At 39.8% G+C, this 1,115,267-nt stretch overlaps 3 protein-coding genes and 5 pseudogenes across 3 annotated transcripts in view; 5 read left to right on the top strand and 3 right to left on the bottom strand.

Moving 5' to 3' along the window:
• MTR (5-methyltetrahydrofolate-homocysteine methyltransferase) overlaps positions 1-23,718 on the top strand; it is a 121,764-nt gene extending 98,046 nt beyond the window's left edge. Inside the window, exons 26-33 of the mRNA XM_060286435.1 lie at positions 11,759-11,857; positions 13,167-13,242; positions 15,770-15,925; positions 17,440-17,636; positions 20,510-20,710; positions 21,409-21,601; positions 23,042-23,154; positions 23,608-23,718. Coding sequence (XP_060142418.1) covers positions 11,759-11,857; positions 13,167-13,242; positions 15,770-15,925; positions 17,440-17,636; positions 20,510-20,710; positions 21,409-21,601; positions 23,042-23,154; positions 23,608-23,694 — 1,122 coding nt within the window. The 3' untranslated portion in view covers positions 23,695-23,718. The remainder of the gene's footprint in view (positions 1-11,758; positions 11,858-13,166; positions 13,243-15,769; positions 15,926-17,439; positions 17,637-20,509; positions 20,711-21,408; positions 21,602-23,041; positions 23,155-23,607) is intronic.
• Positions 23,719-27,480: 3,762 nt separating this feature from the next.
• Positions 27,481-27,850, top strand: LOC132593632 (large ribosomal subunit protein eL34-like; annotated as a pseudogene).
• Positions 27,851-142,746: 114,896 nt separating this feature from the next.
• LOC115845749 (mitochondrial import inner membrane translocase subunit Tim8 A pseudogene) lies at positions 142,747-143,074 on the top strand (annotated as a pseudogene).
• A 7,418-nt stretch (positions 143,075-150,492) lies between these two features.
• On the top strand, positions 150,493-871,710 carry RYR2 (ryanodine receptor 2). The gene is made up of 104 exons (XM_060286446.1): positions 150,493-150,587; positions 355,728-355,847; positions 407,124-407,232; positions 430,649-430,665; positions 439,084-439,098; positions 446,154-446,228; positions 449,318-449,396; positions 452,234-452,346; positions 460,708-460,807; positions 461,516-461,612; positions 483,799-483,873; positions 488,716-488,872; positions 500,954-501,118; positions 505,910-506,031; positions 514,949-515,132; positions 517,434-517,569; positions 527,584-527,679; positions 545,744-545,862; positions 546,205-546,338; positions 547,839-548,080; positions 552,021-552,213; positions 553,276-553,492; positions 555,337-555,441; positions 559,536-559,639; positions 567,268-567,351; positions 583,080-583,239; positions 586,759-586,906; positions 605,085-605,293; positions 612,475-612,649; positions 626,684-626,892; positions 627,519-627,871; positions 630,038-630,152; positions 631,684-631,844; positions 633,892-634,051; positions 634,425-634,511; positions 638,323-638,549; positions 643,570-644,374; positions 647,079-647,279; positions 652,373-652,478; positions 653,408-653,551; positions 655,285-655,558; positions 659,771-659,885; positions 661,552-661,684; positions 661,894-661,997; positions 664,975-665,110; positions 665,657-665,843; positions 667,592-667,697; positions 670,384-670,504; positions 675,810-675,979; positions 677,513-677,733; positions 679,063-679,153; positions 681,225-681,365; positions 682,988-683,151; positions 685,349-685,427; positions 687,514-687,603; positions 688,399-688,536; positions 696,470-696,547; positions 697,691-697,766; positions 708,084-708,207; positions 708,765-708,880; positions 712,218-712,282; positions 714,656-714,777; positions 721,409-721,458; positions 733,087-733,147; positions 734,393-734,631; positions 736,133-736,214; positions 740,271-740,401; positions 743,234-743,554; positions 745,138-745,378; positions 745,777-745,864; positions 747,019-747,111; positions 753,277-753,447; positions 754,562-754,621; positions 757,422-757,556; positions 761,103-761,215; positions 764,340-764,436; positions 766,245-766,348; positions 767,884-767,935; positions 777,244-777,297; positions 787,167-787,266; positions 788,538-788,617; positions 792,908-792,984; positions 793,793-793,866; positions 803,980-804,060; positions 805,241-805,329; positions 806,744-806,872; positions 817,732-817,836; positions 820,306-820,387; positions 823,144-824,441; positions 825,260-825,324; positions 827,788-827,935; positions 830,899-830,985; positions 831,671-831,886; positions 833,361-833,491; positions 834,798-834,840; positions 837,496-837,629; positions 841,051-841,111; positions 842,934-843,080; positions 845,328-845,462; positions 855,340-855,496; positions 856,927-856,991; positions 859,100-859,200; positions 860,100-860,151; positions 870,243-871,710. Exons 1-104 carry the CDS (start codon positions 150,540-150,542, stop codon positions 870,336-870,338), a joined length of 14,862 nt encoding a protein of 4,953 aa, XP_060142429.1. The 5' UTR covers positions 150,493-150,539; the 3' UTR covers positions 870,339-871,710.
• Positions 320,128-320,420, bottom strand: LOC115845756 (small ribosomal subunit protein eS27-like; annotated as a pseudogene).
• On the top strand, positions 365,093-365,954 carry LOC115845740 (non-selective voltage-gated ion channel VDAC1-like; annotated as a pseudogene).
• ZP4 (zona pellucida glycoprotein 4) lies at positions 833,474-945,296 on the bottom strand. Its single transcript, XM_030843951.2, has 16 exons — positions 945,121-945,296; positions 944,718-944,839; positions 944,536-944,638; positions 942,835-942,987; positions 941,885-942,072; positions 941,247-941,344; positions 939,843-939,973; positions 939,472-939,661; positions 939,248-939,395; positions 938,874-938,949; positions 937,769-937,885; positions 937,379-937,553; positions 918,664-918,737; positions 837,458-837,658; positions 835,564-835,715; positions 833,474-833,814 (listed from the first exon to the last, which is right to left on the bottom strand). Exons 1-12 carry the CDS (start codon positions 945,293-945,295, stop codon positions 937,450-937,452), a joined length of 1,605 nt encoding a protein of 534 aa, XP_030699811.1. The 5' UTR covers position 945,296; the 3' UTR covers positions 833,474-833,814; positions 835,564-835,715; positions 837,458-837,658; positions 918,664-918,737; positions 937,379-937,449.
• Positions 945,297-1,093,777: 148,481 nt separating this feature from the next.
• LOC115845758 (dystrobrevin beta pseudogene) lies at positions 1,093,778-1,094,756 on the bottom strand (annotated as a pseudogene).
• Between the last annotated feature and the right edge of the window lie 20,511 nt (positions 1,094,757-1,115,267).

The raw sequence follows: 1,115,267 nt of genomic DNA, 5'->3' as shown, positions 1-1,115,267 counted from the left end.
AGAGTTAAAGCTGCCTTGGGGAAACAGAGAGCACTGAGATTTAGTCAGAGCTGCTCTGAAGGGCAACAGAGAGCGGTGAGAGTTAGAGCTGCGTTAAAGTGGGAACAGAGAGTGCTGTGAGTTATAGAGCTGCATTGAAGGGGCAACTGAGAGCGCTTAGAGTTAGAGCTGCTGTGAAGGGGAAACAGAGAGAGCTCTGAGAGTTAGAGCTGCGTTGAAGGGGCAACACGGTGTGCTGCGAGATAGAGCTGGTGTGAAGGGGCAACAGAGAGCGCTGAGAGAGCTTCTGTGAAGGGGCAACACAGAGCGCTGAGAGATAGAGCTGGTGTGAAGGGGACACAGAGAGCGCTGAGATTTAGTCAGAGCTGCTATGAAGGGGCAACAGAGCGCTGAGAGTTATAGCTGCTATGAATGGGCAACAGAAAGCGCTGAGATTTAGTCAGAGCTCCTCTGAAGGGGCAACAGAGCGCTCTGAGAGTTAGAGCTGCTGTGAAGGGGCAACACAGATCGCTGAGATTTAGTCAGAGCTGCTCGGAAGGGACAACAGAGGGGGCTGAGAGTTAGAGCTCCTGTGAAGGGGCAACAGAGAGGGCTTGAGAGTTAGAGCTGCGTTGATGGGGCCATACAGAGCGCTTTAGAGTTAGTCAGCGCTCCTGTGAAGTGGCACCAGGGATCGCTGAGAATTAGAGCTGCGTTGAAGGGGCAACACAGAGCGCTGAGAGTTCGAGCTGCTGTGATGGGGAAACAGCGCTGAGAATTAGAGCTGCTGTGAAGGGGCAACACAGAGCGCTGAGATTTAGCATTGCTGAGAAGGGGCAACACATAGCGCTGAGAGTTAGAGCTCCTGCGAAGGGGCAACAGATAGCGGTGAGAGTTAGAGCGGCTGTGATGGGGCAACAGAGAGGGCTGAGAGTTAGTCAGAACTGCTGTGAAGGGGCAACAGACAGGGCTGAGACTTAGAGCTGCTGTGAAGGGGCAACAGAGAGAGCTCTGAGAGGTAGAGCTGCTGTGAAGGGGCCACGGAGAGCGCTGAGATTTAGTCAGAGCTCTTCTGAAGGGGCAACAGAGCGGTCTGAGAGTTAGAGCTGCTGTGAAGGGGCAACTGAGAGCACTTAGAGTTAAAGCCGCTGTGAAGGGGCAACAGAGAGCGTAGAGAGTCAGGGCTGCTGTGAAGCGGAAACAGAGATTGGTGAGAGTTAGCGCTGCTGTGAAGGGGAAACAGAGAGTGGTGAGAGTTACAGCTGTTGTGAAGGGGCAACACACAGCGCTGAGATTTAGAGCTGCTGTGAAGGGGCAACACAGATCGCTGAGATTTAGTCAGAGCTCCTCTGAAGGGGCAACAGAGCGCTCTGAGAGTTAGAGCTGCTGTGAAGGGGCCACAGAAAGCGCTGAGATTTAGTCAGTGCTACTCTGAATGGCAACAGAGCGCACTGAGAGTTAGCTTCTGTGAAGGGGCAACACAGCGCGCTGAGATTTAGTCAGAGCTGCTCGGAAGGGGCAAGAGCGAGCGCTGAGCGTTAGAGCTGCGTTGAAGGGGCAACAGAGCTCGCTGAGGTTTACAGCTGCTGTGAAGGGGCAACTGAGAGCGCTTAGAATTAGAGCTGCTCTCAAGTAGCAAACAGAGCGGTGAGAGTTAGAGCTCCTGTGAAGGGGCAATAGAGAGCGCTGAGAGTTAAAGCTGCCTTGGGGAAACAGAGAGCACTGAGATTTAGTCAGAGCTGCTCTGAAGGGCAACAGAGAGCGGTGAGAGTTAGAGCTGCTGTGAAGGGGCAACACAGAGCACTGGAAGTTAGAGCTGCTGAGAAGGGGCAACTGAGAGCACTTAGAGTTACAGCTGCTGTGAAGGGGCAACACAGAGCGCTTGAGAGTCGGTCAGTGCTCCTGTGAAGGGGCACCAGAGATCGCTGAGAATTAGAGCTGCGTTGAAGGGGCAACACAGAGCGCTGAGAGGTAGAGCTGGTGTGAAAGGGACACAGAGAGCGCTGAGATTTAGTCAGAGCTCCTCTGGAGGGGCAACAGAGCGCTCTGAGAGTTAGAGCTGCTGTGAAGGGGCAACTGAGAGCGCTTAGAATTAGAGCTGCTCTGAAGAAGCAAACAGAGTGCTGAGAGATAGAGCTGCTGTGGAGGGGAAACAGAGAGCGCTGAGATTCAGTCAGGGCTGCTCTGAAGGGCAACAGAGAGCGCTGGTAGTTAGAGCTGCATTAAAGGGGCAACAAATAGTGCTGTGAGTTAGAGCTGCTGTGAAGGGGCAACAGAGCTCGCTGAGGTTCAGAGCTGCTGTGAAGGGGCAACTGAGAGCGCTTAGAATTAGAGCTGCTCTGAAGAAGCAAACAGCGCTGAGAGATAGAGGTGCTGTGGAGGGGAAACAGAGAGCGCTGAGATTCAGTCCGAGCTGCTCTGAAGGGGCAACAGAGCGCTCTGAGAGTTAGAGCTGCTGTGAAGGGGCAACTGAGAGCACTTAGAGTTAAAGCCGCTGTGAAGGGGCAACAGAGAGCGTAGAGAGTCAGGGCTGCTGTGAAGCGGAAACAGAGATTGGTGAGAGTTAGCGCTGCTGTGAAGGGGAAACAGAGAGTGGTGAGAGTTACAGCTGTTGTGAAGGGGCAACACACAGCGCTGAGATTTAGAGCTGCTGTGAAGGGGCAACACAGATCGCTGAGATTTAGTCAGAGCTCCTCTGAAGGGGCAACAGAGCGCTCTGAGAGTTAGAGCTGCTGTGAAGGGGCCACAGAAAGCGCTGAGATTTAGTCAGTGCTACTCTGAATGGCAACAGAGCGCACTGAGAGTTAGCTTCTGTGAAGGGGCAACACAGCGCGCTGAGATTTAGTCAGAGCTGCACTGAAGGGGCAACAGCGAGCGCTGAGAGTTAGAGCTGCGTTGAAGGGGCAACAGAGCTCGCTGAGGTTTACAGCTGCTGTGAAGGGGCAACTGAGAGCGCTTAGAATTAGAGCTGCTCTCAATTAGCAAACAGAGCGGTGAGAGTTAGAGCTCCTGTGAAGGGGCATTAGAGAGCGCTGAGAGTTAAAGCTGCCTTGGGGAAACAGAGAGCACTGAGATTTAGTCAGAGCTGCTCTGAAGGGCAACAGAGAGCGGTGAGAGTTAGAGCTGCGTTAAAGTGGGAACAGAGAGTGCTGTGAGTTATAGAGCTGCATTGAAGGGGCAACTGAGAGAGCTTAGAGTTAGAGCTGCTGTGAAGGGGAAACAGAGAGCTCTGAGAGTTAGAGCTGCGTTGAAGGGGCAACACGGTGTGCTGCGAGATAGAGCTGGTGTGAAGGGGCAACAGAGAGCGCTGAGATTTAGTCAGAGCTACAATGAAGGGTCAACAGAGCGCTGAGAGTTATAGCTGCTATGAATGGGCAACAGTGAGCGCTGAGTTACAGCTGTGTTGATGGGCAACCCAGAGCGTTGAGAGTGAGGGCTGCTGTGAAGCGGAAACAGAGTGGTGAGAGTTAGAGCTGCTGTGAAAGGGAAACAGAGTGGTGAGAGTTCCAGCTGTTGTGAAGGGGCAACACAGAGCACTGGAAGTTAGAGCTGCTGAGAAGGGGCAACTGAGAGCACTTAGAGTTACAGCTGCTGTGTAGGGGCAGCAGACAACGCTTGAGAGTCAGTCAGCGCTCCTGTGAAGGGGCACCAGGGATCGCTGAGAATTAGAGCTGCGTTGAAGAGGCAACACGGAGTGGTGAGATTTAGCGTTGCTGAGAAGGGGCAACACATAGCGCTGAGAGTTAGAGCTCCTGTGAAGGGGCAACAGATAGCGGTGAGAGGTAGTTAGAGCTGCTGTGACTGTGCAAGAGAGAGAGGTGAGAGTTAGAACTGCGTTGAAGGGGCAGCACAGAGCGCCGAGAGATAGAGCTGGTGTGAAGGGGCAACAGAGAGCGCTGAGATTTATTCAGAGCTGCTCTGAAGGGGTAACAGTCAGGGCTGAGAGTTATATCTGCTATGAATGGGCAACAGTGAGCTCTGAGTTACAGCTGCGTTGAAGGGGCAACACAGAGCGTTGAGAGTCAGGGCTGCTGTGAAGCGGAAACAGAGTGGTGAGAGTTAGAGCTGCTGTGAAGAGGAAACAGGGAGTGGAGAGAGTTAGAGCTGTTGTGAAGGGGCAACACATAGCGCTGAGAGTTAGAGCTGCTGGGAAGGGGCAACACAGAGCGCTGAGATTTAGTCAGAGCTGCTCTGAAGAGGCAACAGCGAGCGCTGAGCGTTAGAGCTGCGTTGAAGGGGCAAGAGAGAGCGATGAGGTTTACAGCTGCTGTGAACGGGCAACTGAGAGCGCTTAGAATTAGAGCTGCTCTGAAGGAGCAAACAGAGCGGTGAGAGTTAGTCAGAGCTCCTGTGAAGGGGCAATAGAGAGCGCTGAGAGTTAGAGCTGCTGTGAAGGGGCAACACACAGCACTGGAAGTTAGAGCTGCTGAGAAGGGGCAACTGAGAGCACTTAGAGTTACAGCTGCTGTGAAGGGGCAACACAGAGCGCTTGAGAGTCGGTCAGTGCTCCTGTGAAGGGGCACCAGAGATCGCTGAGAATTAGAGCTGCGTTGAAGGGGCAACACAGAGCGCTGAGAGGTAGAGCTGGTGTGAAAGGGACACAGAGAGCGCTGAGATTTAGTCAGAGCTCCTCTGGAGGGGCAACAGAGCGCTCTGAGAGTTAGAGCTGCTGTGAAGGGGCAACTGAGAGCGCTTAGAATTAGAGCTGCTCTGAAGAAGCAAACAGAGTGCTGAGAGATAGAGCTGCTGTGGAGGGGAAACAGAGAGCGCTGAGATTCAGTCAGGGCTGCTCTGAAGGGCAACAGAGAGCGCTGGTAGTTAGAGCTGCATTAAAGGGGCAACAAAGAGTGCTGTGAGTTAGAGCTGCTGTGAAGGGGCAACAGAGCTCGCTGAGGTTCAGAGCTGCTGTGAAGGGGCAACTGAGAGCGCTTAGAATTAGAGCTGCTCTGAAGAAGCAAAGAGCGCTGAGAGATAGAGGTGGTGTGGAGGGGAAACAGAGAGCGCTGAGATTCAGTCAGAGCTACTCTGAAGGGGCAACAAGGCGCTCTGAGAGTTAGAGCTGCTGTGAAGGGGCAACTGAGAGCACTTAGAGTTAAAGCCGCTGTGAAGGGGCAACAGAGAGCGTAGAGAGTCAGGGCTGCTGTGAAGCGGAAACAGAGATTGGTGAGAGTTAGCGCTGCTGTGAAGGGGAAACAGAGTGGTGAGAGTTACAGCTGTTGTGAAGGGGCAACACACAGCGCTGAGATTTAGAGCTGCTGTGAAGGGGCAACACAGATCGATGAGATTTAGTCAGAGCTCTTCTGAAGGGGCAACAGAGCGCTCTGAGAGTTAGAGCTGCTGTGAAGGGGCCACAGAAAGCGCTGAGATTTAGTGCTACTCTGAAGGGCAACAGAGCGCGCTGAGAGTTCCAGCTGCTGTGAAGGGGCAACAGAGCGTGCTGAGATTTAGTCAGAGCTGCACTGAAGGGGCAACAGCGAGCGCTGAGAGTTAGAGCTGCGTTGAAGGGGCAACAGAGCTCGCTGAGGTTTACAGCTGCTGTGAAGCGGCAGCTGAGAGCGCTTAGAATTAGAGGCGCTCTGAAGGAGCAAACAGAGTGGTGAGAGTTAGAGCTCCTGTGTAGGGGCAACAGAGAGTCTGAGAGTTAGAGCTGCGTTGAAGGGGCAACACAGAGGTCTCTGAGTTGAGGGTATTGCCCAAAACCTTCTATTGGTTTTTGTTTTTAACATTTTTATTGGAGTATAATTGCTTTACAATGGTGTGTTAGTTTCTGATTTACAACAAAATCAATCAGTTAAATATATACATATGTTTCCTTATCTCTTCTCTCTTGCGTCTCCCTCCCTCCCACCCTCCCTATCCCACACCTCCCTGTGGTCACAAAGCACAGAGCTGATCTTCTGTTTAATTGTACTAGGGAAATGTGAAAAAATATCCTTGGGCTCGTGTCGTGGTTACTGCGGGTGTGTGCATTGCCGGAAGGAGGACGGGTGTGTGTGTCCTGTGTTTTCCGGCACCACCCCCGAGCCAGCTGCAGCAGTGCTGGCCTGAGTAATAGGAAGGGTGCCAGGACACTTGGACCTTGACACCAACCCAGAGAGATTTCGGCCATTGACAAATATTTACAAACATGAATGGGCACTTCTTAACTCTGTGCCAGAGATGAAAGGAATGCAGAATTTTTTAATCAATTTTATTTGAAGTATAGTTTTTTACAACGTTGTGTTAGTTTCTGCTGTACAGCAAAGTAATTCAGTTATGCATATATATGCATTCTTTTTAATAATCTTTTGCATTATTTATATATTTTTAACATGTTTATTGGAGTATAATTGCTTTACAATGGTGTGTTACTTTCTGCTTTATAACAAAGTGAATCAGTTATACATATACATATGTTCCCATATCTCTTCCCTCTTGCGTCTCCCTCCCTCCCTCCCTATCCCACCCCTCTAGGTGGTCACAAACCACTGAGCTGATCTCCCTGTGCTATGTGGCTGCTTCTCACTAGCTATGTATTTTACATTTGATAGTGTATATATGTCTGTGCCACTCTCTCACTTTGTCACAGCTTACCCTTCCCTCTCCCCTTATCCTCAAGTCCATTCTCTAGTAGGTCTGTGTCTTTATTCTTGTCTTGCCCCTAGGTTCTTTATGACCTTTTTTTTTTCTTAGATTCCACATATATGTGTTAGCATATGGTATTTGTTTTTCTCCTTCGACTTTTACTTCACTCTGTATGACAGACTCTGGGTACATCCACCTCACTACAAATAACTCAATTTCGTTTCTTTTTATGAGTAATATTCCATTGTATATATGTGCCACATTTTTTTTATCCATTCATCTCTTTTTTGTTTTGTTTTGTTTTTTGCGGTACGCGGGCCTCTCACTGTGTGGCCTGTCCCGTTGCGGAGCACAGGCTCCAGACGCGCAGGCTCAGCGGCCATGGCTCATGGGCCCAGCCGCTCCGCGGCATGTGAGATCTTCCCGGACCGGGGCACGAACCTGTGTCCCCTGCATCGGCAGGCGGACTCTCAACGACTGCGCCACCAGGAAAGCCCCCTCATTGTAGTTTTGATTTGCATTTCTCTAATGATTAATGATGTTGAGCATTCTTTCATGTGTTTGTTGGCAATCTGTATATCTTCTTTGGAGAAATGTCTATTTAGGTCTTCTGCCCATTTTTGGATTGAGTTGTTTGTTTTTTTTTATATTGAGCTGCATGAGCTGCTTATAAATTTTAAAGATTAATCCTTTGTCAGTTGCTTCATTTGCAAATATTTTCTCCCATTCTGAGGGTTGTCTTTTTGTCTTGTTTGTGGTTTCCTTTGCTATGCAAAAGATTTGAAGTTTCATTAGGTCTCATTTGTTTATTTTTGTTTTTATTTCCATTTCTCTAGGAAGTGGGTCAAAAAGGATCTTGTTGTGATTTATGTCAGAGTGTTCTGCCTATGTTTTCCTCTAAGAGTTTGATAGTGTCTGGCCTTACATGAAAGTCTTTAATCCATTTTGAGTTTATTTTTGTGTATGGTGTTAGGGAGTGATCTAATTTCATACTTTTACATGTACCTGTCCAGTTTTCCCAGCACCACTTATTGAAGAGGCTATCTTTCCTCCACTGTACATTCCTGCCTCCTTTATCAAAGATAAGGTGACCATATGTGCGTGAGTTTATCTCTGGGCTTTCTATCCTGTTCCATTGATGTATATTTCTGTTTTTGTGCCAGTACCATACTGTCTTGATTACTGTAGCTTTGTAGTATAGTCTGAAGTCAGGGAGCCTGATTCTCTTTTGCATTATTGAATATAGGACATTGAATACAGTTCTCTGTGCTATACAGTAGGACTCTGTTGTTTATCTATTCTCTATATAAAAGCTTACATCTTCTAACCCCCTCCCCCTTGGCAAACACCAGTCTGTTCTGTATGTCCATGATTCTGTTTTTGTTTCATAGATAAGTTCATTTGTGTCCTGTTTTAGATTCCACATATAGGTGATATCGTATGGAATTTGTCTTTCTCTTTCTGATTTACTTCACTCAGTATGAAAATCTCTTGGTCCATCCATATTTCTGCAAATGGCATTATTTTGTTCTTTTTTATGGCTGAGTAGTAAGGAATGTAGAATTTTTTTTAATGACCCATTTCCAGGTAGAAAAACGTTTAATCTGGAATGGGCCAGTTGACCCTACCCAAGGGCAGAAAAGCATTCACAGATATATGTTGAAAACACAGAATTTGGTAAATATAATAAAGAACTTACCTAAGTGGTTTTTCCTGCTTTTCTCCATCAGTGAAGCCTAACATCGTCTCTTCTTATGTGTTTCATTATTTTCACTGAATAATGGGATATAATAGGTTGTGGGAATCTGAGTGACCATGTGGTGCAGTGGTTTCCAAGTTTGTTTTAGCCACAGAAACCTTGTTTGCAAGTGATGTCTCCCCTGAAAACTCAGTAGTATACAAAGGAGAGCAGCCCCTTCCACCCCTCATCCCATTCCTGGTTCTCATTGGAAGAGCGCAATTTAAGCACCATTAATCTAGTCCAACCTTCACATTTGCAGGCGAGGGGCCTGGTGACTTGTGACACTACCAGGCACTGTCACGCAGCCTGGACCAGGGCGACACATTTCCTGAGCCATTTTCCAAAGGAATTCTTTCAGATCTTTGAATTTACTTATATGAAAATTATACAATAATCAGTAACATTATTAAATATTTATAGTGTACCCAGCACTGTGCTAAGTGCTTCACATGGATTTTTTATTTTATCCTCATGAGGTAGACACTTTCATTATCCCCATTTTAGAGGTGAGGAAACAGGAACGAAGAGATTAGTAACTCTTGAGGCCACACATCCCTGAAGCAACAGGTGTGGATTTGAATGCAGGTGCTCTTACTCTGTGAGGCATTAGTTAAACTTGTTTCCATTAATACCTAATGTCCCCTTTATTAAGAAGGATAAAATTAAATCGGGCTGGAGTCATAAAATTGCAGTTATTTAAATTGCCATTGAGATAGACTAACGTGCAAATAAACTACATTTCTACAACTCAATTTAAAAATAATTTTTTGGATCTTATATTTGGCTAGTGTTTCGTAAAGAGGTTATGTCAGGTCCATGGTTGAGTAACCAGTGAGCCTCTCTTTAAGGCTTATTCCTGTTTTCAAATGCTAATGAATGACTGTGAACATTTCCTGTTTGGAGACCAGGCCGTTGGTCCCGTTTGCATGCACAGTGGTAACACTGACCCCACAGGTCGGGGAAGACTTTAGCTGGGAATGACTTGGTCCCTTGATTCTCTTCCGAGGACACTCCTCCACCGTCTGGAAGAGCTAAAGCCCCGTGGACCCAGCTGGAAGCCAGCAGAGGATGAGGCGTGGGTGTCTGTGCCTTTTACCGTTCGGTCCAGCCAGGCAGTCTACAGTAGTTGGCTCTTCTCATATACAAAGAAACAGCCACCTTTTGAAATTACTCAGACATAAGTCTGATGGCAAATCATTTGGGTAATTGCCAGTGACACATTTCGGGAGTCAGTGGTACAGTGTGTTTAGGTTGATTTGTTTAGATTGATTGATGGTTCAGAGTCTTTTGATCTCACTGCAGTGATCATGACGCAGGTTTACACTCTAGCTACTGTGTCATGTATTTATTTGAAAGGTTCCAAAATGTGGCAATTACGTACATAATAGTTGGAGATTTAGACCGGATGATGGATGTCTCCTTACTTTCTTTCCTTTTTTTAAAAAAAATAAAAAACAAGGTGTGAATATTCAGTCCTCTTTAAATTAGAAAATAAATTTTCAACATATTCCCAACGTAAATTGTGCTGCAATTTGCCGTGAGAAAGGAAAAAGAAAAAAAAGGAAAAGTTCTACTATGTCTGATGGTTGGCAAGAAAACACAGGATGGACTCTGGTTTTGTGATGGAAGGACCACATAGATTAGCCCATATAATTGGCCATGAGCTTGTTTCCATTGAGCAAGTCAGCCTTGGCAGGGAGGGGCCTGTCACCGCAGCTCTGGCAGCAGGAGCTCCACGGGGGGTGTGGAAGGGACCAGCCAACAGCAGCAACTCCTTCCATTTACCCAGTAGTTCCTGTATTGGATGCTGTCAAGTTCTGGAAATCGGGGAGTTACTTTCTCAGAGTTTAAATTCTAGCAGAACGCAACAGTGTTTTAAAACAGTGATTGCATGTACTTTGGGGGAGCTCAGGAGTAGACATCCTTTCTTGTTTTCATGAGCTCTGCTGGATTTCCTAAATGAGGACTCCATTGAGGTGAGGTTCACGTAAGACTGGGAATTACTCTAGTATGCATACCCTTTGGGAGCCTGTTTTTAGGCTTATCACAATGGCCTTTACTGATTATATTCCTTAATAAAGTGATTTGGTTTTATACTAACTTACAGGTGATTGGATTTTTATTAGAGATACTCAGACAATTCACACAGAATTATAGACATTTAAAGCTGATGGGCACTTTAGCCATCACCCAGCCGAACTTCCTCCATTTCAGATAATGGTATTGAACTTCCCTACCTTTTTGTGTGTTAGAAAATCCTGCTGGAGGATGCAGGGTTGGGGCAGTGCTGTGATTTTGGAACTGATGTGAACAGCAGCAGCCATTTCCTCTTCCTTCGTGATTTTATTTTGAGCTTTGGTGGCAGCTGTTCTACCTATTTGATAATCATAGTCATAAATACTATTTAGCTGATTCTAGTTTTACAGTTTACCGAGTAGCCTCACTTTTCTCAGATGATCAGTTTCCTTTCTTATTTTAGCACAAGCTCATGGTTGACTGTGAAGATCAGCCTCATTCCATCAGCAAACATTTTGTGAGGATGCACCTTCTACGTGCTGGGCCCCACGTTAGAAGCCAGGGGCACGAAGGTGGTTAAGGTGCAATCCTACCCTCACAGGGCCTGTCCTCTAGTCAGGGAGGTAGATGCCTAGGCAGATGCTGGAAGCCTGTGGTAAATGCAGTGATGGAGAGATGAACAGAGCATCTTTGAAACCCTGAAGAGGGGGTACCTAACCAGTGTGTTTTGGGGCCCCAAGACCACCCCCAGTTTCAGTGATTTGCTAGGACTCACAGAACTCAGAAACACTGTTATACTCACAATCACGGTTTATAACCATGAAAGGATACAGATTAAAATTGAGTGGAATCTAGAGAAGGCCAGGCACCAGCATCCAGGTGTCTCTCCCCTCGGAGTCATACGGACAGAGCTTAATTCTTCCACTAATGATGTGTGACAGCATGTACAGAGTGTTGCCGACCAGGGACGCTCACCTGAGCCCTAGTGTCTTGGGCTTTTATTGGAAGCCAGTCACATAGGCAGGGCATACTCACCTGTCTGAGTACCTTAGGGGGTTCTCAGGCTTCAACCCCTCCAGAGGTTAGATAGCACGTAAGCCAAGTTCCCCCATAATTCACATCATTAGCATAAACTTTCTGGGATGGCCTGAGGCCCCAGGTAGACAAAGACATTCTTTATCAGGCAGGATATTCTGAGGGCTTAGAGTTTATCTCCCAGGAGCGGTCAAAGTCCAGTCTCTTCTTTGTAACGTGCAACATTGGAGCATCCCAGGCCTGCTGAGTTAACCCTTTACTGTAAAGCCAGGCAGGCATTAGCACAACTGGTGAAGGGAGAGGAAATGATGTTAGTATGGGAAGGCTTCCTGAAGGAGGTGACCCTAGGACTGACCAGTATTACTCATGTTTTATCTTCTTTCGCTGCTCTATGGTTATTGAACTTTGATCTTGCATTTTCAGTGTTCTCAACTGTTAGATGAGAATCTAAAAGATGAGTACTTTGAGGAGATCATGGAAGAATATGAAGATATTAGACAAGACCATTATGAGTCTCTCAAGGTAAGTGACAAAAACAGGTCCCCGCTTGTTTGGGTAATAAAACGATCCTACAGTTTTTTGTTTTTTGTTTTTTTTTGGCCGCGTCAGGTCTTAGTTGCGGCACGCAGGATCTTCATTGCGGCACGCGGGCTTCTCTAGTTGTGGCCCATGGCTCCAGGGTGCACGGGCTTGGTAGTCGCGGTGCGCGGGCTCTCTAGTTGTGGCGCACGGGCTTAGTTGCCCCACAGCATATGGGATCTTAGTTTCCTGACCAGGGATTTAACCTGCATCCCTTGCATTGGAAGGCGGATTCTTAACCACTGGACCACCAGGGAAGTCCGATCCTACAGTTTTTAATGTGAATTTGCTGTTTGGAGGAGGGGAAGGTTTGGGATCATTTTTGGGAAGTCCTACTTTCTAGTTCACATCAGCGTTCTTCAGTGTTCCCAGTAATTTTGGGTTATATTAAGGTTAATTTTATTTATTCCTCCAAACATGTACTGAGTAAGAAGTAGGTGTTGGGTGCTGTGCTGGCTGCCACTTATGAGAATGAATAAAACATGAGCTCATAGGCAGCAGGGAGATGGGGACTGAGTGTACTGGGGTGGCGCCCACAGATCCTTATGCTTGAGGAAATAATGGAAGAGAATGAAGACATTAGACAGGACCAGTGTCAGTCTCTCTGCCTGATCGCCCGAAGCTCTCTGTGCAGAATAATGTTTCAAGAACTGGCCCTCTGTAGACTAGCTTCAGGAGATGCATGGAGACTAGGCATGATGACTCCTTAGAGGTCGTTGGGATATTTCTTCCTGGTTATCTGCTTGCTGGGCCTTGTGTATGGGGAGGCGGGGGGTGTATTTCAGGGGTGGCCAGGTAAGTGAAATGGGATAACAGACAGCGAGACGGGAACAAGTTTCTGAGGCGTCAGCTGGACCAGGGCACTGTGGTTGGCCTTCCCCTTCCTTAGTTTGCCTACGTTTGGCTGTTTCTTGGTTCTGCCTTCTGGGCCTCAGGGCAGTCGGTGGCCACCAGTTAATCCCAGCCTCAGGTGAAGTACAGGCAGGAGGCCTCACGGTGAAGGCTGCAGGTCCGCCTTGCATTTACGTATCCATACGTAAGGGGTGCTCATTGCATCTTTACTCTCTATTGTTCTGGTGCTGATGTGAAGCCATATTGGATGAAAAAGGAAGAGCTTTCTAGGATATGAATTTTCGTGAATAAAAACATATTTTTTCTTGCAAAACTTATTTACTAGCTTCCTTGGGCATGTTTTCATAGTAGCAGCTGAAACGCTGAGTCTCTGACTGAATAACTTTTCCTTTTTTCATAGGAAAGAAGATACTTAACTTTAAGGCAAGCTAGAGAAAGCGGTTTCCATATTGACTGGCTGTCAGAGCCTCCCCCAGGTCTGTATGGCTATTGGTTAGAGAAAAGTGCATGTGATAACTGTGCTTGAAGAGATGTTTGCATTTACTGAGCAGCAGAATCAAACAGGCAGCTAAAAACTCTTAATTATGTTCAGTGATGATCAAAAATAAAAGTCTACAGGTGCCATTTATGGAGAACTAAACACTGTCCTGAGATTGACCTGCAGCGGCTCTGAGTCCTTGACACAGGAAGTGCTATTATCCCCACTTTTACTTGAAGAAACTGAGTCTCGGGTAATAACTTGGGAGGTTACTAGCATTCTATCTCTGATCTGTCTTCTAAACCCATACTCTTGCCTCTGTGCTTTGTTTGAGTGGGCCTCCTTCAGGTTGAAGCCAGTACTAGAGACCTGCCTGGGTGGTGCTGTCACTACCTTGGCCTAGGTCCCAGGCGGGCCCAAGTGCAGATGTGGAATGTCTGAAATTGCAAATGCCTGTGCATTGAACAGACCTTAAAACATAGCAGTGAAGCAGGCTCTCCTATTTTTGTTCACTCTCATTCTCTCTTGGATGCTTCCCTCTTTTGATTTCTTTCATTTGGTTTCTTGCCCTTCTGATTTCTAGCCACTTTTCTTGCCTTGCATAGGTGTTCATGAAGGAATAAAATGTGTAAGACGTTTTGACAGGTTCAAAGAGGCATGTGATACGAATGCAAAATCGAGACAGGGTGAACAGGGGTTATATTAATTGAATCTGTATTTCCAAGGTAACATCTCAAATCCACTTTCATTGCTCACGACCCCCGTGTTCTGCACACACTCAGCAGAGTGGATTAAATTGGAAACGTAGATGAGCTGGGTTCTAGATTCAGTCCTGCTGAGTTCAGTGCGGTTTAGTGAGAAGAAGGCAGATGGGGACCTGGGAGGCTTGGGTTCTGGTCCCAAGTGACCTTGAGCATATTGCTTCCATGTTTGACAGTTTCTAATATGTAAAAAAGAAGTTACTTTACGGAAATGTGAGGATAAAATAAGACATGTAAACCTTAGAAAAAATATAAATCACTATATAGTCCAAACTATTATTTTCTCTTTTCCTTTCAGTATGAAATTGGAAAAATATCACAAGGGGGAGCCCATTTTAGCCAGGCCAAGCGTCCAAAATACATGTCAGTGGCAATAGTCCACTGAAGGCCTGCAGCACCAGGTGGCAGTGGTGACACTTTTCAAGTGGCTGTTTAAGCCCCATGTAGGGCCCCTAAGGACAACCCAGCCTTAGCGTAGTTGCAAGAAGTCAATAAAGAGAGAAGGAAAGGTTCTTCTCTCTAGGTCTTTGGTGGTAAAACCTCAAACACATCTCCAACTCTGGCCGACAAGCTCATTCAAGAATAACACCCTTGCGTGACCCGGAAGCAGAGCGTTTCCCTGACTTTCCAGGCAGGGTGGCACTTCAGTCAGGAGAATAGCTGTAATTTCTTTTTCATTACCAAACAAACCAGCATAATGGAATATTTACAAAGCAAGGATTGTCCTGTATAATAAAAAGAAGACCAGGAACACATGGGGGAAAGCTACCATGAACTATGTCAAAAGGTAGAGATTTCCAGGCAAAATTAAGAAGCTGCACATACTTTTCTTTTCCTGTACTTTCACCTCTCACTGTTACTGTCTAACGAGGGAAAAACACTCTTGAGACTTCCGTGTTATCCCTGAGCACCTGAGCGTGGTGCTTTAGTTTAAGTTCTCTGATCCTTATTTGCAGATCAGGAAACTGAGGGCGTGAGGGCTGGGAAGCGGGCAGCGGAGTGGTCACCTTGGACCCCAGCCTAACCAACCGGGACTTGGTGGCGCGGGGCGGTACTGGTGCCCCAGGAAGCCCAGTGGCACCGTCTGTCTCTGAAGTCTTCACCAGTATTTCACTTAGGATCTTTTTTAGATTCACAAGGAGGCGTAAAGAAGACTGTATTGAACATTCGTGTATCTCCACCAGGCACTTAAGGAATAAGCTACTGCCCACTTAAAAAAGACAAAACCATACATGTGGGAATTACTGTGAGCCCCTCCCTCCCCTGCAGGATCCTGAGTTTGATGCCTCATTTTTGTGCATTTCCGCAGACTTCGATTATGTGCATATGTTCAGTAGGCAATACATTGATCGATTATTGATTCATGTTTTTAAACTTTATGGAAGTGGCCTGTTACATGTGTCTTTCTCCAGTGCTCTTTCTTTTAGTATCATCTTCATTTGTACAAGTGAGATCAACCCCAGTCTGTCTTGTTTCTTGGGCGGGGGTGTTGGTGGGGAGGGTTGAGGGAAGAGTTTCCAAGGGCGGTGCAGTCAGTCAGCTGCAGGGGAAGAAGAGGTTTTTTTAAGATGTGCTGGCGAATTACTCCTTCTCCTCAGTAATTTCAAGTTCCCCTCTTTGTAAAACAACTCCTCCGGGCGACAGGAGGGAGGCGGAGCGTGGGAGCCAACAGAGCGGGAAGGCCTCCCGCAGGCGGCACCAGGCATGAGTGGCACTGAGCCCCAGGCCGGCGCCAGGGTTCACGCCTCTCACTCTGTCCTGTAGTGAAGCCCACATTCCTTGGGACTCGGGTCTTTGAAGACTACGACCTGCAGAAGCTGGTGGACTACATTGACTGGAAGCCTTTCTTCGATGTCTGGCAGCTCCGGGGCAAATACCCAAACCGAGGCTTTCCGAAGATATTTGACGACAAAGCTGTAGGTTAGTTCAGTAAGTCCTTCCATCCTGCTCTGGTATCTGAGACATGATCTTGGGACTTTGAAGACAAGAATAGATGGTGAGCAGCGGGGTGGATTATGCAGGAGAGAGTTTACTGTTACGACATGATGAAAGGTACTGTTCCATCCGCTCGGCTCTTTGACAGTTTGTAATCTGCTCGGTTGGTCCTTATTTACTGACTACATTTCGCATTTCATTTATCCTTTCTTTACTAAATGTTTATTGACATCAGTTACATGCTGGGCACTGGGGATGAACAAAAGAAAAATGTATCAAAAAGAAGATGTATCATTGCTGCCGTCTGGTACCCAGCTGGCTGGTGCAGCATTGGAGGGTGATTCCCGTACAGCAGGACGAGCTCGTGCTGCGGGACCAAGGCCCAGCTTCTGTGGACACAGGGAAATGAGTCAGACCTCAGAGTGGGACATCAGGAGAGGCTTCCTGGAGGAGGTGGTGTTTGAACTGCTTTTTGAAGATTAGTGGGAGCTACTGGGCCTGGGACTGGGAATGTGAGGTGGTGATGAAGAAAAGGACACTCCAGGCCGAGGAGACCGAGTGGGAAGGCACAGACACATGGGCTGATTTGGGGACCGGCAAGGAGGCTATTGTGCCTGCGGGGGAGGGGCTGGGGGTGACAAGCTAGTTGATAGATAAACTGCTAGCCCTGCGTCTCGCTGTCAGCCCTGCCCCCAGAGACATGGGACCAAAACACTAAGCCCTTCAAAGGGTTCTGTAACAGCCAGCTCAGAGCGAGGTGGGGGGTGGACTGGTGGGTGTGTGGGGTTAGGGCTGAGGGGAGCCTGGGAGAGTGGCCCTTGCCCACTTCCTGGGGGGACCCTGGGGTGCGTGTTAGGTGCTGTGACTCAGCGGCTCCCAGGCTAGCCAAGGTGCAGCAGTGGGCAAGGGCCTCTCATTCTGATCTGCTCCTGGGTGATCACAGATGAGCAGTTGAGTGGCTGAAGCAGGGCTGGCCAGGCCCGGACAGAAAGCCTAACCCTAACCCCGCTGGCTCCTGCCGGAACCAAGTGAGGGCCGGATGGGCCCTGGGCTGGGCCATCCAGGAGCAGCACTGAAGTCACACTCCACTCCTCAGGCTGTTCTGCATCCCCAGGGGTCACGGTGAGGTCAGGGGAGCTGTCTGTGCACGAGGAACGTGGTGGTGGAAGGGTCTGGCCTGCCTTGTCTCGCTCTCTGTCTGACACATTGCTGCGCGGAGCCAAGAGCTGGCTCTCTGCCTTTTGTTAAATGGAAAAATAAGTGGCTTGAGCTGGCGAAGCAGACTGTGTACGGGAGCTGCACTTAGCAGAACTGCTGAACCCTTAGCTCATGGACCTGGGGTTGCTGATGGCAAACACTGATTTTTATAGTATTTGAGGGGAAAAGAGAGGGGTGAAGAGAGAAGATGACTGAGGAGAGGTAGTAGTTTTAAAAAGAAGCATGCTTTGCTGGTTATTATTGGCATCTCTAAGTGAATTCTTACGATATTTTCCTAACAGGTGAAGAAGCCAAAAAAGTCTATGATGATGCCCAAAATATGCTGCAGGCACTGATTAGTCAGAAGCAGCTCCACGCCAGGGGCGTGGTTGGGTTCTGGCCAGCGCAGAGCAGCCAGGACGACATCCACCTGTATGCGGAGGGCGCGGCACCCCAGGCCGTGGAGCCCATCGCCACCTTCTACGGACTCAGGCAGCAGGTGCGGAGGCCGTGCGGCCAGCGGGCACATTGCCCTACTCTTTGTTTTAAGCACTCACAAAACATAAATAAGAATGGTGTAAGTTTGAACTTTGTGTAAGCATAGCTCTTCCCCACCTCACCCCAAATGACCAGTCACAGCCCCGAGCTCAAGGCATTTGTGATATAGAGAAAGGGCCAGTGTGGGTTTAGAAGCTGGGCCTCTCGGGCACCAGCAGGAGGGAGGTGTTTCCTGTCGGGGTTGGATGGGTGAGGAGAAACACTGCTGCTGCCTCGGGGGGTCATGCACAGGTGGACATTCACTTGCTCAAGAACATGGGTTTGCATCCGGGCCTGTCATTAAAATAGGCTGGTGGCTCCTTTCTCAAGGCGAAGACGGGGTGGGGGGGAGCAGACATTCGCTGGATGTCTACCAGGGGCCAGCTGCTTAGCAGGGCACTTAATGGACCATCTTGTTTCATTTCCACACAACCTGTTGTCGGGCAGTTTATATGTTTCCATTTTGCAGAGGTGAAAACGAAAGCTGATGGAGGGTGCGCTGAGCTGCACAGCTTGGAGGGGAGAGCCCAGCCTGTCCACACCCCGATGGCTGTTCTCTCATGCCACTCGCTTCTCCCGGGTCATAGAACAGGCTCTCCTCCACACGGCTCCCTCTCCTATGACCCCACCTTTAAACATGCAAATCTGTAAGCATGTCCCTTTAGCTGCTATAAAAAATGAGCTGGGGCTTCCCTGGTGGCGCAGTGGTTGAGAGTCCGCCTGCCGATGTGGGGGACACGGGTTCGTGCCCCGGTCCGGGAAGATCCCACATGCCACGGAGCGGCTGGGCCTGTGAGCCATGGACGCTGAGCCTGCGCGTCCGGAGCCTGTGCTCCGCAACGGGAGAGGCCACAGCAGTGAGAGGCCTGCGTACTGCAAAAAAAAAAAAAAAAAAAAAAAAAACTGCCGTGATCAAGAATCGGAGCCAGAATTCACCAGTCATTAACAAAGGACAGTAGCAAGTGCTTCTCGCATGGTCTTATTACCATTTTCAGTCATTCAGGAGTGATAGTATTGCTTTTAATCATAATCACAATGTAATTCATAATGTCAGATGTTTTAACTATAACAACGTCTGAGGGAATCGTTAAACTTGGGACATTAAACAGTACCATAACAAGTTAAACGGGGACAGCTGCACCATTACTGTGTGCACCCAGGCCCGGTACATCCTCAGTCTCTGCACCCAGGCCTGGTGCATCCTCACTCCGTGCACTCAGGCTCAGACACCTCAGAACACAAGAGGATTCTAATGTTAAGTTCTAGCCCCTCCTCACTAGGGAACTGGTGACTTTTCTTTTAAAGAAGTAATTAAGGTCAGAAACCTCCACCCTGGCCTGAATTTCCATCCTTCAAGCCCTGTGTCCTCTGACCTCTTTTTACATCCAACACCATTCATGTCCAGGCAGTCTGTGAGGGACTGTATTAGGGCATTTAATATAATGACTTTTCAAAGTACGTGTATTACCTACCCAGATAGCTATTTCTAAGGATGTGCTTTTTTCCAGTACGCTGGAAAATTCTGGCTGCAGCGACTTACTGCTCCGGGAGTCTTCTGTTCTGAGTGGCTCTGATCGCTGTCTATTTTAAAGAGCTGTGTGGCTCTGTGACCTGTCTCTCCTTGTGGTGCTGGGAAACTTTGTATCTCCTGGCTTTTGTTAGCAAAGAGCAGTTGTTGGGCAGAGTACAAGTGGAAGGCAGCTCCTCCCTGCATAGCTGGCCCTGGCTCTGTGACATTTCCACTTGCCTTTATCAAATACCTTCTTGTCTGCAGCCACTTAACTGTTTTTTGCCCAGTGTCGATTAGACTGTACTTGTTTCCAGAGCTGGCAAGCAAGTAGCTGTGAAGCTTCTGGGTTGACTGCTCATTAATTGATCTGTCCTAAGCAGTGTTGTATAGTGGTCAAGAGCATTGGTTGTGGATCAGACCCATGGGCCTGCCACTGTCTGACCTTGAACTAGTTCTTCAAGCTCTCGCTGCCTTGGATTTCTTGTATAAAATGGAGCTGGTGGTGTCACTTACTTCACAAGGTTGTTGAGAGGATTGGATTAGTTAATTCATATAAAGCACCAAGACCAGTGCCTGACACAGTCAGCACTCAGTAAATATTAGTCATTTGTTATTTACCTTCTCAGCAAACGTGTTGATTGTGAAGTATGTGTAAGACCTTATTTGTCAGCTCAGTAGCAGGGATAAGTCAGTCATCAGCTGAAGATGGAAAGCAGGCGAGGATGGCCACCTGGCCTGAGGAGAGAACCCCAGAAGCAGATCCTGCTCAATTTTTTGATTGGTTTCAGGCCAGCCCAGCAGTGTCCTTAGCCATCCCCTGACCCACCGCCCGTGGTGGACAGCACGTGGCCCTGTGTTGCTGACCTTAGCCGTTTGTTGAACTGCTTCTGTCGATGTAAAGTAGAGGCTTACACACTTAGTGGACCCCTTTTGAACATAACTTTAGGATTTAATGTGGGTCTTGAATTGAAAACACTTTTGGAGGAAAAGAAAACCTTTTTATATGAATATTTAGGGTTCCAGTTCCTGTAGGCATTCAGTAAATGTTTGGTCAGTGTGTGAATGAGCGAGTTCACTGGTTTCTCGACTGTGTATGTCATTTCATGTCATATCTTTCTAAAAATCTCATTCCATTTATTTATTCAACACATGTTTATTGAACACTCACTACATATCAGGCGCTCTCCTAAGTGCTGGGGATGTAACAGTGAACAAAACAGCCCCATTTGAAGCTGTATTCTTGGGAAGGTGCCCGATTGCTCTTCTCTGTGTGTTGGTGCCAATTCCATGCTAATGGCCACTCTGCCCACTCCTTGTGTTTCAAGGCCGAGAAGGACTCTGGCAGCGCAGACCCCTACCTCTGCCTCTCGGACTTCATCGCCCCTCTGCACTCGGGCGTCCCTGACTACCTGGGTCTGTTTGCCGTCGCCTGCTTTGGGGTGGAGGAGCTGAGCAAGGCCTACGAGGAAGAGTGTGACGACTACAGCAGCATCATGGTCAAGGCGCTGGGGGACCGGCTGGCCGAGGTAGAGCCGCGGTGCCCTGAGGCCAGAGTGCGTGCGCACGTGTGCATGTGCGCGTGTGTGTGTTTGGCTCTGACAGCACACATACTCTTAAATCCTGTATTTTCGAGTCACTCTCACGCCTCGTCTTTGGGCACAGGGTACCCTTCAGCGATGCTGTAGTTGGAGTGGCCCGTGGAGCCTTGACTTCATTGTCTTGGTTCTGGTGTCGCCCTGTGCTTGTGATTTGATGTTTTCCAGAGGACCCTGCAAAAAGCCAAACAGGTTCTGTTTCAGAGCTTCTCGTTCTGATGTTGGGCTCCCCTGTAGATCCCTCATCTTCCTCTGTCGGGTGGGGCAGCCTAAGCTGTGGGAGCCGCTCCCCTTTTCCCGAGGCTCACAGCAGAGTCACTGGCTGCTGTCATGGTCCCCGCTCCTCCTTCTGGCCACCATAAGCTGTAGCCTGAGCGTCAGAGAAAGGTCTGAAGGGCCTCAGATCCTCGGATCATTGAATATGATCCTTGAGAGCCTGGGCTGAGGCCAGAACTGAGCCGCAGAGCAGCTGATGACAGTACAGATGAGTTGAGCCCCCGGCCCATCCCTCTCTCTGGTTCCCCCACCTGCTGTCGGGTCAGGGAGGTGTGTTTGCAGGCGGGACGGAGGGCAGGAGGGAAGGCAGGAGAAGGGCTCCCGCCTCCATCTGACGGTGTGTTCCGCCCCAGGCCTTCGCCGAGGAGCTGCACGTGCGGGTCCGCAGGGAGCTGTGGGGCTACTGTGGCGGCGAGCAGCTGGCCGTGGCCGACCTGCGGAGGCTGCGCTACGAGGGCATCCGGCCGGCGCCCGGCTACCCCAGCCAGCCCGACCACACCGAGAAGCTGACCATGTGGAGGCTGGCGGACGTGGAGCGGCACACAGGTCAGCACCAGGCAGGCGCGCATCCTGCCTCATGTTACACACACGGTAGCGGAGGGAAGGCGTGCGGATGGAGCAGGTGGGGGACACGGAGAGGCTTACAGTGAGATCCCTGATCCCGTCGTTTCTCACTTCCAGCAGTGTGTTCTAGTCCTTCACCTCCATATTATTATTATTTTTTTTTGCGGTACGTGGGCCTCTCACTGCCGTGGCCTCTCCCGCTGCGGAGCGCAGGCTCCGGACGCACAGGCTCAGCAGCCATGGCTCACGGGCCCAGCCGCTCCGTGGCATGTGGGATCCTCCCAGACCAGGGCACGAACCCGTGTCCCCCACATCGGCAGGCGGACTCTCAACCACTGCGCCACCAGGGAAGCCCATATGTTATTATTATTTTAACAGGAGGAAAAGAAACTCATTTCAATTCGTGCACATGGAGGCCCTGTAGAATTATTGTTGAGTAGTGGTCTTTTATCACCATTTTCAGGTTTATCAGTTTTCATTATTTTCCTTTCACCTACAATAGATGGGAGCTTCGCTGACTCACACCAGCCCGTACATCCCCTGCCCCATTTTCCTATTACACGTGTGTTACTGTTTTCAGTCTCTCCACTATTGAGTGACCTTTGTAACCTTTAATAATGTATTTGACGTCGCTCTCTCCTTCCACCACTTCTAGGAGTGTCTCTGGACCCTCGTCTCACAGAATTCCCACCCTTCCCTTCCGCTCCCTCTCTCTTTACTTCTACACCACTGTGAACACAGTGTACTGTTTTCAGTGGCGTTCATCAAAAGCGTGCCATCCACGCCGAAGACGTTAAAGGAATGTAGATGGACATGAAGAGCTATGAGGCTCATTGAATCTGGGCTGGCAGGATGGCAGCGGCTCCAGGAGACAGGAGACGGGGACTTGGGGACCCGTTTCTGCCGTAAGCCAGCTGGGCGACCTTTGGCAAAGCACCGAGCCTTTACGTCGCTCCGTTGCCTTGTCCAGAACGTGAATGGCGTAGACTAGATAGCCTTGGTGTGGGCTCATCCTCAGTGGGGCCTGGCTGTCTGTCATTCCCCTAGTGGCCTTGGCCTCACAGGTGCGCTTGGAGGTCCAGGTGGTGTCCCCATCTGCAGGGTTGGAGTCCTTGTCTAGAAGGCCCAGGCGTAGCCTCCATGGCTGATCTTGGAGGGCAGGCATAAGAATGTAGAGAGTCTTTTCCAGACCTCTCCCCCCAGGTTAGAGGAGATCTGCACATCCTGAATTTGTTCATCCCTTCGGCGGGAATTTGCTAGACGAGTCTGCTCACATCTTTCATGCTGTGTTACGTGTCCACCTGGAAGGCACAAGCTCACTCTCATTCACTTGTAAACAAGAATATGCTGGGAGCCTACCACTCGGCAGGCCTGTCTCAGCACTGAATAAACGAACGTTTCTCCCCATGCTGCTCTCCCCAGGCATCAGGTTAACAGAATCGCTGGCCATGGCACCTGCTTCAGCGGTATCCGGCCTTTACTTCTCCAATTTGAGGTCCAGATATTTTGCCGTGGGGAAAATTTCCAAGGATCAGGTAGGTTAGCTGTTTCATTGCGTGTGGCATCCCTAGAGGCCTGTCTTGTTTTGAATGGAACTGTTAGACCTGTTTTATTTTACATGTGAGTGAGAATAAAATGAGAGGGAAAGGATGAAGAGATGTACTCCGGTTTATGTCTTGATTTGATTTCAGCCCACTGCCCCATTTCTCGCCCTGCCGTTTACACAGAGACCAACCCTCCCACACCCCTGCCACACACACACCCCAGCCAGGCTCTCAGCCTGAGGTAGTTACGACATGTTGTTTTTCTGCCCGGAAAATAAGGCACCTCGATGAATAGATAAATATCTGTCTCTATTTAACTCAGTGGATTACTATTAAGGCAAAAGACACAAAACGTACTTCATGTATCTTGGCGAATGCTGTGGAAACTTGAGCTCACAAAGTCTTATCATTTTGGTTTAATAAACTGCTCTTAATCTTTTGCAGATTGAGGATTATGCTTTGAGGAAGAGCATGTCTGTGGCCGAGGTTGAGAAATGGCTGGGACCCATTCTGGGATATGATACAGAATAACTTCTTTTTTTTTTTAACCTTGTCTATACTTGTTTCCTCAAAGAAACACAGTCAAAAGTGCCTTAATAATAACAGCACAGCGGCCGCGAGCCTGTCTGCATGTGGTTGACCTTTGTGCCGCTCCAGGTTGTGGACGTTTGCTGGGACCTTGTGGAAGAACAGAGTGTTCCTACAGTTCTTGGAAAACAAGCAGCTGTTTCCCAGGGGACTTTGAATGAAGAGCAGTGAGCAAGATCCGGGGGGGTCCCCGGTCCCTCGGGACTAGGACAAGCCGGAGATGGAGGTCTTTTGCATTTCAAAGCAAGTCAACTTGCTTTTTTCATTTTTACCCCAGACCTAGGAGACCATTTCTTCCTTTCTTTCTTTTTTCTTTTTTTCTTTCTTTCTTCTTTCTCAGAGAAAAGCCTGAAAGTCAGTTGAATAGGGGTTTGTGACCCTGTGGCCCAGTGATGCTGTGAGCAACGGGGCGTTTTGTCCTGAGTGGCTAGAGCGGTTACTCTGACGGGGAGAAGCATCACTGTGCTCTCTCTCCCGAGACCTCCTTTTCTGAAGCCTCGATTAGACGCCTGCAGAAGTCCCTGTGGCCAGAGGCATGCTCTCCCCGCCGGCTTATCAGAGGTACTCAGGCTGCTGCTGGCCCTGGCAGGTCAGATACAGTCACGTTCTCCAAGCATTTTGTCCTCTCGTGATCTCATATTCCCTCACCCTGAGGGGGGAAAAAGGAGGTGGACAGAGAGAGTGGCTGCTAAGGGTAGTGAACAGCCTTGGGTTGTTTTCCGGAACTGAGTAGGCTCTCGGCTCAGCTGCGTGTCCATGCAGCGTGGATAGGTGAGCGGCATCACTCCACTCAGTTCTTCCTTTTCGGCGCTGCCCCAGCTCCAGACTCGCACGATATGGGAACAGCATGTGGACTTGTTTGTGGTCATCGCAGGGAGATGGTTAAGAACCAGGGCTTTGAAGTCAGACACACCCAGATTCGCGTTTCAGGTTTGCCGCGTTCTTGCTGTGCAACTGAAGTATCAGCACGATTTTCTCATCTGTGAAATGGAGACGAGAGACTAGCTCCTCTCTCACAGGCATGAGGTGTGGATTAAAGGAGATGATGCACGTAGGCAGGTAACATGGGCTGCGGCGCACAGTGAGAGCTTGATGGACGGCAGCTTCTGTAGAGATCTCTAGGGGGTCCCCGAGCTCAGCACAGGGTAGGTGCTCATGGAAAGGGAATAAGAGATTAATGGAGGTGAAAAGATACTGGGGAAATGCATATGGGAACGACCGTGTTGAATATACTAGGTACCCTTTCTGGGATTAGAGCCCCATTGAACACAGTGACTGGAGAGAGATGCTACTGTCTATGTCATAGGCACCATCAGCCTTCATTGTCTGTGGGACAGTGCCCCCTCCCCTCATGATGTAAGCTGGCCTTGCCCCAAAGCAGTTATATCAAATATACACTCAGGTACATTGGAGGTGAAAGGGGAAAAAAACCTTAGCAAACGATAATCCTGCATAACTGTAGCATATACATGTTTACCTGCAGAGTAACATGCCTTCTTAGGCATCGCTTGCCCTTAAAGTGAAGAGAATTGTATGCTTTCTTTAGGTCCATTTAATCTGTGCTAGATTGAGACGGGGACTCATTTTCCCCGAGACGCTCAGGTGGAGGACTTATTTTCTCTTCCATAGCAGGTATGTTATTCTGGGTGGTGGCACATCCTTCTTTAAGAAAGAATAACCCCCTCCAAATATTTTAATGTATTTTATCCAAATTACAGTTGCTAAGAGTCTCCCAGTTTCATTAAGTATGTACCATATCTTTTCTCAACTAGTTATGTGTTGGAATGGCTTCCTTAAATGTATTGTTGATCTAATCCCATGATGGATGCCTTTTATCTAAAGACAAAAACAGTTTGTGCAAGTTCAAGTGCCTATATGTTCATTAAAGAATACAGAACATAGCTTGAAAACCCCTTAGTTTATGTCAGGTGACCTCAAAGGCAGGAAGGTGACCATTCTGCAGCCGGGGTCTTTTCCGTGTCTCTGCAGGTACGTCCAGAACCTCTCCTTGTCATCAACGTCCGTGGCTCTCACATCCACTCACTCACTCTCATCATTTCCATTAGGGATCCCATTTTTATTTTTTCCCTCTAAAGAAGCACTTGTTCGGAACCTTCCTCACTCTGCTGCTCACCCTGCTGTCTGTAACGTGGAGGCTGGTGTGTGGGATGGTGGTTGAGGTCAGGTCCTACAGCGCCCTGTTTCTCATCTGAGATATTCTGCCGTCAGCCTCCCTCTATTCACAGCTGAGCTCATTTAGAGAAGAGTCTGCCCTCTTTCCATTTCTCTCAGGCTTGTCCTCGACAAATATCCGAGTGTCTACTCTGTGCCAACCACCTTCTCCTCCCATACTCTCTTTAACTCAGTGAAGTTAGGTTTTTTTTGTTGTTGTTGTTTGTTTTTTTTACCCATCTCTTCTGTCATTAGTGCCCTCTTAATTGTTAGATCCCGTGGCCTTTCCAGTGATCTTTCTTCTCTGGGTTTGGGCAATATTAACCACTTCTTCAAAAATCTCCTTTCCCTGGTTCCCCCTTGACTTCACTCTTCTGATTTACCTTCCATGTTTCTTGTAATTTCTTAGCTACTTTCATAGTTTTCTCTTCCTCTGCCCGTTTAAAGCCTGGTCCTCATGAGCCTGTCACTAGTTAACTTCTTAGTCATACAGTTTCAGTGGGCAATCTATCCAGACTCCTCTGTGCTGAATCACACCGAAGACTCGGTGTGTCTCAAACCAGTGTCATCTTACTCTTCTCGAATTCTCAGTGTACTCAGCAACAAACCTCAAACACACCCCATCTTTTTCTTGGACTCTTGCAGCTATCTAAAAAATTTGCACGTGAAAGACACGCTTGTCCTCCTTTTAGCTGAGAAGGTAAAATGCATGTTTGAGGCAGGCAGTGTTTAGGTTAAGGCTTGACTGAGGATTTGCAGGATAAAGATGAAGCAAGTAGAAACAAATGAAGAACCAGAGTGTCTTTGTTCATGAAGGTAGTAAGGGTATCAAACCTCCCAAAAATGATCTACAGATTCAATGCCATTTCCAGCAGAAATTCCAACAGGTTTTGTTGGATGTGACAGGCAGATATCTGAACATCTGTGGAACAGCAAAGGACGAAGATGGCTGGCTGCTTCTGACTATAATGAGGAGGTTGAGGGGACCTTTTACAAGACAGTAAGTTTTATTACAGAGTTTGTGTTGTATGTGGTGCAGAAGTAGGCGCTCTGAGCAGTGCAGCGAGCTAAGGAGCCTGAGAAATAGCCCAGGTGTATATGCTGCCCTTTGAGATGTGATGAGGTGGCACGGCAGGTCAGTGGGGGCAGGAAGCGCGGCTCCATAAGTAGTGCTAGAATAAGGGTTATCCTTATGGAAAACAATGGAATGGATTTCTGCCTCACACCTCACCTAGCAGTCAATTCCACATACATTAAGGTTTTGATTACGAAAAGCAAATACTTAAATGTTTGCATGGAAAAAAACCTTAGGGCCGGAAAGAATCTCTTGAGACATATGCTAATCATAAAAGAAAAGATGATTAAATCAAATATATTAAAACTAGCACTTGTTAAGCTAACAATTTAGTGTAGTAGAAAGACAAACCAAGACTTGACATTTACGATACAGTTAACCGAGAAAGGAGTAGTAAGCAGAATATATAGAGAATTCCTATTTTTTTAAAAAAACAGAAAATAGCCTTCCTCTTCCGGGGACGGTATCCAGAGGCATTCAGGATGGTCCAGCGTTTGACATACAATTGTAGGCTGTCCTACAATACAGTCTCTTAACAAAACCAGCCTGTCCCGAACCCCTGGTAATAGAATTGTTTACCTTTATACCAAGAAGATTAGGAAAACGCCAAAATCCGCCTGTGGCGTGTGCTCAGGCCGACTTCAAGGAGTTCGCACTGTGAGACTTTAAGTTCTTGTGAGATCGTCTAAAACAAAAAAACATGTCAGCCGGGCCTATGGTGGTTCCATGTGTGCTAAATGTGTCCGTGACAGGGTCGAGCACACGTTCCTTACTGAGGAGCAGAAAATGGTTGTGAAAGTGTTGCAAGTACAAGCACAGAGTCAGAAAGCTTTATTTAGCTTTTGTATTTAAAAGTGAACCTTTTTGAGTAATAAAAAAAAATTAGAAAATACAAAAAAAAAGAAAAACAGAAGAAACTTGAAAAGACATTTCACAAGAAGAGGAAATACATAGGGCTTATAAATGAGTAGAAACTAGAAACCTTGGAGATATGAATTAAGACCACCATGAGCTTGCAGTTTATATCCACAAGATTTGTAACATTAAGGAGTCTGACAGCACCAGGTGCTGAATGTGAGCTCATCCTTGTGTGGATGTGTAGACAGGCACCTCGGCTTTAGAGAACAACTACACCTCACAGAGTTGAACATTTGCATACTTCAGGATCTAGCTTATGACTCCACCTCCCAGTTGTGTATCCAGTAAACTCTTACATTTGTGTACCAGCAGGTGTGTACAAAAATGGTTATAGTAACATCTTCATAATAGTTAATAACGGGAAAAACTGAAATGCCATTCTGTCTACAAGAGAATGTTTAAGTAAATTAGGTATATTCACACTACGGGATATTATTCTGTAGTGACAAGAGGTGAACTACAGCTATACCTGACAATAAGAATGAATCTCAGAAAATATTAAGAAAAAAAAAGCAAGTTCCAGGGTATGGTTGAGACTATTTTTATTGAGCTCAAAACCAAGCAAAACCAAAGAGTACATTGTCTAAGCATACATAAATGGCAAAACTATACTGTAAGAAACAAAGCAAAACAATGCTAAACCAAAATTTAACCTACTGCTTACCTCTGAGAGGGAAACAGAGGGAGCGGATAACAGAGGGACACATGGGTAGTTGCTGGTTATTAGTAATGTTCTCGTTCTTAGGTTGTATGGTAGGTTTATGGTTTATTATGCTTTATAACTCGTGTATATCGTAGAATTCTGTATGTGTTAAATATGTTGTATGTAATGTATTAAACATAAAAATAATAAAGGAAAAAGGGAATAATAAGCCAAAATCTGGGATGGTGACTTTGTAGGTAATGTTTTGTGTGTGTCAAATGTATTTTTTAAAGAAAGGAAGGACAGAGTGCACAGCAATGCAAAGGTGGGGACAGAGAGTGGAGCATCTGTGCCCTGTCCAGCCAGAGCTAAGCGTGGCTCCAGATACCGGGCTTTGGAGGATGATCGCTGGTGGCACCATTGACGCAGGCAGAGAATGTAGGCGGGGAGGAGAAAGGAGCTCTGGACAAGTTTCCTGTGGCTGAATACCGGCAGTTGGACACCTGACTTTGGGATTTTGGAAGAATGGCGTTAGAACTGGGAGACTTCCACGTGGAGGTGGAGGTGCAGACGAGACCGCATCTGGAGAATCTGAAAAGAAGATGGAACTTGATTCTAGGACCAGGGACCAGGGAGGTGGGGAAGCCAATGGAGGAGCCGCCGTGTGGGGTAAAGGAGACCGGGAGAGGGGGCCACGTCAGGCAAAGCAAAAGAAGAGAGAGTTGAAGGCCTGGCCACGGAGCCTGGTGCTGCCGAGAGCTCTGGGAACTCGACCCCTCTCATAGGTGACCCTCGCTAGAGCAGTTTCAGGGGCATTGTGGGGACTAGCTGTGCTGGGTTGAAGACGGGGAGGAGAGGCAGGTTACTTGGTTATCTTAAGAGGGTGGGATGGGAAGGTAGAATTGAGTGGTTATTTATTTAGCTTTTATGTTTATCTATTTATTTATTTTTGGCTGCGTTGGGTCTTCGTTGCTTGGAGCGGGCTTTCCCTAGTTGCGGTGAACAGGGGCTACACGTTGCGGTGGCTTCTTTTGTTGTGGCGCACGGGCAATAGGCACACAGGCTTCAGTAGTTGTGGCTCACGGGCTCTAGAGCGCAGGCTCAGTAGTTGTGGCACGCGGGCTTAGTTGCTCTATGTCATGTGGGATCTTCCTGGACCAGGGCTCGAACCCATGTCCCCTGCATTGGCTAGCAGATTCTTAAGCACTGCGCCACCAGGGAAGTCCCTTTTTAAATATTTATTTTTTTATTTATATTTTATTTTTGGCTGTGTTGGGTCTTCGTTGCTGCACACAGGCTTTCGCTAGTTGCAGCAAGTGTGGGCTACTCTTGGTTGTGGTGCGTGGGCTTCGCATTGCGGTGGCTTCTCTTGTGGAGCACGGGCTCTAGGTGCGTGGGCTTCAGTAGTTGTGGTACACGGGCTCAGTAGTTGTGGCTCATGGGCTCTAGAGCACAGGCTCAGTAGTTGTGGCACACGGGCTTTGTTGCTCTGCAGCATGTGGGATCTTCCTGGACCAGGGCTCGAAACTGAGTCCCCTGCATTGGCAGGTGGATTCTTAACCACAGTGCCACCAGGGAAGTCCCAGAAACCTGCCCATTGTTTTCAAACTTCACATCCAGTTTGTTCTCACACCCAGATAGTTTTACCCACTAAATACCCCTGCCTGGCTTAGGGTCTCATCATTTCTCCTCTGGACCCCTCTGCCACAGTCTCTGGGTTAGTTTCCCAGCCTCCTACAGCTGTAAGAGTGAGCTCTGTGATTCTTTAAGCCCACCCCAATCCTTCTGCCTAAACAAGCCCCCCTTCCTCCCATTGCCTTGGATACACCCGAAGTCCTCAGACGTGTGCAAAGCTCTCCACATTCTGACCCCGCTCCACACGCTCCAGCAGCCCTAAAATGCTGCAGTTTCCCCACATGTCCTGACAGAGGTGTCTGCTTGCCTTGTCCCCTCCACCTGAAATTACCTCACCCCAACTCCACCCTGGGGCTTCAGGAAAGCTTCCCAGCCCTCCCCTCCCCTCCCCCCCCCAGGGCTAAGTGAAGTCACACCTCATCCTACCTCCTTAATAGCATCATGCGTATTTCACAGTGCTCTTGTGGTAACAGTAATCTATCTCTCCCTTAGACTGTGATCCTGAAGGGTAGGTTTGGAACCTTGTTCATCTTTGTCGTGTCTAAAATAGCACTTGGTTCATGATAGGTGCTCAGTAAAGGTTGGCTTGAAAGAGTTGATGAGCAGATGCTTTCCTGGGAACAGTGGTTTGTAAGGAGAGCAGACTGAGAGCCCCACGAGGGCAAGGGCCGTGCTTCTCTGACTGGGCTCAGAGTCCCCAGAGCCTAACTCAGCCCCTGCCATGTAGTTCGGTACATGGGTTTTTTAAGTGAGCAGAGGGGAAGCCATGATGATTTTCTCTTGCTCAGAAAGAGGCTCTGGGGCATCAAAGCCCTAGCACCCTCCACACCCATCTTCACAATTTTTTTTTTACTGCCCATGAAGGCAACACACTGGCAGCCCTGCAGAAAAACCACCTCACTACAATAGCTTATCAATGGCTTACTTGCTATTGATCAGCTCTGTGTATTGTCAGATTACAGAACAGAGAGTATATTATGATTCTGTGTGTGTGTGTGTGTGTGTGTGTGTGTGTGTGTGTGTGTGTGAAGGAAATACATGCAGTGAAAATTTCTACAAAGATACACAAAATATCTTTTTTTAAAAATTTATTTATTTATTTTTGGCTGCGTTGGGTCTTCGTTGCTGTGTGCTGGCTTTCTCTAGTTGCAGCAAGTGGGGGCTACTCTTCATTGCGGTGTGCGGGTTTCTCATTGTGGTGGCTTCTCGTTGCGGAGCATGGGCTCTAGGCTTCAGTAGTTGTGGCACGTGGGCTCAGTAGCTGTGGCTCGTGGGCTCTAGAGCACAGGCTCAGTAGTTGTGGCACATGGGCTTAGTTGCTCCTTGGCATGTGGGATCTTTCCAGACCAGGGCTCGAACCCATGTCCCCTGCATTGGCAGGCGGATTCTTAACCACTGCACCGCCAGGGAAGCCCCACAAAATATCTTAAGTGGGAATCCCTCTGGGCAATAGGACTGGGGAACCAGGGGTGAGGGCCTCATGGTTTGGATATTTCTCACTCTTTCTGCACTGTTTTGAATTTTTACAACAAAGATATAAACATTACTGTACTTTTAAAAAGGTTAGCTCGTCAACAAATCCAACTTGAAATAGATATTATTTTGAATAATCTGAGTGAAAAGTTAGCACTTAAGTGAACTAACCCCTAAATTTGGTCACATCTCTCAACACTTGGAGTAGCTAATTCCATTTACATTCTCCCTTCTTCAAATGTAATTTTCAAAGATATCTTTTGCCTCCTCCCTTGCTTTTAAGTATTATTATAGCCTTTTGGAGACTCATAAAACAAGCAATCTCTGGAACTGTTGTCTAGGAAAGGATCTTGGATTAAATGATTTTTGAGAACCTTGAGAGCAGATATGCCATGAAATGGAAGAAACAAAAACCAGACAGACTCATGAATGATGTTTATCACAGTCTCTGCCTTCCGTAACGCAAATACATATGGCAACCTACAGAGTATGAAGCTTGCAGCAGCTGAGAAAAGAACTTTGAACTTTTTACAGTTCTGTTTGTTCTTTCACCCAGAGAGAAACCAGAATAGAGAAAAGTGACATTTCATTCCAGATTATCTGAAAGAAATTCAGTGGTTACCTGTCTTTAATCATGAGACATAATCCTCTTTGAGGAAAGAAGAGGCATTTATTTTGTGCATGTTTTCAGTGCAAATATGTGAAATCCAGTTGTCTTGGCGAATAGTGTTAAATATCATTAAGTAAAAATACTTCAGGTCTCGGGAGATACAGGGACCAAGTGGCAGCGACAAAGACGTGTGAACTGCCCCTGCCGAAAATGAGCGCACGAGACAGATAATAAGCGTTTCCAAGGCTTTTGGCTACGTTTGCATCTTCTTATCTCAATTTATGCAGAATTTATGGATGATGGTGTTTGAGATGAAAGACTGAGGAAAATTCAGAAGAGACTGATGTTAACGAAGGTGAACTCTCCTCGGAGATTAAATATAAAACACCTCAACCTAGAGGATAAATATGTTTTACACAAACATTTGTTGGTGGAAGATTGGCTGGGTGGATCTTAGCAAAAGCAAAGGAAGATGATACAGATGCAGAGATTTCTATATATGACAGCCTCTCCTGGAGTATGATGAAAGGATTTCTTCCTCCCCCTCGTGTAAAGCTAGCCTCCTCAATTGTTATAACCAAGATCAGCTTCTTCTCAAGGAAGATGGCAAACAGAAGAATTGAAAGAAATCTAAGTACCTGGCAACAGAGGACCAGTATTGAAATCTAGACCAAAGCATTGTCTGCTGTATTTGAAAAACTCTTTATTTTCACTGATAAACCTTTAATAGCTCAGTAAGATACTTTTTCTGAAATTTGTATTTCATGTAATTTGGCTTATTAATATAGGTTATATTTGAATAATGAGTATAAAATCCAGATTTTCAGTTTCACTTACTTGAATGCAGAATGCATGAATACACATAAACACCCTGAGGTTCTGAGTGAAAAGCACATTAATTTAAAAATCTTATAATACATACTGTAATATATAAAATTCAGCCACCATAAAATATATAGTACACACTAAAGTCATCATCTTTAGCTGTTTCTTAGAATTACTTGCTATTGAGATACTAAACAATATATTTAGAATGAAATCATAGATATTGCTGTTAAACCAGTGATAAGATTCAAAAGCAGCAAATTTATTTTAAAAGGAAATGCATATGTAGATCAGTGTCTTTCAAGCCTGGACCCCTTTAAAAGAGTACATGTTCTCACAGACAATCCCCCCTCCCCTGCAGCATGACTTAAAATAGTTTTATTATGACATTGCTTGCATGTGTACTGTCATAAAATCAGGGATAAATTCCTCAAGCTTATTTTACCTATACTGATATAAAACCAGAATAGAGTTATACAAATACAATTACAAAACCAATAAAATTTAAACTCAGTGATCAGTGATACTCATAATGATGAGCCAAAAGTATTCCAGTATTCCCACAAGAGCCTTCATCATCCAAGACTCATGAAAATTCAGTATAGCTTCAGTATTAGGTACATTTTACCATGCGAATTACGGTATTTGAAGGCTGGCCACCCAAGGATGATAAGGGTGATTCCTTTCCTTTAACCAGAAAATAGAAAACAAATTCTTCCCCCGTTGTCAGATAACAGAGTGTCTTCTGCTCTCATCTGTGGCAAAAGAGCCAAGCCTGACATGGTTTAAACTAGAGAGAGAGAGAGGGAGAGAGAGGGAGTCATGACGGGGTGTCAGCACAGACCCTGGAAGCTGAAGGGGCTGGTGCCTGGCAGGGCTGAGTCACTTAGCACCCTTGACATGGAGGGGGAAGGAAAACGCTAATTTTAGATGGTTTGTATCAGATTAGTAGGAGGATCTGACTTCAGAAAGCACAGTAATTATTGGGTTTTATTAAGTGAAAAGTGAGGTTTGGCTTTGGATGCCACCGTTAAAATTTGACTCACAAAGTGTGTGGTGGGGAGTTTGAGATTTCTGGATGGTGGAGAGCAAAAATGAATTTTACAAAGGGTTTGGCAGTATAAGTAGCCAACATTTGTGGGCACATTTGAGGGTGGGGAGCCAGGGGAAATATAGGAAAGATTAACGAAGTCATGACTGCCTTAAAAATGGGGAGAGAGTGGAAAGGATTCTAGTGGGACCAAGCCTTCCTTCTGTAGGGAGAAGACGTGGGTGCTTACTCTAGTGGGATGGGTGTGTTGCCAATCGCTTTGATTTTACGAATACAGGCCACTTTGCTGACTCCTGAAAGGTAAAAATCTGAAAAACTTTGATTATTTTGTACTGCTAAAATTTGCTATAATAGGAGAAAAACCATTTACATCTACCTTTTAAACTTTTTTCCCATGAGCTCAAACAATGCTGATGATACTACAGAGAGAAAATGCTGATTGCACAAATTACCTCTCCTTTTGCTTTGGCTGAGATCCCCAAGAGGGGAAGAATTTACTGTCATATGGCATTTGTGCCTTCATTCGTATTCATTCAATCCATTCATTTATATGTTCGTTTATCAAACATTTATTGGGCCAGGTCCTGTTCTAAGGGCTGGGTATACAATGAGTCACATTCCCGGGCCTCATGGAGAGTAGTAGTGAATTGACTCCCTCCAGTACTTTGTATCATTCACGTCTTGAACATCCTTCACTGCAGATTCAAAAGCAGAGGAGGTGGGGCTTCCCTGGTGGCACAGTGGTTGGGAATCTGCCTGCCAATGCAGGGGACACAGGTTGGATCCCTGGTACTGGAAGATCCCACATGCCGCGGAGCAGGTAAGCCCGTGCGCCACAACTACTGAGCCTGCACTCTAGAGCCTTCCAGTGCAGAGGGTGCGGGTTCGATCCCTGGTCCAGGAGCTAAGATCCCACATGCCTCAGGGCCAAAAAACCAAAACATAACAACAACAAAAAAAAAAACAGAAGCAGTATTGTAATATTGTAACAAATTCAATAAAGACTTTTAAAAAGTAAATAAAATAAACTTAAAAAATAAAAGGGCAAGAGCCATCTCTTCTGCTTTCTTTGCATGTTTTGAAACTTTGAAGAGATTGAGGAGAGCAGATGTTAGGTGTTTGTTAATGAACCGTCTGGCTTGAGATGAATGGTTTTGTCTTTCAGTGGACAAGTGTGTGATTAGCTGTAGCGTAAGTTCTGTACTCTTCACCAATGCCTTCCCCCCACACCTCCAACAATTACTAGCTGGGTGACATTGGGCAACCTACATGGCCTCGATAAGCTGCGGCTTCTTCCTCTCTAAGATGACAGTGATGCTGGCACTCACCTGGCAGGATAGAGCAGGAGCTGGGATGAAGTCCTCCACAGAAGGCATCCAGCATGTGCCTGGCTTAACATAAAAAATCTTCATTAACCGAAGAATGATAATGAAGACCCTTGGGAGATGTTTGATTTTCTCCATGCTTTACGGAAAAATGAATGCAACACCATATCAGACATACCTCATTTATAGACAATGTGTGTGACTCTAATTATGAATACCAGAGGCACAAGGGGAGTTCAGGGGCAAGCAATGTAATAGTGGTGATATGGGGAATTTTCCAGAGGGAGCTATAAATATCACGGATGAGCCAACTGGGTGCAAATCAAGGCCATTGCTAATTAAGAGAAGGTGATTTGGGTTTTGTCAAGTATCTTATCAAATGTAACATCACATTTCTGTACATTAACCTTCTCTTTATAGAAATTTTATTTTAATTTTGATGGGATTGAGTCCTGAATAGACATAAGTGGGAAACTTGTTTTGGTTCTACAATTATAGGCAATATTCCTGTTACAGGTCTGACGTTTTACAAATGGATTATTCCAGTCATGAGGAGAATTATCAGACATGATGGGTAGTTTAGTGAAATCCACAGCACACCTGGAAAAGCACCCCAAATACACTACGTTATATTTGCATTATTTTAAAAGTTCATATGAAAATAGGTAGCATTTTTCATTATAAAACTTGTTCATTGCAAAAAGCTTGTAAACTATATAAAAGTATGCAGAGAACAATTCATGATTCTGTAATCCCCGTTGAGCTAGTATTAATGTTTTATTATATTTCTTTCCATAGTCTTTTCTTGTTTCTTTCCTTCTGTCCATCCATGTGTGGGTAAGCTGAGTAGTGGCCCCCAAAGATATCCATGTCCTAGTCCCCAGAACCTGTGAATATTACTTTATATGACAAAAGATGTGGTTAAGAATCTTGAAATGGGGAGATTATTCTGGCTAATCCAGTGAGGCCTAAGTGCAGTCACACCTGTCCTTAGAAGAGGGAAGCAGGGGGAGATTTGACACAGAAGAGGAAGGCGAAGTCACCACTGAAGCAAGACACTGTGCCACTGCCTTTGGAGATGGAGGAGAGGGCCATGAACCAAGGAAAGGAGGCAGATCCCAGAAGCTGCAAAAGCAAGGAAATGGATTCTCTCCAGAGCCTCTGGAAAGAGGGCAGTCCTGCTGACACCTTGATCCTGGCCCAGTGATACTGATTTCTGACCCACAGAACTGTAAGAGAATAAATGTACATTGTGTAAGCCACCAAGTTCATGGTTATTTGTTATAGCAGTGACAGGAAATGAATATACGATGAATGTATCAATTTTTATACCTATCAGTCTACTTACCACATACCTTTTATAATATGACTTATATGTTACTGTATATATAAAACTATACATACATAGTATATATACTACACGTACATATCATATACATAATATACATACACATATTGTATATATCCATGTACCAGTGTTATTTTTTATTTGGTTAAAATATACATAACATAAAATTTACCATCTAAATCATTTTAAGTGATTAAGTGCCACAGCTCTGTGGCATTAAGTACCTTAACATTGTTATGCAACCATCACCACCATCCATCTTCAGAACTTTTTCACCTTCCCCAACTAACACTGTATACACATTAAACAGTCACTCCCCATTTCCTCTCCCCCTACTCCCAACCCTTGGCAACCACCATTCTACTCTCTGTTTCTATGAATCTGCCCCTCTAGGTACCTCAAATATTTGGAATCATACAGTATTTGTCCTTTTGTGACCATCTTGTTTCACTTAAGAATAATGTCTAAAAGGTTCATCCATGTTGTAGCATGTGTCAGAATTTCCTTCCCTTTTAAGGCTGAATTATATTCCATTGTATTAATACACCACGTTTTGTATACCCATTCATTAATTGATAGAGACTTGGGTTGCTTCCACCTTTTGGCTATTTTGGGTAACGCTACTATGAACGTTGTGTACAAATATCTGATTGTGCCCCTGCTCTCATTTCCTTTGGGTATATAGCCAGAGTGGAATTGCTGAATCATTTGGTAATTCTATGTTTAATTTTTTGAGGAATTGCCATACTGTTTTCCACAGCAGCTGTACCATTTTACATTATCACCTATAGTGCTCAAGGGCTCCAGTTTCTCGCCAACATTGGTTATTTTATTTTATTTTTGATAATAGCCATCCTAATGGGTGTAAAGTGATGTCTCATTACGGTTTATACATATCTATTTTTATATTACTTTTTTCCCACCTTTTTTTTTTTTTTTTTTGCGGTACGCGGGCCTCTCACCGCTGTGGCCTCTCCCGTTGCGGAGCACAGGCTCCGGACCATCGGCCATGGCTCACGGGCCCAGCCGCTCCGCGACATGTGGGATCCTCCCAGACCGGGGCATGAACCCGTGTCCCCTGCATTGGCAGGCGGACTCTCAACCACTGCGCCACCAGGGAAGCCCCCACCTTGTTTTAAATCAAATTCTTCAAAGATTTTTTTAAGCCTATGTAACAATCTATTCTAAATACAGGCTATAACTTATATAACCATTCCTCCTTGTGGAACGTTTGGCTCTTTCTAACTTTTTACCATTGTAGGTTACAAAAGTGTGAGCATAAATGAACACTACACCTTTGTCCACATCTCTAAGAACGTCCTAAGAATGAATTACTCAAAGGAGCATTACATTGAAAACTGTTGGTGTGTTTAACGAAATTACTTTCCAAAAGGCTGTTTCAATCTGCAGACTGTGAGAGTGCTGAGTAGCACATTTTTACACGTTTTTTTTTTTTTTCAGGTGCAGGGTATCTTTACAGATGAGAATACCTGTGAACTTGAACATCCATAGAAGCAGAATCCACTTGCTTATTTGGGTACAAAAGGCTAATTTTTTTTGTCAATGTTGGGTTGGATTGTTGGTTTTAAAGACAGTTAGACTTGATTTATCTTTAGATTCTCAAGAGACAAAACTTCCACATGAAAAAAAAGGCAGTTTTTTTTTTAATTTTTGAATTTTATTTTTTTTTTATACAGCAGGTCCTTATTAGTCATCAGTTTTATACACATCAGTGTATACATGTCAATCCCAACTGCCCAATTCATCACACCACCAACACTACCCCCCTGCCGCTTACCCCCTTGGTGTCCATACGTTTGTTTTCTACATCTGTGTCTCAATTTCTGCCCTGCAAACCGGTTCATCTGTACCATTTTTCTAGGTTCCACATATATGCGTTAATATATGATATTTGTTTTTCTCTTTCTGACTTACTTCACTCTGTATGACAGTCTCTATATCCATCCACATCTCTACAAATGACCCAATTTCGTTCCTTTATATGGCTGACTAATATTCCATTGTATATATGTCCCACATCTTCTTTATCCATTCATCTGTCGATGGGCATTTAGGTTGCTTCCATGACCTGACTATTGTAAATAGTGCTGCAATGAACATTGGGGTGCATGTGTCTCTTTGAATTATGGTTTTCTCTGGGTATTATGCCCAGTAGTGGGATTGTGGGATCATATGGTAATTCTATTTTTAGTTTTTTAAGGAACCTCCATACTGTTCTCCACAGTGGCTGTATCAATTTACATTCCCACCAACAGTGCAAGAGGGTTCCCTTTTCTCCACACCCTCTCCAGCACTTGTTGTTTGTAGATTTTCTGATGATGCCCATTCTAACTGGTGTGAGGTGATACCTCATTGTAGTTTTGATTTGCATTTCTCTAATAATGATGTTGAGCAGCTTTTCATGTCCTTCTTGACCATCTGTATGTTTTCTTTGGAGAAATGTCTATTTGGGTTTTCTAACCATTTTTGGATTGCGTTGTTTGTTTTTTTCTATTGAGCTGCATGAGCTGTTTATATATTTTGGAGATTAATCCCTTGTCAGTTGCTTCATTTGCAAATATTTTCTCCCATTCTGAGGGTTGTGTTTTTGTCTTGTTTATGGTTTCCTTTGCTGTGCAAAAGCTTTGAAGTTTCATTAGGTCCCATTTGTTTATTTTTGTTTTTATTTCCATTACTCTAGGAGGTGGATCAAAAAAGATCTTGCTGTGATTTATGTCAAAGAGTGTTCTTCCTATGTTTTCCTCTAAGAGTTTTATAGTGTCCAGTCTTACATTTAGGTCTCTAATCCATTTTAAGTTTATTTTTGTGTATGATGTTAGGGAGTGTTCTAATTTCATTCTTTTACATGTAGCTGTCCACTTTTCCCAGCACCACTTATTGAAGAGGCTGTCTTTTCTCCATTGTATATCCTTGCCTCCTTTGTCATAGATTAGTTGACCATAGGTGTGTGGGTTTATCTCTGGGCTTTCTATCTTGTTCCATTGATCTATGTTTTCTGTTTTTGTGCCAGTACCATATTGTCTTGATTACTGTAGCTTAGTACTATAGTCTGAAGTCAGGGAGTCTGATTGCTCCAGCTCCATTTTTTTCCCTCAAGACTGCTTTGGCTATTTGGGGTCTTTTGTGTTTCCATTCAAATTGTAAGATTTTTTGTTCTAGTTCTGTAAAAAATGCCATTGGTAGTTTGATAGGGATTGCATTGAAACTGTAGATTGCTTTGGGTAGTATAGTCATTTTCACAATATTGGTTCTTCCAATCCAAGAACATGGTATATCTCTCCATCTGTTGGTATCATCTTTTTTTTTTTTTTTTTTTTTGCAGTACACGGGCCTCTCACTGCCATGGCCTCTCCCTCCGCGGAGCACAGGCTCCGGACGCGCAGGCTCAGCGGCCACAGCCCACGGGCGCAGCCGCTCCGCGGCATGTGGGATCCTCCCAGACTGGGGCACAAACCCGCGTCCCCTGCATTGGCAGGCGGACTCCCAACCACTGCGCCACCAGGGAAGCCCTGTTGGTATCATCTTTAATTTCTTTCATCAGTGTCTTATAGTTTTCTGCATACAGGTCTTTTGTCTCCCTAGGTAGGTTTATTCCTAGGTATTTTATCCTTTTTGTTGCAATGGTACATGGGAGTGTTTCCTTAATTTCTCTTTCAGATTTTTCATCATTAGTGTATAGGAATGCAAGAGATTTCTGGGCATTAATTTTGTATCCTGCAACTTTACCAAATTCATTGATTAGCTCTAGTAGTTTTCTGGTGGCATCTTTAGGATTCTCTATGTATAGTATCATGTCATCTGCAAACAGTGACAGTTTTACTTCTTCTTTTCCAATTTGTATTCCTTTTATTTCTTTTTCTTCTCTGATTGCTGTGGCTAGGACTTCCAAAACTATGTTGAATAATAGTGGAGAGAGTGGACATCCTTGTCTTGTTCCTGATCTTAGAGGAAATGCTTCCAGTTTTTCACCATTGAGAATGATGTTTGTTGTGGGTTTGTGGTATATGGCGTTTATTATGTTGAGGTAGGTTCCCTCTATGCCCACTTTCTGGAGAGTTTTTATCATAAATGGGTGTTGAATTTTGTCAAAAACTTTTTCTGCATCTATTGAGATGATCATATGGTTTTTATTCTTCAATTTGTTAACATGGTTTTTCACATTGATTGATTTATGTATATTGAAGAATCCTTGCATCCCTGGGATAAATCCTACTTGATCATGGTGTATGATCCTTTTAATGTGTTGTTGGATTCTCTTTGCTAGTATTTTGTTGAGGATATTTGCATCTATATTCATGAGTGATATTGGTCTGTAATTTTCTTTTTTTGTAGTATCTTTGTCTGATTTTGATATCAGGATGATGATGGCCTCATAGAATGAGTTTGGGAGTGTTCCTTGCTCCCCAAGTTTTTGGAAGAGTTTGAGAAGGATGGGTGTTAGCTCTTCTCTAATTGTTTGATAGAATTCACTTGTGAAGCCTTCTGGTCCTGGACTTTTGTTTGTTGGAAGATTTTTTTTTTTTTCAGTACGTGGGCCTCTCACTGTTGTGGCTCCTCCCGTTGCGGAGCACAGGCCCTGGACGCCGAGGCTCAGTGGCCATGTCTCACGGGCCCAGCCACTCTGCGGCATGTGGGATCTTCCCAGACCGGGGCACGAACCCATGTCCTCTGCATCAGCAGGTGGACTCTCAACCACTGCGCCACCAGGGAAGCCCTGTTGGAAGATTTTTAATCACAGTTTCAATTTCATTACTTGTGATTGTTCTGTTCATATTTTTTGTTTCTTCCTGGTTCAGTCTTGGAAGGTTATACATCTCTAAGAGTTTGTCCATGTCTTCCAAGTTGTCCATTTAATTGGCATAGAGTTGCTTGTAGTAGTCTCTTAGGATGATTTGTATTTCTGCGGTGTTTGTTGTAACGTCTCCTTTTTCATTTCTAATTTTATTGATCTGAGTCCTCTCCCTCTTTTTCTTGATGAGTCTGGCCAGTGGTTTATCAATTTTGTTTATCTGCTCAGACGACCAGCTTTTAGTTTTGTTGATCTTTTCTATTGTTTTCTTTGTTTCTATTTCATTTATTTCTGCTCTGATCTTTATGATTTCTTTCCTTCTCGTAACTTTGGGTTTTGTTTGTTCTTCTTTCTCTAGTTCCTTTAGGTGGAACGTTAGATTGTTTATTTGAGATTTTTCTTGTTTCTTCAGGTGGGCTTGTATAGCTATAAACTTCCCTCTTAGAACTGCTTTTGCTGCATCCCATAAGTTTTGGATCGTCATGTTTTCATTGTCATTTGTCTCTAGATATTTTTTGATTTCCTCTTTGTTTTCTTCAGTGATCTCTTGGTTATTTAGTAACGTATTGTTTAGCCTCCATGTGTTTGTGTTTTTTACGTTTTTTTCTTTAATTCATTTCTAATCTCGTAGGGTTTTGGTCAGAAAAGATGCTTGATATGATTTCAGTTTTCTTAAATTTACTGAGGCTTGATTTGTGACTCAAGATGTAATCTATCCTGGAGAATGTTCCGTGCGCACTTGAGAAGAAAGTGTAATCTGCTGGTTTTGGATGGAATGTCCTATAAATATTAATTAAATCTATCTGGTCTGTTGTGTCATTTAAGGCTTCCGTTTCCTTATTTATTTTCATTTTGGATGATCTGTACATTGGTGTAAGTGAGGTGTTTAAGTCCCCCACTATTATTGTGTTACTGTCGATTTCCTCTTTTATAGCTGTTAGCAGTTGCCTTATGTATTGAGGTGCTCCTATGTTGAGTGCATATATATTTATAATTGTTATATCTTCTTCTTGGATTGATCCCTTGATCATTGTGTAGTGTCCTTCCTTGTCTCTTATAACATTTTTTTTCTCATTCTAGTTTTTTTTTTAACATCTTTATTGGGGTATAATTGCTTTACAATGGTGTGTTAGTTTCTGCTTTATAACAAAGTGAATCAGTTATACATATATATATGTTCCCATATCTCTTCCCTCTTGTAACATTCTTTATTTTAAAGTCTGTTTTATCTGATATGAGTATTGCTACTCCAGCTTTCTTTTGATTTCCATTTGCATGGAATGTCTTTTTCCATCCCCTCACTTTCAGTCTGTTTGTGTCCCTAGGTCTGAAGTGGGTCTCTTGTAGACAGCATCTAGATGGGTCTTGTTTTTGTATCCATTCAGCAAGCCTGTGTCTTTTGGTTGGAGCATTTAATCCATATACATTTAAGGTAATTATTGATATGCATGTTCTTATGGGCATTTTCTTAATTGTTTTGGGGTTTTTTTTTTGTAGGTCCTTTTCTTCTCTTGTGTTTCCTGCCTAGAGAAGTTCCTTTAGCATTTGTTGTAGAGCTGGTTTGGTGGTGCTGAATTCTCTTAGCTTTTGCTATAACAAAATTGGTATAGAGGACACATATCTCAACGTAAGAAAAGCCATTTATGACAGAGCTGCAGCCAACATCATACTCAATGGTAAAAAACTGAAAGCTTTTCCTCTAAAACCAGGAACAAGCCAAGGATGACCACTCTTGCCATTTCTATTTAACATAGTAATGGAAGTCCTAGCCGTAACAATCAAACAAGAAAAAGAAAGAAAATGCATCCAAATAGGAACAGAAGTAAAACTATTACTATTTGCAGATACTATATACAGAAAACCCTGAAGTTTCTACCAAAAAAACTATTAGAACTAATGAATTCAGTAAAGTTGCAGGATACAAGATCAGTGTACAGAAATCTGCTGCTTTTCTATACACTAATAATGAACTTATCAGAAAGAGAAAACAATCCCATTTATAATTGCATCAAAAATAATAAAATACCTAGTAATAAAGTTAACCAAGGAAGTGAAAGACCAATATTCTGATAACTATAAGATGCTGATGAAGGAAATTGAAGACAGTACAAATAAATGGAAAGATATCCCATGTTCATGGATTAGAGGAATTAATATTATTAAAATTTCTATACTTCCCAAAGCAATCTACAGATTTAATGCAATTCGTATCAAGGTGCCCATGACATTTTTCACAGAACTTGAACAAATAATCCTAAAATTTGTACAGACCACAGAAGACTTGAAATAACCAAAGCAATCTTGAGAAAAAGGAAGGAAGCTGGAAGTATCATAATTCCTGATTTCAATCTATACTACAAAGCTACAGTTATCAAAACAGTATGGTACTGGCACAAAAACAAATAAAAAACAAACACATAGATTAATGGAACGAAATTAATTAAAGAGCACCCAGAAATAACTTCATGTACATATGGTCAATTAATCTACAACAAAGGAGACAAAAATATACAATGGGGAAATGACAGTTTTTTCAATAAGTGGTGTTGGGAAAACTGGACAGCCACATGTAAAAGAATGAAATATGTAAATTTTCTCACATTACATACAACAATAAATTCAAAATGGACTAAATACCAAATTGTAAACCAGAAAGCCTAAAACTCCTAGAAGTAGACATGGCCAGTACAGTCTTTTACATAAGTTTTAGCAATATTTTTTTTGGCTCTGTCTCCTCAGGCAGGGGAAATGGAACCTGAAACTTAAAAGCTTTGCACAGTGTAGGAAACCATCAATAAAATGAAAGACAACATACTAAATGGGAAAAGATATTTGCAAATGATATGTCTGATAAGGGGTTAATAATATCCAAAATATATAAACAGCTCAAACAGCTCAATATCAAAAACCAAATAAACCAATTAAAAAATGGGCAGAAGACCTGAATAGACATTTTCCAAAGAAGACATACAGATGGACAATAGGCACATAAAAAGGTGCTTAACGTCATGAATCATCAGGGAAATGCAAATCAAAACCACAATGAGATATCACTTCATACCTGTCAGAATGGCTATCATCAAAAAGACAATAAATGTTGGCAAGGATGTGGTGAAAAGGGAACCCTAGTAAACTATTGGAGGGAATGTAAATTGGTACAGCCACTGTGGAAAACAGTATGGAGGTTCCTCAAAAAGTTAAAAATAGATCTAATATGTGATCCAACAATCTCATTTCTGGGTATTTAGCCAAAGGAAATAAAATCATTATCTTGAAGAAATATTTGTACCTCCAAGTCCTTATATTCAATGTAGCATTATTTGCAATAGCTAAGGTATGGAAACAACGTAAGTGTCTGTTGACAGAAGAATGAATAAAGAAAGTTTGAGATACACACACACACAGGAATTTTATTGAGTCATAAAAAAGGAAATCCTGCCATTTGCAGCAACATAGACAAAACTTGAGGGCTAAGTTAAATAAGCCAGACAGAAATAGACAAATACTGCATGGTATCACTTATTAGTGGAATCTTTAAAAAAAAAGATCAAACTTATAGAAACAGAGAGTAGAATGGTGGTTGCCAAGGGCTCAGAAGTGGGTAAATGGGGATAAAGGGTACAAACTTTCAGTTATAAGATGAATAATGTGTGAGGATCTAATGTATAAAATGGTGACTATTGTTATAATACTATAGTGTACAACTGAAATTTGCTAAGAGAGTAGAACTTAAGTGTTCTCACACACACACAAAAAGGTAACTGTATGAGGTGATGGATGTGTTAATTAACTTGATTATGGGCATCGTTTCACAATGTATTGGCTTGGCCAAAAAGTTCGTTTGGATTTTTCAGCACAAACTTTTTGGCCAACCCAATATATGTACATCAAATTGTCACATGTAGACTTTTTATATATTACAATTTTATATGTCAATTATACTGCAATAAAGCTGAAACAAACACTACTTTCGTTAGTAAAACATATGTTTTTCACTGTTGGAGAAAACAGTTACAGGTATGGAAAGGAGGCATGACTATTGCCAAAGCTGGCACTCTCTGGTAACTCTTTTTAATCTGAATTTTTTTAAATATCCAGGAATTTAGATACACTTTTGATAAATAGGAATTTATTGTAAAATAAATCAGAATTTTGATAGTGACATCTTTTTTCACTCTTTTTTTTTTTTTTTTTTTTTGTGGTACGCGGGCCTCTCACTGCTGTGGCCTCTCCCATTGCGGAGCACAGGCTCCGGATGTGCAGGCTCAGCGGCCATGGCTCACGGGCCCAGCCGCTCTGTGGCATGTGGGATCCTCCTGGACCGGGGCACGAACCTGCGTCCCCTGCATCAGCAGGCGGACTCTCAACCACCGCGCCATCAGGGAAGCCCTGATAGTGACATCTTTTGACATATGTTGATTCTTGCTTAGGATTATTCTAAGACCATATCCCAGGTATTTAATAGATTTTGCTTTGCTTTGGAGTTTTCAAAGAAAATACACCTTAAAAATTCTTTCTTACAGAAAGGAAAAGTGATTTTCAAAATATATGCGTGGAACAAGAGGAATTTTCTGTCAGAAATAAGTAGGCATAGTCCTCGGTGAAGGCTGAATTGTCTGGTGTTTCCACTTTAAGCCTCTTAGCTACATTTCTGTTTCTGTAGAACAAGAGAAGATCCCAGAGAAGTAATTTTTCTTCCTTTGTAGAAACTTCCTTATCTGGCAGAAAATGATAACTCATCAAACCTGCAGCAGAAGGCAACTTTTCAACTCAGTCAATATGATCAACATTAAGCAACCATCAAATGAAGGATTGAGAGTGATAACCTTAAAAATCCTGCTAGGCACCTAGTTATTGATTCTCTGTTCAGCCTGATGCATGAAGGTGCAAAGGCAACGAGTGATTGGAGAAAACACAAACCTGCCTGCCTGCCTGCCTGCCTGCATCGGGCTGAGTCAGGCAGGACTTCCAGCCAGAAAGCATCATCTTTGGTTTTACCCAAAACATAGTTCTTTCATCCCAATCCATCAGAATCTGATTCTAGCAGGAGGTCTGCTCTTCCTTGCCTTTCCTTGGGATTCTCAGAAAAGCCCAAAGAATTTACAATAAAACAATTACAATTACAATTTACAATAAAACTTAATTACTTTTAGCCTGGCTGTTCATATGCTTGGGACTGTTTGGAGGATGAAGCTTGTGACTTATACCAAGAAAAAAAAATTGGTGTGTTTAATAGTATGAAGGAGCTTGTAGAAAGGGCTTAAATTATTTTGGAGATTAAATTCTTTTCAGGGGCTTTAGAAGCACTGATTCATATTAAAATAATAAATGTGCTAATTATATTTTAATCATTTCACCTCATTAAGCCAATACCACAAAACCTCTCATTAGCCACACCACCACCTTCACAGGTGAGAATGATTATAGCTCTTGTGCAGAGACTCCTGGAGTCCATCAGCTGGCAACAGGCTGAGCTACCCTTGACCAGAATCAGAAAGGAAGAGATCTTCCTGGCAGCATCCTTCTCCCACTGCTACAGGTGTTCAGTGCCCTTAGGTTTTCTGCATTAACATTTCTGAAAGCTTTCCTTGCCCAGTTACCTTAAAAAGGATCAAGTAAATAAGTGATGCTTTATTATAGCCCTTGTAACTTCCTGTTACAATGACTTATTCATGTTTCTCTCCCTACTAGACTGTCACTTCTAGTCAATAAATTTTCATTGAATAAATTAATGTGTGATTGATGAAAGTTATAAATGACCGGTACTGTTTTGCCTATTTCAGAGTAATTAAAATGTAATGAACTAGACTCTAAGCCCCTGGTGGACCAAGAATAGGTCTTACTGAAGTTGCGTCCTGGAGGATAACACAATGGCTGGCACAAAATGTTTGCTCAATAAATAATAATGAAAAGATCATGACAATCTCTTAACCTCAAAGGAGCAAGCTCTAATTGGAGAATTCTGACCTTGGACGAGTACAGACTTGGATGGGCGTCTTTCGAGTTGCTCCTTGGAGTCACATGTCCCCACTGGGATCCCCAAAGGGGGAAATACCTGTGTGAATAACTGCCTTTGACTCCGACCCAGCTGAACTACAGCAAACAGCTACCCGACAGTTGTGAATTGGCTCTCACTGGATGTGTCCAGGGAGAGTCAGGATGCGTTGAAGTCATTGGACCAGAGTCCCTCCATCCAGAGGATCACATGAGCACCGAGCCTCCGTGGGTCATGTTCTAATTTACTCCGTTATTCACAGAGTGACAACAGAGGACTGTCGTTATCATCCAACGAGGGCTCTGCATTACCAAAGAAGCAATGAGAATGTCTTCCAACGCAGAGTTTGAAATGCTTGTTGCAGCTGGGTGGGATGCCCAAGCACATAAATCAATTCCCGTCTTAATTAGTCAGGGTCTGCTGAACACCTTGAAATTGGAAAGAGACATGTAACAAAAGTTACATAACAGACCTCCAGCTGCAGCCGGTCCCCTGCCAGCCCCTGAAAATCCTTTTAGTAACTTTGTTCTGATGAGCCACCTTTTCTGTCTCAGATGAAGGTAAACAATTAACAAGAAAACATCTCAAAACCTATCCTCCTGCTAGTGGATGTGATTTGGCTGAGTGTTGTGTATTTACTTGAGTTGATTTAAAGAAGGGAAAAGACACTCATCTGGTAGCAGGCAAATCTGCGAAGTGTTGAGAGGGTGTGATCATTTTACAAAACAGTCCAGCCGGTTTACACTCTTGGTTTAGAAAAAAAATATTCTTTCCTCTTCATTCCAAAGTTAAAGGTTTGTTTTGGAAATGGAAGGAAACTTCATGACTCACTCTTGTTCCTGTCGAATACTGACATGGAGATGAAGGAATAAAGAGAGAAACGAACGGGTAATGAAGGAAAATCAAAAGACTGGTGTCTTGTGGGTGGGGGAGGGAGTTAGTCCTCCCGTCTTCCCACCTGTGTAAACTTCATGCTTTGACAGTGGGCACCAAGTCTTCCTCAAAGCCTTGAGGCTTAGAAACCTGTCTGGAAGGTTTGGGGGAGGGACTTTTGCACAGGGAAGAGCAGCGTTCACATCAAGGATGTTTCAAGCTCGACCTTTTGTATTTCACCAGAGAGAGGAAATTTGCTTTAAGCGCCTGTGAAGACACCACAGAAGGCGCCCTGCGGGGTCAGATGGGGACACAGGTGTGTTCCTAGGGGAACTTGTGCCACAGGGAGACGGAGAAATGCGTGTGGGGGTAAGAGAGCGAGCACAGCAAGAGCTAGTGAAGACCGATGAAGGATGAAGGAAGAGGAACTGGTGCAGAATGGGGAGAAGAGAGGGGAGAGACACGGATATAATCCTCTCTGTCTCTCTCTGCCCTTGGATGCTCAGTGACCTTCGTTGGAGACACCACAGCCCCCCAGCCCATCCCCGCGTCAGCCAGGTACCCCTCCACACTCAGGCCCCCAATCTTGCCCCTCTCTTTCTCTCACACCCACACCCAATCCATCAGTACGTGCAGTTGCCTCTCTCAGCAAATGTACCCCCGTTGAGAAGCCCAGCTCCTTCTCATGCCCCTCTGGCTCCCTGGACCCATCTCCTGAGTCACGGCCATGGTCTCCTAATGGCACTTGTGCTCCCACTCTTGCCCCTGCATCCTGCGCTCTGCTTGGCGTTCACTACAAGCCTTGTGGCTCAAAACCCTTCCATGACTTCTCTCCCCCAGAATCAGGTCTAAACCCTGTGGGACCCAGCCCCTGGGTCTGTCCTCATCTTCCGGCGTGCTCTCAGCCCCAGCCTCCCTGGTCCTGCTCTCTCCTGCTGGAATGTTCTCCACACAGAGGGTCTCGTGGCTCCCTCCCCAGCGAGATTCAGGTCCCTGCTCAAATATCACCACTTGGAGAGATGTTACTGGCCGCCTCATAAAAGGGCAGCTCCTCTCTCCTCCACCCCATCACGGTCTAGCCTGCTGATCGACTTTCTTCTAACACACGTCGCTACTTGGTATTCTAGTCCGTGTCGGCTACTGTCTGTCTCCTATATTAGAGCATCAGCTCCACGAGGGCAAGCATACCGCTTTGTCTGCTGCTGTACCAGCACACGACCAGTGTCCAATCAATGCATGTCGAATGGACATAAGAATGAACCACTGCACCGTGCACAGCTGCTTCTCTTTTCTTCAGGTTTTGGGTCTGAACATCTGCGTGTCACCCTTCCCTCCTGTGCCCCCGCACACTGCCTCCCACTTGGGGAGACCCAAATGCCCGGAAGAAAAGCAACTGTTGTCTTGTGTGCTCCTTCTGCGTGCCAGTCACTGAGAACTGCCTTTTGGCCTGTTAGTATTTACTAGGTAACTACCTGGGCAATGACCATGTCTACTGGCTGCCTTTATTAATATGAAGTGGGACTGGGTGATGGAGCTCTGTTTAGGGCAAGGTCTCTGTTAAGAGCTGGGATTCTCAGGGCTCTTGAAGACAGCCACCCATCTGTCAGTCATGCTGTTCACTTTGGTGTCATATCTAAAAAACTGTTCTGTTTCTTTACAATGAACGTTTCATCTTCATCAAAGACTCACCTCCTCTACCTGAAAACGCCTTGGGCTAGTGGACTTCCCTCTTGGGAGGGATTTCTTCATCCCAAGCAGGAAGTGCACCGGGGCTCCCGGCTATGCCCAGATGAAAAGGGCAGCCTCCACACCTTGCACACCCCCAGCTCATGCTTCACTAGCCCTTCACAGCTCTGCCAACTTCAGTTTCGGCCCTGACAGCTTTTCACTTACAGTTCAGTACCGCTCCTGAGCGTCCAATGTGGCTGACAGACCAGGGCGTGCCTTTGTTTATTGGGGGTGTGGTGGCAGGTTAGCAGAGCTGATATTGACTTTAATTAGCACCCTGCAGGCTGTGAAACTCCACGACTTGAAGCTAGTGACACCAAAACAGTTTGAGAATCTTCGGAATCCATCCAGCCCATTCTCGAAACCACAAGAGAAGCCACTATGACCATCCCCCGGAGGGAGTTTCTAAAATTGTTTTGTTGAAATAGTGACCTTGATGTTAAATGGTCCCACTTTACTTCTCCCACTGCCCCCAAGTCCTCTGATCATGAAGCATTTTGTGTATATGCTGTAGGATTTAAACTCAGAATACAACTTGGTAGGGTGGGACCAAAAATAATTAAATGTCCATCCCAGCTTGAAGTTTAGTCTGATCTGATCATTTGGTTTTGTCCAGCGCCTGACTAAAAATGCTCCATCTCTCAGATATGTTTTCTGCACCCTTCTCTCTCTAGGATGGTATATGGAGCGGGTGAGGCTTAACACACATCTCGTGTGGCGGGGGGGATCGGGGTGCTTAGCGGTGCTCTGGTCTTTGGGGGTGATGTTTCTTGTCCATCGGGGAGCTGCTCACTTTGCTAGCATTTGCAGCTGAAACCTACAGCCACATAACTTGTGAATTGGTCTCTCTCTCCCTGGTGAGGGTCCAGCCAGGACGTAGCCCTTCTGAAGTGTATATTTGTCAATGCCACTCTCTCACTTCGTCCCAGCTTACCCTTCCCCCTCCCCGTGTCCTCAAGTGCATTCTCTACGTCTGCGTCTTTATTCCTCTCCTGCCCCTAGGTTCTTCAGAACCAGTTTTTTTTTTTTTAGATTCCATATATATGTTAGCATATGGTATTTGTTTTTCTCTTTCTGACTTACTTCACTCTGTATGACAGACTCTAGGTCCAACCACCTCACTCCAAATAACTCAATTTCGTTTCTTTTTATGGCTGAGTAATATTCCATTGTATATATGTGCCACATCTTCTTTATCCATTCATCCATTGATGAACATTTAGGTTGGTTCCATGTCCTGGCTATTGTAAATAGTGCTGCAATGAACATTGTGGTACATGTCTCTTTTTGAATTATGGTTTTCTCAGGGTATATGCCCAGTAGTGGGATTGCTGGGTCATATGGTAGTTCTGTTTTTAGTTTTCTTAAGGAACCTCCATACTGTTCTCAATAGTGGCTGTATCAATTTACATCCCCACCAACACTGCAAGAGGGTTCCCTTTTCTCCACACCCTCTCCAGCATTTATTGTTTGTAGATTTTTTGATGATGGCCATTCTGACTGGTGTGAGGTGATACCTCATTGTAGTTTTGATTTGCATTTCTCTAATGATTAGTGATGTTGAGCATCCTTTCATGTGTTTGTTGGCAGTCTGTATATCTTCTTTGGAGAAATGTCTATTTAGGTCTTCTGCCCATTTTTGGATTGGATTGCTTGGTTTTTTTTGATATTGAGTTGTGTGAGCTTGTAAATTTTGGCGATTAATCCTTTGTCAGTTGCTTCGTTTGCAAATATTTTCTCCCATTCTGAGGGTTCTTTTTTGTCTTGTTTATGGTTTCCTTTGTTGTGCAAAAGCTTTTAAGTTTCATTAGGTCCCATTTGTTTATTTCTGTTTTTATTTCCATTTCTCTAGGAGGTGGGTCAAAAAGGATCTTGCTGAGATTTATGTCATAGAGTGTTCTGCCTATGTTTTCCTCTAAGAGTTTGATGGTGTCTGGCCTTACATTTAGGTCTTTAATCCATTTTGAGTTTATTTTTGTGTATGGTGTTCGGGAGTGTTCTAACTTCATTTTTTCCCATATAGCTGTCCAGTTTTCCCAGCACCACTTTTTGAAGAGGCTGTCTCTTCTCCATTGTATACTCTTGCCTCCTTTATCAAAGATAGAGTGACCATATGTGCACGGGTTTATCTTTGGGCTTTCTATCCTGTTCCATTGATCTATATTTCTGTTTTTGTGCCGGTACCATACTGTCTTGATTACTGTAGCTTTGTAGTATAGTATAGTCTGAAGTCAGGGAGCCTGGTTTCTCCAGCTCCATTTTTCTTTCTCAAGACTGCTTTGGCTATTCGGGGTCTTTTGTGGTTCCATACAAATTGTGCAACTTTTTTGTTCTAGTTCTGTGAAAAATGCCATTGGTAATTTGATAGGGATTGCATTGAATCTGTATATTGCTTTGGGTAGTATAGTCATCTTCACAATGTTGATTCTTCCAATCCAAGAACATGGTATATCTCTACATATGTTTGTATCATCTATAATTTCTTTCATCAGTGTCTTATAGTTTTCTGCATACAGGTCTTTTGTCTCCTTAGGTAGGTTTATTCCTAGCTATTTTATTCTTTTTGTTGCAATGGTAAATGGGAGTGTTTCCTTAATTTCTGTTTCAGATTTTTCATCATTAGTGTATAGGAATGCAAGAGATTTCTGTGCATTAATTTTGTATCCTGCTGCTTTACCAAATTCATTGATTAGCTCTAGTAGTTTTCTGGTGGCATCTTTAGGATTCTCTATGTATAGTATCATGTCATCTGAAAACAGTGACAGATTTACTTCTTCTTTTCCAATTTGTATTCCTTTTATTTCTTTTTCTTCTCTGATTGCTGTGGCTAAAACTTCCAAAACTATGTTAAATAATAGTGGTGACAGTGGGCAACCTTGTCTTGTTCCTGATCTTAGTGGAAATGGTTTCAGTTTTTCACCATTGAGGACAATGTTGGCTGTGGGTTTGTCATATATGGCCTGTATTATGTTGAGGTAAATTCCCTCTATGCCCACTTTCTGTAGAGTTTTTATCATAAAACGGTATTGAATTTGTCAAAAGCTTTTTCTGCATGTATTGAGATGATCATATGGTTTTTATCCTTTGATTTGTTAATATGGTGTATCACATTGATTGATTTGCATATATTGAAGAATCCTTGCATTGCTGGGATAAACCCCACTTGGTCGTGGTGTATGATCCTTTTAATGTGCTGTTGGATTCTGTTTGCTACTATTTTGTTGAGGATTTTTGCATCTCTGTTCATCAGTGATATTGGCCTGTAGTTTTCTTTCTTTGTGACATCTTTGTCTGGTTTTGCTATCAGGGTGATGGTGGCCTCATAGAATGAGTTTGGGAGTGCTCCTCCCTCTGCTATATTTTGGAAGAGTTTCAGAAGGATAGGTGGTAGCTCTTCTCTAAATGTTTGATAGAATTCGCCTGTGAAGCCATCTGGTCCTGGGCTTTTGTTTGTTGGAGGAGTTTTAATCACAGTTTCAATTTCAGTGCTTGTGATTGGTCTGTTTATATTTTCTATTTCTTCCTGGTTCAGTCTCGGAAGGTTGTGCATTTCTAAGAATTTGTCCATTTCTTCCAGGTTGTCCATTTTATTGGCATGTAGTTGCTTGTAGTAATGTCTCATGATCCTTTGTATTTCTGCAGTGTCAGTTGTTACTTCTTTTTCATTTCTAATTCTATTGATTTGAGTCTTCTCCCTTTTTTTCTTGATGAGTCTGGCTAATGGTTTATCAATTTTGTTTATCTTCTCAAAGAACCAGCTTTTAGTTTTATTGATCTTTGCTATTGTTTCCTTCATTTCCTTTTCATTTATTTCTGATCTGATCTTTATGATTTCCTTCCTTCTGCTAACTTTGGGGGTTTTTGTCCTTCTTTCTCTAATTGCTTTAAGTGTAAGGTTAGGTTGTTTATTCGAGATGTTTCCTGTTTTTTTTTTTTTCCCCTTTTTTTTTTTCCTGTTTCTTAAGGTAGGATTATATTGCTATAAACTTCCCTCCTAGAGCTGCTTTTGATGCATCCCATAGGTTTTGGGTTGTCGTGTTTTCATTGTCATTTGTTTCTAGGTATTTTTTGATGTCCTCTTTGATTTCTTCAGTGATCTCTTGGTTATTTAATAGCATATTGTTTAGCCTCCATGTGTTTGTATTTTTTACAGTTTTTTTCCTGTAATTGATATCTAGTCTCATAGCATTGTAGTCAGAAAAGATACCTGATATGATTTCAATTTTCTTAAATTTACCAAGGCTTCATTTGTGACCCAAGATATGGTCTATCCTGGAGAATGTTCCATGAGCACTTGAGAAGAAAGTGTATTCTGTTGTTTTGGGGTATAATGTCCTATAAATATCAATTAAGTCCATCTTGTCTAATGTGTCATTTAAAGCTTGTGTTTCCTTATTTTCATTTTGGATGATCTGTCCATTGGTGAAAGTGTGGTGTTAACGTCCCCCACTATTATTGTGCTACTGTTCGATTTCCCCTTTTATGGCTGTTAGCATTTGCCTTATGTATTGAGGTGCTCCTATGCTGGGTGCATAAGTATTTACGATTGTTATATCTTCTTCTTGGATTGATATCTTGATCATCATGTAGTGTCCTTCTTTGTCTCTTGTAATATAGTCTTTATTTTAAAGTCTATTTTGTCCGATATGAGAATTGCTACTCCAGCTTTCTTTTGATTTCCATTTGCATGGAATATGTTTTTCCATCCCCTCACTTTCAGTCTGTATGTGTCCCTAGGTCTGAAGTGGGTCTCTTGTAGACAACATATATACGGGTCTTGTTTTTGTATCCATTCAGCCAGTCTGTGTCTTTTGGTGGGAGCATTTAATCCATTTATATTTAAGGTAATTATCGATATGCATGTTCCTATTTCCATTTTCTTAATTGTTTTCGGTTTGTTATTGTAGGTCTTTTCCTTCTCTTGTGTTTCCTTCCTGGAGAAGTTCCTTTAGAATTTGTTTTAAAGCTGGTTTGGTGGTGCTGAATTTTCTTAGCTTTTGCTTATCTGTAAAGGTTTACATTTCTCCATCGAATCTGAATGAGATCCTCACTGGGTAGAGTAATCTTGGTTGTAGGTTTTTCTTTTTCATCACTTTAAATACATCCTGCCCCTCCCTTGCAGAGTTTCTGCTGAAAGATCAGCTGTTAACCTTATGGGGATTCCCTTGTGTGTTATTTGTTGTTTTTCCCTTGCTGCTTTTAATATGCTTTCTTTGTATTTAATTTTTTTTTTTTTCTCTTTTGCGGTATGCGGGCCTCTCACTATTGTGGCCTCTCCCGTTGCGGAGCACAGGCTCCAGACGCGCAGGCTCAGTGGCCATGGCTCACGGGCCCAGCCGCTCCGCGGCATGTGGGATCTTCCCAGACCGGGGCACGAACCCGTGTCTGCTGCATCGACAGGCAGACTCTCAACCACTGCGCCACCAGGGAAGCCCTGTATTTAATTTTTAATAGTTTGATTAATATGTGTCTTGGCGTGTTTCTCCTTGGATTTATCCTGTATGGGACTCTCTGTGCTTCCTGGACTTGACTGACTATATCCTTTCCCATATTAGGGAGGTTTTCAACTATAATCTCTTCAAATACTTTCTCAGTCCCTTTTTTTTTCTCTTCTTCTTCTGGGACCCCTATAGTTCGAACGTTGGTGTGTTTAATGTTGTCCCAGAGGTCTCTGAGACTGTCCTAAATTCTTTTCATTCCTTTTTCTTTATCTGCTCTGTGGTAGTTATTTCCACTATTTTATCTTCCAAGTTATTTATCCGTTCTTCTGCCTCAGTTAGTCTGCTATTGATCCCTTCTAGAGAATTTTTAATTTCATTTACTGTGTTGTTCATCATTGTTTGTTTGCTCTTTAGTTCTTCTAGGTCCTTGTTAAATGTTTCTTGTATTGTCTCCATTCTATTTCCAGTTTTTTGGATCATCTTTACTATCATTACTCTGAATTCTTTTTCAGGTAGACTGTCTATTTCCTCTTCACTTGTTTGGTCTGGTGGGTTTTTACCTTGCTCCTTCATTTGCTGCGTATTTCTCTGTCTTCTCATTTTGCTTAACTTACTGTGCTTTGGGGTCTCCTCTTCGCAGGCACTGTCTATGGTGTCTGCCCCCAGTGGGTAAGTTTGGTTCAGTGGGTTGTGTAGGCTTCCTGGTGGAGGGTACTGGTGCCTGTGTTCTGGTGGATGAGGCTGGATCTTGTCTTTCTGGTGGGCAGGGCCACTTCTGGTGGTGTGTTTTGGGGTGTCTGTGAACTTATTATGATTTTAGTCAGCCTCTCTGCTAATGGATGGGGTTGTGTTCCTGTCTTGCTAGTTGTTTGGCATAGGGTGTCCAGCACTGTAGCTTGCTGGTCGTTGAGTGGAGCTGGGTCTTAGTGTTGAGATGGAGATCTCTGGGAGAGCCATCGCCAATTGATATTTCATGGGGCCGGGACGTGTCTGGTGGTCCAATGTCCTGAACTCGGCTCTCTCACCTCAGAGGTTCAGGCCTGACACATGGCTGGAGCACCAAGACCCTGTCAGCCACGTGGCCAGGTACATGGGGATTTTTTTGTCTTTTAGGAAGTCTGAGGTCTTCTGCCAGCGTTCAGTAGGTGTTCTGTAGGAATTCTTCCACATGTAGATGTATTTGTGATGTATTTGTGGAAGAAGGTGATCTCCACGTCTCACTCCTCCGCCATCTTGAAGGTCCTCCGGGATGTTTATATTTACAAGGGAAATCTCCATTCGTAAGGTTGTACCAGGAAGAGAATAATGACTCAATCATTGGAAATGCTTATCAATGGAGAAAACAGCAAGTTAAACCTGCATAACAACCGCACGCTTGTTTTCTGTGCTTTGCTTGATAACCTCCCATAACTGGCCCCCCCAACCCCCCTGCCAATATCTCCTTTTGTCTTTAGGTGGAGGTGGTATTTAAGGTGGTGGCTTGGGCCATTTCGGGGAACTATTCAGTTACATGTTACTAAGTTTCTATTTTTCTTCTACTAATCTGTCTTTTATTATAGGGGCATCTCAGCCTAGAACCTAGAAGGTTAGAGGGAAAATTATTTTTCCTCCCCTACAATGTACTTCACTTGAACTGAGGAAAGCCCAGCCAACATGTGCCCAAGGGCTGCTCACCTGACCATCCTGTGCGGCAGGTTTGCTCTGCTGTGGTGGCATCGAGGTTGGTCCAGGGAAGCCTCCTACTGGGCCTTTTTCCAGAGCCCCAAATGAGGAGAGGGGAAGAGCGTCCTTTTGTTCTTCTTCCCATTGCCTCCCAGAGTGGAAAGCAGGGATTTTCTTTTTATCTTCCTTTGGGCACTGTATTAGTTTGCTAGGTCTGCTGTAACAAGTACCACAAACCAAGTAGCCTAAAAACAGAATATTTATTGTCTCCCAGTTCTGGAGGCCAGAAGTCTGAGATCAAGGTGTTGGCAGGAGTGGTTCCTTCTGAGCGCTGTGAGGGAAGGGTCTGTCTCCAGCCTCTCTCTTGGCCTATAGATAACCATCTTCATTTTCATATGTCAGTCTCCCTGTATAGCTGTCTGTGTGCAAATTTCCCCCTATAAAAGGACACCAGTCGTGTTAGATTAGGGTCTACCCTATTACCTCATTTTAATTTGATTACTTCTGCAGTGTGTCAGTTTAAGACATGTTCTGAGTCATAAACTGGGGTTTAAGGACTTCAAAATATACATTTGGAAGGAGGACACAGTTCAACTTCTAACTATTCCGCTTCTACCGTAGAGGAACACAAGTTGTAGGGTTATCCCCACCCTCTAGTTGTTACGGACAAATGGATTTGCCTTTTCTTCATTCAATGGATGACTCCATGACCCGAGTCATCCAGACTTGATGGTTAATATTCCAGTGGAGGAGAGAAAGATATCTTAAAAATCCTCTATTAAAGCTGTAGCCTGGTTGCAACACTATTGCCTTAGTAGTTAATCCTACTTGACCTGTGGAAAGCTGAATATGAAACTAAGTCTTTCTCTCTGCACTTTTTCTGTGACATTTTTAATCTTCCCCCAAACATCCCCTTCTTCCAATTTGTGCCTGGATGCTCTGGACTGGCTGGGAGAAGGTCATGCAATTAGGAAGGTAAGAAATCAAGTATTACCAGGTTTTAAAATATTATCTCTATTGCAATAAACTGTTGGGTGAAGGCAGTAGTCTTTGAAAAGAAGACAATCTTCTTGCTCTTTCATTTGCCAGGCTGATTTTTAACCAAATAGTTATTAAAACCCATAGATCTTGGTTTACGATGATATTAATTAAAGAGAGAATCTGATATTCAGGTTGGAGAGAGAGAGAGATGAAATCAGAAAAAAAAAAAGTAATTCGGGGGAGGAATTGATTGAGGAAGTTAAAGAAATAAGTTCAGCTTAAGACAAAACTTTAAAAGCAAATAGAGACCAAAGATGAGGTGGTTGGACATCTTGACTTACGTTTTCTCCTCTGCCTTCCCTCCTTCCTCAGTTCTGTCTTCTCTCCCCACCCCTTCCCTCTCTTTAATTTTCCTTCTGCAGAGCCTGTCTTTAGGCCCTAGAACTGAGGACGGAAATGATTAGTACTTAGATGAACTACCTGTAAGTTAAAAGGGTTATTATGCATTGATGCACAGAGCTAACTAAAATTTGCATTGCTTTTTCTTTCCATTTGTATTTAAAAACGGCCCATCAAAAGAAAACTTTTTTTTTTCTGTTTTCTGTTTTGTTTTTTTTGGCCTCGAGGCATGTGAGAATCTTAGCTCCCTGACCAGGGATCGAACCTGCACCCCCTGCATTGGAAGGTAAAGTCTTAACCACTGCACCACCAGGGAAGTCCCCAAAGAAAAGTTTTGCTCATATTCTTACTACTTTAAAACAACTAATTTCATTTTTCTGTAACACCCTCTTGGCAAGTCCATATACAGAAAAAAAAAAATATATATATATATATATATTTTTTTTTTTTTTTTTTTTTTTTTTTGCGGTGCGCGGGCCTCTCACTGTTGTGGCCTCTCCCGTTGTGGAGCACAGCCTCTGGACGCACAGACTCAGCGGCCATGGCTAACGGGCCTAGTCGCTCCGTGGCACGTGGGATCTTCCCGGACTGGGGCACGAACCCGTGTCCCCTGCATCGGCAGGCGGACTCCCAACCACTGCGCCACCAGGGAAGCCCCCATGTACAGAAATATTGCTGTGAAATTGTGAGCTTGGGCCACATACCAGCTATATCTTCTGATTATTTCACTGAACATTATATCACAAATATTTCCCATGTGATATCATAATAATCACAATTGACATCCCATAACATCATAACAAATCATAATCATTTAAAATATTTACATGTCACAACACGCCGATTTCTCTTTTTTTCGAATTTTATTTATTTATTTATTTTTATACAGCAGGTTCTTATTAGTTCTCTATTTTATGCATATTAGTGTATACATGTCAATCCCAATTCCTCCTACCACCCCCACCACCCCCTATGCTGATTTACCTTAGTTAACCATTTTTCTCTGTGGCAAATGACAGTATCTAGTTCTGCAGTTTAACAATAGGAACAGTCATTGAGCATCTGGGCTCTTTTTTCCCATTGAGTTGGTGGCCTTAGGGCACATTCCTTGCAGTGGAGTTGCAGGGTTAATGATTATAAACACTTCCTTGGCTTTTGGTATGTATTTATAGCATGTAATTAATTGTAAAATGAATGCTGAATTTTCCAAACAAACTGCCACACAAATAAAATTGTATCACATTGCTGGTTTTAAAATATAAACTGGCTCTTCTGTATTACATTCATAATATGGAAATGTATAGTTCTGTTTACAGATAGGCCAACTTTATCAGTCTTCTTATGAAGAGTGTATTCTCAGCATTGGGGAGCTATAATATTATGCATGAGGGCAACATTTCTGTTCCCCCTCTGTCCCCTTCCAGCCTGCTGAGAACACTAGTAACTGCGTCTAGCTAGGTTCTGGCTGCATGACATGGAGCAGGGGAGGAGAGGTGATGTCTCAAGTGCACTAATGTCTTTTTTCAGAATATTCCTGTAGGCGGAAGGAGTGGGAAGTGTTGTCAAGGCCTGAGAAACAGGACCCAGCTGCTTCTCAGAGTTCTGTAAGGAGCGGGGAGGTTGCCTTGTGGGCTGCTGTCTTTCCTCTTTCAGGTGAAGCCACAGTTTAAATATCTCGCTAATGGAGTTCTCTGGAGGAGCAGAGATTTGATTTCCTCACTGTAGCCCTCTGCCAACTCTCAAATACTTTTAACAGCTGGCAGGGCTGCCACCGAATATGTCCAGAGATGGATTTAAAGGAGAAGGAAAATGGAAATGGCTCTTCCTTGCCTGCCTCCTTTCCTTTCTTTTTTATCTTTCTCTTTCCTTTTTGAAGCATTAAAAAATTCAGAACATTTTCCTTTCAAAGAAGAGTCAACTTTAAACAGCATGCTTCAGAACAAGACGTATAGCTTTACAGGAGCAACGGGAAAGGTCCAGGTTCCAGGCCCCTCCCCAGAGCTGCATGCTGGCAGCTACCCCCCATCCCCGCCCCCCAGCCTTTACCAGCTAAGATTCACTAACCTGGAAGCTAGCACAGGAGCCAGTGAGCCATGGAGAGAGGGGCTTGGACTCACAGGACGACACCTGCTTTCTAACCAGCTGTGGAAGGAAAATACTATTGTTCATCTTGAAGTGGTAGGTGATGAGGTTGGGCTTGGCTCTGTTAAAGAAGTGACCATGTCTTTTTTTTTTTTTTCCATTATGGTTTATCACAGGATATTGAATATAATTCCCTGTGCTCTACAGTAGGACATTGTTGTTTATCCATTCAATATATACTAGTTTGCATCTGCTAATCCCAAACTCCCAATCTATCCTTCCTCTTTCCCCGCTCCATCTTGGCAACCACAAATCTGTTCTCTATGTCTGTGAGTCTGTTTCTGTTTCGTAGGTAAGTTCATTTGTGTCCTAATTTAGATTCCACATGTAAGAGATAGTGTACGGTATTTGTCTTTCTCTTTCTGACTTACTTCACTTAGTATGATAATCTCTAGGTTCATTCATGTTGCTGCAAATGGCATTTTCATTCTTTTTTATGGCTGAGTAATATTCCATTGTGTATAGGTACCACATCTTCTTTATTTGTTCATCTGTCGATGGACATTTAGGTTGTTTCCATGTCTTGGCTATTGTGAATAGTGCTTCTATGAACATAGTGGTGCATGTATCTTTTTGAATTATAGTTTTATCTGGATATATGCCCAGAGGTGGCATTGCTAGATCATATAGCAACTCTATTTTTAGCTTTTTAAGGAACCTTTATACTGTTTTCCATAGTGGCTGCACCAACTTACATTACCACCAACAGTGTAGGAGGGTTCTATTTTCTCCACACGCCCTCCAGCATTTGTTATTTGTAGACTTTTTAATGATCGCCCTCTGACCTGGGTGAGGTGGTACCTCATTGTAGTTTTGATTTGCATCTCTCCAATAATTAGCGATATTGAGCATCTTTTCATGTGCCTGCTGGCCATCTGTATGTCTTCCTTGGAGAAATGGAAATGACCATGTCTTCCTCCAGAAATGGCTCCAGATTAGATGGTCATGGCTGTATCCCCCATGCAGACTATAAACCACGTTGAATGAGGCTTAGAACAGTGCACATAGGAAGCCCTGGATAAAAATGTAGCACAATGGAATCCTATTCAACAATATAAATAAAGAACTACTGATACATGCTTACATGGATAAACCTCCAAAACATTATGCTAAGAGGAAAAAAGCCAGACACAAAAAGCCATGTGTTATATGATACCATTTATATAAAATTTCCAAAAGAGGAAAAAAAAAATACAGAGATAGGAAGTAGATCAGTGATTCCCTCAGGCTGGAGGCAATTGAAGATTGAACATAAACGCTACGGCAGAACTTGTTCAAGTGATGGGAAAGTTCTAGAACTCGACAGCAGTGATGTTGTACAACTCTGCACACTTATTAAAAATAACTGTATTGTGCACTTATAATGAATGTCTTTTTATGGAATGTAAACTATACTTCAGTAAAGCTATTACAAATGACACCTAAAAACAAATAAAATTCTCAAAGAAATAAAGGGAAGGTGTCACATCCCTAAAGCTGGTGATTATGAAATAAGAGCATGTAGCTTTGAAAAAAGACTATTTGGACATCTTGAAAACAGAAAATACAATTTTGCAAAAGCAACAGATTCTTCATTGGCAACGCTGGAAGTCAGGACATGAGGGAGGAATATCTTTAAGGTGCCGTGGGAAAAAGTGTAAACTGTGCTTCTATATCTAGGCAAATAACCATTTACAAGTGGGAGCAAAATAAAGGCATTTTAAGTTATACGAAGTGTTTAAGAAGTTACCACCCATAGATTCCACCGAAAAACTACAAGAGGTTGTGTTCCCGTTAGAAGATGCTAGAATGCAATGGCAAGAAGGGTCATACAAGAGGTAACAATGAGAAAAAGTAAGTAAAATGTATCCTTGCTTCAAAAACAGCCATTTATTAGAAATATGGACCTAAATTTGCAGAGAATATTGAGGCAGAAGACAGATGAGCCCCAGGGCAAACGGTTTGAGTTCTTCCTTGTGGACCAATACCCTGAGAATGAGAATAACAGGACAATTGAGAGAGGAGGCTGGGCTCTGCCCAGATAGAAGATAAGAGACCACATAGTCCTCATTCTTGAAGTCAGGAGACCTCCCTGACCACACATTCGCAGAAAGGCTCCTTGGAGGTCAAAAGGGGAGTGATGCTAAGTGGCTAAGTCTACCATAGCCTCTTCGGTAGAATCCACCTTGGCTAAGAGATGCACTTGCACACATGGGAAAATCCTGAGATACACCAAATATGGACTCTGAATCAGACAAATCAAAATGATTGGTCAAAGGAAACATGGAAGAAACGCCCCATATAAGTGATTTAAATTGCCACGAGGGTGTGACCGTCTCTCTGAGCCCGCCCGTGTGTCTATCCACACGTACTGTACTCTTTTTCTCCTAATAAATACTTTACTTGTTTCACTACTTTCCGTCTTTGTGAGAATTCTTTTTCTGCAAAGCAATAGGGCCAGGGCCTTGTCACTGACCACTGGTCTAGTGGCTAGGATTCGGTGCTCTCACTGCCGCGACCTGACCTCAATCACTGGCCAGGAACCGAAACCCTGCTTCAAGCCACTGCAGGCCGAGGCCACCCGAGATTGGTATCAGTGTAAGATGTTGAGATGAAGGAAGTGGGGCTTGAAAGTCTGTGTACCTGAAGGAGATAAAACGTGTCTTATGAATCCTGCTGTATGCTGGGGGAACCTGTCAGACCACATGAAATTACATTTTTGTAAATAAAAAATGTCCCAATATTGGCAGTTTCACTTGGTTCAACTGAATCGATACTGCTTTACTCTATAGATGAGAAGAATAGAAATAGAATGGATGACTTTCAAATCAATACAGGGCGAAATGGGGTATTTCACAGAGAAGGAAACAAAGATATTTAAGTTGCTTTGGAAGGAGCCCTGGCCCAGCTGACTTCCAGGATTCACACTCTCGCTGGGACTCAGGCCTTTGGTGCCAAGAACCACCACTCCCTGCCCCCCTCACAGTGGTCCACACGGATGCTGCAAACCCCTCCCTTGGCGACCAGACATGTATGAGTGGTACAGACTGAGAAGCTGGTCACACACCCTAACCCCTGGGGGACCTCCAGGTTCCCTCCCCTCTGCTCTCCACGGGGCAGAAGCTCAGGGAATTCCCTGGCAGTCCAGTGGTTAGGACTCTGTGCTTTCACTGCCGAGGGCCCGGGTTCCATCCCTGGTCCGGGAACTAAGATCCCACAGGCCACAGCGGCCAAGAAATAAAATAAAATAAAATATAAAAACGGGGGCAGAAGCTCAAATCCGCGGGAGGGGTAAAATGGAATCTTTGGTTACAAAGCACCCCCACTCCCTTCCCCCCTCATACAAAGGGGTGGAGCTTCTTGTGGCAGGAGCTGAGGGATGGTCAGCCTCGTCCTGTGCTCTCAGGTGCTCTCAACAGGCAGGGACAGGCTCTGGTTTGGGAGGAGGTGGCCCTCCAACCCCCTACCTCTCACAGGGCAAATGGAGGTCAGGGTGTGGGCCCCAAGAGGAGGGGCCTGGGTGGGGGGTGCCGAGAAGGCTTCTGCTGGAGACCTAAAGGTGCCCAAGGGGGCCCGCCCCATGTGCATCAGTCAGGGTTCTGCAGAGGAACAGAACTGGTAGGACGGAGAGAGAGCTGACTTTAAGGAACCGGCCCACAAGATTATGGAGGCTGTCAAGTCTGAAATCTTCAGGGTGGGCTGGGAAGCTGTATCAAAGGAAAAGATAACATATGGAATTGTTAACTCAGGTGGTGCAAACACCGATCTTTGGGAATGAATTAAATTTCTTTGGATATTTTCTTTCTAATAGTCTATCCCTCTTTCCATGGAAAATGTGTAACTCTGGGATGTGTATACTGGACAGCAGAAAGACTTAGAATGGAGATTCCCAGGTATATGGGCAAGCTTTGCCTGTAACCAGCAGTGTGGCCTCAGCTAAGCCCTTTCACCTTTTGGGGACATCTGTAAAGAGAAGGGCTTGGGCCATGGTCTTTAACTTCTTCTCCAGCTGTAATATCCCATGATTCTACATACAGGTGTTTGTGTACTAAGATATACAACAAAGCATGCCATTTGATAGTTGGCATCAAGCTATATTTAGGTGAGAGCTACAGTGCAATGTAACTCGGCAATGGCACTGCACAGTCTGCAGCTGGAACATTAATCATTCCTGAGAGCAGATGCCTGGTTTTTAATGAATTTTGCCTCTTAGTGCTTCTTTGGGTGTATTGGTGCCCCCCTTCTCTCCCCACCTACTTTTAGTCTGTACATAAGCAGAGTCTAAATTCTATTGACATAAAATATGTATTTTGAATTCTCCAGAAATTTCAGCTTATTTGGAAGTTCTGAATTCTACAACTTTAAAAAAATTTTATTTTATTTGTTTATTATTTTTGGTTGAGTTGGGTCTCATTGCTGCATGCAGGCTTTCTCTAGTTGCGGTGAGCGGGGGCTACTCTTCATTGCGGTGCATGGCCTTCTCATTTCAGTGGCTTCTTTTGTTGTGGAGCACGGACTCTAGGCGCATGAACTTCAGTAGTTGTGGTGCGCAGGCTTCAGTAGTTGTGGTGCGCAGGCTTCAGTAGTTGTGGCTCACAGGCTCTAGAGTGCAGGCTCAGTAGTTGTGGCACACGGGCTTAGTTTCTCCGTGGCATGTGGGATCTTCCCGGACCAGGGCTTGAACCTGTGTTCCCTGCATTGGCAGGCAGATTCTTAACCACTTCACCACCAGGGAAGTCCCATCTACAACTTTTTTTGAATATTGCAGAATAATCCCCCTTCCCATCCACCAAGAATTCTTTTCAATGTTTCCATTTCAAATTTGAAATCATAAACTCAACACTATAAAGAAGAGGCTATTCCCCCAGGGAGCATACCATGCACCTCATCTTATTTTGTAAGAGTTTAAAATTCCTGGGAATTTGTTTGAGATGTCTCTGCTTCTAAAGTAGCCCAGGACTCAGCCTTGCCATCCTGTGGTCCGGGCAGGCTCCATCTGGCAATTCCAGGTTGGGACAGATGGTCTGAGAGGAGGTTGTGCCCATGGTTTGAAGGAGCAACTCCTCCCCTAGGTCATTGCTGCTCACATGCTGTGTTTCAGAGACACAGTCCCCAGGCCACAGAATGAGGAGAATGAGCATTTAAATCCATGGGTAAATGGGCCATAGACTTACAACTGGATCTTTTCCAAACTCTAGTCTCTCCGAAAAGGAAAAGAAAAAAGAAAACACTGAACTAGTTTCCAGAACATCTGACCTCCTGCAGTTTATACCCTGCTTATAACTAACTCTCTGGCCTTGAATATGGCACCCAGCTTCTCTGGACATTAGTTTCCTCATGTGCAAATGAGAGCGATGGACTAAATTGGGAAAGGTAAATACACTACATGCACATTACTAACTGTCCAACCTGCGCAAGGAGCAGACATCATTAATCCATTGTAGCACTGCCAGCACTCAAGAAAGCCATTATTAATTGATTAGAGTCAGCACATAAAAGGGCATCTATTTGTTATCCTTGCATGAAATAATCTCTGAGGTCTCCTTCAGTTCATTTAAAGTAAAAGAAAGTGGAATAGGTTGCCAATGGGCCAGATTCTCATCTACCCAGAAGTAGGAAAGTCCTACCTGAAGCAGGGGAATAGGTAAAATGACCTTACAATTTCTCAGTATATCTATAATCATGTAGCAATCAAACTCAACTAAGCCAACATGTACTATGGTCAAAGCTCATTATTAGCTGACCCACTAGAATGCAAAGATAAATGACAGTCCCCACACCATTGTAAAGCAATTATACTCCAATAAAGATGTTAAAAAAATAAAATAAAATACTCTTTTCTCAGCCTCACAAAAAAAAATAATAAAAATGACAGTCCCTGGCCTCAAGAAACTAAAAATCAACTAGAGGAAGCAGATACAAAGGGAAGGCAGAATGATCTGAGGGTAAATAGCAATAAAAGCAACGTTTGGGAGCCAAGATTCTAGAAATAATTTCGTACCCAGTTTTCAATGCTTTAAGAAAAAAATCTCATTTGTACTCACTGTGACATAGTCCTCTCAACATCTATGTGAGGAAGTATTTTTTATTATTGCAATTTTTCAGGATGAGGAAACTGAGACTCAGTGAGATTTTAAAAATTTCCCAGAGTCACACACCTAGTTAGTAGCAAATTAGGACTAAAACCCAGGTACTCAGGCTCCAGGAGGGAATTTCAAGGGGATTAGGGTCAATGTCACAGAGAGTAGACACCTGACTTGGAAGATGAGAATGATTTTAATAGGCAAGAAAGAGAACAGAGGGAACAGAGCCAGCATTGGACAGAGTCGCAGGAGGGCACAGGGGCTGTAGGACCAGGACAGATCACAGGCTCACATCCCATTGCCAGAGTGCCCTACCAGGTGCAGAGTCGCTGGCTTTAGCAGAGGCTCAATAAATGTTGGTTCTCAACACAGTTGGTGGGATGAATTTTAAGGTGATAAGGTTGGGGGGTAAATCTGGAGACAGATTTTGCAGGACTCAGGATGCGATGCTACTGCGTGTTGACCAGGGAACCAGTCCTGTGGGATTCGGAGGCCTGTCACATGGCTGACCTTATTTCTGGGTGATGACTCAGCATTAATATGATGAAGGAAGATAGGGCAGGAGACTGCTAGAGTTGTCTGGGGCCAGAGGAAAGGAGGAGACCCCCAAAAGGACACCTGGGGGACTGAGGGAAGGATGCAGGCTGTGGGTGTGTGTGTCCAGGCAAACTGAAGATGACCCCAGTTTGTAGTTTGGGTGACAGGGAAGATGGGGTGGGCAGGACACACACACATGCACACACACACACACACACACGCACACACACACACACTCACTGGTCTGACACTATTCTCAAAACCGTTTAATAGCCAAATGGAATACGTTTTAAGGCAATGGGATCTGATTCCACAATATATTGCTTCATCAGATTTACAAACTAGAAAGTAGATCTAGCTAAACATAACCCTCCAGAGTTTGAGTTGTTGAAGCAGATACCATGTAACGGTGGGTAGGTCCGTGCAGAGCCAGAGCCAGGGGATAATGACAACTGGGCATTCCCTTCTAGAAGATGCAGACCATTGCCTCTGATTCAATGATCTCAAGCAGCACATTTCCAAAGAGGTCAGGGAAATCTGCCTGAGCACACAGCCAAGGCCAGGAAGCAGTGACACGGTGCAGAGATAACGGTAAGATAAGCTGTCAGAATCCACGTCAGGAGCAGAGAAAACCTATGAGCTCAGCAGCTCCAGGCCCAGTTACCATGACTAGGTCTAAACGCTTGTCCTGGGAGAGCTACAACAGGGGCTTAGGAGCGGGACCTTCCTGGCACTGATTGCCTCTGAACCCACATCCTGTTGAGATGCTCAGACAGGTGTGACTTGGGCATCAAGTCCTGGCTCCCCCACTAACTAGCTGTGTGAGTTTGACAAGTCCTTCAAGCTCTCAGAGCCTCGATTTCTTCATTCATAAAACAGGGATGTTAAGGAACATTCCTACCAGGTTCTTGTGAGGATCATGCGATTGTATAGTTGGCACTGTACCTGATACCCAGTTAGCGCTCAAAACACATGAGCCGTGGTCAAATTACGAGACTCAGTCATTCACAGTTCACATGTGTCTACATTGACTACATGCTTTAGCTCTCAGACAATTTTCAGGGAGATTTTTATCAATCAGATTTTGGTTTATTTATAATAGATTCTGGCAGGAATCTTAGAGATCATGTAGTTCAGCCTCTAGAAAAAATTCAGAATATAAGGCACGTGTTTCCATTTGTATTCCTTACGCAAAGCCAAGCCGCTGCTTGAGGAGTGGATATGTGACACATATGGACGTGAAATGGTTAAATAGCAAGTCCCAACGAGGGTAAGAGGGTAAGACAGTTTTCAAGTCAGCTGCTAGAGCCATGGCCCGGTGGTTGTGGTGAGCACAGGATACTCTGTGAACACAGCCCTCGTGAGTCAGGAGATTTTCCAGTAGCCTTCAGACTACTTTCATTACCAACAAGATCTGGGGCAGGGAGAGAAAGGGAGGCGGAGATAAAGAGGGAGGGGGGGGGAGAGAGAGATTGATTTTACTCCCCTAGGAAGAGAAGTTTGCAATACAAACGTTGAAGATGACCATACTTTCTTAAATTCTAGGATTTTGACCAACGTTTGCAGCAAATAAGAGCAGATACTGCCAAAGCTATGGAGATGCTGTTGATAGAAATTCGAGATTTAGCATACAGACCTTCACCTGTTGGCTGGGCTCTATCACTGGGCTTTCCCTGCATGTTTCCACTGTAACAGGTTTGAGTCCTTCCGCACTGGCCGCCAGAGGGAGCTAGTTAACCCGGGATGTTAGATCCTTGCCCGGCAGATCCTAAGGGGCCCACGAGACCCTCCCCTCTCCCTTCCTGAGTTTCCAGCTACCAGTTTTCTTACATTTCCCAGCTGGGAGGGAGTCGGGCCCCTAAACCCAACCCGGTGGTCCTGAACTCCTCGGGCAGTTTTGGGCAGCTCCTGCCCTGCAGGGTCTGTGCCCTCCTCCCAGGCGTCCTGCAGCAGTTTTGGACCGAACTTCCTGGCTTCTGACCTTGGCACTCCTGTGACGCTGAGAATCCCTGCGGCTGCCGGCCAGGTTTGTTCCCAGACCCTACTCGGGTCACGTCTCGGTGTTGACCGTGGCCTTGAGTGTGATTCCAGATTAGCTACCGCGTTGGATGCAGCGATGGCAACTACGGGCCCTGCTTGACTAGGAGGCATCTGTGTTCAGGTTAGTGCCCCCCCCCACCCCGAGAAATCCCCATCTGCGCTTCTGAATTACAGACCCAGAACCTGAGAATTCTCTGCAATTTACATATTAACTCTGACACAGAAAAGTGATGAGGCCTCTCTCAGAACCAGGGATGTAATTTGTGACTCCCCGTGCAAAAGGAAAGGATGGAGTCCTTGTTCAAAAATTATAAAACGTTTCAAATGGAGAGAATAGAGCATTAAACCAAGCACGGGGCCTTGGGAGCCAGTCCTGGCCTTACTGAAGGGGTGAGACACAGCCACATACAGCGACTGATTCAGAACTGGATCCAAAACCACCCTGTGGTCACCTGTTCTTTAGCGTTGCATGTTGTGTGCGTGACTATACACTTACGATAAATTTATTAAATGGTATACTAAAGGACCCTGCCTTTAGTCGGTAGCTCTGTTGCTGTCACTAGAAGCCCTGTACTGAAGAACCTCTTCAGGTATTGTTACAGTGAAGGGCCTACAAGGGGTGGCTCTGAACGCCGCTGTGGCTGAGTTTCTGTTGCAGACGGGCCGGCTTAGCAGCCACCCTAATTCTTGACTAACACAGAAGGAGACTGGCCAGCGGGGAGGCCAGGTCACTGATGATCTTCAGGCTGTAGTTTGAAGGATATTTGGAATAAGTCCTTGAATGTGCTTTGGATTAATTCAGACCTCACTTTGGCAAGAAATAAAGCGGGGTCATATTGACTCAATCAGCAGATATTCTGCTCATCTGGGGAAGGCTCTATATCAGGTGTTACAAGGACTAAAAAGAGCGTTACTGAACCGAACTTGGGTCTGCAGTAAAGACAATCTACTGACACCTGGTGGTAGTGACGGGAAGTGCAGCGTTTATTGCAGGCCCGAGCAAGGAGTCCAGATAATCTGGTGCTCAAAAGGCCCCAGTTCCCTGATGGGTTTCAGGGAAGGGTTTTTAAACGCAAGGTGAGGGAGAGGGTCTCAGGGTGTGTGATCAAGTCGTGCACAATTCTCTGATTGGCTGATGGTGAGGTAGCAGGGCCGTGTCACAGGGGTTCACATCATCAATCCTCAGGCTCCAGGAGGCCTGGGGGCTACATGCCCATGGTCATCATGTAGTTAACTTCTTCCATCTTCTGGGGGTGTTAGTATCTGTAAAACAACTCAGGAATGTGCATCACACACTTATCTATGTCCTTCAGGGAGGGACGAAAGACCTTGTGACTCTACTATATGGCTGATGTATTGTTTTACTTGTTACCAGTTCTCCTGGCCCAGTGCCATCTTTTGATATTACACATTCACATTCTTCCAATCATTAAGGCTTTTGTGGCTCAGGGGAGGCCTGGGAGACAAAAGACTTTCTACAAACAAGAGGTGGGTGGAGGACATGGCGGGGGTTGGGGGGGTCCTGCTTGGTTACAGGAGGACTAAGACACAGCCCTGGCTCTGAGGGGGGCCCAGTTACGGTCAGTAGGCTGCAATGTAAACCTGATGGGTTGGAGGGTAGTTTGGCCCTTTGTTCCTGGGAAAGTGCAGATCACACAGGCCAGTGCAGGCTGCAGAGTGGGGGAGCCATAGGGTTGGTCGCAGCAAACTTGGGAAGACAAAGAGGTTTGTCTTCAGTGGGACTTGATGGTATTAGGTTTGAGTCCAAGCTCCAGGGGTGACGCTTTCTCTCTTCCTTCCAGTCCAGCACATCAGCCTCCCATGTGCTCAACTCCTTTACAATTCTTTGCGAATCTTCTCCAGACCTTCCCTTCTTGGGAAGAACCTATTTCCCATTTCTACTCCAAACCTTAATGAGTTAGCAAAGAGCAGAGGATTAGGGATTTTATAAACAATGTATTATATTGAAATATAGTTGATTTACAATGTTGTGTTAATTTCTGCTGTACAGCAAAGTGTTTCAGTTATACATATGTATATTCTTTTTCATATTCTTTTCCATTATGGTTTGTCAAAGGATATTGAATATAGTTCCCTGTGCTATACAGTCTACAGTAGGACCTTGTTGTTTATCCATCATGTATATAATAGTTTGCATCTGCTAACCCCAAACTCCCAATCCATCCCTCCCCTACCCCCTCTCCCCCTTGGCAACCACAAGTCTGTTTTCTATGCCTGCGAGTCTGTTTCTGTGGATAAACTAATTTACATTAAGGACTGTATTCATTTGCTAGGGCTGCCATAATAACATACGACAGACAGAGTGACTTAAACAACAGAAATTTATTTTCTCATAGCTCTGGGGGTGGGAAGTCCAAGATCAAGGTGCTGACAGGGTAGGTTTCCTCTGAGGACTCTCTCCTTGGCTTGCAGATGGCCGCCCACTTGCTGCTTCTTCACACGGTTTTTCCTCTGTGCACGCACATCCCTGGCATCTCTCTGTATGTCCAAATGTCCTCTTCTTATGAGGACACCAGTCAGAATGGATTAGGGCCCACCCACATGACCTCATTTGACCTTCATTACCTCTCTGAAAGCCCATTCTCGAAATACCATCACATTCTCAGATTCTGGGAGTTAGAGCTTCAATATAAGAATTTGGGGGGGGGGGGTGGGGGACACAGTTCAGTCCAGTCCGTAACAGAGTTAATGATAAAGGATCATCTCCTTCCAAAATGCCTTGCGTTTGTAAAGGGGATGCGGGAGGAGGGAACACTGTAAAGGAGAGGATTCCTGGGTGAAGGATGGTAGATTTTAGCATCCCAGGACCAGTTGGGTGCAGGAGGGTGGAGAGTGTTGGCTGGGTATCTTCTTGGCATCCTTCACAGACCAACATATAGGCAGCCACCTGTTTCTGCCCACGAACACGGCTGGTGCTGGGTAGACAGACTGCATTTCATTTTCTTCCTGGATTCCAAAGAAATCAGCCAGTCTCACCTCCCTGCCTCTAAGGAACACCAGTATTTTTTAAATAGTTCCTCGAGTTGCAGCTGTTTCATTTCTGCCTGGAGAATTGAGCCATCGGCCTCACCAACTGTTGAGTCCTACAGGGAGAGGCATGACTTGGCCCCGAGAAGATAAGAAGTCCAGGGTGTTCGCCAGAGCAGGGCACAGTCTGAAACAGCTGCCACTCCTCAGGCAGAAGCCCATCCCTGCTCCAGCGGCGGCAAGTGTGGAGATAAATTGCTACGGCGTCTGTGTGGGCAAGAGAGACAGAAAAGGCCTTCTGAACTTTCTGTAAAAAGAGCAGGGTTCCTGCGGTGGGGCATTCAGAGACTCAGCGCTGGGATATGGAATATAGAACTGTTGGCAGGAAACAGAAAGCCGAGCCCCGTGGGGATCAGTTCCCTTCAAGGGAGGGTGTCAGGAGCTCCACCTGTCCCCCGAGGAGACTGGACTTCTTCAAACGCTATCTGTGATTCATCCTTCTGTGCCTGGAAAGGACAGAAACTTTTCATTATCCCCTTGTTGGTGGAAAATAGGTGTGTGTGTGTTGGTACCACGCAGATATTTTAGCAACTGTAAACATGTGAATTCAGAGACCCCAAGCTGGAACTTTTAAAAGCAAAATACTTGCAAATCTCTTGCAAGTCAGAGGGGATTTCCTCGGCCCTTGCTGATCTGAGAGGAATGCCCTTTCAAGTCTAGACACACCTACAGGCAGCTAATTGGGGGCGTCAAGAAAGAGATGAAACCTTTTGCTTCAGCCGCTGTCCTTGGTCACAGAACATGATGCTCGTCACACAACCAGGCCATCGTAAGAAGGATAGCTTTCTTCTTAGTTTTCCTACAGCTCTCAAGCTATCATCCGGAGCCTGTGGTTTGTTTGTTTACATTTGCCACATGCCAGCAGCCTGCTAGGTGATGTCCCAGAATCCATAACTGACTGCAGCCTTTGCCAGTAGGATTCACCGGCTGAATTCCCCAGGGAGATGAAACCCAGAGAAGCTTCTCTCCATCTGCTGGCTGTGGCAGTCAGAACTGTGCTGTGGAATGGTTTAAGTTCCGGGAAGGCTGGGCTTCAGACAGTCAGAGAGATGAGGGAGGTAGATTTTTCCCTGGGACACGATTTTTAGCCATTTGCGTGAGAAACTTCCACTGCTGCGTAGAGCTGCAGCTGTCTGTAACAAAGGAAGTGATACAAGGTGCATTCTTGGGAATGAAAGCGATCCCCACCTTCAGCAAAGAGGAATAGGGAATAAGAATAGACGTAGAAAAGATCCTAAGGGGAAAGCAAGATTCTGTGGTCCGAATTAAGGAAAGCAAAGGTCTCCTGGTGGCTTGGATTGAAAGAGGAGGGAAATGGTGAGAACGGGATGGAAGAGGCAAGTAAAAGGGACCTATGTCTGGATAGGCTATGTTGTACTGTGGTAACAACCCCAATGTTTCAGTGGCTTCAAACAACACAGGTTCGTTTCTTACGTGCACTAATTGTCCCTCTCAGATCGACAGGAAGCTCTGCCTCTGTGATCATCAGGAAACTGGGCTGGTGGAGGCTCCACCTTGACACTGAGGCAGGGAGACAGTAACATACCTTAAACTGTTGTTGAGAACTGGCTCTTAAAGCTTCTACACAAAATGGACACATGCGGCTGTGACATGTCATTGCCAAGGCAAGGCACCTGCTCATACCTGACTTCCAGGGGATGGGGAAGTGCAATCCTACTGTGCTTAGAAGGAGAGCCAGAAATTCTGGTGAAGAGCACTAAGGACTCCCATAGCAAACACCACAGATTGAGAGAAGGATGGGAGGGAGACAAGGGTGGGAGTGATGACCAGGCTGGAGTTGGGATAGGGGGCTAAAATCTTGAGGTCATTCTAGCCTTGCTCCTGTAGGCTGTTGCATGGCCATAAGAATTCTCTCTCTCTCTCCCATGCACACACACAGCCATGGAGTCTCATCAGCTAAGTAATATCTCCTTAATTAATATCTCCTACTTTTGCCCCATTCCCTGTCTCTTTCCCATCTGGGACACCGGCTCAACTATGTTAAAACTTTTCACAATGTCCTGTTTTTTTGTTTGTTTGTTTTTGTTTTGTTTTTTATTTTATGTATTCTCCATCTTTTTTGTCTCTTTCATTCTAGACGTATATTTTCCTGGCCTAGCTTTTACTTTATAAATTCTCTCTTCTGCTACGTCAAATCCAATGTTAAACCCATACAGTCTTAATTTCAGTCATAGTAGTTTTCCATATTAGAATTTCTGTTTGGTTCATCTTTTATAGTTTTGGACCATGATTTACAGTTATTCATCAAAATTCTTAATCCTGTCTTTTATATTCTTAAACATATTTATCATGGTTATTTTAAAATCTGTGTCTGTTTTATTATCTGGACCTGTTGTGGGTCTGTTTCTATTCTCTGTTTGTTCCTTTATTTTTGGTTATGCTTTATCTGCCTACATGCCTAATTATGTATACATATGGATTTAATTGAGGTAGCTTTGGTTTATAACATTGTATAAGTTTCCCATGTACAACATTGTATTTCTACTTCTGTGTGCACTATACGGTATGCTTACCACCAAAAATTTAGTTTCCATCCATCACCATACAGTCTAATTATGTTTTAATAAGTGCCAGATATTATACATGAAAATCTATAGTGTTAATTTGAGGCTTTTAATGCTGTTACAGTCTTCCAGAGAGGATGCACTTCTGCTTCTGGCAGGCATCTAAATTACAAACACTCATAATTCCAGGTTGCCTTAATTCAATCAAGTATTTAAATGATTTGAAGCTGAGCTTCAGACCCTGTGAAGGCTGGTGTCTTGGTTTACACTTATTCCCAAGGTAACTGATAGCTTTCCTGAGCCCCTCCTCCTCAGCAGTCTCTGAAGCCGGTAGTTTTTCTTTCTTTAAAAAATAAAACTATTCGTAAAGTAATAATGTATGTTTTTAAGGAAGAAGCATAAAAAGACTGATTTGTTGGTACATCCTGCTCATCACTGTGGATTGTTAGAAATTATGTTTTATTAAAAATTTTTTTAATAAAAATTTTTTATTTATTATTTTTTAATTGAATGAAAGAAGCCCATAGTTTCTTTTATTTATTTTTTAATTGAAGTACAGTTGATTTACAATGTTGTGTTAGTTTCACATGTACAGCAAAGTGATTCAGTTATACATACATTTTATATATATATATATATATTCTTATATATATATTTATATATCTTATTATATATATTATATATATCTTATATATCTTATATATATAATATATTATATCTTATAATATATAATATATATAAGAGATTTATATATCTTATATATCTTATATATATCTTATATATCTTATATATAATATATTATATCTTATAATATATATATTTATATATCTTACATATATATTATATATATCTTATATATATATTTTTATATATATATATTCACATATATATATATATTCTTTTTCAGATTCTCTTTCCTTATAGGTTATTACAAAATATTGAGTATAGTTCCCTGGGCTATAGAGTAAGTCCTTGTTGGTTATCTATTTTATATATAGTAGTCAGTATATGCTAATCCCAAACTCCCAATTTATCCCTCCTCCCCCTTTCCCCTTTGGTAACCATAAGTTTGTTTTCTGTCTGTGGGTCTACTTCTGTTTTGTAAATAAATTCATTTGTATCATTTTTTTAGATTCCACATATAAGTGATATCATATGATGTTTGTCTTTGTCTGGCTTACTTCACTTAGTATGGTAACCTCTAGGTGCATCCATGTTGCTGCAAATGGCATTATTTCATCCTTTTTTATGGCTGAGTAGTATTCCCTTCTTTATCCATTCATCTGTCGATGGACATTTAGGTTGCCTTCATGTCTTGACTATTCACATGGTGCTGCAGTGAACATTGGGGTGCCTGTAGAAGAATACAGTCTTAAATGATCGTTAGTTTCTCGATGTGTGGAGACCTCTGCTCAGCTCGTCAGGCTCTCAGCTTCCACCTTCAGAAATCGCCTGTGCCTCTGAGGAACAGTGGTCCCAGGGGCTAGGCTCACCTCTAGCCTGCTTTCCCTCTTAGACCTGCAGTTCTCACTGCCTTGGTAGCTGTCTGCTGCCTCCACAGAGATGCAGTTCTATCTTTACCAGTCTTCCCAGCTGCTCTCAGAGGAAGAACCATTTCCAGAAATGGGAATTCAGGAAGGGACATTGGGACTGAGACCCGAGTGGGGAAATTATCAAAGTCTGGGGAAGAATGTCCACGGCAGGGGAAGTAAAGAAAAGTGTCTTGTGGTGAGTGAACATGTGGTGATGTTCAAGGAGCAGCCCGCCATGGTGGGTTGAGATGAGTGGGCAAGGAGGAGCACGGTGGGACCAGAGGGCAGCAAGGGCTCAGGGCCAGATCCGGGAGCTACTGGAGGCCATGGAAAGGAACGTGGATCTTGTCTTAAAGAAGATTCACAGGAAAGTAGACACAGTGCTCCACAAGCATTTGTTGGACCGGTCCTTGCCTTCCTGGAGCTCTCATTGTAGAGTGGCTCATGGATTGTGCTCAGGTCATAGGAACTTAAAATACAGGATCCAAAGGATCATTTCCAGATCCTGCTTGTGGATCTGAAAATGAACCAGGAGTCCTCAGTTTTTGGTGTATCCACAAGCTAGGCAGCTTACTGCATCAGTGCCCATTGATATTGCTGAGCAGCCTCAGCAAATGGGAACCAACTCAGAAATGTCGTTCATCTGCACACGGCCGCTGCCGAGGCGCTAGGAAGGTGGCCGTTGACTGGGTGCTTCTGCGCTCTCCTCTTGTCTCCTACTCCTTCCTCCTTCTTCCTCTCCACTGCCTGTTGCTTTCATGCCATCCAGTGTGCCATCCAAACTCCCCACCATATCCAGGCCTTCCAGGAAGCCCAAGCCAAGCCTCCCAGTCCCTGAGCACTATGACCCGCATTTACTTATGGATCTCTGCCTCGGAAGGTGATAAATACACAGTGAATGAATGAATGACTGAACGTCTAGGCAAAGCAATTCACAAAAAGTCTACTAGACTCTACTCTCTGGAGAGAAGGTTCTTGCCCCGATGAATTTATCAGCCCTAGATGATATGTGGGAGCTAATTTTGAGCAGGATTTTCAATTGTTTGTCTTTTTCTCAAGAAGCCTTTCAGGGAATAGAGGGCTTCCCTGGTGGCGCAGTGGTTGAGAGTCCGCCTGCCGATGCAGGGGACACGGGTTTGTGCCCCGGTCCGGGAAGATCCCACATGCTGCGGAGTGGCTGGGCCCGTGAGCCATGGCCGCTGAGCCTGCGCGTCCGGAGCCTGTGCTCCACAACGGGAGAGGCCACAGCAGTGAGAGGCCCGTGTACCGCAAAAAGAAAAAAAAAAAAAAGAGAAGGAAGAAGGATTTCAGGGAATAGAAGGCCTGTCCTCAGCACAAAACCCCAAGGTTATTTTAACTGCCCCCTCACCTTTTGGAAGTGCCTCAATGGCTCCCAAAGCTTAGTAAACAGAGGTTACTGCTTCTGGGGAGAGGCTTCTATGTGGGAAGGTAGGAACTAAGCATTCACAAGTGGAAATCATGTCTCCATGAACACAAGGGGCTCACACATTGTATTCAGTTCATAGGGACTTGAAATCAGCGATCCAGAAGTCCTACTTGTAGAGTGAAGACCTTATTCATGATTCCTGAGTTTTTGGCCTATCCACAAACAAGGCAGCTTAACTCCATCTGAACATACTGATATACAGAGCAGCAGAAGGCACACCTGTTAGGCCAGACATCCAAGAAAGAACCTGCCTGTAATCTTAAAGTTCCTGCTGATACTTATCAGGTGATGCTTAGCTGGGCTGATCTTCTTTTACATACTTGAGGATCTCCGTTTCCTACAGTCAGAGCGATGGGTCTAAATACAGGAACAAATAGCTGCAGGATTATGCCACCAAGAGATGCCTCTGAAAGAAAAACAAAAAAATAAGGAAAAAATATTTTCATTAACATTTTCCCAAATGAACTTTTCTAACGCTGGCTCCATGAGGCAAATCCCACCCATAGTGGAGATTTTCTGCGCTTGCAAATCCATTTTCTGCAGGAAATGTAACCCATCCATCTAAGGGGTCCAGCATGCCTTGTCATGCCAGCTGGGGGTTTCTTGCCTCTCCTTTCATGACAATGTGCCCTCGATGTGACCATGTGTGCCATCCACTGTCCTTTCTTGAAGTACTAACTCGTTCTCGCCCCAGAGCCCTTCATTGAAGACACGTCCACCTATTTTGTTGTTTCCTGTGACATGTTTGATGAGCCATGCAGCATCCTGACCATGTCGTTCCAAATTTACCAAGAATGTGTCTCAACACTGAGCTCTTTGACAAGGGAATTCAGCGGCAGAAATTTTCAAGGACAAACAGATCTGGGCTCTAGAAATGATGCCGTTTTCCTTCCCCGCAGCTCCAACTCAGGCAGTTGAGCTCCCAGATGGCAGCAGAACACAGGGCCCTCCTGGGAGCATTCTTAAATCTAATTCTAGATTCTAGAATAAATACAGTCATTGCACAAGAAGCACCTGCAAGCAAACATCTTGTGTCCGTGAGGCTGAGGCTCTGTTGACTGCCAGCCCTGCTTCATGGGCATGTAATCCGTCCAACTGAGGACAGGTAGGTAAGAAACATCTCATGGGAAACAAGTGGATGGTGAGAGAGGTAAAGATGAGTGACTTACTCAAGATCACTTGACAAGTCAGTCCCAAATTTTTCTGGAAGAGCCTAACTTCCTATTCCCCACGGTCAGGATACGGAAGCCTACCGTCAGCCAGCATGAGGGGGCTGATTCATCGATTAATTCAACAAGTTTTGTGTGTGCGGTGAGGGAAATTTCTCATGCCAGGCACTGAGCATACAGCTGTGAACAAGCTGATGTGGCGCCTGCTTTCACAGAACTTTCATTCTAGAGGGAGAGACGGACAATAAATAGGAAAATGAACAAGCAGCACAGGGAGCAATGCTATGAAAACACCACAAAAGATCGGGAGCTGGAGCATTTTGCAGAGTGGTCAGAGGGGCGTCTCCGGGGAAGGGCCATCCAGAACGCCAAGGTGGAAGGAAGAATGGAGCCGGCAAAGCACAGGCTGGGCAAGGGTGTGGGAGTGAGAAGGGGAAGAACACTTGGCATATTCTAGGAACGATGACAGTATCAGAGGCCTGGAGTGTGGTGAGCAAGGGGCAGAGTGGCAAAGATGAACCAGAGGCGAGGGGGACAGCCAGACAGGGCAGGACTCTGGAAAACAGGTTAGGGACTTGGCCCTTACTCTGAGCACCGAGGGAAGGTGGTGAAGCTTGAGAAGCAGAGGTGGCCACAATTTGAGTTGCACTTTTATTTATTTATTAAAATTTTTTTTTTTTTTTTTTTTTTTGCGGTACGCAGGCCTCTCACTGCTGTGGCCTCTCCCGTTGTGGAGCACAGGCTCCGGACGCACAGGCTCAGTGGCCATGGCTCACGGGCCCAGCCACTCCGCGGCATGTGGGATCTTCCCGAACCGGGGCGTGAACCCATGTCCCCTGCATTGGCAGGCAGACTCTCAACCACTGTGCCACCAGGGAAGCCCTATTTTTTAAATTTTTAAAATAAATTTTAAATTTGTTTCTTTATTGAAGTATAGTTGATTTATAATGTGTTCATTTCTGCTGTACAGCAAAGTGATTCAGTTATACATATATATATACACACACATTCTTTTTTATATTCTTTTCCATTATGGTTTAACTCAGGATACTGAACATAATTCCCTGTGCTATACAGTAGGACCTTGGTGTTTATCCATTCTATATGTAATTGTATCTACTAACCCCAAACTCCCATTCCATCCCTCCTCCAAGCCCCTTGCCCTTGGCAACCACAGGTCTGTTCTCTATGCCTGTGAGTCTGTTTCTGTTTCATATATAAGTTCATTTGTGTCCTAGTTTAGATTCCACATAGGAGTGATATCCTATGATATTTGTCTTTCTCTTTGTGACTTACTTCACTTATTATGATCATCTCTAGTTGCACCCATGTTGCTGCAAATGGCATTATTCTTTTTTATGGCTGAGTAGTATTCCATTGTATATATGTACCACATCTTCTTTATCCATTCGTTTGTCAATGGACACTTAGGTTGTTTCCATGTCTTGGCTATTGTGAATAGTGCGAGTTGTACTCTTAAAAGATCATTTTGGATCGTATGTGGAAAACGTAGGCTTTGAGGGACAGAGTGGTGACGGGAGCTATTGCATCATTGAGGGATAATGGAGACGTGGGCAAGAGTGGGCAGAACCTCATTATATTTTGGGTGTAGAATTGGCAGGACCTACAAACGGTAGGATACTGGGGTGGGCAGGATGAAAGCAGGGAGGAATCAAGAATGTAACTTGTAAAGTTCTTGGCTTTATCAACTAAGCTGAGAGAGGAATCTTGCTGAGATGGGGAAGGCAAAGGGAGGAACTGGTTTGCAGGGTAGGAAATCCAAGAGTTCTGCTTTGCATTTTCCATCCAAATAGAGAAGTAAAGAAAGCTGTCAGATACAGACATCTGGCACTTAGAGGAGCGGTCTGGGTTGGAGACAAGAATTTGGGAGTCATCAAGATATAAATGCTATTTAAGGAAACAGGAACAAACTTGACCACCAGGGAGGAAAGTGGAACTAAAAGAGTAGTGGGAAAGGAGATGTCAGCTCAGGGCTGAGCCTTGTAGCACTTAGGGATTTAAAGGTCTTACAGGGGAAGAGAAGGCCACAGAGCGACTATGTGAGTATATTGGTTTCCTATTGCACTGTAACCAATTACTATAGACACGGTGTTTACAGTAACACACAGCTATTCTCTTACAGTTCTGCAGGTCAGAAGTCCCAAATCAGTTTCACTGAGCTGAAACCACACTGTCTGCTGGATCGTACTCCTTGGATGGAGAGGCTCTATGGGAGAATCATTTCCTTGTTTTTTCTAGTTCCTAGAGCTGCACTCCTGGGCTCATCGTCCCCTTTTCCGTCTTCGAAGCCAACAGTGTAGCATCCTGCTCAGATGTGACTTTGCCTTTTTCTTCTGGAGTCATATCCTCTTTTCCCTCCCTCCCATAAGGCCTCTTGTGATTGCGTTTAGGGCTTATTCAGATAATCCAGGAAAATCCCCTTTATCACAAGATCTTTAGCATAATCACACCTGTGAAATCACTTTTGCCACATAAGGTAACATACAGACTCTGGGGATTAGGACACAGATATCTTTGGGGGACTATTTTCAGGCTACCACTTACTGTCCCCAACAAAGTATGAACCAAACAAAACAACACCCTAGGAGAACAGAACATCATAGAAGCTGAAAGGATAAGTTTTCAAGAAGGAGAAAGGGTCCTCTGAGTTTGGAGCTGCTGTGAGACTAAACAAGATGGGGGTAGAAAAGTGTTCAGTTGCTCTAGCATGAAAGAGACTGTTGGTGATTTTTGGTAAGCTCCTTGACATGGGTTTTGGCAATGATTTTTTTTGTATGTGACACCAAAGCAAAGGTAAACTAAAGCAAAAATAAACAAGTGGGACTACATCAAACTAAAAAGCTTCTGTACAGCAAAGGAAACCATCAACAAAATGGAAAGGTAACCTACTGAATGGGAGAAAATATTTGCAAACCACATATCCAATAATGGAGTAATATGCAAAATATATAAGGACACATACAACTCAATAGCAAAAAAACAAACTATCTGATTAAAAAATGGGCAGAGGAAATGAATAGACATTTTTCCAAAGAAGACATACAAATGGCCAACAGGTACATGAAAAGATGCTCAACATCACTAATCATCAGGGAAATGCAAATCAAAACCACAATGGGATAGCACCTCTCACCTATTAGAATGGCTGTCATTAAGGAGACAAGAGATGAGTGTTGGCGAGGATGTAGAGAAAAGGGACCCCCTGTGCACTGTTAGTGGGATTGTAAATGGGTGCATCCACTAGGAAAAGCAGTATAGAGGTTCCTCAAAAAATTAAAAACAGAACTGTCATATGATCCAGCAATCCCAGTTCTGGTGTATATCCAAAGGAAATGAAACCACAATGTCAAAGAGTTATCTTCACTGCCATGTTTATTGTAGCATTACTCACAATAACCAAGGTATAGAAACAACCTAAGTGTCCATCAGGGGATGAATGGATAAAGAAAACACACACACACACACACACACACACACACACACAATGGAATATTATTCAACCATTAGAAAGAAGGAAATCCCGCTGTTCACGAGAACATGGATGGGCCCTGAGGGCATTATGCTAAATGAAATAAACCAGACAAAGAAAGGCGAATACTGCATGGTAACATATAAGTGGAATCTAAAAGAAAAAAAAAAGTCGAACTCATGGTGATCTTGATAAACAGCAATTCCAGTGGAGTAGTGGTGACGGAGCCGGATGAGAGTGAGTTGAAGAGTGAATGTAGACCCTTCTGGTCAAGATGGTGGTATTTCACATGTTAAACCCCTCTTCTCTGCTCCAGCTCGCAGGCATGATAGGTGGAAGTGGTAGGCAGATTCCCTCTCTTATTGCTGGGAGGCAGCTGCCCAGCCAGACTGCACTTCCCAGGCCCCTTGCTTCTAGATGGAGCCGTGTGGTTAGTTCTTGCCATTGGACTTCAGTAGCGGAGTCCATGTGCTGTAAATAGAGGAGACACAAGATGGAAGTTGCTTATATCTTCCCCAAATTACCACTAGGAGATAATTATCATTCAGGTGAGAAACGCATTTCCATCGTGTTTAAGCCTTTACATACTTTTGCATTTGTTTGTTAATAAAGTTAACTAAGACACAAAACATAAAAGCAATGTTAAAATGATATAGGTGCAGGGCTTCCCTGGTGGCGCAGTGGTTGAAAGTCCGCCTGCCGATGCTGGGGACACGGGTTTGTGCCCCGGTCCGGGAAGATCCCACATGCCGCGGAGCGGCTGGGCCCGTGAGCCATGGCCGCTGAGCTTGCACGTCCGGAGCCTGTGCTCCTCAACGGGAGAGGCCACAACAGTGAGAGGTCCGCGTACCGCAAAAAAAAAAAAAAAAAAAAGATATAAGTGCAGCCCCAAGTTGGCCAAATAGAAAATATCTTTGTGGTCTTTACACACAGACAAAGTGAGTCTAAGGCTGCAGGCTCAAGGATCCAGGCTCTGAACCCATCACTTGGCCAAGGCAGCCTCAAGTTCAATTCTTTACAGAACCAGGAGCTGCGACTTCTCCAGAGTGACTTTTCCTGTGTCAAGCTGTGTTCTGGGGACAGCAGAGGGACTTGAGACAACCAGGAGTGAGCTCCTGGGCCAATCCTCCTGCTGTTGGATCAGCAGTATCACCAAAAACAAGAGTATAGCTACCCATCTAAGGCTTGCTTTGAACTGGAGAGCCTGGTGGATTGGGTGGATGCAGTTAAAAATAACCAGGCAAGGGCCTCCCTTGTGGCACAGTGGTTAAGAATCCATCTGCCAATGCAGGGGACACCGGTTCAAGCCCTGGTCTGGGAAGATCCCACATGCCACAGAGCAACTAAGCCCATGCGCCACAACTACTGAGCCCCTGTGCCACAACTACTGAAGCCTGCGCTCCTAGAGCCCGTGCTCTGCAACAAGAGAAGCCAGGACAATGAGAAGCCCGCACACCACACGAAGAGTAGCCCCTGCTCGCCACAACTAGAGAAAGCCCGCGTACAGCAATGAAGACCCAACACAGCCAAAAAATAAATAAAAAATTTTAAAAAATCCTCATATTTAAAAAAGAACAAAAACAGGCATGAGCACTCTATCATTCTATCTTTATCATCTCTATCTCTGTCTCTATCATCTCTGTCTTTACCTTTATCTCTATCTCCCTCTCTCTCTGTAGCTCTCTTTTTTTTCTGTAACTCTCTTTTGTTCTGTCTCTGTCTCTCTCACCCCTCCTACTGAAGATGAGTCTGTATATTAAAATTCCAGAGCACAGAAGTGAACAACATCATGAAAAAATAACCAACAAACTGAACAGATAGGAAAATTAATTCCCGAAGCACTTCAAACAGTAAAGTAACTTAAGTATATTTGTTTCCCCCAAAGAGATAAAGGAAAGAATAACACCCATAAAGCCAGCATAAGAAATTATGAATGAAAAGCAAGAGTTAAGAAGCCATCTCAGAATTCGGAGTGCTCTTCCTGACCGGAGAGTTCTCCAGGCCTGGCCCGCTTGTCCCTGATTTCTTGCTGCCCTTGGCCTGTGCTTCTCCACCAGTGGAAGTGAGGAAGGAAACCCAGAGTTGTGTGCTCCTGGCAAGACACCCACCTCTCCCTCCCAGCGTACCCCTCTAACACTCCTGTCTTTTTCAGCATTACTGAGGCTCATTATGCCTTGGGACCCTGTTGACCTCAATCCCATAATAATCCCGGGTCATATAGGTTTCTCTTTCCCTTGATGAATAAGGCAACCCCCTCACTCCCTAGCCCACTCCCCTGATTTATTTTTTCTTCATAGCACTTACCACCAACAGGTACAGTCTGTGTTTTACTTTGTTTTATTTACATATTTTACTCATTTACTCATTTTACTTCAGAGACACGTAAGCCTGTGTACTTTATTACTGCCGAGTCTGCAGAGCTCAGGATGGTGCTGGGCACACTGTAGATGCTTAAATAAATGTTCTTCAGTGAATGAATTGAAAGCAGATGGAGATTTTAAAAACTAATTTAAAAGGAGCAATTATGAATTAAGGGAAGAAAACATTGAGTCACTGAAATAATAATTAAAAATGTAGAGTGGGTAAATGCAAGACTAGATCCAACAGAAGAGAGAATTGATGAGTTGGAAGATAGTGTGAAGAAAGTGACCCAGAACATAGCTTAAAAATACAAAGACGTTGACATTACGAAAATAGATTGATAGGCTCCAAGACATGCCCAGTAGGAGTCAGAGAAGTAGAGAATGGAAGAGGCTCAGTATTCAGAGAGAATTTCCCTGATTTGCAGAAAGACATGAATCCTTAAATCTTCAGATGAAAATGCACAGTAGGTCTCTAGCAAGATAAATACAAATAAACCCATCCCTAGACACATTATAGTAGAATTGCAGAGTATCAAGGATAAAGGGAAAAATCTAAAAGGCTACCAGGGGGAAAAGAATGGCAGGCTGACAGCAGACTTCTGTGAGTAATAAAAGGTGCCAGAAATCAGGGCTGAGGTGAAATAACTCACCAAAGTGCTCAGGAAAAATAACTGCAATCTATTCACAATTAAACTTTCAAGAAAGGGGTCTATAACTAAGACATCTTCAGACATACACAGGCTAAGAGTTTATCACCCGCAAAACCTTGCCGAAAGAATTGCTACTGAATCTACTTTAGCGAGAAAAAAAGTGAACCCAGATTAGGAGTGGAGTATAGCAAGAAGGGTAAGCACCAATGTCAGTAAAATGTGCTGGTAAAACAAACTAACTGTTGACCATTTCTAACAAGAATACCTAGTATTTTGTGCGAAAACAGGAGTGAAGTGAGGAAGTGATGGCAGCATGTCAAGATAGTTCTTTGACAAATTCATGTCGTGAAGAACCCCAGAAATGGGGTCACAGTAGGACTAGATGTGGGTCATTATCACATACTTATGCATTTCACATCCCCCATTCTTTTAGAATAATCTTGATTAGATTAATATTCAGTAGAACAATATTCTGAATGTGTGTACTGTTTAGAGCTGAAACATGCAGGAAATGTGACTGTTTTTCCTTTTCTACAAAACCTTTCCCTGCAGGTAACCCTTGTTTTGAGTACTTTTTGTTCACTTGCTTATTTTTCTAAGTATTTTTAGTAATCCAATCTCACAGTCCATGAACACTTTTCTAAATCTCCTCTTAAAACATTTACCCACATCAAAGAGTCTATCAGTTTCTCCTTCTTGAAAATGTCCCTCCTGTAGACTTCTTTCAGTTTGGGTGGGCCGCCTAGCTGCCATGCTGGGATCTCCATTTACCGTCGTTCTGAGGATCCCCGTTGGCCTTCCTCACCTTGGGTCTCCTGGTTCCTGTATCCCACGTTTGGTTTTCTCCATCCTCTTTCTTGGGCCATGCTCCTGTTTTCCTCTGTATTTCTTTGCTTTGTTTATTGCCTTGTTTTGCTTGAACCTATCCTCTGAGAGTAGCTGACTGAGAAAAGCTGAATGGGAGTTTATGACATTATATATATATATTTTTAGATGTTGGGGGTAGGAGTTTATTAATTTATTTATTTTTGCTATGCTGGGTCTTCATTTCTGTGCGAGGGCTTTCTCTAGTTGTGGCAAGCGGGGGCCACTCTTCATTGCGGTGCGCGGGCCTCTCACTATCGCAGCCTCTCTTGTTGCGGAGCACAGGCTCCAGACGCGCAGGCTCAGTAGTTGTGGCTCACGGGCCTAGTCGCTCGCGGCATGTGGGATCCTCCCAGATCAGGGCTCGAACCCGTGTCCCCTGCATTAGCAGGCAGATTCTCAACCACTGCGCAATGAGGGAAGCCCTATGACATTACATTTTAATCACTGTAGTGGTATAATGTCTGGATATCTTATAGGGCGAGTCTACCAGCCCAGCCCAAACTTCCTCTTCTTCAAAGATACTATGGCCATTCCTGGCACTATATTTTCCCATAAGTTTCCATTCTTTTGCTTATTAGTCAACAAATATTTATGCAACAGCTGTTCTACAGGGACGTTTCTAGGCTCTGGGCACAGCAAAGAAGACAGACACATTTCCTTCTTTAATGGAGCTTAAGTCACATGGAGAAGACAGACAATGAACAACCACAATATATAAAAATATACCATAATGTCATTAAAAAATGAAGCAGAATTGAGGGATTCAGAGTGATAGGGATTGGAGGGGTGTTATTTTACCTAGGGAAGGCCTTTCCGTGGGGGTGATGTTTGAACAGAAACCCAAAGGAAGCAATGAGACCAGCCATGTGAAGATTGTGAGTATACCAGGTGGAAGGAACCTACATGACAAGGACTCTGAGATTTGAGAAACAGTAAGAAGGCCAGTGAATGGAGGGAGTTAGTAAGAAGGAGAGAATTAGGAGATAAGATCAAAAAGAGAGGTAGGTCAGGTCATAGAGAATCATGTAGGTACGATAAGGACTTTGGATTTTATCCAGGGTGCACTGTGCATCCAATTGGGGATCTTAGCAGTTGAAGGACACTTTTGATTTTTTAATGAAAAAAATTTTTGTTTGAAATAATTTTAGATTTACAGAAGAGTTGTATAGGTAGTAGAGAGAATTCCTGTCTACTCTTGGCCCACTCTGCTGCCCAGTTTTCTTCTCACATTTGGGTAATTCACAGGCACACAGGGGTTAATGTGTGGTTAGGACATGGTGACCTATGGAGTTCAGTGTAAGAATCTGGATTAAACACAGGTCGGGGGCTTCCCTGGTGGCGCAGTGGTTAAGAATCCGCCTGCCAATGCAGGGGACACGGGTTCGAGCTCTGATCTGGGAAGATCCCACATGCTGAGGAGCAACTAAGCCCACGCGCCACAACTACTGAGCCTGCGCTCTAGAGCTTGTGAGCCACAACTACTGAGCCCACGTGCCACAACTACTGAAGCCCGCATGCCTAGAGCCTGTGCTCCACAACAAGAGAAGTCACCACAATGAGAAGCCCGTGCACCCCAACGAAGAGTAACCCCTGCTCGCCGCAACTAGAGAAAGCCTGTGCGCAGCAACAGACCCAACACAGCCAAAAAATAAATAAACAAAATAATTAATTTAAAAAAATAGTAGGTCAGGATCTGCAGGTAGATCTCAAAGCCCTACCTACCTCTCCAGCCGATTTTTAATTTGCACACTTTCCCAACAGGAAGGGGCACATCCCTCAGCAGCATCCGCCCCGTCTGCTTTGCTCAGGGGCTCTCTTCCTGCAGCCCCAGGATGTCAAGGTTTCAGAAAAAGAAAAGTTCCTCATCACAAACCATCAGGATTTTCATAATTGTAAAACTATGTTATTCTACCCTGCAGTTTTTCTCTCCGGGCTCAATGCCTCCCTAGGATTCTGGACTCACTTCCTTCCTTCTTTCCTCCCTCCCTTCTCCTCTCCCCTCCCATCCTATCTTTCTCCCTCCCTCCTTCCCTTCCCCTTTCCCTTCCTTCCTTCCTGGGATTCACATGCTCAGTGATGGATTCTCTCTGCCATCTGCTGTTGTGGGTGAGAAGGTGGGAGGGCCCCACAAGTCATTGCCAGACCAGCTGCCTCACCTCGCTGGCAAAATGAGGCCCGTCTGTGGCACCCTGGTGAGGAGTGTTCACGGTGATGATAGGAGAAATTTCATTTTCTAGTGTCACTCCACAGCTCACAGCTCACATCAATGGAGTTCTTTGCTTTCCTGGGTTTTGTCAGTCACAAACTCTGGGGGTTCTCTTCTCCCTCGTTCTGGTAGAAGAGGGGTAGGCATCCAAAGCTGGGAGAAGGGAGCTCTGTATTCTACAAATATAAAGACATAAAAAATGCCTCTCATCAAGATGAAGTGATGAGAAAATATGCAAAACCTGGGGGCAGAATTCCTTTTCAGGGAGGAAACATTATTTAGCAAAACCGCCTGATAAACCATTTGACCTGTGAAATGATAGATCACAGAGTATGGCTTGAATAGTCTAAGAGAGAGATAAAGACAATTTGAAAGTCTCTGAATAACATACACTACTATATATAAAATAGATAAATGACAGGGACCTACTGTACAGCACAGGGAACTCTACTCAATCTTTTGTAATAACCTATAGGGGAAAAGAATCTGAAAAAGAATATTATATATATATGGAACTGAATCACTCTGCTATACACCTGAAACTAACACAACGTAAATTAACTATACCCCAATAGGAAAAAAAGAGAAATTAAAAAAAAAAAGAAAAAAAAAAGAATTTCAGAGAGCTAGTGGGAGGTATTTAAGAAGGAGATAGAGGAGGTCTGAAGAGAAAGAGGTGGTCCAGAAACATGGCAGAATGCTGGAGCCTGGGTAGAAGAGGTCACTAATGGGAAGAGCTGAAGAGCTCTGAAGAAAGGGGTCTAAAAATTCTACTCTAAATCATTAGCTAAACTGGATTACAGTGTAAACCCCTGTCCTAGCCTGCTGAATCCTCAACAAGATCTACTGTGCACCGTTATCATGTATAAATGGTATTTGTTGCCAATCAAGAAAAGGAGCTGCTTTTGCTCTCTGCTTCCTTTGCAAAGGTCTCCACGTGCAACCTTCCTGGTCACGAGGAAGACAGGGAATGGGAAGGGGCACACTGGTTTGTATCAAGCCCCATCTTCCCATCCCCATATTAATTTTTTCCATATTCGTTTTAAGAGCTTTGCATTTAGAAGGAAAATCATATCAGCTCCAGCTGCCGTTGTTTATATCACTGGGTAGGGAAGGAGTGAAAGCTCTATCAATGAGTATAAATTGATAAGATTTCTGATCCCCTAGTAGGAGCTACCAAAAAGCTCCAAAGAGGAAGAAGGGCTTAGACTTTAATGATGATTTTCCCATCAGGAAAAAGCCAGTTAGATATGAGAAATGAGGGGGCAGTCACTGGGTGCAAGGAATGAAAATGAGAAATGGATTTTGAGCTGAGTTTTATGAGGCTGCTAGCTTAGGTCTGAGCTAACTTGGCATTTTAAGAAAAATATCTGGGAAGAGGATCAGCAGCAGAGCAGACGTAGGTGGTACTAAATTCAATGGAGCTCCCATCACCGGAGAGATCAAAGACAGACTACAAAAGATTAGGGTGTATGGTGGTCATTAGGCAGGAAATAACGAGAGGAGGAAACCATAAAAACTAATCTAATTATAAACTTTGTGCAGAATACATTAGTGCTGAAAAGATCACTGGGTCGGGTTGTGGGTGGGATGGTGATAAATTAGTAAACAAGGAAGGTTTTGCGCAGACTTTGCATCATAGCACAAACACCTAAACTCCTGGATCTCTCCCTCGACCCTATTGGGTTGGAGAGGGAAGTGCTAGTGAGATTAATTTCTTGGAGAATTTAGAACCAAGATGAGATGAAGATACCTTCCTGACATGTATGCCTCCAGTGGCTCCATAGAAAAGCCTTGTCCTTCGTGGGGAGGAGCTATTCTTCTTGAGACATGGGGTCCCGTGGGAATGGGGTATGCTCCCTTACGGTTCCAGGGAAGGGGTGATTGCTCCTACTTCCATTCTCCCTGGAACTTCCTGCAGCCATAGAGACAGGGACAATGACGGGAGGGAAGGAGAAGCCTAGTGACAGGAACTTGTTTGTAGCACCCCGAGATGCAGCAGGAAAGGATTTATTCTGCAATAATTAGGTGCAAGAAAAGGCAGTTAGATTTACTTTTTAAACAATTGCATTTAGGTTTAGCTACACCTCCTATTTATCAGGATTTTGAGTAATTCAATCTCAGTCATGTATTTCGGGGGCAGGGGAGGTTGGGGGAGGCTACCACTTCCTAAAATCATTCAGGAGTTCTTGGGGGTTAAGACATATGCTTCCCAGGACGTTGGAAGGAAGGCTGTATCAGTTTCCTGCAGCTACTGTAACAAATTAACACAAACTTGGTGGCTTAAGGCAAAAGAACAGCTTTTCTCACAGCTCTCGTAGCCAGAAGTCCTAAAGCAAAGTTGTTAGCAGGGCCATGTTTCCTCTGAAGGCTGTAAGGGAGGATCCTTTCTGGCCTCTTCCAGCTTCTGGTGGCTGTTGACATTCCTTGACATCTGTTGGCTTGTAGCCACATCACTCCAGTCTCTCCCTCCATCTTTCCATCACCTTCTCCTCTGTGTCTTCTCTTTTCTGTCTTATCCCCTCTTTCTCTTATAAGCATACCTGTGATGGCATTTAGGGCTCACCAAGATAATCTAGGGTCTCAAGATCCTTAACCACATCTACAAAGATCCTTTTTCCAATTAAGGTAACATTCACAGGCTCCAGGGACTTGACATGGATATGTTTTGGGGAGCCATTTTTAAGCCTACCACAAGGACCTTCTCGTTTTCAGTCTGCTTTTGCACTATTGAGATGCAACCCTGTCCCAGAGCACATGGTCCTTTTCAAAGCTAGCACACAGAGATCTCCCAAGCCTTTGTGTTAATATCCTGTCATCCCAGGTCTCTGCTATTCAAGAAAACTCCACTCCCTCTCCCCTCTTCAGTCTCAGAGATCTTTCTCCAGGACCTTGATGTCTCATTGCAAGCCCTGTCTCCATTCTCCACTGTTTACTCCTCCAAAAGAACTAGACTCCAGAGCAGACTGACCCTTGCTGGCGGCAGAGCGCAGCCTAGAGGGCTTGTGTGAGTTACTGGGGTCAGCCAAGAAAGATGCGAGCTGAGAAGTGATAGAAAAAGACTGAGCTCTAGAAAGACTAAAAGACACGGCAGTAAGGTGCTAGCCTATTTATCCTTGAAGGTGCTGGAAAACAAGCCCGCATGGATGACAGTTGCTTAGGATGGAAGAATAGGAGCAAAGACAGGAAGATGATAATAATAATAGTGATAATAAATAATCTAGTAATAATAGCAGCATCTACCAGATATTGACTATTAATTATTACTATACACTATGTTAAATACTTCTATAGACATGTCCTTAGTTCATCATCAGAACTTCCCGTTTTACAGAAGAGAAAACTAAGACTCAGACAGATTGGGTAAGTTAGTCAAGGTCGCCCAGTTAATAAGGCAGAACCAGGACTGATACTAAGATTTGTGTTTTTTCATAGGCTGTACTTCTTGGCTAATTATGAAGAATATTGCTTTCCTATGAAAGCCATTGTTTTGTTTAGCACATATAGCTAACCGATCCAAATATTTTCCTCACCGTCTTGATGGGTTCCAGGAACGTAGGAAGCCCTTTAATAATGTGATATGGATACAACTCATCCAGTATTCCCACTGAATCTCTGAACTTACTGCTTTTGCATCCTGAGAGTTTAAGCTCCTCTAGTCAAACAATGAAATTCCACAAATCACTGAGGAAAGTAGAAGCCCACATCTACAGAGCTTCTAGAAAACACTATTGGCTCTGCAAACATCATTTTTCCTTATCAGTAAGGGAGTATAAAATTCTTCCTATGTAAGAATAAAATGATGCTGCTAAGACTAATACTAATAAAGATATACATTTATTGGGAAATTCCTCACCGGCATCCTATGGTTGAGGTTCTGGAATGTACCTTTGTGGTTTTGTTTCTAGCTCTGCCTCTGACCCGCTCATGCAAAAGGCCATATGACAGAGCTGAGCATTGGGCTCCTATTAGCTTTAGTTGTTAGAAAAGGCTTCTATTATGGAGTAAAGGGAGGAGGTGAAGAACCCAAGTGACCTCAAGTCTAAGTGCTGTGAGACTGGAGAAGTTAGGCTGTTAGGCTTTTTACAGCTTCTCAGAATATTGTTTTTTTAAAAATCCTTCCTTTATTTCTCATTTTAAAGATAAGTGCTTTTTATGTGAGTTTGTGATTTAGAGAGAAAAGGGAGAGGCCAAATTTGGGTCTGTTTTAAAACATGATTCTTGTGTCTGAAAATCACATAGTGGAAGAGTCTGAGCACCAAAGGCACTTTTGAGAGCCCTGGTCCAGTTCCCCCATCTGATGATTGAATGCCCTCCCTCCCTTTCAGGACTAAAGTGGAGAATAATGTTAATCTGTTAGATCAGTTTCATATTTTAGAGAGATCAATGAGAGTGAAATAATCTCCTAATTCATATTTGCTTTAAAAATTGTAAGAATACTTTTGGGTAGGAGACAAGTTGAAGCAAAACTGCAATGGATCGATGACAAAATAAAGATGATGTTGGGAATTTCCTGACGGTCCAGTGTTTAGGACTCCATGCTTCCACTGCAGGGGGCATGGGTTCAGTCCCTGGTCAGGGAACTAGGATCCCGAAAGCTGCATGGCGTGGCCAAAAAAAAAAAAAAAAAGAATCTAAATAAAGATGATGTCCCCTTGCTAAAAAGAAAAAAATTACAAAGGAGTATGATCCTAATGTCATTTTCTTTTAATGTGGTCATATATGTGAGTACATATTTGCAAAGCCTGGAGGAACCTCCATTGAATGTCATTACGGCTTTACACTTGCTCAGTGGTGGGAAGATGGTTTTTTAAATTTTTCTTCTTTCTTCTTTCTCTATCTTCCAAAATTTCTTAAATAAACATAGGCACTTCTAAACGCTTCTGACATGGACATTGACAACAAGAAATACAGAAAATAAGTAAGTTGCTGTCTCCTCTGGGGTGCTTCCTGTTTCCACTCAGATGCTCTGACCCCCTCTGGGGCCTATACAGGTGGAGTTGGTTGGGGAAAACCCACTTCCTGGCTTTAGGTGTTGACTGTTTAAGTGCCAGGGACCCCAGGGGTGACCCTGTCGGTCGTAAATGAATCTCCATCTCTCAAACCTTACATCCAGCCCATTTGCAAATCCTGCATCCTCTACACTGAACAATATCCCCAGTCCTGTCTCTCCTCACCTCTCTCTACCTATAGCAATTCAGCCACCGCTTCCCTGGACTGCACAACAGCCTCCTACCCGGTCTGCCTGCTCCTCCTTTCGCCCCCTCACTTCACTGACCACATGTGTAAAGGCAGGCAAAGTGAGCCTTTAAAGATGGGAATCAGATCACTTCACTCTCTTGCTCAGAACCCTCCAGGGGTCCTCGCCAAGCCCGACAAGACCCCAGCGTTCACTCCGTCTCCTCCTCATGCCTTCCCACAACTTCCACTTCCGGCCTCCTTGTTTTCTTCAGAGCCCCAGGGATGCTCCTATCCTTGTGCTTGTCTTTTTCTACCTCGAAATATTTTCCTCCAGATACCCACCTCTTTTATCCTTTAGGTCTACATGTGCTCCAATGTCACTTCTAAGAGAAGCTGTCCCTGACCACTCCATACAAAACAGGACCTCCATCCCTGTCTCCCTTTTTCTGCTCTATTTTTCTTCAGAACACGTCTTTCTTCTGTGCCTGTAACAGTGCCTGGCACACAGCACTGAATATATCTTGTTGATTAAATAAATGAATGAATGAATAATTAATATATATTCACAATTAATGCTAAAATGGATCGAAGTTGTGCTTTTTGTTTCCTTCAGAGGAAAACCAATATGTACTTATCTTCTATCATAGAAAACAGTGAAATGAAGTAATTACTGAGTCTTTTACTCCCAGGGACAACTTTTACCTAAATGACCTAGAAAATTGAGATCAAACTATACTTTGACCCAAATATAACACGAACTGCTTCAATTTCCTTCCTCATTTTGTCCATGACAGCCACGTCCTAGTTTGCTAAGATAAATTAGATTTCAGTCATGAAATACAGTCATGGATCATCGACCTAACTAATGATAAGTAAATGGAGTTTTCATTTTATCTCTTTTTAAAATGAAACCTTAGATTTATACTCATAGCTGTTCGTGTACTTGAGACAAACATTTATACGCACCAAATTATTTAAACAGAGAGCTTTTAATTCTTAAGTAATCCTATTTATATAGTAAATGCTTTGCCTATCTATCCAAAGAGCTCCTGGTTCTTTGTTTATTCATTGTGTACCTGACCGAGGTCTGCCTCTTCCCTATTATGAGGGTATTTTTCTCAATTGTGCTTAAAAACATGGAATTTGTCTCATGTCCTCACCTGAGTCACATCCTTAGTGGCTATTGCTTTTCACCTCATGCTCTATTCCTTCAGTTCAAGACAAAAATAAAAAATAAAAAATTAAATACTTAACTGGAGAGAGATTTCATGTTCATGAATCAGAAGAATCGATCTTGTGAAGACATCAGTTCTTCCACCTTGATTTTTGGATTCCACTCAATCCTAATCTAGATCCCAGACAGTTATTTTGTGGATATTGACAAATTGATTCTAAAGTTTACATGAAAAGGCGAAAGAACAGAGTAACCAACACAATCCTGAAGAAGAAGGCAAGTTGAAAGGCTGACACTATTCAAGACTTACTATAAAGCTACAGTAATTAAGACAGTGTGGTACTGGTGAAAGAATAGACAACTAGATCAATGGAACAGGATGGAGAGCCCAGAAACAGACCCACACAAATATAGTCAACTGATCTTTGACATAGGAGCAAAGGCAATACAACAGAGAAGATTTTTTTTCAACAAATGGTGTTGGAATAACTGCACGTCCATATGCAAATAACAACAACAACAGAGCAACCTAGACACAGACCATACAACTATCACACAGATTAACTCAAAATACATCTTAAACCTATGTACAAAATGCAAAACTGAGTAAGTTCAAGAAGAAAACAGGAGACAAGTCTAGTGACCTTGAATTTGGCATTGAGGTTTGTTTTGTTTTGTTTTATAACCACTGGACTCTCATCATTTATTGATCATCCAACAAATAACTAGTTGTACCAGGCCTGTATGGGAAGAATTGAGGACTCAGTGGAGATGCACAGAGCCGAAGTCCCTGCACTGGTGGATCTGCAGTGCAGAGGAGCATGTATTCTGGTGGATTTCATCTTTAGAAGGTGCTTGTTAGGAGTTTTAACCCCAAATCTCAAAGCTGGAAGAAACCTGAAGAGCTCAAGCTTAAATGACCCTCTATTTCACCTTCATCCCATTTAATGGGGGAATTCTCTCTGCAGCATCCCCTCCTCTTCCCTGGGGCCTTACAGCCTCTGTGTGGCATTGAGTTTTTAGATCCACAAAAGAAAAAACTTGATAAGTTGGACTTTATTAAAGTGAAAAACTTCTGCTCTGTAAGAGATACTGCCAAGGGAATTAAAAGACAAACCACAGAGTGGGAGAAAATATTTGCAAAACTCATATCTGATAATGACTTGTACCCCAAATATACAAAGAAATCTTAAAACTCAACAATAAGACAAAGGACCCATCTTTAAAAAAAAAAGGCAAAATATCTGAACAGATGCCTCTTCAAAGAAGACATACAGATGGCAAATAAGTATATGAAGTGATACTCAAGGTTGTCATTAGGGAATTGCAAATTAAACGATGGTGAGATACTTATTAAAATGGCCAAAATCCAAAAAAGTGATGGTAACAAATGTTGAAATCTTTCTTAACGTGCATTTAGAATATATTGCATGTATTATGTATCCTTGTGAGAGCTGAGAAAGAGGATATTTACACCACAAAAATAACTAATAAGATTACTCAAGAATGATAAAGAATTTCTACATATCAACAGGAAAAAGAAAAATAACCCAATATAGAAAAATGAGCAAAAAGTATAAAAATGTATTTCACCTAGTACAAACACAAATACATAAAAAGAGGTTAAGTGCTGGGGGATTGCATAGCATGTAAACAGTTGGACACTATTTTATACCAATGTGATTATAAAAATTAAGAAGTCTGACAATGCCAAGTATTAGAGGCAAAAATGGTCATTGGAATCTCCTGTATATTGCCACTGGGAAGTTAAAATAGCACAACGACTTGGAGACTAATTTGGCATTACCCTGTCCATTTGAACGTTTGCATATTTGCAATTCCACATATAGGTAAATACCCAAGAGAATCCAGCACTTGTGCATCAAGACACATACACAAGACTGTTCATAGAATTCCTGTTCTAGATAGTTAAAAAAAGAAAAGAAAAGAAAACAACTCAATGTCTTTTGACAAGACAATAGGTAAATAAATTGTGGTATAGCCACACAATGGAACATCATACCACAGAAAAAATAGCTGAACTCCAACCAAATGCCACAACTTGGGTGAATCTTAGATATGTAACGTTAAATAACCAACAAAATTAAACAATCTATTGGTTAGACATACATATATATGGGATAAAACAAAATGAAAAAAAAAAATGGGTAGGGGTTTCCCTGGCGGTGCAGTGGTTAAGAATCCGCCTGCCAGTGCAGGGGACACGGGTTCGAGCCCTGGTTGGGGAAGATCCCACATGCCGTGGAGCAACTAAGCCCGTGCACCACAACTACTGAGCCTGCACTCCAGCCCGCGAGCCACAACTACTGAAGCCTGTGAGCCACAACTACTGAAGCCCGCGTGCCTAGAGCACGTGCTCTGTAACAAGAGAAGCCACCACAGTGAGAAGCCCACGCACTGCAGCGAAGAGTAGCCCCTGCTCACCGCAACTAGAGAAAGCCCGTGCACAGCAACGAAGACCCAACACAGCCACAGAAAAAAAAGAAAGAAGAAAAAAGAAAAAAGGATATGAATGATAAACACAAATTCAAGGTATTAGCTTCCTGTAGGAGGCAAGCAGGGAAATGGGATAGTGGGTGAGCACACAGATAGGTATGTATCACTGGTAAATTTTTAACTCTTGGGTGAGATTAGCTTTGCAATGTTTGCTGTGTAATAAAAATAAATAATGCAAGTAAAACGGGCTATGTAAGGACCAATGGTGATTACTTGTTGTAAGCCAAGGAGTATATGTGGTTCAGTTCTATGCACTTAAGGTGCAACATTAAACAAAACAAAAGGTTACATTGAATTTTTTATGATAATGGAGACAAAATATCCAGCCTAGTCATGGGAATAAGAGTTGCATTTGGGGAAAGCACTGAGGCATTCGCCCAGCCGGAGGTGTGGGCGACAGCATTCCAGGTGGAAGCCTTCCTCTTCCTCAGAGTTTCTCCTCAAGCCCCAGGCTCCCCTTAACTCACACCCCCGCACCCAGTGCCTGTGGGGGAAGACCTCCCGGCCCATTGCTTGTCCTCAGTGCCCACGGTTCATTCATTTCTCATATCACCATGTTAGTTCCCTGTAGCCACTTACTTCTAAGTTCATATATGATTTTGGTGTTGCCTCAGAGCTTTATTAACTATTGTAATTTTCTGAGTGACCAACAATAAAGCAAAGTGGGCAAAGGCAAGAAGGCCAGGAAGCAAACTTTCTGGCCAAGACTCGCTCACCCTGACCATGTTTCTCATCGTTGTGCCTTTCGGTAAGAGAATATCTGATTTTTTTTTTTCAACAAATGGAACCTAACAGGGAATCTGGAGGCTGGCATTTCCAGGGGTGGTTAAGGCACTGGTTTCACCAAGTCAGGACCCTGGATCAGCCCCTCTGTGCTGCTCTTGGCTTTCCATTTGGGGTTCCAGAAGGTGGCTGCAGTGCCCAGCACCAGGTCCTTTGCTTGGCAACACCGGAGCAAGAAGAAGGAGGAGGGGTTTTTCTCCTAAGGCTCTCTCCTTACATCAGGGAGGAATATCCCATCAGAGAGGACGGCCACCATTCATGGCAGTGCTTCCCTTCAGGTGTCATAAGTGTGAATCAGTTCACATGCTTTTCTCAAGGCAGCAAAGAAGGGACAGGATTTCCATAACTCCTTTAGATCAGTCGTGATCACTCCTGGGTACCAGCCCAAGTCACCTGCTCCCTGACTACAACTGGGATTCAGTGAGCAAGGAAGGGGCAGGGCACGGTTGTGGGGAGAGCAAACAACAGCCTCTGCCTCCCAAGAGCTCTCTTGTGTACTTCAAGGTCGGCATCATAGTGGTAATAACAATGCTGTGTATCTCATAGCACTTCACAGTTTGCAAAGCGTTCACATACACGGTTTCATGCGATTCTGGCCCAACCAGGAGAGATGCAAGATTGTCTCTGAAAGTGATGTGACAGAAAGGGAGGCTGAGGATGGTAGGTGGTAAGTGATTCACCCGTGGTCTTGCAGCCTCTCAGAGCTGGAAATAGAACAAGCGTTCCTCACATGAATGTCCACTCTCTTTCCCACTATTTCTTCCAATGGGCCCATTGCAGAATAACTGGCAACTCATAGATGGAGCCGGACTGTAAGTTCTCTATGAATTTCCTCTACAAGCCGATGCCCTGCGTGCTCCCAGCAAATGTAAGTGATGGGTGATTTGACTGAGCATAGGCACAGCTGCAGGGAAGGAGTGGGTGGTGAAGCAAAATTTTTACACAGACACGTCTTGTGCACAGTAAGTGATGCCCGCACAGAGGACGATATCCCGTAACAGAGGAGCAGATGGAGGTTGCAGATGTGTGAAGGCTGAGTTCAGCCCACGTGGAATCCAAGAGCTCCAAAAGGCGTCTGGGCAGTCCAACTATCTGTCAGGTTCGTCTTCTTGATGGGATCCAGCTTCTAACTTACTCTTACTGATTTAAACCAAATAAGATAGAGGTGATGGCTTTAAGGAAGCACTTGGGAACCCACAGATAACAAGGTAAGCATTTGATGACTTTTTAAAACAGAGGACTGAAGGCCGCGAGAGCTCCCAGGATTTATAACCAGCAAATCTCTTGTCATCACTTCCCATCTGGTCCTCAGGTCTGGTCCTCACCCCTAGGGATCAGCTGGAAAACTATCTGATAACGCACCCAGGCACTGCTAGTGGCAGTCTACACTGGAAAATTCTTTTTCATATCAAGAAGCATAAAAATGTTAAAGCCACTTCAACCATGGACCCCACTCTTAAGACTTCACGTGAAGGAAATAACTAAAGTGAAAGGAAAAAGCTATAGGTCTGGTGATGGCTGGTATTTTATTATTCATGTGGGAGTTAAGAGCTGGAAGCCACCTGAACATTTGACAGCAGGAAGTAACCACGTGATCTACTCAATGAGATCTAAGCAACTGTTAAAAAAGTATAATCGTAAAGATGATGATTCATTCAAAAAATATTTATTGAATGCCTACGATATGCCAAGCACTATTTTAGACACTGAAACAGTGAACAAAAAGACCCTGCTGGGCTTCCCTGGTGGCGCAGTGGTTGGGAGTCCGCCTGCCGATGGAGGGGGCACGGGTTCGTGCCCCGGTCCGGGAAGATCCCACATGCCGCGGAGCAGCTGGGCCCGTGAGCCATGGCCGCTGAGCCTGCGCGTCCGGAGCCTGTGCTCTGCAGCGGGAGAGGCCACAACAGTGAGAGGCCCGTGTACCGCTAAAAAAAAAAAAAAAAAAGAAAAGAAAAAGAGACCCTGCTTTCTCTGTTTATTCTCTAGTGTGTATGCCAAAGGGGAGCTGATGCAACAAGAAAAAAAGTGATGATTCAGAAGGAAGTGAAAAATGCAGAAGAGAAAAATTGTATGTATAATATCATTCTTCCTACTGTATAGCACAGGGAACTCTACTCAATACTCTGTAACGACCTATATGGGAACAGAATCTAAAAAAGAGTGGATATATGTATACATATAACTGATTCACTTTGCTGTACACCTGAAACTAACACAACACTGTAAATCAACTATACTCCAATAAAAAAAACATGATTCTAGCTGTGCCATGCATTCAATTCTATGAACAACGATGGAAGGAAGGAAGGAAAAAAGCTGATGGGATGATGCAATTATGAAGCATTTCTTTCCTTTATTGTTGTTCCAAATGCATTTTTTTTTTTTTTAAATCAAAGCGGGGACAAAAATCATCTGATATTTTTTTTTTTTTTTAGCATTCACTCCTCTTTCAAGAGGTGTGTCTAACTCTGTAGAAGTCAAAGAAAAAATATAACGAAAACATGCTTGAGGAAGGAAGAAAGGAAGGAAAAAAGGGAACTGGAGGGAGGGAGAGGAGAAAGAGAGGGAGAGAAATGAACAGATGCAGGTTTTATGCTTCCTTCTGACTTTCATCAGACCCCCTTTGGTTCACCCTGTCTCTCGAGGCTCCTGGTGAAAGAAGTCAAAGATCTAAAATGTCATTCTGACTTAAATTCTGATTTGTTTGGGTTAATACGAACGCTTATGTTGTCACTACCATAGTGGACTAGTGCAATCCAGTAAAAGCAAGTTTTCCAAACAACTGCAAACTTAGCCAGCACTTGGTTATGACCTGCAACCAAATTCAGTCACAACCTTTATTTATTTTTAAAATTTAATTAATTAATGGCTGTGTTGGGTCTTCGTTGCTGTGCGCCGGCTTTCTCTAGTTGCGTCGAGCGGGGGCTACTCTTCGTTGCGGTGTGCGGCTTCTCATTGCGGTGGCTTCTCTTCTTGCAGAGCACGGGCTCTAGGCACGCAGGCTTCAGTAGTTGTGGCACGCGGGCTCAGTAGTTGTGGCACGTGGGCTCAGTAGTTGTGGTGCATAGGCTTAGCTGCTCCTCGGCACGTGGGATCTTCCCGGACCAGGACTCGAACCCATGTCCCCTGCATTAGCATGTGGATTCTTAACCACCTCACCACCAGGGAAACCCAGTCACAACCTTTAAATTGCAAGTCTAACCGTAACTGTGGAAGCTGTGTTTGTTTTCACGAATGCTCATGGTCCAAGTCTCAGCCACCAGCCACCTTGACACAGATGACCCCATGTAGATTTGACTGTTGGTATTGGATGGCTGGGATGTGTGTTTCTTTAAAATATCTTTTTTTAACTTAAAAAATTTTTATTGAAATATAGTTGATTTACAATGTTGTGTTAGTTTCAGATGTACAGCAAAGTGATTATGTATATTCATATATATACATGCAGATAATATCCTTTTTTATTTTCCATTGTAGGTTATTACAAGATGTGGAGTATAGTTCCCTGTGCTATACAGTAGGTCCTTGTTGGTTATCTAGTTTATATATACTAGTGTATATATTTTAAGAATTTGGGATTAAAATATCTTTCTGCTTGTTTTCTATATCCAGCAGTCATCTGTTCCAGGTTTTAGGCATTTCAGGTCATGAAGGAATCCAAAGCTTTTTGGGTAAAGAGTTAAGACTCTGAAGCCCCTTTCCCACTGCTCATCTTCTATCATCTGCTCCTTCTGTTCCGGCTACTTAGAATTCCTCCTGCTGCTTCACCTGCTAGGTCATTTGTCTTTAGGTCCTGCCCGAGCTCCCCTGTGGCATCGCCCTGCACTGCCGAACAGCTGCTGTTTCCGAGCTGGCTGCCTTTCTGTGAGCTACAAGATGGTCCTTGCAGGTGGCTGGTGCAGGAATTTTCAGCTTGCCAAATGCTTTGAGATAGGAAGCTAAAAATACATGCGTGCGTGTGTGTGTATATGATTCTTCTCTGTGATTATGAGCAGCAAGTAAAAAGTGACAAAGGAAATGTATGCTGTTGAGGGTTGCTGCATCATTATCATCATCAAATCATATTTATTAAGCTGCTTCTCTATGGCTCGTGTTGAGGGCTTGCAGGTTCCCATGAGATGAAGACTGGGCTTCAGTTTTCTTCCTCTCCTTGCATCCAGCCTCCCGCAGTGCTTCCCCCTCCACAAGCTCTTAGCTTAGGCGTTTTGTCTTGGTTTCTGTCCTGGGACTTGAACCACCAATGTTTTGAAGGAGAAAAGGAGTGCTATGGTCAGAGAGGGGTGGCTTCCCATGCAGAAGCACCCATCCTCATGAAACTGCACTCCTCCTCGGATAGGACGCGAACCCAGCTGCACCTCAGTTTGGGACTTGAGCCTACGATCCCTGACTTAGGAGGGGACTCACACCCACTGTCTTTTAATTAAAACCGCTCACCTGGTCGCAGGACTTGCTAAAGCTCTGGTTCTTTGTCTCAATGCAGAAAGAATTCAGCAAGAGGCAAAGTGATAGGCAAAGACTGAGTTTATTAGCATAGGAAGCTTGGGAGAGATACGAGTGGGCAGGCACGGGAGCATCGCCCTGAGAACGAGGGCTACATTTTTATAATCCAAGGAAAAGTGGGGAAAGGAGGAGAGCACCTGCTTCCTCATTCTTTAGTATTCATCAAGGTTTACATCATTAGTTCCTCCTTTAACCCTATATGGTCTAACCGGAATTGTCACGGTGCTATTAAAATCATATGTATATTAGCAAAAGGGTGGTAACACATACTAACATATGGTAATTCATCTCAGGTTTCAGTATACTGTTCCCTTTCACCTAGTTTCTTTCCCTTTTCATCTGTATTCCTGTCTTGGCTACATGCAGAAATGCTGTTCAAGGATTATTAACTCTCTGACTTCATGTAACAAGATTCAAACTCCATATCTGTTGTCTTGTGTTTTAACTATCAGGCCTTGTGGCTTGAGTGTGCCTGGCACTGGCTTTTACCTGGTCTTCCTTCAAAGTAGAGTAGATTGTTGCTAGGTTACTGGATTCTTTTCTTACGGGATCATTAGCTTACAGTAGTCTCCCAAACTCCCTTAAAAATTCCCTTCCTGTCTTTAATCTCCTAGTGGGATTTTAAAAAATAAATTTATTTATATTTTATTTTTGGCTGCATTGGGTCTTCGTTGCTGCATGCGGGCTTTCTCTAGTCGTGGCGAGCGGGGACTACTCTTCATTGCAGTGCATAGGCTTCTCATTGCAGTGGCTTCTTTTGTTGTGGAGCACAGGCTCTAGGCACACGGGCTTCAGTACTTGCAGCATGTGGGCTCAGTAGTTGTGGCACACAGGCTTAGTTGCTCCACAGCATATGGGATCTTCCCGGACCGGGGCTCGAACCCATGTCCCCTGCATTGGCAGGCGGATTCTTTTTTTTTTTTTTTTTAACATCTTTATTGGGGTATAATTGCTTTACAATGGTGTGTTAGTTTCTGCTTTATAACAAAGTGAATCCCAAAGTGAATATGGGAACATATGTTCTCATATCTCTTCCTTCTTGCGTCTCCCTCCCCCCCACCCTCCCTATCTCACCCCTCTAGGTGGTCACCAAGCACTGAACTGATCTCCCTGTGCCATGTGGCTGCTTCCCACTACCTATCTGTTTTACGTTTGGTAGTGTATATATGTCCATGCCACTCTCTCACCTTGTCACAGCTTACCATTCCCCCTCCCCATATCCTCAAGTCCATTCTCTAGTATGTCTGTGTCTTTATTTCCGTCTTACCCCTAAGTTCTTCATGACATTTTTTTTCTTAGATTCCATATATATGTGTGAGCATACGGTATTTGTCTTTCTCTTTCTGACTTACTTCACTCTGTATGACAGACTCTAGGTCCATCCACCTCAGTACAAATAACTCAATTTCGTTTCTTTTTATGGCTGAGTAATATTCCATTGTATATATGTGCCACATCTTCTTTATCCATTCACCTGATGATGGACACTTAGGTTGTCTCCATCTCCAGGCTATTGTAAATAGAGCTGCAATGAACATTTTGGTACATGGCTCTTTTTTCAATTATGGTTATCTCAGGGTCTATGCCCAGTAGTGGGATTGCTGGGTCATATGGTAGTTCTATTTGTAGTTGTTTAAGGAAGCTCCATACTGTTCTCCATAGTAGCTGTACCAATTCACATTCCCACCAGCAGTGCAAGAGTGTTCCCTTTTCTCCACACCCTCTCTAGCATTTATTGTTTCTAGATTTTTTGATGATGGCCATTCTGACTGGTGTGAGATGATATCTCATTGTAGTTTTGATTTGCATTTCTCTAATGATTAATGATGTTGAGCATTCTTTCATGTGTTTGTTGGCAGTCTGTATATCTTCTTTGGAGAAATGTCTATTTAGGTCTTCTGCCCATTTTTGGATTGGGTTGTTTGCTTTTTTGTTATTGAGCTGCATGCGTTGCTTGTAAATTTTGGAGATTAATCCTTTGTCAGTTGCTTCATTTGCAAATATTTTCTCCCGTTCTGAGGGTTGTCTTTTGGTCTTGTTTATGGTTTCCTTTGCTGTGCAAAAGTTTTGAAGTTTCATTAGATCCCATTTGTTTACTTTTGTTTTTATTTCCATTACTCTAGGAGGTGGGTCAAAAAGGATCTTGCTGTGATTTATGTGATAGAGTGTTCTGCCTATGTTTTCCTCTAAGAGTTTTATAGTGTCTGGTCTTACATTTAGGTCTTTAATCCATCTGGAGTTTATTTTTGTGTATGGTATTAGGGAGTGTCCTAATTTCATTCTTTTACATGTAGCTTTCCAGTTTTCCCAGCACCACTTATTGAAGAGGCTGTCTTTTCTCCACTGTATGTTCTTGTTTCCTTTGTCATAAATTAGGTGCCCATATGTGCGTGGGTTTATCTCTGGGCATTCTATCCTGTTCCACTGATCTATATTTGTTTTTGTGCCAGTACCATACTGTCTCCATTACTGTAGCTTTGTGGTATAGTTTGAAGTCTTGGAGCCTGATTCCTCCAACTCCATTTTTCTTTCTCAAGGTTGCTTTGGCTATTCAGGGTCTTTTGTGTTTCCATATGAATTGTAAAATTTTTTGTCTAATTCTGTGAAGAACACCATTGATAGCTTGATAGGGATTCCATTGAATCTGGAGATTGCTTTGGATAGTATAGTCATTTTCACAATATTGATTTTTCCAATCCAAGAACATGGTATATTTCTGCATCTGTTTATGTCATCTTTGATTTCTTTCATCAGTGTTTTATAGTTTTCTGAGTACAAGTCTTTCACCTCCTTAGGCAGGTTTATTCCTTGGTATTTTATTCTTTTTGTTGCGAAGGAAATGGGATTGTTTCCTTAATTTCTCTTTCTGATTTTTCGTTGTTGGTGTATAGGAATGCCAGAGATTTCTGTGCATTAATTTTGTACCCTGAAACCTTACCAGATTCATTGATTAGTTCTAGTAGTTTTCTGCTGGCATCTTTAGAATTTTCTATGTAGTATCATGTCATCCGCAAACAGTGACAGTTTTACTTCTTCTTTTCCAATTTGGATTCCTTTTATTTCTTTTTCTTCTCTGATTGCCATGGCTAGAACTTCCAAAACTATATTGAATAAGAGTGGTGAGAGTGGACATCCTTGTCTTTTTCCTGATCATAGTGGAAAGGCTTTCAGTTTTTCACCATTGAGTATGATGCTTGCTGTGGGTTTGTCATATATGGCCTTTATTATGTTGAGGTAGTTTCCCTCTATGCCCATTTTCCAGAAAGTTTTTATCATAAATGGTATTGAATTTTGTCAAAAGATTTTTCTGCATCTATTGAGATGATCATATGGTTTTTATTCCTTAATTTGTTAATGTGGTGTATCACATTGATTGATTTGCGTGTATTGAAGAATCCTTGCATACCTGGGATAAATCCCACTTGATCATGTTGTATGATCCTTTTAATGTTTTGTTGGATTCTGTTTGTTAGTATTTTGTTAAGGATTTTTCATCTATGTTCATCAGTAATATTGGTCTATAATTTTCTTTTTTTGTGATATCTTTTTCTGGTTTTGGTATCAGGGTGATGGTGGCTTCATAGAATGAATTTGGGAGTATTTCTCCCTCTGCAATTTTTTGGAAGAATTTGAGAAGGATTGGTATTAGCTCTTCTCTAAATGTTTGATAGAATTCACCTGTGAAACCATCTCGTCCTGGACTTTCGTTGGAAGAGTTTTAATTATGGTCTCAATTTCATTACTTGTCATAGGTCTGTTTATATTTTCTAATTCTTCTTGGTTCAGTCTTGGAAAATTGTACCTTTCCAAGAATTTATCCTTCGTGGTTGTCCCTTTTATTGGCACATAGTTGTTTGTAGGATTCTCTTATAATCCTCTGTATTTCTGCAGTGTCAGTTGTCACTTCTCCTTTTTCATTTCTAATTCTATTGATTTGAGTCTTCTTCCTTTTTTTCTTGATGAGTCTGGCTAAGGGTTTATCAATTTTGTTTATCTTCCCAAAGAAACAGCTTTTAGTTTTATTGATCTATGCTATTGTTTTCTTCGTTTGTATTTCATTTATTTCTGCTCTGATTTTTATGATTTCTTTCCTTCTAGTGACTTTTGGTTAGATTGTTTATTTGAGATTTTTCTTGTTTCTTGAGGTGAGATTGAATTGCTATGAACTTCCCTCTTAGAACTGCTTTTGCTGCATCCCATAGGTTTTGGGTCATCGTGTTTTCATTGTCATTTGTTTCTATGTATTCTTTTATTTCTTCTTTGATTTCTTCAGTGATCTCTTGGTTATTTAGTAGTGCACTGCTTAGCTTCCATGTGTTTGTGTTTTTTCCTGTAATTGATTTCCAATCTCATAGCATTGTGGTCAGAAAAGATGCTTGATATGATTTCAGTTTTCTTAAGTTTTCCACGGCTTGATTTGTGACCCAAGATGTGATCTGTCCTCGAGAATGTTCCTTGTGCACTTGAGAAGAAAGTGTATTCTGCCACTTTTGGGTGGAATGTTCTATAAGTATCAATTAACTCTATGTGGTCTGTTGTGTCATTTAAAGCTTGGGTTTCCTTATTTATTTTCATTTTGCATGATCTGTCCATTGGTGTAAGTGGCGTGTTAAAGTCCCCTGCTATTATTGTGTTACTGTCAATTTCTCCTTTCATGGTTGTTAGCATTTGCCTTATGTGTTGAGGTGCTCTTATGTTGGGTGCATAAACATTTATAATTGTTATACCTTCTTCTTGGATTGATCCTTTGACCATTATGTAGTGTCCCTCCTCATCTCTTATAACAGTCTTTATTTTAAAGTCTATTTTATCTGATACAAGTATTGCTACTCCAGCTTTCTTTTGATTTCCATTTGCATGGAATATCTTTTTCCATCCATTCACCTTCAGTCTCTATATGCCCCTAGGTCTGAAGCAGGTCTCTTGTAGACAGCACATATATGGGTCTTGTTTTTGTAGCCATTCAGCCAGTCTGTGTCTTTTGGTGGGAGCATTTAATCCATTTACATTCAAGGTTATTATCAATATGTATGTTTCTATTACCATTTTCTTAATTGTTTTGGGTTTGTTTTTGTGGGTCTTTTTGTTCTCTTGTGTTTCCCGCCTAGAGAAGTTTCTTTAGCATTTGTTGTAAAGCTGGTTTGGTGGTGCTGAACTCTCTCAGCTTTTGCTTGTCTGTAAAGGTTTTAATTCCTCCATCAAATCTGAATCAGATCCTTGCTGGGTAGAGTAATCTTGGTTGTAGGTTTTTCTCCTTCATCACTTTAAATATGTCCTGCCAGTCCCTTCTGGCTTGAAGAGTTTCTGCTGAAAGATCAGCTGTTAACCTTATGGGGATTCCCTTGTGTGTTATTTGTTGTTTTCCCTTGCTGCTTTTAATATTTTTTTCTTTGTATTTAATTTTTGATAGTTTGATTAATATATGTCTTGGCATGCTTATCCTTGGATTTATCCTGTATGGGACTCTCTGTGCTTCCTGGACTTGGTTAACTATTTCCTTTCCCATATTAGGGAAGTTTTCAACTATAATCTCTTTAAATATTTTCTCAGTCCCTTTCTTTTTCTCTTCTTCTTCTGGGACCCCTATAATTCGAATGTTGGTGTGTTTAATATTATCCCAGAGGTCTCTAAGACTGTCCTCAATTCTTTTCATTCTTTTTTCTTTATTCTCCTCTGCAGTAGTTATTTCCAGTATTTTATCTTCCAGGTCACTTATCTGTTCTTCTGCCTCAGTTAGTCTGCTATTGATCCCTTCTAGAGAATTTTTAATTTCATTTATTGTGTTGTTCATAATTGTTTGTTTGCTCTTTAGTTCTTCTAGGTCCTTGTTAAATGTTTCTTGCATTTTCTCATTCTATTTCCAAGATTTTGGATCATCTTTACTATCATTATTCTGAATTCTTTTTCAGGTAGACTGCCTATTTCCTCTTCATTTGTTAGGTCTGGTGGGTTTTTGTCTTGCTCTGCTGTGTGTTTCTCTGTCTTCTCATTTTGCTTAACTTAACTATGTTTGGGGTCTCCTTTTCGCAGGCTGCAGGTTTGTAGTTCCCTTTGTTTTTGGTGTCTGTCCCCAGTGGCTAAGGTTAGTTCAGTGGGTTGTGTAGGCTTCCTGGTGGAGGGGACTAGTGCCTGTGTTCTGGTGGATGAGGCTGGATCTTGTCTTTCTGGTGGGTAGGTCCACGTCTGGTGGTGTGTTTTGGGGTGTTTTTGGCCTTATTATGATTTTAGGCAGCCTCTCTGCTAATGGATGGGGTTGTGTTCGTGTTTGCTAGTTGTTTGGCATAGGGTGGCCAGCACTGTAGCTTGCTGGTCGTTGAGTGGAGCTGTGTCTTGGCGTTGAGATGGAGATCTCTGGGAGATTTTTGCCATTTGATATTACGTGGAGCTGGGAGGTCTCTGGTGGACCAGTGTCCTGAACTTGGCTCTCCCACCTCAGAGGCACAGCCCTGATGCCTGGCTGGAGTACCAAGCACCTGTCATCCACACGGCTCAGAATAAAAGGGAGAAAAGAAAGAAAGAAAGAAGGAAAGAAAGAAAGGAAGGAAGGAAGGAAGGAAGAAGGTAAAATAAAATAATGAAAATAAAAAATAATTTAAAAAATTTTTAAGTAATAAAAAAAGAAAGAGAGCAACCAAACCAAAAAAGAAATCCACCAATGATAACGAGTGCTAAAAACTATACTAAAAAAACAACCAAACAAAAAAAACGGACAGACAGAACCCTAGGACAAATGGTAAAAGCAAAGCTATACAGACAAAATCACACACAGAAGCATACACATACACACTCACAAAAAGAGAAAAAGGGAAAAAAATATATATGTATCATTGCTCCCAAAGTCCACCTCCTCAGTTTGGGACGATTCGTTGTCTATTCAGGTATTCCACAGATGCAGGGCACATCAGGTTGATTGTGGAGATTTAATCTGCTGCTCCTGAGGCTGCTGGGAGAGATTTCCCTTTCTCTTCTTTGTTTTCACAGCTCCCGGGGTTCAGCTTTGCATTTGGCCCCGCCTCTGCGTGTAGGTTGCCTGAGGGCGTTTGTTCTAGGCTCAGATAGGACCGGGTTAAAGGAGCCGCTGATTGGGGGCTCTGGCTCACTCAGGCCGGGGCGGGGGGGGGGGTGGGGGGGTGGGGGGAGGGCGGGGTTAGGAGTGCAGGGCGAGCCTGCGGGGGGGGGGGGGCAGAGGCCGTTGTGACGTTGCAACAGCCTGAGGCGCGCCGTGTGTTCTCTCGGGGAAGTTGTCCCTGGATCCCGGGACCCTGGCAGTGGCGGGCTGCACAAGCTCCCCGGAAGGGCGGTGTGGATAGTGACCTGTGCTCGCACACAGGCTTCTTGGTGGCGGCAGCAGCCGCCTTAGCGTCTCATGCCCGTCTCTGGGGTGTGCGCTGTTAGCCGCAGCTCGCGCCCGTAGTCTCTGGAGCTCCTTTAAGCGGCGCTCTTAATCCCCTCTCCTTACACACCAGGAAACAAAGAGGGAAGAAAAAGTCTCTTGCGGGTCCAGACTTTTCCCGGACTCCCTCCCGGCTAGCTGTGGTGCACTAGCCCCTTCAGGCTGTATTCACGCCACCAACCCCAGTCCTCTCCCTGCGCTCCGACCGAAGGCCGAGCCTCAGCTCCCAGCCCCGCCCGCCCCGGCGGGTAAGCAGACAAGCCTCTCGGGCTGGTGAGTGCTGGTCGGCACCGATGCCCTGTGCGGGAATCTCTCCGCTTTGCCTTCCGCACCCTGGTGGCTGTGCTCTCTTCCGCGGCTCCGAAGCTTCCGCCCTCCGCCACCCGCAGTCTCCACCCGCGAAGGGGCTCCTAGTGTGTGGAAACCTTTCCTCCTTCACAGCTCCCTCCCACTGGTGCAGGTCCCGTCCCTATTCTTTTGTCTCTGTTTATTCTTTTTTCTTTTGCGCTACCCAGGTACGTGGGGGAGATTCTTGCATTTTGGGAGGTCTGAGGTCTTCTGCCAGCGTTCAGTAGGTGTTCTGTAGGGGTTGTTCCACGTGTAGATGTATTTCTGATGTATTTGTGGGGAGGAAGGTGATCTCCACGTCTTACTCTTCCACCATCTTGAAGCTCCTCTCTCTTCTCCTTTCAGATATCTGGAATTGGGTTCAAAAATGCATCCTTTACTGTTTACAGTGGCTCCAGCTGACAGCAGAAAAATCTAGGCTGAGATCAAAGGGACACTGGAATTTTATGACTTTTACAAAGTTATGTTTTTCTTTTCATTATGAAAGAAAAAACAATTTCTGTCACTTTAAGCACTTAAGTATCAACTATGGAATGGAAAAAAAAAGACCCCTCTTTTTTCTGCCTCTGCATCCTAAGCCCTTATACAAACAGAACATTCTATGATGCTAAGGCAATGCCGTCCCATTCTCTCTGTTGAGAATGTCCTGCCCTAGCACTCTCTTTTACCTTTACTTTTGTTGTTATTTCATCAGATTATTTTACAACATAGTTTAAAAGCAAGCATTTTAAAAGGCTTGTTGCTAGAGGAAGAGGTCCCCTGTTCCTTCTTTCTCAGAGGACAACACTTTCAACTCTTTTAGATGATTCTTTGGGTATAATACGCCTTCATATCTCTAAATAACATTTTTAGACAGACTTCTTGATTTTTCAGTTTTAGATAATATCAGTTTATAGCCCACTGTGGAGGATAAGGATGTGTTTCTCCTTCACCCTTTCCTCCACTGCAATAATCCGCCTATTTTGTCCCTCTACCCACACTTCCAAAAATATTTACTTATAACTTTGGTAAGAGTTTACTTTAACGTGACCTTTTAAATGCTATTCCAAGCTGAGCCATGGAGTAAACTGTAATTATTTAAACTTTCTTCCAAAGTATTTTGCTTTCCTTAGAGTAAATAATTGTCTTGTTTGCTTAGTTCCTATCTCTAATCCAACACTAATCACTAATTCAACCAGAAACTCTGTCAAATGTCTCAAGTTTTTCCCAACACATTCATTTTTTAATTTTATTTAATTTTAATTTTTTAAAATTTTGTTTTCTTTTCATGGCTTTATAGCTCATTTTCTTTTTTAAAAAAAATTTTATTGGAGTATAGTTGATTTACAGTGTTGTGTTAGTTTCAGGTGTACCGCAAAGTGAATCAGTTATACATATACATATATCCACTCTTTTTTAGATTCTTTTCCCATATAGGCCATTACAGAGTATTGAGTAGAGTTCCGTGTGCTATACAGTAGGTCCTTATTAGTTATCTATTTTATATGTAGTAGTGAGCATATGTCAATCGCAGTCTCCCAGTTTATCCCTCCCCCCACCCCCTTACCCCCGGTAAACATGAGTTTGTTTTCTCCATCTGTTACTCTGTTTCTGTTTACTCAATAGGTTTAGATGCAACAGGTATTCTATCAATTTCATCTTCTTTCTGAAGGTAACCAGTGACACTAGCTCCTGAGCCTTTGAAGATGCTCTGATGTAAACTGGACTGATTTTTTTTACTTTCTCCAAAACTGGTTTAAGATTCAGCTTTCTCAGGTCTTCTGGGTAGTTATCACCCTTCCAACAGCTTTCCAGTTACCTCTTTTCTCTCACCTTCTTTTTTCATGGGAGTTTTTGTCTTCAACATTTTTTCCCCTTTATTATCATTATAGATGGCAGCAAAGTAAATGTATGGGTTCAAAGTGCCATCCTGATTTTTTACACTGTCGTAGAGTTGATTTACAGCATTGTGTTAGTATCTGCTGTACAGCAAAGTGATTCATATGTTATACATATGTATACATTCTTTTTTATATTGTTTTCCATTATGGTTTATCTCAGGGTATTGAATATAGTTCCCTGTGCTATACATTAGGACCTTGCTGTTTATCCATTCTATATATAGTAGTTTGCATCTGCTAACCCCAAACTCCCAGTCCGTCCGTTCCCCCACTTACCTCCCCCTTGGCAACCACAAGTCTGTCCTCTATGTCTGTGAGTCCATTTCTGTTTCACAGATAAGTTCATTTGTGTCCTGTTTTAGATTCCACATATAAGTGATATCATACAGTATTTGTCTTTCTCTTTCTGACTTACTTGGCTTGGTATGATAATCTCTAGTTGCACCCATGTTGCTGCAAATGGCGTTCTTTCTTTCTTTTTTGTGGCTGAGTAGCATTCCATTGTTTATATGTATCACATCTTCTCTATCCGTTCATCTGTTGATGAACACTTAGATTGTTTCCTTGTCTTGGCTATTGTAAATAGTGCTACTAGGAACATAGGGGTGCATGTATCTTTTTGAATTATAGTTTTCTCCAGATATACCCAGGAGTGGGATTGCTGGATCATATGGCAACTCTATTTGTAGTTTTTTGAGGAACCTCCATACTGTTCTCCATAGTGGCTGCACCAACTTACAGTCCCACCAACAGTGTAGGAGGGTCCCTTTCCTCCACACCCTCTCCAGCCTTTGTTATTTGTAGATTTTTTAATCAAACTGCCATCGTGACAGAGTCTCCAGCCACCTGTCTTTACTGGGGTGACTTCCACCAGCTCGTCCCTCGAGCCTTCTCTGATTCTTCTCCAGAAGCCCTTTCCTGCCGTTCTGGGTTATGTGCTTCCATACATCCTCCTATGACATCACTGTGAACTCTGAGGTGGGCGGGGCTGAGGGGCCTGGTGGGGTAGTACCGACGGCCTTTTTACTGGAAGGTGAGGCACATATCCAGGCTGGAGCCCAGGGTATTTGGCCATCATGGTGTCTCTGGCCTTGGTTCTCTCTTGTAGGATGAGCAAGGTCCCCAGAGCAGACACACAGGTGTTCTGGGCTCGCCAGTCTCCTCTGGAGCTGCCAGCTTCCTCAAGGTGCTCTGAGGAGAGGACACAGGGGGCGTCACCATCGTTCATTATGATTGGCCATGAGGTCTTTGCTAGGCAGAGGTTTGGGGGTAGAATATTATGAGAAGCCCAGCGCTGAGAAAGCATCTGTGACCCACGGATGTCCTTCTGTCCTCGTGATTGTTTTTCTGGCCCATTCAGTCACACCCGTTCAGTGACCCCATGCCCAGCTTCCCTGCATGGAGATGCAGAGCTGTCAGTGTCAGGAGCGCCCAGCCCCTCGCGTGGTTGTCACCTGCTCTACGTCCTTTGTCACCCTCCCCGCTGCTGACAGGAGTGTGCTCACGAGCTTTGGCAAAGCTAACGCGGAGAGAAGAGCTTCCTGTCACTCAGCCACCTCTGTGCGGTGGCCTCTGTCTCCTCCCTGGCTTCGGCCCTTATGATATGCCAGTGTCCTCATTTCTCCCACGAACCTGAGGGTGACTGGCGTTCCGTGTCACTCGGTGACCTCACACGGCGCCAGGAGGGGAACGAGGTCCATTGTGCTGTGTTCTCTCTGACTTCGGGGCTGTCCTTTTTCCACCAGAACACTTTGGGGAAGAAAGCAGTTTTCCCCCAAACTCAGGGAAGAAAACACCTGCCGGTTCAATAAAAAGCCTCAAAAAAAGCACCTTCAATAGAGCACCAGGAGTGAACCCTAACGTAAATAAACTCTGGACTCTGGGTGATGGTGATGTGTCAGTGTAGGTCCATCCACTGAACAAATGTCCCACCTGGGGGTGGTTGTTGACAGTGCAGCGGGGACTGTGCACGGGCGGGGGCAGGGGGCATATGGGAACTCTCTGTATCCTCCTCTCAATTTTGTTGTGAACCTAAAACTGTTCTAAAAAGTAAAATCTGAAGGAATTTTTAAAAGCACTGTCAATTCCCAAAGCAAGATTAAAAAAAAAAAAAAAAACGGTTTAAATTATAGGACTAAGTAAGGCTACTTGACTCCGTGCCTGGAAAACTCAACTGGCTCAGAAGAGCTCTGTCATTATTACCTCATTTGTGAGCGAATTAACCCAGACAGGCCGCAGACGTGCCCTGCTGCCCAGAACACTCACTGGGCTTAAGGCAGGCCCGGGGCGCCCTGGCTGTGCCTCGCAGGCTCTCCCGGCCACCACCCCTGAGCAGGGTTCCAGGTCTGTTGTTTCTGTTTACTCCCAAGGTGCAGAGGACACCAGTGTGCCCAGGAGTCCAGGCAGGGTCAAGGCAGTGGTGAGCCTGGATTAGCTTCTTTTCTCTCTATTCCCGCTTGGGGCTTTTCTTCGAGGGAAAAGGAGCTGAGGTTTCTTGGCCACATGTCACCCCTTGACCTGCCTCCCCATGGCTTTGTGAGGCCGATGGGCTTCCTGGTCCTGACTCCGTGTGGTCAGAGCCCATCCAGAGGGGTGGGTCTGAACCGAGAGTCTGCCACTCACTGCGGTGCTGGAGGCTACGTCACTGAAACGCTGAGCATCCGTTTCCCTCTCTGCACAACTGGGGGACCTTGGGGGGCCTTCCAGCTCCAAATAATCTGTAGTTCTAATGGCTCTCTGACCGTCCAGGGGTAATGCACACTTCTATCCTGCCCTTTATTGGCAGGAGCGGAGACTTTTATTGATTAGGTTTGGTCTGAGGAGAAAGGAAGTCCAGGCACTTAGATTCTCCTCATTAATGTTTCATGTTCCTCAGGCAGCCGTCCCTCCCATGACGGGAGAGGCCGGGCAACTGACTCTCTGATGCTTCTGAGCATCAGATATCAGCAGAGCTCCCCTACCTACTGGTCACTGGGTCCCAGGGGGCATCTGGGGTGGGGACGCCGTGGTCCCTCTGTCTTCCCAGAGGCAGCGTGGCTGAGACGAATTGGGGAGGGAGACGGGGTGTCGGGGGCTGGCGAGGGGGGCAGAGAAAATGGCTGGAATCATTGAATTGCCATTGTGCTCCCTGAGGTGAAGCCCCACCTACCTCCCTAGGCCCAGAGCTTGATGATCCTTTCCCAGCAGAGAATTTCTAAAGCCCAGGGTGGCCCAAGGCTTCCTCCAGGTAACAAATGGCCCCTTTGCCACTTGGATTCCTATTGGTTCCCTTCACTGGGTAGAGCTGCCTTCTGCCACGCGGGTAAGTTTTGACCTTTCCAAATCGTCACTAGAGATATGGATGTGCGTCACCGTTTGCTATAAGCGGACTGTTTTCCCTTATCAAGAAGTCCTGTGGTCCTTGTTCCCCCGGGGCTGGGGTGCGAAGGGGCACACTCGCAATGGTGACCGCGACACCCTCTTCGTGCTTTGTCAAAGCACCTGCCACCCTGTTGCGAAAGTGCTGGTGTTAAATTCCCCGCACTGGACTGTGAGTGCTCTAAAGGGAGAAATCTGCCTCCTTTGATTCCCAGGATCACCCTCCAGAGCCTGGCACACAGGAGGTGCCCATTAAATAGTCGTCCAAAGGGTGGGAGATGAAGGGCAATAAATGTGAGCCTTGCTGGCGTCTTCACTGGGGGTCCTGAGCTCCGGCACGTAGACTGAATTGTTACAGGTCACAGGCATGGATCCTGTAGGACTGTGGCATCTGAGCACAGGGTAAAGGGGGGCGGGGCATTGGCCACATGGTGGTCCTTCCATGGGCTTCATTTGCGGCCTCTTGGATGCAGCGGGGAAAGGCCACAGTGAATTTCAAAATGATCTCCTTAGAGATCAGCTCGTACAATTCCCTCATTGTCTCAAACCAGGAGGCCCAGAAAAATAATTTATCAAGTTCCCCACTTGTAAGAGCGCCCAACAACTGCTTATGAGAAATCGTGCTTTGCAGTCCTATACTCCTTTCGCCGTGTTACCCTGACTCCCTGTTGACTTGCTTCTTTTGAGAATAGAAATGGCATAGAATTTAAAGACTAGACATTGAAAAACAAGTACAGCGAGCGGGTAGTCAGGAGACGTCTAAGGGACCTGCTTCAGAACGCGGGTACTCACCTTTGCCCCATCCACGGGCTATTCAGGTGATACAGCTGAAATTTTTCTGGGTAAAGACAAAGGAGACATAGGTCTATATTCCAGTATCTCCTCATTTCTTTCTCTTACACTTCTGATTTCCTGGTGAGTTTTTGTTTGTTTGCTTTGTTAAGTTTGCTATGTCCATTTTTTTCCAGTTTTTTAAAATTTATTTTTTATTGAAGTCTAGTTGACTTACAGTGTTGTGTTCATCTCCGCTGTACAGCAAAGTGGCTCAGTTATACACATATGTACATTCCTTTTCACATTCGTCTCCATCATGGTTTATCACAGGATATTGAGTCTAGTTCCCTGTGCTGTACAGTAGGACCTTGTTGTTTAGCCCTTCTATAGATACTGGTTTGCAACTGCTAACCCCGAATTCCCAATCCATTCCTCTCCCACCCCCCTCCCCCTTGGCAACCACAAATCTGTTCTCTCATGTTAGGTCCATTTTGAAAGAAAGTAAACTAATCCTCTCTCTCTCTCTCTTCTCCATTCTTCCCCGGGCCGGGTCTCTGCTCCCAGGGGAAGGCTGGCCCTTGAGCTGCATCCTTCCCTTCTTGCTGTGATTGCCAGTGAGGCCACTGAGGAAGGGGGAGGAGAGGGAAGATGAGGAAAAGGAGGAGAAAGAGAAGCAAACCAAGCACCATCCAGTCACCAAATGAGCGGGCCGGGCTGCCATGCTGCACAGCTCCTGGGAGCGCCATTGTCATTGTGGTGAACATGGACGGAGCCCCCGGAGGTGTGCAGTGACAGCCACGTGCTCTGGGCAGCCCTGAGGTTAATAACATTGGAACAAAGGGCATTCTTTTCTGGTAAAGGGCCACCTTCCACAGACACCCACCAAATTGCCTTGCTTTTCCTCCTTCCATGAAGACTAGCGGGGGCCTCATCACGGACCTACATCTGGAGACAGCACCCTCAGAAGCGACTGAGTTCCTTCCTGTTCAGACATTTAGAATCTATGAGAACTTGACAGATGAACTCTCAAGGGAGTTTGGGGATCTTGACTGCCCGATACTCAGGCCCCGGGAAGGGGCCGAGGCTCCTTGTGCTTGGTATAACAATTGCCTTGTGAGGCTCTCAGCCTACAGGCAGAAGTGCTGTCAGCTGGGAATGCCTGAGGGACTCGCCTGGGACTGTGCGACCCACATTGAGCCCACAGACATTTCCAGAGCCAAGGTTGTGGCTGGACTGGCCCTTGGGGTTCTTAGTATAATTGCATGACGTACCTCAGCAACCATCAGGGAGCTTCGAGGATCAAGATCTACAATTCACAGGTCTTGGAAGGTACACGGCACACCCAGGACACACACAGTGAGGTCACGGGTAGAGAGAAAGAGTGTGGACCTGGGACTCTGCCTTTGTGAGGATCCAAGGGTAGTGTGTCCAGGGTTAAAGGGCTTCACTCTTTATTGGCTAACGTGAGGCCTAAGAGTGCAAATTAGGATGCAGGCAGGGAGCAGTGGTCCCTCTAATAGTTATCTGGGTTCCCAGGCTTTCTGAGAGGGGGCTTCCTGGGTGGCAGTGGCCTAACTCCCCCTCTGCTTGTTTAGCTGGTAGCTGTATCACATGGCTGGCAGGGTGTTTGTTCGAGATGGATGTCCTGGGAAAGGGATGCCTCCACAATCAGAAGCTTAATGTCAGGCACTTACACTACTGTTCAATGCTGCCTTGCACATGGGACCTGACACAAGGTAACACGTACGGTGGCTTTTTGTGATGGATAAAGAGGAAGCTTGGGAGGGGCTGCAGAGGGGGAAGCAGGGAAGTGGGGAGGGGGGCAGGGCTCTGTGAAAGCCTCCTGTCTGCCCATCTGGGGCTCTCCTCTTCCAGGGACAGACTGAGGTCCTGCAGGGAAGCCTCGGATTGCCTCTGAGCAGAACCTAAGGGGAGCGTGGAGGCAGCTCTGAGAGTTTCCCACCTACCACCCCCCTTGGCAGGAGGGTGAATTACATTTTTTACCTACACTGGATGATTGGTCTTAGTTTCTACTGTTTAATCTCTTGATAGTTTATGAATATTCCTTTTTCTCTTGCAACTCTGAAACGACATACCATTCTTTTAAAAAATTTTTATATTGGAGTATAGTTGATGTGTAATGTTGTGATAGTTTCAGGTGTATAGCAAAGTGAATCAGTTATACATATACATGTATCCATTCTTTTTCAGATTCTTTTCCCATGTAGGTTTTTACAGACTATTGAGTAGAGTTCCTTGTGCTATACAGTAGGTTCTTATTGGTTATCTATTTTATATATAGTAGTGTATATATGTTAATCCCAATCTCCTAATTTATCCCTTCCCCCATTTCCCCTTTGGTAATTGTAAATTTGTTTTCCGTGTCTGCATCTATTTCTGTTTCGTAAATAAGTTTATTTGTATCATTTTTTAAAATTAGATTCCATGTATAAGTGATATTAGATGATATTTGTCTTTCTCTGACTTACTTCACTTAGTTTGATCATCCATGTTGCTGCAAATGGCATTATTTCATTCTTTTTAATGGCTGAGTAACACTCTATTGTATATATGTACCACATCTTTATTCATTCATGTCTTGATGGACACTTAGGTTGCTTCCATGTCCTGGCTATTGTAAATAGTGCTGCTATGAATATTGGGGTGCATGTCTTTTCAAATTATGGTTTTCTCCGGATATACGCCCAGGAGTGGGATTGCTGGGTCCTATGGTAGTTCTATTTTTAGTTTTTTAAGGAACCTCCATACTGTTCTCCATAGTGGTTATACCAACGTACATTCCCACCAACAGTGTAGGAGGGTCCCCTTTTCTCCTCACCCTCTTCAGCATTTATTGTTCATACCATTCTTCAAGGAATGTCAACTCACATTTTACCCAAAAGAGTATTTCTCACTATTTTGACACACATAAGCTCCCCTGTATCATTCTGTGGCTATGCTTTCTGACCAGATATGAGGAATATTCTGAAGTGAAGAGCATATCAGAGAGTTGTTACCATTGAGAGGCTAAATATGTATAAACACTTTTAGAATCAAGTGATTTTTGTCAGGCTTTCAGGAATTCTTGCCTCTTTCCATTACAGTGTAACTGAAGGATAAATCTGCAATTACACAAGAACGCCCCAAGGAGTGCCCTGAGTTTATTTTATCCTCGTTTTGTTTGTTTTTTTTTTTTTTGCGGTATGCGGGCCTCTCACTGCTGTGGCCTCTCCCGTTGAGGAGCACAGGCTCCGGACGCGCAGGCTCAGCGGCCATGGCTCACGGCCCAGCTGCTCCGCAGCACGCAGGATCCTCCCAGACCGGGGCACGAACCCGCGTCCCCTGAATCGGCAGGCAGACTCCCAACCACTGCACCACCAGGGAAGCCCTATCCTCGTTTTTTAATACTGTTAAGTACTCTTATCATGTGGATTCTAATTTATTTTACAATTAAGTTTCCAGGAACCGAACATACTTAATTGTTAGTCTTTTCTTTAGTTCAAATCTTTATTTCATGTTTTTATTTTAAATACTAGAACTCTAAAATGAAACACAACACACCATATTTCACACATAGAATACTGGTTAGTTCATCTCTGAAAATGGAGTAGAATGGTATCCTGTGTACAGCTCTATCCCAGGGCCTGCTTATAAAATATATTCAGTGACTGTTGAATGATTAAATAAATAAATGAATAAGTGAATGAATACAATGATGGTGATATAAAACATTAGATAAGTCACTTAACTATGATGCTTATTTTTAACTCTCTGTCTCCCTTCACTAGGATAAGGCCAGCATTTTTGTCTGATTTGTTCAGAGGTATATGCAAATTGCCTAGCACAATGCCTGGCACACAGAAGATACAGTAAATATTTCTTGAACAATTAATGAGTCTGAGGCTATAGACATAGATTATGCTCACTCATCTCAGCCAGATGATTCTTCTTTTAAAATTTATTTTATTGAAGTATAGTTGATTTACAATGTTGTGTTAGTTTCTGGTGTACAGCAAAGTGATTCAATTATACAGATATGTAATAGTTTGCATCTGCTAATCCCAAACTCCCAATCCTTCCATTCCCGTCCCACACTCACCTCCCCCTTGGCAACCACAAGTCTGTTCTCTATGTCTGTGAGTCCGTTTCTGTTTCACAGATAAGTTCATTTGTGTCCTATTTTAGATTCCACATATGAGTGATCTCATATGGCATTTGTCTTTCTCTTTCTGACGTTCTTCACTTAGTATGATCATCTCTAGGTCCATCCATGTTGCTACAAATGGCATTATTTTGTTCTTTTTTATGGCTGAGAAGTATTCCATTGTGTATATGTACCGCATCTTCTTTATCCATTCATCTGTTGGTGGACATTTAGGTTGCGTCCACGCACTGGCTATTGTAAATGGTTCAGCCAGATGATTCTTAAATTTGTATCTTTGGTCACAAAGGGAGTTGGGAGAAATATTTTAGATGTGTTAAAGGATGAGAACAGATTGCTAACTGTTCCTGGTCCCTTTACACAACTGCAGTCTGCCTACAAGAGCCCTCACTGGGCATGTGTGAAAAGCAGCAGCAGTCATCAGTATATGTATATACAGTTGTCAGGAACTCTTCCATATCACCTCTAACTTATTTGTTTTACAGTTTCTCACCTTGGATTTTTCACTTTTTGATTCCTCAAAACCGTGACTTCTAGTGAAAGCAGACACTTGAAGAGATATTTGCACACCCAAGTTCATAGCAGCATTATTCACAATAACCAAAAGATAGAAGCAACCCAAGTGTCCATAGATGATGAATGGATAAACAAATGTGGTCTACATATATACAATGGAGTATTATTCAGCCTTAAAAAGGAAGGTAACTTTGACACAGGCTACAACATGGATGAAGCTTGAGAACACGATGCTAAGTGAAATAAGCCAGATACAGAGGACAAATATTGTATGATTCTACTTTTATGAGGTGCCCAGAATAATCAAATTCATCCAGACAGAATGCAGAATGGTGGTTGCCAGGGACTGGGGGAGGAGACAGAATGGGGAGTTAGTGTTTAGTGGGTAGATTCCCTAAGCTGAAAGGGTTGGGGAGATGAAAAAGTTCTGGAGCTGGATGGTGGTGATGGTTGCACAGAAATGTGAATGTGTGAGCTGCGACTGAACCCTACCCTTAAGAATGGTTTAAATGGCAAATTTTGTTATGACTATTTTACCACACTAAAAATCCACTCACTTCTATCCATTTTGGCTCTGTGGTTAAACTCATGACCTTTACCTACCTGGTTTGAGGTCCTATTTTCGATAAATCTCCAGACACGGATCTCACCCTATGATCACTTTATCTCAGGTGTGAGTGGCAGGTTCTCATGGAGTTCTGAGCTACGAAATGTCAATGGCTTAATGCACACAACAATATTATTTCTCACTCCCCAGAATCCGATGCAGTTATTCCCATTTGAGCAGCTCTTCAGGGAAACTCTTCTCCAGGTGGTGACTCAAGGTTTCTGGGTCCTTCCGTCTTTTAGCACTATCAGTCTCTAAGGGCGTAGAGTCCTTCACTTCCAGCGGCACAGAGGGAAGAGAAAGTTTAAGAATGGAAGACCATGAAGGATGCTTTATGGACAAGCCTAGAAATGGTAAATCACTTTCATTGGCCAGAACTCTGTCACATGGGCCCACGTAAATGCAATGGGGGAGGAGTTTGCAGCTAGAAAATGTAGTTTAGCTGTATATTCAGGAAGGAGAATAAAATATTATTCAGCCATGAGAAAGAAGGAAACCCTGCCATTTGCAACAACCTGGATGGACCTTGAGGGCATTATGCTAAGTGAAGTGTCAGAGAAAGGCAAATACTGTATGATCTCACTTGTACGTAGAATCTAAAAACATCAAATTCATAGAAACAGAAAGTAGAATAGTGATTACCAGGGTCTGAGAGGTGGGGGAAATGGGGAGATGCTGGTCAAAGGGTACAAACTTCCAGTTATAATGTAAGATGAATAAGCTCTGAGGATCTAATATTCAGCTTAGGGACTGTAGTTAATGATACTGTATTGTGTACTTGTGAAGCCATCTAATCTCAGACTCTTCTTTGTTGGGAGGTCTTTGGTTACTGATTAAATCCCCTTACTTGTTACTGGTCTGTCAAGACTTTCTATTTCTTCATGATTCAGATTTGGTAGGTTATATGTTTCTAGATATTTATCCATTTCTTCTAGGTTATCCAATTCGTTGGCATATAATGTTTCACGGTAGTCTCATAATCCTTTGTATTTCTGTAGTATCAGTTTTCATTTCTCCTCTTTCATTTATAATGGGGGGCTAGTTACAGGTGAGCCCAGTGGTGCAGGCCAATGACAGGAGATGGGGTTGAATCCTGGCCCACACGTGCTTTCATTCGTCCTTTATGCAAGTTCTGGACTGTAGCTTCCTCTGCTTCATTTTTTTCTGTTCAAATATTCCACACATTTTCCACATTCCAGAATTCATCAACAATACTGCTTTACTGATAGCTAACTTTTTCCATTTGTTGTACTACTTTGGGTTTGTTCCATTTGTGTCTCTTTCTTTTGCTCTCACATGAGTGGGATTCTGGGAGGGAAGGGCAGTAGTCCTTCCATTCCATTTATTCTCCATCTTGAACCTAAAGCCAGGAATTCACTTTTTTTTTTTTTTACGGTACGCGGGCCTCTCACTGTTGTGGCCTCTCCCGTTGCAGAGCACAGGCTCCGGATGCGCAGGCTCAGCGGCCAGGGCTCACGGGCCCAGCCGCTCCGCGGCATGTGGGATCTTCCCGGACTGGGGCACGAACCCGTGTCCCCTGCATCGACAGGCGGACTCTCAACCACTGCGCCACCACGGAAGCCCAGGAATTCACTTTTAAATGTTGTCTTGGTTTAACTCAAGGTCCAGCAATATTAGAGCTTTTTTTTTTTCTGGGTTTTGATTAACCATTCAGCATTATTCAGGTACCCACCAAGGAGAGGTTGAAAAGGTTCGTTGAAGCAGAAAACAACTAGGAACATAGATTATAATTATTGTATTATTAAGCTCTTGCTGCAAATAGGAAGGAAATAAATATTTTAACAGAATCCATATGTCTATGTACACATATACCTTTGAGCCTATGTACAAATAATTAGGTGACTTGTATATTTGCATATGTATTATCCTCTAGCATATAAATATTATGAAGGCAGGGATTTTTGTCTGTTTTGTTCATTATTCTATCCCCAGTGCCTGTTATAAACTAAGTGGTCAATCAACATTAAGTGAACGAATGAGTAAATTTTACACACACACACACACACACACACACACACAGGCACGCACACAGTCTCTCTCTTTCCCTCTCTGCTCTGCTTCTGGCTTATTGCCAAAAAGTGTTCTATGCAGAGACACTCAAACCTGTTAGGACATGTAGCTTTGGACAGGCTTTTCTTCTTCTAGCCAAACCATAATTGTGTCTGTTGTAAAAGGCATTTTCTCTCATTCTTTGGAAGGTTGTCTTCATTCTTAACTGTTTTATAGTCCAAGTTAATTCCCCCTTTCCATACCACGTGTAGGTTTTCAATTTTATAAGCAGGTTGAAAGATGATTTTTCAGGATGTTAATAACTCTGTGTTGAGTATATAAAGGAGGAAAGCACTAGAAATTTTCCTTGTACATTTCTTAATGCTTTAGAATCCTCCTGGCAATTTAACAACTGTTATTTAAGCAGGTAGGAAAAGTTATGTAGATTTTTTGGATGTATTTAAGACATATGTGTCTCAATAATTACTGGTGTTAGTAATACCAGTTTGTACGCAGCACCCGGTATAACATTGTGTTAGTTCACTTTAGGTCATTCCTCTCAGGAATACACGTGACCATGTATTGATGATCCTCATAACATTCTTGGGCACTAAATATTGTAGCTTGAAGGTAATAAACGTCTCATATAGTAAATGATTTGCCATAAAAGAGAAGGACTAAAAATTCAGGAAAATGGAAGATTATAGCGCAAATATTATGAATTGCTATGACAATCTTTGAATTTCCACCCCATGCATTATCTTTTCTATGATTTTAGCTCTTCTTTCAAGATGAGGTTGAGGTGGATTTTTTTTACCCCTCAAGCAGTGACTGTCAGCCTCTTTAAGACCAGGGCACCCAAACTAGGATTTAAACTCCACAGAGGTCTGGGGCTTCCTGAATGCCAAGGGAACAGAGGGAAGTGTGAGAGTGAGTTTAGTTTTTGAATTCCTGCTTGAACTCCACAGCACCAGAGGGGTCAGAGAAGTTGCCTTCTAAGGGCTTAAGCAACTGAGCGAAAGATAAAACTTAATTGGAAATGGTATGGGGAGAGAGCAGAAGTGGGATGAGCAGGAAGGCATTAGGGGGGTGCCACTGATCTCTTTGATTTCCCTGAAACCTCTTAGCACGTTACCTTTCCATCTTCTCATTCCCTCTCTCCGTCACCTTGTTCTTTCCAGGCTCTGTGTCAGTAACAGGAAAGGAAAGTTGGGGCGGGAGAGCTGCTGAGGGTTGAAATATGAAACTAGAGGCAGGAGGGGAAGGCGTGGTTCTTACTCAATCTATTCAGTACTGTCTCTCTTTCTCTGCTCTCTTTACTCGGCTCCCCCCACCCCCCCGCATTGCCAGGCTTTGCAAGTACAACCACAGAGGCTCTTTAATATAACGTTAAAAATCCAATTACTGGGGCTTCCCTGATGGCGCAGTGGTTGAGAGTCCGCCTGCCGATGCAGGGGACACGGGTTCGTGCCCCGGTCCGGGAAGATCCCACATGCCGCGGAGCGGCTGGGCCCGTGAGCCATGGCCACTGAGCCTGCGCGTCCAGAGCCTGTGCTCCGCAACGGGAGAGGCCACAACAGTGAGAGGCCCGCGTACTGAACAAAAAAAAAAATCCAATTACTGGAAGTCAGTTTGTCTACACAAAATAATTACGCGAGGTAAACAGGACATTCAGTCTCTAACCATCTGAGGGCTATAGGCAGGGAAGGCAGAAATGCTACAGGGCTGCACTGACAACCAACGTCCATCATGTGGCTGTCCTTGTCCCACAGGTAAGCAGTAGGATTAGACTAAGCAACTTGACCTAGCTAATCGGGGCTAGAGAAGCCCCTGTTGAGATTAGGAACCCCCAGGGCAAAGCGATGAAGCTACAAATAGAAAGGTCTTCACACACAGTGACTGTGGCCACGGCTCAGAGAAGAGTCTCAGCACATAAGCAGTAGGGCTGTGACTGAAGTGTCGGCATATATTGTTCATGTTCCTAAAAAGGGTGTCATCTGGAGTCACAAAACAACTATGTATGTCTGAAATGAATAATAGAGAAACGAAGTCACAACTAAAAGGACAGCAGCCCACTAATCAGCAAACTAAGTAAAACGCTGTCTGATTCTATGTCAGATGTGTTGGGGTTTTTTTAACATCTTTATTGGAGTATAATTGCTTTACAATGGTGTGTTAGTTTCTGCTGTATAACAAAGTGAATCAGCTATACGTATACATATACCCCCATATCTCCTCGCTCTTGCGTCTCCCTCCCACCCTCCCTATCCCACCCCTCTAGGTGGTCACAAAGCACCGAGCTGATCTCCCTGTGCTATGCGGCTGCTTCCCACTAGCTATCTATTTTACATTTGGTTGTGTATGTATGTCCATGCCACTCTCTTACTTCGTCCCAGCTTCCCCTTCCCCCACTCTGCGTGTCCTCAAGTCCATTCTCTACTTCTGTGTCTTTATTCCTGTCCTGCCTCTAGGTTCATCAGAACCTTTTTTTTTTTTTAAGATTCCATATATATGTGTTAGCATATGGCATTTGTCTTTCTCTTTCTGACTTACTTCACTCTGTATGACAGACTCTAGGTCCATCCACCTCACTACAAATGACTCAATTTCGTTTCTTTTTATGGCTGAGTAATAGTCCATTGTATATATGGGCCACATCTTCTTTATCCATTCATGTCAGATGTGTTTTAAAAAATGTTTTAAACAATTTCTCACATCATCTCACAACACTCCTATAAAGTAGGAGGGAAATTATTCCCATCCTCATTTGTCCAGTGGATCCACTAAGGGCCCTGCCCAGGTCACCTGGCAACCACCTCCATCTTTGGGACTAAGGACCACCTGCTCACCCAGGTTGGGAACCTGCTCATTCCTGAGTCATTTAAATGTTGTGCCTCCCATTTCTCCGAATCGTCTATCAACATGGAACCTCACTGCAAACTGTCTTACTGGGCACCCCTGGACCTTTGGTTTTAATTTTGTGACACCAACTAGATGCTAAGTCACCTGAAGGAAAGGACCAACCTTCTCTTCTCCCAGACCCCTTATTTACTCGTAACTGTGCTCTGGTGAACGCTCAACACATTTTAAGTGACTTGTCCAGAGCAGGAGACTGGAACACAGGTCTCCAGTCCTCTCACCACAAAGCCACTGTTCTAGAAGTGACAGCACTTATGTCCTCATTCAACGATATTTTCTATGTTTAGCCAGACAACATGACAATTCTATTAGTCAAGGAAGGTCAGAATTATGTCTTCTCACTGGAAACTCAAGGAAACTCGTTTGACTTAGTTGTTCTTATAACCAATTTGACCACATTTGGAGAAAGGGATTATTTGTATTCAAAGTCACTTCTTATACTTACAATATATTTGAGGCTTTTTTTTAAAAAAGGAGATTGACAGGGACTTCCCTGGCAACCCAGTGGTTAAGACTTCGCCTTTCAATGCAGGGGGTGCGGGTTCCATCCCTGGTCAGGGAGCTAAGACCCCACACGCCTCCAGGCCCAAAACCCAAAACATAAAACAGAAGCAATATTGTAACAAATTCAATAAAGACTTTAAAAGTGGTCCACATCAAAAAATCTTAAAAAAAGAAAAGGGATTGACAAATGGAAACATTTTTCTCTGGTTCTGACTGTGATTAAAAGCCATCTAAATGTTAATATTGTCTACTGTCTAGATACGATCATCTGAAAATTGAGGTAACCTGGTCTGGCTTCATTTATCATTTATGTTTTCGTTTTAGTCTATGTGGTATAACTTTGAGTACTGGTGGAGTCACACAGTTCCATACTTAGCTGTTTGGTGTATAAATAGAACACTATCTTAAAAATAATTTGAACTGGGTGACTAACCCAACAGAGAGGTGAAACAACTTCTCATTAGCCCAAGTGGATTCTGCTGTGTTACTGAGACGGTGACAAGCTTCCTCGCCTCATCTCTGGTCACCCCACTTTTCTTCTGCCCAGCTTCCTGCAGCGGGGCGCTGGACCATTCTCCTGAAGCCCCAACACACCTTCTGTTTCTCAGCTAAGCCACACCTGAGGCAGGAAGGTGTGAATAGTTCTCCTCCTCTTCTAGCAGTTTTCAGGATGAAGACAGTGAGGTGGGGTCCTGAGTGACAGCAGGGTCCCCAGGGGAAACCAACCAGCTTCCTTGGGTAGTAACTCCTCCTTGGACTCACCACTTTTCCTCGCAATGTTGGAAAATGCTCTGGAGTAGGTTTTGGCTGACCCTGCCCAGGCCCGTTCTCTGCCCTCTGGATCAGGAATTCGGTACAGTAGTTGGAACCTTAGTGAATCCCAGATGAAGTGATTGGAGCCAGGCATCCCATCGAATGGTTTCCAACTGATGACTGAATGTTTAGGCTGTTCCTGCCCTTGATGCTAAGACCACTGTGCCTCCTCTGTCCCTAGGTTCCAGTGTCCCTTGGATGCTATACCTTGCCAGGAGGCCTGGACCTTAGAAGTCACCTTCCATAGCCTCTCCATGATCCTGGCTCCTGGTTATCCCTGCCAGCTCCATATTGCTGGAAGCAGTTCACCATGCCTAGTGCCCATACACCAGTCATGACAAAGGTAAGACTGCATGTGTGAATGATAGCAGTAGTGACAATTACCATTTATTGAGGACCAGTGGTATGCCAGACATTGTACTAGTGCTTGTCATACGTTTTCTCACTTAATTCTCACAACAAACTCATGAGGTAAGAATTTCCCCTCCTTTTGACAATTGCAGAATCCAAGTCAGTAAGTATAGGTACCTGGCAAGGATCTATAACAAGTAAATAAAAGTTGGAATTCAAATCCAGGGCCAACACTCTTAACTATTAAGATGTGTTGACTTCCAACAGGATTTTTGGACTTTCTTTCCTTCCCACGACTACCTTTTTTTTTAAGACTTAGGAGTTAAAATGTGTGGGTCACATAAGTATGAGTTTATTTGCCTCATTTGCTTCATATCTTTGGCAAGGGTAAGGTAGGTCTTTTTATTTATTTATTTATTTTTAATATTTCCAAAGTCCTTGGTTCAGTGCTGTGCACAGTTGGTCCACAGTAGAGGCTGACTACATAATGATGGAGCCATGTTTCATAAACATAGAGGTAGCAGAGATAGTAGGACCCAGCTCAGACTCTGCCCCAGAATCTGGTCCCACTGGCAAAATCAAGTCCTTGACAGCACATCATTCTCTGTGGATGTGGCCATGCCTGCACCTATTGTCTACAAATAGTGGTTCAACCAACAACTGCCCTTCCTAGGCTGACATCTAGCCCTATATAAACATTTCTTTTTTAGAACCAGTTCTTAATTCCTACACCCTCTTGGTTTATTGCTAGTTCCTTGAGAAAATAATCTGTCGACATTCTCCAGTCATGGGATAATGACTCAGGCTAGGGATCCGGGCCATTTTCTGGGCAGTAGCTGGACTTCTGGCCCTGTCCTGTTAGGCCCCAAGCCAGCACGCCACAGAGAGGTGCTCCTTCTACCTCCCCACCACTGATGCCAGCCCTTCTGCTCCTTTCCTCCTGCCCACTCTTGCCTCTGCGGTTACCAGAGAAACCATAAAAATATTGCTCCACAAGCTCTAGGAACAAAATGTCAGTGCACTGTACTATTGTTTTAATTTAAAAACTTAAGTGTTTAATATAACTCCAGCCTGGAAGAAATCCCCTTACTGGCAGACAACTCCCTTGGAAAAGGAGAGCTACAAAATCAGGAAGAACTCAGGAGTAGCAGTGAAACTTAGGCTTATTAAGAGCGCCTAAACTCCCATGTCTAGCTGTGAAATTGTCTCACGTCTTCCTTGATTTTTTTTTCTAGGAGTAAAAAAATCTCAAGTTTATTTTGACCTGCAACTCTTTGAGGAACTACAAGGATGGTCATTTCATGGGTTCTCCTATTGTATGTAAAAGAAAATTCCAATTTTGGCTTAAGGCAAGTCTACATAGTTATAACTTAAAAGAATAAAGTGTTAGAATTTACCAGGTTTTGTTAAATATTTTAATAATTTAAAAAATTCCATAAGTTTAAGTGGTAAGTTCCACTATGCTAAAGTTTTCTCTTATCCTTCTCAAAATTCAAAGATATATTTATAGTTTTAATCAGTGTACCCATTGCTGTGTTCTTGGATCCCTTGATTACTGTATTGGTTTTTCTTTCTCTCTCTCTTTTTTTTTGCTTTTTAGCTCTACCTCCATTTTATTAGTGTTACTTTTTGTGGTTGCTCTAGGATTGAAAAGATATATCTTTAACGTATCACAGTTCAAATCTTCAAATAGAATCCTAGCATTTCATACTTAGAATAAGACCCTTGTAACGGTAACTTCCAACCCGCCTCCCCGCCATTCATAGTCTATTGTTGTCAAACATTTTATATAACATCGTAACGTTATAAACTCCACAATACCGTATTCTTAGTTTTGCTTTAAACAGTCAGCTGACACTTAAATTTAAAAATGAGAAAAATAAGAAAAAATGTTTCTTATTACTCAAAAAAATCAGATCATGACACTTCCTTGCGTGAAACCTTTCAACACATTCCTGTTGCCCTTGGAATTTAATCCAAATTCAACATGCCCCGCAACTGAAATCTAATCGGGGGAGGGAACACGTTTCAGTATCTAGTTCCATGCCCATTTCATGCAAAGTTCTCAGGAAATGGTACCTAGTTTCATCATTAACTTAATTTTTCTCTGTGTAATTTACATACCCTAAGGAGGAGTAATTAACCTAAATTGAGTGCCAAAAAACAAAATCCCTTCCTTCCTTCTTTCTTCTTTTTCCTTCTTTTCTGCTCCCCTGCCCCACCTCTTTGCTGTAGTCTTCCAGAAAACGAAACAAAACACTCTGCCACATACTCTTGTAGGATTCTTGTTAGAGAATATGACCTTTTGGACTTGCGATGTACCTCATTTGTCTTGTTTTTAATAAGGTGTTTGGGAAAAGGTAGAGATTTTCTGCAAGTCGTTTTCTATCTTTTTTTCAAAGCTACTTTCTTCACTTCAGGGCTCTGTTTTCTGGTGGGAGGGATTGGTTTGTTCCCTTCCTCAGAACACTGAATTTAATTGTCCTGTGATAGCTGTTGCACAGAACTACTCAGCACCCGCTTCTCTTACCAGTTCAGTGAACAACCCAGTATCTTTCCTTTCCTTGTGGGCTCTAAAATGACTGCTTCTAATCCCAAACCTCATCTACCTCCGCCAATCCATGTGTGGGCTGTTGAAATTCTCCCTCCCTCCGAACTCACTGACCTAGTTTGACGTTTCCCCAGGGCTGCTAACTTTCCCTGCTCTGTCTGGAGGCTGTGCTCCTGGGAGTGGCATTACCCCTTGGGGTGCTCTGTCTCTGTCCCTGTCCTTGTTTCTCTGTCCAACCTTTCCAACTATCCACTGAATTGTAAGAGCACAAACATCCTCAACCTTCATAACGTGATCCTCCTTCCAAACAGTCCCCCATACTACCCATTCCAGGAGAGTTATTCATTTCCTTAGTCACTCATTCATTCTTTCGTTCAATCAATGTCCATTGACTCCCTCCTACGTGTACCCAAAACTGGGATGCTTTGGGTACAAAGAAGTAGATCCCTCCCAACAACCTGTTGGCCTTTCAGCGGTTATCATTGTCATTCTAACTTGGTTCTGCCTGTTCTACTTATGAGAAGTGGATAAAAAGGTTTCGGCTAGGTCCTCTCCTTTCCCTATATTGATGATACCACATGGTAAGGATGCTACCGCTCAATGGTTTCGCAACTCTCATATCAATCTGTAGATTGGTCCTGCTTGGTCTGCTTGGACCCCTGGTTTTCCCCAATACTCTCTGTCCCCTGGGACCTATGCTACTTAATCAGCACATTTCATTAAACAGCAGACACTTTCTTCTCGCAGAAGCTCAACTAGAGTCCGAACACAGAGTGGAGCAAACATTCCTCATGCCATCTCAGACTTTCTACTTAGAGGCTTCAACTCTATTATTGTTTGATAATTTGCCCCCTTTATCTTCTCTGTTCTCTCTTTTTAATCAATATTTTTTATTGAGGTATACCATGTTGTGTTTATTGAGGTTTACAATGTTGTGTTAATTTCTGCTGTACAGCAAAGTGATTCAGTTATACATATATACATACCTATATATATATTCACTTTAATATTCTTTTCCATTATAGTTTATCATAGGCTATTGAATATAGTTCTCTGTGCTATATAGTAGGACCTTGTTTATCTCTCTTTCTTGCCTAATCTCTTGGATTGAGCCCCCAGGTAATTCATCTTTCTCTCCTATTTTCCATCTCTTTTTGTTGTACTTCTAGGAAACCTCTTCAATTTTTCACTTACAACATTTCTACTGAAATTTTTATTTTGGTTAACATTTTGAATTTCTAAGAACTCTTACTTGTTTTCTTGTTATTCCTTTTGCAGAGGTAACTGTTTTTGTTTTAGCGGTGCAGCATCTTATCATTTCTGGGGTGATATTCATTGTTGCTGTTGTTGTCATTATCTAGCTTAATTCTGCACCCTGTATTTTCTCTCCTTCTTGAAGTCCTTTTTTTTTTCTCTGTTTGTTCTGGTTTCTCTTTTTCATGGTCGTGGCTTTCCTAAAAGTATCTGCTTATCCCTAGCTTTGAATTCTTATTTAGGAATAAGGTTAGGGTGATTTAGGGGCCAAGCTCAGACTTCTGTGACACAGAGGCCCCCAAACTTCAACTGCCTGAATAAAATAGAAGCTGATTTATCTCTCTCATAAGCAGACTGGAGGTGAATGGTTCCAGCTCTTCTCTGCAAGGGCATTAGAGTCCAGCCAGAGTCGATTGTGGCAATCAGTCAGTGCCAAGAGTTGGAGGTGGCTCAGTGGAGAGAGGAGATAGAGAATGGAGAGACCCAGCACATAACAAGAAGTTCCAACAGAGGAGAGAGGAGAAAATGAGTAGGGCTGGTGGCAAATGGAAGCATAGGTAGGGAGACAGCCAGCCACACCCAGCCAGCTGGAGGCTCGGGGCAGACCTCCAGTGTTGGGGTGGAGCCTGACAAAGGAGAGGTACCATATCAGTCTAGAAAGAGACAAAGGGTCAGAACAGGACTCAGGCACAGAGCCCAAGGTGCTGAACCCAGAATGACCTAGAACCTTAGTGACTGGAGGTTTGCTCTGTGAGGCCATAGCTGCTGAGTGCTTCTTGTCTTAGGCTCTGTGATGGACTGAATGTTTTCCTCTCAAAGTTCATATGCTGAAATCCTAACCCCCAGTGTGATGGTATTAGGAGGAGGGTCCTTTGGGAGGTGATTAGGTCATGAGGGTGGAGCCCTCTTGGATGGGATTAGTGCCCTTTACTGAGATCCACCCACAGAGCTCCGTCATTCTGTCCACCATGTGAGGACACAGTGAGAAGGCAGCCATCTGCCAATGAGGAAGAGGGCACTCAGAGATATGGGATCTGTCAGTACCTTGGTCTTGGACTTCCAGCATCCAGAACTGTGAGAAGCAAATGTTTATTGTTTAAGTACTCCAGTCCATGGTATTTCTGTGATAGCAGCCTGAACGGACTAAGACAGGCTCAGATTGATTTAGGGAAGCAGGGAAGGGACCCAGCATCTGTGAGGGGTTTAAATGACTCCTACTATGGGGCTGTGGTTCCCTAAATAATAAGCTGTTGTTGTTGTTGTTGTTGCCCATTGTTGGAAACAAGGAGGACTTTTTTTTTCTATCTAAAGATATTTTATACTGAATAGATTAAGATTGATGAGCAAATAATTAAAATGCATTTTAAGGATACGCAAATTGGATTAGTATAAACTGAAAAAGGAATAAAAGATGGAGCTAGAGCAAGAAGACTGGACATTTTTACATATGCTTTATTAAGAACAAGATGGTAATTTCCATACATGGAAATAGAAGAATGTAAAATGAAAAACTAATTGACTAAGCAAAACACTTTCTAGGACATGGAATGTAAATGAGAATCTTGCAGGAATGAAAGTGGGGCAATTTACCAGGAGAAACATGCAGAATGCTGAAAGTTAGTAGGTAAAATGAGAAAACTAAAGCAAAGTTCCTAAAGGAAAATTGAAAGACTAAATATCTTAGTAGTGACATATATAAAGGAAAGTATTTTTACGTATTTGGTAAATTTTAAATGATGCCTATGGGACGGAGACATTAAGAAACCAATCTAGTTATCTATCCATTCATCTATGTTCTGTATTGGAACAGAGCTATGTGGTTTTACTTTGTAGGTATAAATTGAATCTAAAATAAGGAAAAAATCTGAGTCATATGTATCCAAAATTTTGGTTATTTACAGTTTAAAGTACTGAGCAAGCACTGGTTCCATTTTAGAGAATCTGTGGAGGAGAAGTTTGGACATTACCAAAAATAATGTCACATATTTATGAAAAGAATAATCTAGATGTTTTTGGACTGATAAACACAACCTCCATATCTGGAAAGAGGCTGAAAGAAAATAATTGTGAAACTATTTTATAAATATTTTAGTAAGAGCAGTAGTAAACAGCATGGCTTTGTAAAGAACAAATCCCGTCAGACTAAAATAATCTCCTCCTGTGACAGAATGACAAGTCTTCTGGATTGAGGGGGAGGGAATAGATATTAACTATCATGACTTCATCAAGGATTTTGATTTCCGTTTGGGAAGCAAATACATAAGATAATTTCAGGTAGTGATAACCAGTTATGAAGGAAATACAGCAGAAGAATGAGGAGAGAAGTGATGGGTGAAGGCTAGTGCCTTAGAAATGGTCATCGGGGAGGATTCTTGGAGAAGATGCTTGAGCTGAGATCCGAATAGTGATAAGTAGCCAATCATGTATCAATCCGGGGAGAGTGCCCCATGGATGGAGCAGCTAGTGGGTGACCTTGGCCTGCCTGATGGGTGGAGAGAAGGCCAGTGGGGTTGAAATGCAGTGAAAAAAGAGGGGGGTAAACATGACAAGAGAATGAGTGACCTTGAGGGTATGTGTCAAAGGATATGGATTTTCTTCAAGGGCAATGGGAAGAGGGCTGAGGGTTTTGGGCAGGGGAATGACGTGGTCCAATTTACGTTGTAAAAGGTTCCACGGCTGTGGTGCAGGGTGGAGTAGATTGAGCGAGAGGGGAAGCAGAGAGAGGATGTTGACGTAGAGGAGAGGGTCGAGGCCTGGACGAGGATGCTGCCAGTGGGCATTGTTAGGAGTGCTGGATCTGGAATATCTTTAGAGGTAGGACTTGGCATTGGATTAGATGTGGGGAATAAGGAAAGAGAGTTAACCCAAGGATGATGCCTGGGTCTTTGGTCTGATCAACTGTGCATCGTAAACTGAGATGGGAGAAGACTCAAGAAGGAGGGGTTTGGGGAAGAAATTTGGGAGTCGCCATCTCTGTGTGAGATATGTAGAATTTGACTGCCTGCTATCCATCTGTATGGAGGGATTGAGTAGGTAGTTGGATATAATTCCAGAGTTTAGGCGGAGAGGTTGGCAATTGGCGAGAAACCATTTAGAAATCACAGCATAGAGAAGATATTGAGATGACCTCATTGGGATCCTCACAATTTCTCTGTGAAGTAGTTATAAATGTAACAGTAGATGAGTGGTGGGTATGATGTGGTCCAGGTGTGACAGGCATGTGTATAGAACCCAGCATCCAGGATGGACAAGAGCAACGAGGAGAACAGGGTACATCAATAAGAGGGATCCCTTGGGGCTTCCCTGGTGGCGCAGTGGTTGAGAGTCCATCTGCCATTGCAGGGGACGCGGGTTCGTGCCCCGATCCGGGAAGATCCCACATGCCGCGGAGCGGCTGGGCCCGTGAGCCATGGCCACTGAGCCTGCGCGTCCAGAGCCTGTGCTCCGCAACGGGAGAGGCCACAGCAGTGAGAGGCCCGCATACCACACACACACACACACAATAAATAAATAAAATAAGAGGGATCCCAGGGCCAATCTCTGTCCCATGAGCATAGCCTCACCAGATTTAGCAAATAAAAATATTGCATGGGACATAACTTATACTAAAAAAACTTATTCATTGTTTACCTAAAATTCACGTTTAACCAGAGGGCCTGTATTTTGTCTGACAACCCTACTTCAACATCTACAAAATACTGAAACCTTCCTTATATCTTCCTTTTTTTCTCCATTCCATATGCCCCACGATCGTAGCTCTAACTTTAGCCTGTTGGGTTATAATTGCTTTAAACCTCTTTCTCCTGTTGGACATTGTGTGCTTCCTGAAGGCAAGGCTGTGTGTCATGCATCTTTGTGCAACTGTTATGTTGAAAGGCCAGAGCTGACTAGGGACCCATGGAAAGCAGCTTTATTCTTTTCTCTCACTATCTCTTTAAAACCATGTGAAGGCTTGCTTTGGGCCCAGTTCCCAGAATGAAACCTCAGATCCATAATTTAGAAGACACTTGTGTCCCTTTCAGTTGCAGGATAGTCTAGGGTTAATACTAGAATGTTTCCTAAGGGTGGTGGGCCGTGAGGTTAGCTTCACTTTTTCCTACTTGGTTCCTCTCCTCCTCCGTCCTCCCCACAGGCAGCTTCTCCCCCTCCAGGTTGGAGGGTGTCGCTGAGAGTGAGGAAGAACAGAAGAAAGGATGGGGCTGAGTTACTTGCACTTGGCAAGTAACTTAATGGATGTCTCTCCTCCCCTCCCTGCTCTCCCCCCATCCCCGGCCTCTTTGTGCTGGGCAGGAAGCCCCTGTTGGGCAGCCTCCTTTATTTTATTTTATTTTATTTTACTTTTATTTTTTATTTGAAGTATAGTTAATTTACAATGTCATGTTAGTTTCAGGTGTACAGCACAGTGATTCAGTAACCTATATTATAATCTATTCTTCGTTCAGATACTTTTCCCTTATAGGTTATTACAAAATACTGAGTATAGTTCTCTGTGCTACACATAGTAGGTCCTTGTTGCTTATCTATTTTGTATATACTAGTATGTATATGTTAATCCCAAACTCCTAATTTATCCCTTTCTCTTTGGTAACCGTAAGTTTGTTTTCTATGTCTGTGAGTCTATTTCTGTTTTGTAAATAAGTTCATTTGTATCTTTTTTTTTTTAGATTCCACATATAAGCGATATCATATGATAGCTTTCTCTGCCAGGCTTACTTCATTTTGTGTGATAATCTCTAGGTCCATCCATGTTGTTGCAAATAACATTATTTCATTCTTTTTTATGGCTGAGTAATATTCCACTGTATATATGTGTATGTGTGTGTGTGCATATATATATACACCACATATTCTTTATCCATTCCTCTGTTGATGGACATTTAGGTTGCTTCCATATCTTGTTTGTTGTAAATAGTGCTGCAATGAACATTTGGGTGCATGTATCTTTTCGAATTATAGTTTTCTCCAGATATATGCCCAGGAATGGGATTGCAGGATCATATGGTAGTTCTATTTTTAGTTTTTTAAGGAACCTCCATACTGTTCTCCACAGTGGCTACACCAACTTACATTCCCACCAACAGCGTAGAAGGGTTCCTTTTTCTCCACACCTTCTCCAGCATTTATTATTTGTAGTCTTTTTGATGATGGCCATTCTGACCAGGGTGGGGTGATACTACCTCATTGTAGTGTTGATTTGCATTTCTCCAGGCTCCTTTTATGAAGGATGCTAAGTTGCAGGAAGATAGACCTGTGGTCTGTGGACATGCAGTTAAGTCCTGGTGTGACTGTGTCTTCCCCGGGGAAAGCCTCTCACTATTTGCCTTTCTCAGGCAGGAATCAGACAGGAATCTCCAGGGAACCTACTTCACACTTTCTGAGCAGTGTCCTCCAGCCACTCTCACTGACTTGAGGTGAGGGGGTCACCCTTGTCTTTCCTCCCCGCCTCTCCTCCCCCCAGACTGTGTGGATTTCTGGTGGTTCAGAAATATGACAGTCCTCCAGTTTTCTCCAAAGAAATTGTCTCTCTCAGCCCCTTCAGCCTCTACCCTTTTATATCCTCAAGGACTAAGGGCTTCCAAATCAGTTTCCAGGGGCTTCCCTGGTGGTCCAGTGGTTAAGACTTCGCCTTCCAGTGCAGGGGGTGTGAGTTCCATCCCTGGCTGGGGAGCTAAGATCCCACATGCCTCGCGGCCAGAAAACCAAAACATAAAACAGAAGCAATATTGTAACAAATTCAATAAAGACTTTAACATTGGTCTACATCGAAAACAAAATCTTAAAAAAAAATGTTTCCAGCACCTTCCTCTGCAATTCTTACGTAGGTCTTCTAGAATTTTTTTCAGAATACGGGAGTCTTTGTCATTTCTTTTGTTGATTTTGGCTTTGGTGCCTTAGCAGAAGCTGAGGCAAAAGAGTACCATCTTACCATCTTTTGTTATATTTGTATTTTTAGCACCTAGCTCAGTGCCTGGTGTGTGGCAGACTCTTGATAACTGTTTTTTGAGCAACTTAATTATTAACAAGAACATACAGTAAGGTCTTTCCTATCCTCCTTAATCACGAGGATCACTGTTCTTCCTATGCTCACCCCGCCTACAAATCTGGATGGCACCTCTTTATTATTCAGCTTACAAGTCACTTCCTCCTTATGGCCCTCATTGGCTTAACCCCCCAGTAGCCTCTGTCCTAAGGACCTGACACAGCACTGGATATCCCTGTAAGCTCCAGGAAGGCTGGCACTGCCTTGCTCACTCTGTATTCTGAGAAGAGAGCACAGTGCCAGGCAGTAAGTAATAATGAATGAATAAATGAATGGATGGATTGGCACCAGTTGTAAAGCCTCCTAGATTGGGTTTCAGGAGTGGGTCTGTTCTGGACCACTGGCTTTCAGCCCTCATTAGAGCCCACCTATATCAAGGGGAGGTGCTGGTTTGGGCAACCTCACCCTTCATGGCTGAATTAAGCTCCCATTAATTGGTCAGTACATCTGCTACCTGAAGTGTAACTATAGAATTGTGCCCAAGTACCACAGCACAGAAGTTGACAGATCACTTTGGTCATGAGGTTTCTAGCTCCTTTTCTCAAACTCATATTCTTTAGTCCATCAGCTTTAGAAATTTCACTGTGATCATGATATCCAATGACAAATTTAAAAACACTTCTGTTTGCATCATAGCGCCATATTCAGTTTGTGTCCAGTTAAGTGCTGTAGAAGTCAGTGTTAAATTTCTCCTGAATTTTATACTCTTCCAAAAGTATTACAACGTTGGATGCGTGTGTAACCCACTCTTCTCCCCAAAACCTCTACCCCAGACAAGCGGATCTCTTACAGTCAAATCAAATTGAAGCTAGAGTGTGGTATGAACTTGTGGTACAAAAAACAAATCCAATACATTATATGTAAAAGAAGTTCAGTATATGTGACAGGAAAATCTGAATAAACTGAAGATGAAAATAGGGAAAAGGCTATTTTAGTAAATTACATAACTTTTTAAAAGGCTTTTGAGAAACACTTAAAGTAATGTCTATTTGGGGATTTAAGCAAATGATGTCCTGATTTGATGACATAAAATATATTTCTTTTCTTAAGGGATTGTAGACATTCTTGAGACCACCCTCTTAACCAAAGAATTGTAAAATTATGTACATATATCATATTAAAAAACAATTGTATGGAGGTTGAGGCCAAATCTGCTGGTTGCCTACCCAATGTTCACCTTCATTTTGTTTTTTTCCTTACCAAGGAGCCCTGATTTTCTTGAGGGCTGCAATGTAACCAGCTCAAACCTGTATTTCATAGCCTCTCATATAAAGAGAGGTGACTAAATTCTGGCTAATGAAATAGAAGTGAAAGTTTTTGGTGGGGATTCCAGGAAAGCTTCTTAAATGGTGGATTAACTCATATGGCTTTTGTCCTACTCTACACCCTCATTCCCATCTGGAACTTGGACCTGATGGCTGGTACTGAGCAGCCATTTTGCAACAATGAGACTTGATTTAATGAACTAAGGATAATGGAGCTGAAAGATAGAAGGAGGATGGCACATTAATAACATCATGGAGCCACTGTGCCAGTTTTGGACTGCCTAATTTTAGACAGTGTTACACAAGAGAAATGATCCCCGTGTGTCTAAGCCCTTGCTTTTTAGGTCTTTATTACTTATAACCAAAATAATTCTAAAAGATATTGGGGAAAGTTCAGTGCATTTGTGTTCTAGATGAGAACTTCCCAAAGAAACTCTTTATATTAATAACCATCATGGAAAAATTAGAAAAACCCTTACCTCTGAAGTTGTTGCACTGAACATACCATCTGACTGATTTTATTTTAGAGAATAGAAATAATTTCAGTTTTATTTAATTAATTAATTAATTAAAAAAATTTTTTATTTTTATTTTTTAAATTTATTTATTTTTAATGAACTAATTAATTAATATTTGGCTGCATTGGGTCTTCGTTGCTGCATGTGGGCTTTCTCTAGTTGCAGTGAGTGGGAGCTACTCTTCGTTGCGGTGAGCAGGCCTCTCATTGTGGTGGCTTCTCTTGTTGCAGAGCATGGGCTCTAGGCACGCAGGCTTCAGTAGTCGGGGCACACGGGCTTCAGTAGTTGTGGCTTGTGCGCTCTAGAGTGCAGGCTCAGTAGTTGTGGCTCACGGGCTTCGTTGCTCTGTGGCATGTGGGATCTTCCCAGATCAGGGCTCAAACCCGTGTCCTCTGCATTGGCAGGTGAATTCTTAACCACCAGGGAAGTCCCTAATTTCAGTTTTAAATTTAGCAGTTTTAAATGTAAATTACATACACACATACTCACAGTTTAACAAGTGTGTCCATATTCCAGGCATTGTGCTCCGTAAGTTATATTCATTATCTCATGTAATGTTCATAGCAATCTTGTGAGGTATTGTTATTACCCTCATCTTCTACATGGAGAAACAGAGGTTTAGACAATCAGGTAACTTCACAGTAAATGACAAAGAAGGGATTAGAAAAGAGTCTGTTTAGCTCCAAAGCCCACATTTATGATCACTACCTTGCCCTGTTTCCTGGCAGAGGACCAGATAAGCATGGGTCTGTTCGTTTTAGCCATTTACCAAGGGTGGTGTAACAAGAAATAAATATAATCCATCCAGTTGGACTTCCTAGAAAAACTCAACAGACAAAGAGAATTGATACTCATATGGAAGACTCCCAGTAGCCAGGAATTTGAAATGTACAGAGCAGGGAGATTCAGGTTAGATGTTAAAATGGGTAGCCACCTGGCCTCGTTGAAACCAGACTGAGTACACTAGATCCTTTTCCTGAAAAAAGTGATGGCTGTTCCCACTTGGAATGGGGCAGGATAGGTACTGTGTTTACTGGCCCCTTGACCTCATTGCCCACCATCCTCTCACTCCCTTGCTCTGCTCATTACGCTGCCCCTTCAATCATGCCATTGACCTCACAGATCTCGCACATACCAGTCTCTCTGCGTGAAATGCTCTTCCTCTAGATCCTATGAGGTTCATTACCTCACTTGATTAAAGTCACTGCTGCCATGGGGCTTCATCAGAGATGCCTTCCTTGACCATTTTATCTACAAAACAGTCTCTTCTATTATTCTCAGTTCCCTTATCCTGCTTTATATTTCTTCATAGCACTGAATGCTCCCGATGTATATATTTATCTGTATGTATCTACCTCCTGCCCTAGAATAAGCCCCATGGACATGGGGCCTGTGCTTTATTCACTAGGACAAGGTCTGGTACATAGTATATGCTCAATAAATATTTGCTGAATGAATGAATGAAGAGTGAGTTCTAAGAACCTGCTTCTGTCCTATGTTATTACATGAAAACCTGGAAGACACTAAATGGATTGGTCCTATTCTGGGACAGACTCTATATTCACAAAGGTTTTGGGGGTTACTTCTGCAATGTGAGCAACTAATGAATGATCTCCATGCAGGGGAAGTGATAGACAGAAGAGTGTTTTAACATGGAATCTTCTTAAAAGGAAAATGAAACTGGAGAGTCATGTGCAAAGTGGTAGCAGTGACTAGCAGCCACTTTGCACCTAAGAAGAAATTGATTCTTAATTATTACCTATGAAGAATGAACATGATAAAGGAGATACACTGTCTCTGCCTCTTGGTGGTTGTTAGTGCCTTTGTGGGTATACTATCCTTAGACACATAACTGTAATCCTGGACGATACAGGATGAAGAGTTGTGATTCCCAGGAGAGAGAATCTCTGGCAAGAGTAACCCAAATCCCAGAAGTAGGTTTTGAATTACTCTTTGGAGGGTGGAACAGATTTTGACAGGATTTTCTGGCCCTAGCCGGCAGAAGAAACAGCATAAGAAAAGGCATGGCCGATTAATGCATACATATTATCTGGGAAACAGTGATTTGCTTTGGAGCCAGAACAAGGGAGTCCTTGGAAATAAATATTGAAAAGGTTTGCAGGGGGCTCTGTCTCAGTGGGCCTCTAATGCCAGGCTGAGGGGTTTGAATGCAATATGGTAAGTGTCTGGGAACCATTCTTCAATGGCTCCAGTTCTTACCCAGCGGGGAAGTGACAAGATGGAAACATTATTATATGAGGTTATTCTGGTGGGAGTCTGGAAGATGACTCACGGTGGTAAAGAACAAAAGCCAGGAAGACTGGTTGCAAAGTTAGTGAAATAATTTGGGATGTAAAGACAAGAATCAGGAAGGCATCTTTTTACCCATAAAAAGACACTGTTGTTGGGTGATGAAGGTAAGGGAATACCTTAGTCTGCTCGAGCTGCCTTAATAAAAATCCTAGAGGGCCGCGGAGACACGTGAAGGCCGGTGAGTCGGTGCAGAGTTCGTCTCGGCACGCGTGGCCGCATTGGGATGGAGTCCTCCTTGTCTTCCTCCGCAGTGGGTTTGGGCTCGGTCGACCCTCAGCTGCAGCATTTCACCGAGGTAGAGACTCAGAAGCAGCGCTTCCAGCAGCTGGTGCACCAGATGACGGAACTTTGTTGGGAAAAGTGCATGGACAAGCCTGAGCCAAAGTTGGACAGTCGGGCTGAGGCCTGTTTCGTGAACTGCGTTGAGTGCTTCATTGATACAAGCCAATTCATCTTGAATCGACTGGAACAGACCCAGAAATCCAAGGCAGTCTTCTCAGAAAGCCTTTCTGACTGACTTGAGTATGACCTCTTTGGAAAAGGAAGGTAGTTCAAGAAATGAAGAGCAGTTGATGGGATGGTTGAAGAAAAGGCTGTGAGGGGATCGGCTCCCACCTTTGTCACTCTTGGGACATCCTGTCATCTGAGAATGAACAAAGACCGATTTTTGTGGGGGGGGTGGTTTGAGGGTCAAATGTGTTTGGGGTTGTGTTTTTTAATGCTAATCTTGGGAAAACAATTGACAGATGAATGGAAGACTCTACTAGATGTGTATTACTGTATGTGGGACGATGCTTTCCTCATAGTCTCATTAACTGCTCCCTACAATTTTTTTTTTAACATCTTTATTGGGGTATAATTGCTTTACAATGGTGTGTTAGTTTCTGCTTTATAACAAAGTGAATCAGTCATACATAAACATATGTTCCCATATGTCTTCCCTCTTGCATCTCCCTCCCTCCCACCCTCCCTATCCCACCCCTCCAGGCTGTCACAAAGCACCGAGCCAATATCCCTGTGCCATGCGGCTGCTTCCCACTAGCTATCTACCTTACTACGTTTGTTAGTGTGTATATGTCCGTGACTCTCTCTCACCCTGTCACAGCTTACCCTTCCCTCTCCCCATAACCTCAAGTCCGTTCTCTAGGAGGTCTGCATCTTTATTCCTGCCTTACCCCTAGGTTCTTCATGACATTTTTTTTCCCTTAAATTCCATATATATGTGTTAGCATACGGTATTTGTCTTTTTCTTTGTGACTTACTTCACTCTGTATGACAGACTCTAGGTCTATCCACCTCATTACAAATAGCTCAATTTCATTTCTTTTTATGGCTGAGTAATATTCCATTGTATATATGTGCCACATCTTCTTTATCAGTTTATCTGATCATGGGCACTTAGGTTGCTTCCATGTCCTGGCTATTGTAAATAGAGCTGCAATGAACATTTTGGTACATGACTCTTTTTGAATTTTGGTTTTCTCAGGGTATATGCCCAGTAGTGGGATTGCTGGGTCATATGGTAGTTCTATTTGTAGTTTTTTAAGGAACCTCCATACTGTTCTCCATAGTGGCTGAGGCAATTCACATTCCCACCAGCAGTGCAAGAGTGTTCCCTTTTCTCCACACCCTCTCCAGCATTTATTGTTTGTAGATTTTTTGATGATGGCCATTCTGACTGGTGTGAGATGATATCTCATTGTAGTTTTGATTTGCATTTCTCTAATGATTAATGATGTTGAGCATTCTTTCATGTGTTTATTAGCAGTCTGTATATCTTCTTTGGAGAAATGTCTATTTAGGTCTTCTGCCCATTTTTGGCCTACAATTTTAATAGTGGAACTGCTCTATAGTTTGATAGTGGGACCACATAGGTAATAATCTGTTATTTGTTGGATTCCTTTCAGATTTCTGGAGAGATCGATAGACATCTTTGTGTCTCTCAGAAAGGGCAGCAGTGGGGGAAAGAGTAATTTGGTACTTCACTGTAGGCCTCCTTATCTAGTGTTTGATTATCAGTGCTGGAAAAAAATGTATGGATTATTCATACAGTACATTTCACCTTTCTAGGTTATCTCCCTCCCTTATACTGTGATTCACTTAAATATCTATCTGTAAAGTACAGTCTTGGGCTAGTACAGGTAGCCTGAGAGTCTAGAGGCCTTTAGTTAAAGGAATCTAGCCAGCGAACATAATTCTCATACTAAACTGCCACAAGGAAGAAGTTAACTTACCCTGTATGTCAGGGTCCAAAAAGATTTAAAGATGTGCCTAAATGAAAAAATAAGTTATAAAGATTTAGGCCAGTCAAAAACTAACAGCAGTTTCAGGTAGAGGTGCATGCCTAATGTAAATCAGCATAGTTTCCATTTACTGCGTTCTTTTAATCACTGAAATAAAAGCTTCTACAAGAAAAAAAAAAATCCCATAGACTGGATAGTTTAAACAGTAGAAAATTATTTCTTGCAGTTCTGGAGGCTGGGAAGTCCAGGATCAAGGTGCTTGAAAAGTAGTTTCCATTCTGAGTGTACTCTTCTTTTGGCTTGTAGATGGCTGCCATCTCACTGTGTAATTGCATGACCTTTTCCTTTTTCCCCCTCTTCCTTTTTTCTTTTTGTAAAAAATAAATTTATTTATTTATTTTTGGCTGCGTTGGGTCTCCTTTGCTGCACAAGGGCTTTCTCTAGTTGCAGCGAGGGAGGGCTACTCTTCGTTGTGGTGCACAGGCCTCTCACCAAGGTGGCTTCTCTTGTAGCGGAGCACGGGCTCTAGGTGCGCAGGCTTCAGTAGTTGTGGCACATGGGCTCAGTAGTTGTGGCTCGAGGGCTCTACAGTGCAGGCTCAGTAGTTGTGGCACACGGGCTTAGTTGCTCCACGGCATGTGGGATCTTCCCGGACCAGGGCTTGAACCTGTGTCCCCTGCGTTGGCAGGTGGATTCTTAACCACTGCGCCACCAGGGAAGCCCCTCTTCCTTTTCTTATAAGAGCACTAATCACATCATGGGCACATGATCCATCCATCCGTCATGATCCATCTAAACTTAATTACTTCCCAAAGGCTCTACCTCCAAATATCATCATTCGGGGGTTAGGTGTCAGTGTATGAATTTTGGGGACCCACAGACATTCAACCCATACTAGGAGGGAATCAAAGAGGATGATTAGGTTTTGGATCTGAGCTGTGGTACAATATGAATAGTCAAACCAGGAGGAGGATCTGCCTTAGGGGGTATGTGATAGTCACAGTGACCTACTTGTGAAGACACTGAGGTGATTTGGGTTAGGAATGTCTTTGGGGAGCCCACACCTCCTCAGGCACACTTCTTTCAGTAGAGAAGGTGATTAATTAGCAAACTTTTTGTTATGTAGGGTCAACGCTCTCTGTGAAGTCAAGGGCTCTGTTGACCCCCAAAGATAGATCGCCTTCACTTTTGTCATCTATATTCAGTTCAGTCCTGACCCTGGATATCAGAAGACTAATTATAGTTTGGGGCTTCATAATTTTTAGATTGTAATTTTAAGATCAATCTAGGGAATTGATGAGGTAGTGATGAATAACGTTCAAGTCTGCAAAAATGGATTTCCCCTAAGAATCCAAACTATGGAGGAGGGCATGAGTTGGATTTTAATTTTTTTTTTAATTTTTAAAGCTTTTAAATGTTTTGGCCATGCCAGGCAACCTGTGGGAATCTTAGTTCGCCGACCAGGCATCAAACCCGTGCCCCCTGCATTGGAAGCGCACAGCCTTAACGACTGGACCGCCAGGGAAATCCCATGAGTTAGATTTTATTTCTGAGCTATAGTAATCCTTGTCTCCTTCTCCAGAACTCACTTGGCACTCCAAGAGCTAGCAGGACTCCTAAGGTTGGCTTGAAACCAGCAATCAATCTCCTGCGGCTGCCAGAGCCTTGTTTTTAGTTCCTGCTAGTCTAGACTCTTCTTGTGTTTTTCTTGCTGGGGTCTGGGAGGAGTAATAGCACAAAACGGTGATAAAGAGCTCAGGTTTGGCGTCTTCAGACCCAGGCCTCACCACTCAGCAGCTGAGTAATCTTGTGTAAGTCTTGGTCTCTTTTTTTCTAAAATGGCATTTGCTGTGGAGATGAAAAGAAATAATAAAAATAAAGTGCCTGGAGTGCAATAAATAGTCAATGAGCCTTTATCATCATCATCATCATCGTGACCCTTGACGTTATTTCCAGCCCTGTTGTCCTGGGGGCCAGCTTGCGGTGAGTACCTGGGATCTACCGGTGTTTATTTTTAGTTCAGGTGTGCATTGTAACTACAGTATTTTAGAATACATACAATAAAAGATGTAAACAAGACGGCGATTTTCTGAAATTTTGGTCTGTTAAGTTCTGAAATGCAATAAGAAGAAATGCTATGAAACCTTCCCTGGAAATACTGAAACTGGAAATCTGAGTTAACGCGGAAAGGGCTTAATCTCTAGATGCGAGGGCTTCTCCAATAGTAATTTTATAATGACCCACTGACAATCCCAGAGGCTCTCACTTCCGCATTAAGGTCTTTAACTTATGTGATCTTAATGGAAAGAAGCTGAATTAAAATAACACTGAGTATTTTAGCTGACTTTCATAGAAACCTTGAAGAAGAAGTTAATTTTCTAATGCTTGTGTACATCACCGGTGAACTTAGTTAAATTGGAAGGCAAAATGAAAAATTTTACATTTGTCTCAATTTCTTCTCCTTTAAGGATGTCTAAAGTTCTGCCAAGTGAACAGTGGGCTCTGCTGGCCCATTCTTGATTAGGTGGCTGTAGAAAAAATATCTTAATTAAAAAAATAAAAAGAAATATGATTTTTTCCCCTCTCTTGCATGACATAAAATGGATCATAAAGAAAAACACTTCACAAACTTGGACTAAAAGTATGGAAATATCATCCTCTAAACTGTTTTATATTCTGATTAGTAAAGTCCTGAAATGGAGTGTTATGGGATACACAACACCTATTCCAATAAAGCAATATTAAGATGATAAATTTCAGTAACAAAAAGCAAAGTAGACTATTATACATAATATGCATTTAGAAAAAAGAAATATTTTGTAAAAGTTACAAACCTCATAGATATCAAGTATTGGATGCTTATGAAAGTTCTAAATAAACAAAATATTTTTTCTATTTTGTGAACCAGAGTTCTGTGTCTGTGAAAATGTGTACTTGCTAATCCCTTATAATTTAAGACTATAATAAGAATTAAAGACTTGAAACAGAAACTTTAAGCTGTATCCAAATTATATTTGTTTCTCTCAATTAAAATTATATTTAAAATTGAGATTAGTTCTCATTCTATCATTCTATGATCTTTTCAGTCAAAACCAATTTTTCTTGCTACAGTTGTTCATCAGAAGAAGAGACTAGGAAATCAGACATAAATGACACCAGCCAGAACAAATCTTAAAAAATACTGTGAGTAAAAAATTTCCATAGTTTTTAATAGCTTTAGTAGTTTTCTCATAAAAATTATTTCAATTTTTATAATCATTAAATATATGAAAAAATCAGAGTACCCCCAATAATATTACACCCATATACTCACCACCAGTGTTAAACCACTTGCTATACTTGCTTTAGTTCTCCTTTTAAAAATAAATACGTATCATTCTCAAACATGTTTTTATATATTTAGTACAGATTGGAGGTCCATAAACCTCACAGTATTCTATTTTTGTGTGTTTTTATTTTTCGGTACGCGGGCCTCTCACTGTTGTGGTCTCTCCCATTGCGGAGCACAGGCTCCGGATGCGCAGGCTCAGCGGCCATGGCTCATGGGCCCAGCCGCTCCGCGGCATGTGGGATCCTCCCGGACCGGGGCACGAACCCGTGTCCCCTGCATCGGCAGGCAGACTCTCAACCACTGCGCCACCAGGGAAGACCTATTTTTGTGTTTTAAAGTCCATAAAAAGGGTATGTTTTGTAACCATCCTCTTCTCTGTTTGCTGTCGAAGACTCTATATGGTGAATAATAATCATTGGGTACTTAGGCCATTTAGAATTATATATCACTTCTGTTGAGAGAATTAATAAAATACCAAATATAGCTCTTGTTAGAAAAGTTTACAGCCTAGTTAAAATGCCAAAACGAAAATCTGGTGAGTTAGAGTTTTTATAATAGTTTACCTAACATATGTGTAGGAGGGAGTAGTTCCACATACAGTACAGATGTTTGTTTTAATTAAGAATAAAATACTTGGAAAGGGGACAATTTGATATGTCATAAATTTGGAAGATCAAATTATTTAACATAAAATGAAGAATCAATTTCAGAATAAAGCCCTTCCTCATGGGGGACTTTGAGATCCCTGATTGCTCATTTAGTGGTTCCTAGGAGTAAAAATTCATGTAAACTATGCCTTAAGAGTTGGTTAGTCATTATGGATCAATATACAAGAATATGTCAAGTACTTTGGTAAGATGATTACTATCGTAAGATAGAGCAGACCATTACTAGTCTCACCAGGAGGGACAGTATTTATAGGCATATTCTTTATGTTATTCATTCGGCTGGAAATATGCAAAACTAGCTCGGTAAGTATAAAGTTCATGAAAGTTGAAAATAAGACGTTAAGGTGCATAGAACTTACAGGCAGATTTTAATAACTAATTATATGCTGCAAAATGTGCAGTGTAGGTAAATTGATGAAAAACCTTCACAGTGTCTGCATCTTCGGAGGATTGACATTTGCAACTTTTGTTTTGCATATCCTTATTTTTAAGTATCTTAAATGAACGAGTCGTGCACTAGGAGCAAGAGATAAGTGCTTTCTTATCCAAATTGTCTCAGACCCTGTATTTTCTTAGTCACAGCCGTTTGTTACACGGCAACTTGGAGGGTAACTGCACGGAGGATTGCGGGAACTAGATATTGATACCAGTGGTGAAACGCTCGAGTTTATTCAGAAATAAATGGCTTTATAGTGAGGACAGCAGATACCATAGTCCGAGTTTAGACCGCCTCAGTGATTCATACTGATATCATCCCATCCTTTATCGCAAGTCCTTGTTAAGGTTTGCATTTCTAATCTAGAGTAGAAACTCCGGTCTGTTTATACTGCAGTGTCTGGCATAGGCATTCGCCACGTATTTGTTGAATGAATTTGTTAAAGTTCTGCGTACCATGCATTCTGCTTGGTTGATCTGTGAGAAGCATGGTGCACCGGCACTAGGTACTGAAGAATTCTCATGCTGATTAGGAACAGAGGTAATCCAAGTTTAAAATACCATGTGTTGTGTCACCTTTACTTGGAGGTGACTCACTCCAGGCATCCGGGTGAAAGATGATTCTTGCCTGCGATCCGAAATGCTGTGGAAGTTACCGCGGTAGCCCTTTCCAGGAGAAAGGAATGCCGAGCCCAGGTTTCGAAGGTCAGAAGGGGCAGGTGCAGCAGCCCAGGGGAACAGAAGGGCGCAGGTGGAAGGCTGCCGGCTCGTCGGGTGCGCTTCGGCCGCGATACCCGGCGCGGCCAGTAAGCGGCGCTGGGCCTCGAGTTTGGAGGCCCCGAGGAGCGGGCTGCGGATTACCTGCAGCAGAGGGGAGCCGGCGAGCTCCTCCCCGCCCGCCCGCCCCCAGTCCCCGCCCCCAACGCGGCACTCAGCGCGGCTCCGCGGGCTCCACGCACTCGCTCGGAGGAGCCGGGGCAGAGCAGTCTGCCTGCTGCAGGCCGGACGCGCGAAGCAGGCGCGGCGGGGTTGCGGGGCCGCCTGCCCTCGTCCTCCGGGCCGGGTCGCTCTCCTCCCGCACAGTGCGGCGCAGGGAGGCTCCCGCCTCGGCTGCCCCCACCCGCGCCTCCTCCTCCGCTCTGCAGGCGGGGACCGCCTGGCGCTCGGCGCCCAGCAGCCGCGGCCCCCTCCCGCCCCCGGCTCCGGGCAGCAGCAGCAGCAACAGCCGCCGCCGCCGCCGCAGCAGCAGCAGCAGGAGACAGCGCGAGGGGCTGCCGCCGCCAGCGCCGCCGGGCTCCGCGGGGCTCGGGAGCCTGCCCCGGCCAGAAGGCGCGGAGCCATGGCCGATGGGGGCGAGGGAGAGGATGAGATCCAGTTCCTGCGAACTGTAAGTGCCGCGCGTCTCGGCTTCCCCGGGGATCAGGGGGAGCCAGGGCATCCACCGACTGGGTCCGGGCAGTGGGACACGCGGGCGGGCCGGCGGCTGCCCCCGGGGATACGGGAGGAGCCGGGCACCCCTCGGGGGGCGCAGGTGTGCGTGCTGGGGCGAGGGAAGGGAGGGTGCGTGTCCGTGCGCGCGTGTGTAAAGCCCGGGGACCGAGCGCGGCCGGAGCGTGGCGAGCGGGCGGGCGGCGCACGGGCTGGGTCCCGGGGCGCCTCGGAGCTGCGGGAGTCGGGGGACGCGGGGGCGGCCGGTCGGGCCTGTCCGGTCGGTGGGGCTGGGATCTTCCGGGCAGCCAGGGGCAGGGTGGAGACCCGGTGGCCCGTGGGGCGCGGGGGCCGGCGGGGACGCGGGCAGTCGCCCGGAATTCCGCCGCGGCGCGGTTTCTCGGGCTTGACCCGCGCGCCATCACGCAACCCAGGGATTCGCCTACTTGGCGTGGCCGGGGCCGGGGAGGCGGGGCAGGATGTGCCCCCAAGTCGAGGTGCTGTGCAGGGGAGGGGGAGTCGCCTCCGTGGACACCGCGGTGCCTGGGGTTGGGGCCATTGGTGGTGCTGTGATTGCTCGCAGAACGTGGAAGGGATGGGAAGCGAGTGTGTGTGTGCGTGCACGCGCGCGCGGGGGTGGCGGGGGACAACGCGAACGTGTCGTTCTCTAAATGTTGGCTTATTGAACGCTGAGTGCAGCAAAGTGTGTGCGTGTGTGTGGGTAAGGGCAGGGTGGCTGCCCGGAATTTCCACACTGGGTGGCAGCAGGGGAAGGTTGGCTCCACTCTAATACAGTTTTTTCTCCGTAAGTACCTATTGGCACTGCTCCTTCCTGTCGCTGATTTGTTCGAACGCTGCAGGTACTTCTCAGGCTAAGGCTTTGCTCACCTCGAAGCTGGGACTGGAGAGCCCCTTGGCAAAAGAAAATGCCATAACTTCTTGTCAAGAGCACCTGGTTAGCGTTTGCAGCATCCTTTTGGTCTTTCCTTTCCCTGCACTTGTATCCTTCTCTCTGAAGGATATTCCCTTACAGGATTCCCCGTCATCATCCCCCCCACCCCCAGGACTGCAGCTTCTCCTGGCTCTTCTTTCCCCAGCAGTGAAAAAGCTGCCACTGCCCAGTTACAGTTACCTCCACAATCACAGAAAGTAAGAGAGATATTTACGTTTTGAGATATTAACCAGATAGCAACTTTTAGGTGTGAAAGTAGCCTAGATGACGCATTTGGGGGCTGAACAAGTGAAAACAGTACACTTGTCCAAGAACATTTGTAAGTGGCCAGTTTTTCCATTTTGCTCTTCTAATTTTTTTTTTTTTTTGGCACTCCGTTTTGCTTTGCGGGGGTAGGGCGGGGAGCCTTTCGAAAGGATAAAATCCAGGGTACGCATCAGATGGCGACTGATTTGACCTAACAGCTGGGCATCATGAACCATTACATGTGCTGTTGGTGGTACTACCGGTCCACCACCCAACTCTGAAGAGCCAGTTCACCAAAACCTTGCTCATGGGGAATATTGTAAGCCTACTAGGAATACAGTTTACTTTTTTTTTTTAGTGGAAAACTGTGTATATGGTTTTTAAATAACTAATAAAAAGCCCTATGAAAAGATGTTTCTCAGTACCATGACATTTTTTGTTTGGGTGGATAAAATATTTAGTTGCTGTGTAATTCTTAAATTCATTTTTTTTTTTCAAATGCCATAGGGTTAAAATTAGCTAGAAAATTTTGGAAGGCTCTGTGCACTCAAGGGCTTCCTGCAAGCTTAAATGTTAAGCCGAGCTCATGGAGGTGGTGTTATCAGAATACTTAATGGGGGCCGAGCTAATGTGCTTGCTGATGGGGTTCTGTACATATAAAGTAATGTTAAGTCTGTGCCCCTGGACAGCTGCCTGTCAGCCCCAGTGACACCTTTGATAAGTGGCTGCTGGGTAGAGATCTGGCAGCCCTGGGCTGGGATTTTTCTTTTAATAAAACATCCGTAGGTTGTTGTGCTGATGATAAATGACCTTGAAGGAAGTAGCATGGTGGAGCAGGGGAGTTTTTTTTTGGTGTGGCAAGAACATCTAAGAGGAAAACATGCCTTCCCCTCTGTATTTTACAGTTTCAGTGCAGAAATTCTCAAACCCTTTACTATTCCTCTGTCTGCTGCCTTTGCTCCTTTCCATTTTATTCTCTTAACCGGAGAATGTTGTTGGTTCAGAAATGTTAATGGAGTTAGGAATGGAGAGGATGTAGTTTTTAGCGGTAAATCCATCTGTGTTTTTTTTCCTGGAGCATTTTTTTTTCCTCTGTTGCGTCCAGTCTTGTCAGTATGAGGTTCTTCTTCTAATTCTTTTTTTTTTTTTTTTTTAAGTAGCCCAGGGAGCATTAACAACCTGTACCTCTACGTAAAACGGTTACAGATTATGGATAAAGCTGTTGTGCTTAAAAAAAGTGTTAGTCATTAAGAGGCCATAATGGTGAATTTCACTGGCCATTTCATATATTCTGAGTAGAGCACCTTAAGTAGTCTCTTGGATTTTTATTCAAGCATCGCAGCTCACTGAAGAATCTTTGGAATCTTTCTGTCCACAGGAAGTTTTCTTCTTCATTCTTCTGGAAGAGGTTTGTAATCACTGTCAAGGGAAGCAGAGGTGAAATCTTTAATGGACTGTGTCCGTGAGTTATGTCTGCTGCTGTGACTTAATTCTTCATTTGTGAATGAGGGTCTTTTCACTGTATTTAGCCGCTACTGGTCCCTCTCCCAGCTCTTTTCCATTATGTAATTGTGAGTTTGCTAACATTCCTTTCAAATGGTTACATAGATGAAAGATCATCTTCCATTCAGTGGCTTTCCCACCAGCTAGAAGCAGGCCCACTCTGATGTGTTTATCTTTTTTTTTTTAATCTATCTATTTATTTATTTTGGCTGCGTTGGGCCTTCATTGCTGCGCGCAGACTTTCTCTAGTTGCGGCAAGCGGGGGCTACTCTTCGTTGCGGTGCGCGGGCTCTAGGCGTGCGGGCTTCAGTAGTTGTGGCTCTCGGGCTCTAGAGCACAGGCTCAGTAGTTGCGGTGCACAGGCTTAGTTGCTCCATGGCATGTCGGATCTTTCCGGACCAGGGCTCGAACCCGTGTCCCCTGCATTGGCAGGTGGATTCTTAACCACTGCACCACCAGGGAAGTCCCTGATGTGTTTATCTTTGAGAGAAATTAAGAATACATATGTGTAAACTCTGGACGTGCTGGGACACTTAGAAGAATCCTATCATAAAATATGCCTTCAGCCCATAACGGATTTATTCACTGTCATTTCCAAACATATCCATGATTTGGAATGTGTTGTTTATTTTATTTTAAAAAATGTCCTTAACTTACCAATATAGCAATGAACTGGAATTCCTTGACTTTAAGAAAACCATGATGTAAAATAACCTTTGTCTGGAGTTGATTTTTCTAAGTACTTTGCCTTTCTTTTGTGTAAGCACAGTGAAGTTACTCTGGCGATATACTGTGTCATGTAATTTTGCGTTTATGCATAGGTTGAGACTTCAAACTTAGTCCTGGCTGCAAAAATTATTCTGATAGGAATGCTTTGAGCTTTCCTCTGGCCTTCCTTTGCAGAGTGAGCTGTTTCACCGTACATTTCTTCCCAGTGCTTCCACATCTTGCTTGCTATTGATAGGAAGCATCTTAGAAAGGATTTAGCAGTTAATGGTAATAATCATAAAGTATAAATGCCACTGCACAACACGGTGAAATAGATCAGGCTGGAATGTGTAACCCCAGTTTGTAGAGGTCCAGGAAGGTTAATTGTACCAAGTCAGTTGCTCAGCAGTGCAGAACCAAGACTAAAACTCAGATCTTAGGATGATGTCCTTTCCAGGAGAGAAAGCCTGCTTTATCAGCTGCTGAAGCATGTTTTTGGTTCACAGGAGACAAACGGGACACAATCACAGAGTACAAACGAAAAGATTCTGGGTGAGCCCTTTCTGCTCCCCTGATACTGAAGGCATGAGGATCTTTTGATAGATAGGCACTGTGGTATTTTTTCAAGGAACTGATGGAAAGCCCACCCAGGCTTCTTTTTTCATGTATTTTTCTTAATCTAGAAATTAGTGTGTACACATTGGCAGGAAGGGCAGGATCTGAAACACTTAGGGCGCTAATTTATTTGACATTCTATCTTGTTTGTCCTCTGGCTTTAGATAAGTGTTTTTATCAAGGCTGAATTACCAGAGAAAGGATTACAACTTCTGGGTGACTGTGATTCTGTAAATAGCCCTTGGGGAAGAAGAAGATGTGATGAGGCACACGTTTGTCTCCTGAAACCCTGACATTATGGAGATATTTTGTTAATTTAGAAAAACATTTGTCAAACACTTTCTATGTGCATGGTGTGATAGTAGGTGTTAGGGAAGCATTCGAAATAAGGAAAAAAGTGGTCTGCAATTATAATTGCAAAGAAAAGATTTAGAGCCTGGTGTGGAACAGCTAGAAGGAAAAAGCACATGTAGAAACTCTAGGATATTTGGGTAGGAAGAGACCTTTGGAAAATGTTATCTGAGACCTTCGGAAAATGTTATCTTGTCTACTCCTGCGTCTCCCTCCCCTGTCATCTTGCAGATAAGGAAAAGCTCAGAGAGGTGAAATGATTTGGCCCAGTGTCACACTCCAGGTTAGTGGCTGTCTTGGTTTGGGCCGCTATAACAGAATACCACAGACTGGGTGGCTTAAACAGCAAACGTATATTTCTCATGGTTCTGGAGGTTGGGGAGGCCAAGATCAAGGTGTCAGCAGATCCAGTGTGTGATGAGGGCTCCTTCCTGGTTTGCAGATGGCTGTCTTCTTGTCGTATCCTCATTTGGCCAAAAGAGAAATCATCTCTCTTGTGTTTCTTCTTATAAGGGCACTAATCCCTTTCATGGGGGTCCCACTCTCATGACCTAATTACCTCCCCCACTTCCCGATACCCCACCTTGGGAGTTAGGATTTCAATATAGGAAACATGGGGGGACGCAAACATTCAGCCCATAATAGCAGCAGTAGAGTAATGCAAAGGGTGTGAAAAATCTCTGAAGAATTGCCAAAAAGCTAGTTCATCAGCACACCATTCTTCTTTGTAGAGTAGATCTAAACCCACCTGTCCCATTTTATGCTTATCGTTACCTTCACAGGGTTCACTGTCTAAATCTACCCTCTTGTCCTTCTAGCTGCTGACAAGGATGTTTTGTCCCTCCTTTCTAAAGCTGCAGTCCCTCGTGTGTCCTAGATCTCAGCACAGTACTTGCTCGCTGGTCCAGGACTGGAATCTTGCATGAATTCCATCCTTTCTCTGCCTCCTTCTCCACTTGTTCCTTCTGGTTGATCTTGAAGCATGCTAATTTCTCCCATCTTAACATTTCTTTGTTTGACTCCGAGACCATTATCTAGCTGCTCAACTCCTCCAGATGTGGTCTCCACCCACTGCTTGTCTCCAAGCTGCCTGGTAATTGTTACCTAGCTTCTCTTGTTAAAATCACTTTAGTAGGTGATATTACCAGTGATCGCCTCGCTTCTGTGCCAAATCTAAACATTCCTCTCTACCCCTATTCCTTTAGCCCTCAGAAACTCTACTAATCTTGCTCTCCTTTTTGAAGCTCCTCTGTTTGGCTTTGGAGCTAGGATATATTGAGTTATTTTTATACATTTACGATCATGCTTTTTGGGGGTTCTTTTCACTCCGTCTACTCTTAGTCTTTGGTTGTCCCAAAAAATACTGTCCTATTTCTAGTTCTTGCTCTTCTGCCTTCGTGAGCTTATCTGTGCCACAAAGTCTGGGATCCTTGGAATAACAGAGTTTGAAAAGCCTTAACAATCGCTTCATCCAGCTCTGGGAGCCAGAGGAATGCCAGGAACTTTCCCAAAGCCATTTCTTCCTGTAGAAGAAAGCCACCCAGATCTGACAGCCTTTGGGCTCTCATTTCCAGCTGCCACGGCCTCTGTGTTAACTCCCCTCCTACTTCTGGACACACTGTCCTGAGCACACATGTATTCTGTCCCCCGAGTAGCTCTTCCTCCTGGTGGCTCTGCGCTGGCCATGGCTTGGAAGCACCAGTGTGATCCACATCTCCAGAAGACCTAGGTCTGAGGCCTGAATCCACCAGGACCTAGCTTATGGACTTGAGAAAATGTTAAAAAATTCCTTAAAACCTAAAGATAATATTAGGCATCTCAGAGGGATTGTTTAAGATCATATGATAGAATTTATGTGCAAAAACCTGTTACAGAGCTCGGCTCATGGTACGTGCTCAGTGCATTTGTTTAGTTCTTTCTGATCCCTTCGTATCTAATTTGTCATCATCTCCTATCGTGATTTCCCTGGCAACCTAGCTCAGGTTTAGATTTCTTTCGTACCCCAGTACTTGTTCTAGCCTTCATCCTTCCCCTCTCCTCCAGCCACTGAAGCCTCCCTTGAATTCTCTTGCCATTTGCATCCCCCTAATACCCTTGTGTGCTCGCCACCACTCCTCAGTTCCAGGTTCCTGTCACACCCAGTCTGACTTCTCTCCCAGGTTCAGGACCTTCTATAATCTGATTCTTGACACCTTACTTGGGTTCCCCATCCTGCAAAATGTCAGCCTTGTGAGGAGATACTGAGAGGAAGGTGACTGAGACAAGTGACTAAGGCGAGAAAGAGGATAAAGGAAGGATGAAGTGAGTCTGAGTGATTGGGGCTGCCCGGGAGAGACCCTGGGTTCCTGTCAGAATCCGTACTCTTTTTCTTTTTTTTTTTTCAGTTTATTTATGCTTGTGTTGGGTCTTCGTTTCTGTGCAAGGGCTTTCTCTAGTTGTGGCAAGCGGGGGCCACTCTTCATCGTGGTGCGCGGGCCTCTCACTATCGCGGCCTCTCTTGTTGCGGAGCACAGGCTCCAGACGCGCAGGCTCAGTAGTTGTGGCTCACTAGCCCAGTTGCTCCGCGGCATGTGGGATCTTCCCAGACCAGGGCTCGAACCCGTGTCCCCTGCATTGGCAGGCAGATTTTCAACCACTGTGCCACCAGGGAAGCCTATCAGAATCCGTACTCTTCACGTGATAAGCTTCTAGGTGGTGAGGTGACTTCCAGGGCATCACAGGGGCATCCAGTGCAGTGGTTTTATCCACTTACTTTCATCTTTATTTTTTAATTTAATTTAATTTTATTATTACTTTTTTTTTTACTTTCATCTTTATTAATCATGGGAAGAACATTGGAACGGGGACTCTGCCAGTCAGTGGTTGTGTGACCTCGGGATTGGCGGGGTCCCATAAGAATCCTTTCAGGAACCGTACAGTGGGGACTTAGTTACCTCTGAGGGGCTCTCTGCCATGTTAAGAGTCCTGGGGTCAGCCGGACTCAAACTATTTAGAAGAATGAGTGTAATAAAAACCTTGCCCTGGAACTGGACATGCGTACTTTGTTTTTTTTTGTTTTACAATATCATCCATTGTCATTTATTTGTAATAAGCAATCAAACAAATACATTAGATTCAGAATCTAGAAGCTGAAAGCTTATTTTACATATTATCTTTTTTCCCTTATTCTTTCAACACATACATATTTTGTACCTACGATGTGCTGTGCGTAACAAGAGCCTAAGCTATTACTGTGGATTAAAAAAATTACATGTAAATAATTGGCTGCTTAGAAGTTCACAGACAAATAAATGGCCCGTAGCACAGTGTAGAACATCACGTAATACATTTTGTGAACGCATGTTGGACGTGCACACTGTGAATGATGCTGGCGTCCGTGGATATTCTCATCCTGGTGGGTCACAGCATCGGCAGCTAAACTGTGATCGTCTTCCTCTCCATGGTGTCAGCTTTGAAGTGCTTCTCTGGCTTCCCGTTATTACTTGGGCCGGTGAAGACTTGACCCATATTTCTGGGGCTTCCTAAAATGTGATAGATAGTTGACCCAGATAAAAGGTGTTCTTCCTGCTTCCTGTGGCCCAGTAAAAGTCCTCTAGTGATGTTTCTGTAGTGAAGCGGAAACCTGAAGCTCTCCCTGTTGCTGACCTGGAGTGTTCAGAAGGACCGGCATGTGGTTACCTCCACGCCCGTTATCCAAACAGAGTTCTGTCCAGAGAGTGGGAGCCACTGACACGTGTGCCCAGGTGAGACCTCCACTAGGTGGCTATGCCCAGGCACCTACTGTCACCAAGCGATCATCAGTATTTGCCAGTTTCCTGAAGAAAACCTCAAATCTCGCTGGGGACCTAAGGCAGTTGCAGGGCAAAGTGAGTGGAACAGCAGAAAGTGCTGTAGGAGCTCAGAGGATGATGGAGCCTTGCTGGGTCTGGGAAGGGTGGAGGCAGGAGTTTCCTGATCAGTGCTGTGGGCGACACTTGTCCACGGGGATAAACACTTCTTAGTGTGATTGTTGAGCCAGGGACACAGGCCCACCATCGCCATCACCCTGGGAGGAAGGACGAGTCTATGTGGTCAATTTATTTTTTTCTACTACGGTAAGTACTTTTTTTTTTCCTTAAAGAAGTTTGTTATTTTAAAAGCTTTTTGGCACACTGGTTCCACTTCTAATGAAATTTTTAATTGTCTTATTTCCCTCTGAATTTAGAACCAGACTCATAAAGTTCACATGAATCTGAATTTCACTCGTATTTAATACATAACCAAAGACGTAAAGTAAAAGATACATTTTGAGAGCACAAAGAAAAAGAGATTAGAGAAAAGGAAAAATTCCAGGAAATAAATCAAATCCTTAGTGTTGAGTAAACTGGGCCCCTATTAAAATAGGTACTGAGGGCTTCCCTGGTGGCGCAGTGGTTGAGAGTCCGCCTGCCGATGCAGGAGACACGGGTTCGTGCCCCGGTAAGGGAGGATCCCATATACCGCGGAGTGGCTGGGCCCGTGAGCCATGGCCGCTGAGCCTGCGCGTCCGGAGCCTGTTCTCCGCAATGGGAGAGGCCACAACAGTGAGAGGTCCGCGTACCGCAAAAAAAAAAAAAAAAAATAGGTACTGAGCGTCACACTGAGCTTCTAGCCGTTAAAAGTTGTGCTCACTTATTTTCCACAGTGGGTTTATGGTGATCAGAATATGACTTCTTTTAAATTTCACTAGAGTCTGTATTTATTTCACATTAAAAGAAATTTTGGACAGACACACACACAAAAGAAAGATAGTAAGATAATACTCCATATTTCTTTTTACCAAATTTTGACCGTAAAGTACTTCAGGGACACGTACAATTATGAACCCATCGGGTAGAGCCCAGTTTCTTTCCCTGCCTTTCAGAGAAGAACAGCATATTGAAGGATGATTGGGGTACTTGAAACATTTAGCAGAGACACACGGTCGCCCACACTCACTGGATTGAATCCTCGGTGCTCTTCTACCTCTGGACACATCTGACATGATTTGAAATGTCCATAAAGCAGTGCCCACAGTTGGGAGTTACGATCAGCTTACAAGTTCTGGCTTATAGGTTCAGTGACACATGAGGAGAACATTTGCTCTTGAGTTACAGACAAATGAAAAAGCTGGGATGAATTGTTTCAGATTGATGGCTGTCAAAGAAGTTTAAGGCATCCAGTTCCACCGCTGTCCTCCTTGTGACAGTAAAGGGGGCCATCATTTCCTGAAGATGGGGTATTATTATTGAGTTCAAAGGTCTTGCTGCTGCTACAGAGAACAGCATCACTCAGAAAAGCCTGCAAAATCAGCCTAGCTTGAGTCCTACTCACGCAAAAGAGGACGCATGAACGAGGAAAGAAGAGGGAATTGTGGTCTCACCCCTTCCCTCTTCAGCGCCCTGTTTTCTTTCTTTTCTCCCCGTGGGACTGCTTTAGTACCTCTCTCTCTATCTATCTGATTGAGGTACAGTTCATATACACAGTTATGTTAGTTTCAGGTGTACAACATAATGATATATTTGTATTGCCAAATGATCACCACAATGTCTAGTTAACATCCATTACCACATGTGATGAGACCCTGTAAGATCTTCTCTTGTAGCAACTTTCAAATACACAATACAGTAGTGTTAACTATAGTCACCATGCTGTAAGTTACGTCCCCAGGACTTAATTTATTTTATAACTAGAGGTTCGTACCTTTTGACCCCCTTCACCCATTTCACCACACCCCCCATTGCCCCTAGTAACCACCAGTCTTTTCGCTGTGAGTGTGGTTGTTTTGTTTTTAGATTCTATATATAAATGAGGTCATACTGTATTTGTCTTTGTCTGACTTATTTCACTTAGCATATACCCTCAAGGTCTGTCTGCGTTGTTGCAAATGATGAGATTTGATTCTTTTTATGGCAGAGTAATATTCCATTGTGTGTGTGTGTATACATATATATAATACCACATTTTCTTTATCCATTCATTCATCGATGGACACTTAGGTTGTTTCCATGTCTTGGATATTGTAGATAATGCTGCAGTGAACATGGGGGTGCAGATAACTTTTTGAGTTAGTGCTATTGTTCCATTCAGATAAATACCCAGAAGTGGGGTTTTTAGATCATATGTTAGTTCTATTTTCATTTTTTGAGGAGCCTCCATACGGTTTTCTGTAGTGGCTGCATCAGTTTACATTCACACCAGCAGTGCACAACGTTTTCTTTTCTCTGCATCCTCACCAACACTTGTTATTTCTTGTCTTTCTGATAATAGCCATTCCAACAGGTGTGACATGATATCTCAGTGTAGTTTTTTCTTGTGTGTGTGTAGTAATCTTGCTTTTATTTATTTTTTAAATGAATGGTTAATTTTATCTTTTCCAGTTTTATTGAAATATAGTTGACTTACAGTACTGTGTAAGTTCAAAGTGTACAGCATAATGATTTCACTACATACATCATGAAATGATTATCACAATAAGTTTAGTGAACATCCATCATCTTATACAGATACAAAAATCAAAGACATAGAAAAAAATTTTTTACCGTGGGATGAAAACTCAGGATTTACTCTTAACAACTTTCATATATAACATACATCGCTGTAGTTTTGATCCATCATTTCTTTGGGTTCGTTTTGAAATATTCGTTGACTACCTACTATGTGCCAAGCACCAGGCTGGGTGCTGGGACCCAAGTATCTCTGAGCTTGTTCCTGAGTTTCTTATGTCTCTGGTGGGTGGGATGGGGAATGTGGAGAGAGTGAACATGAGGTGGAGAACTGGTGTGGGAGAGGATGCTGAAGAGGGAGGGATCCGTGCCTGGTAATTAGGATGGTCCAAGGCTTCATGGAAGGGGGCAGCATTTACAGGTGCAGAATTTTCAGACTGTAAAGGGACTTCTGATCTACCTCCATGATTTGTGGTGATGGAAAATGAAAGGGCCTCAGGTCTGCTGACTGTCATTTATTTGGCTCGGGATAGCCACCATGCAAATGATTCTGGGAGCAATTCATTTGGTCCATAAAGCAGTTGACTGCTGTTGTACAGACCAAGAAACTGAGCTGCAGACAGTGAAATTACTTACTCAAGGGTAGTTCGTGAGTAAGCGATGTTGGCGGTGAGCCCAAGGTCTTTCTGATGCCCAAACCCTCTTCTTCCCTTCCCTCCTTCCTTGTTTCCTTCCAGTCGTTAGGGAAAATTATGAGAGACTGAATTTGGCCAGTAGAAAAAAAGAATTGAGGGTGCCCCGTCTACCTCACTCGCTCATTTGAGTTATCTCTGCCTTGCGTTTATCTTTGAGCCGTTTTACAACTCTGTAAGTTGTAGAGAACTGATGGTAATGGTTCCTGGATGTTGGATTCTTGATCAGAGAAAATGCAGATTGTATCTGGTGGAATGCAGGTGGGGATATGGAGCAGTTTGGCACTTAGCGAGCAAATTCGTTTCAGTTTTCCTGATGGGTGCATGTATTTGTATGCTCTTTGGATTTTCCTTTGAACGTGTGGTAACATCATACTGGTTCTTGCATTTAATGATGAATTCAGTAAAATCTTAAACACGTGTTCATTTTACATTCGTTTGAGTGTTGTTTTTACCTGTAAAAAAATACCTTTAATGTCACTCATATGCCCTTTAAAGATGGATAGGATTTTGATGAATTGGGCTGAGGAGGTGGGCAGACAGGGTCCCAGGGGAGAAGGGGTGTGAGTAGAGGCATTGGGTCGGTACTCTCTGTTTTCTCATCCCTGACGCTTGTTTTCACTTGTCTCTGCCCTGCTGTGTGTCCAGCAGGCTCCTGTTTCCGCTGGGCGCTGGGAGATGTCCCCTCCCCTTGTCCCCTCAGATTGAGGGCTGGTACCAGCTTCCCACTGGGGCTGGTCACTAGGTGTCTCTCCGCCTCTGTCGGGCCCTATCACCCTCCACGCCCACTCCTTGGTCCCTGCCTTAAATGCCTTTCAAAGAAGCCCTTTGAGATTTCTGTTTCCTTTCTTGGCAAGACTCTGATGGAAACATCCAGAAACACACGGAGCCATGTTTGGGAAAGAGACTCTGAGAGTGTGTGCTGGGGTAATCCTGGGAGGGTGGGAACCTTGAGGCCACCAGGGACAGGGATTTATGCTTAATTCACAAGGTAAGAAGAGGCCTTGAAGTGATTTTTTTTTCCCCTCCTCTCTAGGGAGGGAAATGGGTCAGAGCTGTCTGTTAGGAAGATTGATGTGGTAGCAATTTATAAGATAAATTGAGATATAGAGAGATTAGAGAGAGACCGGAGCTGAGATGCCTGTTAGGGACAGTCACCGTGGAGTTGGCGCAAGATGATTCAGTCTGAGTTTGCATGGTGTTTGTGGGAATGAAAAGGAGGGGGAGGTTTAGAGATGCCATGGGGGAGGGATGTACAGGACTGACTGGTAACTGATTCGATGTGAGGAGAAGAAAAAGACAAGGATGAGCTTAGGAGACTCGAAGAAATGTGGCCCAAATGCAGGTTTTAAGGGAAGGCAGTGGGATTCGTTTGGGACATCCTGATTTTGAGGTACATTATGGACAGACGTGCATCCCCCTCCAAATGATACAGTAGGAGTCTTAACCCTCAGGACCTCAGAATGTGGTCTCCTGTGGAGACAGGGTCTTTACAGAGATAGTGAAGTTAAAATGAGGGCATAAGGGTGGGCCCTAATCCAATACGACCTGATGTCTTTATAAAAAAGGGGAAATTGGGACTCAGACACGTGAAGAGGAAAGCTGATGTGAAGACACACATGGAGCAGGCCACGTGAGGACAGATGCCTTGGAGCCGTGCATCTCCGAGTCAGGAGATGCCGACGGCCTCCAGAAGCCAAGAGGGAGGCCTGGAACAGATTCTCCCTCACAGCCTCAGAAGGAAGCAGCCCTGCTGACACCCCGATCTCACACTTCTGGCCTCCAGAGTTGGGAGGCCATGCATTTCTGTGAAGCTGTCCAGCTGTGGTGCTTTGTTAGAGCAGTCCTAGGAAACAATACAACGGGCAAAGCTGCAAACGTGGATGTCGTGTTTGTAAGAGAGGATGGGCCTCGAGAGACCTAGGCCCATCCTCTTAGGTCGCCATTGGTGTGATAGCAAAGCCACGAAAATGGGTAGGATCTCAGACAAGGAGCACGTAGAAACAGAGGTGGATGATGCAGGAGAGCTCTTTCCCCACCCACCCATCGGTGAGAAGGAGGAAGAGCAGAGGTGGTAGCTTGAGGGGGGAGCAAGGTTGACAGAAAGTTACTGATTATTTCCCTATAAAAAAATTTTTTTTAAACTTTATTTTTATTGGAATACAGTTGCTTTACAACGTTGTGTTAGTTTCTGCTGTACAGCACAGTGAATCAGTTATAGGTATACATATATCCACTTTTTTGTTTCACGTGGGAGAGACCACAGTCTAGGTTATGGTGGAAAAGGTATAATTGTTGGAGCAAGAGCCTAGGTACAGGCCAGGCTAGAGACTGCTCCGTCCTCCACCTGCCACCATAATTGGGCACACAAATAAACAGATGCATCCCCTCTTTTAGCGGATAATTACGTACTGCTTTACCTAATCTGAGAGCACACGCTATTTTGGTTTGGTTTTCAGTTAGCTTTGCAAAATTTCATTTTCTGCTGGGGACCTTGCAGCAAGCAATCAGAATTAGAGCTTCGCTGGTTCTAAGCTGGGCGCATTCTGTTTGGTGTTGCACAGTGTCGGTGATTAAATAATCCAGCTAGCATATCTCACTAGGACGAATGGGAGAAGTTCATCTTGCTAGTGGTTTTATTTTTTTCCCGTAGCTACTGATTCGGAAAGATTGCGGGGTTTGTATACGTATTTACAAATAACTTTTAGCAAATGGAATATATGAGAACAATTTTCTGACAGCTCAATCAGGGGAACATGTCAAAATATCTTAGGAAACAAAATGATTCTGCTCATAGCAGCTGCCCTTGGCTGTCCTACTGTGATACATAGTTTAGCTGGCTAAGTAAATTTCTGTAATGTTTCAGAAAATTAAGCAATTTGCATTTTTCTGAGATATTTTAATTCCCATAAGACTTACATTTTAATGTAATTGGCAGTATACCGCATATACAATTTATAGCTTGCAAAGCTCTGTTTTTTAAAAAAATTTGAACAGTAAAGGTACATAGCATTTAAATGTGCAAATCCCAGTCGGTTTCTTACTTAACACCAGTGATAGAAAAGTAAAAGCTTTCAACATATCTGTGCTTCACAACAAAGGATTATCTTAATCTCTTCAGTACCTCAGTCATTGCCCACCACGCTTTATTAAAAGGAAACTCCTTTTGAGATGATGGTTATGATAGGGTCTTCTCAGCTAGCCAGACCACATGCTGACCATGCATCCGGCAGAATTAAAAGTACGTCACCTTTTGCCCCTGTCAAATTAGATACATTTTACTTTCCCTAATGTATATAGATATGTAATATATATATGTATACGACAAATGTCAATTAAATTTCTATAATCTGTAACTTTTTAAGACCTTTCTTCAATCAGTAATGTACTAGGTGAAGTGTTCAGTCATGTTCTTGGCTTCTCAGTCTCTTCTTGCCCACCTGTGCCCAGGGCTGCCAGGATTTGCTGGGCGTGAGAGGTCCTCATAGTTTGAAGGTCAAGGAGTCTACCTTTCTACTCTTCCACGTGCCAGAATTAAATTTGAGAATGGGCCCTCACTCAGACTTACCCAATCACACATATTCAGTTCTCACCCCTTTCTTAGGGAATGAAATCACTCTTGTGCAAATGTAAAAGAGGGTTTGGGAAACTAAGGGAGGGAAAAGAGGGGTGGGACCGAATAATCTGGAGGCTTCTTCCTCTCTAACCCCTGGGACTCTACCATCTTTCCGCCTGGTTACACTGCTTATGGGTACTGGTCCAGAGAAGGGGAGATGAGGCAGTAACACTCAAGCACAAGTTAGATGATGGGGAAATAGCTTCCCAACATTTTCATTATAGAATGATAAAGAAACGGCCCTATCTACTGTCGGTGGAACATCTTCTAGTTTTGGTCCTGCCAAGGACATTTTCTACAGAACAAAATTTTGAGAATTTCATACGATTGGCAGAACAAGAAATAGGGCATAAGTTCTAACAAACAAAAATATTGCTCTGGAAAGGCCCGAAGCAAGGCCATGTATGTCAGTAGAAAATGGTGCCAGTGATTCCGTAACGATACCAGTTTCCTGCAGTCACGCAGTGGGGATGGAGCAGAGAGATCACTTCTCCATTTCTCTCTACATGTGGGCAGACTGAAGCCCAGAGTTTTGTAGGAGGGGGTGCTATGTATATAGATAACCCAGATGACTGAGGATAAAGATACAGAAGTGGATTTTAAGATCTCAGCACTAGAGATGGTTTATGGTGTTGCCCTCTAATATGAATCATGGAGCAAACTAAAATCTGACCAAAAGAGCCTGCTAAATAAATCAAGGAGAAGGCCTTGCAAGTCTTTGTGGAAGGGAGAAAATGAGTAATGGCACCTTCTTCCGCTTGTTCAGACCATCAGGAGTCAAGAACTCTGCTTAACATAGCGGGACAGCTTCCAAGCAGGGGGGCCCAATACTGTGGCTAAATGGAGTCTTTTTTTTTTTTTTTGACATGGTAAGTTTGTTTGTTTATTTATTTATTTATGGCTGCGTTGGGTCTTCCTTGCTGCATGCGGGCTTTGTCTAGATGTGGCGAGCAGGGGCTACTCTTCATTGTGGTGCGTGGGCTTCTCAGTGCGGTGGCTTCTCTTGTTGTGGAGCATGGGCTCTAGGCACGCGGGTTTCAGTAGTTGCAGCACGCGGGCTCAGTAGTTGTGGCTCGCGGGCTCTAGAGCACAGGCTCAGTAGTTGTGGTGCGTGGGCTTAGTTGCTCCGTGGCATGTAGGATCCTCCTGGACCAGGGCTCGAACCCGTGTCCCCTGCATTGGCAGGGGGATTCTTAACCACTGCGCCACCAGGGAAACCCAGTGGAGTCTATTTTTAAGGTTAGATAAATTCAGCCAATTTTTATGGGCAGGGGAAAATTATTGCTCAACTGTTTTTGATAAGATTCTGTTATGCCATGAACTGAAATACTGAGAGCAGAACAGGTTTTCATATGAGTGAGGAAGAGAGAAGAAAAACTACTACAAATTATAGGAGACGGAGGCTATATTTTGGGGGGTAGGTGATGAATTAATAAGTTTTCAGGCTTTCATTTTTATTTACTTCCACAGTTGGCTTGTGGTTTCTCCAATTCATCATAAAGGCTATAAATATTGGATTGACCGTATGTTAGGCTGATGTTTTCATTGAATGGTGATATTATGAAGGTACTGGATGGGACCATGATTATCTATGTATGCATATTCCTGCATTCAACAAAGATGTATTCACTACCGCCTGTGCGTCAGGTGTTTGTGGGGTGCTCTGAGCTTGTCTTTTTTTTGCGGTACGCGGGCCTCCCACCGCCGCGGCCTCTCCTGTCGTGGAGCACAGGCTCCGGACGCGCAGGCTCAGCGGCCATGGCTCACGGGCCCAGCCGCTCCGCAGCATGCGGAATCCTCCCAGACTGGGGCACGAACCCGCGTCCCCTGCATTGGCAGGCGGACTGCCAACCACTGTGCCACCAGGGAAGCCCTGAGCTTGTCTTAAAGGTTCCTTCTTTTGTATTTTAAAATAATTTCCATAGAGTCACTAATAAGTCTGCTAGACTGGAAAGAGCTGAGGCTAGAACCCAAGGGCTAACCTAAGATTTCCATCTTAGTCTCTGTCAAATAAGTTCTATGTTGTCTATAATCAGCCAGCCCACAGTTTTCCATTTTATCCAAGGGGAAATTAATGAGGATGATCAAATGCTGGCTGAAAGCTCTTGTATTTGCATCTGTAGAAATAGAATTTATACATAAATTTATGTATTATTTTTACCATGATGATGTTCTTAGCATTTCTAAATAATGTATGTAAGGCATTCTACTTGACTCCATGGAAATAATGAGATATATAAGACATAGTCCTTGCCTGCAAGCAACTCTTCCTAAGATTCATTTATTTGCCTTTTGCAGACTCTTTTCCTATTAATTTTTTAAGTAAATAAAAAAAACTTTTAAAATAAAAAATGTAGTATGTAGCATTCACATACAGTAAGGTACACGAATCTCAGGTATACGGCTTGATGAACTTCTGCAACGTGAACACTCGTGTGTAGCCATCACTCAGATCAGACCTAGAAGCCTCCCTCAGATCCACCCCCAGTAGTCACCTGCCTCTCCAGAGGTAGCTGGTATTCTGACTTCTAGCAAAATAGACTTGTTCTGCCTGTTTCTGCGCTTTACGTAAATGGAATAGTGTGATATGTGCTCTTTTGTGGTTTCTTCTGCTTAATGTTGTATCTGTGAGATGCATCTCACGGTGCTCATTAGTGTCATTGCTCAGTGCCACACCTTGTGGGTAGACATTGAGTCGTTTCCAGTTTTCATGATTATGAATAAAGCTGGTATTGATATTCTCAAACATTAAATATTTAAGCGAATGCCTGAAATTCAGGTATGTGTACATTCTGTTGGATATGTACCCGTGAGTGGAATTGCTGACTGGAGTGTACTTAATGCTCAGTTTTTTTTAAAAACCATTTTCTTAAGTTGAAGTATAGTTAATTTACAATGTTGTGTTAGTTCCAGCTGTACAGCAAGGTGATTCAGTTATATATATATATATTCTTTTTCAGATTCTTTTCCATTATAGGTTATTACAAGATATTGAATATAGTTCCCTGTGCTATACAGTAGGTCCTTGTTGTTTATCGATTTTATGTATAGTAACGTGTATATGTTAATCCCAAATTCCTAATTTATCTCCCCTCCTCACACTATCCCCTTTGGTTACCATAAGTTTGTTTTCTGTGTCTGTGAGTCTATTTCTATTTTGTAAATAAGTTCATTTGTATCATTTTTTAAGATTCTACACATAAGTGATATCATGTGATATTTGTCTTTCTCTGACTTACTTCACTTAGTATGATAACCTCTAGGTCCATCCATATTGCTTCAAATGGCATTATTTCATTCTGCTTTATGGCTGAGTAATATTCCCTTGTATATATGTACCACATCTTCCTTATCCATTCATCTGTCAGTGGACACTTAGGTTGCTTCCATGTCTTGGCTATTGTAAATAGCGCTGTTATGAACATTGGGGCGCATGTACCTTTTCGAATTATAGTTTTCTCTGGATGTATGCCCAGGAATGGGATTGCAGGATCATATGGTAGGTCTATTTTTATTTTTTTAAGGAACCTCCATACTGTTCTCCATAGTGGCTGTATCGATTTACATTCCCACCAACAGTGTAGGAGGGTTCCGTTTTCTCCACACACTCTCCGGCATTTATTATTCGTAGACTTTTTAATGAACACTTAGCTTTCTAAACAGTTTTTTTTCCTACAAAGTGGTTGTACCAATTAATGCTCCCACCAGCAGTACTTAGTAAATGTTAGTTTCCAGAAAAATTAATCATTACGGTGTATTTCATTGTGGTCTTAATTTGCATTTCATGATGACTCATGATATTGAAAATGTTTTCATCTCTGTCATGGACATTTGGATGTACTCCTGCGAAGCACCTGTTCAAGTGAGAGCCTATTTTAAAAATAAAGTTGTCTTTTATTAATTTCTTGAGAGCTTTTATATATTCTACCTATGAGCCTCTGGTCATGTATGTCTCTTGCAGATATCTTGTCTGATACTGTTGCTTTTTCACTCTTTTTAGTGGTGTTGAGCTGCAGCTTTTATTTTAGTGAATTTCAGTTTATCAGTTTTTTTGTTCGTGGTTTGTGCTTTTTGTATCCTGTTTAAGAAATCTTGGCTTACCTGCCCAAAGGCCATGAGGATAGTCTTCCATGTTATCTTCTAGAGCTTTTTATTAAATCAACTTTGACATTTAAGTCTATGACCCAAATAGAATTGACTTTTTTGTTTGTGATTTGAGGTAGAGATCCCGTTGGATGTCCGACTGATCCGGCACCAGTTACTAAAAAAGACCACCGGCTTACCCACTGCACTGCAGTAGTGTGTTTGTAGTAAATTAGGCAGGACTGTCTATTTCTGCATTCCCTATTCTGCTTCACGGGTCTCTCTGGCTTTTCTTGCTCCAATGTTATAAACTTTAAAGTGTTCTGGTTTTATATTGGCTTGTTATATGTTGGTGTTGGTCCTCTAACTTTAATCCTTCAAAATTTTCTTGATTTTCTTGAATCTTTCATTTGTTTAAATTTTGGAATTACGTAGCTTGTACGTTTCCACAAAATAAACTGCTGGAATTTTTAATGAGATAGTATTGAATCTATATATTGTTTTGGGAAGAATTGACATCTTCCCAATGTTACTTTTTTTTATTTTTATTTTTTGCGGTATGCAGGCCTCTCACTGTTGTGGCCTCTCCCGCCGCGGAGCACAGGCTCCGGAAGCACAGGCTCAGCGGCCACGGCTCACGGGCCCAGCCGCTCCGCGGCATGTGGGATCCTCCCAAACCGGGACACAAACCCGCGTCCCCTGCATCGGCAGGCGGACTCTCAACCACTGCGCCACCAGGGAAGCCCCCATTGTTACTTATTATTCACAATCTATGAATATGAGTTAACCTTCTATTTATATTTATGTATTAAATTTCTCTCAGTAATTACACTTAGTTTTCTAGTGTTTTCTGTACAGTTTTGGGATCAGTTTATTCCTAGGTGTATGATGTTTATTGATGGTAATGTAAATGGTATCATTTAATAATTGTTACCTAGAATACAAAAATATACTCGACTTTATGTATTGACCTTGTATCTAGCAACTTTGCTAAGTTCATTTATTAATTCTTATAGTTTATCTGTGGATTCTTTTAGATCTTCTGTGTATCCAGTCATGTCATCTGTGCATCATGACCATTTTATTCTTTGCTTCCCGATTTTTATTTTTTATTCTTGACTCATTGCACCGACCAGGACCTTAATAAATTTGAACTAAAAGATATGACAGATCTTTGATCCTTTCCCTCAGATTAAGGGAAAGCTTAGAGAAGTTCATCAAGTATGATGTTTGCTGTGGTTTTCTAAGAGGTTTTGTTTTGCTGCTTTAAGCATCTGAACTCTGCTTGGTTTGGGAGTCTAACCCTGTGCACATACAGCTTAAAAATATGTGGGTTTAAATCTGTCGTCTTACTGTTGTTCCATTAGTTCTTTGTACTTCTTTATTTTTTCATTTTTGAGTTCTTTTAGATTAATCATTTATTAATAAGCCTCTATTAGCTTGTGAGTTATACATTCTTTTATTATTCTTTTCGTGCTTATACTAGAGATTATAACATGTATCCTTAATTCATTAGCATCCACTTTAAATGAGTACTTTTATAGTTTTCTGGACAATGCACGGACCTCAAAGAAGTTTAATTTCATTTACCCCCCTCCTGCTTTTTGTGCTGTTGTGTTGGTGTATTTTATTTTAATTCTCTCTATATCTTTAAACTCCACAAGACATTATTATTGTTTTTAAAACAGTCATTATTCATTTAGAGTTACCAGTATGTTATACTGGCTTGTACCTTTCATTCCTTCCTGCATTACCATGCTTACATGTGAGATCATTTTTCTCCCGTCTGAAGAACTCCCTTAGGATTTCTTTTATCCTGGGTCTACTAACAATAAATCTGCTCAGTGTTTGTTTGAAAACATCTCTGTTTCTCCTCGTCTGAGTATAGAATTGGCAGTTGCTGGTGGTTTTTCTTTCAGCCCTTCCGGCTTTCATTGTTCCTATTTGAAAGGTCAGCTGTAAGTCTTATTGTTTTTTTAATTTTTTTTTTTTTTTTTTTTGTGGTACGTGGGCCTCTCACTGTTGTGGCCTCTCCCGTTGCGGAGCACAGGCTCCGGATGCGCAGGCTCAGCGGCCACGGCTCACGGGCCCAGCCGCTCCGCGGCATGTGGGATCTTCCTGGACCGGGGCACGAACCCGTGTCCCCTGCATCGGCAGGCGGACTCTCAACCACTGTGCCACCAGGGAAGCCCTTTAATTTTTAAAGGAGATATTTTCATTCTTTTTATTCTGTTTGGTATTTGTATTTGTGGCTTGATATTCTTCATTCATTTTGGAAAATTCTTGGCCAGTATTTCTTCAAACATTCCTTCTGTCTCATTCTCTCTCTCTCTTGTCCCTCTTTTTGGGACTCCAATTATACGTATTTTGCTCCTTTTCCCCATGTCTTTTTTGCATTCTCATCTGTATTTTCACTCCTTTTTCTCTTTGTACTTCAATCTGGATATTTCCTTCTCACCTTTCCACCAGTTCACAAATCTCTCTGCTTTGTCCAGTCAGCTGGTGAACCCATCTACTGAATTCTTAAATTTTTAGTTATTTTATTTTTTAGTCATAAAATTTGCATTTGATTCATTTTCTAGATTTAAATTCTCTTGTGACATTCTTTCTGTTTTCGCCTGTCTTTAAAGATATTTATTATAGTATTTTTGTAATATCTATCTTGTCCCTCTCCTCTTCCCTCTCCACACTGGTATCCACTAGGTTGTTTTCTACATTGGTGAGTCCGTTTTACTACATATATTTATTTGTTTTATTTTTTATATTCCACATATAAGTGATAACGCAGTATTTGTCTTTTTCTGTCTGACTTATTTCACTAGCATAATATGCTCTAGGTCCATACACATCGTTGTAAATGGCAGAGTTTAAAAGACTACCATTCTTATACTGAATTGCTTTTGCAAAAAATTGGTTGGCCATACTTGTGTGGGACTATTTCTGGGTTCTGTAGTCTGCTCCATTCATCTATGTGTCTGTGTGTCCATCAGTACCACACAGTCTTGAATCCTGTAGCCACCTACTAAGTATTGAAATCAGGTAAAATGTTTCCTTCCACTTTATTCCTGTTTTCGAACATTGCTTTACCATTGTAGTTCCTTTGCCAATCCATGTACATTTTAGAATAGTCTTGTCTATATCTACCAAAATATCTCACTGGGATTTTGATAAGAATTGCATTAAACCTGTATATAAATTTGGGGTGAACAGGCATCTTGACTATATTGGGTCTTCCAATCTGTGACCACTATACCAGGTGTGTGTCTTTTTTTAATTAATTAATTAATTTTTGGCTGTGTTAGGTCTTCGCTGCTGCCTGCGGGCTTTCTCTAGTTGCGGCGAGTGGGGGTGGAGCTTCTCTTGTTGCGGAGCACAGACTCTGGGTGCGTGGGCTTCAGTAGTTGTGGCACGTGGGCTCAGCAGTTGTGGCTCGAGGGCTCTAGAGCGCAGCCTCAGTAGTTGTAGAGCATGGGCTTAGTTGCTCCGCAGCATGTGGGACCTTTCCGGACCAGGGCTTGAACCCGTGTCTCCTGCATTGGCAGGAGGATTCTTAACCACTGTGCCACCCGGGAAGTCCAATACCAGGTGGTTTTGATTTGGCTTACTGTGCCATTGTGGAAGGTTCTTCCTGCCTGACTCTCTTCTGTTAACATTCCACGCTTTATTCAGTGCGTTATATTTCTTTATTTCTTTTAGCTGAGTTTTTTTTTAATGGGCAAACGTTAATTTCACATCCTTTCTCCTTGATGATGACGGTGAGCCTCCATTGCCTTGTTCTACATAGAGTTTGTGGTGTCATCAGTCACAGCATACAACTAAGTCACTAACAAATTCAGCATTCTATGCCTTAATATATCCAAAACTTTGAACTTTTTGGTTAAGAATTATATATATATTTTAAAGACCTCTTCACAGCAATCTCAGTCAGTGGCACTAGTACTTGGCTTTCTTTCTGGGGCCATTTTCCTCAGAGGAGACAAAGTTTTTCTTTTTTTAATGCTTCTTGAAAATAAGCATATAAAGTATGGTGATTACAGCAAAGCCACACTGACACACAGAGGCTGGGTGACTCACTGGGTCTGACTTACCAGTCAGCAAAATTTGTGCCTTGGCAAACATACTAGTTTTATAGGTCATGAACTGTTGACATGGCTTAAGAACAGTTGAAGTTGCTATTGTTCCATATGTGTTATTGAAATTTTATTATGACAGATAAGATTTTGTTGGCTGTCTATTGGTCCCCTGCCAATGTGGCTGTCTGTGTAAATAGATTCTCTGTTTCAGTCTGCACTTCCATGTATTGCTGGTGGTTGGATGTCCTCTATTCTTAGGGATTGAAAAAAAGACTTCCCATTTGTTAATTTGGTGTCATCTACCTTGTTTTCCTATCATGATTACATTTGCCCTGACTTTTGCAAAAGCGGTTTTGGGTATGGGAATTTCTGTAGGAAAGTTCTTCCTCCGCCATTATGATTGAAGCCAATAATTAAATGAATTCTTACTCACCAAAATCCATTTTTACTTTGAGCATAAGTGGTTTCCCTGACTGTTCTCTGGCTTTTGATGTATAAAATGAACTTTCTGTTACTGTTATTAGAATCTCCTTGTACTGTGACCTTTAACTGACATTTTTCTTCTGACCTGCTCCTAGGTGAGGCAGTTGAGAAAAAATACATACAATGGAGACAAAATCTCTTGTGCCTCTTAAAGTTTAGCATAATTGTAGCCGCTCCAGGAGAACTATCTTTTTCTGAGAAGAGCTTATTAAAGAAAGAAAAGTTTAATGATGGATGGGGAAAAATGGCTCCTTAGGACGTTATGGTCTTGAGCTGCGATTTTTTTTTTTTAACGGAGTGTTGGTGAATGTATGCTAGGTCCTAGAAAAATCCATGCAATAAATTGCAGCCTATCCCACTTACGCATCTTTTCCTGATAACCTGGCTGTATTTTGTGATGATAAAGAGAAAGCAGGTGAAGAATAAAGAGAACCACTCAAATGTTTAGCCATAGAATTTACAGGGAGTGATTTTATTAACAGGGCAATTTAAAAAATGTGTACATATATATAAATTTACTTCTTTAGGAATTTAATAATTTAAGAAATTATTTACGTCTATATGTGTAATACATTTCAAAATAGGCACAACAACTTGGACATTTATAGCTCGTATGATGGGTACAGAGCGCACTTTTGTACTGGACTTAATTATTAATGTCTGTCATCCAAATGGCTAAAAGTAGTCCAAAAAAATCAGGAATGTTTATATAATACTTAAGAGTGAAATATTTCCCAAGGAAAGTCCTTGATGATGCTTTTTTTCTACAGTAACCTTTAGAAATTTTTATTATGCAGTCTTTCTTTTTTTAAAATTAATTAATTAATTTTTAAAACATCTTTATTGGGGTATAATTGCTTTACAATAGTGTGTTAGTTTCTGCTTTATAACAAAGTGAATCAGTTATACATATACATATGTTCCCGTATCTCTTCCCTCTTGCGTCTCCCTCCCTCCCTCCCACCCTCCCTATCCCACCCCTCCAGGCGGTCACAAAGCACTTAGCTGATCTCCCTGTGCTATGCGGCTGCTTCCCACTAGCTATCTACCTTACGTTGGTTAGTGCATATATGTCCATGCCTCTCTCTCGCTTTGTCACAGCTCACCCTTCCCCCTCCCCATATCCTCAAATCCGTTCTCCAGTAGGTCTGTGTCTTTATTCCTGTCTTACCCCTAGGTTCTTCATGACATTTTTTTATCAGTCAATACTTTTGCCTTTCACATTTTTTAAAAACCTAAGTGAAGTACTGAATTATCAGGACTGAATAATTTCATTTCCTTCAATGTTTTGGCAAAGTCCATTTTTTTCTTCTAACTCTTGTCAGGCAAGATTTTAGACAATGTTTATGTTTTATTTTCAAAATTATTTATTTCAGTTTATTTTATTAGGCCATTGCTCCAGGAATATGTTTTACTTTATGATTTTTCACTGTAATACTGGTTTCCCCTAACTTTTATTAGGGGAAGTTTTGCTTTTATTAGGAAGTTTTTCTTAAAAACTTACATTCAACATTGAAACGAACATAGAGTATGGCGTGATGTTAATAAACATTTTCCTTTGCTCGCCTCACCCTAAATTTTTAACTGTTTTGCATTGCTCATCATATTATTATAAACTTGTCACCCACAAGTAAGAAAAATGTGTTTGCCCAATGAAGTCATTCGGGGAAGACTTTACATACTCAAGTTTGTGTTTAACTTTTCACTTTTCCATGTTTTTGTGTTTCTCTCCTGCTCGCTGGGTGACCTGAAGCAGAATTGGCTGCACTTTCTGTTCATCCACCCGTCAGCAGGAAGTCACTCCGGGGAATTAGAAGCTGTAGGAGATAGAGTCCCTGCTCTTAAGGATTCTCTGTTATAGGAGCAGAGAGAAAGCTGGCCACCTAACCATGTTAAGTGGGTATAATTTATGCCAGGAGAATTATACCACTTTTAAGGTCAGGTGCAGTTTAGGAAATTCTACTTCCCACCAGTCAGGGTGGTCTTCCCGGCATCTGAGATGGGAGAGAGGGTGCGGGAGAGACAGGTGAAGGGAGTCCTGATGGAGTAGAGATAAGCAGGCATGTGGTGTGACCAGATGGCCCCGGGCAGCCAGAGATTTTGGGGAGTATTTTTATCAGTGTGCCGACCGGCAAGAGGGGAGCAAAAGCCCATGGGAGTGGTTGGAGGTTTTCTGCAGCATCAGCTTTAAAGCTGCTTGCTGTGCGCTCAGAATGTATTTGGAGACTTGTGTTTAATCTTAACAGCTGATAGGGGTCCCGCCTTCCCGGTCAGGATGTATCAGAGCATTTTAACACAAAAGTATTTGAAAATCCTCCCCAGGTAGTATAACTGGTGCTCCAGAAGACACAGCCTGTTCACTTTCTACCTTCACTGGAATTTTGGAAATGGGTGGAGGGTTTACAAAGAGGAAGGAGGGAGAGTTAAAGGCTCAACCTGAATGTCATTTTAAGGAACGTGGGTTTCGTCCTGGTGCATTTAATCGATCGACTATTTAACAAACATTTATTGAACATTTAGTTTGTGGTAGGTTTTTAATTTAATTTAATTTTATTTTTGGCTGCGTTGGGCCTTCGTTGCTGCGTGCGGGCTTTCTCTAGTTGCGGCGAGTGGGGGCTATTCTTCTTTGCGGTGCGCGGGCTTCTCATTGCGGTGGCTTCTCTTGTTGCGGAGCACGGGCTCTAGGCGCGCGGGCTTCAGTTGTGGCTCGCAGGCTCAGTAGTTGTGGCTCGCGGGCTCTAGAGCGCAGGCTTAGTAGTTGTGGCGCACGGGCTTAGTTGCTCCGCGGCATGTGGGATCTTCCCGGACCAGTGCTTGAACCTGTGTCCCCTGCATTAGCAGGCGGATTCTTGACCACTGTGCCACCGGGGAAGTCCCTGTGGTAGATGTTGACAATACAGATATGGCCCCTACTTTGGGCAAGCGAATCTGATTGTTTTGGGTAGATTAGTCCAGCTTCACTGTGGAACGTGGGTGGGGAGAGAGAGCAAGGGCCAGAGGAGAACCTCAGAGACAGAAGGGGCATATGTAGCAGGTTAGTGCTGGGGCTGTATTTGAAGTAATCATTATTTAGAGGGATTTGTGTGGTAGCCACTTGCCACACCTGGCTCTTGAACACCTGAAACACGGCTAGTGGGAAATGAGATGTGCTCTGAGTATAAAATACACAGCAGATCTCAAAGACTTTGTGTGGCCAAAAGAATGTAAAATATCTCATTAGTAGTTGTTTGATATTGATTACATGTTGAAATGATACTACTTTGGACATATTAGATGATGTCAAATATATGGTTAAAATTAATTTCCCCATTTTCCTTCTACCTTAAAATTTTTTTTTAATTGAAATATAGTTGATTTACAATGTTGTGTTAGTTTCAGGCATACAGCAAAGTGATTCAGTTAGACATATATATATTCTTTTTTAGATTCTTTTCCGTTATAGGTTATTTCGAGGTAATGAGTAGAGTTCCTTGTGCCATACAGTAGGTCCTTGTTGGTTATCTATTTTATATATAGTAGCGTGTATATGTCAGTCCGAATTTCCCAGCTGATCCTTCCCCCCCTCTCCCCTTTGGTAACGTGGGTACCAGAAGACTTAAAATTACACGTGTGGCTCGTGTTATATTTTATCAGATGGTGCTGCCCTAAACTCTGTGACAGCTGTGGGAATGGGAAGAACAGGGTGGGTCCTTGGGGAGGAAGACGTGGCCTTAGTGGGAGATGGGCAGAGGCTGCCGTAAACTGTAGGGACCTCAAGCAGGATTCACCATGACAGCATTTGCATTCATCCAAAGTCACCTGCTTCAGTCTTTTTACGTAACCTGTTTACGTGGTCTGTCCTGGCCACAATCTCCTCCTGCTCAGACAGATTTACGGTGTTAGTTATCACTGGTTTTATGAAATAGCCATGAGTCCAGTGCACGTTCTGCTGCCATCTCAGCCATGACTGTTGTTAACCCAAGGCAGCTGCCTTCTCTGCCCTTGTAGAGTCTGGCCTGTTCCTGGTTACTTGAGGGTCAGGGGAAACCAGTCCATCGGAGATGACTCAAGAAGTTTTACATTTGTGTGGCTGGAACTATGGTTGTATTAGTAACAGAGGGACGTCAGTGGGAGGAGGTGATTTGCAGGTCAGGATGATGTCGTTGATTTTGAGGCTGGTATATGTGTAAGTAGACATACTGAACATGCAGCTGCAATTGCATGGCAGGCCCTAGACACGGGGTCAGGGCAAATGCTGCGCTGGGGAGCCGTGATTGTAGAGTGGCATGTGGGAGTCTACCCTCCCCCCTCCCCCGGCCCTGTCATCATGAGCCTAGAGACCTAGGAATCAAGCCTGCTCTGATTGAGATTTCATGCTTGGACATCAGTGCTGTGATTTTAAAATCTGAGGCTCTAGGCAAAAGTTTGCAAAGTTTGTTTTATAATTCTGCTTATTCAGGGTTTCCCACCCTTTCTGCCCCTGTATTTTTTTTTCTACCAAGTATGGGAAGCGAGTCTGTGGGAAAGAATGTCAGCAGAGGCTCTGAGCCATAGATGTGATGATCTACCTTTGCTTCAGTCCAGGATGCCCCACGTTTGTTGCCCCTCAGTTCCCTCATGTGGACACCCAAGGCCCACACTTCAGGGAGGGACTGCAGATTATATGTAGACCTGTGAGAGATCCCTCCCTTTATATATATGCACATGCATATACATGTATGCACACCACCCCTACACATACATATATACACACACAAATGCTTCAAGTTGCTTACTAAATAAAATTCCTCATGACAGCTTAAAAATTTCTGAATTAATTTATGTGCAAGATGTCTGTTACACCCGTGTCGTGCACGTATCATATATATGTCCCACACATCTTGCATTATGGGACCCTGCCCCAATGACCCATCCAAACTGAAAGATGTTTTTACTGGCTCTTATCAGGAATCTTGTACTCCCCAGAGGCTTCTCTTATTTATGTTGCAGGAGATAGCTATCTAAGGGCTAAAGACATAAAACCTTTACTCCTGAAAAATGGGCAGCTTCTTCTCACAGAGCAGCTATTCTTCCCCTGGCTGCCGTCACTGAGCTCTTCTTTCTTTTAAAGGTAAACTCCACCAGGCACTACTTAGACATAATCCCTGGAAGGCAGGCGTTATCAGGACCTTTGGCGGAGGGGGGCGGGGGGAGGGAATTAACAGCTCTGAGATCACTGTGAATTTTTGATGAGGAGAGAGAAATGGGGGCAAAGACTTCTCTAGAGGTGAAACTTTCAGTCCTGGTCTGTGAAGTCCCCACCTGGGATCTTGGTTTGCTATGATCAAGGTGCTGATAAGCATTAATTGATTAAAATAGTAGATGGCAATATTGAGCACTTAGTAGGGGTCAGGTGGTATTGTAAAGCAGTGTTTGAGTTCCGAGTCGAAGCTCGGACTGCTTGCCACACGACAGGCCAATAAATCGGGAGGTGTTGGGACAAGGAATAGCAACTCAATTCAGAAAGCCAGCAGACTGAGAAGAAGGGGGACTAGTGTCCCCAAGAACCATCTCCCCTGAGTTAGGATTCAGGCTTCTTTTATACTGAAAGGGGAGGGGGTGTGGTTGGTTGCTGCAAACTCGTTGGTGTCAGAATCCTTTGTTCTTGCAGCTGTCCCCGTAGGTCAGGTCATCATGTTCCCATAAACCTCCAACCACACAAAGGTTATTCTCTGTTCTGCAACTTTTTAAAAAAAATTTTATTTTATATTGGAGCATAGTTGATGAATAATGTTGTGATAGTTTCAGGTGTACAGCAAAGTGATTCAGTTATACATATACATGTATCTATTCTTTTTCAAATTCTTTTCCTTTTAGGTTATTACAGAATATTGAGCAGCGTTCCCTGTGCTCTACAGTAGGTCCTTGTTGGTTATCCGTTTTATGTATAGCAGCGTGTACATGTCAATCCCAAGCTCTCAGTCTATCCCTGCAATTTTTAATCTCTATAAGAATGGAAATATGTTATATCTTTAAAGGTCAGAGCCTTCAGAAATGGGCTTTCGTGTATCTTTCAGGCCATAGGCAACATTCTGAACTTGTAGGAAAAGCAATAGAATGCAAAGATTAAAGTAAAAGAAACAGATCTAATGTGGAGTCAGATCTGTTCTTCCCTGTTGCATTTGTGCATTAACTCATTTTCTCTTCACAGGACGTGTGAAGTCTATACTATTTCTATCTGCAGTTTAACTGAGGCACTGGGAGGTTAAACCGCACAGCTCTTCTCTTGGATCCAGGAATCCAACCTGCGCCAGAGCCTGTCTGTTAACAACTACACTACTCTGCTTTAAAACAAAAGTCTTTGGTAGGAGCCATCAGTGAACTATGATGCTGACTATTTCTTGTGGCCTGGAAATGAGATATTAACATTGTTATTGTCAGTGTGCCTCTGTTTTAATTTGTTGGTAGTGCTTTCATGCACTGCCCCGTTATCTTGTGGAATTAAATCCCTGGTATTGAGTTCCTTCAATTAGGGAAAAAAATTGCACAGGTATTATACCAAAGAGAGGATTGCCATTTACAGCTAACTCTCATGCAGGCTTGTAGTGTTTCCAAGTTCTTAGTACCATAAGGTCACCACCAAGTGCTTGGGTAGGCAGATGTGTGTCAACCGCGTGCTTGCTAGTTTCTCTGTAAATTTCTTCTATATGGAAAGAGTGTCAAATTGGACCCTGCTGTTTGTTTGTTTATTTATATTTATTTATTTATTTCTAAGTTGGGTCTTCGTTGCTGTGCGTGGGCTTTCTCTAGTTGCGGTGAGCCGGGACTACTCTTCGTTGCTGTGCGTGGGCTTCTCATTGCGATGGCTTCTCTTGTTGTGGAGCACAGGCCCTAGGCACACGGGCTTCAGTAGTTGTGGCTTGCGGGCTGTAGAGCGCAGGCTCAGTAGTTGGGGTGCATGGGCTTAGTCGCTCCGTGGCACGTGGGATCCTCCCGGACCAGGGCTCGAACCCGTGTCCCCTACATTGGTAGGCGGCTTCTTAACCACGGCGCCACCAGGAAAGTCACCCCTGCTATTGTTATACTTCAGTATTTGAGGAATTTAATAGGTCAAGTTTGTGACACAATATGCATGTGAAATGTTTCCATCCACACCTGCAGTGTCAGGTAACCTTAATTCTTACATCTGCTTGCAGCAGGAGAGAAGTCACAAAAGCTTGAATAACATCTAGTTGTTTATGAAACGAAGACTGGATGTTTTAACAATTTGCCAGAGGACTTACTTTCTGTAACCACTTGCATCTTTTTTTTTTGGCCGCATGGCACGTGGGATCTTCCCCGTGCCCACCTGCAGTGGAAGCTCAGAGTCTTAACCACTGGACCGCCAGGGAAGTCCCTGCATCTTTTCTTTTTTTGTGAGTGTTTACAGTGACTTGTAGCCCATCCAGAATTATAGCCTGATGCTGGATCAAGCGTGCTGGCAGGGCCTCTTTTTTCCATTAGTCTCCATTCAGAAGTTACAGATAGCTATCAACAGTTACACTTTTCAAAGTTAATTTATTTAGGGGCTGGGGAATAAGAGAAAAAGCAGCCTGAAGGCTCTGTGGCATTTAGGTACATGCTTGAAGTTAGGTAGTAAAAAAATTTCTCACAACCGTGGAGAAATTTCTTGATGAATGTATGTTCAGTTGTCGACTGAAAAAAAATGCACAGCCTAAAAGTTGAGAGTTATGTTTTATTCAGCAGACAAAACTGAGGACTTAAGCCCGGGACACAGCATCTCAGATAACTCTGAGACACTGCCCTGAAGAGGTGAGGGAGGAACCAGGATATAGAGGAGTTTTTGCAACAAAGACCAGGTAGTCAGAACATCAGATGATTATTGTTAATTAAAGAAAACCAGACATCCCAAGTTAAGGTATTTAGAGCTTTTCTATGTATGAGAAGATGCAAGAGTCTGAGCTCACTGAAATCATTCCTTCGATATGCACCTTAGCTGTCTGGGGCCAGCGTCCTGTGCTTTCTCATCCTGAGTCTCTTCTGGGTGCACTGTTCGGGATGGCTGTGGTATCTGATGGTTTTATGGGAGAGCATCCTGTTTCCATCCTGAGTTCCCTCAGGGCTCACCGTCAGGGTGGCTGTAATGTGACGGCTTGGTGGCTGCAACATCTCTTGTTTTCTGATGTGGCAGGCAGGATTTTTTATTCACACAAGCAGTGGCCATTGCCCAGCCAACAGCCAGGTGACATGGCCTTGGAATCCCAGGATTCAGAATGTGCTCGGTGGTGCCGCCCCATGCTGTCCTCAGGCCCGGCAGCTAACCCTCTGTCGGCCCTTTCAGCCTTGTTCGTGATCTCATCCAGGATTTAAAACAAAAACCCAAACAGGGAAGGCCTGAGCTCCTTTCTAGATAAATCACAGCATTCCTACCCATCCCCCTCCCTTCCCCATCTCTGCTGGTATTGGTGTGTGTGCTCTTCCCAGATGGTTCTGTGGGGATGAGAATGTGAATTTGGGAGGCCACGTGTCCCTGTCTTGCTGGAATAAAAAGGGGGCTAGCACGCTGCTTACAAACATTCACAAGTCTTCTCTTTCAGAATCAACAAAACAAAACGTGTCTTCATTCTACTGTTTCTCTGCTCAAAATGTGTCGACACAGCGATGGTTTACTTACTGTCATCGGGCTCACCGCTCTCCAACAGGGCTGTCGAGAGATCACCAGTGGGCCGTCAGATACTTTCCCATGGTGTAAGTTCTCTGAACTTCCCTAGGAGACATGGGACTTTTGTCCATTTAGGCCTCAAAATCCAGTGTGTGTTTTACTTCTTTTTTTAAAAAAAATTAATTTTATTGAAGTATAGTTGATTTACAATGTTGTGTTAGTTTCTACTGTACAGCAAAGTGATTCCGTTATACATACATATATATATATATATATATACACGTTCTTTGTCTTATTCTTTTCCATTATGGTTTATCACAGGACATTGAATCTAGTTCCCTGTGCTATACAGTATACAGTAGGACCTTACTGTTTATCCATCCTATATATACTGGTTTGCATCTGCTAGTCCCAAGCTCCCAATGCATCCTTCCCCCACCCCCTCTCCTCCTTGGTGACCAGAAGTCTGTTCTCCACGTCTGTGAGTCTGCTTCTGTGGCATAGATAAGTTCATCTGTGTCAGGTGTGTGTTTTATACTTGGAGCACATCTCAGTGTGGACCGGCCCCAGGCGCCCAGTAGGCACACAGAACGGGCCAGAGTGGACAGCAGGCTCTAAGTGGTGGTTATTTCACTAGCCTCCCTGGTTTCCCTCTGCTTCCCACGCTTCTCCCACTGCCTGTATGTGGATGCCTGAGAGTCTGGTCCTCCATCCTCCTCATCGGCCCACACATCCTCCCCTTTGAAGATCTCGTTCACAGTCAGTCACCAGCACACTGGGCTGAGGGCTCTACCCAGCGTCCCTTCACTATTTTCACTAGATGCCCCGTTATTACCTCACCCTCAGCTTTTCCCAGGTCAGACTCATCTGCGTGAAGCTGGCTTCTCGGCTTTCGTCTGTGCTCTTTTAGTTTCCCAGCAGCTGATGTTCCTATTAATCTTATCAGTAACGGAAGGATCGTGCTGTGTCAGCCAAAAGCTGTGACTACTAAGAACCCAGGAGCTGAGGGTGTGGTGGAAACTGAACGGCAGTCCCAGAGGGATGGCCAGCAGCTTTAATGATGTGCATAATTGTTCCAGGCAGCAAGGTGGCTGGGCGTATAGAGCTACTCACGAACGTGAAGGTGGTGGTTGCTTTTTATTCACCGCCAAGCCTTTCTGAGAGCCAAAAGGGAAGGGGGAGGGGGTCCTTCAAGGCCCCCATTCCTCTCCCTGAGGCCAGGAGGGGCTGTGCTCTGCTTTCATCACCTCTTAGGCCAGTTTTCTTCCCGGGAGCTGGTCTTGCAGTTTTGGGGGCCTTCACTGTGCTCAGTCTTACTGCTTGGGGACCTCGCTTATAGTCAGGCATTTCCTGAAGGTACTCAGCCCTTTTCAGTTCTCAGGAAAGAAAATTAAATTAAGCTGATTTGGGCTTATTATCAGGGGAAGTTAACTGCTGAGTTCACCTGCTGCAGCTAAGCAGGAAGCGTGAAAAGCGCCTGCCTGGAGGGGCAGGGCTGGCTGCCTCGTGACGTGTGGCCTCTGTGAGCTCGGAGCAGCCTTGTCGCCAGAGCTGTGCCCGCCAGATGCTGGAAAATGGTAGGAAAGCACAGAACTCACATTGCCTTTCTATAGTCATTAAGCTGGATTTTAAAAGTAGGTATTGCATTGGTTTATCTTTCCATAAACACTGTTCAAGGGTGTTAATTGTCATTTATGTTCATCATGATTTGTGAAATTTGAAATTTGAAATTTTAGTTGTTCCACAGGCTTCGATAGCAAGCAGCATCTAATGAATACCAATTTAAGATTAAATCTCTAGGGATATTAGGAGAGTGTTTACAGTGGCTTTTTTCCCTCAATAGAACTATTTTATAAAACATTTGGCCATCTTGGCTGCAGGAAAGAAACTGGCTTCGTGGGAAAGATAAGGGGTTTTTCTTTCTTTTTGCCTCGCCGTGTGGCATGTGGGATCTTAGTTCCCTGACCAGAGATCGAACTGCTGCTCTCTGTGTTAGGAGCACGGAGTCTTAACCACTGGACCACCAGGGAAGTCCCAAGGGCTTATGATTCAGAAATACCTGGGTTCAGTTTCTGGTTCTCCTCTTGGAAAAGTTACTTTAACCTCTCTGAGTCCCTTCCCTTCTGCATAAAATAAAATCTACCCAGTAAGATAAAACTCTTAATGTCAGTAAATGTTCAGTTTCTTCTCTGCTGTTCCTGGAAGCTGGAAGGGGGAGAAGGGAAGCAAAGAGAAAGAACAGTAGACTGAAGCCATAGGATGTACAATAGTTGTATCTTTGGAGTAGTGTAATTGTGTGTGTGCATTTTTAATCAGATTGCTTTCCTAGTATCTGGAGCCGGGAGCATTTGCAGTGAAATGCTCTGTTCCTTAACTTCAGTTGCAGGTCAGTATGAGGATCCTGAGCTCCTGGGGGCTTGAGGAGAGAGATCCCCAGGGGGAAGACCACTGTGTGGAAATGGATAGGAGGCAACTTCTGACATTTTACTCTTCAGGATGCTCTGCTCCTTCCTTTATTAGTTTGCTAGGGCTGCCGTAACAGAATACCTCAGGCTGGGTGTCTTAAACAACAGAGCTTTACTTTCTGGAGGTTGGAAGTCCGAGATCAAGGTGTTGGGAAGTTTGGTTTCCCCAGAGGTCTCTCTCCTTGGCTTGTAGATGGCTGTCTACTCACTGCCTCTTCACATGGTCTTTCCTCTGTGTGTGTCTACGCCCTACTTTTCTCTTCTTGTAAGGACACAAGTCAGATTGGATTAAGGGCCCACCCTCATGACCTCATTTAATCTTAATTACTTCTTTAAAGGTCCTGTTTCCAAATAAGGTCACATTTTGAAGTACTGGGGGGTTAAGGCTTCGCCATGTGAATTTTGGGGAGATAGTTCAGTCCATAACACCCATCTCAGCGACCAAGCATTTTTAACTCTTTTATTCTGGATTCTTCCTCTCCTCCATCCCCATCTGTTACCTTCATCTTACTAAGGTATCTTGGTGGGAAAGAAAGGAGGAATGCTGACCTCAAGAGGGAGCTTAAGCATGTTGGTTAACTAATCCAAGCTAGGGCTTGCTTAGGGGAATTTTATCTCCTGCAAATCATTGGTCCCCTGTGCAGGGCAGTGATGATTGTGGGGTGGCAAGAGGTGCCGGGTAGGACCACATTGCTTCATCTTGTGATGCTGGGAGTGTCGGAGCTTTGGGAGGAGAGGTCACGGGCAGTGTTGCGGTTTGAGGGTGTAAAGATACAGGGCCTTCATTCTGCAGCTGCAGTGGAACCAGGCTGGCTGAAAGCAGTAGAATTTCTGCCGTTTTAATTAAGATAGGGTTGATAACAATGGACAAGTTAATTCTAAAGCGAGGAGAGTATGAATTGCCTGTATTTGTGTGTAAATATACCTAGAACACTCAAATTATAGTGTCTGTGGCTTGTTGTGGCATGTGAGTTCTTTTCTTATCAGGCTGCAGAGTGTATTTTCGTGGCCACCGGCCATGGAAACACTATTCTCACCTTGCACTGGAGAAAGATAGGAGGGCTGCTTTCACATTAACGCTTGGATTCCCTGCAAGAGGAATGGCTTTAGGGAAAACTTTTTGCCGGATTTCTCTTCTTCCCTGACATGTTACTGTGGCTTCCCAAACAGCAGCTGAACCAGCTGGGATAAGAGACTAATGCACTAACCAGTCTTCATTCTTTGGGCTTGATTTTTATTCACTGTATTTATAGTAGCATCTCTGTCACCTGCTATTCTGGTTCCAGGTTCAATCCCAGGTTTAAGATCTGCTGGCTTTCCTTTGCTGAGGCTGCTTCTTTGTGAACCTGGTTACCTACCTGTGATGAATCATCTGATTTTATAGTCTAGCAGTATCAGGATAAAAAATGTAAATGTTTGGCCTTCCCTGGTGGCGCAGTGGTTGAGAGTCCGCCTGCCGATGCAGGGTACATGGGTTCGTGCCCCGGTCCGGGAAGATCCCACATGCCACGGAGCGGCTGGGCCCGTGAGCCATGGCCGCTGAGCCTGCGCGTCCGGAGCCTGTGCTCCGCAACGGGAGAGGCCACAACAGTGGGGGGCCCACGTACCACAAAAAACAAACAAAATGTAAATGTTTTTGTTTAAATGGAGATGCACAATGTGAGAAGTGTAATGAGTGATGATTCACCCTTCAAGTACCAGTTGTGGATGTAGATTTATGCCTAATATCAGATGCGCGAGGATGCATTTGTTCTTTTCAGCCCATGAAGATGTCAGTAAAGCAGAAAACGGCGTTCACGCATTTTGTCAGAAACCCAGCGCACAGAAGGGAAACTTCCTGCGTCTCCCACATTTCTCAGATTTGAGATGTTGACAGGATTGATGCCCCTCTCTGCCTCTGGGTGGCCGTCTTGGGTTTCTCTTCTCACATTCCTCTTAACACAGTGGGCTTGGATGTGCTTTTAAAATGAGCCTCAGTGAAAATCTGAGGTTCCCACGTAGCTTTAGGGGGTTTTCATCGCAGAAATTCTTCTTATTTTTTTTAATACATTTTATTTATTTATTTAGTTTTGGCTGTGTTGGGTCTTTGTTGATGTGCGTGGGCTTTCTTTAGTTGTGGAGAGCGGGGACTACTCTTGATTGTGGTGTGTGGGCTCCTCATTGTGGTGGCTTCTCTTGTGGAGCATGGGCTCTAGGCACATGGGCTTCAGTAGTTGTGGCATGCAGACTCAGTAGTTGTGGCTCACGGGCTCTAGAGCACAGGCTCAGTAGTTGTGGCACACGGGCATAGTTGCTCCACGGCATGTGGGATCTTCCTGGACCAGGGCTAGAACCCGTGTCCCCTGCATTGGCAGACGGATTCTTAACCACTGCGCCACCAGGGAAGCCCCAGAAATTCTTCTTATTATTTAGAATAGAGAAAGCATTCTAGACCACTTTATGTTTTGTTTTTTAAAATTTTTATTGGAGTATAGTTGATTTACAATGCTGTGTTAGTTTCTGCTGTACAGCAAAGTTAATCAGTTATACGTGTACATATATCCACTCTTTTTAAGGTTCTTTTCCCATATAGGTCGTAACAGAGTACTGAGTAGAGTTCCCTGTGCTATGCAGTAGGTCCTTATTAGTTATCTATTTTATATATAGTAGTGTGTATATGTCAATCCCAATCTCCTAATTTATCCCTCCTCCCCTTTCCCCCTTGGTAACCATCAGTTTGTTTTCTACATCTGTGACTCTATTTCTGTTTTGTAAATAAGTTCATTTGTACCATTTTTTTAGATTCCACATATAAACGATATTATACGATATTGGTCCTCCTCTGTCTGACTTACTTCATCAGTATGACAACTTCTAGGTCCATCCATGTTTAGACCACTTTAAAAGACAGTGTTCACCGCCGTTATTTCTCTGTGAATTCTGGCTGGAGTCATCTGTGTACGTCCCACCCATTTGGTATCTGTTGGCACCAGCTGAGAAGTGTGCCCCTTGACATTTAGAAACGGGACGATGGCTGCACTTGTTATTTCAGTCTTCCAGAGAGAGCTGGAAATCGATATAAAGAGATGGGAGACATGCTGCTCACTGAATTTACTCCTCGCAATCCCAAGGTGCTTGGGAGTAGCCACGTCCAACGTCATGCCTGGCATGTGTGCATTCATGAATTGGTGGCCTTTGATATTTGGGCAAAATGCAGATGGCTAGTGAGGTCCTCCTGGCCATCGCCTCACCCTTTGTGACCATCGCTTCTAAGTGTCAGTGCCTGATAAGGAGAGAAGGGAAGCAGGTACTTGTCTTGTCCCTTCCTTTTTGAACTTTCCTTGCAAGAGTGGACCCTATTCATAGGCTCCTTCAACAGATGTGTCGATGAGTATTGGATGGCTGCTGGAATAAATGCTTTTCACAACTTGTCACCCCAAGCTCCTGTGCCATAGGAGACAAAACCAAGCCAAAACCCAAACCAGGGGCATTGGTTGACTTTTCTGAGGTTGCTAATCAATGATTTCACATTCTTTCATGTTTTTGGGTTCCATTACTTGGCAAAAGATGACACTACAGCCTCACGAATTAGCCTGCATTGGTTTTATGTGGCTGTAGAAAATATTGAAGGGGTAAAGTAAGTTTTCTACCCTTCAAGTTAATTGTCTCCAGCCTTGATTCCGTGGTAGGTAGTATTTTTCCCATGGTACTTAGATGTGTTTAGATTAAGCTGTCATGTCATGGTACAAGATATGGCTCATAAAATCTTGCCTTTGCAAGAGGTAACAGGACAGTATTCTGAGAGACAGCTTTTCATTGAATTTCATGAAAGTGTTTGTATTATTTATAAAGCCAAAATAACTCTTTCTTGACTGAATTTAGACTATAACAGGAAAAACCTTTTTTGCTCCCACCTAGCAAAACCAAACCTGTATGGATCCCACGAAGTGAACCACTCATCCTTCAGTTAACAATAGCCCCAAACTCATGGGGAGGCACCCTCTAGTTTTTTTTGCCCTTTTTAGCTGCTGAGTCTTCCTTATAAGTACTTCAGACCTCTCAGGAGATCGCTGCTTATTCTGTTCATTTCATCTGCCTCCAGCTTAACCTGTTCCTAATGGGGGAGCTCTATTCCATAAAGGATCTCAGACTAACTTTTCTTAGATATAAATGAAGAAAACGAGCATCTTGGTAGGCATGTTTGAAAATAAGCACAGCCTTTTCCTCCCATCCCTTTAATTGTCGGATTTTTAGATCTATTTCCAAATAAGATAGCAGTGTGAAAAAGAATAACCATTTCTTTCCATATATGGTTTCATTCCCTTTGAATATATTTAAATTGGAAATAATTTTTTTTTGTACAGTCTAGTATTGGTTCAAATTTGTCACTAAGACAAGGATGTCCAGTCTCACTACTATTATTCAACGTGGTTTTGGAAGTCCTAGCCATGGCAATCAGAGAAGAAAAAGAAATAAGAGGAATACAAATTGGATAAGAAGAAGTAAAACTGTCACTGTTTGCAGATGACATGATACTATACATAGAGAATCCTAAAGATGCCACCAGAAAACTACTAGAGCTAATCAATGAATTTGGTAAAGTAGCAGGATACAAAATTAATGCACAGAAATCTCTTGCATTCCTATACACTAATGATGAAAAATCTGAAAGAGAAATTAAGGAAACACTCCCATTTACCATTTCAACAAAAAGAATAAAATACCTAGGAATAAACCTACCTAGGGAGACAAAAGACCTGTATGCAGGAAACTATAAGATACTGATGAAAGAAATTAAAGATGGTACCATCAGATGGAGAGATATACCATGTTCTTGGATTGGAAGAATCAATATTATGAAAATGACTATACTACCCAGAGCAATCTACAGATCCAATGTAATCCCTGTCTAATTACCAATGGCATTTTTTATGCAACTAGAACAAAAAATCTTAAAATTTGTATGGAGACACAGAAGACCCCAAATAGCCAAAGCAGTCTTGAGGGAAAAAAACGGAGCTGGAGGAATCAGACTCCCTGACTTCAGACTATACTACAAAGCTACAGTAATCAAGACAATATGGTACTGGCACAAAAACAGAAACATAGATCAGTGGAACAAGATAGAAAGCCCAGAGATAAACCCACGCACCTATGGTCAACTAATCTATGACAAAGGAGGCAAGGATATACAATGGAGAAAAGACAGTCTCTTCAATAAGTGGTGCTGGGAAAACTGGACAGCTACATGTAAAAGAATGAAATTAGAACACTCCCTACACCATACACAAAAATAAACTTAAAATGGATTCGAGACCTAAATGTAAGACCAGACACTATAAAACTCTTAGAGGAAAACATAGGAAGAACACTCTTTGACATAAATCACAGCAAGATCTTTTTTGATCCACCTCCTAGAGTAATGGAAATAAAAACAAAAATAAACAAATGGGACCTAATGAAACTTCAAAACTTTTGCACAGCAAAGGAAACCATAAGCAAGACAAAAAGACAACCCTCAGAATGGGAGAAAATATTTGCAAATGAATCAACGGACAAAGGATTAATCTCCAAAATATATAAACAGCTCATGCAGCTCAATATTAAAAAACAGCCCAATCCAAAAATGGGCAGAAGCCCTAAATAGATGTTTCTCCAAAGAAGATATACAGATGGCCAAGAAGCACATGAAAAGCTGCTCAACATCACTAATTATTAGAGAAATGCAAGTCAAAACTACAATGAGGTATCACCTCACACCAGTTAGAATGGGCATCATCAGAAAATCTACAAACAACAAATGCTGGAGAGAGTGCGGAGAAAAGGGAGCCCTCTTGCACTGTTGTTGGGAATGTAAATTGGTACAGCCACTATGGAGAACAGTATGGAGGTTCCTTAAAAAACTAAAAATAGAATTACCATATGATCCAGCAATCCCACTACTGGGCATATACCCTGAGAAAACCGTAATTCAAAAAGACACATGCACCCCAGTGTTCATTCCAGCACTGTTTACAATAGCCAGGTCATGGAAGCAACCTAAATGCCCATCAACAGATGAATGGATAAAGAAGATGTGGTACATATATACAATGGAATATTACTCAGCTATAAAAAGGAACAAAATTGGGTCATTTGTAGAGATGTGGATGGATCTAGAGACTGTCATACAGAATGAAGTAAGTCAGAAAGAGAAAAACAAATATCGTATATTAATGCATATATGTGGAACCTAGAAAAATGGTACAGATGAACCGGTTTGCAGGGCAGAAATTGAGACACAGATGTAGAGAACAAACGTATGGACACCAAGAGGGGAAAGTGGCGGGGGTTGGGGGTGGTGTTGTGATGAATTGGTAGATTGGCACTGACATGTATACACTGATGTGTATAAAATTGATGACTAATAAGGGCCTGCTGTGTAAAAAAAATTAAATAAAATTCAAAAAAAAAAAAAAAGATCCACATTGATCTCTAGCAGATGTGTGGTTATAAGTCCAGTGTGAAAAATAAAGATACCTTGAAAATGATGAATTAAATTAAAAAATTATTTCATAAAAAAATTTGTTACCAAGAGGTAATGAATCAGTAAAAAGTAACAAAAAAACACATGATTTTAAAGGAATAAGCTACTGAGATTGAATTAAAATATCTCATGTCAAGTTTATATATGACCTCACTTTTTTATCACCAAAGTCCCTTAGAGGATACGGTGAAATCCACACTAGTTCTTGCAGATTATAATTGCATACTGTCTTATTAAGAAATATAAAAAGGTGACTAGTCAATAGTTTAGAAAAATAATTCACATTCCTTAACTATTCCCAGTGAATCCTACCTGATATTCAAGTACATAATGCAAATATAGGACTTCCCTGGTGGTCCAGTGGTTACGACCCTGCACTTCCAATGCTGGGTGTGCGGGTTCGATCCCTGGTCAGGGAACTAAGATCCCACATGTTGTGTGGCACGGCCAAAAAAAAAAAAAAAAAACCAAATACAAATATAAAACTTCAGTTGGTGAGACTATATATAATGAATTTTTAATTAACCCATGGTACTTTAGAAGGTCGCTTTTAATTAAGTAGCGTGTAGAAATGAGTTTATAAGGTTGGTATGTTAGACAGAGTAATACTCTCCCCCCACATATCTATGTCCTAGTCTGTGGAACCTGTGAATATTACCTGATCAGCCAAAGAGATTTTGCAGATGTGATTAAGTTAAGGATTTTACAACGGGAAGATTATCCTGGATTATTTGGATGGGTTCAGTGTAATCACAAGATTGCTCGTAAGAGGGAGGCAGGAGGGTCAGAGTTAGAAAAGAAGATGTGATGAGGTGGGCAGAAGTTGGAGAGAGAGATTTGAAGATGACACACTGCTGGCTTTGAAGATGGAGGAACCAAAATCTGTTGGACCATGAGCCAACAGCTGTTCCCCTGGAGTCTCGAGAAGGAACGCAGCCCTGCCAACCCATTTCAGACTTCCCACCTCCAGAGTTGTAAGATAATCCATTTTCATTGTTTTAAGTGACGACGTTTGTGGTGATTTGTTACAGTAGCAATAGGAACCTACAGTTGGGTATAGAAGTAGGATATTGTGACAGGCATAGTCAGTACAACCTGGTTGAATGGCTGAGACCCTGGGTACCTTTGGTTACACTTTCCCCTCTGATCTCCAAGTGAAGTGCAGTCTGTGATTTGCTTTTTAAGTGTGAGACATTTTCAGTTGCAGAAAGCTTACTGAGAGAGCGTGTCACTTGGCTTGGTGTTCCTAGGGGAGAGTTCAGTTTTAAGAAGGGATTGGTGGAATTGCTGGGTCAAATGATGATTCTATTTTTAGTTTTTTGAGAAACCTTCACAACATACTGATTTTAAAAGATACATGCACCCCAGTGTTCATAGTAGGATTATTTACAGTTGCCAAGACATGGAAGCAACCTAAATGTCCATCGACAAATGAATGGATAAAGACGATATTGTGTGTGTGTATATATATACACACCATATATATATATATATTTATATATATATAAAATATATACAGTGGAATATTACTCAGGCACAAAAACAAGAATGAAATTTTGCCATTTGCAGCAACATGGATGGACTTGGAGGGCATTATGTTAAGTGAAATAAGTCAGACAGAGAAAGACAAATACTGCATAATATCACTTATATGTGGAATCTAAAAAATACAGCAATCTGTAAATATAACAAAAAAGAAGGAGCCTCACAGATACAAGGAACAACTAGTGGTGACCTATGGGGAGAGGGAAGAGGGAGGGGCAATATAGGGGTAGGGGATTAAGAGGCACAAATTATTAGGTATAAAATAAGCTATTGATACAAGGATATATTGTATAACACAGGGAATATAGCCAATATTATACAATAACTATAAATGGAGTATAACCTTTAAAAATTGTGAATCACTATATTGTATACCTGTAACTTATATAATATTGTTTATCAGCTATACTTCAATAAAATATAAGTAAAGCAGGGGTTGGTGATAAAACCTAAAGGGTCTAGAGCTGCGTGTCACAATGACAACTGATTTGACTTGAGAGCACATGCTGAGTTACTAGTTGAATGAAGGTTATGAACTCATGTTTGATTTTATACGTTTATTAGAAAAATCTTCACATAATATTTTTTATAGAGAAAGAGTTTTGGTTGGTGAAGGAGTATTGTTCTGGAGGGAGGTATTAATAGATACGTATTGTGTTAAATGGTTACCTTTGAGAATGTGGCATGGCAAACGGAATGGAAAGAAGTCTGGGATAAACCGTCCCTGTTAACTGTTGGGGGCTCAGTGGACATCTAGACGCACCACTGGCAGCTGCTGTAGTGTGAGCTTTGCCATCAGGCAGGTTGTTTCTGGGGGCTGATTGGAGGATAGAAATGTGCTTTTGTACTCTGTAGGGTGAGCTTGGGCTCCTGTAGGAAACAGCTTGGACTTGGGCTCCTGTAGGAAACAGCCCTGTAGGAAACAGCCCTTCCCAAATCCTCAGTGATATGGACTTGAAAATATAGACACACCAGGGAGTGTTCTTCTAAGATCTGTTCTTCAAATCCTAAACCATGGCCAAACCTGAGTTCCTACTTTCCCTACCTCTGAGCCCCACCCTAGCCCTTTAAATTCCAGACTGTGCTGCTGGATATGTTAGCTACGAGCCAGAGTGTTGCTAAATCAGACACCTTGCAAGCAGAAAGCATAGCTTTTGATGCCAGGGTTCTTGGCTGAGAGGATGGGAATATCGAGAGAGGAGCAGAGTCAACAGGGGATGGGTTAACAACGTAGGTGTGTTTTTGATATCCATATGTTCTTTTTTCTTTTTCTTTTTGTCCTGTTCTTTCCCTTGCCCTCTGTGGTCCTGATTTGGCATACGAGTACATCTAGAATGACAGCTGCATGATTAAAATGCACTGAAGCACCTTTATAATACTGATATCAGGGGAAGGGAGTCTTTATAGAAAAGATGGACCATGAGGACTTGTTGCGTAATGGGGTCTGGTCTGTCCATGTCTGGGTTGGTAATGGGTTAGGGTTTCCTGGTAGCACCATAGAGTGTTGTTAAGGTCAAATTAAGAAATGTAAAAGCAGGTTGAAATATCTGTAGACAGAATCTGATTGGCTTTTTTGAAACCTTAAAAGCCCCGCAAATTGAAGAATGTTTGTTTTCTTGAGAGAGAAGGTCTGCTGACTTCTCAGGCTTTGCCTTTTCTCTTGTGTGTCTTTGCATATGAGATTGTGCCATAGACAATGTTACCCCATTTGAAATCATGTTTTTTAAAAATATATGAAAAAAGTCCTTGTATATGCAAGTTATTCTCCAGACACAAGATAGTGTCATCATGATTTCAAAACCTAGTTCAAAACTCCCTTCATGACATTTTTTGGATAAATCCCACTGTAGCCAAATTGGACCCTGCCCTGCACGTGACTATGGCCAGAGCAGTGGTATATGGGTGTATTCCAGTGCTCTGTGATAATGGGCATGTCCTTTATCTGTACCGTCCAGTACTGTAGCCACTAGCCTCCTGTGGTATTAAGTCCTTGACATGTGGCAAATGCCACTGAGGAACTGAATTTTTAAATTTTATTTAATTTGAATCAGTTTGGAGTTAAATAGCCGCATGAGGCTAGTGGCTCCCATGTTGGACTGTCCCAGCTCTCTAAGATCATTGGAATAGAAAGAACAGCCAACAGCGGAGACTGGAGGCTCCTTAAGGAACATGTAGTGACTTTGGATCGCATGTTAGTGTTACCGCAGGCAAGTGCGTGTGCCCGACGCACAGTGAGGCCAAACAGTACGGAAATGTCAAAGTTTGGAGCAGAGAAAGGTTTATTGCAGGGTCATACAAGGAATACGGGTGGCTTGTGCCGCCCCAAACTCCCCAAAGGGTTTCAGCAGAGCAAAAAAGTCAACTTCTGAAGACAAGGTGAGGGAGAGCCATGGTTGGTTGTTCAAACTTCTTGGTGGGGGAATCCTTTGTTCTTGCAGCTGTCCACATAGGTCAGGTCGTGATGTTCCCATAAACCTCCAACAAGACAAATGTTTTTCTCTGTTCTGCACCTTTGAATCTCTATAGAATGGAAAAGTGTTATATCTGTAAAGGTCAGAGCCTTGAGAATGGGCCATCCTGTATATTTCAGGCCATAGGCAACATTCTTAACTGGAAGCAAAAGCATTAGAATACAAAGGTTAGGGACTTCCCTGGTGGCGCAGTGATTAAGAATCCACCTGCCAGTGCAGGGGACACAGGTTCAAGCCCTGGTCTGGGAAGATCCCATATGCCGTGGAGCAACTAAGCCCGTGCGCCACAACTACTGAGCCTGTGCTCTAGAGCCCGTGAGCCACAACTACTGAAGCCTGTGTGCCTAGAGCCCATGCTCCACAACAAGAGAAGCCACTGCAATGAGAAGCCCGTGCACCGCAACGAAGGGTAGCCCCCGCTTGCTGCAACTAGAGAAAGCCTGCACTCAGCAACGAAGACCCAACGCAGCCAAAAATAATAAATTAATAAATAAATAAATAAATAGATAAAATAAAGGTTAAAGTAAAAGAAACAGATCCAGTAGGGAGTCAGATTTGTTTTTCTCTATTACAGTTGGGGCCCATGATGATGGTGCCCTGGGGAGAGAGCTAAGAAGAAACTGAGACTTTTAGAAAGACTTCAGAACATAAAAAGAGGGCATATGATTCATTCATGACATGGAGCTGCCTGGGCAGTCAATCAGGAAAGAGATGAAGGATATGGGAGATCAAAGGCAGCTCAGAGAGACGTGATGGAGTGGTGACCCCAGGGAGCTTTTGTAGGGAGTCTGGGCTGACACCTAGCTGCGCTCCGATGATTGGAGAGAGCAGTGTCAGCCCTGAGGACAGGGGCCATACAGAAACATCAGCTTGCTTCACCAGGACCGTGGGCTCTGGGGGAAGTGCTCAGTCTTGGACTGAGGGCGGAGGTGGAAATTAATGTTGGGATTTGGAGCTTCCAGCGCATCCAGAGTCTTGGCAGGCAGTGGCCAAAGAGATGCTTCAGTTCTTTTGTTGAGCAAAATTGATGATGATGACTTCTCTGTAAGTGAGATCATTTGTGTGTGGCTTGTGTTTCCTGAGATTCTCCTCACACCACAGCAGAATAGTTCACCTTAAGCAGGTGACAAAGTGTGTTGTACCCGAGTGGGGGCAGAACAGGGTGTGGACATAGAAGCAGTGGGGGAAGCAGGAGTCCTGGATATTTGGAGGATGAATCTGTGAACTCCAGGCAGTGACAGTGGTAGCGTTTTGGTCAGGAGCAGGGAGGGCAGCTAGGGAGCCTGTGTCTGGAGGGGTTTGGTGGGGCAGGGGAGCTGGGCGACCTTCTTCTGTGATTCCTCTGCTTCCACCTCTGTGCCTTTGCAGGGATATGGATACATCCGGCTTTATGGAGAGGGTGTTCCTGAAAGGGTGAATTGAATGAAAAAAGAAAATCAACATACAGCTTAAATGCACTAAGGGGGAAGCTTGCGACATACAGGCACCCGGTGGAAAGTTCTTTTGTTATTGCAAGTGATCACCACCTAATATTGGTTCTGTGGGTGCTCAGCTGTACAGTATTTGTGCTTTAACTTCCTCCCTATGTATGATCTCTAAATGCTCTTGTGCACTTTTTAAAGTGTGTTCTGTGTATCACTGACCTACTAGGTAATGAATTCCTTATGAGCAAGGAATGTAGGTAACCTTTCTTTTTTTGAGGGCAGGTCAGGGGGTGCTGTTTCTTGATACAATCCTTGAATGTAAAAATCTGTCCATTCTGGCTGCTATAACGGAATACCACTGACTGGGTGGATTATAAACAACAGAAATTTGTTTCTCACAGTTTTGGAGGCTGGGGAGTCCACAATCAAGGCTCCTGCAGGTTTGGTGTCTGGTGTAGGACCTGCTTTCTAGTTCATAGATAGCACCTAGTTGCTGTGTTGTCACAGGGGCGAGGGAGCTTCTGGGGTCTCTTTTATAAGGGCACTAATCCCATTCATAAGGGCTCCACCCTCATGACCTGATCACCTTCCAAAGGCTCCACCTCCTAATACCATCACTTTTGGGGGTTGGATTTCAGCGTATGAATTGAAGGGAACACAAACATCAGACCATAGCAGTGAAGGTGCCCAATAAATATTGGCTAACAGAGTGATTTAATTTTTATCAAATGTTTTACAAACACGTCATTTGTTTTGTCTTTGTGTATTGAGGGCTTCCTGGGTACCTTGCACTGTGCTAAGCATGTTGCAGGGTTTATGTCGCATAAACCTTGGGCAACATCATCAGGTTAAGTGTTATCCTAGTTTTATAGGTGGGACTTCTGCTTGGGTTAAGTACCTTCTTCAGGCTCTAGTTGCAAACGAAAATGTTGGAGATACTGCCAACATTTCTTCCTTTGCTAAATACCCCCCCACCCCACATTCTAGAGAAAGGATGGGACAGGTGGAGAGTTGTAGGTTGTAAATTTCCCTTCCGGCTTGTCTTACTCCACAGCCCTTGTTTTTCCTCCCCACCTTGTGGATTCAGGGACTGGACAGGTGGTTTTAGTGGGCTGGCAGTGGAGAAAGGAAGCAGAGTGATGGTCCAGCTCTCCTTAGGTTGGAGAGCAGCAGTGCAGAGTGGGTTAGGGGCTCACCTGATGGGGGCCATCTGAGGGCATTAGATAAAGGAGGATGTGGGGGAGTAGGAGGGACCCCGCCATGAGGCTGGGGCTTAGAGAAGAAACAGAGAGGACCAGAAAGAGAACTATGTACACCAAGTCAAGATGGCGAGTTAGCTGGCGTTGCCTCTAGACCATGCCTCTAGGACGTTACAGTGTTAAAAATAACACCATAAAGGTAGTGAGCTTTTTCTAACAGTATTTTTTCCTTAATATTTTAGAGACAGGAAAGGGGAGAGGGGGTATCAAGAGTATCTAAGATCAAGTTTATATATTTAATCATTTTGTCTTGTCAAGGGAAGCCTTGGCTTCAACTACGAAACTTGGGATTATGTAAGCCAGAGTTGGACACTGCCTATTTCTCTAAGTATGTACCACATACTTCCATGGCAGCTTCCGTGGAGCCATGCAGCACTCTTCCAACAGAGATACCCTAGAAGTTATGGGTCGATCTTTCTCCCATACCTGTAGGAAAAGTGTGACATTTTCCTGGGACCATGCTTGAAATCACTCTGTAGCCAAAAAGTGTTATCCAAAATAAAAGGGTTATTTATCATATTATATTTTTAGCTGACAGCAGGACCACTGAAATCTCTTTCTCACTAAAGGGAAATGCCCACTAGGCAAACTGTAGTGCATCCTGCTCGCCTGGTACCTGGAGATGAAGGAGCTAGCCTTTTGTGTTCCATCTGCAGAACGCTTTGGGAAAATTTAACAACTAACCGTTGCCACACAGTGTTCCCAGCTGGGGAGACGTTACACGTCAAGGAGACCAATCAGAAACAAGATGGGCATGTAATAGGCGTGAAATAAGCTACTCATCGCATGGCTCAGCCTGGCTCAGGCAACAACTCAGGCAAAGAGGGACCAGCCACAAGAGATAAAGGTGTCAGCTAGATAGATACAGGGAAGCAGACCTGGGGCTGACCTTGAACCCTGAGCATTGCAGGCAGGAGGGACGGCATGTGCCCTGGGAAAACGAGGTTTCACTTGAATTGTTCTATTAGAATAGTTTTCCTTTTTCATGTAGAGGTCTGAGTCTTCAAATAAGTTATTGTGAAGAATGGGACTTATAAACTGTCACAGGAAAATGGTGAAGGTCATGGCTCCTGGGATCTTGAAAATTATTTTGTGTTTTCATAGACTTTCACAGTCCTGGGTTTATGGGATGGAGGAATAAAAAAAAACCAGATTGACAGTCTTCTTCCTTCAACAGAAGGGACATGCCTTTTGGTTTATGACATTAAGCAATGCCATGTTTAAATACTTTCCATTGAAGAAAAGGTGTTGTCCAATTGCCAGTCTGGGAAATCTCTTCCTGGACTTGTTTTGTTTGGGATTAAATCACATGGAACTCTTTTCTGCAGCTCTTGTCATTATACTTGAGGTACTCCTGCTTCTTCCCTGTCATTTCTAAACTGTGAACCCTTTCTTCTGTTTTTTTTTTTTTAAAAAAAAAACCAGAAACGAACACTTCAAGTTTATGGTTTCTATGGGAATGGATTTCTTTACAACCCCTAAAACTGAAGTATTTGGGACTACATTGTTTTCAATTCTAATTTCCCTGAGCAGCTTTGCCTTTGGCAAGGGAAGATAGATTGGCATCTTATTTTTCTAACCCCAGTGATGGTGTCTGGGAGTAGTTTGACTTTTGTGCTAGTCGTTCTACCATCTGTAACCTGCTTCAGAAAAAAAATCGAAGATACTCAACTATAGAATAAAGGCTCTTCAAGAGTTCACCACTTGGACAGGAGATAGTTCCAGAAGGGCACAAAATGAGCTCTCCAGCCTGTTTGGAGCTTGTCTTCTGTGACCTAGCCACTAGAGGGCAGTGTCTCATGCCCCCTTTAAATCTGTGGGGTGTATTCCAGAAAGCCTTTCTCCTAAACTGTATTGAACCAGAAGTCTTCACCCTGAAGGAGTTGGGATTGAAGGTCTGTCCTGCAGTCTGCTGTGGGGATAGAGTCCCAAGTGAAAGCTCTTCGCTCGCCCTGTGATTTTATTCTATTTTAGTCCAGCCTGTTTGTTCAAAACTTTCCTAAAATTGGGGTTGACTAATGGCCTTCTTAAAACTGGATCAATTTTAGCTTGAATATATATTTTCTTTTTTTCTCAACTTCTGGATGGCTCGTATTCCAACTCGTATGATTCAAGTATTCCAGTGCATAAAGGATCCAAACTGTGTCCCTTAGGTAGATAAATAAATAAAGTGGAATTCTTCAGAGCTGCCAGACTGCCCTTTTCCATCAGCGCTAAACTTTGAAAAATGGTGCAGGCCTTGAGTTAACTGGGGGAAGAGGCCGAGCTTTTTGAGTTACGGGATCTGGCGGAATCCATCCTGTTCGGTTCTTCATTCTGTGTCTTAATTGTTAATAAGGAAATGAACCCCAGATGACAGAACTAATGTTCTCTGATTGGGTGACTGTTGAAATCTATTCCGTTATTTAAATCAGGTTAAGTAAGAAGGAATTATGTTTTGGAAGTCTGGCCTCTGGGTCTCTGGTATATTTACATAGATTTCTACTTAATACTTCTGTTTCTCAGGGATTCTCATGACACTCCACTATACAAGATCGCAAAGGATAAGACAAAAGGAAAATGTCTTTTATAATACAACTGAAGCAACTTTAATTTCTTTTGGCAAGGAGCATATGGGCTTTAAGTAAAAGACTTCAGTTTACTCCTAATGGGAATTTATTTTTTTATACCAAGTATGATAATATTCCATGTACGTATATGACCAGTAATGTTAGTAATCATTAGTGGGGCTGCAGACCTGGAGAGGGAGAAACCAAGCTTTGTATTCTGTGATCTCTTGGCTAGCGGACGCCCCCATCCTGTTGGCCTTTATGTTGCGTTGCTTTTGTTGATGCATATTTGTGTGTTAGAGAAATATCTTGGATTATGATTTGAATTTCCAGTCGACTTTCCTTTACCATTTTCTTTATTCAAATGCATGCATTACAGTTTTTGTACTTGAAGATAAAAATCGAGATTGAGTTAAGGAATCTAGGAGAGTTGATGGTCTCTTTTACTCCCAACTCATTTCACAGGCAATGGGAAACATTCAGCTATTCATGTATGAAAGGAGTATTTAAGACCTTGAAAATGTAGAAAATTTGGAAGGGAAAGTCACTGTGCCGTCAAATTCCTGAACACAGAAGAAGGGCCAGTGACTCGGTCTTGACTGAAAGAGAAGTTCATGAGGGTTAGAGCTGCAGACCCTGATAAATACTCCACGAGGACCCAAGGCAGTCTCTCCCTGAGGCAGCCTCTCCCCAAGACACATCTCAGCCGTCTCAACTCCCGAATATCAAGAACGTGTGCCCCGTTACATCCGATGCAGAAGGAATCCAAAAACCACCTGAGTTCTTCGTGTGCGCGGACTCTGAGTCACATAACCCCCCTGATAAATTAATGGTTCTTAACTATCATCTTTTAACAATGGGAAAATAGTGTGACCATTAAGGAAAAAGGCCCAGAAAATGCGATATGAATGTAAGTATAGTATAAAACCAGAAAATGCAATATCAATAAATGTACTATTTAGATCCATTCAGCTGAGCTGGTCAGCAGAGATGGTGGTTCTCTTCATGTTTCAGGAGCGCAGATGGCCAGCCAGCCTCAGTAATTAGTTATAAGATGAATCCAAGGACAGGGCACAGATACATAAGGATGAGTTATAAACTAAAAATCCTACTCTATACTAGGAAATTGTTTAGTACCACGTGCCCTAGGGTGGATCAATGGAACCTTCTTTTGAAAAACACTTAGGTATTTATTTGGGAGAACAAAACAAGGAAGGAAGCGGTGGGTATTCAGTGCCAGTGTCTGTTCTAAGTACTTATTTAATTTTCCCCCAGGGGCTTCCCTGGTGGCGCAGTGGTTGAGAGTCTGCCTGCCGATGCAGGGGACGCGGGTTCGTACCCCGGTCCGGGAAGATCCCACATGCCGCGGAGCGGCTGGGCCCGTGAGCCAAAAAAAGTAATTTCCCCCCAAATATTATAAAGTAAGCACTCTTATTTTTTTCCATTTTACAAATATGGAAACTGAGGTAGAGAGGAATTTTGAAACTTCCCCAGGCCAAGCAGCCCATTACAAGAGGACCTGGGATGTGGACCCAGGCGCCCTGGCCTCAGAGCCGTGCTCAGCTCTGGGGGGCACCCGCCCCAGTTCTGCCTGCTGTCGGCCCCATGTCTGGGGTGAAGGTCACTGCCACCTCCATACCTTCCTTCCTGGGCCCTTCTGCTCTTGCTCACGATTTAGGTTAAAAATGGGTTTGTTTCCATTCTTATTGGGTCCCCATTGGGACTAGTTGGAGCTTTCCAAAGAATGCTTGCGAAAGAGTAAGGGGTGGGAAGATAGCATGAAAGTAGAAAAAAGAAAGTGGAAAAGCAGAGAAGGTAGCAGATGAGGTAAAAGAGCATGAGTTTCTTTCCTTCATCCTTACATTATTCACTGAGCCTCTCCTGGCGTGTCTGGGCCTTTGAGGAGTTCCTGATCCAGAACTGAAATGGACAGTTGCTGAGTGAGCAGAAGCTGGGGCAAGAACGGCTTATGTACCTGGAATTCTTGGGGTTTTGGAGTCAGCCACTGATTCTTTTTTTTTTTTTTTTTGTATGGGATCCTTGGGGTCCCTCTGAGGTTAACCTGGCCCCTGAATACAGAGATGCACCCTCCTGTGGCCCTATCCCACCTCTTCCTTCCCTGCTGCGTGGCCCACGCTGTCCCCCCTTGCATCCCATCTGTCCAGCCCCAGAGTCCCCCCTCACCACAGTGTGATTCCGTCTGCCCTGCTTGGTCTGTCCAGAGGTGATCGTTCAGATGGCTTGTTGGCCCCCTCACTTCCTAAGCTGACATTGGGGTCTCACAAGGGCTGCATGACAGCCCTGCCTTTCAAGGTCTGGAAGCTCCCCTTTCGGTACCTGCCTATCTCCTAATGGCCCTGTTGCCTGCCTGAGGGACAGCTCCCCCTTTTAGCTGATTGGCAGAGCTGGCATGACTTGTGAGTCCCAGGCTTAATGAATAAGCATGTTTAGACACTTGGCTCTGGGCCATTTTTAAATTATTTAGTTAGTTAGTTAGTTTTAATTGGAGTATAATTGCTTTACAATGGTGTGTTAGTTTCTGATTTATAACAAAGTGAATCAGCTATACATATACATACGTCCTCATATCTCTTCCCTCTTGCGTCTCCCTCCCTCCCACCCTCCCTGTCCCACCCCTCTAGCTGGTCACAAAGCTCCCAGCTGATCTCTTCCTGTGCTATGCGGCTGCTTCCGACTAGCTATCTGTTTTACATTTGGTAGTGTATATATGTCCACACCACTCTCTCACTTTGTCCCAGCTTACCCTTCCCCTCCCCGTGTCCCCAAGTCCCTTCTCTAGTAGGTCTGCGTCTTTATTCCTGTCCTGCCCCTAGGTTCTTCATGACCACTTTTTTTTTTTTTTTAGAGTCCATATATATGTGTTAGCATACGGTATTTGTTTTTGTCTTTCTGACTTACTTCACTCTATGACAGACTCTAGGTCCATCCATCCAGCTCTGGCCATTTTTGTTCTCTTAGACTCATCCCTTTGATACCTCCGAGGAAATTACCTGTCAGATTCCAGCCATTACCTTTTTTTTTTTTTTTTTAAAGAACTAACCATATTATTTATGTATATTTTTTGGCCGTGCTGTGCGGCATGCAGGATCTTCCCTGACCAGGGATAGAACCCGTGCCACCTGCAGTGGAAGTGGAGTTTTAACCACTGGACCGCCAGGGAAATCCCCGGCCACTACTTTTTATAAGTTAAAAAAAAATTCACAACATCTTTTTCTTTTGGTACAGATTCAATAATATGTGGTCTAACCATTAGTAAGGGAAGCTATCTCAGAGCAGTGATAGATTTTTTTTAAATTATACAGGAAGCAAACTTCATATGTATTTTATTTTTTATCCTTTTAGTTAGTCAGATAATTTTTATTTTTATTTTTTAAAATTTATTTATTTTTTGCGGTATGCGGGCCTCTCACCGTTGTGGCCTCTCCCGTTGCGGAGCACAGGCTCCGGACGCGCAGGCTCAGCGGCCATGGCTCACGGGCCCAGCCGCTCTGCGGCATGTGGTATCTTCCCGGACCGGGGCATGAACCCGTGTCCCCTGCATCGGCAGGCGGACTTTCAACCACTGCGCCACCAGGGAAGCCCTAAAAATTTATTTTATTGAAGTATAGTTGATTTACAATGTTGGGTTAATTTCTGCTGTAAAGCAAAGTGATTCAGTAATACTTATATACACATTCTTTTTCATATTTTTTCCATTATTGTTTATCACAGGATATTTTCCCTGTGCTATACAGTAGGACCTTGCTGTTTATCCATCTATATATACTAGTTTGCATCTGCTAACCCCAAACTCCCAGTCCGTCCGTTCCCCCACTCACCTCCCCCTTGGCAACCACAAGTCTGTTCTCTATGTCTGCGAGTCCATTTCTGTTTCACAGATAAGTTCATTTGCATCCTATTTTAGATTCCACATATAAGTGATCTCATATGGTATTTGTCTTTCTCTCTCTGACTTATTTCACTTAGTGTGATCATCTCTAGGTCCATCCATGTTGCTGCGAATGACAGTATTTCTTTCTTTCGTATGGCTGAGTAATATTCCATTGTGTGTGTGGGGTGTGTATAACATATTAAAAAATATTTATTTATTTATCTGGCTGCATTGGGTCTAAGTTGCGGCACACGGGATCTTTGTTGAGGCATGCGGTATCCTTCATTGCGGTGTGCAGGCTTCTCTCTAGTTGTGGCACATGGGCTTCTCTCCAGCTGTGGAGTGCGGGTTTTCTCTTCTCTAGCTGTGGAGTGTGGGTTTTCTCTTCTCTAGTTGTGGCACTCAGGCTCCAGGGCGCGTGGGCTCTGTAGTTGTGGGGTGTGGGCTCCAGGGTGCATGGGTTCTGTAGTTTGCAGCACGCACGTTCTCTAGTTGAGGCACGTGAGCTCAGTAGTTGTGGACTGCTGGCTTAGTTGGTCCGCGGCATGTGGGATCCTAGTTCCCCAACCAGGGATCGAACCTGTGTCGCCTGCACTGGAAGGCAGATTCTTTACCACTGGACCACCAGGGAAGTCCCTGTATATCACATCTTTAACCATTCACCTGCTGATGGACATTTAGGTTGTTTGCATGTATGGCTGTCGTTAATAGTAATGTGTCGTCTTTCTAAATGAAGACGCATCCAGGAAGTTTACACTTAACTGCTCATATAGGAAAGTAGTTAAATAACAGTGAGAGGCTGACTGCCCAGCCTCTCACTGTTTTCAGACTGTGTTTGAGTACAACCAGTTAGACTCTGGCCAGGGGGTGGGTCAGAGCTAACTCAGGTATTGGTGCTGGGGTGTCCTAACTGCTCCTGTGTGGGCCTTGGCCATGGGCCTTGCTCGGGCAGCCAGCTTCTTTTGGTTCCCGTCCACTTTTCAAGACACATCCTCCCCTCTCCCTGTCGTTTCTGTGAGCACTCATCAGCATTCCAACTCAGTGGTTTTCCGTTATTTGCAAGCACGAACTTTGACTGGCTCCCTTTGGTCTGGCTGTCCCTCTGTGGTCACCCAGGTGTTTCTTGCTTCCATCATTCTGGGCTGGAGTTCCTTGAGGGGCCCTTAATCTCCTGTGGTGTAACTGCATCTTCACTGCAAACGCCTTAGGTCAGCCCCTTGGCGTGCCTCCCCTGGACCAGGAAGGGGGTCTCCTCTCTCCAGTCCATCTCCCACCCTTTTTGTTTGTAGTACGACCTGGAGGGAACAACCCATTATCTGTCATCCCTGGAAGGTGCCTGCTTGTGGCTCATACCTGGGGGGATCTGGCCGAGTCCTTGCATCACGCTCGGTTTTCAGACGCAGCCTCTGCAGTCACCAGCTGTCCCGGCTCTCCGGGAGCTTTGTGCCACGCTCTGGGCCGTTTTGTCCTCTTTCAGCAAACTGTACCTTTTCATCAAGGCCTCTGGCAGTGAGGTCTCTTCCCTCCAGCACCTCTGCTACCTGCCCCAAGGGCTGTCTTCCTGGAAATCTGCCCTGTTCTCATTCCCTGCCACCTCTAAGACAGAACATCATCCTAGTGTGCCCCTTTCTCCCTCCGCCTCATCTGCTCCTTGCCTGTGATACTCCCGCCCAGTGAGTTTAGCAACGCTGTTGTTTACGTGTGCTGTGCCTTTTACAGTTTTGTGGCTTTGCAGGCGCTGTTCCCTCTTCCTCTTTTCTTTGCCAGGCCATCTCTCCTCTCTGATTCTTCAGGGTGCCGTGCACACCCTCCCTGCAGCTTTGAGAACACGGCTGTCTGTGTACGCACTTGTCTCCCTGCCGAGACCCCTGCGTCCTTGATGGTGGGGATGGGGCCTCCCTCTAACTTAGCCCTGAGTTTCTAAGCACAGCGCTGGGGCATGGCAGGCCCCCTCTGTATGTTTGCTGTTGGGGGATGGCTATTTGAGTGGACTGATTCGTGCCCAGATGCTAATGGCTGTGAAGGTCTTACCACGTTCTCTCCTCCCTCGAGGCCCTCTCCTGAGGTCTGGGGATTTCAGGCACCCTGGCTGACTGTCTGGGGAGGCATTTCGGTGCAGAAGCTCCTTCCGGAACCTTGTAAATAAGATCTCGAATAAGGGTGGCTGCCGTCCGCTTACAAGTCATCCCTCCTCCCGACAGAAAATTCTCTGTTCCGGCAAACACGTTCAGGGAGGTGGGGCAGGATGCTAAGCTAGCGCAGCTGCCTTGTTCACTGCGTTCCAGGCCCTGTTCCAGTATTTGGGTCGAACAGGTACTCTGACGTCATGGAGCTTAGGTTCCGGGGGGGGAGACATACTCAAACATCAACATAGTAAGTGAAATGCGTGCTAGGTGCCATGGGTAGAAAAGTGAGACGTAGAACAGGATGAGGATTCAAAGGAGGGTCAAAGGACGGACCAGGGATGATTTTAAAGACAGGCATCGGGAAGGGGCTTCTTCAGGTGATGCCATCTGAGCAGATTTGAAGGAGGCGACCAGTCCAGGGGCCTCCAGGTAGAAGGAACAGCCAGTGGGAAGACCTCGGTGGAGTGTATGCCTGGAGAATTCTGGTAGAATAGGAGGAAAGGGGCCGGGGGGCTGGGGCAGAGGCAGCAGTGCCCTGCGGGCTGTTGAAAGGACTTGCCTTCTTGCGAAGTAGCGACCAGGGAATCGTTGCTGGGCATTGAGCAGAGGTGGTAACTTGCTCCTGTTCATTTGAAGAGGCCCACACTGGCCGCTGTGCTGAGACCAGGCGGTGGCCAGGCAAGGAGGGAGCAGGGATACCCTCAGACAGGCTCCCCGGTGGCTTGTGCGCAGCGGCAGGACTCCACATGCATTTTGCGCCTGGAACTGGCGGGATCTCCTGGTGGTTCCCATAGGGTCGCTGAGGGCAAAGGAGTTTTCCAGGGTCGCGAGGAGCTTCTTGCAGGGGGAGGGCGTGGCTCTCAGCTGTGATGGGGGAGCTGCAGGTGGAGCAGGCGGGCAGCAGTGGGTCCAGGGGGTTGGGCTGGACACGTGGAGGTTTTCCACCTTTGCTGGAGAGTCAAGTGCAGCTGTCGGGAGGTGGTCAGGATGGGGTTCAGGAGAGAGGTCAGAACTGGAGATATAAACTCGTCCGTGGGGAAGTGGGTTTCACAGTGCGGGGGATATACAGTATCCCTTCCCCAACGTAGGAGGTTAATTTGGATTAAGAAACCTAAGACTGGGGCTTCCCTGGTGGCGCAGTGGTTAAGAATCCGCCTGCCAATCAGGGAACACGGGTTCGAGCCCTGGTCCGGGAAGATCTCACATGCCATGGAGCAGCTAAGCCTGTGCACCACAACTACTGAGCCCGTGTGCCACAACTGCTGAAGCCCACACACCTAGAGCCCGTGCTCCGCAACAAGAGAAGCCACGGCAATGAGAGGCCTGCGCACCGCAACAAAGACCCAATGTAGCCATAAATAAATAAATAGATAGATAGATAAATTCATTCATTCATTCATTCATGCCCCACCCCCCCGCCGAAAAGAAAAAGACACATAAGACTGCATGGGAAAAATAGGGTTGGAGGACTGAAGTCAGGAGTGAACCTATGAGGTCTCATAAACGCTACCATGTTTATGAGATTGAAACAGACCAGCACCTCACATGATGACATCTAAATGTCAGTGACAGTATACGCTTTCTGCTTCTTAGCTTACAAGCCATGGGTGCTGTACCATGAGTTCCAATTATGGTGCCTTGCTTATTAGGACACGTGACAGGATCTCATGTCTCTGCAATTTGAGTTGTTCTGAGATGCTCATCAACGTACGTTGCCCTGTCGTGGGTGACCGATGCCAAGCACTTCTGGTGGCTGGCTCAGAGCAGGTGGAGAGAAGTCGGGTAGCTGCGAGGGGAGACAGTGTGGGGAGCACCCTTCCCCGTGCACAGTGCCAAGCAGTCTTCGTTCTGCAGAGAAGCCCTTCCCACCAAAGCAGGGCGCGGCCGCCCCTCCCTCACAGTGTCAGCCCCCCCTCCTTCCCCACAGCCCCCCCACCCTGCCCGAACCCCCTACTCTCAAGGCTTTGCTTTCCCTAATCTTCCTTTATTTTTCTGGAGACATCGTTGGGAAGCCTCTACTCCTTGGCCGGGCTGCTTAACCTTCTGATAAAACGTTCCAGTCTCGAGTTCATGGTCTCTAGTTTTCCCCTGTGGGTGTGATGAGAGCGAAACTTCTAGACAGTGCTGCAAACCTCTGCAGAAACTGGCCCCCATACAGCTTAAGTTTGCATAACAGGGAACTCAGTTCTAGAAACTCTTTCAGACAGTAGTATTTCCTTCGTTTTCCAGATAACGAGGGTCTCCTGGGCTCCTCGCAGAAGCACCAGGCTCCGATTTAGCCTTGAGGAGCCAGCACCTCGGGCGGGCGTGGGCGGGGCTGGAATCTGCATAATTAAACACACCTGCGCAGGTGTCCGAGGTGCGGGTCCCAGCGGACCGCAGTCCTCGTTCCTGCCCAGGTTCTGAGCAAACCGAGAAGAAGAGCAATGACTAGGACAAAGAGGAGCTCAGAACGTCACTTATTCCCTAACAGAGGCCGGGCTGGAGGCTGTTAAGTCGGCCAGCCAGGGAGGCCTGCTCTTTGCATTCCAGGGTGGAGGCTTGTCCGCCCCGAGTCCAGAGCAGATCCCTCCCTCGGGGCCGAGCTCCCCAGGCAGCACCAGAGCCTGCAGCCTGCAGAGAAGCTCACTTCCAGAGCGAGAAGGGGGCTCCGCTGAGCCGAGCGGGGACCCCGTGATTCTCCCAGGTATGTCAGTCTGAGAAGCTGCTTCTCCCCCCAGAAGCAGAGGGAAGGGGGACACTGAGGGGGGGCACCTCCTCCTGGCGAGCATGTTCCCTTCAGTGCAGCAGGTGATTTGCATGATCAAGAAGATCTGGGAAGCCAGTCTTCGAGTCCTGCAGTATTCTCTCTCGTCTCCTGTGGTTTTTCACTGGGAGGCCCCACTTCTACACTTTGAGCATCTCTGAGCTAAGTCAGCTTCTGTGTTTTGGGGTGCTGGCTCCGGAGGGCGGCTGGCGTGTGCGCCTTGATGGTGGTGACAAAGATCTGCTCACTAGTTCATCCCTGTGGTGACCACACTGACGATGCCACTGTTCTCCACAGGCCTGAGCAAGTGGGTTTAATGCTGAAATGACCCAAAATTTTAGCTTGTGGTCTCTTGCCTTTGAGGCCGATCTGCCCCAGGGTCCTGAGCCGAGCCCTCCCTCAGGGCCTGTGGCGTGTATGTGTGTGTAACAAAATAACCAGGGGAAAAACCTAACTAGCTATATTATTTTGGAATAATTATAGATTCTCAGATGTTGCAAAGAAATGTACAGGGGAGTGTCATGTGCACCTCTATGTTTTTTAAAATTAAAAGCTATCTTTTTTTTTTTTTTTTTTTAAGCTGGCAAATGACGTGCAGTTAAATTCAGGCAAAGATTTGCTCGGAGAGAAAATTGCCTTGAAACGGGAGATATTTTTGCATTGATTGTTGCCTGTGGTGGTAGCTGTATGTTTTGGAAAATGGAAAAGCAGTATCTGATTATCTATGCTTTGAGACCCTAAAACCAGCAACACGCCGAGACCATGGATCGCACAGAAGGGCCTCTGTGTGGGCCCGTTGGTGGGAGGACTTGCGGCCCGCGGTGACGCGGCGTCTCTGCTCTGCAGCAGGCCTGCCGTTCGATTGATGTTGGAAATTTAAAAAATATGTGCTAAGGCAGGTGGGGGGATAGAGTTAGAAGATTGCTGGCATTTTCCAGGGAAGATTACCTCTGTGGAGGCTTTTTGCTTTAAAAAGCAAAAATCGTATCCTCTGTGCTGTGCAGTGATGTTTATTGAGCATGTGACCCAGCTCTGAGCTCCCAGAGCATTGCCCCCTATAACAGGTTCCAGAGTTCGGCCACAAGACACACACAAGGCCGACTGCACCCTCTTGTGCTAAGCCTAATCCCCCGGCTCTGCTTTCCAAGGGTAGAAATGTTGGAATGTGCCAGGTCTTCTATCAATTTTCCTTCTAGAACTACAGAACCATAGAACTCAATGTTGTGTGCGCTTGGCTTTCTTTGCTGGCGGTTCTCAAATGTAAGCCTGCCTCAGAATCCCCTGGAAGGCTTGGGAAAACCCAGATTGCTGACCCCCTCCCCCACCAGCGTTTCTAATCAGGTGGGTCTGGGGCGGGGCCTGAGGGTTCCCTACAAGTTCCCAGCTGACGCTGATGCTACAGCTCCGGACCGCAGGTTGAAAACCGCTGCTCTCGGCAAAGCTGGCAGATTCAGTTCGTCTCAGGTTCACACCTCTGCCTTCCCAGGTAAGCTCTGCTCCTTCGTCACTCCGTGTCATCACAACTTCGTTCCTCCTTCTGGGGGCCAGTGCTCTGGAACCTCCTGTCGGGGACTCCAACTTTCGGCTTCATTAGTTGGAGCAAAGATGCCGAGTCAGCGTCCACTAACGCTTGCCTACTTTCTGCTGAGTCATTGGCTCTGCTGCAGGGTCCTTCTGTTTGTTACCTGCTTTTCACCATCCCCTGAGCTAACTTGTGTAGCCTCCCTTCATGGAGACTAGGGAGTTAAATGACTTTATCGAGGCCCAACGTGATGACGGGGTCTCAAACTCTCAGCCTCGGGTGCTGGGCCCAGTCTTTTTCCCTTTGGCTGTGAAGTCCTTTGCAGGAACGTTTGCATCCTGGATGAGGAAGCTTGGAGGGTGGAGTGTGAGATGAAATAAATGAATGTCTACGTGGTGAGATTTCTGACACTGGTCAGGCTGCTAAAGGAGGGGAAAAGTCTAGTTAGAAGGATGTTTGCAGCCCTATCCTTGTTGAATTCGTTGTAGGATGGCCCATTCCAACGGTTGTATTTTGCTTTCCTTGTTTTCTCTCGAAAGTCGCAGAGGACGGAGGAGAGGTCATTCTCTTTGTTTCTGCGAGGAAATGATAGTTCTCTCTTTTCCTCTCCCGACTTCCCATGGAGCCTTCCATGTGTGACAGAGAATTTGGCGTCCGAGGCAGTAGCCCTTGCTTTGAGGGTGTGGCCTGCGGTGTAGGTCTTGAGGGAACTGAAGGTTTGCAGCCCTGGGTGTGAAGTGTGCTTTAGGGTAGGAAATGGGGACACGTGGGAACTGTCACGTGGAGGATGCTGCTATCCTTGGGGTGCTCTTTCAGATTTTGCTCATTTTTGCCCATCTTGTTGGGGACCGTTTGGGGTAGTAGAAAGCTTATGATTTTGAGGCCAGATAACCCTGCCTGTCTGCATCCTGATTCTGCTCTACACGAGCTCTAGCACTGGCTCTTGGGGGAGTTGGAGTGTTGGGTGTCTCAGAGCCTGTACAACTGGGATGACAAAATGTAATTCACCCCACAGTGAGCTCCATGAAAGCAGGCGCTGTGTCAGGAACGCTTGTGGCATCCCCGTGTCCCACCCAGCCACTGTCAGACAGACACACAGTTGGGGATTCAGTTGGGGGTGGGGCTGACTCCCAGTGGATTCTCAGGAAGCGATACACAGATGGGAGGCAGGAAGGGCCTCCTGTGAATCAGTTCTTTCCAACCTTACCACCCCCCTTATTTTTTTTTTTTTACACTTTAATGATTCTTTTTAAAATTTACCCTTTTCCATTATTTTATTTATTTATTTATTTTTGCCCAGCCAGGGAGAACTCCAACCCACCTCTTTTTAAACTACAGCATTAAAACAAAAAAACAAATTAGCTCATGGCTCACCCCTTTCGGGCCAGTTTAGAGGATTAAGTGAGGTCAGGTTTTCTTCCTTTGATGGCAGGGCTCACCTTTCCAACCTACATTGAGTAACAATTAGTTTCACGTTTCTGGGGATCCACGTTCATTTGATTTATCTCTCTAGGAGAATGTAAGCCTCTTAGGGATGGGGGCCGTGATTCCTTCATGACCTGCAGCTGACCTTTAAAATAACAGCCGAGTTTCTGGCTCCGACTTCGTTTATGCTTCGTTGTGTAATTTGCTGTCATTCTTGTGTTTAGCTGGTTTTTCCTTAATTCCATGTCTTGGTGGTTTGCTTTTTTATCCCTAAGTGCCCAACCTCAGAGAGCCTTGGTGTTATATAAATATTTATTAAATAAGCTTTGCAAAATCTTACTAAGGGCTGTAGTCGCATATCCCAGCAGTATGTGCTACCCCTTTCCTGGGTCCAAGACACAGTACTCTGTAGGAGTCCAGAATAAACTCCCCGCTCTTTAGGTACTAACCACTTCTGAGGTTTGGTGTTTATAAGCTTGGAAAGGGACCGTTCCCCTTCCTCCTGACCGTAGGGCATTGCTGCCCGCCGCCCTCCCCCGCCCCCGGGGTATAGGACTCTGTCCCATGGTCATTTAAGGCTGTGCCCATCCCTGCAGGTCAGGAGTCATGCTGAACGAATGCATCACCCAGCACCTCACACGGTTCCTGGTTCAGAGGCCATGTCTTAAATGTTTGTGGAATGAATTGAAACTGCCATGAACTAGGGTAGAGGAGCCGTGTAGCTCGCTTGTGAGAAAACAGAAGAACCAGAATTTTTCAGGCAAAGGAGTAGAGAGAGCTAGAAGGTGGAATTCAGTAGGCCAACGAGCATCTGTTGGGTGGTAGAGATGAATTTCCATCACTCGGTTTCAACATTTCTGAGGGCATTATTTTTAAAGATCATGTGAGAGTTAATACTTCTTAAAGCTATAACGTTGATATGCTAGTTAACTCTCCCTTATTGCAGTGAAATCAAAACTCAGTGTGGGCCCTCAGCTCAGCCAGAACAGGTGGCCTGGGCGTGATGCCCACTCGGGGTCTTCATTGATCCACGTATGCACACAGCTTGCATCTTCCTCTCTCACCTATTTGCCCAACTTACGGTTGACCAGACATTTCCTTAAAAGGGATTATTTTATTGTTATAAATGGAAGTATAGTTGATTTACAATGTTATGTTAGTTTCTGATATACAGCAAAGTGATTCATTTATATATATATAAAATATTCTTTTTTATATCCTTTCCCATTATGGATTTTTTCAACATCTTTATTGGAGTATAATTGCTTTACAGTGGTGTATTAGTTTCGGCTTTATAACAAAGTGAATCAGCTATACACATATCCCCATATCTCCTGTTTATTACAAGATATTGGATATAGTTCCCTGTGTTATACAGTAGGTCCTTGTTGATTATATGTATAGTAGTGTGTACCTGCTAATCCCATACTTCTAATTTCCACCCCACCCCGCCCCCTTTGGTAATCATAAGATTGTTTTCTATGTCTGTAAGTCTCTTCCTGTTTTGTAAATAAGTTCATTTGTATCATTTTTTAGATTCCACATATGCGTGATATCATATATTTGCCTTTCTCTGTCTGACTCACTTAGTATGATAATCTCTGGGTCCATCCATGTTGCTGCAAATGGCATTATTTCATTTTTTTTGTGGCTAGGTAGTATTCCATTGTGTATATATACACCACATTTATTCATCGTTTGATGGACATTTAGGTTGTTTCCATGTCTTGGCTATTGTAAATAGTGCTGCAGTGAACATAGGGGTGCATGTATCTTTTCGAATGATAGTTTTCTCTGAATATATGCCCAGGAGTGGCTTTGCTGGATCATATGGTAAACAAACAGTATTTTACAAATACAGATGTCCCTGGGAAAAGTAATAATCCAACTGATATCAATTCATATCAAATTGTACGGAAGTAATTCTTTTTGGTTAAACATTTTCATGGGGTGTGGAGAGAGGGGAAAGGTCAAAGGGTCAGGGACCCCCAAGTCAGACCTGATCTGGTCAATATGACCTGGAATGTCCTGGATGCTAACAATTCTTTTTTCTTCATTTTGTTTAAATTTTCTTATTGATCAAAAATTCTGTTAAATTTTTATGTAAGATATCTTTTCTCCTTAGAACTTTAGCCACTACAGCTAACATTTTACATAAAAAGTCTTTGATTAACAAGATGTTCTACCACATGGAAGCTTTCAAAAATGATGAAATTGAAATGCCATCTTCAGGGACCTCCCTGGTGGTGCAGTGGTTAAGAATCCGCCTACCAATGCAGGGGACACGAGTTCGAGCCCTGGTCTGGGAAGATCCCACATTCCGCGGAGCAACTAAGCCCGTGCGCCACAACTACTGAGCTTGCGCTCTAGGGCCCACGAGCCAGAACTGCGGAAGCCCGCACGCCTAGAGCCGGTGCTCTGCAACAAGAAAACCCACTGCAATAAGAAGCCCACGCACCACAATGAAGAGTGGCCCCTGCTCACCACAACTTGAGAAAGCCCGCATGCAGCAATGAAGACCCAATGCAGCCAAAAAGGAAGGGAGGGAGGGAGGGAAGGAGGAAGGACAGAAAGGGAGGGAGGAAGGACAGAAAGGAAGAAAGAAAGGAAGAAAGAAATGGCATCTTCACCTTTAGCAAGTGATGCTGAATTATAGAAGTTCCTATTATAGAATGTAAGAGTGTAAGACACTTCAGCTGTCAGAATTTTGTAAATATTTAGATTTAAAAGCTGCTACTCTTCCATCTACATCACTCTGGAAAATCCTCTCAGAAATCATATTCTTGAGGGAAGAAGACCTAGGATGGATAGAACGTTACTCCACTAAGAAATGTTAATTTACGAAAATATAACAATAGGGGCGAGGGTCAGTCTAGCCTAGAGGGTGAAAACGCATGCACTGAAGCCAGACTGCCTGGCTTCCCACCCAGCCCACCACCTTCTAACCAGCACCGTGACCTTCGGTGAGTTGCGCAACCTCTCTGAGCCTTGGTAGCTTCTTACTCTGTAAAATGGGAATAGTAATAGTATTTGCTTTCAAGCGTTGTTGGGAGGATTGCTTGCATTAATATAGGCAAAGGTACTTGGTAAGGAGAGTGTATCTGCATCTTACTGAGGGCTCTGTTGTCATAAAGAGGATCCAGGAAACTAAAAGAGTAAGGTCATCACCAGCAAGTGATGGGACGTGGGGAGGGTTCCCAGACATGGAGATCCAAGTTCATGGGGGAGAGAGACAAGGGAGGGCCAGGCAGCGGTCAGGAGGGAAGTGAAATGAAGACTTTGTTCCCCTCTCCTCCTCAGGGTGGGCACCAAGGCTGCCTGCTGAGGGGCTGCAGCTGGCCCCGGGTGGGGTGGTGGCCCTCTGCTTCATTGCTCGCACCGTCCATTTTTTTTTTTTTTTTAGTCTGTTTTATTGACGTATAGTTGATTTACAATGTTAATTTCTACTATACAGCAAAGTGACTCAGTTATACGTATATATACGTTCTGTTTCATATTATTTTCTGTTATGGTTTTTCACAGGATATTGAATACAGTTCCCTGTGCTGTACAGTAGGACCTTGTTGTTTATCCATTCTCTGTATAATGGTTTGCATCTGCTAATCCCAGACTCCCAATCCATCCCTCCCCCACTCCCCTCCCCCTTGGCAACCACAGGTCTGTTCTCTGTGAGTCTGTTTCGTAGATAAGTTCATTTGTGTCCTATTTTAGATTCCACATATAAGTGATATCATATAGTATCTGTCTTTCTCTGTCTGACTTACTTCACTTAGTTTGATAATCTCTAGGTCCCTCCATGTTGCTGCAAATGGCATTATTTCATTCTTTTTTATGCCTGTTAGTAGTCTATTGTATGTGTGTATGCACACACACACGACATCTTCTTTATCCATTCATCTGGACATGTGGTTGTTTCCATGTCTTGGCTGTTGTGAATGGGCTGGCACTTGTCTGTTCTGCGGGAGGCATGGTTCTTTGACAGACTTGGAGGAGAACCTCTTCCCTCCCCAGATGCCCAGGGAACAGCAGAGAGCAGCCCTTGCACCACAAGACTATTTCTGGAAACCCTTAAGAGCCCCCAGCTCAGCTTGACTGCAACACAAAGAAGTACCCCATGTGGTTAAAAAGAAAAAAGTGTTGTGTTAATAAGCCCTTTTTATTTTTTTAAATTTTTTTTAAAGAAAGTGTGACAGAACTTTCTTGTGAGGAAGAAAGTGTTCTCCTTCTTGGAAATGAAATCAATTTTGTGGTAAATACCACCAAAAACAAATGTGCATTTAAAAAAAATTTGAAGTATAGTTGATTTACCATGTTGTGTTAGTCTGTGCGGCACAGCGATTCAGTTTTATATGTATATATGCATATAAATAAATCTGAAGAGTGTATATATATATTCTTTTCAGATTTTTTCCATTATGATTTTTTTTTTACAGGATATTGACTATAGTTCCCTGTACTGTACAGTGGGACTTTGTTAGTTATCTATTTTATATACAGCAGTTTGTATCTGCTAATCCCGAACTCCTAATTTACCCCTCTCCTCCCCCTTTCCCCTTTGGTAGCCATACGTTTGTCATCTGTGTCTGTGTTCTCCCTTTGATTGCTCAGCTGGTAGAGTGGAGGACTGTAGTACGTCCCTGTTTCAGTCCATTTTCAACCTTAGTGGTTTTGCAGCAAACACACAAATACCTTCTCAGTTTTCAAAAGAACTTAGAGGAATATGCATGTATGTAGGTACATTTTAAATGGGAATTGATTTAAATTTATTTACTTTTTTTTTTGAGAATTAGATTTTCCCAGGTGCATCTGAAACTAGGGCTGGGAATGACTGCCATGGGGGATTGTAGTCCTTCCTTTCCACTTAACACAAAGTGTTTTCCTCCCTCCCTCCCTCCCACCCTCTTCCTTCCTTCCTTCCTTCCTTCCTTCCTTCCTTCCTTCCTTCCTTCCTTCCTTCCTTCCTTCCTTCCTTCCTTCCTTCCTCCCTCCCTCCCTCCCTCCCTCCCTCCCTCCCTCCCTCCCTCCCTCCCTCCCTCCCTTTCTTTCCTTTCCAGCTGCGAGGCATGCGGGATCTTAGTTCCCCGACCAGGGATCAAACCTGAACCCCCTGCAGTGGAAGTGCGGAGCTCCTAGTCAAAAATCCTTACTCCATAGTCAAATTTGTGTGAATGTCCTTCACATGCTGAACTGTACACTTGGAAATGGTTAAGATGGCAGATTTTATATTATGTGGATTTTATCATGGTTAGAAAAAAATACTTTGTGTGTGTGTCTTTGTGTGCATGTAACTTAATTATTTTCAGAGTATGTTTTGAATACACTGTAAATACTTCAGAAGCCCTCACTATCTTTACCTTATAGATGAGGAAACTGAGGCTCAGAGACTTGGATGCCAAGCGAAGAACACACAGCCTTTTTTCTCAAAGGAGAAAAGATTAAGATTTTTTTTTCTCTTTATCAAAAAACTTTTTTAATGCTAATGCAAGCAATAAATATTTCCTAACCCTCTTTGAGATAAATTTGGCATGTATCCCTCTGCCTATGTATGAATATTCTTTTTTTTTTTTTTTTTTTTTTTTTTTTTGCGGTACGCAGGCCTCTCACTGCTGTGGCCTCTCCCGTCGTGGAGCACAGGCTCCGGACGCACAGGCTCAGCGGCCATGGCTCACGGGCCCAGCCGCTCCGCGGCATGTGGGATCATCCCGGACCAGGGCGCAAACCCGTGTCCCCTGCATCGGCAGGCGGACTCTCAACCACTGCGCCACCAGGGAAGCCCTACTGCATGATTTTTAATGGCTGTATAAGATGCCATAACATAATTTATTTAATCAGTTCTTTAAATGTGGGGCATTTAGGATGTTTCTACATTTGCTAATATAAAGCATGATATGATGAACTTCCTTTTATATAAACGTTCAGAGTAAGGGATTACATGTTTTTAAGGATTTTTCCTTTCTTCTTGTATTTTAAAAGTGTTAATTCTCTGTTGGAGTCACTTCCACCAGATCTAAAGAGTTGCTCTATCTCTGTCACACATCTCCATTAAGAGCTCTGTGGTGAAAAGGATATGAAGCTCTTACTGGACTTTCTTATCCTAGCACGTGCTTCAGTCGTTCAAGGAACTTGAAAGAATACTTTTCTTCCTTTCCCTTACTCCACCCCATCTTTACTCCCCACACTTACTGTAAAGTGGTAGTAAAATGAGAATTAAAAGTCACATAAATCCCGCCAACAAAAAAACCCGAAACAAACAAAAAAGTATTTTATCGAATTATATTTGATATACAATGTTGTGTTAATTACTGCTATACAGCAAAGTGATGCAGATATACATATTTTTCATATTCTTTTTCATTATAGGCTATTAAAATATATTTAAAATAGTTCCTTGTGCTATTCAGTAGGACCTTGTTGTTTATCCATCCTATACATAATAGTTTGTATCTGCTGATCTCAAACTCCCAATCCATCCCTTCCCCCCTCCCCCTTGGCAACCACAAGTCTGTTCTCTATGTCTTTGCGTCTGTTTCTGTTTTGTAGATAACTTCATTAGTGTCATATTTTAGATTCCACATATAAGTGGTATGACATTTGTCTTTGTCTGGCTTTCTTCACTTAGTATGATAATCTCTAGGTCCACCCATGTTGCTGCAAGTGGCATTATTAAATTTTCTACTTATTAACAATATTATTCAATTGGTTATGGTTAAGTATTTAAAGGAGCCTAAGTTTACTGCATTTTTTGGACCTAATTCATGTGAAAAAGAAAAAAATTGTAAAAATGGATTTAGAATGAAATTGTTCTGACAAGTTGAAAAGAAGTCTGTTTACAGTGTGAGTGTTACAGGCTGAATTGTGTCCCCCCAAATTCATATGTTGAAGTGCTAACCCCCAACACCTCAGAAAGGGACTGTGTTTGGAGACTGGGTCTCTAAAAGAGGCAGTTAATTTAAAATGAGATCATTAGCGTTGGCTCTGCTCCAGTCTGGCTGGTGTCCATGTAAGAAGAGGCGACTAACATACAGACAGAGAGAAGACCCTGTGAGGATGCAGGGCGAAGGGGGCTGTTGACAAGCCAGGGAGAGAGGCCTCTCACAGCCTGTGACTGCTTCTAGCCTCCAGAACTTAAATAATTGCTGTTGTGTAAGCCAGCCAGTCTGTAGTCCTCTGTTCTGGCCACCCTGGCAAACCAAGATGGGGGGTACTTGTTAAAACCATGTGTGGGCCTGCACCCTCATCTTGAGTCTCATCCCGATGCCCCCCGTGGGCATCTGGACGCTGGCGCTGGTCGGGACAGACTGGATCCAGGTGTCCAGAGGCAGACCTCCAGGTGCAGCGTCCGATGGGCCATCCCGGCTCCCTTGGGCCCCTCTCTCTCAGGGTGGTCGGTTTGGGTGACTCGCACACTTAAGACGAATGGAACGGAAGGCTGGGTCGTCCTCCGTGGGCCTGGCGCTGTTCTGCTGTTTGTGTTTTATGGGTTGAAGTCAGGGCTGGAAAGAGAATGTTCCTGCAGTGAAGCACTGCTTTCCTCCGTCTGATCACTGGGTCCCTAAGGTCTGTTTCTAGGAGCCACGTCTCCTCGCTGGATCTCATCTGTGATCACTTTAATTCATATTTTGGGCTCAGTCGACACCACATATGCTAGCAGGTGATAAGTTATTTATCATAACATGTTTTATTAAAGGACAGAGCGTCACCTTCTCTCCAAGAGCACAAGTGGATGTGTTAGGCCATACGTGTTCTTAAAAGCAGAGGCCGTGCGGTGTAATGTTTATTTTTATGGTCCCTGAGTCCTGTCTCCCCAGTTTGCTTTATATCCTTCAGCAAATTTATCAGCTTCTCTGACCCTCAAGTTTCTCACCTATAAAATGGTTTAATAGTAGTTTTCTTATCACAGGGGTATTGGGAGGATTCATGAAGTAATTTCTTTATGGCCCTTGTCACACTGCCTGACACGTAGTAAGTCCTTTTATTATGTTACTTAAACATCACATCCAAAAGTACCTGAGGAAATACGGTGGTTGGGAAATGCACTTTAAATTCCAACAACCCCGGACTGTTTAGCTCCACTTAAATTTGTGTCAGAAATGGTAGCTGACTCATCTTTGAAATGCAGAGTTGTTATGAGTCTGACAAGAGGCAGTGCCTGTGAAGAGTTTAACCCGTGCGTGGAATCTTGTAAGTGCTCATGAATGGTGGCTCTAAATGTACAACGTCAAGGTGGGTCTGAGCTTGGTTTGGGTCCGGCTCCTCCACTGAGAGGCTCTGTGACCTTAGGTGAGTCTCTGAAGCTCTTTAAGCCGCCGTTTCTTCACTGGTAAAAGGTAAGCAATAGTGGAACTTACTTAGGTTTGTTGTGAAGCTAAGTGCGCTCTGTGGGGCTTTGTATCATCACTGTTGCCGTTGCTGTAGTTGTTGCTTTTCCCCTGATTGGCTCTCTAGAATATATAGTGGCTAATGAGGGATGAGGGCTTTTCAGAATGGAGTTCGGAGTGGCTGTGAGAACAATCCGTGTGGTACCTATGTGGCCCCACTGATTGCCAGGCGACCTGGAGCTCTGTGTGGCTTTCTCTCCCCTCGCGCTGTGCACATCCCTCCTCATGCTGTGGGCTACAGCCAAGCAGGTGACCGTCCTAGATAGAAGGCCAGTTCGGCAGGCCAAAAGAGGAAAAAGGAGCTTCCTTTTTCCGTTAGAACCTACAACTACAGATTTAAATTGGGGTGTGTGTGTGTGCGCGCACGCGCGTGCGCTCATGTTTGGTTAGTGAGACCACTGTAACGTGTACAGGTGGTGTGTAGAAGACGTGGTACTGACTTGTAAGGGTGGCAACAGAAAGGATGAATAACCCAGAGAGGTGAGGCTCATGCAGTTTGCCAAATGCGGACAGAGCAACAAACAGCATCTTTTGGGGGGTGTATTTAGGTCAAGGAGAAAAATGAAAAGGGATTTTTTAGCTTCTGGTGAAATAGGAAAAGGAAGAAAGCAGATGTTTTTGAGTACCAGCTTAGAGCCAAACACTGTGGCTGGCATTTTACAAAAATTCTCTCATTCAGAAATAATGCCATTTGCAGCCCCATGGATGGACCTGGAGGTTATCATGCTACGTGAAGTAAGTCAGACGGAGAAAGACAAATACCATATGATATCACTTATATGTGGATTCTAAAAAAAAAAAATGATACAGTTGAACTTATTTACAAAACAGAAACAGACTCACAGACTTAGAGAACAACTTACGGTTACGCGGGGAAAGGCTGAGGGGGGAAGGATAGGTTGGGAGTTTGGGATTGGCGTGTACACACTGCTGTATTTAAAATGGATAACCAACAAGGACCTACTGTAGAGCACAGGGAACTCTGATCAATAATCTGTAATAACCTAGATGGGAAAAGAATCTGAAAAAGAATAGATACATGTATATGATGACCGAATCACTTTGCTATACACCTCAAACTAACCCGACATTGTAAATCAGTTATACTCCAATATAAAATAAAAATTAAAATTCTCTCATTCAGTTTAAGAGTCACTGAAGGTGGAAAGAGAAAACACCCAACTCCTCTTTTGCTCGTGTTTTTTCTTGCTCGGAGAAGGCTGTAAAAAAACTTACTTGTAAGGGATTTGAAGCCCAGGAAAAGTATGGAGAAAGTAAACTTTCCTGATGTGGACAAATTAATTCCTAAGATGTTTTCAGAATTTGTAGTGGAGATTGCCAAACTATTGTCCTGAGTCATTGAGGAGCTACAGCAAAAGGAGAGGTAGCAGAGGACAGAGAACTGAATCCCACAGACTTTTGATTGGGGTTTTTGATTTTAGTCTCAGATGAAATTCTGGACTGTTAATCAAATGTTTGTTCTGTGGGAAGGGGCAGGAGTAATCACCAGAGTCCAGCATGGGGCCACTGAGAAGCGTGGCAGGAGACCTTGTTGGTTTTGTAAGCAGCATCATTACACTGGGAACATGAGCGGAATGTTGGAGCCGTGGGATAGATGGATTCAAACAGGGTGTACTTGATAAAGTCTCTTGGTTTCCTCGTGGGCAAAAAAGGAGCGAGCTATCGGGGAAAGTATAATGGATGATGGTTCATTAATATGGAGACAAAACGAGTTCAGTGGCTGTTTCCTCAAAGCACTGGTTGGTGGGTCACCCTCCAGGGGGAAGCCTGCCTTAGCCCATTTTGGGGGGGGTCAGCATTTTCATCAGAGCCCTGAATGAGGCACTGAAAAGCTGATCAGATTTGTGGAGCATTTAGGGTTCATTCATGTTAGATGCCAGAAACGGAGGGTTGCATTTGACCATCAGGGATGCTGATGGCGATGATCCGGTCAGGAGGGAAGAAAGTGAGAGGTGAGGGTCACTTTAGCAGTGAAGTCCCTTCATGTAAACTGCTGATTTGCAGTGAACATTGGGTTTCTAAATAAGGAAAGAACAGGATTATGATCTTTCCGTTTCAAAAGATGAAAGCTAAAACGGAACATGCACAAAAATGATGGCATATGTAGGATGAATAAAGACTTATTCAGCAAATTCTATGATCCTAATTAAACGATAGGAGAAGCAGTTAGCTAAGTTTCTTTTAGGGCTGCTGCCTGATTTTTGTTAGGGATTACAGAAGTACTGATTTCTGTGATTGCAAACAGGTTTAAGCTATCTGTAAATGTGTCATCACCTTCTCGAATAATTTTTATTGAAAGTTAACAGGTTTTCTCTTCAAATATTTTTTACAGTGAAAACCTTATGTATATAAGGGCTAAACTAAAATTTCTAGACTCTGAGATGAAAAGACATTTGTATCTTCCTTGAAGTTTCTTCATGAACAAGTGTCAGTGTTATAGTAGTTGTATATAACACAGTTTGTGTGTGTACCTTTTGTATTAAACAGTGTGCTTCTATCCGCTGTAGTTCAGTGACTTTCAAACTTTTGGGGCTGTGACCCAAAGTGAGAACGACATTTTGCATAGTGATTCAGTCTGCGTGTGCATGTGCGCGCGCGCGCACACACACACACACACACACCCCACACAGAACTGAAACAAAAACTTGTGAAAGAATTCTCATACTTTCTGCTGTATTTGATTCTATTCTGTTATTATTTATAAATACTGATGGAAGAAGACCCCCTCTATTGATTTGTTGTTGTTGTTGTTGTTGTATGCGGGCCTCTCACTGTTGCGGCCCCTCCTGCTGCGGAGCACAGGCTCTGGACGCACAGGCTCAGTGGCCATGGCTCATGGACCCAGCCACTCTGCGGCATGTGGGATCTTCCTGGACCGGGGCACGAACCCATGTCCCCTGCATCGGCAGGCGGACTCTCAACCACTGCGCCACCAGGGAAGCCCCCCTCTATTGATTTTTATCACTATTTTTAAAGCGCTGCTCTAGCAGAGCTTCAAAACATGTTTTAATGCTGTTGTTCCTTTCTTCCAAGGAGAAACTGTTTTATGTTACCGTCTCATACTGCATCATTATAAATGATGTCAAGTGAAATACTTCTAGAGAGCAGGGATTTTACAGATGGAGAGCAGTTACAGCAAGTGGTGGTGCATGGCCAGGAAACAAGCTGGAGTCTGGCCACTGGCTTGTGGTTCATTTGTGATGACTTGCCCCAAAGCTGTCAGGCACCTTATGTCTGGAAATTAGGAGAAAATATTTACTTACACTGTGTTCGAGTTGGAAGGAGTTGTAGACGTCACCTGTTACAACTTCTCTTTCAGTGCAGGGTTCACTTTTGTGGTATCCTCACAATTGACTAGTCAGCTTCTGCTTGATTACCTTCAAAAATGGGGAGCTCACTGCCTTAGGTTTCTATTGCTGCTACAATGAATGACCACAAATTGAGTGGCTTAAAACAACACAAAGTTGTTACCTTACAGGTCTGTAATTCTGTAGTTTGAAATGGGTCTTACTGGGCTAAAATCAAGGTGATGGCAGGGCTGCATTCCTGAAGGCTCTAGGAGAGAATCTGTTTTCAAGCCTTGTCCAGCTTGTATAGGCTGCCTGCATTCCTTGGCCCTGGTCCATCTTCAAAGCCAGCAATGGCCAGTTGAGTCTTTTTCACATCCCGTTACTGACTCTTAAACCTTCAGCTTGCGTCTTCCTCTTCAGAAGGACCTTTGTGATTATATTTGGGTCCACTTAGATAATCCAGGATAATTTCTTTATTTTCAGGTCAGCTGATAAGCAACCTTAATTCCACCTGGAACCTTAATTCCCCCTTGCCAGGGAAAGTCACTCATTCACAGCTTCTGAGGATCAGAACGTGGGCATTTTGGGGGCCATTGCTATGCCTACCACACTCACTGTCTCCTGAGTCTAGTCCCTTCTGTTGTCTGACGGCTTTAAGTTTGGGTAACACATGTCACTCAATGACTTCTATTCATGCAGCAGGTGAGTTTTTAAAAGTCGCATAAGGAAACCTGGAGATTTTTAACTTGGCGAAAACCAGCAGTGTTGAATGCTGAGACTGAGAGAAAACTGTGGTAGAAACTAACTCATAGGAAGTAAGGTCTCTCTCTGCTGGCTGTGACTTTAACATTTGTAGACAGAAGTATTTACCAGGAAGAGGAGAAACGATGAATCTTGAATAAAGAGTCCAGAGAATCTGTAAGACATTGGGCTGGTTCACATCCTAGTTGCACTGTTTGACTTGGTTGATGTGGGGAAGGTATTTTAAAGGTGGCTGCCACCAGGCCCAGAGGTTTGGTTGGTTTTGAGTACTTAGAGATTCTTGGACCATTCTGGTTATATTAGAGATTCTACTGCTGAGCCCTGTGAGCTCAGTCTGCTGTCTGTAACTCTCAGCCACAGAGGAGAAAAGTGATGACTTAATAAAAGCTGTTTAAAAAACAGAAGACGTTGCAGGTTTTGGGATTTAAGAGATTTTCACTCTGTTAACATTGAAACTACAACAGCTGAGTAACCCTTTGAGATCATCTACTAGTATGGGAATGCCTTCATTTTTGAAAGATGAAAATTTAATTATAGACTGGAAACAGTGATATAAAAGTATTAGCAATACTGTCCCTATGCTAAATTCCTTAAGCGAATTTAGAAAAATTATCAAACTGAGTGAAAAGTCAGTTTAGACACAGGCTTTCAAATTAAGGTTTTTCACATTTGTGAGAAGGAAAATACACATATGAAAGGAATTTGACTTTTTGCTCTGCTGTCTATTTTGGTTTTAATTTAATGGGCAAGAAGAAACCTTTGTTGCTTACAAATGAAAATAGCCCTTTTAAAAATGTCACTTTCTCTAATGTACAAAATAAAGTACATATTGCCCCAAAAAACCCCCAAACAAACGAGAAAAACATGTGGCCACCATGGAGGTGCCCCTCAGCTCTCCCTTCTGGAGAACCTGCTATGAGAGAGTAGTTGGTGAAAACTTCAGCTGTTGGACCTTCAGGTACGCTGTAGGGTTCATGCCATCCCACCTTGCCCTGGGCTGCTCCCATCCAGTGACTGTCTGGTGGAGGGATTAGAGCTGGGCTGTTCGAGCCTGTGCAGGACTCCTCTGATCCACAGCCTTTGCTTTCCCTTCCCCTCCCCCATCAGCCTTGCCAAGACTTGCTCTGAGGCTCCTCCTCCCTGGATCCTCCTTCCTTCCCTCCGTCTTTCACAGGTGTCAGACTTGCATTTGGGTGTGCATGTTCTCCCTGCCTACTCCTGCTTCGTTTCCCTTTCATCCTTCATGGGTGTCTCCCCAGAAAACTGCGTTCATGTCTATTTCTGTCTTGGTGTCAGCTCCTTGGAGGACCTGAACTGGTATAGGTGTGAAGAATGATGGAATGAATTTTCAGATCCCTCAGGAAGTTGTTCCATTTTCCCTTGTGCTATGGTTGACCAACTTACCCAGGTCTGCCTGAGACCTTCCAGGTTTTAGCACTGAATGTTCCATGTCCCAGCACACTCAATCCTGGGCAAACCAGGACAGTTGTTCACCCTGGTTGTGGTACGTCTATATGTATCTAGTAATTGACATTTCCAGTCTTTCTCCCATAGAATTTGGAGTAGCTCTCAACTGGGGACTCACATAAGTTAATGCCAATAAAATTGAATCAGAATCAAGCAAAGGAGGAAGCAAGTGTGCTAACCATAAGCACTGATCTATTTGGGGGAAACATTGTTTCTCTTGGCTTTAAATTCGTGAAGGAATTTCTCATGGGACTTCGTTTAAGGACGGTGAGTAATATAAACAGTGTCCTTGGCAGGAGTTCTTCAGTTAATGCAAAAATGTTTTTCCTGTGGCCCTTTCTTTTAGAGATCTTTGATAAAAACCAAGGGTATGATATCTAGGTATGCCTTGGCGTTGTTGATTTTATGAGGTTCTCAGTTAATGAAATACAAATATATAGTGTTCTGCTCATCAAGAGTTACCCAAGGAAAATGCTTTGAGCATCCGGAGGAGTGGATGCATATACATTCTTATCCCTTAGAAAAGCAGATCTCAGAGAAGAAGAAATAGGCTCAAAATTTGCTCCTGTTAAAGCTGTCTAATTACTTCATGCCCTTGAAATTTTCCATAAGTGACTTCATGCCCTTGAAATTTTCCATAAGTGACAAATGTAATAGCAGAATGGTGGAAAACATACAAATATCTGTTTTTAGGTGTAAATTTTGTTGTTTTGTGTCTGTCAAACCCCAAACTTTGAGAGGATGATGTGTGGAATGCACGAGAAAAGATATGGAAGTTTAAAGACCACAGCATTCATTTATTCAACAAATATCGATTTGTTGGATTCTGGTCAGGGTGCTGGAGACAGACCAATGAATAAATTTTCTTCTCCTATGGACCCTGTATCCTGGTGGGAGGAGATAGGCATGAATAAATAAGTTAACTAGTAAAACAGATGTAAGATGGCAAAACGTGCTGTGGAGAAAAATAAGGCAAGGAGGGAAATGTTCGATAGGATCCTTGGGGAAAGGCCTCCTGAGAACGTACCTTGAACAGATGAGGGAGTAGGCCAGGTGACCATATGGGCGAAAGGCTTTCCAGGTGGAGGAATTAACTAGAGTGAGGTTCTTGAGGCAGGTGCTGGCCTGGCATGTTGGAGTGATAACAGAGAGGACAGTGAAGCTGGAACAGAGTGAATATAAGGGGGTGGGGGGGGGAGTAGGAGTTGAGATCAAAGAGGGGCAGCAGGGCAGACCATGTGAATTTGAACTATTATTCTGAGTGAGATGGGAACCATCAGAAGTCTTGAGCAGAGGAGTGATGGATCTGACTTACATTTTAGCAAGATCACTGTGGCTGCCGGAAGGGACTAGATGAGAGGGGTTGAGGGTCAGAATGGGAAGGGCCCAGGTAGAACCACAGAGGACAATTGAGAGGCTATTGCAGTAATCCAGGTGAGAATTGGTAGTGGCTTGCATCTGGGTGGTAGCAGGGGCAGTGGGAGAAGAGGTTGGATTTGGCATATATCTTGAGTATAGCGATAACAGGACTGGATGTTAGATACAAGTAAAAAGGTATTAAATACGACTTCAAGGTTCTTGGCCTAAGCAATTTGAAGGATGGAGTTACCATTTTCTGGAGTGAAGAAGAGTAAAGGAATAGTAGCTTTCAGTGGGAAAAGAAAGATTGCATTTGGACTTGTTAAGTTTGAAATATTGTTTAGACATCCAAGTGCAGATGTAGAACAGGTCATTGGATGTCTGACTACTTCTCACCTCCATTGCAACCCTTTTGGTCCAAGGCTCTGTATTCTCTCATCTGAATTACTTTGGTAGCATCCTAGCTGGTCTTCTTGCTTTTGTCCTTTCCCTGCTTTTATCTTCCACACAGAAGCCAGAGTTATTCCATTAAAACTTAAGTTAGAAAACTTTTGCTTCAGGTATTGGTAGACAAGGTAATTTGGGCCCTCTCTTCTGCTGAGAACAACCAAGGAAATCGGATGAAGTATTTAGAAAACATACTTGAAGGCATGAAATAGCTAATAAGGTGGCAAAGAAGTACTGGCCATGATTTGGGAAATCTAGAGAGATGAGCCTGACATTTGGAGCTGTATCTTCTGGGGTTGTTCACTTAGTCTAGAAAATAGTGCTGAGATACTAAGAAGCAGTTTTGAGTGATTTAACAGAGTATGAGAGAAAAGTTGGAATCCATAGCTTGCTAAGGGGATATCAGTTGTGCTTGAGGTTGGTTCCCTAGAGGACTAAGCAGGGAAAAGAATGAACTGGAAATAGACCAAATAGACTGGCTACCATAGGGTCTTAAGGGCTCACTAAAAGTCACCTCTGTACCTGATATTAGATTAAGATGGTCCTGGATTATGATCAAGTATCTGCAGAAGCAGATGTTAGTCTTCTCTGGAAAAACGTAACATCATAAGCCTCAAATTTTTTATGCAAATAAATTTTTGGGTACAATTTTCCTGTCAGACAGAAATCTAAAATAGCCCAGCTTATCACTGGTAGATGGGGAAGGAAGTATTGAGAAAGCCCCACCCCTGAGACACATACACAGGGAAAAGACTGAGGCTGGAGTAGAGAAATGAATAAATCTCTTGTTTCCACTTTGAGCTTCTATGAAGTGAAAAGCCACAGTATCATATCACTTGGGGAGAAGCAGAAGAATGGAGAAACATGGCCTCTGGCACAGCCACAAGTGAAGGTGGAGAGGTAAAACTGCGAAAAGACACTCCAGGCCTCACACTAAGCACAGGTACTAACAGCTCTCCACTGGAGGAATTTGAAGTCTGTGGAGCATTGAAGGTAACTACAGGAACAACAGAAGCCAAACCCAGTTTAACTATAGACTAGATTGACTCCCTACACTAATGGCCCTGATAGAAGAAAAGGTGTGTGCATTTCTGATGTTAATAGTATTCAGTTTGGTTCTTTTTTTTTTTTTTTTTTTTGCGGTACGTGGGCCTCTCACTGTTGTGGCCTCTCCCCGTTGCGGAGCACAGGCTCCGGAAGCGCAGGCTCAGTGGCCATGGCTCATGGGCCCAGCCGCTCCGCGGCACGTGGGATCCTCCCAGACCGGGGCACGAATCTGTGTCCCCCGCATCGGCAGGTGGACTCTCAACCACTGTGCAACCAGGGAAGCCCCAGTTTGGTTCTTTTAAGCAGAGTGGCACTCAATAAAAAAAAAATTACAAGAGAAACAGAAGAGGCTGGGGGAGGGGAGAGGAAAAGACCCATTGTCAAGAAGTAAAACAGTCAATAGAAGCAGATAAAGAGATGGCCCAACTATAGGAACTATTGGACAGGGACTTTAAAAATAACTATTATATAGTTATAACTATATAACTATATTTTTTGCAACTATGATTGCAAAAAATATGTTTAAAAATAATGGGTAAGACCTTTCCAAAATCAATGAAAGACAGCAACCTACAGATCCAAGAAGTTTGGAGAACCCCAAGCAAGATAAATACATAAGAAAATACACCTAGGCCATAATAGTGAAACTGTTGGGAATCAAAGATGAAGAGAAAATCTTGAGAGCATACAGAAAAAAAAAACTATTACAAACAGAGGAATAAAGGTAATAACATCTGCCTTCTCATAAACTGTCCAAACCAGAAGACAGTGGAGTGATAACTTTAAAGTAATGAAAGAAAAAAACCCTGTCAAGCCAGATGCTTTACCTAGATAAAATGTCTTTCAAAAATGAAGATGAAATGAAGACATTTTCAGGCAAACAAAAGCTGAGGAAACTCATTACTAACAGACCAGGAGTATAAGAAATTTTAAATGAAGTTCAACAGGCAGATGGAAAATGATTAACAGATGGAAGTTTGGATTTACACGGCAGAATGAAGAGTGCTGGAAATGGTAACAATGTGGGCAAATAAAAACAGACATTTCCCTCTAATTTTTGATCTTGAAAAATAATTGGTTGTCTAAAGAAAAATAACAGTCTATTGTGGGGTTTTTAGCATATGTAGAAGTGAAGTATGTGATAGCAATAGCACAAAGGGCAGGAGGTTGCAGAGGGGAGTGTACTGTACCTTATGTGAAGCAGAATAATATAAGCATCCTCCTTTTCTAATCCATAATGTTTTCTCCATTTTGCTCACTGTCTCCCTAATTTATCCAATAGCTGCATGAAGGCAGGGTTTTTTTTTTTTTATTTTTATTTTTTTAACCTCTGCTGTACCTTCAGTGCCTGTGCCTGGCCTAAAATACCTGCTTAAAAATACTATTGAATGAAAATGTAGATGAGACGAATGAATCTGGAGATCAGAGGAGCAGTCTGGGCCAGGGATGTATGGTAGGGCATTAGACTTGATGGTGAGCACCGAAGTAAAAATGATGACAGGAGGAAGGGTGGAATCCCGGAGATGAAGAGGACTCAGCAGAGGACTGGAGGAAAAGCAGGAGATTGTGGTGGTCTGAAAACCTACCGAAGAAAATCCTTCGAGGAAGATGCGACTGAAATTAGTCACATAGTTCCAGCCAGTTTTCCTAAGCCCTTTACATATAATAACGAATATCATCCTGACGACAATTTCTATGAGATACTATTATTATCACCCTCATTTTACAGATGAGACATTAACAGCTTCACCCAGGGTCACCCAAGATGTAAGTGGAAGAGCCAAGATTTGAACTCAGGTAGTGTGGCTCGAGTCTATACTCCTAGCCACTTTGTCGTGCTACCTCCCATCTAGGTTAAGTGCTGCTGCTGAAGTAACATGGCGATTGAGAATTGGGTTTATCACTGTGGAGCTTATGGGTGAGCTTGACCTAGGGTGATGGGGTGAACTTCTGATTACAGTGGTACAAAAGCAAATGGAAGGAGAAGAATTGGGTATGGACAGCTCTTAACAATTTTGGCTTTAAAGGAAAGGAGAAACATGGGATGGTAACTGGCTTGGGAAGCAGGGTCAAGAGAATTTTAAGATGGGAGGAATCCAAGCATACAGGTATGCTAACGCGAAGGTTCTAATTGATAGAGGACATTTGATGATGCAGGAGAGAGAGGGGAGTAATGTCCTTGAATAGGACAAAGAAGGCATAGGTGTTTCTAGCTGAGGGTTGGCCATAGCCAGGAGCGAGGACAGTCATGCATATAAAAGGAAGGCAGAGAATATGGGCACAGATGCAGTTAGGTGAGTGAGTGTGGTGAGAGCTTGTGCACTTTTTCTGATCGCTTCTATTTTCTTAATGAAATAGTAGGCCTTGTCTTCCATTGAGAGTAAGGCTTGGGAAGATGTTGGAGTTCTAAGGAGAGAGGAAAAATGAAATAGCTTAGGATGGTGTGAGATTGAACAGGGAAAAATCCAAGGTTCCCTCTGGTCCCACTTAGTGTTCGGGTCCATTTGGGCTGTTAGCAGGGATGGTTTTGTCAGGCAGGTAGAGGGAAGGTAGGGAGGACAGGGAACTGAGGGTATATACCAGGTCGGGATGTGATCACGGCTTATGGGCTGAAGCCGGGGGATGAGGGGAGTGAGGATTTTGGAGGAGTGGGGATGGGCTTGGGACACAGTGGGCTGGTGGCAGGATCAGGGATTGTAGATTTCGGGGGTGGGACAAGTCCTGCAGACAAAGTACTAGCAGAGATGCCAGTGGGATGCTTGAAAGTGAGGTTCTGGAGGAGTTACACTTAGTAGGGTCTGAGGAGTGACCCTAGGTATGAGGGATGGAGATCTGGTGGAGAACAAGATCACTGGAAGAGAAGAAATCAAGAAAGTGATGGGCCATTTTCTCAGACGTGATAGTCTGTGATTTAGACCATTGGTTTAAAATGTGTTTGCAGACCACTTTTCTTACTTGAGATTTGATAGGAGGTAGTAAATGATTCGTCTAATCTGATAAAGACTGGAGTATTTTGCTCACGACCAGTTGAAACAGGAGGTTGGTTGAACTCTCTTAGGGAATGTGAGAAGTCTTCTATTCCCACTCGGAATGCCTTTATTATAATTTAGGCGCAAGAAGAAAATGTAGATCAGTGTGTATTTGAGCCTTTTAATACTGCCTGTTCAGGGTTGGATTACCCCTCGCAGGGCAAGTAGGCATTCCCCCAGTTGTTTGTGGAATGAGTGGGGGGTGCACCTGTGTGGGTGGTGGCCATCCTTTAGTTAGGAAAGGTAAGAAAGCACACGCCCCATTGGTTGCCCACGTTTCTGTTTGCAGCTATTAAACGTGTTTTCTTGGATTTGAAGTACCGAGCTCACTAGGATGACTTCTGTGTGATTTTTTAACTGGTTTTTCTGAGATTCTCTTTAATTATCGTATGTGTAAAGATGAGCAGGATAAAATAGAATTTAATACTTCCTTTCAAAGCAAGTGGTCAAAGGAACTCTCAAAAAATTTTTAAAATAAATTTATTTTAGTTATTATTTTTGGCTGTGTCGGGTCTTCGTTGCTGCACGGGGGCTACTCTTCGTTGTGGTGCGCGGGCTTCTCATTGTGGTGGCTTGTTGCGGAGCACGGGCTCTAGGTGCATGAGCTCAGTAGTTGTGGCACGTGGGCTCAGTAGCTGTGGCATGTGGGCTCAGTAGTTGTGGCGCACGGGCTTAGTTGCTCCATGGCATGTGAGATCTTCCCGGGCCAGGGCTCAAACCCGTGTCCCCTGCATTGGCAGGTGCATTCTTAACCACTGCGCCACCAGGGAAGCCCAGAACTATCAAAGTTTTTGATTCTATAAAAATGATATGCTGATAAATAGCTGTAGAAAGTGCCAGGGACTGTCGTAAGTACTCCACATTCATTAACGTCGTCAGTCCTCAGGACACTTTGTGATGGTTTTATCATCCCTGTTCTGCAGATGGGGAAACTGAGTCATAAGGCTGGAAAGAGGCAGTCTGGGATTCAAACCCAGAGTTTGGCTCCGAACACTTTGCCCTGCTCACTGTGCTACACTGTCTCACTGTGGCAGGGAAAATGGAAATAGTGGAGCAGAGCCTGAAAAAGTGGAGGCGGAGTCCGGAAAAGAGAAACCTTAGATCACTTTTCGTTGACAAGTAAGCTGTGTGCAGCATAGTTAGCATGCAAGCTCCCCGCGGTGGATGACTCATGCGCTCAATGCCTTATGTAAGGTTACTGAGTTACATTTAGTTTATTTTCAGGTATCTTCAAGAAATCTTAGCAACAGCAACCAAGGATGGCGTAGCATCACTTCTCAATTATCTTTGTGATATAATACCACGAGGCAACTAAGAAAAAAGTTCCTGTAATAGAATTTCATGGGGAACTGGGGTATCCTGTTGTTCTTCCGGCTGACACATTCCAAAGTCACACTCTTGGCCTCTCCCAGGTTCATTCTGCTGCTTGTGTTTTACATCGAGTTTGGATTTATGGCTTATGGAGGGTCCTTAATTTTGATGGATCTGTCTTTTGTACAGCCTTTGCTTTCATACCGTAGACCTGTGTGGCTCCGTCTAGAGGATCTTGCCTAAGCTGAATGCACTCTTGCGTTCAGCGTTGGCAACGTGAAGCAGACAGAGAGCAGAGCCTCTGCCCTGGAGGTGGGACCTGCAGGCGTACTGGCTTGTTACCGCCCCTCTACTTGGTCATCGGGTCCTGTGGGGGCCAGGGGAGCTGCCCTGGCCGGAGGTGGGCAGAAGCCCCACTCAGTTCATGCCGCTGTGGTCCTCCTGGTTCTTGGGAAGGAGGGATGCAAACAAGTAACTTACTAACATAACCGGAGTGGCCACGACAGACCACCGTTCTACCCCGACCCAAACCACCAGCTTTGCTGAATGAATTTAATTAATGCTCTTTGATGCAGTAATAATTAAGCAGAAGCAATACTCTGCTACGTGCCTAGAATGCAGTTGCCGTGTAAAAAAGTGATGTGGATTGTAGTATCGCTATAACACCGAGAGGTTCTTGGAAAAATACCTAGTGCTGGGCAGAGTTGTGTAAGGTGCTCAATAACCTTGGACTATCCCTGCTGTCACCTGTTTCCTGCAGGTAGCTGGGCTGTGTGACAAGGGGCATGCTGGTCAGGTGGGCCTCTGTGAGCTCCAGGTGATAAAGGGCCAGATGAAACCTTTCCCTCTTTCCCTCCTCTTGCCTTTCCCTACCATATGGGTTGTCAGACTCCCAAGTAGCTTATAACGAGCACACCCTGCTTCCTCCGGCAGGTCCCGGGCAGGCTTGGCATCTTGCAGAGTGATGGTTATTTAGGATGTGTGCTCAATGCATTGGATCTTTCTAGAGCAGACTGTATGTGGGAGGGAGAAGTCCTTGGGGGGAGACAGAGGGTTTGCCTCTTCAAATATACTGCAATGTGAAAGCAAAGTTATGGTTCTCAGTGCATCAAAGGTTATAGATTGGTGGTTAAAAAAGGATGCTGCGTAGAATGTTCTAGACCTCTCTAGAATATTTTAGATCCTGGTAGCCAGTGGTCATAATCTTAATGCTTATGGTCTATACTAGGGACCTTGCAAATTTTTACTTTGCTTTGTGAATCACCAGGTAACATAATTTTGTGTGTGTTTGTGTGTGTGTGTGTGGTCTCTGTTGTAACCACTAATTTCACTTTCCTTAAAGCACGCTTCTTTGCCCATAGGAGGTAGTAGGCATCTGAGTCAGCGAGGCTGGGGAGCATTCTTTCTGCCTGCCCGTTTTCTTTAGCACTTTGTTGCCTAAGTTTGTTTTGCTAGGCTGACCTTTAGTTAGGTTCGGACTCTAAAATAATTGACTAGAGAGCAGGCTCTGGGCTGCTAAGCAGTGTAAATAGTAAGGCTTTTAGTGGCTAATGTGAGATGTCGTTTATGCTGCTAATGATTTTTCCGTGAGGAGAAAGAACAGGTGTGACCCTGGGGTTGTGCTCAGTTTAGAGTTGACAAGGATGTCAAGGAATTTATGATCTTGCAATTCATGATATTTTCAGTAAATTGGCAACAAATGATGTCTACCAAAGGGGGGTTACTTGGAAAAATGGGTTATGTTCGAAAGCAATGATCTGTTTGTACAGAATAAATTAAGATGTACAGTGTGGTCTCCATTCAGATAAGTATGGAGGATCAAAGGAAGATAATTCTTTGTCAGCTTTGAATGGATTTTAAGCGATTTCTTTTCTAAAGCAAAATCTCTTACTTAATTACCAGTAAGTTTGCATGGCTAAAAATGTAATTTTTAACTTTTTTTATTGTGAAGTATAAAGTCTATAAAACAGCTATAAACAGTTAAATAAATAAGAAGTGGTAATAAATAATAAATAGTTAAGAACTGAATGCTTGTTTAATCACTACCCAAAATAGGACATGGCAGCACCACAGAAACTCGTGTGTGATGCCCTTCCTGGAAAAGCACTGTCCTGGCTTTTGTGATAATCATTTATTTGCTTTGCTTTCTAGTTTTACCACTTTTGTGCTATGTACGATGTACATATCCCTGAGGTGTTTTTAAATTAATTTTGTTGTTCTTATTCATCTAATTCTGCTAGAAAGGGTAGGTAGTCTGGGAGACAAGATACTATGATTATTATTATTTCTCCACCCCAATCTAGTTTTGTCATTTAGAGTCTCTGGGCTTCTTTTCTTATATGTGGAAATAAGTGATGAGAGTTTTGATTAGGTTAGTGTTTTCAATTTTTTTTTAGTTAAAATGAAGTTGTTTATGAAACACATACAAAAAATTAGTATTTATTTTGTAAGTTCAAATTTATAAAATTTACTCATTATGAAATCAAGAAATGAGAACACATTAGCACATTGGCAGTATTCGGTATGTTAAAATTCATAATCTGGAGGTTCCCTATTTTGAATGTAATTTTATTTTAAAGGTGTATAAAAATGGAATGTGAAGTAGCCAGTGAGCACATGAAAAGATACTCAACATCCTTAATTATTAAGGAAATGCACATCAAAACCACAGTGAGATACTACTTCATACCCACTAGGATGACTGGAATAAAAAAGACACATGTTGGCAAGGATGGGAAGAAACTGGAACCCTTGTACACACTGGTGACAATGTAAGGTGATGAAGCTGCTTTGGAAACAGGCTGGCAGTTCCTAAAAGGTTAAGCATAGACTTAACATATGACCCAGCAATTCCACTCCCAGTTATATACCCAAGGGAAATGAAAACCTGTATCCATACACAAACTTGTACATAAATGTTCAGAGCAGCATTATTCATAATAGCCAAAAAGTAGAAGAAGCCCAAGTATTCATCCATTAATGGACGGATAAACAAAATGTGGTATATCCACACAATGGAGTATTATTTGGTTGTAAAAAGGAATGAAGTACTGATCCATGCTACAATGTGGATGAACCTTGAAAACACAATATTCAGTGAAAGAAGCCAGACACGCAAGAACCCCGTATTGTATGATTTCATTTATATGAAATGTCTAGGCACATCTGTTGAGAGAGAAAAAGTAGATTGTGGCTGCCGGGGGCTGAGGGTGATGGGAAGATTGAAGGGTGGCAGCTAAGAGGTACAGTATTTATTTTGGGGGTGGGAAAAATCTTCTGAAATGGGAGAAAGGTGATGGTTGCACAACTCTGTGAATGTGCTACAAACCAGTCACTTGTACACTTTAAATGTGAGCTGTATGGCATATGCCTGTTGCCTGATGACCTTCTCTGTCGCACTTTTCAGTAGCTGTTGTGTTTTCAAAGTATTTCTATTTCTATTCATTTTTTATAAATGAGAGCAAAAGTTTCAAATAATTTCACAAATACTATCATACTTCGTTTGTAAGTAAGGAGGCCTTGACAGATGGACTTGCCGGCTGGCAGGTGGCGGTTGGTGATGTGATAGCTCAAAAATGTGTGTACAGAGATGCACACGAGTTCAGACTCGGGGAGAAGAAGGTGATGTTTGTGTTTTGTTAGGTTTGTTTGAAAGCTGGACATGAAAACGTTGATGACTGCTTGGGTACAACATATATTTGAATGGGTATGTTTCTTTAATGAGTTTAATAAGTTTGAAATTTACTAGAATAAGAAATCAGAACCAAATGTTCATGGAAGCCTGAAGCACTGTTGTAGAATGTAATTTGTAAACACTGGATTAGATCATGGTTTTCATCTTTCATCTTTTATTATTTAGTGTAAAGCTACACACGAGTATGTATTTCTTTACCTCCATCCAGAAGACTTGATGGATTAATTTTTTTTTTTTTTTTTTTTGCGTTACGCGGGCCTCTCACTGCTGTGGCCTCTCCCGTTGCGGAGCACAGGCTCCAGATGCGCAGGCTCAGCGGCCATGGCTCACGGGCCCAGCCGCTCTGCGGCATGTGGGATCCCCCCGGACCGGGGAGTGAACCCGTGTCCCCTGCATCGGCAGGCGGACCCCCAACCACTGTGCCACCAGGGAAGCCCAATGGATTGATTTTTGTGCCAACTAAGTAGAGTAGCCATTTGTGCTTGATTATTTGCATGGGACAGTTTAAATTTATCTTTAGAGGTGATGCATAGCACAGACTTTTAAAATAAGCATATGCAAATTTATTATTAAACCAATTATCACAGATTAGGTTGTGATTAATTTTTCTCCACAGTGCTCTGTGAACCTGAATTTCCTCTCAAAAAATGTGCAACACTGATGTTCCATCTGAGGGTGTCTGAAACCCCACCGCAGAATCCAGTCACCCACAGGTTTATTTGTATTCTTCTTGAGGAGACAGAGGACGCTGTTGGAGATGGTCTTGTTCGAATTTCTTATTTCCAAATAAACAGTTTGAAATTAGGGCCTCGTAGTTGGAATTTCTTGGTGAAGTCTGTAGGATGATTTTATGGATTTGGATTTAAGGTATATATATATGTTATACTTTATATATTTAGTTTAAATAGAAAGGCTGTGGAAACCCATAGAATTTGAGTCTAGGCCGTATTTGTTCCTATGGAAGTGGATTAATTATTATAAGGTGGCTCTGAACTGTTAGAGCTGGGCTGGCTCACTTTGGCCCATAGAACATCATCTCTGGATTATCTGCAAAACATCCTTTTTAATACCAGGACTTCACCTTTCCCAGCCTCTCAGTGTCCCCTGGATATGCGGAGCTAGGCTGAGTCTGTCTCTTCTTTCTTAGCAGCTGCACGTGGAGTGCCTGTGCTACCTTCCATTCCCTTGTGGAGATAGATTGCAAGTTTTAAATATCCTCCTGTTGATGGACATTTAGATTGTTGCCTTTTAAAAAACCTTCCTCTTAGCAAACAGTTCTGCCGTGCACAGTCTTGTTCACGTCTCCTTGTGCACAGCGTGGGAACATCTCCCAGACAGCGCTTCGGAATGGCTGAGCAATAAAGCTTGCTCATATTCTCTTTCTTTTTATTGTCTGACTGTGCCTTCTAGAATCTCTAGCACCATGGTGAATGAAACAGTGTTGCTGAGTACCGTTATCTTATTTTTGACTTTAAAGGGTGGCAGGTTCTGATGTTTCACCGTTAATTAAGATGTTTGTTGTTGGTTTTGGTAGAATGTTTTGGTCAGGTAAAGGAAATTCTCTTATTCCTTGTTTGGTAAGAAGTTTCTAAAACTAAGAATGGTGCTTGAATCTTGTCAAATGCCTTTTTAGCCGATTTTGTTTTAATCCAGTCCTCCGAGATGTTTAAAATGGAGGCATCCCCGAGTCCCTACCGCCTCATAGTTATGGGATGGCCTGGTGGCCTCTAGTGACTTAAGTCTAACCTTTATATCCTGGGGAGGAGTCATGTAACTTTAGCTTAACCACAGTCTCCCTGAGCACTTGTGGGATCAGATCCCTCCTTAAAGGAGGCCAATCAGATATATTCTTAACTAAGAAGCTCCTCACTGGAGACACCTTCTGACCGCCCCGCCCCCAGCATCACACTGACTGATCCTCTGAGCCCTGTCCTCCGTCTCTGGGCATGCAGGATGACTCCAGCACCCTACAGGGGGGGTGTGCACACCTGAGGGCTCCAAGCTCCCTTCTGTCTTCTGTTTCTTACACTCCTGTGTAGTCAGGCAGTTATTCCGGCACTTGTATGAAACCCTAGTGTTGGATGCTTACTCATGGACACAAAGTGGAATGCTGTATTTTTTGTACTATTTCATGTCTCAGTGTCCTGTACTCCAAAAGAAAGCACACAAAGGCTAAACAATGAATGAAGGAAATGGCCTCATGCTCCAGGTATCTCAGGTGAGTTTAAATAGTATTTCTGGGAGTGAACCCCAGGGAAGGAACCAACGTGGTAAGATAAGAGATACACTCAGTAATCTGGGGTATACCACAGAGGCATGGAGGAAAGGGGACCTTATCAGCCACACTGGTAGAGTCCCTGCTGCCCTGTGATGGCGGGTCAGCTCGGGGAGCATGCTGATCTTTGGGGTAAAGAGGTTTCCCACGCTGCGGTCTTTGATCTCATCTGCTCTGTTGTTACAGAGTCCAGGCTTGTACTGCTTGCCACACGACAGTCCAGTAAATTGAGAGATGAGGTGTTGGGGTAAGGAATAGCGACCTGATTCAGAAAGCTGGTGGACAGAGAAGATGGGGGACTCGTGTGCCAAAGAACCATCTTGCCTGAGTTAGAATCCAAGCTTCTTTTATACTAAAAGGGGAGGGAGTAAAGTCAAACCAATTTCCTCGTTCTGATCAGCCTCTGGAGGGGATGTGTTAATTTCTTCAGTCCCTCAGTCATTCACAGGTGGGCCTGGTCAGGATGTTTCCTGTGAGCTACACAAAGGTATTTTAGCTTTACGCCCATTACCTGGGAGGCACGGTTCCCAGAGATGGGCCATTATGTATAATTTAAGCTTACGGGCAATATCCCTTTAGTGATTAACTTGTAATAGAATACAAAGGCTCTTCCCTAATATACAACTGAGCTCAAGGTCAGACACACAGAAGAGGCTCTGATCCCCAGAGCTCCCTACTGACAGTTTATTTTATTTTATGCTCTCCCTGTTTCACTGGAAGCTGTGAATGGGGAGAGGATGTTGTAGGCATTCCACCTCTCAGTTATCTGCCACACAGATGAGGACCAGTGGTACCTTTGATTTCTGTCTGCCTCTCCCTCTCACCGGCTCCCTGCGGGTGAAGACACCCGCCAGCTCCAAGTAGATTGAGACTGTCTTCTGGATTCTTTCTTCCTTGAAGAGGGAAGGTTCTGTAGCTCCTTGGTGTGCTTAAATTGAACATTCATGGTCTGTCTCAGGTGAGTAACTCCTAGTTCTGTGACAAGACATTTGTAAATTTGCTGAGGCACGAAAGTACCCACATTTCCCTATCATTTTGTTGTTTTGATTTGATGGTTCAGAAATGGAAATCGTTATGTAAAACATAAATCAACTCATTCCTTTCAGGGTTTCCAGTGGCTTCTCACTGCATTTAGGATAAAACCCAAGCTCCCTCACATGAGCTACCATAACCTGCCCGTGTCTGTGATCTCATTCGGTTGTGCCTTGGCGCACTACGTTTCTCTAAAGCTTACCCGTCCTCAGCTCTGGGGGGCTTTTCTTCCCAGTGTGGACTCCTGCAGCTCTTCTTTGGAAGAGATTCCTTTAGCAACCATAGCTGCTTTGCCTACGCAGCCAGTGCCTGCAAGTTGAGGTCCCTGTCTGCTGCCCACAACCCCGGTAACCTGTCCAGTATGTGGGCGTGAAAGACAGTGCCCTTCTGAGGCAGAACTTACTCTCCAGAGTTCCGCTGTGGAATCAGGGACGTTGGCTGCCACGCCCCTTCGTTTGGCTTCCTCCACGCCACCCCCCATCCCTGTTTTGTTATCCACCACCTTACCTGCTTCCTGGGAGCATTTCCTAACTAATCCTCTTGCACGACGACTTCTCCTCCTAGGATCTGCTCCAGATTGGGTCTGCTCCAATCCGACCTAAGACCCAATTTCAATAGCCCCTTTCCAGCCACTGTCGGGGAAATAGAATGAACTCAAATCTTTCAGTGCAGAAGCCCTCTGCACAAAGGGAATAGCGAAAACAGTTCTATTATTGAATAAGCATGAAACCAGAATGTGATGAGCTTCACAGGCAATCTGCTAAGAGATTGCAAAGACAAAGAAATCTCCCCCTTTTCTGTAGCCAAGTAGACACAACCCATCGCAGACATGTGCTCAGGGCAGACAGTGACTTGTCCTCAGGTAAGAAGCTTGGAGGACACCATGTGTTACACGTAGTTCATCCTGAGCTCACCTGGTTGTTGGGGGTGACCATCACTGTTAGTTAATTGGTTTATACACAGGAAAAATGGACTTTTTTCTGTCTTTATGATAGGAGATAGTTTTGCAACTAGGAGCCCGGTGCACCCCAGCAAAGTGTGGCTCTTACCCTCCACAGAAACTGGGAGATGTTTCCATTACAAAGAGATGGTTCTTAGGTCCTTGAGAAAGACACTCCTGGGTCATGAAGCTGGCAGAAGCCTTAGTTAGCTTTAAAATAATTTACGTATGTTTCGAAAGAGGCAAGAGAGATCCTACAATTACAAATTTTCCAAAGTAAATACTCGAAGAAAAGGGAAAGAGGACATCACTTCCCTTACTTTTAACAGTGAGAATTAAACTTATTCTTAATTTTTATTTGCCCTTAAACCACAGTTCAGTCCTAGCTGCCCTAGAGATGCCATCTTATCCCTTGTGTTATTTCCTTCATAGCTTTTTTTTTTTTTTTTTTTTTGCTATACACGGGCCTCTCACTGTTGTGGCCTCTCCCGTTGCAGAGCACAGGCTCCGGATGCGCAGGCTCAGCGGCCATGGCTCACGGCCCAGCCGCTCCGCGGCATGTGGGATCCTCCCGGACCGGGGCACGAACCCGTGTCTCCTGCATCGGCAGGCGGACTCTCAACCGCTGCGCCACCAGGGAAGCCCTCCTTCATAGCTTTTTGAATGTAATATTTGATACATACACAGGAATGTATGTAACACATGCCTAAGTTATAAAGTTATTAAAGTCTAGTAATAAAGTAAATACTTGTGAACCTAGAGTCCAGCTTGAGAACTAAACCTTGCGTTTCCTCTATTAAACCCCCTGACTCTATCACAGAGGAATTTTCCCTCTCACCTGAATTTTCTATTTATTACTTCCTTGCATGTACCACATACGCATGTTTTCTTAAGGAATATTTCTAAACTAAACCAGTAGTTTAGCTCTGCTTAGTTTTGGACTTAAAAAAAAAGGTGCACTCTAGTCCTTTGGGACTAGCCTTTTCCAATTAGCATTAATTTTCTTTTTTTTTTAAATTTACATCATCATTTATTTTTTTTGAATTTTTATTGAAGTGTAGTTCATTTACAATGTTGTGTTAGTTTCAAGTATACAGCAAAGTGAATCAGTTGTTTATATATATATATGTTTGCGTGTGTATATATATTCATTATTTTTCATATTCTTTTTCCATATAGGTTATTACAGAATATTGCATTCCCTGTGCTATATAGTAGGTCCTTGTTAGTTACCTATTTTATATATAGTAGTGTGTATATGTCAATCCCAATCTCCTATTTTATCACTTGCCCTCACGTTTCCCCTTTGGTAACCGTAAGTTTGATTTCAAGATCTGTGAGTCTGTTTCTGTTTTGTAAATAAGTTCATTTGTATCCTTTTTTTTTAATTAGAGTGTTACATTTCTAAGACTAGCCTATTGTTGCCTGCAGCTGTACACATTGATTTTTGCCAGTAGCTAATAATCTGTTAGGTGTACCGAGAAGCATGTATTTTTTTTATGTGAGGTTCATTTTTATTGATATTTCTCTTAAAGAAAAAAAAAGTAATACACTTATCAGAAAGTAGCCAAATAATTAAGCCTAAAAAAACAGAAGGCAAATTTCTTTTTGCCATTAACAACACACACATATATATATATATATTTACATCTTTATTGGAGTATAATTGCTCTACAATGGTGTGCTAGTTTCTGCTGTATAACAAAGTGAATCAGTTATACATATACATATGTCCCCATATCTCTTCCCTCTTGTGTCTCCCTCCCTCCCACCCTCCCTATCCCACCCCTCTAGGTGGTCACAAAGCACCGAGCTGATCTCCCTGTGCTATGCGGCTGCTTCCCACTAGCTATCTGTTTTACGTTTGGTAGTGTATATATGTCCATGCCACTCTCTCGCTTTGTCCCAGCTTACCCTTCCCCCTCCACATATCCTCAAGTCCATTCTCTAGTAGGTCTGTGTCTTTATTCCTGTCTTACCCCTAGGTTCTTCATGACATTTTTTTTTTCTTAAATTCCATATATATGTGTTAGCATGCGGTATTTGTCTTTCTCTTTCCCCTGCACCCCTGTTGCTGTGCTCTCCTCCGCGGCTCTGAAGCTTCCCCTCTCCGCCACCCACAGTCTGCGCCCACGAAGGGGCTCCTAGTGTGTGGAAACCTTTCCTCCTTCACGGCTCCCTCCCACTGGTGCGGGTCCCGTCCCTATTCTTTTGCCTCTGTTTATTCTTTTTTCTTTTGCCCTACCTAGGTATGTGTGGAGATTCTTGCCTTTTGGGAGGTCTGAGGTCTTCTCCCAGCGTTCAGTAGGTGTTCTGTAGGAGTTGTTCCACGTGTAGAGGTATTTCTGGTGTATCTGTGGGGAGGAGGGTGGTCTCTGCGTCTTACTCTTCCGCCATCTTCCTGATTCCCCTCCTAGAAGCACGTATTTATTATCTACCCTCCTGCCTGTCGATATCCCGCCTTGTGATAACCTGTGAATATTCTGGTTCTGTCTCCTGGCGCCAAACGCAGGCATCTCTCTGGTGTGTACCAGGAGTGGAATTGCTGGGCACCATGTTTTGAGATTTTCCTTAGAGCACTTCAGTGTCTGCCAATACCTTGTTCCTCTGTGTGTTGCCTTGCTGATGGTCGGCCTCCTCCCCTCCTGCACCAGTGTGAGCTCTGCAAGCCCCGGCCCTTGGTTCCACCTGCTCTGTGTACACACTGGGTCTAGACCTGCTCCACATGTGAACAGCAGTGACCCAAATCTTGATGAGTGGTTTTTCTAAGTAGACCAGAGAACACCAGCATGCCATTCTGGTGAAGGGGAGGAAGGGAAGAACAGTACGCACTGATGGTTGCTAGGCTGAAAATAGAAGTTTTAAAGGGAGAAATTCTATGCCACGGCTGTAATTTTAAATGTAGGGGGTTTGATTGTCATGATCTGTTATTAAAGTGGAAGGGGTTTTCTCTTCCAGCTGCCACTGTGTTTGAGTAAAAAAGATCCTGTTTGAGGCTTTGAAGTCTCAGTGAACAGGGCATGTCAGCATGGATAAGAACGGGAGAGTGAAGTTTGCCCAGATCGGTTTGCTGGTAATAGATCACAACTGAAGAGGGATCAAAGATTAGCATCCATTTGGATCACAAATTTGATACTTGGTGTTGTCTCTGGTCCAGTGAAAATGCAATCAATTGTTGAATTTTTCCGAAAAAGCCATCTCTTTTAGAAGGAGTGGAAAAATATGTCAGATGACAGGGTTTGGAAATTTTAGGGAGATGTCCAAGTATGATTTAAACTCCAAGACTTCATGGATTCCACTGTTTTGAATCTCATGTGTTTATTTGGTGTGTGGTATGTAGGCTATCAGTAATCTGTCTAAAGAACACACCAATATTGATTGGAAAGGGGTACTGCTGAATTTAGTGTGTGGTTTGTGTCCTCAAGAAGGTTGTTCAGTTGACCTGGAGAGGAATGCGTGGGAAAGTTCCAAGAATCACTGACATTGTTCTCCTGGGAACCCACTTCAAATATGTAGATAACGTAGCATCTGGCATTCCTGGAGCGAACAATTCCCACTGTTTATAAGATACATTTCTTCTTACAGCAGTTTGCCGTATCGCCAGCTGTTTTCCTTGACTAGCTCGATTGAGACAGTTTAAATCCTTTTAAAATGCATTTTTTACCAGTTTGTGTCCACCAGTAAAAACACTGCTGAGCCCCACTGGAGTTGGGCTTGTCTGAATTATCACACTGCCAATTTTTTCTTTCACTTGGAGAATATGTTATTCTATTTCCAGAATACATCTTAAGTAGTACCTTCATCTATTCCAGTAGTTTAATTTCTGAGCTTTAAATGACAGATACATGATCTTGTTAAATCTTTGAAAACAGAGACGATAGCTTGGAGACGTACCTTCTTTTGGAGTTTTTTTCCCTCTTCAAATGTAGAATAATCACCCATATACAATTTGTTTAGCATCAAACCTAATACCTTTTAAAATCTAAATTTGCCCTTCATTTTATACCAGCTTTAAATGGGGGGCTGTAAATGCCCCTTGTTCTAGGGTGGGGATGATTAATGCCTAAACAAAACTCTTAGTAAGAAGTCTTTGGGGTCAACCAGATAACTTGAAAATATACATTTGCAGTTCCAGGAAACGCTATGTACGTAAAAATATTATGTGCCAGAAAAGATCAAGGATGCCATGCTGAATTATATATTTACATAAGGGGCCTGAGAAATCTTTCTTTTTGAGTGAGAGAGAAAAAGACTTCTAGAGCATTTTAAATGTAGTGTAATAATTGAACAAACAAGTGAGCACCTTGTTGATCTTGCTAATTTTGATAAATTTCTCTGTTCCTGTTACTTTAAGAGGAAAGGGGTCTGCAGCTAGTCTGGTAACATTAACAGTAACCAACCAAATACAACATTAATTACCAGGGCATGGGGGCAGGGGTGGGACAGACACACAAATCATCTGTTGTTTACGGTGTTCTTTCATCCATCTTTTCATTTGAATTTTAGCTCCTCATGAATCCATCTTCCTTTTGCTCAAACGATGACCATCTTACACCTTCAACAACTTGGATTTGTCTGGGGGCAGTCGTGCAACTTTGAGATTTCATTGGGGAATCACATTCTTACACTTCAGTGTGAGTGACTTCACTAAGAGGTTGTTGCCTCGCACATAATACATCGTGTAAAATAAGCTCCTCGATTAGAGGAGCCACTTTAAATCACTTGGACCTTGTTCTCAAGGCATATCTGGCATATAGTCCTTGTGTCCTGAATATTCGAACGTTTGGAATCCTGGAACCCTGTGGCTATCAGAGAATCAGTTTTAACTGAGTAGAGCAAAGACACGTAGGTAGCTATTGCAAAGCCTTCTTCTGTTAGGATAATCACCAAGCAAGTGATGCTGGCCAATTTTAACGATGTTTTCTTGAAAACACTTCTACTTCTCACCTTGGCTTGACCTTGGCCTTCTTATGGCACCTCTATCTGGCTTTATTCAGGACAGACTTAATTATAGTTAGCAAGCCCTGTGGTTGGGTCATCTGACAATTTGATGTAACAGGACGGTTCTCTTCTGAACTGTGCTCTACCATGTGTTGGGTCATGCGTAGATTATAGTGGAAATGACGTGGGTGTGTACGTGTGATTTGGCTGAAGTGTCTAGAGTCTAATAATAATCGGGCAGTGGGATAAGTAGATAGTTAATAAAAAGAAATTGCTTCTCCCTTCTGATTTCCCTTTTTTTGGGAGATTGGTTTTCATCGAAATATGTATACGTGGATGACTGGTATGCTTATTGCAAATGGGAGTTTATTGGAAAATGGATGGTCCATTTCTATCATGGAAGAGTGGAAAGAATATGGGTTTTGAAGCCAGCTGGGCCTGTGTTTGAAACCTGGTTCTGGCTGTGTGATCTTGGACAAGTCATTCCGGATCTCCATGTGCTCATGCAAACATGATCATTATACCTACTTTGTAGGATTGTTACAAAGATGGAAATGATGAATATAAAGAACCCAGTACACAGTAAGTATTAAATGATAGAAGTTATTTTTATTGTCATTGGAATTGCCTTACTTTTTAAGATCTAGATAAGGTTGTCTTGGACTGCCGTTTTTCAGAATTTGGAGGAATCCAGTACCCTACCCGAAATGTTATAAATTCTTCAAGTTCTTCCATTTCTGTCTACAGTTCTGGCTCCAAGCTTTAGCTTCTTCCAGATTGGCTTTTCCTTTAGAGGGAGCAAATCAAGTAGGAAGCATTGTTCAAAGCGTTGATGGGGTGTTCAGAGGGTCAAACCTACTAGGAGATAGAACCTTCTAAGACAATAATTGCTACCAGATGTGATAGAGGATCCATTTTTAGATCTGGAGAGTTTGTTGGAAACATGCCAATTACACCATTTTCTGTGCCTGTCTGTGTTCTTGAAGTATTTGAAAATTAAAAGCAAATTTTAAAGGAGCTAGAATAGGGGATGTGAGAAGTACTTGATATAGATAGTTTATGAGGATATGTTGGTGAGATTTAGCAGTTAGGGCCCCCAAACATACTTGCCAATGAAGTACCATAAAGAAAATAATAACGATTCACTTAAGATTAACCCTAGGCAGCTTTCTGACTGTGAGGGGAAGAGTACGAGACAGTAGCAGAATAATATTGTTAGATCTCATTACAAGGGAGATGAGGGACTTTTTATTCGCCTGTGAAATGGAATGAAGGTTTTCCCCACCTCAGTTGTAGGCCACCATCATATATTGAATTGGTTTAACTTTCGTTTTGGCTTCTGCAGGACCTTAATTGGAAATTCAAGCTACTTCATGGCTGGCCTTTGGTTATCATATTACCTTGTTTTCATGTGAAAGGAAGCCTGGGCTACCTCAATGGTATCTTGAAATGGTGCCCTTCAGGGAATTTTGAGGTGAGGAAGCCAGACACCAATATTTCCAGTACAAGAGATATTTGCCATTTTGATTCACACGTTGGCCTGTTTTCCACCCAAGAAAGCTCATTCGTGGGACTTTGTGTTATGTAAATATTTTGAAGGCTTGGTTTACAACAAGAACTACTACTGTTATGCTACTACCATGTCCAGAAATAACATCTACTGAGAACTTGTGAACGCTGGGTGTGGCTTGCCCCTCAAATTAGCAATGCTTTTGATGGAGCGAGGTCATAGGCTGGAAGGTTCTTGGAAAGCCAGCTTCTGCAAGGGGCTGGGACCAATCCTTTTATTTTTGTATCCTCGGTACTTACCACAATACCAGCATGTGGAAAGCCCCTGAGTATAGGTAAGGCAGGTACTTTTCTTGGATTAACAGTTGGAAGGTTTTTTTGTTCTTTCTTTTAAACAGCATAGTTTACACAACCATCTCCTTTATTCTATGAAAGAAAAACATTACCGGTAGAAAGTGGAAATATTGAACCTATGATACATTTTACAGATTTTCAATAATAGATTTGGGCAATTTAAGAATGCAGGGATGAGACTCCTGAGTCTTTCAACTGGAGGATTCTGGAAATCCTCCTGGATTTCATGTCTGAAGGAATTAATACAGAATCCCATAGATCTTGGCTTCAAAGTCTTTAATTTTGCTTTTGATTGTCAGGGGTTTACTTAACTCCATATGCTGCTGGAAGAAGAGAATTCTAATTTGCTAACATGAGGGGCAAGGGTTTAGCTCAGTGGTTTTAGTATTACTTGATCACCTCTCTTCTTTTAGAGCCGAGGGTCATGGTTTTGCAGGTGAGATTTAAAGAAATAAACAGGAATCACAGGAGAGAATAGACTGGGTTGGTTAATTTTCATCTTGATTTTTATTTCTGATTAATTTTAGATCTAGGAATAATGTGCCGTCAGGAAAATAGTTTTCACGGCTCTTGAATTTTGCATTGGGATTGTACCCCGCCTGATTTTTAATTTTAAGCTTAGTATCAAGACATTAGTATGCAGATGCAATGCTGCAGTTGCCAGAACTGTCCAGAGACCAAAGCGTGCTTCTTCTGAAAGACATTATTACTTACTTAAGAACTGGGCATATGACTGCTCCAATGATGGATATGACAGAGTGGAATAATTATCCTAAAAGAGGCAGCCACCCAGACTTTGGTGTTTTGACTCTAATGAAAATGACTTTCAGTAATGCATAAGACACCTCTCAAAATCAGCTCTTTGATTATTTCTACATGTTATTTAGAAATAGTAAATTAAATGGTTTTACAGTTATAACCAAGCTTTCAGCAGGATAACGATAGGACTGTAGAGTTCAGTTAGAAAGACCTAAATTCTAATTTTATTACTTATAGTCTCTCTGTGTCTCCTCATAAACTGCTGCTTTTCTCATCTGCTAAGTAAAGGTATATCAATAAATACTTAAAAAAATTTTCAAGATGTGTGATATTTTGTGCAACGTGTGTGATCACTATTATTATGGCTGTTGTTATTTTTGCGTGTAATAATGAGAATGACAAGGTGACTGGTGATGGAGCAGGGCAGTGCCCTTATAATCGATGCCCTTTAGGAAATGGAGGTGGGCAGGGGAGGAGGCAAAGGTTCTTAAGAAATAGCACATGACATGGCCATTGGTCCAGCAGATATTTACTAAGGACCTTTATAATGGTCATTGTGGTAGGTGCTGGATCACGTTTGCATTTCCAAAAGGTAATTTAGGGTGAATGTAGAGAGACTGGAAACAGGATGAACAATTAGGATGCTCTTATAGGAGATGAAGGTCTGGACAAAGAGTAGACATGTGAGAGACTATTGGATTGAAGAAATGTTGGGGGAGGGAAAAATGAATTGTGAATGAGATATAGGTTTCTAGCATTGGCAGTTGGGTAAATGATGACTTCGTAAGTGGGACAGGACATATAGGAGGAAAGGAACAAGTTGGTACGGGATATGAAAAGGGGCAGTGTTTTTCCTAGGAATTCTTGAATTGGAAACTACATTGTTCTGTGTTTTTTTGTTTTTTATTTTTAAATAGCTATGGGCCTTTATTGCCTATCCTTATTCTAGTAGTTCAAATTAGTTGATAATATGTACGTGAAGTAATTCTAGTGTGCCGATGCAATACATTTGAATAATGACTTAATGTTGAGTCAGCTGGCGTGGAACAGTTACAGATGGTATGAGGGGGATGTGTATGCAGAACCTTTTTTTTTTTGTTTTTGGTGGTGGTGGTGGTTCTGGAAGGTTATAAACCACAACTCAATAAATATCTTTTAGTTTTTCCAATAAGTTTGCAAACAACCTGCAAAACCATTTTTTAGGCTATGGGTAGAAAATGAACATCATAAATTTAGATTATGCTTCTATGAGTTGTTACTTATTTTTCATTTAAATCAGCCCAAGGCTATGTTTGTACTGGAAATATAGAAGTAGTCTTCTACTATAGAAATATTGTTTCACCACTGGGCAAAGAGTGTTTTTCTGAAAAAAACAGATTAAAATAATGATGTCTTTAAAATTTTCTTGTTTGGTACTTATTGCTTTCAAAAATTTCCATTCTGCAGGACAGTAGATTTAATGCGTGGATAACCTTGGGGAGATAAACACCATTTATTTTTATTTTTTCTAAATTTATTTTTATTTTTTATTTATTTATTTTTTTGCGGTACGCGGGCCTCTCACCGTTGTGGCCTCTCCCGTTGCGGAGCACAGGCTCCGAACGCGCAGGCTCAGCGGCCATGGCTCACGGGCCCAGCCGCTCCGTGGCATGTAGTATCTTCCCGGAGCGGGGCACGAATCCGTGTCCCCTGCATCGGCAGGCGGACTCTCAACCACTGCGCCACCAGGGAACACCATGTAAAAAGAGGAGGAGTAGGAATAAAAACTGCAGCCTGAGAGAGGGTCTTTAGGCTGCCTCGGCTGCTCCAAGAGAACATTGCTAGCCCCCAATTATAGCCCTGAAGGGAAACAATCACAGGAATTGTAGATTGTGAATTCTGCAGTTCTGTGTGCAAATACAAAACTTCTCCTCAATTTAGCTTTGTATTTCTGAACACTCCTAGCTGGTTTGTTGCTTCGTTGTTACTTTACAGTGATACAAATAAGAGACCTCACCCTGTGGTAAGTGAGTGATTCGTTGCTTTTCCGAAGATCCATGAGTAAAGTGTTGCTGGTGGGGCAGCCTGAGATCTACTGAGACCTGCAGTGATTCGGTGATGAAGTTATCCAGCTATTCCAGGATGGATGACGTTATCCCCTGTGTGAGGTTGAAGATCTATGGGCTAAGGAAAGTTAGTTGCAGCTTATTTTCACTTTTTTTCCCTAGAGAAAAATAGGTAAGTTTCATTTTTGCACAAGTTTTTAGAGTGTTTAATATGCACAGCATGAATCTACAACTGGGAAATATAGTGCATGACTTTCTGTGAAGTTATTTGACTTTTTATTCTTTTTTTGGATTTAGGATTTTATTTATTTATTTGTTGAGGTATAATTGACATACATTATATTAGTTTCAGGTGTACAATATACATTATATAGTTTCAGGTGTCCAACATATGTAATTCAATATTTATATATATTGCAAAATAATCACTACTGTAAGTCTAGGTAGCATCCGTCACCACACATAGCTACAGGATTTTTTTCGTATGCTGAGAACTTTTAAGATCTACTCTCATCAGCTTTCAGTTAGCAATATAGTGTTATTAACTATACTCAACATGCTGTTGCATTATAGCCTCCTGCCTCTGTTCTCTGTGTCTATGAGCTTATTTTTATTTAAAGTATTTTTATTAAACTTTTTTATGATTCTACATTTATTTTCAGTTTTTGATTGGCCAATGAAACGCTCCAAAACTGCTTACCCAGTTTTCTGAAAACAATGTAGAATTCACATGAAAGAATTTGGTAATGACCTGTGTGGATGTGGACCTTCTTTCTCTGTCAAGAGGTTTTATAGGCTTCAGTGCACATAACGCACATGGTGTAAAGTATATTATGCTTGTCTACGTTTTCCCATACTTTTTCTTCCTATTGGTTTTAAGAGTGAACTTGGAGTTTTTCAACATTTTTGTAAGTCCCTTAATAGCAGGCTAGCATTCTTGGCAGTAATAAAGATGAAGAATGCTCTGTTACCAAGAAGGAAAGAATATTTCATCACTGTTCAGACTTTTCTACTGCTTTTACGAAGTCTCAGGTGTCGTGGCGGGTTGGGGAGGCAGTTGCATTTCAAGTCTCAGGGTCTTTACATCTTTTGGGATTTACTCTGGCAACTCTTGCCTCATTCTCTCAAATTAAACTCCCCAAATAAAACAGGGGAAGTGAAGGAAATGAACACATTAAAGAAACTAACACCCATAATTAGACGGTGGTATATTAAACTACAAAAAGGGACATTCGGTTTGATTTCAGAATTTTAAGGGAAAGAGTAAATGGCTTGATCTGAAACTGAAGGTAGATATTTCTAGTTTTGTATTGGAAGAAAGTTTATTAAATTTTTACTTATAATGTAAATGTTCACCTAAATGTTCCTGTGGTTCATTTCTAAATGCTTTGGTGATATATGCATGGCCAACTATTTAATGGTCTTTTATGAAGTCATAGATCTGATTGGGATGAATGCAAATGGTTGGTACTGGGGCTATTCCTTCCCCCTGAGAACAGACGTTGAATTCTCAGCCTCCAGAAGTTATAAAAGTTTACCATCACTGCAGCATTGAGGAGAGTAACACAGGCATAAAGTTGTCTTCTCCTTGGCCGATCTCCTTGTCTCTTTGACATTTAACCAGCCATTTGCTTATATGATGCTCCTCTGTCTCTGGGGGCCCGTGAGTAATTTTCATAGGCCTGAGGATGCAGTGTCTCTTTCAAACTGGGCCTTTACCCTGCTGCTCACGTCTGTCATTTCTGGCTAACTCTTGCCCTGCAGGTGTCTGGTTAGACATTTAGGCCTTTCTGTGTTGGAAAGACCTGCCCTTGGGTCCTGTGTTCTCACAGCATCCTGTGTATCCCCTGCCATAGTCCTGATACCATGTCACACAGTTCTTAAAAGGTATTCTTTGGGACCCCACACTGGTAGTAGTATTCTCCACAAAACATATGGTCAGAAAGTTCTGGAATGGATCGCAGTGATGGTTGTACATTGTGAGTGTACTTAAGGCCACTGAATTGTCCACTGAAAAATGGTTAACATGGTAAATTTTATGCTAAGTATATTTTAACTACAATAAAAAAACAAAAAAGTCTGGGAAATACTCATATTCACCTCCTGGAGATCTTACATTAAAGAATCTGAGAAGTCTTCAAGACCTGTTTGACTTTCTTGACTCAGAGTTCCCCATGCTGAGGCTTTAAAAAAGGCAAAATTTCCTGTTAATGTTCAGCTAATTAATATTCTCTGGGATGTTAAATGGCAAATGCCTACTTACTTCCGCACTAAATGGTGATCTTGAAGGCATGGAAAGGACCCCTCTGTAGTCCTAGAATAGAGGTCAGAGTAAGTCTTTAGTAAATATGTGTTGAGTGAAATACTTAGATCAATATAATATATTATACTGATATAAGTATATAATATAATATTTAAATAAGTATAATAACATGGATAGCACAATGGAGTATTGTGAAAGGGACGTGGAGCTGTAGAGACCATGGGCTGACCTTTGATTTCTTCAGGTATGTAATGGAAATAGAAAACACCCTGTGAGAATAAAAGGGTTAATGCTTTTAAAGTATCTGTCATAGAAGGTCACAAATATATAAATGATAGTTCCTTTCTCTTCCCCTAAAAAATTCAATAATCATAAAATATATGATAGAAACATAAATTTATGATAAAAAATTTATCATAAATTATGGGTGTTTAGGATGAGATTACTTCCAGCCGTGGGGATCAGGGAAGGATTTGAAGTCACATGACTTAAAAGATTGACAGGATTTGGACATGTGGGGATAAAAGAAGGGACATTAACGAGAGAGAAGGAGATGCATAAACATCTGGAGTCGAGAGAGTATTGTATACATACTCTTAAGAAAAATATCATGTTCACTTGTACAGTTTATCCTTTCCACACACTCTTTTTCCCTGACTTTGGAGGAGGAAATTGGCTATGTTTTTTCTGTAGACCTCTATCTATTAGGATCAGACAATTTTGCCTTATTTTCCCCTCCTGTTTTCTTATCTTCCTATAAATACCTCGAATTTAGCTTTCTCACTTTCAGCTTGTAGCATTTTGATATGCTGTATCTTTTCTACAAAACATGCTTATCTTTTTTTTTCCTTAACATTTTTATTGGACTATAATTGCTTTACAATGATGTGTTAGTTTCTGCTTTATAACAAAGTGAATCAGCTATACATATACATATTCCCCATATCTCTTCCCTCTTGCATCTCCCTCTCTCCCACCCTCCCTATCCCACCCCTTTAGCTGGTCACAAAGCACCGAGCTGATCTCCCTGTGCTATGTGACTGCTTCCCACTAGCTATCTGTTTTACATTTGGTAGTGTATATATATCCATATATATACTACCACTCTCTCACTTTGTCCCAGCTTACACTTCCCCCTCCCTATGTCCTCAGGTCCATTCTCTAGTAGGTCTGCGTCTTTATTCCCGTCTTGCCCCTAGGTTCTTCATGATCTTTTTTGTTTCTTTTAAGATTACATATATACGTGTTAGCATACGGCATTTGTTTTTCTCTTTCTGACTTACTTCACTCTGTATGACAGACTCTAGATCCATCCACCTCACTACAAATAACTCAATTTCATTTCTTTTTATGGCTGAGTAATATTCCATTGTATATATGTGCCACATCTTCTTTATCCATTCATCTCTTGATGGACACTTAGGTTGCTTCCATGTCCTGGCTATTGTAAATAGAGCTGCAATGAACACTTTGGTACATGACTCATTTTGAATTATGGTTTTCTCAGGGTATATGCCCAGTAGTGGGATTGCTGGGTCATATGGTAGTTCTGTTTTTAGTTTTTTTAACGAACCTCCATACTGTTCTCCATAGTGGCTGTATCAATTTACATTCCCACCAACAGTGTATGAGGGTTCCCTTTTCTCCACACCCTCTCCAGCATTTATTGTTTATAAATTTTTTGATGATGGCCTTTCTGACCAGTGTGAGATGATATCTCATTGTAATTTTGATTTGCATTTCTCTAATGATAAATGATGTTGAGCATTCTTTCATGTGTTTGTTGGCAATCTGTATATCTTCTTTGGAGAAATGTCTATTTAGGTCTTCTGCCCATTTTTTGATTGGGTTGTTTGTTTTTTTGATATTGAGCTGCGTGAGTTGCTTGTATGTTTTGGAGATTAATCCTTTGTCAGTTGCTTCATTTGCAAATATTTTCTCCCGTTCTGAGGGTTGTCTTTTGGTCTTGTTTATGGTTTCCTTTGCTGTGCAAAAGCTTTGAAGTTTCATTAGGTCCCATCTGTTTATTTTTGTTTTTATTTCCATTTCTCTAAGAGGTGGGTCAAAAAGGATCTTGCTGTGATTTATGTGATAGAGTGTTCTGCCTATGTTTTCCTCTAAGAGTTTTATAGTGTCTGCCTTACATTTAAGTCTTTAATCCATTCTGAGTTTATTTTTGTGTATGGTGTTAGGGAATGTTCTAATTTCATTCTTTTACATGTAGCTGTCCAGTTTTCCCAGCACGACTTATTGAAGAGGCTGTCTTTTCTCCACTGTATATTCTTGCCTCCTTTATCAAAGATAAGGTGACCATATGTGCGTGGATTTATCTCTGGGCTTTCTATGCTGTTCCATTGGTCTGTATTTCTGTTTTTGTGCCAGTACCATACTGTCTTGATTACTGTAGCTTTGTAGTATAGTTTGAAGTCAGGGTGCCTGATGCCTCCAGCTCCACTGTTCTTTCTCAAGATTGCTTTGGCTATTCAGGGTCTTTGGTGTTTCCATACAAATTGTGAAATTTTTTCTCCTAGTTCTGTGAAAAATGCCAGTGGTAGTTTGATAGGGATTACGTTAAATCTGTAGATTGCTTTGGGTAGTATAGTCATTTTCACAGTGTTGATTCTTCCAATCCAAGAACATGGTATATCTCGCCATCTAATTGTATCATCTTTAATTTCTTTCATCAGTGTCTTATAATTTTCTGCATACAGGTCTTTTGTTACCTTAGGTAGGTTTATTCCTAGGTAGTTTATCCTTTTTGTTGCAGTGGTAAATGGGAGTGTTTCCTTCACTTCACTTTCAGATTTTTCATCATTAGTGTATAGGAATGCAAAAGATTTCTGTGCATTAATTCTGTATCCTGATCCTTTACCAAATTCATTGATTAACTCTAGTAGTTTTCTCATGGCATCTTTAGGATTCTCTATGTATAGTATCATGTCATCTGCAAAAAGAGACAGCTTTACTTCTTGTTTTCTGATTTGGATTCCTTCTTTTTCTTTTTCTTCTCTGATTGCTGTGGCTAAAACTTCCAAAAATATGTTGAATAATAGTGGTGAGAGTGGGCAACCTTGTCTTGCTCCTGATCTTAGTGGAAATGGCTTCAGTTTTGCACCGTAGAGGATGATGTTGCCTGTGGGATTGTCATATATGGCCTTCATTATGTCGAGGAAAGTTCCCTCTATGCCTACTTTCTGGAGGGTTTTTTATCATAAATGGGTGTTGAATTTTGTCGAAAGCTTTCTCTGCATCTATGGAGATGATCATATGGTTCTACTCCTTCAATTTGTTAATATGGTGTATCACGTTCATTGATTTGCATATATTGAAGAATCCTTGCATTCCTGGAATAAACCCCACTTGATCATGGTGTATGATCCTTTTCATGTGCTGTTGGATTCTGTTTGCTAGTATTTTGTTGAGGATTTTTGCATGTTTGTTCACCAGTGATATTGGTCTGTAGTTTCCTTTTTTTGTGACATCTTTGTCTGATTTTGGTAACAGGGTGATGGTGGCCTCGTAGAATGAGTTTGGGAGTGTTCCTCCCTCTGCTATATTTTGGAAGAGTTTCAGAAGGATAGGTGTTAGCTCTTCTCTAAGTGTTTGATAGCATTCGCCTGTGAAGCCATCTGGTCCTGGGCTTTTGTTTTTTGGAACATTTTCAATCACAGTTTCAATTTCATTACTTGTGATTGGTCTGTTCATATTTTCTATTTCTTCCTGGTTCAGTCTCGGAAGGTTGTGCATTTCTAAGAATTCGTCCATTTCTTGCAGGTTGTCTATTTTATTGGCATAGAGTTGCTTGTTGTAATCTCTCATGATCCTTTGTATTTCTGCAGTGTTAGTTGTTACTTCTCCTTTTTCATTTTTAATTCTATTGATTTGAGCCTTCTCCCTTTTTGTCTTGATGAGTCTGGCTAATGGTTTATCAATTTTGTTTATCTTCTCAAAGAACCAGCTTTTAGTTTTATTGGTCATTGCTATCATTTCCTTTATTTCTTTTTCATTTATTTCTGATCTGATCTTTATGATTTCTTTCCTTCTAACTTCGGAGTTTTTTTGGTTTTCTTTCTCTGATTGCTTTAGGTGTAAGGTTAGGTTGTTTATTTGAGGTGTTTCTTGTTTCTTGAGGTTGGATTGTATTGCTATAAACTTCCCTCTTAGAACTGCTTTTGCTGCATCCCATAGGTTTTGGGTCATCGTGTTTTCCTTGTCATTTGTTTCTAGGTATTTTTTAATTTCCTCTTTGATTTCTTCAGTGATCTCTTGGTTATTAATAGTGTATTGCTTTGCCTCCATGTGTTTGTATTTTTTTTTTACAGATTTTTTCCTGTGATTGATATCTAGTTTCATAGCGTTGTGGCCGGAAAAAATGCTTGATATGATTTCAGTTTTCTTAAATTTACCAAGGCTTCATTTGTGACCCAAGGTATGATCTATCCTGGAGAATGTTCCATGAGCACTTGAGAAGAAAGTGTGTTCTGTTGTTTTTGGATGGAATGTCCTATAAATATCAATTAAGTCCATCTTGTTTAATGTATCATTTAAAGCTTGTGTTTCCGTATTTATTTTCATTTTGGATGATCTGTATATTGGTGAAAGTGGGGTGGTAACATCCCCTACTATGATTGTGTTACTGTTGATTTCCCCTTTTGTGGCTGGTAGTATTTGCCTTATGTATTGAGGTACTTCTATATTGGGTGCATAAATGTTTACAATTGTTATATCTTCTTCTTGGATTGATCCCTTGATTATTATGTAGTGTCCTTCTTTGTCTCTTGTTTTAAAGTCTATTTTGTCTTCTTTTTCTCTTTGTTTTAAAGTCTATTTTGTCTGATATGAGAATTGCTACTCCAGCTTTCTTTTGATTTCCATTTGCATAGAATATCTTTTTCCATCCTCTCACTTTCAGTCTGTATGTGTCCCTAGGTCTGAAGTGGGTCTCTTGTAGACAGCATATATATGGGTCTTGTTTTGGTATCCATTCAGCCAGTCTGTGTCTTTTGGTTGGAGCATTTAATCCATTTACATTTAAGGTAATTATCGATATGTATGTTCCTATTCCCATTTTCTTAGTTGTTTTGGGTGTGTTATTGTAGGTTTTGTCCTTATCCTTATCTTGTGTTTCCTGCCTAGATCCTTATCTTGTGTTTCCTGCCTAGATAAGTTCCTTTAGCATTTGTTGTAAAGTTGGTTTGGTTGTGCTGAATTCTCTTAACTTTTGCTTGTCTGTAAAGGTTTAAATTTCTCCATCAAATCGGAATGAGATCCTTGCTGGGTAGAGTAATCTTGGTTGTAGGTTTTTCTCCTTCATCACTTTAAATCTGTCCTGCCACTCCCTTCTGGCTTGCAGAGTTTCTGCTGAAAGATCAGCTGTTAACCTTATAGCGATTCCCTTGTGTGTTATTTGTTGTTTTTCCCTTGCTGCTTTTAATATTTTTTCCTTGTATTTAATTTTTGATAGTTTGATTCATATGTGTCTTGGTGTGTTTCTCCTTGGATTTGTCCAAGGAGATACTTATTGTTATTTGTTTATTTATTATATGGGACTCTCTGTGCTTCCTGGACTTGATTAACTATTTCCTTTCCCACATTATGGAACTTTTCAACCACAGTCTCTTCAAATATTTTCTCAGTCCCTTTCTTTTTCTCTTATTCTCCTGGGAATCCTATAATTCTAATGTTGGTGCATTTAATATTGTCCCAGACGTCTCTGAGACTGTCCTAAGTTCTTTTCATTCTTTTTTCTTTATTCTGCTCTGCAGTATTTATTTCCACTATTTTATCTTCCAGGTCACTTATCCATTCTTCTGCATCAGTTATTCTGCTGTTGATCCCTCTGGAGAATTTTTAATTTCGTTTATTGTGTTGTTCATGATTGTTTGTTTGCTATTTCTTTCTCCTAGGTCCTTGTTAAATGTTTCTTGTGTTTTCTCCATTCTGTTTCCAAGATCTTGGATCATCTTTACTATCATTACTCTGAATTGTTTTCTAGGTAGACTGCCTATTTCCTCTTCGTTTGTTAGGTCTGGTGGGTTTTTACCTTGCTCCTTCATCTGCTGTGTGTTTCTTTTTTTTCCCATTTTGCTTAACTTACTGTGTTTGGCGTCTCCCTTTCAGAGGCTGCAGGTTCGTAGTTCCCGTTGTTTTTGGTGTCTGTCCCCAGTGGCTGAGGTTGGTTCAGTGGGTTGTGTAGGCTTCCTGGTGGAGGGGACTAGTGCCTGTGTTCTGGTGGATGAGGCTGGATCTTGTCTTTCTGGTGGGTAGGTCCACGTCTGGTGGTATGTTTTGGGGTGTCTGTGACCTTATTATGATTTTAGGCAGCCTCTGTGCTAATGGGTGGGGTTGTGTTCCTGTCTTGGTAGTTGTTTGGCATAGGGTGTCCAGCACTGTAGCTTGCTGGTCGTTGAGTGGAGCTGGGTCTTGGCGTTGAGATGGAGATCTCTGGGAGATTTTCACCGTTTGATGTTACGTGGAACTGGAAGGTCTCTGGTGGACCAATGTCTTGTACTTGGCTCTCCCACATGAGAGGCACAGCCTTGATGCCTGGCTGGAGCCACAAGAGCCTGTCATCCACGTGGCTCAGAGTAAAAGGGAGAAAGAAAGAAAGAAAGAAAGAAACAGATGAACTAAACTAAGCTAAAATTAAAAAGGTATTAAAAAACAAAAAATAATTATTAAAAAAATGTTTTAAGTAATTTAAAAAGAACAATGAAACCAAAAAACAAATCGACCAATGATAAGAAGTGCTGAAAAGTATATTAAAACAAAAAAACAAAAAATAAACGGACAGACAGAACCCTAGGACAAATGGTAAAAGCAAATCTATACTGTGACAAAATCACACAGAAGCGCATACACATACACACTCACAAAAAGAGGAAAAGGGGAAAAAATAATAAATCTTGCTACCAAAGTCCACCTCCTTAATTTGGGACGATTCGTTGTCTATTCATGCATTCCACAGATGCAGGGCACATCAGGTTGATTGTGGAGATTTAATCCGCTGCTCCTGAGGCTGCTGGGAGAAATTTCCCTTTCTTTTCTTTGTTTTCACAGCTCCTGGGGTTCAGCTTTGGATTTGGCCCTGCCTCTTCGTGTAGGTCGCCTGAGGTCGTCTGTTCTTTGCTCAGACAGGACGGGGTTAAACGAGCAGCTGATTCGGGGGCTCTGGCTCACTCAGGCCGGGGGGAGGGAGGGGTGTGGATGTGGGGCGAGCCTGCGGCGGCAGAGGCCAGCGTGACGTTGCCCCAGCCTGAGGCGTGCCGTGTGTTCTCCCGGGGAGGTTGTCCCTGGATCACGGGACCCTGGCAGTGGCGGGATGCACAGGCTCCCCGGAAGGGGGGTATGGAGAGTGAGCTGTGCTCGCACACAGGCTTCCTGGTGGCGGCAGCAGCAGCCTTAGTGTCTCATGTCCACCTCTGGAGCTCCTTTAAGCAGCAGTCTTAATTCCCTCTCCTCGCGCACCAGGAAACAAAGAGGGAAGAAAAAGTCTCTTGCCTCATCGGCAGGTCCAGACTTTTTTCCCGACTCCCTCCCGGCTAGCTGTGGCGCACTAGTTCCTTCATGCTGTGTTCACGCCGCCAACCCCAGTCCTGTCCCTGCGCTCCGACCGAAGCCTGAGCCTCAGCTCCCAGCCCCGCCCGCCCCGGCGGGTGAGCAGACAAGCCTCTCGGGCTGGTGAGTGCCGGTCGGCACCGATGCCCTGTGCGGGAATCTCTCCGCTTTGCCTTCCGCACCCCTGTTGCTGCGCTCTTCTCCATGGCTCTGAAGCTTCCCCCCTCCACCCCCCGCAGTCTCTGCCCGCGAAGGGGCTTCTAGTGTGTGGAAACCTTTCCTCCTTCACAGTTCCCCGCCAGTGGTGCAGGTTCTGTCCCTATCTTTTGTCTGTTTTTTCATTTTTCTTTTGCCCTATCCAGGTACGTGGGGCGTTTCTTGCGTTTTGGGAGGTCTGAGGTCTTCTGCCAGCATTCAGTAGGTGTTCTGTAGGAGTTGTTCCCCATGTAGATGTGTTTCTGATGTATTTGTGGGAAGGAAGGTGATGTGCACGTCTTACTCTTTCGCCAGCTTGAAGCTCCTCTCCTTATCCTTTTGATGAACCCTTGCACTAAGAGGCCATGAGCCCTTGTGGGGCAAGAATCATACTCAGTTTTGTCCACTCAGTACTTAACATTGTGCTCAGCACACGGGAGTGATGTACTGAATGATTGCCAGCTGAATGAGGGAATGGATGGATGGATGAATGAATGAATAAAAACATAGATCTAGTGCTGTGTGTCTACGATTGAGGCCAGGGAGCTCTAATGAGTTTATGTGAAGTGCCAGGTGGTAGCCAATGTTAATACACAAGTGCTTTCCCTGAGATGTGGTGTGATCTGGTGGAGAGCAGCATCCTCGCTGTATATACAGTAATCCAGGTTATCCACGGGTCGTAGAAGGGGCTGAGAAAAAGCCAGGCAGCGAAGTGGGAACTAATTTGTAGATGATCATGTTTGCTCCAGGGCAAAGTGTGGTCTGAGGGCAGTGTACCTAGGGAGAAAAGTGGGAGCCAGTGGACAGGAGAGTTCTGTTAAATGTGTGAAGATAGAGGTTCCATATCATTGCTTTGTTGGGAAGAACAGTTATATTTTCATAGCAGTTGTGATTCAGTTCATTAAATACTTAATTTGATTGTGTACTAGCAAGGGCAGGGAATTAGAGGGATGCGAAGAGCTGATAGTGTCAACAGATTGATCCTTTGGGAAATTTTCAATCTTATAGAGAAATAAAACATAGAAATCCGAGCTTTTTTTTTTTTAAATCCCACATTTGTTTATTTATTTATTTATTTTTGGCTGTGGTGGGTCTTCGTTTCTGCGCGAGGGCTTTCTCTAGTTGTGGCAAGCGTGGGCCACTCTTCATCGCGGTGCGCGGGCCTCTCACTATCGCGGCCTCTCTTGTTGTGGAACACAGGCTCCAGACGCGCAGGCTCAGTAGTTGTGGCTCACGGGCCTAGTTGCTCCATGGCATATGGGATCTTCCCAGACCAGGGCTCGAACCCGTGTCCCCTGCATTAGCAGGCAGATTCTCAACCACTGCACCACCAGGGAAGCCCTGAGCTATGTTTTAAGACCCATATCAGTCACTATCTCCTCCATGAAATCCTCCCCAGTGAAGACAGAATCCTATGAAATTATTTTTGTGCAGTTGGAAACTTAATTTTGTTTCATCTTATAGTATTTACTGATTGCTTGCTACGTGGGTATGAGTTTTATTTTCCCCTCCAGATTAAATATTTGAGGTCAGGGCCCATGCCTTGCTAATGGAATGATGAATATGACAGGTTAATAGTATAATCTTACATGATTCCTGAAGTCGCTAACAATCAGTATGTGACAAAGAAATATAAACAGTGGAATCTTTGGATTACTTGTCCTAACGCTGAAGAAGTATACCTTAATACTGCTTTAAAGCAGTCCAATTTATAAGACAAGTTTATATGTATTATTCATATTAATTTCATGAGGATCTGGAGTGTACACATTAACAATATATTTTAGAAATAAAAAATTGTCCATTTTTAGAGAAATGTTTTTCAGAGGTGTCAGTCTATCTCAACAAGTTTTTTATGGTCTTCAGTTACATTTCTTCCTTATGTCTTTAATATTGTTTCTACATTCTTAAGTTCTATTTGTCAGTAATACCAAGTGATTCTCTTTTCTACTAGGTTATCCAGATTTTGCCATCCTGGAAGACATTGAAATTTAATTTTTCTTCTGTTGTCTGAGTGCTTGTTTTGGACTTGGAAGAAATGTCTGTGGATTTTTTTTTTTTTTAAGCGGAAGGGATGTTTGAGAGTATAGTCCTGAGTATCTGGATGTACATTCATTCTGCTGTTAATTGAGTTGCTGTTCTGCTAATATCTACTGACAGCCTCTCATTCATGTTTATAGTTCTCGTATAGGAAGGTGAGATGTTACAAGCTTAAGGTGATGGGCTTAAACTTGGCTTTCCTTCCCTCCTTCCCTCCTTCCCCCATAGATGGTAAAGAAAGCAAAACAAGAAACTAAGAGTTGATTCTGAAAATTGATAAAAGAATTATTCTTTGTAATTTAATTCTAAACCATTATATTAAAGCATATTGTTTATACTTTATTATTAATTGTTTGTAGATGTAGAAACATGAGGTTCTGTAAGGGCTTATCACCTTCCTGGATGTTAGACCCATGATAGGATTTTGTTTAGTTAGCGTTTTATTGTCCACAGCAGTTGTTTTCTTTAAAGCAATTTAAGAAATCATATATTTTAAACTTGCTTACTAGATAACTAAGTTATACATTGAAGGGAGTGCTATATTAGGAGATTCTAATACTTATGGATTAGGAATCATTTGTTTGAACTGTAGGCTATGCATGCAAATATTGTGGATAAAAAGAATCATTTAAGCATTTGAAAAATTAGATGTGACCAGATGAAGTTGTGGTTATAAAGTGTATTTGACTAGGACTTGACTTTTTGTTAAAAACAGGATGAATTTGAAGCACATTTTTCTCATGATAATCCCAAATGATTTCACTGCCTTTTTAGATTTTTGTACCTTTCACAATGTGTAAGACATATCTGTCTTCCCTGTTAGTCAGCAAAATTTTTGAGGAAAAAAAAGAAAAAGAAACATTGTATACAGAGTAGATAATTAGTTTAAATATAACTACAGGAAGTACTTTATATCAGCTGGGAGTTTATTGATCAATGCAGTATTTTTAATTAAAAAAATCATGACCCCAATAATGTTGTCTACTTGAATTGAATTGGAAGCAAAATGTATAATTTGTTAGATATCTTTTCCATGTAAATATCCACCGGAATATTTTAAATTGAGAAACTGCAAATCTCTCTCTTTGCATACTAGAGGCATAGTTGTTTTGGATGACAAGAATACTCTTTTCATATGTTTAGCCCTTCACTCATTCACAGATACATGTAAATACCCTTGTTAAAGAGATGCTTTTTTTTGGTGGGGGGTGGTGGGGTGGGGGTGGGGGTGTGCCAGGCAGGTTGTGGGATCTTAGTTCCCCGACCAGGGATCGAACCCAGGCAGTGAGAGCACAGAGTCCTAACCACTGGACGCCAGGGAATTCCAGAGAGAGATTCTTTTTCTAGTGTAAACATTGACACTAGGTGCTGGTGATACAGTGATACCAAGTTTCAAATGAGAATCTGTTGGTTCCAAAAGCCACATCCTTTCACTCTCACAAGGATGGCAGATAGGTTTGTTCACTTGTGGAGCATCTATCATGTACCGAGATCTGTTTTTCTGTAGTGTCCATAGGGTAATCCCCAGTATCATGCTGAGTTTGGCTTGTATTCTGAACTGGTACAGAGCTTCCTCTGGGGAGAGGAGGTTTGGAAGCAGGTTACCAGCTTACTCTTCTTGTGGATCATGTGAGTCAGGCATTTGTAAGTTTATATAGTACGTTAATATAGAATAATCATGCCATCATGTAATCACATAATTCACCCATCAAATCTTTACTGGACTTTTGTGTGTCAGGTTAACCCCCTTCCCCACCGCCCCTGCTCAATCATCTTATCCTCTATCATCAGGGAGCTTAAAAAGGCTAAATAGAGATAATTAGGGATGTGATGACCAAAAGCCACTTTAAAGTTAACAAACGTAAATTATTTATTTATTTTTAATTTTTTTTTTTTTTTGTGATACGCGGGCCTCTCACTGTTGCGGCCTCTCCCATTGCAGAGCACAGGCTCCGGAGGCGCAGGCTCAGCGGCCATGGCTCACGGGCCCAGCCGCTCCGCGGCATGTGGGATCTTCCCAGACCAGGGCACGAACCTGTGTCCCCCTGCATCGGCAGGCGGACTCTCAACCATTGCACCACCAGGGAAGCCCTATTTATTTATTTTTATACATCTTTATTGGAGTGTAATTGCTTCACAATGTTGTTAGTTTCTGCTGTACAAAAAAGTGAATCAGCTGTACACACACACATATCCCCATATCCCCTCCCTCTTTTTTTTTCTTTAAATTTATTTTGTTTTTTTGGGTGCGTTGGGTCTTCGTTGCTGCGCAGGGACTTTCTCTAGTTGCAGCAAGTAGGGGCCACTCTTCATTGCGGTGCGCAGTCTTCTCATTATGGTGGCTTCTCTTGTCACGGAGCACATGCTCTAGGCGCACAGGCTTCAGTAATTGTGGCACACACGGGCTCAGTAATTGTGGCTCGTGGGCTTTAGAGAGCAGGCTCAGTAGTTGTGGTGCACGGGCTTAGTTGCTCCACGGCATGTGGGATCTTCCCAGACCAGGGCTTGAACCTGTGTCCCCTGCATTGGCAGGCAGATTCTTAACCACTGCGTCACCAGGGAAGTCCCTCCCCTCCCTCTTGAGCCTCCTTCCCACCCTCCCTATCCCACCCCTCTAGGTGGTCACAAAGCACAGAGCTGATCTCACCATGCTGTGCAACAGCTTCCCACCAGCCATCTGTTTTACATTTTGTAGTGTATGTATGTTAATGCTACTCTCTCACTACGTCCCAGCCTCCCCTTTCCCCCTGTGTCCTCCAGTCTGTTCTCAGCATCTGCGTCTTTATTCCTGCCCTACCACTAGGTTCTTCAGTACCGTTTTTCTAGATTCCATGTGTATGCGTTAGCATATGGTATTTGTTTTTCTCTTTCTGACTTACTTCACTCTGTATGACAGATTCTAGGTCCATCCACCTCACTAGAAATAACTCAATTTCGTTCCTTTTTATGGCTGAGTAATATTCCATTGTATATGTGCCACATCTTCTTTATCGTCTGTTGATGGACACTTAGGTTGTTTTCACGTCCTGGTTATTGTAAATAGAGCTGCAATGAACATTGTGGTACATGACTCTTTTTGAATTATGGTTTTCTCAGGGTATATGCCCAGTAGTGGGATTGCTGGGTCATATGGTAGATCTATTTGTAGTTTTTTAAGGAACCTCCATACTGTTCTCCATAGTGGCTGTATCAATTTACATTCCCACCAACAGTGCAGGAGGGTTCCCTTTTCTCCACACCCTGTCCCAACATTTATTGTTTCTGGAGTTTTTGATGATGGCCATTCTGAAGCCAGCAGTTTCTGATTATAAGTGGCTATTGTTTTAATGTTTGGGTTGTATGAAAAAAACAATTTTGTGGAGTGGTAGAATTTTGATAGGAAATGAAATCACAAGTTGTAGGAACATGGCAAAATAACCATTCCCATAGCCCACAGCTCTCCTCACAAATTTTGCCTGTAAAAACTCTTCCCTGAAAACCATCGGGGAGTTTGGGCGTTTAGAGCGTGAGCTGCCCATTCTCCTTGCTTGGCCCTTGCAATAAACATTTCTGTGCTCCAAACTCCTATGTTATGGTTTGTTTGGCCTCAGTGTGTGTTGGACACATGAACTTGAGTGTGACCACAGGGGTTGGCACATTGGTCTTTCCTTTTGAAAAGTAGAGACAAAAGGCGGAAGCTGGAAGACACAGCCGCTTTTTATGAGCTCCAGGGAGTGTTAGTGTGCCACAAAGATTTGACTCGCCTTTGAGAGGTCTAGAATTTGGCATATGCTTCAGCCACTGGATGTAAAACACAGACAAAACAGAGGAGGGGAGCTAAGGGGCAGAGGGACGGTCTCAGCCAATCTCCTGCCCCCCTAGGTTGTTGATGGAGGGAGCCAGAGGTGAAGCTGGCCTCTGTTTCTGCACCACCTGAAAAGTAATTTCATTCATGTCCTGGATTGAATCAGATTCCCTGCCTTGAGTTCAGAAAACTCACAAAACCAAGGAGTAACACCAGAGTGCTGATTTGTTAACTGATGCTGAAACACGCTGGCTCAGCTGGGCTGGAGTTTGCAGTTGCCCGGCTGTAGTCTTGGTGAGCCACGTTACTTACTCATTCATCAAACAGTATTTTTAGGCTCTTGGGGTACAGTGTGAACAGGACAAGTGTTCTAGGGTGTTCTGAGAGGGAGGCAGGGTGAGGGAGCAGAGGCAGGCAGAAATGAAGAATGGGAAGACTATCAGATAACGATGAGCGATGATGTACGGAAGGTGCCAGTGGGAAGCTGTGAGAGCGAGTGGCCGGCTTGCTGGCTTACACGGGCTGGCATCCCGAAACCTTGCCGACTGTTCAACCAAGGGGGGCTTGATGAGCTTGGAATCAAGGACCCACCCCATGACTCCCTGCCTTTTTGACAGACATAAGCTTTTTGTAGTTATGCGTGTGAATGCGATCTGGTTCAGGCCAGAGCTCTCCAAGTTGATTTTGCTTATCTTTGTTTACAGTTTTGTTTCTGCTCCTTTCTTATTTATTTACTTTTATTATTTTATTTTTTAATTGAAGTGTTGTTGATTTACAATATCATGTTTCAGGTGTATAACACAGCAATTCAGTTATACATATATATATTTTATATCTCTGTATATCTATTCTTCTTCAGATTCTTTTCCCTTATAGGTTATTATGAAACATTGAGTAGAGTTCCCTGTGCTATACAGTAGGTTCTTGTTGGTTATCTATTTTATATATAATAGTGTGTATATGTTATGCTAACTCTCAAAAGGCAGTCCCCTTCCTTTTTCCCAGAATCGTTGGGGCTCTCTCTAGCTCCTGTCCATACCCCATGTGCCTGCTATGATGTATTTAAAATCTTGAAATAAGCCGGCCCCACGTGGGAATATATTTCAGAGAAATATTTGCAATGTTCGTGCTTTTAGGCCTCATGTTATTTATTATTCATTTTGTTTTTTACGCCTGGAAAGAGAGCGCTGATGGAGGAGGCAGGTGAAGTGGTGGATGGTTGAAAAATCAGTAACAGGAAAGAAATGAAACTGATTTTCAGGAGAAAAGCTTAAGTATTTTTGACAAATTCATGTGCAAATTTCTGCTGAACTCATAAGGGATGAAATTTCTTAAAAAGGATCATAATCTTGCATTTGACTTGCTTCATCTGAAAGCACTGGAGAAACAGATGGGTGAATTACAAATTTTTGAGACTGTCAAAAATTGGGCCCTAGCTTTCGTAAGGTTGGGGTTAATTATGAACTGCCTATCCCCAGATTACATAATGTTCTTGAATTTATTTTAAATAATATTTTTTCATCTATTATTAAAACTTCAAAATAAACAGTGTGAGGGTGATCTTAGTGCTGCACCCACCACGGTGCCATGGGCATTTGGCCAAATTGAACCTGGGAATGTTGCTTTTTTTGAAAAAATAAATCTATTTTATTTATTTATTTTATTTTTGGCTGTGTTGGGTCTTCGTTGCTGCGTGCAGCCTTTCTCTAGTTCCTGTGAGCGGGGGCTACTCTTCTTGCGGTGCGTGGGCTTCTCATTGCGGTGGCTTTTCTTGCTGCAGAGCGTGGGCTCTAGGGCACGTGGGCTTCAGTAGTTGTGACGCACAGGCTTAGTTGCTCTGGAGCATGTGAGATCTTCGCGGATCAGGGCTCGAACCCGTGCCCCTTGCATTGGCAGGTGTGTTCTTAGCCACTGCGCCACCAGCGAAGTCCTGGAATTTTGCTCCTTAAGGAGAGTTTCCCATCATCTGACATAGAGCACCTGGGGTTTGCCAGCTTTCCCCGCTTCTCCGATAGTATTTGTGAGCAGTATCCCGGACGTAATATTAGGCAACACCAGCAATAAAACAGATGCTTTCTGCATGAATGTTTTTGGAGGCAGAAAGATGAGCCAATTAAACATTTTGTTTCCTGATGCATATGTAACATTTGTACACATGGATGATCTTTTTGAAATTTGTGATTTGCTACTGTTGACAGTGATATTTAGACTGAAGTCTCTTGGGGCTGGAGCCCAGATTTTTAAATTATTTGCAAAAAGTGTTTTAGTAAGTGAAATTAGCCCTGTATTTTAAAATGAATGAACGTAACAGATCACTGTTGGAAAGCAGGTAAAATCTACCTCATATTTTATTTATTCTTTAGACATGTTACATGATTGAGTCATGTCATGAGTATTTAAGGAAACAAAATAATTCTCTGGCACGCCTAAATTTCATGTTGGCGATTGGACACCATAGAGCATTTGCAATTCTAGTTACAAATTGTACTGCTGTCCAGAAGGTCTCGTTGAGCTCAGGGCATTTGCTGCCTCCTGTACCAGTTTTGAGGAAATAAAAACATCTGGGTGTACTTGTTAGGTTCTAGGGTTTCAGGTTCAATCTCTGTACAGCACGACCTAACAAGAAAATCAGTAGTCACCGGAGAGTATGCTTGGCATTAAATTACGCGAGATAAATGTTTTTGTTTGGGTTTGAACAAAAACTAAAGCAACAAATACGCTAACCAACAGAACCCACGTCTTCACTGCAGATTGGCTGTTAACACTTTGCATTCTAAGATCGTCTCCCACATGCTATCACCAAAGCTGCTTTATTTGATTTCCAAAGCTGTGCTGTGTTGAATATTTGATGAAACAGACTGCAGATGTCTGCAGTGGCGTTTTTGGTGAATCCCTGCTCACAGCTGAGAAGTCTCTCCTCTTGGAGATTTCCAGGGCTTGGTTCTCAGTCTGGAGAACAGAGGAGAGAAGCATGATTATTCCTTTCAGTGGGTAGGCACGAGAATGATACGTGAACACTCAGAACGTCCTACCTTCCAATAAAAATTCCACATACAGTTAGTGATCCTCACGTCAAATGGTAGTGGTCCAGCTTTTCTTAGAGGAACAAAGACTGTTCAGCAGTTTGTCTCCAGGGAGGGCAATTTTGCTGAGTAATATCTGTGGCCATGATGGTGAAGACATTCTTTTGTTTGCTGTAAATTTTCGACTGGATGAGTATGATAGTGTGAGCATTCCTGTTCATAAGGCAGAGAGTAAGCAATGCAGTCTGTCATTAGTAGTTTTCTCTAAATGAGGGAATCAGTGTGGTTCTCTGATGTCTGGTTGCATGTCAGGAGCCCATAGGTGAAAGCTGTGATTCTAAGTCTAGGCTGACTTTCTTTTTCTTAAAACAAAAAACGAAACAACAGTAACAACCCCTTCTTTTCCTGGATACCCACCGAGCCAAAGGGAAACGGATTTATTGGGGTACTGATGTCAGGAGACCAGTAGTCCTGGGGGTTAGGGCAGGCTGGAACCTACAGCTGTCACAGTGTGTCTTAGAAATGGCCTGGATCTCACTCCATTCGCCTATAAATGTTCTTTGTAGATCCCACGTGGGGTTGGTAGGCTTGGCCAGCTTCCAGTAAAGAGACTGTTAGCCCCATTGCCAGTAATGGCCTTCTCTTCCTGGGCATCACTTGTTAGAAGTTTTATTAGGGACGAAGCTTTAAGAATAATGCGTTTGGGCTTCCCCGGTGGCACAGTGGTTAAGAATCTGCCTGCCAATGCAGGGGACTCGGGTTTGAGCCCTGGTCTGGGAAGATCCCACATGCTGCGGAGCAACTAAGCCCGTGCGCCACAATTACTGAGCCCACGCGCCTAGAGCCTGTGCTCCGCAGCAAAGAGAAGCCACTGCAACGAGAAGCCCGTGCACCGCAAGGAAGAAGAATAGCCCCCTCTTGCCACAACCAGAGAAAGGCTGCGCGCAGCAACGAAGACCCAACGCAGCCAAAAATAAACAAATTTATAAAAAAGAAGAAAAGAATAATGGGTTTGATCTGTGTGCAGAGGAGAGCCTGGCTTAGGAAATTCATTGCTGCATTTTGACATCCTGTTTTTCCTGGAGGTCAGTTATTTGAGGGTTAGGAACTTTGGTGTCATCTGTCTTCTGAACGCCCTGCCTGTTAAAGGTAGAGTCTGTTATTTCTTGAGAGACGGATGATCAAGTTGATAGATTGCCAAGGCTTCTGCTCCTCTTTGCCATGTCTTCTCCAGCCCTCTCTGAGAGGATCGTCCATGCCTTTGGAGAATGGAGGTGAAAAAACATGTAGCCCATAATACTTGAATTATAGTTTGGGGGGAAATTTAAGGATGGGGGTAATTAACATGTTTGAGTTTTCAGTGATCTCTTTTTGCGAGTGTTTTTTGCCACCGCGAAGAACAGCGGTACTGTCTGCCATCAGATGTGCCCTACTTTCAGATGTTAAATGCTCTATACCAGCTATAGCTTTAATTTAGTGGTCAGGAGCAGTGTTGGCTTTTGACCTTTTAGGATGTTGATCTAAATGTGCTAGGAATATTTAAGTCTATACTCTTAATTTCATCCGCATGGGGTGTATGGCATTGGAAACAATTTGGTTATTGATTTTTTGGGTCTTGTTTTTTTCTTTGTAGCCAGCCAAAAAGAACAGAATTAAATGTTTCATTTGAGATACCTCATCCTATGACTTTTTTCCTTCATCTTTGGGTTTTCCATAATAATAGGAAACTTTGATATGCCATGGTGATTTCTTTTTTCTTTTCTTTTTTTTTTTTTTTTCCGCGGTATGCAGGCCTCTCCCGTTGCGGAGCACAGGCTCCGGACGCGCAGGCTCAGCGGCCATGGCTCACGGGCCCAGCCGCTCCGCCGCATGTGGGATCCTCCCGGGCCGCGGCACGAACCCATGTCCCCCGCATCGGCAGGCGGACTCCCAACCACTGCACCACCAGGGAAGCCCTGGTGATTTCTTTTTTTCTTTTGATAGTGACCGAATGAGATGTGTGTGATTGCATCAAATATTAAATTGTTACTAAATTGTAGTTAGTGTGAACATGCATTCATCATTTCTAAATGTCATCTAATTATTTAGAAATTACTTGCCCCCCCCAAACACCAAAATCTCATTTGTTGTTGTCTTCGCTTATGGTATGAATGGGCTACTCTGTGTAATTACCTTTTTGCTAGGTGAAATATGCTTCTCATATCTTGCCCTGTTTTAAAAATAAATATGACTGGAATTTTACCTTCACATTTGTAAATGTATAACATAATTGGAATATTTTAAGCAAAACATGATAAAGCAAGCAGATCTGCTTAGAGCCCTAGAAGTAATTGTACCATTTGTACCTAAGTAGGTTTTTGTTGTATGGATAATTCATATACTGTAGGCATGATATGTTGTTTAGTGAAAATTCTAAGAATGAGAAACACTTAAACTCCTACCTTTTATGAACTGTTAGAAAGCACATAAAAGTTCATATCTAAAAATTCCCCTCAAATTAACAGTTTAATATTGATTTAGCTATAGTTGGGACATCTTCCCCCCTCTCCCCTTCATTTCATTTGTTGAGTGCTTGTTGTGTAAAGTCATTATTCTAGGTGCTGGGGATTCAGTGGTGACAAAATAAACATCCTCCTCTCGTGAAATGTACTTTGGAAGATGGAGAGATTCTGACAATAAGCAAAGTAAGCGAGGTGATGGCAGACAGGGATATTGTTCTGAAGAAGAAAACAACCACACAGCAATGGGAAAGAGAGCAACATGTGGGTTGAGAGTAAGAGGGCATTTTAGGCAGGTTCGGTCTGATTATCCTTCTGTGGATGTGCTGCTTGGGTCGAGTCATGAATGACGAAGAGGAGCCAGCTCTGGAAAGAGCTAGAGGAAGAGCCTTCCATGCAGAGAAGGAGCCAGTGCCAGGCTCTTAGGCAGGGGAAGCTGGGCAGGTTGGAGGGCATCGTGGCAGGAGTACAGCCAGCACGTAGAGCCGAGGGAGGCGGGAGACGCAGGGTTCAAATGAGGACTCGAACTCTCATAACGCCTGGAGCAGTGACTCTCTTCCGTCTCAGCTCGGTGGCCCAAGGGTGCCAGTGACTCACAGAAGCTGGCGGACTAATTATAAAGGGAGACTAAAAAGAAGCAAGATGGTAGTTAATTGAAGTGAAGGTTTCATTTCATTTCACGCGCATCACAAGCCTGTGTTTTAAATGTTTACAATAAATGTTTGTTAAGGTGCTTTGTAAGGATACAAGGAGTCATTAGCAAATAAAAGAGGTTGTTATCCTACAAATATAGAAAATCTTTCAAGAAAGCATTGAGAAAGTTATCTGTGACTTACGGTCAGATGTTGAACTACTGTGTTATAGAGGTGGGTGAAGATACAGCTGATGCAAAACACAGAACCTGCCTTAACAGTCATTCTAGGAACCAGAATAGGTGTAGGTATTACGTGTATGTGTAGGTGTAGCAGTTGGTGCAGGGGCACATGTAGAAGTAGGTACAGGTATATTTGTAGATACAGGAGCAGGTGTAGGTGTAGGCATACGTGTAGGTGTAGGAGGATGGGTATAGGAGCAGGAGTGGGGTCTGGTGGGGGAGGCAGAGGTGTATGTGTATGCAGGACCCCTGTGGTTGTAATCTGTGTTCTAAGTAGTTCTAGGATTTCTTAGAGGTTTCTGAAGGGTATTGGTTATGGTAAAGAGAGAGAGGCCAAATGGGTGGACTTTTCTTGAAAATAGGTCCTCCCGTTAAAAATGTTTTAAAATATAGTGCTTTAAAATGTCAATTACAATATGTAATTGTATATATGGAATGAATATGTGGAATGAAGCACTTTCCAAACGAGTGAAACCCATCATCAAGTCTATGGGGGTAGAGGACTTTCCGGTTTTACCCCTTCTGGCCACACAGTTACAACCCCCCGAGCCTGTCCCGTTGGTGACTACCTGCAGAGAAAATACAGCAGTGATATTAATATCTGGATCAGGGTGCCTGTGATTTATATTATCTCACTTCCATATACTCATTTTCTTACTAGGTTTTAGAAACCTTTGCAGCTCAGTGCATTAGGTAATCTGCCTGTTGATATATTGGCTATTAACTATTGCACTATCAAGATATTATCAGTGATTCTCTAGGGACAAGCAGAAATCTCCGAGACTCCTCTGGAAGTTGTTATTCAAAAACCTGCTTTCATCAGAGTTTCTCTAATTATGCAGTGCAGTGATGTAGAAAAAGGCTGCAATAGATTCATCTGCACTTGCCTCGTTGCTTCAGATTTCTGTGTTCACAATGAGTAATGTACTTATGCTTCCCAAACAGGTGGACGATCAGAGAGCTCTGTGCAAACACAAGTAGGTTGCTAGCTGGAATATCAACGCTTTGACTCAGGAGTTTCTCTGCTTTGCACCCAAAAGGTTAAAAGCACTTTTCATTCTTGTCCCCATCCTGTTTCCTGAACCAGGCTCTCTTTGCCTTGACATCAGTGTCTGCTAAGCAGCAACCTGGCTTGGCTGTGCCCTTGAACGTGTGCAGACCTTTGAGAAGAGAGTAGCAAGTTCATCAGTCTGGCTTAAATGGTCTCCATTCTCACCACTGCTATTTGGGCATAATTAAATCGCTAATTCATTCTTCCCATCACAGAGCTGTTATTCCTCTTTAACCGAGTACTTAATGTATGGTCACAGAAGATAAATTTCATCAGTAGGTCCTCTCCCTAGACTTTGAATTTTGTTTGCTCTTGGGTGGGTGAAGCTCCTTAAGCTTCCCAGGTATGGATTCAGAAAGACTAACTTTTTATGCATGATTTTTCATTTCCTGTGTAGGCATTAGAAAATTGGCCAGACGCATTAAGAGTTTGACCTTCCATGGTAAAAGATTAGTGTACTGAATTTTATTTAATTTAAAAGAGGTAATTCCAAGGGTGTACTTGATTGTGGTATATTCATCATTAGGAGAATTAAAAATGTTTCATTTTTCTTCATTCACTCTAGTTTAATATTTAAACAAGGTATTAAATGAGTTTAGGGAGCAGTGCATTTATAATAAATTCTGAGTGTGGCTCAGAGTTTTCCTCAAGGATTTTGAGTTTTAATCTGTTCTCAGATTAGTGGCAATGTTAAAAAAAAAACTTGTAAACAACCAGTGTGTTCTTGTTACTGTCCAATTGGCCTCCCTTTTGTGAGCTGGTTTCTTGCCCAGCTCCAAGGAGCCATCTTTACTTACTGTCTCCTAGTTTCCAGCAAGGGAACAACGTGCCAATTAGGTACCACCTGTGAGGAGCATTATTAAGAGGTTAGAGGTGAGATCCGGAAAATTAATGTCACCTAGTTCATCGACCAGTGTGCAGAGGAAAAAACAGAGATGATAATTTAAAAGATATTCTTCCATCCTCGATACCTATTTTGTTTAAAGAGGAAAGCCGGTGCTCTAATGAGTACCACATCCTCATAAAGCCAGTAACAAAATAGAATACCTTCATTAGGAGGTGTAAAAATAGATGTGAAAGGCAGGAAAATATTTTGAGAAATTTACCAAATTTTCTTTTTCCCTGGGATGCTTCTGGCAAAACCAGGTTTATTGCCTGATTTTCTTTAAGTTCACTGTGCATACAGCGTTGGGATAGGAGGAACTGCCGGCATCATCTGGGTATGGTTGTGACTGGGGAGTCCCAAGGAGGTTCCCGAGGACCCCAGACTTGCCCCTTTCAGGGACAGTGGTTTACCTATGCCATGCCCTATCCACAGAATGATGGGTGTTAGATCCTCGGTAAGGTTGCTTGCTGTGTTTAAGTACCTGGGGATATCAAATGCCAGAAGGCTGCTAGTGTGAGCTCCTGGCTGGTGTGCAGCTGGGTAATCCTATCGCCCGTTTCAGCTTCATAGTAACATGTTAAGGTTATTATTATTACTATTAAGGTATTGTTTACCTGACTTTTCGGATGAGGAAAAAAGAGATGCAGAAAGATTGGAAACTAGGTGCCTTGCTGCAGCTGCTGCAGATGCAACGAATGACCCTTTCACTTAGCTTCTCAGTGCATCCAGATAGCGTTAGAGGCAGCTCTGAGAATAAAAAAAAGGAAGCACCCACATAATTTGTGTGGGCATCTTGCTCTGTAGCTAACTGCTTCTACTGGGCTTTGGGACTGCAGACAATTCGTTTGAGGCCTGGCACTGTTGCTTATTAGCTGTGTGCCTTGGGCACATTACTTAATCTTTCCAAACCTGAATCTCCTCATTTGTAAAACAGAGACAGTCATAAAATAGGACGCATCTCACTGGGTTGTGGGAGAGTTACAAGAGATACGTGTTAGTGTCGTGCCTGTCAGTTCTCCGTGACTGTTAGCTAGTGATACTCTGATGGTTCCTTCTTTGTAAAAAAAATTTATTTTATTGAAGTACAGCTGATTTACAATGTTGTGTTAATTTCTGCTGTACAGCACAGTGATTCAGTCATTTATATATATATATACACACACACACACATATATATATACACATTCTTTTTCATATTCTTTTCCATTATGGTTTATCACAGGATACTGAATATACCTTCCTGTGCTCTACAGTAGGACCTTGTTGTTTATCCATTCTATATATAATAGTTTGCATCTGCTAATTGTGATGGTTACTTCTTTGAGAAGACACACTGACCACCAGCTCAGAAGAGCTGCAGGAGAGAGTAGTGAGGTCCCGTGACAGTCTTTCACCTCAGGAGTGATTGGCCTCTTTTTCTGCACCTTAAATTTTCCACATAGACGGGCTGGGAAATCCACACACTGTAAATATCTGTCTGTATCATGTGCAAAGGCAGTTTTTATGCATGATTTTTCATTTCCTGTGTAGGCATTAGAAAATTGGCCAGATGCATTAAAAGAGTTTGACCTTCCATGGTAAAAGATTAGTGTACTTAATTTTATTTAATTTAAAAGAGATAATTCCAAGGGTACTTGATTATGGTTTTCAACATTAGGAGAATTAAAAATGTTTCATTTTTCTTCATTCACTCTAGTTTAATATTTAAGCAAGGTATTAAAATGAGTTTAGAGAGTGGCACATTTATAATAAATTCTGAGCGTGGCTCAGAGTTTTCCTCAAGGATTTTGAGTTTTAATCTGTCCCCAGATTAGTGGCGATGTTTAAAAAAAAAATTGTAAACAACCAGTGTGTTCTTGTTACTATACACTTGGCCTCCCCCCACCCTTTTTTTTTTTTTTTTTTTGCCGTACACGGGCCTCTCACTGTTGTGGCCTCTCCCGTTGCGGAGCACAGGCTCCGGACGCGCAGGCTCAGCGGCCATGGCTCACGGGCCCAGCCGCTCCGCGGCATGTGGGATCCTCCCGGACCGGGGCACAAACCCGTATCCCCTGCATCGGCAGGCGGACTCTCAACCACTGCGCCACCAGGGAAGCCCGGCCTCCCTTTTGTGATCTGGTTTCTTGCCCAGCTCCAAGGCACCATCTTTAGTTACTGTCTCCTAAACTGTGCTCCCTTAGAACTGAACTTTGACTTCAGATAATCCAACTCTCTCTAGATGATCTTTCCCATCTATGAACCTTCCCTCCTCCACTGCCCACCTGCTGCCCCCTACCCTTAACCTCAGCCTTCACTGACCCCATTGTCCCATTGGAGGTCCACCATCCTCCCCTGCGCTATAGCACCTTCCTGTGGTAGTGCTCAAGACAGTGACTTGCAGTTGTGTATTTAGTTCTTTATTTTCCCCTTCGACCTTATCTGAAAATTTCCCGTCTTGTGTTCTTTCTAGTATACCTGTTGCCTTTTCAAATAACAGCGAAGTTGGGGGGGATACGTTTAAATCGTGCTAAGTATTCAGGAATAATTTCATAATGGGACTCTTTTGGACTCTGCTGTTATAAATACTCGAACAATGACCCAGGATCAGTCATATTTGTAAAGCATTTCAATTACTAGTGAGGGCAAGGTGATCGATGTCACAGACTCCACATTTAAAAAAAACCAAGTCCCTGAGTTATGTAAGTTGATCAACGAAGGTTAAAAAACACTCTGTGAATAAGGTTTTCTATTTGCAGCATTTCTTAACATTTTTCTCCAGATTTTAAGTGTGTTATCGTGAGTCAGCCTTTATGATTGCAAAGCCTTGGTCTTGTTAATAATGTATAACTTCCAAATGAGTCATGAGCTTATGCATAGCTTTTGAGTATGCAAATTTTATAATACTCATACTCTGAAGGCTTATATTTTTCTGTTTATTTAAAAGTGTTAGGTCTCATTTGCATTGCATTGTACAGCTATATCATGTCCTATTTATTTATTTATGGCTGTGTTGGGTCTTCGTTGCTGCGCGTGGGCTTTCTCTAGTTGCGGCGAGCGGGGGCTACTCTTCGTTGCGGAGCGCGGGCTTCTCATTGCAGTGGCTTCTCTTGTTGTGGAGCACGGGCGGTAGGTGCGTGGGCTTCAGTAGTTGCGGCATGCGGGCTCAGTAGTTGTGGCTCACAGGCTCTAGAGCGCAGGCTCAGTAGTTGTGGCGCACGGGCTTTGTTGCTCCACAGCATGTGGGATCTTCCCAGACTAGGGCTCGAGCCCGTGTCCCCTGCATTGGCAGGTGGATTCTTAACCACTGCGCCACCAGGGAAGTCCCTTATGTCCTATATAATCTCTACATGTCACATTCAATCTAGATAGTGTCCCCTGAGGGCTTTAATTATATGCTGTAGTTCTTGAATTCTTTTATGTACTTTTCAGAAATAATCTCTTCTCTTTATTTTTATTATGGTGGATCTTAAAAATGGTTGCTCTGTAACCTGGTGTCATAGACACCAGTCAGTCTTCTGGAAGAGTTTTCAGATTTATTTTCTTTTATGGCCTTTAGGACATGTTGTATTACTTTAGAGTCATGCCCATAACCCCACGTGTGATTTTTTTTCTTTCAGTGTGTGTCTCTCTATACATACCTACATACTTATATACCCATGCTTTCATGTGCGTGTGTGCGTTTGTAATATATTTGAAAATTGGTTGTGTTGTGCTTGTTTTAGTAGAGATCATTGAACCATTGATGTGGTTTATATATACCATTGTTTTGATATATAAAGCACCATTTCTTAATGCCTGTGGCCTATCTTGTATATAATTTTGAATGACTTTGAAACTACAAACATCTCTGACTGCAGTCAGCGTGCCCCAAGATAGTCCCAGCTAGCACAGCCTCTGTTGGGTCCCAGGTTCACCCTGCATTCCTCATTTACAGAAGAAGGACCTGGAAGAAGGTCCTTCCCTATATTGACAGCCGTAATTTGGGAAACCCATAGCAGGCCTTCTCCTTTCCTACCCAGTAGCATTGGCACTGTCAGTGTTGGGCACATTGTAGATGTGATGGGTTGGAAAGTTAATTTTAAAATTATAATAATTTCCTATTAGCTCAGACAGATGGCCAGGGTTCTATTACTCACATTGCCATTGTAAAATTTTCTCATTACAATTGACAATGATGCCTTCTTTACTGTAAAATACACTATCAAATATAAACGTCCATGGTTATGAAATCACAAAAAATGGTCGAAAGGTGATTCTATTGGGCTCTGTCACTTAGTTGTATTGAGTATTGTTTGAAATAAGTACACCCTGGTCTTGACTTGGAAATCTTGCTGATTAAAAGAAACCCCAAACGTTAGTATCACTGGTTTTGTTAGTACTACATGAGCTTTATTATTTTTATTGGCTTTCCTGAATTTGATCAAATTGTCAGTACTTTCTGTACCTTGGGAACTATGTGTTCTTAAAAAAAGTAAAAAATCTTTAACACTGCAGGTGTTAACATTTTGCTTGGGATCACAATGAAAATATTGACACTTTATTTGATAGAGTTGATAGAAAATCCTTCATTTGCATTTTACTACTGTGTGTCTGGTGAAGATGTTCTTTTTTTTTGCGGTATGCGGGCCTCCCACTGCTGTGGCCTCTCCCGCCACGGAGCACAGGCTCCAGACGCGCAGGCCTAGCGGCCATGGCTCATGGGCCCAGCTGCTCCACGGCATGTGGGATCCTCCTGGACCGGGGCACGAACCCGTGCCCCCTGCATCAGCAGGCACACTCCCAACCACTGCGCCACCAGGGAAGCCCGTGGTGAAGATGTTCTTTAACTTTGTATGAAAGCTTATTAGAAAGTTCAGGAATACACAGTACTTCCATAAAACTGTGTACCTGAAACAAGTTAATATGGGGAACAGGTACATGTGTCAGATGTTTCATTATGGGGGAGGAAATGATATCTTGATATTTACTGAGATTACCAGTGCTTTTGCGTATAGAATAACTGATCTTTTTGTAAATAAAAAGATAGTCTTTAGTGTATGTTAGGTTGTCCTTCAAAATAGTACCTCCTTATCAGTCTCACAAAGCATGGAGATTGCCTTTGGCTTTGACTGTATTTCTCTGCTCTCTTGCTGGCAGTATCTTTGCCCAGCTCCTTCTGAATTGGTTAATACATGATAAAGTCAGCTGTCTGCTTCGGAATTGCTCTGTGATTTTAGGACATGATGCAACATACATAACAAATTTGATCTTAAAATTCTTTTCAAAGTTATTAAACTTTAGATATTTAAAATCATGTTACAGTTATGTAAATTATAAAAGCTAGGAATAAACTGAAAGTATGTGAGTACACCCCCCAGTGTAAGGAGCATTTTCAACTTCACTAGATCCCTGTGAGCATTTTCCTGATTGGAATTCCTAGTGTTAGTGAGTCCAAGGTTGTAGTGCTTGCTACACGACAGGGCAATAAATTGAGAGACAGGTTGTTGGGACAAGGAACAGTGACTTTATTTGGAAAGCTAGAAGACTGAGAAGATGGTGGACTAGTGTCCCAAAGAACCATCTTCCCTGAGTTAGAATTCAGGCTTCTTTTATATGAAAAGGGGGAGGAGATATGGTTGGTTGTTGCTCACTTCTTGGTGTCAGAATCCTTTGTTCTTGCAGCTGTCCATGTAGGTCACATCATGATGTTCCTGTAAACCTCCAACAAGACAAATGTTATTCTCTGTTTTGCAACTTTTAATCTCTGTATGAATGGAAAAGTGTTATATCTGTAAAGGTCAGAGCCTTGAGAATAGGCTATTCTGTTTATTTCAGGCTATAGGCAACATTATTAACTTGTAGCAAAAGTAATAGAATAGAAAGGTTAAAGTAAAAGAAAGATCTAATATGGAGTCAGATTTGTTCTTCTCTGTTACAGTAGTTTGCAGTCAATAATCTCTGTCTTGACTTTTGTTCTTGTTCTCTTGCTTTCTTGTTTTTAAAAGCTCCATATGACTTACTTGCTTGTTTTTGAAATTTAAAAATGATTTCACATGCTATAAGTGTAATCTATTGCAACTTGCTGTTTTCACTTAACATTATGTTTCTGATTGATCCACATTGATGCTCGTAGCTACAGATCAGTTATTTTCACAAGTGTATAGTATTCCATTTCATAAATATATATATGTATATATATGTATCACGATTTATTTATACACACTACTTGCTGATGGTGATTGGATTGCTTCTTTTTTTTTTTTTTTTAACTATAGCTGCTACAAACCATCCTGTATATGTCTTCTGATGTACAGGTGCAAGAAATTTTTAGGATTTACACCTAGAAGGGGAATTACTGGGTTGTAGGGTATGGGCATGTTTAAGTTCACAATATAAAGCCAAATTGTTTTCCAGAGTTTTCAAAGAAATATATATAATGTTTATACGTGGGAAAAAATACTTTTTCCAGGGTAACAAATGAACATTATATTATATGACAGAGCCAGATTGTTTTCCAGAGTTTTACGACATGTAGTCGCACCAGAGAAATGTAAGAATTCTGCATGTTCAACGTCCTTGCCCTACTTGATACTGTCAGACATTAATTTTTGCCAGTTAGGGTTGTAAAATAAAATCTCACTGTGGTTTTAATTAGTATTTCTCTGATTCCTGATGTGCTCATATATCTTTTCATATGGTTATTGGCTATTTTTCTTCTTCTGGAAATACTTTGTCTATTCAGTTGTCATTTTTCTTATTTTCTTTGTATTTTCAAGATGCTGCTTCTTTGTCCATGATGTGCTGCGAACATCTTTCTTCCTTCAATTATTGGCTTGCCTTTTGCACACTCTTTATAAAGCTCTATGGTAAACAGGCTTTCTTAGTTCTTATAGTAGGAGAATTTGTGTATTATTTTTCTTTATAGTTAGGACTTTTTTTTTTTTTTTTTTTGCGTTACGCGGGCGTCTCACTGTTGTGGCCTCTCCCGTTGCAGAGCACAGGCTCCGGACGCGCAGGCTCAGCGGCCATGGCTCACGGGCCCCGCCGCTCCGCGGCATGTGGGATCTTCCCGGACCGGGGCATGAACCCATGTCCCCTGCATCGGCAGGCGGACTCTCAACCACTGCACCATCATGGGAGCCCTAGTTAGGACTTTTTTGTGTTTGGTTTCAGAAATCCTCTCCTCCAAGGTTATAGAGATTCCGAAAAAAATTTTCTTCTCAGAATTTCAGAGTTTTACTTTCAACCTTTAGGTCCTTAATAACCATCAGTTCTATTAGTGTGTACTCTATGGTGTGAGGTAGATATCTAATATTATTTTTCCATATTATTATGCTGTTGCCCTAGTGCTATTTATTGAATTAGACCATTTTTGCTCATTGCCACCTTTGTCCCCTGTGTGTTTCTGACCTCTCTATTCTGTTAAGGTTCTCTTTTCCTGTGCTAACACTATCCTGCCTGAATTACAATAGCTACTGTGGTGTGAGATATCTTTTAGGGCGACCCTTGCTTTCCTTAAAGAGTGTCCTGATGAGCAAGTGTTATCTCTGCCATATGGCAGGTCACAGAGGAACAGAAATTGCTTTCACCCATCCTCTCGAGTATTTCAGGTAGATTCACTAAAACAACTAACCGCTGATGAGGTTAACCACATTGTATTTAACCCAGTCTTTCTCGTTGTATTTTTTATAGGCAAGTTTGAAGATTTAGCAGTAAATTTAGATACTGGTGTTAGAGTCTATTTGTAATCTTCCAGGAAATTCTCTAAATTTAGGAGGCTAGGAATGCCTTCAGAAGCCCTTGCAATGGTCCTGCAGAAGAGGGGAGGAAGAAGCAGCAGAGAGGAAGAGCCACTATTTATCAGAACTTATGGATTCTAACTATTAAACTCTTTGTCATGTCATTTCAGTTAACTTCTAACATCTCGGCGATAGGATTATTCCTCTTGTCCTGTAGCTGAGGAAACTGACTCGAGGGGGAGGTAACTCAGTGGAGGTCACACGGCTCCCAGGTGTCTGATCAGGGCTCCACGCCCATCTATGTCCAGAGCCCCCATGCTTCGCACTCAAACCAGCTGCCCCAGCCACTGTGTCCTGTCAGATGGGCTCTGGGCTGGGCATAGAGGGAGGCACGCAGAGGTAGGGCAGCCCTTCCCATCAGTCTGGGCCTCGTGCTTCCCGTTATCCTCGCAGAGCTCCATCCTGGGCCTGAATTCTGCTTGACTGACCAAGAGGATGAACATGCCCTTTGTGAACAGGAGGACAGGGCAAGGTGCCAGAGTGGCCCTGGCTTTCTGACCACATTTCAGGTCTGTGACAGTGTTAAGCGATAAGACTTTGATTCTAGGTGGTCTGTTGATGGGGGATCTAGCTAACTGAACGGCATCTTTGTCATCCACGATGGGCCACCGTGAGATGCTAAGGGCAGTTCAAGATCCCCAGTGGTGGAGGCTGGTTGGGAGATAGAGCCTTGGATGATGGCCTGGTAAGTGAATGCTGCATTTCAGTCCCCTGGTCTAGAAAGCAAGACTCTTAGGGGGCTGAGAGGAGGGGGAAAGGGCGTGAGAACAGGGCAGGTGATGACTGACAGTGGAGGATTCCAGGCTGCCCACCCCAAGCTCTTATAGCCCTCGTCTGTTCTCCCTCCCCGAGCTGCTCTGTGTGGCCTGCGTTTCGCATTTCTCTCTCTTTTGGACCTTGGTTTCTCTTTTGATTGCTGTCTGGTAACTGACCTTGTGGCCCCTTTGTTTCTAATACATAGTTCGACTTTATGTCTTCTGAGACTTACTTGCCCAACTTTTGATCTTTTAGTGTAAGTCCTCTTTTTCTGCTCTGTCTTTCTGGTCAGCTCAGATCATCATCATCATCTGTCATCTCAGATGATGATTACAATAAATACAACAACAACAGCAATAACAATAATAGTAATTATTATTGCTGACCCTCACCGAGTAGATTGAGCTCCTGCTCTAGGTGCTTTTTCATGAATTATCTCATCTAATGCTCACCGTAGTGGAAGAGAGAGGGTCCAATGATTATTCCCACATTAAGTCCTTTACTCCAGGTCAGGCTTGTTGGTGGGCGGTGGAGGCAAGATTTGAACTCAGGCGGGGAGCTCCAGAGGACTTTCACATCCAGGCATCCCTCACCAGGGATGTCCGAGCTGCGTAGGATATGTCAATGATTTGGTTTAGATGCTGTGGCAGAGATGGGCCTTCTGGGACTTCTGTTTGCATAGTTGGCTCTGGTTTACCTCAACTGGAAACAATGTGGTACAGAGGGTATCAAAGCAGCTAGCCCTCCAGCCTCAGTGTCCTAGAAAAACCACCACTGCACGATGGCTGCTTAAGATAATTCAGGTCTTGTATACATGCTGAACGGTTGCAAACTAGGTTCTGTATGCAAAGGCTTAAGAAAGTAGATGATACAGTTTTCAAAAAGACAAGGATTAGTGGTGACATAATTTTATTCAAATCTGTAATTCCTGTAACAGCTGACTTGTCATATAGCGGTTGATTCAGAAGGACTAGAGTCAGGATCTTGCCAGCAAAGAGCAGTGGCTTCTTGTCACCAGACCTGGTACATGGTAAGTTGTAGTTTGGTTGCAGGCAGCTGTGGCCTGGAACTGCAAACCTGGTCTTCAGTTTCTTTTTGAATTACGAAACATCTGGCACAGACAGAAGAACGCATGCTGTATACATGCAGGTCATGTGGCTTAAACATAAAAGGAAGCTCCCTGTTCTTCCTGATCCCATTCCAGGGCTCACCTCCCTTCCCTGGAAACTGCCACTCTCTTGGTCTTATTTTTTCATTCTCTTGCTTTCCTTTATTTTTACTGGAAGAATCACAGATATACTTCTAAACAATATATTTTTAGAGTTTTTCACTTTTGAACTTTATAAAAATAATATTACCTACTATAATATGTATATATATATTATTTGGTGATTTGATTATATTATTACGTGGTGTGAACATACAGAATTATAAAAAAATCTATTTTTTTTTTGTTTTCAGAGTTTGGATTCAGGGCACTATATTTGAGGGACCCACAAAGAAGGCCAGGAAGATTTTAAAAGTAGGAAGGAGCAGAACATTTAGGCATTCCAGAGCAGCATAAGGAGGGTAGATTTTATTCCAAATCCAGTAATACTTCATCAGGGGATTCTAAATAGGGACCTGATATGGTGGAATTTATAAGCAATTACCTCATCTTTATCTTTTACAATACCCTGCTTATCTGAGGAAGCAACCATGAAAGCTGATAACTCTGGTATAGCATGATAAGTGAAAAACATTAGTGGGTCAACCAGACTGCAGGTCAATTTACTGTGCGTTGATTCAGGCAATGGCAAGTAGCTGTTCTTTGACGGAAAAATCCTGACTTTGGTCCTGAATCAATCACCACATAACAAGTTGGCTATTACAGGAATTACAGATTTGAACAAGTTATAAATCACAAAAGGCTTTTTTTTTTTTTGGCGGTACGCGGGCCTCTCACTGTTGTGGCCTCTCCCGCTGTGGAGCACAGGCTCCGGACGCACGGGTTCAGCGGCCATAACTCACGGGCCCAGCCGCTCCGCGGCATGTGGGATCCTCCTGGACCGGGGCACGAACCCGTGTCCCCTGCATCGGCAGGCGGACTCTCAACCACTGCGCCACCAGGGAAGCCCACAAAAACCTTCTCTTTTTCAAAAATGTATCATCCCATTTTCTTAACCCTTTGCATGCAGAATCTACTTTGCATACATCTGCTCTATTTGTTAGTGAAATCCTAGACAAGCCGTAGTTAAAAGTTCGGTGGAGGAAGAGAACCTGTGAAAAAGGTCTGGAAAAGGTGAGTTAGAAGAAAAGCACTGGAACCAGGAAAGAAGAATTTAGAGGAAGGCATATTTACACTCGGTTTATTAAAAAGGTGGCGACCGGCAGGCCCAATTGAAGCCTGCTGGGTTGAGAACCACAAATAGCCCTTTGGATTTGCCAGTGGGGAGGCCATTGATGACCTTTCGAATGGCAGTTCTAGGGAAGACCGGGGGCGGGGGCGGGGAGCGGTGTGTGGAAATCACCGGGTACCTAATGAAGGAACATGTATTTAAATGTTAATATGACATATTCAGATGAGGAGAAAGAATTTCCAGAGGGTGCAGGTAAGGACTGTACATAGAAACGAGCTGAGGAGACACTGTTCAGGTAACCTTAGAAAGAAAGTAAAATGTTACAGTTGAGATTAGGGCTGATGGACAGACGGGGGATGGGCTGGGTGACCTTTCAGTGCCCTTCTCGAACTCAGATCCAGTATTATGTCTCATGCTTTGTTCCCTTTGCTAAAAGACCAGTGACATGGGACAGGGGTGGGAGAGAAGGGACGGCTTTTCTCTGTAAAAGAGGGCAGCTGGTACTGTGATTCCTTTGAGTTTATCTGACAACTGAAGGCAAAGCTTCATGCGGCATGTCAGTTTTCTGGGTGAGTCAGCGACTAGAACTGAGCAACTCCAGGTACTTAAGGAGGTTCTAAAACACTGTAGGACTGTGCCGTTAAATGGATCAGGGCTTACGATGCAATCCTTTGCACATAATTTGTTGCTTTAGGAAGCTGCCTGGGTCACTTTCCCTTTCTGGGAGTGCCTGTCCTAGTGACAATGTGGAACCTTGAAGGGGGTGTGCTGGGTGGGGTGTGGTGGGCCTTCAGGGAGGCAGCAGCAACCTGGCCTGGAACAGTGCGTGGGGCCTCTGGGAGCATCCTGCCTCCCCCGGAAAGCCTGTGTTCCAAGACTCCATGGCTGTGAAGAAGGGTATTGGGTGCAAAGGGGCAGGCGGGGCTGGAGTGAGGACTGAAGGCTGATTCCTCTTGCTGCAGTCTTGGGAGGCCACGAGGCTCCTGTTCTTTCTTTCAGTTATGAGATGGAAAGATGCCGACTCAGCTTTGTCTACTTGAGATGATGCAAGTTTTCTCAAATTATGGAATACAATTTACAAGAAAAGAACAACTTTCCAGAAACCATTAATTTCATCAAGGATGTATTTTTTTTTTTCCCCGGAGGCTTACGTAATTTATTTTCTGTTAAGTTATAGGTGTAATTGCAGAATAGTCTTTGATGAAAATAATACTTACGTTGTCCGCTTTTATTTAAAAATTAGGTAATGATTGACTTCAGCTATTACTGAAGTGCCATTGGGGTACGATGGTTGTCTATAAGTGATCTCTGATGTTCACAGTCTTGTTTTTGTGCATTATTATTGTTTATCGTATGGTACTGCTGTTTTTCCAGAATCATACATTTCTTTGTAGCTTTTTATTTTAAAAATGTTTTGCTTAAAAGTATATAGAACCTACTGTATTCCCATCTGAAAAAGTCTTTATACAAAAAAGTTCTGACCATCACTATTTTACAGGTATAGTTGGCATAACATATTTCAATTTCAGCGTGTTTCTCCAAATTTACTTTAGTTAGGTTTTGTGCCCTGTTATGGACTGAATGTGTCCTCCTCAAAATTCATGTGTTGAAACCTTATCCCTAAGGTGATGATGTTAGGAGGTGATTAGGTCATGAGGGTGGAGACCTCATGAATGGGATTAGTGCCCTTATAAAAGAGGCTCCAGAGAGCTCCCTCTACTGTCTGCCATGTGAGGGTACAGTGAGAAGTCAGCAGTCTGTGACCTGAAGAGGGTTCTCATCAGAACCCAACTATGCTGTCACCTGACCTTGGACTTGCAGCCTTTAGAACCATGAGAAATAAATGTCTGTTGTTACAAGCCACTCAGTCTGTGGTACTTTGTTATAGTGGCCTGAATGGACTAAGACATGCTCCTTCTATCTAAAGCAGAGCTTGTTATCTTTCCTGGGAGCACTCCTTTACTCCACAGATCCCCTATCACCAGCTCCTTCACCTGTGGTTCGTCTTTAGATTGGCACCCCTTGGATTCAAAAGAAGTGTCTCAGACTCTCTCTCAGTCCAGTAACAAACAAAGAGCACACCCCTGAGTACTTACTGTGTGCCCTGGGGATGCAGCCACGCAGAAGACACAGTTACCTGCCTCCATAACTCACGGTCCATTTGGGAAGGTGAATGAAGGTTAAAGTGAGTGGACATTCTCAGGCAGTGGTCACAAGATTTGCCTTTCGGGAACAGTTAGACTTCTGTACATAACACGTGACACCAAGGATTCTAAGGAAGCATCAGCATCTGGCTCTTCTTTTGCTGCTCTGTGCATCACAGTCAGTTGCTGCAGAGCTTCTGGCAGCTGTGTCATGCAGGCTTCAGTTCACCTGAAGTTTGAACAGCTTGGAAAACAACAGTGCTTGCTCCTTAGGTGCCTGGCCAAAAGGTTTCATTGCCAGGATTGTCCTGACACGAAAGGTTTCGTTGCCAGGATTGTCCTGACATGAATCTATTTCTGGGTCTCCGGTCCTTGATTTCTTAGGTTTCAGGGGGTCTGAGGGCTATTCTCCAGAACCTCACAGGTCTGTAACCTGGGAGCTGCTTCCCCCCTGGTAATCCAAAGCCCTCTTGTGGGTAAATGATGCATCCCGTGTCATGAGAGATAAGCTCTTGTCTTATAGGACTTTATCGTTGTGAATTAGAAAAATATTTTTCTGTCTATTACATTTCTCTGTATGTAGTTTCCAGACATAATTACGACCTGTGGCAAAGTCTCCCTATTATAATGCTCGGGTAGTACGTTTAGAACTATTTTAATGCAAGCATTATGGTTATGTTTGCCTCTTTTGTAACATACGGTTACATATGTAAAAACAAATGCATGGTTCTACGAGATCCCTCGTACATATATGAGGGGAAATCTGGATCCCACTGTCAGACTGTTGCAGTGGTGTTGATTGCAGTTTAACTGGACCACATGAAGCACATGGCTCTGAATATTGACATTGTTTTGATTTTTTGACTTGTAAGGTGACAGTGATCCCCAGTGTTTGGTTAGATAGTTTGATTTACAGTTGTCTGATTTCAACTTTGATTACCGAATTCAAGGCTAAATTCTGGATGATTATTCTGGGCGTTTCCTCCGGTGGAACAACAGAAACAGAATAAGGTCCACTTGCATAATAGGCCTGCGTCACTGCGTCCTTTCCCATATGTCCCCAGAAATCGCATCATCTTGATTTGCTGTTGAAAACAGAGAGAAAACCCTTAAAAAAAAAAAAGTAACTATTCACTTTTCCCTGTGGTTATGAGTGTCACTGAAACCCGCAGTAAGTTTTCAGACTCTGGACATACTTGTGTCAAATGACTGCAGAGCTGATAGGCTGCAGAGGACGCAGCCAGCATCTCGAGGCCCCCGCCAGCATCTCGAGGCCCCCAGAGAGGCTGGCTCTGATAGCTGCGTCTGTGCTACTGCAGCATTTTGGGTAGCTCTGGGGCCTGCACCGACCAGTGAGGGTAACCCGGGGAAAGGAGATCAGCTTTCCACCACCTCCAAAAGCCAGAGCTAGAGCTCACTGCAGCCTTGCCAAAGCCTGGCTCTGTGCTAAGTTCACAAAGTCAGTCGATGGGACCCTTCAGAGCCCCATCCCCCAGTTCAGATTAGAGTTGTAATAGAAATGCAATGATGAGAATGTTACAGACTTTCATTATGAAATTGCTCCCTTGGTGCAAGGCAGACGACAAAATTGCAGAATCTCGTATGGACTGACAGATTTGGGGGATTATTTTAAGAACCCAAGGTCCTCCCCAAACTGTATCTGTGAAGGCTTGGATTTCTTAAATTTGAGTTTTCAGTTGCAATTTGCTTTTTAGTGGTTCTGTCCATGAAAAATCTTAAAGCTCTTTTCTGTCTGTCACGTTATGCATACTTTTAAAGGATCTTTTCTTTTCATACTTGGATTTAACTTCTTCTCTTTGCCCAGATCACTAAAGCCATGTGGCTGAGCCAGCAGCACCAGCCAGGTCTCAGGGTCCCCAGTCCTTAAGCAGCTAGTTTGAGATGAGAGAGCTGAAATTGATCAGGGCCCACTGACTGCTGTTCTGGTGAAGGAATGTCATGGTATATACCTGCTGTGATGTGTCTGTGAAAGGTCGCTGAATGTGTATGCTTCTGCTTTAAATATATTTCCACAAAGGTGGTTTTCTGTCATTTACTTAGAAGTTTAGGTCAACAGTGATACAAATGAACTTATTTACAAAACAGAAACAGACTCACAGACTTAGAGAAGGAACCGCGGTGGGAGTGGGAGGAAGGGTGGGAGAGAGGAATAGGTTGGGAGTTTGGGAGTGACATGTACACACTACTGTATTTAAAATAGATAACCAATAAGGACCTACTGTATAGCACAGGGAACTCTGCTCAATATTCTGTAATAACTTAAATGGGAAAAGAATTTGAAAAAGAATAGATACATGTATATAACTGAATCACTTTGCTGTACACCTGAAACTAACACAACATTGTTAATGAGCTATACTCCAGAATAAAATAAACATTTTAAAAAAAGGAAGGATAAGAGTGAGAGACTCCTCATCTGGGGTAGGTATTGTAAGCTCTCTCTATAATAAAAATGGGGAATCCACAGGGGGCACCATGCTTCAGTTTTCTAAAGCTCAGCATTGCTTTTTTGTCTGTTCATTTCTGTTTAATTAGGAAAAGATGGCATCCTTCATGGGTTTTATTCTCTGGTCTAGGTGAGTGTTCAGGGACGGTATTAGGTCATGTGACATATAACACAGCACTCAGCAGGACAGGCTGGGAGTCATGCGATTCTTATCAGAGTGTGACCTCTCTAAGCCTCAGTATTTTGTATGAAATGGAGACAGTAATTCTCATCTAACACTGTTGGGATTATTATATCAGAAAATACATGTAAAGCTCCTAGCCCGGCACCTGGTATATATGCTCACTAAGTGTTAGCACTTACCATTATGCCATTTAAAATTTATTCTTAGGTGACTTCATCTGTGAAGTCTAGTGTTGCAATGTTATTTTGTAGTCTCAATATCAACTGCCTCAGATTTTTTAACAGAGTTTTTGTTTTGCATCTTGTTTTTTTTTATTTTTTAATTATGGCAATAAACATATAACGTTAAAATTCCATCTTCATCATTTTTAAGTATACAGTTCACTAGCATTCAGTATTATTACATTGTCGTAACACATCTCCAGGACTTTTTCATCTTGCGGAACTGAAACGCTATACCCATTAAAAATGAGTTCCTTCACCTCCTCCCTGCCTTGGCAACCACCTTTCCGTTTTCAGTTTTTATGATTTTGATGACATTAGGTATATGATGGAATCACATAGTATTTACCGTCTTGGGACTGGCTTATTTTGCTTAGCATAATGTCTTCCAGGCTTACCTATGTTGTATCATGTGACAGGATTTACTTTTTTAAGGCTGCGTAATATTCCACTGTATGTATACATCACATTTTCTTTATCTGTTCATCTTTTGGTGGACCTTTGGGTTGCTTCCACCTCTTGTAGTGTGAATAGTGCTGCAATGAACATAGGTGTGCAAGTATCTCTTCAAGATCCTGCTTTGAATTGTTTTGGATAAATGCCTAGAAGGGGGATTGCTTGATCATATAGTAATTCTATTTTTAAATTTCTGAGGAACTCACATATGGTTTTTTCCATAATGGCTGCACCATTTCACATTCCTGCCAACAGCGCACAAAGGTTCTAGCTTCTCCGCGTCCTTGCCAACATCTGTTATTTTATGTTCTTTTGTTAACGGCCATCCTAAGCAGTGTGATGTGGTATCTCAATTGTGGTTTTGATTTGTATTTCTTTTGCAATTAGTGACGCTGAGCATCTTCTTATATGCCTGCTGACCATTTGTATATCTTCTTTGGAGAATTGTTTATTTAAGTCCTTTGCCTATTATAAATTTTTTTTTATGTTGTTGAGTTGTAGAAATTCTTTACATATTCTGGATATTACCCCCTTAACCAATATATTATTTACACATATTTTATCCCATTGTATAGGTTGCCTTTCCACTCTGTTGATTGTTTCCTTTGATGTACAGAAGTTTTTAAGTTTGATATAGTCCAATTTATTATTTTTTCTTTCGTTGCCTGTGCTTTTGATGACATATCCAGGAACTCATTGCCAGATCCAGTGTGCTGAAACTTTCATCCTGTGTTTTCCTCTAGGACTTTTTTAGTTTTAGGTCTTAGGTCTTTAATCCATTTTAGTTTACGTATTTATTAAAAATTTTTTTAATTGAAGTATATTTGATTTACAGTATTGCATTAGTTTCAGGTGTATAGCATAGTGATTCAGTTTTTATTTTTGGCAAATTATATTCCATTATATATTATTAAAAGATGTTGGATATAATTCCCTGTGGTATACAGTAAATCCTTGTTGCTTATCTTTTTTATGTAGAGTAGTTGTATCTCTTACTCCCATACTCCTGATTTGTCCCTCCCCCCTTCCTTTTCCCCTTTGGTAACCAGAAGATCGTTTTCTATGTCTGTGAGTCTGTTTCTGTCTTGTATGTAAATTCATATATATTATTTTTTAGCTATTTGTAGTTAATTTTGTATATGGTGTAAGGTAGAGGTCCAGCTTTATTCTTTTGCATGTGGATATCCAGTTTTTCCAACACGATTTGTTGAAGAGACTGTCTTTTTCCCATTGTGTACTCTTTTAACACTCTTGTTGCAAATCATTTGACCGTATACCCAAAGGTTTTTTTCTGAACTCTGTTCTGTTTAATCACTCTGTATATCTGTCTTTATGGCAGTATCACACAGTCTTTATGACTTCTGCATTGTAGTATGTTTTGAAATCAGGAAATGTAAGGCCTCCAACTTTGTTCTTCTTTTTCAGAATTGTTTTGGCTATTCAAGGTCCCTTGAGATTCTGTATGAATTTTAGGATTTTTTTTTTCTCTTTCTGCAAAGAATACCATTGGGATTTTGACAGGGCTTGCATTGAATCTTGACTGCCTTAGATTTTATCAGACAAAACTGTTCGTCATTTTTAACAAGAAAAGTGAGCTGTTGGCTATAAAACATTTCTTTTGCTGCAGTGTGGCTTGTGTTGCCAAGTTTGTGTTCTGATCGAGGCCAGATAAAGGGCAACACAATCAAACCACGCAATGCAGTCGGTAGGCAAGTAATCTCTAGCTCTATATGATGAAAAGACGATTTTAGCCACTTTTGATCTGATTTAATGATAGAACCAGGGAGCATTTATTATTCTTGCTGACAGATATCAGTGTTGTGTGAAAAACTCTCAGATGACTATTGAAAATATCAAATGACTGATAGAAATTTTTTCCAAAGGAAGAAGTGGGTGATAGGAGTTTTCTGTTGTTGCTGCCCTTGTGATTATTACTTACTAATATCTGCTCCAGTTTTAGGTCAGGTGCCTTCAGTAAGACTAAGTGGATTTGGCGTATGCAAGTCCCTGATTACCCATGACCAGACCTTTTCGAATTTCTTCCAGGCCCTCATCCCCAAACCACAGTGACATAGTTGGGGTAGGAGTTTCTGTAGAATGCTCAGTTCCAGGAGACTAAACTCACAGGGATGGGGTGACTTGTCCAAGGCCTGGTGGCTCTGGGGGACAGAGCCAAGACTCGACGGAACAAAGTCATTTCAGATGGCATTTAATGCATTGATTAGTCGTTCCAAATTCTGTGAACTCAACTTACGTAACAGAAGCTGCACATTCAACTGCTCAGCCAGTGAATTAGCCTTTGGACGGTGCTTTGCACAGGAGTCAAAAGATCATGGGAGACAGTAAGCATCTGAAAATTCAAGAGAGGGAGGAAGGCGGAGGGCAGTTATTTTCAGCTAGAACAGAGCAATGTAAAGTACGTTAAGTATAACTTACTAAAAGCCGATTGTTTTGATTTTCTTGATTTTTTATTTTGCTCTACTTAAGTGTACTTTTTCAAGTTAAGAATAACTGTACAAAACAGAAACAGATGCACAGATTTCGAAAACAAACTTACGGTTATCAAAGGGGAGGAGGGATAAATTACGACGTTGGGATTAATATATACACACTACTGTATATAAAATAGATAATCAACAAGGACCTACTATATAGCACACGGACCTCTATGCAGTACTCTGCAATAACCTTTATGGGAAAAGAATCTGAAAAAGAACAGACATATGTATATATATATAACTAAATCACTTTGCTCTGCACCTGAAACTAACACAACTTTGAAAATCAACTATACTCCAATATAAAATGAAGAATAAAAAAAAAAGAATAACAGAACAAATTGTCATCAAATATACATTAGCTGTGATAGTAGTATGGATATTATATGTACAATACTTAAGTTATTTGGTGTTATTTAGAACCCAAACCTAATGACATAGATGAAGCAGACATTGTTCAGTATTCTCCCAAATCCAAACATCTGTGGGTAAGATGATACCTGTTTGGAGTTTCTCTGACAATTTACCTTCCTCTGCCTTTGAAAAAGATCTTGCACATTTTTGAATGACTTCTTGTAACTTGGCACAGTGATGATGTTAATCGATTAAAATGATTAATCCTGGGGGAATCCATTGCCCTCCACAGATCAACAGCCTCACTTCCTTCAGCACTAGATGCTGAATATTGCTCTTCAGGGGAGAAGCTGTTGTAAAATTGCTGATGTATTCGGTACTTATTTTTACGTAATTCAGATTTCTTACTTTCCAGAAACTCTGAAAACCTTGAGGAAATGAAATGCTTGTTTTCTACTAATGTCAAAAGTGACAAGTACTTTTAAAAAGGCACAAATACAAAACACTGTAAAACAAAATCATAGACATTAAGACATTGACCACATTCAAGAAGAATGTATTTATTACCTGTCACTTTTTTTCCCTCACTGCATCTCTAGTAGTTTAATAAAAAAACTCTGATGAAGAGAAGACCGTCTTTCTCTTGAGCCAAACATTGTTTCATAACTGTCGTTCCATCTTTAACTTCTCTTTTTTTCTCCAAAACTTTGAGCAAGCAGAATCCTTTTAATGTCTCTGAGCACTTGCCATGGTTTGGAGCACTTGAAAAGAAATTTTGCCTGCAAAGTGTCTTTCTTCCGCATTCTTAGATGTGTCCTTTGCATAAGTGCATTTAGTTTCTTCTTCTCTTGCCCTTGATGGAGTTGCTGGCAGCATACAGATATGACTTCATGGTTCCTTGCATCTGCTGATTTCCCTTTCTTATCCTGGGCACTGACAGGGCGGGCTGAGAGGGACCTGGAATAGAAACCCAGAGAAGAAAAAAGGTTTGGTGGCAATGATGGTTGTCAGGCACAAAGTCAAGATGTTAATGAATTAATGATTCATAAGCCCTTTGAACCTCACTATGTACTCTACGTGAATGAGACATAGCCCTCAAGGTGCCCGTGGGCCAGTCCCTGAGATTACTGTGCAGGGCAGAGAAGTCTGGAAGCATCTGGAGTTGATGGCAAGTCCTGGAGAAGAAGGGATGGTTGGTTGAAACAGCAGGATACCGGCGGGGCCCATGACATTGGGCAGACAGGTGCTGAGGTTGGAGAGTTAAGGAAATGAATACTGACCATTCATGTAGACTCCGACCCTGACCCAGAGGCTGCCCACACTCATCTTGTATGCAGAATTAGAGAGAGTGAGCAGGGCCTACAGAACTAAGTTGTTGGAGAGAATGATGAGAGCATCTCTGCTACTCCTTGAGCCTGACTAGGAGAGCCAGGAGTTTGAAGCTGCTGGTTTCTAATCATCACGTTGTCCCCATTTGAAGCTTTCCTTGTTATAATTGGAGGCAGCCGAGGAGCACAGGGCTGGAATCCTACTTCCTCTGAGAATCCTCTGAACCCCAGTTTCTTCATAGGTACAGGTGTTTGCAAAGGTAGGTGCCTCACGCAGAGCCTGGCACCTATCACGTTATCCCGCACGTGTGAATTGAATCTGATCCGTGAATAGATATTTTAAAATTTCTCCAAACTCTTTGCACTCTTTTAAGTTATTACTCAAGCTGTTAAGTTCATGCATATAAACTATTTTCTTGTTATTTTTCCGATACATTTACTTTTACTATAAAAGTTGAACGTGCTCCATTGTATAAATTTTGGAAAATACAGAAAACTAAATTTAAAACTTCAGTGATTAAAATTAACTTAAAATAAAAATTAGATCACTCGACATTCTGACACTTAGAAAGAACCAGTATTAGAATTCGATGTCTCCTTCAATCTTGACATTAATTGGGGAGTGCACTCTATTCTGCCTTTTATACATTTGTATTTATGTACCGAGGCACTGTGAAATAGTGGTTAAAAATACCAGATTTCGTTCCGGACGGACCTGTGTTCTGGTTCCAAATTTACTATTAGTAATTATATAATCTTCAGTTAGCTATCTGACCTCTTTATGCCTGTTTCCTCACCTGTGAAAGGACATAATATTTCCCACTTCCTTGTGTGGATGTGAGGAATAAATGAGCTAATACATGTGAAGGGCTTCGCATAATATCCCAAAAGTGGTGAACAGTCATCACGTGTTAACTCTGCTTCTTCTTATTGAATGGTGAATATTAATGAAGAAACAAAAACAATTCTTTGGGGAAAGTTCTTTATAATTTCAGTCTTCAAATAGCTAATTATCTACTAGTGCCTCTTGTCTGGCAGGTTGTTTAAAGCATTGGGTACCTAAAGGAATGTGTTCATTTCTTTTCCAATCCCAAGGCTAACTTTTCAAGGACATCAGAGCAGTGCTTTCCTTTCTCATAAGCAAAGGTCAGGATAAGGTAAGAAATCATCAATTTCAAGTGTTAAATAAATGGCAGCTTAAGAAACAACTGAATATGTTATGATCTAAGAATACTTAGTGAAACCTACTTTTGGTAGGCTTTTAATGTTCTAATAACAAATTATTTTTGCTTGCATTTTAACTGTATTAAATATATTGATTGAGACAAGGAAAAATGAAAACAAAATTTTTTTTTAGTTGGATAACCTGGGTAGAATAATAACGCATGGAAACATACTTAGCATGTTTCCCTTCCATCCATCCATCCATCCATACATAAGCAATATATATAGCATTCTTTTGTGTGTTTTAAAACATGATAAAGCGATACATTTTTGTATTCTTTAGTTCTTCAGCATTGTTTTGAGATGTCTCTAGATTGATCACTGATTCACTGATATGTGTCACTGTATAACAGTCCATTGTAAGCATATTGCATATACCACAGTTTATTAATTTGTTCCTGTCTTTAGGTATTTATACTGTTTTCAGGTGGTGTTGTTTGTTTGTTTCCTATTTGAGACACTGCTCTGGTGAGACACTGTCTCGTTGAGCACATGTACAGGATTCTCTAGGGCATAAACCTAGTGCAGGAATTGCTAAATCTGAGGGCTTGTTCTTTTTCAGCTTTTCCAACTATTGACAAAGTGCAATTCTGAATGATTGTGCCATTTATTCTTCCATCTATAGTGAATGAGTTCCTGACTCTCCACAGTTGGGATTTATCAGACTTTTAATTAAAAAAAATTTGAGACTTCCCTGGTGGTCCAGTGGTTAAGACTCTGTGCTTGCTTCTGCTGCAGGGGGCGCAGGTTCCATCCCTGGTCGGGGAAGTAAGATCCTACATGCTGTGAGGACAAAAAAAAAAATTTTTTTTTTGCCAATCTGAAGGATGTAACAAAGTTTTAAAACTGCATTTTCCTGATGATTAGCAAGGTTGAACATCTTTTTGTGTATTTATTGGGCATTTGGGTTTCCACTTCTGTGAATTACCTATTTAAATTCTCTGTCCATTTTATCACTGAGCTGTTTTCCTTGGTTCATTTTATACTATAGATATAAGTATTATTTTTCTGTATGGTAAATATTTTCTCCCAGTCTTGGTTTGCCTTTTACCATTATGATGCCTTTTGATACACAGAATTTTAAGATTTTAATAAAGTCAGAATTTTCAGCCTTTTCTTTTTATGGGTGGTGTTCTTTTTCTCTTAATTAAGAATTTATTTTTTTATCTTAAAGTCATAAAATTTTTCTCCTGCACCATCTTTTAAGAATTTCTAGGTTTTGCTTTTCACAGTTACTTACTGAATTCACCTGGAATTTCGCTTGGAATTTTATATTTTCCGAATGAATACTGATTTATCATTGTTCATCTTTACCCCAATTATTTATATGTCAGCTCTGACATATTTCAAATTCCTAATATACTTGTGGTTCTCATTTGGTCCTTCCAAGTCTGCTCAAATTCTGTGTCATTATCATATTGTCTTAACTATGGCTTTATAGTAAGTTTTGATAATAAGTCCTCTACCTGGTCTTTATTTTAACATGTTCTTAGCTATTTTAGGCACTTTGGATTTTGATGTAGATTTAAGAGTTAGCTCATCAAGGTATATGAAGTACACTGTTGGTATTTTAATTAGAATGACATTGAATTTATGAATCGTTTTGGGGACAGTTGATATCTTTAAATATTGAGCCTTCCCATCTATGAATATGGTATCTCTTTCCATTTATTTTGCTCCGCATTAATGTATATATTTGAAGTTTTATAATTCTCTTCAGAAAGATGTAGGTATCTTTTGTTACTTAGTGCTAGGTACTTCTTATTTTTTTCTTGTTGTAGTAAATGGAATCTTTTCAAAAATTACATGCTCTGTTTGTTCTTGGTGTATATGAAGTAAATTACTTTTTTTGTAGACTGTTCTTATATCAGCCACTTTGCTGAACTCATTCACATAATTTGCCTGAAGATTCTATAGCCAATCATATTGTCTGTGAGTAATGTCTTTTGTAATCTTCATGTCTTTTATTTCTTTTTCTTGTCCCATTGCAGAAACTCAGATTTTTAGCATAAGGTTAAATAGAAGTGATATAACTGGGCATTAACTATGATATTTGATATACTTTCTCAAATTAAGGAAGTAATTCATCTTGATTTTGCTAAGAGTTGTTTTTTTTTTAATTGGTCTTGAATTTTATTATTCTTCTGCTTTTATTGCTCAACCATAGTTTTCTGTCTCTAAATCTCTTTGTATATTCCTTAATTATATAACCACCTAACAGTATTGAGGCAAAGACTATTTCAGATGAAAAGGGCTTGAATATTTTTATCCCAGTGAGGAAGATGAGCAAACATAATAAATCAAGCAAATTTCTGAAAGGTATATTTGTGAGAATGTGGAAATGTGGGCGTATTGTGGAGTTGATGAGGAGATGGGAGGTAATGTCATCTTGTGGAAATGGCAATAGTTAAGGTACTACATAGCTGAGTCTTGTGACTTTTATGCAGTAAAGCTCCATCACTTGAGTTCGGGGGTAGAGTACAAGAATTCAAGTAGCTAGATTGATCTAAGGATGTGAGTATGCAAGGTGGTTGAAGCATAAGGGTTAGGGAAGTGTGGAGTTACTGGGGGAGTTGGTTTTAAGATGTAGTTGACTTGATCAGTCGTGTATGAGTGCGATTGCTGCTTACAGGAGGAAAAGAAGTCAGGAACAGGTCTGATACACCTGGACAAATTTTTGGTGACGAGGCAATGGGAAAGAGAAGGAAGAAGGTTGTGATCCAACGCAGAAAGTAGAGTATACGATTTCAAAAGAGAATTGTCTTGGGGTAATGACAAAATCTAGGTTATGGCCACATATTTCAGAGTTTTTGATAGAGTGGTTTCCAGAAAGTACTGTAGATGAGTCATTTCTCATCAGATTGCCTGGAAATGAAATGACCCAATTGTTCCCATCTGTAATGAATACGATTTTATTCTAACAGGACTATCTAGTTGATGTGTTGAGTCTACAAAAATGTTAATCTTTTTTCTGTCATTATACAGATGTATTACCATCTGAAGTGCTGCATTTTCATGAAAAGTGGTGTGTTTAATCCTTGCATTTTAAGGGAATTAGATTTTTTTTAATACCTTTTTTTTTCTTTGGCTGCGCAACGAGGCTTGCGGGATCTTAGTTCCCTGACCAGGAATTGAACCCATGCCCCCTGCAGTGGAAGTGTGGAATTCTATCCACTGGACCGCCAGGGAATTCCCGGGAATTAGATTTTTAATGATATTTATTAAATATGTTTGAATATAGCATTGACATTTTTTTGAGGGTGGGATCTTTTTCTTAGAATTCTTTGTTCTGTGCTAGTTTCTGTCTCTTTAGCATTTATAAATAAGGAGCAGATCTGTTTTCTTAAATAGGCTTCCCTCTGAGAAGTATTGAAAAATGTGGAAAGAGTAGGTTTTCAACTTGGAGGATTGTTTTGTTTGTTCCTGGTGTTTTGGAACGGACCAGTGTTCACAGTATATTTTGTAATCCACAATTTTTAGGACCTTGGAAAACTGGAAGAAGATTCAGAAAATCACTAGAAGAAATGAGTTTTGGAAATATATTTGCTTTTTTCTTTCTTTCTGGAGAAATGGTAGTCCATGTATGACCTAAGAAAGTTTTCAACAACTTGAAGGATTATAGTATAACTAAATTGGCCAAGTTTTCTGTATTTACACTAAGAATTTAATAAACTTAATTAAATTCCAGGTCCTTGCCATAAAAATTGTCAGATTAATCCAGTTAACTTCACGAGTGCAAACTTCATGTGTACTAGTTTGCAGGGTCCTGCCGAGTATATAAGATGAAAATCTGATGTGGTCTTTGTCTTCAAGGAAATTTTACTTGCGTGATAGAGGCAAGACATTCTTGGACTGAGAAATAACAATACAGAACAGCATAGGGTCGCAACAATTCTGTGGATTCTCTCAACTCTGTAGATCATGAAAAATAATTTCATGTCTGCAGATATCTCCGATGCATGGGGAAAATGCAATATAAAATAGTTTTCTAACAAAAATTCAATGATATATCAATATCTACATTTCTAATTGAATTTAAAATTATGCTAATTTGAATTTACTCCAGAAACTTTTGTTAATGAGCTGATTTTTGTTGACTGTAATAAATATTTCTATACCACTTGCTCTATATCTGTATTAAGTATTTTGCCACTGATAACTCCTTTAACTGGTCTTAGGAACCCTATGAAATAGGCCTGTTATTATCACCTCTCTTTTAAAGATAAGGAAAACAGAGAGGTTAATTAATATGCCCAAAGTCAAACAGCTCATGAGTGGTAGAGCTAGGATTTGAATCCTGGCAGTCCAGCTCCACTCTGCCTCTTTATCTTTGGTTTATTCTGTTTTATTCATTATCACCTATTCTCAGTGTTCCTTTATGAATGAAGTAGAAATAGATTTTCATCAGAAAGTAAGTGGAAAATTTGCACATTTTTAGGGTATTACTTTTGCCTTTCCGGGGCATATTTTAAATATTTGTCAGTATGTTGATACTTTGGGTTTATAACTGCTCCCCTCCCCTGCTCCTCTCCAAAAGAAACCAGAAATAAACTATAGAAAACAGCAAGTCCATTTTGTTATATGTTAATATAGTTTTGAGTCCTAATTTCTCTGAATTTGGTTCAAAGGAACCTCAGTTTTCCCATCAACTGCTAAAGTTCTATGCCTGCCTCTTTTAATTTTTACTTCCTGAACTAATTGCAGTTTGGAATGTGGTGATTGGGCTGGGATATCAACCATTCAGGAATCTGGCTCTATCAGTGTGTCAATCATAAAAGTAATCAATGTAGGGTTTCCAACTCTGATTCTTCTTGTGCCTTTTGCCACGCCTTCCCAGGTGGATTTTAATGATACAGGATACCATTTATGGAAAGATGGTAATTTTAATGATAAGAAATATCAGAGTAGCATTTTCTTGAGTTGTTTTTAAAATAAGCCTCTTTTAGCCAAGAATTGCAAACGACTGGACCAAGACATGTTTGACCTCTGTCTGTCATTGCGTTTGTTGCCAGGAACCAAATGAAAGAAATCAGCCTGACTGGACGCCTGTTTACTTTTGTAGTCTATTAGTGTCTCTCTGAGGTCCTGACACTGCCCTTGCTATTATTCAAGGTCTGTTTTACTGGCAGAACTTGGTCTGGACAGCCGGTTTTTTCCCTAATAGTTCTGGACAGATACGTTGATTTGTAGCTTCAGATGAGAGGCACACTTGTCAGTTTGGACAAAAATAGCTTTGTGATTCTTGCTGTGAAATCTCATTTGTGTTTTTCTGACTACTAGAGGGAAATTGCAAACAGACATCAGTAGGATGTCGTTTTCCTAAAAGCTGATGCACTAGAAATGAAATAAGGATTAGTCCATAGGTTCAGTTTTTACAATAACTTAGGCAAGTCCCTTTCCACACACAGGTATTATCAGTATCCTCCTGGTCCCTCCCTCCCCATTATCCTCACTGAGGTTTACAGGAAGGTCCAACTTTCTTTCCATGTGAAATTCTCATTGGATGACAGGCTCTGGAGGCTCTGATGTCTAAATCCTCCCTTGGCTGCATGATGACTCTGGCATTGAACTGTGGGAAAGGTTTATGACAGGCCTGTTATGTGCTAACGTTATCTGTCAGGTGATGGACAGGAAGAGAGATTATATTCAGAATTAGTGTGATAAACACCATTGGATCTATGTGAGTTATTTCATCATTATCTATTGATTTGTTGCATGAACTACCAGATGACCAAAAGATAGCTTATCACAGTTTGGCTGGATTTTCTCAAAGAAGGACGCTCTGGATGAGCTTGGGTGCAAGATATATTGATAATCGAGAGGTCGGAGAGATAAGGTTGGGGCAGACCAAAAACCTTAGTGTAAGGCCTAGAAGTTACTGTTGGCAATTGTGAATTTCATCTACGTAAGAAAAGGTTTTTGTCCTAACATCATCATAATCTTATATTTACTTATAAATTTTGAGTTAAATTTTCTGTCAAGGTAGACGTGTGTGATCTGATGGATCTATTTTTTTGTGTCTGATGATAGTGTGCTCTCATATCTTTGTCACTCATTTCTATTTGCAAAACTTTCTGCCACCTGGTTTTGCTTATAAAGTCTTCAGTATTGGGAACAGATTTGAGGATCTCTTTGTATAATCTAAATTTTCCTCTAGTCCATTTCCTTTACAAAATATACACAGAGTTTCCTTTAAAAATCTGTGTTCTTTAAAAAATAACTTGTTGACTGAAAACTTGTTCTGAACAGTACTCATTCAGAAATATTGAGGACGGCTTTCTACATCTTTTGAACGTCATTCCTACTCCAAGGTTTTCTCTCTGCTCTGATGTCTTAGCTCCTGTGATGGGGAAATGTAGAGAAGGGAGAAGGCAGGTAGGATGGCGGGTAGGCAAGGAGGGCAATATTGTGAGTGCGAAACTCTTCTAAATGAAATAGTCACTATGGGAACAACTTTATAAAACAACATAATGAATATTTTCTTAAAAGATGAAGTTTTTCGCAATCCTATCACCCTAATAGATCAACTACATTTTGCATGTGTGTTTAATTATAGCCCATGTCGATATAAATAATAATACAGACACTTGCATATGTTGACTTTATAGTTAACATTGTGTCATGTTTCATTTGTCCCATAATTTAAATCCTAGATAACACTGTGTCAAGTAAGGTACCTTATTTTATGAAATTATGCCCCTGTTGTGAGTTATTTAGGTGATGTCCATTCTTCTTCTGTTACAAATAAGGCACATTAGTTTATTTAGAAAACCTTTGAGCACCCATCAAACCACTGTTGGATGCTTTCCTGGGTATTGTATTTTCATGCATGAAGTCAAACATTTGAAAGACCAGTGGTGACGAATTCTGTGGGAATAGCTTTTATGGGAAAAGCAGTTTTTATAAAGCGTTTTATGTTATTTTACCCAACTGCATGACTGTCTTTTCAAAATTTTTCTACGATGAGCTATAGAAAAAAAAAATCCATTTATCCACTGGTAGGATCCCAGCACTCTCAATATTCCCATCCTTTTTGGCTTTGTACATAATTACAAACCTATTGTAGCATATTAATTTTTTTCTTATTTTTCACCTTAGGATCCTTGAAAATAGTTGAGGAGCATTAGGTTTTAGAAAGATACAAGGATTCAGGTTTGCTCTAAGTGAGACCCATGTGGCCTTCGCCAACTGTACCGCCCAGGATGAACTGATGTTAGGTTGACCAGTGAATGTCATGGGCAGAAGCTCACACGTTAGGGCACATAGGCACCAGTGCATGCAGCGCTAGTGCACAAAAATCATTGCGTCTTGGCAATGATTTTTGTCTTGCTGTATTGCAGTATGTATGAAGTAGCTAATGGTGTCAAAGCTTTCGCTAGTAACCATTGAGCCGGTGACAGAAACAGGTGCCATCGTTATGGAGTTTGCTGACTCCACTGTTTGCTTTTACAATAGTGACAATTTTGAAGGTCCAAGACTATGGTAACGTGAGGAGCTGTGTGATTTCCTTCTGTAGGGGTGTCTGTGTGTTTCGTTCAATTGAAGCACACTCTCTATTCTATTACATAAAATAAGATGTGTTGAGATGCATGCGTAATGTGATTTCTTTTGAAAAATGTTTGAATAATACAGTGGTTGGACTAGAAGTGCTGAGTAGTACTTGCTTTTTGAGATGCTGCACACACACACAGACACACACACACACACAACATTTTGTTGGACGTGATTTTGGAAATATGTATATATGTTTACATATATTAAAGCTTGTTCTAATCCTCTAATTTTGCTACTTATATATTTTTTCCTTTGGGAAATATGAGTCCAAGTGAATTAAAAATGCCAGAGGGGGGAGTGTGGTACACCTGAAATGTCCTTGGATTTTAGAAAGATTCTACTTCTCTTTTTCTTAATTTATAATAATTTTTATTAGAAATATAATAGTAATATATAGGAAAACTTGTAGGAAAATATAAAGAAATAAAGAAATGTAACAAAATAAAAATTACTTGTAATCCTGCTACCCAGAGCTAAGCTGCTGTTAATATCTAATATATTTTATTTTTTTCTATATATTTATGTGTATATTCTTCTTTCCTTTCATGTTTAACAATAAGTTTGGAATCATTCATATCATGCATGTCCTGTTTTTCTTTGCTTTTTATATCATTAGCATTTCTGTGCCAATAAACTCTTCGTAAAAATGATTTTATAATACGATGACTGCCCCATATTCCAGCTATATAGTATGTTTTCCTTCTGAAATGTTGGGGATTCTCTATTGCATGTCACAGAGTCTTAGGTACGATTTTTCCCTGTGTGCCCATCCTTGAAATAAAAGAGCTCATCTTTTACCAATATTCTCTTTGTTCTCAAGTGCTCCTAAAACCACCCCTCAGATCTGAAGGTGCAATTGACATGTGTAGGCCTGGCTGGTGTCTGGTGTCCAGCATGAGTGGCTGTAGCGGAGGGTGTGGGAGTTGGTGGGTGTTGACCTTGTTTGAGTCAGCATTTTCCCCTGCTCCTCTGGTGAAGGTCTTCTCCCTGTTTTTTTTCCTGTCTCCACCATACTGTGTCCTAAGGCACATCAACTCTCTCAGTCTCAGTTCCCCCTGACAGTTGGCATTCCTGGGAGCGATGGTCTTGTGAGACTCTGTGCGGAGAGGTTCTGATGCCTGCCTGGGGCTGTCGGATGGAGGAAGCTTCTCCCACCATCTCCAAAAGCAGGCTCTGGGGTCAGCAGTCCAGCCTGAGTGAGGCAGGACTAGGACCACCTGGGCCAAAGTTTGGGATAATTCCTCAGAGACTGAAAACTACGTAATTGATTTTCTGGTGCTGTTATTGTTGCAGCCTTCATGTGTTGTCATGGATATTTCTGTTGGAAAATGGTGGGAGAGCAAATGGAGTTGATTGAGTTGGTTTTCATCACACAGAGAAATCTACATGCTACTGAGGGAATGGGTCTCATGCAGTGCCATGTTCGAGTTCAGCCTTGGCCTTGGATACTACTGAGGTTATCGAATGGCATTCCTGGATGCATTTGTGCAGTTCTTCCCTGTGGAAATAGGGCATAGAAACTTTTAAACTTTATCTGGTCCAGAGATCACTGAGTTCTAGGCTCACCGTGGCCCATTTCAAGTGCAGTGTGATCCCATGGCACGGACTCAGAGAGCTGGGGCCATGCTGGCCCTCCCTCGTATTTGACTGTATGTGTACAGCTAATTAGTTTACTCTGCAGTGATGCTAGAGAGGCTAGGAATTGGTTGTGCTCTTTGAGTCAGCCCGTGTAGCCTGATAATTTTGCATTTGTACCGTGAGTAACCCTCTGACATTTTTTCAGAGTTAATTTTCAGATGAGGAAACCTTTAGCTTAGACTTGCTAGAGTTTTCATAGCTAGTAAGTGGTACAGCTGGGATGAAAATTTGGTTTCCCCTATACCAAGTCTAGGACTTTTTCTACCATTGTGTCAGTTCTCAATGCAAACTCACGAATCATTTATTTTCCAGGAGGCAATTTTATTGCAGTAGATTTATTTTTTGGTTTATTTATCCATTTGACAGGTCTCGGAACCATGATTTCCCCACTTTTAAGAAATATCAACAATGCCATGCTTGATTTGCCTGAATGCCCAAGTGCTTTCCGTGTGTACTGAATAATTGCGGTGTGTGTTTAAGGATTATTCTTAGTGACTCACCCCACTTAATTTCACTCCAACTAGCATGACTTATTACTCCTGAGGATGGTTGATAAGTAGGGTATCCATCTGAGGAAAGTGTCACCTTTTATGTGGGACATACTTAAGAGAAAATTGATGATGGAAACAAATGAAGTTAATTAGTTGAGGGAAATTAAATAGATAAATAAGATACTTGAAGTCAGATTTGCACAGAGCAACAAAGATACTTGGCAGTTTTATGACAGTGCCATCTTAAATCTGTTTGGTAGATGACTAAGCATTACAAAAATTGCAGACATCTGTCCTGTTTTTGACTGTTTCTTGCAGTGTTTTTTTTGTCTGGTTGTTTACAAAGGATGTTCTTTGGGGAAAAGTTCAGGAAATACTAAACACAATGGAGAAAAAAATTAGGTTCACTCTTAATCCTATAATCTGGAGACGGGTACCCCCATACTTCTTTTCTTATACTATATATTTATAAAATTCTTTTTTAATACTATAGATTTATAAAAAAGCAAGCTTTCAACCTGGATGTAACAGGTTCGTCACCTTCCTAAGGGGAGCGGGTGGGAGGTGTTGGGAGATGGCCAGGCTACCAAGACTTGGGGCTGGAAAGAGGAAACGAAAAGTGAGTCCTAAAATCTTTTAGTACTTTTGCTCTGGGCCAAACAGAGCTGCCTTTGGTGTTTTTAATGTCCCCTTAAGTTCCATTCTGCCGATAAATATGATCTGTCAATGAACTTAAAAAATTATTAATGAACATCTAAGAGGTCCCGATTTTTCAACATAATGAATAATACTACAGGGAAAATCCTTTTACATGAACCTTCGTGAACATAATAAATTCTTTTCTTAAGAAACATCCCTAGGAACAGCATTGCTGGATCAAAGACATGCATCTTTTTTTTTTTTTTTTTTTGCGGTACGTGGGCCTCTCACTGCTGTGGCCTCTCTTGTTGCGGAGCACAGGCTCCGGACACACAGGCCCAGTGGCCATGGCTCACAGGCCCAGCCGCTCTGTGGCATGTGGGATCTTCCCGGACCGGGGCATGAACCCGTGTCTCCTGCATCGGCAGGCAGACTCTCAACCACTGCGCCACCAGGGAAGCCCCAGACATGCATCTTTTAAAGTCTTTTGAAACAAGTGTACCAAGGAGTTTGACATTAGAAATTTTACAAGGAATTGCAGTTCTTGAGCAGTAGGAAAAAAATGGTCCAAGAAGCATGTGCCACACATCAGATGCAGTCAACTCAGAGAAGGTAAGGGTATATATGGTTTAAGTTCATTCTGTTCTATAAACAAGACTGGCATCTTAGTTCTGGCACTCGTTATACTTTCACTGGGCCTGGGAATTGAGCCAGCAATACCAGGGTAAAGCAACCTTGAAGAGAATTTTTTTTTTTCTTCCCAGAATCATTTGAAAAACTTTCCAGGAGGAAAATCTGTAGCACTGGCAAGATTTGAGAGAAATACTTTCTCCTTGTAAAGCACAGTGCCTCTGGTTCATCAACCTTCAGTGTCTGAGATCTGATTGGTTTCCTAGGCACCTATAACTCAGTGCTTAAAAAAGAACATCACTCTTAAAGTATGACATACTGACTAACTAAAAGTAAACTAACGTCTCTAGTATGTTACCATCTTGCCAGCTCTTCCCACCGGCACTTTCTTTAACCTGTTAGGTCCTAGTGTTTGTAAGTCATTATTTAATACTATACTTATAAACACTTTACTATTTTTCAGTTGCCCTCTCTGAGCATTTAACATTTTCAGTTTTAAAATATCCTCCAGGGCTTTTTTCATTTATTTTGTAACAATTTAACTAGAAGTCAAGATTAGATGAATAGATAGCGTTTCCCACTGACATTCTTTTTCCTTTAGGATTTCCATACTGTTGCCTTTTAAAATCCTTTTCATGTGAAAATCAAAGGCTGATAGAGAAAATATACTAGATTTGAAATCTAGAAAATGAAATAGCCAGGGCTCATCTCACCTCCAAACCCACAATCATTTTTGAGAATTCATAAGCCTACAAGTCAGAAGCATATTTTGTATGGAAAACCAGTATATGTTTTAGAATATTGCAGAAGGCTGTATTTGTGAGTTCTAAGCCCCTTAAATATTGATAAATATTGATTAGCACTGGTATGACTCTCTAGGTAGTTGTCTCTGGTTTTCAGGGGCATATATTTATTATTTATCGGTCTTCTTTTCTAAAACAAATTAAGATGCTGTAAATGAAGATTCCTGTTCACTGGCACTCCTGAAATCGTATGGAGTAGTTTTTATGTATTTATGTTGCCGTGTTTCCCTTCTGTATTGGCGAGTTCTGCATCTGCAGATTCAACCAACTCAGGGTGGATCCGTGGTTGTTTGGATCTGCGGATGCAGCACCTGCGGATGCAGAACCTGCGGATACGGCGTGTGGGCTGTAAGGGACTTGACCATCTGCAGAGTTTGGTACCTGGGAGGGGGGGAGGGTTCTGGAACCAATCTCTCTGTGATACCAAGGGCCGACTGTATTTTAAGTGGGCGTTTTTGATCTATAGTAATCACTGTAAACATACTCAAATACTTTTTATTATATTCATACACAAATGAAGAGGGTGTTTTCCCTCTAGGTTTTGAAGACTAGAAGATACGGGTTTCCTAGTTTTGGAACCCTGGGAAATTACTATATCCTCATCTTTAAAATGGGGGTTATACAGGATATAGATGAAAACTATTCAGCTCAGTTCTTGGGATACTGCAGGTGCATTCCATGATAATTAAAGAGCTTCTCTATTAATTCATAACAAATAGTTTGAGGGGTTAATACTGTTTACTTGCAGTCTCATGTTGCCAGAGTTTCATATTTTAATGGAGTAACATTTTATTTTATTTTTTAAAATTGAGGTATACTTTACGTCATGTTAGTTTCAAGTGTACAGCAAAGTACACATTCAGTTACACATGTATATTCTTTTTCACATTCTTTTCCATTATAGGTTATTATAAGATATTGAGTATAGTTCCCTGTGCTATGCAGTAGGTCCTTGTTGTTTACCGATTTTATATACAGTAGCATGTATATGTTAATCCCAACCTCCTAATTTATCCCCTCCCCCCTGTGCCCCCCCCCACTGTCTTCTTTGGTAACCATAAGTTTGTTTTCTATGTCTGTGGGTCTATTTCTGTTTTGTAAGTAAGTTCATTTGAATCATTTTTAAATATTCCACATATAAGTGATATCATATGATATTTGTCTTTGACTTACTTCACTTAGTATGATAATCTCTAACTGAGCTAAATAGTTTACATATACATCCCGTATAAGTCCCATTTTAAAGATGTGGATATAGCAATTTCCCAGGGTTACAAAACTAGGAAACCCATATCTGCTGGTCTTCAAAACCTAGTCTGTTTTCCATGTTGCTGCAAATGGCATTACTTCATTCTTTTTTTATGGCTGAGTAATATTCTACTGTATATATATACCACACCTTCTTTATCCATTCATCTGTCAGTGGACATTTAGGTTACTTTCATGTCTTGGCTATTGTAAATAGTGCTGCTATGAATATTGGGGTGCATGTATCTTTTTGAGTTAAAGTTTTGTCTGGGTATATGCCCAGGAGTTGGATTGCAGGATCATACGGGAATTCTATTTTTAGTTTTTTAAGGAATCTCCAAATATGTTCCATTATATTCTAGTAATTATATTATTCAGATTGTGTTAGGTCACAACATTTAAGGAATTAAAAATATGGAACTGTCAAAGTGTTATCTCATGCCATAATAAGCCAGTATTTTAGTTTAGAAAGTATAAATTAAAAATATTTAAGGAAAGAACATGTTATATCATTCTCAGTGTAAGTCCTATAACAACATATGGGATGAAAAATATTAGTCCAGTAAGATCATGTATATATGAGGACCTCTTGCTTTCAACTTAAATTCACTTGTGATTTTTGAAGACTTTTCTGGTTCATAGATGAAATTCAGGTTCTGTATAACATCTGAATCACTATGAATTTAGTCTTTTCCACCTATATTCCTGTTTTAATAGGTATTGGTACATAATAATGCAACACTTAGCCTTGAATATTGGGCTTTAAAGCAAAAATTTCTTTGCTTTTTTCAAAAAGTCAATAAAATGATAAAATATGTTGGGGACCTACGATACAACCTAGAAAAATGACGATTCTAAGCCTTATGTTGGGGTTAAATTGATTGTAGGTTTTAAAAGCTGTAATATATTCAATGCATTATTTAAATATTGCAATTTGAAGCATTTACTATAGGGCCTGGTATAGCCCATGCTCATTGAATGGTAGCACAATGCCTTGTGCACAGTGGGTATTTAATTAATGTTTGTCCAAGTGGAAGACTGCGCCCCACACCTCTCCTGCCCCTCCAGGGGACCTGAAATTCTAACTACTAAACAGTGTAGTATTTAGTCTCTAATAGGAAGTACGGTTCTTACACAATGGGTGCAGGGCTGGTGGGATAAAGCCTTTTGGACCTCTGCCCAAGGAGGCTGCCCACTCTGGAGGAGGCTTCCCCAGTGGGCACCGTGACTGGCGGGTCACTGAGCATCCTGGGTGGAGAAGTGACCTTCAAAAGGGAAGTGATGTTGCCTCATCTTCAGTCACAGCTCTGACATGTCTTATTTACTTGATTTTCCTTTCAAAGAAATCTTTTGTGATCTTTTGCTCTCATTCTCTGCTCTGTGTGTTGCTAGTTCCCGGTGACATAATCTTGATAATAAAACCTTTTTGATGCAAACTATAATATATAGGATGGATAAACAACAAGGTCCTACTGTATAGCACAGGAAACTATGTTCAATATCCTGTGACAAACTATAATGGGAAAGAATATAAAAAAGAATGTGGACTTCCCTAGTGGTGCAGTGGTTGAGAGTCCGCCTGCCGATGCAGGGGACACGGGTTCGTGCCCCGGTCCGGGAAGATCCCACATGCCGCGGAGCGGCTGGGCCCGTGACCCGTGGCGGCTGAGCCTGCGCGTCTGGAGCCTCTGCTCCGCGGCGGGAGAGGCCACAGCAGTGAGAGGCCCGTGTACCGCAAAAAAAAAAAAAAAAAAAAAGAATGTATATGTATGTATAACTGGATCACTTTGCTCTGAAGCAGAAATTAACATAACATTGTAAATCACCTATACTTCAGTAAAAACAAAAACCCAAAAAAGACCTTTTCCTTCTTGGCGACTCAGGCTTCAGGTGACTTGTTGAGCTACTTATCTTCTTGACGTTAGAGTCTAAAAGATATATTTTTTAAGACAGTGGATGGAAAGTGAGATGTACCTAAAGTGACCATGGGAGTATTTGGGAAGGTTTAGTTTGGGATACCAACTAGTTGTTACCAAGGGCTTCAGGCAGTGATTAAAAGAAGAGGCTTTGGTGACAGTTGGCCTGGCTTTGAATGCTGGCTGCACACTACATACTAACCCTGGGCTTCTTACTTCTCTGTGCCTCTGTCTTCTCCTCTGTCAAATGGGGATAATAATAGCACCTAGCTGACAGGATTGCAAAGTACTTAAGCAATGTCTAGTGCATAGTAAAAACTAGCTCAGGAAATGTTAGTTGTGGTGATGCAAATTCCAAGGTCCAGGCACGGGAGGATGGAATTGGGAACTGTGATTATATGGGAACAGTGACTGCTGACTCCTGTTCCCCTGTGCCCACCAGAGGGGACCTCTCTTTTCTCCGAGGCACCTTGAGTACCCGCTGAGAGAGAGCAGGGATCTGTACCTCGAGTTTGTGGTCTGCCTACAGAGGCTTTGCTCTGTTGGTTGGGCTCAGAGAGCTTATTACTGTGGCATTCAGAATGTGAAATAATAGTTAATGGGGACAAGGGAATTTATGGCAAAATTTAAAATCACTTAGTGACTAATAACTTAGTGCTCTATGAAATCTGTATCTTGGTATGCAGGGTGGCTGTGCTATTAACATTTCTGAGCTATTTAGAAGCTGGTTGGATGCCTTCTGTTACACATTCATTTTTCATTTTGCTCTTCCATTGAGGAAACATCAGTAGGATTTAATAATTGCCTGTCATCTCTGGAAAGATAAGTAAGATAATAGATTATTAAGGGTTATTTTTCATTTTGATGGTGGATAAACATTAAGAGGAATCCTTGCTGAATGAAAACTGTGATTTATTGATTATGATTACAGGATTAATATGAAACCACTCAAATGTTTCTCTGCTCATAGATTCTTTTCCAGTGCTACTGTAGGTACGATTCAGGAGGACTATTAGCTATGAGTATTTATTAAGTATTGAATACCTGCTGTCTCACAGGAGCTTCTCCCAGTAGGTGATTTGTAATTGAGCAAATGCAGGCTAGGGGAGGTTGAACAACTACCCAAGATGTTACAGGTTTCACCTCCTAAGCACATTGTCTTTCTCCCGTACTTCGCAAATCAAGGCTTTTGATACAACTGATTGCTTCTTAAGAAAAACTTATTTTTCAGCTTTAGTAAAATCCAGCCATCTTCAGGAGGCAGTTCACTATGGTGAATTTGGCATTTGGGTCCTAGGGTCAAAGGCTGGGTTATGGGGAAGAAATTACATAATGTATATGAAGGTATCTAGAAGGGACCTGTCACACAGTCAGGGCTTTCTCTTCACGTGGCCTCTGGCTTTGGGTGGGGTGCCCACCGTCCAGTGAAATACAGCAATCAAGAGAACAAGCCAGGGGACTTCCCCGGCAGTCCAGTGGTTAAGATTTTGCCTTCCAGTGCAGGGGGCATGGGATCGATCCCTGGTTGGGGAACTCGGGTCACGTGTGCCATGGAGTGTGGCCAAAAAAAAAAAAAAGAACAAGCCAGGGCATCAGATATATCTGAGTCTCACTCTCTCACTTTGGGCAGGAGACCACTTGGGGTGCTTTTGGCTGCAAATAAGAGACTCTTATTTTCAAATGCCTTATACCAAAGGGAATTGCTCAGTGAAGTCTAGAGGTCGAGCCCATTGAGAGGTGGTTGATGGAGGCGATCCATCTCTCTTCTCTGTTACACTTGATGTTTGTCTGTTAACTCACAGCAAGTTGGCCACGGGACTACCGGGCATCACATCTGGACGTGACAATGACTAGAGGAAGAAAAAAGACCATTTCTTATTATGGTCCTTGACTACTAGAGAGGAACATTTTCCCAGAATCCTTTTCCCCAAGAGACTTCTCTCAGGTCTCATTAACCAGAGAATGGTCAAATGCCCACTCCTGAAATAATTACTAACAAAGTGAGAATAACCTCTGCAGCTCAGAGGGGGGTGGCCCCTTGAGGCACATGAATACCTGCACAAAACTGAGATCCTGTAGAGAGTCAGAAGGAGGGAAGGGATGTTAACTCTTCTCTCTCAGCCTTTATTTCCTCACGTATAAATGGGGGAGCACAACACTTACCTCACATGACTGTCAAATGAGACAGGCACCAAAGGCCAGCATCAGAACAAGGGCTCACCGTGAATTTGAAGGAGCATGAGACCAGGGCCACGAGTTCCGGCTTCTACTCGTGCTTAGTTACTTAAAGCTGTGCAATTTTTTTTTTTTTTTTTTTTTTTGCGTTATGCGGGCCTCTCACTGTTGTGGCCTCTCCCGTTGCGGAGCACAGGCTCCGGATGCGCAGGCTTAGCAGCCATGGCTCACGGGCCCAGCCGCTCCGCGGCATGTGGGATCTTCCCGGACCGGGGCACGAACCCGTGTCCCCTGCATCGGCAGGCGGACTCTCAATCACTGCGCCACCAGGGAAGCCCAAAGCTGTGCAATTTTAAACAATCTCAGAATCTCCTTTTTCCACTTGCTCAACAGCTATCTTTTGAGACCTGCCATGTGGCAGGCGTTGTTCTGAGCAGCAGATACAGGACATACCTTCCCCATATGTATGTCTGTGCTAATAACTATGATTATAATGTTGCATAGCATGTATGATTGATTAGGTACTCACCGTTGAACACCTGTTGTGTCCCACACTGTAGTGTTCACTCTATGCCATTATCTTGGATGCTCACAATAGCTTCTTTGAGCAGGTATTTTGTAGTTGAGGAAATACATATAGGAATGTCAGGAGAATAATATCAAGAAGTAGTGGTTGGGGAAACCACCTCCGAGAACAAAACTATCCTCAGCGTTTGGAAGGAGTCCAGCAAGGCAAAGTCTGCTTGTCTCTTTCATTCACTAACATTGGAGATATGCCTCCTGGCCTTGGAAGTTGCTAGCTAAAGTATCTTACACATTTATATTCTTTAAATCCATTACTTTTCTGGAAGAATGTTCATTTATTATTATTTTGATTAGTAAAAGACTTGAATGAAAGTATTGATTTGATGAAACACCAAAACAGGAGCTCACGTCTGCTTATTTAGGACATTAAATTTAGTTGATGAAATGTGCAAGAGGAAGTGTGACTTTCCTGAATAAAACTGTCAGTAGTAGAAATAATTTGATTAACTTTGTTTTGGTCACAACCATGACCTTTTTGTGGGTTCTTTTTGGTATATAGCTGTTTTTATTTAGAACTTATTTAATTTCTCTCATTATTATAATTTTTAGCATATAGATCTTATATTTATTTTATTAAAATTTCCATAATGATTTCATATGATTGGTATTTTTTAAGGCATTTTATTTTAAATATAGGAGTGTGTACATGTCAATACTTTATAGGTCTTCCAATGATAGGGAAAGATGTGATTTATTTTATCTTTTTTTAAATTTGTAATTTAATTTTTATTTTTGAGGTAATTTTAGATTCATATGTAATGTTAAGAAATAATAGAGCTCTTCTGTACTGGAAAGATGTGATTCAAAAAGAGAAGGGCATGGAAATCCTGGGAAATTTCAGGCCATCTCAGACATTTTGCTGATAACACCTATAGTGACTTAGACACGTATGCTATCAATTGTTTTAAAAGAAAAATCTTTTAGTGTTTTAGTACTTACGTATTCTCAAGTAGAATTAGTAGCTGGTCTCTTACCTATTTCTTGATTTAAATGCGTATAGAGCAACTGTGTGATTTAACAAGGAAGGAGATGCTTTTATGTCTTTTTCAGGTGGCTCATTGAAGTGACCTTTTCCGGGTGGTGGTCAGCGTCAGCACAGACGTGGGTAATCTTTTCCATGTCAGCAGAGCAGTGCCACAGCCCTTTCAGCCTGGACCCCGGGGGAATGATGTGTTCCATTTTGTAAATGACATCACAATCTTTCAACTGAACAATGAGTCACCCTGCTCGTATTTTGTCTTATTATGTTTTGTTTTTTGTTAAGACAAATATTTGAAATGTAAGCAACAGCATGTTCCAGGGCAGACGGTGTGAGAGGTTTGGGAGTGACCGTTGGCAGGGACTATGGAAAGGAGAGGCTAGTGGCTACAGGAGGACCTGTGTGCCTGTTTTATCCTGGGACTGTTGCATTAGTGTAACATTTTGTATCACCTTTCGGAATGTATCAAAATGGACGTTTAGGGCCAGTGGATATGTTGGTTCAAAAATAAGCCAGAGAGAATCTCTGAATGTTACAGCTCTTCAGAGATACTCAAACCTCTTAATTTTGTTCACCCGGAGTCCTGTCTTTTGCTGCGTCTGTCGTCTTTTTCCTCACATTTTTGGTAGTACTCTGGAAAGAAATGTCTTTCTTCTTCCTTGAGGTTTTCAGTCTGCATTGAAGGTCTTGATGGTACCTGTGAGGTAGATAGAGATGCACTCTGCTTTTAGCCTTGGGGAGATTTTTCCTAATAGTCCAGTAGTAATAGCATTTTCCAACCTCAACCTTATGTTTCTTCCTCAAATTATTGTTTTCAGGATAAATATGAGGCAGGCTTGCCCTGCGTTACTTGGGGTCAGCATTTTACTTAAGATCTTCTTCCTTTTTAACAATAAAAGTCGGTTTAAAATGATGCAAGTTTGGTGAGCACTAAGAAATCTATAGCCTGTAGTTGAATAATAGAAAAAAAGTTAAGACAATGAAAAGATCTATAGCATCCAGCGTTTTGCTTAATTCCCTGTTTATAGCACCTGTTTCTCTAGGTTAGAAGATGAGAATTCTAGAACCTGTGGCACCTGCCTTGTCCCACCAAGACAGAGTGGACTTACTTTTCCAGCAGTAACTTAAGGTACTCTGTGCTTTTCTAAAAACGAGGCATCTCTGTGCTGCCGGTCTGCAAGCTTCCATCTGAGCTGTGGTCCTGCATGCTTGCTGTCAGAGCAAGTTGACCCCTTAAGAAAAGACGCGTCCTCAAGAGTAGTGCTGGTGATTCATCTGAGCCTGTTAACAGGACTCTGTATGTCTCTGTGATAGGCAAAGAGGCATGTGTGTTCCTGAACAATGCTAAGTTAAGGCATAAAGTCGATTTTGGTTCCTTTAATAAGAGGAAAGGTCTCTGATAACCTAACTTCATTCCCAGAGTTGGTATTTTAGCTGTAGGCATATTTGGTCAGTTAATATGTACTCTGGTGAGTCAAATAACAGAACTTTCTTTTCTCCTCCTATTTTTTTAAGGTATGTAATACAGGGAGAGAAGTAACTTCTCTCCCTGTATTACATACCTTAAAAAAATTACATACCTGGGTCATAGAAACCCTGAGCAAAGGACGCATAACTTTTCTTCTGTCATCCAGAAAAATATTTGTCCACACCACAGGTTTGCCCTGATCAGTCTATCATCAGGCAGATTCACGCACATCACATGTTTGGGGAGCAGCCGAAGAGCAAGTATTGACATGAAAAACAAGAGCCGAAACAAAAGAAAACAGAAACAGAAACAAAGAAATTTTGTGTGTGTGCCAAATGGTGTACCCTTGTATTTCCTCTTGTGTTGTAAGACAAAACTGTCTTTTCAGGTGACATCACCCATAGTGGACCAATTTGATTCATTTTCCTACAACTTTTCCATTATAGGTCATTTTTCTTGGAGTCCTACTATAGACATGAACTTATAAAATGTAATCTAACCTATCATGGACGAGTATTTCTTTTCAAGTCTTGTGATGCAAAATAGTAATAGTAATAACGGTAATAAAAAGAAATAAGAAAAATGGTAATATTAGTAATAGCTAACATTTACTTAGCTTATTATATCTAGGCGTTGTTCTATATGTTTACATATATTAATAATCGTAAGTTACTATTATTATCCCCATTTGACAGGTGAGGAAACAGAGGCCCAGAGAAATTAAGAAATTTGCCCCCAGTTTTATAGTTGGCAGAGAGGGGTTCAGATATTGCATTCCAGCTGTAGATATTTTGCCATTAACCACTATGCTGTGTTTCCAGAGGTCCTGGTTATTTTAGAACATTTGTTTGTTCCCTGTTGCATCATCAGTGAGAGTTTTGCTTTTGTTTGCATCTTCTCAGGTGGTCTTGGTGTTTTGTTCTTTGAGTAGACCCAGTCAACAGCATCTCGTTTCTTGCCTAGGTTCTGAAGAATGTGGGAAATATCAATACAAGAGTAAAGCAGATGAAAGATTAGAACATCACGTTTATTACTGATGGGGGAACCTATCCTTGTGTGCAGCATGTTCCCAAGAGGAAGAAAGGGCAGAGCTGAGCCAGGCGTGCCTACTTTTCCCCAAGTTTCCCAGTCAGCTGGTTCAGGTTGGCTCCTGGGGGTGGCGAGAGTGATGGGGCAGAGGGAGGCCTGGAGTGGGTGGTCAGGGAGAATCCTTCCCAACAGAAGCCAGGAATGGTGAGCAAGGGCTGTTCTTTAATGTTAGAGATGTGAGTTGATCAAGTCTGAAATCTAGCGAAAAGTTAACATTACTGTTAGAATTAGGAAATGGGACAGGTGGCTCTGATGTTTGGGAATAGTTTTGTGGTTTGGTGGGAAAATTGCGTGTTGGTATAAATATAGTTGGAATCCTGAGTTTGTATTAAATTGCTGCATGTCTCACCTCTCACCGCTTTCTAGGATTTAAAAGCGTATCCCTCTGGACCTAGGTCCTGTTGTTTCCTTTCTGTGTCTTTGAAGCGTTTTGTCTTTTCCCTCATGTTTTCAATGGTGTTGCTTACGTATTTTGTTTATTACTGCCAGTGTGACCTATTCTTATGCTTTAGAAGGCATTGTTGTCTTAGGGAATGTTATATGATACGAGTAGTTATTCTGTTTATTTAGAAAAACACCTCAGATCTCAAAGCAATTTAGAGACCTCAGAATACAGCCTCTGTATAGGCGTTTTTGACAGAGAACTTAGTAGATTTAGAGAGAGCTTGTTCCCTATTGTAATCACCATTTAAGAGTGTTTGAAACAGCGTTGCTACTTTTGGGGCATAGACCAGAAGTGATTATTGGTGAAATGCATTGTGCTTAAAAGTGACGAGACAGTGTAGGAGGCCAGGTTTTAATTTCTAGAGGTGTCATCTAGAATAGAGTGGGGAGGGCATTTGTGTCGCGTAGTGGTTTAATAACAATTACGTGCAAACGGTAAGGACTTGTACTGTCTAAAGCTTCCATAAAATGTTATCTAAAAGATGTTGCCAAATTCTCTTCCTTTTTCATGGCTTTGGAATGCTATTTGGTGTATAGCTTGAATGAGAAGCCTTTGGTGACAAGAAGGCAACAGAAGAAAAATAGTGATAGCTAACGTCTATTTGCACTCAACAGTGTGCCCAGAACTGTGCCAGCCACTCTAATTCTTGCTTCTTTCAGTTCTGTGAAGTATTCTGCAGGTATGGAATCACAGGCTTTCAAGGGTGAAGTTACTCCCCCAGGGTCACGCAGCTCATTGGTGATAAAAAGCTGTAAACCCAGCTCTGCTGACATGTTATAACATGTGTCCCTGAAAGGGAGAGTGATGGGTGGTGCTTTATCTACCTGATTTTAATTTGGTTGAGAAGAGAAAGCTGGAAAATCCTTAAATATCCATATGTTAACTGAAAAATAATCTAATACTAGAAATGTAGTACTTTATGGACTTTTATGCATGTTGGAGGTGGATGGTTTTTGTTTGTTTGTTTTAACCCAAAGTGTGTTTATTGGGACGGTTTCCCATCCATCTTGATTCAGGCTGCTTCCATCTGAAGGAGCATCCTCTGCAAGCCTTGCTTTTCCTCCTGTAGGCTGGCAGAGGACAGTAGAGCAGCCAACACCCAAAACTACTGTTTGTGCATGGCTGAAGACGGTGGTGATCTCAGAGCATCCTGGGCATTTCACATCCATGCGATGGGAATTGGGGCTCTGCACCAGGCGCTTCTCGTGTTTCCTCTTCTCTTCTGGAGAGGGATGAAGGAGATCCTTTGCGAGAGGCATGTTCTCCTGGGGAGGTCATCACTGCCGGAAACGGACGTGGATGGTTTGACGTTAGTGCTTTTGTTCCTTTTGAATTTCACTGTGTTTGCTGTAGTAGTCTGTTAATACTTCCTGAATGACGGACTTTGGTTGAAGGCCTGTGTTCAAGGGCTCAATGGGCAGAGGCATCCTAGATCTCTGTCAGGGAGTTGAAGTAGCTCCTATCCTGGTGGTCCAGCCGACTGGGTGGAAAGAGGCTGGGTCGGGGCACGGAGGCGGCATTTAATGTTAGTGCAGCATTCTTAGGATTCATATGCTGAGCGGTTCTTATTCTGTCTTGAGCCACAAAACACAGTGAAATAAAAACCAGACGGCTTTGGATTGAAGCTTTTTTTCCCCCCCCCTCTCTATATTGGTTTGGCCAAAAAGTTCGTTTGGGTTTTTCCATAAGATGTTACAAAAAACCCGAACGGACTTTATGGCCAAACCACTCTTTTTCCTGAAGTATTGTTGATTTACAGTGTTGTGTTCATCTTAGATCTACAGCACAGTGATTCAGTTATATATTCTTTTTCAGATTCTTTTCCTTTTTTAGGTTCTTATAAAATATTGAGTAGAGTTCCCTGTGCTATATGTAGGTCCTTGTTGGTGATCTATTTTATATATAGTAGTGTGTATCTGTTAATCCCAAACCCCTAATTTATTCCTTCCCCTCCCCGCTTTCCCCTTTGGTAACCATAAATTCATTTTCTATGTCTGTGGGTCTATTTCTGTCTTGCAAATAAGTTCATTTGTATCTTTTTTTAAAAAAGATTCCACATGTGAGTGATACCATATGATATTTGTCTTTCTCCGTCTGGCTTTGTTCACTTAGTATGATAATCTCTAGGTCCACCCATGTTGCTGCAAATTGTATTATTTCATTCTTTTTTATGGCTGAAGCTTATCACATAAACTGAAGTGCCTCAGTGAACCTCCATGGGCTTCAAATCTAATCACCATCCCTGTATCGCACACACTGGGCCAGCGATGAACTTGCTGGGTGTCACAGAGCATTTTCCCCAGCACCATCCTGTTTGCTCATGTATAAGAATTGTAGCCTGGCAAAATCCCCTTCCTTTTTTTTAGAGCTCTGCCCTCTGCCTGTACAATGCAATCTAGATGCTTTCTTTAGTGTCATAATATATGTTGTTAATTTTAAAGGTGAATAAAATGTTGAAATATTACATTGCTCTAAGAAAAAGAACTGAAACTAATCATGAAAAGAGACCATCTTTTATTTATGCTGGTTGACAAACTGAACTGGAAAACGTCAGACTTAAATTGTGGCTAGCATAAACAGAGAGAGGGAAAATGTAACCTTAGTGATGGGTTCAAAACCTTTTAAAATAAATATTTCCAATAGTATCCCTAATACAACCTGATTTATTTAAGAGGGAGTGTTGAATTTAATCTCTCCTCTACATATCACAATTATAGTAGTTTTAGACTTGTTATCCGATCATGTAATGGCAAATAGCTTTAGAAAAAATACAGTAAACACCAAGGGGGGAAAGCGGGGGTTGGGAGGGGTGGTGGTGGGATGAATTGGGAGATTGGGATTAACATATATACATTAATATGTATAAAATAGCTAACTAATAAGAACCTGCTGTATAAAAAATAAACTAAAAATCAAATTCAAAAAAGAAAAATACAGTAAAAGCAACACCCAGCAATCACTTGAATAAGTAAGCCTCTTAAAATTATACCTTTTTTTTCCAAATGGAGGTACTTTCAAGGACTCGTCTTTGAAAGTAGAGACATACTCAGTTTTTTAAAAAAACAAGCTTATCTCTTTACCAAATGTAGGTTTAGTCCTACCCATGATAGTTGGCTTAATAGAAGTCAGTTGCACACTGGGATGTTTTTATTTTTTAAATGATACCCTAAAACTTTGACTGCTTATAATTTGGAGCATACTTGCTTTTCATTGTATACCAGTTAAATCTGTGGTAATTTTAAGATGAACGTGATTTTAGTGTGATGATTGGGGATTATGAGATTTGTTTATGTAGCTGATTGAATTGTTTTCCCTCTAAGCCGCTTTATACAAAAAAAAATCAAAGAGCTGTATATTTCGCTCATTTAAAAAATCTGCTTTTCCCTGTTTATTTTTTAAGCCAGTTAAATGCCTTTCTGAACAAGAGTGGGTAAAGCAAGTGAATAAGTGCTTTTCAAAACTTCCTGAATACATTTAATTCGTATTGATGAGATGTATGTGAATCCACGATGGAGAGCCCGTCATTAGGTTTAGGGGGCGGACGTGGTTAATTAATTAATATCATACCTTTTTGTTTTACCCACATAAATTCCCCCTGAGGCCGGAAGTTTGTTAATCTCTACAGAATGCAGTATATGGCGATAAATACAGAAAGTGCATTTTCGTGTTTCCCAATGAAGGGGGATTTATGTGGCATTAGAGTGGCCCTGAATGTCCTGTATGAGGCTTGTGTCCATAGCATCGTAGTCATTGCCTAAGTAAGTAGTTATGTGTTGTCAAGCCTTTCTCGCTCCCCACGCCCTCCTACCAGTCTTGTTTCACTTGGCTTTTTCAAAGGAGACACCATGAATACCTATTTCCTTTGCCATGAGTCAGGGTGGTGGTGGACCAATCTCTTAGCATCTCTGGGACTCCTGTGGGCTAATGCTATGAGGCGATAGGAAGCCTGTTAACTCCAGGAGGTGCGAAACAAGGGGAGGTCTTTTCACTGCTGACCCAGTGTTCTGTAGCTTGTTTCTAACTAATTAATTTTAGGTAGCAACTTCTGTATTCCATATGATGTCTTAGTCCGTTTGGGCTGCCATAATGAAATAGCACACATTGGGTAGCTTATAAGCACAGAAATTTATTTCTCACAGTTTTGGAGGCTGGAAGTCTGAGATCAGGGTGCCAGCATAGTTGGGTGAGGGCCCTCTTCTGGGTCACAGCTTCTCATTGTGTCCTCATATGGCAGGAGGGGCTGGCTCTGAGTTCCATGGGATCTTTTTGGATAAGGGTGCTAATTCCATTCATGAGGGCTCCACCCTCATGACCTACTCACCTCCCAAAGCCCCCACCTCCTAACACCATCACATTGGGCTTTAGGGTTCTAACATGTGAATTTGAGGGGGGACACAGGCATTCAGACCATAGCATATGAAAAATTGTGAACAGAGGAGAGAAAATTTTGAATGCTAGAAATTACGCTTGAATGTGTTTCAACACTGAAGGCGTTTTTGTTTACTGCATCATCCGTAGGGTGTTTGGTATAAGCCGTGCATCACTGCTATTTTTATTAGCTTTCACAGTAGGATAGGATATTGAAGGAGAAAGTAGGAAATCTACAGGAGAAGAGTGTGAAGAGTGAAGAAACACCATCTTGCAGTAGGGCAGGTGTATGTGTTAAGAAATAGCCTGAGATAATTCCTATATTTCCATGAATACTGTAAATTACTGTTTGATGAGTGTCTGTGTTCCAATTCATTTTAATACCCAAAATGTATTTAACTATATTGTAAGAACACATTGGTAGATTGGAACTTAGACTTTTTTAGAGGTTCATAGATGGCTTTAATCCTTCTTGAAATTCCCCCTTGTGCGAGCATAACTCCATTGGTTGAACATAACTTATTGTTATTTTGGGGAGAGAAGTTTATGACATAAATGATCATTTTAGGTATGTAAGTAGCTTTTACTTTTTCTCATGATCTTATTCAGTAATTTTGTATTAGTTATTGATGGCTTCTTATTAGGTGACTTTCTATACCCTCCTTCCATTGGGTGAATTTCTGATGAATGTTTACTGGATTTTTATTCATATTACATGGCTAGAACTTAGCATGTGTGTCGTGCATGAGTCAAGTGTGATGGCTTTTAGTCTCACCATTCTTAGCTTGGTAGTCTTATACTTCTTTTTAAAAAAATTTCTATAGTAAAGATATATGTATATATTTTTATTGAGGTATATAGTTAAATTACATTGTGTTAGTTTCAAGTGCACAGCAAAGTGATTCAGTTATACATATATTCTTTTACAGATTCTTTTCCATTATAGGTTATGACAAGATACTGAGTATAGTTCTCTGTGTTATACAGTACGCCCTTGTTGTTTGCCTGTTTTATATACAATAGTGTGTATCTGTTAATCCCAAACTCCTCATTTATCCCCCACCCCACCCCATCCGCTTTAGTAACCATAAGTTTTCTGTGTCTGTGAATCTGTTTCTGTTTTGTAAATAAGTTCATTTGTATCATTTTAAAGATTCCACAAATAACTGATATTATATGGTATTTGTCTTTTTTGTCTGACTTCCCTTAGTATGATAATCTCTAGGTCTCTCCATGTTGCTGCAAATGGCATTACTTCATTCTTTTTTGTGGCAGAGTAGTATTCCACTCTCTCTCTTTATACCACATCTTCTTATTTATATATATATTTTTGGAGTGTTCCTTGGAATGATCAGTCCAAACGAATGTTATGCCCTTTTAGATATAACTTGTATAGAAATTCTGCAAATCCAAACTTTAATTTAAATGTGACTCAACCATTAACAGTGCCAACTGTAGATACGTAGGTCGATAAGCACATGAACTGCCAATCAAACAAAGCTGGAGGTTTCCCTGGTGGCGCAGTGGTTGAGAATCTGCCTGCTAATGCAGGGGACACGGGTTCAAGCCCTGGTGTAGGAAGATCCTACATGCCGCAGAGCAACTAGGCCCGTGAGCCACAACTACTGAGCCTGCGCGTCTGGAGCCTGTGCTCTGCATCAAGAGAGGCCACGACAGTGAGAGGCTCGCGCACCACGATGAAGAGTGGCCCCCGCTTGCCACAACTAGAGAAAGCCCTCGCACAGAAACGAAGACCCAACACAGCCAAAAACATAAATAAATAAATTAATTAAAAGAAGGCTCAACATTAAAAAAAAAAAAAAAAAAAAAGTTGGATTTTCAGCTCTGTCAGAGGTAACAATATTACCCTAAAGGTTCAGTAGTCCTTTGCTTTAACCTCCTACCTGGAAACCTGGATCGTACATCCTGCTTGACAGTTCTGTGTGATGTTTTGCCACTTAGATAATTACCAGCAAAGTACCAAAAACTGAGAAGCATTTTGAAGTTCTAGGTAAGCTGTCTGAAATTTGCAGGAATAATAACTTTCTGCTCCTACCCTCAAGATCCCCAGAGCCTTCCAGCTTCTAGGAGGAAGGCGCTCTCATATTGATCCCACTGAATTTTGCAGTTCCTTCTTTTAAAAAGAAAATCCACCTCCCACCATTGATGGAAGCTGATTTTATAATCTCCTACATCTTTGCTTTCTTCAAGACAGTAAATAACCGAAGCCCTACCAGCTAGAGAAAAGAGAACACATAATTTAAATGGAAGAAAAAATGGTACCCAGTTTTTCTTGATTGATTGCAATGCATTCCACTTCAAGTCTGTGTCTTTGCCTCATTTTGTTGGGTTTTTTTTTTGTATGCAAAAGATTTGGTGTGAATTCTGCATTTAAATTATTTTATAAATCATTTCATTTGCTGAGAATGACAGTGTCTTGAATTTAGTCAGTAAACGTTTATTGAGGACGCACAAAAGATGGGCCTACTGGTCAGTGCTGGGCATAGGTACATGAAGTCCTAAGTAGCTGACCTTCAGGGACTCATGGGGAACGCACTGAGTATGCATTTTCCTTGATTATTAGAGCTGCCAACATTTAGTTTTTAGAATATTCTGAAGTAACCTTATCCTTAGAGAAAAACCTTTATTTTTCAGCAAAAGCAAGTCTCCTTTCTGCGTCTGTGACTTTCCTGACAGACACAGATTCTTAGGTAGTAAAGTCATGGAATCATAAGTGCCAGATGGAACTTTCAAAATGGATCTTTGAATTTTCTTCTGTCACTCACCACATCTCCTTCATCTACCCTTTGACTCTATCTGGACAGAATCCACAATACTTGGCAGAAAGCGGCAAGTATTTTATATCTGAAATATCTGTTCAGTGGGAATTGGCTTGTCATTGAATCTCAGGTGTCAAAATAATTTTTTATGTATTCTCTATTGGCATGATCTCAAAGTTCTTAACTGAGAAAATGAATTGAAATATGTAAATTGAAATGTTAATGTAAACATACTCATAATTGTAAATTACTTTTCTTTTTTCTGTGAATATTAAACAGGTTGTGGATTCAAGGGTAATATTCTAGAGACTGGAAAACATTTCCAGGTAGTCTGTAAATGCAGAAATTAAGAACACATTTTATTCAGTCGCTTTTTCATTCAGTAACAGTTAGTGATGGCTTCTCATCTCTAGACATTGCAGTGAATGTAGGGGAATCAAAGTTGGCGTACGTGGCCACTGTCATGAGGAAGCTTAGAGTTTTGTGTTTTTTTTTTTTTGCTGTGCCATGTGGCTTGCGGGATCTTAGTTCCCCAACCAGGGATCGAACACATGTTCTTGGCAGTGAAGGCACGGAGTCATAACCACTGGACCGCCAGAAAATTCCCTTGTGTTGTGTTTTTTAATGCCCAAGAGTCTATTTAATTTTTAAAGTAGCTTATGGGTGCTGTAAAAATGTATCCTCTCTACTCTAAATGATACAGGTGGTTGAAAGCTCTAACTTACCCCTCCTTGAGATTTGGGGTCCACTTGGTATCTTCTTTGAGGGATCTTGATTCAGAAGCCCATGCATCCTCTCCACAATTCTGACTGGTTGGTAAAGGATTAGGTTTTACTGTTAGATCTCTTTCTCTCCACCCCAGTCCATATGCATTGACTTTTCCTCTTTGTATAGTGTTTGCAAAAAAAGCAGAATAAACAATTCCAGAGAGTTGTCATTTAAATAAGAGGCGCTTTCCTGCTTTTAGTCAAAGGCCCTGCCCAGTGTACGGAGGTCACTGTCTAGGCCTTCCTGATTCACCTTCTCCTGGTCATTGATAAGCAGTTGTTTCTGATCTGACATCCAATCTCCTGAGAGCAGCCCCCAAAGAGAAATTGCGGGGTAGTCTGATAAGATCAGATGTTGGGGGGGGGGTCCATGCAATTTCTGATCTTGGCGTTAGCAGTCAGATTCTTTGTCTTGCTTGGTTTTATGGTTTCTATCCACTGTAGGGTGGCTTCTCAAAGTGGTTCCTGGATATTCACCCTGAATAATCTGAATTGGGGCACAGTTCCTTCCAAGTAGAGATTGTGGAGTGAACTACTTATTGTCTGGTTTTTCAAACAGTTGGAAAAGTTTGGGTTTGGCTACCGCAGTTGGAACATTGATGCTCTCTAAGCAGATGTGAAGATAACAGAGTTACGATTATTGATATCATCGACGTAACAAGGGGTCTAAGAGAATGATAGAGCATTGAGCTACTTCCCCATCATCCTTTAAGGCTGAGCACCAGGTTCATTAAAATAGTCTTTAGGGCAAAAGGTAGGGTATAGATGTGCCACCACTTGAACAGGCAGGTGCTAACTTTTCGTGTGTCATGTGTATGTGTATTTGAGGTGGGAATGTGAAATAAGCCTTGACATACTTACCTTTACCCCAGTGTTCTTTTGTATTCTATGTCTAGGAATTTTCTCAACCCTCCATTCATTCCAGCATCTTCTGAGGGACTCAGATGAGCCCATGTGCAAAAAGTTCTTCCTTCTTCTCCACAGCATCCTATCCTACAACCGTTTTCAAACACAACAACAATAAAACACCTAAAACTTCATTTACGAAATGGAGAGATTTTATTTCTAAAGACAAAGGGATGGCTATTATTACCCCTGATACAAGCAGGAAAAGAAAGGATATACCTGCTGTGTTTCAGACACTTGCTAGTTGCTGTATTAGCTCACCTCACGTTTGCCAGCGGTGGTTACTGTGACAGAGTGGATCAGTGAATAGCATTGAAGTTTCCTTGTTTTGGTCTCTTTTTGCTTTATTATTATTTTTTTTCTTGGGACGTGGCAAAAAAGGTCTAGGAGTTTAGGAAAAATGCAGATGGAGCATGTATTTAAGAGGTAGAACAGAGTCTAAGGAACAATAACCAATCTAGAGTTACAAAATGAACTTTAACTTAGGAAAAGCCTTAGGAATCCACAAATTTGTCCTTATATTTTATTTTGTAGAGGAAGAAATTTAGATGTAGGAAAATTCAGTGGTTCATCCAAGGTTGCACGCGGAGTTACTGGTAGAGAAAGGAAGTCTGAGGTTCTCTTCAGTATAAAAGTAACAAAAAGTAATGAAGATGGCAGGCAGCAGATTCTTTATCTTTTGAGCAGTCAACAAGAGAGAAAGAACTTAGCTTGAGTTTAAGTAATTTAAGATAGTTTTGATGGTAGAAACTCTTAATAGTGGAATGGGGTGCTTTGAGATATTATTTTGAGGAGATCTGCAATCTAAGATGTTTTTGGTTTGGTCCTTTCCTGAAAAGTGTCTGGGGAATGGTTGGAGGCCCTGTGAGTATCCTTTATTTACTATGGTATTCTGTGATGGTCCCGTAGTTCAGAGAATGGTAATGTTGGTAATGAAATATTGATGATGTTAATCTCTCTCTTGACCCCCTGGTCTTGACCTTCTCCAGTATGAGGAGCCACGATGAGGACTGTGGAACCACCAGCTAGATGGGCTGTACTGGAATTGTGTTCTTTTGATCTGTACGTGCCCAGGATGTGCAGGTTGATAACAGACCTGCGATTCACGTATTACTATAATTGTTAAAGACCTGATAAAGTCAGCAGTTTTGTATTTATTGATGAAAACTTCTAATGTAGAAATATTATAGGATCTGTAGTAGATTTGCAGTCGACCTTTGTAGTTAATGTTCGACTTTGTTTTGAGTTGGATAATGTGACATATTCTCTAGCATATTTCCTAGCATCTGTAAGTCAATTGGGAAAAACAACAGTGAAGGAATCTAAGCCAATCAGGAAGAGGGGGATCCAGGAGAACGATCATTCTACATGGGTCAACGTCAGCCTAATACACTTTTCCCAGTCAGACTTCTCGCCTCCTCTTTCAAGTAGACATATATAAATGCAAAAAAATTATGATGCAAAAGATGGGGAAACTGTTGCCGATATATGGAAATATGTATATGTTTGTTGTTATTCCTTAGAAAAATGTTTCTGAACATACCCAGTTGGGGGTGCCCAGCCTTCAGTGATCAGGCAGCAGTGCACTTGAACAAGGCTCTTAATTTTTCTTTCTGAGCCGTTACTCCACGATGTAGGATATATACCAAGAGAACATCTCACTTTGTCATCAGCAGTATACTCTGCATGAGTGCAAGGACTCTGAGGAATAGTTAAGATTTAAATAGTCCCAGCGGGGAAGCAGGGAGTTTGGATAAAAGAATATCTTTCTCTTTCTCTCAAGATTTTATCATTAGAGAAGATCATTTGGCTTGCTCGTGAAAGCTGTCGTTAGTGCTTCAGCACAGAAGGTCGCAAGTTTTTTGCCTCATCGAGTCTGTTAATTAAGTTAACAGACTTAAATTAAAGTAACAGACTTAAAGTCTGATACTTAATTCCCTGGTATCATAAAATGAATTTGAATCCTAGATTTTTTCAGAAGTTTAGGAGTTCTCCTGCTAGTGTGAGGTCACCATTTGTCCTGTTACTCTGAAGTAAGGGATTGAGAAGATAAATACCATGAATTCTTGCAGATGAGCAGTAACCTCATGGAAATCACTTTAGCACAAGGTCCCCATGGCAATTTCCTACAGAAAATGACTTCCTTTCATTGAAAAGGCATTAGGTTTGAGGTTCTGTGAATTTCAAGTTCTAATGTTGCCAATGCTCTGTTGATTTACTTAGGGTACCGGTAGAAATCTTCCGGATGTATGTGCAGAAATCCAACTCCAACTGGTTCAAGCCACAATAAAGGAGAGATGTGTTGTCTCATGTAATTGAAAGGTCCAGGGTAGGTTTAAATACAATCATGGCTCTTTCCAGGGATCCAAATGATGCCATTTAGACTGATCCCATTGTTTCTTGGCTCTGTTTTCGTCTTGGTTGGCTACATATGCAGATAGGATTTTTGCTGTGAGGTGACAAGATGGTCACCTGCAGCTCCAGGCTCACATTCTACTAGCTTTGAGACTGGCAGAAAGAGATTTCTCCTTCCTAAGAGTTCCACTGCTGGGATCGAGTCTCATTGTGCCAGCGGGGGTCATGTTGCTAGGAAGATGGAAGGTCCTGGTCATATGTGTGACCCCTGCCCCTGAGAGGGGAGGAAGGGCGGAATCACCCCTACCCAAATCACCTGGACTGAGAGTCTGGGAGGAGAAAGTCCCTCCAAAGAGGAATATCAAGATGTCTCACCAGAAGGGGCAGTGATGACTGGGCTGTCCAAACAACAGATTGCCACTCCCTTCAGCTTAAATGTTACTATCCATTTACATTCATGCACAAGGTGGTATTTAGAAATTTAGAAAAAATCGTCTTTCCGCATTTAGTGCTTCCAGTCTGATCCCACAAGTTCCAATGGAGACTCCCTTTTTCAAAGACATTTATAGCAAAGGCTTTAAAGTATGTTTCTCTCATAAAAACCAGTGGATTCATGGTTTTATTTAAAAGTTTTAAAATTTTATTTATTTTATTTAAAAATAAATGATTTTTAATCATTTATTTTTTAAAAATTTATTGAAGTATAGTTGATTTACAGTGTGCCTATTTCTGTTGTACAGCTCAGTGAATCAGCTATACATATATATATTCTTTTCCTATTATGGTTTATCACAGGATATTGAATATAGTTCCCTGTGCTGTACAGTAGGGCCTTGTTGTTTATCCATTCCATATATATAGTAGTTTGTGTCTGCTAATCCCAAACTCCCAATCCTTCCCTTGCCCGTGCCCCTCCTCCCAACCATAAGTCTGTTCTCTGTATCTGTGGATCTGTTTCTGTTGCGTAGATATGTTCATTTTTGTCGTATTTTAGATAACACAGGTAAGTGATGTCGTATGGTGTTTGTCTTTCTCTTTCTGACTTTGCTTCGTATGATAATCTCTAGGTCCTTCTGTGTTGCTGCAAATGGCATTATTTCATTCTTTTTAATGGCTAAGTAATATTCCACTGTATATGTGTACCACATCTACTTTATCCATTTATCTGTCAGTGGTCATTTAGGTTGTTTCCGTGTCTTGGCTATTGTAAATAGTGCTGCTGTGAACATTGGGGTGCGTGTATCTTTGGAGTATATGTATTGGGGTGCGAATTATAGTTTTGTCTGGGTATATGCCCAGGAGTGGGATTGCTGGATCATATAATCATTCATTGTTTCATGTTTTATCAGTTCTTGTGAAAGGTAACTTGTTTGTATTACAATTGGCCTCTTTAGAGGTTCTGTTGGTTCTGTTGGAATGCCTCTCTTTGGACTTTGGAGATTGTCAGTGCAGAGCTCACCATGCACTGAGCAGCTGCATGAGACAATTTCTACATGAGCTTCCACAGGCAAGCATGTACCTGTTAATGTGGAAATAAAATTCAGCTCTATTTCCCTATTTGTCAGGGTCCTGGAACAGTAAGGATGTAGGGTTAGCATGTGTACGGAAAAGTTCATTTCCATTCAAACCTAAAAATAGATGGAGATCACAGAGCTGTCAAAAACAAGGCTTCTATAAATTTAGACTCAAGTTTGATGTCAGTTGAGGAGTTTTAAATAATGTATCAAAGTGGGAAGAGAAACTCAACAGAGATAATGTTGTGAAAGGGCAGCGGTGATGAGAAAATCTAGATGAATTTTAGTTTGGGAAATCTCTGTCTCTTCATAGACTCTAAACAGGTTTATCAGTCCACAGTTGTTGAACATTTCCTTTGACTGCAGAAGTGGCTTTAGTCTGAAGTCACCCTGTGCCATGAGTGCTTTAATCTGTTTTCTTTCTTTGTCCTACTGCTTTGTCACTCTAGTTGACCCCCTCTGTGCCAGCAGCATTGTAGCATTGCCAGTCCTATTCATTTTTAGGCAGGCATATTTGCTTTTTGGACAACAGCATCGTTTCTGAAATATTTGAATCCTCAAGTAACAATGATAACTTCTTACTCATTTTGAAGGTAACTGAAACTTCAATTACTTTCATATTTTTTTGACTTGGTGGTTTGCACCCTTTGTCTTCTTACTCTGTTTGATTTGGTTTTTACTCAGAAATAGGAGTACACGTGGTGATTTTTTACTTTTTAAATACTGTTTGTTTTTAACAGTTTGATGGTGATTCAGTGACCATTAGCTTAATTTATAAATTCAGCCAAGCAATGGGTAATCTAAAACATTTGGTTGTCAATTTTAATGGGAGGTGAATAAAAAGTTTTGTCCTTGTTATTACCCTATTTCTTGCGGGCCTATATATTATTGTGCAAGTGATTATTGGTACTAATTGAAAGATATCTTTTCAAATTTTGTCGAGTACTGGCACTCGTTTAATTGTTGCTCTTATCTCTTTTTAATTTCAATTTGGAAGAAAAGATCTTTCAATGATTCATAATTTATTATAAACAGTTCTACAACCATTGTCTTTCCTGATTTTTTCTGAGATTGTTTCAGAAGAAGGGAGGAGAGAAAGCCCTCAAAATGATTAAATAGCCCAGGAAGAGTAAGTATTTGAGCTCCTGAAAAAAATAATTGTTTCTGTAAAATCAGCTTTTGAGGTACATCTCCACTTTTCTTGTCATTTCCTTTGGCTGTGGCGTTTGAAATTACACAGACTTCCATGTTCAGAGCGCCACCCTCCCTCTCTGGCCCATTCATTGAGGAAGGGCTCCTGTCAGGGGTAATTTTTAATAAAAGACATACTTATGGTAACTACAGCGTGAAGGAAACGTTAGGAAAGGACCCCACTCAGATGCCATGGAACCTTGGAGGTGCTTCTGGTAGCTTGGAAGTTTCTTTATGTTCAACAGCACAAGAGACTTTCTGGGGTTGATTCGAAAAGGAGCTCCGATCACAGTTTAATAAGCTGGCTCTTGCTGGCCATTGTAGATGAGTCTGAAGTGCTCTGCACCCTGGGTGGAACACACAAAAGAGAGACATTCTACGGAACAATGACCCCTCCACAGGGTATTGCCATAACTGGACAAAGGTGGGTGGAACCTATGGCAGTTGTGGGGTGGGGGAATGATTGTTTTGAAAGGGAAGCTACTGCTGGTTATGCTAAAAGCAAAGATAGAAAATAGAAAGCGTCCAAGGTATCTTAGCTGAGTTTGAAAGTTGCAAGTTACACTGTAAACTAACCTATGGAAAGGCTGAGCAAAGAATTCGCAGGTTTACATAATGTTCCCCAAATCTTGACTATAATCCATGATGCTTATGGGTCTTTGCAGAATCTGATTAGAATCACACAAAGGTGATACATAGTTTGGGAAAGTCCATTTATTTCAAAAGAGAAATAACTGTTTGGGGTTGTGTTTCAGTCAGTATTTCACTAAATCATCTTTTGCCAAGATATCTTCAATATGAACTGGGGTGATATTTTCATGGTTTTTACTTCCCCTCATCAGTAATCACCCAGAGAATCCCAGGCAGGAAATTCCTTCTTTCTTTATTCATAAGAAATCTAGTTTTTGCTCGTAATACAGTCTTTTTATTCTTTTTTAAAAACACCTTTATTGGAATATAATTGCTTTACAATGGTGTGTCAGTTTCTGCTTTATAACAAAGTGAATCAGTTACACATATACATATGTCCCCATATCTCTTCCCTCTTGTGTCTCCCTCCCTCCCACCCTCCCTATCCCACCCCTCTAGGTGGTCACAAAGCACCGAGCTGATCTCCCTGTGCTATGCAGCTGCTTCCCACTAGCTATCTGTTTTACGTTTGGTAGTGTATATATGTCCATGCCACTCTCTCGCTTTGTCCCAGCTCACCCTTCCCCCTCCACATATCCTCAAGTCCATTCTCTAGTAGGTCTGCATCTTTATTCCTGTCTTGCCCCTAGGTTCTTCTGACCATTTTTTTCTTTGCTTTTTTTTTTTTTTTTAGATTCCATATATGCGTTAGCATATGGTATTTTTCTTTCTGACTTACTTCACTCTGTATGACACACTCTAAGTCCATCCACCTCACTACAAATAACTCAGTTTCGTTCGTTTTTATGGCTGAGTAGTATTCCATTGTGTGTGTGTATATATATATATAAAATATATATATATAAAATATATATATATAAAATATATATATATATATATATATACGCCACATCTTCTTTATCCATTCATCTGTTGAAGGACACTTAGGTTGCTTCCATGTCCTGGCGGTTGTAAATAGAGCTGCAATGAATATTTTGGTACATGACTCTTTCTGAATTATGGTTTTCTCAGGATATATGCCCAGTAGTGGGATTGCTGGGTCGTGTTGTAGTTCTATTTTCAGTTTTTTAAGGAACCTCCATACTGTTCTCCATAGTGACTGTACCAATTCACATTCCCACCAACAGTGCAGAGGGTTCCCTTTTCTCTACACCTTCTCCAGCATTTATTGTTTGTAGATTTTTTGATGATCACCATTCTGACAGGTGTGAGGTGATACCTCATTGGACTTCTGATTTGCATTTCTCTAACGATTAGAGATGTTGAGCATCCTTTCATGTGTTTGTTGGCAATCTGTATATCTTCTTTGGAGAAATGTCTATTGAGGTCTTCTGCCCAGTTTTGGATTGGGTTGTTTGTCTTTTTGATACTGAGCTGCATGAGTTGCTTGTATGTTTTGGAGATTAATCCTTTGTCAGTTGCTTCACTTGCAAATATTTTCTCCCATTCTCAGGGTTGTCTTTTGGTCTTGTTTATGGTTTCCTTTGCTGTGCAAAAGCTTTGAAGTTTCATTAGGTCCCATCTGTTTATTTTTGTTTTTATTTCCATTTCTCTAGGAGGTGGGTCAAAAAGTATCTTGCTGTGAGTTATGTCATAGAGTGTTCTGCCTATGTTTTCCTCTAAGAGTTTGATGGTGTCTGGCATTATATTTAGGTCTTTAATCCATTTTGAGCTTATTTTTGTGTATGGTGTTAGGGAGTGTTCTAATTTCATACTTTTACATGTAGCTGTCCAGTTTTCCCAGCACCACTTATTGAAGAGGCTGTCTTTTCTCCACTGTATATTCTTGCTTCCTTTATCAAAGATAAGGTGACCATATGTGCGTGGGTTTATCTCTGGGCTTTCTATCCTGTTACGTTGATCTATATTTCTGTTTTTGTGCCAGTACCATACTGTCTTGATGACTGTAGCTTTGTAGTAATATCTGAAGTCAGGGAGCCTCATTCCTCCAGCTCCGTTTTTCGTTTTCAAGATTGCTTTGGCTATTCGGGGTCTTTTGTGTTTCCATACAAATTGTGAAATTTTTTGTTCTAGTTCTGTGAAAAATGCCAGTGGTTGTTTCATAGGGATTGCATTGAATCTGTAGATTGCTTTGGGTAGTAGAGTCATTTTGACAATGTGATTCTTCCAATCCAAGAACATGGTATATCTCTCCATCTCTTTGTATCATCTTTAATTTCTTTCATCAGTGTCTTATCATTTTCTGCATAGAGGTCTTTTGTCTCCTTAGGTAGGTTTATTCCTAGGTATGTTATTTTTTTTGTTGCAGTGGTAAATGGGAGTGTTTTCTTAATTTCACTTTCAGATTTTTCATCATTAGTATATAGGAATGCAAGAGATTTCTGCACCTTAATTTTGTATCCTGCTACTTTACCAAATTCATTGATGAGCTCTAGTAGTTTTCTGGTAGCATCTTTAGGATTCTCTATGTATAGTATCATGTCATCTGCAAACAGTGACAGCTTTACTTCTTTTCCAATTTGGTTTCATTTTATTTCTTTTTCTTCTTTGATTGCTGTGGATAAAACTTCCAAAGTATGTTGAATAAGAGTGGTGAGAATGGGCAACCTTGTCTTGTTCCTGATCTTAGTGGAAATGCTTTCAGTTTTTCACCATTGAGGACGATGTTGGCTGTGGGTTTGTCATATATGGCCTTTATTATGTTGAGGAAAGTTCCCTCTATGTTACTTTCTGGAGGTTTTTTTTTATCATAAATGGGTGTTGAATTTTGTCAAAAGCTGTCTCTGCATCTATTGAGATGATCATATGGTTTTCTTCCTTCAATTTGTGAATATGGTGTATCACATATATTAATTTGCATATATTGAAGAATCCTTGCATTCCTGGGGTAAATCCCACTTGATCATGGTGTATGATCCTTTTAATGTGCTATTGGATTCTGTTTGCTAGTATTTGGTTGAGGATTTTTGCATCTGTGTTCATCAGTGATATTGGCTTGTAGTTTTCATTCTTTGTGACATCTTTGTCTGGTTTTGGTATCAGAGTGATGATGGTGGCCTCGTAGAATGAATTTGGGAGTGTTCCTCCCTCTGCTATTTTTGGAAGAGTTTGAGAAGGATAGGTGTTAGCTCTTCTCTAAATGTTTGATAGCATTCACCTGTGAAGCCATCTGGTCCTGGACTTTTGTTTGTTGGAAGATTATTAATCAGAGTTTCAATTTCAGTGCTTGTGATTGGTCTGTTCATATTTTCTATTTCTTCCTGATTCAGTCTCAGAAGGTTGTGCATTTCTAAGAATTCGTCCATTTCTTCCAGGTTGTCCATTGTATTGGCATGTAGTTGCTTGTAGTAATCTCTCATGATCCTTTGTATTTCTCCAGTGTCAGTTGTTACTTCTTCTTTTTCATTTCTAATTCTATTGATTTGAGCCTTCTCCCTTTTTTTCTTGATGAGTCTGGCTAATGGTTTATCAATTTTGTTTGTCAAAGAACCAGCTTTTAGTTTTATTGATCTTTGCTATCGTTTCCTTCATTTCTTTTTCGTTTATTTGTGATCTGATCTTTATGATTTCCTTCCTTCTGCTAACTTCGGAGTTTTTTTGTTTTTCTTTCTCTGATTGCTTTAGGTGTAAGGTTAGGTTGTTTATTTGAGATGTTTCTTGTTTCTTGAGGTAGGATTGTATTGCTCTAAACTTCGCTCTTAGAACTGCTTTTGCTGCATCCCATAGGTTTTGGGTCACTGTGTTTTCGTTGTCATTTGTTTCTAGGTATTTTTTGATTTCCTCTTTGATTTCTTCAGTGATCTCTTGGTTATTAAGTAGTGTGCTGTTTAGCCTCCATGTGTTTGTTATTTCTTATAGATTTTTTCCTGTGATTGATATCTAGTTTCATAGCATTGTGGTCGGAAAAAATATTTGATACGATTTCAGTTTTCTTAAATTTACCAAGGCTTGATTTGTGACCCAAGATATGATCTACCCTGGAAAATGTTCCATGAGCACTTGAGAAGAAAGTGTATTCTGTTGTTTTTGGATGGAATGTCCTATAAATATCAATTAAGTCCATTTTGTTTAATGTATCATTTAAAGCTTGTGTTTCCTTTTTAATTTTCATTTTGGATGATCTGTCCATTGGTGAAAGTGGGGTGTTAAAGTCCCCTATTATGAATGTGTTACTGTCGATTTCCCCTTTTCTGGCTGTTACTATTTGCCTTACGTATTGAGGTGCTCCTATGTTGGGTGCATAAATATTTACAGTTGTTATATCTTCTTCTTGGATTGATCCCTTGATCATTATGTAGTGTCCTTCTTTGTCTCTTGTAATAGTCTTTGTTTTAAAGTCTATTTTGTCTGATATGAGAATTGTTACTCCAGCTTTGTTTTGATTTCCATTGGCATGGAATATCTTTTTCCATCCCCTCACTTTCAATCTGTATGTGTTCCTAGGTCTGAAGTGGGTCTCTTGTAGATAGCATATATACAGGTCTTGTTTTTGAATCCACTCAGCCAGTCTGTGTGTTTTGGTTGGAGCATTTAATCCATTTACATTTAAGGTAATTATCGATATGTATGTTCCTATTACCATTTTGTTAATTGTTTTGGGTTTGTTATTGTAGGTCTTTTCCTTGTCTTGTGTTTCCTGGCTAGAGAAGTTCCTTTAGCATTTGTTGTAAAGCTGGTTTGGTGGTGCTGAATTCTGTTAGCTTTTGCTTCTCTGTAAAGCTTTTAATTTCTCCGTGAAATCGGAATGGGATCCTTGCTGGATAGAGTAATCTTGGTTATAGGTTGTTCTCCTTCTTCACTTTAAATATGTACTGCCACTCCCTTCTGGCTTGCAGAGTTTCTGCCGCAAGATCAGCTGTTAACCTTATAGGGATTCCCTTATGTGTCATTTGTTCTTTTTCCCTTGCTGCTTTTAATATTTGTTCTTTGTATTTAATTTTTGATAGTTTGATTAATATGTGTCCTGGCGTGTTTCTCCTTGCATTTATCTTATATAGGATCCTTGGATTTATCCTGTATGGGACTCTCTGTGCTTCCTGGACTTAACTATTTCCTTTCCCATATTAGGGAAGTTTTCAACTATAGTCTCTTCAAATATTTTCTCGGTCCCTTTCTTTTTCTCTTCTTCTTGTGGGACCCCTGTAATTTGAATGTTGGTGCTTTGAATGTTGTCCCAGAGGTCTCTGAGACTGTCCTCAGTTCTTTTCATTCTTCTTTCTTTATTCTGCTCTGCAGTAGTTATTTCCACTATTTTATCTTCCAGGTCACTTATCCGTTCTTCTGCCTCAGTTATTCTGCTATTGATCCCTTCTAGAGAATTTTTAATTTCATTTATTGTTGTTCATCACTGTTTGTGTGCTCTTTGGTTCTTCTAGGTCTCTGTTAAACATTTCTTGTATTTTCTCCATTCTATTTCCAGGATTTTGGATCATCTTTAGTATCATTATTCTGAATTCTTTTTCAGGTAGACTGCCTATTTCCTCTTCATTTGTTTGGTCTAGTGGGTTTTTACCTGCTCCTTCATCTGCATATTTCTGTCTTCTCATTTTGCTCAACTTACTGTGTTTGGGGTCTCCTTTTTGCAGGCTGCAGGCTCGTAGTTCCTGTTGTTTTTGGTGTCTGCCCCCAGTGGCTGAGGTTGGTTCAGTGGGTTGTGTAGGCTTCCTGGTGGAGGGGACTACTGCCTGTATTCTGATGGATGAGCCCTGATCGTGTCTTTCTGGTGGGCAGGTCCACGTCTGGTGGTGTTTTTTGGTGTGTCTGTGACCTTATTATGATTTTAGGCAGCCTCCCTGCTAATGGGTGGGGTTGTGTTCCTGTCTTGCTAGTTGTTTGGCATGGGGTGTTCAGCACTGTAGCTTGCTGGTCGTTGAGTGGAGCTGGGTCTTGGCGTTGAGATGGAGATCTCTGGGGGACTTTCACCGTTTGACATTACGTAGTTCTGGGAGGTCTCTTCTGGACCAGTGTCCTGAACTTGGCTCTCCCACCTCAGTGGCACAGCCCTGATGCCTGGTTGGAGCACCAAGAGCCTGTCCTCCACATGTCTCAGAATAAAATGGAGGAAAAAAAGGAAGAGAAAGTAAAATAAAATAAAGTTATTAAAATAAAAAATAATTGTTAAGAAAAAAACTTTAAAAAACCCTAAAAGAACGGATAGAGAGAACCCTAGGACAAATGGTAAAAGCAAAGCTATACAGACAAAATCACACACAGAAGCATACACATACACACTCACAAAAAGAGAAAAAGGGAAAAAGAAATATATATATATATATATATATTATTGCTCCGAAAGTCCACCTCTTCAATTTGGGATGATTCATTGTCTGTTCAGGTATTCCACAGATGCAGGGCACATCAAGTTGACTGTGGAGATTTAATCCGCTGCTCCTTGAGGCTGCTGGGAGGGATTTCCCTTTGTCTTCTTTGTTCGCACAGCTCCTGGGGCTCAGCTTTGGATTTGGCCCCGCCTCTGCGGGTAGGTCGCCTGAAGGCGTCTGTTCTTTGCTCAGACACGACGGGGTTAAAGGAGCAGCTGATTCGGGGGCTCTGGCTCACTCAGGCCGGGGGGAGGGAGGGGTATGGATGCGAGGAGAGCCTGCGGCGGCAGAGGCCAGCGTGACGTTGCACCAGCCTGAGGCGCACCGTGTGTTCTCCCGGGGAGGTTGTCCTTCGGTCACGGGACCCTGGCAGTGGCGGGCAGCACAGGCTCCCGGAAGGGCGGTGTGGATAGTGACCTGTGCTCGCACACAGGCTTCTTGGTGGCGGCAGCAGCAGCCTTAGCGTCTCATGCCCGTGTCTGGGGTCCGCGCTTTTAGCCGCGGCTGGTGCCCATCTCTGGAGCTCCTTTAAGAAGTTCTCTTAATCCCTTCTCGCGCACCAGGAAACAGAGGCAAGAAAAAGTCTCTTGCGTCTTCGGCAGCTCCCGACCTTTTCCCGGACTTCCTCCCGGCTATAGCTGTGGCGCACTCGTTCCTTCAGGCTGTGTTCATGCCGCCAGTCGTCTCCTTGGGATCTGACGGAAGCCGGAGCCTCAGCTTCCAGCCCCGCCCGCCCCAACGGGTGAGCAGACAAGCCCCTCGGGCTGGTGAGTGCCGGTTGGCACCGATCCTCTGTGCGGGAATCTCTCCACTTTGCCCTCCGCACCCCTGTGGCTGCTGTCTCTTCCGTGTCTCCAAAGCTTCCCCCCCTCCGCCACCCGCAGTCTCCGCCCGCGAAGGGGCTTCCTAGTGTGTGGAAACCTTTCCTCCTTCACAGCTCCCTCCCACTGGTGCAGGTCCCGTCCCTATTCTTTTGTCTCTGTTTATTCTTTTTTCTTTTGCGCTACCCAGGTACGTGGGGGAGATTCTTGCGTTTTGGGAGGTCTGAGGTCTTCTGCCAGCTCCAGTAGGTGTTCTGTAGGAGTTGTTCCACGTGTAGATGTATTTCTGATGTATTTGTGGGGAGGAGGGTGATCTCTGTGTCTTACTCTTCCGCCGTCTTGAAGCTCCTTCTGTAATATAGTCTTTTCACCTTTTGATTGCTAGGAAAGGATAGAAAAGGATGTTTTTATGTAACTGCATATTTGCCCTGAGAGGCATGTAAAGCAATAAAGGAATGAACCGAATTTTCATGATAATAAGACTTAGTAAGATTGAGTTGTGATACTATTTTAACATTGAGAGATTTCTAAAATATCCCTTTTGGATTTTTAAAAGACATACAAAGATGGCTTGACATTGAATGTCCTCTTAGGTAATTTTTCTTTAATATGAAGATTTAAAAAGTTGTTGAATTAAACATCCTTCAAAGGGTATCAGAAACCAGTGGAATTTAAAGTGTCAGTCTGTGGACAAAATTTTTGATGGGTACTTTTGGAAGGTTAATACTTTCTTTGTCCAAATCAAATGTGTTTTATGTATTTCTCATAGTGAATACCTTTTTACAATTTGTTTTATCCTTTGTGTCGCTTAATACCAGTGTCTGTTTTTTCTGGATAATATTGACCAGTGCAAAGTTCTTACAGGTGATGAGGTCTTTCATTGGTTCTCCATGCTGCTGAAACCGGGTATGACCTTGTTCATGACCTCTGTTCCCAGTCCAAGTTACCAGTTACGTGGATGTTAGTAATAGCCAACTATTATATGGTACTTCACAGTTTGCAAAGGCCTAGATTATTTCATCTAATTAGTCTTTATAATAATAGTATGACATAGGTAAGGGTAATTTTTTAATGAATAAGATAATTGAATCTCGTTGAAGTGGATTATTCCAAGGTTAACCAGCTAAAAAGTGGGAAAGCTGCTCTTTTAACTCATGTTGGCTAGAGCTTTGTTGTTGTTTTTAAATTTGTACCTTCTAATTCATCCATTCATCTATCACACATTTATGGAGCATCTATTATATTCTGGGTATGATGGCTGTCACAAGTGCAGCAAGAATGAGACATGGTCCTTGTCTTTGAAGAATGTAGTCTAGGAAAAGAAAGGTGTAAGCAGGAAGTGTGATGAATTTGTGAATCGTGGTCCCGATGAGGGATTCCATCCATCTACTTCAAGATTTGCAGAGTAATTTATACTTTGACCCTGTGGAAGTACATTTTTTTTTAGGCAACTGTAACAGCCTTTCCTAATATGCCTCAAGTTGTACTGGGATAAATTGAACTGGATAGCAGACAGGGAACAGCTCTAGAGAAGTCTGTTACATTAAAAGGTAGATTTGACAGATATACACTATAATATATAAAATAGATAAACAACAAGAACCTTCTGTATAGCACAGGGAAGTATGTTCAGTATCTTGTGATAACCTATAATGGAAAAGAAATCTGAAAAAGAACATATCTCTCTCTCTCTCTGTATATATATAACTGAATCACTTTGCTGTACACCTGAAACATTGTAAATAACTATACTTCAATTAAACAGTTTTTTAAAAAAAGGTAGAGAGACAAAGGCACAGCAGGAGGCCATGACAGTGCTCCCAGTGTGACTCATCCAGCCTTGTCTCTGCTCCTTTGGCATCCTGAGCTTTTTTCGGTCATGGTGCTGTAGTACACGTTTACTCTAGGACAGTCAGTTATCTACTTGTTCTTTCTTCCTGGTAGACTCTTAAGTGCTTTGAGGGTACTTGTCCAAGCATTTTCATAATACTTGACTTGCCATGTCCAGCCTGTGTCCATACTTGTAGTGCACGTTATCCTCTCTACTCAGCCATTATCTTTCTTTTCCCATTTAAAAAAAAAATAGTATCACATGATTCCATAGTGTTTTAGAGTTTGTAGACATTCTCTCATTTAAATGTGTATCATCTAATGTTTAGGGCTCTAACCTCAAGTGGATCCTGGCAGCCCTCCTCTGTTTCCCTAGGCAGCGTACTGTCCTGCATTCCTCAAATCCTGTCTTCCTTTCTCACTCCCAGCTGCTACTTTACTTCTTATTCCACTGAGAAAACAGAAGCTCTTGGAAGAGAACTTATGCATCCTCCCACCACTGAATCAGTCACCTTCCAGGAACCCCACCCTTGCTCCTACCTGAGGCCACTACCTCCACCTGTGCTCTCAACCCCGGGCGGAGATGCACTGACCCCATCTCTCCCTGCATTACAAGCCTTTTTTCTTTATTGGGTATTTTCAGGATTATTCCTATCAGTATATAAACATATGATAATATATTTCCCAAGCACATCAAGAACATCTTCTCTTAGATATCTTCATGGCTTGCCCTCTCACTTCATTCAGACAAATAGCATTTTATCAGAGAGGTCTTCCCTGTATAGCCATTTACAATATCGACTCGCATCATTTCTTCGCCCTAGACTGCTTTCCTGAAATATTACAGAAGCCCCCAGATATTTCCTTCCTTAACTCTATGTCCCCATCCAGCTACTGTACCATTTCTCTGCTCCTCTTTTTAGCACAATTCAAGGGTTGTCTATTCCTGCTGGTCCACATCCTCTCCTCTCATTCTCTCCTAAATCCCCTCTGTTCTGGGTCTGATCCCCACTACTCCACTGAAATGAACTTTGGCAAGACCCCCAGTGAACACCACGTTGCCAACCGTGATGGTAATTCTAAGCCTTCATCTCACTCAGCTTCTGCATAGCGCTCAGCTCAGAAAACAGGAGTCTTTTTTCCTTTGTAGCTCGTTTATCTGACTTGGCTCCTGGTTTTCCTTCTCCCTTACAGCCCGTTCACTATAATTCACTATAATTCTTCTTTATTGAATTCTCTCATCTGAACCTTCTGATGTCGGTGTGCACTAGGTTTAGGGTTCACTTTTAGATTCCCTAGTTGTTGTTTACCCATTCATTCCCCTCGACTAGTATCATGGTCTTTAAATACATTTTCATACTGTGGACTCCTAAGTATTTATCTTCAGCCATGGCATTTTTCCTCAATTCCAGAGTTATATATCCAGCTGCCTACTTGAAACCTCATTTGGATGAAAGTCATCACAGACCTAATATGTCCAAACTTGCCTTCACAAGCCCCTCCCCTGCTGCAAACTGTTTTCCCCCAGTGCCCCCCATTTCAGGACATGGTACCAGCATTTAACCAGGTGTTCAAGCCTGAAACCTTAACATATTCTTTTTCTTCTCTATCTCCATCCCATATACTGTAAGCTCCACTTTTAAATTATATTCAAATTCTGACCACTTCCCAACACTTCCACAGGCAACACTCTAATACAAACCACCATCTTCTTTTGCTTTGGCTACAGTGAGAACCTTTCAAATAGTGTTTGTGTTCTCAACATGGCAGACAGTGTGATTCTTTTAACATGGAAATAAGTTACCTCTCTCCTCTGCTCACAACCGTCTCTGGTTTTCATCTTTCTTACTTACTTATTATTGAACTATAGTTGATTTATAATATTGTATTAGTTTCATGTGTACAGCACAGTGATTCAGTTTTTGCTTATTATATTCCATATTGGTTATTACAAGATATTGGGTATAATTTCCTGTTCTATACAGTAAATCCTTGTTGCTTATCTATTTTGTGTATAGTAGTTGGTATCTGTTAATTCCATACTCCTAATTTGTGCCTCCCCCACTCTCTCTCCCCTTTGGTAACCATAAGTTTGCTTTCTATGTCTGTGAGTCTGTTTTTGTATATAGATTTATTTGTATTATTTTTTAGATTCCACATATAAGTGATATCATATAGTATTTGTCTTTCTCTGACTTATTTCACTAAGCATAATATTTTCTTGGTCCATCCATGTTGCTGTAAATGACAATATTTCATTCTTTTTTAAAAAATTTATTTATTTATTTTTGGCTGCATTGGGTCTTCGTTGCTGTGCATGGGCTTTATTTGCGGCGAGCGGGGGCTACTCTTTGTTGTGGTGTGCAGGCTTCTCATTGCAGTGGCTTCTCTCGTTGTGGAGCACGGGCTCTAGGCACGTGGGCTTCAGTAGTTGTGGCACACGGGCTTAGTAGTTGGGGCTCGCAGACTCTAGAGCGCAGGCTTAGTAGTTGTGGCGCACAGGCTTAGTTGCTCTGTGGCATGTGGGATCTTCCCGGACCAGGGCTTGAACCCATGTCCCTTGCATTGTCAGGCGGATGCTTAACCATTGCGCCATCAGGGAAATCCTTCATTCTTTTTTATGGCTAATATTCCAGTGTGTGTGTGTGTGTGTGTGTGCGCGCGCACGTGTGTGTGTGTGTGTGTATGTGTGTATACATATTGTATGTAAATATGTGTATATATGTGTATATATATACATACACACACACACAACACCTTCTTAAGCCAGTTGTCTGTTGATGAGCGCTTGGGTTGTTTCCATGTCTTGGCTACTGTAAATACTACTGCTGTGAACATTGGGGTGCAGATATCTTTTTGAATTAGAGTTTTCATTTATTTCTTTATAGATACCCAGGAGTGGAATTGCTGGATCATATAGTAGTTCTATTTTTAGTTTTTTAAGGAACCTCCATACTGTTCTCCATAGTGCCTGTATCAAGTTACATTCTCACGAACAGTGCAAGAAGGTTCCCTTTCCTCCACACCCTCTCCAGCATTTATTTTTTGTAGACTTTTTGATGGTAGCCATTCTGACTGGTGTGTGATGATACCTCATTGTAGTTTTTATTTGCATTATTTTCTCTAATAATTAGTGATGTTGAGCACTTTTTCATATGCGTGTTAGCTATCTGTATGTCTTCTTTGGAAAAGTGTTTTTTTAGGTCTTCTGCCCATTTATGATGGGGTTGTTTGTTTCTTTGATATTGAGTTGTGTAAGCTGCTTGTATATTTTGGGTAGTAACCCCTTGTAGGTCTCATCATTTGCAAATATTTTCTCCCATTCCGTAGATTGTCTTTTCATTTTGTTGATGGTTTCCTTTACTGTGGAACACCATTTAAGTTTGATTAGGTCCCATTTTTTATTTTTGCTTTTATTTCTTGAGATAGTGATCTAAGAAAATACTGCTACGATTTATATCAAAGAATTTTTTGCTTATGTTTTCTTCTAGGAGTTTTATGATGTCTTGTCTTACATTTAGATCACTAATCCATTTTGAGTTTATTTTTGTATATGGTATTAGAGAATCTTGTAATTTCATTCTTTTACATGTAGTTGTTCAGCTTTTCCAGCACCACTTGTTGAAGGCTGTCTTTTCTCCGTTGTATATTCTTGCCTCCTTTGTCTTTGAGGTTAATTGACTATAGGTGTGTGGATTTATTTCTGGGCTCTCTGTTCTGTTCCATTGACCTATTTGTCTGTTTTTGTGCCAGTACACGCTGTTTTGATTACTATAGCTTTGTAGTGTAGTCTGAAGTCTGCAAGGGTTATACTTCCAGCTTTGTTCTTTTTTTCCCAGGATTGCTGTGGTAATTCTGAGTGTTTTGTGGTTCCACATAAATTCTAGGATTATTTGTTCTAGTTCTGTGAAAAATGTCATGGGTATTTTGATACGGATTGCATTAAAGCTGTAGATTGCTAGTATCATACTTGGACCAAACTCCAGAGTCCTTCCCATGACCTGCAAGCCCCTCTGGATCCAGCCCTGCTAAGTTTCTGTCATTGTTTCTTCTACTCATCCCCCCAGCCCCTCACTCACCAGACCCCTTCCTAGTGCAGGGTTGCTGTGTTTGCTGCCCTTCTCTGCCTGGAATATTCCATGTGCTCACTCCCAAATTTATTCTGATCTTCGTTCATTGTCTTCTCGTCAGAGAGACTGATTCTGACCAGCCTCTAATATAATCCCCTTCATTACTCTTGATATCTTTGACCTTGTCCTTTCGTATTCTTGGCTCTTATCACTATCTGATGTTAAATTTTATAAACTATTCATTTACTTATTATTTATCTCTTCCTTGAGTATAAGCTCCATGGGTGCAAGAACTTGTTCTGCTATGTTGGTGGTCATGACTTGAATAAGTGAATTTACTTCTTACAAAAATAGGAATGATGAAATAACAATTATTAATCATCTTTTATATTCTGGGCACCCTTTCCTGTGCACTTTGTAAATATTAGATTCTTGATTAATTTAATCCCTTGCATGCAACAACCGTGTAAAGTAGGTGTTTTCTCATTTCATAGATGAAAATACTGACAGTCATAGTGACTAGTAAAAGGAGAGCTGGAGAGCTGGGATTTAAACTCTGAGTGAGTCTGGTCCAAAAGTAATGTTTTCTACTTAATTCATATTATTTAGTATTACAAATGATTAAATAATAGTTATGTATAGTGGGCAAGTTATTATTAATTATTATATAACTTACTATATTCTTACTCTGTAACTTATTATACTAACTCTTATAAAACTTGTTATTACATAACATTATTATATAACTTCCACCTAATAGATAAAGACACTGAGTTTCTAATTGGGCTCTAGGGGACTCTTTTTGCACAAACACAAGATTTCTGTAACAGATACCTTGTGTGTCTCACTTTATCTGGGTAACTTTTGTATTTTCCATCCATTATATTTGACCCCTTGAACTGGCACTTGTGAGTTCACCAAGCTTTTCAAAAGCCGGTCCTAATATTTGTATCATGATTTTGCTTCGAGTACAAAGTAACCTTTTGCTGATCTTTATAATACTTGGCTTAAGCTGAGTGAAAACAACAGAAAGGCTGAAAATTGCTGTTTTGCTTGTGCTCACTTTCTGGAGTGCATATGTACAACCTGACTCTTATCAGAAATAGCTTAATGCTCAGGTATAGTTTGGTGGTTCGTTGATTCTTTCCCAGGTCAGAGAAAAGCCTTCAGCTGAAATATTCACAGATTGCAAGAAAAGTGAGGAAATTTATTGAAAGCCTATAAAAATATGGAGGTTCTGGTGCACTGCATGGTAACCTCCGTTTTCATTAAAGAATTACATTTATAATTAGCAAGAACAGAATTAAATATTTATAATTAGCAAGAACAGAATTTAATAAGTTTGCCAATTACAGCAGTAAATCGGAGGCTGAAATTGCAAGCTCATGTTTCCCTGTGTTTTTCAAAAGCAAGCCTCTGAATCCATAGCTAAATGTTATGTCCATACAGTTTGAGCCATGAAACCCTTGCATAAAAATGCAGGTGGGGAGGTACGTATCAAAACATATCCCAGAAACAAGAGTAAAATAGTTCCTATGAATAATATTATTTCGTGCTCTGTGTTTTTGCTAAAAACTCTTTGGTGTTTATTCTCCAGTGGGTGGTATAATATGTATATGTCCAGTTGGCTGTTATTTATTTATTTTTGTGATCAGTCTTGAAAATTTGTCCTTGTGTTGTGCGGTAACAAGAGAATTACAGTTACTGGAGGTCACAGACTTGTATATATGAGAGAGAGAGAGAGAGAGAGAGGGAGAGAGTCTGTGTATATGTAATACAAGAAAGCATAGTGTCCTCAAGAGTCAGAAATTGCCTGTCTTGAAATAAAGAGTTATTGATATATAGATTCAGATCTTGAAAATTGCCTCTAAACTTCTCCATCTTTTTTTGTCTTTTCAGCATTCTTCCTTTACATAAAATCTTTTCATTATTCTTCCTTAAAATGTTGCAATAATTCGTACACAGTTGTCTGCTCTTCAGGACTTTAATGTGGTTTATGCATTCACGTCTGGTGTGGATCTTTGAGAAGCTCTACAGCTTTCTCCCTGGGTCTCTGCCATTCTGCAGACAGGAGGAGCAGAACTTTGAATATTCTAAAATATGCATATGCAAAATCTCAAGCAATATATTATGTATAACATACACATATTTTTATAGTTAAATATGGGTCTCATCTGTTCTGCATAGCTACTAAGTATTTCAGAGTAATATGAATAAATACACTTAATTTTTCATAGAAGCATCATATGTAAGTGATACTTTGTACAATAGGTACACTCTCTGGTGTAATTGCAGAAGGACTCCTAAGGGGCCAGCCCATCCGGCACTCTCTTTTGTCTCTTAATACTTGCTTGAGCATCAACCAGGTGACAGGGAGACATTATTGAGTGATCAGTTAGTTACTCTGCTTGTCTCAGTGTGTGATGTCAATGCTTTATGTGCAAGTAAGAGCACTGATTTTCTTTACTAGCTCTTTCTGTGGGTGTATTCCATGTATAGGTGTGAGAAAGTCAGGGTAACAATCTCATACTCAGCACATATATTAAGGTGAATTTCATCTTTACATGTGAGGCAATCTTCAGTGCCAAGTAGGAAATTCAGATCATTTTCAGAGCTAGGAACACAGATTTTATGCATGCTATTTTCCAAGTGGAAAAGGGGAAAAGGTACATTTCTGTTGATGTTATTGTTGGTGACTCTGTCAACTTTAATCTATCTCACGTGAAACAAATACTGAGTTAGAATGTCTGCAATATGTTCAGTCTTTCTAGATCTGATTTTTCACTTGCATGTCAATTCTCTTATGACAAAGGTCAACTTAAATGCTTAATTTTTGTAACTGCTTCTATTTTTATGATTATGACCTCATATGTTGTCCAAGCTATTTTAGGCTTTTTATTTTCCTGTATCTTTTAAAATTCTAATTTAAAAGTTATTTAAAATATTTCAGAAATGTACTTATTCTCAAGGATTTAAAACCTAAGAGCAGGGACTTCCCTGGTGGTCCAATGGTTAAGACTTCGCCTTCCAGTGCAGGGGCGTGTGGGTTCGATCCCTGATCAGGGAGCTAAGATCCCACATGTCTTGAAGCCAGAAAACCAAAACATAAAACTGAAGCAATATTGTAACAAGTTCAATAAAGACTTTAAAAATAGTCCACATCAAAAAAATCTTTAAAAGAGAAATTAAAAAATAAAACCTAAGAACAAAGAAATTTCCTTTACCTAGTGGTCTCTGGGAAACTTTTTTACTTCTTCCTTACTTTCTACTAAGAAATATAGTTTGCCATCACTGTCTTGGGTGATATTCATGAGGGCAGTTTCAAAGTTTTTTCACGCATTTTGAAATAAAATTTCACAAGAGAGTAGATGGGATACAACATGCCGTAATGCTGAAATGGCTTCCTCATGTGGTCTTATGGGTGCATCAGTCCTGATCTACGTCCGTTCTTCTGTAGTTGGGATCAGATTACAGGATTGTATCTTCATCTGTAAATTATTTGTGCTGTTTAATATACCAGTTGCTGTGTGTGTGTGTTTGTGTGTGTGTGTGTGTGTGTGTGTGTGTGTGTGTGCGCGCATGCATGTGCATAGCTTTCTGCTGGTGCTTTAGCAGCTCGGATATGTGGTCTATGTGAAGAGGCGGCAGGCAGCCAGGTGGGTAGAACTGTATTTTCTGACAGAGTTTAGAATCGCCTGTACATGGTGATACTGAAAATCAGGCCAGCTTTTTGTGGGCTTCATTTCAGTTTGGAAGCTCCCTGTAGAGAGTGCCACCTCCTTTGCCTGCCCTGGGGGCATCCTCTGCCATCCTGGTTCACCACCACTCCTATTTCCTAGGTTTTAGGGTAATAAGAAAAGTGGAAAAGCAGTTAATTGCAGAGGAAGATGCTCTGCTGAGTTCAGAGCCAACAACTTAATTTTATCAAGTATTTTCATGAGTTCCGAAGGATATGGCAGATGTTAATACATTCATTCTTTCTACAATAGCCCAGAAAAATAGGTATTTTTCCATCTCTGAAATGGAAGTTAAAAAGGTCCCTTCCTCCTCTTCTGTCTGTATTGATCTCTGTCTTCTGCTTTGCCTTTCTGTCTCCTTTCCTGAAAATCCAGTAAGTAGCACTACCTTGGACAGCCGTTTCTCAGTCGAAAATTTAATCATTGACTAAATTTTAATTACCTACTAATGATAGACAACCTTTTTTGTCACCTCACCATTGCCTGCTGCTCCTTGATTCAAAGAAGTTTCCTTGTTATTTTATGTAAGTTTGTTTTTCATGTGATTTTGTTTTTCATTTGGTTTTGTTTTCAACACAGTTAAATCTGGATATAGTAACTTTATTCACTTTACCTATAGCCACATCGCTAAAACATATTTGATCAATGGAAACCAGGGGATTATACTAGGGTTAGTTTCTGGGTAGATTTCTAGCCAGACTGTTAGTGCAGTGATTTTATATCATTGTAGGAGGTAGTACAGCACAGAGGTTAGGGGTCTAGGTTATAGCGTCAGGTGGACCCAGATTTGAATCCTGTTCAGCCACTTTGCTGGGTAATAGGAATTTACTCTCACAATGCCTCTTCTCATCTGTTACTACTCAAAAGCATAATAATAATACTTAACTCTTCATTTATTTATGGCATAGACTCCCTGTCCCTCAGTAAAAGCCAAAGGCTTTTGGCTTTTAGGCTGGGCTCCGGGCCTGTCTTGATCAGGCTCTGTTGTCTCTGACTTCGTCTCCCACCATCCTCTTCCCCCTGGGTTAATCCACTCCAGCTGCGCTGACATCCTCCCTGTTTCTTGAACGTGCCAGATACTCTTCTGCCTGAGAGGCTTTCACTGGCCTTGCTTCTGCCTGGACTGCCCATTCTGCAGATACTCACATAGCTAATGCCCCTTCCCTGCTTCAAGTCTTTGTCTCAATGAAACCCGTTAATTTTATTCATAATTTCAATCTTCCCCACCACAGCAGCACTATGAGCCCCTTAACCTGTTCCAATTTTTTTTTAACATAGACTTTTCACCTTTAACATAATTTACGAACTTATTGTCTTTTTGTTTATTGTCTCTATTCCCTGCTAGAATGTAAGCCTAATAAGTTCAGGGATCTTTGATTTATTTCGTGAATCATCTCAAGGGCTTAGAACATTTCCTAGAACATATTATGTCCTCAGAAAATATTTCAGTGATGAATGAATGTTTGAAAGGAGCTGTTGGTGGTGTTATTTGATAATTATTTTCCATTTTGTACTGTTACAGCAGACGTGGCAGCATTTGTTAGAGAAATCATGTCTTATTTACGCCTCACAAAATTGCCTGGAATGCAGTATTGTAGTGCTGGCTTTCCCCCCATAAATAATTGATCTCTGTGCTGAAGAGCTGTAAGGTCATAGGAAAAATACAGGAGCATTTAACAAAAGGAATTCAATCCAAGGTATATTTATGGAGCAGTGGTCTAAATTGAACTGTGGTATGATTCCCTTGGGTTTTAAGTAAAACGTTTATTTTCATTGGGCACCTGGTTTCCATGGAGTTTAATCTGACCTGCTTGACAGATAGCATTGGATACAATACAGATGGTGGACTTTATTTATTTATTTTTTTTTGTGGTACGCGGGCCTCTCACTGTTGTGGTCTCTCCCGTTGCGGACAGACAGCATTGGATACAATACAGATGGTGAACATTTTTTTTTGCGGTACGCGGGCCTCTCACTGTTCTGGCCTCTCCCATTGCGGAGCACAGGCTCCGGACGCGCAGGCTCAGCGGCCATGGCTCACGGGCCCAGCCGCTCCGCGGCATGTGGGATCCTCGCGGACCGGGGCACGAACCCGCGTCCCCCGCATCGGCATGCGGACTCTCAACCACGGCGCCACCAGGGAAGCCCAAGAATTTTTAAAATGCATAGTCAGTAGGCTCTCCAACCACAGTGGTTCTGGAGAAAACATTGTGCTTTGAGATGAATGATGAGTTAATTAATAGGCGGGTGTTTGCGAATTGGTGTTTGGTCCATCAGTGCTCAGTATATTTCACTTTCAGTCAAAAAGGAACTCTTCATTTACTGGAATGTAAAATAGAAACAGCTCCCAGATAAACTGGAAAAAGCCTTATAAGTGTGTCAGGCTAGAATCCATCAAAGCTGGATCATAGTTGAAAGCTGTAGCCATGGCTCTCTTGTTAGTGGCGTGGCAGAGCTCCCTGAACTCGGTGCTGCTTCGTGGCCAGGCGCTTCATCACACGATGCCTAGGCACTGAATTGTAAGGAAACTGCACAAGTGAGTTGGTTTTATTAATTTAATAGAGTAGGTCAGTACATTGTTGGTTCCTTTCCCTTATATAGTTGGTTTGTGTCACATATTAATGAGCATCTCCAGAAATGTGCTCTCATTTCTGGTTCTGTCCAAAGTCCACAGACTTATTTTAATATTCATCTGTTACTGACTGCCTCCAAACTCTTATAAAAGACTTCTCACATCTTTTCTGGGATCCATATCCTTTCTGGGACCCATTCTGAATCCCCCTCCTACTTGAGCACTTGTTAGAAATGCAAAATCTACCCAAGACCTTGTATTTTAGCAAGACCTACAGGTGAAAGGATGCATGTTAAAGACTGAGAAGTACTTCTCTAGATAACAAGTGTCTTAAAAAATCAACTGAGCCTCTGGAAGCAGTGTGGGGTTGAGGACTTTTACATTCAAATAAGTTAGGTCTAATGACCAGTTCTTAGAAATAAGAATGTTCAGCCCTCTGTGAGTAACAAGTTACTTTGAGCCTTATTTTCCTCATGTGTATATCTGTGGATAATCTGTATATTACTGGGATATTGTGAGGATTAAATAAATTAATGCCAGGACTGGCATGCACTGTATTTTTGGTAAATATGGTACACCTTCTCTTCTTTTGGGCTTACTGGGCAGCACTGTTATTCTCACCTGCCTTATACCTTGCTGTATTTTCTTATTCTCATTCCTAAAACGTCTTTCATTAGTACATTACAGTAATTATTTACTAACTGTGTTTAGATAGCCTCCAGTATCCAAAGGAACCTATCTTACCCAAGAGTGTAGTTTACTCGCTAGAGTTAGTTCCATAGGGTGAGACAAGATAGCAAAAGGCTGTGGCGGTTTGGGAAGGCATTGAGCACATCAGGACAATTCAGTTCTTTGTTACTATACCACCTAGTTGGAAAACATAATGTATCTTTGATCTTGCAGATTATATAAGCAACAGAGGTATTTCATTATTTTTATTATAGCCATGCTGAACATGAATTAATATTCAGATGTACTCATTATATGAAAATAGTGCTTTTTTTTTAGCAGTTGACTTTTAAAATGTAACAATTGAATGCTCACTGGAAATCACTGAGCACTGTGGGGAGAGTTGGGAGCTAATTATTAAGAGATTGGGCTTGGCTGTGACCGGTACTATGAGCCAGCTATTAGGTATTGCTGCTACCGCGTAGGAAATAAAGCAAATTTATAGCATGATAAGGGTTTTTATTAAATTACAGCTGCACTTTTCCCGTTGATATAGCATATTCTTTAGGTTAACCAAAAAGGCTTGTTTTCTGCTGTTGAATATTTGCTGTATCTTATCACCTCCACTCTACTATTCTACCCTGATGAGCATCTTCTAGCATGTACTCATATTCCTTTTTCGCTTTGATTTTAATTAAAAGGGTTGATGAGTATATTTGTTTTTTTTTTCTCTGTTAAGTATCCTGTTTCTTTGAGGTTGAAATGTCAAAATATAAATGGCTAGACTTTTTAGGCATTTGCCACTTAGAATCTGTTAAATAATGATATCTTGCCTTTCTTGTTGATTTAGGGCCTTTTGTATGTCAGTCACTGTGTAAGTTAGTTGATCTCACTTCTCTCCTCATTTTGTAGACGGCAGAACTGGGGTAAGAACCCAGCTATTGCTAATTCTAAAGCCCGTGCGTCTTGTCGTGTTCATGCTGCCTGTACTGAGTCATCGCATGGATCATCTTTCCCTTGTACAGTTTTTCCTGTAACCCTGCAATTGATTGGAAACCAAGTGTTGGATTGCAGAGGACTGAACTAGCAGATCACCTCTCTGTACATTTTTAAGCAATCCAGGATCATTTCAAAGATGAGCAAGTTGCCAATGTGTGGTTGAACTAAGATGACTTTTCACGTTGATTTGAACCCAGAAGCTCTGTTATTGACCTGTTTTCCTGTGTCAGTTTTGGAACTATGTGTGTGTGCTTGCTAGTAGAATCGATTCCATTCTTGATAATACTTGATGTCCTAGGAATATGTCAGACCATTTTTTGATAGTTTTGATGATTTAAAGCAGTGTGTAAGAGCGCTAACATGGAAATCCTGTATTTTACTTTTCTCCATGCAGGTTGCCTTTGGGGATCAGTAATGACAGTTAAAAAAAAAAGCTGTTGATTGCCTTGAATAGCAATAACTTCTCCCGCCTCCCCCTACCCATTTATCTTTTTTTGCAAATAAAAGTACACTAGGAATTGATTCTTTGGCTTTTTTGGGGACAGTTGTTCATATATTTATTTTTCTCTGATTTTATTTTTAAAATTTGTTAAATAATTTTTTAAGATTTTATTTATTTATTTATTTTTGGCTGCATTGGGTCTTCGTTGCTGCGCGTGGGCTTTCTCTAGTTGCGGCGAGCGGGGGCTACCCTTCCTTGTGGTGTGCGGGCTTCTCATTGTGGTGGCTTCTCTTGTTGTGGAGCACGGGCTCTAGGCGTGCTGGCTTCGGTAGTTGTGGCACGTGAGCTCGGTAGTTGTGGCTCGCGGGCTCTAGAGTGAAGGCTCAGTAGTTGTGGCTCATCGGCTTAGTTGTTTCGTGGCATGAGGGATCTTCCTGGACCAGGGATTGAACCCGTGTCCTCTGCATTGGCAGGTGGATCCTTAACCACTGAGCCACCAGGGAAGTCCCTATTTTCTCTGATTTTAAAAAAGCATTAAATAATAACCTTGTGGATCTGATTTAGACTAAGTGATGCCAGATCTCACTTTTTTCTCTTCTCCTCCCCTCTGCAGGATGATGAAGTGGTTCTGCAGTGTACTGCAACCATCCACAAAGAACAGCAGAAACTGTGTTTGGCCGCAGAAGGGTTTGGCAACAGACTTTGCTTCTTGGAGTCCACTTCGAATTCCAAGGTGGGATAAAGCCTTTTCAGGCTACTCAAATGTTGGGGTTTTAATAGGGGCATTGAAGTTATTTATGGGCACTCTGCTCTTTTCTATGGAACAGAAACTAAAGGAAATTGAACAGTCTTTTCCCTATTCATTAAGCAAAGTTTCAGTTGAGCCCCTACTCTTTGCAAATAACTCAGATGCGATTGTTAACAGGAATAGCCAAAGTCCTTGCCCCGTGCTGTTTATATATAGTAGGGGAAAAGTTAACAATGTAAATAAGTGATATAATTTCAGAACCGATAAGGGCTGTGAGGAAAAGCAGAGTAGTGACAGGGTGGAGAGCGATAAGGCAAGGACTCACCCTTTCACAAAGGGTGTTTAGTGAAGGCCTTTCTGAGGCAGTGATATTTGAGCAGAATGAAGTGAGGGAGGGAGAAGTACTAAGTTCTTGACCATTCTGGAAAGAACCAGGCAGTGCAAGGGCCCCTCGTTAGGAATGTACTTGCAGAGTGTTTAAGGAAAAACAGGTAAGCCACTGCAGCTCTAGTACCACGAATGGGGCCACTGGTGAGGAGAGGTGAAGGGCCTGTCAGCCCTTGGTTAGCAATTGAGGTTCCTTCCTAATATAAAGGGAGGCCATTGGATCAGGTGAGCAATGCAATTTGATTTAATATTTAAGTAAATATTTGATTTAGCTCTTCTGTGGATTAGAGGCTTTTGTGGGGTTTTTTTTTTTTTTTTTTTTTGGCTTAAACAACAGAAATTTATTGCTCACAGTTTTGGAAGATAGAAGTCCAAGATCAAGTTGCCAGCATGGTTGGGTTCTGGTGAGAGATTAGAAGCTTTTGGAAGAGTAAGATTAGAAGCAGTGAGAGCAGGTGGAAGGTGCCTGCGGAAGTCTGCAGGGCAGCTGCTGGGTCTTCAGATGAGAAGCAATGGTGGTGGGAGACTTGGGGGGGTTGAGAATAGACTTGCAGGATTTAGAGGATGTGCTGATAGATGACTGTGTAGAATAAAGGAAAGAGAGGAAATGAAGATGTTTCTGGGGGTAGAAAATCAACCAGAAAACAGTCAATTTAATAATGTTTTGTGTAGCACTTTTTAGTTTACAGAGTCCTTTGACCTGCATGATTTCATGTAATTGTCACAATAGGAGAATGTGTGCATGGTTATTGCTGTCATAGTCACTGTACACATGAGGACATGGGGGCTAGTAGAGGGCAGGTACTAGGCCAAAGGCTTCCTGTGACTCAAAGCAAGTGTCGTCAATAGCTTTTCACACTTAACACCTCGGTCTTTTGGCTTCGAGTCCCTGATTCTTCCCTTTATATCACAGTACCCCTTTCATTACTCTGTGGAATAACATTGAGCAATGTATACATATGATTTATTTATTATAGTAATTTAATGCCAAGTCACATTATTAATACTGTAATGGTGAGTGACAAAACATTATGCATTTTATAGCCCTGCCTAGATTTAGTTTTAATTTGACAAGTGTTATTGAGCATTCTCTTTGTGAAAATTACCACAATAGGTATCAGTTGTGAAAAATATTCTTCTTAAAAAGAACTTATTAAGAATTTTAATATTTAGTATTTTCCCTGTGGTTTCTGGAATTTTGTCGTGCCTAGAACGAGGCAGCCCAATTAGTTAGCTGGGTTTTTATTTTTCACTGTACTGGCTATGGTTCTCTTGGTCCTTTAATGTAAGAGCTGGTTTCCAGTACTAAAAATGAACTCTCCTCATGCTCTAGTTAGGTATGTCATGTAGCAGTCAAGGCACTGAAATAGGCTAGGCATTCATTTAAACTGGTTAATCTTGAAATAGATCAAGATGGAGGAGTAGGAGGAGGTGGAGCTCACCTCTCCCCACAAACACATCAAAAATACATCTACATGTCTAACAGTTCTCACTGAAAACTAATTGGAGACTGGCAGAAAGACTCCTGTACAGCCAAGGCTATAGGAAAGATCCTCATGGAATCGGGTAGGAAGGGAAGAGAAGTGATCAGGTTGGGACCTTGTGCCTTTGGGAGGGGACTCAGAGGAAAAGAGAGATACACGGGTGGAGATTGGCCCTGGGGAGTCAGCTGTTCCTGTCACATATTAGATGCCCCAGCCCTGGGGTCTGACACAGGGAAAATGAGCCCCTTTGGCTGGTGGGAGGGCTGGTGGGACTCAAAAGAGGGCTATGGGAAGCCTGAATTTTGCCTGTGAGCAGTGTGCTTGTGCTGGCTTGCTCCCGAAGCAGGGTGGAGAGGGCAGATTGAAAACTGCTGAGATGGCTGCCTGTGACTGCCCCAGTGCACGCCACAGCCTGAGCCCAGCAAACACTCCAACCCCACTTACTATATATTAACAATGGACTCTCAGAAAGAGGAAACAAAAAACAATCCTGTTTAAAATTGCATCAAAAAGAATAAAATACCCAGGAATAAACTTAACTAAGGCAGTGAAAGACCTATACTATGAAAACTATAAAACACTGTTGAAGGAAATTGAAGATGGTACAAAGAAATGGAAAGATATTCCATTCATGGATTGGAAGAAATAATATTCGTAAAATGTCTGCTACCCAAAGCAATCTACAGATTTAATTCAATCCCTATCAAAATACCCATAAAATTTTCACAGAGCTAGAGCAAATAATCCTAAAATGTATATGGAACTCAAAAAGACCTGAATTGCCAAAGCAATTTTGAAGAAAAAGAACAAAGCTGGAGGTGTCATGCTATTTGACCTCAGACTATACTACAAAGCTACAGTAATCAAAACAGCATGGTACTGACATAAAAAGAGACACATAGATCAATGGAGCAGCGTAGAGAGCCCAGAAATAAATAAACCCAGGCACCTACAGTCAATTAATCTATGACAAATGAGGCAAGAATATACAGTGGAGAAAAAACAGTCTCTTTAGTGAGTGGTGCTGGGAATACTGGACAGCTACCTATAAAAGAATGAGAGTAGAACATTTCCTCACACTGTATACAAAATAAGCTCAAAATGGATTAAAGACCTAAATGTCAGACCTTAAACCATAGAATCCTAGAAGTGAACATACGTGGAACACTCTAGTATACTCCATGTTAGTATACCTGAAACTAATATAATATTGTAAATCAACTATACTTCAGTAAAAGCTTACACAGTGATGCATGTCAATTATATCTCAAAAAAAACTGAAAAAAATTTTTGGAAAAAAAATAAACCGGTTAATTCTTCGCAGGGATACTTGGCTATCTAGCTGTGACTGTTGACATAGTGAACTGACCATTTCAACCATTTTTGTTGTTGTCATGCTCTGTTATTCTTTTTCGGCTTATCTGAAAATTTGTATTTAAGATGAGATACTGAAATTGTTTATCAAGCATAGAATAAAATAGTAACTGAAGTCCAGTAAACCAATCTGAACTTTTTTTAAAAGTTCTTACAACATAAATACTCTTTTCTTTCCCCTACTCAGATTACTTGATGATTCCCTACTGTGTCAGTTTTTTTCATATCTCCGTTTTACTTTGTTCTCCCTGACTTGTATATCCTTCCTTTACGTTTCCTGCTGGTGAAATACTGCTTGTCCTTCAAAGCCTATCTCAAATAGTCCCTCCTCTGGGCTGTTTTTCTCTCTGTTTTTCTTAAGTGATTTATTTATATTTCTATTATATTGTTAGTTGGGCTTAATTCTGTGTAACATCCACAACATCTTCTCTCCCTGAATATGTAAGTATGTATACTCCCAGGTACCATACACCAGCTTCTAAATTCCCTGAGGACCTGGGTATAGCTCATTTATTTTCTTATTTTTTAGCATGAAGCACTAGTGAGTGATTCATAAGATTTAATGGATTATTAAATTTGAAAGGCAACCACTAGTCTTAGGGCAATTTATTTTATAAAATAGACTTTTAATTTTCTGTAATAGCAAAGAGTCAAAACTGTGGATTTCAGTTGATGTTTAAACTAGCTAAGCCTGGGTGCAGATGTGTTTCATGCAGATATATCTGGATTTGACATTCATTGGTAGAAAGTGAGAGATGGCCTTTTTTTTTTTAACCTCTCAAATTGGTGTCTCCTGCATTTATTATAAAGGTTGGGAGAACAGAATTATTGTTGGCATTGAGTAGTCAGTCACTGTAAATTATATACATATTCCTGGAAATGATCCCAGAAAAACCTTAAGCACAGAACCTTCTAATCAAATGCAAGAGTTACTTTTTCAGAAGACTGTTTCATTTTCCTAGGATATTTATTCAGGCTGATCTGTGCCTGAAAGAGAATGTTTCATAATTCCAGCATAGATTTTCTTGCAGAAAATGTAAGCATTAAATCTGATGATATGTTTAAATAGTTATTCATAATTCATAATTATGGATATTTACTGCACACTCCTTATATGAATGACATTCTTGTTTCTATATTTTAGAATTGAAAAGTTGGGCTTTTGTTCTTTGGAGCTAGTCATTTTCAGAGATACCCACCTTGTTATTATTAAAAAGTTTATGGAGAAATGAGAAGTTATTAGGGAGGCATAGTTTTTAATCTCCTTGAATCTCCACATAAAAACAGACCTATGACGATGGCAAAACCTGAAACCCACAGACAATATAATATCTAAAGCAAACTAGGTGACAAGTTATCCCCACCTCTGGTATCAGTAAGTGTAGGGGAGGAAGTGTAGGGGAGGTGACGTGGTTTCTGCTGTCTCTGAAAACTGGTAACAGGTACTCGCTAGAAAACATGGTGGGCCAGTGTGAAACTAGAAGCTAAAACTAGGAAGGAACAAAGGAACTATGGTAAGGATGGATGTTTCTAGAGCAATCTTGGCTTATGGACTTGTGAAACTAACCAAATAAGGCTCTTTTCTTGACAAAGCCCTGCTCTGAGGGAAATTGTTGGGAATCCAGTTCAGATTGAGCAGGGTGGATAGGGGCAAAGGATAGAGAAGGACCAGGTGAAAGTGGGGCAGGGAAACAGCCAATAGATCTCATAATCAAAAAGCCTGGTTTTGAACACTAGATGAAAACAGCAGAACAAGTTGCTGCAGGACCCTGAAGCTACAAAAGGTATGCTGACCCACCCTCCTTTCCCAAGCGTACAAGGAAGCTCATCTCAATTTTTATCTGTTTATTTGGTGTGCTTTTGTTGCCTGTAGACATAATTCTGCTCCTTATTTGTCTCTTTTATATAACTGTATATATAATTATATATATAGTTATATGTAATTATATATAATCATATATAATTTATATATAATTGTGTATAATTTATAAATAATCACGTATAATTTATGTATACTGTATAAGTGGAGTAATTAATTTACATTTATTTATATAATTATTTACATTTTTCCATTATGTATGTAGATGTAATTTTATATGTCACAGAGAAGAAGGAGCAGAATAGTATCTATAGGTAATCCAGGCCCACCAGACTTTCAGCTGCAAACCAGGAATCTAAAACAACCGTGATTAATATGCTAAAGGTTCCAATGGATAAGGTAGACTGCCTGTAAGAACAGATGGGCAATGTAAGCAGAGAGGTGGAAATTCTAGGAAGGAAGGAAATAGAAATGCTGGAGATCAAAGACACTGTAACAGAAATTAAGAATGCCTTTGATGGGCTTATTAGTAAATGGGACGTCGCTGAGCAAACAGTTTCTGAGCTTGAGAGTATCTCAAAAGCAGCCTGCAAAAGAGAAAAGCAAAGAGAAAAATGACTGAAAGAAAAACCATAACAGAATTGAGTAAGAGCTGTAGGACACCTACAGAAGTTCTCTAGAATCATGATGAAAGGAATAGAAGAAATATTCGAAACAGTAAAGACTGATAATTTCTGCAAAGTAATGTCAGACACTTAACCACCGATCCAGGAAGTTCAGAGAACACCAAGCAGAATAAATGCAAAAAACCCCTACACATAGGCGTATCATTTTCAAGGTACAGAAAATTAAAAAGTCCAGAGGGAAGCCAGAGGGAAAAAACTTACCAATGGAGGAGCAAAGATAAGAAGTACATCCAACGTCTCAAAACACCACTGGAAACAAGAAGAAACTGGAGTGAAATATTTAGTGTTGAGAGAAAAAAAAAGCTCGATACCAACCCAGAATTCAATATCCTGCAAAATTACCCTTCAGAAGTGAAGAAGAAAGACTTTCTCAGACAAACAAACATTCAGGATATTTTTTGCCAGTAGACCTGCTTTGCAAGAAATGTTAAAAGAGTTTTGCAGTAATAAGGAATATATATAGGTCAAGAACTCTAATCTTTAGCAAGGAAGGAAGAGCATCAGAGAATGAGTGGTTAAAATAAAAATTTTTTTTCTTATTCTTAATTGACCTAACAGATTGTTGAAAGTAGTCATAGCAATACTGTATTTAAATATATATATGTATTCATTTAATAATTTTCCCAACAGAAAGCACCAGGCCCAATGGATTATTCACTTATTATTATTTTTTTCTCCCTTCCTTCTTTCCTTCCTTCCTTCCTTCCTTTTTCTTTCATTTATGGCTGTGTTGGGTCTTCGTTGCTGTGTGTGGGCTTTCTCTAGTTGCCGCGAGCGGGGGGCTACTCTTTGTTGCGGCACGCGGGCTTCTCATTGCAGTGGCTTCTCGTTGCAGAGCATGGGCTCTAGGTGCGTGGGCTTCAGTAGTTGTGGCATGAGGGCTCAGTAGTTGTGGCTCATGGGTTTTAGAGTGCAGGCTCAGTAGTTGTGGCACGTGGGCTTGGCACTTGGTCCATGGCATGTGAGATCTTCCTGGACCAGGGCTCGAACCCGTATCCCCTGCATTGGCAGGTGGATTCTTAACCACTGCACCACCGGGGAATTCCCTCACTTATTATTCTTAAGGAAGACACTATACCAATTCTTTATAATCTTTTTCAGATGATTGATGCAGAAAGAATACTTCCTAACTCATTTATGAAACCGTTACCCTTATATCAAAATATGATAATGACATTACAAGAAAAAAAAACTACAGACAATATCTCTTTGTACGTAGATATAAAAATCCTCAAGAAAATATTAGTAAATAGAATGCAATAATGTATAAGAAGAATTATACACCTTGACCACATAGGATTTATTCGAGGTATACAAGTCTAGTTCAACATTCAAAAATCAATTAATGTATCCATCACATCAATAGAAAAAGAAAAATCACATGATCATATTAATAGATACAGAAATTGTGTTGGAAAAAATAACATGCATTCATGATAAAAAAACCCCACAAAACTCTTAGTTCCCATGTAGTCTTAGTTTACTTTCTCAACTTGATAAAGATTATCTACAGAAAACCTACAGCTAATATACTGAATGGTGAGAATCTTAAAGCTTTCTCGCAAAGGTCAGGAACAAGCCAAGAACATACCCTCTCATCACTTCCTTTCAACATTGTACTGGAAGTCCTAGCTAATGCATTGAGACAAGAAAAGGAAATAAAAGGCCTACAGATGGGAAAGAGAGAAATAAAACTGTCTTTGTTCATAGATGACGTTATAAATCTATGTAGAAAATCTGAAAGAATCAACCAAAAACTCCTAAAATTAATAAGCAGTTATTGCAAGATACAAATTTAGTATACAGAAGTCAATTGCTTCCCACTATACTGACAATAAACAGGTGGAATTTGAAATTAAACACACAATACCATTTATATTAACATGCCAAAATGGAATACTTAGGTATAAATCTAATAAAATATTATAATATCTCTATGAGAAAAACTACAGAACTTTGAAAGATATCTAAGAAAAATTAAATAGGTATTTTGTGTTCATGGATAGGAAGACTCAATACTGTCAAAATGTCAGTTCTTCCTGACTTGATCTGCAGATTCAGTGCAATCCCTGTAAAAATCCCAGCAAGTTATTCTGTGAATATTGACAAGCTCATTCTAAAGTTTAGTTGGAGAGGGAAAAATAACCAGAATAGCCAACAGTGTTGACGGAGAAGAACAAAGTTGGGGAACTGACACTATCCAACTTAAAGTCTTGCTGTAAATCTACCGTAATCAAGACAATGTGATAATGGTAAGAGATTGGACCAGTAGATCAATGGAACAGAATCGAGAGCCCAGAAATAGACCCACAGATGAAGTCAGGTGTTCTTTGACAAAGGAGCAAAGGCAGTCCAATGGAGCCAAGATAGTCTTTTTAACAAATGGTGCTGGAACCACTGGCCCCCCCCGCCCCATGCAAACAAATGAATCTAGACACAGACCTTACACCCTTGACAAAAATTAATTCAAAATGCATCACAGACTTAAACGTAAAATGCAAAACTATAAAATCCCAGAAGATAACGTAGTTAGAAAAACCTAGATGATCTAGGGTGTGTTGATGAGTTTTTAATTACAACAGCAAAGGCATGATCTGTGAAAGAATGGATAAGCTGGACTTCATTAAAATTAAAAACTTCTGCTCTGAGAAAGACAGTGTGAAAAGAATGAGAAGATAAGTCTCAGACTGAGAGAAAATACTTGGAAAAGGCCCGTCCCAAAATATAGAAAGAACTCTTAAAACTCAGAAATAAGGAAACAACCTGATTTTAAAAAATGGGCCAGAGGCCTTAAGACACCTCATTTAAGGAGATAACAGGTTTCCCCTGCCATCTGAAAGTAGAGCATTCCTATGAAACTTTTCATATGGCAAAATGGCTTAAAGCAAACAAGCAGTTACCTTAGGACACATCTTGCTAACAGACGCACAAATTAAACTGAGATAAAGCACAGAGGCTCACAGACACAGTCAGAGCTGTGGCTGCCTGATGCCGAGATGCCGAGTGTAGCTTCTGAGGAAGGACTGCGTGAAGACAGTTTGGAGGCTTCTTACAAAACTAAGCGTACTCTGACCGTATGACCCAGCCATCATGCTCCTTGGTGCCACTCTTGTTGCTGATAGTATGGGCTGGATCTGTAATGCCTTGCTGCAAGACGAAAGCTGAACGCTGTTTCTGCTTCTTGCCTTTGTTCGTAAAAGCAAAAATCCTCTTCTGATTTCTTTTGATTAGCAAACAGGTACTAATGTAGATCTTCCCTAAAAGCAAACTGGCATAAAAATAGACTTTTGAAAAGCAGGGGATACCTGTATATAGATCACAAATAAGCACATGAAAAGTTGTTCCACGTCTTACATCATTAGAGAAGTGCAAATTAAAACAGTGAGATAGGCCCTCTGCCCCGCCGCTCGCTCTGTTCCTCATGCCGCAGCCCCCGCCGTAGCCGCTGCGGAGCCCACAGCCACTGCTTCTGAGCAGAAGATGCCTGTGCCTCCCACGTATGCTGATCTTGGCAAATCTGCCAGGGATGTCATCACCAAGGCTATGCATTTGGCTTAATAAAACTTGATTTGCAAACAAAATCTGAGAATGGACTGGAATTTACAAGCTCAAGTTCAGCCAACACTGAGACCGCCAGAGTGACGGGCAGTCTGGAAACCAAGTTACAGGTGGACCGAATATGGTCTGACGTTTACGGAGAAATGGAACACTGACAGCACACTAGGCACGGAGATTACTGTGGACGATCAGCTTGCACGTGGCCTGACGCTGACCTTCGATTCATCCTTCTCACCAAACACTGGGGGAAAAAATGCTAAAATGAAGACAGGGTACAAGCGGGAACATTATCAACCTGGGCTGTGACGTGGATTTCGACATTGCCGGGCCTTCCACCCGGGTGCTCTCGTGCTGGATTATGAGGGCTGGCTGGCTGGCTGACTACCAGATGAATTTTGAGACCACAAAGTCTCGAGTGATCCAGAGCAACTTTGCGGTTGGCTACAAGACCGATGAATGTGAATTCTAGCTTCACACTAATGTAAATGATGGGACGGAGTTTGACGGCTCCATTTATCAGAAGGTGAACAAGAAGTTGGAGACTGCTGTTAATCTGGCCTGGACAGCGGGAAACAGTAACACTCGCTTCGGAATAGCAGCCAAGTACCAGATCGACCCTGACGCCTGCTTCTCGGCTAAAGTGAACAACTCCAGCCCGATAGGGTTAGAATATACTCAGACCCTAAAGCCAGGTATCAAACTGACACTGTCAGTTCTGCTGGATGGCAGGAATGTCAGTGCTGGTGGCCACAGGCTTGGTCTAGGGCTGGAGTTCCAAGCATAAATGAATACTGTACAGTCGTTTAATTTTAAACTACTTTGCAGCATAGCTACCTTCAGAATTGAGTGTACCTTTTAATGTTGTATGTCTGGGATGCAGGTATCGCTAAATATCATGTTAGACTTCCAGGTTAAAGGTGATTCAGCTTCAGGGTGTTACCCTTTCAGAGGTACAGAAGAAACCCAATTTCATAGCAGGTCCTTTCAGCTGTAGACTTGAGGGGGAGCTTGCTGGCCCCTCTAGAGATGTCAGGTTTCTTTTTTACCTAGAAACGGCTGCAAGTGGATGTTGGTAGTTTGCAGGCACTTTGTAATTCGTAAATTCGTATTAAGTAAATGAATGAAATTGTGATTTCCTGAGAACGGAACCTTGGGCTCCTACCCTGATTGAGGAGAGGCTCTTTGCTGGTGTATACAAACTCATCTGAAAGGGACTTTTTAAGGCAGGGACTTTTCCCACCCCAATCCATCACCTTTTTTACACCAAAAGTAGTCTGCAGGGAGTGGTAGCTGTTTCTTCTGTGCCATTATGGGGTGGAGAAGGTGGATGTGATGAAGCCAATAATTCAGGACTTAATTGTGTTTTTTCTCATGTTGTGTTTTTTGGCCCTTGCACCAGAGTATGAAATAGCTTCTAAGAGCTCCAGCTGCAAGCTGGGAAGAGTCTCTGTGACTGTAATCGCATGGCGACAACACTCAGCATCTAAATTGAACTTCTCTTGTATTTTCGCCACTCAGTTTATTTTTTAGGAGTTTAATGGGTACATTTTAGAGTCTTTCATTTTGTGTGGAATTAGTTCCTCCCCTTCAAATGCTGTCATTAACATCACTTAAAATCAAACTTGAATAAAATATTGAAACCTTAAAAAACAACAACAACAACAAAACAATGAGATTCCACTGTGCCTGTTAGTGACCAAAATCCAGAACATTGACAATACCAGATGATGAAAAGGTTGTGAAGCAACAGAAATTCTTACTCGTCATTGGTGGGAATGCGTAATAGTTCAGCCACTTTGGAAGACAGTTTGGAGGCTTCTTACAAAACTAAACATACTCTGACCATATGATCCAGCCGTCATGCTCCTGGGTATTTACCCAAAGGAGTTGAAAGGTTAAATGTTCACACAAAAAGTTGCACGTGGATGTTTATAGCAGCTTTATTCATAATTGTCAAAACTTGGAAGCAACCAGCATGTCCTTCAGTAGGTGAATGGATAAATAAACTGTTACATATAGATAGTGGAATATGACTCAGTACTCAAAAGAAATAAGCTATCAACCCATGAAAAGACACGGAAGAAACTTAAATGCATATTATTGAGTAAAAGAAGCCAGTTCAAAAAGGCTGCATACTGTAGGATTCCACCTATATAACATTCTGGAAAAGTCAAAACTATGAAGACAGTAAAAAGATCAGTGGTTGCCAGGCGTTAGGGAGGAGGGATGAATAAGAGGATTTTTAGGGCAGTGAAACTCTTCCGTATGATATTCTCATGATGGATACATGCCATTATACACTGGTTAAAATCCATAGAATGTACAGAACCAAGAGTGAAAACTGTGGACTTTGGGTGATTAGATATGTCAATGAAGGTTCATTTCTTATAACAAATGTACCAGCTGGTGAGGGATGTTAATAATGGCAGAGGCTTATTTAGCACGTCTGTGGGCAGAGAGTGATGGGAAAATCTTTGTGTTTTCCATTCAAATTTGCTGTGAACCTAAATATGGTATAAAATAATGCACTGAAATAAAAAGGACAACAGAAAATGTTAGGTATAAGAGAATGCACTTATAATAAATGACCCTGGGAAGAAAACCAAAGCTCGAGAACACTTGCCTGAAACCACACATTGAAAATGCATAGTGCCTACGTAGAAAATCATCTTCTTAGTTGGCCCAGACAGATAATCACAGTAAAGCTATTGGAGTTTAAAGGTAAAGAAAAAAAACCTTTTGAATCCAGGCGAAAAGACCAAGTCACTTGTAAAGGAAGGAAAGTCAGATTGTCATGATAACTTATTTTTAAGACCAACGCTTTATGCCAAATGAAAATGGAGTAACATATTAAGAAACTTAGGGAAAGAAAATATGTGTCAAAGATTCTAGCCAACCTGACTTTGCATACAAAGACCATAAACTATTAAGAAACTATTTCTATCTGAAATTTACAAAGCACACTATTAAGTAAATGTTAGGTCAAAGGAGAAGTGTCAAGTAAAATGGAAGAATTTCTTAAACGTAATGAAAATGAATACATGATGTTTTAGAATATGTGGGCATATCTAAGGAAGTTATCAGGAGAAAATTTTTAGCATTAAATGCATGTATTAATAAAAATTAAAAAGAAAATAAATGGATTAAACAAGCAGATAAAAAACTAGAAGAATAACAAAGTAAACAAAAGAAAGCAACAGGATAGAATTAATAAAGATAAAAAGGAAATTGATGAGTTAATTTAAAAATTGGTTCTTTGAAAAAATTCAACAAACTAAGAAAAAGGGATAAAGTACAAATATTCTTGTGTATTAGAAGTTACATAAAGGTACAAAAGGGAAAACAGTCACAGCACAGTAAATTAAATCCTAAGGGACCATTTGCTCAATTATATGCAGGTAGATTTGGAAATCTTCATGAAATGAATCATTCTGTAGAAAAACTAAGTATACTCCAGAAAGTCTAAACAGACTAATTGTCATAAAATAAAGTAATAAAAGAATTTTCTGACAAGAATTGTACCAGGGTCAAATAAACCCCTACTTAACTATGAAGCTTAAGTTATTCCAAAGATAGGAAAAGAAGGAAAACCTCCAAATTTGTTTCATTGAGTAAGTATAACATGGATTCCAAAATCTTAAAAAATTATTTTGGAAAATTATAGAACAGTTTTACTTAGGATTATTGATACACAATTCCAAAATAAAATATGTTTTAACAGAAAACAATGTTGCATTAAAATATACCTCATGACCAAGTGGGGTTTATTCCAGGAATCCAAGAGGGGCTCAGTACCAAAAAATCCGTTAGTATAATTCTTCATATCAGTAGAGCTAAAGAGAAAAATTCTTTAGACATCCCTGAAGGTAGGGAAAAGTCTCTTGACAAAATTTAAAATCTATCTATGTTTCAAAAAATAATAAAATAAGAATTGATGGATAGCTCCTTAACATTTATTTTACAAACGCACATACGCATACACACACACACTTGCACTCTTCAGTTCAAAAGTCAGCACCTTATTTACCGGGGGTGGAACACTAGTGGTTTGTTTGTTTATTTTCACATATTGTATGGTTTTTATTTATATGAAATATCCAGCTTAGGCAAATCCATAGAGACATAAAGCGGATTAGCGGTTGCCAGGGGTTTAACGGAGGGTGATTGCTTAATGGGTCCATGATTTCCTTTCGGGATGATGAAAATTTTTTGTAGCTAGTTAGTGGTGATGGTCGCACAACATTGTGAATGTGCTGAATGTCACTGAATTACACACTTTAAAATAGTTAACATGGTGAAATTTATCTGGAGTAAACATTAATTCCTTTTACGTTTTAACTGAAGTATAGTTGATTTACAATGTTTCAGGTGTACAGCAAAATGATTCTGTTATACCTCCTATATATATGTACGTATATATGTGTGTGAATATGTATATACATATTCTTTTTCAGATTCTTTTCCATTACAGGTTATTATAAGATAGTGAATGTAGTTCTCTATGCTATATAGTAGGCCCTTGTTTTTTACCAATTTAAAATATAGTAGTATGTATCTGTATCTGTTTTTTTTTTTAAATAAATTCATTTTATTTATTTATTTTTGGCTGCGTTGGGTCTTCGTTGCTGCACTGGGCTTTCTCTAGTTGCTGCGAGTGGGGGCTACTCTTTGTCGCGGTGCGTGGGCTTCTCATTGCGGTGGCTTCTCGTTGTGGAGCATGGGCTCTAGGCGTGTGGGCTTCAGTAGTTGTGGCTCGCGGGCTCTAGAGCACAGGCTCAGTAGTTGTGGCACATGGGCTGAGTCACTTAAGGCGGATTCTTAACCACTGCGCCACCAGGGAAGCCCCAGCATGTATCTGTTAATTCCAAATTCCTAATTTATCCATCCCCCACCCTTTCGCCTTTGGTAACCATAAGTTTGTTTTCTGTGTCTTTGAGTCTGTTTCTGTTTTGAAGATACGTTTATTTGTATAATTTTTTTATTCCACATATAAGTGACATCATATGATATTTGTCTTTCTCTGTCTGACATACTTCATTTAGTATGATCATCTCTAGGTCCATCTGTGTGTTTTATTGGAGTATAATTGCTTTACAATGTTGTATTAGTTTCTGCTGTACAACAACGTGAATCAGCTATATGTATACCTATATCCCTATACGCTAGTTGCTTGAATTGGACATAAGTTAAAGATGGACGTTCAGTATCTCTGCTGTGCATGTGTGTTGGAGGGACAAGCCAGTGTTATTAGACATAGAGACTTAAGTTTGGATGTGAAGAGGTAAAGCATCTCTAGTTGCATATGATCTGATTATATGTCTAAGGCTACTAAATGAGTCAGTGGAAAAACTACCAAAAATGGACTTATGAGAGACATCTATAGAACAGTGAGTTATAAAATCAGTGTACCAACAGCCTTCATATATGCAGACCAGTTAGAATGTACACTGAAAGATACACATATATGGAATGATGCTTCTGCACACATACATACCTACACAGATACAAACTCAAGTTTACATTAAGTTCAAAAGGGGACCAATGATTGTCTTAGGCCAATCATTTATCAATAGTAATGGAGTGGTCCCTCAAAAAAGAAAATTCGTTAAAAAAAATAGGATTCTTGTTTAATGATCTTATTGCTACACATATAATTTTCTGGTACTACTCTTTCTGTGGACTCAGGACGGATATAGTAAGAGGATCTTTAAGATTTGTTTCAGCCCAACACTCCAATGATTCTATATTTCTAAGACTGGTCCATACTACCCGTACCTATAAAACAATACTATTGATTTTTATTAGGCCTCCAAAAAGGAAGTTGAGCCTTTTAGGTAGAACAATATCAAGAACTCTTTCTTCCAATTCCTATGGCATCACTTTAATTAAAAGTATATCTTCCCATAATGGAACATGATAGAGCAATCTTTTATCTTCAGTGACTTCTCATTTCAGGATATTATTCACCATCATAAATAATGCATTAGTATATTAATGATGCATAATAGTTGTGATATTCCAGATGAACTGCTGCTCTTATTCAAGTGAGAATTTTTGAATAATAAAAATGTCAGTATAAGATAAATGCTGGCTGATGTAAGAAAGATTCACTTTAAAAATCAAGTTTATAAAACATTTTAAATATCAGATGCTTTCTCAGTGTTTTTCATAAAAATTAATTGAGGTAATAAAACATAATTATAGGAAAATAAATATTAACATTATTGCCATTTTGTTCTATTTATTCATTGTGACTTTCACAGAATTTTGGGCAAAAGGGAGGTAAAAGACCAATGTGTTTGGGAAAGAACATAAATTATTAATAGCATTGTTTGTTTCTCAGAATCCTTGTGTTTTAGTTATATAATTATTTTTTCCCCAATACATTAAGAGGAAAACAAAGTACGTGGTAGGTGTGGCAGAAAGGAAGTACCCTAATAATGTATGACTATCTAGTCTATAAGGAATAAATGATTGCTTACTTAAAGTTCTGATAAAACAGAAAAGTTATAAGAAAATGTCTAACAATTTTTGGCAGATCATTCTATTGGCCAGAATGGAACTGTTTGTTAAATTATAATTTATAAGTTGTGTGGAAATAATTCTTCAGTGTTTGAAACACATATTCATACTGCTTACTAGGAAAGGGTGGTGACTTGAAAGGATAAAGATGATGACATAATTGAAATCCCCAAAGGAGGAAGCATTTTATGGAATACTTGAATAATAACAGCATCAATAAATTGTCTTAGGAGCTAAAGACTCATTCCTGGAATATTTTAAAGATTTTAAAGAAATTCTCATTGTAGTCAAAGATGAGCTTCTGGTCAGTGTGTCTCAAAATGAAATGAAAACTTAAGAAAACGCTGAAATCTTAGACTGAAAAACAATTGAATCTAAAATCTGGGAGACATACCCACTAATTATAAGGTACATGGAACCAGTTGGAGAAAAACCTACCTGGAATTCACCTCTGATACACACAGGTTTACCTCAAACACTAAGGAAAGATTGGCAGGCACTCAGTCCATCGAACCTCTCTGCCTCTGACCCACAGGCTGTGCTAACAAGCATAGTGTGAACAAGCAGTTCTCTGTACCCTCCACCCCTCTGTCCCTCAACTCAGATTCCCACCAAATGGCATGGGCATTGGTAGGCAGGAAGCTGGCGATGACCCAGTGCATTTTGGAAGCGTTAGTCCTCTCAAAAGTAGTAAAGGCATATGCGGAGACAGGAACAGGATTGTGGAAGTATAGGCTCGGGAAGGAGAAGCTGCTAAGTCAGAAGATCAGAGCTGTATTGAGCGAGAATGCCTGTTTACAAAAAAAAAAAGGTCTTGCACACCATCTTTTTTTCTGGATCTGAGTGTATGATTTAACCATCACTGGAGTGAATACACTGCAGCAAATTGTTACCTAATACAGGGGTTGGCACACTTTTTTCTATAAATACTTTCTGCTTTGTGAATCTAATGTTTTTTTTTCTTTTTGTTAGAAGTACTCAGTTCTTGGAACATCGTGGCATGAAAACAGCCATAGGCAGTATGTAAACAAATGAGCATGGCTGTGTCACAAAAAACACCTGTATTTATAGACACTGAAATTTGAATTTCTTATGATTTTTATGTTTATAAAATATTACTTCTTGTGATTTTTTTAACCATTAAAAAGGTTAAAGGCAGTCTTAGTTCATGGGCTGTACAGAAACAGTGGACCAGATTTGGCCCATGGACTATAGAGTGTCTCTCCCTCATATAACATGTGGAAAATATTATATTCCTAAAGGAGAAGCTAGAACAAATACTATAGGAGCAATAATCAAAGATATTATAGAAGAAAAATGTTCTGCCTGCAGGTTACATGTACTCACCCTGTTCTCTAGTTGGGAAAGAATACTCTGGGTGGAGCTAATAGTGAAGTTGTAGGAATGTAGAGGCGTGGCATTTGAGTGGGACTCCTTGACAGATGGTAATTAATAAGTTAATGAATGTGTTTGACATATGAATGAATGAAAGAATAAATGAGTATAATATAAATGTAGATAAATAGAGTGTGATGTGGAAGGATGCATATCAGAAGGAGGACAAGGACAGAGGACGGAGAAGAAGAGGCATTTGTCAGTGACTGGGAATTCCCAAGTGTTCTTCTGGGTTTGGGGCAGGGCTTCAAATGCCATGCAACCAGCACAACTATATTTGAAAGATAAGGAGAGCTACTGAATGCTTTAGAATGGTGGATTGTGTTATTTCATCCTCTGTTACTACTAAAGATGAGCAAAGCCAGACACTAGTTAAAATGGTCAGGACAGATTGTAATCAGTAATATACTATTGCAGTAGAGAAGAGAGCCCAGCACGAACTGAACTCAACGTCAATTCGTACAGACTTTACTGGGTATTTTAAGAGGAGAATGAGAGAATAGGGAGGGGGGCACATGGGCACTCAGTAGGGTCAGGGAAGGGAGAAATTGCAAAGGGTTGGTCGACATAAATATTGATTAGGCCAACTGTGTCTGCTAGCTGGCAAGTATTGAAGTTCGGATTCTGTTCTCCCGGGGAGACTGGGAGACAGGGGTGCCATCCTTCCTGATGATGACATTTCAAAGGAGTAGCTTTCAGGTACTTGAGGAAGACACCCTTGAGTTGTAGGAGATATTAGTATATAGGAAAGGGAGAGAGGAAGGCCTTTTAGTAAATGCTCTAAGAGAGGTTGGTGGGGCCTGTTGTCAGGTGTTTTTTGGTGGCCTTGAGCTTTCTCATGGAGGCCCTTTCATCGGGCTAGAGTCACACTAGGGTTGTGGCCTTGAGCCATTAGAAACTATGTTAGTGCTTATCTCTTAATGTGAGTTTGGCAGGGGGTGGGGATGGACAAAATCATCTTTGTTGAGTCTTTGGTTTTTATAGGCCAAGGTTGAGGCCTAGTTGAAAAGAGGATTTAGAGGCGCCTGGGGAGAGTTTGGTCAAAGAGCGAATCTTTGTCACTTTGTACTGATCTGTACGTTTAGACACACATAAACTTCCCCGGAGGTGTAATCCGTCCAGCCTGATTCAGTTTGCTGGAGGACAGCTTGCCTTTGAATATGCCCTGTTCTCTTTCTCCCTGGAACATCCTTGAGTAATTCTTCACCTAAAGGAAGCCTGTTCATCCTTTAGGCAGCTGTCAAATTTGCCTTCCTTTGTGAAGCCCTCCTGCATTTATTTCCATCCCCTCCTCCCTGAAAAGATACTTCGTTCTTTTATCCTCCCTTCCTTTCTCTTTCCTTCCCTCCCTCCTCCTTTCTCTTCCTATCCAGCTCTCCTCTCCCCTCTCCTCCCTCCCTCTCTCTCTCATTCAGCCATAGTGAATTCCTTCTACTGTACCTCTTGCTGCAAAATCACATGACCCTTTACATTTTGAAACTATTATGAAATAATTACCAGGAAAACACCTACAGGCAGAGGCAACATCTCATTCATCTTATATCTCAAGTGCATAGTACATTTTTTTTTTTTTTTTTTTGCGGTACGCGGGTGTCTCACTGTTGTGGCCTCTCCCGTTGCAGAGCACAGGCTCCGGATGCACAGGCTCAGCGGCCATGGCTCACGGGCCCAGCTGCTCCGCGGCACGTGGGATCTTCCCGGACCGGGGCACGAACCCGTGTCCCTTGCATCGTCAGGCGGTCTCTCAACCACTGCGCCACCAGGGAAGCCCCATTTGGCTTTTTTTTTTTATATTACTGTATCTTCCAAAGAATGCACAGACACAGTCTTCCTGCTTCAAGGAAGTTAATTTAATGTTTTTCATGTTACCAGAGTAAATATTCGTATTTGTGACCGTAATGATGCTTAATCTTAACACCGATTGACAATGGAATTGGTACCATGCACTTTCATTAGTAATTTACTATTTTCTGTAAAGGATAAAGCTAATCTGAAAGGGCTGCCTACTGTTGGATTCCAACTATATGACACTCTGGAAAAGGCAAAACTATGGAGACAGTAAAAAGATCAGTGTTTGCCAGGCGTTATGGGAAGGGTGGGATGCATAGGTGGAGCACAGAGGATTTTTAGGGCAGGGAAACTGTTACAGGAAGGGGGACCCCTTCCAGGGCCTGAGAGTGGGCTCTTGTCTAACACTCAGAAATGTGTCTGAGGAGACACACATGCTGACAAAGCAAAAGACATTGTTGGAAAGGGGCACCTGGGCAGAGAGCAGGAGGGTAAAGGAACCCAGGAGAACTGCTCTGCCACGTGGCTCACAGTCTCAGGTTTTCTGGGAATAGGGTGAGTTTCCGGGTGGTTTCTGGCCAGTCCTCTTGCTTGGCCCATATTTGGTCTGACTCAGGGTCTTTCCTGGTGATGCACGCATCTCTCAGCCAACGTGGACTCCAGAGCAAAGGATTCTAGGAGGTTGGCAGGACATATTATGGGCTGGCGTCTCCTCCCTCCTTTTGGCCCCTCCTGAATTCTTCCAATTAGTTTTCGGTGGCAGCACCATGTTTCTCATTGGGACCTGCAGTTGTGAGACAACTCATGTAAGTGGGTATCATTGTGCTGGCCGAGGCGGGCAGTTTTGGTCAACAGTTCCCTAACAAAACTGTTCTGTGTGACACCATAATGGTGGATACAAATCATTGTACATTTGTCAAAACCCATAGAATGTACAGCATCAAGAGTCAACTCTAATGTGCAGACTGTGGGCTTTGGGTGATAATCTAATGTTTCAGTGTAGGTTCCCTGATTGTAACAAGTGTACTACTCTGGTCAGGGACGGCTGTGTGTGTTGGGGGTTAATATGGAAACTGTGCCTTCTCCGTTTTGCTCTCTGAACCTAAAACTGTTCTAAAAAATAAAAAACTCTCAATTTTGTCAGTAGGGAAGTTGATACTTAAACTGGGTCAATTTCAAACAAGGTAGTTATACTGCATACAGTGAAACTATAACCATACTTATCAACAAAAATAAATCCCAGGAATATAATGTTGGGCAAAAATAAAAAATTACGGATGACATATACAGTATGATACCATTTATATCATGTTACAGTATGAAAAACAGTTCTGGAATTAGTATTACAATGTAGACATCGGTAGTAAAATTCTGAAAAAATGCCCTTGAATGATAAATATTAAATTCAGCAGAATGGTTATAACTCCTTCAGGGGAACAAACAATAAAATCAGGTCTGGGTACCTGGTTCACTTCACCTGTGTGTGTAATAATTTACTTTTTAGCTGGCTGTTGAAACATGGGTGTTTATTATAATCCTTTCATACCATTTTGTATTTCTGAAGTTCTTCATTAGAAAATAGCTTATGGAAAACGATGCTTGATTCGTAGCCAGAACATTTTGAAAATGATCAGTAAACACTCAAGTAATGAATCTGGGACTTGATGTCGTGAATGATAATATTTTGTCTTGTTAGATTTACGTTCTCAAGGTTATGCCTTAAAAGCCTGCAGCAGAAATTGCTTGGCTGGAAATGATCGTAGTTCAGGGTTTAGTGTAGGGGTAAGATAGTCAACTTGGTGAACAGGAATATAGGAATGGAGAAGAGCTGAGGGTGTTTGTACTAGAGAAATATACTGCAGCTATGAGAAGTAACCAGCTGCGGTTTGGACTTACTTTTTCAAGCCACTAGTAACTGAAGTTTACCACCAGTCTTTTCGTTCATAAGCCTCAATTTGCATAAAACATATGACCTAAGTCGGGGTTCACGATTCACCCAGTCTCCCACACTTATGGAGCTATTGACTGTGCATGGCATTCCTTTCTAATTTTCCCAAAGTTTCTCAATATTTTTTTCAATTCCAGGAAGCTACTACCAATCAATCTGCACCTGAAATGAAACTGATTTGCCATCCTGGGTTAGTCAGGAGAAGCTAAGTTATGCTTTTGTAAGAAAAAACTATGAACCCCGAAGTCTCAGTGATTTAATTTGTGTACATGTCACATGTCTACCACTGGTTAGGGGGTCCTACTCCAGGTGGTGACTCAGGAGCCCCAGGTAACTAACATTCCGTGTCTAGAATGACTTTAAGTACCATGGCAGGGGAAGAAAAGAGTATGGAGAACTAACTTCCTTTTCTGGGTGCTTTGTTCCCAAGGAGACACATCATCTCTGCTTACAGCTAATTGCTCAGAGCTAATGGTCTGATCTGACTGTAAGGGAGCTGGGAAATTTGAGGGATCGCATGTCTGTTGAGTAAGTAGTGTGTGCTTTTGCCACTTGGGCTGAAACTCTAGATTAGACTTACTGCTGTTCAGAGGATTACAGTCAAAAGGAACTGGGTTGGGTACAGGGTGGGACAGAATATAACATGGTATTCTAAGTGTATATAGTGTAATATAATTTAGGAAATTTAGAATATTGAAGGTTTTTGTTTAAAGATCTCCTGACTCAATCATTTAATTTTATAAATGAACAAAGTGAATCCTAGTGACTTGCTCTGAGTTATAGAGATAGTTCATGGCAGTATTGGGGCTCGACTGAAAAAGAAACCGACCTGTCAATATATAGAGAGAATAATATGACTGTCTACAGGGAAAATCTAAGAGAATCTGCAGATTAATTATTAGGAGTAATAAGATCATTCAGCAAAGTTTCTGGATATAGGATTGATACACACTAATATCACTATATTCTTGCAAAACCAAGTAGAAAATTTAATAGAAGAAAGTTATTCACAATAGTATCAGAAGTGATAAGACGTGTGGACCAAATGTAAAATGGACGCATGAAACCTCTGGTGAAAACGTCAGTCTTATTGACAAGACATGAGGGAAGAACAGAGTAAAAAGCTTGTATTCTTTGGCCAAACACATACGTAATAATAGAAACTGTAGCAAAACTGGTTAATACATAAACATGTACAAAGATGTAGATTTGTAGAGAATGATAGCCTCCTCACTGAATATGTATTGTCAGTGTTTGGCTAATATTTTGAAAAGGGAAACAACACTTTAGGATGTGTTAACCTGAATATAATATTTTAGAACTGTGTAATTTTTATACGTACTCTCCATTTGCTAGCATTATATCTGTCAAAAAAATACCAGAGGATATTAAAGTGATAAAAAGAGTAGAAAATAGATTTTATAAATAGTTACCGTAAAAAACAGATTAAAGGTTTGTGTTTGCCTTGTTTGGCAAAGAGAATCAATTTGATAGCGTCAAAAAATGCCATAATGGTATTTATACCCACGTGACATTTATACGGGATGTGCCCATGGACCATTATTAGCATAATGCCTGTTTCTCAGTATCTTTAGCTGTCGAATGTGTGAGATAATTGTACTTACCTTATGCTGTCATTACAATGAGAGTATGAGATAAATAAAAAGTTCTTTGAACAGCGTCCATTGTAAATGCATAGTAAATGCAACCAGTGGTTTTTACTGTTTCCTATTATTATTTCTGTTATTACTAATTAGGATGCCATTCAGTTACTTTCCATCACTACAGAAAATTCAATGTGAATAGATTCTAAAACTGAGTTTGGATAGGTGTACAGAAGAGTTTCTTTCTCCTAAAATTAATTGAGTCAGCATAACCTATAAACGGTGTTGTAGATTTTATATTTTCAGAAGTAACAGAGTTTGACTCATTTTGGATATTTACTAGTTTTCAGTTAGAAAGAAGGACCACCCCCCCTCTTTCAAATTTCATGTGTTCTGTGAGTTTTTGAACAGTTTGTTAATTAATCAATTCAACAAATATTAATTGAGCATTTGGTAAGTTTTAGGCTCTTGGGAACAAGTGATGAATAATGCATGATCCCTGCTGCTGTTGAGCTTTCAACAGGTGGGTTATTTGCATTTTAATTAATTATTGAAAATGCAAGCTGGTGTGGAGATAGGAAGGCAGTCTTTATTTACATGTCATAAGCACTATTTAAGGTCCAGTACAAGATGCTGATGGAACCTACGGGAAGGTTACCTTGCTCAATCTTAGGGTTTTGGGTAAAGTGATGCCTAAGTCAGACCCTGAAGGATAAGTGTAGTTATTTTGGGGAAGAACTTAGAGATTAGTAGCCCATGGCTATACAGAAAGCATATTTATTAGAGCTACCTAGAGGGTAGTTCACCCCTTAGAAGGAAATATTACTTACATGTGTTTGAGTTATCTTTGGCTTTGTTCTTCGGACAAACACAGAACTGTTCTAATAGACTCATTTCTCATAAATACCCAGCTTACCTACAGCGTGAGATACGTTTTTAAGGTTTAAGTCAGTTTTCTAAGGATAATTGAACACATTTGGAATGGTTTTTGAATGGAACCAACTTCTGAGATACGGCTTTTAAAATATTGACATCTTCTATCCATTGACTATATTACCTTTCATTATTATTTACTCAAGGAGTTCACTGCATTGACTCTCCCATTTTTATTTCTGTTGAATAAACTGAAATAGGTAATATTGGTAAGCGATAAGTTAAATAGTTTAAAATCAAGAAGTTAAGGTAGTAAACTTACTAGTACGGTATGGTGATGGGTCTCCTTATATATCTAATCATACGAAATGATCCCTGTGTGCTAAAATTTCGTTTCAATTCATGTTTAAAAATTGTTTTGTTCAGTTTTGGTTAAGAGGTACTCTCCAGTAATTTTCCATCCGTGCTAAAGAGTGTAGTGTTAGCAACTTTCAGACCCATGAGAGTAAAGTAATAGAGGCTTTTAGGAAGAACTTTAATACTTCTTTCTTACTATTTGATGAGTAAACAGTGACTTGAATTAAAATATACATGTTATTTACCTTAGTTGGTTGCAATTGATGGCATATTAATGTTTCAGGTGTGTAGGGGCTGATCATGAGAAAAGCTTACTTTATTAAGGAGACTTATAAGGCAGTGTGTGTTGGTCTTGCTTTGGTGTAGCAGGCACACGGCTTGTCAGCAGAGTGTTTGTACTGAGTTTAATTAATGAAACAGACTAGAGGAGAACTTAAAATATGGAGCCCCCTTTAAAGTTCAAAAACCTTTCAGGACTTTAACATCATAGTAGTTGTATGTTTGGTGTCTGTTGCGAAAATGGAACATGACTAAAAATACTACTGTGAGTTCAGAAACACTATTGAATATTTAAATAAAACGTTGTCTTTGATTAATCAGATTTTAAAATAGTTTATGCAATTCATATACACACACACATAAGCATTAACTTTCAAGATGTGTAATTATTCAGTATCAGACATGCTTTAGGAATGTGTGGTGGTTTCATTTTTTTTAATCATCCCTAATTGCCTGCCCACAGATTGGCAATCACTGAATTATGTGTTGGAGATTTCAAGAAGCGTTGATTAACCTAGGGCATAACGTCTTTGTGAGAAGAGTTAGTGAAATAGAGTTAAAGTGTAGGGGTTTGGTTGTTTTTTTTTTTTTGAGGGGGACATGGAAATGACTTAAATAAAATGTTCTTTTAAAAATTGTACTTATAGTGTTTGGGATAAAGATGGAGGCAGAAAAGCCAGAAGAGGGGCAGGAGTATTGCTTCGTACAGTCATCTTAAGTGTCATGTAATGAAAAATCTAATCTGTATTGGTGCAAGAGGGATGGGGTCCAGAAAATTTGGGAAAAACCCATAGCAGATCTTGGTGGTATATTTCACACTGCCAGCAAAATTCACATAAAGTTGAGATTCAACTCCTTAAACAGAAAATGTGATGTTTTAGATAACGTGAAGAGACATTGAAGTATGGGTTATTTGCATTTTAATTAATTATTGAAAATGCAATAATTTCTCATGTATAATTACCACCATGTAGGTTTTGGAGGTACTATAATTTCTGGAGTATTCTAAACATTGTAATGTAATATTTTAACATTCTTTATTGCCTAACATTTCCATGAAAATTGTCTAAAATGAATGTTTACTTGATCTTTTAGGAAATGTGGTAACTTTCTGTAAAAAGGGAAGAAAATCAGTGCCATGAAATTCATAGAGTTTTTTTGTGTTTAAAATAAATTCTTTAACTTAATTCATTTAATAAACACTTTATTGAGTGCCTACTATGTGCTAAGCAATGTCCAAAATCATGGTGATAGACAGTGATTGAGATGGAGTTCATCATCTTGTGATCTTTCATTCTAGTGAATGAAGATAGAAGATAAATAATTTGGTTAACAATTAGTGATGCATACTGTGGAGGATAAGATGGTGGTAAATGATAGGGTGACCCCATTCGATTGCTTTGGTCATAGAAGGCTCTCTGCCAAATAACCAGAAGGAACCAGATGTTGGACGTGTAGAGGAAGGAGAATTGTAGGCAGATAAAAGAGATGGTGTGAGGACTTTAAGGTGGGAATGAGCATGGATTGTTCTGAGGACAGAAAGAGGCTAGCATGGTTGGAATCTAACAGGTGAAGTGGGTAAGTGACATGAGATGAGGTCAAAGAGATAGGCAAGGGCCAAATCATCAAGGGCTTTGCAAGCTAGGGAATGAGATTTGGGTTTTAAGTTCAGTAGAAAGCTACTGGATGGTTGTAAGCAAGTGTGTTCCATGATTTATGCTTTTAATTTTTGTACTGATTGCACGTGGAGAAAGGATTAGAGAAAACAAATGACAGAAGCTTAAGCTGGGGTGGTAAAGGCAATAGGAGTAATTGGATTCAGAATCTTTATTGCATTGGGTTTGAGAGGTAAGGGAAAAAGAGGAATCACAAGATTCTGGGATTTGAGTATATTGTTGAGATAAGAAAGATGGGTGGAAGGCATAGAGAAAGGAAGACATTAATATTGAGTCCTATCTTGACTGTGCTGGGTTTATGACATCAAGTAGAGACATCAAATAAGCAGCTTAATATCAGCCTGGAGTCCTAAGGAGAGGTCAGGTCTAACGACATAGATTTGAGAGTCATTGGGTTATATTATGGTACAGTAAGTCCCTTACGTATGAACGAGCTCTGTTCCGAGAGCACGTTTGTAAGGCCAATTTGTTTGTTAAGTCCAACAAAGTTAGCCTGTATAGTACTGTACTGTAATAGGTCTATAATACTTTTCACACAGAGAATACATAATAGACAAACACGAAAAATAAGGAAAACATTTTTAATCTTACAGTATAGTACCTTGAAAAGTACGGTAGTACAGTACAACAGCTGGCACACAGGGGTTGGCATCGAGTGAACAGGCAAGAAATAAAGATACTGTTCTACTGTACTCTATTCAGTACTGTACAGTAAAGTGCACAAAAGCACAGCCACTTATAGAGTATGCGTGCGCCTGACAATGTACACCAGACATGTGAACTAACTTACCTGATTGGACCTGCAAACACAGGTTTGCATCTTTGAAAGTTCACAACTTGAAGGTTCGTACGCAGGGGATATACTGTATTCAAAACCATGGGTTCGGGTGAGAATCCTCTGGGGGAAATTTGTGAATACAGAAGAGCAGGGGGCTCAGGGCAAGTACTTCCAACATTAAGAATAGATCTGAAAAGAATGGCTCAGCAAAGGAGACAGTTTTTTTGTCTTCTAAGAATACAAAAATCTTTCTTGGAATCTTTATTGTCTAAATAAACTAGGAGAATGGTCTGTGAGTTTAATAATGCACAAAGTCACAGGGGACTAAAATGTAAATGCCGTATACAGTTGACTTTTAGTGGTAGGTCTGTTTTGTTGCTGCAAAAGTTGAAAAGTGCATGATGAACACAAAACTAAAATCACGCCTTTGGAAATTAAAAAAAAAGTCATATTTGGAAAAAGTAAGGAATATAAAAGGAACAAAGCAGTTGTCAAAAAATGATAAAAGATATAATTATAGTCCTATTTCCTATGTGGGAGAAGAGAGAGAAAAGAAACTAATAGAAAACTCCATCCCAGAAGTAGAAATACTTGAGAGGGGGAAGAAGATTGATGTGTAAAGAAAAGGAGGGAAACGAATAAAAGAAGACAAAGCCATGAGGCTGGTCTGTAGATTTAAATAACTGAAGGGGGGCTGGAGGTAATCTTTGTGCTCTGCCCTAACAAACTGCAGGAACAGGTAAGGCATAAAGTCTTCGGTGTGTTTTAATGCTGAGTAATGACTTCCATAGAAGTTAAAATCACTGTCCACCATTTTTGTAATAGCCTCCCCACAGAAAAGTATGATAAACATGGGTGTTAGGCTTAAAGACTTGGGTGCACTTCTAAAACCCAGGAAGAGTACGTATTTCAAACAATTCTAAAGCATTTTTAGAAGAATCACATCAACTGGGCGTATGTAGTAATGGCTTGATTCAGAATAAGTTTGAAGCACTGTAGCCACCCTGAATACCTTCAGTTTTGAAGTTTCTTAGTTTTAATAAAGGTATTCTGGAACTCATGTTGAGAATTTCACTGTGAAAGAGTATTCATCATGTATTGGAAGCACTCAAATAGAAGTTTAGTATTTGGATTCCTTTAAAAGGCCAGGCTTTTTGTTTATGTGTGTGTGTGTGCATGTGTGTATAGATGTATACACACACATATATACATATATATGTACAAATACATATACGCACACATACTTATATATATATAAACAGTGATGCTTCTGATGCATTTGAATCATTTATTCCTTCAGAAGCAAGTGCTTCATTCCCATAACCAGTCAAATTATTCCTTGTGGTCACTTGACTACGGACACACATTCTCATTCGTCAGCTCTGCTGCCTGATGGACGAAGGCGCAGTGCTGCGTGCCGGTATAGAAAGATGAAAGTGAGGTCCCTGGCCTCAGGAATACATGGTTTCCAACATCCAGGGCTGACCTGTGAGGACTCACAATCCTTGGAAGTTGTAGCCACAGTTATGAATATATCCATTTTTCAACAGGTTAACAATGAGGTCTATGACCAGGAAAAAAAAAAAAAAGACTAAGAACCATTGGCCTAGGCTTTGCAGATGTAATATGTGACTGGATGACACAGTGTTATTTTTAGTTTTGTTTTCAGATTCTCCTAATCTTCTTAGGGAATCAGAATTCTTAATCATGGCTTGATTGGCTTCATTCTGTTTTCGTTGGGGCTTCCATCAGCCCCAAGAGACCAGTGCCACTGCAGCAATATAACAGGGTGAATGAGGATAATTTCACATGTATGTGAAAGGAAAAAGTATTTTTGTAAGAGTCACTTTTATCTTGTTTTTGTGTCTTATATGTGTGTCTCTGATACACTATTTAGCATTTGTATGAATGTGCTGAGATACTTCTGTTGCTCAAAACCGTGAACACTTAAAGTACAATTCTTAGAGTTTTGTTTTTTATTGCATGGATCTACATAGATTTTGCTCCAAACTCAGAGTTAGTCTTAGCTTAAATTCTTAAAATGCTATCGACTTTTCTATTTCCTCCTCTCTATTCTTCTGGTGGAATTGTTATCATTGATCAGAATGTTTTTATTCCAGTGTGGCTTTCAGAAGGTGACCTTTGACTGGAGGAAAGGAGCTGGGGATGAAACTTACCCGATTTGAGTATAGAAGAAGAAAAGTGTAAGATTTGAGTCAGGAAAGGTTAATAATAAAGAGAAAGAATGATACGAAATAACATGATGAGGTTAGGGTGGGTCTTTGAACATGCAGCTTCTTTCGGGACTCTGCAATAGAAAATTCTCAGCGCTGTAATGACACTTCTGAGCCAGGAAAGGTTTTCTGAGGCCCCCCAGATACTTTTCCCATCACTAATAGCTCAAAGTCATAAGATAGTACTGGCTGAACCTAAGTATAGTATTCCTGAGTGGTGAGTTACAACATCTGCTAATAAAAAGTTTTATACTTTGACATGTTCTGCTAAGTTTTTATTGACGGTTGTGAATATTTAATGTCCTCCTAGGAGCTTTTAGGTAAATATGTTTTCACAGCACACGTGGTGAACCAAACTAATGATTATACTGTGAACCAAACTAATGGGTTTTAATTATGCTAAGGGCTTAGAGCTGCGGACAAATTCATAATGTGTTTTAAATTGCTAGAATGGAAAGCACAAACCAAAGGTCTAACCTGGAATAATGTTTGGAAAATAATTTCCTTTGCTGAGATGCCAGCTCTCGCTTTTATTTCTCAAGTTGAAGAATACAGTTGACTTGCAGCATTCACATCTGCAAGGTGGAGGAGAGGAAGTGTTGCGCTTGACTTTGGGAGACCCAGATTTGAGGTGAGGGTTTTCACTTCCTCTCTCTTTGGATTTGAACAAGTCACCTGACAAGAAGCACTTCCTCTGCCTTGGCTGTAACACAGGGAAGTGCTATCACATAGGGGAGGCTTACTGAAGATTGCTGAGAGATTGTAACAAAATGATATATAGACAGTGAATATTTAAGAGGTTTCTTCCCTGTTGTTTCGGTTAAGGGAGGTTTGAGTCATCACTAACAGAGCCATTAGAATTTCTCTGCCTGACTGGCAATCTGGTTACCTTAGTTAGTGTTTTTCCCCTTTGATTATTGTATTCCTTTAATTTTCTGCAATCTCTTAGTCTATTAAACACGGCTGTTTGGGAAAGGGGGTCAGCTGTACTTCCTTTTATATCCCAGTTGACATGTAGGTATATTTTGCTTTTTTTTTTAAGATGTTGGGGGTAGGAGTTTATTAATTAATTACTTAATTTTGCTGTGTTGGGTCTTCGTTTCTGTGCGAGGGCTTTCTCTAGTTGAGGCAAGCGGGGGCCACTCTTCATCGCGGTGCGCGGGCCTCTCACTGTTGCGGCCTCTCTTGTTGCGGAGCACAGGCTCCAGACACGCAGGCTCGGTAGTTGTGGCTCACGGGCCTAGTAGCTCCACGGCTTGTGGGATCTTCCCAGAACAGGGCTCGAACCCGTGTCCCCTGCATCAGCAGGCAGACTCTCAACCACTGCGCCACCAGGGAAGCCCAAGGTATATGTTAATTTTAGTATTTGATCTCTTATTTCTAAACATGGGTGAGGCTTAAATGATACCCTTGTTGGTAACATATTGAGTGTAGCCCTGCTGCACTGTAAACTTCTCAGTGATCCTGACTGTTCACTGACTGTTATGAGCTATTGGCAATTCACAAAAGAAAATGAGATCTTCAGTGCTGTGTTAGACAAAGTGCTTCTCTCCTAATTTTTCAGATAATGCCCTTAACAGTTAGTCATCAGCTGGTAGTTATAGGGATGGTAGAGAATTAATTGATGACAGCAGGAATACATGTGACTTTTCCACATTTTTGATAAAATAAACACTTAACGAGCTTATTGGAGAGTTTCAGCTTTATTCTCTCAACGCTGAGGACATCATGGCACCAGTGAAATCTGTTGAGTTTTCTGCCAATCAGTCCAAGTTGTAACCAAGTCTTTATAACTGTCTTATAATAATAGAAGTAAATTTAATGGAAAACTAGAGTTCCTGGTACATAGTAATTACTCACTAAATGTTTGTGGAATTGAATTGGTAAGAACCTCTGTTCCCCCAATGGAACATGTAATGAACCTATAAATGTTACAGGGAATGAGAATGTAGCTTGTGACACATGGCTTTGATTTAAATATAAACTAACTTTGTAGTGACCACTGAATTGTCATATAGTCTTTAAACACTGATAAATTGAATTGAATAATTAATAGCGTTTTAAAATTATAATGTCATAATTAAAATTCTACTTGGAGACTGAAAAAAAAATACCTATGCTGTTCTCTACCTTATATTCCCCTGAGATCTTCCTTAACTAAATACACACCTCTTATCCTTGTAAAACTCAAGGTTGCAAATATTAGAATATTTAGTTTCTTCTGTTTTCATGAGAGTTAGAAATATTGTTTGTAGCATACAAACAATATTGTACATGTTTTGTACAATTGTACAATATTTGTAGCATGTTTTTTTGCGGTACGTGGGCCTCTCACTGTTGTGACCTCTCCTGTTGCGGAGCACAGGCTCCGGATGCACAGGCTTAGTGGCCATGGCTTACGGGCCTAGCCGCTCCGCAGCATGTGGGATCTTCCCGGACTGGGGCGCGAACCTGTGTCCCCTACATCGGCAGGCGGACTCTCAACCACTGCGCCACCAGGGAAGCCCTATGAAAATGTATTTTAACAACAAAGTAAAAAGTATAGACCCTCAAAGGAAAACCTAAGTTTTATTATTCGGTTTGTTGCATACCAAAACACAAAATTTGAGACCTAGAACAGAATCCAGGATACATAGATTATTCCTATCTATGTGAATGATGCCCAGAGGAAAAAAGAGATACAAGTGAACAGGCATTTCACAGAAAAGGAAATACAAATGGACCATTATAATATGAAAACATTATCAGCCCTCATTATTAATTGGGGAAATACAAATTAAAAGCACAATGAAGGATCATTTCACAGATTGGGAGTATTATTGTTGGTGAAAATCTGGAGCAATAGGAATTTCCACCCAACTCTGGTAGGAATGTATACTGGAAAACTGTGGCTATTTAATAAAATTGAAGGTGTGCGCACACTAATTTAAGATATTCACTCCTAGGTACATATCCTAGTGAGATTTTTACACATGTGCACAAGGAAACTAAATATTTAGATCATGAGGTTTGAGTTTCATGACTTGCAGTGTCCCTGAAAAATATCTAGCAGCTTCTTATTGTGTCTTCTTTAAAAGTGGAAGACAAAAAGTCACATTCTGGGGGGGGAACACTATCTTAAAACTGGCCGAAATATCAGTAATACTAGGAAACCATGTCACACACAAAGATGCATATTTGTGCTAGGAAATATTGCTGGAAGACATATAGAAAGCATTGCTGAATAAAAAGTGAAAGAAGGGCTTCCCTGGTGGCGCAGTGGTTGGGAGTCCGCCTGCCCATGCAGGGGACATGGGTTCGTGCCCTGGTCCAGGAAGATCCCACGTGCCGCGGAGCGGCTGGGCCCGTGAGCCATGGCCGCTGAGCCTGCGCGTCCGGGGCCTGTTGCTCCGCAGCGGGAGAGGCCACAACGGTGAGAGGCCCGCGTACCGCAAAAAAAAAAAAAAAAAAAGTGAAAGAAGTAGGACAGTTGTTATGCAGCATGGGAGATGGGCCATAGAATTGCATTGATTTTGTTTCAATAATGAAAATCCTTAAGAGCTACTTTTAAAAAACATTTTGAAATATTACGGAGAAGATTGTGTTCTCAATAGTGAAAAAGTCTCTTGCAAAAGCAAGGATTGGGGGAGGATGAGGATGGTGTTGATGAAGGAAAATGGGCAGATATAACCACTAATGGAGTGGCTGCTTGACCAGAAATAAAATGAGAATCTTGGGTAAGTTCACAGAATTAGCTCCTTACATGGAATTCACACTTTCTTTCTTAGGCAAGCTATTGAAACAAAGAAGTTGGAGCCAGAATATAAAATCTTAATAGTACTTTATTTATTTATTTTTGAATTTTATTTAATTTATTTTTTATATAGCACGTTCTTTAATAGTACTTTAAAATGAGATGTGCAGTGGCTACACCATGGACAGTCTTCTTGTAATTTTGTGGCCAAGTACTTAATTTGAAGGTTTAATTTTACAAAAATTTAACTGTTCCAGACTTGTAGTGATTGATGATTGGGAGCTTTTCATAGCATATTCCCTTGAAGATATTTCCAGGGTGAAGATGACATTTTTTACAATGAAAAAGCACCTGTTCTCCAAGTAATTTTACCATGGAGAGAACATTTTGAAAATGGATGTTTGAGTATGTTTTTTTAATTACATCGGTATATCGCTCAAAATGGTCTAAATGTGTCATGTATGTAATCTCTGACATAAGCAGACTTTAAAAAACGTGAATGTCAAATTTTCTAATTGTTTAAATAATGAGGTAAAGTGAAATTTGAATCCATTTGTTAAAAATAAAACATTGTGTGATTAGTTTAAGAACTGACTGACAACAGGCAAAATGGAGAGTTAGTAGTTGAATTTCAACAAAATCCTTTTATAATTGGTGGATTAGAATGAATCTTTTTCCATTTGGATCTGTGCGTTGTTTGTGACATTTCTTTTGCAGTTTCAAAAGCCATTAAAACAAATTTTTGAGAGACTGAACTTGAAACCAGCCTTCCTATTATTGTATCACAAAGTTTAAATCTTAAGGTTTTAAAAATAATGAAGCATATTTAGTCACATTATATTCATAACCCAAGCAAAAAATGATTTATTATATTACAATTATAATAAAATTTATAGAAAATATTGTTTATCATTAATTTTCATTTTAAATCTTTTGTAATATATGTTAAGTACTGGCATACAGATATGTGATGAAAATAACATTTTAATATGCTCCTTTTTGCAAATAAATGTTCAAAATATTTGCTTATAGAGTATATGGTAGGCTGAATTGCTGCCACCAATATCCAGTTCCTAGTCCCTGCAAGCTGTGAATGCGTTATATGGGAAAAGAGACTTTTCAGATGTAAGTTAAGGATCTTGACAATAGGAGATTGTCCTGGATTATGTTGGTAAATTGTAACTGTATTCACAAGTGTCCTCATAAGAGGGAGGCTCAGAGAGATTTGACTACAAAAGAGGAGAAGGGGGTGTGAAAACTGAAGCGGATATTAGAGTCACGTGCTTTGGAAATGGAGGAAGGGGCCACAAGTCGAGGAATGTAGGTGGCCGCTAGAAGCTGGAAAAGGCAGGGTACCAGATTCTCCCTTCAGAGCCTCCAGAAAGAATCATCCTTGCTCTCATCTTGAGTTTAGCCCAGTGGTTTCAGATTTCTGACCTCTAGGGCTGTAAGAGAATAAATTTGTATTGCCTTAAATGTGTGGTAATTTGTTACAGCGGCATTAAGAAAGTAATATACAGTGTACAGGGAAAGAGGTTTGGAGACTACTGATATCTACTCCAGTTTCTAACTTAATGAAATGCTTCTGCTCGAGGTCCCTGAAATTAACCTTAGATGTTTCACAGCATCGTGTTTTATTTCATTTTTTTTCTTTCAGTGGCTCTCTACCATCATATTGCTGATTTCCTGATGAGTTTCTGAACCAGATCCCAACATTCCACTTTGAATAAAATTTTCAAAAATTCTTTTGAAAGATTGTATAAATAAGTTAGTGGTAAAATCAAATTTAGAAGTCAAATTCAGAAAAGCAAAAAGTATTTCGTATTTCAACATGAATTTTTAAAGGCCAGAATACATTTACATATCCCAATTAGGCATCTTTGAAGATAAAGCTTTACTTAAGAAGTTGAGTTTTTATATTGTCCTTTAAAAATGTGTTTCTAGCTAAAGGTTTAAAGTTACATAGGTAAAACGTGGTAGTAGCCTTACAGGTACTCAGACTGCTAATCTGAATTTGAGCATACTATGACAACTAAATTGCTAGTTTTATTGAGCATATATCAATTCACTGTGAACTGTTTAAGCTGGTTAGTGTTACAGGTGTAACCTGTAAAAGTGTGAGCAAGTTAATGCTTAATGATGGGAATGTTTCACTGAACAGATATGGAGGTTTTCCTGAAGTCCCTGGTACTTTATGTTGCTTGCTTTTCACTTGCCCTTCTGGCCTGGTGCTCTGTCATAAAGGAAATGAAATTGGTTTCCGCAGGAAATGAGATCAGTCTAACAAAGATGCATTTCAGCAGACACCAAAACTTAAATAACTAGGTCATTCATTCTTCAACCACTTATGGGTATAAACATAAACTGGTTAATGTGGATGAAATTAATATAAACTTGATTAGCTTGTAGAAAATAGATGGTTACTTTAATGGGTGATTTTATCATTAAATCTCTTTACTAGGATTAAACCTGGCATGAGACATTCAAGTCTATTGTGGTACTTGCCAAATAAAAGATTTAGAAGTGTGTAATTTTTTTTTTTTTTGCGGTACGCGGGCCTCTCACTGCTGTGGCCTCTCCCGTTGCGGAGCACAGGCTCCGGATGCGCAGGCTCAGCGGCCATGGCTCACGGGCCCAGCCGCTCCGCGGCATGTGGGATCTTCCCGGACCGGGGCACGAACCCATGTCCCCTGCATCGGCAGGCGGACTCTCAACCACTGCGCCACCAGGGAAGCCCTAGAAGTGTGTAATTTTTATCACCAAAGAATTTATTCCTGTAAAGATCCAATGAATCTTTCAGGTTGGTAACCTACATGTGAGTGGATTGGGTGTGTATGAATCTTACTTCATTTCCTACAGTAGAGGGTCCTGAAATAATGCATTTAAATTCTGTGTATGATGATTTTGATTGCTTAATGTTCGGCCCTATGAAGATATTTTTTCCAATCAGCGTAAATTAGAAATTTTAGACCATCATCAGAATATTACAGTTAGTATTTGCATTATTTTAACATATGTTTATCTTTGACAAATCATAGCTACACTATTGAAAACTCATCAGTTAATATTTTTTAAATAACTTAAAAATATTTCTAGGGCTTATTTACAAATATTTTTTCAGTGGTCTATTTGCAATGAGACGGTACAGGTGTCATGTCACAAAAATGGTTTCTCTTTAATGGACTCTTCTATGAGGCACAGGTAGCACTATTCAACGAAGTACATAAGAAGTAAGGCATTATGGAGATAACACTGTCTCATTAGCTTACAAAGGAGTATGAAAGATACGTTGCATACAAATTGGTGTAATATGTGGCAGTTTGGGTCATCACGAGATGCTTCATGGATGTGGTTGTATTTGAGCTTGGAGTTGAAGGATGAGTAGAAATTGGACAAAGGCCAAAGATGGGAAAATGTATTTGTGAAAAGTAGAGAATTATCTAATTTAGTCTATTGTAGGAAGCATTTAACGTAGGCTGGAAAATTAGGTTGGATCCAGAATATGAATACCAGATAGTGGAGCTTGGTCTTAATTTATTAGGCAATGGGATTTCCCCCCCAGCTTTATTGAGGTTGTAATTGACAGACCAACATTGTATATGTTTAAGGTGTAAATTGTGGTGTTTTGATATATGTATACATTGTGAAATGATTATCACAATCAAGCCAATTAACATATCCATCACTTCACATGTTACGATAGTTTTTTATGTGGTGAGGGCACTTAAGATCAACTCTTTTAGCAAATTTCAAGTATGCAGTACAGTATTATGAACTGTCGTTACCATGCTGTACATTAGATCTGCAGAATTACTCATTTTGCGTAATTGAAACTTACTACTCCTTGATTAACATCTATTTCCCCCAACCCTCAACCCCTAGCAACAACCATTTTCTCTGCTTCGATGAGTTTGACCATTTTTGATTCCACATATAAGTGAGATCATGAAGTATTTGTCTTTCTGGGTCCAACTTATTTCCTTCCATGTTCATCAACGTTGTCGCAAATGTCAGAATTTCCTTCTTCTTTAAAGGCTAAATAGTATTCCGTTCTATATATTTATCACATTTTCTTTTTAAAATAAGAAGGAAATGGTTGGATTTACATTTGCCATTTTGTTTAGTTTTTATATTCCTCCTTTGTTGTTATTGTTCCTCTGTTTCTCTGTTATTTCCTTATTTTGTGTAAAGGGTTAGTGTGCCATGTTGAAACCTTTTTTTTCTATATATCTTTTCAGTTGCGTTCTTAATAGTTACTCTAAGGATTATAATATGCATTATTTTATTTTGTTTTAACTCATCAATGTAACTTCACAGTCTACTTCGGATTAATACTAATTTAATTCCAGCAAAATATAGAAACTTTATTCCACATAGCTTCATTCTCTTTGTATTATTCTTATCATATATATGTATATTTATTATATATGTTTATATGATATACATATCATATATATGGTGTGTGTATATGTATATGGGTGGTGTATATACATTATATATACATATATACATATATAGTGCATTACATCATGTAATTACCATTCTTTTTTAATAGCAAAAACATTTAAGATCTACTCTCTTAGCAACTTTGAACTATATAATATAGTGTTATTAACTGTAACTGCTGTGCTGTAGACTGATCCTCAAAATTTACTCATCCTAAACTGGAAGTTTGTACTCTTTGACCAATATCTCCCCTTTTCCCCACCTCTCAGCCCCTGGTAACCACCGTTGTAGTCTCTGTTTCTGAGTTTGGCTTTTCAAAATTCCATATCATATAGCATTTGTCTTTCTCTGTCTGATGTCTCATTTAGCATAAGACCCTCAAGTGCCATGTTTGTTGTTGCAAATGGCAGTATTTCTTTCTTTCTCAGGGCTGAATAATTCTCCATGGTTTGTGTGTGTATAAATATATACATATATATTTATATATATATATGTTTCACATCTTCTTTTTCCACTTACCATTTATTCATTGATGGACAATTAGATTGTTCCCTTATCTTGGCTGTTTTGAAAAATGCTGCAGTGAACCTGGGAGTGCAGATATCTCCTTGAGATCCTTTGGATCTATATCCAGATAGATATAGATATAGATATAGATACAGATATGGATCATATGTTAGATTTATTTTTAATTTTTCTTTATACTGTTTTCCGTAGTGTCTGCACCAATTTAAGTTCCTACCAACAGTGTTAAAGGGTTCCCTTTTCTCCATATCTTTGCGAGTATTTGTTATTTCTTGTCTTTTTGATAATAGCCATTCTAACACGTGTGAGGTGATATCTCATCGTGATTTTGATTTGCATTTTCCTGATGATTAGTGATGTAGAACATTTTTTCTTGTACCTGTTGCCCATTTTTATGTTTTCTTTGGGAAAATGTCTATTCACTTCCTTTGCCCATTTTTAAATCATATTGTTTGCAGTTGAGTTATATACATTCTTTATACACTTTGGATGTTAATCCCTTGTCAGAGATATGATTTGCCTTTTCATTTTGTTGATGGTCTTATTTACTGTGTAGAAGCTTTTTACTTTGATGTAATCCCACTTGTTTATTTTAACTTTTGTTGCCTTTGCTTTGGTGTCAAATTCAAAAAATTATTGCCGAGACTAATGTCAAGAAGCTTACCCCCTATGTTTTCTTCTAAGAGTATTAATGATTACAGGTCTTACCTTCAAGTCTTGAAACCATCTCAAGTTGATTATTTTTGTGTGTGGTGTGTAAGATAGTGGTTCAGTTTCATTTTTTTTACATGTGACCATCCTGTTTTCCCAGCACCATTTATTGAAGAGATTATCCTTTCCCTATTAAATATTCTTGGCTTCATTGCTGTAGATGAATTGACTATGTATGCATGGATTTATTTCTGGGTTTCTATAATGTTCAATTAGTCTATGTGTCTTTTTATGCCAATACCATACTGTTTTGATTACTATAGCTTTGTAATGTACTTTGAAAGCAGGAATCGTGCTGCCTCCAGCTTTCTTCTTTCTCAAGATAGCTTTGGCTATTTGGGGTCTTTTGTAGTTCCATATGAGTTTTAGGATTGTTTGCTCTATTTGTATGAAAAATGAATTGGAATTTTGATAGTGATTGCATTGAATCTGTAGATCACTTTAGGTAGTGTAGATATTTCTACAATATCCTTCTTCCAATCTTTGAGCACAGAATGTCTTTGCATTTATTTGTGTCTTCTTCAGTTTCCTTCAATAATGTTCTATAGTTTTCACTGTACACATCTTTCACCTTCTTGGTTAAATTTATTCCTTAGTATTTTATTTTATTTTTGCTGCAGTTGTAAACTGGGATTTTTAAAAAAAATTTCTAATAGTTTGTTGTTAATATGTAGAAACACAACTGATTTTTATGTATTGAAATTGTATCCTGAAACTTTATTTATTTATTAGTTCTAATGAAATTTTGGTGGAGTCTTTAGGATTTTTGACATATAATATTAGTCATCTGCAAATAGAGAGAATTTTACTTTTCCTTTCCAATTTGGATGCCTTTTATTTCTTTTTCTGGACTAATTGCTGTGGTTAGGACTTCCAGTCCTATGATGAATAAAAGTTGTTGAGAGTGGGCATTCTTGTAAGGCAACTGTGGTAGCAATAAATTCTCCATCCTTGTTTATCTTGGAATGTATTTATTTTACATGTTTGAAAAAAAGTTTAGCTCGATATTGAATTTTTGGTTGACAGTTTTTTTCTTTCAGCTCTTTGATAAGTTGTCAACTGCCTTCTGTTCTCTCTTGATTCAGATGAGAAGTCAGCAATTAATCATGTTGTGATGAGTAAATTTTTGTCTTGCTGCTTTAAATATTTCCTCTTTTTTTTGTCTTTGACTCTCAATAGTTTGAGTATGATGTGTCTAGGTGTGAATCCCTTTGTGTTTATCCTACTTCGGTATTTTTATGCTTCTTGGATGTTTAAACTAATGTTTTTCTTTAAATTTTGGAAGTTTTTGGCCATTATTTCTTCAAATATATTTTCTGTCCTTTGTCTCCTGTTGTTCTGGGACTCCCATTACCTGTATATTATTCCATAGGTTTTTGAGGCTCATTTAATTTTTTTTTCCTGTTTTTTTTCCTCTGTGTATTTCTGATTGAATAATTTCTATTAAATGATCTTTGAGTTCACTGATTCTTTGTCCTTTCATTTTAAATCTGCCGTTGGACCCCTCTAGCATATTTATTATTTTAGTTATTATACTCAAATCCATTTGGTTCTCTTTGTGTAATTCCTGTATCTTTATTGAGCATTTCTACTCATTGACTAATTGTTATCATACTTTTCTTTATTTCTCTAAACATTTTTCCTGTAGTTCTTTAAATATATTTGTATGGTTTTTTTTACTTTATTTTAGGCTGCGTTGGGTCTCCGTTGCTGTGCACGGGCTTTCTTTAGTTGCGGCAAGTGGGGTCTACTCTTCGTTGCGGTGCACGGGCTTCTCATTGTGGGGGCTTCTCTTGTTGCAGAACATGGGCTCTAGGTGCGCAGGCTCAGTAGTTGTGGCACTCGGGCTTAGTTGCTCCATGGCATGTGGGATCTTCTTGGACCAGGGATCAAACCCATGTCCCCTGCATTGGCAGGTGGATTCTTAACCACTGCACCACGAAGGAAGTCCCTATTTGTATGTCTAAAGTTTTCTTTGAAGCCTTTATCTGCTAATTTCAACATCTGGGGATACTCACTGACAGTTTCTCTTGACTGTTTTTCTCTCAGTATAGGTTACACTTTCCTGTTTTTTTGTTTCTTTGCCTGTGCCACTTTTCTTTTTGTTAAAACTGGACTCTTTAGATAATATATTGTAGGAACTATAAATTCTGGTATTTCTCCACTGAAGGTTGTTGTTCTGGTTTTTGTTTGTTTTTTTGTTGTTTAGTAACTTCCCTGGGCTAAGAAGGTGGTTGTTCCTGTTTTTGTTGGTTTGTTTATTGTTTAGTAACTTGCCTGTGAGATGTCTCCCCTATGATGTGTTGTCATTGATGTCACTGCTCCATTTTATTTTTTCATTCTTTTATTTTAGCCTGGTTCTTAAAAGTTACCCTGTTTCTGCATAGCTTAGAGTTAAGGCAGTGATTGTACAGAGGTTGCACTCAGGTACTTCAAACAGTAAGAGTTCTGTTCTCTGCATATGGACCTGTGTATGGGTAGAGAAGCACATGAGAAGTTCAGGTTATGTAAAATCTGTTCCAGATTTGCTTTCTGCGAGTTCTTTGTGTCTTTCTTATGTACATGCTACTTCAGAGTTAGCCAGGAGTGTGTGAATAGTTTGGAACTACTCTGCATGCTTCAACTTCAGTCAGGAATATACTGAGTGAGGCTAGAAGAGCTGTTGAGTTTCTCTGGAAAGTGTCACTTTCACATACAATGCATTGTGCATGGCATCTGCTCCCAGTCAAGCGAGCCCCCTTTCATAAGGTGGCACAGCTTCTGGTCCTCCCAGCCTACCCCACACCACATTCCTGCAGGAGCTGCCCATCAGCTGAGCTGTGGGGAGATGGGAGCAGGCTTCAGAAATAGCACCACAGACTCTTCCTGTTCTTACCCGAAGTTCAGCAGTTTTCAAGCATAAAAGTTTGTCATATTTTTTTATGCCTCTGGTTATGTCCCACGGCTCTAAAAGGTTATTCTTGTCAGTTTTATCCAGCTTGCTTTTTAGGGGGAGGATTTGCCAACCTCCTCACTCAGCCATAAGGGGAAGTCCCCATAATTTCTTTTAAAAATGTAGCTCATTAAAGTCTTTTTATCTTTCCTGAATTGATCCTTGAACATAAATAGTGTCACACTGTGGCTTCATACATCATGTACACAGCTGCTAGAGTTATCTTCCTTAAAATATCCTTTGTGTTACTTCTTTGTGTTACAGATAGCTCCCTTCTGAACTAAATTATGTGTTAGGTGAGATGGAATTTTCGGTCACCCAAACTGTATTTGTATTCTGTTGCCTTAAGCTATATGTTTATAGATTATATGGATTAATAGGACTCTGGAGTATGTCCAGATCACCTAACATTATTTCAGGGTTAAGTCTCACAGATACAGTTCTATATAACATACCTGAAGTACCTCTCCTGACTTAGTTTTCTAATTCTACTATATACCTCTCTCGTCAAGATTCTTCAACCAGAAAATATCATATTTTCCTTTGACATGATGACTCATATCTTCAGATAACAAGGGAAAGATCCCTGTATCCAGATATACCCACAAGGCATCATCTAGGAAGGATCACTATGTTAATGCCTTATTACACTTTTGCTTTTGCTAATACATTGCCAGAGGGGCTCATACCAGGTTATGAACTTATGAGATGTCTCTCAAGCGAAAGTCATGGAGTTTGTGGTATTCATGGCTCTGATTCTATGTGTGAGTTCTTTTAGAGCATGTACACTGTCGCATTGAAGTTTAATTTATCAATAATAAAACTATTACCACAAATGTACAGGAAAACGAAAAGAAAAAAAGAACAGCTGATAATCAGGCTAATATTACCTTGAGGGGGACACGGTGATATATGGGTTTTAGGCTCAGCAGATATGCCTCTTAATAGTTTCTGGTTTAGATCGAGTCATTTAATTTTGTCACTCACCATTTACTCATTTCTAAAGTGAAGATAATAATAATACTTCTTTTATAGAGTTGTGGTGAGAATTAAGACCTAGCACACAGAGGATGCTTTAAAAGTCATGTAGCCATTATTAGTTACATAATTGTGTCTACACAGTTACTTCTTAATTCTTGAAAGTGTGTGGGAATCGCGTGTGAGCAAAATCCTAGTAAGAATTCCAAGGTGTTGACTGTCTCCATCTGAGTCTGCTTGGAGTTTCAGTTTTGAGGTTCCAAGTAATATTACTGAGTTGATTCTAGCTTAATTTGTTCAGACTGATACTGAGTAATTAATTTAGCTCTTGCCATTTTAAATTAATTTCGATGGAATTATCCAGCACACTTCCATGGAATGAGATACCCACGAAGAGCGAGATGGTTGTATGTTATGCCTGAATAAATCGGCACTGTATTACACTGTTAATTAAATTTGAAGATATCATTTTTGCCTGCATAACTGGACGTGGACGCCATAATTCTCGTTTTCTTCTGCTCCTTTTGACTTTCCGTAGTTCTCTAGGTGAGGCAGAAGCTGTTGATTGCCCGTGTCCACACGTTTGTGTGAATTGTTCCCTTTCTTTAAGCAGATTATGAGACAAGGCGGTATAGATGTTGTGACAGAGGTCCTATGTCAGATGATTAGGTTGACCTGGTTACGGTAAAAAGTATTTTTTTCCCGAATACTTCTAGGTAACGAACTTATGAATTGATTCTACCTGAATCTCCTTTACACAGAACTCCCCGAAGACACCTCTATGGTTCACTGGAAATTTTCACTGGGGGATCCACCAAGTTTGATCACTGTCTGTGGTTCACTGGGATCTTGCAGGGAGGCAAGGCTGAGATGTCACAGACTCTGATATCTGACAAATACTTGGACCATACATTATTTTTGCCAAAACTATTTTTGTGTACTCAATATCATGACACTGCCAATTGCTTACAACATATGTAATGAATATGTATATATTTTGCTAATTCTTTTTTTTTAAACTATTTATTTATTTGGCTGTGCCGGGTCTTAGCTGCGGCACGCAGGATCTTTTAGTTGAGGCATGCAGGCTCTTAGTTGTAGCATGCGGGATCTAGTTCCCAGACCAGGGATCAAACCTGGGCCCTCTGCATAGGGAGCGCAGAGTCTTAACCACTGGACCACCAGGGAAGTCCCTATTTTGCTAATACTTAGAAAAAGACCCGAGCAGAGTGAAACTTTGCTCCAAAGTAATTGGTGGGTAGTTGAACTATAGCGGTGGTTCCACTATTTCCACCGATTTATTTCTTCTTGTGGTTTGCTTATTCATGCGTTTATTCAGATGTTTACTGAGCTCTGAGCTCTGAATTTAGTGGTGAAGCGCCATAGCTTTTTCCACAGCAGGTTTCTTAATTTGAGCCCAACTTCCTGGAACATCATGGTGACATATGAATAGAAATTATGAGCTTCACATGCAAATTAGGTAAGTGGGCCATCACCTAGAGTGTGGAGGGTTGGTTTGTTAAGCTTTTATGGAGATTGTGACAGATAGATGGGTTTGACTTAGCAATGTTCAGAGGCAGGAGGCTACATCCGATGAATCATTAGTAGCACATGTGATTTTTAACATACCTGCATATCATCTTCAGGCTCAGTTCATAGCAGAAGCCTTTCCTTTGGTTGCCTTTTGAGTGTCTTGCTTTCAAAATACTAAATATGTGTGTTCTCACCAACAGTGGCTCCCAGTTAAGATGCGTGTGAACAGAGTTGACCTAATACACTATTCCTGTTAGGATATTAGCAGGAGAGAGGTCATGCAGGGTGAATGTCAAACTGGTATACCTCCAGATTTGCACTGGCACATTTGAGTCAGCTGAATAGTAAAATAATTAGAAAAATAAGGCAGACTGGCATATCTACTTAATATGGTGTTTAAAGGAGATTGTATTAGAGAAGATGTATGCCAAGGAGAAACATGAACACTGAGCAAATCGTATGAAACCCTATTAATTCACTAAGGATTTTCATAATTAATTTTCATAATTAACTGCTAATTGGCAGAGCTGTGGCTCTTTGTAGCGGAGATGTACTGCTAATTACCACTGGTTTAGTGGGCTAACAGGTCCTTCCTGACTTGGACCTGTGTTGTTAAGAAAGGCACATGGGGGGCTTCCCTGGTGGCGCAGTGGTTGGGAGTCCGCCTGCCGATGCGGGGGATGTGGGTTCATGCCCCGGTCTGGGAGGATCCCGCGTGCCGCGGAGCGGCTGGGCCCGTGAGCCGTGGCCGCTGAGCCTGCGCGTCCGGAGCCTGTGCTCCGCGGCAGGAGGGGCCACAACGGTGAGAGGCCCGCGTACCGCAAAAAAAAAAAAATAAAAAGAAAGGCACATGGAATGACTTGAGCTTTTCTGAAGAGATTCAAAGGCTTGAGACGTGGGGAAACCCAGGCATGTCCGTTGCATCTGCTGTGATCACATTTAACTTGTCTTTCAAAAAGCTGATCTCTGAAAGAAGAAAGAATTTATCCTGTGATTGATGCAGGATACATATTTCCTTCTCTAAGACAATGTTCTGTTAATCTTTGGTGCAAAGTGGGATGAGGAGAACAAGAATATGACAAGCAACACTACGTGGAACTATGAACTCTCACAGAAAAGTGTGAAAGTCTGGCAACAACCCCATTTCCAGGCTGGGGAAATGTTATGATTGGAATTTTGAAGACGTATAAAGAGAAAAAAGTGAACTAAGATTTTCCTTTTATCCAGCTTGGTATTTCTTCTCTAAAGTAGTTCATGTAAGTCCGTGGGATACAGCCTCATAATGACATTGGAACTGTAGGACATACAAACATTTTAAAGGATGCCGCGCCCTGTATGGTAGGTGTGATTTTGCCTGTTTCATGTCTTCACTTGGCAACTTCAACAACAACAACATCTTTATTTTTTGGAGAAGTTTGATGTCTCCATAGCTCGTGGGCACGTTGACCCTCAGTGGATATGGTGTCTTGCCCAAGGCCACTCAGCAGATGGGTGGCTGAGAGAAAACAAACCTGCATCAACTTCAGACCATCTGTTCCACTCCAAAGGATCCTGTCTTCACATTTCTTGGTAGAAGACAAGCTTTTCTCTTAATTTATATCTCTGTGATTCTGGCTTTCAATGTAAGCTAGACTATTTTTTTAATTAGGCAGAGAAAATGATAGTTTGTTGGGATTTTCTAGTTTGTAATGCTTTGCTTTTCTTATTTGGACTTCAGAAATCTTCTGTGAAGTGTGACAGGTATGTTGCCACTTAATGGATGGGGAAGCTCAGACCGATTTACCTGGGATCCCTTGGCTGGTTATGCACTGACTCGGAATCCCGTGTCCTTTGGTACAGTGACCTGCCCATTTGCTTATGCTGTCAAGCTATCAAGATTTAATACCTCATGAATTTTCAAAATACATTTTGAGATATCTCTGTGTTACTCTGAAGGTTATTTGGTGCACAACTGAAAGGCAGTATAAAAAGGTAAATTACTTGTCTTCATATTAGAAACTTAGGATTGTGAAAACAAAAACCAAAGTAAAGATCCGCCGTTAGGGCTGTTACTACTGTGTCCCTATAGGCGCATTTGTTTAATTTTCCAGAAATAGGTGAAATCGTAGTTTGAGGTCAACTCTTCAAACACTGAGCACTTTCTTCTGCAAATCATCGTTTCAGACTGGTCGTGGTGGAGTGGGAGAGTGAGGGTCCACGTTGAGTAACAATGTTTCATAGTATTAAACTTGAACCAGTCTTCAGGAGGCGTATGGCTTGTCTAGATCCTTTAGCTGTCGTGAAGAATGAAGTAGATAGAGATCTATTAACAGAAAATGATCTTCAATACATATTAATAAATTAAAATATGGAATTTATACAAAGTGAGCCCGTTAATGGGAAAAGCCAATCTATATACTTCGATGTGAGCTTACATATGTATGCAAATGCATAAAAAAAGGCCTGGAGAGATGTACATCCGAAAGCTTATCCAGCTCCCATGTGGTTATGCCTGGGAGGGAGCGTATGTGTAATTAAATTTGGAAAGAGAGAATTCAATTTTTCAGTATTGTTTGAATTTTCACCGAGGAAAATGTTTTTCTATGTGATTTTATTTATGTGTGATTTAAAAATATGAAATAGTTTTCCACTGGTGGAGACCTGGAGATGGATACGTCACGCTGAGGGAGAAAAAAGTATGAGCAAAGGCATCGAGACCTTAAAATGGAGTGGTATGTTAGTGTGCAGTTTGTACACAGTGGTAACAAGAGAGGTGGTCTGCTGTAGCGTAAATAGCCCCAATTATTGTTTGCAGTTCAGTTAAGTCAACGACATGTTTCAATAGGTTTGTAAGTGAGTTAGGCATATGCGTCTGTGTATGCCAAATGGTTCGATGGATCCCTCGGTTGGAAACCTAATCGATTTCACACAGACTCTCCAGTGCCAACAAAGCCAGAGGCTATGTTGTGGTTATTCTTGAGAATTTCTTTACCTGTAAGATGAGGTAATGTTTGTCAGGCAGGGAATAACGGGGACCAGTTTGTATTTTAAAAGAAGAGAAGACACGCAGCCATGCTGCTTGCTTAAGGTTTGTTACCTTTGCCAAAGCACACCTGTCCTTATCAAATTGGTCTTGTCTCCATATGAAAAGCATTATGAACCTCCTACCTGCCTGCTTCGGGTTCCGGGCAGCCTAGATACACATTTAGCCAGACCGAAGTGTATACTTTCTCTGGTTTAATTTTGTGTGAAAACTAAGTGTAATGTTTAAGAGGCAGGTAGGTGTACAGGCTGAGCAGTAGTTCTTTGTTTCATGTTCTGATGTGGTCTATTTTGAAGCACCTGTAAGGTAAAACGTATATTACATAAGGGTTTATTTCATGGTTTGGGAGCACACTCATTGTAAGGGCACGTAAAGTTCTTTCAAGTTGAAGTTCTAAAAATTAAAATTCTCAGTAATAGTACTTGAGTAAAGAAAAAGACTAAGGAAAAGATGGTAACATGCAAATGCTTGTGAATTGAAGTTCCCACTACAGCTGTATAGACTCTACCTCTTGTGCCTGATGTTAGGGGCCATTTAGTTGATCTTTAATTAATGAATGAGACCCTTTTTTTTCCACTGACAACTTTATTTTGGGGAAGTGGGAACTAAGCCTTAACATAAATGCTGCAGTGTGGTTTAACTCTAAAAATGTGAGGGTTATTTGAAGAAATATACATCTAAATTAAGAAATACTTTTAGTAGTTTACTTTAAAAAGTGACAAGTAGTTACTTTTAAAAAGTAACAAGTTTTGGTAATGATTCTGTTGCCTAGAACAACCAGACGTTTCTCTTTCCAGTAAAAGAAACTAACAGGGCAAGGCTCTGATTTGTATTGTTTCAAGTTTTACTGGAAGGGGTAAAACATTTTTCTTTTTTTAACTGCTCAGCTTTTCTATTACATTTATGTGTGTTTTGAGGGGGGGAGGGGGCAAAGAGAGAGCGATAAAGGTCCAAAAAAAGATGGGTAGGGCTTCTCTGGTGGCGCAGTGGTTGAGAGTCCGCCTGCCAATGCAGGGGACGCAGGTTCGTGCCCCGGTCCGGGAGGATCCCACGTGCCGCGGAGCGGCTGGGCCGTGAGCCATGGCCGCTGAGCTTGCGCGTCCGGAGCCTGTGCTCCGCAACGGGAGAGGACACAACAGTGAGAGGCCTGCATACTGCAAAAAAAAAAAAAAAAAAAAAAAAAGATGGGTAGAGTCTCTGAGAGAGAATTGCCTTTGCTGATTGTTCATTTATTCCTGTTAAACCCCACTATCTGTAACAAGTATGTCGCTCTGTGAAAAAATGGAATTTGTTTGGCAGGATTAATTCATTTCAGATCCATGTGGTTTTCAAGGATCTTTAAAATAAATGTAAGATATTCCAGTGATTCATACTTTAACATTTTGATGAAAGTGAAGTAGGAAACAATTTAAATATACCCAGTATGTAAACTTTTCAGTATTACCAGAAAGTGCCTTTTTCTTGAAAATAACTAGAACATTTTAGATGTTATGAACAGCTGCATAGTTAATGCTTTGACTTTTCAAACGTGATTTCTGTAAAACAATCCATTTAAGAACCAATTTTAAGACATGAGTGGTGCTTCATAAATGCCATAGATGGAGAGAAATGACAATATGCAAAACTAACTAATGACATCCCTTATTTTGAATTCTTGTTATGGTCTTGACACTGTGATAAGCTCTTTACTTAGATAATCTCATTTATTTTTTCACAGCAACCCTATGAGGATGGTATAATTATTATCCCATTTTTCAGGGAAGGAAACTGAAGACTAGAAAAGTTAATAGCTTGTACGTAGTGAGGCCAGGATTCTTGCTTGCTTAGGTGATCTGTTTATAGAATCCAATCTCTTAACTATTATAATGCACTGATTCTAAAGCAATTCATGAAATCAGTTCAGTGGTGTGTTGGCAATGGCTCTTAGTTTCCTGAGAGCTAATTGTTGCATATTTAGCAGTTTTGTGAGCTGATTTGTCAACTTTTACACTTTGAAACCAGCCGTCATTGGAGTATTTACACTACAGAAATGGGCAAGTCATGGCTTTTTATTTTTAGAAATTGGTTCACTAGCACACCCTTTCTTAACATAGTTCTCTACTAGTGCTATTTGTCAAAGTGTAGCTTCCAAACTCTCACAGTTTAAATGGATATGAATGGAATAAACACTTACCTTAATCAATTTTTTTCCCAGTAGCATTTGTCTTAGTGTGATAAATTGTTATTAATATAGTTAGAACTGAGAATATTAAATTTAAAAGAGCTCATCCTGAATTTCACAGTAGAAGAGAGTCCCTGTCCAAGCTTCCAGTCTTTTATCTGAGGATTTTGGAAAGAAAGCCCTTGTCTGGCTGACTGCTGTCAGTGGAAACAATCAATAAACATTCTATAATCGGAATAGAAAAGAGTTTTATTTGAGCCAGGCTGAGGACTGTAGCCCAGGAGACAGATTCAAGAAACACTTGAAATGTGTTCTTCTAGACTACAGAATGGGGGGACGCTTTATATAGGCAAAATCCACAAAGTTACATAAGTGGTTTGCCAATTATAATTGGAGCTGGCAAGAAGTAAGGGCGCTTGTTAAGCCAGGATTGGTTGAGGTCCGAAATGGTTGAATAGTTACAAGGGGAGACCTTGAGACTATAAGGGTGCAGCTGGCAGCTGCTAACAGATCTTGTTTTGAGAATGGCTGGTGAAGTCTCTGAGTCTGATACAGTTCAGAAAATTCAAGTTCTCAGTAGTACAGGAATGTGTCTGAAACCACGTGCACAATGGCTATCTGGCTCCGTTTTGAATGCCTGAACCACAGTTTTATATCTTGTGAGAACAGAAGACAAATATTAAACAGGGGTGCATCCCTTCAAGGTTTCAAAAGAGAAAGATTAGCACACACACAGCAACTCAGCATGACCTTGCTGTCTGGGAAGGGAAACTCATCTTTGAAGGAGTACTAGCATTGGCATTGTAGGGATAAAATGCCCCCATTTCCTATCTTCGAAGTGGACATTCTGAACAACCTGGTAAATGCATTTTAAAAAAATGGTCAAAGCAGATTGCATGTTTGACAGACCAATGCATGCATTGCTAACTGTTCCATTTAGCATGAAGTTCAAGCCAAATCATGTATAAGCCAGAATGACCTCCCCATACCTCAATGTGTGAAAATTCCTTGCATTACCGCAGAGTATAAAAGTAGTAGCTGCACCCAGATTTGAGAGATTCCTTTGACTACTAGCTGAGATAGTTTGAGGAGGAATGGAAAGAAATTGGGCTGGGGACCACAGAAGCCCATGATAAGAGGATAGAGGAATTCAGAAAATGAAAGTTCATTAAAAAAATAAAACAAAGCAAAGCAAAACATGGGTGCCAGGAAGGTTTGTGGGGTATGAGTAACTAGTGATTATATGCTTCTTTTATCCATAAAATAATCTTAACTTTAATTTTAGAACCCTGGTACCTAATCTTTCCTAGAAACCATAAAGCATCATTCTCTGCTGATAAGGATCTTTTTATTGGTAGTGGCTCCATTTAGTAAGTACTTTAACACTGTAAATTGTAATTCTGAGGCACTGCATCAAGTTATCAATTTATCCTTCTAATGTTCTTTTTAAGAAGACATATTCTCGCTTGTGTTTTGTGTTTAATGTATTTATAATGTTCTTCTGTTGTGAAAATGCTCCTTTGAACATCTTCCCATACCCAGCTGGATTGCCTCCTGGATCCTGCTTTATCTAAAGTAAAAGCATGCATGCACGATAATGCATTTGTTCCTAATTGGGGTAGTTCTCTGTAACTTGACAGTCGGTTCTTATCCTGTTTCCTTCACCTCCTTGGTAGTTACTTGTTGGGATTTTCAGAATTTATGGGGTTATTACTTGATTGGAATGGAAGTTGATGGGAGGAAATAGAAAGGAAAAGGAATGAGTGAGAAAATAAAGCAGTACGCGGACACCGAATAGAAGTCAAATTATCGCATCTGAAGTTCGAGGCCGGATATGATACCCAACTTGAGGAAGACAAGCTAATCGTTGTCTTTGTGGATAAGGACAAGCCTGTGTAAATCAATATTTTATACCAATCAATTTTATGTTTGCTTAACTTCACTGTTAATTTGAGTAAAGTATTCTTCTGTCCTTTTCATTTTTTATCAGCGAAGTACTTGATAGACTAGAAATGAATGCTCTAGAGTCAGAGAAGTCTGGCTTTTTAGTCCTGGCTTGAAAAATTTAGTAATTGTGACTTTGGAAAAGTAACCTAACTTCTCTATATTCTTGTCCACACAATAATAGTAATAATCCTCACCGTAGATGACCACAGGAGTTATTGATAAAGCTCCGAGTGCAGTGCCTCATCAGAGTAGGCGCTCAGTAAATGGTAGCTTATAGTTATCCGTAAATTAAAATGCGGGTTAAGTGTGAGAGGTGTAGACAATGTATTTGGATGATTTGGGAGCTCATATTAGAGAATTGACAAGTACTCTTTATTCTTTCTGTGAAAGAAACTGAAGTATAAAAAGGTAAATTGGGTCTAGATGCTTGATGATGGTGGTGGTGGTGGTGGTGATGATGATGACGACGACGACGATGATGATGATGGCGGCTGTCCTTCTTTCTGCACAGAATGTCCCCCCAGACCTCTCCATCTGCACCTTTGTGCTGGAACAGTCCCTCTCTGTCCGGGCCCTGCAGGAGATGCTGGCTAACACTGTGGAGAAGTCACAAGGGGCAAGTACTTAATTTATGTTGTCTTGCAGTATTTTAATGAACTCAGCTACGCTATGAATGATTTCTTTCACAGGTTTTGGAGATTTTCTTTTGACCAAAATATGTAAATGCCTTTCAGTTGTGATTTTCTTAAGTCTGCCTTTCTGCTTCATCCAGCAGATCTGTTGACATCTTAAAGAACTTAAAAAAATCCATCCTCAGGGTGATCTGTGTCCTTGAACCTCATGCTTATGTCAATGGTTACAATAGAATCTTCTCCTTGAGCATTTGTGTTTCTAACGTTTTTGGAGCTGTTATTTTGACTCTTTCAATTAATTGCTTTATGCATGGCTGTCATTAATCTTTATTTCATTCTCAAATGCCTCTAACCATGTGACTGTGTCCTAAGCTTCTTTATGGCAAGTAAAATTTCATGGCACTCATATATTTGAAGTAACAAAATTATGGTGTTACAGCTTTAGTCAGTTGTAATTTTGCAAATAGCTAATCGTTTTCTTCTGAAAATTGAAATTTTTATTCTGTCCCCTAATGCAAACATTTTTCTTTGAAAGCTTATTTGGTAATTTAAATTATGTTCCATTCTATGCTGTGAGTGATTTCTGGGCTACTGCCCATTCTTAGCCAATTCATTAAATTTTAGAATTAAGCAGGAGGATGAATGGTCAAATTTTTGTTTCCTGTTTATTTGTTTGCTTGTTGCTATAATTACTGCAGTGTATGGTTTAATAAGCTATACTATTTCCAGGAATAAAACTGAAAATTTTTATTTGCCATTATTGGTCCATGTGTTGCTGTTTTTGTTGTTAATCATTGCTCCGGTTTGGATAAGTAAAGAGATTAAAAAATGATGATATATGGTTTAACAGAAAATGAGTGATCAATTCTGATGTAATGTATTTTCATTAGCCTTGTAGTTTTTTAAATTTTAGTGTCACACAGCTTAGGACTTTAATTGGTTTATACATTAATTTTAAATTAATTTGAAATTTTAATTCTATACGACATATGTATGTATGTATGGAGGAGAAAAGTACGTTTGTAAGTATGGAGGAGAAACTTTAGTGATCTTTATTTGATATTAGACTAACGGCTTATTTTTAAAAAGATCCAAATATGTTATGCGTACTTTAATTTTTCAAGTTCATTTTTGGTTACAACAGTTTGAAATTAAGGTATTAAACTACATAAAGTTAAAAAAATGTTTTTTCTGGGTTTTAATGCAGTGCTTTTGGATTAGGCTTGAATCAAAGAGGAATAAAACATTTCTCAGTTTAACTAGTTTTCTTTCTACCTGGAATAACCCCTCCTGATTTTTAAACATCACATATCAACTTGGAAATTCAAATCTGTTTTTACAAAGGAAAATCCTTTTTTCTTTTGCATGAGCATCTAGAAAAGTGTGTATTGCCATTTCACTTATCTTTGTAGATACCAACTTACGATTAAGTTCCCATAAATTTAATTTTTATATTGCTAAGCTGCTTTTTCTAAATTTAAACTTCTGAGATGTTTTACCTCCCTAGAATCATGGCGTTGGATTAGGCAAACTCTCAGTTTTCTGTGTATATATGAAGTGTTGAAAATACTATTTTTGGACTTATGTTTTGAAGATACTTATTAGAATTTCTGCCTCCCCCCATATATTTATTTAGCTGAATTTTATTTTGAGTTGTACTCTATCTAGAAAGTTTCTATGAGAGGTAAAGTGGTAATTTATGTGATATGTGGAATACCATTTAAAAAGACGAGCGTAGATACCGTAAGACATTAATTAGAAAAGAAAACTTGAGAAAAACCTGCTACAGGAAAGGAACATATTTCATTGAGCCAAATCTCACTTTCAAGCTAGTAACTTTTAGGAAGACACCACTGTCAAATAGCTCCAGAGGAAACTGTTTCTGGGGGAAAGAAGGATTCTTAGACTGCAGAGGAGTTTTGATTATACCCGGTAGTGATGTTCAAAATACTTCGTAACTAGTTTGACACAGGCATCGATTACTCAGAGTGGACCTCAGTCAAAATGCTAGAGTCAAGGTCCTGGGGAGATTTGGGGGGTGGTCTGACCAGTTCGGGGGTATCGTGGAGGAGTTGTGGGCTGATCAGAGTTAGGGCTGAGGTAATTTACCAGGAGGGCTAGTTTTCCACTGTAACAACCATCTTCATCATAATAGTGCAACCCGGCTGAAGAGCACGTTTGATTACATGGGATCAGTGGATGCTGTTGGCACTTGCAGGAGTCAGTCTTTGGACTCCATAGGTATCCACATCCTCTTTACGAGCACCTCATATGTCTCCTTTGAATTCATTATGGGAATCTGTGGCAAATGTCAATACTTTTGTCAAGCAAATTGTCATCTCTAACAATAAATTATATGCAGTAGATTTGCTTAAAGAAAGATCCACTTTGGGATGAAGTGTGTCAGGAAAGGGATGCTAATTTTCTTGAAATCATTTCTTTCCCTACCAGTTAACAGCGTATCAGAAAGAACCTGTGTATTACCTGATTCTCCCACTCTCTCGTGATCAACTTTCTCTAAGAAGCCTTGTTCTTTTTTTAAAAAAATAATTCTTCTTAAACTCTTTGTGTAATTCAATACACTTAATACTGATACTATTTAATGTCCAAAATGCTGTCATAGGCATGGTAGCAATACAACAAACACACTTGATGATGATAAGGAAAAACATTTCTCATCTAGAACCATGACTTTTCTTCTTGTGGTTATGTACCATTTTGCTTGTATTCTTGGGTCCCACAGGATAAATGCATGGTTTTATTAAAGCTGCAGGAAATCCAGCAGGAAATTCCCGACATCACTTGTGCCAAAACAAATCATGAAGATTATCGATAACAAAAGGAGATGCGTAAAATGCAACAGAAATATTACCTAATTTATGAAGTTTTGATTCCACAGCGTTGCTTATTGTGGCTGTTAGTAAAATAACTAACATATAAGTGGCACAAGAAGCCTTCTGAAAGGTTTTATTGGGAGGGATTTTTAAAAAATATCACTTTTTTATTAAGCAGATAAGACAGATCTAGATCTGATGTATATAATTCCACTAAACATCATTTAGCTTTTATTCTTAAAGCATATCAGTCATAAATAGGCCAAGACCTGTTTAGCTTTATCTGAATGGCTGTTCACAGAGCCTTTAAAATCCTGAGGGTGGAGACAGTGCACATAAAACAAGGAAAAAATGACTGCGGGAGCATTGCCCGTCCGTTTGGCCGGATTTTGCCTGGGCTTCTGTACATGCACATCCTTGCTTGTGTTAATTTTTCTCTTCTCCCTCTGGGTTTTATGTGGTTCTGGATAACTTGTCTGCTTCTGAATGCACTTCTATCTCCTCTCTCTCTTCAGATTTTTTTTTTTGGCATACCCGGTGATACAGCATAGGCCTAAGCAGGGTTTTGTAGAATTCGTGAACAGTTTTAAGAATACGAGCTGTGCCACATATTCACTCTGTGGCTTTGGAGAAGGTCAGTCTTTATCATCAGGTTGAGTAATTATTAAATGATGAGGTATGTGGAATATTCGGCATACATTTAACAGTGGCTATTTTTATTGTTTTACTTATTCTTCTTCTCATACCTGTAAGAAATGGCTGGACTGCTACAATCCCTTGCAGTTTCCTTCTCTGTGACCTTGGCTGGTCCAGAGTCCCCCTTCTCCCTCCTCCAGTATCCCAGCCAGTTGGTTCTGAGACGTAGTCGTGCCAGTTCAATGATGGCATAATTAGGTGAAAATATAGTCAGTGATAGTATTTGCTTATTTCTGTGTGTGTTCTAGTTAATAAAGTTTAATAATTTAGGTGATCCTATGCTTTTGTGTATTTGTTTCATTATACCTTAATTCAGAAACATTTTTGATGAACACTTTCTCCATTAATTTTTATTTTTGTGTTGCCTAGTTTAATTTAAGGATTGCATTTCATAGAAGCACAGATACGAAGTGAAAAGTGAGACGGTATAGTGGAAGGAGCTTTGGTTTTACAGTCTGAAATTTATTGATAATTCTTACTTTTTCAAATACTATTTTTAATAGTTATCATTTGTTGACAGGCATTGCTTTTGTTTAACACCACGAGTATATTAAGTGGCTTATTATTTGTATTACTATTTAGGAGACTATATACAAAGATAACCTTGACTGTCCTGTCTGTCTTTTGGTTTAGCTGTTTCTGGGAGAATTGTAGAACCCTGTCCCTTTTGACTTTGGCTTGTAACCACTTGACTATCGGTGCCTTGTTGTTAGACAATTAGTAGCTTGAACCAAGAAACAAAAAGTAAAATTAAACCAATATTTGTCCCTTATATCCTGCTTTTTGGAGGAAATTCGTAATTTTGGTAATTCTGATTGGTATCATTCATTCAGTTTACGTCATATATTTTCCTCATTATTATAGGTAATTGGTAGTTTTCTATAATTTCGATTACAACTGATGCTTTAAATATCTATAAAATTTACAATGTAATATTATAAATATTACTTATTATGAACGTCAGTCAGTTGTAATCATTCATTTATTTAATGCAGACTTTGAACATTTATAAGATATACTTTATAAGTCTCTGTGGATAGAAAGATGAATAATAGGTGATTTTTGTCATCAATGCATTCACAGTCTAATGCAGGAATAGAAGGAAAATTATAGTGCAGTGTGATGTGTTTTATCATGGAAGTGTAGATATAGTGTTAGCACAAGGAAGGGACTGGGTTTGTGGAACTTGGCATTCCTTTGACTGTTCTTTGGACTTGCTACGTCATTTCTAAGACAAGAAGAAATAATATTAAAACTATTAATATAAAAATCACTTAAAATTTTTCTCCAAGGAACAACTTGGTCTCATTAGACTGTTCTTTAGAATTCTATTAGAAACTAGTACTTGCCAGGAGGACTATGCATAATATGTCCAGAGATATTCCTAATATGATTTTTATGTTTTAATTTACTGAAATGGTTTATTATTTTATAGGAAATCCTAAGAGTGTTTCATATTTCTAAATTATATACTGTCTTGTAATTACAGAATACCATTGTGACTTAATTATTAATAGAGAGGTACATCAGACTCAGACATGTTCAGTTTTTATGAAAAATGAAGTTATAGAATATAGAGTATTATTATACAGTGTACCATTCTTCTAATAAAACCTCTGCTTTTTTAAAGCATGTACTCTGAGAGTATTCAAAAATGCATCAGGAAGTAACCAGCTAAATTTACTGGTAAATGAGGTGTTTTTTTTTAAAAAAAAATACATTTTTTAAACATTGAAGCACCACAGATGAGTTTTTAAAAAATACATTTATCAAACATTGAAGTACCAATTTCAGGCAAGTAATTGCATTTAAGATCATTTTGTATAAATGCAAGAGTAGAAGTCGTAGTTCAAGAAGTTGTGTGCTGTTTTCCATGGTGGTTAAGCATACAGATTCTAGAGCAAACTCCTTGAGTTAAATTCTTGGTAATCTTAGGAAAGCTGCTTAATGTTTCTGTACCTCAGTTTTCTCGTCTATAAAGTGGGGGAAAAAATAGTGTCCCCTTCATAGTGTTGTTGTGAGAATCTAATAAGTCCATATAATTAATGTGTATAGAACATTCATGGCACACAGGAAGCACTATAGCTACGCTGTTATCTTATTATCGTGTTTGCTTTGGGAATGCACATGTTTGCTCCAGACCAAATATTTGGTCCAAATATTAAAATCATATTTGGCCCAAGTATTAAAAAACATATTTGGTCCAAATATTAAAAGCAACACAAACAAACAGCAATAAAATCCCCAGTTACCTCAAGGCTCCAGAGAGTTGACCAAAAGCAGACGTATTCTGGAGAGGAGCCAGACTTGGAAAATGGAATTGGTTCCAATGACTTTTATATTTTTTAAGGCTTTTAGCCTGGAGGCTGACAGAAGTCAGTGCTGTGTGGTAGCGAAAACTCTAAAAGAACATGCACGGTCTCTCTGAAGACAGAAAGTCAAGGAGTGATCCTGGAAAAGAGAAATCCAGAGAGAGGGAGCCCCACATTCTGTGCATACACTCAAGTGTCTGGCTGACGCTTAGCCACGTGTATGGGGGGCAGGTGTGAATTCAGTTACCACTGCTAAGGGCAGCACTGCACTGAGGTTTGCACTGCCACCAAGCATGTTGCAGTTGGTGGTTTGAGTCCCACCAAGTTGATTGCTTGTTAAAGCAAATACAATCCACGTTCTTCAGTGGTATATAGCAGAATCCAGAATCTCAACAATATAAAAGGACAGGATACAATTCACAATTGCTTAAAATATATAGAAACATGCAAATGTGACCCAATCTCAAGAGAGACGACTACCAAGAACAACCTGGATATGATCTCACCAGACAAGGATTTAAAGCAGCCATTATGGCTGTGTTCAATGAAATCAAGGAAAATATGTCTACTGTGAACAAAAAGATTAAAAAAACTCAATGTATAAAAATTATTCAAAGAAACAAAATGGAATTTCTAAGACCTGAAAACTACAGTATCTGAAAAGTTCACATAGCTAGTAAGTGGTAGAACTAGGGTACGAATTTATCTCCATTGGGCTCTGAAGTCTATGCTTTTAAGCTCTTTACTGTGGAGTATCCATGTAATAAGAGGAGAGCAGTGGGAGGGCCTAAGGGGATGTCACTAATAAAGCAGTGGGAAGAAGAGGAGGACTCCATGGGAGGCTGTGGGAAGATGCAATCTGGGAGATAAGAGGAAAACTAGCAGAAAATAGTTACAGAAGCCATGTGTATTAGTTTCTATTCTATGGCTGCTCTAATAAATTACTCCAAGCCTGATGGCTTAAAACACCATGAACTTATTATCTTAAAGTTCTTGAGGTAAGAATTCTAAAACTTGGGCTTCCCTGGTGGCGCAGTGGTTGAGAGTCCGCCTGCCGATGCGGGGGACACGGGTTCGTGCCTCCGTCCGGGAGGATCCCGCATGCTGCAGAGCGGCTGGACCCGTGAGCCATGGCCGCTGAGCCTGCGCATCTGGAGCCTGTGCTCCGCAACGGGAGAGGTCACAGCAGTGAGAGACCCGCGTACTGCAAAAAAAAAAAAAAAAAAAGAATTCTAAAACTTAGTCTCAATGGGCTAAAATCAGGGTTTTGGCAGGACTGCATTAATTATGGTGGCTCTAGGGAGGAATCTATTTCCTTGCCTTTTCTGGCTTATATTTTTGGCTGGTGGCCCATGTTCCATCTTCAAAGCCAGCAACATTCTATCATGTTACATATTCACAGGCTCTGTGGAATAGGATGTGGATGGTTTTGGGGTGCCACTATTTGGCCTACTACATCATGGAAGTATAGAGTTTCAATCAGATGTTGTTGACAACATCAGATGAAAATCAGAGAAATCTAGTTGAATAAGGACTGAAAAGTGTACTTTGGTTTGACAGGAGCCTGGTTTTTCTGCAAACCAATCAATATTATTTTCAATCTATCTTATATATACATACTAATCCAGAGATTCACACATATTTTACCTTGAAAAGACTTTATTCTCTAAGGAGTTTTCGGTATTTATTCGTTACTCCAAAAGTGGTGCTCAGTATTTCTTTTATACTTATATTTAAATATATTTAATATTCTTATTCTTCTGGTATTTTGGTTCATGTTCACTACATCTAAAAGACTTATTTGTTCATGCTTTTGGGCGGATAGGCCAAGGATCGAAAATTAAGAGTGAATGTTGCATCCTCCCTGGTTGAGTTTTATTTTCATACTGATATTTTTCCATTTGCTTTCCCTTCATTAAAGTGAATTGGGGTAGTGTGGAGGAAAAAGGAAGGGTTGGCAAACCTTGCTGTGAAGCATATAATATAGGTTGTATTCTGTACATTATTAAAAATAGGTTTCTCAGATGGCTGGGCGAATGATTCACTGGGGAAAACATTGAAGTTTACTTAAACACTTGATACTGTTCATCCGTTTTCAAATATGTTACTGCTCTACGCAGTCTAAGTCTCCATTGAAATACAGAATCAAACAATTAGGATATAAAATTGTGATTACACTTTTAAATACTCTTGGGGCAGTAGATATCTGCCTCTGAAGAGACCAGGGCCAAAGACTGAATGGGGCTACTTTTTAATAAAGAAAAATAATACCACACTCACAATTTTTGTTTTTGTGTCAGCAGGATTCCTGCCTAGACTATAGTAAGGAATCAATAAATTTTACGTATTGATAATGTTAAAAGTCATTAGTGACACGTAAAGCACAAGCAACAAAATAAAAACAGGTGGGACTACAACAAACTAAACAGCTTCTGCACAGCAATAGAAACAACAAAGTGAAAAGACAACCTGTGGGATGGGAAAAATATTTGCAAACCATATTATGTGATAAGGGGTTAATATCCCAAATATATAAAGAGCTCATGCAACTCAATAGCAAAAACCAAATCATCAGATTAAAAAGGGACTAAAGACCTGAATAGACATTTCTCCAAAGAAGATGTATGAAAGGCCAACAGGTACGTGAAAAGATGCTCATCATCACTAGTCATTAGGGAAATGCAAGTCAAAACCACAGTGAAATATCACCTCATACCTGTAATGGCCATCACCAAAAAGACAAAATATAACAAATACTGGCGAGGTTGTGGAGAAAAGGGAATCCTTGTGCACTGTTGGTGGGATTGTAAACTGTATGGGAAACAGTATGGGGAACAGTATGGGAAACAGTATGCGGATCTTCAAAAATTAAATACAGGACTACCGCATGATCCAGCAATTTCACTTCTGGGAGTATATCCAAAGGGAATGAAAACACTAACTTGAAAAGATATCTGCACCTCCATGTTCATAGCAGAATTGTGATAGCCAAGACACAGAAACTGCCTAAGTGTCCATTGATGGATGAATGGATAAAGAAATTGTGGAATATCTGTATAGTGGAATATTATACAGCCATAAAAAATGAGTAAATCCTGACATTTGTGACAACGTGGATGGACCTTGAGCATATAATGTTAGGTGAAGTAAGACAGAGAAAGACAAAAACCATATGATCTTACTTATTTGTGGAATCTAAAACAACAACAACAACAAAAACAAACTCATAGAAAAAGAGGTCAGATTTGTGGTTACCAGAGGTGGAGAGAGGAGGAATTGGAGGAAAGCAGTCAGAAGGTACAGACTTCCAGTTGTAAGATAAATAAGTACTACGGATATAGTATACAGTATGATGACTATAGTTAGCACTGCTGTATGATATACAGGAAAGTTGTAAAGAGAGTAGATCCTAAGAGTTCTCATCACAAAGAAAAAATGTTTTCTTTCCCCTTTTTAAAAATTAATTAATTTATTTGTTTTTATTTTTGACTGTGTTGGGTCTTCGTTGCTGTGCGTGAGCTTTCTCTAGTTGTGGCGAGCAGGGGCTACTCTTCGTTGCAGTGCGCGGGCTTCTCATTGTCATGGCTTCTCTTGTTGTGGAGCACGGGCTCTAGGTGCGCAGGCTCAGTAGTTGTGGCTCATGGGCTTAGTTGCTCCGCAGCATGTGGAATCCTCCCGGTCCAGGGCTCGAACCTGTGTCCCCTGCGTTGGCAAGCAGATTCTTAACCATTGCGCCACCAGGGAAGCCCTTTTTCCCTTTTTTTGCTTTCTCTTTTTATTTTATCTACATGAGAGGATGGATGCTAACTAAAATTATTGTGGTAATCATTTCACAATATACATACGTAAGTCAAATCATTATGCCGTACACCCTAAACTTACACCATGATATATGTCAATTATATCTCAGTAAAACTGGGAAGAAGTAATTAGGGCCTATCATGCAAGCAATATAAAAATACACTTAAATTCCCCTTGAAGTTTAAATTCCAGAACCATGTCAATCTTCTATTTTCATAACAGTAATAGAGTATAAAATGAAAGTACCTTCTTCATAATCCTTTTTTTCCCCTGAAGATAACGACAGCTAAGATTGGCTTATATCCATCTAGAACATCATGTATAAAAAAATATTTTTCCATAAACAGGATCATATTACAGACTATTGTATCATCTTCTACAATTTAATCATATATGGTTAAAAAATATAAGGACACAGAAAGTCCAAAGGAAGAGAATCCAGGTTTAATTGAGCAGGGCTCCGGCTCAGCTTTTCTATAATTCTCTTGACTCTGTTCTCTCTGTTTGGTTCTTAGGCTAGTTTCCCTCATGATTACAGCAGGGCTGTATCATCATATCATTTGATGATATCCAAATTCAGCGGCATCTCTAGGCCCACAAAGCAGCTGACTTTCTTTGCTTTTGTTCATGAGCGTAAGGAGATTTTCCTAGAAACCTCCTGGTAGACTTCCCCTATGCCCACTGTCACATACTCATTGGCCAGATTATTTACCAGCAAGGGAAAATGTGGCTAACACAACTGGCTCAGAGCATGGGGAGGGAGGGAAGAAAGGCTACCTCTACAAAACTGGATTTTTGGGGGGAGAAAGAGGAGGGTTATATTTGTAAATGAACGTTGGACGATTCCTAACGTTCTTTGCTACGATATATAGCAGACATGGAGTTGGTACCCTTAAGCCTTATTTGGAAGTATTTATTTAGATTTGAGATCCTCCAGGTTCTTAAGCCAAACTAGATCTAGCAAGTTAAATCCTTACCTAGGAATAGAAATCAAAGTCTATGCTCAGTGGTCTTTGAAGCTGGGAAATGGAAAACCCATGTCTCTTCTCCACCCAACTGATTCATGCAGTATTCATTCCACAAAAGTGTATTGAGTTGCTATTGTGAATTCTGGGCTGGTGATACAGGGATAAATAAGAAGACATCCTTCCTCTTGAGGAATTTAGTGATCTAATAGTGGAAAGAAAAGGTAGACATATCAATGAATGTGGGTGAAGTGTGCTTTTGATAGTAAACAGTCCAGTGAGAGTACAGAGTACTTTCCTACCACTACCTCCCCTATATGAAGGCACACATCCTATCATAAATGGCTGAGGTCCTCTACAGATAAAAACAGTGGAAAGTTTAATGGATTAATCTGTTTATATTGTAGGCGAGATTATGTTACTAGCTATTTATGTCGAAACTGAAATCCCCAATTATCTACTAATAACTTAACATTTTAGTTCAAGAGGCTGGGTGCTATTTGCCTTGCTGTTCACGAACATCCCTAGTAAAGCACAAATACTGCTTTTTGGGAATGGGGCTCTGAAGCTAATAAATTAACACATTTACTGACTGGGTGTGTTCGTTAGCCAGCATCTTGTCTAAAGCCTGTGTACGTAATCACGTACCTGTCTTTAGTCTGTGAAACTGGTGCAGTGATTTAGAAGGTGAATGGGATTATTATCTCCTAAAGGGCATATAGCTAAAAATATTCACTGAGCAACAACTGTTTATCTACCACTTAGGTGAATGTGGACGTTTGTCTGTGGTTGAGATATGCATCCTCTATTTGTAGACCTTTTTCTGTTTTATTGTCTTTCTCTCTAGAAAGACTACTTCCTACTCTGAAGCTAAGTATACTACATATTGCTATGTATTTGAAAGATGTGGTTTCCAGAGACACCAGCACCGAACTCAATAAGGAGGTCAATTTAATCAACATGTAATTTAATCACCATGCCACCAGCATTATGCACTGTTTTAGATTATGACTCTTGAATGTGTAGATTATTTTATTCTATTAGTATCATTCAATTTGAACATCTTCTTCAGATTTTTTGCTATTTAAAATAAAAAATATTTTTCACTTGTAGATGTTTGATAGCAAATGAGTCAGATAATAAATTTATGTGCTAGATTGTTCCTGAATTTACCAGTGATTTAAAGATATTCGTAACCTATTGAGCCAAACAGCCTCTAATTTTTATTCTCTTAAAGTAAACTGTATTTTTTTAAAAGTCTAATTTGACAGAATACATCCCCTTTCACTACTTTTTATCAAATACCAGTTCCCCTTATTTCCTCGACCCCATCACTAGCACTGTTTCTTACCTTGCTTGAGTTCTCTCCAAAGCATTTCTTTCCTTCTGACATACTATATATTTCTGTTTTTATTTTTATTTTTAAATAAGCTGTCTATCCGCATTAGAGTGTAAATCCCATGAGTGCAAAGTTTTTGATCTGTTGTGTTCACTGGCTTTACCAGTAACACCTAGGACAAAGCATGAGATGAACTAGATACTGAGGAAATACTTGCTGACTTGAGGGATTGCAAAATAGAATATATAAACCAAAAATTAAGGGGCTGAAGAGTGCCCCAAATTCTGTGTCTACTACTATGGTGACAGTTTTGAACCTAAGTAGAACATTGACTGTTCAGTGCAGCTGTTTTTCACCTTTCCCTTCTCTATTGCGAGAGAAAAGAAACATATTCAGAAGGGAAAATGAGAAAATAACCTTTTGGGGTTAGATAACCATGCATCCTTGTTTGTCTGGCATAGTTCAGGTTAACACCTGTCACAGCTTAATTCCTATTATCCCCCTTTCACTGTCCGTAGTGCCCCAGTCTGGGTGAGAAGCTAAATGGCCATCTCCAGTCATGGTACCTTGGCGAATCATATAAAAGTTTCAGACGTGTTCCCCAGAAAAAATACAGGTAATTTCTACACGTACAAAATCTTTCATATACTTTGAGATTTGAGGACTTAAAAGGAATCCAAGCCACTCTTTTGACTTGTAGCCATCACTCTCAGAATCTATACTTTTTGCAACTAATCTCAGAGCTGTGAGAGAAAGACGAAGTCCACTGGGATCTGTATAACTTCGAGACCAGATGGAACATTCTGACAGTGTGAGGTCAGTACTGGAGGTATGACCGGATGTGACTTCTCTGACTTCTGAGATAGTGGTGATGCCATTAGCTCTAAGACCCCAACAGAGCTGTGGTCGAGTTCTTACTGGAACAAGAAACCTTAGAACTGTCCTTAGACCATTGACAGAGTAGTACAGAGAGCAGCACACCCAGGGCACACAGAATGGGCTCCATATTGTAGTGCACTGATTTCCATAGTTCTGGAGACAGTGAGCCTGGTGTGAGATAAAAAGAACCTATTGAAATGGTTACGTGATCTGACATGAGAGAAAAGTGTCCCAATGAGATTAGACAGTGTAGACAGATTGAGAGAGAGAGAGAGAGAGAGAGAGAGAGAAGTGATAAATCACAGCAGAGACAACAAAAGAAGCAACGTTAAGCCAGCAAAATTTAATACTTCATAAGCTGGAGTTACTTGCATTTGTTCACTCTACAGATGTACCATGAGTAACTTATGTTCCAACCTCTGTGTGGGAGAAATGGTGAGGGAGAGCCTGAGGGGCTAGGGATGTTTCTTCCAGGACAGGACATAAGTGGAATCTGTGCATTATAATATAAACTATAAATTTTGGGGGGAAGTGAAGGATTAAAAATAAGATTCTAGGGGCAAAGGTAAAAACTGAGATTCTCTTTATACACCCATGGCCTGGAGATTTTGTTTTGTTTTCTTTCTAATGGTATTAGTGTGTATAACAGTTATGAGTAGGAAAATGGTTTGTATCATGTATTTGATCATGAGATATAGTCTCTATACTTCCAAAATGGATCTGAGGTGAATGCTACATAGTTATTTCAATTCAGTAAATTTGTAGTCAGTTTCACCATAAGGAGTTTTTGGTTCTTTGGAAAACTATTCAAGAATTGCTTAGGAAGAAATTGTGCACCAGGGGATTCAGCCAATAATTAGATCGCCCTTATGGTGTTTTCTCAAGGACTGTTTTGATAATGGCTTCTTTCTAGGTTGAACTGTTGAACAACTGTTCCCTGAGCAGACTGTTCCTAATTTAATTGTTGCTAAGTGAACAATCAGTTGTCATGAAGGAACTTAAGCTTTAGTTTTTCTTCATGTCTAGCTTTAGTTAGTTTTTCATTCTGTCCATTCTCTATCCAAATTGGACTCACTCCCTGAATATGCTCTATTTTCCCCAGATACATTACTCATATTCTTAACCACACTAATTCCTCAACTTAGAATTCTGAGCCATTCAAAAGTTTACCCTTTCCTTCTATGCTTATGTCCAAGAAGGTATGCTCCTTGAATTTTTTCATAATCCTCTCTGCCAGAAATAATATTTCTACTCGTGGATCCGTATCACTGGGTTTTTAAGTTTTTCTACATTTCTCTCATTTTATAATAATTATTTGGTATGTATTATATATAATTTATTTACATTAGAATATGTTTTTTTAGAGCAGTTTGAGATTTACAGAAAACTGTCTGAAAAAGTCCCATAACCTTTCCCCTCCCCGACATCCTTTATTATTATAATACCTTGCATTAGTGTGATGTATTTGTTATAATTGGCAAACATTATCACTCAGAGCTCATAGTTTACATTAGGACAGATATTGACAAATCATTATCATTCAGATTTCATAGTTTACGTTAGGGTTCACTCTTTGTGCTCTACATTCTAAAAGTTTTGACAAATACATGATGTCATGTATCCACCATTACTGGTATTGTACAGAATAGTTTCACTGCCCTAAAAGTCCCGTGTGCTTCACCTCTTCATGCCTCCCTCCCTTCTAACCACTGATCTTTTTACTGTCTCTCCATAGTTTTGCATTTTCCATAATGGCATATACTTAGAATCATACAGTATGCAGCCTTCTTATTCTGGCTTTTTTCACATAGTGATATGCATTTAAGCTTTCTCTATGCCTTTTCCTAGCTTGATAGCTTGTTTCTTTTTATTACTGAGTAATATTCCATTGCCCAGTTGTACAGCAGTTTGTTTATCCATTTACCTATTGAAGAATATCTTGGTTACTTCTAAGCTTTGGCAATTATGAATAAAGCGCTATAAACGCACGTGCAGGTTTTCATGTAGACATAAGCTCCCAGCTCCTTTGGGTAAATACCAAGGAAAGAGATTGCTTGGTCGTATGTTAAGAGTATGTTTACTTTTGTAAGAGACTGCCAAACCGACTTTGAAAGTGTCTGTAGCATGTGGCATTCCAAGAATGAATGAGAGTTCCAGTTGCTCCACATCCTCATCAGCATTTGGTGGTGTCAATTTTTGGATTTTAGCCATTCTCACAGTTGTGTAAATGGTAACTTACTGTTATTTTAATTTGCAATCTCCTGATGACATATGATGTAGACCATCTTTACATGTGCTTATTTGCCATAGTGTCTTTTTTTGTGAGGTGTCTATTGAGATCTTTTGCCAAATTTTAAATTGAGTTGTTTATTTTCATATTGTTAAGTTTTTAAAATTGAAGTGTAGCTGATTTACAATGTATTATTTTCTGCTGTACAGCAAAGTGATTCAGTTACATACATATATATATGTGTATTCTTTTTCATATTCTTTTCCATTATGGTCTATCACAGAATATTGAATATAGTTTCCTGTGCTATACAGTGGCACATTGTTATTTATCCATTCTGTATATAATAGTTTGGATCTGCTCATCCCAAACTCCCAGTTTATCCCTCCTCCATCCTCCCTCCCCCTTGGCAACCACAAGGCTGTTCTCTATGTCCGTGAGTCTGTTTAGTAGATAAGTTCATTAGTGTCATGTTTTAGGTTCCACACATAAGTGATATCATATGGTATCTGTCTTTCTCTTTCTGACTTGACTTTACTTAGTATGATATTCTCTAGGTCCATCTATGTTGTTGCAAATGGCATTAGGTCATTCTTTTTTGTGGGTGAGTAGTAGTCCGTTGTATATCATATTGTTGAGAGTTAAGAGTTCTTTGTATATTCTGACTACCAGTATTTTATCATATACGTGTTTTACAAAGATTTTCTCCCAGTTGTAGGTTGACTTTTAATTCAGCTAACAGTGTTTTTCACAGAGCAGAAGACTTAATTTTCATGAAGTTGAACTTAACAATTTTCCTTTTATGGATCATGCTTTTGGTGTTGTACCTAAAGAGTCATTGCCAAATCCAAGGTCACCCAGATTTTCTCCTATGTTATCTTCTAGGAGTTTTATAGATTTGTGTGTTATATTTAGGTCTGTGATCCATTTTGAACTCATTTTTGTGGCAGGTTTAAGATCTGTCTAGATTCTTTTTTTTTTTTTTTAACATCTTTACTGGAGTATAATCGCTTTACAATGTTCTGTTAGTTTCTGCTCTGTAACAAAGTGAATCAGCTACATGTATACATATATCCCCATATCTCCTCCCTCTTGCGTCTCCCTCCCACCCTCCCTATCCCACCACTCTAGGTGGTCACAAAGCACCGAGCTGATCTCCCTGTGCTATGTAGCTGCTTCCCACTAGCTATCTATCTTACATTTGGTAGTGTATATATGTCAGTGCTACTGTCTCACTTCGTTCCAGCTTACCCATCCCCCTCCCCATGTCCTTAAGTCCATTCTGTACATCTGCATCTTTATTCCTGTCCCATCCCTAAGTTCATTAGAACCATTTTTAAAAAATATTTTAGACTCCATATATATGTGTTGGCGTACGATATTTGTTTTTATCTTTCTGACTTACTTCACTCTGTACGACAGACTCTAGGTCCATCCAGCTCACTACAAATAATTCAATTTCGTTACTTTTTATGGCCGAGTAATATTCCGTTGTATATATGTGCCGCACCTTCTTTATCCATTCTTCTGTCAACGGACACCTAGGTTGCTTCCATGTCCTGGCTATTGTAAGTAGTGCTGCAGTGAACATTGTGGTACATGACTCTTTGAATTATGGTTTTCTCAGGGTATATGCCCAGTAGTGGGATTGCTGGGTTGTATGATAGTTCTTTTTTAGTTTTTTAAGGAACCTCCATACTGTTCTCCATAGTGGCTGTATCAATTTACATTCCCACTAACAGTGCAAGAGGGTTCCCTTTTCTCCACACCCTCTCCAGCATTTATTGTTTCTAAATTTTTTTGATGATGGCCATTCTGACCGGTAAGTGGTGATACCTCATTGTACTTCTGATTTGCATTTCTCTAATGATTCATGATGTTGAGCGTTCTTTCATGTGTTTGTTGGCAATCTGTATATCTTCTTTGGAGAAATGTCTGTTTAGGTCTTCTGGCCATTTTTGGATTGGGTTGTTTGTCTTTTTATTATTGAGCTGCATGAGCTGCTTATAAATTTCGGAGATTAATCCTTGTAAATTTCGGAGATTAAACTAAAATTGAAGTATCATATGATCCAGCAATTCCAGTTCCAGCTATTTATCCAAAGGACATGAAAGCACTAACTTGGAAAGATATATGCCCCCCCCATATTTATCACAGCATTATTTTCAGTAGTCAAGATGTGGAAGCAACCTAAGTGTATATCAGTGGATGCATGGGTAAAAAAATGTGGTATATACATACAATGGAATATTGTACAGCCGTTAAAGGAATAAATCGGGCTTCCCTGGTGGCGCAGTGGTTGAGAGTCCGCCTGCCGATGCAGAGGACATGGGTTTGTGCCCCGGTCCAGGAGGATCCCACATGCCGCGGAGTGGCTAGGCCCGTGATCTGTGGCCACTGAGCCTGTGCATCCGGAACCTGTGCTCCGCAACGGGAGAGGCCACAACAGTAAGAGGCCCGCGTACCTCAAAAATAAATAAATAAAAATAAATAAATAAATCTTACCATTTATGACAACATGGATGGACCTTGAAGGGATTATGCTAGGTGAGACAAGTGAAAGACAAATACTATATAATTTCACTTTTGTGTGGAATCTGAAAAACAAACAAACAAACTGAACCTATAGTTACAGAGAACAGATTGGTGGTTGCAGAGGCAGGGTGTAGGAGAGGCAAAACGGGTGAAGGTGGTCAAAAGATACAGTCTTCCAGTTATGAAATTAAGAAGGCCTGGGGATATAATATACAGCATGATTACTGTAGTTAATAACACTGTATTGTATATTTGAAAGTTGCTAAGATAGTAGATCTTAAAAGTTCTCATCACAAAAAAAATTGAAAGTATGTCTGTTATGGATGTTAACTTGACTTAATGTAATGATCATTTCACAATATATGGAAATATCAAATCATTCATCTAATATAAAGTTATATGTCAATTATATCTGTTTAAAAATATTTTAAAAAATTAAGTGCTGACTATTAAAAAAAGAAGCATTACCACAAAGAAGTACAGGCCCAGATGGCTTCTCTGGTCAATTCCAGCAAACATTTGAGAAAGCAGTAATACCAATCTTAACCTCTTACAGAATCCTTCTAAACTTATTTTATGATGTCAACATAACCATGGTCCTAAACCATTAGAAAGGCCTTGCTAGAAAAAATGTTATACACTAATATTCGTCAAGGTCATAGATGCAGAAATCCTCTACAAAATACTAGCAAACCAAATTTATGGATATATAAAATCAAGCATATTATAACTAAGCATACTATAACTATAGCATATTATAACTAAGGTAGGATTCAACAGTAGTTAATGTATTCATGAAAGTGATTAATGTCTTTCTCCATATTAAAAGACATAAAGGGAAAGATTACATATTTTAATTGATACATTTAAAACATTTAAAAAATAAATCATTTATTGTAAATTTGTAATGTAGGGAACTCTTTAATTGGATAGATGCTCTCTGTAAAATGGAAAACCAGTGAAATATTGAATTATTTTAGTGTGATGTTAAATAAAGGGGTGAAGGTGGGCACTGTTAGAATTAGAAAGTGAATTTAGGGGCTTCCCTGGTGGCGCAGTGGTTGAGAGTCCGCCTGACGATGCAGGGGACACGGGTTCGTGCCCCGGTCCGGGAAGATCCCACATGCCGCGGAGCGGTTGGGCCCATGAGCCATGGCCGCTGAGCCTGCGTGTCTGGAGCCTGTGCTCCGCAACGGGAGAGGCCACAACAGTGAGAGTCCCGTGTACTGCAAAAACAAACAAACAAACAAAAAAACTAAAAAGTGAATTTAGTAAAGTTAGAACTCAGTATAAATTGTCAGTTACATTTCTATATATTAGCAAAAAGCAAACATAAAATTAAAATTTCTAAGTGAGTCTACTTATATTGGTACAATACAACATCATGTACCTAGGAATAATTGTCATGAAAGATATATAAACCTTTCCATAGAAAATCGAAAAGCATTTTGAAGGAAATTAAAGGTGACCTAAAAAAAAGAGGGATATACAGTGTTGGAAGCCTGAATATTATGAAGATGGCAGCTATCTCCAAATTGATCTGTCGATCAATGCAATCTCAATCAAGATGCCAGCAGGTTTTCTTTTTGTGTGCATGAAAATTTATGTCTATTCTGAACATTATGGGAAATAGAGAGGGTCAATATTAACAAATATAATATTGAAGAAAAGAACAAAGTTGGGGCCTTTGGCTACCAGATATCAAAACTTATTTTGATGGAACAGTGGTTAGGATAGTATGTTATTAGCACAGGCGTAGAAAAATAGGCCAAAATAGAAGAGAGTTCATAAATACCTCCACATGTTAGTAACTTGATTTATGACGGAGGTGGCAACGCAGTACAGTGGAGGCAAGAATTATCTTTTTGTAAATGGTGCAAGGTCAGCTGAACAGCTGAATGAGGGGGAAAATGAATCTGAATTCCCTCCCTAGCACCATATACCCAGAAAACCAATACCAAACAGATTGAGGTCTCAGGTAAGAGTTAAGATAATACATTTTCTCAGAAATAATGTAGGAGGATCTTTTCAGGGCAAAAAGCACCAGCAATGAAGGAAAAGATGGAGAAATTGTACCAAAACTAAGAATGTCTGACATCAGAGTTACCATTAAGAGATGGAAAAGACAGGACACAGACTGGGAGAGAATACTTGAAAAATATAAACAATTCTGGGAAATCAGTACGAACAAAAATAGACAACCTAATAGTAAAAAATGGGTAAAAGACTTGAACAAATACTTCTTAACAGCAGATATATTCAAAATATCCAAAGCATACGGAAAAATGCTTCATCACAGTAGGCTTCAGAGAAATGCAGATGAAAACTGTGATGAGGTATTACTACACACCCACCAGAAGATCTAAAATTTAAAAGACTAGAAGTATTGTCAAGATGTGAAGCAAGTGAAACTCATACCCTCCTGATGAGAGTTAAGTGTGTACCACTGCTTTAGATATATTTTTCTGAATTTGTATTTATTAAAAATGTGGGCCCTCCAAATCATAGTTTTACTTTTAGGAAATTGAAACGACTTCATTATGTTTTGAATCCTGGAACACAGTGTGCAGATTTTTCAAGTTTTCCCCCCTAATCTTAATAATAAACAACATGTGTGGTGGAGAATTACTTTTAGGGTAGAGTAGATTTTGTTTTTCACTGTTCTCTAATTTATTATTTTAAAAACTTAGCAGGGTAATGGATTGTAGGTATGTATTAAATATTTCAGTTACTTTTCTTATGTTATGCCTTGATATTAAAAACGTTATATTTATGTTGGATGTTTTATTGTTGTGTTGTAGTTATCTAGAAATTTATCTATGTGAAAAACCAGACATGCTATTTGAATAACTGAGACTAAATAACATGTTTGATATCATAAGAATCTCTAGGTTCATTTTACATTCTCTTATCTTGATGTTAACACATTGTATTAGGTGGCACTTACCATGAGAAATAGGCTGGTGAATAATTCCAAATTAAATAGAGACTAAAAATCTGAAACAAAAGAGAAAAAAGATGACGTATCTTGTTTTTGGCATACATGGGAGAGCTTAGGAGAGTGGAGATTTCAAGTTAAAGACCCAATTTCAAGATGAAGCTCCATCCTTTATTTCCAAGAACTTTGTTGTTGTTGTTGAGGAAAGTGTGTAACACATTTCTATGTCGTTTGTTTCCTCATGTATAAAATGCAGTCAGTAAGATTACATGTAAAGTGTTCAGCTCAAAGCCTGGCACATAGTAACTTCTTACTATATGGCCTATAGGTTTAATAATAATAACATTCTTTACCTTAAACAGTAAAATAAGCAACTTGGAAGAAGCAACCAAACTCATTTTTATAGGTATGGAATAGTTCATGTTTTGTGCCCTAATTTATAACTTCTATATTAATTAAATATATTTACAATTATTAAAATATACTAATTAAATGTACATATTAAAACATGAATACAAAAATGGAGATGTCATGTCATATGATATAATTTATAATTAATTACTTTTGTATTATGTTCTTAACTTCTGTCCTCTCTGCTTAGTCAAGTTGCTATTTAAATGACTGTTTTATTTTCCTTAATGGAAATTGTGTTTTTATTTGAAAATAAATTTGCTCATTTGTTGGTCTTAAAATATTTAATGCTGTTTCCTACAGATGGTAAAATATTTATCTTCTCTAAATTAATGGAATCAGTATGTTTTTTAAAAATCCCACATACTTGGATAAAAAATTATTGGAATAAGTACTCATTTGTCTTATGCTTTATGGATTTGGTAACTGTTTAAACTGTAAAATTGGTCAAGTTCATTGTGAGCTTTATATTTCCTTTCCTTGATTAGCTTCATATAAATCATTCTCTTCTTCACTGTTTGTAGGCATTTAATTAAATAATTCTTGATAACATTCATAAGAGATGTGTCATGAAATTGCTCTGCATCGCTTATGCATAATTACAGCTTTATTGTACTTTATCAGTCTTTTAACTCTGTGGACCATTTGTCTTGTCTTCTGTGTTTAGCTGAAAATTCACTCCCAGCACATGCTGTTGCTAAGCCTTTCTTTGGGTATTTGGATACTGAATCTGTTATATTATTGCTAATTCTTGCTGCTTAAAAAAGTTTCACTTTTGTAATATAGATCATTGAAGAGCTTCTGTTACTAATACTAGGAACTATGACTCTTGATTACAATTTCTCTTTCTTCCAGGAAAATCCCACAACACTTTATCTTTGCACTGATGCAAGTATGTGTGTGTGTGTACGTGTGTGTGTGGGTATATTTAACATTTTGATGTGAAAATAATGATGGGATAATAGAATGTCTTTGTTAATCATTGAAAAAGCATGGCATATCCTGATTTCCTGATAAACATGAAAGGGAAATCATTTCACATTTCCTTAAGTTATTTTTCATGGAAGAGAATAAATATAAGAATTTGTCCTTTTAAAGGTAGAAAAGTGAATGATAGTTATATTATACTGGACATGACTAAATTGTTTCCCTGTGCCCCAGGATCTAAAGAAATAGATTCATCACTTTAATAGGTTCATGCTTAAAATGAGGACTTGAGCTTTGGGTAACAGCTAAATATCTTGAAAACTTACAGTGAAAACCAGGGCTTTCCATTCATTAAAGTATTCTTTCTTAAATAACAATGTGTTTGTAAATTCAGAGGTTGGGGGTAGGCTTAGGAGAGATTTTTCTGAAGACTAAATAAATTGTTGACGAAGACAAAATGCTCTGTTGTAAGTAATCTGTTGAATCTATTGAATCTCACTGGGCCTTCAGAACAATCCCACCTGTGTATTTAGGTTGATATTTTTATATCACTTCATAGCATTTAAAAAGTAATCACAATGTATATGCATCTTACGCACATTTCCTTCTTGAAGCTTGTTAATAAGGAGTGGAGATTCTTAGTTATGGCGAAGTAGCATGAGCTTTGGACCTGATTAATGAATTTTCTAAAGAAAAAAGAATTGCAAGTAAACGTAAATGCATGAAGAGTCTGAAGCAGACCTCAAGTTTCACTGATCCCCAATCATATGTGCTAAAGAAGGGAGGTTGATTATGGAAACTTACCTTTGAGAGAGAGTATATCCCTCAGTGTTGAGATTTTTAAATTCTGATTGATTTGCTAGGAATCTTAGGGCCTTGTAGAGGCAGTCGTTGACATATGGCTTTTTATTCGGTTTTACGCTTTGGATATAATTATATTCACTTAATTTTTAAAGAGTCGTATGAGACTAACATGCATTCATTAATAACTACATTTTAAACAATACTTGGATTCTGATGCAGTTTCAGAATTATTTGACAAAGCATGCCTTTTGTTATACTGTGAACATTTATATAATGCTAGAAAGATTGGGCTAAGAGAAATTTTACTTCTATTTCATCAGAGATTTATTCTTAGATGCTGTATTTCTAAACTGATCTTTTTTGTTAAATACATTTTTATAGTTAGAGGAGAATAGTGGTTCCTAAATCAAAGGCCTGTAGGTTTGAGAATTAGGTAAACGTTCACGTTTGCTTTTGAATATACTAGATTATTGTTATTTCATGTACCTGGTACATATTCAGCCTAATGCCTTTTGAAGTTCTGATTACTAAATTAATTGAAAACGTTTGTTTGTTTGAGGAGATTAAATGTTATTAATTAAAAGTTTGGATACCGTTTCGGATCCTTCAGAATTGGAAGTAGGTTTTGGTGCAGGGACCACATTTCAGTTTATTTAAATGACAGTAATTAAAACCTTGCTAGCTACTTATTTGTGTGCCTGTTACTGTTTTGACTTTTTCTTTCCACAGAAAGTTGATGTGAAAAGATGGGTATGTGTTTCCACATATTTACAAAGAGATCGTGATATAAATGGGTGCATGTTTGCTGTTGCCTCTAATCTTTTTGTTTTGCTTCCTAGTGTGGCTGGTACTATGAGTATTCAAAATAACTGCTCTGTTGTAGTCAACACGTATTTTACCAGTCTCCAGTTAGAACCTTTAGAAGTTTCTAGTTTTCTTCTTCTGAAATGGAATCTATTAAAATATTCTCTATCCCTGGAACATTATAGTCTCTGTGTAATCGGCTTTATCGTTATGATAGGCTTCTGGTCCATGAGAAGGCTTTTATTATTAATATTGTGTATCTTTTACCGAAAAATCTCGACTGTTTAATCTTAGAATCCTACTGCTTAGCTCTCGTATTTTCCCATGTGCTATAGAAAAAGGCTTTATACATATTCATACAATCTTAAAAAGTGAAGGTGAATGAGAAAATATCACGAAGAAAGTTAACCGCTGCAGGATTCTGGAGGCTAATTTGGAGACCAACAGTGTGACAAAGTGATATGGCCAAAGTATGTTACTATTCTTGGTCTCAGTTTCTTCAACTATTGGGGGGGGGGGAGGGAGGGAGGGAGGGAGGGGGACAGAGGGAAAGGCAAAGATCCTTCCAATTCTGAACTCCTTTTAATGCTGAATGGAAATTAGAGTTTCACCAACATTGGTATTCCTGATCCACTTTGTGTGCAAAACAGTGAGGCCCTTCATGTTGTGTTGTTTTGTTCGTATTTGCCCTGTGACTTACTACGGTGAATCAGCTAATACTGGCTTACATGATGACTTCATTTTACTTTCATTATATTCTCTCATTCTGGGATGCAGTTACCCTGAGGCAACATCTTGAGACTTTTGCTGTCTTTTCAGTAGCCTTTCACTTGTGTTTCCCAAACAACTGCCCTGTTTCCTAAACTTCTTTCAGCCCTTTATACTTAAAGAAAGTTTTATTAAATTTACCATTTCCATTATGATGACACCCATGTATGGATTTTTTTTTTTTTTTAAAGAAGATGTTGGGGGTAGGAGTTTATTAATTAATTTATTTTTGCTGTGTTGGGTCTTCGTTTCTGTGCAAGGGCTTTCTCTAGTTGTGGCAAGCAGGGACCGCTCTTCATCGTGGCGCGCGGGCCTGTCACTGTCACGGCCTCTCTTGTTGCGGAGCACAGGCTCCGGACGCGCAGGCTTAGTAGTTGTGGCTCACGGGCCTAGTTGCTCCATGGCATGTGGGATCCTCCCGGACCGGGGCCCAAACCCGTGTCCCCTGCATTGGCAGGGGGACTCTCAACCACTGCGGCACCAGGGAAGCCCCCCATGTATGGATTTTTGAGAACTACTACTTCTATGTTATAACTCTGGAAATAATTTTAATTCATCATCTGTTTCTTCATAACTAAGCTATTAATTTTGTTCAGCTCTTTCTTTTTGAAATTTCCTCTCTTCTCTGCCTCTAGTTAAAATTCTGATCCGAATTCTTGTCTTGGGGATGGAAACCTGTTTATAAGAACATGTGTTTCACCTTTTTGTGCTCCTTCCCCAAGATTAGCCATCCTCAAAGAAGTCCCTGCCTCATCTTTTTATCCCTTCACTTCCGTTCCAGTATCCCTGTGCTGTATCCAAATCAGTAGTTCTTGAGCCAGTCACTCAAGCCGCTTAAATTCCTTTGGAAATAGAATATTTAAATGAATGAACCCCCTTTCTCCCGCTGTCTAGAAGTATCCCCATTCTTTCCTCTGCATTTGGTTGCTTTTTTGAAGTGCCTTGCTATGTGGATTTTCTCCCTCTCATTTTCATAGGGATTTCTCATCTCAAAATTTATTCTTAGTAGGTTTATTTGCAAACCTTTACCTTAGAGATTGCTTTCTAGTTCTGAGAAAGTATTGGCAGTAACATTGAGCTGACAGTCATGCCGTTTAGCTCTGTGACTCACTTCATAACCTATGTCAGCTATTTGTGGGCATTCGTCTCGTCTCCTTGTTTATAGGATTAGAATCTGGGCTAGCCCTTTCTGGTTCTAAAATATTACTGTTATGTTAATGATAAGACGTATCAATGCTGAAATATACCTTCATTGAGATATCATATAATGAAAATATCCAGCTGGATTTGCTCTGGGTAACTGATAATCACTATATGTATAGGTCTCAGTAAATTTTAGATTTGAGCTGTTTCTTTCTTTGAAGACCCATATACGTCAAATCTTACGCGCTTGCCATAGGGAGCTTGAACGTCTACTGTCACAGGTAGAATTTGTTACCTTTTTCTGTTACTTGAAGGGTAACAGAAAACAGTTGAATCCCCTGCCTACCTACCTGCTCTGGGGGCTCATTCTCCTGTGTGCCCTGGGTTAAGTTAGGACGGGTTCTATGTTTTCTCATAGACAATGAGACACCCCCCCAGCCATTTCAAGTCACATAAGTCTCATTTCAGTAATTAAAATGCCCAGTCCTGTGTAGTGGAACACTCTTGATGTTAATTCTAGTTACAGCTCAGGCCTCTCCCAGCAGGAGCCTGGAGGGGGTGGGGGGGAGTAGGGAGGAATCTGCATCTCACTTCCCTCTGCCAGTTCCCACACACGCCTGCGCATTGCCTGCGGCTTCTGACCCTCTCAGGGTGTCCTGGCAAGGAGAAGAGGAAAGTTGGCAGGCAGGTCTTCTTTGATGAGCCTGTCATTCATGGGGCTGGTCAGGTGTTTTCAGCTGACTTTCTCTCTGGGTAGTTGGGCGGTGACCAGTGGAGATGCTGTCACCGGAAACCTCTGAGCTGGGGTTCTCTTGCTGCCTCCATGTGCCCCATCCTCTAGCTGATCAGTGGTGATGACCTCCTCATCCCTGGTCTCTTGGTGGCATTGAAGACAGTTCCAGGCTGGCTCCGTCTAGTGTGGCCCCCATTTGCTCTTGGCAGTGCGGTCACTGGCCAGTTGTAACGTGACTCTGCTGGGACACAGGTATCCCTGAAGCCACCCTCTCTAGGCTTGAGTTGAGGGCAAGCTCTGGGGAAACAGGACTCCAAGCCAACCAACACCTCTCTCTAAGAAACCATCTCTTTGCTCTCCAGCCTCTCCAGATAGACTGGAGCTGGGGGCCAGCTTAGGGCAGCAGTTGGATTTTCAGCCACCTGCTTTGGTGTCCCTGTTTGGGTGGTATCCCAGTGTGGTTTGGAATATGAGAGTATTTGCCACTACTTTGTTCTGAAACAGGTGTCCTATTTTAAGACCCCGTTATATTTGCTTGTCTACAGAACATAGGTGACAACCCCAGATTGAGACTTTTAGAAGCCTTATAAAACTTAAATATATTGAAAATTAGACTTGCTTCTTTATAAATTTTCTCATAGCATCATTCTGGAAACTTCATCACACGTCAGTCAACCTCTCTCTCTCTCCCCCCTCCTCCTCCCTTCCTTCCACCCTCTAGCTGTTTTCCCGCGTCTCTTTGAGCACCTTTGGGCATTTGTGTTTAATCAAGAGCTCATTGAGTAATCAGATGCTGCTCTTCATACTTCAAGAGGGAATAACATTTGTGAGTTCTGCATTAAAACGTGATGAATTGTTATTTCCATCTACTCCACCCTCAGCCCTCTAGCCCCCTAACCTCTAGCATTGGTTTCTAACATGGAGGCCTGGGATCGCAGTCATGGATGGAGCTGGGGACAATAAAGGGATGGAAAACATTGTCATATTGTTGTATGTGAAGCATTGTCTGTAGACCAAATGATGTCTCATACATATTAAAAAATATGTTGATGCTGTTGGAATTATTAAAATACAAAATCCTTTCAAATGTTTCTGAGAGTAGTTTTAATAATGCATTTTTTCGTGCAGCTACTATGATGTGAGGGTCTATGAAGTGCTCTCATGTTATCAAGATTCAATCATGTTTGAAATGGTTTTGAAAAAAATATACGGAATCTTCTATATCCTGATAAAGACAATTTTTTCTAGGTAGGTGGTGCTCTGAGTGTAGGGCAGGCTTTATAGGTCCTCAGGTCATTATGATCCACATACTCTCCGTAGAGATCAGTTTGTTGGGTTTTGATTGAGAGAAAGGTGGGAAAGGAAGAAGCCCTCGGGCTTCCCTGGTGGCGCAGTGGTTGAGAGTCCGCCTGTCGATGCAGGGGACACGGGTTCGTGCCCCGGTCCGGGAAGATCCCACGTGCCGCGGAGTGGCTGGGCCCGTGAGCCATGGCCGCTGAGCCTGCGCGTCCGGAGCCTGTGCTCCGCAATGGCAGAGGCCACAGCAGTGAGAGGCCCACATACTGCCAAAAAAAAAAAAAAAAAAAAGCCCTCAATAGCTTTTCTACTTCATATTTTAGACATTCATGCAGCTCAGTGATTTATAAATGTGTCACAGAGATAAAAGATGAGAATTTATAGTAGCTTATCAGAATTATTTTCCTTTATTCTTCTAAAGAAGAACTGGATAATTATATATACATATATATGTCAGACCCTTACACATGAGAGAAAAGACAGTCCATTTAGACACTGTCTATAAAGAGTTGTTGATAGGTTGAAACAGACAGCAGTTGCTCCCAATCTGCCCCCAAATTATACTGAATTCTGATTAAAAAATACCAGCATACACATATCACTAGCTGCCAGTGATGGTCATTAATATCAGTATTGCAAGAGCTTTGCCACGGGCTGTATCATAATATGTATAATTGCTTTTTCATGGGCTAAAAGCAGAACCCTCTTTTAGACGCTTTCTGGGCCCACCATCAACATGTCTGTCGATCGGTGCAGTCTTGAGGATTTTCAGTGGGGAAGTCTTAGAAAGTTAAGCATTTACATAGGATATCTTCATCATAAGAGAAATTGTTGAGATTTTTCACAAAGATACACCCACATATGCTATTAGATAGTATATATTGATATATGTTTGGAACTTGGAATTGTTAATCTTAAATTTCTTTTGCCCTTTAAAATTCTGGGGGAGCATGGTTAATTATAAAAAAGCCACCAACAAACCCAAGTCTTTAGTGGTGAAATATTTTTTCCTTTTCTCAACATAATGAAATTTACCACATGTATCCTCATTCACAGAGGAGAGAAGACCAGCTGGAGGATTATGGAGAATCCTAGCATCTTGATACAAGGAGAAAAAAGATGACAGAAGAGGCTTAAGTCTGATGGATATTTGGTGTGCAGAGTAGGACATTTCGCTGCCTCAGTGGAAACTTCATGTTAGGACTCCAGAGGCAAAATTTTGCCCTAGTCTCTCAGATTGTCCTATTTGATAAATTTTTTTTTTTTTTTTTTGCGGTACGCGGACCTCTCACTGTTGTGGCCTCTCCCATTGCGGAGCACAGGCTCCGGACGCGCAGGCTCAGCGGCCATGGCCCACGGGTGCAACCGCTCCGCGGCATGTGGGATCTTCCCGGACCGGGGCACGAACCCGTGTCCCCTGCATCGGCAGGCGGACTCCCAACCACTGCGCCACCACGGAAGCCCGATAATTCTTTTTTAGTAGCCCCAAAATGTTTATTTTGTTGCTTTGTTACTATTTCCTCATCTATATAATTTTTAAGAAGACATTTTAGCAAAGGTTCTTTTAAAACTTCTAAGAAAGGCCCGTTTATAGAGGAATTAATTTTTGTAATCAGTTGTCATTTCACAAACCTGAAATAACAGTGAAAAAAAATCCAAGTTTGAACTGAAAGGCAAAATTATGGTAGAGGAAGTTTGTACATCACCTCAATTTCTGTTTCTTTCTTTGTACCAGTAACAGATGGAATATAATTATGCAGTCTCTTGATGTCTGATGTTTGATTACAATTTTCAGACTAAAGTATTGCTATTTGATTTGTTTTTCTACTCATAATTATTTGCATATGCTAAGAAAATCCCTTAGGGTTTTCAGATCTACTAGATCAAGTGACATATAGAGCAAAGACTTCTGCTTCTTTTTATCATCCATCAGACTCCCAGGGCCATCTTTGTTTGAGTTAGAACATAAGGATTGCTGTTTCTCTTCCTGGTTTTCATGTTAGTCTAGCATAATGGGGGGGGGGTGCTTATGTCCCCAGCTCTTGGTCACATTTGAAGCTTCATCTGAGTTGTCCATTCTGAAGTAATTAAACTAAACTTGGGACACTGAATTACTGCCACTCGTAGTTTTGCCCTAAAGAACTAAAATTTCCCACTTTGTGTTTCTGTGTCAATTGATTTTCATCCCCAAATTTCTTCTAGGACAGAAAGCACCATGCCTGGACTCTGTCTTTATAATTATCCATCTCTGTATCTTGTCTAATGAAATTTTAGCTCTTAAATAATTGATTTCCGGGCTTCCCTCGTGGCGCAGTGGTTGAGAGTCCGCCTGCCGATGTAGACGACGCGGGTTCGTGCCCCGGTCCGGGAAGATCCCACATGCCGCGGAGCGGCTGGGCCCGTGAGCCATGGCCGCTGAGCCTGCGCGTCCGGAGCCTGTGCTCCGCAACGGGAGAGGCCACAACAGTGAGAGGCCCGCGTACCGCAAAATAAATAAATAAAATAAATAATTGATTTCCTTATTAAACTTACTGTAAGCATAAAAATGATAATGCTTTACACCTAAATTGAGGCTGTTTCAATATTTATCTTCATGCATGAGTTTCTTTTCTCTTTCTATCACATCATCAACTTGTAAAGGATTTTAATTTTCATTCTTTTTCTGTTGCTCTTTACCATACTTAAGCAGTGTTTACATTGAGATTAAAATAATATATTTTTCCTTTATATATTAATGTATTTTGACTTCTTCTTTGCCCTTGAATGATCCCTTTTGAATATCTTCTAATGTAATAAGTCAAATAGATGGACCAATAGATGATTTGCACAAAAAGTTCATGTCAGTACTGCCACAGATAATCTTTCATGTTCCTGATTGTCTTGAAAATAATGCGTGTCTGATCCATCTGCTCTTCTTTCTCGTTCTGTAGATGGCCGTCTTAGTCTTTGCTAATTTACAGCATTCATTTTATTTTATCCTGTGTCCAGATCACTCTTCTCTGTGACTTGCGCATCCTGTGTTCACACACAACTAAAAATTACGAAGAGCAGACCTCAGTACCTAGATGACTCTCTTTTCTATTTTCTACAATTCTAAAGTAGGTCCACCTGGGTAGCTGACAAAGTCAGACTGAAGACATTTCTGAACGAAAAATCTCTAAAAGAGTTAAAAACCCAAAAATCTCATGAAGAAAGTGTCTATTATAAACCATTTTCTGTAGCAAAATTTTGGATTTTTGTTTTTCTTTGAATTAAGGCTTAAATGATTTTCCCTAATTCCTCAGTGATATCTGCATCACTGGTGATCACAGGTAGGCATGCGATTAGTCAGTATCAACATGGAGTAAATAAAGTTCCTTGATATCATTTACCACGGATATTAGCTACAAAACTGTAACTACACAGCCTATATTTTCTAAGCTGAGAACGAAATGGTTCTTGACAATTTTTCCTTAACATTATAATATTGAAAATGAAAAAAATCAGTCATAATAGAATTGCCATTTAGTAATATACATATATGACTATGTATGTATGTTTCAGGGAAACAAGTGTGGTATTTAACATCTATGTTAGAAAACTTTCCCTTGCTGTTTTCTTTAAGACTAATGTGGATGTGTGTATTTTTTCCTCTGTAGGACTTACATGCATCTGACAGCTAAACGTAGCCCTAAGTTTGGAAACATACTATCATTTTTCCTTCTTTGCTCTTTTTCATCTGTTTACCTCTCCCAGGAGTAAGAAGTCAAAGAAACTTTGTGGGTCTAAAGAAAAAGGAAGGAATATATCGATATGTACATATTATGTTTTGTAGAAGAAAAAAAGAGCTGTTATAATGTAAATCATGAGAAGTGGCCGAGTCAAGAGAAAAAGAGAAAAGTTCTGTGGTTTTTCTTTGAAATTCACATATCACAATATGTAGTATCTAAAGAATTGCTTTTTGTCATTTTTGCATGAAATATGGGCAGCTCATCACAGCATATTAATTGATGGTCTACCGTACCTGTTTCTAATCCACTATTTTTACTTAAGTTAGTTGGGTTGCTGTTTATATTACTGCATTTTTATGCAACAGATGAGATGAAAAATGTTTTAAAGCATTGTCAGAATATAATTTTAGGATTATACTGTTTTTTGGGTGCTTAAATATGCTGTAAATTAAATCACGCATTAAAGTCAAGTAGCATGTTTTCACAGAAAAGAAAGAATTAATGTAGAAGCATTCTAAAAAGAGTTTGGCTTGCCACACCTTTTCTCTAGCATGTAGTTGATATTAAGTTTTGTTGTGACAACACAGTGAATGTTTTTTTGTTTATTGTTCATGTAACTCCATTTAGAACAGTGGAGTCTAAAAATAAGATATTTTAAAATGTCTTTGAAATAATGTATATTTAATATTTTCTCTTTTCCTTATGCCCCTACAGAAATTCATGATGAAGGTAAGGCATTGGATCATCTGCGGTATATGTAATACTTTGTATGTTTTGTGTTTGGTTACTCATATTTAATTTTTGAATTCATGGCACTTTTCTTCACATTTTAAAGTTTTCAAAAATTAAATCAAAACTTTTAAACTTCAGTAAATACATCCCATGTTTACATTTATTGACATTTGACATCTTTGGGTCATATTGTGACATACTAAGTCTTACTTAGCCAACGTTAGGAATTTCTCCCATTGACACAGATTTTTTTTCTGTCGTTCTCCATCTAGAATTTTCACTGTGGGAATTATATTGGCTGTTTTGTGTTTATGCACTGTTGCATGAATACAATAGCAAATTCATACACTGGAAAATTAGAAGAGGCTAAATTAGAAGGGGCACCAAGAAGCTCCTAGTGAACTACTTACTCCAGGAGATGTGAAAATAATTTGACTTCTTTTTATTCCTCAATCAAATTAGAAAAAAAGGTTTTAAGAGAGACAGACTAAAAGAGAAGAGTAAAATCCATGGTCATGTCATTGAAGGACACGTGTAGGGAAAAGAGAGGAACAGCAGAATGTCATTATTTGAGAGAAAAAGTAGAAATATGTTGTTTCATTTTTATATACCTGCTACATTTCTCATGTAACATTCATGAAATTTAATTTTTATCCTACAAGCTGAGGAAAATTGTGTAGAGAAATTGATTGTGTTCAGGTAATGAAGGCTTAATATATTCAAAAATTTCAGAAGATATAAACTCTGAAAAGTGTGAAATCAAAATTCTGGATGTAGATTTAAAAGGTTGCTTAGAAGAAAAGGAAGCAAAGGATTCATTTTCTGTGGAGTTACATTCATATTTGACAGAACTCTGAACCAGGAGCGTTGTGTTGACACATGGACCTATTCGTTAACATTAAGAATTTGACAGTTTGGATAGGGTGACAGAGCAGAACACTTACTTGAAGTCCCTATCAACAAGGACCCACAACATTTGCCGAAATTTCAAATAATTCCAGCCATTATTTTCCAGTGGAAACTATTGTTATTACCTTGGGAAGCGAGGACATGAACTGCTCAATGAGGCAGATCACGAAACAAGGGATCTGGTTGGGAAAATGTTATCAACCGCAGAAAACAAGAATATGTTCCCTCTTTGCAAATATTAATAAATAATGAAGGGGACTTCCCTGGCGGTCCAGTGGTTAAGACTCTGCCGGGGGCACAGGGGGCACACGTTCGATCCCTGGTAGGGGAACTAAGATACTGCATGCCGCGCGACAAGGCTAAATAAATGAATAATGAAATTGGGTTTGATTTTTTAAAAATTAGCAGTTTTGCTTGCTAAATCTGCATTTACTGTACTCATTTCATCATCTCACTCCTATTCAAATCCTTTGTCTATGCCATTTCTGTGATTCCTTGGAGAACAGTAAATGGCTTAGTTCCTGAAGCATGTACCTCAAGCTCTTTCATGAGAGCTGATTCATATAAAAATCAATGCAAATAGAAAAATGATGTCCATTTGGCTGAAACCAGGTGGTGTACCTGATGTAATTTAATTAAGCTCTGACTTCTTTTAACTGCAAGGCCAGAAACCCAATGACTTATTTTCATACCTGCATTGGATCATCTGGAAAGGTTAGAATTTGACTAAGCGAGGGCCTATGCATTAAACTATAGTAATTTAAACCAATTACAAGGAAAAGCATGCTAAATTTTATGCAGCTTTTTCACTTTTCAGTCGTGACTTGCTTTGGTTTTCCGACCTGGACACACATCGTTAGAACCTCCTAGAACCAGCCAGATGCTTCCTTGTCGCAGGTGCTCATTTCTGCTGGTGGCACTGAGCAGTGATCAGTTAGTCCTGTCCTAGTCCTGGTCTGTTCCCTCTGGAGACCTTTGGTTAAGACACCCTCCCTCAAAAGTTAGCCATCTAATGCCAAGTGGCTGTCTCGACAGTGGTCAGCTGGTTTGTCAAACATATTTATTTTGCACTGAAGCCAGATTTCTCATTAATTATTATAATCATCCTTTGAACCTGTTATATGATTCACTACTGAAGATGGCAGGGCTGTTTGCATGGCTCCTGCTGCCGGGGACCCCAGGTGGACCAGATGCCAGGCCAGCAGTTCTGTGCTCCTCCTCTGTCTAGTGCTGTTCACATTTGCGTTGGAAAGTCACGTTCAGATGATGTGAAGGCTTACGCACAGAGATTTTTTTTTTTGTTTTTCTCCCTGAAACAACTCATTACCCGAGTATCACTCTTTGTATTTGAAGGTAAACTTAAAAGCTTCCCTGCTTAAATATCTGAGCACTATGAAAGAAGTTCTCCAAGGCAAATTCCTTTTCGTTGTTGTCTATCGTTTTAAACGTTGGTTGTGTAGCTTAGTATTACCTAAGCAGTAAACTCTTTTTAAGATTTCATCGTTTTTCTTCTGAAATGGCGTGTTATAATGATCAAGGGCTATAGAAAAGTTCTCCTGTAGAGTCTGATTTATTATTTATTTATTTTTTTTTTTTTGCGGTACGCGGGCCTCTCACTGTTGTGGCCTCTCCCGTTGCGGAGCAGAGGCTCCGGACGCGCAGGCTCAGCGGCCATGGCTCACGGGCCCAGCCGCTCCGCGGCATGTGGGATCTTCCCGGACCGGGGCATAAACCCGTGTCCCTTGCATCGGCAGGCGGACTCTCAACCACTGAGCCACCAGGGAAGCTCTGATTTATTTAAAAAAAAAAAAAAAAAAAACTCTCGAATAATAAGGGCCTGGAATTATGAGAAATGTCCTACATTGATTAGCATAGCATTTTTGTACAGAAAAAATGATTAGTAAAACAGAAAACCTTATAATATTTAGGTGTTATATAGTTAATAAATTAAATGGTTTTAAATAGCAATGACACTAAAGACGCATTAAGCAAATATGTGGTACGAACATACTTTATTAAACACAGAGGAGGAAAAACACCCCAAACAACAGAAACACATAGCTAGTAATGTTTATGCATGTTTAAACCTCTTGAGTTGATCTCAGTCATTACTATTCTGGTTTTATGTACTATGCTTTTCTGCTGTTGTATTTTAAGCTTGTAACAGTGGTACCTCAAAGGTAGCTACAATGATCCAATTTTCCCCTCCCCACAGAGGAGGAGAACAGATTAATAAATGATACCTTATGACTGCATCTTATTCTGAATAAATGTAAATGTAGAAGTATTTCCATCAGAGCTTCTGCTTACAATATGGGTACCCTGATTGCACATTTTGGGCCAAGATGCTGCAAAGCTCAAGGCATAGGAATACCTAATAATACCAAATTGGTATTAAAATAATCTGTGGAAAAATTGAAGTGTGGTTTGTTTAGAATACATACAGCTTTGTTGCTTAGATTTTGTTTGAACGTACTCTGAACTTTTTTTATCCACTTACAGTTCACCAGTTCAACTTTTTTACACTATCGTTTAATATTAGCCCTGTCAGTCATCTCAGGGGTCCTGGGACCAAACCTACGCACAGAACTGAAAAAACTTTTTTAACTGATATTTTCAGAAAGTTCAATTTTACCCTTTATTAAATGATTCTTGGCTCTCTGACACCAGAAATATTTAGAGGGAGGAGTTTGGAAATGGTAGTTGTTACCTTGGGTTGGTGGTGTTTTTCCCTGAAAGAACAACAGCCCCTTAGCGTAAACCCCCTTCACCTATGGGAGGCTACAGCAGTCTAGCAGAAGCCAACTTCAGGATCTGCAGAGGGGCCATAGCGGGCTGTTCACAGCTCACCAACCATACCACAGGCCCAGCCAATCACAGGGGAGAGCTGGGGTGTGAGGGACAGACCGTTGCATTTTCAGAAACGGGTAGGGCCCAAGTCACACTCGGAAATGTATGTCAAGGACGTGTAAGTTCCAGGTAATACTTTTACTAAAAAGACCTGATAGTCCGACATGTAGTTGGAGGTGGTAAGAAATGCAGAGAGAATTAGTTCTTAAACTTCTGTTTTCTTTGCTGTTCGTGTGCAAGTCTTTGGTAGGGAAACGCATGGGTTCAGTTTATAGTTGTTGAATGAATGAATAATTAGAGAAAACTCTCATTTTGAAGGCAGAGGAAAACAAGCTGTGAGCCTATTATGCCTAATACCCTTGACATCAGATAGTGTACCTCTCAGATACAGTATTTGAAGATACCCGATAAATATCTTTTGAATGAATAGAAAAAAGTGTTTCTTTTGTATAATGTTTACTGGAGAATCAGTAGGACTAAAGTATAGGTGACATGAATGTGAACACAAGGTTTGTTACATAAAATTTAACTTTCTACTTTTTCTCTTAACTGGTGCAATGGAAAGCACCGCTTACTTTGCCTGTGTTTTAGAGTCCAAGGAACAGTGAACATGTTAACTTCAGAAAGCACCAAAATATTTTTCCAAAGTGCGATTTTGAGGGGTGGGCTGGCCTCGAACTTGTTGGTCCATTAGCTTGATTGGTTCTATCTAGTTGGTCCTGGCTGGATTACCAAAGGTTATGATGGTTATAGCACTGTGAGCTTGTAAGGTTCTGGTTTGGGTGGCCGGAGGAGAAATGGACCCCTTGTTCCAGACTACTGAATTACTACTGCTTGTGATGTTATTAGCCAGCAGTGATGAACTTTTTCTCATGGAAATTGCCCTGGGGGATTACCCAGTCCACTTTGAGGCAGCATGCTGTAGAGTCTTGAAGGAATAACCCTGGAGGTGGCTAAGCCAGTGTAACCGGTACTTTAACAGGTGTAACCATCCTCTTAAAGTACCGGTAGTTCCCTACATCAGAGGAAGTCCATAAATATTTGTTCCCTTAAATTAAAGCAAGGACCAGGCCAAAGTTACCAAGAAAATCGATATGATTGATTGACCAAATCAGAAAGCACAAATAAAGAACCAAGGTACGTCTTTGGATGCATCCCACAAACACAATTCTTTTGATAAATGTTTGTTGAATAAGTTATCCAGCCTGCCCAAGAGTGGAAATTATACATTTTATTTGTCCTGAATCAGAGCCAATCACAGTAGTATTATTTAAAATGACAAGTTAGAGGAAAAGGACTGCAGACCATGTGACAGAAATTATATTCACTTGTGTTAACAGTGCTCTCTTAATTAACAAATTTAATTTAGTGTGGATTATTTGCATACTTTTACAGGAATTGTATTAAAACTAAATTTGTGACATAAATTAGCATTTGAGTAGTGAGGAAATCTGTCCTGTTAAATCCATAATAGACAACTGTGTAAAATCTTTATATATAAGATCTTTGAAAGAAAATCCAGATACTAAAATATCTCCTCTTAACCAATTTGACCATTTATGTATATATGTACATATGAACACATGAAATGCACAGGCAAAGCTTTACAGAAAAAACAGCACTCTGGTTAAATCTAAAGCTTGTTCTTCATCTAAAAACACCTTGTTTTGGTTGGTATGACTGTCTAGTGTCATTAAAGTTCAGCTGGATCTTGTAGCGTTGGAACTTATATCTGGTAGGGAAAGGTAAGCTCCTACCAAACTAGTCCCAATCAGACAAGGTAAATAAGTTGTTCTTGGCCACAGTAAATCAAATATATTATAGAAAATAAAAGTACTCTCTAAACAGGGCCTCATTCTTAGGAGGAATATAGTTTTGCAGAGTAGATTTTTCCCTTTTTCACTCTGGAGGTGAAAAAGTAACTTTCCTTTTTTGTAAAGCAGTTTTTTTCTCATAATTTTAGTACCTTTTAATACCTATTTTTAAATGGTTTGGAAGTCTTTTAAGCATAACATGTAAAGTTATTTTAAGAAATTATGTGGAACAGTAGGAAGGGGATATATTTTTAGTAAAAAAGCTATACTAATAATGAATATTAAAGTACTTTCTCCTGTACTTCTTAGAGTATGTATAAGTCAGTAACATCACAGTCATCCTTAAAGACCTCTTTTTCCTACAGAAAAAAAGGGCAGCCTCCTTGGCATAATGTTCTGTACCTCCCGTGATGTTACCCTGATCTACTTTTATGACTCCTGTTTAGTTTCTCTGCGACCCAGCACTGCAATCCCATGGTCCCTTCCTCTTTCTTAATACCCTGGAGTTGTTTCCTATGACACCTTTACTCACCTGGATCGGGGAACCCATCTGGCTTCTCAAATTTAGCTCAGGTTGTAGCTTCATAGAAGAGGGAGCCCTTAACCTGAGTTTAAAGCAGTCGACGAGGTGGAAAAGACTACAGAGGGAAGGAGTATTGTGTTCTAAGACAGAGCAGTAAGAAAGGTCGGGGCAGGGAAAGTGTGTCTGTCTGGAGCACAAGGGATTTGGGGGCGAGGCTAGAAAGGGCTGAGACTAAAGTCCTCTATGTGTGTACTACTCACTGTTGTCCGCAAAACAGCAGCACCTCGGTCATCTGGAAAATTTTTGAAATGAAACATCTCTGTGTTTACTCCAGACCTACTGGATCGGAATCTTGGGGGTAGGCTCAGGGTTCTGTGTTTTAACAAGCTCTCCAGGTGATTTGTAAGCCTGCTAGAATTTGAGAAGCGTTCCGCTCTCTCGTATAAAGGAATTTGGACGCTTTTTCTGTAAACAGTTGGAAGATATGAAAGGTTTTTAAGCCTGAAGATGATTTGATGAATTTTGTGTTTTAAGAAGACTCATTCACTGAAGAAGTATTTATCTAGTCCTTACTATGTGCCAGGCATTTTGGAAGGAATCTGGTATACCACGATGCCCAAAGTACCATAGCCCCTGCTCGACGCGGACCACAGTGTAATGGGAAATACAGACAACAAATAACTGGGAATCAAAAATTACAAATTATGGTATTTACTGAACTCGAGTTCATTCTTTAAGAACTAGATCAACTGCTAGCCCCCTCCCCCCACAGGAGAAGGTTTTCTTGGTAGCTTTGTCCCAATTTAAGCATTCTTTCCACAGCACTTTGCTCATCTGCAATAGCTCTTCTTTTATTTTTTCCCATTAAACTTTTCCATGAGAACAAGAGAGCATTTTTATGGACTTAGTTAAATTTACTCTTTTTTTCCTGTCGACCCTTTCTCTGCTCTCTGCAGACCGCTCAAGGTGGTGGCCACCGAACGCTCCTCTATGGACATGCCATATTGCTGCGCCATTCCTACAGCGGCATGGTGAGTACACGTGTAGACTGCATCTCCCCTGTGGTCATGCTGATCCATTTGTGCATATGTGGTCAGGAAATATTTGGTAATCCCATTTCACTGATGGCTTTAACAAGCTTGGTTGTATGTATTTTTTTAATATCTTTATATCCTGCTTAGTTTTCTCATTTATAAGATGACAGCTTAGAGGACCTTTAAGGTCCTTCAGTTCTATCATTATGTGACTTCTATTTTTTGTATCTTACTTTTGAAAGACTAGGTTTAGGAGGAGAGAGGTGTTAAGAGTCAAGTAAGAAATAGTTCTCATTTCTGATTTTATTTCAAACCGTTTATTTATTAGAGAATTAAAGCATCCTTACTGAAAAATAGTATAAAAAACGGACTGCGAGTCCCACCTTCAACTCTCCACTAACTTCTTTTCCTTCTTAACTAGTTGTTCTCTTTGTTTTTCCATATCAGCTCCTCTTGCACCCAGTTATCCATTTATCCACTGGGTTCCTCTCAGGCACAATTTACTCATTCTCATTTATATATGCGTGTGTGTGTGTGTGTGTGTGTGTGTGTATAAAATATGTATAAAATAAAATATATAAATATTCCATTCTTTTAAAAGCTTTATTAAGTTATAAAAACACTACATATTCATTCTGTAAGATTTGGAAATTACAGAAGAAAAAAATCTTCATGATCACACCAATGAGAGAAAACTGTTGGGGACTTTTTAAAAATTTTCAATCTTTGCTGTCGTTAAAATTTTTTTTAATATAATTGAGATCTTGTTATATAACCAAATTTATATCCAGATTTTTTTTTACATATTATCACAATATAAGTATTATCCATATTATTTAAATTTTTCATCAAGTTTATTTTAGTAACTACACAATAGTTCAATACCTGGAAGTATAAAATAATCATTTCTTTTAAGAAGGAGATAATTCCCAAAATGTGTAAACTGTTCCTGAGCAAAAGCTTAAACATAGCCTCAATATCAATACCAAAAAAAACAAAAAAAATCATCAATCTTCATCATCATGAATATTGACATGAAAAATCTGGTTAATGGAATTGAAAATTATAGGAAGAGAAGTAGAGGAGAAGTATAGATGTGATTTTAATAATGACTTAATATCATTTATGTTAATATGCTACATCACATTAGTAGGTCAAATGAGAAAAACTGTGATCATCTTAACAGGTGCTGAAACAGGTTTTTAATAAAAATACCAATTCCTAATAAAAACTAAGCATTGATGATTATTTTCTCAATGATAAAGAAAATATTTATGTCAAATCAATGACCTCATACTTAATTGTCAAACACTGAATCCATTCTTGACAAAACTAAAAGAAAAAAACCTCCCAAGAATACGCTAGCATCTAACATTGTTCTGGAAATCTTGGCTGACCTAGTAAGGTATGAAATAAAATAAAGGAGAACGCTTTAAGTGGCTGGATAGAAGACAAATATATAAAAACAACCTTTTTGCATATAGCACTCACACATTAGAACTTCATGGAAGGAATTCCACTTTCAATAGCAATGAAAACACATAAAATAATACATATGAGAGTCAGTTTTCAGAAAAATACCCTTGATACATATAGATGGGTAAGCGCCTGAACTTGCTTGGTAGATCTGTGTTCAGGCTCACTTTCCTGTATGCTGTACAGCCTTGGATACCTTGGCAAACTTCTTGAAGCCTGTAATTGCTTAAATTTTATCCATTCAGTCAATACATATTATTTAGCACCTCCTGTGTGCTAGATATAGTAGTAAATAAGACCAAGTCTTTACCCTTAACAGAATTTAATTAACATTTAGTGAAATAATTAGAGTGTGTGCCTCACAGTTGCTGTGAACGTTAGAAGAGGAGAGAATGTACGCTAACAGTTGCAGTGCCTGGTACTGTAATATTGTTGAGAAATACTGCAGAAGACTTTAATAGAGATCACTAAGTTTTTACCTGGGAAATCAGTATTATAACACTGTTACTTTTTCTCAAATAAAGGCAGATATTTCATATGCTTAGATCTAAGGTCTGTAACCCTCAGGGGCCACCATGGGCTGCCTGTCTTGAGGTCAGACTCATACTCCTGACTAGCTAGGAAAATGTCTGGGGACCCTTGAAGCCTTGTTTCTATAACTTGGGAGGTCAGTGGTTTGCAGTCAAGAGACAGAGGCTCCAGGTCAGTTGATTTTTACCTCCTCACGGCACCGAATTCCATGTAACGTGCCAGCACATCTGTCCCCAATCCGTGTTTCACCTGCCTCCTTATGCTCACAGACATTCCCTGAGCTGGGTGAACCCTATTCCGTCATAGGTGTTTTCTAGGCTTCTCATTACTTGTTCCATGATTCTGGGACGTCTGTGCTTGCTCAGTCCCCAGCATTGTCCCAGAGTCCTGTTTGCAGGACTCCTGTTCTTTCCGGCACGGCACTTGGTTGGTGTAGATGGCAGTGTATCTTGAGCTCATACCACATTCATCTTTGTGTTCTCATTCTTGCAACACTTAATGAGGATTTTGAGGTTGGGGTGGGGATAGAGGAGTTGCCCTGAAAAATTATCCTAAATTTTATGTCCAAGAATATGTAGTTAGGAAAACTTAAGAGGGAGAGAAAGAAATCAGGAGATGGTGGTGTTGGGAGAGTACCATTCCTCCTAGGGAAACACACATTGGTATACACGTGACAAACCCTCACTGCAGTGAAGCGACAGGCTACACACACACACCATTTGAAATTCAATTCTGGATAAATTTCAGAGAGTTAAAATTTTAAAAATGAAAACAAAACTAGAAGCTAGAAGTGAATAGTGTTCAAATTTCTGCTTGGGAGAACGATTTCCAACTGACAGATCAGGTTGTCCTTTTGCTTATGATTGTGAATATCAGATGAAGTGAGCGATGTACAGACATATCCCCAATTACTTGTCTTCTTTTACCGACGGCATATTTCTGCAGTCTTTCTGTGAGGGGGAAGAAAACCACATTTCCTCTACAGCATTGTTCCTCATTTAGGCTGTGTAAGTGCTCAGAATTAGACTTGGAATGGACAATAAATGTTTAGTGACAGCTACTGATTCTGTGTCTTTTAGTATCTGTGCTGCCTGTCCACCTCTCGGTCTTCAACTGATAAACTGGCCTTTGATGTTGGCTTGCAAGAGGACACAACAGGTGAGCACCTTGGTCCGTGATGAAGCTGCGCTCAGATCATGGCAGGGATTGGATTGGGAGACGTATTGAGACACGATGGAAGATAAACTGGTTGAATATTCTGGAAGATAAACTGGTTGAATATTCTTAGGGACGAATTCAGGAAAAAAATAAATGACTAACTAGGAAAGGTTTTAATAGAAGGAGGAAATGTACATTGTTTCTACTGGTGGGTCATCCCCACATAATTAGCTTGATGTGCAAACTAGACTTCAAACCTTATTCTTTTGTTGGAGTTGGGTAGGAAAACAGTACTTATGCTCTGCTGATAGTTAACCATATTACTGTGTTCTGATTAGTTTGTAAAGTATTATTAATGCATATCTTTTCTACCTTTCAGCTTGCATCTTAAAATATTTTTAAGTGTACACATGTAACATTGTCAATGTCAACATTCAAACAAAAAAGTAGCAAATGAAAGCCTCCTTCATTCCCCTGTCCACAGGTCATCATATGCGCCATATCTATGTATTTACATATTTTTGAAACAAAAAACATATTAACACATTTATACTTTTGGAGACTCCAGATAGGAAAGTATAGGCTTTATTTGTGTTTTTATTCTCAATGCTTTGAGAACTTTACACTTTATACACCTCTGTACAATTTGATGGCTTTATCTTTTACAATGAGCATGTCCCGATTTTGGAATTAAAAATAAATAAGAGACCAACTAGAAAAAAGAATGGAAGGAAATAGAAATTAAAAATAAATAAAAGACCAACTAGAAAAAAGAATGGAAGGAAATAGACTGACTCATTAAGTTGTTGCTTTTATGGGTGGGATCAAGTTCACACATGCCCTCCTTTTTAAAATACTTTCCCATACTCTAAAATTTTCACTCATAACAAATGGATAAAAATAAATTTCTGTTTACCAACCTAATTAACTTTTTAATGGACCAACACATCACCTCGTACAAGAAATTCCAAGAATCCCAGACACCAAAAAGATAAATGTGTTCTTCTCATGTTTATTTCATTTTCTATAGGCTCCATCATTCCTCTGTATTTTGGCTAGTAGTTTTAGTTTTCTCATTGTAATTAATTTACTGCAGCACATAGTTGCATGAAAAAAAATCTTCAGTCCTCTCTCTCAAGAGGAGTAAAAGACATGCACGATCTATAACTTGTTTTCATACATTGAGATGATTATATAATAGTGAAACCCACCAAACTAGGCAGTCTTTCACCCTACACCCATATGCTGCTCTCTTTTCCCCATTGGTCTCTACTTCTTCTGAATTACTGAACTATTTACTATATTTATCATTTGTTGTGTGCCTGCCTTGATCAGAATGAAACTCACAAGGCAGATAACTTTTTCTTCCTTATTTGTTGAGGTATCCCCAGCTACTAAAGCAATGATTGACAAATAGTGTGTGCTTTATCAATATTAGAGTGAATGAATGAAAAACTCCCTACAACTCTAAAAATGTGAGTTGAGTGGATGAAGATAAGGAATTCTGCAACATGACGTTCAAGTAAGAATATGGTTTGTGTAAGAAAAGCAGCTCAGGACATAGATTACATATTGCCTGTTAAATATGCTTAAGAAGTGTTATCTGCTGACTCATTTACTCATTTATGCAAAATGAATTGTTATTGAATGCCTACAGAATGCTAGTAGGAGCTGGGGAAACCCCAGTAAACAAAACATACAAATGCCCTGCTATCATGGAGTTTACATTTTGGCATTGGGCAATTAGTAAAGAAGCAAAAAAAAAAAAAGCTTTATGGAGAAATAATAAAGCTGGGCACAGAGAATGATAATTGTTAGATGACAGATATCACTAAAACGATTCCCATTTTGCAATAGAACTTAAAGGTTTCAAAAGGAACTGTGAAGAGATTGAAAAGTTGTGTGCTTATGTTTATATCCTAGGTGATGAGACTGAAGTATGGTTATATGGTTCATGAGGCGTATGCTTGACTTGTTCTACAAGAAATTATTTGATTTTATGTATACCCAGATATTTTCATAATGTATCCCAGAAAATTCTGTAGGATTCTCTACTATTTTACTCCTAGATTAATAGAAACTACCACATTTTAAAATAACACAATATTGTAAAATAAGGCACAGGATAGTAAAGCTTAGGGGACAATATTGTGTACCTATTTTGCATCAGCATCCCCTCAAAAGCAGAGGTTTTTTAAATTGTTATAATGCAACTGTCATGTCACAAAAACCCAAATCCTTTTGAAAATCAAGTGGCAAACTAGATGTTAATAGGAGAGAGCAGTGTGAGCAGTGTAACAACATGTGACTGTGTAAGGAGCGAAGTTGGATCAGCGTGGCTGGTGAAATTGGCCTTGTCTTAGCATAAATAAACATCCTTTTAAAGCAATTCTTAGTGGGGGAAAGAGACACCAAACTTCCCCTAATGTCACAGCCCGTTTCTATGAGAATAGTCTTTTCATGTCAGTATGTCTTCCTCCCTCCCTCTCTCCCTCTTTCTTTCTTCCCCTTTTTTTCTAATTTTTATTGGGGTATAGTTGATTCACAATGTTCTGTTAGTTTCTGCTGTACAGCAAAGTGAATCAGTTATACATATACCCACTATTTTTTTAGATTCTAAGCTAATTTGGCCTAATTCTTTTTGATTTTCATGGTCTAAGAGATGAATTTGCGTTCTATTTCAAATTTCTGACGTTTGTGTGAATAGGACAGTTTCATTTTAAGAAGACTGATTTTGAGGACTTCATTTCCCTCTTGTATGTTGGAGTCTCTGGCAAAGAATATCGAGTTTGAAACTGAGGCATTTCTCTGTGTTTCACATTTCAATCATTGTGCAGGTGAAGCTTGTTGGTGGACCATCCATCCTGCCTCCAAGCAGCGCTCAGAAGGAGAAAAAGTACGGGTTGGAGATGACCTCATCTTAGTTAGTGTGTCCTCCGAAAGGTACTTGGTAAGTGTGCAAAGGCGGATCATGTAGTTGGTGATATGATAAGTGACAGGTCAATAGAATGATCTTTTTAAAGCTGAAATTGCAAATTATCTAGGAAAATTGCTTAGAAACAAGCCTGTATCTCTATTTGATGAATTATACATAACTCCCTAAGTAGAAGAATAATGTGACAGGTGTGGAAGTGTGGCTTACCAGGATTATTTAGACAGGCTTCCCTCGTGCCCTTGATATGTAAGTTCGTGACATCGATAGTGCCTGTTCTTGGATTATTTTATTAACAGCATGTAAATGCAGTCCAATCAGGAATTTGAAATTCCATGGACTTTATTTTGCGCCCAATAGAAGGCTATATTAATGAGGCTGTGATTACCTATTTTGATATTTATGAAAGCAGATTATTATGTGAGGAACACTTGTCATGCTAAGAAAGGAGAAATAAAATAAAAAAATGGTTTAATTCCCTCACTGACATTGCATTGTTTCAAAGAGAAAGGGCTAGAAATGGGAGATTGAAGAAAGAAGTTTATGCTTAATCATTGAAGGTATTTTTTACTTTTGTGGTGAGGCCAATATCTAACTTCTGTAGTAAATTATATTTTTGCTAAAGAATAATCATATGCAGAATTTCGCAGAATATTGAAATCAGTGGAAGTGTGAAGGGTGTCAGTGAAAGTATTCTTTCTATTTTAAGGTTGAGAAAGCAAAGAAATATAAAATATGGTATTATAAACTTTACATGAATATCCACATTAAAAAATCCCAGACATCATAGTGGATGATGATTGAAACAAAAGTCAGAACTAGAGCATCATTGCAGTTAAGCTCATGCTAGTTTATAGAAAGTGTATTCCTACTGCCTTAAATCAACATATTGTGTGTAGTTGTTTTAGAATTAAGTAAGTAGTTGGTACCCTTGGGCTCTGTGAACGTGGAAATAAGGTGGGTCTGGGGGTGCTTCGAGTCAGGTTTTGCTTACCAACACAGTTCCAATTTTGAAACATTTCTAGGAAGAAGGGTGTGGTTTTACTTGCTTTGAGGGAAGAGGTAATGATGAAGACAGGAAAGTGGTGAAACAGGGCCTTGTGTAACTGACAGGAACTATTAAATTAAATGGAACATCTAATGGTGCAGAGCTAAAGGGAGGCTTGGAGCATCTCTCCCCTCTTGTCTCTTAAGCATTGTAGGTGGAATCAGGCACCACGCACATTTCTAGGACAATCCAAGGTGTCAGCTCATCAAATAAGCATTTATTGAGCCCTTGCTGTGTGCCTGTGCTGTATATGTGAAGGTGATGTATTTTGATCGGGAGATAAACATTTCGAGTTGTAGTTTTACTTGGAAACCAATAGCAGTAATAAAAATAATTCATGCATGCTTCTTAGTATATAAATTCTACACATATCTTATTTTGATTTGGACAGAAGTATGCATGTTTTTGCTGTATCACTTGTTCTTTCCACTACACAGCAGAGTTTATTTGACAGGATGGTATCATTATGCACAGAAGAAGGAGAAAATTCAGAATCTCACTGAGGCCAGAGCTTATAGCATCAATTCTACCAGCAAATTCCTGAGTCACTTAATTCCCTGAATTCTGGCTTCCGCACTTGCAAAATGGTGCTGATTCTCCCTAGCACCACAGTTACCGTGATGAAGCAATGAGATGATGGATTTTAAAGATGCTTTGAATTAAAGAACACTGTACAAACATTGGCAGTAATTGTAATGCCTGAGGTGCCCCTTCTGTTACTTAGGGAAATAAGTAAACCTCATGATTAATTACATTCACAGATAATTTTCAAGCTACATTTTTTTTTTTTTTTTTGGCGATACATGGGCCTCTCACTGTTGTGGCCTCTCCCGTTGCAGAGCACAGGCTCCGGATGTGCAGGCTCAGCGGCCATGGCTCACGGGCCCAGCCGCTCTGCGGCATGTGGGATCTTCCCAGACCGGAGCACGAACCCGCGTCCCCTGCATCGGCAGGCGGACTCTCAACCACTGCGCCACCAGGGAAGCCCTCAAGCTACATTTTAGCCAACTTATTTAAGTTCCTTTTCTGATACCCTTTTATATAGAGCTCCAGATAGTAAGCCAACCAGATTGTTAAAATTTCACTTTTATTTGATGATGAAGTCAGTGAGTTTAGTGATCATCTGTATAGACCTAGCATATAGTAGAAACCACAGGAATGACCAAGGACAGATTACACATGGCTTCCAGCCTCAAAAAAAATAGTGGAAAAACCAAACCAAACCCATGGAACTGCAGGAGAGTATCGTGAGACAGTAACTAAGTGTTAGGGTTTAGGTTAGAGATGCTGAAGGATGTTTCTGTGGGTGTAGGGATAGTTAATTATTACCTCACATTTCCACTGTGAGTCATTAGTAGTGAGAATACAGAGTATTATGTTCACGGATTCAAGGACCTACATGGTACTTAGTGAGAAGGATCTGGAGGAAGTGAGAGGGCAAAAAGCGAGGCAGTAAAAGACATTGGACTAAACAGCGGCAGCTGGAAAAATCCTCGTACTGAAGCTGAATAACTGAAAATTGGGCATATATATATATATATATATATATATTGTTTATTGGTACGGAGCCTGCTAAGCATGAGCCTGGGCCAATCATATAACCTCTTCAAACCCTCAGTTTCTTCATCTGCAGTATGGGGGTAATAGCCTAGTTCACAGGGATATTAAGAGGATTGAATGCTTAATCCAGACAACACTCTTAGCTCTATGAATGGCACATATAAAAATTGCTTAGTGAATTGTTATCACAATTTACCCAGGAGATTTGTGCCTCTTAAGAACTGTAGATATTTAACCAGAAGAGGAGAAAGTTGGGAAGTGAGAAGTGAAGAGACCGTTACAGTTGATTTTAAATAAAGGGCTATCATGTGAAAGTCAGATTCATATTCTGAGAAGATGCTGACATGGTTAAAAATGAGTAAGAAATATGGCTGAAAACACATCCGTTAAAACTAACTACTAAAAGTAAACACGTCCTGTCATTGACTTTGTAACTTTTCATTTGTTAGTGTCTGTTGGCCTTTGATCTAATATCTCTTCAGGAACAGTGATGGTTAAGCTACGTTTGAACTATCTAATTGTGCATTTGCTGCTCTAATCAAGCTTACAACTATTGGGATGCTAAATTGATTAAAACGGATTGAAGGATTGATTTTCACTCTGTCCTCTGCGGAGGTGTCCTGTGGACTGTGCTGGGCTCCCGGAGCCCAGGCCCCACCTAGGATGCTCTGCCCTTTTCTGCTTTATGTGATGAACCGTGTACATGATTTCTCAGGAATAAAGGGTTTTATCTCCAGAAAAGGTTGTAAGCCACTCATCCAAATAATGTCTTTTCTAATCTTGCTGTTTCATATTCTAATATGAAATGATATTCTAATCCTCTTTTCAGGAATATCTAAGAGGAAGAAAAAATCCTTTGACCCATTGGAACGACTTACTTTTTTCTTTTAAAGGAGGCTTTATCAAAGCAGCTTAAATATAAGAGAAAGATACAATTTAAAAGAGAGGAAATTTGGTCAAATAGATATTACTGTGAATCTCTTTCAGACTAAACGAAATAAGGTAAAGCACGCAAAATAATTTTTACTTGTGTTAGAAAGATATAAAAATCACCATGGTATGCACAAGAGTTTTCAACACGTGGATTGGATTTCTCTCATTTGAAACATTGATTTTTGAATAATTTTCTCTGTCACCTATAGAAACGGACAGATTTTTAAAAAAAATTTTATTGGAGTATAGTTAGTTTACAATGTTGTGTTAGTTTCAGGTGTATACCATAGTGAATCAGTTATACATATACATATATCCACTCTTTTTTAGATTCTTTTCCCATATAGGTTATTACAGAGTATTGAGTAGAGGTCCCTGTGCTATACAGTAGCAGACAGATTTTTAAAATCCATGAAAATATTACCAAACAACTGTCTAAAAGTAAATTAGGAAAAGCAAAACCCCACAATCTAAAAAGTGATGAAAAATGCTTAAAAGAAAGCTATTCTAGGGCTCAGAAAAATTTACTTCTCTCATACCCACCTCTGAATTTCCAATAAATGCTAGGTGTTCTGATTGCATAGTAAGTTACCGAACTCCCTCAAGTTGCTTAAAAATACTGATAGCTAAAAAGACAGTGATCATAAATATTTTCAAGCTCTTCATCGTATCAACCAATTTATTTATTTATTTAAACATCTTTATTGGAGTATAATTGCTTTACAATGGTGTGTTAGTTTCTGCTTTATAACAAAGTGAATCAGCTATACATATACATATGTTCCCATATCTCTTCCCTCTTAAGTCTCCCTCCCTCCCAGCCTCCCTATCCCACCCCTCTAGGTGGTCACAAACCACCTAGCTGATCTCCCTGTGCTATGCGGCTGCTTCCCACTAGCTATCTGTTTTACGTTTGGTAGTGTACATATGTCCATGCCACTCTCTCACTTTGTCACAGCTTACCCTTCCCCCTCCCCATATCCTCAAGTCCATGCTCTATAGTAGGTCTGTGTCTTTATTCCCGTCTTACCCCTAGGTTCTTCATGACCTTTTTCTTTTCTTTTTTTTTTTCTCTTAGATTCCATCCAATTTATTTTTTATTTATTTACCTTGAGCCTTTTTTTTTTCTCTCTGTGGCTCAGGTGATGGAATCATAGACTGTTCCATTTGGAAAGAACATCTTGTCCCTCGTTTCTTTCTCAGAATAAAAAAGTGAAGTCTGAGGGGTGATGTATCTTGTTTACTTGTGTTCCCTGTCACTGGAGGATCATTTTTCTCGTGTGTTGCATCACCAGGGCCAAGTGCCTGACACTTAATATAAGAGAAATAAATGAGTGAATAGATGCATCAGATAAGGGTTGAATTCGGATATTCTTAGAAATTCTTGTGCCTTGGACCTTTCGGACAGTCGGAGAAAGCTTACTGACTCTGTTTCATTATCTTTTAAAATGTATAAAATATATACACTGGATTACAAAGGAAACTAAAAGTATCAAAGTGGAGTCCAGGTTGAGAACTCCTGGGAGGTGATTTATAATAATATCTTTTCTATTCCTGAGATTTCGTACTTCTATCATATAAAGCCTTGTTACTCAAAATATGCTTCTTGGACCAGTGGCCTTGGTTGGCCCCCCTTCACACCTCCTGAATTCAAATTTGCCTTTTTTTGACAAGATCCTCAGATGATTTGTGTGTCCATGAGAACTTGAGAGTCACTAACATGAGAATCAAGGTGATAGGAGAGAGCAGATCACTCCCCAAAGTGCCTGCAGTGCTCCTGGTGGGTGTGTAAATTTTAGAGCAGTTACATATTTCAGCCTAAGGCCAGCTTTGCTTTCAACCTCTGACAACATCTGTTTGGGCTTTAAGGATAACCCATCTTAGTTAGTGTCAGTAACTGAAATTGTTACTGCATTCTGAATAGTTACCATCACAAGCCTGTGTGGTTCTTACTCAGATTTCCCTTTGTTGCTTAAGTGGCAAAATTAAATAGAAGCGTCCAGAATAGTTATGCCTAGAGAATATTTTCTTGAGAAGAGTGGACATGATTTAGATAACTTTAAATGATGTAATATGATCTTAAGGACTTTTTTTTTTACTTTCTCCAACAGACTGAAATTTTCCTTTTTTTATGGTTATATTTATTGTGTACCTTTAGGCTTAGATATGATTTGAAGATTGCATTTTCGTCCTCCCCCCCTTCCCATTGTTTTTTCACTGCAGTAGCTCCTTATTGCTTATAAGGTCCTTGATCTGACACCTGCTTTGTCTGCAGGCCTATCTTTCACTCTCTTTCTAAGTATATGCTGTAAGCCCCAAAGATGAAACTCTCTGCTGTGCTGTATGTTCCCGTATCTCTGCCCCTTTGGGTACCATTTCCCTTATTAGAGCCTACAGCACCAAAAAAGCCCAGGTCACTTACAATTACAAGGTTTCTGGTGTATTAAGAATGAAAATTTCCAAAGTACTTTATAAAAGTTTTGGTATTTTTTAAAAAAATCTACACTTAGCGCATTAACATTATTAATACACATATGCAAATTCAGTGTATGTACAAACTTTTGGAGACAGCATCTCTAAGTATATAAATGTGACGCTCAGGCCAAATGATCCTACTGGCTCTTCAAATGCCTCGTCCCCCATGGAACCCTGTCTCTCCTGTGGAAATAGCACCTGTCCTGAAGCCCAGGACAATGAACTGTGTTCCAGTTAGGCTGGTCCAAGTGTTCTTTTCTCTCAATTCCTGTAGCAGTTTGATTACAATTCAGCTAATATTTTCAAAACACTGACTCACAGCATTTTGTGGATATATTTTACTTACCTTTCTAGCTTACGAGCACCCTCATGGTGGGGAATGTGTTCTATTAATGTTTAGCACAATGCTTTATACGTAGTATATTCAATGAACAAGGATGAATGAACAAATCTATTTATCGTAATATGGCATGAGCTTTCACTTGAATTCAAAAGTAAAAATATAAGCATTGGTATTTTGAATCGTCTTCTGATGGTTTGATAAAATCCATATGGTTTTACAGGTTTCTTTTTTTTTTTTTTTGGTGTGTTTGTGCTGTTATTTTGGCTCAGGTCATTGAAATAGGAACATTTAAGGAATAACTTAAAATATTTTTTTAAAGTTTATCCTACTTTGATTTTAAAGGTTTGGTTCACTTCTGCACATACTTCTTTATTGAGTAACCTTGCTAGATGCTAGGGATACAGTTGTGAGCCTGTGTCAGCTTACAAGAGGGAGAATAAAAAATACACTAAATGATCCCATTGTGATAAGGGCTATGAAGAAAAATATATTTTTCTTGTTTGTGGAAGCAGATGGCATATGATTTATTTGTAAATAGTTAAAGAGTTTTAATATATTAGGGAAGAAATTAATTCAATAAAGACATCTTAGCCAGATTTTTGCATAAGAATGACAAGTCCAGGTAGAAAGGAGGTCATAAAAAAGACAGACAGCTGCTTGAGATGGGAGAGGGGTAAGCAGGTTATTGCTAAACCTGAAGCATCCACTTTCAATCTTATCGATTGGAAAGTTGCTGATAAGATAATTACATATATGTCAAATGTCACAAATGTCTTGGGTTTTGTTTGTAAGAGAAAGAAAACGAAATGCCTCCCTATGCTGGTGACATGAGATTGGTATATTTAGGCAGAAGAGACCTTTGGATGTTGAAAGGCTTGTGGCATATACCAGTGTGCTTCTGCATGCCGTGACTGCTGTTTGTCTAACTAGGAAGGTCAGATATCTGGGAAAGTTCTAGTGCAATTGAAGTCTTTAAAAGCTTAGGCTGGGGCTTCCCTGGTGGCGCAGTGGTTGAGAGTCCGCCTGCCAATGCAGGGGACGCGGATTCATGCCCCGGTCCGGGAGGATCCCGCATGGCGTGGAGCAGCTGGGCCCGTGAGCCATGGCCGCTGAGCCTGCGCGTCCAGAGCCCGTGCTCCGCAATGGGAGAGGCCACAGCAGTGAGAGGCCCGCGTACCGCAAAAAAAAAAAAAAAAAAAGCTTAGGCCGTCATCAGCGTTGGAAAGTGTTGCAGGAACATTCTAGGAGTATTGGTGATGTTTACTCAGATGACTGCAAGAAAAAAGGTGGTTGTTCTTTGCATGTTTGAAATTCTAGCAGCAGCCAGGTAATGGTTAGTGAAATAAGCAAGTCATTCGTCTGTACTCATAATTTTGTTTTTCTTTACTTATCATTTCAGAACTCATCAATGATGGCTCTCAAAGGTGTGAAATATGATGTTCTTTTAATACATTTGACTTAAGAAGGAACATCTGAGATTTGTAATGTCTGAATTTTGAAGGACATGTATTGTCTTGGTTTTTGATACCTATTAGGGAATATTGCCATCTAATAGCTATTACATCAGATTGTAGATAAAAGTTCCTAAAGGACCCCATGAAACTAACACATTAGTCCAGTAGGTTTAACCTACTTCATTGTCAACACACTGTCACAGTGTGATAGGTAAAAACTTAATTATAATTTTAATGATAAGGGCCTACTATCTGTACAAATTTGCCCATCAATAAGCCTTTAAAACGAAATAGTCTGTTTTCACAAATAAATCTATTTTATTTGTGTTTTCGGATTAGTGGCTTAAGTTGTAACTCTTAGAAGGAAGCTGAAAAATACCTAAAGTCAAATATAAACTCCAATTTTTTTCCTACTAGTCTCTTCATTTTTGAGTGACGGGATTGCAATGGAGGCTCTCTGTGGACAGTCCCACGTTGGCAGCATTCAGTTTGAGTTGCCAGAAGCACTTCTGTGTTGAGACTTACCCAGAGCCTGTAGTGATGGCCTTCTTTTGCTTCTAATGCAGCACTTGTCTTATGGCAACGGCAGCCTGCACGTGGACGCCGCTTTCCAGCAGACCCTCTGGAGCGTGGCCCCAATCAGCTCAGGAAGTGAAGCAGCCCAAGGTGAGAACTCCACTTCCATTAGGGGGCTGGTCCCCCATGCAGAGTTGGCAGTCATCTTTGGGATTGTGATAATGAGTAAATTCATTAGAGCTGTTGGTGTCAAAATATTCTGTAATGCAGATACATAACATTTAAGAAACTCATTTGAATTGCTATTTAAAAGTGAAGTTTGTGTGAAGGTTTATCTCCTCTTATTTTTATACTGCCGTCAGCTTTAGTTTATTTTTGTGTGTGTTTTACATGCTAGCTTTCTAGGGGTGATTTTCTCCAGTGTTTTGGCCTCAGGGTATTGCTTAGGCAGGCTACTGTCAAGATTTCTCATCTTCCAGGGTGTGTGACTTAGAACTGGATCACAGCAGTGCTTGTACATCAGGGCTTTCCCAGGAAATATCTGTGTGTTCTGGTTGTTCTCACTTATGTAAGTTCAAATCTGAGCCTATCCAGGCTTGCATGTTTAGTGGAGGGTTTTATGAGGCTGAGGTCATGTATAATCGTGGGAACATCACTAACTGTGGGACTTGGGAACCCAGGGCTCAGAGGTGGCAGGCAGGTGGCACCATCCGTCTCTGTGATTTTGGCCAGGTACTTAAGCCTTGCTGGACTCCTGTGTCTCTGTCTAGGAACATAGGAGATTGGAGCCAATGATCTGTTCAGCTGTCAACATCTGATGATGACAGTTCAAATGTGACTGCGTTTCAATCCTTCTAGGGTATCTGATTGGTGGTGACGTCCTCAGGTTGCTTCATGGACACATGGATGAATGCCTCACGGTCCCTTCAGGAGAACACGGTGAAGAGCAGCGAAGGTTGGTACCCGAGCCCAGCGCCTTGAGCCTTGCATTTTCTTGTTTTGATATAAGTTTTGTAAATTAAGGATTTGTCTGTTCAGGCCATTAGCATAAGAGAAAGTGGGCCACTGTCATTCATCTGTCCACTGAAGTGATCCATTGCTGGCCTCCTCTGTAGTTTTTTTCTCATGTATGGTTTTGACTACCTATGAATAGAGTTGCAGAAAATTCTTGTATAATTAAAACATGGTGAGAAGCAGTGAATACAATAAACTGAGTGGGAGGAATGAACACATTCACTTACTTAAACCTTTGTGAAATGTTCGTTCGTTTTGATGAATCCTCTTCCTGGAATGTTTAGTCTCCAGTTCAGTTTCAGACTTCTCAGATTGCCCAGAGGTTTAGGACCTTTTCCTGTTGCCTCCCATTTACTGAGATAGATAATAAAATGGAGCACTTTCCCTAATATTTTATGTGATTTTAATCTCTCTTATGTTAATATTATTTGGCATTGGGCCAAGATGGCAGTAGCCTGGATCATGGGGAAAAGTGCACAAATAATCCAAAACCATAAAAATATTGAGGGTGATTTGAATGTTCCATTTTGCCTCACCAATTAATGGATGAATATGGTAAGTGCAATGCATAAATAAGCGATTATTGGGACAGAACGCATGACCCGGGTGATTTATTACGTGGCTTTAAGTCTTTTAGTGGAGGTTTCTCGTCATATTAGCGTATCACTTAGATAACTATTCTTGATAAATATTTATTTTTGTAGTTTAAAGAAAGATACAGAGAACATTTAGAAAGTTAGTACTTCTTTAATTAGCTGTTTAACCTTGGGAAGAGTCACTCTGAGACCTGGGTACTAGTCTTACCTCTCCCCAGGTAGACCTAGCTTATGGTGAAGCATGAAATGCAGAGCCTCAGAAAATGCCCTAAACGAAAAGTGCTGCTTTTAGTAGGTTAGGAAGAAGATGTTAATGGTGTGTTGATAGGGTTTATAGAAAAGATGAGACGGAATTCAAAAGACGGTTTATCTGAGGAATTAATTCCAAACAGAAGACTCAGAGGGATGCAGTGCATACTGGGAATTGCAGTTATTCCCGACTGATGAGGGGCAGGGTGGAGGAAGCATGGAAACTAGACATGGAAACTTGGTCAGCTTTTTTTTTTTTTTCATCTTTATTGGAGTATAATTGCTTTACAATGGTATGTTAGTTTCTGCTTTATAACAAAGTGAATGAGTTATACATATACATATATCTCCATATCTCCTCCCTCTTGCGTCTCCCTCCCTACCTATCCCACCCCTCTAGGTGGTCACAAAGCACCGAGCTGGTCTCCCTCTGCTATGCGGCTGCTTCCCACTAGCTATCTGTTTTACGTTTGGTAGTGTATATATGTCCATGCCACTCTCTCACTTTGTCACAGCTTACCCTTCCCCCTCCCCGTATCCTCAAGTCCATTCTCTAGTAGGTCTGAGTCTTTATTCCTGTCTTACCCCTAGGTTCTTCATGACATTTTTTTCCCTTAAATTCCATATATATGTGTTAGCATATGGTATTTGTCTTTCTTTCTCTGACTTACTTCACTCTGTATGACAGACTCTAGGTCCATCCACCTCACTACAAATAGCTCAATTTTGTTTCTTTTTATGGCTGAGTAATATTCCATTGTATATATGTGCCACATCTTCTTTATCCATTCATCTGATGATGGATACTTAGGTTGCTTCCATGTCCTGGCTATTGTAAATAGAGCTGCAGTGAACATTTTGGTACATGACTCTTTTTGAATCATGGTTTTCTCAGGGTGTGTGCCCAGTAGCGGGATTGCTGGGTCATATGGTAGTTCTGTTTGTAGTTTCTGAAGGCTCATTAGTGCCATTCCCACGGGTTGGCTGTTACCCTGAGATGGTTGGGAAGGAGTGTGTGGGGAGGGGGTGACGTGGTCAGGTCTCTTTGAAAAGAGTGTCTCTGACGAACAAGAAGAACTTAGATCGGAGGTGGAGAGATTCTGGAGCAGGGAAGCCAACTCGGAGAAGGCCGATGAAGTCATTTATGTGAGAGCAAAGGAGAAGCTTATCCTGGAGAGTGGCCGTTAGAATAGGACAGCCTGGCCCAGAAACATTTCAGGTCAGATTGACTCGTTAAAGGATGAACTCTATGTGGTCGGTGAGAGAATGTATCAGATTTAAGGGCAAGAAACTCCCTAGAGTTTCTGACTCTAGGGAAGAGAGATGGTGTTAAAGATTGTAGGAGATGGACAGATTTGATACAAAGGACTGAGTGAGATTTTGGACACTGGTGAGTACAGAGGGTCTATGGGAAGTAAAATAAAGGGTCGATGGGAAATTGGAATTTTTGAGTCTTTAACTTACACAAAGCTTGGGTTGGATATAAATCACAAGTGCACAGGGGGTAGTTGAAAGAAGGGGAGCCCTAGGTAGAGAGGGAGGAACAGGGACTAGAGTGTTATGTTTAGCAAGTTGGGCATTGCTTTACAGGGCTGCAAAGCCTTGGAATAGACTAACTAGAGAGGAAGCTGAGGATGGAATCCTAGATAAGGCTGATATTTAGGAAGCTGACAGGTGAAGAAAAGGCACAAGAGAGGCAGAATGGTAGTTAAGTGGAGAGCCAGGGAAGTTCGTTATGGAACCCAAAGGCTTGGGGTGTAGGTGCGTTCAGTGATATAATATCATCATCGAGACTTAGGAGCAGAACGAGGTTGTGCCATAGTCTTTTGAATCTTTAGTCTCTGACTTGTTAAACGAAACACTTGCAACGAAGTGATTCTTTGAGCCCACGTGCTCTTTCTACAGACACTGTAGAGATTTGTAATTAAGAGAATGGGCTGTAGACCTGGGTTTGGGCCTCGCCTCTGCCACTAACAGTTGTGTGACTTAATTTCTTTAAACATGATTTTTCTCCTCTGTGAAATGCAGCTTAAATGTTAGCTGTTACTTCATGGGATTGTTGTGAAGGTTCAGTAGGAAAATGCATGTAAAACCTTGATGCATATGAAGAGATCAACAAATGTATTATTGTTGTTGTTATCTTATCACTATTGTTTAGACAGAAGAGCAGCGTTTAGTCAGATATGGGAACGTTTGAGGGACCCTGGGCATGCGGGTGAAAGTATGGTAGAGCGTAGGTTTTAGGGGAAGAGACGCTAAACTGTATCAAAGAAAACCCTCTTCTGTTTTGAAATGAATGTGGTAGGTGAGAGGTGGGGAAGGGCTCCTCCTTCTTGCTAAGCTCTAGAAGCCAGGAATGGATGAGCATAGTTTTTAACAGTTGGGTTTTTTCATTTCCAAATGAGAATATTCAGCGTCGGATAGATCCCAGATTTCTTAGACTAAGCTCGCGGGCAATGACTGCAGTTTTCCACCTCTCCTGCACATTAGAGAGCCTGTATGTTAAAGACAGGTTTTATTAAAAATGATACTTACAGAGCAGATTTCCTGCTAATTGGTTGTTTTGGGGGGATGGCTTTTATTTGTTTTTTTAATTTTAATTTTATATTGGAGTATAGTTGATTTACAATGTTGTGTTAGTTTCAGGTGTACAGCAAAGTGAATCAGTTATACATATACATATATCTATTCTTTTTCAGATTCTTTTCCCATATAGGTTATTACAGGATGTTGAGTAGAGTTCCCTGTGCTATACAGTAGGCCCTTGTTGGTTATCTATGTTATATACAGTAGTGTATATATATTAAGCTTAACCTCCTAATTTATCCTTCCCTGCCGTCTTTCCCCTTCGGTAACCATAAGTTTGTTTCCTAAGTCTGTGAGTCTCTTTCTGTTTTGTAATAAGTTCATTTGTGTCATTTTTGTAGATTCCACATGTAAGTGATAGCGTACAGTATTTGCCTTTCTCTGTCTGACTTACTTCGCTTAATATGATCATCTCTCCTGCTGGTTGTTATTACATTGCTGTAATTCTTTACATTGCTGGTTATTACAGAGAAAACTAGGGGAAATGTCAAAGACAGTTTGGTATTGGTCTGGGTCCGCTTTCCCATTGCATGCATACTGAAGGCTGCCCTGTCCCGTGTCCTGTATTATTCTTGATTTAATGTTACTCATTTCTGTGTCAAATTAATCTCAATATGTATTCAGATCAACACACTGCAGCTCTTTCTAGGTAGTGATGTCAGTAAGAACACATCCTTAGTGCCCCTTGTACGGCGTGTTTACACGGGTGAAATTAGATTAAAATGGATGTCAGACTTGACATGCCTCATGACATCCCTTTCTCCCTCATGACTTGAGGGAGAAAATGAGTCAGAAATAGGCAACAGGAGCCTGAGGGATGTTGCTTAAGACTGAAAGTTATCTATGTCTTGATTACACAGTGAGATTGAACAATTTTTTGCATGTAATGATAAAAGTAATTCCTTAAATTTTACATTTATAGAGCCCTTTATTCCTTCAAGTCTTCTTAATATCAGTGTGTAGAAATTTCTTTATCTTCCCCTGTCCTCACGCTAAGTCCCTTCAGTGTCTTACAGAATGAGGGGAAGGCAAAGGACGGTACAGCCAGGAGGCAGCCTTTCTTTAATTGATGTGCATCTGTATTGGGGGAAAAACGCATAGTGATAACCTTAAAAATGTATTTTGATTCATTTTTTAAAAAGAAGTAAAAATAATTTGACTTTCTGAGAGCTGGAGAAGTTCCAGGGAAATATATAAAGATTTCTTTTAACTCATCATTCTTCACACTAATTATGATCTGGCTACACTCAATTATATTCTGTTATTAAAGCTAAATAACTAAAGTCAAATCAGGTTTGTTACAAGAAGTAGTGGAATTGATTAAGGAGATGGCCAGAAGTGACAGTTGCTTCTGAGTAATTTAGGACCATTTTGGTCGTAAATGCTGGGTTAGTAAGTGGATTTGTCGATCTGCTCATGCCTCCTTCCCATGACAGGTTTTGAATATACATAATAGAACTATAATTGTAGCAGTTGAAAATGCAGTTCAGTGATGGGTACTGTAGTTCTAGATACCGATGCAGTGATCTTTTATTAGTATTATTTTATAATCTATTTTACGGAAGTATAGTTGATTTACAATGTTGTGTTCGTTTCTGCTGTACAGCACAGTGATTCCGTTATACATATATACACATTCCTTTTCATATTCTTTTCCATTATGGTTTATCGCAGGATATTGAATATAGTTCCCTGTGCTCTACAGTAGGACCTTGTTGTTTATCCATTGTATATGTAATAGTTTGCATCTGCTAACCCCAAACTCCCACTCCATCCCTCCCCACCATCCCCACCCACCCTTGGCAACCACAAGTGATGAAGTGATCTTTAACTACCTCTTCACACTTAGATCTGTATATGTATGTGGTCTCCTGTGCATTGTCATGGGAGTGTTAACCAGACCCCCAGAATGAAGAGCATATATTGTCCCATTCAGTTAAGTGGAACTGAATTGGAGAATGAAGCCTACCAAAGTTAAATTAAACATATATTTTCCCCACACTTCCTGCTCATGTTGCTTTTACGGATTGAACTCTGACATGTTCGTGACGGAAAGCATCACTGTGGTTTTATTTTAAATTTCTTGAGATTTTTCCAGAAAGATGTGTGACTCTAAAATTGCCAGTATACAACTGGTCTAAACAACAATAAAAGTCGTAAAATTATCATCTATAGACGTTGTGAGCAGGCGGGGGAAAGGGAGAAATGCACGGAACGTTAACTGTAGAATTGTAATTTCTTTGTTCTTTTTCAAACTTTTCAAATAGTGAGATGGGATAAATTAAGGAGAAACAAGTTCTGCTACTTGGCAAGAGATCTGTCGGATGCCACACAGCTTTTAAATTATTGCTTTAAAAAAAGATTTCATTCTGGAGCCTTGAAATTTGATTATCAGTTTTCATTTCAAGCATGAAGTCTTTTCTGTGGGGAATGTTTTCTGTTCTAGATTCCTTAAGATTGCACCTTATTACTTCCATCCGTTTTTACGAAATACAATAAAATGTCAACAAAGGCATTTACTTTATGTGCACACACGCTTACTAATGGATTAACTATGCACTACCTGAATTAAGTATGTCATACTTTTAAATTAATAAGTTTTAAGAAAGATGAGTTAGGGGAGTGTTATTCAGAATTATTATGTGAGATCTCTGATGTGGAAACCGGTATTAGGGGAACGTTTTTTGAAAAGCATCATTTGTATGTTAAAACAGTTTTTACCACATAGCTCATAGGTAATTTTATTCATTTAATAAAAATCTGTGGAATGACCACCATGTTCTGAGTGCTGGGGTTGTTAGTATCTAAAAAGATACAAAGTCTCTTTTCTCAAGGAGTTTACATTCTAGTGGGGATATGTAACAATAAAAACTTAAATATGCTTGTTTATAAGTGCACACACATACCCATGCATGCATAGATAAAATACACCTGATGGTGTGTGTGTGTGTTTGTGTGTGCGCGTGTGTGTATGAGAGAGAGAGAGAGAGAGAGAGCGCACAGGCAGGCTTGAGTGTGGATAGAGAAGTTGTCCTGTTTCCATCTTACCAGGCATTACTCTTGGCATATACTTGCTCTGTCTTGTTCCTTTCAAACTCAGGACCATTAAGTCATTGTTTCTGACAGTGTCTGGAAATAAATGCTACATTTGCTTTCCAGAATGTGACTCAGCAGGCGAAAGCCATGCCGTATGTATGCATGACGATAGTTTTGCCTTCATGCCCCTTTTAATATTATGATTCAATGAGCTTTACTTGTGAATAATTGATAAGGCATGAGATGGGTTTGATCTAATGAATTAAGTGTCTCTGTCTGGCTTAGAAGGAGAGGCGTGGTTTATGTCTACGTACACAATCGGATGACTAATACCCCGCAGGGTTTGTATGCCCTCAGTCACCTACCTCGGCGCAAGCTTCTGAGCCTGCGCTGTTTTACTCCAAAACGGTCAAGTTACCATATAAGAACTTTTCTTCCTTCTCTTCGTGTCCTGTGTATACCTCTTTAGCCTGCATCTGGGGCTAGGACAGGTTTCCCAAATAGTTTTGCTACAAGAGTAGGCACATGAAGGAGAGCTATTTTTTTCTTCTTTGCCTCTTCTCCCTGGAGAGAGATGCAGTCTTTCCCCTAAACTTAACCTCCCTGCTGATTGCAGAGAGCACCCTGGCCTTGCTTCAGCCTGTCATCATTTAGCAGCCTGACTTGGTCTAGAGCCGCTCTCTCAAGGAACGACTGGGCTAGAAGGCACTGTTTTCCAAAATACAAGCTTTGAAGGCAAAGGATTAAACATATTCACAGAAATTGGAGCCACCGGATAAGAGTAAAAATGAAAAAAAAGCCAATTGAGGTGTTGGATGCACTGAAAATGAGTGACTGGCAAGAGACAATAGATTAAAAATCAACACTGAGAAAGAGAAATCTCCCAGTTATTTTCTCAGTGAAAATTTAAGACCGTTTTTACTGGTCCACGTTTAGTTTCTTAACTTAATCTAGGTGTAAGCAATATCTTTCAGGAAGAAAAGAAAAGCTTCCTCTTTTTTAAATTTCCAGATTCCTTTGTGGCTGTGTTATATTCCCTACGGAGTGAAAAGTAAAAGTAGCAAATGTTTGTTGTTGTTTCTCTGCTCTAGTCCTAGTTATATGACTCTTTAATATGGATTCGGAGTGTAAGGATGTTACTGTTTTTAATCCACGATTATTCGTTTATATTTTATGCAGACATGACATCTCAAAACATACTGATCTTGGGTGGCCTCGGCCTGCGAGGCTTGAAGCGGGATTTCAGTTCCCGGCCAGAGATTGAGGTTGGGCAGCGGCAGTGAGAGCGCCGAATCCTAATCTCTAGACCCCCAGGGACCAGTGGCCAGTGACAAGGCCCTGGCCCATCAGCTGCGTAGAAATGAATTTCCACATAGAGGTGGAAAGCAGGAAAGCAAGTACAGTGTTTATTAGGAGGAAAAAGAGTACAGTACGTGTGGATAGCCACACGGGTGGCTCAGAGAGAGAGAGTCGCACCCTTGTGGTAGTTTGAGTCACTGTTATGGGGCATTTCTTCCGGATTTCCTTTGACCAGTCATCTTGCTTCGCCTGGTTCTGAGTCCGTATTTGGTCTACCTCAGGGTCCTCCTCTGTGTGCGTGCACATCTCTTAGCCAAGATGGATTCTAGCAAAGAGGCTTGTGGGTAGTTGGCATCACTTACTGTGGGGTGGCGCCGCCTCCCTTTTTGACCTCCAAGGAGCCTTTTTGTGCGTGTGTAGTCAGGAAGGTCTCCTTGGCTTCGAGGATGAGGAATATGTGGTCTTTTATCTGGGCAGGGCCCAGCCTCCTCTGTCATCCTGCTTTTATGGAGTTTCTGCTGTTACGGAGTTTCTGTCCACAGGGGAGAAACTGCTCAGCCTGAGGCCCATCCGTGTCCTGTCTCAATACCTGTTTCCCCTTGTGCAGCAACTTGAATAGAAATATCACAGACTCAGTCCTGAGTAAATATGTGATGCTCCTCTAAGTGTTGCACAGGCATATACTTTTGATTTCTCTGATACTATGAAGAGGTTCCTGGGAGCTTGCCTGGGGCTTAGCTGCTCAGCCACTCTCTTAGGCCCTTACGTAGTAGACTGGTGTGCAAGCAGAAATCCTACTGAGAAAATGTGTAAACTGAAACACTTATAATTTCTCTCGGCAATAATCTTTTAATCCTGGGTCTATTTTTCAATTCCTTTAATGCTTGTTGAGGGCTTGTATGTTCTAGGCATTTCGATGTGTGCTGGCTATAAAAAAATGAGATCGTAGAAAATGTATCTTACTATTCTACTCGTTGAGGAGGATTAGACAAGGAGGAATCTGTGCTGACCTTTGATTTTGAGGTGATACTTCCGCCAGCCTGTAAGTTAGTAGAACAAGCTTCTCTTCCCCAGAATTGTTTGGAACCTGCCATTCAGTATCAACTCTCAATGGAAATGGTGTGTGAGTAATTTTTCTGTTTTTCAAAGGATTCATAGGTGAATCCTCAACATCCAGGGTCTGGTAACACATTACCACACGGAACTTAATTTGGTTGAGGACGTGTTGGTAGTAGAATTGTCTGTGTCTTTAACTGCCCCAGGGAAATGGCATATATCACATACTGCCATTTATTATCTTTACTGGTGTGTGTGTTCATCTCTTCTGTTTAGTTTTCAGCCAGGATTGTATCATTCATTTCTGTACCCCTTTCATAGAGTGACAAATATATGGGAATCTGCACACAAATGCTGATTGTTTTGTGTTTGTGAAAGAAATTAATGGAGGAAAAAAGTCATGCACTTCCTTGTAGGTTGTTTAAGGAGAGCAGTGGGATGCATGCATTGAGAACCGCTCTGGTTAATTCAGAGGGGTTTGAGGTCCCCGTTTGTAGGATTTCAGTGACTCCTAAAAGATTATTGTCTGCTTGCGATTCCAGGAGGGGCAGAAACCAGCCGACCAACCTGAATGAACAGAACACTATTTTGAGGCCTATGAGTCCCACATCCCTGGCTAAGAGCCTTCTCTATTGGAAGCATCTTGACTTCACGTCACTCCACAGGGAAGAATCCCTATTCCTACAGCAGGAGTCTGAGCCTTGAAGACAGTGATTTAAACAAACTGGTGGGGTGGTTTGTGGGTATTTTGACAGTATGATGTATGTTATGGATTTTTTCAGAGAAAACTCACATACTTGCCAACATGCCAAACTTTTGCCTGCGAGGGAATTTTTGTGATGTTAACGTATGTTTTCTCCCAGTATTTTTCCTATTATTTTTCTCCACTTAAGCAGCTAGCAGTCCCAGTGCACTTTTCTCCTCAGGGGAGGTTTGAGAGTTGGCAGAAAGCTGAACTTTTCTAGAAGGCACTTCCCTTCCTGACTTTTATTCCCTAAAGACTAAATCCAAGGAGGTTGTTATGCTTAGTGTCTTGCACACAGGGAGAGAGAGGCTCCCTCTGACAGAAAAAGAAGAGAAGAAAGGATTTTGCCACAGACTCAGAACACACTCACATGGAGCAAATGGACGCCCATACGCCAAAAATATACGAACCACAGCCCAGACCTCACACTTTACATGAAATCTAATTCAGATGGATCATGGGCTTAAATGTAAAACATAAAACTATAAAGCATTTAGGAAAAAATCTTTGAGATCATAGAGTTTATAACTTGACATCAGAAACATGTCCATGAAGGGAAAACATTAATAAATTGATCTCATCAAAATGAGAAAATTTTATTCTGTGAAAGTCCCTGTGAAGAGGATGAAAAGATAAGTTATAGACTGGCTGAAAGTCCCTGTGAAGAGGATGAAAAGATAAGTTATAGACTGGCCAAAGATATTTGCAAATCATATGTCCAACTAGGGACAAATAATCTGAAAATACAGAAAGAACTCTCAAAGCTCAACAGTAGCAAACAACCTAATTAGAAAATGGGTGCAAAACATGGACGGTGGTTTCACTGAAAGGGCAAACAGATTGCAAGTAAGCACAGGGAAAGATGTTCAGCGTCTTTAGCGATGGTGGAAATACAAGGCCACCAGGTGCTATCACTACACACTTATCAGAATGGCTAAAACAAAACAAAATACTGATAACCAAGTGTTGGTGAGGATGCAGGGAAACTGGATCGCTCATAAATTGCTTGTAAATGGTATAGCCGCTCTGGGGAACATTTTGACAGTTGCTTAAAAAACTAAACATGCACTGCCATACGACGTAGCAATTGCATTTCTGGGTGTTTATCTCAAAGAAACAAAAACTGTGTTCACAAAAATACGTCTTCACAAATACTTAGTGTAAAGCAGCTTTATTTGTAATAGCCGAAAACTGGAATCAGCCCAGATGTCCTTCATCCAGGGAATGGTTATCCAATCTGCAGCACAACCATAGCATGGGATGCTGCTTGGCAATAGAAAGGAACGGCCTGTTGATACATAACAGTTGCGATGGATCTCCCGGCGGTTATGCTGAGTGAAAATTGTCAATCCCAGAAGATCACATACTGTGTGAGTCCATGTTTATAACATTTTTGAAATGAATCTTAGAACTGGAGGACGGATTAGTGGTTATCCAGGGTGAGGGAAGCAAGAGAGGGGAGCGAGAGGGAGGTAGGTTTAGTTAGAAAAGGACAATGTGAGGCATCCTTGTGGTGTAGGACCTTTACAATGATGGGGTTCCAGGAAGTTACCCAGTTAATAAAATGGTATAGAATTTAATACGCACACACAGACACATACTCAAATGAATATAAGCAAAACTGGAGAAATTTAATAAGATCAGGGGATTGTATCAAAGTCAATATCTTCCTTGAAAAACCGTTATATATATATATTCAATTACATATGTATGTAACTTGAATATATGTGTAGTTACATATATGTGTAACTATTATACTATAGTTTTAAAATATAGTTACATATATAATAGTACATATATAGGTAACAGTTACATATATATGTAATACATAGTTACATGTATATGTAATAGTTACATTACATATATAACTATTAGTTACATATATATTACATATATAATAGTTACACGTGTAACTATTAAGGTTATGTATATATGTAACTATTATATTAGGGTTGAAAAATATTACTATTAAGGGAAACCAGACAGATGTTCAAGGGATTTTTCTATATTCTCACAACAGCATGTGAATCTATGGTTATCTTAAAAAAATTGTTTTTAAAGCATTCATAGAGACTGGGGAGGGAGCAGAGTTTTCTGAGTTCCACTTTCAGGCTGACGAGTACTCTGCTCCCTGAGAACTTGCTACTCCCCATTTCATCCTGGCTTATCAGGAGGTGGCAAGACTCAGAGGGCAGTGGCTGTGGGGTTTTTCACTTGAGCAAAATGTTCTGAGCCTCTCAAGTAAATGGAAAGCATCAGCCCTCAGACTGGACAGGAGCATGTGAGTAGAGCCCTGCGCTTAGAAGATCTAACAAATGAACTGGGCTGACTCCCCAAGGTCCGAGATTACTGTACTACTCCAGCAACAATAATAAGTGCTTGAGGGCTTCCCTGGTGGCGCAGTGGTTGAGAGTCTGCCTGCCGATGCAGGGGACATGGGTTCGTGCCCCGGTCCGGGAAGATCCCACATGCCACGGAGTGGCTAGGCCCATGAGCCATGGCCGCTGAGCCTGCGCGTCTGGAGCCTGTGCTCCGCAACGGGAGAGGCCACAACAGTGAGCGGCCTGCGTACAACAAAAACCAAACCAAAACAAAAACAAAACAAAACAAAATAAGTGCTTGAATTCCACACTAGCTTGATGGACTGAAAGTTGAAAATAATTGTATTTTAAAGAGAATTTTTTTAAGTGATGGTGATAACAATAGTAGATGAGTTATTCCAAGCCATGTTTCCCTCTGAGAAAAACCAAAAATCTGTTCAAAGATAATTGAGAGCTAAAAAAGTAGTGAAAATGTGTGGAGCCAGGTTCCCAAAATAGGAGACGGAGGAGTGAGTTCGGCATCTGAGGAAGCTGCTTCTCTCCAGGGGATTGCAGTGGCTGAGTGGCTCAGAAGTGGGGCAGAGCTGTTGGAAGCATCAGAGTGCAAGTGGATCAAAAGTGGTAGTACAAGACCCAGCAAAGAAGAGGCACTTTAGGAGGGAACTCAAAGAACTATACCCTTGAAGCAGTGAGGAACTGGAAATAGAGCAGCCCTTGCAAGTATTGAAACTCAGCCTCAAATAATATTAATTACCATTTGGATTAAGATGATGTGGGATTGCTGGTGCCCCTAGATTGCTTTACCTGCGAGAAGCAAAAGTACATCTTTGGGGGCTGGGGGACTAACACAAAGAACTCAAGTGATTTCTGTGTTTTACACATACTGTATCTAATAATCAAAATTAAACACGCTATTTTGTTTCAATCCTGACTGATGTACTGCAGTACAGTTCTGGCACCAACTCCCCAGAATTAATAGATCATACAGATTACGGGCTTTGTTCCCTACAAAACTGCCCTTATCTCAGACAACAGCCACAAGGAGAGGGGTGGTCCTCAGACCATCTGTACTGCTGTACAACTGGCTACAAATTTGGGGGTTCCCATAACCCCTTTAGATTTAAGAACTCAGGAAAGTGCTGTACTTACGATTACAATTTTATTATAAAGGATTACAAATCGGGCCAGATGTAGCTATGTATAGGGCGAGGTCTGGGAGGGTTTCAAATGTAGAGTTTCTTTTCCCTGTACCTGTGGATCAAGACCTCTTACCCTCCTGGCACATCATCGTGTCCATCATCCAGGAAGTTCAGTCAAGCTTTTGTCCTAGAGTGTTTTTCTTGGGGTTTTGTTATGTAGGAGTGTTTGAGCTCAATCATGTATTCAATTATTTAATTAATCTCTACCACACTTTCACTCCTCAGAGGTCAGGCTGGATCAAACTTCCAACCCTCTGGTCATCTGATTTGTCTTTCCAGCATGGCCAACCCTCTTACTGAAGCTATCTGGGGGCCCACGACGAGTGCCCCCATTACCATAAATGAAGGTGTGATCTAAGAGGCTCATGAAAAACATAGTCTCTTACATCACTTGGGAAATTCAAGGGTTTAGAATCTCCCTTCTAGGAACCAGGGGCATGGGTCAGCCAGATTCTTTGTTATACAGCACAGGCATATAAGATAGGACCCACCTGAAAAGCAAAGGCAAACACACTATAGAGAAAGGCATACAGGTCATGGATACACAGATAATAGTGTTATCACAAGTAGAATTTAAAATATTTATGATTATTATCTAAGAATTAAAAGACCAGGTGAATAAATTTGGTGGAGAACTGGTAACTATAAGAAGGGGTCATATAGACATTCTAAAACTGAAAATTAAAATAACTGATATTAGAACAGATAGATTTAATATCAGCTTCGACATAGCTGAAAAGAGAATTATTGAACTGGAAATAATGTCAGAAGAAATATTCTGCCCTAATACTGAAACACTGATAGTCAGAAGATTGGGAAATATGAAAAAGAGCATACGAAATACATGGTAAATAATGAATGGTCTATCATACATGTATTGGAGGTCCAAAATAAAAGGATAGAGAAGAGAAGGAGGCAGCAGGAGAAGGAAAGCAGGAGGGAGACAGAGAACAAGAAAAAGAGTGCTTGCAAGTACACAAGGCACAGGCAATGTTTAATACAGTTGCTTAAGAATTCTCCACAACTGACTAAGTATATCAAGCCACAGATTCAAGAACTATGAACCTTAAGTAAGACAAATGAAAAGAAACCACACTTACATCAGACTAAACGTACTGAAAAGTAAACACAAAATTAAACACTTAAAAACGGATAGAAAAAAGACGTGATATCTTTAAGGGGACAACAGTAAGATTTACAGCTCACTTCAAGTAAGAGACAATTGGAGACATTGGATGTAAGCTTAAAAGTGCTTAAAGAAAGTAACTGCCAACCTGCCGATCTAGTAAAATGTGATATTTTTCAAAACAAAAGAAAAGCATAAAAGTGGCTAAATTTTATAATCATCCTCTTCATTTTCTTCCTAGTATAGTCCTAGTATATTTTCTCCTAATATATAAATATTTTAAAAAAACATTAAATAAGTGATTTTTAAAAATTAAGACTTTTGAAATTGAAGCATAGTTGATTTATAATATTGTGTTAGTTTCAGGTGTACAACATAGTGGTTCAGTTATTTTTTTATTATGTTCCATTATAGGTTATTACAAGATATTGAATATAATTCCTTGTACTATACAGTAAATCCTTGTTGCTTATCTATTTTATGTATAATAGTTTGTATCTGTTAAATGCCATATCCCTAATTTGTCCCTCCCCACTTTTCCCTTTTGGTAACCATAAGTTTGTTTTCTGTGTCTGTGAGTCTGTTTCTGTTTTGTATATAGGTTCATTTGCATTATATTTTAGATTCCCCATAAAAGTGATAACATGTAGTATTTGTCTTTCTCTGTCTGACCTGTTTCACTAAGCATAATATTCTTTGGCCCATCCATGTTGCTGCAAATGGCAATACTTCATTCTTTTTATGGCTGAGTGGTATTCCATTGTATACATATACCACACCTTCTTAAGCCAGTCGTCTGTTGATGGGCACTTGGTTGTTTCCATGTTTTGGCTCTTGTAAATAGTGTTGCTGTGAACATTGAGGTGCATGTATCTTTTCGAATTAGAGTTTTTATTTTCTCAGGATATATACGCAGGAGTTGGATTGCTGCATCACATGTTAGCTTTATTTTTAGTTTTTTAAGGAACCTTTATACTGTTTTCCATGGTGGCTGCATCAATTTAGATTCCCACCAACAGTGTAGGAGGGTTCCCTTTTCTCCACACCCTCTCCAGCATTTATTATTTGTAGACTTTTTGATGATACCCATTCTGACACGTGTGAGTTGATATCTCATTGTGGTTTTGATTTGCATTTTTCTAATAATTACTGATGTTGAACATGTTTTTATGTGCCTTTTGACCATCTATAACTCTTCTTTGGAAAAATGTCTCTTTAGGTCTTCTGCCCATTTTTTGATTGGGTTTGTTTTTTCCATGTTGAGTTGTATGGAGCCCTTTGCGTATTTTGGATATTAACCCCTTGTTGGTCACATTGTTTACAAGTATTTTCTCCCATTCCGTATGTTGTCTTTTTGTTTTGTTGATGGTTTCCTTTGCTGTGCAAAAGCTTTTAAGTTTGATTAGGTCCCATTTGTTTATTTTTGTTTTTATTTCTTTTGCCTTGGGAAACTGCTGTAAGAAGACATTGGTACGATTTATGTCAGAGAATGTTGTTCCTATGTTCTCTTCTTGGAGTTTTTTGGTGTCATGTCATATATTTAGATCTTTAAACCATTTGGGGCTTATTTTTGTATATGGTGTGAGGGAGTGTTCTAATTTCTTTGATTTACATGTAGCTGTCCAGCTTTCCCAGTACCACTTGTTGAAGAGATTGTCTTTTCTCCATTGTATATTCCTGCCTCCTTTGTCATAGATTAATTGACCATAGATGCATTGGTTTATTTCTGGGCTCCCTATTCTCTTCCATTGATCTATATATCTGTTTTTGTGCTAATAACATGCTATTTTGATTACTGTGGCTTTAATAAGCATTATTTTTTAGAGGAGTTTCAGATTTACAAAGAAATTGAGCAGAAAGTACAGATACGTCCCACATAATCCCTTCCAGACCTTCCTCTGCAGTTTTCCTATTATTAAAATGTTGCTTTAGTGTGGTACTTCCTTTACAACTGATGAGTCAATATGGACACATTAGTATTAATTAAAGTCCGTTATTTACATTAGGATTCACTTTTAGTTTTGTATATTTTCTGGGTTTTGAGAAATGTATAATGACATATATCCACCCTTGTAATGCACACAGAATAGTTGCAGTGCCTTAAAAATCTCCTGTACTCTACCTATTTAAGACTATCCTTTTTTCATTGGAAGGAGTGGAGCACCTTTGTGCCTTTGTCAAAGGTCAATTGACGATATTCGTATGAGCCTATTTTAGGGATCTCTATTTTGTTCCGTTTATGTATTTGTCTGCTCTTTCACCAGGACCACACCATCTTGATTAGTGTAGCTTTATAGTAAGTCTTGAAGTTTGGTAGTGTCATTCTTCCAACTTTGTTCTCCTTTAATATTGTGTTGGGTATTCTGGGTCTTTGGCCTTTCTGTATAAACTTTAGAATTGCTTTGAAGATAACTGATTAGTTTCCTAGGGTTATCGATTGGGTTTGAGTTGAATCTATGGATCAGGTTGAGAAGAACTGATATCTTGACCGTATTGAGTCTTCCTGTTTGTATATGTGGAATGTTTCTCCAGTTATTTACTCTTTGATTTCTTTCATCAGACTTTTGTAGTTTTTCTCATATAGATCTTGTACATATTTTGTAAGAAATATACCTTTCTTTTCCTTTTGGTGGTAATATAAATAGTATTGTGTTTTAATTTCAAAGTTTTGTTGTTCATCACTGGTATATAAGAAAGTTGAGCTTGTCCATTAATCTTTCCATTCATCTTCTATCCTGTAACCTTCCTGTAATTGCTTCTTAGTTTCAGGAGTTTTATTTTTGTTGTTGATTCTTTGGGATTTTCTACATAGACCGTCATGTCATCTGCAAAAGAAAACAGTTGTTTTTTTTTTTCTCTCCTCAATTCACATACCTTTTTTTCCTTGTTTTATTGCATTAGCTAATACTTCTAGTACAATGTTGAAAAGGATTGGTGAGAGGGGAAATTCTTGCCTTTTTCTGTATCTTGGGGGAAATTATTTAGTTTCTCACTATTAAGAACGATGTTGATTGTAGATGATCTTCATGAAGTTGAGGACGTTCCCTCCTATTCCTAGTTTTCTAAGAGTTTTCACTGTGAATGGATGTGGGATTCTGAAAAATGCTTTTTGCATTTATTGATATGATAACATGGTTTTTATGCTTTAGCCTGTGCATGTGATGGATTTTATGAATGTTCAGTGATACTTTAAATTAATAAACTTATGTGTACAAAAGGAGAAAAGTAATCATTTTTGCTACATGGATTAAAGCAGCACATTTCTTTTGAGGTAAAAAGTAGTGATAGTTCCTATGGATACCAATTATGACTTTTAAAGTCTATCTCGTTAGGATTTAAAAAAACATTTTTCAAAAGAGAATTTAGTTCTCTGGTCAGTCATTCATTTATTGAACATCAAGTTTGGAAAAATGAAGAATTCTGATATTATTTTACTGCTCTTCATTGCAGTAACTAAAATACAGTGATATGACTTTTTTGTCCCTACTGAATTCTACATAAGCATGTCAATCTTTAGAAGCCAGTAAACTACTCTTCTTTATTTTTAACTTGTGTAATTGATTCATCATCAAAATTGGATGCGACTGATTACATTTCCTTGTATTATTTTTGTTCCCTCTTTTGTTGTTCAGCGTTTGTTACACGCTCTAGCCTCTCTCTGGACAAGAAAGAAACCAGTATGTGTTCAAAAAGTAGAACACTAATGACAACATCCCTTATCCCCATTGCTTTAAGGTCATATGGTAAATGTTAAAAGAAATAGTTCACTTGAAGGAAAAAAAAAGGTGGTGTCTGTGGTACTGCAGTAATAATTGACTATGAGCTGTCCAGTGTTAAAATAATATACTAAATTTAAGGCTTCCTTATGTTGAAGAAACAAAAGTAAATTGAAAATGACCTAATTGTTATTTTTGTAATTCATGTATAAGACAATTCTTTTGCTCATACTTCACTGATCAAACTAACGTTTTTGGGATGATCCAAGTGTTCGGAAACACTCTGAATTTATCTGTAGTTATCGTGGGGAGAAAAGAAAAGGAATCACTCACAATGTAGATATTAATTCCAGATTTAGAAATATAAATAGATAAATTGGACTTTCTCTCAGTTATTATGGTGTTTAATTTTATGTGTCAACTTGACTGGGCCACACAGTGTCCAGATATTTTATCAGATTATTTGATCAAATTATTCTAGGTGTTTCTGTGAGGGTGTTTTTAGATGGGTTTACCATTTAAATCTATAGACTGAGTAAAGCAGATTGCTCTCCCTCCTGTGGGTGGGCCTCATATAATCAGTTAAAGGCCTGAATAGAACAGAAAGGCTGACTCTTCGTGAATCAGAGGGACCTCTTTCTGCCTAACTGCCTTTGAGCTGAGACATCAATTATTTCTTACCTTTGAACTGAAACCGAAACATCAGTTCTTCTTGGATATGGAACCTGTCAGTCTTTGGAATGGGACTATACCATTGGCTCTCCTGGTTTTCAGGTATTTGGGCTTGGACCGGAACTTGTATCATCAGCTCTCCTGGGTCTCCAGCAGATTTTGGGACTTGTCAGCCTCCATGATTGCATGAGCAGACTCCTTATAGTAAATTCTTTCTATAAAATTTTATATATATATATATATATATATATATATATATATATACACACACACACACACACACACACACATTCACACATATATATGAATGTATTTTTATATAACATATATTCTATATATTAAGATTTATACATATATATATCTCTCCACAACTTGGATCACAGCTTAGATGGCTACTGTTGGTATGTAGTGGGTAGAGGCCAGGGATGTGAAAAATATCCTACAGTGCACAGGACAGCCCCCCACAGCAAAGAACTACCTGGACCAAAGTGTCAGTAGTGCTACTGTTTAGAGACAGGTAGGCCATAGTTTCCTAACTTTGGCTCCCCCTTACGACCAGCTGGGGAGCTTTTAAAACACCTGACTCCAAATTTGGCTTAATTGGCCAGTGGTGAGGGCAAGGTTTCAGGATTCTAAAAGCTATCCACATGATTATATTCACAACCACCATTAAAAACCCCTACTGAGGACCCTGGTCATTGATGTACCTAAAATTCTTAGGTTATAATGGATGGATCAGGGTGATCCTGAATCAAGTTTAATGTCAAAAGATAAACAAGTAGTCATTATTACCTCCTGATGTGATGTCATAGGAAGGCAAACACCAATTTCTGAAATGTCCTTGCCGAAGAATCACAAACTTGAACCTGAGTAAGTTTCTAGATTTCTAGATCTATCACGTAGAGGCAGATGTTAAAAAACACTGTGAGGATGTTATCAGCAAAATTCAGAATGTAGAAAATACTCCAGGACAAATGATACAGTTTTTTTGTGAACAAATGGCAAGAAGGAAAAAAGAAGAGGAAGGGAGAACTGTTCTCGAATAAAATAAAGACACCAAACCAATTTATGCATCTCATTTGGATCTTGATTTGAAAAAGCAACAGAAAGAAAAAGACATTTTTTTCTTGAAGAACAATTTATTCAGATTTTTCCCATCCTGTGACATGATGGATAAAAGTAGATTCATTATTAAAAAAGAATAAAATTTGAAAGCAAGTTAACCTGAGAATGATTACCTCATGTTTCTCGGTAGGATGCCTGATCATTCTGTTTTCTATGATTTTTGCTACATTAAAAAATTTTTTATTTTATATTGGAGTATAGTTGATTAACAATGTTGTGTTAGTTTCAGGTGTACAGCAAAGTGATTCAGTTATACATATACATGTATCTATTCTTTTTCAAATTCTTTTCCCATTTAGGTTATTACAAAGTATTGAGCAGAGTTTCCTGTGCTATACAGTAGGTCCTTGTTGGTTATTTTATTTTATTTTATTTTATTTATTTATTTTTTGCGGTACGTGGGCCTCTCACTGTCGTGGCCCCTCCCGTTGCGGAGCACAGGCTCCGGACGCGCAGGCTTAGCGGCCATGGCTCACGGGCCCAGCTGCTCCGCGGCATGTGGGATCTTCCCGGACCGGGGCACGAACCCGTGTCCCCTGCATCGGCAGGCAGACTCTCAACCACTGCGCCACCAGGGAAGCCTCTGGTTATCTATTTTAAATATAGTAGTGTGTATATGTCAATCCCATACTCCCTAACTATCCCTACCCCCAACCCTTCCCTCGTGGTAACCATAAGTTCCTTCTCCAAGTCTCTGAGTCTGTTTGTGTTGCGTAAATAAGTTCATTTGTATCTTTTTTTTAGATTCTGCATATAAGCGATATAATGATTTTTGTCTTTCTCTGTCTGACTTACTTCACATAGTATGATAATCTCCTGGTCCATCCTTGTTGCTGCAAATGACATTAGTTCAATCTGAAAAAGACATTTTTGAGACAATTGGGAAAATTTGAACAGTGAATGGGTATTTCATAAAAACAAATTTTTTTTTTTCTTTTTTTTTTGCGGTACGCGGGCCTCTCACTGTTGTGGCCTCTCCTGTTGCGGAGCACAGGCTCCGGACGCGCAGGCTCAGCGGCCATGGCTCACGGGCCCAGCCGCTCCGCGGCACGTGGGATCCTCCCGGACCGGGGCACGAACCCGTGTCCCCTGCATCGGCAGGCAGACTCTCAACCACTGCGCCACCGGGGAAGCCCAGTAAAAACAAATTTTATATATATGTATATCAAGTATAGAAAAATACTTTTGTATTATTTTATGTGGAGGTTGTATGTCGAAGGATAACTTGTGGTTATAGGTAAAACAAGGTTGGCCCTATATTGATCACTGTTGAAACTATGTGCTGGGTGTATTGGGGTTTATTATAATATTCTCTCTCTTTTGTGTGTCTTTGAAAAGTTCCACAATAAAAATAGAATGAGAAGGAATATCTGAGTAGGTAAGAGGAATGCAGGCGAGAATGGTGTTAGGAAAACTGTCAAAGCAGTAGGGTTTTCCAAAGTGTTTAAAATAAATAAGTCCACTGGATTTGGTAACATGAAGGTCATTTGATGGCCTCAGCTAAATCTGTCTCAGTGGAGAAGTGGGTCTGCAGACAAGATTGAGTGCACTGAGGATTAAGAGGAGGTGGTAATGAGGCAGAAAAGCAAGGGAAGCAGGGGAGGAAAATATGGTCACATGTTATTATGTTTGTGACTGGACAGGGTTGTGTGTGTTTGGATGATTAAGAGACCCAGTGGAGAGGGAGATGGTGAGCACTTGGGAAAGAAACAGGAAACAAGTTTTGTTTTCCTTAAACCAATCTCAAGGGGATGGTATAGAGACCAATTTGGGTAATGTATACACATTACTTTGCATCACGTCTGACATATTAACAAATTGTTATTACGAGAGCTTTGGAATTTTGGTATGTGTGATGTACATCCAAAGAAATTTCTGTGTGTGTGTGTGACTTTTTTGTTGATATTTACATTTTATTGATGTTTACATTTTCCTATCTCTTATCATTTAACAGATTGTCATGGAAACATTAAAATTAATGTGTTTTCACATTTCTTTAAAATGTTTTAAATGTCTAGAAAGAATTTAGAATCGCAAATAATTATATGCATGTGTTGAAATATATTAAACTACACCTAAACTCAAACTCGTAGTGGAGTACGTTTATGGACTTAAGTTTAATGGTGAGAGTATTCACTGGGATAAAGAGAGAAAAATGGCCAGGGTGAGGGAGAGGGGATGAATGGGATGAGAGGGAGTAAAAGACGAAGGAATGTGTTTAAATCAAATGTTTGTTCAGGTCACTGTTGTTATTTTTATTTCCAGTTATATTGTCTCCTACCAAAAAGTAGCTTTTACTGTTTCTCCAAAGCCTTCCCATTTACTTTTCTCTTTGAATTGGCTCGGAAAATTGAGTCCAAGAATGCAACGTTAAAATTGGGCTTTTTATTTCTTTTAACAGAACTGTTCATTACGAAGGTGGTGCTGTATCTGTTCACGCACGTTCCCTGTGGAGACTAGAGACGCTAAGAGTTGCGTAAGTAGAACTTCTAAATACAGCCTGACGCTCCGGGTACAAAGTACCTCGAGTGCTCTTGTGCTAACAACCAGCAAGCAAATGAAACCCTGAGAAAGTGGAGAGTCTCTCCTCTTTTACCTTCCGCCTTTATTTATCTTTCACTAGCCTACATTCACCAGGTAGTAAGCACCAATTTTATACCATCTGCTTTTGCGTTTAGCCTCATTTGATTTTATAATATTGTCTTGTCCCAGTCTGTGCATCTCCTGGCAGGAAGAGTTCCCAGAGCAGAGTGATGTAAGGTTTGGAGACAGGACAAGTTGTTTGCAACCCTGTCGCACATTTCAGGTCTGGGTTTAACCTTGTAAAGTCACATGTAAAACAGTGGAAACTTGAACCTGAGTGAGATGTGACAGCCGTAACTGGCAGTCACTATCTTTACTTACAAATAGCTTGATAGCTGAGTGAGAAATGTGGATTGCAAACAAGTCACTGTGTATTCATTATAGAAACAATGACCTTTTTTTTTCTGGTGACTTCAAAAAGCTGTCCAGAGATTGACTTTTAGTTCCTTTATGTAAATGCAATACTGATGGTAAAGGTGTCATTTTGAACTATTTTAAATAGAATTTAAGTATCAGTTAAATTAAAAATAAAAGGTTGGAAGTTTTAGTCCTTTACCTAAAAATCAGTAAGTTTTCAATGTATGTTCCCTGTTATATGACACTTTAAAAAATTATTGATTTAGGGTAACAGACTTCATGGATGGCTGTAGGGAACTATCTTATTATGGAATAGCTGTCTTTGTCAACCTGATATTTTGAGATTAATGCTTATCTAATGATGATTAAAATGGTTCAGTGGTCTTCAGTTTTTTGTCTTTTTGTTTGTTTTGCTTACATATCCCATACAATGATTTCGAAAAACTTTGTATTTCTTTGATCATTGTTAGGCTTGACATAGAAATTTTTTCATCATCAGTTTAAATAGATGCATAGAATATAACTTACAGTGTATTATAAGTAGTGACATTTTAAGATAAAATGGTTACACCACTCTTATAAAAGTATCCCATTGTCTCTAAGTTCTGCTGTGATTTAATACCCATCTTTGTTTATTTAAAAATACTTGAACATGGTCTCTTTAACAGTGAAAAAATTATATGTTACTCATCTTTCTCATTGAAATCATATTTCCTTTATTCTCCCATGAGAGAATAGTACCCCAATTGGAATTTTTTTTATGATTGAAAGACTTTTCTGCTCACTGTGTTATACTCCTGTTCAACAAAAAAAAATGCATGTAAATTAAATTTATCTTTTATATTTTCTGTGATTATAAGTCTGTGACTTTAAAAAAGTGCTTCTATATTAACCCCATTAATTCTTAATTAATTGATGATATTAAATTTCTTCTGTATAAAGTCATAGTTGATCAAATGCACTGAAATATTAAAACTTTTGATAAACATTGAACTTAAAAGTAAAATTTTATGGGAAGTGCACCTCTTAATGTGATGGACAAAGAAGAGATGACATAAAGGAAAGGGAAGAAAAGTCATAGCTTTTGTGTGCTTCATAAGTTATTCAGAGAATTTAGGGAAAAGAATTTCAAATATATACATGTATTTTTATAATTTGCCTTGTGTATTATAAAAATGACAGCTTAATTAGAGAAATAGTCCAAAAAAGTGAAATTTAGAGAAGTTTTGTTGCCTTTAAAAAACAGACTCCAGATGTGTTTTCACATTTATAGATCTACCTACCCTTCACAATTGTATGCTTAAAGAAATGATTTTTTGTTTTTTTTTTTTTGAGGAAACCAGGACCTAAATCTGTCTCAATTTATAGGTTTAAAAAAAAAAAAAAAGGATGAGAGCTCCTGAAAGCCCAACAAGAGTTCCTTTTTATTGTCAACAATGTTGTTGATGAACTGCAATTACATAAATCCCATTATTCAGCACGTGTTTCTATCCCGTGGTCTTAATTCTGTTCCCCTGCTGTTGACTAATGTTTGAAGTTTGAAAGGGGGACGTTTGGAGTTTGTTTTAACTTTGAATTTGGTTGACTGATATATAGAAAGGACCTGGGCCTTCTTCAAATAATGGAGATGAAAGGGGGTACTTTATCACCGTGTGTTTGTAGCTGTGCCTCTCAGAATCCAGATGACAGCAAGGGGGCTTGACAGCCAAGGCAGATCAGGGACTTTTTCAGCCATTTAAAAAATTAAGGAGAGGTGTTTTGATTCTACTCTATGACCCTTGATGTATATCTATAGTAGGAAAGCAGGAGGTTCATATGTAAGAGATGTAACTATTTAAAAAAAAATTTTTTTTTAGATTTTGTTGCATCTTTGACCTACTTTGGCTTCACTGTAAATTTACAAATTAGACTGCATTTAATTTGCATGTGTTATTATATGCAATGGCTACATAATTTTTCTTTTTACTTAGGAAGTAATAGTCAAAGATCCTGCTTATGTTTATGACAGAACTTTATTTCCAAAGGTCAATGTTTGTATTATAATCTTTGGGATACCATATGTTTTCTTTCCCTCCAATGAGGCCCCAAACTATGTATTTGTTATAATTTATGTAGTCCAGTAATTATATATTTTATATTGCTTACTTATATAACATTAGTGTTGTCAAAAGTTTTTCAGTATTATGAACAATTTAACAAGGTAAGTTTTAATTTTGGGAGTCAAATGTAATAGAAAACACATTCCTGTATTGTACCCCAGTACAAAGTTGTCAGAACACTGTAAGTAGGATATATGTTCGTTTCTGTAATGGGCATGATCACTGCAATTATAAATATGCATTTTGTATTTTAAATAAAATTCCACTTTCTTATGTGTTACGAATTTTAAAAAAATTAACATATCATGACAGGTGACCAAATGCTCCTCATTTCTTTGAGATAATTACAAGTAAATATAGATAATACATATGGAACAGTTTTCTAATAACATAGGAAGCTGCTTTATATAACTTCTTTACTATAACTATTTTCAGTTTTTACTGAAATATTATTTTCTTGCCCTTGATTCTCCTGGGCTTTTCCTCTTTTCTTCTGGACCTGTGAGCTAAAGAAAATGTGTTTAGACTTCAGAAAGTTTGGCTGACGATTGGCCAGATTCATTCCATTTCTAACAGTGGCTTGAGAGGAGTGCTTATGTATATGAGCCCTATTAAATAGATTTGAACATGGTATCCAGAATACCGTATAGAAATTCTGGTAAAAAGTATACACTATTACCAGACTAGAAATGCTTTAACATGCTGTTGTCGGTAAATGAACTTTAATTTCATTTTTAAGACAATACCGTGTTATTATCAGGGTTTATTGGTACATGATTGTTAATTTAGTAGGAGGACTTTTCCAAAGTAATTGTCTTTATAAACATATCCATGTAAAAATGAACTTATTACAATATCATTCTACTGTTAATTTTCCAGGCTAATAGTTCAGGTCAAAAATCCAGGTTGGGAAAACAGCATAAAATTGACTTATAGTTCACTAAGATTGGTGAATTCTTTTTAAAGTGTTCTTAATTTGTAGAATATAAAAGTTTAGAATGCTTCTTTATTAAAACTGGTTTATTAATTAATAAAGTCATATTGAAATCCTCCATACCTTTACTTTTTATTTATTTGATTCCTTACATAGTGGTAAAGCGTCCACTATAATTGTCTTTTAAAAAATTATCCTTGTGTTTCTTTTGTTTCATTTTCTGTTTGCCATTGACATGTGAAGCTTCGTAACATAGTACATTCTTTTTAGAGTATATCTTTCTCATTATAAAAGACCCGACAGTGTCCCCTTTATACTTTTTTGCCTTGAATTCTAATTTCTCTACTATCAGCTTTACCATCACTGTTTTCTTTTGATTTTGTATGCATGGTCAATCCTTTTTATTTGTATTTTTTAAATTTGATTTTACATCATTGATAAGAGGCTGTCCTCGTTTTGCACACTAGCATAACTGAAAGTCACCATTATCAGAACCTTCTTTCCACTCTGTACTGTAGTAAGGGCAAGGCTCTGATAATGACGGCTTTCAGTTAACACAGTACTGTGCAAAGCAAGGGTGGTCTGTATCTTAATTTTTCTTTTCTACCCTATCTGAAAGTCATTATTTTTAAAAGCAGACTTTAATGATCACAACTTTGCTTTTTATCTTTCTTCTGCAATCTTAGTTTATATTTTCTCTGTGTTGCATTCAATTTTGCTTTCCCGTTTTTCCTCTTGACTCTATTAGAATTTATATTCTTGGTTTGTCTTTCTTGTTCATTGGTTTTTAATGACATAATTGTTCCACATTATTAAAATTTAAAGCATAGGAAGAGGTTTCTTTTTTCAGATAAATACATACTTCAGTTTATATATATGAGTTCCAGTTTATCATAATTAGGCATTGACTCTGATATCACTAGTTTTCAAGTCTGTGCAAATCCGAAAATAACTAGTAAATGCTAAGGTATCATTTAAACTCATAGTGTCTGTATCTGTGACTAGCGATTAGAGGTTAACCTGGAACACAAGTTCTTGGTCATCTTTGCATGGGGTAGTGTTTGGTGTGGATGGTATTACATTTAATGTCGGAAGATCTTGAGTTAAACTTTGCTTCTACTTACTGTTAGCTCTGTGACATGGAATATTACCTAATCATTCTGAATAACCATTTTGTTATTTGTGATACGAAATTAATAACACCAACATCATAAGGTTTGGGGGATCATTAAAGAAGACAGTGTATGCAGAGCACCTTTGTTCATTGCCTGACACATACATTTTAATTGCTGTTTCTCCTGTCATTGTGTTTGCTATTGGATCAAGTCTTAACTGTTTTTGCTAGGTGGAGTGGAAGCCACATAAGATGGGGCCAGCCTTTCCGACTACGCCATGTCACAACAGGAAAATACTTGAGCCTCATGGAAGACAAAAGCCTTCTACTCATGGACAAAGAAAAAGCTGATGTCAAATCAACAGCATTTACCTTCCGATCTTCCAAGGTAAGACAGAAATGTATAATTTTCGATTTCCTTTAAGTACATCCCTACTGCATTTCCTTTGATGTTAGAAATGCAAAAAGAAATGATGTATGTTTTACATGTATTTCCAAATTCCCATTTTCTCTTCGAAGCCTTCCTCTTCAGTAAAGCCTATTTCCTAAACCACTAACACCTTCCCAGGTGTTGCACCTGGCTTATAGTTCTTTGGTTATTTACGTGTAGCACATCCATCCAGCCCCTTTTAGTTTTCTTAGGTGTTGACAGTGCAGTAAGCACAGACCTTGTGCTGTTGTCGTATAGCAATGTGATGGGCACACCAGAGCGTTCACACAGATGCTCTTATATGCAGACCTTTCTTCTTACGTTCTTGAATCATTTGTAAGAACAGAACCTCTAAGAGAATACTTAATATCTTTCATGAGAATCCCTCTGAACTAGATGATGAGTAGAATAGAAAAAGAAAAAATGCACATCAAAGTCAAGGTGGAATGCTGGTGCTGTAGCACAGCTAGGCCCACGCAGTACCTCATGAAAGATTCGTAACTCACCAACCCCGCAGTGCAGTGGATTGCTAACCATGCCTCAGGAAAAGAGTAGATGTCCTGAATAGTGAAGTATCTCAGGGACAGTTGAAAATCACTTGTTCATTTGACACATTCCAAGCATCGATTATGTGCATTTTTGTGATAATTGTGTATTTCTGTCCTTAATTAAATGAAGAATGTGAAACTTGGGCATCATGATAGGAATGGTATTAACTTACTGGTTAGCTTTTTTTGTCTCAGAGATGCAAAACTTTACACCCCTGTTACAGATAAAGGTAAGTTTGAGCAAGACCAGAAGTAACTCTAAAAAGACAGCAGCCTCAGTTTACATCCCTAGTGCCACGCTCTCAGTTTTCTTGCTTTGGAGGACACAGAATGGTAGAAGATGCTTCTGATTTGATGTATTCTCCCGAGATCTCCTGGAAAGACAGCCAGTGTAGGTCCCCATCCTTTATGGTGAAAACAGACGAAGCTGGTCAACTCCAGTGGATAATCTGAGACAGGATTGGCATCTATAATTTGTTGTAGGGACCTATAGCGGGGCTCTGGAGAGGGTACCTGGGTGGACCTCAGGTGGGCAGTTAGTTGCTCCTTGTGTCTGTAGTTGGAAAGCACAGTTGATCACACTGTGAACAAACTTGACGCTGATGGGCTTCTTCCTCAAGACTTTAACCAGGGTGGTGGGAATTTGCTAGTTTGTCCACTGATAACACCTCAGTCCAGAAAGAAAAAAAAATTCAACCCACCAAAGACGCATCAGTTATCTGATGGTGGAAGCCCTTTTCAAGTAAAAAAGATAGCGTAAAATGACATACAGCTTAATGGTAGGAAATCGGAAAAGTGAAAAGAAATGCACGACATCCCAGCAAAATATAATCTACCAAAATAAAATCCCAAAGAAGTAGAAAAAGCTGAACAGCCATATCACAATGAAAGATGTTAGAAAAAATTTCAATATATGGCATTTAAAAAGGAAAAATACGTCTAACAAAAACTGGAAGAGAAAGAGGAAAAATGAAAGGTGCTCTGATTGCTTCCAGTGAAGCAGTGAAAAGTCAAATAATATTTTCTTAAAACTCCAAAATCAAGTAACAAATAAGATATTTATCAGTAAAAAGCCAAACACTAAACAATATTTTTATTGTAGTAAAATTTACTAAAGTACGGTGGTGGAAGAGAAGGGAGGTTTGTGAAAGAAGGGAAGTGGACATTTATTCACCCAGGAATATTTAAGGGCTGACTTGACCTTGACTCGGAGCTGGGAACATGCTGACAGTGCGTGCCCTCCTAAAGCTTGTTGACAGCACTGGGAAGCAGGGCCCTTTCTTCCCTAATTTCTTGGCCTTTTAAAGATGATAATTGCTACCATGCTGTGTTTCTTGTAAGTCTGCCAATGAGCTGAATATTCTCCGTAACTGATCTCTCTGAGAATCAGGATCCCCATTTTACAGATGGAAAAACTAAAGGCAGGAGAGATGAGCCACTTGCCCATGTCACTTGGCTGAGCACAGAAGAAGATCCAGTGAACATGAGGTTACCTCTGCTCCAAACCACTAGCCAGGGTGGGTTTCAGTAACCAGGCCTGACTTCCAGGCCTGGAACCCTGGACTGGCTAGTCATTTATTCACCCCCAGGCTGTCAGGGCTGCCCCAGGGGCCTGGAGGTACACCAGGGCCTCATGTAGGGCCTCCCGGGCAGGTGCCTGACAACATTGTCTAACTGTAGTCTCCCTAGTTCCTGCTGTTGCTGGAGAAATCTGAATACTGAGTTCATCTTTCTCTTTTCATTATTTCTGTAACAATCATATTCCCATGGTCTCCAAAAATCCTATTTTGCTATAGAAAGATGAATACATGATCTTTCTCTTTTCATTCACTCTTTGACAATCCTTATTCTCCAGGAGGTAAATGGATGCCTCTAGCAAAATGGGCTAGATCATTCCAATGGAAATGTAAGTGCAAAAGAGACAAGTATGAACATATTTCAAAAATGTCTTTCTTGCATACATGCAGCCACTGATCTAGCAGTCTTCTATATAAATGTATTTTTAATAAGAGGAGTTTTCTTACAGAAATAAAATTAAACTGTGCACATTATCATTCTTTGTCATGGCAAAAAATTGGTAGACTCAAATGTTTAACGAATAGACTTGATAGCTAAGTGGTATTAGCTATCAGAATATATTGATCTGGAAAGATACCCATCATAATATTGTTGAGTGAAGAAAAAAAATTGTAATGCAATTTAAAAATCTTATTTTTTTACTTAAGAAAAAGATCCATGTGTGTGTGTTTATATATGATTATATATTAGATGTGGAAGAATCTACACTAATCTTTTAACTTTGGCTGCTTTAGAAAGATGAAAATGGGGGTGGGGGGTGGGAGAGGGAAGGATTGGGAGTTTGGGATTAGCAGATGCAAACTATTATATAGAGAATGGATAAACAACAAGGTCCTACTGTATAGCACAGGGAACTATATTCAATATCCTGTGATTAAACCATAATGGAAAAGAACATGAAAAAGAATGTGTGTGTGTGTGTGTGTATGTATAACTGAATCATTTTGCTATACAGCAGAAATTAACAACATTGTAAATCAACTATACTTCAATAAAATATAAAAAAAAAATAAAACTAATAAAAAGAAAGATCAAAATGGAAGGTGTATGAGTGCAAGGGGAAAGCATTTTCTTTAACTTTAAAAAAAAAATCTCTGGATTATTTTGCCTATTATTATAGCCATTTTTCCTTTGTAACAAAAAAATCAGTTAAAAAATTCATCCATTGTACTGATATACTTGGACATAAGTTTTGTGCACAGTTTATATTTATTTCTTAGGGCTAGACCTAGAAACAGAAATACTGACTCAAAAGCTATGACTATTTTCAAAATCTCTTGATAACGGTTCTTGCCCAAAGCATTAGTTTTTGAAACATTTCCCCCCAAATATCTCTGCTTATGTTCTGTCAGTATTAGAGTATAGTTTGCATTTGAAGAATTTTTACTGACCAGCTCCTTCTGTGGTCTCTGCTCAGAGGTTCTGTTTCTGGCTTTTGGTGATTGTGTAATGTCATAGGTTACACTGAAAGTACAGAGACCTAGGATTCCAACATTGCCTTTTTTTAAAAAATAAATGTATTTACTTTTGGCTTCGTTGGGTCTTCGTTGCTGCGTTAAGTATTTCTCTAGTTGCATCGAGCAGGGCTACTCTTCGTTGTGGTGCGCGGCCTTCTCATTGCAGTGGCTTCTCGTTGCGGAGCATGGGCTCTAGGCACGAGGGCTTCAGTAGCTGTGGAGCACAGGCTCAGTAGTTGTGGTGCACGGGCTTAGTTGCTCCGTGGCATGTGGGATCTTCCGGACCAGGGCTCGAGCCTGTGTCCCCTGCGTTGGCAGGAGGGTTCTTAACCACTGCGCCACCAGGGAAGCTCTCCAACATTGCCTTTTAATGAACTGTTTGGTTTCTCTAAAACTAGTCTACATGGACCTCATGTTTATGGAACCACTGTAATACACAGCTTGTTAATAACCCACTGTCAGTTACCACTGTGATAATTGTATATAACATGGTTGAGAGTCGTGAAGGTGGAAGTGAAATCCAGGAAAACATTTTATTTTTAGTTTTTATTTTCTTTAATTTATTTTATTGAAGTATAGTTGATCCCTTCCCCATCCCCTCCCCCTTGGCAACCACAAGTCTGTTCTCTATGTCTGTAAGTCTGTTTCTGTTTCGTAAATAAGTTCATTTGTGTCAGATTTTAGATTCCATATATAAGTGATATCATATGGTATTTGTCTTTCTCTTTCTGACTTACTTCACTTAGTATGATAATCTCTATGTCCATCCATGTTGCTGCAAATAGCATGTATTCTTTTTTATGGCTGAGTAGTATTCCATTGTATATATGTACCACATCCTCTTTATCCATTCATCTGTTGATGGACATTTAGGTTGTTTCCATGTCTTGACTATTTTGAATATTACTACTGTGAACATAGGGGTGCATGTATTTTTCTGAATTAGAGTTTTTTCTGGATATATGCCCAGGAGTGGGAGTGCTGGATCATGACAACTATATTTTTAGATTTTGGAGGGCATCTTAATTTTAAAATCAAAGAATTTTCATTTTAAAATCACTGACAGAGTAGGTAATAAAGTGTTTCCTATGAAGTCAAGATAGTAACTCTATACTTTCTTTCTAAAATTACTTTTTCATTATATGTAATGTATAGTCATTTTAGAGGATTTTAAAAGGGAATACTGCAAAAATGAGTTAAGAGGAAAATTAAAATCATGTACTATCCATCACTCAGAAACAACTGTATTGTGTGTGTATTTCAGTTTTTAACAAATATAATACATATTTTGATACTAATAGGGCTAATTATTAAAATTAAAAATTATGAAAAGTACAATTATGTAATAAAAAAGCATTGAACTTAGAACTAACTAAACTAGAATAAAAGTGCAGTCCTTAATTATAGATGAAATTGTATGTTTTAAAAATAAAATAGTTTTTATACTGTCAACATTTTGGAGAAGATAGTATAGCTCAACAGTTTCTTTCATCCTTTTGTTAATCATCACATTTGGTCATGGCCCCTGGTCTTTGAAATAAATAATCAGATTTACATAAAGGTATATTTGATTCTTTTTTTTTTCCCCTTAGTGCCACTGACAAGTTGAAAATGCTTGCCATATCTTTATGTATCTTTGCTATACTGTTTCCAGTGAAAATAATGAGTACTTATATTTCTGGAAGGCAAAGACTTGTGTGTGTAAGATATTTCTTCAATTTTGGTATATTTTGAGTATACAATTAATAAATGACTATTGATTGACATAATTACTGTGTTGCAAATCAAGTTCTCATTACTGATGAAAAGTTTAACTTTTAAAATTGGGATTGACATATTAGTGTATAAAATGGATAAGAACCTGCTGTATACAAAAATAAATACAAAAATAAATAAAATAAAATTCAAAAATTCAACCTAAAAAAAAGTCAAACTCAAAAAAAAAAGAACTCTTACATTTACAGTAGCATTCCCTTACCTATGATTGTGTGAGACTGTTTTGAAAATATATTCTTGAAGCATACCTTTTTTTTTTTTTTACAAATCATTAAGATCATTCTTACTTAAAATTATGAGAATGGCTTTAAAAACCTGTTCTACTAGTTAATATAAGGAGCAATTGTTTTGATTGTCATTGGGATATCTTTGCACTAACGTGAACACTCACTAGCCAATCTCATCTCAAATTCAGGATTTGCAGAATAATCAACAGTTGTTGATGACTGTATATATTCAGAATAAACAGAATAAAGTGGAAGACAGTTTATAAGATCACTGATGTTGGTCCTCTTTTTTCCCCTAGCTTTATTGTGATATAATTGACATTTAATAATGTATGAAATTAAGGTGTACTATGTGATGATTTGATGCACATATATATTGCAAAATGCTTATGCTGGTCTTTTCTTGAAAAAACATTTTATATCATGAAGAATTCGATTCATGCAGATTTTCTTAGACCTATTCTTCACTTTCTCTACTCCTAGAATTTTTAACCATTACGTTAGTGTGTTGAAATGTCAGTTTTCATCATAAGGTAGGTCTTGCCAATCACCCACGTATTATACTACCCCCAAGATGTCATTTTTTTAAACTTAAAATGCCCTAAAAATATTCCTCTGTGGGTGACTTCCTCCAGTTTTTTCCCTCTCACGCCCCATGAATAGAAACCTTTTGCTGCTGAAATGATGGAATACCAACCTCAAATAAGACTGCCAATGAGATTACAAGGATTATGGAGCACATGGCAAAAATAGAAAGAACAAAATATTTTTAGGACATAGTTTTAGTATGTTGTTTTACTTGAGATTTTTATTCTTGGCTCAAAAAATGTTTAAGATACAAGTTAGGGAGACTAAGAGGTAAAAACTTACAGTTACAAATAAATAAGTCACGGGGATGATATGTGCAGCATGGGGAATATAGCTAATAATATTGTAGTATCTTTGGTGACAGATGGTAGCTAGACATCATGGTGACGGTTTTGTAATGTATAGCAATATTGAATCACTGTGTGGTATACCTGGACTAACATAGTGTTGTAAGCCAATTATACTTCAATTTTTTAGAAAATGGAGATACTGGGAGGAAATGCATCAAGATGCTAATGATGGGTATCTCTGGGAGGGATGGGCTATGGGTGATCATTAATTTTTACTTTATACTTTTAGGTATCTTTCGTTGTCTGCAGTGAACATGTATTGCTTGTAAAATTAGAAAGCCATGAGTGTCCTTAAAAATGAAAAAAAAAACCAACAAAAAACAAAAATGAAAAAAAGATGAGGTGTATGGGTCAGAGTTTAACGAGAGGTAGAGCCAGCATGGGATACATATACACGAAGGGATGTGTTACCTGGACCCGCTTTCTGAGATTATGAAGCTGGCTGAGTAAGCCTGGAGTCCATAGTGCAAGTGGCCTGGAAAGGAAGATTGTAAGCAGAATGGAACCCATGGGATGGACTGTTTGTAGTCGCTGAGCTCAGGGAGAGCCTAAACCCTCCTTAAAGACCTCACCTGATGAAGTATGACTCACCCAGGAGAAACTCCCATTTTATTTGCTCAAAGTCAATTGCATAGGGACCTTAATTACATCTCCAAGATCTTCTCACCTTTGCCATATAACATAACCTCATTGCAGGAGTGATGTCCCAACATATTCGTTGGCTCTGCCCACACTCCAGAGGAGGGAAGGTTAGTACAAGATATGAGAGGGCTTCACCTAAGGCTCTGTGACCTTGTTTCACTGCCCCATGGAAGCCCCTCAAAGACCCTCCATTACTGAATCAGGTCCAGCTGCTCGCTGCTTACAAAATCGATACTCACAAATGCTGATAGAAAGGAAACTTGCCTTTAATCAGAATGCTGACAGTCTGGGGAGATGGTGGACTCAGTGTCCCCCAAAAACTACCTCTGAAGATTCTGCTCAACCATGGAAGCGTTTAAAGGGAAACAGGGAAGTCATCTCAGTGAATCATTGAGATAGGGGGTCAGAGTCGTCGCCATGCCCCACTGCGTGCAGGCGTGTGTGCAGGCTTGTTGATTCCTCGTGGTCTTTCTTGGGATACTGTCTTGTTCACACAGTTTGTTGGCGAGGTTACTGACGCGGAAGCTAGGGAAGAGATCTGGTCATCTGTTAATTACTTATTCTTCATTTCTACTTCTTTGATCTATGGAAAGAACCAACGGATTAGGCAAGGTATTGTGTGGTCAAACGATGTGAAAGGGGTGCTAGGGCCGGAGATGAGTAGAGCGTGGGGGGTACCTGGTGTAAGGTTAGTGACAAGACAGAGGGGCCCCCTGTAGAGAGCTCTTTCCTGCAAAGAGCTTTTCCCTGGCAAAAGCTGCTGGCACCTTCCAATACAAGAAAAGTTTTAAAGCCCTTCTGGCCACAAACTCACCCACCAGAGTGTCTCCTCATGAGGTTTCTGAACACCAGGGCTAAAGCAAGCTGTCTGTTTTTTTTTGCAGCTCTGCCCTGGATGGGCTAAGCTTGGCCTGGTCTGTCAGTCCCAGCAATTTCTCTGACCCTGTAGCATTTTTAGACTCATATTTCACAGTGACCAACTATTCTGTGCCAAAGTGTGGCCCCATAAAGAAGCAAATAAATAAAAATGTTTTGACCTTTTAACTCTCCTGACTTCAGCCATTATTTGTCTTAAGGAGAACTGGCTATTACCCAAAGAAACACTCCATCATCTAAGGATAAAGGCCTTTGTTTTCTTCCTATCAGCCACTTGACAGAACAATTTGGAGACATTGAAGGAAGATTTCAATGAATGCTAGAAGACTCTTTGAACCACCGTGTCCATATAATAAACACATAATCCTATGGGACTAGTTTAAATTTCTTCATGAGTCTACTTTATCCAACGCGTATGCATCATTTAACGAAGACAGTTGTTCAGAAGTAGTTTTGACTTAGTCACGAGCCAGTTTGGTGTACCCAATGCCAAAATATCACTTATTATTTTTCAGACTGATCTTTTTTACTTCTGGAAGCATTTTGATGCTCGGTTGAAAATTAGATTTGCCAAGCATTCGTGAGTAGGATTGTTTGAAGGCTAGGATTGGGAGTAGTTTTGTGTTTTGTTTTGTTTTTTTCTCTGAAGAGTGACTGTGGTTTTGGCAGGCAGTAAACCTTGCTCGAGTGAGACTCTGGTTTCTTTCTCTCTTTGGCAGTAGGCTGTTGCTTGTACTACTTATTTGTACTCAGTTATTTCGGTTCCTAGCTGCTGCCATTAACTGGGCCTCCCCTGAGCATGCATAGTATAGTGGTCAGCAATTTTTTTTTTAATTTTATTTATTTTTGGCTGCATTGGATCTTCGTTGCTGCACGCAGGCTTTCTCTAGTTACGGCGATCGGGGGCTACTCTTCTTTGTAGTGCATGGGCTTCTTGTTGCGGTGGCTTCTCATTGCGGTGGCTTCTTGTTGCGGAGCACGAGCTCTAGGCGCTCAGGCTTCAGTAGTTGCAGCACGCGGGCTCTAGAGTGCATGCTCGGTAGCTGCGGCGCACGGGCTTAGTTACTCCTCAGCATGTGGAATCTTCCCGGACCAGGGCTCGAACCCGTGTCCTGTGCATTGGCAGGCGGATTCTTAACCACTGCGCCACCAGGGAAGTCCCTGGGGCAAATTTTATGAACAGATTTTGTGGCTACTTTTCTTATCCAGGATTTAGCTTATCTAATTTTCTGTCTGCCTGTGAGCCCCAAACTGTGTCCTCTGATGCCTCAAGTATCAAAAGGGCAGCAGCTTTTTTCTGCCTGAGCTCCAGGCAGATTGGGCGGGCCATGCCCCAAGGCAAAGACTGCTTTTTACAAATCACTTGGGTGCTCTGTCTTTGGAGAGAAGTCTGCTGTTCACTTTCTCTCTGCTTTTGGTCCCTCTTAAGTGCCTTCCAGTAGATTCTGAAAAATATTTTTTCCAAATTTTCTGTTATCTGTGGGAGGATTAGCCCAACTAAACCACGCCGTCATTTCCCAAAGCCAGAATAACTCAAAAGAAAAACAAATCTAGATGATTTATAAAATAAATCAAAGCGATGCTGAAATTAAAGGCCACTAATTTAGATATAGGGTAGCTAAGATGGGTTTTAGAAAGATCACTATTCGCCTAAGCTGGACACTTTATTTCTAGTAATACAGACTAATTATCTGTTAGAAGCTTCTACCTGCTGTCACGTTTTCTTGACTTGGTGGTTGGTCACAGCATCTAGATGATTTTCACCTGAATTTCTCCTAAGCCTGAGCTACAGAAAATGATAGGAAATAAAAGAGGGAAAGAGCATGACTGGCCTTTATTCGTGTTTCTTCAGCAAATAATCACACTTCTTTTGTTCTTCTCTAATGTCATTTTAGCAGCTCTTCCCTGAGTTGAGGATCAGAGTAGTTATGAAAACCTGGTCATCATGAAGTTTCACAATTAAAATTTCTAATCCAGAGAGAGATGTGAACTACTTCAGTAAAAAGCAAACACAGCATACCTTTGCACTTAGTAACTGAGGCTTCTCAGAGCACAGTCCACAAGCCTATAAATAGACTACGTACTCATTTCCTGGGATAAAAGACAAACAGAAAGAATGTTTCAGGCCCCTTGTTTTATTTTGAGGAGATAATTGCATTGTTCTATATTTTCCCTAGAATTTAATTTTCCTATTTATAGGCTTGGTATAAGTAGATTAGTAGTTTGTCTGGTTTGATAGAATGAAATTGGCGTGGTTTGGTATCTGTTTTATTGCAGATTCTTAGAATAGTGTTTCAAGTTATTTGCTTAATGGTCAAATCAGCTTAACTCATAATTGCATTTACTTTCTTATATGACCTTGACCCTTTTTGCATTAAGAATTGCAACTCATTTCAATTTTAATTTTCAATTGTTGGCAGAGTGTCCGTAATTATTTTGGAGTTGCGAACTATTAGTATGGTGCAATAATACCATGAGAAATAAAAAAAGCTGTTTTACTTGAATTGTTCCTTTTTGTGTAACAGACATAAAATTTATTCCAACCTAATCTTCAAAAACATTTGTGTAACTGGTACTAACTTCACACGACAGTCAAATAGCCAAAGAAATAGACAAAACTTAGTAAATTTAACAAGGAGAAGAATAAGAAACCACAAAAGGAGGTATTGTAACCAAAAGAACATTAGGGTTTTTTTTTTTTTTTTTGCTGTTATTTTAAGAACTCTACAGAAATTCAAGACATAATGAGTTCTTAAAGATCAGAATGAAGCATGGAGGGAAAATTGAAGGAAGAAGCATTAAAATAAATGGGGATTTAGGGGCTTCCCTGGCGGCGCAATGGTTAAGAATCCGCCTGCCAATGCAGGGGACACGGGTTCGAGCCCTGGTCTGCGAAGACCCCACAAGCCGCAGAGCAGCTAAGCCCGTGCACCACAACTACTGAGCCTGCACTCTAGAGCCTGTGAGCCACAACTACTGAGCCCACGTGCCACAACTGCTGAGGCTCGTGCGCCTAGAGCCCGTGCTCTGCAACAAGAGAAGCCACCGCAATGAGAAGCCTGTGCACCGCAACGAAGAGTAGCCCCCGCTCGCCGCAACTAGAGAAAGCCCGCATGCAGCAACAAAGACCCAACACAGCCAAAAATAAATAAATAATTTTATAAAAAATAAATAGGGATTTAAAAGAAACATTTAGTTGGTATCAGAGGACTGATTGCTTCTTCATAGCATAGGGAGCTTAGCATGGCAGCCCTTTAGGAGTGAATACCTCTGTGGTCCGAGTTAGAAACTGCAAGTAGTTGAAACTGAATTATAGCCTTGATTAGTTTGCAAGAAATCATCATTATGTCTGACATCCTTATTAAGAAGGAAATCATCATCACCATTATCAATACCATTTTCATGGTCAAAATCATTAGAATTTATTGAAGTGTTTATTTTATCTCAGGCACTGTGCTGAGAACTTTGCATTCATTATCTCATGTTTTCCGATACTCTGGGGGAGAGTCTCTTGTTAGCTGTATTTACAGATGAGAAAACGGAGGCTTAAAACGTTTAATTAACTTATCCTAAGGTCACAGACGGAATAAGTGGCAGAGATTGGACTCAAAATTGACTTTTCTGTCCCTCAATCCTATGCTCTTAGTCATCAATCACAAAAATAATAATCTGGAAAGAATATGAAGCCTAAATTACTGATTTTAAGATCTCTGGTTTGGAGTTTGCCATGAAGCAATATAAAATTTTGTGTTATGGCCAAAATAATTTTCTGCCAGTATGAATAATTCAGGAATATGTTATTTATCTCTGCAATCTCCTACTTCAGTTTCCAGTAGAGGTTGAACTGCTAGCATGGAACATTTGACCATTATTATTTCAGAGGATGGCAGAGAGTTGCATTTTTCAAAGAACATTATTTACAACAAGGCAACGTTTTTTCGATATAAGCTGTATTTTTAAAATCTTTTCTTATCTTTTTTTTTTCTCTCTCTCTTAGGAAAAATTGGATGTAGGGGTGAGGAAAGAAGTTGATGGCATGGGAACCTCTGAAATAAAATATGGAGACTCAGTGTGCTATATACAGCATATCAACACGGGCTTGTGGCTAACTTACCAGTCTGTGGATGTGAAATCTGTGAGAATGGGTTCCATACAACGTAAGGTAAGAGTATTGCAAAACAGTATTTATGGCAGTCGTTATTAATGAACGAAAAACACAAATGCACGACAAAAAGAAGCAGCTAACCCTGTCTGCCACCTGCTAATGTTTGTAATTTACATGCTAGAGGTCCAGTCCCACCCTAATAAACTCTCTGGTTTTTGTAAGTGAACAGCGCTGGCTGTTATATCACTGATTTAAATACTAGGTGAAGGAATACGCTACTCTTTTCTGGATCCTAGCTTGGTCTGCCTAATTCACCGTGTCCTCTGTGATGCTGCTGGGATTGTGTGTACAGTATCTTTTTTACAATGCTCAATAATGCTCATGCGTATAAATGTTTAGTGTTTGTGAGTTTCGTTTCTTTTATTCCCCAAACTCATTTGCAGACGTGCTCATACACTCACCTCTGAGTCCTTCACTGATATCCCATCGCTTACAAGACAGTTAACGCCTTTTGATAGTATGTGACGCCCTCTCTGACCTGCCTCCCATCTGTCTCTGCCCCATTCTCCTATTCTTTGTCCAGTCTCTGGGTGTCTTCAGGTTCCCCAGCACACCAGCCACTTACAGCACATTCCTTCCAATGCCTCAAAGAAACGTGGCTTTTCCACATCTGCGCCTTTGCACATACCATCTCCTCTGTTTGGAATGCCCTTTTAAATTTCTTTTTTTCCTCCACCCAATTCCTATCTATCCCCCAGGGGTTAAGTTTAAAGATGATCTTAGATGTTCTTCCTATCTAAGTTCATCTAGTACACCCTCCTTTGCGTTCTCATAATATTTGTATATTATTAAATTTTATATACACTCTCTGTGCTATTTTATTTACTAGGCTACATCTCTCTCTCCCTCTCTAATTTGTGAGCTTCTTTATGGCAAGTACATAGCATTGATACTAGATTGTTCACATTTCATGTTTTTACACCGCCATGTAACAGTACACAGAATCAGATAATGGGATAACTGTTATTTCTATAATAGACCTTGGAAGGGAAGTAGTGGGGAAGAAATGTTTATTTTCAGTAGATTTCCTCATCGTAACATATACACATTCCAGTATGGATTGTTCAAGGTTATTGCTATCTTTTTAGAGTGACCAGTGCTGATATTAGTGGAGTGGGAAGCTAATCCTGCTTTGATGGAGTTGGGCTTAAGTGCATCCCTGTACCACCTTCCTCAGAGCTTCGGATGGAGAGCCTGGGACAACTCTGCCACAGACCCTTATAATCGTTATAATATGATTGCTTGTCTTTGGGGTCTTTGATCTAGGCTCATAAATTTAAATGTGTTTGTATTCAGTATTTGTATAGCGTTCATTCTGTCCCACGACTGAGCCTCGCTGTTTTTAACTTTTTATCATGGAAATTCAAATATATGCAAAAAGGGTACAATGGACCCTGTGTATCCATCCATCGGTCACCTTCAACATTTTCAGTGCTCTCCACTCATTTCATTTATCCCTCACCCTGTTGTCATTATTATTACTCCACTCTCTTATTCCTTAACCATGGATTAAAGTCAGAGTGGGACTTACATTCTGCATCATAGGCTAACAAAGAGCTTGCTTTATAGAAGAATTTGACAGGGGTGTTGAGAAGCTAACCAGTCTTATTTCCATTAGTAAAGTAACATGTGAAACAGACTTTATAGGCCATAGAAGAGATAATCTAACACAATCTCTACTGTAAATGTATTACTACTTCTAGAACCATCTGTTATATTAAATCTTTATCGAGAGACCTCAGTGTGGTCATGACAGGTGAGGACTTCTCAGTCTAGATCTCCTAATGTTTATACACTTCCCAGTTAGCTAGTATCTTCAAATCATTTTATTTTTCGAGAAAAGCATGTGTGGTATATTCGCCAAATCGTTACATATTTGAAACTGACTTTCTGTTGTTGTTTCATATGAGTAAAACCTTGGTTAGCTAAAAAAATGTCTGAATCACTTTTCATAGGTTTTATGTATCCTGCTTAGTGTGGGTATTCATGTTTTGCTGCAGAAATATAAATTCATTGATTATGCAGTGATGCACGTACCATACTGGGTGTTCCACATGTACAGTTTATACATTGTATTACATTAAAAAAAAAACCCTGAAAACTCTGAATTATGAAATGCATCTGTCACCTAGGATTTTCTAAAATTTATTTTATTGAAGTATAGTTGATTTACAATTTTGTGTTTGTTTCTGGTGTACAGCAAAGTGATTCAGTTACACATATACATACATTTTTCTTTAAGGTTATTGAATATAGTTCCCTGTGCTCAACAGTAGGACCTTGTTGTTTATCCATTCTCTGTATAGTAGTTTGCATCTGCTAACCCCAAACTCCCAATCAATCCCTTCCCCACCCCCTCTCCCCCTTGGCAACCACAAGTCTGTTCTCTATGTCTGTGTCACCAAGGATTTTTAATCAGCACACGTAGGTCTTTTAAAACTGACAGGAGAATTGTGCAGCGTATCTTTGGCCTCCTTTTCTTACAGTTGTAATTTCTTTCTCAGGAGCACAGCTAGTCTGTCTCCTCCAGGTCAGCTGTCTTCCCCTTTGGCATTCCTGTTGTTCTTACCCAGTCTCTGCATTTTGCTTCTCAAATGTGTCCCCCAAATCACTCACTTTGTTTTCTTTGATGCGGTTCTGTTCCTTAATGTCTTTCCATGTCTTTGAAATTTTAGTTTTCTTGTCTTTTTCGTGATCTCACCCAGGTCACTTTTTATCTCAGCTTGCTGTCTTTTCATCTATTCTGGTTGTTCATCCCAGTATGACTTCTTATTGCGAATTTTCACAGAAGTTATGCCTTCTTGCATCCTGTGGACAATTGAAATAGTTTATATATTTAAATAATATCCTGCTATTTCTATTTTATCTGACTTTTTAAAAAATTAGCAATGATTGCTAAATTTTATCCGTTGAAGAGAGAAAAAAATCATGTTTTAGTGTCTTTTACTTTGTTGATAAATAGGTTAATAGACATCATGATATTGAAGAATCCTTACATTCCTAGACTAAACCCAGTTTGACCTAGTTTATTATTCTTTTGAAATCTTATTAGATTCTATTTATGTTTCATTTAGAATTTATCTAGAATTATCATATATATTCACTTTATATATGAAATTTATATATTAATTTTTCTTTGTTTATGGGTACTGAAATTTGAATTTCATACAGTTTTCAGGTTTCATGAAATATTCTTTTCTTGGTCTTTTTTCAGCCATTAAAATTGTAGACCATTCATAGCTCACAGGCTATATAAAAATAGGCAGTGGTCGTAGTTCACTGACTAGTCTACCATGAAGAGTATCATTTCTTTGAAGGTTCATTAGAGCTCACTTGTAAAACTGTCTAGTCCTATAATCTTTTAAAAATTGGATCTTAAATTTCCTTTCCAATCTCTGTTTAATAAATTGGTATCCTCAAATTTTCTACTTCGTTGGGCGGATTGCTTTCGATGATTTTTAACTTGCTGGGAAGCCATCCTTGTCCTCTGGAGTAGTCAGTTTTGTTCTTAAATTAAAAAAATTTTTGGCCATTAAGTTCCATATAGCATTGTCTTATTATCATTTTATAATTTTAATGTCTTCTTTTGTATCTTACATTCTTTTCTCCCTGTTTTTTTCTTTCCATTTTATCCTTAGCCTGGTTTGTGAGAGGTTTAACTATTTTATTTATCTTCTCAAAAAATAAACATTTCGTGTTTATTCATCCTTTTCTCGTATTTTATTTGATTTCTAGTTCATTAAATTCTCTTTTTATCTTCATTAATTCCCCTTTTCTATTCAATTTGTTTTTCTTTTTTAGAGTCTTAAAGTGAGTAATACGTTCCTTCACTTTAGTCATTTTTTTCTTTGTCAATGAAGGCATTTAAGGCTACAAAATTGACTTTGAATACAGACGTATCTGTCTCATTGATTTTGGTATTAGGAGTTCCTCTTTACATTGCTTTCTAGGTAGTTTATGATTTTAGTTCTAGTTGCTAATTTTAGTTCAGTATACCTGATTAAATGTCCTAGAAACATCTTGCTGTTCGTGTTGAGTGAAGGAAGTTAGGCACAAATGGTTCCATTTACATATAGTACACAAGTGACCTTTGCTGTTGAAAGTCATGAAGATGGGGAACATTGTGGTGGATGGGGCAGGAAGGGAGCTCCAGGGCAGGTTTTAAGGTGCCATATTATTCTTTCTTGATCTGGGTGTTAGTTACGTGGTTTGTTCACTTTGTGAAATTGATTCCGCTGTTCACTTAATATTTTGCACTTATCTCTTCATGTTGTTCTTTCTTAGAATGTTCAAAAAGATAAAGCTAACAAAAGAACTCATAAAATAAAAACACATTTTTTTTTAAAGAACTGAGGTGCCTTAGAAGCATTGCTCAGTACTTATTAATGAACCCAGCTATGTTCAGAACTACCGAATAACTGGTATCCCATGTAATGTTTTCCTTTGCTTCTTTGTTCAGAGTTTGCTTAGACTGTGGATGAATCATTGAACACAGATAGGTGAAAACATTCTAGTGATTGTTTTTCAAATCAATATATTTATTGATTGGTTCTTTAAAACAACAACTGATTCATCTTTCAAACAATAGCTGAATAAATATATTGAATGACTAATTTGTACAGGGACCTGTGCATATTATTTCACCTGAATCTGACAGCTTACAGTTCCCTTCCCCTGTCTTTTGACTCTGTTTACTGTCATGGCTCACCTTTTTGAGTTGCCTACTTCTTAACACCCATCTGAAAAGGAGGTATTGGCGGTAATGGTGTTATTTCTGCTTTCGTGCAGGCTATTATGCATCATGAAGGTCACATGGATGACGGCCTGAATTTGTCCAGATCTCAGCATGAAGAATCACGGACAGCACGTGTCATCCGGAGCACAGTCTTCCTTTTCAATAGATTTATTAGGTACATTGTCCTTTGTTGTGGTGGTGGTTTAATATTTTATTTTAATTTTCTTATCAGATTTACAAGTAAACAATTCTAAAATATACTGTGGTGGTAAATCTCATACAATTTGGCAGTTCTGCAGAGCCCGTTAGAAAATGCTAGTTAGATGATTTTATGTCTTTCTTTGAAATGAATTTTTTAAAAAAGACTGGTTTTAAAAATTATATGTGTAACTTATAATTGATAGCTGTATGTCAGAATTATTCTATAACATATCCCTATGCTAGCCCTTTCACACTGGAGGTAGTAGAGCCTACCTACTTCGTGAGTTTTGAACTCAAAAAAATGATTCTTGCAATAAGTAACCTTTCCCACCTTAATAATGGAAACAATTGCATATCTACAAAACTAAATCAAACTTGTGTCCATTGTGTTCTCTGGGAACATATACCAATATATACTCTGGTTGGTGATAGGTATTTTGTATCTCTTTAAGCTTACCAATTTGATGGGAAAAAGTGATGTATATGTGTATATGTATTTATTTATAGTAGGTACATATTTACTTATAATTATTTTAAAAATTTGTATTTATGTGAGAGTTGTGAAAAATGGGTGTTGACCAATTTTCTTCATTTATTTTTTTCTTTGTGATTTACCGTATTATTTGATAATATTTCTATTAGGCTGTTATGAGCTTTTGTTATGTTAGCGATACTAATTTCCTATAATCATATATAAATTGCAAATATTTTCTCAACTTACTGGTTTGGAAAGATTTTAAAGTGTTTTTTCATCATAGTTTGCTCTATAAATCAGCATATGAAAGACCTTTGCCACCCAAGATTATATAAATATTCACTTAATTATTCTCTGCTTCTTTTATAAACCATCCCACTGTGTGTGTGTGCATTTGTGTGCATGCTTTCATGAAATCAAAGAATGTGCACAGCATTCGGCTTCATCATATCCTTAGTATTCATCTCACCTCTCTGCCTCATCTAAACCCTAACCCTTTTTAGAGGGAGTAAGGCTTAGAGATGGGGTAAGCATCAGATTCTTATCATTTTTTATGGTACTTCTTGTAATAAATAAATTTTTGACTTTGAAATTATAACTTATTTTAGGATCAGTTCAACTTAGATTTTTTTCCACCTTGTTCTTTCCATGGTTCTTTCTGACTACAGCCTAATCAGTTCTATAAGGATTGAGGAAAATAATCATAAATCCTTAAAATAGTCTGTTTTCTATGTAATTATATACATCAGTACTGACTTCTTCAACTACAAAAAGACAAATTTTTATTACATTGTGACTTGTGTGGTATTTTCAGAGGCACTATGGAGATTCCATTTGGCAAGCAAGAGCTAAATTAATACTAGAGAAAAAACGGATTATTTGTTTTAAAATATATTTTGTCAGAAAGATACTATATCCGTGTTTAGACTTAATGTAGTGGCGGTATGTCTTAAATGGCATTTTGTATGTTGGTCGAGATACGATAATTCATCATGGATGTGATTTGCTTTTGCACATTTGTTCTTTGCTCGAGAGCAATCATATTTTTTTTTAAAAAAAGTAATGTCTGTGATTTGGAAGCTTAATTTTAGAATCTAACACTTGCTTAATTGATTAGATAGAGAACCAAACATGGGAAATTTGGATTCTGTGGTAAAAGTACTTCCTGAATTATATATTTGCTGCTTCATATTGAAATTCAGTTTTTGTTTGGGTTATTTGAATGCAATTCATTTATTATACTTATCTTGATAAAACAGGTTAGTTATATAACCTATATTTAGCTATAGTTAGCTCTCTGTATCCAAGGAGTTTGCATCTGTGGCTTCAACCAACCATGGATCAAAAATATTAGGAAAGAAATTCCAGAATGTTTCAAAAAGCAAAACTTGAATTTGAACCATGATGACAACTATTTACATAGCATTTACATTGTATTATGTAGGTTAGCGAGAGATGATATAAAGTATACAGGAGAGTATGTGTAGGTTATATGTAAATACTACATCATTTTATATAAGGGACTTGAGCATCCACAGATTTTGATATCTGAGAGAGGTCCTGGAGCCAACCCCCAGTAGATACTGAGGGAGGGATGATCATTTAAAAAGATTATCTGATTCCCATTCTGATCTTTAATCTTTTTTTCTGTTTGCCTTGGGTCTAAATTTACTCTTCTTTTTTTTGGTTTCAGAGGATGAAGGCTGACATCATTGATTTGAGACCTTTCTTATGTCACTTAGTGCTAAAATATCTGTCCTTAGTGGCATCTCTCACTCTTCGTTGTGCTGTGTTTCAGTTTCCCTTTTAATTGCTTCTTTGACCAATAGGTTGTTCAGTTTCCAAATATTTGGGGTTCTCCAAGGATCTTTCTGTTACTGATTTCTAATTTAATATCACTGTGGTCAGAGAATATACTTTGTAAAACTGAATGCTTTTAAATTTATTGAGACATGTTTTATGGCCCAGGAAGATCCAAAAAGCAAAACCTGAATTTGCTGCATTCTGGGAACTGTTTATATACATAACATTTCCATTGTATTTACCACTATTTACATAGTATTTACATTGTATTGTGTCCTATAAGTAATCTAGAGATGGTTTAAGGTGCACAGGAGGAGGTATGTAGGTTGCATGGAGAGACAGGCATGGCTACTCAGAGGCAGCCTGAACAAATTATAGCCCTTACTCTGTCGCTGAACCAGGAACAGTGTTACAACTCAGTCTAAGCACCGGTCCCTTTTCTGTTACCTTCATAGCCAAGGTCATACTAATCAACTCAATTACAAGTCCTCTCAGACATTTTCATAATGTTTTCTGTTAGTTGCTCTACCAGAATATGTTCTATCTTGGTAAATGTTCTGTGTGCACTGGAAAATAAATGTTCCATGTGCCCATTCTCCTTTCATTGGGTGGAGTGCTAAAGAATGTCAATTTGATCTAGACGGGTGATAATGTTGTTTAGATCTTCTGCTTCCTTACTGATTTTCAGTCCGTATGTTTTATTCATTATTGAGAGAAGGGTATTGAAATCTGACTATAATTGGATTTTTCTGTTTCTCCTTGGCAGTTCTGTCATTTTTTTCTTCATGTATTTTGAAGCTCTGTTATTAGATTCATCAAAAAATTTAGGATATAATAAACTGACCCCTTTATTATGAAATCGCCTGTTTAAAATCCCTAGTGATATTCGCTATGACATCAACTTTGTACAATGTTAATACAGCATTTCTGCTCTCTTGTTTTCCTTGGTGTTAGCATTGTATATTAAAAAAAAAACTTTTACTTTTGACTTACTATTGTCTTTAGAGTCAAAGAGCATTTCTTTTAGGCAGTATGTACTTGGGTTTTGATTTTTTATCCAATTTGGCAATCACCACCTTTTAATTGTGAAGTTTAGTCCATTTATATTCATATGATTATTGATATATAAGTTTGCCTGCCATCTTATTATTTGTTCAGTATTTGTCCCTTCTCATCTTTGTCCCTTTTCCTACTTTTTCTACCTTCTTTTGGGTTGAGAATTTTCTGCAATTCCATCTTCTTTTTTTGTTGGCTTGTTAGTTATAATTCCTTTTTTGGTTATTTTAGTTGTTGCTTAAGATGTTTAGCATACAACTTTAACTTACCACAGCCTACTTTCAGGTCAGTCTTTGTGATTTTTTGTCATACGTTTTGCTTTTATAGATGTTATAAACCCCACAGTACATTTTTATCATTTTTATTTAAGGTCAATTAGATTTCAAAGAGATTTAAATAATAACAAATGCACCTAATATTTTGTGCATATATTTACCATTTCAGGTGTTTTAATCTTTATTATTTTTTTGAGGATTTGCATTTCCTGTGGGTAGTTTATCTTTATTCCCAAAGTGCTTCTTTTAACATTTCTTATGGTGTAGGTCTCCTGGAGATGGAAACTTTGGCGACTGTATATCTGAAAGTGTCCTATTTTACCTTCATTTTAAGTGATTTTTTTTCTGGGTTTAACATTCTAAGCTGACTTTTTTTTTTCTTTTGGTTCATTGATTTTTCTTCTTATTGATGATTATATTTTATTCTTCTTTACCTATCTGGTCATTTTTGTTTAGTTGTCAGACATTGTAAATTTGTTGGGTACTGGATATTTTTGTCTTCCTGTCAATATTTTTGAGTTTTTCTGGGAGGCGGTTAAGTTACTTGGTTAAGTTTGATTCTTCTGGAATTTGCTTTTAGGATTTTTGGGGTGGGTGCAGATCCGTGTTAAATCTAGGGGTAATTATTCCCCACTCTTGAGGCAAGACCATCTGGTTACTCAACGTGATGCCCCATGAATTACAAGGGTTCCCAATCTGACTGATGGGAAGAGGCACCATTTCACATCCCGTGTGAGTATTGGTTACTATTTTCTCTAATTATTTCAGAAGGCTTTGTTCCCTGCCCTGGGTAGTTTTCTCACGTGTATGTGTTGATCAACCTTCTGCTGAATATTTGAGGGGGACCCTCTGTATTTCTCTAGAGTCCACTCCTGTGTAGCGGTCTCCTCTCTGGTACTGTGTCCTGCAAACTCTAGCAACCTTGGTCTCCCAGACTCTCAGCAATGTCTCCTCAACTCAGGGAGTCTTCTTTGCCTCGCCTGGGTTCCCATACCTGTGTCATAGCCTAGAACTTCTCCTAAAGCAAAGTGGAGCCATTGTAGGACTCACCTTGGTTGTTACCATATCTGTCCTTTATCTCTTGATGTCCAGTGTCTTGAAATGTGTTCTTCTCCAAATATTTTGTCTTGTGTTTTTTTTGGAGGGGGAGGGGGGTTGTTTCACTTTATCTTGGCTGAAAGCAACTCAGATGTAGTTGACACATGAAATTCGTATTTTGAGATGCGATTCCATGTTTCCCCTGGCAAATGTAGTCTAATCTTTGCTAGTTCTATATTGGTATTTTTTTTCTCCTTCAGATTTCTAATCACAAGCCCATCATCAAACTACCATCTTTTCCTGGTTATCCAGCATCTCCTTTTAAAAGTGTGTCTCTTTCCTGTGATCATGTAACAGATGCTATGGATGAAGATAATGAGTCTGTTTCTCTTTTTTACATTTAACTGACCTTAATTATGTATTAGTTTTTCAAAAATTAAATTTTAATTTAGCTTTATTTTTTTCTCTTTTCTTTCTAGAATACTCACCCGCTGGTTATATTATTTAATTCATCATTTTTATATATATATTTCTATATATATGGATTTTACTTATGTGCTTGTTAATATTACTGAATTATTTGAATTCCTGAATTTATATAGCTTTAATATAGCTTAATGTAATTTAATCTAGCTTCTTTAATATAGCTTAGAAACTTTGAAAAGTTTTACATAATTACAGAACATTGTAAAGGGTATGTTATTTTAAGTAACATAGTTTGATCCTTCTATCACATTCATAAAAGCACTAAAAGTATTTAAAACCTCAATATCTTTATACTATTTTAAAATATCCATATATTCTTCAAAGTAAAATTTTTTAGGTATTCATTTTATTAATGTAGATTTATATACTATTAAGAGACTCATTTAAAAAATGTAAACTCAGACCTTTCTTTTCTACTTCTTAGAGTGGAAGTTGAGATCGGTTTTGTTTTTGTTCGTTTGTATTTTTCTTATGCAGTTTATTTTCTGTGACCCTTCTGGTCTCTCTCCCCAAGGTTAGGGTAGTGGTGGTGGGGGTGTGTGTGTGAGGGTGTGTGTGTGTTTGCATTTGTTTTCATGTATAGGGGAAAGGGTTCTATTTTTCTGCACTGTTAAAAAAAAAAAAAGGTCTAGCTTTTTTTCCTCCAGGTATATTAATAAATGTATTCTTTAAAAAAATTTTTTTTAGTTTTTGAATTTATTTTTTATACAGCAGGTTCTTATTAGTTATCCATTTTACACACATTAGTGAATAAATGTATTCTTGAAGTAAATGGGATAAGGGAGGAATGTATGTTTGTAATGTGATTTAATCTTCAGATTATAAAATGTAGAGCTGGAATTCATGGCTTTAAGTTTTGTTGTGACATAGCACGCTTCTACCACCTTTGACTTCCCCTACTTATTTTTTTTCATTTTTTTGTCCTTGATAAATTAAGATGAAAAATGTCTCTTTATTGGAGAGTCCTAAAACTTAGAATCATTAACATTTTTTTAAACTTTTTATTTTATATTGGAATATAGCCAATTAACAATGTTGTGATAGTTTCAGGTGCACAGCAAAGTGACCCAACCACACATATACATGTATCCATTCTCCCTCAATCTCCCCTCCCATCCAGGCTGCCACATAACATTGAGCAGAGTTCCCTGTGCTGTACAGTAGGTCCTTGCTGGTTTTCCGTTTTAAATATAGCAGTGTGTACATGTCAATCCCAAACTCCCTAACTATCCCTTCCCCTCTGGTAACCATAAGTTCGTTCTCTAAGTCTGTGAATCTGTTTCTGTTTTGTAAATAAGTTCATCTGTATCATTTCTTTTTTAGATTCCACATATAAGGGATATCATATATTTCTCTTTCTCTGTCTTATTTCACTCAGTATGACAATCTCTAGGTCTATCCATGTTGCTGGAAATGACATTATTTCATTCTTTTTAATGGCTGAGTAATATTCCATTGCATATATGTACCACATCTTCTTTATCCATTCCTCTGTCGATGGACATTTAGGTTGCCTCCATGTCTTGGCTATTGTAAACTGTGCTGCAATGAACACTGGGGTGCATGTATCCTTTTGGACCATGTTTTTCTCTAGATATATGCCCAGGAGTGGGATTGCAGGGTCATATGGTAGTTCTACTTTTAGATTTTTAAGGAACCTCCATACTGTTCTCCATAGTGGCTGTACCAATTTACATTCCCACCAACAGTGTAGGAGGGTGCCCTTCTCTCCACACCCTTTCCAGCATTCATTGTGTGTGGATTTTTTCATGATAGCCATTTTGGCCGGTGTGAGGTGATATCTCATTGTAGTTTTGACTTGCATTTCTCTAATAATTAGCAATATTGAACATCTTTTCAGTATGCCTCTTGGCCATCTGTATGTCTTCTTTGGAGAAATATCTATTTCGGTCTTCTGCCCATTTTTTGATTGGGTTGTTTGCTTTGACGATATTAAGTCTCATGAGCTGTTGGTAAATTTTGGAGACTAATCCCTTGTCGGTCATATCATTTACAAATATTTTCTCCCAATCTGTGGGTTGTCTTTTCATTTTGTTTATGATTTCCTTAGCTGTGCAAAAGGTTTTGAGTTTAATTAGGTCCCATTTGTTTATTTTTTAAAATTTCCATTATGCTGGGAGACGGATTGAAAAAGATATGGCTGCAATATCATTAACATTTTTAAGAGTCTTGGATAGCATTTTTCTGACAAGAGGCTTCTCCTGGAAAGCAATTGAATGGTTACATTTCTGATAGCAGATATATTCAACCTAATAACCTAAAAACTGACATTTGCTATTATTTCTCTTTAGGTTTGAAAATGTAGATACTATATTTGAATTACTTTTGAATTTTATTTACTTTTGCATGATGGGATTTGAATTTGACTTTGTTATATTTATTATTCAACTAGAATTAATGGGTTAAAATGTTTAGAACAGCAATGTTACATTGCATATGAGTATTCATTTTAGAAAGGGAGAAATAATTTTCTTCTGACAAGTCCTTTCTGTTGCTTTTTGGGCATAGAAGGCCTTGTAGAGATGGCAAGAAAAGGTAATCGATGAATTTCATTGATGTACTTGATTTGGAATTACAGGTAGAAACTTTAAGATAGTCATGCAGTTTTACTATTTGAACAGTTTATAAAGCTGAAGTATAATATTCCAAAATTATTAGTAATATTTATGTAAATGATATATTTTAATAGCATCATAAAGTTCAAAGATAAGCTAATTTTTCATTTATAAGGTTTTTATTGTTTTTTAAAATAAAAATTGTAATGCAGTCAGATAACTAGAAAGAAATATTTCCTTGGAATAAAATATTGCCATATAATTTTGCCAATGCAGAGGGCAGAAAAGGAAGTATAATATTTATGCATCAAATTTTGTCATGACTAATAGGAATGTTACTATATCAACTATAGTATAGGCATTTTCCCATTCTTTTATGGTATCTGTTGGGTAGTTTTTTACTGAGCTTTTTATTTTGGAATAATTTTGATTTACAAACATTATGCTTTAAAGTGTTTTTTTCCAGATACATACAAAGCTATGAGTTTTAAAATTCAGAGTCTCAGAAGACCAACAAATTAACACATTTACATGCCAGTCATATGCTTTTCTTTAAAGGTTAGAAAATGCAACTCGATGCTGTTTCTTAATCTACTTCTTAAATACATCTCTTTCAGACAATGGAAAAACACGTTAATATATTGTTTTCTGATTAATAAGTGAATTTTCTAAATTATTATCATTGGGATATATCTTTAAATTGGCAGGAATTAGGCAGGATGGCAGTGAGTGTCAGTGATAGCATAGCAGTTAACGGTGTTTATGCCAAAAACAAAACAAAACAGAACAAGTAAATGTCAGAATTATGAGCCTAGGAAATTGCATCTCAAATGGTGAAGTATATACTGTTTTATAGTAAAATGAAAATCAGTTGGTTTCTAAGTATTTAGACCATTGGTTTTGTAGGCATTGGTTCTCCAGATCCTTTAGATTTTCTTCTAGATGAGTTTCTCTTGATACTGATGTTTTAAATGTAGCATTATATATACTTGACGGAATAGAGCATTTCTCATTTGAATATATTCATTATTTTTGTTTGAGGAAAATTAGGGCCTTTCTTATATGTTCCTTTTACAGGCATATAGGGAGAGAGAGTAAAGCTTTCAATCATCTATAGACTAAAAAAGAATAAAACAAAATTGTGAATCACTGATGTGGAGAAACATTTGTTATTTATTTTAGGGGCCTTGATGCTCTCAGCAAAAAAGCGAAGGCTTCCACTGTAGACTTACCTATAGAGTCTGTAAGTCTAAGTCTGCAGGACCTGATTGGCTACTTCCACCCACCAGATGAGCACTTAGAGCATGAAGATAAGCAGAACAGATTACGAGCTCTAAAAAATCGGCAGAATCTCTTCCAGGAAGAGGTGAGTTTCTACCAATGATCATTTCTTTTCTGTCGTTGTCTTGGGGAAACAACTTCTTGGTGGGGAAGATTCTCTATCTATTTGACATCTGCATTTTGAGATATACATGAGCAGGTGTACTACTGTACAAGGGAACGAGGGAACCAGGCCTTGGGGGAATCCTGCAACAGTTTTTATTTCTCTCTCAGTAAGTATTAATTTTAAAAGATGACACTCTTTGCTTCTCTGACAAAAGACGTTTTATTTTACTCTCTGCTCAGCTTCCACTCTGATCATTGTTGCACAGTAGTTTGCTTCATGCTCGTTATATAAAAACAGACTCTCAAAAGCGTCTAAATGGATACAGGCTTTGGAAAGTACAAGGGTTTTCGAAGTGTTCAGCAGGTTCCTTGGGGCTCCTTGGAAATGCTTCAGGATTCACTGGAGCTTTGGGTTGGGAATGGAAGTTGCCTGGGAGAGGGCCACCTGGGAGGCAGGCTGCAGACTCCCTGCTTGGACAGAACACCCCCATTTTTTCTTTTTGCATATGTTAAGATTCTGTGTATGATTTTATTTTCCGGAAGTTCCCCTGCTAAAAAGAGCTCAAGTGCATATTTTATAGGCAGAATAACAGAAGGACCAAGTGACACATCTAATGGTCCTGATGCTAGTGTCCAAACTAGTACCATGTATTCAAGAATTTCCGTGGGAGGATGTCAGAGTTGAGCTGGCACATCAGGCCAGATCAGCAAGTCTTCCCATTCTTCTCAGTGCCCCCTGTATGTGGATTAATGCATTTTTCTGAGTGAAAGTATCTTTGTAAAAAGTACTTAAGAAAAAAGGTTAGTGGACATGGTTGAGTTCCCATAGTTCCTAAATCTATGTTCTTCTAGTTTTAAAACTGTTTCCTAATTTTCCATCAAAAGCTGTTGAAACGTACGTTAATTTTTGAGGATTTTTTTTCACTGTGTAGAAAAGAAATGACCTATCTAGAGCTCACAATGGCATGAAAGCACAGGAAATGTCAACATAAACCTATAATAGCAACATGGAATCGTTTATTGGGATCATTTCTTTTTGTACATGCCAAACTGTTAGGTACACTACACTTATTTAATATCTAGAAAAATAAAATGAAATATTGGGCTGTGAAATTTTGAAATATTGACTTGGATTAGTGTTTTTCTCAATTTCTCATATAAGACAATCTGAATGGGAACCTAGAAATGTTCTTAGGGTCATAATGCCTCTTACATTCTTTGTGTGAAGTAAGTTAATTTAATTTGTCATTTTGACAACCTTGATCTAGAAAGCATAATTTGAAAAGTAAAAGCATAATTTGAAAAGTAGACAGCTTCTTACAAAGTTCTGTAATGAATTTTTGATTTGCTTTAAAGATACGTTTTCATGAGCTTTTCTTTATTAATTTAGTATATCTTCAGTTTACTGTTAAAAAGGAATGATTGATGATGATGATGATGGTGTCCTCCCTAAAAGAAAGGATCTGCTCTTACGCTTTTGCAGGGTAGGGGAAAAAATCATTTTCCTCTACTCAGGTTCATTGGTTGGGGCCCTGCAGTTCAGACCGACCAAAGACAGATGTACAAGAGAACAACAAATAGATTATTAATGTGTGCACCGTGTGTATACATGGGAGTACTCAGTGATGGGTAACTCCAAGAAGTGGTTAGAACTCAGGTTTACATAGCATCTTAACACAAAGAATAATCAATTTGTAGGGAAGTGATAAGATGAAAGGAATTTTGAGCTTGGAGGGGCAACACATTGTGGGAAGGAAATATATGGGAGAAACTAGTGGACAGTAAGGGCTAGTTTGATGTGTAGATCAAACATCATCTCAAGCATCCTCCTGCCCTTCCTGGTGGAACAGAGAAGGGTAGGGAATTTTTCGTGTCCGCTTTTTCTCTACTGCCTTCAGCCCAAAATAATCCTTATGCCAAAGTGGCATATTTTGGGGTGGCACACTCTGAACCCTTTCACTTACGGTAGAATACTGTTACGATGGATTCATCATTCTACTATTAAGCCTGGCAAATGTAAGTATGAAGTACATATTTTTATATTGTTCTGCTTCTATTTGAGAATAGCACTCAGGATGTAAAAACCACTCGAATCATTTCAAGAACATTTTATTTCACATGCAAGTGTGTTTCTTCCTGTCCTTTGAGTAAATGAGCTCAATGTTCTTTATGATTAACAGACTGACTTTGTGCCAGGCTTTTTAAAAAAAAAAAACTTAGCATTTTTTTTTCCCTGTGAGCAGAATCGCAGTTTCTGATGGGGACTTTTCTACCCTTCCAGGGAATGATCAACCTTGTGCTCGAGTGTATAGACAGGCTGCACGTGTACAGCAGCGCTGCACACTTTGCGGATGTCGCTGGGAGAGAAGCAGGGGAATCTTGGAAATCGATTCTGAATTCTCTGTATGAGTTGCTGGGTAAGAAGTATGATTGGGCTTTCAAGGCACCCGACATGTCTATTTAACATGATCGTGTAACAGTTACAGCAGCTTTATAACATGCTTCTTAATTGAGGCTTTCAAGTTTTACTTTAGTTGCACTGAAGTCAATGATGTTTAGTATTTAAACCCATCTCTGAGCGTGACAGGTGACCAGAGGAGTAGTTTTGCCTTTGGTTAAAGGGGGCGAGTCATCTAGGGTGGAGATCTGTATCTGCAACTTCTAGGTAACTTGGCATATGCTCAGCAAAAATTGCAGTGGTATGATGCATTCCTGTTCACGCTTTGCAGACATTCATAAGGTTGTTGGATGGCTTCAGTGTGATGATGTACGTCAGAGGCTTAACATTAGCATATTATTGTTCTTCTTATCATATATGCCCACTTCTTTTGGATACTTACGTTGTCATCTTCTCCCTCGTTAATACAGTCATGCTTTCTTCTTCCACTTCTGTTTTTGTTCTTGTTGTTTCTGCCTTTTAAATATGTCTTAGAAAAGGAACTTTAGTTGGAACTGTTGGATATAGGAAGGAAAGTTCTGGATGAGCTGATAGAAGGCCGTAGCATCATGATTATTGCAGATACACCCTCCTCTTGGTTTCCTCATCAGGAAATGGAGGAACAAAGTTTCTTTCGTAGTTGCCTCCGGGCTGAAATGCTACATTCTGTTACTTCACCCATTCTTTGAACCCAGCATCACACACCTCATACATTGGTAGCCTCCATCTCTGGTGCATAGACGGTGCTCAGCAGATGTTTGAGATGTAAACACCTGAGACCGTGTTGCTAGCTGGCTATTGTGAGGTTTCTGGTTAATCTCTGTGCTTCCACTTCTTTTCTCCACCAATCTTTATTTTAGACTCTGGGAAGCCCTCACACACTTCCTCATGCACTTTCATTGACTCTCTGATACTTGGTGTATAACTTGTTCTAGTCTTCGGAGTAGTCAAGCCCCACGGCTGGTCTGTCCCTTCTTTTTCACCTGTGACTTCAGCCAATTTATCTCTAGTCATTCGGCATTATGTCCTGCCTGTCCTTACCTCCAATCCAGTACTTTCCCTCCAGACTGTCTAGAATTACTTTATATCAGAGACTTGATATACAGAAAATACATATTTCTATTGAAAATATATATTCTATATTAAGTATGTATGTATGTATACAGCATATATTTCTTAAGTATATGCATTTATTTCCTTAATTCTTTACATCCCATTTGATTAAGGAAGGATTTAAGGGAGCTATTACTTAAAATTGACATAATTAGGACCCCCTAGAACTCACATCATAATGGAAGATAGCATAATAACCATATATGTCACTAAGAGAGCACACAGTGATTTCAGGCAATGAATGCTTTGTGGCTTTTAAACTAATTTTTTCATGCAACGAAAGACATAAATTCTGAATGTACTTTCCACATGTATACACACACACACACACACGCTTAACCTTAACTTCTATAGTTTCACACTGCTATTCCTCAGAGGGTTTTTGTTAATCCTCTATCCCCGTGTATGTGTGTGTGCATGCGAGTATGTATGTGTGTGTTTATATATGTATTATATATATATATATATATATGAGGCAAAACACTTGAGATATATATATACATACATATATATATATCTCTCTTCAGAAAAGCTTCCTTTTCTCTTTTATCTGTTTTCTCAAATATCTTTCCTCTTAATTGCTTGTATAGTCTCCTGAAGGGGCATCCTTGGTAACAGAGACTGCTTGGAGTCCAATGGACCTGGGTTTTGATAGAAACTTTATCCATTCATCAAAGATTAATTGAGTGTCTGCTAGGGGATATGCCGTAATCTGGGCAATGAGGTGCAGTTGTTAGCAGGATGTAGTCCCTGCTCTCATGAAGCTTATGGTTGAGTAAGAAAGACAGGTGGTGAAAATAGCAAAGCTAGCCACAGTGCTGTACAGTTATTGCCTCAACCATCTCAGTACATGTTACTGTTAAATCATGTTAGTAAGTGATTAGTAAAAGACTGATAAATTTGACTACATGAAAATTAAAACTTTTAGGATAAATAATATCATTATAAAATAAAAAGCAGATGGGAATTTTGTAAAATATTCAATCTATATGAAAGACAAAGGCCTAGTTTGTGTAATATACAGAGTTTTCATAAATGTATAAGAAAAGGGAATATCGCCTAATAGAAAAACAGACAACAGATGGCAATGGGTAGTTCACAGAACAATTAATAAAATAATAAAAGATTCTCAACATGGCAAATAAAGAAATGGAAATTAAACTAATAAGTAGAGATCATATTTCACTTATTAGATTGGCACAGACAAAAAAATGGTAATACCCATCATTGGTGAAAACGTTGCGAAGCATCTTCTTGGTGGGAGTATAAACTGATGAAATTCAAGAAAACCAAACAAACCTTGGTCAACAATACACGTAAAACTTTAAATGTATATATCCTTTTACTCTCAGAATTTCTACTTTAAGAAGTGTATTCTAGGGATATATTTGTGCAACTGTGGAAAGGATGTCCACTGAAAAATTGTTTATAAGTAGCATAAAATTGAAAACAATTTTTCTGTCAACAGGGGATTGGTTACATAAGTAATAGTATACCTATAGAGTGTAAAACTGTGTTTTTGAAAATTGAGATAAGTATACCATTGGAAAACTGTATGAAACAGGCTCGGTTTCTGGTCTTTTTAGTATGACAATCTAGGATATGGGGTTAAGGGGAAAAAAAAAAGCAAGATGCTTACTGTATGCATAGATAGATTCCAGCTGCATAAAGTTAAAAGTATTCAGAGACATATACATTCTTGTATATATACTGGACATTTCTGAAAGGATGCACAGAAAGCTGTTAGGTGGCTGCTTCTTGGGGGAGAGATCTTTTATTTTTCTGTGTGTTCTAATGAACATTTACTCTTAACCTATTTACATGTATTACTTTTAGAATTAAAAAAATAGGTAACAGAAATGTGTAATGCTAGATAATTGATAATGAAAGGAAAAGTTAATATAGTCATTCCAGTTGAGTTAAAAAATAGAAAGTGTCAGCACATATAAAGAGAATCTTTTTCAATATATACATGGTAGTTTTAATAATGGTTGTTTCAGGTGAATAGAATTATGAGAGATTTTGTGGCTGAAATGTTCCTTTGACCACTCTTGATAATCTGTTTTTATTGTAGTGAGCACTGATTTCATGCTCAGGAAAAAAATAGTGAATAAAATCTTATGTTGACTGAAGAACCATCTGACACCAGTAGTTTTTATTGAAGTGGGTGTAATCATAAGATAGGTAGACATGTATACGTAAGTGTATATTTCACCTTGGCTGGAGAAGTCTCAGATCGGCAGTACTTGGAGTTCAATGTGATATTTATATCTCATTGTCCCTCTTTACTCACCTATCAGAAAGTTTGCTCCAAGTATCATTAACTTCAAATTTATTAAGCCTCCTCCCGATTCTTGCAAAAAGGTAGACAGTAGGTTCTTTCATGAGGTTATGTGTGAAATAAACCTTCTTCTTTTACTTCAGCAGGTTTATTTAGCATGGAGAGAAAAGGGAGAAGGTGGGAATGATAATCTGTAACAATTTAAAAATTTGACATGGATATAGTTAATATGTGTTTAAGTGGAGAATGACAAAGGCAGACTTATGAGCCTGCCATCTGGAAGACCTAAGGATCTCATAGACACCGATGTTCATAGTTTGAAACGCATCGCTGAGGCATGCTTTCATACATCTTTTCTGACAGCCACACAATTAATCTACAGGAGGCTTGCGAGCCAGGATGATTTTCTAAAGATGTCCCGAGAAATGCTCTTTGGCAAATTCTCCCTATGATTACTCATGTTGTGAAAATTCGAAGTATGAAACAAACAGGATAGACCGCTACTCTTTTAGGATGGGAGAAGTTACCAGTTTCTGAGTCCTTAATAGAATTGGCACGAGACAGATTAACAGGAGAAAAAGAAATAGATTTTAATTCATGCCCATGGAGGTCATAGAAATGAGACCTAAGAAGTGGCCAGAGCAGGCAGCTTCTATACCTTTTAGACAAAGAAACAATAAATTTGTGAGGAATTGACAGGACAAAGAAACTTGGGTTTTGAGTGCCCAACTAATGAAGAATCTAAGCAGAGTTTGGGCTTTGGGTTGTCAATTAGAGAAGTAACAGGGTTTGTTTACAAAGGTTTCTTGACCCAGACTCCCTGTTTCTGGTGGTAAACTTGTCCTTATACCTCCAGATGCAGGAAGTGTAAATGAATCTTTCATGTGAGAGATTTATTTCCTGCTTTCAGGGAGACAGAAAGGAGGGTCAGAGTGTCCCTCTTGCTTTGGCCATTTCTTAAGTAGCTTTAATTCAAAATACTCAATATGCTATAGAGGCACATTTTGGGGCAGCCTACTCTGGGAACCCACAGACTACACTCTTAAATTCTTCAACAACATTCTGAGGGTTTTTTTTGTTTTGTTTGTTTTTGTTTTTTATGGTTTTCAAGATTTAGAAGTGTTCACTTGTCCATCTGAATATTATAAATACCTTTCTGGATTATAGTTCTGTTGCCTCCTCATTTGTCTGTGCTGTTTAAGGCCTATTCACTTAGTATCTCTAGGCTTTGAAAGTAAACTCCAACAAGAAACATAGTTTTATTTCCTGTGTGTCTCCAGCACCTAGAACAGTGCCTGATACAAAGCAGGTAATCAGTATTTGTTGAATAAATTTTAAAAGTGAGCGTTATCTTGGAAGTCCTTCTATCTCAGTCCATCTGTAATTTTCTGATTCTGGTAGTATTTTGAGAAATTTTGAGTCAGAGTTTAAAAGACAAAAGCATGAAGACATGGGGATGTTATACTAGTAAGAAATACAGAATAGACAATTTTTAACAGTAATGATTTTTCAATTAAGTGCCTATATTACTTGCATTTCGTATTCTGATAGATAAAAGTTTAAGGATTTAATGAGTTACTCAACACCAAAAGAAGTTTGGTTCACTGAACTAGCACTTCCATCATATATGCGCTTAGTTCAAAATTTGTTTATAGTATTTAAATTGGGACTTGCCTGGTGGTGCAGTGGTTAAGAATCCGCCTGCCAACGCAGGAGACACGGGTTCGAGTCCTGGTCCGGGAAGATCCCACATGCTGTAGAGCAACTAAGCCTGTGCGCGACAACCACGGAGCCTGTGCTCTAGAGCCTGCGAGCCACAACTACTGAGCCCACGCACCACAACTACTGAAGCCCATGCGCCTAGAACCTGTGCTCCACAACAAGAGAAGCCACCGCAACGAGAAGACCGCGCACCACATTGAAGAGTAGCCCCTGCTCACCACAACTAAAGAAAGCCCTGCATGCAGCAGTGAAGACCCAATGCGGCCATAAATAAATAAGTTTATTTAAAAAGTATATAAATAAATTTTGCACTTAAGACCGATGTTATTCCGTAAGAGACTGGATACTATTTATTAAGAAATAACATACCTTCTAAGTTTCAGGCAATGTGCAAAAGTGTAATAAGACAGAGCGTCAGTTCTAAAGGAGCTTAGAATATGCTAGAAAAAGACCTGCAAACCATTGTGTTATATTCACACTTTATTCAAGCTTATATTTGCAGGGCCAACCATAGTGCCTGATGCATTAACGTTAATATTTCTTAAATAAATGAGGAAAAATAGTATGGCGGGTGAAAGGTCTTAACTTCCTTCCAGGCCAATTAGACAGCAATAACAGAGTATTTTAAGGTATAGCATGCATGAAACAACATTGGTCTTGAGTTTGTTTCTGTACATTGAGGTACAATGTAAAGTTGCCATTGTTCTTTGGCCATGAGAGTGGCGCTCCGAGCCATCTGATAGCTACTACCACTGTCAGTATTAATGGCATTGTTTTCCTTTCTCTTTTTAAAAAGAAAGTAACTTTATTGTGTCCTTTAACTTAAAAATGAATACATCTTCATGATGAAAAAACTTAGATAATTGACCCAAAAAAGAAGGTAGAAACGACTTTTAAATGTAACCACCCATTTTGGTGTATAACCTTTAAAAAATATTTCTTTGACTCTAAATATAACATTAAGTACACGTAAAACATTTCACACACCCATGTACATACATAAACAATAGCAAATCCCTGCTAGTGGACATTAGCTGTGGCCTGATCCCCTGAAGGTTTGGTTGGCTTTGGTCCACGTTCCAGTTTCATGGACTGGGGCGGACTTAAGATTTCCCTTTGATGTCTGTACACTTAGGGGCATTATTTGGTTACACTGTCTCCCACTTGCATGCTTCTTCCTTATTATCTGATGTTTCTCTGAGGTTACATAATATCTTGCTGCAGACCGTCACCTCCTCACTGGTTCGTGCAAACTTCCATTCTTATCCAGACTTTGTGAGTTATTTGTTTGCTTGTTTATTTATTTTACAGAATTTATTGTGGCTTCAGAGGGTCCCTGTGCAGAATCGTATCACAGAGGGTTACCCTTTTTCCTCCCAGCTCCATTCATTCCTTCCCCCCACCCCCCATTTTAGAATAAGAAAATTTCCCCTTTTGACCTGGGGAGAGCTCTCCCACCCTTATCAATGTTCCTCAAGGTCTGTTTCTATCCCAGCAACTTATCATGATCTATTTCTCAAAAAGTCAGCTCTCATTCTCTAAGAAATATTCTAAAAAACTCAACTTCTCCATTCTGTGCACATGCATGTCGAGTATATCCATTTACTTCACCAAAATGGGATCGCAGTCTGAGTATTCTTTTATAGCATTTGTTTCCGCTGACTTCTGTACTGTGGACATCTTTCCTCGGCAGTGACTGTAAACCTTCATCAGGCTTTAGTGGATGTACTCCACCCTACTGAAGGGATGTGGCATCATTTATTTAGCCCACACTCAAGCTGTTTCCAGTGCTTTGCTATTATAAATAGTGTTAGAATGAGCTTTCTTGTGTTTCTCTGTATATTTTTCCATTACTTTAGAAACTCAGCTGATTTTTTCATGGGTAACTTGCTGAATTATAATAAGTCACACACTCTGTTTATTTGGGAAACATACTCTGCACGTGCACACACATGCGCACACATATTCATAATGCTCAGGAGGCATTCTGTTTGACTGAGTTCAATTTTCTTTTGATTAGAAGTACATACAGAGTCTATTGAGATCATCTGTTTCATGTGACTTATGAACAGATTTCCTAATACATTTCTGTCTCACTGGAGTATTGAAGCCCCACTTGAGTTAATGCCAATGCACTGCTGAATATGGTTTGTAAATACCATCCTTGTTTAAGACTTTGGGATCTGCTTTCATAGGTAAGAAAGAGTTCCCTCGAGTTTTCCTTTTGTTAAAAATTTTTTATTGGAGTCTCGTTGATTTCAAATGTTGTGTTAGTTTCTGCTGTACAGCAAAGTGAATCAGTTATACATATACATATATCCCCTCTTTTTAAGAGTCTTTTCCCATTCCCTCTAGTTTTCTTATATGCATACTGTCTTTGGTAGGCACTGATATCAAAGTTATACTGTCTTTGTAAAAAAAGTAGGGAGGTTTTCTTTCTTTACTTTGGAACAGTTTATTATAGAAATGACTTAATTCTTGAATGTCAAAAAAAAGTTTTTGGTCTTTGACATACTTCTCAATATTACTGGTGGTTTGTTACTCTGTTTAGATTTTCTTCTTTGGTCAATTCTGGAGAAAAAAGATATATTTGGAGGCCATCCTCTTTCCTAAATGTTCAAAAATTCCAGTACAGAGATATATAAAGTGGCTGTGTTTATAATTCCTTTTTCTTCTTAACTTTGTTCTTTTTCTCTTTTCTTCTTGATTAATGTCATTGGTATTTAGCTTATATTTAAAAAAAGAATCCTTGACCATATTGATCAATCATATTTCAATTTATTACATAGATCACTTCTACTATTTCTAACATATTAATTTCTGCTTTTATTTCTCTCTGTTTTTCCTATTCTAATATTTTTGATATTCTTTTTGTATATTTTGAAAGGAGTGTTCAGTTAACATTTTTCACCCTGTTACTTAGTGATTAAAGTGTTTAGTTTATTTTTCCTTAAGTACAGTTTTGACCATCGACCATTGATTGTATAAGGTAGCATTGCTATTTTTGATGTTTACTAGATATTCTAAAATTGTGGTATTGATATCCTCATTGACTAAAAAATTATTTAGGAGAGAGTTTAAATTCTTATGTAGGTTTTATTTTTGTTTCTGCTTTTCTTACTAATTTCATATTTCGTTACATTGTTGTCAGAGAACATAGTCTGTACACCATTTCTGTTTGTAGTAAGTTTAATGAAGTTTTCTTTGTGGCTTACTGTATGATTTTCTTAAACGTTCCATGGTTTATTAAAAGGGTTTATTTGTGTGTTATTAGTTTCTTCAAGAATTACCTTATCTCTAACATTTGACCTCTAGAAAATAGTTAATATCTTTAATTTTAAAAACCAGAAGTCAAAATTAAAGGAGTGGGTTAAATTTTAAGCAAATGAAACTCTACAAAGGTTCAAAAACTTCACCGTATACTTTCCCCCAGTTGCTGCTTGTTCTACAGATGTTCCTACAGGTTAAAATTAGAAGTCCCACTGAGCATATAGGACTCCTCATTCCTTTACTACACCTCATCCTTGACACACTTGTCCCTCTGTGTGTGTGTGTGTGTGTGTGTGTGTGTGTGTGTGTGTGTGTGTGTAGCTGGTTCTTCTTGGTCCCAGAGCTGGAAGAGAGCCTAAGTAATTGAATACATCACGTTGTAATATTTGTACAAATGTTATGGGGGCTCCATTCACAAAAGAGCTTTTCTTATGCAGTTGCAAGAACTGAAGCCTTCCTGTCTTTTCTGTCATTATTTCTTTTCTTACTTTCAGGCCAGGTAACAACTTTTTGGGGGAGGAAAGAGGAAATGTGAAGGAAGTCTTTAAGTTTAATTGAACTCTGTTGCTACAGGGTCTCCTTTGTTTTGCTCTTAACAAGGAGATGAACAGGTGGTATTCTCAAACTTCAGTTCTTCAGAGTGTTTCCTAGCACTACCAGATTTTAAATAGTGATTTTTCTTATAGCAACATCTTTTTCACATTAAACATATATTTTATATAAAAATCTCATCAGCCCTTTATAAACAGTTATACAGTTTCTGAACAATCTTATGGGAATAAGAGTAGAATTTACATAAAATATTTACCACATTTGCTTTGAAAGAAGTGAATGATTTAGAAACAATAAAAGTTTTAAATTGAGTATATCAGTTGGGTTGAAAGAGATCCTAAGGGTCACATAGGAATTTCATGTAAGATGGGTTATTTGGTCAAAGAAGTGTAGAAAAACACTAGGTCGAGCAAAGTTAGAATAGATGACTTTATTGCAGGGGTTAGTTCTTAGAGTCTTTAATGTGCATTGTGAATCTCTAAATGGAAAGAAGAGATACAGGGGGAAAAATGGTTTTCAAACTTACTAGCCCTCTGCCCTCCCACCCTCTTTTTCCTGTAACATTTAATGATATCTCTTTGCATGTCTGTTATAGTTACCAGTTCTATCTCCTAGTATTTTGTGCCACATTTTCTGGTAAACTGATGTTATCTTAACTTCTTCATTATATAGGTGAGAAAATTGAGCTCTAGGGAAATTAAATAATTTAGTCTTACAGCTAATTAAAAGAAAGGAGTATTAGAATCCAAGTGAGGAAACTCCCAGGACACTGGTTTTTCCATTACCCTTCATTATGACTTTCCAATATGAAATGTTACTTTCTCAAAATATAGTCCTTCTAATAAGCAGTGTTTTTTTCAGTCTCCATGAATAAATATCAATTCTTTTTTTAATGTCTCAATTTTTGTGTATGTATATATGTGTGTATTTGTATGCGTTTTAGGTATAAAATAAAGGTATTTTGTTTTCGAGCCAACATTTTATGGCTACTATTAGCTTACTTTGGTTTTGAACTAGAAAATCACGTTACTGTGAAATCTGCTTTCTGTTTTGCAGCGGCTCTAATTAGAGGAAATCGTAAAAACTGTGCTCAATTTTCTGGCTCCCTCGACTGGTTAATCAGCCGATTGGAAAGACTGGAAGCTTCTTCTGGTATGTTTTCCACTATCTCCTTTTTATGATATATTTTTCCTGTTTTTTTTTTTTTCTATTTTATGTCCCTTAAGACAATAAAAACTGAGATTCAGTGCAATGTAAACGTTTTCCTTTTACTAGGTTAGAAAGTTTTCTGATTGCTAAAATCATTGGTATTTTCATTAGTTATTTCTGAAAAGCAGTCTAACCGTATCTTCATTTACATTTAAAAAAGAATGAAGTTCGGAAAGCCACTGAAGAGCCAGAATTCCCATTACTTTTCAAATCAGTCATTCCTGATGTACTAATACATTAGTACATTACAGTACCACACAGGTAAAAGGATTGGTTTGGGTGAATTGTTTTTGTTCTTTAAGTGAATTGAATTTGAAAAAAAAGGATTGGTTTGGAATTCACATTTTTAACTTGTCTTCAAATGATTATGTGGACAGGTTTGGAAAACAAATTAGTTTTCCAAATCATGGAGCACAATAGTTTATTTTAAAGGGATTTAATAAATACCAATAAACAGTCTGCATCATTGTAAAATAGCTAAAGGCAACAAATCTGATACGTCTGTCTCTAACAAGTATGTTACTTCTACGTCGTTGTGGAGATGTACCTGTGCTTACCAGGCCTGCCTGAACTCCAGCGCTGCAGATTGCCTCAGGGACACCCCAAACTGAATCTATTGCTCCTCCATCTGTTTGCCTAGTGTTCCGTTAGCTGCCCTTCTATAGCACTACTGCCCATTTCTGTTATTTCTTTTTCCTCTCCGTCTCCTACCTTAGTAGTGAACTCCTTGAAGGTAGGGCCTCGGTTTTATTGATCTGTGTATTCTCTGGACCTGCCATACCATCTGGCAGTTAGTAGGGGCTTAATAGTATTTGTTGATGGAATGAATGACAGTTTGAATTCACTTAATTATATACCTGTCAAGACAGAAATAATGCCATGACTTTTCATGGTGAAGACCCATTCAGGGACAGGTTTGTTGGAATTAAATGGATAGAGAGGTAGAAGAACAGATAGCTATGGTCAAAGGAGGTTACTTTTAAGTCACAGAGTGAAATTTCAAAGTTTAAGATTCAGGAACTTAAATCTAGGTTAAGAGAAATTTGAGTAACAATGAGTTCTGAGGCATTCCTGGATTGTTGGGTGGCAAAAATAGAAAAGGAGATGGTTGAGGTAAAAAAGGTGCAAGAATTATGAGACAAGGGTTTTCAGGGTATCACAGCACGAATGAGGTGACTGTGAATCAATATGGAATATAGTCAGTAAGGAAAAACTGAATGGCTACTAGGAGGAAGTGATCAAATAGTAGTAAGATGATGGCGGGGATTGCAAAATGGATAAATTCTTGGTTCAAAGCATCTAGAATTGTTGGAAAGCTCCAGTAGATACAAAAAGTATGCTGGTCTCTTTCCCTGGCCCAGGGAGTATCTGGAAAGAGAAAGGAACAGAGCAACCTTCAGGATGCAATATGAATTCTGGACAAATCAGCTGCTTCACTTTTTAAAAAATGCACAGCAAAAAAAGCTCAAAGGAAAAGAGGAGAGAGAGAGAAGGAAAGAACAGAGCAGAGCATCCTTTAAGCTTGTTACAGGACCAAACTTGGGTTCGTTCACTGGGGTGCAGTAAAGCCAGTCTACCGACACTGGGCTGTGGTGAAGGAAAGTGCGGCGTTTATTGCAGGACACCAAGCCAGGAGAACGGGCAGCTCACTCTCAAAAGACCCAAGCTTCCCAGTGGCTTTCAGGGAAGGCATTGTGAGGGAGAGGGCTGCAGGTGTGTGATCAGCTCATGCACGGGTCTCGGATTGGTTGCCATCAAGGTGAAGTTTCAAGCATCATCAGCCTTCTGGTTTCAAACACTGTTGAGTGTATGCACTTGTGGTCAGCAATGTTCATCTGGTTGGGGTCCGCTTCCTATAAAAACAATCTAGGAATGTGTGTTGGGCCTTTATCTGTATCTTTCAGGGTACTGGGAGTTCTGTGATTCTGTGTGGCAGATTTATAGTCTACATTGTTACTAGTTTCTGGGCCCAAGGCTGTTCTTTGTTTCTGCATCTTCACATTTCCTAATCTTGAACTCTTGAGCCAGCCTTTTGAGACTTAAGGGAGGCCTGGGAGACTAAAGCAAAAGGCTTTCACTTCAGAGGACAGGGACACAGAGGCTTGCATATGGTTTCAGGCTCAGCCACACAGAGTCCAGTGTTCACAGTCTTCAGTTCAGTCAGTTATACGCACAGTTCCAGTGGCTACACATCGCTACTTGCTATGATCGTTTCCCAATCCAGGTGTTGGTCGCAGGCATTTCTACTTAAAATAGAGGACTTGTGCTCTGAGAGAGCAGGGTGAAAGTCAAGAGTAGGAAGGACCCTTAGAGAATGCTTCACCTAACATTCTCACTTTGGAGGAAGAAAATCGAGGCATAGAACCTTGAAACGACTGCTTTGAGATGCTAGAATTAATTTTTACAGCCAAGATGAAAACCAGCTCTCTCACAGTCAGGCTTGAAATATGTTCACTATACCTTGTAGCCTCCTAGCTTTTAAGTATCTAAAATTTTTTTCACTGAACAGGTTTCTCTGCTGTAGCTACATTCTTTTAGTGACCTGCGTTTTTTCCCTAGAGGAAATAGAATGTTGCTTAGTTTTTAAAAGAGACAGTAACAATAAGGACATGCATATATATGTATATGCACACACAGAAATAATATATATGTATTTCAATCATGCTGTATTGTTTACTGAGTGCTTCCGTATGCAGCATCTTCGTTTCTCTCTATTTGGGATTGCTGAATACACACTCTCCTCTGCTTGTCAATCTCCCAGCTGTACGAGTAGCTTCTGTGTCTGTATATGAGCAGCAGAGCAGAGCTGGGGGTCTACGAGCTCTCAGTTGCCTTCAGAAAAGGGCAATGGACAAAACTCAAAATAAACTGGTGCAAACTTAAGTAGAAATCTGATGAAGACATGAAAAGAGTCAGCAAAAGGATGTGTTAGGGAAAAAGCTTACCTTAGTTTGGGTTCCACCAGAAGTAGAGCTTGAGACAAGGGTCGAAGGGCAAGTTTATCTGCGGTGTGAGTGGACATGAGCCAAGGTAGAGAAGGGGCCAGAGAGGGTGCGTTGATAAGCAGGTTACCGCCGTGGGAATCTGGCGCTACTTGGGGGCGGGGTGATTCTGCGGACCCGTGCCTTAGAGCTATCCCACCTGAGCGGCGAGGGGGGTGGAGTGTTAATAACCAGCTTCTCATTGGTTGGTGCTGCCCTCTGGAGGCGTTAGTTCTGGGGCTCCTCCGGCTACCACTGTGGTCACAACAAATCTCGAAGCAAGGAAATGCAGATGCTGGCAGCTGGAAATCAGGCAGTGTTCACTGAATGGAGAGGATGAGAGTCTGACCAGGGCCCCGGCAGCATCTGCTACCCAGCCAACTGCTCTTTCACTATATGATATAAAGAGGCAGCTGAGTTTTTGGTTCACATTTTGCATTATCTAAAGTTGACCAGTATCGCTGCTGCATAAAGCCTTCTTAGAATATCTGATCAGTTTTTAAGAACAGCCACTATGAATTTCTTGCGGGGCAGGGGAGATAAATCGGACATTGGCCCAGACTTCATGTGTGACTGTGTCTCTGGGCCAAATTTAATTGAAAAGACAAAAGACTTGTATGAGCAAGTACACTGATTGAGTTGATGTATTTCTGAAGGCTGGGTGTTTCTTTAGGATGTTCTTAACCCTTGAAATACTTTTCGAGCATTTCAAGACATGGCTAAGAACAGTCCGCTGGTCAGGAGGCTGCGTATTTTTTCTAAGTCTTATTTTTTACACAGTCTATTCCCCTGGATAGTTTTGCAGGGATCAAAATGGCCTTCTTAGGGATTCCTGCCAATTCCTCCCACTCTTAGCCAGTGCCATGAATGAAGTCCCTCTGGGGCTAAGCAGGATGAGGGGCTTTGAGTGGTCGTGAGTTGCCAGAGCTTTGCGCTCATGTCCAATCCAGCTTTTGCTACCTGGAAACATGATAGTTTAAAGCTTCCAAAGATGGCACAGCTATTTCTTGCAAAGCATCAGGTCATCATTTTTCAAAGGGAAAAATTTGTAACCAGTGGAATAATTGGTCCCAGAATCTTGTGTGTAGGAAACTCTTCCACCTTAGTATCTACTTAGGTGTGAGCAGTTGAGTTAGAAAGAATATGAGTTCACAGGATATTATATGCGATCCACTGTTAGGGATGCAGAAATCACAGCTAACCTTTTTAAGTGATACCAGCAATTCGTACAACACTAATGCTAACGGAGAAAGGGACAGTGTTCTAGGAGATAGCCATGGAGAAGGCAACTTTAGCTCTTGATTGAAAGCTTTTGATTTTGCAGAATGTCAGCTATGTTAAGCCCAGGAGTTTATGTACCTGAACCTTATAAGAAGCACTCAATCAGAATCGTGATGATACTGGAGACCTTTTAAAGAATATCTTTTATGATAGCTGTTGGGATCAATGTGTGTTTGACTCTGTAACCCCACACCATAACCATCCATTTGCATCCAGAGATTCACCTAGAGCACATTACAGTGATGGGTGTTTTTAATAATGATCTTGGGTCGTCAGGATATATAAATTATGTTTAATGCTGCTGGGTCACTTAAGACAGGGAAGCAGAGAATACATTTTTCAAAGATATCCCCTCTAAATGTTTGAAATCATGTATTAGAAATTAAAGGTTACTAATTTAATAGTTAGCTAAGGGGCTTCCCTGGTGGCACAGTGGTTAAGAATCCACCTGCCAATATAGGGATCATGGGTCCAGCGCTGGTCCGGGGAGATCCCACATGCCGCAGAGCAACTAAGCCCGTGCACCACAGCTACTGAGCCTGCTCTCTAGAGCCCGCGAGCCACAACTACTGAGCCCGCGTGCCACAACTACTGAAGCCCACGCGCCTAGAGCCCGTGCTCCGCAACAAGAGAAGCCACTGCAACGAGGAGCCCGCACACAGCAACAGAGAGTAGCCCCCGCTCGCGGCAACTGGAGAAAGCCCGCGCACTGCGATGAAGACCCAGTGCAACCAAAAAAAAAAAAAGAATAAAATAAATTAAAAAAAATAATAGTTAGCTACGACCCTTGTCAAAATTACTCACTTTTGAATGATGCTAGAAAACTTAGTATACAGCCATACTTCTTCCTTTCTCAGTAAAGTTTTAAGTTGTAGTTGGAAAGAAAAAAGAGGGGACAGAGGTCCGGATTTGGAGGGCTTCCTGTATTTTGAAATATCTCACCAGCAATGTGAAAAATGAAGAAAGAATTCCCCCAAGGTAAAGTCCAAATAAATGAGAACATTCTTTTCTGAATGCAAACATGATCCAAGTCACTAGGTTATCCAAAATCTGTGTCCTTTTCAGAATGCTTTTCTAAAAATCCGTGTGTGGGATTGATGGCAAATTACATTTCTAGAAAATGGTTCTTGAAAAAAATCTTCGACTGTCTCATATTTGAGAAAAAAAATTTAGTGCTTTGCAGCATAGAATTGATTTTATAATCATTTTCCACAGTTACCATTTAACCACGTTACTAATTTCTAGCAGTAGACATTAAAGTGTGAAGGCTACCGGAAGTGACCAGGCTGAGAGCATCCCTGGCTTTTATAGAGAGATGGCTTTGTAGGCCAGGGCTTTAAACCCCAGAAAGGAGCATGATATACAGAGGTGGTCTCCCTAGGCTTTAACTAACCAGCCACCTGAATATTTAGATGAGAAACATGCGAAAGGTTGATTGCCCAAGGGCAGGGGTCAGTTGGCACCTGTTTTGGTCACTTCCCTGACCTTGGAGGGCTGTAGTGCTCTCCTGACATTACTCCACACTGGCCCCAGCGGCCTGGGCTGCTGCTGCCGGTTTTGCAGCCAAGGGCAAGCCCTTGTTTTATGGCAGCCTTACGCTTGTCTCGCCTGTCCTGGGTGCCTGGTCTCCATCCATGCTGCAGTTGCCACCTCCCACCAATTAAAGAGAGCCTTTGTCTCCCAGGGGTTTTCTTGGGTGGTTCCTGGAATTCACGTTTCCATCCTGCTTCCTTAGACTCTCCACGGTTGGTTTGGAGATGAGAGTGTTCCCCACTTTTACTTATTGTATTTTTCTCAGCGCACGGCCCTTTAGGGTGGCATTCTACAAAATCCTGGTTAGCGAGAGGAATAAGAGAGGAAGTCTTGTCTCAGAGAAACTATATTATCCAGGGAGGGCTCACTTGAGAAAAACTGCTTATTAAAAACAAAACCACAACCACAGTGATCTCTGCATTTCACCTGGTCGGTTTCTAGTCCTCTTCAGATACTGAACTTGTGTCTCATTGTCATGGACAGAACTGACGTTCCAGTGCTTTTTCGTTTTTTCAAAAATTTTATCGGAGTATAATTGATTTTCATCAGCTCTTCTGCTTTGCTGCTGATAGATGACTGTTTAATGCCAGTGTCTCGTCTGTTTGAGTTTTGCTCATGCCATTCTGGTTATTAAATATTCTTTAGCGTCATCTTTGGTGAAATAATTACACTGTGTCACTTGCAGTATGGCTCTATTTCATGCTCTTTCGCTTCATGATAGATGCCCCTCTGGTGGGGGGAAGCAAATGATTATGTGCAATTGTATTCTTCTAATACCATGAGAGGGAATAATAACCCTTTCATATAAATAGACCAGCTCAGTTGACAGAGATTCGTAGAATTTCTGAGGTGGAAGTGATTTTGGGGGGTATCTTAAGCCGGCTAGCCTTCTTGGGCATCACTGCACTGTGTCCCCTCTTTCTTTGGCTCTCTTGAATCACATTACACAATGAAGTTTAGAAGTGAATGATCTAAAATACTACTCTCCATCATGTGACTATTTTGAAGGTCTCTGCCAGTACTTTCTGCTATTCTCTGGTCGGAAGCACTTGCTCACCCTCCTAAAACTATATCCACTTTTAAATGCATTTTTAAGCTGTTCTTTGCTCCGTGCATATTGATATATCTCAGGACTGCATACCATTCTGCACTTAACACCGTATCTGAAATTGTGGTTTTTCATTAAATAATGTATCGTGTAGCTTTTCTCCTTCCCCTTTTTTCACACTTGCCAAGTAGCAGAATTAGTTTATTCTATCCCTTTGTATTTGTTTCTTTTGTGCTTATCGGAAAGAATGCCCCTGACTTGTCCTCATGCTGCAAGAGAACTTTCAAAATTGACATGAAGCTCAGGCAGATGCTATGATCATTTTACATTTCTGCCCAAAATAATTTTCTCAATAAATATTTGCTGCTTTGAGGCAAGCATCTTTTTGAAGAGTTGATTAATCTGTATTTCTCTTGTCCTGGAGAAATCCATCTTGAAGATGCCGAAATGTGTGTAGATGTTCTAAATATTTATTTAAAAGGCATTAGAGCACTTAACTGCATCTGCCAGAATTTCTATAGATACTCATGTTTCACAGAGAGACACAGTTGTTGGATTTGTATACATTTTAATGACTGTATCGTGTGGCCAAGGAAATCTTAATTTAGGGCACTGTGCTGAGAACGTCGTATGTATTATTTCACTGGATTCCCCCAGTAACCCTATAAGGTATGTTCCATTATAATTTCCATTTTATAAATGAAGAATCTGAGGATAAGAAGCTCAGAGGTAATTTTTTTAAGATCAAAGAAAGTAATGGAGTTAGAATTGAACTTGCATGGTCTGTAAACTTGACAAGAGCAGGGCTTGTATCAATTTTTGCTCTGCACTTTACTCATACCCAGGACCTAACACTGAGAATGGCCCATTTTATGTACTCAGTGATAAATGAACAAATAAATGAAAAAAAATAAATAGCAAGGTAAGATTGCCTTAAGGTATTGATGGTGTCTTGTCTGGTACTCAGCACTTCATAGGCCTTGAGACATGACAATTCATACAAACATATTTATATAGCATAAAATTTCTAACATTATTATTTAACTCTGTTGTATCATGAACTGCCTTTAATTGACATTTTCTTTTCTTCTTTTGGCTGTCCTTTAACTTCTCTAGTTTGTCTATCTTTTATAAATCATTGCTCCCTAAACGGAAGGCAGCAAACCATCAGAGGCCTAACTAAGGCAGGATGGTACATTATAATTACATTACTCATTTTATGTGTTTTATTTCAGCTTTTTTACCATGGGAAACTTTGGATTCATGTTCATCTTATCTTCCAAGAGAATGCCCTAGGTCCAACTTTTTTGTTTTTCTTGCTAAGGCATTGCTAATATTCTACCTTTCTGTATATGAATAACAGTGCAACAATACCTTTACCTTGACTAACTTCCAGTTTTATTAATTTTCCTTTCATTTTCCTATTTTTGTCAAGTTCTGTTATATTTTAATCTCATTCCTGTCACTTTTCTCTCCCTCTCAGCTTTATGTTGGCTCAGGATTTAATGAGACCATTTTCTTCTCTAGCTTCAAAACCATTATTATAAATTATAAGTATATGCCATTACGTGTTTTCCCAATTTGGCTTGTGACCATAACTCTTAAGATCATTATTTTTAAGCCTTTATATATTTTAATACTGATGTCAATTTAAATCATTTTTCTTTCTCTATTTGAGTGAGATACAGAAACTCTATTTAGGGTGACTTCTTTTTATTTCACAAGTTAGCCCTCTGTTACGGAAAGAAAGCAAAATTTGTATTACTTTTTTTTTTTCTTTTCTCCCTCTCTATTTGTTTTAAAAAGTGAAAAAAATAAATTTAGCAGTTCATCTCACACTGAAACTGAAATGGTTCCTTGAATTCAAATTTATACCCATAAAACGGTAAAATAACAAGTTATTCCTTTCTCAGCGCTTCAATCTGTAACCTGCAAAATTCACTGTAAGTGTTAAAAAAGATGTGTTGTAATTATGCTAAATACTGGTTCATTATTCAACTCCTGCTGTTTGTTCTGGGTGAGGGCCAGCTGAGCTCCCAACCAGTTCAAACTAGAATCTTCTGCCATTTCTAGTTCCATGTTCGTGCCCACCCATGAAAGAAGGATGGCTTGGATGGGATATGTGAGTTGTGACTCATTGGCAGTTTAGTTTAAATTAGTGGAACAAAACAACAGATGTGTGTCTCTACAGAGCCCTCTCACATGCACAGGCCCAGGTACAAATGCATCCCTTTACACCTGTCATATTCTTTCTTTCATGGCTTCACATTTGGTGTGTACCCCCAAAACCTCCCAGACTCCTCGGACGTTTAGTCAACATGGCGCTAGCTGGACTTGTCTTCTGCTCTCTCTAACCAGTGATTATTTGCATATTTTTCTTTTCTCATAATGGTAATAATATCATGAGAAGGGATTCCTGTCCACCAGGAGTGCTTTATGTCTTATTTTAGCATTCGTAAGGTTGTAAGGCTACTTGGTTAACCTTCCACGGTGTTTTTGGCCCAACAGCCCTGCTGTCTCAAGAAAGAAAAATTTTCTGCCGTTGAGTCTGCTTGCCCTTCTTGCTCTCTTACCGCAGTCCCAGATATACTACCTTAACTAATTTTATTTTAATAACTAACCTTTATTTCATTTCTTCCTGCTGATCAATAAATATTTTCCCTGAATTTTCTTCTAATCAGTGTTGTCCATTCGGCATTTCCCTACCTTTTCCTATTTTTTAATTTTTAGCCTCTGTTTGAAAAGAAGCATATTTATAATGTTTCCCTGTTGATCCTTTTTATTTCACTTTATTTGTCTTTTGTGTTATTTTGTTACAACCATAAAATAATAGCAGGTGATCATATAGCACTGCTCGGATCCGGGCCCTGTTCTAAATGCTTTCCACATATTCTCACAACAGACCCCCAGGGTGGGCACCATTATTGTGCCCGTGTTAGAGACGAGGACACCGGAGCATACAGAGGTTAAGTAATGAGCCTAAAACCTGCCAGGACTAAAATCTGGGCACGTTGGCTTTAGACTGTGCTTGTAACCAGTACATAAAACAGCAGAATACTAACGGTATCTCATTATTATATTTCCTCACGAAGCCTTGTAGATATTGAGTAGACCAGTCCCTCTGTTAAAAGCATGACAGTCTTACTGCATCCGGAAACAATCTCCCATAACCTCTATAGATAGTTTTGGTCTGCTTGCTTCACATTTGTGCGTTTTCATGTGTTTTTTTTCCTGTCATTTCCCAGTGTCTTTCCCCCAGTCTTTTTACTTGTTGTGTCACTTCGTTTAAATTTCATTACCCAGGGCGAAAATAGAAATTTCCTTATTTCCTTTTGCCTTCAGTGAGCCCTGGGGACACTAATAATAAGGTCTGACCAAAACGTTGCAAAAAATCTTAACTCCTAGAAAGGGAGAAAAGAAAAAAGCAGGCTGTGGTTGGAATAATTTGGAATTCATGGTTTCTCTCATTATAACTGTCACCGATCCTGCAGTGGATACCACCCTTCTGTGTGCTTTGCATGTGCCCTGTCCCCAGTGTTTCCTTAACTAGGGAGCAGTGTGATTCACACCAGTTAGCGCCCAGGTTGAAGCCTCCCTGTTTGCTCACCACTAGCTTAGCCCAAGGGGTTTCCATGCTGAAATCTTCAGCTGAAGCCGTGGACTCCTTCTGGAGTTGCTTGCAGTAGAGATGTGAGTGATAATTCCTTTCTCTCAAATCTGAATCACACCCATGTTACCCCTAATGCGTTGAGAACTAGGTTCCATGTAAACCTACATCTACCTCGGTGTTCTGGGATTATTTTAATTTTGTTTTATTTTGCAAAACTCTTGTGACCATAGGTGAGAAAATAATGTCCTGGGGGGATTGACGTTGTGCTTTCCAGGTCAATTGGTTCTCCTTGTTGTCCTGTGACGACACTGGGAGCACAAGTACCATGGCTTTGCTCTAGCTTCTCATTGGCCTTCTATGCTGGAGTGGGTCCAAGTCTGATTCTATTCACTCCTTCTCTCAAGTGGACAAGGTTCACCAGGGAGCTTGTGCCTACTTGGTCTGAGGTGAAATCCCCAGACTAGATTCCTCCTGGTAGGTAAAGTCAGACCAAATACAGCACTTCTGCTCTGTGGCTTGTTTCCAGTTTTTCCATACAGACCCTCGACAAATTTTGTCCAACCATGGACAGCCCTGGGCATGATCCGTGAATAGAAAATAGCACAGTCAACTTTGACCCCAGATGGAGAGCTTCTCCAGTTTGGGAAGCCAGGTAACAAACGTGTAAGTCTATCGATAAAAAGCAAACTGGGCCATTGTACTTCGATTACAGAAAACAAGGTGAGGAACATTCTCTACCATCCCAGCACTTGGGTGCTCCCATTACCTACCATTAAGTTCTTTCCAGCCATTTTGTTATATCCTCAGAGATTTTTCTTGCTCATGAGAATATAAATGATTCAGAAAGTTACAGCCATAAAAGTTTTAAGACAAATAGCTGAATGTTGCTTGTATTATACGTATAATGCCTTGCCCCTCAGTTCTGCATTAGGCACAGTTAAACCAGTCCCTGCCCTTAAGGGCTCATTGTCTCATGGGAGATTGAAATGAAAGTAAATAATTTTAATAAAACGTGATCAATACTGCAAAGAAGGAATAATTCATCCCCGGACGTTAGTAACGACTCACCAAGTGAGGTGACTTTTTGCCTTTGCAAGGTGGTTCAGATTTTGCAGTCTCAGAAAAGGAAAGTGTGTTGAAATCTGAGATTAATATGCACGAAGGGGGGCTTCCCTGGTGGCGCGGTGGTTGAGAGTCCGCCTGACGATGCAGGGGACACGGGTTCGTGCCCCGGTCCGGGAAGATCCCACATGCCGCAGAGCGGCTGAGCCCGTGAGCCATGGCCGCTGAGCCTGCGCGTCCGGAGCCTGTGCTCCACAATGGGAGAGGCCACGACAGTGAGAGGCCTGCGTACCACAAAAAAATATATATATATATGCGCGAAGGGTTGAAGGTGAGAAAGATCCTACAAGCTCCACCAGAGTTTTGCAGGCCTTGTTTACTGCTCATCCCCGTTGCTTGAAACAGTGCCTGGTAGGTACTTAATAAATATTTATGATTAATATTTAAGTAAAAGTATGTATTAATCATTCTTTGTAGGAGGAAGTGGTGGGAATTGAGGCAATAAAGGAAGGTTAAACCATCTAGAAGAGGGACTGACATGCTTTTAATGTATGGTTGAATTTGTTTCGGTTATATTTTGTTGAGGATTTTTACATCTGTGTTCATCAGGGATATTGACCTGCAATTTTCTTTTCATGTGGTGTCCTTGTCTGTTTTTGGTATCATAGTAATGCTGTCCTTCTAAAATGAGTTTGGAAGTGTTCCCTTCTCTTCTGTTTTTTGGAAGAGATTGAGAAGGATTATATTAATTCTTCTTTAAATGTTAAGTAGAATTCATCAATGAAACCAACTGGTCCTGGACTTGTGTTTGTTGGGAGGTGTTTGGTTACTAATTCAATCTTCTTACTATTAATCAGTCTACTCACAATTTCTGTTTCTTCATAATTCAGTTTTGGTGTACTTTATGTTTCTAAGAATTCATTTTTTTAACATATTTCCCAATTTGTTTCTGTGGTATCAGTTGTACATCTCCTCTTTCATTTATTTATTTGAGTCCCTTCTCTTTTGTCTTGGTGAGTCTAGCTAAAGGTTTGTCTGTTTTGTTCATCTTTTCCAAAAGCCAGCTTTTAGTTAAATTGACCTTCTCTGTTGTCTTTTAGTCTCTATTTCATTGATTTCCACTTTGATCTTTGTTATTTTCTTCCTTGTACTGACTTGGGCTTTGTTTCTTCTTTTTCTAGTTTGTTGAAGTGTAAAGTTAAGTGGTTTATTTGAGAATTTTCTCATTATAGGCATTTACCACTGTGAAATTCTCTCTTAGAACTGCCTTTGCTGCGTCCCATAAGTTTTGGTATGTTGTATTTCCATTTTCATTTGCTGCTCTGTTTTTTGCTTTTTCTTTTGATTTCCTCTTTGACCCACTGGTTGTTGAGTAACCTGTTGTTTGATCTCCACATATTTGTGACTATCCCAGTTTTCTTCTTGTAACTAATTTCTAGTTTCATACCATTGTGGTCAGAAATGATGCTTGATGTGATTTTAATCTTCTTAAATTTATTAAGACTTGTTTTGTGGCCCAGCATATTATCTATCCTGGAGAATGCTCCACGTGTGCTTGAGAAGAATGTGTTTTCTGTTTCTTTTTGTTGGAATGTTCTGTATATGTTAGTTCAGTTCATCTGGTCTAGTGCGTCATTTAAGGGCAATTTTCCTTACTGCTTTTCTGTCTGGATGATCTATCCATTGATGAAATTGGGCCATTGAAGTCTCCTACTATTATTATACTACTATCTGTTTCTCCCTTTAGGTCTTTTTATATTTGCTTTATATATTCAGTTGCTTCTATGTTGGGTGCATAAATATGTACAAACATTATATCCTCTTGTTGGATTGACCCCTTTATCATTATATAATAACCTTCTTTGTCTCTTATTACAGTCTTTGTCTTAAAGTGTATTTTGTCTGATACAGGTATAGCTATCCCAGCTTTCTTTGGTTTCCATTTGTCTGAAATTTCTTTTTCCATCTGTTCTCTTTCAGTCTGTGTGTGTCCTTACATCTGAAGTGAGTCTCTTGTAGGCAGCATATAGATGGGTTGGTTTCTTTATTTTTAGAGAGTATGCCAAGACCTGTCAGCATCTAAAAGAGGAGGATCTCAGAACCTAGATTCAGGCTGATTGAAAGCCAGACCGTCAGGCTTTAAAATACGCAAATATACCTCATTCAGGGGAAGACTGGGAGATGGGCATTTCTGTCTGCTCTCTGTGCCAAATCCTGGGGTGATAGCTAGGTAAGAACTGTTTTTTTCTTTGCTACTGTCCCATTGAAGCCTTGAACATAAGCCCCACTGGCACCAGAGCCAAGCTGTCAAGGGATGTGTCCTTTGGTTCACAGCCATAAGAGCCGGTGTGTCAGACATGTACACAAGCTCCTTTCTCAGAGACACCGATGATCTGGGGTCTCGAGATGTGTGGGCCAGACGAGAAACCTTCCCTTCCAGCCAAAGCTCCAAGACAGCAAATAAGCCTTTTTACAGAAAATTAGGGGTGGGTTTCAGTTGGCTCTGTTTGTTCTGTGCCCTGGGCAGGGTGTTATGCTTCCGTGGAACACACGAGCACAGGCCCTGCTGGCCATCACAGCCAGGTGATGAAGGGGCGTCCCTGTGCATCAGGGCACTAGGTGTAAAAAACTGGGGCACCAGTCATGCACAGAAGCTCCCTCCAGGACATACCCAAGAGCTGAAGCAAGTCAGTTGGGGAGCACAAAGGTGGTGCCCGCCAACCTCCATCTCTGGAGAGAATTTCAGTTGGTCCCCAGATTTGTGTTAAATTAGATGCCTGCCCCTCAGGCCAAAGCTTTAAGGTAAGCAAATAAGCCTTTTACAGAAAGACTGGGTACTTTTGGCTGCCTCTGTGCTGGGCCCTGGGGTAGGTGAGTTCCTGCTGCCCCTTTAGGGACTTTTTCTCAATTTGCTATAGCTTCATGGGTCTTGTGGACACAAGCCCCATTGGCTTTCAAAGCTAGATGTTTTGGGCGCTTGCTCTCAGGTGCAGGTCTTAAAGTAGGGGTGCCAGATATGGGGTTCCAAGCCCTTTGCTACTCAGGGAGAAGCTCGGGGTTGTGAGTTACTTGCCGATTGTGGGTTGCTGCTTGGGAGTGGGGTTTATAGCAAGATTGTGTCTCAGCCTCTCCTACCTGATTCAATGTGGGGTTTTTTGTTGTGTTTGCCTGATGTATAGGATTCACTCAGTAAAGTTTTGAGTTTCTTTCAGAGGAAATTGTTCCATATATAAATGTAGATGTGATGTATTCTTGAGAGGAGTTGAGTTTAGAATCCTCCGATGTCACTACCTTGAACCAGGACCTAGAAATGTTTCTTACTTTAAGAGTTAGGTGTGCTCTTATCATAGAGTGTGTGTAGTAGTGTAATAGAAGTACAGTTGACCCTTGAACAACACGGGGTTTGGGGGTGCCGACTCTCTGGGCTGTTGAAAATCCATGTATATCTTTACAGTTGGCTCTGTATCCACAGTTGCACATCCACGGATTGAACAACTGTGGATCACGTAGCACTCTGGTGTGTATTTAGTGAAAAGAAAAATCCGTGCGTACGTGGACTTGTGCAGTTCAAACCCATGTTGTTCAAGGGTCTCCCTCATAGTCGAGCAATAACTAGCACTGACATTCTGAGATAATAACTTCTGGTGTTTTTATTAGTACTGCAACTATGTAAATAATATACTTTACATAGTTGCAGTCCTAATATATATCCAATTTTGTATTTACTCTTAAAAGTTTACATTATACGTTATGCATTTCTGTGTTATTAAAATTTCATGAATCATTTCTATAAGTTTATTAAACTTATCAAAATGTTTTGTCTTACTAGTTTGGGTGGGTTTTTATTTTACACTTTGTAGCATGTTCATAATTCTTTCATTCCGGTAATTCTGTTATGATCTACCAAGTTATACAATTTTTCTTTGAGACTCTGACCGTAAGTGTTCTGTACTGTTGCCATTCCTGGGTCTCACTCAGTGAATTTAAATTTTAAATGTCAAATCATCTTTAGTCAACTATTGCCACTTAATATCAAGCACTGTTTCTCTGTCTCATTTTTTTTACCTAAGTGTTTGAGGCATATATCAGTATGATTTAAATATATACATAAAGCAGTCTAGCTAGTTTTTATTTTTGAAAATGCCTCTTTTGGTGTTTCCAATTGTTTTCCTTTAGGAATTTCTTGCTATAAAAAGTAAAAGCAGTTTATTTGCAGTTTATTCCAACAGTTAAAATTAAAAATAGTTTTCTCTGACTTTTTATTGTCGGCATTAGAGGCAGTAGTCTTTTCATCCAGGTGTTTACTTGTTGGCTCTGACCTGGTCCCACTGAAAAAAAAATTTAATGTCAAACCCAAAACTCTGAAACCCTTCCATTAGAATAGGCTGAATATGAGAAAAATCAGAGATTTATTTTCACATTGCCATTCTTGCATTTTGTGATACGTGCTGTTATTTCCAAAAATCTAGTCTTTAATCTTTTCTGATATATTTAGGTTTATGAATGCTGTGGGCTTTCGTGAATGTTTATTTACATGAAAGATTTATTTTTCTTGATCTTCTACTTGTTTTTTTCTTAATGATTATGTTTTATAGCAGAGATTGGCGCACTCTTTCTGTAAAAGGCCAGATAGTAAATATTTTAGGTTGTGGGACTATAGGACTTTGTTGTTGCAGCCACTCAGCTCTGCCTTTTTAATGCGAGATCACCATTTGTATTATTTTGTATATTTCTCTTGTTTTGGAGACTAAGAAACATTTTCTACTATAAACCTCCAGGAAAGTGAAATGAGCTCTATTAGTTAGAATGCACTGCTGCAGGGTCATACTTTTAGTTCCAAGAAGATATGTGAACAAACGTGCGTGTAAACACGGTACAACTTTATTTATAAACATAGGCAGCCACGTGCTCTATAGTAATAAGTAATAGGGAGAAAACAAAAAACCAAAAACATCAGGATGACATATGACTAATCTATTAAAATGCTTTTCCCAGGACTTCCCTGGCGGTCCAATGGTTAAGACTGCTCTTCCACTACAGGGAGCGTGGGTTCCACCCCTGGTCAGGGAACTAAGATCCCACATGCTGCACGGTACAGCCAAAAAAAAAAAAAAAAAAATGCTGTTCCCTTTCTGTTATTTTAATTTTTTATAGCTTGGAATGATGGGGTTTATTTTATTGCTTACCTTTTTAATAATAGCAGAAATAGTTTCCATACCCTTATATAAAAATCTTCTTTAACTTATCCATCAGCCTGTTGTATTATTATTTTCTGCTCTCGTTGATTTTTAACAGGCACGGATTGTTGGAATACAGCAACAGATTTTGAACCACACCAAAAATTAACTTACCTTTTGGGGTATTTTTTCATTGAATGTGCATTTATATTTCAAAACATTAAGTCATTGGTGAAGAAATTAGTATTAACAGCCCTTGTCTTGGTTTGAATCAAGTGTCAACTGTGACAGTAATAGTGAATTACTTCTGTACCTTACCATGTGTAAACCTGAGCACTTTACATTTCTTTTCCAAGAAAGTGATCTCCATTTGAAATGAATAAACCTTTCTACAAGGTTCCTCTGGGACCCTTCTCAATACGCTAAGAGATGTCAGACAGTAGCTCTCAGACAGAGATCACACTTTCTAAGTGTTATGTCTAATTGCTACTAATGAACTACATTCTCATTGTTGACAAGGCAGGCTTGCTCTGAAAAAATAAATATACGTGTACCCATTCAGCTTTCCAGGTTCACACTAAAAATTCTGATAATGAGACTTATTTTCTAATTTCTGTTTTAGACTTTAAGAAAAGATGTATTCCATTTTATCTTCTCTGATAGCTAATACCTAAAAATATTACCCTTCTTTTTCAGGTTTTGTATATTGTATATTTCTGTTTATTTTTGTGTTAACTTGTATATTTCTCTTGTTGTGCAAACCAAGAAACATTTTCTGCTATAAACCTCTAGGAGAATGTAATGATCTCCATGGGTTAGGATGCATTATTGCAGGGTTATGCTTCCAGTGTCTAGAAGCTTCGTAAGCTGGCCCTAACCTACCTGTCCCATCCCCTATTGGCTTTGTACCCCAGGTGCATGAGGTATGCCCCCCATTCAAGACTTCATTCAGCACTTTACCGCCATCTTTTCCTGTCTGGAAAATGGCCATGAATGAGTTCTCTGTGGCCCCACTTAAATGTTGCTTTCTTTCATTTCTCTGCAGGCAGAATTACCTGCTTACTCAGCTGAACACTGTATCTTTGCCTTGTCCTCACTGGACATCATCTTTGGTTATCAGCCCTGTGTTCCAGACACCACCTGTCCCCTATCACAGGTGCCCTGTGATATTATGCATGATGCCCAAATGCATTGAGCACATAATAATTATATTGTATTCAGTCAACACCTGAATAAACACATAGAGAAGAGGAAAGCCACTGATCATTGTAGATTGGTTAATCATATTTCCCCCCTTTCTTTGTTTTCTCTTTAGGTATTCTTGAAGTTTTACACTGTGTGTTAGTAGAAAGTCCAGAAGCTCTAAATATTATTAAAGAAGGCCATATTAAATCCATTATCTCACTTTTAGACAAGCATGGAAGAAATCACAAGGTAAGTGAACCATTTTATTGCCAGAAATAAATTCTGGAATAACTTTAAAACTATTTTTTTAAAAGATAGTTTTTAAAAGGTGTGTCAAATTTTTCGTGAGTGTTTTTCACCTTTTCATTCCAATCAGGTAATATTGCTTAGTGCTTATGCATAGCCTCAATGGGAGGTTGGAGCAGTTCTCAATTTGTGTATGAAAGAAAGTTGGAAAATAAGTGGACACATGGCTGTAATGTTTAAAGTGACTGGGTCAGAGGTAACTGGAGGAAGTGTGTTTGTGGAAATTGCTGCTGACACTTGAACCTGAGAAGGGAATGAGAGTCTGAAGGTGGCTTCTCTTTTCAGGTTCTGGACGTCTTATGCTCCCTGTGTGTTTGCCATGGGGTAGCAGTCCGTTCTAACCAGCATCTCATCTGTGACAATCTTCTGCCAGGAAGAGACCTGTTACTGCAGACACGCCTTGTGAACCACGTCAGCAGGTAGGTTCAGCGAGCCCGCGTCACCAGATTGGTAGCATAACAAAAAATGCACGTTCTAGCTTTGTCGCTAAAACATCGTATAGTCTGTTTGTTTGATTGGAATCTTTTACATATTTCCCCAGGGAAGAGTGTAGGAATTTTTTCTACCCATCAGATGAGATAACAACAATAGATGACCCAAGCAAAATACACATTTATTACAAAAAAAAGTATAAGAGCTCTCATTCACGTTCATATGTAGCCGAATTGTCATTGTCATCCTCAGGAGCAGGCTGACAGTGATACAGGGATATAATTATATACAATTATGTTTTACATCTTCTTAGAACATAACTAAAAACACTGTATCCTTCACTACCAATGGTGAAGTGCCTGCTGTGTATAATAAAGACATTGAATTCAAATGTCCAAAATATAATAAATTCTACAAATAAGCAATAAAACTACATTTTCAGTTAGGTGTACCTTCCAAGGTATCAGACATTCATTGGGTACTTTGTTCCAGCCACAGTGCCAGGTGCTTTACAAGTATTGTACGCTGCTTGTGTTTGCACAAAGTGTTATTGTTATCTACATTTTATAGATTAAATCGTTGGAACTGGAAATGGAACTCAGGTCTAACTCCAGAGACTGAGCTCTTCACCACCATGTCATAGTGCCTTCCATATACAAAATAATAATAATAATTACAACAACAATAATAAATACAGCTTATAATTAAGGAAATGTTGTATGTGATAGTGATAACTTCAATACACTGTGTTTAGCAGCTGTCCAGGAAATACTTGCTACTTCACTCTGGTTCAAACAAAAATGTAGGGTTTAGTGTATATTTCTACGTTGTGATGTTTTAAAAAAGATTGATTTAAGACTTCCTTTGTGGTTCTTTATGTAATAGACCTGTCGTTAATGAGCAGTGTTTTCTGAGACTTTCACTAATCCCTAGTATTAACTTAGGGTAAAAGTTCTTCCGTAAAATGCAATTAAATACAACTAACTAGAAATTATTCTTTTCACAGCAAAGCATAGAGAACAACAAAGATGATTCATCACCTTGGTTCCTTCACTAACACTATGACTTGCTTCAGCCTCAAACTCTGTATGACACAAAGCTTAGCTTAGGAAAGTGTCTCTATGTCCTGGATTAATAGTAGCTCCATTAGGTCCGAGGGCCTGCTGTGCTATCCTGAGTGCCTCCCCTTCAATATGATTAATGATATAAAATATGCTGAAGCGCAATTAAGAAAAAACAATAGACCCTTAAGTGACCTTGCCAAGTTATCCCAGAAGCAAACATCAGTGTCTGAATGTTAACTGTAAGGTTGGCGGTCACTGCAGACTTCAGTGATTGCTTCAATAATTTGTTGTACTTAAGGAAACATATTTAATATGTAATATATGTCTTTGAGAAGCAGGACTAATTCAAAATAGCACGATGTAAGTTAAGACAACGAAAGGTTTATTCAGATTTTCTCACATGCTATTCCTCTCTCTTTAAAGCATGAGACCCAATATTTTTCTGGGTGTCAGCGAAGGGTCTGCGCAATATCGGAAATGGTACTATGAGTTGATGGTGGACCACACCGAGCCATTTGTGACCGCCGAAGCCACTCACCTGCGAGTGGGCTGGGCTTCAACGGAGGGGTACTCTCCCTACCCTGGAGGGGGCGAGGAGTGGGGTGGAAATGGTGTCGGAGATGACCTCTTCTCCTATGGATTTGATGGCCTTCACCTCTGGTCAGGTACGTAGTATCCATTTTCTTTCACAGTGTTTTTGAAGGAAATCTTTTGCCCTCACTGGACATTTCTAAAAGCTATTGGTATTGGTGCTGTTCATATCAGGTACATTTATTTCAGAAATGTAACACTGAAATGATAAGAGTGTTAAGTAAAAAGCAGAATTTCACTAGTGGAAAAAGAAAACTCTTACAGTTATAGTACCTCTCCAAAAAACTTCTTTGCCTTTGAACGGTATACTTCAGAAGTGGTTTTCTGATTCATGAATCAAGTGCAAAAACTTAAACGTTTCCTACTTGTTTTAATTGGTATGTGTGAAGCTTTAGCTTCCAATATAAAAAAGAACCAAAACCAAATCCTGGAAAATAATTGGAATAAGTAGACTAAGTTCCATCTTCTGGTGGGTAATGTAATGTCAGGAATTGGTAATTTGTCAAGTGTATTGTGAGGAGTCAGCTCATAATAAAATGATGCTTTGTTTCAGAAGTGTGGAATGGTTTAAAAATGAATGAATAGTTCATTTCACTAGCTACCACCGCTAAGCTTTGATGGTTGAAAGTATATTAAACATGAGTAATATATAAAAATAGTACTCTTTTTTCAGATTTATTAAAACATGTATTTTGATTGGCTCTATTTAAAAGTTTACTTTTTGATTATGTAGATATTGGAATTCATTTGGATTCTGCAGACATATGCTTGTATTCATAAAGCGGCATTTAGAATGAACCTGATACATTTTATAGCACATTTAACATACAGAAAATAGAGAGAGGCTCCTTACATTACAGAAAGCCGCACTTTGCCTCTCATGGGCAAATCAAGCGGTATTCATTTATTAATGTTTTATAGGCCTCATAAATTATGAAAAGAACATTTTAAATTCAATTTAATTAAACCTAAGAGTTTATGGTAAGGAATTTATAAAGAAAAGCACTCCATGTGGTTGTATCGAACAATAATACTTACTAAATTTTTCCTTTATTCGGTGCCAATAGCTCAGTAGCCTGGAGGAGATGAAGCTGTATGTTGGATATTTCATCTAACCTGTGGGGCACTGGTTGGGACCCAGGCTGTAGTGTGGTGTGTCTTATACACAGGTGTACGGTGCTGGTCAGAAGAGAGTCACAATGTTTGTTCCAGAATTTTTCTACCCACCAAACAAAGGCAAAGAGCCCTGCCTTCAGAAGACCTGACAAAGATGAAATAGGGTTAATGTCTGTTTGATAAAACATAATATATAATATAACTATTATCTTCAGATATTATCCCCTCTCTCTACCTTTGAGTATCACTCCACACAACATGGGTCCTCAGGTGAATGAATGAAGCGTGTTCACTTGTTTTCCCATTACACAGAGATTAGGGGAAAAACGAAACAAAACATTACACTGGTAAAAAAAAAAAAATGCTGAATTGCATCTCATTATTTTAGCCATATAACGCCACTTCACCATTTTCATGTTTGCATTTAGTTTGAAGCTTTTTCTGTCAACACAGAGGAAGAACCCAGAGCTCCTGGAGTTGAAAGTGTATGCAATATGCCTTTCATGGCAAAGTATCTTTAAAACAGAGTGATAAGAGCAACAAAAATATTGAGTGAATCTATGCAGGTATTACAGAAAAGAGGTTACTTGTGGAATTTCAAGAGAAATTCATCTTGAAACTTTGTATCAGGAGAAAATATTTGACTGTTTTTTCAAATGGCAAGAAAATACGCACTCTACCATGCCTGTAGTTGAAAGCTATGTTCTCTCAAGCCCTGGGATCTATTGCTAATTTTAGATTCAGAATCAACAAAGATAAATCTAAACTAATTGGCTTCTGACTGAGTTATGTGGTTAAATCCACTGTAATCCACATAATCTTCTTGGGTTCACTCTCCTATTCCTTTTCTTTTTAAGAGTTGAAGTAGGATTTAAAGTATCAACTATCTGTGATTTCTGAGAGAGAACACTTAACTTTTTGTGATTGGAGGGTGGAGATATTCCTTGTAACCAGAATTTGCCTTATCAGCAAAAGTTTTGAGCTCTGTCTTCATTTCTTCTTCCCAACTTAAACTTTGCATAGCATTGCTATGTTCCCCTTGTGCGAATGAGAATTGGATTGGGGCAGCAGTCTCCAGCCTTTTTGGCACCAGGGACCAGTTTCGTGGAATAGTTTTTCCGCAGACGGGGCTGGGGGGTGGGAGATGGTTCAGGCGGTAATGGGAGCGATGGGAAGCTATGGGGAGCGGCAGATGAAGCTTCGCTGGCTCGCGCACTGCTTACCTCCTGCTGTGCGGCCCGATGCCAGCCCGGGGGTTGGGGACCCCTCGATTGGGGCATCCACATCCTGTGTTTGTAAGGACCCAAAGTGTGAAAAAACTTGGTGCTTTTGGAGAATTTAAGTATAAAAGTATGGAGGAATGTCATAGAACAGTATGTGAAAGATGGGTAAGGATTCTTCTACAGGACCTATGAATCAGACCACTGCTATCTTCTTTTCTGGCTAATGCAGTGAACAGGAATATAGTTCTCATATGGATTTGATCTGAGTTTATGTAAATGCAATCTTAAAATGCTTCCTAGTGGATTCAGCAGTGTGAGTGCCATTGAAACTGTGGACTTAGGCTGGTCACTAGTGACCTTATCTCTCTTACCTGTTTCTTTCAGGCATTGCAAAACAGTTAACCATGGTCATTAGTATTAGCGTTATAGTATCCCTCAGATTGAGCAATATATTTGGATTATAGTAAATATGTTTAATAACATTATCAGCTACAGATCTTGAATACAAACAGGGATATAGACCTTTATCTGTGAGTTCTGTTGCTTTTGTATGACTTTTATTTAACAAGCTGCCTTTATTATATCCAGGGAATTCTAGAGGGACCACCTGATAACGAATGTATTGCTTGCAGATTTGAATATTGGTAAAATTTTTAAAAAGTACACAGTTTAAAATGTAGATATGCTCTACTACTGGCATTTCAGATATGCTGTTGGTAGAAATCTTGGCATGCTAGAAATTTTAAAAAGGTGTTCTAAAAAATGCAAATGTTGCATCATCAAATCTATTTTTGTCTTTGCTCAAATGGAGAAATTTTGTATGTTTGCATTTGTGAGCATGTGTGTCTGGGAGGACCTTACCTTCCTGTGTTCCATTGTGCCCATGGGACTAATCGGCCAAGGAGTTATGACACAGTCAAGAATGGACATAGGTTATACGCTGGCTACGGCAAGAAATGACATTTATCAAATATCATTTTCATGCCTCAACTTGTATCCTGTGTCCTACTTAAGAAGCTAACCAAGACCTTATATGAAATAAGTTATAGAACAACAAACCAGTTGACACGTATTGTCTCTCAATAAACAATGCACAAATGAGCACATTTTCTGCTTTCATTATCCCTTTATATTTTTATGTTATAAAACAAAATGGATTTAATCTTTGAGAAGGGGACTGCAATAAATACCTGCTGTGTCTGAGACTGTTCTTATAAACCATTAATTTAATCATCATAACAACTCTACAAGGTGATGGAATTTGGTTTACAAGAAATCAAGGTTTATAGAGCTTAAGTAATGTGCTGATGGTCATACAAGTAGTAGGTGATAAAGTAGCAATTTGACTTCAAGCCTTTTCCTAGAGATTTTTCCTGACATCATTATATTATCAGCTGTAAGATGATATCAGCATCAAATACCATCCATCTGCATGCAAAAATTTCTGCATGTCAGAAGGACCATTTTACAATAAAGATAGCAGCATGGCTCCTGAGAAAAGCAACAAATTTTTTTGGTAAAGGATTTGACATATAACATTAATATGCATTCAAGATTTAGTCTCGTCCAGTACCTTTTGGTGATTGTCACTGCCTATTCAGATCTTTGACTCAGGTTCTGAAGATGATTCTCTGAGATAAAGATGCATTACCCTCCTTAATGTGTTTCCCCATAGGCTGTATTGCCCGTACTGTCAGCTCACCAAACCAGCATCTGTTGAGAACTGATGATGTCATCAGTTGCTGTTTAGATCTAAGTGCCCCAAGCATCTCCTTCCGAATTAACGGACAACCTGTTCAAGGCATGTTTGAGAATTTCAACATTGATGGCCTCTTCTTTCCAGTTGTCAGTTTCTCTGCAGGAATCAAGTTAGTATTTCTATGTTTTTTGCTCTCTTTGCCTTCTCACTTCTCATTCTTTCATGGAAGACTCTGCACTGCCATCACGCTTGCCTTGCTAACCTTCTCTCTCTCACTCCTGGGCGTCTAGACGTCCACAGGGCATTCTGCCCCTTCCTTGAAGGGTGAAGATAAGATTCACCTAAGAGGAGAATCTCAGGAGGCTGAATCCTTTGTTCATATATCCAACCATTTAGATATGCAGTCTGCCGACTATCCTTCTATCCAGTGTTCCTGAAATATTTCAAGTCCATTTAAGTTCACTCTTTTATTTAATAAGGGTAAATAAACGATGTTGCATTAAAAATACCATTTATTTTCTCATATTTATTTTCATTAATTTTTCTTTTCATTACATTCTTCCACCCTACTCCAAACCCCCTCATTTCTACAGAAACCATATGTTTTTTGGTTGATCAGGTCAAGATGACTCCTTTCCATGTCACCCTCTACCTGCTATACTTGTAAATTATCTGCGTATGGTCAGCTGGGTCAAGGTAGTTTCCTCTAACCCTTTGCTTTTTTGCTACTACCAGATGGAAGAGAAATTAAAGTGATAATTTAGTATGTAGAAGTATCATTTGAGTCTCCTTTAAGGAATTTCACAGGGAAATCGGACTGTGACTATTTTTTCTTTTTATCAGATCTCATCCAGCCCTGCAATTTTAAGTATACAGATATTTAGAAAGTCTGTTCTTTCTCTGTTGATTATTTGGGCACCTTGAGACATTAAGTGACCAAATACTATGAACAGGTATTTCATTCACATAGGAATAGAGTGCATATGCTTTTATTATTTCTCCAGAGAGTGATAAGTTTTTGCTGAGCCATTAACATAATTTAATCAGGTTTTACTTTTATGATTAGAGGCTCTTAATCTCTAATGTACTGACATTATGGTGGTACTTAGAAAAGAAATGTGGCTTCTGACAAAGCTAAGTTTGTACTCATAATTTATTCCTCTATTCTGTTGATTAGGAAACTTTTCTGTATGTCAGAGATATAACCGACCCCGACATGCATCCTTTTCAGGGTACGCTTTCTGCTTGGGGGGAGACATGGAGAATTTAAGTTCCTTCCTCCGCCCGGGTATGCTCCTTGTTATGAAGCTGTTCTGCCAAAAGAAAAGTTGAAAGTGGAACACAGCCGAGAGTACAAGCAAGAAAGGACATATACACGGGACCTCCTGGGTCCCACAGTTTCCCTGACACAAGCCGCCTTCACACCGATCCCCGTGGATACCAGCCAGGTACCCAGATCTTCAGCTGTGATGGCAACGTTTGAATTGCAGTCATTCCCATATGTAGTGGCTTTCAAACTTTTGCCTGCAACCCATACAAATGCATTTTACAGTAATACAATTTATATGTATAATTGGTTTCATGAACTAATGCTTAGCCTTACTATGTCCCCTTAGCCATTTGCCTAGTCTATTCTATTTTGTTTTTTAAGGGCGGTTTCAAGCCAGTAAATTGACTATAATGTACTATTATAGTATTATAGTATATAATAGTATAATATAGTATTATACTATATACTATATAGAGTATAGTATAGTATTATAGTATTATAGTATAATGTACTAATGGGCCACAACCTGAGGTAATGCATACTAATTTTAGAGTGGTGTTTACTTACCCAGGGTAGTGGTGGAGTTTTCAATTTCTTCCCCCATCTAGATACACTTGGTATTTTGAAGTGATTTAACTGACTTTTATCTTGGGTAGAGATTGAGATCATGAGCTCTAGGATTATGATCAAAATGCCTGGGATCGAATGTATGCTCTGGGACTTGAGAAAATTACTCATCACATTCATTGGGATGTTCAGAGTATGTTTGATATAGTTAATAAATAACACATTGGCACAGTACTTTGCGAATAGCACCCAAGCAATGTTAGCACCCAAGCAATGTTAGCAGTTACTCTTGCTTTTCTCTTTCATAGACTTGAAAGTATCCTGACATTGACAATGAATTAAGTATTGCTCTATTTTAATGGTGAAGTAACTTCATTCCGGTTGGTTAGATATTCATAGTTTGTTCATGAGCTTTTGAAGATGAGAGAAATGTCTGAAGTCTGAAATAGAATTAATAGCAGGCCTCAGAAGCTTCCATTGTTTGGTTCCTCGAACCATATTTCTTGTCTCTCCCTGCTGGCTTTGTATATGATGCAGTAACATAAACAAACAAGCTTTGTTCATGGCTAAAATTCAGTTTGTGTTGCCGTCGCTGGAACGTGCCAGGGTGTGTATGGCGCTACCAGAGTTGAGCGGTAAGCACGATTGGAGGATGGAAATGGACTGGAATGGACAGTGGGATTCTGTGCTGTCACTAGCACATTTAGGATTTCCTGAGCCCTGGATAACCTCTCCTGTTTGGAGGGAAGGAGACAGGGATGGCCTGCCCCCTGTGGACACTCTGCCGCATCCACGGGCATGGTGGGCAGTTGCCTGCTCTCTGTGTTGAGGGACTGCTTGTGGGGCACATACCAGTGCATCGCCAGGTGTGCACAGCCAACCCGTCACCTGGAAAACCATTTTGTGTTATGAAGAGGCCGTTAAACTTCCCCTTTATAATGGGAACAGGTTCACATTTTTTCACCTGAGGCTTACATTTGGAAACCACTAAAAGTAACAGAGTTAGGGAAAACATAAATCACTGCCAACAGATATTTCTAGACGCAGAGAGTGAGCGGATTATCTTTTGGACACTGAATTGCCTTCATTCTAGCCGGTGGGTGCTGGCCAGGTTGGTTTAAGAACTCTGGGATGATTTCTCTTTTTAAATAATGCATATTCTGGTGGTTATACCAAATCCATTAGGACTTTTTTCTTAATGATGGCTGTCCTCAGCAATACTCTGTTTTCTTTCTTTCTAACTTTCATTCATAATTTCCCCAAATTTACCTATTAATTGCTTAGATACCTAGTTATACAAATTTAGATTAGATGGTTTGGAACCTTGTTATATGATTATATTTTAATGGTTGATGAGACTGTTTTATTTGGTTCAACTCACAGTGAGGACGATTAACACTGCATTTTCTTGCATTTCTTTCTGATGTGTTTTCTTTTTCTTTTTTTCAATTTTAGATTGTGTTGCCTCCCCACCTGGAGAGGATAAGAGAAAAGCTGGCAGAGAATATCCATGAACTCTGGGTTATGAATAAAATTGAACTCGGCTGGCAGTATGGTCCGGTACATAATTTTGTAAATTATTTTTAGATTCTGTTAATACATCTTTCTGAAAACATAACTTCTTTTCACTCATCCTGCTACGTGGTGACATGAGTCGATCCGATTGATTTTTTTTCCCCTACACTTTAGTTTTTGGGCATTTTTTCTTTATGAGAATGAATGACATTAGTGGTGCGTTCATTGAAGGATGGCTTACTTGCCTAGACAGTTGAAAAGTTATCAGTCTTCAGGCTGAAAGTTACATTTTTAAATCAAGGTTAACATATACAGACAATAAGCATTGATTTCTAAGGAACTCAGGAAAAAAACTGAAATTGAAAGTGAAAACTGAAAATGGAAAGAAGTCAGTTTACTCTCCTCCTCCGATGTTTCACTTCTTTTAGTCCCCATTGTACGTAGCAGTGTAAGTGCTCTTGGCAAAGATTCAAGTTGGTTTCATAAGTGGAAGAGAGGCTGAGAAATAATGACTGCATGCGTTTCCAAATGATTATTTTTCAGAGAACTTAGTTTACAGTTTATCAATAAAATTTAGATGAAATAAAACCAAAACAACTTCCCGTGTAATCCCAGTGTAGCATATATCGTTTTTTAACAGGACTGTGGCAACACTTTCATTTTTATGATATTAATAGCCTAAGTATCCCAAAGGTTGTAACACTTTCTTATATTTGACTGAATATAGAAATGAGTGTATTCAGCCAGTCATACTTATTACATTGAGCTTTGAATAATGACATTTAGTATTAGTATTAGTGATAATACCATATGATACTTTATACTAATTAGTATGTTTGTTTATTTAGAGCTTTGCCTTTTTACATATACTCCCGATTACAAGTAATAGGTTAATTTTTCTAACAGCACACTGGGCTGTGTGTTATTATTTCAGTTTGACCAGTGATGTCACAGCTGGGGATTCTCATAGAGCTGTCAAATGCCCTGACAGCTAGTTAGTAGCTGTGCTAAGACTAGGATGTATGTTCTCTAGCTTCTAGTCCAGAATTGTTTTTCACTATTAAGACTTACTGATGCATGATCAGAAAATGGGATCCTTTCATTAACTGAGTAATGGTTAGACAGTTGTCAAATCAGCAAGCACTTACAAAGTTACCTTGTTAAGTTTATAGTTTTGTGCTATAGTCATGGACTTTTAAAAATAGAGGAAATGAGTAAATGCTAGATAAGATATTTACCGTCAGTTAAAGTCAGTAAAAGGAGAGATATCATGAAGGTGTACCTAGCCAATTGCCAGAAGAGTTACTGACAGAATTTACCACAAGGTTCAAGATGAGGCAGAGATTTGAGTTATGGACAAAATTTGGAGAAAGATAATTACAGGCTAGGATTTAAAAACATCTCATAACAACTCCCCTCCAAAACAAACAAACAAACAAACAAAAAAACCCATACAGTAACAGGAACTGTTTAACAGGCTTATGCTCAAGAAAGATGATTTCTATCGCAGGCTTCTAAAGGTTGCCTAAATGATTACGTTCTACAGTGAACTTACTTACGTTTCTTCTATTAAAAAAAAGAGGAAATATAAGGTCTCATTATTATCTATTTTTGCAGTTAAATCCAGTTCATTTCAATACCATACCTTCTAATGCTGCTAGTCTGTAGATGCTGAAAGAGAATACGGTGCCTCTGAGCCATCCTTGTTGCGGCCAGTTATCCTTCACCTGGTCCTGGCTGGTTAAAGCAACCTTGGGCTTTATGTTTTTTGGGCCTCCAGGGTGGAGATTAAGCACTTAGTCTGTTGCTGTAGTGCTGGCACCTGGCACCTTTCCTGGGACAAGGAACACACTCAAATACTTGCTGGTAGCACGAAACGGTTGTTTTCTTAGGGCTCCTTCTGGGCAGGCACAGCTCCAGGTATCATGTCAGAGGGTCAGCAATTTGGGAGAGTCTCAAACTGACACGTGAGGAGATTTCACGTTGTTCTACCGTGTAATAATTGACCTTGTGTCCTGCTTCTTTGACAAGGTCTTTCCTAAAACTCCTTTCAGATAAGTGGCCACCATCCCTGACTTTATGATGTCTGTTAGTCTAGACTTAGGTACATCCCTGTTATTGAGACTAATTCCATAAATTCTTTGACATTTTAAATGAAGTGTTCAACTGTGTTTTACTTTAGAGCAGTTTGAACTGTTGAATAAGTTGGGGTTTTTTGTTTGTTTTTACTTTTTGGAAAGAACTTAGTTTCTTTAAATGTCTTTGCGATGTGTTTCACAGGAGCATCATGTAAGAGCTCTATTTTACGGAATAACATCAGGCCTGTCCATTCAGGCATTTGTGTGTCCCTTTTGCCTAGTATTCACCTCATGTGCTTGGTACTGGGGTCACCAAATTGAAAAGACCTTGTTTTAGTCAGTTTGCCTTTTTTAAGAGCTTCTGGTTTAGCTGAGTGATAGGTACACAAACAATTACAAACTAAGTACTGTAATGGAGATACTAACTGTGAGGGAGGAATATTTACAGCTTTTCTGGTGAAATCAGGGAGGGCTTCCAGGAGGTGGTAAATATTTGCTCTGCTGTTTTTGTGGAAGAGCAGTGAGCCTGGAGGCAGGAAAAGGGGTCAGGGAGAGGACTCAGGTGGCCCAGGTGAGAGGTTGTGAGTTTCCCAACTGTGTGCCGGCAGTGGGGCCGGAGAGACATGACTGCAGATGTTTTGAAGTTCCACTATGGGATGAGAATAAGAGAGGGAAGGAAATCTGGGTAGATTTCTGGTTTTAGCTTGGACACCCGAGAGGATGATGGCGTCAGTTACTCTCTGGCGTAGAGAATAGAGGGGAGGTGGAAATTACACGAACACAGATTAAATTATCTCCGGAATTGGGCATGTTCATTTTTACCTTTATGTTTAGAATTTAGTGTTACATTTTGTAACTCTAGATTTCATTTCCAAAGTTACACACTTGAATAAGTAAATAAACTATATGCTTTTGTGTAAGTCCTGTTCATTTGCAATGATCACTGGAAAGAAAGGAATAACTATCTTGTTTTTAACTTGGCGACTCCTGAAAACTTAAAAAAAAATTCTTACTCGTGTTTACCTACATTTTATGTGGCATTTATAAAGCCTGGTAATTATTACCATGGAGTAATTTGTTCCCTGGCAGCATATGGCTGTGATCGTGGTGTCACCATGGCAGTAATGCCTGTGTAATTTAGGTCTCTAAGAAGATAAAAACCTAATTACTAATGCAAGGGTACAGAACATCTTTCTCATTAATTTATCCCTAAAATCTTGAATTTAGTTTATTCTGATTGCTAATCCACGTTTTCAAGGATTAATATGAAAAATGGCTGTGGGATGTTAACTGACTTCGGTAAAGCACTGGAGTGACTTGTGAGAGCAGAAGTAGCTTACATGGGGTGAAATGAACAGCTGGAACCACCTCCAAGAGTTTGTATCAATCAGTCATGATGTTCATTGATGTCTCTAATCTGTTTGGCTCTAAACACGTAAAACTTCCTGCACATCAAAACTAAGTGATTACTACACCTTCTTACCTAGAATTCATTTCAGTTTACAAAATATTTGTTCCGTGCCTGCCATGTACCTGGCATGTTCTAGGTGTTGGGAACACATTGTCAAAAAGCAAAAGAGATCAAATTCCTGTTCCTTGGTCATACATTCTAGTTGCAGGGAGATAGACAGTAATGCAATAAAGAAAGACCTAGTCTGTTCGCAGGTGGTAACTGTTACGGGAAAAAAAAAGTAGGGTGGGTGGGCAGATTGGCATATTAGGAAGGCGGACAGAATGAGCCTCGTTGAGGAAGTAAGATTGAAGCAAATGCTGGAAGTTGCTGGGAGAGTGGGCATGGGGGATTCAGGGTAGAGCAGGCATGGACACTGGGGCCAGGAACGGTGCCAAATGGAAGACATCAGGAAGCCCAGACAATGCCAGGCTTGACCACTGACCTCGAATATTAGCCGTGCCTGGGAGATGACAGAGGCAACTTAGCTGGGGTGATGGTCTGGGTTTCCCTTCTTGCTTCGCCCTTTGCTTTCCTCCATGCAATTAGATTGCCATTGCTAGTATCTGACCTTAGAAACTATTATATGTCGATATCCTGTTCTGTTTCAGGTTAGAGATGACAATAAGAGACAGCACCCGTGTCTGGTGGAGTTCTGCAAGCTGCCTGAACAGGAACGCAATTACAACTTACAGATGTCGCTTGAGACCCTGAAGTGAGTGTCTTAAATTTCCTATCTTCCTATCTGTATTACACGAAAGAAACCGAGTGTTGATATTATGCTTTCATTCATTTTAATTCCGGTTAGAAATTTCCATAATGGATTGGTAGATTGGATCAATATTTGTTTGGAATAGACTTTGAGCATATTAACTTTATGTCTTTGTGCTCTATGTAAGTATCTCCCAAAGAGTATTCTACAGATGTTTATGGGTATTTCGGAATACAAGGATTTTGGCATTGGATGCAGTGCTCCTCAGAATGTCAGTCATAAGTTGTTACCGGTGTGTGACTAAGTAAATGAAGGTTTGAACAAGTGTTTAGAAATTTTTATACCAATTTAAGGTATTGCATTGAGCTTTGAATAATGGCATTTATTATTAGTGTTAGTGGTAATACCATATGATACTTTATACTAATTAGTATGTTTATTTATTTAGAGCTTTGCCTTTTCACATACACTCTCACTTACAGGTATTGGGTTAATCTTCCTAGCAGCACACTGGGCTGTGAGTGTTATTATTTCAGATTTACCAGTGATGTCACAGCTGGGGATTCTTATAGAGCTGTCAAGTGCCCTGACAGCTAGTTAGTAGCTGTGCTGGGACTGGATCCAGCTTCTCTAGCTTCTAGTCTAGAACAGTTTTTCGCTGTAAGACTTGGTGATGCATGATCAGAAAATAGGGTCCTTTCATTAACTCAGTAATGGTTAGACAACTGTCAAATCAGCAAGTACTTAGGAAGTACCTTATTAAGTATATGGTTTTGCACTTTTCCATCCTTGATGGCCTCGAAGAACTGGATTTGTTCCAATAGGTCACTTATCTCAAAACCTGCTTATATTAGGAATAAACCAATACTTTTGTCCTTTTTCTGTTTTGTTTCAGTTTTGTTAAGTGCAAAGAGCGAGTTCTATTGAAGTTATTTTACCAAAGACCCAGAGCATAAAACTTAGACACTGTTTCAAATTCTAGGATTTGGGTCCAGGTATATATCTTCAAAGATCTGGTAGTGACTTTCCTTATGAAAATTAACAAATTGGGCCTAGAATGAGTTTAGGTTCTACTAGTAACTTAAAAGGAAAAGGAGTATATACAAATCGAGTGAATTGAGAAACCACTACAGGTAAAAAATGACCAAGCTTGCCTGTAATGAGGAACGCAGAGCACATCACTGTGACCGCCTCTTCAGGGTCTCCTGTCTTCCTTTGTGGTCTTGATGTGAAGCTTGTATATTTAGCTTGCTAACTCACGGCAGCCCATTATTTGCCCATCTTTTACAACAAAATGTTTTTATTGAAAGTTCATGGCCTAAGATATTTTAGTTAAATTTGTAGTACATTCCCTGTCATTTTAGCAATTGACAGCTAAGCTAGCTAGGCAAATCCTGGGAAGCCTGGAATGTAGAGATCTCCATACCAGTCTCCTTGGTATGTTGAGCCTTTGACTGCTACGCATAACCTAATCTCATTCCTAACAGCTACTGGTGGCTGGTTTGATTAATCATCAGACTGCACGTATCATGGTGCTGTTGCCTGTGGCGAATGCTAATAACCCTTTTCATATTTGTTAATATTTATATGGTTTTATGATGAACTAATTTCACTTGTTCCTTTAAAATTTAAATTAGGGAGAAAAGAGCTCCTGTTTCTCCAAAATTCACACTATGCCCAATTCCAGTAGTTAAAGAAAGTACAGTACTTTATGTATTTCCCTTATTCACTTGGTTAGTTGATAGGCACTAGAGCAGAGTGGGTAAGAACACAGAGCCTAGGTGGTTGGATGGTCTAGATTTAAGGACTTGCTCCTACAAAGGGAATCTTAGATTCTCTGAACCTTAGGTTCTTTAGCATCAGTTTAAAATGGGGATCATAGTGTATCTACTTTATGGAATTGTAGTGGGGACTAAATGATACAATACTGATAAAGCCTCTAGCACCGTAATGCCTAACAGAAGAAGCACTCTATAAAGTTCAGTTTTTTAAAAAAATATATATATACTGTGGGTGGGATTAGCAACTTTACTCATTTAAATTCTCAGGAGTGCCAAGTGACGAATAAGCAAACGATTATTTCAGAATATTCCTTATTTGGATGTTGGGTGATTTCGTGTGAATATGAATTTTTGTTGCTCTTTCTGTGATTTTTTTTACCACCTAAATTGTTGAAAAAGACAGCTTACTTCCGATTTGAATGATCATCTGTGTGCTGTACAGCACTGCAGAAATTCTGACACCCTCTTCCAGAACAGCACTGTACCACCCTAGCCTAAGCTACCATTTTTTTAAGTTGAAGTATAGTTGATTTACAATGTTGTGTTAGTTTCAGGTGTACAGCACAGTGATTCAGTTATGCATATATATATATATGTATGTGTATGTATATTCTTTTTCAGATTCTTTCCCATTATAGTTTATTACAGGATACTGAATATAGTTCCCTGGGCTGTACAGTAGGTCCTTGTTGGTTATCTGTTTTATATATAGTAACATGTATAAATCCCAACCTCCTAATTTATCCCTCCCCTCCCTTTCCCCTTTGGTAACCGTAAGTTTGTTTTGTATGACTGTGGGTCTGTTTCTGTTCTGTAAATAACAGAACTGTTCTGTGTCTGTTCTGTATCTTTCTTTCTTTTTTTTTAGACTTCACATATAAGTCAAATGCTATGATATGTGTCTTCCTCTGTCTGGCTTACTTCACTTAGTATGACCATCTCTAGGTCCATCCATGTTGCTGCAAATGGCATTATTTCATTCTTTTTTATGGCTGAGTAATATTACATTGTGAATATGTACCACATCTTCTTTATCCATTCACCTATTGAGGGACATTTAGGTTGCTTCCATGTCTTTAGCCTAAGCTACCATTATTCCCCACCTGAAACTATAAAACTGTCCCGACAGATCCAGTTGAAATATTAAGCTAGCTCTTCTCTTACCCATTCTGTACTCTGATCTTTTTCAAGTATTTAGTGTCATTTCTCCCTATTTGAATTCTTTTAATGGCTTCCCATTGCTCTTAAGATAAAGGCAGTACCTTAATTTGCCCAGTGGTCCTGCAAGGTCTTGCTTCCCTTCTCACCACCATCATCACGTAGGAGGCTGCTCTTCTTTTTCCTTGCTTGCCATCACACTAGACTTTGTTTTGCACACCTGTTTGCACGTTCCTTTCCCCTTCTTTACGTCCACTTCCTGGAATGCTCCCCTCCATGCCCTGTTCTCATCCTTTACATCTCGAGTCACTTCTTCGGGAAACATTTGCTGAGCTCCTTGATTCAATAAAGCCCCCTTTCATAGGCACTCAGCCTATTTGTATCTCTCAGCATAGAAACTGTCCAGCTATGTATAACCACAGGATGGCCTCTCTACTCCACCAGACCTAAGTTTCTTGAGGGCAGGCATCTGATTTTGATTTTATTCACCATCTTCTGAACTTTACACAGAGCTCAGTAAATATTTCTCGAATGAATGAACCCACGAACAAGCAATAAAGCTCAGTCTCTAGCCAGGCTTTTGTATACCAGATGGTTATCACGGACAGGGTGCCGCCTGTTCTCTCTGTGGCTTTGTGCCAGTCTGTTTCCTCTTCTTGTCGGTGGGCATATACTTGAAGTGCTAAATTGCAGCACGAACCCATTATTGCCACTTAATCTTGTAGCAAATATGTGCTGAATGCATATGCAGGTTACTGTCGGAAGCACAGGAATCAGATGGAGAACCCACCTCCAGCTCGTCCTTTTCCACTTCCCATACTCTGTTCCTCTCTGCTAACCTCTGCACAAGCTCCACAGCTCACGCTGCTCTCTCCCCACCCTCTGCAGACTTTAAAACCATTTTAAATGGGTGAGTTGAACGGTGTTAAGTCAAATAAAATGGTTTTAATAAAGATAATATAAAGACCAAAGAGTTCTTACTCAGAGAACTTGGTGTGGTTGATAGCATTGAATAGATTTTTTAAATGGTCTGTTGTTCTCATTTAAAAGTCTCTTTGGGTTAGACATAGAGTTCTTAGATATGATGCCCAAAATGCGATCCATAAAAGAAAACAAAATCAATACACTGGATCTCATTGAAAGTAAAACCTTTTGTCATACAAAAGAAACCACATAGCAGATGGAGACTCAGGCCACAGATTGGGAGAAAATATTTATAAATCATGTAAGTTTACATTTATAGGGTTTGTAGTAAATCATACAAGTCCTGATAAAGAACTTGTATACAGAATATATAGGTAACTCTTACAACTCTGTAATAAGAATACATACAGCCCAATTAAAAACCAGGGAAAACGCTTGAGTATATATTTTAATAAAGAAGATATGTGAATGGCTAATAAGCACATGAAAAGATGCTCAACATCATTAGTCATTAGGAAAATGCAAACTAAATCACAGTGAGATACTACCGCACACATGCTGGAATAGCCATAAGCAAAATGACAGATACACTCAGTGTTGGTGCAGATATAGAAAACAACTGAAATCTACATGTATTACTGATGGGAATGTAAAATGGCCCTGCCACTTGGTGGTTTCTTAAAACGTTAAACATAAATTTATGATACAACCTAGCGATTCTACTCCTACGTACCTACCCAAGAGAAATGAAAGACTATGTTGACACAAAGACATGCTCATAGAAGCATTATACATAACATCCCCAAACTGGAAAAACTGCAGACATCCATCAGCTGATGAATGGATACACAAACTGTAATAGAGCCAATGCAATACTATTCAGCAATAAAAGGAAATAACCTACTAATGTGCATTACAGCACGGATCAACCTAAAGAACGTGGTAAGTCAAAGAAGCCTGACATGAAAGATTCAATACTGTATGATTCTATTTAGGTGAAATGTCCAGAAAAGGCAATTCTTTTTTTTTTTTTTTTTTTTGTGGTATGCGGGCCTCTCACTGTTGTGGCCTCTCCCGTCGTGGAGCACAGGCTCCGGACGCGCAGGCTCAGCGGCCATGGCTCACGGGCCCAGCCGCTCCGCGGCATGTGGGATATTACCGGGCCAGGGCACGAACCCGTGTCCCCTGCATCGGCAGGCAGACTCTCAACCACTGCGCCACCGGGGAAGCCCAGAAAAGGCAATTCTTTAGAGACAGAAAGCACATTTATGATTGCTTGAGGGTGGGGATGATCAGTGACTGCAGACAGGCATGGAGAATCTGATGGGGTGATGGAAATATTCTAAAACTGGATTGTAGCGATGGTCATACAGTGCTAGCCATTATCGTCACTTAATGTATTAGGCAGGGTTCTCCATATGTTATAATCAGATTGCTTGGTAGGCACGCACTCAGAAGTTTAACTACCTGGATTTAAGATAAATCAGATAAATCCCAATGTTATTGTCACCCTTGAGTTCCCTTAGAGCTGGGTTTGGGATCCTACTTGACCCTTTCATAGCCCTGTACGTATGTCACTGCATGCAAGACTCTATGTTATAGTTAATTTTTGTCTTAGTCCTCACCGGCCTGTAAGCTTATCCCCAGAACTTAGCACAGGACCTGGCTTTCAAAAGATACTTACTGAATAGATAAATGAATGGAGGATGATGGCAGGAAACTTCCTGTTCCTTGGACAGTGTTTGAGTAAGCATAGCCTGTGTTTGTTCTGTGAGTCAATTTTTGATTCTTCTGTTGCCAGTCAATCTCATCTGAAGTGGCACATTCTTTAGATAATTTCATAGCTTCAGTTAGCTCTTGCTCTATCCATATTTTTGCAGTTTCACACTCCAAAGGTAATTTCACGGGCTCATCTCAATTTTGCCCTATATAACCTAAAATTTAACTTGATAGCAGTGTGTGTGTGTGTGTGTGTGTGTGTATCTATATCTGTCTCCATACTGTCATTTTTTAAATGTGATGGAGGGTAAGTATAGATGGATTTTAGATACTTGCTACCTTCCTTTTGCAACTGACCACACCTTAGAAATTCTGTCATCCACAAAGTTTATGCTGTTGCACCTTATTCTATTGAGATAGGTGGGACCACTCATTGTCATGAATAGTAAAGGGTGTTGTTCTACCTAAGTCTGGGGACTTATAAGGTTGAGTTCTAAATGTGAACGGTGAGGATCTTTCTTGGGAAAATCAGCAAAAGCTTATTCATTAAAGGGAGTAAAAAAAATACAATGTATCTAAACACTGGATAAACTGTTTCTGGCCAATTGGAACCCCCATGTGTCATGTGAAAGGGAGATTTTTCTAGAGTAGGAAGTCCAGAAAAGGATTTAAAAACATATGGGGACTTCAGTGTATCATAAAAGTAGCATTTCAAGTAAGTGGTAAAAATGGATTATTCAGTAAATATTTTGTGGAGAACTGGGTATCCATCTGGGAAATAAAGTTAAACCTCTACCTTAAGACATACAGCTTCCCCTGCCCCACCCCTTCCCCGTCAAAAAAGCAAGGACGGTTCCTTCAAGTGATTTAACAGTTGGGAAATCTCTTTCTAAGTATCACATAAAACTCAGAAGCCATTTTTGAAAGATAGAAAAATTCAGTTATATAAAAACAAGTTTAAAGCTCTACATAGAAAGAACAGCATAAAGAAAGTAAAAAGACAACCAACTGGAGAAAATATTTGTAACTCGTATCTCATATATTTGAAGGGCTTCTGAACTGCCACAACAAAACCCAAATCTAACAGAAAAGTGAACAAGGAATGTTTTCACAGAAAAAAGTACAGATATCGCCAAAGAATACGAAAAAGTGTCAAGTGCACTTATATGAAGAAAAATGCCAATTAAAACTGTAAATGAGACATCTCATTAGCATATTAATTGATGACTCTGTGTTGGGCCACGTATGGGAAATAGGCAGGCAGTGTCATACCTTGCTGGTGGAAATATAAATGATGACCAGCTCTATAGACATTTGGCAATATTTGTCAAACTCTGAAACATACCACCCCTGTGACCCAGTCATTGCATGTCTAGGAATTTATCCTACAGATGAAGGATATAGTACATGTATTAAATGTATAAGGTTATTCATTGCAGCATTGTTTGTAATAACAGAAGATAGTGAACAGAGAATTGGGTAAGACATGATGACACACTCAGTGAATGGAACACTTCAGACCTATTGAAAAATAAACCAGCTTTATATGAAGGACAGTAAGTCAAAGTCATATTCAAAGTTATATTGTAAAGTCAAGATAGCAAATTGTGGAGAACTCTTACACATAACCAATGCGTAAAAGGAAAGCAGAAACAATGACACACACACACACACACACACACACACACACACACACACACAGAGCTGCTTTAGAATATGCATAGATTGTAGCAGGACATTCAGGAATTAGTAGCAATCAGTGCCTTTAGGGAAAGAAACAGGAATAGAAGGAAGGGATTGTAGAGAGACTTACTTTTCAATATGTTCCTTTTTGTGTTTGAATTGAAACATTTAATTTTCAAATGTCCTACTCATGACTCAACAGTAAATAATTTACAACTAAGTAAGCTTTCCTTTTGCTTTAAAACAAAATACTTCTCTCTGCATTCGAGGTGGACTGTTATACCTCATGCCCAGCTGCTGTTATGTTGGGTCGTTCTGGACATAGGGAAGGAATTGTTGCAGCTTATGTCTGGTTTTCTTTTCCAGGACTTTGTTGGCATTAGGATGTCATGTGGGTATATCAGATGAACACACCGAAGAAAAGGTGAAAAAAATGAAGCTGCCGAAGAAGTAAGTTGAATGTCTAAGCAATATTAAATAGTCTGTGCCTTACTTTATTTAGTGTTACTGCACCCAGAAAACTCTTGATGGAATCCTAGATGCCTTGCTTACACGTAAGCTATAAAAGTCAGATTCAAAACTTAAGCTTGCTGTATTACACTAGAGGCTGCAGCAAGGCCATGGTGGGGTGAGAGCCCGTCCCAGTGCCCAGAGGGGAAACAAGCTCACAAAATATTTGGTAGTGTGTTACGAGTGTGTTATTTTCGTTTTGTGTATGTGTGTGTGAACACGCATGCCCACGTCCTAACTGATTGGATATGGTTTCCCACTTTCCACCAGAAGATGTATAATTTTATATATTTTTACAAAGAAAATGTATTTTAGGAGTAGTTATGCAGTCAGTGTTATCATTTCCACTTTAAGATGAGAAAACTGAGGCACTAGATGCTCTCGGAGTTATTTTGCCTGCTATGCTACAATCTCTGTGACCTTGTTTAACTTCTTAAAACTTCAGCTTTCTCATCTGCTAACAGGTATGAATACGGGAAGTTTTAGGGATTAAACGAGTATAAGTGTTTAATAAATGATAACTGTTACATATTATTACTTTTTCTTTATTTAGTTTAGTTTAAGTGTTCAAGCCACTCTTCCGAGGCCTGCATGTTGTAAATAGCAGTCCTGGACATGTGCTAAGTAATATCATGGAGATAAAAACAAAGTAGCCACTCCGTAATTTCTATCCGCCACCCCAGATAAACATAAAATTAAAGTAGAAACCATGTGCTTGCTATGCGAGCGCAAATTCTAGCAGGTCCTTTAGGCCACCGAACCTTTTTACTCAGGCCTTCCATTAAAAAATATGTATAACAGCATATCCTACAAGGTTATATATATAAAGTATAGGGCTAAAACCCTATATGCATATATGCTAAAAACCATATATGCATAAAACATATGTACATATTTTTAGGGATATATGCTTATTTGATAAGACTATTTTTCTAAAGCAGTGGCGTCATAATTCTGGATAGGAACTACCTTTGTTGGAGTATAGGCAGGGGTGTTGAAAGGGGAGGAGCACACAGATAAATACAAGGTGTCGGTAATGTTCTAATTTTACCGTGGTGGTGGGTTAATGGAGTTCATTTCATTAGAATGCTTTAAAGTATATTCTCTTGTGTGTATCCAAATATAGTTACTTTTAAAAATAAAAATATGACAGGTATACATCCAAATATCTCATTAATCTCAATAAATGGAAATCAGTGAAATTCTCCAGGTAAGATATAGTGATTGTCAGATTAGATTCAGAAAGATAACTCACGTTGTATACACCTCACAAAAATAACACCCAGCTAAAGGAGACACATCAAGAAATTCAGAATGTGAAAAGTTGAAAAAACATGAGAACATGATGTTCCAAGTAATATTGTTCAAAAGGGAACTGCAGTTTCCTTTTTGTCAGTTGCCTCATATAAGACAAAATAGCTCTGAAAGCAAAATTAAGAAAAGAAGGATATGTATAAGGATCCAAAAAATAAGCATTATGCTAATACTCCTCATGTATGCACCAAGTCAAATGGCTTCGAAAAATCAAGAAAGCAAAATATTAATAGATTTTCCAAAATAAATAGACAAATGAAAAATCATAGTGATAATTCCTAACACAACTCCCAGAAACTAGTATGTGTAACAGATAAATATTAATGAAGAATAATAACAATTTAACCCCCTATAAATTAAAAGCTTGACATATATAGAACACTGAACACATGGAACATTTATAAAAACTCAACATCCTTTACAACATGAGGACATTGATATTGTAAATATCATATTTATTGAATCACAGGAGGTGACAATCAAAAAATCATGTAAAGTCATGACATATTTAAAACTTTTAAAACATAGTTCTAAGTAGCTTATAGATCAAACACATCATTGTGAAAATTTAAAATACAAGAATGGCAAAGGCAAAGACGTCATATCAAAACATAAGAGTTGCATATTTAAAGCAATACTTGGAGAAAGCATGTTTTAGAAACCTAATAAGCAGGAAGAAAAGTCTCTGAAAAGATTGATAAAAGAAAAAAGAAATATTTCTTTGAGCAATTACAGGGATATTTTCAAGAGGGACTGCAAACTGTAACAAATTTATATAATTAACAAATTAGTTTCTAAGTTAAATGATATTGACAGTTGTATATAATATTATCAAAACTGACCCATGAAGAAAGAAAATGTTAATAGAGCTACAGCTATTAAAGGAATTGAATTAATAGTTTAAAATACACACACACATCCCAAACCACTTTTCTATTGATTTCCAGCAAATATTTAAGAATGGGTAATCTCAAATGAAAAAGAAGCAGCACTTTACAACTTATTATCTGAGAATAAAATAAATAATAAAATAAAGCCCAGATGAGGGTAGTGTGAGGAAGGGAAATTGTAATCCAGCTTCACTTATGGGCATAGATACAAAAAAATGCTAAGTAAAATATTAGCAAACTTAGCAGTATATTATGGCCCAGCTAAATTTATTCCAGTAATAAAAAGATGGATTAATGTTAGAAAATATATTTATTCACACTAGAGTGAGGAAGAAAATTCATATGATCCTACCAATATATTTAGTAATAAATATTTCATAAAATGTTTTACTTATAAGCATATGAACTCTTAGCAAGCAATGATCTGAGAGAACCTTCTTAACCTGACAAAAGGCCAATAGCAACCAATGATCTATAAGGTAAAACCCCAAAGTTTTTCCCTTAGGATTCAGGAATAAGACATATAAACTACTATTACCTGATGTATTCAATATAGCCAATGCAATGAGACAAGAAAAAAATTATGAGTTTTGGAAAGGAAGAAAACATACTGTTGTCAATAGCAGGTAATGTTATTTCATTGAAAACTCAGGAGGATCTACAGTATTATTTGTTGACAATAAGTACAGCAGTATTGCTAGATCAATACCTTTAAAATCTCATTTAGAAGTGCAAGAAAAAAAAAACAAAAGAAAGAAAAATAAAGAAATCCCTAAGGTAGATGAGAAATCTAACCAAAGAGGTGCGAGACCTCTGTAGACTAAATGTTAAAATCGGATTTAAAGTCTTTAAAGACTATCTAAATAAATAGAGATAGATCATGATCATGGATGGTACAACAAATATATCAGTTCTCCCCCAATTAATCTTAGAATCAATACTATTCCAGTCATTCCGCCAACAGAGGTTTTTAAGCAGCTTGCTAAGCTATTCTAAAATATATGTGGAATTTCAAAGGTTCAAGAATATCTAGAAGTCTTCTACAAAAGAAGATAAACTTGCTCTGCTAGATATCAAGACTTATGATAAAACTATGGTAATGAAGGAAGTGTTACAATGGTATTGGGATAGACAAATTGAGACAGAGTTCCCAAATATATACATGCATATATACAAATTTGACCTATGCCAAAGGTCTTGTTATAGATAAGTGGGGAAATGAAAACTGTTCCATCAGTGGTATTCATATAATTGACTAGCAAAATAGAAAAAAGTTAGGTCTCTACCTTATGCTATACACAAACATTTGCAGGTTAATTCAAGACCCAATTGCACAAAACAAAAATACTTTTTGAAGACAAGTGGAATATCTTCACGACCATGAGGTGAAGAAGGACTTTTTAAATCAGAAAAAAAACACAAAACACAAAAGAACACTCACTTCATTTAAGTCTTTGCTTAAATATAAACTCCTCTGAGAGGTCTTCCTTAAGCATTCTATCTATAATGCTCTGATCGTTAACCTGCTTTATTTTTTCACTTGCACTTCTACAGCTGATGTTATTTATTCGTTTAGCTTTTGGGGCGCCTAAACTGAAATATGCACTCAATAAGAGGCCGGGGCTTTGTTTACTGCAAGGCCTCCAGTTTCTAGAATACCTAGTATAGGAGTGATGTCTGTAACACGACAGCATAAGATGTTCCTCCTTTTCATCCGCCTTTTATAAATGAGTGAATTAGATATCCGTACATGAATAAGAGTCCCTTTGTGGGGTTTCTGCAGTTTGCAGCTGTAGCTCTCAGGGACCCAGGAGGAATCTTGCGCACCAGTGCATCTGGTAGGAGATAGAGAAACCTCCCTATAAGCTGCAGAACTAATGAAGCCAGTAAGGCTGCCTGGGCCTCTTTCCTGGCTGTGGGACCAGAATCCGGTGAGTGTGAATCAGGCAGGTACGCGCCCATGACAGACAACTTGCAGAAGTCCAGCCCTCCCAAAGAGAGATGCCAACACACCATTAGAGAAAAAAAGAACAAAGAAAACAAACAAACGAAAAAAGAAACAGGAGTTTGGTCACAGCGGAAGCAGTAGGAGAAACTTTTCCCAGCACCACCCCACCTCCAAGAAGGTGGTTATCAGGCTGATTTATGTGGCAGAGATATCTCTTCCTTGGAGAAAGAGGAGCATGAGAGCGCCCTACTGCCTTCGCTGGGTGGGACTTGGCTGGAGAAACCCATTTCTCTCCACTGGCACCTGGAGTACTAAGGTGGGAGCTTGCAGCTAGGGGCTGGGAGGACTTTGAAATAGAAGTAGATAAGAATTTCAAATGGCCTTAAAGGGACTGCACTCAGCAGAAAGTCTGCCCACATGCCTTTGGGAGTGCCACTCCCGGGATCTCCCTACTAGGACTGTGGGCACCCCTAACTCACCAAGTGCCAAACCCACACCTCCCTCCCACTCTGCTGCCAGCTCCCTGTGCACACTTCTGGTCAAGGAGAGTGAGCTCCAGTAGACAGACCATGTGGATGGGCAAGGGAGAAACCACAAGCTTGAGCTATAGCGTCGCCTTCTGGAAAACAAAAGAGAGGCTTCTGATAGCCAGCCTGGTGAGTTATAAGAACCAGAAAAGACATGAAAGCTCAGTTAAGGTGCTTTCTGCTACTTCAAATGCAAAAAGCAGAAACACATGACTACAACCAATATGGAAAAGTCAAGGGAATATGGCATCACAAAAAGACGATGGTAATTCTCCAGCTGCTGAGCTCAATGGCGTGGAATATTGCGATCTAACTGATAAAGAATTCAAAATAGTATTAAGAAATTCAGCGAGCCACAGGAAAACTCAGAAATTTAGTGAAATCATAAATAAAATTAATGAATGGAAGGAATACTCTAACAAAGAGAATGAAATTATAAAAAGAGACAAACAGAAATACTGGAACTAAAGTATTCAACGAATGAGATGAGGAGTGTAACACAGAACATGTGTAGCAGAGCAGACCATGTAGAAGAAAGAGTAAATGACTTGGAGGATAGGAATCTAGAAATAATACAATTAGAAGAGGACGTGAAACTAAGATTTAAAAGAGTGATGAAAGCCTATAAGAGCTAGCAGATTCTATCACAAAAACAAATATCTGAATAATTGGGCTCCAGAAGGAGAGGAGAGGGAGAAGGGGTCAGGGACTTTGTTTAAAGAAATAATAGTTGAGAACTTCCCAGGCCTGGGGACAGACTTAGACGTACGACTCCATAAAGCTAAAAGAACACCTATTATCTCAATGTAAAAGGACTTCCTCCAAGACACATTGTAATGAAACTGTCAAAAATCAGTGATAGGGCTTCTCTGGTGGCACAGTGGTTGGGAACCCGCCTGCCAATGCAGGGGACACGGGTTCGAGCCCTGGTCTGGGAAGATCCCACATGCCGCGGAGCAACTAAGCCTGGGCGCCACAACTACTGAGCCTTCGAGCCACAACTACTGGGCCTGCGTGCCTAGAGCCCGTGCTCTGCAACAGGAGAGGCCACCGCAGTGAGAAGCCCACACACTGCAACGAAGAGCAGCCCCCGCTCGACGCAACTAAAGAAAGCCCGTGTGCAGCAACGAGGACCCAGTGCAGCCCTAAATAAATAAATACATAAATAAATTAATTTTAAAAAATCAGTGATAAAGAAATTATCTTAAAGCACATCAGGGGAAAAAAGAAAGTAAGGCACAGAGGAACCCCATTAGGCTGTCAGCTGATTTCTCAGCAGAAACTCTACAGGCCAGGAGAGGGTAGAATGACATATTCAAAGTGTTGAAAGATTAAAATTGCCAGCCAAGAATAGTGTATGCAACAAAGTTACCTTTCAGATAAGAAGGAGAAATAAAGGCTTTCCCAGACAAAAGCTGAGGGAGTTCACCGCAGGTAGACCTGCCTTGCAAGAAATGCTGAAAGGAGTTCTTCCAGCTGGAATGAAAAGATACTGCTCAGCAACAGGACAACATACGAAAGTATACAATACACTGGAGATGGAGAAACACAGGCAGTTTGATCCAGAGAGTTGTAACTCCATGTTAGGGGGGATGTGTTACCCACTCAACTATAGTGTAAAAGTTAAAGGCAAAGAGTAGTAAAAAGAACTATAGCTACTATAAATCATTAATGAATATACAACATAAAAAGAGGTAAGTTGTAACATCAGTAACATCAGTTGTAATATCAGTAATATGAGTAATATAAGATGGAGGAGTAAAAGATGGAGCCTTCACAGGCTTTCACAGATGAGTTGCGACAGCTGGTAAGCCTAAAATGGATTGTTTCATCTATACGATTTTTAATGTAATTTACAAAGTTACCACGAAACAAAAGTCTGTATAGAATGGATTCACAAAGACAGAGAAAGGGAAAACAACACACCAACATGGAAAATAATCAATTTACGGAAGTAGACGTAGAAGGAGAAAGAAACAATGGAAATACAAAGCAACCAGAGAGCCATTAATAAGATGGCATTAGTGTGCCCTTACATATCAATAATTACTCTAAATGTAAATGGATTGAATTCGCCATTCGAAAGGTATGGAGTGGTTAGGTGGATTAAAACACAAGACCCAACTGTATGCTGCCTACAAGAGACCCATTTCAGATTTAAGGATACGTGTAGACTCCAACTGTAATTAGAATGATGTGCTACATTCCCTATTTGAAAATAGGCAATCTGAGTTAGGTGTTTTTTTTTTTTTTTTTCCTGATAATACAGATCATTTCACTTAAAATCCTTAAAGACTTTTAAAAAATATGTGATTGATTGTAGCTCAGTTCTCCCTTTCTCCCTCTTCCTCCTCTAAACAAACCAGCAGGCAGCTGAATGGTACAGCACATAACTGTCTGTTCTTAAATTCATAAACCTTCCCACACTTGTAAAATTAAGCTCTTGACCCACTGCAGAGTTTGATGAGCAGAGGCCAGTTGCTACGGGAATAAAGAAAAATGTAACTGAAAAAGAATCCAGTCCCAGAGCTTGTGGTTCCTAGTATCTCATATCCCTGAGTAGCTGAGATTTTTTTTTAAATGTAAAGGTTTAAATGAAAGTAAAATTCTTGTCTGAATACCAATGCCTTTTATCCAGACTTTCTGTTAGCACTTCTCTGCTGTTAAACCAAAACATAGGTCAGGAACTGGTTGCTTGTGTGTATCGCTGGGAAGTAAGAGGTAGTGTTGAATTGTGGAAGAGCATGTTCGAATCCTTTGAGAGGTATGTAAGCCTAGTGCTAAATTCCCTCGCTCCTGCACCACTCCTTCCCCCTCAAGCTGTGTAGCCACTGCAGTGATGGGAAGTGGTATCTCTCAAGCATATTGGGGCAGATAGAAGGTTAAGAATGATATTCTCAATGCTTATATGTATATGTGAATTTAAAATGGCTTTCGGAAATGAATGCTTAGAGGGATACCAAATACGCAGACCCATATTTATACTGTGCACATGGACACAAACACACGCACAAAATTCAGTGTATGTAACTATTTACCTAAATGAAAAATAGTGTTACAAATGCAGCTGGATTTTTTCCTGTGAGGGTGAACACTGTGATAGTGAAGAAAAAAATATTTATATACGCTTTTTATGTGTAGCGAGTAAATTCCACAGACCACAAATTTTAAAATGTGCTCATATGTAATGTTCTTCATTTGCTCTCGTCGGACTTAATTTCATATTTAAACCCAATGGGCCTTGCAGCCAGAATACGGCTTGATAGTGGAAACCTAATCCCTGTCTGTTCAGTACAAACTCCATTAAAATCGCTGTTTTCTGTGTTTATTCTCACCTTTAAGTTTTGATTCAAAGGTCATCTTCTCCAAGCTGTCTTTCTCTACCTCTTTAAAATTGCACCCTATTTTAAATTGTACTTCCTCTCATGCTTCCTTTTCTACTTAATTTTTCCTCACGACACTTATATCCTCTGACATACTATTATTTTATGTTTATTTTCTTTATTGCCTGATTCCTCATCTAAACGTAATTTCTATAAAGATACAGATTGTTTGTCCATGTTATTCAGTGCTATTAGTTCCTAGAACAGGGCCTGAAATATTCGACTACAGAATGAATATTTGTTAAGTTTGAATTCAAGGTGTACCCCCCCATCTTACTCCCAGGGCTATACGTCTGTTTTGGACACTCACCTGATGGGGAGGGGACATTGGATCGTTGGGCATTCTGTTTTGAGTTTGCTGTCAGGGGCTGAATTATATCAAAGAAAACTAGAGCCAGACAGAAGTTAAAGCCATAAACGCAAATTTTATTCCAGAACTGTTGCAATAGGGGAAGAGAGACCTCAGTATTCGCATACAGCAAGAACAAGCGGGGATTTGTAGCTCAGGACCAGAGTGGGGGACAGTGGATGGAAAATTACTACGAGGAAGCATTAAGGAAAAGGGGGATTCTGGTAAAACCAACTTGATAGGGTTCTTGCTGAAGGCAGACCAGAGTGATAGGATATCAAAGGCGGGGGATGAAGAGTGGGGTCAGAGGTCACAGGTGGGGGATTTCCATTAACTTGACCTAGCAGGATTCTTGCTGAAACTGGACGAAGCGGAACAAGGACAGAGCCCAAGGTCAGAGGCCAGAAAGAGGGCTCAGAGGAGCCTGACTCAAGTTTGGCCAAAGGGAAGTCTTTGTTAGTTGTCTTCATTCGTCTCTGCTGGCATCTTGCGGATCTCGGGTGGCCTCAGCCTGCAGCAGCTCGAAGCAGGATTTCGATTCCTGGCCAGAGACTGAAGTCGGGCTGTGGCAGTGAGCGCTGAATCCTAACCACTAGACCAGCGGTCAGTGACAAGGCCCCTGGCCCATCAGCTTTGTAGAAATGAATTCCCTCAAAGAGATGGAAAGTAGTGAAACAGGTAAAATGTTTATTAGGAGGAAAAAGGGTACGTGTGAATAGACTCCCACGGGCAGACGCAGAGAAAGAGTCGTGCCCCCGTGGTAGTTTGAATCACTTATGTGGGACATTTCTTCCGGGTTTGCTGTGGCCAATCATCTTGCTTTGCCTGGTTCTGAGTCTGTATTTGGTTCAACTCAGGGTCCTCCCCTGTGTGTGCGCGTGCGTCTCTTAGCCAACATGGATTCTAGCGAAGAGGCCTATGGGTATGTTGACATCACCTACCATGGGGTGGCGCGCCCTCCCTTTTTGATCTCTGAGGAGCCTTGCCGTGCATGTGTAGTTGAGAAGCCCTCCTTGGCTTCGAGAATGAGGAAAATGTGGTCTCTCTACGTTTTTATCTGGGCAGGGCTCAGGTCCCCTGACTATCCTCCTTCTCTTGTCTTCGTCTTGGAGTACCTGTCCACAGGGGACAGATTCCAGCTGCTCGGCCTGGGGCCCATCTATCTCCTGCCTCATTATGGGATGCGTGTTTTCCTGCCTGATCTTTGGACCACACGCTGGGACCCTCCGCATCTCTTTTTGAGTCCTCCAGGTCCTTGCTCTGCTTTTAGCTTCACTCATGCCTCTTTAAGAGGAGGCTGGAAACCTGGGAATGCTCCCTCTGGCAACTTGGGGACTGCAGTGTCTTGGTGGAGGGAGGAGGGAAGGTTGCCTGACAGCCTACACTTGGTTTGTTGCCAAATCTGTTTTCCTGAAACTGTGCTGCACAAGGGTTGAGGTGTGGGAGATTCTGGAACCTGGCCATTCTCCTGGGTCCAATCTGGTAAGCAAGACAGAAGTTCCCCTCAGCTCTGGATCTGTCTGGTCTCCATCTGGGCAGGGGGGGAGAGCCCTGGCTTCCCTCCAGCTCTCCTCTCCTCCAGGCTCTGGAACATTCAGCCTGTCTGGGGCTGGACAGACTGGACTCTTTATCTGGTCTTCTTTTATGTTCCGACACATCAGGGCCTTGCGCTTTTGGTATCCATAAGTAGAGCTTTTAATATCAGAAGGCCTTTCTCTAAAGACTGTTGTCTCTGCAGTGAATTTTCAAAGCCTATTTTAAAAATCCAAAAGCCAAGAATGGCTTTTTTTTTTGTCTCTCTTGAAATGATCCTCTCTTGGTTTTGTTTCAAACAGGCTGTGAGGTACAGGAAGGCCTTGGGTTAAACAAGGAATTAGTGGTGGGGGACACACAGGGCATATCATCATATTACACATTTATTTAAAAACAAAACCAAGAAATGTAGTAGAAGAAATAGATCCCTGCCCTTTTCCCTTCTAATTTCCACACTGAAATTATTCTCCTGTATTTGTTTTCTGGAGAAGGGTTTTTGAATATTCCCTATCTCCTTTCTGTGAGAATGTCAGCGCAGTATTCGTTTTTGATAGATGTGCTTCCAGCAAAACTTGTTCTTAATGTCTCTGGTGTGCAGTCATCTGAGATTTTCCCCATTTGTTCCAAGGTACTTGAAGCGCTGATTTGGTTTTGAAATTTACAGCTAACATCCACTGAACTTGGACATAATCTTTTCATGTTTACCGTGCATCTTTCACAACGTAATGACTTCCAAGCTTCATTTAACCTGATTCATACTCAACAAGTAAGCTCGAGAGGTGAGAGAGGCTGGAAAAAAAGAAAAGGCTCGTTCCTTAGTGTTTTGGGTATTCTGCCACATTTTTGTTGCACCACTTAAATTGGCCCTTAAGTGATATTCTACCGAACACCTTTTTCAAAGGCTCATTTAGAATTCCTGCTTAGAAAAAAATGTGGGTCAGGTGGGAATGAAGCACAAAACTGAATTGCTGCTTCACATGGCAGTTCCTCAGTAGGGCCAAGGATTATCAACTTTTTGTTTACAGCTTTGGTAATTGGATGCAAACGAAACTGGCAGTTTGCCAGGAGGGCTTTCTTTTTTTTTCAGGCAAAGACGTATTTAAAAAGAAATTTTACTGTAAGAAAACTGACGCCCAGAGAGTTTATGTCATTTGTTAATCTCACTTTTAAAATATTATTGCATTATTGGGCTTCCCTGGTGGCGCAGTGGTTGAGAGTCTGCCTGCCGACGCAGGGGACACGGGTTCGTGCCCCGGTCCGGGAGGATCTCACATGCCGCGGAGCGGCTGGGCCCGTGAGCCATGGCCGCTGAGCCTGCGCGTCCGGAGCCTGTGCTCCGCAACGGGAGAGGCCACAACAGTGAGAGGCCTGCGTACCGCAAAAAAAAAAAAAAAAATTATTGCATTATATACCACATCAAAATAAAACTAAGAGCTAATAACTACAAAAGAACGTTGATGTTTTGGAAATGAACGTATTGAATGTGTTTGTTTAATACCATATATATTCCTCATAACCTAAATTTACAAAATGATTGTTAGCACTGCAACTTTGCATATTAAAGTAAAGGAAGTAAAAAACTACACCTACTAGGGGAATAGATGGCAGAAGAAAGAGATCTATTAGCTGATTGTGGCAGAATTTTCCCAGAAAGCTTGAGAAGGTAGACTGTAATACATAGATGTCTTTAATATGAGCTATATATATTTTGTATTAATGTAATTACTAATGACATACCTTTTCTCTATTATTTGGCCTACAGAATTCTACTTCCCAAGAATTGTTGTAGCAGTCTTTCCTTTATTACTTTTAAATCTCTGGAAATCAATCTGAAGCTTTACTTGGAACCATTTAGCTTCCAAGATTCACATCAGTCACATTTTATTCAAAAGCTTTGTTCTTTGTTCATTTTCAATCACAAAAAGAAAATAATTTATATTAGTAGTTAGTTGATCTTTATGTACCTAATTAACTTGTATTAATAAGATGAAATGGACATTATTTGCTGAAGTACATTTATGCGCTTTTTAAAAATCTCATTTTGGTATAATGATTTGATACTTTGTCATGTCTCACATAAAGAAAAATGGTCTTGTAAATCCTCATTGATGCCACTGGTTAAAGCATTCATGATGTCATCATTTTTATCAACCTACTGAGGTTGAAGTCTATTAATTTCAAAGATATTTGTGTTTTTACTATAGAATATGAAGTGAAACAGTGTGGAAATAAGGTTCAGGTGAAATGGGAATTAGTAACTTTAATTTGGATGGGACTATTGACCATTTAAAAGAACCACTTTAAATTCTTTCTTGCACAGGACTATGAAGAAAAGCAAGTAAACTGAATCGTAGTCTACATCTGAAAATGAGTGTGAACTAATTATTGTGTTATTTCAAATCAACAGATGCAAATGTGTCTCCGTAGGTTTTCCTTGTGATCACAAATTGAAGCAACATTAGTAGATATTCTGTATAGGAAGAGGAAAATTTAGAAAATAAAGAGAAATGCTTATGCCAATATTATCATATATACATATATATATACTATAGACATATAGTAGAATGTGTAGTTCTACTATAGATTAGTAAAACTTATCTATAATTTTTTATAGAAAATAACCCTCAAAAATTCCTCCCCATGCCATGTAAGACATGGCTGGCAAGTCTACCATTAGAATGGGTTGCAGGGGAAGGATCTTTCCTCTTTTAGAGGGCATATATCCCTCACTGAGGTAGCGTAGGCTCTAGTCAACTATTCATAGATTAGCTTCCAAACTTGACCGTATGTGTATCCTCTGCGACAGGTAGGAGGAATTAGGACCACTGGAAAATGAGAGAAAAAAGAGAATTGTGTACTGTTATGCTACCGTGTGCTGGGTTATTGTGGGGAAAGTCAAGAGGAAGGTGAGAAATAGAGGTGGGAAGATGGGAGAGTACAAAAGACCAAGTTGTTTTTTTTTTCCCCCAATTGAAGTGTAGTTGATTTACAGTGTCCTGCCAGTCTCTGCTGTACAGCAAAGTGACTCAGTTATACACATATATACATTCTTTTTTTGTATTTTTTTCCATTATGGTTTATCACAGGATATTGCGTGTAGTTCTCTGTGCTGTACAGTAGGACCTTGTTTATCTATTCTGTATATAATTGTTTACATCTATTAACCAAAAACTCCCAACCCTCCCTCTCCCTCCCCCCCTCCCCCTTGGCAACCGCAGTCTGTTCTCTGTGTCCACGATTCTGTTTCTGTTTTCGTAGATAGGTTCATTTGTGCCATATTTTAGATTCCACATATAAGTGATATCATATGGTATTGGTCTTTCTCTTTCTGACTTACTTCACTTAGTATGATAATCTCTAGTTGCATCCATGTTGCTGCAGATGGCATTATTTCATTTTTTTATGGCTGAGTAGTATTCCATTGTATATATGTACCACATCTTCTTTATCCATTCATCTGTCGATGGACACTTAGGTTGTCTCCATGTTTTGGCTATTGTGAACAGTGCTGCTATGAACAAAGGGTTGCATGTATCTTTTTGAATTACAGTTTTGTCCAGGTATATGCCTGGAGTGGGATTGCTGGATCATATGGTAATTCTGTTTTTAGTTTTCTGAGGAACCTCCAGACTGTTTTCCATAGTGAGTGTACCAATTTATATTCCCACCAACAATATATAGGAGGGTTCCCTTTTCTCCACATTCTCTCCAACATTTGTTATTTGTAGACTTTTTAATGATGGCCATTCTGACCGGTATGAGGTGTAGTTTTGATTTGCATTTCTCTAATACTTAATGATGTTGAGCATCTTTTCATTTGCTTACTGGCCAGCTGTATGCAAAAGACCAAATTCTTTATCATTACCCCCAACCCTGCTTCTAGCAAATAATGTTAAACTTGGAAATTAGACGATGATGGCTTGATCACCTCTTGGTGCATTTGAAATGCATTGAGAGCTCTTTCTTGAAGAAATTATTTTCTGAGTGAGAACTTGTATAGAGGCTGTGCTTACAGTTGACAGATTTGTCCACTTAAACATCAGAATCCTATAAAATACAGTGATTTGTGTGAGTGATTACAGAAATCCCATGTGGCTTCTTTATAGAAAAACAAAGAAAAAATATTGTTAATTACCCAAACATACAGAGTTCTGATTTAAAACAGAACAAAATTTCGTCAATAAATTTAGCTCGTGGATGTAAATGAAGTGACATAAGGTGGTAATTAGCCATAATTTTTGCACTTGCCGGGCCAATCTGATCTATTTAAACCAAACAAAATGTTCTCTAAAACTTTTGCCTGTAGATAAATCATTTATAAAATAGAAGATGCCTTATAATGAAGAAGGAGTATTTAAGGTAAAGTCAACTTTACTCAACCTTAAATTATTTATTGCTGTCATACATGGATTCCTTTAACAAATTTTTATTGAATATCTACCACGTATCAGGCACTATTCTAGGAGCAAAGCAGTTCAGCTCCCTGCTGTTAAGGAGCTTACCTTGTAATCAGGCTAGCCATAGCCCAGAATAATTAGAAGAAGAAAGATTATATATAGTTTCCTAAAGACCATTTTCTCATGCTCTGATAATTTCTTAAACTTAGCTTAATTATCTGGTGAATTTTCTTTACTTTGTTTGCACCAAAGGAGAATCTTTGAGATGAAGATGGATATCTCTTTATATTAATGCTGTAAATAAAGTTAATTCTTTCAAAAACTGTAGACTGAAAGGCTGCTCTCTGCCAGGTACTCTTTTAAGTATAATGACAATTAGAAAAATGGATCAGAAGCAGATCCTGACCTCAAAACATAGTTGATTGTAGGGGACACAACAATGACAGAGAATGAAAGAGAAGCAACTGTACAACAGACTTTGTGCCAGTCTCTCTAGTTAAATAGATGAGACAGCTCTGTGTGTGTGTGTGTGTGTGTGTGTGTGTGTGTGTGTGTGTGTGTGTGTTTGTAGCAGAGCAGTCCTATTGCCCTAATATATGTCTGTTGAAAACCTTTTATTTTCAATTTGATATTTCTCCCAAAAGGTTAAAACTTACACTTATTTTAATACTTTTCCTCTCCGGCTCAGAGTGTGGAGATAGTCTCTGGTATGAGTTCCCTAAAATCCAGGCCTTAATCACATTTTAGATGATTACATGCCTGGTATTTCCTAGTGTCTGTCTTATCATGAGGCTTCCTAAATTATGTAACTAGGAATAGCAGTAGGGAAATAATGTATAAATGCATTAAACTTCCCCTGTAGAATAATGAATAGCTAGTATCTGAAAGCATATGCAGATTGATGAAATAAATATTACTTTAATATGACATGTAAATGTTGAAGAAAAATGAGGACGTAACAGGAAGAGAAATTTATCAGATGTTTTAATTACCGATACTTTGATTTATCCTGTAAAAAAAGCATCAGCTGTTTGGAACACAAACAAAGATAAGTCCTTCTCAACTTTGAGAGACAGGTGTTGCCTCGTTTCTGTTTTATTGGTGTGAAAATGAAAACATAAAGTTCGTGTGGCCTTTGCACCAGATGAGTTTTTAGCTTAAGTGCAAGGGGCTCAGGCTTGCTGGACACATTACCACTGGTCACCCCTGTGGTTTATGGAACAATAAGAATTAGGAACAATTGGACTTAACAGGCTGTTATAGGGATTTTTCAACCTTGACTTTTCTGGACAGGCCCATTATATATTTCTTTGGCTCTGCTTTGTAGTTACCAGCTGACAAGTGGATACAAGCCTGCCCCGATGGACCTGAGCTTTATCAAGCTCACCCCATCTCAGGAAGCGATGGTGGACAAGTTGGCGGAAAATGCTCATAACGTGTGGGCCCGGGATCGAATCCGGCAGGGCTGGACCTATGGCATCCAACAGGTACGTGGGAATTTAGCTCTACAGCACGTACTCTGAGATTGATTTAAGTGGGAATTAGTATAATTTGTAACAGGAGAGATTAAGTAATGACCATTGTAAAACTCACATCATATAGATATCTTTAATGTACATATGCACAGAAACGCCTGATTCAAGAAGTCAGGCCACCCCAAGTCTTGTTGTTATCATGAGGGGCACAGTGAATATTACCAGACCAGTGATTTATAACGTGGTTTTGTGGCATTTCTCTCTCTGAGATTGTATTTTAGGAGAAGCTTTTGAAATACGAGAAGTTCGAGATAAACTAATAATAGAAGAGGTCCACAATTCCTTATTTGTTTGTGTATTTATTTATTTATTTATTTATTTATTTTTGGCTGCGTTGGGTCTTTGTTGCTGCGCGCGGGCTTTCTCTAGTTGCGGCGAGCGGGGTCTACTCTTTGTTGCGGTGCACGGGCTTCTCATTGCAGTGGCTTCTCTTGTTGCGGAGCATGGGCTCTAGGCCCATGGGCTTCAGTAGTTGTTACACGCAGGCTCAGTAGTTGTGGCTCACAGGCTCTAGAGCGCAGGCTCGGTAGTTGCGGCACACGGGCTTAGTTGCTCCGCAGCATGTGGGATCTTCCCGGACCAGGGCTCGAACCCGTGTCCCCTGCATTGGCAGGCGGATTCTTAACCACTGCGCCACTAGGGAAGTCCCACAATTCCTTATTTAACACCCTTGGGACCAGATGAATTTCAGAATCCAGCTATTTCTTGGTTTTCAGAATGGTGATACATTGATCATGTTACACAGTGCCCTCAGCAGGGCAGCAGACTATATATAAATTATCCTTTGTTCAGCAATGTAGGCTGATGATACCAAGAGGGGTAAGTAAAGATTATCCACCGCCTTGCATCAATTCAGATCATTTTTGTCACCAACAGAGTTTTTGTTAAACTTAGTATAAAACCGACTTTTCTGAGTTTTCTGGATTTCAGAATCATGGATTTCTATTAATGGTTGCACTCACAGGAAGAACTAGCAGTCATTGGGTCTGTATTGAGATGGCAAAGCAGAGCAAATTTAGCCTTGCCTCTTAGTGACTGTGTGACCTTGGGAACGCTACTTCACTTAATTTTCTCCGTGCCACTGTTTTCCTCCTCGCTGAATTTTTAAACTTCATTATGTAACTTATGTATAAGAAAGGCTACAGCAGTGCTTTTCACCTAAAAAATCATATAGAATAGTTTGCTGTTATTGTAAGATGCCAGAGTCACTATGCCTCGAGTTTTACATCTATTTTCTTCTTTAACTCTTGCGACAGTTCCATGAAGGATGAACAGTTTTTATTGCCAATTCACATATGATGTACAGGGAGCTTGAGAACAATTTGTCCAGCACTCCCAGATGGCAGAACCAGGTTGGAATCAAGCCTTTTGACTCCAGAGCCCAAATTCTTCTCTTGCTTATCACAGTGATCCTTGCCAGCTCATGGTGGGCAGTGCCTTTACTTAAACATTTTTAGGAATAAACTGGATTATTACTTATAAGCTTAGGCCATGGTTCAGGATAAAGGCTACCTGTTGGTTTGAAAAATATGTTTCCAAAATTCTTCTTAACCGGTGACTTTTGTCATTTGCAAGGCTAAAGAAAACTCAGATAGCCTTGATTTACTTCATAAAATAAGCTATTTTTATATTGAATTAAACTGGTTGTAACTGATGAGATTGTCAGTACTCAGTCCACTTGAGCATAGTGTGTGTGTGTGTGCGTGTGTGTGTGCGTGTGCGTGTGCGTGTGTGCGTGTGTGTGTGTATGAACCTGAACCATATACCACAGGGGGATAAGGGGTCACATTTGCTCTCTGCCAAAGGAGCGCTCACTTGCCTTGCGGCCCGCATGACTCTGTGGGACAAACCAGAACCCCCGCTGTCTGCCTCTGCCTTGTGCATGAGGGTCCTCCTCATAAAAACACAGGGCTCTGTCTGATCTGGCCAGAGCTGTCCTTGGAACTGTTTCCCGTCCCCTCCCCCAGTTCCCACTCCATCCCTCCACCCCCTTCCCCACTGACAGAGCACACATTTGCTGGGTTGTCTGAAGGAGCGGTGTCTTTAATTTTTCATCACCCTCTCCTTAACATAGTCTGGTTCACAACTAGGTCGTAAACTCCTTGCCAGCAGGCATTTGCTTGAGGTCCCTCTTCTCTGCCTCTCCAGCACACCTGATTTCAAGCACTCGTGTACGTGGAAACCCCAGGGCAGCTCCTTTTCACAATCACATTCCCAGGACACCGTTTCCAGAGAGTGTGGTTCATCGGAGGCCTCTTAATTTCTCTACACGAAAAGTTGCGGGGCAGCAGCCAGTGTTGAAAGGGAGGGGTGCTGGGTAATGTGTCTTGAAGCTGCACTGGCAGTGCAGGCACTCTGTTTACGCTGCTTGTGTGTTTGGGGGTGGCTTCGGTGTGGGGTTCCCCATCAAGCAACCCAGATGATTTGGACACCAGGTGTCAGTAGATGGTCGTGTAGTCAGGATGAGGTATTTACTACAGATTTGCTAGAGAGGGGGAAGAAGAAATTAGGAAACAGTTTTCTTTGCTCTTCCCCGGCGAGAACAAACCCTGTCCACCACATACCATTTTTTTTTTTTTTTTTGGAGAAGGTTTGGGAATATCCACAGCCTCTTAGTTCTTCATGCTAAGGTAAATTGAGAATCGAGTATGCCTCCTAAAATACAGAAAGTTGGAGAAAACCTGCAGCAGTGAGTGAGTGGAAAGAAGTAACTTCTTAAATGTTAGAGCCCTAAAGACTCGCAGCCCATGGGAGGCATCTCCACCTCCCATGAGATTAAGTTTTGTACTTACTCGCACATTAGGTATCCTTTTCCAAGGTCGTAAGGTAGCCTGTCTTCTTGCTTGGTCAACACCATTTTAATCACGTTTTAAACTTGGGGCCTCTTTTGTAAAATACGAATTGTGAGGTTTGTAGCTATTTCAGTGTTCCTGGCATTACCTGCTTTCCCCAGTTGATGGAATCAACTTATATTTTTCCAGGCTATTTGAGGTCATGGGATGGCCGCCCATGCACTGAGTTTTCTCTGAAGAAGGCACAGCAGCCTGGTGTTGTCCTTTGGCTCAAAAATCAGGTGTCCGGTAATAATTAGGCTCTTCTTGTAACAAAGACCTGTCAGTCAACTTGGCAAGGAAGTGGTAGGTTCTCTTAAGTTAGCCCATTGCCTTGTGACCAGGGCAGATGGAAGATGATTACTGAGATCCTTCAAGTTGGCTTTTGTTACTGCTGTTATTTTTACGTTTTCTTCTCATGGAGAGGGCCCATTTAAATTGATGCAGTTACTCACTTGATTAAATCTTTCATACTGATAGTATTGCAGTAACTCCTGCAGCCTGGGAAGACAAAGGGAAGGTAGAAGGCACAGTATCTACCTTCGTATGCTTTATATTTCAATGTATTTGGTGGCTGTCTCATTGCCAAATGCTGTTGGTCACTCTTTGATGATCATGCACCTTTTTTGCCTTCCTGTAGGATGTAAAGAACAGAAGAAACCCTCGCCTGGTTCCCTATGCCCTTCTAGATGACCGGACTAAGAAATCCAACAAGGACAGCCTCCGTGAGGCCGTGCGCACACTGCTGGGGTATGGCTACACCCTGGAGGCGCCCGATCAAGATCATGGTATTTTCATTTCGCTTTCTTCTCCTCTTGTTGCAAAATCACATAGTAAGTCCTTTAGAGCCAAATGCATGAATAAAAAGGGGGCGTGCAAGATAGACTCCTTCAGTCGAAGTATGTAATTTAGGCCAGGAGTTGAGAGCATTTTTTGTCCTGAAGGACACTTGGAGGATTAGCTCATCTTTCAGCAGAGTGGCTCCGGGCCGCACTGATTCCGCAGGGGGAAGAAGTGGGTTTACCTTCCCGAAGAGTCTGAGGGAGCAGTTAACTCCGTGATTCTGATACTGCCCCTCACTCCCACCTACCCCACCAGCTCTGCTTCAGAAGAGCTAGTTTTAGTTGTTTATGGGAGTAAACGTATAGTGGGAGCTAGTGTTTTCTAAACCTTCATTGTTTAGACGCTTACATATAGGCCATAGTAATTAATTAGTGCAATATTTTGCTTTAAGGAAAACACTCTAGAATAGGCACTCAATAAATATGTGTTGAATAAATGGATTTTTAAAGGGTCTATGAAGAACGTATTTCCTTTGAATAATACCTTTTAAGAATATGGTTTAAAATGGTTAACTCCTTAATCCTTTGCCTCCTGTACTTTGAGTTGGTGTTAATATCCATATTTTAAAGTTGCCAAAAATGACATGAGCGCTGCATGTTTCATTGTAGTGCCTGTATTTTTTGATAGAAAGTTTTAAAAATCTATGTCAGATATTCTCTAATGACTAATATTTTCAGTGTAGTATCTGTGTATAGGAAGTCAATCTTAAATAGTAAAGATAGGTAATATTTATATAGTGCTTATCATGTGTAACAAGTGTTTAGAAGACCTTTGCAATTATTGTTTAATCCTCACAGTAACTCTGTGAGGATGGTCTGTGTACTATGCTCATTTTACAGTTAAGGAAACAAATTCAGATACTTCCGTGTCTTCCCATTTACTAAATGGTAGAGGCAGGATCCCAGCCCCAGATGTCAGTCCTTTGAGTTGAGTCAGTATGTAGTTAGCATCTGGACAGTTCACTGTAGTTACTGAATCCTTACATTTGCTACAAATAAAATTAGATACCCATTTAATAACAATAATGTTCATAATCATAATGTAACTTCTTACAATGTAACGTATCTTGAAGTCCGCTTTACAGCAACAAGTACTTGGTAGATCTTATTAGGAAGCAGATACTGCTAGATATGCAAGATACAGAAAATACCCCTGCCTTAAAGGGTGTGCAGTCCACACGGCCCCTGGGATGGGTAAACAATAAAACCCTGCCAAGTCAAGACACAACAACTGGGAAGAGTTCTACAGCTGTCTGGTACAGAATAAGCCCTCAACGCGAATGGTTCTTTTTAAAATATTTTTAAAATGAGGTATAATATTTATATAATAGAATGCACAGATCTTCAGTTCAATTTGGTAAATTTTGACAGTTGTATACACGAGAGAAACCACCACCCAAACGAACATGGGGACCATTTTCTTCATCACAGAAAGTTCCCTCTGCCCCCGAAAAGTAACCACTTTCTAAATTCTATCATCACAGATTAATTTTGCCTCTTCTTATACTCTGCATAAATGTAATCACTATATATATATTTTTTATTTTTATTTTTTTTTGCGGTACGCGGGCCTCTTACTGCTGTGGCCTCTCCCGTTGCGGAGCACAGGCTCCGGACGCGCAGGCTCAGCGGCCATGGCTCACGGGCCCAGACGCTCCGCGGCATGTGGGATTCTCCCGGACCGGGGCACGAACCCGCGTCCCCTGCATCGGCAGGCGGACTCCCAACCACTGCGCCACCAGGGAAGCCCCACTATATATTTAAAAAAAATCTTTATTGGAGTATAATTGCTTTACAATGTTGTGTTAGTTTCTCCTGTACAACAAAGTGAATCAGCTATATGTATACACATGTCCACTCCTTCTAGAGCCTCCCTCCCACCCTCCCTATCCCACTCCTCTAGGTGGTCACAAAGCACCAAGCTGATCTCCCTGTGCTATGCAGCTGCTTCCCACTAGCTATCTATTTTACACTTGGTAGTGTATATATGTCAATGCTACTCTCTCACTTCGTCTCAGCTTCCGCTTCCCCTCCCCCACCCACCGTGTCCACAAGTATGTTCTCTTCGTCTGAGTCTTTTATTCCTGCCCTGTCACTTGGTTCATCAGTACCATTTTTCTAGATTCCGTATATATGCATTAATATACGGTATTTGTTTTTCTCTTTCTGACTGACTTCACTCTGTATGACAGACTCTAGGTTCACCCACATCACTACAAATGACTCAATTTCATTCCTTTTTATGGCTGAGTAATATTCCATTGTATGTATATGTACCACATCTTCTTTAGCCATTCATCTGTCGATGGACATTTAGGTTGCTTCTGTGTCCTGGCTATTGTAAATAGTGCTGCAGTGAACATTGGGGTACATGTATCTTTTTGAATTATGGTTTTCTCAGGGTATATGCCCAGTAGTGGGATTGCTGGGTCATATGGTAGTTCTGTTGTTAGTTTTCTAAGGAACCTCCATAGTGTTCTTCATAGTGGCTGTATCAGTTTACATTCCCACCAACAGTAATGACTATATTTTTTATCTAACTTCTTTTGCTCAACATACTGTTTTTGTTTGTTATTTTATTTTATGTATTTATTTAGTTATTTTGGTTGTGTCGGGTCTTAGTTGCGGAACGTGCGATCTTTCATTGCAGCGTGGGCTCTTCATTGCGGCGTGCAGGCTTCTCCCTGGTTGCGGTGCGCAGGCATCTCTCTCATTGTGGCATGTGGGTTTTTCTCTCTCTAGTTGTGGTGGGCGGGCTCCAGAGCACATGGGCTCTGTAGTTTGCAGCATGCAGGCTCTCTAGTTGAGGCGCATGGGCTCAGTAGTTGTGGCACGTGGGCTTAGTTGCCCCAAGGCATGTGGGATCTTAGTTCCCCAACCAGGGATCAAACCTGCGTCCCCTGCATTGGAAGGTGGAACACCAGGAAAGTCCCCCAGTGTACTGTTTTTGTGATCACCCGTGTTTTTACAAGTATCACAAAATTAATTGCTGAGTAGCATTCCATTTGAATAATAAACCACAATTTTTTTAATCCATTCTCCTGTTGATATAGATTTGGGTTGTTTCCAGTTTTTGACTGTTATGAATAAGACTGCGATGAACATTTGTAGACAAGTCTTTGTGCAGATTCATACTTTCACTTCTTTTAGGGTAAATAGAAGTGAAATTGCTGTGTCATAGGACAAACGTACATTTCACTTTACAAGAAACTTCCAAGCAGTTCTGCAAATATGCTCCCATAACCAATATGTGAAGGTATAGTTTTGCTCCCACATCGTGGCCAAGAATTGGTAATCTTTCCGATTTTAGCCCTTACAGTAGGTGTGAAATGGTATCTTATTGTAGTTTTAATTTGCATTTTCCTTAAGAATAATAATGTTGGCATCTTTTCTTATACTCATTAGCCATCGGTATATCTTTTTTTATGAAGTGTTTGTTCACATCTTTTATCCATTAAAAAACCTGGGTTGTTTTGTCTTCTTTTTATTAAACTGTGAAAATGTATATATTTACATATATAAACATATATGTATGTTTTTCTGGGTATAAGAACTATGTCAGATATTGGAAATATTTCCTCCCAGTTTGTGGATTGCTTTTTCATTATTTAAATGAGATCTTCCATGGAGTAGACGTTGTTAATTTTGAAGACTTGTAAATCTTTTAAAGAGTTAATTGATCTTTTTTTTTTTTGGTTAAACTTTCAGACATTTGTTTCTCTCCCCACATCATCAATTGTGGATTATTATTAGTAAACTATCATAATTATGAGTGGCTGTGTCTAATATCTCCTTAGTGATTGTGGCATTCTATGGAGAACTTCAATCATTAGTCATAGTGACTCCTAGTTTCACAAAGCCACAATCTCTTTTTGTAATTACCTATTAAATGTACTCCTTAATGAACAATTGGATATATCAGGCATACAAATGTTTATTAATAATACCTTAGGATAGTATAGCATTTTCCAGTGTTTTTGCGTACTTTTATTTTTTTAAATTATTTTTTATTAATTTATTTATTTGTTTTTATTTTTGGCTGTGTTGGGTCTTCGTTGCTGCGTGAGGGCTTTCTCTGGTTGCGGCGAGTGGGGTCTACTCTTCGTTGTAGTGCGTGGGCTTCTCATTGTCGTGGCTTCTCGTTGCAGAGCACAGGCTCTAGGTGTGCAGGCTTCAGTAGTTGCGGCACGTGGGCTCAGTAGTTGTGGCTCACGAGCTCTAGAGTGCAGCCTCAGTAGTTGTGGCACACTGGCTTAGTGGCTCCGCGGCATGTGGGATCTTCCCCGGCCAGGGATTGAACCAGTGTCCCCTGCATTGGCAGGCAGATTCTTAACCACTGTGCCACCAGGGAAGCCCTGCATACTTTTAAAATATTTGATTCAACTACTCTATTAGGTATATACCTAATATAAGTACAGTAAATACCTAACAAGGGTACAGTCCTCATAGAAGTTTTTGAGCTTCTTTCTAACTTTGTGTCTCCCTAGAGAGTATTAGATAAGAGAGATGACAGTCTATATCTTTTCTGTTGGAAGATGTTATAATGATAATAATAAAAGGTTTGGGGAAAAATGAACCATGCTTTTAAAGTCTGACATATCAACCATTTGATATCCCCAATTTTATTTTCATTCCTTCCCACATGAATATTTATATTTTGGGTGTCTAGAGTCTTACCTACATTTATAGGTCTTTCCTCCACCATTGCTTTTCTGATACTCGTTGAAAATTACATAGAAAGAGTGCTGCCCAAGTCAGGCTGACTCAGTTCTAAAGCTATAGATGACAGCCAGTGAATTAAGGAGAAAACAGGAAAGAAACAAGCCCACTGTATAGCTCAGAGAAATGATTAATCATGGCTCTAACAATAACCTTAAGTCTTCAAGGAAATAGTTAATTGTGGTCAGTATTCAAGGAGGAGAATACATTTAGCCCTGTACAAAGAAATAAGCAGTGTATGCCAGAGAAAAATAGTGATGATTATATTTAAAAACATTATCAATTATGGGCATAAACTGTGTCAGATCTGATATATTCACTTATAGTGAGAACTGCATTCAGGAGGGTACTGGGTAAGGTGTTATTCTGATGACATACAGTGTTTTATATTATGTACAACCATAATAAAATTTCATCTTCTTAACACCTCTGTGAGGCAATGTATTACTACCTTATGGTTACCTACTTTCTTGTGACTTATATGAATTTCAAGAAGGAAGAAAAGGAGCTTATATTTACTAAATCCATCTTTGGGTTTCATTTTACTTCCATATTTCAAATCATCCTCATTTTCATTTGATTTTAATACATAGTTATTGAACATCTCCCATGCTTAGTTCTGGGGATTCAACAATGAGTAAGACAGTTTTGCCCACAGGTAGCTTTCAGGATAGGCAGGGAAAGTAGACTAAATTGTCAATGCTTTCATACAGTGTAAACATTAATGCCCAAGTGTCACAGCAGAGAGGATTTAACTGATCTTGGTGGTGTCAGAGAAACCTTCATAAAGGAGGTGTATTAGTTATCTACTGCTGTGTAACAAATACCTCCCTCCCTAAATTTTAATGGCTTAAACCAACAAATGTTTGTTATCTGAAAATTTCTGTGGTTAGGGATTTGAGTGGATTAGTTAGGTCGCTCTGAATCATGGCCTCTCTTGAGGTTGGTATCCAGTCGGCTAGGGCTGAAGTCATCTGAAGACTTCAGTGGGGCTGGAGGATTTGCTTCTAAGACAGTTCACTTGCATAGTTGTTGGTTAAAGGGCTCAGTTTGTCTCTGGATATTGGCAAGAGACCTAAGTTCCTTGTCATGTAGACCTCCTCAGAGAGATGCTTCAGTGCCTTCATATGGCAGCTGGCTTCTCCCAGAGTTAGTAACCTAAGAGATAGTGCGAGGAGGAAGCCTCAATGCCTGTTACAATTACTTCTGCCGTATTCTGTTTGTTGGAAGTGAGTCACTAAATGCTTTGCACCCTTAAGCCCACACTTTGTGAAGGGAAGTGTGACAAAATATTTGGAGACATGTTTTAAAACCATCAAAGCTAGGGTGAAATTTAGAGGAATGAGTAGGAATCAGTGAGGTGCATGTGTCCCAGACAGAGAGGACAGTTTGTGTCAGGGCTTGGAGTGACAAGGGAGGGTTGCACGTGGGAATCAGATAGCTTTACGTGGCCGAATATGGAGTGAAGTTTGAGAAGCAGGGGAAGATGAAGGAGAGAAGACAGAGACTGAAACGAGGGTTTTCTGTTTAAAAGAATTACTCCAGTGGCTCTTTGGAGAATGGGCTGAAGGTGAACAAAATTAGAGGCGAGGACAGCAGTTTGGTGGCTCTAAAAGAAGTACAGATGAGGAGTGTTGAAGGCCTGATCTTAGCCAATACTGTGAATAGAGAGAATTCACAGAATTCACAGGACAGAATTGTTTGGCATTTAGAAATAGAATCAGTGGAAGGACGAAGGAGTGTCTGGGATGGCTTCTGGATTAGTAGCTGGTGAGTACCTTCACATTCACTGGGAGCACAGGAATTGGAGCAGATAGAGATGGGAAATGGGAGATTCTGAGTTTGATTTTAAACATGTTGAGTTTGAGATGCATGTGAGACAACTAGACAGAGCCACCAAGGCTCAATACATATGTATATATGTGTACACACACACACTCACACACACATATATGAAGCTGAGACTATTGCTAGAGAGAAAAAGAGGGTTAAAATTTTCATTTTTTTAAATAGGAGAATTTTGGACATTTTTAAATGCTAAGGAAAAGAATCAGAGGAAAGGAGAGTTGAAAGGAAAGGAGAGGAACTTGATGAAGTATGATCTGAGGATGGTTGGGGGTGGGGGGATGAAATTCACAACATGGGTAAAGGGTTTGGCCTTGTACAAAAGGGAGAACTAACATTTTTGTCTAATAAGTCCAGTATCTGGGCTTCCTCAGTGACAATTTCTATTGACTTTTTTCCCCTGTATATAAGATGTACTTTCTTGTCTCTTTGCTTGTCTCACTATTTTTGTTGAAAACTGGACATTTGAAGTAGTATAATATGTCAACTCTGGAATCTCCCTTCAGGGTTTGTTATTGTGCTTGTTGTAATTGCCGTTACTTATTTGTTTAATGAATTTTCTTAGCTAGTTCTGTAGGGTATGTTCTGTCTGTCACGTGTGGCTGCTGAAATCTCTATTTCATCAGCTTAGTGGTCAGCTTGTGACTAGACAGAGACTTCCGTAAATGGGACCTGTAAATCTCCCAGCTTTTGTCAAGGAAGGGACTCTGTGTGCATGTTGGGAGATGCCTTGGACACACAGCCAGCCAGTCCCCGCCTTAGCCTTCACTTACGGCTTTTGCAGAACCTCAGGGTCTTCCAGACGTGAGAACTTAGGGCCTTCTCAGGTCTTTTCCTGAACCCAGAACCCTGGGCATGAGCATGGCTTACTAGATCACCAGGATTATGTTGAAACTTTTCACAGCCTATTGTAGATATCTCATTCCCCAGCTTTTCTTTTCAAATATTTCGGACAGCTTGTTGTTTGCCTCAGCTGTTATTGCCACCTCAAGCAGCTGCAGTGTTAAACAATGGCCTCTGGGGGCTTCCCTGGTGGCGCAGTGGTTGAGAGTCCGCCTGCCGATGCAGGGGACACGGGTTCGTGCCCCGGTCCGGGAGGATCCCACATGCCATGGAGAGGCTGGGCCCGTGAGCCATGGCCGCTGAGCCTGCGCGTCCGGAGCCTGTGCTCCGCAACGGGAGAGGCCACAGCAGTGAGAGGCCCGCGTACCGCAAAAAAAGAAGGCCTCTGATTTTCAACAAATGACCCTGGGGAAAAGATTGTTTGCATTGAGCAAACTCTAAATCAGGTCAAAGAAAGGTAAGTATTGCCAGTGGAACTTTCCAAGGAACTACCAGAAAGGTGAAATAATGACAGTTATCCGTGAATGGGGCTTTGAGGAGCTCCACTCTGCTCTGTCCCCTCCAGAGGCTTCTAGCTTGCCGATTTTCACTTTAATTGAAGGCCTATTGGTTTTCATTGTACTGTGCATCTAGGAAGAAAGGAATAGCCCTAAGTCAAGTTAGAGCACCACTAAGCTTGCTGTCCTTATAACTATTGAGCCATTTTTTAATTGAATAAACACTCCCCAGATTGCTGCCAGCCTTTAATTAATTTTTAGAGCTCTGAAACATTTGATTTTGACCATTTTTTCCATTCTCATTGCTTTTACAGGGAAGAGTAGTTTTGGAGGTCCATACTCTGCTATTCCTTCTAATGTCACTCAGCAGTAAAGTTTAGAGAGTGTTTGTGGGATGGGACAGAGAGCAGGTTTCAGAGAGATAAAAAGCAGAGAAACATTAATGGTCCAATTGAGGTTAGAGACTGTGAGTTAGTAACGGTGCCAGTCTGTTGTGTGCATGTGTTTCCCAGCAAGCTCAGCAGAGCGAGTATAGATGGTGAGAATGAGACAGTAAAATTAGACAAAGATGGGGGTTAACAGAGCAAGTGAGGAGAAGAGTAATAGGGCAGGAAGGTACTGAAAGCTGTATAGATAAGGAAGGGAAGCCACAGGGGAAATTAATGAGTTTGAAGAGTGAATGTGTTTGAATAAGGAAATGAGAAAACTGGGAGGAAAAATGGTGATCAGAGGATGGCATGGTTTCTGCATTTTAAGAATTTAAAGATAGAACCATTGATAGCTGATTTACAAGGTTCAGTCTTACTGAAGTTATGTGATTAACGAACAGAGAGGCTCATGTAAAGTATTTCACAATGGAGGCTGAGATCCTGTATTTTTTCTTTCTTTTTTTGGGCTGTGCTGCGTGGCTTGTGGGACCTTAGTTCCCAGACCAGGGATTGAACCTGGGGCCATGGCAATGAAAGCACCAAGTGCTAACCACTGGACTGCCAGGGAATTCCCTGAGATCCTGTTTTTCATTCACCAGTGTGTTCTGGAATCCAAGAGCCTGCCTACCTCTTAGTAGGGATTAAATTGATGTATCTGGAAAATACGTAAGAAAGATTCATTTTCCAGTTGGAGGAATCAGTAAGGGGAAAAAATGGCATCTGAGTTAGCTGTTGAAGAGATGAAAATAGCAACAAGAAGAGGTTGGTGGGAGAAAGGACATTCCTGACAGAGGGAAAGTATATCTGATGTCATTAAATTTAGAAAGAGTTGAGGGGAAATTGATTGTCTAGTTAGGCTAAATTATAGGGTATAAGTGAGGAAAGAACAGTACTAAATGGAGGTAGAATGATTAGGCTAAGACATGGAATATTTTGAAAACCCAGTTGAGAAATACGGTAAAGTAGTAAAGGAGTTCTAGCGCCAGGAAGTTTTAAAGCAAAAGCTTGATTTGTGATCAGAGTTTAGAACAACAAAATAACTGTGACGACAGTGGGAAGGAACAGATTGGAGGGGAGAGCGCTTGGACAGAGAGACCAGTTGGGAGGCTTTCGGAATATTGTGACCTTCAGGACAAGGATGGTGAAAAATGGAAATTAATAGATAGATGTGAGATTTTATGGAATAAAGCAAAATGGTGATCACTAAGATAAGATTTAAAACATTAATTTGCAATTGACTCTACTGCTTTTGCTGACATTACAAAAGTTAAGGGGGCTTCCCTGGTGGCGCAGTGGTTGAGAGTCCGCCTGCCGATGCGGGGGACACGGGTTCGTGCCCTGGTCCAGGAAGATCCCACATGCCGTGGAGCGGCTGGGCCCGTGAGCTATGGCCGCTGAGCCTGCACGTCTGGAGCCTGTGCTCCGCAACGGGAGAGGCCACAACAGTGAGAGGCCCACGTACCGCCAAAAAAAAAAAGAAAAAAGTAAAGGACGTAAAATTTTTGATAAAACTGAATCTAACCTTATGTAATTGGTCAGGGCTATCATTTATTTTCTGTTAGTCAGCAGAATGATGATTTGTGTATTCCAGAATGAATATGAACTCAATGTTTGAATTATACTATTTTTGGAGAATTGTTCTAAATAATATTTTAAAACATTTGAAAAAGTCATTTATTTTTATTCGTTACAAAGTTTGATTGAGATTTGAATTGCTTACTTAGAAATTATACCAGGTTAAAAAGATAACTGGTTAATATCAATGATTTTTTAAGGTTATTATACAGATACACCTAAAGGAATCAAGATACGTATACAATTTTCAAGAGACTAGCCTGCCTTCCTTCATAGCTTATTATAAAAAACTTGTTATTTTAATACATGCTTAGATCTTGACTGCCCTCTAGTGGTAATTGTCTTTTAAATGTATGGTTTGGAATGCAGCGTGTATAGATATTTTACATCCTATTTGAATGGTCATTGGTGTTTGCCCTCTCTGTGCTAGGATCTGTGAGGTACTAGGAACACAGTATATTATCAGATCTTGCCCTTAAAGTGGTTTGTTAAAGGCATAAATCCCGAATTTCTTCTTTGAGTAGCTTTGATAAGTGTGAAAGAAATATATCTGCTAACTGTTCATTTTTTAAAAATGTCAATTAGTGTTATATTCATTATAATAATTTAAAAACCGTTTATGTAACATACTTACATGAGCTAGAATTGTATGAGTGTAGAGTGTTTAAAATCAAGCAAAGGGGGACTTCCCTGGTGGTGCAGTGGTTAAGAATACACCTGCCAATGCAGCGGACACAGGTTTGATCCCTGGTCCGGGAAGATCCCCCATGCCACAGAACAACTAAGCCTGTGAGCCACAACTACTGAGCCCAGTTGCCACAACTACTGAAGCCCATGTGCCTAGAGCCCGTGCTTTGCAACAAGAGAAGCCACTGCAATGAGAAGCCCGCAACGAACAGTAGGCCCCTCTCGATGCAGCTAGAGAAAGCCTGCGCGCAGAGACCCAACACAACCAGAAATAAGTAAATAAATAAAAAGTAAAATAAAATTTTTAAAAAAGTCAAGCTAAAGGATGAGAATTGCATGTTTGCGGGCGAGAGTTCTGTACCTTTGACGGTGGTACTGCTGATTAGCTATTTACTTGGGCTTCTGTGTCCAGGGATCAGGAGACTCTTTGTTCCTAGACTCAGTCCAGCAGGTGTTTATAGGGCACCTACTTTGTGTTCAACCACTTGATGCTACAGGGTATGCAACAAAAATTTGTTTCAGGTTGCCTGCGTAATCTGTGTTTAAACGTCTGTGGATCCAGATTTCCATTTAGTTATTTGTATTTTATCCAAAAACAGAAATGCTGAACTGTTGCTTCTTTAAACTATGGTTGCAAGCTACCCTAAACTAATGCAAGAAATATCGAATATAAACTATGAGCCACATGGACATTTGGAGGAAGATCCATGGAGCTTACAAGTCCTTGGCATGATGATATCTATGAATAGCATGTTAATTTCAAGTTCAGTTGAATGCCATCAATGAGGGTAAGAATAGTGTAGCAGTTATGACCCAGCACTTCCACCCCTGGGTGTATATCTGAAAGAAACAAAAACACTAATTTGAAAAGATACAAGTACCCCAGTGTTCATAACGGCATTATTTACAATAGCCAAGATATGGAAGCCACCTAAGTGTCCATCAACAAATGAATGGATATAGAAGATGTGTATATATACACAATGGAGAACTACTCAACCGTAGTAAAGAAGGAAATTTTGTTATTTGCACAAACATGGATGGACTTGGAGGGTATTATGCTAAGTGAAATAAGTCAGACAGAGAAAGACAAATAGTGTATGATATCACTAATATGTGGAATCTGAAAGTACAGCAAACTAGTGAATATAACAAATACAAAAGAAACAGACTCATAGATACAGAGGACAAATCAGAGGTTAACAGTGTGGGGAGAGGGAAGGGGGAGAGGTAATATACGGAGAGGGAATTAAGAGGTACAAACGATTATGTGTAAAATAAGCTACAAGGATATATTGTATAACACAAGGAATATAGCCAGTATTCTATAATGACTGAAAACGAAGTATAACCTTTAAAAATTGTGAATCACTATATTGTACACATATAACATATAATATTTTACATCAACTACAGTTCAATTAAAACAATAGAATAGGGCAACAGCTTAAGGTCAGGGAAAAAAATGCCAGGACTAAGAAATTCTTCATCATTACCTCTTATTGACCCAAATTTTCTATATACTACCCCTGTTTTTATTACCTCTATTAGCAGAAAAGATTAGTGGTAAATATTAATACCAAGAAAAATTTGTAGTGAGCTTTTTTTTAAACATCTTTATTGGAGTATAATTGCTTTACACTGTTGCATTAGTTGCTGCTGTATAACAAAGTGAATCAGCTATACGTATACATATATCCCCATATCTCCTCCCTCTTGCGTCTCCCTCCCACCCTCCCTACCCCACCCCTCTAGGTGGTCACAAAGCACCGAGCTGATCTCCCTGTGCTATGCGGCTGCTTCCCTTTAGCTATCTATTTTACATTTGGTGGTGTATATATGTCAGTGCCACTCTCTCACTTTGTCCCAGCTTACCCTTCCCCCTCCCCATGTCCTCACGTCCATTCTCAACATATGTGTCTTTATTCCTGTCCTGCCTCTAGGTTTTCAGAACCATATATATATTTCTAGAGTCCATATATATGTGTTAGCATATGGTATTTGTTTTTCTCTTTCTGACTGACTTCACTCTGTATGACAGTCTCTCGGTCCATCCACCTCACTACAAACGACTCAATTTTGTTTCTTTTTATGGATGAGTAATATTCCATTGTATATATGTGCCACATCTTCTATATCGATTCATCTGTTGATGGACACTTAGGTTGCTTGCATGTCCTGGCTATTGTAAATAGTGCTGCAATGAACATTTTGGTACATGACTCTTTTTGAATTATGGTATTCTCAGGATATATGCCCAGTAGTGGGATTGCTGGGTCATATGGTAGTTCTAGTTTCAGTTTTTTAAGGAACCTCCATACTGTTCTCCATAGTGGCTGTATCAATTTACATTCCCACCAACTCTGCAAAGGGGTTCCGTTTTCTCCACACCCTCTCCAGCATTTATTGTTTGTAGATTTGTTGATGATGGCCATTCTGACTGGTGTGAGATGATATCTCATTGTAGTTTTGATTTGCCTTTCTCTAATGATTCATGATGTTGAGCGTTCTTTCATGTGTTTGTTGGCAATCTGTATATCTTCTTTGGAGAAATGTCTATTTAGGTCTTCTGCCCATTTTTGAATAGGGTTGTTTGTTTTCTTGATATTGAGCTGCATGAGCTGCTTGTGTTTTTGGAGATTAATCCTTTGCTGATACGTTTGCAAATATTTTCTCCCATTCTGAGGATTGTCTTTTCATCTTGTTTATGGTTTCCTTTGCTGTGAAAAAGTTTTAAAGTTTCATTAGGTCCCATTTGTTTATTTTTATTTACATTTCTCTAGGAGGTGGGTCAAAAAGGATCTTGCTGTGATTTATGTCATAGCGTTCTGCCTATGTTTTCCTCTAAGAGTTTTCATAGTTTCTGGCCTTACGTTTAGGTCTTTAATCCATTTTGAGTTCGTGTATGGTGTTAGGGAGTGTTCTAATTTCATTCTTTTTTTTTGCCATACACGGGCCTCTCACTGTTGTGGCCTCTCCCGTTGTGGAGCACAGGCTCCGGACGCGCAGGCTCAGCGGCCATGGCTCACGGGCCCAGCTGCTCCGCAGCATGTGGGATATTCCCAGACCAGGGCACGAACCTGTGTCCCCTGCATCGGCAGGCGGACTCTCAACCACTGTGCCACCAGGGAAGCCCTGTATTTAATTTTTGATAGTTTGATTAATTTGTGTCTTGGTGTGGTTCTCCTTGGATTTATCCCACATGGGACTCTCTGTGCTTCCTGGACTTGATTGACTATTTCCTTTCCCATATTAGGGAATTTTTCAGCTATAATCTCTTCAAATATTTTCCCAGTCCCTTTCTTTTTCTCTTCTTCTTCTGGGATCCGTATAATTTGAATGTTGGTGCGTTTAATGTTGTTCCAGAGGTCTCTAGACTGTCCTCAATTCTTTTCATTCTTTGTTCTTTATTGTGCTTTGCAGTAGTTATTTCCAGTATTTTGTCTTCCAGGTCACTTATATGTTCTTCTGGCTCAGTTATTCTGCTATTGATTTCTTCTAGAGAATTTTTTTTAACATCTTTATTGGAGTATAATTGCTTTACAATGGTGTGTTAGTTTCTGCTTTGTAACAAAGTGAATCAGCTATACGTATACATATATCCCCATATCCCCTCCCTCTTGCGTCTCCCTCCCACCCTCCCTATCCCACCCCTCTAGGTGGTCACAAAGCACCGAGCTGATCTCCCTGTGCTATGCGGCTGCTTCCCACTAGCTATCTATTTTACGTTTGGTAGTGTATATATGTCCATGCCACTCTCTTGCTTTGTCACAGCTTACCCTTCCCCCTCCCCATATCCTCAAGTCCATTCTCTAGTAGGTCTGTGTCTTTATTCCCGTCTTACCCTGGAGAATTTTTAATTTCATTTTTATGTTGTTCATCATTGTTTTTGTGCTCCTTAGTTCTTCTTGGTCCTTGTTAAATGTTTCTTGTATTTTCTCTATTCTATTTCCAAGATTTTGGGTCATCTTTACTGTCATTACTCTGAATTCTTTTTCAGGTAGACTGCCTATTTCCTCTTCATTTGTTAGGTCTGGTGGCTTTTTACCTTACTCCTTCATCTGCTGTGTGTTTCTCTGCCTTCTCATTTTGCTTAACTTACTGTGTTTGGGGTCTCCTTTTCTCAGGCTGCAGGTTCGTAGTTCCCATTGTTTTTGGTGTCTGCCCCCAGTGAGTAAAGTTGGTTCAGTGTTTTATGTAGGCTTTCTGGTTGAGGGGACTGGTGCCTGAGTTCTGATGGGTCGGGCTGGATCTTGTCTTTCTATTGGGCAGGGTGGTATCCGGTGGTGTGTTTTGGGGTGTCTCTGAACTTAGTATGATTTTAGGCAGCCTCTCTGCTAATGGGTGGGGTTGTGTTCCTGTCTTGCTGTTGTTTGGCATGGGGCGTCCCACAGTGGTGCTTGCTGACCGTTGGGTGGATCTGGATCATCGCGTTGAGACAGAGATCTCGGGGGGATCTCTTGCTGATTGATATTACGTGAAGCCAGGAGGTCTCTGGTGGTGCAGTGTCCTGAACTCGGCTCTCCCACCTCAGAGGCTCAGGCCTGACACCCAGTCATAGCACCAAGACCCTGTCAGCCACATGGCTCAGAAGTAAAGGGAGAAAAATAAGAAAGAAAGAAAAAATAAAATAAAGTTATTAAAATAAAATTTAAAAAATATTATTAAAATAAAACAAGTAATAAAAAATAAGAAGAGAACAACTAAACCAATACCAATTTATGTTTGAAACACTCAGTATCTGAGTCACCTTTATGCAAACAATTGCTTGTAGGAATGCTCAAAGAAAATGTAATTTTGGAGATAACTTATACTTCACTCCAACTCACAAGAGTTTCATGTTATCTCTCCAGCGGCAACATTTTCTCTTGGGAAAATGACTCTCTTGGTAACTTTGTGTCTTTTCTAGTTTATGGCATTTTTCCACTGTGGAAAATCAGAACTCTTACTATTTTTATACCTTTAGATTGTTCTTTTCTAAAAACGTGCTGCTTAGAAGTTGACCCTTTGGCTTTAGGTAGAACTTCCAAATCTGGACAGGTGGCTGGGGGAGTTGCTCTCTCCTCTGTCATCACTTTATCTTCCTGCTCCAATTTGGAGATCAGACTGATCAGATTATCAATTTGATTTCCTGGTCACATAGAAAACCACAGATCACCGAGGACAGGTAGAACTTGAGGCTGTTTTCAAAACAAACTTGAGCTCCAGTGATGCTTTTCTTGTCGAGTTCTGCCTGCCATGCGGGGTTTCGCCAGGACACCCCGATGAGAGTGGACCAGCTGCCCTGGGCGAGACTCCAGGCTCTGTAGTGAGCTTTTAAAGAAATTAAATAAATAGTGGTTATATTTTTATACCACATTTTCCAATGTATTTGATTTAAGCTAATATTAACATTTATTTATAAGCATTTCTTGAGCACACTGTGCATTTCGTGGAGTCCAAAGTCCTGGAAACATAAAACAGGAAAAAGGACATGTGAGTTTTTCAGCAGTTTAGTTTTCTAAAAAACTGAGTGTTTCATACTCAGGAAATTGGGATTGAATTTGTTAGTACATACTAGAATGTAAGTATGACTGTATTTGCACATGTCGACATCACTAAAAATAAGGATAATATGTGAGAGCGTTTTATTTTCCTGAAAAGGAATCTCCCAATGTTTGTGTAGTTCAAAGCTCGTTTTCTGTACCTCTTAGATTAGTTTAGGGAAGATTGCAACCATGATTTAAAGAAGCGGTGGATCAGTGTGCTGTTTCTTGAGAAAATACTGACTCTGGAAATGTGGCTTTTCCTATTTTTTTTAATATTATGGCATTTAGAACTATCTCCTTAATAGTTAATTTTCTTGTCCTCAAAAAAGTAGTTTACTATTCTACCTTTCAAAAATCATTCGGTTATTAAGTAACAGATGTGAGAATATTGTACCCTTCATCACGGAGATGTTTCTCTCATTTAAGCCCCTTTCCACTCCCACCTTGGATGTATCGAAAGCAAACTTTCTCTCTTCAGAGAATTTTGTACGTGCTGTCTGCTGCATAGAGTAGTATAAATGTCTCATTTTTAAACTGTATTACTGCATTCATGTTTTCAGTAAGGTGTTTGAATGTATTGTATGATATGAGTGTGTGACATTTGAGGCTGTCACTGCTGGACACAGGAGATTTGCTTGGATCAGACTAAGTCGTTAGGTGTGAGCATGTGTGTATATGTGGGGAAAGGTGAAAAAACAAAATGTTGCTTATTCAGAAATTTAACCCAGGTTTTGAAAGGTTTATCAGCAGATGCAGTTCATCTACATGCCCTAAAATCACCATAAAGTCATCAAAAAGTAATAATTGATCATTTCATTAAATCAGCTCCTATTATGTGCTGGGACCTCTTAGTCCATTTTTCTTTTCTTCAATCTAACCTTAAATTGTTAAAGATGATCTGTGTGTTTATCGTCAACCTTTAGAGCATATCATGACTATTTTTATTTATTTGGTCACATCAGTAGTTTAGCTTTTAATAAACTTTTATTATTTATCAGGTCTTCCCTAACTCCTGAGAACAGATGAGCACTAATATTTAACTGGTACCTGCTAATTCTGTGTGAGCTCCTGAAGGTAGAGTGGAGAGAACACAGGTTGTAGCGTTTGGCAGCTCCCGAATTCTGCCATTAGTCGTGTGACTTCATTAAGTCACTTAAATTTGCTTCTCTGTATCTAACTCCAAACTTCATGGAGCTGACCATATCCTTTGATATCAGTTCAGTGGACCCTTGTCCCCATGCGCTGTGATTTCCCAGGAGGTGACGTTCTCCAAGTCATTCTAGCTCCAGGTCCCCTGGTCTGAGGTTTTGTACCACTGGCACACTCCATCTCTGGTGCACCTCACGTCCTACAGATATTTTTTCCCCGTCTCACCACACGGATCCTGAGGTTGGACCTGACCCTTTTATTTTTTCCTCAAGTCACTTAAACACAGCATTTGTGTGTATAGTGCATTACAGTGAAGAGGTGGGGTAGCAGAAGACTTATGCCCCTAGCCATTCTGTCTGGGAAACTTACCAATGGTTCCCATTCTCTGCTAATGTATAGCTCTCTCTTGTTTTCTTTCTCTCCTCCTCACTTCCTGGGTGCTTCTTCTCTCTTCTCTCCTGCCCATAAATGTCTATTTATTTCCTATGCAGAACAGTTTAAACCTGTTTTATTGTCTTCTTCCCATTCTTGCCCTCAAGTTCATCTCATCTTCCACTACCAAACCGCCAAGTGGCTGTTAGGCTTTTCTCTACAGGAAAGAAAATTTTTTTTTTTTTACATCATCTGCCCAACAGCATTAGTGAAAGTTAACAACCAGCATCTCCCAAGGAAGGCCATGTACTTTCCTCTTCACCCAGCTGCTTCCATCTGATATGAAAACACTTTGTAACAGCATATGAACCAAGATAAGAATAGAAGGTATCTTTAGCATCATCTCTGTAGGTTAAGTGGTATCTGCCCTCCTCTTTCAATTCCCCATGCAACGATCACCAGAATCCCTTTCCATTCACAGCTGCCAGAGCTGAAGTGTGCAGCGGCACAGGAGAAAGGTTCCGAATCTTCCGCGCTGAGAAAACTTACGCTGTGAAGGCAGGAAGGTGGTATTTTGAATTTGAGGCTGTCACTGCTGGAGACATGAGAGTTGGCTGGAGCAGACCAGGCTGTCAACCCGATCAGGAGCTTGGCTCGGATGAACGTGCCTTTGCTTTCGATGGCTTCAAGGTGAGTGTGCTTTGCTGGGCACCGGGCCCTGGAGTTTGTAGGCTCCTGGTTTTGTAGGCTGCTGTGCACCAGGCATCCACACGCTGTGGGCTCCCACGCTGCCTGGCTTGATTTCCTCTGGTATTCCTTTTGGTGGTACAGTAATATTAGTACTTTCCTGAGCTCAACCTTGAGAAAATAGTTCCTAGGAAAACTTTTGTTCTTGTAGCCTCAAAACGTTTTCCCTCACCCTGTGAATAGTCAAGATTATTCAAAATTCACGAAGTAAAATATTGATTCTCTATCATATCAAAAAGATGAATCATCCTTGTCTATCAAAAATGTTTAAAATCCATATGCTAATTTAAAATATATTCATTTTGACAGAGGAATTCCATAGAAGGAATTTATCCTCAAGCAATAATTAATGATAGGTATAAACATTTAATAGACATAAGAATGCTATTTGTTGTTTGCAATCACCAAGAGTTTTCATTTTCAACATTATTGGTAATTTTTATGTTTTAAGTTTGGTGGAAGCTGGTCAGTTGCTTTTTTTTTTTTTTTTTAAATTTGGCCAGGCCTTGTGGCTTGTGGGATCCTAGTTCCCCAACCAGGGATTGAACTGGGCCCATGGCAGTGAAAGTGCAGAGTCCAAACCACTGGACCGCCAGGGACTTCCCCTCAATTGCTTCTTTTATTGTTTATTTATACATTATATAAGTGTTTAATGATAATTTTAGCTGCATAACAACACCCAGCTCTACCCACCACCAGTCCCTCCCATCAGAAAACTTGTGCAAACATCTTAGATAGCCTCATCCACCAGAGGGCAGACAGCAGAAGCAAGAAGAACTACAGTCCTGCAGCCTGTGGAACAAAAACCACATTCACAGAAAGATAGACAAGATGGAAACGCAGTGGACTATGTAGTAGATGAAGGAACAAGATAAAACCCCAGAAAAACAACTAAATGAAGTGGAGATAGGCAACCTTCCAGGAAAATAATTCAGAATAATGATAGTGAAGATGATCCAGGACCTAGGAAAAAGAATAGAGGCAAAGATCGAGAAGATGCAAGAAATGTTTAACAAAGACCTAGAAGAATTAAAGAACAAACACCCAGAAGAATTAAAGAACAAACAGAGATGAACAATACAATAACTGAAATGAAAAATACCCTAGAAGGAAGCAGTAGCAGAGAAACTGAGACCGAAGAACGGATAAGCAACCTGGAAGACAGAATGGTGGAATTCACTGCCATGGAACAGAATAAAGAAAAAAGAATGAAAAGAAATGAAGACAGCCTAAGAGACCTTTGGGACAACATTAAACGCAACAACATTTGCATTATAGGGGTCCCAGAAGGAGAAGAGACAGAGAAAAAGACAAATATTTGAAGAGATTATAGTCAAAAACTTCCCTAACATGGAAGAGGAAATAGCCACCCAAGTCCAGGAAGCACAGAGAGTCCCATACAGGATAAACCCAAGGAGAAACATGCCAAGACACATAGTAATCAAATTGACAAAAATTAAAGACAAAGAAAAATTATTGAAGGAAACAAGGGAAAAACGACAAATAACATACAAGGGAACTCCCATAAGGTTAACAGCTGATTCCTCAGCAGAAACTCTACAAGCCAGAAGGGAGTGGCATGATATATTTAAAGTGATGGAATGGAAAAGCCTACAACCAAGATTACTCTACCCAGAAAGGATCTCATTCATATTCGATGGAGAAATCAAAAGCTTTACAGACAAGCAAAAGCTAAGAGAATTCAGCACCACTAAACCAGCTCTACAACAAATGCTAAAGGAACTTCTCTAAGTGGGAAACACAAGAGAAGAAAAGGACCTACAAAAACAAACCCATAACAATTAAGAAGATGGTAATAGGAACATACATATTGATAATTACCTTAAACATGAATGGATTAAGTTCTCTAACCAAAAGACACAGGCTCAGTGAATTGATACAAAAACAGGACCCATATATATGCTGTCTACAAGATACCAACTTCAGACCTAGGGACACATACAAACTGAAAGGGAGGGTATGGAAAAAGATATTCCATGCAAATGGAAATCAAAAGAAAGCTGGAGTAGCAGTACTCATATCGGATAAAATAGACTTTAAGATAAAGAATGTTACAAGAGACAAGGAAGGACACTACATAATATATTATCAAGGGATCAATCCAAGACTATATAACAATTTTAAATATATATGCACACAACATAGGAGCACCTCAATACATAAGGCAACTGCTAACAGCTATAAAAGAGGAAATCAACAGTCACACAATAATAGTGGGGGACTTTAACACCTCACTTACACCAATGGACAGATCTTACAAACAGAAAATTAATAAGGAAACACAAGCTTTATTGACACAATAGACCAGATAGACTTAATTGATATTTATAGGACATTCCATTCAAAAACAGCAGATTACACTTTCCTCTCTAGTGCACACGGAACATTCTCTAGGTTAGATCACATCTTGGGTCACAAATCAAGCCACAGTAAATTTAAGAAAATTGAAATCCTATTAAGCATCTTTTCTGACCACAATGATATGAGATTAGAAATGAATTACAGGAGAAAAAAACGTAAAAAACACAAAGTACATGGAGGCTAAATAATATGTTACTAAATATCCAAGAGATCACTGAAGAAATTAAAGAGGAAATCAGAAAATACCTAGAGACAAATTACAGTGAAAAAACAATGATCCAAAACCTATGGGATGCAGCAAAAGCAGTTCTAAGAAGGAAGTTTATAGCAATATAAGCCTACCTCAAGAAACAAGAAAAATTTCAAATAAACAATCTAACCTTAACCTAAAGGAACTAGAGAAAGAAGGACAAACAAAATGCCAAGTTAGTAGAAGGAAAGAAATCATAAAGATCAGAGCAGAAATAAATGAAATAGAAACAAAGAAAACAATAGCAAAGATCAATAAAACTACAAGCTGGTTCTTTGAGAAGATAAACAATATTGATAAACCATTATCCAGACTCATCAAGAAAAAGAGAGAGAGGACTCAAATCAATAAAATTAGAAATGAGAAAGAAGTTACAACATACACCGCAGAAATTCAAAGCATCCTAAGAGACTACTACAAGCAAACTCTATGCCAATAAAATAGACAACCTGGAAGAAATGGACAGATTCTTAGAAATGTATAACCTTCCAAGACTGAACCAGGAAGAAATAGAAAGTATGAAGAGACCAATCACAAGTACTGAAGTTGAAACTGTGATTTAAAATCTTCCAAGAAACAAACAAGCTCAGAACCAGATGGCTTCACAGGCGAATTCTATCAGACATTTAGGAAAGAGCTAACACCTGTCCTTCTCAGACTCTTCCAAAAAATTGCAGAGGAAGGAATACTCCCAAACTCATTTTGTGAGGTAACCACCCTGATACCAAAATCAGACAAAGATACTACAGAAAAAGAAATTACAGACCAATATCACTGATGAATATAGATGCAAAATTCCTCAACAAAATTCTAGCGAACAGAATCCAACAGCACACTAAAAGGATCATACACCTTGACCAAGTGAGATTTATCCCAGGGATGCAAGGATTCTTCAATATATGCAAATCAATTAATGTGATACACCATATTAACAAACTGAAGAATAAAACCCATATGATCATCTCAAGAGATGCAGAAAAAGCTTTTGACAAAATTCAACACCAATTCATGATAAAAACTCTCCAGAAAGTGGGCATAGAGGGAACCTACCTCAACATAGTAAAGGCCATATATGACAAACCCACAGCAAACATCATTCTCAATGGTGAAAAACTGAAAGCAATTCCACTAAGATCAGGAACAAGATGAGGATGTCCAGTCTGGCCACTATTAGTCAACATAGTTTTGCAAGTCCTAGCCACGGCAATCAGAGAAGAAAAAGAAATAAAAGGAATACAAATTGGAAAAGAAGAAGGAAAACTGTCACTGTTTGCAGATGACATGATATTATACATAGAGAATCCTAAAGATTCCACCAGAAATCTACTAAAGCTAATCAATGAATTTGGGAAAGTTGCAGGATACAAAATTAATGCACAGAAATCTCTTGCATTCCTATACACTAATGATGAAAAATCTGAAAGAGAAATTAAGGAAACATTACCATTTACCACTGCAACAAAAAGAATAAAATACCTAGGAATAAACCTACCTAGGGAAACAAAAACCTGTATGCAGAAAACTATAAGACACTGATGAAAGAAATTAAAGATGATACCAACAGATGGAGAGATATACCATGTTCTTGGATTGGAAGAATCAATATTGTGAAAATGACTCTACTACCCAAAGCAATCTACAGATTCAATGCAATCCCTATCAAATTACCAATGGCATTTTTTACAGAACTAGAACAAAAAATTTAAAAATTTGTTTGGAGACACAAAAGACCCCAAATAGCCAAAGCAGTCTTGAGGGGAAAAAATGGAGCTGGAGGAATCAGACTCTCTGACTTCAGACTATACTATAAAGCTACAGTAATCAAGACAGTATGGTACTGGCACAAAAACAGAAATATAGATCAATGGAACAGGTAGAAAGCCCAGAGGTAAACCCTTGCACCTATGGTCCACTAATCTATGACAAAGGAGGCAAGGATATACAATGGAGAAAAGACAGTCTCTTCAGTAGGTGGTGCTGGGAAAACCAGATGGCTACATATAAAAGAATGAAATTAGAACCCTTCCTAACACCATACACAAAAATAAACTCAGAATGGATTAGAGACCTAAATGTAAGACCGGACACTATAAAACTCTTAGAGGAAAGCGTAGAAGAAAAGTCTTTGATGTAAATCACAGCAAGATCTTTTTTGATCCACCTCCTACAGTAATGGAAATAAAAACAAAAATAAACAAATGGGACCTAATGAAACGTCAAAGCTTTTGCACAGCAAAGGAAACCGTAAACAAGACGAAAAGACAACCCTCAGAATGGGAGAAAATATTTGCAAACGAATCAGTGAACAAAGGATTAATTTCCAAAATATATAAACAGCTCATGCAGCTCAATATTAAAAAAAACAACCCAATCAAAAACTAGACAGAAGACCTAAATAGACATTTCTCCAAAGAAGACATACAGATGGCCAAGAAGCACATGAAAAGCTGCTCAACATCACTCATTATTAGAGAAATGCAAATCAAAACTACAATGAGGTATCACCTCACACCAGTTAGAATGGGCATCATCAGAAAATGTACAAACAACAAATGCTGGAGAGGGTGTGGAGAAAAGGGAACCCTCTTGCAGTGTTGGTGGGAATGTGAATTGATACAGCCACTATGAAGAACAGTATGGAGGTTCCTTAAAAAACTAATTATTACCATATGATCCAGCAATCCCACTACTGGGCATATACCCAGAGAAAACCATCATTCCAAATGACACATGCACCCCAATGTTCATTGCAGCACTGTTTACAATAGCCAGGTCATGGAAGCAACCTAAATGCCCATCGACAGATGAATGGATAAAGAAGATGTGGCACATATATACAATGGAATATTACTCAGCCATAGAAAGGAAAGAAATTGGGTCATTTGTAGAGACGTGGGTGGATCTAGAGACTGTCATACAGAGTGAAGTAAGTCAGAAAGAGAAAAACAAATATCGTATATTAACGCATATATGTGGACCTAGAAAAATGGTACAGATGAACCCGTTTTCAGGGCAGAAATAGAGACACAGATGTAGGGAACAAACGTATGGACACCAAGGCGGGTACATAGCGGGAGGTGGTGGTGGTGTGTTGAATTGGGAGATTGGGATTGACATATATACACTAATATGTATAAAATGGATGACTAATAAGAACCTGTATATAAAAATAAATAAAATCAAATTCAAAAATTACAAAAAAGAAACACATTAGTAGGAATATCAAGACAAAAACTTTAAAAATAATAAAAAAATAAAGTATATGTATATATGACACAGCCATAATAGAATAATAATAGTCTTTTTGGGGGGATGAAATTATTGACATTTTATTTTTTTATCCTATTTTTATTTCCTAATTTTCTTCAGTGAATTTGTATTCCTTTTGAAGGAGAAAAGTATTTTCTAGTTAAAAAAAAGAAACTTAGAATAAATAAGCAATCATGAAGAGATTTGATGCCTGGGTACCCAGGTGTGTGTGTGGGAAAGCATTTCTAGGCTATAAATCAGTGTTGAGGCTTCTAGGCCAACTGACCCACTGTGTTCTGAAATATTACAATTCTTGAATCCTGTTTTTTATTTCAGATGGAAAAATTTAACACCTTTTGATACCTAATTTAGTTAAAATTTTAAAAAAGTACAATGTGTTATGCTTTAGAAGAATCAAATCATTGCTTTGCATTGGTGACTACATCCCGTTATATGTCAGTTCACAGTGAAGGTGATACTTTAGGGAAAAATTTAAAGATTTATCTGACACAATATTTAATATAACTAATTTTGTATCTGTAAATCAGTGGAACATACTTATAGATTAAAAAGTGACATTTATCCTATGTTTCACAGGTATTTATGAGATTTCATGTGTATTATATAAGGCAGTGTTGACATATATATTCAATTTTTGGCTTACTATTTCAGTAAATATCTTGAGAATATATTTGTTTGATTTGAACCTTTTTGGATTTTAGTATGTACTGAAATGCTTCTAGATTTCTATTTTGCTGAAGTGCGAGTGCCTTTGCTTCCCAGGAATGGGATTTTATTTTGAAATAGATGAAAACTAGAATGTCATTTTCTCTGATCAGTTCCCAGTTGAGTCTGTGCTCATACTTCTCTGTATTTGGGGGAGTAGACAAAAGCAACCCATATCCTGGGAAGCATTCATTGTAGTGAGAAAAATAAATTTCTAAAGAGACAGTTTTTCTTTTAATAGAAAAGATGTGGGGTTCGATTTTTTAAATATTAGACTCTGGAAATCATGAAATAGCATTTGGGTTTTTCTCAACATTCAATAACATACAATGTTAGTATCAGGGGTTCAGCATCCCCGGGCACCTCCACATTGCTTTGTGCATTTCTGTAGACAGATGTGCTGACTATACTCCTTCCTCCCGCTGCGTTAATACAAAGGCTACTGTGTGAGCCGATTAGGGGTGGGTGGGTGCTGTTCTGCTGGCTTTCTCTGTGACAATGACTCTTCTGTCCCTAGGCCCAGCGGTGGCACCAGGGCAGTGAGCACTATGGGCGCTCTTGGCAAGCAGGCGATGTTGTGGGGTGTATGGTTGACATGACAGAACATACCATGATGTTCACACTGAACGGCGAAATCCTTCTGGATGATTCGGGTTCAGAATTGGCTTTCAAGGACTTTGATGTTGGTGATGGTAAGTGTACTGCATCTCGTGTCGTTTTCAGGTTTCGGGCACAGTAAAGCTCTTTGTTCTGATGCCTCTTGACCAGCCATCTTGGTTTGAGGGTAAGCCAGCAGATGAGTTGCAGCTGTAGATCACAGGGTTGCCATGTGGCTTATTTGGTTCAATACCCTTGAAATTACTTTAGCAGAAACTCTCTCTCTGCTACTTAGCTAGGATTCCCATAAGGCAGAAATGGCTTTTATGAGTGTGAATAAGAAAAGAAATGGCAGGCAAAAGGACGGTTTTCCACAAATATTAAACATTCGTTTAGAACTTCCCTGTTTAATCAACTGCTTATGGCTTCTATGTGTTCATTCATTTCAAAAAAAAAAAATGTAATGAGAACCTACCAAGTATCAGGCCTTCTGCTGGATGCTGAGATGACAAAGCTGTCCTATCTTTATGCAGATGATAGACTACCAGGGGAAGTTCTCACTTGTATAATTTCTATTCAGTGAATAAGTTCTAAAATAAAGAAATGCAGAAAGTTCTATGGAAGCACAATGCAGGGAAAAAATACCTCTGCCTGTGGGGCTCTGAGATGACCTTGAACAGGGTTTTAAGAAAAGGACAAAAGCCCTTTATGAAGCAAATGAGAAGGTAGGTGTTCTTTAGAGCTGTACTCCCAGTAGACTGGCCACGTGGGGTTACTTGAATTTACATTAATTTAAGTGAAATAGATTAAAAAATTGAGTTTCTTAGTGGCACTTGCTACATTTCAAGTGCTCAGTAGGGTCCTATGGCTAATGGTGCCCTATTTGACAGCAGAGATAGAGAACATTTACATCATCACTGAAAGTGGTAATCTAGAGCATATAAACAAGATAATATCTAACAAAATATTTTATAAATATCTCATTTCAAAATGAGCAAACAGTTCTTTTCAAAATGGCTTTGAATATATCCTATTACTTGAATATATATAGTCTTGGATTTTAAGATATACCCCAATAAATACTTTTAATACTCTGTAAACTTGTTGCCAATCTTCAAAAAGTTAGCCAGCTCATTATTTGCATTAAGTTCTATAGTTATTCATTCAACAAGCTTTTGAGCAGGTATGACCATCATTTCTCAAACACAGGTTTGTGAAAATAATAGGAATTTTGCATTTTTATAACTTAATTTCTGTTTTGCGTACCTGTATCGCTGGGTGGCGGGTGAAACTGATGCTGAGAACGCAGCCTCTGTGTACCGGTGCCAAATCAAATCTCAGAGCAGAGTTTTGGGGTGAAGTAGAAAAGAATAGCTTTAGTGCTTTGCCAGGCAAAGGGGGACACAGTGGGCTCCTGCCCTCGAAAACTGTGTGCCCCAACCCGGGAGGATTTGGTGAGGAGTTTTATAGCATTGGTTCAAGGACGGGGTTGCTGATAAGATTAGGGTGTGTGCAGGGCCTGCAGTCCTTTAATCTGGTCTGAGGTAATCTGATGATTTTCTGTGGTTCCTTTAATCTGACCTGAGGTGGTCTTCTTGAAGAGCTTCTCTGGTTCCTTTAATCTGGAATGAAGAATGCTGACATCTTCCATTTGTTGAGGGTTTAGTTCTATAAAGAGTTTAAAGATATTGTTATATGTATCCCTTGAGGCAGAGCCAGGACCCTGCCTCAGGGCTGCACTATTGTTACTGGGCTGTTCCTCCCTTGTTTCTGCATCCCCTCCCTTCCCTGATTAGCAACTGTTCAAATCTGCCCTTTGGAACTCAAGGAAGGTTGTGGAGGCTGGAGTCTGTTCCCTACAAACAAGAAACGGAAGACACAGAAAGGCTTTTGGCCCCAGGAGCCCCAAGGGTCCTGCTCGGTTTCAAAACTGGCCCTCTAACCTTCCATCACCTATCTCCCCTCCTGTAGTATTGCTTTTAGCAGTGTCAGCATATCACAGGGAAGGTGGGAGAAGGACTTTTTTCTATGTTATCTGTCTATACTGTCCACTACTATGGATATGACCTGAGATTTTTTTTTAATTGGTTGTTATTTTAAAATGCTTGCATGTGATACGTTTCTTCTCATGAAGTTAAATTCTTGAAATGCCTATGTGAGTTTTACTTGTTTGATTTATATGACGTAGATTCACAGAATGATGTTAGAATTATAAACAATGCAGAATGCCCGTTCATACTATTTAAGCACATAATGTTCGTGCTACAGCCCTGTCACAGAGACCAGTTACCATTGTAGTGATGAGCTAACTAGGCTCTGAGGTGAGTCTGAGTGGCGCAGTCATACAAACAACTTTGTTTTTTGACTTTACACGTCACGTAATTTTGAAAATTTTAAAAATGACTTGAAACTTATCCTGATAACTCAGTTATCGAGTTAATACAGCATTCTGATGAACTGTCTGAAAATTTTATGGTCCATCAGTTGGATTATTGTTGGATGTGTTGGGATGTATCCTTTTGGTCTCTGAGGCAGATGATAAATTTTATTTAGCCATGACCATTAACTATTAATTTTTTAGGGGTTAATCATAATTCCACATTTTCTGCCATAAGAAGGACTACAGAGTTTATCCATGCCTGTGACTTCCAAACGCTTTTTGGGAGTGGAATTTTTCCTGTTCCTCCCTATTAACTTTACATAGCTTCTTAAAAAATACAGTGGAACTGCTCTGGGTAAAACTACAGTGTGAGGCCCTGAGTTGAGCTCCCTAACTCACCCACCACCACTGAAAGTGAGCCCTGGGGATATCTATGACTCAAAGGAGCATGTTCGAGAGACCATTCATTTAGGAATATACTGTTGTTGCTGAAGTACTAAAGAGGTTTCATAAGTGCTCTATTTTCAAATTGTTCTTATACCTAGCTTGTCTTTATGTCTGTGCCATGCTTGATTTGGTATTTTTTTAACATCTTCATAATTTCCTTTTGTTGCTGCAGAGGTAGCTCAGTCATAAGTAAAGCAATCGAAAGAACTGTGTGGTAAGACGGATAGAAAATTTTCTCTATATAAAATATATACATATGCATGCACGCACACTCTGCAGATCCTATCTGATCAGCTTGGTAGACAACATGGCTAAACATATTTTGATGTCTCTGCCTTTTGTACAGCTCACACAACTGAAATGATGTCTTGACCAGTATAAGTTGTTTCTAGATAACATCAAAAGGAAAAGCACAAAAATCTTTGAAAGACTGATGGGGTCATCCAGTTAAATCCAGGTCGAGATACAGCCGTACAGTTAGTTCCGGCGAGGATCTGGTTATTCCATAAAGATGCAGGCAGGGCTCTTCTAAAAAGCTACAGATCTCTTTCCCGTATAGGGACTGCACTTTCCCTCAGTGACCACAGACTTGACCTTAAAGCTCATATGTGAACTGGACAAAGAGAAAATTGCTGAGATACACTGGTCTCTGGTAGGAGAACAAGCTCTGCTAGCCTCTCATCTCCCCTCAAAGGACCAGAACTTACATGGTCGAGGTCAAGAGCATTGTGTAGTGCTGGAGTGGAGTTCTCAGACTTTAAAAGCTATTTCGTCTATGTGGCAGGTTCTCTTTTAGGATTCTCCCTTCTGTTTGATTTTTTTAAAAAAATCTCTTCAGAATATCTCTAAGTAAAACAAACAAATTAATTGAATCTTCATTTTTCAAAGAGTCCTCTGGCTGTAATGTCAACAAAGGAATAGTGCTGACAAGTGCAGATGCCGTCCCTGGTAAGGTTTTCTGTGAATTTTTCCTCATCTCTTCCTACCATTGTACTGACAAACATTCAGGATCGAGAACGGGGAGAGCCCAAGGAAAGAGCTGGCAGTACCCTCTGTTGTAGGCAGAATTTTAAGACTGCAACCTCTAGGGGTCCTGATCCCTGGTGGACATGACATGTATAACCCTCTCTTCTTGAGTGTGGGCAGAAACTGAGTATGATGGGGTATAGCTCTCATGATTAGGTTACTAACCAGTTGACTTTGAGTTAATCAAGTGGAGATTAACCATATGGGCCTGACCGAATCAGGTGAAGCTCTTAAAAGAGATTGGTTCCTTCTTGAAGTCCCAGAGATCCAAAGTGTGAGATAAAATCTTCTCCTGGACTGGAAGGAACAAACTGTTGTGGTGTGAGAGGGCCACATGGTGGAAATCTGAGAACAGCCCCTGGTTGATAGCTGGCGAGAAAAAGGAGACCTCGGTCCTACAACCACAAAGAACTGAATTCATTTAACAACCAAGGAGCTGCAAAGAGGATTCCGAGCCTCAGGTGAGAACACAGTCCAGCCAGTACCTTGATTTCATTCTCCGCTAAGCAGAGAACCCCAGTCATGCCATACCTGGACTTCTGACCTATAGAACTAGGAGATAATAAATGGGCATTATTTTAAACTGATAAGTTTGTGGTAGTTTGTTCAACAGCAATGGAAAACAAATAAATTGACCAATACATTTTTAGTTTCAACTGAATCTGCAGACTAGCAAAACTATCAAAGGGTATCCTTAGTGCCTGTCTACTCAGAAAGGTAGAGAAGAGGAATTAATGCTTGCGAACTGGTCTACCTCAAGCATTTCTCTTCATCAGGAATCTTGAGATGTATTCCCCCAGTCCATACACAGTTAACTAATCAGGAGTTAATTTTATCACAAATCAAGTTGCCCGTAACATAGAAGATACTCTAACTTTTACCCACAGAGACCTGTTAGCCAATTGAGATATGATGCCCTATAGCAAGAACCTGAAAGGGGTTCTTCTCATTCATCCAGAGTCTAGTTCATCTTATCAAAGCCAGAGATTATTCCATATCAAATTTGAGACTAAAGCTTTTTTTTAAATGATAATTTTTATATGGAGCATGCCTTGATATACTTCCTTGGGAGCCCAGTGGAGATGATTCTTACCATGTTAGGTGGGGGACAAGAACAGGGCTAGTAGAGAATAAATATATTTTTGTATATTTTACCACATTGTTCTTTTGATTGCTTTACTAGCCAATATATTTATGTCTAAGCTGACGTTCTCTGTAGCAATAAGAAGAAATGATGAAGGTGGTAAAAATCCTAAATCAAGCATGGCACAGATATAAAGACAGGTAGATGTGAGAGGAATTTAAATATAGAGCATTTATAAACTCTTTTAGTACTTTAGTTTATTCTTGTGCTACAAAGGCTCTAGTCCTAAATTGATTTTCAAACTTGTAATAGACAAGAAAAAGAAATTGGAAATGTTAAGAATTGGAATAAGAGGAAAAGCAATCTATAATTATTTGCAGATAATTTAATCACTTGCAGAGAAAACCCTATAGAACCTACAGACATTACTAGGAATAACTGGAGCATTTAGCAAGGTAGCATTTCTATACTAACAGAAAACCTAGAAAACTAAATTAAATAGAAGATACCATTTACAGTCACGTCAGGTGTTTTCAGTAATCACTAGTTATCACTTTAACAGAAGGTGTACAATACTTTTACAGAGACAATCACTGAACTTTATTGAGAGGTAAGCTTCACTATGAAATTTATCATATATACTGATCTTTGACAAGCATAACAAAAATGCATAGTGAGGATAGTGTCATCTCTTTCATAACTGGCATTGGGATAATAGGATATTCATATGCAAAGAATGAAATTGGACCCTTATCTAATTTTGAACCACACAGAAAATGTTTTTGTGACTGTGCACAACATGATTTTGGACTATACACAAAAATCAACTCAAAATGGATTAAAAACTTAAACATTAGACTTGAAACTGTAAAACCCGAAGGAGAAAATATAGGGGAGAAGCTATTTGACGATGACCTTGGCAGTGATTTTTTCAACCACAAGAAAAGTCAACGGAAGGAAAAATGGACACGTGGAATTAAACTAAAACCTTTCTGCACAACAAAGGAAACCATGAACACAACGAAAAGGCAACCTATGGCATGGGAGAAAATATTTGCAAATCATATATCTCATAAAGGGTAATCCAAAATATATAAGGAACCCCTGCAACTCTGTAGCACAAACCAAAACCAAAACCAAACAAACAAAAAACAACCCATTTTAAAAATGGTCAAAGAAACTGAACAGATATGTAAAGTGCTCTCCATCCCTAATCACCGGGGAAGGGCAAGTCAGAAACACGAGATATCATCTCACACCTGTAAGAACATTTCTAGTCAAAAAAACCTGAAGGTAACAAATGTTGGTGAGGGTGTGGAGAAAAGGGAACCCTGGTGCACTGTTGGTGGGAATGTAACTTGGTGCAGCCACTGTGGAAACCAGTAGGGAGGTTCCTCAAAAAATTAAAACTATAACTACCATATGCTCCAGCAAAACCACTTCTGACTATAGATCTGAAGGAATAGAAATTAGGATCTCAAGGAGAGCTCTGCACTCCCATGTTCATTGCAGGATTACTCACAATAGCCAAGATATGGAAACAACCTAAGTGTCTGTGGATAGATGAATGAATAAAGAAAATGTCTGTGGTATTTTGCTATGGCAACCCGAGGAAACTAATACACGACCCCTCTGCGCTTATACCCCATACTCACCTAGAACCATTTTCAATTTACTCTTATGTAAGAGCTTAGTGTTACCAGTAAGTTGAAGAACTAATCATATCCTTTATTTAAAGCAAGGCAGAGAGTCATTTAACATCTTGCCAGATGGTGAAAGAATAGTTATTTTGTCTGGAGGTTACCTGTGTTTTACAGAGTAGGCTCTGGGATGTATCTTGCGTTGTGTAAATGTCTCATTACACTGGAGGTTTTTCAAGCTTGTCAGCTCTTCTGCAAGTAAAGATGATCTCAGGGCCCTCGGGTTCTACACCCGTAATGATTATGATCAAATCCAGAAAGGATGCTTTTGATTCTGTATCTGCCACTTGAAAGGACAGTGAGCAAAACTGAATTCCTGGTGCTGAGACTGCATGGACTTCCTTTCCTTGGCAGAAAACCAGAAGAATATTTTTGTAATTGAAATAGCTGCATAGCTTTAGGCAGAAAAGACCTCTAAGGAAAAAGAGAGGGATAACTTTCCATTATTGATTTTATTTTGCTGCCTTTAAAAAAAGAAAGAAAAAACCAGAATATAGAACCGTCAGTCTCTACTTACAATACAATATTCTTTTTACCCTCAGTTGAAATATGCACTATTTGGCAGACGTGTATGGCTCATCCAGAAGAGTAGCTGTCAGCACGGTGTGAAATCAGGTGGGGTCTGTACTGTCCCAAATACCTACCTTCCTGGCTCCATCATATAACAGCTGTCCATTCTGTCACTAGTGACATTCTGTACAACTTGCTGTTGGTACAGACCTGGGACCCAGGTTTGTATCAGACCCGGGACCCAGGTTTGTATCAGACCCGGGAAAGTAACGTTATTGGGAATCGCCCTAATTAAAAATAAACTATTGTTGAAGGAAGGAAGAAGTTAGGATTATGACTCACTGCAGTGGAGCAATTCAAACAGTCAGGGAATTGGGTTGGGACACTACATATTTTGAGTGAAGATAAAGACAGTTACAAAGCGGTAGACAAATTCTAAAGAGTAGGAAGATGATGGAAACCAGCATAATCAGTCTCATAGTTTTCTCTGGAATCAGAAAGGGAAGCTGTCCTAGAAACACTCTGGGTATTTGCAGGAATGAAACTTAAATATGTACTACATTCATGGAATACTTCAAGCAGTGAGGAGATTTTTCATATTTAGTGTTAAATTTCAGATTATTATTATTTAATATATAGCTTTTGAGCTTATGTGTGTGTAATCTAAACAACATGTTGTTTGGGGAAATTCATTGTGAAATGATTGGGGAATTCAGTGAAATTCAAACTGCTTAGCCTAAACTGATCCGTTAATTGCCAGTTAAATTTTATACATTGATGAACAGAGGAAATTTGTACCTTACAGACCATTTTGAGAATGAATAAAGTTTGTAGGCGGTTAATGAGGTAATTTGTGTATATACTAGCCTATCCGCAAATTGGCAGTTTTGCGTATAGTGAATGAATGTTTCAGGTACTAGGGGTAATACAGATGTACAACACCAATGGCTTATTTACAACACCAATGGCTTATTACTTACGAATGCTATAGAGCCAAACAGCAAGATTTAATGTTTAAATTATACTGAAAAGATTAAGGAATCAGAATAAAGGATGTCAGAACCCTGTGTATATTAAGCGTTCTTTTTTCTGGATTTGGACTGATGGAGAGAATGTGATGGCTTTAAAAATGATATTCAAGGTCAAACATAAAAGTTCTACTGCTTTGCTTTTCTGAAATAAACCAAGAGCCAGGAAGAAAGTTTGGGAATGTCCCTATTGTGCCAGCATTGATGTTACAGAGTCCATGCACTAAACATGCATTTCCATCATGGAAAGTTCTCTAAGACCTCACTTAGCATAATTCCTTAATTCATTTTCGAAGCCAACATGAAACAGAAGCAACAAATATCATGTCTGAAGTCCTGGGTTCTAGACCGTATTCTGAAAATCATTCTTCCCATATGATCTTGGGCAGATGGCCAGCCCCTCTGTTTTCATATCCTTAAAATAAAAAACACTAATTGGAAATGGTCTTTTCATGCCCCTTGCAAGTCTAAAGAGCCCAGAAATCTAAGGCAAGTGTGTTTTGTTTTTGTTTTTCCCTCCTTCTCTGCATTCTTGATTCAACTTTTAGCATCCCATTTAACTAGCTGTAGGACCTTCGACAAGATGATTTAACATCTTAGTTGTTTCCTCATCTTGAAAAGTGGGGTTAATATTTAATAATAAGTGGGAGGTCTTCTCTGGCAGTCCAGTGGTCAAGACTCCGTGCTTCCGCCACAAGGGGCATGGGTTCAATCCCTGATGGGGGAACTAAGATCCTGCATGCCGCACAATGTGGCCAAATTAAAAAAAAAAGCATAATAATAATAATGAATGGGAAAGTGCTTATATATTATCTGGCACCTAGTACGCCACCAGTAAATGTTACCCTTCCTTTGATCAAATTACTCAAATTTACATGTTAGTATAATATCGGCCATTTTTGTCTGCTCTGGGCCATTTGGTTTGGCTTATAAATGTTGATTCCTAGCTGTATTTTAGAAAATTTGAAATCTGAAATCGTATATTCTTAGGAAAAGCTGGTATGCTTGTGATCTGCCTTATCTTCTTTTCACGCCGGCCTCTCAGCGCCACATCCTGTGACTGCCAGTTCTTTTTGCTGGACTTGCATGCTCCCAGCACACCCCTCTCTGCCCAGGAGCGAAGAGTCTTCTCAACAGAGAAAGTTAAAATTTGCTGTAGCCATCTGTCTTTTGTTGGAGGAAGCAGTTTAACCATAAGCTGTAGCTGCTGTTTTAACAGATTTACAAATAGCTAGGGCGGGTCTGGCACAGGCCCAAGTAACCAATTGGACTCCTGTGTCCTAATTTAAGACCCACTGCCAGGAAGAAAACTTCCCTTAGATACATCAGACTTTGTTATTTGCAGGGTGTCAGTTAAGGCATTTGGAATAGAAGATCGAGAACACAAAGGACAGGAAGGTAGGACCAACATTTCACCTGTGCCGGGGTGTGTGTGTGAATTTGTGGAAGTCTGTTTCATTGGGTTGGAATACTTTTGCGTTCAGCATACCTCAAGCTAATAAAGAATTGAACCTCAGTTATCATGTTTTGCTGTAGGAAATGATTAAGAGTGAGGTCATTTATCAACTTGTCTTGTGTATTCATGGCAAAACATTCCGTCAGTCCTGATAGCATTTATGATTTCCTGACATTGTGTTATGTATATTGGTAACTATTTATTTATTCTTTATCTGCCTTCTGTACATAAAGATAAGCTCCGGAAAGGTAGGGACTCCTTTTTGTTCTGTTCACAGCTGTATTTCCAGTGCCTAGAGTAGCGGTTGGTACCTGGTCGGTGTTCTTTAGATATTTGCCAAATGGAGGGACCTGATACACAATGTTTGAATATTGAAAACTTAGAGCAGGGGTTGGCAAACTAAGGTCTGAGGGCCACATCCAGCCTGCCACCAGTTTTTGTGAGTAAAGTTTTATTGGAACACAGCCATGCTCCTTTGTTTACATACTATCTGTGGCTGCTTTTGCGCTGTAACACAGGCTTGAGTAGTTTTCACCGAGACCATATGGTCCAGGAAACCTAAAATCTCTACTCTTTGGTGATTGCAGGCCTGAATTAAAGCACGGAGCTTGAGATCTGGCAGACCTGGGTTTATTTTCTGGCCACTTAGCTGTGATTTAAGCCGAGATTGGACTTAAATCACTGGAAAAAGACAATAATGATTCCTGTCTCAATGAATGGTCGTTAAGGGTCACTGAGATGAACACTCAGGGAATTAGCTGCTGTTAGGGAGCCTTGTGTGTTAAGCATTTCATCTGTTGTCAGCACATTTATTTGCAGGGCATTGGCCAAATGGAAGTGACTGAGGCCTGGCCCTTTCCCATGTGGCCACTGAAAAGTACCTGGAGTTTTTCCTCCACTCTCTATCTGCTTTGATACCACTGCCATGTAGTTGTTCCTGCTGTGATATGCTAATTTTAAAAATGTAGTTTTTAGAAATATCTGTTGTTTTATTATCATAACAGCTATTAAAACTGCATCTTCTGAAGTCAGAATACAATTTAATTTTTATTAAATTCTACTTCATTTAAATTACAAAGAGAAAAAAGCATAATTTCTACTTATGGATGTACTTTCACAGATAAATTCCTTTAAAGGAGACCAAAACGCTTAAAGCAGTGAAAAAACCATCTACTGCTATAAGCTAATGAAAAAGTGTATCTATTTGTCTTTCATAAAATTAATATATTCTTTTTGAGCATTTGGAAAATACAAAGGAGTATAAGAAAATGGTTAAAAATTATGTTCCCACTACCCAGAGAGAAATTTGACTTTTAATGTGTTTTTCTCCCATTTAAAGGTTTGAGATGTAAAAATAATTTTTTGCCACCTTTTTTAAACTTAATATTATATATAATATGTTGTCCTAAGGCATAAAAGTATTTTAAGCATAACTTGTGGTAGTTTTACCAATATCATATTTTGAGAAATGTCAGCCTTTTAGAAAAGTGCAAGAATAGTGCAGTGTACACCTGTGTACGCTTCACCTGGAATCGCCAGTTTTTAAATGTTGCCATGTTTTACCTCCCTGTATAGTTTTATTTTGGTGAGCCCTGAACATGATTTTTAATGACTACACCTATTTAATCTTGTGTATGTATCATAATTAACCATTCTCTTATTACACCTATTAGTTTCCTTTACCTTTTTTTTTCCCATTTAAAATTGAGTTTAGTGAGCGTATATATTAAGCACTATACATACAGGATCTTGTTTTTAAAACCATAACCCTCGTGGGTAGATATTACAGAAGAAAGGATTAAAGCTTAGGGAATTTAAGTAACTTGCCAAGAAGTGGTGGAGCTGAAACTTGAATCCAGGTCTCTTGGATTCCAAAGTCCCTGTTCTTAGTCATTTCCCAGGACTGCCTGTCTGCCCTCTACTTAGATGGTGACTCTTCTGCAAAATCTTCCCGACTTCATCTCTCTACTCTTCCTCAGCTCTTAGCACTCCCTCTTTTTAGATGGGTCAGTAGGTTATTTTATTACTTCTTCACTTGTCTCCCCACCGTATTAGACTATGAGAACATTTAGCTGGGTCTGTGTTAGTGACCTAGTATTCCTTGTTTCTGGCACACAGTAGCTGCTCAATAAACATCTGTTGGCTAAAGAAATGAATAGGTAAAAGTGTCTTAATGCATACTGCTAAATCACTTTTCAGCACTCCTGTACTAGTGTAATTTTATTAGCAAGATTTCTGGTACCAAGCTCACTGCACACTCGAGACTAGCAATGAGAACTTGAACTTCAGCAACTTGAAGAACATGTTGTTTGGACCATTTTATATCCACATCATTCTTCCACCTTTCTATACGAGAAAGATGTAGGTATATCCCATTTCCTTAAATGAATATTTTATTTTTACGAAGGCTGTCGTTTGTTGTCATCATAAAATACATATTCATTGAAAAAAATTATTAAATTGAGAGACATAAAAAGAGGGAAAAAGCATTAAAAATCCCACCATTCTGAAACTTTTTTGATTTAAAAAAACCCCTTCTGGTGTTTTTGCATCTTTAAAAATAAGCCATATGTTCCATCTTTCTTTCTCGAAATAATACCTACTGTGAATATTTTCCTATATATTAACGATCTTTTGAAAACCAGATTTTCAAAAGCTAAGTAGTATACCATCTCCAGGAAAAGAAAAACACATAATTATTGTCCAAACAGTATTCTATGATTGTGTACATAGCCATAGTGAACAGTTTAGACACAAATCTTTGCGTACAACACTAAATACTTGATTTTTTAGATGAAAATATATCAGACATACAGAAAAGTTCAGATATTAATATAACGAACACCCAAAGATCTACTCTACAGATATTTTAAGGTATCCAGTAACTTCACTTTTAGTGTAGGAACTCCAACTACATATAAAGTGGTTAGAAAGAAAAACGTGTAGCATCAGCAGAGATGTTTCTGCCTCGGTATCCCCTAGTTTATGTCAAATGAATGTTAGGTTTTCCCGTTTGTGCAAATGTAGTTCAAGCTGTCTCAGATCTATTGCATTTATCCAATCCTTTTCTTTGATTCCTTTGGGAGCACGTATTTAAGACAACTTTCCTTGACTACTGCATCAAGAGCTGGCACAGCTGCAGACACAGCTGTGGCTTTTTTAGTTTTAGCTAGAAACTCATCATTCACACTTCCTTGAACCCAGCTGGATGTGTTCTTGCTTCCCGGTTGGTAATGCTATGATTCAACCGTTTATTTAAATATATATTGATGATACAAACTGGATGAAATCATTATGAATTATCAGATGTAATTTCTATTGTCTTGTGCTGTCTTGAGAGTTATACATTGCTTTCACTGCCACTAATTTCAACAAGGAAAGAAATGGACATCATAATGGTAGAAATCTGTCAGCTCATTCTGAGGATCCCCTGCTTTTTTGATCTGCAAGTTAGATCCTCTAATTTGTAGTCTGCATCCCAATACTGACCTTGTTTATTGTGCTGACTACTTGAACTTTCATGTAAAATATTACAAAAAGATATGAAGAGTACGTAAATGCCCCCTCCACTGAAAAGTATCATCTCATCCCCTTGCCAGACAGTTGATTCCAAAGAACTCAGAAAATTAACATAATTAATGTAGTTTCCCCTTTTTATTTAGTAGTGGAAAGATTAACCATCCCTGCCACACATTGAAATATTTTGTTTTTTTCTTCATTGCTCATTGCTGTTGCTTTAGTTTCTTGTTAACTTTTAACTTTTTGATTTCTTATTTAGCTATTTATGTTAATTTTGCATTACCCTGCTTAATCTATACCAACAGTGACATTGAAGGGAAAGGGACAGATGGAGGAGTTTCAGTAGGATTTTAGCAGCTACTTCCAAATTCTTATGTATATGTATATTTTCTACGCTTAGATCTAGGGTACCCTAGGGGGAAAAAAAGAGGCAAAATTCTCTTCAAAGATCAAAAGCAGCTATAAGTGAATGAACACCTTTAAAAATGTGGCCTCCAATCCTTTTTTTGTTTCTTCTTTGAGTTACATGTAAAGCTCAGCTGTGTTTGATGTTTGCACATTTCAGGCTCTTTGGCGATGCGCTTTGGCACTTAACTTTCTTTCTCATTTTCCCTCTGCAAGAGAGTCACCTGCACTTCGGGGCTGGGAGGCTGTGGGGAGGGGGTTGTGGTCCCCAGGATTTCCAGAGGACTCGGGGCCGCTTAGTAGTCACCTCATTTTACAGAAGTCCAGGGTGGAAGAAGGGACTTAGCTCGGGCCCACATTTAAGGAATTACGATGCCAAGAGCAAATACTGGTCTTCTGATACTCACATTTAATAGTTAGTGTCCGTGGTCTCTTTACTCCACTATTGTTTTCACCTCAGGGCAACGGTTCTCACAAAGCTAAGAGTTTTAGAGCAATACTTTTGGTGATTCCATGCTAAAAGGATCTTATACGAATGATACTGAAGATTTTGATGTATTTTTTTTCTTCCCAGGATTCATACCTGTATGTAGCCTTGGAGTGGCTCAAGTGGGCAGGATGAACTTTGGAAAGGATGTCAGCACCTTGAAATATTTCACCATCTGTGGCTTACAAGAGGGCTATGAACCATTTGCCGTTAACACGAACAGGGATATTACCATGTGGCTAAGCAAGAGGCTTCCTCAGTTTCTCCAAGTTCCATCAAACCATGAACATATTGAGGTTTGCTTTTCCTTTGAAAATCAGACCATTGCCAAAAACCAGGAGCGGGTGTTCCTACTTGGACAGTTACTGTCATTTACTTAAAATGATGGCTCTGATGTGTTCCACTGTAGGGGAATCTAAGGACAGGATTACCCTCTGATTTTAGGTACTTATGAGAGGCTGATTAGACTGATTACCTACAGTTAATCCTCGAACAACTTCGGGGTTAATCTGCATATAATTTATAGTCGGCCCTCTGTATCCACGGATGCAGCCAGCCGCAGATTATGTGGTGCTATAGTATTTACTATTGAAACATACCCACATATAAGTGGATCCAAGCAGTTCACACCTGCGGTGTCCAAGGGTCAACTGTATATAATTCTTTTTTTATGGAGGCAGTGTCAGGCTCCATCTGAATATATACAGTTTTAACATGAATTTCCCAAATCATCTTCTGAGTTAGAAACCGAACTGTGAGTATGTCTGTAACACAGCAGTCCCTCTATTTAATGATCTCATTTATAAAATTATGCCATGGGTGGGCCATGTTTTGGGTTGTAAAGGTGTGATGCACGTTAGGGTTTTAGAATCAGGAAACGGACGGTGATGAGCATTTGAACAATCACGTCTTCATTTGTTAGGTGACCAGAATTGACGGCACCATCGACAGTTCCCCGTGTTTAAAGGTCACTCAGAAGTCCTTTGGCTCTCAGAACAGCAGCACGGATCTCATGTTTTATCGTCTGAGCATGCCCATCGAGTGCGCGGAGGTCTTCTCCAAGACTGCGACTGGAGGGATCCCTGGTGCCGGTCTCTTTGGGCCCAAGAATGATTTGGAGGATTATGATGTGGATTCGGACTTTGAGGTTCTCATGAAGACAGCTCATGGCCATCTGGTGCCAGATCGAGTGGACAAAGACAAAGAAGTTACAAAACCAGAGTTTAACAACCACAAAGATTATGCTCAGGAAAAGCCCTCTCGTCTGAAACAAAGGTCATTGATACATGCAAAATGATTTTAAAATTTTTTTTTAATTTAAATTTTTAAATGATTTTAAATATGTAGTTATTATGTTAGGGGATCACTGGAGAGGGTAATAGTGGGTAAGGGATTTCCAAAGTCAATTTTTTCTTCCTCTTCCTCCTTCTTTATGTACCAAGGATTCTACAGAAGAAAAAGCAGCCTGTTGGCCAGCTAATTTGTTACCACTAACAATCTATCTCAAGAGTTACTTTTTCTATGATTTTTTTTTTTTTTTGCGGTACGCGGGCCTCTCACTGCTCTGGCCTCTCCCGTTGCGGAGCACAGGCTCCAGACGCGCAGGCTCAGAGGCCGTGGCTCACGGGCCCAGCCGCTCCGCGGCATGTGGGATCTTCCCGGACCAGGGCACGAACCCGTGTCCCCTGCATCGGCAGGCGGACTCTCAACCACTGCGCCACCAGGGAAGCCCTATGAATTTTTTTTTTGTGGTAAAAATAAAAGTTAGCATCTTAAACATTTTTAAGTATACAGTTCAGTAGTGCTAAGTATATTCACATTGTTGTGAAACAGATCTCGGAACTTTTTTAGTTTGCAAAACTCTGAAACTCCACACCCATGAAATAACGTGCCTTTTCCAACCTCCCCCAGCCCCTGGTCATCGCCATTTTACTCTTTGTTTCTATGAATTTGACTGCTTTAGATACCTCATATAAACGAAATCGTACAGTATTTGTCTTTTTGTGACTGACTTATCTCATGTAGCTTAATGTCCTCAGAGTTCATATGTGTTGTGACATATGTCAGAATTCCCTTCCTTTTTAAGGCTGAATGATATTCCAGTGTGTGTGTATATACACACCACATTTTGTTTATCCATTCATCCAATGATGGACATTTAGGGTGATTCCACCTCTTGGCTATTGTGAATCATGCTGTTAAGAACTTGGGTGTGCAAATATCTTTTCACAACCCTACTTTCAGTTCTTTTGGATATATACCCAGAACTGGGATGCCTGGTACTTCAGTATTTAAATTTTTTTTAAAAATAAATTTATTTATTTTATTTATTTGTTTTTTTGGCTGCATCGGGTCTTCGTTGCTGCGTGTGAGCTTTTCTCTAGTTGTGGTGAGCAGGGGCCACTCTTCGGTTCGGTGCGCAGACTTCTCATTGCGGTGGCTTCTCTTGTTGCGGAGCACAGGCTCTAGGCACACAGGCTTCAGTAGTTGTGACTCGGGGGCTCTAGGGCGCAGACTCGGTAGTTGTGGTGCACGGACTTAGTTGCTCCACGGCATGTGGGATCTTCCCGGACCAGGGCTCAAACCCACGTCCCCTGCATTGGCAGGTGGGTTCTTAACCACTGCGCCACCAGGGAAGCCCTATATTTAAATTTTTGAGGAAAAAAATTTATATTGTATTCCGTAGCAGTTGTACCATTTTACAATCCCATCAGCACTGCACGAGGGTTCCAATTTCTCCAAGTCCTTGTCAACCCTTGTTACTTTCTGGTTATTTGATAGTAGCCATCCTAATGGATGTGAAATGATATCACATTGTAGTTTTGATTTCCATTTCCCTGATGATTAGTGATGTTGAGCATCTTTTCATATGTTTATTGGTCATTTGTATAACATGTTTGGAGAAATGTCTATTCAAGTTCTTGGCCCATTTGTTGATTGGGTCATTTGCATTTTTGTTGCTGAGTTGTAGGAATTCTTTGTATATTCTAGATATTAACCTTATCAGATATATGATTTGTATTTTCTCCCAAGAGTTAGTTTTTAAGATGTTTATATTTACATTACTGGTTGAACCTTAGAGTATTCTCTCTAAATAGTACTTTTTAATGGATAAGGAGGTAGATTGTTTTAGCACCCTTTCTTACACTGAATATGAAACTCTCAACCTCAACACTATTGCCACTCTGGGTTAGATAATTATTTATTGTAAGAGTCTGCCTTGTGCATTGTAAGATGGTTAGCAGGATCCCTCCACCAGTAGTGGCCCCCCTCCCCCACCAAGTTGTGACAACCAAAAATATCTCCAGATATTGCCAGATGTCCTCTTGGGAGCTAATCATCCTGGCTGACAACCACTCCACTAAGTTAATTATATGTTTGTGTTTGAGATAGGCAGAACATTTTAATGTTGCTTATTCCTAGTCCTCTACTACATTCCAGATTTTTGCTCAGAAGGACAAAGCCAGATTACAGCACCAGCCACTCTGCAAGACTCACAGAAGACGTCCTGGCAGATGAGAGGGACGACTATGATTACTTGATGCAAACGTCCACGGTATGAGGTTGCAGCTTTTGTCATTTATCTCGATTTGTCAGTGAGCATGCTTTGCATTTCAAATAGTTAACATTGATTCGTACTGTTTAGCAAGCTTACTTTTAAAATAATTATTCACTTATATCTTGGGGACTGAGAAGTTGAAAGATGTATGTGTATTCTAATGGATATTATGCAATAAGAGAGCTATTTTAGGAAGAATAATCCTTAATGGCACCCTCAGTCCTGGTTTTGTTATCCTCTTTCTTGACAGCATTTTATTTGCCACTTAAGTTTTCCAAGTACATTTTGCAGTTTCTTTTGTCTCAGTGATATGTCTGCAAGATCATTTATCATACTTTGTTAGAGGTCAAGGTGTGCTGTCTGCCATTTTGAATTTTTAAAGCACTTCTCATAAAACGCCAAATGGAAAAAATATATAGCTGTGTCCCTTTTAGAATGTCCCCGTATTTGAACTTGACTTTCACATATCAGATCTGAACTATTTCAGAGTGATTTTAAGGGTTCCAAATATTATGTTAGTGATAGCATATTCAAGGTATAAAACAGGCAGAAAAGCTATAGCGTAATTATTGTTCTTGTGTCCGCTTGAAGAATTCAAAGCTTACCTGTGTAATGGATTGATGATTTTATCACATAAACATACTATATATGTACTCCCCCATCCATTCATGCTTGGAAGTATAAAAGGCTTCAGATCATCTTTTGCTCAGATAGTCTTTTCTCTTTTTCCCATTGTTTCTGAAATAATTCAGGATCTCTGTTTTAAGACTTTTCCTTCGCCACATCAGTCCTTTGTGCCTATAACATTTTGCTTAGGCCAAAGGATTTTTTTTTTTTTTTTGCTGCTTTAAGCTTTGGGTTTTGTTGTTGTTATAGCCTAATTGAATATACTATTATTAGTATTGAATATACTATTATTTTCTTTTTTATTGAAGTATAGTTGATTAACAATGTTGTGTTAGTTTCAGGTATACAGCAAAGTGATTCAGTTATACATTTGTGTATATTGGGTTGGCAAAAAGTTTGTTCGGGTTTTTCCATAAGATGTTACGGAAAGACCCAAATGAACTTTTTGGCCAAGCCAATATTGTTTTCAGATTCTTTTCCATTATATCCATTACAAGATATTGAATATAGTTCCCTATACTGTGCTATACAGTAGGACCTTCTTGTTTATCCTTTCTACATATACCAGTTTGTATCTGCTAATTCCAAACTCTCAGTCCTTCCCTCTCCCACCCCCCTCCCCTTGGCAATCCCCAGTCTGTTCTCTATGTCCATGATTCTGTTTCCGTTCCATAGATAGGTTCATTTGTGTCATATTTCAGATTCCACACATAAGTGATATCATATGGTGTTTGTCTTTCTCTTTCTGACTTACTGCATTTAGTATGATAATCTCTAGTTGCATCCATGTTGCTGCAGATATGCCAAATGATTTTCAACCAAGACATATCTTCTTAGACATCGCAAGTCAAAGTTTTGTTTCTTTTTACTTCACCAATACTTGGTGTTGCTGTCTCGACAGTACTATTACTCAGTGAGAATCTTTCCTGGACAAGAACCTGCCAACGTCTGGGTGGGCTGGATCACATCCGATTTCCAACAGTATGATACAGGCTTTGACCTGGACAGAGTTCGTACAGTGACCGTGACTCTAGGAGATGAAAAAGGAAAGGTGCACGAAAGGTTGGTTTTCCTCGATTTCTTACATGAATGACATTTGATAAACATGTTGATAAACCTAGGCATTTTTTTTCTCTTGGATTTTCTGTCCAAGATAATATTCTGTTTCTAGGAACAGTGTAATCAGACCATTAATGTCCATGTCCTTTTTGTTACTCATACAAGCCGGTAAGGAATCTGAATATATTAAAAGTGCAAAATCTTATAAAGTAAGAGCAGTGCATCTTTTGGGGGTAATAATCATATATTCCTTCAGGTGACATCGCACACGACTGATGACTTGGGTTACCGTGACTTAGCCATTGTTTGAGGATGAGAGACAGGTGACTGTGAGGCATTTAGCCTGTGGTCTGATCTGTACCTTGGGAGCTGGTTAGGAGGTGGGGAGAAAAAGGTGAAGACAGTGTGGGCTAGTGGTTTAGACCAGGTGGACGCATTTGAACTCAGACTGAGGAGCCGTGGGTTCTTTCCTCAGCTTTGCCATTGACTCGCTGTGTGGCTTTGGGTAAGTCGGTTACAGTTTCTGTGCCATCCTTTTTCATTTATAAAACAAACCAAACTCAAACCAAACCTTCAAAAAAGTGAAGAAGGCTATCTTCCTTGCAGATAAGACAAGAGAAGATCTGGTCATTTGCATCTACCTTGTGTGCCCGTGCATCCTCTCTGATCTGCTGTGATGGGTCTCATAGAAAGAGCCCCCCCATAACGTTGCTTTTCTTTTATACCTGCACCATCATTTTTGGTGACCGGAAGCTCCCTCCCCTGCCTTCAGGTTGTAACACTTGAACCGCAGTGAACTTAGTACTTGAGACAGTGAGCCTAGCAAAAATTCTCCAATGAACAGTGCTTTACGTCAGTATGGGGGGGCCCCAAACCACCTGTTTCCAGGAATATTCTTAGGGATATATTTGATTTTCAGAGATGGGGACAGTGAAAGGAGATAATATAGGGATATGATACCTGATTGATGGTTTCAGTGAAGGAAATACAGGCTAGGGAAGGTTGTTGAATCTTACATAAATAGAGCATAGAAACACAGCCAACTTTTGACTCTTCAGAAACTGACTTTATCTCCGCCTTCTTGCTGTTTTCCTCCTACTTGCCTGTGTTTGCCCTTTTTGCCAGCCTCATTCATACATGCACTGCACAGTAGTAGAGAAAGGGAAGGAGGTGAAACTCAAATCACTTAAGTTTGCTACCATCTCTGGTAAAGGTTTTGTTGAGGGTGAAACTCAGATGGGGTTTGTTGTTAATATCACAGATCTTGTGCACTTCCCAGCTAAGTCTGTCTCTCATAGCAGATCACCAGGAATTGTCCAGAAAGGGGCTTCATTTTAGCCAAATTTTATATCTATCGAATCACTGACAGCTCATGTAGAATTGGCCTAAAGACTTCGATAGTGTTCAGAAACAGGTGCTTCTCATCTCAGAACAAGTGGTTTTTTCAAAAAAAACAAAACCCATGAGATTTGTGACCACCTACAGGGGTGGGATAGGGAGGGTGGGAGGGAGACGTAAGAGGGAGGAGATATAGAGTTGTATGTATATGTATAGCTGATTCACTTTGTTATAAAGCAGAAACTAACACACCATTGTAAAGCAATTATACTCCAATAAAGATGTTTAAAAAAAACCCATGAGAATGAAAATTACCAATTTGGATGATTATTACATAGTTAAACTTTTTGTGTGTGTATGTGTGTTAGTTTCTGCTTTATCATAGTTAAACTTTTTTGAACCTCAGAAAAAGGTCCAGTTTGGTTTGAGTTTTTGGAGGGAAGGTGCAGGTCAGTTCTCATCCTTGGTTCCAACTGGTTGACCTGTCTTCATTAGGTGTGAAATTGAGAGATTGGAAGACCTGACTCAGAATGTCCACTGAAGTCAATGGAGTTTTGCTCAGAATCACAGAATCGGGCCCACTGTACACCTGTCCCATTTCGGCATGAGCTTGTTGCTTGCACAGCATAACTTAGGTTTAGTTTGCCAGACGTCCATGCTTTCCATGCTACCTGTCCTTGTTCAAAGATAAACATGTTTTTTTGCAATTCAGCATCAAACGCAGCAACTGCTATATGGTGTGTGCGGGTGAGAGCCTGAGCCCCGGGCAAGGACGCAACAACAACGGCCTGGAGATTGGCTGCGTGGTGGACACTGCCAGTGGGCTGCTCACCTTCACGGCCAACGGCAAGGAGCTGAGCACATACTATCAGGTATGTGGTCAGGGATGGCCTTGCGCTTCCAGGGAGGAAGCCTTTATCCCCGTTAGAGTGGAGAACACATTTTGTAAATTATAGTAAATTATAAGCTAGAAGGAAATGAAACACAAATGAGTCAATTCTGTATTTTTACTTCTGTTTGAGTAATAACAGTGCCATAAGCCCTTCAGAGTAAACAGTACATTCCTCCAAAAATGTTCATAGTCCTGAAATGAAATATTCCAAATAATTATTGAAAGAGACTATCTGCATGAGAGGAAGAAAAAGTCTTTTTCTGTAAAGTGTTTCTTAGGTGTTAGGAAGAAAATGTATTTTTTTGTGTGTTCCTTCCTTTACTAATATTATTCAATTCATTTGATCATTTAAGGTGGAACCAAGTACAAAATTATTTCCTGCAGTTTTTGCTCAAGCTACAAGTCCCAACGTTTTTCAGTTTGAGTTGGGAAGAATAAAGGTAAGAAAGACTCATTCCTGGTATTATATTTGGGTTGTTTTTTGTTAGGAAATAGCATTTACTTCTTCTTCAATTAATTCCATACTTTATTAGTACTGATATTAATCACATAAATCATTCTTTAAAAGTTTCTGTATTTGAAAATTCTGTAATCTCGTTAAGGTCACTAGGGTAACATAAGTAATTGGAAAGGGTTTTCTTTGGCTATCATGAGTATATTATTCAATAAAACTAGGCTTGTACAGAGCACAAATGCCAAATTACATACAGCTCAGTAATCACTGAACTCACAGGTAAGCTAGTGAACGGGCTTGAAGAGCTGAAAGTATGCTACATTGTGGTAAATGCAAGAGTGACAGGTATTGAGTACTCTGGGAACATAAATGAAAGGACAACTAAGTAGGATGGGGTGGATCAGGTAAAGCTGAAAGAGGAGATGACATTTAGGTTGATTCTTAACTGTTGAATGACAGATCTCAGGGTATATTTGCTAGGAGAGGGCATTCTAGACAGAGGGTGAGAGAAAGTGAAAATACATAGGCATGAAAGTGCTGAAGGTTAAGGAATTCAGTGTGACTGTAACAAAGGATGCTTCTGGGATGTGGCTAGAGATGAATCTGGATGGAAGGTAGTCCAAGTTGAAAAGGCCTTAAATGCCATAGTAAGAAGTGTACACCTATTCCCTAGGCAGTGGTGCCTTACTGGAAATTTGAAGCAGGGGACTGAGTATAATCAAACCTGTTTTGGGAAAATATGTTGGTAGTAATGTGGAGAAATATCTGCCCTCAAAAGAATGAGAGCAGGCAGTAATAATTATCTATCAACAATCCCTTACTGTCCACACGGGAGAAGACGATGAGATTCATGGAAGTCATCGTAAAGAGAGAGTGAAACGTAAGATGTTTTAGGGGAGAGATTAACAGAATTTGTCAATGAATTGGATTAATAGGATTTGTTGAAATTGGATTTGGTGCTCAAGGAGAATGAAGAATCAAAGATTAATTTCTTTTTTCTTACTTTTTTTGGGGGTGGACAGTATAGTTGATTTACAATGTCGTGTTAGTTTCAGGTGGACAGCATGGTGATTCAGTTATGTGTGTGTGTGTGTGTGTGTGTGTGTACTCCTTCAGATTCTCTTCCCTTATAGGATATTACAAAATATTGGGTATAGTTCCCTGTGCTATACAGTAGGTCATTGTTGGTTATCTATTTTGTGTATAGTAGTGTGTATATGTTAATCCGAAAAGGATTAATTTGAATAATTTTCGTTTGGCCAGCCAAGGGTTATTAATACAACAAGAAGCAGAAGAGCCTGTTGAAATTCAGGAAGAGGAATTGAAATTCGCAATTGTAAACAGTGAGGTGCTGGGCGCCCCTCAGGGTGCATTTGGTAGACGGTTTTACCATGCTGGCTCAGCCACCTTGCACATATTCCTTAAACCATGTGAGCTCAGTTTCTGCCTTTGTAAAACGAGATTCCAGCCGCCACAGAAGAGCCAATACAATATGGACTAAAGGAATCTGTGATTTTTGCTAAGTAGGAGGGCTTTAGTGACCTTTCCAGAAAAATTTCAGTAAAATGATGGAAGAAGCCGTAGTATTTTGTTCAAGATCATTCAATTCATATTATTATTTGAGATTGAACGTGAGGGAAAGGAGGCAGCAGGTTTGGATGACTGAACAGAGACATCAGCTCGGTGGTTTCTGACCACCTAGAGGGGGGGGATAGGGAGGGTGGGAGGGAGGGAGACGCAAGAGGGAAGAGATATGGGGACATATGTGTATGTATAACTGATTCACTTTGTTATAAAGCAGAAACTAACACACCATTGTAAGGCAATTATACCCCAATAAAGATGTTAAAACAAAAAAGTTAAAATTTGACAAAAAAGTGGTAGTTTCTCAGAACCCAGACTCTGCTGTTGGTCTATTTGACATTTATGTTTCGTGTTTCATAGATATTGCAAATTGGATTATGTCCGAAACTGGACTGCTGACCATCACTCCCCCCCTCCTCCTGACTTGCCTGATCGAGTCTTCTTGATCTGTCAGTTAATAACTCAGACCCCAAACCTTGGAGTAGTTTCTCAGAACCCAGACTCTGCTGTTGGTCTATTTGACATTTATGTTTCGTGTTTCATAGATATTGCAAATTGGATTATGTCCGAAACTGGACTGCTGACCATCACTCCCCCCTCCTCCTGACTTGCCTGATCGAGTCTTCTTGATCTGTCAGTTAATAACTCAGACCCCAAACCTTGGAGTCATCCTTGGCTTCCCTCCTTTACATTCCGCATCCCAGTTCCACCCCCTGGCAAATCCTCCACCTTCTGTCCTCTCCCACCACCCCTCCTGCTGATCTGCCCTCCATCACCATCATTTCCCATCTGTATTTTTCGCCACTAGCCTCTAATTCATCCTCACCCTTCTGTTTATCATAGAACAATCCGAGTGACTGTCGTTATTTTAAAATAAAAATCAGACCATGTCACTCACTTCACTGCTCGAAACCCTAGAAACCCTGTTTCCCTGAGAGTAAAAATCAGAGGTCTGATGATGGTTCTCAAGTTCTAAACCAGCTGACCTCCTCTAACCCCTCTGACTTCACCTCCTCCTGATGTCCCCTCCTTCACTCCACTGCAGCCACCCTGGCCGCCAGCTCTTCCTCAGACTTGCCAGGCAAACTCCCTCCTTGGGGTCTTTGTATTCACAGTACCCTCTGCATGGAAATTTCTTCCCCTGCATATCCACATGGTTCTTCTCTTTGGATCGTTCTGTAAATGTCATCTTCTCAGTGACACCATTCTGACCACCCTGTTTATTATTACTGTCCTGCATTCTGATTCCCCCATCCTGTTTTTTTTCCTCTCCATGACCCCTTTTCTAATAACTATTTAATTACTGATTTTGTTTATGTCTAATGAAAAAGAAATGGAAGCTGTATGAGGGTAGGGATTTTGTCTGTTTAGTTTCACTGATACATTCTCAGTGCCTGATACAAGTGCCTGGGTTTTTTGTCCCCATTAGCAAAAGAGAATAGGAAAGTCGCTTGAGGATGAGCAAGTCTAAATAATGCAGTAGAGAAGGTTCTAGAGGAGAGGAAGAAACCGAAGGTAATGCGGAAAGATGAGATAATTGTTTTATAGGCCCAGAAGAGGCAGGCAGGGGTGGTATCACGATCATAAATGAATGAATAAGCTTTGGTAAAGTAGAGACTTTTCTTTTCCTGAGGCCAGACTGCAGGAATTGGAATGGTTGAAGATACATATTAGAGGTGGAGGAAGGTGGAGGAGAAAGAAATTGTGTTTCTTGTTTAACAGTCAGGTTTATCTGTTGAGCTGTCTCTGGTCTATTGCTGGCTTCTCAAACCTGAGAAACCTGATAATGAGTGAGGGTATGAGTAGTTTAAGGATGGATGAAGTGGGTGACAAAGGACAGACAATAAGAAAGAGAGAAAGCCAAGTGGATGTGACCAGTCTTTCGGGATGTTTGGATGAAGGCAGCTAAAGACATGCCCAGCGTCCCTGAGGACCCAGCTTGGTAAAGGAATAGGAAAGATACATGGTTATACTCTCTTGCTCTCGCATTCTCAGTGTGCCATTGAGTATATGGGAAGGAAACATCCCCAAATTTTCTCCACTTGTCCTTTCAGAAACAGCTCAACCCAATTTCTATTAGTTTTTGTATTGACTCTGCTCAACACGTATCGTATCTGTCATTATCTCTTTCCTGTACAGAACTCTAGTCGTCACTTTATTGATCCCCCAGGAGTGTCATCCATTCATTCTTTTTCTGCTTCCCCATCTCCTAGAATGTGATGCCTCTCTCAGCGGGATTATTCAAGAGCGAGCACAAAAACCCCGTGCCGCAGTGTCCCCCTCGTCTCCATGTGCAGTTCCTCTCACATGTCCTCTGGAGCAGAATGCCCAACCAGTTCTTGAAGGTAGACGTGTCTCGAATAAGTGAACGCCAAGGCTGGCTGGTGCAGTGTGTGGAACCTCTGCAGTTCATGTCTCTCCATATCCCAGAGGAGAACAGGTCAGGCCTGGGCATCCTTTACTGTCTGATGGGGACCCATCAAATTAGATGCCTACCCCAGGGTTCAGGGGTGGTGCTGGGGAAACAAAATGGGGTTTAAAAACTACTGATTTCTTGGGGCCATGCAGACGTTATTTTGTACATCCCAAGTTTAAGTCTATGTCTCAACTCCTTGGTTACGGAAACAGAATTATTATAAGTGAAGAGGTGATTTGATAGTGTATGATTTCTTTCCTCATTCTTGTTTTGCTTATGAGAATAACAGTAAGTACAAGTTCAGGCAAGTACAGCTGCCATCTGACTTAAGGCAGCCGAGTAAGAGAGTATCACAGAACTGTAAGACGGTAAAGAGGGAGTCAGAAAAATCACTTAGTTCAGTCCTTTGTTGGACAGATGGGAAAAACTGAGACCAAGAGATGTCAGTGAAAGAGCATTGTGAAAATACCTTGAGGGCTTTGGAAACAAGTTCATATGCATTCTAGACAGTTATAGTAATAATATGAAGTACACTTAATGTTCAGAGGTGGCTTTGTTTATGATTCTCAGGTTTTCCATGTGACAGCCAATTAAATTGCAGAGATTTCATTTTAGCAGCCTCATTATCAGTAAGTTTGGGACCAAGATTTCCCCCCCAAAATATCATTAAAAAGTTAAGTCACAAACTGAGTGAAAACATTTCATGAAAACAATGCAAAGACACACATATTTGTTTTTTTTCTTATATTTTAAAACTCTACTCTTAAAAAGCTGTAGGAGCTATGTTCATTTTTATATATTTAGACATGCTTGGCACTTTTATTTCTTTTTAATACTTTTAAAATTTAACCTGTGTTTCGGAAAACAATTGGTCAGTTCCTCAACAAGTTAAATACAGAGTTACCGTAAGAGCCTTCAATTCCACTCCTAGGTATATACCCAAGGGAAATGAAAACATGTCCACACAAAAACCTGTACACGAATTTCAGAGCAGCATTATTCACAGTAGCCAAAAAGTGGGAACAACCCAAATGCCCACCAACTAATTCGTGGATAAATAAAGTGTGGTGAATCCGTACTGTAAATCTATTTGGCAATACAAAGGAATGAAGTACTTATATGTGCTACAAAATGGATGAAGCTTTAAAACATTATACTGAGTTTTTAACTAGTTATACTACTACCACATGTTATAGGATTCCATTTACAGGAAAAGTCCGTAATAGGCAAATCTTTAGGGAGAGAAAGTAGAATAATGTGTACTTAGGGGAGGCAAGGGCAGTGGACCTGAGGAATGGCTGCCGCTGGGTACTACTGGGTTTCTTTTGGGGTGAGGAAAATGTTCTAAGCTTAGGTCAAGGTCATGGTTGCCCAGTTCCATTAATATACTGAAGCCATTGAATTATTTATTTTAAGTAGGTAAATTGTATAGTATGTAAATGATATCTCAATAAAGCTGTTTTCAAACAGAAGAAAGCCAAAGAAAAATTAATCTGGCCAGGTGAATTGTTTTTAATCCATTAAGTATTTGTATATTTTTAGGTGGAATAATTAGAGAGATACAGCATTCATAATGTACTCTTTAGAGGATTCAATTTAATTTCATACTTTTTATTTTATGTGAGAAACGTTTTATTGGAATTTTGCAGCTAATGTTTTACAAAAATTACTCTGCAACCAAAAGAAACATCACATTTGGGAACGAATTTTTCTTTATAAGGGAAAATATTCTCTCTCTATTAAGCAGAGAGTTTTAAGGTTGTGATTTAATATGTTGGCACGTTATGGAAACCCAACATACACTCCTGCCATCGTAATGTATCATTTATGTTAATTACCTGTGATAAATTATATGCAAATGAATGGATAATTTAAATTCTTACTATAGGCTGTAAAGAATTTGAGTCAATTTCCCAAAATATATGAAATGCAAATTTGTAAAAAAAAGTGTCATTGGAATCAGGTTGCAGAGAAGGTAAGGATAGGAAAATAGCAAAGCCAGGACTGGTCCACAGTCATTCACATCACACCATGATATGCCTGCACATTGGTTTCACACTTCGTAGAAGCCAAAGAAAAATCTGATGAGTTTCAACATTCAGATTCCAAAATGGAAATGCCGACTAGTATTCAAGTAGAATCTGTTCCTCATGCCCCAATAATATGACAATTAACTAATATTTTAAAAATTGAGGGCTTCCCTGGTGGCGCAGTGGTTGAGAGTCCGCCTGCCGATGCAGGGGACGCGGGTTCGTGCTCCGGTCCGGGAAGATCCCACATGCCGCGGAGCGGCTGGGCCCGTGAGCCATGGCCAATGAGCCTGCGCGTCCGGAGCCTGTGCTCCGCAACGGGAGAGACCACAGCAGTGAGAGGCTCGCGTACCGCAAAAAAAAAAAAAAAAAAAATTGAATGGTACTAGATGTATGTCAGTCCTCTGTTTCTTTCATGAGATATCTCACTCATGGTTCGTAATTTAATTTACTTATTTTTGGGGTTGTTTCCCTCTTTAACTAGGCAGTAAGCTGCCTTAGGGCAGGAATCTTGTCTGTATTGTTCACCATCATTTCACCAGTGCACAGTGATCAGTACATAATAGGTACTCTGTAATATTTGATGAATTAAAGAATGATATTGAGTCATGAAGGAAATTTCTCCCCTGGAGACTTTTAAAGGCTATAATGAGTTGTATTAGTCAGATTTTACTGTAATGGCAGCCCCCAAGTTTCGGTGGCTTGCAAAGAAACCTGTATTTCTTGCTCATGTTACAGGAGGTCGTGGGTCCCCTGCAGCCCTGCTCCAGGCTGGGGGGATGGTCTGCAGATGTGGTTCATGTACCTTCTTGCCCAGCTGATGGGGCAGCCCTGATCTGGGACGTATAGCTTCCATGGTCAAGGGTAGATACGAAGGAGGGCTAACAGACCTCTAAGAGTTTTCTTTTCCCTTGTGGCAGATGTTCTATCCAGTTACATTTTATTGACCAAGGCGAGTCAGGTATAGTCAAGCCCAAAGTAAGTAGGGTCGATAAGATGGCTCCATCTACAGGGAAGAAGGGGGAAGGAGAATATTTACTGACAACAGTGCAATTTACAGCACGTGCTAAAGATGTGCTAGATGATATATTTGGCGTTGTGCTTATAACAGATGAAACAGTGAGTTATTTCTTTTGCTCTCCTCCAGTTAAAGCCATTGTTCATTAATGTATGAATATTGCTACAATGGGTTGGTGTGGAAAGACAGACTAAATTAGTTGTGGTATATCTTTTGGTTTGTCTTGACCTAAGTCAGGTTATGAGAAGTAGACTACAACTCCTTCCGATTTCTCCCATTCATTCATTCCACAAACCTGTATTAGTGCCCACTGTATTCCTGGCACTGGATAGAAAAATAGTGAGCAAAACAGACATGACCCTTACCTTAAAAGACTGGTCTGGTAGGGAGGAGGGGTGCTTTATAGGAAAGAACATGGCATCATAAAATGAATCATGGGGGTAAATTGGGAGTGGCAGCAGCAACGTAGATTGTAGAGTCCTTATATATTGTTTCTAGAAACTGACATTTTGAGATTGATCAGACAGTAGACTGAATTGCGTTCTTCAGTAAGGACCTAGAGTACAGATATTCTGTGTTGCTACGATAAATGGGTTTATATATTTTGGCCATTAGCCAGGCTGAGGGACGGGTAACAGTCTTCTTGGGAGATTGAAGAGCCCAGTTAAGATATGGGAATCCTCCACTGCACCTTGAGGTGGCGGGGGCTTACTCAGTTATACCTTTCCAAGAACTGGGCCCAGCAGATGTGTGGTTTCCTGGAAGTCTAGGTGATACACAGGTGGGTAATTATTTGCTAGGCATTTTATAATGCATGAATCTTTTGACTCTGAGAGTCAGAAAGTGGAGTCTGGAATCAGTCTGCACCATCAAGCCACAGTGGGTTTTAGCAGAATGCCTGTGACCTGAGAAGCACAGGTACAATGGATAGGTGGTGTGGACAGGATGACAGGATATCTAAGGATAGTGACAAAGCTTAACAATAAATGATCACAGATAATTATTCAGTACCCATTGTGTGCTAGGCTAGGTGCTGGATGAATGCTAATAACCACAGTATATAATAGCCCCTGTCCTCATGAGCTTATATTACCGTCTCACCAAGGATACATTGCAAGATGAATGAGTGGTTCCCTTGATTATCAATATATCAAGTTTCTACCTTTAATACTATAGTGTTGCCCATGAACAATCTATGTAATTTAAAGAGTTTAGAAAAATTAGCGCATCGAAAGGAATTATGTGCTCTTAAAATAGATTTTCTTTTAAAAGGAATGACTTGACTTTAGGTACATTCTGGACATACGCTTAAGGTTTAATTGCGTTGAAAGGTCATGATGTGTGGTAGAAGCAAAATGATCTGATATAAACTCAGATTCCCAACAGAAACTTTGCTGAGTGAAAATGTCCCTAATAGTGTTTGTTTCATGAGTGGCACATACCTGGTGGAAACAGGGTGGCATTGGCATATGTTTGGGTCCGTGAGGGACGTGTAAGTAGGTAAATTATGTCAAAGGAATTATCCCTCTGTTTACCTACTGACTGGTTATACTCAGAGCTCATCCTAAAGTCGGAGACAAAGCAACATAGCCTAAGGCTAAGTTTTCTGGCTTCTTGAAGCAGGTTAGCCAAATTGGAAAAGGAGATTCAGGATTTTTCGAAGAGTGCTCAAATTCTGAAAGGAGGGGAGTCCCCGGGGTCAGCTTGAGACCCAAATATCTAAAAGAGATGTTCAGAATCCTGAGGTGATGAAGAATGAAGACAGCTCCAAGCACTAGTGACTGGAAGTTTTCAACATCAAAGTCTATCTGGAAGAAAACTTAAAAACATCTAGAACTGATGTTTTTAAATCTATGCTATCATCAAACATGTCGCAGAAAACTAATTTAAAAAATAGTGTCTGTTTCCATAACTTGTGACATCAACGACGTATGTAGATTTCTCCTCTGATGGAGAATCCTTTTCAATGTCCATGTTTAACTTCTCTTGTCCCCAGATCTGTGGACATCCTGGAACTGACCGAGCAGGAAGAACTGCTGAAGTTCCACTACCATACTCTCCGGCTCTACTCGGCTGTCTGCGCGCTTGGGAATCACCGGGTGGCCCACGCCTTGTGCAGCCACGTGGACGAACCGCAACTGCTCTACGCCATCGAGAACAAGTACATGCCCGGCTTGCTGCGCGCCGGCTACTACGACCTGCTGATTGACATCCACCTCAGCTCCTACGCCACCGCCAGGCTCATGATGAACAATGAGTTCATCGTCCCCATGACGGAGGAGACAAAGAGCATCACCCTCTTCCCCGATGAGAACAAAAAGCACGGCCTCCCGGGCATTGGCCTCAGCACCTCCCTCAGGCCGCGGATGCAGTTTTCCTCCCCGAGTTTTGTCAGCATTAACAACGAGGGTTACCAGTACAGCCCTGAGTTCCCACTGGACATCCTGAAGGCCAAGACCATACAGATGCTGACGGAGGCCGTGAAAGAGGGCAGCCTTCACGCCCGGGACCCCGTCGGGGGGACCACGGAGTTCCTCTTCGTCCCTCTCATCAAGTTGTTCTATACCCTGCTCATCATGGGCATCTTCCACAACGAGGACTTGAAACACATCTTGCAGTTGATTGAGCCCAGCGTGTTCAAGGAAGCTGCCGGTCCCGAGGAAGAGGGAGAGTCGCCAGAGAAGGAGCCCTGCGCGGAAGACTCCAAGCTGGAAGGAGCCGCTGAGGAAGAAAACAAAGGCGGTAAGAGGTCCAAGGAAGGCCTGCTCCAAATGAAACTGCCCGAGCCAGTTAAATTGCAGGTAATCAGAGAAAAAGATTGCAGTGAATTTCGCAACCTATTAACACTGACCTTTGTCTCTTTTTCTGTGTGTGTGTGTGTGTGTGTGTGTGTGTGTGTATTTGTATTCCTGGGTAAAGATAGTTCTTCATAAAATTAACCAACTTCCTGTTACGCCTGGGGACATGCCCATCTAGTTTTCTTGCATTTGGAATGAAGTTCATGTATTTTCCAATTGAGTCAGTTGGCATATTTTTTTTGTATTTTTGTCAAGGTGGTTTCCTTGGTCAAGTACGTGTCCGCCCGTCATACACGTCTGTGTGTGGCATGTCGCTATTTCTCTGTGTGTATGGGTGGCTGTGCATAATTGTGCATGTGCGTGTGTGTATGTCTGTCTGAAAGGAGCATAGGAGATGGGTTTTTGTCCTGCCAGTGTTACCGAGTCCAAGCTCATATCGCTCGCCGCACTGTCCAGTAAATCGAGAGACGAGGTATTGGGGCAAGGAATAGTGACTTTATTCAGAAAGCCAGCAGACCGAGAAGATGGGGGACTGGTGTCCCAAAGAACCATCTTGCCTGGGCTGGGATGCTGGTTTCTTTGATAGAGCAAAGAGGGAGAGGTGTGGAAGTAAAGTTAAAACAAACAAACAAACAAAAAAAAAGGGCAAGAAGTTATTGCAGATATTTCTTGGTTCTGGCCAGATTCAGGAGGGGATATCTTAATTTCTTCTTCCTGCAGCCATTCACAGGGGGCCTGGTCGATGTTTCCTGTGAGCTTAAACAAAGGTATTTTAGCTTAATATTCAGGCATGGGAGGCAGGGTCCCTGGAGACGGACCATTATGTATACTTTAAGCAACATCCCTTTAGTGATCAACTTGTAGCAAAAGCAATAGAATATAAAGGTTAAAGTCAAGGAAACGAATCCAATATGGAGTCAAATTTGTTCTTCCCTGTTACGCTTCTTCTCCCTCTTATTCATTCGCAGCTTCCTTGCGTCTCCTTGTTCCCGTGGGTGCGTTTCACTGACATTTTGTTGGAATGCCTGAAACGCAAGGCTTTCACTGCCTGTTCCCAACCCCACCTCTACCCTTCCAACCTTAGGGCGCTTGCTCACCAGCAGGTGCGTCCATTCTCACACGCGAGAGTTTACTTCCTGCCTGTGTTTCTAGAGAATCAAAGACCCTGCCTGTCTTTGTGCTCGTCCAGGTGTCCCAAGGACCCTTTCCTAACAACTCTTTCGTTCATTAGCATCAGTTTGTTGCTTGCATCCTTGACACCCTTTTTTTGCTCTTCCTTCCTTCATCAGCCCTGATCGAGGTCTTCCTCTGAGCCAGGCACTGGGTGCTGGCTGAAGGAAGCTCACTGTCTCTGGGGGAAATATACACTTCTTTATATGTATTTCTGTTAGAATATCTTATTGTTCATCGCATTAAATGCTCAGAAGGAAAAGAATGGATTTCTAGAAGAAAGAAAATTTCAACTGGAATACTGTGAGTAGGGTGAGGGAAGGCCTTTCTGAAAGGGTAACTTTTTAGCTGGGGTCAGGTATTGAGTAGCGGGAGCTCAGTACTTGTGAAGAGGGAGGGGAAGAGTGTTCTAGAAGCTTTTCACATGGAGCACGGAACATGACAAAGGCTCTGACTCGGGACGAGACCAGACCAGCGTCTGCGGGGAAGGAGGGTGAGATAGTAGGCAGAAGGCAGTTCATACGGAGTCTTGCTGTTTGCTAAAACCAGCCATACGATGGATTTGAATTTTATTCTAATTTCAATTAAAACCTCTGAAGAATTTTAGCAGGATAATTTTATTCTGAACATCTCAGTAGAGCTCTCTGTGAGGGGAGTAAGAGAGGGTGGTCATCCAGAGGCCACTTAGTAGCACGCTGTCATGCTGGTTCAGACCCGAGGGGGACAGTGCTTACACTGGGGTGGGACAAAGCCAAAGTGGATGGAGAGAGGGACATAGACACTAGGGCTGTCTCAGACAGAAATGGCCATGTTGTGGATGGTGATGACAGGGTTTTAAAGTCCTCTTTAACACTGCTGTGTATTTATATCACAATTGGTATAAAGTGCATTTAAATGTTTCCCTAAACTTGGGCAGAACATTCTCTGGAAGGCATGTTTCAACTGATGCACCGTATCAGTTAAAAATCCTTTGGGCTTCTGGTAAAAGAATACCCAGCTGACCATTTAATGAGTAAGCAATAAAACCACTTAGTTAACTTAAAGTCTGGAGGTAGACAGTTCTAGAATGAATGTAGGAGCTCAGTGGTGCCATCAGGAACCCAGACCTTACTATCTTCCTGCAGTCCTCAGTTTATGGTTTTTATCCTAAAGTGTGTCACCTCCTTCTTCCTCCAGTGATCATGTCATTAGCCAGTTTTTGAAAAGAGGATATTCTAGCCTGTTATGAATGGTGAAAAATCTTTCCCAGACGACCCCTTGCAAACTTCTCTTCATGACCTCATTTGCCTCTAGCTGCAGACGAGGCTGGGACAGTAAGTGTTCATCAGAGGGACATCAGAGGGTATTTGCCATTTGGGCTTAGACGAATTACGTTTCATCCCCTGGGACCGAGCACATTGCTGTCTACATAAAATCAGGATTCTGTTAATAAAGGAGAAGAGTTGACAACGAAGCGTGTCTGCCACAAATTTTGATTTGATATACATTAACTAAGTTGCAGAAATTAAATTTGGTGTCTTTTTAATCGTCTCTTTAGATGTGCCTGCTACTTCAGTACCTCTGTGACTGCCAGGTCAGGCACCGGATAGAAGCCATTGTGGCCTTTTCAGATGACTTTGTGGCCAAGCTCCAAGACAATCAACGATTCCGCTATAACGAAGTTATGCAAGCCTTAAACATGTCGGCTGCACTCACAGCCAGGAAAACCAAGGAATTCAGGTCACCGCCTCAAGAGCAGGTATGAGAATGAACTGAAAGGTCTTCCTTTTACTTTGGGTTTTAGTTCATTCAGGTTCCACACATTGCAGAATGATACCGGAAGTTGCGAGCGTATTTTTCTCCTGTTCTCTTTAAACCGGCTACGTTCGTTTAGTCAGTATTCATAGGTCTCACCGAAATTGCCTACTTATTTGGTCTCACCAAAATTATCTAATTATCTGTTAGTTTAAACAGATGAGAGACTTATTAAAAGGTATCAGGTGTATTACGGACTCTGTGGAAACCACTGTGCAGATTCTGAGGTTCTTCAAATGGGAATAATATCCAAGCACAGGTGGGTCTTCATTGGCTGGCACAGCACCGCCCCAGCTAATAGGCACCCTTGACTCCTAGGACTTAATACTTTGCATTTTGTGTCTCCTAGAAGAACCCAGTGTCACTGCCGCCAGTCTTGCAGGAATAGTGATCACCTCTTTTGTGGTTCTTCCTCCGGTTGCTCACCTCCAAACCCAGGTCTCCCTTGGGTGCAGCAAAACCAAAAGCCTATGCCTAAACCCAAGAGTGAGCTAGTGTAGGATTGTGCATTTTCTGGCCTCCACCTCAGGATGGGTCTCATAGTGTGAGATATTACCAAAACGTAGCTATGGTGGTCACAGGGTATAACTGACAGATCGCGTCTTCAGTATCTTACCTTGCCATTTCCCTCTATGTCCAAGATACCTCTGAATGAAAGTGTTTAGGGACTAATTGCAGAATTTATCTTTTTCTCACCAGAATGTAATTTCTTTGAGGGAAGGGACAATGGAATCTTGTTTATTGCTGTAAACAACACTTACTGAGGCAGAGAACAAGTCCAACCTCTCCCAGAGTAATTCCATTTGTTAAACTACTATTGGGAGAATTGTGCTTCTGGAAAGATGGAGTACATGTGCCTTTCCCTATTCTTCCTTCTAAGTACAACTGTAACCCTGGACATTACATAAAAGACAACATAAGAAGACTCTGAAAGATAGCAGAAAGAGTGCCTACGGAAGTTGGGAGCTGAGGAATGACGTGGTGGTGAGTTCCCTGGGTTTTCTTTTTGCCTCACCTATCCCAGACTTGGAGCTAAAGAAGCCGCCAACGCAGAAACGCCAGCGGGCATAGACAAGAAAAGCCCCAACAAGTGCCTTCTCTGTCTAGCCAAAGGACCAGAAAAACTTTTTTCTAGCAAGACAGAAAACTTTTAGGTAATGACCATGCTACTCCAGCCAAACACCACAGTAAACCCTGTGCCCCACCCCCTACCCAAACCAGCAGACACTGAGTGGAGAGCTTAGACTTCCACTCTCACCAGGCTGTACACAGGTGCTCCAACTGGGACGGTGGGGAGCTGGGACTTATTCCCCGCTGAGTGGTGATGAGACCTACCCCTTCCTGAGTGTCAGTAGAGGCCAGGGAGGGAGATATACCAAGGCACTCTTACCCTTTCCAGCCAGGGTTGTGTGAGTTCAGGTCCATTGGGGACCTGGATCTCCCAGCCTCACACAGCAGAAACAAGGTCTCCTCTCTCCTTCATGGAGGTCAAGTGGAGAAATGAACTTTCCACTCCACCTGACAGTTATGAGGTGCCCCAGCCTCTCCTGCTGGATAGTGTCAGAAGAAGCCAGAAGTTTAAATAAGAACCAAAGTCTCATAACATAATACCAGGAGTATCCAGGTTTCAATTACAAATCACTCATCACACCAAGAACCAGCAAAAACTTGAATGAAAAATGACAATCAATAGATACAAACTCCGAGATGACAAAACTAAAAAAAGAAAGTTGCAGCAAAAAAAAAAAAAATAGAAGATACAAAGAAGAGCCAACTGGAAATTTTAGAGCTCAAAAATACAGTATCTGAATTTTTAAAAACCTTCAGTGGATGAACTTAACATCAGAATGGAGGAAAAAGAGAAAAGAATCATTGAACTGAAGGGAGAACAATAGAAATTACCTAGCCTGAAAAACCAGAAAATAGAGTAAAAAAAAAAAAATAGAGCTTCAGGGACGAGTGCAAATATAGCAAAAGGTATCATATTTGTGGCATTAGATTTCCAGAGGGATAAGAGAAAGAGAGTGAACTGAAAAAATACTTGAAAAAATAATGGTTGAAAACTTTTCAAATTTGGCAAAAGGTACAAAGATAAGAGATTCAAGAAACTGAGTAAATCCCAAATGAGATACCCCCCAAATCTAAACCAAGACATATCATTGTCTTTAGTTTTCAGAAGTTTGACTAAGAAAAATCTTGAAAGCCCTGAGAAACAAATGACACTCATAGGGGAAAGACAATTCAAATGACAACGGATTTCTCATCAGAAAATATGGAGGACAGAAGGAAGTGGCACAGCATTTTTCAAGTGCTGAAAGCAAAGATCTGTCAACCAGAATTCTATCTGCAATGAAAATATCCTTCAGGAATGAAGGGGAAATCAAGACTTTCTCAAATGAAGGAAAACGACCAGAATTTGATTACTCTGAAGGAAAGCCTTCTTTAAACAGAAGGGAAATGATGAAAGAAGAAAATGTGAAAAATCAGGAAGGAAGACAAAACAACACAAGGTGTTAAGGGTAAATACAATTTCCTTCTCCTCCTGAGTCTTCTAAATTATGTTTGATGGACAAAGCAAAAATGGTAACTGTCTGATGTGTTCTAAATGTATGCATAAGAAATATCTAAGGCAATTTTATTTTCAGTGGAGAGAATAAGGGACATAAAGGAAGATAAGGTTTCTATACTTCAATTAAACTGGTAAAATATTGATACCAGTAGACTGAGATAAATTATGTATATATTAATATAATATCCAGTGCAACCACTAAAAATTCTGTGCAAAGAGATGCACTAAAAACTACCATGGATAATTCAAAATGGGATCCTAAAAAGAGTTCAAGGAACTCAAAGCATGTTGGGAAAAATAAATCAGAGAGAACAAACAGAAACATATCAGTAAATTCATGAATATAAGTAATCTAAATACACCAAGTAAAAGACAGAGATTGACAAAGTGAATTTGAAAAACTTGGCCTAACTACATGCTGTCTATAAGAAACTCACTTAAAATATAATAATATAGATATGTTTAAGGTAAAAGGATAAAAAAGGTATGTCATGAAAAATTAAATTAAAAAATGAATCAAAAGAAGGTAAGAGCAAAGAAAATTATCGTAGACTGACAGGAACATTACAAAAGGATAAAAGATCAATCCACCAGGAAGACAAATGTGTATGCACTAAACAAAAGAACTGCAAAATATGTGAAGTGAACACATATAGAACTGAAAGGAGAAATACACAATTGTGGTTGGAGACTTCAACACCCCTCACTCAATATTTGAAGGAAAAGCTCGATGGAAAATCAGCAAGAATGTAGGAGAATACAACACTGTCATCAACTAGCAGGATTTTTGGAGATTTGTGGAGCACTCCACCCAATAACAGAACACACATTTTTTTTTCAAGTGCCCATGAGACATTTGCAAAGATGGACTGTATCCTGAGCCATGAAACAACCTCAACAAATGTAAAAGAATTGAATTTTTTTATACAGAATGTTTTTTTGACCACAGTGGAGTCAAATTAGAAATCAGTAACAGAAAGGTAACAGGTAAATCTCTAAACACTTGGAAACTAAACAACACACTTCTCAATAATCCATAGTTTGAGAATCAAGTCTCAAGAGAAGTTAAAAACTACGTTGAACTGAAAGAAAATGAAAATATCACATATCAAAATTTGTGGAAACAGCCAAAACTGTGTGAGAGGGAAATGTATTGCATTAAATACTTAACATTTAAAAAGAGAAAAGCACTCAAAGCAATAATCTAAACTGCCATCACAAGAATTGAGAAAAAGAGCAACATAAACCCAAAACAAGTAATACAGAACAGATGAGAAATGAATGCAAACTGAAAACAGGACAGTTACAAAAATCCGTGAATCCAAAAGGTGGTTATTTAAAAATATTTGTAAAGTCAAGAAAACTCTAGAGAGACTGACAGAGGAAGAAAGAGAAGATACAAATTATCAAATCAGGAATGAAACAAGATATTACTACAGACCCTACAGTTGTCAAAAGGATCATATGGGAATACATATATCATACTGTATGATTCTACTTATATAACGTTCTTAAAATGCCAATAGTATAGAAATGGAGAACAGATTAGTGGTTGACAGGAATTAGGGATGAAGAGCAAGCAAGATGGAAGTGGGTGTGGTTATAAAAGGGTAACAGGAGGGATCCTGAAATGATGGAATTGTTCTCTCTTTTGACTCTATCAGTGTCGGTATCCTGGTTGTGATTCTGTACTACTGTTTTGAAAGATGTCACCATAGGGGGTAACAGGGTAAAGGGTACACAGGATCTCTTTGTATTACTTCTTACAATAGCATGTGAACCTACAATTTTCTCAAAATAATAGTTTAACAAAAAATTCAAATACAAAGCTCTAAAAAGAAAACTTACAATTGTTTCCTAAAGGAAAATTATGGAACAGACTTTTCTTCATTTATGAATTTAATACTATTCTTCATTTATGAATTTGATACTATTGTATCTAAAACTAAAACAAATGGAAGAAAGTTTCTTGCAGTCTGTTTAATTGAACGATTAATGTTAGAAAAAAGCATCGTTATCCATTATGTTACTCTTCAATTATGTTTGGTTTTTCTTCTTCTTTACTGTATCCTTCTAAAAATAGTTCTTGAAAATATTCAATAAAGCATGGAAATTAACTAGGAAGAAAAGAAAATTTAGGAGAAGCATAATAAAAAAATTTAAAAACCAACACTTAGATCTTAATTGATTGAAGAACGTCAAGTATACAAAGGTCTAATATTGTGGAATTGAGAAAGAGAAAGCAAAAGACATGACCGTTTTTCAGCATGCTAAGATATGAATGATTTATTTGTGGTGTTTGTTGGGTTGAGTGATAGATAATGATTTTTCATCTGTTGGGCAACCAGCTATGAATACTGAAAAACAGATTTTGAACATCTTTGGTTTTTATGATCTTTGCTGTGTCATTCCTGAATTCACTTTTCTTTTACTGTAGTTCTTCCTCTTTTGTTTTTCCAAACTTTCAGATCAATATGCTTCTCAATTTTAAGGATGACAAAAGCGAATGTCCATGTCCCGAAGAAATCCAAGACCAACTCTTGGATTTTCATGAAGATTTGATGACACATTGTGGTAAGGTCTTCTTGACCTGTAGGCATTAAATTATATGTTAGTAGCCCAAATCTATTAAGGGGATTCTCCCTTATTTTTATTCTAAGAACTTTAAAAATGGAATTGATTCGATGTTCTGAATGTGTGGTTCTTTCTCCCTTTATGCGGTGGTGTGTATAAGTCTGCGTCTGCGTCTCAGTGAAAGAAAAGGAATTAGCCATTTCTTAAGTGGTATATATATAGCGCCAGTAATATTATTTTTATCTTATTTTAATGAAGAGAGTAAAATTATATTAATTCAGCTTATGAATGAAGAACGACTGAATGACTGCCGGAAAGTTATACTACACACACACACACACACACACACACACACACACACACACACTTATATATATACTATAAATAAAGGAGTGCTCTAAAATGGTAGAATTATTGCTTCAGACATAAAGTATTCCTTAGTTTAGGATATCTAATATCTGCTCTCTCTGTCCCTCGACTTATTAAAATATCACTGATATTTTTGGAAGCAAGTAAGGAGGATAAAAGACTAGGGAGGTTTTTAGGCAGGGCAGAACCGTAGGTCTAAACAGTGCCCAAGGTCAAGAGATGCCTGAGGGTTAGCCCAAGTAGCACAATTGATTTTGACTCCTAAGAGGGTCTTTTCCCTCTCTGCTTGGTTTTATATTTTGTACTGGCTGCCGATAGCTCTGATATCACAAGAGCAGGGGAAAAAGAGAAAGAAGGAAGAGAGAGCAATGAGTGACTCTTACCTATGAGTGCTAGTGGGCAAGATTGCTTAACTCAGTGTCATCAGCTGTTTCAGACATGGCAGCATTGCTTTAAGCTATGAATGGAAAAACCTGCAAAACCTGAGAATTATTTATCCTAAATGTTTTTTTTAATATTATTTTTTCTCTTCTTCTTTCTCTTTGTTTTCTTCCTACTAGGAATTGAGCTGGATGAAGATGGGTCTCTGGATGGAAACAGTGATTTAACAATTAGAGGACGCCTGCTGTCCTTGGTAGAAAAGGTGACATACCTAAAGAAGAAGCAAGCTGAAAAGCCCGTTGAGAGTGACTCCAAGAAGTCGTGTAAGTTATGAAAGGGCACTGCCACAATGACTCAACTACGGCATTTACTCATCACTTAAATATTATACTAGATGAACCAGTGAGAAAATTGAGTTTGCGGCTTCCAAGAATCAGATTCTTAAGTAGATGCCTGTAGCTGCCAGAAGTAGACAGCAGCCTCAGGCCATATTTGTAGGAACAGATTGAGAGATGGCAGCTTTGAAAGGGTGGATGGGCTCCCTAGAGAACTAAACATTTAGGGATTGGATCAGTCTTATCAAGAGAAGGTATAAAGCATGTAATTTAGCCTTCATATCTAAATATTATGCTATTGACTTTCAAATATTCTTGCATCAAGTTAAACCTTTTCTTAAAGTTTAAATAGATATTGTCTGTAACTATATTTTGGTTCTGAAATATTTTCTAAAGTCTTATGCATTTCTGATTCATCCATATAATATTTAACTGAAAAGTCACAACTGATACTCTGAAACCAAATAAGCACACTGAGGCAATTGGTCCTTGAGACACTGCACGCTCATCCAAAAGGGTTTCATGAAGTAGGTCTGTGAGATCCTCTGACTTCCTGTCTCACTGCTGAGACTACATTCATTTAAGATGCAGTGTTGGTTTATTAATGGCTTTTATGGAAAGAAAAAAAAAAACTCATGAAAATTTTGTGTTTTTTTCACACTAACTTACAAGGGAAATCTTTTATCCATACAATTACTTCTAAATTTATTCTTCAGTATCACAACCAACTTTGAGCCAGGTCTTCTTCAAAATCAGAGTTCAGAGTTTCTTATGAATCACTTTTTATTATTATCAATTTTGACCTATTAAAACAACATGGTTGTTTGACCTAAAAAGACAACATGGTTTTGAGATACGTGGAAGTGTACTGGCATTTTATCTAACTTTTGTATTTGGTTAAAATTGGTAGTTTGTTTTTTCTTTGTTGTTGTTGTTTTAGTATGGTATAGATTAAAACAGGTTAAACAGCTTCTTTTGGAAATCAAACAGTGTACTGATGATAGGAACTAAGTACCTATGTATGAATTAGTCACATCAACCCTACTTAGCTTTGATAATTTTACTATATGTTTTAAGAGGTTTGGAAGTTCTGTTGCTTTTAAGTGTGCTATATTGCTTGTCACATTGCAAGTAATCTATGTATGGGGTAACTTTTCAACTTAATACAGTTTCACAATCAAATCTTTTTGAAGACATTTTAAGTGACAATTAGGGATACAAGTTGAAGTAGAAATATAATTTCATGAGGTTGCTACTACAAAGGACTCAAATGAGGAGACAGTTGGATAAAAAGAAAGCTCCTTGAATGCCCATGGTTGACCTTTATAAGGATATATGATGTCAGATCTTCTGGGAGGAAAATAATGGAACAAAGAAAATAAAAGTAATAGGACCACTCATTGATTGCCCTATGGATTGCCAATAGTAGTTTTGAAAAAGTGGCTACAATTTTGAAACAGCTTAAATACCTTAGTTTTACAAATAGTTTTTAAAGAAAATACTGTGTATTTTTATCCTTGCATGTCTGTAACTCATCGGTATTGACATGTTGACATTGAAGAATATTTAAATGAAGTTTATTTTTTTCAAAAAAGGTATTTTTGAAATTCTGGCACAAATATTGATACCAGTTTGGCTTGTCTGAGATGTGCATTTGAAATGCCCATCTAATGTGTCTTCTTATTCTCCTTTCTAAAGAAGTATCCATAATTACTTTGCAGCCACTCTTCAGCAGTTGATTTCTGAGACCATGGTCCGATGGGCCCAAGAGTCTGTTATTGAAGACCCTGAGTTGGTGAGGGCCATGTTCGTGTTGCTCCATCGACAGTACGATGGCATTGGGGGTCTGGTCCGGGCTCTGCCAAAGACCTACACTATCAATGGTATTTCCGTGGAGGATACCATCAACCTGCTGGCATCTCTTGGTCAGATTCGTTCTCTGCTGAGTGTGAGAATGGGCAAAGAAGAAGAGAAACTTATGATTCGTGGATTAGGGTAGGTTATTTACTATTACAACCTTTGTCTTATAAATGTCTTCTTTCTAGTTGTTTATCCCAATAGTAGTACAGTAGGTGCATTAGTATAAATACACTGTCTAGATTTTATGATCATTAAATTAGATTGTCATTTTTCTAGAGATTATGTTTTAAAGCTAAATAGGAAAATTGCTCAATTACAAAACATGACTAATTTTACAACTAGATGCTAAGGTGGCTATGATATACAACAAATATCTTAGATTTTATTTATTTCTCAGTAATGTACAATCACATATAAAAAATACAGATTAATAAAAACACAGTAAAATCCACAGGGGGACAAACAGTCACGAGCAGGAAATAACAAGGAAGTTTGCCTATGCCTATTGGGCCTTGAGCAAAGAATGGGGGATAAAACAACTGTTCTTAGAATCCAACATCATAGGTTGTACTTTATGTGGGTTTCGGGGTTAACATTTTTTTATTGAGTTATAGTTGATTTGCAATGTTGTGTTAGCTTTTGGTGTATAGCAAAGTGATTCAATTTTATATATATATATATATATATATATATATATATACATTCTTTTTCATATTCTTTTCCATTGTGGTTTATTACAGGATATTGAATATAGTTCCCTGTGGCATACAATAGAACCTTGTTGTTTATCCATTCTATATATAATAGTTTGTATACACTAGTCTTAAATAGGGTTAACATTTATACCTCATATGTAGTCTAAGGATCCCCAAGCTGAGAACTTAACATATAATTTGGCCCAGAGGTGTGCTTTCTCAACTCAATTCACTGTGAATTCTTGCAGGAAAATCCTACATACTACTAAAGATTAGCCCACAATCAAAACTTGCAAAACACCTAAGGAAACAATCCACCATAGGCAAGGGTCTGCAGATACAATAAAGAGTGGAGTTAGAACGCCTCCCACAAGAATTTCAGATCGTAGAATGCCAGAAAGAGAACGTAAAGTTACTGTATTTAAAATGTTTAAAAATAAGAAAGAATAGGGGCTTCCCTGGTGGCGCAGTGGTTGAGAGTCCGCCTGCCGATGCAGGGGACACGGGTTCGTGCCCCGGTCCGGGAAGATCCCACATGCCGCGGAGCGGCTGGGCCCGTGAGCCATGGCCGCTGAGCCTGCGCGTCCGGAGCCTGTGCTCCGCAATGGGAGAGGCCACAACGGTGAGAGGCCCGCGTACTGCAAAAAAAAAGACACACACAAAAAAAGGGTCCATGAAAATTTGAAAAATATCCAAATAGACGTTCTAGAAATGAAAAATATAATAATTGAAATTAAGAGTAGTGATTAATAAAAGTATAGATAAATAAAGCTGAAGAGAATTAATAAATTGAATCATAGATCTGAGGAAATTAGTAATGCAACACTGAAAGAGAAGTTAAGAGACATAGGGGATAGTATAAGGAGGTCCAGCGTATGCTGAATAGGAATTATAGAAAAGACAGAATAGGTGAGCTATATGTAGAATGGGAACTTTGATGAGCTATTGGCTTGATGAAAAATATGAATTCACAGATTCCTAGAGTACAAATCATTCCACATCTACAGCTGGACAGACTATAGTGAAACAGCATAAAACCAGTGATAAATAGAATATTTTGAAAGCAAATAGAAAAAGCCAGGACACTTGAAAAGAAACAATATTTAGAATTCTCAGTTGTAAAACTAGAGATCATAACTCAACGAAATATCACAAAGTTCCAACAGAAGATAGCCATCAATTTACAATGTGTTACTCAACTAAGATTTCACCATCATGAGTTTGTGCTTCATGTGGATTTGGATACTGGAGTTTATATTCCATATTTAAGAGTGAGGGCAAAACAAAGATATTTCAGAATGTTTACTTAAAGTCCCTCATTGAAAGACCTTCTGAAGGCTGTGTATTCTGGAAAAGAAAATGGAATTCAGAAGAATGGGAGGTAATCAATTTCAGAGAGTATATTACTGGTGCATATATGCATATATCTAAGCAATCATTAACAAGCTTGCATGATTTGGGGATAAGAAAATATGAGAGAATTAAAATACCAGAGAAAAATAAAAGCTTAAATTAAGCTGTATGATATTCATAAGAGAAAATACCTAAATGTTAGGCTGTAAAAATCTGGAATGTAGAATGTTGAAAAGTGATGTAAAAGACAAATATTTAGCACCCCCAACCAAAAAAAGCTAATCTGGTTCTCTAAATAACAGATAACAGAGGAGATAATGGTGACTAGTGACATAGGTAAAATAAAACACAAATAATAAAAAGGATTAAAAAAACTCAGCGTTGGTTCTTTGAAAAACAACTAAGGAAATAGAATAACCGATGTTTTCTTTGGCTAGAAAAATAATTCTGAGGGGAAACGAAAGTATGGAAAGACTCAGATTATGTGATATTTATGTACATTTTAAATTCAGAACACGATACTATATATTTCCTGTGGGACTATTAAGTATTTGAAATCATAAAACTGGGAGATTATATTCCGAAAATCATAATGATTGCACACTAAAAAAGTCAGTATACTAATGAGACAAAGAGGGAAAACAGAAAAACCTGAACAACACAAGCTAATGTTCTTTATTTATAATTGTCTGTGCATAAGCCTTTTTTTTTTTTTGGAATATTAGTACTTAAATCTAACCTGAGGGGGCCTCTCCTGAGAAGTGATCTTAATTAAATGAGAAAGAAAGCCTTCCAGGAAATGTAGAGCACTTTCTTTCTTAAATGACCATGTAACAAGTAAGATGTACTATTAACGTATAAATCACTCAATAGGGATAAAACTCAAAATGATTATGAAACAAGATAAAATGTTACTTTTTTGTGGTATTAGGAAGATCCTAAAATGACACATTTAATAAGTGACAACCTGCCTACTGGTGGTAGAATTAAAAATCCGTTTAATTTACCTAGAACTAAAGGCAAATGAGATTTTTCAATTAGATACCTTCCAAAGTTAGGTCATGCAAAAGGATTTGAATTAACAGGAGAACAGATCTCATGATTACATCTGTGGTTTGAGAGTTGAAGGTTCTCTTGATAATTATGCTGCTATCTGATGTGAAGGAAAGGATGTCTTTGTTTACCTTATTCATCCTTGCATTAAATAGATCAGACCTGTATTAGCCCTGGACCCCCAAGTCATTTTTCTGAGTTGTGCTACCTAAAAACTGTCTTCATTAGCACAGACCTAAACAAAGCTAAATTAAAAGTGAAAAAGTAAAAAAAAATAAAGAAAAGAAAAGACTCACACTATTCCACTTTCTTGATGTAGCCAGAATAACTAAAAGTTAGCATATGACTAAATGAATAGATGACTGACTCAATTAAGGTAACGTGATTCAAAGGGAAAGTTTCAGGTTTCTCGTTGATTGTACATTATTTTCTTGCTCTGGCTCCGACAAGAAAGTGTTTTATAGAAAAGACTCTTGCATGATTTGCTATATGTTAAAATAAAAATCAACAGAGCTGTTTATTTGCAAGGACTGCTAAACATTAAGATCTTTAAAAGTACCTTTGCATAAGTATTGTAATCATGTGTAATGCAATAATAATAGTACAAAACATTCTAGGTATCATCTGCTGCTGTTTCTTTAAATTAAGTGTCCCTTTTAATGAGTTGGATTACTCGTACCTGGACTTCATGTGTATTCAGTGTCTCTGGGAGAATATGTATCCTTTAAAAGCATTTCGCCAGAATGGTAACATAAATGTGGCAGGAAATAACACTACTGTTATTAAACATACAAATAATGAATATAGTACTAAAAAAGCATATATGAAAAGCAGAGATGCTTACACAACAATTATTTATATAGAAATTTTCATAAGAACATGGTATAACACTGCTTCATATTTCTATACAAAATAAGGTTAAACAAAATAAGATTGAATTTAGATATTCATAAAACTAGGAATAAGTGTCACAAAGTCTGTTTCATGTAAATGAATGTTTACCTATTTAGTACATTTCTTATAATCGAGAGGAGTAGAAGACTTGCATGCTGTCTTTGGTAGGCTGTCAGTATTTTTGAGGAAGACCCAATTGCACTTATGAACTTCTATGGCTTGATGATTGCTCTTACTTTTCCATACATGCCAGTAATTATTTCCAGAAGATTTATCATGATCTCAGATACGTTTTTATTTAAATTTTGCTCTGACTTCTGTGTTTCCCTTGTGCCTGTGTTGTCCTTTCTAGGGATATCATGAATAACAAAGTGTTTTACCAGCACCCTAATCTCATGAGGGCACTTGGGATGCACGAGACAGTGATGGAGGTCATGGTGAATGTCCTTGGAGGTGGGGAGTCCAAGGTAAAGGAAACCCTTTGATTCTTGGGATGCCATTTATTGTAACCTCCTAGAATATGTACATGGCATATTCTTAATGAGAACTTCTATAAATTCTATTAGGACTGTTTTTTAAAGAACACTTTTTGAAAAAAATTGGACAAAACTGTACAGACTGAGAGTTGGATATGCTTCTACAGTCATCCCCCAGTATCCACAAGGGATTGGTTGCAGGACCTTCCTGCAGATACCAAAATCCACAGATGCTCGAGTCTCTTAGGTAAAATGGTGTAGTATTCGTGTATAACTGAATGCACATCCTCTCATATACTTTAACTCACGTCTAGATCATTTATAATACCTCATACAATGTAAATGCTATGAAAATAGATGCTGTCATGTAGCAAATCCAAGTTTTGCTTTTTAGAACTTTCGGCATTTTTTGCATTTTGGTTGAATCTGCAGATGTAGAACCTACAAATATAGAGGTCTGACTGTAGTTTTTTCTTTGATATTGATAACAATTTTTTTATGCCATGTAATTTGCTATCTCCTAGATTATCCTCACTTCGGGGATATTTAGAAACCTTAAAAGTTAATACTATGCTAATTTTGTAAGATTTTGAATTATAAATCCATTCCCATCACATTAGAAGTCCATAACACAAGCATGCTCTTCAGACCCACCCGTTCCCTTGATTCAGACAACAGTTGGTCCCACTAAATTCCTGATCCAGACCAAGATTTGAAGATGATGCTCTATAGCATTTGTTGTAAGACACTAAGGTGCATTTTTAAATGATTAAAATTTAAAACCAAACAAATAGAATAATATAATATATAACTCCATATAAAGCAGTACAATTTCATGACCTCTGATTTGCAAAATGTTTCAGGTCTTTTTTGAAATTTTAAAATGTATTTTTCAAAATATAGACGTGAGTCCATATTTCTCATGTTCCGACTACCAATTAGACAGACCTGTAAAGATATTTATAAAATACTCTGTTTAAGAAGGACTTGGAGTCTTTAGGGATTATCTGTGGCATACTAGAATAAGAGCTAGGTCTCAGGGGAGATGTGTTTGCTGGGGCCCAGCAGGCAGACCTTCCAGGAAGGGTGTTCATCATAGGAGATGAGTCATGTGCCAGTCAGGGAAGATGTGAGTTCCCGGAATTTTAATAATAATACAACAGCGACACTGATGATAAGAACATCCTATTATGTGGTTCCAAATATTAAACTGGGTATTTTTCACAATATGTCTCATTGAACTCTCCCTCCTTTGCCTCAAGTAAATATTATCACCCATCTTATTACAATTTTACAGAAGAGAACCAGTGAGATTGCATAATTCCCCAAGGAAGCACAGCTAATAATGCGAATCAGGAATCACAGCTGAGCCTGCCTGGTTCCTGAACCAGGCCCATGCCACCTTTAGGGTTAGGGCTGTAGATTAATTCCAGATCAACCCATTGATGGCAGTGAGGCTTCAAATTAGTGCCAGGCTTGATCTTTGGTGGCTCTAGGACTAGATGAGTCCAAGTCTGGACATAAGAAGGTCTTCTGTACCTGAGGCTTGGCAGACATGGGCACACACGGATGGGCAATCTGATTGAGACCTCAGCTTCAGAACTCAGTTTTATAAAGATCCTTTGCTTTCCCAGCTAACTAAATGCTCTCTATGTAGGAAATCACTTTTCCCAAGATGGTGGCCAACTGTTGCCGTTTTCTCTGTTACTTCTGTCGTATAAGTAGGCAGAATCAGAAAGCAATGTTCGATCATCTCAGTTATTTACTGGAAAACAGCAGTGTTGGTCTTGGTAAGTAAATTATGACTTTCATTTAATCTCTAAGGTGAAAGGGATTTACATATTGGATTTTAAAATTAAGCTTTAATGTAAATTAAGTTGGATTAGTGCGATACGTATTGCATTTAGAAATTCAATTCTAAGTGAAAGTTGTTTTTTTACATGGAATTCATAGTTGCAGCGCAGTTCAGGTTTTGTTTCATCTTTGTTTCAATTAACAGCCTCACCAGCTATGAGAGGTTCAACGCCACTGGACGTGGCAGCAGCCTCGGTGATGGATAATAATGAACTAGCCTTAGCTTTGCGGGAGCCAGATCTGGAAAAGGTAAACAGCATCCCTGCCCCGTGTGTCTGTGTGAATTACACTTGTTCATAGTGTTTCTCAAGATATTTAAATGTAATTATACTATAGTTATAATTATTATAATTATAATATACTATGTATTATAAATATGTTACACTTACATGTAATATTATAAATTATAAAGAACAAGAAATTTGAGATAAGGTATTTTCTCTGATCACGTGCATTTTTCTTTGGAAAGAGAATCAACTTACTCTATATTCTTTTGTGTTTTTGTCCTTTCCCGGTAATCTGCTGTCACTTTTGCTTGAATCATACAGTTTAGATTTCTTAAAAGAAATTGCTTTAACATCTTATATATACAATTTATATCACAGAAGTTTGCATATTACAGTGCAAGGTATCATTGATATACTGAAGGCCATGCACTCTAAGCATATTAGGCCACATATATGTTTACCAAAATATGGATAAATTTCCCACATGTTTTAATTGCAGTTGCATTCTAAGTGGTCTTCCTGATCCCTCCCTTGCAGCCAGAGTGAGTCTCTTGAAAGGATCATATTAATCCTCTGCCCAGAACTCTCGAAAGACCTCCTATCTCACTTTGAGCATACACTTAGAGGCATTGCAATAGCTCCATCCAATCAGTCTTAGTTCATTTCCTGCAATTCTCCGGGTCTCTCTTTTTGCTCCAGCCACGCTGGACCCCTTGCTGTCACTGGAACTTGCTAGGTGTGCTCCTGCCCTAGGGCCTTTGCCCTTGCTGTTCCCTCCGTCTGCAATATTCTTCTGCCAGCCGTCCTCATGGCTCTTTTCCAGACATCCTTTCAGTCATTGCTCCAAAGTCACCTTCTTTTCAGTTCTTCCATGTCCGTGCTATAGTTTAAATATTTATGGTTTAAAATTACATTTTAATATAAATATATTTTACTAAAATCTGTATATTTATGTATTTATCAAAATCTACTCCTTACCATCATGTAAGGCCAGTGAGTACAGGGCATTTATTTCTCGCTGCTCATTGCTTTTTCCCAGTCTTAGCATTGGCACTGGGTAGATGCTCAACGCATAGTTGTTGAAAGCGTGAAAAAGTGAACTCTTCCCCAAACCCTCTGACATGACAGTCAACTGTCATGAAGCTTTGCATCTCTAAATAACCTCTGAAGAATTTTCTTCCATATATAATTTGAAATGTTTTTATCTACACACTGATAAAATAGCTAGTATTTTTAAAAAGTAGACAATGCTGAACACTGAGTAGGCTTTGGAGCAACTGGAACGCTCATCTACTGCTGTTGGGATGAAAAATGGTTAAGTCAGTTGGAAAGCAGTTTGGCATTATTTTTAATAAGTTAAATATACCTAACATAAATATGCCCCTAGCCTTTCCACTCCTAGGTAGTTACTCAATAGTAATACAAATATATGTCCACATAGAGATGTGTACATGGATGTTGATAATGGCTTTATTCATCTGAGCCCAAATTGGAGACAGCTCACCAGACAACTGGTGAATGGATAAACAACACTGGGATATTTCCATAAGTAGTGAGATGCCATGATTAAGCTATAAAAAGGAATGAGGGACTGACATGTACTCCAGCACGAATGAATCTCAAAATCGTTATTCTGAGTGAAATAAGCCAGGTTCAGAAAAGCCATAGTGGATGACTGCATGTATCAGTGTCCTAGAACATGTAAGCTAGTTTGTAGTGGCAGAAAGCAGGTTGTCAGGACCAAGGTTTGTAGGGACGGATGGTCTGCAAAAGACACGGGGACCTGAGGAGCAATGGAAAATGCTCTACATCTTGGTTGTGGGTTCTTATAGATGGATAAATCTCTCAAAGATCATTGAATTTATACTTTAAATAGATGAATTTATTATACATAAATTATACCTCAATAAGGATGATGTAAAATATTTTTAGCTTTATTATTTATTTATTTTTAAACCTGGCTTAGCTTGTGACTGAGCTGGGTGTAGCTTATTTTTTTTTTTTTTTTAACATCTTTATTGGGGTATAATTACTTTACAATGGTGTGTTAGTTTCTGCTTTATAAAAAAGTGAGTCAGTTATACATATACATATGTTCCCATATCTCTTCCCTCTTGCGTCTCCCTCCCTCCCACCCTCCCTATCCCACCCCTCCAGGCTGTCACAAGTGTAGCTTATTTTGTTTGATAAGTTGCTCCTCCAACCATCTGCTACCATTGATAGTGACTTCTTTTGGGATTCCTTTTTTTTTTTTTTTTTTTTTTTTAGGGATTTCTTTTAAAACTGGTTCTGTTATGAAATCTTATATAGAGAACCAACATTCACAATAAGACAGAATATTTTAAAAGGCCAAGCTAAGCAGAAATTTTAATGTGTTAAGTTTAACAAAGCAGAAAGGTTGGTAGTATTCTCCCAAACTTAATAGACAGTGAAACCGTGGTTCAAGATGATACACTAAGTTCTAATGCAGGTCAGATTTGAACCCAACGATATTTGACTCTGAGCTTAGTTTTCTCCACTTCTCTAGGTGTCCTCTCACACACACCCCTTGCCCCATTACACTGATATTTTATTTTGGAAATAAATTCACTTCTTTAAAATATCATCGTATCTCAGATGGATCTTTCACTATCTCAGATGGATTCAGGTTTTACCCTGGGCCAGAGGCCATTAGGCATTTTTGAAGTTTATCAAATATTATGACTCTTGTAGGTAAAAGTCTCAAATGATACGAAATTTAGCAATATTTTTCTTTCATAGAGTTCATTCATAAACATTTTTACTATGATAGCACTTTGTTACAGTTTGTCAGTATTTCTTAATTCTAAGGTTTTACTAAAGGGGGTTCATATAGACGGTCATGAGATTAAAAAGAACTTGCAAAAATGCATTCATTTTAAACAATCCCTTGATAATAACATTTACCATGTCTAGTGCAAGTTTCTAATGAGTATCTCACCCAAGGGATAACGTTTTTGTTTATCACCTTGTTTTTGCAGGTAGTGCGATATTTGGCTGGTTGTGGACTGCAAAGTTGTCAGATGCTGGTGTCGAAGGGTTATCCAGACATTGGGTGGAATCCAGTTGAAGGAGAGAGATATCTTGACTTTCTCAGATTCGCTGTCTTCTGTAATGGTAGGATGAATCGCTTAGGGTCTTTTATGGTCATTATTAAAACTGCCAAAAAAATAGATGTATAAAATAATGAGGCATCGCAGCATTTTCATGAAGGAAGTAGATAGTAGTAAAGAAATTGAATATTTTATAATCAGTAGGCTTTTTCACAGTAATAATTTATTTTGTAATATTTATTTTGATCGTGATGCTGGGCTTTCATTATTAAATAAAAATTTGTAGGCACTTACATTCTTGCTGTTTTAATAATTAGACTCTAATAATAGCTAGGATCAAGACTTCACTTCCTATAACAAATTAACAAAAATGAATAGTTTATACCTCCATCATGCTTTTCTTTACTTGGAAAATTTTAAGGGCAAGAAAAGATGTTTACTGAGTCTTCTGGACAGAACACTAGTAATTTGGATTCAACTTTGGCTTTACTACTACCTTATTAGGTTTTAGTTATTTTTCTTTAAATATAAGCAGATTAGTATAACATTGTTTGCTCAGAACTTCCATGTAGTCAACGTTTGCTTACTCCTGTTCCCTGTTTGATCTTAGGGGAAAGCGTGGAGGAGAATGCAAATGTCGTGGTGAGATTGCTCATCCGGAGGCCTGAGTGTTTCGGTCCTGCCTTGAGGGGGGAAGGTGGGAATGGTCTGCTCGCAGCCATGGAAGAAGCCATAAAAATAGCTGAGGATCCTTCTCGAGATGGTCCCTCACCAACTAGTGGATCCAGCAAAACCCCGTAGGTCGAATATACACACTCTTAAGATTAAATGATAACCACTTGACTTTTAATTTTACAAAATATAATTTGCGTTCTCTTAATTGCAGTATAATTCTCTGGTACTCCGGATTTCTTCCCTTGAAAATGAAATGTGTTTTGAGAGAAGGGATGGAATTTGCTGCTGGAGTAGGGTGAATGAGCAAAGAGGGACCTCAGGAAGATGGTATGGATTTAGTCGAAAAAAACTTAGGTTGTAGGAGGAGATGTATTTTGTGAATTTTCTCAGGGCTCTAGGGAGCAGTGAGTTCTTACAAATGATGGGAGGTGAGCCTTTGAAATTAGAATAGAGTTTACTGGGAGGCTAGCTGGAACGAGTTTTCACGATAATAGTAAGAGAAAGAGACCTTTAGCAAGAGGATGGGGACTTAACTAAACTGGTGTGTTGGCAGAGAAAAGGGGATGTTGTCACCTTGGGGAGTAAAATGCTTTATTAAGGTCTTGGTGACCAGGGAGGCAGCGACTACCTTACATTTCTCCATAGTCTTTGTTGTGAATACTTGATTCCAGCAATAAATTCATCCAGGCGCGTTGCTTCCTTTTTTTTCTTTTTTGGCCACATCACGTGGCATGCAGGATCTAGTTCCATGACCAGGGATCGAACCCATGTTCTCTGCAGTGGAAGCATGGAGTCTTAACCACTGGACCTCCAGGGAAGTCCCAGCTTCCTATTTTTTTAATCTATGGAGCTGAGTGTCCTGCTAGGGGCCCATGCAACCACACTGCTAGCACCACTGGAGATATAACATAGGGCTTATTGGAGGCAATTTTCCAAGCAAAGAGGTAGTCCTGCAAACCCTGGTTCTCCCACTTAGAGACCTGGCGTAAATGTTCCATCGACAGCAAGGCCAGGGTTCCAGGCTGGGAGCGCTCCAAGAGCAAGTTACATATTTATCAGTTAGCTGTTGAGGAACTAGGAATCCCTTAGTTTTTCTAACAAATAGAAAATATACCAAGAGATTGCTGGTCGAGTACCACCTGAGTGGGTGTGCAGCTGAGGACCTTGGGAACAGCATTGCTTGCAAGGAACGATATTGTCAACAGGCCTTGCTGTTACTCTGCAGACTGCTGAGTCCAGCTGAGGCAGCTGTCGGCCAGGCCACTAAACAAGGAATGACACGATCTTCCAGGGCCATCCACACTTGTCTCTCATCAACGAGATAATGAAATATTTATATTTTTCATGTTGTATTACTTGGGAGTGAGTGGGTGGGGCAGAGTAAAGAGAGGTGAGTAAATGAAATCACGTTTATGAAGTACTCTGGGCAAATCACCTTACTGGGTGCCTTGTATATGTCATCTTATAGGACAGATCTTTGTCACCCTTTCTCTAAATGTATGCTGTTGACAAAAGTAAACTTACCAAGTTCTTCAGTCAGTTATTTTCTGTTAATATCTTGTCTGCCAGTAGAAATAAGCAGAACCCATCAAATTCATAATTCCTCTTTTTTTTCCGTTTTGAAGGAATCTTAATATTCCCACAGATGCCTTCTTGGTGATAGAATCTCAAATCTTGTCTTTAACCCATTTTTATTTTCCTTTTTGAAATGTCAAGCTGTATATTAAACACATATGTGAAAAGTGTCAGAAGAAGCAGAATTAATTACCGTACTGGTCCCTTTCCTCTGAGAAGTATTTAATAAATCTGAAACGTCATTTTATTATCTCGTTTGCTTTTCTTTCTGTTTCTTTTGAAAAATCCACGAAAGTGATACAGAAGAGGAGGAAGATGATACCATCCACATGGGGAATGCCATCATGACTTTTTATGCAGCTTTGATTGACCTGTTAGGACGCTGTGCTCCCGAAATGCATGTAAGTGCCGTGGGGTCCAAGAACAAAAATCCTGGCTTATTCCTCTTTGTTAAGACATCCGTCACTTGCAAAAACCACAAAAGTATCCAAAACCATCAATCTTCATGCTCCATTAAAAATAATTGCTGCAGCCTCATTGCTGAACAAGTGTCTGTTTAGTTGGAAATATCTTCTTGGTTACAAAAATTAGTGATGAGATTTCGTTATGAGTCATTAATAGACTAGTCAGTTACTAATATATCTCTAAAACTCATATAAGCCTCCCCACACTTTAAGAAGGAAAGAACTTATTTTTCCTATACAGTGTCCTTTCCTGTTTTAGTGCATGCAGAAAGCACCACTCCTACCAAGGGTTGTTTCCTTGCTATATAATATTTAGTCCTTTTGAAGGAGCTGCTACATGCTGGCCACTGGTTTAAGGGAAAGTGGGGCTGGGAGCAGGTCATGGGAAAGGAAAGAGCTATGTAGACCCTATTGATTAGAGTTTTCATAAACTTTTTGACCAAAAGGTAATTGAAGTTCATGGAACGATATTTACTTTTACTCTGTAATACATTCTGCTGTTTTCTACTTTATTCTAATCTATTCTGCTTTCTTCCATTATATTAATTTAAAAAATGCTAGCCAGGGTCCATAAAATTAGCTTCATGATCTGTTGATGGGAAACAGCCAGAGTCTGAAGCACATTGACCAGTCCTGGGGAAGAAAGCAAATACACTTCTAACTGCTCTGAGCATGAAGCCAAAGTGACTGTTAGTTACAACACATCACCTTTCTCCCTACCCTTCGAATCTATGTCTTTTTTTGTGGGGGGGGGGTAGGAGGAGCGGGGTTTGCTTGTTTGTTTTTGTCTCTTTCTCTCACACCCATAGGTTAAAACTTCCTTGCTTTCTGGATGTAATCTTTTGTTGTGAACAGAGAGGAATCGCAGGATGGAGAAATATTAGAATGTTAGAAAACCTGGAGTTTGAGTTTTGTTAACGACTTAACTTGCTATCAGTGAGATTTTCATTATAGTAAATGGGAATAGACTATCAAAAATTTGTGTGCTGGAAGGTCATTGCAGAGAAAAAACTTTATGCCCACAATATTCATTCTTTTCCTGTTAAAGTGGAAAATCAAAGGAACCGTGAGAGAAATTATGCTAATAAATAGAAGATTTCTGTTCTATTATATTAAAGGGAAAAACAACCAAGTGACTTAATAAGGGACTAACCTTGGCACTTCAGAAATGTATTCACCTTCAACAACTATTAATTGAGGACTTCCTAGGTGTCAGAAATTGTGCTTCTGTTTCACACTCTGTGGTGAAGGAACAGATGCGTTCCCTGGCATTGGAAGCTTCCAGTCTGTTGCAGAGATGGGCTGAGATCCTTGACTATGTCAGGTCCACGATCTTCATAGATACTTCATTAGCCAGTGAAGGTCTAAAACACCTGTTAGGATCCATGTTCACCATTTTCCCCAACATTATAAACCCATCCCTGGGAGAAATCAGGGTAGAATATAGGTGGATATACAATGACATTTTTATCACAAAACAAAAAAGGCTAAACCAGCCTAAATATTAGTGTATGTTCAGAACCTAAAGATAATAATTTTTCCATTAGTATTATTGCTCATGTTATGGATAGATATTTATATGTAATTTGGGGGGTTAAGCATTCACAGACTTATCAGTCTTAAAATACTTTAATACCCCAGAGAGGATAAAAACTATTATTCTGATGAATATACCTGTTGGCCTAGACTGCAGCATGTGACTCAGTGTGTGCTGAAGTCAATGAAAATTGTGTGGCAAGTAAATGTCTGTAAGCCTGAAACAGCACTTTCTGAGAGAGTTTCAACTTTATTATTTATTTTTAATTAAAAAAATTTTTAATTAAAGTATAATTGATTTACAATATTATATTAGTTTCAGGTGTACAACATAGTAATTCAGTATTGTCATAGGTTATACTCTATTTAAAGTTATTATAAAATATTGGCTGTGTTCCCTGTGCTGTACAATATAACCTTGTATCTTATTTATTTATACATAATAGCTTATATCTCTTCATTCCCTACCCCTGTCTTGCCCCTCCCCCCTTCCCTCTCCCCACTGGCATCCACTAGTTTGTTTTCTGTAACTGTGGGTCTGTTTCTGTTTTGTTATATTTGTTCATTTGTTTTATCTTTTAGATTCCACATACAGTGATCATGTACAGTATTTGTATTTCTCTGTCGGACTTATTTCACTAAGGATAATGCCCTCCAGTTCTACCCATTCTGTTGCAAATGGCAACATTTCATTCTTTTTTATGGCTGAGTAGTATTCTGTTGTGTGTGTGTCTGTCTATCTATATATCTATATAGATATAGATAGATATAGAAAGATAGACGCATACACCACATCTTTATCCATTCTTCTGTTGATGGACACTTAGGGTGCTATATCTAGGCAATTCTGCTATGAACATTTGGGTACCTATATGTTTTTGAATTTGTGTTTCTGTTTTCTTTGGATATATACCCAGGATTGGAATTGCTGCATCATAGAGTGGTTCTATTATTAAAGAGGTCTAACTTTATATAATGAACAGAAAATTATTTTAGACTTGGATTCCCATTCTTCCAATTTTCTAGATAGAATTAGAACATTGATTTCACACAGTTATTCTTTGTTCCTTTATTTTTCTGCCTGTAGTTGATTCATGCTGCTAAGGGAGAAGCCATCAGAATCAGGTCTATTTTGAGATCCCTGATTCCACTGGGAGATTTGGTGGGAGTAATCAGCATTGCTTTTCAGATGCCAACGATAGCCAAAGGTAAGGTGAATTTCCATTCTTTGTAATTCAGTAGGTCGTGGATGGTGTGATGTTTTCAATAAGATCATCAGTACCCACGGTTTCTTTCCCTGCAGCATAGTTACACTACATAAGTTTCTTTTAAAAAATGAACTACATCTGTATCATTCTTCTAGATTCCACACATATGTGTTAATATACAATATTTGTTTTTCTCTTTCCGACCTCACTCTGTACGACAGACTCTAGATCCATCCACATCTCTACAAATGACCCAATTTCATTCCTTTTTATGGCTGAGTAATATTCCACTGTATGTATGTTAACACATATATGTGAAATCTAGAAAAATGATACAGATGAACCAATTGGCAGGGCAGGAATAGAGAGGCAGATGTAGAAAACGGATGTGTGAACATAGAGGGATGAATTGGGAGATTAGGATTGACATATATGCCCTACCATGTGTAAAAAAGATAGCTAGTGGCAACCTGCTGTATAGCACCGGGAGCTCAGCTTGGTGCTCTGTGGTGACCTAGAGCGGTGGGGTGGAGGGTGGTGTGAGGGAGGTCCAAGAGGGAGGGAATATATGTATACATATAGGTGATTCACTTCATCATACAGCAGAAACTAACACAACATTGTAAAGCAACTATACCCCAATTTAAAAAATATATTTTTTATAAAATATTTTCTACATGCATTGTTTTTAACCAAGCTCTGTTTCCAAAGAGATTGTAAGTCTTCTTCAGGTGACATTTCAGTTTCCAGAAAAGGGAAATAAGCATCTCAGCTGTTTTATCTAATGTCTCTCCTAGAGTTCTTTGGTCCCCTGTTCTTCTCTTTCTTGACAGCAACACCTTAATTCACTCTTTTTGATAGTTTTCTTGGTCACTTTCTTATAATGCTTTTTTTCTAAAACAATGGTCATAGGTTTTGACTTAGTGACTTAAAAATTGCCAGTGTGTTGAAAGAAGTGCCCTTTTCAAGACTGAGGAGAACATTTTGGAAAGATTTGTTTCTCCCCATTTTAACTCAGCGTTTATCGTTCTTTTACAACGTGCCATCTTTGGTTTAGAACTGCTTGTGATTAATTTTCCAATGTTAACTCAAAAGCATGTAAAATAAAGTCAACAGACTCTCCATATAAACGCCCAGAAGCTGTGATTCCTTACAGCCCTGCTTGTGTTAGGTTGGGAGGAGATGGGAGGGCCCAGCTCAGGAAGGATGGAGTGAGGAGCTGATGCTTTACTGTGGAGGTGGTGATAGGGCCCCGATTCTCCCCCATGCTGAGCCCCTGCACTAGCCCAGACTACAACAGAAATGGCACATGGCCTGGGCCCAAGGCCTAATTCCCTGTTGGTAATTCACTCTCTGCCTCCCATAAAAAAATTTAAGCAGTTACTGAAGGCACCTAAAAGATATGTTAGGTCCCAAATTATACTTTATTCTCCCTTTTTTCCAATGGCAGTTTTGCTCTGTTTTCCAGACTTCATTGGATATTGTTACATATATCATTTTTATACAAACTTCTGATTTTAGAACGAAAACACATTTAGATAGGAAGTGCACGTGATGACCCTTTTCTTTCATGAATTATGCCCAGAGAAGATTAGCTGTCAGTACCTCAAGTCAAGAATGAGGGGACCACTGTGTAATGGCAAGCAGTCTACCCTACTTGCCGGCCGTATTGTTAGGAAGTAAAGTTTCGTGTTGGCTAACCTTACACACCCACATCTTCAGGTGACACAAACAGCCATGATAACTGAATACCCATTCTAAATTTAGGGAAAGCTGGACCTTAAAAATTGTCCCCTAGCTTTTTGTCTTGCTCATTTTAGGCAGTTTCTTTTTCTTGTGTATAAACAGACTCTCCTCATTTACCTTCTTTCACCTTACTTCTAACTCGCATTCATTTGCTTAACTAAAATATCTTGTCTTTCCCCTACATTCTGAGCCACAAAGTTGACACTCTCAGGAAAAAAGATAAGAATAATACCAGTGACACATGGATTAGGGAATAAAAAAATGCTAGCCTTTATGGTTAAAATCAGTAATAACAAAGAACCAAAAACAAGGACTGTAAGAGTGTCCAGATGTCCCTTTCAGAATTGCCCCAAAAGTCTCAATATACCTCCTTTTCCTCCAGTTATCTGTCTTTACTAGCCTTTAAGATTTTCCAAGTTAGTTTCTTTCCTGTCCTATTTAGTTGAGTTATAGTAACGTTATGACTTTTTTGTCATAAATATGCAGCATATTGTCTACCTGAGGATTTAAAGGATTTTTTGTGAACTATCACAGTCACACTGAAAGCTAATTTTTAAAACACCATCTACTGGTCATTGTTAAATTGATGCTTTTTTTTTTTAAATCTTCTTTCTTTTTATGGAGAATGTAGACAGAAACTGGTATGTTTTTATTTTGCTGTGGTATGCATTAAGTCAACTTTTAAAACTTAAACCGTCAATATTTCTTCTTAGGTTTCAATGACAAGTCAGTTGTTTCTTTAAGCATCACCAGCTATTGCTGATAATTCCTATTATATCTTCTGTATTTAGTATGTGAAGTTTGCCTCTAAACATTAGTACCCTGCCCCTCAGTATTAGCTAAGGACTTTCCCATACATTTTTTTCCTAGGCCGTGAGTTTAATTTTTATTTTATATTGGAGTATAGTTGATTTATAATGTTGTGTTAGTTTCAGGTGTACAGCAAAGTGAATCAGTTATACATACACATATATCTATTCTTTTTGAGATTCTTTTCCCATATAGGCCATTACAGAGTATTGAGTAGAGTTCTCTGTGCTATACAGTAGGTCCTTGTTGATTATCTATTTTATATATAGTAGTGTGTATATGTCAATCCCAACCTCCTAATTTATCCCTCCCCCCCACCTACCTTTCCCCTTTGGTAACCATAAGTTTGTTTTCTAAGTCTGTGAGTCTGTTTTCTGTTTTGTAGATAAGTTCATTTGTATCATTTTTTAGAATCCTCATATAAGTGATATCATATGATATTTGTCTGGCTTACTTCACTTAGTATGATCATCTCTGGGTGCATCCATGTTGCTGCAAATGGCATTATTTCATTCTTTTTTATGGCTGAGTAATATTCCATTGTATATATGTACCACATCTTTTTTATCCATTCCTCTGTTGATGGACATTTAGTTTGCTTCCATGTCTTGGCTATTGTAAATAGTGCTGCAGTGAACACAGGGGTGCATGTATCTTTTCGAATTATGGTTTTCTCTGGATATATGCCCAGGAGGGGGATTGCTGGATCATATGATAGCTCTATTTTTAGTTTTTTAAGGAACCTCTATACTGTTCTCCATAGTGGCTACACCAATTTACATTCCCACCAACAGTGTAGCAGGGTTCCCTTTTCTCCACACCTCTCCAGCATTTGTTGTTTCTAGACTTTTTGCTGAGGGCCATTCTGATGGGTCTCATACATTTTTATTATAATTATCCTAGCACTAGAGGGTAGCCCAAAATGATAATGAAAGAAGGAGGAGTTTAGAAAAAATAAGAGGCAAGTGTCTAATCTCAAAAGTAGATACTCTTTTCCTGCAGCTCTTGGTCCAGACAGGTTTGGGCAGATTGTGTGAGGTAGTCATTTTAGGTGGATGAATAATGCAGGCAGCACAGGGTAAAGCCAGTGCAGCTGGCCCTCCTTGGGCCAGTTCATTTTCCAGGAGTCTGAGAGGAGGCAGTTCATCAGCTGTACTGTCCCCAGTGTGTCTGAGGAGGTGGAGAGCATAAAGCAGCAGCCCATCCATGAGTCTTCATTCCCAGGCAGCTGGAGTTGCAGCATTCCTTAAAATGAATGTCCACCTGAATGAGTGTTTAAAAAACAAATCTTATTTCAGGATAAATGAGTTGCTTATCATTTCCTTAGGCACAGCATTCTGTTAGAAGAATAGAATCCTATAAATTACCTATAATGTGATTTTTTAGGAGAATGGAACTGGAGTTTCATGTAGATTTTTAATCAAAAATTAGAGCATGCTGATTTAACATAAGGATTAAATTACCTCGGGTTGGATTTTAAATCCAATTTTACTTAGTTTAAATCTAACTTTGCCAATGACTAGATGTGCCATTTTGGACAAGTTATTTAACTTCCCTAAAAGTCGCTTTTTATCTTGTGTTAAAGGAAGATAATAAGACCACCTTCATAGTGCACGTGTGAAAATTGTATGGAAGTGTGTCTGGAACATTCCTAACATAATACCTGACAACAGCACAAATGACAAGCATTGTTATTCTTATTATTGTAATTACAGGAAGGAAGGTATTAGGTGTATTAGTTATTATTAATTATAAGGAATGGAAGTGATTTCGTATTAGTCTTCAGTCTAATTTCCTTTAAAACATTGTTATTTGTTCATTTTCATGATTCAAATATCAAATTCATTCATCGACTGTGAATGAAAACAAAAGCGTTGTGACTGTATTCTTTCAGGATGGGTATGGTCATGTATCATCTTTCTTTCCCTGGGTCCTTCTTTCTCCAACATTGCATCAGTAATAAAGATTCTGTGATAGTATTTGCAGAGTCTTAGAGTGTGTGGTCAGCAGCAATGTGGCATAATTATCACGTGGTCAAACAGAAAACAAGTTTGTTCTCCAGTATTTTCAATGGGCACATAATTCCCTAATTCTTCATATCAGTGATGCCTTCTACGAATCTACAGAGCTATACTAAGGAATTCACTCCTCTGTATAGGCATCAAGCCTTGACTGTTGATAGAGAAGATAACATGTCTCTCAAATATGTTTTAAATGTTATTAAATGCTATTATGATGAATGAAACATCTTTCATTTGAAAGTCAGACTGGTTCCTGGAGTTTTGTTCATTATCCTGTAATTGTCTGAGCCATAAATATGTAAATGATGTTAATGTACCATGTTTATCACATAGGGTACATGAACTTTATAATGTTTTATTAAGTTTTCAAGAGGTTCTTGTATTGAAAAGAATGCAAACCTTGCTTTACATTTTAGCTTTATGATATTTACTCTTAGTTTTACAGTTTGGATTTTGGGTGCCGTTTTGTTTCCTTCTCGGTATCTGGCATAATGCTGTGTCCTAATCTTATACACAGTTAACAAATGGATGCCCAAATAACATTTAAATGACCATGGATTTACACTGCACTGCCCTGTTGCCTCAGCTAAGTCCCAGCCTTTGCTTGAGGGTAGTAGAGGGACAGAAAACCATTCACCGGATAACTTTATTTAAAACACGAGAAGGCTGGAAAGTAGCCATTTGTAATCTATTTCATTAACAACGATGTGTCACCTTCTCTTTTTTAGATGGGAATGTGGTGGAGCCTGACATGTCTGCGGGGTTCTGCCCAGATCACAAGGCAGCCATGGTTTTGTTCCTTGACAGGGTCTATGGAATTGAGGTTCAAGATTTCCTCCTCCATCTTCTCGAGGTTGGCTTTCTGCCAGATCTGCGGGCTGCTGCTTCTTTAGATACGGTAATGATCTGAACAAATGACTTCTGCAACTTTTAGCTCTTCAACCTCTGCCATATGATATTTTTTCATAGATATGTTCATTCATTCATTGTCACCAAATGGTTATTGAGTGCCTATTATATTTTTAGGCAAACATAGGGTAAACAGAAAGCAAAATAGACTATATCCTCAAGGAACTCACTGAATAGTGGAGAAAATGGACACCCTGAAGAGTAAGATAAGAATTCTGATCAGGTGCAATGGAAGACAATAGAAAGTTGATATAACCCTAATTTGGGAGGTCACAGTGGCTCCTGTTCACTTCGAAGTCAACATAAATAATTATGCATCTCAACAAAAGCAGTTAAAGTATTGAGCAGGTTTAGTGGACATTGTTGAGTCATGCCAATCACAGTATCCTCCCGGTGCCTTCATTTATTAACGTACATATAGCCACAAATCTGTCCTGTGAATCCAGTGGCCAGTATTGAGAATCTGCCATTATCAGTGTAAGTGTTCTACTATTTGAAACATTGTAAAATAAGCTGAAACTCTAAATGTTATTCTAGTAGCTATAATAATACCTCTTTTTATTCTCAATTAAATGAGTCTTTTTGATATCAGAGGAAATCAGATCTTGAGTTGTCAGTAGTGAAAGCTGTGAGAGGAGAATCACAAAAATGAAACTGAATTTTTTTGTTTTTTTGGTTGTGTTCATGTGAAATTCTGAACCTGAGTAGTATAGTTGATAACATGGTAGGACAATCAGCCTTTGGTTATTGATGCTGGTGGACATGAACAGAAATATAATTAATACTCATACATAGAATTCAGAAAGAATTTATGTATTTGAGATCTACTGTGAGAATAAACTCCTTTCTCTTACCTCTCCTAGTAAAGGGAAGCACTCACATTCTTTGATATCATTAGTGTCTTTATCTTTCATCTATCCTACCCTTGATATTTTATTTTATTAAAAATTTTTTTTAATTTATTTAATTAATTTATTTTTGGCTGCATTGGGTCTTCGTTGCTGTGCGCAGGCTTTCTCTAGTTGTGGCTAGCAGGGGCGACTCTTCGTTGTGGTGCGCGGGCTTCTCATTGTGGTGTCTTCTCTTGTTGCAGAGCACAGGCTACAGGCTCAGGGGCTTCACTAGTTGTGGTGCACAGGCTTAGTTGCTCTGCAGAATGTGGGATCTTCCCGGACCAGGGCTCGAACCCGTTTTCCCCTGCATTGGCAGGCGTATTCTTAACCACTGCGCCACCAGGGAAACCCCCAATATTTTATTTTAGAACATGAACCTCTGGGGCTCTTTGAAGAGATAGATATTACTTCATTAATTTTTATCTATTTATGAGCAATTGAAAATTGATTGTCTTTAGTGATAAAAAAGCATATGAACCACAGGTAAATCTGTAACAGAGGAATCCGTTTCCGTATTACGTACTTTTGTCGTTTTCTAGGTAATGAAAGTACACGTCAACTTGTGGATCCCTTTGAAAATTGTCTCCTGCCCAACACAAATGACTGTCTCCTCTCCAATTCCTTTCTAGGCTGCTTTGAGCGCTACAGACATGGCCCTGGCCCTCAATCGGTACCTTTGCACGGCCGTGTTGCCTTTGTTAACAAGATGTGCTCCTCTTTTTGCCGGCACTGAGCACCATGCTTCCCTCATTGACTCATTACTTCACACTGTGTACAGACTTTCTAAGGGCTGCTCACTTACCAAAGCTCAACGAGATTCCATAGAAGTGTGTTTACTCTCCATTTGTGGGTAAGTGGGCAATGAAGTCTATACCAAGTTTCTTCTTCTTTAAGAAAGAGAATTTAGTCTCTGGCCCTTGACAAATTGTTTTGAATGTTGTCAACAATTTCTGGACCATAAAATTAATTCATTTTATGTGCTGGGGTATGAGTCTTACCAGAGTGCCCTTGCTCCTGATCAAGTTCAGGAGTGTTCCTCCAAGACTCTCTCGGTATCTAGCCATTGGATACAGTGTTGGACCAATGATGCTATTCTGGATGTTGGCATGTGAGCTGTCGCCGGCCACGTTAGTGTAATATTAATAGATTCTCCCCTTTGCACTGTGTGATGGTTTTAACTCCTCTTCCAGAAGAGAAGAGAAAACAGAGACTTATTAAAGATAAAAAATATATGTAGTATAATATTAAAGTATGACCTATTGTGACAGTGATGAAGACAGACTATTTCCTCCACCCTGGAAAGCCGCTTCCTATAGATAGAAGTGTTTGAAGGTCTTACTCTGAAAACCAGAAGCATATCTTCTCCTTTTGAGGTTCTGACAGTCAAAGTGACAATTTCTCAGGCCTCTAGCTAGGATTATGGTTTCTTTCTGATGGACAGGAGCTCTTGGAGGTGAAAGCTTGCAGCCTGCCCAGCACATTGGTAAAGGAAAGGTTTTCACTCATAGTGGAATGAGTGTATGGGTGTAGGAGCCAGATGGGACTGAGGGAGGTTAAAAAAAAGAAGAAGAAAAAAAAAAGGTTAGTTCATAATCTAATTTTAGTTCCCTGACCCCAAAATTCTGTGAAATGGAATCAAAATATCTGTCTCACTGACTTTTTCTAAATATTAAATGAGATGAAGCAGTCAGGATTGCCGACACAGTAAATGGTCACTGTGTGTTAGTTTTCTTTCCCTTTCTCCTCTGGCAAAATTTCGGTCTCAGTCTTTTTCTCTTCCTCTTGTTCCTACACTGCCTCCTCTTTCTGCTTCTTATCTGGGCATTGAAGACCCTTCCCACTCACTGGAGTGAGGGAAGAAGCATTTACTAAATTAGTAGCGACAGTGGGGTCTGCAGTTGTGAGTGGTAGCAAGGGAAAGAGCAGAAGAGGAACATCTCCTGTAGCAAATAAGGGTTGGTCCTCAGATCAGGGAGCTAGAGATGAGTTGGAAATGTAGCTTTTTACAAAAGTATGTAACTATTGGTTAATCTCTGGATTAGGAACACCTAAAATTAACATCATCTGAAGAGAGGTGTAGGTACAGTTTCTTGGCATGTATAATCTAGTCTAGTGAATTATTCTACTTAGTTTAGACATTATTAAATGTTCATTATTAAAATTAGCTTTGTTCCACCAGCCAATTGAGACCTTCTATGATGCAGCACTTACTCAGAAGATTAGTATTTGATGTCCCATTATTAAATGAACATGCAAAGATGCCTCTTAAGGTAAGTACAGGAAGTGTTTGTAGTCATTTGATTACTGGGTCCTCTGGCTTTGTTTCCTGTTACAATATGTATATCTCTCAGATACATCATGTTTGATCTTTGATGCTGGAAAATTTCTTCCAGTTATTGAAATGGGCATGTAAGTTATAGCTATGTGTACCTCAACCTAAAATAAACAAGTAATAAAAGACCAGAGAAATCCTAAGATTGGTTTACTGTAAATCAGTGGAAATAGAAATCAATGGAAAGAAAATGGTCCACAAGAAAAAGATGAACCAAGATACTTTTAGGCTGGAAAACACAGTAATAGGCCTGGCCTAAAGTATTAGCAACCTCAAGGCATAAAAAATAGGTTTGAAAAACAACATTTTCTAAGTTGGTAATCAAATGACAGTTTCCAAATATCATTTCATAAGGATCAAATATGATCTTTATGTATACGCAGTTACATTTTGTCACAGAGTAAAGTCCCTGACATTTTTGCTTCCCAGCTTTACTATTCTGTTCGTGAATGATCAAGTCTCATTCTGTCTTATTGACTTGGGAATATTTTCCTGTCATGTAATTTTTTCCTGTCATGTAATATACCAATCCTGGCTCACGATTTTAAGGTATTAGGTGTGTACCAATGTGTCATCTAGTGACATGGTCTGTGCATGGAGGTCATTGTCCTGTAGTGGACTTTTTATAGGTGACCACTCTGCTCTGCCACCTGGTAAGCATCATTTCTTCCTCATGGCCACCCAGTAATTGTGCCTTGAAAAGAGGTTTAAGATAAAAATAAGCTGCTATTTTTTTTCAGCTGCTCTTACACTAAGCACACCTAGATACTTAACATAAACAATCTTTCTCTACAAAAAGTGATTTTGGTTTAATTAATCTAGAGAAATTGATGAATTATGTAAAGTAAGTTATATCCTTGCTGAAAATCCTGGTTTTTTTACAGTTATTATCATTTGCTTGTCATGCAAAATTTTCTTAATACAAATGAGCTGGAAAATACCTGAAAAAAGATACAGTATCACTTTATGTGGTAAAACTCTTTTGCATTATAGATATTTGCCTGTTACTCTAAGCAAATTAGATCTCAATATTTCATCATTTGAGATTCCTAAATTGTGTGTGTGTGTGTGTGTGAGAGTGTGTGATTCGTAAGTGTGAGGGAGACCAAACGAGAAGAAATATTTATACAGTAAGAGACCTAGTTAGCTTTAATAAGAGTAACACTCAATTTATTTTCCTCCTTAGCTATAGGAAAGAGGGTCCAAAAATTTACAGTTTATTCAAAAAATAATTTTATTTTAATTATTATTAATAATAATTTTATTAATTTGGCAAATAGTTGTGAATATTTTTCAGTTTATATACCCAGAATAAATGATCCAAAGAGCTACCGAATAATTGAAAAATTCCATCCATGTCTTTGAACTTCTAGTTTAGTCCCACAAAATATTTGTAGGTTAAAAACTTAAGAAGCAACATAGACCCTCAGTAAGAAAATAAATTACATCCAAAACCACCAAAGAACTACAGATAAAGAAATTATGGAAGTAGGGCAGTTTAGGGAGTTTGTTTAGAGATGTCTGTTCTGAAGCAAATCGTAAAGTGTAATGATTCAGGGTAGGTAGAGAAGAAGCACAAATACTCAGAGGTATTGTCCCTTGAGAATGCACATTTTAGGTGCTGTATCCTCTGGGTCAGTGTGACATCAATCCCTCTGTTACATGCATGGATTCCACAGGATAACAAGTCATAAAATTGTAAGTAAATGATAGCAACTAAAGTAGAACTCAGGGGTACACAGATAACCAAACAACCTCCTAAAGAATTCTGTTCAAGATAATTTGTGAAATTGGTCATTTGGTCTTCATCTTGTGCTCAGCATTCAATTTAAGGAGACATCCTATATAAGATCTTAGTATTCTCCAAAAGAATTCATATGGGGTTGAGCAGTTCCATATCAGTTGGCCTTATCACGTGGCATTGGCATTAGAATGCCATGTGGGAGGAAATGGAAAATCTATACCATGTGTCTTTAGCTCAGTGCTCTTAGAATTGTTTTCCCACCTAGCTGCTGACAAATCATTATGAAAGATGCTGGAAATACTACTGCCTGCCTGGAGGGTGGGGAAACTTCGGAGCTGCCTCAGAAGAAGAACTTCATTTATCAAGAAAGTTGTTCTGGGGCATTTTTGATGCCCTGTCTCAAAAGGTAATTGTGGTTTTATTCGTATGATAAAACAACTGAAAAGCCATGGGGTCTTGGTAAGATAGTATTCCTAGTGGAATAGTGGAATGCTGTCTTTGCTCATCGAGACTTGACATAGTTTTATTTTTTCTCTTCATTTATAACAAATGTTGAGAATGCAATTTATATTAACTTTTCGTAGTCATGATGGTAACATGTTCCTTGTGATCATAACATTTTCTGACTTTAAAATGGCTAAGCATTTTAGGAAATTATGCACATGGGTTGATCAGTTTCTGGTGCATTTGGACTTCTTTGGACTCAAACCCTCCCTAGTCAGTCACCTCCCCAATCTTAGAAAGCCTGAAGAAATCCTGTCAAATATAAAAATATAAAATATTAAAACTCATAAAATTATAATATTCCAGTGGCCTTACTGACTTTTCCCACTTTGCTGCTACGGAGATTTAAGTACTCAGTGCTTTATGTATGTGACATTCCCTTATAGTTGCCATATTTATAATGAATAGTTCATATACTTTCAGAAGACTGGAGTGTATTATGTTAGAGAAAATCAGAACAACATGCTTCGTATGCTTATGCTTAAATTATTCATCAAAATCAGTTTGAATTCCCAAAGGCGTTATCAGATGACTGGAATAGTATAACCAAGAGTTTACTGCATAATAAGGGAAGTTTATCTGTGATTACATTTGGTAGCTACAACTCAATGCTTTTTCTTGCTGAATTGCCTTGGGTAAACCCGGAGCCTTTTTGAAATAATATGTAGAAGGTATTTTGAGAAGAATTTACAGCTTTAATTTAAAATTGAACATTTAAAGTGAGATAACTTTTAAAATGGATAAACAACAATGTCCTACTGTATAGCCCAGGGAACTGTATTCAATCTCCTGGGATAAAGCAAAATGGAAAAGAATATTTTTTAAAAAAAGAACATCTAGATGTATATAACGGAGTCACTTTGCTGTACAGCAGAGATTAATACAACATTATAAATCAACTACACTTGAATTAAAAACTTTTTAATAATAAAGGAATTATTATTTTTGATTTTTAAAAAATCTACAAATACAAATTTAACTAATTATGTAATTAATATACAAATACCTCTCCCCAGAAATTTTGATTATGCATAGTATCTCCTGTAGAATTTCTTTCTCAGTACAGAATTTTATTTTTCATACCTTTGTAATGCAATACAGACCAGTTAAAATTCCTTACTCTCTGGAATGTTATACTTTGGGTATTTTTCATGTCTAGTCTTATAATGTGGTGCAGCAGTAGTCCTCATTGACTGAAATTATATTTATGTTGTACAGACAAGTTATACATGTAGAATATTTAGGTTCACTTCATTTCCCATTATTGGAGAATAAACGTTTAGAGAAGCAAAGATTTTATTCCTTTTATGCTGCAACTGCAGTACAAAGCTTCACTCATCTCATCTTATGGGATGTCAGGCTATAGTTTCCATTTTCTAGAGAAAGAATCCTTCGGGGAGTTGAGCCAGCCCAAGGTAATTCAGATTTTCTCTTACAGCATCGTGTCAGCTGCAGTGATCATGTTGACGGCCTTTGCTCAGTAGTAATGGAGTATTTATTTTTTGGTCCTCCATCTCTTCCCAGAAATATGAACAAGAACTTTTCAAACTGGCACTGCCTTGCCTGAGTGCAGTTGCGGGAGCTTTGCCTCCAGACTACATGGAGTCAAATTATGTCAGTATGATGGAAAAACAGTCATCAATGGATTCTGAAGGGAACTTTAACCCACAACCTGTTGATACCTCAAAGTATGGACTCTTTCTATTGCAGCAGATTTTTATTGTAAATGATGTGTGAAGTCTGAAATTGAATAAGGTACTAAAGTGAACTTTCTCTCATCCATGCCCCCCTTGAATTGGTATCCTTTTACTAGGGGTCCCTCTACTTGATGAAATGATAGTAGTAATAATAATGGTTCTACAAATATCAGAAGTAGATAAGATGTACCTTCTAAGAGATATACTCTTAATATCGTCAGGATTCTCTGTAAATAACCACATGGCAATACCTATAATAATGAGAATCAAGAAAGTATATCAGTTCTATTTTTTAGTTGAAATTCTACCCTAAATGTTTATTAATAATTGAAGCCAACTTCTGTGCAGAGTCTTTGATTCAGGGTGCTCCCAGCATGCAGTGCAAAGCTCTTTCTGTGAGCTACGGGGCATCACTTCATCATCACTACATCTCAGCCAGGCCTAGGGTTAGCAGCTTATGTTCAGCCTCAGAAAGCACAGCGTGAGAGTGAAGGGAATGTCAAATGAGAATATTTCTGGAAAATTTAGCATGGATTGAGAATGCGGTGTGACAACCTTAACCACAGATAATATATTACTTATCATTATGAAAGCTCTTCCATGTCCCTACTTGCGTAAATTGCTCTACAGATAGGATGTTTGGGTACGTCAGGTGTCTCAGCATTTTTGTTGTTGTTACTGTCTTTAAGTAGGACCATGGTTTTCCATTTGCAAGAAGGCTGCTCTCCATGCCACATTATCTTACCCATTCCGTGGTGACTCAGCAAGATCAGTATTAGCAAGGTAGTCACTTGGTAGTTACCATCCACAGCATCTGAATTTGCTTGGGAGTTCAACTTTCAGGTCTCTGGGTGGCCCCTCAGCTGTTTTAGCTTCCATAACCAGATCCCAATTTCAAGCCAGGTGGTATGCCATTAGTTTGATAATGCCTTAAATTTGCATGTTTGGTATTTGATAACAGTCCTGTGAGAAAAGACTCTACCCCCCCAGTATTTGGCTTATGTGATTGGTCCTTTGTATCTCTTCTAAAGTAAGTAAACCAAAATACCACATGTTCACATTCCTACTTGGGTAAGTTTGTGGTTTGTTAACATACAATGTAATCTAGGATTTTAAAATAACATTAGAACAATGTTATGGCTTTGATTAATTAAATCCAATTAATGAATAAGTGTTGGGCATGTATATTAATTTACCTCGGCTAGCCCCTTTGGGGACCTCTTAACAGACTAGGTTTGCATAGTGATATCAATAATTTCTACATCTTTGTGATTTTTTACCATACTGTTTTTTAAGTATGTGAATATCATAAAGTTCAATTACTAACTGATAACATTGCTAGAAAAGAACAGTAAACCATCTCATTATACTAGGTTTTACTTATAATTCTATTCTCAAAGTTAATTGCATTAGTAAGTTATTTTTTCCATTCATAGGTATATTTGATAGTCCCAAGTCTTACATTTACCATCAGACTTGGTTTTCAATTGCACGGACTCCATGTCTGTTCGAGGGATTAAATATTTATTTAAGCATGAAAGACATCAAGAAGAAATGTTATCAAAACCATAAAGCATGAATTGGTTAATTACTTTTCCCTATAGTTCATATTAGTAACACCTAGAATTTATATATAGACCATTAACATTTAAAATTATTAACATATCACTAGTTGTATGCAATTAACTTAAAATTAATTTTAGTACATTTGAAATGGAACAGGTCAGATTTCAGCAGTCTTTTACCCATTTATAGTTGTTGCCTAAGAGACTTAAGTCAAAAGGAGGAATAACTTCAAAGAACGTATGTGGGAGAAAAGTATGTCTTTAAGCTTGTTGAATTTAACTATATCTTCATTCAGGTTTAAAGAAAAAATCGGTGTTATCTGTTGTCCTCTTTTTTGAATACATTTTAATTATTTTTATTTATACTATGTATAATTTTTATTGTATATAACTTACATTAAGACATAAAGTGTGAGTCATTATAAGATGAGTGGGTAGAACCTTATCTGCTTGACTTTTCTTATATTGTTCCTACCATATGGAAAAGTAGTACCTTGTTAAACCAATTTTTTAACAGTTATGCATCGAATGGGGTATAAGCAGTCATAAGCTGTGAGTAAATTATTAATATGATTCCCTGTAAGTGCTGAAAATCAAACCTTTTTTCTTTATTTTTCTCATAGTATTACAATTCCTGAGAAGTTGGAATACTTCATTAACAAATATGCAGAACATTCCCATGACAAGTGGTCAATGGACAAGGTAAAAGTCAGAATATCACATTCTAATTCAGTACTGAACGTACCTAATGAATGATCATGGCTCAGATATTTCTGACCATGACAATTTTCTACTTTCAAGTGAGAGCTTTAGATTAGGAAAGAACATTTAATTATGATTTGCTGACATAATAGTTAGTCTAATAAAATACTTAGTTCTGCCACTGATGTACATATAATGCACATAAGAATATTTGTGTTCATAAAAAGCACAGTGTTAAAAATTCAAAAAATCTATTAAATCAAATATAGTTTCTAAACATACATTTTTGTGAGAGTAAAAAGTAGTAATAAGATGCAAAATATTATATGTAGGATGGATAAACAACAAAGTCCTATTGTATAGCACAGGGAACTATATTCAATATCCTGTGATAAACCATAATGGAAAAGAATGTGAAAAAGAATATATATATATGTATAACTGAATCACTCTGCTGTGCAGCAGAAATTAACACAACTGTACTTCAAAAAAAATCTTTTTTAAACTATCATTAGGGTCTTCAGTAAGAAATACTGGCTCTAGGTCCAGACATCTTTTAAGGGAACGTTAGCTTTATGTATAATTTTATATTAGATAAAATCTTGAAAATGATTCATCAGAATTTAGTGATTATTTACACCTTCTACTCTTCTGTTGTATTTCTTATCTCTAAGTAGATCTGCAGTTCACTTGCGAGGCAAGATGGCATGTTTTATTTGCATTGTCGAGAAAAGATAACTTGAATGGGATAACTAAAGCAGTTGCAATCCGTGATATAAGTCCTACATATATATTATGAGATTCTTCTGGAGGAAAAATGTGGTCACATTTAAGTTAAGCCTACTTAAACTTAGAGAAGATGGTTGAAATAGGGTTGTCAGAGAAATGAAGTTGAGATGAAGCAGGAATCTAAAATAAGCGTGTACTGATTTGGCGCAGTGAAAATCAAAGAGCGAAGGTTCCAAGGGTTGCTTGTGTTATGTGGCAAGTCAGTATCACCCTATTAAACTTTTTTTTCTTTTCTTAAAATTTATTTATTTTTATTTATTTATTTTTGGCTGTGTTGGGTCTTTGTTGCTGCACGCAGGCTTCTCATTGCGGTGGCTTCTCTTGTTGCGGAGCACAGGTTCTAGGCACACAGGCTTCAGTAGTTGTGGCTCGCGGGCTCTAGAGCGCAGGTTCAGTAGTTGTGGCGCACGGGCTTTGTTGCTCTGTAGCATGTGGGATCTTCCCGGACCAGGGCTCGAACCCGTGTCTCCTGCATTGGCAGGCGGGTTCTTCACCACTGCGCCACCAGGGAAGCCCCACCCTATTAAACTTGATGTTAAGTTTCAGTCTTTGCCTCAGCCAACCAGTCCCTCTTTCCAAGAAACCCCCTTTTTGTTTTGTTAAGCGTATGGCTCTTTCTTTGTTCAGTAACTTAATCGATTTACTAGGTAAGTCAGTAAGAGTGAAGTATCTGTCCTCTATAAAGACTGAGCTGGTGGGGTGGTGATGGAGAGGAGATTTACAGGAAGGCAGTCCTGAGCTATTTCAGCCTAGTTACCCGGATCCCATAGACATACATGAAATGATATAGGGAAACGGTGAATGCACCAAATTATATGGGCAAAATCACGTGGAACAAGTGTGTTGAGAGGTCATTGGACAAAGGGGTGGGCAAAACAAGTAGCATTATTCCGGGAGGCTTCCAAATAAGCCAGCTGCTCCAGTTTTCCTGTTTAAAATGAGTGTTTCCCACTTACTCGTCACACAGGTTGGGGTCCCAAGATGGGCCAAAATGAATATCATAGGGGTCGTGCAGCCTTTAGCCTTCTCCTAGGGGAGGGCTATTGACATAATCACAGACCTGTCTAAGGAAGACTGGATGCATTGAATCTCTGGATAAAAAGATTTGTTCCAAGTGGTTACTCAAAATAACATTGACTATGATGAAATTCTTTCTATTGACTTACGCGGGATAAAGTTCAAACCTTAATCCTTATCTTGGTTCATTTTAGATTTACTTTATCAAGTACACACTTAAACACATGTACACCTACACTCTAAAATTAAAGCATGTAAAACAATTTTGATTTTTTTTTAGTTGGCAAACGGATGGATTTATGGAGAAATATATTCAGACTCGTCTAAAGTTCAACCATTAATGAAGCCATATAAACTATTATCTGAAAAGGTGACGTGTTTATTTTTTAAGTTTATATGGTTTTAATTGGGGGGGAAGTTTTTTCTTTGTTATGTAAATTTCTTATTAACACGTCTATTTTACATATACTATTTTTACCTTTTCTCAAAGGTCCCATTTTTTATGTATTGTTTTTTTCTCTGTAGTACCATTTTCTGTCAGTATTTAATTGGTTATTCTCTTCTCTACTTAATACTTTTCTGTTTCTTTTTTATTTTTATTCCTCTCCTGTATTTTTAAGAACTTTACAAAATATTCTTTTCATTCTTAAGAGTTTTTTGATAAGGGATAATGAAGTAATATATTGTAATATGCTTATTATTTATGTTTTCATATATTTTACTTCTTTGAGTCCCCACTTTTCAAGCAGTATCTTGAAAAGTGAAGTGAAAAGGATTTTCTAGGTTGGTGCTTACAGAGGAAGTTACTTCTCTGCTTCAAGAGAAGCAGATAAACGGCTTCAAGCACGTGGCATATAATCTGGGACTTCTTCCTAACTGTGTTTCTCCTTCCTAGTTTCTGTCTGAAGTATCAGAATCTGGGAAACTAAAGGAAATTAGCCTCATGCTGTATAATAAGATAGGATCCCTCTTAGCAGCATTAGTCAAACGAGGTCTCAGCTCACACTCTGCTCTTCAGAATTTTTACTCTCCTTTTTTATTTTTAAATAAACAATGCTAATCAAAAAATTTTAGGTGAAGACAGAGTATTTCAGAACAAAGCATTAAATATTTAAAATTTTTGTTTAGGTTCATAATACCCCACCCTTTTCTGATTTTTTTCTAGGAGAAAGAAATTTATCGCTGGCCAATCAAAGAATCTTTAAAAACTATGCTGGCCTGGGGGTGGAGAATTGAAAGGACACGGGAGGGAGACAGCATGGCCCTTTATAACCGGACTCGTCGTATCTCCCAGACAAGCCAGGTAAGAATCACAGTGATGAATCCACTGTTTATGTTATTTTAAAATAATTTGAATATTTCATTTAATTATTGTGTTTTCCAAAACAACTAACTTGAAAATTCTGAAGACTAACATGAAGTTCAGAAGGGGGAAAACTCTGTTCCTTTTAATTTAAGTGAGTTTAGGTCTTGGTTAAAGTACTGGAGTTTATGTCCATGTTGTGCTTCTGACAGTATATAAAGGAGTACTCGATGATAAAGTCTTAAAGTTATGCTGATGAAGGATGTAAAATATGTTCCTTTATCCACGAAAAGGTTGTCTACAGAGCTTTTGTCTCCTTACCAGTAAGAACTGAAGGTTGGTTCTTAGGAGCTAGAGAGGCGGTCAGATAGTAGTGATCCAGATCTAAAACCCCCACGTATGCTCCATACAAGTGGGCTTGAGCACCTGTCCACGTGCGAAGGGAAGATATGAACCAGACAGGCAGCGCAGGAATCGAAGAGCACGCCGCTAGTGGATCAGGTCAAGGGTCAACTTAACAAGGCTTGGCTGTGGGGCTTCTGTGTTCAAGATGGCAGAATAAGGACAGCCTTGACCTTGAGAACCTAGGGTTCAAGGAGGGGACCAGATACCACCTGGCCCTTTCATTTCTCCTGGGAGCTAAACCTGTCGTCGTCCCTTTCCAGACTGCTTGGGCCACTGCCTTTGGTTTAACCAAACTATTGTGTTTATTATTGCCATTTATGCAGATGACATTTTGGAAAAAAAGAAAATGAAGGTACTCAAAGCGTGTGCTTCCCACGCTTCCTACTTGAAATATAGTACTGTTAAATACATTAAGTTCTGATCTGGGCGTGTTTTACATCATATTCTCTTAAGTACCCTGGAGATAGAAGCTGTAAAAGCATATTGTACAGTGTTACCATGTATGTGCACAGTTCTAACTAAATCACATTTTGTTTTAATCTGTTTGAACAAATATTGAGCACAAACTGAGGACTAGGTGATAGGAATACAAAGATAATAAGATCCAATTCTACTCCTGAAGACTCACAATTTGGTGTTAGAGACAGTCTTGTTAAACCTACCACAACAGTAAGATTTAGGCTAGTGGTACGTACGAGATGCTCAGAGTGCAGAGAATGGAATGATGTCTTTTTTTTTTCCTGTAAGTTGTATAGGAGATAAGGAAATTATTACATAATGGAAGTGGCTTTAAGCTCTGCCAGGAAAAATAAAATAGATTCTCCCACTGCCCTTCATAGCAAAAATTATGTCTAATCTAAAATTGTATATGTTGAATGAGAACATGCCCTTTGAAACAATAACGGTGCCGATTCTGTGGGCCAGCAATAAAGGGTAGAAATGGTAGGAGGCAGACAAGAAAAAAAGACCTGTCTATTAGCCAGAAAACCTGGGCCTATATAACATGCTGGAGCACAGCCCAGAGAGGGCAAGGGAAGGGCTGCAACAGAAAGGGGTACTCCGTTCTCTTGTTGCTGTCTTTGCCATACCTTTTCCTGCCACTGCTGTCAGAGCAAGTAGGGCAGACTGCTGAGTATGCCTCTGCCTGTCTTATCTATAGAATTTTTCAAAAATACCAGAAAAGGGAGAGAAGCAAAGGTTCATCCCACAGTTTTAGCCACGCTCACCAGAAGACTAAAATAACTTATAGATTTAATACTTTTGCGAGCATCTCTGAAAAAAAAAAAACCAGTAACCGATGATGAAACATAACAAACTCCAAAATGGTACTGGATCATGTCAGATATAAAATGTTAACGTGAAATTTAAGAAACTGATTCTAAAACATCGGAAGTGATTACAGACTCTGTAAATTAAAATGCACAAGCTATAACCAATCCATCTTCAGAAAAGGATTACCTTGTTTTAACCCCAGGAAAATCATAATTATGTTTTTCTGAATTTCAATAAACTTTTCTCAAGATGGCTAAAAAGTAATTGTGGAGGATGTGTATATCTCTGCTCTTCCTTACACCCTGCTTAGCTCCTCGTGCAGTTTTCAGTTCCCATTAAGCCCTCAATAGATACTATTAATTGATACCCATATAATCATCTCTTAAGTCTTAATGATTTTCAGAGTGACATGTGTGACATATGACATATATTGTTAAATCTCCTACGTCATTTCAAAATATTAGGAGGTGCTTATGCCAGATGTACAGATTAAGAGGGACAGCTCTGGAGGTAGACCACTGGGGCTTCAATCCTGGGACCACCACTTTCTAGATATAAACTGCTGGGCACGTTACTCAATCTGTTTACCTCAGTAAATGGTAACTCTTATTATTACCATTATTGTTTATATATTTTTAATGCCAGGGAACATTTCTTCAAAGGTAAATAAAAGAGGGTGTTTGAGTTTGTAGTACTTTGACCTTTCAGTAGTTTAAAAAAAAAGAAAGCATATTTCTGTATTTCTATCAGTATCAGAAACAGAGAGCAACAAATGCCACAAATATATTTTTAATCCTTACCATTATTTTCACACAAACATTCTTTAAGCATGATCCAAGATTATTTGAAATGTTAAAATAGCTTGCCATTTCTTAATTACTAACCTAACAGTATTATCATCTTTTTCAGTTATCATCTTGCCAAACTTCTTAATGTCTTTTCTTCTCTCCATTACTGATTCCCCATGTGACTATAAAGATGTTTCCTATTATATAATAGATACACTCTTGAATAAATTAAGGAACACTTTTGGTGGCATCACTTTATAGTAAGGACTGCAGTTGGGTGAATTGAGATCACTTGTTGACATGATTCTGGAGCTATTCTTAGCTTCCTTCCACTGGGGCTCAGCACTCCATCTGCGAGGCAGAAGTGGCCTGTGTTTAACTCAGCCGGATCTGGCCCAGCCTGTCTGGGTTGAAATCCTGGCCTCACCATGGAGTAGATAGCTTTTTTGTGAGCTCAGGCAAACTGCTTAACCTCTCTGTGCTGCAGTTTTCTCCTTTTTAAAATGAAACAGAAGAGAGCATCTAATTTAAAAGATTATTGTGAGAATTACATGTTGTGATGCTTATAAATCACTTAAAGGAGTGACAGGCGTATATTTCAATGTTAGACCTAATTATGATCATTATTATTTTTACGTGGATCAATAACATTGTTAATGTCTTTTGTTTACCATGAACACCACATGAATCATGATTTCAGGAAATTTGCCACTCAATTAGGGTTTTGTAATGTGCATATTAAGGTAATATATGGACAATGACAAAGCCAATAACTTGATAGGATATAGAATAGAGTGTATACTTATATGTAGAATCTGATATATGACACAAATAAACTTATCTACGAAACAGAAACAGATGCACAGACATAGAGAACAGACTTGTTGCCGTCGGGGAGGGATTGATTGGGAGTTTGGGATTAGCAGATGCAAACTGTTACATATAGGAGGGATCGGTGACAAGGTCCTACTGTAGAGCTCAGGGAACCATATTCAATATCCTGTGATAAACCATAATGGAGAAGAGTATGAAAAATAATATATATATATGTATATAACTGAATCACTTTGCTGTATAGCAGAAATTAACACAACATTGTAAATCAACTGTACTTCAATAAAATAAAAAAAAGAATAGGGTGTATAGATGCTGATATAATTATCAGTGAGGAGATGCTGAGTAGAGCAGTAAATTGGTGGATTTTGACTTCTTGGTCATCACTCAATTCAGCAGAAAAGGAGGACATTTCTGACAATTTCAGTCCTATTCCACAGGTTCTCAGTAATTCCTTATTTACCTCCCAATTTTAATTTCTTATATCTGGTTTTTATTACACATGTAAGGTATAAATTATTTAAACAAATTTAAAAAATAAGCTTATAACCTGAGAAGGAGAGGAAGATGGGAATGAAATTTGGCAAGTGTTACCTATCTTGAACTAAAACACAGGCTAGGGTAGAGGGATGATTCGTTCATTCTTTTAACAGTTATTTACTGAGCACCTGCTGTGTTCCATGTACTAGCCTAAGCTTTTCAAATAGGTCTATGAACAAAATAGACAAAAACCTCTGCTCTCATGGAGCTTACACGTTAACGGGGAAAGTAAATAATAGATGTAAGTAAACTACATACTACATCAAAATGTGATAAATATTATGGAAAGAGAAGACGTAGCATGGAAAGGCAGATTCCGAGTGCAGAGCATGGGAGTTGGTTAGCCTTTGGGGATGAGTTGCAGTATGATACAGGGTTATCAGAGCAGATTGCATGGAGAAGATAAATTGAAATGAAGGGAGGGAGTTGGACCTATTTGGGGGAAGGATGTTGCAAGTCGTGCACATGCTCTGAGATGAGAGTGTGGCCTGGCGTGTGTGAGGGAAAGCGAGGAATCCAGTGAGATTGGAGCTCATGAGTAGCAAGGAGATGGGAAGAAAGGTCTCAGGGGCCAAATCAGGCCAGAACATTGGGGGCCGTCTTAAGAAAGTTGACAAGTGCTTTGGAGTCAGACAGAATTACTTTAAAAACTTGATTCTGCTGTTTACGATTTACATGATATAATGACTTAAAAGTCACAAAATTCTGTCTCTTCTACTACAAAACATCTCTGGGATACATCCGCTTCCCTCCATGTCCACTGTCTTTGCTCTAATTCAGATATTTAATGTTTTGTTTTGTTTCATGCATCGCATTCAATATCCTCCTGTGGAGTTTGTCTTTCTGCCTTCAATCTCCCCCTAATCAGAGGGGGTTGCCATGGGTCTGTACTGGCCTACCAGGTGGGTAGCGTATGTGAGGTGAGGTTAGTGCTGGGGGCTGGGTGGCAAGGAGGGAATATGCTTTTGATTTTAGATGTCGTGTTAGGCAGAATTCTGGCTCCAAAGATGATCCCCAATCACTGTTGTCTGTAGAAAGGTTGATTTCCTGGGGCTTTGCCAATGCGATTACGTTTGCTCATGTGATCAAGGTTAATGACCTTGAGATGGGGGAGAGTCTACTGAATTACTGGTGGGTCCAGCGTAATCACAAGGATCCTTAAAAGTGGATACGCTTTCCTGGCTTTGGACAAAGGAGACGTGACTACAGAAGGAAGGTCAGAGAGATGTAGTATAGATGACTTGAAGATGGAGGAACGGGCCATGAGTCAAAAATGCGGGTGGCCTTTAGAAGCTGGGAAAGACAGGGAAAAGGTGCTTTGATAAAACCTGTAGAAAGGAACACAGCCCTGTGGACACCTTGAATTTAGCTAATTGAGACCTGTTTCAGATTTCTCATAACTTTGTGATGTTTTAAGGCACTACATTTCTGGCAGTCGCTTATCATGGCAGCAGTAGAAAATGAATACACATATAGAATCCCAAATGGAGATGGTAATGGATAGTTGAAAATGTAAGTCTAGAGCAGAGGAGCAATGCTAGGCTGGATCAACTCATTTTTGGTTTAATAAAACATGGTTGATAAATGAAATATTTAAAGTAGATGTGAATAGGGACACCTAAAGAAAGCATTTAGAATAAAGAAAGAAACAATTGAAGAGGGAACCCAGAAAGCCACAAATATTTCGAGGTCATTTATGGAAAAGGAGCCAGAGAAGGAGGCAAAGGGATCGGAGAGGGAAGTGGAGAGCCAGGTGGGTGGTTTCGTGAAACGAGGGGGCTGGTTGAGTGGTGGTTAGTCATGTCCAGCGTAGAAGGACCAGTTTGATGGTAGCTGCAAAGAGGACTTTGAATTTGGCAACTTGGAAACTGATTACATTAGAGAGGGCAGGGGTAGTATTGTGCTGGGGAAAGAAATATACTGCGATATGTTGAAGGAAAGAGGTGACAGTGAGAGAGAAGTGGGCCTGGAGTCAGAGAGCCTGAGTTGGAATCCTGCCTGCTCAGAATTTTAGCTCTGTGACCTTGGGCGAGTCACTTAAGTTCTCTAAGTCTCAATTTCCTTTCATGGGTATTTAAGGGAGAAAAAACTGTGATTTTTATTCCACATTATCTTATGGATGGTACCCAGCAGAGGCTCAGTACTGACACAGAAGCCAAGATTCAGTTAAAACTGACCAGTGAGTTGAGTGTAGCCCATGAGAACATGATTAATGGTAGCATATGATAGCCTCCCTTTGGTTCACGGGCACAGATCTGAGGTGTACTGTACCTTTTATTTAGCTTTTTGTTTATCCATGTCTGACAAGAGAATATACACAGTTATGAAATATATCAAACATAATTTCAGATTTATAAGCATGAACCAGAGTTCGTTTCTGTGGCATACTTTCCCGTAATATGCCATTGGGTGGAATGAGGTAAGAGCTCCTGACAGTAAGTGAAACCCTCTTGCAGTTGAGGGGAAGATAGGTTTCATTCTTGTCTTTTTAAATGAAGTATAGTTGATTTATGTTGTGTTAATTTCTGCTGTACAGCAAAGTGATTCAGTTATACGTATATATACATTCTTTTTATATGCTTTTCCATTATGGTTTATCACAGGATACAGTTCCCTGTGCTATACAGTAGGACCTTGTTGTTTATCCATTCTGTATATGATAGTTTGCAACTGCTAATCCCAAACTCCCACTCCATCCAACCCCCTCCCGCTTGGCAACCACAAGTCTGTTCTCTATGTCTGTGAGTGTGTTTGTTTCCTAGATAGGTTCATTTGTGTCATATTTTAGACTCCACATATGAGTGATATCATATGGTATTTGTTTTTCTCTTTCTGAATTACTTTACTTAGTATGATCATCTCTAAGTCCATCCATGTTGCTGCAAATGGTATTCATTCTTTTTCATGGCTGAGTAGTGTTCCATTGTATATATGTACCACATCTTCTTTATCCATTCATCTGTCGATGGACACTTAGGTTGTTTGCATGTCTTGGCTAATGTGAATAGTGCTGCAGTGAACATAAGAGTGCATGTGTCTTTTTGAATCATAGTTTTGTTTGGGTATATGCCCAGGAGTGGGATTGCTGGATCATATGGCAACTCTATTTTTAGTTTTTTGAGGAATCTCCATCCTGTTTTCCATAGGGGCTGTACCAACTTACATTCCCACCAACAGTGTCAGAGGGTTGGTTCCCTTTTCTCCAGACTCTCTCCAGTATTTGTTATTTGTAGACTTTTTAATGATGGCCATTCTGACCAGTGAGAGGTGGTACCTCATTGTAGTTTTGATTTGCATTCCTCTAATAATTAGCGATGTTGAGCATCTTTTCATGTGCCAGTTGGCCATCTGTATGTGTCTTCTTTGGAGAAATGTCTATTTACGTCTTCTGCCCATTATTTGATTGGGGTGTTTGTTGGTTTTTTTTGATACTGAGCTGTATGAGCTGTTTTTATATTTTGGAAATTAATCCCTTGTCAGTCACATCATTTGCAAATATTTTCTCCCATTCTGTAGACTGTCTTTTTGTTTTGTAGATTTCATCCTTAAAATGTCAAAATTTAGATATTAAGGAAACCCTCTGGTGATTGAGGATGTCGTTACAAATCACTGAGTACTATATGATGCGCTTTTAAAATTAAAAAGTTGCCTTTATTTTACCTATTTGGCCCATAAAGACATTTATAAATACTGACCTCTTTGATTAACTACCGTTGGTGTGAGGAAAAGAAAATTTCATTGCAGCCAATTAGAATTTGTAAGAAACTCAAGAATTCAGTTATCCTTTGATTCCGGTAATATTTCAGAATCTTGCACTCACTACATAATTTGTTGAATCCTGATCGTTAGCTTTACAGGTTGGCAATCCCTAAGATATTGGGATGTATTATTCAATCATAAATACTTGTCAGACACCCAAATATAATTTAATCTGCTAGATATGTTTGCAAAATCAATTTGTGTAGCTACTTGCCAGTTTTATCTGAGGAAACGTTACATTTGGAATTTTGTTTGCCTTATATTTCCAAAGTGTCTCTTAAATCTCTCTCTACTGGGTTTTTTAATGAGAGGCTATTTTTTTGCAAATTATCTAGGTTTCTGTAGATGCCGCCCATGGTTATAGCCCCCGAGCCATTGACATGAGCAATGTTACACTATCCAGAGATCTGCATGTAAGTACTTTTAAAAATTTTCTGCAAATTTCATTTTTAAAAAGCATACTGTAACACTTCCTGCATATATTTTACAACATGAATTATTTGAATGTAGTGATCATATAGAAGGTCCATGGAATTTATAGATTATGTACCCTAAGCTTTTAATGCTGTAGAAGTTGATAGAACTTTTTCTAGGATAATATATTTTCTTTAAAGATCACATCTATGTAAAAGCCCTAATATAATTAAATAGCTGCATGTGAGAAGAGACTAAATCAGTAGTTTATAATGCTCTGCTCAAGGATCACTTTAATTACTCATGAAAGAATATATATTATAAGTTGTTTATCCAGGGAAACCGATGGCATTTCGCTTTCTCCACCATAGTTCTATCTGTCTCCTTTGTCACTAAGGAACCTACTTTGAATTGCCTGATTTGTTTCCATGGAACATAAGTTAACAGGTCAATATAATGATCAGACAATGATATTGGCATTGTTAGTATTATTCCAAGAGATATAAGTATATAAAGATAAAAAAAATCTATGGATTGTTAAATTGTTTGGCTTGCCCTTTGTCATTGCTCTGGTACGAATGTGTTAACATGACATAGTAAACTTGAAAATCAAAAATGAAAGGAATCTTGGAGGTAGTCTTGTCAAAACCCAAAGGCCACAGAGGCCAAGGCTCGTCCAAGACCTCAGACTGACCTAGATTGGGACAGACATGGATCTAGACTGCTTGTCTGATGCTCTTGGCATTCAATGTTCATTCAGTAAGGTTTACATCATCTTTTAAAACTTTAGAAATTAAAATAAGAACTTGTAAATAAACATATTTTTAAATTCCATAGCTAGTTTGAAGTTTCATTATTAAATTAACAAAACATGTATCTTTAAACATTATAAAGAACAATGACCATTCCCATCACATCACCTCTGCTGGTTTGTAAATTCACAGATCATTAGAATCCTCTGAAATTCAGATTCTAAATAACAAAGCTGTGCTCAATTATCTTTTACATGTGTTTTAGCACTAACACACTATGATTTATTAATTTAAAGTATGTTTTGATACTACATATTGGAAGGCAAAGCTATCTTTTTCTACTATCCTTTTAGAGTATAACTTAGTTGCTAAATATTTTGTTCATTTAAGGCTATGGCAGAAATGATGGCTGAAAACTACCATAATATATGGGCAAAGAAAAAGAAACTGGAACTGGAGTCCAAAGGTAATATTTTCTAAAAATCCTTATAAAAAAACGATCAGAGTTTGAGTACATGAACGTATGATAAGGATAAAATAGTCTTTTCAGCATAAGAGCTCATTACAGCTTTATTTTATTAGAATGGTTCAAATATGGCTGTAATAGTTTCAAGGTGGAAATGTTATTTCCTAATTTTCTGATTGCTAGTGTATATTTCCTCATGTCTCAGAATTTTGATGGCTCTCTCTTGCCCATTTTAGGATGTAGATAACTGTATTTCTTATCCTAATACCCAAGGTGTTCTATTAGTTACATAGACCTCCCTCACTGACTTCTATCCCCAACGTAAATATTTCTCTTATTTCATTCTATCTCCCATCCTCAGCCTCTTTGGTTTGTTCAGTCCAGTTATGTTATTGTCTCTTACATTCTTTTTTTCTAACATCTTTATTGGAGTATAATTGCTTTACATTTTTGTGTTAGTTTCTGCTGTATAACAAAGTGAATCAGCTGTATGTATACATACATCCCCATATCCTCTCCGTCTTGCATCTCCCTCCCACCCTCGTTACCCAACCCCTCTAGGTGGTCGCAAAGCACCAAGCTGATCTCCCTGTGCCATGCAGCTGCTTCCCACTAGCTGTCTATTTTACATTTGGTAGTGTGTATATGTCAGTGCTACTCTCTCAACTCGTCCCAGCTTACCCTTCCCCCTCCCCATGTCCTCAAGTCCATTCTCTACAGATTGCATATATATGTGTTAGCATATGGCATTTGTTTTTCTCTTTCTGTCTTTTCATCTTGTTTATCGTTTCCTTTGCTGTGCAAAAGCTTTTAAGTTTCATTAGGTCCCATTTGTTTATTTTTGTTTTTATTTCCATTTCTGTAGGAGGCGAGTCAAAAAGGATCTTGCTGTGATTTATGTCATAGAGTGTTCTGCTCTGTTTTCCTCTAAGAGTTTTATACTGCCTGGCCTTACATTTAGGTCTTTAATCCATTCTGAGTTTATTTTTGTGTATGGTATTAGGGAGTGTTCTAATTTCATTCTTTTACATGTAGCTGTCCAGTTTTCCCAGCACCATTTATTGAAGAGGCTGTCTTTTCTCCATTGTATGCTCTTGCCTCTGTTATCAAAGATAAGGTGACCATATGTGTGTGGGTTTATCTCTGGGTTTTCTATCCTGTTCCATTGATCTATATTTCTATTTTTGTGCCAGTACCATACTGTCCTGATGACTGTAGCTTTGTAATATAGTCTGAAATCAGGGAGCCTGATTCCTCCAGCTCCATTTTTTTTTTCTCAAGATTGCTTTGGCTGTTCAGGGTCTTTTGTGTTTCCATACAAATTGTGAAAATTTTTGTTCTAGTTGTGTGGAAGATGCCAGTGGTAGTTTGATAGGGATTGCATTGAATCTGTAGATTGCTTTGGGTAGTATAGTCATTTTCACATTGTTTATTCTTCGAATCCAGGAACAGGGTATATCTCTCCATCTATTTGTATCATCTTTAATTTCTTTCATCATTGTCTTACAGTTTTCTGCGTACAGGTCTTTTGTCTCTTAAGGTAGGATTATTCCTAGGTATTTTATTCTTTTTGTTGCAGTGGTAAATGGGAGTGTTTCCTTAATTTCTCTTTCAAATTTTTCATCATTAGCATATAGGAATGCAAGAGATTTCTGTGCATTAATTTTGTATCCTGCTGCTCTGCATATTCATTGATTAGCTCCAGTAGTTTTCTGGTAGCATCTTTAGAATTCTCTATGTATAGTATCATGTCATCTGCAAACAGTGACAGTTTTACTACTTATTTTCCAATTTGGACTCCTTTTTATTTCTTTTTCTACCCTGATTGCTGTGGCTAAAACTTCCAAAACTATGTTGAATGAGAGTGGTGAGAGTGGGCAACCTTGTCTTGTTCTGATCTTAGAGGAAATGGTTTCAGTTTTTCACCATTGAGAATGATATTGGCTGTGGGTTTGTCATATATGGCCTTTATTATATTGAGGTAGGTTCCCTCTATGCCTACTTCCTGGAGAGTTTTTATCATAAATGGGTGTTGAATTTTGTCAAAAGCTTTTTGTGCATCTATTGAGATTATTATATGGTTTTTATCCTTCAGTTTGTTAATACGGTGTATCACATTGATTGATTTGCGTATAGTGAAGAATCCTTGCATTCCTGGAATAAACCCCACTTGATCATGGTGTATGATCCTTTTAATGTGATGTTGAATTCTCTTTGCTAGTATTTTGTTGAGGATTTTTACATCTGTGTTCATCAGAGCTATTGGCCTGTCGTTCTCTTATTTTGTGACATCTTTGTCTGGTTTTGGTGTCAGGGTGATGGTGGCCTTGTAGAATGAATTTGGGAGTGTTTCTCCCTCTGCTATATTTTGGAAGAGTTTGAGAAGGATAGATGTTAGCTCTTCTCTAAATGTTTGATAGAATTCGCCTGTGAAGCCATCTTGCCCTGGGCTTTTGTTTTTTGGAAGATTTTTAATCACAGTTTCAAATTTCAGTGCTTGTGATTGGTCTGTTTATATTTTCTATTTCTTCCCGGTTCAGTCTCAGAAGGTTGTGCTTTCCTAAGAATTTGTCCATTTCTTCCAGGTTGTCCATTTTACTGGCATAGAGTTGCTTGTAGTAGTCTCTTAGGATGCTTTGTATTTCTGTGGTGTCTGTTGTAACTTCTCCTTTTTCATTTCTAATTCTCTTGATTTGAGTCTTCTCCCTTTTTTTCTTGGTGGGTCTGACTAATGGTTTATCAATTTTGTTTATCTTCTCATAGAACCAGCTTTCAGTTTTATTGATCTTTGCTATTGTTTCCTTCATTTCTTTTTCATTTATTTCTGATCTGATCTTTATGACTTCTTTCCTTCTGCTAACTTTGGGGTTTTTTTGTTTTTCTTTCTCTAACTGCTTTAGGGGTAAGGTTAGGTTGTTTATTAGAGACTTTTCTTGTATCTTGAGGTAGGATTGTATTGCTGTAAACTTCCCTCTTAGAACTGCTCTTGCTGCATCCCAAAGGTTTTGGGTCATCTTGTTTTCATTGTCATTTGTTTATAGGTATTTTTTGATTTCCTCTTTGATTTCTTCAGTGATCTCTTGATTTTTTAGTAGTGTATTGTTTAGCTCCCATGTGTTTGTTTTTTTACAGTTTTTTTCCTATAATTGATATTTAGTCTCATAGCGTTGTGGTTGGAAAAGATACTTGATACGATTTCAATTTTCTTAAATTTACCAAGGCTTGATTTGTGACCCAAGATGTGCTATATCCCGTAGAAAGTTCCATGAGCCCTTGAAAAGAAAGTGTATTCTATTGTTTTTGGATGGAATGTCCTATAAATATCAGTTAAGTCCATCTTGTTTCATGTATCATTTAAAGCTTGTGTTTCCATATTTATTTTCATTTTGGATGATCTGTCCATTGGTGAAGGTGGGGTGTTAAAGTCCCCGTCTATGATTGTGTTACTGTCGATTTCCCCTTTTATGGCTGTTAGCATTTGCCTTATGTATTGAAGTGCTCCTATGTTGGGTGCATAAATATTTACAATTGTTATATCTTCTTCTTGGATCGATCCCTTGATCATTACGTAGTGTCCTTCTTTGTCTCTTGTAATAGTCTTTATTTTAAAGTCTATTTTGTCTGATATGAGAACTACTACTCCAGCTTTCTTTTGATTTCCATTTGCATGGAATATCTTTTTCCATTCCCTCCCTTTCAGCCTGTATGTGTCCCTAGGTCTGAAATGGGTCTCTTTTAAACAGCATATGTACAGGTCTTTTTTTTTTTTTATCCATTCAGCCAGTCTTTGTCTTTTGGCTGGAGCATTTAATCCATTTACATTTAAGGTAATTATTGATATGTATGTTTGTATTACCATATTCTTAATTGTTTGGGGTTTGTTATTGTAGGTCTTTTCCTTCTCTTCTGTTTCCTATCTAGAGAAGTTCCTTTAGCATTTGTTGTAAAGCTGGTTTGGTGGTGCTGAATTCTCTTAACTTTTGCTTATCTGTAAAGGTTTTAATTTCTCTGTGGAGTCTGAATGAGATCCTTGCTGGGTAGAATAATCTTGGTTGTAGGTTTTTCCCTTTCCTCACTTTAAAAGTGTCCTCCCACTCCCTTCTGACTTGCAGGGTGTCTGTTGAAAGATCAGCCATTAACCTTATGGGGATTCCCTTGTATGTTATTTGTTGCTTTTCCCTTGCTGCCTTTAGTATGTTTTCTTTGTATTTAATTTTTGATAGTTCGATTAATATGTGTCTCAGCATGTTTCTCTTTGGGTTTATCCTGTATGGGACTCTCTGTGCTTCCTGGACTTGATTGACTATTTCCTTTCCCATGTTAGGGAAGTTTTTGACTATAATCTCTTCAAATATTTTCTCAGACTCTTTCTTTTTCTCTTCTTCTCCTGGGACCCCTATAATTTGAATGTTGGTGCATTTAATGTTGTTCCAGAGGTCTCTGAGACTGTCCTCAATTCTTTTCATTCTTTTTCTTTATTCTGCTACCCGGCAGTTATTTCCACCATTTTATCTTCCAGCTCACTTATCCGTTCTTCTGCCTCGGCTATTCTGTTATTGATTCCTTCTAGAGTATTTTTAATTTCAGTAATTTGTTGTTCATCACCGTTTGTTTGCTCTTTAGTTCTTCTAGATCCTGTTAAATGTTTCTTGTATTTTCTCCATTCTATTTCCGAGTTTTGGGATCATCTTTCCTATCATTACTCTGAATTCTTTTCTAGGTAGGTTGCCTATTTTGTCTTCATTTATTTGGTCTTGTAGGTTTTTACTTTGCTCCTTTGTCTGTAACATATTTTTCTTTTCATTTCCTTTTTTTTTTTTTGATGGGTGGTGCTGTATTCCTATCTTACTGGTTGTTTGGCCTGAGACATCCAGCACTGGAATTTGCAGGCATTTAGATAGAGCCAGGTCTTGGTGCTGAGATGAGGACCTCCAGGAGGCCCCACTCTGATTGATATTCCCTGGAGTCTGAGGTTCTCTGTTAGTCCAGTGGTTTGGACTCGGAGTTCCCACCACAGGAGTTTGGACCCGACCTCCGGCCTGGGAACCAAAATCCCACAAGCTTCGTGGTGCAGTAAAAAAAAAAAAAAAAAAAAAAAACAGAAAAGGAAGAAAGGAAGAAGAAAAGGAACAGTAAAATATCAAAGAATAAAAAACAAAATAAAATTAGGAAGATAAAAAGCATATTAGGAAAAATAAAACTATAATCGAAACAACTGCAGCCAGGTAAAATAAAACCAGAACAGAAAAAAAAACAGGTGGGGGGGTGGCAACACACCAAAAGGAGAGATCACTAACAAAGTATAAAGAATAAAATAAAATTAGAAAAATAAAAGATTTATTGGGAAAAAAAATATAAAAGAATCAACAACAGTGGATCAACCAGGTAAAGCAGAACCCCAATCTGAAAGAGGAAAAAAACAAAAAAGCCTTGGCTATAGGGATGGGGTTTAGGCAGTGGGTGGAACTTAGGCAGGGGCGGGGTTTTGGGTGGGCCGGGGCCTCTGCTTAGGACCTGCGCAGAAGTGGAGAGGCAGCATGTGGAAAGGAGGGTCTCTGGAGTGTGCAGTTCTGGAGTTTGGAGGTAGGGCCCTGAGTTGAGGGTGTGTGGGTGGAGTTTAGGGCCAGCACGTTGGAGGGGGTCTCTGAGTGCAGAGGTGGGGCCCTGGGTGGCAGTGTAGGGGCGGGGCTTGGGCTCTGAGCAGCAGGAGGGAGGCTCCGAGGGCAGAGGATTAGGTCCCAGCAGCCTCTCGGGTGCCTAAGTGGACAGGGAAAGCACTGGCCCCGTTCCCCTCCGTTCCTTCGTGCCCCTCCCCCACTGTCTCCCCCAGGGTCTTCCCCGTAGCCACTGGGGTGCCAGCCACCCTTCAGGGGTGCCAGCCCTGGAGGTCTGGGCTTTACTTTTGCTCCCCCTTCCCCACCTCCCACTCCCTCAGGACCCACGCGGCTGCAGGGGGCCTCGGTGGGCAGAGGATCAGGCCCGGGGATCTCAGCAGGTTCCTGAGGGGTCCAAGTGGGCAGGGGAAACCTGGCCACGCTCCCTTTTGATCCTCTGCCCTCCCAGTGGTTCCCCAATTTCCCCCTTCGGGCCTGGGATCCCTTCCCCTCAGGGACGCTAGTCCCGTCCCGCCGCCACTTCTCCTCCCCCTTCACTCCCCCGCACCCCGCGTCCTACCCGGTCGCTGGGGGTTCCTCCCGTCCCCTCAGGTGACCGTGGTCCCCCACTGGGGCCTGGTGGATGCCCTAGTTGTGCGGAGACGCGAATTCTGCGTCCTCCTAGGATGCCGTCTTGACTCCGCCCCTCTTATATTCTTTTGCTTGCTCTTTTATGCTGTTTTTATTAAATACTAAAACAACCTAGTATTCTCTTAGTCATTTCTCAAATCTTTTCTTAGTTTATTGAGAAAATTATATTTCTTAATATAAATATATGATATTTACATAAATATTTTCTTCAGTTTAATGCATCTGATGATCTCTTTCATTGTTATTTATTCAGTATTAGCTGAATAAATCAGCAGCATTAGCTTTAGATTATACACATATTGTTTATAATGTGTGTGTGTGTGTTTTCTTTAGTTACTTCCTATGTGGGTCTCTTTCCCCCAATGAGAATATAGTTCAGGTTCAGGGCCACAATTTTGATGACTTTTGTCATCCTTATTGTACAGCTCTGGACACCAGGAAACTATTTCTTATTTATTGATACAGGTAAGAATAGAGAAGGAGATCATTTTGGGAGGTGGAGATATTTCATAATGAAAGGAATAGCTGTGATATTGGAGGGCAGTACCAGGCACCAAGCACTAGGAAACCGAGTAAAACAAATTAGAATTGGGCATAGAAACGAACAAAAAGGATTCCATATACCAAAATTGCCTATTCAAGAATTTGGCTCAGGGCTAGACCTGTTTTTCTAGAAACATTCCATCAGTGTTTGTAAAATGAATGATCAGTTGTTTGATTGGCTGATGGATGGATGGAAGGATGGATGGGTAACTGAGTTACAGAGTTATAGAATTTTCACTTAGGTTATTGAAGGAGCATTGTCCACATAACTAGTTAACAAAATTACTATTTGTTCCATGAGCAGATTACATGAAAAAAATTCAGTTTTGTTTTCTAAGTGTGTTTCAATCACTATGGTTTGGTTACAACTAAAAGTAATAAGCGGCTATCTTAGTACTCACTTCTAATAAGTATGCTAGAAAATCATCATCCTTTAATTTCTGGGCCAGCCATTGGGTGTCCTACAGTCAGTGTTTTCTTTGAAGCACATCACTCATAAATGAGGCATCTGTACCTCTGCATCCAGCTTGTACTGGTCCAAATTCATACTGTGTAGGGGGGAGACAAGCATAGTTGGAGCAAAGGCTGAAAGGTGAGGTGGTGAAATTAGTATTCTTACCCCATGAAGGCTACCCTTTCAAAGGAGAAAGGGAATTGTTTGGCACTAAAACAGCAGGCCAATAGGAAAGGTTTTGAAATATATAGCACTGGATCTTTAAGTTATTGGGGCTAAAGGAAGGAGAAATGATTCTTGGAACCAGAAAGGCTTGAGACTGTGGACAGTTTTAGGACAGAAGCTGCAGGTGTCTTTTCTCCAACTTGCTCCCTCTCCTGGAGACTTTGACAGCCAACTTGTGTCCTGACAACTCTGCGGGTGGGAGTGTGGGAGAGGCCTGTCACCTACTGCATGTCTTAGTACCTATGGTGTGTGTGTGTGTGTGTGTGTGTGTGTGTGTGTGTGTGTGTGTGTGTGTGTGTGTGTGTGTGTGTGTGTGTGTGTGTGTGTGTGTGTGTGTGTGTGTGTGTGTGTGTTTGAGAGAGAGAGACATTGAAAAACAATAGGAAAGAGACAGAAACAGCAGGAGAGAAGAGAGAAGCCAGGAAGTCAGGAATAAGGAAATGACTTGAAATAGCCATTTAGTCATTTAGACACTTGGACAACTAAGAGAGTCAGTGCCAAACCTGCCCACTTTTGTTTCAGCCCCATCCAGGGCTCAGGGCTCTTTTATCATCCCTACATCTATGTGCAGAAGATGAATCTGCTTTAGAAAAACCGGGAGAAAATTTCCTCTCTTGCTCACCCAGGTTGTCTGTTCCTCAGTGCCTTCCCAATCTACTTTAAGAAGCTAGCAGAGTTTGGGGGAAATCAGGCAGTTTAAGGAGTATGTCATGAATAGAAAAAAGGAGTGAGAGTCCAAGAAATATTATCCATGTTCCCCAATTAGTGAAAAATGTAAAGAACTAGCATTTCTTTTTCTTCTTCTTTCCCCACTACCACATATTTTGGGCTGCAATGATCTGTCACTAAGGACAGTGCTGGTGTCAACACAATTTTGACCCTTTAGCATGCATGAGTACACAAGCCAGGCGGTATGTCTGAGGCAGAGTCCTAGGAATTCCTGCGTATTTATTCACCTCTCAGGTTTAGCTCGTTTCTTTATCTCCCTTCCACATAGTATCTATACTCATGTTGTAAATAGGCAAGATCAAGGTAGTCACACTGCCATTAGCTGAGTGGCACAGCAAAGGACATCATTTCCAGTCTGTTGGCTGACTTCAAAGAACCCACCCTATCTAGTGCTGAAGGGTTTTAGAGTCAGAGCGTACTTTGCGTTCTTAGGATTTTTAAAGTTTAGGCTTTATTCATTCTCTCTCTCTCTTTCTCTCTTTCCCTCTTCCCCACCCCCCCTTGCCCCTCACCCTTCCCAAAGTAACCTATTAGTGTCTGACCTCCCCCCGCAGATCATTGTGGATTACAAATTAAGTTGCCAGTTTCTCTAGGAATAAAGAACTACATGCAATAGTGGAATTTCTAAATAGGTTATGACCGCAGCATGATTAAATGTTTGCTTCATAAATTTTTTCATAAAATATGCTTTTAAATTCTATCTGTGATTATGATAGAAGTCAAATTTGTTCTCAGTGGGCTTAGGAGTTGATTCTATATCCTTCTTGCTGTCCACAAAATGTTTCTTAGTATCACATGAGAATTGTATTCTACTGACAAGTGTATTATATTACATTAATAATTGTATCATACTGTAAAATTACTGATGACTTCTTAATATGCTTCGTGTTAACCTGGTAGTTCCCGACTCTCCCTCTGCATTTGTGGTGTATAGTGTCACCTAATGGTCAGAAGGTTCAGTGCGTGATTGCATTTCTGTAGATGGCGCTCTCAGTCAAAGCAAGCTCTAGGAGAGCATGGCATTTTCTCCTTTGTCTTTTTGTCTGCGTATTTCTTGTGTGGGACCGATTCAATATTTATGATTGTTTGGGGAGCTCCTGGCTTAACCCCATCGGACAGGGATTTAATAGTCTCTATGTTGTCATCATAATTCAAACAAAATAGTTGTTTTTTTCTGGTGTTCCCTTAGCAGTTGTATTTCAAGGAATTTCAGCATCCCGCATAAAATATATTCCTGTATGTGTTTTGTAAACTTTAAATTTGGGACATACTACGCTATGCATGTAGCTGCTGCTTTAATAGCCTTCGCTGTATCAAATCTTAACATCTGGAATTACCAGTGCATTTTTTGAAATTTTTATAATTTTTACAAAAACTTTTATAAAATTTATAATTTTATAAATTGTTTTCTTTTTATCCGTTTTTTTAAGTTTAAATGCTTCCCAGAATTTTCAAATCTCAAAGAATGCTTTTAGTATTTCTTACCAGAAGAGGTATAGTAGAAACCTAGGTTCTTGCCAAAAGTCTGAATCAAGTACATATGTTACTTTTATTAGATATTTAAGAGCAATCAACTTGTACCTGCAGTCTAAGTTTGGGTTTTGTATATTTAGAAAGGTGTGACCATAAAGTACTCTCTGATCTGGGAGGCATAGTAAAAATTCCATATTTAAGACATTTTTTTCTCTTCTCTCTGTGTGGTGGCAAATGAAGCATATTGCTTGAAACATGCCTTGTAATTTCACTGGATCCAGCTGTGCATGTTCTGGTGCATAAATACACTCTGCATTTGGAGTTCCAGTGGAGAGGAGAACACAGCTTCTTTTCCTTTCTTGTGTGACTGCAGATGTCATTGGCATTTGAAATTACAGATGCCTGTATGTTCATGTTTTAATTGCCTCTTAGAAGGCATAAGCACAGTCTTTTTTGAACAGGTTTCCTAAATTAATTGGAGCATTAAAGGCACGAGAGAGGGAAGTCTTATATGAGTCCTATATATCCTGTGTATAAGTGGAGGACACCAGAAGTTCTGTAGTGCAGTCCTATTATACATGCAGCCGTATCTCATTTCACATTATTTTCTAATTACTATGCTGTGTTCCTGTCTTGACATCCTCTTAGGAGGTGGAAACCATCCCCTGCTGGTACCCTATGATACACTGACGGCCAAAGAGAAAGCCAAGGATAGGGAAAAAGCACAGGACATCCTCAAGTTCCTGCAGATCAATGGCTATGCTGTATCCAGGTAAAAGTACACCTACTCCAGTTACACATTCTCGTTATAAGACTGAATATTTAAATATCCCTGTCAGATTTAAGGCTGAAAATGAACTCAGTGATCTCTTTAAATCTTAGAGCTACTGTTTAGTATGTTCAAAATATACGTGTCAGAAACATTAATGCCCTTAGCTGTTGTGCCACATAACTGAGTTCCTTACACTTCTTATGTTAAGTCCCCATCCATCATTTAGGCAAAATCCCTAGGCAAAAATGACACTCTGTTTTTCTAAATGCAACATTTTATTACATAGTAATAGTTATTTAGTACAGTTTTATATCAGGTGCAAAGTATTTTTTATAAATTAAATCTTTTTTGTTTTTACCTACAAGAATATTAGCTAACCTTGCAAATTTATCCGTATCTCTGTGTGTGTATCTATACCCATCTATATATTGCTATATGTAAAATGTTAAATATACTTCTCTCTATATAGGTATTTAACAAAATATATTTCGTTTTTACCTTACCTTCTAACAGTCTTTGTAGATGTTGGTTTCCATTTTTCCTTTTTGCTTTTCTAGAGGATTCAAGGACCTGGAATTGGACACTCCTTCTATTGAGAAACGATTTGCCTATAGTTTCCTTCAGCAACTCATTCGCTATGTGGACGAAGCCCACCAGTATATCCTGGAGTTTGGTAGGTACCATAGTCCTATTACTAACCGCCCAGTTTTTGTTATTCTTAACATTTACAACATCAGGAGATAGAACAGCATAGGCTACTGGGATGCTTGTGGTCTGCTCCCGGATGGTATAAACACTTTCTATCCATCATAATACTAATTTGAGTCTAAAAGTCAATAGGCAAACTCATTTTTAAGGATGGGTAAATTTTGAGAACTTAAAAAAAATCTAACATAATACTTTTCTCCTTAAAATGTTTATTGGCATTGATTTTTCATTTTGAAAGATACACTGGATGGACATCAGATTTTAAGGTACACTTAAATCTTTCCTTATGAAATTAATTTCTCTGCTCTTAAAAAAAAACTAAACTAAAACTCTATGGATTCTCCAAATTTCTGGACAATGTAAAGGCCTTGAGTTTAGCCTGTGCAGCGTTACACATTTATATTAGAGTATCTGCAATACAGAATACTTGATTATTCTCTTAGAGTAAAAGGAAAGACCTCTTCCCCATCTGGCTCAGTGCCATTTAAGTACAAAAAGAACTCCTTATTTTAAATCTAAGATTCAGAACAGATCATCAAGACAGCCTCCTCTCACTTCTCTTATTTTGTGTTTATCCTCAGCATTGTTGAATTAAAATTCAAGTTGTCAGTTACTCACCTTTGTGTCAGATCCCCTTCCAGCCACTGGTTGGTATTAGGATATAAATGAGTAGAGTTTGGTCCTTTTTGAAAGGCAGTGTGCTCTGCTGGTGGTGCATCTTCTTGTTTTCTTTTCCAGTTTTAAGGTTCTCTTTCTGTTTTTGTTTTGGTTTTTTAACCCTCATTCTTTCTGTTTTCAGCCCCTTTCCTTGAGGCCCATAGTCCTAGATCCCTTAGCGATACATCAGCAACAAACCCCTCCTAACCAAGGGCTTTTTTTGCTGCTGTTTTCTTAGGATTTATATTAGTTTTCAGCACAGAATCAGATTAAAGTTTATAGAAATTCGAGCTCTGGTATTTTCTTGTTCCTGGCCCCTGGATCCCCAATATGATTAGATCCCCAGTATGATTTTCTACTTGAGCATCGTCCTCTTAAAGAACCTCCCTCTTTTTCCACCTGCCTCTTTAGCTACAGTACAAATGCTATATTTTTCCTCTCTTAACCATCTTTATCATAAAGGCCAGTTATACAAACTAATCTATAATATGCAGTCTCTTTGTAACTCATCCAACAATATATTTTTTTAAATATGATATTTTAAATATGATATTTTTAAATATGATAGTCACCTTGACTAGTAGCCAAATTAGTCTGAATGAAATTTGACCAAAGAACAAGCATGAGGCCATGGTGAACTTTTGAAGCTTTTATGCACAAAGTTAAGTGTTGACATTTCTAATCCACATTTAAAAGTATCTGTATGAGTAGCAGCTCTGGGATCCAGCGGGTTTTTTTTTGATGAGAGAGGAGAAAAGGGAATAAAGAGTGATCGTTTGGAAAGGGAATAAGCAAAGTTTTTGCTTATGTATGGGTAGCAGAAACAGAACTTTGAAGGGTAAAATGTGTTTAGGCTTTGCTTTATTCACATTATATTCAAGTTTCTGAATAAACCTCCTAGGACAGCGTTTGTGTGTAAGGAGTGGTGAGAAGCTAACTACAGGGCAGATTCACCCACTTCACACATTTCTTTCTTTCTATAGGATAGAGAAGGTATTATGAACAGAATTCTGTGGAGAAATAAGGTTAGATTAATATAGAGCAACAAAATTAGTTTTTTTTTTTTTTTACAATTGCTGATGTTACCGGTTCCATTTTCAGGTGGCTTTGGCAGGGCAAATTATGTACAAGAATTCTGTCAAGAGGTGAAGCAGAGTTGAGATTGTCTACACGATCATTTGTTTTCATTTTCATTTTTCATTATTACTAAAAACCAAAATTTCTGTAATACCGTCTTCTTTTATCTTACACTTTATTGCCTTTGCAACACATCTTTAATATATTCATTCTTAAACATAGACTCATGGTGATGGTAAGAATATGCCTGTGCCTTTTTTGAAGTTTTGTATTACATCACAGATCATACTCTCTCCAAATCTTTTCACATTTTCTACAGAGGCATTTTTGTTAAAATATATAATGAAAGGAAAGATATTTCCTATTTAGTTCTTTGAAATATTAGCAGATTTAGATAGGTACAAATTTCTGTCTCAATGACGTTTATATGAGAAGGTCCCTTAGGTGGATCCAGCCATTCTGCATAATATGCTTGAGAGAGTTTTAGCGCAAAAGTGATTTAGAAGAAATTGAAATTTGCAAGCATTGAAAAGCCATTATTTTCTTTTACTTATTCATGGGAAGAGCACTGTCTGATTTTACAAAGTATTACCTAAGTTCTCTAAAAGTTATCCTGAATTTATGCTTAAGATTTAATAAAGTGTATTTCAAATTGTTTATATTTCTATGTGCCAAAGAACTTTTTCAAGCAAAAGTCAGTTTGATTCTTATAAAATATGGAAGCTCTGCTTACAGATTTTACTGAAACCTTATATCCAGTTCTGAAATTCTTAGCTCTCCAATCTATTCTGCATAGCATCGTGGTTATTATAGTTTATTGCTACCTCTTTTATATGTATGAAACCTCCTTTATATGCATGAGGGAGGTAGGAAAGGCCACCTTCTAAGCTAAACGCATTCAGTCAATCAGTTCTTAACCTTGAACTCATTTTCTACACCATGGGGAAAATCCAGGGCTTTTTGCTTTGCTTATGGAAATTATCTTTTGACACCGGTGAACTTTTTTATTCTTTAGCAGAATGTTCATTTTCCAACCTAGTATTACAGCTGTGGTCCTCCCCGTCATCACAGGCACTGGCTTCCTGAAATTTTTCCATTGGTATATTAATATTAAAGGCTGTAACTTGCAGTCACACCAAGAAGTCACTATCTTTATTTAGAGGTCCGTGTTAAAATCTAACAAATTACGTTTACTTATTTTCCACTCACTTTTCTCACCCCCGGGAGCTTCTTTCTTACTGAAAGAGAATGTGGGATTTTCCTGCTAAAAATGTGGGATTTTTACTTTATTCCAGTTTCCTCCCTACTTGTCAATCAGATCTCAAAGCTACACCAGTATGTTTGTGCTTGTAACCACATGTATGGGCTGTCTCAAGAGCTCTTTAATTTTGATTTGGGTATGTTTTTAATCTTTTTTTAAATTACACAACTGAAGTTAGCCTTTATATTTTTGTGTTCAGTTTAGTGGGGTAACGCATTTAGCTATGTGTTCTAAACTTAGCATTTGGGGTGAATATCTTGCAGTGTTTGAAGTGCAACATGTACCTAAAAACTCTTCATGTCTACAGATGGTGGCAGCAGAAGCAAAGGAGAACACTTCCCTTATGAACAAGAAATCAAGTTCTTTGCTAAAGTACAGTATACAGTCCATCCTGTATTTCCTTCAATATGTTTGTTTACCAGATATACTCTTTAGATCGTTGCCTCTTTATGGAATGCACTTGTCTCCAAATGTGAATTCTACTCTAACTAAATATTCTGTGGCATGAAAATAACTGCATGGATCACGTGGGATAAATGTGCTCCCAGCACCTTTGGTCGTGCTTTAACTCGCTCTGCTCTCCGTACCGTATTTCTCAAATGACTTTATCCTCTGTGAAGTCTGACTCAGAGTTCTCTTTTTTGCCTTTATCCTATGACATAAAGGAGAAACATCTATTTCCTAACATTTGAATATTGTTCTGATTTAAAATTTTTAGATGAATATTTCTTTGTTATAGAGGAAAAGCATGAGTTAATTTATCAGTGGGTATAAGAACCTATACTATAGAATCCTTGTGGGACCTGAATCCTACTCAGAAGAGGAAAACTGAGGCTCAGAGAGGATCAATTGTTCATATTTAGAGTATATCCCATGATTTTTATTTATTCCGTTTAATACGAATTTATCAAGAATTTGCTTTGTGCACACTCCAGCCAGTACGGGAAGGAGATGAAGAGTTGCAGAGTGTCCACATTGGGTCCATTCACGTACTCAGTGTTTACTCTGAGCCTAGTCTGTGCCATGCATGGAATTATGTCCTGGAGATTCACTATCACAAAGACAGAATGCCCTTGGGAAGCTTTCCTATTTACAATATGTTTTAGTTAACCTGAAGACCTAATGATTTCCGTCCATTTCCTCTCAAAGTACTTGCATTTGGTGGTTATAGGTCATTGACAAAATGACATATTATTTTGACTGATTAATATTTGGTTTCTATTATATGTTTTCAGAGTTGTACCCTTTACTGTAAGGGAGATTTCTCTTGTCTTTTCTTTCCACCCAGTCTTGCACCCCAAATCTGTATCCGTCCTCTGAAGTCTGTCTTGGGCTGCACATGGCTGGTTATCTGTTCTGCTAGGATGTAATCGCCCTTGAGAACCCGTGATCAGAAGTGCTGTATTCATGGCCTCTAATCACACGTTTAAAATACATTCTTGTATTTCATTGCCTGTGCACTCAGCGCCCCTAGTGATTTTGTTTGCAGATGCATGCCTAATGTGGCTTGATTTCTACTAAGTCTGTGATTCATTCATTCACATATTTATTGAGTACCTATTATATGTCAATCACTAAGTTCAGGCAGTGTCACCACTTCCTAGGAAGATCACTAAAAGCTTTTGTATTCCTATTATTAAAAAATATACCTACCTTGTAGGGGAAAAATGTATTTAGACAGGCTTGAGTCTGAATACTGGTAATGCCAGTTATTATTACTTTTTTCATTTATTTATTCAACAAATATTTATCTAGCGCGTGCTACAGGCTTGCAACAAGGTCCTGAGCGCTGGTGCATCAGTGGTAAATGAAACAGAACAAGCAGTAGTCATAGAGGCCAGGAGAGGGCTTTAATGGGAAACAAACCCAGAAATGTTTCTTTCTCTTGTGTGCCTTAGAGACCCTTAGGGAGAGAGACTAACCCCAAAAATCATACATAAAAAATACAAAATTGCAAATGATGTTCAAAGACCAGAGGATACAGGGAGTTTATCTAGTTGACAGGCCAGCAAAGGCTTATCTGATGAAGTACCACTGCACTGAGGCCTGCAGGAGGAGTGAAGTGAGTAGGTTATGGGGTGTGGGGAGAGCGTCTCAGACAGAGTGAATGGCAGGCACAAAGCCTGTGGACGGAGGAGGGGGAGGAATTGGCCAACAGCCATCAGGATTAGAGGGCAGAATCGGGAGGTGGGCTTTGACAGAGGCCAGGTAAGAGCTTTGTGCAGGTAGGTAAGCGGCAATGTGACTGAGTAAATCATTCACTTTCTACATCTCAATTTAATACCTAGAAATCAGGGATGATGGCCGCTACCGTACAGAGTGGTTACTGGGATACATGAAATGATAGCATGTCAGTTACAATCCTCAGACATGCTAGAGACTCAGTAGAAGGTCATCACTGATTATTTCTGAACCTTTCAGGCACGGAACTGCATGATGTGAAAATATTAAGACTGTTTCATTTTGAGAAAATATTGAGGCTAATTTCAAACCATTGAAAATCTGATGTGTTTTTTTTTATAATTACACACATGCGCACACACACACACACATACATATAGGGACTGGAGACAGCAGAGTGAGACTTAGGAGAGGCGTACTTTGAAATGGTGCTGACTGGCATGGCTGTGGATATGGGGGACTTATTGCATGTGGACAGAACTCTGGCTGCTCTAAAAACTCAGCACTCATTCATCCCCCGGAAGAGTCCACTGTGTAGATCTGTTTTCTTTTCCTTTCTTTCAGGTTGTTCTTCCTTTAATTGATCAGTATTTCAAAAACCATCGTTTATACTTCTTATCTGCAGCCAGCAGACCTCTGTGTTCTGGAGGACATGCATCAAACAAAGAGAAAGAAATGGTGACTAGGTAAATAGCTATGAAAAATAAAGACCGTTGTTTAAGTGCATTTCCTTTTGAGAACGAGCATCTCAGGTTCTTGAAGCAGGATCACGCGAAGAGTTCCCACCCATGTTCCCTGGCCCCTGGCCCCTTGGAATCAAACACTATGAGAAGGATGGTTTTGGCAAGTTAATACATGTGTTCTAGATGTTGAGTTTTCTTATATTTTACTGCTAAATGTAACGCTGAGTAGAAGGAACAAAATACCCAATACAGAATCCACAAGTAGAGGCTGGAGAGGCATCAGTGCATTCGTAGTTTTTGTTAAATGATACTTTTTAACATTGGATTCCTGAAAATGTATTCAAATCGAATGTTTTTGCCAGCCTGTATTTTTCAGCAGAATCTCATTTTCAGAAATTATAACTTTAAATTTTAAAAAATTATGAGCCACCTTGGGATAAAATGAAGTAAACATATACGCTTTTTAAAGTTTTCTGCTCACACCAGTCAAGCCAGCATCCTAGCAGTGCTTTCTTATTTCTCTTTAAACCCAAGTATTCTTTGGAGATCTATTTGTGATTCTGCTGAGGATTTCAAGTTTGAGTCCTCAAAATTCTGCCAGCACTTAGTATACATGAGAATCAATTCCTGAGAAAGCCTTCTGTATTACATTGCACAGGAGTCCAAACCAACTTTTAGATTGTATTTGAAAAACATTTCTATAAAAATGAGTACCCTGTATAAAGTAGAATACAGGCTTTCCTTGGTCTTGACATTTTTTAGTTATCTATTGCTGTTTAGCCGTATTATCACAAGTTTAACATCTTAAAAGAATATGCATTTATCCTTTCACAGTATCTGTGGATCTGTCATCAGAGGCTTGCCTGGGAAAGAAACCTCTTTTTTATTTTCTAAAGACTTTTTTTAGAGTAATTTTAGATTCATAGCATAGACTTGACTTTAATGATATGTTGAATGGCAGTGCAGTATCAGCCTATTGGACAGGGTGAGATGACATTGAATGTAGACTGTTCCCAGAGGGTTAAGAGGAAGTAAGATTCCTGCGGGGCATAGCACTGGGGGTGGGATCTTAAGCTCATCTCTTTGCTCAAATTTATTGTCTAATTGGTTGTCTACCAACAGGTAGATAGCCAATCATGTGATGTAAGATTGCAGCAGCATTAAAAATGTTTCCAAACTTCTTCAAATAATAAAGCTTCCTGTGAATTTGATAAAATGGATGACAGTTAAAATAACAGAGAATCCATTCCAGTAACTCACTTTGTTTCCACCAACTGTGTTACCAGAAGGAAAGGGAAGGAAGAGCTACTTTCCAAGATGCAGATAACCCCCTCCCCTTCCCCACTATGGCGTGGCCTTCCTTCCGCCTTCCCTAGGGGAGAGAGAGACCCATCTCTCCTCATTTCACACGCGCACTCATCCACACCACTGGCCCCATTGTTCCCCTGTGGATGGTGAGTGCTCACAGTAGCTGGAAAATGCCGCAACACCAAGTTATCATTAAACACTATGGAACCAAGGCTACTGCAAAGTCTCCTAGTCTTTCCTGGCCAGTTAACCTTTTGTAACAGAAACTTTGTTCCTAGAGGGTGTTGATAATTTAATCACATTCATTAACATAAATCAAAATACAGTTGGAGAATATAGGGAAAAAAATGAAAAAAAATTATGCAAGCTCTGCTCTTTCCCTTCCCCTTTTATTGTGTCTTGTTTTCGCCATTCATTTTTCAGTTTTACTCTAAGAACTGTTCACTAACTACAGAAGTAACTAATTCTCCTTTACCAACTATATCCCTCATAGAAGAAATCAGAAGAACATCACGATTCTGTGCTAGCCTCCGTTGATGTAGTTTTGGGGCCTTTAATAACACTGCCCCAGTTTTTAATGATTTCATCTTCAATTTTTTTCTTCACTTCTTGGAAAGAGGGTTGGTAAGTTTTACTTCTCCCACTAGCACTTCCGCAAAAGGGAATGTATGCCATTAAACTTTAATGTATGCCATTAACATTCCAACACACAGGAATGAGAGACATAACAACAGAAGTAACTGATTTCTTCACAGTACTTTAATGCCAAACATAGCTAGAATTTATCCTCAGAAAAAAATCAGAGTTGAAAAATGAATAAAGTGATGGTAAATAAGTTATGGTACATGTTGTCCAGTCATTAAAATGGTGATGGGTACAAATACATGATAACTTAGGAAAATTATCACTTAAAAAATAAAACATTTGTTCAAATAGTATTGATTTGGATTTTTTAAAAGAACGTAAATTTTTATGTATAGAAAAGTACTGGTAAGGAATAAATTTAATGTTAATGGTGGTTTTCTTTAGGTAGTGCATTGTAGATTTTATATTACTATTTTTATGTGTTTTCCAAGTTTTTAAAATGAAAAAATCTTACTTTAATAATCATAAAGATATGTTTTAAAACAACCACCATCACTATCACATTAACAAAGACAAATAATTTGTTTGGCATGTTGAAACGGAATCACTGAAATTTGTAAATCTCTGATTTCTTACTACTTCAGTTAAATATTACTTCAATGAGTAAAATACGTAACAAATACGATAAAACAGGTTTAAAAAAAGAACTGGCCCTGCTACTGTGAATAAACAAACATACCTGTATACACGTGATGAGCATTGCCATGATCGTTTTAATTTGTATTTAACAGTTGGGTGTAGCAGTAGTTACGTGGATCTAAATTAATTTCTCCACAGTTAAAACCAGGTTGTTCCCATTAGTTGTTTAGAGACCTCCTGGTACTAGAAATTAGGTATCGAGCATTTCCTGTCTACAGTCAATATTCTCCTGTCCACAGAGGTGAGTGAGATGGGGCATCTGCACTCCAGGAGTATACGTGACAGTGGCTAAGTATATGGGAATAAATATTGTTCCAGCAGCAGAAAGCTGAGCGGTGCTCTAGGAGTCAAAGTAAAGTAAGAACCCCTTAGATGGGTATGGGTGGGCTGGAGATATATGGAAGTCATGACATTCAAAGCTGATCTTAAAAAATACGTAGGTCAGAGATTAAGAAAAAGGTATATTTTTTAGGTAGCAACGTACAGCGTAGAAGCTGGTCATTTAGGAGAAATATAGGTTATGTAGATTCATGATGGAACACTGTAATTGAGAGTAACTGTCAAAATATCTTTATTCTTTTTACTTAATTCATTAGCACTAAGAAGCCATTGACGCTTTTTAAATAGAAGAATGAGGACAGTCTGGGAGCATAAGTAGGATTGATAAGAGTAGCATGGCTGGGAAGCCATGGCAGGCGTTAGGAGCTATGGCAGGGATGCAAGCTGTTGTAACAGAAGTGCTGCTTCCAGTAGGTGGTGCTACCCGTGGGTTTGTTCAGCAAGTATTCTGAATGCCCCGTGGGTACAAGGTGCTGTCCTAGGTCTGAGGATAAACACACAGATACAACAGCACAGTTCCCAACTTTAATGGACTTAAAAGGATAGCTGAGGAGACACATACATATAGAGCTAACCATGAACTACGTTGTGATGAGTGTAAATGGGCCATATATAAAGTGCTGGGAGTGCACAGGAGATGTAAATGCAGAGAGGGGCTGCGTCTGAGAAACACGGAAGAGGGAAGGTAAGCACGCCTCGGGAATGAGTCCTATCTCAAGTAGAAAGGAGGAGGCCAACCTGGGGCTGAAGTTTCAGTGTTGAGTGGTTGGAACAATATTGATCTCACTAGCAAAAACAAGAAACTTCAGAAGAACTAGTTTTGAGAAGAGTTTAAATTTGGTTAAAGTGGTACCATATGGAAGGATAAAGTACCAACAGGTCATTCAGCTGGAGATATCCAGCAGAAAGTGGGAAGTAGGTGTTTGATGTTGGAGAGATCAGGGCAAGAAATGACATATTTGGGGATAATCTATACCCATCTCCTGCTCGAAGCTCTGAAAGCAGATGAAACTAAGGGAGAATCGGGGAGAAGCTGAAAGGTCTGAACCAAAACTTGGAGAATTATTACATTTCCAGGGTTTTCAGAAGTGGATCTTTGAAGAATAGAGAGAACAATTAATTAGAGAGGAGGTGGGAAGTAATACTGTAAAACAGAAACCAGAGTTTCACAGATTTAAGTAGTTAATGATGCCAAGTACTGTGGAGAGCTAGCTCTCCAGGATGGAGACGGAAAAGGAGGTTATTAGATTTGCTACTTAGAGGGTACTGAGAACTTCAAAAGAGTGTTTTTCAGGAGAGCGATGAGGTGGAAAGCAAACTCACAAGGCAATGAGTCAGGGAGGAAACTGCAGAATGAATTCTTAAGAATGTTAATAATGAAGGGATATAGAGAAAGGGGATAACGGGATTATGGAAATTGTCTTTAGAAAAACTACAGGCCAAAGTTTATAATAATCAAACCTTAGAGTCTGCACAGAAGCTACACCCTGAAAGGGGGTGGCACTGGAAGGGAGAGAGATACGATTTGTCTTTTCTTAGGACCTAGCTTTCTATATATCTGTATGTCTCTCTGGTGGCACATCTGTTACTAATTAGGAACACCTAGAGTTGGGAAGCAGCTGATATCATAAGAAGTCATTTTTTTCGGAGAGATTCTCCAAGATAAATGTGCTCAGGATACAGAGCAATTCTGTTTCCTATCACCGCAAAGCACCCCGGGTCTAGATTAAAACATAATTCTAGTATTATAAATTCATAATTCAAATTCATAGGTTAAAAACGTAATCCTAGTATTATAAATTCAACGTCGCAGAATGTTTCACTCTGGATACTAGAGAGTGTCAGCGAGTAAGAGGTAAAAGATGTTGCTTAAAATAGACTAGATTCCAAGAATCCAAAGTGTGTACAATTCTAAGATGTAATCACTCTTTACAGGGAGACAGATCCCTGTTAACACACAGAAAGCTCAGTGAATGAGGGCACCTGGAGAAAGTTGCTTTTGTTTTATTGTCTTTGTTCATTTCAATTATAGCCTAAAGATAAATAATGCTGCTCTGGGGTGGGGGGGGGGCTAAAGTCTAATCTTACGTCTAACATCTACTTGAATAGATCATTGTTTGAAAAATATTTAGCACTGATAAGAGATTTCCCAAGACCTCGAAGTCACTTAAGCACTTGCAGATTAATGTCTTCTTGGAAAAGCTACCCCATGCCCTGTATAATTAATTTTCACCAATACGTTATTTCACATTGTTACCGAAGTGAGAGATGATGGCCAAAGCCTACTGTAATAAAAGTGGTCCACAAAAGTGGTCCACTGTAATGAAAGTGATCCTGACTCCTTTCTCCCATTCTGCCATGAGCAGTTGCCACCATTGATTCTATGGCATAGAGCCTGTCTCCCCAGTCCTGACGAGTGTACATCTGCACACTGCTGGTGATGGGAAAGCTTTGCAAGAGAGGATGGGGCAGTGAGGACATAGCTGTCATCATGATTGGGAAAATCAAGCTGAGTGTGGGGGGGTGCTGTACAAATGGATTTTCAAGGTTAGGGCTTTGGTAAGTTCTGGCTGTGGACCACCGGTGCTCTCTGAGGGTTCAGAAGACTGTTGGATAGAAGTGAAAAGAGTGTCAGTTGTAATACGGGAGGTTAAGTGTCCTGGTAGATATTTGCAGATGGCCCCTGACTGGGAGGGGACTTCTTTGAGCTTGGGTTGGGAGTGGTGAAGGAACACGTGGTGTTAGAAAAGGCTTCTTGGAGTAAACATGTCTGAGCTGAATCCTGAGGGATGTTTAGAAGAGATTATAGCATGAAACTGAGTGTTCCTAAAAATAGGGCCCAGCAAGAAAGCCACCAGACTGCCTGGTGACAGACGTGACAGGACAAGAACGGGTATTGTCCAGGCTCTGGGCTGTGATCCAAGCATTAGTGCGTACCAATGCCATCATGTTGAGTGCTGGGCCCCCTTATGTGGAATCTCCCGTTGGTGACCACCAGGAAGGACATGAAGACCCAGGAACTTAGTCTAGAGGAAATAAATGTTCAAGTCATGAATTAGCATTAGAAGCCCTTTAAGTTATCACATCTGTAACGTTTTTCTCTGAGGGATTATCAGTTGTTTAAATTCTCTCTCTAGTTCATTGTGTTCAGATTCACTGGATGCTTTGGTATATGTGTAAGGGGTGTGGTCAAGGTCAGGGAGAAGGAAAGGCCAAATGATAAAACATACTAAAAGTAAACATTTTATGCCCAAAGCACCATACTTCCATTGTTAAATGATATCCATAACAACAAATTTCTAGAACCTCAGTAGTACTTTGGGGCAGATAAAATTAAAGTTTTCTCCTTGTGGTTTTCTAGTAGTTATATTCTTACGGGGTTCATATAGATTGCTTTTATATTAATTAGCTTTGCTTTCAATTTTTTTTTGGTTCCTTATAATATGTGCTTTTTTAACCATGTTTGTTAAAGATATGCACTCAAAGACTCTTTCTTTAATATCTTTACTCCACATTCTGCTCAGATAATTGATTCTTTCTGCGCGACATCATGTTGCTTTTTTCCGGCTCATATATCAGCTGTTTATTTTTCTTTTTTTCTTCTTCTTCTTTTTTTTGTTTTATTTTAATTTAATTTCTCCCTGTCTTTTCTACCTTCCCTTCCCCTTTTCCCTTTTCTCTTTTGTTTTTCTTTTGTCTTCAGCCTATTCTGCAAACTTGGAGTTCTTGTCAGGCATAGGATTTCACTATTTGGTAAGGAGACCCTTGAACAAATACTAGCATGGCCATCACTTGGTTTTCTTTGCCATTTTTGCACTGTGTTGTGTGCTGCTATGTTGCATGAATGCATGTTTGCATGGCTGGATGCATGGTCGTCATAGGCCAAGGTAAGGTCCTCAAGGTTGTTTATAAGTAGCGTTACCTATGGTGAAATTGAAGACTGTAACTTTATATACTAGTCCAAAGCACACTTGAAAATCAAAAGGTTATATTATTAAAGGCCAAATGAATGAAAATGGCAGCTTCTGCCGTATTTTATTTCAGAGGGGTGAAGCCAAACTGGGCCTCTGAATTTGTGTTTGGTTATCTCTTATAGATAAAGTAATGAGCTGTTATACACCAACAATTTTTAACTGCACTCTTTTAATGCTCTTGACTGCAGATTTGCATGTCGACTGTATTCCAGACACTGGAGCTTCATAGTAGAGACAGTGAGGCCTGGATTTGGCAAAAGCGACTTTTCTAGCACCCCTCACCCCATGGTAGTCAGTTTTTGTTCATTTCTGAGAATTCACGTAGCTGAAAGTCATGTTCCCAAACACTTGCTTTCAAAGAGCCTTGCAGGGCGGTCACTCACTTTCCACAGACTCTCCTTGCCGTGGGGCTTTAAGACTTCATAGCAGTCGGCAGAGTTTATGTCTTACGCTTTCCTGCATCCGGCTTCGTAACTGCCAAGGCAAATTTTAGCTCAATGCTCTATAGGTTTTGAGACAGCGTCGGGGTGACTTCAGTAAGAAAACATTGAGTGTACTGATAGAGATGTTATAAGTCCCATTCCATTCACAGGAAAACCTAAGGATTAAGTCATTTCTATAAAAGCCACAGTGGATAAGCTGAGAACTAGGTACATGTACGTGTGTGTATGTGTATATATATGCAAATAACTTTTACATTCTTTACAATTTTTGAGAAATGATAGTTTCTGGATATGACTACTTAATGCTGTATTTGCTTTCTAATATTGTTCTATCCAGTATTTGGGTGTTTTTAAGATATATTTCTCATAAATTGCCTGAGTTCTTGCATTATTGTTTCAGTTATCCAAAATTAACGGGGAAATTGTCTTCAGAAAGCTCTCCTAAGTTGGCTGGCTTTTGTTTGACTTCTCTTCCTCGTAGAAAAACTTATATGAAATTGTTCAGACAGAGCTTTTGTATACTCCTTAACCTTCTCATGATAGAGGAAGGCTCTGATGGGGACCCCATAAAAATACTTGCTGTTGTGCTCTCTCTAGCTTCTTACCTATTTTAACTTCTTGGTTTCCCATGTTATGTTTTGCTATAATTTTATTTTTAAAATTTTTGAGGCATTCCATATATACGACAGAGTACACAGATCTTGAGAACAGCTTGATGACATAGCTTGATGAGATTTTACATGTATCTGCCCATTTTCTCAGGTCGAGACACAGAACATTTTCAGCATCCCAGAAGCCTGCCTTGTGCCATTTTGCGATTTATAACCCTCTGCAGAGGAACTATATGTAAACTAATCTACTGGTCTACTGATGTAGACTTCCATTACCATGTATTAATTGTACCTGTTGTTTAATCTCTCTTTTCCCTTTGAGTATATTAAGGGTTCAGTAGTTGAAGATAAATGCATAATATAACTTGTCATACCAGTCAGAGGAGAAGAACTGGATTTTAACATTCATTCCGTCTCTCTGTGATTCTTGTATTTCATTTAGGAATCATTGCATGTTAAATCCCTTTGCCTTTAAATACTATTATTTTTAACAGGAATTTATTGGAGAGCTACTGTGTATCTTTATCTCAAAAGCATATTTTAATGCAGTCTTTATATTATTCTAGTGTCTTATTATTGTTTCAAATTTGCTTAGGCATTTGCCTGTAAAACAATACAGACTTCAAGAAGCTTTTATTAATCAAACATACTCTAATACAGACTTGTCAAAGTGTTAGCATGTTAAGTCTTAGACACGTAAACTTTACATGTTACAGTTACAGCGTGGTTTTAGATGTTAACATGATGTCCTGGAGAGAATAATGGGCTTTGAATCAGAAAACCTGTATGTAAGTCCTCTATTTGCAACTAAACCAGCTGAATGATTTGGACAAGGGACTTAACTTCTCTGAACCTTTGTTTTTTGGTTTGTTTGTTTTTTTTTTCATTTTTAAACTAGATTAAAATAACTACTAACTTTAGAGATCTATTGCATGTATAAAATCTCATATGACATGATGAATGTTGAAGTGCTATGTAAACTGTAACAGTACAGCTTTCAAATCTAAGGTATTCTTAGTCTTATTTCTACAGCTTTTATTTAGATAAATCAAATTACATACGCACTAAACTAGGGAACTTGGTTATTTAAAATACATGCGCCATGAAGCCTTTATAATCTAGCCATTTCCAGATCGAAGCAGAAGTTGTATAATCCAAGTATTTACTTTTTGATATATCAATTATACCGTTGTGGATTTTCCTGAAGAGAGAGAGACCTAACAGCATATGTACAGTGGTCTTTTGTAAATACATAGACATATTAATCTCTTTTATTTTTTCTTTCGCCCTGCCTTTACATTATTTTTTTTTTCTGTATTCTGGCAGACATTAACTGATGATCAAAATGTTTTTCCTGTGCTTAGTTCAAAAAATTGTTTCATGACCTAGCCTAAGAATAAAGTAAGACAGAAGTGAAAGTTGAGGTTAACAAAGAAATACTTGGGCTTCGTGTCAAGGAGCAAAAATACAGAAAGAGATACATTAACCAGAAACATGTCAGCAAGGTGGGATTGGAGACAAGAGGGAAGCATTAAAATAAACTAGATGAGCTTCTCTGGTGGCGCAGTGGTTGAGAGTCCGCCTGCCGATGCAGGGGACACGGGTTCGTGCCCTGGTCCGGGAAGATCCCACATGCCGTGGAGCGGCTGGGCCCGTGAGCCATGGCTGCTGAGCCTGCCCGTCCGGAGCCTGTGCTCCACAACGGGAGAGGCCACAACAGTGAGAGGCCCGCGTACCGCAAAAAACACACAAAAAACAAAAGTCAAAATTCTTGTCCTGGTGGTGGTCGTTGTGGGGAGCTGAGTATGATCAGTAATGGAATATTTATTCCAAGGTGTCTGCCAGATTGTAGCTGTTCAGAAATTTTTCTGATATGTAAAGTGAGGATTCCCCAAACTTGAACTTCTATATTTATGTATATCTTTTATCTACTTTAAAATATTTTCTCTATGTTGAAGCACACGAAGAATTAAAGAGAGATGAGTCATGTTTTTATTCCTCATATATTCTTTTGAAGGTGTGTAAACCATTTCCTTTTATCTTAGAAAAAGGTAGGGTTTTAAAAAAGGGGAACAAGCCATATTCCCTACAGAACAGTAGTTCTGGGCTATCTATTAAAATACTTTAGAGAAAAAATTAGTAAGGAAGATAGCATCTATTTTATATTAGGCTTCCCTTTTGACTTCTGAAATGCTTGTGATTGCAAGTTGGTGCACGCTTGTATTTTGGAGAATCAGGGTGGGGTAAGACGCAGGCAGGTTGACAAGGAATAAGGATCCCATTTGCCGTTTTCAAGGACACATTATTGACTAACGAAATATTGCTTTTAATCCTACCATTTTCGCCCACTTATGCTAAGTGAAAATTCTGTCTTTCTAACTGCCTAATTTTAAAGCATTTAGAGGATACTTAAGTCCTACTATTATAGCCTATTTTTAGACTTTCAGTCATTTGCAGGGGAAAGAGAATCTGCTAACCAGAGCTGCAGCAGGGATAGTGATGGTGGCACAGGTGTGTGTGTATCAGGACTTCTTAACGGCTTTCTTTTTACATGTGAAAATGAATCGAATGCCTTAATGACATTCATTTTGTGCATTCTTTCAGCAACCAGTTTTGTGTCTGCTGTGTGTGAACATTCTCTTAGCCTGTGAGGATAGAAAAGTGCAGATTTCTTTCCCTCTCTGCTGCTACCACCCCATGCCAATCTACAGGTGTCTCTTACCTGTATGCCTCCATGAACGTACTCACCCTTCTCTTAGAATTCCCTCTTGCCCTTCTAAACTGTGCCCCAAAGCAATCATATCTCTCCCCCTCCCCAACCAAAAACCAAAACAGAACAACAAAATGGTCTCATCACTGAATACACTCCTGTGGAGCCAGTGGCTTCCCATTTCTCTGTAGTAGAGATCAGAATTCTTCATCTGGCCACAGAGTGTTCGACAGTCTGTCCCCTGTGTACCCTGCATCCTCATTTCCCAGCATGCTCTGACTTCCTCATGATGCCTCAGCTTAAGCAGCCTTCTCTCTGCTTCATGAAAATGTATTCCTTTCTGCCCAGGGCCTTTGCACATGCTGTAATAACTGACGGAGATGGGATCCCATACACCACATGCCCCTCTCCAGTCCCTCACACCCACAATGGGGTTAACTACTAATCCTTCACATTTCAACCCAAATAGTATTCTCTCAGGAAAACCATTCCCAACCTCCCTGATTATACTCTCTCCTCCTACTATTATAACTTTCTCATAACTCTGCATACTTTTCCTTCATCTCACTGATGATGTTACAAGGTTAACTTCTTTCTCTGGCCCAAAACTCAGCCCTTCGAGGGCTTATATTTGTATCCTCAGAGCCCAGCAGGAAGTCTGGTGCGTAGTGGCTCTTTTATAAATATCTGATGACTGAATTAATCAACCAACCAGGTCCTACCTTTAAGAAGTCTACAGTCTAACAGAGAAGATAGATAAGTCAGCAGATGCTTACTACAATGAGACGAGTGCTATCAATTTGGAATTTTCTTACATTCATGAATAACCCAGACTTTACATTTTTTTCCTTGAGAATATTAGGAAAAATATAATATCCACTTATGTCATAGTTTATGAGAATCACATTTTTAAAAAATTCCTTAAGTGGTCCATGAAAACACTTAGGGCACTTACATTGAAAAGGAAATAACACATGATTAATGACTTTTCAAACAATCATTAAACTCTACCAGCAATGATACTTTCAGTTCGAGGAACTATTTGAGAAGGCTGGCACAAAATAGTTATCATTTAGAGGCCTTTTCTACTTATCTGTTTTCTGGTGAGTTTTTTTTTTTTTTCAATTTTTAAATTTTTTAAAAATTTTTATTTTTTTAGCATCTTTATTGGAGTATAATTGCTTTACAATGGTGTGTTAGTTTCTGCTTTATAAGTGAATCAGTTATACATATACGTATGTCCCCATATCTCTTCCCTCTTGCATCTCCCTGCCTCCCACCCTCCCGATCCTACCCCTCTAGGTAGTCACAAAGCACCGAGCTGATCTCCCTATGCTATGCAGCTACTTCCCACTAGCTATCTATTTTACGTTTGGTAGTGTATATATGTCCTTGCCACTCTCTCACTTTGTCCCAGCTTACCCTTCCCCCTCCCCGTATCCTCAAGTCCATTCTCTAGTAGGTCTGCATCTTTATTCCCATCTTGCCCCTAGGTTCTTCATGACCTTTTTTTTTTTTTACATTCCATATATGTGTGTGAGCATACAGTATTTGTTTTTCTCTTTTTGACTTACTTCACTCTGTATGACAGTCTCTAGGTCCATCCACCTCACTACAAATAACTCAGTTTCATTCCTTTTTATGGCTGCGTAATATTCCATTGTATGTATGTGCCACATCTTCATCTATTCATCTGTTGATAGACACTTAGGTTGCTTCCATGTCCTGGTTATTGTAAACAGAGCTGCAATGAACATTTTGGTAGAGGCCTTTTCTACTTTCCTGTTTTCTGGTGAGTTTTTAACATAGCAAGACAGTTAATTGTCTAGAGACACCCAGATTTACTGGAGAATTTCCAAATTTGATGACAGACAGATTCCTAGGAATGCCTGGAATAAAGCAAGCATTTTGCAACATTATGAGTATCAAACTCCAACATTCCTTCTGGTTGACCTCAGTGACCTTAGAACATCATTAATACAGCTCCCACATTAGCTTCAGGAATACTGGACAAGTGTTATCATGTGCTTAAATGAAACAATAGCTCTTGTTAAAGTATTTGTTTTTTCCTCTAGACGAGTATGAATGATTAAACTGGTACCTAAATCTTAATGTTAATTTTAAGAGTTTTAATAGTAAATAAAGTAATATACTGAATTCTATCAATTGGTATCTCTCCCTGATTAAAAAATTAGTGGAATAAGTTTATGTTGACTCTTCTGTTATCCCCGACCCCAAACCCTCTTCATGTGTTTAAATGAGGGGCTATCTTGTATCAGGAGACATTAGAAAATTAATACAGTCATCCCTCCTTATCCACAGGCCCTGCATCCATGGATTCAACCAATCGGGGATCAAAAATATTTTTTTAAAAATTCCAGAAAGTTCCAAAAAACAACACTTGAAATCGCCATCCTTCAAAAATACGTGCATAGCATTTACTTTGTATTATGTATTTTAAGTAATCTAGAGATAATTTAAAGTATAAAGGAGGATGTGTGTAGGTTATATGCAAATACTATGCCATTTTATACAAGGGACCTGAGCATCCTTGGATTCTTGGTGTTGGGGGAGAGTCTTGGAATCAATCCCCTGCGGATACTGAGGAATGACTGTATGTGTTTGTATTATCCCTAAAAAGGTTCACGTTGTGCTCGTGTTGTTTAATAGGACACATATAATGAAAGGAAAGTCATTTAAAGCACTAAGAATCTCTGAGGATAGTGCATATGTGAGAACTGAACGTGTCACTATTTTGAGAATGTCATGGTTTAAATTTAAAAAGCACAATCTGTTAGAAAATTATATATAACTTTATGTCAGTAAGCCTGAAGGTTAAATAAAATGGATGATAGTCAAGGAAAACAGGAGAAATAAGTAGCACAATCTGCTACTTTAAAAAAATTTTTATTTTATATTGGAGTATAGTTGATTAACAATGTTGTGTTAGTTTCAGGTGCACAGCAAAGTGATTCAGTTATATATATACATGTATCTATTCTTTTTCAAATTCTTTTCTCATTTAGGTTATTACAGAATGTTGAACAGAGTTCCCTGTGCTATACAGTACGTCCTTGTTGGTTGTCTATTTTGAGTATGGTATTCATCACTAGAGGATCCTTAAGGTCTTACCTAACTTAAAGATTCTGTAGTTTTATGACAGTGTGTATGATAAAGGCAAGAGTTTCCTGGATTAGAGTTGCTATAAATAACCTAATTCTTATCAGACTCAGAATGAAAATAATATATAATATTATTTGAAAATAATAATGAAAATAATATCAGAAGATTGTATTAGAGAGATAGATACTTCTTTCATTTCAACGTATTACTCTGAGAGAATTTCCTGACTTTGAGACAAATGAATAGATTATGTAATATATATTCTAAGTTTAACTGAAACTTCTCACCAAGTTAGGGACTCAGTAATTTTATTCTTTTCAATATCACTGACTTCAGAAGTAATAAAATCTTTGACAGGCTTCAATTTCTGTCTCTTCATAATTTTGAGAGAAATTTGCATCTTCTAGCATAATTTTATTTCACGTTATTAATAAGGATTTTTCCAAGATTAATCATTTCTTCAAAGAAGAAAATATAATGAGATATTGTGTCAAGAGCCATGCTAGAAAAAGTAAAGAAGAAGAATAAAAATTAGAATGACTGTTACTGTTTTCCCAGAAGAGAGAAAGTCAACATTCTGAGAATTCTCAATAAATCAGATTATAAAACAAGTGGTACGTGATATATCAAATTTTGGATGACATTGAAAACTCCTGAATTATAGAAATCTTATATTAACCACAAAACGGTTTGGGATTAAGATACAAGAAGGGTATTTTGGCTCTTAACAGCGTTAGCTTTGTTATTTTTATTATTTAGAGAGTTGTATTATTTTGTGAGAATTGGTAACAATGTTTTTAAAAACCCAGTGCTTGCTGTATGTTGTTATTAGATTCAGGTATGAGCTGTGATTTTAATTTTGTACCTTTTATGCTTACACACACACATACACACACACACACACACACTGATGCAAACATACAATCTTAAAGATAAATAGGCAATCCGTAAGTGGTTCCCTAAGTGTTTAGAGGTGATGAGAGTTATATTTGAAGACAAAGAAAGTAGCGTGAACCTTGGAAAAAAACGTGAGTTGAAGGTATCAAACTTTTGGTTTTTATACTGCTCAGAGCAGTTAAGAAATTATATATAGTTAAGAACGTGAAAAAATACAGTCATCACCTTAAAATGTTACCATCTTACTAGGCTTTGTCTAGCCCTTCCTGTGCGTGACTGACATTCCTGATTATGGCGATCTGGAGAGCCTTTAGAAGGACCATATCCAGGTTGCTATTTTATTTAAAAGCCTTACTACCTACTTTCTCTCTTCAAGACTAACCATTAGTTTAGGCATTTATACATGCCCATAAAATTGATACTTTTGCTGGTCCATACATTCAAATGCTGAAGGTTCAGTTAATACTGTTACTGCATTCCTTAGGGTCCTTTCTCCACCATTTTTTACAATGAGATGTTTCCACTTAAAGTCGTACTATATCTGCTCTGGAGTGTACCAAAGTGTGTCAACTGATACAGCTTACAGTGTTGTGACTGACAATCACAGGAATCTCATATTCACCACACACATTTTCATTTGACCCACAGAACTTGTCTGGCCACTGGTGCCCTTTCCTACTCCTTTTACTCATACTCCAGTCACTCCACAAGTATTTAATTGAGCTCCTGCTCTAAATCAGGCACTATTCTAGGTGCGGAGCTGCATCAGGGAACAAAGGAAACAAAAATCACACCTCACTGATTCACTTTGTTATACAGCAGAAACTAACACACCATTGGAAAGCAATTATACTCCAATAAAGATGTAAAAAAAAAAAAAATCACACCTCATGAGCTTATACAAAAGGAAGTTTAAAGAACCCCAGACCTCCTTTTGGAAAAAGGCATGGATAAGCTCAGTACAAAGTACAAACACTGATAATCTGTATGAAGAGACAGTATGACTGTGAGTTTTAGGAAGAGAGTGAGGGACCAGCCTGTCTGATTTGGTGCTGAATTTGGTGGCATGAGACTCATAGGCATCGCTTTGTATCCCCTCTCCCTCCTGGGCCTTCCCTCTGTCATTTTCTGTGCTGCACCCTTCTTATCTTTTTTTTACCTCCAAACATTGGAGGCTCTGCGACCTTTATGCTTCTGTATTTATGTTCATGCTGGCTAATTTCATTCAGGCGCATGATTTAAAAAATTCTCCATATGCTTATGAGGCCCAAGTTTACAGCTCTAACTCAGATCTCATCTCCGCACTCCAGGTTTTTGTATCAGTTGCCTACATCTCTACCGGAGATGAATTGGCCCATCACACTTGACCTGTCGGAAGCAGAACGCCCAACCCTCCCCTCTCCCCTCCCCACACATTTTGCTCCTGCCTTGGGCTCTCCCCACGTGCTGGAATCCTACCACTATTCACCCAACTGCTCACACAGTTGCTCACCCAAATGATCATGGAGTCATCCTTGTCTCCTTTCCCCGTCACCAACATGCAACCCATAAAGCAAAACCTTAACATACATTATTATTTTTTTAATAAATTATTTATTTATTTTATTTATTTTGGGCCACGTTGGGTCTTCGTTGCTGCACGTGGGCTTTCTCTAGTTGCGGCGAGCGGGGGCCACTCTTCGTTGGGGTACACGGGCTTCTCATTGCAGTGGCTTCTCGTTGGGGAGCACGGTCTCTAGCCGCCCGGACTTCAGTAGTTGTGGCACGTGGGCTCGGTAGTTGTGGCATGTGGGCTCTAGAGCGCCGGCTCAGTAGTTGTGGCTCACAGGCTTAGTTGCTCCATGGCAAGTGAGATCCTCCCGGACCAGGGCTCGAACCCACGTCCCCTGCCTTGGCAGGTGGATTCTTAACCACTGAAGCACAATCCAAAGTGCTTGCTCTTGTTGCAAGGCTCTAGAACCTGTTTCGCTCCTCTCCACCTTACATTCTCCTTCTTTCCCCTGAATTTACCCACATCAGTCATCTTGACTTCCTTGCCTGGACCACCAGGTTCATTTTCTGCCCCGGAAACATGCTGTTTCCACCGCCTGGGCCCTTCTCCCAGTTATATGCATGGTTTGTTCCTTCGCTTCATTCAAATCTCTGCTCAGGTGCCACCTTCTTGGGGAGGCTCTGGTGACCACTCACCCTATTAATTCTATCCTGTTGCTCTAATCCCTATTTCCTGCTTTATATATTTTTACTGCGGCCTGACATTATGTTACATACTGATTTATTTTTTGCTTAATAGTTCATTGTCTGTGTCCCCCATTAAAATGCAAGTACTATGAGAACTCTATTTTGCTTATTATTGGAAGTTTAAGAGTACTTGGTATTTAACATGTATTTATTGAGTGAATGAATAATTAAATGAGTAATACTTCTAAGGGCTGTAGTATTGTAGAAGCCCTAGCACTGCCACCAGTCAGTAGACAGGAGCATGACAAATTCTGCCCTTCTGCTGATTTTGTCTTCATTATCACCTGGAAGTTCTGAGATTCAAAGCACGAGATGATTGGAACATTTTCTGAAGCGTCTCAGCAATGAATACCTTATTATTTTTTTTCTTATTTGCATCATATCACTAACCTGGTATGCCCACATTCTGAGACAGTTATTTCCATGTATACTTCATTTGTTCCTTTTAGGGTCCTTTTGTGTATAAAGAATATAACATGCTCAAATGTTTTAAAAACTCACATTCAATTAGGAGTTTTTAACCTAAGGACCAGGGAATGACTGTATATATTATAAATAGGAAAGTATGGAATGAGGAAGTGATGAGTGTCAGACTGTATTGTGAGCGGTCAAATCAATTTGTTACTTTGGATTCATATTTTCTTTTTTGTATCCTTATCACGAAGTAAAATACGTGTACTCATTATGTGATTCATATTTCTGTACTTTGTGATGAAATATGCCAATCAGAATGGCTGAGTTTCATCTTATTTTCAAGAAGGGTCACCCCCGTTTCAAATATCTCATGAGTAATGTTTAACTTATTCAGCCTCTGATGCTTTTTTGCATGATAGTTTGGTACCACTTTTTCACCGAAGACGAACAACATTCAGGCAGATTAGTTCATGTCAATGCAGTTGAATTCAGGCAAATTAATTCATCTCAATGCAGTTGAATGCAATAAGAAAGCAGATATACTTGGGGTAATTAAAAGGGAATTAAATTTATTAGACTTTTAGCCCAACTCATTTCACAAAGGATATCAGCTGACTTAAAAAGTTGGCATACAATATGATTTAAAAATAAGGTGAGCTAGTATGGGGAGGAGGATATATTTGAAGAATCTAGTTAAAATTCTTTAGCCTGAGGCAGTGCTTTGAATGCTTCTTGAGTATGTCAGCTGTTTGATGAGACGTGCTTTATTGCTTTTCTACTTACATTCACATAACCACTTTTAAGCAGAAAAACTGCATGATTTTAAACTTGATTATCAAAAACTCTTTTGAATTGAGTTATCCTTACTGAACTGTGCCCTTGACTAATTTTTGGAACACGAACATTAACAGAAAAGAAGAGCATTGAGAAATTCTCTGGGCAATTTATGCAGCTTTTTGTTTCCTCTTTAGGGAATGATGCAACATCAATTGTCAACTGTCTTCATATTTTGGGTCAGACTTTGGATGCAAGGTAAATGGATACATTTTGATTTAAATCAATGAGTGTAATAATGATATACAGGAATAAGAAGAAGAACCTAGTGTCTTTATTCTTTGGAATTGCAATAAAGACTTTAATGTAGGTGAAAAGAATATCTTTTGTAAATTAGTAAAACAACGGCCTTTTATTATTTTTACGATCATATATATATTGTTATTTAAATTTTAAGTAATTTCTGTAGCAGCTAGGTATGTAATTGAGGGTTGAATTGGGACTGTATTATGTGAGGTAAAAATGATGAGCTACAACCCCAGAGATTTTATTAGCCTTAAGGCAGGATAGTTGTTCTCCATATTTCTAATAACATTTACCTTTATAGGAAATATGAAGGTTTTATTCTCATTTTATAGATGAGTAAAGTGAAGCTTAAGATTGCATAGTAAGTGTGGAAATATACCAGTTTCCAAGTCTATGCACTTTCTACTCTGCACTACTATTAAAATGACCAGAAATCCAAATACAAAACCAGTTTGGTTAGCATGATTGATTCAGCCTTTAAGCCGTACAATTAATTTACTTATTATCCAGGATACATCTAAATAAAAGTTCCTAAAAGTCTTCTACAGAGAATATGCGGTGATACTCTTGAATTACCCATTTTTGTGTTTAAAAGTTTATTTGAGGTGTTTTGTATAATAAATGAAGAAAGGAGATGCTACCATTCACCTTCATTTTCTACAAGAAATGGCGGCTTTAGAATGTCAGTTCTCTACAAAGTTCAGCCTTCAGAGCTTATTTAGAAAAGATTGATTATTACCCTTAAGGTAAAAAAAAAAAAAATCCGTATCATTCTGTAACGTGGTTTAGCTGGCATTAACTGTTTCTTTCACACCCATAGCCTCAGAAGACCTTCTAGTTTTGTTGGATTTGGGATGAACTGAACTGACTCAGGAGCTGGGTTTCTTAGTTATCAAGTAAATATTCTCAATATTTGAGACCACAGGTGGAAAACATAAAGCATTAGAACTGCCGTTTGCTCCGAGGTCCTAATTAAGTTGACTACAAAGGCATTTAGGAAACGTTATGCATTTATGGAGTGCTCTTGCTGTAACTTCAAGTATATAGGAAAGAATTATTTCAAAGTGGTTTTAAAAAATTGAGTTGACTGAGTGAATGTCGTCATGGACAAAAATAAACACGATGTAGAAGCATGTTTTATTTGCATTTCACGTGTTCCTCTCACAAGATACAAGGTGTCTCTTCTTTACTCCCTAGGACTGTGATGAAGACTGGCCTGGAAAGTGTTAAAAGTGCACTCAGAGCTTTCCTGGACAATGCCGCAGAGGATCTGGAGAAGACGATGGAAAATCTTAAGCAGGGCCAGTTCACCCACACCCGAAACCAACCCAAAGGTGTTACTCAGATTATCAATTATACCACGGTGGCACTGTTGCCAATGCTGTCATCATTATTTGAGCATATTGGCCAGCATCAGTTCGGAGAAGATCTAATATGTATGTAAATCTATTACTTAGAGTTTCATTATCTACATAGTACAATCCGAAATTAACAGCCACATCATCGAGGTTATTCAAACACTGCTTATACGTTAAAATGTTTTTGTTTTGTTTTGTTTTTTTAAGAACACTTTAGGTTGACATTTGAATTACAAAACCAAAACCACTCTTAATAGAGATAGATCTCTGAATCACATGGATTTGCAGAAGGGACCAGTAAGGTACTGGTTATGGACAGTCACGCCCACATTGTTGACATCCAAGTTCCAAATTTTACACTTTCTGTGGTGTCTCTTTCCATGGAAATTTTCTAATGCAGTTTCACCGAAGGACATGCAGCATTAAATGTTTTCAGATTATTTCTGAGTCGATGCAGACGGTTTCTGCAAGCTATCCTACCAGTAAATTTGAAGGCTGCTGAGACAAATTCTGTGTCTAAATAACTGACCTACTAGGGTGGCTCAAATATCTTTTGTTTATAGGTTTCATTCTCTTTTCATAGGGGATTTCATCAGCCGTTCCTGGCTGGAATTCTGTGGTTCTTAAAAATATCCACAGAATGCCCAAGGTTGCATGAAAAAGGAACTACGTGACCTAAGTTCCTGCTCTCCTGCCTGTATGAACATGACAGATGATATGAGCCCTTGTCTACCAGTCGAGTGTGTCTTGCTTGCAGACCCACCCACTCAGACTCTCAGTGTTGTAGGTCTCCCCGGTGAAGTACAGCTCTGTGTAAAAACCACCTTTGCTCATCAGTGAATGACATAACCACTAGTTTCAAAACATTGACATTGACACTGCTTGAACCAATGGGAGCATTACTTACAGCCCCATGTGGACACAGAAACAAATATGGGGGATGAGGAGGGTTTCTCCATTCATGTCATGGTGTGTCCTCCAGGAAATGGTAGCAGAGTCGGCATTAGAAATCCAAGATTCTTAGTTTTCTTTGCCTGTTGAACATGTTTATTGGATCAGAGATCATCTAAGAGGTTTTATTTGATTTTCTAGCTTTAAAAGCTCCAAGAGTGACTTACTTATGCCTTGAATTTCAGGTCATTTCAGAAATAAATGATACACCCCGTTCTCTAGCATTCTTACTCTTGTTCATTTGAGAGTTAAAATAAAAGGTACAGTCTTTATATACCTCTGGAACAGGAGTCAAAATGGACCTGTCCTCCCAGATATCCTTGTGCTTAGTTTTATTCTTGAAGAAATCCTTTATTATACCTAAAGCGATTGTTCCTGATAATATTCTGTCTGTATAATCAGAGCATAATTCTTCAGAAAGCTTTCAGCTCCTTCCAGAAAAGAATTTTGTTTGAGAAAAAGGTCTTAAATTTCCTTTTATGTGTGTGTGTTCTTGTATTGCTTTTTTTCAAATATTAAAGTGTTAGTATGCCTTTAATATGGAATTTTGTTGTTAGCCTAAACTTTCTCAGGACAATGTATTGATAACAAGTGTTTTTTTTTAAAGTGAGATTCTCTTTTTCCTTAGTGGAAGATGTACAGGTATCATGTTATAGAATTCTGACTAGCTTGTATGCATTGGGGACCAGCAAGAGTATTTATGTGGAAAGGTAAGATTTTAAAAGTTTAACTTTGTATTAATAGTTTTTTCAAGTGTTATGATTATTTATTTCAAGGGTCTTCACTTTATAACTTTTTTCCTTAGTTATAAACTAAACAATCAGATTGACATATTGAATTCCTTGGGAGTAATTAGACAATCTTTAAGCTAAATTTGAATTGATATAATAAAAGACAGTTGCAAATTATGAACAAAAAATGTAAAGCCATAGTGGTAAAGCCTATATTTAATATAAAGTTTAAACTTAGAGCGTTAATGAGTCTTACAAAGGAATCTGCTAGTACAGTTTCTAATTCTATATTGGAAATACAAAATAAGAACAAATATAGGCAGTTAATTTTTTCATGTTCTCAAGTTCAAGAGGAGAAGATTAGCAGAGTCAGATGTTCTGGACAGGTCAAGTAAGATAAGGTGTCCCCACTGAACTGAACAAGAGAGATCACATGGGCAACTTCTGTAAGATTTCTGTGGAAGAGAGAAGAGAAAGAGGGCTTTTTTAAACGTTAGAAGAAATAAAAAGACATTCTAATAGAAGACCAATAAATGAAATAAATAAGTCAAAGGATATTCTGAGAGAAGAATATTGAATAGATGTAAATTCTCCCCAAATTAATCTTAATTATAAAGAATTTCAAGTAGAAATTTGTGTTTTGTTGAACTTGAAAAATTTAAAAGTTTATTTGAAAGAATCAATGCACGAGACTAGCCAATAAAATTTTGAGAGAGAAACTTAGAGTAATAAGGGCATTCACACGGCCTACCAAACATTAAAACTTAAAAGCAACAATAATTAAAATAAGGTGACAATTACAAAGAGAAAGGAAAGTAGATCAATAGAAAAAGATAATTGAGTTTACTCTGAATATTTTTAAAGTTTCACCTGCATTTTAAGTTAAACTATCAATAGTTTCATATGATTTTTATGGCTATAAAATATTTTATCCTAAGGAAGTGTTATACTTCATTGAAATGTTCCTTTATTTTTGACATGTAGGCTCTTTTCTCTTTTTCACGTACGTAAATAATGCTAGATCTATATTCATAGTTTTCTGTGTATATTTATTTTATTTCCTTTATCAGAATTTGGAGATCTAGGTTAAAGAGTATGCATGTAGTAAGGGTTTGTGATGCACATTTTACTATCTTTAAAAACAATTGATTCAATTCATACTTTAAAGTTTTACAAGAGAATTCTCATTTCCTCACATTTCTCATTTCCGATTATTACCCTTTTTTACTATTTATAAATTTATTAGTTGAAAATGGGATCCTATTTTTATTTTCAAATGCATTTTCCTCATTACCAGTTACTAGCTATTTGTGTGTGTGTGTTTACCTTACCATTTGTACTTTTTTAATAAATTGCCTTTTCTTATTTTTTGTCCGTTTTTCTATTAATGTATTCTCTTACTGATCAGTAATAACCATTGTATTTGTTAACTATTACCTTCTTGCCTGTTATTTCTCCTGCTTTTATGACTTTTAGCATTTTTTTACCTTTATAGTGCTTATATACAAATCATTATGTGCAGATAGTTTTTTATGACATGAGAATTTTGGATTTTTATATAATCAGATCTAGCAATTATACCGTACACGTTTCATCTCCTTAGTTTCATGATTTTAAGAAGTTTATACTATACCCTTAATAGCTAGAAATTCAAATATTTATTCTCCTAGGTTTTTCATGCTTTCAGTTGTTTAGATTTACTTTTTAATCCTTTTGTTCATTCTGTAAATACTGATCAAACGTCAGGTTCTGGGAAACAACAGTGAACAAATAGATCCCTGCTCTCAGAGAGCTTATATCAAGGGAGAGAAACAAAACAAGGAAACTGTTGAACGTAACAGGGGCAAGTTATTGTGTGTGAGTTGGCACACAGTACAGAGGATGACACGGGGTGATCAGGAATGCATCTTGGAGAACAGGGCTTTTTAGACTCAGAACTTTCTCTACGCAACAGGAAACAGTAGAAGATAAGTCAGGTGTAAATGGTCTGTGTGTAATAGCCTTCATTGTCTCAGTGAAGTCTGAGTTGAGTCTTCAGCCAGATGACAGTTGAAGAAACAAGTGTGAGAAGCTTGAGGGGGGCATAGAATGTCTGAAATGATTGTCTCTGGAGTATGAAGGGATTTACTGGAAATGAGCCTGTTTCCTGTTTCTCTTTGGTGTTATGTAGAATTCAATTTTTTAAATTGTCCACCACGTCTCTAATATAATGATTTATTAAATATTTCTCTTATTTACTGATTTAAAACAAACTCTTCATCATATACTAAGTATATTTGCTAGGTTATATTTCTAGAATTTCTATTCTGTTCTAAATTATTTGATTTTTAAATGATTAGAGCAATACCATCTAGGCTGAATTGTTACTATTTTCTAATACATTTTAATATCTGGTAGTCCAAATTCTCTCATACCTCAGCAGTTACTGTTATTGTTGTTACTACTCTTGCCTGGGTATTTTTCTTGATAGAATTTGGGATCTTTCTGCTAGATTCTTTAAAAAGATATATATTTTTTCAGTTAACTTTGCAATTACAAAGTGAATTTGGGAGAATATAAAAATAAAAATTTGAAGGTGAGTAAAAGGTATTTTGAAAAAAATGACACTATACTAAAAAGAAAAGTAGTTATTTTAATATAACTCACCTAAAAGAAAAATTGCTATTTCCAGAATAGCAACAGAAATGATCAGAGTTGATCTGAGAGTTACTAATTGAATTTATATCTTAAAGTGAATTATTAAATAATTCAGATGAATTATTAATGAAATAAAAGGACTAGCCCAGTCAGATGTCTGGAAATAGATGATCTACTTTGGGGTCATATATGAAACATTTTAGGCTATTAAATTCTTAAATAAAGTATTTCTCATTCTTTTAAAACATCTATTGAACCCATATTGTGTGCCAGAAATTTTGCAATTCTGTATCCCTGTTTTTAGGTAAGGAAAGAAAAACTTGAAAAGGGTAAGTAATTTTCCTATGGTGAGTGACACAGTGTTAGGAGTAAGATCAGGACTTGGGTCTGTCTGAATCAAAGCCCATGCTCTTTGTAATTTCTTGATGTCCTAAATTATCTTTAGTAATGAAATGTTATGAAATGTTTGAATTGAACTTTATCTTATTCAGTGTCATTCTATGAAGGGATATTTTCTCCTAGCTGAATATATATCTAGTCATTTTTAATTAAAATATTAGATAATCAGACTTAATTTTAAGTATTTTTTTAGTGAGAAATTTAAAACTGTCTAAGAGAATTATGTAACCTTTTCTTAATTTGATCCATTTTATTGACTTTTAAATAAAATACATATTCAAAGTCATTTAAGGAGTTCATAATTTGCTGAAATAACTCTCACATTATTCTATATTTAATAAACACTTAACATGCCAGTAGAGCCTTGGATTCAGTAGGTAACTGAGGGAGAGAGAATTTATATCAGTGGCAAGGGAAGCCTTGACTAAATTGATCACAGTCTGATTCCCTTCCTTCCCTTGAAAATGATAAATTAATTTTAAGTGTTATCAATAGTTTTTAGCATCTAATATGTCCTTATATTTCATAGCTACCCTTAAATTACTTATACATGGTAAATTTTCAGAAAGTTTTATTTGTGTCTTGTATTAGTACTTGATTTTTAAAATTTTTATCAAAATCCATTTAGTCACATGGCAAGAATTGTTCCTTAGGTCATCATGTTAAAAGAAAGAAAGAAAAAAAGTAAAATGTCCAAACTTATGAGGGAATTTACAGGGCTTGGGTTTTTTTTTCTTGTTGTTGTTATTTTTGTCTGTACTGTTTTTAACTTCTTTTTAGCTGACAGATGATTTAGGTGTGTTTTTTTTTTAATGGCAGGGAGTTTGCTATTGAAAGCACATGATGTTTTGCAGTATAGAAATTGGGTTTGAGGGTTAGTTTTTATCAGTAGCAGTAGCACTATGATTGTCCTTTTAGGTTTACCTTTCCAATTTTAATATAACTCCTTCAGTTTTTCACTTAGAAGACTTAAAAAATATAAGCGTTTTCCACTTACAGGCAACGTTCTGCATTAGGAGAGTGTCTGGCTGCCTTTGCTGGTGCCTTTCCTGTAGCATTTTTGGAAACTCATCTCGACAAACACAACATTTACTCCATCTACAATACTAAGTCTTCTCGAGAGAGAGCAGGTAACACAGAAGCATGTGCACTACTTGATATTTGAAGCTAAAGCTTAATGACATTTGTTGTGTTTTCTGACCATGATTTTTTAATGGGCTATTTTAATTTATTATCTCCATGCCATTTGTTCTTAGGTGTTATTATTTGGAATTTTTTGGAATGCTGTATACTATTTCCTTAGTGTTTCTGAAAGAAAATTAGTTTAATTTCTTCTAAGTCAATGAGCCACAGACAAATTAACCCTCTTAATAATAAAACAGAATAATCAGCAGATATGGAAAAATAGGTCATTCAATCACCTCTTATAGGTAGTCAGTAAGTGTATGGTGTTCTTATTTGTTACAGTTATACCTTTCATTTCTCTTGCTTCACCGGGTATGTCTATCTTATTGGAACAGTTTTATTTCATGTGATGTTTTTCTGATAGTTTGATCCTCTAAGTCTGATAAAGTATATTTTATTTTAATCATTTTCCAAAAGCCCTCAAGAGTTCCCCCAACTTGAACAAGAATTATTAGCTGTTCACAAATGCATACCTCTCTGTTGATGAGATCATTTCTCTGTGTAATTCATGTCTATATGGGAGCTACTGGTTACACTGATTTTATAGTGAATTTTTCAAGTAAAGAACCTTTTAAAAACTTGAATAATCGTTATTTAATTTGCCTAATTTATGATTCGAATTTCATATCACAGAGGAAGTTAAAGAAAAATATGTTGAATATAACTTAGCAGTATTTTCTACATAAATGGCACAATATATTTGTAAACAATAAAACACAGTTGAGTTTGGATTGTTAATTATGTGTATAAGCATGTCTTATAAAGTTGTCTTATTAAAGGTTTTTGATTCATTAATATTTTTGTAATGAATCAAGAATGAAGCAGATTGTTATTTTGTTACAGATAAGGAAATACACAGAGCAGATAATTTCCCCACTTATTTTCTATAATACGCCGTTTGCATAACAAAGGAAAGGAATTGCATTTAATGATTCTCCTTCATTCATTTTCTTAGTCAAGTCATTCAACAAATGATTATTGGTAGATGGAGAAGATGGTGTATACAAAGATAAATAAGATTTGATTTTTTTCTTCAGGGAGTTTTTAGTTGCAGTAGAGGTAGAGAGACTGGTGAATATACGTGATAGAATTCAGAATAAAGAACACTGGGGACACAAAAAAGCAGTTTGAGCTGAGAGCACCTGGGAAGACTTAGCAGAGTTTGTACAGATGAGCCTTGAAATTAGGAACACTGAAAGTCTGGTACGTTAGGGGAAACTTCAAGTACTTTGAGGTGGCAGTAGATTTCAGGGAAGAAAGAGAAAAGATGAGGCAAGAATGGAAAGCCAAAAAGAGGCGAGGTAGGCTTCCTGTGTCAGGTAAGGAGTGGGGACTGTACCAGGGCAAAAAGGATCCTTTTATTGGCTTTAAAAAGGGAAGTAACATGAGTAGCTTTGCATTTTAGAACTCCATCATGGCAGAAATAAGGAAGACGAATGAGTGTGCATCACCAGTTAGAAAATGATTGTGGTAATGCAGAAGAAATCTAATTGGGCAAGACCCCTTGGATGGAGTCTATAGTGAAGAGGTTATGAGAAATCCTAGAGGTAGAATCATCTCCTGTAGGAGATGAAGGAGCATCACAGCCTAGAATTTCTCCCAGGTTTCTAGCCTGGGTGACTCATTGGATAATGTTGTTCTCACCAGATAGTAGTGCAGGCTCAAGGCGTAGATTGGAGAGGAAAGGTCAAGTTTAAATTTAGACCCGTTATATTTTAGTTGCTTTTGACACATTCCTTATGAGACACACAAAAAAACTTTAGGAAATATGGCTATGAGAGTTATTCTCTTACAGCAGAAGCCCGTAGGAATGGCAAGAATTGCCTAGGCAAACATATAATCTGAAAAAGAGAAGTGAGTTCAAGATAAATCCCTAAAGAAAACCCATATTTAAAAGTTCAGCAAGGAGAAAAGAGTTAGCAAAAGGAGACTGACAAAATTCAGAAGAGAGTCAAGAAACACTGAATGCATTGAAGTTAAGGAAAAGGGGGATTTTAGGAAAAGGAACTTTGGTCAGTGATGTGAAATGCCCTTGAAACACTTAGTAAGATAAGGATTGTAAGAGAATAAATTCGTTCAGTGGTGAAAAGCAGAAGCCTTCAATTCTGTGGCTAGGAGAGCACCTGGAAAGGTGTAAACAGTCTAGGAGAGAGCTGAGCACGTGTATAGATAGGTTTGCTGCGGAAGAGGCCGTAGAGAAGAAGGAGCTGAAAATACAGTCCTGAGCAAGGTGCCTGCTGGAGGATAGACAGCATCAGAACACAGGTGAACCATGAATGGGGACCTCAGAACTCCTGCTGAAAAGGGGAACAGACGTGAATGTGAGACCAGACGCAGAAATGATGAGAGCAGGCAGCTGGAAGAAGAGACATCTGATATTCCTACTTGTTCTGAAGTAGAAGGATCGGTCATTTGGTGATCTTCAGGTGGTTGGGTAGGGACTCGGGGAAAAAGAAAGTTTGAAATACCTGCCACGGGAAAAGGGAGAGGCACAGGGAACTTTATTCAATATCCTGTGATAAACCGTAATGGAAAAGAATATAAAAAATGAATGTCTATATGTGTACAACTGAGTCACTTTGCTGTACAGCAGAGAGTGGCACAACATTGTAAATCAACTACATTTCAGTTTAAAAAAAAAAAAAAAGGAGAGGAATCCAGCTGAAGGCATGCCAGGTCTGGCCGAGTTTTGAAGCCCAGTGTGAAATGGTTGCTTGTGTCTGTTTCGGGTCACTTCCTTCACTGAATCCATGTCATTTGTACGTGTGCTTCTCTAGCTCTTAATTTGCCAACTAATGTCGAAGATGTTTGTCCAAATATACCATCTTTGGAGAAACTCATGGAAGAAATTGTGGACTTAGCTGAGTCCGGTATTCGCTACACACAAATGCCACATGTGATGGAAGTTATCCTGCCCATGCTGTGTAGCTACATGTCTCATTGGTGGGAGCACGGACCTGAGAATAATCCAGGAAGGGCTGAGATGTGCTGCACGGCTCTGAACTCAGAGCACATGAACACGCTGCTGGGAAATATCCTGAAAATCATATATAATAACTTGGGAATTGATGAGGGAGCCTGGATGAAAAGGTTAGCAGGTAAGACTGGGAAGGAATGTGCCACTTCCATTTGTTTATTTCCAAAAAGATTTGAAATACAGAAGACTAAAATTTTTCTATCTCAATCTTTGTGAATATTTGCTCTGTGCTCAAAAACTATTCTGGATTACTTCTGTCATGCTGTTCTAAAAAAAAAAAAGTAGATTTAATCAGACATTGGGTAACTTTCCATATAGTTACTACTTTTAAGTGAGTAAACATTTTCTAGATTTGACTAATCTCGCTAAGATTAATCAGTGAACACAGCAGTAAAAATTAATGATTCTGCAGGCAGAGACAAAAATAAAACTGGATATTGAAACCACCCAGGTTTAGTCATCTCTCTTAGCGGGAATGGGGGAGGATCATCAAAAGATACAAATATTTACATTTAAGCTTCTCTGTCATTGCAGTATTTATATTGAGTAATTGGAAGCAATTTGAATGCCCAGCCACAAGAGTATGGTTAAATAGGTTGTGCACATCCATATTACCAGAATATTATGCTTTTTTTCAAACATTAAGATTTCAACAATATTTTATGATGTGGAAAATATTCAGAATATCATGGAGGGTTAAAAGAAGAACTTTAAAAATTTGAATTCAGAAGTTTACGTATGATATTACTTATTGGGAAAATTTCCAAAAAAAAATACACCAATGTCTTACTAATTTGGATAGGGTAATTATGGTTGATTTTTAACATTTCTCTTTTATACACTTCCCCAGTATGTGTATGTTACTCTTAGGGAGAAAAAAATTCCTTTTAAAATGGCCTAAAAAACAAACTTATGGTTACCAAAGGGGACAGTGAGGGGGAGGGACTAATATATACACACTACTATATATAAAATAGGTAATGAACAAGGATGTACTCTATAGCACAGGAAACTCTGCTCAATATTTTGTAATAACCTCTATGGGAAAAGAACCTGAGAAAGAATGGATATATGTTTATGTATAACTGAATCACTTTGCCGTCTACCTGAAACGAACACAGCATTGTAAATCCGATATAAAGTAAAAATTAAATTGAAAAAAATGGCCTAATCAAATTTAGACCTGTTGCTAACAACTACAACTATTATTAAATAAAAGAGCAGTATTATATGTAATCTAACTCTTCCACTGGGTCAAGGATGGGGACAGTTATAATGAGATGGCGTAGTAGTTAAGTAGGTAGTGGTCTCATAGAAGTATTCAGTGGTGTGTATCTCTTCTAAAAAATGGGCCGGGGGAACTTTTCCATTTGGGGACTTTTCTTCTTTGTGTGAAAATAATTGATTTCCAAAGTGAATGAATGTCTTTTTTAAACTTCTAAATTAGCTGCCAATTTCTTTCTTTCCTTCTTTTTTGAAAACAAGGAAGCACATCAGTTTCAATTCAGTAATCATTTTTGAACAGCAGCTATGTAATTAGGTTTGGGACTAGAAAAAGGACTGAGGCATGGGCTGAATTCTAAAGGAAGGCATGTGCTAGAGGAGAGGGAGGCTTAATCGTGCTGTACAGTTGTGATGACCATCTAATCCTCATTTTAATGAATGTTTATGCAGAGCGGAATATTAATGTCTGTCTTCAAACAGTATTTTCCCAGCCTATTATAAATAAAGTGAAACCTCAGCTCTTGAAAACTCATTTCTTGCCATTAATGGAGAAACTCAAGAAAAAGGCAGCTATGGTGGTATCAGAGGAAGACCATCTGAAATCCGAGGTCAGGGGGGATATGTCCGAGGCTGAACTTCTCATTCTAGACGAGTTCACCACGCTGGCCAGAGATCTCTATGCCTTCTACCCGCTCTTGATTAGATTTGTGGACTATAACAGGTAGAATGTTCAAAAGTGATTTAATTTCTCTAATTCAGTCGTAACCTTACTGTGTTCATACGTCCCAGTGGAATTGCTTCATTCACTACTTAGCAATGAGTTTGTTCACAGTGATGACAGTATCAGATGTGACTTTCACCAAACGTCTTAAAATTACAATTGGAAATCCCATTGTGGAACAGTCTGCCTTGTGGGTGTAAAAACTAGCACTTTGACAGTTACATGTTTAAATTATTTAAAATGTTACAGCTGTACACTGAAGTCATTTATGAGCTCTGTGGACAAGCATGCTCACCCTCAGTTTACTTGGTTTCACATTTAACTTTAGGAGTGTGATTTTTTTTTTAATTAACTTTAGGGAGTAACTGAGACACTACTTTATTTATTATGTGATCTAGGGCAAAGTGGCTAAAAGAGCCTAACCCAGAAGCAGAAGACCTTTTCCGCATGGTTGCAGAGGTGTTTATCTACTGGTCAAAATCCCACGTAAGTAGGAAAATACTGACAGTGCTTACTCTCTGGAATATGTCCAGGACTTGCAAAATTTAATGAATTTTCCGATTCCCTTAGTAAATACCTATCAGAGTGTTTCTCAAGGTCATCTCCTTAGTATCACTTAACTGGCCAGGAGAGAGACTAGGCTTCCCTGGGGAGTTTGATGCACTATAAGCCTTCTTTTGAGTTTTGTAATTTATCTTCAAACAATCACAGAGATTTTTAATTGTGCTGAGTATTTATCATAATCAGTAGGTTTTTAGATGAATGCCTAGTGTTAGTTTCAAGAATAAGAAAAAGAATCTGAATACGTGCTTTTGAATCTCATGGACATATTTTAAACACAAATCTGTTAATATATGTTATGTACGTTCTAACCCAAATTTTTAAAGGTGAAACTATGTGAATAGTTATAATATTATTAACAGTAAAATTAGAATGTTAATATGAGCTGAATGAAAATTGAGGCTTAGTCTATTCACTGTCCTTCATACAAAATCTTTTATTACTCATCAATTATTAACATAGTTAGATGCTTACTACGGAATTATTTTGCTTGGGTTATGCTCCTTTAAAAAAGAAACACGTGTAATTAGATTGTTAACCTCTCTTTTAAAGCTCTGTGATTATTTCTGCTTTTATTCTGTATTTGCTTTCACTACTACCACTGCTTCAACACTTGACTTTGCCAGTGTTTTTATGTTCCTAAATTAAAAATGAATAAAATAATTTTAGGGTATATGAAAAAGTAGATAAAATATCTGACAGAATGGAAAGTTGCGTTATAGTTGTGCATGCCCTTAGGAAATCTGTGTTTATCCCAAAAGGCAGTATATGCTTTCCACCAGGTAGCTGGTGTTTGAGTATTCATTCTATCCCTTGGTAGGTGTGTGACTTGGTTACCTAAATTTTCTGAACCTTAGTATTCCCATCTTTGAAACAGACATATTTCTATCTAGTTACCAGAATTGTTGCCCCCAGCCAAGCACCCTCATTTGATATTCAACTATTTGTTTCCTTTCTTTATAAGTCTTATATATCAAATTACTACTTACCTTTGTAGAAAGTTTGGGTTCCTTTGTAACCTCTATTACATGAACTACTTATCTGTGGTTTTAATTGAAACTTCCTTTGGGACTTCTCAGAATTTCAAAAGAGAAGAGCAGAACTTCGTGGTACAAAATGAAATCAACAATATGTCTTTCCTTATTACGGACACCAAGTCAAAGATGTCCAAGGTATAACTCTAATCTGTTTTACTTTCTAGAAAATGTGTGAATATAACTTATGTTCATTAGTTGAATTGGTTGATATTTTTTAGATCTTTTGAAGGTTTGTAACTGGAATTTGATGGATTTGATAATATGTTTACTGATTAAACACACATACACACATAGTTTTAAGGGTACCTGGGACTTATTGTAATCAGGTGTGGCAAGACATGTAGACATGGAAATGACTGTCGTGGAGGAAGAAGATTTTACTCACAGTTCCCTGGAAACAGAAGGCACAGCGTAGAGTGAGGACACATGGGGAAGCACCAGGGTCAGCCACGAGGCGGAGGGAGCAAGGGGAAGATGTGGGCAAGAGCCTTTATTATGGTTTCTGTGGAGAGGAGCAGACGAGGTAGGGTAAGCAGGTTTAGCACTGGCTAGCTTGAGTCATTTCAGTGGGCTCTGGGGTGTAGGGACTGTCCCTAGTTGTCTGGTACCTGACCCTGGGTGGTGAGGGCAGGTGGAATGAGATTCAGGTAAAGGAGGTGATTGGAGGACAAGGACTCTGAATTGATTGGTTTGTATATGAAAGGCGTGCTTGCAGGCAAGTAATTTTCTACCTCTAGGAATTGACTAACTCTGGGAGGGGCACTCAGAGATCAGCAGGGCCCACGATGTCAAGGCATCACAATAAAAAGACATGCTTAGGGCTTCCCTGGTGGCGCAGTGGTTGAGAGTCTGCCTGCCGATGCAGGGGACACAGGTTCGTGTCCCGGTCTGGGAGGATCCCACATGCCGGGGAGCGGCTGGGCCCGTGAGCCATGGCCGCTGGGCCTGCGCGTCTGCACATCCGGAGCCTGTGCTCCGCAATGGGAGAGGCCACAACAGTGAGAGGCCCACATAACGCAAAAAAAAAAAAAAAAAAAAAGATATGCTTAATATACACACACACTCACAAAATTGCCAATCAGTATAATATAGATATAATTAGTCAATAATATGTATTCATCAGAGGAAATGTATGTACATTTATGTGTGTCAAATAAATACACCGCCAAATAATTAGCTGCATTGTTTAAGAACCACATGGATGAATTCTAAGTTCTCACATATGAAATAGAAATTTTTGTTTTCTCCATCACTCATGTTGGGGACTGGAGGACCTTTCAAAACACTGAAAAATATGTGCCTTTATCTTTTGAATTACCACTAAATAGGAAAATGAATATATTAGATGGGGTAACACACAAAATATGCTCCCAAATGGCCAAAGATGCAAAATAGTGTGGCACTGTGGCCACGGAAATCAGTCTCGACCAACTCAATAAATTACGGGAAGAGAGATGAACCCCAAGAGCCCATCTGACTTGTTTCATTGGCAACCACCAGGACAAAAAAAGTAGCATCACTCAGTACTCTAGTCTTATTCAGAGATGTGGATGCCATGCATTTGATACTATTACACATGAACTCAAAGCTAATGTGCTGGCTGAAGCTTTGCATACTAGAACACTTGTCCGACTGCTACAGGCTATTACTCTGTGCATCTGTGCTCTTGAAACACTCATAAAAGATGATAAATTTTCTTTCCTCTGGGCAGACAGTAAGCCTAAAGAGTGAGGAACTGCTCCTTCAGAAGATGCTATATACTAAGAGTATGTATGTCACAGGGATGTTCTGAACTGAAAACTGTTAGTGAATTACCCTGCTTTGTCAGTATATTGTCAACGTAGGCCAGTGTTAACAAAGGCATAGAGAGAAGACATAAGAGGTCAGTGTTTTCTTTTGGAGGATGACAATGACTCCAGTGTATTATCAAACTCAAGATAAATTAAAGGTCTTCAGAGCAGAGGTCTGCATACCTCTCTACAGACATCCTCTTCCCTCTTTTCCATCATTCTAGTCCAGTGATTCTCCAAGCATACACTCAAAGCATTGTACATCCTGTAACCTAAACTGAGGCATCTACAACCATTGACATTTACTCCTATTTTCAGGAAAAAAATCAAAAGTAATGGATAGGAGCATCTCAAACTTAATGTCGTCCCCCCCCCAAATTTTGTTAACCTTTTTAGTCTTTTTACCTATGACTGCTAACACTCTGAGACGAGATAGCTCGCAAATAACAGTAACATTGATGAAAAATTTAGAAATCAGCGACTATGCTTTGCTTAAAAAAATTTTTTTTGCCTGCATATGTGCTTGACATTTTATATTGTGTAAGTACAATAAACTTTTTTCCTAGAAAAAATGTTTCTAGTTCAAACAATGGAGTCAAATATACTCACATGTTACCTATATTGTTTTACTAAAGTAATCATGATACGCATGTGTCAACATTTGGACAGATTTGAGAGTCACTGGTTGGTCATAGCAGTGTCATAACTGCAGTTGTTATCAGTATCATTGAGGTTCTCAGCTGACCACGGATGGCAAGAAGGATTCAGAAGTGGAAGGTAGTCAGGGGCTGAGTAAGTTCTCTCCCAAAAAGCTGTATCATTTGGGTCTGGTGTCAAGAATGGATACCAGTAGTGTGGCCAGAGGTCTTACATCTGAAACTGAAATGAACAGAGAGGTGTTCCCTCCTGAAATGCTGAGAGCAGAGAGATGCAGAAAGCTTCAGGGATTTCTGCGACAAGACCTTAAACCGTCTGTCTAAGGTGTCACAGCAGCCGATAGAGCCACCCTCCCAGAGTCCTGCAGGAAAAACGAACTCCTTTTGGCCAGAGATTGAGACCAAATGCAAACACCAGCCAAAGGACATATTGTCACACATCAGTCTTCAGCCAGTCGCTTGAGCAGGGATAATAATCACTATTTGTATGGAGTGCCATTTCTCAAATTAGAAGAGTATATAAGTTGGCCAGCAGACCAATTTGGAATAGGAAATCTGGGATAGGGAAGCTCATTTTGACTTAAAGCAAAATATATGTAGCTCAGAGAGAGGCCAGTGCATGTATAATTGGCCATAATACTCTGGGAGTTCTATTTTTCTTATTTTTTGAGGAACCTCCATGCAGTTCCACAGTGGCCGAACCAGTTTGCACTCCCACCAGCAGTGCACAAGGGTTCCCTTTCCTCCACATTCTCACCAAAACTTGTGATCTCTTGTCTTTTTGATGAATAGGCTCTTTTATCCTTCATATGTCTAAATTTTCATAAATCATTTATGATTTTATGTCTATTTGGGGGGTTGTAGGGCATTTTCTTGTAGGAATATTAGAAAATTCTTCCCTTTTTCTTGGTCCTCTTAAATTTTAGGTTATTTTAGGTGAAATTGTTGGAGCTATATTTGTGGTGCGTGCATGTGTCTGTGTGTATGTGAGAGAGAGACAGACAGACACACACACACACATACAGATGGATTTAAGAGAGGTCATTTATCCGACTCTCCTCCTTAAATATGCTGTTGACAGAAATAATAAACAATCTGTAATAGGAATAGAAAAGAGTTTTATTTGAGCCAAACTGAGGGCTATAACCCGGGAGACACAGATTCAAGAAGCAGTTGAATTATGTTCCACCGTACTAAAAAATGGGGGAGACTTACAGAGGCAAACACCGCAAAATTACATAAGTTATTTGTCAAAAATTATGACTGGACCTGGCAAGAAGTAAGTGTGCTTGTTAAGTAAGGATTGGTCGGGGTCCGAAAGAGTTGCAATGCTGCAGCTGGCAGCTGCTAGCAGATGTTTTGAGAATGGCTGGTGGTGTCCTTGAGACTGATACAGTTCAGAAAATTCAAGTTCTCTGTGATGCAGGATCGTGTCTCAGACCACATTCACAGTGGCCACTGAGCTCCATTTTGGATGTCTGAGCCACACTCTATTTTCATTTTTTAAATGCATTTGTTTCTTCAGTGGTTAAAGCAGATGCACAATGCATGTTTGATGGGTCACAAAACAGGCTGTTCTAATTAGCGTAAAGTTTAAGTTAAATCATGTGTAAGCCAGAATGACTTTCCCAGATCTCCATATGTGAACATTTCTTCCCTCAGTGCCTACATATTGACCATGTTATTGTGTCTTCATATCTGATTCAAATGTTAGGATTGAAAATGAACTGTGCAAATTCAGTAGTTTCAGCAGTTCTGTTCAAGTTATTGAACAGCTCCTATGAGTAAGGCACAGTGCTTGGTTCTGCATATAAGAAAGGAACAAAATAGGTTTGGCCACTTCCCTAATGGAGCTCCATAGTCTGGGGAGGAAATTGACACTGAACAAGGAAAAAACAGCCCTTATAGACGTACATGAGGATATTTGACTGCTCGTATATTTAATTTCTTCCTACCAACAGTGAACTTTATCACTCATAAAAGTTCAAAGATTTATTGACTGTTCTTTTCAGTTTACAGATTTCCTATGGTATAGAAAGCAAGATGATATTTTGAGCATAAGTAGGAATTAATTTATCTAGTACTTCTCAAAACTGAGCAGTGTAGAGTTGCCTTCAGTGTTGATTTAAATTATTTTTATTATAAGGTTGCTTAAATATTTATAAATATCAAGCCAGGTATAAGCTCCTTCTACTTTTACAACAGTAAAACCAAAAGACCTTTACAAGTTAAATCAAAGAAAACTTCAGCACCAGTAAAATTTAGACTTTCATGTATTGAGTAATATTGTTTTGCAAACACTAAATTACCAGTATTGGGTAGAAATATATTTGCATAACTTATATCAATTTCCTTAATTTTTAGGATGGTGGTTCCTCATTTGGGTAATTATTTTTATCAGTGTGGTTAGGTTTCCTTTTAGAAGAGAGCTCATGTAAAACCACTGATTCATTATTTTTATGGGTTAATCAATTTAATAGTACAAATAATTATTCACTGTGCTTTTTCTACTAAACTTACCGACAGTACTCTCTTACAAATTGGTACAGATAAAAGCGGGATCCACACGATAAGTACATCTCTTTGGAAAGTGAATATGATTCTTATTACTGTGGTTCAGATATTGTAGGTTTGATATATCAATATATACTATATATGTAATAATATAATACATTATATAATATATAGTATTAACATATCAGCTACCATTACCATCTGATTTCAGATGTTTCAGTACTTTCACTTTGCAAAAAACTTCTTTCATTATCACGTTGTGATGTATTTTGCCTTCTTTTGGGGAAAGCAAATCATTTGTATATTAAATGATCTTCTGAATTTCTCAGCCCCAAACTATTACAGTATATCATTATCATAAAACTATCTTCAATGTTTGATTTATTATTACAAAGAAATTTAACATGCACGAAGAAGTGGATATGGGACAGCTATTTTCATTTTAACATTAGAACATGTCCTCTTAATAGAAAGAAGAATACTCACTACCCAGTGAAAATTAGACTCCGTCATTGGAGGTGACCCTGGCACAAGCATAGTTTTCAACAAAATCACTAGAGAACCCTGAAGTATCATGGCTGTTCTCAGTTGTAAACAGGTTATCCAGAGATAATCCTGAATATTTATGTAACACTGATTAGTATATTACGTCTAGATTAAGGCCCTGGGGAGACGAGTGTTCAGCCTGTATAAAAGGCAAATATATGAGAGTTTTACATATGCTGTGTGTGTGTGTGTGTGTGTGTGTGTGTGTGTGTGTGTGTGTGTGTGTATGTTGCAAAGCAAGCATTTGTCAAAGCAAAAACCATTTATTCTTAATCTTTTCTTTCCTGTTAGCCACCAAAAATCATAAATCATGCAGTATATGGAATTACCATGGATTTTTCATGCATCCACATGCCCCTCTACAATTACAATGTGCATTTTCCTTCTAAAATTATATAGAGGGAATTCCCTGGCAGTCCAGTGGTTAGGATTCAGCGCTTCCCCTGCCGGGGACCTGGGTTCAATCCATGGTTAGGAAACATGATGTGGCCAGATAAACAACAACAAAAAAAAGAAACAAAAAAATAAATAAACCTTTTTTCTTAAAAAAAAAAAAAAAGATTATCTAGAAATGCCTACCAGTAAATTCTAGTGATTTGGGAATCTGAGAGCAGGACTTAAAATCAGCAAGAGATGCTGAAAAGGAAAGAGAAAGGGTGTCCTCAGTGGGATTCCTAAGCCATAGGGACCAGCAGAAAACGAGGAAAAGGAAACTACAGGCAAGTTAGAAAAGGCTCATAGTCCTATGAGGCAAGAAGTCATTGCAGATTCCAACACTTACCTTTGTTCTGTAGGCAGCTGTTTCTGATCAGGAAAGGAAGAAAATGAAGCGCAAAGGAGACCGGTATTCCATGCAGACCTCTCTTATCGTGGCAGCCCTGAAGCGATTACTGCCCATTGGCTTGAACATCTGTGCCCCTGGGGACCAGGAGCTCATTGCTCTGGCCAAAAATCGATTTAGTCTGGTAAGGCTCCTGTTCCTACCAGTGGGAATGATCATTCAACCTCCAGATGCTCATGTGTTTGGATTCCTTCGTCTCACTGCTCTATGTCAGTATTTCATTTGCATTGAATGCTTTATTAAGCAATTTTTCTGCACAGGCCCTGGGACTCAGACACAAAGACTGCCTAATATTTTTTTTGGAGGCTGTTTTTATTTCTAAATTACGTTAATCACCCCCAGGGCATATTCAGAAACCAAAGAGAAAAGATGGCAACAAGTCACTGGTAGTGGAAAAAAATGGATTTCATATGAACTATATCAAATTTGTGATGAGAGGTATCTGCAGACTTACGAAGAGTGATTTTGAATGTTAGATGCATAATGTATTGTGCTGATTGTTGTTAGATACGAATTTGACTTTTGAATCAGCAGCTTTTCTCCTTTGTGAACATCAAGATTGAAGTTCTCAAGATTTCTTGATGGTCTCTGGTTTTCCTCTTCGTGGTTACACAGAGAGGATGCAAGTTTTCAAAAATATACATTGGGGTTGCTGTCTTTTATTCATGTAAGTTGGAGGACATGTTCTCCCTCCCGTGTTCCCACACTGAAGCAACTCTCTTCATATCCAGAGTTTGAGACCCTACCATGAGCAAATTGAAGGGAGATTGTAGGAAAGGGAGCTGCAGAGATTCAGGCCCATTGGCTTTTGTCTCATATTTGCTTCTCAGGATATGCTCCTCAGTATTACTGGATCCTTGGGGATGTTATTGGGTGCTAACATGACTTCGTGGAGATTTCAGAGAATGCTGGAGACATGCTTCTGTTTGAACCCAAGGGAACATGCTTCTGCCCTACTTCTTGTGAACTGGAAATCCAGTTGTCTTGAATCTAGGGCACTTTCACTGGAGTTAAATTAGGTGGTTGTCTTGTTTCAAGTCACAGCAATATCAAAAAATTATCTGAGCGATAAGCCCCAGATATTAATTATCTGAGCGATTTAATACATTTGTTGCATGTATTAAATCCTATAAAGATGTTTATTCAAATATATACTATTTCAAGAGGTTTATTTCTAATGACTTGTGACAGTCGCTGCATTATAAGACTTCATTTAGGTAACATTTATTTCTTGACAGAAAGACACTGAGGATGAAGTTCGAGATATAATCCGCAGTAATATTCACTTACAAGGCAAGGTAAGCCCAATATTATTAGAAAGCACACTTAGCACCTATAAACTAGTTAATCTCTCTTTAGAAGAGTACTACAAATAATGTTACTTTAACAAGTAAGGTAGTGAAAATATATCATCTTAATCAGTCATTATCCTGCTTGCAGATCCTTTTGTATTAGTGATTCTCAAGATAACAAATGATGTATTTTTAAAGTAGATCATCGGAGATTGTCAAACTTTGAAAAAAGATGTCGCCAGTTGAAATGGAGGTTGGGAATTTCCTTCATATAGCTGAGTTTGAGGACCTTTGGGACATGGAGACAGGTGTCTATGAAAATTTGATATTTTACACCTAGTGCTCAGAAACTAAATAAGTGTATTTGAGTCAGTACACACGAGATAGCAAGAATTAATGTAATAGCAAAGCCAGTGTACATTTAGAAGAGAAACATGAATGGAAACCAAGATAACACATACTTTCTAATGGTGGGTAAAAAATTTGCTCAAAGTAGTTTTTGTAGTCCAAGCATTTACCATTATTTGGAAATGCTTTCATAGTAGTGGATAAACTCTTCATTTGTTTACAGGACCTGTTATGTAATATGAGAGGTCTAGCAATTTATTATTTTGACTCAACTCTTTGCTTCTATTCAGATGTCCCTTCTGAGGATTTTTTTTTTAATTGTGAAAATGTCCAAATGTCAAAAACTAGTGGCTATAGTATAATGTATCCCTTACTGGGTATTAAAATGTTTCTTTCCAAAGATCCAAACCATATTCATTTTCTTTTAACACTTTGGAATACAATATGATAAAAGTGTGACATGCTTTTACAGTACTCACAATGCACAAGTATTATTTAGAGCAAATTTCATGTGTACTTTGTTGTGTACTCAATTATCCATTTAATTTTAACTTGAACAGAGTAGGAGATTAATTCCTATAAGAGCACGATCTCTTTGCAGATAGCAAAAAGATTTTTAACATTATTCAAAATGTTCATAAAGGCTTCAGCTGAACCTCAATTTTATACTACATGCATGGGCACTTGAGCCAATCACGTGCCCCTGAAAAGATCTCGGAAGCCCCAGGGAATTCGAGACCACACTTTGAGAACCATGGTCCCACATAGAGACAGAAAGTATTCACTACCTCTTAAGAAGGGGTTTATACCACTCCCAGGAAACAGTCAAATAAAAGTTATATCTTGGGGCTTCCCTGGTGGTGCAGTGGTTGAGAGTCCGCCTGCTGATGCAGGGGACCTAGGTTCGTGCCCCGGTCCGGGAAGATCCCACATGCCGCGGAGTGGCTGGGCCCGTGAGCCATGGCCGCTGAGCCTGCGCGTCCGGAGCCTGAACGGGAGAGGCCGCAACGGTGACAGGCCCGCGTATTGCAAAAAAAAAAAAAAAAAAAAAAAAGTTATGTGTTGGATAAGCAGGAGGAAATTCTTCCATTATATTCTAGAGGTTACTTGTAGGGATGCTTTGGACAATGTATGCTGTGTATTGAGGAGTCAGGAGGAACAAAAAAGCTGAAAAGGATGCATATTTATAACCAATATTTCACCTCCAAACGAATGAAACCTGAAAATAAAGACATAATGAATACTTATTCTTTGTGACATTTCATTCTATATTTTTTAAGCTAGGCGTAAAACTAGGCCCCAAGGCCCCCATGTATATAAAAATAGGCCCCACGGCCCTCATGTATATACAGACTTGCAAGCAATGAGTTCTTTTGTTCCCAGCTCTTTCTTGACTACATTGTCTTGAAATTGTAAGACTGGTAATCCTGAGGACAAGAGGGAGTGATTGTGTATTGGAAGGAATAATATCTAGAGGTACCAGAGTCCTCAGATGAAAAAAGTATATGGAGGAAAACATTTTGTTTTATCAAAAGACAAATGGTGTTGACAAGTCGTTCAGTGCACAGAGCTCTATCTCTGTTTGCCTGTAAGATGAAAGTTAGTTTTAACATTTCAAACTACACTTTCTCAGGCTAGGAGTTGTGAAGTTTTAGATGTTGTTCGTTTACTTCTGCTTCATTGCCCTCCGTCTCCCATTTTTAAAGGAAATATTTAATGGGTGGAGAAACATACGAGTATTGCTGTGCCCGTTTTTAATGACATAGTTAATCTAAATTATTTCTTTGAAGTGCTGTATCCCTGGAAAGATGCTTGTCTTTGTCAGTTTCTATGGTTTAAAATAATATTTCTTAAAAACATTCAGAATTCCGTTGTATCTTTCACTCGGGAAGTTTAACAGTATTAATAAATAGAGTCTGTGGATTGGTTTATTGCAAGAATGTGGTTTTGTAGGCCTTCGTTGCTTTATATTAATTGATATCTTTGTTTCAGTGAGCCTGAGCTCTGTTGTAGCATCCTTGTATTTATAGATAAATGTGATCCTATATCATGGTCTCTAAAGTAAATATGTGAATCTCTCAGTGTTTGACTGTGAAAGGAAAAGAGAAAGATAAAAGATTGCTTTCCCTGACCATCTCCAGCTCATCCTTAAATCCTAGTTGAAACTTCACTTGTTTAGGGAAATCTTCCCAACCACCGACAGGTTAGGTTAAATCTCCAGGTACCTTATATTTCTTTCTAGTAGCCCTTGTCGCAACTGTAAATGTTTGTTTGATGTCTTCCTTCCTCACCAGACGATAAATTTCATGAGTACAAGGTACTTACTTCTCTGTCTTGATCTCTGCGTCATGTTTTCACCCCGTGCTATGCTCAGTAAATAGCTATAGATTGACTCTTCAGAAGTGTGTCTTCCCCTCTTTACACTGTATTTTTTGAACGTTTTTCTTTTTTTCTGCAGGTGGAGGATCCTGCTATTAGATGGCAGATGGCTCTTTACAAAGATCTACCCAACAGGACAGAAGACACTTCAGATCCTGAGAAGACAGTGGAAAGGGTCTTGGATATAGCAAATGTGCTTTTTCATCTTGAACAGGTTAGATTTTGTGTTGATTCAATCACATTTGCCTTAACCATAAAAAATATTTTTTTAAAGGATGTGTGTTAACTTGTTAACTGTGGGCCAGAAAACATGTATATCCAGCATGTTCATTACAAAGAATCTATGACTTGGGAGTCCTTAGTATCTAATCAGCAGCATTTCCAAAGTTGTAATTTTTGTAACCATGGATAAATAATGTATTTGGGGAGATCAAGGCCTCTGTTTTATAGTCTTTTTCAAAATATTTCTAAAATTAAACAGATAACTAAAATTATATAATTAATTTTAAGCCATTCTAACAAAAATTTGAGGAGTTATGCCTGATTTCAAATGTTTTATAACTGTATTATTTTTCTATTGATGCTCATCAAAACATGTTTGAGATACTATCTTTCCCTGGTCTAATATTTGAATTTTGGATTTAAGGTCACTTATTTCACCTTTCCTTTGAATATTTTTGAGCTAATTTTTCTCAAGTTCAGCAATATGTTACATTTAGAGAAGAGCAGTGCATTGGTATTAGAGCCATGTGAAAATAATGTGTTTATATCATTTTTCAGTTGTATTCTATTTTAAGCTACAAAGCTTACTGTGTATTTGATTTTCTTATTTATTACCTTTGCTCAAGAATTCCCAAACCAGTAATATCTGAAACGTCATCCATCAGTGGATCGTAGTTTTGTATAAGGGATCTTCTGGCTTAGGTAAAAATATCTGCAACACAGAGACAGTCTCTGTTTCTCACGAGGTCCACTCAGCAAAATAACACCAGACTGAGGGTGCTCAGTGTAAACCCGAGAGTGTGCTCTGTCACCGGGTCTCCATGACAATACCTACCTGACACGGAGGGGCGGTTATTTTACACTGAACATAAAATAATGAAATGCCCCATGTCACCTCAGGATGTTGTCAGGATGTTACTAGCATAGCAATAGCAATAATAAATGTGTTTCTTTGATTCCTATTTTATATTATCTGATGACCTCCTATCACCGCCCTGGCCAGTTAAATAACCGAAGGGTATATCTAGTGTAGCATCCTCTTACTCAGATGCCCCCCAAGTGCTAGTAACTTCTCCAGCGCCATGCAATTTATCACTACACCTGATGAGATTAAGCTAGGATACTCTTACACCATATGGCCATCGATATGTGTTTACATTATGTAACACCATAATATTAATAATATAATATGATAATAAAATATTATTTAGGCAACTTAATGGTTCCCTAAATATTTTCATGAAATATTAAATAAATATAAATGATCATCCATCAGCAGATGACAAGATTTGAGGTAATGAAATGTTAAGTGATATATAAAGTCATGGAGTTGTGTTTCCAGAAGTATATACGTATTTAGGAAGATTACTCAGTGATAATTAAATGGCTCCTAGAGGACCATTTCTGACAGCATTACTCTACCATGAGTTTTTAATTCTTCCTGGGTTTCATGCACATATCTGGATTTGCTTGAATGACTTTTAGATACATTAAATGAAGTTTATTGAACCCTGTTTTTTTATAGTCCTATGTTATGTACTCATAAATACATGTGATCATAATGAATGATGTTATTTGTAAAGTGGTGAGATTCATTTTACTGAGCAGCTGTTTATCCCGTGAACATTTATTGCATGCACTACTGAATGGCAGCATTGTACTCTGCTGGGGACTGAATTCTGTCCCTCTACTCAAGTGGCTTGTGCTCTAGAGGCGTATATGGCCACATAGATAAATATGTAGTGATTCAGATGTGCCAGGATACAAAATGTACTGAAGAGAGATTAAGAGGAACCCAAACTTACTCTAGCCATGATGAGGGTGATCCCTGTGTAAACCTTAAAGAAGTAGGAATTATCTAGGAAAAGGTAAGAGGGTCAGATTTTCATGGCCAACTATTCTTCAAAATGTTAAGAATATGAGTAAAAAGAACTCATCAGTTATCAAAAGATAGAAAAGAGTGCAAGATATCTGTGTGCAGAATTCATGCCTTTAATACCTCTATTCTAATGTTAATTTGTGAGTCATAGAATAGTTTGCAAAGAATATTTTCATTTGCCACACTCGGTGCAAAAACAGTGGGTGCAGAGGAAAGACTTCATCTGGCTCAAGGGTCAGCGACCTTTGCAATGGAACATTTTGTACTGTACATCTGGTCATTTTTCTTAGGACAGTAAGCTGTCTCCTTGGAATTTTCTAATACTCAAACTCCAGACAGGCTAACACAGCAGCAAACCCAGGTGTTCAGTTACAAGACACATCTTGATGTTCACCCTTGGATCACAGATCTTAACAACATCTATTTACTTGATTTATAGGAAAATTCACTATTTAAGGTCTTTCCTTGTTAATTATGTTTGTTGACTATCACCCATGTCGATCAGAATGCCATATTCTAGGTGAATAATACTACCCTTGATTGTTTTCACCTGCAGTGTCTCAACAATGTTTTGTTTTGCTTAATAGAACCAAGAAGAAAATTGAACTGGATAATTATCAAAAAGTGTTTATTGATCCTATAGAAGGAAGAAGATCACAGAAATAAGTGCTTTCAAATTATACAAATTGTTTTGTTAAAATTTCCAAACCACTGTAATCCAAACATTCTCAATGTTTTCTTCAGGCATTATTACATTCATATGTTGACCCTTTACTGCAAAGGATAATAAATTTAGTTTTGCTTTTTTAGCTAATGTAACGTTTTTATTTCTTCCAGAAATCTACATGTATGCGCCGGAGATATTACAGTCCGGGAAGTACAGTGTTCAATTGCCTAGAAATTACTAATTAATTTAGAATTCTATGCTGGGATTTTTTTCTCTCTAATACTTACAATTAATCTCTTTTTCTTCTTGAAATTCCAAACACCATTAGCTAAACACATAGCTTGCTTGCCTCATTTACTGCAACTTTTGAATTCTCATTTGTCCCTCTCTAACAAAGTAATTATATATTTTAACATTTTTGCAAAATTAAATTCTTTTACTCACTCCTACTAATGTGTTCAAAAAGACTTGTCATCTCTCCATCCTGTTATATTAAGGAACAGTGGACTTTTCGTTAGAATTTTCTTTAAGGAACAGTGGACTTTTCCTTAGAATTTTCTTTAACTGCCTCTGTTTATGTTTACTTTTGTAGCTCTTATGATAAAATTAGTGGAAACGGATAAATAAATAAGAATAGGTTCATTGTTTTGCATAGGCAAAAACTATGTTTTGGCACCATAACCGAATTCTGAAAAGGATACAAAATTGTTTTATATAGAATAGTTTTATATTTCTTTGATTTTTAAAGATGACATAGTTTCTAAAGTACACAGTGTTGGGAAAATATTATATTTTTACTAAGGAAAATATGTAACATTTGAAACTATTTCAAATTTAGCATTGGGTAACTTTGAGGACATGGGTTTTCCCATAATAATTGGGAGGTACTTTTGGGATTGAAATTCTAAAAGTTTTTAGCTAAAAGATGCAGCTGTATTTTTGAGGGCCTTTGGGGGGTTAAATACATATGTCTTTGTGTCATTCTACCTCAGGTCGAGCATCCTCAGAGATCGAAAAAGGCCGTGTGGCACAAACTGCTGTCTAAGCAGAGGAAACGGGCAGTGGTTGCCTGCTTTCGGATGGCTCCTTTGTATAATCTGCCAAGGTCAGAATTTCTTTAACGTTTATAATGGATTCAAGTTATTCTTCCCCTAACAAGTGATAGGAGGCATCCACCTTAACACGAGAACAATAGTCCAAAGAGAAGGATGGACGAGATTTATTGGCTCTTCTGTGTAATTCTTGACTTTGTTTTCCTTTTTCGGGTATTCTCATTGGTCTGTAATGTCGTTATTAAATGACTTTTATTTTTTATTGAAGTATAGTTGTGTTAGTTTCAGGTGTTTCAAGTGATTCAGTTATACATTTATAAAAATCTATTCTTTTTCAGATTCTTTTATAGGTTATTACCAAATATTGAATATAGTTAGTTCCCTGTGCTATACAGTAAGTCTTTGTTGTTTATTTTATGTATAGTAGTGTGTGTATGTTAATCCCACACTCCTAATTTATCCCTCCCCGCCCTTTACCCTTTGGTAACCATAAGTTTGTTTTCTATTACTTTTAAATACTCAGGAGGATCTGCTCACATATGTGAGGCAGGAGAGAGTAATTAGGAACTCAGTCTTGGGGGTCAGACTGCCTTGATTTGAATCCTGACCTCTCAGCTTATGGATGCATGACCTTGGTCAAGGTTCTTACCTGACTTTGTACCGTAAAATTTGCCTCATAGACTTGTTCAGGTTATTTAATGGGTCGAAGTATACACAGTGCTTAGAACTGAACATAACACAAGCAGTGTTAATTGTTGTTTATTATTTTTGTGATGATTTAGCCTTTGGGGAAAAGAACTGATATGGAACTAACTTATGGGAATAACGTAAACACGTTTGACAGACCCATCAACCTTCTCCTAGAGATACAGGAGATATACTTGTTAAAAGAAAAGTAACCCGTGGCATTGAAGTCTAGCGCAGGGTACCATTTCAGCCTTCTTGTGATTCTCCTAAGAAACTGTGCTGTTTCCCGCTCTGAGCTTTATACAAGTGGCATCTTCCCCATGTCTGTTAAACAAGGCTCAGCTCAGCTGCATCCCTGTTTTGGACCATCTCTGACCAAGCCACGCCCTTCTACTTCTTCCAAGTTGAAAATGCTTCCTCCTATTTGTTTCTAGGAAACTTTTAAATACCTCTAGTTGTGGGCACTTTCCTATAGTATTGGGGCTGTTTGTCTCTCTGATTCAGACTTTGAGATCCTTTAGAGCTATGTTCAATTTCATATCTTCAGCACCTAGAGCACTGACTTTCAGTAAGTGTTTGAATGAATGAATAACGTAAGTTGGGGAGTAAAAAAAAAAAAAAAAACAAGACAAAAATCATAACTCCTCCCTGCCCCCTGCCACTAACAAAGCAAAACAAACAAAACTTTTCGATTTCACTAAGGCCGGTAAATTCCTTGCCATCTCGTCACTCAATAAGTATAAAATGTATTTGAGTTCCTTCTCAAAGCACGTGCTGCTTCTAAATTCTCTGGCTCAATTACGGTGTCACAGTTCAGTCAAATAGAACATTGACCTTGAATTCATCTTCTTATTTCTTTTCTGGTTCCTCCTATACAGACATTTTCCAAGTTTCATCAAGTTTTTCTTTTCTTTTCTTTTTTTTTTACAACTCTTTTGGATTATAATTGCTTTACAATGTTGTATTAGTTTCTGCTGTGCAACAAAGTGAATCAGCTATGTGTATACATATATCCCCATATCCTCTCCCTCTTGCATCTCCCTCCCACCCTCCCTATCCCACCCCTCTAGGTGGACACAAAGCACCGAGCTGATCTCCATGTGTTACGTGGCTGCTTCCCACTAGCTATCTGTTTTACATTTGGTAGTGTGTATATGTCAGTGCCACTCTCTCACTTCTTCCCAGCTTACCCTTCCCCCTCCCCATGTCCTCAAGTCCATTCTCTACGTCTGCGTCTTTATTCCTGCCCTGACACTAGGTTGATCAGTACCGTTTTTTTAGATTCTATGTATATGTGTTAGCATACGGTGTTCAACTTTTCCTTTGAACCGTTTCACATCACCATCCTTCCCTTCAAGGTCACCTCTTCAACTCCCTTTATTGACTCACATCATGTTGATGACAGCAGATTCCGAGCTAGTTTCTACGATGTCACGGAGTCTGCCGTTCCACTGTCTCGGATATAACGTATTCAAAATTGTACCCCTTATTCCAGTGGGAATATTCTCAGACCTGGTGCTTTTAGGAAATACACTCAAATTTGCTTGAGAAATAGCCAAGGCTCAACCTGTTGAATCAGAATACCCGAGGGCTTAGCATGTGTACTGTTTAAAGGCTCCACAGGGGATTCTGATGTACCAGTAAGGTTGAGCCGCTCTCGTGCAAGAATTTATGGCGAGTTCTGGCCGTTCCATCTGTGTTGACGGTTCTTCTCCCTGGATTTCAAGGCCCTTCATAAACCTGTCTACCTTTATGTCTCATGATTCCTTAGCCCGCCTTTGATACTGTTAAGCTCAGCGTTCCATCCTTCAGTGGCGCCGGCTCATTTTAACACGTCTGGTATTCTCTTACGATGTTCCCTCATTGACATGATTTTCTTAGAGTGGAACCTTAGCCATAAATCTCATCAATTTCACCATGAGTTTTACTTATGGTTTTAGTCTTCACTGGTCTTCTTTAATTCGTAGGCAACCACTTATCATCAGTATTCTGGGATTTAATCTTTGGATATACACTCCCATAAGGTTCCCTTAATACATTTAGTTTTGTGATCCTCAGGGTCTGTATCTAATGCTAACAGGAGCATTGGATAATTCCATAACATCGTTTATCCAGAGCCACTTTATGTCATAAGAGCTACCATGTAATGAGCATCTATCCAATGTGCTTTACATTCTTTATCTCAGTTCGAGTCTCACAAAACTGACACGTAGATGGGGTTATCCTAGTTTTATAAATGAGAGAAGTGAAAGTCGACAAAGTCGGATAACTTGACCAATGTTACAAAACCTAGAAATAACTAAATCCATGTCAGTGTGTGATCTGAGAAACCTTTCTCTGTCCTCCGTGATATCTTGCTCTCCAGTTGAGAGTGGGAAGTTTATTTTTATTTTATTCTTTGAGTGCACAGATAATCCAGCGATAAAGTGCTACTGAATACCTTTTCACTTTAATTAAAAATAACTGTTTGAAATTGTGCTTACCTTTTAGGCATCGGGCTGTCAATCTCTTTCTTCAGGGATATGAAAAATCTTGGATTGAGACAGAAGAACATTACTTTGAAGATAAACTGATAGAAGATTTAGCGGTACATTTTTAATGGGGTTAGAAGATGAAAGAAAGTCTGGGCTTGGTGGGATAACATTGGTGTGAGCCATTTATCTTATAACATTGAAGAGAAAACATCATTGCAGTGTGTGGGCCTTAGGAAACTTTATTCTCGATTGTTATTGCATGCAGTGTTTAGGGAAAAATTCACTCTTCTTATTTCAAAGAGATCTCATCAGCATCCAGCAATTCAGAATTTAACTAAACTTTGACTCTATTATTCTTTTAAATTCTTCCTCAAAGCACCTTCAGACACCTCCGAACCAGGATATTACTATAAAAGCTGAACCATAAAGAATTATTCACCAAAACTAGATCGAAGGTTGACAAAAGCCAATGAAAAGTAGCTGGTTGTTAAACATAGACAGGGCAGAGAATGATAGATTGGGTACAGGATGAGCAGGAAGTCATGGTAAATATAGTATAAACGGCAAGTAGAATGTTTCAGTCCAACCATGCTGATAAGGAGGCTTGTGTTACTGAGAGTGCTTCACTCGGGAGCCATTGTCTTAATTTTTTATGAGCTGTGGACCTATTTAAAAATCTGACCAAGGGCCATCTTAGGAACATTTATAAGCATATAGTCCTGCAGAATTCTGCAGACTAGTCAGAGGCATTATGATTCCCCAGTTAAAGACCTCTTGTCTAAAAGTTTTGTTTTGTTTTGTTTAACTCACAACTTATCAGGGAACATAAAGGATAAACTAATCCAGTTCATAAAACCTTAAGCCTGATTACCCCCTTATATTTTAAATGAATTTCATTTCTTTTTAAAATCAAAACCTGTAGAATATTAGAATATTCAACCTTGTAGAAATTTACACAGTACCTGCAGCATTAAGCCTTAAATCCAAGAAAGAACATTTAGGTAGAGAGAATCTCAGTGTGAATGGGTAATTCTTACAGAGATATAAAATGCATTAAATCGTTCAACAAATGGGATTAATTAATTCTACAGTCAGTAAAAATGCTTCATAATTTTCCTCATGGTACATGTTCTATCCAATAGAATGAAATCACTTTTTTAAGTTTTAAAAGTAACTGAAGGGCTTCCCTGGTGGCGCAGTGGTTGGGAGTCCGCCTGCCGATGTGGGGGACACGGGTTCGTGCCCCGGTCCGGGAAGATCCCACGTGCCATGGAGCGGCTGGGCCCATGAGCCATGGCCACTGAGCCTGTGCGTCCGGAGCCTGTGCTCCGCAATGGGAGAGGCCACAACAGTGAGAGGCCCACGTACCGCAAAAAAAAAAAAAAAAAAAAAGTAACTGAAAATGAGAAAAAATAATGTGTAAGTGATTCAGACATTAACTCATTCAGCATTCTTTGCCTTTCTCTGTCTATGTAGGCAACAAAAATGTTTCATTTGATAATCAGTTTGCCTTGCTACATGAACATTTTTATACTTGGAGTGATGTAGCATTTTATTGTAATTCTTTGTAAATTGAGCCCTCCCTAAAGCTGAAATCCATGTAGCAGATACACTTTTCAGTTAGTTATGAATCTGCTTGTAAGAATGGCATTCAGAATTTTTAAATGATGTAAGTCATCTTTGCCCATAGTGTTTTTTGGTCCCATTATTAAATAGCTTTTTTTTTTTTTTAAAGCTGCATACTTTTGCGTCGGTAATATAACACACACACGTGCATACACGTGCAGGTACAATGCATATAACACAGACACACTCACGCACCACAATAGGATGAAAAAGGCTTTCTTTTTATTTGTTTTTCCTGGGTCTGGGTGAACATTTCACCTAAATGTGAAATTTTATAAATTTGACTTTTGTATAGAAACCTGGAGCAGAACCTCCGGAAGAAGATGAAGGAACTAAGCGGGTTGATCCTCTCCATCAGCTGATACTTCTGTTCAGTCGAACGGCTTTAACGGAGAAATGGTATGGTTGGGAGGATTCACACGAGACGTAGGAAGAACAGATAGAAACCCGTGTCTGAGTGTTCTGTCCATCACATGTTCCTGTTTCAGTTTCATCTTGTTCTTGGGAGGAGAGAGAAGTGTTCAAAGATAGGACCAGTCTGGCATACACTACGAACCAACGCTCACACAACTTCAGGCTTTAATAGTTACCTACCAAATATTTACCTAGCTCTCATTTTTCTTAACAACATTGTAATTAGCTGGTTGACTTGATTCTGAATCTTCCTGTTGATCACAAACAAGCTTTAGAAAATAAAAGAGCCCAAAGCAAATTTCAGTACCAAAAATGTTTGGAGACCACTGGTGACCCCAAATTTCCTGGGTGGATTCTGTCTCCATTCAGCAGTAAGTCTTAGGAAACTTGAGGAGGTGGGTGCGCTATCCTTTCAGTGGAAGGTTTCTTTGAGATCTATTTTATGGGCATTCTCCATTTTACTTGGTTCCTACAGTCTTGGTCATATGAATTCACTGAAACCACAAAGGGCAAACCTCTATGGAATTAAATAAGAAATGCACTCATAAGCCCAGTAATCAAAATGTGCTCAGTATCTGCTCATTACAGGGGCACCGCACAGGCTGATTCTGTAGATGAGCCATGGTGGAGGTTTTAAAACCTTTACCTGCTTCCCTGCCATGGGGGAGAAAGCCTACTTTGCCCCAGGCCTCCCTCATCCTCTGCAGAGAATTTAATTATCAATCCATACCCACCTGAGTCTTAAAGAGTTCATCTGACCTCTATGCATGTCATAATAATGTACATTTCTCCCTCTTAGCTAATGTGATCCATCCTTCTCTCACGATTTCTCTCTCTTTCTCTTATTATTTCCTAACTAACAAAATCATCTCATCCCTAAGCATAGAGCAGCTCCCTGTCTGGCATTGTCAGGTAATGAGGTATTTCTCATAAGTGGATTTTTCTGATGGCTATAAGTTTAAAACTGCTAAAATAACTTTGCAAAACGTCAGGTATTTTTTGATGGAAGCCTTTCTTCAGTGAATTAGTGGTTTCCATAATTTTTCAAAAGAGGATAGTAAACAGATTTTAACCTATCTTAATTTTTAAGAATCATTATGACCATCATATTTTTAAACTACGTAGTAGCATAATAATTGGGGAAGTCTTTCCAACAAATGTCAGATATCACATCGGCTGTCAAAAGCCCTGACATCATGTAAATTTGCTTGGTTCAACTTTTGTAGTTTTAAGAGAATACTAATGTTATTACATTTGTGTGTAAATCAATAGATCATTTATTTTGTGAGACTTGAAGGTCTCTTCCGTAAGGTAGGATGGGGCCACTGTTTAGGAAGTCTAAGATCTTTGCTCTCTGATTCTACAATATTTCTGAATAATCGCTTTGCCTGAGTTTTGTGTTTGTTTCTTTTTAAAAAGACATACTTGTTGAAAGATAAAAGTTATTTTATACAGTGATGGTGATTTTGCATGTAACTAACCTTCTACTTAAAAACTGATTTTTTCCTTGTTTTTCATAGCAAACTGGAGGAAGATTTTTTATATATGGCTTATGCAGATATTATGGCAAAGGTAAATAAATGTCTTGATTTTAATGGCAAAATATAAGAATCTGTGTGTTTCTAGATTAAAATAAAATATTGTTAAATTTTAGAACCCTACAGGGCATTAATCTCAACTTTCCACTTGTTGCCTGAATATCTCGTCTAACGTTTTTGACAGGTAATCATTGTTTCTTCCTTTAACATTTTATTTATGGAGAGCTCACTAATTTTCCAAAAATTCATTCATTCAACAAATATTCACTCAACATGAAGGTATTGGAGATAATGTGGTGAACCAGAAAGTAACACACACACCCTGCCTTCTTGGAGTTTATCATCTGATGGAGGAGACAAAATTTGAACAAATGATTACAAAAAAACTCTGACAAGTTTAATGGTAGAGAAACAATTAAGAGTAGTGGGAGGGCTACCCTGGTGGCGCAGTGGTTGAGAGTCCGCCTGCTGATGCAGGGGACAGGGGTTCGTGCCCCGGTCCGGGTAGATCCCACGTGCCACGGAGCGGCTGGGCCCGTGAGCCATGGCCGCTGAGTCTGTGCGTCCGGAGCCTGTGCTCCGCAATGGGAGAGACCACAACAGTGAGAGGCCCGCGTACTGCAAAAAATAAAAAATAAAAAAATAAGAGTAGTGGGAGTAGTTTATGTAGCGTTAGTCTGAACTTCAAGGAAGTCCCTAACTGTTGAATGATGAATTGACCATGAAAAGATAGTAATAGCTAGTATTTACTGGGTGCTTATTTTGTTTAATCTCATAACCTGAGAATGAATGAGGGGAAGAGGAGTCAGGTTTCGCTGAGGCTTCTGACTTGGGCAGCTGAGTAGATGGCAGAACCATATTCTAAGGTGGGGATCACCAGAATCATTGCAGGCCTAGAGTGAAGAGGAAAGATGGCAAATTAAATTTTGGACATGTTAGTTAAAAATACCTGTGAGACAGCTAAGTGCAGATGTCTAACATGCAATAAGATAGTCATGTCTGACATTCCACATCTCACAGACGGCTTAAAATTACAGATTTGGGGGGATTTCCCTGGTGGCACAGTGGCTAAGAATCCACCTGCCAGTGCAGGGGACATGAGTTTGATCCCTGGTCCAGGAAGATCCCACATGCCACGGAGCATCTAAGCCCATGTGCCACAACTACTGAGCCTGTGCTCTAGCCCTGCGAGCCACAACTGCTGAGCCCACGTGCCGCAACTACTGAAGCCCGCTTGCCTAGAGCCCGAGCTCCACAGAAAGAGAAGCCACCACAATGAGAAGTCCGCGCACCACAACGAAGAGTAGCCCCTGCTCGCCGCAACTAGAGAAAGCCTGCACGCAGCAGCAAAGACCCAACGCAGCCAAAAATAAAATAAATAAATTTATTTTAAAAATAAAATAAAATTACAGTTTTGGGAATTGTCAGCATTAGAAGGTAATTGAAGCCACAGTAGTAGATGATCTTTCCCAGGCAGAGAAGGAAGCATGAGAAGAACAGGTGGCTAGGACCAAGCCTCTAAAGACATGGATGCTTAAGAGATGGTTAGAAAAAAAGGAGCTTCCCTGCCCCCCCCCCAAAAAATAGGAGAGAATCTTACGTGTGAGATATATAGTAACTGTTGGAGTGTGTGGTCAACAAAATCTTACTCTGCTGAGGGATTGAACCTTATTCAAGGTAAGGATTGAAAATTCTCCAGGATTTATTACATGGACATCATGTGACCATGGTGAGAACAGTTGCAGAGGGTTGTGAGATGGCGCACTGTGGTCCAAGTGTGTATTGTGGGGAAGTAAGTAAGAATCTCATGTGTGAGTAGATGTGGCATAGACATCTCTTTACTGAGAAGACTGAGAAGGAGGAGAAAGGTAGAGGGTGATAAATATCTATATAGAATTGTGAGGTTGAAGGGGGATTATTTTTGCCTGTTTGCCTTTTTTTTAACTTTTTAAAAATAGATTTGAACATGCTTCTGTTCTGGTGGGAAGGACCCAAAAGAGTAGACAAGGGAATAATTTGTGGAGTGAGGCTTTGAGTAGGTGGGAGCAGGGCAGCAGGACACCTTACAGAGCATAAGAGAAAAGTCGTGGCTTTCCAGCTTTCTTTTAAACCGTAACCCATGATCAGAAATACATTTACCAAGTCTATTTATAGAAACATAAAAACAGATACCTTGAAAGAAAATCATCATGAAATTATACTTGGACTGTGAGCAGTGCAGTCTGATATTTTCTATTCTATTTAAATAAAAGTTGTTTGAGATCATGATTCACTAAATAGATTTCACGTCCAGTTAATGGGTTGAAATCCACAGTTTAAAAAACATGAAAACAACCTAAATATCTGTCGACAGATAAATGGTTAAAGAATATGAATTCTATATATATGCAATGGAAAACTACTCGGCCATGAAAAAGAATGAAATCAGGCCATTTGTAGCAACATGGACGGACCTAGAAATTATCGTACTGAGTGAAGTAAGTCAGAAAGAGAGAAATACCATATGGTATTGCTTACATGTGGAATCTAAAATATGACACAAAGAACTTATCTACAAAACAAACATGGACAACAGACTCGTGGTTGCCAAGGGGGTGGGAGGGGATGGATTTGGAGGTTGGGATTAGAAGATGCAAACTATTATATGTATGTATACCTGAATCACTTTGCTGTACACCATAAACTAACACAACATTGTAAATCAGCTATACTTCATTAAAATAGATATTAAAAAAACACTAGGTTAAAAGATTAAAGAGGAAGGATATTTCCTTCTGTGGAAATTAGGACTGAGTATTGACAGGAAACTAAAATAGAATTGCCAGGCAGTGTGGAAAGCCTGATCGATGTCGTTTTTTATGAATTTGGACAGTACCAGTCTTCTGGTTGTGTGGCTTTTCTCTAGCAGTTCCCAGAACCAAGTGCAGATTCAGAGAAGGCAGGAAGTTAGATTTGTCAAGGATAAGGATTTTTGCCAGACTGTTGTCGAAGGACAGGGGATCACAGGGGTTTTGTGTATCGCTCTGAGAGTGGCTGAGGCATTGGATCTTGGATTCTAACTAGGATAAATAAGGAAATGAGGAAAGAAGGAGCTGATAAGTAAGGAGATTGTAAAGGAGTCCGTGGACTGTTGTCCTCGCAGTTGAAGAAGCAGTGAGCGAGTGGGCTAAAAAGGGAGAAGCTCCTGTTTTGAGAGTAGGAGATTCCCGATGGTTCAGGTTCTTCCTTGTGACTGGAGCAGAAGCAGCCTCTGCATTTGTCCTGGTTGAATCCTGAAGTTTAATCTCTTTTGATAAGTGATCAAATATTTGATGATGCTTTTTCTCAAGATTCTCCCTTCATAATTAAATAATCTTGTTCCTTTTATTGTTTAATGTGTCCCAGGAATGCTAAGCTTCCATTACTCAGTTCATTCTTCTCTCAATCATCTAGCAGTATGTGCCCCCCAGAAATTACTTGAACACAGTGTGCTGGCTGTGAGTTCACCTGTGTAGTGCACACTGGGACTTGATCCTCGCTTATTCTGCCTTGGAATTCTATATATTTACAATAAATTGTAAGAATTCACTGGTTTTTTGGCAGCCAGATTGCGTTTTTGTCAAGAACTTGCATGTTCACCTAAATTCCATGTCATTTATGAATTTCTTCTGAGGTTTACCTCACATACCTGTATTTTGGCAGTTGATATACTCTTTAGTTAAGTATAAGTCATCGTTCCTCTAATTAGAGTTACACCATTATCCAAGGCCAAAAAAATTTTCTTTAATAAATTTATTTATTTTTGGCTTTGTTGGGTCTTCGTTGCCGCGCACAGGCTTCCTCTCTAGTGGTGAGCGGGGGCTACTCTTCGTTGCGGTGCATGGGCTTCTCACTGCGGTGGCTTCTCTTGTGGAGCTCGGGCTCTAGGCATGTGGGCTTCGGTAGTTGTGGCACGCGGGCTCGGTTGTTGTGGCTCGCGGGCTCTAGTGCGCAGGCTCAGTAGTTGTGGCACACGGGCTTAGCTGCTCCACAGAATGTGCGATCTTCCTGGACCAGGGATCAAACCCATGTCCCCTAAACTAGCAGGCAGATTCTTTTTTTTTTTTTTTTTTTTTTTTGCCTACCTTAATCGGGCCTCTCACTGTTGTGACCTCTCCCATTGCGGAACACAGGCTCCGGGCGCGCAGGCTCAGCGGCCATGGCTCACGGGCCCAGCCGCTCCGTGGCATGTGGGATCTTCCCAGACCGGGCACGAACCCATGTACCCTGCATCTGCAGGCGGACTCTTAACCACTGCGCCACCAGGGAAGTCCCAAGGCCAAAATAGTTCTAAAGTTCATTTCTCTCATCCAGTGTTAAATATTTCTTTCCATTTATGTTAACCACAAACCTGTAAGTGTGCTTTCCCTATGTTTATCTAAGTTGCTAGTTTTGATGATTGATACCAAACGTTTTAGTAAGTAGTTTTTGGAGGCTGCCTTTCTTCACTTTGACAGTCTGCATCCCAGGAGTCTGAAACTTTCTCTTGGTCTTCATGGTTTCTCAAGAGTTTACCAGTGGTCATTTTACATTCACATATGATTATTTTTGCCTTGAATCTTGACACTTGAACTCTGTTCAAGAGACTTATGTCTTCCTTTTCCATTTGCAGGACTTTATGAAGGCAACATTTACATATTAGTTGGTTTTTGTTTTCAGTTTTCATTTTCCATAGGAGCCCATAATTGGGTTAATCAGAGCTCTGGATTCATGATACACTCTCATCATTGGTCCATTACATTATGGGCTACTTTTATTCAAAGTAGTTACTTAGTAGTTTCTAATAATATAGTAACTGCTCATAAACTCACCACTCACAAGAAAAGCTAAGACCTTGATAATAACCCTACCTGTAATCATACGGTCCTCTCCATTAACCCATACGCTGCCTCCCCACACAAGGAAATCATCCTCCTGTAGCCCATGTTCAGGATAACCTTGCTTTCCTTTTATATAGTATACATTAGTTATATGAATTTATTAATACATATATTACATATATACATGTGTGTTACATATATAATTACATATTTTTGAGATTTTAGTTGTTTTAACTTTTAAAAGGGCAGTATGCTATATGTAATCTTTTGGTACTTACTTGTTTTACTTACTGTTGTTTTCTAAGATTCATTTCTACTCTTGTGTGTGCTGGAGATCATTTGATTTGACTATTACATTCCATTGTGCAACTACACCATAGCTTATCCATTTACTTTTTTGTTGGTAGCCTTTTGCGTTGAATCTATGTTTTTGCTGACGTGAAAAAAGGGTTTGAAATGCCTATTCTTATTCATGTCCAAAAGTCAAGGGTCATAGGGTATATGAATATTCAACTTAAGGAGAAGATGCCAGACTGTTTTCCAAAGTCATTGCATTAAATCACATTCCTCCCTGCAATGTTTAAGAGAGATTCTGATGATCTGCATCTTCTCCAATATTTGATATTTTATGTTTTATTAATTTTTGTCAACCAGGTGGGTGTAATATAGCATTTCATTGGGGTCTTAATGTTCATTTCTCTTGGCAAGGTAACTTTCATATTTAAAAATCACTTCTCTTTGGTGGTTAAGTCTGAAGCAAACGGCTGATGTAGTTTGTAGCTGTAGTTTTGATGTAGCTGTAGTTCTGCCTTTTCTCTCTATCATTATTATTACAGTTTCTGCTGTAAATCATGTACTTTCTGTTCCTTGTTCTCCTTGCTTTGTGTTTGGCTGTATGTTAAAAAATCATTTTACATCTTTGTTTTTTTTTTTTTTTTTTTTTTGTGCGTTACGCAGGCCTCTCGCTGTTGTGGCCTCTCCCGTTGCGGAGCACAGGCTCCGGACATGCAGGCCCAGCGGCCATGGCTCACGGGCCCAGCCGCTCCGCAGCATGTGGGATCTTCCCGGACCGGGGCACGAACCCGTGTCCCCTGCATCGGCAGGCGGACTCTCAACCACTGTGCCTCCAGGGAAGCCCACATCTTTGTATTTTTTGAGCCCCACTTTATTTTAACCCTTAGGTTAATTGTTTTCCTGCTTATCTTTCCAACCCCTTCCTTGCATCATATATATCTCCTCTTTTGAGCATCTTAGAGAATTTGCAGTGCATCCACATTGGTTTGCTGTTGCCCCTTCCTTTTGTCCTCATTGTGGTCACTCATGCTTGATTCTCAGAATATCTCTGTACTCATCATCCCTTCTGGGCTGTCTGAAGCTGTTCTGTTCTAAGGGAATGGTTTTACCAATTTAAATAAGATAACCATGTGGAAGTATCTAGAATGATACTGTCATAAATTAAACACTCAATAATGTTTTCAGTCTTCTGAGTTTCTGGCTAAGGAAGGAAAATGTTTCCTCTTCTTTCTCTTACAACTTACTGAAAGGTACACATTAAGTTATACCTAGTGTTTCGTTCTTTGCTGGTTAAAATGATAAAATGCCAAGATCACTTTCTTATGAGATTTCTCTTTTCTATCTCACCCAAAACTTAGTTTTAAATCCATGCTGAAAGTTTCTTTTTGCTTCCTCTGTCTTCTGAGGAGTGACTGCAATCAGAAAGGCAACTGAAGAACGTATGACATACACTTGTTTTGCAGAATGAAATTTCCAGTGGATGGTGGCGAGGTGAAGTGCCCCAGTTACTGCTTTATGAATTCTCATTGCCAGTTTTGAGTTTTGATCCAGATATCTGAATGTCTGAAGTATCCTCTGTTTCGATCCTCTCTAATTTTTTCCTTCTAAATTCTCTATTTCATGCTTCTGCCCCTTTACGTATGGGTTTTATTCACTTTTTTCCTTCCTGGAGTACGATATCACTCTTCCTTGCTTAGAATTGATCCTTTTGATCCAGAAAGTTAAGTCCTGTGTTGCAGGACCATCTAATAGAACCTACTGTTTACTTAGCATTATCATACAAATTGCGTGGATGCAGTTTGCTATTGAAAAACATTGTGTCCTATGCCTGTAAATCCCTCTGTTTCTGGTCAGTACATTAAAAAGTGCTAGACATCCTCTATAGTTTTCTTGTGGTCCCAGCATGCCCCATGGCAATCAGGACAAGTTTAAAGTGGTTTATGGGTTTATTGAATTTTGTCAGATAGGTCTCCAAATAGATTCAGGTTTAATAGGTTTTTTTAAAAATCAAAATTTTAACTTCATTAGAAGAGAATCTCATTAAATTTTCTTAGGAAAGTTTTAGAAAACAGTTTAAGGTATTTTGTTTCGAAATAATTCTTTGTAAAAAATATCTTGTCAGAGGCTTCCTAGGTGGTCCAGTGGTTAAGACTGTACTTCCACTGCAGGGGGCACGGGTTTGATCTGTGGTCACGGTACTAAGATTCCACGTGCCACGCGGCCAAAAAAAATGTGTGTGTGTGTGTGTGTATATGTGTGTGTGTCAGCTAGCGCTCTTAATTCCTTTACATAAAAGCAAACATATCATATGAATTTTATAGCTTGAAAGCATATCATTATAACTCAAAATGCCAACTTTTCTAAATGTATTCTTCAACTCAAACCTTGTTCCCAGTATTTCTGAAGGTAATGAAATTTGTATAGGAGATGATGTGTTTCAGAAAATGTGTAACTTTATATTCTTAAGAGACATTTTGTATTGGTATTCTAATTTGATTAGATAGTTATCATGCTTGTTACTTGATAAAATCCCTATGTTTCACTCCTAATTTATAATGCATGTGAAGGAAGCATTATGTAGGTAATCTAAAAGGAGCAGCTCAGCCAGAATTCCTCTGCATTCAACATTATACATACAATATTTATGGAGGGTTACAGATTTGCCTTCCAGATATGTTTTGCTAAACTTCTCATGTGTATTTATTTTCAAAATCCTGGTTAACTGTTGACACGGGAGTCAAGGTGACATTAACATATAGTCAAAAAGTTCCTGCACTCTGAATGAATAATTAACATCTTGGATTTTGTGGTGAAACATACTATTTAGCAACTTTTCCATGTAGTGAAATTGTCACAGGTCTGTGTCCCCTTATTTTCTCCTTTGCAAACCATGTCCACATTCTCATGAAATGGAGAGGGCAATGCTCAGTACATGTTTGTTGAATGAATGAAAGAATGTAACAAACCTTTTAGCATTTATCACTGAGTCTGATAGAAGGATCACATTTTGTACCCTGGCTCCCATTTCTACTTCACGTATGTACTCAAAGTACTGTGAATCATTGAGTTAAAAGTATTTTTCTGATTTGTAAGTTATACTTAACCACTTCTTCCATGAGCTTCATGGATACACTGAGTGTTTACCAACCATAAAAAAAATCCTTAGAAGGGTTGCAGTAATCTAACTTAGAAGAGCGTTAGGTTCTTCCTAGCACAGGTATTGGCTGATGACCTGCTTCCTTTGGTCAACACGATACTCCTAGTACCAAACCATGATAATAATAGCAGTTGAGATTTATTAAAAGCTTATTGTTTTTCAGGTATTTGTTCCTAAGTGGCAAACAATTTCCATATATTAATTCATGTGATTCTCTCAGGAACATGGTTACTTTTTTTATTATTTCCACTTTAAATATGAGGAAGCGGAGACCAGAGAGGGAAAGGAACTTGCCCTAGACTAAACAGCTCATAAATGGCAGCATCAGGATTTGAACCAGGCACTCTGTATCCTCAGGCCATGTTCCTAACCACCAAACAGCTCTGCTTCCTTAGCAAGCAAAATTTTCAGCTGTGGGAATTAGATAAGAATACATGCACGGCTCCTTTACCATTTCTGGGAAAATAACTCAAAATAATGAAATTGCCTGTTTTATTATTTTTCTGTGAAAGAATAATCTTGGTAGCAGTTGGAATTTTACTTTCCTCCTTTGGACCAAATACAATAAAAAATGAACTTAACAACAACAAGAAAAAGATGACAAGATTCACTTTAAGTAATGGACACTGCTTTCTTTTAATTTTAGTTCATAGTTATTAAATGTATCTGTATTAACACATTGTAATGGAAGGACAAAAAAGGAGAAAACAGTGATCCTTGTTTTTAGGGCTTGTAACTTGATTTGCACAAGGAAAATGCATGAATAAGTAGTATGTGTAGTGTGATACAGACCTCATAAATATCTCCATGGTATATATAAAATTGGTAATTTAGCATTTTAATTTTGTATATGCACAGTATAATTTTCTTTTAGGCCACAGATTCATTGATCATGTCATCTAAGCTTATTATATATAATGTACATATTTAAACAATATTGATGATAAACTAACACAAATGATTCAGTATTCTGTGCTAAATTCTTTTATATTTTCTGCCTCAACATATTCTTATCCTGTTGACCTTTTCAAAACATTTTTTTACATGTATCAGAGTTGTCATGACGAGGAAGACGATGATGGGGAAGAGGAAGTGAAGAGTTTTGAAGTAAGATGAATCTTTCTATATTTGTTTTTTGTCTACGTTGAAACATTGTTTCATAGCTTATAACTGACATTTATGTTTCTTGCTTCATGGCTTATTGCAGCTTATTGTGTCAAGGAACTGCATGTCAGAAGCTGGATGGACAAATTTGAGTCCTAACATTTGCTGAAGTTAAGACCAAGGAACATAGACTAGTTAAAGAATCAAATAAAACCCATATGTTCAGAATGAGTGTTCCTGAGAGCCCTCAGAGATGAGGTTGCTTTAAATTGTTCTCATCTCAGTGAATGATGTGATCTGAAATTTCCGACAGACGTGGCAGAAAAATGTTTATGGAAGAGCAACATGACATCAAGTTTCTCATTAAACCCTTGGTTTGATTTTTTTTTTTTTCTAAATCGAAGAAGTCTTAAAGATTTAGCCTCTTTTGACTTCTGCCCAATTAGGTCACTCATTCCCTGTACATATGTAGGTGGTGGCACACAGTGCAGTTTGCTTGCATGAGGCAGGATTGCATATATTCCTAGGGCTATGTTCTATTTTATGATTATTTCCTCAAACCTTCTCAGATCTTACATTTCCGTATAATTCGAAATACTGCTCAATATTCATTAGCCAAAGGGAAAGTCAATATTATTTTCCCCCTTTGCTTAGGCTGCACTTTTGCTTTTTATAAGAAAGACCAGCTGTTGCTAACTACCCTCTCCTTATTTATTGGTTCTTTTTTTTTTGGAATTTTCAAAAAGAAATTAAATGGAAGGAAATGGATTAGACTTTTTTTTTTTTTTTTTGCTGCTATTAATTTACATGTCTGCTTTGAGCTAGAAGTCTGGAAATATATTAGTAGCCAGCTGTTAAGTCTTTAATTAAAGTGGACCCACAAAAAAGTGGTAGGTGAGGAGTAGATATTGAGTAGTGCCCCTTTCAGGAATAATTGGATGTGAGCATCTCTGCAGCATTGCATTGAAGTCATTGTGTAAAAAAATAACAAATCAAACTAATTTGGGAATGACCCATGACTATTGCTGGCTGAGAAAAATGCCTTAAGGTTAATTTCCTGGATGACACTATAATCTTTTCTAATGTATGTGTATTTCTAGTCTCAACTCCATCTTCATTGATGAGAAACTGAGCTAAATTAGAATGAGCTGTGCGCAGCAGATAATACTATTTTTCTGACGTGCACACCATTTATGGTCTGTCGGTTGTCTTCCGAGCAATTGTTTATTGCTATTTTGCTTCTTGTCTTCATCCTTCCTTAAGGTCACAGGATCCCAACGCAGCAAGGTAAAACTATATATATATGTGTATTTGTCTGGGTCTGAGTTTCAGTTTCTTGTGACATTTACCTTTGTTAGACCCAACATCTTGGATTCTTTTTTGTAAAAAAGAAAAAAAAAAGTCTTGCAATCTTTCTACCAAGTTTGTAGCTCCAATGCAGTTTGTCTCTTCAGTATCCCTTCCTTGACCTAGGTTTATTCTTCTTGCAATTTAAATGACTCCTAATTTGAAATTTTATCCTCTGTGTTGACTTTGAGCTGTGTACTATGCTGAGATGAAAGAGTCCACCCTTTCGGTGATTAAATTTTAGCTGGTGACTTTTCAGTGCAACGTTTCATGCCTCATCTCTCTTGAGGGTTTTTATACCAGTCTTATTACTAGAAAAGCGATACGATATATGGCATTGCTGGTGGGATTGGAAATAATCTTCTTTTCCGTTGTGCTAGTAATTGGAGAGGATATTCCATGATTTCAGTGTTAATTTAGCATTTCCTTATAGTGAAGAACTAGATGACTCTTTCTGTCTCTGAGTATTCTGAAGAGCTAAGCACCTGGAAAATTTGCTAAGAGAAAACATTTTGGTCTAGAATCACAAAAATTTTCCTTTCATATGAACCCTGTTAAGCTTACATTTTATTTTCATGAGACTATTTAGTTGGAAAATCGATCATAAACATCCCAGGAAAAAAAATACCTATAATGACTTTATTTAAAGAAAAGAGAAAGCTTTTCTGTTTTTAAGTGTAAAGTGTTCTTTTTTGCCTTCTACTTTAAAAAGTGAAATATTTTCTCTTAAGATGAATTTAGAATGTCATAAAAAATCTACTTAGAAGGAACAAATTATAATGTTTTTAACTCACTATTATATTTGGAGGACTATATTGTTCTCATATCATTTTAAAATTTGAGTTCATGCAGATGTGATCAGGTTTAGCTCTAACCAGATGGATATAATTTAATGGCATATAATAGGCATAACAGTTAATTATAGATTATGGGTTTAAATCAGTAGTTATAATGGGCGTGATCCTAATTTGCTGGATTTTTATAGTTTTATCACTAATGATCTCAGATAGAATTCCTGTGACTTGTTGAGGGTTGAAAGCATAAAGGGACTTCCTAACATCCACCAAGATTTGATTTCACGGATAGCACTGAAATTCATTCCCAAGAATATTGATTTAGACGGAGACATTAGAAAGGTTCCCTATTCAGAAAAGAAGTCTGGGAGTAACTACTAGTGGAATCTTAGCCTATACAGTGTAGGATTCAGGTCATACTGAGAACAAGAAATCGGGAGACGTACGGCGCCCCGCCTGGGAGAATGGGCTACATGCCTTGGATTTAGGATGGTGGGAGAGAAGTTCACCTAATGGTGAAACCTGGTAATTAATCCCCCCAAAAAGGAGGTAGAGACCGGCTGGTGTGACTGTCCCAGAAAGAGACAGGATTTTAGAGTTGCCAGTGGTGCCACACACCCGTACGCATAACACAATAGAAGAGATTTGGGACTTTTCACTTCTTAGCCAGTGTTTGACTGACTCGCCGTGTGATTTCTATACTATAACTCATCACTTATGCCTAATCTGTGGAATAGTCCATTTGCAAAATACACACTCTGTGAGTAAACAATATGAACTCTGCCCAAGCCGAAGAATGAGGCTGTGTTTTTAGAGCTGACAGAGAACCAATCACCTGCAGAGAGGGTTTTGTCTGAGGTTGGCCCTGTGATGACAGCAACACCACTGAAAAATTGGACTAGACAACTGGATTATTGCTTTCTCTTTATAAATTTAGTAATGGACCAGACTTTTTACATTGAGATGTCTGGTTGTTTAACGTTATTTAGTATAGTCTAAATAGTGGAATTTTTCATCTAAGTTATAATGAATTTGAAAGGTCGCTTGGCAGTTTCAATAATTCTTAAAACAAATTATGTTAAATAAAGTTTGGAATAACATAGTGTGCTGATTGAATTTTATCCCTATAACTGGCTGATTATTAATATTTGCTGTACTTTCCACTTAAATTATCTATAAGAATATTGAGAAGAAGAAAGAAGTAGATATAAAAAGGTAGCATTATAAAGAAAATTTCCATGAGGAGTAACATAAATAAAGCTCAAAAAACATGGAAAACAGGGAGTGGAGGCTAAAATGCCTAGTAGTTACCAGCTCTTCTTCCATCACGTGTATGTTTTACTGACATGATCGTGTTAAAACTTGCCTGATTTAAGTTGATAATTTAATTCCCAGCTTCATCTATTTATATGTATATTTACCTACAACTACTTATTTGTAAATTTAATTGCATATTTAGTTAGTAATTATATATAACTCTTTTTAGACTTGAGACTACTTCAATATTAAAACTATGAAAACGGACAGTTAAATATTATAAAGAGGCCAATATTAATTGAAAGGGAAGAAACATTTTAGCAATTACCCAAAATGTTAATTACTACAGTGGATTACTTTATTCGGCTTTGAGCTTTTCATAAGCCAAAACAAATAATAACAAAGTAATATTTCAAGTTGAATGACTTTTCTGAGCACGATCTCACGTAGAACAAGAAAGAGCTTTGGTACCACAGTAGACCACATTTTAAAATGATGATTTTGCAAGACATATAGCAACATTCTTCTGATGGTTGCTTCTCCTACTGCCATTCTTTCCAAATCTGAGGGTGCAACGTTCAATGATAATATTCCACACAAAAGCTTTCATTGAATTAAGTACTTTAATACAGACTTACTACTTATGGAAAAACCTAAATTAATGACGGTGAAGCGTAAGTAAATCTAGAGGAATGGACCGTTAACTCGCCTTCTAGACCATCTTTCTCAACTATTAAGCAAGTTGCATCATCCTTTGGCAAATGCCCAGTTTCTAATTCACAGATGAATTCTCTGGTGAGGCCCTGAGGTGCTATCATTCTGTCCTATTGATTAAAGAGAACTTCTTGTGTCTTAAATGCCAAATATGCCTGTGAAAGAGTTGATATTTTGTCATAAAAACTTAGCAGACTAACCTATGACATCATACCCACTAAGTACTCAGGCCAATACCCAGCTCATATTCCAAAGTATGTACCATGAGGTGTGAAACAATTCATTTAGGTCTAAAATGTCTTAAAGACTGATGTTACATAGCTCTACACAGTGATAAAAGCACTTTTGTCTGGCCCCTCCAATGATCTAAATTTTTTTTTTTTTTTTTTGCGGTACGCGGGCCTCTCACCGTTGTGGCCTCTCCCGTTGCGGAGCACAGGCTCCGGACGCGCAGGCTCAGCGGCCGTGGCTCACGGGCCCAGCCGCTCCACGGCATGTGGGATCCTCCCGGACCGGGGCACGAACCCGTGTCCCCTGCATCGGCAGGCGGACTCTCAACCACTGCACCACCAGGGAAGCCCCCAATGATCTAAATTTGAATATAATTCAATTTTTTGTAATTCTACAAGAATGAATTGGGTATATGATGTTCCCTCTCCGATAGCTACATAATTTGATCTTTGAATGGGCTTATTTACTTGTGTTCATAGGAACACAGCAATTTAGATTAGCAGGGCTTCCTGAATCTTACCAAAGAGAACCATTAAATATTAAAAAATTGAAGATAAAGCTACGGATATAAAACATTGAAACAATTATCTCTTTTATCAAGAAAATTTACACTTCTTTAGTTTCTGCTGTGGAAGCTCTATGGTGTCAAAATATGGACCCTAGAGTGTTGAGTCGCTTGTCATACTGTTGAATCATAGAGGGGAGAGGGGGAAGGAATTTTCATGGACAGTGTTCTCCAATACTCATGCTCATTGCTGCAATCTGCCAACTGCATTTTTATATACTGAAATTGTTGATCTGCAGTAATACCCTCCTGTCTTAGCCCACGTTCCCTAGAAAACAGAGCAAAGAGGTTATTTGCTAACACTCTACTGGGGTTGGAGGTGTTACAATCTCAGGGGAGTAAGAGTGAGGGAGAACGAGAACTGATACAGGGAAGCAGAGAGAATGCAGTAATGCATTCTTGAGCTGACCAGCTAACCACAACTAACCAGCCATACAGCTAGTTGCAAGATTGTGTCGGATGCCCCTGGAGAGGCTATATGCATCCTGGAACAGCACCTCCTGGGGAGCAACGAGGAACACTTTATCTGCTGGTTTCCTCCCACCTCCTATCTCTTATTGGTTACAGGGTGTTAATTTCTTCATACTTCCTGCTGATATTAACCAGCTCTTCCAGGTGACCCCTGGGGAAGCCAGAGCCAGCTTGGGTCCAGCCTGCCGAGTGTCCAGGCACTGCAGTCTCTCCATTTGCATCAGCATGTGGTTTCCTTAGACAGTGGTAGTGGTGATAAGAGCCAGCTTTCGTAAGCACAGTAATGGTGCAAAAGCCATTTCTGGGGCCACTGTACTTAAGAAGCAAGGCAAGTCGCTAAGACTTGGAGAGAAGGGGGTTCAGTGTGGGCTGGAGTACTGGTCCTGATACAAGGAAAATTCCCCAAAGCACAGACCTCTGTATTGTGTATGGTAATTTATGCATATGAATGTGTAGACCTAAATAGCATGTGAGTATGTAGACAACACATATTTAAACATATAATGGTGCATTTTTGACATGCACAGTAATTTGACTGCATGTGCTATTGTTTGTAAAAATAATCCCAGTGGAGATTGACATATACACACTGCTATATTTAAAATAGATAACCAACAAGGACATACTGTATACACAGGGAGCTCTGCTCAATAATCTGTAATAACCTAAATGGGAAAAGAATTTGTAAAAGAATAGATACATGTATGTGTATAACTGAATCTCTTAGCTGTACACCTAAAACCAACACAACATTGTTAATCAACTATACTCCAACATAAAATAAAAATTAAAAAAAATAATACCAGTTGAAGCTTATGCTTGGCCACATTATTTACAGAAAATGGGATCCAGCAGAGTCAGTAAGAGCACAGACACTCAATTAGACCAGCTGTGTTTGCATCCCAGCTCCACCATATGGCTGTATGATCTTAAGCCTCAATTCTCCTATCTATAAAATGGGACTAATTAAGGTCTCTATTGCATAGGATTGTGATGAGGATTAAATTAGTTAATGTATATAATCCACTCAGAACATTGCCTATCACATAACAAACTCTGTAAGTATTTGCTATTATCATTACATTTAATCAATTTCACTTCCTTACTGAAATCAAGTCAGAGAAGCCCAATGAGAGGAAATCTTTTATCATAATGAGCACAGAACCTCCCAAGGCAGGACACCTGAGTTCTCATCTGGGTGCTAACCAGGTGACCTTCAGCAGGTCACATTTAATTACCCTGTACCTCAGCCTTTTCATCTTTGAACTAAAAGCTTTGAACTGGATGTTCTCAGGGGTAATATCCACCTTTCAACCTGTCTGATTTGCTGTTTTTGAGTAAGTTCATTTTTCAGGGCAATTTCATAACTCTTCTAAGTGCATAAGTACTGATCAGAAGCTTGCAAATGTTCGTTACTTCTGATCTTTTGTGAAGGGGTGAAAAAGAAAATAAACTCCATGCTTTTTTAGTATAGGAATGTCACAATGAAAATGATTTGTAGAAAATAATGTCTAGCTTCTGTCCATGTATCTCTACCTTTTCCTCATTTGGTATTTAAAATATCACACAATCATACATAATACAGTTAGATGAAAAAAAAGTGTTGAGGGATGAAAAGCATTTAGGGACACAAAGTAGAGCCTTCCAAGAATGTGCTTAATCCAGAAACCCATGCCACAGAGTCTTGCTAATTTGCTGCAGGTTGTCAGTACTAGTGATTCCGAGGTTTCTAGGAGTCTACATAAAATCGTATAAATGTAAAAGTGTCCTATATCAATAGAATACTGAGACAGTCTTCCTGTTTGGGAGAAACAACAATTCCTGAAGGATTTTTCCCTTTGTAACCTTGGAATAATTTAAAGACTAAACTACAGGTTGAAGGTATAGTGTTATATTTAAGAACCTTCAGCAATTCAAGCGGAATTTGGAGTGTGGCAGGGCGAGGAACGCTACTTTTAAAAAGGTCCTTTAAAAAGTACTTTCAAGGTGCTGTTTCCCTGAATAAGATACTTTTAAAAAGATCTGTCTCCAATTTGCTTAGAAAAGCTAATCTGCAGTATATTTGAAATGAAAGAATTTTTTTCTTTCCACATAATCCATCATTTTATTGCCTGAAAACTTTCTAGTTTCACTTTTAAAGTTTTACTTTTTTATGTCGTGATAAAATTTCCAAGGAAAGATTAAATTATATACCCAGAAGCAGTTTTCAAAGGGGACAACAAAGTACAAAAAGAAATAACATTAAAGATGTTCTGAAGAGAGGGCTTCCAACAAAGAAATTCAAAAGAGTGGTCAACCTGATCCCTCTTTATGAAATACGATTTTCCTGCCTCTAGATCAGAGTGTGTTTTTTTGCTCACTATTTTTTCTTCAAATGTTTCATATCATCTCCCCCAAAACATTATTATTGAAATTTAGATGTTACATAAGGAAAATTAGCGTGATCTTTGCTCAGGGAGTTTACTTTGTAAAGAAGGCAATTTGATATCCTGTGTTTCTTGGTCCTCCTGAGGTCTGTCCATCATGAGTGATTTCAGTTACTGAAGAGGATACTGGGACCTTGGAATCTATTGTGCAGGTTGTTCTGCCAGATCTTTGCGCTGGTCTCCCTACTTTTGGAGCACAAATGGCGAAGGGTTTCTGTATTTGTTTTTCCTCAAGAATATATGGCATGCTGCCATCTTCCATCTTCTTTGGACTTCCTGATGACTATCTTTCTATGTTGTATTGCGTCAATAGAAGAATCATTCTTTCTAACTCCTTTGCCTCTTTAGTTGATGAAAATAATAGCACAGTTCCTTAAGACAGTAATTTCTTATCAGTTTTACTGGACAGCTCTTTCACGAAGGGAGTTGGTTAAGCTAGGAAGTAAAAGTTCCAGAAATAGCTCCGGCAACGGGAGGAAAGTCAAAGATTGTTGGGTCTAAAAGGAAGAATCAAATGTTGCTCCCTAATTTTAAACAGCACCTGAAGAGCAGACGAAAGGGTCTTCTTTCAGTTTTCCTGAAACTCTGTTGTAATGACAATATAGTTTTGTGTGTCTGTGTGGTTTTGTTTTCGTTCTGTTTTTGACTTCACAGGAAGAGGTTTAAACATGAAGGCAAACCTTTTAGATGTTAGCATGGCTATGTATAAAGCAAAGCTGCCTTTTTTTTTTTTTTCTTTTTTCTGCTTCCATTTAGGCCTATCACATAATTTAAGAAAAAATAAAAATTTAACCACAGGAGCTCTAACTATAGTGTGAAAAAAAACCCTGATCAATTTTGTTTTCGCAGCACGATATTATCAAAGATTTAAGAGACAAATTTGCCAGCCTCGGCGAGAACTCTCTGGTAACAGCATAAATGTCTGTGTTGGTTGCTTTTGATTTAAAGGTTTCTTTTTTCATTTGTTTGAGCCCATTTCTTTTACCCCCTCCTTTTAGTTTATGTTCTTTTTCATATTCTGTAACTAGCAAGCCTTCATTTTTTAAACCTCTTCCATCTTCCAGTGTCTATTTTCCGTACTTTGGATGGAAAGTTTATGGCAGCAAAGCTGTCACTCTGGCTACCTCTGCTGCAGCTCTTCCTGCTCTTAGGTCATATATGTTTTGGCCGTTGTGTTTATGGACATGATACTAATTGACTGTTTCATGTCCCATTGACTAAGCTTCTCTACCACGCCATTTGATGGACGCGCTGTCATAGTGCTCTATGCAACTTTCATTCTGCAACTTATACTGCTTGGTTCCGTCTCAATTCTCCAGCGAACTGGATAGCTCAAGTGAATGATCCTACCAGTCTTGAACTTACTGTGCCTTTATATTTTATTTTGATTTCCTTCTGTATGTGTTCAGTGGTAGTTTAAGTGGAAAAGAACAAACTCTAGCCATTGCTCTAGCAGTACCATGCAGTATCGTTTATTACCACCAGAGAATACAAAATATAAAGGCACATTGCTTCTTTTATTCTTTGGGAGGGGACTCGGGAGATCTGTTATCATATGTCCACTACTTAGTTGAAGCCTACCTTTTTATCCATATCAGCTTTCAATTTTGCTTAAACTCCAACACGTCCTCAGTTAATGTTTTTCTGTCATTCAGTGATGACTTACAACTCGAGCCATTTGCTGAGCAGTATCAAGTTATGACCATGACTTGGGAGATGATTAAACACGTGACAAACTGATGCACGAATGTATCATTCAGAAAGTGCAAGTTTCAGTGATGAAGTACAGTACTTCAAAAGTATGATACAGGCTTTGGACTAATCCAGTCATGACAATTGAGAAAATTCATCCTGATAAATCAGTACCAAAAGTCTATCACAAGAAATATAAAGGGAAAAACCAAGAGTTGACTATGTTAACATCTGTTGGATAACATTGTTGGTGTTGAAATGGTCCATAATGTTGTCATAGAGCCCATACATGAAGAGATGACTGAAAATGTGGTTTATAGAAAGCTGCTCTGCTTAGTGATAGCTGCAACATAAATGGTTGGGATTTGTGTTCAGGAAAAAGAAATGGAAAAGCAAAAGCTTCTGTACCAACAAGCCAGGCTCCACGACCGCGGTGCAGCTGAGATGGTGCTGCAGACCATCAGTGCCAGCAAAGGTGAGGCTCCTGGCTCTACCTCGGAAGGGCCGATCCTGTAGATTTCCCCTTTACTCCTAGGAGCGCTCTTACGTAAAGTCTACCGATTTATTTAGTCCCTGAATTTCTTGTTCATGACTAGGTCAGGTGACTTGACAAATGCCACCTCTCTTACAAAGTTCAATGTTGATTTTTCTTTTTAAATCAGAATCTTACTAAAAGATTTTTTATTTCTGTTCGTTAAGTTTTGGAAATTATATTGGGACACAACTCTACCAAACTGATTATGTGAATCAGAGGTGGGCAAATGTTTTCTGATAGAGGCCAGATAGTAAATATGTTCGGCTTTGTGAGCCACTGGGGCCTCTGTGGCATCTCTTCAACTCCGCCAGAGTGGCATGAAAGTAGCTAGAGACAATACGTGAATAAATGGTGTGGCCATGTTCCAATAAAACTTTATTTACGAAAACAGGTGCCAAGCTGGACTCGGCCCTCGGGGCCCTTGATATAAATGTTTAGATTTTTTAAGTGAGTCATTTTTAGTAATTCAAGTACTGTTGCATTTTTCAGTAGCCAGCCAGTGCAAGCTGATTTTTCTTACATTGGTAATACCTTCTTTGTGAAAACTAGTTACTGTAATTTTAATGGAATGAAAAAGTAATGGTGGTTATTAAGCACCCCTCTCCAAATATAGGGATTATTTCATTTCTAAGATAAGTGGAGGCGACTAATGTAAAAATAAAACATAATATGCTAAATTATAGACAACTGGTTGGATTTGAAATTTTGTTATTATTATTCAAATAACTTAAAATTGTGACTAGTCACCCTAATAAAGCAAGGCTATAAACGTATTAAGATAAAAGTGATGAAATGGAGATTTTAAAAGTTGTTCAAACATACTGTTCTTGAGGGAGGAGGGAGAATATTTTAAGTAGCTCATGTTCATTTCAGTATTATTTTAATACACATGATTTGTTTTGAATTTTAATAATTTTAGGTGTCAGTATTTCAAAATCAATTGTTTCTTCCTGTTCGTTTTCTCTGTGTTCTCATATAGTTTCAATCATAGACATATTACACAGAACTTAGTAAAAACATTGATGGCAAAATATGCATTATGACTCTTAATTTTTTTGTTGTTGTTGTTATTTGAGTCAGTCTGTCCCTCTCCACCATGACATAGGTTTGTAGGAGGTGAATAATGACTTTAAAAATGCACATTTTGAGATAGAATTGGTTAATGTAGCAGGTGAAGTGATAGAAGGATCACAATAGTTTGTATTTTTAAGGTGAAACTGGACCCATGGTGGCTGCTACTTTGAAACTCGGAATTGCTATCTTAAATGGCGGGAACTCTACAGTACAGCAGGTATGTCATAGAGCCTTTCACATAATGTGCTTTTCGAAGAGATGGACCGTATAGTCATCCTGTTGAACTATTTTAGTCATCCTAAAAGAACTATTAGTTGTACATTAGTTGTACTTTTTTGTTTTCATTTTCTATGTAAAGTATGCCTTTATTTTATGGTCATCTTGTCCCAGTATCCAAATATCTCCCAGGCAGCACAATAAGCACCCCTTCTAGGTAGCACAACAAATAACAACGCTGGTTAGAAGTCTGAAGTCATGTCATACGGTGTCATCATTTGCAATGCTGCATTTCATGTGAATAAGTTGGCGTAAAGCAGCTCGTTTGTTTTAATAGTGAAAAATAAATACCCTTACCTAGGGAGCCTAGTTTGGTAACATGTTTTATAGTGTTATATCTCCTAAAAATTGACTCTTAAGATTTTGTTGTATATTTGGTACAAAGCTGGCTTCTAGGTTAATGTGTAAACAGAATGCATTGTTAAGAATTTTTCTAGTTGTAATTCTTTCTATTCTCCTAAGATATGAGAAAATCACTTCCCAACCAAGTTCTGTAATGATGTTCTGTTTAAAAGTTAGACATTATCTGGACGGGGATTTTGCTAACTTCAACCAGTTATGACAAAGGATGCAATCTCCATATCCAACTGAAGGCCAAGGTCTGTTGAGCTTGTTAGAATAAGAGTATTTGAGTGACTTTCTGCAGATCACAAATGCTGGAGAGGGTGTGGAGAAAAGGGAACCCTCCTATACTGGTGGTGGGAATGTAAGTTGGCATAACCACTATGGAGAACAGAATGGAGGTTCCTCAGAAAACTAAAAATAGAACTACCATATGACCCAGCAATCCCACTCCAGGGGCATATACCCAGACAAAACTATAATTCAAAAAGATACATGCATCCCTATGTTCATAGCAGCACTATTCACAATAGCCAAGACATGGAAGCAACCTAAATGTCCGTCAACAGATGAATGGATAACGAAGGTGTGGCACATATATAAAATGGAATATTACTCAGCCATAAAAAAGAATGAAATAATGCCATTTGCAGCAACATGGATGGACTTAGAGATTATCATACTGAGTGAAGTAAGTCAGAAAGAGAAAGACAAATACCATATGGTATCACTTATATTTGGAATCTAAAATAGGACACAAATAAACCTATCTATCAAACAGAAACAGACTCATAGACATGGAGAATAGACTTGTGGTTGCCAAGGGGGAAGAGGTGGGTGGGGAAGGGAAGGACTGGGAGCTGGGGGTTAGCAGATGCAAACTATTATCTATAGACGGATAAGCAACAAGGTCCTACTGTACAGCACAGGGAACTATATTCAGTATCCTGTGATAATGGAAAAGAATATGAAAAAAGAATATATATATATATACACACACACACACACACACACACACATATACTGAGTCCCTTTGCTGTATAGCAGAAATTAACACAACATTGTAAAGCAACTATACTTCACTAAAGAAAAAAAGAGTATTTGAGTGACTTAACAAAGGACTGTCACAGGTGTGTACTGCATACCTCTGGGGATAACATTCACATGGCCAACAGTGTGGCTCTGAGCTCAGAAAAAATCCTTATGCTCATTGGAGAACAACAAACCACAACATAATATAAGCATCAGGTTGTGTTATTCTAAAACTATAATGTCTCTTATTTTTGTATCTTGGCTTCTGTATGAGAAAGCACGGTTGAACAGGGAACTAGTAACTGTTTATTTCTTGGGTAAGTTTTAGTCAAGCAGGTAAAGGGCTACCCTCATTGAAGGAAAGGAAGGCAAATGAGAACTTTAGAATGTTTGACTTCAAGTTGCTGTGAACCTCAGAATCACTACAGTGGCACAAAGCTAGGAATAGGCTCCTAGAAACCTTTGAGTCTAAGAAAAGAAAAGCAGAGAAAATTTGAAGGTTTCTTTTGGGTTAGTAAATGTTGTTGCGGAGCACAGGCTCTGGACGCGCAGCCTCAGCAGCCATGGCTCACGGGCCCAGCCACTCCGCGGCACGTGGGATCTTCCCGGACCGGGGCACGAACCTGTGTCCCCTGCATCGGCAGGCGGACTTTCAACCACTGCGCCACCAGGGAAGCCCCATCAAATTGTATATTTTTTTCTGTAAATATAATCACTACATGTTAGTACTGGAAGAGAACGTAGACATAACCTAAGCAAGGGTTGTTAGCTTTTTATTGCCTCTGACAGTTCGTTGAAATCTCTGGCCTCCTCTCGGTGTAATGTTTATAAGTGCACAAATTAAAATTACATAGATTGAAAAGGAACCAAGTATATTGAAATGTGTTTATCAAAATATTATAAAATAGGTTTTCGATAAAGTAATATGTTTCTTTATGAACTCATTAAATAAAAGATCTAGTAGTTGGTCTAATAATTTTTGAGAAGAAAAGACGCGTCTAAATATTTTTAAATATCTACAACAGCTGTAATGTGATATGAAAATATCTGAAATCTTTATTGGTGACAAAATCGTAGCTACTACTAATCCTCCTAGTGTTTGTTGCTTAGATTACTGGTTGAAAGGAATGCTAAATTTCAGTTAGAAGTTAGTAAAAATAAAGGTGAATTTTCTCCCATCCAATTTACAGATTTTCTTTTTTGATTTCCATAGTAAATGACTACATGACTTTTTTTAAAAAAGGAAAAATAAAGAAAACCAACCTAATCTCGCCACAATACTTATAAATAAATAATTTCCCTTGACTTATGTATTGCTTCAAAAGACCTTAATCGTATAGTATATATATTCAGAAATCCATGGAGACAAAAGGAACCTTGAGAGACCATGTAATAAATGTACTCATCGTCTGTACAGATCTTTTCTTTTTTCTTTAAACCTTCGGATATATACTCCACCACTCCCCTTTGACCCTGTAACCCACATTCATTTTGTTTTAAAAGGCCAATGATTAATAAGCGCTTCATGTTTTATTAGACCAATAAGTTATCACACACCCACCCCAAAATGGCTGTGCGTGTTTGTGTGTCTGTGTGTGTCTGTGCATGTGTAGGTGTATGCATATATGTGTGTATATATATATACACACACAAATATATATACACTGTGTATGTGTATACAGCCTTCACATATTTAGTTTTACATTACCTTTAACTCTCTGATTTCTGGAAAAAGAGTACTACCAATATTTTGACTGCTTAGCTGAGCCCTGTCTAGATAGCTCTGATAGTAGGAATTAATCCCTTCTATTTAAGATTCAGAGAAGAACAGTATCTTTATTTTCTTAAAACCTTTGGTGTGCCTGTCATCTTATCATCTTGTATGTACTTTTTTTTTTTAATTGGGGTATCGTTGCTTTACAATGTTGTGTTAGTTTCTGCTGTACCATGAAATGAATCAACTATATGTATACATAGATCCCCTCCCTCTTGGACCTCCCCACCCCCCATCCCACCCCCTAGGTCACACCGAGCTGAGCTCCCGGTGCTATACAGCAGGTTTCCACCAGCTGTCCATTTTACACATGGCAGTGCTCGTACGTCAATCCCAATCTCCCGGTTCTCCCTCCCGCCCCGCCTCGTGTCCACATGTCCATTCTCTACATCTTCCTCTCTATTCCTGCCCTGCACATAGTACTTCTTATTTGAAACCTCCAGCACACTGTATCTGCATTCAAAGTAGCAAGTGGGAGCCATGCATTGCTTTAGCATTTTTTACATTTGTGTTTAACCAAAACGTTGACCACGGAATCTGGACATCATTCTGAGAAAAGAGGAGAAAAATTAATAGTCACATGATTCCCACCAGTCCTTGGGTTTAGAGACCATGGTAATGGAAACTGAATTTCTGTCTGTAACATTAGCATATGGTAATCAGAGCTCTCGGATTGGAATGCTGTTTAAGGAAGTCACTTTTGTAATGAAACCTGTGAATAGCAGACAGGTGGGCCTTCTTCCCGGTAAACTTGAACTAAGTTTCTGAATCTCCAGATACTTACAGAGTGACATGAAGAGAATTAAGAGTATGATTTCCCCCTGATATTCCTGCTGCCTATGGTGTTTTATAAAGCAGCTCCCTTGTTCCAAGCCATGTGTATGTCCTGCTGCACTTAGAAATGTGCAAGTCTCTTGCTGTGACATGCTTATCACTATTTCATGGTCAAGGTGACGTTCGTCATGTTTGTATGCACTGGATATTTTTTATCTTTATTTCAGAATCAAAGGATGTTTTTATTTCTTATTTAACAAAACACGAGATTTGTGTTCAGTGACCCTGTGGTTTCTCTATCTACCGTAGAAAATGCTTGACTATCTCAAGGAGAAAAAGGATGTGGGGTTCTTTCAGAGCCTTGCTGGCCTGATGCAGTCATGCAGGTAAGCACGTGCTTTTCTTGCTTTGGTTCCACTCAGTGGTTGTACCTTTTAAAGTACGTGTTACTTTGTAAGTACATTACTGACAGCACATACACAGAAGAATTTTTAATGATCAAACACACTTTTAAGTGGGACAAAAGTGTGGAAGTGTCTTATGTTCTATCTTGCTGTTAGGTGTTAGTAATGTTTTAATTACTAATTGTTCCACATTAATAATGTCTTAATATAGTCTACCCTGCGCTTAAATGGGAACCTTGGAGAATTAATGTGTATTCTGCTTACTTGGAAATGAGTAGTGTATGATTTTTAAAAGACAAAAAACAAAATTCTTTTTCATTTTATCTGGGAGCCGGTAGACCAGTTCTCATCTGCCCTAAATGAATGAGCCTTAACCATGATCATCATGACCATGTTCATCATTTTCTGTTTTTTACAGTCTTTGAAATCATTCAGACAGCATTTGACTGAGGAACCTGCCACATACTTAATGTTATTATTCCAACTGGAAAAACATGATCATTCTAATTATATTTCAGTATGTCTGCTAACTTTGTAATGTTCTCCCAAAGTTGAAACCCATCAATGCCATATGCTTGACTTTCACATGGATCATTTCAGTGTGGACCCTGGAGAGAAACTAGTCTGGTACTAGGAAAATATGGTTGGTAGGCATTGAGTCAGTGTATGTTTTCAGTATCTGATAACATTTGGTTCACGTTTCACGATACACAGTTTTTAGACATTTGCTCTCCTGAAGAAAGAAAACGTTCTGTTAGGCCTCTAAATGTTTTCTTCCCTGTTATTGCAGTGTCCTTGACCTAAACGCATTTGAGCGACAAAACAAAGCTGAAGGACTTGGGATGGTGACCGAGGAAGGATCAGGTATTGATCGCTTAAATTAAAAGCATCATGTGTCCCCCACTTCTTCCCTGAAATTACAGAGAGATACAAGGTTATCTTTAAATAGACACAATGCTTATGTGACTCATTTAAAAGTTCATAGTTAGACACCCATGCAGGTCACACCCAAAACCCAATCTTCCATGTTGGTCATTGATTCCTTTTTATTCCAGATCTACTGTCAGTCGTCTTTCCCCTCGTTGGGTAGTAAATAAATATCCCTTATTAGAGAATTATCTATAAAATTCTAAACCACATGGATGAGCCACATTAGAAAATGTTTGACTTTCTTTGGCCACTTTAGCAAACTGTCAGGCTTTCAAGTTCTTCTATCTCCTTAGGACAGTGATGCTTTCAGATCCTTCAGTCCACCACTAGTCTTACTATCTCCTCCCTTTTAGCCCAGTTATCCTTCTATCTCATATACCCATGTCTTTGCAAGTCCAAATTGTTTAATGAAATAAAGAGTAATTTTTGTGTTTAAATAACTCTGATCACTTAATTTACATGTGCATGAAAATAATGACTCACCGATTCTTAGAGCTTTTCTCTCTATAAATAGATGTATGAACTAGAAAATTTAGCACACAGTGCATTTAAAGCAGAAATAACTATTGTTGCACATCCGTTTTGGTATTTATTAAGAAGAAAGTATCTTCACTATTTTTGGTTTTGACTTGTTTTTATTCTTTTGTGTTTGATTTTTAAATTAATTTAGTTTGAGTAAGGCCCTGTGTGTTTATCTGTTTTTGTTTGTTTGGTCTGGTTTGGAGTTGTCATCTTATCAATGTATTAGTTTTGGAACATTGGGTCTTCTATAAAACTAATCTTATTGCAAAAAATAAATTTTCTCCCCTCTGCCATTTGTAGTCTGCTTGCCTTTCTGAAATACTTTAGAATTAACTAATCTCTCTAATTATCTCTGTATATTTTTGTTCTCACAATAGGAAAAAAATTAGCTGCATTTTTCTTCCGGTATTTTAAAGATTATCATTTATACATATGCTAACACTGCTGCTTCTGTATATATCACCTGTGTAATTTTATTTTCTGCTTGGCATTTGAACGTATAGGTTCAGTAATCAAGTATTCGTCACACGGTTATTTAATTGGGTTAGCTACCTTCAAGAAAAATCACCAGCAGAATTCTGAACTTACTTAGGTTTTTTGAAAATGGACATCAAGCCAAATGTCTTCATTACTAACCTTTGTGTCGACAGTTAACAACACCTGGCCTTGAGGGGCCCATCTGGAGAACTCAGAGCCATGACAAATCCCAGCTCCCATTAACTGCATGCCTCTAATGTCTCACAGAAGTCCTGGGCATTTTCCGGCTGGAAAGTGCCTAAAAATGAGTCAGTTCTCTATCCAAAGTCTGACTTCCCTGTCATGGAATTAGAAATCAATTTCATTTTCCCCTGCAGTTTTTAGCTAATGTACCAGAGGCTTTGAACACAATTCCATTCATCATTCTGAATCACTCTTTACCTCAGCTCCCCACAAAGAAATAGTGACCACCCAGGTTTATTTTACTGGGCCTCCTAGCCACTGTCAACCAGATATAGATGAGAATAACATTTGTGGGTCCCAAATCAGAAATCACTGATGAGAGTGACCATCCTAATGTGAGAATTAGTTCTGTCTCTCAATATGAGGTTGGTTTGATTAGTTTACTCTTTTTAAAGACACACACAAAAATAATTGCCCAACTTGATTAACACGTTTTCTATTTTATTTCCTTACAAACAGCAAAGCAAAAACAAACTCTCAACTTCTTTCTTTTTCCCCATTTCCTTTTCTTTCGACTACCGTCAATGTACTATTCTCCCTTCCTCAGTCATCACTCATGAGCGTGGTAATTATTAAAAATGAACTGCCTTTTCTTCATTTGCTCCTTTATTTGTTGTTAGCTGTGTGTACAGTCTTGATAGTGACAGTTTTTGTGCATTTTTTCCTTTTATAGACCCTTTTAACAAGTAGATTGTTTACTTCCCATCATTATGCATCCTTTTCCTTTTAAAACTTATATATCAGCTTTCCTTTTTTTTTTTCCTCATCCTATGAGGATGTGCAGCTATTAACATATTAGACCTGAAGGGGCAACAAGCATTTAAATGATGGTTTTAGATTTGTTTGGTTCTGTTCTTTCATTTAAAAAAAGTTCTGGTGGACCCAGTGTTTGCAGCTGTTGTGTAAATGAATGAATGTGTGCAAGAGTCTCCCTGTGGCATTTCTGTCTTGGACATACTGTGGCTTTATGGCTGTACCAAGTGGTGCACGGGAAAATCAGTGCCGATCCAGTGTGTGCTATGAACGGCTGAGTCTCATCTTAGCCATTGGGCTCTGCTACTTCCCTTCCAAGTATTGAGAGATCTGTAGAGTTTTTCTCTATTCTTTGAAAATATCACACATTAAAAACCTTCTACCATAAAAACAAATTTTCATTCTTGAGACCGAATTTAAAGAACTGTAGAAACAGTAGCCAATGTTCACCCTTCAAGCTAGGATAATAACAAAGATGGCACTGGTGCTGCAAAGTAGTCTCTAAAAGACGTGACATACGATGGTGATAAAGAAGGGGTGAGGTTTTTGAATGGTACCTAGTATGTCAACAGGGCTTCAGAGATTAAGTTGTGCTCTCTGAATACACACCGTTGCCTTCACCAAAATATCTTTCAGGAGAATATGCAGTGACCACTCATTCGCTGTAATGAATGGTACAACATTTCCCAGATTGAGAACACCTATACTGACTCTTTCTTTTGGCATTCTTTTAAAATGTCTGTTACACGACCGTTCTTTTAAGCTTCTGCAACTATTAAGAGTTTGTACTCTCAAAGGAGAAAGGACATGGGGCATCCCTGTTGAAAAACAGAAAAGGCTGAAAAATCTAAATCTGTTAGTGATATCCTTGCTTCAGAGCTTAAGGCTTGTGCAGTATAGGCTCAGGACTGAGAAAATAATCTGATAGATATAAATCTGCATCCTAACCAATTATCTTTATTAAGCTCAGTCTCTTCCCGATGATGATAACAGGACCATAAATTATATTGCCATGGAAAATGTATAACTTGAATACATGAACTTTTTCATACCCACAACTTTCCCATGAGGTATTTTTCCTATTTTATAAAGAAGGAGAGTGAGGGAGAGAAAGATAACATGGCTTGTCCAGGGTCACACAGCGAAGTGGCAGGGTCAAGGCTGAAATGCAGGCATTCTTCCTGCCTTTAATTTGCCCATTCCACATGCCTACTCCCTTCCCCCCATCCTTCAGCAGTCTTTGGGGGGCTTATTTTGTGTCCAGCATGTTGGCTTAGGTAGAATTGTTGGTCCCTTAATGTAATGTCTCCTTTCAAAGACACCCATCTATTGCCGATTTTTGCATCCACCATTGAAGTTTTAATATCACTTTTAAGCTTTTTATGGTTACACATGACATTCTTCATCTGGTGTTGAGATACCATTAGGGAATATGTGCTTCTTTAAGCTTTGTATACAGCTGTCCCTCTGTATCCATGAGGGGTTGGTTCCAGGACCCTCCCCTTCCTCCCCCCTCCCCCAGCAGATATCATAGTCCACAGATGCTCAAGGCCCTGATACAAAGTGGCATAGCACGGCCATACCTCTGTATCTGCAGATACAGAAGGACCACTGTATCTGGATCTCAGACTAATTGTTTATATTCTTTTCTCTACACTGGTACTGTCCTGTAGCCCTATCCCACCTTACTAAATTTCCCGCATTTCTACAAAAGCCTGGACCCTCCCCCTTGTTTGTTTGGTTTTTTTAGAAAAAAGGTTCTTAAGCAAATGTGTTTAGATTTGTCACGTGCTCAGTGTTGTCCTCTCTGTATATTTTTTAGTCCTATGTGTTTTCTTTTAACATAGAGTGAAGTTCAAAACCAAAAACCTATATAAATCTTTGAAATTTCATTCCATCCTTGGATTTCTAATTTGTTTTTCCTCAGTACCGTTTAACCTCATTAGTAATTCATGATGAGCTTGAAAGTGCAATTTTCCTTCTTTCAAACGTCTTCTTGGAATATAGTCGAAGATACTGCATTTGATTTTTGATCATTTTGCAGGGATCCTTGACTTCGTAAGCAAGATGAAATTGCGAAGCTGATCTGATTCCTCAGAAATTGTTTGATTTTCTAAACTGTTATATACAACATTAATACAAGTTAAGCTTCTCAAATTTCCACCTGTAACTGATAACGTGTTGCACTGAGGTTCTTGCCGATATATTTATAGTGACCTCATGAAGTTTATGTGAAGTTGAAGATAAAAGGATTCCTTTTAATTAATTAATGAAAGGGATAATTAAAGCAATCTTTAAATATTGGCTACCCTAATTTTTTGTTAGTGTTTTTAGTGCTTAATTATTTTTTGGCTTTCTCCTGCCCCAGATTTTCAAAGTACTTTCCCAGGTATAATCCAGTGCTAACATCTGGGTTCTGACTATATTTCTCTGCAGTTCCTATGGGTAAACTTTCTCTTCAAGAAAAAGCCTGTAGTTCATGGCACTAAATAGATTGTTTTTTAACATCCTTGCAGTTTTTAAACTTTGAAGCAGTCATTTAAATTTGAGTGGCTATTACGTGCTAGACACTGTCCTAGGCACTGGCGTTCTATAGGAGTCCAGTATCGTGTAGACAGACTTGTAAACAAGCAACTTCAGAACAATGCCCTCTGTGTAAGAGAGAACTGAGTTGATACTTTGCCAGGGATGGGGAAGTGTCACCATAGACATAACACGTAGCCTGAAGTAGAAGTTTATCTGGTAGATAAGGAAGGCAAAGAAAGGCATTCCAGTGGAAGGAATTAGCATCAGCGTATGCAAAGTTTAAGGTACAAAACATATCAGAGGACAGTAACCACAACCTGGTGCAGTTGAAGAGAAATGAACCCCCTAGAAGATGGAAAGATCGCTTGTGAGAGGTGCTGAAGGACCTTCCTTGCTCTTTCCAGGCATTTGTACTTTCTTTCTGAGACCCTGGAGAGCCATTAAAGAAATAACACTTAAGTGATAATTATGTATCACTTAGTGATATCATTATGTAACACTTAAGTGATACATTATGTTTTGTGTGATGATCCACCTGGAATTAAATTCCTACATTCACTGTTCAAAATGCTTCCAGTAGAACCTAATCACCCTAAAAGGCACAGATCTCTCCTTTCTCAGTAATGCTAGCGTATTAAATAGGCATGGAGTTCTCCGAAGGTAGTGGTCACCACCATTTCCTTCACGGCAGCTGGGGAACTCTGCTTAACGGTAGATTGCAGGGAATTCTTCAGAGTATGCTTTCCATAATTACTGTTACAGGAGTCAGTCTGTTTGTCAGGAAGAGTGTTATAATTGGATTGCCTATAGCTGTTGTTGTCAGCACCAGGGTGTAAGATGGGTGTCCCATGTGAAGACACGGAGATCAGTTAGGATGCTGGTGGATGGAATGGGTGAAGGACATAAAGGATTTCAGTTAGAGTAATGACAACTGAAAGGCACTAAGAGAAGGCTACAAGAAGATGCACACTATTGAATATTAGATATAGGATGGATAAACAACAAGGTTCTACTGTATAGCACAGGGAACTATATTCAATACCCTGTGATAAACCATAATAGAAAAGAATGTATATATCTATCTATCTATCTATCTATCTATCTATCTATCTATCTATCTCTGAGTCTCTTTGCTGTACAACAGAAATTAATACAACATTGTAAATCAACTATACTTCAGTAAAAAAAAGAAAGAAAAAAAAGAGACGGCTATAAGAGAAACAATCTGCAAATCATGTTTGAAAGCAAAAGATTTCTTCCCCTACAGCTAACCTATAACTTTAATTCTGTTTTCCATCGGTCACACCTAACTTTTTTCACACACAGTGGTCATTGGTATTATCTAGGAATGCATTTTATACACTGGTGTCAGGTTGTTACCTTAAATACATGCACTTAATGGAATTATGAATGATTTATCATATTCACAACCCACCAGTATTCTATATTTTAGAAATCTAAAGGTGGTTTTTTAATGACTGCATGCCATTAAAACTTCACATTTATTCCTACTGTGTTTTGCATATTTCAAAGCAACTGTACTTGTTTGGACCAATTTGATTCTCCCAGCAGCCCTGTGAATTCAGGAAGTCAGGAGACTGTTAATTTCCATATCAAAATGATGAAACAGAGACTCAGAAAGGTGAATTGACTTTTCTAAAGCCATGTGTCTAGAATATGGTTTTCCTTGGGTTCTAAAATTCATAAAAACAAGTTAGGAGTTCACAATTTAAATAATGTACAATAAGTGTAATGATTGTTAGTCAGAGATTGATTGCTGATGTGAGCTCTGTGAAGTGTAGAAACTATTGCACACTGGATTCAGAAGGACCATACAATATCGAAATTACCTGTTTATTGCCTGACTGTGACCTTCTTAAGGTTAGGGATTGTGTCCAGTGGTCTTTTTTGTCCCTAGCACCTCACAAGGTGCCTAGCATATAGGAGACTGTGAATGTTTGCTGAAGTTTACTGAATTCAAGTCCTTTACTTGTTAACAGCTGTAGGACAGTAGTCAAGTTACTTAATTTCTTGGTTGTTTACCAAACCACAAAATGGGATCGTATCACCTCATTTGTAGGATTTTTGTAAACCTGAAATGAAATGTGAGAAAATATATCTAGCACAATGCCTAGCACACCGTAGTCACTAACTAAATGTGAATCGTAAATCCATTTCAGATTTTTTATTCTTCGTTAGTTGAGCTGTAATGTTATTCAAGCAGCCATATTTAGACCATTTAAACAATGGTATTAAAACTACCCACATGGAATCAAATACCTGACTTTTCACTATTTAAAAATATTTTTAACCTTTATCCTTCAGTGTTTTCATATACAAAATAAATATTTAAGTCCTCTAAAGATTAGTAAGTAATCAGAATTATTTCCTCCATGGCAATGGGGGGCCCTTGAGAGCTGTTTAACAATAGATTACAGGGAATTATTTGATGCAGACAGTGTCATGTTTCATGCTACTCACCCTTTTATCTCTGCATCATTAGAGATGCTGACCCTACAACGATGGCGATCTTAGTCTTCGGGAGTCAATTGTTTATATATATATTAGTCTTTTTATTTATTTCATTAATTTTAGAACAGTTATTGATAATTAATTATTAACAGTTAAATCAAGCTTTGCCTGGAGATAAGTCTGCAGACTTTGAGCTATATCCATGGATATTCTAAGTAAAAATTCTAAGTAAGAACAACTGTTTTTATTGAACTTAAACACTTGTGTACTTTTCTATTAGTTGGATAAACCGATTGTGAGTAGAAAAGCCTTTAAAAGTGTGTTGACTTTATTAGATCTCTAAATGAGGAATTACTTTTTACTGGTAGCTTGAACAAATAAGGTCTACCTAATATTATTTCCAGGTGAAAACTTACATTTTTGAAAATATTTGGTCCATTAAAATTAAGGTGGTTTTTTGAAAATATAAACACATTTAATACCTATGTTCACATAACTATATTTATCGTGTAGGCATGTTGTTCCCATCTTTAGTGTCATTACCACTGCTACTAATAATATTAACCTCTCCACAATTGATAAAAAATGGTCATATAGATTGTGCAGAGCCAGTGAGGTAGACGGTGTACGCTTTACATTCATTTTATAGGTGAGAAAACTGAGGCACAAAGAACAAACTCATCATCACAACAGTATTGAAATAACTCTCCCTTTATTACAGTGTTAGAAACTATAAGCCCCTTATAATTAAAAATAAAACCAAAGGAATGCCCTTCATACTATCTACATTTGGCCATCATGCAGCTATTGCAAATAATATTTTTAAAATGTAAGAGCACTTTCAACTACATTTTACTCCATTTTGTTATTTATTATCAACCTTAGTTTCCATCTTACAATGGAATTTCTTTTGCATACATCACAAAATACACTGTTGCTCGTGTACCTTCTGCAGACATAAAGCCATCATCCATCTCTGTTCCTGCACTGCCTACATGCAGCATGGGCGATGGCAGCATTTTAATCAGATAGTAATGTGTTCATTAAGCAATAGCACCTTAGTGGATACAATAACCTGGTGTCAGCTGATGGTAAATGAAGTCTTGACCTGCCCCTCCCCCCCTCCCCGACTTTCCCTCTTGTTCTGCTGTGTGCAGCGTGTCCTATGTAAGACGTTACTCGTATGTGTTTCGGTGTACAGTCCGGAAAATACTGTGCATGCCAACAGAAAACAAACCTTATGTTATAAATCAATGTGCATCGTACAGAGCATTTTCAGGCACACTGGTAGACTACATGTTAATTTATTTGTGTTAACTTTTCTGAATACTTTCTACCAAGGGTTACTTACTCCATATTGAATATGTGAACATTGGGAGTATGTCTGTGGTTTTATTGATTCAATTTTCTGAAAAACGGCAAAACCAAAACAAAACATTTTAGATGGGTTCACAAGGAGTCAATAAGTCTGTGTAACTAACTCATAACAGTTTGGTTGAAATAGCATTTTAAAGTATCTTCATGAAATGATACTAAGTGTAATCAATGAAGAGTTTAGCTTATTAGCCGAGGCTGTTTCCTTTTTTCCTATCCTGTCATGAACGTGAACATGGAGGAATGGGCTTATCAGCCATGTATTGAGATTCAAACCAATGTGCATTTAACACATTAAACTTGCCACATCGCATTTGTAGACGTGGTGATCTTAATTTGGTCACCAAATATAATATCTTGCAGGCCAACAGGGAAACCAGTACAGTGATTTTATGTACTTTTTTTAATGTTTATATTAGTTTTCAAAATGGTTTTGCTTCCTAACCCTCCCATTATATGAAGCCTCTCACTTTGAAAGTCACAGACTGCAGACTGGTAAGTCCATCAACTCTCTGTCATTATGATCATTCATAATTTTAGTTCCAGCAAACACATCATTGCATAGTTTTCTTTCTTAGCCCAAAGTATTTCCAGTCTGAAAAGTTATTATTTTTTTTTTAAATACATGAGTATATTCATTCACTTGCCAAACAACATTTTTTTTTTTTTTTGGTCATTTTGCTTTCTAAACAAATTGAGATTCCAGAGCATACACTCATAATGTTGACAGTGTTTTTTTCACGGACACTCTATGCTTTTAAAATCAGCTTTCATTTGTGTGGTGCCTGTTTTTTGTTTGTTTCCTTCTTTGTGTTTTTGCTTTCAAAGTAACTTGTGATCAAGATACATTTAAATGGAAATGTAGATGAAAGATCGGAACCCTTTTCTGAGGCTTCGTCCTTGCCCCACATATATAGTTAGTGTTGAAATGATGCAGAGCTCCTCCTATGGCACTGAGATGCCCTCCGTTTCACATTTCTTTGTTAGATTTAGCTCTCCTAGCAGGAGCCAGCGAAGTTTATCCTTTCGTTTGGTATTTAGAATTAGGTCCGCTTGTCAGTTCTTCCTCCTCTGGAAGGAATGCTCCAACCAATGAGCTCTCTACTTAGACAAGCTCATGAGAGAGTTAAGTGAAATGAGTTAAAAAACATTTTCCAGTCATCCAGAGTTTTCACAAAAGTCCTTTAATTAATATTTGAATAAAAGAAACTCTTGGTCCTGTTTCATGTATGTACTGAATACTTCTGCATTGAATTATTTGGTCAGACTCTGGGAACAAAGCAGACTTAACTTCCACATTTGTAAGAGACGCAGAGATCATTCCTACACAAATCTTACCAAAAAGGAAAAAAAGAAAGATAGAAAGAAAGAAAAAAAAAGTTTAAGTCTCTAATCTCTTCAGGTTGTTTCTAAAATGTTGCCAAACCCATGCTGCTACTTTTAACAGAGAGATATCTGAGTTTTTAAGATCCAAGTGTTCTTTTCTTAGCAAGAAAAAGTGCATCTATCTGTCAAGCGCATGATCTTATGAGCTTCAGATAGAAAAGTGGCTATGATTTGTGACTGTTTTGGGTTCAGAACGATGCTACATCAACATGCAAGTTTGATGGAGGTGGGGATAGAAAGGGAGGGCGAGGCTAAGGTAGTTGATAACATTGGGTTCCTCTGGACTTCCTGCAGGAGAAAAGGTTCTGCAGGATGACGAATTCACCTGTGACCTCTTCCGCTTCTTGCAACTGCTTTGTGAGGGACACAACTCAGGTTTGTGAGACCCCAGACCATCAGTGGTACCCAGAAATAAGCATTTTGAAGCAATAATACGAGTCTGTTAGTTCCAATTATGCTTCTTCCCTTGGGTCAAGAAACAGTTCTTGAACATTACCTGCTGCGTAGGCGCTGGAAAATTTTCTGTATCGCATTGCCTCTTTCAAAGTCCTTTGCTAGCCCTTTCATTTAATTTTTTTTCTTTAATTTATTTATTTATTTATTTATTTACTTTTGGCTGCACTGGGTCTTCGTTGCCGCGCACGGGCTTTCTCTGGTTGCGGCAAGCGGGGGCTACTCTTTGTCACGGTGCACAGGCGTCTCATTGTGGTGGCTTCTCTTGTTGCAGGACACAGGCTCTGGGGTGCGTGGGCTTCAGTAGTTGTGGCTCATGGGCTCTAGTGCACAGGCTCAGTAGTTGTGGCACGCGAGCTCAGTAGTTCTGGCGCACAGGCTAAGTTGCTCTGCAGCATGTGGGATCTTCCCAGACTGGGGCTCGAACCCGTGTCCCCTGCATTGGCAGGCGGATCCCTAGCCACTGCGCCACCAGGGAAGTCCCTCACTTAATTCTTATTAGTTGTTCTCATGCTAGAGAAGACAGCTGATAGGTGAAGAAAGTTGTAGATCAGATAGATAGCTATAGAGACGTACGTAGCTCTGTTTCTTTTTTTACCACGTATCTTACTGGGGGAATCTACTTCATTGTGTAACTTTGCATGATGTATTTACATTCATTGTTTATATATCTGGTTCTCCATCAAGCTTGTGTATCCGTGAAGGCAGGAACTTGATCTTGATTTTTGCTTCCCCAGCACTTAACACAGTACTAAGGAATAAGGGATTATGGAATAAATCATTTAATTACTCTGTCCTACAGGATGGAAGTTGTTTTCAGTCATTCACATGCCCAGAACCCTAGAGCTAGGAATCAAGAAACAGGTGTTAGCAACCTCTTAGATGAAATTTGAATATTGATATTCTGTGAAGCACCTAGATTTGTTTTTGAGGTACTCACTTTGTATGGAAAATATAAATTATTCAATATTAAAACTATCAGATTAACAGTGTACGTAGCCATGGTGATTTTCCTGGAGACATCATTTGCTTTTGGAGTTATTCAAAGGACTCATTTTACATTTTTGAATGCGCTTTAATAACATCTTTTGATCTTATGTAGATTTTCAAAATTATCTGAGAACTCAGACTGGCAATAATACGACTGTCAACATAATCATCTCTACCGTAGACTACCTACTGAGAGTTCAGGTACGTTGCTTTACGTTAGTAACAAATTAAGGGGTTGGTTGGTTGGCAAGATATGGTGGGGTTGTGAAACTGCCATGTTGAAATGTGTTTTGATTTATGAGGTCAGAATTTGTAGAGATATTTTGGCTTTGATCACAGGCTTTCCCCCAAGTCTTAGGTTGAAACTGCCACTATTGTCTTGGCCTCTGATCCTGGCTCTCACTTGGCTTATTTTCTTTCTATAAGTGGGAATATTTTTTTCCTACAGTTTTTAGCTTGATGGCATTTTAAATTCCTTTTCAATTTGTAAAGCATGAACATGCTCTGTTCCTTCCTCTACGGTTGATAGATAAATAGGAGAAGGATATTTGAAACGTTACTAAAAATGGGAAAGAAAGGCTTTCAAACTACTTACCATACACTTAAATTTAATAACATAAGGTTAGTTCTTTTCAGCTCTTGAAATATTTGCATTAATTTAAAAATTCAGCTTAACACGTCATCACTTAAAAGTATCTTTGATAGTGTAGTAATGGTTTACACATTACTAGAACCGAATCTGAAGGTGTAGGCCTCTTAAGTAATAAGATTTTATATAACTTTTATTTCCCTCCCTTTATTTATAAGGAAATCAGGTATAGTACTTTTAAAAACTGCAAATTCAAACTCTCTTTCTCCCTTAATCTTTGCATATGTAAAAGCACAACACTCTTACTTAAAGCTTAATGAGAAAAAAGTCCATTTTTGAAGCAAATATATCAAGAAGCATTGCTGAAAATATATTTGTGATTTTCAAAATCATGTCTCAGAACCTAAATGGTAGCCCAAATTGTATTACTCATTTAGGCAACTAAAGTTCCTTCACAATATAAATTATTGTTGAGTATATCCTGTTTGGAAAGATTGATCTTATTTAGATGTTTGTTTACAGTTGTTGTCAGTATTTATAAGGAGTCCAACTAGTTTCTTCAGGGGCAGTTACACAGGCCAGGAACATCCTGGAATTCTCATCAAAGAAATGTTATTGGCTTTGTTGGAGAAAAAGGAGACCAAATGTCTGGAACCCAGAAATATTGTTCTATGATTTGTCTAATTTCTGTGCTCACATAGTAAACACCTAACTGCTCTATGGATAAATATGCATTAATGTTATGAATCCTTATGTTTGTGAAGTTCAAGGTCATCGGAGACAGAAAGTCATTTTAAAAGCTAAGTTTTCTACTTCTAATCTTCTCTCCAGTTGTTATTTATATCTAGGGAGGATGTCCCCATATTTTATGTTTAGGAAAATCATTGACAATAGTACTTACCTTGCAGATATTTTTGTTTGCTTCCAATGTGTTATTTAAAATGATTTCCTATTACTGAGTCCAGAACTGGACAGGTCTTTGGTAGCTTCAGATGGTGCCTTAATCCTCTCATGTCTCTTTTCCAGGAATCAATCAGTGACTTCTATTGGTATTACTCTGGGAAAGATGTCATTGATGAACAAGGACAAAGGAATTTCTCCAAAGCGATTCAAGTAGCAAAACAAGTCTTTAACACGCTTACAGAGTATATTCAGGTAAACCTTTAAACGTTTCTGTTATTTGAAGAAGGAAAGAAAGAGAGAAAAGAGAGTCAACTGGTTAGCATTGAATTCCTTGGAAAAATGCAATATGCCTAAAGTATTTTCCTGCTCTCATCCACATTCTTACTGACCCCTTCCATAGATTCTTAGCCAATTGGCCATTTAAAATACTCACTTGAGATGTGAATTTATATGGAATGAACCTGCTTTACCACTTGGTAGGTTGGGATGTCATGAACTCCTTCAAGACATGAACCATGATGTTGACTGTGTCATACTCCCAGGGTCTGGTATATATATATTAAGCACTCAATAAATATTAAGGAAGGAGGGGAGAGAAGAAGTGAAGGAGAGAGGGCAGAGTTGTAAACCACTCTTTATAGTATTCCAGTGAAAATAAGGAAGAAGTTTCATAGAAACTTTATGAAAAAGAAAAGAGCATTTAAAAACTTCATTTTAATACATGTATGTGTGTATTGTTGACTGAAAAAAATGGGCAACCTAGGAGTTGAGAATTATGTTTTATCTAGAGGACTTACTGAGGACTTAAGCCTGGGATGCAGCCTCTCAGATAGCTTTGAGGGACTGCTCTGAAAAGGTAAGGGAGGCTATATAGGATATATAGGGTTTTTTGGTGAAAACAAACAAACAACAACAAAAAAAAAACAGGGAATCCGAACGTCAAAAGATTACTGTTAATTAAAGAAAATCAAACATCTTAAGTTAATGAATTTAGTGCTTTTCTGTGTATGGGAAGACGCAAGAATCTTGGCTCATTGAAAACATTCCTTTGATGGGAATCTTAAATACCTAGGGCCAGTGTCCTGCATTTCTCCATCCTGAATGCCCTCAGGGTGCACAGTCAGGGGGCAGCTGCAATAGCTGATGTCTTGGTGGCGGCAACATCCTTTGTTTACTGAAAGGGCAGGCAACATTCTTTGTCCAGAGGATATTTACACACATATCTGTGTATGTGTATATATAAAATTATAAAACATGATAATGTATATAATATAGGTAACATTCCAAATTCCATGAATAATATACCTTTTTTTTTTTTTCACCTTGATTTGCTTTCTATTCTTCTTGGGGTAGACTTCTAGTCTTTTTTTTTTCTTTTTTTTTTTTTATACATCTTTATTGGAATATAATTGCTTTACAATGATGTGCTAGTTTCTGGTTTATAACTAAGTGAATCAGTTATACATATGTTCCCATATCTCTTCCCTCTTGCATCCCCCTCCCTCCCACCCTCCCTATCCCACCCCTCTAGGTGGTCACAAAGCACCGAGCTGATCTCCCTGTGCTATGTGGCTGATTCCCACTAGCTATCTATTTTACGTTTGGTAGTGTGTATATGTCCATGCCACTCTCTCACTTTGTCACAGCTTACCCTTCCCTCTCCCCATATCCTCAAGTCCATTCTCTAGTAGGTCTGTGTCTTTATTCCTGTCTTACCCCTAGGCTCTTCATGACATTTTTTTTCCCTTAAATTCCATGTATATGCGTTAGCATACGGTATTTGTCTTTCTCTATCTGACTTACTTCACTCTCTATGACAGACTCTAGGTCCATCCACCTCATTACAAATAGCTCAATTTCGTTTCTTTTTATGGCTGAGTAATATTCCGTTGTATGTATGTGCCACATCTTCTTTATCCATTCATCCGATGATGGACACTTAGGTTGTTTCCATCTCCTGGCTATTGTAAATAGAGCTGCAATGAACATTTTGGTAATGACTCTTTTTGAATTATGGTTTTCTCAGGGTATATGCCCAGTAGTGGGATTGCTGGGTCATATGGTAAGTTTTTTAAGGAACCTCCATACTGTTCTCCATAGTGGCTGAACCAATTCACATTCCCACCAGCAGTGCAAGAGGGTTCCCTTTTCTCCACACCCTCTCCAGCATTTATTGTTTCTAGATTTTTTGATGATGGCCATTCTGACTGGTGGGAGATGATATCTCACTGTAGTTTTGATTTGCATTTCTCTAATGATTAGTGATGTTGAGCATCTTTCATGTGTTTGTTGGCAATCTGTATATCTTCTTTGGAGAAATGTCTAGGTCTTCTGCCCATTTTTGGATGGGGTTGTTTGTTTTTTTGTTATTGAGCTGCATGAGCTGCTTGTAAATTTTGGAGATTAATCCTTTGTCAGTTGCTTCATTTGCAAATATTTTCTCCCATTCTGAGGGTTGTCTTTTGGTCTTGTTTATGGTTTCCTTTGCTGTGCAAAAGCTTTGAAGTTTCATTAGGTCCCATTTGTTTATTTTTGTTTTTATTTCCATTTCTCTGGGAGGTAGGTCAAAAAGGATCTTGTTTTGATTTATGTCATAGAGTGTTCTGCCTGTGTTTTCCTCTAAGAGTTTGATAGTGTCTGGCCTTACATTTAGGTCTTTAATCCATTTTGAGCTTATTTTTGTGTATGGTGTTAGGGAGTGATCTAATCTCATATTTTACATGTACCTGTCCAGTTTTCCCAGCACCACTTATTAAAGAGGCTGTCCTTTCTCCACTGTACATTCCTGCCTCCTTTATCAAAAATAAGGTGACCATATGTGCGTGGGTTTATCTCTGGGCTTTCTATCCTGTTCCATTGATCTATATTTCTGTTTTTGTGCCAGTACCATACTGTCTTGATTACTGTAGCTTTGTAGTACAGTCTGAAGTCAGGGAGCCTGATTCCTCCAGCTCCGTTTTTCATTCTCAAGATTGCTTTGGCTATTCAGGGTCTTTTGAGTTTCCATACAAATTGTGAAATTTTTTGTTCTAGTTGTGTGGAAAATGCCAGTGGTAGTTTGATAGGGGTTGCATTGAATCTGTAGATTGCTTTGGGTAGTAGAGTCATTTTCACAATGTTGATTCTTCCAATCCAAGAACATGTTATATCTCTCCATCTATTTCTAACATCTTTAATTTCTTTCATCAGTGTCTTATAATTTTCTGCATACAGGTTTTTGTTTCCCTAGGTAGGTTTATTCCTAGATATGTTATTCTTTTTGTTGCAGTGGTAAATGGGAGTGTTTTCTTGATTTCACTTTCAGATTTTTCACCATTAGTGTATAGGATGCCAGAGATTTCTGTGCATTAATTTTGTATCCTGCTACTTTACCAAATTCATTCACTAGCTCTAGTAGTTTTCTGGTAGCATCTTTAGGATTCTCTGTGTATAGTATCATGTCATCTGCAAACAGTGACAGCTTTACTTCTTCTTTTCCAATTTGGATTCCTTTTATTTCCTTTTCTTCTCTGATTGCTGTGGCTAAAACTTCCAAAACTATGTTGAATAAGAGTGGTGAGAGTGGGCAACCTTGTCTTGTTCCTGATCTTAGAGGAAATGCTTTCAGTTTTTCACCATTGAGGACGATGTTGGTTGTGGGTTTGTCATATATGGCCTTTATTATGTTGAGGCAAGTTCCCTCTATGCCTACTTTCTGGAGAGTTTTTATCATAAATGGGTGTTGAATTTTGTCGAAAGCTTTCTCTGCATCTATTGAGATGATCATATGGTTTTTCTCCTTCAATTTGTTAATATGGTGTATCACATTGATTGATTTGCGTATATTGAAGAATCCTTGCATTCCTAGAATAAACCCCACTTGATCATGGTGTGTGATCCTTTTAATGTGCTGTTGGATTCTGTTTGCTAGTATTTTGTTGAGGATTTTTGCATCTATATTCTTCAGTGATATCAGCCTGTAGTTTTCTTTCTTTGTGACATCCTTGTCTGGTTTTGGTATCAGGGTGACGGTGGCCTTGTAGAAGGAGTTTGGGAGTGTTCCTCCCTCTGCTATATTTTGGAAAAGTTTGAGAAGGATAGGTGTTAGCTCTTCTCTAAATGTCTGATAGAATTCGCCTGTGAAGCCCTCTGGTCCTGGACTTTTGTTTGTTGGAAGATTTTTAATAATAGTTTCAATTTCAGTGCTTGTGATTGGTCTGTTTATATTTTCTGTTTCTTCCTGGTTCAGTCTCGGAAGGTTGTGCTTTTCTAAGAATTTGTCCATTTCTTCCAGGTTGTCCATTTTATTGGCATAGAGTTGCTTGTAGTAATCTCTCATGATCTTTTGTATTTCTCCAGTGTCAGTTGTTACTTCTCCTTTTTCATTTCTAATTCTCTTGATTTGAGTCTTCTCCCTTTTTTTCTTGATGAGTCTGGCTAATGGTTTATCAATGTTGTTTATCTTCTCAAAGAACCAGCTTTTAGTTTTATTGATCTTTGCTATCGTTTCCTTCATTTATTTTTCATTTATTTCTGATCTGATCTTTATGATTTCTTTCCTTCTGCTAACTTTGGGCTTTTTTTGTTCTTCTTTCTCTAATTGCTTTAGGTGTAAGGCTAGGTTGTTTATTCGAGATGTTTCCTGTTTCTTAAGGTAGGATTATATTGCTATAAACTTCCCTCTTAGAACTGCTTTTGCTTGCATCCCATAGGTTTTGGGTCATCGTGTCTCCATTGTCATTTGTTTCTAGGTATTTTTTTGATTTCCTCTTTGATTTCTGCAGTGATCACTTCGTTTTTAAGTAGTGTGTTGTTTAGCCTACATGTGTTTGTATTTTATACAGATCTTTTCTTGTAATTGATATCTAGTCTCATAGCGTTGTGGTCGGAAAAGATACTTGATACAATTTCAGTTTTCTTAAATTTACCAAGGCTTGATTTGTGACCCAAGATATGATCTATCCTGGAGCATGTTCCATGAGCACTTGAGAAAAATGTGTATTCTGTTGTTTTTGGATGGAATGTCCTATAAATATCAATTAAGTCCATCTTGTTTAATGTATCATTTAAAGCTTGTGTTTCCTTATTTATTTTCATTTTGGATTATCTGTCCATGGATGAAAGTGGGGTGTTAAAGTCCCCTACTATGGTTGTGTTACTGTCAATTTCCCCTTTTATGGCTGTTAGCATTTGCCTTATGTGTTGAGGTGCTCCTATGTTGGGTGCATAAATATTTACAATTGTTATACTTCTTCTTGGATTGATCCCTTGATCATTATGTAGTGTCCTTCTTTGTCTCTTCTAATAGTCTTTATTAGAACACTCCCTAACACCATACACAAAAATAAGCTCAAAATGGATTAAAGACCTAAATGTAAGGCCAGAAACTATCAAACTCTTAGAGGAAAACACAGGCAGAACACTCTATGACATAAATCACAGCAAGATCCTTTTTGACCCACCTCCTAGAGAAATGGAAATAAAAATTAACAAATGGGACTTAATGAAACTTCAGATCTTTTGCACAGCAAAGGAAACCATAAACAAGACCAAAAGACAACCCTCAGAATGGGAGAAAATATTTGCAAATGAAGCAACTGACAAAGGTTTAATCTCCGAAATTTACAAGCATCTCATGCAGCTAATTGGAAAAAACAAACAACCCCATCCAAAAATGGGCAGAAGACCTAAATAGACATTTCTCCAAAGAAGATATACAGACTGGCAACAAACACATGAAAGAATGCTCAACATCATTAATCATTAGAGAAATGCAAATCAAAACTACAATGAGGTATCATCTCACACCAGTCAGAATGACCATCATCAAAAAATCTAGAAACAACAAATGCTGGAGAGGGAGTGGAGAAAAGGGAACCCTCTTGCACTGCTGGTGGGAATGTGAATTGGTTCAGCCACTATGGAGAACAGTATGGAGGTTCCTTAAAAAACTTACCATACGACCCAGCAATCCCACTACTGGGCATATACCCTGAGAAAACCATAATTCAAAAAGAGTCATGTACCAAAATGTTCATTGCAGCTCTATTTACAATAGCCAGGAGATGGAAACAACCTAAGTGTCCATCATCGGATGAATGGATAAAGAAGATGTGGCACATACATACAATGGAATATTACTCAGCCATAAAAAGAAACGAAATTGAGCTATTTGTAATGAGGTGGATGGGCCTAGAGTCTGTCATACAGAGTGAAGTAAGTCAGAAAGGGAAAGACAAATACCATATGCTAACACATATATATGGAATCTAAAAAAAATGGTCAGAAGAACCTAGGGGCAAGAGGGCTTCCATTATTACCTTAATATACTCATCGGTGTCTAGAAAGAGAGCAATACAAAGTTTGGTGTGAACTGTCCTGATTAAGTAATAAGATTGATTGATGACATTAGCAAGCCAGTGAATTTTATAGAAACAGGAAAATGGCTTCTATATAACAAATAAAAGGTAAATTCCTTTCAGCCAAGAGTAGACATTTCTTGGTTCCTAAAGTAAGTGAGAGTCCTAAATTTATGTAAAACTAGAAGCATCCATTGACCTTTCACTATGTGCAAAATCATTTATTCTAACTTGTTTATATAACACAGAACATTCTAAATGAACATTCAAGGAATAATAGGTAAAGAAGGAAGGCTTATTATGGCCTGTTCATGTTTTAACTTCTCAATACTCCTTGTTTATTTGACATTTTTATATAATTTAATCAACTCTCAAATTATATATATATATATATATATATATATATTTTTTTTTTTTTTTTTTGGCCACACTGCACGGCTTGTGGGATCTTGGTCGAACCCCGGCCCTCAGCAGTGAAGGTGCCGAGTCCTAACCACTGGACCACCAGGGAATTCCCTAAAAATATATTTTAATAAAAATTTATTTTGGAATAATTTTAGATATACAGAAAAATTGCAAAGACAGTACAGAGAGTTTCCATATATGATTCACCCAGCTTTCCCAGCTTCTGGCATTTTAAGTAACCGTGATACATTTGTCAAAACTAAGAAATTAACATCAGCCCCATTCTATAACCTAAATTACAGACTTTATTCCGACTTTACCAGTTTTTTCTTTAATGTCCTTGTTCTGTTCCAGGAGCCAACCCAGGGCACCCCATTGCCTTTAGTGAAACGTATTTTGAAGATATTTGCCTTAGCATTGTGTTTATTGATTATTGTTGATACCGTGAATAAAAGCTCATCGTTCGCTTCCTACTTACTTTGGGCCGGCTTTTAGTAGACAGCACTGCATGTTGCTTTTGGACTCCAATTTTTGCTAACTGTAGAAAATTATACAAGGAGGGGAAATCCAAAGCCATCAAAATAAACGTAATCTTCTGTAAGGCTTCAACTCCAGTTTTCATAAGGGGGGAAGGAGAACTGCCTGAGAAGAAGGACATTATATTGTCCAAATGCCTGGAGTTAAGACCACAGGATGAGTCGTGAGAAGAGAGAACGCTGTACTTGTCGTTCCACGAGAAGGTCAACCTGAAAGTAACTGCCTTCTGGCAGTTAGCCAGGGTGTCTGTTTGTTTTTTAATTTATTTTATGGAAGTATAATTGACGTACAATGTCGTGTTAATTTCTGCTGTACAACACAGTGATTCAGTTATACGTATATACATGTTCTTTTTCAGATTCTGTTCCATTATGGTTTATCACAGGTTATTGAATATAGGTCCCTGTGATAGACAGTAGGACCTTGGTGTCCATCCATTCTCTGTGTAATAGTAGCAAGGGTTTTATATGTTATAGACACTGAATAGATCAGGAGAAATAGGCCTGTGAGGTGGCAGGCAAGACAGATGTTCCATTCAGGTAGTGAACAGTTCTCAGAAGTTGATGGTCTGAGGCTGAGCGAGTCCTGGAAAATACCTTCTGTGTGTTTCAGGTTTACAAGGAAAAGTAGGAACTTGGGCCTCTGGTTTGCACCTCTGTCGCATAAGGTTTGCAAAACAACTCTTGGTCACCTGGGGTTTCAGAAGATCTTAGTCGTTTCTAATATAATATTTTAACATTTGGTTAAAACCTTAAACACCACGTGAAGAAAATGTTCATTTCTTCAGGAAAAATCAAGTTTATTTCCTTCGAAATGGCCTTCTAGTGTCCACCTAATGCCCTCCAGCACTTTCCACCCTCCCTAGTGTCAGCACACGAGGCACATTGCCGAGGCTGGACCACAGTGGAATCCTGAAGATCCGTTGCTTTGACCCAGAGTTATTTTAACAGCCAGACAGGACTAACGTACACTGTAAAATCAGTTTGGCCTGGTGCGTTGAATGGGCTCAATGTATTAACCTCTAAGTTAAAATAACTGACTCCTCCCCACTGTCTCTTCAGACTTGCTCTGTGACCTGCTTTTTTTTTTTTTTTGTGGTACGCGGGCCTCTCGCTGTTGTGGCCTCTCCCGTTGCGGAGCACAGGCTCCGGACGCGCAGGCTCAGCGGCCATGGCTCACGGGCCCAGCCGCTCCGCGCCATGTGGGATCTTCCCGGACCGGGGCACGAACCCGTGTCCCCTGCATTGGCAGGCGGACTCTCAACCACTGCGCCACCAGGGAAGCCCTGTGGCCTGCTTCTTTATCCCTCTTTGAATGGATCTTGTGCGCTGGCCACTCACAGATAAATAAAATTCCTTCAGTCACTTTGTCACCAGGATTGTCTCACTGCAGTCATCGTATGGTAGCACCATCACTTAACTCTTATCCAATTTAAAAATCCCCCTCACCCTTGGGCCTGATTTTGTGCCGGAAAGGCCTTGGGGTAGAGGGCAAGAAGTAGGATCTGGGTTTCTCCACCGTCTCTCCACAGGGTCGTCTGCTTTTCCTCCTTCCCCTCCTGCCAGTCTCAGGCTTCCTCAGCGTTGGAATTGTGCGCATGAGGAAGGATTAGGGAGAGGAGGTCTCCCTCAGGCACGTGGAATTCAGGGCTGCACTGTGGAGCCTGCCCTCTGGGGTGGCATGTTGTATCCTTTCTCTAATGAGGGGGCTTGGCCCTCTTACTGCTTCCAATGCCTGGAAATACCTCTTTTCCCACCCAGCCTCCACAGACCCTGTGCATCTTGGGGTCCCTGTCCACCTTGGAATCACATTACCCTTTCAGACAGTTTTGTCGGCAAGATTTCAAAGTGCTGCTGGACAAGATAGCTCCCTCCCCAGTACCCAGCTTAAGAAATCTTCTGTTGTCACTTTTCATCTTCACAGTCCCTACTGCAGGACTGTATGCTGTGCAAGCTCGGGATGCAGGAGCCGAGTGCTTCTGATGGCTCTCTTGACCCCTCTTCTCTCCATGGTGTAAAGGGAAGCGGGCCATCTCCTCTCCTGCGGCAGCAGGGGTGGAGGCTGGGAGGCCCGGCACCTGCAGAGCTCTTTCCAAAGTCTTTCCCTTTTCGGCTTCAGCGCCTTTATATCTTTGAGGTAGAAAGACCTACTTAGTTTCCTTTCGCAGGTACTGAATCTTGCACCTTGCTTTTGGAATACTGAGATACTTGGCACTTACTGTCTTTGTTACTGAGCTAAACTTAGGTCTGCCCACCCTCGCGCAGTAAAGTCAATCTGCTGACACCCGGTGGTGGTGAAGAGAAGTGCAGTGTTTACTGCAGGCGCCAAGCAAGGAGTCCAGGGAGCCTAGTGCTTAAAAGGCCCGAACTCCCTGAAGGCTTTCAGGGGAAGGTTTATAAAGACGGGGAGGGACAGGGCTTGTGGGGTGTGTGATCAGCTCGTGGACATTTTTCTGACTGGTCGGTGGTGAGGTAATTGGAAAGTCAGCATCATCGACCTTCTGATTCCAGCCAGTCTGGGGTCTCCGTGCTTGTGGGCAGACTGCAGTTCACTTCTTCCACCTGGTGGGCGTTTCCGTATCTGCCATACAGCTCAAAGGACATGGCTCAGAATATTATCTATAGACCTTGAGAAGAAACTAAAGGTCCTTGACTTGGTTTAATGGCTAAAGTATTATTTTGTCTTGCTTGACTGTTTTCCTTTCTTTCTGCATTTGTTCACTTCTTTCATTAAATGTAGTCTTTGACTAAAGGTTTTCTACAGTCAAAAGGAAGGCAGAAGACATGGGTGGGCGTCTATTCTGGGAAGGAAGGCCTCATAGGGTCCCACTCGGTTACATCTTTTATCCTCACCTGTAGGGCCTCAAGTGTAGCTTGATAAAGGACAGAGTTTCATGTCAACATCTTTTCAGGATCTTCAATGCAGTCCTCTCTTCCAGTCACTTGTCTCCAGTCTAAAACCTGAAACATTTTAATGTGCTCTCCAACTTAAACTTATACTGAGCCATTTGTCTAATGAGTGAATGAGTTTTTTTTCTTTTGAAATATAATCCCTAGTATTTCTTTTCCTGGTTGATGTGGGTGTGTTTTCAAAACTTAGCGATTGTAGAATTTCTCCTTGGGAAGTAAGACTAGAAGTTGACTCCACCCAAACAGTCTCTGTTACAACTCTCACTCTAGTGTCACATAAAGATCACTGCTGGAGTGAAAGCTAAGAGAGCAAAGCTAGGTTCTAATTGTCTTGGATTCTGGGTTCCTAAAGTTAATGACTAAGTATTAATCTTTAAAAATCTCAATGGTTGTATGATTGGTAACCAGGATACGGCTGTACAATGAAGCGCTGAAGAGAATATTTTGTCCTCTCTATGAATGCTTTATCCAGGTTACTATTTAACAATAAGAAGTAAGTACCTCTCATATAAAGCATAATCTCAAATTCTTTTCACACAGGTAGTCACTTCTGATGATCTGACTTAGCTAAAATAACTTAGCTAAGATTTCCTCTAAAGAGAAGAAACCAAAGTCAGACAAAAATGAAATAATTCACCATTTTTTCCCCAGTGTTTTAGTATTCATACAGAAACAGAACATGAAAATCCTTGAGAAACTGTTTTGGGGATTTAAACATTTCAAGGAAGAATATGTTTGTCTCCTAAGAGTGCTATACCATTACAATCACTGTATATCTTTTGTTTGGGGTTCCTGTCTTTTCAGATAACATGCTGGTGATAAGATATGTCAGCACTAAGTCAACTTTGTCCCTATTATTGTAAAGTTTATTTTGGCAATTAAATTATCAAGAATGATTGTTGTTTGTCTGTTTCTGCCCCAGGGTCCTTGCACTGGCAACCAGCAGAGTTTGGCTCATAGCAGGCTCTGGGATGCGGTGGTGGGTTTTCTTCATGTGTTTGCCCACATGCAGATGAAGCTGTCTCAGGTAAAGTCACTGTCCTCCAACCATCCTAAATGACACACTGGACACTGTGATCACTGGCAAATTAAGCATGCTTTCCTTTGTCTGAATATTCTCTTTCTTAGATGACTTCTTTATACAACTTTTACTCTACATTAAAAAAAACCTTTTTTTTTTAAATAAAAGAATTTTATGCAAAGCTGAGAATAGGTGGAAGCCATTATTCAATTTTGAAAACAAAAGGGATTGAGGAACTGACTCTAATGGAGAAATAAAACATAGTCTCCAAACACTGTACATTTTACAGTCCTTTGTAGACCTACTTCTCCATGATTACTCACCGGAATTTTCCTCCTCCCTACAGATAATTGGAAGAGGATTTGTCATCTGTTCCAAATCCCTCGTTAAGGGGAGACAGTTTTCTTATAGGGTCATAAACAAGCAGCTGTTCTCTAAAGATGACACTCGCCCATTAACAGGACATTTTACTTTGTGAAAGTCAAAGAGAAAAAAAAAATAGCCATGCAGACAGGCAAACAAAGAAGAAACAGATTTTCCACCATGCTTTAATGTTAATTCGGGAGCATATCTTGAAAACATCAGAATGCCGTTTTCTCACTCGTGTATTGCATTTGGAGCTCAGAGTTACACAAACAGAAAAACTCTTAATATAAATCTTGAGTAAATATGTCCCTGTGATGCAGTGAATTTTGATGGGCTCTCCTGAGGCTGACATGTCTGTCAGGGTGTGGGTTTGTATCTTCCAGGTGTCAGGTAGAGGAGAGAATGCTAGATTCAAAGTCAAACGACTCCAGTCCAACTCCCACGATTTCATTCACGTGTCCCATCTCTCTTCCTTGAGTCTCCTTTCCTCCAGCAAAGGGAGGATACTCAATCTGCCCTCTGGCCTACAAGCAGGAAGATATCTTGGTCAAAGATAAAGCCAGGCACTGGTTAAAGTGGCAAGGACCGATTTAGTCAGTGATAACTGTTACTGTAGGGAAAACAACCTAGTGTGAGCTGAAGTCAACTTGTACAGAGGTGATAAGTGTTTTAAAGAGAGAAGGAGGGGGATTAGCAGGGTTCAGTAGAGTCAGGGAAGAGGAAAATTACAAAGCGTCGTTCAGTGTAAATGTGAATGGGCCAGCTGAATATTAAAGTCAGGATTCTACCCTCCCACAGAGCCTGGGAGACAGGTTCTACTATCGTCAGGTGTTGGCTGGAACACACAGAAAATGTTTCTGGCAGTCTTGAGTTTTCTCAGGCAGACACTCTAAGGGGGGCTGGGGTCATCCTAGGGATGCAGCCTTGAGCTGTTAGAAACTATGGTGGTGTTTTGTTCAAGTCTTTATAGACCAAGATTAAAGCCTAGTTGGGAAGAGGGCCCAGAGGAGCTGGCTAGTTTGGTCAAGGAGAGAATCTTTGTCTGTATCTAGTTATTGGTAATCAACCAAGTAAAGAAATATCATGATGCTTTCAACTAATCGCTAATGACATTTTAGTAAGTAAAGGAAATCAACATGAACCAAATTTATACATTCACAGGAGAGTTCCGATTCAGATGTACTGCCATCATTTTATGAACATCTGGTGGTGCTACCTAGCAGTTGTTCAGTTTGTAGACCTAGTCAAGGTAACAACTATTTAGGAAGAAAAAGCCTCATCCTTCCAGCAGTGTTGAAATTTGGCTTCCTATGTAGGAAAATTCATATGAATAATATGATACCTTGTATTTTTTTTAAAAAAAGAAAGAGGGGTATAGTTTAAAATAAGAAAATCTGATGATTCATGAGGTCATAATGTAAATATAATTACATTCCATATTTCCAGGCCCTGAATCTAAGAATAGTGATGTTTGGACACAACATATCTTTGTAAAATAATTTTTTTTCACGGTGAAAAATGAAAAACAAAACAAAATTTTAACGAGAGAAATATCTGAGAGCTTGATAAAATTGGTAAATAAGATATTTTGTGCATTATTAATACAGGTAACACTTTTGTACATTTTTGCCTAGATTTATGTCAGATAAGTTTATCTCTTATCACTGTTATGCCTGTGTCTTCCAGAATATGTTAATTTTTACAAAATATATAGCATCTTGGTGTAGTAAGTTAGAAAGAAGAAAAGACAAGTCCAGTCTTTACTCAAGTAGAAGAAAGATACCCAATGTGCAGAAGCACCTGAGTCTTGCCTCCCTGGCCCCAGGGGTTCCACCACTGCTTTAGTTCTTCTGTCCTCTTGTTAGATTTATTCATTGTCCTTACAAATACTTCAGTAAACATGAGTTGGAATCAACAGTCAATACTCTTTAATTCTTACGTGTGTATTTTTAATAAGCTGCAGACTTACATTTGGCCTCCCTTTAGCTCTATGTTGCTGTAAAGTGTCTGCTCTCGGTAGATCCATACTCTTTTTGTGAGAATAAGGATGACGTTCTTGCTGCATAGGTTTCCCATATTATCTCAGATGCAGTGTGTTAATTCTTTCAGGATTCCAGTCAAATTGAGCTGCTGAAAGAATTGATGGATCTGCAGAAGGACATGGTGGTCATGTTGCTGTCCATGTTGGAAGGTAGTTTTGATTTATATCTTCAAGTCCCCTTTAATCTTTTATTTTAAGGATTCCATACACGCTTGCTTTGGGTGTCAGCATGCTGCAAAGGATAAAATATCAATGCTGAGATGGGACAGATACCTCAGATTTATTGCTGGCTTGATTACTCTTTTTCCAAGTTTGCTTTTTAAAAAAGAGAAATCCTGCCTATCTCAGTTTACAAAACTATGGAATGAAATCACTAGTACTTCATTCGTAGTGATATTTTTCATTTCATAGTGATACCCCAGAGAGTATGCTCTTCAGACAGAATACCTAAAGAAGGTTTTATTTGTTTATCATTTTGTTCGTTTGTAACCAGTGGGGATTAACAGACGTTTGGATACAGTCCAACTGTGTAAATTGCTGCTTTGAGCTGACTGCCTTGTGACTCCTATGGGTTCTTAAAATTCTGCAGGAGGGGGCTTCCCTGGTGGCGCAGTGGTTGAGAGTCCGCCTGCTGATGCAGGGGACACGGGTTCGTGCCCCTGTCCGGGAAGATCCCGCATGCCGTGGAGCAGCTGGGCCCGTGAGCCATGGCCACTGAGCCTGCGCGTCTGGAGCCTGTGCTCCGCAGCGGGAGAGGCCACAACAGTGAGAGGCCCGCGTACCGCAAAAAAAAAAAAAAGAAAGAAAAAATTCTGCAGGAGGAGAAGGCTCGGGAGAGCACCCTAGCCCACCAAGTCTAGTGGCGGCCTAGTCTTCCCACCACATGCCTCTCTGTCGGGTTTTCATTCTCTCGCTTTTCTCTTTTCAACCTACTTTCCTTTGCTACTGCACTTCTTTTCTGTCTCAGACAGTAAACGTAGTAGGTAAGAGCTTGGGTTCTGAGATCTGCCACCAATGCCCCATCCCACTTTGCCACGCAGGCAGTGTGACCCTGACACAAGTTACGTCTCTCCATTTTTCACTTTCCTCCTCTGTGAAAGGGGGCTTATGATAGGCTGATGCAAGCATTTAGTGAAATCATGTGAATACGACCAAAGCAAATAAAAAATGTTTGCTGTTATTAGTTCCCTGTCCTTTTTTTTCTTAAATCCGTCCTAATCCCTCTCTCTGTTTCTCAGTCCGCCCTGCACTGCACAGCTGTACTCTGACTAATTAAGGCAGTAGGCACACCTTGCACGAGGACTTCAGCGATGCAGCATTTGCTTGAAGCCCTTAGTTGGCAGCCGCTTTATACCCTTTGAGCACAGGATCCTTTTCCCATGACCTCAATGCAAGTTTTAGTCTAAATAATAATAACACCACAACCGTAATAACTGCGACAGGAACTGCAGGAATGACAACTTAAAATTAACCTCGTTTACTATGCCAGCTGCTGGTTTAAGTACTTTTTCATCCTAATATCAGGTTTATGAATTGCATAGTAATATTACCACTGTTTTGCAAATGAGGAAACTGAGTGCAGAGAGGCTAAGAAGTCTGCCCAGGGAGCTCAGCTAACAGATGGTGGGACCTGGATTCAAATCCCAGTAGCATGGCTCCTGAGCCTATGGTCTTTTTTTTTTTTTGCGGTACGCGGGCCTCTCACTGCTGTGGCCTCTCCCATTGTGGAGCACAGGCTCCGGACGCGCAGGCTCAGCGACCATGGCTCACGGGCCCAGCCGCTCCGCGGCATGTGGGATCTTCCCAGACCAGGGCACGAACCCGTGTCCCCTGCATCGGCAGGCGAACTCTCAACCACTGCGCCACCAGGGAAGCCCCTGAGCCTATGCTCTTAACGCTGGTGTTTAATGCTTCACAAATGCACTCAGCAGACCCCTCACCATGCATCTTTTTCCTGATGCGTGTCTTCGTATTACATATCAAGCTCTGTTCATGGAATAAAAGCATTCGATGACTACACCTTAGGATAACATCTCATTTCCTCAAGCTTATCCATAATCTGCCATTTTCTAATTATAAACGTTCTGGACCATGAAGAAATGCAGGGAGATCTTTTACATTTTAAATCAGAAAGAGCATCTAATTTGCTCTCAGAAGATCTGTTTCAAATCCAGGCCTTAGCCCTCAATAATCATGTCACGGTCAGCACATTAATTTAACCTTGCCAAACCTCAGTTTTCTCAATAGTAAAATCAGAATTAATAAAAAGTACCTGCCTCACAGACATATGAATGTGAAATCAGGTAACGTTTATGAGCAGTGACATGTCAACCCAAAAGGTCTGTGCAAACACTCATTTTTATTATTAATATGAGACTGTATTTCAGTTTCTGGCTTTAGGATAATATAAATGTTTGCCCCATTTTTTTTTTAATCCTAAAACACGTTGCTTTTTTTTTAATCCTAAAACACAATTAGAGGGAAAAAATGTCAGCTTTTCTTCACATATTGTTTTATGTGCGTTAATTACTTTGTAAATATGCTTTTGCTTGTGTTCATGTAATCACTCTTTGAAACTAGAGTTTACAAGTAATTACTCATCTTTTCCTTCGTACGTTGGAAGATAAACAAGGAGCTATCTTTGATTCAGATGTCCTATAAGATTTATATTATATATTATATATATATTATATATTATAATTATATATTATTATATATCTGTAGACACTGGGGTTTTTTTAGACATTTTAAGATATTTAATATTTACCTGTACCAATTAGCGACAACTTACACAACTGGACCAGTTTCCAATTAATTCACAGTAACGTACACTAGCTTCTACCCGGCTTAGACACTGGTTTTATCAGGAGTGTTCATTTTGAGCCAATGCAGTTCTTTACCCCTAGGCAATGTCGTTAATGGCACGATCGGCAAACAGATGGTTGATATGCTCGTGGAATCTTCCAACAACGTGGAGATGATTCTCAAATTTTTTGACATGTTCTTAAAACTCAAGGACTTGACATCTTCTGATACCTTTAAAGAGTATGACCCAGACGGTAAGGGAGTCATTTCCAAGAGGGACTTCCACAAAGCGATGGAGAGCCATAAGCACTACACCCAGTCCGAGACTGAATTTCTGCTGTCCTGCACAGAGACGGATGAAAACGAAACTCTGGACTACGAGGGATTTGTCAAGCGGTTCCACGAGCCTGCCAAGGACATCGGCTTCAACGTGGCAGTGCTTCTGACAAACCTTTCTGAACACATGCCCAACGACACCCGGCTGCAGACCTTCCTGGAATTGGCCGAGAGCGTCCTGAATTACTTCCAGCCCTTTCTGGGCCGCATCGAGATCATGGGCAGTGCCAAGCGCATCGAGAGGGTTTACTTTGAAATCAGTGAGTCCAGCCGAACCCAGTGGGAGAAGCCCCAGGTCAAGGAGTCCAAAAGGCAATTTATATTTGATGTGGTCAACGAAGGGGGAGAAAAAGAGAAGATGGAGCTCTTCGTGAACTTCTGTGAGGACACCATATTTGAGATGCAGCTCGCAGCTCAGATCTCAGAGTCGGACTTGAACGAGAGGTCAGCGAATAAAGAGGAGAGCGGGAAGGAGAAGCCAGAGGAGCAGGGGCCGAGGACGGGTTTCTTTTCCATCGTGACGGTCACGTCGGCCCTGTTTGCCCTCAGGTATAATATCTTGACCCTTATGCGGATGCTCACCTTAAAGAGCCTGAAGAAGCAGATGAAGAAGGTGAAGAAGATGACGGTGAAGGACATGGTCACGGCCTTCTTTACGTCCTACTGGGGGTTTTTTATGAGCCTCCTGCACTTCGTAGCGAGCGTTTTCAGAGGCTTCTCCCGCATCGTCGGCAGCCTCCTGCTGGGAGGAAGCCTGGTGGAAGGTGCAAAGAAGATCAAGGTGGCAGAGCTCTTGGCCAACATGCCGGACCCCACGCAGGATGAGGTTCGAGGAGACGGGGAGGACGCAGAGAGGAAAGCCATGGAAGGCGCCCTGCCCAGCGAAGATCTGACGGACTTAAAGGAACTGACGGAGGAGAGTGACCTGCTTTCCGACATCTTCGGCCTGGACCTGAAGCGAGAAGGCGGGCAGTACAAACTGATTCCTCATAATCCCAATGCTGGCCTGAGCGACCTCATGAGCAACCCCGTCCCTATCCCCGAGGTGCCAGAAAAGTTCCAGGTAACTTACCTCCAGTCACAGCGGCTCTCTGGACTTCAGGTGGGCACACTAAGTGAACTTGACATCAGCCGCCTTGCTAGTGCCAGGGTGGTTTTCGGTGCGTGACTTGCCTTGCCAAAGAGGAATGGCTTTTTAGTCAGGTGGAGCTAGCCTTCTGTGAAGGTTCCTTATAAAATTGTTAAGTTAAACTATGAAAGTACGAGCTGAAGTATTCACCCTCCTGACATTAGGCAATTGAACGATAATCATTCCATCCACAAATATGTTATGAGGATTGGCCGGGTGTCTGACACCACTGGGTATCATAGCGAATTAAAAGAGATGTAAGATGTGCTCACTGCTTTCAAGTTGCCTTAAAGAGTTTATTAGAAAGATAAAAGACTCACGAAAAAGTTAGAAAATTATTAAGTGGTACGTAGCATAGGCAGCAGACAGTAGAGGTTACCTGTGTTGAGAAAATGGAAACCTCAGTATAGCTTGGAGTAGTTAGATGAGACTTAAGCAGTGGGACTTAAGTTGGTGTTGGAAGATGAGGAGGATTTGAGTAGGTGACTGAGGGAAAGAAGGTAGTTGTGAAATAAGAAAAGTGGGAAGGAGCTCAGAAAGTTGGTACCTACTGCCGGCCTGGTAGGTAAGTGCGGGGAGGGGGGAGATGCGTCGACCAGTAGGAGAAAGGGCACACATGAAAGTTTTATCTCAGTGGAGACAGGAGGGTATCATTTATAGGTTACAGTTTGACACAGGGTCACGGGGCTCCCTAAACTCGTTCAAAAGTGACGTGTAATCCTGCTTCTCTTTTCCCCATTGACTCATCCAAGGAACAGAAGGCAAAAGAAGAAAAGGAAGAAAAAGAAGAAAGCAAATCCGAACCTGAGAAAGCCGAGTAGGTGTAGTTGCTGTATCCCTTCCTTTGTTTTAGTGTCTTTCCCTCATCCTCTCTCTTCAGGGGATGCAGTGGAGACTCTCAGGCTGCAGGATGACATCTGTCATCGTAGTGGAGAGCCTCAGCCCATGGGCAGGGACAAGCGTAGACCACACACCTGCCCTGGGGGCCACTCCCACCTCTTTCTTGTGCCATGAGGATTCTGTTTGTGTGTTTCTCTCTCAGCAGAAAAGACTTCAGTGATTCCATGTGATGCTGTCTGCAAGATGACTGAGTGCTGTAGTTCTCTGTTTAAAATCGAGCATCTATTCTGTTCTTGTAAAGAAGGGAGAGGACAAACGTTCTGAATGCCGTGGCACAGAATTCTCGGGGCATGGTGGTCCTCAACGCACAGTCCTGGGGCCACCTGCGTAAAAACCACCTGGAGAGTCTGTTAAAGACACAGATTCCTAGGTCCCAGCACAGATTTTGAATCAGCAGGTCTGGGACCCAGGAAACTTCATTTTCAGTAATATTCCTGGTGCTGTGGAGCACAGTTATAAATGCAACGATGAGAAATAAAGAGCTGCCTATGAAGCAATGAAAATGTATAATTTCCTCGTAACACTGGCTTTCTGTTAATAATTGACACCTACATCTTTCCCCAAGTTTACATAGTTTTATATGCACATTTTTAACAACTGGGGAAATCAAATTAAGTGCCTGTAGCATTCTCATGTAGCATTTTATTTTTCTCCTCTATTCTGTTACTTCCTTTGGCCTGTTTTCATTGTCTGTTCTGTTTCTTCTTCTTTTTTTTTTTAGAATAGCAAATGTTTATTTAGAATTGTGTTAATTTAGTTATAGCTGTAAAATTAAAACATTAAATGATAGAACTCAAAAATAGTTCTTATTTCTAATGTTATATTTCATGGAAAACAGTTTTATTCAACTTTTTCACATGCCTACTTGACATCACTTGAGTCACCTTTTGAATAACTTAATACTTTTTTCAGGGAAAATCATTTTTATTTCCAAATTATTTGAGATAGAAAATTTTAAAGAGTTTTGTTATTAGAAATTTTCAAACACACACAAAAGAGAGAATGTTATAATGCACCCCATATACCCATCACCAAGTTTTACTAATTTTTAACATTTTGCTAATTTTGTCTCATCTAGGTTTTCTCCTGCCTACCCTCCCTACCATAGACACACACACATATTTTGGGGCCTCCTGTACGACAAGTTGTTTTAAAGAAAATACTAGACACCATGTCATTTCACCCATAAATATCTTGTATACATTTCTTATTGCTAAGGACTTTAAAAAAAACATAATTATCATGCCATTATTTATACCGAACAAAATTTGCAATTATTCTTTAGTACCGTCTAATACCCACTAAATATTTAAGCTTCTTTAGTTGTCTGAAAAGTGTATTTTTACAGTTGGTTTGTTTGAATTAGGCTTCAAACAAGGGCCACTGTTGTCTCTTTTGTGCAGTCAGCACTATTCATTGTCATAGACCTTGAACTGTTGAATTAGTTGTAAAAATGGCCACATAAGTGACTATCATAGTGAAATGCAGACAAATGTACCAGGGCATGACAGTCATTTCAATGGCAACTCTTTAACGTTAAAATAATGTTTGACCTCATATGAGTTAAGTATGGGTTATGTTATATGGGTTACATATATGTGACTACACATATACATAAATATACTTCCATGAAGCCTTGGTATTTTGCACCTAGAGGGGTTTAAGTGTCAAATTTCAGTGCTTCTAATTTCATTATTGTCTGCAAAATTAATGTATTGACATCGTTTATACACGTGAACAACCAAATGTGTACGCCTCTGATTTTAAATCCTAGTAGCCTGAACATTGAAATAAGAATTTAAAAATAAGGTATGTTAGGGTTTCCCTGGTGGCGCAGTGGTTGAGAGTCCACCTGCCGATGTGGGTTCGTGCCCCGGTCCGGGAAGATCCCACATGCCGCGGAGCGGCTGGGCCCATGAGCCGTGGCCGCTGGGCCTGCGCGTCCGGAGCCTGTGCTCCGCAACGGGAGAGGCCACAACAGTGAGAGGCCCGCGTACTGCAAAAATAATAATAATAATAATAATAAGGTATGTTAAAAAGTAGCAGCCAAAAAAACTCTCCATTGTTATTCTTTCATTTAAATATTTTACTCTACACTTGGAAAGGAATATGCTAGGTATAATACAAAGATACTTGAAGCCCGTAAAACGTCCTATAGATTTGAACTTCACAGAAATTATCCATCTATAGGGGGCTATGATAAGCAAGAAGTCCTACCCCTAATTCTAAAGTTCTGAATATCATAATTCATTGGAAGAGATATCCGTTATTAAAACAGATACTATGATTTAAATATTTGTTCGTTTGTATACTTCGGCACAAAACCTGTTTAGTTCTTTAGTTTATGGATGGCTTATTTTTCATCCATTTGTGTTCGTAGGGGAGAAGATGGAGAAAAAGAAGAAAAAGCCAAAGAAGATAAGGGTAAACAAAAATTGAGGCAGCTCCACACACACAGATATGGAGAGCCAGAAGTTCCCGAGTCAGCATTCTGGAAGAAAATCATAGCCTATCAACAGAAGCTTCTAGTAAGATGTTTTAAAATGAACGTTGTTCCTGATATACTGTGAGATCATAATCGTTCGGGTGCAGTAAATACACATTGACCTTCACTTGGGTCAGCCCTGCACGTATGTTGTATTTGCCCATCTTAGTGTTTATGTGTTCAAATGAATGCCTTGGTCCACGGCTCCCTGTCGTCAAACACATAACCTCTGCACACATTCCCATGAGGGTCCACTTGATTTAGTGACTGCCAGTGTCTTCCTACAAGGACTTTAGGGCAAGTCAATAAACATAACCCCGGGGCTCCCTCTTTGCAGAACACTGTGGAAGGCTCTGCCATGCATTATAACAAAGAATACCTTCTAGGGGACAAGTAATTCATATTGATGTTCCAGAGTGGGGTTAGTCAGTCGTTCTAGAACATCGCCCTTTTATTAAAATTCCAGTTATAAAAATATTAATGCAGTGAGCCAACTCTCCATTGATAATAAGAAGGTCTATTCCAAATTATTCTTTAAGTGGAAATAAGTAAATCAATGAAAGAACAAAGAGGGAGAAGACAGTTCTTTATGTAGGGTCTTAAACATTTTGTGGAAATGCTCTCCCAATTAATAAAATATATACTTGTATGTAGAAAACAAAGAAAGGAGATGTAGTTCTCTCTTCCTATTCATACAGAATTCAATTGTTAAAAATTTTGTTTGAAAGGCCTCTTATATGTACATAAATATTATATATAATTTTTTCAAGCAGGAAAAGACTGGGAGCTGAATGTCTAGAATAAACCTGTAAGAGGTACTGACCAATAATGTCAGACCTAGAAACTATGAGCAATACTCCATAACACGGCCAGTTTGAAAGGCAAAATCATACTTAGCCTTTGAGAAAAGAATAGACAAGAAACTCATGTAGTATAGAACTTCACCTGTAAGGGAAATGAACTGTTCTCAGTGGTGATATGTTCTAACTGCTTATGCATAAATGTATATATGACACATTTTTAAAAATGTATACCAATAGATATTTTAATTAATAGTTTGACCTATATTTTCTTAAACTACCTTGTATGTTACTATATTATTTAATGCAGAGCACACAGAACACAGATGTTTCTGCGGCAACTCTGGATAACCACTGGTTTGATGTGTTGTCACAGTGGACGTGGCTGCAGGTGTGGTCTGGGCGTGGTGTAGGGTGTGAGGCTGCACAGGCCCTGTAATAAGCTGCAGCAGTCCCCATGGGTTCCTGAAGAGTGTGTGTAACTGCAGTTGAGTAAAGCACATAATTGAGATTTCCTTCCATCCTTCTGTCTCAGAGGTCACAGTTCCTACTTTCCTGCTTCTCTTGCAATATGACTTTCTCTGTTCACCTGTTTGCATGCACCAGCCTAATCATGACCACACCAGGTGCCACAGGCCCCTCGTGACCCAAATCGTTGTGACCTCCCAGCTCAGATAACCAGAGTACCTAACTGTGACCTATGACCCAGTCCCACCTTCCACGGAAAACCAATGTGACTGACCCGGTTTGGATATGGTGGCCAACTTTGGTCCTATAAACGGCGGCAGAAAAGTCAGGGTCGTGTGTGGGGAGATGACACCATCAAAATGGGCTGTGTCCACAGGGAAGGATAACTAAGGAGATGCCATTTTGCTATGGCCTTATGATGCTAAAGCCCCTGGCATATCCGGGTAGATAACTTTATAGTCATCTCCCACTTAATATTAAAACAAATTCTTGGTATGTCCCATAACCTTTTTCCTTAAACCCACTTCTCCTCTAAGTGTTTTGTATGTTTTTCCCTCATAGCTCAAAAAATAGAACCAACCATTTACTTGGTTGCTCAGACCCCCAAATCCAGAATTATCATCTCTGAGTCCTCTCTTTCTTTCCTACCTCAGATACAACCCAACAATAATTCTTCTCGGCTCTCTCCTCCAGATGTACCCAGAGTCTGCCCAGTACTTACCACCTCCACAGCCACCACCTGGTCCAAGCCACCACCAGCAACATCATCTCTTCCTGCATCCTGCAGTCACTTTCTAACTCGTCTCCTGCCTTCCATGCTTGCCTCCAATCTATTTTATACTCAGTAGCTGGAATCGTCTTTCAAATCATCTGATTGCATCAGCCCTCTTCAGCTCCTCCAAGAGCTTGCCATCCCATTTAGAATAAAATACTAATTCCAATGATATTAACAAGATTAATGACTAACTTCCCCTATAGTAACTTACCTAATCCTCATAGCAAACTTATGAGACAGGTTTTGTTGTTATCCCCACTTTACAGGTGAGAAAAGTGATGCTACAAGAGTGATTAAGTCTCTTGTCCACATCGCACAGTGAGTCAGTGGTGAGGTCAGGCTTTATGCCCAGGCAGTGTGGTCCCAGCGATCAGACACTGAACCACTGCACTATAAGGGGCAACAGACTTTTTATCAGAGGGCTACAGAACCCTGTCCCCCGCTCACCTCTCTGACCTCATTCCCTCCCACTCTCCCCTCCTCTCACTGCGCTACCTCCTCACTATCCGTCAAACACACCAGCATCACCTGGAGCTCAGGACCTTTGCCCTCCAAGCTCTTTCTCTGACATTCCCGTCCCCAACTGTTCACTTGATTGCCGTCCAGTGGCACCCAGGCCTCAGCTCAAATGTCACCTCCTTAGACAGATCTTCTCTGACCACCTGTCTGAATAGCGCCCCTGTTCCCTAAGTCCTTAACCTGATGGATTTTTCTTCATAACATTTAACATTACCTGAAATTACGCCTTTTATCTGTGAATGTGCTTCTTTATTATGTCTCCTCCGTGGTGGTTTACGTCATAAAGCTTGGTGCTTTACGTCGATAGCACCAAGCATGGGACTTGAAACCCAGTGGGCCCTCAACAAATAGTTTTGGGTAAATGCATGAATGCTTTATTTCAATTGTCTGCAAATTTCAAGTCTCTCGATTCAATGACCTTTTAATAATTTTTTTCACCTTCAGAACTATTTTGCTCGCAACTTTTACAACATGAGAATGTTAGCCTTATTTGTCGCGTTTGCAATCAATTTCATCTTGCTCTTTTATAAGGTATGTACATCTTAGTCTTTTAATAACCAATACGAAAGACTGAATTGAATGTAAAGATTTCAGAGATCCACTAGTGAGCACATCAAAACCGATGCTGAAATGTATTTGATGAAAATGAAAACCTGAATCTCAGGCACATTGCTGACTGTCTAGTACAGCAGGGATAGATTTGCTCCTTCACACTAGGTGAGAAATGCCCCCACTGAAGAATGTTGGATTTGCAGAGGATTTACCCACAGTGCTCAGAGTCTAATTTGGCTGAATATCTCACTTGTTACTGTATCTGGGTGTGGCATATCTGTACTGTATTAAATTCTTTTGATCACTGAGAAGGCAGCTTAGCCATCTAATTATTTCCTGCATGTACTGGAATCCTCATATCTGGGTTTAGTTTCAGTCATATAACAAAATGACTCAGTTATATATATATTTCAGTTATATTTATATATATTTTATCTCTATGTATATATATATATATGTATCATATGTTCTTTTTCAGATTCTTTTCCATTATAGGTTATTACAAGATACTGAAAAAGCTATCTTTTTTAGCCTTTGCTTTTAGTCTTTTCATCGTGCATTGGTTTCACATCCAGCTATTGGCTAAGACTGGGTTTCCACTGTTTCTTGTTTACCCTGATGTCAGAGGAAATGAACTGACTGTCCTTTAAATGATTTGAATCAGGTCTCCACTTCTTCTGTGGTTGAAGGAAAGGAGCTCCCCACTCGCAGTTCAAATGAAAATGCCAAAGTTAGCAGCCTGGACAGCTCGCCTAGAATCATTGCAGTTCACTATGTGCTGGAGGAGAGCAGCGGCTACATGGAGCCCACGCTGCGTATCTTAGCCATTTTGCACACGGTTATCTCTTTCTTCTGCATCATTGGATACTACTGCTTGAAAGTAAGATAGTGAGGCACCAAGGAACCTGTGTGTGTCCGCGTGTGTGTGTGTGTCTGTTGCACGCTGGACTTCTGGGGAAGCAGATTCTGAGATGGAAATGACATACACATAGTTTATTAGGGAATGTTCCATAAACACCTGCGGGGCAAGGGGAGGAAGCAGCATGGAGAAGAGGGAAAAGCGGGGCTGCAGTACAGACCCAACAGGGCACATCACAGGTCTCTGTTCTGAAGTTGAGACGCCCCCTTCGGGGTAGCCCTGGGCTGGGGCATTGGAGCTGGGCCTTTAGAGCTCCCTGGTGACGAGTCACTGCATGCAGGCTGCCCTGGGAAGGGGATGTGGCTGTCACATTGTAGTTTTCTCGCACGGCAGTAATTATTCACATATAGCCAATTTCACCTATAATTTGACCCCACAGAAGTCCACCCACTATGTCTCCTAGCAGTGCTCAGTGTAGTAGAAATTCTAGAAATACATCACATTGGACCTCTGAGAGTCATTTTGATTGTTTTGTTATTAGGTATGTATCTCTCGTTATCCCTGGCAGAAATGCTTCACTGTTTGTCACGTCACCCATCCCTAGAGCCTTACCAAGGGAACACTGTAGTTTGGTGAATAGAACTCAAGATAGTCTCTCTGAGTGCTCAGGGCTGCCCATCACCTTTGCAAACCTCTTTATCTTTTCCTAGCATGACACCTTTTTACTGCAGGGCTTTTATTTCACTGTGCCCTGCTTCTGATTGGGAAACTTCTAGAAGACTTTTGAAAAACCAGGGTCCAGGGTAAAAGACTAGAATGTAAAGTTTTTTTCAGAAACTCCTCTCCCTCCCTCTGCTTCCCTTGTTTTATTGGGGGGGAGAAGGGATATTCTTGGATAATTCCAGAATGTCTGCATCTTCTTTGCATCTGTGCCTTGTGTAAACTCTGTCCATATGAAGAGGGAATCAGTAAATTCTGGAGACATTCTGGCAAACTGACAAAGATTTTTGCTGATGTTGAAATTAAAATTTATTTCAAAATAGCATATGGGCATGCTGAGCATGGAATTATTAAAGAGATTTCTAAAATAAAACTCTAAAAATTTTTTAGAAGTATGCATTTTGGAACATTAGTGCTATGTTTTATTGCATCCATATATATTATATATATGTATATATGTAATATGCAAAAGAAAAGCAATTTTGTATAATATTTTTAATATTTAAAATTGATTTCATTAGTGCAATTATCAAGGAACCTCTATGTGTTTAAAAACATATGCATATATATAATATCTATACTGTCTTTTGTTTTTCGAAAACCTCTAGATGCCTCCTTCTGCCTAAATATAGCTGATTGATTTTCACTCAATTTTTACCCTCCTGGAAGTAATATGGGAAATATTTCTTTCCAAAAGCTGTTTTGTAAAGATAGTGACCACAAGAGATGCAAGTAAATCTAAACTAATTTTAACATGTTTATTTTTCAAATGTAGGTCCCACTGGTTATTTTTAAGCGAGAAAAAGAAGTAGCTCGAAAATTGGAATTTGATGGGCTTTATATTACAGAACAGCCTTCAGAAGATGATATTAAAGGCCAGTGGGATAGACTCGTAATCAACACACAGTGAGTAAAGAATGAGATGAGACATTTCTGTGCTCAAAAATTTCAAGGCATAAAATACTTTGCCGGAGTTCTTGCAGATTTATCAAAAGTTTAGCAGAGGTGAATAACAGTTATATGTTCAGCCAAGAAAATCAAAAGACTAATAAGCTCCATCAGTCTCTTAATGGATGCCATCAATTTTTGCCCTCTGTGTTCTGAATTCCTCCATCAAAAATGGCTTTGAGTCCATTTCCACAGCACTGATGGCACATAACATCCATTACTCAGTGTTCAGGGAAGTGTGTAGCTGGAGGTACAGAACCTGCAGTGTGGGGTTATCTCATCTGAAAGCATAGAGGAAGCCAAAATTATTCATTAAGGAAGGAGTTGTAGCATTAAAGGCAAAAATATTGAATGTCACACTTTTAATCTAAGTTGGAAATTTTCAGTTGGTATCATCCAGAGGCGAAGCATATAACTAGCTAAACATTATGGCATGTAAAATATAAGACAGAAAAGCAAATACTTTTCTTTATACTAATTATTTCGCCTGTGAGGTCTAGATCCAAACTACTAGCTGCTGCTGCAGATAAAAATCCATCACAAAAGTCTAATTTTACACTATTCGAGGTATTGGTGATACAATATTTTTCTGTAGTTTGTAATACTCAAGCGTGAAATAGCTTCCTTTTATTGTGATTAGTTTTGCTAATTCTTAAAGAGTTACGATTTCTAACAAGTTCTGGGTTTCCAAATGGGGATGATTTGTTTGTGTGTTATAAATGTTTACTCTAAATGCTCAATATTTTGTTTAGCAACTCTAACTCGAATCAAGTCTGTCCCCTTAGGTGAACTCTATATTAGTTAAGATGCTGGAGTCATGTGATGGTGTTATGCTCAGTTTCCTTAAGGATAACTAGTGGGAATGAGATTTTTTTTTACTTCCTAGGAAAAACAATGACAGTTTTAGATACTTTAATTTTTATAGACAATTGACAAAGAAATGTATACATTAACACATTATACATAAAGAAAAAATATAACCAGACTGCTTATTAAATATGCTCATATTCATCTCCATTAAAATATTAGCCCATAGTCTCTTCTGTGATTTACATGTATATATTAACACTTAAAATAATATTTAATATACTTATGATAGAAAAACTATGGGATAAGATGGGGAAAATTCATTGTAATTTTTGTGAATGGAAGAATATATGTTCACATATATTTTAAGTATTTCATTTATTCCAAAAAATATATTGTTATTTATCATTTTTTTAAAAATGATACTATTTTACTTCTATGCTTTTATATCTTTTAGGTCATTTCCCAACAACTACTGGGACAAATTTGTTAAAAGAAAGGTGGGCTTAAATTTTCTATTTTTTTCCTAAAGTGCAATTCAGATTTGAATCTGCTGTGGCTCATACGTAGGCTGAGATACTGAGGCGTGCTTTGTCTGTTAATGTCATTTCAAAATGGAAATGGGATTCAATATGAATTTCAAAAATTTCATAAGAGGTCCATGCTCTGCAGCTAAAAAATAAATAAGCATTGCTCACCCACCTGTCATCTGACTCAGGTGACTAAACAGTGCTCAGTCTGTACGTTAACAAGAATTGGTAAGAATTTTCTCTGAGATTGTTCGGGTAACTGAAGTTGACGGAAGGCTCTTTTTCTGATAAGACAGCTTAAGTCACCAGGGCTGGGATCCTCCCTTACAATAAAAAAGTAAAGTTGTTGTATACCAACAAAGAACTGAATTTTATTTACTTTTATATAAACTTCAAAGACCTTTGTATTTTGATAAAGTTTTATTCTTCTGATGCGCACTGCATCAGAGCATGATAGAACACAAGTAGGAGTTCAGCTACGGACTCTGGCACCTATGTCGGCTCTGGTTACGAGAGACAAGGATTATCTCTGCTCTTCCTACCACACGGGATTTAACGTAGGTCACTTTTTTAAAAAAAATAATGCATGTACCAGTACTTGTACACTGTAAAATACAGTAATCATTACTTTGTAGCTCCTTCTTATTCCTTGAACCCTCCAACTGCCAGACTGAATCACTTCATGCCACGTACCATAATGAGCCATGGCTCCAGTGTATGCGGTCTGGGGCGAATGGCCACAGATGTCTGCCGAACGAAGTGGTCTTTTTCCCTTTGATTCCACCAGTTGAGAACTACTCATAGGGGGGCCGGTGATTGGCAACTGCAGATTTTTTGTTACCAGTCTGAGGGGAGATAGAGAGTTTGCCAAGAATTTAAATCAAGTACATTATTTAAAATGAAGCACATTTTAAAAAACAGAAACAAAACAAAACAAACCCCCCCCCCCCAAGACTTCCTAGTTGGAAGAAGCAGTGTGTTTGTTGATTTTCATTTTGGTGCAAGTTTTTGTCCCCTTGTGACCACACAGTAGTAGCACTGCACGAATGCAGATGAGTGCATCCTAATTAGACCAGAGCTCTGAAAGAATAATTTTTAAGTAACGTAAAATAGATAATTTGAATATTTTATTCTTAGTAATTATTTAACAGTATAAAGAAGCAGTTTCTAAGTTATTAAAGCAAGAGTTTCTCTGAAGGACACGATATATCTAGAGTCAAATAAATAGACAGATTGTAATTGCAGCTGAGACAGTCCATAGCGTTCCTGCTCTGAGGTCCAGTTTGTTCTCCTGGGTGAGAATACAACCCCTAAAGAACTCCCACTCAGATCAGCCCAGCCCATTTTCAGTGCTGTGAGAATAATGGAAAACAAATTGTTTTAATGAACCTAAATAGTGTACGTTCATAGGCTTTTTCACTACCGTTGCTCTTTTATGTTTTCTTTTAATTTACCTGATTGTATACATTCAGAAAAAGCTCATTTTTATTTCTGCTAATCCTTTCTTTCTTTCTATTTATCCACTTTCTTTCTATTCATCCACTCTAATATTTTACTTTAACGTTCCCCCTCCTCTTTTGCTGGTTCTCAGTTCCTTTGTTTCTCCTATATTCCTGTTCCTTGCTTTCCTTTTCCTCTCTTGCTGCCCGTTCTCTCTCCTCCTGCGTTTCTTTCATTACTTTTCCTGTTGCCTCCATTTTCAATGATGTACGGGATCCTCATGGTATATAAACTGTAGGCCAAGAGTCGCTATATCAGAGACAGAGGTACTGAGCTCACAGGTGATCTGTTAGCCCACATCTAAGCCCTGATCTAAAAACCCAACATCTGGGCAAAGCCCAGACAAACGTGACAGAAGAGAGAGGGTCAAGGAAGCCAAGGGGGGTTGCAAAGAAGTGATTCTAACGATGGACAAGGAATCCATTCTAGGTAAGAATTAAACTGAGGACCTGTGGATGGTGACAAGGCTGCAGGTTCAGGTGTTGTTGAAGAATGGCTGGAGTCAGGATACTATGGGGGGAGTTGAATGTTTGCTCTGGAGACCACAGAGGGGATACCAGCATGTCATGGGCAAACCCAGTGGCATGCCATGCTCTACGCAGAAGATCTTTGCTGGGAGTCAGCCTTGCCTGGATGTGTCCTCACCCCATCTCTTGCCAAGCTGAGACTGGGCATGTTACATTCTCCAAGATCAATTTCTTTATCTGCAGAGTAGGATGCTAACAACAGGAAACTTAACATATTATGACAGTCCCATGAGGGAAAAGCAAGTTGGACCTCTTAGCATAATTCCTGACACGGAATGAATTTGGTAGCAGTTACTTTATTCCATTTTCTCCCACCTCTTTACCCATTTGCTTGAGCCTGTCCTCTTTTGTGCCTGCCTTTCTCTCTTGCATAAGAAATCTTGTTCTTCAGCTAGGCATTATTTAAAACGCTATAAGTTCACTAAGACCTTAAGCAGTGTGATCACAGAACATGAGCCGTTAAGTTAGATGTTTAAGTGAACCTGAAAGTAAGACCGATATATACTATGTATAAAAATAATTAGATGTTTGTATGTGCACATACAGATGAGATTACTTACTGGTGGAGGCCAGTAAAATGCTTCTTTTCTTGCCCCAGGTTATGGATAAATATGGAGAGTTCTATGGCCGAGACAGAATCAGCGAGTTACTTGGCATGGACAAAGCTGCCCTGGACTTCAGCGATGCCCGGGAAAAGAAGAAGCCAAAGAAAGACAGCTCCCTGTCGGCCGTGTGAGTGTTCATTCTGCTCTATCCGAGGTCTAGGTGGAAAGGAGGAAAAAGTAATACACTTCTGAACTTGCTAGTGCACTGATTTCCTTTCCTTCAGCGTCAGAGGAATAGAGACGAGAGAAACAGAGAATATATAAAGTCTGCTTTTGTACTTCCGGGTATTTTTGCACTATGGAATCAGCAGATGTAATCTATTAATTTTTGAAGGTGACTTTTTCATTATTTACATAAAGCAAGAAGAAAAGATTTGTTTTATCGATGTGCCTTTTTATCCCTAAATGCCACTTAAGTTGAAGTCAAAGATGCAAAAGCATAATATTTGACTCGTTAATGCTTCCTGTTTGCCAAGAAGTTAGTTTTCTTAATTTTGGAAAAGGGAGCTATGTAGACCTTTTATTAGAAATAAGTTCATATTCTTTTAATTGTTGTGTTTTATTTAAATAGCAAAGACTTGGTATACTTAGTATACTATTACTTGGAAAGTTCATTTTAAAATGAGGCACTCTTATACAGTGCTTGCATGGAATAATATGATATAATTAGAAGGATGTAAACCAGTTGAACTGAATTCACCTGAGATTGAATTTCACATGCACGTGTAGTGTTAGTATACATATATATATATATATATAAATATATACACATCTGTATCTGTCTTGCAAATTTAATCAACTATAATTCTAGAATTACAGTTGTAAAGCCTACATGCTTTTTAAAATGTAATTTCTTATTGTAGCCACTTAACGATTTTAGAAAAAAACGTAATCGTTACCTTCCCTTATCTATGTATTTAAGGTATCAGTCAATTAGGTATGTGACGATTTCTCTGAAAACATAAATATTTAAGGTTCTGTAGAGCAATGTTAGTTTGTCTTAGATAACTATTTTAGCTAGCATTAAAAAACAACATTTTGGCTGATCTCTTTTATACTTTTTATCTCTCTGAAACCTTGTTAGAGCTAGTTGGGTCTTTAAAGATAATGTGAACCCAGTTCAAAAGTAGTTAGATAAGCAAATATATAGCAAGTTATGAATTTAAATTTAAAATATTACCTGAGTACTTTAAGAAAACAAATGTGGTTCTTAAAGGAATGTGGTCACTCTACGTAAGATGAAACACAGTTGGCAGCCCTTAGGCATTCAGGCCCTTATGTTAGAATATCACGTAAGGACTATGGTGAGAGGGGGGCTGCTGAGTTTCTTACTAGCATTTTCAGATCCCTGATAACCAATGTAGAATTAAATAGTTTTACTGAATTATGCATTTTCCATGGTCATATTTGTGACTCTAGAAAATGTCTGATAAAATAGAAGGAAAGTTTAGACTGTTTTTTTACTATGAACAGTTTTAAATTAGTGGAATTTTCCACTGTTTTACATAGTAAATGTTTGCAGGTTTGACCCCTGGCAAAGTACCAAGAAATTAATGTGGCTTTTATTAATACCTTTAAATATGGATAATAAAATTAGAAGAATAAAGATCTAGTAAATAACACACATTCCTAGGAAAAGATTTACATGTAGTGTTCCTTTATTAAAGTGTTTAGAAGGATTGAGTTTTCAAAGAGTATCTGTTTTCTATATGAATAGTATCTTAATGTGAACATTTGCATATAAGGATGATTCATGTATCTATGTGTGCATGTATTTATCTATCAATCAGATATATAGGGCTTGGTATGTGCATATTTAAACAAGTGGCCAGTTCACCTCCTGGGGATAGAATGGCTGCCAGCAGCCAGAAAGCCTGCATGCTTCTTCATGTGTGTCTTTATGGAGTGAGAGGAGAGCTTATAATCTCAAAACCATCTAGCAAAACTCCTCAGCTTCTGGCTTCTAGTTTACCCCTGAACCAAGCCCTGTGGCCAGGTTAATGCCATGCCCTGATTGGCCTAGATCAGCTGTGCTCCATCCCTGGGGGTGGAGCCAGCTCCACCCAAACAGCATCACTGCCACTACTGGTGAGAAAAGAGTATTGTATACTACAAAATACTCTTAATGCTGTTGGTAGGAAACTTGCTACCCTAATGCATGACAGGGATGGAAAACAACTAATCATAAGAACAAACTTCTAAATAAGTTAGAAACGACCATGGGAAGTTCAGACATCCTGATAAAAACCCTTATTTTGTTTTGGATTGCTTTCATGGGAAATAATCATGCTCTCATGCAAATTATCCAATGGGTTTATTTTTTTTTTCATCTCTCTCTTTTTTTAAGAAAAAGTATTCTTATATTGAAACCCACTGTAAATATTCATGAAATTTTAAAAAATATTATTTAATAATAAAATTAATTATAACTCAAAGATTGCTTTAGTTCCTTAAAAAAATTAAACCTTAACTCTAAGGGGAAAAGTCTCCTAAGAAGTCAGCTTAGATTATCAACTGTTTATCATTGCACTTGTGATTTAAGATTGACCTAATTAAAAGAAATGATTAAAGAAGTAAAGACTAAAACAGTAAGTCTAGAGAAGCCTTTTTGAAAATAACACTAAAATTATATTATTATCATATCAATTCACTGGAATGTTGCAAAGGCTAACAAAATTATAATTTCTAGCCCCATAAACCGGTGACAAGTTCTGGAAAAAAGCAAAAATTAAAAATTAGTATATTTTAATACATGTATATTTTAATCTGCAAAGATCATGACTATTTATGTTGATTCACTCATTCAACATTATTGAGAGACGTTCAATGTATGATATAACATGCTTGGTGCTGGGGATTTCACAGACTGGTGAGGAAGGCATCAATACACATACATACACACACACCTATGCCTGCAAAACAACATGGGAAACGATTATAAAGGGAGGTGTCTACAAAGCACTATGGGAACCAAGGGGAAGGGTTAAATTCCTTCTTGGATAGAGAAGGAAGTAGAGAAGGGGCATTTCTGAAAACGATGGGAAAAAACAAAATGAATAAGCCCTTTTATTGGCAAAATCAGTACAGTTGTAAAACAAGTGTGGACATTTATGCAAGTTTTTATTAGTTGAACTAAAAATTATTCTGTTGGGATGCAATTATGAATATATAATGAAAGTTAGGGAGGAAACTTTCGATATACCTGTGTTAATTTAGTAGTTTCTAGGAATAATTGTCACATAGAAAGTGTTTATTTTATATTTAATATAGGAAAAGAAAAGGTCAAAAAGAAAAGACTATTTTTAAGTAATAGAGACATACTGATGCTTTGTTTTGTTTTCCAAGATTCCTCTTTAAAAAAAAAAAAAAATCACAAAACTCTGGTGTACATTTTCCAACAGAGCTCTCAGCTGGGCTCCTGAACTAGAACTCATCTCCTGAGATGGTTGCCAGCTCTGCCCCATGGAGAGTGAATGACAGCAGGCTTTTGCAAGCCTGTGAGTCTCTGCTTCATGTACATATCTACAAATTCTTTTTTGTCTTTCCAGGCTGAACTCTATTGATGTGAAGTATCAGATGTGGAAACTAGGAGTCGTTTTCACTGACAATGTAAGCCAACTTCATTACCACAAAGTAAAACGCACTCTGATTAGATGAGTTTGTTGGGCTTCAGTGGCTGGAAAGATGGCTATTTAAGAAAGCTACTTAAGGGCTTCCCTGGTGGCGCAGTGGTTGAGAGTCCGCCTGCCGATGCAGGGGACGCGGGTTCGTGCCCCGGTCTGGGAAGATCCCACATGCCGTGGAGCGGCTGGGCCTGTGAGCCATGGCCGCTGAGCCTGCGCGTCCGGAGCCTGTGCTCCGCAACGGGAGAGGCCACAGCAGTGAGAGGCCCGCGTACTGCAAAAAAAAAAAAAAAAAAAAAAAGAAAGCTACTTAAATATCAGTTCGTTTAATACTGACCACATCTGAGAAAGACCCAGAGAAATATATGATTAATCAGCCCATATCTCATTCCATTTCTTTCAGTAGCTGAAAAATTAAAATATATTTACACGAGAAAATGAAATGGAGATGCAAATTCGTGTGTATTTTCATTCAGATTTTAGTTGAGCAGTCGCATTCTTCAAAATTTTTAAAGATGTTAGAAAGTTCTAAATAAATTTTTTCAAGTTCTTTTTTAAGATTAATTGCAATCCATTTGTTTCTGCCAAGTAAAGTACATTAAATTACTGTGCTCTTTTTCTTGATGGATCCCTCTTTTATCAAAGAGCATAAGAGCTTCTGAGTTAGGCATAGGACCCACGTATATATCCAAATATTATGGAAAAAATCGCCCATGACTAAAAGCCACCAGCTGTCAAGGCAGAGAATCACATACTACCTCATTGGCTCAATAGCATGACATTTTTGATTCTTAGAAATTCCAGTTTAAATAACTGTTACTGTCAGTTGTTTTTGTGCTACCATTTGCTGGCTATGGGAAGTTGCTAGAGAGAATCATGAAACATGGCTGAATCGATGGACTACAATTTTTGCTGTTAGACCTCAGCCCATCCCCTCATTACTGCTTCTTAATTCTTCTACCGTCTTCTCACTCCTCCTACAGAAAGGCTCGTAAAAACCTCCCCTAAGGCCTTCTGCTGTTCTTGCTGCCAGTGCTTTCTTCCTTGGATATCTCATTGAGTCTCAAAATCTCGCTCTTATCTTAGCACTTTTATAGTGAACCTTAGTTCCATTCTCCTAAAGACCTGTGACCCCCATCCCCCCAGTACTCCTGCCTCTGTCCCCACCCTGCCTCACCCAGCCGTGGGCCCAGAACTCTGGGTACCTTAGAGAACCCTCTGATATTCAAAATCAAGTCTTGAGTTATCTTTTAGGACTGTCAACTGTTAGTAAGGTGTCTTGCAGCTCACTTCTCATCTAACAATAGAAGCAACTCCCCTGAATAAAAAGGAGGCCACCCCAACTCAGCCACATGTGGCAACATCTGGAGACATTCTTGGTTGTCATGACTGGAGAGGGGGAGTTCTACTACCGGCAGCTAGTGAGTAGAGACCAGGGATGCTGCTAGCTAACCATCCTACTATGCACAGGATGGCATCCACAACCAAGGATTATCCGGCCCAAACTATCAATAGTGGACATTAGTAAGTTGCTGTTGAGTAGTAAGTCAATACATTTTTTTCTGTGGGAGGATAAATAAAAAGAGACACTCTGATATAAAGGAGAGAATGGCATTGAACCTTGCAGAACAGCTACATCAAAATAAAATACACAAACAAACTGATATAACTGATTGGAATTATATAAATCTTTAGTCTAAGAAGATAAAGTTAGTGGAGTGGTTATCATAGAATGAGAGCAGAGTAGTTTTTGACAATAGTATGTATTCTATTTTCTGAGATGATTTTCTCTCATTTTGTCTTAATAGTCCTTCCTCTACCTTGCCTGGTATATGGCCATGTCCGTTCTCGGACACTATAACAACTTTTTTTTTGCCGCTCATCTTCTTGACATTGCTATGGGATTCAAGACGTTAAGAACCATCTTATCATCAGTAACACACAATGGCAAACAGGTAAAAGTTTTATGTTTTCCTCCCCCTGCAAAAACTGAAAAAGCAACAGATATTCTAACAGAAGTAACACCAAACCTCAAATGACAGTGTACAGTTTTAAAGACTTTTGCGAATAGAGGATCCATACTTTTTCTCCTATAAACCGTGCAGATTCGTAATTTGAGAGCCCCCGAGACCTACATTCACGTCTTGGCTTGATGGGTGAGCTGTGTGACCTTGGATAGATTACTTAGCATTCTTTTAAATCTCAACTCCCTCATTTTGTAAAATGAGTACAATAAAAGTACCTACCTTATAGGGGTTTTGTGAAAATTAAATAAAAACAGAAATGTGGAGGTCTTAGCACAGGCTCAAGCACATTAAACACTCAGGAAGGTAGTTATTATTTTGTTCCTAACATGATATTTGCTGTATCTGATACTGTGGCTAAACCAAAATATGTTGCAACATCCTAACACACTAGTTATATCAGTAATAAAACCTGAGATGCTACATTCTTAATTTAATATAGTATTTTAAAACTGGATATTCATGGGCTCTTTTCTCCACTTTTAAATTGGGCAAAAGGAATAATATGTTTCACACGTGACAAGGTCATGCTTACTTGGAGAAAAGCTGGCTTAATTCCAGATAGTCAGCTTATGTTCTAATACAACCCATTTGTAATGTTAAAACTTTCATTAATAAACTTCTCAATTCATTCTCTATTTATCAAGTGTCCAGTGGGAGGTAACACATTCTGTTAGTTATTTAGAATGAGAGTCCTTATTTTCCAGAATTTTATAATCCAGCGTATTTTAAAATCAGTGCCCTTCCCAAAACCTTGAACTGTGTCCACGGTTAAGTTCGCATTATCATGACCTTCACTTTTCTAAACTTCAGCACAATGTTCTTATATATGTCACTCTAGTTTCTGAATATGAGTATGATATGCATGGCACGTCATGAGTCCGGTGACAAAAAGTGTACTATGCATATTCATCGGTCAATTAGTAAATTGGTTTTGAGCTCCCAGTATGTTCGAAGAACTGGAGATGCTAAATCTGTGGAGTATTTGCACACAAAACATCTGGCACTACTCTCAATTTCTAAACTTTTATTTCTAAACTTTATTCCTTCTCTTTTTGAGGTATCAAATTTTCATTTGCAAAGATATATAGAGCTTAAATAGCCCTTATAGGTAAAACACACAGAAATTTACAGTGGCCTTATACTTAATTTATAGAAGTGAGTTAAGCCCTCTATTAAGACAACATGTTTTTTCCAGATAATTATGAAGTGATTTTTAAAAGACTTAGTATATGCTGCCACGGTTAAGAACACCAGGGGTATGTTGTAATCAGAGGAAGTAGACATAAAAAATAATGCATTTTAGTGTGTTTAGAACTTCTGGGATAGAACCAGAAATATATTTTTACCACCTTGGTGAACGTCATATTTTAAAAATATACATATTCATATACAAATTCTATGTATATTCACATATATATTCTATAAAATATATGTTTATATATACATACATATATATGCATATATATACATTATGTAAAGTATAGTTTGGAATTTAAAAAAGATTACATAGAGCTGAAAAAAGACCTTTCAAACTGTGACTTTTATTTATACGTTGAGAAAATTTGCCTTCAAAATAGTGTTATTTATTAGTTATTAAAGTGTCTTTCCCTTTGATCATTGGTTTATGTTAACAAAGCCAGACTTCTTAGTTTTAGTTTTTTAAATATTTATGATACATATTATTAACAGTCGTGCATTTCCAGATGTTAGAAACAATTCCTATTTCGTTTTAGGATATGATTGAAAGAAAACGTGATTTACAACCCCTCTTACTATCATAACAAAAATGAGAGAGTTTTTGTTAGGAATGTAAATTATTTAAAGGGAATAGAACTTATAAAAAGAGAGAATGTGTTTAATGTAGTATCTACTACCAAATACTTAGATGATAGAAACATGAACATATTAAGCTGCTTATTAATATTATTAATATCAATTTGGATATGAAACTAAATCAGAGTTTTATTCATGTTATTGTATGCATTTATTAGCCAATTAAGTAGTCAAGTTTTACATAAAATAAACTGGCAACTTTATAAAATATAGCGACTATGAAAATAGATTTCCCCACTGGGGGTATAAGAAAGGTATGAGGTGTGGATTCCATTAGCTTTTAGTCAGTAAATCCACTGACTTATATTTCTAATACATGTTCAATGTCACATTGCTTTCCAGCTTGTATTAACCGTTGGCTTATTAGCTGTTGTCGTATACCTATATACTGTCGTGGCATTCAATTTTTTCCGAAAATTCTACAATAAAAGTGAAGATGGCGATACACCAGACATGAAATGTGATGACATGCTAACGGTAAGTTCATACACTTTGATCTCCTATGAATGAAAAAACTTCTCCTGCTTCTTCAACCCAAGGAATTGTGTAGTCATTCTTTAACAGTGAAAAATAGAAAATAGTGTACACGGCAGAAAGTTGTGTGGCTTTTTAAAGAATTGACGATTTTCATTTTTTGTGGAACATGAAGGACTGTTTCTGCCAATTTTGCACATCTACTGCATCAGCCTGATAATTAGTAGAATCCTGAGTAAAGTCCTTAGAACTGGAAGGATTAATGTAAACACTTTAGCCTGTTGTTCATATATTCTAGGAGAGCAGGTAAAATTATTTCCTTGTAGAAGGTTTAGGTATTTGTTCACCTTAGTGACTTGAACTGAAATTACTGAAATCCAAAAATATCTCTTTTATATTGAGTATCCTGGGTTAAATTACCCTTTTAGTCTTGGTTTTAAAATCAACAGATGTTAAAGATTTCATATTGCTTCATCACTCTTCTATAACCTGCATCTCTAATATGACAAATCAGAAATTACCATATATGAGATGCTAGACTGTGAAGGGGAAAATTAGACAAAATATTTAACCTCTAGCTGGAAAGAGATGAATCCTTCAGTGAGCTCCAAATTGAGATACCTATACAGTTGGGGCTGGTGTAAAAAGAGATGGACATAATGATGCTAAAATTGCTCTAGAAAAAATAAACATCTCAAAGGAGTAGTGACAAAGACCTACTAATATTACAAAGACTAGTAATTAAGACAGTTTTTGTACTAGAGAATGACAGATCAATGGAATACAGTCTAGAAAGAGATTCAGATACACATGGAAATTACAAGTATGATAAAAGTGGCCTTAGAAATTATGAAATGAAAAATAATTCAATAAGTGGTATTGGTACCATGAACATGCTGTTAGGAGGAAACTGCTAAAAGTGGATGCCAACCAAGTTCTTTACATCAAAATAAATTCCAAATGAAATAAATCTTTCAGTGAAAAAAGAAAGAGAAAAATGAAAGTTAGGATTTGACTTGTGAAATAATAACATTATTTATTTATTTATTTATTGCTTGCTTGCTGTGTCGGGTCTTCGATGCTGCCCGCGGGCTTTCTTTAGTTGCAGCAAGCGGGGGCTGCTCTTCGTTGCGGTGCGTGGGCATCTCATTGCCGTGGCCTCTCGTTGCGGAGCACGCGCTCTAGGAGCACGGGCTTCAGTAGTTGTGGCGCGTGGGCTCTAGAGCACAGGCTAAGTAGTTGTGGCACATGGGCTTAGTTGCTCCGCGGCATGTGGGATCTTCCCGGACCAGGGCTCGAACCCGTGTCCCCTCCATTGGCAGGCAGATTCTTAACCACTGCACCACCAGGGAAGCCCCATAACAACAATTTTTTAATGGGGAGAGGTCTTTCTGAATATGACATAAAACCTAGGATCCATGTAAGCATAAAAAATTATTTTAAAAAGGAATAACTATAAGGAAAATCTTAAATGCAGATGACAAGCTAGCAAAAATATACTGAACACTATAACAAAGGGCCAGTTTCTTTAATTTACAAAGTCTTTGTCACAACTGAGAGAAGAAATAACAAGCCAATAGAAAAATAAGCAAATTATATGACTAGACAGTTCACTATAAAATAAGTTGAATCAGCTTATAAATATGGAAAGATGCTCAGCCTCTATCATATTGATACTTTAAAAAGGGCAAACCAAAGCCATCAGTTGCCACCTTTACCTATCAGGTTTGCAAAATCTTAGTTTGTTAATACCCAGAGTTACTGAATTGATTGAAAAGCTGGCACCTTCATGAACACTGTTGGGAATTTAAAGTAACACAACAATTTGAGAGAAATTTTATAATAGCTATTGAATTTTTAAGTGTACTTACCCTTTGACTTGTCAGTTCCATTGCTAGTAACTGACCTGTTTATTCACAAATATGCCTCGCTATATTCAAGGACATTAGCTGCTATAACAAATTGAAAATAATATAAATTATCATCTATAGAGTCTTGATTAAATAAATTATGGTAAATCCATATAATGGAAAATATGTAGCTTTTTAAAATAGTAGAGAAATCTGTATGTGCTGATATGGAAAGACATACAAATTATACTTAAGTGGGAAAAATAAAGATCAAAAGGATCCTAACTGTACAAGAAGATACACACACATATGCTAGAATGTATATAATAGATATGCTAGAATACACATACTATTTTTCTGGAAGAATACATAAGAAACTTTTAACAAGAGTTCATACAGGAAGTAGGACCACAAGTCAAGGAGAGAGAAAACTTGTGCGCCGGGAGACTGACCGGTCACTAGTAGTAACCTCCACCAGAGTCACTAACAGGGGACACTTTGCCACCCCCTCGCTGCTTCCCCACATCCATACCCTACCATTCTAGGCCCAGTGAGGAAGGTACTTTAGAGATCCTTCATCTCCTCTTCTGTGTGCTGCCTTTAATACCACCTTGTCTCTCTGTCCCATGACCCTGAAGACTTGGGGGAGTGGCTGGCCGGATGCAGAGAGGGGAGCAGAGGGCTGGAGGAGGCAACAAGGCGCAAAGGAGGGTCAGTAAGGGCTAACGGTAGGCACTTGTGCCTACACTGACTCCGGGGAGATTCATTTATATTCCAGGAGAATCACCCCAATGGGTCTAAATCTCAAAATTCACCAGCCTCAGGTCAGAAAGTTGTCCTGTTCATTCCCAGAGGGTGTGATGCTCAGTGAACCGCTCAAGATTGCTGGAAAGTAGGGAGGGTTTCAGATGGTGACATGCAGTGGCCTGGGTTACACGCTGGGAACAATGTGTGACTTGGATTCACCTCTCCTACCACAGTATGACCCCCCAAAATATCCTGGTCTCTCACTCTCACATCATGAGTCGTATCTGACCCTGTTCAATTTGCCCTAGTAGTGTTTTTATATGACTACATGTTGCATCTTGCTCTCAGGATGTTTCCACTGCTCTTGTTAATTTTGTCAGTGGATTTATTAGGAGAAGAATCCATGCATTATTTGAACACGAGGTGGGTTAGGAAGACCACTGCCTTTACCTGGTTGATTTTACCCAATGACAGGGAAATGTATAAAGAAGGTAGAGAAGCTTGCCTCACTTTAGGATGAGGAAATTGGCTTCTTGATGTTTTCATCTGTGGGCTTGGGACTGAGCGACAGCCAGGATTTTGTTCAGTTTCAGGAATTTCTGTCTATATGGGTGAGACTACCTCTGACCAGCTCTGTTGTAGGTATTTCTGTCTCTACAAATAACAATGAACAGATCTTGCCTTTGGCTGAGGTGAGGTTGGAGGCATCATAAGTTTGCATCTTAGGTATTTCTTTCTTGAAAAAGAAAAGTCAGTTCCAGGATGCAGACTACACCTCGGCTCCTACCTCTTTCATAATTATGTACTGCTGTCAATCAGTCGAACCAGACAGGAGTCTGTGTACTTTGCACAGTCCATTTCCAGCTGATTGTTGTTAACAACTGTTGTGTCAGAGGCCACATTACCTAGGTTAACCTTTCAATTTTAGATGTAAAAACCCCTTTTAATTGCCTCTTACTAATGCTTGTGTAGGGAGATTTTGAAGAAGCCACAGCCACTTAAAATGTAAGTAATCACTGACAGTAATGCTCATTAAAAGCGGAGGCTTAGTAAAACCAAACAGCTAGCAAGACAGAATTATGGAGTAGCAGGTGGTCAGATTTCATTGTTTTAATTCCCCAAAGACAATCCTTTTTTTTTTTTTTGCGGTACGCAGGCCTCTCACTGCTGTGGCCTCTCCTGTTGCGGCGCACAGGCTCCGGACGCACAGGCTCAGCGGCCATGGCTTACGGGCCCAGCCGCTCCGTGGCATGTGGGATCTTCCCGGACCGGGGCATGAACCCGTGTCCCCTGCATCGGCAGGCGGACTCTCAACCACTGCGCCACCAGGGAAGCCTGAGAATCCTTTCTTTATGCCAGTCTCCTTAGCATTTCTTTTTCAAAGAGTGAAGTCTAGTATTCTCATCTGAGATAGGTTTTCCTCACTCACGTCGTATTTTATTGCTGTCATCCTGAGTTCCCATCGCATTTACTGTTTCAGGTTGTTTCTTCAGGTCTCAGAGAACATTGTAGGTTTTCTGGGGGACGCAATTCACTGCCAGTGTTTCATAACTTACAGCAGGTGGCACTGTAGCTGCAGTTTTGCAGAGTCAGTGATGATTCATACTTAAATTTCTTTTCTTCTTTCTTTACTTACTTATTTATTTGGAATCACGGTGTTTTGAGCCAGAGAATCTAATTAATCCAGCCATAACCTGATAGAATTTGAACCTCTTCACCAAGAATGTAGGAGAAGAAATTGAAAAGTAATCTAAAGTTTTCAAGTCCCGGGCAAAAAGCTGATTGCAGCTAGAGAGCCAGGGAGACTGACGTGGCATATATAAGAGCATCCATCTCAAAAGGAGTGGTTTTCAGCCTCAAATGCCCAGAGGAATCACCAGGAAAACTCTCTGTAAACCCACAGCTCTTCAAGACCAACCCCAGATCCCTTGAGTCAGAAACTGTAGGAAAGGTATCAAGACCTGTGTATTTTGGAAAAAGCTTTCCAGGTGGTTGAGCTAAAAAGTGTGCTCCTAGGGAAGTAACCTGCTTAAGTAGTTGTTCTAAAGTACTTACTTTACCCCATCTTCTCAATGAATAATCTGTTTCTCTCTAGTTCAACCTCTATCTCTTTTTCTCTCCCTGTGTCTGTTTCTCTCCCCACACCCGCCTTTTTTTTTTTTTTTTTTTTTGCCAAGGTAAAGATCTTATAAGGATCTTCACCAGTCCCTAGAAACTGTTACTCTTCAGTGTCCCCTAAAGGCAGCATAAACAATGATTAACCCCGGAATGTATGTTTAGGAGGTGGATGGGGGGAATGTCACAGAACGTTAAATCTTGAGAATTAGCAAGTGCCCTGTCCCCGTTTCTGTAGCACCAGGCACCTTCCTCCCTCATTACTCAGGTTCTCGGAAGAAAGCGGTGTCACTTTTTGCTGCCCAGCATCGCTCCTCCAGCTCTTATGATCAGGTTGAGTCTGATTCTCTGAAAAGGAAGGTAGATGAAAGGACTTCCCTTTTCAGGCGCAGAATGGTAATCTGACAGGCTGCCGCCTCCTGTGAGTGGCTGGTCACCCCATTTCCTCCTACTCCACCACAGCAGCCATGGCCCTGCTACCTCTGGTGAGAACTTCTGATAATGAAGGAGAAGGTTGGGAAAATCAACATCAGAATCCCACTGGTGAACTGTGCATTGTATTCTTTTTCACTTTGGTATCTTATTAAGCCTAACTAAGCACATCCACAAAACTCTACCTCTCTTTTCACAGCATGACCATGTTTCATTTTAATGAAATATGGTGGAATCCCCTCCTCAAAATTCTTAGTGCTATCATAGAATGAAGGCGAGCAGTGAGATGCACATATTGCCAGGAGAGGCCAAGTGGCTGATGAGAGATCTAAAAAGGAGACATTTACTTTGGTAATTTAGCCTCATTCCATGGTCTTGTTTTCAACTTTACAGTCTAGAAAGTAAAAGTGAATCATTTGCCTGAGGACAGACTCACATTAACCAGACTCCTAAGAGTCAGATGTATCAGTCAGAGTACCAACTTTCTACTCATTAAAAGTTCAAGCAACAAGTTGATAGTCTCTTCTCTATAGAAAAACTCTATGTGGGGAGCCAAATTATAATCCAAAAGTCTTGGTCAGCAGGAATTAGCAAGAGGAATTAGCTAGACCATCTTAGTCACATACATGTCAAATAAGCGGGCTTGGAGAGCTAGGGCATTCCAGGACCTGAACAGGGAACTGCAGTGATCCACTGTTGGCCCACTATGGCTATTAGTGTGGGGAGTCAAAGGGCCAGAATTTGACATGGAGAAATGCCAGACCACAGCCAGGTAGATTGTCCAAATTAAGTCGCCAGCCAAAGGGGGCAGGGGGAGTTTTACAAACAAAGCTAAGAATGGGAAAGCTAGGAAAGGATGGCCTATGTTAGTTCACTAAGTAAAGAGCAGGCAGCTGCAATAATAATTCTATTTCCTGTAGCCACAGTTAATCACATGTGTGGACAGATTTAGAGAAAAACATATAACCCCCAATTTTTCTTAATAAAAATAAGAAATGCATGTGGTAAAAACTAATTCCAACAGTATGCAAGAATATACAGGGAAAATAAAACTTTCTCTACCCACAGATCCACCATTTACAGTTTCAAGCACTGTTTTAGACAAACAGTTCTAAGAAAGTAATGCCATGTCCTGAGGGCTTTTTTAAAATGTCTTCAAATTTTTATTTCTAAAGATTGATTCAGTACGTGGTACCAGGAATCCAGAATGTTTAAGCCTCCAGGAGATGTGGATGCAGGATTAAGTTTAGGCACCATTGGTCTCATCAGGCTGTCTGTAAAATAGGACTATCCTGGCCTCTCTGTAAGAGAGACCCCTCCCCTGGGCTGCAGAACAGTTCTGGGGTGATGCTCTTTGCTTATTGCATCCCAGACTGACCAACCTCTTTTCTGAGTGACCCAATCTTTTTTTTTTTAATTTTATTGAAGTATAGTTGATTCACAATGTTGCATTAATTTTTGCTGTACAGCACAGTGATTCCGTTATACATATGTATATATTCTTTTTGTATTTTTTTCCATTACGGTTTATCACAGGATATTGAATATAGTTCCCTGTGCTATACAGTAGGACCTTGTTGTTTATCCATCCTATATATATAATAGTTTGCATCTGCTAATCCCAAACTCCCAATCCATCCCTCCTCCAACTCCCCCAGCCTTGGCAACCACAAGTCTGTTCTCTATGTCTGTGAGTCTGTTTCTGTTTTGTAGATATGTTCATTTGTGTCATATTTTAGATTCCACATATAAGTGATATCATGTGGTATTTGTCTTTCTTTTTCTGACTTATTTAGCTTAGTATGACAATCTCTAGTTGCATCCATATTGCTGCAGATGGCATTATTTCATTCTTTTTATGGCTGAGTAATATTCCAGTGTGTGTGTGTGTGTGTGTGTGTGTGTGTGTGTATACCACATCTTCTTTATCCATCCGTCAATGGACTTTTAGGTTATTTCCATGTCTTGGCTATTGTAAATAGTGCTGCAGTGAACATGGGGATGCATGTATCTGTATGAATTACAGTTTTGTCTGGGTATATGCTCAGGAGTGGAATTGCTGGATCATATGGCAACTCTATTTTTATTTTTTAAGGAACCTTCATACTGTTCTCCATAATGGTTGTACAAATTTACATTCCCACCAACAGTGTAGGAGGGTTCCCTTTTCTCCACACCCTCTCCAGCATTTGTTATTTGTATTGATAAGATTTTTTTAATGATGGCTATTCTGACCAGTGTGAGGCAGTACCCCACTGTAGTCTTGATATGCATTTCTCTAATAATTAGTGATAATGAGCATCTTTTCGTGTGCCTTTTGGCCAGCTGTATGTTGTCTTTGGAGAAATGTCTATTTAGGTCTTCTGCCCATTATTCGATTGGGTGGTTTGTTTTTTTCTTATTGAATTGTATGAGCTGTTTGTATATTTTGGAACTTAAGCCCTTATCAGTCACATGATTTGCACATATTTTCTGCCAGTCCATGTTTTGCTTATGGTTTCCTTTTTGTTTTGCTTCTGGTTTCCTTTGTTGAGCAAAAGCTTATAAGTTTGATTAGATGCCATTCGTTTATTTTTGCTTTCACTGCTATTGCCTAAGTGACCCAACCTTTATTTAATTCTGTTCATTAAATTCCAGGCATCTGACTTAGATGCAGAATACAAGAAGTTTCCTATCAGCAATTGGCTGTTGAACTATGAGCATTTTGGTATCATCTTGCTGCCTATTCTTTGCCTGAACTTTATGTTCTTTAAAATGACCTGAGAATCTGAGGTCTATTTGAGCCATTCTCCATGAGAACAGCTGACCAGTCATAACTTTTCACTCCTCAGTCATCCCATCCCACAAGTGATTTTTGAGTACCTATCATGTGCTGGACATTATTTAGGCACTGATGATAGAGTAGTAACCCAAGTAATTCTTCTTATAATGGGACTAATTCTAGTGGAGTGAGATAGATCATAAAACATCAAATGAAAAAATAAGTTGGAGATACAAGTCTGGAATTCAGGAAAGAGACCCAAGATGTAAATAGAAATTTTTTGAAGTAATTAGCACAGATGATATTTAAGCATGAAACTGGAAAAGTTCCCCAAGGGAGTGTCCTAAAAGAAACAAAAAGTCAGAGAACCCAATCCTGGGCATTAGCTCATGAAGAGATAGGGAGATGAGGAAGAACCAGCCAAGGGGGCTGAGAAGGAATGACCAGAAATGTAGGAGAGAACCAGAGGAGTGCGGTGTCTCACTGAGTGAAGATGCTGTTTCGAGGTCTTTGCCCTGTTCGTTAGGGTTAAGGCAGACAGTGAGTTTTTTGTTTTGCATTGATGGGTGACATCAGTTGGGTAAATGAGAGTTTCTCGAACAGTCTGAGGAGGGCTCATGGAAGAAAGATTATTCATTGAGGTTCTGAAGGATGAGTAGGTTCTAATGGGATACAAATGGGAAAGAATATTGCAAGATGAGGAGAATATGCGGGCAAAGATCTAGAATCAGGAATACTGTATTTGGAGGAGGCATGGGTAGAGGAGAGGGCGGTGCTTAGGAGAGGGGAATTTAGAGAGGGGAAGTAGGGCTAAATCAGAGGGCCTGGAATGGAGAGTGTGGACTTATCCTAAATAAAGATAAAACCCTAGATGCTTAATCCAGTGGTCCTGATGTTGCTCCCCCCAGAGGACACTTGGCAATGTCTGCAGACATTTTTGATTGTCTGTGGAGTGGGGCGCTACTGGCATCTAGTGAGTAGAGGCCAGAGATCCTTCTAACATATACTACAGTGCATAAGACAGACCTCATAAGACAGACAACAAAGAATTATCTGGCCTAAAATGTTAATGATTTTGAGGCTGAGAAACCCTGCCCCAAAGCGCTTTACTGCACCCCTCTTTTTTGGCAATGGACACTTGCAGCTGTACATGTTGTCGGTTGCTTTAAAGTTTAAACAATGAGCTGCTAGTTCTTCCCTGCCTCTCTCATTTTTCTTTATTCTAGACATTAAAGTTAAAAATTTTTCGCATTATATTCCAATGTGATAGATGAGAGGATGGTAAGTGTTACGTCTGGTTTTTTCCTCACTTAATTTCTAACATTCCATCCAGTTATACAATGGACTTTTACTTCCCCATTCCTTTGTCTGTTATGCTCACAAAAAAACTGAACAGTGCAATTAAATATAGTTTTGTGGCCCTTACTGTGATCCTAATGGGATAACCTTATGCCTGATGCTAGTGAGGTATTTTTCATTTCCCGCAAAGTATGACAGCTGGCGCTAAGCAGAGTATGCAGCACAGAGTTTTGTTTAAAAGACAGCAGAGGGCTTCCCTGGTGGCGCAGTGGTTGAGAGTCCGCCTGCCGATGCAGGGGACATGGGTTCGTGCCCCGGTCCGGGAAGATCCCACATGCCACGGAGTGGCTGGGCCCGTGAGCCATGGCCGCTGAGCTTGCGCGTCCGGAGCCTGTGCTCCACAGCAGGAGAGGCCACAACAGTGAGAGGCCCGTGCACCGCAAAAAAACCCAAAAAACAAAAAACAAAAAAATAACTATAAAAGACAGCAGAATGTAAGAGCCAAGTGTTTGCATCACAATTACAAATACTGAAACAAAAAGAGGTGATGTAGAAGGCAAAGATGCTCATCATTTCCACAGTGAAGATTAGGAACAAGAGAGACAATCTTAGGTGTGTTGAGTATAAAAATGGGCAGTGGTCCTCCAGGAAGTGAAGCCATTCCTCTCTTTTCCAGTGCTATATGTTCCACATGTATGTCGGGGTACGTGCCGGAGGGGGTATCGGTGATGAAATCGAAGACCCAGCCGGCGATGAGTATGAGATCTATCGAATCATCTTTGATATCACCTTCTTCTTCTTTGTAATTGTCATTCTCTTGGCCATAATACAAGGTAAGCATCATCCTCAAGAAGATCTGGAATTTGACCTACATATTGTTGAAGCTAACATTAAAGACGGGGTAAGAATGTCAGGTGTTCCTTAGAAAAGCCAAATGGAACTCTTCCGTTCAGTGTTTCTTCATTGGAAATCTGTAGAGGGAAAAACAAAGAAGCAAGGGACCCTGCTCTGGCCGGGAGATGGCTACAGGTTTCTCTGGCCTCCTTTCAAAGAACAGAATGGAAAGAGCACTTTCCTGGGTCTGATTTCCTGCCCTGCCGCTGATGACCTTTACAACTGGTGGTGGGTGAGCCATTTAGCCTCTTTGGGTCTATCACATGGAAATTATATAAAGCTCTAAGCCATGGGTTATTGAAAAGATTTCTTTAAAAATGATGTCTGTTCCGTGTGCCCTGGGAGCAGAATGCTGTTCTTCACATCTGACGAAACTGAGCCATAGTAAGTCTAAGAAACTTGGCTGAAGTGTACAGCTGAAAAGTGTCAGGGCTGGAATCCAAAGGCACAGGGTCTGGACCCAGAGCCGTCACGTGCAGCCACCGTGCCACGTTGACCCATTCGATCTTCCTTTTACTCCAAGGGAACTTGGAGCGGGTAGTTTTTTCCTCTCCTTTTATTCCAAGGTAACTTTTTTTCCCTCAGAAAAATCACTCATGTTGTCTTTTTCTGCTTACACATTTATCCTAGCTTGAATTAAATGTCTATAAATGGGACATTATCCTCTAAATTCCACAGGCAAGAAAATGATACCCTTTTATCAGTAAAGTACAGGAACACGTTTAAAGGATTCATAACCCTTCCTTTATGTCTTTATTGAGTGTAACAATAATGTGTTTACAAGAGGGCAAAGTCATATAAAGCACTTGGAAAAAAACATACAGCCCGGCAAGTCACAGGAGAAATGGGAACAAGGCAGCAGGAAGCCGTTAGTTGCTGACTGCTGCAGTTAATAATGCTAGGGAAAGTTTATTGATGATGAACTTGCGAAAAAAATGATTTGAGAAAAATTCCTCACAGTTAATATGGGCACGTTTGATTTGCAAATTAGCACTTGACAATCTTATTAGTGGCATTTTCTGTACTTTATGACCATCAGTCGCCATTGCTCCTTCTTGGCGTGAAGCAGGTAGTAACATACCATTTCTTGATGCCAAGGTAACCCAAGGTTATTCCTGCTGTCACATCATGTTTAAACCCCTTTTCAGGCAGTATGTATGTGCCCTGGGAACTGCATGTATGTCTGCCCCCCAAAGAGAGAACGCTGCTGCCCTCGTAGGAGTATCTGGTGTGCGCTCACATCTTCTGCCAAGCTCTGAGCATCTCTCAGTGTCATGGTCCCTTTCCTTGGGAGGCTTAGCCAAGGGGCTGTGAATTTCATTATCCTTCTCTGGTTGATAGATTAAATCCCGTCTTTACTGAACACTAGGTTTAATTATCGATGCTTTTGGGGAACTAAGAGACCAACAGGAACAGGTCAAAGAAGACATGGAGGTGAGTCTCTCCGTTTCTGACTCTGCATTTTTGTTGTTGTGGACACTGCCTGTCCCCAGTGTCTTTTATCACAGAATGACGACTGTGGGAGAAGGGGGAGGGACATGAACAATGCATGGCTTCATTGGCCTGTTTTTGATTCAGGCAATACACGTAGTTGGGCACGGCTGCTAGGCTGTGTGGTGGGCTCCAGGGACATACAAACAGTAGTGTGGCGTCATCTGCCCCTCCAGGAGGGGGAGACCATTCATTCAAAATGGTGGATCCGCCGACAAATAAGTAAACAGGACATTGTGAGCAGTGTGACGAGCCCTTTATAGGAGGAAACCCTGCGTACCGGGGTCTCTGGGGCTGGTGTCTAGTTGCCTCTTGTATGATCAGGGGCGTACTTAAAAGAAGGGATGCCCAAGCTGAGGCCTGAGGATCGCAGAGGTGTGGATTTGAGAGAGGGAGCGAGAGAGCGTGCTCAGGCCAGTTTTAGGCCACCTCCCCACTCCGACGTGCCCCACCATGCCCATCACCAGGGGTACCATTCACATTGGATTCTGTGAAAACGTCACCGCCTGACATTCTATATACCAAGACTCTGATCTCAGGGAATTTGATACGCAGATTTTTTTCTTGGAAGCATAACTGGTTCGGGATGAAGCATTACTTTCTAGTAAAGGGGCTGGAGAAGAAGGCCAGCTAATTAAGAGCCTAATCATGCATTTGAGAGATTTACAGTGTGACTGACAGGCTGGGAAGCAAGAAAAGCGTCTTAAGTGGGGCAGTGAGGTGATCAGATTTCACATTTTAAAAAGATAACTATGGATTAAAATAGGGGGAGTGAGCTCGACACTGGCACACCCAGGGACAGGGAAGCAGCTGTCAGCATTTTCTAGGCAGGAGATGATGAGGCTTTTGCTAGAGACGTGCCACTGAGGATGCAGGAGGCAGTACTTTGGCATGAAAAGAACTTGGTGATTGGCCAGATGCAGAGGATGAAGCGTTTGGAGCAAGCGGGGATGTTGCTGAGGTTCCGTCCAGCATGAGCCTCTAGAGAGAAGCCGGGTGGCTCAGTTACACACAGAGTGACCGAGAGCGGTAACAAAGAGGAAGGGCAGTTTCCTGGGGAAAGCTGTTACGTGGGAACCTGTTTAGTTAAGAGACACTGAATGGTGTACAAGACTGGACTGCTGAATGGAGCCTTTCTGCTGTCAGCAGCTGTTGATCAGTAAGGCAGGGAGAATTATAAATTACCTTAATCATCTTGATTCTAGGCTCTCGCATCTAGGGCATCATAAACATGCCTCTAACGGTATGAAACAGCTTCTAATTTGCAGGGAAGATGGGCATCTGGAGCCACATGAGGACAATAACTATTGAATTCATTTGAGTTGATACACAGGAGATGCTAATGATAAAACGGAAGGCCTGCTTCTCCCTGGGTTTTGGGTAGCAGGCCTGCAGATGGCAGACCTAGCGGGTGAAGAGAGATGGATGGGATGGGAGGGAAGCGGAGAGAGCAGCGGTCCTGTTTCTAGAGTGGACTGCCATCCCAGTACATGTATATCGGCTGTGTGCCTAGCACGATGCCTGGCATGTGGCGGACCTTCTCTGAATCGTTGATTCAACACCTCACGGCTTGGTATTTGGTTTGGTCCTCCCCAGATGGAAGGAATTTGTGCCTCCCCCGCTCCACCAGCTTGGTCATCAGACTTGGCTAGGATAGATACCAAGTTTGTGGTTTCAGCTGAGGACACATTCAGTCCTACCTAGATAACTTGAGCCAGTGTAATGAACAAGAGTGACCACCGAGCCTGGGCGTGTTCACTTAGGCTGGAGGAAAGAAGAAGACATTGCTTTGCTTTTCGGCCATCATCATCTTGTTCTCTTCCTTCTGCCTCTGTTACTTCTTGCTGTTGGTTCCTATGTCATTTAAACCCCACGGCACGATGTAGTGGTGGCAACAGTTAAACTGATACTCAGGTGCTTGGCACGGTCTTCTGGGATGATCTTTTACGTAGACCGAATCAACCCAGTAGCTGCCCCTGAGTGGTGAGCTGTGTTTCCCTTTTGATTTGCTTTCTGAACTCTGACCTTTGCATACCGCCTTTGTCTTCTAGACCAAGTGCTTCATCTGTGGGATAGGCAATGATTACTTCGACACCGTGCCCCATGGCTTTGAAACCCACACTTTACAGGAACACAACTTGGCCAATTACCTGTGAGTGTGCCTCACTCGGACTCCCCTACCTCTCCTGATACCCCGGCATCCCCCACCTCAGGAAGCTGGAGAAACAGGACAGAGAGCACCTCTCGGAGGGAAAGACCCACAGCTAGTGGTTCTTTGGACTTAGGAAATGAAGTTGCAGCCCTCCACGTGAACAGTATCTTCTAGAACATGAAATGAAAAGGTGGCCAGGATGAGAACATGTACCAAGCCTCTCAGAGAGCTTGGGCCGTGTTTTCCATTTCGAACAGGAATGCTCCAGCTGCTCCCTAGAGATATGTGAATCTTCACGTTTCTTTACTGAAGAATCACTTTAGGCACCGCTGCAAACAGTTAAATGTTGTATTTTGTTTTTAATACATAGAAATCTATTACTTGAGACTAGCCAAAACAGTACTTCAGTCCAATATTATTTCTTAATCCGTTTCTAACCTGATTTTAATATCTAACAGAAAAGATCTAGAAAAAAAAAGATATAGCATTGTAGCAATTAAAAAAAAAGTGGGTTTTGGAATTCACAAGTGTGCAATATTAGACAAGTTATTGAACCTTTTTAATTATTGGTTTATCCAAATGAGGATTTCAATTCCTGCTCCATGAGTGAATGTGGAAACAGTTGCAGGCAGGGTCTGGCACTGAGCCTGATATAAAGCAGCTCCCAAGAGGTATAACGTAATCTGTGAACACATTATAGCTCCTTTGAAAAAAATATTTTAAAAGCTGATTAAGCTTTTGGTCCCCATGGCATTTTTTTTTTTTTTTGGCCCTGCAGGTTTTGACCCAGTTATTTTCTCTGCCGTGAAGAGCTATTAGTCCATGGCAGGATCAGAAGTATCTGTTTATGCTGATACTTCCATACAATCCATTTCTGATTACTCTCTCTGTATCTGTAGGTTTTTTCTGATGTATCTCATAAACAAAGATGAAACAGAGCACACAGGACAGGTAGGTAAAGAGTGGCCATACATCATCTAAAAGAAATGACGATAAAAGAATCTCTGCATTTTGGAATGTATACATTAAACATTAACTTTGGAATTACTTTCAGATATTAGTCATGGTATCTATCTTAGTATAACATTCCTGTTATCCTGGATGTGTATGCAAAGATTGCTGTAGTAGAAAAAGTAAAATTAGAATTGCACATTTATTAGCTGAAAATGCTGAGTTTGGGTTTTGATAATTATAATATACTTGATTGCTTAATCAGATAGCAGATGATTTCAAATGAACTTCATTCAATAGTATTACAGTCATTTAAAAATAATTGCATATCCTGGGACAAGATGGCAGAGTAGAAGGACCCTGAGCTCACCTCCTCTCAGGAGCACACCAAAATCACAACTGAATGCTAAACAACCATTGGTAAAAAAAAAGACTAGAACCTACCAAAAAAGATATTCTACATCCAAAGACAAAGAAGAAACCACAACGAGACAGTATAAGGGGTGCACTTGCAATATAATTAAATCCTATACCCACCCCAGATGGGTGACCCACACACTGGAGAATAATTATATTGCAGAACTTCTCCCACAGGAGTGAGAATTCTGAGCCCTATGTCACGCTCCCCAGCCTTGGGGTCTGGCATCAGGAGGAGGACCCCCACCCCCACCCCAGAGCACTTGACTTTGAAGCCAGCAGGACTTGAGTGCAGCAGCTCCAAAGAACTGTGCAAAACAGAGATACCACTCTTGGAGGGCACACACAAGGTCTTTGTGCCCCAGGACCCAGGGCAAGAGCAGTGACTTCATAGGAGCCTGGGCCAGACTTACCTGCTGGTCTTGGAGAGTCTCCTGGGGAAGCAGGTGTAGCTCACTATGGGGACAAGGACACCAGTGGATTCACTGGCCTGAGCTCTCCCAGAGGCCGCCATTTTGGCACCAAGACCTGGCTCCACCCAACACCCAAACCACCAACAGGGTGAGAACGCAGACCCACCCATCAGCAGACAGGCTGTCTAAAGGCTTCCTGAGTCCACAGCCACCTCCAGACACGCCCCTTACATGGCCAGCCCACCAGAGGGCCAAGACCCAGCTCCATCCACCAGTGGGGAGGCACCAGTTCCTCCCACCAGGAAGCCTGCACAAGCCTCACCCACTAGGGGGCAGACACCAGAAGGAAGAAAACTACAATCGCCTCCACACTGTGGAACTGAGTCTGCAAACACAGGTCAGAAACTACCCTGATGAGAGGGTGATGAGAGGGGAGTGTACTGCTGGGACACATAGGACATCCCCTACAGAGGGCCACTTCTCCAAGGTCAAGAGACATAACTGACCTTCCACATACATAAAAATACAAATAGAAATTCAGACAAATGAGATGGCGGAGGAATATGTTCCAGACGAAGGAACAAAACCCCAGAAGAACAACTAAGGGACGTGGAGATAGGCAACCTACCTGAGAAAGAGTTGAGAGCAATGATCATAAAGATGCAAGAACTCAGGAAAAGAATGGATGCACAGAGTGAGAAGGAACAGGAGGTTTTTAACAAAGAGTTAGAAAATATAAGTAACAACCAAACAACTGAACAATACAATAAGTGAAATGAAAAATACAGTAGAAGGAATTGATAGCAGAATAAATGAGGCAGAAGAACGGATAAGTGAGCTGGAAGATAGAGTGGTGGAAATCACTGTTTCAGAACTGGATAAAGAATCAAAAAAAATGAGGACAGTTTAAGCAGCCTCTGGGACAATGTCAAAGGCACCAACATTCACATTATAGGGGTCCCAGAAGGGAGAGAGAGAGAAAGGGCCTGAGAAGATATTTGAAGAGATAATAGCTGAAAAATTCCCTACCATGGGAAAGGAAACAGTCACCTAAGTCCAAGAAATATAGAGTCTCAGGCAGGATTAACCCAAGGGGGAACACACCAAGACACACAATAATAAAACTGACAAAAATTAAAGAAAAATATTAAAAGCCACAATGGGAAAGCAACAAATAACATACAAAGGATTCCCCATAATACTATCAGTTAATTTCTCAGCAGAAACTCTGCAGGCCAGAAGGGAGTGGCATAATATATTTAAAGTGATGAAAGGGAAAAACCTACAACCATGAATGCTCTACACAGCAAGGCTCTCATGCAGAGTTGATGGAGAAATCAAAAGCTTTACAGACAAGCAAAAGTTAAGAGAATTCAGCACCACCAAATCAGCTTTATAGCAAGTGCTAAAGGAACTTCTCTAGGCAGAAAGGAAAAGGCAACAACTAGAAAAAAAATTACAAAATGGGAAAGCTCACCTGTAAGGCAAATATACAGTAAAGGTAGGAAATCCTTTATACACAAATAGGATAACTAAACCAGTAATCGTGAGAGGAGAGTACAAATGTAGGATATTTGAAATGCATTTGAAATTAGGAGATCAGCAACTTAAAACAATCAAGTATATATATAGACTGCTATATCAAAACCTCATGGTAATCACAAATCAAAAATCTATAATTGATATACACACATTAAAAAAAGGAATTCAAACACAACACTACAGATGGTCATCAAATCACAAGACAGGAGAACAAAATAGGAAAGGAAGAAAAGACCAACAAAAGCAAATCCAAAACAATTAACAAAATGGCAATAAAAATATACCTATTGATAATTTCCATAAATGTAAATGGATTAAATGCTCCAACCAAAGGACACAGACTGGGTGAATGGATACAAAAACAGGACCCATATAAATTCTGTGTACAAGAGACCCACTTCAGATCTAGGGACACATACAGACTGAAAGTGAGGGGATGGAAAAAGGTATTCCATGTAAATGGAAATCAAGAGTAGCAATACTCAGATTAGACAAAATAGAGTTTAAAATAAAGACTGCTATGAAAGACAAAGAGTGACACAAAATAGTAATCAAGGGAATAAATCCAAGAAGAAGATACAACCATTGTAAATATATATGCACCCAACATAGGAGCACCTCAATGTAGAAGGAAATGTTAACAGACATAAAAGGAGTAATTGACACTAGCGCAATATTAATGGGTGATTTTAACACCCCACTTACATCAATGGACAGATCATCCAGACAGAAAATCAATAAGGAAACACAGGCCTTAAATGACACATAAGACCAGATGGACTTCATTGATATTTATAGAGCATTCCATCTGAAAGCAGCAGAATACACATTCTTTACAAGTGCACATGTAACATTCTCTAGGATAGATCTCATGCTGGGCTAAAAAGCAAGCCTCAGTAAATGTAAGAAAACTGAAATCATATCAAGCATCCTTTGTGACCACAATGCTATGAGATTAGAAATCAATTATAGGAATAAAACTGTAAAACACACACAAACACATGGAGGGCTAAGCAATATGTTACTAAACAACCAATGGATCACTGAAGAAATCAAAGAGGCAAATTTAAAAAAATACCTAGAAACAAATGGCAACGAAAACTTGACAACCCAAAAACTATGGGATGCAGCAAAAGCAGTTCTAAGAAGGAAGTTTATAGCAATACAGTCTAACCTCAGGAAACAAGAAAACTCTCAAACATCCTAACCTTACACCTAAAGCAACCAGAGAAAGAAGAACAAACAAAACCCAAATTTAGTAGGACAGAAATCAAGATCAGAGCAGAAATAAATGAAATAGACACAAAGGAAACAATAGCAAAAATCAATGAAACTAAAAGCTGGTTCTCTGAGAAGATAAAATTGATAAACCTTTACCCAGATTCATCAAGAAAAAAAGGGAGAGACCTCAAATCAGAGGTCAGAATGGACACCACAGAAATACAAAGGATCATAAGAGACTAGTATAAGCAACTATATGCCAATAAAAGGGAGAACCGGGAAGAAATGGACAAATTCTTAGAAAGGTACAACATTGCACCAGCAAGAAATAGAACATACGAACAGATCAGTCACAAGTAGTGATATTGAAACTATGCTACCACCAACCGATGGATCACTGAAGAAATCAAAGGGGAAATTAAAAAATACCTAGAGACAAATGACAATGAAAACACGAGGTTCCAAAACCTATGGGATGCAGCAAAAACAGTTCTAAGAGAGAAGTGTATAGCCATGTAAACTTTATAGTTACAGCCATATAGGCTCAAGAACCAAAAAAAAAACTCAAACAACCCAACCTTACACCTAAATCAACTCGAGAAAGAACAAACAAACCTCAAAGTTAGTAGAAGGAAAACAATCATAAAGATCAGAGCAGAAATAAATGAAATAGAGATGAAGGAAACAATAGAAAAGATCAATGAAACTAAAAGCTGGTTCCTTGAAAAGATAAACAAAACTGAATAAATCTTTAGCCAGATTCATCAAGAAAAAAAGGGAGGGCACCCAAATCAATAAAACTAGAAATGAAAAGGGAGATGTTACGTAGGAAACCACAGGAACACAAGGGACCATAAGAGACTAATACAAGAACTATATGCTAATAAATGGACAACCTAGAAGAAATGGACAACTTCTTAGAAAGGTACAAGGAATAAACAGAAATAGGAACAGACCAATTACAAGTACTAGAATTGAACCTGTGATTTAAAAACTCCCAAAAAACAAAAGTCCAGGACCAGATGGCTTCACAGCAGAATTCTACCAAACATTTAGAGAAGAGTTAACACCTATACTGAAACTAATCCAAAAAACTGCAGAGGAAGAAACAGTTTCAAACTCATTCTATGAGGCCACCATCACCCTGATACCAAAACCAGACAAAGATACCACAAAAAAAATTACAGGCCAATGTTACTGATGAACATAGACACGAAAATCCTCAACAAAACACTAGCAAACCAAATCCAACAATACATTAAAAGGATCATACACCATGATTGAGTGGGATTTATCCCAGGGATGTAAGGGTTTTTCAATATTCCCAAATCAATCAGTGTAATACACCATATTAACCAATTAAAGGATAGAGACCATATGATCATCTCAGTAGATGCAGAAAAAGCTTTTGATAAAAGTCAACATCCACTTATGACAAAAACTCTGCAGAAAGTAGGCATAGAGGGAACCTACCTCAACATAATAAAGCCCACATATGACACATCCACAGCTAACATCACACTCAATGGTGAAAACCTAAAAGCATTTACTCTAAGATCAGGAACAAGACAAGGATGTCCACTGTCACCCCTTTTACTCCATGTTGTTTTGGAAGTCCTAACCCCAGCAATCAGAGAAGAAAAAGCAATAAAAGGAATTCAAATTGGAAAAAAAGTAAAACTGTCACTGTTTGTAAATGATGTGATATACTACACGTAAAAAATCCTAACGATGCTACCAGAAAACTACTAGAGTTCATCAAGGAATTCAGTAAAGTTGCAGGATACAAAATTAACACACAGAAATCTGTTGCATTTCTACACACTAACAACAAATAATCAGAAAGAGAAATTAGGAAACAATCCCATTACCTAAATGTCCATTGACAAAGGAATGGGTAAAGAAGATGTGGTACACACATACAGTGGAATATTACTCAGCCATAAAAAAGAATGGAATAATGCTGTTTGCAGCAACATGCACGGACCTAGAGATCGTCATACTGAGTGAAGTAAGACAGCGAAAGACAAATATCATATGATATCGCATATATATGTGGAATCTAAGAAAATGGGTCAAATGAACTTATTTACAAAACAGAAATAGAGCCACAGATGTAAAAAACAAATTTATGGTTACCAGGGGGGAAGGGGAGAGGGATAAATTGGGAGATTGGGATTGACATGTACACACTACTATATGTAAAATAGATAATCAACAAGGACTTGCTGTATAGCACAGGGAACTCTACTCAATACTCTGTAGTGACCTATATGGGAAAAGAATCTAAAAAAGAGTGGATGTATGTATATGTATAACTGATTCACTTGAGGAAACACAATATTGTAAATCAACTACACTCTAATAAAAAGTTAAAAATAAAAGAATTTCATAAGGACAAAAACAAACAAAGGAAACAATCCCATTTACCATCGCATCAAAAAGAATAAAATACCTAGGAATAAACCTACCTAAGGAGACAAAGACCTGTACTTCGAAAACTATAAGATGCTGATGAAGGAAACCAAGATGACACAAAATGATGGAAAAATATACCATGTTCTTGGGTTGGAAGAATCAATATTGTCAGAATGAATAAACCAAGCGTCCCTAGTGGTGCAGTGGTTAGGAGTCCACCTGCCAGCACAGGGGACATGGGTTTGAGCCCTGGTCCAGGAAGATCCCACATACCGCAATGCAACTAGGCCCGTGCACCACAACTACTGAGCCTGTGCTCTGGAGCCTGCGAGCCACAACTACTTAAGCCAGTGCGCCTAGAGCCTGTGCTCTGCAACAGGAGAGACCACCGCAATAAGAGGCCCATGCGCCACAATGAAGAGCAGCCCCTGCTCACTGCAACTAGAGAAAGCCTGCGTGAATCAATGAAGACCCAGCACAGCCAAAAATAAATAAATTTTTTGAAAAATGAATAAACTACCCAAGGCAATCTAGAGATTCAGTGTAATCCCTATCAAATTACCAATGGCATTTTCAAAGAACTAGAACAAAATTATTTTTAATTTGTATGCAGACACAAAAGACCCCAAATAGTCAAAGCACTCTTGAGAAAGAAAGATGGAACTGGAGGAATCAGGCTCCCTGACTTCAGTCTACACTGCAAAGCTACAGTAATCAAGACAGTACTGGCACAAAAACAGAAATATAGATCAATGGAACAGGACAGAAAGCCCAGAGATAAACCCACACACCTATGGTCAACTAATCGATGATTAAGGAGGCAAGAATATGCAATGGAGAAAAGACAGTCTCTTCAACAAGTGGTGCTGGGAAAACTGGACAGCTACATGTAAAAGAATGAAATTAGAACACTCCCTAACACCATACACAAAAATAAACTGAAAATAGATTAAAGACCTAATTGTAAGGCCGGATACTATGCAATTCCTAGAGGAAAACAGAGGCAGAACACTCTTTGACATAAATCACAGCAAGATCTTTTTAGATAACACCTCCTAGAGTAATGAAAATAAAAACAAAAATAAACAAATGGGACCTAATTAAATTTAAAAGCTTTTTCACAGCAAAGGAAACCATAAACAAAATGAAAAGGCAACCCTCAGAATGGAAGAAAATATTTGTAACCGACAAGGGATTAATCTCCAAAATATACAAACAGCTCATGCAGCTCAATATCAATAAAACAAACAAGCCAATCAAAAAATGGGTGGAAGACCTAAATAGACATTTCTCCAAAGACATACAGATGGCCTAGAGGCACATGAAAAGATGCTCAACATCACTAATTATTAGAGAAATGCAAATCAAAGCTACAGTGATGTATCATCTCACAACGGTCAGAATGGCCATAATCAAAAAACTCTATAAACAATAAATGCTGGAGAGGATGTAGAGAAAAGGGGACCCTCCTACACTGTTGGTGCGAATGTTAATTGGTACAGCCACTATGGAGAATGGTATGGAGGTCCACCAAAAAACTAAAAATTGAACTACCATATGACCCAGCAATCCCACTACTGGGCATATACCCTGAGAAAACCATAATTCAAAAAGATACATGCACCCCAATATTCATTGCAGCACTATTTACAATAGCCAGGACATGGAAGCAACCTAAATGTCCATCAGCAGAGGAATGGATAAAGATGTGGAACATATATACAATGGAATATTACTCAGCCATAAAAAGGAACGAAATAGTGCCATTTGCAGAGACGTGGACAAACCTAGAGACTGTGGTACAGAGTGAAGTAAATCAGAGAAAGAAAAAATATCATGGAATATCACTTATACATGGAATCTAGAAAAATGGTACAGATGAACTTATTTGCAAAGCAGAAATAGAGACACAGATGTAGGGAACAAACTTATGGATATCAAGGGGGAAGGGGGGTGGGATGAACTGAGATTAGGATTGACACATATACACTACTACGTATATAATAGATAACTAATGAGAACCTACTATGTAACACAGGGAACTCTACTCTATGCTCCATGGTGACCTAAATGGGAAGGAAATCTAAAAAAGAGGGGAATTATTTCATTTATATATATATATATATAAATTCACTTTTCTGTACAGCAGAAACTAACACAACATTGTAAACCAATTATATACTCCAATAACAATTAAAAAAAAAAGAAATCCCAGAAATAAACCAACGCACCTTTGGTCAATTAGTTTACAACAAAGGAGGTACAATATACAATGGAGAAAAGATGGTCTCTTCAATAAGTGGTGCTGGGAAAACTGGACAGCTACATGTAAAAGAATGAAATTAGAACACTCCCTAACACCACACACGAAAATAAACTCAAAATGGATTAAAGACCTAAATGTAAGCCTGGATACTGTGTAACTCCTAGAAGAAAACATAGGCAGAACACTCTTTGCCATAAATCACAGCAGTATCTTTTTGGATCTGTCTCCTAGTGTAATGGAAATAAAAACCAAAATAAACAAGTGGGACCTAACAGCTTAACATCTTTTGAATAGCAAAGGAAGCCATAAACAAAATGGAAAGAAAACCTACGGACTGGGAGTAAATATTTGCAAATGATGCAACTGACAAAGGATATACAAAATATATCCAAAATATACAAACAGCTCCTACACCTTAATATCAAAAAAACCACCAACCCAATCAAAAATGGGCAGAAGACCTAAATAGGCGTTTCTCTAAAGAAGACATACAGATAGCCAAAAAGCACATGAAAAGATGCTCAGCATTGCTAATTATTAGAGAACTGTAAATCAAAACTACAATGAGGTATCACTTCACACCGGTCAGAATGGCTGTCATCAAGAAGTCTACAAATAATAAATACTGAGAGGGTGTGGAGAAAAAGAAACCCTCCTACACTGTTGGTGGGATTGTAAATGGGTACAGCCACTATGGAGAACAGTATGGAGGTTCCTTAAAATACTAACAATAGAGCTACCATATGATCCTGCAATTCCACTCCTGGGTATATATCTGGAGAAAACGATTAATTTGAAAAGATATGTACCCCAATGTTTACTACAGCACTATTTACAATAGCCAAGACATTGAAACAACCTAAATGTCCACTGACAAATGAGTGGATACAGAAGATGTGATACACACACACACACACACACACACACACAATGGAATATTACTTGGGCATAAAAAATTATGAAATAATGCTTTTTGCAGCAACATGAATGGACCTAGAGATTATGATACTAAGTTAAGTAAGTCAGACAAAGACAAAAGTCATATGATATTTCTTGTATGTGGAACCAAAAATAAAATGATACAAATAAATTTATATACAAAACAGAAATAGAGCCACAGACATAGAAAACATCTATGGTTACCAAAGAGGAAAGGAGTGGAAGGGATAAATTAGGAGTTTGTGATTAACATATACACACTACTATATATAAAATAGATAGCAACAAATACCTACTGTATAGCACAGGGAACTATTCTCAATATTCTGTAATAACCTATAAGTGAAAATAATCTGAGAAAAAAATATATGTATGTGTATAACTGAATCACTTAGCTGTACACCTGAAACTAACAACACTGTAAATCAACTATACTTCAATTTTAAAAATTAAAATAAATAAATAATTGCATATTAAATGTTTAAGGTTCTGCCCGAGCTATTTGAAATTCTCCCTCCACAAATTCACCTGCCATTGTTAATAGTTTGAATTTGAATGGTACAATTAAACAAAAACAATAGTTTTAAGGAACCCTCAAAATCATATATCACAAATAGGTTTTTATCATTATTATATTACAGTCAGGATGAAGATTGATTATTTATTAGTAGAAATAAATAAGACCTGGTATAATTAGGAACTACCTAAATGAATTTGGGATTATAACTATGTGTAATACACCATTATATGTATGTGACATATATATATATGTATGTAAAATAACAAATTTGAGTCTCTTTCTATCTTATATTTTGTGGTAACACAGAGATCCTAGGGAAAGACATGTTCTTAACACATTGCCTTTACTTTTACAGGAATCTTATGTTTGGAAGATGTATCAAGAAAGGTGCTGGGAATTCTTCCCCGCTGGGGATTGTTTCCGGAAACAGTACGAAGACCAGCTAAATTAATCTCAGTCCCAGGTCACCTCCGAAAACAAACACACACACACACACACACACACAGACACGCTCTCTCTGTCTTTGTCTCTGTTCTTCTGTTTCTAGACTCTCTCTCTCTCTCTCTCTCTCTCTCTGTTCCCTTGGAAACATCTGCTGATTTTCTGAATTGCCAGCATTATATGCTTTCTCGGAGCAGTGAAGCTGTGTTTCTCAAGACTTGACTGTGCTTTTTCCCCCACCTAGTGTATTTTCTTTGAGAATAATGACTGAAGAATAATCTAAATTCATACAAGGACAAAATAGGAACTTTGGAAAGAAAACCATTCTGGAGACTCTCAATTGTTACACACACAGATTTCCTTCTGAGACTCCTGGAAATCAGCTTGCACTATGGGGCTTTCACAGAGAAGCGTGGCAGCCACACTCATCCGGCCTCTTTATTTCACCATCCAGAAAGGAACTCTCTAATGGTCACAGAGCACTGTAGCACTTACCAGATTGCCGTGGACACCAGTTACGAAGGGAAATAGTGCCTTACTATATGTGGGTTGAGCTATGCAGAAGATATGTGCATGAAAAAACATCTTTATTTTCCTTATGTCGACTTTTTTTCTTAGTTAGATTGATTTTTGTGAGGTTTTTTTTTTTTTCTTTCATGCTTTTCTTTGGTGGGGGAGGGTAAGAAAAGCAGTTTGCGTGCACCTTTTAAAAAAGACGGGTGGCCTGTCTCAGGATGAGAGGAGGTTCTTCTCATTCATCCAGATTCCCATTTCCCCTCCCCCTGTGCTCTTATTCTGGTAATGCTCTGATGCAATATTGCAACTTTATGAAATCTTTGTATGAAAACAAAAAGACTGCAAAAAATATACTTTCAAAAGAAATAATTCATTGCATGTTTATTATGCAAGTTTAAATGAACCAAGAAAACCTTCAGAAGCAAGTTGATCCACGTGAAAGAACTTTCATGATAATTATATCCATAGTAATAAAGTGTCGTGGGCTTAATTGTATATTTGGAGCCAGTGTCATCCACCAACAATGTGATACATTATGAACTTGACAGTAGTTTTGGGTTTTTCTCTTTCTTTCGGCCACCTGTGATCAGTTGTGGATTAAGGACTTCTTGTCGGGCCATTTTTTTAATATCAAAGCTGAAGCAATATCCATTCAGGGATTTCATCAGTTGCATCAAAAAACACGGATAATAATATATCAGTCACTCCATTTTGAGTCCTTTAAATGTAATGCGAATCTTTACAAATAAAAAAGAGATTCAGAATGGAAGCAAGGTCATTTTGCAAATATTGGAGCTCTTTTATTACAAGGTCTGCTTGTTAATTTTAGAATTGTAAAACTGCTCTGATTAAACTATTTAACTTTCTCACCCTCTTTCTCCATTTCACTTATAACTGGGATGCATCAGAAAGCCTTGAGCTTTTAAGTTGTGTGTGTCTAGCGCAATCCAAAACACTACCTTAAGGCCTGTCATACGTCCCTGCAGCTAGCAAGTTTTCTGCTTTTATGATTACAGAACCTCAGAGCTGTGGAGCATTTTGAATCACCTAGCTCCACCCCTGTCATTTCCTTGTCTTGGGGTCATCCAGATTTCTTGGAAACCACCAATAACAGAAAAATCAGTCTCCCGAATCATTTTAATTTTTAATCAGCTTTCATTTTAAGAACTCTTCCTTATTCAGGGCAAATTCATTTCCATGCAACAATAGGGATTCATTTTCTGTCTTAATCTGGAAGAGGACTGGCACACCAGTAAGTGATATATGAAACGTTCCAATGCTAATTGAACAGGTACTGTGTACCAAGGGCAGTGCTGGGTATCTACTGTCATTTTTCAGCCCATTGGCACATCACAGCTGTGGTACTTAGATTTTGCATTTGTCTTGAAAAACTTTGCCCTTCTTCCTTTCTAGGTTCTTTGGCAGGTTAAATGGACATAAGACAGGTTCACAGGAGAAAAACAATTTTTTTATGTACGTGAGCCCCACAAAGACATGAGAGGCTCCCAACAGTGAGGCAACTGAGGCTTATGTGCCATCCTGAGCTCCGGAGAAGAGAGTGGGGTCTGGGCCTTCAAAGGGAAGGAAGACAATTCACAGGACGGTGGCAAGAGCAAATATTTGGTAAACAAGTTTTTGCCGTGCCAGGTAGAACAAACAGGCCCTGCTGGGCTCCCCCCAGCCTCCCACACCAGCCCACACTCTCTATAGTTATCCCTGGTGATGGTTCTCTTCCTGGACCAGGTCTTCTATCTGAATTCTTTTAGACACTTAAGGAGGAGGTAAAAAGCTCTTCCTGAGTCTTCTGAGGCTTGATTGACTTCAGCTCAAAGTAATCCACATGCCAGAGTGGCACATTCTGGAGAGGCTCATACTTAAACCTCTCAGTAACATTTTTATTTGGATGAAGGAGTCAATTTGTCCGTGCTGTGGGAATCCTCAGTCCTGCTCAAGGAGGTGACCTCATGTTCTGAGGAGTCTGGATAAAAGAAATGAGGTCAGCTCCACAAAATATCCAAGACTACGTTCCCCTTTGCCACAAAACACTTCAGAGGAAGCACGCAACGGAGAGGAATAAATGTTATTCTGGGACATAAAGTCTGACAAATTCAGGTCTTCTGTTCATAATGCCAAAGTCAGAGTTGACATGAAACAACAGTACAAGTGAGAGGTGAGCGAACAAATTCCTAGTTGTCCCCTGGATTCTGCAGATTCTTGTAGACTCTCCTGATTGATGGCTCCCGGCTTTAGAGCCCTGGTCGGTGACAGACAAGTGCTCAGGGAGAAGCAGAGAAAGGCTGAATTCAGGAAAGGAAGCTTCCTTCCACTCGTGGCCTTTGGCCATCAGTGTTGGAGGAAGACTAAAGGCGCAGAGCTGGTCACTTTAGAAACTGTCACTGGTGCTGTCAGTGGCCGACAGAGGAGTAGGGTTCCTCTTTGTTTCCGTCTCAAGGCCTCAAAGGGGAAGGGGCAGATTTTCTGCATTGGCGTTATTATTAAATCTCCCAGGAAATGTTGCACGAATTACAAACACACTGGGACTCTCTACTTCTGTGATTAAGCTCAGGGCTGCCTAACTCACACTGAAGAAATGTAATCCCCTCAGAAATTTTCAAGTATTCAGACAATCACAAAGAGTATCATAATATCCTATCTTCATGTCTCTGCTTCCACTCTCTCAGCCATTTTTCTCCCTTTCTTATTTCATCTATTCCTACCCCACTTCTTTTCTATGGAAACATCTCTTCATCCTACTCCATAAGATAAACAGCTAAAGCAGGCAGTTAGCTAGATAGGAGCAGAGCAAGGTGGGCAATGGCCTAATGGCAGGAACAACACACCTAACAGCCGGGGTCCTTGGGTAGACAAAAGTAGGAACTTCCAGACCGACAGGAAACCACACATTTTGGGGTGACAAGTGTCCTGAAGGCAGACAAAGAAAGGTGGGAAAAGGCGGGAATCTCTGGTGTCCATTGTAACCTTTTGGTCACTATGCCCTCATTACAATAAAATTAGCCTTGCATATAAGAAGTTCTTATCGTGCACCGATGCCACGATACTTCCAATCAAGGCTAAATAAGGACAAAAATCCTTCCTCCCCTCAGGAAGGTGGGGCTGATGAAAATCAGGGAAAAGAACCCCCAAACCTCTCCCTCCCAAATGAATATTCCACCTCTTCTTTTCTACATCCACATAAGAAGTTTCCCAAAGAAACTCAGGGCAGCTACTCACCGGAGCCTGGCTGCTCTCCCCTAGGGAGCATACAATCGCTTAAATAAACCCTTGCTTTACTTTCCTGACCTCCCGCCTTGTCCCTGAATTCCTTCTGCGACGAGACAAGAAATTAGCTGCCAGTATCATCTTTGGCGAGGCAGCCAGGGGAGTTCGGTAAGCCTCAGCCTCTCGCCTCCCTTACGCTTGAGAGGCGCTGCCTTGCTTCCTGCCATTCATTTCTCCCCCCTCCATTCCCTCCCTCTCTCTCTCTCTCCCTGATTGTCTGTCCCATTTTCGGACCTGCTGTTGCAAAGATGTGAGCAGGAGTCGAGCATCTAAAAGCCGCTAGGGCACTCGCCACTGGAAGACTCTCCTCCGGATGACAATAGGTCTGTCCGCCCACCTCAAGGCAATTTCCGGGCAACGTTTTTAGGCACACAGTTAAAAGCATACCACCACCCACTCCCTGCAGCTACCCTTATAGGCTTACTATTGGTCCACCTATGCCTGACTATCCTTGTCTCTCTCTGTATCCCCATCTTTTACTTTCCATTCTTTTTTCATGCCTTACTCTGCTGGAAATGGGAAAAGTGAATCTGCCAGGCATTTTCCAACCTTGCCGTTAGGTCTTATACCTCTCATTACTCGCAAGGCACGTCAGGAGAAGCTTCCAAGCATTCTCACAGGCGGCTAGGGACCCAAACCATAGGAGCTTTGCCCTCTGGGTTTGCCTTATCCACCATTTAATTAGCTGTCCTCGGGTTCAATTGTGTGGAAGTATAAAATGCAGCCTTACTCAGACTGTAAGAGAGTTCACACCGTGCCCATGGCTGTTACGGTCCCTTCGGGAGCTCCCTTGTGCCGTGGGTGGTCTGTGTACATAACCCCTGGTGTTGGGAAGGGGGACAGTCCTGCCCCGTGCGGTTGGAACCAGCGGCGGTGGCGCTGCATCTGGGCTGCCATTCTTCTCCACTCGCCTCTGCACGGCACCCTGCATTCGGCCAGGTCTCTCCACGGTCCATCACACAAGCGGGATCCATCCCCGCCCCCAACTCACACTGTGGGCACGGGGCAGTTCATGCTGGGGGCTAGACGCACACATGGCCACGCCCCAGGAACACATGACCCCAGTTTGCCATGCTTGCCTCCCCTGGGTTGCATGATTGGGAGTGTTCTCACAGGGCTGTCGGGCCCTCCATCCCACCAAGTGCAGACAGAGTGCCTCCACCTTGGGCCACCATATCCCCCCCCACCCCCGGCTGGTGGCGCTGCCCGCTGCATGGAGCATTCTGGGGGCGGGGGCAGGGTAGCACCCAGGCCAGGGGGTGCTGCCCACAAAAGGGAAGGGAAAAGAGAAGATTTTTCACAAACCACCTCCCTTCATGGCCAGTGCCTGTTTCCAGAAATATACCATCCTCTTAGGGAAAAAAAGCTGTAACCTAAATAGGTCCTGGAACTATGAGGATGTCTGTTCTAGAAGTACATACCCCAGAACACAGAGATTAATCGTTGGCCACAGAATCTATAGAGAAACCTTCAGGACGGCCACTCATCCTGGGTACTGCAGACACCACGATAGGACACAGGCCCCAGGATGCTGGGGCCAGCAGCATCGCCGTATGGGGGAGTAGCTAACCCCCATTGTGACTAGTATGGAAGGGACTAGGTGGACAGGGACACCTGGAACAAGTCCTGTCCTAGGGAACTGCCACGGGACCTCCTAACGCCAGTGCACCTCTCTGTTACGGGAGCACCATCTCCCTGAAGGAATGATAGGAAACACCTCTTCCATCCCCAAGGACTGACCCCTCAGGTGCATTCTGATTCCCTAGGACAAGTTTCCTCTAGATTGTTTAAAGTGAAAAAAACGTGCTTTCTTTTGTAACACAGCCTGGCCCCAGTATAAACTTGAGGACGATGAGGCCTGACCAGAAAATAGAAGCCTCAACTATAATGCCTAACATCCTACAGTTAGACATCTAAATGAACGGAAGTTCCTTATGTTCAGGCTTCTGAGGCCCTAAGAGAGAACCTAGAGCTACGCAAGTCCTATGTTAGGGAACCCTGCTGGCTGGGACCCATTCAGGCTACACCAAAGCCCGCTCTAGTGGCATCTGTGGAGGAACACAAGCTCCAGACAGAAGCCCCAAGCCCCACACTCTTTCACCATCTTCAGCTCCTCCCCTGCCCTATAAGCCTCTTTACCCTTCCATACCAGCAGTGCAGCCAGAGTTTCCCAACCCCCTTCAGGAAGTAGTCAGTGGGCCTCAGGGAGTTACTGGAGTCCACACCCCTTTTTCTTTTTTTTTTTTTTGGTACGCGGGCCTCTCACTGTTGTCTCTCCCATTGCGGAGCACAGGCTCCGGATGCGCAGGCTCAGCGGCCATGGCTCATGGGCCCAGCCGCTCCACGGACCGGGGTACGAACCCGTGTCCCCTGCATCGGCAGGCGGACTCTCAACCACTGCACCACCAGGGAAGCCCCACACCCCTTTGTCTTTGTCCAACCCACTGCTGCACTCCCTTAGGCTGATTCTCCGAGGACCCCCGCTGGCTCACTGAAGAATTCCCGGGACTAACTCTATCCTTTGACCTTACCTGGAAGGACCTAAATATTGTTCTTTCCCACTGCTGCACCACTGAGGAAAGACCCATATTTGGGCACAGGCTCAAACATATGCCGATGGATTACATGTCACCCAACCTCACCAATGCCCTGTGGACATGACAGCAGCGCCTCTAATGGATCCCAGTCGGGACTACTGGCCAGGCCAGCCTGGTATCACTAGAAGGGATCACATGATCCTCTGCCTTACTGAAGGGATGAAACAATGCATAATGAACCCTGTTAACTATGATATGGTTAAAGAGATCACCCAAGGCCAAGATGAAATCCAATCCTACTTCAAGACCGATTGGCATCAATAGGTACTCTCAGAAAGTATATGAATGTAGATGCAGACACTTTTGAGGGACACATAGTATTTGCAACCCACTTCATTAGCCAATCAGCCCCTGACACTCATAGAAAGCTTCAAAAGTTTGCCATGGAGCCCCAAACACCTCTCAACCTTTTTATTGATAACGGCCTTCAGAGTCTTTAGCAATAGAGACCAGGCTGAGGAGGAAAGGAAGGAACAGTGTGACTTAAGAAAGGAACGACTGCAGGCTAGGCTTTTGGCAGCCATCACGACAAGACCTAACCCACCACCTGGTCACCCCAAAAGTACTCCCAGAAGACCCCTGCCAGGAAAGGGAAATTTTTTTAGCTGTGGGAGCCCCAAACACTAGAGGAAGGAATGCCCAGGAAACAGGTCCCAGCTACACCCAGGATGCCATGCCCACACTGTAAGAAGGTACACCACTGGAGGAGGGCATGCCCCCAGCTCCGAAGCAAGTGAGGTAATTCCCCCATGCCAGTCACGGCAGTGTTTGACTGACAGGACCCAGGACCTCCCAGGGCTCCTGAGACCGTCATCATCACACAGGAAGAACTGCAGAAGACGTGACAGGTAAACTTCTCCAGTTTCTAGTGGACACGGGAGCCACTTACTTTGTCCTGACTTCTCACACTGGGCCCCTTGCCCCCGAAACCTGCTCTATTATTGGAGTAGAAGGAAGACCAAAGCTAAAACATTTCACCACCCCTCTACCTTGCACCTGGGGAAAGATACTTATAACTCAGAAGTTTCTTGTCATGCCTGAATGCCCTAGACCATTACTTGGAAGGGACTTTCTCTCAGCCTTGGGGGTGACTCTTACTCTCCCTGAAAACCAAAAGCAAGGAATATTTTTGGCTGGACTATGTATTATACGAGACATGGACAGTCCAGCCCAAAATATTCCCCCAGAAAAACTTATAGATCTACTGGGATCAGGTAATCCCAGGGAAGGCAAAGTTTGTCACGCCTATAAAAATCACCCTAAAAGAAACTAACAACTTCCTTTCCAGGCAGCAACACCCCATAAAACCAGAGACTCCAACCCCTAATCTCAAAATTTATCAAATATAGGCTTTTGGGCTTCCCTGGTGGCGCAGTGGTTGAGAGTCCTCCTGCCAATGCAGGGGACACGGGTTCATGCCCCGGTCCGGGAAGATCCCACGTGCCGTGGAGTGGCTGGGCCCGTGAGCCATGGCCGCTGAGCCTGCACGTCTGGAGCCTATGCTCCGCAACGGGAGAGGCCACAACAGTGAGAGGCCCGCGTACCGTAAAAAAAAAAAAATATATATATATATATATATATATATATATATATATATATATAGGCTTTTGGTGCCATGTCAATCTCCCTGTAATACTCTAATCCTCCCTGTCCTCACACCTAGTAGGGAATATAGAATGGTCCAAGATCTCTGAATCTTAAGTGAAGCTGTGATTCCTCTTCATCCAATTGTTCCCAGCCCATACACAATCCTTACTTGGTCCCAAAGGATACACCTGGTTTACAGTCCTTGATCTTAAAACGTCTTCTTCTGTATACCTGTTCGCCCTGATTCTCGATACATTTTTGCTCTTGAATGGACTGACCCAGACACTAATGAGACCCAGTAATATACCTGGACTGTCCTTCCTCAGGGATTCCAGGACAGCCCAAACCTGTTTGGCAAGGCGTTGGAACTAAGGAAACTAAAGTTAGATATGAGGGCATTATTACAATATGCAGATGACTCCTTATCTGCAGCCCTTCAAAGGAAGCTTCAGACCAAAACACTGTACAGATCTTCAGGTTCCTGGCCTCCAGGGGTATAAAGTATCCCCCCAGAAAGCCCAAATTTCCTCCCAGAGGGTCACCTACCTGGTACATGTTCTGAGCCAAGAGAAGCGCACCCTTACGACCCAGCATAAGGAAGCAATCCTGCATTTACGATGACCACACACAAAGAAACAGCTCAGAACCTTCTCAGGAAGGGCTGGGCTTTACAGGATTTGGATCCCCAGGGTTGGTCTCATGGCAAAACCATTGTATAAGGCCTTGAAGGGAATGGACACACAACCTCTATATTGGACAGGGAATTTACAAAAAGCATTTGATTAGATAAAGACAGCCCTGACTAGTGCCCGAGCCCTACAGGGATCCCAGATCGTAACAAGCCCTTTACTCTATTCACCTCAGAGAAACGGAATAGCCCTGGGAGTTCTCACCCAAAAAGTAGGGCCAGTTCCATGGCTAGTGGTATATCTCTCCGAGCAATTGGACCCAGTGGCCTCAGGATGGCCACGCTGTCTGACAGCCATAGCAGCCAGCCCTGCTAGTCGAAGAGGCCACAAAACTCACCACGGATCAACCCCTGGAAGTATTGACCCCACACCAGGTACAGGGAGTATCAGAAATTAAAGGACAACAATGGCTGACTGGAGGCTGCCTCACAAAATATCAGGCCATCCTTCTTGACACTCCTGAAGTGACCCTTAAAGTATGTCAGGCCTTAAATCCAGCTACCTGTATGCCAAGAGAAAGCCCAGGGGAGTTGTCTCATTCTTGTACTGAGACCATCAAACAGGTGTATTCCAGCAGACCTGACCTTAGGGACCAGCCCCTCGAGGACCCTGCTGCTGCCTGGTTTACTGATGGAAGTAGCTACATGTGATGGCGTCCAGAAAGCAGCATATGCCATCGTAGATTCACATGAGCCCGCAGAGGCTGATGCCCTGCCACCCCAAACCTTGGCACCAGAAGCCAAGCTTCTAGCCTTAGCTCGAGCTCTAAGGCTAGGAAAAGACAAGAGGATCTATCTCTATATGGATTCTAAGTATGCACTTTTGGTGTTACATGCACCTGCTGCCTTCTTGAAACACAGGGGACTCCTGACTGCATGGGGCTCCCCAATCCAGCACTGCCAGGAGATCTTGGAACTCCTACAGGCAGTACAAGACCCTAAGGAAATGGCAGTTATCCACTCTAAGAGATACCAGAAGGGAAATTCACACTAGTAAAAGCAAATAACCTGGCTGACAAGACAGCAAAGAGTGCAGCTCTTAAAACCCCTTCAACTCAGGTTACCTTACTCCCTCCATGTACCAACCCCCAGCCTGCTTTTGCCACCCAGTATATAAATAAGGAAATAAAGTAGGCTAGAACTAGGGGATATCAAAAGGGCCCCGAGGGATGGTGGATTAAGGAACATACAATAATGCTGCCCAGAACATTACAATGGAAAATTTTAAAGGCACTCCATGATTCCTCTCATCTGGGGAGGGAGGCTTTGACTAGCCTGGCGGAAAAAGCTTTTTCTGGCATAGGCCTTTCTCAGACTATCTTAGAAATCACAAAGGCCTGTAACATATGCTACCGTAACAGCCCAGAGGGAAAACAGGCCCCCACCCCTCCTCCAGCCCATCCAAAGAAGAGGAACTTATCTGGAAGAAGACTTTACCCAGATGCCATCCTCCCAGGGAGATAAATACCTCCTAATTTTTATTGGCACTTTCACTTGGTGGAAGGATGCCTTTCCAACAAGGACCAGAGAGCTTAGGAAGGTAACGAAGGCATTATGAAAGAAAATAATTCCTTGGTTCACACTTCAACGGTCTTTACAAAGTGATAATGGCCCCTCTTTTGTGGCTAAGATTACACAACAAATCTCTACTGCCCTAGGCATTTGCTACCACCTCCATGCTGGCTGGAGGCCTCAATCATCAGGGAAAATAGAAAGGGCAATCAACTTTAAAAAAGAAGCCTGCCTGTGTTTTCCTCTAGGAGTTTTATAATATCTGGTCTTAAATTAGGTCTTTAATCCATTTTGAGTTTATTTTTGTGTGTGGTATTAGAGAATGTTCTAATTTCATTCTTTTCATGTAGCTTTCAAGTTTTCCCAGCACGATTTATTGAAGATACTTCTTTTCTCCATCGTATATTCTTGCCTCCTTTGTCATAGATTAATTGACCATAGGTGTGTGGGTTTATTTCTGGACTTTCTATCCTGTTCCATTGATCTATATGTCTGTTTTTTGTGCCAGTACCATACTGTTTTGATTACTGTAGTTCTGTAGTATAGTCTGAAATCAGGGAGCCTGATTCCTCCAGGTCTCCTTCTCTTTCTCAAGATTGCTTTGGCTATACAGGGTCTTTTGTGTTTCCATACAAATTTAAAAATATTTTGTTCTAGTTCTGTGAAAAAAGCCATTGGTAATTTGATAGGAATTGTACTGAACCTGTAGATTGCCTTGGGTAGTTTAGTCATTTTGACAATATTGATTCTTCCAATCCAAGAACAGGGTATATCTTTCCATCTTTTTCTGTCATCTTCAATTTCTTTCGAAAAATAAACAAGTGGGACCTAATTAAACTTAAAAGCTTTTGCACAGTAAAAGAAACCATAAACAAAACTAAAAGACAACCTACACAATGGAAGAAAATATTTGAAAATGATGTGACCTACAAGGGCTTAATTTCCAAAATACACAAACAGCTCATTCAGCTCAATATCAAAATAAAGCAAACAATTTAAAGACCCAAATAGACATTTCTCCAAAGAAGATATACAAATGGCCAAAGGACACATGAAAAGATGCTCAGCATCACTAATTATTAGAGAAATTAAAATCAAAACTACAATGAGGTATCACCTCACACTGGTCAGAATGGCCATCATTAAAAAGGCTACAAATAAATTCTGGAGAGGATGTAGAGAAAAAGGAAACCTCCTATACTCTTGGTGGGAATGCAAGTTGGTACAGTCACTATGGAGAAAAGTATGGAGGTTCTGTAAAAAACCAAAATATAGCTACCAGATGATCCTGCAATCCCACTCCTGGTCATATATCTGGAGAAAACCCTAATTCCAAAAGATACCTGCATCCCAATGTTCACTGAACCATGACTGACAATAGCCAAGACATGGAAGTAACCTAAATGTCTATCAACAGATGAATGGATAAGGAAGACGTAGTACAGATATACAATGGAAAACTATTCAGCCATCAAAAGAATGAAATAATACAATTTGCAGCAACATGGATGGACCTAGATTACCATAATAACTGAAGTAAGCCAGATAGAGAAAGACAAATATGATATGACATCGCTTATATGTGGAATCTTAGAAAAAGTATACAAATGAACTTTTATACAAAACAGAAATAGACCCACAGACATAGAAAACACACTTATGGTTACCAAAGGGGAAAGCTGGCGTGGCAGGGGAGGAGGGATAAATAGTAGTTTGGGACTAATGAAAAAACACTACTATATATAAAATAGATAACAACAAATACCTACTATATACTCAATATTTTGTAATAAACTATAAGGGAAAATAATCTGAAAAAATACATATATATGTATATATAACTGAATCACTTTGCTGTACACCTGAAACTAACACAACATTGTAAATCAACTACATTTCAATGAAAAAAAAGAAATAGAAAAAAGAATGCTGGCTAAGCTTTGTCAAGAGACATGAGAACCTTGGACAAAGCTTTTACCCATAGCCCTCCTGAGAACCAGGGTCACACCTAAAACAGGGCTAAGGCTCAGCCCCTTTGAAATGACTTAAGCCCCTTTTATCCTCTGATATCTTGGTAGACACCAAAACCAGTGACTTCATTAGGTAACTAATTAATCTCCAGCAAGTCCAAATGACGATTTCAGAATATGGAAATCAGGTTTTGCCAGCCCCCAGCCAGGAAACAGGCTCCATGCAGGTTCAGCCAGGAGATTCTGTCTTCCTAAAAACATGGAGAGAAGGGTCCCCCTCTCACCAATTACTGCCCGACTGGAAAGGGCCTTACTATGTCCTCAGCACTCCTACTGTAGTAAAACTACAGGGGTCACTAGTTGGGCACACCCTCCTAGAATTAAACCTACCCTTCCCCCTGAGTCTTCACAGGACATGGAGGACCTTGGATGGCCAAAAGAGTCCAGGTGGATGCGAGAGCCTCTTCAGGACCTGAAGCTCTTACTCAGGAAGGACAAAGAAACGTCACAGATCCAAGGCTGATTACCCAGAGCCACTATTTTCTTTTTTGCCCTCTGATACCCCAGTCCACCCACAAAATAACCAAAATACTGTGGAGGATTTGCATACTTGTTGTCCTCCTCGATCTCCTCCTCGCTCTTGGAATCTTTTATGAGTATTGCTTTAGCTCTGCACCTATACCCAAGAGGGAAGTCCCCTGTCCAGGCTGGGTTTGATAAGACCTGCCAAAGACCCAAAGGTGGCCCGCAGCCTTTTTTTCTCCTTCTGAAAGATGCTAGGGACCCTACCCCCGCTCTTACTTGTTCTCTTCTTACCTATCCAATCTCTTTGGTCCCAAGACTTAACATGGAAAGATAACAGAATAGTCAATAACTCCTGGGTTATTGCGAAAGGGTCAAATCTCAATCTCTCTTGGGTTTGCCATCCCCAACCCACCCCAGGAGACGTTAGTTCCAGCCTCAAGGCCTATGCAGTCAACAGCCATACTGTATTCTCAGCTTTTAACCAATCTTCTTTTAATTACACCAGGCAAGATTTTTCCTTAATCGTTACATGGGAAAGGCCACCTCCGCTCTGTTACCGCATGACACCTCCCTATTCAAGGGCTATAAATATCACCAAAACCTCCCTAATCTGCGATCAAACCTTAGGATGCACACCTTGTCACAGCAATACTCAGAGGAGACACACAGACCCCTCTTCAGCCCTTAAGCCTCTAACACATGCCTAAGCCTGTCGTTGCATAACTTTAAGCCTATAAATTGGAGCGATATAGTGCGCCAGCCTCTTTACATTTCATCTGCACCCCTAACAAAACCCATGTATGCATGACAGCTCACTAACTAATGCCAACGGAACTGCTTGTGCTAGCTATTATATCAGACACTCCCTTACCATGACTATCCCTGAATACAGACCTCACCCTGGACACTCCAAACCAGGGACCAAATCCAAAAGATGCAGATGGGACCTCTCCACAACTGTCTCCCGCCTCCCAGAACTTTTCTCCAGCTGTATAAGCAAACCAATGATGCTGCTTTACCAGCACCGCCTGGATTATTACGCCTATGTGGGACCTCACCATAACCAAGGCCACTGCTCTCTCACATCTAGACGCCACACTTCACTATGGGGACTACACCTTGGGAATGATGGCTCCAGCCCAAATAACCATCCTCAGTGTGACCCATGTGAGACAAAAAAGGGCCTTTGGTTTGGTGCTAGCAGGAAATATGGGGACCCGAGGTGAAGCTGCCCTTTGGGGAAAATTTACCTACAATGAGGCAACCCTGACGTATCTAACCTCCTCCCTGGACAGCACACTAAAGAGAACTGGAGACTCTCTCACACTCTTAGAAAAATCCCTAGATTCCCTGGCAGAGGTGGCCTTCAACAACCATCGAGCCCTAGACTATCTCCTAGCAAGCCAAGGAGGGGGTTGTGCTATCATAAATAAAACATGCTACAAATATATTAATGTCACAGGAGAAGTAAAAGTAAATGTTCAAGAAATCTATGACCAAGGAAAGCAGGTATAATCAAGGGAAGCAGGAATGGACTGAGACCCTAAAGGGATGGTTTCCAGGACATACTTGGCTTCTTCCATTTCTAGGCCCATCTATGTTTCTCATCTTTGTCCTTGGTCCTTATATTTTTAACCACCTAGCTAAACATCTATCCTCTAGGATACAACAACTCCAACTTCAAATGATGCTATGCCAGGAATTTCAACCCATCCCACCTGAAGATAGGGACCATCAACACCCACTGGGTAAGGCTGCTGCCTCCTTCTACTCCCCACTCTCCATCTCTACCACTCTAAACAACCCAAGACCCCTATCTCTGATAGATAAGCAAGGAGATCTAGACCCACAGGTAGGGAAAACACCCATGCTCAGCTTGAAGCAGTTACAAAAGACAGACCATCGACCCGTGCCCCTTAAAAGATTTTAAGGGTCCAGACTCCTTGAGGGGGGAATGTTAGAGCAGGCAGTTAGCTAGATATGAGCAGAGAAAGGGGGACACAGGCCAGATGGCAGGAAACCACACATCTTGTAAACAACAGGGGTCCTTGAGCAGACAAAGAAAAGCAGTGACTTCCAGACTGACAGGAAAGCACACATTTTGGGGTGATAAGTGTGAGGTGAGGATCTCTGACACCCAAATGTAACCTTTTGCTCATATGGCCTCATTACAATAAAATTAGTCTTGCAGATAGGAAGTTCCTTAAGTGCCTGGCGGAAAAGCACACGTGGCCATAGCTCCTTGCTCGGGATGAGAAAATTATGGCTCAGAAAGGCACAACTTGTCTGAATTAACACAGCTAGGGGGACAGATCGGCTTGGACTTGGTTTTTGTCATCGAAGTCAGTTTTCTTTACGTGTATATAGAATTTTAAGTCATATGATAATAATTGATTATAAAAGCTGACATGATATCCTCAAGATGGCAGAGGAGGAGGACGTGAAATTCATCTCTCCCCACAAATGCATCAAGAATACAGCTACGAGTGGAACTATTCTCACAGAGCACCGATGAACACTAGCAGAGGACCTTGGACACCTCAAAGGACAAGAAAGATCCTCACGCAACTGGGTAGGACAGAAGAAAGAAGGGGAAAGGAAGAGGAGAGGAAGCAGGATGCAACCTGTGCCCCTGGAAGACAGCTGAAGGTGAGGAGAGGGCCCCACATCTGGGGAAGCCCCCTCACCTGTGGGGAGATCAACGGGGACAGAAAGGGAGATCCAGGGGCTTGGAGGAGAGAGCAGCAACTGGTCTGTGGCAGGCAGGACAGAGTGAGGCCCATAAAGGTGGTCCGTGCCACAGCCCTGTGTGGCCCAGCCTGAGAAAGGCGTCTGCTAGTGCACATGGGGGCTGGGGGCTGAAACACAGGGTTTAGAGAGCAGACCCGGGGAGGGGACTGCTGTTGGCTGTGAGGAGACAGACTGAGAGGATGCGAGTGAGAAGCTCTGCAACCAGAAATGCTCGTGGAGGAAGCCTGGACTGACAAAGAAGCGAAGCGCCACTGTTGAGTGATGTGCAAAGGGTGGGGCCGCCACTGCAGCCTCTCTCTTCGGGCACCAGCCCCTGTCTCCATGGGCACTAGGGAGGGCTCCTGCTGGAGCCGGCTCACACGCCCCCATCACTGCCTCCTCGGCCCCTCGCTCCCACCTGGGTGACCTGCTCCCCCAATCGCTGCCTCAGCTCCCTCCCAGCTGGGAGGCCCGCTTGCCCTGATCACTGCTTTAGCCCCCTCCCACCTGACAGCAACATACAGAGCAGACTCTGGTGGGAGGAACACACACAGAGGTGGGGCTGAAACCACAGCTGAGCCCCAGGGGCCATGTGACTAAGGAAGAAGAGCTGAAATCTCTCCTCGTGGCTGCACGAACCACAGAGTTACACCTCTGCTGACAGCCTCCTAAATTCAGCACCTATGGAACATCTGAACGGACAACAAGTGCTCCTGCAGCTGAGGTGAGTCTGGCTTTAGCAGATGTGGGCTTTTTGGGCACCTACACAGGGAGGTTGGGCCAGGCCATAGTCTGAGCTGCCCCCATAGCTCCCACGATGGATCCAGGTGCACGACTACTGCAGTCCTGGGAACTGACCTTGGTGAATCTATGCTGGTGGCCTGGGAAAAAAAAATGCCTGAGAGTTACCAGGGCCAACTGCCAGCATACCCAGAGTTAAGGTGGGACTGAGAGCAGTGCCAACAACAGTGTACTTTGTGAGCCTGCACAATGGACGAAAGGGGACACAACAAAGCACATTCACAGGTGAACAGCTCCAGAGGAGGAACACTCAGTGGCTTCTCTCCTTCAGTGGGAGTGATCCAATCCTGCCTATCTAGCACCAGAAATCAGAAATACAGCTAAGAAACAGAACTGGGGGCCTTTACTCCAACAACTAGGAAGCAGACCCTGCCCCTGACACGTCAGTAACAACGACAGCACAAAGGGGAGGCCCCACTCTATATCCAGGGCAAGCTCTGGTCATCACAACACCAGTCAACTGTCCCCACCCCCAACAAGGGGATAATGGCACAAGCCCCTGGACCAACCTCACCCACCAGGGAGCAGACCAGAAGCAAGAGGAACTACGATCCTGCAGCCTGTGGAAAAAGAGGCCACAAACACAGTAAGTTAGACAAAATGAGAAGAAAGAGAAATATGTTGTGATGAAGGCGCAAGACAAAAACCTACAAGAACAACAAAATGAGACAACAGAGAAATATACTGCAGAAGAAGGAGCAAGATAAAACCTACAAGAACAAGTAAATGAAGAGGAGATAGGCAATCTACCTGCAAAAGAATCCAGAGTAATGATAGTAAGATGATCCAAGATCTCGAAAAAAGAATGGAGGCCCTGATCGAGAAGATAAAAGAAATGTTTAACAAAGACCTAGAAGAACTAAAGAACAAACAAACAGAGATCAACAATAAAATGACTGAAATGAAAAATACACCAGAAGGAATCAATAGCAGAATAACTGAGGAGGAAGAACGGATAAGTGAGCTGGAAGACAAAACGGTGGAAATCACTGCTGCAGAACAGAATAAAGAAAAAAGAATGTAAAGAAATGAGGACAGTCTCAGAGACCTCTGGGGCAACATTAAACATACCAACATTCGAATTATAGGGGGCCCAGAAGAAGAAGAGAAAGAGAAAGGGCCTGAGAAAATATTTAAAGAGATTATAGTTGAAAACTTCCCTAACATGGTAAATAGTCACCCAAGTACAGGAACCACAGAGAGTCCCATACAGGATAAATCCAATAAGGAACACACTGAGACACACATTAATCAAACTAACAAAAATTAAATACAAAGAAAAATATTGAAAGCAACAAGGGAAAAGCAACATATAACATACAAGGGAATTTCCCCTCAGGTTATCAGCTGATTTTTCAGCAGAAACTCTGCAGGCAGAAGGGAGTGGCATGATACATTTAAAGTGATGAAAGGGAAAAGTCTACAACCAAGAATACTCTACCCAGCAAAGATCTCATTCAGATTCAATGGAGAAATCAGACGCTTTACAGAAAAGGAAAAGCTAAGAGAATTCAGCACCACCAAACCAGCTTTACAAGAAATGCTAAAGGAAGTTCTCTAGGCAGGGGGAAAAAAAAAAAAAAAAGAGGCCACAACTAGAAATAAGACAATAACAAATGGGAAAGCTCATTGGCAAAGGCAAACATACAGTAAAATCAGGAAATCATCTATACACAAATATGATATCGAAATTAGCAACTGTAAGAAGAGGCGAGTACAAATGCAGGAAATAGGAATTGCATTTGAAATTAAGAGACCAGCAACTTAAAACAAGACCAGCAACTTAAAACCAGCAACTTAAAGACTTTAAGACCAGCAACTTAAAACTTTAAGACCAGCAAATTAAAAAAACCATGTATATATATATAGGTTTCCCAAAACCTCCTGGGAAACGCAAACCAAAAAACTACAAGAGATACACATACAAAAGAAAAAGCAACCCAAACACAACACTAAAGATGATCATCAAACTACAAGAAAAGAAAGGGAAGAAAAAAGAACTACAAAAACAAACCAAAAACAATGAAGAAAATGGCAATAGGAACATATATATCGATAATTACCTTAAATGTAAATGGATTAAATGCTCCAACCAAAAGAAACAGACTGGCTGGATGGATACAAAAACAAGACAGGCATACATGTTGTCTACAAGAGACATACTTCAGACCTAGGGACACATACAGACTGAAAGTGAGGGAGTGGAAAAACAGATTCCACGCAAATGGAAATCAAAAGAAAGCTGGAGTAGCAATTCTCCTATAAGACAAAATAGACTTTAAAATATAGACTGTTACAAGTGAAAAGGAAGGACACAACATAACGATCATGCGATCAATCCAAGAAGAAGATATAACAAAATTGTAAATATATACGCACCCAACATAGGAGCACCTCAATATATAATGCAAAGGCTAATAACAGCCATAGAAAGGGAGACAGACAGTAACACAATAATAGTGGGTGATTTTAACACCCCACTTACACCAATGGACAGATCATCAAGACAGAAAATCAATAAGGAAACAAAAGCCATAAATGACACATTAGATCAGTTAGACTTAAGTGATACTTATAGGATACTCCATCCGAAAGAAGCAGAATAAACATTCTTTTCAAGTGCACACGAAATATCCTCAAGGACAGATCACACCTTGGGTCACAAATAAAGCCTCAGTAAATTTAAGAAAACTGAAATCATATCAAGCATCTTTTCCAACCACAACTCTATGATATTAGAAATCAATTACAGGAAAAAAGGCAAAAAACACAAACCCATGATGCCTAAACAATATGTCACTAAACAACCAATGGATCACTGAAGAAATAAAAGAGGAAATCAAAAAATACCTAGATAAATATGACAACGAAAACATGACAATCCAAAACCTATGCGATGCAGCAAACACAGTTCTAAGCGGGAAGTTTATAGCAATAAAATCTTACCTCAAGAAACAAGAAGACTCTCAAATAAACAACCTAACGGTTCACCTAAAGCAACTAGAGAAAGAACAAATAAATCCCAAAGTTAGTAGAAGGAAAGAAATCATAAAGATGGGAGCAGAAATAAATGAAACAGAGACCAAGAAAACAATAGCGAAGATCAATGAAACTAAAAGCCGGTTCTTTGAGAAGATAAACAACATTGATAAACCTTTAGCCAGGCTCAACAAGAAAAAAAGGGAGAGAACTCAAATCAATAAAATTAGAAATGAAAAAGGAGAAGTTACAAAGAACACCACAGAAATACAGAGGATCATGAGAGACTACTACAAGCAATTATATGCCAATAAAATGGATGACCTAGAACAAATTCTTAGAAAGGTACAACCTTCCAAGACTAAACCAGGAAGAAACAGAAAATATGAACAGACCAATCACAAGGACTGAATTTGATTAAAAAATCACTGAACTGTGATTAAAAATCTTGTAACAAACAAAAGTCCAGGACTAGACTAGTCACAGGTGACTTCTATCAAACCCTTAGAGAGGAGTTAATGCCTACCCTTCTCAAACTATTCCAAAATATGTCAGAGGAAGGAACACTCCCAAGCTCGTTCTATGAGGCCACCAACAACCTGATACCAAAACCAGACAAAGGTATCACATAAAAAGAAAATTACAGGGCAATATCACTGATGAACACAGATGCAAAAATACGAAACAAAATACCAGCAAACTGAATCCAACAATATATTAAAAGGATCATACACCCTGATCAAGTGGGATTTATCCCAGGGAGGCAAGGATTCTTCAATATATGCAAATCAGTCAATGTGATACACCATAATAACAAATTGAAGAATAAAAACCATATGATCATCTCCATAGATGCAGAAAAAGCTTTCGACAGAATTCAACACCCATTTATGATAAAAATTCTCCATAAAGTGAGCATAGAGGGAACCTACCATAACATAATAAAGGTCATATATGACAAACTCACAGCAAACATCATTCTCAGTGGTGGAAAACTGAAAGCATCTACTCAAAGATTGGGAACACTTCAAGGATGTCAACTTTCGCCACTTTTATTCAACATACTTTTCAAAGTCTTAACCACAGAAATCAGAGAAGAAAAGGAAATAAAAGGAATCCAAATTGGAAAAGAAGTAGTAAAACTGTCAGTGTTTGCAGATGACATGATACTATACTTACAAAATTCTAAAGCTGCTACCAGAAAACTACTAGAGCTCATCAATGAATTTGGTAAAGGTGCAGGATACAAAATTAATACAAAGAAATCTCTTGCATTCCTATACACTAACAACAAAAGATTAGAAAAAGAAAGTGAGGAAATAATTGCTTTTACCATCACATCGAAAAGAATAAAAAACCTAGGAATAAACCTACTTAAGGCAGAAAAAGACCAGTACTCAGAAAACAGTAAGATACTGATGAAAGAAATCAAAGATGACCCAAACAGATGGAAAGATATACCATCTTCATGGATTGGAAGAATCAATATTGTAAAAATGACATTACTACCCAAAGCAATCTACAGATTCAGTGTAATCCCTATCAAATTACTAATGACATTTCTCACAGAATTAGAACAAAACATTTTTACAATTTGTATAGAAACACAAAATACCCTGAATAGCCAAAGCAATCTTGAGAAAGAAAAACAGAGCTGGAGAAATCAGGCTCTATGACTTCAGACTATACTACAAAGCTACACTTATCACAACACTATGTTACTGGCACAAAAAGAGAAATATAGATGAATGGAACAGGATAGAAAGCCCAGAGATAAAACCATGCACTTATGATCACCTAACCTATGACAAAAGAGGCAAGCATATACAATGGAGAAAAGACAGTCTCTTCAATAAGTGGTGCTGGGAAAATTGGACAGCTATATGTAAATGAATGAAGTTATTAGAACATTCCCAAACACCATACACACACCAAAAAAAAGAACTCAAAATGGATTAAAGACAAACATAAGACTGGATATTATACAACTCTTAGAGGAAAACATAGAACACTCCGACATAAATTGCAGCAATAGCTTTTTTGGATCCATCTCCTAGAGTAATGAAAATAAAAACCAAAATAAAGAAATGGGACCTAATTAAACTTAAAAGCTTTTGCACAGCAAAGTAAACCATAAAATGCAAATCAAGCCTACAATGAGTACAAGCAACGGAGGCTGAGCAGCAGGTGAGGCAAGGCCCCCACTGGCCTTCAGAGCAGGTGCAATCTGTGCTCTCCAGTTGGGAACCAGAAGGAAGTTAATGCAAGTGGAAGTTAGAGGAGACACAAGGGGAGGAGGCAGGCCAGGGTGGACAAGTCTTGGTGATCCAGCCAGGTGTGAGGACTGAGCCTCTGACGTGCCAGAGACAAGTTCAGGACACTGGACCACCAGAGACCTCCCGGCGCCACGTAATATCAATTGGCGAGAGCTCTCCAAGAGATCTCAATCTCAACGCTAATACCCAGCTCCACCCAAAGACCAGCAAGCTACAGTGCAGGACACCCCATGCCAAACAATTAGCAAGACAGGAAAATGACCCCACCCATTAGCAGAGAGGCTGCCTAAAATCATAATAAGTTCACAGACACCCAAAAACACACCACTGGACGCGGTCCTGCCACAAGAAAGACAAGATCCAGCTTCATCCACCAGAACACAGGCACCAGTCCCCTCCACCAGGAAGCCTACACAACCCACTGAACCAAGCTTACCCACTGGGGGCAGACACCAAAAACAATGAGAACTACGAACCTGCAGCCTGCGAAAAGGAGATCCCAAACACAGTAAGTTAAGCAAAATGAGAAGACAGAGAAATACACAGCAGATGGAGGAGGAAAGTAAAAACCTACCATACCAAACAAATGAAGAGGAAACAGGCAGTCTGCCTGAAAAAGAATTCAGAGTAATGATAGTAAAGGTGATCCAACATCTTGGAAATAGAATGGAGAAAATACAAGAAAAGTTTAACACGGACCTAAAGAACTAAAGAGCAAACAAACACTGATGAACAACACAATAAATGAAATTAAAAATTCTCTAGAAGGAATCAATAGCAGAATAACTGAGGCAAAAGAACAGATAAGTGACCTGGAAGATAAAATAGTGGAAATAACTACCACAGAGAAGAATAAAGAATGAAAAGAATTGAGGACAGTCTCAGAGACCTCTGGGACAACATTAAACACAACAACATTCGAATTATAGGGGTCCTAGAGGAAGAGAAAAAGAAAGGGACTGGGAAAATATGTGAAGAGATTATAGATGAAAACTTCCCTAATATGGAAAAATAAATAGTCAATCAAGTCCAGGAAGCACAGAAAGTCCCATACAGGATAAATCCAAGGAGAAACATGCCAATACACATATTAACCAAACAATAAAAAATTAAATACAATGAAAAATATTAAAAGCAGCAAGGAAAAGCAACAAATAACACACAAGGGAATCATCATAAGGTTAATAGCTGATCTTTCAGCAGAAATTCTACAAGTCAGAAGGGAGTGGCAGGACACATTTAAAGTGATGAAAGGGAAAAACCTACAACCAAGATTACTCTACCCAGCAAGGATCTCATTAAGATTTGACAGAGAAATTAAAACCTTTACAGACAAGCAAAAGCTAAGAGAATTCAGCACCACCAAACCAGCTCTACAACAAATGGTAAAGGAAGTTTTCTAAGTGGGAAACACAAGAGAAGAAAAGGACCTACAAAAACAAACCCAAAACAATTAAGGAAATGGTAATAGGAACATACATATCGATAATTACCTTAAACGTGAATGGATTAAATGCTCCAACCAAAAGACAAAGGCTCCGTGAAAGGATACAAAAACAAGACCCATATATATGCTGTCTACAAGAGACCTACTTCAGACCTAGGGACACATACATACTTAAAGTGAGGGGAGGGAAAAAGATATTCTATGCAAATGGAAATCAAAAGAAAGCTGTAGTGGCAATACTCCGATAAATACTCAAATAAATACTCAGATAAATACTCAGATAAAATAGACTTTAAAATTAAAAATGTTATGAGAGACAAGGAAGGACACTACATAATGATCAAGGGATCAATCCAAGAAGAAGATATAACAATTATGAATACATATATGCACCCAACATAGGAGCACCTCAATACATAAGGCAACTGCTAACAGCTATAAAAGAGGAAATCAACAGTAACGCAACAACAGTGGGGGGCTTTAACACCTCACTTAAACCAATGGACAGATCATCCAAACAGAAAACTAATAAGGAAACACAAGCTTTAAATGACACAATAGACCAGACAGATTTAATTGATACTTATAGGAAATCCTATTTAAAAGCAGGAGATTACACTTTCTTCACAAGTGCTCACAGAACAGTCTCCAGAATAGATCACATCTTGGGTCACAAAACATAACTTGGTAAATTTTAGAAAACTTAAATCGTATCAAGTATCTTTTCCGACCACAACACTATGAGACTACATATTAATTACAGGAAAAAAAACAGTAAAAAAAAAACAAACAAACACATGGAGGCTAAACAATACACTATTAAATAACCAAGAGATCACTGAAAAAATCAAAGAGAAATCAAAAAATACCTAGAAACAAATGAGAATGAAAACATGACAACCCAAAACCTATGGGATGAACCAAAAGCAGTTCTAAGATGGAAGTTTACAGCAATACAATCCTACCTCAAGAAACAGGAAACATCTCAAATAAACAACCTAACTTTACACCTAAAGCAATTAGAGAAAGAAGAACAAAAAAACCCCAACGTTAGCAGAAGGAAAGAAATCATAAAGATCAGATCAGAAATAAATGAAAAAGAAATAAAGGAAATGATAGCAAAGGTCAATAAAATTAAAAGCTGGTTCTTTGAGAAGATAAACAAAATTGATAAACCATTAGCCAGACTCATTAAGAAAAAAAGGGAGAAGACTCAAATCAACAGAATTACAAGTGAAAAACGAGAAGAAACAACTGACACTGCAGAAATACAAAGGATTATGAGAGATTACTATAAGCAACCCTATGCCAATAAAAAGAAAAGCACAATCTTCCGAGACTGAACCAGGAAGAAACAGAAAATATAAACAGACGAATCACAAGCACTGAAATTGAAACTATGATTAAAAATCTTCCAACAAACAAAAGTCCAGGACAGATGGCTTCACAGGCGAATTCTATCAAACATTTAGAGAAGAGCTAACATCTATCCTCTCAAACTCCTCCAAAATATAGCAAAGGGAGGAACACTCCCAAACTCATTCTATAAGGCTACCATCACTCTGATACCAAAACCAGACAAAGATGTCACAAAGAAAGAAAACTACAGGACAATATCACTGATGAACATAGATGCAAAAATCCTCAACAAAATACTAGCAAACAGACTCCAACAGCACCTTAAAAGGATCATACACCATGATCAACTGGGGCTTATCCCAGGAATGCAAAGATTCTTCAATATAAGCAAATCAATCAATGTGATACACCATATTAACAAATTGAAGGATAAAAACCATATGATTCTCTCAATAGATGCAGAAAGGGCTTTCGACAAAATTCAACACCAATTTATGATAAAAAACCCTCTAGAAAGTAGGCATAGAGGGAACTTGCCTCAACACAATAAAGGCCATATATGACAAACCCACAGCCAACATCGTCCTCAATGGTGAAAAACTGAAACCATTTCCACTAAGATCAGGAACAAGACAAGGTTGCCCACTCTCACCACTCTTATTCAACATAGTTTTGGAAGTTTTAGCCACAGCAATCAGAGAAGAAAAAGAAATAAAAGGAATTCATACATAGAGAATCCTAAAGATGCTACCAGAAAACTACTAGAGCTAATCAATGAATTTGGTAAAGTAGCAGGATACAAAATTAATGCACAGAAATCTCTTGCATTCCTATATACTAATGATGAAAAATCTCAAAAAGCAATTAAGGAAACACTCCCATTTACCATTGTAACAAAAAGAATAAAATACCTAGGATTAAACCTACCTAAGGAGATGAAAGACCTGTACGCAGAAAACTATAAGACACTGATGAAAGAAATTAAAGATTATACAAACAGAAGGAGAGATATACCATGTTCTTGGATTGGAAGAATCAACATTGTGAAAATGACTATACTACCCAAAGCAATCTACAGATTCAGTGCAATCCCTATCAAACTAACAATGGCATTCTTCACAGAACTAGAACAAAAAGTTTCACAATTTGTATGGAAACACAAAAGACCCCAAATAGTCAAATCAATCTTAAGAACGAAAAACGGAGCTGGAGTAATCAGGCTCCCTGACTTCAGACTATACTACAAAGCTAGAGTAATCAAGACAATATGGTACTGGCACAAAAACAGAAACATAGATGAATGGAACAGGATAGAAAGCCCAGAGATAAACCCACGCATATATGGTCACCTTATCTTTGATAAAGGAGGCAAGAATATAGAGTGGAGAAAAGACAGCCTCTTCAATAAATGGTGCTGGGAAAACTGGACAGCTACAGGTAAAAGAATGAAATTAGAACACTCCCTAACACCATACACAAAAATAAACTCAAAATGGATTAAAGACCTAAATGTAAGGCCAGACACTATAAAACTCTTAGAGGAAAACATAGGCAGAACACTCTATGACATAAATCACAGCAAGATCCTTTTTGACACACCTCCTAGAGAAAGGGAAATAAAAACAAAAATAAACAAATGGGACCTAATGAAACTTCAAAGCTTTTGCACAGCAAAGGTAACCATAAACAAAATGAAAAGACAACCATCAGAATGTGAGAAAATATGTGCAAACAAAGCAATTGACAGACGATTTATCTCCAAAATATACAAGCAGTTCATGCAGCTCAATATCAAAAAAACAAACAATCTGGGCTTCCCTGGTGGTGCAGTGGTTGGGAGTCCACCTGCCGATGCAGGGGACGCGGGTTCGTGCCCGGGTCCGGGAAGATTCCACATGCTGAGGAGCGGCTGGGCCCGTGAGCCATGGCCGCTGAGCCTGCGCATCCAGAACCTGTGCTCCGCAACAGGAGAGACCACAACAGCGAGAGGCCCGCGTACCGCAGAAAAAGGAAAACAAAAAAACATACAAACAATCCAATCCAAAAATGGGCAGTAGAACTAAATAGACATTTCTCCAAAGAAGATGTACAGATTGCCAACAAACACATGAAAGGATGCTCAACATCACTAATCATTAGAGAAATACAAATCAAAACTACAATGAGGTATCACCTCACACCAGTCAGAACGGCCATCATCCAAAAATCTACAAAGAAGAAATGCTGCAGAGGGTGTGGAGAAAAGGGAACCCTCTTGCACTGTTGGTGGGAATATAAATTGATATAGCCACTATGGAGAACAGTATGGAGGTTCCTTAAAAAACTACAAATAGAAGTACCATACGACCCAGCAATCCCACTACTGGGCATATACCCTGAGAAAACCATAATTCAAAAAGAGACATGTAGCACAATGCTCACTGCAGCACTATTTACAATAGCCAGGACATGGAAGCAACCTAGGTGTCCATCAACAGATGAATGAATAAAGAAGATGCAGCACATATATACAATGGAATACTACTCAGCCATAAAAAGAAACGAAATTGAGTTATTTGTAGTGAGGTGGATGGACCTAGAGACTGTCATACAGAGTGAAGTAAGTCAGAAAGAGAAAAACAAATACCGTACACTAACACATATATATGGAATCTAAAAAAAAAAAACTGGTTCTGAAGAACCTAGGGGCAGGAGAGGAATAAAGACGCAGACGTAGAGAATGGCCTTGAGGACACAGGGAGGGGGAAGGGTAAGCTGGGATGAAGTGAGAGAGTGGCATTGACATATATATACACTACCAAATGTAAAATAGATAGCTAGTGGGAACCAGCTGCATCGCACGGGGAGATCAGCTCAGTGCTTTGTGACCACCTAGAGGGGTGGCATAGGGAGGGTGGGAGGGAGGGAGACGCAAGAGGGAGGGGATATGGGGATATCTATATACGTATAGCTGATTCACTTTGTTATAAAGCAGAAACTAACACACCATTGTAAAGCAATTATACTCCAATAAAGATGTTAAAAAAGAAATTAATTAAAATTAAAATAAAAAAAAAACTACAATGAGGTATCACCTCACGTCAGTCTAAATGGCCATGATCAAAGTCTACAAATGATGAACACTGAAGAGGGTGTAAAGAAAAGGGAACCCTCCTGCACTGTTGGTGGGAATGTAAATTGATACAGCCATTATGGAGAACAGTATGGAGGTTCCTTAAAAACCTAAAAATAGAGCTACCATATTATCCTGCAATCCCACTCCTATGCATATATCTGGAGAAAACCATACTTCAAAAAAATACATGCACCCCAATGTTCATTGCTACAGTATTTACAATAGGCAGGACATGGAAGCTACCTAAATGTCCATCAAGAGAGGAATTGATAAAGAAGATGTAGTACATATATACAATGGAATATTAGCCATAAAAGAGAACAAAATAATGCCATTTGCAGTAACATGGATGGACCTAGAGATTGTCATACTGAGTGAGGTAAGTCAGACAGAGAAAGACAAATATAATATGGTATTGCTTATATGTGGAATCTAAAGAAAGGGTACAAATGAACTCATCTATGAAACAGAAATAGAGTTACAGATGTAGAAAACAAACTTAGGGTTACCAGGGGTCGGGGGGAGGGATAAATTGGGAGATGGGATTGACATATACACACTAGTGCATATAAAACAGATAACTAATAATGACCTACTGTATAGCACAGGGATCTCTACTCAATACTCTGAAATGGCCTATATGGGAAAAGACTCTAAAAAAAAGAGTGGGTATATGTATATGTATAACTGATTCACTTTCCTGTAGAGCAGAAACTAATAAAACACTGTAAATCAACTATACTCTAATAAAAATCTTTTTAGAAAACTGACATGAGAAGTTATAAAAAAGAAAAGAAAAACCAAAAAAAAAAAAGGAAAGAAAAATCAAAGAATTTCCCATCATGCACCAATGCCATGACACTTCCAATCAAGATTAAATAAGGACAAAAACCCCTGCTCCCCTCAGGAAGGTGTAGCTGGGAGGGAATACAATCCCCAAACCCCTCCCTTATCAATGAATATCCATCCCTTCATTTCTATGCCTCCACATAACCAGCTTGCCAAAGGAACTCAGGGCAGCTACTCATCTGAGTCTGACTGCTGTCACCTTGAGAGCATACTATCACTTAATTAAATCCTTGCTTTACTTTCTTGACCTGCCTGTCTCGCCTCTGAATTTTTTCTGTGACAAGAAAACAACCTAGCCACCGGCATCAGTAGCTGAATTTGAATTTTTCCAAATGCACTAAAGGGTACTTAGACTGATGGTCATTATTTTTTATACACAGGAGACATTTCTTAGCCACACAGAAACTCAGTTAAAAGTCATATTGTAATGAAAATACTTGTTTTCTGATGGGAAAAGCATACCTATGAAAATTGTACATTTTTTTCACTATCTTGCTTTTCTAGGGAAGTGTTCCTATTTCTTAAGCTCCAGTTTTCTGGGTGACTATATCAATATGCACCTCCTTTCCCTCATTGCTGGAAAGGTCTTTGGGTGGCCAGCCATTAGTGTGGTCACTGCCTCATTTTCTCTGGACACAGTAAAAGAGAACTTTTCAGTATGTGTTATATTTATTAGATTTACTGAAGCATGGAATTCATGTAAAACTGACATGGAAATGGCGTGGGCAGTTAGACATTTCCCAAATTATTTCATAAATATCTATTGTGTTGTGAAGAGGATGACCTCCCTGTCATCTTACTGATAACACCTCGGCCCATCACTCTGAAATTCCTGACAGAAGCTGGGGAAGGAGCATCTTGATCTTGATACAAGTTCATGGATGGCCTAGGTTTTTTAATAGCCATAAATATTAATAACACACATTTATTAATAGGACAAGGTCAGAACCTACCACATCATCTAGAATTATGTCATAATATATAATTGTGTGGCTAATGTATTAAACAAGCAGCTTAATAAATCCTTACTGTTTCATGTTCCCCAAATCAGAGTATATATAATATCTCAATTCAGTACAGAAACAATCAGCAGTGGTAACAGTTTCCTCTTAGAGATAACATTTCAGGCCTTCTAGAACATTAGAGCTGGAAGGGATTTAAACAACTGTGTTTCAGATGATGCAATCTAGGCAAGTTAAATGGCTTGGCAGGAATCAAAATGCTTTATTGTTTAATGGGGGAGCTGGAGCTTATTCTAAGAAGTCACGTTTCTTTTTAATCTTTTTCCTACTATGGCCAGACTGGGTTGAAAAATAATAATTCCTTATGACATAGCAAAAATGAAACAGGAAAGCAAATAGCTACAAACATTTTGATGAAATATCTGTGATGACCAATATTCTACTTCTGTAGTAAGGGGAGCTCTGGAAATGATTATCAAATGAATAACTGGCTTCAAAACTGCACCACTGAACACTGCTATTTCAGAGTAAAGGAACCAACTGGCAACTTTAGTCCAAGACAGTAGGAAAAGTTTCATCTTGCTATTTTGTTTCAGTGTCTACCTTATTTCTTTATGGAGTTCTATAGACTGTTTCATTGGTTTTAATAACTGTCCATAAGTTACTTTATTGTGGCTAAGAGATCCAGTTCCAGTTGTAACATTCATCATGATTAAAATAATCTGAGTTCACAAAATGACTTAAAGACTTAAATATACAACATGACACCATAAAACTCCTAGAAGAGAGCACAGGCAAAACATTCTCTACCATAAATCATACCAATGTTTTTTCTTAGGTCAGTCTACCAAGGCAACAGAAATAAAAACAAAAATAAACAAATGGGACCTAATCCAACTTAAAAGCTTTTGCACAGCAAAGGAAACTATAAAAAAAACGAAAAGACAAGCTACAGACTGGGAGAAAATATTTGCAAATGATTCAATCGACAGGGGCTTAATTTCCAAAATATACAAACAGCGCATTAAACTCAATAACATAAAAACAACTCAATCAAAACATGGGCAGAAGACCTAAACAGACATTTCTCCAGAGAAACATACACATGGCCAGTAGGCACATGAAAAGATGCTCAACACCACTAATTATTAGAGAAATGCAAATCAATACTACAATGAGGTATCACCTCACACCAGTCAGAATGGCTATCATTAAAAAAATCTATAAGTAACAAATGCTGGAGAGGGTATGGAGAAAAGGGAGCCCTCCTTCACTGTTGGTGGGAATGTAAATTGGTGCAGCCATTATGGACAACAGAATGGAGGTTCCTCAAAAGACTAAAAATAGAGTTGCATATGATCCTACAATCCCACTCCTGGGTATATATCCAGATAAACTATAATTTGAAAAAATACACGCACCCCTATGTTCATAGAAGAATTATTTAAAATAGCCAAGACATGGAAACAATCTAAATGTGCACTGACATGTAAATGGGTAAAGAAGGTTTGGTATATATATATGATGGAATATTAGCCATAAAAAAGAATGAAATGATGCCATTTGCAGCAACATGGATGAACCTAGAGATCATCATAATAAGCAAAGTAAGTTAGAAAGATAAATACCATATCTCCTATATGTGGAATCTAAAATATGACACAGATGAACTTATCTACAAAACAGAAACAGACTCACAGACATCAAGAACAGACTTGTGGTTGCTGGGGGGTGGGGTGGAGGGGAGGGAGGGATAGATTGGGAGTTTGGGGTTAGAAGATACAAATTATTATATATAGAACAGATAAACAACAAGGTCCAATTGTACAGCACAGGGAACTCTATTCAATATCCTGTAATAAGCCATAATGGAAAAGAATATGAAAAAGAAAAATATAATAATTTGAGTTTATATTTTCTTCTTACAGATTTCACGTACCATCAGTTGAGGAAAAGTTCTAGGGGATCAAAGAATACTACACATCATTGTGCCAGAGGTGTTTCAATGGCAAAGAAGTATCGAATTTGCCTTTTTTGCTCACCAACCCTCACACACCCAGGACGGGTTCTAACTCCTTCCATACGGCACATAATTTATGTTTCTTCTAAGAAATCTATGACCTTGATATACACATACTCCATTTGCATTAAGCATTGCTCTATGGGCCTTAGGATTTTTGTTTTTTAAAAAAGAATTTACTTTTTATAGACCTGGTAATACAACTAAGTATTACAAAGTGTAATGCTTCTAACAGGAACAATAGTATATTAACATAAGCAGGAACTGTAGAGTGAATTTTTTTTTGAAAGACCACCAATTCTGAAAGTTACTGCACACTGTAATTTGAATTACCTGCAGTTTTGTACCTAATATTCAAAAATGTATTAGAATTAGGAAGACCTAGTGTTTCATATGTAAATTCAGAAATACATAGACAGATGTAATGTTAAGAATAAAAGTAACAGGTGGGCATAAGATGATTACACTCTTTATTGGCAGAAAGTGAAACTGGAGATGTGTATTGATATTTAAGCTTTTAACAATAGGACAAAGCTAAGGGTCTTCCTCCTACATAAAATAAAGATGAATGGAGAGGCTCGAATCAAGATGGCAGAATAGAAGGACGTGGAGCTCACCTCCTCCCACAGATAAATCAAAACACATTTACACGTGGAACAGTCCTCACAGAATACCTACTGAATGCTGGCAGCAGATCTCAGACACTAAAAATGCAAGAAATATCTCCATGTAACTGGGTAGGATGAAACCAAAAAAAGGAAGTGGGACAGGACCTGTGACACTGGGAGGAAGCTGTGAAAAAGGAAAGGTTCTCTCACTCTGGGAAGCCCCTTCTCCGGTGGGGTGATCAGCTGGGAAAGGAGCTTCAGAAGCTTGGAGGAAAGCACAGCAGATGGTCTGTGACAGGCAGAACAGAGAGAAACCTGCACAGATGGTCCATGTCACTGCCCTGGACTCCCAGCCTAAGATGAGCATCTGCTGGTATGGGCAGAGGTCTGGTGCTGAAACTCGGGCATTAGAGGACAGACCTGGGGAGAGGACTGGGGTTGGCTGTGCAGACAGCCTGAAAGGGCTGGAGTGTGGGAGAGCAGCAGCTGGGGGGTGTATGCAGAAGAAGCCCAAGCCCACACAGAAGGGAAGCACTGTTGTTAAGAGGAATGGAAAGGGAGCCTCTTTCTCTGTGCTCTCTGCTGCCTCACACCACGTCTACGAGCTCTGGGAGTGCGCCAGTGCCAGTGGGTTACCCACAAGAGGAGGTGGGGCTAAAATCAAAGCTGATCCCCAGGGGCCATGTGACTTAGGAAGCAGGGCAGAAACCTGAGCTCTCTTCCCACAGCTGTGTGATTTGTGGATTTACGCCACTGCAGGCTTTGTAAACTCAGCGCCTGGAGGACATGACAGTGGACAATGGGTGTTCCCGTGGCTGGGATGGTCCGCCCTTAGCAGCTCTGGGTCTGTGGGTGCATGTACACAGAGGCTGGGCCATGTCTGGGCTGCTTCCATAGCTCCCACAGTGGGTCCTGGTACCTGACTTCAGCGGATCTGTGCTGGTGGCTTGGTTAACAGCACCTGAGGGACACCAGCGCCTATCGCCTCCACTCCCACAGCTGAGGCAAGGCCAAGGGCAGTGCCAACAACATTGGACTTCGTGAGCACGCACAAGAGGTTTCAGGTGACACCACAGAGCACACTCCCCGGTGGATAGCTCCAGCAAAGGGATATTCAATGGCTCCTCTCCCAGAAGGAGCACTTCTATCCCTCCTACCTCACACCACAGCTCAGAAACAGAACTGGGAGCTTCTGCACCAACAACAGGGAGCAGACTCTGCCCCTGACAGCACTGTGACAACCACAGAGCCAAGTGGAAGCCCTGCTCAACATCCGGGGCTCTGTTCACCACATGAATCACACCTCCTATCAAGGGGATAACAGCCAGCACACACTGAGGAAAGAGGCGGCAGGCAACCGTACAAAACACAGCCCTAATAGCAAAAATATTAAACCCACACAGGCTACACAGGAAAGCTCCCACATAAAAAGATCCTTCTAAGACCACAGTAGATCGTTGTTTCTCCTAAACACATACAGTAAGAGAAATATAAGTAAAATGAAGAAGCTGAGGAACCACCCCCAATTAAAAGATCAAGAAAATTCCCTGAAAGAACAAACAACGAAACAGACCTCTTCAGTCTAATAGATACAGATTTCAAAAAGGAGATAATAAAAATACTGAAGGAATTAAGAAAGGCTATCAATAGAAATGCAGATTACTGTAAAAATGAACTAGAAACTATAAAGAGGAGCCAAGAAAAATTAGAAAACTCATTTGTCAAGATGAAAGTTGAGCTTAAGGCGATAAATACCAGATTGAGTAATGCAGAAGAATGAATAAGTGATCTGGAAGATAGAATAATGGAAATCACCAAATCAGAAAAGTAGATGGAAAGCCAAATGGAAAAAAAATGAAATCAACATAACAGACCTATGGGATAATATAAGGCATGCCAATCTATGCATTAATAGGGATCCCAGAAGGAGAAAAAAGACAAAGGGGTCGAAAATGTATTTGAAGGAATTATGGCTGAAAACTTCCCTAACCTAAAGAAGGAAACAGATATCCAGGTACAGGAAGCACAATGGGTCCCAAACAAGATGAACCCAAGAAAACCTACACCAAGACATATTAAAATTAAGATGGCAAAGATTAAGAGAGTATTCAAAAGGCAGCAAGAAAAAAACAAAGAGTTAATTACAAGGGAACCACCACAAGGCTATCAGCTGATTTCTCTACAGAAATGTTGCAGGCCAGAAGGGAGTGGCAAGGTATATTCAAAATCCTGAAAGGGAAAAATTTGCAACCTAGAATACTCCACCCAACAAGTTTATTTGTTAAAATAGAAGGAGAGATACAGAATTTCTCTGACATGCAAAAACTAAAAGAATACAGCAATACTAAACCTACCCTTAAAGAAATATTGAAAGGTCTTCTTCAAATAGAAAATAAGCAAGAACGTATAGGAAATAGAAAATCATAATGGGAAAGTAAATCACTTAAATAAGCTCTATACAAAGTAAAAAATTAAAATTAAAAAAAATTGTGAAAGTGATGATAACCAGAATGAACAGCAAAAGGATAAGCATGAAGATGTAAAGGAAGACATGAAAAGCATAAAATGTGGGGGAGGAGAGTAAGAAAATGTAGATATTTTTTTAGAATTTGTTTGAGCCTATATGACTATCAGCCTAAAGCAAGTAGATATAGTAATGGGTTAACATACTTGAAAAACAGGGTAACCACAAATCAACAACATACAACAGATTCACAAAAACCAAAAAGAAGAGAACAGAAGCATAATATAAAAGAAAATCATCAAACCACAAAAGGAAAAACAAAAAGAAAGGAACAAAGAAGAAATACAAAATTAACAGGAAAACAAGTTTTCAAGATGGCAATAAATACATATCTATCAATAATTACCTTAAATGTCAATGGACTAAATGCTCCAATTAAAAGACACAAAGTGGCAGACTGGATTAAAAAAAAACAAGAGCCTACAATATGCTACCCACAAGAGACCCACTTAGGGCAAAGGACACATATAAACTGAAGGTGAGCAGATGAAAAAAGATATTTCATATAAACGGAAATGACAGGAAAGTGGGGGTCACAATACTCATATCAGACAAAATAAACTTTAAAACACAGGCCATAAGAAAAACATAATAGAGGACACTATATAATGTTAAAAGGCTCAATACAAGAAGAGGATATTACACTTGTCAACATATATGCACCCAAATACATAAAACAAATACTAACAGATATAAAGGGAGAAACTGATGGAATACAATAACAGTAGGAGATTTTAACACCCCACTCACATCAATGAACCGATCTTCTAGAGAGCAAATCAATAAGGCAACGGAGATCCTAAATGATACAACAGAACAGTTAGACTTAATTGGTATTTTCAGGGCATTACATCCAAAACAAAACAAAACAAAAGAAACAAAACCTAGAATACACATTCTTTTCAATTGCACCATGGAACGTTCTCTAGGACTGACCGCATATTAGGGCACAAAACAAGCCTTAACAAATTTAAGACTATAGAAATTACTTCAAGCATCTTTTCTGACCACAATGGCATGAAACTAGATATCAACCACAGAAAAAGAAATGAGGAAAAAATGACTACATGGAGACTAAACAACATGCTGCAAAAAAAAACCAATGGGTCAACAATAAAATCAAAGAGGAAATTTAAAAATACCTTGAGAGAAGTGACAATGAAAACACAACCATACAAAATCTATGGGATGCAGCAAAAGCAGTTGTTAGAGGGAAGTACATAGCAATACAGGCCTTCTTCAAGAAACAAAAAAAAATCTCAAACAACCTAACATACCACCTAAAAGAATTAGAAAAAGAAGAACAAAAGTCAGAAGGAAGGAAATAATAAAGATCAGAGAGGAAATAAATAAAATACAGATTAAAAAACAATAGAAAAAAATTGATAAAACTAAGAGCTAGTTCTATGAAAGGGTAAACAAAATTGACAAACCTCTGGCCAGACTCACCGAGAAGAGAGAGGACCCAAATAAACAAAATAAGAAATGAAGATGGAAACAATGACCAATATTGCAGAAATACAAAAAACCATAAAAGAATACTATAAACAATTATATACCAACAAATTGGACAAGCTAGAAGAAGTGGACAAGTTTCTAGAAACATACAGCCCACCAAAACTGAATCAAGAAGAAAGAGATGATTTGAACAGACCAATCACTAGCAGTGAAATAAAATCTGTAATTTAAAAAAAACACAAAAAAACTCCCTACAAACAAAAGTCCAGGACCAGATGGCTTCACAGGCTACATACATACCGTAAGAAATTATACCCATCCTTCTCAAACTCTACCAAGACTGAAGAGGAAGGAACACCCAAAGACATTCTATAAAGCTACCATCACCCTGATACAAAAACCAGACAAAGACACTACCAAAAAAGAAAATTACAGGCAAATATCTTTGGTGAATATAGACGCAAAAATTCTCAACAAAATATTAGCAAATTGAATCCAACGACACATAAAAACGGTCATACACCACAACCAAGTTGGATCCATTCCAGAGTCACAAAGATGGTTCAACATACGCAAATCAATCAACGTGATACACCACATCAATGAAAGGACAAAAACCACATCATCATCTCCATAGATGCAGAAAAAGCATTTGATAAAATTCAACATCCATTCATGACAAAAACCCTTACAAAAATGGGTATAGAGGGAAAATACCTCAACATAATAAAAGATTTATGACAAACTCACAGCCAATAATATACTCAATGGTGAAAAACTGAAAGCCTTCCCACTAAAATCTGGAACAAGACAGGAATGCCCACTCTCACCACTTCTCTTCAACATAATATTGGAAATCCTAGCCACAACAATCAGACAAGAAAAAGAAAATGTATTCAAATGGGTAGGGAAGAGGTAAAATTGTCATTATATGCAGATGACATAATAATATATATAGAAAACCCTAAAGACTCCACAAAAAAATTACTAGAACTGATAAACTAATTCAGCAAGGCAGCAGGATACAAGACTAACATACAGAAATCGGATGCATTTCTTTACACTGAAAATAAAATATCAGACAGGGAATATAAACAATACCTTTTAAAATCGCATCAAAAAAATACTTAGGATAAAACCTCACCAAGGCAGTGAAAGATTTATATGCTGAGAACTATAAAACATTAATAAAGGAAATTAAAGATGATTCAAAGAAATTGAAAGATATCTCATGCTCTTAGATTGGAAGAATTAATATTGTTAAAATGGCAATACTATCCAAAGCAATCTACAGATTTATGCAATCCCTATCAAATTACCCATGACATTTTTCAAAGAACTAGAACAAATAATCCTAAAATTTATACAGAACCATTAAAGACCCAGAATTGACAAAGCAATCCTGAGGGGGAAAAAAAAAAAAAACAAAGCAGGAGGCATAACCCTCCCAGACTTCAGATAATACTACAAAGCTACAGTAATCAAAACAGTGGTACTGGCACAAAAACAGAAATATAGATCTATGTAACAGAATAGAGAGCCAAGAAAAAAACCCATACACCTATGGTCAATTAATCTTTGACAAAGGTGGCAAGAATATAAAATGAGAAAAAGTCTCTTCAGCAAGTGGTGCTGGGAAAGTTGGACAGCTGCATGTAAATCAATGAAGTTAGAACACACCCTCACACCATGCACAAAAATAAACTCAAAATGGCTTGAAGATTTAAACATAAGATATGATACCATAAAACTCCTAGAAGAGATCATAGGCAAAACATTCTCTGACATAAATCATACTAATGTTTTCTGAGGTCAGTCTACAAAGGCAACAGAAATAAAAGCAAAAATAAACAAATGGGACCCAATCAAACTTACAAGCTTTTGCACAGCAAAGGAAACCATAAACAAAACAAAAAGGCAACCTACAAAATGGGAGAAAATATTGGCAAACGATGCAACCAAAAAGGACTTAATTTCCAAAGCAAACAAACAGCTCATACAACTCAACAACAGAAAAACAAACAACCCAACTGAAAAATGGGCAGAAGACCGAAATAGACATTTCTCCAAAGAAGACATATAGATGGCCAACAGGCAAATGACAACATGCTTAACATTGCTAATTATTAGAGAAATGAAAATCAAAACTAAAATGAGGTACTTCCTCACACTGGTCCAAATGGCCGTCATAGAAAAGTCTACAAATAACAAATGCTGGAGCTGGTGTGGAGAAAAGAGAACCCTCACACACTGTTGGTGGGAATGTAAATTGGAGAACAGTATGGAGGTTCCTTAAAAAACTAAATATAGCATTGCCATATGATCTAGCAATCCCACTCCTAGGCATATATCCAGAGAACACCATAATTCACGAAGATACATGCACCTCAATGTTCACTGCAGGACGATTTACAATAGCCAAGACATGGAAGCGACCTAAATGTCCACTGACAGATGAATGGATAAAAAAGATGTGGTACATATACAATGGAATACTACTCAGCCATAAAAAAGAATAAAATAGTGCCATTTGCAGCAACATGGATTGACCTAGAGATTATTATGTTAACTGAAGTAAGTCAGAAAGAGAAAGACAAATGTCATATATCACTTACATGTGGAATCTAAAATATGGCACAACTGAACTTATCTATGAAACAGAAACAGACTCACAGACATCGAGAACACACTTGTGGTTGGGGGAGGATGGGTGGGAGAGGGATGGATTGGGAGTTGGGGATTAGCAGGTGAAAACTATTATATATTGAATTGATAAACAAAGTCCTACTGTATAGCACTGGGGACTATATTCCATATCCTGTGATAAACCATAATGGATAAGAATATGAAAAAGAACATATATATAACTGAATCACTTGCTGTACAGTAGAAATTAATACATTGTAAATCAACTATATTTCAATAAAATTTAAAAAATGAATGGAGCAGAAGGCTTGGCAAGATATTATATTATAAAGTAACAAAAATTTATAGCCAGCTGACTGTCAGTTTATTCATCTTTTATTACATACAGAAGAAATACAATTATCAAGCAGTTTTCTCACCAGTGAGATAAATGATAGAAGCTCTTATCATTTTGTTTAAAAAGTATAAATAATGAAATGACTGCCTACATGCGAAAATATCATGAAAGCTCAGTTTAGAATGAGCAGAGGCAAAATGCTATAAACACAAAAATAAATAATTTATCATTAACATAAAGCATAATAGCAAGAAAGGAACTATTCCCTGTTTATCTTGGCTAGTGCCTCCATGGTATTATCTTAGCCTTGGTGCTCCAGAATGTAGCCTGAGACAAGGATAGAAGCGATCATGCTTTATTGGGGCAGCCGAGCAGTAAGGGTGAGTCAAGGAAGGCTGTGCAGCAATGCAAACTAATCCACACATGCACTGACTCCACTCCGCCAGGAATCAGGAAGAGCAAGAGAGCTGCTGGGCAGGTGTGTGCAGTTGGCCCACCAGGACTTCACAAGACATTCTGTAAAGGACACTGTGCCTTGGAATAGCCCACGAGAGAAGATAGGACAGGCAGTGAATCTGTCACTTCTCTTCCATCTCTGGTCCCCCTTGAGCAGAGTTCACCCTGAGGCATAACAAGTCCCCCCTCCATCTCCTCCATTGAATCACTTGGGTTCCTCTAGGATCCCACTCTGGATACCAGATCCATATCCTGAGTGGGTGGGTGGATCCAAGTCTGGAAGTAGGAAAAGGAGCCAACATTCCCTGGCGGTTGCCAGTCAGATTGGCTGCACAAGGCGGGGCGCCACAGGAAGGGCCCAACATGCCAATGGTAAGAGACTGGTCAGCCCTAGGCAGCAGAAGCACGAGGGTATAAACAAAGTTGTCTGGTGCGGGAGGCTGAGGAAGAGCCAGGAAGTAGGTGGCATGGAGGAAATCTAAGGAAGCAAATGAGGTTTGGGTCTGATACAAGCATCCATCCTATAATTTCTTTGAATTTTATACATTTGAAATATATAATCATCAAAAATGAATTATGAGGAAAAAAATAGATTCAAATCTTAGGGAAATGTGGCATAATGCTAAGAGGTCACAGAAAGAGAACAAAATTTTTCTTAACATTTAATTTACTTCCATTTTCTTCAAAAGGAGAAGGGTATGATCGATTACTTGAATGAAAACATAGAGGGTCTGCTTACTGAATTTGAAAAATACAAGTTCTGGGGAAAAAAAAGAAAAAATATATCCTGTTTTGTTTCAAGTTAGAACCAATTGTTAAAAGTAATAAAAAGAAGGACTTTGTTCAACTTTCCAATGGCCTTTTAATGCTTCTGCCCAACAGTGGGCTAGTCTAGTTTGAGAAATAGTGTTTCCTGTGAGAAGTATTTAAGTAGAGACTAATTTTTCAGTATTTCTAGAAAAGATATGCTCAATATAGCTGCATAACAATCACTTGAGAATTTATAAGTTATTCAGATTCCTCAGCCATACCCCCAAATATTCTGATTTGGAAGGTCTGATAAGGCCAGGGAATCTGCATTTTAAACCAGCACCCATTCTCTGCCAATGCACAGTGTTTTGATACAAGTGGTTCACAGACTACAGTTTAAGGAAAAATTACGTGAATGATCTTGAAACCCCTAAGAGCCTATGACTACGTGATGATGGCGGGATGCATTGGTCTTCAAGTAGGATTTGAAGAACACTAGCTTTAAGTGCCAGGTGACTTGGATTCCAGCCCCAGCTCTAGTACTTGCCAGCGATACACATTCCGTAAATTTATTTAACCTGCATTGATGAACTCATTTAAACTGGCTAAGACTCGATTACTTTATCTGATACTTAATGACAGAATTCTGAGACTCAAAGTTAATGCAAATGTTAAGAACTGAAAAACACAATTCAAAACAAGGGACTTTATAGTATAAACTTTCCCGAAGTAACAAAATGAGATTTTGCAGGAGATAATCAGCACTCCTAAAACTAGAGATTTTCTGCGAGCAAGAAGAAATTTTTAATCAGTTCAGTGCATTCATAAAAGTAAACTTCAGTGCCTTAACTTCTGAATAATTAAGTAAATCTAAAATGGTGTATTTTTTCTGTAATTCTGATAGGTTAGTTTGTTTCTATTTTATTCTCTGTGGTTGTAAAAGAGAACATTTAGATTTTATGTTTACTATTTCATGTAAATTTCATGCTTGGTTTTTTTTGTAGAGCTCTTATTGCTCCTCTGAGAGAGAACCAGAAAGAGTAAGGGGTATTAGCTTCCAAGGTCAACTGAGGCCATCTAGGTTCAAGGTTCAGAGGAAATCAATCAGTGACCATTTGCTTTGAATGTCAGCTTTGGCTGTAATACTGAATAGAGGGAACATTGTGGAAAAAGGAATCAGCAAGATCTTGGTCTAAGCTCGGAGGAAGGTAAGGAGACGGGATTGATGACCTCCTTTCTTTCCAACCCTAAAATAAAAATCAAAGGCCAAAAGCTAGTTAGGAACTAGCGACCCGGGACCACAATTATAAGGACTTTGCCATTTTCTCTTATTTGTTTTTAGCCCTGCCCCCATTTTTAGTCCTGCCCCCTTTGTTTTTTTTTTTTGCGGTACGCGGGCCTCTCACTGTTGTGGCCTCTCCCATGGTGGAGCAAGGCTCCGGATGCGCAGGCGGCCATGGCTCACGTACCCAGCCGCTCCGCGGCATGTGGGATCTTCCCGGACCGGGGCATGAACCTGTGTCCCCTGCATCGGCAGGCGGACTCTCAACCACTGAGCCACCAGGGAAGCCCACTGCCCCCTTTTTTAACAGCTGAAATTAAAACTCTTAAAAGAAGGGCTTCCCTGGTGGTGCAGTGGTTAAGAATCTGCCTGCCAATGAAGGGGACATGGGTTCGAGCGCTGGTTCGGGAAGATCCCACATGCCACGGAGCAACTAAGCCCGTGCGCTGCAACTACTGAGCCTGTTCTCTAGAGCCTGCAAGCCACAACTTTTGAGCCCGTGAGCTACAACTACTGAAGCCCGCGTGCCTAGAGCTCGTGCTCTGCAACTAGCAAAACCACTGCGATGAGAAGCCCGCGCAACGCAATGAAGAGTAACCCCCACTCGCCGCAACTAGAGAAAGCCCGTGTGCAGCAACAAAGACCCAATGCAGCCAAAAATAAATAAATAAAATTATTTTAAGTCTTAAAAGGAAAAAAAATTTTAAAATATTTCAAAAAGGATGATAATTAAAGTTGAACATAACAAAATTTATAGGATGTAGCAAAATGTATAGCTTAAAATGCTTTTATTAGTAAAAAGGTTTAAAATCAATTGTGTAGGTTTCTATATTTGGAAGAGAGAATTTAAAAAGAGAATTAAGCCCAAAGTAAGTAAAATGAAATAAGATGTGAGCTAAAATCAATAAAATGAAAACAAACAAAAAACGTAAAAGACTAATGAAGCCAAAATTGGTTCTTGGAAGGAATAAAAAAGTTGATAAATCCATAGCAGTACTATTTGAGCATGAAAAGAAGAAAGCACAACTTACTAATTTCAGGAATAAAAGAGAAGATATCATTACAGATACTACAGATATTAAAAGTATAATAAATATTATGAACTATATGGCAATAAATTTGAAAATTTAGACTTTTTCTAAAATGAAATGGACAAATTCCTGAAAAACACCGTACCACATTGACAAGATGAATTAAAAATGTAAGTCCTTAATCTACTGAAGTAATTGAATTTATCAAAAACATTCCTTCAAAGGTGATTTCACTAGTGAGTTCTAACAAACTTTGTTTCTTCCCTACTACTTCAAGTGTCCTTTTGTTCTGATTCCAATTATCCTTGCAGAGAAAGAGCTTTTTAATATAGTTCAAAGAGAGTCATCAATGAAGTAATCATATCATTGGCCTTGTGACTGTTACAGGGGTAGGTAGTTGACTTAAGATGGTTCATCAGAAGTAAGCTTGGGACTTTTTGTTTTGATGCTTATGGTACATGATGTGATATATCCCCTTGGATATGAATCTATCTATCCTATTGGATCTGCCTGACAAGCATTAAGTTTTAGCAAGTCAGACATTCATTTTGCTATTGCAGAGAGATAGTCTGAGGATAATGCTGACAGACAGAGAAAGGCAGAAGGGAGGACCATAGGGAAACAGAGCTGTAATCCTGATGTCATCATGAGCTACTAAATTAACCCATCACAGGAAGCCTGCCATACGTCTTTTCATTTATATAAAACAATGGCATTTTCATTCCTGTTGAAGCTAATTTGAACTAGTTTTCTGTTATTGGCAATAAGAAGCATTTGAACAAATCCTACATTAGGACCATATTTTAATTACTAAAACTTTAAAATGTGTTTTAATATATAAGAAAGTAAGCCCTCCATCATCATTTATTATGCCTCCCCAAACTCTCTACATTTCTAATGCTTTAGTTCTTTTCAGATAATGCTTTAAATCATTTTCTCAAGTTCCAAAAAATTCCCATTGGGGTTTTGGTTATAATTTTGTTAAATTATTACTTTATAGAAAATGGACATCTGTATAGTTTGTTGATTTAGAAACATGCTGAATGCCTAGTTTATTCATATTATTTTCTCTTACAAAGTACCACAAACTGAGGGCTTAAACAGAAATTTATTGTCTCAGTTCCAGAGGACAGAAGTATGAAATCTCACCTCTCCTTGAAGCTGTAAAGGATGATCTGTCCCATGCCTTTCCCCTAGCATCTGGTGGTTTGCCAGCAACCTTTGGAGATCCTTCACTGTGGCAGTGTAACTCTAACCTTTATGTGGCATTCTCCCTGGGTGTGTGTCCTTGGCCATATTTTCCCTTTTTATAAGGGAATCAGTCATATTGGCTTAGGGCCCACCCTGATGGCCTTGGTTTAACTTGATTATCACTGTAAAGACCCTCTCCAGCTAAGACCACATTCTGAGGTACTGAGGGCTAGGGCACCAACATATCTTTTGTGGGAAAGTTACAACTCAATCCATAACAGTCCTGAAGTAATGATTTTGAATTTCTCCCTAGAGATCAGCATTTCTCAAACTGGTGTTCAAGGATATAATCTTTGGTGTCAGTGAATTATCTATAAGAATTTAAGTTTTTAGACAAGAGACAAGATGGCAGAGGAGAAGGACTTGAGCACACCTCCTCTCATGAAAACACCAAAATCACAACTAACTGATGAACAACCATTGACAAAAAGAATTGAACCTACCAAAAAAGATATTCTACACCCAAAGACAAAGAAGAAGCCATACAAGACAGTAGGAGGGGTGCTTCTGTGATATAATCAAATCCCATACTTAACGGGTGGGTAACCCACAAACTGGAAAATACTTATATCGCATAGGTTCTCCCACAGGAGTGAGAGCTCTGAGCCCCACGTCAGCCTCCCCAACCTGGAGGTCTGGCATCGGAGGAGGAGCCCCCAGAGCATTTGACTTTGAAGGCCAGGGGGCTTGAGTGCAGGAGCTCCACAAAACTGAGGGAAACAGAGACTCCACACTTGGAGGGCGCACACAAGGTTTCACATGCACTGGGACCCAGGGCAAAGCAGTGACTCCATAAGAACCTGGATCAGACCTACCTGCTGGTCTTGGAGGGTCTTCTGGGGAGGCGGGGGTAGGCTGTGGCTTGATATCAAAAAGAACAAATGACCCAATCAAAAAATGGGCATAAGGGACTTACCTGGTGGTCCAGTGGTAAAGAATCCGCCTTCCAATGCAGGGGATGTGGGTTCGATCCCTGGCCGGGGAACTAAGATCCCACATGCCGCAGGGCAACTAAGCCCACGTGCTGCAACTACTAAGCCCGCGCATCTCAACTAGAGAGCCCCTGTGCTGCAAACTACAGAACCTGTGCGCTCTGGAGCCTGCATGCCATAACTAGAGAGCCCACACACTGCAACTAGAGAGAAGCCCATGCGCTGCAATGAAAGATCCCGCATGCCACAACAAAGATCCCGTGAGCCACACCTAAGGCCCAACACAGCCAAAAAATAAACAAGTAAATAAATTAATTAAATTAAATTATTTTAAAAAATGGGCATAAGACCTAAATAGACATTTCTCCAAAGGAGACATACAGATGGCCAAAAGGTACATGAACAGACGCTCAACATCACTTATTAATAGAGAAATGCAAATCAAAACTACAATGAGGTATCACCTCACACCAGTCTGAATGCCCATTATCAAAAAGTCTATAAATAATGAATGCTGGAGAGGGTGTAGAGATAAAGGAACCCTCCTACACTACTGGTGAGAACGTAAATAGGTACAGCCACTATGGAGAACAGTATGGATGTTCTTTAAAAAACTAAAATTATAGCTACCATATGATCCTGCAATCCCACTCCTGGGCATATATCCAGAGAACATCATAAGTCAGAGAACATCATAAGTCAAAAAGATACGTGCACTCCAATGTTCATTGCACCATGATTTACAATAGCCAAGACATGGAAGCAACCTAAATGTCCATCGACAGATGAATGGATAAAGATGATGTGGTACATATATACAGTGGAATATTATTCAGCCATAAAAAGAATGAAATAATGCCATTTGCAGCAACATGGATGGACCTAGAGATTACCGTAATAACTGAAGTAAGCCAGATAGAGAAAGACAAATATCATATGATATTGCTTATATGTGGAATCTTAAAAAAATTATACAAATGAACTTTCATACAAAACAGAAATAGACCCACAGACATAGAAGACAAATTTATGGTTACCAAAGGGGAAAGTGGCAGGGGGAAGGGATAAATAGTAGTTTGGGATTAACATAAATAAATACACTACTATATATAAAATAGATAACAACAAATATCTACTGAATAGTACAGGGAATTATACTCAATATTTTGTAATAACCTATAAGGGAAAAGAATCTGAAAAAGAATAGATATATATGTATGTATAACTGAGTCACTTTGCTGTACACCTGAAACTAACATAGCATTGTAAATCAAATATACTTCAAGTAAAAAATAAAGTGAAACAAGACACCCACCGCCCCTGAAAAAAAATCACATCCACAGGGCTTCCCTGGGGGAAGAGTCCACCTGCCAATGCAGGGGACACAGGTTCATGCCCCAGTCCGGGAGGATCCCACATGCCACGGAGCGGCTGGGCCCGTGAGCCATGGCCGCTAAGCCTGCGCATCCGGAGCCTGTGCTCCACAACGGGAGAGGCCACAGCAATGAGAGGCCCGCGTACCCCCCCCCCAAAAAAAATCACATCTACAATGTCTACCTAGTTTTACCTTGGATGTCTGAACCACAGCTACTCCATTTTGACTTTCAAATGCATTCCCTCCCTCAGTGGACAAAGCACATGTACAGTGCATGTCTAAGAGTACACCAAACACGTTGCTCTGGTCAGTGAAATTTAAGGTAAAGAATGTATAAGACTTCTGACTTCCCCATACCTCAACATGTGCAGATTTTCCCATCATTTTCCCCTTTTGATTCCAAACATTTAATAGAAAGCACTGATGATCAAAATATTTGTCCCTAGAAGCTGGGGTAGTTCAGTTGCCTGCCCTGGGTGTAGATCATGGCTCTTGGTACTAGGCCTCCTTTATATTGACCTAGTTATCCACAATGGGGGAAAACTAATCAGATACGGTGAGCAGGCTCAGAGGTATGTAAATGGGGAAACACTTTACAGGCCATACATTTTATCACTTATAGCCAACTGTCACACAAGCATTGCACATGTGCTTTTAGCAGCAGACTAAAAGCTAGCTGTGTCACAGATCATGAGTAGTTACACTCTGTGACAACTATACTAGATAATTTTTTCCCTCCTGATCATCAGGGCCAAAGTATGGCCAATGCAGTAACTTCCATAAATACAGACCTCAATCAGCAGAACTAGAATTTAATATCCACTGAAACATAATATTTTTCTAAAACTACGCTCTTCTCCACCAAACACAGCCAAATTAAGGCTAATGTGTACAAACAAGCCTGATCAATTGACCACATAGGCTCCTCCAAACTGGCTGTGGAGGAATTCCTCAGAGGTCTCAGACTGAATTCCCAAAAGGCCTCTCAAGGCCAGGAAAGCCATGCCAAAGGCCTGGCTCCACCTTGGTGGATTTTTCTCTTCTAGAGGTCCCCAGAATATTGAGATTCCTGCACATGTCAGGAGACAGTCTTTCCCATTCACCTGCTAAGGCACTCAGAACTCAAGAGTCTCCAATTTCTGGAGCGACCAGGCAGAGAGAAAAGAAAAATCTTTCAATTCTACCCACAGGTGTAGTTTACCAAATTGCCGTTAAGTCATAACTAACTTGAGGGGAAGGACTTTCTTATACAGGAAAACACAGACCAAAACCAGTAACATTCCAGACTAAAACCATAAAAATTATAACCATATTCACCAGTTCACTCAGTAACCAATCTTTCTGTTAACATTTTATGAAGCCATCAGATTTTCCATTAGGATTTTTTAATGTTTTACCCAGTTCAGAGGTATAATCTGAAATTTATCAGAGGCCTGTACTTGTGAAAGGTCCTTCCTACGAATCTTCTTGAAGATGAAGCACTTTTGCAAAAGCATCAGAGTTAAATACCTGATTACAATGTAATGGATGAAGAAACTTGGTTACAATAACTAGAATTATGACTGATAATAATCGTAACCCTTAAAAACCTTAATCTCTGGCAAAAACCAAGAGGCAAATAATTGTGGACCGTTTGTCATACCAGCATTTCCTGATTGGAAAACTTACGCTTTAGTCTTCCTCTCCTAAAAAGGTAAGGTAGGTAAACTAAGACCCCCACAGCAATTAATGTTCCAATATTTTATCCTATTTGAAATGACCCAGAGAGTCAATGAATTCTCTTCACTTCACTTAGTTTCATTTCAAGATACCAAAATCTGGAGAGATTATTTTTGATAGACATTCCCCCAAATATAATCATCCCTATAGAGTTTACATAAAAGCTCTTTTTTCCCTTCACTCTTAGAGATCACACTTGATTAAAGTTTCTGAGAGCCCAGGTTGATCATTTATGTCTCAAAGGCACAAGAATAGAAATACCAATTCCTTCTCGAAAGCTAAGCTCACCAACGACAAAAGGCTCACTTTGACACAACAGCAGAGCCATCAGGGGACCACTGTTCTTTAATCTCTTGGTAGCCCCCCCCTTATTGAGGACAGCCACCACAGGGCCCCCCATACTAGTGGACAGCTACCCCAGGATTACCCCTGCACCTTTGGGGATCACCCCTGGAACTTTCAGGCCCCACATTAGTGGACGGCCACCCTGGGATTACGCCTGCAATTTTGGCGCCCCAGACGTTAGTGGACAGACACCCCGGGATCACCCCTCCAACTTTTCATTCCTCGTCCTCATTTCCCGACATCTTGGCGGCGTTCACGGGAGCTTCCTCAATCTCCTGGCTGCTCTACCAATTGTTGGGCTGCACCCCGCAGGCCCACAAGGCCGGTGCCTGCCCAACTTCAAGACCAAAGAGCGAGCCCCGAGTCAGCGACAGAGACATCAGTGGTTTAATGGTTGGGGGAAACTTACCCGTCTGAAGCAAGGTCCTGGAGAAACACCTCACTGCGCGGCAGACGGTAGGCAGGATGCGGCAGCAGTCTTCACTCTCGGAGGGAAAGGGAGAGTCCCACTTATTTGGGGAATTGATGTCAGGTTGGCTCTTCAGTTACCAGGGAAACTAACAGAGTAGCACGCCCTTCAAGGCCCCTCCGCCCCTTTGATAAGAACAATCACCAGCTGGGGCAAGTACGTAGGCATTTACTAATTAGGAAGGCCAGTCACATGAGTAGGTGTAGGTGAAGTGGGCCCTGGTCAGGCAGGGGATGTACAGAGGGCAAGAGGACAGCCACCCTGAGTGGCTTGACCATACAGTAGGAAAGTGTCCTTCAACAATTCAGTAAACAAGTAAATTCTACATTGATGTGCCATATTTATGTGATGAAATACTATACCCCAACGAAAACGAATAAGCTATTACACGTGCAACAATATGGATGAATCTCACAGTTGAGTGAAAGAAGTCAGATCCCAAACCAACAAACATGGCGTGATAACAAACTGGCAAAAGCAAACCATGGCTTTAAAGTCAACTTGAGGGAAGAGGAGGGGGTTTGTGGCTGAGAAAGGGCATAAGCTGGCTTTTGAAATGCACCTAGGGTTACATTGGAGATCTGGGCGGTTGCTATGTTTCTTTGTGCTAATTCAGCTATGCAGTCACTGGCACATTTTTCTCTATGCATGTTGTACTTTAATAAAAATGTTTATTTAAACCAAAGATGGTTTTTCTATCTCATTTAGTATTTTTATTTGTTTTCCAGTGGGGAAGATGATCAGGACAGCCAGACTCCAAGAATCAAAGTCCGTCCTCACTGTACTTTGTATGGATTTTTAAATATCGTTTGACTGAAACATTTTTTAAAAAGCAAATCTCTTTTGTTTTATTAGATGGTGAACTCTTGAAGGGCAGCGTTGCTGCCTTATTCTGCTCTCATTCAGCAGTGCCTAGAATAATTTTCCGAAGTTAGAGTTGTTCGGTAAATGTTACATGAATGAACACATGCCTTTTGGCACTTGATTTGGTGCTGTGAGTGGAATTTTAGGCTCCACCTTTATAAAAATACTTTTTGATTGACTTTGGTCTTCTGACTTTCTTGCATTAGCACTCAAATGAATCGGCCTAGGTTTAATCTCACGGAGGCTTTGCATTTGGGACAATCCAAATCCAAAAGACAACTTTTCATACTGAGTCAGGGTTCTGGTGGAACTCTTCATCACACGGAAATAGTTTCAGCCGTGGCAGTGCAACTTTGCAAACTAATTAACGCCACCGGAGAAGGAAAGGCTTAATCAGAGCCAGGAAAAGGCAATTGAACCAAGCTAAAGATGCAGTTTCTATATTATCACCGAGTTTTGGGCTGGAGGTCTCCAGGGGATTATTACAGAGGAAATAAGGGAGGAGCAGTGGTAAAGCACTCTCGCAAGGCGTGTTTGATGCCGCCGCTAGTTTGCATCAGCACAGTGTGTTCTGCTCCTAATATAATTATTGTACAACCATGTTGCATCAAGTTGAGACAACTTGACTACTTAATTGAAGGAGATTCATAAACGAATGTGGGACAGGGTTTCTCCTTGCTGTGGTGAATATGGCACAGATCACCTATGTTGCACAATTTTGATTTTATTCTTTCTCTGTTCATATTTTGAAACTTCTCTGAAGGGGCGCCACTTTTGTCTCCTGTAAGCATGATTTCTTTCTTCCTTTCCTTCTTTCTTCCTGTCCTTTCTCTCTCTCTTTCTTGGCTCTTAAAAGAACACTGTGGGGGCTTCCCTGGTGGCGCAGTGGTTGGGAGTCTGCCTGCCGATGCAGGGGACACGAGTTCGTGCCCCGGTCCGGGAAGATCCCACATGCTGCGGAGCGGCTGGGCCCGTGAGCCATGGCCGCTGAGCCTGCACGTCCGGAGCCTGTGCCCCGCAACGGGAGAGGCCACAACAGTGAGAGGCCCGCGTACCGCAAAGAAAAAAAAAACACAAAAAAATAACCCTCTCATTTCAAACTGCATTTCACTGTCCTATCAGTAATAAGCGACAGAGCAGAGCCCTTAAAGATTTGGTATTGGGCAGTCCAGGATGTGAGTCTAGGTATCACCACTTCGTTTTTTCATTCATTTACTCATCATTCATTCAGTAGATAATTACTAAAGGACTTTCTTTGCCAGCCACTAGGCTAGGAGGAACTATGAATACAGGGGTGAAAAAAACCAGTATGGCACATTTTCTAACCCTTTTAAATCTGTTTTTTCCTTTGTAGAATGAAGATAACAGTATCATACCTCATAGCATTGTCAGGAGAATCAAATGAGATAAAGCACCCAACATCCCTGTGTGTCTGAACAATGCCCGGTAAGTATTAGTCTTCGCCACATCTGTTAATATTCTGTACCCATGCTTCAAGCATGTGGTAAAACAAAGGCCCTGAATTCCCCTTAGGGTTTTTAGTTATTTCAGTAGTTAAAACACTGCAGAATTTAACTGTGGCAAGGATTTCTGATTGCATTATAGCAATCTTCACAATGGGATTGTAATAAATTGGGTAAGCCTCAAGATGACACTTTCCTTTGGCATTTAAGAGAGAGTTTATGGTCTTTCCTGTTCATTTATCATTTTATTTGCTTACTGGAAGCTTATCACCTCTAAAAGTTTCTCTTGTGTTCTTTAACTGGAATTTGTCTTTTAACGGATTTGCATTTGCCTTCTGCCTAATTTTCCCAAGTCAATTATAAAGCATTTTATGTACAGAAAAAAAAATTTAAGCCCCTTGATGAGAATTTAGAGAAGGAAGTTGATCACATTTATAATCATGTTGGCAGGCTCCTTTCATGTGGATGCCTTCCAAAGCATTGCTCTCTCTCTCTCCCCCTCTCTCTTTCCCCAATCTCTTTGTGTTATTGTCAAGCTCAGCCTGAACTTTTGCTGTGTCTTCAATTCCAGAACTGCAAAGGTTAAACTTTTCAGACATTATTGGAGCAGAAGAGTCAAATCATGGCTTTCTTTTCTTATGCTTAATCATTTTTATTGAGTTGCAGCCAAATATACCCATAGCTTGCAGTTAAATCCCTCACTCCTACCAACGTGCCTTTAGCATAACCTTCTCAATATATTGCTTGCAGACTCTAAAATCAACTTCATGAACTGCCTTTGTTTCTTAATGCCTCGACCTTGTCTGTCCCTCTCGCAATACGCTGTCTTCTGCCTTTGCTTCCCACACAGTCTAAAAATGACTGGTCTCACAAACGGTCCTTTCTAGCTTCTGTCCTGGCTCCAACATTGTCTTTAACCTACACCCACCTTCTTCACTGGAACATCCTCTCGGTGATACCCCTTCTGCCCTTCTTTCTCATGCCTCTACTGATACTCCAGAGTCATATCTGGGGTATCGACTTTGCCCAAATTCCCATTGTTTTGGATAAGAAATAGCATAGACAAATACCATAAGGCCTAGTCTCCAGAAATTATAACACACTTGAAATTTTTTTTTTTAAGGCTTTAGACCCACTCTTCAGGCAAATATCCTGCCATGTTGTCCTAATGACATGCTTTCTTCCTGAAAACATCCTCAGAAGGAGAAATCACAGTTGAAAACTACAGCCATGTGTATATGGTTTATACAGCAAATAGCTCACCTTTCTACAGGCTAGGGGACTGGTGTTTGTTTCTCCTCAGGTCACTGCACAGTGTTCTTTCCTTAACTTAGATGCTGAAGGTCATGGTTTCTGTACAGATCTGAATAGAAACCTCCTCCTGTCAGTTACCATGGGTGTGATTTTGAACCAGAGTCAAGTAATTGATTTCTGAAGACTCCCTGGCCTTTACATCCTTGTCTGTCTTAACATAATGCCTCCTGCCCTTCAAATACACAATTAGTCACAATGTGATATGTATGTAAATCAACTCCCTGCCCTCCAGGACTTTGCACATTTAAATTTAGACTCTAACACTGAAAAGATATAAAAATGCTCCATTTGAATCACATTCGAGCCACTTCCAGGTCAGACAATGGTTTCCTCTATTATCGGAGGAAGTTATTTCCCCAAATACACCCTGTACTGTAAGGTGGCATTTATTCCCTCTGCCGCCTCCACTGTTGAGGACTTGAAGTCACTCAGCTCCATGGTTCAGTGTCAAGATGGGTGTTGTGCTTTCAGCTCTCTTAACACTTTATGAGCAGGGACATCTCATCACTGCTCGACTTAACGATATGCATCCCTCACCACCTCAGTACTCCTCTGAAATATGTTCTACGGTATTTTAATACACAGATTCAAATTATTTTGGAGAATTTTACAGTGTGCTTTGGAATAAGTGACAGCACCCAGAGTGTCATTAAACAGTGCTGGGAATCACTTTTAATTTGCCTTCTAACCTTCGGTTGGAAATCAGCAGCATCGCATAGAAGGCTTGAGAATGGGTTGTGCCATTTATGAAATGAGATTGGAAGTAGAAAATTAAAAGCAACTGATGGTATGAAGACCAATTTTACCTCTAGTGCACTATTCTGATCCTTGTCCTTCCACACAGCTGTTTGGCTGGCTCTGGACCGCTGCCCCCGAAAGTGCTGTGCACCCCTTGCCTCCTGCCTGGGCTTCTCTGGTGCTGCAGCGCGACATGCCCCAGGTTTCCCATAACCTATGAGGTCACTCATGCACCTGCTGCCCAAAAGTGCAACTCGAGGGGTTTCGCCCTATGAGGCACCCCCCCTTGACTGATAGGGGATCAGAGCCAATGTATAAATGCTGTCCCCTACTTCCCCCTGGGAGGACAACTCGGAGTCACATGTCAGAAAGCTCCCCAGAAAATGCCAGGGGATGGAGCCCCTGTCTGTCGGAAAAGTCACTACCATGGCAACAGCCTCTTGCATCGCCTCTTGCTCCTTCCCTGTTTCTCTACTCTTGGTCCCTTGCTCCTCTTCCTGATCTACATGCCCTGCCAACAAGCAAACTACCAGCCCAGAAGATGTTGTCTCAGTCTTTGCTTTCAGGAGAACCCAGGCCACGACACCAATTGCTTATCCAGTTCAAAAACTGCTCATTTAGACCAACTATAGTTGCACCCCCTCTCACTACTTGCTTGCTCAAGGGCGCTCTCTCCAAACATCCACTCTCATGGGGGCTGCTGATCCCTGAGAACCAGCATGACGGTGGAGAGTAGTTGAGGGGGCAAGCCTCGAGCGCGCCCAGGTGCTTCCTAAGAAGGAACAGGCATGCTCTGAGCCACAGATGGGCAAACCCTGGTGCTTCCCTTCACCTCCCAGGAACTCATGGGTTTTTCAGGTATAGACAACATTACTGCATCGTGCAGACCTCAAATTTCTGATGAGACTGGTTGACACTGGGTCCAACCCATGAAGGCCGGGAAGAGGCGGCAGGCATTTGCAATTCTCTCCTTTGGAGGGAAAGAGGAAGAGGCACACAACCAGTGTGCAGGCACGGAATTCCCAGGGTCCCCCAGCTACACAGACACATTAGCAGAACAAAAGATTTGCAAAGGAATCATACTCTAATGAAGGAAAGCAAATCAGTAATTAGGATAAAATCTCTAGGGAGGGTCAGGGGAGAAGGGAAATGACTTTAGCAAATGCATATTTAATGACTTAACAAGATCAGATAATTAGGCATCCTCTACGGAACTGTGGGTGGGAGGGAGGGTGGAGAGACTGTCACAACTGAGGGATCAAAGCTCATTTATAAAGTAATTAAATTTCAAGTGATATTATGGCTCAAAGGAATTTTTTAAATTTTCATCTTTGACTCAACTTTCGAGAATTGGTTATGTCTAAGCCTTAAGGCAAGTCTGCTGTGAATGAGGCAGAGGTGTACTTGGAAATACAGTTGGACTGGGGAGTGGGTTCTTAGCAGCAAGAGCTGTGTTTGCATCCTCAGGACGTTCCTGCCCTGGCAAATCAGGTGGACAAGAAAAATAAAGGGAACTTGCGGTGGGCTCTCTGCTCGATGCTTCTCCTTTAACTCCACAACAACCCTTAGAAGTAGGTATCCCTTAAAAAACTAAAAATAGAGCTACCATATGATCCTGCAGTCCCACTCCTGGGCATATATCCAGAGAAAACTCTAATTCGAAAAGATACATGCACCCCAGTGTTCATAGCAGCACTATTTACAATAGCCAAGATATGGAAACAACCTAAATGTTCATTGACAGAGGAGTGGATAAAGAATATATGGTACATATATACAACGGAATATTACTCAGCCATAAAAAAGAATGAACTAATGCCATTTGCAGCAACATGGATGGATCTAGAGATTGTCATACTGAGTGAAGTAAGACAGAGAAACAAATATGATATTGCTTATATGGGGACTTAAAAAAAAAAGATACAAATGAACTTATTGACAAAACAGAATAGACACACAGACATAGAAAACAAATTTAAAGTTACCAAAGGGAAAAGCAGGGGGAGGGATAAACTAGGAGGTTGGGATTAACATATACACACAACTATATATAAAATATAACTGACAAGGACCTATAGCATAGGGAACTGTACTCAATATAATAACTTACAAGGGAAAAGAATCTGAAAATATATATATATATATAACTGAATCACTGTGCTGAACACCTAAAACTAACATGACATTGTAAATTAACTATACTTCAATTTAAAAAATCAAAATTAAAAAATTTAAAAAGAAGAAGTAGGTATCCTGAACCCCATTTCACAAACAAAAGATGAGGGGCAGTTGGATTTTTTGAACTCAGATATGTTGCACTTTGAGACTTGGTCTCCCAGGTTGCCCAGAACACACTGACTACAGCTCAACTTTAGTTGCTCTTTGCTGAAAGAGGAGGACATAAAGGGAATGCTGACATTGTCTACATCCCTTATACAAATGGCACAGGTTATATATAAATTTGGAGAAATGTCTTTAAACTCACAGACCAAGGTATGATAATGATATCGAGTTTTCCTACAGGGAGAAAATAAATGCACTTGTTGGGGTTCTCCAACCATCCTCTTTTCATTGGCAACTGCAGATTTCATGAAAAATGAAAGTTACCATTCTAGTTTACTCACCAGAGCCTTTTAAGTTTGTTGCGTTTGAGTTTGTCAATTCCTGAAAGATGAATCGAGTCAGTAGAACTAGAAATGAAGTTTCTGGATCTACAAAGTTTGTGGACCTGAAAGAGGCAAATGCCTCCCATTCTCTCAACTCTTCCAGGCCTCATCAGCTGGCCCTCCCCTATCATGCCCTCATCACAGAACCAGCTTAACAGAGGCTCAAGTCTCACTAAAATAGCTGGGCAATAGTATGAAAAAGAAAACAAAACAAATAATAGATGTTGAGTCTGACACAGTTATTATTATTTTAAATTATAAGCCATATTCAGTCATATATCAACCAATGGGATGAGGAAATTATTTACTAAGTGGCATTTACTAAGTGGCTCATTGCTGTGGATATAGTTATGAGTGTTAATAATAAAAAAGAATAATAGCTAAAATTTATATAGTGTATACTGTGTGCCAGGTACTATTCTAAACATATATTCTAAAAAATATATATGATATATATTATATATATATAATGTATTTAATTCTCACAATTTTTATTTTACAGACAAGGAAACTGAGGTAAAGAAAGATTAAGTAATTCAGTAGAGAGTAAGACATCCTGAAAGAGTTCACTTGGTAAGGAACAGAGAGACAAAGAAACTACTCAATAATGTGATAATAGAAGGTATTATAGAAGCACTTAAGAAATGTGGTAGGTAGAGAGAATGCTGTGATTTGTACTGTCCTGGGGAGTTGGGAAATCTTCAGCAGGCAGGTGACATCTGAGTGGCTCCTGAAATGAAAAGCAGCTTTCCAAATAGGACAGGCAGCCATAACAGAAAATGGTCTTTATCATCTATAGCAACTTTATTCATAACTGGAAGCAACTAAGATGTCCTTCAGTAGGTGAATGAATAGACAAACTGTGGTTCATCCAGACAATAGAATATTATTCAGTGATTTAAAAAAGAGCTGTCAAGCCATGAGAAGACACAGGGGAAACTTTAAGGCATCTTACTAAGTGAAAGAAGCCAATGTGAAAACTCTGTATATTGCATGATTTCAACTATATGACACTCTGGAAAAGGCAAAACTATGGAGACAGTAAAAAGATCGGTGGTTACTAGGGGCTGGGGGAAGAGAGGAATGACTAACTGGAGCACAGGGGATTTTTAGGGCAGGAAACTATTTTGTGTGATACTATAATGGTGTATACACAGCATTATGCATTTGTCAAAATCCAGAACATTAAGAGTGAACCACAGTGTCAACTATGGACTTTGGTTAATAATAATGTATCAGTATTAGCTCACCAATTGTAATAAATGTCCCACACTAATGCAAGGTGTTAATAACAGGGGGGAATAGTCGGGGAGGGAGGAAGGGGGTATAAGGGTACTCTCTAGACTTGCTGCTCAATTTTTCTATAAACCTAAAACTGCTCTAAAAAATTAACTCTGTTAATAAAAAAGAGTATGAGGAAAAGAAAAAAAAGCAGATAATACAGAGTTCTACGGAAAGAGGGAATCAACTCTTCAGTGTCCTTTCAAATTGACCTTTTTAGTGAGTAGATGAGACACTGAGCCATGAGTAACTTACAATTTAGGATAAATTACATTACCAGCTAATTTTCTTCCCTGTCCTTACAGTGTTTGGCTTCAGGATGTGGAGAAAATGAAGATTCTTTTGGCTGCAAGTGAACTAACCTAACTTAGACTCCTTCCAGCAAACGGAAGTTTATTCACTGTTTCCAAGGTTGGCACTCCCTGCGCAAGTGAATCCAGAAGTACAAACAAAGTCACTTGAAAGCTTCGCTCTTCTCACTTCCTCCTTCTCTCCTGCCCCGCCTCTTCTGCCTCCTTCCTCCTGTGGCCCTTCCTCTCTCCCCCTCTCCCCCTTTCTCTCCTAGCCTGGGATTTGATGCAGTTCTCTGTCAGGTTCTCTCCACTTGGCTGTAGTGATGGCCTCTAGCGGGTCTAGGCTAGTAAGATTCTCTGTGCTTCAGCTCTCTGAAGGCAAAATCTCTCTTCTCTCTGTGTGTACCTACGTCAGTCACGGAAGAATGACCCTTCTGGATGGAGTCAGATGACGACCCCAAACCGATCCATGTTCAGGAGGCTGAGATCATTTCTCTTAGCTTAGGCTGCACGCCCAGCCTAATGGTGGGGGGGAGGCGGGCTTTGTGCATCAGAAATGTGGCTATTGTAAATGAGGAACTGGATTTTACATTTTATTTCAATTAATTTGAATTTAAATTCTCCATGTATCTGGTGGCTTACACAACAGCCCAGGCTTACACGATCTCATGCTAACCCATGCTAAAGGAATCTGCCTACCTACAGTTAAGTGGCCTTGGTTTGTATCACATGACCTTACTTATGCAACAGCTGATTGGACCAGGCATGGTTACGTGCCCCAAGGACGACCAGTCATAGGCTGCTAGTGACCCATGATTTGTGAAGCCTGACTTCAAAGAAGAGCTGCTTCAATTATACTTTCTCCCTGGAGTCTGGAACTGGGATATAGAAAGGGGATGGGATATGGGAACACAGCGTAAAATTCGGGAAGGCGACTCAGGGTCCAGGTGGCCATTATAAGCCATGAGGAAACTGGAATCCTGGTGTGGGTTAGCAAGGAGAGCAGGCTGTGGGAAAGACGGGAAAATGGGTCAGACAGGCTCAGAAGAGCATAGCCATGAGGAGTAGTCATGGCCCATGAAAGAGAGAGAGACAGAGATGGGGAACAGCGTTACCTCCTGCCTTCCAGGGGAAACTGCAGACAGCTGTGGAACAGAAATAAGCCATCTCTGCCATTCTGCCATGCTCTTGTCTGAACTCCTGACCTACAGTGGTATACAGAGTGGGAAGTGAAATTCCTCATCATGTCTGCAATGATTAGAAATGCTGCCTTTTTTGTATATTAAATTCATTGATATAAATGATTTTGTTTCAACTCTCTGCCTTGTTCTGTTGATGTGTTTATCCATTCCAGACAATTTTTGCAGTGTTTACAGACTGACAGCTTTACCATATTCTTTGGCATCTGCTGGACACATCAGGCTGTTTGTCATCTCTCTGGCTTTGTTCACGCTTTTTCTTCTGCTTGGAATGTTCTCCTTTCTCTCTCTCCAAGCCCTGAAACTCTCTCTGCCGTTCCCATCCCAACCATTCATCAGTCTAATCCCCAACTTCCTAAACCCTCACTTCACACTCAGGTCCCTGTATGTGGCCATAGACAATACCCTTTCTTGTCTCTATCTTTGTATCACAATTACCTTAATAAGTTTTTATTCTCTAGACTGAGTTCTGATCCTAGTACCTCCCTCACACAGTGCCCCGCATAGAAGGGATGTTTAAGAAAACATTGTTGAGCAAAGAATTTTACTTTTGGTTTCACAAGTGAGTGTGTCCCTCATTCTTGCCAAGGGAAGCACCAGATGGATGGGAAACCAAAACAATCTTTGTCAACCTCCCATGATAAATTCAAAAGAGACCTTTGGGTAGATAAGAGTTTTTCTCTTCTGTAGAATGTAGCATACTATAAACAGTAATTTTTGCTATTTTTGTCCCTGTGTCTATATATTTAACAACTGTGATATCACAAATGACATCAATATGTAGAAGAGAGTTATGAGAATTAAATACGGTATATATAATGAGCTTAGCACAGTGCACATAAAATGCACACAAAAATGGTAGAGATTCTCAACATTAACATTATCGCTATTATTACCACAGTCATCACCATTTATTAAACATATGCTTATTTGGCATCGTGACCATTAAGTAAAATAATCCATGGAAATTGCTTACATAGCGTCTGGCATGTTATATATGCTAAAAAATGGTAATTATTATTTTATGCTCCCTAAACACCTATTTCAGAGGTTAAAATGCACAAATTAATCTTTTCCTCTCAACACCATGTTTCATAGAATAACCTTTCACTTAGATAAGTTCAACAGGGTAGACTCATGATTAATTCTGCGTCTCATTTTGTTTTTAATTTTACCCAGTGCATCATTAACATGAAATATTTATTACAATCCTAATATTTAAATACCACTGCTTTTGTGCTCTGTATACTTTTCCATTAATACATTCTGCTAAACTTTTTCATCAGACCTCAGCTGGGGAAGTACTTTCATCGTGCTACCCTATTTCAATGGTTAAAGTTTCCATATTTTATCCAAAAGAAGATGGTTCTTGAGATACCAGAGAGTTAAAAAAGGCTAAAATAACTGTGTAGGGAATCTTATAACGTAGACAGTGGGGTAAAATGAGGGAAAGTTCATTCCCAGGAAATACAGAATATTAAGTTAACTGACCCCAAACCAAGGGCATCGAGTCATCCCGGAGGTGTCTAAGGGTTTCTGTGTCATCTTACGGAGGCCACTCCAATAGACTATTAAGCTTTTCTGCGTGCTAACTGCAGAAAGGGTTGACTCATTGAATTTAAATGTGACTTTGACAGAAGGTTTCCTCCCCGGCCGTCATTATGAATGGACTTATTTATGAATGCTCTCCCATCACCTGTCCCTGTAGCTTCCTGGGCAACAGCAAATGCCAGAAACAGCATGCTTGCAGGTAGAATCCCTTTGAAGGAGACAAGGAAGACAGCAAATAATGCAAATATGCATTTGCAGATAATGCAAAGCATTATCAAGAGCGTGGAGCTTGATCTAATGGCCTATTGCAGAGTATGATGCAAGCACATAAAAGCGCTGTTGACCCCGGGCTCAGCCTTCCCCACCGCCCGGGCTTTACTTTGGGAAGCTCAGCAAAAAAAGCCAACACACACACTAGGGTCTTCTTCCTGTCCCGGTCAAATAAAAAGCCATCTTGTAAAACTGGTTTTTCCTGTATACAGAATACTTTGCTAAGCCCACGGGAAGACACAAAGGCAAAAGGTGCCCTCCAGGACTCCTGATGGGTATCTGGTCATCCTTATTCTTTGGAGGCTACTGGCCTTCTGGACAAGAGACAGATGACATACACATAGAGAAAAATAAGTGACACCATATACAGGTATATACCTGTATGCCAAATTGATACCACACAACAGGTATACCATATACACATGAGGCTTGCTTCTGGCCTGACATACTCTTGAGGAGAGTTATTTTCAGGAAGAGTGACAGGGAGTGGGGAATGGTAGTTCTTTATATGTGTGCTTTTCTATATGACTTGCATTTTTTTCTAATTTGGTCACACACGAGTATTTTTATTGGTAGGATTATGGGTCTTCTTATTGTCTTTATGCTTTTTCTTGTTTAAAAATCATTTACAGGTTCATCCACATCACTACAAATGACCCAATTTCGTTCCTTTTTATGGCTGAGTAATATTCCATTGTATATATGTATCACATCTTCTTTAACCATTCATCTGTCAATATACATTTAGGTTGCTCAACAGACGAATGGATAAAGAAGATGTGGCACATATATACAATGGAATATTACTCAGCCATAAAAAGGAACAAAATTGGGTCATTTGTAGTGATATGGATGAAACTAGAGTCTGTCACAGGGTGAAGTAAGTCAGAAAGAGAAAAACAAATATTGTATATCACATATATGGAATCTAGAAAAATGGTACTGATGAACCTATTTTCAGGGCAGGAAGAGAGACGCAGACGTAGAGAACGGACTTGCGGACACAGGTGGCGAAGGGGCGGGTGGGACGAACTGAGAGAATAACATTGACATAGAGACAGCAACACTGACATATATACACTACCATGTGTAAAATAGCTAGCTAGTGGGAAGCTGCTGTATAGCACAGAGAGCTCAGCTCAGTGTTCTGTGGTGACCTAGGGGGTGGGATCTGGGTGGGGGGGGTGGGGAGGGAGGCTTAAGAGGGAGGGGATATACGTATAAACTAACACAACGCTGTAAATCAATTATACTCCAATAAAAAAAGAATCATTTATAAATGTTACTTTGCAGTATGAGATAATAAATGTTGGTGAGGATGTGGAGAAATTGGGACCCTCATACATTGTTGGCGGGAATGTAAAATGGTGGAACCACTTTGGAAAACAGTTAAGTTTCTCAAAACGTTAAACATGGAGTTACCAGATGACCCAGAAATTCTATTCCTAGGTATATAACTTAGAGAAAAATATATGTCCATACAAGAACTTGTACACAAATTCATGGCAGCATTATTCTTAATAGCCAAAGGTGGAAACAACCCAAATGCCCATCAACTGATAAATGGATACACAAAATGTAACAATGGAATGTTATCCAGTCCTAAAAAGGACTGAAGTACAGACACATGATATGGCATAAATGAACCTTGAAAACATTATGCAATGAAAGAAGCCAGTCACAAAAGGCCCCATGTTATATGATTTCATTTATGTGAGCTGCTGCAGATCAGACAATTCTATAGAGACAGACAGTAGATTAGTGAATGTCAGGGGTGGGGGAGTGGTGGGAATCAGGAGTGGCTGCTAATGGGGTTTCTTTGAGGATGATGAAAACGTTCTAAAATTTAGTGATGGTTGCACACCTCTGAATATACTAAACCACTGCTGAATTGTACAAATTAAATGGATAACTGTATGGAATGTGAGTTAGATGTCAATAAGGATGTTAAACTATGAGAACCAAAGGCTAGGCTTCTGAAGAGAAAAGCACACTACAGTTGCTACTGGATTTGTGATTTTTCTTTGTGGCAGTTTTATTCCTTGCTTAAGTACTTTTCCTCAGGGGAGAAACAAGTTGTAGGTGTTTTAATGGGAAATTTGAAATCTGTGGCTTTCCTCATTGTCAAAAGATAAAGATGTAAGTTTGCACAAAGGGACAGTCCGTATTTATCATGAAGTTTTTGTCATTCCTGTGAACCACGAGGGGCTGCCAACAGAGGCAGACAGTCTGCATGCCCTAAAAGCTCTGCCTGGTCAGGAGTTCCTATACTAGGGGATGAGTGTGTTCTGGTTAAAATCCGGCCATCCATTCTCTGGGAATTTTCTAGGCTCCTTTAAATCTGGTTAAATTATGTCATAGTTTGGTGTGATTCACTCAGCAAATGTTCCCTGAGCTCCTGGTCTGTGCCAGGCTCTTTGTCCTGGACAAGGACGAGGGAATTTTTAGGATGAAAGTCTGACTTCGATGAGATCTGGGTAGCACGAGCAGCCATGAAGGCCACTGGGAACAGGAACCTGACCTCCAAACAAGCACCTCCTCAGCCTCAGGGCTGCCTCTCTGGTATGCCTCTGCCATGGTGAGGAATCACTCTGTCTGGTGGACATGTGGGTCTCTCTCCCGAGGCTGGCCCTTTTCCCCTCTCCCTGATCTCCACCTGCTCCCCAGCCCCCAGTCCCTAACATTTACCCCACAGAGGACAAGACTAACTCTCGGGGTAAGAAAGCAGATGCCTTATCTAAAAACTGACCTCATAGGTATTTTTGACACATGTAAACCAAATTCAACCTTTTGAGACAGCAGTGCTTCTACGCCGATGAGGGGACAATTAACTGACCAGGCACATAATAAGAACACCTGGTAAACTTGAAGTAGCTATTACGATCCAACCCTTTATTCCCATATTGAGATAAGACAAAATTCTGTTGGTATAACAAATTTTATCCAATATCACTGAAACCTATTCTTTATTTTACAACCATAAATCTTTGTGTAGTCAGCCCTTTCTTCTCTGCTCCCTCCATTCCCAGCCACTCTGCTTGAAATGAGAGCCTTCATTTGATTTGGCCATTTCTCATCACCTGACTGGGCTACTTAGGAGTGTTGGGAAGGTGATTTATTTCTCTGTGGCAGTGTCCTCAGTCTCATATCAAAGCAATACTTCTTGGAAAAAGTGAGAAGTTGGTAAGTGGCAGAACTACCTAAATTTCTGCTACCTCTGGCCTATGGCTACTGCAGTAAGGCTTGCTCAGACTTTTATTAAATGAAAGCTAGGCTTTAGCTTTCAGACGGCAGAGTATGCTGTGGTGTAAGACACAAAAGCACATCACCAGCTCACAGCGTGAAAATTCTGAGCAAGGAATCAGGGAAGTACAATTTCCAAGGGAGAGCTAGGAAGCAGGACAAATGGAAAATAACTGAAGGAGATTACATTTTTCGTTCTTAGATTATTCTTAAAGACAGAAAGAAATAATTTAGTCCTTACTTCAGGAGTGAGAAGGTTGAGTCTGTAGAGATTAAATGTCTGGCCAACAGTCATGCCATATCCTGGTCTGAATATTCTGGGTAGCAGGAGGTTGATATTCTCTATTAAAAATCACAGGATTCCACCTGAATGGCTACTGTGATATCAGGTTCAACTTCTGGTTTCCTATTGTTTCTCCTGTTCCCAGACCACTAAAGTTAAGTTTCTTGTTGGTTGCTGAAATAGAGTCCTCTACTGTCCATCCCTAGTATGAGAGAGAGTTATTTCATTGAACATGAAGATCCAATACAATAATGTTTCAGTATATGGGGCTGATGTCAAGATGCTGTTTGCAGTCTTCTCCCAGCTGCTTTGGGTTTTCTTAGATTTGCCCTAAGATAAAATTGTTTCCCTGGAAAAATGAAGGAAACTTAATACTTCTTAGGTCCCTACATGGTTGGTGACCAGCACATCTTTATTCTCATTGACTCTGAAGATGTTAATTTTGTCTCAGCCTTACAATTTTTGTGAATTCTAGTATATTTCATTGGCTTAAAGTTCCCTTGCTTGTCGGCAGATTAGACACAGACAGCAACCACGCCCCAGCTTGCTAACACTGAGGAGGAAACAGTCCTAACAAAATTTGCAGTTACGAACTTGCAGTGTCAGAAACTAGAGCAATGATACAGATGGTTACAAAGCACATGAAAGGATGCTCAACATCACTAATCATTAGAGAAATGCAAATCAAAACTACAACGAGATATCACCTCACACTCGTCAGAATGGCCCTCATCAAAAAATCTACAAACAATAAATGGTGGAGAGAGTGTGGAGAAAAGGGAACCCTGCTACGCTGATGGTGGGAATGTAAACTGGTAGAGCCACTATGGAGAACAGTATAGAGGTTCCTTAAAAAACTAAAAATATAGCTACCACATAATCCTGCAATTCCACTCCTGGGCATACATCTGGAGAAAATTATAAATCTAAAAGATACATGCACCCCAATGTTCATTGTAGCACTATTTACAATAGCCAGGACCTGGAAGCAACCTAAATGTCCATCAACAGATGAATGGATAAAGATGTGCTACATACATACAAGGGAACATTACTCAGCCACGAAAAAGGACAAAATAATGCCATTTGCAGCAACACAGATGAAACTAAAGATTATCATACTAAATGAAGTCAGACAAAGACAAATATATGATATCACTTATGGGGAATCTACAAAAGGCTACAAATGAACTTATCTACAAAATAGAAGTAGACTTACAGATATAGAAAATAAGGGACTTCCCTGGCAGTTCAGTGGTTATTAGGACTTCACCTTCAATATAGGGGTTGCGGGTTCAATCCCTGGTTGGGGAGCTAAGATCCCACATGCCTCGCGGCCAAAACACCAAAATATAAAACAGAAGCAATATTGTAACAAATTCAATAAAGACTTTAAAAATGGTCCATCAAAAAAATCTTAAACAAAAAGGGAACTTATGATTATGGGGTGGTTAACAGTGGGAGAGAGATAAATTGGAAGATCAGGATTGACACACATATACACTACTATATATAAAATAGGTACCTAATAAGGGCCTACTGTATAGCACAGGGAACTCTACTCAATACTCTAACGGCTCATATGGGAAAAGAATCTAAAAAAGTGGATACATGTATAACAGATTCATTTTGCTGTACAATACAACACTGTAAATCAACTATACCAATAAAAATTATATAAAAAAGAGTGATGACAGAGGGGACAGGAGACAGCTGTGGGCCCCCATAGGCTGGACTAGGCATAAGCTAAGGAGGAGGAGTCAACACTAGACTATAACACAAACTATCGACTGTTTACCTCCCCAAAACAGACGCCTATCCTTACGGGATTTAGAGCAACTTAAACTCTTTACAAAGCTAGTATGAGTGTTATTAGAAATACTTTGGAAAATGTTTTAACTTCATAAGCAACGGCCAAACCATACACTTTGTGCAGTTCTACTCCTCGATATCCAAGATAAGGCATCTTCACAAAGAAGTTTAAGGACTGTTTGGCTTAGTTATCTATTGTGCCTTAAAAAAAAATAGTCACCCCAAACTGTGGTAGCTTCTATTCATCATTTCTCATAGCTGTGGTGGAGCAGGTATTTGCAAGTGGCTCAGCTGGGTGGCTCTGGTGCAGGCTTTCAGGAGGTTTTGGTTAGATGTGGACTAGGGCTAGAGGATCAGCTTCCAAGGAGGCGCATTCACACAGCTCTTGGCTGGGGGGCCTCAGTCCTTCTCCACAGGGCTGCTTCAGCATCCTCATTGCGGCATAACAGCCAGCTTCTCCAGAGCCAGTGATCCAAGGCAGAAGCCGTGCTGTCTCTTATAACCTAGTGCCAGTAACACCAGCATGTTCGCCATGTTCTATTGTCACACAGCCATTTTGACTCCAAGTAGGAGACTGCACAAGGTTGCTGTATACAGGAAGGAGCTTTTTTACTAATCACTCCAAGCTAGAAACAACTTTACACCTCAAAGTGACCTGGAAGTTGCTCCGTGAAGATGAATGGTCTTAATCTTATTTAACCAGGCATACTTTCATAGCTCCCCCACTGGGGACAGACGACATCCACAGAGGTTGGCTAACAGTGTTAGTTACCAGAGTTCTTTGAGTAGGACATTCACCTTGAGAAGTCAGGATAATTCATTCTTCTCCTGTTTTTTCTACTAATCTTAAGAGCTACTAAACTGTGAAATTACTTGCTGGTTCTGGGGCAAAACAAAGCCTCTTCTGATCAAGCTACTCCCAGTTGATCAATTCGTGATCAGATACTTTTTTAGGCATTAGTTTTCCAAGTGTAATGCTTGGAATAGGAAGATCAGGATCACCTGAGGAATGGTGATAACTACAAGTTCATGAGCCTCAGCCCAGACCTACTGAATCAAAGTCTGGGGTGGGGGCAGGGGTGGGGGCAGCAACTGTTTCCATCAGCCCTCCTTTGATCCTGAGGCACACGGAAGTTGGAGAACCAAGGATCTAGAACAGCGGTCCCCAACCTTTTTTGGCACCAGGGACCGGTTTCACGGAAGACAATTTTTCCACAGACGGGGGTGGTGGAGGGGTGGTTCAGATGGTAACGCCAGCAGTGGGGAGCGATGGGGGAGCGACAGGGGAGCGGCAGATGAAGCTTCCCTCGCTTGCCCACTGCTCATCTCCTGCTGTGAGGCCCAGTTCCTAACAGGCCGAGGACCGGTACGGGTCCATGGCCCAGGGGTTGGGGGCCCCTGAGCTAGAAGATTCTTGACTAGCTCTAGACTAGTTCTACCTAAGTTTGATCAACTTTGTGGAAGAGTTTTGTTCCACACCCTCATAAACCTGTAAAAGATCTGCTAAGCCTGAGATACTAAGTTCTTGTAGATTCTGCTTGAGTTGTCAACCAACTATGAGATTCTACTGAAATGTTCTCTTCAGAAGATAGGAGGGCTGCAGAAGAAAAAAGTACCCCAAGCTGGAAAGAGGTGATGCTAACAGTAGATGAGCTAGTGTAAAGAAATTACTTTTTACCTTTCAAATGAGAAGCTGCGCACAGGCTAGCAGTGCAATCTGGTTTTATTAACACATTTGGTCTGAGTAGCTCATATCCGTTTCCTGATGGCCAGGTAGGACACTAACAAGGCTCCAATGATTAAGGTTCCAGAAAGGCCAGCCACCCACAGAGCTTGGGAGTCTACAGGAGACCCTGGAGGATGGAAAGGTAGATTAATGCATGAGGAAAATCAAGCGATTCTACATCCCAATAAAGACTGCCAGTCTTGAGCTACAGGAAAAAAATCTAGACAATTCCTTCTGAGGTTCACATTGACCAAAGCAGTAAGGGAAGCAGGGGTAAGCAAGCAGCTTTGGTTTGACCAATGGTTCAGATACGGGACCTCCTGGGGGTCTCCTTCCACTCACTTGAGTATTTACGGAGCTTTTCTGAAGAGTCCTGAGTGGCTTGGAGTAAAATCATGGGACCCTGGCTAGAAATGCTAGCAGTGCTGTTCTGAAAATGCATGTCAGAGCTTCTTCTTCCTGTTGGAGAGATGAGTTAGGGATTTGTTAGTACATGTGGTGCGAGTGGTTAAGGAGTCTAAAATAGTGCCAGGTCGCTTGGTATGGAAAGCTCTGCTCCGTGGGCCTCAAGAGAAACCTCAATGTGTTCAATACAAAGTCTCAGACTTGCTCATTTGTATTAACACTTCCAGAGAAATGATGACTTTGGACTATCCCCAAACTGTCATTCTTCTTACGTAGAGATGCTTAAACAGTTGTACCTTAGTACTGAGACCCTATGATATAAAGGTACCTGGTAAGACACTAATAGCAGAGCTCTGTTTGAATCCTATTTCTACTGCCAGCTGTAGATCTTTGAACTTTCAAAGTTTTAGTTTTTATAGACATATATGTATACAAGTGTATGTATCATTGCAGTTGGATGTTGAATATTTCATCTATTAGATGATAGTTATGAAAAATACTATGAGGTGGGTTTTTTTGCCATAAGGGACTTAAAGCTTCAGGGGTCATGAATCCCAATTGATTCAGGAGCCAGGTAAGATCTGTGGGATCAGGTGGAGTATACAACTGTATGAGCATTGGGCCTGATCATTAGAGCACATAACTCTAAGTCTGCAATCCTATTCCACCTGTAAGCCTTCAGGCCTTGTTGCCAGACCTGCCTTCAAGCAAGTATAGAGGTCTACATTTATATCTGGATAGACCAGAAATGTTTTATTAGATTATAGGCTGTGAACCCATTTGACTCCTGGCTAAGTCAAGATTTATATGGAGAAAAGCTAAAGCTGAGAGTTTTCAGGATTTATAGCTTCTATTTAGAAGGCCTGGAACTCTAGGAAACTAGCTGTATTTCTGTTCTACTGCATCGTGCAAGTACTTAAGGAAGCTTCGTTAATAAGATGAATCTTTGGTTTGACTCATTTGCCACAGGCTAAAGAAGGTTTGATCTGAAATACAAATACACTGAAATCTGTCCTCTGGTGTAGACAGCTTGGAAACTTACGTCTGGCAGGACAGGTTGTCACACAGGATGGTGTCCCAGCAGGCTGGCAGACCGATGCACTGCAGTGCAGATACACCTGGGAGCCAAAAGAATTGGGATTGTGGTATAACACGTCATGATAAGTCTTCAAACCTGCTTTGTCTCCCCCAGGAAGAAATCAAGAAGTTTCAGAAAATCCTGAAAAACCAAGCTGACATCACATAATCACTAAAATACTCGATTCTAGTTGACATGTCACACATGCCATTGGCATCCCTTGATTGCCCCAAAGCAGTACCAACAACCAATGTTTAAGGGCCACTTCGGCTGAAGAGTGAGACAGTGAGCTGGGGGGTTTAGAGCCCTGCTGAAGAACACAGAAGGTGGCATCATACCGGTCCCTTGAGTGCCTGCTTTGCCACTGAGTCCACGAAACTGAAGGTGGAAATGCTGAAGCGCTGGTAGTGAGAAGGAAATGGCAGGTCCAAGGCTCTCTGGACAGGGATCAGTTTGGTCTGATAGTTGTCTCCAGTGTAGGGGCATCTAAGCAAGGATATCTGGCAGTCAAGATGGGCTCCGTGGAGGGTGTTTAACGCAGGTGCAGGAAAAAGCCACTTACCCATTTACCAGCATGGGCCACTGGGGCTGGAGCAGGGCGTTTGTGCTGGGCGTGGCCCAACACTGGTGTAGGCGCAGCTCTAGACTGGGGTCTGTTCTGTGTTGGATGGAGACTTCCACGTAGATGGGATCCCGAAGCAACTTCACCACTGGGTAGTCACTAGCAGTGTAGTAGGAGCTATAGTGTTTGTCTGCAAGAGGCCAAACCAAATTGAAGTGGTAAAAAGCTTGGAACCTCTGGTGGCTTGAGATAGACCATCACCCACATAAACACCTCTGGCACGTATCTTGTTACCAAGGTAGGGTCTTGACGCCCAGAGAAGTGACAAGACTTGGACTAGAGGCCAGATTCTCCACAAAAGAGGGTCTTACCTTTGGCAATCTGGAGTTCCAGAGTGAGGTGTCCAGGCTGGGTCTCAGGAAGGGGTGGCGGGACAGTAAACACCTGGACATTCACTGGAAGAGCATTGCTGCTTACAGAGTAGCTACAGCTGATTCGAAGCCTGCAGAAAAATAAGATTTTAGCTACTATCTTGGGTGGGTGGGCCATGTCACCTCTTTAAGGTTTGAGGAACCGTTAAGTGATAGGTGTTAGAACAAGTTTATAAACGTGTTGTGTGATTCTGGCCTTGTGAGAGCTATCATTGGGGAGACTGATATGTCAACAAGATCAGTGTTTGAGAGTTTGATATAAAAACCATACAAGAAACAGATATGGTCAACAGATGAATGGATAAAGATGTGGTAGATACAATGGAACCCTACTCAGCCATAAAAAAGAATGAAATGATGCCAGTTGCAGCAACATGGATGGACCCACAGATGGTCATACTAAGTGAAATCAGACACAAAGACAAATATCATATGATATCACTTACATGTGGAATCTAAAATAGGACACAAATGAACTTATCTATGAAACACAGACAGACTCACAGACAGAACAGACTTGTGGTTGCCAAGGCAGAGAGGGCATGGGGGAGGGATGGATTGGGAGTTTGGGATTAGCAGATGCTAACTATTACATAGAGACTGGATAAATAAGGTCCTACTGTACAGCACAGGGAACTATATTCCATATCCTGTAGCAAACCATAATGGAAAATATGAAAAAAATATATAACCGAATCACTTTGCTGTACAGCAGAAATTAAAACATTGTAAATCAACTATACTTCAATTAAGAAATAGATATGGTACTATGAGAAAAACGTACCTTCTGAGGAGGGGGTAGTCAGGGAAGATGTTGCAGGGGATTTGATAAAAGTAACAGATAGATGAGAGTAAAGTATGGAGGCAAGAAGTCTGAGGGCCACTGAATACTCTAGAAGCACAGTCTGGGGTTAGGGAATAGTGAGGGAAGGACTGAGAAAGTAGGAGAAGTAGGGCCCTGCAAGCTATGCTCATGACGTTAAGCTTCAGCTCTAGGAAGACCAAGAGAAAGCTTTAAGTATGCTAAGGTTTTAAAGGGATTCATTTTGCTACAGCTTAAACAGTGGGGGGTAGAAGGAAGAGACCAGAGTGAGAAACAAAAGACCCGGTGAAATGAATTAGAAGTCAGGTAAGTTTGAGGCTTAGATCAAGTTGGTGGCAGTAATGCAGGGCTACTGGATCAACTAACGGTCAGTGAGATTGGACAAGCAAGGCAGCTGAGATTCTCCTGTCATGAGGAGATGGTCATTTCTGGATTCATGTTTACTCCAGAACTCCTGCTTTATGCGAGAAGGGAAGTCAGGCAATCTGGTCAAGCAAGGTCAGGTTAACTAAGACCCTTACCTGAAGATACTGTCTCGGGTGATAGAACCATGGCTCCAAGTTCTCACATCCCGAGTTGCAACCAGCTCGTTTTCATATACTGCCTGGGTTCCAGTGATCTACAAGGGCAGGTAAAGAAGTCTTGTCACTCCTGCAAGCCAGATGCTGCTTCACTCATAACTTGCTTTGGTTCAGTGCTCAGCAAGGCTGCCCTATCATAGGTTGCATTTTTCACAACATGAGTGGAGGCAAGAGCAGGTGGCATTGACTAGCTGGCAACTTATCATTTCACCTTACTTTCAGGACAAAGGGACAGGAAGAGGCTTATGAGTACTCAGATGAGGCAGCCAGAAATACTACCGATCTCAGCTGACCTCCCTGCTCGTTTCCCAGGGCAGTGCAGTGGGAAGAACCTGTTATTGGTTCTTCTACAGTGTGGTAAGGGGTGCTAGCCCCTCGCTGGAGTGCAGGTGGGATGACTTAGCCGAGTGCCCTGGGGAGGTTTCGGCTTTCTCAGTGATGAAGCCCTCTCTGTCCTAGAGACCATCCTACACACCAAGCAGTAGTCACGGCTAAGCTATTCCAGTTCTCCCCCCATCACTAGGGCATTCCTACCCAACTTCAAGTCAGGAACAGAGCCCACGGTCAGCTCTTCTCACCCATTTTGTAGTACCACAGGCAGTAAACGGAAACTGGAACAGGACAAAGGTGTGTGTTGCCATCACAGGTTTACATTCACTGTCATTCCTGAAGGCCAAGTGCACAGAATTCAGCAGCAGTGGGGGTGAGGTCACATTCCGAGACACAGCGATGGAGAAGTGGCCGTCCTGGGTACAGCGTGCGGTCACTGAAACACCAGAGCAACTGTGCTGAAGGCAGGTCATCTCGCTTGTTACTGAGCCAGCCAGACAAGAGTCTAATTTAGTTTAGTCCTTTTAAATTCCCCGCCCTCCTCTCCCCCGCCTCCTAGAAAAGCTGCATTCCCAGCTAGTGACCGTGATGCAGGTTCAGCCATCCAGAGCTTCATCAAGGCTCTGGATGGCCACTTGGGTTTGAATCTTGCCTCCACCACTTACGGTGTGGCCTCAAGCAGAGTGTTAACCTCCTTGCATCAACTTGATCTGTAGAATGGGGATAGCCGTACCTGCTTTGTTTTACTGATCAGCTAGAATTCAGAGCATAGAATTGAGTGTGGCATCTAGGTGTTTAATGAGGGTCTCTTTTTTTTAATGGGAAAAACTTGGAGCATGGTTTGGGACAAATAATCATCTTTTGAAATAAAGCTCTCTAGACAATCAGCCACCAGCGGCTATTTCTTGGGAATTGGTTAAGTTTCTGTCAATTAGCATCTTGCACACAGACTTAGCTTCTCGAGTTCACTGGGAGTTACTTGCTTTACATTGGATTCTAGGAGAACAGACAATGGAAGGCTGTAGAAAGCTCTGTCACTTACAGTCAAGTGTTCTAGGTGTTGCTTATACATCAACCTCTGGTCATCTTTAGTATTTGCCTTCTGGATGGGGGTGGGGGAGAAAACCCTCCTCTGGGTTTAGTTAGTGGTAATTGCAGGCACTTTTCTTCAGCTGATTTCAAAGACATAGTGACTCACCTGTGTTTCCGTAGTAACAGGAATTGGCCTCTTCAGAATCGTAGCAGCAGCCTAGCTGCTTGCAGTCTCCTTGAGTGATGGGTGAAGGAGCACATGGCAGTCTGTCCCACACTGGGACAGGGTCGCAAAGGCCAGCATTTGGGATGTCTAGGGCTAGATTTTGCAGAGAAGAGCAACACTAAGTAACAAAGTTTGGTCTTTAAGAAGAGGCCATATTCATTACAAAACATTAACTTTCAATTCCCATAGACATCTACGTGATTGAAAGATATGTACATAATAGAGATTATATCTGAGTTAGAAAATTAACTATTAGATCACCTTATAGGAGTCCCCTAAAAGGAGTCCTCTTTGGAAGAAGAAATACCAATAAGATTGGAAGAAGCAGTGAGACTCAACTTTTTTATTCAAGTAAAGAATTCTTATGGCTCTGATGAACCTAGGGGCAGGACAGGAATAAAGATGCAGACGTAGGGAATGGACTATGAGGACACGGGGGGGGAAGGGTAAGCTGGGATGAGGTGAGAGGGTAACACTGACATATATACACTACCAAATGTAAAACAGACAGCTAGTGGGAAGCAGCCGCATCGCACAGGGAGATCAGCTCCGTGCTTTGTGACCACCTAGAGGGGTGGGGTAGGGAAGGTGGGAGGGAGATGCAAGAGGGATGAGATATGGGGATATGTATAGCTGATTCACTTTGTTATAAAGCAGAAGCTAACACACCATTGTAAAGCAATTATACTCCAATAAAGATGTTAAAAATAAAGAATTCTTAATTTTTTTTGGCGGTACATGGGCCTCTTACTGTTGTGGACTCTCCCATTGCGGAGCACAGGCTCCAGACGCGCAGGCCCAGCGGCCATGGCTCATAGGCCCAGCCACTCTGCGGCATGTGGGATCCTCCCGGACCAGGGCACGAACCCATGTCCCCTGCATCGGCAGGCGGACTCTCAACCTCTGCGCCACCAGGGAAGCCCCTTAATTCTGTTCTTTAAAAGGCACTTCTCAATCAGTGTACTTTAAATTACCATCATTTTGAAATGCAGTTCTGATTTAGTAGGTAGGGAGTGGGGCCTATAATCCTGTACTTTATCGGTATTACCCCAGTGGCTATAGCCTAATAAGGCAGGTGTGAAGAATTACAAGTTCGCCTCTTATGACTGAGGTAGGGCTCTCAGGTGGCAAGGCAAGATTTGCTGGAGTTGAGTTGGTGTCATACTCCCTATTAATTACCCAGTTAAGTAATCGAGTAGCGCCCCTAGCTGAAGAGGCTGAGCCCCATTCTCAGCGCAGTCTGCTTCTAGAAGGCATTTGCCGAGTCTCCTTGATAACTTCAGCTTCCTTCCCTACCCTTCAAGGCGCGGGGAGCTCTGGTCCTGGGATAACTCTTGGTTGAATCCCAGCTCTGCCACCTGCCAGTGACGGGCACTTGGTAAGCTCCCTGCTGGGGGCCATCAATAGGGCTCACAGCGCTGGGCTGGGATTACAGGTGACACGTGCAGCACCACCCACAGTGCCTGGGTCCCAAGTCATCGCTCAGGTGGTGGTTAGCCTAAGGTCTCCTGTGGAGAGGAGAGTTAGAAGACAGTTCTCCATGGGTGCCTGGGGGCACTGCACACAGCAGGTAGAAGACGCCTGAGGGCATCTTCCAGGCAGCTCCATACCACCCAGAACCTGGAAGTTTCCAACCCTTACCTGGGAGATCCACAGGACACCTGAACAGCTTTGTCTCTGTAACCGTCCTGCGTCCACCTGCATCTGCTCCTTCAACTCCAACGGGCATGATGTAGTGGGAGTCCTGGAGAGACAGGCCCCGGGAGTCAGCCTGGATGCTGGCACAGGCGTCTCAGCGTTCCTGAGGGCCGGGTCGTACTCACCCACTCAGTGACATAGCAGCCGCTGTAGGACACGTCTACCACCAGGGAGCTGCCAGGGCCCTCGCTGACCCGGGTGCCACACTCAGAGTCATTCTGCAGCCTGTGCGGCAGCCCGCGATTATCTGGGGGCGGGGAAGGGGGGAAAGCACAGATGGTCAGTCACCACCGTCACCAGTGCCGAGAAAGGACTGCCAGCTTTGCCTTAGACCCCAGGGATAGCTGCCAAGAAAAGAGGAACAAAAGGGGAATCGGATTCAGAAGCAAAGCTACATTTTAAAAGATTCGTTCTAGAGAGAGAAGCGGCAGAGTTTAACAAAGGGGGGAAGCATGAGGACAGGAAGCAGAGGGCAGTTCTAGGCAGTAGAGGAGACACGCCATTGCCTGGCTCAGCCTTCAAACCTACCCCAAGCTATTAGTGCAGGAGGGGTTGCTGTCTCCTGGCTGAGGTTTATGGTGAACTGAAAGCTCCTTAGCCCACAGCGGAGTCCACCGGGATAACCTGGTGCCTTAGGCTCATGCTGGCCACTCAGAGCAACAGACAGCGGAAACCAGAGCCAGAGGGATTGCAGCAGCCACATAGCAGCGTCACCGGGAGCCCGACTGACCACGCTTCCTGTCCTGCACTTCCTCTCCCAAGAGCCCGCGCGCCCCATGCCCTTTATATACAGAGGGAAAGCTCGTTTCAGGTGCACATCTATGTAGCATGCAGGTGGGACTCCTTTGGAAAGGGTGATTCCTCCAGCTTCATTCACTTTAGGCCACAGTCTGCAGCTGCAGTGCTTTAAACATCGAAATCAGGCGGTCTTCAGAGCCCAGGAACAATGTGGTGCCTTTTAGCTGAGAGAGGCTTTCTCCCAGTTGCTCAGTGTAGCACTTAATTTACTAGCTTATTGACCTTCCTTTAGAAGCTTGCATATTTGGGTGTAAATCCTAGCTCTGCCACTTAGGAGCTGTATGAACTGGGTAAGTTACTACCTCTCAGAATCTCAGTATTCTCATCTGTAAACTGGGAATATCTCCCGGCAGCTGTGTTCTTTTGATTGTATTTAGCCTAATATTTATGATAGGAACAATTTTCCCAAGTTGACTAAGAATCTTTGTCAGAGCACTGAGAACATGTAACCAGGTATCTATAATTCTCTTCAACTAATAAAAGCGAATAAGCATGTGTCTTCCCCGGGGAAATTGCACAACTCATTTAACCATGTGGTGACAAACAACACTGAGGAAATGCTGGACTCTGCCCTCGGGGATGGGATGTGGCTTTCCAACACCTCTGTCTGGTTTGGGTTCGGCCACTAGCCCATCACATCCCATTTACTTACTCACAGCACTTACCACATTGGATTTTAATGGCCTCTTATTTACTCAGTGTCCCTACTAGAAGCACTTGAGGGCAGGGACCGATGTTTTTTCATTGCATCCTGAAAGCCTTAGAAAGTGTGTCCTCAGTGTTTACTGGGGAAAGAATGAATCAATGAATGTACTTTCATTAGTGGCCATGTCCTAAGGCTAACCCCCTTGAAAATGTGGTTTCCCAACCTCACTGGTACAGATTCATTTCCTTTGTGATGAGCTCAAACTCATAATATGTAGGTGTTTTTTCTTCAAGTCATTATACATGTGAATAAGTATAAGAATGAAGAGGAATATAACAAACTAGTGAATAAAACAAAAAAGAAACAGACTCACAGATATAGAGAACAAACGAGTGGTTACCAGTGGGGAGGGGGAAGGAGGGAGGGGCAAGATAGGGGTAGGGGGAAAAAGTTATTATGAGATTATATGAAATCATCTGTGTGAAACTTTTGAAAACTGTAAAGCACTATAGAATTTCAAGAATCTTTCATTCAATAAAAAAAAAAGGATGAGGGTTGGACTTGTGTGTGATGTCTCAGGAGCTGAACGGCCAGTCTCCCCACTGGACTTATGAATGTTGCTCCCTAAAGTACTGAAAAATCAAGGAAAGTTTACCTATTTTGCTAAAACTTGGAGGCAGTATAGAATATGGTTATATGGATTTTGGCAACGGGTGAATCTGGGTATAAATTCTGAGTCATTACTTACTAGCTCAGTGACCTCTGTCAATGAGTTACAATTTTTACATCTGGAAAATGGGGATAATAACACCTACCTCACAGGGGAGGTATTATTATAACGAACAGGTTTTTGTTCGATTAAATTATGTATGGGTAGTGCTTATTATACAAACCTTGCTGCATAATCGTGACTTGTTAAATTGTCGCTAACATTAACAAGACAAGTCTATGTGCTTGGGAAACAAAGGTGAGATGGGAGGTGAAAAGAAAGCAAGTGCCAAGCAATGGCCTCCTTTGCTCAGTGCCGAGTCTGAAGAGCAGCCTGTACTTCTGGGGTTGCATTCCCTTGTGAGGGTATGTGTTTATACAGCTGAGAAGCAAACATGAAAGTCTGCAACTATGTTGTGATATCTGGAAGTCCACCCAGGCTCACACCAGTCACGCTGATGTAGAGGGTCAAGGGCGAATCCCAAGATACACCAGCAGGGCTGAGATGAGGTGAGTTCACACTTCTGCACTAAATCCTCTGAGGACATCTTTATTCAACGACACGACTTGGTTTCGGGAGAGAAAATGCACTGATAATATGTGGTCCACCTCAAGGAGCCCCGATTATCTCAAAAGTAACCCTCTGCCCTTTGAATCTGGAAGGGCAAATGCTGCTCTTAGTATTCTCTTATATTAAAACCATCTGCTCGTTTAAAAAACAATTCTAATGGGGGACTTCCCTAGTGGTCCAGTGGTTAAGAATCGGTCTTGCAATGCAGGGGAAGCCAGTTCAATTCCTTGTCAGGGGAATAAGATGCCACATGCCGCAGGGCAACTAAGCCCGTGTGCCACAACTACTGAGCCCTCACGCCACAACTACAGAGCTCACGTGCTCTGGAGCATGCATGCCACAACTAGAGAGAAGCCCATGCACCACAACGAAGAGCCTGTGTGCCACAATGAAAGATCCCAGGTGCCGCAACTAAGATCCGATGCAGCCAAAAATAAATAAATAAATATTAAGGAAAAAATAAAAAAAGTAAAAAATAATAATTTTAGTGGGATTACAGGTAGAATACAAATCACATAAATTGTAGACTTATCAAAAGCCCTGTCATCACTGCAGTGTTCATTTGACTCACGTTTTATAGGCATATTTAAGGATACACTTTGTGTCACCTACCAAAGGACTATATTATAACCCTGGCTTTCCAGGGTCCCCAGCTTGTAGACAGCAGATGGTGGGACTTCTCAGCCTCCATAAACATGTGAGCAAATTCCTCATAATAAATATATATCTATACACTGTAAGGCCAACTGGCCCGAGGCAGGGGAACACAATCAGATTCACAGGTTGCATCAGACCAAAATTCTCCAGACCACCCAGTTCCAGAAACTGCCCTGGAGATATTCCGGACCACCCAGTTCCAGGAACTGACCTGGGGACTTTGAACCCAGCCCAGCCTTCCCGCCTTTCGAGGGGCGGGACTAACGGTCCCCCAGGATACCCGAAAAGACCACCAAATAAGGAATACCCTGCGCCCTCCCAGATTCACCACACCCCTTTCCCTTCTTCCCGTATAAAGTCTTGCCCAACCCTCGCCCGGGCGCGACTTCTCTGGCCCCCTTTCTCTCGGACCAGTGAACCTCGCCCGGGAGCGCTCCCTAATAAAGCTCACTTGAAGCTTTCCTCTGTTTCGCGGTGCCGTTTGTTAAGATCCGACCTTACATACACCTCTATCCCCTACTTGTTCTGTTTCTCTGGAGAACCCTGACTCACACACTGCTTATTCCTTATTCACTGGACTGGCCCCCGAGGGTCCCCGAGACATGGGAGGGCAAGGAGAGCCTGTGCTACTGGGGAAAGGCAAAGTCTGATTTCTGAAAACCTTGCTCACTCTGGGCATACCTTCTTTGAGTTACATTTGAATGTTTCGATTTAAACTAAAGAACAAGGGTATAGCTATGCCAGGTTTACTAACGCTCCCTTTATTGGAAATGGGCTCACGTGGCGATTTCTTTAGAGACTGGCTGCGTTTTGGTAGATACCAGGGTTGTTACTGCTTTCTGGCCATTGGACACATGTTCCTTGAGACCTGGTGTGGACAGCGGTTCCCTTGCTGTGACTGGAGTGTGCCCTCCTGACTGGAAGGTGGGGTATCACATAAACAAAGCCCCAGGAAACTCTCATCAAGTGTGAAAAAGCAATAATCAAAATTACCCCTCAAATATGGAGGACCGATTAGACCATTGTGTGTGCTAATCAGTAATTAGGGGGCACCCAGCTGTTCTCGGCAAGTGGTGGAAATAGGACACTTCTCTTCTGAAGGAAGACATCCAACACTGCACTGCAATACTTACATGGCTTTCCTTCTCAGCAAGCAAGAACCAAGTGCCAGCCTGAGTCAGCTGTGAGGTGATGAGCCCTAGCCCCAGGTCTTCTCTCGACGTCCTCCTTCCCGCCTGGGCCAGGCAACCCTCTGCCCTGGCTGCCCAGCCCCGACTTGCTCTCATTTTGTCTTGCCTCTCCTGCTGTCACCACGACCACTGCCAGTAGGGGAAACGAGCCTTCCTTCTTCCTCAGGCAGGAGGGGCCCCAGCTGAATGGGCTTTTGGACTTTGAGAGGAATGGCAAGGTACTGGCTACCTCTCTCTTGAAGTGGAAGAGTAGTTAGGTGATTAAGAAAGAGGTAGTAAACTGCTAAAGAAAGAAAAAGAACTAAAATTAAGGACTTTGGGGTGGGGATTGTACAGCTGGTGTGAGATTTCTGGCCTGTACAGTGTCTACTGAAATGCATGCCCCCCTCCTGAATTAGGCTCAAAGGGACGCCAGTCATGTTGGATGAGAGTCCACACTAATTACCCCATTTTAACTTGATTACCTCCATAAACACCCCATTTCCAAACAAGGTCACATCTGGTTAGGGGGTTCCCAGAGAAAGAGAACCAGGAACGGCTTTCTTGAAATGCGAAGCCCTTTTGGCCTAAGCCCTTTTGTGTTCTAAGCCTGGCCGCAATGCCTGCCCTTGAACAGGTCTCAGTAATCAAAGATCTTAAGGAACAAAGGAATGCAGGAACAGAGAAAAGGCAGTCAAACCAGAGTGCAATGATGGAAGCAGAGGCCTAGCTCCTCCTCAAGGGATATACATAACAATCTGACACTTGTCTCTGAGTTCTGCAGAAACTAAGGCCCCCAACCAGGTGGAGGACGGAATGGTGATGTCCACCCTCCTGACTTCAATCAACTGAAGTTTGGACTCTGTCAACCTCTGCCTCAATTTTATGCTGAGTTCTCCTCTGCTCAATCCCCTTCATGAATATGCATGCGCCCTTAGCTTAACTTCCCCAGTTTGGCTGTTCAGGGAGACACTGCTTTGGGAAGGATGCCTGGTGTTCTCTATTGCTGCAAGTAATAATAAATCCTTCCTTCTCTCCATCTCTGGCTTGGCTGTGTCTTTTGGTTCAACACCCACCAAGAGGCGAACCCAGTCACACTCACTGGGCTAGGACTTCAATGTATCTTTAGGCACAATTCAACTCAAAACACCTTGCAAACCATGTAAAACTGCATCAGCCAAATTAATCTTTGTTTGGGGCTTTTTTCCTTTTTTTTAAAAAATGACATGAGAACTCAATGTACGCGAATGCCTCTGTTTCTTTACTTTTATAATTTTTCTTTCCTTGTTAAAAGTCCTTTTAAACATTCCAATCTTGCTTTGGCTAAACTAAAGGGATTTTTAAATTCCTTTTTGTTTAGATGAAAAGGATTGGTAATGCATACAATGGCTGAGTTGACTGGTACTAATGGCTGTTTCAGTTCAGAGCAGGGCAAACCAGGTGAGCCAGGACAGTTGAAGGATAGACTTGGCCATTGCCTTATGCTTGGTAACTGTTCTAGCACAATTGCTCTCAGCTGACTGGAGTTGATTGGGTAATTAACTTACCAAGTTGATGTGCATGATGGTATCTTGTATACTCATAGGTCTTATATTCTACCCCAACTTGACTGTAATCAGGACATAGACTTGCTTTTCTAGCCACATGCCTTTACATACACGGTTTCCTCTTCATGGGATGCCCACAGCCTCATCTCTATTTGAGCAGTCCGTAACTGTCACGTAGGGCGAAGAGTCTCCAAAGCCTTGTCCCTGGACCAGCCGCATCAGCATCACCTGGGGACTTATGAGAGCTGTCTGTCAATTTGGTGGCCTCACTCCTGATCTAGTGAATCAGAAACTCTGGGTGGGGGACCCATCATGGTTAAGCCTTCCGGGTGATTCTGACACACACTCAGGCTTGAGAACCACCACCTTAAGGTAGAACCTCCAAGTCCTCTTCTCCATGAAGTATTTCCTGATCGCCCAGCCGGAGGGAATTCCTTCTTAGTTCGGAAAACCAACACTCTTTATTTGTATTCCTCTTGTGACAACAGCAATTCAGGACTCTACTTTCCCTTCCTGGATTGAATGTCCTTGAAGCATGTGTCTTACTCATCCATAGTACTTTCCCAAGTGCTCAGACCATATTTTTGAGATGAATGAACTCTGATCTTGTAAGTGGTCTGCATCCATGCTTTAGAAGGAGCCAGTTTTGCAGGACCTGCTTCCTATTTGCCACCAGCCTGTGTTTTTGTGCTAACTCAGCATGTGAGGGAAACTTCCTGTTATCTCCAGGAGAAGACCCAGTCTCCTTAGCACGGCCCCCCAAGCCCTCCCTAATCTTGTCTCTGCCCATGTGTCCCAGTGGCCCCCTTCTTCCCAGTGGCTGGTCATATAACTCTGAAGTTTCCCAAACCTGCTCTGACTCCACCAGCCCCCCTCCCTGGGCTGTGGTCTGTGCTCTTTTCTATTCTGGGATGCCCTGTGGATCCTGCCATATCAGTCAACAAAGGATGTTGTGGCCATCAAGCCGCCAGCCACTGCAGTTGCCCCTGACTGTGCACCCTGAGGGGATTCAGGGTGGAGAAAGCAGGACACTGGCCCCAGATAGTTAAGGTGCACATGGAAGGAATGATTTCAGTGAGCCCAGACTTGCATCTTCCCCATACATAGGAAAGCACGTAATTCATTAACTTGAGGTGTCTGGTTTTCTTTAATTAACAGTAATCTTTTGATATTCTACCTGCTTTCTGGTTTGTCTGCAAAAGCTCCCATACATCCTGGTTCCTCCCTTACCTCTTCCGAGCAGTCCTTCGGAACTATGACAGACTGCCTCCCAGGCTTAAATCCTAAGCAAGGCTGCTGAATAAAACATAATGCTTAACTTTTCGGCTGTGCTTTTTTTTCCCCCCAGTCGACAACCATCTCCTGCTTTGTCTGCTTGTTTCCGGCTTGGCTTACTTTTACTTATTTCATTGCATCTTACTCTTTAAAAAATCTGGCTGAGGGATCACCTCCTCTGGAAATCCTCCTCTGGCCACCGGCCACCTGGCCGGGTTGGGGGCTGTGCCCGGAGCACTTTAGTGCCTTCTGCTCTCACAGCCCTTCCCAGTGCATCTCATCCTCTGTCTGGGTCCTTTTCAGCCACAGGACCTTTGAGCGCAGGGTCCGTCCCTTAGCTTAATGCCTTCAACGCAGCAAAGCCTCAATGAATATTTATGCAATGGACAGATTGTGGTCTGGGAATTCAGCTTAGACAAAATTTTAAAATCCCATTGAAGGTCCCACCTTCCCCCTTGCATCTTTCTACCCTGCACTTCACACAGGACTAGCAGTTCTCCTTTGTATTCGGTTAGAGTTTTATCTTCTTTACAACCTTCCTTAGAAGAGGTCTAGTTAAATGACTTTGCCAAAGCATATTCGTGCATATACAAAAACATATCATGAAGCAGAGTAGTTGCCTACTGCCTCTAAGCAAATATCAACAGAAGCATAGACTGTTTGTGTTAAGATCTTTTTATCCAGCCTGAACATGAATAACTCGAGTCATACAGTGTAGTCAATGCTTCGGGAGTAAATCATGTTAATCCCACTATATTTATAAATAATATCCAACTTCACTGAGCCTCTACTCTGGACCAGATATTTTCCTAGATCCTGAGGATGAAACTCACCTTTCTCCCGCTCTCATTTTCTGGTTCTCCTTCACTTTGCAACACAATCTCTCTCTCAGGGGACATACTTTCTGTCACATACTATGCCAGCCTCAGAGATCTATCAGTAAAAAAAAAAAAAAAAAAAGAGACTTGGTCTCATGGAACTTACAGATGAGATACTTATTGTTTACTGAACAATATTAGTCACACTTGTATCCCCTAGGCCTAGCCCAATGTCCGGCCGTGAATGCTCGTTAATGAGTGAATGAATGGACGAAAGTATAAAACCATGAGTCAACTAATTTCAAACATTTCTATACATTTCACTTCAGAGCAACCAGCAGCTCTGAAGTGTTTTATCGGTGCATGTGATTTAGGGGCTGTCCTTTCTGACTGGGTGCTGAGTGTTCCAGAGAATCCCTCTAATATTCTCATTTATTTTCCACTATCCTCCTTTTCCTTTTTTCCTTAGTGTGGCAGATAAGTGATAGGTTAGACTCAGAACTAAAGAACCTAATCAAGGTTGCTTTTGTTTTGTTTCTTCTCAAACTTCAGAGCCATCTGATATACTTGGTGCTGATAAAATTTGGTGTAAGTTTCCCCAAAATTCAGCAGGACCCCGCCAACAGCTAGCTTTGAGGCTTCGTGCCTATGACCGGGGTAGTCACGGATTCAAAAGGCCAAGCGGGGCTGCCCCAGGAGTGACCACTGCAAGCTGACTGCAGACTCATCTGATTTCCTCTGACGGAGAACACAAAACCCTCCTCATTCCCTTACCTCCACTCCCAGTGATACCTGCAAAGTTTTACTACATAAAATTCTCCAGAACTGACGGAAATGGTTGCAAGGACAAATTGAGGTAACAGCTGGAGAAAGACTGCTTATGAACTGGAGATGCAAACTGGCCACGGCACTGGGTAATGAACGACTCCAATCTGGGTAAGAGACTGGGGTCATGCTTATTACAGCCCCACACGCAGACACTGGGGAGAGTGAGACTTTGGCAGGGATTCATCACACAGTATATTAAAACTGTCATTAGTGAAAAATTAATATTACAAAACATTTTAGAGGGGCAGAAACAATCATCTCAGTTTAATAACAGAGGACAGTTCTCACAAATACCCTTTATTTTTTCCTCAAGCAGAAAATGAGGAACAGGCCAGGATTATCAGATCTCACCCTCCTCCTTCCAAACTGCAAACTGCAACTGTTGATCGTTTCATTTCTTTCTTCTTAAATTGGGTCGCGTTGTCAGCTTGTGTGACAGGTCGTGCCTTTCCCTTTATTTAAAAAGACAGAAGAATCCTGGCCTTTGGAGGTAAAGGAATTGCTTCTCATTCGTTGAAAATTATAAGCTTTGAAGATAGATTTTTAGGAAGGCTTTTGCTTCCAATAAACACTGAGTTGTGTTTCCACATCCTTTCCCATGCTTTGAAGGAGAAAAAAGACTTCTGATGCTCACAGCATAATAGGAAAGGCCTTAGGAGTTGAGGAACACTTCCAAAGACACCTCAATTTAGCCCTTGGAATTCTTGCACTTCCACAGAGTAGCCAGGGAAATGATCTCACTGACTCTGTTTAAACTTCCTCCTTGATTAAGCATCTAGGATTGTGCTAGGAAGTGAAAGGAGTAATAATGATGATAACATGAAAGAACAAATCTGAAATATTAAATGGTAAATAAAGTCTTAGACTTGCAGACTATTAGAGCTGAAATCAATTTTAAGGATCTCTTACTTTTTATATAAGAAAATGGAAGATCACTCGTTTTGCTCAGAGGCATTGGGAGTAGAGACTTGGGACAAGAAACTAGGACTTGATTATTTAGAGAAGGGGTTGGAGACTCAGATGGGAGTCAAGGCAAACAGAGGGAAGCCATTAATAAATAACACAAAGAAATCTAAAACAATAATATGAGACATTATATAACCAAGTGGAAGAATATGTGATACAAGTAAAAGAGCTGGAACTTCAGAGCAGGGTGAGAACTGGCGACATTGAAACTGAAGCTCCGCAGAAGTGGAATTTGAGTTTCGGTTGAGGATGGTTAGGGTGGGATAAGACAGACGGTAAGGAAGGAGGCTAGTCTAGATTTGATGAATGAAGGATTAGTCAAAATCAAATGACCATAGACACAGAAAAACACTTAGAATAGGAATCAACAGAATATAGGTGGGAAATAGTAAAGGGTCATGCCCAGTGGAGAAGGGGATCTCTGTTGGGAGACAAATTTGATAGATGATGTAGCTTTCACTCCTCTCTTGTGCCAGGCCCTGGGAGCGAAAGTACAGGGATGAGTATTTGAGTTCCTGAAGCATTAACATTCAAATGTCAGACGTGCAACCAGAACCCAGCTCTCCTAAATCCTCGCTTAAGAACTTTCCAAAGAAGCAAATAGCTTCTTGCAACTGTCCCCTCTGGTGGTGAGTGTATGTGGATTTTCCACTGCATAGTTTAAACATAGATTCATGCTCACTAACATAGATAAAGCATGTCTCAGTATGGGAAACCATCAATCAATTGTAAAAATATATTAAAAAAAGGAAACACCAAGATGACAGTGATGGTGGTGGTGGTCTGGATAGCCCAAGGGGAGAGATGAGAAGTAAATGCAATTGAAATAAAAACTGAGAACATTTGGGAGGTGGAGGCGGTTCCTCAGGCCTCATGTTTTATCTGCATGCTAATACCGTTCCCTAAAATCACAAGGAATTCACTTTGGTCAGAAATTCCAAGTTTTTTTCCCAAGTGAGCAGGCTCATTGCCCCTGCTTCCCCTCTCCCATCTATAGCTTTCTTCTCTGCTGCTAAATGATGTGGCAAATGGACATCTCTGCAATAGCACAGGAAAGGAAAAAACTTACTCGTTTGTGATTTACGCATTGCATCTTCATGCTCCGAGGCACAGATAATTTGGGAGTGGCTTGAAATGAAAAAGAAAGAATTTAAAGTCATGCAGGGATTGGATAAACCATTGGATTCAAAGTTGTATGTGTGACCTTGGAAATAATTAATTTCCCAAATCCTTATTTTCAAACAGAGGTCATTAGTCTAGTGGTGTGTAAGTGACCCCTTGATGGTCAGTGAAGCTCTCAGGGTGTGGGACATTGGGTGGGCAACGAGGCATTACATGACCTTTCGCTTCAATGTCCAAAGGGAGCAGAGGCCATTCTAAGAGCCTTCCTTCCAGGGAAGGAAAGAACTTTGTCCTGGGAGTGAGAAGCCCTGGGTCCTAATTCCAGTGCAGTCTTCCATGTACAACGATTCATCCTTGGACTTCCCACCCTAGGGCTGGCGTGTAAGATGTGTCAACTAATGTGTGACTGACGGGATAACAAGTGGAACTTTGTGCATGTGCCTCTCTGGGTCTCAGTTTTCTCTGCTGGAAAATGAAATCATCCTTGTTGGTTATCTTTACTGCACTAAAATCCTATGACTTAAGCTTTGTGAAATTTGAGCTTATTTTATTGAATTATCATTTTGACTCACTCTGATAAAAATGTTACTTGTGGCCTGTGATGTATAAATTGAAAAAGCTGTCTACTGGTTTGTTCATGATGAAAATTCTGATTAGAGCAACCTCTATTTTTAAAAGATCATATATATGAGATTATCGTATTAACTGAAGTAAGTCAGAGAGAGAAAGACAAGTATCGTATGGTGTCACTTACTTGTGGAATCTAAAAAAATTGTACAAATGAACCTTTTACAAAAACAGAAATAGACTCACAGACATAGAAAAAAAACTTATGGTTACCAAAGGGGACAGTTTGGAGGCGCAGGCGTGGAGAGATAAATTAGGAGTTTTGGATTAACATATATACACTACTATATGCAAAATAGGTAAACAACAAGGACCTACTATATAGCACAGGGAACTATACTCAATATCTTGTAATAACCTATAATGGAAAAGAATCTGAAAAAGAATATATATATATGTATGTGTATACATGTATATTCAGGTCCCCATGAATGGACTCTCCCAGGATTCTTTCTTTGACCTACTTCCCTTCCCATTCTAGCAGAGCTCATCCACTCCCATGGTTTTAACTGATTAATCACAAATCTGACATCTCCAATTCAGACATTCATCCAATAAATGTGTGAGGAACACCTAAGATGTGTAAGCAAACTGCTTGGGGATAAATTATTGAGCAAAATATACATGATTTGGGCCCTGATTTTGAAAAGAGTCTTTTGGAGAAGACAGGTAATCAAGTACTCAAGAAACAGTTAGATAAAAATTACAGTAAGAGCAATGAAGAAAAAATAGAGAAGAAACGTTAGTTTTTCTGAATTAAATAAAGCAGGAATTATATCAGAATGGTTTTTTCCTCCTCATTTAACAATTTGCCATTCATGCAGAATATATATATATACATATATATGTGTGTGTATATATATATATATATATATATATATATGTAAAGTTTAAAGGTACTATTTCCTATTTGTCTTAATGCAAATGCTCTGAAGTTAAACTGGTGACTTAAAAAGTCTTTTGTTAACCTTGTCCAAACTCATTTCAATACAGAATTACTGTTTGGCCAATGAAACAATTCTATAAAGACTTTTTCAGCTAGTTTGCTGAGATCTGAGAGCCAATTTTTTCCTTCAGCCTTCTGATGTCTCTCTCTCTCTCCCTCTTTTTTTTTTTGAGGCTTCTATTAGGGGTTGTTGGTCATATGTGTAAGTGAACTTGTGTTAATCATGCCACTGGAGGCTCTTTTTACTGAGGAGGAACAAGTATGCCTCTTTGCAATTTGGACCACATCAAACAAGATGATGGTGTTAGAAAGATGCTGAAAATGAGTAACACTGTCATATATACTGAACCATGCAGGACCCCACTAGAATGCAGGAGTTTTAGCTGCATGTGGTCACTAAGATTCATCAAGTATTTATTGAGGACGTACTAAATTCTGGTACTATACTGGGGGCTAGGGAGAAAAAGATGAACACATATTTTGTCCTTACAAAGCTAGAATAAACAATAGATGGCTTGTAAGAACAGACAGATCATCAAATCCTGATCATTTGTGAAGACACAGGGGAAAGTGATGTTAGCCCAACGGTCAGTTAACATCCAGTGTGAGAAACTTGAGAAATTCAGTCCTCTGTCCCTTCACAGGGAGACATGGAAACTTTCTTCTGTTTATTGTCAAAAGTTGCCCAATCCTCTTCCTCATCTTTGGGGTCTCCCTTCATTCTTTTCTCTTCATGAGGTCTTCCCTGACTGGCTGGATGAAGTACCAGCTCCATATAGATCTTTCACACCAGCCCACACGCAACTTTCACCCTTCCTTCCTCCCTTCCTTCCTTCCTCAGTCACATTTCTTCTTCAGATTGATTAGCTTGTCCAATCCTTTGTTCAATTCCTATCTTTCATCAGTGGTTAGTTAGCTTCACTTTGTTTTTTTTTTGAACTTTAGAGCTGCACTGAAAGTTTCCGACTCCAAGAAACCTGAGTGTGAAAGGTATGCCTGTCTGTGTTTGGTTTGTATTGCATCCAGCATGTTATTATACGAGACAAACAAATCATAGTTGATACTTAATATTGATACTATTATGCTCACATTCAGAATAAGGCTCAGAATAGTAATCATGATCTATCACTTGCAACCATGTACTATTTTTTAGACCATGTGCTAAGTGATTTTTATATTTGATCTCATTTAAATATTCTGACAACCCTATGAGGGAATTATCTCCATTTTACAGATGATAACAAAGTATCTACTACAAAATACCTCACAGGGTTATTTCATTTTGCAGAGCAAAATGATTACATACATATATATATATATATATATATATATATGGACACACGCACACACATATACGGTTTTGAAAAAACAGATGTTAATTATTAATTCGTAGGGGAAAATTTGATGTCTCACGTTGTTAACTTTTTTGGGTTTAAGAGTTAAAAGCTAACTTCCAAATGTAAATGTTAACTTGTGAAAACCTTAGGCCCTATACACTTACTCAGTTAGCCTCTGCAGCGTTCTGTCAGAAGGCACCAGGCCCACTGAGCGTCAGTGGAGGTAGGTGTGGGGGAAAGAGGTTTTGGACCTTGAATGTAGGGATTGAGAGGGCACTGAGCAACCATTTGTGGACTTCAGAGAAGTGGACCCAAGCACCCGCTTCACCACCCTGTCTTAGCTTAGCGCTGGAGGCAGACAGCCCTTACCCAAGTTCATAGTTTAAAAATCAATGGAGTAGCAGCTTTTTCTGCTTACCATGCTTCTGTTTCATTCCACACTTTCCTGTTTATTTAATTTCATTGGCTTTTGGTCAGAAATTGACTGTGTAAAATATTTGGAATAGAAAGTAAAGCGGAACACTGAAAATGCAAGGGGACGGGATATAAACAGTGAACATAATATCCTTGGCCAGTGACTTCTTGTCTCCTCTGTTTCCTTCGCAGTGATGCAGATTCTCAGCACACTCTCAGAGGCCTGAGCAAGCCCTGCTTACAAAAGTCATATAGTCCTCCATTTGCAGGATCCTCGTTTCCAGGGAAATGGAAATTGGGCCAAAAATAGAAATGATGCCCATTTGCAGAATCCTAAAGGAAACAGAGAAACTGGCAACAATGGACAAGCCACTCTCATGGGCTCTTTTTTTCCAGATAAACATGCCTTAATTTAAGAATCATCCTTGTTACAATATTAATTGCTTCAATACAATTTTCAAACTTACATATTACTTTAAAGTGATTGGGCAAGGCTTAGAAGAAACAATTTTTTTCCATTTAATTAAATAACAAAAATGCCAGACCAATTATTAAACAAATTAATGGAAAGGTCAGAGGATTTATACTGCAAATTTAACACATTTGAATATCTCCCCTCTAAAAGCTCGTTGTTGGGATGATTTTGTACAAACATCCATAAAATGTTTTCCTTTACAGAAATGCTTTCCCTTCCTATCCGTGGAATGTGTTGTTCCAAGTCTGGTGGGAAGGTCCCAGGAAGCAAGAGTTACCGAGAGACTGCCCAGTTCCTTACTTTCCAGCTTGTTGGGGAATGTTGGCAAGTGGTCTTCTTAACATAGGATAAGTCTAAGCCTTTGGTAGGCAAACAAGGAAGAAAAGTGGGATTAGAAAGAGAAAAAATGAAAAAAGAAATGAGGCACTTCAGGTGCCCAGGTGAAGTGTTGTGTTTTTACTGTCAACACCTTACAACTCTCCCTCAGTGTTGGAAAGGAAATTTCCAATGACTACTTTGAAATGACCCAAAAAACGTTTTTCACCACCAGGAAGTCTAAATTTTGTTATGTCAATATGACAAGATGACTTAGCACAACACAACAACACACAACAACACAGAATTAACTACTTCTTCGATTGTAGAGCACATACTTCAGCCTAAAATGCACACTGAATCCATGAAGTCACTTGAGAACAGCAGGGAGACTGCATGCCCGGCTAAACCATACCCCCAAAACAATGGTGAGTCAGTTCTTCAAAATGGAATTGATCTGATCATTATGCTGCTAGCAATTCTGTGGTGATGTCAAGGCTAGCAACAGAAAAGGAAACACACACACACACACACACACACACACACACTAAGAAAACAAAACAGTATTTTGTGTTAAATAAGTAATGGCTGTTTACATAAAAAGTAGTTGGCTGGAGCAGTGGAGTGTCGTGGGACTTCTTTTCAGACCTGGAGGACGTTTCAGGGAGCAGAGAAAGGGCATTTACTGGGAACTGTTCACTATCCATCCTGATACAGGCACCAAATCCTGTTCCAATGGCAGAACTGGTGGGCGATATGGTGAGATGCGCATGTGCCCGAGTCCTGTGGTGAGACAACTGGGATTGGGTCCTCTGGCCAACTCTGTGGCCTTGGACTGATTACTTAACCTGTCTGAATCTCAGTTTTCTCATCTTTAAAATGGAGATAACAGTACACACTTAATAGGTTGTATGTATGAAACAATGTGTGCTTAAAACATTCAGAACACTGATATGTATAGTGATAACGATACTAGTTGTTACAATAATTATTTTATCTTTTCATCTGATGATTGGCTAGAGACTCTTTCCATGTGAGTGCCAAGGAATAAGAGTGGATAATATTAATATGGCAGCTCATTCCAGATAATAAGTGTGTGAGTATCAAATCATTGCAGTCTAGTATTTTTTGCCACAAGTTTCTGGACAAATATCATGAAGCATTATCCTAAAGCTGGTTGTAATTTCCCATAGGAATATTATTATAATTTAATTCCACAAATGTGAATTGAATACCATTATGTCACAGGCATTGCACCAGGGGATGGCAAGGTACAAGGAGGAATAAGATGATGCTTTTCTACCCCAATTCCCACCCACAGCCACTAGATTCACAATCAAATGAGAAGAGCAGGGCCAGAAACTAGTAACCTTAATACAAGTAGGATTCTTGCCAGTGGGATCAAGAGCCCATGGCTGGTTCTAGAGTCAGTCTGCCTGGGTTTGAATCCCAGCTTTATTTCTTAAGACATGCATCTTCTGCATTTCTGCATCTTGTTTTCCTCTGTAAAACTGGGATTAATAAAACCTTCGTTATGAGGAATATTGGGAGGATTAAATGAGGGGATCAATCGTAGTGTTTAGCATTAGGGCTCGTCACATAGTAAACCCCCAACACATTAGATTTACCATTTCAATTCAGTTGGAGCACAGAGAAAATACCAATACATTATGATGGAGGGAATAGGGAAGGTTCTTTAGATGTTGTTACTGTTGTTGTTTTTTAAGTTAGATATGGTAGGATTTTGATTAATGGAGGAAGAGAGACCAAAGGAGTGAGAGAAAGTGAGAGACAGACAGAGACAGAGAGAGAGACAGAAAAGAGAAGATAATGAAAGGGACTCCCAGGCAGAGGGACTGTCCCAGAATGGAGAGCGTACTGCCTAGTGAGGGAATAGAAAATATTTGGGAAGCTGGACCGGCCAGGAGGGGCAGCAGGTAGTTTGGGTCAGAACACAGAAACCTCCTTCAGTGTACACACTAAGGTTGCTTTCCTGTCCAAAGATTCAGCTTTAATAAACGAGAGCTTTGTGCTAGACAAAGGAAAGATAATACAACTATAAACCTATAATTATTTAAAATACCAAAACATACTGCCAAGTATATATTTACACCCATGTTATCTAAAACTATACCAATGATTAAATAAGAAGACACAGGGGACTTTCCTGGTGGCGCAGTGGTTAAGAATCCGCCTGCCAACGCAAGGGACACAGGTTCGAGCCCTGGTCCGGGAAGATCCCACATGCCACGGAGCAACAAAGCCCGTGTGCCACAACTACTGAGCCTGTGCTCTAGAGCCCACGAGCCACAACCACTGAGTCAGCGTGCCTAGAGTCCGTGCTTCACAACAAGAGAAGCCACTGCAATGAGAAACCCGTGCACCACAACAAAGAGGAGCCCCCGCTCGCTGCAACTAGGGAAACCCACGCGCAGCAATGAAGACCCAACGCAGCCAAAAATAAATAAATAAATTAAAAAAAAAAAAAAAAAAGAACGGCTTCCCTGGTGGTGCAGTGGTTGAGAGTCCGCCTGCTAATGCAGGGGACACGGGTTCGTGCCCCGGTCTGGGAAGATCCCACATGCTGCGGAGCGGCCGGGCCCGTGAGTCATGGCCGCTGAGCCTGCGCGTCCGGAGCCTGTGCTCCGCAACGGGAGAGGCCACAACAGTGAGAGGCCCGCGTACCACAAAAAAAAAAAAAAAAAGAAAAAAGAAGACAGAGAATATTATGATATACTGAATAGGTAAAACAATACCAACAATGAATAGAACTAATCCTAGTGCTAATATTAAGAAGGATTTAATGAGAGTTTGCCTCTGTAGAATTTAAAAGGACTTTGCCAGGTATGATTTGCACATTGTGTAAAAGTGGCCTGTGACATTTTAATGGCAGAATTCGTAATCATTCATTTGATTTGAGACATATCCTCAAAGATGGGATCTCAAATCACTTGCTTCAAAGTAGCCAGTAAAGAGTGAAATTGCTGGGTCATAGGAGCATTCTATGTTTCAAGGAATTGTCTATTTCCTAAAGCGGCTGCACCATTTGACAACCCCACTAGCAATGTATGAGGGTTCCACTTTCCCTACATCCTCACCCACATTAGTAGTTGTCCATCTTTTTTTATTATAGCTATCCTTTAAAATAGTATCTCATTATGGTTCTAATTTGTATATTCCTAATAGCCAATGATGTTGAACATCTTTTCACGTGCTTATTGGTCATTTCTATATCTTCTTTAGAGGAATGTCTATACAAATTTGCCCATTTAAAAACTGGGCTATCTGTCTTTTTACGGTTGAGTTGTAAGGCTTTTAAAAGAATGCATTGTGGATATAAATCCCTTATCTGGTATACGATTTGAAAACATTTTCTCCAATTCTGTGCATTCTTTTCACTTTCTTAATAATTTAAAACAAAATTTTGATGATTTCAATTTATCTGTTTTGTTTGGTCACTTGTGCTTCTGATGTCATATCTAGAAAAATCACTGCCTAATACACAGTCATGGAGATTTATGCTTATGCTTCTTTTCTAAGGGTTTTATAGTTCTAGATCTTACAGTTAGGTCTACACATTTTGAGTTAATTTTTGTACAGGATACAAAGCAGGAGTCCAACTTCTTTTGCAGGTGAATATTCAGCTGTCCCAGCATCACTTGTTGAAAAATCTTTTCTTGGTACCCTTGTCAAAAGTCAATTGACGATATATGAATGGGAGGTTTTATTTCCGGTTTCTTTATTCTTTTTCATACACACACACACACACACACACACACACACACAACACACACACACATACACACACCCTACTATGCCAGTACCATGTGGTCTTTTTTTTTGGCTGCTTCGGGTCTTTGTTGCTGTGCACAGGCTTTTTCTAGTTGTGGCAAGGGGGGCTACTCTTCGTTGCGGTGTGCGGGCCTCTCACTGCAGTGGCTTCTCTTGTTGTGGAGCACAGGCTCCAGGCACGCGGGCCTCAGCAGTTGTAGCATGTGGACTCAGTAGTTGTAGCTCACAGAATCTAGAGCACAGGCTCAGATGTTGTGGCACACGGTCTTAGTTGCTCCGCGGCATGTGTGATCCTCCCGGACTAGGGCTTGAATCCGTGTCCCCTGCATTGGCAGATAGATTCTTAACCACGGTGCCACCAGGGAAGCCCAAAGCAGCTAGCTTAATGCTAAATCGTTGTTCTTTAAAGGAGCAAAAAGGATTTTCTTAGAGAAACAGAGTAACCACACTTGGTATTCTTTAAATGTAAAAATTCAGTGTTAATTCTACTTTGGAAATTAAGTTTAGTCTTCATATTAATATCACCTAAATTTGTACTTTGTCATTATACATTTGTAATTCCATGTGCTTTCACATTGACTTGGGTATCTTCACAAACATCCAAAGAAGCATCATTTTTAAAAAATTATGAACATTTTATTTTTTAAAATTTCCCTTTAGGTCTGCAGAGAAATAATACTGCCTCAGAAGATCACTTTTTAAAAAATTTATTTATTTCTTTTTTTATACAGCAGGTTCTTATTAGTCATCCATTTTATACATATTAGTGTATACATGTCAATCCCAATCTCCCAAATTCATCACACCACCACCGCTCCCCACTACTGCTTTCCCCTCTTGGTGTCCATAAGTTTGTTCTCTACATCTGTGTCTCAATTTCTGTCCTGCAAACCGGTTCATCTGTACCATTTTTCTAGATTCCACATGTGTGCATTAATCTATGATATTTGTTTCTCTCTTTCTCACTTACTTCACTCTGTATGACAGTCTCTAGATTCATCCACATCTCTACAAATGACCCAATTTCATTCCTTTTTATGGCTGAGTAATATTCGACTGTATATATGTACCACATCTTCTTCATCCATTCGTCTGCCGACGGGCATTTTGCTTGCTTCCATGACCTGGCTAATGTAAATAGTGCTGCAATGCACATCAGGGTGCATGTGTCTTTCTGAATTATGGTTTTCGCTGGGTATATGCCCAGTAGTGGGATTGCTGGGTCATATGGTAATTCTATTTTTAGTTTTTTAAGGAACCTCCATACTGTTCTCCATAGTGGCTGTATCAATTTACATTCCCACCAACAGTGCAAGAGGGTTCCCTTTTCTCCACACCCTCTCCAGCATTTGTTGTTTCTAGATTTTCTGATGATGCCCATTCTAACTGGTGTGAGGTGATACCTCATTGTAGTTTTGATTTGCATTTCTCTAATAATTAGTGATGTTGAGCAGCTTTTCATGTGCTTCTTGGCCATCTGTATGTCTTCTTTAGAGAAATGTCTATTTAGGTCTTCTGTCCATTTTTGGATTGGGTTGTTTGGTTTTTTAATATTGAGCTGCATGAGCTGCTTATAAATTTTGGAGATTAATCCTTTGTCTGTTGCTTTGTTTGCAAATATTTTCTCCCATTCTGAGGGTTGTCTTTTGGTCTTGTTTATGGTTTCCTTTGCTTTGCAAAAGCTTTTAAGTTTCATTAGGTCCCATTTATTTTTGTTTTTTTTTCCCTTACTCTAGGAGGTGGGTCAAAAAGGATCTTGCTGTGATTTATGTCAAAGAGTGTTCTTCCTATGTTTTCCTCTAAGAGTTTTACAGTGTCTGGCCTTACATTTAGGTCTTTAATCCATTTTCTCTTTATTTTTGTGTATGGTGTTAGGAAGTGTTCTGATTTCATTCTTTTACATGTAGCTGTCCAGTTTTCCCAGCACCACTTACTGAAGGGCTGTCTTTTCTCCATTGTATATTTTTGCCATCTTTATCAAAGACAAGGTGACCATATGTGCGTGGGTTTATCTCTGGGCTTTCTGTCCCATTCCATTGATCTATTTTTCTGTTTTTGTGCCAGTACCATACTGTCTTGATTAACGTAGCTCTGTAATATAATCTGAAGTCAGGGAGCCTGATTCCTCCAGCTCCATTTTCCTTTCTCAAGATTGCTTTGGTTATTTGGGGTCTTTTATGTTTCCATACAAATTGTGAAACTTTTTGTTCTAGCTCTCTGAAAAATACCATTGGTAGTTTGATAGGGATTGCATTGAATCTGTAGATTGCTTTGGGTAGTATAGTCATTTTCACAATATTGATTCTTCCAATCCAAGAACATGGTATATCTCTCCATCTGTTGGTATCATCTTTAATTTCTTTCATCAGTATCTTATAGTTTTCTGCATACAGGTCTTTTGTTTCCCTAGGTAGGTTTATTCCTAGGTATTTTATTCTTTTTGTTGCAATGGTAAATGGGAGTGTTTCCTTAATTTCTCTTTCAGATTTTTCATCATTAGTGTATAGGAATGCAAGAGATTTCTGGGCATTAATTTTGTAACGTGCAACTTTACCAAATTCATTGATTAGCTCTAGTAGTTTTCTGGTGGCATCTTTAGGATTCTCTATGTATAGTATCATGTCATCTGCAAACAGTGACAGTTTCACTTCTTCTTTTTCAATTTGAATTCCTTTTATTTCTTTTTCTTCTCTGATTGCCATGGCTAGGACTTCCAAAACTATGTTGAATAATAGTGGTGAGAGTGGACATCCTTGTCTTGACCCAGATCTTAGAGGAAATGTTTTCAGTTTTTCACCATTAAGAATGATGTTTGCTGTGGGTTTGTTGTATATGGCCTTTATTATGTTGAGGTAGTTTCCCTCTATGCCCACTTTCTGGAGAGTTTTTTTGTTTGTTTGTTTGTTTGTTTTTTGTGGTATGCGGGCCTCTCACTGTCGTGGCCTCTTCCGTTGCAGAGCACAGGCTCCGGACACGCAGGCTCAGGGGCCATGGCTCACGGGCCCAGCCGCTCCGCGGCATGTGGGATCCTCCTGGACCGGGGCACGAACCCGTGTCCCCTGCATCGGCAGGCGGACTCTCAAACACTGCGCCACCAGGGAAGCCCTCTGGAGAGTTTTTATCATAAATGCATGTTGAATTTTGTCAAAAGGTATTTCTGCATCTATTGAGATGATCATATGGTTTTCTTTCTTCAATTTGTTAATATGGTGTATCACATTGATTGATTTGTGTATATTGAAGAATCCTTGCATCCCTCAGATAAATCCCACTTGATCATGGTGTATGATCCTTTTAATGTGTTGTTGGATTGTGTTTGCTAGTATTTTGTTGAGGATTTTTGCATCTATATTCATCAGTGATATTGGTCTATAATTTTCTTTTTTTGTAGTATCTGTGTCTGGTTTTGGTGTCAGGGTGATGGTGGCCTCATAGAATGAGTGTTGGGAGTGTTCCTTCCTGCAATTTTTTGGAAGAGTCTGAGAAGGATGGGTGTTGCCTCTTCTCTAAATGTTTGATAGAATTCACCTGTGAAGCCATTTGGTCCTGGACTTTTGTTTGTTGGAAGGTTTTTAATCACAGTTTCAATTTCATTACTTGTGATTGGTCTGTTCATATTTTCTATTTCTTCCCGGTTCAGTCTTGGAAGGTTATACCTCTCTACGAATTTGTCCATTTCTTCCAGGTTGCCCATTTTATTGGCATAGAGTTGCTTGTAGTAGTCTGTTAGGACGCTTTGTATTTCTGCGGTGTCTGTTGGACATTCTCCTTTTTCGTTTCTAATTTTATTGATTTGAGTCCTCTCCCTCTTTTTCTTGATGAGTTTGGCTAATGGTTTATCACTTTTGTTTATCTTCTCAAACAAACAGCTTTTAGTTTTATTGATCTTTGCTATTGTTTTCTTTGTTTCTATTTCATTTATTTCTGCTCTGATCTTTATGATTTCTTTCCTTCCGCTAATTTTAGGTTTTGTTTGTTCTTCTTTCTCTAGTTCCTTTAGGTGTAAGGTTAGATTGTTTATTTGAGATTTTTCTTGTTTCTTGAGGTAGGCTTGTATTGCTATAAATTTCCCTCTTAGAACTGCTTTTGCTGCATCCCATAGGTTTTGGCTTGTCATGTTTTCACTGTCATTTGTCTCTAGGTATTTTTTGATTTCCTCTTTGATTTCTTCAGTGATTTCTTGGTTATTTAATAACCACTTGTTTATGGCATCTGTTGTTGTACTTTATGAGATGAATAAATAAATAAATGGTACTTTATTCACAAATTATCAGCCTTGTTAAAGAATACCCAGTGAAACATAGGTAACAAGTTTCTGAAAACCCTCACTAACCCCAACAGACCACAGGTTGACTAACTTATATGTATGTTGGTGCCAATTCCTAGACCTCATGTTATACTGGTGGGACCAGAAGTATTGGTTTCTAGAGATTTACACTTTATAAAGTGTTATATGGCAAGTTCTTATACTGTTTACATGTGGTTGTGAATACTGGGAAAGTGTAATTACTTGTTTTCCAAATTCCTACTACGTTTTCCCTACAGTTTCCTTTCTTTATTTACTTTCCTGTAGGTGAAACCAGATACCAAGACAGGTGTGTTTCTGAGAGTTCCATTGAAGGTTGATACCTGACACCTGATGGTGAACTATGTTGTTGACATCTGGACAATCACTTCCTTACCTCATTACAGAACAGCAGCATGGCTCTGAGCACAGAGTCTGATGACAGACAGCCAGGTCCAGTCCCAGCTGTGCTCCCTACTGGTCGTGTAATTGCAAGCAAGTCATTTAACCTTTCTGCTCCTTGGTTTCCTCACCTGTAAATGGAGATGACAGTATTACCTACATCTGACACCTAGGAAATATTCAATAAAGAGTAATATTCAAGTAACATCAGTACTTATTCTCAACATGTCAGTAGAACTTACTTTATGTTCCTGCTCCAGCTGATAGAAAATTTTGTTTCTCTAGGAGCACACAGTAAGGTGGGATCATGGCTGTGACTTACTCTATAAATATTTGTAAAGCTAATTCACTGAAATGCTTTTGTATTTACGTATTTAAAGGAAGTCATGAAAAGTCTGGTATTTAGAAAATTAGTTTCATGTTGTACTTGATTCAGGAAAATAAAATATTTTCAGAACCAATGGTAAATTTAAAAAGACACTCAATATTGGGCTTTTTGAAAACCAAAACCATACCTTTGAAACACTTGGCAATTTTTTCTCCATTCACTCAGGAAGAAATGTGCCAAGCTCAATTATTGCCAGGCAGGTAATTTAAGCTAAGGGAGTGTGATTCCTCCAAAGGAATTGTGGTCAGAACAAATAATCTGTACTTGTACAAAAAGTGCCAGAGGATCCATTTTGGATATTAATTCTCAGAAGCTGAGTGAAGTGAGTTTAGGAGAGTATGAAGTGTGGTTCTGAACTTCATGGTCCAATACCAAATCTGCTAAGTGGCTGCATAAGCACAAACTAGGAAAGCATCATTATCCATTCAAGTGAATGTTTAACCATAGATGCATCTAAAGTAAACTTCTCTCTAGTTCCCCTTGCTCTGATTTATCTAGTTGGTGTTTCCAAAAGCATCAGCTTAAAATCTCTCTTCCACAAAAGTAGCTTATAGAGCTGCTGGCTTCAAGTGTAATGTCTGCTCTTCTTGCTTCAAGAGTCATTTCTGGATAAAGCATTACAGTCGAGATTTACATGCATCAGAAGATTTAGGAAAGCACTTTGATGATTTTCCTAGCTATAAAAAATTCTGTGCTTCATGTGAGACTTCATTTTCTGCTTTGGCATGAGAAACAGTGAAATAGTATGGGAATAAACATTAAAAATATGGGGATAGACTAAAAATTTGGCTACCCCATATCACCCAGAAAAGGGTAACAACAGCTTTTTGTGCCTTGTAACATTTTGGGGAGAATAGAATAACATCTTAAATAAAGGTTAAGGTCATACAAAGTAAGACTCAGTAAACAGGCAAAGAACACTTCTGGCCTGCGTTTATGTGAGTCTACAGTTCTTTAGAGCTGCTGGAGGGATTTCTGGAAAGTCCTCAGTTTCAGGAAGTGTTTCTCAGCCCTTCACATCTGCTATGACGTTACAGACTATTCAACATGGGTAGGTTTTGATGTAATGAACTGATATTTTTGTTGTGACAAATTACCAAATTGGAAATGGGAGAGCACATTCCATGAGCGGGGTAACCAGGCAACAGCTAAGTGATGGAGGATTCCCTAAGGGGAACACAGTGGCACCTTCCAATGCTCGCTAATTGAGCGGCAATCGAATCCCTGGCATTTCGTGTTTTCCTGTTACAACCAAACATGTACAGCTGGCTTCTCACACACTCTGAAAATGCTGCTTCTGGATATGGAAGTCTTTCCTTTGGCAAATTTGGGAATATCAGCATACGAACAGGGAAGCAAACTATTTCTGTTTCCAGAATGACTTCAACTTGGTTCTCCGCTTTCTATAAACCAATCAATGAAAACAATTTTTTTAACTTTGAAACAGATAAAATTTTAAATGTTTTATGATTCGTGCTGTGCTTAAAAAGTAAGCTGGCTGCCAAAAAGCTACAGGTTTTAAATCCTCGCCCCACTCACCTCACCTCCTTAGGGATAAGAGATGGGGAGGAGATTGTGCAAACGTTTCAAGCCTCTGCAGCCAGGAGTCTGGCAGTGAAATATATTGAAATGAGAATTGGAATTAAGATGTTTCCTTGGTCACACATTGTAAAAAATTCATGATTATTCTGTCAGAAGCAGACATTTAAAATTCTTTTATGTATAATAAATGCCTGTCATGAAGTGTGAAGAACTACAGGGAGTGTAAACAAGTCAGTATTTCACAGAGATGATTATTAATGCTGGATACAATCCTTGTTTACGTGTGTCATCCAAATATGAGATTCTTGACTTGCTATTAGCTTAGCTTATGTGGAAAGTGATTAGTGGTTCTTTCTCTCTATTTAAATAAATGGTCTTTGGCTTCATTTGGCTGTTGATGGAGGCATCCAAGGGCCACAGTGATAAAAGAGCATTATTTGGGGCTGATTTAGACTTTGTTGCATGCTGCTCCCTTTCTGTGTGGTAGCACATTCTTCTGCCTTAGAAAGATTTTGCAAATTCCCTATACGTCAGGAGTCAAAGCAAATTTCTGATTTTCTTCTTTTCTTGGCATGTTTGGCTGGAGCCAGGAAAAAGGGTATGGGGAGGGGCAGCCACCTCACAGACCTTGGACATATAGGACGGAGTGGGCTTTAGATATCTAGACACTTCACAGAACTAGTGCAAGTCTAGGTTACAAAGTGGGCTGGCAGATTTATTTTCAAACTTGTTTTTCTCCTCTCTTAGTTTTTGGTATATTTGAGAAGAATGTTCCATTTGGTACCTGATTAAACATAAAATTGCTATCTTCTTAGATTGCCTATTATCAAGGGTAGGTATTAAGCTAGTTGTTAAGTGCTATTCAAGTTGTATAAGCACTGTAGTTTCGTGAATATTCATGGTTCTTAGAATTAGAAGACATGAAGGGGCTCATTCTTGTGAAGACTGGAACAGAACTGAGATAAGGGAACTATTGGTTATTCACAGACAAAATTTTTTAATGACTGTGTGTGTGTATATATATATATATATATATATGAAAAAATAACCTTTTAAATTAAAAATTAAATTTTTATAGTTAAATTATACATTCAAAATCATATTGAATATACAGGCATATCTCCTTTTACTGCACTTTGTTTTATTGCGCTTTGCAGGTATTGCCTTTTACAAGTTGAAAGTTTGTTGACCTTGAAACCTGAAACTTGGTCAACCCTGCGCTGAGCAAGTCTATTGGTGCCATTTTTCCAACAGCATTTGCTCACTACATGTCTCTGTGTCACATTTTGGTAATTCTCACAATACTTCAAACTTTTTCATTATTATTATATTTGTTATGGTGATCTGTGGTCAGTGATCTTTGATGTTAGTACTACAACTCACTGAAGGTTCAGGTGATTAGCATTTTTCAGCAATAAAATATTTTTAAATTAAGGTATGTAATTTTTTTGACATAATGCTATTGCACATTTAACAGACTACGGTACAGTGTAAACATAACTTTTATACGTACTGAGAAACAAAAAATTCATGAGACTCACTTTATCGCGATATGTGCTTTGCTGCTGGGGTCTGGAACTGAACCCTCAGTATCTGAGGGATGTGCGTATTAATTTTACTCTCAGCAGTTAGCTCCTGTTTCCTCATTTGGAGACTTTTGGTCATAACATACACATTATATGATTTTCTGCCGAACAGTATAAAACACATTTGTGAAAATTGTTCCAAAGTACATGAGACGCACTGCGAAGGAAGGGTTTCTACAGCTTGTGAAGTTTGGGAAAGGCTGTGTTTTGTGCTCTCCCTTTGAAATTTACAAAGTAACTTCTCAGAGAGGTCTTTTAGTAAACAAAGATATTTAACTGGGATTTCCCAAGCATGAACCCTTTTCTAAATAGCATTCATTAACATCTCACAGAACTCTTTGGGAAGTGATGGTGGAAAATGTGGTAATCTGATCCATTGTGTTGGGGCATCATGTAAAGGTTAAACTGCCAGCCAAGCCATCTTGGTGGTGAGTCCATTCTGATGTTGGAATTCTAATGTTCCAGTAGCTAAACTGTTTTCTGTTGTTGTTTTCCAGTTTTTTACATTCTACAGACTAGGTCACTATTTGCTGCTCTGTAATAAAAGCCCTGACCAATACTGTAAGTCCTCTTAGGAATGTGATTATTTCTCTGGAACTATTGTGCTCTTGGGACCAGGTCTCCAAGGGGGGCCACTTGGCATGCTAACAGATTGCTTGCCCATACACGCCTACTCATAAGTTGCTACTTAGACCAGTAGTAACAGCCTGGATTCTTTCTCTTTGCATCAAATCCTGGATATTGATGTTATTCATTTAACACATGTTTGCTGGCTCCCTATTCTATGCCAGACATTCTTCCAGATGCTGGCTACAACAGTGAACATATCAGATAGCTTCTTTGCTCTAATGGAGCTGATATGGGGGTCAATAGGCAACAAACAAGCACATAAACAAACAATCATGTCTGCTGTGAACAGAAATAAAGCAGGGCAAGAGGGTTGAAAGTCTAAAGTGACAGAACCCATGGTTATTTTAGATGGTGTGGGTTAACCAAATCTCCTGCTTCATGAGAACCTGGGCTTTAGTCCAACTGTCTAGTGCTGCTTCTCTGGTGATCTGATTTGGGTAAAAATGCCAACTATGTTATTAAGCAACCTTGCTTATGATAAAAATGATGCCATATTGGTAAACTGCATCTGAAATAGGAGGTACTGCAAACAACCTCTAAGTATCTGACGGAGGTCCAAGCTTTCTGGGCTTCTCTGAGTCCATGAGTCTTATAACTGGCATGTTGGTTTGGGGGATGCTGTAAGATATGCCCATAAATGGACTGCAAGAGTTACTGGCTCTTGTGGAGCAGGAGCCTTTTGAGCCTGGCATTTCCTGATAAGGGTCTTTCCTCCTTGCCCTAGTGTGGATGTTGGCACCTGAGTTACTGCAAGTTCACCCACTGCTGAAAAGGAACACCTGAGGCTATGGTTTAGGAGGCTCAATTTTGTCCTCGAGAGCCACCTCAGGACACTGGTGTCACGTGGGGCCTGAGGTAGTCTTCTGAGACTACATGTTTCGTTCAACCTCAGAAGGTCTCTTGGTGGGCATAGCAGAAGGGATGGTGCTGATGAGCAGAAGAGAAATGAGGCAGTGAACCAGGGGAAGAGTGTTTCAGGCAAGGGGAAAAACAAGTGCAGAGGCTCTGAAGCAGGAACCAGTGTAACATGACTGAAGAAAAACAAGAAGGCTAGTGTCACCTTGGCAAAGGTTCTAGAGATTTTTTATATCCACACTTGCATTTGTGTGACTACATTTCTGGAGAAGCTGGTTGTGGTCATGAGTGTGCCTTCTAAAGGCAGTGTTCTCAGAGTCACTTTCTCTTTCCATTTCAAAAATATTCATTCATGATAAAAAAATTGCATTTTTATATTATTTTGAAGTAGATTGTGATTTATATTTTACAGTATACACAGGTGCTTTCATGTGCTTTTCTGGTCAAGATCACATTCCCTATAGCTACACATTTTCCCCCAGTCTGAGATTTGGGGGAGAGACTGTTGCCCCTCTGTTACCCTCTCCTCCTGCGACGTTCCCGCTCCCCCATATGTTTTATATAATTGACACAATGCCCAGGTAAGAGAAGTGTTATTGTCTATAGTTTTCAGATGCAAAAGTTAAATGATACAACTGGAAGTGTAATTAGATGGTAGGGCTGAGACATCAACTCAGATCTTTTAACAATTTTTTCTACTGCCCCCTGGTGGTTGGATCTTTGCTTCATGAGATTTGCTCTTTTTCTACACAGGTGAATTTCTTGGCTTTGAACCTTCCCGTCATTCCCCTCTGCCTTACATAGAAACAGTTCCTGCTCCAAATCTCATGTTTGGACCCCTAATAGACATCTGACTTGCTCTGGATGTTTCCAGTTGTGAGCTCACTACCACTACTGGAAACAGTACTACCACTGCCCATTCTGTGAAGACCACTGATAAGCTATTATCAGCGTGGATCACCTACTCCTCATGCTTTATCAATCAGCCACTGGTGGACTACTTTGAGCTGGTTGAATGCCCTGCAAAAGAAGGTGTACTCCAAGTGAAAGGGGGAAGAGCTTGACTGTCTTCTCACTTCCCTGTTTCAAATCTGATCTCTTCCTATGTATCTCTGAAAGATTTTACAAGAAACTAGGGGTGCTGGAGTTTGATGGGGTTTGGCTAGAAGAACTGAAATGCAGCTCAAAGAGTTCACAGGTTTCCTGGCAACAACAGTGGACAGCAGAGAGCTGTTGCAGAGGGAGGCTACCATGGACTGAGGGAAGATGGAATAGCTGTCCCATCATATGGAAGTCAGACACAAGGCTGCAGCCAAGAGCCAACAACTTAGGAAGATGGAGGACCATGCAGCCTTGAAAATGGAACAGGAGGCCACACACAAGCAAGGAAAACGGAAGAATCAAAGATGGAAGATGAAAGCCTTTAGGACAGTGCTATCCAACAGAAATATAAATGCAAGCCACAAATATGAGCCACGTTTGTTTGCATTTTCTAGTAGCCACAATAAAGAAAATAAAAGGAAACAGATGAAACTAATTTTAACTATATTTTTCCCTAACTCGATTATATTCAAATATTATTATAATGTCAACATGTGATCAACATAAAAATTACTGAGATAGTTTACCTTCTCTTTTTCATACCAGCCTTCAAAATCTAGAGTATTTCATTCTGATGGCACACTTCAGTTGGAACTATCTACAATTTCGTGTGCTCAAAACCCACATGTAGATAGAACTACCGTGTTAGACAGGGACGATCTAAGATAATGCCAGAACAGAGACAGGGAAGCAGAGATGGTTGGGGAAAGGTAAGTCAGAGAGGGAGGCATAGGGAGTCCAGAGCGGCAGTTGGTCTCTTGATAAGGTGACAGCTTTAAGCTTCATTTTTCAACTAAGATTTCACCTTTTCTAATTTACTACAATACAATTTATAATAAAAACTCTATTTTATTTATTTAAAATTTTTATTCTAAAAATTTATCATTATAATAAAACTCTTTAAAGGATGTAGGTAGGAAGTATAGGATATCAGAGTTGGAAAGTTTCTTGGAGACTATATACTGAATTTCAAATTTGCAATTTATTTTCAAGTCCTGAATGAACTGCAATCAATTGACTGAAGCTGCCCAGAACACTGTGTTGAGCAGGATTCTGAGGTTACATATTGGTTCAGTAGGAAAGAACACTATTATTCCTTGCCAGGGATGTGGCACATATTTGCCATCCCTGATGTAGTAGATCTCCAGGTTCTGGAGACCTAGGGGGATGCTTTGTGAATTGTTAAACATTACTGAGCTCAGTTTCTTCAAATGTAAAATAGAAATAACTGTCCATGCTATTCAGGATACCTTGGGACTCAAATGACATAATGCACATCAAGGGCCTGGCACACAGTTATTCAATAAATGGTGGTTTCCTTCTTGTTTTCTGTTTTACTGTATAATCAATATTTGTTGAGGGACCAATTTGTGCTCAGTATTTTCCTATATAATCTGAGGATTATGATATGCAAAATACTCCTTACCCATAAGAAGCCAGGTTTAAAAAGCCACATATTAAATAGTGAATAGTCCAGTGTAATATACATTTATTTGCATGCTGCCTGATGGCTCAGAATATGTGTTATTACTGCTAAAGGAAAGACAAGGGAGTCAGGGAAGGATTTGTAGTCAGGGAAGGATTTGCAAACGTTGTAGATCTCGAGTTAAACAGATACATAAAATTATTCATGCTATTCACAAGAAATAGACCATTTTAAAGGATACAGACTTAGAACTCTCAAATTTGCCCTCAAAGTGAACTCTTCAGCCTATCAATTCAATCCCAATCGATGTCCACATCTTTTGAGCTGTGGTTTATGTTAATGAGCTAGCGGGATTAATATATCTTACCATCAGCTATGGATATCACTGCGTCTGGTTTCAAAAAGTCTTTAACTGTCAAAAGTCAAAACTGAAACTTCTTACCATGTCCTAAATTTACACATGCAGTGCAAGGGATGAGTAATGGTTTCAATAAAAATTGTCTCCTCTGATAATCGCCTCCTGTTGAGATTCCTTCGAAGGTGGGAGATGAGCACGAGAGCAGTAGTTTAAGCCGTTTCAACATTTCACCCACTTCAGTTCCTTCATCTTTAATTTTGAATCATTTTATTTCTTTCCGGAAGCCAAAACGAGTCTTTGAACCTGGCAGTCTTTAATCAGAAGATTCATTAATCTAGAAACATGCCTAGTTTTATGATTAAAATAAGTCAGGCTGCACACATTTTATTTTTTCCTGTAAGGCTTAGAAGCAGGAGTAAGAAACTGTTAAAAGTTTGCTTCTTTTAACAAATATGGAGGCCAGCTACTGTGAGCCCTGAAGCTGTCAGAAGAATTCCAGAATAAATGGATTTATTCATTAAACTTTCTTTTCTTTTTCTTTTTTTTTTTTTCCCTTTGGTGCAGAAGGATTCTAGGGGAATTTTGGAATTCTACTGTTCTAAAGGCTTCTCTCTCTAGATTCACTGTTATTTCCAAGTTTTAAAATTTGTGCCCATATAGCAGAGGGAGGAACACTCCCAAATTCATTCTATGAGGCCACCATCACCCTGATACCAAAACCAGACAAAGATGTCACAAAGAAAGAAAACTACAGGCCAATATAACTGATGAACATAGATGCAAAAATCCTCAACAAAATACTAGCAAACAGAATTCAACAGCACATTAAAAGGATCACACACCATGATCAAGTGGGGTTTATCCCAGGAATGCAAGGATTCTTCAATATAGGCAAATCAATCAATGTGATACACCATATTAACAAACTGAAGGATAAAAACCATATGATGATCTCAATAGATGCAGAAATACCTTTTGACAAAATTCAACACCCATTTATGATAAAAACCCTCCAGAAAGGAGGCACAGAGGGAACTTTCCTGAACATAATAAAGGCCATATATGACAAATCCACAGCCAACATCGTCCTCAATGGTGAAAAACTGAAACTGTTTCCACTAAGATCAGGAACAAGACAAGGTTGCCCACTCTCACCACTATTATTCAACATAGTTTTGATAGTTTTAGCCACAGCAATCAGAGAAGAAAAAGAAATAAAAGGAATCCAAATCGGAAAAGAAGAAGTAAAGCTGTCACTGTTTGCAGATGACATGATACTATAGAGAATCCTAAAGATGCTACCAGAAAACTACTAGAGGTAATCAATGAATTTGGTAAAGTAGCAGGATACAAAATTAACACACAGAAATCTCTTGCATTCCTATACACTAATGATGAACAATCTCAAAAAGAAATTAAGGAAACACTCCCATTTACCACTGTAACAAAAAGAATAAAATACCTAGGAATAAACCTACCTAAGGAGACAAAAGACCTGTATGCAGAAAATTGTAAGACACTGAGGAAAGAAATTAAAGATGATACAAATAGATGGAGAGATATACCATGTTCTTGGATTGGAAGAATCAACATTGTGAAAATGACTATAATACCCAAAGCAATCTACAGATTCAATACAATCCCTATCAAACTACCAATAGCATTTTTCACAAAACTAGAGCAAAAAGTTTCACAATTTGTATGGAAACACAACAGACCCCAAATAACCAAAGCAACCTTGAGAAAGGAAAACGAAACTGGAGGAATCAGGCTCCCTGACTTCAGACTATACTACAAAGCTACAGTAATCAAGACAGTACGGTACTGGCACAAAAACAGAAATATAGATGAATGGAACAGGAAAGAAAGCTCAGAGATAAACCCACGCACATATGGTCACCTTATCTTTGATAAAGGAGGCAAGAATATACAATGGAGAAAAGACATCCTCTTCAATAAGTGGTGCTGGGAAAACTGGACAGGTACATGTAAGAGTATGAAATTAGAACACTCCCTAACACCACACACAAAAATAAACTGAAAATGGATTAAAGACCTAAATGTAAGGCCAGAAATTATGAAACTCTTAGAGGAAAAATACACAGAACACTCTATGACATAAATCACAGCAAGATCCTTTTTGACCCACCTCCTAGAGTAAGGGAAATAAAAACAAAAATAAACAAATGGGACCTAATGAAACTTCAAAGCTTTTGCACAGCAAAGGAAACCATAAACAAGACAAAAAGACAACCCTTAGAATGGGAGAAAATATTTGCAAATGAAGGAACTGACACAGGATTAATCTCCAAAATTTACAAGCAGCTCATGCAGCTCAATATCAAAAAAACAAACAACCCAATCCAAAAATGAGCAGAAGACCTAAATAGATATTTCCGCAAAGAAGATATACAGATTGCCAACAAACACATGAAAGAATGCCCAACATCATTAATCATTAGAGAAATGCAAATCAAAACTACAATGAGGTATCATCTCACACCGGTCAGAATGGCCATCATCAAAAAATCTAGAAACAATAAATGCTGGTGAGGGTGTGGAGAAAAGGGAACCCTCTTGCACTGTTGGTGGGAATGTAAAATGATACAGCTACTATGGAGAACAGTATGGAGGTTTCTTAAAAAACTAAAAATCAAACTACAATACGACCCAGCAATCCCACTACTGGGCATATACCCTGAGAAAACCATAATTCAAAAAGAGTCATGTACCAAAATGTTCATTGCAGCTCTATTTACAACAGCCAGGACATGGAAGCAACCTATGTGTCCATCAACAGATGAATAGATAAAGAAAATGTGGCACATATATACAATGGAATATTACTCAGCCATAAAAAGAAATGAAAATGAGTTATTTGTAGTGAGGTGGGTGGACCTAGAGTCTGTCATACAGAGTGAAGTAAGTCAGAAAGACAAAAACAAATACCGTATGCTAACATGTATATATGGAATCTGAAAAAAAAAAAAAGTCATGAAGAATCTAGGGGCAAGATGGGAATAAAGATACAGACCTACTAGAGAATGGACTTGAGGATATGGGAAGGGGAAAGGGTAAGCTGGGACAAAGTGAGAGAGTGGCATGGACACATATACACTACCAAACATAAAACAGATAGCTAGTGGGAAGCAGCCGCATAGCACAGGGAGATCAGCTCGGTGCTTTCTGTCCACCTAGAGGGGTGGGATAGGGAGCGTGGGAGGGAGAGAGATGCAAGCGGGAAGAGATATGCGGACATATGTATATGTATAACTGATTCACTTTGTTATAAAGCAGAAACTAATACACCATTGTAAAGCAATTATACTCCAATAAAGATGTTAAAAAAAAATTCGTGTCCATTTTACCTTGTGACCTAAGCAAACACACAACCATATAACTAGAGTCTCATTATCGAACATCTGCATTTCCTTCATGTAATATACGTACTCATTATTTTTCTGTTCCTTTCTCTTCTAATAGGCTCATTTAAAGAACGAAATTGAGTTCACAGTACACTAAATGGTGGTGGCCTAGAATCTGAAGATGCTGCCTTAGACAAGTCCTCAGGTTCCCATCTCAATGTAATGTTTTTTGAAGTATATGTAGTCACTGTACTTAGAGAGCAGAAACCTAGGCCAAGAGTTGAAACTGACACTATTTGGCAGTGAAGGAGCATCATGGCTTCCCACCATTAGAGGAAGGGGTTTGGACATGCTATAGGAGGGAGAGTGAAAATAGGGATGTTGCCTGATCCAAATCCTCAAACCTTTGGCAGTGCTACAGATTTTACGTTTCCAAAGGTGAAGAGGAATTTCCAGTGAAGATATGTTTCAGATCATTTTGTGCAACATATTACTAAGCATATTTAGAAAATTCTATTTCTTAAATTAGCTGATTTTTCTGACATATCACTAAGGGAAAAAAAGTCACATAACAAAATAGTATATGTAGTGTGATCCTGTTTTGTAGGATCCTGTTTTGTAGGGAAGCCCTAATCTTCATTCTTGCTTATTCAGTGTTAGAATCTGGGAAGGTTGTACAGGGGGATAATTTCAATTAAAAATACCAAGGGGTGGGCTTCCCTGGTGGCGCGGTGGTTGAGGGTCCGCCTGCAGATGCAGCGGACGCGGATTCGTGTCCCGGTCCGGGAGGATCCCGCGTGCCGCGGAGCGGCTGGGCCCATGAGCCGTGGCCGCTGGGCCTGCGCGTCCGGAGCCTGTGCTCCACAGTGGGAGAGGCTGCAGCAGTGAAAGGCCCGCGTACCGCAAAAAAAAAAAAAAAAAAAAAAAAAAAAAAAGAAAAAGTACCAAGGGTTTTGACAAGGTTATTATAATCCACAAACTAGGCGTAGTTGAATTTTAACAAACCTAATCTATTTTCCCTCTAGTTTTTCTATGCAACATCTTATAACATTAGCTTTGGATGATTGACAGGGCAAGCAGCTGTTAATATATTCTCATCATGTCCCTATCTATTTAGGGAGTCTTTAACATACAGCTGTTTGACACAATACTAGTTAATGTCTCTGCTAAAACTATTAGACTGTGACTTAACAGAATGTCTCCAGGGAATCTTCTACGCTGTGCTCTTGATGTAATGCGCCATATTGGCTCCCTGGGTGTACTTAGAGTTTGCTATGTCAATTTGTATATAGGAATCACAAAACATACTGGTTCATGTGAGCACAGTAGTAAGAGGTACTAATGATTCCCAGGGACTCTGCTGGGTGTGAGTGCTTGAATAGGATGCACTTTAGGAAAGTGGCAGTGTGTGAAACTGAAATGACCTTTATCTCTTCCCCAGCTGCCTTATGACAACAGGGTGTCTGCATCTCTCAGCTCTGTGTTACTGAGGTGCTATATACCTCCATATAGTGCTATTGCATGTCATTGCTCTCCTCAAGTTTATACTAAGATGGTAAGTGCTTCCTCAACAGCAATGACACTGGTGCCTTTAAGGCAGTGCCTGGTAGCATGCCTTGCACAAACCTGAACTTCCATTAAGAAGCTGTTGGCATTTCTCCTTGTCCTCTGTGTGAGGCCCTTCTCTGGAGAGAAAGTATGAGCTCTGAGTTGACTCCTCTTGCCAGCACCCACTGGCAGGCTCCCCTTCAGCCACTGGCAGTGCCATTACTGCTTTGACTTAAACACATATTGATTTATTTGTTTAAGTTCTCATGTTTGGGGTTTATAGCAAAAATCATAAAATACAAATTAGAATACAAATTATCATCAGAGAAATGAGATAAGATAAAGTAGAAATTTAAAACCATGAAGAGTATTTTCATGGTTTTATCCAATCATAAAATATAAATGAGAATACCAATTAGGAGCAGAGAAATAAGAAAAAGTAGAAATTTAAAACTATAAGGAGTATTTTCTCTCCCCAAAATCTTTAACCTTTTTGGTTTTGAACCACTTTTAGAATCTAATAATAGCTAGAAAACTTCTTGCCAAAAAAAAAAATGCACACACACAGCAACTGTTCTCTCCAATTTTAGGTCATCTTGGATTCTCTGAAATCCAAGCTCAAAACAATAAGTGTACTAGACTCACATTAATACCCTTGCTTAATCAAAACTACAACGAGGTATTTACCTGATACCAGTCAGAATGGTCGTGATTTTTTTAAAATAAATATTTTATTTTATTTTTTGGCTGCATTGGGTCATCGTTGCTGCATGCAAGCTTTTCTCTGGTTGCGGAGAGCGGGGCTACTCTTCGTTGTGGTGCATGGGCTTCTCATTGCATTGGCTTCTCTTGTTGTGGACCATGGGCTTTAGGCATGTGGGCTTCAGTAGTTGTGGCACACAGGCTCAGTAGTTGTGGCTCACGGGCTCTAGAGGACAGGCTCCATAGCTGTGGTACACGGGCTTAGTTGCTCCACGACATGTGGGATCTTCCCAGACCAGGGCTCGAACCCGTGTCCCCTGCATTGGCAGGCAGATTCTTACCACTGCACTACCAGGGGAGCCCCAGAGTGGCCGTGATTAAAAAGTCACAAATAATAAATGCTGGAGAGGGTGTGGAGAAAAGGGAACCCTCCTACACTGTTGGTGGAAATGTAAGTTGGTGTATCCACTATGGAAAACAGTACGGAGGTTCCTCAAAAAACTAAAAATAAAGTTGCCATATGATCCAGCAATCCCACTCCTGGGCATATATTTGGACAAAATTCAAGGAGATACATGCACCCCTATGTTCCTAGCAGCACGATTCACAATAGCCAATGCATGGAAACAACCTAAATGTCAATCAACAGAGGAATGGATAAAGAAGATGTGGTACATATATACAATGGAATACTAATCAGCCATAAAAAAGAATGTAATAATGCCACTTGCAGCAACATGGATGAACCTAGAGATTATCACAGTAAGTGAAATAAGTCGGAAAGAGAAAGACAAATACCATATGATAACACACGTGAAATCTAAAATATGACACAAAAGAACTAATCTACCAAACAGAAACAGACTCAGACATTGAGAACAGACTTGTGGTTGCCAAGGGGGAGGAGAGGCTGGGGGAGGGAAGGATGGGGAGTTTGGGGTTAGCAGATGCAAACTATTATATATAAGATGCATAGACAACAAGGTCCTACTGTATAGCACAGGGAACTACATTCAGTATCCTGTGATAAACTATAATGGAAAAGAATATGAAAAAGAATGTGTGTGTGTGTGTATGTATGTGTGTATATATATATATATATATATACACACACACATATATATATATGCATAACTGAATCACTGTGCTGTACAGCAGAAATTAACACAACATTGTAAATCAACTATACTTCAATAAAAAAAAAAGACCCTTACTTAAGACTTGCTTTTGTTTGCAGGATATTAGCTGAGATAAGCAGGAGATGTCATACAAAGTACATGTCCTGCAGGAACATTCCTCAGGATGTGGGCTTACCGATGCTAAAGAGGACTGAACTTTCATACTAAGAAATACTTGCAGTGACCCGGACCCTGATTCAAGGTGAATATATGTTATTTCCTGATTTGGGGCAAACAGCTATTGGCCTTGGTGATTTATTTGCTGAATTGCAGCAGTGGTGCTTCACAATACGGGTGATGAACGGCTGTAAAGACTGAAAACTTACAGAATATTGTAACTTTTCTCCCCTTGGTCCCTTAACACACAGCAGATCCAGTCTTTTCTTCCTCCATGATTGCTGGTTTCCCTAAATTAGACTTAAAGATGTTTTCATGTCCTCCAAGATGCAACCTCCCAAATTTAGGATGAGAGAAAAGCCTTCGTTAGGTGGAGAAAAGAGAAACTTTCACTTCCTATTCTCTCCTAACCCCCACATATTATAGAGCAGGAAGGAGAATAAGAGATATTGGGATGGTAAGAAGATCATAGGCTATTAACGCCAGACAGAGTTAGTTTTAAATCCCAACCTCACCATGTACTGGCTGTGTGAGTACATGGAACATCTCTGAACCTTATGAAATAATACATGTGAATGAGCATATAGAGTCCAATATATGATACTTCCCAGCTTTCCTATTCTTTCTTATCCCATCCCCTTTCACTGATGTCAAGGGAAAAGAATTGATTGACTGATTCATTCATTCATTCATTCATCTGTTTATTCATCTGTTTATTCAATTCTGTAAACAGGCTTTGCATGCTTACATGCATTAGGTGCTAAACAGAAGTGAATAAGTCATGGTCCCTGTTCTCAAAGGAATTACTTATAGCTTGGGGACAGGTAACTAACTCTAGTTACGATGTGATACTTCCCTCAGTTCCCAGAGTTGGATCTGCTAACTAAGCTTTTTCCCTTCTGTGAGGTCCTTCCCACATTTTTATAGCTAGGGTTTAAGGAAGAAAGGAACAAGGGAACTTTCAAATTGTATCTCAGTCCTATCATGTGGAACAGGAAAAGGCGTTGACAAATCCATAGCGACCAGATTGGAAGGCTTGAGGTGAGACGATGGCTGCATCATGCCAAATCATCTGTTCAATAATAAAACAACCAGCTAATAAATAAAAAGTCAAATGACTGGTTTAGCTTAATCACTTATGGATCTAAATAATGCCTAAGTTGACTGTGTTATTTAGTGTTAAAGACAACTTAATATCATAAAAATGCAAACCTGTGGTGAGAAATATGAAATACGAATATAGTAACTGTTAGCGACTTTGGTTCTCAAGAATTCTTTCAGTTTAAAAAGACACGCCAGGGGTCTTCCCTGGTGGTGCAGTGGTTGAGAATCTGCCTGCTAATGCAGGGGACACGGGTTCGAGCCCTGGTCTGGGAAGATCCCACATGCCGCGAAGCAAGTAGGCCCGTGAACCACAACTACTAAGCCTGCACGTCTAGGGCCTGTGCTCCACAACAAGAGAGGCCACGATAGTGAGAGGCCCGCGCACTGCGATGAAGAGTGGCCCCCGCTCACTGCAACTAGAGAAAGCCCTCGCACAGAAACGAAGACCCAACACAGCCAAAAATAAATAAATAAACTAAAAAAAAAAAAAAAAAAAAAGACATGCCAGAACTTCCCTGGTGGTCCAGTGGTTAAGACTTCATGCTCCCAATGCAGGGGGCCTGAGTTCGATCCCTGGTCGGGAAACTAGATCCTGCATGCCGCAACTAAGAGCCCACATGATGAAACTAAGACTTGGTGCAGCCAAATAAATAAATACTTTAAAAAATAAAATAAAAAGACATGACTGTTATTCAAACGGCTCCCTGGTAAGCATTTATATACAAATGGAAGAACATTAATTTAGACCTTAGGGTTTCCCTTTAGTATATGTTAATTTCTTTAGGCACCTAACTTCAAAGAAATTATATATGTTCCAGGGAGAATACATTATTTCCAAGACTTTAGTTGCCACTATGTATACATTTTTTTCTTAAAAAGGACTCATGAGTAACATTTTTCTATTTTTAAATGTTAATAAACTTCATTCATAGAGCTTGCATTTGAAATGAGAAAATTATTAAAACCCTCAAGGGTTGCTCCAGAGAACACAGGGTTTAAAATGTCAATGAAATCAATCGAGATGGTTTGATTTTTAATTGTGGTAAAGCAAAAACAGCTGGTATCTCCACACACACACAAAAAAACCCTTAAAGAGAAAAAGCCCTCTAGATTTTGGAGTTCAGAAATTGTGAATGTTAAAAATAGTTTTGCTGGGCTTCCCTGGTGGCTCAGTGGTTGAGAATCTGCCTGCCAATGAAGGGGACACGGGTTCGAGACCTGGTCTGGGAAGAGCCCACATGCCACGGGGCAACTGGGCCCGTGAGCCACAACTACTGAGCCTGCGCATCTGGAGCCTGTGCTCCGCAACAAGAGAGGCCGCGACAGTGAGAGGCCCACGCACCGCAACTAGAGAAAGCCTTCGCACAGAAACGAAGACCCAACACAGCCAAAAATAAATAAATAAAAATAAAATAAATTAAAAGTTTTGCTAATTCTATTGAAACTTTCTGAAATAGAGTACAAGAATCAATTTATTTTTCTAAAACGTTCTACCCATGAAGAGGAAGCTTCTAACGTCAACACAATCTGTTCCTGTTGAGCATAACATGGCTGTAACCCATCATCAGATTTTTGTCATTAAATGCAGTAGGAAGGCAATAAGAGAGAAAATTACATGTCTAAGCATTTGTGACCATTTTTGAGCTCTAGAAAAAAAATGTTTACCAGTTCCTAGCTTCTAGTTTAGTACTTTTTGCCACCAGAATATACTGTTTCTTCAATAGCTTTTTTTAGGGCAAAGTCTCAAATCTCATTTATGGGAACTCTTTTCTCACTAATGCCTGATGGAGTTATTGCTCTGCTCCTCTCCAGGACATCCTTTCCCCTTCAGATAATAGAATGCTTTGCAATCTAGGAAAACACATCAATTTTGTTGAGAAAAGGACAGAACTCCTATACTTGGCAAGAGAAGGCAACTTAAAATTCCAAGATGATTTTTCCTGATGAGGCCCATTTGAAGGGAGGGCATTTATACTAAAAGCAAACAGTTATCATTGCTAGTAAACATGACATCTCTTTGATTGTCATGCTCTGATTGCTGCTGCTGCTGTTTGAATAAGAGCTATTCTGGTCACTATCCATCTTCCTGTTTAGCAAGAAAGATCCAATACCAACATAGTAAAATTTGAAGTGTCCCACTAGAGAAAGTAATTTTGTGCTAAGGAACTTTGGCCCCATGGGGAGGCTGATTCATAGTAACTCCAACCAAAAGTGCTCCTACGAGGTTAAAAGATTTTCATAAATATATTTAATATTGAAACACAAATACCTAATGCAGCAAAGTATATGGCTCCTTCCAGTCAACTTCCTACAGCCAATTAAAATTGTCCTCTATTTACCCCCAGAAGCTGTCACAACTACTTTCTACCTTTCCAGTTTTAGCGCATTCCATTACTCGTTCACCATTCCCTGTTTTCCATCCAAACGGGAGAACTACAAAAAAAATGATGCAAGGTTTTCCTGTTTTTCTATTTCTCTTCATATCGTCTCATGCCAACATTTTGTCAGTTCTTTAAGATCTAGGATTCATATGGTACATTGTAATAGAAACAATTAGGGTGACCCGAGATTTAACACACTTTCTCTTTTCTAGAAAGAGAAGGAGGTCACTGGCTATGCTGGTGCTATGGGACTCTTCCGTTTGGACATGGCCAAGTGCTCTAAGGTGGACACTGGTCCCCAAAGGGGCCAATCAGATCCTTTGAATGAGGTACTGAAACTGGAACAGAAAGACCCAGGATTCTCTGATCTAGAGCTGTTGGCATGTTCTTTACTATGTATACACATGTTCCTTCCTGAGTTTAGTACCTGAATCAATGAAATGATGGTCCCTGGATGATCTCTACTGAATGTTTTTAGACACCATGAGAAATTCCTCACTTTTGATTTCTCCCACCAGCTCACCTTCTGTATCATCCATGGTTCCTTTCCTAGGCTCTCTTCCCTCGGCTGACATTTTCTCTTTGCAAATTAAAGCCCACTGTCCCTGTTTCCTCTGGAAGAGTCAGATCTTAAAACTCACATCTGTTAAGAAAGTCATCAAGCCATTTACAGAACGTTCTTACTGATGCAGCATGATTTCATCAAGAGGAAAGATTCTGAGCTTAAGAACCAAAAGTTCTCCATTCCATCCTGTCCAGGTTGAACACGAACCAACCCCGGGACCTTGGGCAAGTCACACAGCCTGACTGAACCTCAGTACTCCTCTATAACTTGAAGCCAATAATTACACCTCCCTGACTCCTCCCTCACAGAATCTTGTGAAGAGCAAATAAGACAAAGGTTGTAAAAGGTGTTTGGAACCTATAAAGTACTTTGTAAACCAAAAAGTTCATAAAAATGTTAATTGATTTACTTCTCTTTTAAGGCTGAATCATATTTTATTGAATATATATATATATATATCACATTTTCTTCACCTATGGATGAACATATAGGTTGTTTCAATATCTTGGCTATTACGAATAATGCTGCAATAAACATGGGAGTACGTATAACTCTTCGTAGATCCTAATTTCAATTCTGTTGGGTATATGCCCAGAAATGGGATTGCTGGATCATATGATAGTTCTATTTCTAATTTTTTTAGGAAACTTTATACTGTTCTCCATAGTGGCTGCATCAATTTACATTCTCCCCAACAGTGTACAATGGTTTTAGTTTCTCCACATCCTTTCCAATACTTATCTTTTAAAAAAAATCAGAGTCATGCTAACAGGTCTGAGGTGATATCTCATTGTAGTTCTGATTTGCATTTCCCTGATAACTCTGCCATTTGTAACAACAAGGATGATCCTGAAGGACCTTACGCTAAGTGAAATCAGCCAGCCACAGAAGGATAAACACTGTGTGATTCCACTTATGTGAGTATGTGAAATGGTCAAACCATCAGGAATAGAGAATACAATAGTGTTGCCAGGGGTTGGGGAAAATGGGGAGTCATTATTCAATAGGTCTAAAATTTCAGTTATGCTAGATGAATAGTTCTAGAGATTTCCTCTACAACACAGTGCCTGTAGTTAACAACATAGTAGTGTGCACTTAAAATTTTGTTAAGAGGGTGGATCTCATGTTAAGTGTTCTTATCACAAAACAAACAAACAGAAACAAAGGAACACAAGGAAACTTTGGGAGGTGATGGATACATCTATTACCTTGATTGTGGTAATGATCACATTTTTTTTTGCATATGTCCAAACTCATCAACTTGTACACATTAAATATGTACAGTTATTTATATATCAATTATACCTCAATAAAGCTGTTAACAATGTTCATTGAGGAGAAATACTAGTATTACTACTAATAGCAGCAGCAGCAGTAGCAAAAAGGAGAAAATCTAGAATATAAATGGAATTTCAACACTCTCCAAAGATGAAAGAAATATAGATATATATATAGATATATATACATATATATAAAAGTCAATAGGATAAAGAAAAAATTTCACCAGTATACATTTTAGGGAAGGAAGTACATGTGTATAAAATCTCCCTGCTGAGTACTTGGGGTAAAAGAGGAGACACCCAGGTGTGTGTACAGTTGACCAGCACATAGTAATGGGAGTCTGCTCTTCAGCTGTTTCAGGAAGGAAGGATGGGTAATGAGAGAGAAAGAGAAAGTTGGTGGATATGGAGCCAGAACAATGGCTGATTTCAAGCCGTCCTTGAAACCCACATCATCAGTATTTTTTATGGAGCTGGTGAAGGCAAGCACAAACGCCCAACTCTGTGGCACAGAAGGGGCAGGGAAGACAGAAGCATGTGTAACTGAGCCAGAGAAACTGGTGGAAATGGTGGGGGGCTGTGGACAGTCACTCGCCATGGACTTGAATTCAGGTCAGCTCTTAGCAATTTTCTTAAGGGCAACTAACTTCTGGCTTATACTACAAACCAAACTCGCCATCTTCCCACCAATACTGGCTCCCACTTCCACTAGTAGCACTACAGTATTTAATTTTTTTTTTTTTTTTCCTTCTCTTGCCTCATATCCAGCTAGTGCCCAAGCCCTGGCAAATTTTTTATTCAACTGTCAGCTGAAGTTATGCGTGATATGCACAAATTAGTCATTTCTAACCCTGACATTATTTTCCTTGCCAATTTAAGTTGGTTTCAGGGGAGCCTGGATTACATCTAACATTTAGAGTTATTAAATACAGCCCCATAATGATCATACTCGCACCCCAGCTGTTTCTGAAATATCACTGTTATTTCCTGCAGAATTATAGATACCCTGGGTCCACTGTTTGTTTATGACAAACAGTCTCACGTTAATGGGGAGCCATTAGTTTTGCCTTCAGGGAAGGTTTTGTTTTATTTACACAGGCTACTAGGAGAAAAATGAGGTTGTGCACAGTGAGGGTGATTGATGGTGGAGTTTCCAGGGCACAGGGATCCGCAGCAGAACAGTCCAAGTTCTGCACAGGGGTTCAATGTCCCTTCAAGGTTGCTGGTAGGCTAAGCAACAATGCCAGTTTTCATCAGTTGTTGGATCTTTTTATTGTTGTTGTTCGCTTGCCCCAGTAGGAGATACTCAGCTTGTTGCCTGGGCTTTGTTTCCTGCCTTTGTTTTAATCAGGCTGCCCAGAGGAAGGGAAGAATTAGACCTGAGATTCTGAGGCAGTGAGTTAACAACTCCTCATTCCAAAGTTTCACCACTAAGGCAAAAGGTAGCAGGAACATGGAACCAGATTCCAGGCTCTTCCCACCTACTAGTTATCCTTTAAAATATTTCCAAAGGAATGACCCATTGAGATGACTCTCCCACATCAACCTTCTTGCTATTAAGAATCTTTTAAAATGTTCTCTTATTAATTAAAATTATTTGTCCTCTTATAAACAACAGTCTAAGGAGTGATTTTGATCAATATAGGCTGAATAAGTTATTCTGTCCTGATTCACACTGGGTTTACATTTTCTAGTTTGGGCATTTACAATAATCAAATTAGTTATGAGATAGGTAGGGGTGTTTAAAGCAGGGGAAAGCAGTGGAATGGAGTGGAGAACATAGTAAGAAGAGGATAAACTGTCGAGAGCACTGAATAGGTTGGTGATGGAAAGTCCAAAACCCATGTTGACACGTACCACTAAGAGGAGATCTGGTGGAACAGGACCGAGTTACCAGTGAACAATGTCATCAGATACCCAGATAGACATATGGGACTGGGGTCATACCACAGAGCAGGGGCAGGGATGGGATCAGGGGGTGGTTGATGGGGATGTGAATCCAGAGGTAGGTCTGAGATAAACAGATACACCTTGAGGAGGGGAGTGGATGTGCTAATTACCTTAGCCAAAGGACTACAACAAACTCAGACCTCAGGCCTCTATATAAGCAGGGACAAAGGGGAGGTTTGTGACTCTAAAGATTCAAAGAGCGAGCAGCTGGTGGAGGTTCAAGCAGGCAGATCAGCAGCTTGAATAAGTCAAACTGCAGTCCCACCGAAAGTATAGCCTGGTTTGCTGAGATGCCGGGCAGTCTCAGCAACCAGGCAAACGCGTGTTAGTGAAGAACTGAGGTTCCAATTAAATACTGCCTTCTACTAGGCGATACTTTCTCGGTTTACTTGTCTCCACTGCACAATGTACCTTCTCAAGAGCAAGGCTATGTCCTAATCCCCTCTGTCTCTACCCCTTGGGCACAGCTCTTGGCACAGGTAGGTATTTAGGAAATTAAATTAAATAGATTCAATTGTGGAGCAATTCCAGGGCACAAACCAGGAGCTTGAAGAAGCAGAGGCCCTGAATGAGGGAAGACCAGTGTTAAGTCTGACTCAATGCTGGCCATGTGTATAATTGTTCTAGGGCTTATGCTATCCTTTAGGGTCGGAATTGGGCCTAGAGTCTTGGGTAGGCTCTACTTAACAAATGTGTGGGGAAGAAACTCTTAATATGGAGTTTGAAGAGGGAGTAAAACAGTGGGAATCTCATGATTCATTATACTGATTTTTTTTGAGTGACTATATCAGAGGGGATAAAAAGCAGGAAAGATGTTTGTATCAGTTAACTTTCGTTGCATTACAACCCATCCCAAAACTTAGTGGCTTAAAAGAACACTTATCATTTCCCATGATCTGTGGATTTGCCTACTCTAGGCTGGTGCAGCTGAGGCTGGATGGTCCACAATGGCCTCACCCACATGTGTGGTGTGTGGCAGACTGGTTCATCTGGGAGAGGGGAGTCTCAGCTGCAACAGTTTGTCTTTGCCCTGCCTGGTGTCTTATCTCTCAGCGGGCTAGTTGGGACTTTTCACATGGCAACCTCAAAGTTCCAAGGCTCTGCTTGCATTTGCTACTGTCCCATTGGCCAAGGCAGATCATGGCCAAGTCTAGACTCAAGGGAAAGAGAAACGGGGTCTAACCCTTGATGGGGGAAACTGCAAAAGCCACACTGCAAAGAAATGAGCATACAGGAGTGGGAAGCATATGGGGCCACCTTCTGCAGTGGAGCATAATAATGTTCTGGAGTCTGTTTATGTTTCAGTTCTACACGTTTTGGGGAGCAGAAGAAAAAGGAGAGCAAATAAATGGAGACATTAAAGCACAGAAAATAATTGTTTTGTAGGAGGCAAATTAATAATCTAAAAAAAAATGTTTCCTTTAGAGACAGGTGTGGTTTTTGAATCTCTGCTTTGCTAAGTATCAGATCTGTGTTAATCTGTTAGTTATTTTTGTAACTTTGGACTAATTACCTATTGGCTGCCAGGCTTCTAAACTACATGGTAGAATTACTTTTTCCCTTTCCATACTCTATTCTTTGGAATTGAGTCACTAAGTCCTGCTCACACTTAAGAGGATGGGAATTAAGCTCTGCCTTTTTTTCCTGATACTGGGGTCAGTATCTGCATATGTCATATGGAATTCCTCTGTAAGAAGAGCTGTCTCCTTTTCTTATTTTTAAAATGTCTCTGGGGTGTTAGTAATGTCCCCCTTTTTATTCCAGGTGTTGGTTATTTGTGCTTTTTCTTGCTCTTAATTAGTTCTGTTTGGGTTTATAAATTTTATAAATATTTTCTAAGAAACTACTTTTAGTTTTAAGGAAACTACATTTAGATTTTACTCTGTTGTCTGTTTCTTTTCTATTTCTATTTATTTTCCTTTCGTTTTCTAAATCCTACATTCTTTGATTTTAACTTGTTATTTTGTAGCTTTTTGAGTTGGATTATTAATGTATTGCTTTTTTCAGTCTTTCTTTTTTGCTAATATATTTATGCAAGGTTACAGCTTTTCCATAAGCATGGATTTAGGGGCAACTCACAGTTTTGGTGTGTCATATTTATGTTAGCATTTAGTTCAAAATATTTTCTAATTTTCACTGTGATTTTTCCTTGAACCATGAGTTAATATTGTTAGTTTTTTTCCCTATTTCTTTATTTATATTACTATGCCTAAGTTACATGGAAAATACAACGAAGCAGTTGTATCTTCATAAATTAATCCCTTCATAAAGAAATTTTACACTGATTCCAGCCAAGTTCTAAGAGGAGTTAAAAGAGGAGGAAAACACAAGTAATTAATTTCAACATTAACAATGCAAAAATAGCACACTGTTTTAAACACCAAGAAAATAAAAAACAATCCTCATTGAACTTGGCTCACCACTGAAATCTTCATCACATTGGAAAAATAAACATAAAATCTCTTAATGACAGTACAGAGTAAGAAAAAAAACAGTAAGTTGTTCTTTCTAATTTGCACTGAATACAGAAGAATGGTGTGACAAGAAACAATAACACTGGCAAAAATAACCTATTAGCCAACCTTTTTTTCAATTTTCAAACTTAAGATGCTGTTAAATTTAATTCATAAATAATTGTAACTATTAAATGTGTCTAAAGGCAAGGAAGTTACCTTAAACTTGGCCAAAACTACTAAGGAGAAAGGAAAGAAACTAATGTTCATTTTGTTTCTTTTGTATGCCAGGCTTTTTAACCTTAGCTGTTCCACTTAGTTTTTGCAATAATTCTGTGAAGGACACATTCTGATCACTATCACACATACGAGGAAACTAAACCTCAATTAGAGAAATGTACCAAATTCACATAGATGGTAAGCAGAGGGGGTTGGTATTAGAACTACGGTTTCTCAGGCTTTGTAGCCCTGTGTGGTGTTTGGGTGTTTCCCATCCTGAAGGGAATATTAATGGGTAATTCAAATAAATTTACAAGGTGACCTTGCTGGTTTGCAAACTGGCATCTGTACATAGAGGGCAAAGAGAGATGGAAGAGAGATGCAGACCACTCCAGATTGGCAGGTGTAGGTGGCAGATGTAATAAGCAAGGGAACTTACACATATGATGCTTATCTTGGCCAGCCGCAAGATGAGGAGATCTCTGCACTTGCCTGCCAGAATCTTAAAAGTTTACAGTGGCCTTAACTGGGTTCAGTCACAGTCCAGATGGTTCAACATACCTTACTCTATCAAGGCTACATCCTTGAAACAGCTCCAGCTAGGAGTATCAGAACGTACTGATACTCCTATCAGTAGAACGTACATTCCAAGCACAGGGGAGGGGGTGAGGAGCCTCTGGTGGCTGGGGTCCAGGTTGTGGGTCAACTGGTAGTGATGTCCTCTCAAGGACCTCCTCCAATAGACGTGAATTCTGTTAGGCTAATGCAAATGCATAATCCAAGAAATCAGAGGCAAACCAGAGCATTTTGGAGGTTTTCCTTCCCTAAGGTAATTAAGCAGTTGATTCTAGGTGCAGTCCCAGATTCCAGAACATGAATAAGGCACAGTGATCACTCTCTCATTGGCTAGAGACAGCAAGCTAGCAATTCCTCACAAGTTACACAAGTAGGGAAGGTCACAGACAATGGGTTACAACCTCCAAAAAGGCAGCTCTATCTGTCAAACTGGTGAAAACTTCCAAACTGAGTTCCCATCTGTATTAGGGTTCTCCAGGGAAAAAGAACCCATAGGATATGTATATGATTTATCATAAGGAATTGGCTCATGTGATTATGAAGGCTGAAAAGTCCCAAGAGCTACAGGGCGAGATGGCAAGCTGGAGACCCAGGAGAGCCAATGGTATACGATCTAGTCGAAGGCTAGAAGCTTGAGAACTAGGAGTCAATAGTGTAGTTCAAAGCCAAAGGCCAGCAAAGAGACACAGGAAGAGGTGAAGTTTCAGTTGAGTTAAAAGAAAGGAAAAAACCCAATGACCCAGCTCAAAAACAGTCAGGTAGGAGGAATTTCCCCTTATTTGGGGGAAAGTCAGCCTTTATGGTCTATTCAGGTCTTCGCTTATCTGAATGGGGTCCACCCACATTAGGGTGAGCAATTTGCTTTACTCTAGTCCATTTAAATGTTAAATTCATCCAAAAACACCCACACAGACACACCCAGGAAAATGTCTGACCAACATAATAAAAGTCATATATATCAAACCCATAGCAAACATCTTTCTCAATGGTGAAAAACTGAAAGCATTTCCTCTAAGATTGGGAATAAGACAAGGATGTCCACTCTCACCACTTTTATTCAACATAGTTTTGGAAGTCATAGCCACAGCAATCAGAGAATAAAAAGAAATAAAAGGAATCCAAATTGGAAAAGAAGAAGTAAAACTGTCACTGTTTGCAGAAGATATACTATACATAGAAAATCCTAAAGATGCTACCAGAAACCTACTAGAGCTCATCAATGAAGTTCGTAAAGTTGCAGGATACAAAATTAATACACAGAAATCTCTTGCATTCCTATATACTAACAACAAAAGATCAGAAAGAGAAATTAAAGAAACAATCCCATTTACCATCACATCAAAGAGAATAAAATACCTAGGAATAAACCTACCTAAGGAGGCAAAAGACCTGCACTCAGAAAACTATAAGAAAATGATGAAAGAAATCGAATATGACAAACAGATGGAGAGATATACCATGTTGTTGGACCAGAAGAATCAATATTGTCCAAATTGACTGTACTACCCAAAACAATCTGCAGATTCAATACAATCCCTACCAAATTACCAATGGCACTTTTCAAAGAATTAGAACAAAAAATTTTAAAATTTGTATGGAAACATAAAAGACCCAGAATAGCCAAAGCAATCTTGAGAAAGAAAAACAGAGCTGGAGGAATCAGGCTCCCTGACTTCAGATTCTACTATAAAGCTACAGTAATCAAAAGAGTATGGTACTGGCACGAAAACAGAAATATAGATCAATGGAACAGGATAGAAAAGTTCAGAGATACACCCATGTACCTATGGTCACCTAATCTATGACAAAGGAGGCAAGAATACAGAATAAAGACAGACTTCTCAATAAGTGGTGCTGGGAAAACTGGACAGCTACATGTAAAAGAATTAAATTAGAACACTCCCTAACACCATACACAAAAGTAAACTCAAAATGGATTAAAGTCCTAAATGTAAAGCTGTATATTATAAAACTTTTAGAGGAAAACATAGGCAGAACACTCTATGACACAAATCGCAGCAATATCTTTTTGGATCCACCTCCTGGAGTAATGAAAATAAAAACAAAAATAAACAAATGGGACCTAATTAAACTCGAAAGCTTTTGCACAGCAAAGGAAACCATAAACAAAACGAAAAGACAACACTCAGAATGGGAGAAAATATTTGCAAATGAAGCGACTGACAAGGTATTAATCTCCAAAATATACAAACAGCTATTGCAGCTCAATTAAAAAAAAAAAAACCCGATCAAAAAATGAGTGGAGGGGCTTCCCTGGTGGCGCAGTGGTTGAGAGTCCACCTGCCGATGCAGGGGACATGGGTTCGTGCCCTGGTCCGGGAAGATACCACATGCCGCAGAGCGGCTAGGCCCGTGAGCCATGGCCGCTGAGCCTGTGCGTCCGGAGCCTGTGCTCTGCAATGGGAGAGGTCACAACAGTGAGAGGCCCGCGTACCGGAAAAAAAAAAAAAAACAGTGGAAGATCTAAATAGACATTTTTCCAAAGAGACATACAGATGGCCAAAAAGCACATGAAAAGATGATCAACATCACTAATTATTAGAGAAATGTAAATCAAAACTACAATGAGGCATCACCTCACACCAGTCGGAATGGCTATCATCAAAAAATCTACAAACAGTAAATGCTGGAGAGGGTGTGGAGAAAAGGGAACCCTCCTACACTGTTGGTGGGAATGTAAACTGGTTCAGCCACGCTGGAGAACAGTATGGAGGTTTCTTAAAAAACTAAAAATAGAGCTACCATATGATCCAGCAATCCCACTCCTGGACATATATCCAGAGAAAACCATAATATGAAAAGACACATGCACCCCAATGTTCATTGTGGCACTATTTACAATAGCCAGGACATGTAAGCAACCTAAATGTCCATCAACAGAGAAAGAAGATGTGGTAAATAATACAATGGAATACTACCCAGCCATAAAAAAGAATGAAATTGGGTCATTTGTAGAGACATGGATGGACATGAGACTGTCATACAGAGTGAAGTAAGTCAGAAAGAGAAAAATGAGTATCATATATTAACACATAGAATCTGAAAAAATCGGTATAGACGATCTTATTTACAAAGCAGAAATAGAGACACAGACATAGAGAACAAATGTATGGATACCAAGGCGGGTGGATAGGATGAGTTTGGGAGTTTGGGATTGACGTATATACACTATTGATACTATGTACTATGTATAAAATAGATAACTAATAAGAACCTACTGTATAGCACAGGGAACTCTACTCAGTACTCTGTGGTGACCTAAATGAGAAGGAAATCCAAAAAAGAGGGGATATATGTATATGAACGTATAGCTGATTCACTGCTGTACAGTGTAAACTAACACAATATTGTAAAGCAACTTCCCTAGTGGTGCAGTGATTAGGAATCCACCTGCCAAAGCAGAGGACATGGGTTCCAGCCCTGGTCCGGGAAGATCCCACATGCAGCGGAACAAGTAAGCCCGTGCACCACAACTATTGAGCCTGCGCGCTAGAGCCCGTGAGCCTCAACTACTGAAGCCCGTGCACCTACAGCCCATGCTCTGCAACGAGAGGCCACTGCAATAAGAAGCCCGTGCACCTCAACGAAGAGTAGCCCCTGCTCGCCGCAACTAGAGAAAGCCCCCGTGCAGTAACGAAGACCCAATGCAGCCAAACATAAAATAAATAAATAAATATTTTTAATAAAGAAAATGTTTAAAAAAAAAAGAAAGCAAACATGGTTACCAGGGGGAAAGGGAGCGAGGAGGGATAAATTAGGAGATTGTGATTTACATATATACACTACTACATAAAAAAACATATAATCAACAAGGACCTACTGTATAGCACAGGGAACTCTATTCAATACTCTCTAATGACTTATATGGGGAAAGAATCTAAAAAAGAATGGATTTATGTACATGTATAACTGATTCACTTTGCTGTATACCTGAAACTAACACAACATTGTAAATCAACTATACTTCAATAAAAATTTAAATATATTTGTGAATATATATATTATATATATAAATTTAGGTTGAGGAGAATTAATACTAGACAGGGCACAAGAAGGTCAAGCTTTGAGTTTATCTCCACTGTTTAACAGCCATGGGTTTTGGCCAATTTATTTTCTAATGAGGACATTAAAGCATGAGTTTAAAATGAGACTATGTATAGAAGTGATTTACTAAGCTATAAAACACTAAACCAAAAAAAAAAAAAGATTCTGGTATTATAATCAGGATGGTAGTATAGTCTGGAAGCACCAACTTCTATTAAGATTGGATGATTAGTAATTTGTAACCCTAATTGTGATAGCAGCCTCACTGGGGCTGTTGAAGAAGCCCTTGTCTCACAGATAACATTAAATCACTTTCAGAGTGTCCCCTCAGGGCATCCCATGAGCATCACTGAAGGGAGAATAGCAGAGAAAAATAACTGCTTTGCATCTGTCAAGTCTTCCATTTCTTGACTGATGAGCAGAGGAGGCAACGAAGCTGGGAATAAGAAGGCATCATTACCAGGAGATCCAGGCAGAGCGCTTGTTTTACGCTGTCTTGTAGGAAATTTCTTGGCTTCCAGATCATTTTAAGAGGCAGAGAAAATAGAAATTCTGTTCACAGGAGGCAGCATGTGGAACGATTAGGTTTTGGAAATGAGAGGTCCAGCCAATAGTGCTTTGCTGGCCATGGAATTTTTCTTGTAGTTCTTGCATGCATCAAATAAGCTGAAGTTAAATGTGAACTTAATCACTTTTTGGTTGTTGTCAGGAGGGATTTTTTTTGATAGGTACTGATTTTTTTTAGGTCTTATCTGAAATCAGACTTAATTTCAGCAGACATATTCTCCCTTTGAAGGGAGAAGTTAAGGCTCCTTTTATCTAGGTAAAACAAAAAAAAACCACTCAGCCTATTAAAATATATGTTTGCAGAGTCAAGTTGACAGGTGGATGCTATTTGTTAAGTGCAAATAATACATTCTACTAAGTCTAAAAACGCAGGAATTCTTTTAGACACATTCAACATTCAACTTGGGTTTTATTTTGAGGCCCCCATTTGGCCAAGATGGCTGACTGTAATCTCAGTAGATTTGGGTTCTAAGTTGAGTTTTAAGTTTCAGGGGGCTTGTGTTTTGCCAGGTAAGGGCTAGGTTTTGGAGGTGGTGGTGAGGTGGGGTGAGAGGAGGAGGTGGATTTGGTCCTTGATACATCTGGCCAATTAGGTATCAGCTGGGATGATCATCTTCTTGTCTAAGACCTAAGTCCCTTTCAGTTGAGCATCTTCCTCTTCTCAGCCACTCCCGGGCACTCAGAATCTGGGCTGAGTCTGTTTTCAAGAAAGACCACAGATATCTCCCAAATTAGCTACCTATCCTTGCCTAGATAGTCCGTACGGCCATTTAATTTTATAACCGTGCCTGATCCTGGGTTCTAGTAGGGAAATGGACATAATTTGCTTCTGTTCTTCGATCTGACAAGTCTATTTCAAAGATATTTTTTAAAACTTTTTATCTGGAAATAATTTTAAACTTCCAGAAAAAAACCAAGAATGGTACAAAGTACCCTGTATATTCTTTATCCAATTTCACTAATTTTTAATATGTTGCTTGCTTTAATATGTTGCACTTGCTTTATCATTCTCCCTCTCTAGATACATATTTTAATTTTTTCAACAATTTGAGGTAAGTTGCATGAATCATCCCGCTTTACCCCGTAATATTTTAGTGTGTATTTCCTCATAACAAAAAAAATGTTCTCATATAGTCAGAGTTCAGTTAAACTCAGGACATTTAACCCTGGTACAATACTTTCATGTCATCTACAGTTCATATTCCAACTTGTCAGTGTTTTAGTTTCATCAGTTGTCCCAATTATGTCGTTTCTGCACCTTTTTCTAGTCTAGAGTCAAGTGTTGCATTTAGGTGTCATTTCTGTTTAACACCATTTAATGTAGAACAAGTCATCAGTTTTTCTTTGTCTCTCATGTTATGGATATTTGTGAAGAATTCCATAAAATAACATATCTCCATTTCAGATTCTCCAAAGTTTCCTCAAGATCTGTGTTTGATTAGAACACTGCGTGAGTGACATTATGCCCTCCTCAAGTGTCCCATCTAGAGGTTCATGGTTTCTGTGTGGCCCTTATTGGAGATGGTACCTTTGAGCATTCGGTTAAGATTTTGTCCCATTTCTCTACTACATAATTTTTTTTCCTGTCAGTAATAAGTATATTGGAAGGAAATATTTTGCAATTATATAATATTCTGTTTCTTATCAAAATTGCCCCCCCAACTAATGATGACGCTTGCTTAAATCAGTTTTTACCATGACAGAATGGTGATTTTCTGATCCATCATTCTTTTATAAGTTGATACACTAGAGTAAAAAAGAGCTTTCTTTTTCATCTATCCATTATCTTCATATCTATCTAATCATCTATTTATGTATTGTCTATCTATATATCTGTTCTATCAGTTCTATCATCAGTATAGACTCATGGGTCCTTACAATGATCCTATACAATGACTTATAAGCTCTTAGTGTCCTCACTTATTTTGATGATCAAATTGCCCTGCGTTTGGCCAGTGAGAGCCCCAGTCTTACTCCTGTGTCTCTCTGACATGCTCCTTTCCATTGGGAAGCACCTACTTAAGTTGTGGCACAAGATGTTCTATTCTTATCTTATCCTCTTCTTGCGCCAGCCCCACAATCAGTCATCTTTCCAAGGATACTTACTCTTTTTCATTAGGAATGATATTTAGAAACCAATTTCTGGGCCCTAGGTGTACTCTTTGCTTCTAGGCTCTTTCGTGTGAGTTAGAAACACACACAAAATTGTGAATCCCATAGTGTTCTTGCTTGTCTAACTCATTGCATAATTGTAGCTGCTTTTCTTCCACAGTGAGACCTTGACTGCCAACAACATCCATGTATCTATTTACTCAATCCTACAATACACACAAAATAGTTTCAGAATTTGTCATTCCTGTATTACTCCACAATATAAACAAACAGATCAAGATTGATTTGCAGCTCTTTATCCCTCTTCAGATGAGAGCAGATACAGCCAAACTACAATATGCAATTTTACTTGGATTAGATTTATTGTTTTTCCCTGAATGTACTTACTTATTCACTTGAAATAATGCATCAGTTCTAGGGTTCCATCCATTCTTGTTGATTCAATGTTATTTTTTTAATACACTGAACATTAATATGAATCAAAAAAGCAAAACGATACAAAAAATATACTCAGACAAGGGTCCCTCCCTTTTCCATACTTCATAATTCTTTCACTATATTCTCAATCCCTTGGAATTAACCAGTTTACTTACTTTCTGGTTTATTCTACCTGTATTTATTTTTGAAAAATTAAAAAGACCATGTATGCTTTCTTGGTTCCCCTTTGATTTTAATATATATATTAAAATCTTCAGGCTGTGAATCATACTTAGTAAGAGCCCCCAGCAAAGAGCACTTTGCTCTTGTCACTTCAGTTATATCCTGTTTATCCTGGAAATCACTCATCATTTCATAGAGATATTTTTTATTCTTTTTTACAGATGCAGTTTTCTAACACTTCTCTTATGTTTGCCCATTTAGATAGTTTCCAGTATTTTATAATTACAAATAATGCTGCAACAAAATGACCTTCTGCAGAGGTATTTTTGTATTGTTGGAGGTATAATCTCAGTGCAAATTCTCAGAGGAAGAACCAGGTCTCCTTGGGGAAATGCCTGACTCTGGGCTTGGAGCAGGGCCGGTCCGAAATAATTTGAATATCTTGTGACAGAAAGTAAGACAGTGCTCTGAAAGTGACAGAGGCATGTCAAAAAGACCCAGGGGCAAGCTTGAATGTGTTCTCACAGGCCAAATCTGGAACAATTTGAGCATCAAGATAAATGAGGGTCCTATGGTGACTGTGAATGTAGGTTTTTGGACAAATCTGTTGACAAACTCCCCTCCACAGAAGTCGTGTTTTTTGGTAGTCCCCTTCAGCAGTGCGTGGAGTGCCTTGTTCTCCACTCTGACAACAGAATTCAAGACTGTGAATTCTTGCCAATCTGCTGATGAGAAACGATATATCAGTATGGTTTTAATTTGCATTTCTCTAACTATGAATGAGTTGGAACACCTTTTCATATGTTCAAGTGTCATTTTTGCATAGTTTTTGTTAATTCTCAGTTCCAGTCTGTTTCCCAGTTTTCTCTAGAATTTGTGGTCTTTGTTTCCTTAATTTTTAAATGTCCTTATCTGTACAGTAGGGATACTAGTCTGTCATATATGTTGCAAATATTTGCTTCTGATTTGTCATTTGTCTTTGCTTATTTTTTTTCAATTCAGAATAAAGTACTTAAAAACTTTTTATATAGTCAATTTCTCAACGTGTGTGTGTGTGTGTGTGTGTGTGTGTGTGTGTGTGTGTGTGTCTGAATTTTCTGTTACAATTAGAAAACCTTCCCTTACTCTCAGGTTACAGAGAAATTCACCCATGTTTTCTTCTAACACTTAAGTAATTGCATTTATTACATTTAGATTGCTGAGTCACTGGGGACTTAGAATGAGATTTCTTTTTTCTCTATTGCATTTCACTGTTTTGGTCTAACATTCCTCTCCCATTTTGCTTTCTAACATCTTGCATTCTTGGTAACATTGTTCATTTCCATTTTACCCTAGCATGCTTTTAGTTTCCATTTTGTGCTGAGGATGGGGCCTGGTTTATAGAAAGAGCTTCAAGTGTTCACCTTACCATTTTGCTGTTTAGGATCTAGAGCACTGTGGTTGGTAGAAACCAACAGAAATATATGTGAGTCATGTATGTATTTTTAATTTTTTTTACTAGTCACATTAAAAAAGTCAAAATAAACAGGAGAAATTAATTTTAATAATATTTTTAATTTAATCCACACATCCAAAGATAACCATTTCAACATGTAATTAGCGTAAAATATTTTATGAAATTTTTTTTCCTTATTAAATCTTCAAAATCTGTTGTGTATTTTATACTTAACAACCACCTCAATTTGAACTCGCCACATTCAAGTGCCCAAAAGCCACATGTAGCCAATTGCTACCATACTGCAAGGCACAGATCTAGATAATTCTGTTTATTCTCATGGACAATACTGTGGCTCAGAGCAGTATATCTAGCATCAAGAATTTGGGAGACTTGATCCAGAAAGAAGAGGGTGGAGTTAAGTTTAAAGCAATCCCTAAGATTTTAGAGAGATGACTGGGTACCACTTTCCACATGGGTCAATATTATATCATCTATTTCTTCAAAAATGGTGACCAGTCATTCTTAAATGAAATAACAAGGTACTAGAATGAAGTTTATTTTGCTTGCACTGAGTAACATCTATTGTAGGACCACTCTATCATCCAAGACACATTTGGAAAATGGACCATGGGTTATAAAACTGCTGCAGTACAGTATATCACAAATCAGAGGGGAGAAGAAACACTGTAAAGACCTGTTGATAAAAATCTCTAAAAGATGTTCTAAGTCTGGCAGAGTATTCTTAATTCTCTATCCAAAATCTTTTGAGAATTGAAAAAAGCTAAGGACCTTGAAAAACCTGCACATAAGCAAATACACATAGTATCTGCTTGCAATTTCAGGGCTCATTAAAGACTAAGTGTTCACAAACCTCATAATGGCAGTTGGCAGGGAGCTGATCCAACAGGTCATTCTTATCTAGAGGAAAATGTAGTCACTTTGTAGCCTACTGGGATAAGAGTTAGAGACAGAGGCAACACATTTCTATGGTCAGAAAGAAACAACAGTCTTTATTTGTGGCTTTAAGGAACTAAAGATCAGAATCTTCAGGCTATGAGTCATTTTTACTTATTTAGAGTCCCTAGTGCCCAACGCTATGAGGAGAAGGCTGTAAAAGAAGAGTCATAAATACTCTTTTATGCTCAAGAAAGGAAACAGAGAATATGATTACATACTCAGATGTGAAGTCCTATAATGTAGATTTACCAAACACAGACCAGATTGCAAAATCATTTATAAATACTAAGGAAATATATATTACACAGAATATATTGACAGGACTTACATGATCTTACTTCTGATCTTCCATAAATAAATTCATGATCAGGGATCAGAAATTCACTATGACATTTTGCTAAAGGAACCATCGTTTAAGCTTACTGGCCTAGTTCCTTCTTGCTTTTGCAGAAAAGTTGCTTTATAGTCAGGAAGGAGCAGCTGCTGGCAAGCAGTCAAGCAGACAAGTTTCTGAGCCTGTCTCAGAAAGGATGCTATGTCTCTGGGCTAAGATATTCTGGGAATAAAAAGCCTACTGACTTTGGCTGAACCCTGTGAAACAATATCACTGCTGACTATAGCATCTACTCCTCAGAACATCTAAAGTAAGTACTTGTGCTGCATAGAAAGGCATTTTGGTTAGTTTTCTGACAGCTATGGATCCCAGAGAGGTGGTCTCCTGGGTCGTTCTTGCTGAGTACATACAGAGTGAAAGCATTTTCTATTTCCTGCTGGAGCTTTAAACAAAAATAAAAACAGGATCTGTATAATGTTTGGGACCCTGACACAGAGTTACAAACTAGAATCTCAGACAACCCAAACCGCCAGCTGAGTAACCTGGCTTTGTGTTTTCTAACAATGGCCACATCCCAGTCGGGACCTGGAACACACACGCCTTTTATCAGGGTACATATTCCGAAAAACTCTTTGTGAAGAGAAGGTGTTGTTTGGTAACATGAGGAACCAGCCAGAACAAATAGACAGAATTGAATCCAACTCCACCAGCGACTGGCTATGAGGCTGTGGACCAGTCTTTCATTCTTGAATGCACAGGTTAAGTGTGAAGGTGAATGGGCAAATGGACATAAAGGAGGTTTGAAAACTGACTAACTCAAAGTTAATATTAGCTGAATTAGGATATTTCCGGGAATTCCTCTTTTTTATTCTATTGAATGATTAGAATAGAAAAGTCTCAATATAGAAAGAAAAGACAGTGCAATAGGACCATAGTTGTTTAGAGCCTGGGACTGATATGGTGGAGGCAAACCACTGAGGGTTTTTCCAGGCTCTTTACTTCCCAGCCTTGTGCTTCTCCTCCCAGAGGGGTTGCGTTTGCCAGGGTAGCAGCACCCATCGGCAGCTCAGAAACAAGCCACGGTGACACTCAGGCTAGAAGTGCTAGGGTTCCATGGCAGAGCTGCATGGGGCCTGATGTTGAGGGTCTGCCTAGGAAAGAGACGAAGGGGACAGGCTGGGGCTCAGGCAGGAATAAGGAGAGGGTTTAAGAAGAGTGAAATGAGACAGAAGGCAGAAGCCAAGTAGCCTATTCTTTGAGTTCCTGTCTCAAATGGACAACTGATTTGAGACCTAAGTGGCTGGGGTGGGACTCTGGGTAAGATTCTCCTGCAGTGACGCTAGAAGTTTTGCAAGTCTGGAGTGACATTTGTGATTCTTTTTAATGAAAGTGAACATGCTTGCTTCTTCAGGCTGCAGTGGAAGAAGACAGGTGTGGCTGGAGAGCCTTAGTATCCCTACTACACTGTATCACCGCAGCACTGTATTACTGCACTAGTTTACTCTGGGAGGACACGATGACCTACTGCTTGGTAGGTGCTTGGCTGCTTCTGCAATGAAGCCTGGGTTAGAGAGATTTTAGTGATGTTGGGAGGAACAGATACTGTCGTGTTAATCACAGCCTTTTTTCTTTTCTGCTTTACTTTCGATCCCCTTTTCTTCTTGCTCTTAAAAATTCATATTTTTAGATAAACTATTACCAGGTAAAACCATAACCCCTGTCAATGGCCTACTCATTAAAAAGAAACTCTAAATATGTTTGTATCTTTTAAGAGTTTTTCTTGAGCACTTACCCAATATCAGGCGCTACAGTAAGTCCATTATTTACATTAAGTATGTCATTTACTGCATGCAGAACCCTACTGTTAATATGCTATTATCCTGGAGACGTCTATAAATGAGGAAAATGATGGATTAAGTGTGACACAGTCCATGAGAAACAGAGCTGGGATGTGAAACTCAGGCTGCCTGTGCAGCTCCACATTCAACCTATTACATTGCATCCAGTGGCTTCCTGTGGTCTCCTACATCAGCAAACCAAATGAAGCAAAACCATTTTCGAGCTAATTAGCTAAGGCCCAGGCTAGTAGCAGGTAGCAGATTTCAGGAACCACCTTGCTTCCCCATCACTTTTTTTTTTTTTAAACATCTTTATTGGAGTATAATTGCTTTACAATGGTGTGTTAGTTTCTGCTTTATAACAAAGTGAATCAGCTATACATATACATATATCCCCGCATCTCTTCCCTCTTGCATCTCCCTCCCTCCCACCCTCCCTATCCCACCTCTCTAGGTGGTCACAAAGCACCGAGCTGGTCTCCCTCTGCTATGCGGCTGCTTCCCACTAGCTATCTATTTTACGTTTGGTAGTGTATATATGTCCATGCCACTCTCTCACTTTGTCCCAGCTTACCCTTCCCCCTCCCCGTGCCCTCAAGTCCATTCTCTAGTAGGTCTGCGTCTTTATTCCCCCCCATCACTTTCAATCTCACTCGCTGAATGCATCACGCATCCTTGCCTCTCACCTGTTTGCTGTTCCATTTCTTGCACCTTCAGTGTATAAATTCTGGCAGTGCTCTCTTCCCCATGCAGGCTTCGGGCTCTCTTTTAGGTTCTTTTTCCAGGACTCTGGAAGGAGGCAGAAAAAAATTCTACCAGACAGGGATCCTGTGAAGATAAAATTATGTATATAAGGTATAAGTCATCAACAAACAGTAACTGCTGTCACCATTAATATTATATTACAGAACTCTGGCTTTACCCAACTTTTTTTTATAAGCAGCAATTTCCCAGTCTCAACCACCCCAATCCATTACAAACACATAATAAAGACCCGACTTGCACATGACCCTTTTCAGGAAATGGTGACTGTTAAGCTGAATTTCAATTTTCAGCATAAAATGTACAAGTCATTTGGACCCTAACACTGAGGAAGGTTTAAAAAAAAGTGTGTAAACTTTCCACCTTATGTCAGAATCTTTCCATGGAAGTTATAAAATTTCATTTTCTTCTATTGTGTGGGTTTATATGAGTGGGAGATGAATGTTTTCAAAAGTCTGTCACCTGAATCAGTTTATGAAGAATATTTTCAAAAAAATAAATCTTCAAAGATTCTAGGCTAGCATATAGCTTGAGTTAAAATTTTAAGAAAGGGGACAGAAAGACATGGAAAATGGACCGTGCTGATTTTAAGTAACATTTATTCTGCTCTTTCTTTGAATATTTTTTTGAACAATGCTTACTTTTTAGATGAAAGAAATAAACTCAAGAACACTTAGATGTGATTCTTAGGATAGATACTTTATAAATGGAGATACACAGATAGATAGATAGATACCCTGTAAGATAGAACCCTATAGTAACATCCTGAGTATATTAGATGCTATCCTATTTGATTCATTATTATTACATTTGACTCTGTGATGCTTATTTAATCATCTTCCTGACTTTGAAGGTTCTTCCTTATCCTTTGTACTGCAGGGAATACATAATGTAATGAAAATAAAAGAGGCTAAAATACTCTATTTTTACTGGTAGCACAACACTAATTTAACGCATACCTGTGTACATGTTATTTAAACTCTTCAGTTCATTGTTTTGAATGGGAATACTAATGCCTACATATTTCTGCTTTGCAGAGTTAGCTACTAACTGATCAGCTGTGAAAAAACTTGATAAATTGAATCACTTTGACAACTATATGTCTTACCTTCTGGAACCAGTCTTTTTTATCCTTTCTCTCCTTTGCTATCCCAGCCATGTTACACTTTTCCTGCCCCCATGGCTTCAGTTTTTTCCCTTTTTCTGGAATGCCTTTCAATCTCCTGTGCATTTATCCAAATCTCTTTCTTCTTTCAAGACTCAGTTCAAATCCTGGCTCTACAATAATGCCATTATCTCCACAACTCAAAAATCCTATAGCATTTAATACCTGAACCATACAATTGACTTCAATTTTTTTTTCACGAGCCCATGCTCATCATTTGCTCTAAAATTCTTGCTTGATTAACCCTATATTAGGCATTATGCCTCCCATTGGTGAGTATATGGTGAACTTCCAATGATTATTTTGCATGTATAAGAACAATGTTTAATCTGTCCAACTAGATTATCATCTACTCAAGAGTAGCAATGCTGGGGCTTCCCTGGTGGCGCAGTGGTTGAGAGTCCGCCTGCCAATGCAGGGGACATGGGTTCGAGCCCTGGTCCGGGAAGATCCCACATGCCGCAGAGCAACTAAACTCGCATGCCACAACTACTGAGTCTGCGCTCTTAAGCCCGTGAGCCACAACTACTGAAGTCCATGTGCCACAACTACTGAAGCCTGCGTGCCTAGAGCCTGTGCTCCACAACAAGAGAAGCCACCGCAATTCCATAGTGGCTGTATCAATTTACATTCCCACCAACAGTACAAGAGGGTTCTCTTTTACCCACAGCCTCTCCAGCATTTATTGTTTGTAGATTTTTTGATGATGGCCATTCTGACTGTTGTGAGGTGATACCTCATTGTAGTTTTGATTCGCATTTCTCTAATGATTAGTGATGTTGAGCATCCTTTCATGTATTTGTTGGCAATCTGTATATCTTCTTTGGAGAAATATGTATTCAGGTCTTCTGCCCATTTTTGGATTGGGTTGTTTGTTTTCTTTGATAATGAGCTACTTGTAAATTTTGGAGATTAATCCTTTGTTGGTTGCTTCGTTTGCAAATATTTTCTCCCATTCTGAGGGTTGTCATTCCGTCTTGTTTATGGTTTCCTTTGCTGTACAAAAGCTTTGAAGTTTCATTAGGTCCCATTTGTTTATTTTTGTTTTTATTTCCATTTCTCTACAAGGTGGGTCAAAAAGGATATTGCTGTGATTTATGTCAAACAGTGTTCTACCTATGTTTTCCTCTAAGAGTTTTATAGTGTCTGGCCTTATACTTATGTCTTTAATCCATTTTGAGTTTAATTTTGGGTATGGTGTTAGGGAGTATTCTAATTTCATTCTTTTACATGAGCTGTCCAGTTTTCCCAGCACCACTTACTGAAGTGGCTGTCTTTTCTCCATTAAATATTCTTGCCTCCTCTATCAAAAATAAGGTGACCATATGAGAGTGGGTTAATCTCTGGGCTTTCTATCCTGTTCTTTTGATCTATATTTCTGTTTTTGTGCCAGTACCATATTGTCTTGATTACTGTAGCTTTGTAGTATAGCCTGATGTCCAGGAGTCTGATTCCTGCAGCTTCATTTTTCTGTCTCAAGATTGCTTTTGCTATTCAGGGTGTTTTGTGTTTCCATACAAATTGTATAACTTTTTGTTCTAGTTCTGTGAAAAATTCCATTGGTAATCTGATAGGGATTACATTGAATGCGTAGATTGCTTTGGGTTGTAATTTTCACAATGTTGATTTTTCCAATCCAAGAACATGGTATATCTCTGCATCTGTTTGTATCATCTTTAATTTCCTTCATCACTGTGCTATAGTTTTCTGCATACAAGTCTTTTGTCTCCTTAGGTAGGTTTATTCCTAGGTATTTTGTTCTTTTTGTTGCAGTGGTAAATGGGAGTGTTTCCTTAATTTCTCTTTCAGATTTTTTATCATTGGTGTATAGGAATGCAAGAGATTTCTATGCATTAATTTTGTATCCTGCAACTTTACCAGATTCATTGATTAGCTCTAGTAGTTTTCTGGTAGCATCTTTAGGATTCTGTTTATAGTATCATGTCATCTGCAAACAGTGACAGCTTTACTTCTTCTTTTTCAATTCGGATTCCTTTTATTTCTTTTTCTTCTCTGATTCCTGTAGCTAAAACTTCCAAAACTATGTTGAATAATATTGGTGAGTGTGGGCAACCTTGTCTTGCTCCTGATCTTAGAGGTAATGGTTTCAGTTTTTCACCATTGAGAACAGTGCTGGCTGTGGGTTTGCTGTATATGGCCTTTATTATGTTGAGGAAAGTTCCCTCTATGCCTACTTTCTGGAGGGTTTTTATCATAAATGGGTGTTGAATTTTGTTGAAAGCTTTTTTTGCATCTATTGCATCTATTTTCTCCTTCCATTTGTTAACACGGTGTATCATTTTGATTGATTTGACTATACTGAAGAATCCTTGCATTCCTGGAATAAACCCCACTTGATCATGGTGTATGATCCTTTTAAGGTGCTGTTGGATTCTGTTTGCTAGTATTTTGTTGAGGATTTTTGCATCTATGTTCATCAGAGATATTGGCCTGTAGTTTTCTTTTTTTTGACATCTTTGTCTGGTTTTGGTGTCAGGGTAATGGTGGCCTTGTAGAATGAATTTGGGAGTGTTCCTCCCTCTGTTACATTTTGGAAGAGTTTGAGAAGGATATGTGTTAGATCTTCTCTAAATGTTTGATAGAATTCGCCTGTGAAGCCATCTGGTCCTGGGCCTTTGTTTGTTGGAAGATTTTTAATCATAGTTTCAATTTCAGTGCTTCTGATTGGTCTGTTTATATTTTCCAGTTTTTCCTGGTTCAGTCTCGAAAGGTTGTGCTTTTCTAAGAATTTGTCCATTTCTTCTAGGTTGTTCATTTTATTGGCATAAATTTGCTTGCAGTAATCTCTCATGATGCTTTGTATTTCTGCAGGGTCAGTTGTTACTTCTCCTTTTTCATCTAATTCTATTGATTTGAGTCTTCTCCCTTTTTTTCTTGATGAGTCTGGCTAATGGCTTATCAATTGTTTATCTTCTCAAAGAACCAGCTTTTAGTTTTACTGATCTTTGCTATCATTTCCTTCATTTCTTTTTCTTTTATTTCTGATCTGATCTTTATGATTTCTTTCCTTCTGCTAACTTTGGGGTTTTTTTGTTCTTCTTTCTCTAGTTGCTTTGTGTGTAAGGTTAGGTTGTTTATTTGAGATGTCTGTTTCTTGAGGTAGGACTGTATTGCTGTAAACGTCACTATTATAACTCCTTTTGCTGTATCTCATAGGTTTTGCATCATCCTCTTTTCATTGTCATTTGTTTCTAGGTATTTTTTTTATTTCCTCTTTGATTTCTTCAGTGATCTCTTGGTTACTTATTAGTGTATTGTTTAGCCTCCACGTGTTTGTATTTTTTACAGATTTTTTCCCTGTAATTGATAGCGTCTTATAGCGTTGTGGTCAGAACAGATACCTGATATGATTTAAATTTTCTTAAATTTACCTGGGCTTGATTTGTGACCCAAGATATAATCTATCCTGGAGAATGTTCCATGAGCACTTGAGAAGAAAGTGTATTCTGTTGTTGTTCGATGGAATGTCCTATAAATATCAATTAAGTCCATTTTGTTTAATGTATCATTTAAAGCTTGTGTTTCCTTATTTATTTTCATTTTGGATGATCTGTCCATTGGTGAAAGTGGGGTGTTAAAATCTCCTACTATAACTGATTTCCCCTTTTATGGCTGTCAGCATTTGCCTTATGTATTGAGGTGCTCCTATGTTGGGTGCATAAATATTCACAATTGTTATCTCTTCTTCTTGGATTGATCCCTTGATCATTATGTAGTGTCCTTCCTTGTCTCCTGTAATAGTCTTTATTTTAAAGTCTATTTTGTCTGATATGAGAAATGCTACTCCAGCTTTCTTTTGATTTCCATTTGCATGGAATATCTTTTTCCATCCCCTCACTTTCAATCTGAATGTCCCTAGGTCTGAAGTGGGTCTCTTGTAGACAGCATATATACAGTTCATGTTTTATATCCACTCAGCCAGTCTGTGTGTTTTGGTTGGAGCATTTAATCCATTTACATTTAAGTTTGTTATCGACACATATGTTCCTATCACCATTTTCTTAATTGTTTTTGGTTTGTTATTGTAGGTCTTTTCTTTCTCTTATGCTTCCTGCCTAGAGAAGTTCCTTTAGCATTTGTTGTAAAGCTGGTTTGGTGGTGCTGAATTCTCTTAACTTTTGCTTGTCTGTAAAGTTTTTAATTTCTCCATGAAATCTGAATGAGATCCTTGCTGGGTAGAGTAATCTTGGTTGTAGGTTCTTCCCTTTCATCAGTTTAAATATGTCCTGCCACTCCCTTCTGGCTTGCAGAGTTTCTGCTGAAAGATCAGCTGTTAACCTTATGAGGATTCCCTTGTGTGTTATTTGTTGCTTTTCCCTTGCTGCTTTTAATATTTTTTCTTTGTATTTAATTTTTGATAGTTTGATTAATTTGTGTCTTGGCGTGTTTCTCCTTGGCTTTATTCTGTATGGGACTCTCTGCGCTTCCTGGACTTGACTATTTCCTTTCCCATATTAGGGAAGTTTTCAATTATAATCTCCTCAAATATTTTCTCAGTCCCTTTTGTTTTCTCTTCTTTTCTGGGACCCCTATAATTCGAATTTTGGTGTGTTTAATGTTGTCCCAGATGTCTCTGAGACTGTCCTCAATTCTTTTCATTCTTTTTTCTTTATTCTGCTCTGTGGTAGTTATTTCCACTATTTTATCTTCCAGGTCACTTATCCATTCTTCTGCCTCAGTTATTCTGCAATTGATTCCTTCTAGAGAATTTTTAGTTTCATTTATTGTGCTGTTCATCATTGTTTTTTTGCTCTTTAGCTCTTTAGGTCCTTGTTAAACTTTTCTTGTATTTTCTCCATTCTATTTCCAAGATGCTGGATCATCTTTACTATCATTACTCTGAATTCTTTTTCAGGCAGATTGCCTATTTCCTCTTCATTTGCTTGGTATGGTGGGTTTTTACTTTCTTCCTTCATCTGCTGCGTATTTCTCTGTCTTCTCATTTTGCTTAACTTACTGTGTTTGGGATCTCCTTTTCGCAGGCTGCAGGTCCGTAGTTCCCGTTGTTTTTGGTGTCTGCCCCCAGTGGGTAAGTTTGGTTCAGTGGGTTCCAACAGAGTCACAATATGGAGGGTATGGGGACCGCTTTAGGTAAGATGGTCAGGGAAGGCCTATCGAAGAAGGCAGCATTTGGGACGAGCCCAGAAGGAAGGGAAGGAGTGACTACACGAAGTTCTGAGGAAATACTTTCAGGCGGCATTACCAAGTGCGGAGGTGCTGTCCAGAGAGGATTCCCAAAGTCAATGTGGCTGGAATACAATGAATGAAGGAGAACTGGCAAGAAATGATGCCAGATAGGGAGCCAGGTAATACAGGGCTTATAAGCTTCAGTAGGAGTTTAATGGAAATACAGTAGAGGACTTTAAGCAGGAGAGCAAAATGATTTGACTTATGTTGTGCAAAAATTCCTTTGGCTGCTTTGGTGAGGCGCCGACTGCAGGAAGATCAGAGGGGGAGCAGGGAGGCTGTTTAAGGGGTTATTGTAGAGATGAGTGTGGTTTGGGCCAGGCGCTGGGAAATGTAACATTTAGAATATATTTTGAAAAGGGAGCTGACAGAACTGCTTGGTGAATTGGACATTGGGGAGATGGGAGCAGCAAGAGGAAAGGAGCTGAGCGAAATCAAGGTTTGGCTCTTAGATTTTTGACCCAAGCAACTGTGTGAATGGTAGTGCCATTCACTGAGTCAAGAAAATAGTTTGGGGGGAGAAAATCAAGAATTCTCTTTTGCCTGTTAGACATCTTAAGGGCAGCAGATTACACCACCCCAAAATATACCATGTTGGCATAAGAATTACTTTGAGCTGAAGGTAACTGAACAGAAGCAGTTACAAGAAAAGCTCTCTGCCTTCCCCTATTTGCCTAAAAATGGGACATACTTTTATAAAGGTGTTCCTTCTGCCCTCCCTACCAAGAAGGACAGAAGCTAGTCACTGGACACAGTGCCAGACCCTTAACCTGGAGAAGTCACCTGAGAAATCTGTATAAAAGAACTTTACTAACTAGGCTTCGTCTCCTCCCTTGGAAGCCTAGACCTGCTTTCCTTAGTCCTGTCCTTTCTCTACAAACTTACTGCCCTTTGTTGAAGATGCTATATAAACTGGAATTCTAAGCCCCCAGGGGAGTTACTCGTCTCCCCCCCACACACACACATCTCCCATGTTTACATGAAGTATACAGTTTGTTTTTCTCTTGTTAATCTGTCTTTTATCAAAAGGGTTTCAGCAAGAACTCAGAAGGGTGGAGAGAAAGCTATTTCCTCCTCTACACATATAAGCACTAATCAGTTGGATATACTGTCTGGTGCTTATGAGAGAGGTGTAGGCTGGGGAAATATTTATGTAAGTCATCGGAATATAGTTAAAATTTCAAGTCCAGGAGGTGGATAAGTCCTGAATTTAGATACAAAGAGCACGGCCTACATTGACCCATGGACTCCAGCATTTAGAAGTCAAGAAAAGGAGGGAGGGCCTGCATGGAGCATAAAAAGAAAGTAGCCAGAGAGGTAGTTTCTGAGAGCTGAATAAGAGGAAATAAGGAAATTCAGCTAAGAGAATAATGGTTAAATCTCACACTAGTGTTACCAAACAAAAGTTCATATGCCCAATGTACAACGAGGCCAAACAAACTGAAACATCGGAGTTTGGAGCAGAGAAAGGTTTATTGTAGGGCCAAGCAAGGGGAACACGTGGCTTGTGCTCAAAAACCCCGAACTCCCCCACGGTTTTGAGGGAGAAGTTTTCATAGGCAAAATTTGGGGTGAGGGCTGCAGGGTGTGTGACTTTCTTCTGATTGGTTGGTGGTGAGCTAACAGGGCAGTGCTCCAGGCATCTTGTGCTCAGCCTGAAGCTGCCATCCTGCACCTTGCTGGAGGCCTTACTTTCCTGCAGAAGAACTCAAAGATATTGTTATGTGTATCCCTGAGGAGGAACCAGGACCTGCCCCAAGGCTGCACTGTTGTTTCTTGACTGCTCCTCCCTTGTTTCTGCATCCCTTCCCTTCCCTGACTAGCAACTGTTTGAATCTGCCTTTGGAACTCAGGGAAGGTCAAAGAAGCTGAATGAAGCCTATTTCCTACAAATGATAGGGACAGAGTAGAATAATTAAATAGTTAGTTTAGAACTCCCACTAGGGGATTAAAGACGGGGAATTTTAAGGGAGTTTGGGAGACTACTGTAAGCTAACCACCACTTGGGAAAAGAATCCAGTAACCTAGCAACAATCTACACTACATTGAAGGAAGACCAGGTGCATCCAAGCACCATGTACACTCAAGCCACAAACCCTGGTAGTTAAAACACAAGACAATAGATACAGGGTCTGAATCTTTAAACATGAAGTCAGGGAGTTAATGGTCCTTGAAGAGAACCCTTAAGAGCATTTAAGTTAAGGTCCTTGAAGAGCACTTCTGCATGTAGCCAAGACAGAAATATAGGTGAAAGGGGAAAGAACTAGGTAAAAGGGGACATTATACTGGAACCTGAGATTAATTACCATATTTTAGTATATGTCACCACCCTTTTGCTGATACACATATGATTTAAATAGTGCCATGACAGTCCCAGTTAGACCATATAGGGTCAAAGGAGGAACTACTGATGTAAGTTTTGACATCTGGCCAAGAATGAGGAAGAAGGTGGTCTTCTCCCCCTCCCCACTTTTCTTTTGTTTATAAAAACAAAGTCCTCTCAGTCCTTAGGGCAGAGCCTTCTTGCCCGCCCACCTGTATTTCTCACAAGTGTCCTATGCTAATAAACTCACTCTTTGCCTGCCTCTTTGCCTCTTGCTGAATTCTTTCTGCACCGAGACAAAAGAACCTGAGCTTCAGTAAGTCCTGATGCCAGGTGAGCGGTTTCAATTAAAAGACAGTGGGTTCAAGTCCCAATCTGTGTTTTGGCTGGGTTTGCATCCCACCCGAAAAGGAGTGTGGTTTCGCAAACAAGAAATGGGGGACACAGAAAGGACTTGCACCAGGGAGGGCCCCACAGGGTCCTGCTCTGTTTCACTAGGTTCAAAGCATTTGTTGACAACAACCTAATGGTATGATATCCACAGCATAATACTGCACAGTTACTACAGCATAATAATACTTGTGCTATGAACTGCCCATGGTCTCACAGTGGGTGTTGTGGCAGCTACCAAGTCACACCAAAAAGGCAGTGGCTTCCCCACTTTCTACAGCACTGCTCTATTTCATATACAGACTGTAGCTTCCTGGTGTGATCAATGAGATCTAGGCTCTCCACTGCCTCACAACGGGATTCTCCAGCAAGCAAGGGAAAGAGAAAAGAGGGAAGAAACTTATTTATTGGGGGCCAACCACTTGCCAGGCATTCTGCTATGTACTTTTATATTTTTTCTCATTTTTACCCTCTAACAATCCCATGCAGGAGGTTACTAACCTATTTCTATAGATTAGGAACTGTGCTGAAAGAAGCTGAGGGAATTATCCAAGGTTAGAAACTTACCAGTGGCAGAGCTAGCACTGATATCCATCGCTCTGGCTCTTCGGCCACTTTTATTTCCACCATATCACGTTACCTTTTAAATGTACTTATCTCATAAGACCCATTTTCTAATAATTTCACCTTGGTGTAAGAGAGAGAGAAAAATCTTTCATTTATTAGCAATGTGGTGCAGAGTTTTGTTTTCCCATCCAAATCATACCACAGGAGGCATTCACTACCCTAGAATAGGGCCTGTGGGACTGGGATAATTTAGTGAGTGAGTTATATAAAAAATATGCCTAGATTAGAGTAGGCTTGAGTCTCAATTTAATTATTTCAGCTAAAACACTGAAGAACTGTAGAGCTGTCACTATAAAATACACTCTTTCTCATTTCAGTGCTATTCCTCGCCTCTCACTACTGCCATTTTGACAGGAGTAGGTCTATTTTAAAGCAACCAACCTAAAATTTGAACAAAGCCACAGTGTTCTAAGGGAAATTGTTAATTTGAATACAGTTCATCTTGAAAAACTCTGCAAGATACTTCATAATAATTTCTCATGAAACAAAAACTGGAAGCCTCTTAAGGGAACTATGAAATGAGATTTCCTTCTGCAACAAAGTGAGTGCCACACAGTATCAAAGATTATGTTACACTGCACTGCTGATGCTAGAGAAATAATATCTCTGCTCATAATAAAAATGTGGGGACTCATGAGCGTGTTAATTAAATTCATTTATGTACCTCTTTGAAATTCAGAAAGGCTAGAACGGAGGCAACACATCATCTAAGAGAGCTGTTCCAACTTAGAAATCATCTAAGCAAGCAGAAGGTGGTTGTTTCCCTGGGTCATGGGAATCCTAGAGGGAGAAATGAACGGAAGGAGATGAATCAGAAGCCACACTTTGATAAGATGGTATACTTGACTCCAAGATGAAAGAGACCATATCTGATCTTCTCACTGCCTTATGGTCCTCGCAAATAGCAGGGATTCAATGCACAGTTGTTGAATGAATGAGGGAAGGCAGTTTTTTTGAGTAAATACAGGAATATGTCTGAAAATAGATCCAATGCAGAGACAGAAATGTGACCTTTTCAAAACAAGAGAAGCATTTTCACTCTCAATAAATGATAAAATTAGAGTTTCAAATGCTTTATCATGTGGCATAGCTGTTTAAGGACCTCAAGTGAATGAGGGCACCAAACCATCTAGTTTAGTTTCCTGCTCATGGGCATGTGGTGAATATGAGGATAAGGAAGGAAAAATGGGGAAAACAAAATAGAGAGAGAGAGGCATTTCCAAGTTCTGAATGCAAACGGGGCAAATGACCTGAAGAGAACATGGGTCATATAACCTCACCTTTTATTCCATAACCAAAATGTAATTAGCAGAGATATTAATCTACTAAAATCACCTCTAGAAATATTACAAAATAAAGTAAAAATCTATTGAATATTCAAGACTTTAAGTAATGCCTTTTTACATTTAAAAATCAAGTTATTTCCAGTCCAGTTAAACATCCCTTCTTAAGATTTTCAAAAATCACTTCCAAAATTAAACAGGATGTAGGGGTAAAAAAAAAGTTCTCTCTTCCTTTCTAGGCTCTTTGGCTGGTCTGATAATCAAACTGACATAAGACAGATTAAGAGGAGAAAAACAAATTTAATTTTGTATATACGGGAGCCCCATAAAAACATGAGGCTCAAAGAAGCTACCAAAGCAGAAATCTTTTAGACAAGGAAACAATAAATTTGTGAAGAACTGACAAGATCAAGGGGTTTGGGCATGGGGTAGTAAATCAGTGAGAAGTAACAAGCTTTGTCTATGTATGCCTTCTTGGCCTTAAATTCCCTGTCTCTGAGGATAAGGATGCCTTCCACCCTCCTGGTACAGGGAAGGTATCTTTCACATGGGGGATTTATTTTCTGCTTTCAGGGGACCAAAGGTGGGTAAAGTGTCCTTCTTGAACAGGCTGTTTCTCATATAACTTCAATTCAAAAGAATTAGTATACCAAAGTGAAATATTTGGGGATAGTATACTCTGCTCCCCTTCAGAAAATAATTCTAAATTTATACTTAACCACCTCTTGTTTGCTGCTTCTGCAAAGACCTAGGCATGAATAACAGAAATGATACTATTAAGCATTTCAAATTATTCTTTTGAATAAGATCATTTAATTTTGCATTTTTCCCCCTAAGGACTGGGTGTTAGCAGTTGCCATCTCACTGTTTCGATGTTTCTATTTCATTTTTCTTCATGACTTAAAAAATACTGGGAGATAATATTTAAAAATCGATGGCTATTTGTCTACTCTATTGTTGAAAATCATGCACTAAATATGTACTGAATCACTATTCCAACGATGCTGCAGATAAATGTCAAGATCTGCTTTCACTGGAGGAGGTGATGGAGAGGACCTGAGCACCAGCTGACCCGTGAGCTGGACCCAGGCAATCAGAGGCTCCTCGTTTCTTCTGCATCCTTGGAATAAATGTTCTGACCACCGTTCTCATAGCCAGAGCTGTTTCAAGGATGCAGGCTTGAGAGAGTGAGGTGTTAACAGCCATCTGGATGGTATACGTGACTCAATTCAGTTAAGGCCAGTTATATACACTTTTAAGATTCTGATGGATGGGGTGTGGACATCTATGCAACTGTGGCCATACAAGACAAGCCTCGTATGTAAGTTCTCTTGCTTGTTAACCTGCCACCTACGCATCTGGAGTGGTCTGCCTCTTTCTTCTGTCTCTCTTTGCCCTCCATGTGTGGGACCAGTTCGCAAACCAACAGCTTTATGCACAACAACGAAGAAGGTTGCTTTGATGCTGGTGCACTTTCTACATTAGTTTTCTATTTCACTTCTGAACGACCTTTCGGGCTCCCTGACTTCCTAAGACCAGTTTTCCTGGGTTCCACTTCTATACATCTTATTCTTTCCTAGATAAGAACAATCCTAGAAGAGTTATGAAATAGAATTAGTAGAAATAGTTTGCCCAAATGGAAAAAATCATTTAAGCAAGGTTCTTTCAAAACCAAGGCAAAATAACTGAATGGTGTTATTTCAGGGACTATGTAAGCTGCTCTCTTTTCTGTCACTCTTTAAAATTCTGTCACGGTATGAACAAAACCCCTATGCTATGGGCTTCCTTTAACAGCAGAAAAATGGACTAGCATTGTTTTTATGAAAAAATAATGAAGGTTGATGATGGACAAGTATAGAATTGGGGGAGATATTTTTGAGCAGGAAGGCTTACCCAGAACTTCACGGGCAGCTTTTTGGCAAAGAAATCCATAAAGACGGATGTGAAAGCGAGTGAATAAATCTATACTTCGATTTTAAAGTTCACTTCACATACTGGTGACAAAAGATGACAGATTGGGGCCCTGGAAGAAAATTCATCAACAGCATCAACTCGCTGTATTTAACCAACACAGCACATTTGTTGGTCTGCTCTTAGAAGGGAAAATACTGAAATTGATGATTCTTTGAAGCCAGACATTTTAAATTAATGTGTTTCAGGAAAAGAACTGCCAATTCCTGGCCAAGGTTTGACTCTCTGATAATGCAATGAGGTATCAGGACTTTCACTGCCTTAGTCAGAGTGACTCTCTGAAACACTAGATTTCAGATGATTCCCTCAAATATCACTCAGGAGAGAGTGTTTTACTCCTTCATATATGGTCTCTAGATGGACTCAACTTTGACCAGTATTTCGAGACCTGCTCTTCTATTTCTTTTTCTAGTGCCAACTCCCCATAGTTGAACCTTAAAACACATGCCACTAGGAACCCCGGAAAGCTGGCTAGCTTTCCTGGACTTGATATAACAGGTAAGGTATTCCTATATGGGGAGATATTAGTCAAAGGATACAAACTTTCAGTTAGATGAATAAGTTCTGGGGGTCTAATGTACACCATGGTGATTATAGTTAATAATACTGTATTATATACTTAAAAGTTGCTAAGAGAGATCTTAAATGTTCTCACCACAAAAAGAAATGGTAATTATGTGAAGTGATCGAGGTATTAACTAATGCTATGACGTTAATCATTTTGCAAAATAGTGTGTCAAATCCACACTTTGCGCACCTTAAACTTACACAATGTTATATGCCAATTATATCTCAGTAAAACTGTAAAAAAAGTAAAGTGTTCTTAAAAGATTCTCTTGGTCGGTTACATTTCTATTTCTCAATCATATGCTATAGTTCGTAAACTCTTAGGCAGACATTTTTACATTTTAAAGATTTGTATCCTCTCTGGAAAAAAAATGTTTTTAACAAACAATGGTATCTGAAAGTTGATGGCATGTGATGTCTCATTTAATAAATGTTATGTATGTTCTATTTCTAGGTTTACAATGTTAAACTCTTAACTTCATGTTTTTGAATATAGAATTCTATTAGTTGTTTCAATCCCTGACTGCATACTTATTGTCTCCTATTAATAAAGATGAACTGTGTTAATTTTTAAAGCAATCTGCTTAAAAAATTACAACTTTATTGTTCTGTTATGTTTTCTGCATTCATGAAGGAAGTGAATTTGGTGCTTTTGAGTCCTAGTCACATTCCTCCTGTCTCAATTCCCAAATACAGAAATCCCTTGATTAAATAAATATCCAATTATGGTTAAAGATAGATGTGAACACCTGAACAACATCTAGGGACCGGTGTCACCTAGATATGTATTTTATAGTGTGGGTTATATGCACAAAATTAAGATAATCCTATATATACAAAGACTGCCCATTAATAAATGTAAGTATACATATAGATATATCTAGGTATATCTAGGATCTCCCGATTAATGGGTGCATTTCTAGGTAATGCTTTTAGCAAAACAGCTAACATTCTAAATGGAGACATTCTTAAAGCAGGGAGAAAACCAGGCTGCATTGAAGAGTCTCATTTTTTTTAAAAGAGAAATACCATATGATATCACTTATATGTTGAATCTAAAATATGACACAAATGAACCTATCTATGAAACAGAAACAGAATCACAGACACAGAGAACAGACTGGTGGTTCCCAAGGAAGAGGGGGTTGGGGGAGGGATGGAGTGGGAGGCTGGGGTTAGCAGATGTAAGCTTTTATATACAGAATGGGAAAACAACAAGATGCTACTGTGTAGCACAGAAAGCTACCATATGCAATATCCTATGATAAACCATAATGGAAAAGAATATATGAAAAAGAATGTAGGGCTTCCCTGGTGGCGCAGTGGTTTAGAGTCCGCCTGCCGATGCAGGGGACGCGGGTTCGTGCCCCGGTCTGGGAAGATCCCACATGCCGCGGAGCAGCTGGGCCCGTGAGCCATGGCCGCTGAGCCTGCACGTCCGGAACCTGTGCTCCGCAACGGGAGAGGCCACAACAGTGAGAGGCCTGCGTACAGGAAAAAAAAAAAAAAAAAAAAAAAAAAGCAGCAGAAATTAACACATTGTAAATAAACTATACTTCAGTAAAGAAAATATTGATTTAAAAAAAGTTTCATTTTTTTTTGTGAAGAGTGTGGTTTATCCCTGTCAAAGTGCTCTCACATTCAGCTCATTTTACCTTTAGCCATTACACTGAGAGGCATGTCCCAGGTCATGGATGACCCCCAGGGGCCACACTGCTCAGATGCTCCAGATATGGGTTGTGCCAGACAGGGCTCTCAGAGTTTACAAAAGTGACCAAAGAGGGCATCAACCTACCCAAGCACAGACATTTTTCCTTTTTTTAAAAAAGTCCCATTAATTTAATTAGTTAGTACACTGGATGCCAATGGATGGTGCTTTACTATTTCAGACCAAAAAGCGTACAGATATGAAGTCACTATTTCAGTCTGGAAGGAAATACATTTATTCAAGTCTACCTTAGACTTCCTATCATTGCGTTGGGCCCTTCCGTTCCTCATTCAAATTGAAATTGAGTTGATTTTTAAAAATTGAGTATGTGCTCCCAAGTGTGTTTCTCATCATCCCTGTTGGGGCCATCACAACAGCCCATAGCTGTGCTGTGTAAAAGGAGGAAATAGAAAGGGACTATCATGCAGTTATGATTCCTTGCTTCCTGAACAGTTTAGGATTATGACAAATGCAAACAATGCTGGGTTTGCTTGTTGGAAAAAAAAAAGATAAAATAAGCAAACTAATATTTATCAGAGAAGATTTCTTCCATTTGGAGAATTCAACAGTTTTGACCTCCTGAGTAATCTGTTTATAACATCAATTTTAGTGAAATGGAGCAAAGAAAACGTGTGTTACTTATCTTATTTACTTACTCATGCTGAAGTATTATGACCTACTGTGTGTTATTTACGTAGGTGACTCTTTACTGATAACACTCTCTTTTTACTAGTAAAATAGTCCTCTAAAATATCACAGCATGTTTGTTTAACAGAAGCTTTTCCCATACATACCGAATGTGCTCAGCTTTGCAACAGCTAATGAATGACAGTGGCAAGTACAGTCAGTGAATTACTGAGCCCCTCAGTCTCTTCTTGGGAGCCCCTCAGCTGGTTTTTGAGTGCTTTGCCATGATATTTTGTGCTCTGCTCCTGTCATCAGGGAGATGTGCCTTGGGAAGGGAACTCACATTTTTTGAGATAGCATGTGAATTTGAGAAGTGATGTGAACTCAGACTGCTGATCAGATCAAAGGGTATTAAAGTACTTCACAGTCTTAAAATTAAGGGTGAATGAACAAAATAAACTACAGGCCTTAGAATTTCCGACTCTTAACATTAGTTACTAAATCTACGGTCTCTATAGATTCTTTGCCCCTGGTCGTATTTCATCCTTCTCAACATTATCTGTAATGGTTTAAAAAATATAGTGTTAAAATATCACATTCTTTACATTCTTTAGTTCTAGGTTGCAAACAGGTATTACGTATATAGAATGCCCAGATCTCAGTGGAATCCTAAAGGATTTAGATACAAAACAATTTAAAATTTCAACAGATTAATCTAGCAAAAAGATACTAATTCTCCTTTTTTTAAAAAAAATTTGTTAATGAGGACTTTTCTTATACCACCCAGGACAATCAGATGTTTGTCAAAGGGTTACAGCTAACTACTAGGGTAAAAATAGCTAAGGAGAGTAAGGTAGAGAAAAAAGAAATCACATAATAACTGAATTTAAGAACTATGGCTTTATAGGGAAGATTCTAACCAAACACTAATATTTAAATTGGAAAATAGGGCTTCTCAGTCTTTTTATTTTTATGCAGTAATAAAAGACTTGCCAATGGCGAGATTACGTGCACAATGAGCACGAGTAACTTCTATTAATATCAAGGGCTAATATCTACCCTCCATTAACATGTGTAATTCCCTCAGGAAGTAATGTGTAATCTTTGCCCTCAGATAATCAGGTCAATTTTGTGAATGAATATCTAAGGACAACATTTGAACCCTTATTTAAACTTTAATTGGAAAGATATAATATGAAAAAATGAAAAAGGAGTTAAGAAAGGTGTTTAAAAATAGAAAGGTTCAGCCTTTGCTGAAAGAATTTTGATTGTAGAGCTATTGAATTAATTATATTTACATTATATGCTAATTATATGCTAAAATATTATATATATTTACATTATATGCTAATATATCAACTTGAAATGCTAAGCTGTAAATTCATGAAGATAGAATAATTACCTCCACTGAACCCTCCCTAAAACACCATTCCCCAAATATCTCAGCATTGTCAATATCTTGAAAAGATACTGTTGCAGTGTAGTGATTAGGAAGTGGAAATGGAATGAGGCCAGGTGCAAGGTGTAAATTTAAATACGAAATCAACCTCAATTGCTCATGTTGATATGAAACCTTCTAGAAAATGTATTTGTCCTTGTAAAAATAGTTTATATAGATGGCTGGGACTGAAAAATTCTATGTCTCTTTCAACTATGCCTTAGTTTAAAATAGTCTTTGAATATCTGAGTTTTCTGGTATAAATTATTCAAGGTAAAATACTAATTTATCATGTCATTAAGTGTTACTCTAAATTAAGAAATATATTATTTTATCAGAATATTGCTTACAGTTGAAGAGCTAAAAGATGACAGTGACACGCTATGTTAGAATTAGAACATCCACATGAAAATTCAGTTTTCTAATTACGTTGTCTACATGGCAACACCGGACAACAAATAAGAAACCATTAGATAATGACTGACGCTTAAATTCTCATCTTGGCATTATTTATCTTTAAATAGTTTTTTTTATTATATTCATTCTATATGTACATCCTTTTGATCAACAGACATTATCTCTAACATTTGCTTATTCTAATTTTCTCTTTCTGTAGGAATAATCAGATCTTTTCATGAAATAAGATTTTTTCTTTTATCTTTTCTGCTAAAAGTTTCTTGAAATGGGACTTTCAGAAAAAAATTTTTTTCTGAATATTTAAAAGTATATTATTTAAAATTAAATATAAACAACAATGTAGTATAAATACTGTGGTATGATTTTTACATTACAATATATCTTTTATTAGAGAAAAGTGATCAGGTATTTGTAAAAACTCACGTAAGGAGAAAACCATCCAATAGGTCTGAAGTAGGAAACGACATAGAAAAATCGATGTTCTATTAATCAGAAGGCTTATCCAATTTTACCAGGGACAAGTCACATCATTAAATGATCCAGATACCTGTGTCAGCAAAAGGTGCTGCATGAGCGGTACTGAGGTGGCTCTTTCTTATTTCCATCCCATAAACCTAATCTTCTGGGGATGAGAAGAAATCCTAGGATGGTCCATCAGCCATGGTCTAATCCAGTCATTACACACAGTGTCCTGGGAGAACTTTTGTTCAGTTCCTATTTATGATCTTAATGTTTTTCACGCAAGAGATCTTCCCCACCTCCTTTCTGTGGGCAGAAAACAAATGACACTAGTAAATTGTTACTGCTGTCTATTGTTCTTAAATAATTCACACTAAGATCTATTTGTAGCTTTTACAGAAAAATACGTACATTTATTAGAACAAAGGGAACAGAAAATACTTGTTTGTTGTTTAAGATTCTGAACACTGACTAATTTCTGACTACTTTCTATCTTAGTGCAGGTGGGCCAAGCGCATTGGTCCAATTTTGGTCCTGACAGGGGTCAGTCCATCTAGTGGCACAGCATGAAGAAACTGTAAAAAAGATTTACTTTATATTTATTCTGAGTAATTTGAAAACTATTATTGTAAAGGCTGTAAGGCAACAACACAATTTGGAAAAATAAAATTAAAATTTCCCGTAATACCTATATACCTTTTTTAAAAATTTTGCATGCTGCTCTTGCATGTTTCCACTTGCATAGTCCCATGGTTTAAATAAAAGTTAAGTTGCAATTTATAGGCAAATACTAAATAATACTTTAATGTTTTTCCTGTTGTTTTAAGAAACTATTTTCTTGTATTTGCTGACACATATTAAACTTTAACGATGAATAACTGCTGAATGAAAACTAAAAGCTTCAGGGAAATGACTAACTCAGTTACTGTTTTGGCAACTTAATCACACTCAGGCCAATCTTCCACTATGCAAGTGATTTATATTCAAGACTTCTGACTTCACCACCCATGTAGGAGGTCCACTCTTTAAGCCTCCAGATCCTCTTGATAGCTAAATTTTACTCTCCTATTTTAAAATTTTATCTTAAATGGCACATTGGAACTGCCGTATCTCCTTTTTAATGGGTCGGGGTTCCAAATTCATTGATGGTCTTTCATCATAGTGCACACTTCTGGTCTTCAAACTTTACTCAGTATCCACTCTGTGCCAAGCACTCTGCCAGCTTATTACTGGCCTAAATTTTATAATACCACAATGTGCCTTTCATCTCTCTCACCCTTCCTTTATAATCATGGCTAGGTGTAAAGCATCTGCCAGCTGTCTGTAATGACCTGTCAGCCTGCAATTGCTTTGTCTGATCTGTCAAGTTGCACTGTGACTGTCAGTAGAGCAAGGGAACTTGATTGAGCCTAGGAAAGAGTTCTTGAAAACACACAGGAACAGATAAAGCGGGACAGAGATGGAAACAGGACTGGGAGGCATTCTCTAGAGTGCATCTGATTTTATGGTTACAGACACAGAGAAGCAAATAAGTTAAGGGGCTTGTGAGAGGCACTGTAGCTTACTGGTTAAGTATGAATCCTGGCTCAACCATGAATTATTACTAGTAGTAACTAGCAAGTTATTGAACTTCTCTGTGTTTTAAGACTTCCCATCCATAGTACGGGGCTAATAAGGAGCATGCACTTTAGAGATGTATGAAGACTAAATGAGTTAAATACCTGTGAAGTATTTAGATCAGTAACTGGGACACAGTAAGTACCTCATGTGTGTTTTAGTTAGGTCAACTCAGTTAGTGACTGAGCCAAGACAAGAACCATGGTCCCAGAAAGTTTCTAGACTGTCTTCTCCTTATTACTACAACTTGTGAATGAAATGGAAGTCAGAGAAGCAACAGAAACCAATAGCCCAGAAATCCCAAATGCTGAGGTGAGTGGAAGAAGGAGGTCACTGTCAGCATAAATGAGAACTAATGGAGGGACAAGTAAGCTGTCCCAGATGCTACAGAGGCAGATCAAGCCCCCCTCCCTGTCCTCTGGACCCAGTGCTATCTATAGTGGTCTGGTCATCTTCCACTCTCTCTCAGCAGCTGAGCCTCCTACCCTCAAAACACCCTGGGAGGCAAAGCATATGACCAGTTCACATCACCAGGCCCCGCATCAGCTGTAAAGAGCTAGAGAAAAGCGAGGCCGATATCAACAAGGTCAACGAAAGCACTTAGCATGTGGGGGAGGGTACATGATGTGTAAACCCACTGAAAGGTTGGGATATAAGTAAAACAGGATGCTTATTTCAAGAACTTCTCAGAGCTTTTAATGTACTAACATACATTCCAATCCCTAAGAGATGGATATAGTAAATAACGTTTTTCAAACATATCTGACCACAAAACCCTTTTCAAATGGTGTATCTTGTGGTATAGGAAACATATTTTAGATATGCCACCATAATCCATACATCCTTTATAAATATAATTTATTGTCGAATCTATAAAAATCTCTTAAGACATGACTTGAATCAAATGTGGATTACATTGCCACAATTAAGTAATAAAGGTTAATGTAAAATAATTTATTAATAAACAGAGCCTCCATTATTAAAACAAGAGTCACACTGTGGAAGATTTTCTCTTACCTACCACATTTTAACAGACTTTATGAACTTTACATGCCAAGACACTGTCAGTAAGACTAAGTAAATACCAATTTTCTTCACAAAGTTATACATTGTCTCATTTATCTGTGCCGGTCTATAAGCTTATCATGTTCTAAATAATATACCTTTTAGCAGTAAAAATCTAAGAGTCTGATTGATGTTGTAACAGTACACTTTACAAACTTCCATCTTGTGAACAACTGTGTTTTCAGTTGTGATTCACTGAAAGCAGGTCTATTTGACATGATCCTGAAGGAGAACTGATGTTACTCATAGAAAAGTGAATTACACAGATGCAAATTACTGTTACAATGATGCAAATCACTGCAAAATTGTATTTTTTAATATAGCTTTTCTCTTCAGTTTAACTCAACTTTGTTATCCTGTAAAGCATCAACTCAAGGCACAGTGGCCAAGATGGCAGAGCAGGAAGACCCCGAACCCACCTCCTCCCACGGGCACACAAAATTACAACTATTTACAGAGCAAGTATCCAAGAGAACAACCTGAAGAGTAGCAGAAATGATTTCTCACAACTAAACATATAAAGAAGGAACCACAATGAGACAAACAGTAGGGGCAGGGACATGGTAGAGTCAAGACTCAACCCCTGGGTAGGTGACCCACAAGTGGGAGGCTAATCACAACTGCAGACGTTCTCCCTAAGGAGCAAGGAGTCTGAGCCCCACACTGGGCTCCTGCAGTGTGAAGACAAGCAGCCAGAATGTCTGGCTGTGAAGGCCAGTGGAGCTTGTGTACAGAAGAGCCCGAGGGCTGTAGGAAACAGAGACTATGCTATTCAAGGGCTCATGCAAAATCTCACATGTTCTGAGACCTAACACAGAGGCAGTAATTTGAAAGGAGCCTGGGTCACACCCACTTGCTCATCTTGGAGAGCCTCCCGGAGAGGCAGTAGGCAACTGGGACACCTCCCTGGGGATACAGATGCTGGCAGCAGCCATTTTTGGAAGCTCATCCTACCACGAGGTTGGCAAGCACCATTTTGGAGTCCTCCCTCTAGCCTATTAGCCCCAGAGGCTTACCTTCCCACCAGCTGGGGTGCACTGCTCCTGGGACCTTCTAGGCCAAGCAACCAGCTGCTTAGGGACCCAGCCCTGCCCACCAATGAGCCAGCAGCCTCTGCATGAGGCAGGACCTGGCAGCCAAACAGGCGTCAAATACTTTTTTTTTTCCAATTGAAGTATAGTTGATTTACAACGTAAATACTTTTATTTGAAGTATAAAGGCATCTCCTACATAAGGAGATCTCCTACATAAGGCCACATCTCCAAGATCGGGAAATGTAACTGACTTACCTAAAAGTTTGAAGGAAACACAGACAGTTAGGCAAAATGAGGGAACAGAGGAATGTGTTCCAAATGAAGGAACAAGATAAAACTCCAGAGAAAGAACTAAGCTAAGTGCAGATAAGCTACCTGTCAATAAAGAGTTCAAATAATGATCATAAAGATGCTCAGCAACTCAGGAGAAGAATGAATGAACACAGTGAGAAGTTTAACGAAGAAAGAATGCCTGTTATTGACTTCTTAGTTCTGTTGTCACTGAAAACATACTTTACATAATTTTAATTTTTTGAAAGTTATTGAAACTTGTTTATGGCCTAGCATATGGCCTATTCTAGAGAATGCTTTGTGTGTACTTGAAAATAATTTTTATTCTATAGTCACTGAATTAAGTATTCTATATTTGTCAGTTGTGTTGTTTAAGTTATCTATATCTTTTGCTGATTTTCTGTCAAGTTCTTTTTATTTTTAAGCCTGACCCCTTAGGGGTTGCCCCTATGCCTGCAAAGCTGGATGTCTGCCAATAATTTGACAGAGGTTGTGCTCAAAGGCCTCAAGCCAGTAAGGCTTCTTACCTACTCACCAATGGAACTATGTGTGGGCCAGGGAGCACGTACAAACTTTAGTCTGTTTTCAAGCATGCCCAGCTTTTACTTTCCCTTGGGCTCTTTTCTGTCTCCTCTGTGCATCTGTATAGTCTTAGGGGAAGCAGACATATGTGGACAGCTTGGTCCTTCTTTAGTCTCCACTGTGTAGGCAGTTTTATCTAGGAATAGGCTTGCCCCAACTAGGACAAAGACATCAGGATAACAGAGCCATTGACCCTTTTTGCTTACCCACTGTCAAGATTATCACTTTCACTGACAACAGCAGTGAGCATAGGTATCTTCCACCACTGTCAACTGAGTGAGCCCCTTTTGACCACTGCAGCAAAAATGCTGGTCTAATGGCCTACTCTGCTCTGGCAGAACCTCCATGCTGACTGAGCTGCAGGGGAAAGGAGGAGGACAGGACAAGCTCTAGCCACGGACTCCCACTATTCTCACCTGAAGTTCAGCAACTCCTCAAGCATAAGCTCTTTTCAGATTGCTGCACATCTTTGGTCTATTTTTATGGCATTGAAATGGTTATATTTTGTTAATTTTTCTCAACTTCAGAGTTGCTCTTTGGGGAAAGGATTTGCTAACCTCCTTCTTCAGCTATGGCCAGAAGTCAGAAGAGTGTTCTTTCTTTTGGAACATAAAACATGAATAAGGAAAGGGTCAGATTTCCTCTCCCTCTGACTGCTTAGGGCTGTGGCAAGAGGTGGTGGGGCTATACTGCAAACAGTGTTCACCAGAAACGAGGGGGAGTACAGAGGGAAAATGCAAAGTGATGGATTCAAGACCACATACCCCTTGAAGTGTACGTGCATGAAGGGTACACAGAGATTATACTGATGTATGTATAATTCATGGATCTCTACGTAAATGGCTATGCAGAAGAGTTCGAAAAGAGAGGGAAGGGATATTTGCAAATAACAGTGTTCCTGAGCTGTCACTTGCATGACTAGTTCTTGTCAATTGGGGAAAAGAAAACATCCCAAATGCTTGACTCTTAAAGGTTTTATATTCCAGGCACAGAAGCTTGTGACCTTGGACTCCCTGTTACACCTTCTGTCTGACTCTTTCTACATCTTTCCAACAGAGATATGATAATATTAATAGAGTCTGGCTGAGTAAAGTTAATGATGGTAAAGCATTTTTAAGACTCTGGAAAAATAGGTCTCAGGGTACATACTTCAGAGGATGTGTTATTTAAGCTGGCAGTTTTAGATGCATTCAGCCTCTGATAATGTGGATTTCTTTCAATATCTTAAGTAAATGTCTCAAATGCTTACCACTACTTTTGTCAAAAAGAAGAAGAAATACTACCCAGTATAATTAAACTGTAATGCCACAATCACAGGTAGTGTAAAGACACACATTTGTATTTGTTTATCACTTACAAGCATTTTTAGAAACTGAAACATAAGAAGAGGGACCAAAACAAATGGGGTAGCATCTGGAAGTGGGGCTCTGGGGATGGGAGTGATGAAGGTAAAGCGAGGCTCTAAGCTGTGCTTACTGCATCCCCCCAGCCCTCACCAAGAGGAACCAGGTCTATTCATGATGTTTCATGCGTTCCAAAGTGTACCTCAGACCCGCAACAAAACGTTAAGTTTTCTCTCTAAGGTTACTCTCTTCCCAGATGAGATGAAAAATGTAATGACTTACAGGTAGGGTTCTCTTGAGGGTGTGGCTTTGGGTGAAGGAAAAATGAGAAGGGCAGGTTCCCTTCCAGGAGAGAGGGCATTAAAAAATTGCATATATATATAAATATAAACATATATGTGTATATATATTACACATATTTACTATAAGGAGTTGGCCCATGTGATTATGGAGGCTGAGAAGTTCAACATCTGCAGTAGGCAAACTGGAGACTCAGGAGAGCCAATGGTATTAGTTCTAGTCCAAGTCTGAATTCAAAATCAGGAGTAGACTGATGTTCCAGTTCAAAGACAGTCAAGTAGAGAGAAAGAATCCTTTCTGACTTAGTCTTTTATTCAAGTCTTCAATGGATTGGATGAGGCCTATCCATATTGTGGAGGACAATCTGCTTTATTTAGTCCAACGATTCCAATATTAATCTCATCCAGAAACATCCTCACAGACCCACCGAGGAATAATATTTAACCAAATATGTGGGCACCCTGTGACAGCCTAACTGACATATAAAATTTACCACCACACTATTTCCTGAGTGTTAAGGGATCGCTGCCAGAGACCATCAAGGCCAGAAAATTGTCTGACACTTCCAGTTTCGAATCTCTCATAGGTTCCAGACTGTGGGCACCCACTTTCCACAGGGATTCTATTATCTAGTGCTGTGTACCAAATTACCAAAAACTCAGAGGCTTAAAACAGCACGTATTTATTGTCTCATAGTTTCTGTGCATCAGGAGTCCAAGCCTGCCTTAACTAGGTCCTCTGCTTCTGGGTCTCTCAGAAGGCTGCACTCAAGATGTCAATACCTGGGGTGTCACCTGAAGAGTCAGTTAAGGAAAGATCTGCTTCCAAACTCACTTGGTTGTTGGGAGGTTGGGTTGTTCTCAGGCCGTTGCCCTGAGGGCCTCAGTTCCTTGCTGCTTGTGGGCAATAGGTCACCAACAATTTCTTGGCCACACAGTCTTTCCAACATGACCACTTGCTTTATTAAACCATGCAAACCAAGAAGGCAATAGGGACGAGAGTCTGGTAGTAAGACAGAAATCACAATCTTATGTAACCTAATCATGGAAGTGACATCCATCACCTTTGCCGTATTCCATGGGTTAGAAGAAAATCACAAGTCCCACCCAGAATCAAGGACAAGAAATAAGGCAAGGACACGAATACCAGGAGGTGGGGCCACTGGGGAACATCTTAGAGTCTGACCCTGAGATACTGTGATTTCCTAAATGATGAGACATAAAGGTGTCTTTTGTTATTCATAACAAATCTTTTTCAACAACACCTGCATTTATGTTAACGAGATGACTTTTGGAAAACCTCTGAAGATGGGGGTTGGTTGCCAGGGGGAACCAACCAGATGATTAGATGAACTTTTAGTCCCCAAACTCCTGGTACGGGAGAGGAGTTGGAGATTGAGTTCAATCATCAATAGCCATTGATTTAATCAATCATGCCTTTGTAACGACGCCTTCGTAAATATCCCTTAAGTATGGGATTCAGAGAGCTGCTGGGTTGATGAACACATTGAGGTGCTGGGAGGGTGGCGCACCCAGAAACGGCATGGAAGCTTCGTACCCCTTCCCCACATCTTGCTCTATGCATGTCTTCCATCTGGCTATTCCTGAGTTATAACCTTTTGTAATAAATTGGCAATAGTAAGTAAAGTGAGTTTTTTGAGTCGTTCTGCAAAAGACTGAAACTGAGGAGGAGGTTTGGGGAACCTCCGATTTACAGCAGGTCTGTCAGAGCACAGGTGACAACTTGGCCTTGTAATTAGTGTCTGAAGGTGGGCAGTCTTATGGGGCTGAGGACTTAATCCATGGGTTCTGTGCTAACTCCAGGCAGGTAGTGTCAGAATTAAGTTAAATCTGTTGGACACCTAGTCAGTGTCTGCTGAAGAGTGGGAGAGTTCCTCGGTGTGGAAATTCCTTATTCAGTTGGCAAGCAAAAGTGTGGAGCGCTGTAGTAGAGGAGAGAAGAAACACAGAGAGCTTCCCTTTCTGACCCCCACAGCTGGGCAGGAAGGACTATGGGTGATCATCAGCTCTGTCTCCACCCTGTGTCTCTGCTACTTGTAAAGTGTGCTCTTGGAGATTTCTGGCCTCTTCTCCCATCGGCTACAGGCTGAAAAGCTTCACATTCTGGCTGGCTCCTCCTGACCTCGTCGTCTTGCTCTGCTGCTCCCTTATACTTCTGTCACTTAGCACACTCCCTCATCGCAAACCAACCCCCTGCTCAGATTTTAAATGATTTTTCTGCTTTGCACAAAGAGGCAAATTAACTTCAATTCCAAAAGAGCTTCAATGTTCTGAGCTCACCGGTGGAGTGATGAGGCTGTTTTGTGCCTGTTCCGACCTCAGGGCTCCCTCTTCTTAGATACAGGAATAAAGCTGAATTGTCAGCATTTCTCCTCTCACATTCTCAGGATACCACCTGGAAAAGGGAGCTGAGATTTCTTTCACACGTCCATATTAATAACTAGTCTTCTGCACTCCTGCATGTACTGCTTGGAGAACTTGATCATCCAACTATACTTATGAATTCCCTCCAGGGGCGCATCTCTCTTGTTGCACAGCAGCTGGATGTCATTCCCTTTGGTGGCGTTTATGGGTACTCTGCTGAACACGAGGCTCCCATGGCCCTGACTTTCACAAATATCCCCAATCCCTGTTATGGGCTTCTCAGAGAATTTTGTTAATAGCCTCCTGTCAATAGGTCCTGACTACTCCAATCCTTAGCATCTTACCAAGACATTCATTCATGTATTAGGTATGCACTGACACTCTGAGGACTTTCAAGCCATTGAGGTGAAGAAATTAATACCTGTTACCAGTACATTAGACAAATGCATGGCACTAACAATGAGATCCTCTCTCGTGCCTCTAGGACACACTTTAGTATGCATTAATTTGTGCATTGAGGACATATTTGGTTCAATCTATTTAACCTTTGCACTGGCAGAGGAAACAGGTACTTTCCTAAATAGTTACAATCACTCTTAAAAACTCCATTCAACACCTAAATTTTCAAAACAAAAATAGATCATTCACTAAATACAAAGCACTGTGTCAACTGATGGGGGCCACACAAAGAGACCGTAGCTATGGTCTTGCCGTTTAAGAAGGCACAATTAGGGCTTCCCTGGTGGTGCAGTGGTTAAGAATCCACCTGCCAATGCAAGGGACACGGGTTCGAGCCCTGGTCCAGGAAGATCCCACACACCGTGGAGCAACTAAGCCCGTGCGCCACAACTACTGAGCCTGTGCTCTAGAGCCCACGAGCCACAACTACTGAGCCCACGTGCCACAACTACTGAAGCCCGCACGCCTAGAGCCCATGCTCCACAACAAGAGGAGCCATGACAATGAGAATCCCGTGCACTGCAACAAAGAGTAGCCCCCGCTCGCCGAAACTAGAGAAAGCCCACGCGCAGCAACGAAGACCCAACACAGCCAAAAAAAAAGGCACAATTAGTTGTATGGTGAAAGCCTACACTCGTATTAAAAAAGTTCACTCTGCAGTTAAGTTTGGCCGGCTCAGTCCTCCACACCTGCTGTGCCAACCTGTTTCCCCATTAGGGTTGAAGATCCTTGAACATGGACTGTATATGTTCTCTCTTTATCCTTCAAGTTGAGTCTTGAGTTCAAGATTCCTTTTAGAAAACAGATGAATATTTTTCGGTGTAAATTACTAGACTGAGAATATTAGCAGAGAAAAAAATAAAGACCAAGGTTATGAAGAAGGGCCAGTGTGCCTCTTCCCCTCTCCAACATTCTCTCCCAGCCCAACAAATACTAAAGCAATCTGTTCTGGAACTAGCTTCTTTGGTATTACGGTTGGTGGACATTGCCACATTGCCCCCTTTGCAAAAGGAAGCTCAATTACTATCTCCATTCACAAAAATCACATATAGGATGCATATTACTAAAAATTCAAAATGGGACTCAGATAAATGACAGTCTCTCCACTCATGCTTGTGGGTCACCTTGGTCTTTCTTTGTCTTCCTGAAGGCAACACTCTTTTCATTAGAAGCTATCAGGCGTGTCATCATTTCCAGTACCCTGTCCCATTCCCTTGCGCCGTTCAGTCTGAAGTTGTCTCATGGCCAAATTTAAGATTCTTTGGAGGAGCTGAATCATTTCTCCACCAGTTCTGTAGCGATTATCCTTGTCTTATGAAGTCTCCTGATATCTGTAGAGTCAGAGCCAAAAGCAGCCTTGGGGAGATGTCCTTAAGCCCAAATAGCGTGTATGCAGATGTGTCACAGGGAGACATTATCTAGACATTGTCTCCTCTTACCTTTGGAGAACCCATATAATGCTTTCCTGAGCTGGAAAGGGAGAACAGGACTGATTTTTGCTCATGAAAAGCTGTGAAATAATGGAGGCAAGTGCCTTCTGGTGTATCCTTATAAGAGAAACATTTGGAAGGGTAAAGAGATTAAAGAAGGAAAACAGCAACATTTAATGGAGAGAAGCTATTTCAGGCATAATGTCATGTGGGTTTTCCCATCTCCAGTGTTCTCTTTAGAGACTGGAATTCCCTGGTGAGGGATTATATCCCTTTTGGGGGACAAGGAATCAGGCATTTCAAAAGGAAAAATCAAATGGCTTTTCATCTCTCAGTTGAAAGTCCTTTATTAGGAAACAGGACCTTTAAATGTGCCTTTCTCTGAATTAATTTTCATTTTCCAAAAACATGTGCAGGTGTCTGAATCAGACAGAGTGAAAGCAGGTATGGGGAAAAATAATTACCTGGTGCCTATACACACTTAATCTCATCTCAGAAGGATACCTGCAAAGCCATTTGGTAAAATTGTTTCTCAGGTCCAAAATGAAAAGGTTATGAGAGGTGAAAATCCATGATTTGATTTTTGTGGTCTTATCGCTCTTCTTTTTTCCCCAACGACAGAACTTCAGTTATCAAAGGCTTGCAATTGTGAAAAGACAACTGATTTGTAAAAGCAAAACTTCAGCTACTGCAAGTAAGCATTAAAATGCAAAGCATCAACTGCTGCTTGCCAGAGGGAATAAATATTGCAATAGCTTTCTTCAGAATGCTTGTTAGAATGCCGGCCTGGATAACCCCTGAGGTGGGTGACATTAGAGATAATCAATTTAACGCATATGTTTAAACTCTGTTCAATAAGGGCAAAACAGACCCCCCCCTCAACCCAATCATATTTGGGATATATCGCTACATGATAAACTGAAGGCAGTTAGACAATCTAGGATACCAATACTAAGAACAAGTTATGTGATTAGCAAAGCCTTATGGGGTTTAATTTTACTATGGGGTTTAATTGTATTATTTTATATAATCTCACCAGGCACATTTCCACTAATATGTTTATTGCTGTTTTTCAGTGGCTTGATACATCCTTGTGTTGATTAAATACAGATCAAAAGATTCTTGATCATGGAACCAGTGTTCATTTCTGGTTTTGATTTAAGAAGATTAGTAACTGATAATGATATCGGCTTCCCTCTTTGTGACTTAGTACTTCCTATTAGTGAATCATTCAATTATGACTGAATTGCAGGGATAGTGCAAGAATTTACAAACACTTTATTGCAGATGTTTTATTGCAGATGAGCTAAGCATTCTAATTTGGTAATGACACCTTTTAAAAAAATGTAATGAGGCAATGTTCAAACTCCTTAGCTTCTAGCTTCATCTCTGGTGCCATAACTTATATTCAACAGCAAACTACAGTGGTTCCCCATGTACCAATTGATTTTCCTTCTTGGGCATTTGCTGGTGTGGTCCCCCTTTGCTCGGAATGCCCCAAGCAGTACACATATTCTCCAAGATTAATTGTTTAAGGCTTACAATTTGTATTAACTCTTTCAGAAAGCAACCCCTGTCTTTTTACACCTGGGCTTTATGCTTCGACCCTGTCCCTTAGCATCTTGTAATTATTACAATTAGAACTCTAACGCAGCTCTTTCACTCTGTTTCCCCCACTACAAAGTTGTTCTTTTGAAGAACAGCAAACATGCTTTATTCATCTTTTTTCTTCTGTGGTCTAGCACCTAACACATAATAAGTACTCAGTAAATATTTGTTAGAGGAAAGACTGAATGACTGACTGAATGGATGAACGAAGCTTTGAGCTCCTTAAAACTCAGCTGTAGGGGATAGGGCAAATATCAGTTAAGTTTCCTTCGTTGAAATAACAAAAACTGCCTCTGACAAGCCTGAGCAGAAAGACAGAGACTATTTGGAAAGCTACTAAGATAGCTCAAGAATAAGAAAAAGGGATGAACAAACAAGCTTTGTGATGACAGTGCTGAGCACAGTTCTGAGTATTCAACCAAGGCAAGTTCATAAAACTTCTAAGGTGCTGCCATCAGGTGGGAAGTTCCAACTACCTCCTGTCCCTGTGTGTTCAATGCCAAGAGAGAGGAGCTGACTGGCCCAGAGAATCTCAAGTGCTCACCACTTAAGATCAGAGGGTTAGGACCTATTATAAGTGCTTGTGCTAGGCAAGTGTCTGTGCAGACATTAGTACTAGCTGCCAGAAGACCTAGTCCTCAAAGCCTATGGTACAGACAGGCTGGAGGGAGAGACTGAATGTAGACACCTTTTCTATTACGTTTGAAGATCTGTGCATTTTTGAAAAGTGAGTACAGGGGATGGCTTTCAGAAGTTTCAATACTTCCATGGCTTTTGAACAACTGCTTCCTCTAGATTTCTTTCTGCTTTCCTACAATGCTTCATCTATTTTGGTGTGAGCAGAATTATTATGGGGGTTTGGAATAAAAGTACTGAAACATGGTCTACTCACATTTATTTTAGCTCATACTTTTTAATGCCCATTTTTTGGCATAATGTTTTAATTTATAATAATTACATATGTGTATAAGATACGAACACTTACACATAAAGAGGCATTTAATTACTTTTTTACATCAAAGCTGTGTGATCAAAATATTTGGAGAAAACTGTTCTGAAGAAGTTAAAGTCTATTAAATTTGAAAGTTATTAAAAAACTATCATTGGAAAGCTATTACAACATAGATATTGATAACAATAATAAAACTTTGTAACATGGCAAACTATTTATTGAAAAATAATATAATATATAAAGTATTTTGATATATAAATGTTAATATTTTTATTATAAAATAAAATAGTTTTATTTTTCTGTCTTAGGGACTTGATGAGGTTTCATTGTGATGGTATTCTGTTAAGGTATAGGCTGCTTAATTTTTTTTTTTTTTTTTTTGCGGTATGCGGGCCTCTCACTGTTGTGGCCTCTCCCGTTGCGGAGCACAGGCTCCGGATGTGCAGGCTCAGCGGCCATGGCTCACGGGCCCAGCCTCTCCGCGGCATGTGGGATCCTCCCGGACCGGGGCACGAACCCGTGTCCCCTGCATCAGCAAGTGGACTCTCAACCACTGCGCCACCAGGGAAGCCCCTAGGCTGCTTAATTTTTATTTAATCTAACATTTTTCTCTTTTCCTCCTGAAAAAAAAATCGCAAATATTTCCTGTGATTGTAATAGCAACACCTAATATACAGTAGCTTTCTTCAAGCAAATACATAAAAAATAAATTCTTCAAATGATTTCATCAAGTAAGGAGTGTTATATGAAACTTATGGGGAGAAGTGACTTGTTTGCTTGGCATATATCCCAAACTTGATGTTCTAGTTCAATAACCACAGACTTGAAGAATTTAAAAGAAAAAGTGATGCTATTTCTAGATGTACAATTGTCTATTTTGTGATCAAAGATATTAAAATACAAAGTGAAATCTTTCAAGTGAAGTTGTTTCTGTTGGAAAAGCCAAATGTATGGCACCTTTCTAAGAAATAAGAAAACAGAAAAGCAAATAAGACTGTGTTTACTTGATCAAAGTCAGTAAACAATTCATCTGAGTGTGAGAGATTCTGTCAGTCAGCAGTGTTATTTTTTACTGCACAAAATACTGATTTTACCTCTACTCTTTCATTTCATTTTATTTTGAATTGGATTGGGTAGGTTGGTGGTGTCAAGCATACACACGTTAGGGAGCTCATCCCTTCTCCCAGCATCAGGCATTTTGTGGAATAGCTTCAGTGACAGTGACACACCTTTTTTTTTCTTTCTGTTCCTTACTCATTTGGGGACAGAATGGGCAGGTTCAGCTCTGTTCTTTCCTTCTTTTATTAGATCTGCCTGCCTGTAAAGAGGGTTCAGTCTGATGGTGTTGAATTGATTATAGAATTGACCAATTCTCCACTTTTTCCTGTATCTGTGCCCCTGCAATGTAATTTTTCATTCCTCCCATCAAGAGGTGGAGTCTATTTCCCCACCCCTGGCTGTACACTGGTTTTGTGACTTGCCTAGGTTAGCAGAATGCAGTAGAAATGACAGTGCCTTTGTGCTATCCTGGCTCCCTTTGAATCCACATGTGCCATAAGAACAAGCCCCGACTAGCCTGCTGGAGGAAGAGACATCACTTGAAGCAGAAGAAATTGTTCCAACTGAGGGCACCCCAAGCCAGCCAGCGTCCACTCAGCTGACCTGCCAGCTAGCCTTGGATCCAGCTAAGATCAGCAGGACCTTTGGGCCAACTCATAGACTTGTGAGCACAGATAAATGTTTCTTATGTAGACCACTATGATTTGGCAGTTGTTTGTATAAATCATTAATGAGACAGTGGAAAACTGATACATTTGATTTTCCTATGCAGTAAACTTACTAGGACAGGCTCTGCTCCTCTAGAGGAGAAACGTCCTTGCCCAGAACTATGACTTTCTAACACCATTTTGACTGTAGATCTAAAGCTATACTTTCTTTTTTTTTTTAATTTTATTTTTAAATTATTTTTTAAACATCTTTATTGGAGTATAATTGCTTTACAATGTCGTGTTAGTTCTTGCTGTATAACAAAGTGAATCAGCTATACGTATACATATATCCCCATATCCCCTCCCTCTTGTGTCTCCCCTCCCACCCTTTCTATCCCACCTCTCTAGGTGGTCACAAAGCACCGAGCTGATCTCCCCATGCGACTAGCTATCTATTTTACATTTGGTAGTGTACATATGTCAATGTAAAGCCATACTTTCTAATCAGCTGATTAGAACTGAGGTTGATATTTTGGTCTCCACTTATGCATTTCCTGTGTCTTTTCGCAGCTGACTCCAAACTCAGGGATAGCAGAAATGTTGTGATGAATTGATGCCCTAAAACTAATGTCCAGCTAAATACTGTTGTGGAAAAAGAATTTTACATAGAGTATATAGAATTTATATAATGTGTATTTGTGTGATTGCATTAAAAAATAGTATAATTATTATTGTAAGTTATTACAATTGGTTACCATTACTAAAATATGTTTACCTGGCCCAGTTGTATGCTAAAATGAAAAATAATCTGCCATTAGACAGCAGAATTCTTAATGAATAATTGACCAAGTTATATGTTATCAGTTTTGTGTTTGTAAGGGCTGTTGAACTCACCATAAGGAGAGCAACTCTTCCGAATTACGTATATATCCCTGGCAATCTATAAGACTTGGACACATTTCAGGGAATAAGAAATATGGTGAGTCACACATTTGTTCATGTTTATTTTTTAGGCCAATTTATAGTATATGAAGGGAATTTTCAGAGACATGTACCTCAAAATCATTCAGTTATTCAATCATTCAACAAACATTTCTTAAGCAGTTGCCATGGGGGCAGGCTACCAGTATTGCTGTCAGTGCAAGATATACAACAGTCAACGGGGTAGACAAAGTCATGGCTTTATGGAGCTTATATTTTAGTGCAGTATATAGACAATAAACAAGTCAATCTATAAATAATCTGTATTACCATGTTGGTATAAATGATATGAAGGAAATAAATGAACAGGGTAAAGGGAGAGAGTATAATAGAGAGGGGTGCCTACTTTAGATAGAGTGGTCAGGGAAGGCCTCTGTGAGGAACCCATATGAGAGCAGATGCCAGACTGAAGTGTGAATGTGAGCCATAGAAATATCTGTGGGAGATATACCTCAAACAGAGCGGACTACAAGTGTAAGGAAAGTAATGAGTGTGAAAACAAAGAACATATGCAGAGGCAGTTTTCTTCTTACAACCTCTAATTAATTGTATCTCCCATGGTATATATGACTCTTTGAAAGGAGTGAGAAGAGGTTAGAAGCAAAATGGTAGCATGAGAAAGAAGAGGTGAAACTAAGAAGGGACAACTGGGTACTCATTCAGAAAAGGGTGTATCTAATCATCACAGAAGAAAATGGTTATCTATAGATATGCTTATTTGCAATCATGGTAAAAAATATTTTTTACTTCGAGCAGAACTGTGATTGAGTGGTTATATATAATGGAATAACAACTGCCTATTGATTGTAAGTCAACCCTATGCACACATCCGTCTGATAGTGCTGAGCTATCATTAAGACTATATTTGGCTATTCTATAGACCAATATTATCTACCAAGTACCTTCAATTCAGATATATTCTCTGTATTAATGAACAAACTCATTACTAGTAAGTTAATAAATAAAATATTTCATGAATAATCCTTTGTTGACATTAAAATGATGATACTAACCTGAATGCACTAACCTTCTCTTTACCTGGTATGCTGGGTTGAATAGGTGTCCCCCCAATATCCACATCCAATAAGAACCTGTGAATAAGACCTTATTGAAAATAAGGCCTTTGCAGATGTAATCGACTTAAGATGAGGTCCTACTGGTCTAGGGTAGGCCCTTAAACCCATGGCACAGATTGTCCTTCTCCAGAGGGAGCATGGCCTGCTAAAACCTTGACTTTGAACTCTGAGCATCCAGAATTGTGAGAAATAAATTTCTGTTGTTTTAAGCCACCAGGTTTGTAGATAATCTGTTACAGTCTTCCTAGGAAAATAATGCACCTGGAATGAGATCAGAGGGGTACACAGTCTTCTGGCTGAGAGTGAACATACTTGGTTGATGGTTTTCAGAGGATTAAAATATGATAAAATACATTCAAAATTAGTTATTTTGATATACAAACTGCTCATACAATTCAATAACCAAACAAACAACCCGATGGAAAAATGGGCAGAAGACCTAAATAGATACTTCTCCAAAGAAGACATATAGATTGCCAATGGGCACATGAAAAGATGCTCATCATTGCTAATTATTAGAGAAATGCAAATCAAAACTACAGTGAGGTACCACCTCATACCAGTCAGAATGGCCATCATTAAAAAGTCTACAAATAATAAATGCTGGAAAGGGTGTGGAGAAAAGGGAACTCTCTTTCACTGTTGGTGGGAATGTAAACTGGCACAGCCACTATGGAAAAAAGTATGGATTCCTCAAAAAACTAAAAATAGAGTTGCCATATGATACTGCAATCCCACTCCTGGGTGTATACCCAGACAAAACTATTATTTGAAAAGATACATGCACCCCTATGTTCACAGTAGCACTATTTACAACAGCTAAGACATGGAAACAACCTACATGTCCATCAACAGATGAATGGATAAAGATGTGGATACACACACACACACAAAATGGAATATCACCCAGCCATAAAAAATAATACCATTTGCAGCAACATGGATGGACCTAGAGATTATCATACGAAGTGAAGTAAGTCAGAAAGAGAAAGAAAAATACCATATGATATCACTTATATGTGGAATCTAAAATATGACACAAATGAACTTATCTACGAAACAAAAACACACTCACAGATGTAGAGATCAGACTTGTGGTTGCCAAGGGGCAGGGGAGTAGGGGAGGAAAGATTGGGAGTTTGGGATTAGCAGATGTAAACTATTATATACAGGATGGATAAACATCAAGGTCCTACTGTACAGCACAGGTAACTATAGCCAGTATCTTGTGATGAACCATACTTGAAAAGAATATGAAAAAGAATATATATATGTACAACTGCATCACTTTTCTGTATGGCAGAAATTAACACAATGTTGTAAATCAACTATACTTCAAGAAATTTTTTTTAAAAAGCTAGTTATTTTGAGTAAAATATAATATTTCTTGAAAGAATCAGAAAACATTTCAGGACTTCTTAGGGTCACCATGAAGATGATGTAAATTTTCTCAACTTGTATTGTTTCACTGTAAATAACTTGAAAAAGTAAAATAAAATTAAAATATCCTTCTACAGAGCAATAAAGAGGCTTGTTTAGTTAACAAAAGCTTATGGAGTGTCAAGCACAGTACTAAGTGTTGAGATAAACAGATAAATATTTTTGAGTTCGATCCTTATATCAAAATTGAGAAATTTTGATATAATTTGAGAATTCCCTTAAAAATAATTTTTAGTTGTTTAGATCAGTGAAAGTTCGTATATTTCATAATATACTGCCTCTCCACTTGTCTTTTTCCCATTCTCCATGGGTAATTAAGGAATGAAATGGAACGCTAATGACTATGTTTCCTCAAGAATGTCAAGACTAATTTTATCCTCATTGTTATGACCCATATGTCAAAAGAATCTTAAGAGTGGGGTAGAAAGTAAAATTTTAGGCAAAGCCAAAGGGTAATTAATGCTGCGGTATATGTCAGACCATGCCTGGTGAGGATATTAAAGTGCTTCAGTCAAGTCGAAGTTTTGACTTATGTTCAGAGCTTTCCTGTTGACTTTATAGCCTGAATTAACAATATAGACCATTTGTTATTGTCAATGCCTGAGGCTGCATCTGAAAATGTCAATGGGAACAGCAATGATTCTGTGAATAAAATGTTACGTTTTCTAGCAATAATTTCAAAATCTACATTCTCAGTTCCCCATTTTCAGCCCCTTCTCTCTGAATATTTTTCAGAATACTTCAGCTGCAGAGAGTGTATGTAGTATGTACCAGGTTTAGAGGAGGGTTTAAATTCTACTAGAATTTAGGAAGTTTTTCTCTGTTTTGCTGTAAAATGTGGGACGCTAGAGGGAACGATTAAGAGCTCTCAGGCATTCAATATAACTCAGCATTACTACTCAATCATACAGACATTCAGTAATTATTGAATAAATGCACAAGAAGCTGCAGACACCATAACAATTTAGAAATGGTAAAGGACCTAGGATTGTTCAACTTCGATCCTTGAAGCTAAGGATCATGCATTACTAATCTCTTTATACCATAGAGCAGTTAGTTCAATGCTTGACACACAATGGGAATTTAATATGTGTTCGTTGAATTAAAATTCAGTATGTTGAAGAAAACTTAAGCAGTTGATCTAAGAAATGGAAAATTGTATTCAAGCCAAATTTGAGGATTATAACCAAGGAAGAGTATCTCAGAAAGCTCTGAGAACTGTTCTGCCCTTTACAAGTCAAGGAACGGTTATGTAAGTGTTTTGAGACAGAGGGCTGTGTATCAAATGATGTATTACTGAAAGTTTACATAATTCAGATCTAAGCTTCACTGTGGCCCCTTATGAGATCAAGAAGGAATGTCATCTTTAAGGAGCTGTCTTATTGCTGCTAGGAGAATGTTGCTGTTTACGGTTGAACAGGTATTTCTGCCGATGGGTAAGGTTTGGTCCACACATAATGTAGACACGTGATGCACTGTGGGGGGAGAGAGGAGGCCAAAAGGCACAGAAGATTCTTGGGTTTATATTTTTCTTGTCTTGAATGAATAAAATATGAATTTTTTAAAAAATATGAATTGTATTTCACTAATATATATGATTTGTTTAGATAGAAAAGAAACATTTTTTTTAATTGGATATGTTCTGCTAATTTCTGGACCAATGAGGAGAAAGAGTAGAATCTTCTTTTTAGGCTTTTAGAAATAGTAGATTCTAGTGTGTTTGAATGCTTAGGTATAGTTTAACCTCCCCACCACGTAAGGAAGCATATCTGCCATAAGATTCTATGTGATCAAGGGCCGGGGGCTGGGTGGGGGGACAGCCACTTGACTATGTCCGCAGGAATAGAAGGTAAAGACCTGCTACTCAAGGTGGCAACTGATGCACCTCTAGTGTCTGCATATCTATTTTGCTTTTTTTTTTTTAAAGAAAAAAAGATTTGCAAGAGTGATTGCTTACCTAAGAAGTTGAAAAAAGAAAAAAAAAAAAACAGACTTAGGTAGAAGAAATGGGAACATAGAGAGGTTTAGTATTCCTACTTGTTTATGTTAGTGCATTCTGAATCAAAAACTCTCAAGTCCTCAAAACTATGGGAAGGAGGGCTGTGACTGGCACTCCTTTTCCTATTCAAGGGAATTAGGGCCCAAACAAATCAATGTACTCTGTGTGTAGGCCCACTCTGAATGTGGCTTTCTTCTCCCTATACGTAAATGGAGTTTAGACGATTTAGAAATTGGACCTCCTCAACTTTTACCAGGCTGCAGCTATTATTTCAAGTTTTAGGGACATTCAGACCCATGCCCTTGGGTCTAAAATCATAAGTAAAATGGTGTCTCCAATTATTAACTCTGTAGCAATATAGATAATAATTAACTCACTGAAAATGTGTTTAATGGACTTATTCTCATGTCTTTTAAGTAAGTTTTTCCCAAAGTTCTGGCTTATTCCTCCCGATACCTAAAAGAACACCACATAGAAGATAGCAAAGATAAGCTTTCTTTCCCTGGCAACCATTTCCTCACTGACTGGAGTCCTACCTTTGTTCATGCCAGCAGCTGAGCCATGACTGTTTTGTTTTCTAATTCTGTATGTTTGCAAGCTCTTGAAGAACTTTTTATTCTGTTTACCTCTTTGATTGCTCTGAACTAGATAAAATGGATTCTGTTGAATGCTGACATTGTGTGATTCAATTTACATTGCTATAATCCTCCCACCCACACCCCCCTTTTTTCACTTTTGCTGATAATCATTCCTCTTAACTAAACATTATAATTAGTATTTTGTGTTTCTTAACAGCCATTTTCCCTCTGGTCATTTTAAAAATCATAAGAGAAAATTTGTGTTTTTCAAGTCATTTTTGTCTTCAGATTTCTAGTTTTAATTGTTCTTCTCATCTGCTGTTCTTCAGAAATAATTAATTTTTCATGTAATGCAATTTTAAATAGGTTTTGTACAAAAATATTTCTTGAGTATTTGTTTTCCTTCCAGTTTTTTGATCTTTTATTTCAGTACATGAAAAAAAAATCTGGAAGATATTCATTAAACAAATGAGTCCCATGATTTATTTTCTAAGATTTGTAATCTCTTTATTAAGGCATGAGATACCCAAAGTCTAAGCCTAAAAATAATTTGAGAACATATATATCTAACTTGAGAATGTTAAATTATGAGGCATATAGATGAATCATATACGTAACATGATTCTTTATAAAGATCATTCCATAAATACCTTTAAACAATGTCTGTCTGGCATATATAATAGACTCCTAGAATTTTAGAGTAGAAAAACGTTAGAAATATGATTCATAAAAATTAGAATAGAAAGATGTTAGAAATATGATTTCCAAAAATTGAAACTATTAATGTTTTTGTGCAACATACTTATTCATAGAAATTTAGGTAAAGCAGAATCAATTAAGAGTCTTTGCAATAAGATGTGATGCAGTAAAAATTAAGTTCAGATGAATCTCTAATGGTAAGGTATTCCAAAGCAGTGAGAGATCTATTTTAAGCAGACATCTGATTTCATGCTTAAAGAAATTCGTTTTATTTGGGTTTACTTTGAGAAATGTTACCGATCAATGATTAACACTATTCCTTAGCTTTTCCAACTTTGCAATAGTGTTCATGAATATTAATCACTTAATTTCCTCTTTGCCTGATAATATAAGTTACCAAAGGTCAGGAGTGCAGAAGGTACACCAGTGTCTAATGGAATGTGGAAACCACCATTTAACAATCCACAAGACCAACCTTTAGCCTGGAAAAATAATGCTCTCTGAACTGTGCCTAGATTGGACATTCTGGATTTGCCCTTGGGCTATATGATCATTTACAGAGGTGTATTTTTTTTTGCCCTTCTTCAGCAGCCACCAGCCACTTGAATTATTTTTACTTTCTAAGAAGCTTGTATATCTCATATGTGATCAAAAAGTATTTGTGAATTTGGTGAAAGAATGCAAGGGCAGTAAAATTAATCAGAGAAAAGCTATAACAAATATCCCATTAGGTAACAAATACTAAAATTAACAATTACGTGCATAATAAGCGCAGTTTCATGCTATGGGACTCAGCTTAAACACTATTTTTTATTGTTATTTTGTCAGCTTATATTAAACTCTATAAACAATATTTAAAATATTTAAGAACTGTTGTGAAAAATCCATGTTTATAAAATGGCAAATACATAAGGCAAATCTCTGATTTAGAAAGTTGGTAAAAGCATTGGGAAAAAAACAAAACAAAACCTAAGCAACCATCTATCTCCAGTCTTTTCTATATTATTTTCCAGGAAATATTTTCCAGTCTCTGATGTAAGATCCATCTAGTATACTGTCATTTAAATTACCACCTTAATAAAAGTACTCCCCTGACCATCCCTTTAAAAGCAGATTAAAATAGGGAAAAAAATGCAAGGAGAAAAATAAATGAAATAAATCTTATAGAAGATCCATATGGACCTAGAGATTACTTGTATATGTTATGATGCACTATGCGTTTCTTCATAATTGATACAGAAAGGTGAGGTAATATATATAGCCTGAGTTGACTATCCTACAAGTTCTAAAGACAAAGATATAAACATTTTCTATATAATTTAAAATGGAAGGGATACACTCATATCGACCATTTGTGATTTTGCCAAAGTTCATTTTTGAGGAATCACATGGTGTAGTTAAGAGAAAAGTATATCCAGAGGTGGAGCCGGAGTGCCCAGGCTTGAGTGCCCTTCATACTTGGCAAGCTGCCTGACCTTCTCTGGCCTCAGTCTACTCAGTATAAAATGGGCATAATAGTAGCACTATACTAAATACTCCGTAGGGTTGTTTTTAAGTATCAAATGATAGATAAATAGATCAAGAGCATTCTGAATACTGTAAGACTACTGTTACTATGCAAATATTTTGTTAGTATTCTACACACTAAAATGAGCTAAAAAAGGCAATGCACCAGCAACCTCAAGAAGAAACTATCAGAGAAATTATCATACTGATATCCACCCTACTTCCCTTTTTTTTTTTAAGAAATCAGAGCGCTTCCCTGGTGGTGCAGTGGTTGGGAATCCGCCTGCCAATGCAGGGGACACATGTTTGAGCCCTGGTCCGGGAGGACCCCACATGCAGCAGAGCAACTAAGCCCGTGAGCCATAGCTGCTGAGCCTGCGCTCTGGAGCCCGTGAGCCACAGCTACCGAAGCACGTGCCTAGAGCCCGTGCTCCGCAACAAGTGAAGTCACCCCAATGACAAGTCTGTGCACCGCAACAAAGAGTGGCCCCCACTTGCTGCAACTAAAGAAAGCCCACATGCAGAAACAAAGACCCAACTCAGCCAAAAATAAATTAAAAAAAAAAAAGGAATCAGAATTGTATAGTTGATGAGACAAAATAATTAAGCAATTTGCCTTTGAGTGTACTGCCAGTTAGTGGCAGAACCATGACTGTTTTCCTTGTATATATCATGAAAGAGCTTAGTTATCAGGAAGTGATCATATGATACAAAAAGAAAATATAAAAATCTTAAAAATCTGGAACTAAATGAAACCAAAGTATCGCCCAGATACTAAAACAACAACAAAAATGTAAAAGAGGATGATCTCTCGACATCTGTACATTTTTATTAATTCATTTATTCATTATTTAATGACAACTTATATACAGCTCTGTGCTAGAGAATCAAATGTTAATAGGACACAATTCTTGCCTTAAGGCACTCACTGTGACTTGACATGCTTTCTCTTTTACATCTAAAGATTTGACAGTGAAAGACTTTTAAAAAAAGTCTCTGAGACATTCTATATTCATGCGGTCCAATACTGACTGACTGCAAAGGATCTCTGAGACAAGACAGACCAATAAGTCAAGGGCCCTACCTGCAAGGAGCGTGCAAACTAGGGGCACAATAAGTTTTATATTTTTGTTCATATATTTTAGGCAGATTTTTTCCAGTGGAATCAGGAACGTTATGAATAAACCAATGCTACTGGAATAATATGCTTCCCTTAATATGCTGGCTAAAGTTTTACTGTAATTTCTATCAAGTTCATGTAAATACCACCACATTCCTGAATCATATTATTTCATTTACCTTTGTTTCCCAATAGAAATGGAATAATTTTTACAAGTAGACTCATATAGTTTACTTTATGTGAATATTAATTGTACTCCAGGCAGGATGGGTAATTAGGCATGGCTTACTTCTGTCCCCCAACCTAAATAAAGGAGCATTGGTTGGATCTCTTTTAGGAATGAGCTTTTAGAATATTTACATTGAGGATAGAGACCACTGCTTAAAAATGTCAATACCACTGCTTTTAATCAGTCTAGTTTCTAAATGTAGGGCAATGGGCGAGTGTTGTTAAGTAAATAAACAAGGAGGACATTAGACTGAGATGGCCCTAATGCTTCGTAGACTATGTAAGCTAACCAAAACCTATGCCAGAGTCAATGCACTTAAATCCAAGAAAATGAAACTTCAGAATGACCAATCACAGACAGGCTACTAGACCCTCCTAAATAAGGCAACTGCTAAAGTTATAGCCAATCAAATAATTTCCTTGCTTTGCTTCTGTCTCTTCTCTGTAAAAATCTCTCCCCTATCTCCTGTCAGGGAGTTCTCTTAACCATTTTAGGTCTGGTACTGACCAATTTGAATAGATGTTTATTCAAATAAACTCTTGAAAATTTTAATGTGCAAAGGTGTAACAATATGGCAAAGACAATAAATATAACCATACAAGACATCTTATTTAGAATGATTTTAGTTATCTTGTCAAATAAGTGAAGTATTACTTTTATGTTTTAGCGGTGTACATACACGAATATACAGATGAATGACTCCTTCGAATGAACGGTCCTGATTTTTCTAGACATCTGGTGTCAAAATACTGTAGTAGTGTGGGCTGGTGTAACATTCTTCAAGAATTACATCAAGTGTGACCTTATGCAGTTAAGCCTTCTCCAGCTCCCACAGGCGATTTGGTGGGTTTCTGACATGTGGTCAGTTATAGTACTTAAATGATCGGGTTGAAATGATATATATCTTTCTTTTATAGGACTGTAATTTGTATAGATATGGACCAGAAGTTTTCTAAACATTTTAAATCAAGCATTCTAAAATATTGGCCAATACTTGTCACATCAAACTCTCATCAAATATTCATCCACAGTAACAAATGACACTTTCTTTTTTATTTTTTACATCTTTATTGGAGTAAAATTGCTTTACAATGTTGTGTTAGTTTCTGTCGTACATCAAAATGAATCAGCTATATGCACACACATATCCCCATATCCCCTCCGCTTGAGCCTCCCCTCCCACCCTCCCTATCCCACCCCTCTAGGTTGTCACAAAGATGAAGCTGATCTCCCCGTGCTATGCAGCAGCTTCCCACCAACCATCCATTTTACACTTGGTAGTATATATATGTCAATGCTACTCTCTCACTATGTCTCAGCCTCCCCTTCCCCCCCCGGGTCCTCAAGTCCATTCTCAACGTCTGTATCTTTATTCCTGCCCTCCCACTAGGTTCTTCAGTACCATTTTTCTTAGATTCCATATATATGTGTTAGCATACAGTATTTGTTTTTCTCTTTCTGACTTACTTCACTCTGTATGACAGACTCTAGGTCCATCCACCTCACTACAAATAACTCAATTTCATTCCTTTTTATGACTGAGTAATATTCCATTGTATATATGTGCCACATCTTCTTTATCCATTCATCTGTCGATGAACATTTAGGTTGTTTCCATGTCCTGGCTATTGTAAATAGTGCTGCAATGAACACTGTGGTATATGTATGTTTTTGAATTATGTTTTTCTCACAAATGACACTTTCGCTTTGAAGCTTCTGAAGTTGTCATCAATGACTTAGATGTATGCAGTGATGTGAACAGCATCTGGTCTCATGATGTGGCAAAACATATTATCAAACATAGGAGAACAGGTTGCTAATAGCCGGAAGTGACGGAGGTTGGCATATTATTTTTTTTTAATGTCAGGATAAGAATAAATGTTAATGTTATCTTTTCAAAACAATAATCAATTAAGCAAAAATGTCATTTTTATCCCTGAAAAGTATGAGCAGCGTTAAGAAAATGAGTTTATCGAAACAAACCATGGAGATGAGCTCATTTGTCAAATTGCCCAGTTTGGGATATTTTCTGATTCTTTTTTCTCCCTATATGTATATTGTCTGTTCTATTTATGTTCATGTTTTTCCTCTTCCTTTGAAATTTAATTTCTATGAAGACAGAATTTGCATCTTCTCCAATTTCGCGCCCCGCTCCCCAAACTTGTATACATAGCAAACCACATCTAATTCTGAATGAATGTTTAAAGAACAAGTCTGAAACAATCTTACAACCTTGATTGCTCTGTCAGTAATTATCATTATGACTAACTGACCAATTTCTACACATGGGTTTTTTGTTATGTCCATCCCTGTATCTTAAAAAAAGACCTAGCAGCTTACTAAACATTTAGATTGTTTACATAATCATCAACACTCCCCATTCCTTCTACTTCTTCTCACTTCCTTTTATTATCAATTTTTTTCTAAACAGTATGTGCACACTGTCCTAACTTTCTCATGCCCATCCACACATTCTTCAATCCACTTCTCTCTTGCCTCCCCACCCCAGCAAAATTGTCTTGTCAAGGTCTCCAAATTATTTCGATATTGTCACAGCATGTGGTCATATGACAAGATGATATTTTGAAATATTAGGGTTTTGTTGTTGGTGTGTGTGTGTTTGGCATTATTTCCTATTAGCTCTGCCTTTCCCTAGTTTAAGTGTAGCAAGATGTCCTGTACTTAAATAATGCAAAAGGACCTGAAAGAACATAATGTGAATTCAGAGAGGGTAATACAGTAAGATTATTACCAGAAGATAGTGGGTAGATATCTGGATGAGTCAGAAAGGAATCAAATAAAAAAGGAAAAGAAATGTTATAAAAGAATGAATAAAATGATCACACTTTGTTGACAGAATGGTTGTATCTTTAAAAATCCAGGAGACAGTATTAAAAATCTACTAGATTAGTAAAGGAATTTGACAACATATCTGGATACAAGATAAGTACACAAATCACAAAACTCTTCTCTATTAATTCTATTCTCTAGAATATTATTATTAATTCACCTAGAAATAAAATTGTAAAAATATTTCCATAGTAATAACAATCATAATATAATTAAAAATGAATTTAATAAAAATATAAAAGCCTCAATGAAGAAACATGTAGGATACAAAACATACAAAAATTATAAGGACATGTTTATGTTCTTACTGAGGAATATAAAAAAGGATCAGAACAAGTGAAAATATATGTCATGTTCATGCATGAGAAGACTGTATAAGAAAATGTCAATTGCTCCTAAAAGTGACATAAAAACTTAATACAATTATGATTTGTATTCATTTCTACTGCTATATCACAAATGACCTTGAATTTAGCAGTTTCAAACACACACGCAACTCAGATAAGCACTCACATTTTTTGGAAATCAATATTTAAATATAGACAATGCCTACTGAATTCGTTGACACGTAAGTGATAGAGCCTTGATGGCTTAATTATTAACATCTTTTGAGTTTTTGCTATTTATTAGTTATGCTTTCATTTTATAATAAAATTAATTCTAGTTAAGCTCTAATCTCTATATAATATTGTAAAACTCCAGTGAAATTGTTTCACACTTCAAACATGCTATTTGTGGAAAGTAGCTAATGTCTTTAAAAAATTAAATATCAAGGAAAATCATCACGTTCACTTTCATATTTTAAACAGGTCCACCAAAAATGTATGTCTAGAAAAATTCACGAAAGAATGTACTTATTCAGATTGCTTGCCAAGTTTACAAGCATAGATTTCTTAGTTGTAAATTTTTCTATATTCCCCTCATTCCACAGTTGAAATTGATATGGAGAATCAATAAAATAGTAATAATAATTTTATTTCCTATTGGAAGTCAGACTATATATATTTAGAAGTGTTAGATGGTGCTTTTAATGGATAATAATACATTAAATGTTATCAATTTGTCTATACCATTTCCAAACTAATTACCTAGTATTTCATCTAAACTTCCTGTTCCTGTTCATTATCTGTATTGCTTTTAAAACTCTCTCCCTGGGCTTCCCTGGTGGCGCAGTGGTTGAGAGTCCACCTGCCGATGCAGGGGACACGGGTTCGTGCCCCGGTCCGGGAGGATCCCGCATGCTGCGGAGCGGCTGGGCCCGTGGGCCATGGCCGCTGAGCCTGTGCGTCCGGAGCCTGTTGCTCCGCGGCGGGAGTGGCCACAACAGTAAGAGGCCCGCGTACCGCAAACAAACAAACAAACAAAAACTCTTTCCTTCTCTTTCCAGTAAACAGAGAAAAATAGGGAAATATACAAATGAATTACATCAAAACAATGTGTATCCTGTTTCAGGAAAGACTAGTGATTTTTAAATGTAATTACATTAGTTGTCCTATATAACTGCAGACTAAAAACTGTCAACTCCAGGAGTACAATTTGCTCTTACTTACAGACACTTAAGTGTATATGAGGAACTGGATCTTGAACATCTATATAATCTGGCTCTACATACTGTGTTGTGCCCTGAAACAAGTGGGTAAGTATTTCTTTTTTTTATATTGTCTGGAAGAAAGTTTTTTTTTTTTTTTTTGCGGTACGCGGGCCTCTCACGGTTGTGGCCTCTCCCGTTGCGGAGCACAGGCTCCAGACGCGCAGGCTCAGCGGCTATGGCTCACGGGCCCAGCCGCTCCGCGGCATGTGGGATCTTCCCAGACAGGGGCACAAACCCGTGTCCCCTCCATTGGCAGGCGGACTCTCAACCACTGTGCCACCAGGAAAGCCCTGGAAGAAATTTTTTAAGATTGGTAAAGACCTAGTGAAGCCATCTGGGTCTGGATTTTTCTCTTTGAGAAGGTTTTTAATTACATATCCATTTAATTGACAGATACACATGTATTTACATTGTTTATTCCCCTGGTGTCAGATTTGTTAAGTTTCATTTATTATTTCAAATTTTAAATTTATTTGGGTTAAGTACTTTCATAACAACCTGTATTCTTTTATTGTCTGTATGGTGCATAGTGATGTCTGGTTTTTTTATTTCTGATGTGGTGATCTGTGTTTTCTCATGTTTTTCTTGCCAGGGGCTTATCTAAATTTTTAGTCTTTTCAAAAAACCATCTTTAGGTTGTACTGATTTTCTCCATTGGTTTTCTGCATCATTGATATCTGCTCTTATCTTTGTTATTTTTTTGTCATCCAGTAGATTCTCGCTGTTCTTTTTCTAGCTTCTTGAAATGCATACTTAAATCATTAATTATAATTCCTTTTGTGTTTCTATTATATACATTTCAAGATATAAATGGTCTCTTTATAGAAATACTAAGCTGCATCATACAAGTTTTGGCATGTTGTTCCAATATCATTCAGTTCAAAATATTTTATCAATTTCAATGATAAGTCACTCAATGATTTACCTTTTGCTCATGAGATATATAAAAGTATATGCTTAATTTCCAAACATCAGGAATTTCTCATAATCTGTGGTTGCCTATTTCTGGTTTATTATATATAACTGAAACTATATTTTGTTTGACTGAAATAATAGAGAATTATTTATAGTCCAGCAAATGATAAATTTTGGTAAATGTTTTATGTGTACTTGAAAATATTATGTATTTTTTCATTCTTGGGTGTGATGTTCTATTTTTGTTAAATAGGTCAAATTTGTTAATAATGTTACTAATAACTTGGATATTACAAGTATTTTTTCTGATTGTTTTATTAGTTACTGAAAGGCATTTATTAAAGTCTCAAGTATGATTTTAGATTTATCTATTTCTCCTTTTAGGTTTGACAATACATGCTTTAAATATCTTAAGGTTATGTTATTAGAAGCATATACATTTGTCATTATTATAACTCCTTGTACTTTGACCTATTTATCATCATGAAATATCCTTCATTATTTTGAATCTTCTTGTTTTAAAGTCTAGATTTCCTGATATTGGTATATCATATGTCTTCTGGTATTTACATAATATATATTTATATATTTTATATTGTACATGTTTTTATCTTTTTGTTCTGCCATTTTTTCCCATGCTTCAGTATGGATATTTTCAATGAACAATCATCCTACTCACTCATTTTCTCTTTTGTTGTTTCTCATCCAGCAGAACAGGATGATTGTTCAGCTGTTAAACCTATATTAAATTCTAAATTTCAGTTATTGTGTTTTAGTTCTGAAATACCCACTTGACTATTTAATTCATTTTATTAAAGATTCCAGGCTTGTGTTGAATTTCCCCACCTTTTCAATTATTTTTTAAGCACAAGAAATTAATTTATCTTAAAAGATGTGTATGACAACTCCAATATGTGTATAACCTACGGATCTGTTGCTTTTGTTGTCCTCAGTCATTTTATTGTATCTTCTGGCACTCTTGTATATTTTTTAATGCTTTTCTGATACTGTATATAAAAATTATAGGGATAACTTGAGACTTTAGATGATATTATACTCTTTTAGATGATTATTTTTTAAAAATTTCTGGCAGTCAAATAGAGTAAGGGAAGACTAACAAACTTGCAGATTGAGCTGTTTGATGCTGGGTATCAATTTTTTTGAAGGCTTATCTATTTCAAATTAATTATTCATCTAAAATACAGCCCTATCAGAGTTCCTAACTGGAATTGTTTGTTTGTTTGCTTGTTTGTTTTTTGTCTTCTCTCAAGAGTCATAAGAAATTACTAAATGCTGTGCTCAATTTCCTACCCTCTTAGCTGAAACTTCTTTTCAGCCTCATAGATTCTTGGCCTTAAGCCACAACTATCTCAGGAAGAAAAGCAGCATGGACTGTTGGGTTTATCTCAATGCTCTTCTGATATCTCTGGGATCTAATTTTACCAAATTTAAAATTTGTTGATTCCACAGACATGTGGGACTGCCAAAACCTCAGCTCAGGATACTATCCTCTTAGTTACCACTTTCTGCTTGGCTTCTTAGACACTATTTACAAATCAGCAGGTAACTCTTATTGTAGGAAAAGAATTGGAAAATTTCAACACATACTTTTTTGTGGGCCATGCCATGCGGCATGCAGGATCTTAGTTCCCCAACCAAGGATTGAACCCGTGCCCCCTGCTTTGGGAGTGTGGAGTCTTAACCACTGGACCACCAGGGAAGTCCCTCAACACATACTTTTGATTAAACAAAAACCTCTTGGCAATCCTGGTTTATAAAAGAACTTCCCTGACCTGGTTAATGTTATGTACCAAAAACCTACTTCAAATATTAATGGAAATTAGTTAAAATCTTAATGGAAAACATATTTAGCTAGATCCATTCCCTTTCAGATTGGGAATAATATTAGGATGCCCACTATTTTTCCCACTATTAAACATTCTCCAAGTAATCTTAGACACTGGTAGTAAGAAGAAAAATAGATATATTTATATTTGATAGGACTATAAATAGAAAAGAAAATAACTGAATCAACAATTAAAGCAAAAGAACCAACTAATGAGTTTGGTCAGAGAGGTTGCCGGATTTGAATCTATCAATAATTCCCTACATTGACAAAAACCAACTAAAAATTCTAATAAAATAAAGTCATTTTTCACAGTAGTAACAAGCAATAAAAAGTGCCTAGGAATTGACACACTGCATGGTGAATAGGACCTCTGCGAACAAAATGTTAACCCCCTAAAAAGGCACATAGTGGATAATCTGAAAAAATAGGAAAACTGTTTATTTTATTGGATGAGATAGCATAATATAAAATACCCAGTTCTCTCAAATAAATCTAAAAATGTACTTCAACCCCACATCAAATTTCAGTTATATTTTTTGCAGAGTTTTATAAATTTACTTTAAAACTTCTATTGAAGAATGATTCCAGGAATAACTCAATGCATCTTAAAAAAAAGGAGAGTAAGAAAGGGAACCAGCCCTACCAGATATTAAGTAATTCTATAATGCAAATCAAGTACAACAGTGTAGAGGTGGTGTAAGAACAGACAAATGGACAAAATTGAAGAAGCTGATAGCTTACAGATACAGTCATTTGTTATTTGGGACTAAATGTAAAATAAACATTGCATCTTCCTCAAATCAATAAAAAATGACAGTAGGTGAATGGGTAAATAAACTGTGGTACATCCAGACAATGGAATATTATTCAATGCTAAAAAGAAATGAGCTCTCATGCTATTAAAAGACATGGAAGAATCTTAAAAACATATTATTAACTGAAAGAAGCCAATCTGAAAAGCTTACAAACTATATAATTCAAACTATATGACATTCTGGAATTGGTAAAACTATGGAGACAGTACCAAGATCAGTGGTTGCCAGGGGCTAGGGGTGGAAAAGGGGTTGTATCTACAGGTGGATCATAAACAATTTTTAGGTCAGTGAAAATATTCTTTATGATACATCATAATCTATACGTGTTATTATATATTTGTCCAAATACACAGAATATACAACACCAAGAATGAACTATAATGTAAATTATGGACTTTGGATAATTATGATGTTTCAATGCAGGTTCATCAGTTGTAACTGATGCACCACTCTGGCGAGTCACATTGCTAATGGCGGAAGTTGTGTGTGTGGGGTCAAGGAGCATGTGGGGCAATCTCTGCACCTTCTCCTCAGTTTTGCTGTAGACCTAAAACTGTTCTACAAAAGTAGTCGTCAAATAAAATAAATAAAATAAAACAAAATATTGCCACCAATTGCAAATGAGCAGCACTAGTAAATTGTATGGCATCACTCAGGTATAATTACCACGACTATTTTAGCATATCTTCTGACAGATTTTTCTCTACACGTAAATATTTTACACACACAAATGCATAAAACTTCAAAAGTTCAAGCAAAAAAGTAAAAAGTTGATTACCACAAAATTAGGATTTATATTAAACAAAAGTCCGTGAACAAAGTTATTTTTAGAATTAGAGAAAATATTTTCAATGTCTAAATTAGACAAGACAATCGTATCTACAATTTTCAAGGCACTTCTGCAAATTGCAAGAAAAAGACAGCAACAGGACAGGAACAGACAATTTATAGGAGGAACATTCAAGGTTATTAAGCACATGTTCTAATTCATTAGTAATTAGAGAAATTAAAAATAAAACAATATAAAATACACTGTACCTTTTATGCTGGAAAAATTAGTAAGCTCTGTGTTGGCAGCTGTGTGGGGTATAGGATGTCTCCTGCCTGCCCTTTTGATTATGACCCATGCACTCCTCTTCTGGAAAAGTACAGTCTGGCCAGAGCGCTACTGTGTTCATTACATATGCACACATGTCATTCAGCAATTCTGCTTGAGAAAATTTTACATTTGTCCACAAAGGACATGCACAAGGAAGTGTCCATAAAAGACACTTGATGGGAAATGGGTGGCAATCTAGGAATCTTTCATTGAGAGGGTGCAGAGGAAGATATGGTAGCTGCATACTGGAATATTATGCAGAGATGTGTGATTTGGCTACCTGTTTTGTAAATAAAGTCTTATTGCAACACAGCCACGCCCATTTGTTTATGTACTGTCGATGACTGCTTTTGTCTACAAGACAGAGTTAAGTAGTGAGACCACAGGATGCACAGAACCTAAAATATTTACTATCTGGCTCTTTCAGCCAATCCCTTTATCCCCATTAACACTGCTGGTTATTTACTTAGAGTTGACATAAATTATTGCGGATCATTCTCCTGCTTTACACAGTGGAGTAAAAGTAAGAAGTAAAAGCTAACATGTTTTGAACACTTATAGTATGTTGGCATTGTACTAAGAGCCTTATAATTTTTACTCAACTGAGTAAAACATGTACTCCATGTTACATATGAAGAAACGGAAACACAACAAAGTACAGTACACTGCCCAAATTTAAACAGTTAATGCAGTGGAAACAGGATTAGAACTGAAGTCCTTTGAGAAACCATACTCAACTCCTGAACTATAAGGTGATATATTTTCCTTAGAGGGGAAAATAAATGGTGAATAAGAACATATAGCAACAGATTAAATAACTGTCAGTATCATCACGACACAGTCAGGCTATGTTCTGTTTGGGGCCTCCAAAACAATTTTAACAAAGGGCACTGAAAGTAACTTCTTCAAAATGTGCCTCAGTAGAAGCTACCCCTGGAAAAATCAAATGATCCTCCTATTCAAGTTTACAATACTAGACTCCACCTTGGCAGGAATGAATACACTGTAATTCCCAAGTTTGGAGCAGGAATATACTGAAACAAAGGCGCTACTACTGTGATCCACTATTGTGTAACAATAGCATGAAGGTTATATGTGCTGAAAGGGACGTGAGTTATTGCTCAGTCCAAATCCTTCACTTACTAGATGAGGAAACTGAAGTCCCAAGAGGTTAAGAGAATCACTCAAATTTCACTTCCACAGTGCAAAAGCTGGGACTAGGAAAAGGTATCCTAATGTTCATTTTATTGATGGAATCATAAGGGAGTGAAGATTGGGAACATTATATATATATAAAACAAATACCAAATATAATCACTGGCACAGAACATATTAGACACTGAACAACAAATGCCTCTCTCCCTCTCTTTTTTTTTTTTTTTTTTGATTCTCCTTTTCTGTCCAACATGGCACTTCAGTTACTCCCTACTGTGGAAAGATAAAAGTCACTTACCACCATTTTGGACTTTATGATATGTTTCTTTGGTAATATACCAGTTCATTGGAGTGGCCTGAAACCATAAATAATTTGATATTCAATGAAATATATCCAAAATATAAAATAAATCCTATAGAATTCACAAAGTAGCTATAGGTCATATATAATTAGAAATAGATACAGAGCCCGAGTTTTTAATGCTCTGCCACAAACCAGATTTAAAATGGCTTTTCTTTATAATCCTTGCATAGTTATATAAACAGAAAATTTGGCACATCATTCATTTATTTATTTTCCAAGGTCATGCTGATAATTTCAGTTTGTTTTAACTGCTGAGTTTAATTGATCAGTGTTTCTGGTGCTTGAATAGGTTGCTAGCATGTAAACACTGGGTAAGGAGATAAACTGTATGCAATGGTTTGTTGTATTTGATATCTACTTAATTCTCTCTTATACTTCTCAAGAAAGCCCTCACAGGTAATACTTCTCTCCAAATTTCTGTGCAGATAAATTATTACCATGGAATAATGTATTTAATTCCATAAGAGCGTAAGAAAATGATTTTAAAGGCTATTTCAACAGAATAAAATAACCCATCCAGGTAATATTTTAAATTTTAATATTTATTTTAAAAAAATTTAAAGTTAATTGGCACTTTATCTACAATATTTAATGTTATTTTAAAGTTTAGGCTTATTAAAGAGGTAACTGTGGTCTAGTGACAAAACATTGTTTCTTGTGGTAGCAGCTTCCTCTAAATTCTTTTCTCTGTGCTTATCTTCTCTGTCAACATTGCCCCAGATATTTGAAGTGAATTCTAGGGGAAAGTTATTATCTAGAATTTTCTATATTAGGGATGGTTAATCATTTAAAATAGTACATTGCAATTCTGTGACACAATAAAGGAAATGGTCATAGCAATAGGTCTAAAAGATCAGGACACTAAAAAGGAGACAAAAGGAAAAAACTGGAGAAATTCAGCAAGCTAACTATGTGACCACGGCAATAATCTTATCCCTTATGGATATCTTTTTTCATCTATAAAGTAAAGGAATTAAAATTGACAAACTCAGGGACCCCTTTTGGCTCTAATAGTCTATGATTCTCAACTGAAAAAAAAAAAAGCCAACCGTTATTAGATTATATAGATTGTAGCAGGTGAATCAGTCCCGAGAGCATATGTTTTACTGTTGTTAATCAGTCCTTTAATCAGGTCCTCAAGTCTTCTGAGTAAATGTTCAAGTAAAACTAAGTTAAATATTCACCGTTAAGTTGGTTCTATATGCAATTCTTACTATTTTCTATTTTTTTTCATTTTTATGACGTATAAGCAAAAAAAAGAAAAGACAGATGGCTCGCTTGCTCTTTATCCAGTCTCTGGGGAGAAATTAAAGTGGGTACATGGGAGACATTTTAATTAGCAAGCAAAGCCCATACCTAACATTCCAACTGGTCTACTCCCAGGCCCATTGTTCAAGTTTCTCTGAAATAATAAGCCAACATTGGGTATGTATGTATAGTAGACTGAAAAATGGCACTCCCGAAGATATTAGGTCCTAATCCCTGGGAACTACATGTCACCTTATTTGGGAAAAAAAGAGTCTTTCCAGACGTGATTAAGTTAAAGATCTTGAGATGGGGAGAGCATCTTGGATGATCTGGATGGGCCCTAAATGCCATCACAAGTGTCCTTAATAAGGGAGAAGTAGTCTAGATTTTACAGGCAAAAGAGGAGAAGGCAATGTGAAGACAGAGGCAGAAACTGGAGTAATGTGACGGAAGACAAGCAATGCTGACAGCCACCAAAAGCTGGCAGAGGCAAAGAATCGATTTTCCCCTAGATCCTCCAAACGGAGTGTGATTTTGTCAAAACCTTCATTTCAGCTCAGTGATACTTACTTTGGACTTCTGGCCTGCAAAACTACAAGGAAAAAAAAAAATCTGTTGTTATAAGCCACTAAGTTTGTGGTAATTTCTTATACAGCATGGGAAACTAAAATAGATTTTGGTACTGGGAAGTGAGATGCTACTGTATCAAATACCTAAAAATGTAGAAGAAGCTTCAGAATTACTTAGTGGACAGATGATAAAAATGATAGACAAAACAACAGAAATGATGGACCTGACTGAAAAATCTAGATGTTTAACATCTTTATTGGAGTTTAACTGCTTTACAATGTTGTGTTAATTTCTGCTGTATAATAAAGTGAATCAGCTATATGTACACATATATCACCATAGCCCCTCCCTCTTGCATCTCCCTACCACCCTCCCTATTCCACCCCTCTAGGTGGTCACAAAGCACCGAGCTGATGCTTTGTGGTCTAGTGACAAAACATTATGCTGCTGCTTCCCACTAGCTACCTATTTTATTTGGTAGTGTATATATGCCAATGCCACTCTCCCACTTCGTCCCAGCCTACCCTTCCCCCTCCCCGTGTCCTCAAGTTCATTCTCTACGTCTGCATCTTTATTCATGTCCTGCCCCTAGGTTCATCAGAACCTCTTTTTTTTTGATACCATATATGTGTGTTAGCATACAGTATTTGTTTTTCTCTTTCTGACTTACTTAACTCTGTATAACAGTCTCTAGGTCCATCCACCTCCCTACAAATAACTCAATTTCATTACTTTTTATGGCTGAGTAATATTCCACTGTATACATGTGCATCTTCTTTATCCATTCAACTGTGGATAGACACGTTGCTTCCATGTCCTGGCTATTGTAAACAGTGCTGCAATGAACACTGTGGTACCTGACTCTTTTTGAATTATGGTTTTCTCAGGGATTCCTGGGTCATATGGTAGTTCTATTTTTCGTTTTTTAAGGAACATCCATACTGTTCTCCATAGTGGCTGTATCAATTTACATTCCCACCAACAGTGTATGAAGGTTCCCTTTTCTCCACACCCTCTCCAGCATTTATTGTTTCTAGATTTTTTGATGATGGCCATTCTGACCAGTGTGAGATGATACCTCATTGTAGTTTTGATTTGCATTTCTCTAATGATTAATGATGTTGAGCAGTCTTTCATGTGTCTGTTGGCAATCTGTATGTCTTCTTTGGAGAAATGTCTATTTAGGTCTTCTGCCCATTTTTGGATTGGGTTGTTTGTTTTTATGATATTGAGCTACTTGTAAATAGGGAGATTAATCTTTTGTCAGTTGCTTCATTTGCAAATATTTTCTCCCATTCTGAGGGTTGTCTTTTCGTCTTGTTTATGGTTTCCTTTGCTGTGCAGAAGCGTTTAAGTTTCATTAGGTCCCATTTTTGTTTTTATTTCCATTTCTCTAGGAGGTGGATCAAAAAGGATCTTGCTGTGATTTATTTCATAAAGTGTTCTGCCTATGTTTTCCTCTAAGCGTTTGATAGTGTCTGGATTTACATTTAGCTCTTTAATCCATTTTGAGTTTATTTTTGTATATGGTGTTAGGGAGTTCATTCTTTTACATGTAGCTGTCCAGTTTTCCCAGCACCACTTATTGAAGAGGCTGCCTTTTGTCCATTGTATATTCTTGCCTCCTTTACCAAAGATAAGGTGACCATATGTGCGTGGGTTTATCTCCTGGCTTACTATCCTGTTCCATTGATCTATATTTCTGTTTTTGTGCCAGTACCATACTGTCTTGATTACTGTAGCTTTGTAGTATAGTCCAAAGTCCGGGAGACTGATTCCTTCACCTCCGTTTTTCTTTCTCAAGATTGCTTTGGCTATTCGGGGTCTTTTGTGTTTCCATACATATTGTGAAATTTTTTGTTCTAGTTCTGTGAAAAATGCCATTGGTAGTTTGATAGGGATTGTATTGAATCTGTAGATTGCTTTGGGTAGTATACTCATTTTCACAATGTTGATTCTTCCAATCCAAGAACATGGTATATCTCTCCTTCCGTTGTATCATCTTTAATTTCTTCATCAGTGTCTTAAGTTTTCTGCATACAGGTCTTTTGTCTCCTTAGGTAAGTTTATTCCTAGGTATTTTATTCTTTTTGTTGCAATGGTAAATGGGAGTGTTTCCTTAATTTCTCTTTCAGACTTCTGTCATTAGTGTATAGGAATGCAAGACATTTCTGTGCATTAATTTTGTATCCTGTTACTTTACCAAATTCATTGATTAGCTCTAGTAGTTTTCTGGTAGCATCTTTAGGATTCTCTATGTATAGTATCATGTCATCTGCAAACAGTGACAGTTTAACTTCTTTTCTGATTTGGATTCCTTTTGTTTCTTTTTCTTCTCTGATTGCCATGGCTATGACTTCCAAAACTATGTTCAATAATAGTGGTGAGAGTGCCCAACCTTGTCTTGTTCCTGATCTTGGAGGAAATGTTTTCAGTTTTTCATCAGTGGGAACGATGCTGGCTGTTGGTTTGATGTATATGGCCTTTATTATGTTGAGGTAGGTTCCCCCTATGCCCACTTTCTGGAAAGTTTATATCATAAATAGGTGTTGAATTTTGTCAAAAGATTTTTCTGCGTCTATTGAGATGGTTATCATATGGTTTTTATCCTTCAGTTTGTTAATATGGTGTATCACATTGATTTGTGTATACTGAAGAATTCTTGCATTCCTGGGATAAATCCCACTTGATCATTGTGCATGATACTTTCAATGTGCTGTTGGATTCTGTTTGCTAGTATTTTGTTGAGGATTTTTGCATCTATGTTCATCAGTGATATTGGCCTGTAGTTTTCTTTTTTTGTGACATCCTTGTCTGCTTTTGGTATCAGGGTGATGGTGGCCTCATAGGATGAGTTTGGGAGTGTTCCTCCTTTTGCTATATTTTGGAAGAGTTTGAGAAGGACAGGTGTTAGATCTTCTCTAAATATTTGATAGAATTCACCTGTGAAGCCATCTGAACCTGGGCTTTTGTTTGTTGGAAAATTTTTAATCACAGTTTCAATTGCAGTGCTTGTGATTGGTCTGTTCATATTTTCTATTTTTTCCTGGTTCAGTCTTGGAAGGTTGTGCTTTTCTAAGAATTTGTCCATTTCTTCCAGGTTGTCCATTTTATTGGCATATAGTTGCTTGTAGTAGTCTCGCATCATCCTTTGTATTTCTGCAGTGTCAGTTGTTACTTCTTTTTCATTTCTAATTCTGTTGTTTTGAGTCTTCTTTTTTTCTTGATGAGTATTGGCTAATGTTTTATCAATTTTGTTTATCGTCTCAAAGAACCAGCTTTTAGCTTTATTGTTCGTTGCTGTTGCTTCCTTCATTTCTTTTTCATTCATCTCTCATGTGATCTTTATGATTTCTTTCCTTCTGCTAACTTTCTGGGTTTTTTTGTTCTTCTTTCTCTAACTGTCTTAGGTGTAAGGTTAGGTTGTTTGAGATTTTTCTTGTTTCTTGAGGTAGGATTGTATTGCTATAAACTTCCCTCTTAGAACTGCTTTTGCTGCATCCCATAGGTTTTGCGTCATCCTGTTCTCATTGTCATTTGTTTCTAGGTGTTTTTTGATTTCCTCTTTGATTTCTTCTGTGATCTCTTGGTTATTAGTAGTGTATTGTTTACCCTTCATGTGTCCGCCTTTTTTACAGTACTTTTTTCCTGTAATTGATATCAAGTCTCCTAGTGTTGTGGTCGGAAACAATACTTGATATGATTTCAACTTTCTTAAATTTACCGAGGCTTGATTTGTGACAAAAGGTATGATCTATCCCCGAGAATGTTCCATGAGCACTTGAGAAGAAAGTGTATTCTGTTGTTTTTGGATGGAATGTTCTATAAATATCAATTAAGTCTATCTTGTGTAATGTGTCATTTAAAGCTTGTGTTTCCTTATTTATTTTCATTTTGGATGATCTGTCCATTGGTGAAAGTGGGGTGTTAAAGTCCCCTACTATGATTGTGTTACTGTCGATTTCCCTTTTATGGCTGTTAGCATTTGCCTTATGTATTCTGGTGCTTCTATGTTGCATGCCTAAATATTTACAATTGTTATATCTTCTTCATATATTGATCCCTTGATTATTATGTAGAGTCCTTCTTTGTCTGCTGTAATAGCCTTTATTTTAAAGTCTATTTTGTCTGATACGAGTATTGCTACTCCAGCTTTCTTTTGATTTCCATTTGCATGGAATATCTCTTTCTGTCCCCTCACTTTCAGTCTGCATGTGTCCCTAGGTCTGAAGTGGGTCTCTTGTAGACAGCATATATACAGTTCTTATTTTTGTATCCATTCAGCCATTCTGTGTCTTTTGGTTGGAGCATTTAATGCATTTACATTTAAGGTAGTTATCGATACATATGTTCCTATTACCATTTTCTTAATTGTTTGGGGTTTATTTATTTATTCATTTTTTTGTGGTACGCGGGCCTCTCACTGTTGTGGCCTCTCCCGTTGCAGAGCACAGGCTCCGGACGTGCAGGCTCAGCGGCCATGGCTCACGGGCCCAGCCGCTCCGAGGCATGTGGGATCTTCCCAGACTGGGGCACGAACCCGTATCCCCTGCATCGGCAGGCGGACTCTCAACCACTGCGCCACCAGGGAAGCACTTGGGTTTATTTCTGTAGGTCTTTTCCTTCCCTTGTGTTTCTTACCTAGAGAATTTCCTTTATCATTTGTTGTAAAGCTGGTTTGGTGGTGCTGAATTCTCTTAACTTTTGCTTTTCTGTAAAGGTTTTAATTTTTCCATCAAATCTGAATGAGATCCTTGCTGGGTAGAGTAATGTTGGTTGTAGGTTTTTCCCTTTTATCACTTTAAATTTGTCCCGCCCCTCCTTACTGGCGTGCAGAGTTTCTGCTGAAAGATCAGCTGTTAACCTTATGGGGATTCCTTTGTATGTTATCTGTTGTTTTTCCCTTGTTGTTTTTAATATTTTTTCTTTGTATTTAACTTTTGATAGTTTGGTTAATATGTGTATTGGCGTGTTTCTCCTTGGATTTATCCTGTATGGGACTCTGGGCTCTTCCTGGACTTGATTGACTGTTTCTTTTCCCATGTTAGGGAAGTTTTCAACTATAATCTCTTCAAATATTTTCTTAGCCCCTTTTTTTTTCTCTTCCTCTTCTGGGACCCCTATAATTCGAATGTTGCTGTGTTTAATGTTGTCCCAGAGTCTCTGAGACTATCCTCAATTCTTTTCATTGCTTTTTCTTTATTTTGCTCTGTGGCAGTTATTTCCAGTATTTTATCTTCCAGGTCACTTATCCGTCCTTCTGCTTCAGTTATTCTGCAACTGATTCCTTCTAGAGTATTTTTAATTTCATTTATGGTGTTGTTCATCATTGTTTGCTCTTTAGTTCTTCTAGGTCCTTGTTAAAATTTCTTGTATTTTCTCCATTCTCCTTCTGAAATTTTGGATCATCTTTGCTATCATTACTCTGAATTCTTTTTCAGGTAGACTGCATTTCCTCTTCATTTGTTTGTTTTGGTGGGCTTTTACCTTTCTGCTTCATCTACTGCATACTTCTGTCTTCTCATTTTGTCTACCTTACTGTTTTTGGGGTCTCCTTTTTGCAGGCTGCAGGTTCATAGTTCCCGTTATTTTGGTGCCTGCTCCCAGTGGGTGAGGTTGGTTCAGTGGCTTGTGTAGGCTTCATGGTGGAGGACACTGGTGCCTGTGCTCTGGTGGTTGGGGCTGGTTCTTGTTTTCTGGTCACCAGGGCCATGTTCGGTGGTCAGTTTTGGGGTGTCTGTGAACTTAGTATGACTTTAGGCAGCCTCTCTGCTAATGGGTGGGGTTGTGTTCCTTTCTTGCTAGTTGTTTGGCATGGGGCGTCCAGCACTGGAGCTTGTCCGTTGGGTGGAGCTGGGTCTTAGTGTTGAGATGGTGATCTCTGGGAGCGCTCTCTCTGATTGATATCATGCGGGGCCGGGATGTTTCTGGTGGTCCAATGTCCTAGGCTTGTCTCTCTCACATCGGAGGCTCAAGCCCGACACCCGGCTGAAGCACCAAGACTCTGCTAGCCACACAGCTTGGAAGAAAAGGAAGGAAAAAAAAAATACCGAACAGATAGAACCCCAAACCAAATGGTAAAAGCAAAACTAAACAGAAAAAATCCAAAAAGAAACATACACACACACTCATAAAAAGGAAAAAACAAACAAAAAAGAACAGACGGAACCCTAGAACAAATGGTAAAACTAAACCTAAACTGACAAAATCACACAAAGAAAGATATACATACACACAAAAAGAGAAAAAAGGAAAAAAAAAAATTTAAAGTTAAAAGAAAAAGGAAGAGAGCAACCAATCCAATAAACAAATCCACCAATGATAACAAGCACTAAAAACTAAATTAAGATAAGCAGAAAACCAAAAACAAATCAGATGGAGAAAGCAAACCCCAGGTCTACAGTTGCTCCCGACCTCCACCGCCTTAATTTTTGGACCACTCTTTGTCTATTCAGGTATTCCACACATGCAGGGTTTATCAAGCCAATTGCAGGGATTTCATCTGCTGCTCCTGAGGCTGCATGGAGAAATTTCCCTTCCTCTTCTCTGTTCGCACAGCTCCTGGGGTTCAGCTTTGGTTTTGGCCCCACCTCTGCATGTAGGCCTCCCTCAGGCATCTGTTCCCCATCCAGACAGGAGGGGTTTAAAACAGCGGCTGGTTAGGACTCTCTTGCTCACTCAGGCTGGGGAGAGGGAGGGTTACGGTGGTCATACTGTAATGCAGGCTGAGCCTGCGGTGGCAGAGGCCAGCATGACGTTGCAACAGCCTGAAGTGCACCCTGTGTTCTCCCAGGGAAGTTGTCCCTGGGTCACGGGACCCTGGCAGTGGCATGCTGCACAGGATCCCAGGGGGGTGTGGGTAGTGACCTGCACTTGCAAACAGGATTCTTGGTGGCAGCGGTGGCAGCGTTAGCAGTTCATGCTCAACCCTGGGGTCCGAGCTGATAGTCATGGCTCACACCTGTCTCTGAAGCTCACTTAGGCGGTGCTCTGCGTTCTATGGGCACACAGAGCAGGAATCCCCTCTCCTCGCATAACCCCAAAGAGTGGTTTCTTGCCTCACTGGCAGGTCCAGACTTTTTCCAGAACTCCCTCCTGGCTAGCTGTGGTGCACTAGCTGCCTTCAGACTGTCTTCACACAGCCAAGTCCAGTCCCCTCCCTGCCTAAATAGACTATTGATAATCTATTAGATTATCAATTAACATCTATCAGATGTTAAAGACTCTGCCAGTGAGGGCTCAGGAGGAAGTGAAGAACACAGTAGAGAAAGACTCTATCATCTTAGAGAATACACATGTCATAATAGAATGTTGGTAGAAATATGAACATTAAAGGTGTTGTCATTGAAGGCTCAGAAGGAAATAAGGAAAATGTTATTGGAAACTGGAGTAAAAAGAGACCTTTTTTATATTGTGGCCAAAAAAGTCTGACTGAATTGTGTCCTACAGTTGCTGAAAAGCAGAATTTGTAAGTAATAAACTTGGATATTTAGCTGAAGAGATTTTTAAGCAAAGTGTTGAATATGCATTCTTGCTTCTTCTTGCTGCTCATGGTAAAACGTGAGAGGAAAAAGATAAGTTGAGGAAAGGACTATTGGGGAAAAAGTAACCATCGCTTGCTGATACTGAAAGTGCTGAACCTAACAGACTGCAGAAGATGCTAAAATTAGGACATTCACTTTTAGGGAAGCATGTTCTGGAGGGAAGGCCAACCTTTTGCTAGTGGTGAAGAAATTAGGCATGGACCCACTCAGCCATCTCAACAAAAACCAGGAATAGAGATGTGATTATCTAGGAAAGATCTGTGGTCAACCCTCTTGTCTAATGCTGTTAATTCTCATAACATACACAGGAGACTTTTAGGTTTTGGGGAATGTCATATCAGCAGAAATATTACCAGTTTAACCTGATCAGGGCAGAGACAATATGAAGTGAAAAAAAACTGTCAGAATTCTAAAATTCTACAGGCATGAAACAGGTTTATAAAACCAATCTGCTGCAAACACGTGCTACACTTCAAGAAAATGAAAGAATGACTCTGAGGGCAAACACCTGAGCTGTTGGTACAGAGGGCAGAACTGTAAGCCACAGAGGATTAATTTCTAGGCCTTGAAACCTAATGGAATTTTCCCGATTGGATTTTAAAATTGCTTGAAACTGATGACATCTTTCTTTTTTTTTTTTTTTAATTTTCTCCCTTTTAGAATGGGAATGGCTATAACTGCTGTACTATACATGCCCCACTATTGTATTTTGGGAATAGATAACTTGTTTTCTAGCTTCAGAGGTCTGCAGTTGGGGAAGAATTTTACCCCATAATGAATCATACCCAGAGTCTCACCCATACTTGACTGAATTATTTAGATGATGTTTGAGACTTTAGAGCTAATGAAAATTAGACAGGACTTTAGACTTGAGTTGATACTATAATGGGTTGAGATTTGGGGGGAAGTTGGGATGGAATGAAAGCATTTTGCAAGAGGGACAGATGTGACTCATTGGAAAGGAGATAATAAACTGTGAAAGGCTAAAAAAATGGTCTCCTCAACATACTGGGTCCTAATCTCTGGAACCTGTTTAAGTGTTACCATATTTGGGAAAAAGTCTGTGTAGATGTAATTAAAATAGGGCTCTTGAGATGGGAAGATTATCCTGGATTAGCTGGGTGGGCCCTAAATGCAATAGTAAGTATCCATATAACAGAGAAGCAAAGAGATTTCACTGCACACAGTGAATTAGATGATGTGAAGACAGAGCAGAGAGGTTTAAAAATTGGAATGATGTGGCAAAAGACAAGGAATGCTGGAAGTCACTAGAACTGGAAGAAATAAGGAACAGATTATCTTCTAGAGCTTCTGGAGAGAGTACAGCACTGCCAACACTTTGATTTCAGCACAGTGATACTTAATTCAAACTCCTGGCCTCCAAAACTGTGAGAGAGAGGATACATTTCTATTGTTTTAAGCCACCAAGTTTGTGACAATCTGTTACAATAGGCATAAGAAACTAACAGAATGTATAAAGAATCAAGTGATTCAATAAGGTTAGACAGAGAATAAATGCTGAAATGTGATGGTACCCCCAAGCACATTTCCAATCCCTAAATCTATATTTGCACCTCCAGAACACCTGGGACTAACTCAAAGGAGAAGGTAAGGAGCTAGGTAGGCTGGAATAGACTGGAATAGACTTTCTAATTAGACCCACATTGTTAATTTTGTTTCCGAGTGATTCTGGTAATTTAGAGAATCTCTGTCCTGCAACAGACTTCAGGAGGTCATTCTGTGAGTAGCAATTCATAGTGTGAGCTTACGGCATTTGTGGGACTTCAGGGAAGAATGTTTCTGGAGACCAGACTGGAAAGTTTTTTTTTTTTTTCCCTTACCTTTTTAGAAACCAGAGTCTGACCCAACTTCTCAAAAAAATTATCAGAATAGATTTGTTAAATTTCTTTATGTGTCTAGGACTATATGAAATATATTACAGATAGATTTACATGAACTGAAAAAAGTTTCTATTTATTTACAAGCTACAAGAAATAACCTAAATGAAGACATATAATCATTTGATGATATGAGAGAGACTGTTAGCTGTTTACCAAAAAAAAAAAAAAAAAGCCAAATCTATTTCTTCTTCCTCTGAATATGCCTAGATTACATTTGCCTGATTTAATTGAAATTAGATATGCCATTAACTCATGACACCAAGTTCTACCCAGTTTAATGTGAGTGGAAATGATATGCATTTTTTTTTCTGTTCTTCCCTTGTTCTCTTCTTCTACTGGTTGGATGCAGATCAGGATGAGAACTTTAAGGATGCTGGAGGCACAAGGTGGACAGAACCTAGGTCTCTAAATCCCTGTGTGGAGGAAAACCACTGATGACCGGGAACATCTGCATCAGACTATCATAAAGCAATACACTTCTATTGTAATGAGCCGCACACATATTTTTGGTCTATTTGCTGCTGCAGTCTCGCTTACTCTATTTAAGATAGAAATAGGCATCTTGAAGTGAGATGCTGCTCTAATAATAGAGATATAAGACACTGGCGTACTGCTGGATGACTGGAACTGTTGAAATGGATAGCATACTCTGAAATTTAACAAAGCTTGGTCTTGCATTAGGTGCAACAGTCACCTGTACTAACTTTACTAACTTACGTGGCAGATCATGTGACTGCTTGCAGCTCTAGAAAAAGTGGCTGGGAATGTGTAGCATTGACTTTGGCTTCCTGCTTTTAGTTAAGATATTCCATGTAAGGTGAACTCAAGCAAAAATTTGCAGGTTTGAGGGCATATACAGAAGGGAAAATGGAAAGTTGGGGTATTTCCTTGCACAGCTGGAGAACCAAATGCTCCTAATTCCCAAACAGTGGGAGCTAAGGCTGTTTCCTCTCCTTCCCAGCCTATGTTTCAGATGGTTTTGAGACAAGAGCTAGAGAGGCAGAGATAGGGCAAGGAATCAGAAAAATAATGGAGACACAATATCTATTTCTAGAAAGAAAATTTGACGATGGAGAATAGCACATGGAACTGATTGGAAGTACTAGTTATGAAATGTACTACACTTTAGAAGGAATTACATTGCCAAAGAGACCACAAGCCTGGCTTTACAATCTTTTGACAGCTCAAGCCTCCATACTTGCACAAACTCACCTGGACAGCTCATGAACATGCAGATTCCTGGGTTCTACCACTAAGGATTCTAAGTGGCAGGCAGAATAATGCCCCTACCTCCACCTCAAAGATATCCAAGTCTTAATCCTTGAAACTGTGATTTTGCATCGCAAAAGGGCTTTACAAAGGTGATTAATTTAAGGATCCTGAGATGGGAAGATAATCTTGGATGATTCAAGCAGGTACCATGCAATCAAAAGAGTCCTCATAGGTGGAAGAGGGTGACAGGAGGGTTAGAGAGAGCTTTGAAGATGCCACTTTGCTGCCTTCAAAGGTGGAGGAAGGGGCATGTACCAAGAATGTGTGTAGCCTCCAGAAGCTGAAAAGGCAAGGAAATGTATTCTCACTGAAAACCTCCAAAAGGAATGTGGTCCTGATAACACGTTGGCACTTTGGTCCTACTTTAGCTCTTACTGTGCTTCTCATACTCTACAGGATTGGCTCAGGAAGACTGGCCCAAAAGTACAAAAAGAGCTCAACAGTAGATTCAGAAGCAGCATGATAAGGAAGGAAAATAAAGGGAAAGTAAGACAAGGGCCAACTGTGAAATGGGGTGGGCTCTGAGAACACTGCCTCTGGGCCTCTCTGGTTTTAGGATCCTTTTAAGTGGTTTACTCCTTGAAAAGGTGTAAAACATGCATCTGTAAAATAATTCCCACTTGGGCTTTTTGGGGATTTCCATGGAGGAATGGTGAGACACATATAAAACAATAGATAAGTTTCAGTACATTAGATTCAATATTGATAATTTCAAAGTGAAGGTAAAAATTGTTAAAAGAAGCACATCAAGAGGAAACTATGAGTTTTCATCCATAAAACAGGTATTGAGCACTTCCTAACAATTTTTAATAAAACAAAAGTGACCCCTAAGTAAAGAGAATTTCCATCCTTCCGTCCAGAACTTCCCTCTTTTCTCTATAACTGTTTTCCTTTTGATTTCCCTATCCTACAATATTTGTTAATGACATTACTATAGTCTAAGTTGCCCAAGCATGATGCTTAGAAGTAATTTATTATTGACTTCTCCTAAACCTGTACTATCAAAAAAAAACCCAATCTGCTCCTTATGTCTGTAACAGCAACCCCATGCCAAAAGCATGCATGTTTGTACTCACAGACACATGCATGCTGCCTCTCCTTTACATTTCCACACTATCATCATCCAACCCTTTATTATCACTTTCATGTGGACCCAGACACAAGCCTACTGCTTGATGGCTTCTCCTTATAATAATCTATTGTTTATGCCACCGTTAGTCTAAGTCCACAAAGCCAGGTATGTTCGTTTTACTCAGTGATCTGAAGACTCCAATAACTCCCTTCTGCTTATAAATTGAAGATTAAACCCTTTTCCCATACATTTAAGATCCTCTACCATCTGAACCTAATTGCCTCTTCTAACTTCATCTCTCATAATAGTTCCTAAAATATAGGTAACATTGTACCAAATTTGATGACACTTAAGTTCAACCAAAATTTCTTTCCTATCTCTTTGCATTTTCTTAAGTCACTGATTAAATGTCCCAATCTTCTCCTTTAACCTTTAGAACTGTCCTCATTGTTTAACATACCTTAGGTGTCACCTCCTCCATGAAAATTTTCCAATTTCCATTTATGTGAAAGAATAGTACTCCATTGGCACCAATCAGATGGTTCTTAATTATTCTTGCTTCCATAATAGTTGCTTGTATAGTTGTCTTATATCCTTTAATGGATTGTAACCTCTTTTTGGACAAGCACCAGTCTTAATCACTTTAAAATCCATCAATGAGCTTAACGGCTTGCACAAAAAGCTTAATAAATATTTGTTGAGTAAGTTAGTTGTCGGATAAGTAAATGAGTAAATGTTTGAGTGAATTTAATGAAGGCTGGAATTTTGTATCAGCAGCCAGTGTTTAGGCATTATAATCATAAGTATGTAGGCATGTGGATACATTATATATAGCGTGCATATATATCCACACACATACACATATGTATTTGGATATACACATATATCTCCACACACATATTTCTATATATTAATATATACATACATGCATGCACACACATACATACATATATAATTTTTTTTTTTTTTTTTTTTTTGCAGTACGCGGGCCTCTCACTGTTGTGGCCTCTCCCGTGGCGGAGCACAAGCTCCGGACGCGCAGGCTCAGCGGCCATGGCTCACGGGCCCAGCCACTCCGCGGCAGGTGGGATCTTCCCGGACCGGGGCGCAAACCCGCGTCCCCTGCATCGGCAGGCGGACTCTCAACCACCGCGCCACCAGGGAAGCCCATACATATATAATTTTAAGGTCACATGCACTGAAGATGATCAGATTTTTTAGAAGTTATAGAACTTATATTTTAAAAATAACATGCATTTTATATAGGTAATGTTAAATTTTTAATAAATTGATTTTGATAATAGTCTGAAAATACATACACATTTTAAATAGTTTATTCCCTTTTGGATGGTGTCTTTTAAACACACGCAAAGAATCACACCAAAGACACTGGAATTGAGAACACATTGCTCTCTGTCCCTGCATTCTCACTTGCTCTTGATTAGGGATGGAGCTCACGTATTAATCACTTTTTTTCCCTCTCCTTGTGGAAAGCGCAGCAGTCGTAGCAAATAATGATGTATCACTGAGGTAAGTGAAGTTGAAGCAAATGTATAGCCCATTATGACAGTAATAGTCCAGAGGGATAATGCAGTTTTGATATAATAAATATCAAGAGATTATTGTTGTTCTGTGTCACAGCAAAGGTAAAGTCCCCATTCTAAAGCTGGGCTTATAGCCTTGTTTATTACCTCCTTTGCCATTTTGGCATTCAGTTTACTATGTAGTGATTGTCTAATACAATGAGAAACAGAAAATCTTCCACTGAGCAATGTCATGCTGTCACCTAGCTCTTTCCAGGGAGAATTTAGGATCTGATGAAGTTATTAAAATGAAGTAGCATTGTTACATATTAGAATATAGTGAATATATAGAATTTTTCTCAGCTCTGTTGCATGAGTAGCAGGACAAAATCTCAGACTTTGCCCCTAGAAGAACGATTTACATATACGACTCAGTTTTCTGAATGTTGTATCCTACCTCCTCTTACCTACTTCAAAATAGACGACCTAAAACAACGAAACAGGATATGAGAGAGAATACGTGTCTTAATTAAGTAAAGCAAGAAACACTGAAATAGAAAACAGATCAAGTTTACCCTTACTTTGAATTGCTATTTCACAGAGATGCAAAACAATTTTACATTCTTTATTATGGAGATGGACTGTAAACTGTTCACTCCTTTAGACCAAATCTCCTAGGGTCTCTGGAATTTTGTAACCATAAGGCATTTACATGCTCTGCCAGTCCAACCTGAAACTGAGGCTTCAACCCCTCAGGAAGCATTCATTAGCATTATAAATTAGCCAGGGTCTAAAACATTCTCTGACATAAATCGTACCAATGTTTTCTTAGGTCAGTCTTCCAAGGCAACAGAAATAAAAACAAAAATAAACAAATGGGAGATAATCAAACACACAAGCTTTTGCACAGAAAAGGAAACCATAAAAAAACAAACCAAAACAAAACAAAAAGACAGCCTATGGCATGGGAGAAAATATTTGCAAATGATGTGACCCACAAGGACTTAATCTCCAAAATATACAAATAGCTGATACATTTGACAACAGAAAAACCCAATGGAAAAATGGGCAGAAGACCTTAAGAGACATTCCTCCAAAGAAGACATACAGATGGCGAGTAGGCAAATGAAAAGATGCTTAACATCACTAATTATTGGAGATATGCAAATCAAAACTATAGTGAGGTACCACTTCACACCGGCCAGAATGGCCATCATTAAAATGTCTACAAATAACAAATGCTGGAGAGAGTGTGGAGAAAAGGGAACACTCCTACACTGTTGGTGGGAATGTAAATTGGTGTAGCCACTAAGGAAAACAGTATGAAGGTTCCTCAGAAAACTAAAAATAGAGTTACCATATGATCCAGCAATCCTACTACTGGGCATATACCCAGACAAAACCATAATTCCTAAAGATACGTGCACCCCTATGTTCACAGCAGCACTATTTACAACAGCCAAGACATGGAAACAATCTAAATGTCCACCGACAGAGGAATGGATAAAGAAGATGTGGTACACATATATATATATTATATATATATATATATATAATATATATTATATATATATAATGGAATACTACTCAGCCATAAAAAAGAACAAATTAATGCCATTTGCAGCAACATGGATGCAACTAGATATTATCATACTAAGTGCAGTAAGTCAGAAAGAGAAAGACAAATACCGTATGATATGACTTATATGTGGAATCTAAAATATGACACAAATGCACTTACCTACAAAACAGAAACAGACTCACAGACATTAAAAACAGACTTCTGGTTACCAAGGGGGAGGGGGGAGAGAGAGGGATGGACTGGGAGTTTGGCCTTAGTAGATGCAAACTATTACATTTAGAATGGATAAACAACAAGGTCCTACTGTATAGCACAGGGAACTATATCCAATCTCTTAGGATAAACCATAATGGAGAAGAATATTAAAAAAAGAATGTGTATTTGTGTATAACTGAGCCACTTTGCTACACAGTGGAAAATAGTACAACATTGTAAATCAACTGTACTTCAATTGGAAAAAAAAAAAGGATAAAAAAATATAGGGATCCTCTGGTGGCCTAGTGGTTAGGATTCCAGGCTTTCACTGCTGTGGCCTGGTTTCAATCCCTGGTCAGGGAACTGAGATTCCACAAGCCATGCACGGAGGCCAACAACAACAAAAAAGGGTTTAAAAAAAACTTTAGTCAGGCTCTCAATTTTTGTGTCAATTTACTTGTATTTTAGTCTCTCTTTACTTGAGAAGTAACTTGAAACATTTTATAATATAAACACACACATGAAAGTTGAAAATAAAGACTGAAGTCAAGAAAATATTGAAGGAAAAAATGTAATAAAAGAAATATCAGAACATCCAAAGTTTCACCAGGCAATGAAGAATACATGTGACAGATCATCTTTTCCCTTGTGGAAGAGGATGCAGAATGAGGGGGAGTTCAGAGATGTTGGTAGCAAATAGATTTTAGCAGAATCTGAAACAGGCAAGTTGTAAGACAAAATGCTACTAATGTTTACACCAATTCTTTATTTTCTCTTTATTATCTCTCAGTATTTGGTTACCTCTTTTAATGGAAACATCCTGCTTGCCTAGGTTCAGGCATGGTGAACCAAGGGTATAGCAGTAGTGACAGGATAAAGTCTGAAATATCTAGTCATTTCTCTCTTCCTATGTCCAGGGCCTGCTTTCAGATTTAACGAGAGGGTCTGAATGTCCTTGTGTTGTTGAAGGTCACATTCCCCCAGAGGGAGAAACACTACCACAAAGAGATTGATAACAGAAAGTTATTACCTCTGAATTTCCTGGCAACCAACACAGAGAAACATGACTTGCTGAAGAGTTATTTAATCCGATACAATGCACGAAACTACTTTAGAAGGGGCAAATCTTTACTGCACTATACTCTAAAAGGATTTACTTTCTATTTTATTTAATTATAAGAAGGATTCTAAATATCAAAATTGGCAATATATCCAAAGGCAGGTGTGCAGAAGATGCAAACATCTTGTCTGATTTTTGTTTTAAAGAAAATTAAGTCTAGAGTCATAATGTTAAATTATGATTGCCTAACCTTCTTCTTATCTGTGATTATTGGATACATCTTAAACACCCTTTCTTCCAGGCATGTGTTTACCAGGTACTTTAAATGGTCTTTCTCAAATATTAATTATCCCCACTCTACTTTGAGATAACCTGTTTATAAGATGCAAAAGAAATTAATTGAGAAATAAACATTCCTTAATTATAAAAATGAATACACATAAAAATATTAGAGAAAATGGGAGAAAAAGAAACAGATGGGAAGCAGTCCTAATAATAATTACACTTAAACTTTTTGTTGTCACACGATATTCCTTTCTCCAAGTCTGCTATTTTTCTCTTAGAAATCTTCCTGGTACAGCATACTCTAAGGAATAATAATAGTTCCAAAGAGCTATGGACAATATGTATTTTGGATGTGTTGGTTATTTCTGAGAGGGTACTTCCTTATTACACTGGCTCTTAGCATCACTATTATCTGAAGCCCATTTAGATGAATATTCTTTCTTTGGATTCCTCAGAATCCTACAATAGGATGGATCCTTAGAAGCTGCATTAAAATGTAACAGCTCCCCAGCCCTTTATCTAGAGTCTCCACACATGAACATAAATAAAGTCAGTTTAAAAGGTCATCAATACAATGTCACATCTAAAACTTTCCTTTGTGTCAAGCTATTATTTCTTAAAGACCATAAATATTGGGGTGACCACACAGTAACAATTATTTGGTAAGGGCTGTATTATGCTTTTGACATAGCACGGGGTTAATGACATTATTATGCCAAAGGTATCTAAAAAGAAAACCAAAATTTTTGTCAGAGTAGATTCTCTCATCAACAGATTTCCTAATAAATTTAGTTTTCCCTCAAGATAGTGAGCAGTGGGATACTGATTTCATGCTAATTTTGACTTTGATTCCTCTATGCCATTAATTTATTCATCAGCAGTGACATGCCCTGAACTTCACAGTAAAGCCAAAGGTCTCGAGAGATTGAGTTAATTAGGTCAATGGGAAGGAGAATATATAAAGCTCAGTGTGCCAGCTCCTTTAAAATAGTGAAGAGCCCATAACTAACCCCACTTATTTTAAAGATAATTATGAGTTTTTCTTAGTGTTTACTTTCTGGGATTGATTGTGTGATATATTATTGAAAAAAGTTGGAATAGCTGCTGTTTCTTTGCAAAATCCTCCCAGTAAAGGGGAGTATTTACAGAAGTTGTTATTGGTGGTCACAATAAATATCATTTTTCTTTTGTTCCATTTTTCCCTCCAGTGGACAATATATTACTTATGAATGGGTTTCAAGTGTGAAAGATTTGGGTATAGTCTGTGTGTGTGTGTGTGTGTGTGTGTGTGTGTGTGTGTGTGTACAGTAAAGAATTTACTGTCCATGGAGAGCTCTGGTCTTTGGCCTTGGCCTTTGGGAGGTAATCTCTGAACCCTTGGAACGTCATTCCTGATATGAATGTAACAATATGATTTAGGGTAGGAGCTGGCCACCCACACCAGATAGTCTAACAGTATGATTTAGGGTGGGAACTTTGGGCCACACAATATCAGCTCAACCTTTAGGGGCTGGATTCAGAGATGACCACGTGGGTGGTCAACTATGCCTAAGTGATGGAACCCCAGTAAAGCCTGGGCACCAGGGCTTGTGTGAGCTTCCCTAATTGGCATCACTCAGTACTTATTTTCACACAATGATGCCAGGAAAATGATGCTGACCCCTGACTCCACTCTTAGAGGACAACTTGACCTTGAAGCTTAAATTTGGGAAGATTGCTCAAAGGAACTTTAGTGCCAAAAGTACTTGTAAGTTTTGCTGTGCAGGAAAAAACTCCAAAGTAAACAGTTTGACCTTGGTATCAATCTGCATCCCACTTGTATTCTCATTCCTACTTCCTGTTATCCAACTCAGGGGTCTATGCATGCATGTGGCTCATGGGACACTGCATGCCAGACCTGTCACCACAGCATCATTCCATATCATGAAAATAATTCCCATATATATTCAAAGCATATTGTAGCTTATCAGGTAATTTAAACCTAATTGTTAATTAGATGACAGGTGAGTGTGCTATTCTCTCATGGCAATTTATACTTATGGAACAATAATGCCTTCAGTTGAAGAAATGAACATTGAGATTCCAGACACCATAATTTCAGGCAGATGGGAAGAGATGCTTCTGATGTTTGTTCTTCGTTTGTCAAATATTCTCAGTTCTTCTTCTGGGCATGTCGTAGGTTCGCTTTTCTATACCTATTGGGGCTGAGTGGGGCCATGTAACATGTTGGAGTTGCACATTTTAGAGCCACGCATCGCTTTTCTGCTGGAGCACTGAAATACCAGTGTAACACTGCAGAAATCTCTCTCCCTCTCAGGTGTTGGCTGCCTCTTCAGAGTGAGTTCCTGAGGGACTATAATAAACAGCACACCACTTCTCACCTACAATAAACTGGAAATGGGAACTAGAAATAAAACTGTTTTTTCAAGGCACCAAGCTTTTTGGTCTGTTTGCTTGCTCAGCGTAATCTAGCCTGTCCTGAATAAGAGTGTGCGTGGGTACGTGATGTATGAGAGCGGGGGCAGTATTTAACCTTCCAGAAAGTCAGCTTCCTCACCCATGAAAGGGTGGTGATGACAGTTATCTGGCTCATGGGGCTGCTGAAAGAATCATCACAATATGTACAAAGTGGTTAACCTGGATTTCAACACGCAGTAAGTATCCGACAGCTATTAGTCATTAATATGGCGCCATCTGATATTACAGCAACTCTTTACGGATAAGCTATCACAGAAAGTTTATACCACACATCTAATCATGCATGAATCCATCATTTCTAACATCAAATCATTAATACATATAAAAATACTAATATCGGGCTAAGATAGCAGTGCTAAGTAAGGAGATGTATTGATAAACCTCAGATTTTTCTGAGCTTTATGGATAGACTGACCCTTTGAATCATCCACACCCATTCTGTTCTCATTAAGAAGCAGCGCCACAAAGTGAGAAGCTTTAGAAGCAGGTATTCAAAAGCAGCTCCCTGAATTAACAGTTTTGTGATGCTGGGAGTTACTTAAATTCTCTGACAATTAGATTCCTCATTTTCAAGTTCCAGCGGACTCACAATCTGTCTGACAATCCATATCTAACGATCTATCTATTTATCTCTCTAATACTAACCTGTTTAATTTGCCCAGAAGATCTCCTTTCTCCTGAAAACAACCCCCACGTTATTTTCTTGGAACTATTCCTCTCCTGAGTCCAAACAGATGATTCCAGTGGGCCCCCACCAATCACAGAAGCCATCTTCCATTCTACTTCTCCCCTGCCATCCTGGCCACGCAGATGGCATACTCCCCAGGATGAATCAGTCTTTGACCTAGATTTTTCATATTAGAATTAATAATGGAAGAAAGTCTCTTCATACCTGATGAGAGTTAGAAAGATGAGCCCAGAGTTGCCAGCAGCCAAGGGCCCCAACTTCACGGGAAGAGCTGCTCAGAAAATAAAGCCTTTCCCACAAGGCTAGATGAGAGTTGGAGAGTAGCCTGATGCTGTGTGTTTCTCCATTTTCAATTATTCTTGAGCTCCTGGGACTCCCCTAACTTGACCTCAGGATGTTTATGTGAGCCAGTACAGTCCCTTTTTGCCTCAGCTAATTTGTTAGAGTTCTATTTTTATTTGTCTGTTTTAATTTTTTAAAAATAATTGTTTTAATTATTTTTAACCAAATGAATTCTGACTACTGTTCTTTAGTCCCTAATTTATAGTGACTGCTCAATGAATTTTACTTTTCTCCGATGTTTCCTTTCCTCTAGCTATTTCATAATTTTATGTAGAACAGCAGTTTCTAAAGAATGGTATACTTTCAGGGGACCTCCAAGGTCAAAACTGGGAATTATTTGCTCTTTTTATTGTGCTGGATTTACACTGATGGTTCAGAAACAGTAGTGGTGAAAACTGGTGGTGCGTAAGCACAAATCAGGACAGTGGCACCAGACCGTATAAGCAGCCATTGTATATTTTCCTCCACACACTCGCAGGAAAAAAAGAAGAAAAAAAAAGCTAGTTAGCTAGTTTCATGTAAGAATGTCCTTGATGAGGCAGTAGAAATTACTAATTTTATTATATTTTGATCCTTGAGTCATACTTTTTTAATATTGACTACATGCTTTTTTTTTTAATGTTCTAGATGATAAAATGGGAAGTTTACATTAAGTACTTCTGCTGCGTACCCAAGTACAATGGTTTTCTTAAGGAAGAGCACTTATAAGACTGAGCTGCAAGCTGCACTTGCCACTGTATTTCCTGAAACACCGTTTTTCTTGAAAGAACAACTGATAGACAAACTATAGGTATTCAGATTTGGCTTGTTGCTTTAAGGAAAAAACTGATAAAATTCAATCTTAACAGCAAAAAATGGAATTCTGGAAGACTGTATCTGCCACTGTGAACTCAACAGCTTCTCAATAAATACTAGTGACTTTCTGATGAGATCAGTGGTAATATTAACAAATGTAATTTTTGTTATTGAATAAGGAAATGTGTCAACATGTAGAAGATCTGCATAACACAAGTAAGCCAATATTTCCAAATGGCCAATCTGTGATTTTACAAAATGATTCATGGGTACGAGTTCTATTCACAGTGCAAGACAGATCAATGGATTTTAAGGTAACTGACTATGAAAAGTTTATTAGTATAATTTTAGATTTGTCATTGCAACAGACCTTTAAACCTGCCACCTGTAGAATTTTTATGTAGAATTAAAGAAGAATAACCACAATTATCTGTAAAGGCCATTAAAAAGCTCCTCTTCGTTCCAGTTACCCATCTGTGCCAAGGCCAGATTTTTTTCCATATATTTCAGGCAAAAAACATAGTGCAACTGCTTGCATATAGAAGCAGATATAAGAATGTAGTTGTGTTCTATTAACCAAGAAATAAAAAATTTTCAGAAATATAAAGTAATGCCACTCTTCCTATTATTTTTTCTTGTTTAATAAACATAATTATTTCATAAAATGTTATTTACATTACTATGTTATGTGTGTATCTTTTAAATGAATTAAGACTAGTATTTTAAAAATATCTCAGTTTAAATTTAAAATATGGTAAATACTGACAGATAAAACCTATGTAAAATAAGCTCTATGGGATTCCCAAGAATATCTGAGTGTAAAGGTGTTCTGAGGCCACAAAGTTTGTGAAACACAGACCTGGAATGTTCCTTGTCTGTCTGTTCATTCATCTGATGCATTTCTAATGGTCAGAAGTACATTCTTTTTTTTATTTATTATTTTTTTTAATTTTTGGCTGTGTTGGGTCTTCGTTGCTGCATGCCGGCTTTCTCTAGTTGTGGCGAGCGGGGGGTACTCTTTGTTGAGGTACACCGGCTTCTCACTGCGGGGGCTTCTCTTGTTGCAGAGCATGGGCTCTAGGTGCGTGGGCTTCAGTAGTTGCGGCACACAGGCTCTAGAGCACAGGCTCAGTAGTTGTGGCGCACGGGCTTAAGTTGGCTCCACGGCATGTGGGATCTTCCCGGACCAGGGCTGTGTGGGATCTTCCTGGACCAGGGCTCAAACCTGTGTCCCCTGCATTGGCAGGCGATTCTTAACCACTACACCACGAGGGAAGTCCCAAAAGTACATTCTTATACCTGTATACATTTGTTCCTGCCTGGAATAATGTTCCCTTCACTTTTGTACCTTAATGAATTCTTCTGATTATTAAAGACTCAAATAGAAGTTTATTTTCCCAGATTCTCCCCTTTATTTTCATAATTATTTTTACAAATTTCTATTATAAAATTGCTGCATTCAATTTTTTTTTTCCATGTCTGAGGCCTTACTAGTCTGTGAGATCTTGAAGAGCAGACACTCTCTTTTAATGTATCAGTACCTAGAAAAAGGTTCAGACCATCGTAAGTACTCCATGCAAACTTCCTTCTAGAAGGACTGAATTTTTAGGCTCTTTTAAAAGAACTTCATGCTCTTTTACTCCCCTGCCATAGATGATCATGACATTGGCAAAGTCAAGTACTTCTACCAGCAAGCTAGATGCAAGGAATTGAGGTTTATGGCCAGGCTTCAAAGGGAAACCAATCACAGAAGGAGAGATACTATATTGTGGCTTGAGGGAATCTGGAGATCTCTAAAGATTTCCAATATTTTTTAGGTGCCTATAAGAGGCAATATCCACTTTCCACTGACCATCTTTACCCGTGAATTTACAACACACTGAAATAATCCTCAAAGACTCAGTTCAGTTAATGAAAAGAAAACTGCCAGCTGGCATTATCTGCTGAAAGCAACAGAGACACATGGCATGAGGGCTTTTCCAAAATTTTTCTAATTGGATAAAAGTGGGAACATTTCTCAAGATTAATAAGGGTGTCAAATCATGTCCAGCTGGCAACCCCAAGATCTCACCAAGTGTTTAATCATACAACATGTGAGCATCAAAACAATGTTACGTAGTGTCCTGGAGACTCTGCTTCATGGAAGGTAGTTCGTCTCCTGGGCTACCAAGCCTACTTTTACCTGTGATTGGTGACCATTGCCTAAGCTAAAAATGAGAGCCTGTTCAGTATAAAGGCTTATCCAAAAGAAGCAAATATTACTTATAACCACAAGCCAACCTGACATCTTCCATGCTGTTCCCATCTGCTTCAGATATTCATATTGGACAGTTTTCAAATGACAGCAGATGTCCCAGCTACAAAAAAAAATTAATCAGCTGAAAAGTATGCCACTACCTAACGAATTTTATAGTTCCAGAAGTCAGAAACTGGTTTTGGCCATCACCCTGATTCCTCAATTGAAAACCAGCTCTCTTGTAAAACGAATAGTGTTTGCTTAGCTATATAGAGTTTGTAACATGAAACATCTTTAAACACAGTATCTAGGTGAGGAAGTTACATTGATTTTTTTTGGTATTTATTTATTTATTTAGGCTGTGCCAGGCTACTTGTGGGATCTTAGTTGCCCAACCAGGGATTGAACCCAGGCCCCAGCAGTGAAAGTGCCAAGTCCTAGCCACTGGACTGTCAGGGAATTCCCTTTTGGTCTTTAAATAAGCTTCTAATTCTTCAGATTCATAAAAATCCTCTACAAAGACAAAAAAAAAAAAGAAAAGAAAAAGCAACACAGTGTCAAATGCAAAAGATTTCAACTTCATTTTCTTTAGCAGGATTCATGCCTAGTGATCAACTGTAGAAAGCATGCACTTTCTGTTTAATTATGTTCATTCACCCCTAGTCAACTGTATTCTATATAAAATAAAATGGAACATCAGTGGGCAGAGATAGAGATCCCTGTACATCTACATATATATCTATGTCTGTCTGTCTATCTACCTGTCTATCTATCCAGAAAGAAACGTGAAACAGCAAAGTGGTGGAGAAAAAAGGAGGCCATGGAAAGCATGGGAAAAAATCAATCCTAGAACCAGTACTGCTAGATTTCAGTGATAACTTGGTAACCTTCCTTGTAATCAATGCAGTTTTGCTGTTGGAAATGCACATTCATTACTTTCATTTTATCTATAATATTTTATTCAAAGTGCATTTATTGAATGCACACTAACAGCCAGTCCCTCTGTTAAATTCATGGTTTCTATCCAAATGTAACTTTCATCTAAGAAAGGATATAATGCAAATCACATAATCATGCAGGCAAAGATAAAATTGCAATTGTGACATGTACTATATTGAGGGTCACATGGAGCTATTTAAACTTATATCAGGTGATTTGAATAAGTGAGAAATTATGAAAGTATTTCTAGAGGAAGAGACACTTGAATTGAGACGAACTCAAAAGGCTGAGTAGGTGTTATCTAAGTCAAGAGAGGAGGTATTAACATTACAGAGAGGATAGTACAGGCAATGATTTTGTAGGGAGAAGGAGTGTGGCAAGAAAGAAGAGATGACCAAAGAAATCAGTATGGTTGGTTAAGAGAGAACAAAGTTGTGTGGTTTCAGGCAAAGCTGGCAAAGAAAGTAGAGGTTAGCTCATAAAGAATCTCACAGGTAAAGTTAAGACATTTCTATTTGCCAAAGTGCAATGCAAAGTCATTGATCGATTTGAAGAGAGATGTATCATGGTCAGATTTATGTTTTTAAAAGATGGATCTGGTTGTAATGAGATAAACAATTTGGAAGGATTCAGACTGGTTGTGTGTAGATGGTAAAGAAGCTCTCTATCAACAGTTAGTTGAAGCTAGGGAAGAGAGAAGTTTAGACCAGGTGGTGTGCAAATGGAAAAAACTGCACGGATGCTAAAGGCACATCAGAGGTAAAAGCAATAGAGATTGGTGGGGAACTGCATGCTGATGTGAGTTTCTGGCTTACACAAAGGATGTTTTTTTACTGACATAGTAAATCTGGAAGAAATCCATATTTAGAGTGAGGACCGTTGATGGATCTAGTTTTGGACATGCTGAATTTGAGGTGCTCCTGTAATTTCAAATGCAGTTATATATGTGTCTGATGATCAAAAGAAAGGTCTGGGCTTGGAATAAAGATAAACAGAAGTCATTTGTGTAGCGGTGGTAATTGCAGCTACAGGTAAGATAAGAACATCTAGGGAAAACATTTAGAGTGAGATAAAAGGTGATTATGGGATCTAGACTTGAGGATCTTTAACATCTGATGGCCAGCTAGAGAAGTATGAGCCTGCAAAAGAGACAAAGAAGAAATAACAATAGAAGTTGAAATAAAATAAGATGAACATGTTACCAGAAGCCAAAGAGAAGTGTTTTAGGATTCAAGTAATGCTCAACAGAGTTGAATAGTGACAAAAAGTAAAGTCAGATCATAATAGCTAATATTTTTGTGTATTTACTGTGTGCCAGGTACTGTTTTAAGAGTTTCATTTTCATTAACTCTTTTCATCCTCACAAATCTTCCACAGGCAGTAGTCTAAATTTAGTCAATCCATTTAGTCTTCAATTTAGTAGTCTTCAATTTAGTCATTACACTAAAACATTGCCTGTTGTTCTTAGTGTCATGTAGTCATTGGTGATCTTTGCTAGAACTGTTTTAGTGAGGTGATGGATTTTAAGAAACAATTTAGAAGGGTTAAAAAGTGAGCAAGAGGTGAGAAAAAATACAGGCAAGTAATAGACAACTCTTGTAAAGACCAACTGTAAAAGGGTGGAGGGAAATAAGTCATAGCTGAAAGGATACAGGGAGTTATTTGCCAGTTTTTAAACTATGAGTTGCCAAGTCTGTTTAGCCAGTGGGCCCTGACCAAGGTGCTGAATTTGTGTGCTGGCTGTCTCCTCTTCGCAAGATTTACTGAGGAACTAGAAAGAGAGATGGAGAAGAGTGGGGGCGGGGGGAGGTGGGGGAGAGAGAGATATTTGCAGGGCAGTGTCAGGAGTCAACCCGGCACAGCAGTGGTAAAATAGGAGAACTGCTGAAAGCATTTGTTTTGCCTCTGACCCTGCCCTGTTGGCCTCCACATTTGCCCTGAGCAAGAACTCTGGTCCAGGTGTTCTTCGGAATACATAAAGTCAACACAGTGCAGAAGCCCTCATTTTCTTATTGAGAGGAAATGAGAAAAAAAAAAAAAAAAAAAAACAGAAAACCAGTAGGCAATAATGGCTTTAGGGCAGTTGCTTTCTGATTCTCTCCTCTAAACTGGGAAATTTTAATCTAGCCCAGCCACTTGAAGTGACGTCTAGGACCAACAGCATAATGATCACTTTGGAAATTGTGAGAAATGCAGAATCTCGGGCCCCACCCAGACCTCCTGAAGTAAAAATCTGAATTTTATCATGGTGTTCTAGGAGAAGGGTGAAAATCAGACCTAAGAGTTGTTTTTAGGAAGGTGAGTAATTGACTATAGTTCTCTGATAGATAGGACTTATCTGTTCTTAGGGCTGTGCATAGGTACAGGGCCACTCTTGGGCTTATCTGTTCTCTGTCCACTGAGCATGGGTCCAAGTTCACCCCATGCAAAATGCTTCAGACAGTAGTTAGGCTGTTCTATGCTCTTGTTTCGAATTCCCTTATCTCTTTTCATATGTTTAAGGTCATTTAAAATTGCTGGTCCCTTTGCTGCAGAGATTCAAGTTATAAAAAGGCAGAGTAAATTACTCTCTATCCCACAGACACACTTCTCCTCCTAGGGTAAAATGAACTCACGAAGACACTGGAGGGGCACAATCATTTAAAAAAAAAAATCTGCAAGGTAACAGATTTGAACAGAAGCAGAAATATTAGAACAGATGGACCATGTGTTTAAAACAGAATTAAAATAACGTACAAGAGATTTATGTATTTAACAGTGAAATAATACACATTTAATTTTAAGCAAATATGAAGCATTTAAAAAACTAACTAGGTATTAGGAAATAAAAAAACTTTCAATATATTAAAAAATAGATGTAATACAGACCAAGATCTTTGATAACAAAATAATTACTTTAGAATTAAATAATAAAGAGTAAACTAAAAAAAAGAAATCCCTAAATATTTGGAAACAAAGATAGCCTCCTAAGTAATGCATGGGTTTAAGAAGAAATCATAATGAAAATTTAAACAATATTTGGAATTGAAAGGCTATGAAAACTGTATGTATCAAAGTTGGGGAGGGCTGTAAAATGGTATGAAGCTAGAAAGTTAAAGCCCTAGATACTTTATAAAGTAATGAAGAGAGCCAAAATTAATGAATTGTGTCTATATTTAAGTTTACACTGAAAACCCCAAAGAATACATGGATAAGTTATTTAAGACAATAAGAGAGTATGCATTATAAGCTGGGTATAAACTTAATGTAGAAACTATAATGCATTTCTGTATATCAGCAGTAAATAACTAGAAAATGTAATAAAGGAAGTATGCCATTTATGAGACTAAGCGATAATATGAAATAATCAGGAATTAATCTAACAAAAATATGTTTAAGAACTTTCCTGGGGAAATTATAAAAACTTTATTGAGAAATACTGAAGAAGACTAAATAGATGAACAGGTAAACTATGTTCATATAAGAAGTATATTATAAAGATATCATTTCTCTCTAATCCTTAGATTCAATGCAATTTCCAATAGGATATGTCAGAGAACTTGAGACAATTCTAAAATGTCCAAGAATTGTGTGTGTGTGTGTGTGTGTGTGTGTGTGTGCACCTGTGCATGCAAGCATGTGTGTGTAAAAGCAGAACAATTACTATGATTCTTTATGAAATGGCAAATACGACAGGGTGGTTTTTGTGTACAAGAAGCAAATTAACCAGTTGATCAATCAGAAATTGACTGACCCATGTAGGCATAGATATTAGACATAGGCCAGAGGTGGTATGACAAATGAGTAGGAATGAAGAGATGGTTCGATAAATTGAGTTGGAAAAATAATTTATACGGAAAAATGTTAATGCTGGATTCCTACCTCACACCATTTAAAACTATCATTTCCATATGGATTTAGGACTAAATCTAAAAAAAGATAACATTTGAACACTGAAAAAAATTATAAGTGAATATTTTTATAGTTCAGCATACATGTGGTGTCTTAAATAATGCATGAAAACAATTTTCTATAAAAGAGAAGATTACTAAACTTAAAATAGTAAGGTTAATCACTTTTATTCATCAAAGATTAATTTTTAAATTAAAAACATTTCAAAACTAAGTTACAAACTGGAAAAAGACATTCACCATACACACAACTAGATCAATATCAAGAAGAATACATAAGCACAAATATCCCAAAAGAAAAATTGCCAAAGGAATAAACAGAGAAGTTCAAGATTACTGGTCTTCAGGGAAAAGCAAATAAAGACCACACTTAAATAGCATTTTATAAGCATTCTACTGGCAAAATGAGAAATTCTGTTCAAAGTGTAGGAGAGATGTGGGTCAACAGAATCTGCTATACATTGCTAGTAGTAAATAGAAGTTTGAAACCACTATGCAGCCACTATGAAACCATTCTGACATTTCCTCCTGAAGTCGAACACTCATATATGCTATGGTCTAGCTGTTCAACATCTAGATACATATCTAAGAGAAACTCTTGAATATTAATAGGAGACATATGTAAGAATATTCATAGAAATGCTGTTCTCATAATAGCAAAAAAACCTCATTTCTTCTAAATGGGAAAATGAAAGAATAAACTGTGCTATATTCCCACAATGGAATATTTTACAGGTAGTCAATATGAATAAGCTACAGTGAAATATCATATATAGTAAATCTTAGTGCCACTATAGTCAGTGGGTAGAGTCCAAAAGGACTGAATAAAGAGTGATACCTCTTTTACAAAGTTAAAACATAAAAAAATATATTTTTGCCTATATATATACGTAGATGTGCACAAATTATATACTTGGGAAATAATGAAATGATAAACATAAAATTCAGAATGTTCGTACATCACATAAGAAGACTAAATATTTAGATGTAGGTGAAGATCCTGGCATTGTGTTTTGATTGGAGGGTTTAGGCATTTTGTTACATTATTTAAAATAACTTGGTAAATAGCTATTTGCATATAGGTTGAAGAGCTTAAAAATAAGATACTGAATGTCCTTTTACATACTGAAAGGTGAATAGCAAAGTTCAGGCCATATGATTTTTACTTTCAAACTTTTATAAATGTTTACATATTAATGAGAAACTGTTATGTATAAAACTAAGAAGTTTAAAAAGGTTAAATTATTCTCAATCAATATTCTCAGAATCATTAAGCATTTAAATCAGACATGCAGATTAAAATGAGGGAGAATTAAGATTTTTTTCAAAATAATTTTAAAGAAGGCAAAGCCTTATCTACATATAAGATATCTTGGTGCTTATTTCCAAAAATTCCAACAGAGAATATGACAAGTTTACTTAATGTTATTAAAACATGTTATTAAAAAATGTTTTCTCAAGATATAACAAATTCTTTATTATTTTGGGATACTTTGTTTAGAATGATAAAATGTCATTTTGGACTTAGGTTAGGAGAACTCTATTCCTAGCCATCTATGAGGTTCATTATAACTAGGTCTAGTCAAAGTTATTCTACTGTTGGTGGCAGGGGAGGAACCCTACTGAAAAACATGTAGGCCAAGGGTTGGCAAACTATATCCTAATGGTAAAATCCAGCCTGCCACCTCTTTTTGTACAGCCCACTATTTAAAAATGGTTTTACATTTTTTAATTATTGAAAAAAAATCAAAATAAGAATAATTTTTTGTGATGCTGTAGGATATTTAAATTTCAGGGTCTGTAAATAAATTTTTGTTGGCTCATAGCCATCTCTGTTCATTTACCAATTTTTTATGGCTGCTTTTCTGCTGTTATGGAGTAGCTGTGACAGAGACAGTATGGCCTGCAAAGCCCAAAATCTTTACTCTCTGACTCTTTACAGAAAAAGTTTGTCTATTCCTGATCTAGAGGATTCACGTTTTAGATACTGTGCATAGAAAATGTTAATTTTTTTTTTTTTTTGGCCATGCCCCACAGCTTGTGGGATCTTAGTTCCCCAACTAGGGACTGAACCCGGGCCCCAGCAGTGAAAGCGCCAAGTCCTAACCACTGGACTTCCAGGGAATGACCAGAAAATGTTAATTTTTAATTGAGCGTTTCTAGGATAAAACAGATGTCATTGAAAAGAATAAAGTTACCCTATTATTTGTTTGTGGAATGCCATTTTATTCCTTAAATTGCTGAGCTTCTATATCAGGGCCTCTTAGCCACCATCATGCTTCATGCTTTACAACTACGATGAGGGCTTCTTCCTAGGATTCTTTTGTTTTGTTTTTTTAACAGTATCGTGTGGCTTTTTTTTTTTTTTCTATAATAAAGGCAAATGAATGGATCAATGACTAGAAGAATAAGAAATTATACTGCTAGTTACTTAGATAAAATATTAAAGAAAACTTTCGGAAAAATCAAAACAAACTTCCAAACACCAACACTAGACTTATCAAATCTACAATGTAAATTCATATAGAAGCTGGTTAAATGCACGCTAAATTCATCTGTTGTGAACACAGAGAAACATTCATTCAAAATATCAGTACAGATACAGTGGACAATCTTCAAAGAAATTACTACTTAACTGATTACACATCTTTTTGTTAAGTAGAAACTTCTTTACTCACGTCAGCCTCAAAATTCACTGATATCTTCCTCAAAGAACAAGGGTGTTGCACATAGTCCTAATCTTGAAAACAAGTTATACTCACAACACACACACACACGTATATTGCTAAAAGGCCTTACCAGTATGCATCTACTACATAATGTATATACTCGTCAAAATTCAAAACTGATACATTTATGATACCAGCTTCAAAATTATGCATGCTGATAATACTTGATTTTTCCCAAAATCTTAAGTCACTATAACCAAAATGAACTAATAAACTAGAAAAAAATAAAGCTGAAATAAAAATAACAATGAATAGAAATAAGACTTACTTCACAAGAGTGTTGTGAAGTTTAAACAGAAATATAAGAATTCACTTGTGATTTCTGTACTTCAATTTATGTATGTTACAGAGCAATGGAAAAATTCAACAGAGTTTTTCACGTGAAAAACTGCTCTGTAAATCAGAAAGCAATATTCAAACAGTCATTTATCTTTAAATAAACGTAAAATTCCCGTTTCTATAAGGGTTATAAATTAGCTAAAGGAGCAAGTTCAAACTAAAGTGAAAAACAAGTTCATCTCCTAGCCCCAATATCTAGGATGAGGATTTTCAGTAGATACATTCCAGAGAATCCAATCATTATGAAAGGTAATAGGCAGCAACTAACACAACAATGTAAAGCAATCATACTCCAATAAAGATGTTAAAAAAAATAAAAAATAAATAAGTAAATAAATTTTTAAAAAGGTAATAGGGCAAAGAGCTACCTCAGTGTAAAGAGTTAGACTCTAACGAAAAACAGTTGAAAATGTTAACAAGTCAATTAACACAGTGGGATACTTGTACTTTAAGAAAAAGTAACTATTTGAAAATCTATAAATTCTCCCGAGTCAATGAAAAAGAGAAGAAACTACTAAGTGTTATTTTTTTTCCCTTTGCTTGTTTAAAAAATGTAAAATAATGACACCTCAACCAAAAACAAAATACTGGAATTTACAAAACAACAATACCCAGGATAGGATGTTCAGTTTAACAAAATTATATGGTTTAACCGTAACTGAAAAGCTATCTGATAAAAAAATTATATCTAAGACATTGTCAGAAATGTAGGAAGTAAAGTATACACTTGATTAAAGTTTGGTTTTTGTTTTTAACTAATCCCTGATATGAACTTACTTGCTTTCTTCTTGATTGACTTTTAAGAAGGTTAACTAGGAAAACGAAAAAAAAAAGAGAGGAAAAACCCCCGCTTATCAAAGCTTTCTAGTACTTAAACTCCAGTAGGATGAACAGGCCTGAGAACTTAGATCCTGAATTATACTTATGACTCTATATTTTTCTACCTTCCAGTAAACTAACCAACAAAAACTAAAGTAAAAGGTTTTAAAACAAGGCTCTAGAAACTTCTGGAAATAAAAGTATGACATTTTTAAAACTCTGGAAATAAACTGAGAGAAGGGAAGGAAAAATGATTGGTGCTGAACTTATCACATGATTTATAAACACCACAGAAAAATCAGACATTAAGCTCCACCCAAATGTTGTTATTTAAAAGACTATTTTAGAAAGTAAAGACATCCACGTGACAATTGTAAAATACAGTATTTCCCCAACTTGAGAGGCAAAAATTTAACTTCATTTCATGAAGCTTTCTTTGCAACATTTATACCCTATAAGCACGAAGTAAACTTGCTTGAAAAAAAGAACTTTAAATCTTCCTTAAAGCTCAGAGAGTTAAGTCTTTTGGGGTGGGGGTGATACCCCTTGTACAAATTTTAAAACAAGAAGACACCTTTCACTTGGAAAGCGAGCACTGTCACATTCCAATTTACTGAATAAAAGGGACCTTGTCAAATGTCATCGTAACTCCATCTTCCCATACTTTAAAAACTCTGCTTTTCAAATCAAGTGATGAAACACAACATATCTGCAAGCCCCGTCATAAATGTAAGTGTTAATATTTCATGACACTACACCCTTACTTACGGTAGGCATCTATGAGGAAAGTGGCCCTAGTGTTGTTACTGATGAAACAGACAAACTGTTGGGGACACAGACTGAGACACAAAGCAGTTACCCAGGAGGGATGCTCCTTCACCTGGTGTTGGTTGCCGTGAGGGACACTGGCACGGCCACACAAAGAGCAATTTTGGCAGAGCTGGGGGTGTGGCAACTGCCGGGTACCAGAAACCCATCCCATGCTCAAACCAGGAACAGGAACACTCCGCCTCACACCGGAAACTGGAGCACTCCACGGGATGGCAGACCGCCTCCATGTGGGCGAGCCTGTGCTTGAGAGGTAGCCAGACAAGGCCCCAGGGAGGAGGATCAGCCATTGCTGTGTCTAAAGGCATACTCAGCATTCTCTTTTTCGGCTGTGGAAAACAGGTGCAGGCTGAGTGCTCTGTGTAACCAAAAGATGGCCCTTCAAAGACAGCTGCTGGCAACTTTAGAACTTCCTTCAGAAACGGGTCAGACCTGCTAAATAGCATTAAGCCACTGGAATCCAACATCTGGGAGAAAACATATCTCAGCTTGTCCAGCATTTTCCCACCACACATGCTAACACAGCTTTAACAGAAAATACCATCAACTTGCCTCGGGCCTCACTGTCACAGCAGCAATCACGAAGTCGAGGAGGAGCTGAGGCGCTGGTCCACGCCGACTCATGAGAAGGAAGGCACGTGCTCCGCTGGCAGTAGATGGATGAGGGTCGGTCCCGAGGCGGGACACACTGATCTCAGGGGATGAGTCCAGTGTATCAAGGCCGTCGTCTCGAAAGGCTTCCAGCATGTTCCAGAGACCAGCAAAATGGAGGCTGCATCGTTTTTTGTACAAATCGTGCTTTGCAATCTGTCAATTCATAGTCATAGGACATCAAAATTCTGAGCACGCATTTCTACGAACAGCTGCCTCTTCTCTGCCATGTTACGCTTGCTCCCAGTTTCCTCAATCATCTTCTGGGCCGGAGCTGGCGGCGCCCAGGTCTCTGGGACGCAGCCGCCTTCGCCTTCTCCGGCCTGGCCCTTGCTGAGCTGCACTAGCGGCGAACGTTCTCCAGTGCCTGGCTCTCGGTGCTTCCCGCCCAGCGCGACGGCGCCGGAAGCGCGACAGCATGAAGGGAGCGAGGGGCGCGAGGTCATGATGGCGTGAGGGGCGTGAGGTCGCGAGGGCGCGAGGGCGCGAGGAACGTGAGGGGCGCGACGGGCGTGACGGGCGTGAGGGGCGCGGCATCGTGAAGGGCGTGGGGCGGGGTGGGGCGTGAGGTTGCGAAGGCGCGAGGGACGTGAGGGGCGGGACGGGCACAGGGCGGGTACGCGCCACCTCCGTAGGATTCTGTGTAACGACTTCCGGAGTCAATTTCTCCAGCCCAAATGTTTGTATCAGTTTTTAACTACCTCCCCACCACTCAGGTCGCTGCACAATAAATTTTTCCTTTTTTGGCTATAAAATTACTATCCGACTGTGACCCCATCTCACAATGCAAATCTCTTGTAATCAACTGGCGTTTCCTAGCTCCTCAATGAGAATCTTTATTCAACAACTAACTCTGTACCTACCTTCAGAAACACACAAATTTTCCTTTTTTCACATCCTTTTACAAAGAATTTATACAATCTAAAAAGTAGGGCTAAAATTATTATCACACTTTTCTTATGGGGTCTTTAACATATGTATGATATCATTTGCTGATTTTACTCTAAAGATGCCCTAAAGACATTGTTCAGTACACTACAGTTTTCTTTTAATGAAAAACTCCTAAATATTTTACTTCATACTGGAAATAGTTGAGTTTCTACTTAGCACTTCCTCTGCTCATGCACACTGTGAAATAAATACCCAATTTTACTGCATTTTGCTTTGACTGCTAGAATGTGTATGGATTCATCTTACCTCTCTTCTGTTAGAAAACGTCTATCATATCTTCTTCCACTTTTTATTTTTATATATTTTATGTATATTTATAAACTACCATGTACATTGCTGGAACAGTCTATATTATACATAAGCAATTTATAACATATGAAAAAATAACACATTTACTGTGTGCCAGTAATGTGCTAGGAATTTTCTATAGGTTGTATAAATTTTCTTTTTCGAATAATACTACTACTTATCATATATTCATGGACAAAGCCAAGTTTTGTGAGGCCTAAAGCTCATTTAGGGGACCCTTTCTTATAAAAATAATATAAAATATATGTTACTTTTGCAAACATTACAAAAAGCCAGATCACGTTAACCGATGAGTAGAGCCCCATACAAGGCTTTGGAAGGGGCACATGCAAGTAAGAGGCCCTGACTTAAGCTATGATAGCTTCAAGGTCAATTTACCTCTGCATATTTTGACTGCTTGTGCTCTGTGAGTCACTTTTCACACACTGCACCATGTAAGGCCAGAACAAGCTTACAGGAAAATTAACTGAGAGAATGTGATGGTTAACTTTATGCATCAGCTTGATGGACAAAGGGATGTCCAAACAGCTGGTAAAACATGATTTCTGGGTGTGTCTGTAAGGGTGTCGCCTGAAAAGATTAATATTTGAAACGGTAGACAACAGAGTAAAGAAGATGGCCCTCACCAGTGCAGGTGGTCATCATCCAATCTGTTGAGGCTGAATAGAACAAAAAGAAGAAGGAAGGGCAAATTTGCTCTCTCTGCTTGAGCTGGAACAGCTGTCTTCTTCTGCCCTTGGAAATCAGTGCTCCTGGTTTGGGGGCCTTCAGACTCAGACTGGGACTTACACCATTGGCTCCCCTGGTTCTCAGGCCTGTCAGTTTGGACTGGAACCACACTGCCAGCTTTCCTGGGCCTCCAGCTTGCAGATGGCAGATTGTGGGACTTCTCAGCCTTCATAATTGCTGAGCCAATGCCTCATAATCTCATTCTATATATCTGAATATATTCTATTAGCTTTGTTTCTCTAGAGAACCCTGGCTAAAACAGAGAGGTTACAATTATTTTTCAAGGTCAAAGGATTGCTGTGTGGTAGATGTGTATTTGAACACTGTTCTGTTTGAATCTCAAACCCATTTATTGAGTAGCTTATATACCAGGCACTGTGCTAAATGTGGGCATGCTGTGAGAAACCAGACATCTGTCCTGTTCTTATGAAGTGTCTTATGTAATTATTTGTATTACAGGAGTTGGTCATTCAACTCCTTATTTATTCTTTAACCCTCATGTTAAAAAAAAAAAAAAGAACAGTTTGACATATATTTTAAAGGTTTCTGTTCACTTAAAAATTAGTGTACAGTTTAAATCTACTGGCTTTGGCTGGAATAGCTGAAACTCTCATTTCCTTTTGTTAATTAATTACAACACAGATCGACATTTTATGGATCTTACTTTGATCATTAAAAATATATAGATAATGGTTCATGAAAGGAAACTATTTTGTTTTCTAAATATATCAACTTCTCAGTTTGATTCAGAAACTGATGACTAGGTTGATCTTTCTTATACAGTTAACCATTTTTTACAGTCTTGGTCTGAGCACTGCAGAAAGCAGGATTAAAGATCTTTAAACATCAAACCTCACATCCTAAATCCTAGTTTTTAGTTTCACTTCAATGGAGCTCTTACCCTAAATTCCTTGTAAGACAGTAGGACTAAACTTGGAAAGCTAGGAAAGTCAGATTCCTGGATCCACATCCCTTATCACTGACTCAGATTTCTGGAGTAGAGTTGAATTTTAAACCACACTCCTAGGTGATTTTGATGCATGTGGACCACACTTCACCATCTGAAGAGCATAGCTCAAAGATACTAATGAGATCACAATTATTTTGATATTTCAAAATAAAGAACAAAAAATTATTTAAATGTAAAATTATTGAATAGTTGATCTTATAAGGAGGTTGTGGAAACTTTTCATTTCTTTCTTTCTGTATATTTCTTCTGTTTTCACGTCCATGTCACCTCTCTTTCCTGGATACCTCTCCTCTGTATATTCTTCTCTCTATAGTCATTCATTTAATATATCACTGTACCTTGGAATCCATCCGGGATTCTTATATTTCATAACTATTTTTGGACAATCCCATCACTTCTGTGTCTTCAACCACTGCTCATAGGCTAGATCCAAATTTTTATCATATACAGATTTTTTCTGAATTTTGGACTCCCAGCTCTATTCAGTTCTCTAATGGTAATGACTAAATGACTCCAAAGACCTCAAATTCAACATGTCCAAAGTTGAAATTAATGTTGGCCCTCCAACCAGAAAATCTGTCCGTTCCTTCTTCTGAGATTTCTCTTTCAGCTTTAATTTATACACTACAATGCAGCCATTCACCCAAACCAGATTCCAGGAAGTCATCTTTTTCTCTTCATATCCTCTCACCCATTATGTCAAGTCAATCAAAAAATCCTCTCGATTCTTGTTCTTAAAAAAAAGACAAAAAACCCAAAACACTCATTGTTTCCATATCTCTCTCACACCTTTGTCCAAGGCCTCATAATTTCTCACTGATGTTACTGTAATGGTTTCTTATTTGGGCAAACTTTTTCTGGTGCTGATTTTCCTCAAAACCATTCTCCACACTGCTTCCAGGTGGATCTTTCTAAAATACAATTCTGATCACTTACTCCCTCGCTTAACATTCCTTAACAGACCTCCATTGCTGCCAGGATAAATACAAACCTCTTGGCATGACATGCTCTATCTGCTGTGTACCTGTCTAATCTCATTTCTCACATTCTGCTTTTGACACTCCAATCACACTGAATTCCTGAAAGTTCATATCCAGAATGTACTACATTTCAGAACTTTGTACATTCTGTCCCCATGACTGTGATTGCCTTTATCCCCTTCTTTGTCCTCACAGCTTTCCTATATTCTTCTCTCTCACTGAATCTGGATTATGTGCTTAGGCAGTGTTTGAGGATTTCAGGGATAAGCAGGAAAACAGATATGACCTGGCAGTAGTACTCATAATCTTTATTTTGATGGAATGCATGCAGAGGAGGTACTTTCCAGCATCAGAAGTCTGGAGGCTTAAGGGGTGGGAGCCACCGTCTAGAAGGGGAGGGGGCGAGACCTCGAGGGCAAGGGGCTCAGAGAGAGCCTTCTACCTCTAGAGGATGTGCTCAGCAGCCTGGCAAAGACTCTCGAGGCAGACGGCTCCCAAGGGAAATAGTGGCTTTGTGTTTTTTGTTGTGGTTTTATCTTATCTTTGGCTAGCAGGCATTAGGTGCAGTTTTGTGGGATATGAAAGCAGAGAGACTCTAAAAGGCTAAAAATCTGCTTAATTTAGTGATGTTTAACAAGCTAACAATTGGATGGGTAAAAATTTGAGTTCGTCACTGTTGAGCTTTCAGGGAATACATCTCAGTCTGATCTAAAGAAATAAACAAAGGCCAATATATAGGAACCGTCTTTGGCTCATTTGTATGACTAGTGTCTCTATGATGGTGACGCTTTTATCCCACTGCACTATTATTTGTTGTTTGTATATGAGTTCCTTGAGAGCAGACATGAGTTTTTATAATTCCTAATATGGACTTCATAGGATCTAGAGTAGTGTGTGCTACAAGGTGGAACACTAATAAATGTCTGTTTCATGAATAATTATTCATATCATATCCATGTATTTTTTAATTCATCCAGAAGTGTTCCTCCAACTGGATGCTGTAAGAAAGTCTCATCTACCTGGAGACACAATATTTAAGCTAGATTTGTGTTCATGCAGGACTTAGGCAGTCATTTAATTTCAATAACCAAAATCTTCAAACTTGAAGAGAAAGTAATTCATTTCTAAAATATAACTTGCTTATAGAAACATCACATTAAACTCAGAATATATGCCGATAGGCCAAGGACATCCAGTTTTCAACCCTGCTGTAGTCTAGGAAAGAAGTTTTAGTAATTTATAGCTATTTCCCTCAAAGCCTACCGGTGTCAGAGAATATGGGTTCCTGATGCCAGAGTGATTCCATGAAAATTGGTCTGGGCTGTTGATTCATGGAGGGTATTAAGACACATAGCTGAGCAGTTCCCTGTGGTAGGAGGTCAGGGAGATGGAAAGAATGGGTGAGGCTAGAAAAGAAATCCATTGTCTGCCCAGGATAGCAGAGCCAATGAAGGGGACAAACAGTCTCCATATGTATAAAAATCTAAACAAAGAGGATTCCGTCATGGATAGACAGAAGAAATTTTAATTAGAAAACTGAACTCAACTGGATTAAATGATTCACAGAAATGACAGGCTCAGCTAAGAAGCCAGCAACTGAAAAGGGTGAAAATAGTGCAAATTTCAGGTGTGATCTGATTCAGGTTCCAGCTTTTACCTCTGATTCATTCAGCTCCTCTCTTGTTCTTGTGTCATCCTCCTTCCCTATGTGTAATAAAATAGTTTTAGCAGTTCCTGTCTTCACTACCATATATCACGCCATTCATAAGGAGAGTGAGCATGTTGGTCCCCAATTTTTCAGAAAAAAAAGCCTCAAAATTCCGTCCTTGGATCAGTTTAAGTCATAATGCCAACTCTTAACTAATTTTATTTTTTGTCAAGGGGAGTGAAATGTTCTATTTGGCCTCACCTAGTTCATGGGTTCCACATCAGGAAAATCTATATTTCTCCTTTACATTATGAAATCCTCTACAGAAACCTGGGGCTGTCAAGATGGTCTGGGGGAAAGGCTGAGGGAAGACAACCAGTGGTCCCTACAGAAGATTAGATGAGGAGTGGTCGGGTGGCAGCTCAAGCAAACTAGCCCAAACCTGGCATAGGAAATATTTGTAGTTAGCCTTTGATGTATTTGCCTAGTTTTTATCAGTATTTTAAATAAGACTGCTCCTCAAAGCAACTTATACTTTTTATCTTTTATCTTGTTTATCATATTCATTTCCTAATCCCCCTTTTCTGCGGGTAAACTCCACTCCAAGTCCAGTCTCAGCTCAGATTCAAAATTTGAGTTCTCTGACAAACAAGATCTGGCTTAATTTGGCATGCTAGATATATAATAGATACAATAATACACAAGGAAGAACGCATAAGGTATAAAATTTGAACTGTCATCCAAATAGTGGGAATGGCTAGCTCATTTCCAAATTTGAGTTTTCAGTTCTTTATTAACGTTCATATCACTTACTAATCCTTTTTCTCTAAATCTGTAGCTGTTGATCTGTGATTGCTCCCTCCGTCCCTCCCTCTCTCCCTTCCTTCTTCCCCTCCCTCACTCTCCTATTAGAATGTAGTTTCCATCTGTCTCATCCATGGGCATTTCCAGCACTCAGCAAAGTGCCTATTTCAGAGGAGACACTCATTCATATTTGCTAAGCAAGCCCACTGCATTACCTTTCACACTTTATTATGTTGTGTGTCCTACTTGAACATGGCTATGTACATAGTGGACCAAGATACATTGTACAGGCTATAGTTACGCAACAGAGGAAAGCTCACGTAATGCACAGGGCTGAGACCCATGAGCGTCCTGCTCTTTGCATTTTGTTTTAAACAACTGTCAAGCTTCACTGACATTTATAACTCTCAGATCTGAATAATGCAAATAAGTTCTTCCAGGGAGGGAAATCTTTTGTGAAATGGAAAGTATAATGAAGCTTACCTTAAGTGTTAACAATATAATGAAAATAAATTATCTCAGAAATTGGAAATTTGCATTTGAATTATCAGAAACATTTACTGAGCTAAATGTCAAGGAAAAAAAAAATCCCACAATTATTTTATATTCTGAAGCTAGGAAATATAGCCAAGATTTGATAATCACACTCTACTTGATTTTTCTATTCTGTCTTTATCAGTCACGTCACATTTTGTTTCACCATTTTACTGGAACAAATATACGTGAAATCACTATCAATATCTTCCTGACCTTGTTCAGCAGATGAGTACCAAGGAAAAATTGGACCCTGGCTTTCTACATGAAATGAGCTGATTGTAGCTACTTCTATTATGGCAGTTCTTTTTAAGAGGATGTTTCACCAAGTAAAGTCTTGGTAAATTTAAAACAATTGAAATCGTATCAAGTATCTTTTCTGACCACAACGCTATGAGACTAGATATCAATTACCGGAAAAACTCTGTAAAAATTACAAACACATGGAGGCTAAACAATACACTACTTAATAACCAAGAGATCACTGAAGAAATCAAAGAGGAAATTAAAAAATACCTAGAAACAAATGACAATGAAAACACAACAACCCAAAACCTATGGGATGCAGCAAAAGCAGTTCTAAGAGGGAAGTTTATAGCAATACAATCCTACCTTAAGAAACAAGAAACATCTCAAATAAATAACCTAACCTTACACCTAAAGCAATTAGACAAAGAACAAAAAACCCCAAAATTAGCAGAAGGAAAGAAATCATAAAGATCAGATCAGAAATAAATGAAAAAGAAATGAAGGAAATGATAGCAGAGAGCAAAAGAACTAAAAGCTGGTTCTTTGAGAAGATAAACAAAATTGATAAACCATTAGCCAGACTAATCAAGGAAAAAAGGAGGAAGACTCAAATCAACAGAATTAGACATGAAAAAGAAGAAGAAACAACTGACACTGCAGAAATACAAAGGATCACGAGAGATTACTATACGCAACTCTATGCCAATAAAATGGACAACCTGGAAGAAATGGACAAATCCTTAGAAAAGCAAAACCTTCCAAGACTGAACCAGGAAGAAATAGAAAATATGAACAGACCAATCACAAGCACTGAAATTGAAACTATGATTAAAAATCTTCCAACAAACAAAAGCCCAGGTTCAGATGGCTTCACAGGTGAATTCTATCAAATATTTAGAGAAGATCTAACACCTGTCCTTCTCAAACTCTTCCAAAATATAGCAAAAGGAGGAACACTCCCAAACTCATCCTATGAGGCCACCATCACCCTGATACCAAAAGCAGACAAGGATGTCACAAAAAAAGAAAACTACAGGCCAATATCACTGATGAACATAGATGCAAAAATCCTCAACAAAATACTAGCAAACAGAATCCAACAGCACATTGAAAGTATCATGCACAATGATCAAGTGGGATTTATCCCAGGAATGCAAGAATTCTTCAGTATACACAAATCAATGTGATACACCATATTAACAAACTGAAGGATAAAAACCATGATAACCATCTCAATAGACACAGAAAAATCTTTTGACAAAATTCAACACCTATTTATGATATAAACTTTCCAGAAAGTGGGCATAGGGGGAACCTACCTCAACATAATAAAGGCCATATACATCAAACCAACAGCCAGCATCGTTCCCACTGATGAAAAACTGAAAACATTTCCTCCAAGATCAGGAACAAGACAAGGTTGGGCACTCTCACCACTATTATTCAAAATAGTTTTGGAAGTTTTAGCCACAGCAATCAGAGAAGAAAAAGAAATAAAAGGAATCCAAATCAGAAAAGAAGAAGTAAAGCTGTCACTGTTTGCAGATGACATGATACTATAGAGAATCCTAAAGATGCTACCAGAAAACTACTAGAGCTAATCAATGAATTTGGTAAAGTAGCAGGATACAAAATTAATGCACAGATCTCTTGCATTCCTATACACTAATGATGAAAAACCTGAAAGTGAAAGTAAGAAAACACGCCCATTTACCATTGCAACAAAAATAATAAAATACCTAGGAATAAACCTACCTAAGGAGACAAAAGACCTGTATGCAAAAAATTATAACACACTGATGAAAGAAATTAAAGATAATGCAAATAGATGGAGAGATATACCATGTTCTTGGATTGGAAGACTCAACATTGTGAAAATGACTCTACAACCCAAAGCAATCTACAGCTTCAACGCAATCCCTATCAAACTACCACTGGCATTTTTCACAGAACTAGAACAAAAAAATTCACAATTTGTATGGAAACACAAAGACCCCAAAGAGCCAAAGCAGTCTTGAGAAAGAAAAATGGTGCTGGAGGAATCAGGCTCCCTGACTTCAGACTATACTACAAAGCTATGGTCATCTGGACAGTATGGTACTGGGACAAAAACAGAAATATAGACGAATGGAACAGGATAGAAAGCCCAGAGATAAACCCATGCACATATGGTCACCTTATCTTTGATAAAGGAGGCAAGAATATACAATGGAGAAAAGACAGCCTCTTCAATAAGTGGTGCTGGGAAAACTGGGCAGCTACATGTAAAAGAATGAAATTAGAACACTCCCTAACACCATACACAAAAATAAACTCAAAATGGATTAAAGACCTACATATAAATCCAGACACTATAAAACGCTTAGAGGAAAACATAGGCAGAACATTTTATGACATAAATCACAGCAAGATCCTTTCTGACACTCCTAGAGAAATAAAAATAAAAACAAAAATAAACAAATGGAACCTAATGAAACTTCAAAGCTTTTGCACAGCAAAGGAAACCACAAACAAGACAAAAAGACAACACTCAGAATGGGAGAAAATATTTGCAAATGAAGTAACTGACAAAGGATTAATCTCTAAAATTTACAAGCAGCTCATTTTCAAAAAAATAAACAACCCAGGGCTTCCCTGGTGGCGCAGTGGTTGAGAGTCTGCCTGCCGATGCAGGGGACGCGGGTTCGTGCCCCGGTCCGGGAAGATCCCACATGCCGCAGAGCGGCTGGGCCCATGAGCCATGGCCGCTGAACCTGCGCGGCCGGAGCCTGTGCTCTACAATGGGAGAGGCCACAGCAGTGAGAGGATCGCGTACCACAAAAAAAAAATAATAAGAAGAAAATAAACAACCCAATCCAAAAATGGGCAGAAGACCTAAATAGACATTCCTCCAAAGAACATATACAGATTGCCAACAAACACATGAAAGAATGCTCAACATCATTAATCATTAGAGAAATGCAAATCAAAACTGCAATGAGATGTCATCTCACACCAGTCAGAATGGCCATCATCAAAACTTCTACAAACAGTAAATGCTGGAGGGGGTGTGGAGAAAAGGGAACTCTCATACACTGTTGGTGGGAATGTAAATTGATACAGCCACTATGGAGAACAGTATGGAGGTTCCTTATAAAACTAAAAATAGAACTACCATACGACCCAGCCATCCCACTACTGGGCACATACCCTGAGAAAACCATAATTCAAAAACAGTCATGTAGAACAATGTTCATTGCAGCTCTATTTACAATAGGCAGGACATGGAAGCAACCTAAGTGTCCATCAACAGATGAATGGATAAAGAAGATGCGGCACATATATACAATGGAATATTACTCATCCATTAAAAGAAACGAAATTGAGTTATTTGTAGTGAGGTGGATGGATGTAGAGTCTGTCATACAGAGTGAAGTAAGTCAGAAAGAGAGTAACAAATACCGTAAGCTAACACATATATATGGAATCTAAAAAAAAAAAAAAAAAAAAAAGGTCCTGATGAACCTAGGGGCAAGACCGGAATAAAGACGCAGACCTGCTAGAGAATGGATCTAAGGACACGGGGAGGAGGAAGGGTAAACTGGGACAAAGTGAGAGTGGTAGTATATATACGGACACATATACACTACGAAATGTAAAATAGACAGCTAGTGGGAAGCAGTCGCATAGCACAGGGAGATCAACTTGGTGTTTTGTGACAGCGAGAAGGGTGGGATAGGGAGGTTGGGAGGGAGGGAGATGCAAGAGGGAAGAGATATGGGGATATATGTATATGTACAACTGATTCACTTTGTTATAAAGCAGAAACTAACACACCATTGTAAAGCAATTATACTCCAATAAAAATGTTAAAAAAAAAGAGGATGTGTTACTCTTTACTGAGTGATAATGAGCTTCATGAATAATGTTCAAATTCATAAAAGATTAATGTCAATAGAGGCAGCTTGATTATATATACCTTTTCCCCATATTTTTGAGATTTCTTGGGATAGTGGAAAATCAAATTTTCTTTTATGAAATATCTCTTTTTTATAATAGAGGAAAACTAAATTCCTCATATAGAATAATATAAATTTGAACGAAGTAAAATATTTCGGTTGGCTGGTAGACAAGCCAATGATAAGGTATTTTAGATATTCCGCCTGAAAGAACTAAGATTGTGAAATAAAAATTCTACCCACATAATAAATTAAGAGAACAAAAGGAAGAATTTTCCCTAATAATTCTAACATGAGCCAAATAAGCTAGTTTGAACCTGAATATATAATTACATTGACTAATGAAAAAGCCACATTATAAATCCCTTTTACCTTTACTGTTTTGTATGCTTAGAATTTAGTCTCGATAATACCATCAGCCATGGAATAAGAATAACAACTGGTATTTGTATAATAATCACATGGATTACAGTTCTTATCTTATTTCGTCCTCCCGGCCCTTGGCAATGCAGATAATATTATCCTTTTATTACTTACAAAGTGATGGATGATCAGAGACAGTAAAAGACAAGCCTAAAATGACACCAGCATGAATCTGGGAGTCCTGACCATCAGGTATAGGGTTTTTTTTCCCCCCATTGCCCAAAGGACTGCTTTCCCCTCTGGGTGAAGTCGTATGCATCAGAAACAACCTGGGAGGCCCTGATTCCCCAGTATCACACTGCCTGCTGTGGACACCTTTGTTATGGCTTTATGTTTTATTCCAGTTTGTCTATCCTTTCTTCCATTGTCCATTGCTTCATATTCTTGGACACCATTTCCTGGCCATCTGGCTGGATGTCCTCCAATGGCCATAGCTGAGCCCCCATGTCACTTGCTACACACCTTATTTTCTTTCTTTCTGTACTTACCAGTACAAGTAATCCTTTCATGTTTGTCCTTGACAAAAAAATATGGGGTCTACATGATTTATATTCAAGGAATACAGTAGATTGTATCACAACACACATAAGGAAAAGACTTTATTCTATTATAAGTAGAATTGTTAAAGAAAATACAGGTTACCCAGGTAAATTTGAATTTCAGGTAAACAGATTTGTATAAGTGTACCCTAAATATTGCATAGGGCATACGTATCCTGAAAAAAATATTTATTGTTTATTTGATATTCAAATTTAACTGCTTATTCCATATTTTTTATTTGCTAAATCTAACAACCCTAACTGTAAAAGAAATATGACTCTTTTTCAAGTCACCTCAGATCTCGTTTAATAGTTTAAGTACAGGAGGATTCTACAGTTAGGATTGGAATATGTGAGGAATCCACAAATGAATATTCACAAGAAGCATTTTACATGTCAAAAAAAAAATATTTGCTTCCAATCCAGCAACTCACTCTTTCAGAAATCACCAAGATCACACGTTGAGGCAGAATGCTGCATGACAGATGGGACATTAGCCTGCTTTACATTATGAAACTGGGAAGTGAGTGTTCTATGTAGTTGAAAATGTCTGCAATAAAATTATGCTTCTGTATCTCAGTAGATTTCAAATTATAAAATTCATGCTATGCTTCCTGACAGCTTTCCTGTTAACATATTAATTTCAAAAATTATTGGACGTGCTTAATATCAACTTCAGACTTTTAATTAAGAAAACCTAAATATTATTGGTTGAGTTTCAGACTACGCTATACTAACCCAATACATTTGCCTCTCATGTGTATGACCTGGGTAAATCTTGTGGTGGATGCAAGGCTGGCGTTTGTTATGGAGGAGTTTAAATTTAGATGGGACACATAACCAGAAAGTACAGGGTCTTTAATTAAGATGTCAATAAAACACCTGAGTAGATTAGTACGTCTTTGCATATTTTCTCCTTTGCTTTTCACTTTTTTGCACCTTCAGTTTTGTGTATATGAGCTCTCCATTTCTGTCTCCCAGAGCTATAATTTTCATTCTAATACTAAAGAAGTTTCTTCATTTCTAGATTAAGCTACTTGCTTTTCAGTTCTATTCTGCATATCCCTCACTGTGCTTCTAGTGGTGTCTGTTCTTTGTGCTTACACTTGTGGCTTTTTTCCACTTATTCAATCATGAGAAGTCCTCGTGAAAGTGAGTACTAACTTAGCAAGACTTACTTAGTAAGACTTTACTTACTGAGAAAGTAAAATACACTTATTTGGCATATCTGTTGTTATGCTTAATAGATATTTTTATCCATCAAAGATCTTAAGTACTGTACTTGTGTCTGTAATATATAAGTAATCTTATGATTATCACCAAGATCACTGCCTAGTATTTCCTTGAGGGAGTCTGTAGGTGTGAGTTAGCAAGTTCTTGTTCCAAAATGTGGGAATATGATAATTTTACTTATTTATTAATATTTATGTTGTTTCCTTAAAGGAATATTTAACAGACTGAAAAAAAGAGCCACTTTTACCTTGGCAGTTTTAGAATTAATTGTCATCAAATCCCAGACTTAGGAGGAATCTTAATAGAAATTTGGGTCCACAAAAACAAAAGTCAGAGAGTCTACTCATGACATTATCAGTTTTATCAGGGATAAATTATTAGCACTACTACAATAGCACTACATTAGTCAGGGTTCTCCCAAGAAACAGAACCAATATGATATAAATATAATATATATATTATATATTTACAAATATTATATATTTATATTTAATATAATATATAATATATATATTTATGTTTATATATAATAAAAGTAAATTTATTATATGAAATTGATTCCTTTGACTATGGAGGCTGGTAAGCCTCAAGATCTCTAAGGCAAGCTGGAGACCCAAGGAACCAATGTTTTAGTTCATAAGCCATCAGCCAAGAAGAATGCTCTCTTACTTGGGGAATGGTCAGGCTTTTTGTTCTATTCAGGCCTTCCACTGATTGGGTGAGGCCCACCCACATTAGGGAGGGCAAATCTGCTTTACTCAGTCTATCTATTTAAATGTTAAACTCATCAAAAAACGCCCTCACAGACATACCCAGGATAATATTTGACCAAATACCTGGTCATCCTGTGGCCCAGTCAACCTGACACATAAAATTAACCCGTCACAGGTTCTAAAATCATTCAGAAATTCAGTAAAAAATGGTCACTTGGAACCTTTTAACAATTATCTTTGGAGAGATTCCTTTTGCTGTTTGACTGCAGGAACTACAGTGTATTGGAAACGTTCAGGTTAACTTTGTGGAATTTATACTTTAAAAATAAGAGCTAAAATCAAAGGAGACTGTGGAAGTCTTGCCAAATGAATCAAATAAAATGCCAAGAGAATGGGCTGTTTGTTTGTTTTCCTCATTTGTGGGTAGAAAAGGCTACAAATTAGAATAATATTGGGGTGACATTACCCATTCAATCACCTTAAAAATAGAGCCTAAACTGTGTCTAACCAGTGCAGTCTAATTGTCTATATAACACAGTGATACAAAAAATACAAGGCATCTTTATAAAAATCATGTTTTTTATTTTTTGGTATTTTATGATTCCTTGACATCTGGGGCCTGGGAGATTGCATCTCCCATGGCTCACTAATTCCTAGAGGTAGCAAACTACTTCCCTGTGAGTGCAACTTTCATATGCAGACCAAACAATCCAAAGCCCATGTCCCCCAACTACCTCCTTTATTGGGTTCTCACAAGGCTCCTACATTCCGTACCCTGCCTGATCTCTCAGGGCCAGTGCCAGACAATTCAGTGCAGCCCCTATACCTGAGAGCCACTGAATTCATTCAAACTAGCTGATTCTAAGCCTGCTTTCACTTACATGTTTCTTCCCACATAAACCATAATAAATGTCCTTGTCATGGTTTCCTCCTGCTCCCCTCTGCCTCCTGACTGAGCCTGGTACTTCCTCCCGTGCCCCCTGCCCACCCATGGCATGGCATGCCCTCCCACTGGGAACTGCAATTAACAAACCATCTTTTCAATGGCAGTTGTCTCCTAGTCTGTTGGTCTCATCACCTCTGAATAATAATAAAACCTACATTTTAAAACAATAAATTATGTATATGCAAAAGTGTGTATGTATATTTGTAGCACATTTTAACATAAATGTCTCCAATTGGGAAACAAGTGTAAATAACTTACTCGCTCAAGGTCACCCAGTATGTCTTCAAATCTGCCTTTAGAATCCATATGGGTAACCACACGACTAGGCTGTTTTTCTTCAATCTACATGTCAGGATTGCTAAACTGAGTCAATGCTGCTCTTGAGTATTGTCAGGCCAGGATGTACCCATCCAAGCTTGAGGTGTGAGGGAAGCAGCAGTTTCTCCTCGGACCTGTGATGAGTTTTCAAATCACATCTCAATAGACTCTCTACTGGGTTCTCAGGCACTGTCACAGCAATAAACTCAGTGGTCACTTTGTGTTTATGGTGCTTGGGTCTGCGTTTATTTATTATTGGCTGTGATGGGTCTTTGTTGCTGTGCGCGGTCTTTTCTCTAGTTGCGGCGAGCGGGGGCTACTCTTCGTTGTGGTGTGCGGGCTTCTCATTGCAGTGGCTTCTCTTGTTGCGGACTTTAGGCACAAGGGCTTCAGTAGTTGTGGCTCGAAGGCTCAGTAGTTGTGGCTCACGGGCTCTAGAGCACAGGTTCAGTAGTTGTGGTGCACGGGCTTAGTTGTTCCACAGCATGTGGGATCTTCCCGGACCAGGGCTCGAACCCGTGTCCCCTGCATTGGCAGGTGGATTCTTAACCATTGCGCCACGAAGGAAGCCCAGTTGACTATTTCTTTGCTCTACATAATAACCAATGATTCCATTTTTTAAATTTCAAAATAAAAATTTAAATAAAAATGTGAAAGGGAAATAAAATACTTTCAGTACTTTTTTTCCATTTTGAAAATATCTCTACCTTTGTTTGATACAGATTTATTACAGGTTTCTTTCATATTTCTGCATTCTATAAAAACAATATTTTCACCTGTGACATTTTAATAAAATACTTATGATGGAAATAACCAGTACCTTCCCAACTTTCCAGTTTACAAACTTATGCCTTGAGTGACAGAAAAACCAACACTACTTCTAAAATGAGGAATTCTCATGAAAATATGGTAGGTTTGTGTGTTTCTGCAACTGTAATAATTGTGACTGTTAATAAAAAAGACAATGGTCTGTGTTCTCTCCCCTTAAAAATAATATTTTAGAATGAATTGGAAGATACACATTTTCTATATGACAAAACCTCAGAACATTAGAGAAAATTATCATCCCAATCGATGGATAATCATCTTGTCATTGTAAGAATCTGGATGGCACTCTTTATAGCTGGTAAAGAACAAAACTCTGCCTAATATTTTCTCATAACATAAAATTGTCATTTCAAAATATAAAAGAGGTGGCAAACTTTGTTTTTCCTGTGCAGCTTATTGATGTGTTTTCTCTCTTGTCAACAGACTTGTGGGCAGCTCAGGAGATCTGTCAGTAAGTTGGTCCTCTGCGGGTACCATATGCCCATGAAGAGAACTGAACACGATGAAGTCTCCAGTTTCCCAACCATCCATCCAGGGAGAGGAAATCAACATTGTCTATAACAGAATCCTTCTAAGCAGGGCAGGTCAGCTTCAATGGGTATATTTTAACTCCAACTCTACCAAAAAGCACCGTCAAGCTGGAAAACCATTCTTTGCTTGTGTTACTGTATGTTGCTTTCTATCTGACTAATGCACACAAGTGGAAAACTTATGACCTTCACTACTGCCACATTCTTTTTCGAATAGCTGTGATCATAGCAACAAAAATTTCTGATTCAAGGGAAAGGCATAGACTGATGAATTACACACTATCTTCTCTTTGAGAGCCACAAATAACTGCTCTGTAAATCTTGATGTTAGCAGTACTGGCTACTATTGGCTAACAGGTAGGGCTCCTGAGCTATGGAGACACGGCTCAGGAATTATCAGGGTGCTGATCTACGCTGGAGTGTGGACTGCTGGTCATAGTTCATTAATGGTGTCAAATTTTAGTTTGCAATTTCCTTGAAAAACAGCGAAATGGGCATAGACAGAATGCACTTTGATTGTGATACTGTAAATTAGAATATTTTGGCATCAGCAATCCATACCTGTGCATTCTTTTCTTTATTTAGAATTATGCTCCCATTTTACCACTTGACTGTTAAAAGGTTTATTAGACACAAGAGGATGAAGCTGAACACAAGATAGGGTAAGTAAAGGCTTTAGACATAGCCAAACCTGTACTCATTCATATTCATTTATTCATTAAACAAATATTTATGGTCATCTTACCATGTGAAAGCATTATTTAATGCATGGGATAGAGCAGAGGGAAAAACAAAGTCTTACTGTATGTATAATTTTGGGAAAATCATCTTTAACTTTTATGAACCTCAATTCTATCATAGATATCAGGTTATAATAACATCTAAGCACTGGGGGGGGGGTAATATCAATAATAAATGTATTGGTTCCAGCTTATAGTTGGTAAGAAAAATTTAGGAAAATATTATTATTTGAATTATACTAGACACTATTTTTTTAGACACTATTTTTATTACTATTTCTAATGTACTAGAAATGACACAAGGGGAGAGAAAAATGTAAAAACAAATTATTTACATAAAAGATGGTATCAATAATTTGTCTATTTGCTTACGAGATAAAGTTGGCACAAGTTTAGAAAAACTCATTTAGGATTACTTAATGTCACTTTAAAAGGAGGTTCTTTGTATTTCAAATGAAGGGGAAAATGTTGTAGTTTGAATTTTGGGGATGAGGGTTCGTTTCCAGCCAACACAGGGTATAGTAATGTTATAGTAAGTATGTTAAGATGTACCTTGTGTTTTTATAAACTTCTGCAAAAATCCTGTGTTGATATTGATGTTCAGTTATAATAGTTGTGTAAGAGACCAGGTGAATTCAAGAACTTGCAAAAGTCCTGATTCTGCTGATTTCTACATTTGGGTTGAAACATTGATATTCAGTCAAAATGCTTTTTTGGATATCGATAGAGTCTGAATAACTACAGGAAACTGACATAATGGATTAGATTGTAGACTCAGAGAAATGGTAAAAATCCACAGATTGTACCAATGCTTCAGGGGTTGCATCTGGCTCTATTAAAGTACAGATCTTCACAAGCTTAGGGCCTAGCTTTATTTACTCTCATCCAATCCACTGCTCTGAAGTTGGGAAATCAGAGAAAAACTGAACACAGCAAATTATTTCATTAAGATTGAAGTGAGAGACTGTTTCTTGCTAATGGAAGTTTTATGGTCACACAAAAAAGTGAGTCTAAACTGGGCTATTGGTTTTTTTGTTTTCTGGTCTTTTTTTTTTTTTTTTTTTTTTGCCACACTGTGTGGCATGCAGGAGGATCTTAGCTCCCCAACCAGGGATCACACCCATGCCCCCTGCATTGGGAGTGTGGAGTCTTACCCACTGGACCGCCAAAAAGTCCCTGAACTGGGCTATTGTTGAGGCAGGAAGATAAATAGTATGAGTTCAGTAGAAATATGGTGGCAAGTGTGGGTGAGTAGAAAGGGGGAGGAGGAGGGTCAGTGGGGGTAGAGATGTTATAATGGACCAAAAGAGAGGTGACCTGGACTAGCCTCAGAGCTGAAAGCTGTCTCGTGTAGCAGTGTGCCTACCTTGGGGTGAGTAGGGAATCTGCTTGGCTCAAGCAAATATGTAAACTGATCACATAAGTCAGTATGTTGAGAATGACAATAAGTATTTACAAGTAAGGCTGAAAAGAATGATGAGGTGATGGATTGAAATTGGATGCATATATCAGTGTGAACTCATGCTTAAAATATATCTATATCCATAACTATATCTATGTCCAGAGATACAGACTCAGAGATATACGTGTGTACATGTATGTATGTGTGTGCATGCATGTATATACACATGACCTGGCTCTGTCCACCAAGAAGGCCTAGAAGCACTGACACTTGGGCAGCAATGAGCACAATAAACACCTAGTCCTTGGTTTCTAAATACAAACCCTACATTGAAAGAACCAAGATTCTTTGGAGAAATTGTTGACTCTGGGTTAGGGCACTGGAAGTCCAACTTTTCTTGGAACATCTTGTGACAGAAAGTAAGAAAATGCTCAAAGAATGATAGGAACATGCCACAATATCACTTTCAGAATTCTCACTGGCCAAAATTTAGGAAAACTGGATAATGGTAGGGATAGAATATAACCCACTGAATAAAAACATAAATATGTCTACACCGATATAACTAAATGAACTGAAATGAATGAATCAAAATAATTGGGGAAAATGAAAAGCTTTTCTGTACAGTAGAAAGTTAATATTAAATGTTTTATAGAAAAAAACGATAGACTACAAAGATACCACAGGCTTACTATCATCGTGGTAATTGATTCAGAAGAGAGTTGTCAATGGAGGCTGAGCTGATGGGTGGCGGTTGATGGGAAATAGGATACTAATATAACCTTGGACTATCACCCCCTAAATTGAATATATCAGTTACAAAGGTGGGGGAGGATGGTGATTATATGGAGAAAGCTGGTTAAAAGAACATGACCAGATTTTAAAGTTTAACCTTCCCACTGGTCGGCAGCATCAACATTGTGGGCCCCTTATGCGAAGCACAGAAAAAAGTGCACGATTTCTGTAGTCTCCCTGCCAAGAAAGCACATCTTGAGTCTAGTAATGAGGAAACCTTGGGTGGACCCAGATTCAGGGCCATCTGACAATAATTACGATTTACATTTTTAAAGCTGTGAGGCTCAAGAACACAGAAGACAGAGGAAGTCTTCCAGTTGGGAGAAAACAAAAGAAGAATGACAACTAAATGCAACATGTACCTCTGAATGGAATTCTGAACCAGGGAAAAAAGAGATTTCACTGGCATAGTCGGTGAAATTTGAATGGTATCTGAGGATTGGAAGATTATGTCACATCAGTGATGATTTCCTAAGTTGGAGGGTTATATAGTGAGGGTGATGAGGCATCCCATCTATAACTTGTTCATATGGCTCAGAAAAAGGCTGCAAACAATGGACATACATACACATATAGTATATGTGAGATTGAAGAGAGCTAACAGCTGGGGAATTCTTTGTATAATCTATTTAAAATACAGTGGTGTTGACTAAGATCTATAGGTGCAATTGTGACTTGAAAATCTAACTCAGGATCAATAGTCATTATCACATTTCAGCACAAGGCGTATTTTTGTTACAGTTGGCACCGATCTCTGGAATGCCTTTCCTTATTTCTGACTTGGCTTTTAAATTGGACCTGACGTCTTCTTGACAATGTGACTATATCTCTCAGACTTGTGATCCATCAGCCAATGGCCTTTCCCAGCCACACACAGTCAGGCCACTTCATTCTGTGGACCTGTAACAGTATATTCTTGACTTCACTGCTATGATAGCTACGCTACAGCCCTAAGAGAATTGTTAGGGGTGAAAGAGCATGTTCGAGCTGAAAAGGAGCTTGTGAGATGATGCAGTCCAGCCCCTTCATTTCATAACTGAGTAAACTGGGCCCCAGAGAGCCCAAGTAATTATCCTAATATCAGCTGTGTAATTAATGGCAAAATCATTATGAGGACCCTGGTCTTTGACTCCCAGCCACTGCAACTCAACAGCTGCTGTGTAGGAATCCTGCTTTTGGTTTGTAGAGCCTC

This window comes from Globicephala melas, chromosome 16, assembly GCF_963455315.2.
Source record: "Globicephala melas chromosome 16, mGloMel1.2, whole genome shotgun sequence".
Taxonomy (NCBI): Eukaryota; Metazoa; Chordata; class Mammalia; order Artiodactyla; family Delphinidae; genus Globicephala; species Globicephala melas.
This window is presented reverse-complemented; position numbering and strand designations above follow the sequence as displayed.

Excerpts from the sequence above, each read along its gene's own strand:
- RYR2 (XM_060286446.1), top strand. The coding sequence starts at position 150,540 with ATGGCCGATGGGGGCGAGGGAGAGGATGAGATCCAGTTCCTGCGAACT. Across the intron at positions 583,240-586,758 it reads GGACCTATGGCATCCAACAG|GATGTAAAGAACAGAAGAAA; the intron begins GTACGTGGGAAT and ends GCCTTCCTGTAG. Across the intron at positions 820,388-823,143 it reads GTTGCTGTCCATGTTGGAAG|GCAATGTCGTTAATGGCACG; the intron begins GTAGTTTTGATT and ends CTTTACCCCTAG.
- ZP4 (XM_030843951.2), bottom strand. The coding sequence starts at position 945,295 with ATGTGGCTGCTGCAATCCCTCTGGCTCTGGTTTCCGCTGTCTGTTGCT. Across the intron at positions 944,639-944,717 it reads GCTGCTATGTCACTGAGTGG|GACTCCCACTACATCATGCC; the intron begins GTGAGTACGACC and ends CTGTCTCTCCAG. Across the intron at positions 939,974-941,246 it reads ACCCGAGACAGTATCTTCAG|GCTTCGAATCAGCTGTAGCT; the intron begins GTAAGGGTCTTA and ends ATTTTTCTGCAG.